Source organism: Schistocerca serialis, chromosome 7 (genome assembly GCF_023864345.2).
Source record: "Schistocerca serialis cubense isolate TAMUIC-IGC-003099 chromosome 7, iqSchSeri2.2, whole genome shotgun sequence".
NCBI classification, from domain to species: domain Eukaryota; kingdom Metazoa; phylum Arthropoda; class Insecta; order Orthoptera; family Acrididae; genus Schistocerca; species Schistocerca serialis.
In genome coordinates this window covers 137,803,895-138,957,327 of record NC_064644.1, presented here as the reverse complement: position 1 = coordinate 138,957,327, position 1,153,433 = coordinate 137,803,895, and the positions used below count along the sequence as shown (strand labels likewise).

The window sequence follows — 1,153,433 nt, the reverse complement described above, 5'->3', positions numbered from 1 at the left end:
CAGCCACACAGCATTCTTTGAAACAAATATCTCTGCGTGAGGCGTGGGCAGTTTCATGCTCGTGCTTCGTCTCAGAACCAGCTGGAGTTCGTGATTTATAAGGAACGTCATTCCAGCCTGGAAGATGTCTTAAACAAGCTGACATCTTTCACTCGCCTCCCCGTGCGAATTTTTCCGACTTTCCTAGTGACTGCTTGATGCTGGAACTGTCGAAACGTTGTTGTTTTCTAAGGGAGGTAAAACAGCTGCTGCCAGTTTTATGTCGTCTCGTTGTCTCCGTAGAGCTGTACCATGGGAATCAAGGAAAATATGTTGTTTGGTGGCCTGTATCCTCTTACTGTACCACAAACTGCACGCATAGATTAACTGTGTTCTTTATTCATAAGAATGGAAAGTTACTCGTTGTGGTACAAGCTCTCTTGTAAAATCCACGTTAGTCTCATTGCTCGTATGGTACAAGGTCTACTATGGTCACTATTAGGGTTGTTACATGCTGCTTGTCTCAGGGTTAGCGGTGGAGCTACACTATGTGATTGAAAGTATCCGGAAACCTGGCTGAAGATAACTTAGAAGTTTGTGGCGCCCTTCATCGGTAATGCTATAATTCAATATGGTGTTGGCCCACACTTAGTCTTGATGACAGCTTCCACTCTCTCAGGCATACGTTCAGCCAGGTACTCGAAGGTTTCTAGGGGAACGGCAGCCCATTCGTCACCGAGTGCTGCACTGTAGAGAGGTATCGATGTCGGTTGGTGAGGTCTGGCAGGGGCTCGGTGTTCCAAAACATCCCGTGAGTGTTCCATAGTATTTAGGTCTGCACTCTGTGCAGGGCAGTCCATTACAGGGATATTATCGTCGTGTAACCTATCCGCCACAGATTGTGGGCTATGAAAAGATGCTTGATCGTGTCGAAAGATGCTATCGCCATCCCCGAACTGGTCTTCATCAGTGCGAAGTAAAAAGGTGCTTACAACATCAATGTAGTCTTGTGCTGCGATAGTGCCATCAAAACAACAACTCGAAGAAAAACACGACCACACCATAACACAAATTCCTCCGAATTTACTGTAGGCACTACACACGCTGGCAGATGACGTTCACCGGGCATTCGCCATGCCCATACCCTGCCATCGGATCACCACATTGTGTACCGTGATTCGTCACTCCTCACAACGTTTTGCCACTGTTTAGTCGTTTAACGTTTACTCTCCTTACACCAAGCGAGGCGTCATTTGGCATTTACAGGCGTGATGTGTGGCTTATGAGCACCCGCTCGACCATGAAATCCAAGTTTTATCACCTCCCGCCATACAGTCATAGCATTTGCAGTGAATCATGTGTGATGATATGGATAGATATGTGCCTATTACATATTACGACCCTCATGAACTGTCCGCATTTTCTGTCAGACAACAGACGAGGTTGGCCTGTACGATTTTGTGCTCTGTGCGTCCCTTCACGTTTCCACTTCACTATCACATCGGAAACAGTGGACCTAGCGATGTTTAGGAGTGTGGAAATGTCGCGTACAGGCGTATGACACAAGTGACACCCAATCACCCGGCCACGTTCAAAGTCCGTGAGTTCCGCAGAGTCACCCATTTTGCTGTCTCACGATGTCCAATGGCTACTGACGTCGCCAATATGAAGTACCTGGTGGTAGGTGGCAGCACAACGCACTTAATATGAAAAACATATGTTTTAGGGGGTGTCCGGATACTTTTGATCACATAGTGTAACTGATACTGCGATTCCCACAGGGCTGCGACTGATGGTACTGGAACTTGCTTGGTGCGACAGACTGCAACAGAATGGGACAGCCTCGCCCTTCGGTCCGCAGCATCGATCCTAAATACTGGCGGCCGAGCAGGCGTTGATGGCCGGTTGCCTGCGAGTCTATCCTTGGCTTCTATCTGTAGAGTCGCAATCTCTTTGCCACATGGTGTGCTGGAGGAAGTTTACACCAGCACAGCCAGGCCATAATAATTCACAACCATTCCTGCGTCTGTCAGTTTTCGGCCCGCTTCTCATTGTCCTCCAGGCTCTTCGTAAGGTGTCCATTTTTAAGAGAGTTGATGGTGCCTGGCCTGCAACCACATGCTTAATGGCTCTGATGTAGGAATCTCAGACGATCGCTGCCTCTCTCCTCGTGCCGGGCCATGGGCATTTTGTGCTGGCGCAAGTGGCCTCCGGGAGAGGTACCACTATGTACAACACAGCAACAAATAGCTGCCTCAGCAGGACACAAAAAGTAATATCGCCGAAGATGTCTAATAAGAAGAAGTGAAACGTCATTGGTATTCAAGAAAAATTTCGGTTGGAACAGACGCTTGTCATCTTAACTTCTTGATAAAACGTAACTAAACACCCAGCGAGTTGACTGAAGAGAAGCTTTTTACACTTGAGCAAATGTTCAATCAGTGTCTTGACTGATTAAGAAATATTACTGTAGCTATGTGTTCTGCTGCTCAGGCTGTTACCTAGGAATCAGTCAGGGCGTGGCATGCTCCTCTGGTTTCACATCATCTAAAGGAAGGAACTAATCGAATTGTAGTGCGGCATACCATTATACAAGTGGCAGTTTTCCTTGATTGCGAACACAGATCAACACATTCGTATGACGTCAGCTGCTTTCTATAACACGTAAGATGCTATGAATCATACAGAAGTAATTATATAGTAATAGGGTACTTTTGCAACACGAGCAACAACACATCGGGCTGTTTTAAAATTCTTCAACTACATCTACCACCATATACTTGGATACTCTGCAAAGCACACTTATGTGCCTGGCAGAGGCTTCATCCAACCACCTTAACAATAATTCTATATTATTCCACTCATATGAGCTCTGACTTCTCTTATTTTATTATGATGATTGTGTCTCCTTATGGAGGTCGGCGTAAACAAAATATTTTCGCATTCAGAGAAGAAAGTTTCTGACTGAAATTTCGTGAAAAGATTTCGCCGCAACGATAAACCCCTTTGTTTTAATGATGTCCATCCTAAATAATGTATCATGCCCGTGACACACTCTCCCCTATTTCGCGATAACAGAAACGTACTGCTCTCCGCTGAACTTTCTCGATGTGCTTTTTATAATCCTTACTGGTAATGATCCCAGATCGCACAGTAGCAGTATTTCAAAAGAAGACGGACAAGCTTATTGTAGGCTGTCTGTAGATCTGTTGCATCTTCTAAATATGTTGCCAATAAAACATAGTCTTTGGTTTGCCTTCCCCAAACCATTTTCTACGTGTTCTTCCCAATTTAAACTGTTCGTAAGTGTAATTCCTAGGTTCTTCATTGAATTTACGGCCTTCAGATTAGACTGATTTATCGTGTAACCGAAGAGTAACGGGTTCCTTTCAGCACTCATATGGATTTACTTATACGTTTTCAGAACACAACATATTAAATATAATTAATCATACATAACATATCATGCATATATATTACAAGTGTTACAGAGAATATGTGCATATTTATATTTCAGGTGATGCCCAGCATTCCGCTGGGCAGACTACTGTATCATTGGCGATAATCAGATTGTCCCTGGACACAGGTTCCAAGAGTTTCCTGCTGTTGTAGGTGCTGATGGTCTTGAGGTTCACCACACTCACATAGTTCGTCCCCTGAGATGTATCGCCATTTCTTCATGTTCACCTTACACCTAGATACTCCAGTTCTCAGTCTATTGAGTACCTTCCCTGTTGTGTATGGGAGATGATGACCTGTAGCAAATTCTTCCTTGTAGATGTCCCAATATTTCTATGATGGTCAGCTATGCCAGAGTTGTATCCTATGGTCTGATGGTGCTGTTTGGATTGGTTGCGTTGTCCGGAGAAAACTTTTTCTCGAGTCTTTGTATTTGATGTTCGTATCCAGACAGGGGTTATCTTTGATCCGTCTCCTGCTTCTTTCATTCCACTTCAGCTGCTGTTCTCCTTCGGATGTCTGGAGGTGCTACGCCAATGAGGTGGTAGATTTTGTCAACAGGGGTTGCCCGCAAGTAGGCCGTTTCAATTCGTCCTGTTTCATTTAGGGCAATATTTACCTGCTAGGCATGGCTGGAGTTCTGCCATACAGGTGCTGCATATTCAGCAACGGAGAAGCACAAAGTGAGGGCAGATTTGCAGAGGACCTGTGGCTGTGCTCCCCAGTTGTTGCCGGTCAGTATCCTAATAATGCTGTTCCTCGCACTGACTTTCATTTTTGTATCTGTAAAGTGGTCCTTGAAGGTGAGAGACCGGATGACCTCACACCTTTCATTATGTAGAGAATTGCCAATTTTCGCACCATTCGGACATTTTTTCTAAATCGTTTTGCAATTTGTTTTGATCGTATGATAAGTTTATTAGACGATAAACGACAGTATCATAGGCTAACAACCAAAAATGGCTGTTCAGATGGTCTCCAAAGTCGTTTATATAGACAAGGAGAAACAGAAGGCCAGTAACACTACCTTGGGAAACGCCAGTAATCGCTTCAGTTTCACTCGATGCTTTTACGTCAGTTAGTACGACCTGTGACCTCTCTAACAGGAAATCACGAATACAGTCACATAACTGAGACGATATTCCATAAGCACTCAATTTCACTACTAGCTGCTTGTGTGATGCAGTGTCAAAAGCGCTTTGGAAATCTAGAAATACGGAATCAATTTGAACTCTCTCGTCAACAGCAACGAGCCGGCTGTGTTTCGTAGGAACGATCATTTCTAAATCCGTGTTGAAAATGTGTCAATAGACCGTTCTCTTCGAGGTAATTCATAATGTTCGAACATAATATGTCTTCCAGAATCCTACTGCATAACGACGTTAATGATGTGGGCCTGTTATTTAGTCGATTACTCTCACCAATGTTCTTCAATATTGGTGTGACTTGTGCAACTTTCCAGTCTTTGAGTATGGATCTTCCGTCAAGCGAACGGTTGTGTATGATTGTTAAGAAATGAGCCATTGCATCAGCATATTCTGAAAGGAGCAACAAACACACCACAGCCAACAGTGTTTTGCCTATCCTTTCGGAACACCATTAGGTTCTTCGCAAAAATTTCGGCTGAATTTATCTCTGGCTTTGGCCAGCTTTCAGTACCTACAGCGATTTCAGAATCAGTGATTTCTATTAGCGCGTGGAGCAGTGGTACTTTCCCCACAGAGCTACGATCATATAGAACTGTAGTTTCAGTATCTACATTCTTCCTTTGTTCGACGTGTACCCTTTGAGACTGAAGCAATTTTTGTAATCCCCAAGACCGACTAACCTAAAAACCCGCCCAGTCCACACCACACAGCCGCTGTGGCCTCTGTAGCCACCTCCTGCGCGTAATGAACTCCTGACCTGTCCAGCGGCACACGAAACCTCACCACCCTACGGCGTAAGTCGAGGAATCTGCAGCCAATATGATCGCAGAACTGTCTGATCGTCTGATTCAGACCCTCGACTCGGATCTTTTCCAAAGTTCCGCAATCAGTCCTGTCGACTATGCTAAAAATGAATGGTTAGCTCTGCTTCCATCTCGCAACCATGACTGGCAGCCTTTACCACTTCTGTTAGCCACTTGAAACCAAAGAAAATCTCTTTCGATCTAATGCGACATGCATCACTCGTACACACACTGGCCAGCACCGGCAGTTGGCTGCTGCCTGTGCTCTACTACCGATATACATCTGTCCAGGCGATAGTAGCGTCAACTGGCGAGGGATGACTAGTCAGACACACGCACGATGCATGTAGTATCGGTGACCGTGCTCTCCGTGTGTAGAATGTGGAGACGCGGCATTTATCTGAGTTTGATCGAAAGCAGATTGTAATGGCCCAGAGGCTCATTACAAACATTTCGGTAAGTCCACAACTTGTGGGGTGTGCGGTAAGTGCTATGGTGAGTGTCTTCAGTACGTGGTGAAACCGAAGTGAAATCACATCCAGACGTTGTGGGGTTATCATTGAACATATCCACATACTCTACACCTCCTGCGGCCTTGATACCCCTCATCCCTTTGTTGCTCCACTTCTCTCCAACCCCGGCCCTCTGCCACGCCTTCACTGTTGAGTCCCCACCTACCCTCCATCTCTTTCCTCTTCATCTTCTTTCCCAAGGTGGCTTCCATCAACACCCCCTCCTGGATGATGCCCTCTCTCCCTCCATTTATCCCTCCTATGAGCTCTGATCCTCATCTCCCCCTCCTTTCCTCTGTCCTTTCCCCAGGCTCACTCTTCCCCCACTTCCATCTTGTTTTTTCCTGACTTACCCTCTCTCTGCTCCCTTCTCCCCCCCCCCCGAGTCCTTTTGCATTACCCTCCTCTGCCTTTCCCCACTCGCTCTCTCGTCAGCCCGGCCTCCCCCCCCCCCTCTCTTCTGAGTCCTCGTCCTCCATCAGCCCCTTCCCCCCTCTCATTTCGTTCTTCTTCTCCTTCCCCCCCTTTTCTTTTCCATCATCTGTCCAGATTCCCTCTGTCTGCCCCCGGCTGTGGTGTATCATATTTGTGCCTACTTTTTAGTGCAGTGTTCAAGTGACTGTTCAGCATTGTGCATCTTTTCAAAGTGTTGCGAATAGAAATCATGCAGTCGCTGGGTGTCATTTTTAATCTCTTGCGAACAGAAACCAAACTATTGCCGTATTTTTTAATTGTCTGTCTATTAATTTACCAGTCTGTTCTTGTGTATTTTATTAGCATCACCAAACATTTGTTTTATGTTTTAAGTTCCACAATTTCCCACCAGTTTACCATTTAAGTCACCGATTTTATCGCCTCCTTTTATTATTTATTATCTTCATTTCTTAAAACAAATTCTGTAGGCTGAAGAGCGGCGTACTAAGCTGCTGCCAGCCCGCCCTTTTCGAGGGGAATCGAAACTCAATAAAGGAAAAAAAATCTTGGGGTTAGGTGGCTGCCCCTCACTACAGATGTTGAACGTCGGAGGTTGAGCAGACTGGTAAAACAGAACTAGTGGCAATCTGTGGAGGTACTAACATCAGACTGAATGCAGGGAAGAGTACAAGTGTGTATGAACACACAGTGCACTGGACACTCCTAACCATGGTCCTCCGCAATCGAGCCCCATGCATGTGCCAGTGTTAACACCGATACATCGGCAACTAAGACAGACATGTGCGTGTGACCGTCTGCGCTGGACGCTGGCGCAGTGGCAGAGCGTTGCATGTTCTGATGAATCTCGATGCCTTCATCATGCCGATGGGACGGTGCGAATGCGTCGTCTTCCAGGGAAAAAGCCCCTTGACATCTTTACTGCAGAGCGGAAACAAGTTGGCAGTGGTTCCATTGTACACTGGTGCACATTCACATGGGCAGCCATGGGTTCAGTGAGGATCGCGCAAGGCACCATGACAGCAAAGGAGTGTCGTACACTGGTTGCAGCCAACTACACTCCATTATGACGATCATGTTTCCTCACGACAGTGATATTTTTCAACAAGACAGTACGCCATTCATAAGACCAGGTGTATGATGAAGTGGTTCTAGGAACACAGTGGAGAGTTCCAAATGATGTGCTAGATCCCTGCTCGCCACGTCTGAATGCAATCACATCTAGGATGTGATTGAACGTGGCGTCAGAGCTCCTCGCCGATATGCCTTGTGATTTATCTTTGGTTTTCCTGGTCGAGGCGTGGAGGCTCGGCGCGGCGGAGTGAGTGGTGAACCGCACGGGACGGAAGAAGGAGGGCTGGAGCTGCAGTGCCTGGCGGCGGGGTTTGGTTGGAAAGAGATGATACTTTCTGCCGGATCAGACCATCATTTAGCAGCACAATGCTGAAGCGAGTACAGTGCAAGCTGTTACTGATTTCTTTGATTGGTGGGGCTGCTATGCGCTATACCACCTACTGCACTCCTCTGACTTAAGTCCTCACAAGTTCAACTCGATTTCTCAACTGGAGGAAACACTTCACGGCATTCGCATCAGAACTGCTACAAATTCGTCGTGCAATAGACCGCGCCGCTCGAACTATCAACACAACTGGCACTGCTGAGAGTATCCTACGACTTTCACATCGCTGGGAACGGGTTATACATAATGCTGGTGACTATTTTGAAGGTCAGTAAAACATTAAAACTCGTATCTATTGTGTACGAGTGGTCTGCCAAGGGGGAGGTTAACATGAGAAAAATATCGAGTAATCAAAGAAAGGATAACGTTCTACGGGTCACGGCGTGGAATGTCTGGAGCTTGAACGTGGTAGGGGAAATAGAAAATCTGAAAAGGGAAACGCAAAGGCTTGAAATGCTCGATCTAGATACAGATGAGTCAGTGAAATGAATTGTAAAGAAAACAAGGATTTCTGGTCAGATGAGCGTAGGGTAATATCAAAAGAAGCAGAAAATGATACAACAGCTGTAGGATTCTTTATGAATAGGAGGGTAGGGCAGAGGGTATGTTACTGTGAACAGTTCATTAACAGGGTTGTTCTTATCAAAATCGACAGCAAACGGACACCGACAACGATAGTTCAGGTATACATGTCGACGTCGCAAGCTGAAGATGAAGAGATAGAGAAAGGGTATGAGGATATTGAAAGGGTAATACAGTATGTAAAGGGGGATGAAAATCTAATAGTCAAGGGCGACTGGACTGGTGTTGTAGGGGAATGAGTAGAAGAAAAGATTACAGGAGAATATGGGCTTGGGAGAAGGAAAGAGAGAGGATAAAGACTAATTGAGTTCTATAACAACTTTCAGCTAATAATAGCGAATACTCTGTTCAAGAATCAAGAGGAGGAGGTATACTTGGAAAAGGCCGGGTGATACGGGAACATTTCCGTTAGATTACATCATGGTCAGACAGAGATTCAGAAATCAGATACTGGGTGTAAGGCGTACCCAGGAGCAGATATAGACTCAGATCACTATATAGCAGTAATGAAGAATAGAGGGAAGTTTAAGACATTAGACAGGAAGGATCAATACGCAAGGAAATGGGATAAAAAAGTATTAAGGAACGACGAGATATGCTTGAAGTAGGCAGTACAGTTGAAGAGGGCCGTCACAGAAGTTGGGAAAGAAGGCATAGGTGCAAAGAGGGTAACTACGAAGAAACCATGGGTAATAGAAGAAATACTTCAATTGGTCGATGAAAGGAGGAAGTACAAATATGTTCTGGGAAATGCAGGAATACAGAAATACAAGTGGCTAAGGAATGAAATAAATAGGAAGTGCAGGGAAGCTAAGACGAAATGCCTGCAGGAAAAATCTGAAGGTATCGTAAAAGAAATCATTGTCGGACGGACAGACTCAGAGTTCAGGAAAGTCAAAACAAGCTTCAGTGACATTAAAAGCAAGGGTGATGACATAAAGAGTTTAACGGGAATTCCACTGTTAAATGGAGAGGACAGAGCGGATAGGTGGAAAGAATGCACTGAAATCCTCTACGAGGGGAAAGATTAGTCTGATGTGATAGAAGAAGAAACAGGAGTAGATTTAGAAGAGATAGGGAGTCCAATATTAGGATCTGAATTTAGAAGAGCTTTGGTGGACTTAAGATCAAATAAGGCAGAATGGATAGATAGCATTCCATCAGAATTTGTAAAATCATTGGGGAAAGTGGCAACAAAACGAGTGTTCACTTTGGTTTGTAGAATGTATGAGTCTGGCGACGTACCATCTGACTTACGGTACAGCGTCATCCACACAATTCCGATGACGGGGAGAACTGACAAGTGCGAGAGCTATTGCACAATTATCTTATCAGCCCATGCATCCAAGTTGCTTACAGGAATAATATACAAAAGAATGGAAAAGAAAATTGAGGATGCGCTAGATGACGATAAGTTTTGCTTTAGGAAAGGTAAAGGTACGAGAGAGGCAATTTTGACATTGCGATTGTTAAAGTAACAAAGACTAAAGAAAAATCGAGACACGTCCATAGGATTTGTCGACCTGGAGAAAGCGTTCCAGAATGTAAAATGCTGCAAGATGTTCGAAATTCTGAAAAAAGTTGCGGTAAGCTATAGGGAGAGACGGATCACATACAATATGTACAACAACCAAGAGGGAATAATAAGAGTGGGCGATCAAGAAAGAAGTGCTCGTATTAAAAAAGGTGTAAGGCAAGTATGCGGCCTTTCGTCACAACTGTTCAATCTGTACATCGAGTAAGGAATGATGGAAAAAAAAAGAAAGATCATGAGTGAAATTAAAATTCAGGGTTAAAGGATATCAATCATAAGATTTGCTGATGACATTTCTATCCTGAGTGAAAGTGAAGAAAAATTACATGACCTGCTGAATGGAATGAACAATCTAAAGAGTACAGAATATGGATTGAGAGTAAATCGAAAAAAGACGAAAGTGATGTGAAGTATAAGAAATGAGAACAGCGAGAAACGTAACATCAGGATTGATGGTCACGAATTGGATGAAGTTAATGAATTCCGCCACCAAAGCAGTAAAATAACAAATGACGCACAGAGCAAGGAGGACATCAAAAGTAGACTAGCACTAGCAAGAAGGGCATTTATAAGCAAAATAAGTCTACTGGTATCAAATATCGGCCTTAATTTGAGGAAGAAATTTCTGAGAATGTACTTCAGGAGTACAGCATTGTATGGAAGTGAAATATGGACCGGACCAGAAGAGAATCGAAGCATTTGAGATATGGTGCTACAGGCTTCTTCTTCTTTCGCTTACGCCATAGTCCGCAGCGATAGCAGGGGTGGCGTGGGTATAACGAATTTGGCAATTTTAGTTTTAGGGATGGCCGGATGCTCTTCCTGCCGCCACCCCTGCACCCCAACTGTCTGCGTCTAGTGTAAATCGTGAAATAGTGCGGACGTCTTGCAAATGTCTGCGACGCGTGTAACTGAGGCGGAAAGTGCGGACCAGCCCGGTATTCACCTAGCGGGACGTGGAAAACCGCCTAAAAACAACATCCGGGCCAGCCGGCAAACCATCCCTCGTCGTTAACCCGCCGGGTGGATTCGATCTGGGGCCGTCACGCCTACCCGAGTCCAGGAAGCAGCGCATCAGCGCGGTTTTTTTTAATTTTTTTTTTCTTATATGATTACATTTAGGGAGCGTGTACAAATGAGAATTCTAGTAACTAAGTGTTACAAGTAAGTGTGACAACAACAAAGGTGGCATAAAAGAGTAATCAAAAAAATAAAAATATAAACCACTGATATAATTCTAACTAAAAGGTTCTTCAATAATGTAACTGGTTCCACTTGGAGACTTGCCATCGTTATCTCAAATCTCCAATAGCGCCTTTGAAGGGCATCTGCAACGGAGGCATTCTGCTTCGCTAGTGCCTCAAGGAAAACAGTAGCCTTGCAGCAGCTAATCTCTTCCTTTGGTCATGGCTGACAAGGCAGAACGTTGAGCCGTTAGTGTGATGCGGCACAGCACATTAACCACAGCCTGGCACTCCCCAGCTGAGTGGGGGGTTAACGAAAACGCTGCGTAAATAATTTGCGAAGAGCGTACGGTATTTCGGTGTGCGTTCGAGGGCATTGTGAGCATTTTGTAGGAACCACCAATAATCAAGCTGCTCTTTCTCTCCGTCGCTAAAGATGTAGGTGACGGTAAGTCCCTTGAACCATGTAAGCGCATGATATTTTGCAGCCGGAAAGTAAGTTTCATCGGGACAGAGTAGGGTCTGCGGGTCAATCATATCAGGTGTGACCCGGAGGTAACAAGCCAGTATCTTCTGTGTTAGTCGCCAAACTCCGGACGATGATGCGCAAGTAAAACGATGTTCATCGGTATCCAAAAGGTGACAATCTGGGCAATAAGGGGAGTCTGCCAGTCCAATAGTGTGAAGTCGCTGGCGTGTGGCATATTTTTTGTTGGCGATCTGATACCACTTCGAACGCACCGTGGATGACAGACAGTGGTGGTGTATCGTTTTCCACACTCTTGGCCAGTGAACCGTAGGGTACTTGTTTTCCACCACGTTATGGTGAACAGCCCGCAGAAGGTTGGTATAAAGATCTTTCGCCTTCGGTGGACGTGTGGCGGAGAGGTTCAAGCTGACATAGCTGTAATCAAGAATGAAGGTCGACACTTGGGAGAGCTGTGGTGCGACGTGCGCAACCGACACCGGCGGGACGTTAGAGGCTGGCATCAGAACCTGTAGTAAACGACCCGTGAGAGAGGTATATTTACTTTTCCATCGTTTCCTCATGTTGCACATGTAAAGGGCAGCTGCTCTCGCCCTGACATTGACCAATCCCAGCCCTCCTTTGTGCACTGGGAGGGTAAGAGTGTCGTATCGTACTTTAAAGATATGACCTGCGGAAACGTAGTAACTGAAGGCCGCCTGAAGCCGGCGACCTATCTGCAGCGGTAGTGAGAGGACCTGTGCCACGTGGTTGAGTTAGGATGGTACGTGGAGGTTCAAGTATTCAACACGTTGTAGCTGATTCAAGTCCCGGAGCAGGTTCTGTCGCACCATTGCGCGTATGATCTGTAATAACCGTCGGTAGTTTGCTGCAGCTGTTTTACGTATATCTTTCTTGAACGTGATGCCCAAATATCGCAGATCAGAAACTGGTGGGAGGGGAGCGAGGGCTTCCGGTCCGAGACCACGCCCAATGTCCAACGCCGCCGACTTGTTGGTGTTCAGAAGACTGCCTGCGGCCTGTCCGTATTGCTCAATCCAGGTTAGTACGCTTTGAACTTCGTCATTGGAACGAACCAGCAGTAGCAGGTCGTCAGCGTATGTCCTGTAGCGAAAGGTGACGTCCCGCAGCGTGATACCAGATAGGCGGTGGTTAAGGCCCCCTAGGAGTGGCTCGAGTGCGATTGCATAAAGGTAGGTAGAAAGGGGACAACCCTGTCGTAGAGACCTCTTAATGGGTACTGGTCCCACCGTCCTTCCATTGACCTGGACGTGGGAGCTGGCTGCGGTCCAGAGACGCCGTAGGGTGTCGATGAGGCCCGGGGGGAATCCCATACAGTCCATCACTCGCAGGAGGAAGTTTTGGTGCACTCTATCAAAGGCGCGGTTGAAATCGACGGAGACGATCGCCGCTCTCAGACGGCACGCAGAAGCGATCGCTATTAAGTCCCTGCAGTCACCGGTGGCCATGTGTATGTTGGCTTCTCCCCCCTGCGACGTCTGTACGGGAGCGAGGATCATCGGCAAAGTCGTCTTAACACGGCTCGCCATAATCCTGGTGAAAATCTTGTAATCGGCGTTCAACATTGTAAGCGGTCGATAGTCGTTAATCGATAGCCCTCCACCTGGCTTGTGTACTGGTATGAGGAGACCTTCTACAAACGCTGGCGGCACAACACAGTCTGGAGACATAAGTTCGCGGAACATTATAACCCAGCGAGGCATCATGATGTCACGGAAAGTCCGGTAGAATTCGATGGGCAATCCATCAGGTCCAGGAGATTTATTGGCCGCACCTTTGTCCACGGCGTCTTCGACTTCTTCGAGTGAGATTTCCTCTGTTAGTGCATTCACGGTAGCCTCGTCGATAGTACGTGTTATCTGCTGTAACACTTCAGCAGTGGCCTCGTCAATGACGGTTCTTTCCTTGTAAAGATGACGAAAATGATCCTCCACCGCCTTTACTATGGTTGCTTGGGTCGTACATAAGCGACCGTCGTGTGTCCTGAGTTGTGTAATTAAAAGTTGACGTTGTCGGCGCTTATCCGCCACAACATGGTGCATAGTGGGTTCCTCTGCAACCGTTCGGTCGTGCCGTCGCGAGTGGACTACTGCACCTTCTAGTCGACGCTTCGTCAATGATAGTATGTGAGCCTTGATTCTGCTTTGGTCATGTAGTCTCTCCGGGGAAGGGGGTAAGGCGTCGAGGTCCCTGAGTGCCGCGTAGTAAAAATCGAGGGTCTGTCGATGCCACGCAGTCACGTCCTTGCCATATCGCATAAGTGTCCTACGGATTGCTGGTTTGGCACAGAGGAGCCACCACTCCAGGGTCGGGGTGTATCGTGGGTGGCGGCGTTCACAGTCAGTCCACGTTGCTGCAACTGGCCGACAGCAATCCAGGTCCTGGAGATGAGTTATGTTGAGCTTCCAAAAGCCATTGCTGCGCCAGACTTGTTGGGGGCGTAGGTGTATAGTGCAGATATAGGCACTGTGATCGGAATAGGCTTAAGGCCATAATTCGGCGTCCACCACACCTTGTGTGAGATCTTGTGACACATATATGCGGTCAAGTCGGCTGGCCGTATGACTGGTAAGATGAGTGTGGCCAGAGCGGTTACCGTGGACTTTTTCCCACGTGTCGCACAAGTGAAGTTCTTGGATCATCGCACCCAGTTCCGGACAAGGCATGTAATGTGGGATTTGGTCCTCGGGGTGAAGTACGCAATTAAAATCGCCGGCGAAGACGCTGTGGTCGTATCGTCCAAGGAAAAGGGGAGCGACATCTGTCGAGTAGAATCTGGCGCGGTCGTGACGTCTTGTGGTACCCGACGGCGCGTAAACATTAATGAATCGGGTGTTGAGTGCCGTAAATGCTATTCCTCGCGCGGAGGGAAGAAACGTGACGTCGGTAACTTCAATACCTTCACGCACTAATATCGCCACTCCGGTGTCTGCAGGGCTACCGGGCGTCACATGTGTGGCGTAACCGTAAAAGTGCGGGAGTGCAGTCGTTTTCACTTCTTGTAGGAAAGCAAAGTCAACTCCCATGGCTCGTATGGTTTCTTTCAAAAGTTGGATCTTGACTGGAGAACTGATCATGTTGATATTCATTGTCGCCAGGCGGTAAGCCTGGCAACGCGTTGTTTGGGCGAGGTTATCCATGTTGAAGTTGGAGAGAAGCGAACATCGGAAGTAATGTCACCCCCCGCCAAACGCGGTCCTCCCTGTGCTGCTTATGCTGCATGATCCGGCGGCGCCTCAGCTGGCCGCGGGTCGGGATCTTGTGTCTCGACGTCCTCGGCCCACGAAGCGGGCGCGGATGTCTGTTCATGTTCCATAGCCTCGGAATGTTTGGTAGTAAGGGACCGGGCGACTTCGCTGCCTGCACTGGTACCTTCCCGCTGCTCACTGTTTCTGTCAATGGGCTGATGTTCGAAAGCTGCATGTTTTTCTGTCTGTTCTGCAAGGTTGAAGTCAGTGGAAACAGCCCCAGCTTCGCGGCTAGCTTCTTGAGGGGTCAGTTGTTCTTCCCCGGCCGAATGCGAACCGCTGTGTTCTGACACGGTCCGACGACGGCGCTTTCGGCGTTTCGGTGATCGCTGTTTCCGTACATGGCCTTCATTGTCAGAAGACGGCACTGACTCACGCTCCGCCGGAACAAACGCTTCGGTCGGTACAATAAGGGAATCAATTGCCATCTTGCCGGCGTCAATGTCTGTCGCGTTCGGTAGCTCCAGAGCCGTAGTACTATTTTCCACCACTGGCCAGGTCGGCGGATCATCCAGGTTTTTGTCCGTGGAAAGTGATTCTTGTACCGCTGAAGCGGTCGGCCGTGTCTGTTGTGTGGAGAACGTCGTGAGCGCCGCCGCGTAAGTCACGGGTAGAACAGTCTTCACCGCTGGTGGTGCAACGTCCTTCGGTGGGAGTTGTGTGATCCGACGCTGGAGGCACTCGGACCGAAGGTGTCCTTCTTTGCCGCATCCGGAACACGTCTTCGGCTGGCCGTCATAAATAACTATGGCCCGACATCCTCCTATCTGTAGATAGGATGGCACGTGTCGTTGGAGATCTATGCGCACTTGGCGTACTCCATTGAGTACGGGATACGTCTTAAACTGGGTCCATTTTTCAGCCACGTGTTCGTGTACCGTGCCGTAGGGGCGGAGCGCCGCTACAACTTCTGCCGCCGGGAGTTCAAATGGAAGTTCGAATATGCGGATTGTCCGCAGTCCCATTGCGGTATGGCCAACCTCGACCTTGCCAACATTGCCATCTGCGTGGCAGAAGCGGAGTTCTTGTTTCATCTCACGAAGCACCTTGTCGCATGTAGTTTCGTTTATGAGCTTTACATAGACCGTGCTACTGACGATCGAAAAGTGAATGCCGACAATTTCGGCAGCCGGGATCTTGGCTTCCTCTTTTAAAAAGCGTTCGACGTCGAGCGCCTTTGGTCGGGTAAAGTCGTTCCGAAATGTGAATTTCAAGGTTGATCTTCTGTATTGGTTTGCCATGGTCTTGTAGCGCTACGGCGTCACGTTAGTGTCGGCCGAAGAAAGTAAACAATGCGCACGGGCTCTCTCTGACAGCGGAGAGCACACACCGCACGTCTGCTTCGCTTGGCTGCGAGAGCCGCACTGGCGCGCTTGGCTACCCTTGCGGGTAGATATGGTGCTACAGGCGAATGTTGGAAATTAGGTGGACTGATGAGGTAAGGGAAGAGGAGGTTCTGCCCAGAATCAGAGACGAGAGGAATATGTGGGACAGGATGACAGCATGTCTGTTAAGACATGAGATAATCACTTCCAGGGTACAACAGGGAGCTATAAAGGGCAAAAACTGTAGAGGATGACAGAGATTGGAATACATCCAGCAAATAATTGAGGACGTAGGTTTCAAGGGTGACTCTGAGATGAAGAGGTTAACACAGGAAAGGAATTCGATGTGGGCAGCATCAAATTAGTCAGAAGACTGATGACCAAAAAAAGTAAAAGTCGTACTACCTCTTAGACCTAAAAAGAAATACACACAGCGTCACCAATGATGTATTTTATTTATCAATGTAAGAAGACATAATTTTGTGTGCTATTTCAGTTGTGACAGTCTCGGTGTGTCTGTCGAGGTCCTCCCACCTGGAATAGCAACACAAACCACGAACTATATTGCTCGAACAGTCCACGGGTATACTGCGGGTTCATAGTGTCCAACGGGCACAATATTTCGGTGACCAGACAAGTCGCCGTCGTCAGGTGCGCTAACGAACTGAGCTCCTGAGGGCGGGCGGCCGATTTAAATCCCCTCCCCCCGTAGGCCGCTCTCTTCGAAGTCGGCGCCAGCGCGCCGGCAGTCGTGAAGACGTGGGCATCGGAATCTGTCGTAGCGTCGAAGTGCTTCATACGTCCGCCGTGGTCGCCAGTTCGTACTTCTTGCTGAGAGTCTTCGTAATTACATTCAATGCCGGGTCACAACCCTTGCTGAAATTGTAGCCACAATCTCAGTTGATAAGATGTTCCCAGGTGCGAATTTCGATAGCCTTCCCTATAAAGCTATCCCAATATTTAGAGGTCTGAGCCAGGATCTTGGTACGTTCATAATCAATCTCGTGTTTCTCTGACAAACAGTGCTCTGCTACCTCCGACTTATTTGAATATTTCAGTCGAGTGTCCCTTTGATGTTTGTAACTGCCCCACAAAAAATAATAAGAAATATAAATATTATTTGGTTAATGATTCTAATTTTAGTGTAACCTCAGAACAAAATTGGTTCCCATTTATAACCTCCCTACAGAAATTCATTCACTTTTAACCTCCACACAAAATTTGTTTCCCTTTTAATGTACGCACAAAATTCCTTTATCATTTAATGTAAGCTCGAAACAGAAAAATTCCTAAACCTCGAAATAAAAAAAAAATTCAGTAACCTGGTAAATTTTGGACGACAGCAGTGCTGCGTCATGGCCCTGTAAGATCATTCTGAATAAAAAAGCAAAAACTCTTACCTCAATAAAAACGGCAACTATCTGCTCTTACAATAGCTTTTTTCCGGCACAGCTCTGTGCAATGCTGGCCTATAGATTTGTCATTTATGAAAGGAAGCAACTGATTTTTCTTTTGCAACAATCGGAATGATCATGGATTGGAGAAATTAGTAAATTCTTTAAATTGAAATGAACGCTTGTTAGAAATTACTTTATCTGACAAAGATTATTATTAGGACATTTTTTAAAAGATTTACATGGGAGTTCACGTAACATTACTAGATATGCGCGAGGCTGGTTTTACCTTATACTATAACGCTCAGGCTCCGCCATCGCTGCACCACGACCGGCCCAGCCAACACGATACACTAGACTGCACGCTAGCAACAACTTACTCCTACTGCTACACAGTTCCTACTGCATACAACACTACTCTCTGGTCTGAGATTCTCTTATACCTTACATATCGCAGCCAGTGCGTGAGCAATCCATCGAAATTACATCAGCTCGAGTGCGCTAGCAACTAGTTCCTTAATCACGGACTTCTTACATAACCCTCCACTGAGGAGGGGGGGGGGGCAAAAATTTGGCAGCGATGGTGAGTCAATTGGACTTGCCATGAGCAACAAATTATTCTATTATCTACTTAATTAACTAATTGACAGTCACAGAGTATATATATATATATATATATATATATATATATATATATAAGTGCAGAACATGATATGAAATAGAGTGCACATGCACTGTAGAAGTCTTTAGCATTTTTACATAACATATCATGGAGTGAAATAAAGTGCACACGCACTGTAAAAGTCTTTAGCATTTTTACAAGAATTTAAACGAACTGTATAAGTCTTTAGCATTTTAGAAGAACTAGGAAAGGAATGGGAAGGATTGCTTCATGGTTGTAGCATAGTAGGTTGCACGTAGCTGCACTGAAAGTTCATATCTTTCTACACAAGCACAACACCAAGTGAGACAATCTGAAGTTCTATTCCTGAAATATTTATCAGTGTAGCCAAGACACTGAAATGTTGTATTAATATTGTATGTTATCATTTTGGTACTACATTAGGTACACCAAATAGTATAACTATAATTACATCTCCATTGTTTAAGGTGGTGGACAGCATGATGTGTCAACACCACACTCTTTCACCAACGTAGAATTAGTGAAAAAACCAAATATGGTGCTCCATGATCATAAGAATGGACAGGACAAACGGATATTGCAGTAATTTCTGGTAATTAGGTCAGAAGGTGAAGGACATTAAGTCTTATGCTAGTCATCATTGAGAATTACACTAGTCTATCAACCGATTTGAGTAATTGGTGGCATTCATCACCTAGTTACTAAACATTTCTGTACTATGTATGAAGTATTACAGAATAATATTCATAAGTCATCTGATTACAGTGAACATTGGCACTCATTGGCCAGTTACAAACCATTTTTATGGATTATTCAAAAGTGATCATTCAAAACAAGAGTTAATTAATGGTATACCATTTACATAATTCATCTAGTTATAGTTATCATTGGCACTCATTGGTCAGTTACAAACCATCAGAAGTCATCATTCAAAACAGGAGCTAATGAGTGTAGCATCAGGCTACTGGTATTCTTATATAATAGCATGTAAGTGACATAATACAAATTTAAAATATAAAAATCAGTGGCATTCATTCGCCAGTTACTAAACATATAGCAAGAACTGAATATTACAAAACATTTTTCATCATTCAAATGACAAACAACATATTTAAAATAATTATTGGCCCTCATTGGCCAATTACAAACCATCAGAAGTCATCATTCAAAATGAGAGTTAATTATTGGCATAGCATTTGTAGAGTATAACAAAAATACTATATACAGAAATTATTGGCATAGTATGTATGCATTATTACAAAACATCATTCAGTGTTACTCAGAACTCATCATTCCAGTGACACAAGACATATTTAACATTAACACACTGTAACTATTACTCAAGGTCTGTAGTTAGAAAACATCATTCAGTATTACTCAGAACTCTCTTAAGTTGGAAGCATTATTTTTGCCTGGTAATACATTTTTTGTGGTAGCAATACATTGCGTTGGGGTCGATAATTAATTGCTGGGGCATGAAAATATTTGATATTGACTTATTGCTGCAAATAACGATTAGTAACGTCACTTGTCATGAGTCAGCTGTGGCAAGGTTATGAAACAAGTAGAGTATAAGTGATCACACTCATGAATGACACACACAAATGGGAAAAAAATGCAAGTACTAGAACAGGTTTAATAATTAAGAGCTTTTAGCACATTAATTAAACTGAAAGAAGCAACGCATATAATGCTGAAAAGTAGTGAACTTCGAATTAACAGGTGATGAAATGTGTATTCAATATGTATGTGCTCTAGCTGTCCTTTCTAAAACATTCAGTCATTATACCATGCGACATAAGACATACTGTCAAAACGAACTGCAACAAATACTTAAATAACTACATAGCATCTCTTAACTAACAGTAAATACATAAACTTCATCATTATTCTCATCTGCAAGGAAAAACTTCATTATTAATATTACCATAACTAAATTACTATCATCACCTGCAAAGAAAAACTTCATTATTCATATTACCATATTCTTCATATAACTATTCATCACCATTCATAATCGTCTGCAAAAGGGCACTTCATTATTCACTATTCATATTACCATTTACTTCATACAACTATTCATAGTATAGAGTTTCTTATTTCTAGCATATTTCATCACTAAAACTAAGATGTGTATTTCTGTCTGACTGCCAGCATCAATCGCCTCGTATTCTGAAAGAAAAATAATTAGTTAAGACTGCTATCATACGATGTGTATAGTATATTCTTATTAGTATTTGTTAATTCTGATCCATTTACTCTTCGTGACGAGGTATTGCATCTTCTTTCGTTCATTCCGAAGGTGAAATTCCCATTTCATAGTAATCCAATCTGTGGTTTGTTTAATTTATTTCTTTTACACGGTATTGCTTTCTGAAAATGTTGAATAAGTATTAAAATCTTACATTTAAATCATATACCCATTAAACAAAAACTGGTTTCTAGTGATATAACTAAGCATACAGCATAGCATGACAGAAAACGTATTATGTCAAAAACATAGACTGTGTTCAGGTGCAAAAATGTACACAGAGTATCATAATGTAGCAGCAAAAAAAAAACGTAAAATAGTGACGATGTTGAGATATCATAAGGCAAAATGTCAAAGTCAACTGGTGTTTGTTACATCTTAAACATTTCATAGTGCATACATAAAAACAGGAAAACAATCATACATATACGAAAAATGGAAAATGTGCACGGTCTGATATATAACGACAAGAAATGACTTTCTTTGTGTTCAGCTTGTATGTTGATAAAGGCGAGAGTTGAAGACTATAATGGAGAAAGAATTTGATAAAATTAATAGGTCACTAGATAGAACTGCATAATTGGTCTTAAAATATGTAAGTTTATCTGGAATAATGTGCACGGTCTGATGTGTAACGACAAGAAAAGCGACCTGCTAACCTTACCTTGCGGGGAACTTGCCAAGAAAAAATATGATAATCATCAGTAAGTAGTCACATAAATATAATTGCGTAAGTGGTCATAAAATGTGTAAGTTTATCTGGAAAAATGTGCATTGTCTGATGTGTAACGACAAGAAACACGACCTGCTAACCTTACCTTGCCGGGCACTTGCCAAGAAAAAATATGATAATCATCAGTAAGTAGTCACATAAATATAATTGCATCATTGGTCATATAAAAATCAGGAAACGGCATTACAGTGTGATAAATCATAAAGTATGTTCATTCAATAAAGGGTTTCATATTGGAGACATGGTGATTGCCTTTACTTTTTCTGGTTCTCAGAGTTTCGACGCGTACTACATTGGGGTGAGGAATGCTGCGAATTCGATATGGACCTGCATATAGAAGCTCAAATTTACTGCATCTATTCTTTCCTCTGTTGGATACATAGTATGTACGTACTAATATCTTCTGCCCAATGTGAAAGTCACAGCGTGTACTAACCTGTTTTTGCTGACTTCTCCGGAGCTCTGCGGCACGTTTGATGTTGTTCAGCGCAATGTCTATTATTTCATGGTGTCGTAGTCGACGAGATGTAGGAAAGGATACTAATTCTTTAATTTTGTTAGGTGGTTCAACATATTTCACTATAACAGTCGGAGATAGCATAGTAGATTCATTTGGTATCGAGTTAATTACATCCTGGAATGACAGTATGTGTGTATCCCAATCAATATGTTTTCATGGCATTATATTCTACATAGTTTACCAATTTCTTTCATTAGACGTTCCCAAGGGTTCGAAGAAGCGTGATTCCTGTATATTTAAATCGGAGAAATGTTTCTTGTTCGTAACATATGTGTCCATATAGCAGATCGTAACTGTGGTCCATTGTCTGAAATTACTTTCAATACATGCCCTACATGAAATATAAAATGTTTTATAAATGCATTCGAAACAGATTTAGCAGTAGCTTTGCGTAACGGAGTGAAGGTAACAAATTTCGAAGTGAGTTGAACAGCGTCAAAGATGAAACAAAAACCTCTATTAGTTCTGGGAATCGGACCAAAAATGTCTACAGCGGCCATGTGTCTCAATGTAACAGGTACAATGGGATGTAATGGAGGAATATGGGAAGTCTTGTCTGACTTAGCTTTCTGGCAGATTTTACATGCCGCTAAAAGTCGTCGAATACAGTTCTCCATATTGGCAAAATAACAGTTCTGTCTCAGTATAAGACAACATTTTCTGGCTCCTTAATGTGCGTAACGTAATTGAGAATACCAAATTAATTTGCTAACAAGCTCGTCAGGAATACATAATAATCAATTGTTGCTGTCAGGGTGAGAGCGGCGAAACAGAATATTATTGCGTACAGTGTAATGGTTTCTAATGGTAACATTATTCCTATCTTGCCAAAGGTGTTTAATTTCTTTCCATACGTTGTCTTTACTCTGCTCTTGTGCTATATCTCGTAATGACGACGAAATTAAATTTTCAAATGCAACTTGTTGAATATACATGACGCTGAAATTTGCTTTGCAGAAGTTGGTTGCAATGTCTTGCTGATTGTTGCTGAGAGAACGGGATAGTGCGTCTGCTACAATATTTTGTGTACCGGGAATGTGAAAAATTGTAAAATAAATTTCTGTAAATAAAGTTTCCATCTGCTTAACCTAACGTGTGTAATTTTTGCTGAAAGTTATAACCGTATACCTCTATGATCTGTGTAAACGGTAGTGTGTCTTGCATAAAGAAAATGCCTAAATCTCGTAAATGTCCATACAACACATAATGTTTCAAGCTCTGTATCAGAATAATTGCGCTCAGCAGGTGACAGAATGCGACTCGCAAAGGCGATGTTTTTAATTATTGTACAACCATCTTCTTCAATATCCTGAAAAATGTGTACGCCTAAAGCGGTGTTAGAACTGTCGGTGGCAACGGAAAAATTTCTAGTAAGACCTGGATGTTATAAAAGTGGTGCATTCAACAAAGCTTGTTTCAGATTGACAAATTCAGAATGTGCTTCGCTATCCCAGGACCAAGTATGTTTTTACCCGTCAATTGACATAATCTAGGGGTGTCTAAAGCAGAGTAATGAATAAATTTACGAAAAAAGTTAATTAAACCCAAAAAGCTGCGTAGTTGTTTCTTCGTCGTAGGTACAGTAAAGTCAGGCAAGGCATGAAGCTTTTCCGGGTTGGGCACAATGCCTTCTGCTGAAATTACATGTTCAAGAAATTTTATGGAAGTTTTGCCAAAGTGTGATTTACTGAGATTTACTGTGAGTCCTTGTGCACGAAAAGTTGGCAACAGTTGTTCAAGAATTAGATTGTGTTCCAACCAGTTAGCTTCTGCAATAACAATGTCGTCTACATACATTGTGATTCTGTCTTTTAATTCTGTCGGAATTATACTATTCAAACCGCGAATAAATGCTGCTGAAGAAATAGTTAAGCCGAACGGTAATTTACAAAATTGATAACAGTCATCAAAACAGAGAAAGGCTGTGTACTTTCTGCAGTCCGGATGGAGCTGAATTTGCCAAAATCCCGATTTCAAATCTAATGTGGAATAAATAGCAGTACCATGAAATTTCTGTAGAAGTTCTTCTAGTGATTGAGGGCGATCTATAACATTAATAATAATGTCATTGATGTGGCGTGAATCAAGTACGAGGTGAAGTGAACCATCCTTTTTCTTAATAATTTTGAGCGGGTTTATGTACGGACTAACTGCCGGTTCAATAATAACTTGGTCAAGCATAGCTTGCAATTCTTTCTTAACTTGTTCTCTGTGAATATACGGAATGGGATAATGTTTGGCTTAAAATGTATCGTGCTGTTTAACTTGAAATTCGTACATAAAACCGGACATAGTACCAGGGAAGTTGTCCAAAACCGGAGCTTGCTGTAAAAGAATTTTGCATAGCCCTGTACGTTCGTCGTCCGTATTTGCACTGCTCTGTTTAACTTTATCAGAAATCATCTGTATAACGTCATAGTCGGCTTCGACTGGAGTATTATAGTTGTGTACGTACTTATCTGTGAACAATGTGGAATGACAGTCTATGTTACGGGATGCAGAAATGTCCTGTGTACGATTAATTGTTTGTTCTTCTGCAGATAATGAGTGCTGAAATTCTAAAGCCAGTTGTACATTTTCATCCTTTAACATTAAATAGGAGTTTTGAATGTCAATAATTTGAGCGATAGTACTAGCGACACTCAGTGTCTAAATGATAATCCTCCATTTGCAGACAATCAGTGTGTACTGACTACTAGTAATGATTTTAATGCTAATGAGGAGCATACAAATTCAATTGTGTCCTCTGTTAATTAAACGTTCCGATATAAAAAACGTTGCCCAGTTTGACACACCCAGTTTGCAAAATTTGAATTGTGAACAGATAAATTTTTCTCACGAAGATGAACAATGTAGTCAAAATACGTCAGGTTTATTTGATTCTGCGGTAGTGACCAACAGCACACATCCAATTGGCGAACCTTTTCAAGAATCAGAAAATGACCAAATGGTTACACAAAACGTGACAATTGCAGGTACGCCATTAAACAGCACAGAGAATAGAGTAGGTAATATTGGCATGGATCAAGTTATGGCATTATTGCTACAACTTCATGAATCAAACAAACAACTTACTAAAAATCTCAAACAACAACTTAATGAAAATAATGAAAATTTCAAACAACAACTTAATGAAAAACTAGACATAAATTCCAACCAGTCGAATGAAAAACAAGACAACAATTACAAACAACTTAATGAAAAACTAGATAACAATTCCAAACAACTTAGTGAACAGATTACAGCCGTTGCCGTGCAATGTCGTGATACTAAGGAACAATTACGTAAGGAATTTAAGGCTTGTGCTAGGAACAGTAGTGAAGAAATTAGATCTGTGGCTCAAGAATTAAGTAATACACATGCAGCCACAACTAAATACTTGGAGATGACATTAGTGCAGTCGCTAAACAGTGCTGTGAAAACGCAACACAGTTACGCGGCGAGTTTAAATTAATGTCAGCAAAGCTTTCACGCACACTGTATGCAAAAGTAGACGCGAAATTTGACCAACGGAACAGCCAAATTGTCGAACGTTTTAATCACCACCTACAAAACAGTGAAACGCGTTACCGTAAATTTATACAGGAACAGAATAAAGTAAAGCGACAAGTCATGGAAACAATTACTGCACAGAGACAGGAAGATAGGCGTAAATTGTTTACGAAAGCAAAAACATACGTAGACAACAATATTGCTAGAGTATCAGACGAAATTAATACTATCAAACAGTTGAACACCGAATTACATGATGAAATCACTGATGTTAAAAGAAAAACAGACACACACACAGTAGACTTTCAGACAGAGACCGACAGACTTAAACAATTAGAACTAATACAGGATCCCGATGCCATCAAAGCAGACGTTAAAAAATTGAACGAAACCACACGTAAAATACAAAAAAAATTAACGCTTGTGATAATAAAAACGATGATCAGGTAAAAGTACCGACTGAAAAATATAATGAATTGACCAGTCGTATTGATGTTATCGAAAGTAATAATGACACCAAATCAGACGATACTTCACCAATTTCGTTTAACCAAAGGCCCAAATTCCAAAATTTACAGCAGACAATCAGTGAGATAGGTTCGTCCAATAATACGTTATGTAGAAAATTGTCAACTTTACAGCAAGAAGTGACGGAGATGAAAAATGTTTCAGCCTCCAACACAGCACAGCATACGCCACATTCCGAACATTTATCACACTCACACAGCATGTATAATTTAGGTAATTTACAGAGAGTACGTGAGTTAGATTCCGAACAGTCACAGACAAACAGACTAGGATAGAATCATGAACCTGTTCAGACATACAGAGATGATAATTTGATTACAAGCACTTTCTATCCGTGAGAAAATTTAAAGTATTTAAAAATGACAGAACACATATTCACCCCTTGGATTGGATACAACAATTTAGCTTTGCTTTTCCACCTACTTGGCCCGTGACACACAAACTTGAATTTATTTGCAGTTTTTTGGAAGGCGAACCGGCAACTCGTATGAGACCGATCACGAGACAATGCTACTCGGTAGAAGAATTTCAGAATGCTTTTCCGTCAGCGTATTGGTCGAAGTCGACACAGCGCTGAATCAAGGATCAACAAATTAGTTTACCGAATTATGAGAACTCAAATTTTTCCACTGTCACACAATTTTTTGAACACATGGTCCAGCAAAACCAGTACTTAAGTGAACCACACAGTGAATCTGCACTTATTCAATTATGTATTTCTAAATTACCACGAGCATTAAGATTATCACGTTTAACAGGTCAGCAGAAAGAAAATATTTCGGCATTCAGAAATCTGTTACAGCTTTTGGAAGTTCAGCAATCAGATTATTCCTTCATAAACAAAAATTTTTCATATAATAACCAAGGTCAACAAGCATACAGTTATTACGATTAGCCACGCTATTTCAATAGCAAAGGTAACAGACGCTTCAGGAACGACAACCACCAGAACTTTAAGAAACAACAGGCAAAATTTTAATTATCAGTATCGTCAAAATTATCAGCAACAGCAAACAAATTTTGGTAACAATAGAGGCTTTTCCCTACAACAGCAACAAAACCAACCGGTTACCATACCTAACCAACAATGTAATGTGCAAGGTCAACCAAGCTTTAATGTTTCGCCGCCTACACGTATAGCGTCGGCTCCACAAATAGTAACGCACCGCAACAAGGAAACCAGTATGTACAGAAAACACATCATTTCAATTCCTATCGCAACGCGCCATATAACAATGACTATCGTAACAGACGTAAAAGTAATGAGCACAATTTTCAGCGTACGTTTAATAACAGTCGGTCTTACCAGCAGCAAAATCATCCGCAACAACAGATCATCATGAATGAACCAGAAAGTAGATATCATCCCGAACGTAATACGTCAGAAAGAAATAACGGAACAGTACAAATAGTTGAAATGCCACAGAATCCTGTCGAAAATAATAGCTCGTCAGATAGAATTTGACTAAATACAGTACAGGTTGCATCTTCCAGCAACGCAAGCAATACCTTTGACACGCAGAATCTTGTTCACGAAAATGTTATTAGTTTTGACGACATCCGAGACAATCTCTTGCAGGAAAGACCAGTTATTCAAAAAACCATTTCACACCCAGTCATTGAGGTAAAGGTCGGAACATCCAAATTTTCAGCAGTAATCGATTCTGGATCAGCTATGTCAGTTATAAATGAGGGAACTTTCAACGAATGTAAAAGAGAATACCTATCCTACGTTACCATTAGGCAAAACTAAAATAAAAGGAGCAGTATCTGGTAAAGGAGTAGATGTAATATTACAGACACATTTATCATATTGTACTGCAGGTCATATGTTCGACTCAAATTTTTGGATTGTTCCCTTATTGACACCAGACGTTATTTTAGGCACGAATTTTCTGGTACAACACGACGCAATTATTGACTTTCAAAATTCCTATTTAATGTTAAAGGATGAAAATGTACAACTGGCATTAGAATTTCAGCACTCTTTATCTGCAGAAGAACAAACAATTAATCGTACAGAGGTCATTTCTATATCTCGTTACATAGACTGTCATTTGACATTGTTCACAGATACGTACGTACGCAACTATAATACTCCAGACGAAGCCGACTATGACGTTATAGAGATGATTTCTGATAAAGTTAAACAGAGCAGTGCAAATACAGACGACGAACGTACAGAGCTAAGCAAAATTCTTTTACAGCAAGCTCCGGTTTTTGACAACGTCCCTGGTACTATGTCCGGTTTTATGTAGGAATTTCAAGTTAAACAGCACGACACATGTTAAGCCAAACATTATCCCATTCCGTATATTCACAGAGAACAAGTTAAGAAAGACTTGCAAGCTATGCTTGACCAAGGTATTATTGAACCGGCAGTTAGTCCGTACATAAACCCGCTCCATAACGTTAAGAAAAAGGATAGTTCACTTCGCCTCGTACTTGATTCGCGCCACATCAATGACATTATTATTAATGAAACAGATCGCCCTCAGACACTAGAAGAACTTCTACAGAAATTTCATGGTACTGCTATTTATTCCACGTTAGATTTGAAATCTGGATTTTGGCAAATTCGGCTCCATCTGAAGTGCAGAAAGTACACACCCTTTCTCTGTTTTGGTGACTGTTACCAGTTTTGCAAATTACCGTTCGGTTTAACTATTTCTTCAACAGCATTTATTCGCGGTTTGAATAGTATAATTCCGACAGAATTTAAAGACAGAATCACAACGTATGTAGACGACATTGTTATTGCACAAGCTAACTGGTCGGAACACAATCTGATTCTTGAACAACTGTTGCAAACTTTTCGTGCACAAGGACTCACAGTTAATCTTAGTAAATCACACTTTGTCAAAACTTCCATAAAATTTCTTGGACATGTAATTTCAGCAGAAGGCATTGCACCCAACCCGGACCAGCTTCAAGCCTTGCGTGACATTACTGTACCTACGACGAAGAAACAACTACGCAGCTTTTTGGGTTTAATTAACTTTTTTCGTAAATTTATTCATTACTCTGCTTTAGACACCCCTAGATTATGTCAATTGACGGGTAAAAACGATACTTGGTCCTGGGATAGCCAAGCACATTCTGAATTTGTCAATCTGAAACAAGCTTTGTTGAATGCACCACTTTTATAACATCCAGATCTTACTAGAAATTTTGCCGTTGCCACCGACAGTTCTAACACCGCTTTAGGCGTACACATTTTTCAGGATATTGAAGAAGATGGTTGTACAATAATTAAAAACATCGCCTTTGCGAGTCGCATTCTGTCACCTGCTGAGCGCAATTATTCTGATACAGAACTTGAAACATTATGTGTTGTATGGGCATTTACAAGAATTAGGCATTTTCTTTATGCAAGACACACTACCGTTTACACAGATCATAGAGCTATACAGTTTTTACTTTCAGCAGAATTTACACACGTCAATTTAAGCAGATGAAAACTTTATTTACAGAAATTTAATTTTACAATTGTTCACATTCCCGGTACACAAAATATTGTAGCAGACGCACTATCCCGTTCTCTCAGCAACAATCAGCAAGATATCGCAACCAACTTCTGCAAAGCAAATTTCAGCGTCATGTATATTCAACAAGTTGCATTTGAAAATTTAATTTCGTCGTTATTACGAGATATAGCACAAGAGCAGAGTAAAGACAACGTATGGAAAGAAATTAAACACCTTTGGCAAGATAGGAATAATGTTACCATTAGAAACCATTACACTGTACGCAATAATATTCTGTTTCGCCGCTCTCACCCTGACAGCAACAATTGATTATTATGTATTCCTGACGACCTTGTTAACAAATTAATTTGGTATACTCATTTAAGTTACGCACATTAAGGAGCCAGAAAATTTTTTCTTATACTGAGACAGAACTGTTATTTTGCCAATATGGAGATCCGTATTCGACGAGTTTTAGCGTCATGTAAAATCTGCCAGAAAGCTAAGTCAGACAAGACTTCCCATATTCCTCCATTACATCCCATTGTACCTGTTAAATTGAGACACATGGCCGCTGTAGACATTTTTGGTCCGATTCCCAGAACTAATAGAGGTTTTTGTTACATCTATGACGATGTGCAACTCACTTCGAAATTTGTTACCTTCACACCGTTACGCAAAGCTACTGCTAAATCTGTTTCGAATGCATTTATAAAACATTTTATATTTCATGTATGGCATGTATTGAAAGTAATTTCAGACAATGGACCACAATTTCGATCTGCTATTTGGACACGTATGTTACGAACAAGAAACATTTCTCCAATCTATATATCCAGCTATCACGCTTCTTCGAACCCTTGTGGACATCTAATGAAAGAAATTGGTAAACTATGTAGAATATACTGCCATAAAAACATATTGATTGGGATACACACATACTGTCATTCCAGGATGTAATTAACTCGATACCAAACGAATCTACTACGCTGTCTCCGACTGTTATAAAGAAAAATGTTGAACTACCTAACAAAATTAAAGAGTTAGTATCCTTTCCTACATCTCGTCGACTACGACACCATGTAATAATTACATTGCGCTGAGCAGCATCAAACGTGCCGCAGAGCTCCGGAGAAGTCAGCAAAAACAGGTTAGTATACGCTGTGACTTTCACATTGGGCAGAGGATATTAGTATGTACACACTATCTATCCAACAGAGGAAAGAATAGATGCAGTAAATTTGAGCTTCTATATGCAGGTCCATGTCGAATTCGCAGCATTCCTCACCCCAATGTAGTACACGTCTAAACTCTGAGAACCAGAATAAGTAAAGGCAATCACCATGTTTCCAATATTAAACCCTTCATTGAATGAACATACTTTATGATTTATCACACTGTAATGCCATTTCCTGATTTTTATATGACCAATGATGCAATTATATTTATGTGACTACTTATTGATGATTATCATATTTTTTCTTGGCAAGTGCCCAGCAAGGCAAGGTTAGCAGTTCGCTTTTCTTGTCGTTACACAACAGACCGTGCACATTTTTCCAGATAAACTTACATATTTTAAGACCAATTATGCAGTTCTATCTAGTGACCTATTAATTTTATCAAATTCTTTCTCCATTATAGTCTTCAACTCTCGCCTCTATCAACTACACAACATACAAGCTGAACACAAAGAAAGTCATTTCTTGTCGTTATATATCAGACCGTGCACATTTTCCATTTTTCGTATATGTATGATTGTTTTCCTGTTTTTATGTATGCACTATGAAATGTTTAAGATGTAACAAACACCAGTTGACATCGACATTTTGCCTTATGATATCTCAACATCGTCACTATTTTACATTTTTTTTGCTACTACATTATGATACTCTGTGTACAATTTTGCACCTGTACACTGTCTATGTTTTTGACATAATACGTATTCTGTCATGCTATGCTGTATGCTTAGTTATATCACTAGAAACCAGTTTTTGTTTAATGGGTATATGATTTAAATGCAAGATTTTAATCCTTATTCAACATTTTCAGAAAGCAATACCGTGTAAAAGAAATAAATTAAACAAACCACAGATTGGATTACTATGAAATGGGAATTTCACCTTCGGAATGAACGAAAGAAGGTGCAATACCTCGTTACGAAGAGTAAATGGATCAGAATTAACAAACACTAATAAGAATATACTATACCCATCGTATGATAGCGGTCTTAACTAATTATTTTTCTTTCAGAATACGAGGCGATTGATGCAGGCAGGCAGACAGAAATACACATCTTAGTTTTAGTGATGACATATGCTAGAAATAAGAATCTCTATACTATGCATAGTTGTAGGAGTAAATGGTAATATGAATAATGAATAATGAAGTGTCCTTTTCCAGACGATAATGAATGGTGATGAATAGTTATATGAAGAATATGGTAATATGAGTAATGAAGTTTTTCTTTGCAGGTGATGATAGGAATTAAGTTATGGTAATATGAATAATGAAGTTTTTCCTTGCAGATGAGAATAATGATGAAGTTTATATATTTACTGTTAGTTAAGAGATGCTATGTAGTTATTTAAGTATTTGTTACAGTTCGTTTTGACAGTATGTCTTATGTCGCATGGTATAATGACTGAATGTTTTGGAAAGGACAGCTAGAGTACATACATGTTGAGTACACATTTCATCACCTGTTAATTCGAAGTTCACTACTTTTCAGCATTATATGCGTACCTTCTTTCAGCTTCATTAATGTGCTATAAGCTGTTAATTATTAAACCTGTTCTCGTACTTGCGTTTTTTTACCCATTTGTGTGTGTCATTCATGAATGTAATGACATATACTCTACTCGTTTCATAACTGTGTTACAGCTGACTCATTACAAATGATGTTACTAATCGTTATTTGCAGCAATAAGTCAAAAGCAAATATTTTCATGCCCCAGCAATTAATTATCGACCCCAACACAATGCATTGCTAGCACAAAAAATGTATTACCAGTCACAAATAATGCTACCAGTTTAAGAGAGTTCTGAGTAATACTGAATGATGTTTTTTAATTACAGACCTTGAGTAATAGTTACAGTGTGTTAAATATTAAATATGTCTTTTGTCACTGGAATGATGAGTTCTGAGTAACACTGAATGATGTTTTGTAACAATGCATAAATACAATGCCAATAATTTCTGTAAATAATATTTTTGTTATACTCTACAAATGCTATGCCAATAATTAACTCTCATTTTGAATGATGACTTCTGATGATTTGTAACTGGCCAATGAGTGCCAATGATAACTATAACTAGGTGAATTATGTAAATGGTATGCCATTAATTAACTCTTGTTTTGAATCATCACTTTTGAATAATCCATAAAAATGGTTTGTAACTGGCCAATGAGTGCCAATGTTCACTGTAATCAGATGACTTATGAATATTATTCTGTAATACTTCATACATAGTACAGAAATGTTTAGTAACTAGGTGACGAATGCCACCAATTACTCAAATCGGTTGATAGACTAGTGTAATTCTCAATGATGACTAGCATAAGACTTAATGTCCTTCACCTTCTGACCTAATTACCAGAAATTACTGCAATATCCGTTTGTCCTGTCCATCCTTATGATCATGGAGCACCATATTTGGTTTTTGCACTAATTCTACGTTGGTGAAGGAGTGTGGAGTTTACACTACATGCTGTCCACCACCTTGAACAATGGAGATGTAATTATGGTTATACTATTTGGTGTACCTAATGTAGTACCAAAATGATAACATACAATATTAATACAACATTTCAGTGTCTTGGCTACACTGATAAATATTTCAGGAATAGAACTTCAGATTGTCTCACTTGGTGTTGTGCTTGTGTAGAAAGATATGGACTTTCAGTGCTGCTATGTGCAACCTACTGTGCTACAACCATGATGCAATCGTTCCCATTCCTTTCCTAGTTCTTGTAAAATGCTAAAGACTTATACATTGCGTTTAAATTCTTGTAAAGATGCTAAAGACCTCTACAGTGCATGTGCACTTTATTTCACTCCATGATATGTTATGTAAAAATGCTAAAGACTTCTACAGTGCGTGTGCACTTTATTTCACTCCATGATATGTTATGTAAAATGCTAAAGACTTCTACAGTGCGTGTGCACTTTATTTCACTCCACGATATGTTATGTAAAAATGCTAAGGACTTCTACAGTGCGTGTGCACTTTATTTCACTCCATGATATGTTATGTAAAAATGCTAAAGTCTTCTACAGTGCGTGTGCACATTATGTCATTTGTTAGTATATTTTGTATTCATTTCACATACATTTTGTCGTTCTTAATATGTTCTACACTTATCAATAGTGTATATATTCTGTGACTGTAGACTTAGTTAATTAAGTAGATTATAGAAATATTTGTTGTTCAAGGCAAGTCCAATTGACTTACCATCGCTGCCAAATTTTTGCCCCCCCAGTGGAGGGTTATGTAAGAGGTCCATGATTAAGGAATTAGTTGCTAGCGCACTCGAGCAGGTGTAATTGCTCACGCGCTGCCTGCGATATGTAAGGTATAAGAGAATCTCAGACCAGAGAGTAGTGTTGTATGCAGTAGGAACCGTTTAGTAGCAGCAGTAAGTTGTTGCTAGCGAGCAGTCTGGTGTATCGTGTTGGCTGGGTCGGTCGTGGTGCAGCGATGGCGGAGCCTGAGCGTTATAGTATAAGGTATAAGCAGTCTCGAGCATATCTAGTAATATTTTGTGAACTCCCATGTAATTTTTTTAAAAAATGTCCTAACAATAATCTTTGTCAGATATAGTAATTTCTAACAAGCGTTCATTTCAATTTAAAGAATTTACTAATTTCTCCAATCCATGATCATTCCGATTGTTACAAAAGAAAAATCAGTTGCTTCCTTTCATAAATGACAAATCTATAGGCCAGCACTGCACAGAGCTGTGCCGGAAAAAAGCTATTGTAAGGGCAGATAGTTGCCGTTTTTATTGGGGTAAGAATTTTTGCTTTTTCATTCAGAATGATCTTACAGGGCCATGACGCAGCACTGCTGTCGTCCAAAATTTACCAGGTTAATGAAGTAATTATTATTTCGAGGTTCAGGAATTTTTCTGTTTCGAGCTTTCATTAAAAGAATTTTGTGGGTACATTAAATGGGAAACAAATTTTGTGTGGAGGTTAAAAGTGAATGAATTTCTGTAGGGAGGTTATAAATGGGAATCAATTTTGTTCTGAGGTTACACTAAAATTAGAATCATTAACCAAATAATATTTATATTTTTTATTATTTTTTGTGGGGAGGTTACAAAATACAATATTCATTTGTGCGGCAGCAGCTGAAAATACAGAAAGACACAGCAGCTTCCTCCATAGCAGTCATTGAGACATCAGGAACACCAAAAAGAGCAACAGCAAATATTCTTCTAATCCAGTAACATCAACAGAGTTTGGGGCCTCAGTTTTCGGATATCAGTACTCTAGATTCTGTGAATGATATTCACAGGGCAGCGAGTCAGAAATATGTAGAACCATAGTTAGTATTAAGCACACCACAAAGTCGGCATCACTCCCATTACGTGCAATCAGTATCCTGTCCTCCTCGTCATCGCCTCGAGACTCATACTATGGTAACCGCACTCAGTAGCAAGGCTTGAGTAATGTCCTGTGAGTTGCAGCAAATATAGACGGTGGAACTGCCTACATCGCTAATCAGTGTCCCTTGCCCTAATAGGACTGAACACCTGGCAGATGTGCCGCCATCGCCAGCGTAACAACACCCTTTACCACTGCACAACATCGCGCTTGGTTCTACAGTGCCTACGGAGGCTCCTTGGAGACCAATGACGAAAGTAAATATCAAACCTAACGATTAAACATTTAGACTGATATTGGCGCAGTAGTGTTACTTATTATCTCAGACACATACTGGTGTGTGGGCTCGCAACCGCTCAAAGACCCGTGGTGGCGAGTGGTCGCCTACAACAACCAGTCCACTAAACGTATGGGCCGAATCTGTGGAACACGTAACTACAAGAAAGTTCATAGAACACTAACGTTATTGATAGCAGCCTCAATATATTTGTGGTATTCAGCAATTGAGTGACAAGCCATTCCAACCAGTGTCCTATTCAGAAATGGGTGGATGCTCAGGACGTCAAAGATGTAGGTTACTAACACAAGCTTGCTCACTACTTACTGGCCCATCCTGGTCAACAGTTGAACGTAGGCGAAGTTGCAATAGTATCGCAGGCGCGACGTTCTGCTTTATCACCTTCTTCCATCCCAGTGAATTCAGATCCCAAACCCAATCCGTATAATCACGTGAGCTCTCACGTATGTTCTCAGACGTCCAGCTGCAGCTCTGCTTTGACCCAAGGACTTATAATCGGAAAGCAAGGGTATTAACTGATAGAGACCGGCCAGTCAAGGCCATCTGATCCGCCACAGGAATGAGATTCGGTCACATCACCACAAGGAGCATACATGACTGACAATGCCAGCCATGCAGCTGCCCAGACATCAGCCACTGCTCTGGCCACGCGTTCCTCGGACAAAGCTGTCTCCACATCCAAACCTCTCTTGCTACGTCTCTATTGGCATTATCATTCTCACAGATGGTGCATTCTTCTGCCCAAGCCCTATGCAGAGGTGTACCAGCAGCCCCAGAAACGTTGTGGAGCATATCGTTACGCTTGGCCGATTCCTCTGTGTGTGTGGGGGGGCATGCTCTGCCACATGCGTTGGAAGTCAGTTCAATATTGGAGGGATGTTGTACTCCCAGTGGACAGCGTTACCGAAATTGCCTCTGTGGTTAGCATGGATACCCTAGATATCAACTCATATGGGTAATAACTGTTCCTTTCTTAATGGCTGCGACATCACAGGAAATAAATGAAGTCAGCCTCTCTAAATACCTATCCAATACACTGATCGGATCAGATCACTGTTGTTTAAGAAGGTCAGTCGTTCACATAATAGCAATCTGCCTATGAGCGTCCTGTTAGTGTACTTGGATTTCGTGTTGGGTATTATTAAACTGAACCTTCCTGTAAATTAAAACTACATGTAGAACCTGGGACGTTTGCCTTTCGCGGCAAGTGGACGACTCACAGTCATAGCTTCACTTCCTCTGCTATCACTCATACTGCCTTCCAAACTTCACAGAAGTTCTCCTGCTTACCTCACGGGACTAGCACTCCTAGAAGACAGGATAATGTGGAAAAATTGCTTATCCACAGTCTAGGAGAGAGTTCACAGGCCGGCCGCGGAGGCCGAGCTGTTCTAGGCGCTTAAGTCCGGAACCGCGCGACTTCTACGGTCGCAGGTTCGAATCCTGCCTCAGACATTGATGTGTGTGATGTCCTTAGTTAGGTTTAAGTAGTTCTAAATTCTAGGGGACTGATGACCTCAGATGTTAAGTCCCATAGTGCTCAGAGCCATTTGATTTCCATTTAAGTGTTCACAAATTGAAATTTCACTCTGCCACGGAGTGTGCGCTGATTAGAAAGTTACTGGAAGATTAATATCGTATACCCGACCGGAACTCGCACTTTCTTCTTTGCCTTTCGCTGGAACGTGCTCTAGAGCAACGCAGAGGTGTCAGGTAGGAATCCTAAGCCGGCGCACATGTTTGATGTTCCAAGGCAGTGCGCACGCCACTCCAGAGTTAAAATTCTTTCTTCTTACTTTTAGACAGCTTAGGCTAACTCATGACGACCTTGCCATCTCTAAAATTTCTCTCAAATTTCTGGAATTAGATTTACTTGTTGTACCACTGTTTTCACGTGTGTCATTCTCTACATACATCACTTCGGTGTTTCTGCAGACATACAAAAATGTTTCACATTGTTTATGCAATATCTGACCACGTTTTACAACTAATGGTAATGAACCGGGTATTATCACAAAGCTCTGAATCATGTTCATACTGAACGATGTAGTTTAATGATTGTGGGAGACCATGTCTGAAGAATGAGATATAGGGGGGAACAAGACGAAGTATTTTTGGGACGTGATGCTGATATGAAATTCTTTGTATTTAATGACAAATTTATGTCAATATTTGGAAGTGTCTTTCGTGAAGTGTTGGCCTCAAAGAAAGTTAAAAAAACAAATATGCAGTAAGTAACGAAATTTTGAAATATCGTGTAAATGGAAGAAAAATCTATTGTTCTATTTGTCTACGCATTTACGTTATCTGGTAAGTTTAGGGCGCTCAGGCTCCATCTTACATCTAACGACACTTCCTTCGCGAATACACTACGCGAAGTCTATGATACACGAGCTAAATATAATTATAAAACTAATATTAATAATTGCAATAGTCTTAAAAGAATGGGGAGCCGATACTAAGACAACTGAAATAATTAAAGCAACTTTGACAAATACAAAATCGAAAGCAAAATTTAGGAGAGAGCTCTCAAAATCGTTTGAAATAAAGTCAGGTGTCCCCCAGGGAGATAGTTTGTCACCTCAGTTTTCAATTGTGTGTTAGAGAAAGTAGTTCGAGAATGGAGGAGGGCCATCAATACTAAAGGGATTCAACTAGGAATAAATCCAAACAAGATCACTGTCGACTGTTTAGCGTCCGCAGATGACATGGCATTGATCACAGATTCGCTAGATAATGCCCATGAACAAATAAGAGAACTGTAAAAACAAGCAGCGAAAATAGGACTACAAATATCCTATGAAAAGAAAAGAAGTTCACGGCAAACACCTGTGATGCACCTCAGAATATTGGAGTTGGGAGCAATATACTACATAAAACAGATTCCTTTATATACCTAGCAGAGTCGATTACATACAATGTAAAAGAAAAGAGAGCTTGTATCGCCGGAAATGCATATCCTCCTATTTCCATCTATTGCACTGCAATTTTTTTTCCTTATTTTGTTACCTGAAGATATGTCATTTCTGTGTCTTTGTATATTGTAATTGTTTTACTATTTGTATATATATATGCATTTATGTCGATGTATAATTGGTTTGTTTCGTGAATATTATTTGTATTTATACGCTGGGTCTGGCCTAGGGAAACTATGCTATCGAACGAATACATCGATAGGTCGTGTGGAGAACCAAAGTGTTTAGGATCTTTGGTAGTGTTAACTCTGTCGCGTGGAGCGCGGGCAGAGAGCGGTCTGGCTGGAGTAGCGAGTGGAGCAGGTGTGTTGTGTGACGCTCCCGCGAGTTGCCGCGCTTTCGGGGTTTGGCAGCATGTAATTGCGCTCGACTTGCTATGATAGTTTCGGACATGGTGTCGCGGACAGGAAGCGTTAGCTGGCACACATCAAGAGCCCGTTTCGCCTGGTGACCGTGTCGAGAAGAAGGCGCGCCAACATCCAGCCGCTGCAACAGCGACAGCCGACAATGAGTGACTGTCGCCACCTCCTCGATCGACGACTTCAAACCTTCAATCAACCAACAAGGAAGACTCGTAGCACGTAAATTTTTTGAACTGTACGGCAGACCTCAGCTTTTCAAACTGTTAAATTTGTCTCATTAGCCCAATTGCATTACCAAGCAGGGTCCCTTCCTTTTCCGGAATGAACCCAAGTGTCGTTGAAATTCAAACGCCAGCATTAAAGTAATATCATTCGATTTCACTGCTTTAATTTCAAAGTTCAGTTAAGGTATTCATAGCTGGCTACAAAATTTAGATTACACAAGCACCAATTAAGAGTGCGAGTTTTGTTACCGTATTTTAGCTTACCTGTGACTGCAGCTCAGCTTGGTACGTACTAAATTTTACTATTGTTAATTGTTCAGAATGATTTAATTCAAGTTCAAAGTTAAATCTCTTATTTCTAAATTGCGTAGATTCAAGTACCTTTTGATATGATTGTTAAGGTAGCCCAAGACTAACCGTATTTTACTGAATTTCGTAGTGCTTCAGAAACAAATCTCACTATTAATTTCAGTAACTAAATTAACTTTCAATTTTCCGGTTTTATTAATTCTTTTGCTAAATTAAGTCAGAGTGTAGCGAAATTTATTACTTCTGACAAACTTTCAGTTTTCACACTACACGTGTCAACCTTCAGTTGCCACGCATCTAGTGCTAATTATATGTGTAATAACCTTTCTTTTTCAGTTACTATAGTAATTGTCCATAGTACTGGCGACCGTAATTTCCCCCAAATCTCAAATATCTAATTACCGCTAGTTAATTGTTAACGTAACAGCCGCACATTTACTTCCTTTATTAATTTTACCCTTTTCTCAAAATTAATTTCCACCAATTTCATTTGCATTTTGCCTTTCATTTAGCTGTAAACCTTTCCTCCCTCTCTACCGACAGATTAACGTCGGTGACGATTGCTTTTCCCAAATTTCCATTAGGTACACCTGGTTTAATTTTCACTGTCATTGAGGTCGATAAGTGAGGGGGAGGTTACACGTGGCGACCTGGTGACAGGACAATCTTCAAATTTGAGGTTGTTCTGGACACGAATTTTGCATTGTGCAAATCTCGTAACAAAGTACTGGTTATGAACAGGCCGTTACGTCAGCGAGAATAAATAGTGGTTGTAATCCTAATGATATTTGACATTTGGCATTTATATTGAAAATTATTAAAATGAGTGAAGGCAACTATTACCAAAATTTGGTAGACTAGGATAGGGAACAATCGGTCGAACAGTGGGAAACACGCACCGCGGAACCCATTGTTCAGGGGCAGGCGGCTAGCATGAAATACGCGACCGCCGAAACGCAACAAAGAGCAGAAATGGAATTCCAAACTTTAGGTAATGTTACGGAATCGGAAGCGAAAATCAAATCTGTACCCCTTGATGACGAATTCGGGGGGACATATATAGAGGAACCAGCTACGCAAGTAAAATCGGTAGTTTCCGGGAATTTAACTGATTTATTGAATGTTTTGATTAATGAAATCAAGAGTCAATCGGCAGAAATTAAAGCTCAGGCTGCCAAGGAAGAAGCTCAGTCTGCCAAGCAAGAAGCTCAGTCTGCCAAGCATGAAGCTCAGTATGAAAAAATTGAACGGAAGTTAGACAATCAGAACAAAGCTATTAATGTTGTTAACAACAATGTTGGAGTTGTTAACACAAAATTTGATAAAATCAAAGAAGATATTGTTATGATTAATACCGATATCGGTAATCTTAAACAGGAAATGATAGGAGTTCAAGCTGAAATTGCGAGCATAAATACTCGTTTTGATTCCGAAATAGCCGAATCGAGAAAAGTGTAGGAGAAGCGGTTGCTACGATCACCGAGAATAAGGTGACGGAACAAATTCAATTATTGAAAGAACAGGATCAGCAGCAGGTGGAAACTTTAAAGGCTTTAGTATCCGTAGTAGATACCAAAGTGAGGAAGCAGGCTAATACCTGCGAAGAGAAAAAGAGGGGAGTGGAAACGCTTGCGACAACCACTTGCCAAGTAATTACGAGAGTGTCGGAATTAGAAAAGAAACTTGACGAAAAACAGAGCTATGTGCCAATATGTGCACATAGTTCGGAATTGTTGACGAAAGAGGAACGGTTCGACCCCTTGAAAAAAGGCGGTATACACGCGACGGATTTCATTAAAAATTGTGAAAGAGTTTTACCCAGATCATGGACTAATGAGAGAAAAATTAATGCGGTTATTGACGTGTTGGCTGGTGATGCCAAGCGTTGGGGCTTAAACCTCAACATTACGAACCTGACTTTTGACGAGTTTAAAAATTTGTTTCTGACTGAATACTGGTCAGAGCAAAAGCAACAAAGTGTCTGGCGCGAATTCGTCATATCGAGGCCTTCCGATGCGAAATCGCGCGGCTCAACGAAGGAGTTTTGTGAGGGCTGGATCCGCAAGTTGGAATATTTGCGTGATCGCCGCACGGAATTCGAAATACTCTGGGAACCAAACAAGAAGCTTCCAGATGGTACAAAACGATACGTAGGAAGCAATTACAAGACAATCAATGATTTCCTGGAAAGAGTTGAGGACGAGGACAATTGGCGCAATTATCGCGACAGTGGTAGAGGCCATAGTAACAACAACGGGTACCACAACAACGATAACCGTGGGAATAATGCATACCGCATCCATGGCAGCAATAACAATAATGGTTCAGACCGTAATAACAATCGGTACAATGCAAATAATAACAGGAATTACGGAAACCAATATCATACTAACGTGATACGGGCTTCACAGAATAGTAATAACGCCAGAGGGTGTGATCAGCCGCCTTAGCAGTATCCGGGGAGCGTATCTGCTGGGACGAGACAGGGAAACCATTAGCCGCGCCGGTGAGGGGCCGACCGGGCGTGGAGAAATTTTGGCGGCCCAATAACAGGAGAAAACCCAGGTGTCGTCGTTATGAAAATTCCGTGTGGAATAATCAACGGCGGGAGAGTGTGCCAGTGTTAGGAGAAAGGAGTGCGATCACGAGTAGTAGACCAGCTGTAGACACGGCAGTAGAAAATACATTCACTGTCAGTGAGAACAATTTAAGTAGTGTTCCGGAAATCGATTATAAAGTGGCAGCTGTAACACCCACAGCGGAACTGGAGATTGAGTTTAAGAATGACTCGCAATTGTTGAGAGAAGATCACATGTCGGATAACACGTCCGTCATCGAGCGAGGGGATGCAGAGAGGGATGAGGTCTGGTTAAGGCAGTTCGGTCGCTTATACGACGAACTAAGAGATTATAGGGGCCTGTACGGGAGAAGTGTTTATGGGGAGCGCGGGCAGGATTTGCCGCGTCTCGTCCCGCAGGAAGATAGTGTTTGTGAAGTGACAGAAAGTTCTGGCCCTAGCCGGCAGACTTTACCGGAAATAGTTGATGTTAATGGGTAGCACGAGCAAGATTCGTAGTGTTTCGTCCCGCTGGAGTTGGATGTTGAAGTAGTAACGGAAAGACTTTACCGAAAGTTATAGTGTTAGAAGTGGCCAACCCATCCGACGCAAAACTCCAGTTTAAACATTGCGAAAGTATTGAGGAGAAAGATTACGACAATTTTAGTGATAGCTGGACACGATTGGTAGAAAAGCACGTAGATTACTGCGTGTATGAGGTTAGAGCTGACGTTATACGGTCAGACGGTAGCAGTGTGGGTTGCGCAGATCCGGAGGAAGTAATTGCAGATACTACTGGGCACATTCCTCCAGGTAGATTGGCCGATGACATCAATCTGACCAAAGAGGAATCAACGAAGGTGACAATTAGTGAATTGATAGCAAAGCAACACTCACTAGGTGACGAGTTACAGGAAAAGGTTTCGGTATTGGAGGCGAAGCTACAGACTAAGCCTCAGGACAAACGTGTTGTAGTTAAAACTGTATGTGAACAGAGGCTGAAAAGACCGCCAGATAAGCCGGATTTAGGATCAAAGTCGGATGTTTTTTTCTGGAATGACCTTGATATAGACGAGGATTTATTGTGGGAAAATAAAGAAACAGTCGAGGACAAGTGTAGACAGATAGTAGTTTCTGTTAATATGCACGACCTACAACTAAACGTGTTGATTGACACCGGTGCAGAATTGAGTGCTGTGTCTGGGAAAATATTTGAGTTACTGAAAGACGGACCTGGCATCGTAGTTATGCCAGTAACAGGAGCGAAAATTATCGGTGCTACTGGGAAGGCCAGTAAACCGGTCACAAAACAGCTTTTTGTCAACTTCGAGATATGTGGGGCACGATTTGAACAAGAATTTGTCGTCGTGCCAGACTTAACTACGGAAGTAATTATCGGGTTAGATTGGCTATTAAAGTACCATGCAGTGATTAATTGCGAAAGCAAAACTTTGACATGTACGTCACAAGATAAAACAATAGTAGTTAGTTTTGACGAGGCAGGAGACGGTGTGCATAGGCAATACCAGCCTATACACATTGTTAACTGGCCGGATGCCATTGACGTAGGTACGAATTTGAACTACTGTAACGTGAGGAATCTCGGCATTGACAATAGTGTTGAAAGTGAACTGGAAAATATTGCAGACGGTGTGTCAAACGTAACACACGAACAAAGACGAGGCCTGTATGAAGTAATAATGAGGAATAAGAGTGTGTTTTCAGACAAACCGGGACTTGTGGAAGAGATAATCAAATTCCTTCCACGGATTGCCATTAGTATTGGTGTGAAAAAAGACCGTTTGCGAGAAATAGTGAAGCTAAAAGCCGATGCTCGCATACGTCGTCATGACGCTAAGGTGCGTTGTGCTAAGTTTGCAATCGGAGACTTAGTACTTGTAAAAGCTCATGAGAAATCGAGCGAGATACACAATGAAATCTCTAAATTTAAGTTTGTTTATAAAGGACCATATGAAGTCATTGGTATACCTCACACAAATGCTTATTGCTTAGATTATACAAGCTCTGGAGAACTATTAGGTATACGGAACATTGTAGACTTGAAATTGTACCAACCTAGGATTGATCAATACCACAGAATAGGTAATTTGTACAGTATGTAAATATAGAGTGTAATATTTAACGAATTGCTAGATTGACATGCCTTTGCCTGACCAAGAGGACATTAAAAAAGTTGTAATTAATAAGTAATTAATTTTTACTAAATGATTTAAGAGAGAGTGATTATTTATCTATTGAAAAATCCAAGCCCCTAGGTTAAGTTTTCATCTGCGTCACAGTAGATTAAGCAATGTAAATATGATTTTGTAACTAGCTGTAAGACTTCATGAATATGTGTTTTACTAGTCATTGCCGATGTACTTAGACGCTGTTTTAAGTTTCAGGCTAGTACATGCGTGTGATGATGGACAGTGTTGAGTTATCCACTGTGATAGTGTTAATGGACTCCTTGAGATTACTCGGGAGTGAGTTTTTCCGAAAGAATTCAGTGAAACGGACGTTCTGGAAATGCCGTTACACAGGCAAGTGAGATCAAGCGTGCCGCACAGGCGGGCGCAACAATACTGGCGAGGCGGAGTCGCTGTAGGCTTTTGTGCCGCTTTCGGCTCTTGTGCCGGTCGGCATTCTTTGTACTTGCGAGTACGGAAGGCGGGGTTGTTTTTCTTCCCGGACAGCTGATGTGAAAGAGTTCTGTTGTCAATATTTATGTTTTTTTCGATCTGCTGAATATTATTTTGTTGTGTAGCGTTAAGTGGACTCTCATGACGAGAATATTAATTATGAAAAGGTTACATAAAAATGTGTATTCTATGTAATTAATTATTAATTTGGGTATTATGATATACCTGTTTTTATGACCATGTACTCTGGTTAATTTTGTAAATAGAATTCCATTTCTTGATACTGTTAGGAATTTAGATTTCTTGAATAGCTAAACCATTTTCTATGTTTCCTATGAATTTTAATATGTTGTTAACCTGTTTTCTTTCGTGTAAGAAGACAGAGTGGAATAAGATTAGGAGTGTCCCACTCAATTATTATGGTCTAAAAATAGGTTTATGGTTAATTAGCCTAATGCTATTTTTTTTATGTTTTGAGCATGTGCATTTCCGCTGTTTTTTTTCCTTTTGGGACATTTTCTGGGTCCGTTTAGGTTACACGAACATCCTCAGAGAATGTGGAGCACGTGTAACGCCGGAAATGCATATCCTCCAATTTCCATCTATTGCACAGCAATTTTTTTTCCTTATTTTGTTACCTGAAGATATAACATTTCTGTGTCTTTGTGTATTGTAATTGTTTTATTATTTATATATATATATATATATATATATATATATATATATATATATATATATGTATGTATATATATATATATGCATTTATGTCGATGTATAATTGGTTTGTTTTGTGAATATTATTTGTATTTATACGGTGGGTCTAGCCTAGGGAAAACTATGCTATCGAACGAATACATCGATAGGTCGTGTGGAGAGCCAAAGTGTTTAGGATCTTTGGTAGTGTTACCTCTGTCGCGTGGAGCGCGGGCAGAGAGGGGTCTGGCTGGAGTAGTGCATTGGAGCAGGTGTGTTATGTGACGCTCCCGTGAGTTGCCGCGCTTTCGGGGTTTGGCAGCGTGTAATTGCGCTCGACTTGCTATGATAGTTTCGTACATGGTGTCGCGGACGGGAAGCGTTAGCTGGCACACATCAAGAGCCCGTTTCGCCTGGTGACCGTGTCGAGAAGAAGGCGCGCCAACATCCAGCTTCTGCAACAGCGACAGCCGACAATGAGTGACTGTCGCCACCTCCTCGATCGACGACTTCAAACCTTCAATCAACCAACAAGGAAGACTCGTAGCACGTAAAGTTTTAGAACTGTACGGCAGACCTCAGCTTTTCAAACTGTTAAATTTGTCTCACTAAATTACAACAACGTAGCATGAACCTTTGTTGCTCATTGTCCCAATTGCATTACCAAGCAGGGTCCCTTCCTTTTCCGGAATGAACCCGAGTGTCGTTGAAATTCAAACGCCAGCATTAAGGTAATATCATTCGATTTCACTGCTTTAATTTCAAAGTTCAGTTAAGGTATTCATAGCTGCCTACAAAATTTAGATTACACAAACACCAATTAAGAGTGCGAGTTTTGTTACCGTATTTTAGCTTACCTGTGACTGCAGCTCCGCTTGGTACGTACTAAATATTACTATTGTTAATTGTTCAGAATCATTTAATTCAAGTTCAATCTCTTATTTCTAAATTGCGTAGATTCAAGTAGCTTTTGAAATGATTGTTGAGGTAGCTCAAGACTAACCGTATTTTACTGAATCTTGTAGTGTTTCAGATACAAATCTCACTATTAATTTCAGTCATTAAATTAACTTTCAATTTTCCGGTTTTATTAATTCTTTTGCTAAATTAAGTCAGAGTGTAGCGAAATTTATTACTTCTGACAGACTTTCAGTTTTCACACTACACGTGTCAACCTTCAGTTGCCATGCTTCTAGTGCTAATTATATGTGTAATAACCTTTCTTTTTCAGTTACTATAGTAATTGTCCATAGGACTGGCGACTGTAACTTTCCCAAAATCTCAAATATCTAATTACCGCTAGTTAATTGTTAACGTAACGGCCGCACATTTACTTTCTTTATTAACTTTAGCCCCTTTCAAAATTAATTTCCACCGATATCATTTGCATTTTTCCTTTCATTTAGATGTAACCCTTTCCTCAGAGTGCACAAAATCGAAAGAGTGTTTCTTATGACTAAATAGGTTTATAAGAAAAAAATCGTTGTGCTGGAACATGAAATTAAGAGACTACCAAACAGTGGCCAGGCAGGAAGCTCTGCACGTGGCAGAAACACTTAAACTAACAAGAAATGTAGATCTAGAAGGCTGAAAGAAGAATTTTAAGGAAAATACTGGGAGCTAAAAGAAATGATAATGTTGAATACAGGTTAAGACCAAACAGAGAGCTAAACCTGAAAACTGAAAAACTAATTGATGTAATGAGAAAGAGAAGACTGCAGTTTTTGGACATATATTCAGAATTGATAACAACAGACTAACCAGACGGATGTTCACATTACTGAGTAGCTACAAATCCTACCCCACACGGTTCACAGAGACTGAAAAGCACATGAAAAACGCTGGAATTACAACAGACACAATAGAAAACAGAACACATTTCAGAAAGGGGGTTTAAAAGGCAGAATTTCAGGAGAGAAAGAAAACAATTAGATGAAAGTGGTTTCAGGAAGAAAGGGAACAACACTCTATAAGGATGAAGAAAATCTGTAAACTAAGGAAATCTATTACAATGAAGAGTAGCCAAAACTGATTCCCCGTACGCTCCAAATGGGTTATTCGAAAGTAGAAGAAGAATCGCAACAATAACAGTATTATTAATAACAAAAATAATAATAACGATAATATGTGTAGTAATGTCTACGTTAAATTTAAGAAATGTCAATCTTATTTACATTAAGCATATTAGACACTACATTCGGATAGAATGTGACTAACCACTTCCAAAAGAAACGTAAGACAACAGAAAAGAGTAAATAAATGAGGAGGGGAAGCTTACTGGTCAGAGGGACAACAAGAACTACACGTGTGAGTGTAGCAGTTGAGATGGAAAGAACAAAACGTAAATAACACCGATACAGAAAGCATAGAGAATGAATCTGTGACGATGACATAAGAAAAACTTTGCCGGCCGGAGTGGCCGAGCGGTTCTAGGCACTACATTCTGGAACCGCGCTACCGCTACTGTCGCAGGTTCGAATCCTGCCTCGGGCATGGGTGTGTGTGATGTCCTTAGGTTAGTTAGGTTTGAGTAGTTCTAAGTTACAGGGGACTGATGACCTCAGAGGTTGAGTCCCATAGTGCTCAGAGCCATTTGAACCATTTGATAAAGCTTTAATTTACTGTTGAATGCAGAGTGGTTTTGGCATTGTGCAAAGGCATAGCCAACATACTGGACGTTTCTGGTCTGGTACTGCTGTTGAGAATGGCGACAAATATCTGATGTGTGAGGAGAGCTTATGGGAACACCAGTCACTAAAAACCGATGAAGTAGACAGAGTAAGTGAAACTGAAGCCGCCTATTGGGCGGACTGATACTGTCAAACAACAAGATGGTGCACATACCTGTTACACTAGCTTTTATCGCTAGCTCGAGACACTCCGTATTTGTGCCGTTTTTAACTGAATTAATTTAGTGCAGGCTAGACACTGCTAGACACTGGATGGCGTTTTGTTTATCTGAGATGGAAATATTTTTCTAAAATTTTTTGTTGGCTGTAGGCAGGAAAGACATTTCCTGAAAGCTACAACAGTTTGTCCCTGCAAATTCAGATGCTCATGCAAGATTTGTCAGAACAACTTAAATGCTAATTCAAGATTATCCAGAACAAATAAAGAACATTTATTAGTTGTATTCCATGAAAAATACTGTGTGCCCTTAACGACAGGACCAGAATTACAGAGATTATGAAAGGAAATAATATTTCCAACAACAGAATTAAGACCATATGAAATATATGTGGAGCGAAATGCCTTGCAACCAGTCGATGCCCAAGATACTATCAATAAGATAAATGGCTATGTATGCGACTGATAATTCACAAGTTCCATTTTTAATAAATACTTTTAGAACGTAGCAGCGAAAGTAGTATAAAATTATTTAGTTGAAGAAGCAAATGAGGATAAAAATACCATCCTACAGAGTTTTAAACAACTAGAAGTAAAAAAAACCACTCCGTCTATAGGCCACAAGTGGCCCATCGGGACCATCCGACCGCCGTGTCATCATCAGAGGAGGATGCGGATAGGTGGGGCGTGTGGTCAGCACACCGCTCTCCCGGTCGTTATGATGGCATTCTTGACCGAAGCCGCTACTATTCGGTCGAGCAGCTCCTCATTTGGCATCACGAGGCTGAGTGCACCCCAGACAACTAGAAGTAGCTCCAACTAAATAAATAGACTAAAAGGTTTTGTAACAGAAGTTCGTATAGTGTTCATTACAATTCTTAAGAGTGGTATTAATAGGTCGCGTCGTTAGAGAAACGTGAAATGCATCACTAAAACGTGGTGTTCTTAAGAAAGATAAAAATACGTATATCTTAAAGGATATTGACAGGAAAGATGGTGGAAATATCGCCAGGAAAGATCGCGCTACAACCTCAGTGATATTTTTATCCAAAGATTTCCAGAAGAAAATTATCCGGGACTGGTGTCTCCCCTAGTTGGCAACGGTTTCCACATCACATTTTGTAATCCCGAATGATTCCCAGCGTAAGAATTTTCGTAAGTTTCTCCCAAGTTAAGGATGTGAAAACGTGTGGTGTGAGTGCTGAAAAATGCTTTGGTGGTAAAGAATGCCTTGTCCAGTCGCTGTTTAAATTCTGAAACATCCACCACATCTAATGCAAGCCGCGGAACCAATGGAAGCTCTACCATTGACGTCTTTATTCGTTAATAAATTAAACGTTTAAAACCTTGCCAAAGCCGGCCGCAAGTAGCTGAGCGGTTCTAGGCTCTTCAGTCCGGAACCGCGCGACCGCTACGGTCGCAGGTTCGAATCCTGCCTCGGTCATGGATGTGTGTAATGTCCTTAAGTTAGTTAGGTTTAAGTAGTTCTAAGTTCTAGGCGACTGATGACCATAGAAGTTAAGTCCCATAGTACTCAGAGCCATTTGAACCATTTTTTAACCTACCCAAAGTGGTAGGTCATGCTCATTTTTCCATTATGAAAGTAATAATTTTCGACCTGTTTATTTGTCATGGCGGGTCCAATTCTAAAACAAGCTAGTACCTTTGAATGACTACAATTCTGTCTTTTCCTTGCATTCTGGACAGAATACATCCTTAGCTGTTATGATATCTAAACGTTCCGAAACTGCACTGGGATTAAAATTCTAAAAGTGTAAGATACCAAAGAGAAAGGGAGGCAACAGAAACGCAGAAAAGGCTGTTAATAGAGCGTAGCCAATGTGAGCGTTTTAGCACGAATAAAGCTGTTGTTGCTGGAAGAAGATATGTATAGTAACAGAAATCGCTATCCCAGCATCAATGTGCTTTATAGCTGTGAGACATTATTCACTGAGTGAATGCTCAACTATTGATACGATAATGCTCCGAGAATGCCCAAAAGCTCCGAGCGAACATCAACAAAATTTGCGCCATTAGGAGGTAATACGATTCCAATGTTTAGGTGACGCAACGAAGACAGCACAGTCCAATTGTGGGTGAAGTGAGGGAGGGAGGGAGGGAATGCTTTCGCGCGTCATCTGCTGTGCGACCTCTCCTTAGGAAGGGAGAGCCGAGGGCTCCGCCCTGAAACAACAGAACAGAGCCACCAGCTAGCTGCCTGCGTCTGTAGAAGTGATTGGATCGCGTAAGTTCTTTCATTAGCGGGCGGCAAGTTTACCAGCTGCTTGCCAGTAAAGTCAACATGGAACTGCTCTCGGCAACACAGTAATTGGACTGTCTATTTACAAAAGACCTTGAGCCTAATTGGAACGGCAGTTTGTTTAGAATTAAGACGGAAGGGTTCCCCTGTACGTAATTTCTCTGTTTCGCAGCTGGTGACCTTACGAAAATGCTGAAAGTCCTCCCAAATTGAGAATAGTAGCAGCTTCGCAGGGATCTACATTCATTTCTTTTAACAATTTATTTTCAATCTTCCTTTGTCTGGATGGGTCTGCGGCTAATTTGATTGGGAATTTGAGTAAATCTTCTTTCGACAACCACAGTAAATGGTAAAAGAGAACAGTGTGTGTGCGTGTGTGTCAGCGCGCGTGAACTGAAAGAAGTAAGGCTCATTATCTCCGTTCTGCTTGGTATCCCATATGTATTTCGACTACATGAGCCTGATAGATGTTTCAACCAACTCATATTAATTTGACTGTATGAATATGCACACGAATATTACCATATTAAATGGATCTGCCCGTATATAGTGTGCATCGGATATGCAGATGTTCAATTGAGAAAATTCTGGCGCTAAACTCTTGCCGGCGGCAGTACAACGTTACACGTACCGTGCATACTGACGATTCGTAATAGTGTCTCGTATCTCATATACTGAAAATTTGCAATCCAAATAATGGTTGTAGATAACACTGTCTGGAAACAGGAGCCATAGGCAACACTTATAATTAGCAGGAGCAACTTATTTATTCACGTATCTCTGAAATCTATGGATTCACGCGGTATAGATAAATGAAAACAAACAATAACTCAGCATGTACTTTCTTGATACACAACTTAACGCTACAATGCGATCAACTACTTTAATACTATTTTACGATAACTGCCATATTTACGCCAATACACAGCTTGAAAGCCACAACCAAGTACGTCTTCTTTACAGTAGTACGCAATACATCTCATGCTGAACCTCGATAACCCATCACTGAGGTCTTAAGGGAGTGCAGAGTTTATGTCAAAGTGATATTGTGCTACCACTACCTATCATCTTTGACTGTAAATCTCTTGTGACGTCGACTTCTGTGACGGCTGCTAAGCTCGTAGTTCATAACCCTCTGGGTGCCAGTAATTGAAGGCTGAGACCACCTTTTTTTATGTATGCATACCAATGCCGTTCGCGTGTGACCACCAATGTTATTGCGAGATAGAGAAATCTCGTTGTACGCTAAGGTGCTTCTACGAATGTAGTGCATTCTAGCAGTTAATTACAGCGTTAAAAGCAACAGTTGTCAGTGAGATCGTACAGGTCACTGTGACATCTAGTTCCTTTTGTTCTGGTCATATTGAGGAAATCATCGACAGTAAAAATAAGTAGCTATACCTGAAATTATTGTAAAGTTAATTTCTGTTATGAGTAGTTACGGAATGAAACCTCTCGAGCGGTATGTGCCTTTGACCTACATTTAAAAAAAATTAGCTCAATGTTTGCATTTTTTACGATTGTAATTTATTTTATACATTATGAGTTTATGAAGTTTAGAGATGTTGGTTTCTGTCTATGAATAATGTGAAATAGCTTTCCAATTTATCTCATTAAATGATAGCTGTTCGAAAATGTGTGTCCCAGTGGCTTCAAAGTGAAACTACATACTTAAAAGAATTGCTTACTCTTTTCCCAAACTTCTTTTTGTAGTCTATGTTTATTATGATAACAAATGTTAATTGAGAGAAAAAATTAAAATTAAATACCAAACTTAAATATCGCCTTAAAATAACTGTAAGTTTACTTTTTGTCAGTTCCTTTTTGTATTCATCGTTTATTACGATGATGTAATGGTCACATTTATGAAAACTTGTATAAGTAAGTTTTTCTTATGATGTTGGGAGTCGTAGTTTTACCTGTGAACTCTGGTGAGTCCCTCAAGTATTAAAATAGTGTCCACATATCAGTTAAAACCGTTCTGCTTCTAGTCATGAATCCTGAATCTTATTCATATTTGATTTCTTAATTAATATGCCGTGGGCATGTGGAAACTACAATGATTGTTATTAACAATAGAGAAAGCCTTATTACATTCCAATTCCACCGTGAGAAATGTCATGTAAAGTCTCTCTTGATGTTTGCTTATTTTTGACCTAATAAATTATTTGGAAAGCTCAATGGAGACCAATACTGAGACTTTTACACGACGATCCAGAGAATAGGTTTTATTGCATTTTGTTATTCATTTCCCAAGCAGGTCTCTAACCATTCGTAATTTCACAGGTGACATAAGGAAAGGGCAGAATGCACAATGTCGAGGGTACGTAGAATGAATTACATTCCATGAAAGATATATTTATCAGCTAGGCAGATATTCGCTCTTGACTGATACATGATCCACCAAAACCGATCTTATTAATATGGTCCCTCAAAACTGGGTTGGAAACCGCTTAAACATTCCATACATTTGATATCAGCAAGGGATTTTGATCCACGATTTCCGAATCAAATTTCGAATTATTCCTCTGTGGCCTGTGAGTCTTCATTCCGATCTGGAAACTGATTAGGATACTGCTTTGACCATCCACTTCATTCATGCCTACTGCCTCGGCATCTCACTTGACGTCTAATCAACACAGGATGCCTGCATCACAGGGCGTATATTCACCAGGAAATCCTATATCGTCTGTCTTGTCAACACAAATATTTTTCGGCGGCAACAACACAACACAGCACAACACCATGGCCGCCAGGGATCGCTACCCATTAGCAGAGCGTGCAGAACAGCTTCACCAGAGCTCGCAGCTAGTCCAGGAACCACTTTGATATGCCATTCACGTGATCGTAAATACTTCCTGCAATTACATTCGCCAAACGGGCTACATAGGGCGGCGCACTGCTGGCAAAGGGCCGCTCGATGCACCATTTGGAGAGCCCGGTGCCCCGCCTGTATTCTTGCATCCCACATGCTCTCCATCTTCACACCCTCCATACCCTTGCCCAAACTGGCTTCCGCCAACTCCCCATCCCTGATGATGTCCGTGTTTCCTCCATCTACCCCTCCTACCAGCTCTGACTCTCCCTTCCCATTCCCCCTTTCCCCCCAGGGCTCCCTCTCTCCCTCCTCACCTTCCTTTCTGCCCCCCTCCTCCCTCCCACGTCTCTAGCTTCCACCCCACCTCTGGGCTTCAAACCCCTCCCCTCTCCCCTCCCCCCACTCTCAATACAGAGATCAGCAGCGGTCCTATCACACTCCCTGGGGCTCTCCTGGCGATACCTTTGTCTCTGATGAACACCAGCTGTCGAGGACAACATACTGTGTTCCACTACTTAAAAAGTCTTAGAGCCACTCATATATCTGTAAATCGTAATCCATATGCTCGTACCCCTATTAAATGTTTTCCGGAAGTCTAGAAATATGGAATCTACCTGTTGCCCTTCATCCATAGTTTGCAGTACACCTTGTAACAAAAGGGCAAGCTGAGTTTCTCAAGAGGGATCCTTTCTAAGACATTGCTGATTCGTGGACAAATGCTTCTCAGTCGGAAGAAAATATTTTACATTTTAACTGAGAGTATGTTAAAAAGGAATTTCGGGTATTGTTCCGTAATTTTGTGGGTCTGTTCTTCTATGCTTTTTATATTCAGTAGTCACCTGCGCTTTTGTCCAGTCACTTGGGAGATACGCGATAAATGCAAGCTAGGAAGGGATCAGTGCCGTAGAGTGCCGTAGGGTACTGTTTCTAAATCGTATTGGGATTCCATCCGGACCTGGTGACTTATTTACTTTCAAATCCTTCTGTTGCTTCTCTATGCCAGCTACCCTTAAGTTTCTAATGGATGTTCGTAGCGAATAGTCATTGCTGCGATCGATCTGTTGTTAGTTTGACTTAATAAGTAAAATAAGTTACTGGGCGTGGGACGCCACTCCATTATGAACTCAATAATTTTATATACTTTACATTTGGCATTTCTTACAGAAATATCATCAGCATGGCTGACAAGGACAAAGTAGGCGTTTCAAATCCAGACTTTGAGACTGTTGTCACTCAGAGGTTACATGAGGTTGAAGATATCGAAGACAGTGATGGTGAAACAGCCAACAACAGTGATCCTGAACATAACAGTGAACAGGATATTGATGTTCAACTGGATACATCAGATAGCGATTGGCACAACACTTTTTATTGACGCAACCGATATTTTTTGTCAGCAGTGGATCCTACGATGAATGTTCTAACACCACTGCGTTGCACAAATCTCAATAAGCCATTGCCTTTCCCAGTGCAGAATGTTGAGCCCGGAAAATGGAATAAGTTATTTCTGAGTCATATTGGAACAAATAAGCCCTCGGTCACAAATATTAAGTCAAAATTGACCTGGTTTCGACGCTACCATGAGCGTCGTCTTCAGAATTAGACTAACAGTTATAAAACATATTACATATATAGTACATTAATAAAATTTAAGTTTGTACTGACTGGAAAAGATGCAGTACTTTCAAGTCACATATTAAAAAAGATCTAAGCCGGAAAGGCGACGTCATGAACAGTTGTGATATGGCGAGCCGCTAAGGTTCAAATGGCTCTGAGCACTATGGGACTCAACTGCTGAGGTCATTAGTCCACTAGAACTTAGAACTAGTTAAACCTAACTAACCTAAGGACATCACAAACATCCATGCCCGAGGCAGGATTCGAACCTGCGATCGTAGCGGTCTCGCGGTTCCAGACTGCAGCGCCTTTAACCGCACGGCCACTTCGGCCGGCGAGCCGCTAAGGGCTGCTCGTACTGTGAACAAGGGTTGCAAAGAGACTGAGGTGCACCTCAATCAATGTATAACAGAGTTTCATCACTAGTCATTGTGCTCTTTGCTGTGTGTCGTGACCCTTGAACCAAACGGTTCCATCCTGGTCGGTTACCAGATTCTCTTTGAACCTGTCTAATAGGTAGACCAGAGATCTTCCTTATTCGATCTTTCCTCCTGCTCGCGGCTCTTCCCCTAGTTCTTTTGCTCTCGATCTTTCTCTCCATGATTCTTTTCTCTAGGTTTTCTCCATCTCTTCTCAAAATACGACAAAAGAACTGGAGACACAAACAGAAAGGCACTTGGGGACACTTAGTTGTTCAATACTGGACAAGTACGTTCTTCTTTCAGTCCATTTTATGCGCAGCATCATGTGTCAGCACCTAAGATCAAATGCATCGTAAATTGCTTTTGAGCTTAGAACTGACTTTGAGAAGTGGTTTATAATTCTATTGTTCATCATATATTTTTTCAGCCATTAAACTTCCTTACATTTGGTATTATTAGTATAACATGAAGTACAGAATATCATGTTCACATATACAGTAAGTGTAGGACGTATGTTTATAAGATGTGTTGCGGGCAACCAGGGTACTGGACTTATTGACATCCTCAATAAATGATTCAGTGAATGAATGTCAGTGCAAACAAAACTGTTGTTTGTACCTTCAAGACAATAGCCACATCATCCGACATTACAGCTTGCTGTCTCCCTTCAACATTTTCTGTTCAGTTGAAATTTGTATTTAATAAGTATAAATTACAGTTGACAAAAATATTGCTTATATTGAGGCCGAAGTTGAGGGTGACAGCGAAGTTACCTGGTCGCATATATCGGTCTAGATGGCACCAAGTTAACTGTTGGACTTTTTTACTGGCCAATCGATGCAAAGAAAGGCTGAATTCAGTGGCGCTTAAAAATCTAGATCTTGCAATACTGGCTGCAGACGACTTTGACCAATCGTTTATTGGTTGGGACAGTTGTGGATTCATTGTGGGGAGTATGGACAGACAATCTTTGCGAAGTACTTTAAACATGATTTCTGAAAACGTTTTTCAGCAGCTAGCTCGGAAGACAACACACACACACACACACACACACACACACACACACACTTACACAACTACCACCATCGTACCTTAGCAAAAGATCTGGGAGAAACTTCTGATCCTGTGTAAATTCGCCAACCGGATCTAAGGCTTCCATCCAGTCACTCATTGATACGTAGTCTGGTATGGCTGTTGAAGATAACAAAACGAAAGCCAAAGTATTAAATTTTGCGTTTAATAAATCGCTCACGTAGGAGAATCGTTCAAACGTTTCGCACAAATATACCGCCGACCACCTCACAGAGTCCCGTACTGGCGACCTAGTAATAAGCAACGCTCGCGTAGAGAAACAACTGGAAGAGTTCAAGACAAACAGGTTGCCAGGTCCCGAAGGAATCGCAGTTCGGTTTTAAAGAGTACTCTACGATAATGGCCCCACACTTCGCTTGAAGTTTTCGCGAAGAGAAAAAGCCCAGGAAACTCCTGCGGGTAAAAGAAAGGACCCACAAAGTTGCGGACCAATATCCCTAATATCTATCTGCTGCTGGATTATTGAACATATTCTCACAATATAATGAATTTTCTTGAGTGCGAAAGGCTTATATCCATGATCTAGGACAGTTTTAGAAAGCATCGCTCGTGGGAAGCTCAGTTTTCCTTTTTCTCACATGATACACTGCGAACTACGGATGAACGGCAACAGGCAGATTCCATATTTCTAGATTTCCAGAAAGCATTTGACACGGTGCCCCACTGCAGACTGTTGACGAAGGGACGAGCATATGGAAAAGGTTCCCCCGGATGTAAGTGGAAGTATCTGCGCTAGCAGAATATAAATATGGAAAAACAAATCCGAAAACAATTTATTGGACTGATCAAAACGAAACAATAATACAATATCCAAAAGAACAACCGACTCGATCCCAAGTGGGGATCGACACAAATACAAAATAACAAATAACAACAATAAAAAAGACCCGACGGGGAGCGAACACACAGTTGTACAACGTCAAGAGTTTCATCGACTATACCACGACATCTGCCAGCTAGGAGAGGCTTCTGGCCGTTGCTGCCAGGGCGGCAGCTCTGAATCCTTCGAAGCGGTGCGTCCGACTGTCTTTCGAAGGCAATGCGCCGCCTTATAAAACCCGTTGGTCGATGTACCTCCGGAACAATTTGCGATCACGTGCCTGGCGTAGCAAAGTAGTTCCTAGGCTAAGTGCTACCTCTGGTGAAGCTGTTCTGCAGGTTCTGCGAACGGGTAGCGGTCCCTGCCGACCGTTGGTGGAGACCTGGCGGTGCGTTGCATTGTAGCCGCCGTTAAGTCTTTGTTTTGACAACACAGATCACATAGGTTTTCCTGTAGAAAATGCACCCTGTGTTGCAGGTATCCCGTGATGGTTCAACGTGAAGTGGGTTGCCGATGCATTAGGCGCTACGACGTCCGAGGTGTGGGACCACAGCATGAGTGGCTCGAAGAATTCCTTCAAGTAATAGAACCCAGTACACTGTCCTCGAAGACGAGTTTTCATCAGAAAGAACGGCGCGTCAGGAGTTCCTCAGGGAAGTGTGATACGACTACTATTATTCTCTGTATATATACATAATCTGGCGAGGAGTGTGGGCAGCAATCTGCAATTGTTTGCTGTTGATGCTACGGGGTACGCTAAGTTGTCGCGGTTGAATGACTTAGAAGAATACAAGATGACTGAAACAAAATTTCTAGTTAGTGTGATGAATGGCAGCTAACTCTAAATATATAACAGATAAAAGTAAGTTAATAGGGACGCGTATCGGAAACTAACCCCTAATATTCGGAAAAACCACTAGTAGTGACCTGCTTGGCTCAGTAACATCAGTTAAATATGTGGACGTAACGTTACAAAGCGATATTAGATACAGCGAGCATGTGAAGATTGTGGTAGGAAAAGCAAATTGTGGACTTCGGTCTCTTGGGAGAATTTTGAGAAAGTGCGGCTCATTCTGAAGAGGGTTCCACATATTCTTGAATACTGCAGCCTCACAATGCTAAAGCGCTAACTTTTACGCGTTACGCAATGAGAAACACTCCAACACAAGAATAAGCATTGCATGGAAAATTATTAACAAAGTTCCTCAATGTAAAATATCCGCAGCAGTGTCATTATTGCACAGAAGTGAGAAAACTGAAACACATCCACATACAAGTCAAAATAAATTTGGAAGTCAGTTTCGTTGCAACCACATTCTCTTCTTATATCGCACCTCATTAGCACTTTTACTTCATGAAAAGTAAATCAGTTTTTGGCGAAAGTGAGCGTGGTAGTGTCACATCGACAAAAATTATTGTGAGGAGTCGATTCTGCTGTAGGAAAAACATTTCTGCCTATGAACTAGGTGTTTATTGAATTTTTGGAATAAATAGTTTAGTGACAGACGGTTACAATAAAAGTGGAGGTATTCACAGAAGTCCAATGTGGGCTGTAATAATAGAATCACTGCGAAACTTAGTACTTACGCTAAGGCGATAATGCGAACCTGATTCACGTTGGGAAAAGGGTAGTTCTACTTTTGGCTACCTAGCTAAAATCCGGCGCAGTGAATGTAAGAAGTATAGAAATCTTGAAATGTTTTCGTATGTAATGGGTTACGAGTGGTACATTGTGAGAAAGGTAAAGTGTTGATTTTATTATTAACCACCGTTACACAGTTTGTTTGGTATGAGCACTAGAGAAGTCGCCCAGATGCTGCATCCTTAAAAAGGCGTGAACAGCAGTTAATCGCAGTAGTTCGGTGGAATCCGAGCAACGTGTCCCTTTTACTGAGCTTCAGTTTCGGTGGAGACTGAATGGGTCACCGTTAAACGACGTGTTCCTTAGATACTCCCAGAGCCAAAATTCACATGGGTTCAGATCAAGACAAAATCTTGCAGGGCATGCATATGGAAAATATTTGAACATGTTCGTGGAAAGTGGCATTTAGTATATCTTTCAGTGGGCGAGCGACTTTAAGTGTTGCCCAATCTTGCAAGAAACAGTGGTTCCAAACTGTAGCGCTCTTTGAATGCAGGAATCACATGCTGTACAAGGTGTCGATAACGTGCAGACTTTACGGTACACCTCAAAACCCATCTGGAAGTATTCTTTTGAAAGGAGCACGGAACGAGAATAAAGGTGCTTATGAATCAAAATCACACATTCATATATGGCGAATGCAGTGGCTCCTTGTGCACATCACGTGGTTCAACAATACCCCAAATTCGAAGTTCTTTGTATTCACTGCACCCTGTAGTAAAAAATGTACCTCGTCACCCCACGGAATATACAAGGCCAATTGTCATTATCTTCCATACGCGCCATAAATCGACGAGCAAATACGCTCCATCACTGCGGACCATGCGGCATCAGGTGCTGTACCGTCTCGGGTGCCAGTGTAATACATATCTGAACACTTTCAGTACTGTTGACCACGGGATGGACCACAATCGTGTCGCTGCACGAACACTAACACTAACCGGGGCACGTGTTGCATTGTCAGTTACAGCAGCAGCAACCTCGTCAATAACTTCCACCTGTATAGGACGCCTTCCCCTTCCACGTGCCACATCAAGCTCACCTTTGTTCTCGACCTCATTGAGTAACTGCACCTTCAATTACCACCCTGTGTAATGATGCAAATGATGTTCGAAAATCGCAAATTTTATCTATGAACAGCACAGCCAAATCCGAAAAATATCTGTAATTTTCTACTCCCTATTAAATACTTCTTCTTCTTTAAACCATTCAATAAATCGGGCCATTCCTCAGTCGGCGATACTCTCACAATACGGAACTGTAATTGCCACCGTTCACATGAAACAGTTTGACTAACGGTGCTCGCGCTCTCTTCTTGATTGGCAAAATGTTCACTCACTTTATGGCTTGTCAAATGACAACGTCTAGGTCATACTGTCGTACAAGCAATGCACAGCGCCAGATTTGCACCTGGTGGCCAGAACTGGAACTAATTATTTTCCAACATACATCGGTTTCACGTTAACACGTAAGCATATCTATCAAGTGTCATTGACATACGATTATTACAGCCCACACTGGACCTCTGTGAGTTTTCATTACCATCACCTGGTATAATATAGCAAATGGTGCTCGAAAATCGTAAATTTCTTCTATAAATTGCACAACCAAAGCCAGAAATATGTCTGTACTTCTCTACTCCTTACTAATTACTAAAAAAAGTTCTATCACTTTTTGTGAAGGAAAAGCAGTCATATGTATTAACTGTAACGATCTACCAGTGAATCAGTATCCTGACGTACGTTGATATTCCTTGCTATCCCACAAAGTACGTCGGTATACGAAAGATCGCAGTTACGATACACAAACTTCTAAAAACGTAAACACACTAGTAAGACGCATACTCAGCAATTGTTAAACTTGAATGTAGCGCCTCCTACTACAGAAATCCCGTAACCACAAGCGAAAATAGATGCCTGAAATAATAGTTATTGCGATATTGTTCATATATGAAGTACTGACGGAACTGTCACAGAACGGTACATATTAGCCGAATGGTTTAGGACCTGCAGTCATGAACTGTGCGGCTGGTCCCGGCGGAGGTTCGAGTCCTCCATCGGGCATGGGTGTGTGTGTTTGTCCTTAGGATAATTTAGGTTAAGTAGTGTGTAAGCTTAGGGACTGATGACCTTAGCAGTTAAGTCCTATAAGATTTCACACACATTTGAACATTTTTGAAGAACGGTACATAGCACTGACAGGAAAAGATATTGTTATGAATAAGGCAAAACATGAGGAAGTACACAAATCCTCTGTTACTTTCGCACTAATACGTCCGCAATTTGAAACGAAATTGTGGCGCCTTGAAATTCTTGCACAAATGTTATCATAGTATATTTGCTAACTGTATTTTAGCTGTGAGCAAAAAGTTACTTGAAATGGATTTAAGGTAACAATTTCCATGACGTAAATTTAGCGAGCAAAACGACTGAATTGAGATATACTAATTAATTAATATTGAATTTCGTGCCAATTTTCAGCATTATAGGATACAATCAAACAAATGAAAAAATATAAAAAGACCGCAAGTATTCTAACTTTAATTTTGTGACAGTGACTGGTTGTTCAGAAGGTCACGCACATACTTTAATCAACATCTGAGGGCAGCTTACTTATTCTGTGTGAGTATGTAGGCCTGAAACTGTCCTAATAGTTCCTCTTACTTCCCGCTGTGTCACTGTATTTCAACATGAGGCTGCACTCCACTATTCATTGTATACTACTAACTCATCGGAGCGGTAGCTGGCTTGTTGTAAAGGTGCTGTTATTTAATCAAGTCCATTCTTCGAATGTACAACAGGAAAATGATCAAATTGTCCCCTTTGTAATTTGGTGTTGGATCGTGTTATCGTGAAGTGGCGAGTTTACAGCGTGCATTAGCAATACGTGACATAGTTGCAGACGAAAGCACGAAAACAACGAAAACCGCTTTGTTCTGCTGTGCAAACAAACAGCCGGCATGTAGCGTGTGCACTTCAGTTACATACATTGTTTCTCATTTACACCGTCGAATGTCCAGTTTCATGTACGATCTCCCAGTAGTGCTCTTCTCACCATCCCACTGTCGCCTACGACGCCGAGCCTCTTACACGCAAGGATTAACACTCCACAAGAAATATCATTCTTCCCACTGTCAAAATAAGACAATGGTACGCTTTAATTTTTAGACTATAAATATTAAATTCCAGATTTGTAATGGAAATAAAAATCACGTAGAACTAAGCTATACCGTTACAATGGGGGGAGCCAACATGAAATATATGGTTCACGATTCGTGAGTAGCATATCATGCTTCTCAGCTACGGGACTGGAAGATGAAAACCACATCAAAGGTATTATTTTTTGTTTCTTGTTTTTCCCTTTTTAAGCCTTTGTTCACCATTGAAACGCCGAGATCGATAATAGAGCTATTTTTTCTCTGAATTCAGTTGAAAATCTTTATTTACCATTTATGCTTAAGTAAATGTTTTCTTTGGAGTCAAATTTAGGTCCTCCCATGCCTTATAGTTCGGCGATGACTATTCTTCTTTACCCACGTCCTCTCGATAATCTTTGACTAATATGAGAATCCTTTGCGTGAGATACGACTGTAGGTAGATCCATGTATGGCGTTTTCAATGATACGTGGAAGAAAATGTCTTTTCTTCATTTCGACCTATCAGAGAAATTCTAGGGTACACTTTGTGTACCATCACAACCTGAAACATGTGTATTTGTGACATTCATCTTTCCTACTAGTTCATGCTATACCATTGGGTGAATTCAGTGACATTCGGTTTCTCTTAGCCTAAGAATATTTAAATTTCATGTATTATACGTGTCACTTTGTAGAGTAATGACAACATGCTGAGATAGGGAAACAGACTTTGCCAGAAACATTCTGGGCTGCAGCATTGGGGCTCCAGTCTCTAATAATGCGTCTACAAATGTTTGATCACTCCCTAACGAATGTAAAAAGGAAAAAAAAGTATTCCATAGGCAACTGCTGTAGGTTGGCAATAGGATGCTCTGCTTTCAAAATTCTCCGGTTTTACTGGTAACATTCAGTCTGAGATTTACCAACAACGACGTCAGGTGCTAGGAAATTACATAAAAATAACGAATTATGCAAACGTAGGATTTGTATTTTCTCACTTCTTGATAATACTCTCACTCCAGATAGTTGATCTAAATAAATTTCAGTTATTTGTCTTCATGGTTAACAATTTACGTAACATATGAACAAAATAGGAAAAGAACGTCATACTATAGTAATTACAAAGTCAACAGTTTAAAACCATCAGATATATTCCGTTAGAAGAGCAAAACCTGTTATCTGTACCAGACAGCTGGTTTGCAATAGTTACCAAAATATACGTTACGCCGACTACAGTCATTTGCTGTTCTTATCCTATTGGTAATAATACGATCTAAAATAAACTTAAATACCCTGCCGACAATGTACAAACGCCTCAAGGTGGCCTGCTTTTGTGCGTTTCACACTGTAGAGCAATCAATGCAAAACGTTTATCTTCTATGTAAACTATTACATTTTAAGATTTCTTGACGAAATCTCTGTTAAAAATACTGTTATTGCGTGATGTTGTCATTAACGAAATATTGATCAACAAGCATCATGTAATCGAATAAAATAATCTTTCTACGTCAGTCAGACGTAAATTTTATTTACTTGTTACTCTGGTAGCTTATTATCTCAGTTCTAAAGGAGTTGGTATTTCAAAACACATTCTTCAACACCCTCTGGATTTACAGCTATGGTTGTGTGATTAGCGCATAAAATATCTGCCTAGAACTGGTACAAAAATGAAATAACTTCATTGCACCTGTTGTAGGCTGATATTTCATGCGTTAGTAACACAAATATCACACGAATATAAGTCCATACCAGACAGAATTTGTCGAGAAATACAAGCTACTAGGGTAATATTTAAATAAAAAAAAACGTCAGGGACTCCCAGAACGCTTATTTAATTCAATTACATGGTGCTTGGTGATTAATATTTGGTTAATGACAAAATTCACACAACACTCCCGAAGGGAAAACACACATTAGAAAAGTGAGGAACAGGCCGAAGAAAAATTAGGAAACGGGCAAATCACTGACTGTAGAAAAGAGAATTGTATCAAAGGCACAGGTTTCATTTACGATGGCGTGCTGAAAAGTAAAGCCTCTAACTATTTTTATTCTGTTCTCAGTATTGGTTGAGGTATTACATATCGTGCATATCACGCATATTACTCGGTCGACTTTTCCCACTTTGTGACGTTACGTTGGAATGCTCTAACACTAGAGATCTGTGAATTGTAGCGTGAAACGTGGCTGTGTATGATGCAACTCTGTCGACACATGAGAACCTGAGAAAACTGAAAGTGCTAATTCTAAGAGTTTTCCCATGTGAGAAAAACCGTTTCCTTCAGCATGAGAATGCCACACTACACAAGAGAGCTGCGATGTCTACAACAATCCGACCCCATGGGTCTGATTTTCATCTGTTTCTAAAACTTGAAGAACACCTTTGAGAACGTCAACTGGATAGTGTTGAAGTGGTGCAAGCAGGGGTGGGGTTGTGGCTCCGTTAACAACTTCAAACATTCTACAGTGACTGTATCAACATACTGGTCTTTTGTTGGGAGGAATGTGTTCGTCGCCACGGTGACTATATTGAGAAATAAAGATGTAGACATAAGGAATAAAAATTTAGAAAGTTTATAAACTTATTTTTATTAAAAACACTTTAAGAATTTCTACATACAAATTCAGAGGAATTACTTTTCAAAATGTCATCGACTTCTGCAACAACTGCGTATTTTGTGGCTCATATTGACACAGCAATTCTTCCAGACTATTCGTTCCCAGATGCTTGTTTTTACTCAGTCAGTAGTGGTTTGCAGGCAATCATGGAGCCAGCCACTGTCTATTCAATTATGTAATTCATCTCGTTACGAACTGATCGTCCAGTGGATTATATTCTTCAACTTTTTTCCCCGTTCACGTTTGGTTCTACATCAGGACAGTCGAACATAAAGCTATTTATATTATATCACTCAATATAACTGCGTGGTACTTAATATTTATTAATATAATTCAGCTCACGACTGATTCACCAATAACATACCGAAAAGTGAGGTAAACGAAATAGATTAGAAACTAAGTGCAAAGGCGGAGAAGGGAAATTAGAATAATTACTCACTGAGAAATAAATATGTCTACCAGCTACGCATAAGTTTACTGTTGAGCAGCTGGACACACAGGCAGAACACAGAGACGAGAAGTATCCTCCTGTATTCTGATCCACAACTGCACTGCATTTAACATCAGTATACTGCACTGTCAAATGTATTTGACGAAATGAAGGTAACCGTAAGTTGTTTCACGTGTTTTGTTTTATGTTCTATATTGTTAGATCTTGGTGTGTTCACACTAAGCTCTAAAATCACTGAATATGTGTCTAGGCCGAAATAGTTTTTCAGTATGCTTTTTGTAAACTTCATTTCGACCTCGCAGTCTATAAATAATTCCGTTACGACTGATTTTGCAACTGTAAGGATATTAGCGTCACATTTGATAAATTTCAACAGGAATCTTGGTATTTCCTTCTCTTTCTGCCGAAGTTACATTCTGTGACCATGAAACGCACCCAATTTGCAATTCGTTTTCATTTCAGACATACTTATTCGTAGTCCTCTAATAAAAAATATCGTTTACTTTCATGTAATAACACCACGCTTCACAAGAATCTAACATTCTAATCCCAATCGGATTTATTCAAGTGATGCTGTCTTACTCCCTCATCCGTAATTTTAACAAAATTGCGTCGATGCTGTAACGTTAATATGTTGCACAAAATGTATCTTTTAAAATCTATGCCTTCTGCAGAACACAGAGTTTTTCTTCCTTTTATTCTTTACCCAAACATGTTTCCACTCCTACGCGTTATCTTCAGCAGATCTCGTTTTATTTCTGAAAGTGCATAAATTTTTAAGGTTGATCTTTTATGCGTTTTGTGGCTTGACTATATGTCAAGTCCTCTACCTAACCGTACATCTTTGCTGCATTTATTTGTGTCTTGTAATTGTATACACAGTTATACATATCTGCCACTTAGCTTTCACTTGGTATAGAAAGATTTTAGACAAACAAATGAGATATAGGGGATTTTCCGTATCTACATAAATCTACATAACAGAGACATCAAGTGTGAAGAACTGTTGCATAACTAGACCCCACAAAGAAACACACTAAGGCTTCACAGTACAGCGCAAAAATGACATACTTTCAGGCCAAAGTCTCATAAAGCAGACCAGTCTGTACACACCCACCTCAAAAGTTATTGCTGTTTGTGAAATAAAACGGAACCCACTTCTCACATTTGGGTCGCAAGATGTTTGCGTAAAGAATAAAATGTAGGAAAATGATTGTGTTTCACAGAAGGTGGAGTTTTAAAAAGCAAATATAATTAAAAAAAAAACAGAAAAGCAGATACAGGAACTTCCAATCCCAAGAAGAATGTTTAGGATACATAGCACGCCTGATTACGGGCAGTAGTTGGACATTCAATTAAATGTTTAGGGACCGCTCTAAATATATCAGTTTCCAGACTAAATGCTCCGATAAGTGAATCAGAATTGTTTAGTTATCTGGATAATATAGTAAACAACGTGCCTCACTCGAGCATGGTCCATTGCGTACATAAGCTTAATTCAGCGTGTGCATAGGCAATTGTTCAAAGTGGAAACGGCTTAAAAGAAATTTTGGTATGATTTGTGCTGACTCGATACCCTGTACTATTAATTTTTTTAAGTTTTTAGAATGAAACTAAGTTTTTACAGAATGAATGACTCATTGTGGAAAAATATACCCTATTACACCTTCATCAAAATGCCAAGCGTGGTACGGAGGATGTGTGAAGATTGCATAGCATGAGAGAAGCATTTAAATACTGGCTGAAACAAAGACGTGAGCGAAGGCTGGATTGCACAGGCGGTAAGAGCGCATCTCGGCAAAGAAAAGGTTCCGCTTTCGGGTCACAAAAGTTCAACAATTCTAATCTGCCAATATGTTCTGAGGGATCTCTTCATCAGAAACCTTTGGTATTACGATACGAGCGAGAATATAAATTACATTAGAAAAAAAACCAAAGTTACAAGATGGAAATACGATAAACATAGAAACAAAAGTGAAAACAACTGCCAAACGTTGAACATACATGTTGCAGTGGTTAAAATTATGTTAAAAATTATAATGGAAACACACTGTTATCTTCAACAATCAAATGAACATCGAAACGAATAGGAATGAAACCAACAAAATGAATCATCTCAGAATAAAACATATTACCAAATCTCTTGTTTGTTTCATTCGGTTTGCAAATAACTACTGATTACTAGTTGTAGCAAATTATATTTAAGTCAGAAAAATTTAGTTGTTTGAAGTTATTTAATGTTAACACACTATTGGGGACGCCTGTATTCATTATACGTCCTTCAGCACCAATTTCAGGGTTCAACACTAACTAAAACACTATAGCGGCATTCAGTATTGGCAGATGGATCAGTGGTCTCTGTTCTTCAACAGCGCTGCCCTATGTTGCCCATATACTGATGGTTACGACAGTAAATTTGTAGCAAAACATCAGCTTACGTGCAATGGGTGGGGAAGTTACCCATTCGAAGAAGTCGCCCCAAAAATGTGTAATACTTCCACTGAAGTTGCGCCGTGTAATCTGTGGCGATTGACGTGGCAACACTGCACTCTGCAACATCGTTTGACACAACAGAACGTTTCCCCGCGTGGCTGTGGCTGGACCTCAGTATTCAGTGTTTACTGACAATGTATCGCTATTCCGTCGAAGAGCGCGTTTCTTGCGAAAAATAGTTAGATTACTGGTTCCACTAAGACGTGATACCAAATGTTTGTTGAACGGTTTGGTGACCAGCGTATACCATCTAAATGCTGCGTACCTAAGTTAGTGAACAAAATGGAGAGCAATGGAATTGTGTTGGATGTTCACAGCAGAGGACGGCCGTCACTATCGGAAGGAAAAGTGACTGACATGAAACAACGATTCTTGGCCTCTCCTGCAAAGTCTCTTCGACGTTTACCTCAGAAATGTGGAATGTCACGGATCACATGTCACAGAGCTGCGAAGAAAGCTGGCATGTATCCACATAAGTTTACAGTTGTTGAGAAACTGAATGTCAGTGACAAAGGCAAACGCAACATTTAGCCCGTGTTTCAAGCAATTACTGATCTGAGGTGAGGAATATTGCAGTGTACATGGTTCAGTGACGAGGTGTACTCCCACTTCTCTGGGTATCAAAACTCTCAGAATACACGTTTGTGGCGTAATGATGATCCACATGCACTGCTCGAGCAACCCCTGCGTTCACAAAAGTTTGGCTTGTTCTGCGCAGTATCAAACGCGTCGTGTCATCGGGACAGTTTTTTTCGAGTTTACTGTGACAAGTGCAGTCATATCGAAATGTTTCGGGAGTTTCTGAACCAGTTGGACGATGAAGAACTTATCGTTGGCTGGTACCAACAGGATGGCGCCACATGCCACACGTCGTGAGTGACCACGGCTGAGATCGAAAAATTCGTTTCTGGCAGAGTTATTTCGAAAGGGCTGTGGCCCCAAGATCACCCAATTAAACACCATCAGACTTTTTCCTTTGGGGTGGCGTCAAACGCAAGGTCCACAGGAACAAACCACACAACTTGGAAGATTTACGAGACAATATCATCCATGAAAACAAGGGAGCGACACCAGAGGTTCAGGCAGCAAAATCCGAGATCCTGGAGCGTCGCATTCCACGGGTTTTACAAGTCGAGGGCAGTCAACTCCGGCACCTCTAGTGATTCACCTTTACTTCCCTGTGACTGAGGTATGACATATTCATTTCATTTGCTGATTTTTATGCAAAGCCTCTAGGTACAATTTTAGAAAATGTTTGTTTTCGGCAATCCTTCCGAGTGGGACACCATGTACTTTCGAAACTTGCCAACCAATCGCTAACACAGGAGACGTCAGATTAAATACACGGACTGTATTAGTCAACAAGAAAATATGTTACGTTGAGACATAAAAAAAGGCAAATTGCGCTCCTGTCACATACTAATTACCTTTTACATTAGCTTAATCGGACGTTAATGGTCAACAGTGAAGCTTAATTACAACTACATTCCTTGTTCTTGCCACGTGTAATGTAGCATCACTGATCACTGTATTTGAAAAGTAATAAATTGAAAGTACTTACCTGTTTCATCAGAGGATCAGGGTATGAGGGCCCTCGGATGGTTGCTGGAGCTATGACGCTTGTGTCCCTGCATAAGCTATACGCTTGTTAGAACCAGAGCAACCGTGTGAGGTGGCGCAGTGGACTCCCATTCAGGAGGATGATGACTCAAACCTGTATCTGGCCACCAAGATTTAGGTTTTCCGTGATATCCCTGAATCGCTCCAGGCAAAGCTGGTATGATCCCTTTGAAAGGGCACGGCCGATTTCCTCCCCCAACTTCGACACAACCTCAGCTTGTGCTCCGTCTCTAATGACCTCGGTGATGACGGGAACCAATCTTCTTTCCTTTCTTACAGCCAGATCATGTCCAGTCAACGGCTGTACCGAGATGGATACACCGGTTCCAGTCAGAACACACAAGTAAAGCATCATCGGGCATGGCCAATACTTCGATGGTTGGCAGCCTTGGCACACCGCATGCTGTTGACAATTTTCCCTTTGAATTTGTAAGAAATGGGTGAGACGTGAAATCCCTGACCGCCCGCCTTTGCCCCTATGTTCTAAGTCACATTCCTAATCTCTCTGCAGTGTCTCATGAAGTGAGGGTATGTGATCCTATTGATAGTGATTTCGTCCTTCGGATGATGACGTTAAGCTCGTCGCCCCATCGGTGCTAACCGAGAGGCGTAGAACTATGTGCCAGCACCGGGTTTCACTCTCTTCCTTTTCTCATTGGCTCCTGTACGAACGCGACACTACACTGCACCTCACACACACACACACACAAACACACACACACACAAACACACACACATACACACACACATACACACACCGTTACAGTTACCTACACCTAACATATACATTCTCAACCAAACTCTCATATTCCCGAAGGAAACGTGCTTGCAGGTGTTGAGGATAGAGAAAATCATTCCACTTAGTCGGCTAAGCCTGCCGAGCCATTCATGCCATACGACCTTACTTCTTGATCAATGCCAGTTACAGGCTGAGGTAACTACACTTGACGATTAGCTCTGACGCTGGCAACTGAAAACATATTGGTGATTACTTATATTATTGTGAAAGGTCGTCTTACTTCAAATGATAAGAAAGATAGAATACGGCTTAGTTAACGGCTGTAATTGTGCATTATCAACTAGGCGAATGACAGTGATGACATTGAGGACGGGTCTTCGATAACGTCTTTATCTAAATTACTAAACTTGATATGGTGGTACCCCTGCCTCAGTCTCCACCTGACATCAGTCAGTTACGTTGACTGTGTCTGTATACCTAGTGTAGCAATGAATGGAAAGGTGTGAAGAAGAGGCGAGTGACAGACAGAAAAGTCGAGGAAGTGTTAACCTTAGACAATCAAATGATTCTAAAATTTATTAATTGCAGTTAGATGAAAATCAGGGGATATTTTTATTAATTTTGGCATGTAACACGCTGTTGGTGATCTAATAATTATAATTAACTAACGCATAACCTATAAGTTACGACTTCATTTGAATAAAATGTGGAGTAGCTATCTTTACGATGGTTTAGTAGCAATGAAAAATTTTCCTCCTTTTGGTGTTCTAGGGTTAACTGAGAGTAGAAGAAGACGATCGGAGAAGCCGGCACGTCTTACGGTCATGTTACTCACAAAAGTAGGCAAGTCGAACGCTGCGCGACATCGACCTCGGCTTCAGAACGATGCTGATTCTTGGCCTCTCCGTTAGTTCTTCAATATTACTAGACAAGATACTTAGAGAAAAAAAACACACATTGACAACAATAGTGATCATGAATCTTACAATGAGGAAGTAAATGCAGGAACATACATTTTACAATATTTAATGAAAATCGATTGCCAGCACGCTGCAAATGATAGTGAGATACAAAGGAACAACGCTCAGGATTATTCAGATTCCGAAGGAAGAGGTAAAAGCGCTAACCTATCTCGTCTCACCAGTACAAGACAGCGAGAGAGAGAGGGAGAAAGAGGCAGCGATCGCAAACATAGCTAAAACATCGAGATTACTACCTACAACAATGACTTCGCTGTTCCAGAATGAAAATGATAGATCGTTACGTGGGGAGTGGATACTATATTAGCTGAAGTAATTGTATGAAATAATATCACCTGATTAATGTTCAAAAAAATGGTCAAATGGCTCTGAGCACTATGGGACTTAACAGCTGTGGTCATCAGTCCCCTAGAACTTAGAACTACTTAAACCTAACTAACCTAAGGACATCACACACATCCATGCCCGAGGCAGGATTCGAACCTGCGACCGTAGCAGTCGCACGGTTCCGGACTGCGCGCCTAGAACCGCGAGACCACAGCGGCCGGCCCTGATTAATGTTACTCAACGATCCTCTGAAAAATTAATTTCTTATTGGTGGAAATAGAATTGGGTTTGATCAAAGAGCATCAGTGCGATTCTACTTGTCACGAATGGACATCAACAATATTGTGATTGTGGATCGAGTCCAGAATTGTAAAACGAATGAGGGGTAGCAAAAAAGAACCTAGTATTTTGACTAGGTAAGCAAAGAGAAACAATTAATATACAAATTTTGGTAAAATGTAACTATATTCTTAATCCATATCGATGTGCAATCAATAACCACAGAAACGCAAGGAAATCCGAAGAGCGTGGTAGAAAACAGAGGAACAATCGCGCCAGAATTTTGCTACACACGGAGAGTATGACTGCATACTTTCAACGTGTTTTGCTGCGGCTACCCTTACGTCAGTGGTGGAAGGACCCGACGTCAGAAGCAGAGGCGCCTGTTTGACGGAGACAGCCGCAAGACACGACTCCTCTGTGACACGGTCTGGCTGTAACGGGGCTCTCCTACCACCCGGAAAATCATTGGACTTTCTTCTGCGATTGGCTGCAGATAGTCAGCTGCTTTGGCTCTTCCCAGGATTCCAACCCAGTTGGTGCCGTAAGTCCGCTTTACCCACAAACGCGATACAAGAGCAGGTCTCTGTTAGGTATCTTGAAAAGATCGATTTTGCACGAGGCTTGAGACTGCCAGTATCTCGTCTTCTTCGACAAGTTTTAACTTAACGGCCTCGCTCTCGTTTAACGCCACAAGAAGCGGCCATTGTAGAATTTTGGGCCCAAAACGTGGCTATTGACTACGAGCCATATGTTGCAAATATAAATCGTGGAGTTATTTTGTCGTCTCTCCCGCTAACATCATTGACAATTTCTAGAAATACGCATATAAACACCGATCAATGCTTCAGTATCACACAACTACCGCACGTCTAATGACGAACCAAAATACTCGAAGCCGGCCGGGGAGGCCGAGCGGTTCTAGGCGCTACAGTATGGAATCGCGCGACAGCTACGGTCGCAGATTCGATTCCTGCCTCGGGCATGGATGTGTGTGATTTCATTAGGTTGGTTAGGTTTAAGTAGTTCTACGTTCTGGGGGAATGATGACCTCAGATGTTAAGTCCCATAGTGCTAAGAGCCATTTGAACCAAAATACTTGTTACACCACATTTTCCTCTGCGTACTGAGATGACAGCCATGGAATTCGGAATTCTACCTCATTTCATACTCCGTCTGTCTGACACTCTCCCTCCTCTCCACTTTCATCTCGCGCGACCTCCATGGAGCATGTATTAGTATCTCGTCATGAAAGCAACAAAACCACTCACAGCCCATCCAAAGCCTGACCAGACCCACATGTCTTGCAGCTATCCTGGTAAATCTGGAATTTTCAATGCGCGGTTCCTTTCAATATTTGTACCGTTTTTCTCTACCTTACATCAAGTTCATCCTAGATTTATCGTCCAGATTTTTTAATTTAAGTACTGAGCCCATATTCTCTTATTGTTTCATTTCGGTATATTAATTGTTGACATTTTCTTTGTAGTAATAAGTAATAATTTCATGAAAAATGAATAAAATGGGGTCTTTGTACAGAAAGTGTTACTCAGGGTTTTTGAAAGACGTAACTATGGATGGTAGATGGCAGGGGATGTTATATATTTCTTTATATCTCTGTTGAGCTCTAATACTACCATAAATCTATTACGATAAATCTATTACGATTTTGGTGATGCCACGGTTTAGTCGCTTTTGTAATCAGTTTTAAATTCTCATGTATCAATAATTACTTAATGAGATGTTTTAGTCCACCTCTTACTACTGCAGATTGCATCTCATACTGACTTTCTCTTTCTGTGTATGATGAATAATAGTAAACCAAATTTGGGGGCTTTGTTCAGTATAGATTCCTGCTTTCAATCCATGATTTAGTTGTTAAGATAATTTGTCAGTTGCTTTCTTCTTACAGTTACACTCTTCAGATGGTTGTAGTTTTAACTTTAATTGTCGTTCTTCATGTATCCAACATTTTTCTGTCCGGGAACTCCTCTGCTGTTCTTACCACACAATCCTTATTCCAATACAATATTCATGCCTTAAGAGTGACCTACCTGTAGTTCTCACACCTTTCGAACTGTATTCCTCAGATCTAGATTCCTTCTCATTTGTCTCAGTACGTCTTCATCGTGCTCTCGACCTAAGATATCACTATCTTTCAATAAATGAGACAAATTCTTTGAGGTCTCTGTCTTGTGACTGATTAGGTACCGAACGCCACGAATTCTCCTCCTGTGCCAACATTTTCTATTCAGAGCAATAATTGCAGCCTAAGTCCAGGATGCATTCCAGTCCCTTCAACTACTGTTTTTACTCTCTACGGCTCCCTCTAGTACCATGTAAGTTGCTCCCTGATGACTTAAGAGGTGTCCTGTTATCCTGTCACATCCTTCTTGTTCTTCTTGTCAGTGTCACCTATATGCTGTTTCCCTCCTCGATTCTGCGGAGACTGTCCTTACTCCTTACCTATTCACTCCACCTAATTTTCAACATTCTTCTGTAGCATCACAGCTGAAATGCATTTAGTTTCTTTTCTTCCAGTTTTCCTGCAGTCCATGTTTCACTGCCATACATTGCTGTAATCCAAACGTATGTTTTCTGAAACTTCTTTCTCAAACTAAGGCTTATGTTTGATGCTTGTAGACTTTTCTTGCCAAAGAATACCCATTCTGCCGGCACTAGTCTGCTTTTTATGCTCTCCTTGCTCCTTCCATGATTCGTTATTTGGCTGACTGAGTAACATAATTCCTTCACATCGTCCAAAGCTGTTTCAAATTTTGATCCTAAAAGTGGAGCCCATACTTCTTGCCTGTCGACTCGTGCTTCTCTTTCTATCATGTCGTCAGACAAGTGCCTCCCCTCAAATGGTTCAAATGGCACTGAGCACTATGGGACTCAAGTGCTGAGGTCATTAGTCCCCTAAAACTTAGAATTAATTGAACCTAACTAACCTAAGGACATCACAAACATCCATGCCCGAGGCAGGATTCGAACCTGCGACCGTAGCGGTCTTGCGGTTCCAGACTGCAGCGCCTTTAACCGCACGGCCACTTCGGCCGGCGTGCCTCCCCTCATAGAAAACAATTTACCCTTTCCACCTATCCACCGGCTTCTCTGCATTTAACAGCGAGATTTCCACTGCATTCCTAATGTTACCGTCCTTGCTTTTGATATCATCGAAGGTTTTTTTGACTTAGTTACACTCTGAGACAGTTCTTCCCACTATCATCTCCTTTTTGATTTCTTCACTTTTTTCGTGCAGCCATTTCACCTTAGCATCCATGAAGTTCGTATTTACGTCGTTCCTAAGTGATTTGTATTTCTGTATTCCTGAATTTCCATGCACATTTTTATACTTCGTTCTTTCGTTGATCACTTGAAGGATTTCTTCTGCTAAAAATGGTTTCCTCGTAGTTACCTCCTTTGTCCTTTGTATTCCTTTAAAATTTATGTGACTGCCGTTTCTAGAGACGTCCGTTAATTTTCATGTAAACATCCTACGTAGCTATTCGTTATTACAATTTCCATAACCTGCGAGAACTTCAAGCTTCTCTCTTCATTCCTTAGTATTCCTGTATCCCCCTTCTTCATGCTTTGATTCTTCCTGACTAGTTTCTTCAGCTGCACCGTACAAGTCATCATCACTAAATTGTGATCTTAGTCTACATCTATTCCTGGGTACACCTCGCAAACTAATATAAGATTTATTAATCTCTATCTGATCTTGATGAAATCTAACTGGAATCATCTCGGCTCTCCCGGCCTTTTCCAATTACACCACTTCCTCTTGTGATGCAGTACTCGCTATAACTAACAATTACTTACCGCAGAAATCGTTTAGCTTTTCTTCTCTATAGTTACTAGTGCCAAGCCGATATTCTCCCGTGATCTTTTATTCTACTCTGCCCCCTGCAGCCGTATACTTATACCCCACTACTATTACATTTTCGTCTCCCTTTACGTACCGAATTACCTTTTCAATATTCCCGTATATTTTCTCTACCTCCTCATGATCTACTTGCGACGTCCCAATGTATACCTGAACTACTGCTGGCGGAGTTGATTCGCTGTCTATTCTGATGAGAATAATTTTATCACTGAACTGTTGGCAGTAACTCATTATCTGCAGTACCTTACTACTCACAACAAATCTTTCTCTAGTTATAGCACATTCCGCAGATCCCTCCAGGAGATCCGAAAGGGGTACTAGTCTGGAATCTTTTGGCAATGGAGAGATCGTGATGACCATTTTTCAATTACAGGCAACATGTCATGTGGACATAAATTATGTTTCTTTAATGCAGCGGTTTCCATTGCCTTCTTTATGCTCGTACCGTTGAGCACAGCTGATTGTTCCGCCTTTTGGTGGCTGTTTCCCACCCCAAGGACAGGTAAGTGCCCTTATTCACTGTCCGCTCCTCCGCCCTCTCTGACAAGCCCGTTGGCGGATCGAGGGTGACTTCTTATGCCGGAAGTCTTAGGCCGTCATTACTGATGATTTTCGTCCAGAATTTAGGCAGTGGCGAGGTTGGTTTCTTACCAGTCAAAGACGCTTCTCTTGGATCACGAACCCATATACTCGTTATGAAGGCTTAAATTCTTATCCCGCCCAATGGCCCTACTGTCATCTACGTACTTCGTTGTAATATTAAAAGATAACCGATCTATACTGGCAACAGACTTTGACTTTTGTTTCCAGATAATGAAGATAGTAGCGTTACCGCTACGACCTACTTTTCTGTTGAAATAAAGCTACAGTTGTAAATTGAGGGTAATTCTTTTCCAAAACTTTTTCATGTCTCCGTCGGTATCCTACCAGTTGAGTTGCATATTACATTGATATCCAAATTGAATCCTGTTAGATGGTAATATGACCTTCCCTGTTGGCGATCAGCATATATCCGTTTGTTGCGCCGTAGGCGTCATCCTCTACATATTGCGTACTTATGCTACAAGCATTACGTCAGGGACAGCATGGGTTATCATACTGCTTGCGCCTGTTGACTTTGTTTCGCGCCATTACGTATATCTCGTGTTCTGTGCGTCGAGGCTCTCTTTACGTCCGTACGCAGCAGCGCGTTTGTTTACAGTGCTGACGGAAGTAAGTGTTTGTCCCCTCCTTGGAAAGTGTCAATCTTATTTCTACGCCAATGGCACCCATAATGATTGTTTACGTATCTCCATGATGCCAAGCGCAGTCGAACGGCAGTGGGACACCCGGTTTGATTATAACTTATGTGTAATACTGTAAGGATTCATAGCTGCAGCATAGGTTAAAACTGATGCCGCACCTAGGCGACTAAACCAAGGAACATTTACAATAAACCCACCTGGATTATTTTTTGGCCAATGCTCGGAAATTGTTGGGAGCGTATCATAGATTTATACCAACTGTGACAGAAAGAACTTCAGTGAACTTATTTATCAAATGAGTGTATAAGAGTTTTATACATTTATTGATAACGGTGTTTGTAATGGAAGTGATAATGTCTAATGTAATGTGTAATACTGTAAGGATTCATAGCTGCAGTATGGGTTAAAACTGATGCCGCACCTAGGCGACTAAACCAAGGAACATTTACAATAAACCTACCTGGTTTATTTTTTGGCCAATGCTCGGAAATTGTTCGGAGCATATCATAGATTTATACCAACTGTGACAGAAAGAACTTCAGTGAACTTATTTATGAAATGAGTGTATAAGAGTTTTATACATTTATTGATAACGGTGTTTGTAATGGAAGTGATAATGTTTCACTGTGTAGTGTTAGCAAATACCCCTTCCTCTTAGACAATATTGACCTCCTGTCTGTGCCTCTCTGTTCTTTGTTAATATTGTATAACTCACGTTACCAAAAATATAACTATGAACAGAGGTTATCAGCGACGGCGGAAGCAGAACGTCAGGCATTAAAAAGTCCCAGATGGTTGTCTCTGCAACAAGTATCGTCATTGCGAAACAAAAATAACAGTAAAAACATATCTTATATAGTAGTGCTGTGTAGTCAGAATTTTCGTCGCTGCTTATGTCCGAGAAATTCTTAAGTCTTCCACTTTTACATAGGAAAATAGTGACTGCATTTTATAAAAGCATTTTTTCGTTTCCACAACATCTGTGAGGGGTCCGTAAATTGCCTTTGGTCAGCTATTACATGTAAGTGTGGTTATGGCTAAACTTTCGCTACAGTGTAGAAGGAATGCGGTACATCGTATGAGTACCCAACATTATAGAAATGATCATCAGATTGCGCCTTAGGTGATTTGCGTTGTTATTAGCGTAGGTGTTATTTCTTGCAGCTGGGTGCCAGTGCTTGTACTGAGGCGTACGGGTTGTTACGACTTCTGCACCGCTTGTTAGCAGCTAACACAGTGGCTGCGCCAAAGACTGAGGCGGTGGATTTTTACAATTATTTATTGAACTTTCTTTACTATTTCTCCCTCGTTGTCACTGCCCAGCCCTGCGGATCCCTCCGCCTGGCTGCTGCTGTGTAGAATCTCCGACAATGCGCCCAACGCGCGCTGCTGATCGCACTCGGGAGCCTCAGGCCACCAGTGCTCCGTTGAAGCCAGGATGCCCTGTGGTTGAGATGAACTCGTTTCCGCTCGTCGCCTCAGTACGGGCACGTCAACGGAGCCGTGTCGCCGTGAGGTCAGCTGCCGATGTCCGCTGCACCGGCGGCTGGGAAGCCGTCAGTCGCGATTTCCGCGAGGTCCCGTCATGGACGGACCACACGCCGTGGGGCCAGGTTGCCGTGAAGTCCGGGCATCAGTCCCTGGCGCCGCCTGTGACCAAGACCGCGGTGCGGCTGGTCCTGCTTGAATTTCTCGCTGTAGTTAGTCAGCCATGGTGCCGACCGAAATCTGGCCAACCTTGAGAGCTGAAGCTGATATATGGTGGCGAACGGATGACTCCTGCGAGCTCGAACAGACTTCCGGCATCGTCACCTACGAAGATTGAACATTCTGACATGGACCATGTCCGTCCTCAGATCCGAACTGCTTCCTAATGTCTTCTGTCCGTTGATGCCTGCGCTCCACTATTTATATCCAGCAGGAGGACGTTTTTTACCCTCGGTGGTAGCTTTTTGTTACTATTCCCACAGTATATTGCAGCGTAACTTAGCGTGCTGGCCTCAACTCCCCATACTCAGCACTCTCCAGGCTTCGCTAGGCACTCGGTCTGTGTGCGTCCTTGCGTCAGCCTGTTGGTGGAATTCTACTGTCAGCAGGGCTATCTGTGCGTGCTTACTTCACAACGCCTCGGTCGGCGGCGTGCCTCTGTTTTGCCATTCTCCACTGCGTGAGGCAACACTTACTACATGTGGCCACAACAGGGTGGAGCACAGGCCCCTTAGTGTGCATTACAGATGCGGGCGGTCAGCATGGGTCTTGGCAAGGTGAACAGGACTTCATTCGTAAAGATGTATTATCAAAATAACAGCAGTCATGTTGCTCCTCGCTAGAATGCGGAACAAGGAGCGTTCCTGTTTCCGCACAGGGGCTGTAGAACATGATTCGGAAGTTAGAAGTAACTGGCGATTTGGGAATTGCTCCTGCTAGAGGCCAAAGGCCAACTGCGCCACACTTTACTGAAGAAACTACTGTTGCCATCTCTGAGAGTGCTGGACGCAATGTGTGATCTTAAAACAGCTGAACAATCCATATTCCACCGTTCGAAAGGTGATTCGAACAATTGTGAAATGGTGTCCATACAAATTTCACGTTGCTCGCCATGTGACGCAGACACTCTAGCAGACTTAGCTCTTATGTTTTTTGGAAGGGTTTAAATGGACAACAGTGACGTTATAACATTTTGTGGAATGATGAAGCACACTTTACGCTCACTGTGGCAATGAACACGTACAATTGTCGCATTTGGCGATTGTCACTGCCGACGGACGTTCATGAAGTTGCCCCGCACAGTGAATGCGCCACTGTACAGTGTTACTCCACGGAATGGTACGTGATTGGTCTTTTTTTCTTTGAAGAACTCGGACCCCAACGACGAAGGTCATGCAAATGAACGCCCCACGTCACAGTGGTCTGCTTCGCCAACAAGCAATCCCTGCTCTACAGGGAAGATATATTTTGGACTGAAGTACTTAAATGCGCGATTGAGTTCCACCTCAAACTGCTCATGAGATCACTCGGTTACTCTGTCACACATTTGGAGAAAACCGAATCATTCACCGATCGTTCCCAGCTACAAGGCCACTAGGATCACCAAATTTGAACGAATGTGATTTCTAGCTGGAGGGTTAACTGAAGGAAAGTGTCAATCAACAAGTCACTAACACACATTGGACGAAGAAGGTGAGCATTGCCACCTGAGATATTTGGGGCATCAGCACGACGATCTCTAGTGCGGTTGCAGGCGGTCGTGGACGCTGATGGTCCTTACAATAAACAACGATTGTAATCTGGAACGTGTACATGGTACGCAACAAAAAATGTTACTCTCTCATATGGAAGTTAAGATGTGTTTCTTTTCAGTAGTTTATTCATTAATTATCTTCCATCCCAAGGAAAGTTTCTAAGAAGTTCTGTTTTCCTCAAGTAGTAAAAGTTTAATTACAACCACCCTCTACATCAAAAGTCGATCAGTGGCTCTGTATATAACCCGGTACCAAATTGGATGTTTGTCTTCTAAAGAAAAAAACATAAAACATTATTAAAGGGACATCAAATGTTATATCAGTGCTGCAGAAGTAATTCTTCGGCCAAATTTAGTTTCTGGAAGTTAGTTCTTGTTCTCAAGGTTAGATTCCAGTTCATGCGTAAAATTTGTACAGGCAGAGCAGACGAAGAATCATCTTGAGCTGAGGTGAAACAGTGATACATGTATAATAAGGAATGTGATACTAAAAGTGGATGTGTGTGCCCCAGGCGTAAAATTTCCTTGCATCGAATCCCAGTGTTAAGTTTCCCCAAGCAATGACTTCTGAATAGACACTACATACGTATGTTCTTCCAAAATGGGGATTTGAGAGCACAAGTAATTAAAGGAGAAACCGTTGTACGAGAAAAATAGTTGCCTGGCTGATGAGCATCTGGAAATTGTCAGTTTTGTGTTACGTTTAGAAACGATGTCTCGTACAAGGTGACTTCTCAAAAGGTACAACGGACACGTAGTTACTGTCATCTGTGCTTCTATGCCTTTTTAATGGAAATAAATTGTCTGCTATGTCCTTTCATGAAAATTTTAAGAAAAAATTGCGTTTTTGATATTACATCGTTTAATGTCAGAACAAAAATTTGTTATAATCCCTTAAATTGTTGTCGTAAGAGCAGTTGACACTACCACATGATGAATTCAGAACCATGCGGTGGTGCATGAAAAGACTGAGTCCTAAACATCGTCGTTTTATTCATCAGTAATAATACATTCTAAAAAACATACTACGATATATCAGTGACATTAAACGTTTTGTCTACGTTGCAATTCGATTTCTACACTATGTTCCATTGAGACTACACCTACCATAACTTCAATGTGTACGTAAAGCGAGAGAAAATACTGACTCTCTAAAGTTTTTCTATCAAGTCAGTAAACAATAATATATTCCTGCACACATGGTGATTAAAATAGGTGTAATAAATACAAAAAAGGGAAGGTTGTTTTGCCTTCATATAGAAATGATCCCGGGATGGAACCTAAAGCATGCAGTGCAGTGCAGTGGTCCTGAAAACATTTTCCGAGAACAGTGTTGAGCAGTTAGTTCGATAACCCACACTCACTAAAAGTATTTTAGATCGTGTAACTATAAAACACATCCGATCTTGTCGACACTGTCAGTAAAGAGACAGGGATTAGAGAGCATGTCATCATATCGACTACGCTTACTGAAGTTGATAAATCCATCAAGATGACTGTGCAATTTTTTATATTGGAAAGAGCAAATAATCATCCGTTAACTCCCATGCTGACAATGAACGGACAGATTTTAGTCCCAATGTGATGGATGTAGAGGAAGTATGTACATAGAGTAAGGCATCCCTGGCGTGGAGTACCAATTGAAAAAGTGGAAAACAATTAAGTTACCAGCTCCTGGAGGAATTGTTTTTCGGTTTTAAATAGAGTACTCTTTAGCATTGGTCCTTACCCAGCTTGCATGTATCGAAAATAATGCGCTCAGAGGAGAGTCCCAGACCATTGGAAAAGTGCAAGAGACTGCTGTATATAAGAGAGATAAAAGAACGGATCCGGAAAATTACAAACTATTCTCCTTAATGCCTATTGGTTTTTAGCAGATTTTATGTTGAAATACAGTTAATTTCTTTGTGACGGAAACGCTTCTGTCCATGAATTAGCACTGATTTAGAAAGCATCTCTCTCACACTACATGCTGCGAACCACGGTTGAATTTCAAAAGGCATATTCCATATTCCTAAAAACGTTTGACATGGTGCCCCACTGCAGACTGCTGTCGAAGATCCGAGCTTACGGAGCAGTTCCCAGATATGTGAATGGCTTGAAGACTGAGTGACCCACTCATTTATATTAAGATATTAAATTCTATGCATAACACTACAAAGCTACATGCAACTGAACGAGCATGTACGGTCGGTAATATGGAAGAAAAATGCTCGATTTACGTTTATTGTGAAAATTCTAGAAAAGTCTAGCTCAACTACAAAGGAGACGTCGTATAGAACACTAGCGCACTCCATTCTTGAATACTGGTTGACTATTTGGGATACACACCACGTCGGCTAAGAGGAAGACATCAAAGCAACTGGTATGTGCGTTGCTAGATTTCGTTTCCGGTAGTTTTTTTGAACGCGACTATTATGGAGATGCTTCGTGGACTGAAAATAGAATCTCTGGATGGAAGAGGATACTCTTTTCGTGAAAGTCAATTCAGAACACTTAGAGCACCAGCATTTACAGTTGACAGCCGAACGTTTCTATCGCCGTCAACGTACATTAGCGTTTAGAGAAATGAGGACTCTGACGGAGGCATTTGAGAGTGGAACAGAAAAGGGAATGACTAGTAGCGGAATGTGATACTTTCTGACATGCACGGAGTATGTATATAGATATACAGGGTGGTCCATTGATCGTGACCGGGCCAAATATCCCACGAAATAAGCGTCAAACGAAAAAACTGCAAATAACCAAACTTGTCTAGCTTGAAGGGGGAAACCAGATGGCGCTGTAGTTGGCCCGCTAGATGGCGCTGCCATAGGTCAAAGGGATATCTAATCCGTTTTTTTTTTTAAATAGGAACCAGCACTATTTATTACATATTCGCGTAGTACGTAAAGAAATATAAATGTTTTAGTTGGACCACTTGCTCGCTTTGTGCTACATGGCGCTGTAATAGTCACTAGCATATGGCTCACAATTTTAGACGAACAGTTGGTAACAGGTAGGCTTTTTAAATTAAACTACAGAACGTAGGTGCGTTTGAACATTTTATTTCGGTTGTTCCAATGTGATACATGTACCTTTGTGAACTTATCAGTTCTGAAAACGCATGATGTTACAGCGTGGTTACCTGTAAATACCACGTTACTGCAATACATGCTCAAAATGATGTCCGTCAACCTTAGTGCATTTGGCAATACGTGTAACGACATTCCTCTCAATAGCGAGTAGTTCGCCTTCTGTAATGTTCGCACATGCATTGAGAATGAGCTGACGCATGTTCTCAGGGGTTGTCGGTGGATCACGATAGCAAATACCCTTCAACTTTCTCCATAGAAAGAAATCCGGGGACGTCAGATCCGGTGAACGTGCTTCGACGACCAAACCTCCTGTCATGAAACATGCTATTCAATACCGCTACAACCGCACTCGAACTATGTGCAGGACATCCATCATGTTGGAAGTACATCACCATTCCGTCATGCAGTGAAACATCTTGTAGTAACATTGGTAGTAAAAATGGTTCAAATGGCTCTGATCACTATGGGACTTAACTTCTGAGGTCATCAGTCCCCTATAACTTAGAACTACTTAAACCTAACTAACCTAAGGACATCACACACATCCATGCCCGATACAGATTTCGATCCTGCGACCGTAGCGGTCGCGCGGTTCCAGACTGTAGCGCCTAGAACCGCTCGGCCACTCCGGCCGGCTAACATCGGTAGAACATTACGTGGGAAATCAGCATACTCTGCACCATTTAGACTGCCATCGATAAAATGGGGGCCAATTATCCTTCCTCCCATAATGCCGCACCATAGATTAAACCGCCAAGGTCGCTGGTGTTCCACTTGTGGCAGCCATCGTGGATTTTCCGTTGACCAGTAGTGCATATTACGCCGGTGTACGTTACGACTGTTGGAGAATGACGTTTCGTCGCTAAATAGAACGCGTGCAAAAAATATGGCATCGTCCCGTAATGTCCCTTGTGCACAGTGGCAGAACGTACACGACGTTCAAAGTCGTCGCCATGCAATTCCTGGTGCATAGAAATATGGTACGGGTGCAATCGATGTTGATGTAGCATTCTCAACGCCGACGTTTTTGAGATTCCCGATTCTCGTGCATTTTGTCTGCTACTGATGTGCGGATTAGCCGCGACAGCAGCTAAACCACCTACTTGGGCATCATCATTTGTTGCAGGACGAGGCTGAGTTTTCACATGTGGCTGAACTCTTCCTGTTTCCTTAAATAACGTAACTATCCGGCAAACGGTCCGAAACCTTGGATGATGTCGTCAGGATACTGAAAAGCATACATAGCACGCACCCGTTAGGCATTTTGATCGCAATAACCATACATCAACACGGTATCGACATTTTCCGCAATTGATAAACGGTCCATTTTAACACACAAGCAAATACCGTCCGCACTGGCGGAATGTTGCGTGATAGCACGTACTTACACGTTTGCGACTAGTACAGCGCCATCTGTCACAAAGCGAAAAAGTGGTCCAACTAAAACATTCATATTTGTTTTCGTACTACACGAATATGTAATAAAAATGGGGGTTGCTATTTAAAAAACGCAGTTGATATCAGTCTGACCTAAGGCAGCGCCATTTAGCGGGCCAACTATAGCGCCATCTGAATTCCCCCTTCAAGCTAGACGAGTTTCGTTCTTCGTTGTTTTTTCGTTTGATGCTTATTTCGTGAGATATTTGGGCCGGTTGCTATCAATGGACCACCCTGTATGTATGTATATAGATGAGATATATTACTGCCATTTATGTTAGTTCTGTAACGTGATTTTTATGAATGGCATCATGTTCCGTAATTTGTCTTCAGAGAACATAAAACAAAGTACTAGAAGCAGACGCTTGGTGTGTAGAAATCCCTGATAGCCAAGATAACGATATCGGTACTGTATGAAAAATTAAGTTACGAGATTCAGTACACAATGGAGAGCCATGAGAAAGAGTAAAAAACGAAACACATATCTGGACTACTTAATGTTCAGTGTACACATGTCTTCTGGTAAACCTTCCGGTCGTGAAAGCCTTCATACAGGGTACACATGGATGAAATATAGGTGAGGGCCATATAAAATGTAGAGCGTATTACATAGTTGGTGTTCGTAGAAAAAGTAGTTTTTTAATTGTTTGAATTCTAGTCAATTTTCGGAGTAATTCCAAAAGACGCCCATTTTCCCTTGTCGTATTGGAAGATACCCATAAATCAGTCATAGAATTTAGGAAAGTATTGTGTAAACATGTGTAGTGTTTTATGATCTTAAACTTTCCTAGCGAATCAACTGCATTACTTTCAGATGTACAGTCGGTGGCATTAGTTTATGAAACACGATATTTCAGCTGTGTACTTTGGCGTAATCTTCAGGTAATATCCGGAAACGGCAAGGAATGCCGTCGAAATATCGTGTTTCCTAAAGGACTGCATCCGGCTGAACTTCTGAGAGCAGCGTAATATCTTTTGTTTCTCCGTATTGTTAGAAATATTTCAAATAAGTATATTTATTAACGTAAATCATTATGTTTAGTTTCCTTCCATGGCTCCTCTGTTTTTGGTTGGTTGGCTGATTTGGGGGAGGGGACCAAACAGCGGGGGCATCGGTCCCATCGGATTAGAGAAGGATGGGGAAGGAAGTCGGCCGTGCCCTTTCAAAGTAACTATTCCGGCATTTGCCTCCTTTCACTTAGGGAAATCACGGAAGGACTAAATGAGGATGGCCGGACGTGGGTTTGAACCGTCGTCCTCCCGAATGCGAGTCCACAGATAACCACTGCACCACCTTGCTCGATGCTTCTCTGTTTGTCTTGCCACATTTGATTACTGTTCATGATGCTCACATCGAAATTTGGAAACTAAATTGGTTCCTTCTTCTGTGATATTAATGTGCAATTTCTTAGACAAACTGATACAAATGAGGGCCGCGCGGGATTAGCCGAGCGGTCTCAGGCGCTGCAGTCATGGAGTGTGCGGCTGTCCCCGGCGGAGGCTCGAGTCCTCCCTCGGGCATGGGTGTGTGTGTTTGTCCTTAGGATAATTTAGGTTAAGTAGTGTGTGAGCTTAGGGACTGATGACCTTAGGAGTTAAGTCCCCTAAGATTTCACATACATTTGAACATACACTCCTGGTAATTGAAATGAGAACACCGTGAATTCATTGTCCCAGGAAGGGGAAACTTTATTGACACATTCCTGGGGTCAGATACATCACATGATCACACTGACAGAACCAAGGGCACATAGACACAGGCAACAGAGCATGCACAATGTCGGCACTAGTACAGTGTATATCCACCTTTCGCAGCAATGCAGGCTGCTATTCTCCCATGGAGACGATCGTAGAGATGCTGGATGTAGTCCTGTGGAACGGCTTGCCATGCCATTTCCACCTGGCGCCTCAGTTGGACCAGCGTTCGTGCTGGACGTGCAGACCGCGTGAGACGACGCTTCATCCAGTCCCAAACATGCTCAATGGGGGACAGATCCGGAGATCTTGCTGGCCAGGGTAGTTGACTTACACCTTCTAGAGCACATTGGGTGGCACGGGATACATGCGGACGTGCATTGTCCTGTTGGAACAGCAAGTTCCCTTGCCGGTCTAGGAATGGTAGAACGATGGGTTCGATGACGGTTTGGATGTACCGTGCACTATTCAGTGTCCCCTCGACGACCACCAGTGGTGTACGGCCAGTGTAGGAGATCGCTCCCCACACCATGATGCCGGGTGTTGGCCCTGTGTGCCTCGGTCGTATGCAGTCCTGATTGTGGCGCTCACCTGCACGGCGCCAAACACGCATACGACCATCATTGGCACCAAGGCAGAAGCGACTCTCATCGCTGAAGACGACACGTCTCCATTCGTCCCTCCATTCACGCCTGTCGCGACACCACTGGAGGCGGGCTCCACGATGTTGGGGCGTGAGCGGAAGACGGCCTAACGGTGTGCGGGACCGTAGCCCAGCTTCATGGAGACGGTTGCGAATGGTCCTCGCCGATACCCCAGGAGCAACAGTGTCCCTAATTTGCTGGGAAGTGGCGGTGCGGTCCCCTACGGCACTGCGTAGGATCCTACGGTCTTGGCGTGCATCCGTGCGTCGCTGCGGTCCGGTCCCAGGTCGACGGGCACGTGCACCTTCCGCCGACCACTGGCGACAACATCGATGTACTGTGGAGACCTCACGCCCCACGTGTTGAGCAATTCGGCGGTACGTCCACCCGGCCTCCCGCATGCCCACTATACGCCCTCGCTCGAAGTCCATCAACTGCACATACGGTTCACGTCCACGCTGTCGCGGCATGCTACCAGTGTTAAAGACTGCGATGGAGCTCCGTATGCCACGGCAAACTGGCTGACACTGACGGCGGCGGTGCACAAATGCTGCGCAGCTAGCGCCATTCGACGGCCAACACCGCGGTTCCTGGTGTGTCCGCTGTGCCGTGCAGCCCTCTCGCAGTGTCCGGAGCAAGTATGGTGGGTCTGACACACCGGTGTCAATGTGTTCTTTTTTCCATTTCCAGGAGTGTATTTACAAATGAGGACGCTAGTAACAGCCTCATAAACTTCAGGAATAAAATTCAGACGCGAGTGACGAATAACTTAAAAAATGAAACCAGACAGCAACTTAGGCTTATTGCATTTAAACTGGGCTTCCTATGATTTCCAAGAATTTAGGCACCGTGCTTACTCTAGGTTCTTTCACATTTACTTCCGACAGCGTCATTTCTAAAAGGATTCAAAGTTCAAAAGGCATGCACAGGAATAGAAAGCGTTACACCCAAATGCACCAGTCTAATTTAAGTCGATCTGTAGGGACACATTCATGACAGAAAGGATATAAAAGAGTATATTTTAATTCTGTCAGGACTTGAGGTCCTTCATCAAAATCAGTAAGAGACATTAGATAACCCGCAGATCCCCCCCCCGCCCCCCCCCCCCCGCCCTGTATACGAATGCACACAATCTTGCATTAGACGTGAGTTGTGACACTGATGCAATCAGCTTCCAAACTTCGTCTTATGTACTTTCCTGGCAAGCCAGAAACACGTCACGTGTCAGTAGGGCATGAAGAGTGCTTATTGAAGGCTGCTAAGAATCTTTCGTAACAAATAATGGGATGAATCAGGCTGGTAAGGAATACTTTCATTCCTCAGGCCTTCTATAGTGTTAACTCCAGTATGGGCTCTTATGTTATCGTGATGGAATGTGTCATTGAGCCCTCTGTTCGTGAAGGATATATAATCAGGCTTAACCATTCCTGTAACTTTCATCCTCATTCCAACAATTGTCCAGTTGTAACATCCGATACTCTTCTACACCATGATTAAAAGAGCCGCGAGAACGTTTGCTTCCCGTGACCTGTCAACATTTCGTTAGTATTCGACAGTAATTCGGATTATCCGCCTATGTCGAGTATGGATAGCGAGACCACATCAGAGATACTCGCGCTCCGGGAGACCGACGCGCCTCGCGACCGCGTCACGCTGGCGCAGCGGCTATCATGCGAAATGGATCCGCCTGATGACGAGTGTTTACCGCTAAATATCGCGGTCCGGCTATTTCTAGCCAGTATCGCTAGTCACCGAAGCCTTTAGTTACGCTCTACTGAATAACAGAATTTTGACATTGCGTGATTTACGTTTGTGGTTTTGATTGCTCTATGGATTGCTGTACTGCCGAGCCACGATATTATTGCACTTTCCTTCCGTGGCCGTTATCGGAAACACGCGGTGACGTTACAGTAAACAAGTACGGTGATGACCCAGGAAAACGCATCGCACTGTCAATGCGCTGAGGTCAACTGTGCACACACTATCAATGGGTTCAGCGTGTCCTCCTGAAATATGGACAGTAGAACAGTGCGGTGTTATCCTGCTAAATAAATATATAAAGTGACAAAACCACAAACTCCAATAAACTAAGATAATAATAGTCATATTCGTGATGCAACAAAATCAAAGAAAATACAACGTACATTGTTAACACTAATTGCGTAAAGACTGTGATAGTATTAAAACATACTTCTGTGGGCGTCCTTAGAAGAGTAAAACGCAAACCTGTACGTTAACATTTTATTACGTTCGTGGAATGGTCTGTGATGTGATAATTTCTGTTTGCTATCGCAAAATATAACTATCCTTCGTTAATATAAAACAGCAGATTTTACTTAATGTTCACGTGTATGATGCAGTTTTCCTCTGAGTTATTGTCATTTTCAGTGTAGCAGATGAACGTTAATTGTTGGCCGCCACTGCTGCAACATTCTCATAATTCACCTAAAGCTGGGCCCATTGCCCACATATTCGCTAAAAACTGGCTTCATTAATCAAGAGAAGTAAAACTTGCAAGCCATATAAACACATATTGTCAGAATTTTAAATTTTTTCACATACAGCAGGACACAGCCAGCCGCGCATGTTTAACAACGATGCGGCTAATTTACCTTCACTGTTTTCAGCAAATTACAAATATTTTCTAGGTCATCAGTAGCCGTAAATGCAGAAACCACATTTACCCTGAAAATAGGATAGCTCACGATCTCCTATTTGATCTTCTGTTTAAGAGAACAGTCGTCGTCACATTCTTATGAAGCTAGCCACATCTTTAAGCAAATAATAAGTATAGTGAGGCATTCGACTTTAGTTGCGTGTACAATTACGAGAAATGGACATCATTCCCTTATGTGTTGTATAATCCAATTTATATAATCCTCACATGAAGCTTAAGAGCTTTAACATTAAAGCTTCAACAAATAACTGTAAGCATTCTCCTTTTTCTTTGCAACAAGTTTAGCGCAATTAATGTGCTACAATTCTTTTTGCTCCTTTATTCATCGCATACATTTTGATGAGTTACGATATACTTCAATATTTATGAACACGTCTGAGCGTAGAAAACAGGGGAAGATGTCGAGAAAGTGGACGTAATTACCTGAACACTTCAAATTCTGCCAGAAAACTGGAAACTATGTTCAGTTAGTAATAGAGAGCAATCTTGCGGGAGACAAAATTGCCGAGAAACTCAGGATGATAAGTAAAATACATTTATAAAGAGACTGCAAAAAGGTGGGAATATAAGGAGATGGGACCTGCATAAACTGACTAAACCAGAGTATGTACTGAGTTTCAGGGAGAGCATAAGGGAACAATTGACAGGAATGGGGGGAAGAAATACAGTAGAAGAAGAATGGGTAGCTCTGAGGGATGAAGTAGTGAAGGCAGCAGAGGATCTAGTAGGTAATAAGACGAAGGCTAGTAGAAATCCTTGGGTAACAGAAAAAATATTGAATTTAATCGATGAAAGAAGGAAATATAAAAATGCAGTAAATGAAGAAGGCAACAAGGAATACAAACGTCTCAAAAATGAGATCGACAGGAAGTGCAAAATGGCTAAGCAGGGATGGCTAGAGGACAAATGTAAGGTTGTAGAGGCTTATCTCACTAGGGGTAAGATAGATACTGCCTACAGGAAAATTAAAGAGACCTTTGGAGAAAAGAGAACCACTCGTATGAATATCAAGAGCTCAGATGGAACCCCAGATCTAAGCAAAGACGGGAAAGCAGAAAGATGGAAGGAGTATATAGAGGGTCTACCAAGGGCGATGTACTTGAAGACAATATTATTGTAATGGAAGAGGAGGTAGATGAAGATGAAATGGGAGATATGATATTGCGTGAAGAGTTTGACAGAGCACTGAAAGACCTGAGTCGAAACAAAGCCCCGGGAGTAGAAAACGTTCCGTTAGAACTACTGACAGCCTTGGGAGAGCCAGTCCTGACAAAACTCTACCATCTGGTGAGCAAGATGTATGAGACAAGCGAAATACCCTCAGACTTCAAGAAGAATATAATAATTCCAATCCCAAAGAAAGCAGGTGCTGACAGATATGAAAATTACCGAAATTTCAGTTTAATAAGTCGCGGATGCAAAATACTAACGCGAATTCCTTACAGGCGAATGGAAAAACTCGTAGAACCCGACCTCGGGGAAGATCAGTTTAGATTCCGTAGAAATATTGGAACACGTGAGGCAATACTGACTCTACGACTTATCTTAGAAGCTGGATTAAGGAAAGGCAAACCTACGTTACTAGCATTTGTAGAATTAGAGAAAGCTTTTGACAATGTTGACTGGAATACTCTCTTTCAAATTCTGAAGGTGGCAGGGGTAAAATACAGGGAGCGAAAGGCTATTTACAATTTCTACAGAAAACAGATGGCAGTTATAAGAGTCGAGGGGCAGGAAAGGGAAGCAGTGGTTGGGAAGGGAGTGAGACAGGGTTGAAGCCTATCCCCGACGTTCAATCTGTATATTGCGCAAGCAGTGAAGGAAACAAAAGAAAAATCTGGAATACGTATTAAAATCCATGGAGAAGAAATTAAAACTTTAAGGTTCGCCGATGACATTGTAATTCTGTCAGAAACAGCAAAGGACTTAGAAGAGCAGTTAAACGGAATGCATAGTATCTTGAGAGGAGGATATAAGATGCACATCAACAAAAGCAAAACGAGGATAACGTCGGGTGACGCTGAGGGAATGAGTTTAGGAAATGAGACACTTAAAGTAGTAAAGGAGTTTTGTTATTTGGGGAGCAAAATAACTGATGATGGTCACAGTAGAGAGAATATAAAATGTAGACTGGCAATGGCAAAGAAAGCGCTTCTGAAGAAGAGAAATTTGTTAACATCGAATACAGATTTAAGTGTCAGGAAGTCGTTTCTGAAAGAATTTGTATGGAGCGTAGCCATGTATGGAAGTGAAACATGGACGATAACTAGTTCGGAAAAGAAGGGAATACAAGCTTTCGAAATGTGGTGCTACAGTAGAATGCTGAAGATTAGATGGGTAGATCATATAGCTAATGAGGAGGTATTGAATAGGATTGGGGAGAAGAGAAGTTTGTGGCACAACTTGACTATAAGAAGGGATCGATTGGTAGGACATGTTCTGATGCATCAAGGGATCACCAATTTAGTATTGGATGGTAGCGTGGAGGTTAAAAATCGTAGAGGGAGACCAAGAGATGAATACAGAAAATAGATTCAGAAGGATGTAGATTGCAGTAGATGAAGAAGCTTGCACAGGATAGAGTAGCATGGAGAGCTGCATCAAACCAGTCTCAGGACTGAAGACCACAACAACAACAACAACTACAAAGACTTTAACAAAGCAGTAGTAGTCGTGTAAAACGTTAAAGTTCCTGGAATATAAAGGTGTTCTAGAAAAGTAGTATCTATACCTGACCTGGATAAAGCACTTGCTACAGTACTATTTTTGCGCTGTTTTGAGCGGAAGAAGGTAATCCCAACATTGTTAAAGCTGCTAATATATTCAGAAACTGAGATACATTTTCAGCTGAAAGGAAAATATTTCGGAAAATTTTGAGCGATATCGGACTTCGTTTCAGAAATGGGTAAAAATGACAACAATATCCTAACAGAACGTTCCGATATTGTTGCAGAATTGTTAGGAGCCGTCACGAATAATGAGAATGGGGGAAGGAAACGAATGGGACACACGGACAAAAAGTGTATGTATACAAGTAAAAAAATGAAAAAGTGTTGCCACCAAGAAGAAGTTGCTTGTGTAATGACTAACTGCAGTACGGGTCGAATAGTTCACGCTGAAGTTTCATAGAAGGAGATAATTTATGTTTCGAAATCTAAATCCCAAAATAATTACAATGATATGAGTGGGGATAATTAGCACAAAATTACTAGAAAAGAGACTGATTCCTAATAACCTAACTGCTAGTACTGTGGTTGTTGCACCGTGTGATACTGTTCAGACAGATAAAGGGCCCACTATTCCTACTGTCACAATACACGTAATCGTAACTGAATGGAGCATTCAGAACAAAATGAGTTTTCAACCGTGCTTAACAAGAAATGAACTATTAATAATTGTGTGTGGTAATAAGCCAAGCCAGAGTTTAAATCAGATGCAGTTTCGAAGCGTAACGTATATTAATACTACTCCGAGGGCCTCACCACACCACTGTGTTTCGAACCACATCCAGCTAATCTGGTATATATTGAACCAGAAAAAAACATTTCTACCATTAATTTAACTACCGTAAAACAAATAGCCAAAATGTATTTTACTAATACTACCCAACACGACTGGTTAAAAGCTTGTGGGCGCGTGAATTGGCGCAAAGGTGGGTTAATTGAATAAGCAATAGAGAATGTAGTAACCAAAGTTGATCTGGAGAGTGAACATGAATATATAGCTCTAGATGACTGCAGTGATACGGAAACTTACATGCCTGTTGAAACTGGAACGGATTACAGAGAAACAGGCACAACAGATGAAGAACTTCGCGTCTATCTCTTATGTGGCACACCGTCCACTTGATGATTCACCAAGGTTAGCGCAGTTTTATTGCATAACTGTAGTTGTGCCGCTCGTCCTTACCTTTGCAACCCCAATTATGTGCTGACTTACAATAAATCGACCTAAGCGCTCTCACTTCGAGTCGTGGTCGACTAATATGCGCTAAAGACAACTGGCTACGCCCTGTTCTTGCTTTGGTTACTCTATTACGTCTTGATCTCCGGTGTCATTCACCTCCGGAACCAATTGCTTCGTTTAGTCGGTCCCTGCGTCACCAGCAGTGGGAGTTATCACAAATCGTGTTCTACCTACGCAGAGTAGCACATAAAATAGAGGACAGGAACTTTCTCACCGTGCAACTATTCCAGTGCCGCATGAGTCCCAAGTTTCCCAAGTTGTGGCAGGAAGAAAACCAGTGGGACTCTATGCAGTCACAGCTATTACAGTTCTGCAACTCGAACAACAGTCGGCGGCTGGGGATTCCCTAGCGGCCTTCTCTGACATTCATTTGTTTCGACGAGGCAACCGAGAGATAGGAGGTCTGTTCATGTCGTTTTGTTCTTCACTGCAAGGCAAGTTAAGTAACTGACACTGATAGTCAGTTTGCGCTCATTAGGCCTTCTAGTAAAAGGATTAATGTTTCATATCTATAGACAACTTAACGATAAATTACACGTTAACTCTAAGTTGCTTGTAAACAATCCTGTGTGAAGTCGCAGATAACATCTTGGGTTGTCAGGTGTTCTACCGGATATCAGCGTCGTAACCTTCATCAGGTGCGACCTGAGACTGCTCCTCGAGTGGACCTGGTCCAGTATTTATGCCTATGGCCTTCCCCCTCCACCAACGGCTGCAGGCGCTTCCTCTGTGGTCCGCGCCCATTACCTGCGACCTGCTGGAGCGTTGCTGCTCCGTTTTCCGTCCTCTGCGGTTCTAGGTGTTCCCTCTGCGGTCCGCGCCCACCAGACCCGCTCCTGGGGGTTTCATCTACGGTCTGGGGTACCAAGCGTTCCCCTGCGGTCCGCGCCAGCTCACCACCACCTGTTGGGTCGTTGCTGCTCCGTTTTTCGTCCGCTGCGGCCCTGGATGTTCCCTCTGCGATCCGCGCCCACCAGTCCCACTTCTGGGTGTTAAATCTTCGGTCTGGTGCGCCTGGCAGTCCGTCAGGGACTCGTTTTCCATCTCCATGTCTCTGGTTCTTCTGTTTGTGTAGTGTTGCAGCTGGCCCGTTGCTCCTGTAACAATTCCAGAGCCGGATTCCAGGCTCTTCTTAGCTGGTACCCTGTGTCACGGTTCATAAGATCGTCAGCCATTTTAATTTCTATCGATTCTCTTATAACACTGTCCCAAAATCTGGGTGTTTGTGCTAGAATCTTGATATCCTCATACATCATGACATGATCTAGTTCTAGACAGTGTTCAGCAATGGCTGACTTAGTCACCTGTCTTAATCTAGTGTGCCTCTGATGTTCTTTGCACCTGATCTCCACGGTTCTTGTCGTCTGGCCAATATAGGACATGCCACATTGACAAGGTATATTGTAAATCCCTGGTTTTCGTAACCCCAGTTCGTCTTTGACACTCCCCAGCAGTACCCCGATCTTGTTGGATAAACAGAAAACACACTTGATATTGTGTTTACGGAGGATCCTACTGATTCTGGCAGAAATAGAGCCGGCATAGGGCAGATATGCCACCTTCTTTGTTACGGCTTGGTCTTTCTCAGGAACCTGTGGTATATTGGCTGGTTGGAGTGCCCTCTCAATTTGTCTGTCCGTGTATCCATTCTTGGAGAAAACTGTTTTCAGACGTTCTATCTCTATAGGCAGCTTCTCTTGGTCTGACAGGGCACGTGCTCTGTGACCAAAGTCTTCAGAACCCCATTCTTCTGTGCAGGGTGGTGACAGCTGCTGGCCTGCAGATATAAATCAGTGTGTGTTGGTTTTCAGTACACACTGTTGCCGATTGCTTTCCTCTAGACTAGTATATCCAGAAATGGCAGCTGGCCATTCTTCTCCAGTTCCATGGTGAACTTTATATTAGGGTGGCAGGAGTTCAGATGTTCAAGAAACTCATTGAGCCTGTCCATCCCACGGGCCAGATCACGAAGTTCTCAGCCACATACCTATAGAAGCATGTGGGTTTAAATGTGGCTGTCTCCTATGCCCTCTCCTCAAAACTCTCCATAAACAAGTTGGCAACCACAGGGGACAGTGGGCTGCCCATAGGTACACCTTCAGTTTGCTCGTAATATTGGTTTCTGTACACGAAATACGTGGATGTCAGTGTATGACTGAACAGGTCCAACAGAGCACTGTCAAATTTCTCTGCAATCAGTTCTAGTCAGTCCTTCAGTGGGACTCTGGTGAACAGCGATACCACATCAAAACTAACAATGATGTCCGAATCTGTGATGTGCTGTTGCTTGAGGCGTTGCAGGAAATCTTCTGAGTTGCGGATTTGGCGAATACATTTGCCCACATATGGAGACAGGAGATCTTTCAAGTACTTGGCTGTTGTGAACGTAGTTGCCCCAATATTACTGACAATTGGACGTAGGGGCACGCCCTCCTTGTGTATTTTAGGCAGACCATACAGTCTAGGTGGCACTGGCGCTTTTTCCCGTAGTTGTCTGATGATCTTATCGGGCATCCCTGTTCCCTTAAAGAGAGCACTAGTCTTCTTGGCCACCTTGTCCGTGGCGTCACACTCCAGAATTCTGTATGCAGGGTCCTCCAGAAGTTGGCGTACTTCATCCACCCGCTACAAGATGACAGTGGAGTTCCCTTTGTCTACTGGCAGTACCACAATGCTGTTGTCTTCCCAGAGTTTCTTGAGTGCAAGCCTCTCCTCGGTTGTGATGTTCGATTTCGGCGGCCTGGCCTTGGTGAGGGCCCTGCAGGTCTCTCGGCGGACTTCCTCTGCCACGTTAGGTGGAAGTGTGGCTGCAACTTGCTCTACTGCACTGACGAAACCTGAAATGGGTACGTTTCTAGGAGTCATAGCTAAGTTGAGACCCTTGCTGAGTACCTTTAAGGTTGTATCATCAAACTGTATTCCACTCAGATTCGTCACAGTGCGTGTCTCCTCCATCTGCTGAGCTTTCTTACTCATGCGGTCAAACTTTGCAGATTGGCAAGATGAGGCATTGCTTCTAGCTAGAAGGGCCCTCACCAAGGCCAGGCCGCCGAAATCGAACATCACAACCGAGGAGAGGCTTGCACTCAAGAAACTCCAGGAAGACAACGGCATTCTGGTACTGCCAGCAGACAAAGGGAACTCCACTGTCATCTTGTAGCGGGTGGATGAAGTACGCCAACTTCTGGAGGACCCTGCATACAGAATTCTGGAGTGTGACGCCACGGACAAGGTGGCCAAGAAGACTAGTGTTCTCTTTAAGGGAACAGGGATGCCCGATAAGATCATCAGACAACTACGGGAAAAAGCGCCAGTGCCACCTAGACTGTATGGTCTGCCTAAAATACACAAGGAGGGCGTGCCCCTACGTCAAATTGTCAGTAATATTGGGGCACCTACGTACACAACAGCCAAGTACTTGAAAGATCTCCTGTCTCCATATGTGGGCAAATGTATTCACCACATCCGCAACTCAGAAGATTTCCTGCAATGCCTCAAGCAACAGCACATCACAGATTCGGACATCATTGTTAGTTTTGATGTGGTATCGCTGTTCACCAGGGTCCCACTAAAAGACTCACTGGAACTGATTGCAGAGAAATTTGACGGTGCTCTGTTGGACCTGTTCAGTCATACACTGATATCCACGTATTTCGTGTACAGAAACCAATATTACGAGCAAACTGAAGGTGTAGCTATGGGCAGCCCACTGTCCCCCGTAGGTGCAAACTTGTTAATGGAGAGTTTTGAGGAGAGGGCATTGGAGACAGCCACATTTAAATCCACATGTTTTTAGGTATGTGGATGACACCTTCGTGATCTGGCCATGTGAGATATACAGGCTCAATGAGTTTCTTGAACATCTGAACTCATGCCACCCTAATATAAAGTTCACCATGGAACTGGAGAAGAATGGCCAGCTGCCATTTCTGGATGTACTAGTCCAGAGGAAAGCAATTGGCCACAGTGTGTACCGAAAACCAACACATACTGATTTATATCTGCAGGCCAGCAGCTGTCACCACCCTGCACAGAAGAATGGGGTTCTGAAGACTTTGGTCCACAGAGCACGTGCCCTGTCAGACCAAGAGAAGCTACCTATAGAGATAAAACGTCTGAAAACAGTTTTCTCCAAGAATGGATACACGGACAGACAAATTGAGAGGGCACTCCAACCAGCCACTATGCCACAGCTTCCTGAAGAAGACCAAGATGAAACAAAGAAGGTGGCATATCTGCCCTATGCTGGCTCTATTTCTACCTGAATCAGTACTATCCTCCGTAAACACAATATCAAGTGTGTTTTTTGTCCATCCAACAAGTTCGGGGGACTGCTGGGGAGTGTCAAAGACGACCTGGAGTTACGAAAACCAGGGATTTACAATATACCTTGTCAACGTGGCATGTCCTACATTGGCCGGACGACAAGAACCGTGGAGATCAGGTGCAAAGAACATCAGAGGCACACTAGATTAAGACAGGTGACTAAGTCAGCCATTGCTGAACACTGTCTAGAACTAGATCATGCCACGAAGTATGAGGATACCAAGATTCTAGCACAAACACCCAGATTTTGGTACAGTGTTATAAGAGAATCGATAGAAATTAAAATGGCTGACGATCTTATGAACCGTGACACAGGGTACCAGCTAAGCAGAGCCTGGAATCCGGCTCTGGAATTGTTACAGGAGCAACGGGGCCAGATGCAACACTACACAAACAGAAGAACCAGAGACATGGAGATGGAAAACGAGCCCCTGACGGACTGCCAGGCGCACCAGACCGCAGATGGAACACCGAGAAGTGGGACTGGTGGGCGCGGACCGCAGAGGGAACATCCAGAGCCGCAGCGGACGTAAAACGGAGCCGCAGCGCTCCAGCATGTCGCAGGGAATGGGCGCACACCACAGAGGAAGCACCTGCAGCCGTTGGTGGAGGGGGAAGGCCATAGTCATAAATACTGGACCAGGTCCACTCGAGGAGCAGTCTCAGGTCGCATCTGATGAAGGTTACGAGCTACGTGACCGAAATATCGTGCAAGTACGACGCTGATATCTGGCAGAACTCCCGACAACCCAAGATGTCATTAGATCGCCGGGAATGCGTGAAGAGTTACAAGTCGCATATATATTACGGCCTCTCCCAGACCCTAGTGGTTTGAATTTTTCAAGTGATGTTACTCGTTGAACTACTATTACTGTCACGATACTCACGTCGTGGCACCTAGGCATAAGTTTAATTGTTGCGTGCAGCAACGTACCCAGTCTTCCGCAGCATGGCGTTTTATTTGTGTCGGCTCGATGGTGATGGTTGTCCCAGTCTGGTTGACATGGAACAAAGTCCGTCGATCGCGACGTCTCCGATGAAGATGTTCAACTGTCTCGTAAAATCGAACTCCTCGCTTGGTTGATTAGTTTCAGATACTATCCCCCTTACACTGATGTCAGCGTATCGATGTAGCAACACGCCAGAAAGTGTAAGCAGCTCTTGTTTAAAACTAAAGCGAATGAGTGTGTAAACGCAGATAACAGGTTGTCTTGAGTTATAATGTCCGTCACTCAGGCCAATGGCACATCATAGTTTTGCGAGGAACTTGATACATTAATTAACATAGCGTCGTCAAGGCGTCGCTACGGTGGTAATTCAACAACTAATACCACGTAATTCCAGAGATATAATACTCTCCGGACAACGTACAGAAAGCGTCGTATTTCGGGGTAAACTTTCTGTTCACTGTTAATACTATCACTAAATCACCTTTAACTTCTGTGTTCTCTCAAGAAATAGTTGATTCCATATTTACACAGTAGATTTTCATTAAATGACGTAGCCGACACGAAACATTAAGGTTATATTGGATTGTATTGAACTTCGTAATTATTTAAACCTGCACTGAAAACACACCGATCTGTCATTCAGGGTTTTGAATCTATTTGCATCAGCGATTCTGACATTGACTGTAGCTTCCGACAACATGGCGTAACTGTTAGGTCTTCGTGATCGCGTGTAGCTGTTTCCTGCTCAAGGCTAATAATAGAGTTTATGTGGCGGTTGGTATATTGCTGTGGCCTTTGATGTTCGTAACAGTCACAGATCACCCAGGCTAGGTCTCAGCGTTAATCACGTATCACACGATTTACTTTCTTTCACATATAATAACTGCTCCTTTGTACGGCTAAACCGAAAATGTTATTATACTTCAGGTCTAAATTCTGACTAGTACGTCAAGTCGACACTGGAAAACTTTTAAAACTTCAAATCGGTTTGAAACAATCTAGTAGCATTCAATAGGCTTACGACTATTGCGACTTCTACAAGAGAGAGACTGAATTAACATCTCCATTGCCGTGTTACATTGTAGTCGCAGCGAACTTACAGCTAGATGTGGCTACAACTATCTTCTTGGATAAATGTTACCTCTGACCTATTTATGGTCTGGACTTTAACCTTCGTAAAATTTTTTTTTGAATTATTTATTTAAAGTTTCAGACTTCGTATCATCTGATAGTCTTTCATTTAGTCCGTTCTTTATAATAAACGTATTACTTACAAAGTATTCCTGTTAGTGAAACTTGCAGTAGTGTTAATTTTGGCCGCGCGGGATTAGCCGAGCGGTCTAGAATTTTATAATTTTATTAATGTCGCGAGCGTCAAGAAATAGCCGAATATCACCGTTCGGTTTAGGTACTGCTAACACTGGACTTGAGTACTCAGAAGATGAAGTTTCAATTATTCCCCAATCTACCATCTTTTTTATTTCTCTGGCCACAGCTCCTCTTTTTGACCAGGGAACCGTTTTACAAAACGTAGAGTGTGGATACGTTTGAATACAATATTCAAAATCCTTAATAACGCCTGGTTTCTTATTTAATACAGGTAGATATTGTTGCAAAAATTTTCCCAAGTCGTCGTCTAGTTCTATAGACAGAAATTCCGATTCACGTACCTTTTCCATGATGCTTGACGCCTTTACCTCAGCAGCGTTTCTTTCCATACAATTAATATTTCCCAAACATACGGCATTTACTGTTAGACAGTCAACGGTTACTTTCAGGCGATATTTTCCCAATATAAGATTCCTCTTGAATAAAGTTACCTTTAATGGTTAGTTTTAACCATGAAAGAACATACACCCTCCTAAAAATTTATCACTGCACCGTAGACACACAAAAAATCCATTCCCCATGTACACAGCATTGACATCCGAGATACTACTAAGAAGGTGAATTCGGTGGCTACCCCTTGTAGTTCTACCGTCACCCGTATGTGTTTAATAATGCGTAGCGCTTTTGCGCTAAACGCTCCTGACACCGTACAGCCCCTTACCTTTCGTTGCTTACTAACCATGTTTAGACAACTCACAGTCATTACGCTACCTGTCACTCCTGTGTCTATGAGCACGTTCATCGGTACGCCATTGATTTTCACATCTACAATTGCTTGTAAAATATATCCACTCTCATTTGTTTCCTGTCTCGGTTCTGACATGAGGTCCTCACGAATATCACGTTCCGTATTGTAGTCCAGTATATTTGTCACCTCACGACGTGTGCCTCCCTCCTCAATACCAGTCACCCGAGGAAGGCCTATAATGACTGGCATTAGTTTGACCGACCATCGTTTAGGTCCCTCGGCTGTTCCTGTACCTCAACTATATGAATTTCGTTGCCATGTTGTGGATACGAATTACCCATAACTGTACCTCTTCCATCTGATGAACGTATAGGTCTACTGGACCCGCAAGATGCACTCGAAAGGTTTGAATTTTACATTGTGCAACAGCGATCATTCGAGAAACCGTCTAGCGACTCGAGTTTCAGTAATTAGTGCAGTACTTAGCGATTCCCCGTCCTCATTGTCGGTAAACTCGCTCAGACTGAAGTGCTTTGTTCGCCGTAGGTGTGACCCAAAGCGAACGGAACTTCATGTAAAGCTCTCCTAAACGTCATTGTGAAAGCAACCCAGAAAAATTCGTGACCTCATATCGTGTCCTGATTGTGGGCTAGAGCATCAAAGGAATCACTGCTGTTTCCATGACGTCATCTGTTTTGCATGTCGAAAACCAGGGCACCTCGCAAGTGTCTGCTTCGGCTGGCGTGCGTCAACAACATGGGCATTCAGCACGCTACATGCTATCTTGCCGTGTCACTAACGGGCTTGCTGCAGCGTCTGTTGTTGCAAGTGGACTTTAATCTGGTGACGGCGAACTCCCAGTTGGACACACGGGCAACCATACCTTTATTTAATAAGGGCACATGTCTCCTTGGCCGGCCGGAGTGGCTGAGCGGTTCTAGGCGCTACAGTTTGAAACCGTGCGACCGCTACGGTCGCAGCTTTGAATCCTGCCTTGGGCATGGATGTTTGTGATGTCCTTAGGTTAGTTAGGTGTAAATACTTTTAAGTTCTAGGGAACTGATGACCTTAGAAGTTAAGTCCCCTAGTGCTCAGTGCCATTTGAACCATCTGTCTCCTTGGCGCGAAGTGGTGATCTACAATGGCCAGTCGATCCCAATGGTGTGTCAGATCGACGTCCAAGCTAAGTATAAAAATGTAGGTCGGCCACTAACACCAGCTAACATGCTTTTGCGCTTTTTGTTTTATAGATCTAGGGCTGGGTTAATCTACTTTAGTCTGCGATCCCATTCACGGTACTTCATTCGATGCATTGGCAATTTCTGCCGCTGTTTTCACCTACATTAGGTTGTGCAACAGTGTGCCACGCCCAGATATCCTTGAAGCATTCGGCTGTGCCCAGCTTTTGTAGAGCTCGTCCAGTGCCTTTCGCCATGAGCGAGTGAGTGAAACCACAACTAGATAAACTATGTAATCGAAGGTATCCTGACACTTGGCTGAAAATTACATGCAAGTTCGTGGCGCCCTCCATCGGTAATGCTGGAATTCAATATCGTGTTGGCCCAACCATAGACTTGTTTACAGCTTCCACTCTCGCAGGCATACGTTCAGTCAGGTGCTGGAAGGTTTCTTGGGGAATGGCAGCCAATTCTTCACGGCATGCTGCACTGAGGAGAGGTATCGGTGTCAGACGGTGAAGCCTGGCCGAAGCCGGCTTTCTAAAACATCCCAAAGGTGTTCTATGTGATTCAGGTCAGGACTCTGTGCAGGCCAGACCATTACAGGGATGTTAATGTCATGTAATCACACCGCCACTGGCCGTGATTTATGAACAGGTGGTCGATCGTATTGAAAAATGTAGTAGCCACCCTCGAATTTCTCTTCAACAGTGGGAAGCAAGTAGTTGCTTAAAACATCAATGTAGGCCAAGAATGTGCTTAAAACATCAATGTATGCCTGTGATGTGATAGTACCACGCAAAACAACTGCGGATGCAAGCCCCCTTCATGATTAACACGACCACACCATAACACCGCCACATCCGAATTTTACTGTTGGCACTACATACGCTAGCAGATGATGTTCACCGGGCTTTCGCCATACCCACACCCTGCCATCGGATCGCCACATTGTGTACCGTGATCCGTCACTCCAAACAACGTTTTTCCACTGTTCAGTAGTCCAGTGTTTACGCTCCTTACACCAAGCGAGGCGTCATTTGGCATTTACCGGCGTGATGTGTGGCTTATGAGTAGCCGATCGACATCCCGCCTAATTGCCATAGTACTTGCAGCGGATCCTGATGCAGTTTGTAAATCTTGTGTGATGGTCTGGATAGATGTCTGGCTATTACACATTACGACCCTCTTCAACTGTCGGCGGTCTTTGCCAGTCGACAGACGAGGTCTGCCTGTACACGTTTGTGCTGTATGTGCCTCTTCATCATCATATCATTACAACAGGATTTCATCTTAGTCGCAAGCGCTCCCACAATATACAAGGTGAGTCAGTAACTACTGCCACCAACAATAACTCCTAAAGTATGAGTGGAGCTGAAACGTTTGTGTGACAAAAGTTGCATGGGACAACGGGGGACAAAAGATGACGTTGGTTTTTTGTTGCTAGGTTGGGTTGGGTCAGTGATATCAAGGTCAACTTTTTTTTTTTGAAATGGGATGCTACAGTTTGGTACTTATTTTCTGATAGCGTCTATCGAGGCGAATCCAATGATGTGTAACAGTAAGGTCTCTGAAGGTCAGCGAGGGTCATTAACTTGTCGTGAACGTTCATTTAGAGAAGGTGTTCGAAGTAACCATTGGCATCAATGCAGTGCTGTAATCTCCTTATCATCGATTGAGTGGTATTCCTTATCACATCGGCACTTATCGAAGCACATGCTCCGACAATTCTCTCTCGCATATCGTACATTGTGTATCGCGTAGCTGGAACGTCTTTATGGACAATGTATTTTACGAATCCCCACAAGAAAAAATCCAGAGGCGTCAAATCTGGCGAAGGAGCCAGACACGGCACATATCCTCCGCTTCCAATCCAACGATTTGGGAATTGTCTCTGCAACTCATATCTAGCCATCAGTGAAAAATGTGCCGGACACACATCATGTTGATACCACATTCTATTCCTCGTTCGTACATGTATTTCTTCCAATAACAGACCTAATGTTCCAGGAGGAATGTGGTGTACTTCCTGGCATTAAGATTTCCTTCGATTAAATAGCGTCCGATAATTCTGTCCTCAAGAATCCCACACCATATATTCACTGACCACAGTTTTTGGTGTGCAACTTGCCGCAGCCTACACGTATTTTCAGTTGCCCAGTAATGCATGTTATGGAAATTAACATTTTCATGTTTCGCGAATGTAGCCTCGTCAATAAATAAAATCAAATTAATAAATGTCTCGCCCTTCTGAATGTGAACTTGAGCCCGTCGGCAGAATTCAATACGACACATACAATCCGTACCAGTTAACTCTTGGTGGGCACTGATAAGTAAGGATGATACTTATGTCGAAGCAGAACACGAACATCACTACTCCGGCTCATACCAGGACTAACACAACGATCACGAACCACAGTGGCAAGAGTACCAATTTGCGTTTCCTCGTTAGTAACTTTCCTTTGCCCGATATGTTTCCGATGCGTTAAAGACCCATTTGTTCTCAATTTATCACACACTTATTAAAACGTAAGACGTGTAGGGTGAGTACGTTGAGGACACGTTTCAGCGTATAAATCTCTAGGTCTCACTGAATTTCGTTGGCATTCTTCTTAAATGAGAAGTATATCAACTTGTTCTTAGAAGGATTACGTCATTCACATTCGCTTGATTCGACGATACTAGTCTTGCCGTTCCTATTAGTGTTGTATTACGAAACCGTTGAATGGTGTTTAAATGTCAATGGCTCGTTAGTTAGATACGCCGTATTAGGCAAATATTTACTATTTGCTCAATATACGAGAGAGAATTGTCAGAGTACGTGCTTCGATAAGTGCCGAAGTGATAAGGAATACCACTCAAATCTAGGTAAGAAGATTGCAGCACTGCATTGATACCAATGCTCATCGCTTCGAACACCTTCGAACACGTTCATCCCACCTTTTTGACCTTCGTTGACTTTCAAAGACTTTACTGTGACACACCAATGAATTCGTCTCGATAGCCGCTATCAGGAAATAAGTACCAAACAATAGCATCCCAATTAAAAAAATAAAGCTAACCTCTATATCTCTGATGCGACCCCACCAACACACATAAAACCAACCTCTTATTGTGGCCCACTTTTTCCCATGCAACCCTTTGTCTCACAAACTTTTCAGCTGCCATCATCTTTTCAGAGTTTTTATAGGTGACAATAGTTAGTGACAAGGAAGAATGTCATCATTAGCGTAGATCTGACCGACACTGAACGCCACAGTATGCCACTTACTACCCAATTTCACTCTGGCTCTACGCCGTATGTGTCTCTGTTATTTGTAGTAAGACGTCAGTGATAAATGAAGATTGGTAACTCGAAATCTCAACCTGGACAGCAGTAATTCTTTTTCTAACCGTAAATGGTAGGATGTTGCATTTACTTCTTCTCGGATCTCAGCTGCTGTGATCCATTTGTTCGTTAGACACAAACGAACAATCCTACGATCTTCTCGTGGTGTAGTCCTTCTCGAAGGACTAGTGCTTACTCTCTTGTCACTTTGTCTTGTATCCACCATGTCACCACTAGCTCTACAGCCAACAATCCTGGTGAACTATTGGTATATTGTTCCCATATATTTCGTGCCAATGATTCAATGTTTCTGAAAATAATAATAATAATAATAATAATAATAATAATAATAATAATAAAACCGTTAAGCTTTTAGTGAGATTTTCTGTGCTCGCTCTTTTGAGATGTCAACTTCAAAAGTTCCAGCAACGTTAAACACAACCTATGCCAGTTGTGAAATCACACCATTCTAAAGCAGTAGAAACGTCTTATGTGCTGGAATTAATGAAGATAAGCTCACATAAGAATGAAATTGTAATCGCAGCATGATTAAGTGTTCCAAGGAATATTGCCTCGTACTTCTTCACAACACAGACACTGCAGTTTCGTATTGATCGGCGATCCCAGGCCTGCAACTTACAAATAAAGTGTCTCCTCTGTACAGGTATAACGTTAGTGAGATGTACGAGTACAAATATGGCAAATGGACGACGACGAATGGATGTCGAGGTCTGGCCATGAGTCTTGCGCGGGTAGCCGAAGCGATTAAGGCGACCGCTCACTCCAAGCGGGAGATCCGGTTTCCAGTACCGTTAGAACAGAAATTTTCGTTGACGTCATTCCACTGGACAGGTGGAAGTGATTCATATTCGCACCTGGGAATATGTTTCATTAGTGTTCATCGGAAGCGAGTTCTATGGTGCAAACTGTACAGAAACCACACACTAGTTAATGAGTCTTGATTGGAAATGCGGATCCATTCCTGAACTGAAATGTTTCTCTAAGTTCGTATTATTGCCGCAGCCTGTAAACTCATTTATGGCTGAGTGATGCGATTACTGTTTGGTGTAGCAATTGGTACACTCTGGTTGCATCGAGTGTTCGATGTGGAAAGTCGTAGAATTATACAATCACTGAGAGACTATTGTAGTGCGTTATCGTTGTAAATGGGGGATTGATCTTCGCTTTGAATAATAGGAAATCAACTAGAGACAATTTGCATTTCGATAGCACTAACGAATTCTGAAACATTATAATTTATTAGTCGTACAGTGTTAATTCCGTCCACTCACTGCCAAGATCTTACCTTAAAATCGATTAATAATTAATTGTAAACATTTACTTATGAATGTCAAAGCTGTACCGTTGGTTACAATTCTTTCTGTGTGACGAGTGCCTTTAAATTAGGAAAAGTTAGTGGGTTACGATCAACCAGCACCTGAGGGGTTTAATTTGGTTCCCATTGTAAAATGTTACGGCGTAAAGTGGTAGTGGCACGTCTGAATATTGCTTGTACGAGGTTTGAATGAAAAGTATTTTCTCCACCTTCGTTAATTGGTTTGGATGGAAATATTTTAATAAACCAAACGCAGAAATAATCCTTAGAGTGTGATCTTTAATTACCAATATTCAGTTTTCCACGTACTCGCCAGCAAGTTGGATACATTTCTGCCAACGATGAACAATTTTTCTGAAGCCGTTTTCTTTTTCCACAACCAGTCTCACAGTTCTCTCAACGTCTTAATCAGAATCATTATCATGTCCCCGCAGATCGTCTTTCACTATCGGGAACAGATGGAATTCCGACGGTGCTAAATCTGGACTGTATGGAGGATGTCGTACGCTGGTGAGATTTAGTCTCAGAAGTTCTGCTGTGGCGGCACGTGAAGTGTGTGGTTTAGCATTGTCATGTTGCAGGAAAACATATTTTTCCCTTTCGGACCCAACGACGCGCAGTACTCACATCAACACAATCACCATAAACTGCTTTCATTTTCTGATGATTCTCCTTTGTGGTTACACCTTCTGCTGTCAAGGATTCGATGACTGCACATGGCTTAAATCGAATACTCCGAGCGTCTGCGCAGGGTTCCATGCTTTACACTGTGACAACTAAAGCTTCCTGCCAAGTGGAGCTGCAGAGAATAGGCTACGGAGCAAGCCAGTACCTGCCGCATACCAAAGCTGCCAACGGTTGAAGATTTACAAAGGTGGAGGCATTACTTTTCAGTCAACCCTCGTAGTTTACAATGTCCTCTCACTTTATTTTGAGTTAAACTTTGCTGTTACTAATTCATTACCATCGACTTCTTTTTTCGTACTGGTATAGAAAATTCAAATAAATCACATGTGTATTAAACTAAAATAAAAACGTTCCAACTCTAGATTTCAGAGAAAACCGAAATTATCCCAAGGAATGAAATTAATTGACTTGAAATAAAAAATATTTGTGTTTGTGAAGTAATTAAAGTTCAAAGACTTACTAGTTTAACATCAAGTATGAGATAATATTATCAGAAATAATTACTAACTTCAGTCGAGAAACTTTCCAAACACTTTGTTAACCTAAAATAGATGTCAAGAACATTCTTTTGATTATGTATTTGAAGTGTAAATAAATGAACATATAGCAAGAACATTAAATTATTACATGAACAAAAGATAGGATCTGCAGTGAGAGAATATTGTTTCGCTGGTGAATAACCAGTTATATCTCTGGATATTAACTCGGCGCAGAATAAAAGTTATGAAAATTAAAGTTGTTTAATAAATCATAACAATAACAAAGCAAGTAACTAGAATGTGATTGCTAGTCTTGTGATCAGTTAAGAGCTTTGTTGAATCTACATCATTTTAATGCAGATAACAATGAATTAAATAGATCAATGGCACACGAAGATGCGTTTTCTGATAGTAATTATTTTAGAATGTTTATTTATTAAAAAGATGTCGTGTCATAAGGAATTTTGTCTAAATTCAAAACGTGTACTACATAATTGCAAATACCTACTGTGGTATTTTCATTGTGCTAATAAAGAGTGTGTAGTGTGAGTAGCCTTGATCATTATCTGCAGAAAATTCGTTTTCATTACTCATTATCAATAAGGGTATGCATAAGATGTGTAAAGTCAAAAAAGTTGCGTGTACACTGATCTGCTGGCTTTAACCTCAAATATCTATGCGTATAAGTAAAGTGTGCAGGAACTGATATCTCTGATCACTGTCGAGTCAGATGCGTGCCAGTAAATTATTTTTTTACGGCTTTACTAACTTAATAAGTGAAATCATCTTGAGCTGTAACGGAGTAACCTTAGATGAGTATTCATGACATTTTTCCGCTCTAACAGTTTCGTCATGTGCAGCAATTATTAGCACACTGGGACACACGGTTAGAGGTGATGTATAATCTGCTACTTAATTTATAAGTGGTATTTGTTGTAAAAAGCTTATACTGGTATCAGGAAAGTATAGTTAACTGCCGTTTAAAGTTAATTGCTGGCGAATTCTATTGTAGATAAATCAATGCAAGATGTGGCCACAGACAAAGATCTTCTTCGTTACTGTAAAGGAGGTGTTGGGCCGCTGGCAGTATATCTATACTTACAGTAGGCCCCAAGAAGTGACGTCTGCCAAAACTGCCACTTGAGCATATTAAACCTTGAAGTAGCGACAGTTTACTACATAAACAGGTAAGTGTTGTTCCATCACAGTGCAGCTTCCTATTTCCGTCAATGTAGGTTCATTCACTCGAATTTCAAAGAGTTGTAACGATACAAATATCGGTAGTTCTCTATATATTTGAAAAGAAATTTCGATTAAACACATAATGTTGTTAGTCTTTACGGTAACCTGAATCCATCCTCCATTTCAGTCTTGCAGGGTACATGGAGTTAAAGCGCCATGTCGAGTAAAAGCAAGCACTGAGTTTTTGAACTGATTGCCATCGGTTCAGAAGTTCATCAATATTTGTCAGGTTTTCTTTTTACCATGAAAGCTCTTCCTGGAAAATCACTCAAGAGATGAGAAAAATAGGTCATTATTTATGCTACCTATTACGTGTACATGACATAAAGTAGGGTTTAAAAAGAAGAACCTACGGATTAGTTATTGATGCTACTGCACTTAAGCATCACTTTTGCACTAAAATAATTGTTGCAGTTGGTTCCCAAAATCAACATTGTCGCAATTGTCAAATAATGGCGAAATTCCCCTCAATTGTGTGGCAAATCCCCGCACCTTCAACAATGTGAAAAAATTCTTCAGCGATGAACCCCGCCAAAGATGACATTCAGTACACACTGCACGAGATTATCTCGCCTGAAGATATAATTGAGCTACTTAAAATATTTAAAAAATACAGAAAGTTTCTGGTGAGGTGTGGAAACCGGTAGTTCCAACATCGACAAGATGTAAAGAATGAGAGGTACAATAATGAGTGGGAAAATAAATGTGGCTACTGAGAAGAAAATTACGTGCTACAGAAATTAAAAAAACGTAAGCTAAATTTCATGACGACAGTGCCAAGAAAAGGAAGAAACCAGATTAGAGAGTCAACTGATTACCCTCAAAATCTGACTTCTTACATAACCACAGTAGCCGAGATATAGATAGAGACCTTGGTGAAGAAATATCAGAAAAAGAACAATAACCTGGAACTTCAAGGGAAAATTAGAGGAGCTAACAAAGGACACTGACTACTAGGTTCCTGCATAGCTTAGCCTCAGAAATTGAACGCCTTTAGGTCTTTCGTGCAGAAGGAAGTATTAGTTTTCTACAAGAGTTTTTAAGCATTTTGTTCACATTTACGAGATATTGCAGTTCGATATTGTGTTGGGTAACGTGGCTACAATTCAAATTCGTTACAAGGGATTATTTCAAGTGTTGTTTTGTTCATTTCTACTTATTTTTTATTATATTTACCTCAAATGGAGCAAAGACCCGCATTGTTGGGGTTCGTCTTACCTTCATTCTATATTTCTATATAATTAATAATGAAACAGTGTTTGAATTTGGGTACGTTGTATGTAACAACCCAACTTAAGACTTAAATTTGAAATCTCCGAAAAATCTGCCCCTCATTGACCAAAATATTAGAAGAATTGGAAAAACTGGAAATTGTGGTGCTTTACTCCAACATACGTTGTTTGTCTACATTTCCGTTTATTCCCCATGCATATAATCTCATTAATTTGTTTTCACTTTTATACGCATTATCTGTTTCTATCTTCACCCCCCTCTCTTCATTTCAGTAAGAAAACAAATAATCTTTCAAGCCAGTCAGATGGCCCTCTAATATGTCACTTCTCAAATTTAGTATGTCCGCTAAGTATCCGACATTCTTTTGTAGAACAGTATTTGAAATGCTACCAGTTTTTTGTTGCCCTTACCTTGTTATTTTTGTGATTGATTTGGATAGAGCGCTCTGCAGTTCCGTAAATGTGTCTCTTAATAGGTAGATAGGAATCGATATCGTTAGAAATTTGTTAACAAAGAAACCATCATTGTCCTTGCATGCACTTGTCTGTTTCTCCTCTTACGTCGTTCGTTGACAGTCCTCCATGCAATGACATGACAGCTTGAATTTTGGCTTTTGTTTCACAGCAAAATTCGAGATCATTCGGCGTTAAAATAAGATGTTGGTGGGTGAATACACAGTATAAAGTGGAAGACCTCAGAGGAATACTCTCGACATGGCCTCGCCTTCAGCCACTGTGAGTTTTGCTCGTCACAGCAGAAAGGCTGCCGCCTGTTAGTTTCTTCGTCGTGCAGACTATCTGGTTTCACCGCGGGGGAGGAGATGCGCCTTTCAGTGGCGGAAACTTTGGCCACGCGTCCTGACGTCAACTGAATACACACCAGCATACCAACTTCCAGAGTAAGGGTCTCAGGAAACCTTTGTTCTCTGCAGTCTTCCTTTGATAATACAGTACTTCCGTTCCTCGGGCTTTCCTGTGTCACATTTATCGTTTAACTTTTTCCACCCGTACGCTTAATATCACTTCTCACTTTTCGTCTTCCACTGATTATTTCAAAATTTCAATGTCTAGTATATATCAGTGTATAATTAATTATGTATCGAATTAAATTTAAAATTAGTTATCAATCGATAAATGTGGATAATCAGATTTTTATCCAGTTGTTGACAAGTTCCGCCTTCCAGTTTTTCGGATATTTTTACGAAACATTTTATATGTTTTAATTTTCATTTCGTTATTCAGTTGAGTCTCATACTGAACATTGCTCTACTGGGTCCATCCGTTGCATATTGTCTTATGGTATTCAGAGCTGAAAAACTTCTTCCTAGATCGTAAGTGAGAGTAACTGTAAAGCGAGTTGAATGTATGAATGTAAGCAAAAGTCAGTGGTACAGTGGTATAGTAATTGGTTTTTTGCTTTTTATTTCGTGTGTGTTAGAACTCACGGGCAATGTAAAAATTTATTATCCCATCTAAGATTGCTTAAGATGCTATGCCCATTTTATCTGCATTTGCAGTATAAGAATATCTATCAACAATATAGCAAACGCGCTTAGTTTCCACTATACATAATCAAGCACGAAAAAGACAAATATTAGCATAATTAACTGAGAGAATCACGCACATTAATGCATGAAGAGAAACAAAATGCGTTCAAGAGGGTATAATACACAATTAGATGGGTAAAACCTATCTTACTTTCAGGATTAGTAACATTAATTCACGCCAATAGTGAATCCATTTCTGGATTTCATGACATACAATGTGACTTGAAAAACAGCATAAGAGGAATATGACGGGAAGGTGTGGCGAGTGGCTTCATGCTGCTTGTGCGCGGAGTTGCATACGATGTTATCAGCCAATATGTAGCCTATAATCTTTATTCACAATGATACACGAACGTAGAAAATGGTATGAGCAACAAGCAAACAACAGGCGGCAGGCGATGTCACTCAGACCCGAGCACGCCGGCAGCATGAGACAGGTTGGTGGGGCAGCGAAGAGTCAGTCTGGAACCAAGTCTAAGCAGGCGAGCTAAGCGGGACTAACCCGGTTAATGGGCACGGAACTGCTGGCTGGAAAGCTACGCCGTTGGCGGCGGCAGTCTCCCTCGGTGCGGGGCTGGCTGGAATTCATTGTTTGGTCCGTACCATAAGGTGGCGGCAGAGTGCTGGCTGCATGAAGTCAGCCGGTCAGACCGTAGTCATTGGTTCAAGGGCTAGAGGCGGCGGTCGTGGATGTATCATAAGTAAGGAGGTCACTGGCACTGCTGTGCACCATATTATAGCCTAGCTGTACCAATGATGACTGCTGGACCTGGACTGGTTAACACCACTGCCCAGGATGACTTTTACTTCCCGCTTGGAACCATGTGGAACAGACTCTGATAACCAGGACCAGTGGTTCTCAGAAGACAGTTGATCACTGTCTCAGACGCGTACGACGGCTCGCAGGAAAGGATTAGATGGAAGCGGCGGCTTCTGCTGAGGCTGCAGTTTTTATGGGTCCTTCTTCCAAAGTGCTCCACAGCTTCAGGAAAAATAATCTATTTAAGGGGAGACGTACCAACCAAAATGACAAAATCTGACATTTTTACTTTTATGCAGATTATAAAAATGTGGATCTTTATGCTTAATTTGTTGTCTGTTATATTTAAATAAAGTATTTCAAAGTAATCATGCACTGACATTTCTGAGAATTTAGTTTTGCATCATTGGTGAAAAGTAAACCCTATGGGTACATGTCCATTACAAAACTTCATGTACAGAAGAGGATGAGCACGAGACTGCGTAGAGTAAAACAGCAACTGGTAAGTACTAAGCTATCAGCTGGTCTAAGTATAAGGCGTCGACTGACGATACACAAATTGATCAGACTATACAGTATTTTGTTATGTCCACAAGAAGTAACCGGAGTAATTGAGATTGTATTAAGAGAGCTATTTGAGCAATTTATTTCCAGTAGCTGTGTACAGATGCTAAACCAATCCACAACCTGTGTCCCATTGAGTGGTGTAATTACCTGAAGGAAAAAAAGGAAGATAGGTAGACATTCTCTTACAAATTTAGTTCCAAATACTGTTATGGTTGCCAAGAAACTGTGTTTCAGCGTCTTGCCGCTCCAGAGCTGTGAAAAAAAGTCTGAAAGGCAATTCACGAAATCCCAACTAAGCTTTTAACAATGTTGCATGGTGAAAAATTGTTTTAGTTGATAGCTCAGCCTTTGTGTGTTTTTGAAGCTGCTCTTACGTAGAATGATGGCTATTCCAAGAGACTACAGGTTCTGGATCAACTTGGAATCCTTCAAGGTTAAAGAACTACTAAAAGTGTGATGGAATTGGACAAACTGCGAGTCGTGACGACAGAGAATGCAGCAAACAGTATGTCAAAAAAAGCCAGATCCAAGCAAAGGAAGGCAGCATTGGGCGAGGAAGATGAAGGAAGAGGTGCGAACTACCAGCCAGGAGGATTCCAACATATTTTTATGTATCAGTTGGCTGTGTATTAATTCTTTTCTTAATACACAGTTCTACCAAAATGATATTTTTTAGTATATATGCCCATTTTTCTCAGAAACTACGTAATCTACAGCTATGAATATATAGTACCACGATTCTGTAGGTCTAATTTAGTGCCATTTACTTTAATAGTCAGACTTCAAGAAATTAAAATTGTGAAGATTTAATTCAAAAAATTATATGTTTAAGACCAAAAACCCTTGACGTGTTTCCTAATCGTCGTTTTAAAGTGATTACATAGCAATACATTCACTAAACATGAGAGAACATGTGGAAAAATCTCATATTTATATACTCGTACGTTACTGAGAAAACGGGGCGTTTATATAGCTAGTTTAACATTGCCAAGAGAGGGTGATACGACTCCCGTTAATTAATTAACGCCGATAAGGTATGACGCCATTAAGGGTAATACTAAAGATCGCAGACGTATGCTTTCAAGTTAACTCTGTACAGTGACTGCTATTTATAGTGACCCTGTACAGTGATTGGTAATTATAGTGTTTTTCTGGAAACTTGGAATGACCAGGTGCATATGGAAGTGTACAAGAGCATAGTGGTCGTGAGGTGGCGGGGGGAAGGGGGAGGGAGGGGAGGGGGTACGGCAGGCAAACCAGAAAAATGTCTCTGCTTTGATGAAATCCAGCAGGTAGATATGAGCCGGGACTGGACAATTGCTGTTTCGACAGATGCGAAAACACCAGACAGCAGCCATGAAAGTTGTAGGCTAAGGCAGAGTGCCCATCACATTGTAAACTATCAGAATGCGAGGAGCGTAAAGAATTCCCTTTAGAGAGGATAAGATGTGCGAAGACAAGAGAAAACACAATACTGTCAGCGTGGAAGACAGCCGTTGTGGTTTGTAGGTGGGCGCAGGCGTGTGTATAAATTTTGCGAGGAAGCCTCCAGTTGGTAACCGACAATTAATTTCATAGAGGTGGTGGAGACTCGCCAGTTCATATGTGCCAAACGCGAAAACACTTGTACGGGGTATTTCAAAACTCGATTCCAAAACTTCAGGAATGGACTCATCATACAACAAATCGAAAAGAGGAGCACATAGGCTGTAAAATACCTTAAGCACTGCTTCATCTCCGCTGTTGTGAAACATATTTCTTCTACTGAACAATTGTCCACATCCCTTAAGCCTTGTACCTTAGAGCCCATGTTTACTGGTCATTTTTTTCCTTGTTTCGGTCCTTAATAGCTCCTCTCAAAATATGAAAAACAAAGATCTTGCTGTAAATGAGATCTATTTCACAGTATCTAAGATGAAGAGGTGCTCATTGTTCTTAAAGTATGCATTTTAGAGCCCACGTGTACTAGACTACTTTTCCTCTATATGAGGAGTCCATTCCTAAACTTTTCCGTCGAATTTTATGACACCCTGTACACAGGCATCGAATTTCTACAATCTGCCCTAGTCTAAGAGAAAACTGAGCAATGTGTTGGTAAACCGTGAATGTTTCTTTCGGAGCAGGGAAAGTCTTGGACCTTTTGTGAACTTTTAATTGGCCAGAACTCGAAATATGTACTGCTATTGTCTATCAAGATTTCGGCGCTGTCACAACCAGGTATATTACGTGGAGTAAAGAGTAAAGACATTTCGTCTTGGGACGCCAGGCACAGAAGACTTCGTCTGATGACATGCTACAGTACACCTCAGTACTGCAGAGGGAGATGTTTTCGCTTTTCACATGATCAGACATACTTGGTTTGTACTTCAAATTCTCAACCACTAATACAGCCATCCTCTGCACAAAGTATCAGCAGAGTGGTAAGCATGACGTGACGAGAAGATCACAAATTTATTTTTGTCAAGCCAGAGTTTCGTTCTTCCAAATTAATTCATCTCCAGCTATCTGCACTCAGTATGCTCTTAGGCAAAGGAACTGGTGCTTTTTCGTACTTTTCTGGGTCCTTTTTTTTCAGACTATCAACTTATTCATCAATCACTGGCGAAATTCGTGAACTCAGTTTTTGTATCGTTCTATCTCAATCCTGCCAACCGATGTCAAGGCCTTTCGTACATGTTTTTCTATCCTCGTGCACCTTTGCACTAGTATACAACGTTTGTTCAATGACTAGAATCACATTAATGCATCTAGTAAGAGATCAGATTGTTATTGTGACTTACAGTTTCATTTAGTATTGTAATGTCCTTTAATAAAATGAAATAATAAACTTTACGACTACGTTCAATGAATTTGTGAACTGAGAAATGGATACAAAACTCGAATTATCGTGTGGCGTGTTGTAACTGCAAGCCGTGTGCTTACTCCTTGTTATTATTAGCAAAACTGTACACTAATTGATTGAGCAATGCACCTCCCAGTACCAATAAAGATATACAGTCACTGCAAAATACATTCACCCGCTTACGCACTAAATCATTTGGCCCTGTACACAACTGATAACTTTGGTCCCTATGCACATAGCGAATAAATTAAATTGTCTTACCTCTAAAGCAGCAATGGTGGAACTTGATACATTCGGCTCTCTCTCAAAAACAAAAATATGCTAGCTACAGCTCAGCAATGTGAAATGCTGGCTGTAATACTTTGAAATGCACATGAAATTGTTTTGGCTGATAAATGAAAACATTCATGAAAACCCTACTTCTTTAAAGAATATGGCCTGGACTGGGAGACGGCACTGATTATGGTGAATTAATAACATTCAGGTTTCTAGAAAAATTATATTGCAAGAAAATTTGCCTTTTCGAAAACATCTGACAATTGAAGTTACATTACTCACAACTGATTCATAAAAATTGAGCTTTAAACAGCAAGTATTATCTAACTTCATTAATCCAGCATAAATGCAGATCATTAAATTACACATAGCTCTGTTAACAAATCTTAGAAACATTACAAAAAGAAATGTCTAAGTAGCTTTTTATCAAAACGGTTTACATAAGTTCTGTGGTTACTTAACAGTTACAAATTACCAGCCAACTCATCGATACTACCGCGCTGGCTAAAAAAAAAAAGGAAATCATAATTATTTAACATCTTTACCTTGGGTGCATCAAGTCTTTTCCTCCCATGTTCAACAATAGTGACATACCTACATTAATGTAATAATTGGCGCCGGCCGTTGGGGCCGAGCGGTTCTAGGCGCTTTAGTCTGGAACCGTGCGACCGCTACGGTCGCAGGTTCGAATCCTGCCTCGGGCATAGATGTGTGTGATGTCCTTAGGTTAGTCAGGTTTAAGTAGTTCTAAGTTCTAGGGGACTGATGACCTCAGATGTTAAGTCCCATAGTTTTCAGAGCCATTTAAACCATATTAACACTTGGTGGCATCACACTGCACACCCAAAAGACTGCCTACTCTATCGTCGTTTCCTCACAGACAGCTACCTACAAATGTGCGCCCAGCGCTCTCTTACTCCAACCCTATAATAATCTCAGACCAGAGATCTTAAGCTCTGCGGTCGCGTTCATTCAGCGATCCGCCTTACCGAGCCTATCAGAGACATTCATCGTTTATAGTATACTAGCTTAATTTTAATTTATTAATATTCTTGTCTTATTCTGGTCCCACATACAAGTGCGCCCCAGTATACTCCTTTCAGTAGCATGATGGAAACCCCCATCGTTATCTCTATGTGTATCATGATGCACGTCTTTCATGTCATCTCATAGAATCGGGTGTACTGCCGTTGGTCCTCGTCTACCCAACACGATATTTCGACGTCGTAACTAGGCGTCTTCATCAGGTGTTCCCTGATGTTCTCTCTTCATCACCTGATGAAGACGCCGAGTTACGACGTCGAAATATCGTGTTGGGAAGACGCGGACCACCGGCAGTACACCCGATTCTGCGAGTTGAGAACATATCGCCGGAAAATCTTAGAAATTATACCACGTCTTTCATGTTCAGTTGTGCCACTCCTGTTTAATTCAGATACACCATTTATCCACTGCACGACTTCACGTTTTTCCATTTGGCATGATCTCGTTGAGAGCGATCGGTGCACTGAATAGGTCACTGGTTTCTTGCCTTTTAGCCTTTAAGGGTATGCTGAATGCTCAACCGACACCTCACTCAGGCGCGTTGACCGGCTGGCAGATTGTGGCCTGTTTATGGTTCTGGACTGCACTCGACGCCACTATAGTTCTACACAATACAACTGCGTCGGAAGCAGATCTCATTTAACATGACTCGTTCACAAAATTGGTTAAAAATTTCTCAACAAACCTGCAGATAGATCGTTTCTTGTAATTCAATTTCATCATTAGAAAGCATTATCTTGCTTGTCAAGTGAATATAACTCTTGTATTACATTGATGAGACAAAATATCACGCCACCATTTGCTTAACAGCGTATTGGTCCACTTTTGGACTGCTATACTCCAGGGATTATATCAAATCATGGGTTCGACAACCCCTTGACGGGTTTTTACAGGTATGTGGCAGATGTCCACCCACAGGTCACGAAATGCCCATAAATTACACACCAGCACTTTTTCGGTGCAGAGCTGCTGCCCAATAATGACGCAGATGCGTTTCATCATGTATGATGAGTATTTATTGGCCAAGACGTCATTGAGAATTCCTCATATCACTGTAACGCGATTCTGAGCTTATTACACGGACAGTTATCCTGCTGGAAGATGCCCTCACCTTCAGAGGAAGACATCATGCATGGAAGCGTGCAGGTAGTCCGCAGTTCACGTTACCCACAGCTGTCATGGTGCCTTAGATTACTATCACAGACCCCATGGAATCCCAGACGAACGTCCACCGTGCCATGCAGGAGCCTCTAGCGAAAGGTCCCAGAAATAGTCTCGCTAGTAAACGGTAACCACGCCCACTTAGTACTAGGAGCAGAAAGCTGGCTGAAACCAGACATCACTAACAATGTCATTCAAAATTGCGTCTGAAATGTATATCGCAAAGATATGTTGAATGCTGTTGATGGAAGCGTATTTGTAGCAGTACAAGATTCGGTAATATCTAGTGAGATTAGTAGAGATACCGAACACGAAATAATATGGGTGGAGACGAGCGTTAAAGGTCGATAAAACGTGAGCATCGTGTGCTTTTATAGACCCCCGGCCTCAGCTGCAGTAGTGGTGGAACAATTGAGGGGTTGTATTAGGGGAAGATTTCAAATTAGCATCTACTGACAGGGGGACTCAAATGACTGTGGCGGACAGTAAGAACAAGGAATTGCTTGCAATAGTTTATATGCCTTATTCGAAAATTACCTTGAGTAGTTAACAGTGGCGGATATAGAAAAACGTCATGAAGGGCGCGCTTAAGATATCTTGAGCTACCTTTACTTTTACCGTAATAAAAAAAAATCAAGTCACATGCAAAGTTTAAGAAAGTTTTATTTAAACTGATTATACATATATACAAGACAATGCCATCTTATGATGTAAATGTGTTACAGTTGTGGTTCTCTTCCATAAGTGATGAAGTCTATGCGCCTATTCTTCCTGGCAAATTGGTTAATTACGTCATCAATAGGATAATTAATGTGAGGGTGAGTGTTCAACAGAGCAAAGCTATTAAGTCGATCCTCCTTCACTGTCGACTTCAGCCATGTCTTTGTACACCGCAATGTTGAGAAACTTCTTTCTGCTGTAGCAATAGATGCAGATAGAGAAACGAATATTTTGTACAGCGTGTGCAAAGTATGATAGTCAGATCTAGGACCAACAGACATCGCTTGCATAACAGAATCACGATCATTAAGGGCGTTTATGCTCGTTAGCTTGTATTCAAGAATATCTCCCACTAGTCTCCCCCCCCCCCCCCCCCCCCCCTGAACCATGGACTTTGCCGTTGGTGGGGAGGCTTGTGTGCCTCAGCGATACAGATAGCCGTACCGTAGGTGCAACCACAGCGGAGGGGTATCTGTTGAGAGGCCAGACAAACGTGTGGTTCCTGAAGAGGGGCTGCAGCCTTTTCAGTAGTTGAAGGGGCAAAAGTCTGGATGATTGACTGATCTGGCCTTGCTGTGCTGGTACTGCGAAATGCTGAAAGCAAGGGGAAACTACGGCCGTCATTTTTCCCGAGGGCATGCAGCTTTACTGTATGGTTAAATGTTGATGGCGTTCTCTTGGGTAAAATATTCCGGATGTAAAATAGTCCCCCATTCGGATCTCCTGGCGGGGACTACTCAAGAGGATGTCGTTATCGGGAGAAAGAAAACTGGCGTTCTAATGATCGGAGCGTGGAATGTCAGATCCCCTAATCGGGCAGGTAAGTTAGAAAATTTAAAAAGGTAAATGGATAGGTTAATGCTAGATATAGTGGGAATTAGTGAAGGTCGGTGGCAGGATGGACAAGTCTTCTGGTCAGGTGACTACAGGGTTATAAACACAAAATCAAATAGGGATAATGCAGGAGTAGGTTTAATAATGAATAGGAAAATAGGAATGCGTGTAAGCTACTACAAACAGCATAGTAAACGCATTATTGTGGCCAAGATAGATGCGAAGCACACGCCTACTACAGTAGTACATGTTTATGTGTCAACTAGCTCTGCAGATGACGAAGAAATGTATGAGGAAATAAAAGAAATTATTCAGGTAGTGAAGGGTGACGAATATTAATAGTCATGGGTGACTGGAATTCGAGAGTAGGAAAAGGGAGAGAAGGAAGCATAGTAGGTGAATATGGATTGGGTGTAAGAAATGAAAGAGGAAGCCGCCTGGTAGAATTTGGCACAGAGCACAACTTAATCATAGCTAACACTTGGTTCTAGAATCATAAAAGAAGGTTGATTACATGGAAGAAGCCTGGAGATACTGACAGGTTTCAGATAGATTATATAATGGTAAGACAGAGATTTAGGAACCAGGTTCTAAATTGTAAGACATTTCCAGGAACAGATGTGGACTCTGACCACAATCTATTGGTTATGACCTGTAGATTAAAACTGAAGAAACTGCAAAATGGTGGGCGTTTAAGGAGATGGGACCTGGATAAATTGACTAAACCGGAGGTTGTACTGAGTTTCAGGGAGAGCATAAGGGAACAATTGACAAGAATGGGGGAAAGAAATACAGTAGAAAGAGAATGGGTAGCTTTGAGGGATGAAGTAGTGAAGGCAGCAGAGGATCATGTAGGTAATAAGACGAGGTCTAATATAAATCCTTGGGTAACAGAAGAGATATTGAATGTAACTGATGAAAGGAGAAAATATAAAAATGCAGTAAATGAAGCAGGCAAAAAGGAATACAAACGTCTCAAAAATGAGATCGATAGAAGGTGCAAAAGGGCTATGCAGGGGTGGCTAGAGAAAAAATGTAAGGATGTAGAGGCTTATCTCACTAGGGGTAAGATAGATACTGCCTACAGGAAAATTAAAGAGACCTTTGGAGATAAGAGAACCATTTACATGAACATCAAGAGCTCAGATGGAAACCCAGTTCTAAGCAAAGAAGGGAAAGCAGAAAGGTGGAAGGAGTATATAGAGCGTCTATACAAGGGCGATATACTTGAGGACAATATTATGGAAATGGAAGAGGATGTGGATGAAGATGAAATGGGAGATACGATACTGCACGAAGAGTTTGACAGAGCACTGGAAGACCTGAGTCGAAACAAGGCCCCCGGAATAGACACCATTCCATTACAACTACTAACGGCCTTAGGAGAGCCAGTCCTGACAAAACTGTACCATCTGGTGAGCAAGATGTATGAGACAGGCGAAATACCCTCAGACATAAAGAAGAATACAATAATTCCAATCCCAAAGAAAGCAGGTGTTGACAGATGTGAAAATTACCGAACTATCAGTTTAATAAGTCACAGCTGCAAAATACTAACGCGAATTCTTTACAGACGAATCGAAAAACTAGTAGAAGCCGACGTCGGGATGGATCAGTTTGAATTCCGTAGAAATGCTGGGCAATACTGACCCTACGACTTATCTTAGAAGCTAGGTTAAGGAAGGGCAAACCTACGTTTCTAGCATTTGTAGACTTAGAGGAAGCTTTTGACAATGTTGATTGGAATACTCTGTTTCAAATTCTGAAGGTGGCATGGGTAAAATTCAGGGAGCGAAAGGCTATATACAATTTGTACAGGAAGCAGATGGCAGTTATAAAAGTCGAGGGACATGAAAGGGAAGCAGTGGTTTGGAAGGGAGTGAGACAGGGTTGTAGTGTCTCCCCGATGCTAATCAATCTGTATATTGAGGAAGGAGTGAGGGAAACAAAAGAAAAATTCGGAGTAGGTATGAAAATCCATGGAGAAGAAATAAAAACTTTGAGGTTCACCGGTGACATTGTAATTCTGTCAGAAACAGCAAAGGACTTGTAAGAGCAGTTGAACGGAATGGACAGCGTCTTGAAAGGAGGATATAAGATGAACATCAACAAAATCAAAACGAGGATAATGGAATGTAGTCTAATTAAGTCGGGTGATGCTGAGGGAATTAGATTAGGAAAATGAGACACTTAAAGTAGTAAAGGAGTTTTGCTATTTGGGGAGCAAATTAACTGATGATGGTCGAAGTAGAGAAGATATAAAATTGAGACTGGCAAAGAAAAAGAAAACGTTTCTGAAGAAGAAAAATTTGTTAACATCGAGTATACATTCAAGTGTCAGGAAGTCATTTCTGAAAGTATTTGTATGGAGTGTATCCATGTATGGAAGTGAAACATGGACGATAACCAGTTTGGACAAGAAGAGACTAGAAGCTTTTGAAATGTGATGCTACAGAAGAATGAGGAAGTATTGAATAGGTTTGGGGGAAGAGAAGTTCGTGGCACAACTTGACTAGAAGAAGGGATCGGTTGGTAGGACATGTTCTGAGGCATCAAGGTATCACCAATTTAGTATTGGAGGGGGCGTGGAGGGTAAAAATCGTAGAGGGAGACCAAGAGATGAATACACTAAGCAGATTCAGAATGATGTAGGTAGCGGTAGTTACTGGGAGATGAAGAAGCTTGCACAGGATAGAGTATCATGCAGAGCTGCATCATACCAGTCTCAGGACTGAAGACCACAACAACAACAGTCTCCTTTTAATCAGAAAACAGTAGAATATTCGCGAAAAGATGGCAGACAGAATAACGTATCGAGATCACAAGAATAGTCCCAACTTTTCTCGTTGGTATGTGTTAGCTCTCCACGTGGAAGACAGAAACGTATAAAATACTTTGACGCGGACGCGCGTGCTACATACGAAACTACAACTATTCGGTAACTCAATTCAGTCGAGTTGACTGACTAAAGAAACGGACGAATAGCGTGCGGGTTAACTGGCGGGGGCGGTGGGGGTGGTCGTGCGGGCGGCACCGCAAGGGGTGGGGGGTGCGCCACGCGCGCCTTTCCCCCCCCCCCCCCCCCCCCCCCCCAATTTGTATCCGCCACTGGTAGTCAAAAAGAGAACCGAATCTAGAAGGAAACAGATCTGCTGGTGAGAAACAGTCCCTACATTTTCGACTTAGTGTATAACAGGGAATTAGTGACTACGATGCCGCTACAGCATCACTGAATACGGTTGTAATTACGAACACAAACATAGTTAAGAAGATCATTATGCTTAGCAAGAGTGATGAGAAACAAATCTAATATTTTGGTCAGTATGAAAATTTTACCTCCATCACTTTCAGCAATGGGCTTGAGACAGATATGTCCCGACAAAAGTTGTGAGGAACGGAACTTAACCGCAGTGTTTCGACGGCCATGTTACAAAGCTGCTACGAAAGCAAAGACAGCTTCACCGTAGATTTAAAAATAGCCAAGTCCCACCGGCAAGCAAAAACTGAACGATGCGAAATTAATGTAGGGAAAAAGCTGTGTGTGAAGCGTTCAACGAAGCTGAATGTGAACTACCGACTCGACAGAAAACCTTAAGAAGATTTTGTTTTATGTTAAATGAGTAAGCGTGTCGAAAGCATCTGTCCACACACTCTGAGACCATAATAGAATTGAAACGGAGGATGATACGGACAAGACAAAATAGTAAATGATTTTTTCCAAAACTCTTCCAAACACAAAGAATGCACTGTAGTGCTTCAATTAAATCGTCGTACGGGACAAATTTTATGCTAGCATACGGTAACACTTAAGTAGACCGAAAATCTCCACTGTGGGAATGAATACGGGTTCCGAAAATGAAGATAGTGTCCAAGCCACCTCACTTCTTCCGTCCACGAGACCCAGAAAGCGTTAGATACCGGCGGCGTGTTCCCTGTCTCCCATGAGGCATTCGATACAGTTCCGCAAAGCTGCCTAATGAACAGAATACGAACATACGGAATATAACTCCAACCGTGTCATTGGTTTGAAGAGTTTCTAGCACACAGAACACAGCACGTCACTCTCAATGGAGAGTTCAGACTTTAAGTGACTTTGGGGGTACGAAAAACGTGTGTTGTATGTCCATTACTTTTCACAGTACATGTAAATGTTATAGTACACAACATCGGAAGTTGCATGACGCTTTTCTCGGAAGATACTGTTGTCTACAGAGAAGTAGCAAGCCTAGGAAATTAAAGCGAAGTGCAGGAAGATCGGCAGAGGATTGATACTAAGTGCTGGTAGTGGCAATTGAACCTCAACGTGAACAGACGTAACATAGTGCTTATACGCGCTGTATGATTACATGATTTCAGAACAAGCACTGCGAGCAGTTAGTTCCTTAAAATATGTAGGAGTAGGCGTATTGGGCGTCTCAAACTGGAACGCTCACATTAAACTAATTGCGGAAAGGTAGATGCCAGACTGAGACTCATTGGAATAATCCTGCGTAAATGTACCCTGTCAACAAAGGAGATAGAGGGCCATCCTCCAACCTATACTTGAATACTGCACGTCAGCATGGGATCAGTAGCAGTAGGATTTCTAGAGGAAATAGAGAAGATCCAACGAAGAGCAGCGTGAATTTTTACACTTTCATTTAGCAAGCACGATAGCTGCATGGAGATAATAAACCAATTCCATTGGCAGGCGCTGCAAGAGAGGCGTTGGTTGACTGTCGAATGCTCCAAGAACGTTCGTCCCTAACATATTCAACGAACCTACGTACGTCTTGCGGAAAGACTATCAGGATAAAATTAGTGATTCGAACCCACACATAGGCTTATCTGCAACTCGTTTTCTCCTTCACCATACCCGACTAGAACAGATAAAGGGCGAAGTGACACTGGTGCAAAAATTACCCTCCGCCATAGACTGTAAGGTAGCTTGCTGAGCTGAGCTGTGCATGTAGACGGATTTGTTTAATGGCGGTTAGCAGCTACATCTATTGATTATTAACTGTTTGGAAAGATATCGAAGACGTGTAGGCAGAAAGACTGAAAGAAAACTATAACGGCGAGAACTATAAACAGTTAGCTTCCATTTCCCTAATTATTTGACATGGTCAAATTTGAAGGAAAGCAATATGTTCAGTTCAAATTGAGGATTCGGAAAAATCATTTATAGTCAAGATCAAAAAAGTAATTTTATTTTTTTAGTAGTTTTGGCTTCTCGACAAGTCATTTTCAGATCATAACTATATACATAGATTTTCTTAGAACTGCCATTTGGAAGCAATCAGTGTATTTTATTACGTTCTGAAAATGGCCTGTTGATAAGCCGAAACTAGTAACCAATGATAATAATAATAGCAATCTTGACTGTTAAGTTCTTATCTGAATCCATAGCTTTAAGCTTTTATTTATTAGGGAAGTATTCAGTGTACGTAGATGGTGTCGTGTGGACGAACTGTGGCATATGAACGAACCATGCTTATAAAGAAATCCATGTTGAGGCGGGGCGGGGTTTGTCGGCCATTGCTGGTACGTACTGTCTCTCTCATTCATTGTCCACCTACCTCAGCACGGGTTCCTTACAACGTCCCTTCACTCTGCAGTAGTAGATACTCACTAGGCCGTGTAAAGCAGCATTAATGAAACCACTACGTAATACCTTGCACACACAGGCCGCGTAACTCAAGTTCCGAATCACTAACTTTAAGTTCATTTTAACAAATTTCGGGTGGTGGGTATATGCAGTTTACCTGCAGTAAGCTTTCGGAAATTTTAGTAAACCGATTTTATTTCTTAAGGAAGGTAAGGAAGGACATACATTTGCTATCATTTCCGAATTTCTAATTTTTAGCTGCTCTACTATTCCCATCTCACAGTCTGTACAAAATGATCTCACACAAAGAAAAACAGCCAGAATATCTACAATTTTGAACTTTCGCATTCTGTGCATTCTGTAGAACATTAGAGCCGGCTTTAGTATTAGTGGCGGCATATTATCCGTTTTGGTTTGCGGAATGTGAAGTTTCAGTAAATGTGCACCCCTCTTGAGCAAGTATAGTAATAGTGCATGTGCATTATGCTAGCGGATGAACACTACGTTTTAACCAAATACCTCACTGGAAACCCGTCCTGAAGCTTTCTCAGAATTATTCAAGATATTTCAAGGCATAGAACTTTTGGCGGGAGCGGAATTATCGCTGCATTTATTTTCTGCTTCATTTTGTTAGTTTAAAGTGGAGACGTCGCCATTTTCGCAGCCTCTCAGCACGGCAGAGTGGTCCAGCGATATACTGCAAAAGCCCAATTCTTCTCAGCAACACATCTCTGACAGCAGTCGGAAAACAGTAACAGAAGCATATTTACTACATCTCCAGTGATCACGATCGTCACTAATTCAATTTGTACAGGTGAATTGATTGCACCTCAAAATATTTGCGCGCGACATGAGATGAGATAATGAAAATAATTTACAGTTACCGTGCAAAACTTTGAGAATAGGCTTCAGTTTACGGTAGCGGTAGCTAGTCTGTCTTTAGTGGTCTACAAAAGCGTATTTACTACAACTCCAAAAATCACAGTAGTCAGTAATTCATGTTGTAAAGGTAATTACTTGAGCCTCAAAATATTCACACGCAATATGAAATGAAACAATGAATTTGCATAACTATGAGAAAAGCCTCCAGATAACGATGGATGGTCTGCCTTTAGTAGTTTATGAACTGTTTTCACTTGTAGTTCATTTTCATGTAGCTTCCCTATATGTATAAAATGTCAAATTCAAATTAATTGTTTCATCAAATTCAGACTGTGATTAGAAAATAATGTAGACTCACATGAACTACCTTAATGATTTGTTGTCTGGCTTGAGTGTATGAGTGTGTGTGCATGCCCTTGTTTCCTGTGTATAAAGTATGAAATAGTGCAGCATCAGAGAAAGTTGGTGATCAGTACATGCTGATGGACTTGAATATCCTGGACTTGAATATCCTGGTAACGATGAATTTCTGGTGATCAAAGAGTTCTAAAGAATGCATTGGAAACAGATTCATTGAGGTAGGCAATGGCTTTGTGCAGGAAAAGTACAGTTCTGTCAGTAAACATAGTATTAAGATAGTACACTGCCTGAAACAAGTGAAGCATCTATAAACCTTGGTAGGTGGACCGTCGTACTCGTGCTCTCCATGGATGGGTATGTAAGTGATGAGATATGCAGTTTTTCTGTGACAGATAGCACTTCCAGAAAAGCGTTATTGTTGTTACCAGACCTTTCAGAGTATACAAGAGGTGTGAACAGCGCGAGATGTTGAGAGTTCACTGTGAAGGACACGGTAATGCCACGTACACGTGTGTGAGACCAATATCAGCAGCTGACAGAGTCGGAAAGGGGCCCCATTTTGGGTCTCCATTTGTCCTGCTGCTCGACTAGTGCAATATCCAAATTTGTGGGTCATTCGGATGTGAAAATGAATGGGTGCTAGACCGCGTGAGATCGTCAGAGCCACCATATTTGATGCCAAGATTCCGGTAGACTTCGACTGACCACCATAAGAGAGGATCGCCGTACAGTACGCCATCTCATTCGAAAGCACCTGCCATCCGACAAGAAGTAAAACAGTTCCTACAACATTCTACTGAATATTACTCCATTGGTCGGAGATCAGCAGCAGTCAGACTAGGAATTAAGACGCCACGCATCGTTGCCTGTTAACACTACAAAACAAACGGCTCCTTTGGGCATGGTGCCGTGACCGGGAATCGTGGATTGCCGACGAAGAGCCTCCAATTGTGTTCAACGAGGTTCCGCGTTATTCCGGGTGACTATTGCAGACGATGATGGAGCGTCTATGGAAAAGACGCCATTCTTACACTGCTTTGGCAAGGCACAGCGGTGTTACTCCTGGCGCCATTGTGTGGGAAGCGATTAGTTATGATTTAAGGCCATGGCTGATGGTGATTGAAGGAACTCTGACGGCACATCAGTACAGGCTGCGTCCTCTCATTGGACTGTGGTGTTGTACCGTTTTCCAAAAGGACAATGCTCGTCCACAGATGACAAGTATCTCTGCAAACAGTCTTCGTGATATTGAGGTACACTCGCAGCCACCTAGATGACCCCCGGTAGAATATGACGTGTACGACGAGCTCGGTTAACACACTGGACTCGTATTCGGGAGGACGACGGTTCAACCCTCGTCCGGCCATCCTGATTGAGGTTTTCTTTGATTTCCCTAAATGACTTCTGGAAAATACCGGGGTGGTTCCTTTTGAAAGGTCACGGCCGATTTCCTTACCCATGGTTCCCTAATCCGATGAGACCGATGACCTCGTTGTTTCGTCCTCTCACCCAACCCAATCAACCAACTCTGTCCCAGTGCCACTACACAAACATTAAGGGCCTGTTACAACAATTCGTTTCAACCTTTCCTCTGGAGTGTATATAGGGTGGGGCAAATAAAAGTGACCCACAGGACAGTGTTTCAGGGTACAAAGAAAGCAAACAGAGGAAAGGAAATACCGCACTGACTGTAGCAGACGTTGCAAGTGACAACCTTTCATCTCTTGGCTCCTATGCGGCCTGATCAGCAAGTTGCTGAAGGCGGATCGAAGCTGGCCTGCTGGAACTGCTGCAGTCTCAACCGAAATATTCTGTTGCTGTTCTTGAAGACTGTGAGGTTTGTTGCGATACACCTCAGTTTTGAGGGTTTCTCGTACAAAGTAATCGCTGACTGACAGATCAGGTAACCCAGGTGGCCAGGTTGTACTGCGACCAGGCGAAATGTCCAGATGGAGTATTCGTCTACATGATAGGTGTGATATGCGGGTTTCTTGCGACGGCCGTCGGGTTGCTTCGGTAGGACACTGATGAATTTTCTGAAGAACTGCAGTCACATTTTCTGGTTTGCGCGCATTGTTTGGAAGGTTTTTTGGCTAACTGTTGCATGGCACTCTTCGCTGGCACTTTCACACCATTATGCTTCTTAGCGTAAAACTGAGTACGATATTGTAATCACGTAACTTTCCACAACAACGCCCACTGTTCCATTGTAACTACCATCGTGTACTTTGCACTGCTCCACTCACACTGACCCAGTCCGTACTATGCCCTAAACTGGTATAGATCACATGACGGACGTATATGTACTGAGCGCGTCACGGGGTGCAGTTATACGCATAGATTCACGTCCAATCCAATCGCTCGCCCGGCCACTTTTATTTTCCCCACCCTGAACATGTTTTACGAGACCCTTCTCAAACGAATCTGTGTGTGCATCGAGGCCAGGAGGGGTGCAGCGTCTTTGACATGAGTGGGCTCATACTGACAAGTGCTTTGTAAATTTGATTCCGTTTAGTAATCATTGAAGTGAAGTTTCATTTCGTTTCGTCCTCCCGTGTTGGGTGGTTTTCTTTTCTTGCAGAGTATTTCACAAAATGGTAGCCGTTGCGTTTGTATTCGTTTTACTGTGTCAGAAATTCTCTACCGATGAATTCTGGCACATTATCTTTACTGCTATCGTTATTTTTCTTCGCACTACTCCCTCTTCTTGTCGTTTCACTTTTACATACATTCAGCAGTTAATTTCTATACCATTACCTGGATGAACGACAGGATATGGCTCTAAGCAATCATTTTGCCGCACCAGGACTGTTTAAAAAGCTGTCACCTAAAGATGCATCACTACTTATGCAAAACCAGTAGTGGCTTATCAATGAATATATTTTAACAGTCAGCACAAAAGATTTTATTCTGATATTTTAGCTACGGTTGTCCGATCTCTAATACTGGGTGATTCAAAAAGAATACCACAACTTTAGGAATTTAAAACTCTGCAACGACAAAAGGCAGAGCTAAGCACTATCTGTCGGCGAATTAATGGAGCTATAAAGTTTCATTTAGTTGTACATTTGTTCACTTGAGGCGCTGTTGACTAGGCGTCAGCGTCAGTTGATGCTAAGATGGCGACCGCTCAACAGAAAGCTTTTTGTGTTATTGAGTACGGCAGAAGTGAATCGACGACAGTTGTTCAGCGTGCATTTCGAACGAAGTATGATGTTAAACCTCCTGATAGGTGGTGTATTAAACGTTGGTATGAACACTTTACAGAGAATGGGTGTTTGTGCAAAGGAAAAAGTTCTGGACGGCCGAGAACGAGTGATGAAAATGTAGCACGCATCCAGCAAGCATTAGTTCGCAGCCCAGGAAAATCGACTCGCAGAGCTAGCAGAGAGCTGCAAATTCCACAATCAACTGTATGGAGAGTCCTACGAAAAAGGTTAGTTATGAAACCTTATCGTCTGAAATTGGTTCAAGCACTGTCTGCAGCTGATAAGATTGAAAGAATCGATTTCTGTGATTTTATCCTTGCTCAAATGGAAGCAGATGAATCTTTCGTTTCAAAGATTGTGTTTAGTGATGAAGCAACTTTCCACACTAACGGGAAAGTCAACCGTCACAATGTCTGTATATGGGGCACTGAGAATCCGCGGGAAACAACTCAGTATGAACGTGACTCGCCTAAGGTGAACGTTTTCTGTGCCATTTCAGCCAATAAAGTTTTTGGTCCCTTTTTCTTCGAAGGTGCTACTGTAACTGGACTACAGTATCCAGAGATGTTAGAGAATTGGCTGTTCCCTCAGCTCGAACAAGAAGCACAACAATTCATATTTCAGCAGGATGGAGCGCCACCACATTGGCACTTATCTGTCCGTAACTACCTGAACGTCAACTACCCGAGGCGATGGATCGGCCGCCAGGCAGCCCGTGACAGAGCACTTCATCACTGGCCTCCAAGAAGCCCTGATCTTACCCCCTGCGATTTTTTCATATGGGGGTATGTTAAGGATATGGTGTTTGGGCCACCTCTTCCAGCCACCATTGATGATTTGAAACGAGAAATAACAGCAGCTATCCAAACTGTTACGCCTGATATGCTACAGAGAGTGTGGAACGAATTGGAGTATCGGGTTGATATTGCTCGTGTGTCTGGAGGGGGCCATATTGAACATCTCTGAACTTGTTTTTGAGTGAAAAAAAACCTTTTTAAATACTCTTTGTAATGATGTATAACAGAAGGTTATATTATGTTTCTTTCATTAAATACACATTTTTAAAGTTGTGGTATTCTTTTTGAATCACCCTGTATAATATCTGGATATTGTTCTACAATATCATTAAGGTATACTGTCTCATCATGTGTCATCATGAACCGTCCCGCATCCTAATGAGTATAAAGGCCTCTTCTTCACGTCTGAATTAATTATGGTCTTCGGCGATACGCGCCCGTCCTGTTACAATTTGTTTTTTACTAACCACCCACAGTTCCGTAAGGTAGTCATCTTGGTTTACCCTTAATTCTCGATATCGACCAGAAAGGTCCTTTGAAGCAGCTGTCGTAAATGTGAATGACTACACTCACAGTTGGCATCCTATATACCACTTCACTTTGTCCGCTAATCGGTTTCTTTGTTTACGTGCGTCGCACAGTAACTGCAAAAATGCATTTCTCCATTATTCCACGAACAACCCTCAGTTTTATCATAGATGTAAGATGAACGGACCATGTAGCATAAACTAACAGAAAAATTACAGAAACCGTTGGTAAGTTTTTGAATCCATGATCAGCAGAGGAAATGCGCGGTAGACGAAAATGGCCGTGATTGCTTACTGTAAAGTAGGAGCTAAAAGTGGGAACGAGGTCTCTCACTACAGCACTGTTGTATAAAACAGTCTTGTACTTCTTCTTGCCTCGTGATTTCAGGGTAAAGTCGCGAGCTTTCGACGATTACCTCCGTCGTCTTCGTCATTAGCAACTGATTAAACTGCTGCTGTGGTGGCCTTTTATAGCCCATAGACGGCTTCTGATTAGTGGCTGAGTATTTAATGCAGTCGCAAACATTGTCAACATTTGTGCAGCTGGAGACACCGCTGCTGTAGCAACGTAAACGTCCCGACAAATATATCTGCATATTCTCTCCATCGAGAGCTATCTCTCAGGAATTTCTACAGCGTCTTTAGCTACCGAAATCCAGCATGCTGAGGACTGGAATTTACGACATCCCTCATAAGTGTAGAAGGAATTACTTCGTCAGTCCATCCGTGCCGCTTCTGGCCGCCGATTAAATATCGAGAACTGCGGAACTCTGCGGTTGCTGATCATAGCCTCACTAACAAACAGAGAACAAAGAGTCGTGAAATAAAACTATTGTCTCAGGCTTCTACATACTGGGACTCACTTATTAAAGACGCTGTGGCGACTAAAACTTCAATCTTGATTGTGGATATAAGCTTAACGTTGCATGGAAGCGAGCACTTGATGCAGAGAATACGCAGAGACATTTGCATTGTTTACGCTACTCCTGGAGAAGTGGCGCCACCAACGCAGGCGTTGACAATATCTACGACAACATTACGTAACTTACGTACAATCAGATGCCGTCTACGGGCTATATAAGGCCGCTACAGCAGCATTTTATAAAATCACTTGGTCATGGCGAAGACGATGGAAGTTAACGCCGAACGCTCGAAGTTTTACCCTTGAAAGGTGTACACATCAGTAGAAATGACAGTTTGTATGAAATGCTTACCACTATTTGCTTTTTTGGATGCCTGAACACATGAGTGATACGTATTCTTTGGTTACCAGAGGTTGTATTATTTTTATTATTATTATTATAGCACGAACAAGTGAGTAAGTCGGCGACCGGGAGTGTGAGTGTTTAGTAGCCCCTGAGTGAGGAGTTTTGATGATGGACGTGCCGCAAGAATATGAATTTTATTTGAGATATTCCTTCATGTGTAATTGAAGGTAGAGGGCTTTTATGAGACGATTTTATAAAGAGGTGACACTTTGGAAAAGAGCAGTATGAGTTCAGCCGTATTTGCTGCAGGCGATAGTGGAGTAATTATTCAAAGTAAAGATTACAATTCCTTTAACAATACAACCTTTTGATAACCAAGATGAATAACGTCATGTGTTAAGAATATTTATCATTCTTCGCCTTCCACCTTCACTTACAAATATTTCATTAGATAAACAAAGAGAAAATTTTACATGATTGAAATATTATGTGTACGGGTTAATTTTTATAATGAATGACAATGCTAGGGAAAAAGGTCGCTGTTCATCTCACTAGGACACAGTTCCTTGCTATTTAAATGACTTTAATATAATTTGAAAATACCCATTTATTCATTTGCAGACATCACTAGAGTTTATTCTCAAAATTTCAGTGTAATCATAACTTTACTGTCACGCCTTGTGCTGTTAGATGGACAGCCAGTTGCATTTTTGGAAAGATAGTAAAATTATCATTTGCAAAAGCAGCCTAACCTAACGTAAGGCAAATGGTTATTTAGTGATTTTCTTCTGGGTCATGCAGTTCAGTACTTCATATTCCTGCAGTATGCGGACAGAGCACAGCTGAGTTATCCGTTGCACGGTAAGCAACAATTGAAGGGCCTAAACGAACTTCCTGAGATGAAATTAGGAGCAGCTTTCATTTGCAAAATTTTCATATAAATTCATCAGAATCTTTGTTTAACAGGTAACAGTTTCAATAATCAACACCCTTAGCCACTGAGAGTGACAGTTCGATGATGAAGCAATTCTGTGCATTATTAATAACTTTTCTTTATATTTAATTTCATTTGTTAATAGTTAGATTCAGTTTAGATTAACTGGAACCGGTATCGCATACATTAAAAGTAATTTACATAGTTAAAGTTCCTGTTCAAAAGCAGGATAGCTGAGGCTACTCAAAATCAGAATACATAGGATACACTGCAACTGGAAAATCACTTGCATTCGCATTGCTAGCGAAAGGTTTTGGCACACACCGTTTCCTATTACCAATTTTAAACTTTAAACTTTCATCGTGAACTGACCTAGCAAGAGATCTGAGAACGTTGTACACATGTTCTAAATGTATTTACTTAAAGCAAGAATTAAGTTGTGGCAGATATGGAGTGCTTTTAACTGTAGTGTACGAATAGCTCTTCCAATCGTTTTTACTATTCTGTGTAATCGCCAAATAGTTGCTTTCAGCCGCACTAAGCACACGAACACAAACACTGATTCAAAGACTGTTCTGTAATTTTGTTTTACTTTTTTCTGGTATGTATATTATGCATTGTTTTAGACTTTTAAATATTTTCACATCTTCTATTGAGTTCTTACACTCGTTATTGTAGCACTAATGGAAAAGTGCACCGATGGAAATGGAAAAAAACAGCATTATCTCCTTGACTGAACGTTATTAAACTGATATTCAGATATTGCCATGACTGTTCGATATGTTGGTTACAGTTTTATCCAGAAGCAAACCAATTTTCAGTGTTTTTAAAATAGAAAACTTATCCATACATAATGTAATTAGTGTGAGTAAATTATGGATATTATGTAGTCTGAGTTCACTAGAAATTTTGGCGTAAACTGTGCAACAAATCATGTCGAGAGGAAGTATACGTGGAGCGTATCTCATGTTTCGGACTTTGAGAATGCTCGACTAATTTGCTAGAAGAATACAACAAGGACAACAACGTGGCAAAAGGCATAAGGTTCTTCTACGCCTAATCGAAGTTACTGTTATGGGTTTGTTATTCGTCGGATTACTCTTATTTCCTTTCTCGGATGTTGGAGTGACTTGTACAACTTTCCACTCTTTATAGTATGACCTTTCGTCGGGAGAGCAGTTGTAAATAACTTGTAATTATAAAGCTATTGCATCAGCGTGCTCTGAAGGAAACCTGACGGGTATGCAGCCTCGACCGGAGATCTTGCGCTCATGTTGCCATCTATGTCTAAATTACTCACGTTGGCAGCTGGTGTTGATTCGATTTCGGAAATATTTACTTCGTCTTTTTTAGTGACAGGATTTTGGAAAACAGCTTTCGTAGCTCTACTTTAGTAGCACTGTCATCAGTAACATTACCATTGCTGTTTCAAATCATGGATTATTTACTCCGTCTTGTTCGGTGGAGGAATTCCGCAAAACTGTGTTTAGTAATTCTGCTTTAGTGGCACTGTCCTCTGTAACATTGCCATTGGTATCACTTAATGTAGGTATTGATCATGTCTTGCCGCTAGTGTACTTTACATACCATCAGATTCTCTAAGGGTTTTCTGCAAGATTTCGAGGTAGAGCTTTGTTGTGGAAACTGTTAAAAGCACCTCTCACTGAAGTTCGTGCTATATTTCGAGCTTCTGTAAAACTTAACCAAACAGAGGGACTTTACTTTCTTTTAAATTTGGCATATTATTCTTTGCTTCTTACTATTTTGCGTACCATAGGGGTTCAGTACCATATTTTATTAATTCATTTGGTCTACACCCCCCAACGGCCGTCTCCACACTAAGAGTAATACCAACCCTCTGTAACTGCCCACATCAGTTACGCCGAGAAGCTTCTCCTCAAATAGGGCAAACGAGTGAATCAGGATGTGCAGGCAGAAACAGTTGGGGCACTAGGTGGCATTCTGTGGCGCTGAAGGACGAATATCGTTTATGTTCGTTGGTGTCAGCCAAACGCCAACGTTTCCACAGATACCCTGGTGAAAAGTCACAGGAATCAGTGGTCCTCGAGACAAAATTTCTCTCCAAATCCTGGAGTCATAGTGCGGGACGCTGTTCGATAAGAGAAGAGGATGATTGGTTTAAGGGTATACTCGCTAATACGTGGCAGAGAATGAGAAAAACTGTACTACCTGCGTTGGCCAGGGCACCTTGTGGCATTTTCCACCAGGATAATGCAAGGTACAACACGCTGTACTTCACATCACAAACACTTTGAGGAATGTATAGACCCTTGAACGGCCTGCCCATTCCCCTGTTCTGTCACCCGCAGATCATACGTGGGAAGAGAAAAGAAGACATTCACTTGGCAAGAAATTATCCCACAAGACAATCTGAGTAGATTTGATAACGTACCACAATCAGTAATTCTTTTATAACCACATATAGTAATGAAGTTCATTATCACTTCATAATTAAATCAGTTTAAACAGCAATATCTTTCATGTGATGAACAGTTCCATAATGTTTGATAAATATTGATTGGTGCTTCCTGGATAACACATTTCAATTCTGACACTGCAGTATAATGACATCAGCAAAATGAGTATGTTGTGGATAGATTTATTAAAATGTATTCCCTCTATTTGCCCTTGTTTCAAAGCATGAACATTTCCTTTGAAGCTATTCGTTAAGGTAGCTTGTCACTTCTCGATTTTTGCCAAGAATATGCTTTCAAACCAGTACAATAATCTTTTTTTCTAGTGTCTCTCAAGAAAAATTTCATTTTCTCGCTTTAAAATAAATATCACTGCTAAAATAATTTAACACACTGAACAGGTGTTTTTAAAGTCAACAATGACTAAGTTATTCCTCAGCTTTAAGACTTGATATTTAAGACTGCCACCTCAACTATACCGTCTTTTTCTAGCGTTCAGTATCTTGCAGTGATACTTGGATCTACGAGTAAGAACGTCGTGTCGCAAGAGTAAGAGAACATTGTTTTTTACGGATTTTGTTTTGTATTCTAAATTCAGCTTACATTGTGTTGACATGTGAACATTTAGTACAACGACAGGGAAGCTTACATATGATGAGAGGTTGCTACGGTTATTTTTCCTGGTCGCAACTCTCCCATCTCTTCCATCTAGCACCCAGGCCTACTAGATATGTGGCCTGTCTAGCGAGTGCTTTGAATACTTGTGCATCGGAAATTTTGATATGACTTATCGTAGCCACTGCTACTGCACTTTGATAGCAGAACCCTATTACACAACTGTTTTGCTTTAATTTTTTCTTTTTAAATATCTCAACGCAACGGAATTAAACGTATGTGACAAATAAATTTTAAATATGGCACTGTCTGTAAAGATTTCCGATGGACTCGCTCCACCTTGGCAATACCAGATTCCCGTTCTATAGCCTTCACTTTAATCAGAGCTTGGCTATTACAGTAATAGGGAGCTTATGGCAAACATGTCCGAACGAAATGGTTACCATCTCCCCATGATCAGAACCATCGTTTTGTTTCATGTCTCCTCTTTTATTTTCTGATATTCTACACCGCAATGATATCAAATTTTCTTACAATACATTTAAACATAAAAGAAAACAAGGAATTCTCTGCCCAGTGGGCATGATATTGCTTACGCATTTCAATATCCTGTGGTCTCTTAATGTGTTTCCTTATTACTATAGTGGACTTTCTGGTTTGGAATGGATATCCACTACCTCTCTCTCTCTCACACACACACACAGACACACTCACTCACTCTCATAATCTCATTCATTAATAACCTAGAGAATTTACTAGCGGTAAAGCTATGTAAAGAAAATTCTTGCTTGTAACTAAGTCGCCACATCCAAATCACACAGATAACACATGTAAAATAAAACATAACAACCGACTTTAGAAAGTACGTATCAAATTTAAACCCAGATTAACAAGTTGCAGACCTTCTGATTAAATGTGACACGTAACTTTTACTACAGACCTACCACATACTCTGGATGACTTATGCTCATCTCCCATTGCAATGCAACCGTCATTGTGTTGCTGATTAGATGGCTAACTGATCTTTTTCTCTCTCAGAGTATAAAAATTTCTAACTGGCTTCACACGATTGTAATTAATAACGGTAATTTTGGCATCATGATTACTTAATCATCTCACACAACCACTTCCGTTTTCCATCGTCTCTTTGTCAGATTGATACAAAGTTAGTACTGACCAAGTGGAAGTGCTTCTTCCTAATTCAAATCCAGCACAAGCAGTTATTAAATATTCTCAGCTTAAATTTACACACCGAAGTATCTCAGCCTTAATTACCACAAGCAAGTATCTCGGCTTAAAATTACCACACGTGGTTTCATTGTGACCGTTGGTCACAGCCAAAAAATATTAAGTTCCCTTTGAGTTTTACCTGCCTATCTTTACATGAATTTGCCACCAAAAAGTTTGGTTCTCATCGATATTTTGAAAAGGGAGATCGTTATTTCTAGCTACTCTTAAATATTCCATATGCATACCATTTCCATATTCTTTAGTTTTACGAAGCACAATGAAAATAGGTGTTTCAACTTCAGGAACCAGCGACAGAGTGTCGGAACATGGCCCTTCACCAGGCCGCCCCACGCTTCCTCAGAAGTGGGGGAGGATCCTGTTACCGTATCGGTCAGCCACACTCCAGGCCCTCTACTGCTCTGGAATACTTCCTTTCATTGGTTCTGCCAAAGGTGACCAGAGGTCTTTCTCAAAGATAATTACGGAGTCTACATCCACTGTTGTCAGCAGACAAGAAACTATTCACTCATTTCTCAAACATCACTAAACTTGATATAGAGATCTATTTTTGAAGGAAGTGCACATATGAATAATTAAATGTACAAATTTTCCTTCTTTTCTACATCAGTATCCGGTTACAGAGTATTGAATATAATTGTGTTATCATAAAACCGATGTTTTGACCAGAACAACGAAGTATATTGTTATACAACTGGCATTACTATACTCAATGAGGCAAATATTGCCTGTGTCGGGTAGTACTGTACTCTTCCAATGAAATCGTTGAAATCTCTGCCTCTGGACACAAGAAACTCGAAATTACCACACAAAATTCTCATGAGGTTCAAACTTAAGATTAAATTAACAAGTGTCAATCGTACCATCAAATGTCACGTCGAACATATCAATTAAATATGAATGTCAACCAAAATTCTGAATAGAAGACAAGACGAGTGCAGCAGTAGAAGAGATCGTAGCCTTTAGCAGACTAGGAAACAAAATGTTCGGTGATGGTCACATAGTTCCAACAAGAGATAAAGACGTCAAAGAGCTTTTATGTAAAATATATATCAGTATCTGTTCAAAAAGTGTCAGGCACAGGCATCACTAACTTGAATCGATTCTGTAAAATTTCAGATTTTTGCCATATCTAATAAAGGTCTCTGGAATAATCAATGCCAATGTCAATGAAGACTCGTGATGTTGGAGATTTCTGCTACAAGTTTTTATACGTCCATCCTTGTAGCTGGAGAACTGGGGGACTAAGGCCGTTCACTATTGTAAGAAAACGAATCAGTAGCAGCCGTCCTTAAGATGTCATCTAGTGTGTAGCTATCAGTTTCGGCGCTTCAGTGCACTTCAGGCCTTAGTTGATGCTGACAGGTTTATCACGATCCATACATAGGATGCCTGAGTGGTCGACATAACCGGTTTACACAGACTGCCTGGTAACAGTGAGGTCGTCTCTCGAACTGGAGTTGACAGTTGATAGTTGGAAAGACGACATCACAGTTATCAGGTAGTCTGCATAGTATACATAACCCCTTCAGCATCAATTAAGGCTTGAAGATGGTGCACTGTGCGCCGAAAGTGGTAGCTACACAGTAAATGACGTCTTAAAGACGGCTGTAGATGTTTTATTTTCTTAAAATTTTTGCTATAAGGGTTGCAACTTGTGGAGAGGAAATTTTCAGTCCACTTGACGCAGGGTAAAATAAGATTTGAAAATGTGGAAGCACATTCATTCTCGGAATGAACCGAGAAGTGTAAGTGTCCCGTCGCCTTGAAGACGGCCGGCTACGGAGTACTGCGACCGCCGACGAGCGTTGCTGTTTGACTTCATGGCTCCTCGGACGACCGTAACAGTCGCACTGTACTCGAAGATACTGCAATGCCTCCATAGGGTGCTACAGAACGAGCGCAGGGGAATGTCGCCACGGAGTACGATCCCTTTGCACGACGGCGAATGGCTGCACGCAGCTGAGCGGCAAATGGCGTAAGCTTACTTGATTTTTACTGCTAACATGCTTCTCTCTATATTTTCTGTTTATAGCAATATCGGCCACTGCTATGTGAGCAGTTCTCTTATACATTTACTTCCTTCAAAGGAATTTAAAAAATGACCGTGTTCATTTGTAAATGTGAAACGTCCCCTTTGGAAAAATTATATATGACTGTGCTTAAACTGACACACAATATTTTTAGCGCAACGCAATCTGACTTTCAAAAATCTCTACAAAAGAATGGCCCTGACTAACATTAACCTATACCTTTCACAAATCACTTACCTCACCAAAAATCTTCGTTACTCGAACTACTGCAATACAGCGAGCGCCACTACTGCCAGCTAAATAAAAGATTCAAACTACTGAAGGCACTAACTACTGATAGGCATAGTTAGCAAATGAAAGATTTTGATAGCGAACAAACAATGTATTTACCTTAATAGTCATAATTGACATCCAGTCTTACAAATTTCAAAACTCCGCCATCTCGCTCCCCACATCCACCACTGCTGGCGGCTCACCTCCAACTGCGCAACGCTACGCGCTGTTGACATCCAGCTGTCGCTGCCCAACACTACAATGGCAGACAACAATGCAAACTAGCCACAGACTGCACACAGCACAGCCAGTGATTTTCATACAGAGCGCAGCGCAACGTTGCCAATAAGAAAACATAAACAGCCTCCTTACATAGCCCCCATGTTCCCCACAAAAAATTTTACAAATTGTTTTGGGCAGTGGCCAATAATGATCTGATAAAATTTTTCATAATTACAATAACAAAGAAATCAAATGAACACATTTATTGATACAATGTTGGTCAAAAGCTAAAATTTTCTCACAGTCCATAAAGACAGTCCTGATCATTCATCAGAGTAAAACTGCCGTTTCTTTCCTCAAAGTCTGAGCAGTAGAAGAAAATGCACACGGAAGTAGTGGATTTCAATGCAGTCTCGAAGAAGTAGTGTTGTCCTTCCAACGAAAAGACAGTGCTGACTCTTGACATGCAGACAGATAATGGGCCACAACAGAGCAAACCCACCGCAGAGTCAGTCGCAGTTTTGAAGAATATTGTTAGGTAGGTCATCACAGAGTAGACCCACTGTAGTCCTGGTAGAGATTACGGTATTGGTGGGCCACCAGAGGTGCAGACCCACTGCAGTCCTTGTAGAGACGGCCAGCAGCCATCTGTTGCAACTGTGCAGGTGCACAATCACCATCGAAGAGTCTTGCGGACAATATAGCAAGTCCATAAACCACCACTTGTACACTTACAAAGTTTTTGAAATTGTCCTTAGAACCAGCAATGCTGTTATCCAGTCCCTTGCTGAATTATTAACACACGTACAAACACAAAAAGTTCCTACTTCTCACATATTGTCCATATACTATGACCAACAGAAACGTGTGCAGTGAAATGTAACTTACAAGTTACTTAATTTGATGAACTGGTGTCAATTACAATTTTATAACATAAGAATACGATAACAAAAGGTACAAAATACATCATTAAAGAACATAACAATACAGATAACATTTGTAGTAAAACAGGCTTTACAAAAGAATAGAAATAGACATATACATCAGTGTTACAGTAATTATGACATAAGTAAATATATAAAAGATCAGAATAATTATTGAAACATCAACTTCACACATGAGCATTAAAACAGAACAAAATAAATAATGTCTAAACATCTTTACAAAGAAAATAACATAGTATTTGAAAAATTCTACAACATAAATCTTATTAGCTAAACACATAAAGACAGGAAGAAGACAAATACACAAGGATACATAAATACATAGCGGAATAATACGAAATGAAAAACAGGGTTCGTTTTCAGGGTAACATTTGGTACTGCAGTCCAACCCAAAACCTCATTCCATAGATCTTTCGTCTTATTTCAACATATGTTTCCACCAAAAAAAAATCCTATCCAAGCATACTTTCTGTATTTATATGTTCACATATTTCTTACCTAATTATTTATTTTCCATTATCTTATCTCATCATTTATTTCCAAGAAAATCCTACCTAAACCTGTTGCCACTAAACCCTATTTTTTTGTTCATATCCTCTTTCAAAAATAGTTTTTCTGCACTGTACACCACTTTTTTTGGCCAAACCAGTTTCTTATAGCTTCTCAATGCATTTCTTCCAATTCGTCATAACTCATTCTCTTATATAGTCTACCCCCTCTTAAGCTAACTTAAATCTACTGAGCTCAGATGCGAAACTAAGGGACGAGGCAATACAGCAGCACAAAACAATTAACACAAACATCAATGACAAAAAATTCAAATTGGCAAAGCAATTGCAATATTACAACTAATATAAGGCTCTGTGCAGCAAACAAGAAAAATAAATCCGTAGTAAAACTGGCTTAGCAGAGTAACACAAAGTCAAATTCAGTAACACTATGCCTGGCAAACAGCAGCAGCAAATGAAATAACTTATATCTAAACATGACATAGCTCAAGCAGAAAAAAATATTACACTAAAGACAACAACGCAGATAAGGGAAATGTATATTCACATCTTAATATCTATGCCATTAAAGTGGTGCACCACAAAAACTAATTCTACAAAAAATTACCAAGTACTCGAAAAGAAAATTATATATGCAGTTACTGTTATTAGTCCCTTCTTATTGTTCTTTCCATTCCAAGAGCTCCTTTTTCGAAGAATGTGGATCATAAAATAATTATTTAATAGATCTGTTGACAGAAAGTGTTCACATTAGCAAATGCATTTAATTTTATTTTATGAAACCAATGCTGCAAGACAGCTGGAAACCAGATATCAAATGAAATAAGCAACTATGTACAAAGTAAAGCATAAGAACATCATTCAGTAGTCATGAGGCATTTCATAAGTTAGTAGAAAAATCTCTCAACTAGAGAGACAGTAGTAATAATCAGGTGTATAGACATAAAAATATTTCTCGTCATTTCATTAGGCATTTCAGTAAATATCATAAATTAAGAGTTCCACAGTGTTATCATATGTTTTCAAGTTAGAGTATGTCGTATTTGCGATGCTTTCTACAAAGAAATGTCAATAGCGAGGATATGGCCTCCCCCCTTTTTTTTTTACCTGTGCCTCTGAAAAGGCACACAGTAATGGCTTTTTCTCCAGGCGTCTGACACAGCTGGCTGCTCAAGACGCATTACGTCAAGGTCACTTGGCTGTCCTACCGAAATATTTACGACACCAGTTTGCACTACAGTGACAGTCTCATATAAAAAATTCACCGGTCGAGAATTTGCGTTGTAAATGTGTAGAAACAAAATCCTATGAATATAACAGTGTTCAAACAGTTTTCGTCGGCATTGTGATACATTCGCGCATTTACACACATTTCATAACTCTTAAAGTACGATTCTTGGTTTCCAACATCCTTTTCCACAAACCAGAGTCCCTAAGCACTACTCATTATTCCTTACCTTATTCGTCGACACTTCTTCAATATTTCATCATAACAGATATGTAGTGTAACCAAATAACTCATACAGCATCGGCTTATTGATCATAAACATACCACAACAGCATAATACACATAGTCATCGTAATAATAACATCATAACACCTCAGTCAACTCTCAAAATCGTCGTAGCTTCCTCCAATAACTTCAAAACCTAAAAAAAATTCTCTGCTCATGTCAAATGTGTCATCTGCCTCAAACATACTTTAAAAATCGTGATCCCATACCAAATATATCATTCAAAGCTCTCATAATATCACAATGGGTCCGAAAAAATATGAACGGTTCACAAAGTACAGACAAAATACAATTTTGTAAGTGTGAAGTTACCCAACTGTGTAATTGCGTAAACATGTGTCACTGATGTAGTAAAAAAATGTTTATCTCTCAGTTAAATGATCAGATAGCTGCATAATTTGTGTGTTAGAGAAATATGGCACCGATGTGTAAAGTTGTATAAGCAAATACCATATTAGCTAGGGCTCCTTGTGCTTGCCAAACACATGGTACACAAAGTAGGCATGTACCCCCTGAGGATTAATGTAATTATACCCTCAGGTGTTACAGATTACAGCAATGGAATGAAATGTATCATGGAAAACTTTCTTTGTAATTCAAAAGTCTTGAAAAATAAATGGCTTAAGTACAAAATTAATCTCTCAAATGCGTGTCCTGTAGCGCTAAATATGCGTCTTGCTGTAAGATAATTCTGTGGAAGTGTCGTAGTTATCGTCCTCTGTAAGCAATGTTCTGCTGAAGTCAATATACTTACCTCATCATAAATCTTTGTTACTCGAACTACTGCAATACAGCGAGCGCCACTACTGCCAGCTAAATAAAAGATTCAAACTACTGAAGGCACTAACTACTGATAGGCATAGTTAGCAAATGAAAGATTTTGATAGAGAACAAACAATGTATTTACCTTAATAGTCATAATTGACATCCGGTCTTACAAATTTCAAAACTCCGCCATCTCTCTCCCCACAGCCACCACTGCTGGCGGCTCACCTCCAACTGTGCAACGCTACGCGCTGTTAACATCCAGCTGCCGCTGCCCAACACTACAATGGCAGACAACAATGCAAACTAGCCACAGACTGCACACAGCACAGCCAGTGATTTTCATACAGAGCGCTACGTAACGTTGCCAATAAGAAAACATAAACAGCCTACTTACAAATGTAGAAAGCGTCGATCATCTTTCGTCAACTGAAAGAAATATGTTTTAATAAGGAGCTGTAGTTGAACTAGTGGGAATCGAACTGAGGTGGTTGTTGTTGTAAAGTGTAATTACGTAAAGGAAAACGGCCGTCACATCAATTGGACAAAGTGGTAACAAGTCATTATATTGTTCATTAAGAAAATTAACTGTTTTACATGACTTTATTCGCTACCAAATTTCGTTTTTACATATAGGACACGGAGCAACAGCACAGTCTAGCTAGTACTGTAACTACAGTTTGTCTTGAACAACTCAGATATTCTCGCAATAAACCGTCTCTCACTAGACATACTTTCTGTATTCAACACAAGAAATTTAGTATGCATTATACATTGTCACTATGTAAGGCAAGTGCACAGCTGTTTTGGACATTAGGAACTTCTACGAATTAAATACTGAAAAATACTGATCTAGTATTGATTCTTAAATGTTTATGTTAACTGATCTGATCGATGTACGTATTGTTCTGCAGCATTTAATTCATTGCATTAAATGGATCACAAATGAAACATGGGGACCCAGAATCTGCTATAACCTAAACAGCTGCCGTCAGTTATTCATTTAAGAATACGAAAGCTATTAAAATGGTTGCTACTCTTCATAAGTACTTTTACTGAAATAATGATTGTAACACCGGCTCACCATTTAATATGGAGACTCAGAAAGTGTTCTGTCCATTGGGTGGGGCGAGGACATATACTTCTGGCAATCCACAGTATACATATACGAACATAAACACTGAAAATGAACACTTTCACACGCTTATGAAGAAGGTATTCATTAAGTGGACCCATAAAATACAACGGCCAATAATCGCTCTGATATTCACTAAGTTACTCGTTTACTTTTAATGATGGATAGAGGCTAACTTTTAAGTGAAAGAATTAGTTGTTTTCTTTGCAACCACACTACTGTATAACATTACGTCTTCACTTATCAATATTTACGTGGAGTATTAAAGAAACAAGATTAACTGAACGCTTACGGAATTTACTACTCCATAAAGGTTAATGAGCACTAATAAAGCAATACATATTCTGTGATTCTTCAGTTACTCCCGGCGTACTTCATGGCGAAAGAGTTCACGGGTGAACAGCCGAGTGTTAGTGTCCAACAGAAATTGAAGAATCACATCACCTACTTTTACGGGGACTAGATGTATCGCAGCATGAAAGGACTTGACCATCTGCGCCACCGGAGACGCCGTTTACGGAGTGCATTAGCATTCCTTTTGAGATGCCGTGAAGAGCGTGTGGTGCGGAACTTCGCCAAGGTGACGCATCACATTGATTCAGCGGCACCCAGAAGAATCAAGAACGTACCAGCCAAGTTATGGTTCGTGAAAGAATAAGTTTTAGGCGCTGGTGCCTGGACTCGACTAACAGAGAACTTCTCAAACTACATCTACAGCTGGCCAACCAGGTGAACTCCTGGAGGTGGGAATGGATTTATGGCGTCACACGGGCCACAGCGGATACGGAATAAAATAAGCCTACTGGACGTCAGACATCAAAATTCGAGCGTTTTTTTAGAACGACAAACTTCTGAGGCTCCCAGCAAGACTACCATCAATCTCATGAGCAGTTAACTGGATGAGGATGCCCTCTCAGTGTTCAAGAGCGGACTCAACTTTGCATCAACTCCTAAATCCGCAACTATCATGGATATCATGAGTGCAGAGCAATAGGCAGCTACACGACTTCCACCTGAAACAGCTAAAGAAGTACGCCGCAGTACCTACCGTGCTCTCACGCAAACTAAACCTGTTAGACCGAACATCTCTAGCAGGGAGAGGGCGGCCATACGGGAGCTACGAGAAGATCCAGATATAGTGATCTTACTAGCCGACAAAGGTAAAGAAACTGTGATCTTATCTCATCAGGATTACTTTGAGAAAATGCGGGGCTTTCTAGAAGACAGTGAATATCAGGAGATGAACACTGATCCTACCATGAGAGTGGAGAGGAAGGCCATGGCTCTTTTCAAAGAAGCCAGCTTGCCAGAGGTATTGTGAAGAGGCTACGACAGACAGCATGTGTTCCACCAAGACTTTACGGACTCCTGAAGGTACACAAAGAGAGAGAGTGTCTTTGCGCCCGATTGTCAGCAACGTTAGTGCTCCGACGTACTCACTCGCAAAATCCCTGACAGATACGCTTAGCCATTTCGTTGGAAAACGTCCACTTCATATTCGCAACGCAGTGTATTTTGTCGGGGGCCTTAAGAACTTCAGACTTCTTGATTCGGACGTACCTGTGAGTTTCGATATTGCCTCTCTCTCCACGAGGATTCCCTTGCAGGAATTCTTGGAACTTATTGGTCAAAAACTTGACACAGAGACGACCAACTTTTTAGGCATGTCCTTACAGCACATACTTTCTCTTCGACGGCGGATACTACGAGCAGACGGAAGGAATTAGCCATGGGGAGTCCACTTTCACCAGTCGTCACCAATTTCATCATGGAACATTTCGAGGAGCAACCCACGGATTCAGCGCAGTGAAAACATACCTGTTGCTTTCTCTATGTTGACGACAACTCTGTCATATGGCCACAAGGCAGAGACCAGATGAATGGTTTCCTCATACGTCTCAATTCCATACACCACAACATCAAGTTTTCCATGGGAATCGATGTGGATGGAGTGCTCCCCATTCAGGATGTCCTGGTAAAATAAGAGCATAGGGCACATTGTCTCACAGCGTGTACTGTACGAAGATGCACACCTACGTTTACTTACATGCAAACAGCTGCCGCCATCCAGTGCACAGGAACGGCGTCCTAAAAACATTGGGTCACAGCGGCGGTACCCTGTCTGACAATGAGAGCCTTAACCAACAACTTGAACATCTGAGGTCGGTTTTCCAGAAAAACGGCTATACAGAGAAGCAAATTCGGAGAACTCTACGTCCCACACCAACTGTACATCCGGAGGAAACAGAAGAGGGACCTCAGCAGGAGGGGACACAACATTTATTCCATTCCGTGGCGCTTTATCGGGAAAGATAGTATTATAACTGTGCAGTTTTAGTCTGTTAGGAAACTTCAGCTATATAATGTGATTTGTGTAACATTTTGTATACTAACGAAATGAACAAAGGTATTACTTATAATCTGAATAGAAATAGAAGCTATAAAAATAAAGCGGTTACAGCCGTCTTAATGAAATCTATAGATATCATCTCAACAGATATTACCCAAGCGTGTGACCTCGAACGCTGAGAACCAACGAAAATATGCTCAGAAAATGAATCGCTCACCCCAAAAACTGTGATGACCCAGTCGTATGTATTACTACGTGGTCTACACGAGAGACTTCTGAATGATTACCTTTTCAAGGTCTAAGACAGGAACGTTTCTAACGACAGGAAACAAGATATCTATATAATAGAACATAAAACACACAAACTTTAACATCGTATTGGTATATTCACCTTCGCAATAACTGCCTTCTCTGAACAACAAACTTTTGCTACAGATCTGACAGGTTCCACAGTTATGCAGTCTTCACAGCGCGGCTTTGGGTCTTCAGTGGTCTGATCAAACCAAAGTGGAACAGAACCATATATAATCGAATTTCTCCAAGGAAGCAAAAGCATGTTACTCTATGCTTGGCGAAAGGCACGTTATGACACTGACACATGGTTATTATGTTTTGAAAATGTAGTCGAAATGTCTTTTGATAATGAACTCTTGAATGATCAAGTGATTCTGAACGGGAAAATGTGGTTTTGGTCCGTTGTGCAGACTAATCTGTTCCACTTTGCTTTTACCACTTCATTCAAATCACACGCTTGCATTTTTAAGATTGAGTAGCCGTGCAGCAATGTAAGGTCGTATAATGTTCAGAGAGCATAGTTATTTTCAGCAGAGGGAAATATACTTGTAAATCACAACACCGAAAAATATGTGCTTTTTGTCATATAAGGATGTTTTGCTTCTTCGCTTTATGAAAGTTCTTGTCTTAGATCTTGAATAAGTGATTATCCAATTGTATTTCGTGCTCAGACGCCCAGTTTTGCATTCATGTGTTTCATAACATTAGTTTTTTGTGCATTCGAAGCACATTCTCGTGTAGTTCTGAGCTCTCGAGATCAAGCACTTCACTTACAACAAAGGATTCGTAACCTGCCCACCGTTTAGTCTCACAAGTAAAACACGAGGAAAGAGGGTCAGTACCGTGTAGCGTCGAAATCTACGTACTAGATCCTACTAACAGGCGTGAATTAAACAGTGAACTGTTGTATTAAAAAATCAGGAATTTAGCTGTGGGTTCCGAAAAACCCGTAATACACAAGAACCTCGTTTATACCGACTAGGTGATCCCGGATGTAATCCGGATTATCGAAAATCCGGATAATCCTGAAATATTCTGCTAGATACAAGAGCACACTCACGTAACTTAAAGTTTTAGAAGTAAGTAGCTTCTTCAAATTCTAACCGAAGTTTTCCCCAGCTACCATATCCTCCGAAAAGCTTCCACTCGTCACTGAAAGCTAGCGAGCTTTGCATTTTTCCAACCGATATTGGCTGGCTGTGAAGTTAGGACTACCATCGGGAAGCTTGATGTGTAAGTTTAGCGCCGTTTCCTGAAGGAATGGACCATATGTCTGAACATTATTCTTTCTATTCTTACCGAACCAAGTGAAAACGTTCATCCACGGTTTTATTTCTTGCTTCCTTATATTGTACGTCTGCTGTGAAAACAGTGTTTAATCATGACATTGAGGCATTCTAAAACCATTCTGTCTGAACATTTTACATCTTTGGTCCTGGGGTGTTTAACAAATAGATCAAAGTGCGTTATATTGGATGATGAATATCAAACATCTTATTAGACATAAAGATTTTAGCACATAGGCTCAATAGCACCAAAAGATTTTTCGTTGACAATACTTCAACGTAGAGTGAAAAATTGTAGGAAGATCGCACGATGTGTATGAAAATAAAGGATAAATCGTACGTTAATGGCTATAGCACTACCCTATCCGACAATGTAGGAGAAACACTCTGGGAGAACGACGGTTTAATCCCGCGTCCGGCCATCCTGATTTAGGTTTTCCGTGATTTCCCTAAACCACTCCAGGCAAATGCCGGGATGGTTCCTGTGAAAGGGCACGGCCGACTTCCTTCCCCGTCTTTCCTTAATCCGACGAGACCGATGACCTCGCTGTCTGGTATCCTTCCCCAAGCCATCAACCAACCAAACACTCTGAGATCTGAAATTGAATTTCATGGAAGAAAGATGATGTATGTAAACGTAGGCTTCCACTGCTGTTCTCACAGTCAATAAAATTCTTCTGCGTATGTGACCGCAACATCATCAAAAAAATGTAGGTGAAACTGGGCGTCCAATAAGCACAAGGTTATCCGAACACGAGAGATACATCCGTCTCAAACAATACAACAAGTCAGTGGTGGCGGGACCCAGGAACAGTGTAAGATGAAGATTGAATTTTGAGAGGCCCTCGTACTGGCGAAACAGGCGTTCACCTTGAGGAGGAAGATTAGAGAGGTTATAGAAATAGCCAAGTGACCCAACAATATGAATAGAGCCGACGGACTGTGCGGCTAGTCCCGGCGCAGGTTCGAGTCATCCCTTGGGCATGGGTGTGTGTGTTTGTCCTTAGGATAATTTAGGTTAAGTAGTGTGTAAGCTTAGGGCTGATGACCTCAGCAGTTAGGTCCCATAATATTTTTCACACATTTGAATTTTTTGAGAGAAGACGGGTACGACTCCCAGCGTCTTGGCTGCCAGCTGTGACAACTTTGCGGAAGGACAGCTCTCGCAAATCAACAGGCGCGCGGTAGGCCACGGCGGCGGAGGGTACACAGAGTGCTGACGCGCCCTAGTCGATATTAGACAGTAAACAGAGCTACGCTGCAGTTGCCGCTCAAATTCTTGTACGCCGATTTCCACCAATGGCAAGCAATAAAGGAAACTCCAGTGGAAAACGCCTCTTTCCACCAATGACAACACGCAATGCAAATACCAATAAAATAATACCTAATATCCTTCCTCCTCACTCTCACATCTAATGGTAACCCTTCTCCACTGCACATAAGAAATCAGACTAGAGCACATTCAGCAGTTAGCAATACACCCTGAGGAAGGAGTCTTGCAATAGTCGCCGATACGTCTGAATTTTATAGTGGACAATGTGGGCACATACCCGGAAGAATGGTTTTGACAAAGACTGTGTAGTTCTGACAAAACTATTTTGATAAAGGGATTTGAGAATCAAGGTGGAACAAAGACACCACCAGTATGAGTGACTTCAACCATTCAGACCTAAATGACCGTACAAAGTAGAGTACATACAGTGAATTTTGCTACTTATTTACGAAACTTTACCGTGTTTCCTTTGTCATTGCAATGTTATAATTGGCAGGAGATGTGATGTGAAACTATCGCATGCCTGGACTTCGAGGAATTCCTCGACTTTGTGTAAGTATACCTGATGTGTTAGAAAAATCGTATAGTTCACATCCCACATTCGTTTCTTTCTTTGACTGAATGTAACTTCAGCAGGGATTGCAATTTGATTATGCAATGCTGTGTTGAAAAGAATATAAAGTTGAAAAAAGGTTTTGTAGATGTTTGTATCCCAAGTAAAGCAATCAGAGTCACAGTTTGTAGCTTAGCAGAAGAAACGTGAAACTCCCATACTTACGTGTTGCAAGTAACTCTAGACGTCTCAATAGAGCCTTTTTTATTGGTGAAATTTCTCCCTTGCTGTTTACTAGATGAAAATACGTAAATGTCAAAGGTTTGCGATCGAAGAAGACATACAGATCGGAAGTACATGTCCATGAAGATACATATGTCTCAAGGCAACACCATATGAGAAGGCGAATTCTTGGTTCAAATGGTTCAAATGTCTCTGAGCACTACGAGACTTAACTTCTGATGTCATCAGTCCCCTAGAACTTAGAACTATTTAAACCTAACTAACCTAAGGACATGACACATATCCATGCCTGCGGCAGGGTTTGAACCTGCGACCGTAGCGGTCGCTCGGTCCCAGACTGTAGCGCCTAGAACCGCTCGAGTTAGTTAAATGGTTTAGTTTTCCTGCATCACAAAACAGCTGGATCGATGTTGGCGACTTCGGCCGGCCGGTGTGGCCGTGCGGTTCTAGGCGCTTCAGTCTGGAACCGTGTGACTGCTACGGTCGCAGGTTCGAATCCTGCCTCGGGCATGGATGTGTGTGATGTACTTAGGTTAGTTAGGTTTAATTAGTTCTAAGTTCTAGGTGACTGATGACCTCAGAAGTTAAGTCGCATAGTGCTCAGAGCCATTTGTTGCCATCAACAGTCCATAATATCAGAACTAACAGACATGAATAACGACCAAATAGGAGCCAAGGTTACAGAACTTCTAAAAATGTTTAGAGGTACCGTTTTTAGTGTTGTGGCGTCGTACATAGTTCCATACTTAGGAAGATTAACTAAAAATCTCAAATCAACACAGCAGATGCAGCGCCTGGTGTGTTGGAGCAGCACACACAACTGGTTGTAAACAACCTCTATGGACCAGGACAAACTGAATTATCTTGAAACACTGCTTCAGTAATGAATTATATTTCTAGTCAGCATTCCCCTATAACTTTACCACACATGAAGTAAATAGCACGAGCATATCTAAATCAGAAGCACATTGCTACAACCACCCCAATACTATTTGAAATCTGTAAACACGTTTTTCACTCACCTAGAATGCGGGAATGTAACACAGTAAATAATGTAGCAGATTGACCTGTGTCATCAAAGTGTCTTGAAGTTAACACTGCACAAGTAAGTCACGCGTAAGTGCTCATTATCTTGTAAGCTAGATCATTAGTACCCCAATTTGTGCTTCAAATGTTACATAACAAATCCTGAAGCACTTTGAATAGTACCCGAAACTCTCACGGTATGTGTATTCTCATGAAACGAGATGTCTAAGAGTCAGACTTTTTGGGATAACTTCTCGAAGTTTCTTCTAACATGTGACCATTACTAGGTACATCCCTATCACGTTCCTGAAGTTGTGGGAAGAGTCTGTGACACATTCGGTTGTTATGAAGGTGAGATCAGTAATGGTGGTAGCAGTAGTGACCATGGCTCGAGAAGCAAACATGTAGAAGAGCGTGTTGCAGTGTACGTTCACCGAGATAGGTGGTTTGATCGATAAGGCTTAAGAGAATATTACAATCCAATTAACCTACAGCTGATCATGTAGGAGAATCGAGAGCCATTTTTTCCAGACGATTGTTACATCAGTGATTTTAACGCCATTAAATTCCAGTGTGTATGGCATGATCGCAGATCTTTTAGATGCTTTCTTGCAGATTTTGTACAGTATTCTCCTTCCTGTCACCCTATCAGCCCCATGCAGAAGAAATGTTTTGCAGCTTTGGCGCAGTCTCTCACAGAGATGAAGTTGAACAATTTGTCACGTTGACAGGCGTTAAATGTACCACACAAATTTCAAAGCATCTGTCAATTGTATTAATAACTTGAATGCGTTAGACACTTAAGAGCAAAACAAACATTAATGGCAAATCATAATATATAACTTCAATTATATGTATTGAATAGACTAGAATTAAAGTATGAACAGCTGATCCGCACACTGAAGTTGTTTGTGGCAGGGAGGGAGACTACTCCTCGTGAGACAGAAATTGCTTACCTCAGGACAGACAGTGTGGAATCCCACACTTAGGACGAGCGACCACACCTTTATAATTACCCACCAGTTTCTCTGCAAGACTGAGCGATTTCTAGCGGGCAAGTTACTTATCAATGTCGTAGTAAATTGAATTCTGACAACAAAGCTGTGCCAGTATGCCGTGGTCTGCCATCTTGGATTCTGTACTTGGCACAAATGTCCTACTTCCACCATCATGACAATGTGTCATCTTCGGTTTTTGAATTTCTCACCAATTTATACTCAGGACAACAGCCATGCCGCATCGGTGATGTCATAGGAGAGGACGGGAAACCACGCCAAATTTTGAATTTTTCGCCATTTTTTAATTCATCCGCATTTTATACATAGGGCGATTGGTCTTTTTCAGAGGGTGGAGGGGGTGATGACTGTGGACATACGATGACCCATAGATTAAGTCTTCAATTATTTCACTAAATACCTACTTTGTTCCAGAACGCCCCTAGCTTACCTACTAAAGAACAGCACAGTATGGCTGGCTTTGGAATGGGTTTGCTGGACCAAGTAGAATTTTCAAGTTCTACCAACGATCCAGCTAGCAAGGAGTTGAAGATATAGGGATCGAACGGTCGAACACCCTATCCTAAGCCACATATATTTCTGATGTCAATACTTCACGACGCATTATGCGTTGCACACTTGATGCTATGCACACAGTATCAGCCAGAAAAAAGTGGAAAAAATAAAAAGGTAAGGAGTTCGTAGTGAAGAAGTTTCGTTTCATCTGTTGCTGGAGATAGTTCAACTAATCATGCCGATGTCACAAGCTGAATCAAGAGATTAAGAAAGTGCTTGAGGATACTGAAAAAGTAATAAAGGACGTAAAGGGAGTTGAAAATCTAGTACCCGTTGGGACATGGAATGCAGTAGCGGGGGGAGAAATAGATGAAACGGTTACAGGTTAATTTGGGCTTGCGAAAAGGAATGAGAGAGAAGGAAGATTAATTGAGTTATGCAATAAGTTTCAGCTGGTAATAGCGGATACTGTGCTCAAGAATCACAAGAGAAGGAGGTATACTTGGAAAAGGACAGGTGATACGGGAAAATTTCAAATAGAGTACATCATGCTCAGAACGAGATTCCGAAGTCACATACAGGATTGTAATACATATCCAGGAGCTGATGTAGACTAAGATCACAATGTAGTAGTGATGAAGAGAAGGCTCAAGTTTAAGAGATTAGTCAGCAAGGATCAATAGCGCAAAGAAGTTGGATACGCAAGTACTAAGCAATGACGAGATAAGCTTCAAGTTCTCTAATGCTATAGGCACGGCATTAAGGAATACCTCAGTAGCCAGTTCAGTTGAAGAGGAATGGATATCTTTAAAATTGGCACTCACAGAAGTTGGAAACAAAAATTTGGGTATAAAGTATGTTGTTGTTGTTGCGGTCTTCAGTCCAGAGACTGGTTTGATGCTACTCTCCATGCTACTCTATCCTGAGCAAGCTTCTTCATCTCCCAGTGCCTACTGCAACCTACATCCTTCTGAATCTGTTTAGTGTACTCATCCCTTGGTCTCCCTCTACGATTTTAACACTCCACGCTGCCCTCCAATACAAATTGGTCATCCCTTGATGCCTCAGAATATGCCCTACCAACCGATCCACTCTTCTAGTCAAGTTGTGCCACAATTTTATCTTCTCTTCAATTCTATTCAATACCTCCTCATTAGCTATGTCATCTACCCATATAATCTTCAGCATTCTTCTGTAGCACCAGATTGCGAAAGGTTCTATTCTCTTCTTGTCCAAACTATTTATTGTCCACGTTTCACTTCCATACATGGCTACACTCCATTCAAATACTTTAAGAAACGACTTCCTGACATTTAAAACTGAACTCGATGTTAACAAATTTCTCTTCTTCAGAAATGCTTTCCTTGCCATTGCCAGTCTACATTTTATATCCTCTCTACTTCGACCATCATCCATTATTTTGCTCCTTAAATAGCAAAACTCCTTCACTACTTTATGTGTCTCATTTACTAATCTAATTCCGGCAGCATCACCCAATATAATTCGAATACATTCCATTATCCTTGTTTTGCTTTTGTTGATGTTCATCTTATTTCCTCCTTCCAAGACATTGTCCGTTCCGTTCAACCACTCTACCAGGTCATTTGCTGTCTCTGACAGAATTACAATGTCATCGGCCAACCTCAAAGTTTTTATTTCTTCTCCATGGATTTTAATACCTACTCCGAACTTTTCTTTTGTTTCCTTTATTGCTTGCTCAATATACAGATTGAATAACATTGGGGAGAGGCTACAACCGTGTCTCACTCTCTTCCCAACCACTGCTTACCTCTCATGCACCTCGACTCTTATAACTGCCACCTGATTTCTGTACAAATTGTAAATAGCCTTTCGCTCCCTGTATTTTACCTCTGCCACATTCTGAATTTGAAAGAGAGTATTCCAGTCAACATTGTCAAAAGCTTTCTCTAAGTCTACAAATGCTAGAAACGTAGGTTTCCCTTTCCTTAATCTATTTTCTACGATAAGTCGTAGGGTCAGTATTGCCTCACGTGTTCCAACATTTCTGCGGAATCCAAACTGATCTTCCCCGAGGTCGGTTCCTACCAGTTTTACAATTCGTCTGTATAGAATTTGTGTTAGTATTTTGCTGCCGTGGCTTATTAAACTGATAGTTCGGTAATTTTTAAATCTGTCAACACCTGCTTTCTTTCGGATTGGAATTATTATATTCTTCTTGAAGTCTGAGGGTATTTCGCCTGTCTCATACATCTTGCTCACCAGATGGTACAGTTTTGTCAGGACTGGCTCTCCCAAGGCCGTCAGTAGTTCCAATGGAATGTTGTCTACTCCCAGGGCCTTGTTTCGACTCAGGTCTTTCAGTGCTCTGTCAAACTCTTCATGCAGTATCATATCTCCCATTTCATCTTCATCTACATCCTCTTCCATTTTCATAATATTGTCCTCAAGTACATCGCCCTTGTATACATTGTCTATATACTCGTTCCAACATTCTGCTTTCCCTTCTTTGCTTAGAACTGGTTTCCATCTGAGCTCTTGAAGTTCATACAAATGGTTCTCTTATCTCCAATGGTCTCTTTAATTTTCTTGTAGGCAGTATCTGTCTTACCCCTAGTGAGATAAGCCTCTACATCCTTACATTTTTTCTCTAGCCACCCGTGCTTAATCCTTTTGCACCTCCTGTCGATCTCATTTTTGAGACGTTTGTATTCCTTTTTGCCTGCTTCATTTACTGCATTTTTATATTTTCTCCTTTCATCAATTATATTCAATATCTCTTCTGTTACCCAAGGATTTATATTAGACCTTGTCGTATTACCTACTAGATCCTCTGCTGCCTTCACCACTTCATCCCTCAAAGCTACCCATTCTTCTTCTACTGTATAACTTTCTCCCATTGATGTCAATTGTTCCCATATGCTCTCCCTGAAACTCAGTACAACCTCTGGTTTAGTCAGTTTATCCAGGTCCCATCTCCTTAAATTCCCACCTTTTGGCAGTTTCTTCAGTTTTAATCTACAGGTAATAACCAATAGATTGTGGTCAGAGTCCACATCTGCCCCTGGAAATGTCTTACAATTTAGAACCTGGTTCCTAAATCCCTGTCTTACCATTATATAATCTATCTGAAACCTGTCAGTATCTCCAGGCTTCTTCCATGTAATCAACCTTCTTTTATGATTCTAGAACCAAGTGTTAGCTATGATTAAGTTGTGCTCTGTGCCAAATTCTACCAGGCGGCTTCCTCTTTCATTTCTTAGACCGAATCCATATCCATATTTACATACTACGTTTCCTTCCCTCCCTTTTCCTACTACCGAATTCCTGTCACCCATGACTATTAAATTTTCGTCTCCCTTCACCATCTGAATAATTTCTTTTATCTCATTATACAATTAAAGTAGGTAACAGCGAAGAAACCATGGGTGGCCTTACATATACATCAGTTGATCGATGAAAGTAGGAAGATCAGAAATGTTCAAGGAAACTCAGGAATACAGAAATACAGATCGCTGGGGTATGAAATAACCAGGAAGTGCAGGGAAGGTAAGACGAAATGGCCGCATGAAAAACGTTAAGAAATCGAAAAAGAGATGATTTTTCAGGAAGGACTGACTCAGCTTATAGTAAAGTCAAAAGAACCTTTGGTCAAATTAAAATCATGGGTGGTGAAATGAAGAGTGCAATCGCAGTTAAATTGTTAATTGCAGAGGAGAGAGCAGATATGTAGAAAGAGTACACTGAAAGCCTCTCTGAGTGGGAAGATTTGTCTGATGTGATACAAGAAGGAACAGAAGTCGATTTAGAAGTTGTAGAGGTGCCAGTATTAGAACCGAAACTTAAGATCATATATCGCAGAAGAGGTAGATAACATTCAATCAGAATTCCTAAAATGATTGCAGCAAATGGCAACGAAACTGTTATTCACATTGGTGAGCATAATATATGAGACTGGGGACATACCGTCTGACTTTCCGAGAAATGTCATCCACACAAAACTGAGGACTGCAAGAGCTGACAAGTGCGAGAATTATGGCACAATCAGCTTAAGTCATGCATCCAAGTTCATAATCAGAATAATTTACAGAAAAATGGAAAAAGAAAGTAAGAGATGTGTTAGATGACGAACAGTTTGGCTTTATGAAAGGTAAATGCACCAAAGGGGCAATTATGACGTTTCAGTTGATAATGGATGCAAGACTAAAGAAAAATCCAGACACGTAAGTAGGATTTGTCTGCTTGGAAAAAGCGTTCGATAATGCAGACTGCTGTAAGATGTTCGAAATTATGAAAAAATAGGGGTAAAGAGTACGTAAGAGAGCCAAGAGGGAATAACAAGAGTGAACGACCAATAACAGACTGCCCGGATTAAAAAGTGTGTAAGACAGGGATGTAGTCTTACGCCCCATCTGTTCAATCTGTACATCGAAGAAGCAGTGGTGGAAATAAAAGAAAGGTTCGGTAGTGGATTTAAATTCAAAATGATAGGATACCAGTGATAGAATGGTCTGATGACATTGTTATCCTTAGTACAAGTGAAGAAGTATACATGATCTGATGAGCGGAAAGAACCACCTAATGAGTACAGAAAATGGATAGAGAGTAAATCTGAGTAAAACGAAAATAGTGAGAAGCAGCAGAAATGAGAACAGCGAGAAAATGAACATCAGGATTGATGGTCACGAGGTAGATGGAGTTGGGAAATCTACTACATAGGCAACAATATGACGGACGAAGCAAAACGGTTCAAATGGCTCTAAGCACTATGGGACTTAACATCTGTGGTCATCAGTCCCCTAGAACTTAGAACTATTAAACCTAACTGACCTAAGGACATCACACACATCCATTTCCGAGGCAGGATTCGAACCTGCGACCGTAGCAGTCGCACGGTTCCGCACTGCGTGCCTAGAACCGCTAGACCACCGCAGCCGGCGGACGAAGCAAGAAGGACATCAAAAGCAGACTAGCAGTGGCAAAAACGCCATTTCTGGCCAAGTAACATACATGGTGGTCCATTGATAGTGACCGGGCCGGCCGCGGTGGTCTAGTGGTTCTAGGCGCGCTGTCCGGAACCGCGGGACTGCTACGGTCGCAGGTTCGAATCCTGCCTCACGCATGGATGTGTGTGATGTCTTTCGGTTAGTTAGGTTTAAGTAGTTCTTAGTTCTAGGGGACTGATGACCACAGAAGTTAAGTCCCATAGTGCTCAGAGCCATTTGAACCATTTTTGATAGTGACTGGGCCAACTATCTCACGAAATAAGCATCAAACGAAAAAACTAGAAAGAACGAAACTCGTCTAGCTTGCAGGGGGAAACCAGATGGCGTTATGGTTGGCCCGCTAGATGGCGCTGCCATAGGTCAAACGGAGATCAACTGCGTTTTTTTTTAAATAGGAACATCCATTTTAATTACATATTCGTGTAGTATGTAGTAAATAAATAGAATGTTTTAGTTGGACCATTTTTTTCGATTTGTGATAGATGACGCTGTTATAGTCACAAACGTATAAGTACGTGATATCACGTAACATTCCGCCAGTGCGGACGGTATTTGCTTCGTGATACATTATCCGTGTTAAAATGAACCGTTTACCAATTGCGGTAAAGGTCGATATCGTGTCATGTATGGCTATTGAGATCGAAATGCCCAACGGGCGTGTGTTATGTATGCTGCTTTCTATACTGGACAACATCATCCAAGTGTACAAACCTTTCGATGGATAGTTACGTTATTTAAGGAAACAGGAGGTGTTCAGCCACATGTGAAACGTCAACCACGACCTGCAACAAATTATGATGCCCAAGTAGGTGTTTTAGCTGCTGTCGCGGCTAATCCGCACATCAGTAGCAGTCAAATTGTGTGAGAATCGGGAATCTCAAAACCGTCGGTGATGAGAATGCTACATCAATATCGATTGCACCCTGTAATATTATTGGTATATCCGTCCTATGAAAACTTTGAGTACCCTAGGAAACATTACTGTAAAGATGCGCATCTAGCGCGGACGCTAATACATCGATTGCGCAGTCAAAGAAACATTTTAACAGAAGCTGAACGACGTTCCGCTTCGATCTAAATAAAAGATGACAGTAAAAAAAACTTTGGTAGATCTTCAGATTTTTTTTAATGTACTTCTGCTTGTGGTGTGAAAGCGTGAAGAAGGTCGACTTTAAGCTAAAAAAGTGAGCGGTCTTGCCAGCGTGCAGACAACATTATTAATTAATAACATTCAAGTAATTTATGTTCGAAACTGTAACTCGGCAAGCTATTGTTATCGGAGGTGTTGAACAGTGCAAGAATTGTCTTTAACGAAGGAGAAAAGTGACTGTAATTTGTGACAAAAACGCGAACATAGAAGCTAGTACAGGACAGGCTGAAATCTGATCGCACCATAGAGTTAGATAATTATTTATGTAAGTTATGCTGTCTATAAAGTAGCTCTAATTGCTTGTGAGAATTATTAGAATATATTTAGTGTTTACCAGATTTCTTATTCTATTCTTTTCCTTTATACTTTTTTTAACCTCCATGCCATATTATTTTTAGAAATGTCAAACAGCCTTTACTACAGCAGAAAATACTGCGGCATCCTGGTCGTAGACAGAAGGCCGCTCCTTGTCTTCTATACAATTCATAGCTGCCCCATTTATGAATGATTTCATTTGCAAATGCATTTTTTTTTACTGTTCATTGTAAAAGGTCCCTTAGGTAATTATAAAATTCATACTGATTACGTAAAGAAATCCGGGTTGTTCTTTTCCAAGTAATAGAAGTCTTTGCGTAATCAAAAACTAGCCTCCTTCTGACAACGATCAGGAGCCGACCAGAAGACGGACATCTTCGACCGCTTTCGTGTCTCCTGTGGCAAAGCTGTGCCAAACTGGGAACACGACATTCTAGCATGAAACACAGATTTAAATTGATAGAATTGAAATATAGTTAACGTAATAATAATAATAATTTTTTTATCATACTAGAACCCGTACCATATTTCTGTGCACCAGGAATTGCGTGGCGACGACTTTGAACTTCGTGTATAGTTCTGCCACTGGGCACAAGAGAAATTACGGGACGATGACAGACTTTTTGCACGCGTTCTATTTAGCGACGAAGCGTAATTCACTAAGAAATGGCTCTGACCACTACGCGACTTAACTTCTGAGGTCATCAGTCGCCTAGAACTTAGAACTGATTAAACGTAACTAACCTAAGAACATCACGCACACCCAAGCCCAAGGCAGGATTCGATCCTGCGACCGTAGCGGCCGCTCGGCTCCAGACTATAGCACCTAAAACCGCACGGCCACTCTGACCGGCCATTCACCAACAGCGGTAACGCAAACCGGCATAATATGCGCTTGCACTATTGCGCAACGGAAAATCCACGATGGCTAGTGGAACATCAGCGAACTTGGTTGGTTAATGTATGGTGCGACATTAAGGGAGGAAGGATAATTGGCCCCCCATTTTATCGATGGCAATCTAAATGGCGCATTGTATGTAGATTTCCTACGTAATGTTCTACCGACGTTACTACAAGATGTTTCACTGCATGACGGAATGGCCATGTACTTCCAACATGATGGATGTCCGGCATGTAGCTCGCGTGCGGTTGAAGCGGTATTGAATAGCATATTTCATGACACCTGGATTGGTCGTCGAAGCACCATATTATGCGCCGCACGTACACCGGATCTGACGTCCCCGGATTTCTTTCTGTGGGGAAAGCTGAAGGATATTTGCTATCGTGATCCATCGACAACGCCTGACAACATGCGTCAGCTCATTGTGAATGCATGTGCGAACATTACGGAAGGTGAACTACTCTCTGTTGAGAGGAATGTCGTTACATGTTTTGCCAAATGCATTGAGGTTGACGGACATCATTTTGAGCATTCATTGCATTAATGTGGTATTTACAGGTAACCATGCTATAACAGCACGAGTTCTGAGAAATGATATGTTCACAAACGTAAATGTATCACATCGGAACAACCGAAATAAAATGTTCAAACGTAGCTACGTTCTGTATTTTAATTTAAAAAACCTACCTTTCACCAACTGTTCGTCTAAAATTGTGAGCCATATGTTTGTGACTATTACAGCGCCATCTATCACAAAGCGAAAAATTTGGTCCAACTAAAACATTAATATTTTTTTACGTACTACACGAATACTTAATAAAAAATGGGGGTTCCTATTTTAAAACGCAGTTGATATCGGTTTGACCTATCGCAGTGCCATCTAGCGGGCGAACCACAGCGCCACCTTGTTTCCCCCTTCAGGCTAGACAAGTTTCGTTCTTTGTAGTTTTTTCGTTGGACGCTTATTTCGTGAGATATTTCGCCCGCTCACGGTTAATGGACCACCCTGTATACAGGGTGTTACAAAAAGGTACGGCCAAACTTTCAGGAAACATTCCTCACACACAAATAAAGAAAAGATGTTAGGTGGACATGTGTCCGGAAACGCTTAATTTCCATGTTGGAGCTCATATTAGTTTCGTCAGTATGTACTGTACTTCCTCGATTCGCCGCCAGTTGGCCCAATTGAAGGAAGGTAATGCTAGAACATGTGCCTTTACAAGTACGACACAACATGTGGTTCATGCACGATGGAGCTCCTGCACATTTCAGTCGAAGTGTTCGTACGCTTCTCAACAACAGATTCGGTGACCGATGGATTGGTAGAGGCTGACCAATTCCATGGCCTCCACACTCTCCTGAGCTCAACCCTCTTGACTTTCATTTACGGGGGTTTTTGAAAGCTCTTTTCTATGCAATCCCAATACCTAATGTAGAGACTCTTCGTGCTCGTATTGTGGACGGCTGTGATACAATACGCCATTCTCCAGCGCTCCATGAGCGCATCAGGGATTACATCAGACGGAGGGTGGATGTATGTATCCTCACTAACGGAGGACATTTTGAACATTTCCTGTAACAAAGTGTTTGAAGTCACGCTGGTACGTTCTGTTGCTGTGTGTTTCCATTCCATGATTAATGTGATTTGGAGAGAAGTAATAAAATGAGCTCTAACATGGAAAGTAAGCGTTTCCGGACCATGTCCACATAACATATTTTCTTTGTTTGTGTGTGAGGAATGTTTCCTGAAAGTTTGGCCGTACCTTTTTGTACCACCCTGTATAGGTCTTCAACTGACCAAGAAATTTCTGAGATTGTACATTTGGAGGGCAGTATTATATGGTACTGAAACGTGGACGATGGGAAAATTCGAAGAGAAGAGAACCGAGGAATATGAGATGTGGTACTACAGGCGAATGTTGAAAATTAGGTGGAATAATAAGGTACGGAATGAGGAGGTTCCTCGCAGAATCTGAGAAGAAATATACACTACGTGCCTGGACACCTGGCTGCAAATGATTTACAAGTTCGTGGCACCCTCCACCGGAAACGCTGGAATTCAATACGGTGTTGGCCCACCCTTAACCTTGATGACAACTTCCACTCTTGCAGGCATACGTTTAATCAGGTGCTAGTAGGTTTCTTGGTTAATGGCAGCCCATAGTTCACGGAGTGCTGCACTGAGGAGAGGTGTCGTTGTCGGCCGGTGAGGCCTGGCACGAAGTAGGTGTTCCAAAACATCCCAAAGGTGTTCTATAGGATTCAGGTGAGGACTCTGAACAGGCCAGTCCATTACAGGGATGTTATTGTTGTGTAACCACCCCGCCACAGGCCGTACGTTATGAACAGGTGCTCGATCGTGGTGAAAGGTGCAATCGCCATCCCCAAATTGCTCTTCGCTAGTGGGAAGCAAGAAGGTGCTTAAATCATAATGTAGACCTCTGCTGTGATAGTGCAACGCCAAAAAACAACGGGTGCAAGCCCCCTCCCTGAAAAACACGACAACAACATCTACGCTTCCGAATTTTACTGTTGGCACTACACACGTTAGCAGAGGAGTTTACCGGACATTCACCATACCGACACCCTGCCATCGGATCGACACTTCGTGTATCGTGATTCGTCACTCCATGCAACGTTTTTCCACTCTTCAATCATCCAATGTTTATGCTCCTTACACCAAGCGAGGCGTCGTGTGGCATTTACGGCGAGATGTGTGGCTTATGAGCAACCGCTCGACCATGAACTCCAAGTTTTCTCTCCTCCCAGCTAACTGTCATAGCACTTGCAGTGGATCCTGAGGCAGTTTGGAATTCCTGTGTGATGGTCTGGGAAGATGTCTGCCTATTACACATTACGACCCTCTTCAACTGTCGTCGATCTCTGTCGGTCAACAGACGAGGTCGGCCTGTACGCTTTTGTGCTGTACGTGCTCATTCACCTTTCCGCTTACTATCACATCGGAAACAGTGGACTTAAGGATGTTAACGAGCGTGGAAATCTCGCGTACAGACGTATGACACAAATGACACCCAATCACAAGACCACGTTCGAAGGCCGTGAGCTCCGCGGAGCACTCCATTCTGGTCTCTCCCGATGATTAATGACTACTGAGATCGCTGATGTGGAGTACTTGGCAGTAGGTGGCAGCACAATGTAGCTAAAATGAAAAACGTATGTTTTTGTGGGTGTCCGGATACTTTTGATCACATAATGTGTATATATGGACAACACTGATAATGAGTAGGAACAGAAGTTTTTAAAAGTCCATCCTTGTGGGTGGAGAACTGGGGACTACGGCCGTTCACTACTGTAAGAAAATGAATCACTTGAAGCCGTTCTTAAGATGTCACCTAGTCTGTAGCTACCAGTCTCGGCGCTTCAGTGCACGTCAGGCCTTAATTGATGCTGAAAGGGTTATCACAATCCATACATACGATCCATCAGTGGCCAACATAACCTATTTACGTTTACCATTAACATTATAAATGTTCACCAAAAACATTTTTTAGCCAAATGGTTAATTTTTTCCGCATCTCTTCGCCATATTAGATCCGCCATTTTGAGTTTCTCAGTTTTGATATAAAAACCGTTATCAGAAGTATCGTTAACCTCATTGTACACATGTGCCCATGTTGGAACAGATTTTAAAATTTTGGCCAGGTTTTCAGTCATCAGGTCCACTCTGCACAGTGAAGAGTGACACCATTGGACAGTGGATGACTGGAGACGAGATGTTCGATGTGATGTATCATGGCTCATCCTGTGGTAATGCTATCTATGGATTTGCCTGCCATCATCTGTAGTGCCAGCAGTGATGTACCATTGAGGTAGTGTTATGGTATTGTGTTTTCTTGAATACGGTATGCTCCCTTTATTACTCTTAACAGAAAGAGGATGTTAATGCAGTAGTAGCGCTGAACAATCACCTACTAGTAGTGTGTCAGAAACTAGAAATATGTTATCAAATATGTCCGTCAGGCGTTAATGTATGTTCACTTTAGACTAAAGCTATTCTGGTTGGGCCAGGCTATGGCTTCTGTTAACTATATAAACATTGTTTTAAAACAGTTAGTGAACTAAAATTTCGAGGCGCTGTCAGTGCATTACCGATGACAAAATTGGAATTCCGACATTAGCTGTAACCGGAATTGAAATAAATTCCATAGCAACAAGTGAAAATTTGTGCCAGATCGGGACTCTAACCTGCATTTACCGCTTTACGTGAGGGATCGCATAGTCACTTCGGAATCCGAGCACGCTTGCCGTCCAACCAAAATTTTCAACTTGTTGCATACTACGTGGGTTGTCCAGAAAGTAATTCTGAACGGTCGCTAAATGGAAACCACAGTGAAAATCAGAAACATTTTATGTGCAAGAGTTGGCTACACTTTCCAGATACATCTCTACGTAGTCGCCGCTCCGGCTTAGACATTTCTCAGAGCGCTATACCAAATTTCCAACACCATGGTCATAGAAGCCTGTGCTTTCCGATAATCCTCTACGCTGGTCTGTAGCGCGTAGCCTGCACCCAAATGTTGTCTCTGTATCCAGCGTTTCATGCGAACAGAGATGATACTCAAGACGAGCCAAATTGGGCTGTGTTGAGAGTACTCGAACACTTCCCATCGAAAAGGCTGCAGGAGCGTCTTCCCTACCCCTGCAGAGTATGGCTGAGAATTGCCATGAAGAAGTCAGTTCGTGGCAGTTGTGTTAGGTGGGCTGCATTCATTAAGGCGAAGCCTCTCAGCACGCCCTCCTACTTGGCAGGAGATATCGTTGTTCTGGGCACCTTTACTAGCTCACAGCGTTCTCATCAGTGAAAAGAGCGTCTTGATTCGATCGTCGGTCATACTAGACACACTACCCAACACATCTGTGCAAAGCTTCATTGGGTTTTCACTGTGGTGTCCATTTCGTGATCGATCGGAACTTACTTTCTGGACAGCGTACTTTGTTGATGATACTCATTGAGCACAACCTCTCGCTAACTCCTGCAATGGTCAAACGAAGGGAGCACCTGCAGATAAAGAACATTAATTGCCCTCAAGGTGCATACACTTATACACATTGTGTGTATTTATGATTATATAAACAACGTATAATTCTTTGAAGAATATTACGATACATGTTCCCAGGAGCTTGTTGTTTTCTTTAGAATCGAGATGAAATGAAAAGAAGGTTACTCTATTAGCAACTGAATGCAGCATGTAAATTTTAGTACTAATTACTATGTGCGATTATCACAGACGGTTATGTTTAGTTTCATCGTGGAACATTCTTGGAAATGTGTATCGCCCAGGACGTCGGAAATATATTCTTGACGCAGACTTATGTTATGGGCCCAGGTCATGGTTATCGTGCTGGAACAATAATATTATCAGAGTTTTTTTATGTTAGGTACTTCGTAATACACGTAAATTTTTAAATGTTTACGATAGATCGGGAATTGAAGGTTGAAGTACGGTGAAGTAAACTCTGTCTTTCAGTGTAGTGCAGTAACCACCACAGTCATTGAACATGCGGTCTGCAGCAGACGATCACCTGTGAGTTCCCATGTTAACACAACGACTTCATATATTATGATTACGGCGCGCACAGGATAATCGAGACTGGGCCTTGGATCAATGGAAACACATCACCTGGTCGGGTGAATCAAGTTTCTCATTGCACCAGGCCGATTGTGTGTTCACGTCGAAAAATACAACCCGCAACGGACGCTGGCCGGTGAGGCAGTATCATTGTAAAGATTAGTTACTCTTTTTTGTCTTGCTTCACAAATTTTATTGTGCTTACTGTACAGCCTAGTTTTTGGATTATAACACCATTTTCAAGTACATTACTGACTCTAGAGATGACAATTCAAAGATAAACATGATGGCAAGGGAAAGATAAACGTTTTAGCTTCTTAATGCATCGATACTTGGCTTCTTGTAAAATTGCTTCAATAACCATTTGTTTTTGACAAATTACATATGGAGCTACAGAATTCAGCAATTACACCAACATGATTAAACATACATATGAACTAATTTACGCATTAGCCTAGAACTTTTATCTACTGATGGACTGAGGCCCAAACTTTTACTTCGATCTAGGAGCCGTGGTAACCTCTTAAAGTGGTGAATAATTGAATTGGGTTTGCTAATTTAAGAATAAGATTGTGGATTTATACATTTGTTTTATAATTTCTAGAATTTCTAACTGGCTGTGGTTGTCCTCTTTTGCTTGATTGGTAAGACTTCTATATCTATTAGGTATTTGATGTTTTTGTTAAGGTAATGTTCCGCAAAGCCTGAATCAGACTTCTTCAATCTCCATCTTATATGAAGTTCATTAAGCCTGGCGCCAACTTACCATTCAGTGTAGCAAGACCGACGCTCCTGGTGTATGATCTTGTAAACTCCATAGCCTTTAGGACACATGCTACTGAGATAGAGAGCTGTGAGTTACAGTTTACCGTAATACAACATTTATTTATTTCCATAAACGACTTAAACTCAAGTTCTCTACCAGGAGGAGTGACCTCAAGATTAACCTTGTGCTTTATTAAAAATCAGGAAACCAACAGGCCACATTCGTTAAAATGGTAACAAACAACCCTTTGAAAAGTCGCCCAACCGTGACGTAGACATTTAAAGAAATTGTTAATAATAAACTAAATAGTTTTACACAAATGAATCTTAGTAAAAATAAACAACTTTTAGTCACGAATGGGTCTAGAGAATAAAAATTGAACACAGCCGAACACGAAATGAGCTCAGGAATAATATGTCGAAGCAAGTCATGATATCGAAAATACCATGAGGTGCTTCAAAGAATAGATTAAACTTTCTTAGACTAAGCACTAAATATTGGCCACTAAGACCATTCTGACCAGTTGCATCACAAAAGGTCCTATCTTCACCTGCTCACAAATCACCAAACATGGGAAGTAATACATTCATCTTCTGATTCTACACAATATCCCTAAGTCAGAGTGTTATGGTGAAACTGCTTATAAGCCTTGGAAGATCAACTTTTTCTCGATTCACGTTATAGGAGCTTCTTAATAACAAATGCCCTGTGAACTCAACACAGGTGCACACTCGCCTGCAGAACCCGACGCATAGCCAGGTGTGGCCTCGCCGTCGTCCTCGTTCGAGCAACGTGGTGAAGGTGGTCGGTCCACAGTAAATTCTTCCAGCAGGAGTATGTAGTATTGTTCATTCAATCCGCGAAGCGCCCTCCCAGCACTTGCGGCCTCAATGCGCATTACTCCGGCGGCTCGCGCGCAACGCGCTGGACTAGCAGAGCGGAAATTCTAATCCGAGGTTACTGGTGATGGAAGTGAACATGATTGTGGACTACCTGTTTCGCTTCATGCCTGATGTCTTTCCCGATAGCGATAGTCATTTCGAACAGGATAAACCTCCCCATCACAATGCCAGTACCGTGCTACAGTTATTTTGGGGAGCATCAAAATGATCTGACGTTGATGTATTAGCAAGTACATACTCCTGATATGAACTCGAAGGAACACATCTCGCACTCACCGAGCATGAGCTCGAAGTCCATACACTTCCAGCCCGTGATTAAAAGAGCTGGGTGACCTGGGCTTATTCTTGATGCCATATACCTCCGAATATCTTACAACGAATTGTCGAATCCATGCAATGCACGAACGCTGCTACACTACGTTTCAAAGGTGGACTAACGCTGTGTTACTCAGGTGGTCGTAATGTTTTGTATTCTAAGAGTATTTTGGTAAAAAAAAAAGCACTCCGTCTTCAGGCCACAAGTGGCCCGTCGGCACCATCCGACCGCCGTGTCATCCTCATTGAAGCTGCGGATAGGAGGGGCGTGTGGTCAGCACACCGCTCTCCCGGTCGTTATGATGGTTTTCTTTGACCGGAGCCGATACTATTCGGTCAAGTAACCTTATAAATCTCCTTAGACAATGTGAATGTAAAACAGACATTACTCTTGAAGAGTTCAAGGAACCATATAGTATGAAATTCATCCTGTTGCCTTTTCCAGTTGATGACCTCCAATGCACCAATTAGGGCTCGTAAGAACCAGAGCAAAGTGTAACTTAAGTGTGTGGTGTCATATTGGAGGCCATTGTGAGGACGCTGTAGGCACAAAACAGGCGCAAACTTCAGCACTTGTTGAAAAGTACGGAATTCCACCGTTAGCAATGCACAATTCACACTTGCCCCCCGAGGCCCGCCAAAAGTGTGGGGCAGTCAAATATTGGGCTGGTATCATATGCGGATATAGCATGCCTCAACCGTATCTCGAGAGATATTTGGATGGCTTTGCAGTGTGGAGATTCGACCTTATAACCTACTGTTCAATACTTCAGTTAACGTTTCTGACAATAATGCATGAGCACACCGTGACAACTCCACAAACTATTTCGTCCAAGAGCCTGGAATGAACCGAATATACCGTCTGATAAAAACCAGAATGAGCGTGCTTCAGAGCGGCTGTAATGTATAATGCGTCATCACAAGACGTTTTTTCAGAAACCAGATGTTTAAAAATCAGAGTCGAAGCATGAAACGAAATTCAGCAGCAACGTTTCGACAACCTTATGGACACCTGCCGAAAGGTGTCACATTGCCACATTGTACAGGGTGGAGCAATATGACATCACATCTTATGTAACGGCTGATGATTTCACAGTCAGCCAACAGGTACGCACTTGTCCAGGAGTTTTGATGAAGGCTAAACCTCTCGTATGTTCCTCCACTCTTTGAGATGATATCAGTTTAATTTTACTTACGAATGTCAACTCGTTTCCCTTTCCTGAACGAGAAAAAACTACTTTTACCCAGCTTATTTTTTGTTTTTTACTAGAGTAAACTTATTGTTTTACTTTGTATAAAGAATTTCCAGTATCCGGTAACAGAGAAATGTGCAGCCTTCCACTCCATGATGCACCTCCTTCTGGCTATACCACAAACCAAACCAGATTTCCGATATCAACCGCAAATAATAAAATGAACTGGATATGGTAATGATTGTACTACTCCCCTGACTGGTAATATGCTTAGTAGAAAGAGGAGACAAAATATTAGCACCTCTGTATTCTCCCCAAAAGGCATTATATGAAGCTAACAACAAAAGGGCCATCATATCTTGTATGTGTAGGAATTCAAAGGCAATTCTCAGCAAACAAAAATTAATAAAAGTAAACTAGTTTTCTACAAAAAAACTTAATGATTATATTTGTTCCACACTGAAACCAAGATTCCATATTTAGAACACAGTAAAATTTATAGTATTTCCTGCCATTTGTCTAGCAAATTATACGTATGCTATCCAGGTAGGACACCAAAAAATTGTCTGTCAGATAAGAAATGTAGTTGCAGACCAAAAAATAACGATTCCATCTTTCTTAGCGATAATATTCTTATGATATTAAACGTGATTTTCTCCAGAAATCAAATAAAGATTAGTATTGACATTATGGGGAAATTGTGCCTATCAGTGAACACGAAACACAGAATCTGGAATTAATTCTTAATGATCAAATACAGCTGCATTATTCGCGATTGCTACAGTACCAGAAGCCAGAAAACACAGTTAAGTGATTTGCATATCGTGAACTGTAATTCCTTCCCACTCCCTTATTTCAATGTCTGTTTCCTCTCTAATATCTTCCTCCACTTACCAATTCAGCAACTTACATTCCGCCCATAAACAGCGGTAATCTGTGCCGGTACCCAATTTCTTAAATTTGCCATTTATATCCTTGCTCTTTTAAACTCTCAGTGGAAACATCATGTAAGGTTTTTGAATACATATTACCTTTGTGTGCATTTCAATTTGTTCATGACTTCTTTTTTTCAGTTTGCCTGTAGTATAGAGACTGAGTAATATCTATGTAGCTCATGTAACAATAATTTTATGTCAATAAAACAATGGGTTTAGTGGCTTATGTCTTTGGAGCAGACAAGATTTACTCCATTTTACATAATATTCGTTGTTTTGTATCCATGTCTAATTGAAGCATACCCATTATTCTGGTTTTCGTATAAGTGCATAATCTTAAAATATTACTTTTCTTTGAAGATAGAAATGTTAGTGGAGCTACAAGCTCTTGCTAATATATGAACCATATTGTTTGATGATGATCAGCAGACGAAAGTCAGTTTTAAAAAAAAATTTAAAATAAAAATTATTGTGAAACACTTAACATATTGTCAATGTTCCTCCAAGTACCAACTTAATATTCCATGGGTGTTCTATCATTCCCTGCTCTCCTCATGTATGTCATGCTCTGTCAGGATTGTCCATACGTAAGGGGTGGAAAATGTTTACTGAGTAGTTTATATCTGTTACCTGTTGCAAATGTGGAGCAGAGTGTACTTATGTGTGTCTACGACCTCCTCCCAAACCCCTGGATCGATTTGAACTAAACTTTGCACGGAAACATAGGCCTCATAAGTATCATAACTTTGGAGTTTATAACATTCTAGCTCCAATAGGAGCGGAGATACTGGTAAAAGCATGTTTTTTTTTTAGTCCCTAACACGTAGGCTCTGTTACATGACAGGCATGCAGTGTGTGAAACTTTCTTTACTGGCAACCTACCTGCCATAAGCAAGTAATAGTTTCTGGGTTGAGACATGTGTACTACCATGCATATTGTGCATGTTATATTGGAGTAGTGTAGAACTGTTTTATAGACCTGCTTTGCATGGTTGGCCGTATATCATCGGAAAATAAATGACTTTCAAGTCCCTGATTTGTACTCCGCCCTCCATGAGAGGCATGTAGTTGGGAGTAGCATTGGCCCACCTTAGGCACTGAATTACACGGCTTCATATGCCGATGAGCATCGCTGGGGACAGGTTGAGACATATGTAGGAGAGGATGAATAGTGAGATGGGGAGGAGGAATAGACAGAGAGAGAGGAGGAGAGGTAGGTGCCTGAGGTTTATGGATGATGTAAAGGGAGTTGGAAGTAGACAGAGGGAATATGGTAAGAGGCACTGTGGAGAAAGGGCAGATGGAGGGGTAAGAAGATAAAGTCAAAAGGACAGTGAAGAAAGGTATGGTCAGAGGGAAGGTGTAGAGGAAATGTGCAAAGAGAAGGGAGGAAGAGATGAAGAGGCAGAGTGAGTGGGGAAGAGGTGGTAGAGTTGGGAGGATATGCAAAGCCGGAGGGAGGCAGAATGGACACAGAGAGGGGGGACAAAGGTGTGTTCAATATACAGGGCGAACATCCATAAAACCGACAAATCTGTTGGGACGGATTCCTCACTGGAACTGGAGGAGCGAGGTTCCTGAGAACCAGACTCCGGAAATGCTTCTTTTCCACAATGGATGGCACGACGGATGACATTCCCTCTGATCCCATGCCTTATGTTCCTTGTGCCTTGCAGGCTCTGTGACTGACGTAGCAGGCTGTAAGCAGCAGAATGATCTGGTATTCATGTTGGGCACAATTCGAGATAGTGTTTGTGAACAGCCAAGGAGATGGAAACGATCGAGAGGCAGCACAGCTGTACCAAACGAAGTACCGTCTCAGACCACCACACTACATTTCAAGCCCTTTTTGGGTTTTTGTGTGATCGTGGGTGCTTTCAGACAATGAATGTGCAGGCAGGTGGCGGACTGTACATGCGCCAGATTTGGAGGACTGGATACTACAGGATATTAAGATGAACTCTAGTAACAAGTCCAGATCTGGTGTATGGATGATCCGCGGGCTCTGTGCACGCTCTGAAAGCACTCACGATTACACCGCCAAAAAAAAGGTTTCAAATATTGTGTATGTGGTTGGTGTTTGTGAAAGTACTTGATTTCATGTAGCCGTGCGGCCTCTCGACCGTTTCCACATCCTTGGCCGTACACAAACAGTATCTCGGCTTCTTCCCATCGTTAATACCAAACCATAATGTTGCTTACACTGATACCAAGAAAAAGGATTCACAGTATTTTAAAGGAAACGTATGGAAGGGTGGCCCAACTTAAAGCAGACAGCAAACAGAACACAGCATGTTGTTATCAATGGAGAGACGTCTACAGACGTTAAAGTAACCTCTGGTGTGCCACAGGGGACCATTGCTTTTCACAATATATATAAATGACCTAGTAGATAGTGTCGGAAGTTCCATGCGGCTTTTCGCGGATGATGCTGTAGTATACAGAGAAGTTGCAGCATTACAAAATTGTAGCGAAATGCAGGAAGATCTGCAGCGGATAGGCACTTGGTGCAGGGAGTGGCAACTGTCCCTTAACATAGACAAATGCAATGTACTGCGAATACATAGAAAGAAGGATCCTTTATTGTATGATCATATGATAGCGGAACAAACACTGGTAGCAGTTACTTCTGTAAAATATCTGTGAGTATGCGTACGGAACGATTTGAAGTGGAATGATCATATAAAATTAATTGCTGGTAAGGCGGGTACCAGGTTGAGATTCATTGGGAGAGTCCTTAGAAAATGTAGTCCATCAACAAAGGAGGTGTCTTACAAAACACTCGTTCGACCTATACTTGAGTATTGCTCATCAGTGTGGGATCCGTACCAGATCAGGTTAACGGAGGAGATAGAGAAGATCCAAAGAAGAGCGGTGCGTTTCGTCACAGGGTTATTTGGTAACCGTGATAGCGTTACGGAGATGTTTAGCAAACTCAAGTGGCAGACTCTGCAAGAGAGGCGCTCTGCATCGCGGTATAGCTTGCTCGCCAGGTTTCGAGAGGGTGCGTTTCTGGATGAGGTATCGAATATATTGCTTCTCCCTACTTACACCTATCGAGGAGATCACGAATGTAAAATTAGAGATATTCCGACAGTCGTTCTTCCCGCGAACCATACGCGACTAGATCAGAAAAGGGAGGTAATGATAGTGGCACGTAAAGTGCCCTCCGCCACACACCGTTGGGTGGCTTGCGGAGTATAAATGTAAATGTAGATGCAGAATGTGGCTTTTATCATCCCCAAACAGATATTATTATTTAATAACAGTCAATCATGAGTCAACTGACAACTACCAATCTTCTTGTGAAATACGTACGAACTGTTAAGATTTTCAAATTAAATTCACAATATATATGCACATTTGCATTATACACAATACTACGAATAGCACTCAAAAATGTCAACTGTGCAACACAATAGTGATTCTATGACAAACATTTAGTTAAATAAACCGGCGGCGGCGCTTTGTCCCCGCAACTAGACCAAATTGAAGGGTTAATCGCACACCAGGACTTTAGTGTAAGTCATAAAACATTAAATAAAAGACTTTAAAATTCATACGTCTCCACTGGTTATTCAGCTCAAATATAGACAAGATACGTCCAAATTGCCTTAAGGCTCCCCACATGTAAGCCGATGCCACAGCAGTACTTTACTGATTGTCACAAGACTGTTTCATGTAATTCATTTTAAGGACTTCAACTAGTGGCCCTGTAAAACACAATTAAAATGATAATGACAGTTAAAGCCACAACATTGTAAAGAAACCAAAAATATCATTGCCCAGTTTGCCCAAATACTTTCATCACACGCCCACAAGGGCCTTAGAATAACAAAAATACTGAGTGAGTTATTTCCCACCCGTAGGCACCCCCGCCATGGCGCGAAACCAGAAGTATAACAACAAACTAAACCTGAGTCTGGAGCGGGAGTTCCGCAGAATCACGTGTCACCTGCGAGCACGTACGCCTCTTCCAATGACGTGAAAGCCGCCGGAGGAGAAAGAAAACGCATCCCTTCCCCGGACCAGCAGAACAGTAACGTGTCAAGCGCTGCCGATAAAAGGCTGCCAACATATACCAAACAACAAACAGCAAATGAGGTTCGATACAAAGACTAACATGCATTGTAATACCTTAACGGGCAATTAAAAATGTAGCTATCAAAACTTCGGTATGGTAGCGGATCGTGCATAAGATTTCAAGTTAATCTTCCTAGCAAATAACAAGAAGAATCGTACAAGGTTGTTTAAAATAACAAGATTTTTAGCACCAAGGTACAGCTTTACAGGGGACTGTTAGGGGTAACAGACGCTGTAACAAGGATGGCCGATTAAACTAAACACATATAACACAAAGGGCTCCTCAACACGGAGTAAGAGACTGCACGAATTCTAGCACGCACGCACACACACACACACACACACACACACACAGGCGTGCTCGCACACACACGTAAACGACCCATATGTGCGTACCTTTATTCTGAGCGCACACACCTTTAATTACAGGCCCAAATCGAATAACATGCCCGAGGAAGAGCAATGAGATCTGCAAGAAACATAAATTACTGTCAAAAGTATTCAAGGGGAATTGACCATGACAAAAACATTGAAAAACCAACGAAAGAGTAAAGTTTTACGAGTCGGGGCATGACACGTCAGTCTAGACATAGTATGGGTCAGTGAAGTGAAATGGAAAGAAGACATGGATTTCTGATGCGATGAGTATGGGGTAATATCAACAGCAGCAGAAAGTGGTATAACGGAAGTAGGATTCGTTATGAATGGCAGGGTAGGTCAGAGAGTGTGTTACTCTAAACAGTTCAGTAATAGGATTGTTATCAACAGAGGCAACGGCAAACAAATACCGACAACGATAGTCAGGTACACATGCTAACATCACAAGCTGAAGATGAAGAGGTAGACAAAGTATATCAGGATGTTGAAAGAGTAATCTAGTACGTGAAAGGAGATGAAAATGTAATAGTCATTGGCGAATATAATGCAGTTGTATGGGAAGGAGTAGATGAAATCGTTACCAGGTAATATTGGCTTGGGACGAGAAATGAGAAAGACTAACTGAATTCTGTAATAAATTTCAGATAGTGATAGCGAATACTCTGCTCAAGAATCATGAGAGGAGAAGATATACTTGGCAAACGGAGAGTGTTATGGGCAGATTTCAGTTAGATCTCGTCATGGTCAGGCAGAGAGTCTGAAATCGGATACTGGATTGTTAGGAGTGTCCAGGAGAAGATATAGACTCACCTCACAAAATAGTTATGTTAGTGAGCAGGCTTAAGTTTAAGAGATTAGTAAGGAAGATCCAATATGCAAAGCAGTTGGCTGTAGAAGTACTAAGGAATGACGACATATGCTTGAAGTTCTCTAAGGCTATTGTTACAGCAATAAGAAATAACTCAGTAGGCAGTACAGTTGAAGAGGAATGGACATCTCTAAAAAGGTCAATCACATTAGCTGGAAAGAAAAACGAAGGTACAAAAGAGGTCACAGAAGAAATACTTCAGTGGATCGATGAGTCACGGAAGTACAAAAATGTTGTGGGAAATCCTGGAATACACGTCTACAAGTCGCTAAGGTACGGAATAAACAGGAACTGCAGGAAAGCTAAGACGAAATGGCTGAATGAAAGATGTGAAGATATCGAAAAAAAAGTGACTGTCGGAATGACAGGCTCAGCATGTAGGTAAGTCAAAACAACCTCTGGCGAAACTAAAAGCAAGGATAGTAACATTAAGAGTGCAACGGCAAGTCCAGTATTAAATGCAGAGGAGAGAGCGGATAGGTGAAGACGGTACATTTGAGGTCATTAAGGAGTTTATCTATGGGATGCTGCTCTCGCTTGGACTGGAGCAACCTCCTGGCGATGTAGTGTTCGACATCCCTCTTACAAGCTTCACACTTATTAACCAAGTGGGGAATATCGCTGTGCATCAGAGGCCACTTGAGGTAAGGACGCACATTCGAGAAGGTTTTGTAAAGGCCTAAGTGACCACCAACCAAGGACTTATGGAAATAATGAAAGATGGAGGGAACTATCTCAACAGGGAGAAAAATCTTTGGCTCAATGACTTCACCTACGTGTTTACACAAAATCCCATCCTTTAACAAATACTTTGGGACACAGCCTCCAGACAACAATTGCCTCCTAATACGTCTCGACAGTGGATCCTGATTTGATTTATGGCTGCCAAATAATTGTGGTACTTTGGTAACACACTGCACGCAGTATCAAGGGGCTCCGCAGCCTCACCTTCAGCTCCCGCAACCACTGCGAGAGGTCGCTTGCTTTAATTACAAATATATGTTCAAGTCATGCTAAATGTTATTAACTTTACATAAAGAAAAGTATTATGTTCTCAGCATTTTTCAAATTGTTAGCTACACCCTTAATTTTCTTTTACGAAATTAGTGGATTTACACGGTAACTTTTGTTCCCTGTGTCTGCGGCCAGTTCCAGAATCCAAACTAATTATGAAATTAACTAATTTAGTGCGATTGCATTTTGAATTGTTGGTGTATCCATGTATTACCACAATAAAATAAAAACAGTGAGTGGTTGAAGGAATGTGAATGAAAACAATGGCGAAGTTTACAAAAGTAATGAGAAGTTTTTATTCATCCTTTTATAACTATAATCGAGCTGATAAATCTTACAAAAAATGACAAACGTAAATCAGATAAGAGATGGTGCTTGATTGCCAAAGAATTCATTGAGGTGGAAACTATACAAATTCTTCCCTGGCTTAATCCCTTTTACAAACAAATCAGACTTGTTTACATGAATCCACCGTGAGGCCTAATTCTGTTCAAATGGAATTGACTATGACCAAGTACACAACAAACTATGGTTGATGGAGAACATTGAGCTGTGAATATCATTTAACAAACTTATGCCAGTTCAGCAATACTTTATTCTTTCACCTTCATTCAGGCGGCAGTAGAAAACGTCATACTGTGGGCGAGGAGCGGAGGACGGCGGCAGCTGTAATGTTCTGACGCATCCATGAAAATATCTAAGCTACATGGACTGGCGCTCTGATTATTAGAAAGCAGGAAACTTCCCCATGAGGGCACTGAAATGTGGACAGATTTCAATGTGAGACGCACCCGTTCGCTGGTCTGACCAACCAAATTCACTCACAAGTACGACAATGTGTCCTGGAATTGTAAAACGACAGACAACCGCCTCATGGTGAATAACATCATCCTCGTGACACACAGTATGTCCAAGATGATATGTAATTCCACTGTCGGTACAGTTAGAAACTGCCAATGGCTCTTAGTCCATCACAAGTCTCATTCACAAGGGAAAGACCTGAACTTCTCCACCAGAGGAGGACCAGAAGACGAAAAAGGCAAATGATCACAGTCACTTTCCTGCTAGCCACGTTACAGGAGCCGAATTAGCAGAGAAAGCCTGCCTCCACGTTGTACAAACGTGTCGAGCTATCCTCCACTAAATGAATATTTATTCTTGACTGTTCTGCTGGCTTCGTAGCCAATCCAGACACAGCACCGGGGTTCTCAAGCTGGAGGAGCAATCATCTGCTTCGCTTATCTTGCGCGGAGCCAATCAGAGACTCAGAATCTCTCTTGCCTGAAAGAAGATTCTTAGACCAATGAGGCGTCGTTCTCATGGTAAGCACGGCCGTCTTTGGCCAAAAAAGTCTCCATGAACGGGGCTACTGTCCTTATTTATGAAGAGATTTAATCTTTTTACAAAGAGATCTAATCTCCCAGGCCGACCATTTCCAGTTTCTGAAAGAAGGCTGTCAATCTTCCTGGAAGTCGCGCCCATGAAATGTTTTTGCCGCTCGCTAAAAGAACCTGGCGACTTCCTGGCCTCAGGGGAGTTACAATCTTGTCTCCAATAAACACATGCACCACCCGCTCTGTTCGTGTTGTCCCAGTTCCTAATATGAGATTCTTTTAGTTTTATGACCGTCCCGCTGTTGCATAAGAGCTCTGATTAAAGCAGTCTCTCTTAAATGGCTCCCTCCATCCATTTACTACCAACTGGTCGCCTTCACAGCGGACTGTCACCTGGTTCAAAAATGGCTCTGAGCACTATGGGACTCAACTGCTGTGGTCATCAGTCCCCTAGAACTTAGAACTACTTAAACCTAACTAACCTAAGGACATCACACACATCCATGCCCGAGGCAGGATTCGAACCTGCGACCGTAGCAGTGGCACGGTTCCGGACTGCGCGCCTAGAACCACGAGACCACCGCGGCCGGCACTGTCACCTGGCTCAGGTAAAAACCTAAGTGGGAAGCATGCAGTGCCATGGCCTGGGGTCTCTCTGCAACTTTGCTTCTCCGAATCCCTCAAACAGCCAGGTCGCTGGACACAACGTTTATGGCCCACAATCCGCCTTTCTCCCTGTTTACCATCGTCTACACTACGGCCCCTCGGGTACAAGTTCTCTGTAGGCTACACGTATATGAACATTTTGCCCTCAAGTAAAGAAGTTATAAGCCACCCATACCAAACATGGTACTGAGGAACAGGGAGTTCATGACCTAAGATATGAATATTAATGTGACCGACGGTGTAGCTAAAGTGACAGAGTGGTGTACCACCTCTCACCATCTATTCAAACATATGATTAAGGGCGTCTACTCCCTGTTTATCGGAGCCTTTAACAAGGTGGAGCTTGAAACAGAAGGCTGATATGCCTACAGCTCTTCTTGCAATCAAAGCAATTTTCCTGGGCCTAGTCAGAACCTAACCAAACGTTGATTGTCAATTACTAAATAAAATTCAGTGCTTTCAAGATAAAGTTTGAACTTTCAGGGGGGAATAGAATGGCTAGAGCCTCACACTCATGCAGTAAATACCTAAGTTCAGGACCAGTCAGTCTCCTCGACACAAAACCTAAAGGCCATCTTCAACTCAGATCCTCCTAGAGAAGAAGCACGGCGACCCCAGCGTTGGAAGTATCAGTCTTGACAATAAATCTTTTGTCAAAATGAGGTGAAGCCAATACTGGAGAATTAGTGTTCTTAATAGCCTCAAAAGCACCCTGCTGATTTTCTACCGACACCAAGTTCTCTCCTTCCCAGTGCAAACTATTAAGGGGAGCAATAAGTTGCACGAAATTCTGAACAAATTTCCAAAAATAATTTGCCATTCTTATAAACGTGGTCACCTCATTTTTACTCCTAGGTGGAGGAAACTTCCTCCGGTCCGTTGTTCATTCCTGGTCGATCCTAATGCCATCACATCAAATGAGGTGACCAAGAAATGAGATTTGGCTCCTTGCGTGGGTAATCTTGGATGGCTTCACTGTTGACCGAGCGGAACGAAGTCTGGACAAAACCTGACCAAGGGGAGATATTTGTTCCTCGAACGAACGGGTATAGATAACGACATAAGGTTGAAAAGGCACACGCTCCAATAAACGACAAAGAACAGCGGCTCCAATTGCCTACCCAAATAACACTTATTAAACACGTTCATATTACAATTCGTGCAGAAGGCTGTGACATGCTTAGGTTAGTCAGCCAAGAGACAACGGTTATCGGTTTGATTCAAGTTGAGCATAGTGAAGCAACTAACCACATAAAAGCACGTAAAACAGTTGTGAAGATCGGGACAGTTTCCAAAAGATCTTTTCGTTGAGGACCCTATAATCAGCTACCGGTCTATGGTCCAGTCCCTGACCTTTACAGACAATGAATATTGGAGGAGTAGATGTTGAAGCAGAAGGCTATTCTCGCAACATAGCAATGGCCTTCTGCGACGAAATTTTCATTTTAAATTGGGGAAGATAAGGGGCCTGTCTAACTGGAACATCATCAACTAAACGAATATTATACTGAATCAAAGTTGTAACACCTAGTTTGTCAGACAAGACATCCAGAAACCATTAAAACAGGTCCAACAACTGTCTCGCATTTTTTGGCTGAAGATGACCAACCACAAACTGCCCAGTTTCGCAACTTGCAGAATTAATGGGGCTCGGACCGCGACAATAGCAGAGGACAAGATTCACCGCTGGGTAGAATTTAAAGGACAAGTTACCACTCGCAAATTCGAGGTCCAGCCTGGTCCGCCGGATAAAGTCGTAGCTGAGCAACAAGCTGACTGCCAAGTTCTGAACTACGAGAAGTCTGACCGGCCACGAGAAGTTACAAAGGGATAAACTACCGCGTGCCTCGCCAACCAGAGGCACGTCTTGCCCATTATCCGCATGACATTTCTGGGAAGACAAGCACATGGGAGACAATTTACACAAGTAGCCAAACTGGAGGCATCATTTGTAATCAAGTAACGGGAGCGAACTACCGGAGTCCAGTAAAGCGCAAACTGGCTCATAGCACGCTTACCACTAAACGATAAACTCCTCTGACATGCTCGACTCCCCCCCCCCCCCCCCCCCCCGTCACCCATGGCATGGGCTGTTAGATCTGGGGCTTCTCACAACAGGGAACACTCGTACACAAAGTGGAAAGTGGTCAATCGCCACGGATTGGAAACAATGCTTGCGACCGGACCAGTCACATTCGGATCGTGGTTTGTTACCCCGCGAAATCAAAGTCGTCAACGGTAGACTCGCATTTGACCCGCTCTGCTCGTCAGTGTAGGTCGGTACAACTGACTCCAGCAGTTCCTGAAATTCATCAAAAGTAGTCGTGCGGCACGCAGACACCAAGAGAGACCTATCTTCTGGGCACATATCTTTTAAAATATAGGAGAAACTGTCAGATTCGGTAACTCCCTTACTGAGTACTGACACAGCCATGCGCACTCGTTCAACATACTGGCTCAGTGGTTCCGAAGCTACCTGCACCCGCCAATAATACCTCCGCTCAAGCTCAATGCGCATGCGCGCCGAAACTTTCTGTCTTTAGTTCTGTTAATGGATAAAGCAAAGTAAGAAGTGGTGTCGTATGCGCAGGGCATCAGCGTGATACTCAAACCGGTCAAGCAGCGCCAAAATCTGCTGCACTTTATGCAAATAATGAATAGAAAACTCAAAAATACCGTTAAGGACGCAAGTAATAGAATTGGGCAATTTGGAGAAGAAATCAGATGCAGACTACCAAGGCCTCGGCCACTGAACCGCTTATCATCAAGCCGCTGATTACGACTTTAAACCTCCTTCTCTGACCCCACACTCTGGCTCTCTAAACTTAGTATAACGTCCTAACAAACAAGTCTCTTATGCGATTAAGTAACTAACACCTTGCTTATAGGAATCCTCAAGTTCAATATGATAGAAATCCATTGAGCGGTTCCCCCAATGTGCTAGGTGCGCGTGGATCCCACAACACTGCTGACAGGTGTGTTGGCTGCACTCTAGGAAAGACGCATTACGTTGGACATCATATAACGCGGCTCAAATAATAGGAAGAGAGGAAACTATCTCCCCAATGGTGTGGTGTCCGAAGAAAGGCAAAGTGGACTCTCCACTGACGTGAGCAACCTAGCTGCCAGTTCTGGGACGCTATCGTCTATGGACAGTCCACGAACCATTATTAATTCATACTGTAGGTGATTCTTACGATGCTAAATACCAGGTCACCCCCTGGTATCCATGATACCTCCTGAAACAACTAACAAAATGGTTCAAATGTCTCTGAGCACAATGGGACTTAACATCTGAGGTCATCAGTCCCCTAGAACGTAGAAGTACTTAAAACTAACTAAACTCAGGACATCACACACATCCATGCCCGAGGCAGGATTCGAACCTGCGACCGTAGCGGTCACGCGGTTCCAGCCTGAAGCGTCTAGAGCCGCTCGGCCGCACCGGCCGGCAAACAAGTAACAGTATTAAAATAATAACTCAAGGAATGACAATATATAAGCACTCTAACTGAAAAGGAACGACAAATGTCGCCAAAAGGAAGACAGCTCTAAAACCCCTGCACAACAATGTAACCATGCTCTGCAGCTACCAACTGATAGCAAGAACAAGTATCTGAATTAATATAAAGGAAACACGTGGAAGTGTGATCCAACTTGCGGTACGTTTTGTCATTCACAAACAAATATGATTATTTAAGAATACTTCAGTCTTGGGTCAACTAACAGTTGCGAAATATGTACGAATACTTAAGATTTTTAAATTAAATTCACAGTATATATGGAAATTTGCTTTATACACAAAATTACGAATAGTTCTCAAAAACGTCAACTATGCAACACATAGTGGTCCAACTGCAAACTGTTCGCTAAATAAACTGGCGGCCGCGCTCTGTCCCCGCAATTAGATCACAACCAAGGGTTAGTCCCAGAATAGGACTTGAATATAAGTTCATTAAACATTAAATAAAAGACATTAAAATGCATACATCTCCACTGGTTATTCTAGTCTCATATAGACAAGATACGACCAAACTGCCCCAATGTGCCCCACATGTAGATCGATGGAAGAGTAGTACTTCACTGATTGATCACATGTATATTCCATATAAATCACTTTAATGACTTAAACTACTGAGCCTGTAAAACAATTAAGTCGATTATGAGAACTGAAGTCTTTTTGAAGAAATCAAGAATCTCAGTGCTCAGTTTGCCCAAATACTTTCATCACACACCCACAAGGGCCTTACAATAATAGAAATACTGAGTCATTTATTTCTCACCTGACGGCACCCCACCATGGCACGAAACTTGCGGCTGGAGCGGGAGTTCTGCAGAATTGCGTGTCACCTGGGAGGACTTAAGCCTCGTGCAATGTCATGAAAGCTGCAGGAGGGGAAGGAAAAACGCATCCCTGCCCCGGACCAGCAGAACAGCAACGCGTCGAGCGCTGCCGATACAAAGATAAAACATATAAAAAGCAACAAACAGTAAAATAAGTTTGATAAAAAATAACATTCGCAGTAATACTTAAATGGGCAATTAAAAATTCTATTATCAAAACTTCAGTACGGGAGCGGACCACTCACAATATTTAAAGTTAATCTTCCCAGCAATAAAAAGAAGGCAATCATTCATTTAAAAAATCAATGTATTGCTGTACTGGGGCATCTTAGGGGCCAATAGAAACCGTAAATTGGATTCGCACCAAATGGCAGAAGGCCGGTTAAACTGCACACCTATAAGGCAAAGGGTTCCTTAGCACGGAGTAAGAGAGTATGCAAATACAAGCACTCAGACACACACACACACACACACACACACACACACACACACACACGACCGACATGTGCGTACCTTTAGGCCGGGCGCGCACAACTTTTACAGGATCAAATCTAGTAACTCACCCCATGAATGGCCATTGGGTCCACAAATAAAAGATATTGCAACCAATGGTGCCAAATAATCAATAATAGCAAACCATAATATCAGGTACAAGATTAACATTACAAAATAGTAGCTTGGCGAGTACTGAAACCTCCAGATTGGGACACACAGCCCCAAACGGTTCAACGAAAGGCGTGAATAAACTGGATTCCTGGCCATCTCTCACCGGCCATAATAAATCTTTAAACACAGTACTAACTAAGCCGCCTTCAAAGATAATTTCAAACAAATTCGAAGGAGGCCGATAGCTTTAGGACTTTATGTAGGCATCGGATAATTCTGCCCTGGTGGTCGTGACTGCTTTGAAGTTGTTCAATACATCCCAGAGCGTTTAGCACACCACGACTGATTGGTGCACGCCGTAACCAGGTCGCAGGCAACGAAAGCCGCTGCTTGCCTACTAAACCTTCCGATATCAACGATCAAAGCTGCAGGAAAACTCCGGCCCCATAGCCCAACGTCCAACGGTGTGAACTCGCTGCAATCGGTAATACCTAAGTACGCCCGTTCAGCTCAGTATCCGACACACCACTCGCCACACACAGCCCCAGAGGGAGCGCATAACTCAGAGAAGGTGCTACGACGATGGCAGAGGCGATGGAACGCGCGCAACTTGGCGTCAGTAGAAGCTCGCTCGCGCCCTCATGGAAGCCGCGACGACTCATACAGTATGCTGCGTCAGTCACACAGCCTGCAATACACGACACATGGTCAAAGGAACTGGCATTAGTCAAGGCCATCTCAGAGGAACTGACATTAGTCAGTGCCATCTACCGTGGCAAAGATGCCCTTCGAGACACGTGTTCGTAAGACCTCTCTTTCTTCCTTTTCCAATCAGTAATCCGTCCTTTTAGTTTCTTAATGTTATTAACGTTCACCCTGTCAAACGCGTACTGTGATGAAGCCGCGGAGAAATGTGTGCTGGTGCAACAAAATGTACCATCTGACATTCGTGAAAAAATTATTCTAAGAATATAAATACAAAAATAGTGCAGCCTCCAGCTCATTCTAAATTAACTCAGTGCCCTTCTAAACTTCAAACTGTATCTATTTATCAAACGTTTTGCAGACTAAAGCAAGTATCTAAAAGTTTTGAAAGTTTTGTGCCAGAAAGTGTATTTATAAATGTTGACCCATTCACACCAAATGAACAATATCGTTAGTAATGTATTAATACGTCACTGGAGTTGTGCTGTCAGGATTTATCGAGCCTTCAGTTCATTCACAGTGAATTATGCACTAGATCTTTAATCTAGTCTTTGTCCGACACAGTGCGACAGTGGGAAGCAGCGGCGGCTGCTTTGGGACGTCAGTATGCAACAGCGCAGCAATAGAACGGACGCCATGCCGCGCTCTGTCTGGGTGACAGAACACCCCCTCCCCTATCCACCCCCGCTTGCCGCCCGCCATAGCTGCCGCCAGCCACAGTGGCACAATGGCGCGTCTGCCATTGTCCCCGCGTGTTTTCTTTCACGGCTAATTAGGCAGCCCGCATGCCAGCGTTATCAGCGGCGCGCGTTCGGCTGCGCCGCTCCCCGCCCCCAGCTGACGTCCGCGGAGTGGAGGCCCTCGGCCCCCGCCAGGCTTATTCCCGTCTCTCCGCACATTAAATTTCTCTGCCGGGCCACGCCGAGGTGAAATTGCTCCATCCAACAACTGTTCTGCCAGTGCAGAGCTACTTCTCAGTTAACGAACACTGACGTCTTATCCGGGTTCGCACAAATATTCTTTGGGTCTGTTCATCCTACACTTTCCATTTCGGTGAGAAATGAAACGTAAATGTTCTCAGGCAGTTAATACTCTCATTCTTCCATTTTACAAACGTTAAAAATTGTGCCGGACGATCAAACCTACTACGTATACAGATTCCACTTTGAGAAACTTGTACGAGGGTGGTTTAATAGGTCTGGTAAATTTCCATGATGTTAGAGGTCTTTCATGTTGCGCCTTCATGGTTCGTAAGCTTGATTATTCGAAGGATCGTGTACAGTACTTCAACAACAGTTTATTGTTGACATCCGTACGAACTGGTCAATGTGTCGACTGCGTCTGAAAGATGGAGAAAATCGTCTTTCATGCTGTTATGAAACTTTCTAATTTGAAGTGTTTTACTGCCTCACAAATCAAAACAGAACTGTATGAAGTACAAGTAGACTCTGCACCGTCACTGAAGATGTCTTAAGCACCAGCTGCACACCGACCAGCAAAGCGGCCCGAAACGGCATCAAGGAGGCACGCCAATGGGAAGAGTGGGCAGCGCGAGCCTGTGGGAAGAAGCGCCCCCTGTCAACGCTCACTTAAACAGTCGCCCATCGCTGGACGGGCCTAGTTCCGTCGCAGACTCCGACAGCATGGGCACTGAGTAATAGAAAGCCGATATTTAACCTTCGTTCGGCGAGTAGTAATAGCGAGTAAAGTAATTGCTTGTAGTAGGCACAGGAAACACAGGAAACCACCTTGTAACGAGAAGATATGTTTATTTCCATTTTAGAAGGAAAGTTTTCTATTAATTTGCAAATGTATGTACAGATCATTTTGGATTCCTTCCACCGACCATCTCAACTTCTTTTCCACCTTGTTTGTGTCAGAGCTGACTCCCACAGTAGCCGACACAACAGAAGACCAGAACGATTTCTTTGAGAAATTCTTGGGCCGGCCGGAGTGGCCGAGCGGCTCTAGGCGCTACAGTCTGGAACTGCGTGACCGCTACGGTCGAAGGTTCGAATCCTGCCTGGGGCATGGATGTGTGTGATGTCCTTAGGTCAGTTAGGTTTAAGTAGTTGTAAGTTCTAGAGGACTGATAACCTCAGAAGTTAAGTCCCATAGTGCTCAGAGCCATTGAGAAATCCTTGAGGAACAGTGTCATTGCTGGAGAAGTGTCTGATGGCACCCTGTTATATACTGATGATGATGAAGTCCCATGCTTCTTGACAGAGCTCGGGGGAAAGACGCGGGAGACCCTCACCGCCATACTTGGCGAGGTCCTAATGGAGGAGGTTTGCCGTTGCCTTCGTCCAACCGTAATGGTGATGAATGATGATGATGAAGACGACTCAACTAGTCATCTCGGGGCAAGCGAAAAGCCCTGACCCCTCCGGGAACCGAACCTGGGGCCCGGGCTCGGGAAGCGAGAACGCTACCGCGATACCACAAGCGGCGGCCTTACATATACTAATCGGTACAAATTGGGACAAAGTGCACCCCGGCCATCCGAATGAGGTCACCGCAAAGGAAACCAATGATTAAATCCGTGATATGGTAATTCAAGATCGCCGAATAATAATTCGTGAGTTTTCTGAAACCACAGCCATCTCTGCTGAACGAGTGCGTAGTATCCTTCACGTTGATTTGGTTATGAAGAAGATGTGTGCCTGGTGGCTGCCCCGATTGCTCAAAGCCAAACAAATGCGAGTCGGCACAACATTTCAGCGTATCTTTGGTTGTGTGTAATTTCAGTCACCAAGAATTTTAGCGTCCATTTGTGACTGTCGATGAAACCTGGATCCATCACTGCTCAGCAGAATCAAAACGGCAGTCAAAACAATAGAGAATGTTGGTGAAAGTGCTCTGAAGAACGTAAAAAGCATTTTGTCAATTGGTACGGTTTTGACCAACGTTATTTGAGATCCCAACCAAAAGCCCAAATAAAATATTTGGAAAAGGGCAGAACCACAACTCGACCCCACCATGCTTCCTTTTTGAGCGTCTGAAACTTGCGTTTCCAGAAGAATGCAGTAAGACCGCCTACAGCTGACATCCGTAGCAGAATGACGGGTATATACAGCATGGGACTCGGCATGAACGACCGCGTACGGCAACCAACGAGTCTGATCGGAATCATCACGCTGAAGAACTCATCAGAGAAAATCGTCAGGGAACATAGACACACCTCCGATTTGTGGCAGATCAGTAGAGCTTGTACGGCGATTATTGCAGATCTGCAATACAGAAAACTGTGTTCACGGCGGGTGCTTAGAATATTCACTCCTGATGTGAAACATAGGAGACAGAACGTCTGTCAACAGTGTGTTTGGTGCTTTGATAATGAGTTCGATCGGTTCCTTAACATCATTACGACAGGTGATAAATCTGGTGGTGGTGGTGGTTAGTGTTTAACGTCCCGTCGACAACGAGGTCATTAGAGACGGAGCGCAAGCTCGGGTTAGGGAAGGATTGGGAAGGAAATCGGCCGTGCCCTTTCAAAGGAACCATCCCGGCATTTGCCTGAAACGATTTAGGGAAATCACGGAAAACCTAAATCAGGATGGCTGGAGACGGGATTGAACCGTCGTCCTCCCGAATGCGAGTCCAGTGTGCTAACCACTGCGCCACCTCGCTCGGTGATAAATCTGGGTTCATCATTTTCACCCTGAAAGCAAGGGAGAGCAAATGGAGCACAAATTGTCTCCGGTGGTACAAATGTTAGAAGCCATGCCATCGGCAGGGAAAGTAACGCTCACTGTGTTCTGGGCTGTTCAAGGTGGCGTGCATTTGGAATTCTTATCTAAAGGCCCCAACATAAGCTCTTCCTTTCACTGTGAGACGCTCAGAAAACTTGAAATATGTACTCGAAGAGTTCGTCTAAACATGGAACAGCCTCCAGAATAACAATGCCAGACCTTACACGACCGCTACAACATATGCAATAAGCCCACGCCCTAGGTCCATCTTTGGCCCATATTCCATTGCTTTTCGGCTTTACATTGATTTATAGAAAGGTTGGATATACTCTTGAGGGATGTCGTGCCGAATTATGTCAAACTGTCGCTTTAGATCATCCAAAACCCGTACTGGTTGTAGGACCCTGTCAATAATGTGGCTAACTTTAACAGTTGGGGAGCTATCTTGTGAGTTTTCCGGCCAAGGCAGTGTTAGACAAACATGAAGACAAGCAGTAGAAACTCTCGCCGCGTTCGGTTGGGCATTAACTTGTTCAAATATAAGCCCAGGATGGTTTGCCACGAAGGGCAACGAAACGGGACATGCAGTATCGTCGTCGTACCTCTGCGCTATGAGGATGTGCGTATGGTGACCAAATTAAATGGAATGGCATACCAGACCATCACCCCCGATTGTCAGGCGGTATGGCGGGTGATATTCAGGTTGGCATCCCACAGCTGTCCCGGGCGTCTCCAGACGCAACTTCGATTTGGATTCTTATTGACTGGAGTCGAATTATCTGTATGATTAATCCCGATTCGAACTGAACGCTGATGATCAGAGACGACATGTGTGGCGACGCCCTGGACGGCGGTGGGATATCAGCCTGACTGTGAAGCGGCATACAGCCAGGAGTGTCGGCTTGGCATGCCATTTCTGTTCATAGTAGAACACCTTTGGCTGTTATCCGCGGCGCCCTTACAACACAGACAAACATCGACGATACTGAATGCTCGTTTTTGATGCCCTTCATAGCAGGCCATCCTTGGCTTGCGTCTCAGCAAGGTAATGCCCAGTCGCTCACGGCTAGAGATTCTGCCGCTTTTCTTCATGCTTGTCAAACACTATTTTGGACAGCAAATCCGTCGGATCTTCCACCAATAGAGAACTTCTGGTGCGTTATAGATATGGCCCTCCGATCCGCTCGCGATTTTGATGAGGATGAGACGAATGAGGAAAAATGCTTGTCAGAATACTGATCGGGTCGACAACGTTAAATCCCTTCAGAGGGTTGTGCCTGATAAGCGGGAGTTTCACAAAAGTGATGTCACTTGCAGTGTGATACGTACTGATGATAAGATGGAGCAGTATGAAAAAATTTAATTTTGGCGATGCATGGTCGGTCTAGACGACTGTAGTTACAGCTAGGGAAATTAACCGCGAGATTCGTCTGTAATGGAGGACAAACCAATGAAACTGTGTACAAAAGCGCTAAGGGCCAATTCTTGTGATGCAGTACCACATAGAGTAAGGAAACATAACAATACAAGAATGATTCAGTGTGTGATAAACAGTGCAGTGAGGAAATACGTGGAACTTCCTCTTAACGTATTTTCTATGGTGGTACCGTGTATCGCTTTTGAGTGAGCGTAGCTTAAATAAGAAATAAATAGTGGAGTAGGCGTAGCGTCTTTGATTAATAATTAAAGGGACATCGGTCCAGGGTTCGAAACACACCACTGCTTAAATCTTGATTAATAATGACCATTGGCGACTGAATGGAAACCACTGCATTAAAAGACACATAACGTGTGTGCACAAGTCGTGTGGCCTGTAACCGAAATCGTGTCGTGATCTCTCCATTGACAAAAAATATCGTAATAGCTCTCCATTCGGTTCTGCGGGATGGGACTGGCAAGGGGGAGGTGACCATCAGAAAGAGATTGAATAACCGCCGAAAGATTAAAGTTCTACGAGACGGAGCGTGGAATGTCAGAAGCTTGAAAGTGGTAGGGAAGCTACAAAATCAGAAAAGAGAAATCCAAAAGCGCAATTAGGTATTGGAAAATTGGGAATTTGTGGTAAGGACTATGAGACAAAACTGATGAAGTCCTCGGTCCCTAGGCTTACACACTACCTAATCCAACTTCAACAAACTTACGCCAAGGACAAGACACACACCATGCCCGAGGGAGGACTCCAACCTCCGACGGGGCGAACCGTGCGAACCATGACAAGACGCTTCCCACCGCCCGGCAATTAGATATTGTAGCGGTCAGTTACAATACCATGAGAAAAAGATTGAATAATCAACGAAAGGATAACGTTCTACGAGTCGGGGCTTGCAATGTCACAAGCTTGAACGTGGTAGGAAAACTAGAAAATCCCAAAAGGGAAATGCAAAGGCTCAATCTAGATATAGTAGAGGTCAGTGAAGTGAAGTGGAAGGAAGACAAGGATTTCTGGTCAGATGAGTATCGGGTAATATCAACAGCAGCAGAAAATGGTATAACAGGTGTAGGATTCGTTATGAATAGGAAGGTAGGGCAGCGGGTGTGTTATTGTTAACAGTTCAGTGACCGGGTTGTTCCAATCAGAATCGACAGCAGACCAACACCGACAACGATAGTTCAGGTATACATGCCGACGTCGCAAGCTGAAGATGAACAGATAGAGATAGTGTATGAGGATATTGAAAGGGTAATGCAGTATGTAAAGGGGGACGAAAATCTAATAGTCATGGGCGACTAGAATGCAGTTGTAGGGGAAGGAGTAGAAGGAAAGGTTACAGGAGAATATGGGCTTGGGACAAGGAATGAAAGAGGAGAAAGACTAATTGAGTTCTGTAACAAGTTTCAGCTAGTAATAGCGAATACCCTGTTCAAGAATCACAAGAGGAGGAGGTATACTTGGGAAAGGCCTGGTGTTATGGAATATTTTAGTTACATTACATCATGGTCTGACAGAGATTTCGAAATCAGATACTGTATTATAAGGCGTACCCTGGATCAGGTATAGACTCAGATCACAATGTAGTAGTGATGAAGAGTGGGGTGAAATTTAAGAGATTACTCAGGAAGAATCAATACGAAAAGAAATGGGATACAGAAGTGCTAAGGAATGACAAGACACATTCGAAGTTCTCTAAGGCTGTAGATACAGCAATAAGCAATACGTCTGTAGGTAGTACAGTTGAAAAGGAATGGTCATCTCTAAAGAGGGCAATCACAGTCGGTGGAAAGAGAAACATCGGTACAAAGAAGGTAACTGCGAAGAAACCAAGGATAATAAAAGAAACAATTCAACTGATCGATGAAAGGAGGAAGGGAAACCCATAAATACAGAAATATAACTCACTGAGGCATGAAATAAATAGGAAGTCCAGATAAGTTAAGAAGAAATGGCTGCCCGAAAAATGTGAAGAAATCTAAAAAGAAATGACTGTTTGAAGGACTTACTCAGCATATAGGAAAGTGAAAACAATCTTCGGGGAAATTAAAAGCAAGAGTGGCAACATTAAGAGTGCAACGCTAATTCCACTGTTAAATGTAGAGGAGTGAGCGGATAGGTGGAACGAGTACATTTACGGCATTTATGAGGGGAATATTTGCGTGATGTGGTAGAAGAAGAAACAGGAATAGATTTAGGAGAGATAGGGGATCAACTATTAGAATGAGAATTGAAGAACGCTTTGGAGGACCTAAGACCAAATAGGGCAGAAGGGACTGATAAAATTACATCAGAATTTCTAAAACATTGGGGAAAGTGACAACAAAACGACCATTCAACCTTGTGTGTAGAATGTATGAGTCTGGCCACATACCATCTGACTTTCAGGAAAAGGTTATCCACACCAAGAAGAAGACTGTAAAAGCTGACACGTGCGAGAATTATCGCACAGTAGCTTAACAGCTCATACATCTAAGTTCCTGACGAGAATAATATACAGGAAGGTCAAGGCACTAGAGAGGCAATTCTGACCATGCGGTTGATAATGGAAGCAAGACTAAAGAAAACTCAAGACACGTTCATAGGATTCGTCGATCTGGAAAAAGCGTTCGACAACATTGGATTGTGAATGGTGTTCGAAATTCTGAGGAAAATAAGGCTAAGCTACAGGGAGAGACGGGTAGTATACAATATGTATAAGAGCCAAGAGGTAATAAGATGGACGACAAAGGACCAGGTGCTCTGATGAAAAAGGGTGTAAGGTAGGGATGTAGTCTTGCCCTCTACTCTTCAATCTGTATATAGAGAAAGTAAAGATGGAAATAAAGGAACGGTTTGGAAATGGAATTAAAATTCAAGGTGAAAGAATATCATTGGTACTACTCGCTGATGAGATTACTATCCTGAGTGAAAGTGAAGAAGAATTACAGGATCTGTTGAATGTAATGAACAGTCTAATGAGTACTGAATATTGGTTGACAGTAAATCGAAGAAAAACGAAAGCAATGAGAAGTAGCGGAAAGGAAACAGTGTTAGTCATAACATCAGGGTTGATGGTCACGATGTAGATGAAGTTAAGGAATTCTACTATCTGGGTAGCAAAATAATGAAAGACAGATGGAGCAAGGTGTACATCAAAAGCAGAGTAGCACTGGCATTAATGACTAAGAGAAGTCTACCAGTGTCAAACATAGGAGTCAATTTGAGGAGGAAATTTCTTACAATGTATATCTGGAGCACAGTACTGTATGGTAGTGGAACATGGACTGCGAGAAAACCAGAACAAAGGAGAAACTAAGCAATTGAGATGTGGTGCTACAGAAGAATGTTGAAAATTAGGTGGACTATCACGTATCGGTTGCGCGTTATCAGAAAGGAAAAGAATATGTGGAATACACTGACAAGGAGAAGGGACAGGATAATAGGACATCTGTTAAGACGTCAGGGAATGAATTTCATGGTACTAGAGGGAGTTGTAGAGGGAAAAACCTGCAGAGGAAGACAGAGATTGGAATGCATCCAGCAAATAATAGCGGATGTGGGCTGCAGGTGCTATTCTGAGATGAAGAGGTTGGAACAGAAGAGGAAATCTTGGTGGGCCACATCAAACCCGTCAGAAGACTGATGACTAAAATAAAACAACTTCAGAGGTGTGTTTTGTGGGAAAACAAGGAAAATTTTGTCTTATATGCTGAGTTTCGAAAGATACGCCAAAGCAGAAAGAAAGAAAGGTGCCAGATAGTCAGGAGCAAATGCAGAACGTACGAGATCACATGAAAAGACGATTTGTTAAGGAAATTATTAAGAGGAAAATTTTTTTTATCTTTTAACGGAGTAATAGGTGAATAATGTCTAAGGGTGAAGAACGAGGGAAGTTCAGAGATGGTATAGCCACACGAGATGGACTGCATTACCCGTAGCCAATAAGGACCAGTCAAGTGGGTGTTTGGTATAGACGATGTTTGATGAGCGCAAATAATCTGTTTATTTTATTTCATTTCATTTATTCATCATACTCCATTACAATACCTGTAATATTACATGTTTAGATACTAAGATACATATAGAGGAGGTATAATTACACCAGGCTGTATATAGAAGAGGTCTAAATATAATGAGTTACAGTAGTATGGATGAAGCGTATCACAATGGAAAACTCCTGTGCAATCAATATAAGGTTTCCAGACAGAACATGATAAAAGTGTACTAACAATTATATTCTCAATTGTAGACTTCTGTATTCTCAAACACGTGATCATTTTCATTTTGATGTTTTAGTAAAATAATTATTCATATGGTGGGAAACGCTATTAAATTGCAAAACTTTTACTAAAACTGATTTATCGACGATCTAGCTGTCTCCAGTTTCCGCAATACTCTTACTCGGGTCGCCTCTCTCTGTATTAAGTTCACGACACACCGATAACAGGTGATCTACTACTAGATCACCCTCTCCGCACCTACAAGCAGTACTTGGGGCTAGCCTAAACAGCAGTGTAAGACATTAATTTTTCATGCTAAGTTGACGTTGTTGTAAGATTAGATGACTACAGTATCTTTATAGAATTAGATTTTGAACATTTGAAAAAAAAATATTTTGTCATCGTCCCTTTAGTAGTCCCAGCCTCATTCAGCCCATTCTCTTTCCCGTTTCGTTTTCCTTTTTTTCCGAAGTGCATCTTAACTTTCTTCTGATTACAGACGAAGGTAATCTGCTGTAGTTTTCTGTTGCGTTTCCTCGAGCTGCTTGTTTGACAAGTTTATGTGCCACTTCTACTCGAAGAGTTCCTACCTGTGCTTTCGTCCATTAGAAGTTAATACGTCATTTCCTCTGACGCAAGTCCCCAATTTTGTTTCTTTTCTATCAAATATATATGATTCCTGGACTTTTATAACGAATCCAGCGTAATTTCTCTCTCGTAAGTTCTCTAGCTTCCCTAAGGCTCACAAGAGCGCTAATTGTTCTGCTTGGTACTCCCCTCCTTCAGTGCGTATTTTGATTGATAGCCAGGTGTGACATTAATTTTTACTACGACTGCTGAACGTCTTGCGTTCTCTGAATAATTCCCTTCGCTATAAAGTCCATAGGATAATCTTTGTGTTTGTAATTTTATTTTGAAGTTACTGTGGTTGCTCGATGCGGTCATTGTCCGTAATTTAAAGGAGGGTCTATAGAATGGACCGTGTGTTCAGTTTTTGTTCTTTGATAATCTTCATCTATTGCCTGTAATTTAATAATCATTGCTGTAACGCCTGTTATAATGCACAACGCTTCAGCAGAATTCGTTCTGTAAGCCTTAACATTCTTTATGTTAATCAAGCGCTGGATTCTTCGAATTTCATGCAGTTATGTTTTCTTCTTAATGCGTGTATCCAAACAGAAGCTTCATATTCCAGTATTGGTAGTATAACGCTTTTGTAATTATTTTCATTGTTCCTCAACCAAGTCCCCATTTGAGCCTTGCTGATTTAGAGAAAGAGTTAACAATTTCTGATTATTTTTCAGTCGTGTACTGTGCATGTTCATTGAACATAGATTTACAATAAATAATTATACCCACGTGTTTTAATATTTCAACTTGTTGCATAACATTATTGTTTAGAACGATGCCTTGTCTCTACGCTTCTCCTTGTTACTAACATCACTCTCCCATATTGCACTTTCAAACCAATTTTGTTGTTTTCGGCCCAAGCTGTCATCTTTTTCTATTTCTCTATTGCAGTGCTCCTCAGCAATCATCAGCTTTGGTCAGTACGATTAAGTCATCTGCAAATGGCACCGTTTTGATGATTGCTGCGTGATCCCAATTTAGCAGAAAAGTTTGCTGTATATTCCAAAAACCTAGGCCACAGCAAGGCCCCAGTGGGCAGCCTTTTGCCACCTTCTTTTCTAGTTTGATGCTGTTAATCGCCAACACTGCTGTCCTGTCACTGAAATGGTTTTTTGCCAGGTTATTAACTTCATAAGACATTCAAATTCTTACAGCGTTTAAGGGATCCTGGCGCAACAAGGTGCGTCAAAAGATCCCTGAAAATGAAGACTGACCATTACTGAATACTGTCCTTGAGACGGCCTTTCCTTAACGAAGTTCTTGACAGCCAACAGTGCATCGACTGTCCTTTCCTGTGTAGTAAATACATACTGACTGTTGCTTGGGAGTTCCTTAGAGAGGACTCGTGCATAATTCTATTCATTGACAGCTTTTCCAATACTTTTCCTTCCGTATACAGAATGCTGATGGGACGAAATTGGACACTTTTTGATAATTTCTTTGCTAGTTTTGACAATAGCTAATATTTTGGCTCTTCCAAAATCTCGGAAAGCGAGTGTCTTTTAGGCAACTGTTACGTAAGACTGCAAGATAGTTGGGGAAAACGCTATATAATCTAGAAAGGATCGCACTAATAAAACCATTTTCACCAGGAGTCTTATATGCAGGCGAGTTCCTTTTATTTCCTCTATTTCTGTCTGTGTAAAAAGCTTCATCATCCACTGTTCCGTCGGGTATTTGCGTTTGAGATCTTATTAGTTTACGGTGTTCCGCATCTTCATTTTGATCGTCCTCGGACACAAAATATTCGAACATATTAGTGGCAGTTTTATTTAAATCCGTTATTTTGGTGTTATCACTTTTCCTTAACGTTGTCACGGGATTGTTATTTCTAATTTTCCCTTATGCGATTCCATAGACTGCGGTCCTTGGGTTATTTGTTGGCGGCACGCTGCACTGTTGCTTAGTGGACAGTGTTTTTGCTTTGTGATTGGCTGCACTGTACTCCTTCTTCTCTTTACTATATTGTTGCCTTCGTAGCTCCCAGAATTGTTCGCTGTTCTTTGTCTTTTAATAAATTCGCCTTAATGTGTTTATTTTTCTCACATACACTCCTGGAAACGGAAAAAAGAACACATTGACACCGGTGTGTCAGACCCACCATACTTGCTCCGGACACTGCGAGAGGGCTGTACAAGCAATGATCACACGCACGGCACAGCGGACACAACAGGAACCGCGGTGTTGGCCGTCGAATGGCGCTAGCTGCGCAGCATTTGTGCACCGCCGCCGTCAGTGTCAGCCAGTTTGCCGTGGCATACGGAGCGCCATCGCAGTCTTTAACACTGGTAGCATGCCGCGACAGCGTGGACGTGAACCGTATGTGCAGTTGACGGACTTTGAGCGAGGGCGTATAGTGGGCACGCGGGAGGCCGGGTGGACGTACCGCCGAATTGCTCAACACGTGGGGCGTGAGGTCTCCACAGTACATCGATGTTGTCGCCAGTGGTCGGCGGAAGGTGCACGTTCCCGTCGACCTGGGACCGGACCGCAGCGACGCACGGATGCACGCCAAGACCGTAGGATCCTACGCAGTGCCGTAGGGGACCGCACCGCCACTTCCCAGCAAATTAGGGACACTGTTGCTCCTGGGGTATCGGCGAGGACCATTCGCAACCGTCTCCATGAAGCTGGGCTACGGTCCCGCACACCGTTAGGCCGTCTTCCGTTCACGCCCCAACATCGTGCAGCCCGCCTCCAGCGGTGTCGCGACAGGCGTGAATGGAGGGACGAATGGAGACGTGTCGTCTTCAGCGATGAGAGTCGCTTCTGCCTTGGTGCCAATGATGGTCGTATGCGTGTTTGGCGCCGTGCAGGTGAGCGCCACAATCAGGACTGCATACGACCGAGGCACACAGGGCCAACACCCAGCATCATGGTGTGGGGAGCGATATCCTACACTGGACGTACACCATTGGTGATCGTCGAGGGGACACTGAATAGTGCACGGTACATCCAAACCGTCATCGAACCCATCGTTCTACCATTCCTAGACCGGCAAGGGAACTTGCTGTTCCAACAGGACAATGCACGTCCGCATGTATCCCGTGCCACCTAACGTGCTCTAGAAGGTGTAAGTCAACTACCCTGGCCAGCAAGATCTCCGGATCTGTCCCCCATTGAGCACGTTTGGGACTGGATGAAGCGTCGTCTCACGCGGTCTGCACGTCCAGCACGAACGCTGGTCCAACTGAGGCCCCAGGTGGAAATGGCATGGCAAGCCGTTCCACAGGACTACATCCAGCATCTCTACGATCGTCTCCATGGGAGAATAGCAGCCTGCATTGCTGCGAAAGGTGGATATACACTGTACTAGTGCCGACATTGTGCATGCTCTGTTGCCTGTGTCTATGTGCCGGTGGTTCTGTCAGTGTGATCATGTGATGTATCTGACCCCAGGAATGTGTCAATAAAGTTTCCCCTTCCTGGGACAATGAATTCACGGTGTTCTTATTTCAATTTCCGGGAGTGTATTTCAGTTAATTCAGGAGTGCACCAGAGGACACATTTTCTGTCAGTTCTGCACTACAGCTGCTTTGCTGTATGTGGTGTTCGAAACTTCTTCAAATTCTGTGATAAGACTTTCAGTATTTGTTTCAACTTAAATTTTTACGGCCAAATTTTGGTCTATTCCTCTGAAGTTATGTAAGTCCGTGTTTGGCAAATATTTGTGCTGAAATGCTTCCAACAAGCACCCGTCAAATTCTCTCAGGTTTTCGTCTGTAAGAACAAATTCTTTGTTTTGTATTATGCTTCCAGCCTATACTGTTGACCACATCCTATGCATAAAATGATAATGTCGTGATCGGAGCAACTGTCCTCTTCACTACATGTCCATTGACGTAGTATCGGCAGGAGATGAGAGGTGGCCTTAGTTAATTCAATATTTCTCTGTCCTACACTATTTTCAATAGTCGGCCCACGATCAGTGGAAGTCAGAAACTCTTCCACCTTCTCTCTTCTATAGTGTGTCACTATATCATGCCACATGCTACATCTTGCAGTGCTGTCCGTAGTAATTACTAAACTAATTCTTTTCTTGGTGCCTAGCACGTCGTCAATTTTCGCAGGTCACCATTGATGGGTTTTGCGATAAATAAGTACACCCTCGAGATCAAACATAGCAAATTTTCTTTTACTGTTTATACAATCACTGCAACTTTGTCGGACAAGTGGCTGATCATTACGGAATCAATATCGTGGTTATCAGTATTGCTGCTCTTTTTCTTGTGTGACCTATGCTAGATATCTTGCAACCTCTTGTTTATAATAATATAGCTGTCGTATGAAAGCAATGATAATCTGATAATGCACGATAAGCTGCATTAAATTAGCTTCAGTTGCTGCGAAGCGCTGTAAATTATTTGTATGCACTTGGTTTGTTTTTGAAGAGGGAACGTTATTTGGCATGTATTTGGTCGTGTCATCAGTGTTCTGCTTTCCTTATGTACTATTTGTTATGATTTTCTTTGTCATGTGACTAGGGCCTCCCGTCGGGTAGACCGTTCGTCGGGGTGCAAGTATTTCGATTCGACGCCACTTCGGCGACTTGCGCGTCGATGGAAATGAAAAAATGGTTCAAATGGTTCTGAGCACCATGGGACTTAACTGCTGTGGTCATCAGTCCCCTAGAACTTAGAACTACTTAAACCTAACTAACCTAAGGACATCACACACATCCATGCCCGAGGCAGGATTCGAACCTGCGACCGTAGCGGTCACGCGGCTCCAGACTGTAGCGCCTAGAACCGCACGGCCACTCCGGCCGGCGATGGAGATGAAATGATGATGATTAGGACACCATGACGCCCAGTCCCCGGGCGGAGAAAATCTCCGACCCAGCCGGGAATCGAACCCGGGCCCTTAGGATTGACATACTGTCGCGCTAACCACTCGGCTACCAGGGGCGAACATTTGTTGTGATGTCGACGAACGAGTTGTCGCCAATGTTGAGTGATGGGCAATGCTAAATAGAAACATATAAATCACAGCAGGTTTGTCAGTAACGTCGATAACGTGCTGGCTGCATGCTCTAGATCTGCAACGACTGAAATAATTGGAAGTCGTTGGTAAAAAATAATATATATATTTCTTGGCTCCATACATATAATTATACACAGATAACTATCGAGGCCTCATGTTACTAAGTGCCTTGTTGGTGCTTGCTTCCTATCAGCTGAAGACTATGTTACTTGACTACTTAACGTCCCCAGTAGGAGTGGACGAGAGCTCGCTAGAAACTTGATATAAGCCGCAGAGCGGTGCTGGTCCCGACTCGCGGGTCCAACGATACCAATACGGTCGATAACTTCAACCTCTAACAAGTGTGGTATCGAACGTTAATATCACACTATTTACATCTGACATATCCACGTTACTGCATTGTTCTTGTTCGAACACAAGGGTGAAGAATACGTGTCTCATTTAGCAGCCGTTTCCTTTTTAAACGCACTTAACGATCACAGTAGGTGGAGATGTTCGTCGATTTCTTTGGTTTTTGTTAGTTGTTCATCAATTAACTGCCGTAATGCTACAAAATCGTTAGTTTACCGTTTTGCAATCGGAAGGATTATTTCCTAATTTCTTGTTGCTTTCAAAACTCTTTGAATTTTTTTTGAAGGTATGAGGTAATCTTTACGGATATCTCCCGCCAAAGGCACACCTCTCATTGAGGAATCTGATACTGACGAGATCAGTAGTGGATACAGAAAAACCTCAAGGAGAGGCCGCTAAAGATATCTTGAGTTAGCTTTCCCTTTACCGTAAAGAAAAATAATCAAGTCACATGCAAAGTTTAAGAAAGTCTTATTTAAACTGTATCTACACATGCACAAGACAAAGTCATCTTACGGTATAAAAAAGTTAGGACTGTGGTTCTCTTGCTTAAACTATGAATTCTATACTCCTATTCTTCCTGGCAAATTGGTTATCTACATCGTCAATGTCAGGGTATAACGAGTTAGGTATGGGAAACTATTGTTACGTTATCAGTAAAAATACTGTTACGAATGTCGTAACAATATTTTTACTGAGAACTTACTATGAATTACAATTATCAACACTTCGGAATCAGCTGATCACTCTCACTCTTGACTACTCTTCACACATGTAGTTGCTACAACTAGGACTTCTTACGTATTCATTCTTCAGTCTTAATATTTATGCCCCTGAATGTAAAGTAGTTTCCTATTCAGCGAACCGTCCTTATTTATAACGCTACGTATCGAAGGTTCTCTGTACAAGAAAACAGTAGATTATTCACGACTTCTCTCGTCAATTGCCAGGCAGAATAATGTATCGAGATCACTAGAATGTCCGCGACTTTTCTCGTAGATATGTATTAGCTATCTATGTGCGAGAAGGAAAGGTATAAAATACGGTGACGCGGACGCGCGTGTTACATAGGAAAGTACAACTACTGGATAACTCGATTCAGTCGAGTCGACTGACGAAAGAAACGAATGAATAGCGTGCGGGCTGACTGGCGGGAGCGGCGAGGGTGGAAATGCGGGTGGCCGTGCAACGAGGCCCATATGTATTCTCCCCCGCACGAGACACATTCGGATCCCGTATCTATCATGTCATCGTTTCGATTTGGAGCACCAGATTCGGTAATGTATCAGTAGTAGCTGCTGCGCCTGATGCTATATTAATTCAGTCTCTCTAAATTCACATAAGTCGTTAGTTTCGAGAGGAACGAGACTGACAATTTCTTTTGACAGACTTTTAATCAAGTGCTCATTGGAAGACATATATTACTGTTATTAGTGACGACTGAACTGTTGACGATATTCTTATTAAAATCGACATAAGATCGACGTCTTTTAGTGTGTTTAGGTGATATTTCTGGAACGGTATCACCAGAGTCAGATGTGTGTTGTTCTTTTCCAAACCATGTGGGAGGAAGAGGAATTTTACGAACTATTTCTTGTACCAATGGTGATATTTCTTGCGCTGTAGTAGGAGATTCTGATGTATGTTTCCCTCTTCCAGACTGTGTGGGTAGCTGAGGAATTATTGCAGCGGCTTCTACTAACAGTGCTACGGACTTTTGTCTGGCAGTATTATTCGCGAGAGTCAGAGATTCGCTTTCACCATCCGAAATAGTAACTGCGAGCAATCTTTCTTGACATGACCAGTATCTTTTCAATGATGACATTCAACGTCATCTACATTAAGATACGCACTGAAATAATTTCTTTCGTAGTGGTTCTGTATCGTTAGTAGTACTTCGTTTAAATCTTCGAAAATGTATTGAGAAGTGAGACGGAATGATTATACACTCCTGGAAATTGAAATAAGAACACCGTGAATTCATTGTTCCAGGAAGGGGAAACTTTATTGACACATTCCTGGGGTCAGATACATCACATGATCACACTGACAGAACCACAGGCACATAGACACAGGCAACAGAGCATGCACAATGTCGGCACTAGTACAGTGTATAACCACCTTTCGCAGCAATGCAGGCTGCTATTCTCCCATGGAGACGATCGTAGAGATGCTGGATGTAGTCCTGTGGAACGGCTTGCCATGCCATTTCCACCTGGCGCCTCAGTTGGACCAGCGTTCGTGCTGGACATGCAGACCGCGTGAGACGACGCTTCATCCAGTCCCAAACATGCTCAATGGGGGACAGATCCGGAGATCTTGCTGGCCAGGGTAGTTGACTTACACCTTCTAGAGCACGTTGGGTGGCACGGGATACATGCGGACGTGCATTGTCCTGTTGGAACAGCATGTTCCCTTGCCGGTCTAGGAATGGTAGAACGATGGGTTCGATGACGGTTTGGATGTACCGTGCACTATTCAGTGTCCCCTCGACGATCACCAGTGGTGTACGGCCAGTGTAGGAGATCGCTCCCCACACCATGATGCCGGGTGTTGGCCCTGTGTGCCTCGGTCGTATGCAGTCCTGATTGTGGCGCTCACCTGCACGGCGCCAAACACGCATACGACCATCATTGGCACCAAGGCAGAAGCGACTCTCATCGCTGAGGACGACACGTCTCCATTCGTCCCTCCATTCACGCCTGTCGCGACACCACTGGAGGCGGGCTGCACGATGTTGGGGCGTGAGCGGAAGACGGCCTAACGGTGTGCGGGACCGTAGCCCAGCTTCATGGAGACGGTTGCGAATGGTCCTCGCCGATACCCCAGGAGCAACAGTGTCCCTAATTTGCTGGGAAGTGGCGGTGCGGTCCCCTACGGCACTGCGTAGGATCCTACGGTCTTGGCGTGCATCCGTGCGTCGCTGCGGTCCGGTCCCAGGTCGACGGGCACGTGCACCTTCCGCCCACCACTGGCGACAACATCGATGTACTGTGGAGACCTCACGCCCCACGTGTTGAGCAATTCGGCGGTACGTCCACCCGGCCTCCCGCATGCCCACTATACGCCCTCGCTCAAAGTCCGTCAACTGCACATACGGTTCACGTCCACGCTGTCGCGGCATGCTACCAGTGTTAAAGACTGCGATGGAGCTCCGTATGCCACGGCAAACTGGCTGACACTGACGGCGGCTTTGCACAAATGCTGCGCAGCTAGCGCCATTCGACGGCCAACACTGCGGTTCCTGGTGTGTCCGCTGTGCCGTGCGTGTGATCATTGCTTGTACAGCCCTCTCGCAGTGTCCGGAGCAAGTATGGTGGGTCTGACACACCAGTGTCAATGTGTTCTTTTTTCCATTTCCAGGAGTGTATATCAGAGCATACCCGTACCCAGGAGCCGGTTGCAATACGTCTGACATTCCCTCGTATACGTAGCGATTGTTTGGTTAACTTTTACAGCATTACTAATAAATGGAAATACATTACAAAAAACAATTCGTTTAAGTCAACTTTTAAATCGCCTTGCTGGCGCCATTACCTCTTTAACACACAAATGACACTCTTACACTAATCGATCTTCATTTTCTACCGTTCTTGCAAAATGACAAACATTGCCTCCAGATAAGTGAGAGCAGTGAGTGATACTGATGCCAGATATTGTTTCGCTTACCAATCGTACATAGTCATCTATTACGGTATTGGGAACGTTGTCGATGACGACAGATTTTTCTGGTGAGCTCATATTTTCCGCAGAAACAGAAGTCTGCTGTTTTGCTGGAGCAGCAGGTGCTTGTCGAGACGATTTAATCTTGGAGGTTTCAATAGCCCGCCCATTTACGCGCACGTTCGTGACTTCAGCGTTGACAGCTGCTTGTAGCGTTGTGATGTAACCGTTTAAGGACCTCGCCATGCCGACTAAGCTGTCCTATTTAACTCGATCAGACAGGAATCGTATCCTCTGTACTAAAACGAATTGGACCACAGTGATTCTTGTGAAATAGGCTATAAATCAAGCAGGTTCACAATCTATAACAGTTGCTTTGAACAACTACTTGAAAGACATTTACAACACCACACAGACACAGGTGTTGACTTTCATTGCTAGCCAAAGCTACATATAGTTCATTAGTTATTGTGGGGTGAGTCGAATCTCTTAAAACTACTTTGCTAGTTTGTAAGGGTTATTTGAAGGTCGTATGTAAAAGGAAGAAGGAAAACCAGTGGGTTAGGCATGACAGCGCCGTTCCGATTAAGTATGCGGCCGATGAACCTTGTCGTTTAAGACGCCTGACGTAAGAGGAAATCTGAATGTACTGCTCATCTTTAACAATTTGGCAGATATACGAGTACGATACTTTACTGAATTATCAGTACCAGAGATCTGGAGGCCGGACCTACCGAAGAGGGGAGTTATGTATCATGGCCAATATTTTTGACATCACTAAGTAAACGCTAAAATTAATGCGAGGGACCCTGTAAGCGGGCCACATCAGAGGGAGCCAGACGCACATACAGCACAGGCTGTTTGCTGATATGGCAAACACTAGCTACTCTAAAGAATGGCTGCCTCTGTAACAGATCTGTTGCAGCAGTAAGGCACATTCACTGATGACTAAGTGGCATAGTTGCTTCATGTCTGAGCCATGTTTAATTTTTGTTTTTTGTTTGTTTTTTTTTCCTCAGCGATCTATCTGGTTTGATACGGCCCGTCATGGATTCCGCTTCTGTACCAACATTTACCAAAGAAGTACTTGCAACCTACTTCTTCTATTATTTGCTCGATGTATACCAATCACAGTCTTCCTCTACAGCTTTTACCCTCAATGGCTGCCTCTAATACCGTGAAAGTTATTCCCCAGAGTCTCACCAGATGTCCTATCATCCTTATGTTTATTTCCACAGTCCCACTAGATACCTTTACGATGCAAAATTATATGATTAGATGTCGAATCAAAGCACGTTCAGTCGTCGAAATTTCCAATTGAACAACCAGTTTCAGCGCTACATTACGCCATCGTCAGACCCCTGACTGACGTATTGGCAGAATCCCACCTCTGGTCCACTAGCAATAGGTGTCAGCTTTCAGTAACTGGTATACGTAGATTTCTTCGTGACACAACAGTGCTTTCCATCATCACTAGCCGAGTCGGTAAGCATCAAGAAGAAATCAACAGATACGAATAACTGAATACTGGCCTTCTTCTTTGTTGGACCAGAGAGAGGATTCTTCCTACACATCGGTCAGGGGCATGAAGATGGCGTAACGTAGCACTGAAACTGGTTGCTAAAATAAAATAGAAACTAGAAATGTAGACTACTGAAGGTGTTTTGATGCGGCATTTTATGTTGAACTGATGAGGCACTGCAGACCATTTGTGTGAAGATTGACTTAGAGAGATTATGTGATTATTTTCGTCCTCTCTAGCTACACTTTGCCAACCAGGAGAATTATTTTCATGAATGGGGCGTAAAATGCAGGGAGCAACAGATGACTGACTATTTTCTATTTGTGATTCCCAAGTTTCATATTTACCTTTGTTATGAAGGATTTAGAGTGACTGATTAAGTCTTTTAATACATCTTACACATCTGCGATAAACATTACGTAGCTTTTCTTACCAATACGAATTACATTTTTTTTATTCTTTTAATTTTTCCACAATCTTTCTGCTATTCCTTTTATTTATTTCTTTAATGCATATTGCAAACATTATTTGCAATTGCAGATTCCCCTTGACGTGCAAAGTCCTAATGGTCCCTTGTCATATACGACAATACAGTTTGACGTCACGGCTCACATGTTAATCACGTGCGTACTGCCTCCGACAGAGCTGGCTATATAAGCCGTCAACCTCGTTTGAGGTTATGATGACCGGATTTGCATACTGCGTAAGGCACGGGCACGACACGCCCGCGCCACGCCACGCCAGCACCGGCGCCTAAATCCGACCGCCGCCACCGCAGCACGAATCCAATTACCGAAACTGCATCGGCGAAACTCGTATTAAGGCCGCACCAATCCGTGCGCACTCGGTCTCTCTGGACGCCGGTTGTGTCTGGTTCACGTGTGTTACACAGGCGCCAGTGCTGCGTCGCTGGTTGCTTTTCGGAAAGCGCAACGGCCGTGAGATCATAACGGACCACTTTACAGACGATTACATAATCGTTGAAACTAGGCATTTTGGCGAAATATGGAAACGGAATTTTGGCGTACGAGTAATTCAGAGTGCGCAGTATCACTAAACCGCCAATGTTATCTTGAATACCATTTATTATGGAACTATGAAAGTACCCTGTACAAATTAAAACTGTGGACCGGATCTGGACTCGAGACCTGTGCCGTTCGTGGGTAAAATGCTCTGCCAGCCGAGCGCGCACTCCGACACAGTGTAAATATTCGTTGTGGGATCATGTACAAGGTAACTACAAATTCACAGATATAGTCATCACAAATTTAATCGAAGTCAAAACCTCACCTGACAAATGTGAACAAAGTTAAAATGAGAGTAAAGAGACCGACGAAAGAAGCGTTCTTAAAATCGTTTATACCACGCATATGACCTTGTTTGCTGCATAGTTTACTCCGCAAAAGCTTTCATCATTTTTCTTTTAATTCTAAAATTTTATTCCAATTTAGACCTTTCTTGAAAAAAAAACCTACTATTACTGATTTTTATGTGAAACCGCCACTACTAACAGAACACATTGTAAAAGTTCAATATGTTTTAAAAGGATGGACTATTCTCAGAGGTTGTCACAAATAAGCATAGACCAAGAAAACAAAGTTAGTGATGCTGTATGACTCGAATATACTTGGGAAACAGCTACACACAGCGTAGTTACATAAATTACCAGCAACGAAACGAAGGGACCTCGGCATCGAAGTTTTCTATGTATTACTGTTTCATACAAGCAACTTATTTCTTGGTGTACGTGGAGCGGCTTTCTGCTTACAGCGTATAGCTGTGTTACGGAGCAGTTTATCCCATGGTGCGCTCGAAAATTCTGAATGGTGTAAGCAGTTAACTACCTGAAAATTCATTTCACCAAAATTTCAGTTGCCATCGACGTCTTATTGTAATACAGTGACGCGTTGCTTCCACGGGTCACATATCAGCCTACAACAGCGCAACATCATACACTGTCCAATCATATTAACGTGGCCACCTATCGAAAGAGTGAATAACCACTTTTATCAGCGCAGACCTATAGCAAGGGCGTTGATAAGGTTCTGGGAAATTCCAACAGTAATGTGGAGCCAGCCAATTCCAGGGCAATGGACAGCTGCCCTAGGTTTGTCGGCGGGGGATCCATGGCGTGAGGAGACCACAGCTTCTCGGCTGAGTTCAAATCCAGGTATATTTGTAGCCAGGAGAGTACGCTAATCTTATCCTGGTGCTTATCGAAGCACCTACATTCACTGCAAGCTGCGTGGTAGGTTGCATTTTGCTGGTGGTAGATGCCATCCTGCAGAGTGAGAAACAAACTGGAAAATTTGGAAATTTGTGGTAAGGCCTTATGGGACCACCGGCCGTTACGACCGAGTGGTTCTAGGCACTTCAGTCCGGAACCATGTGGCTACTGCTGTCGCAGGTTCGAATCCTGTCTCGGGCATGGATGTGTGTGATGTCCTTAGGTTAGTTACGTTTATGTAGTTCTAAGTCTACGGGACTTACGACATCAGATGTCAAATCCCATAGTGCTTAGAGCCATTTGAACCATTTGAACCTCATGGGACCAAACTGGTGAGGTCATCAGTCCCTAAGCTAACACACTATTGAATCTAACTTAAACTAACTTACGCTAAGGACGACACACACACCCATGCCCGAAGGAAGACTCGAACCTCCGACGAGCGGAGCCATGCGGATCGTGATAAGAAGCCCAGACCGCGCGGCTACCCCGCGCGGCGAAAAAACTGGATGTGGGGGTGAATCTTGTCCCCGAGAGGCATACTTGTGTTGATGCAATGTGTCTTCCAGGAAACGAGATACCCCAGGGAATGTCAGCAAAGCATTCCTCAGACCATAACGCTTGCTCTTCCGTCAGGCACACTTCCGATGACTACTGCGGGTCCGCACACGCCGACGGCACTCTGTCTCTGTCCGATAAAGCATTCATTTGAGAAACCCACCTGTCGTCACTCAGTGGCTATCCAGTTGCCGTATGTCGTGCAAACTCCAGCCTTCGTGTCAGGTGAAGATCAGTCGGTTGGGGTGCCTGAACTAGGTGCCAGCATCGGAGGCACATGCGCAACAAGGTTTGCTGAACGGTCGTTGAGGGGACACTGTTGGTAGCCCCTAAATTTACGTGGGCTATCTGTTACTCAGCAACTGCACGGCTATCCGCCTGAACACATTTCTGCCGAGTCTTTCACCCCGATCATCCACAGCCCGTGTCACATCACAGTTGCCTTGGCAACGGATTCGGGTAGCGCCATTTTGCCATGCACAGCGTACTTTAACCACCTCGGGACATGAAAAACTTACGACTTAGCCATTTTTGGAAATACTTCCATCCGTGAACCGGAGACCAATCATCATCCCTTTTTAACGCATTGCTCAACGACTCTTCTGTTTTTCCTCGTACCCATCCCCCTGCCCCCGACATGCTTCATATACCCACCAGTGCTGGTGCTGACACCTGCTGTCTGTGATAGGTTATTGCTGGTTGACATTGAACATTGTCGGTGGTCATATTAACATTCATGGACCGTGTATATATTCTCAACTTGGACAAATGTCTAAAGCTAACTAACATCTATCGAGCTTCCAATTATTATCATAATTCTCAATGAATACTCTGCAGTTGAGTGGCGATTTATTAATGTGACTGAGAATACATATTTCAGCGATGTAGCAAGACAACATAGCGTCTCACTAGCGTGGTACACTTAAGGGGAGCTGGAACAGAAATTTTTTTTTCTCATATACGGGTCTTTATCTTATTTGCAATATATATATATATATATATATATATATATATATATATATAATAATAATACGTCCCACGCGAGTTTCTGAGTGATTATATATATATATATATATATATATATATATATATATATATATATATATATAAATTTTTTCGGAAAATTGCAAATAAGATAAAGACCCGAATATATATATATATATATATATATATATATATATATATATATATATATATATATATATATATATAAAAATCACTCAGAAACTCGCGTGGGACGTATTTTATTTTAGTTTATTAGATATAATCGCCACCGGTAGAAAATGTTAATATTTTTACCAGCAATACTCAACATCTGGTGAAATCGATAACTTTTTATATAGAAGCTGTGTATTGCTGTGTTATAACGGTTAAATTACGTGTTTGTATCGATAGCACTGTCAAAAACAGTATCGTACCGTTTCTTAGTATAAACACGCGTTGTATGTCGAAGTGCTAACGTTTTCCAGAGGAAAAGTGAGGAGTAGATTGGTAATTCTCTTAAAAAGTAAAGTATCACGACAAAACGAAGTGTTTTTTTTTTAAAAAAAAAGACGTGGGTTTCATGGTAATAGGTTTTTGAATAAAGGGTAAAACTGTGTTTAACATGTGGCGTGTGACGTAATAGACCATGAAATACAGGCAAACTCGTCAGTATCTAGAGAAACACCCATTAGTGCTTCGAAGATTAAAATAAAACCTAGTGATACACAGCTTTCTCAAAACGAAGGTGATGAAAATGGTACGTTAGGATATATTCTGATAAATTTACACATCCTGACAAGGGTGTTAGGTGAATGTAGTAAAATATGTGGAGGTTTAGTTTACGTGATGACAGTGAGGTATTAAATGGACTATCCAGGAAACTTATTATCAATACTGCCAGTTGTAAATATACTCATTCATTTTGTAATTGTAATAAGTGTAAAGATAATTATTTAGAAGTAAATGTTAGGTGGTTTTATGGATTGAGAGCTATTGGCAAAGGGCACACTGCAGCAGAAACAAAGTGTGCCGTGATGAATATGCCACGCCCATCTTGTAAAATCGACAAGTATGCAGGATTTACTGGAGCTGCTACGCAATTTGTTGCATGTGAGTCAAGGAATGGAGTTGCAAACGAAGCTATTGAAGTAAATGATGGTATGCTTGACATACCAGTAGCATTTGATGGCACTTGGCAGAAGAGCGGCTATAGTTCTAAGAATTCTATTGCTATAGTGACCAAACATAGTTATAAGTGTAAATCAGGGAATGAAGAAAGACGCATCTGTGACAGAAATTATGAAGGAACAAGTGGGTTATTGACATTTTTAAAATGGTTCAAATGGCTCTGAGCACTATGGGACCTAACATCTGAAGTAATCAGTCCCCTAGAACTAAGAACTTCTTAAACGTAACAACCGTAAGGACATCACACACATCCTTGCCCGAGGCAGGATTCGAACCTGCGACCTTATCAGTCAAGCGGTTTCTGACTGAAGCGCCTAGAACCGCTCGGCCACACCGGCCGGCTGACATTTTTAGTCGATCTGTGAACGAAAGGGGAGTGTGTTACACTAAGTTCTTAGGTGATGGAGACTCAAAAGCATGTAACAGTGTAGTAGGCACTCAGCTTTACGGCGAGAAGATTATCACAAAACTGGAATGTGTTGGTCATATCCAGAAGACGATGGGCCACAGGTTGAGGAAGTTGAATCAAAGTTTGAGACACAAGAAAATCTCTGCTGGTAAAATCATAAGAGGCAGGGTGACAGACAAAATGACTGATGAACTACAACAGTATTATTGGATGGCCATTACAAAAAATACTGAGGATTTGTTGGAAATGAAGGAGCCAGTACGGGCTGCCTTCTTCTACCGGCTGTCAACTGACGAAAAACCAGTATACCACCTTTGCCCTCCTGGACCTGATACATGGTGCAATTACCGCAATGCCCATTACTTAAACAGTACATACAGCCATAAACATTCCATCCCAGCAGCAATAATGGATGTCATAAACCTATTTACAGAGACCTGGCAAATCTGGAATTACTGAAGAAGTGTCTGCATGGTGAGACTTAAAATCCCAATGAGTCGTTCAATAATCTTATATGGACTCGTTTACCAAAAAATGATTTTCTTGGAATGAAGACACTAAAGTAGGGTCAGTGTTGCTGTTATTGTTTTTAATGCTTGCAACATTGGTAGGGTTAAAGTGCTACAGCATATGGGAATTAACACTGGAGCAAATTGCATCAGAGGATTTGAACGGATAGACAAGGTTAGCATTGATAAAGCAGAGTATGCAGCACAGTTGACCATTATGGAGTCCAGAAAGCAGAAAAAGAAAAAACTTGGAAAAAGATCAAGTGGATGATATACAGTATGACGAAGGGAGCTTCTGATCGACTAAACGTAAAGAAATATTAAGCAAATATTAAGTGAGTTACAGTACTTTGAAACCTTAGAAGCTGTACGTAAAATTTTACATTTTCTGTTGCATTTTTCCCTAAATCTCAGAAACCACTTCGAGTTGAGTATTCAGATTTTCAGGGAATAATAACATACATATCCTGAGTCTAGTGAACTAACAGAAGAACATAATGTTAGGTATAATTAAAATTATTTAAGATAACGTATAAAAGGGAACACAAAATTTTATCTGTGTAGTTAAGGAAGTGTATTTCCGAAAGCTGTGGCTGAAATGCAATTATTGTGGTCAAGTAGACTGAAACATACAGTTTAATGTCCTGTAAAAGTTTCATGTCAATGGCGACAGTGGTTCCTGAAATGCAGGGAAGCCAAGTCGCTAAATTTAACATTATCGGTATAGGGCGTTCCAACTTCTCTTCCAAGATGCTATTCCAGGCGGGTGTAAAAATAAATATACGCAACGGAAAATAATAAACGATAAAGTGAAGATTTGGCCTTCTCTGACTACCCCCTGAAACAGACCTTAGGATCTCTTAATGGACTTTAACGTGTAAGTTACAACCTAAATAAAAATGAATGATTAAGGCAACTAATAACACTGAATGATGAACGTTGTTCCTGCTTATATATTTGGTAATGACTGACATCATCTACGTACCAAACACTAGTAGATATTACTTTCAAAGATGATCTACGGTGGTGTGGAACCCCATTATAAATAGACTAACGTATCACTGCTGTTTAGATTTATAGCTCTAATAAGCCGAAGCAATTTGTGCTGCGTCCGGTGCGTCGATGTGATGGTTCTCGTACTCGTCTGCGACTATGGAAGAAATCTAGCCACAAATAAACTCTTTCCAACACCAGAACCGTAGAGGACAGTCCTCCGATATACTCTAATAATGTCTTCTCCTCTCTGTGTTCTACAGATGAGAGACGCGAACTCCCAGCCACAAGGATGGAGTTCAGATAACGTCTCAATGTAAGTACAGGCAGAGGAAGTGCTATCAATTACTGAATGCTGCGTACTCAACGACGACTTCCCACCTGGAGGTGAAGTCCAGAATCGTATAGGTTAGCAACAGTACAGTGCTTAACTGTTTCAACTCTCCTGAGAGTAAAGACAGCAAGTCCGTTGAAGCAACAAAGGTGACATCGAGCGACCGTCACACACGGGCGCTCACAACGGAAGACCTTGTCTCTCCACTGCTGGCTTCCCAGTAAGGCTCAGCTCACCACCATCGTAATTTCAAAAATGAATCATATTCTTAAAATCACGGTATATTCTCCCTCTCTACAGATTCTTCCGAATGCGGACAAACTATATTTTAGTATTTTGTCGCCCAGCGCGGAAAGTTAGGGAGGAAAAACCTATACTCGTACAGTGGTACGCTTCTGAGTAAAGGTCCTTGGAAATAACCCAGCCTGCGTGATTTCCGAAGCGCCGCTTATTCTTTCGTCTCACCTGCGTCCAAGATCTGCAGAGTTCGGAAGTATTATCCGGTTATCCTTCCGGCCCTACTACAATAACGACCGATAGCGGCCGGTCGCCCCTGTATCGTGCCTTCGCCCTCAGGTGTCCAGACTGTCCGCCTTGGAACTTCCTATGTGTAGCTGAACCACCACACCTGTGTGGGCCTTCCAAAAAATGGTTCAAATGGCTCTGAGCACTATGGGACTTAACTTCTGAGGTCATCAGTCCCCTAGAACTAAGAACTACTTAAACCTAACTAACCTAATTACATCACACACATCCATGCCCGACGCAGGAATCGAACCTGCGATCGTAGCGGTCGCGCGGTTCCAGACAGTAGCGCCTAGAACCACTCGGCCACTCTGGCCGGCGTGGGCCTTCCACCTCTACTAGTATAGGCAATCATTCATTACGCCGTTCTGATAATCAAGAACTCTGTCACCTATCATGCAATAAGTGTTAACAATTATTTACAAGGTGTACGTGACAATGTCAGTCTCCTTTACATATTCATATATACGATGTACCACCTATCATATGATACCTGATTGTGTTTGTAGATCACGGCGAAGTATGTGGATGGGTGCTCGTAAGGTGCGAAATTAAGCCACCTTACACCCTAAAATAATGCACATACACCGGGTAATGTTTCTGGCTAATAAGTCCGCAACAGTTCTTTCATTGATTCATGTATATTGACTTACAAACACAATCGACACCGTTTATATCCTCGTTATCATAATCCCACTAACACTTCTCGTTACAAACTTAGGTAGTCTCATCAGAAGCGTAACACAGAGTCATCTGTAGAAAAGTGATATTACACTCCATGAAAGATAAGATCGAAGAATTTAAGACAGTACGAAATGAAATGAAATTGTGCATGATGCAGTAACCAGAAAACTTTTGGAAATTTGTGGTAAGTTCCTATAGGACCAAACTGCTGAGGTCATCGGTCCCTAGGCTGACCCATTACTTAATCTAGCTTAAACTAACTTACGCTAAGGACAACACCCGAGAGAGGACTCAAACTTCCGACGGTGGAAGCCGCACGAAATGTGACAAGGCGCCCTTGACTTCACGGGTAAGAAGCAACCAGCTTCGTAGTAATTACAAATTCGTAACCTCATTGGACATTTGCGCTGCGCGGAAGTACGCGACCGAATAACAGCGGGGAGTACCATACTAGAAAACGAAAGTAGCTAACCTCAGACAATAAACTATATTCCGGCACGGAAAATAAATTCGATTGATTTTATCAGATATCTTGTACGTTGTAAATAATGTAAAATTTACCGCTCTCCTTGAAACAGAGGTGATTTCATGTTTGTTTGGGTGGTAATGAAACGCTGTGAGCAATGAAATATTCGTTTTGGAAATGAAATTCGCCTTTTCTTGCTACACCGTATTTTATTATTTCCAGACGCGTTTCGCCTTTTACTTTAATGCTTCTTCAGGGGGATCTAGAGTGATACATTTTAGCTTTGATATGCGAGATTTATAGATTAAAGAACAGTTCACATCTTGTTTTCTACGTAAAAACCTGATCACTTACGGTTATTCGCGTTTTTGGATGGCATCAGCGTTTTCTCTCATCTGATCACTTGCTGGAGGTCGTTTTATAACGTAACTTACAAAACATAAGCTTGTTTTCACGTTGCGAACTTTTTTCTTAACACTTTTCATATTGTTTTGCGCTAATTGATGTGGAGCAGTATCAGTCTTCTGTCACTAGTTGTAGATATTTCACAGAAAACTGTATTTTAAGTTGTGACTACTGTGTGCTCAAATAATGCGTCTTCCTGTTTGGTTTGTTTATGTTGATGATGTCAACGTAACGAACTGTATGCTGAAAACTAACTTCTGTTCATATCTGTCCCTTTTGTATCTGTGTGTGACTGTATGTATGTGTGTGTGTGTGTGTGTGTGTGTGTGTGTAAGATAGAGACAGTGTATTGTACGGTTTCTCTCATTCTCTCTCTCTCTTCTTTTTTTTGTGGTTTTGTCGGTGCTTGTTCGTAACGAGCTGTAGAAAGGTGAATGTGAATATAATCGCTGTCAGAGATTGGTTGAAAGTTTTTGAATTCAGCTGATTTGAGTTCTGCTTTAAATGTTTTGTGGCGGGGTTCGTGGGTGAGTGACTGGAAAGGGGTTGGATGATATTATTATTATACTACTCTTTTATCTATTAATGAAAACAATGGGTTGTTTGTCATGTGTACCACATACATAAGACCAAAGAAGACAAAATTACCTTGTTGAACGATCACGTGCCGGCCAATGTGCCCAACCGGTTCTAGGCGCTAAAGTCTGAAACCGCGCGACCGCTACGGTCGCAGGTTCGAATCCTGCCTCTGGCATGGATGTGTGGGATGTCCTTAGGTTAGATAGGTTTAGGTAATTCTACGTTCTAGGGAAATGATGACTCAGATGTTAAACCCCATCGTGCTCAGAGCCATTTGAACCATTTTGAACGATCAAGTACTTATGGCAAACAACTCGCTGTTTATATTAATATATAAAATGATAGAATAACATTCCAACACAGGATTATTATCATAATAATAATGCCACTGAACCCTTTCCCACTCAATCGTCCATGAATCCCTTCACCAAACATTTAAAGAAAATTCAAATCAGCTGAACACCAAAACTTACAACCTGTTTCTGATACGTGTTACACTCACATTCAAATTTCTACAGCTCGCTCTGAATAACAACTGACACACCCATACCTGCAAAAAGAAAAAAAAACGAAAAAAATCATACGTATTCATTTTCTCTCTCTCTCTCTCTCTCTCTCTCTCTCTCTCTCTCTCTATATATATATATATATATATATATATATATATATATATATATATATATATATATATATCTCTATCTCTCTCTCTCTCTTACACACACACACACACACACACACACACACACACAAAGCATTATAACCACCACATATACACACTCTTCCTTTCTCTCTTACACACCCAAACATACATAAAGAGAATAGAAATGAACGGATGTTAGTTTTCAGCATTTAGTTCGTTATTTTGGGAACATGTAAGTAAAGAACTGCTTTTAGATTTTCACGGCCGGTATTTGCTTTGATGCTGATTTTTGTTTTATGGTCATTAGGCTGTGGCCCAAGGCACAACTCTCTGCCAAACGTTTCATCTTTCAATACTGGAGACATCGTGAGAGGCTTCAACGAGTGAGAAAGCATTTACAGTTTCGAACAAGTTCAGAAAGCCGAATTGTTGATATGTATCCACGTAACGGTCGGTTCATGACGTCATCAGAACGCTGCATAATTTCGCGTAGTCGCGATGACGTATGTTGTGCTGGAGATCGGCGCCGTTTGTTTTCTTAAGTACTAAGGCCCACTACATATCTAATTTCAATCCTTCTACTTCTTCGTGAATGTTGTTTTTGGGCTCCTGAATACCCATGGCCTTTCTGGACATCCTAGCAATGTAATGAGCAGATCCTGCTAAAAGCACAGTGTATGGAAAACGGAAACGATTTTGGTGGATCGCTAGTCCCATTTTTCGATGTACAGGTACGTAAAAGAACTGACGACACTTTGGAAATGTAGTTTACTCAGTGAAAGACATCTCCACAGTACTTCCAATCACCGTCCCTTGCAGAAAAGAAGAGTTATCCAAACATTGGTGGAACGAGTTAAAAGAATCTGTGAACCACAATATTTGAGATATGAGCTCGGCATTTTCAGAGATGCCTTCACAGGAAACGGCTACTCTGAAAGAGAGATAAATAGGGCTATACACTCTACAGAATCTAGAGCTTCTACTGAAAAAGAACCTACTAAAGGAAAAGTTTTCCTTCCTTTTATAAAAACTGTAACACACTGTATGAGCAGAGTACTCAGGAATCGCTGTATTGATACAATGCTTAAACCAGCTGCAAGTGTGTTTGAAAACGGTGAAAGACCTAGGCCCACCACTTGCCTAAGTAGGAGGACAAGAAATTCCTTTCCCATGTGGCGAAGTGTGCATGGGAATTACAAAAACAAGCATGAGAACCCGCCTTAAGAAAGATAAGAGCAATTATCGCCTGGACAGGACGGGTGGCTAAATGGTTCAAATGGCTCTGAGCACTATGGGACTTAACATCTTTGGTCATCAGTCCCCAAGAACTTAGAACTACTTAAACCTAACTAACCTAAGGACATCACACACATCCATGCCCGAGGCAGGATTCGGTTCCGGACTGAGCGCCTAGAACCGCTGGACCATCGCGTCCGACAGGACGGGTGAATCAGCAGATAGTGCACAAGGGCTAGGAAACCACCAGACTCGTTTCTCTGTCACTGTGATTTCAGCAAGATCTAATAATAATTACTATGTTAGGATGTACCGAGAGGCCAAAGAGATTTCTGACATTGGCGAGCCACAATAACCAATGGCGGCCATTCCAGATTACCTCGCCTCCCTCTAAGAATTCTGCTCTACCATTCTGAGGTGAAAATAGTGTTGAGTGTGCAAACGTTCTGCCCCAGTTCGTGACCTCATGTGAAGAAATCAACGTCATAAGGTAGGACCGACGAGTTCTTAAAATTTTCTGATGAAACGCACTTTCGTAAAGGTTACATTTTGTACGACGAGAGAACAGGGTTTTTAATTACTGCGTCAAGTGATGTTTTCACAGTCAATGGCAGTTGTAAATTATCAAGCTATCCTGGCCTAAATAACTGTGTCAAAGTTAAGTAAATCGTTTATTCATTTATGTAGTGAAGTGAACTAATGCTTCCTGTGTTCTCGCATTAAGAGTCTTCCCCAGATGAATCAAAGAACGCACAGCGGTGGCCGATCGAAACTTAGTGCTAAATGTATCAAACACCTTGTTCTCCCTGATGACCTCAGACATTAAGTGCCATAGTGCTCAGAGCCTTTTGAACCAACCTTGCTCTCCTCACTACAAACTCCATAGCATACCCCAGCGCGACTCCGTTATTTTATGCAGTGGTGTGAGGACGTCACGAACCGACTGGTGCACAATTACATGATTCATAAGCAATTTTATGAACTTGTTTGAGAATGTTACTGTTTTTTAGTCGTTGAAGCCTCTGATGAAGTCTTGAGTGTTAGAAGACGAAAAGTTAGCCTGAGAATTAGGCCTTGGACTACGGCCATAAAATAAATACCAACAACGGAAAAATAGCGCCAATGGAGCTAATATAGGAGTGGAAATAACACAATTCCCATTAGTTTTGAAAACACATTGCGTACAGCCTGTCCCCATCTTACAACTCGTCACGCTGGTACTGTATGTGTGTAAGTCAGACTTTATTACAGCGACATGATTCTCTGGCCAGTCTCTGGCCGGCCTTGCACGCGGAGCCTTGGTAGGGCGGCAGCGGCAGCGGCTGCGGCTGTGGCGAGGCATTTATCAATAAGGACTGCCTGCGGCACCAGCTGGCATTCCGGGCGTCTCATACGCCGCCCGGTCGGTATTCTAATTTCGATCTGGCGCCGTCTGACATGTGGCTCACTCCGCTAGCATGGAAGTTTAAAATACGTACATATACATCTTCGTACAACACTTGTCAGCTACTGTTGAAGGGTAAGGTGAGGTGGAGATATTTTGGTCTCCTCTGGTGCTTAGGTAACGACTGGATCATTAATGTGATATCTTGCAGAAAACTGTATATTTTTTTCTTTGTTTCATTGCTGGTATTTGTTTTATGGGCATAAGGCCTTGGTCCAAGGACATTTTCAGCCTAACGTTTCGTCTTCCAATGCTGATAATTTCAGCAGAGGCTTAAGCGACTCAGAAACAGTGACAGTCTCAAACACATTCACAACGCAGAGCTGTTTATACACTACTGGCCATTCAGATTGCTACACCAAGAAGAAATGCAGATGATAAACAGGTATTCATTGGACAAATATATTATACTAGACCTGATGTGTGATTAAATTTTCACGCAATTTGGGTGTATAGATCCTGATAAATCGGTACCCAGAACAGCCACCCCTGGCCGTAATAACGGCGTTGATACGCCTGGGCATTGAGTCAAACAGAGCTTGGATGGCGTGTACAGGTACAGCTGCCCATGCAGCTTCAACACGATACCACAGTTCACCAAGAATAGTGACCGGCGTATTGTGACGAGCCAGTTGCTCCACCAACATTGACCAGACGATTTCAATTGCTGAGAGATTTGGAGAATGTGCTGGCCAGACCAGCAGTCGAACATTTTCTGTATCCATAAAGGCCCGTACAGGACCTGCAACATGCGGTCGTGCATTATCCCGCTGACATGTAGGGTTTCGCAGGGATCGAAAGAAGGGTAGAGACACGGGTCGTAACACAACTGAAATTTAACGTTCAAAGTGCTGTCAATGCGAACAAGAGGTGACCGAGACCTGTAACCAATGACACCCCATACCATCACGCTGGGTGATACGCCAGTATGTCGATGACGAATACACACTTCGAATGCGCGTTCACCGTGATGTCACCAAACACGGATGCGACCATTATGAAGCTGTAAACAGTACCTGGATTCATCCGTAAAAATGAAATTCGTGCGCCCAGATTCGTCGTTGAGAGCACAATCGCAGGCACTCCCGTCTGTGCTGCAGCATCAAGGGTAACTGCAGCCATGGTCCCCGAGCTAATATTCGATGCTGCTGCAAACGTCGTTGAATTGTTCGTGCAGATGGTTGCTGTCTTGCAAACGTCCCCATCTGTTGACTCAGGGATCGAGACGTGGCTGCACGATCCGTTACAGCCACGCGTATAAGATGCCTGTCATCTCGACTATTAGTGCTACGTGGCCGTTGGGATCCAGCACAGCGTTCCGTATTACACTCCTGAGTCCACCGATTCCATATTCTGCTAACAGTCATTGGATCTCGACCAATGCGAGCAGCAGTGTCGCAATACGTAAACGGCAATCGCGATAGGCTGCAGTCCGACCTTTATCAAAGTCGGAAACGTGATGGTATGCATTTCTCCTCCTTAGACGAGGCATCACAACAACGTTTCATCAGGCAACGCTGGTGAACTGCTGTTTAAGTATGAGAAATCGGTTGGAACTTTCCTCATGTCAGCACGTTGTAGGTGTCGCCACCGGCGCCAACCTTGTGTGAATGCTCTGAAAAGATAATCATTTGCATATCATAACATCTTCTTCTTTCGGTTAAATTTCGTGTCTGTAGCACGTCATCTTCGTGGTGTAGTGATTTTAATGGCCAGTAGTGTAAATTATGAATTCGTGCAGCAATCGGTTAGTGACGTCATCACACCAATGTGGAAGATCACGGAGTCACGTCGGCGTATGTTGTGGGGCTTGTAGTGTGGAGGACTAGACGTCACTCATTTTTGTGAAGAAGTGATGTGAAACTGTTCTGTAAATTAGTACTGTCATTATGAATTGTAGTTTACTCTCAGTGTGCCTGCGCATATTTTCTACTAATTTCTGATAGCTACGGCCCTGTATGGACGCATAATATCTGTTTATAAGTTTTACCAACCTGAGAGAGATAGCTGGGTAGCAGTTAAGCTCAAGGAGGGACACAGCGGTGTTAAGACGAGCAATCGTCAAAAGTCTATTTATTGGTAGAAGAAGCAGTTATACTTTCTAAAGCGAAGTGGTACTGAGTAGCATTTGTCGGAAGGCGAAGTTTGTTAGAACATGCAGACTAAAAGAATAGCAGTTCAGAGTAGGACGGTGGAGTTGTTATATCCATCGTTTGCGATCACTGCGGAAATCGGTGTAGAGTTTCATTTAGTTGTTGAGAAAAGGGTTGTTTTGGAAGTGTTGGAAGAGAAACTCCGATACTAAAATTTTGTGCCAGAGAACGTCTTTGTGAGGAAATGCGTGTCGAATTTGGAACATTCTAAAACACAGCTGTTGGACTATCGTTGCTACAGTTCGTTAAAAACTACAAAGAAGAAAAATTAACATTGGAATCGGCACAGAAGAGCAAACGCAAGATTAGATGTCATTGAAAGAAGAAGAAAATACAAGAAAGAAGACGCTGCAGGATATATGATAGAGCTATAGAACCTCCAGGAATTAGCAGCAGTCAATTTACTAGAGTGTTATTAAATCATGACGCATGCTAAGTAGCGAAGTAAACTAATATACGTGACGTACAAGACACTTAAAGACTATGAACTTTGGTGATTCGTATATTTACAAGTTGAATTTCGCAAGGTATGCTATGTACAACGAACTGTGTTTAGTGTAACGGAAATGATAATTAAATCGAGATTCTAATCTGTCGACAGGAGTTGATATACATCAATGTGGACAGGTGAAAATGTGTACCCCGACCGGGTCTCGAAACCGGTTTCTCCTGCTTGCATGATAGATGCTGTATCCATCTGAATCACTAATGGCACTGAGGACAGTACGACTGCAATGATTTATCCCATGCACGCTCCCTGTGAGCCCGACACTCCTAATTTAAAGTCGACACACTACATGCGTAGTGCCCCTACCCACTAGACTCATTATTCGCGGCAGATAATCTTACCAAGTCCCGTAAGAATTCGGGAAATGCGTCTGCGTCCGCACAGAAGAAGAAGGTCAACTGCCGGACATGTCCGAAAGGACACATACCATCTTCATATGTGATTTGTGTGTTACGAAATGTGTTCTAAAAGTGTGACGGTCAAAGTTCCAATCCCTCATATTGAGTGAAATAATTAACAAACAGCTACACAAATTGAATAAATAATTAAGCTGCGGTTATTGTTAGAAGGAGTGCTAAAATACTACATCTAGGTCCCTACTGCTAACCCGATACAACAAACGCCCACATCCAGTCAAAACCAAAGTTTGGTTCCCTTGCGTCTATTTTCTTCTGAACGATGCGCCAGATCAGCAACAAAGTTTCATTTTAGGATTTTGGGGTTTAACTTTGTTGATTAATGAGACACAAATCGCTAACTTACTCCCGCTCAGCGATATTGAAGGACAGCAGAGCATTGCCGCCAGAAAATCAAACTGCAGCCATCAACGACGTAGGTTGTGTCTGTGATTCAGTGGTCAACCATCAGCCGCGACCTATAATTTTTGTTTTGAGTGTACTGTTTTGTGACAAAAGCGCACACCGTGTATTACATTAAACTGCAACACATTCGAATAAAATAAATAACGATTGCTGTAGATATTAATTCACTTTGCTATCTTCATATTAGAGCAAATAACATACGCCTTTCCCGCAGAGCACTAACTACTATAACTGAAATCAGCATTCCCTCTCACGGTGGTAAATCTACACTGAGGAGACGAAAGTCATCTCCTAATATCATGTCGCACCTCCTTTGCTTGGCGTACTGCATCAACTTGGCGTGGCATCCATTCGACAAGTCGTTGGAAGTTCCCTTCTGAAGTCCTCTATAGCCATCCGTAATTACGGAAGTGTTGGCGGCACAGGGTTTTGTGCACAACGTGATCTCTCGATTACGTCACATAAATGTTCGATGGAATTCATGTCCGGCGTTCTGGGTGGCCGAATCATCCGCTCGTATTTTCCACAACGCTCTTCAAAATAATCTCGAACAATTGTGGCTCGGTGATATGCCGCATGGTCATCCATAAGACTTCCATCGATTAAAATGCATCGTCTGCCGTTCCAGACATGCCAAGAGAACAGGGTTTTGCAGACACGTCCGAAAGAACGGGCGTCATGTGGATAAATACTGTGTAAATTGAAGGGTGAAGGGGGGGGGGGGGGGAATAGGGAAAGAACTGCTGAAGCCAGCTGCGTGTAACGTGCTAGGTGGAAATGTAGGTCGGCTGGAAGGAGTAACGGGATAGTTCTCAGTGTCTGGGTGGTGCAGTGATTAACCCAAAAGCCTAGTACAGCTTAATAATCAGAAGATCCTGGGTTCGAACTCCGGTCCCATATATATTTTTACTCGTTACCGTTGATTCCGCATAATGTCCCTATGCGTCTGACGTCATTAGTTTCTTTCCTTTCTTTACTCTCCACTCCACTTTCACTTTACGTAATGTGTATCACAGCTGCGGATTCCGTGTAGTGTTTGTGAAACCTGGTAAATAAGGAGGGCAGGATTGGATTACGATTGTGGACTGGGCCCGAATCAATTCCTATTGGTTTGCTTTGCAATTTAACTCATTTAGTTTAGTAAATATTTTTTGAAAACATGCCAATGAGATCGCAATCAGACTTTTATGGCACGTAACCACAATCACGGCTGTAGGCCTTTAAAGCCAAAATGGCAAACATAAAATTTTTTGACAAATATACTGTCAAACGGCGAAATGAATAGCAAGAGTTAATTTAAAAACAACAAATAAAAGGTCACCTAACAGGTGAGACAAGTGATGGTAACTTAATAATACAATAATAAAATAATACACTAGGGCCAATGACAGACGGTGCTCCAGGAATCGACCTCTGCGAAGGTCACATCAAAAACACTTTCGAGAGCGAAGAGAAAGGCAGCCAAGAGTTGCATTCAGATCACAAGATGGTAACTCGGACTAGTGACAGTCTAACGAGCGACTAACGATAATATTGGTGAGGCTACCTGACATCCAACAAATCCGCCAGAGCCGGAACCGTGGTCACAGGGCCCGGAACAAGAAGCAATCACCACCACTAAGGTAGAAGAACGGCACCCAACATACAATTAAGAAGCTGTCAATCTTACACGCCTCGTCGGACAGCAGCGGCAAAGCGAGGAAATGCACACTGCCGTTTCATACACTAACCCCAGGGCAGGTAACTGGCGCGATAGGGGCCACAAGACAGAAAAATACCGCTCGTTGAACTTGACAATGTAAGAAGCTGAAAATAGTAAATAGTAATTAGAAGCTCAGGAAGGCTAATCAGATCCGCCTTCCCCAGGTAATCCACTCGCAGCTTTTCGCCTCGGCGACACTTACGAGCATCAACACGAACCCAAGTCACTGGAGAGTCACGAGATTTCACAATGGTGGAGATTTCTGTAAGCGAATTTCAATGCACTCAACTTAAAAATGCAGGATCCGGTTTCGACGAGGTCGTACACCCTCGTAACCACTGCCCTTCAATCCGGCAGTCCTTACATACCCGACGTGTTATCGCTCTGTGCGGACCTCGCTGCTCCTGCGTTCCCAATCGAACTCTCCACTCACACCACACGGAAGAAGCACGAGGTGGCCAGAAAGATAGGACAGCAGAACTGCATATAGATAAACGCCGCTGCTGCCACTAGCGGACAGCAAACGCTTACGAAACTGAGTGGCGCCATGAACACTAGAGGAAGACAAACAACGTAACCGCGCCAACTAAACGGTACGGTCTGGTAGAAACCCACACGGCACCAACGCGAGCCGCAGCACGGCTCAGTTTGTTTCTTCGCACCCCTCCCCCCCTCCCCCCGAAAGAACAGAGATGACGGATTCATGTTATTGGCCACAGACTGCAATGAATCCCCACCTTCAATGCGATTGCACAATTATGTTCGACCTCCTGCGGGAATCGCAACGAGCATAAAGGACGCAATCTATGGGTAGGTGGCGCTAAGTTGGAATGAATGTTGGACGATCGGGAGGCGTAGGCGTACCGAGAACGTCCACGCAGTTGCGCGGAACACTGTGTCCCGATGGTGCAGTGGTTGATGCAACTGCGTAATAAGCAGGAGATCCCGATTTCGAATCCGAGTCTGGCACAGAGTTTCACTCGTCGCAGCTGATTCCGCATAAATTCACGATGCAGATGACATCAATAGTTCATTCCTTTCTTTTCATGTCTCACCCTCCACCTTCAGTTTATATAGTCCTACGTTTGAGAACATGAAGTACATGAGTGGCTGTAGAAGGTGCCCAACCAGTCAAACATAATAATTTCCAATGAATGATCGGTTCATTTGGGCTAGAGGACCCATTCCATTCCATGTAAACACGGCACACACTATCATGATTCCATCACCAGCTTGCATAGTGGCTTGTTGACATCTTGGGTCCATGGATTCGTGGTGTCAGCGCCACACTCGAACGCTATCGTCAGCTCTTACCAACTGAAGTTCAGACTCATCTGACCAGGCCACGATTTTCCATTCGTCTAGGGTCCTACCTATATGATCACGAGCTCAGGAGAAGCGCTGCAGGCGATGTTGTGCTGTTAGGAAAGGTACTCAAGTCGGTAGTCTGCTGCCATAGCAGAAGAACGCTAAATTTCGCCGTACTGTCCTAATCGACACGTTCCTCGTACGTCTCACATTGATTTCTGCTGTTATTTGACTCAGTGCCATTGTACTGTTAGCACTGAAAACCTTGCGGAAACGCTTCTGCTCTCTGTTGTTAAGTGAACGCCGTCGGCCACTGCGTTGTTCGTATTCAGAAGTAATGCCGGAAATTTGGTACTCTTAGCACATGCTTGATACTGTGGATCTCAGAATACTGAATTCCCTAAACATTTCCAAAATGGAATGTCCCATGCACCTATCTCCAAATACCACGCCGCATTCAAAGACTCTTAATTCCCTTCGTATGTACATATTCACTTCGGAAACTTTATCACGTGAATCACCTGAGTACACACAATGCACTCGCCCTATATGTATAAGGCCCATTCAAAAAGAAATGAGCCGGAAGCATACTTACAGAAACCGGTGCCTGTATGTTAGAAGCATTGACCCTGGCAGTTAAGGCACTTTTCCCGTTGTGATACAAGGTCGTGAATGGCTGTCTCATAAAATTCCCAGGACTGCGATGTTAACCAGTTCCGCACTTACAGCTGGACGTCGTCGTCAACACGAGTGCAGGAAAGGTTATGCTGACGTTCTTCCTTGACCAATATGGCCCCCTTCTGACTCACTTCATGCAGCAGGGGACGACAGTGAATGCCCAACGTTACTCGCAAACCTTTACCACCCCTAGCTGAGCGATCAAATCAAAACGACCAGGCAATCTAGCCCGTGGGCTCATTCTGCTCCACGACAATGCAAAGCCTCATACGGCCAACATAGTTGCGGCACTCTTGCAGAAATTCAAATGGGAGGTTCTCTGCCACCCTCCATACAGTCCGGACCTCTCGCCCTGTGATTACGCCATTTTTGGTCCCCTTAAAAAGGATCCGAGTGGCAAACGATTCACTTCGGACGACGACATCCAGCTGTACGTGTGGAACTGGTTAACATCACGGCTCCGAGAATTTTATGAGACAGCCATTCACCGCCTTGTGTCACAGCGGGATAAGTGTCTCAACAGGCAAGGTCGGTACTTCTAACATACTGGTACGGGTTTCTGTAATTATGCCTCCGGTTCATTTCTTTTTGAATGCCCCATGTATATTATATCAGCGATACCTGCGCTATCTGTATATGTGCATATCGCTACCCAATGACTTTTGCCATATCAGTGTACAAACAGAAGACACAACGAAACGTTGCGGTCATTAGGATTTATGCTTTATGAAGCTTCTTATATCATTCTTTTTGAGAATAATATTTACAGGATTACAGTTTTTAGATGTTTTCCTTTTTTGTAATTAATTTTACACAAGGCTATTGACGATATTATTTTACTGGGATTTACGAGTTTAAAACAGAGTCTGTTGTGAATTATTACAATAGATTGCGCCCAGTTTACGAAGTCAACTGAGACTTCGTACAGTAGTGTTATTATTAAGCATGGTATTCAAGTACTAGTCATCGGTAGTGTTACCTTAAAGCACGGTATTCAAGTACTATTCATTTAATTCTAGTTACGGTTTATTTCGTCATATGCTAAGAACCGATAGAGCAATTAACGTTTCGTCATTACGACCAATCACAACTTTTACTAAACTGGTCTGCCGCCTCGCCTAAACAGCAGTTATCACTACAGCAGCAGCTATAATATTTGCATGTACTCATTCGTTTGTTAGTTTGATCTTGGGAGTGCATGTGTGTTGTATATATCATGTCAGGGAGTTGTAAGGAGAGCTGCTAGATATTTTCATAAGTACTTTCAATCGGATTGGAATCACTGAGCTATATTTAGTCAGGAAGGTGTTACTATCGCCACGTTGTACACGGATTTGCGGCAATATAATGTACCCCTGCTATCCGAATTTAAATATACAGCGTGGGGAGAGGAATGATTTTGTTAATACTAGCTGATTACAACTGGGATTATTGCAAAGCACCTTAAATACGTATACGCACATGAAAACTTTCGTTGAACTGTCTTAACCTATATGGAAACAGTTACGGCGATTAATTAGTAAGAAGGCAGAGTAGTTAGGAACGTTTGAAAGGGAAGTCAGCAAGTGAACTTTGTAATAATTGAGCAAAAAGCTTTTTAAATTCCGAATTTTGTGTGGTGAGAAATGTAAAGCCGCAGTGAGACAAAATAAACGATATTTGATTGTTAACGTACAAGGTGAACCCGAAGCCGGCCGCCTGAAATTTGGAGGTAGTTTAAAGTACTCGTATTATCTAACTATTGTGGTACAATTGACCCTTGGTCTCAAGTGACTAGCTTCAGAGTAATTGTGTTTCCCTCGATAACAACGAATTGATTATGACGGTCCTGTTCCATCGCGAGCTAAGTGAGGGGACATGACATAAATTAAATTCTTCTTATCGGGCAGATGGAGAGCCTAGATTACGAGACTCCGGTCGATAATCACATGGTGCTGGTTGCTAGAATTGTCACAGCTGCGGACGTAGTATGCCTGGGATTCTTGAGCGCATAAGACAGCCGACGGTGCATCGTTGAACACTTTAGATTGATCATAGTGTTCGATATTTTGAACAATATCTGTAAGGAAACGGTTCTGTAATACAGTAAAATACAGAGACAACAGGCGCAACCCACGGGGTCCCTGAAATCTTTTATATTACTCTGTTCCGTATGAAATAGAGGAATGGGAATTAAAGGGAAAAAATGGATGGAAAAATAGGCACTTCCGGCCGCACTGGGCATTGTGGAAATGCAAAGTCGAAAATGGAAAGTTCGTGCCGGAATGGAACTCGAACCTCAAATTACCGCTGCTCATGAGCGGTTGTGTTAACTGCTTCGGCCATCTGGACACGGTCCCTAACCGATCCAAATTTGCAACTTATCGCACGCTGCAATGCAGCATCCCCGTCATTGAACACCCTAGTCGCGAAACATTGTTCCCATCCGCAGTGGAGTAAATGTAATGGAGGCGTCACGCTACCACAGAAACGTATGTATACACGAGTCCTGCTTATACAGCCGGATTAGTTTCCCACCCAACCTTTGCTGTCCTTCACATTCCATTGTCATCCAAAAAATTTAATATTTTTTGAGCATACACTACTGGCCATTAAACTTTCTACAGCAAGAAGAAATGCATATGATAAACGGGTATTCATTGGACAAATATATTGTACTACAACTGACATGTTATTACATTTTCACCCAATTTGGGTACATAGATCCTGAGGAATCAGTACCCACAACAACCACCTCTGGCCGTAATAGCTGCCTTGATACGCCTGGACATTGAGTCAAACAGAGCTTGGATGGCGTGAGCAGGTACAGCTACCCATGCAGCTTCAACACGATACCGCAGTTCATCAAGAGTAGTGACTGGCGTATTGTGACGAACCAGCTGCTCGGCCGCCATTGATCAGACGTTTTCAGTTGCTGAGAGATCTGAAGAATGTGCTGGCCCGGGCAGCAGTCGAACATTTTCTGTATCCAGAAATGTCCGTACACAACCTGCAACATGCGGTCGTGCATTGTTGTGTTGAAACGTAGGGTTTCATAGGGATCGAATGAAGGGCAGAGCCACGGGTCGTAACACACCTTAATTGTAACGTCCACTGTTCAAAGTGCGATCAATGCGAACAAGAGGTGACCGAGACGTGTAACCAATGGCATCCCATACCATCACGCCGCGTGATACGCCAGTATGGCGATGACGAATACACGCTTCCAATGTGCGTTCACCGCGATGTCGCCAAACATGGATGCGACCATCATGATCCTGTAAACAGAACCTAAATTCATCCGAAAAAATATCGTTTTGCCATTCGTGAACCCAGGTTCATCGTTGAGTACGCCATTGCAGGCGCTTCTGTCTGTGATGCAGCGTCAAGGGTAAACGCAGCCATGGTCTCCGAGCTGATAGCCCATGCTGCTGCAATCGTCGTCGAACTGTTCGTGCAGATAGTTATTGTCTTGCAAACGTCCCCATCTGTTGACTCAGGGATCGATACGCGGCTGCACGATCCTTTACAGCTATGCGGATAAGATGCCTGTCACCTCGAGTGCTAGTAAGGCCGTTGGGATACAGCACGGCGTTCCGTATTACCCTCCTGAACCCACCGATTCCATATTCTGCTATCAGTCATTGGATCTCGACCAATGCGAGCAGCAATGTCGCGATACGATAAACCGCAACCGCGATAGGCTACAATCCGCCCTTTATCAAAGTGGGTAACATGATGGTACGCATACCTCCTCCTTCCACGAGGCATCACAACAACGTTTCACCAGGCAACGCCAGTCAACTGCTGTTTGTGTATGAGAAATCGGTTGGAACTTTCCTCATGTGAGCAAGTTCTAATTGTCGCCACCGGCGCCAACCTTGTGTGAATGCTCTGTAAAGTTAATCATTTGCATATCACAGCATCTTCTTCCTGTCGGTAAGATTTCGCGTCTGTAGTACGTCATCGTCGTGGTGTAGCAATTTTAATGGCCAGTAGTTTATAATGGATACATCAGCCCCGTCATCACGGGCGATGCCTGTTCGGTCTCATATGCCCGACATAATATACTCTGCTCGTATATGTATGCATTAATCTGTGATTTACTTTAATCTCATTCATGATTGAATCCTACAGGCCTTTTCACTGCTGTAAAGGTACACCCACAGAAAAACAAGTAATACGGACAACAATGTAGTGCTCGGTAAGCAGCCACTCCATGCACAATCTCTCTGAAATTATGTTGCAGAAGTTGGAGTTCGTTTGTTAAAATGAACTGTAATAAAACGCAATTTGAAACCTGGTGGATCCAAATGCTGACAAAACAGAAAAACCTTGTAGACTCCCCGTCTGACAAATCCAGGTAAGTCATCGACAAACAAACAAGAGCACGCTACTTCAATTTGCTTGTACATGAGATTTCATGTGTATTAAGCACAGTAGAGTACATATAATTTTCTGATTTTAGGACGTTTAATGCTTACTCAAATATACAGGGTGGAGAAAAATTGTGTAACGAAATAGTAACCCGGGATAGCTGATACCGATAGGAATAAAAATTACTAATGTTGTGTAGGTCGACAACGCACCATTTTTAAACTACGGGAACTTGGCGTCACGCTCTCCGATTGGCCATGGGATTGCCCTGGTACCGTTCGTCGGTTGACGAGCAGCGCTATGGTTGTCGGTTCACAAATACAAACTTCCATCGCCCCGTCACTGCCCATACGTGATACGCACACGTGTCAAATAGATCTTGTTGTTTGTCTCCACCTCACGTCAGAAGCATTCTCACGTAAGCTGCGCTTCGGAGCACACACGCGTCACGTACGATTTAGTCATACAGTGAGCATGGTGGCACGGTATTCGTTCGAAGAACAATGAGATATGGTTTTTGTTTAAGGACTAGCCCACGGTAATGCACATGAAGTTCGACGGTTGTATGAGTAACGGGTACAGCAAGACTCCACTCACACTTGCAAACGTGTACAGAAATTCACCGGCGACTTGGCGAAACAGGCTCTTTAGCAGGGTATCATGGTGATGCTGGAAGACCTCAAACACGACGGGATGCTGTATTTCAAAAGACTGTTCTCGAGCGCTTCGAGGAAGTACTTACGACCAGGAATCTAGTGGTTGGACACGACGTGGGCGTCACTCATCAGGTAGTCTGGTAGGTTTTGACGGATGACGGCCTTTTAGTTTCCAGCCTGTTCAAGACCTAAATCCCGTGGCTAGGATTTTGCTGGTTGTTTTTGCGACGTGTTGCACGAGATCCCGATTTCCCCGCCATTGTGTTGTTTACCGACGAGTGCGCCTTTCATCGGGGTGCGCCTTACAACACTCTAAATGTTCATTAATGGGCAAGGGGAAATCTCACATCAAGTACGTCCACGGACTCCAGGAACGATTTTCGCTAAAAATTTGGGCATGCATTGTGGGTGACCATCTGATTGCGTCAGTGCGTCTACTTCCATGACTTACCGAGCAAATTACCTTCACTTTTAGCAAGAAACTCTACCCGGCTTACTGGAAGATGTCCCCCGAGACATACGGCTATGCGTGTGGTTGCAACATGATGGGGCGCCCGCATATCACAGCCATGCTGTGCGCGGGTACTTAAATGAACCCTTCGACGGCCGAGTAATGGGTAGAGGTGCTCGTAGGACATGGCCCCCGCGATCACCAGATCTCACGTCACCCGACTTTTTCCTGTGAGGATTTTTCAGTCTTCTAATTCACCCACCCAGACGCGAACCACCTAGAAATGAAGAGGAATAAATGTAGTGCATTCAACATGCCACCAATCACATCAGGGCAATGCCAGGAATATTTCAAAGTTCGGCAAAACACCGTTAGACGTTACCAAGCTTGTGTCGCGTCAGAGGGTCGCCAACTCGAGCACCTGCATTAAGTAAACAATGTCCTAGCTACAAAAAAGGCCCTTTTCAGGGCCGACACAATTTGTAAAAGACTTTCTGTACGCGAACTAACAGCTGTTGAAGGGTTTGTTCCCGATACGTCTCATCGTGAGACTACAATGGATGTGTTGGGAACCTGGCGAATTCGCGCACAGGCCCCCGGAGTGGAAGGCTGGCGCGCTACCACATCGCGACCTCCGACAGGAAAGCATTCGCGATCAAGCGTTGTCCAGAACATCCGGCAACAGGGAAATCCCACGACCAATCGGAGCGCGTGGCGCAAAGTTTCCGTTGTTTAAAAATTGTGCGTTATCGACCTACACAACATTAGTAATTTTGATTCCTACTGGCACCAGCTATCCAGGGTTAATACTTCGTGGCACTTTTTTTTATAATACCAAGTGTGAAGCACAAATATGCATGTGTCTTTTTCTGTCGGCATTTTCCTTCTCAGTACAGCCAAAAGAACACCTGGCATAACTCCTGACCAGTCCCCTTATTTGACCTTTTCGACCTGTCAGTACAAGGTACTCATCAGTAACTGAGGTAGACCATGCCGATAACAATTCCGAGAAAATTACCGTTCAATTAATGTAGACTTATTACTATGTTTGGATTTATATGTGTTTACTGATGTTGCCAACAGAATGGATCAAGGTGTTCCAGTCGACGGCATGTCGGCGTCTTGCGTGTAAAGTATCGCGTGTCAGTAGCCGCTTAAGTGCTTGTGAAGTACCGGTCCTGGGCTACTGATATTAATGTTGATACTGATGAAAGGTGCCCTCCTCTCCTGGAATAGCATGAAGGCGCTGGCAGAGAGTAACGTTACATATCCTGAACCATGAACCGGAATGCACACTGATGATCACAAATTTTAAACCACCATCTCTCCTCCCTATCCTGCAAAGTACTTCAACGGGTTTGAGTTACACTACCAGTATTTTAAACGGTTACCTGGGAGACAAGACCAGGGCAAGTGTCCATGTTGGTTACAACTAGTGAGTTCAGCTGTAAATTCCTATCGACGTACGGTATCATTAAGAAATGTCTAAATTCTTTTCAATATTCTATGCAATAGTTCCATTTGCTGGATGAAAAACGCAGTTTCTTTCCGAGGTTCTTACCTCTCTCCTAACCAGTTGCCGGCTTCCGAGGCCAGGCATTGATCCATAATAGACAGGGTGGGAGAATTCGTAACTCCTCTCCCCCTTAATAAAATACATGGATCGCGTTTGTATTTTTATATTTTTCAATTATAGTGTTTTGTCTAACTTTTCAGGCCTAAGGAGCATAAGAACTGCTAGTTACTGAAATTGCATCGAGTTCTATAAAAATGAAAGCTAGTTTTGATAAGAGATACCGTTTGGTTACTTGCCAGAGGATTTGCTCACTTGGATTGGCTTGCCGCCTGACCGCAACCGTTGCAGCCACGTAGACGGGCTTTTTTAAAGGCTGAACGTTCACAGGTCACGCTAAAAGATGTCCCCGTAAACAAGTTGTACAGTCGGCCGCGCTCAGTCGATCACCAGTGTCTGACATGTTGCCATCGAGATAGGCGGAGTGTTACACTAGTAAATACTCTGGGAGAACACATTTGAAGGTGAAGATGCCAACAGTAAAAAGCAAGGTAAAGGGCAAAAATATTTCTAGTTAAACACACGATGTGGCCGCGAATGTCTACCAGCTTATGAAGAAAGAACCTGTGCTAGGTGCTCCAGTGAAACTTAATTCCACATTGAACTGAGTGGCCGAAACAAATGGTGTATCACTTACTTCCGTCCTCCGAAACGAAAGAGCACTGTAATGAGTCCAGGAAGGTGAATCCCCAACATTTTTAACACCTCATAAGAAAAGCCCCAAAAGATCTTGGAAATCTAGTTTACACAATTTTAATGAATAAGTCGTTTGTTAAGTAGTGAATAAATTTCTATATCAGTTCACCAGTGGGCTAAGATAGCGTCTTCGATTACTAATCAGATAACCTTAGGTCATCGGTTCGAACCCCAACATCTATTAATTTTTGAATAAAAATCATCAGCAATGGCAGATGAAACTTCCGGCATATGAAGTCACTCTCATTCTGCCAATAACCTTGTCAAAGAGGACGGAGGAGCGGAAAGAGTATCATTTGCCATTGGGAACAGAAACTGCCCTTAAAGATGCAAAGGCCAACAAAATGAGTGTTCAGAATGCAATGGAAGCCACGACATTAAAGACAAAGTCGGTGTACCAACAGGGCATATGGCCTGTATTTGAAGCGTGTAATGATGGTATCTGCTTTGAAGAACTATTTAGGACTATTCACCTAATCAGATATCCAGGAGAGACCTGCCAAGGGGGAGGGAAAAACCAATGAAAGGATACGTTCTACGAGTTGAGGATTGGAATGTCAGGTGGAAAGGTAGGAAAGCTAGAAAATCTGAAAAGAGAAATGCTAAAGGTGATTTAGAGTATGATGGAGGTCAGTGAATTGAAGTGGAAGGAAGACAAGGCTTTCTGGTGAGCTGAGTGTAATAATATCAACAACAGCAGAGGCTGGCCGTGGTGGCCGTGCGGTTCGAGGCACTTCAGTCGCAGGTTCGAATACTGCCTCGGGAATGGATGTGTGTGATGTCCTTAGGTTAGTTAGGTTTAAGTAGTTCTAAGTTCTAGGGGACTTATGACCTACGATGTTGAGTCCCATAGTGCTCAGAGCCATTTGAACAACTGCAGAAAACGGTGTAACGAGAAACGATCCGTAATGAATAGAAAGGGAGGGCAGAGAGGGAGTTCCTGTGAAATCTTAAGTATAGGCTTGTTCTCACCAGAATAGAGAGAAAATCAATACTGACAACGACACTTCACGCACACATTCCAACGTCAGATGCTGAAGATGAAGAGATAGAGAAAGCATACGAGGATATTGAACAGGTGATAGAGTACGTAATGGGAGATCAAAACCTAATAGGAATGGGAGATTGAAATGCTATTATAGGGAAAAGAGTAGAATAAAGGTTTACGGGACAAAATGGGCTTCGTTCTACGAATTACAGAGGAGGAAGACTGAGTTCTGCAGTACCTTTCAGTTTGTTTTAGCGAATAGTCTGTTTAAGAATCACAAGAGTAGAAGGTACAATTATAAAAGGTCGGTAGATGTGGAAAGATTTCAGTTGTACTACGCCAAGTCAGGCAGAGATTCTGAAACCAAATATTGAATTGTAAGGCGTACGTAGGAGCGAATATAGACTCAGACAACAATTTAGTAGTGAAAAAAAGGATGCTGAATTTTAAGAGACTAGTCAGGAAAAATCAATCCACAACGAAATGAGATAAGGAAATACAAAGCGATGAGCAGATGCACTTGAACGTCTGTGAGGCTACAGGTACTGCAATAAGGAATAGCTCAATAGGCAATACAGCTGAAGAGGAATGGACGTCTCTGAAACTGGAAATTACAGAGTTAGGAGAGAAAAACGTAGGTACGTAGAGGGTAAGTGCCAAGAAACCAAGCGTAATACAAGAAATACTTCAGTTGACCTGTGAAGGAAGGAAGCACAAAAATGTTGAAAACAAAGTCACTTAGGAGCGATATAAATAGGGAAAACAGGGAAGTTAAAGTGAAATGGCTACAGAAGAAATGTGTAGTAATTGAAAAAAAAATAATTGTTGGCAGGAATGACGCAACATATAGAAAATTCAAAACGACCTTCCGTGGAACTACAAAGAAGAGTGGTAAAATCTATAGCACAGTGGGGAATGCAGAGCAGAGAGCGGATAGGTGGAAAGAGTACGAACCCTCTAAGAGGAGAAGACGTGTCCGATGACGTGACAGAAGAAGTAACAGGTGTCGACATAGAAGACATAGAGTACCTACTACTGAACGATAATTTAAAATAGCTTTGGAAGACGTATAATCGAATGAGGCAGAAGGTATTGATAATATTCCATCAGAATTTCTAACACCATTAGGGGTTTGCAACAAAACGAGTACATACGTTGGTGTGTAGAATGAATGTGATTGGTGAATTCCATATGACTTGAGGAAAAATATCACCCACACAATTCCGGAGACTCCAAATGCCGACAAATGCGAGCACTGTAGCCAATCAGCTTAACAGCTCATGCTTCCAAGTTACTGATAAGAATAATATACAGAGAGTGGAAAAGAAAGGTGAGGTCGTATTAGATGACGATCAGCTTGGTTTTAGAAAAGGTAATGGTGCATGAGAAGCAGTTCTGACGTTATGGTTGATAATGTATACAAGACTGAAGAATAATCGAGTCAAGTTCATATGATTTGTCCACCTGGAAAAAATTTCGACAATGTAAAAGGTTCAAGAAGTTCAAAAAATTCTGATAAAAATAGGGGTAAGGTATAGAGAAAGACAGGTAATACTCACTATGTACAAGAGCTAAGATGGAACAATAAGAGTGGAAGGCCTAGAACAAAGGGCTCACATCAAAAGTCGTTTATGACAGGAATGTACTCTTTCGTCTCTGCTGTTCAGTTTATACGTCGAAGAAGAAATGACAGACATAAAAGGAACGTTCAAGAGTGGAATTAAAATTCAGTGTGGAAGGATGTCAGTGGTAAGATTCGCTGATGACATTTTTATCCGCAGTGAAAGTGAAGAAAAGCTGCGGGTTCTGCTGAACTCAATGAATATTTCAGTGGGTATTGGACATGTACTGAGAATAAATCGAAGAAAGACGAAAGCAATGTACTAGAAATGACAACATTGAGAAATTTAACATCAGGATTGCCGATCACGAAGTAGATGAAATTAATGAGCTCTGTTACCTGAACAGCAAAATAACTCATAACAGTCGGAGCAAGGAGGACATATTTAACGGACCAGCACTGAAAATGGAGCATTCCTGGCCAAGAGAAGTCTGATAGTATTAAACGTAAGCCTTAATCTAATGAAGACAAGTCTGATAATGTGCGTCTAGAGCACAGCATTGTATGGTAGCGAAACATGGACTGTGAGAAAACCGGAAGAGAAGAGAATATAAGTATTTCAGATGTTGCGCTACAGGAGAATGTTGAAAATTAGGTGGGCTCATAAGGTAAGGAATGAAGAGGTTCTCTGCAGAAGGGCGAGAAAAGGAAGATGTCGTAAACAGTGATAAGAAGAAGGAACAGCGTGATAGGACATCTGTTAAGACATCTGAGAATAGCTTCTGTGGTACCAGAGGGAGCATAGAGTGTAAAAGCTGTAGAGGAAAACAGAGACTGGAATGCATCCAGCAAATAAGTGAGGACGTAAGTTGTAAGTGTTACTGTGCGATGAAACGGTTGACTCAGGAGAACGATTGACGACAGGCCGTATAAAACCTGTCGGGAAGCAAAAAAAAAAAAAAAAAAAAAAAAAAAAAAAAAAAAAAAAAAAAATCGATAAACGAAGATGCACTTTGAAGGAACTTCTTAAAATGTTACAGAGTATAATAAATATTGATTGATTTATAAACACACTTCGAAAATCTTTACGCTCTAGGATTTAGATGGATGAAGACGGCGAATAAACTAATTTTTTTTTCAGGAACGGAAATTGTATAACGGCAATATGAATTGCTTACTTAAAAAGTGTCCGAGAGCACTAAGGTGAGTGTCGTCCATTTGCCTACATTCCAATTCACTTATTGCTACTAGGTGGGATGATACGGTGAGAAATAAATACAGTGTGAGTCGTAAATGAAAAAAAATATTTCGTACAAAATGTCACACATTGGGCTAACAACATGAATTCATTTTCTCCATGTTCCTTTGGCACTAAATTGGAATGCTATTGAATGTGACAAGGTTGACAAAAGTGAAGCAGGCTTTTTGGTGTTCCTCTGAGCCAACAAAGGCCAGACGGATGTATAAGGTACATTGCACAATATGCGAGTGTTGTAGTTAGTCGACGCCACCGATTAGCATGGGAGGCATGGTGCATTAAGCGACGGTTTGCATGGGAAAGCGAGCAAAGAGAGCGTGCTTCCCGATCTCGTTCCGTTTTCACCAGGCGGAATTCTGTTCAAAAATGTTCAGATGTGTGTGAAATGTTATGGGACTTACCTGCTAAGGTCATCAGTCCCTAAGCTTACACATTACTTAATCTAAATTATCCTAAGGACAAACACACACACCCATGCCCGAGGGAGGAGTCGAACCTCCGCCGGGATCAGCCACACAGTCCATTACTGCAGTGCCTTAGACCGCTTGGCTAGCCCCGCGCGGTGTGGAATTCTGTGTCAAGTCTAGTTGGCATATATATATAGGAAAATGAGCGGGAACTGTAATACTATGCATGTACGCTTTCTTATTTCTTTTTGCGGCCTAGATTTAATCTTAAGGAAGGAGTACAAAGACTGAGACTGCAAATTGTGACTACTCAGCTATATCTCAGTTAATCCAAACGAATACTACAAATGAGTACTAAGTTACATCTCAGTTAGTCCAATCGAATACACGTCGTGTCTCTGTGTCTGTATCTAATATCACCGGCATCTTGTATTCTGTGTCCAAGGTTGTTGACGTCAACAATCTCTCCCTTACAAATCACAGATTGATGCTGGCCCACAAAAAGTGGATTAAGGTCCATTGATCTAGTTAGCGATGATGTTGGGCCTCCACGACGAATTCATTTGGAAGGGAGGTTCAAAATGGCTCTGAGCACTATGGGACTTAACTTCTGAGGTCATCAGTCCCCTAGAACTTAGAACTACTTAAACCTTACTAACCTAAGGACATCACACAGCCATGCCCGAGGCAGGATTCAAACATGCGACTGTAGCGGTCGCGCGGTTCCAGACTGTAGCGCCTAGAACCGCTCGGCCACCCCGGTCGGCTTGGAAGGGAGGGAGCTGTCCAGATAGTGTAGCACTGTGCTGCTGAAGAGAGCGGGGGCTCCTTCACACATGTACCACAGGCTCATATGAGAGGCCAAACTACCGTCTTCCAACTATTCCGGTAACGTAGACTCCTGGAAACACACAAATCGCTCTCCTGCCAGCCATGGTGGTAACATATGAACTTATGAGATGTTAATCGCCGCTGTCCTGTGGGGTTTTCTTCTGCCCAGTCGTGTCTATTACACCAATTTAATATACCCTTCCCCTCCGTTTCATGAAATGGATTTCGTCGACGAACAGTATTGTTTGTGAAAAATGCTGGTCATGCCTCTGACGCCGTAGGATGAATTTGCAGAAGTCCAGTGTCCTTTGGTAGTCACCTGGCTACAATGCCACGAAAGGGGTGGTAATGGTTTCTGTGCAGTACTCGCATAAGATTTGATTATGAACTCCGACAGCAGTGGAGAGAGACCTGGTGCTTATTCTTCCGTCCTTCTCCACATGTTTTAACAAATTCTCTTCGTCATCCGCATTGCACGTCGACTATCGATCCCGGCGACTAAATCCCGGAGGTGCTACACATGCACGATACTCCCTCAAGTGCCTATCACAGAGAATAATGTTTATGCGGATGGAAGGAGCCGGTGAGAAAACCTCTCGTGACACATTTCTCTTGGAACATCAGCTCTTCCAGACTTCAAAACCCTAAGGTGAATTGAATGTCAGCGTGTTTCTCTTTCGTGAAACTTGCCATGGTAGGAACACTGCAAAGCGTCCGTTAGCGGTTGTCGGCGACGCGAGTATTGGCTAGAGCGAACACCGCAGTGCTTTTGTAGACACGTCATGCACGCCACGGTTTTCCTTCCGCCGATGACCGCTCTTTCCATTTACAGGGCAAACATTCCCTGACATAAGACTGTAAATACTGTCATCATCAGCAGCATGTGGTTCATGAGTTCTGGTACAATTTCACCTACACTACGATGAATTTGTTCTCATTCGTATTTATCAAACACAGGGAGATGCAAGTCAGCTTATTGTAGTCTTATGTGATGAATCTGTGGGTGAATAACATGTCATATTAGTGGGGTTTGTCAGTTTATCGTTAAACGGTTAACGGTTAATTTTATTTTATGTACATAATACATCGATAAGAACAAAGTTATGAATTGTCCGTCAATTGATGTGCATAGCAGTACGCGATCATCGGAATATTTTTCTTCACTTGTGACTCACCCCGTATCATCTGTAATAAATAAACCAAAAGTTATATTTTCATCTCTGATTTATTCCAGAAGCAACCAGTTACAACATTCCAATACACCGTCATCGGGCTAGCTACGGTAACATATTGCCTGACAAATCACACCTCAGAATGTTTAGAAGTGTATAGTCATGTTACATACCCTGCTTCGGTTTCTGGTTAGTTTTTGCATAGTATTTTGTCTGGAAATATCAGGTCAGTCACTATGTTACCGTAGAGGGGCTGATAATGGCAAAATGGAATGCCAAAATTTGTTGCCTCCTGATGGAAATACAATTGTTTTTTTTATTTATTGATGGTTATATAATCTTAATGTTACTTATAATCCGTGTTGATTGCAAAATCTTTTTATTCATATGACCTGTTTCGGTTCATTCAGAACCATCTTCAGATCTGATATTTCAGTTACAGGAATAACGCGTCCAAATCCAGCATCTTTCACATGCTGCGTAACGCAGCATGTGAACCGGTCACATGAATAAAAAAATTTTGCAATCAAGACGGATTATAAGTAAAATTATACAATCACTGATTGCTGCTCTCCCATCAGACATTATGTCTGTTTTTGCAAAGGATGTATAATGGCCTATAGGGAGAAAGTATATGTTCAGACTTGTCACAAAGCGTCGAATGGATTGAATGACAATATACTACAATGCGTGTTGAAACCTGTTGCTAACAGAAGCACAATTATCACCATCTATGGTGACGAGGAGGACTGTCTTGTATTGAGTGTCTACATAAGTTTTTAATCATGAAAAAAAAACAGAAATCATCACAGCTACATGAACTTCTCAAATTATGAAAAGAAGCTCAGGGAAAGATTAATGCGTAATCTACTACCTCATAGTGTTCTCGTTATAGATACTGTTACCGTAATAAGCATCTAACTCTTGTTCCAATATCATACTCCAGGAGGACGGAAACTCTGTCCTGGTTAAAAAGAAATGCAATTCTTCTCACAACGACTTGATGTATCCCAGTTACGTTCGCTGATCAAAATCATCAAACCAGACAAAATCACTTATTTTAACCGAACATTGCCATATTATGTTACAGGTTCCTCCATACCACCCAGAACTGAATCATTTACTGATTTTGGCAAGGTTCGAGAACGATGTAACTTAATGTAGGGTGAAGTTCAAAATGGTCGCGTCATTAACATTACTTGCATAACGAAAGGAAGACTGGAGGAGATGTTGCATATTTCAAGTGAAGGTTTACGGGATGAAGCGCTGGAGATGATCACAAGTGTGGTAAGTGGTCTAGTATCGAATAGTCTTGGTCACAGTGGTGGAAGCAATAGTGATTCCGGAGGAGAAAAAAATGGTTCAAATGGTTCTGAGCAGTATGGGACTTAACTTCTTAGGTCATCAGTCACCTAGAACTTAAAACTACTTAAATCTAACTAACCTAAGGACATCACACACATCCATGCCCGAGGCAGGATTCGAACCTCCGACAGTAGCGATCGCGCGGTTCCAGACTGTAACGCCTAGAACCGCTCGGCCACTCGGGCCGGCCTCCGGAAGAGAGTCAACAAACATTGCCAGTGGAAGCAAAGCAGACGCGGCTACTGAAAATGAGGAAACATAGTTGTGAGACATTATCTAAATGTGCCTTGTGTATGGAAGTAGTGACAGTGAAAGACCTATAGTATTATGCCAAATGAGGAACGGTATTATTTGTTATGTGAAGTTGTGTCTGAATTTACTCTAAAGACCTTTGAATGTGCTCTTAACTGCGAAGCCACTGTTTACGACCAAACTGAACGTTTCACATGGCTTTGCCTGTAAATTAAACCAGCTTAGACTTTGTTAAGAATGCTCATGGCAGTTCTAGCCCCTTTGCTCGTTGCTACACTGCAATAACTCTTACCTCCATTTCATTTCCCCTCCTGTGCCTACGAGTGTTCTTCAAAAAATGGCTCTGAGCACTATGGGACTTAACAGCTGTGGTCATCAGTCCCCTAGAACATAGAACTACTTAAACCTACCTAACCTAAGGACATCACACACATCCACGCCCGAGGCAGGATTCGAACCCGCGAGTGTTCTCCTCTGCATTTATTGTCAGCAACAAACCCAAGCCGGTTCGTGAGACCAGATAGAACTGACAGACAAAGGGAATTTGAGTAAGTCATGATAGAAAGGTAAAGATCCCCCCCCCCCACTAAAACAAAATTTAATAAACGGACTGACATTTCTGAACGAAAGCAGAGCTAACTGAAAGATACTGTATCCCGCTATTAACATGCTGGCGTAGCTATAGTTTTCGTAATGGCAGCAGAACTGGATTACTGAGAGCAGACTTCCATTTCCTACTGTGTAAATTAAGGTGTAGGGAATGTTGCTAGCCGCTTTTAAAAACTTAATCTGAAGCACTGTCTCTCACGTACTTTGCTATTTTCGATTAATACTGGGGCTCGTTAAGTAGCAGGGACGGTGATGATTCTAGCATGGGGGATGTAGTACCATTTCACCCACACCAAGTGTCAGTAGGTTTACTTACATACGGTTTGCACATGTCTTTGTCGCTCATTGGTTACTTGTGAAAGCTAACTCCATACCGGTTCTCTCAACTAGGTGGAGCAAAGTGGAGCAGTCAAGATGCTCTTGCTGAACGCACCTCGAAGAGCTACTACCGAATTGACAGTTGTGGCTTGCGTCAGAGCACAGTCTAGGAATCTGGCTTGTCCTACTGAGACCTGAAGCAGCCTAATTTTTTCACGACGAATGATATCTACGATCTTTGAACGTGTTAGATCTTGCTGTTCCACACACCTAGTATCCACCCTATAGAGGTGGAGGACTTGTGCTCTGTCAGATCCTCAAAAACATGATGCGGGTTCCTCAGGCATGGTAGTAATGAGAGCTGTTTATTGAAAAAGATACCCAGAAACCTTACTGAATTTCGCACTCTCATAATAGTGTCTCATTATCAGTACAGACTGACCAAATGCATACCTTGAACAATGGCTGTTTTTGCCGATTCCTTGAATGGTTTTGTCACGGTAAACTTCACCCCTCTCTGTACGCAAGCTGCATTTTAGGTTTCTCTTTTCTGAAGCTTAGGACGTGAATCATATATTAAAACAGAATACTGCATTGGCTTCTTTATCTCGGACGTTGTGCTGCTACTGGTGACGGAGAAGAGGTGGGGCCATAAGACGTGGATAGTCGTCCCCACTCCCGAAGCATGATTGGTGGAGCTGTCCGACGGCGTCGTGCCTTCAGCTGATATTGTAGATCATCTCAAGATCAAAAAGACTTCTTTAATATCTTTCGTGGGTACAGAAAGCAAGAGTGTAGCTGTTACTATCCGAATTTTTCAAATGTAATGTAGCGGTTAGTGTAGTTATCAGTAATAGTTGTATGTATTCACCAACTTCAGTAGTACATGATACAGTCCCACTTCGTTTTTCGTGAGACGATGGCCTCAACGTCCAGTTGATGACCCTCAGTTGTTCATAAAATAAAGAACACAAAAATGATGTTTGTCCATTGGTCCTCAGTTAGTAAAAAAAAATAGTCCTCTTCACATACCATAGCTAAGCAACAGGCTATGTTCTTCTTCAGTTGTCGGTATCAAGAGTGTGTACAAGACAGTAGTTGTGAGCTGCTATGCAAGAAGTGACACTGGTATGCGCCTCTTATGTTTATGTTTCACAATACGTTATTTGGCGTAACTTGAGCCATTACTTCCATCGTATACCAAATACTTCTTACTATTCATGTGCATCAAAATAAATCAAAATATCTGATAAAAATCTAATTATGTTGTTATTTATTTCTACCTTAAGAGCAGTGGTGAATTTCTTCTCATGCAAGGCTATTTCTAATTCTTCCAGAAAGTACCTTTCTTTTCCTTGTGCAGCCTAGCCAAGTAGTCTTGTATACCGCTTAAGGGGGGTCGTGGGATGCTTGTATAGAGGAAATTTTCATGATGGCTAACCGAGCTAACGTAAACTCAGTAGGTGTGATCCCCACCCGAGGATGGAATGATGACTTTTGAAATCATGTACCAGAGTCTTGTTGGCTGACATGTAATTTCATTCACACATTCCTGTATGCTGTCACGTTCTTCCAACCTCGCCACTTTGGCCCCACAGTGTCATGTTAACCTTGCTGAGCATCGATTTGAGCTGCTTCCTAAGACGGTTATAGCCAGGTTGTACACACGTCTTAGGAACAACTACGTTTCGCACGAAACAGGCCTATTGCCGGTCTATGCCACACTGGCTTCTTATCTCTAATGGACCATTTGCAGGGGTGAACTCGGCCCCATGAAACTGTGTGCCCCAAATTTCTAGTAATAATAGCACTACCCAATTGGTCAGGAGCGTCATTCATTACCTGCACAGATAAGGAGTATTTTATGTCAGTCAAGGAATGTCAGAGGGCTATGAGAATGGTTAACTGTAGGCCAGCCCATCTGGCTAGCCATGCAGTCTAAGGCAGGAAGGATTCCTGGTCCCCAGCACGAATCCGCCCGGTGGTCTACTCCATAAGACGCAGCAGGCGGGAAGGCACACTGGTCCCCGGCACGAATCTGCCCAGTGGTCTACGCGGTCTAAGACGCCGCTTCGTGGGTGGAAGGTGTGCTGTTCCCTGGCACAAATCCGCCCGGCATTCCACGCGGTCTAAGGCGCTCCTTCCTGGATGGGAAGGCGTGCTAGTCCCCAGCACGAATCCGCCCGGCAGTCTACGCGGCCTAAGGCGCTGCTGCCCGGGTGGGAAGGTGTGCTGGTCCCCAGCACGAATCCGCCCGGCAGTCTATGCGGCCTAAGGCGCTGCTTCCCGGGCGGGAAGGTGTGCTGGTCCCCAGGACGAATCCTCCCGGCAGTCTACTTGGTGTAAGGCGCTGCTTCCCGGGTGGGAAGGCGTGCTGGTCCCCAGCACGAATTCACCCAGCGGTCTACGCGATCTAAGGCGCTGCTTCCAGGGTGGGAAGGTGTACTGGTCCCTTGCAGGAATCAGCAAGAATATGGATGGTTTTTAATGTGGTTTTCTGTCTAATCGTAAGTGTGAAATTCAATATGCATCCACAAAAGACTGAAGGGCCATGCAAAATAACTTCGGAGCCTGCTCCATTCTTCGTACTAATAGCAATATTACAATAGTTTTATATTCTGTAAGAAGCAAACGCCTTCCCCTCCTATAATAACGCTGCATTACTAGTCTGTGTCGATGCTGCTGCACGTTTCACTGCTCGATGACTGACACCGCCTTACCAGAAACGTTATTTATATGGGTTTTACATGTCTCTAACTGCCACATCTGGTTGCGCTTTCCTTATCAGCTGCCTTATCAGTGATGCACTAGTTCTACAAGCGTCGCAGAGCCAAAGTTGATTATGGCAGCCCCCATCTCTATATATAGAGAGATGTTCTTCTGTTGCCAGTTAATATCATATATATCTTCGATATGCTAGTGTATTATGCACGTGTTAGACGTCTGAGGCCGGAGACGACGGATATAGGAGCTAGTGAACACAGGTTGGTCGTAGCGAGACTGAATATTGTAACCCCAAAATACTCAAAAATAAATGAAAAATATACCTTTTCAAAAAAATAGATAAAAATTCACTTGACTCCTTCCTAAGAGACAATCTCCACTCATTCCAAATTAACAATGTAAGTGTAGACAAGATGTGGCTTGAATTCACAGAAATAATATAAGCTGCAAGTGAGAGATTTATACCAAATACATTAACAAAAGACGGAGCCGATGCTTCTTGGTACACAAAATGTGACAGAACACTGTTGCAGAAACAAAGAAAGAAGCATGCGAAATTTAAACATACGTAACATCTCCAAGACTGGAGATCTTTCACAGAAGCTCGAAATTTAAAGCGGACATCAATACAAGATGCTTATAACATTTCCCACAACGACACTTTTTCTCGAAACCTGGCAGAATACCAAAGAGATTCTGGTAGCATGTAAACTGTGCCAATTCCTAGACACAGCCTCTCCCAATGATAGCCATGGAGGTACCATCGACGACAGCGCTGCCGAAGCAGAGTTACTAAACACAGCCTTTTGAAATTCCTTTACCAAAGAAGAAGATGAAGTAAATATTCCATAATTCGAATCAATAAGAGCTGCCAATATCAGTAACTTAGAAGTAGATATCCTCCCATTAGTGAAGCAACTTAAATCACGTAATAAAAGCTACCCCTCCGGTACTGACTGTATACCAATTAGGTTTCCTTCAGAGTACTCCAATGCAATAGCGGCATACTTAACTATCATATACTGCCACTACCTCGACGAAAGATCCGTACCCGAAGACCGCAAAGTAGCGTAAGTCACAACATAATTCAAGAAAGATAATAGGTATAACCACTACACTACAGGCCTATATCATTAACGTCGATATGCAGCAGGATTTTGAAATATAGATTGTGTTCGAACATTATGAATTACCTCGATGAGAATGGTCTATTGACACACAGTCAACAAGTATCTAGAAAACATCATTCTTCTGAAACAGACGAAGAGCTGAGTGCTACTGACAAGCGATTTCAAGTTGATTCCCTGTTTTTAAATTTCCAGAAGGCTGTCGACGCTGTACCACACAAGCGGCTTGTAGTGAAATTGCGTCCTTAAGGAATATCGTCTCAGTTGTGGGACTGAATTGGTAATTTCCTGTCGGAGAGGTGATGGAAATTCATTGAGGAAAACAGATGTCTGGCATTCCCCAAGGTAGTGTTACAAGCCCTCTGCTACTCCTTGTACGTATAAACGATTTATGAGCCAATCTGAGCAGCCGTCTTGGGTTGTTTGCAGATGATGCTGTCGGTTATCATCTAGTAAAGTCATAAGAAGATCGAAACAAATTGCAAAACTATTTAGAAAATGTGTGTGTATGGTGCAAAAATTGGCAATTGAGCCTAAATAACGAGAAGTGTGAGATCATTCACATGAGTGTCAAAAGGCATCCTTTAAACTTCGATTACACGATAAATCAGTCAAATCTAAAAGCTATAAATTCAACTAAATACCTAGGAATTACAATTAAGTACACATTGAACTGGAAGGAACATACAGAAAATGTTGTGGGTAAGACAAACCAAAGACAGTGTTTTATTGGGAAAACACTTAGAATATGCATCAGACTACTAAAGAGACTACCTAGATATGCTTGTCCATCCTCTTTTCTAATACTGCTCCGTGGTGTGGGATCCTCACCAGATAGGGTTAACGGAGTACATCGAGAAAGTTCAAAGAAGGGCAGCACCTTTTTGTATTATGGAAAAATAGGGGATAGAATGCCACTGACCAGAAACAGAATTCGGGGTGGACGTAATTAAAACCAAGACTTTCTTGCGTTGGAATCTTCTCACGAAATTTCAATCACAATCTATCCCCTCCGCATGCAAAAATATTTTTTTGACGCCTATCTATTTAGGGAGGAACGCTCATCATAGTAAAAGATGTTGAATCAGAGCTCGCATAGGAAGATATAAGTGTTCGTTTCTTCCACGCGCTGCTCGAGAGTGGAATTATAGAGAATTGTTGTTAATGGGGTTCGATGAACGCTGTGCCAGGCACTTAAGTGTGGTTTGCAGAGTGTCCCTGTAGTTATAGATGTAGATGTATATGAGGTAGCAAGTGGGTCATTTTTGACTCATACGCAGTTTAACATAATTTGATATCAGTAAGACCAGTTTTCAGACTAAATAGACGGACGGTGTGGCCGCGCGGTTCTAGGCGCTTCAGTCTGGAACCGCGTGACCGCTACGGTCGCAGGTTCGAATCCTGCCTCGGGCATGGATGTGTGTGATGTCCTTAGGTTAGTTAGGATTAAGTAGTTCTAAGTTCTAGGGGACTGATGACCATAGATGTTAAGTCCCATAGTGCTCAGAGTCATGTGAACCATTTTTTTGACTAAATATTTTCTAGGCGTGCCTCGGCCTTATTCGCGATATGTTTGAGTATATTACGACATTTTAGGACAAAAATAACCCGAAATATGATGAATTCGGAGGTTGGACGAGACTTTATAACAGCGCAGCCCACAGACTGTTTCGAGTGAGACACCCAGGACAACGCGACGCGCCAAAAGACACATTCTAGATGACTCGTCACTTTCTGCATTGTGGCTATTTGTCAGCGACCCGATTCTGAAACTGATAAAAAGACACACTACAGAGAAGTTTCACAACATACTTGTTAATAAACAGTGAGCCTAAGCCTGAAAGAACTAGATGCTTTCATTCGATTACTCTACACTCATGGACCATACGGCGCTCGGGATATTTAATACAAAGACTTGTGGAGCAATATGTGGGGAACTCCTCCAAAGCATCATTTCCAGGAACATTTTTGCAGAAATACGCAGTCACAGTCATCTTACGTTTGATTTTGTGTCATCATGGAAGTAATCCAAGGAAACTGATAAATCTTGGCTTGCTTCAGATATGGAATCTATTTACTGACAACTGCATTAACTGCTAGAAGCGAGACAAGAAAATAATAGTTGACGAGCATTTGTGTCCTTGAAAATGCTGGTGTCCATTCATACAGCACACGCCGAGTAAACCTCGTAAGTATGGGATAAAATATTGGCTTTTGTGTGGTGGTGATAAACGCTACTTCCTGAACGGATTCCCTTACCGAGGCTAACATGAAAATAGTGATTTGCGGAAGGGTCTAGGCACCATGTCATTGTGATTTTGGCACAACCATCCCCCAATAGGAGTCGCGACTTCACAACTGACACCTTTTTCCCCTCCATGAAACTGGCGGATGGGCTGATACAAAAGGGTACAAGTTTAATTGGCATTCGTCAGAGATCTCTCAAAGAGGTCCTTCTGTGGCGCGAAGTTGAAACGATGCCTTGTATACAACACACTGGTAGAAGTCAGGAGACAATCTTCTCACAGTATAACAAGGGAAAAAGAAAAAAAAAGTCCTTATTCTGATTATTATGGACGCTGGATATCAGGTCAATGAAAACACAAAGAAGAAGCTTCCAGAAATTGTGAAGTTTTATAATGAAACTAAGTGTGGAATGGATATGGTTGACAAGATGCCTACACTCTGCAGTGTCTGAGCTGGCACCAACCGATGGCCTGTAAGGTCTTTTACAGAATTCTTGACCTTGCCATGATCAGTGTTCACGGAATTCTCAAGTTACTTACCGATAAGAAGATTTTACAGCGAGACTTTACCCTCAGAGTAGCCGATGAGCTTCCTGGTTCTTACGGACTGCAGAGAGGAACCAATCTCGCTGTCCACTCACTCGATACCACAAACGGCCAACCTGGAAATAGAAATTTTTGTCCAATTCAGGTTCCCTGTAAAGAACAAAAGTGGCACAAAACATCACATATTGTTTCACGTTGGACAAGTGTGCGTGCGAAAGCTGCCAAGTGAAAACTCTTGTAGAATTTCTGAACTGGGAGTCCATTACAGCTTTGGCGATTCTCTCCACTCCTTTGTTCCTAAATATTTCCAAATCTTTACACTCCTACAGCGAAAGTATTTGTTCCTATATTCTTCTCCCTCGATTGCAACTGGCAACCAACCACGCTGAATACTTTAGTCACAAGCTGCATTTTAGATTCTTTTACAGATACTCAGTACTTACCTTATTTGTCTGTAAAAGTAAAAATACTATTAGTACTCATATAAACTGCATGTTTTGACTGTGTGTCAGTTTTTTTATAAAGGAAAATCGTTTAACATCCATTTACTTACTTGTTTTAATAATGTTTGATGAAATACCAGGCAATTTCTTCTGTTTAAATAAAAGGAGTTTATTTCTGAAAATTTACTTTTGATATTGTGCTATTAATCGAGAGACCACTTTATCCTTTGGTTACACTTTCAGCGCCTGAATGTATTGTTAACATGGCGAACCAAACCACCACTGAAATACCAACAAAACTGGTTTCCTACAGTGTGTCAAAAATTACTCATGTGGTGTTTAAAAGGGTACGTCGAAATCCGAGATTTCTTCTATTAAAGCCCTGCAAATCCTGTCCCCCTGACTTTCGAAGCTTAAGCATCGAATTAGTAAATTGTTGCCTTTTGTAAGTTCATCTGTATGAGTGTCACAGAACGCAGATGGCCATTATCTCACCTCTACAGATACTACGGTTACCACCTGTGTCTCATCTTGATGACAGCTTTTGCTCAAGTATAGTGTTTGGCTAAATTTACATAATTGTGGTCAGTGTTTCTGCAGTGCCTTTATTAGGGCTATAAAAAGTAGAAAAAGCCGCCTTCAGTTACTAATGGGAATTCTTATCGCAGTATATCATCCATTTTGAGCCACAAGATTCATTTAAAGGTCCTTGAACAGTTCACTTTTTTTTCTAAAATCGTGTTAACGTTGGTCCTGTTTAGCATACATTGGTACATTACAAGATGTCCTTTTATTACATGATATGCTACGAACTATGGATAAAGGGGAACAGGCTGATTCCATATTTCCAGATTTCTTGAAAGTATTTGGAACGGTGCCCAAATGCTATTAACGAAGGTACGTGCATATGGTGTAGGTTCACAGATGTGCGAGCAGCTCGAAGTCTTCTTAAGTAATAGAATCCAGTATGTTCATCAGAGACAAGCGTAGCGTCAGGAGTGCCCCAGGGGAGTGTGATAGGACCGCCGTTGTTCTCTATTTACATTAATGATTTGATGGACAGGATTGGCAGCAATTTGCAGTTGTTTGCTGATGTTGCCGTGGTATATGGTAAGGCGTCCAAGTTGATTGACTGTAGGGGGATACAAGACGACTTAGACAAAATTTATAATTGGTGTGATGATTGGCAGCTGGCTCCAAATGTAGATAAATGCAACCCATAGCACTCGGATACAGTATTATTAGTGACCTGTTTGACACAGTCAATTCGTTTAAATATCTGGGCGCAACGTCGAGAAGTCATATGAAATGGAACGAGCATATGAGAACTGTGGTGGGGAAAGCTAATGGTCGAATTCAGTTTATTGGAGGAACCTTTGGAGACTGCATACAGGACGCTGGTGCGACCTATTCTTGAACATTGCTAGAGTTTTTGGGATCCGTGCAAGGTCGGACTGAAGAAACACATCGAAGCAATTCAGGGGCGGGCTGCTAGATTTATTACCGGTACGTTCGAACAACACGCACTGTTACGGAGATGCTTCGAGAGCTCTAAGGGGAATCCATGGAGGAAATGGCGATACTCTTTTCGAGGGACACTACTGAGAAAATTTAGAGAACCGGAATTTGAAGCTGACTCCTGAACGATTCTCCTACCTCCAATATACATTGCGCGTAAGGTACTGAAGGCTATAAGGCACAGATAGTATTGGGAACAGAAAGCTGGTTGAAACCAGTGACAACGAAATCCGAAGTACAGATTCGAATGTTTATTGTAAGGGTAGGTTAGTTGCCAATGGTGGCAGCGTGTTTGTTGCTGTAGACAATTCGATAAAATCTAGCGAGGTTATCACGGATTCCGAATGTCAATTAATCTGGGTTGAACTGAGTATCAAAGAACGGTCAAAAATGGTGATCGAATGCTTTTATAGAGCACGTGGGTAAGGATCTGTAGTTGTAGAGCGCTTCAGACAGAACTTGCATAATGTCATTAGTAATTTTCCTGTTCATGCCGTTGTAATAGGGAGTGACTTCGACTTGCAAGGTATATATTTGGAATGTTATGCCATAAAAACTGGTGACATGGACAAGGAATTGTGTGGCATTGTTCTGGATGTCTTATCCGAAAGTTAACTTGAGCAGATATTTAGAGAACGTGCGGGTAATGTCTAGACCTTCTTGCAACAAACAGACCTGAACTCATCAAATCAGTTAACGTAGATGAAGATATCAGTGCTCATAAGGCTGTAACAGCATTTATGACGACGGGTCCTAAAAGGAATGTTAAGAAAGGTAGGAAGATATATTTGCTCATCAGGGGTGACAGCGTACAAATTTCAGAGTATATCAGCAGTCAGCATCATATATTCGGTGATAAGGACGAAGATGTGGAGAACAAACGAAAAAAATTCAAAGGCATCGTTCTATATGCCCTAGACCAGTATGTTATGGTTAAGGTTTTAAGGGATAAGAAAGACCCACCACGGTTTAATAGCCGTGTCATAAAAGCGCTACGTAAACAAAGGGCACTTCATCTCAGATTCAAGGGAAGTTATATCCTAGCTGACAAATAAATGCTGGATAAAGCGAAAATCAGAGTAAGGAAAGCAATAAGAGAAGCGTTCATTGGTCTTGAAAGTAAGACGTAGTCAACCGACCTGAATAAAAACTCTGAGACATTTTGGTCGCATGTAAGATTATTAAGTGGGTCAAATTAATCTAACTATTCTCTCAGCGACCACACCGGCACCAAAACGGAAGGTAACAGAGAGAAGGCCGAAATACTGAATTCCATCTTCCGAAGTTGTTTCACCACGGAAGATCGTAACACTGTATCTCCTTTCAATCGTCGTACGCACATCGAAATGGCAGATATTGAGATAACCGGTCGCGGAAATGAAAAGCAGCCGCAATCGCTTATTAGCAGAAAGGCTTCAGGATCAGATGAGCTACCTGTAAGATTCTATAAAGATTGTGGGAAATAATTTGCCCCCGTTCTACCCGTAATTTATCGTACGTCGCTTGAGCAACGAAACGTGTCTAAAGACTCGAAAAAAAGCGCAGGTCAATTCTGTTTTTAAGAAAGACCATAAGACGGATCCACACAATGTCGTAGACGTCAACTGGTTGTAGAAATATGGAGAATGTTTTATGCTCAAGAATTATGATGCTTTTGGAAAATGAACATCTGTATAAAAATCAACATTGGTTCCGCAAACATACATCCTGCGAAACTCAGCTCGCTCTGTTGCTCCATGAGAGCCACAGGGCAGTGGAGAACGGTCTTCAGGTTGATGCCGTGTTCCTTGGTTTCAGTAAGGCATTTGACACCGCCCCGCACTGCCGTTTAATCAAAAAAATACGAGCTTACGGAATATCAGAAAAGACCTGCGATTGGGTTCAAGACTTTCTTGCAGATAGAACTCAACAAGTCGCTTTTAACGGAACTAAATCGACAGATGTAGAGGTAAGTGTGATACTACCGTTGCTGTTTCAACACATATAAATGATATAGTAGAAAGCCTCGGGTGCTCGTTAAGACTATTCGCAGATGATGCAGTTGTCCATACCAAAGTAGCAAAGCCAGAAGATAGTAAGAATTTGCAGAACGATCTGCAGAGAATTGATGAATGGAGGAGACTCTGGCAATTGACCCTAAACGTCAATAAATGTAACATATTGCACATACATAGGAAAAGAAATACACTACTGTCAGCTACACTATTGATGACAAACAACTGGAGACAGCGTGTGCCGTAAAATATCCACCCGTATCCAGAAAGACCTTAAATGGAATGACAATATAAAACAGATTGTGGGGAAAGCAGACATCAGACTCAGATTCATCGGAAGAATCATAAGGAAATGTAGCTCATAACGCTAATGTAGCTTATAAGGCGCTTGTTCGTCCGATTCTTGAGTATTGTTCACCTGTCTGGTATCCCTATCAGGTAGGACTGATTTAGGAGATAGAGATCCAACGAAGAGCTGTGAATTTCGTCACAGGATCGTTTAGCTGGCGAGAGAGCGTTACTCAGATGCTGAACAAACTCCACTTTGACGTTACGGGAGAGGTGTTGTGCGTCACGGAGAGGATTACTATTGAAATTTCGGACAGCATTTTTCAGGAGGAGTTGGACAACATATTAATTAGAACGAAATTTGAATTATATTAATATTTTCATTGCTAACAGGCGTTGATGTATATCAACGGGAACAGGTGAAAATGTGTGCCTCGACCGGGACTCGAACCCGGGATCTCCTACTTACATGGTAGACGCTCTATCATCTTAGCCACCGAGGGCGCAGAGGATAGTGCGTCTGCAGGGACTATCTCCCGCACGCCTCCCGCGAGGCCCACACTCTCACCATGTATGTCCACACACTACATTTGTAGTGTCCGACCCCAACAGACTCATTACTCGTGGAAGACCTTCTTACAGAGTCCCCTGAGAGTCCGAAAGAAGTCACCATATCCATGAAAGTGTAATATATTACTTATCCCCACATAGATCTCACGTATTGACCACGAGCAGAAAATTTGAAAAATTCGAGCCAATATAGAGGCTTACCGATAGTCATTCTTCCCACGCACTATTCGCCAATGGAACAGGGTTGGAGGGATCAGATAGTGGTACCGAAAGTACCCTCCACCAACACGGCATTAGGTGCCTTGCGGAGTATGATGTGGATTTAGAGGTAGATGTAAAGACCGATAAGATTACATACGAGAAATTAGGGCTGATAAGGAGGCATACAGACAGTCGTTTTTCCCTCGCTCTATTTGCAAGTGGAACAGGGGCGGGGGGGTCGGCGTCGGCGGGAAATCACTAGTTGTCATACACGGTACGTTCCACCACGCACTGTACGGTGGCTTGCAGAGTATGTATGTTGAACAAGATGTACACGTAGGCAAACTGTGTCTTAAAAACTACAATTTTTACAAATGAAGACAAAAATGAAAATTACCTATTATTACCAACAGTGGTTACATAATTTTTAGGTAAAGAATGGAATATTTGAAAATATTTTCATGTACAAGCTCTCCTAGTTTAACAGCATATTTGCACAAAATGAAGCAAATCAAAGAGTATCTAAGCGTAGTTGTGTATCGGTTTTATATATAACGCATATATTGTGAAACAAAATTTTCTCTAGATATCAGATGTGTTGTAGCTGTTAAACTAAGGATTCTTAACACAGATTAACTTTGGAAATTTTTCCTGTTAGACTCTGTTTTTTCGTTTAATATTTTGGTATCTGCACTGAGCGTGACAATGACGTGAACCACCATTGTCTGCGCAAGTACAACTACAATAGTCGATGGAGGATATTAAGCCCGGAGGAAGGGAAGAACTCGGCATTCTAGTACGTCTACTGGAGCGCAAAATTCCTAGCAGCCCATAGATAAGAACTTGGAGAGAAACACAATTCAAGCAATGCAAACGACTGAAACAATTCAGCATGCGGAACCCAGAACATAGAGCAATGTGAGAGATATGTCCGAGGATTTTGAAATCATTGTAAGAGCTGCCGGATAAGACCTAGTACCACCGACAAGTAAACACCTAGGTCAATAGCTATGCCCTTACGACACTCCCACTCTGTGCTCCCTCCATGACAGGGTTCCGCATTATTGCAATGCGATACCTACATCATCTCGAAAACCACCGGCCCTCATACTAATTCCCTCCAACAGGTAGTCAACATAGGGCTGGATATGACCTGGCTTCTGTCACGCTCTCAATCGCAAGAGATTCTCCGGTGGCAGATCGACCTTTTGATACATGTAGCTCTGCCGTAGGGGCAGGAGAATGCTGAGGCCTGTTTAACGGTTGGCTCGCCGGCAGTGGTGTGATCGAGAGCTCATCCATCCGCTTCGCATCGATAGTCACGGGAGTTCTCACCGGTTCACTTGATCTAGCGTCTGATCATTGTGGATGTGTTTCAGACACACCTTTGAAGATGTCGCATGGTTTGTATGCAAAGCAATGCTTTTTTCTTGATTTACAAGTACCATGTGTTAAGTCCTCCTCCATTTAGCCGTGGATGGTTTGAATACAGAGCAGTTTCTGGTGAGTGGCCGCAGGTTTCTTGAACTGTTGCAGAGATTTTGTAATTACATAGAAGTGTAGGAAAGTAACCATGCCCATTTTCCGCAAGATTTGGACACAACTGCAAACTAAGTTGAGGCTACGAACTCATTTAATGTAACAGCAATTCACACAGCTAAGTTCTAGGCTTTTAAAGATGTTTTCGCAACATTGTCTGTCAATGAGGTAATGTAAAATCAATAAATGCAATATGCTTAAAGATCCTGATACTAACCCATATCAAATAGCCATTAAAAAAGTCTTACTCTGGTTGACAATAACGGGGGCATGTCAGTGTATACGAATGAAGATGTGTGCCATGCTGTACTTCTTCCGAAAGACCCGTCATAATGATTACCTGGAAAGTAGGAAACCTGTTAACGATGATGCTGTTTCTTTGCTGACGGTATATGGAGTTTTACAGTAAATTTTAACACCCTGTCTCAAGAATGGTGTGTACAAACTAGACGTCATTATTGTGAGATTCTGTTCTTGATTTATTTTTGTTATCCTCCTGTAATAAATTTAAAAGATACTTTTCTACTAGTTAAGATATTATCGCTCTCTTACTGTGTGTGTATTACCACAAACAAAACGTAGTGCCTCTGTATTAATGGCAATTGAAACACGAAGTTTCATATTAGCACTTAAAATCAGGCATTTTCCTGGGATGGCACTTATCGTAATAATTTTTCCATTTCGCCTCGTTATTTGTTGTTGTTATGTGGTGTGCATCGTGATTCTATGATACCACAAAATTTCTCGTTTATTCGGGTACTTATAAGTTGCGTACAGAAAGAGATATATTGGTTTCAGGTTCTTCGGACAAACGGTCAAATGGTTCAAATGGCTCTGAGCACTATGGGAGTTAACATCTGAGGTCATCAGTCCCTAGAACTTAGATCCACTTGAACCTAACTAACCTAAGGACATCACACACACCATGCCCGAGGCAGGATTCGAATCTACGACTGCAACGGTCGCGAGGTTCCAGACTGAAGTGCCTAGAGCCGTTCGGCCACAGCGGCTGGCTTTCGGAAAAACTGTGCATTTGGTACGTAGAACCTTTCAATTCCCACTCTTCAGTTGGTTGTTGATGTGGTCTTCAGTCCAGAGATTAGTGTGATGCAGCTTTCCATGCTACTCCATCCTGTGCAATCTTCTTCATCTCCCAGTATCTACTGAAACGTACATCCTTCTGAATCTGTTTAGTGTATTCATCTCTTGGTCCTCCTCTACGATGTTTACCCTCCACGCTGCTCTCCAATAGTAAATTGGTGATCCCATGATGTCTCAGAATACGTCCTACCAAAAGATCCCTTCTTCTAGTCAAGTTGTGCCACAAATTTCTCTTCTCCCCAATTCTATTCAGTACCTCCTCATTAGTTATGTGATCTACCCATCTAATCTTCAGCATTCTTCTGTAGCACCACATTTTGGAAGCTTCTATTCTCTTCTTGTCTGAACTATTTATCGTCCATGTTTCACTTTCATACATGGCTACACTCCATACAAATACTTTCAGAAACGACTTCCTGACACTTAAATTTATACTCGATGTTAACAAATTTCTCCTCTTCAGAAACGATTTCCTCGCCATGGCTAGTCTACATTTTATATCCCCTCTACTTCGGCCATCATCAGTTATTTTGATCCCCAAATATCAAAACTCATTTACTACTTCGAATGTCTGATTTCCTAATCTAATAGTCTCAGCATCACCCCATTTAAGTCGACTACCTCCCATTATCCTCGTTTTGCTTTTGTTGATGTTCATCTTATATCCTCCTTTCAAGACACCGTCCACTCCGTTCAGCTGCTCTTCCAGGTCCTTTGCTGTTTCTGACAAAATTACAATGTCATCGGCGAACCTCAAATGTTTTATTTCTTCTTCATGGGTTTAAATTCCCAATCCGAATTTTTCTTTTGTTTCCAGTTGGTACATCGCGTAATTTTGTTTGATATCGTACAGCTATCTATCCAAAGTAACCCTACATGATTCTCCTGGCTCTCGTGTTCGAGAATGTGGAGAACTTTAACCCCCATATGTAGCGGTTTTTCCTGTTTTTACGTTCTGTTTATTTTACTTCAGTTCTGGAACTGTTGGCAAGAGAATCGCATCGGACTGGTAACAAAAGATCTATAAATGGAATGAAACACATGTAACTCTAAGACAGAAGAAACAAAAATTGCATGGGAACAAATGATGCCTCAAACAGCATGATGTAATGGAAGAATGGTGACATCACCAGACACGCATTCTTCTCACGTGGTACTTCGTTTAGACCGTAACGTTTTTTTCGAGGAGGAATACTGTCGGTGCAAAATAACGCGCAGGAATTTTTATTGGTTCGCGTATTAGGGGTCTTCACGCAGCGAAGTGTCGCAGGTATTGGTAGTTGGGAGGCAGCGTCCGTGTGCCCTCAGGGGTGTCCTTTTTCGAAAGGACGCCGATGGTCGTAAACGCTTGCGCCAAAGCGGGGCGGCGCCATAATAAAAGGTGACGGTTTGGGCGTGTGTGGAGGTGGGTGGCGGCCGCCTTTGACGGTGCGCAGTTCTCGCAGCGCTCGTAAATCTGCGGCACCTGTGGGCGAGCATAGGGGCTGCAGGGCCGCTGCCGCTGCCGCTGCCAGCGTTTCCACCTATCTGCCGGCGAACGGCGCAGCGGCGATAAATCGCCGACACGCCATGTATTACCTTTCGCCGGAAAGTGTTCCCGGTGCACTGTTTCGCCGGGGCGCGTGAAGATAAATCATCATTTAGACGCACTAGCACGCTGCTGATTGAGGCACAAATTCACGTTTTCTGGTGTTACATAACGGTGAATAATGTTTGCTTTATGTGTCTTTTGTGTGACCTATGACTCACCTTTCACTTCATACTCACGCTATCTGAATCTAAAGCAACATATACGTGTCTACTCGGCAATTAATAGTTTAATGCCTGACAGCGTTTTCATTCAACAACTTTCATACTACGTTTCTGCCGTTCAATTCTCAAATACCGCGTGGGAAGAACCAACACTAATATTTTTCCGTGCGAGCTCTAATGTCTTGTTGTAGGTTCGCGTCAACAAAGTATTTTCGTATTAGATGAAAAAGTTGGTCGTTTAAATTCCATGAAAAAACCTCGCTGCAGCGAAGAAAACGTTTATTTTAATGATTGCCACCCTAATCCGGTTATCATATCTGTGACACTCTCTCCCCCATTTCGCGCTAGTAAAGGCGAGCTGCCCTTCTTTGAACTTTTTCGATCTCTACCATTAGTAACATTTGTTACCGATCCCATACAGCACAGCAATATTCAAGAGAGGTCTGACAAGTGTGTAGACGTCTTGCATCTCCCATTGGCATCTGCCACAGTTTTTTATAAATTGGAGACGAAGGCCGAGTATACCTCATGTGGGGTCTTGCCTACTCCTCTCGTGTAGGATGCCTAAAGGAAGTTGCGTTCTCAGATTGCTATACAACAATTCAAGCAAATAACTTTAATAGTTTCATTTCAACAAAGCAGGTCGACAATACTTTACTTGTATGTGCAAAAGTGTCGCAAGCGTCGGGCAACATACAACATAAATCCGAGTTCTCGCTATACACAATGTTCAAACAGACAATGGATATGGATCACTATACACTGATAGCGTAGCGCTCTCTGCCAGGCACTGCTAATACTCTGCGAATTCTGTCCACTAATGTCCGGCCTAGGCTGGCACATGCGGAGCTTATATTCACTTCTGCTAGATGCCGCTCCTATCGTGGTGACGCCCTGGTCAGCTCGTTATTGGCCGACGTCTTTTCATCGCCTTCTCCGGTCTTGCGTTCTACTGCTTCGTTCTGGCGATTGTGGTTACGCCAAAACACGTCTGGCCATAACTTTGTTAAAAAGGGAGCCCGTTAGTGTGGATCATGCCGCGATTTTCTCAAGGCGCGAGCCACCCATCGCTCGAAAACAGGACTGTTTCTTAAGAGAACACCGTACGGACGTCTAGCAAACTGCCTCTTCGCTGGTGCTGCCTTCGGTTGTGAATTTCTAGAATTATTTAGAAAGGAACGTTAGTGAACGTAACAGCTGCTTTCGTGAATGGCTGAGCCAATATTCACAGGGAAGTAATTTTGTGCATGTACTCGTTAGGTTTGGCAGTATACTCTGATTCCGTAACAAATATGTCACGTTTATTGAGTGAGGTAGAAATTTTGGAAGCTCAACAGGAAGAAATTGCTCAAAAGCCGACCTGCACGTTTTTCTTGAGAGGATAGTTATAATTTCTGTCATCATTACTTTAAGATTTGTAACCTGTCAAAGAACTGAAGTAAATATGGAAAATAAATCTTAAAGCTTGACTCTGTTAACAGGTCTTACTCTTGAAGGTACATCAATTACAAATGTGCCAGTAATGCTTCAAAATACAAAATAAGTGGATCAATATTTCCTACGTGACCGGTTTTTGAAGTGTAAAAACTGCAATGTATGGGTGTTACAAAAATCTCGCTGCCGTTGTACTAATCACAAACGCTGTATCTGCTCAGGTTTCAGATATGCTCAACTGAAAAGGAGACGTGCACTGTAGTGGTGTCGTACGTAATCCCATTTTGTGAATGTTCTTACCGAGAGATGGCGCGGTGACATTCCCAGCTGCACAAGTGGAATTAACGGCTTATAGCAATTGCCTCATTTCTGGATACTTGTTTTCGTAGTTCTTTGCATGACAGATTCCTCCCGATCAGCATAAAAAGCAGGTATCTATTTTCTTCGCCCAGAAGGAGAGCAAGTTTCACTGATTTATCACCTGATGAAAGAGGTGTACCGAGAGCAGTGTCTCGTTAGGGCCACAACATTCCGGCGGCGTCGGTGTTATGAGATGGGACTTGTAAACATCAAGGACATGCCACGGCCTGGGTAGGCATAACTTGTTATCACAAGTGCCACGATTTTGGCTGTTGTGTTCTTACGAAAGAATCGTCGGGCCACCACGGTGACTATGCCGCTGACATATAGATAGGTAAAGGAACTCTGTACCGCATTACGCATGAGAAGCTTCGTTATGCCAGTGTTTGTGCACAGTGGTTGCCCAAGCATCTTTCACAGAATCGGAAGACGACGAGAATGGGATGTTTGCCTGACCCATCTATTGAGATACGCAGAGCGAGGAACGGACCTCATTGCTCAGACTGAGGCTTGACGAAACGGGGTGTCATCGCTTCGCCCCTGCCACCAAACGCATGACTATGAAGTGTCGGCCGGTATTGAAACTCACCGTGTAAAAAAATAGAAAAGAATAAAACACTCTGCCCCAAATGCCGGAAAAGTGATGCTCAGTTTCTTATTTGACGAAGAAGAGTCTCTACTACCCCTCCCGCCGGAGGTTCGACTCCTCCCTCAGGTATGGGTGTATGTGTTGTTCCTCACATAAGTTAGTTTAAGTAGTGTGTAAGTCTAGGGACCAATGACCTAAGCAGTTTGGACCCTTAGGGAAAAAAAACGAAAGAAAAAAGGAAATACTCTCTACTAATCGTCTGGCTAAGCCGTATTGCCACATGTTCCTGGGGCTCTAACAGGCAAACAGTAACAAGCACAGGTGCATGTTCTCGAATGGGATAGAAATTCTCCACGTCCACGTGTAGCGAAGAAGATACGAGACTGGAATAGAAGGGAGAACCGATAGAGATACTCAAGGTACCCTCCGCCACACACCGTCAGGTGGCTTGCGGAGTATGGGTGTAGATGTACATGTAGATAACCGAGTGCCTTTAAGTATTTCATTGGGAGGTACTGGCACATCCCCTTTGCACCGCCGATATCTCCGCATGAGGCACGCCTACCTTCGGCTCCGTGAAACAATGCCTCAAAAGTCATAGATTCCCAGTGAAAAGGAACTGTACTTCACCCGGAAAACTGGATCCGTCGTCAACTCCGAGTTTCCACTCTCCAGCAATCTACTGTCTTCCTATGCACTGGAATCGGTGTATCGGTCTCAGTGACAGTTGTGTGTAGTTTAACTGTTCCACATGAAGTGTAATTACAATAGTGATCTTAAAATTTCATGTAACTGTAGTCTCCCTCTCATTTGGGGACTCCTTATATATGATAGTGATACCGAAGACCACTGAATCTTCTAATAACACACCGGCACTGCAGTGCAACATTCCGTAAGCGCGCCGCCTCAGTGATATACGGTGAGCCACATTATAATTTTATTTTAATGTTGGTTAATCAATGAATATTAGATGAATTTAAACTGAAAAAAGAATAGTAAAAACTGTTTATTTATGCTTGTTTGTTTTGTTATGCGAGATACGCAGCAAATAAATGAGAACGAAAAGTAGTTTTCCTTCATTGCAGGAAGAGATTTTCTTGCCAAATGTAATCTTTCCAGAGTCGACTGCCGTGTAGCGGAAGAAAATGTCTGATGTGGCATTTCTTGGTTAATTGTTATAAGAATGTAGCAAAAAATGAAAATAATGTGTGATGAGGTACATGGAATCTGTCTGGCAAGTGTATATTGACATATTGTACACGACGTGGCGGACACTGTAATTTGTGGTTAAAGACGGTTGTGAATTCATTGTAAAGAAAATCATTTATGGTGTCGACATTCTTTGTAAAAGTAGACAGCATACTATGGAATATACTGAAATGTGAGTTAAATAATCTGAAGTGTGAATTGTACATACTACGTGCTAGTGAAAGTGCAAGATCGCTAACATGTTTTGAAATCGGATATCGTTGTATTGAATTTTCACTGATGAATGGTGAAACGCTTTCGGCTTTAACTAGCTTGATGTTCCATTCTTAGTAAGCACGTACCTTAACTCTTTGCGCTATAGACGTGCTCTGTAAGTCCACGGTGACATTCGCTTTGATACCTGTGCTGAGAGACTGCATTCTGGACGCAATGAAATACGTATCTTCTGACTTTAAGAAAACGTCTGGGTGAAAAACACAGATTTTTGTGTAACTTACTGTCTTGTACCTTCGCTCGAAAAAGGTCTAAAATTATTTTCGTTTTTCGTCATAATTATTGTGCTGCATCATATTAAGTAAACCATCGCACTAAATGAAAGGAATTTACAGAGTTAAAACGCACTCCATAAGTTTTTTGTGTATGGTTGATTTCACCTAATACAGTGCTGCATATAAAATGTAGATAAGATATCGAAATGTAATTTGAAATTGAGAGCAGTGTGAAATCTCAATTATTTCTCAGGTTTTTGGTTTTTATATCTGTCAAACGGTGCCCATTTCTCTCCCAGCGCCTCAGGAACCATGTTGCAGCAATCGTCATGTTTCATAAACGATTCAAGATATCAAAACGAGGGTCTTTGCACATGATTGCAAGCAGAGATGTATGTATGCTGTATTACAAGTAATCAAAATCGCTAGGTCACTGATAACTTTGGGAATCAAATATTACAAGACCGAATTTTCCCCAATAAATGGTGATACGCATACGTCTTTAGCCAGATCGGTGTCTCATTCTTACTAAGCGTATATCTGACACTCTCTTATTCCCCGAGATATGGAAGTAACTCGTGTGCATCAGTCATAGGGGCGACAGAACTGGATGCATAAACACGTCGATATCGCTTAAAGGGAACCCAGATCCTTCGTTTAAACACGTCCGCAGCATCTACGGAGCAGCGTAGCATGACGGTTTAACTCACCCCCAGCAGACAAAAGGTTAATTGCAGATTATCTTTTTGATGGTGTAATGTATACGAAATGTGGAGCTGAATTCTTATAGGATAGGAGATATGATCGGGAAGGTTACTCATTCCCATTGTGTAATGTACCTTCTGGCAGCAAATCTGTACGTAGTTGGCGAGCAGAGCAGCCGAGCAATGTTCCGTTATGACGGCTTGAGTGGAAGCCAGGTCGGGATTCCGGAATCGGGATGGGCCCTGGATGTGTCTGTGATCGAGCGCCATTTTGTCCCACTCATTCCAACGGGCAAGCGGCTAGCACTGTTTGAGAGAAATAAAGTTTCGCCGTACAAGGGACTCTTGGTCAGTGTAGCCCCACTTGCAACTTTTAGCACATCCGCGAGACGGTGACAGCTTACTATAGCGTGTCCCCCGAACGCCAGTAACAAAATGCATAGTGGGTGGGTGCGGCAGGATATCGGACAATGAACAACGGGTGACTCGGCTCCATAAGATTGGTTCAAAGGGCCAACTCTGTAATATGCTGACACCTTGCTGGTGCCGCCATTAAAGGACACGTGAAGTTCTAGTGATAAAAACAGGCTGAATTCCGGCTGGTCGGCGTTCGTGAACTGTAGTAACTGTTCCTTACCATTTGTCGCTACTCGCAACTTTCAGAAAGCGATCATGTAATTCTGCGAAATGAGCGCACCACTTTCTCAAACGAGGATTCCCACTGACCGAGGCAGAAAGAATGTCCCACACTGGCTTATGTGTACTTTCGGCAGCAGCGCGAGGGCAGAAAAGTAGATCGTATGTTTTAGATTCGTTCGACTCGGTATTCGCACCCTGTACACTGTTGGATTCATATTCTGTAGTTCGACTCTGATTCTTTTCATATTTGATTCTGTTTGAGGTAAACAGTCGAGGTTCGACTTCGTAATTCATCACATGCTGCAGCGCCAACTCACTATCCAACTCAGATTCTAAAGTGTAAGTTCACACAGCAGTGAGGTATCAGTTGGACTCACGGTGATATAGATGTGTTTTGGTTGCCTCATTTAACGTTGATCGATCACGCTTCGTACAGTGATGTCTTAACCATGACATTGTTGTTGGTTTTTCATGCATACCTTGCGGCCCTTACTTACCATAACGGCACAGCCATCACGACCGATATGATCCCGCATTTCGGTTTAGTTAGACACTTCACGAGCTTATTTACCAATGTAATTTCATCTTCTGCTGGGCTACCCATTGCGATCTAATATCATAGACGTAACTGTTTCTATGGACTCAGCTCCTGTCCAGCACTCATCTCCTACACGAGAAACGTCTTGTGTCGTTTTGTGTTCCGATAATTTTGTCAATAAATTATGAGGATTATGAATTCTTGTTTAATTTCAGTAGACAACAGTCTCCTCTGCTACATTCATGATTATTAATTTTATACAAGACGCACAGCTACGGTTCATTTGTCAGGGCCACCCATCCATTCCATTTCGTTGCGGACACCTCATTTCCATACATCTGAATCGCAGTGGGGCAATCTGCATATCAAAAGGGGATACACGGGGCAGATCGTCGGCTGGTTCCACACAGGTCTAGCCCTAACCTCAGTGACGTATGCAAGGAAGGAAAGAAATATAAGTGCTGGCTTGAGATGCCCAATACATTTTAAATTAACAGTGATCTTCAAATATCAATATAAAACTATCTGAAATCTGCTAGCCTGAATACGGAGAGTAATACTAAAATGCCTGCAATCCGTGAAGTAGAATCTTTGTTTGCTACAGGAGCAATATGAACTGTGCTAGTGATAAACAGCACAGTAACTGACCCTTTTAAAATTAATGAACGTTACAGGATGTAACTTTTTTAACCACAGTTTTATCGTAAGAGGCATTAACAATCTGTTCAAAAAGTATTAAATTTTTTGGATGACACTAAGATACCACCCGAGATAGTAACAATCACGATCGCGATACGGCTGTGGTAGTATTAAGTTCGTAGATAAACAATTATTACGCTACTGTCCCAAGAAAAAAGAGACATAGCACTGGAACCTTTTAGTTTTTATTATTTATAGCTTATTGTATAATCATGTATTCTAACATTGGGAAACTATTCCACTAACAGTGTCATTACACGTGGTTTGCAAAAAACATGTAGGTCGGTAAATACATAGGAAATGTTGGAAGACAGCTAACGTAACTGCTATTATTCACAATTACGAAAATTCGCCATAAGATTCTAGAAAATATTTGGTTTCTGCATACGTTTTTAAACGTGGCAGAAAAATTCCTCTTCAGAAACCAATGAGGGCTGGAGAAAGTGTAAGAGAGGTGACCAGTCTTGTGTTGGACACACGTTGAGATCCACGTCCAGCGATCCAGATTTAGATTTTTGCGACTCAAATAAATCGTTAAAGAAAATCGAATGACAGTTTTCTTCCAGTTCCTTTCTTCTCACTTCCTCAGCCAGAAATACTGCACCCTCCGTAAAAGCCTCATCAAAGACGAAAGGTTGAACCCTTGTATTTCTCTCTTCCTTGTAGAAACCGACACGGCTTCATTCTGCAACCATACTGATGCCATATTTTTTCCATTTCTGAAAGCCTTCGGTTAAGCTACACGCTGTCACCTATAAACAAAAAGCGTGTCTATCATTTATACAAACAATTATGCGACCGGACTGAAGACTTCCTAGCAAAAGTATTTTGCAAGTCACAACTGACATATTTCTGTAAGCACTATCATTATCGATATGAATACCTTGTGATTATGCATTAATAATATAAGCCAAGCAAGTCGTGTGTTTTGGGAGGAACGGAGATGCTTATCAACATGCAACACTGTAAAGGGGAAATCATATGTAAGCACCTGATCAGACAACAAAAAACTGTGAGATATCTCTACATATGTACTCCATGAGCCGCCTTACGATGTGTGTCAGGGGTACGTCTAAAAACACTGTCATTTCCCACCACCTTTATGTTGAAAATGATGCGGGATAATAATTACTGTCGTTAAGACTTACTGTGAATTCCAATTTCTCTGACTTGGTATTCGTTGTCACTTCGAGCACAAATGCGAAGAAGTAGTATCTCACCTGGTTCTCGGCATTTCAGTGTAAATATCTTCGTTATGAACAACACATCTTTTCCAGCATCTGCCATTGGATTTTCTTCAGCATTTCCACAACCCTCTGTGATTTAACTATACTGTGAGGATACTCTCCTGTCTTTGTTTGACTTTCTGTAACTCTTCCATTAAAACAACATGGAAAGAGTCCAAAACAGATGAGCAAACCTCAAAAATTGATAGTACGAGTGTCCTATAAGATAGTTATTTTGTAAATGAATCACGTTCTTCCCCTGAATTTTAGTCTGAGATCTGCGTTTCCTACATTCAGTTTTATATGATAATTCCACTTGAGCAGATGGTTACTCCCAGTCAGTCCTATGTTTTTACTGTTCCAGTAATTTATCGCCAATAACGTTATTGAAAAATAACGGATCTTTCAGCTATCTCTTATACCTTTTTGCTTTTGTCAAGTATTGATTGGCGCTCAATGTTTTCAAAAATAACCAATCTGTCAGAAAGATACGTGCCATTATTTTCTTTAGGTCAGAATGTGTGCTCAATGTTAATCTGGGTCCGCACTCCACCTTACCCACTCCTTCCTTATCCAATGGATATGAAAATCCAGGGAACGACTAATAAAATAACACGGGATGATGCTAGCGTGTGTCACACTACTTGCAGTTTTACAGAGACGTCCGTCTTCCGTGATTAGAAATCGGTTAACATTGGTTTCCATCGGTAATTTCAGTGTGAACAGAGCAGAAAGAAATGCAGCCAAACTCGTTATTAGCTCCTTTTAATACACCGAGGTCACAAAATTTAAGAGCTGTCTCCTAACATCGCGTCGGACCTCCACTTGTCTGGTGTAGATCAGCAGCTCGACGTGGTACGAGCTAAACAAGTCGTTGGAAGACCCTTGGAGAAATATTGAGCCATGCTGCCTCTACAGTCAACCATAACAGCGAAAGTGTTGCCAGAGCAGTATTCTGTATACCAACTCATAAATATTCGTTGAGGTTCATGTCGGACGATCTGGATGGTGAAATAATTCCCTCGAATTGCTTCTGTTCTTCAAACCAATCGTGAACAGTTGTGGCCCTGTGACGGGGAACAATGTCATCCGCAATTTTTGGGAATATGATGTCCACAAACGGCTGAAAAAGGTCTCCAGGAATATAATCATTTCCAGTCAATGATTGGCTCGGTTGGGCCAGAAACAAAGTCCATTGCATGTAAACACAGCCCACACCATTTCAGAGCAACGAACACATTGCAGAGTGCCTTCTAGACAACTTGGGTCCATGCCTTCATCGTGTTTGCGCTACCGTCGAACTATACTATCAGCTCTTGCCAACTGAAATCGAGACTCATCTGACCAGGTCACTGTTTCCCAGTGTCCAACCGATAGGGTCACCGGCCCAGGAGAGGTGCTGCAGGTGATGTCGTGCTGTTAGCAAAGGCACTCGCGTCGGTCGTCTGCAGGCATAACCCATTAACGCCAAATTCCGCCTCGCTGTCATAACGGATACGTTCGTCGTACGTCTCACATTGATTTCTGCGGTTATTTCACGCAGTGTTGCTTGTGTTTTAACTCTGGCTACCTTATGCAAACGCCGCTGCTCTCGGTCATTAAGTGAAGAAAATCCGGTCACTGCGTCGTCCGTGGTGAGAGGTATTGACTGAAATTTGGTACTTTGGCACACTTGCCACTGTGTATCTCGGAATATTGAATTCCCTAACGATTTTTGAAATGGAATGCGCCATGCATCTAGCTCCAACTACCATTCTGCTTTCAAAATCTCTTAATACCCGTCATGCGGCCACGATCACGATGGAAACCCTTTAACGTGAGTGACCTGAGTACAGAAAACTCCATCAGTACACTGCCATTTTATACCTTGTGTACGCGATACAACCCCATCTGCGTATGTGTGTATCGCTATCACACGACTTTAGTTAGCTCCGTGTATTATCTAGGTAGGTTAAGGAACAAGAAACTCCGACTCATTGAAGTAAGAGTTTTCGTACGTGTGAGGCAATTCTGGGATGAAAGGCTTGTACACTTTCCGTCAAGGCGCCCTTCCTCGCGCCCCTCAGACAAAGCTGAACCCTCATGTAACGCAATCAGAGGAGTGGCTGTTCTAGTCGGTGGGTTTATAAGCCCAGCATGGATTTGTCATGGTACGTTCTCGATGGTACGCAAGGAGGAGGACTTTTCTTTGATTAATGATGTAGACACGCCTCTTTCCGCTATGATGGCTCCTGGCCCGAAAAGACAGCGCAAAAACTGGTGACCTCTTATGCCGCCAGGCGGCATACTGGTGCCAATATAAATTTGACAACCAACTGCTTAAGTTGTAAGTTACAACGCTAGTAGGGGTACCGATGTTTATCACAACTGTGGGAAGAGTTAGAACGCTTTAAAAAAATAGTCACGGCGGTAGGGGAGGAAGCAAGCATTTGCTCAAGTCTCATTGGCTAACGCCAAGACAGGAGTTCTTATTGACCACTGTTATGCGGCGTAAATATTTATGAAGTTCATAAAACGAGTGGAGGAGACGAGGGTTCTCTTTGACTACTTTTATGTAGCGTAGATCTTTCTGAAGTGAAGTTCATGACACGAGAGGTGGAGGCTCGCGTGGAAAATTTTCTCTCTTCTGTTTGGTCAATCAAATAACCACGAGCCCTGGTTGACTAATACGAGATTTTGGGGGAATTATTTTTGTTAAGACGTCAGAGTTACAGATATGATCAGTAAAGAGAACATTTGGTGTTGGAGATCGGTGGAGAGTAGTTGATTTCGTTCGAACTGTAAGGCGGCAGCTGTAACAAGGAGTATTCTCACTACAGTGCTGGGATATGACTGAAACTAGTATCTGACGGGATTTACGAGCCTTGCTGTCAATTTACAGTTGTTTCGGGACTATAGCGGTGATTTTGGACTTTCCATATCAATTCTTTCTCGAGCCGGGACTCAGGTTTCGTTACTGTGAACCTCGAGTTACCATTGACTTGCTCGTTAACTTGCCCGTTGCAAGCATAAATTCTGATGAGTGATGAACCTCTGTTTAAAACCACTGATGACGCTATTATCTGTGCCACTTTTACCCTGTGTGTTCCCAGCACTCTGAGGACTCACCATACGTTTACCACTTGTAAGTGAGACTGTTACAACTGAGACTGTTTAATACTTCATATACATCTTGAGATTTTGAACGAAGACGTCTTCCATGTTCAGTTTTCCCCATGTGTGTAGATCTTTGTAAAATAAATGTGTAGTAATCTGATTCTGCTTAATATCGTTTCGAAAGTTAATTCATCGCCATGTCATTTTAAACTTATCGGTGAGGAACATTCTTTATTATGACAACTCTGCGGTAAAAATGTCTGAAATAAAAATTAGCTTCCGATCAGTCTACACGCGATAGGATATAGTTCTTTATTTTGTGATGATTTAGTAGTCGAAACGAAACAGCAACTCACACTTCCTGGATAATAGTAGGCAACTTTCATTTTACTCACCCTGCCAGGATATCCTCACTGACCCCTATAATAGGCATCTTTCGCTCTTAGTCAAATTATGTGCGATTGTTTACATTTGTTCGCTTTGAAACTGTCAGTCCCCATACAAATGTTCGGTCCACTACATGCCTTCCAGCCTTTCGCTATTTCCAATACGACACCTGACGATGGGCTTATATCAGTCTGAAACTGGTCGTGTGAAAATGAAGAAATTTACAACAGACGCGGTATTTTCAACCTCTGCTATAATGCTCAGTTATGGATGTTCTTTTAACAGGACTGTTTGTAGATCTTCTTGGAATGTGCCTGAATACAATGAGGACGTTAATTAGCGCCGATTGCGCCAGCGTCTGTCACATTTTCCTCTTTGTTCTCGACGCTATGTAAGGTCTCTGGATGACGATCTCGTAGATGAGTTCCTATCATCAGTTTGTTTCTCAGGATAACATATACAATTCCTTCGAAGCTCATCTGACTATTGCCAATCGAGTATGTGTAGAATGTAGCTAATAGGCAATTTCTTCGCTTTTGTCTTCCAGTAATTGCGGTTCATCCACAGCAGAGAGATAAATTACAGGTTGGCCATTCCCAGTAATGTATCCAGCTTCTGTCGATTCCATAGTACGGCACTATAGGGTCTCTGACTTAGAAATAAAATCGTCAGTTGAGGGATACACAGCGATACGTGTTATATACTATGACATTCTATGTTCGTGAAAACAATATAACGCAGTTACAGGTAGCTGTCACTTGGTTTGACCATTCTCCGATCTATGGATCCAAACAGAACAGTTAAAAAAAAAAAAACCTTATTAATGGTCGTTAACACGGAATGTGCCCACTTCTCGCCTCTACGCCTCTCAGGCGGCTTGAACTCTGTCACTTTCAGTGAGGTGTCTATATGTCTGTGGACGAGTGGCAACCCATTCTTTCTCAAGAGTCGAAATTTGCGAAATTTGCAGTAGACGGCGTTGTTGGGCGCTAGGGTCTGGAAAGAATTGGGCTTTCTAACTCATCCCAAAGATGTTCCACTGGGTTCAGCTCGGGTCTCAAGGCCTGCCAGTCCCTCCAGTGTCTCAGAGATTCTGCTTACTGACAATGTGTATAGTCATGCTGTTACATTTCATTATATCTGAAATGTGCCTTCCCTGTACGCAGGACAAAATACTGTAAAATGTATTCATATTCTGCCGCACTGAGCCCTTGAGCACGTTCTTTTTTTTTTGTTTTTATTTGTGTGTGTGTGTGTGTGTGTGTGTGTGTGTGTGTGTGTGTGTGTGTGTGTGTGTGTGTGTGTGTGTGTGTTTGTACCGAGGACCACACCGTGGCTGCGACAAACGACACCACACCTTAACACCACCTCCTCCTTACTGCACTGCTGGCTATACGCACGAGGATAGGTAACGTTCTCCATTCTTCACCAAATCCAAACCATTCCATCGGATTGCCGCGGGTTATAGTATGATTGATCACGTCAAATTACTCGTTTCCATTCACCCACAGTCCTGTGATGCTTGCCGGTGTGACCGAGAGGCTCTAGGCGCTTCAGTCTTGAACAGAGTGACCGCTACGGTCGCATTCTGCCTCAGGCATGGATGTGTGTGATGTCCTTAGGTTAGTTAGGAATAAGTAGTTCTAAGTTCTAGGGGACTGATGACCTCAGATCTTAAGTCGCATAGTGCTCAGAGCCATTTGAACCATTAGTCCTGTGACGTTGCTCTTTAACCACCTCAACAGTTGCTTATCAATGACTCCATCTAAGGAGCTTCTCGACCACTGTACAAATTTTTAATTTCCCTACGCACATCATTTATGCTGTCTAGACTGCTGATAGCACTTCGGAACTCGCGAATGACTCTTTGTGCTGATTTCATACCACTTTTTACAACCACCCTGTGCAATGCTCGACGCCCGCATCTCGTGGTCGTGCGGTAGCGTTCTCGCTTCCCACGTCCGGGTTCCCGGGATCGATTCCCGGCGGGGTTTTGGATTTTCTCTGCCTCGTGATGGCTGGGTGTTGTGTGCTGTCCTTAGTTTAGTTAGGTTTAAGTAGTTCTAAGCTCTAGGGGACTGATGACCATAGCTGTTAAGTCCCATAGTGCTCAGAGCCATGTTTTGCAATGCTCGACGATCCTTTCCGTCAGTACGTGAGTTGTCCTTGATCTTGTTTCGGCTTGGTTGTTCATTTGCGTTTCCACTCCACAACCACGCCACCATCAATCGACTTGAATATTTTTAGAATGGTTGCGATATCTTTGATTGATTCGTTACTCCGGTGACATCCAACGATTACTCCAGGTTCGTAATACCTGACTTCTTCTGACCTGCCCACACTGCTGTTGCTGCATCTCTACTGTCGACTCAGTACTCTCCGCCTCCTTCTATACAGCAGGTCCACCTTTCGTGGCATCTAATGGTCCATACCGATTACATGGTGGTGTCTCGGTGCTGTTGATCAGGTAGTGTATATTGTACCTATCTACATCATTAACATCGTTACGGAGTCACGGCAATATGATGTGATGCGCGATATGTTGTGCGATTCGCGATGTGATACGGAAGCAGCCCGCATTGATGGAGCGCATAAAGTGATTTTAATGGCCCACCCTGGGACAACAGGGATAGACTAACGACACATATATATAACGTATCGTTAGGCGCAACTGAACGTACTTTTTACTCCATACAACTATGTAAATGAATCAGAGCTGCATAGCTATATATTTAATTTCGTAGTAAAGCTTTTGCGTAAAAAGTTAGCAACTACAGTTTACAGAGTAACATGTGTTCTCTCTTTCTCTTGCGACTGCAAGGAAACTATGCGGTAAAAAAAAAAAATGAACAAACATTGATTTTCCGATTCTGTGTAGTAGTTCAATATTTTCGATGAATTAGATATGTTGTGCCCGTTTAGTGTTTTGAGTTAGTTAATTAGGCGTTATACCCGAAACTCCAAAGCTTGAAGACTACCAAAACAGACCCGCTGTATTCCCATTAGCTCACTGTAATCGTTATACGCATTGCCTTTGCTACATAAGCCTGCAGGAAGGTAGCACCTCAACCACGGTGGACGACCATTGGCAATTAACAACAACTGAAACATTAAATCGCTTTACTCCTCAGTTTTCATTTATTCAAAGGATAGAAATCAAATTTCTAGGTACGTTCTTTGTTTCACTAGTCAGAGTCTGATAATTTCTGTTCTTATGATATCATGACACAAATTTTGTGATTTTATACTTATCACAAATTTCACGCACTGTTTTGTGCACCAATTGTTAGTTATACCTAACCACGATTGTCGTTGCCAAGCATGGACGCTAATCAGTCTTCTACTACTTTCATACGCTAAAGAGATTCGGTGACCAGTCCTTCAATACTAATTAGCTAATCTTGGGCACGTTATTGACTGAGGCGATAAGACATGAGACACGTCACACCGCAATCAAGTTCGCTCAAATCGACGCTTATCGGTACAGCGACTCGTAATCCTGCTGGGATGGAACCATATGCCATATGGTATGCATACGTCAAGGGAATCACGTTTTTGAATCGTTGTGCGATCGACAGGCCGCGCCACTGTCCCTAGAAGAAAGTTCGGCAGTTAACACTCACAGGCTCTGAGCGTGGCGGCGGTACCAGGAAGAGACACTGAGGCGGGTTCCTGGATTCTGAACAATTATAACCTCGGTTGCTGCCGGCTGCAAATCTTTGGAAGTGTGGGACGCGTACCGACGGAGGAAGCGTGTTGTGTGCTTCAGCGATCGGACAATCCTGGAGATGGATGGCTGACTGCCGCTGTTATCAAGTCGTGTGTCCGCTCCACGCTGGCATTCTTCGATCGTTCAACAGATATGTCTGGTGAGCTTCCGTTTTGGTTTATCGCATGCGAGTCGGCGGTAACCATAGCTATAATTGCCATTTCCTGTACGAGTAGTGTGTCAGTAATGTAAGTGTTTAGTTTGGTAGTTTTCAGGTTGTTTGTTCGAGGTTCATGTCAGGGTCCACATCAGATATTTTATGTCTCTAGACAGGCACTTCGTGTGTACTCTCCTGTAAAACTGCCAAATTTGTCTCTTTATTCAATGCTCCAGTCTGAGTGATATTAGCTGAAAAGCGTCTGATTTTTGGCTGCGCGCATTTCTGTTTTAAGAGGGTATATTTCATGTGTCACGTCCTACATGTGCTATTACTGGAGCCCACAATTTCAACTATTGTCTCTTTGGTGTTTATGATAACAAGTTTGGATGCGTTTTTTTTTTACCGTTTCTGAAGGTAGGACGTATTTATCGTAATTATTCAGGCTCTCTCATTGAGGATTTCATTTTGAATTTGTTACTATAATCTTACAAGTGGCTGTAATGTTATTCAAAAGGTTGTGTTCTATCTGCTATTCGTCAGGGGTGCGTTAGCCAACCGAACTCGTTACCTTATGGTTTAGTGCTCCTCTCCGTTACTTTCTTACCCCCCGCCCACGTGGCGCGAGTTTGGTAAAATTTGTGGTTGGCAGTCGATATTCCTGTTCGGTATCTATATTCAAATTTAGCCACATTACAAATTTCGTTGATTAGACTCTGTTAACTTATTTAAAATTTATATACGTGTTTTTCTTGTTGGTATAATATTGAGTGTCATGCAGCGGCATTCGATCTATACTAGAGGTCTGGCGGAATTCCTGTACAACATTCTGTACATCTCTGTTTATTAGACTAGTGTGTGTGATTCTTCTTTGGGACTTGAGTGAACTCTGCCTTGTTGATATAGCAGGGGTAGCGTCGGAAAACGGAGCCAAGTCAGCGCCCGACCGAGTGGCCAGTCGGATGGAGGTTTATTTCAGTTTTAGTTGCAATCGTCAGGTCCTCTTAAGAGAACGTTATTGTGCCTCATCATTTTAACCCCAAAAAACAGCAAAAGTAAAAGATATTTTGGGAGCACCTGTACAATGCCATAAATATTGCTCAGCTGTGGTTTCTTGTGATAGACCGACACAAATTCCACGAATGCTACAAAATGAGTCCAGACAGTCCCATCTTTCGGAACAACTTGCATCAGCTACATTGACAAAGTAGGACACGAATTTTTGCCCTCCTATTTCTCTTGCTGAAAAGCTAATGATTACAGAAAAGTAATTTGGTGGAAGTGTGTGAATTACGTTAAAAATGCCACTATTATAAGTGTGGTGTCACCGCCAGACACCACACTTGCTAGGTGGTAGCCTTTAAATCGGCCACGGTCCGTTAGTATACGTCGGACCCGCGTGTCGCCACTATCAGTGATTGCAGACCGATCGCCGCCACACGGCAGGTCTAGTCTAGAGAGACGCCCTAGCACTCGCCCCAGTTGTACAGCCGACTTTGCTAGCGATGGTTCACTGACTACATACGCTCTCTTTTGCAGAGACGACAGTTTAGCATAGCCTTCAGCTACATCATTTGCTACGACCTAGCAAGGCGCCATATTCAGTTACTAGAATGTATTCTGAACAGATAATATTGTGAATCATGTACCGTCAAGAGCGACGTTCGTCATTTATGGATTAAAGTTAAGTATCAAACTAATTAAGTCCGCTTTCTGAATTCTAATTCCTTGTCATGTTCCAAACCTCACGTCAGTGTAGTTCTTCCCTCGTCACGCCAGCCTGCGTGAGCTAAAACGTGTGTATTTCGGCCTCCTCTCGTAACACGGTGTTGGCTCTTCTGCCAACACAACAATAACATTATATTATGTCGGACAGCCTAGTATGGTACTTTATACAGTCTAGTACTTCTAAAAACACTGTTTATAAATTAATAGACGTAAGATACTATTTCTTCAAATAGACCGTTTAGCAGAGTAGTGTATGATAGAGTTGTTAATATTGAAAAACTGGTCACCGAATCTCTTTAGCGTATGACACTAGAAGGAGACTGATTAGCGTTCCTGCATGGCAACGAACACCGTTGTTTATTATAACTAACAAGTGGCTCCCAAAAACGTGCGTCAAATTTGTGATCGCAGTATAAAATTACAAAATTTGTGTCATGCAATCATAAGGACAGAAATTAATGATGAAACACTGACTAGTAATACAAAGAACGTACCTAGAAATTTGATTTCTCTCCTTTGAATAAATTAAAACTGACAAGTAAAGCGTTTTAATGTTTCTGTTGTTGTTAACTGCCAATGGTCGTTCACCGTGGTTGAGGCACTACCTTCCTGCATGCTTATGTAGGAACGGAAATGCGTATAACGATTACACTGAGTTAATGGGAAGACGGCGAGTCCGTTTTGGTAGTTTTCAAGCTTTGTGTTTTCGGATATAGCGGCTAATTAACGAACTCAAAACACTAAATATGCACAATTTATCTAATTCATAGAAAATATTAAACTAATGCACAGTCCATTCACTTTGATGTGACTACTACCTGTGTTCTACGTCAAAGCAAATATGTTGTTTATCAGCCGTAGACCGCGTGCTTCTCCTGTCAGTCCGATAACTCCCCCGTGAAGGGTTGCCTAACCGTCGCCCTCGAGTTTGTGTCTTATTGAGACTGTGTATTCATACAAGACGGACTTCACATGTCACGACACAGTCCTGTATGTAAACAATACGTTTGCATGCTGCTTGTTACAGACCCCACTGAAGGAGCACCACCTGCCTTTCCGAGCAGCCATCAGAAAATGGCAAACGTACTTCCACCTGTTCGGTATTTAAGGCTAAGCACAGTCTCCAGCACGTCCTGCTTGCCTCCAACTTGAAGAACGGGCTGCGATGTGAAGGGCAGTCTCAATGCCGCCGAAAGCCGAGGCGTGATCCCGACCAAGAGTCGCCCACCAGCGGCCGCCGATCGTGTTCTCTTTGAACATCTGACTGAATGGACCAAATCCTCGAAATGCTTACGGGTCTTCACAGATCAGAAGTTTATGTGAAAGGAGCACAAGCAAACGATGCAGTATCTTGGCGCGTTATATCTACTGCTCAATGAGAGACCTGTCAGTCAACTGGTCTCTATATCTACAGGTTGAGCATCCAGCCCGTCATGAACTGCACCAATGGGGTAAGGCATTCCAGGACAAAATCCTGCGCCGAGGTGACAGGCGTGCCATACATCCTTGACAAACGCCAGCGCGTGGCGAGAACACTCTAAATCCAGTCCCGAATTTCCAAGAATCCCCTCATCTGCCTACTCGGGAGGAGAAAGACCAGTATGACCGCTGCAAGCGCCCAGTAGCACTACTCCGTCGGTGGGCAGTGCCCTCTGACGGTGTACTAAAAACGCATAAGACATGCGACCAAGCCCAGCCATGTCTCTCACCTCTCGACAGCTATAGGCTAATCCCTCAGGAAAATATTACGATAAACTCGTTGAGGATTTACTGTCACGACCTGACGAAGCGTGACTACCTGTTCCAGCAGGAGAATGCAGTTCAGTTCAGTTGCTCTCGCAGTTCTAAGCCAGAGCCAGGTAAACTCGCATTCATTCTAACGGACCCCTCCTCGACAAGCCAGGACGCTCTGGTCTGCTTCGTATCGTCGTGGTGCCTACGTCGTTCCACGCTGCGCGTTCACTCACTGACGCTGCCCACAGACCTGGCATCACATCAATGAAATTTGAAACTTCTCAAGTGATCACGAACGATCTTTTAGTTCTTGTTTGCGGGACAAGTGTCTTTGTGAACAGGTGCGGTTAATAACGTGTTCTATATTGCAACTTATAACACAGCAAGTAGCCACATATAACGTGTAGGTTCGGAAAAAAACCACTCACAGACGGCACGTGGCAGTACTAACAGTGAAAGGTATACAAAGTGTGTCGAAGGTATGTGGAAATCAGAGCAGATGTTGTCTAAATGCGGAAACACAGCGATTATTTGACGTCCAGACAGGCATGAAAGGCATTTCGGGCCAAGGATGGAAGCACTTCAGAAATGGATAAGTTTGTAACCTGTTCGAGTCCTGCCATGATTAAAGTACACCTTGCATACAAAACGGCTGTATCAGAAACCGATACCCAGGCAACAGTGATATACCGCGGGCCATAGATTACAGACGTGTACGGCGCTGCGGAGATGTATACGGTCGCGTAAAGGTGCAGCTGTTGAGCAACTGTCAGTGAGGATGTACGACGGGGCTACCAAAAATATCTCCTCAACGACAGTTCAGCTAAAGTTTACTGATTTGGGCCTCCGGAGCAAGAACCTGGTTCGTGCACGATGTCATCTACCAACAGGACAATGCAATGTGTCACACAACTAGCACTGTACTTTCATGATTCGAAAAGCACCAGAATGAGTATACCGCACTCCTCTGGCCACCAAACACCCCCGGTTTAAGCACCATCGGGAATCTGTGGGATCATCTCCATCGGGCTGTTCGTGCCATTGATCATCAACCGAGAAATCAAGCGCAGATGGCCATGACATTGGAGCGAGCATGGCTCCACATTTCTGTCGGTACCTTCCAGAACGTCATTTCACGCAGCAGATAGCGCTGCAAAATATTATCATTCAGGATTTTGACAGTTGAGTCACATAATTGTGGCTCGTCTTGATATCGTCTGCTGTAGAGGCAACAGCAAGAAACAGTACATCATGGAGTTAAAAAACGGGTTCTTATAAGGCTGTGGATGATACAAAATAGGAGATCAGCGTATGGCATCGATGGATCGATGGCCGCGAGGTCCCATCCGATGAAGTTTGGCCGCCAAGTTCAAGTCTTATTTCAGTCGATGCCACATTGGGCGAATTGCGCACCGGTGATGAGGAAAAAATGATGATGAGGACAATAGCCAGTCCCCGAGCTGAGAAAATCTGCAACCGGGCAGAGAATCGAACCCGGGCCTGCTGGTATGGGAAGCGAACACGTTACCACCCAGTTAAGGTGGCGGACTGTGAATGATACAAATGCACATTAACTACTGTATAATGTACGTGCATTCTGGTTTCATATATGCTCCAAAGACGTGTTTGTCGTATGTCACAGTGATGACCAGGTCCAGATAATGTACAATTCTGTAAAAATTAAAAAGAAAATTTATGGGGGTCAATATCGCATAAGAAACTTACGTTACGATAGTCACTTTTAAAAAGGACTGAAACGTCATCCACGTACCATTGGTAGTAGAGAGATTATTTCCTGTAGCATACCACGGTTTTGAAAGAACTTTTTTTTGCAGGTGATTGCTGAACATTTCAGCTAAGTTGACAGTTGGAATAGTGTGGCCATAGGATGCCCCTCTTTTACGTTAATACGTCTTTTCTTAAGCGTGAAACAGTTATGGGTTAGTGACAGCACTCCATCAAGTGTACCAGGTTGATGATCTGGCCTCTTCATTATCTTATAGATCAATACATTTACCTTCTTTGATTCGGACATTTGGTTAGAAGTTTGCGATGTTTAACGGTAGTCACTTCGTACCATCTGGGATTTAATTTCTGCTAACCTCTGTGGCAAGATCATTAACGTTCATTACGCTAAATGGCTATAAGCACTGTGCTACTTAACGTTCATTAGGCTAAATGGCTCTAAGCACTATGCTACTTAACATCTGAGGTCATCAGTCCCTTAGACTTAGAACTACTTAAACATAACTAACCTAAGGATATCACACACATCCATGCCAGAGGCAGTACTCGAACCTGCGACCGTAATAGAAGCGCGATTCGGGGCTGAAGCGCCTAGAACCGCTTGGCCACAGCGGCCGGCTTACGCTAAATGACTTCAAAGGATTTGCGCTTCTTTCAATTTAATGTTCAGCACATTGTTCAATTCAGAGGATAGGTATTACTGTTAACAATAACATAGATGGATTTCTCTTCGTTATATATTTTAATTTGAGAGGTTAGTTGTGGAATATTCCGAGACCACCGAGTGTTGAAGATTTATCTGGAGGGTAACCGCGTGGAACACGGCGCACTAAGCGCAGCCGTGCCGCCTCGGGGGTGCTTGCGTCAGCGAACTACGATGTTCAGACACTAGTCACCGAAGCGGCAGGACATCAAAAGGCTCTTACCGCAAAGCGAGCAAATCTATATTAGCACCTCCAGAACTACCTATCACGTAAGAGTTTGTAAAGTTTCGAATACATGAATTACCTCTCTATGACGTCAGGGAGCGCTTGGGGAGGTACCTCGTTCGATAGGATATGAATGAACTGCCACTTGATGTACTTCAATGGAAGTTAATAATTTTAAGAGACATTGACAGTGTTAGAAATCCTGTCATACGGAAGAAAACTAAAAAATTACTGATAGCGGTTTTCAAAGGCTTGTTAACTGTTCCTCTATAAAACGCCATTCCATTATTTAAAAGAAGCTTCACTTTCACTTATTTGGAACAATCACAGAAACATGAAAGATAAATATCTACGACAGGGTGGTGTGTTCCAAATTTTTGTCGTTTAGAAATGAGAAATTTAACCCTATTGTGGCTATTATCTAACTTTTTAGCGACATTTGTTCTCCACATTACTATTAGTTTAGGAAACAAACAGATCACCATTTCAACGTGTGGTGCTTCTATCCGGTCATTTTCTTGTGAAATACTGCTTAGACTAACACGAACAGCGAAAATAATAAGTGGTGCGCACCCACAGTATACTTGTGAACTCGTCGTCAACATGTTAGTCATTCTAACTTCACATTCTCTCCATACAGAGGGTGAAAGCGATCAATGTGTTCAAAGTACCACTGTGGTGTATTGTAAGCAATTTGATACGGGACACTTGTGGCTTATCAAGTCGAAAAACTACCACTTACTGGCCTACAAATACCTATGCTACAATGTACGTGCATCACGCGAGGTTCTCCATATTCTTTGCTCCTTTGACGCCAACTATTAGTCCTAGAAATACATGAATGTGACCTTTTTTTGTGAGAAAGTTAATGTACAATAATTCGGTACCGGGAAACATTTTCACTAGAGGCAGATGGTTTTCGAATTATTCAAAAGAATCGCAGAAAAGTGATCCTCAAACATAGCTTCTACCCCAACGGTCAAGAGTTTTAGTGTGTTGCTCACGGCATTCCCTCCAAACACGGAAGAACGGTTTGGCGGCTACTCGAATGACTTCACTTATTCGACTTTTTACAGGGTGTTTCAAAAATGACCGGTATATTTGAAACGGCAATAAAAACTAAACGAGCAGCGATAGAAATACACCGTTTGTTGCAATATGCTTGGGACAACAGTACATTTTCAGGCAGACAAACTTTCGAAATTACAGTAGTTACAATTTTCAACAACAATTGGCGCTGCGGTCTGGGAAACTCTATAGTACGATATTTTCCACCTATCCACCATGCGTAGCAATAATATGGCGCAGTCTCTGAATGAAATTACCCGAAACCTTTGACAACTTGTCTGGCGGAATGGCTTCACATGCAGATGAGATGTACTGCTTCAGCTGTTCAATTGTTTCTGGATTCTGGCGGTACACCTGGTCATTCAAGTGTCCCCACAGAAAGAAGTCACAGGGGTTCATGTCTGGCGAATAGGGAGGCCAATCCACGCCGCCTCCTGTATGTTTCGGATAGCCCAAAGCAATCACACGATCATCGAAATATTCATTCAGGAAATTAAAGACATCGGCCGTGCGATGTGGCCGGGCACCATCTTGCATAAACCACGAGGTGTTCGCAGTGTCGTCTAAGGCAGTTTGTACCGCCACAAATTCACGAAGAATGTCCAGATAGCGCGATGCAGTAATCGTTTCGGATCTGAAAAATGGGCCAATGATTCCTTTGGAAAAAATGGCGGCCCAGACCAGTACTTTTTGAGGATGCAGGGACGATGGGACTGCAACATGGGGCTTTTCGGTTCCCCATATGCGCCAGTTCTGTTTATTGACGAAGCCGTCCAGGTAAAAATAAGCTTCGTCAGTAAACCAAATGCTGCCCACATGCATATCGCCGTCATCAATCCTGTGCACTATATCGTTAGCGAATGTCTCTCGTGCAGCAATGGTAGCGGCGCTGAGGGGTTGCCGCGTTTGAATTTTGTACGGATAGAGGTGTAAATTCTGACGCGTGAGACGATACATGGACGTTGGCGTCATTTGGACCGCAGCTGCAACACGGCGAACGGAAACCCGAGGCCGCTGTCGGATCACCTGCTGCACTAGCTGCGCGTTGCCCTCTGTGGTTGCCATACGCGGTCGCCCTACCTTTCCAGCACGTTCGTCCGTCACGTTCCCAGTCCGTTGAAATTTTTCAAACAGATCCTTTATTGTATCGCTTTTCGGTCCTTTGGTTACATTAAACCTCCGTTGAAAACTTCGTCTTGTTGCAACAACACTGTGTTCTAGGCGGTGGAATCCCAACACCAGAAAAATCCTCTGTTCTAAGGAATAAACCATGTTGTCTACAGCACACTTGCACGTTGTGAACAGCACACGCTTACAGCAGAAAGACGACGTACAGAATGGCGCACCCACAGACTGCGTTGTCTTCTATATCTTTCACATCACTTGCAGCGCCATCTGTTGTTGAAAATTGTAACTACTGTAATTTCGAAAGTTTGTCCGCCTGAAAATGTACTGTTGTCCCAAGCATATTGCAACAAACGGTGTATTTCTGTCGCTGCTCGTTTAGTTTTTATTGCCGTTTCAAATATACCGGTCATTTTTGAAACACCCTGTATGTTCTTCATTGACTGAGCTGTTAGTAGCCGGTTTAGTCTTGCGCTTCCTAATTGTAAAATTGACGTTTCTTCAAATAATAGCATAAGATTAACAAATCAGTTCTTTTGTTTGTCTGCTTCCTACCAAACAACTTGTGCTTGTAAGGATAAGTTTGGATCGAAAGGTGTATGTAATTAGTTTTTGCATTATGTTTACAAAAGTCTTTTAACTTGCATTACCGTCCAGGGAAAGTTTGCTTTATTGATATTAACGAAATAGGCAGCTAAAAGGATGCCGAAATAGGCCAGTGATGACCAAAAAGGGTCTAATGTGCTAATTAATTCGTGTAGTCGTAAATTATTGTACTGTGGTAGTGTGTAGTGTCAGGAGCAACGTACTAAAAATTTTTACCTATTAGTGGCGTGTTGATATTGAATATTATTTTCGTACGTTTTTCTGGAATAATCTGAAGAACTGCGGAATTTATAGAAAACCTATCCTAGTAAAATATCAAGCTACATTAAATTTCCTACAGAACGTCCTATTGGTTTTTTCTCTTTCGTCAACAGTTTGTGGGAAGAGAGAGAGAGAATATTGAAAACCTTGCGCAACCGCATGCGATGTGGTTTTTGAAGGTCGGTTTCAATAGTTTCCCAGTTTGATAAAAGACAAGTATCCTGTATTACATTGTTCGTCTCGACTCCCTCTACAACAACGTGGTACGTTGATAACAGTTGTGGTTGACACGCTGCATATACAGCGTGATCAGAAATAGTCTGCAACGTTTGTAAGGCCGTAACAGATGTGATATACTGCTGGATATTTTCCGTTAGGCCGGGTGGTAAAGTGAGGTCTGATCGGGAGCCAAAATTTCCTTTAATTTAATATTGCTCATTTTATTACTTCCGCATCCTTACCAACCTCTCTTGATCGAACTTCTTTTCCAGAAATGCTGCAGTTACTGCTGGAAGTTATGAGTACAAATCGAACACCCAACTCTCAATATAATAGAGAGGCTTCTCGTTAACAATGCCTCGTACATTGTTCTCTTGTTTACAATAAGTCTGCGTTACAAATCTGTTACACTATGCGGAACTTAGCAAAAGCATTGATAAGGGCAAAGTCCAAACGCTGCCTGCCCGTGCCTATCGGATAAGTGACACTAAGGACATCATAGACAAACTCAGGGAGCTACACCAAACGTTTTGCGCCAGCGATTATGGCAAGGTCAGCCGAAAGAAAAGTAGAGGAGAGGGCAAGCAAAACAAGCTTCCACTAGTGGACTTCTCATATGTGAAGGGCGTAAGTGAGCGGGTAGGCAACGACCGGCGCCGACAGAGTTTCAAACAGATTTTATGCGGCAGCCACTGGTTTCACAACATAACAAGTCCTACCAAGAATACAGGCAAGAATCTAAATACTGGAGGAATATACGAAATAAGTTGTTAGTGAGGAGCTATCTGGAAAGGAAGACAGGGAGACAAGTTAGCAGACGAGGAGCAGAACGTAAAAGGTAATTGCGATTCGCACAGCACAATAAATAGGCGATAGCGGAACGCCACCCCGACTGTGGACAACCTATTTTGTTCCAGGAAGCTAGTGTCCTTTTGAGTGCGGACACGCCAAAACAAAACTCAAGAGGCGGCTGAAATTATTAAGCAGCCTGACAAAGTCAGTAGAGAGGGCGGCTACAAACTGCCGGCGCCTTGGGTGCCGGCTATCCCAGTCCAACTGCCAGCGAGAGGTCGCGGGGCAGAAACCTCTCCGGGCACAGAGGGGACAGCACTGAACAGACAGCTGTAAGGGAACTGACAGCGCATATCTGCATACACTGGGAAGGAAACGGGCCCACCAGAAACCAAGCGCTGATTTGGAGGCTAGCGCCACTTACTGAGAAGCCGGCTAGCTGACGAATAGCTTCTTTTCTACACTCTACATCTACATCTACATCTACATCCACACTCCGCAAGCCACCTGACGATGTGTGGCGGAGGGTACTTTGAGTACCTCTATCGGTTGTCCCTTCTATTCCAGTGTCGTATTGTTCGTGGAAAGAAAGACTGTCGGTATCCCTCTGTGTGGGCTCTATTCTCTCTGATTTTATCCTCAAGATCTCTTCGCGAGATATACGTAGGAGGGAGCAATATGCTGCTTGACTCCTCGGTGAAGGTATCTTCTCGAAACTTCAACAAAAGCCCGTACCGAGCTACTGAGCGTCTCTCCTGCAGAGTCTTCCGCTGGAATTTATCTATCACCTCCGTAACGCTTTCGCGATTACTAAATGATCCCGTAACGAAGCGCGTTGCTCTCCGTTGGATCTTCTCTATCTCTTCTATCAATCCTATCTGGTACGGATCCCACACTGGTGAGCAATATTCAAGCAGTGGGCGAACGGATTGCATCTCCTTAGGATTCTTCCAATGAATCTCTGTGTAGCATCTGCTTTACCGACGATCAACTTTAAATGATCATTCCATTTTAAATCACTCTTAATGCCTACTCCCAGATAATTTATGGAATTAACTGCTTGCAGTTGCTCCCCTAATATATTGTAGCTAAATGATTAAGGATCTTTCTTTCTATGTATTCGCAACACATTACACTAGTCTACGTTGAGATTCAATTGCCATTCCCTGCCCCATGCGTCAATTCGTTGCAGATCCGCCTGCATTTCTGTACAATTTTCCATTGTTACAATCTCTCGATATACTAGAGCATCATCCTCAAAAAGCCTCAGTGAACTTCCGATGTTATCCATTTATGTACATCGTGAATAGCAACGGTCCTACGACACTCACCTGCCACACATCTGAAATCAGTCTTACTTCGGAAGACTACTCTCCATTCAGAATGACATGCTGCGTTCTGTTATCTAGGATCACTTCAATCCCATCACCCTTCTCCCTTCGTCATGAATAGCCTATTGTGACTAGCTTATTATGTTCTAGGGCCAATATCTTAAAAAAAACATATTGACAAGGATCGTCTCCAAAAAAAGAGCCCCCTTTCTCCATCAAAATCAATCATTCGCTGAGGAAGACCCTTGTAATACGATCGGAACGTTAGTTTAAAATTAAAGTATGTTATACTATGCTGCGATGCACCCACCAGAAAAATTTTAATCATCGTGATATTGGCCGGAACACCGTCTCTGTCGGGCTACTTTAATTTCGAACGCAACGGCCTGATTGGCTAACTTCAATGTTAATTAACTCGGAAACGGCGCATCGTATTAACTGTTTTCCTTAACAATTTTTTCTCGGCACAATATACCCTGCAATGCCCTTAAAAGCTTTACACGGTCTTTCTGACCATCCTATAAATACTGCCAACTAATACCACTGCACCGAAAAGCTAAACGAGACTTCTAGCGTAGTTTAAAAGTATTGTGAACAAACTATGACAGTCATTTCGGTAATACCCCAAAATACACTGCCTACTATTTCAATTGCAACAGTAAGAAGGATAGCAAATATCAAAATTTTACTTACTTTGCTTATCAAGAATTGTAAGAGAAATAAGTGATGAAAATCGTACGTAGGTTACTTGTTAGTATAAATTTAGTTCACAGACGAGCCACCTGTGGTAAAAACAACGACTCCAGCCCGTCTGTGATATAGTTGAGCTCATAAAGGCACAGTACGAAATCTCTTCGGCTCTTTGATTCGTATTGACGGAGTGTGTAGGGCACGACAAAAACTTCAACATGCGTAAGTAGGAAAACACAACATTCAATTGCTTTCGAGAAAATCGAGTTCTAAAATTTTAAGTGTGCTTGTGTGCTTTGTATGTTCGTTAATATGCAACGAGTCCGCAGCCGAGCGAGGAATCGTTTAGTTTCATAAGCGCGATGTGTCTGGAGGAATGTCGCTGCCGGTACCACTTCTTTTTCTGAGTTATCTACACCAATATTCGATGCTATGATTCGATATACGTGGTAAACCGCGAAATTATGTGACGACCGAGAACCGTTTATGAATATAAACCAAGTTTGGTTTGCAATAATGAAGTAAAACGGTGGACACGCAACACTTCGTCGTTCCTTACATCTGCTGTAAGTCGTGATAATTGTTGTTTTCCGTGTTCATACGATCAGTATCATCGAGGTTCGTCCAGTGCTGCATAGGTTACACATTGTATGGAGACAATAATATAAAGAAAGTGAGTACTTGATTTGATTGACAGTCATCGTGTGTCCTTTTCGGTTTCCAGTCTTCTTAAGGAAAAAAAAAACTTTTTTTCCTTTTTTCATGAAATACTGCGAAGAAAGCATATGAATGATTTGCACAATGATAATAACGTGGGACTGATAAATAAACTACGGCAGTGACATTCGAGACCGAGACTTTGCGCATATAAAGCTAAGTTCTTACTCGCTCAGTTGCGGATCCCGCGGACTCCAGTGGCCCCGCAAAGCATACACCATAAGCACGGGTATAATTTTCAAACTCGATTTTCTTGAAAGCGGTTGAAAGTTGCATCTTCTTCTTTACAAATGATAATGTCCTAGCCATACCCTACACACCCTGTGAATATGAATCAAATCGGTGAGGAGAAGTTCGTCCGGTCTCCTTGTGAGCTTGGTTCAGCATTGAGGTAGGTGACGATAGCAAAACTAGCACACGGTCTTTCGTTATACTGGTGAAAATTACCGGCACAGAGACCTCGTAAGATAAAACGCAGTTTGTGAGGAAGGTAACGCTTGTTGACCAAATTGCCGGCTATGCAATTCTGTTGACCAACTAAAGCAACCAACCAACACCATCACACTAGTTTCTGGGTCCACATGACGATGGCAATCGCAGTCTGGCAACGTCCGTTCCACTCGCAACCTCCACACATTGTTACGTTCATCTTAATGTAGATGGCGCCTCTATATACTGCGCAACAAATGTAAAATTTCTAGGAAAGAATACTGATTCTCAGCTGAAGTGGTGTGAACACACAGAGGTACTTGCAAACAGAATGTCATCTGCATGTTATGCCCTTAGATTCCTATCATCAGTGTGTTACATGCAGCGTCTTTTAGTTACATATTATTCATATGTACACTCAATTCTTAGTTATGGCATTCTTTTTGGGGAACAAGCGCACGAAATTTGAACACAGTATTCAAACTCCAGAAAAGAGCCATAAGAATAATGACCATAAATACTAGTCGAGCTCAGTGTAAAGATCTGTTCAAGACACTGAGGATTTTAACTGTTCCATGTGAATACATTTACCAGTCATTTGTACACATAAAAAATAACATTGGTAATTACTGCACAAGTAGCTCTGTCCATGCAGCAAGTCGGCCGCGGTGGTCTAGCGGTTCTAGGCGTGCAGTCCGGAACCGCGCTACTGCTACGGTCGCAGGTTCGAATCCTGCGTCGGGCATGGATGTGTGTGATGTCCTTAGGTTAGTTAGGTTTAAGTAGTTCTAAGTTCTAGGGGACTGATGACCTCAGATCTTAAGTCCCATAGTGCTCAGAGCCATTTGAACCATTTTGAACCATGCAACAAGAGACAGACCCAACTTCCATTTATCAAAAAACAATAAACATAAAACTCAAAACAGCATTTTCATCCCAGGAATAAAACTGTACAGTAAAATACCAAAAGAGATTAAAGAATTTGCAAAAAAAACCACTTATTTAAAAAAGGCAGCTAAAAAGTACCTGTTATGCAGTACATTTTATACATTGAAGGATTACTTAGATAAAACAGAGTAGGGGTTTGATTAAAAGTGTTATACAAATAGATAATAATAATAATGATTGTAAGAAATTCAATATTCCACATAACACCTTCACTTTATGTTTTTCTCCTTCTTTTTTTCCTTTCTAGAAATACTTCCCCCCAAGCTATGCATAGCACAATACTAACAACTCTTCCACTTTCTGAGGTCAACATCTCACTCATTATGGAGGGATGCTGACTCAGTTTCTCAGGATAGCAAATGGGAAGCTGCGGGACAAAAAATGGCCCACATATCATCAGTGTGTGTGTGTGTGTGTGTGTGTGTGTGTGTGTGTGTGTGTGTGTGTGTGTAGTCAGTGAAGTGTTATGAAACAATGGGCGTATAGTGTGTGCAGTGACTGATAATGCTATTGAAAGGATAGAGCGGATTAGCCTATATTTATGGAAACGGGCCAAAATAAGTTACTGTCAGTTGCACTCAACATATAAACTTTATTTGTTAAAACACACAATCACACAAGCAAGAATCAAAAACTATTAATATTTTAACGGAAGACCTCCTTTGATTTAATTTTGATCGCCTTAAGGAAACATCGAAAATCCAATGCACAAGGCCTAAGCAAGGAATTGAGGTACAGGAGGTCTTCTGGAGGTTTCACTTCTTTAGAAAAAAACTTTTTTCTTCAATATAAATAGGCTGAAAGCCTTAGCTTAAATTTTTCCCATGGAACTCAGGTGAAGGTCACACATTAATCAAGAACAATGTTACGGCTTAAGTCCCAGGCAAGGATTTTCAGTGTTTAATTTAAATAGGCTGAGCACTCGGCCTAAGGCCGCATATCATCAAAACAACTTAACCGCTTAAGGCCTGGGAAAAAGAGCTTTCAATTTGAAAAGGCTCAAGGCCTTATCTTAAAATATTTCATGTAAAACTCTGCTGAAGGCCTCATACTAAAGAATAACAATCTTATGACTTAAGGTCAAGACGCGGACTTTGAAACTTTAATTTAAGAGAGATTAAAACTTGGCTGAAGGCCACACACCATGCAGGAAACAATTTTACGGCTTAAGGCCTAAAGGGATGAGCTTCAAAATTTCAACTAAAATAGGCTAAAGGCCTTATCCTAAAATTCTTCACATAAAACTCGGCTTAAAACCCAGACAAAGAAATTTCCAATTTTTAATTTAAGCTGGAAATCTCTGCTGAAGGCTACATAGAAACTAGAAAATATTTCTTAAGGCGTAAGGTCTGGACAAAAATTTTCAACTCTTGATTTGAAAAGGCTGAAAACTCGGCTTAAGGCCTAGGCAAAAGAAATTTTCAGTTTTAATTCTGGAAGGATGAAACTCGGCTGAAGGCCCCAAACCAAAGAAGAAAGAATTTTCTTTTTACGTCTTAAAGCCTAAGAAGGAAAGCCTTGGAATTTTTATAAGCTAAACTCGGCTGAAGGCAACAGAGAGTTCTTAAGACTAAAAAAGAAATTACTGTGTAAAACACAAGGAGCGGCGCTCAGAAGACCCGGGAAGGTATCACTAACACACGTTTAGGTGAGACAGCCAGACCGACAACCTCTTAATCGGAAGGCAACCCAACCAAAGCCAGCCGATGAACCAACCAAGAAGAGCAGTTCTGCTTCAGCCGACCAGCAAAACGACGGAAATATGTCTATAGCACAAAGTTCTGGGTACTGGATCCCAATCCAGCAATGTCAGAATAAATGCCTAAAACTACCAACAACACGCCGTGCTGGACAACATCAACACGACGAGGAAAATACACTGCCGAAAACTACGTCAACGATCAGGGCAGGTAACCGGAACTTCAACGGCCACAGGGCAGAACATACCACTGGTATACTTCATGAATGAAGGAATGAATGAAATGAAGTTAAACCCCACACAGGAAGACGACTGCAATTCTAGCCGACTTGAATGCCCACACGTTGTTGCTCGCGGGAGTCTCCCAGACTACACACAGTACACCCGGAAAATATAACCGCCCCACGAAAGATAGTACATCAGTACTAGTATCGATACACTCTGCTGCTGCCACTCACGGAGAGAAGACAGCAACGTTATGGTGGTAACCGAAGAAGAAATAAGACACCACTGGACCGCAACCAATGATAAAAAAAGAAGGCATGACGCGAGCCAGCCACGGCTTAAGTATTGTATACCAGGAGTAAATCTAATGATTGTTTCCGACTAGAAGTCTATAAATACATGTGTATACGAATTAGCTTATTTGAAATTGGTCTAAACTTCTAAATACTTTGAAATATCCTATATCCTTGTAATAAGAGAATCATGGATGAATAAAGCTACTACTACCACTACTACTACTAATGCTGTACCAAGAACTAGGAGTCATCTAAAAAGAGACGCGCCCCTTCTGTGGCCAGTATTGTCGTTGGACGGGCCACTGTCGGCGGGCCTATCTCTGCTACCATGTTAAAGGAAGCTGCAACAGTGATTTCCGTGCTTGACAGTCCGCGGTGTTCGATACTTCGTTGCACTACGTGGATACTTGTCTTGCAATAGACGAGTCCACTTCGTGACTCACTGTGTGTGACGTGGCTGTACAATACTCCATGTCCTCTGGAGCGCTAGGAGACTAATCCTGCACGGTGTTCAATACGACTATCTTGAACTCATCGATTCCATATTCACGTGACAGTTTTTGGATCCTGACGAACGCGAAAGCTAAATCCCAAAGCGATACGCAGTATGTAGATAACAAAAGGCCCATCCACTGTGTGTTTCTGACACTTGCTTTTAAACTTTCTACTTGTAAGCGACTTAACGCTGATCTCCTTACAAAAAACAAAATTCAGTCATCATTCCTAAACAATTAGCGCACTGAATATTTAATGAGTTACAGAGTGTAGACTGAGTTATTCCGAGGTCGTTTCACAAGTCCTGCACACAGCGCATGCGTGACCGTTACGGTGCCCTGATCAAGTAGAAATTCCTGCCAGCTGTGAGCGAGACTTGATACGTCACTGTCGTGTATGCGTTTGCTGGTTCACGTGGCTGTGTCGTGAGTAATTCAGTTTCGAAATGGAATCTGAAACCGGGCCACGTAGGATTTAGAACAGTGACTAGCGTCCCCTCATTAAAATCCAATCGCTACGTAGAAAGAACCCATTTGAAATTTACGACGCTGCGAGAGATGTGTGTGGGAATAGTGTAATGGATCGCCGCACAGTATCACGACAATCTGATCGTTTCCGTGGAGGTCGGGCAAGCACTGAGGACAGCCCAAGAACTGGAACGCAGCCAGCTGCAACATACTACACCTCTCGGTTATTGTTAATGAGATTTTGAGAGAGGTTCGACAAAAGCATGTAATTTCATATGAGGCCAGAATCTCTATCACTTCAGGTTTCAGAATCATAACTGAAAATTTTAAGACGAGAAAAGTTGCTGTCAGATCGGTTCCTCACGATCTGAGTGAAGAGTAGAAAGCAGGTCGTGAAAGTATCACAGAAGAACAGAAGGACCTTAGCACTTGGTGAAACCTGGATACGAGATTTTGGGAGGGAACTGAAGTGTATGTCGTGACAATGTAAAACTTCCGACTCTCCATGCCCGAAAAAATTCGGCCGCCACCAATAAAAAGTGGAACTGATGATGATCTTTGTGTATGAGAGGGGCGGAGTCATAGTTACAAATAATGTATCCCAGGGGACTTCTGTAAACAGGTGTGTACTACAAGCTATTTTCGCAAAAACGTTTTACACCCGAAAACTCGTTGAAGAAGACCATATCTGCTTGCAGCTGGTGTCATCATTTTGCACAATCATCAAGACCGCATACGTCTTACCAGCGAGAGAAACGCTCGACAAATGTGGATAAGAAATGCCATACATTCCCGATATGAGCCCACCAGATTCTGATTTGTTTCCCAGAAGGAACAACTCCGTGGAAAAATGTTAATACATTTTATGATGCTTCCAGTTAGGCGACACGAATATATAATATATAATATATAATATTCTAATCGGACAGCGCAATAATGATGGTTCCTTATCTGGAATACAGAAGTTCTAAAACTATGTGAAGCTGTCATAAGTAAGAAATTAGATTATTTGAAGGCTTTTAAAGGTATTTTGTACGATAAATTCGTCCCCTCAGTTCGGTCAAGGAGTGTCCAGAACTCTTTACATGATGCTCTTTCGACTTATTCTGCAAAAATTTCTAATCATTAACTTTTTCAGGTATTTACAATTTTAATTAACAGCACTATACAGGGTGGTCCATTGATCGTGACCGGGCCAAATATCTCATTAAATAAGCGTGACTATTATAGCGCCATCTATCACAAAGCGAAAAAAAGTGATCCAACTAAAACATTCATATTTCTTTACGTACTACACGAATATGTAATATCCGTTTGACCTATGGCAGCGCCATCTAGCGGGCCAACCATAGCGCTATCTGGTTTCTCCCTTCAAGCTAGGCGAGATTTGTTCTTTGTAGTTCTTTCGTTTGATGCTTATTTCGTGAGATATTAGGCCTGGTCACTATCAATGGACCACCCTGTGTATTAGAAAGGCCTGTCGTGAATCACAAACTTTTGGGAAACAATTATGTTCAAGTGCGTATAAAATATTTATTCCTCACCTGGTTTTAAGCAACTACTGTTTCATCAGGATGCTAGCGTCGGATAAGATCAACAGTAAAAATCACAGCCTTCACCTAAGACAATTAATTCAATTTGGCACCACGTAACACTGGTTTCAAAATTCCATAATGTCTCTGTTGTCAGCCGACGGTATGGCGAGGCTCATGTCCACAGCTGATCACTGGACCGTGTGTTTCCGTAACACTGGTAGAATGTAACGTTAACAGTTACTAAATATTATAGGTGTTGCTACATGGGTGTGATTACCTTCTTCGTAAGAGGCATTTACTTATGTAATAATGACGTGATTGTTTGATTCTTACATACGTATAATATTGGTGTGTCATATTCTTCGTCATTATCGTGACAGGCTGGTTCCCAAACATTTGTTCAAGAATAAGTATTTTATTGCAAGAAACTGCCATTTATGAAATTCAATGAAAAACGTTAAATATTGAAACACCTACATTGACCTAGGCTTAGTCAACTACTAGAGGTGCCTACATGAGAATGAAATTTCACAAAATCGTCAAAATACATTGCTAAAAAACAAGGAATAACATCAGATTTCACTTTTGACTTGAGTATAACTGCTCTAAATTCTGACCGTTGTTTTTTAGCAGTATAATTCTACGATTTATCCAAAAGTCATTCTGATGATGACACACCTGGTAGGTGTCGAAACCTAGGTTAATGTACCTACCAGTTCTGTGCAATCGGTTGGCTGCATAATCGTATGTTGAAACTAGTATAACTGACTAACTGAGTAACTGCCATGATCAAAACTGTACTGTTTACTGCTGTTGCTCTTTCATCACTGGTCTTTGAGTACTGCCATTGTCAAACATTTGCTCAGTCTTCGAATTCTGTGACGGGTATATCAGTGAATTGCCTTGTGCCGTGCGCCAGCTATATAGACGTGTTTGGACGTTAGTATCGACTTAGCGGCTTGCTGGAATATCTGTGGCGGATGGCCGGCCGTCAGAGGTTAGGAAGGCTGCTGCAAAAGTAGAGATTAAGTTTGGCCTTCGCAGGTCAAGTGAGGGCAGTTGGTGTTCGATTGGAGGTACGCTTTGAATGTAAACAGCTGAGGCGGCGCGTGACCGCGGGTGTAACAGCGTGAATGTGAATGTTTATACGTTCGGCTGAGCGGTGCTGATGACGGCTGCCCAGGGAGGGAACTGTGTGGTCTGCTGTGGCTTTCCAGATCCAATTATGGTCGTCACCGTGGTCCCTTTGACGACTGTTTCTTCTGGTGAATGACAAATCTGTGAATCTAGTCGGCCTCTAACGATTCAGCACTCTGTTCATCAGTTGTCGTTATTGTGTACACGTAGCCCTTAGAGGCATTTCAGGATTTATGTAATTATTCTCTACGTTTACATCATACCCCACACCTAATTTTGTGTGACGGAGGGTACTTTCGGTACCACCATCTGATCCCTCCAAACCTGCCGGCCGGGGTGGTCGATCGGTTCTAGGCGCTACGGTCTGGACCGCTACTGTCGCCTGTTCGAATCCTGCCTTGGACATCGATATGTGTGATGTCCTTAGGTTATTTAGGTTTAAGTAGTTCTAAATTCTAAGGGACTGACGACCTTAGAACTTTCATAGTGTTCAGAGCCATTTGAACGTCCAAACCTGTTCCACTCGCGAATAGTGCGTGGGACGAATTATTGTGGCTAAGCCTGTGTATTGGTTCTAATTTCTCGAATTTTCTCCTCATGATCAATAAGCGAGATGTATGTGGGGGGAACTAATATGTTGTCTGACTCCTCATGAAAAGTGCTGTCTCAAAATGTCAATAGTAAATCTTTCCGTGATACACAACGCCTCTCCTTTAACGTCCGCCAGTTGAGTCTGTTTAGCATCTCCGTAATGCTCTGTCGCCAGCTAAACGATCCCGTGACGAAACGTCCCGCTCTTCGTTAGCTCATCTCTATCTCCTCCATCAGTTCTGCATGATAGGGATCCCCAGGTAGATGAACAGTACTCAAGAACCGGGCGAACAAGCGCCTTTTAAGCCACTTCTTTCGTGAATGAGTTACACTTCCTTAAGGATTCTTCCGATGTTTGCTTTTCACAGTATCTGTTTTATGTGGACATTCCACTGAAGGTCGCTCTGGATATTTACGACCAGCTATTATACGTCAGACGCTGTCTCCAGCTGTTTGTCATCAATAGTGTATCTGTACAGAAGTGAATTTCTTCTCCTAAGTATACGCAGTATGTTACATTTATTTACGTTCAGGGTCAACAGCCAGAGCCTGCATCAATCATCAGTTCTCTGCTGGTCGTTCTGCAAATTTTTGCTATATCTTCTGGAGTTACTACTTCGGTAAAGACAACTGCATCATCTGCAAATTGCCTTAGAGAGCATCCGACGCTTTCTACTATATCATTTATAATCAATTTCCAATAGTTTTGTATTAACCCTGTCGGGTATGTAATTCATGTCATAACTTTCAGGCAATCAGGACATTAAATTTCTGAACCATCAAAGCCTTTCCCAAGGCGTTTGCACCTAAACCACTGACTTGTACGTCAGTTGTGGAGATGTAAAACGATTGGTTGGTTCAAATGGTTCTGATCACTATGGGACTTAACATCAGAGGTCATTAGTCCCCTAGAACTTACAACTACTTAAACCTAACTAACCTATGGACATCATACACATCCATACCCGAGACAGGATTCGAACCTGCGACCGTAGCGGTCGCGCGGTTCCAGGCTGAAGCGCCTAGAACTGCTCTGCCACACTGGCCGGCCAAAAGGATTGGTCTTGCTGCTTGTACATACGCGGCTATTTACCTGTTGCAGCTGCAGTTGTTTGAAAAGATGAATGGTGTGTACCATTTACTATTATTTAAACTGGTATTTTTCGTTTAGCCCCTAGGCAGATTTTAAGATACGTTACTAGGTGATTTACATGAGTGAGCTGTGTGCCCCACAGAGGCTGTGTTTTTGTGTGCAGGCACCCTAACGTTATTATTATTAAATGTGCTTGCTGTCGACGCCGTTATTTACTTGCATTAGAGCCCGTCTTCCTCTACGAGACTTGTTCACGTACTATGGACCCTTTTATTTCAAACGTTGTCGACTGTTAATAACGCTTAAAATTTCTTGATCTCGTGATGTCACCGTTAGGCTGTCTACTAAAATCAAAGTGACCGCGTTATTATCAGTAATCTATTACTCAATGGCTTTAACCTAACCTTTTGTTACTTACGATAGTGCGTCTTTTGCTTTTCTCATATTTACAACTGGCAGTTGGCTGTTACTGTGATTAAGCGATTACGAGCTGAAAATTCCCTCTGATATCTCTCTGATTAAGGTAACAGTGCTATGATCCTCGTTACATAGTGCCTCCCAGAGTTTGAACTCTGTACTGTTTCCCTTAAACAGTGTAAAAGAGCATAGCTTAATGATTTATTGTTTACCTCCTTATATGAAGGACCTTATATGATTTTATTACTGTGATATCAGTTTGCGTGCTGTGGGACCATGGCAGCAGCGGTGCAGCTGCGTTATGCCGAGTCGTTTGTTTTGTGCTAGCTTGTATGTGAATATCATTAATTGTCACGGCATGGTATTTAAAACATGCGAGAGGTCAGTCAAACTGGAGACAGAGTTGTATGGTCGTAACTCTCTCTTTCCAAGCATTTATCTCGACATGTGAGGTCTGCTGGTTAATCAGTGGGGCACGTTAATTTTAAGGTGTGGTCAGATACCCCTCCTCTCCCCACCCCATACTCCCCAGGAAGGAATTAGTGTACCCCAACTGTCTGGGTATAGTGTAATCCATGGAAGAGTGCAAATGTGTTCAGATGTCTGCGAGCCTTGTAACAGAGGCGGAACGTGGGGACCAGCCCAGTATTTATCTAGTGGGATGTGAAGAACCACCTAAAAAGCTCCATCCAGGCTGGCTGGCAAAACGGCCCTCGTCGTTATTTCTCCATGCGGATTCGATCCGGGGCCGGCGTGCCTACCTGACCGACTCCGGGAAGCAGAGCATTAGCGCTCTCGGCTACCCTGGCAGGTCCTGTTGTATGATTGTGACTGTTGGAGAAAAATTGTTTGTTGATTCTGTTTCCTAAAATTATAATTATCCTTCTCCCAAATGAGTTATAAAATAACTGCTTCCAAGATTTCGATGCTGATACAGACGATATAGTAACTGTTTCAAATTTTCAATCTGTATTGTTTTGGGTCATGTGTAGTCTAATTAAAGTTGTAACAGAGGGTGTTGTATTATGTTTTTTTTTAATTTAATTTATTATGCTCAGCATATAACCACTTACGTTTCTCACTCCCTCCCAGATTTTGACTGTCGAAAGAGCGATTATTGTTTCACAATCGTTTAGTGCTTTATGTTTTTAAAATATCAGTTTTTCACACACCGGGGTAAATTAACCAGGATGGAAACAAAAGTCTATAGCCTGTAAGCTATAAATGGAACTGCTTAACACATCTCACGGAAAAGTGAGATAGATATGGAAATTCGTAACGAATTTGCAAAGTCACCCTTAGACAGTCAATGATTTAAAAAAGAGCAAGAAGAGAATAAAGAAAAACGACACAGCTTCAGAGCAGAAAGAAAACGTAAGAGAACGGCAAAGAGACTTGATTGGATAGGTAGTTCAAACTACCTAGGTTTTAGAATCCTCCCAAAAAAGGCCCTTTTGAGCTACAATTAGAAAAATAAATGAGTACATTATTGAACTTAATGGTATCGTAACTGATGGGAACGTTTCAAGAAAACATGGGCATAATGTCAACAAATGTTTGCGGTGAAGCTAAACAGGTTTTACTGAATATTTCTACAGAATGGTTTCAGTAAGCGTGGCCCAGTAATTGGACAATACGATGGGAAAGATGTGTTAGACACTGCTGCCTGACGAATAAAACAAGGTCCTGTAAGGAACAATCGCGTTCAAAGAAAATGGTAGTCATGGGGACAGTAGTGCGTTATTTGTTGGACGTATGTGAAAAGACGTATTTATTTCTCACTGGGAAGAGCTTAAACCAATTTCGTTTTATAAATATAATAATATTAGCACTCGAACATACGATGGAGGAACAATGTGGGAGAAGATCGACATTCTCAACAATTGTATTTTTTCAGTCTGATAGAGATTTTTACTTGAGAAATATGTGAACTTGTAATCACTGATGACAGTTGCTAGACGCAACGATGTCAAAATCTATAGAGCTTCAACTGCTTGCTAAAATAGTGAGGAGAAAGTGAAACAAAACTGGTGGAGAAGGTATATGAAGTTATTTCAGCGATTAAAATTGTCAAATTTCTAGACAACTTCGCAGGATGAGCACAGCTATCGGTGTGATGTTTAACTCGCGATGGCCTAGTAGTATGCACTGATATCAGTTAGGAATATTGTCATAAAGTAGTTGTGTCCTCTCGTGAGGCACGTTGGCACACAACTGTTGTCACTGGTCTTTCATATTTTGTATACTGGTAGTGGGATGGAGTTTGTCCCACAAGTTCTCGATCGAGGAAAGATGTGAGGATTTTGCTACCTAAGAAGTACCTCAAGATGACTCAGACAGTAGAGACGCATGCCAAGTGTGTACGAGCATATGTGTTCGGTTCACTAATGGCACCGTGTCACTGTGGAATGAAGGTAAAACACTGGCCAAATGGAAACCTACAATGAGGCCACTTCCACTCTCTGTCAGGAACTAATGACGCTGTCTCACACCAGTACACGGAATCTCAGTATCCTCCACAGCGATTGTGCATTATCTGGCGCAGTTCACTTCCTACCATATCTGGTGACAACATTAACCACGAAAAACAATAACGCATTGCTGTCACAGCAAATTGCAACATTAAGCATGTACGTACCTGCCCATGGTGTGAAAGTATTCCAAGTTACAGTGATGTCCCACCACGTGTTCTGGATACTCAACTTTTTTGTCAGGAAGCGTACATACTTGTACCACGAGTGTGTTCTCGAATATTTCTTCATTATTGTATTATCCTGCAATCAAATTAGTTGATTGTCTTGGTCGATGATGATATCTGGGTAACAGACGAAGCTATTTCGGAGATCATTCAGAACTCTGAAGATTGTCTCCATGTAAGCAACTGCAGCGAATTTAACAACGGTCAGCACAGCAGTTCCTGTCTCCGCTACCACTGCAATACGGAACCTGAAGAACAGTACGAGTTGATATGCAGATTCCCTTTCGAGCGACGAAATAAATAAAACGATGGATGCTATCGAACAATAAGTCGAAAAGTTGATACTAAAAAATAACTGTAAAATAACATTTTTGCATGTTTCCAAAAAAACAACGTAGTATAAATAGATTTCCAATGTAAACTATATGCTCATCGGAGTAATTTTAACAGAAAATTGAATTGTTCAACTATAATAAAATTAGATGTGGTCCGAAGTAAAACACGTTATTCGCATCTACTGTTTAATACGAAATCCTTTTACCTCTCCTGTAAGGTAGAGCTCCACAGATGTAATACGGTTAATGAAGGATTTGTTTACATAGACTATTATCTGCCGTATAAACTTCTTCTGACACTTGCTACTTATGAACAAACCGATAATGATATCAGTATCAAAGAGGTACAGATGAAGCCAGTTATCAAAAGTGATATGCTATATAAATGCAGGCATTTTCTTAATTAATTAAATTGTAAGGCATATATATTCAGTACGTCAGAACGCCAGATGTTAAAACGAATTTTTGTCCAACAAGGACCTACTGGCGTGTATGCACGTATTATAAGAATATATATCGATCATTACAGTTTGATACTAACAGCATTGTTTGTTTTGTTTCTAATAATCAAGTGCCCGAATATGGTCCAATGAGACTGAAACTACCGGCACAAGTACTTTACAAAATTCCTTTACACGAAAAATATACTGCTTCTCTCAGTTTCGTGTTACATGTTTTTCAAGTAATATGGAAGCTGCAAGTGACAAACATCCGGAATTTTGACCCAATTGTTTTCATGTTTTGGAACGTGTGATATCAACACCTGATGAAAGAAATATGAATAACCCCCTGAATTATAGACGCATATCCCCAACTTCGATATGCAGTAGAATTTTAGAATGTACACTGTGTTGAAACATTATGAGTTATCAAGAAAAAATGTTTAATTGACAAACAGCAAACACAGACAAAAAACCATTTTTGCGAAACACAACCTGTTCTTTATTCTCACGAAATAATGGGTGCTATTGACAGGAGATGTCCAATTGATTGCTTATTTTTATATTTTCAGAAGGCTTTTGAGACCGTACCTCACAAGCAACTTCTAATCGAACTGCGTGCCTATGGACCACCATCTTAGTTGTGCGACTGGACTCGTGTTTTCTTGTCAGAAAGGTCATCGAGTAAAACGAAAGTAATATCAAACGTTCCCCATGGAAGTGTTATAGGCCCCCTGCTGTTCGTGATATACATAATCGATTTAGGAAACAATCAGATTAGTATTATATATTGTTTTCAGATGATACTGTCATTTACCGTCTTATAAAGACATCAGATGATAAATTAAATTGGAAAATCATTTAGACAAGTTACCTGTTTGGTATGAAAAGTGCCAATTGACTCTAAGTAATGAAATGTGTGAAGTCATCTGCTTGAGGACCAAAAGGAATCAGCTAAATTTCAGTTAGACGATAAGTCACTCAAATCTAAAGGCTGCAAATGCAGCTAATTATTTAGGAATTACAGTTTTGAATAACTTAAACTGGAACGGTCACATAGATAATATTGTGGGAGGGAAAGCAAACCAAAGACAAAGATTTATTGGCGAAACACTGAGAAAATGCCACAGGTCTACTAAGAATAATATTTACACTAGTCTGCCCTCTTATGGAGTATTGCTATGCGGTGTGGGATCCGCATCACATAGGATCGGCGGAGGCCATTGAAAAAGTCTTAAAAAGGGCAGCACGTTTTGTGCTGTTGGCAAGTAAGGGTGTCAGTCCATGTAGATGACACGTGAAACGGGTTGCGAATCATGAAAACAAAGCCGTTTTTCGATGCAGCGGGATCTTCTCATGAAATTTCAATCACCAACAATCTCCTCAGAGGGTCAAAATATTTTTCTGACGCCAACATACATAGGAAGGAATGATCATCACAGTAAAATAATAGAAATGAGAGGTAGCACAGAAAGATTTCAATGTTGGTCTATTCTATGCGCTGTTGGAGAATGATACGTTAGAGAAATAGCTTGTTTCGATGAGCCCTCTGGCAGACACTTTGTTGGGAATTGCATAGTAATCATGCAGATGTAGTTGTACATGTAGTGTTCGCATATGCAGAGTCTGTTTCTGTGGCTGGGTGACCACTGACTGCACTGCGAGGGCCGGGGATCGATTTCAGGTGCCAGCGACAATTTTTCATTGGTGGGAGGACTGGAATAAGGTGGCATCAGCCTCGTGATGCCAACTGAGAGGCCAGTTGGCAGAGCTGTAGCGGCTCCAGGTTTAGCTGATGGGTATCACTCCAGTTGATCGGACTCTAGTAGCCAATCTGTGGCCAGAACGGCAGAACTTCTCCTGTTATCATTACGTATACGGTAAAATATGTCGGTAATTTGAGCTTGATTAAACCGCGGACAGCTCTTACGTGACGATTTATTAACGACCGCTGACCCTGCGTTAAAGCAGCATCTTTAGGTTGTTCTACATAAGCATTCTTATAACCTATATATTAAAAACTCATTAGGGACAGCCATTAAAAGTAAACCTAAGTAAAAGCGCTTACAGTAGTGTCACTTAGATAAGGACACGGAGACCCCCAAAACATTCGTTCTCACATAAACCAACCCCACCAAGAGGGAAAGTCGTCAACAAATAATAACCTGAGAGCATTAAGAGGAATGGTGTAGGGGATGAGGCACTATGGCAAAAAGAACTGTAGTCAGGGTAATAAATATGGTTAAAATGCAATACAAGAAGCATAAATAAGGTGCATCAGTGGAGCGTATGTCTGAGAACCGTAACGCATTAACGAGCCCCGTTACTACAATGATAAAAGTGAAACCACCATAAGGGTAAAATTATGTAAGATTAAAAAAGTGGGAAGCAAAACGTCAATTAAGCTGTGCATCCGCTTGTAAATTGAATGTAGATGAAGGACTAACCGTATTAAAACGTTATGAGGTTATAAGCTTTAAGACATTTACCAAAAACTCATAAGAGCCGAGAATATACATTACATAACGTGTGACCCCATTTGTAAAAGTAAACCCAAAAGCCAGAAGAACAGATTAATGAACCGCCTAACATTGCTTGAATGTCTAAATATACCAATACACAAATCTACATAACTTGTAGTTGGTTATCGCATGGGTAAAGCACTGGAAGTGGTCAGGTGTATACTTAGCTAGCTGAGATCGTCATACTACCAGAGGCGCAATTGTCCGATGGTAGACAACACGTGATAGGCTGCGCCGGGATTTTGGACTGCGAAGGCTTACTTGGACCTTAACAGTAGAACATTGTGTCTAGGAACCAAAGAACACTGTAAAAACAAGATGTGATTCTGATCAGGCTAGCACACTGTATAAGTGGTAACGCTAGAAATATACACAGTGAGGGAAAAGTTAGTAAAACTGAATACAAAAGTCGTCGGATCCGAGGAACTATATTCCATTTTTAGACAATTAAAATTACTTAGAATAATGCAGTGTCTTAGCTGCATCTGGTTATCTGAAGCGATAAATGGGAGTGTGTTCTTACTGTGAACTATCTCAACCTCCGCAAGAATGTAGAGAATCAGACCTTTCCCCTGACGTGCATAATAGGTATATTGTCGTCGAAGCTTGATAATGTATGTCCTGTTTCGCGAAGGTTTGTGCTTAACACTGACTTCGAGATGGCCAAATGGAAATGTTCACGGGAACATGTATTAAATAACCCATCAGGCCTGCCGATATGTTTCAGAGGACAGTCACCACATTGGCACAACGGCACTTCAAACTTAGAAGCTGTCAGTGTGAGTCAGCGTTATTTGATGGATTTCGAATTCATTGTATATATAGGGTGAATTTTAAAATGTAAGTAAATCTTTTATTTCAAAAGATACACAAGGGATAACAGTTTACATTTTATACGTTATTTTGACATGAATTAATTATTCCAAATAGATGATTTGCTTTAAGTTCTGGCCATCTATTTTTATACACTCGTCGATTACCACGCGGAGTTTGTCGTCGCTGTCTCCAACACGTGAAGGGGTACGGCGTGAATCTCTCTTTGTCTCAATGGCATCCTTTAATTCTGTAATTGAACCTTAGTACGTGGCTTATTGGTGTACACTTTATTCTTGCGAAATCCACGAACCAAAAAGTCACATAGACTGTGATCTGGAGAGAGGGACATCCAGTCAACACTTCCTCTGTTGAACATTACTTTCGCCAGAAACTACTTCCTTATTTCGGGCAAGTGTGAACACTGCCACTGTCTTGCCGAAGTAAAACATTTCAACGATTTATGCCACCACGGCGAAGTTCCGGGACAAGCAATTCGAGGAGCGTATTCAACTAACGCTCAGAGCTCACGGTGAGGGCTCTCATACATCCTTCTGCGAAGAAATAAAGCCCTGTGACACCAAATTTCTCTGCTCCACCACACGCAGTAACTCCGTCACAATGCAATGGCCGCCGCTGCAGTTGGAGGGGGTGGTTTAGGAACCAGTAACGACAGCTTTGCTTATTGACATTGCTGTTTAGGAATGGTTGAGCAGCATGTAACATTAAAATCACAGTCCCAAGTCCTTCTCCAATCATCTCCCTGATTACTTCAACAAGACGACTCCTTTTCACACAGTCTTCAACTCCTGAACCACTGTAATTTCGTAGGGATCGAAATTAAGACTCGGAAAAATGCGTTAACGGACAAATTTGATAAACCAATAAACCGACGTGTCGTCTTCCACATCAGCTGGTGCACTGTTGAATTGCATAACGAACAACGTCAACGTTTCAGGCTCACTGCCTCCCAGTTTGCTTTTTCCAAAGCACAACCTGTCTTACGAAAGATCTCAGCACGTAGCAGAATGTTTTTGGGGAATGGAATTGCGCCATCAAGTGAAACGTTGTGATCTAGACGGAACTTTCTCTGACAAGTGGACTGTACGGACTTCCCCTCGCTGATTTAATTCATATTGACAGGACGTGTAGGGCACAAGTAAGACTTCAACATATGAGATATAAAGGACGCAGCTCGTAAGTGTTTTCGAGAAAATCGAGTTTGAACATTTTAGTTGTGCTGATATACTTCGTATGGTCATAGGTTTTCCATCAGTCCCCGACCAAACGTTAAGCGCTTAGTTTTATGAGCGCGAGGTTTGAGGATAGAAATTCGCTTCCGGAACTCCTTTTTTTCATTTTATTCCCACGTAATTCTAACAACAGAAAGGCGTGATACGCAGCGAAGTTTCCCGATGACCGAGCACTGCATAAGAATGCAACGCAAGATTGTTTTGCAGTAGACATGTTGAAAAGACCATGGACATTGCAAGGACTTGGCGTTCATTGTAAGTGCTGATGTCGCAGTAATTATTGTTTCCCATGTTTCCATAATCAGTATCATCATGATTCCTACAGGTCTCCGTAGCTTACACATTATACTCTCCTCAAATATACATAAACTAACGTAAATAAAATGGCTATACCGATTTTATTTAAAGTTTTTGTTACCCATTTTTTTAAAATCTTATTTGGAAAATTCTTTTACCCTTTTTTTCGGGATAAAAATAATGAAAATAATAAATGAAGCATTCAATAATGCCGGTCTGCATAGTCATAATAAATAATTAATTGCAAAGGAAAACAAATGTAGGCAGGAATATTCGATCAGTGGACCTCGCGCCCCTGAAACTAACTGCTTAGCATACGTGGCTGCGGCCTTCTTTAATACTAGCGACAACGCAGTATGTGAGCAGACGTAAAGTGTTCAAACCCGATTTTCTCGAAAACGGTTGAGAACCGTTGAGGCCTGTGGAATTCGCGGTCGAGTCCTGCACATCCTGTCAATAACGAATCCGATTTTCTCGAAAACGGTCGAGGACTGTTGAGGCCTGTTGAATTCGCGGTCGTGTCCTGTACATCCTGTCAATAACGTATCACATTTTGAGGGGAAGATCGTACCCTCTCGTTGTGAGGAGTGGTTTCAGATTCTGCATTCACGATGGTCTGTACGTCGAACGCATCGTGTTTTGCGGTCCTAGTCTCTGTTTCAACTAAACTGCTGCTGAGAGTGGAAAACAGTCAGTGCAAACGTGTCCCTCTGCAAGGCTGACTCACCCACTACTATTCGACTCAAAAACGTCAGGTAACGTTGAATTACTCTGATGTTCGCTTTCCCTACATTTAAAAGCATTGCTCTGAGGTATAAAACACACAGACATTCCTTGTCACGAGACTGGCGCCAGTCTTCTCTGAAATCTTACCATAGTACCGAAGCCCATGGTAACCATGGGTCTCGGAGTTGTATTTGTCCAATTGTTGCTTTCGGCGGTACAGTACCGGTGCAGCGATGTAGGACGAACATTACGAGAAGCCAAGCGGCGGTGCCCGCGTCGGTCTAGAGAACGGCGCGGCCGGTGCGCTGCGGCGCCGCTAAACGGACGCCGTGGTCGGTGGTGGGGGAAACCGCGGAATGGTGGGGGGAGGCCGCCGCGCGGTGGTGGGGAGGCGGCGGCGGGGCGGCGGCGGCGGAGGGGCACGGCCCGGCGCCAGCAGTCGTCACCCGCCACCCGTGGTCGCCGCCGGCGAGGACGACGCCTGTCCCTGCCTGCGCCGCTCTGCGTCGCGACGCTCCGCGACGCCACCTCTGCACGTGGCCCTTAACTGCATGCTCGAACACTGTTTCGCTCACTTCGCAGCTCCTCACTGTCCTAGTCGAGACGTCCGACTGTCATTAGTCGACCACTGCGAATTGAGACTTCCACTATGTAGAGACTAGTACGGTACCGAGCAGAAAAACATTTGGTGGGTACCTCTTCACAGGTAGACAGCTACAGCTGTCAACGAAGTATGAGACAGTACGTACTTTGATGGCACATACATAAGAATGTAAACGGTGTAATGTTTTTATTTGGTATGTCTTTGGGATGACAGCAGTAAAATAATGCAGTGGGCAATTTTGGACAGGTGGCCTGAGTAATTACGCTCTCTTTACTCTGTTCGTCCGAAATCAGGGAATGCAGTAATTTGAGGTTGGATAACGTGGTAATAATTGGGAGTAATTAGGTTTGTACATACACGTCAGCTGTCAACACCTCGAGACCGTGGGCTGGCTGGCACACTAGGAAATGCGTGTCGGGGTCACAGGCTGTCCGGCTGGCTATTGTAGCAGGCGTGCTGCCAATGAAAATTGACAACCTCGCCGGCCGGTTGGCGACGGCACTGGTCAGGCTTCCGCGCATCGACCAGCGAGCGGCAAGTCCGGCGCCCCTGTAGCTGCAGCGTAGCGAGATGAGCGCGTGCCCCTTCAGCAGGGCGGCCGCGGCGCGCGCCAGGCCGCGGGCGGCGCCCGGCGCCGGGTCCGCCACCGGCAGCGTCGAGGGCGGCGGCGGCGGCGGGGGCGGCGGCGCCGAGCGGAGGCCCGCTGAGGACGCGCCCGAGGAGGACCAGCAGCACGCGCTCAACCTGCGCCACCTCAGCGAGGCCGTCGCCTACCTCACGCACCCGCCGGTGAGTACCGCCAAATGCTGTACTCCGAAGGCAGAAAATCTGTACTGCTTCTGTTTGCCAATTCAGGGGCTTTTTCGTTAATAAGTAGCGACTCCGGTCACGAAAACTGACCACGGCACTGATGGTTGTGTGCTGACTAGATGCCCCTCCAGACAGTGAAACGTCCCCTTAGAAAAATTATAAATGACTGTGCTGATAAACCTCTAACGATATTTGATTTTCAATCAGCTGAGCAAAACTGAACGTACTCAGACAATTCTCTCTTTAATTATGCTGATCATCACTAAACTGACACACAATATTATATTTAGCGCAAGGCAATCTGACTTTCAATAATCCCTACAAAAGACTGGCCCTGACTAACAATAACCTATACCTTTCATGAATCACGTACCTCACAAAAATCATCGTTACTCGAATTACCGCAATACAGCGAGATCCAATACTGCTAGCTATATAAAAGGTTCTAACTACTGAAGGCACTAACTACTGATAGGCATAGTTAGCAAATGAAAGATTTTGATAGGGAACAGACAAAGTATTTACCTTAATAGTTCAAAATGGCTCTGAGCACTATGGGACTCAATTGCTGTGGTCATAAGTCCCCGAGAACTTAGAACTACTTAAACCTAACTAACCTAAGGACATCACACACATCCATGCCAGAGGCAGGATTCGAACCTGCGACCGTAGCGGTCGTGCGGTTCCAGACTGTAGCGCCTTTAACCGCTCGGCCACTCCGGCCGGCCTTACCTTAATAGTGTTCAATATATCTGACATCCAGTCTTACAAATTTCCTTTTTCTGACGGACACACGTCCAGATCGTCCGCTCTCAAAACTCTGCCATCTCTCTCCCCTCATCCACCACTGCTGGTGGCTCACCTCCAACTGCACAAAGCTACGCGCTGTTCACATCCAACTGCCCAACACTACACAAGCGAATATTCCAACAATGAGTCCAACCAGCCACAGACTGCACACAGCACAGTCAGTGATTTTCATATAGAGCTCTAACTGGCGTTACCAACATAAAAACCTAAACAGCCTAATTACATAGCCCCCATGCTCCCCACAAAAACTTTACAAATTATTTTGGGCAGCGCCCAATACATATTTTTAATTTTTTTTTATTTTAACGCTAACATATATATCAAGTGCACATAACAATTGATACTCTGTTGGTCAACATCAAAAATTGTCCACTGTCCATACGTCATTCATCACAGCAGTAATTACATTGCACAGAGTCTGATCAGTAAAAGAAAATGCACACGGAAGTAGTGGTTTTCCATGCAGTCTTGAAGAACACTATTAAGGTAAATACATTATTTGTTCTCTATCAAAATCTTTCATTTGCTAACCATGCCTATCAGTAGTTAGTGCCTGTAATAGTTAGAATTTTTCATTTAGCTGGCAGTATTGGTGCTCGCTGTATTGCAGTAGTTCGCGTAACGAAGGCTTTTCTGAGGTGATTCATGAAAGGTACAGGTAATTGTTAGTCAGGGTCATTCTTGTATAGGGATTATTGAAAGTCAGATTGCGTTACGCTAAAAAAGAATATTGTGTGTCAGCTTAGTGATGGTTAGAATAAGTAAAGAGAGCAATGTCTGAGTACGTTCAGTTTTGCTCAGCTGTTTGAAAACCTAATAATGCAAGAGATTTATCAGCACAGTCGTTTATAATTTTTCTAAGGAGACGTTATATTAGCACTTGCGGAAAGTCGCACAGCATCGGTTATTTACTGACAAGACCTACAATGGGCTTCGAACACCAGATCATCTGGCACCTTCGAAATCCGACCAAGAGGTATAACTTTCCTTGAAAAAAATACTGCCACCTGCCACTTTTTATTATTCTTGTGTCTTTCATCAAGAAACGTTTCGATCTGTCACCCATACACGACTGCACATAGTACGAGGGCTATTCATTTATTAACGTCCGATCGGTCGCGAAATGGAAACCACAATTAAAATGAGAAATTTAATAGAAAAGCATCCAAAGTTGCAAGGTTCACTTTTAATCACTTGATGACTAGTTTAACGTTTGGATTGATATTCAGATCACCCAGACAGTCAACATATTTCCGAAAATACAGGTATCTGTATCCTCTTTAACTGTTTATTTCCACTTTTTATACGTATAGCTTTGTTTACTCGAAATGTATCTCGACAGATATCTGTATGCTCTGTAACTGTTCGTTTGCAATGTATTATACTTATATGTTCGCCATCTTTACGTGGTTCTTATATTTTCTGAAATACCATATTGAAAGTATGGGTGATATGGAAATGGGTGTCAATCCGAAACTATTCATCAGTAAATAAAAGTGAACTGTTGTAGCTAGGCAGTTTTTCTGTTATATTGATTAACACAAGTTGCTCTCCTGCAATTAATCCAGCATGCTCAAAGTTCGTAAAAGCAAAAATTTTTTATTTACAACAGCGACCGACACCTGCACATACTGGACGCTCCGACTTAGACACTTTATCGTAGCATTTGGCCAACTGTGCAGCACCCTCGTCACAGAAGACAGCCGCCTGTACTCTCCGCCAATTATCTACGCTGATCCGCAGCTCTGTTCTGTGCCAGTATGTTGTCTTCATAACCAGCCGGTCACGAGAGCAAAGATGGACATTGGAGGGAACCAAGCCCGTACTGTGCAGTGGATAATAAACACTTCACGCTGCTGGAACATCTTTACGTGCTCACTGCGCGCTCGGAACTGAGAAATGCGGCGCGACGCGACACTGTTGATCACATCTGTGCGAACCTTCATCAGATTTGCACTGTGATTGCCATGTCAATACGAATCAGGCCTTAATAAACAAACATCCCTCATATTTCCAAAATGAAGTGTCGCCAAGAAACAAATACTTTAAGGTAAAACATTGCCTGTGTAATGTTCGTTCCTGCAGCCAATTTTTTGGTCCATGCAGATACCTTTATGTTCTCATTAGGCACTTTTTAACATGTGGTGGATAATGCCCTTGGAGTTTTGAAGATCTTTTGGACCATTACCATACCACTTACTTCTAAATTCAAGTTAAGTAAATGATTGAATTTACCCATTCAATGTCAGAAAATAAAATACCATTTACATCGTTTCGAGTAATGTTAATTTGGAAGATTTTAAAATATATATGTATAAGCGCCTCAGTCTAAAAGTTCCGACTAAATAAGGTAAACTTCGTACAAAATGTAACCTCGTGTTTATATCCCCAGAATAGCATTCACTACCACTAAAAGGAAACTTCTGTCGGTGAGGTGGTTCAGCATAATGTTCATCTGTAAAACCATAGTTTCCTTATAAGATCATTCACAGCAACTATTCTCCCGAAGCGCCTACGTACACTGCAAAACGTAGCAGAACATACCGTTACGCTGTCACTGCAGTTCACTCAAAGTACACCGACGAACACAGTAGCCGCTGATGTTTGTCTCGTCCATTTGCTGCAGTTTTCTGTGGGAGAACAGCAGTTCTTAATGAAACTGTCCTTTTAAACCTTACGGTCATGGTCGTAAGACAATGCAGGTAAACCTTGGTAGTCGTCCCATGATATAGGCCTACTCGTGTCTTCCTGGATACAACGTTTCTGTCCATTAGATTTTGAACGCTGCTTATGCCCTGTGCAAGACAACAGTTCGGTTGGTTACAACGTGTACCAGAAGGAATACTTCCGTTTAATTTATTTACTGTTAATAAACGTAAATATGCCACCCGGGAAACTTGGTACCTAAAATTATTTCGTATATGGGGAAGCTGCACCGTTATAAATGCAGTCAATAAAGATATTGTACTAACAACAATATGAACATATTGCGCCAACTAAAGGTAGTTGAAAGCCAAAAATACCGATTAACACAAATAAAGCGGTACAAAAAGTGGCTTACTGCTGTATTTGTTTCTATACTTTAATTCATAACTACGTTGCTCAGTCACCATCAACATGGATAAATTAAAATGTATTACGTCTGCAGGATGAAGATGGTCAGTAAGCCTGCTAAGAGGTGACAGTATGGGGCATCCTGAAGGGAAAAATTAGAGATGCGTATCGGTGTCGTATCTGTACCTATTCGAAATTCAAGACACTTCTCTTTTTGATCCTATCATTGTTTACACCAAGCATTCTACTTTGTCAAGTTTAGGAGTGTATATTGCAAGGAGCAATTGAATCACTGAGAGCTCTTAATTTAGAGTCATCTACATCTTCCTCCTCCGTGACAGCTTCAATTACCAGCATCCGTGTAACTTCGGTGAATAGCAAGTTTATATCGCTTTCTCCATTCGTCATTGTACATGTATCCAGCTATCAATGCACATGCGTACTACGGAAAGTCGGTAACTGATTACTGACAAAGTTTTGCACCTGAAACGTGTGCCAAATCTCTTTGTTACTGCCTGAGGGAAATTAAATGTTTAGAAATTTGAGGAAAAAATGGTTGCAACAATAAAATTGTTAAATAAAACAAGTTGTTTATGATGTACTCTTGTCTCCTTTGTATTCTACATATATTTAAAATGACTAACACCTGAGCCTACACTAATGACTACGATGAACTCTGCTGAATACACTTTATATTGTTTACATTCCGAAGTTTAGCGACGTCTTGTTACATTGGGTTGCTTCACTGTTCATCGAAGGCAGAAGTCCGCTGACACTTAATTTATACAACATGTGGAAAAGCTTCACTACCACTCCTCAGTTTAATAAGCAGATTGCAAAGGAATATCTTTGACGTACCCTTTTAAGTATAAGATATAATGAGTTCGCGGCTTTTATTCCTATTGTGACAGAAACTCTTTATTTTCTAAATGTTACAAATGTCAGACAAAATGAACCTGTGTAGCGTACAGTATTCTTTGGAAGATACAATGGTACGGTTACATCTCTGAATGAAAGTCCACTCCACACACAAAAACCTTTTAGGCACAACATCGTTCCAAAGAAGACGTAAGACCATTTTTAACAACACTATACAGAAGACGGTTTCATCATTTTACCGTCCTCTTTGTGCTATACTGTGTATCATCGGATCAAGTGATTTCTCCTAAGATGCTCACATCATTCTTGTATCTTGTTTTGAGGCCACACAAAATGCTACAATTTAGCACGTAGAATGCGGCAAACTCTAGGACTTCTAAGCAACGCTCAATCATTCTTTCTTTGGCAGGTTGCGCGGTATACGTCCAAGTTTCGCCTCTAAATCCAAGATGCTAGAGATTGTTTCCACATGGTGCCTTTCAGATATCTTGTTGTACGGATCACACATTGTGCCTGAGATTTCGAACCTATTGCGAAATCGTGAAACCGCACAGCAAATTGAGTTTCATTGCGTTAAAGTGCACCGTACTCTCATTCCGTTGCAGCTGTGTTTCTGCGATACTGTCAAGGCCACTTTAAATTTGCTGCTGTTAGACCAAAAATTACATCATAATTGACTAATTTAGCAACCGCGATTTTCCGGCATTAAGGTATATATGCATATTTAGACATGATACGTACCTTTAGGTATTACACTCTTTAAAATTTCCTCTCGAATACTACGGATCTCTTCGTCTCATCAGTTATGCTGAACTTTAATCTCTAAAAGACTGATGGCTTCATTATCAGAGATTGCAAAAAAATTATGAGAATCAGTACATAATACAAGGTGGTGCACAGAAACGGATACATTTAAATCTGATATTCGCAGCACTGTAGACGTTCAGAAAACGGGGAGAAGACGCCAAACTGTCAAGTGGCAATTTAGGACAGTTCATCTCAATGGCGCAATGGAACGATGCAGATCTCGCGGTCGCCGTGAGTGCCTATTAGTTACATGATGATAGCGTAACAGCTGCACAGAGTTTAGGCGCTATTAAGAGACCCCTCTGCCTGCAGTCAGTTTCCTTCATCGCTCACGATCAAAACGTGGGGTCGCGATTTCGAGAGAATGGTTCGGCTGTGAAAGGAAGTCTAGACGGCTTGTGTTATACCCAAGAAAAAACAGACGCTGTGCACGCTGCAGCGGCAAGGAATCGTCATAAAAATTACCTTCTTTCGAACAGGCCTGGGAAGGCCAACGGTACCGACCGGCCGTCGGGTCATCGTGAGCCGATAGCGCCCCTAGATGCGGATATGGTGGTGCATGTGGGCAGCATATCGCTCTTCCGGTCGTTGTCAGCTTTCGTGACCGGAAGTCATCATTATACAGTGGGAAAAATTGTTTCTACATTGGGGCTCGGAATTAGTAGCATGGAAGGAAAACTCCATATCCTTCAATTTCATCCAACAGGATTCCGACTGTTCAAGAACTGAAACCTAATGATACTCTTCGTACAAGATTGTGAAAACCTGTTGGCTAAAAGCACTGAGGTAAATAAGTTCAGTGAAAATATTCCTATGTTAGATGGATCCCATTTACTCTTAAGTGGATAAGTAAATAAGCAGAAAATGCGTTACTGGGCACGAGTAAATACTGCTGCGCTTCACCAGTGTCAGAGTTAGTGTATGGCGTGCGGTGTCGTGTAGTGTCGTGGAATCATACGTCCTTACTTGAAGGAAGCTCTGCTGTCAGCGTGATGTCTGAAAGTTGTATCAACAGACAGAGACATATTTGGTTCCAAGGCTTCAGTTCTCTTCCAGATAACGACATTCGGCACACCTCCTTCCAACAGAATGCAGCCACGCCGCAGATTATCCTACTGTCTACGGCTGTTTTGCTACCGCACAAGTTGAGTACTTCTGACACAGGTTCGCCTCCCCTGTCTCCCCTGTTTAAAGTAAAATTTCTCCATTTCTTTAAGCCAAAAATTGGATGGTCAAAGCGGAGAAACAAACACTTTCCCAAGCCTTAAACTTGACTGCCACTTCAGCAACTGCAAACCTGGAGATATTATTGGAACATATGACCTACTTTTCGCCAATTTTAAAATTTTCTACTTCATAAGGCATAGTGAATCTTGTTACATCAGATGTTGATTAAGCACGATGAATAAATCCCAAATGCTCTTGTCATATTCGACATCCATCTTATGAAAACAGATAATCACAAGCCATGTCTTACGATGCACCGGCCTCGGTGGCCGAGCGGTTCTAGGAGCTTTATTCCCGAACAGCGCGACTGCTACGGTCGCAGGTTCGAATTCTACCTCGGGCATGGATGTGTGTGATGTCCTTAGGTTAGTTACGTTTAAGTAGTTCTAAGTTCTAGGGGAGTGATGACCTCATAGTGCTCAGAGCCATTTGAATCATTTGAACTTACGATGCAGTTCCGTAATATTACAGGTGTGCAGATCACGTCGCAAATGTAGCGGCCCATTACCTTAAGGCTCCTGGCGACGTAAACGTTGACTTGTATACAATGAAGCACAGCAATGCCATCTGGTTTGCAGCAGTATACATATGACAAAAAGCACAAGTCAAAGTTGACATTGAACTGTCGAAACCTAGGTCAAGATTTCCAATAAACCTTTATATGCAATTTATTGGCTGAATTTTTTCAACTTCTCCAAGTTCACTTTCCGATCAAGTTGGCGTTCACGTGAAGTAATGGACTTGCATTCGGAAGGACGTCTTTTCAAACACTGTCCGGCCATCCAGATTTAAGTTTACCATGGTTTCAGTACATCGTTCGAGGTAAACACCGGCACGGTTCATTTGCAAAGGACACGGACTTTTTCCTACTCCTTATTGCTGCTATTCAAACTTGTGCTCCGTCTCTAATGATCTTGTCGTAGACTGAACAAAAAATGGTTCAAATGGCTCTGAGCACTATGGGACTCAACTGCTGAGGTCATTAGTCCCCTAGAACTGAGAACTAGTTAAACCTAACTAACCTAAGGACATCACAAACATCCATGCCCGAGGCAGGATTCGAACCTGCGACCGCAGCGGTCTTGCGGTTCCAGACTGCAGCGCCTTTAACCGCACGGCCACTTCGGCCGGCGTAGACTGAACACAAAACACTTGTCAGCCATAAGTTTTTAAAAAAATACTCACCCCGTGTCCTGTAGTCTGCCGCCTGATTGTTCAGTGCTGTTACATTCCCCCATTGTAATGAAGACTCCTGTTCCCAGCTTGCTGCTAGAGCACGGTGACGTGAAAACAACAGCCATGACTTTGCGTTGCCGCTGCGGCACGCTGGTCACGCACAGCTGTCTGCGAAGCCACAAGCTGCAGCGGGCGGGCGCACTGCCCACGCGTCACTCCATGCCACGTCCCCCTTCTGTCAGCCTTGTACGTGCTCCAGCAACGGACGTCTCTGCAACGCTAACTTGTGCCAACACTGTGTGGACAGACACGGCAGCGGACTCCAATGTAGAACAGGACGCAAAGGAGTTTTATACTTGGAGTAGTAGCGCAGTCTTTGAGGGATAAAATTTTATTCGCTGGTAGCTCAGATTCCAGGGCCCCGCTTCGAACCTATCTTCTGCAGTGGGGTCTCCTCCCAGTTGAGGCAGGCGTTCTCTGTAACTACGGAAAAATTCGATTTGCTGGACGCACCTTGCACCCAAAAGACCAGATTTTAAACCGCTCTTTTTTTGTTTGCGTCACCTTACACAAGACATTGTGAACACTTTCTAGTAAAGATCGCCATCAGTCCACAACACCAACCGAAGATCACTATCCACAAAACATTTCTCGTAGGTACAACGAAGAGAATACAATAACAGGGCACACTGCCCGTTTGCACTCAATTAGCATGGTAATATCGACGCAGACAGTATGAAACCGATTCCACATTAGGGGTGGGAAAAACCGACCGGTTAAAACCGTAACTGGTATTTTAGTTCGGAATAAAAAATGGTTCAAATGGCTCTGAGCACTATGAGACTTAACGTCTATGGTCATCAATCCCCTAGAACTTAGAACTACTTAAACCTAACTAACCTAAAGACAACACACAACACCCAGTCATCACGAGGCAGAGAAAATTCCTGACCCCGTCGGGAATCGAACCCGGGCGTGGGAAGCGAGAACGCTACCGCACGACCACGAGCTGCGGACAGTTCGGAATAACCCGTAAGTTTCGGTGTTTGATCTCGGTTGTAATAGGTTTATTTTTTTTTTTACTAATAACCGAGCCTTTATTATTTTTTGCTAACAATCGGGTAAAGACCCGAAATAGGAATTAGCCATAGCAGCAGTGGTAAAAATATTGGTATTACAATAAACCATTTTGTAGAGGAAGTAACTTTAATTCGTGAAATTTCCATTATTTTGAAATATTGCGTTGTTATAAAAATGGGGAAACTGATCAGCGCTATTTTGATAATGCTGATAGAGACGAGCAGTAAATACATGGCGTAAGAGTAGGGGTACAGCACTGCTGAGACAATGCGGAACCTGTTACCACGTGGCGGGACCTATTGGATGGTAGGCCTGTACATGCAGTGTAGGAGATTTGCCCTATTTGGCCTGTATGGAAGTTTCTCGCTGTCGTTGTACTTTGCATTACAGAGCTGCACCACCTCTAGCCTAGAAGTATTTAATATGGAGGTACAAATGAAGTACATTGCTCCTTTTTCTTTAAAGGACTGAGAACAGGAGGAACCTCAACAAACCTGCGACATCATAAGCGGAAATTTAAAACTTAAAAGTTCATTCATAGTTTACAATAGCTGATAGTAGCTTATCTGTTGTCGTGTCTACATAATATGCGTTTAACCGTTTGTAGCACTTGGAAACGGACAGTTTAACGCGAAAAATAGGGTTGCCAATCTCAGTTTCCACCCCTTTACACTCTCTGTTCGTAATCCCCAAACATTGATATGCTTCCTGATTACAAAATGATTTTTGAGTAGGGTTTTAAAAAAAATAGAGTAACTTGGAGAACTCAGCTGTTCTTTTCTTTTTTTTTTTTTTAAGCACTTATAACTTTTCGTGGAAAGCACGAACTGTGGACGGACAAAGGTTTGTTTTATTTGTCTGTTTAATTTAAAATTTTGATCCTACATATGATGTCCGCAGCTCGTGGTCGTGCGGTAGCGTTCTCGCTTCCCGCGCCCGGGTTTCCGGGTTCGATTCCCGTAGGGGTCAGGGATTTTCTCTGCCTCGTGATGACTGGGTGTTATGTGATGTCCTTAGGATAGTTAGGTTTAAGTAGTTCTAAGGGACTGATGACCGTAGATGTTAATTCCCATAGTGCTCAGAGCTATTTTTTTAACCTATGTATCACGAAGCTTCAATCTTTCCTCGAGTTCTGCCTCGGGCAGAGGCAGTTTCAGGTACGTTTTTACAGTTTGACGATAATTTATGCATTTGTAGTTTTAGCTTGACGATGTCCACTATGGAAAAACGGTAGTTGCAGGTATTCTGAAGAATGTTGGGTTATCCCGACTGAAACCTAGGTAAATTCTAGGTAAACGGTGCAACTAAGGCTGTTGATTATTACAATTAAAATTAATTTTTATTTTGAGTGGTTTTAGCATGCAGGTTAACCTGGCGTTGAGAAACATCGACATAACCAAAAACCGGTTGTCTCAACGATAACCACCATCCTTACTCCATGTGATCAATTTGACCTCTAGGAGTACCTCACTAACAGTAATACTCCCCTTGCCTCAGTCCATCGTGATGCGCTGGAACAGTGCGCAAGAGGAAACGTGGAATGGAATCTGGATTTATAGAGTCGGGTTGCCCTCACATACGAATTGCCTGACGCCTGATGATCGCTGCAGGAGTGACAGAGGCGGCCTGGTAGCCACAACATATTTCAGGGATACAGACAAGGGGGTGAGTCAAGTTTCTGGGCCGATATCATGTAAGGATGTCCGAGGCATCTCACTGCGGTCGAGCATAATCTGAGGGCTACGGCCGCGCCGAGTGGTCGCGCGGTTTGTTACGTCATGTCACAGACTGCACTGCCACTCCCGCCGGAGGTTCGAGTCCTCTCCCTGGAATGGCTATGTGTGTTGTTCTTAGCATAAGTTAGTTTAATTAGTGTGTAAGTCTAGGGACCGACGACCTCAGCCGGCTGCTGTGACCGAGCGGTTCTAGGCGCTTCTGCTACCCTCGCACGTTCGAATCCTGCCTCGGGCATGGATGTGTGTGATGTCCTTAGGTTATATAGGTTTAAGTAGTTGTAAGTCTAGGCGACTGATGGCCTCAGATGTTAAGTCCCATTGTGCTTAGAGCCATTTGAACCATTCGACGCCCTCAAGAGGTTGGTCACTTACAAATTCACACACATTTGAGGGTTACGCTTTATCAGGACGTGTTCCCCATTCCCCACTCATTTTTCTAGAGGGCGCAGCACCAACACAATGCGCAGACCTTATAACGACTTCTTCCAGATGACGAAATTCAGCAAAATGGATTGGCACGCAGTGTCTGCAGAATGCGTGACCATGCTTTGGATAAAATGAAGCTTGCATGTATCATCGCAGGACGCTTTCTTTCTCATCGATGCCCTCAGGCTATCCTCCATCGAAGACTTTGGCTAGCTTGAGCAGCAACTTCTAGGCTATCGTTATGACAGCGTACCACTGAGGATTTCTGCACTTCAACGGAATGGATCAATACTCTAGCGATCATAGTATCAGACTTTCAGTTCATAGATGCGATGCGATGTGCACCGTGAAACAAAGCAATCTTGATTTGGTTTATTGTTTTGCTCTTATTTCACACTAAACCTGTTTTCATGATATCAGAATGTTTATACTTTCCTTCCCTGTTCCCCATGAATCTATGCTCATTCACGTTCACCAAAATACAGGTACTTTAAAACTATTTTTGAGCAGTTTGTTAAGAACAAGGCAACAAGCCTTAAACTTTTTGAAAGAACTTGTTTGAGCGAACACGGAAATGAAAGTAAACGAACATCGGTAAATGGAAACGCCGACGTAGAAATGGAACGATTATGTTTCCACCTAAAGTATCACACGGAAACGGCTTGAAACTTTGATATGGTAAGTAGATATAAACGCCTCACCCCAAATAGAGGAGAGAAGGTACTACATTCCGTTGAACCAAAACGGGATGTCCGCAACTGGTGTTCCAGCGGTTAGCGTTACTGCCTAAGGATCACGGGGTCCCGGGTTCGATTCCAGACACCGGCGGGATTTTCTCCACTCCGGAACTGGATGTTGTGTTGTTCTCATTATTTCAACATCGTTCGAAAAAGTGGCAATAGTGACCTGTGAAAAACCAAATCTCATCTTCTTCATCACTCAGTCGGGACAGAGAGGACTGAACTCTCTTTTGTGCACTTATAAACATTTATTTCTCTTAGGATATTTCTTTATGTTACAGATGGCTTGTACTTTAGTATTCATAGTGGTTAGACTGCTGCAAACGTGATTTACCGTCACAAGCGACGCGTGTTAACTGATCCACTATCCAGTGGCATTGCTTGCCATTTGCTACATACACTACTGGCCATTAAAATAGCTACACCATGAAGATGACGTGCTACAGACGCAAAATTTAACCGACAGGAAGAAGATGCTGTGATATGGATATCAGAACATTCACACAAGGTAGGCGCCGGTGGCAACAACTACAAAGTGCTGACATGAGGAAAGTTTCCAACCGATTTCTCATACACAAACAGCAGTTGACCGGCGTTGCCTGGGGAAACGCTGTTGTGATGCCTCCTGTAAGGAGGAGAAATGCGTACCATCACGTTTCCGACTTTGATAAATGTCGGATTGTAGCCTATCGCGACTGCGGTTTATCGTATCGCGACATTGCTGATCGCGTTGGTCGAGATCCAATGATTGTTAGCAAAATATGGAATCGGTGGGTTCAGGAGGGTAATACGGAACGCCGTCCCGGATCCCAACGGCCTCGTATCACTAGAAGTCGAGATGACAGGCATCTTATCCGCATGGCTGTAACGGATCGTACAGCCGCGTCTCGATCCCTGCGTCAACAGATGGGGACGTTTGCAAGACAACAACCACTTGCATGAACAGTTCGACGAAGTTTGTAACAGCATGGACTATCAGCTAGGAGACCATGGCTGCGGTTACCCTTGACGCTGCATCACATACAGGAAGGTGTACAAAACGACGAACCTGGGTGTACGAATGGAAAAACGTCATTGTTTCGGATGAATCCAGGTTCTGTTTACAGCAACATGATGGTCGCATCCGCGTTTGGCGACATCGCGGTGAACGCACATTGGAAGCGTGTATTCGTCATCGCCAAACTGGCGTATCACCCGGCGTGATGGTATGGGGTGCCACTGGTTACACGACTCGGTCACCTCTTGTTCGCATTGACGGCACTTTGAACAGTGGACTATACATTTCAGATGTGTTACGACCCGTGGCTCTACCCATCATTCGATCCCTGCGAAACCCTACATTTCAGGAGGATAACGCACGACCGCATGTTGCAGGTCCTATACGGGCCTTTCTAGATACAGAAAATGTTCGACAGCTGCCCTGGCCAGCACATTCTCCAGACCTCTCAGCAATTGAAAACGTCTGGTCAATGGTGACCGACCAACTGGCTCGCCACAATACGCCAGTCACTACTCTTGATGAAGTGTGGTATCGTGTTGAAGCTGCATGGGCAGCTGTACCTGTACACGTCTTCTAAGCTCTGTTCGACTCAATTCCCAGGTGTATCAAGGCCGTTATTACGGCCAGAGGTGGTTGTTCTGGGTACTGATTTCTCAGGATCTATGCACCCAAATTGCGTGAAAATGTAATCGCATGTCAGATCTAGTATAATATATTTGTCCAGTGAATACCCGTTTGTCATCTGCATTTCTTCTTGGTGTAGCAATTTTAATGGCCAGTAATGTATTTGCGTGTCTTATGAGGAGTTGCGTGGCCTTTGTATCCCATTTTCTGTTATCTCCTTAGACAGACTGCTAGTAGAACTTAGGAACTCACGAGACATTCGTTCATTTGATTTAATGCTATCTTTTTATTACCGTCCTAAGCCCTACTGTCGTTGTCCGGCAGTACATGAGGATTCCTGGTCTTGGCTTACCTGTACGTTTCCCTCTTCATGATCACATTACCAATAGTTGACTTGCACAGCTTTAGATGGGGTGAGATGGCTATGACGGATCTGTTAGTCAAGTGACATCCAATACTTGTCCAAGTCGGAAGTCACTAACAATCCAGACCGATCAACTCAGATATTACTGCTTCTGTACTGGCAACACAACATCCCCCGATTCCTTCTGTATTCGTAAATCCACCTGTGTTGGTACAATGTAGTCGGTTTCGCATAACATAGTGGTATCTAGATGTTTTTGATCAGAAGTGTCCACACGCACCCGGTATAAAAGGGCAAATACGCATCGAAATTGTCGTTACCAAACGCTCACATCCCACAGACTGTCCAAAGAAAGTAACGATCCCTGAGTAAGGTCCTAGTAACTTCAAGAATTTGGGTTTCTGCTGAAGGCTTCATAAACTGGATGAGACTGCTTGTCCATGGCAGCACAACTTCATCTAATGAGCGCCACTGGCCCAGCGGTTAAGCCCAAGACACACGCTTGTGGGGAAGCTGTTACGAGAACCAGGCGAAGAGGCCTTACGTTTCCCAAGTTGGGGTTCATTTTGAAGCAGTGATATGCTGATGAAAAAAGATCTTGTCGGTAACAAACAGGCCGGTGTAAGAATTACACTTAAAGTTTGTGACACCACTTATTCGACGCAAGTTTGTTGGAAAATTGGAAATTTGTCGTAACGTCTTATGGGACGCAACTGCTAAGGTCATCGGTCCCTAAGCTTACGCACTACTTAATCTAACTTAGACTAACTTACGCTAAAGACAACACACACACCCATGCACGAGGGAGGACTCGAACCTCCGACGGTGGGGGGGGGGGGGGGGGGGGAGAGATGGCCAGGCCGTGACAAAACGCCTGACGGCGCGGCTACCCCGCGCGGCACAAGTTTGTTGCCAAATGTCAAAAATGGTGAAAAGTGTGTGAAATCTTATGGGACTTAACTGCTAAGGTCATCAGTCTCTAAGCCTACACACTACTTAACCTAAATTATCCTAAGGACAAACACACACACCCATGCCCGAGGGAGGACTCGAACCTCCGCTGGGACCAACCGAACAGTCCATGACTGCAGCGCCTAGACCGCTCGGAAGTTTGTTGCCCGTCGTAAATGTTACTTCAGTTTCCTGGATTACAGTGCCTCTTGTAATAAAGGAAAAATGTATTTTTTAGCTTCTCCGTATTTACCCGGTAGACAAAGGAAACCTTAACATTTTAGTTGAAATCATATGCAGCTCCCTCCGAATTTCTCTCGTAAATACGTCAAGACATACGTCGAAGGAAAAGTATACTACAAAAAAGTAATAAGTATGCGTGATAATGAAATGAGAACTCATTTCTTCAATAGAATGTCGTGAGCGTCACAAAATAAGGTGAAATTTAATCACAAAGCGTTATACAGACCACCTGGTCCAACCCCCGGAGTTGCAAAAGTACATAAAATAACGATTCACATTTCAAAGTAAAGTAATAAATCTGGAAGCTCTGTTTCGTAAGAAAACTGCTGACAGGGAATATCCTTGCACTTAGCTCACTGTTACAGTATGGAGAAAAACATAACTCGGTCATAGCAGGGCACAGTAAAGCGACCAACACTTCCTAAATCAGAAGCTGCTTCAGGTCAGTGAGCGTCAACTAGGATTGCTGAAAACTGAATAGGAGATTTAATTTTTAAGCGCTCTTATTGCCTCAAATTACATTTTCTGTAATAAATACTACAAATTTCCGCTTGCAGCAAAGATAGAACGTTGACATCGCCAGAGAAGGGATGACGGACGACTCTCGAAAATTCCTGACGAGCTCTGGACGATTATAGCGGATTCTCGCCATCAGGAAGTCGGAGGTGAAAACTTCTGCTGTCTTCATTCGTTGGCTGCTATTTCATGTAAATGCGTATTAGAGTGAACGGGATGCGTTTTAAGATTGATGCTGTTTGAGAATCATAAAAATTGAGTGGGCATGTAAAACACAAAACAAAGCATTATTACAAACAATAGTCGATGAATGGAGTATGCGGAAGATCTCTGAAAAAAGAAGGGACGCCTTAGAAGGACAAAAGGTATTGCATCCTGAAATAGTTAATTTCGCGCTGAAGGAGCAGAACAGTCGTTATACTGTAAGGGCAGCCGAAGAATAGAGTACTGACATTCATTTATACAGAATGTGCGATGAAGTACTTACGTATGGATGAAACGATTAGCGCGAGGTATGGGAAGATGGAGGGCATCGATAAGCCAGTCGAAAAATTGATGATAAAATATAACAAAAAAAAGGTCGGTTCACTACTGAGCATCTCCAAGCTAATGGTATCGGGCGAATTTTGCTTCGCTCAACATTAAATCGATTTTCATTTGTCACTATTATCAGCCCATTTTCTGAACCCACTAAACTGTTTAGCTGGGAGGCATGCCGTTTACGGAAAACTTCCAGATTTGTATTGACAGTCGACCCCATCTTAAGGAAACGGCAGTTCCATTATCTGAATGAGGACTTAGAGGCTTCTGGAAGCTATAATTGGTCTTCCTTCTACAGCACATGATAATTCGACTGGTAGTGAAAACGATGTGATACAAGAGATCTACAAAAATATGGACACACACCCAAAACACATCACCATGCCTAATACTGTGTAGAAAAACCATTGGTTACAAAACAGCACCCAGTCATCAGTAGTATCGGATTGGATAAATTCTGATCCTTTATGATTTTCAAGGGAATCTTACTCCATTTTCTGCAAAATAGTTTTAAGTTCTGATAATGAGGATGGAAGGGATAGCAATCACGCACATTTCTTTCTAAATTAGTACTCATAAGCTCAATAATACTTAATTCTTGTGTCTGTGATGGCCAGTACAGATGCGATATTTCATCCTCGTGCTCAAGAAACAATCTGGACGATGCGAGCAGCATTAACAGCAGCCTTCTCGTCTTGGAACACAGCATCAACACTGAGGAACAAGCTTCGTCTCATAAGGTGAAACAGGTTAACCAAAATGGCCACATAATCCTTGGGCAGTAAAGCGTACTTGAGGTTATCATTGGGGTCACTGGAATATAGGACATGGGCAATTAAGTCATCATCGAACCCCAACATGTATCACTCTTGGGACACAAACTCGACCAGAAGTTGATAACAGCGTGCAACGAAACCCATCCTACCAAGTGAGTTCCTTGCACTGCTCTACAGTCCAAGGATGGTTTTGGAATTGCAATTTCTAGCTTATGGAGTTTTGATTGTGTTATTTTTGTGCTGAGAGGGTTCGCAGGTACGACATTCAGATCTGCAGTGGCTCTTGCAGCAGTCGTCCTCTTATTTTTCGTCAAAATCCTTCTCAATGACCACACTTTCAGCCGCGTTGTGACTCAGCGTATGATGGTTTTTGCTTCTATTGTTCCATTGGTTACAGAAGTACCTACCACGCGAGTACCAACAATTTTTCCAGGTTCGAATTCACTTAGCTTCGACATAATACAATGATTATCACAACTACACACAGCATTGTTCTCACCACGACTGACTCTCCCAACGTGTTGAGGACATTTCATAGGTGCCGATCGTTGTTAATAACAACACTGTAACCCGCAGGCTTGAATAGAATCTGCATTTATGTTCAAATACTTCTTTCATTTCTTTTAATATTGTTAAATTTTACAAACATATTTTTCTACGTAATGTGAAATATGTAGCACGCCTAGTTAGATATATGAAAGGGCTTGACGGATGTCACCAGGTTAAATAAAACGAGAAATAAAAATAAACAAATAAATTTATACTCTACAGGTTCCGTTCTTGGTTAAATACAACAGTGAATATAGCTGGCTTCGCTAGCGTCTGATTTTAAATTCTAGCATTTATGTCTTGCTGTATTTCCATATTTATATACAGCTCCTATAGTTTCACGTAGGAAAATGCCACCCAATGCAGCATTTGGATGTACTTGGGCGTTATCTTCGATGGAAATGGCTTCCGGACGAACACCATCTTATAAAGGGTTAACTATGTGGCTGCATTAAGGCTACTCCGTATTTCTCTGTTCCTGTGACACCAACGAGGATGAAAACATTCGTACACCTTGCATAATACCTCCGAATGCCAGAACGCTAAACAATTACCATCAGTTTTCGAACTGAAACAGGTGTTATTAGGAAGGGAACAGTCTTTCATGCATTAATGGTTCAATTTCGATGTCTGCAGACTTCACAAAAAACGATTCCTGTGCACTTGTCTACTTCGTTTGGTATACAGGGCAACACGTATAATTGCTAAATTTCATTCGTTATTTCAATGGATTTCGTGGCAGAATTAAGGCCAAAATCGATTTGCCCTACGATGGAGTAGGGTAGGGATGCCTAATTCCGTGATATTTTTTAACTAATGTTCTACAATATCCATAAATAAAAAAGCGTCTTTCAAAAAGCACCTGAGGAACACGGACTCAACGTTCTAGAACACTTTTTTTTCATTTTTATAATGTTCTTAAGTTTTAGAAACATAGTGAGAATTCATAAAAATGAATTCTGTGACAGTGGCTCCCAATAGTGAAACACGACCCTTACATTAGCGACAGTTGCATACTAATTCCAGGACATGGGCCAGTGGTTAGAGCTACTAACAGTAGATCGCGGGGTTATGCGTTCGATTCGCGACCAGGTCGTATGTTTTCTAACCTCAAGGGCTAGGTATTTGTGTTGTTCTCACAATATTACCTCACCTTCATCGACGCGCAAGCCGACGAAGTGGCGTCAAACAGAAAGACTTGCACCAGGAGGCCCAAGCAACCCCAAAAACGATCTCCCGGTCAATAATACCTTACGATCGTTTCATATTTCCGTGAGGCCAAGTACATTGAACATAAAATACATAAAATTACCTCTTTCAAACAATAAATTGTGAGCTACTACATGGTGTTAATACTGCTAACACATTAATATGACGAGGAAGGCTTAAATGACAAAATCCACAAAAAATAGAGAAAATGGAAATAGATTTTTTAAAAAATAAGAGAGGAAGTTAAGTGAATCAGCACAAAAGGAGAAACGTGAATCTGCAAATAACGAACAGATATAAAACCTCTTCGTGATAATGGCCCCCTTATTTGTTGTAGCACTGAAGACAGGAACAGCACTTTATACACTTTGCTCCGATGCGATTCTTTGTGTCATATTTATAGTCCAAAGTGCACACAGAACATGTAGTGTTGTAATGAGATTTGGTGTCTCTTCCCCCGAGCCTTCTTCCATTTCTTCTCTATTATTTTTTACAAGATGGAGTAGATTCAGGATTAGCATTGCTTGTAGTTGTGGATAGGGCATGAACTTGTTCAGGCTCTGATTATCTACAAGTGCTCCTCGCTGGAGACGGTTCACGTACAGGAGGTCTGAATAACTTCAGCAATTGACTTATCGGAGACTGGAGGTTGTGGAGGGGCCTTCTTGAACTCGCATTTAACTACTTGACAACAGAATGATTAAAGAGTTCATGAAAATCGTAACTGTTTGGAGCCTTTCCAGGATGCCTCCTCCTATGCGAATCGGGTCCAGTCTCCCAGTAACATTTCAGTGCTATGTAGTTAATGATATCTAGCGTCTGCAGTAGATGCGTCGCATGTGACGGGAACATAATTAAAAGATGTCAGTTTCTTCAGCCTTTTGTAGTGCTTCTAGTGCAAAATGCGAACCATGAGAATCTATCAACAGCTTTGCGGCAGTTGGAAGGTATCTGATGATAATGTTTAGTTTGTGCGGCGCTCAACTGTGCGGTCATCAGCACCCCTACAAAGTTCCAATTGTTTCCACAGCCGATTTCTTACATTGTCCGATCTAGCCACTGTCACGAATGATGATGATTATGATGACTAAATGATGATGACAACGCCAACACCCAGTCACCGGCAGAGAAAATCCCCAACCCAGCCGGGATTCGAACCCGGGACCCCGTGATCCAGAGGCAGCAACACTAACCACTAGACCATGGCTGGCAGCAAGTTATCTGATGAAATGCAGTGCCCATTACACGAAAACGTCACTGGATATCCAAAGTTTTGGAGTAACTCTATGATGGTGTCACGGTGTGCATCAACTTTGAATGCTGTGATATTCTACAAATATTTAAATATTACTGGAGGAGGTCGAGACTTCTTAGGAACGTTGCCACACTCAAGGACTGTTGTTGTTGTTCCTCTTTCGGTGTAAGCTCGTCTGTAGATATGGTGCTTGTCGCAATTTTTGACCCAGCTGTGAAGAACATGATCCCAGTTTCATCAAAATACCGTGTATGATTAGAGGAATACCTCAAATCGTGTCCACCAATGACATTTTTAAGACAGTCCTAACATCCTTGAATTAATACGGAATTTGTAGAAGATGAGCGATACATAGATAAATTTTCAGGTGTTCGCGATGTATGACTCAATCGACTCATAAAACAAGGCCACTACTTTTTTCCACCATGTTACTTTACAGAACTGAACCTTACTGTTGCGCTGCGCTTTTCTCTCAGCTTGTGAGCGGTAGGTGCTTCAGTCCGGAACCGTGCGACTGCTACGGTCGCATGTTCGATTCTTGCCTCGGGCATGGATGTGTGTGATGTCCTTAGGTTGGTTGGGTTTAAGTAGTTCTAAGTTCTAGGGGACTGATGACCGCCGATGTTAAGTTCCACAGTGCTCAGAGCCATTTGAACTATTTCCAGTTTGTGAGCAAGTTTTCTTGTGTGCATAAAAGCGAGTACAAATCCGATTGCCTGTATTTTAGATGTGTATGGTGTGACTTGTTGTTCAACCTCCGAAGATAGAGCAATTGGTTTGTTATGCAGTTGAGGTCCTCAGTAGCTTTTCTCTTTGAGTGGTGCAAGGTATTAAAGAAAACTTCGAAGCTTTGTAAGTGACCCAGTTTTCCTGTAAAATTTTCCGTACTTAGTTCAAGCATGTTTCATCACATGGTTCTACGTACCCTTTTCGAGTTTTATTTTTTTATTTACTTTTCCCATTGATGACAGCAGATCACAATCTACAAGTAACAATACAGAAGTTACTCTGTATTCTATCATACTGGATAGTTCCCTCCGAAAGTAAATACATAAAAGCCTTAAACTCATTGTTGTATACTATCATAGATTTGGCAACGTTTCCCGCCATTTTAGTACCATAAGAATTAATGATAATGGTACAGAGTGTCACAAAATGACCCCAACCAACTTCAAGAGATTATAGAGGGTACCTGAAGGAGCAAATGAAGGCTAGGGAGCCGTGCACGGGAACGTCGTCCAGAGACGCAACAGAGCGGCGAAGTTATAGGCACCAGTGCCTTCGGCTGCAAATGTGTCTTCGTACGCTGACGGCCAGTAGACGGAACGTCTCGCAATGTTGTTCGTAATTCAGTGATCACGACTAAAATCCATACCGCCAGTGGAGAAGATAGAAACAGCAGTCAGCTACAAGCTTTTTTGGCTCCGTGAGTGACGGTTTCGGACATACGTTTCCACCGACAAATCCGTGTCAAAAAGCGTCATCCATCAACGCAACAGACCATAGCTTTCAGAGGAGACTACGTTTGTCGGGGCAGCAGATAGCTCGTTCTTCTGCAATAACGATCGTGCCTATCAGACGCGATCATGAGAAAGTAACAGTACTGCGACACGTTCCGCCTATGGTCGGCCAGGGTACAGAGTCACATTTGCTCCCGAAGGCGTGGTCTAGCAGTTGTCGCCAGCACATATAACTTCGACACTCTGTAGCTTCGTTGGAAGGCGTTTCCGCGCACTGATTCCTATCCCCAGTTTTTTCCCCAAGTGACCCTCTACAATCCTTCGAAGTTGGTTGGTCTCGTTTTGTAACTCCCTGTGCATTTGCTTGTCCACACACTTCACGGAATGTATATTCTCGTGTAGCAGCACTATCACGAACAATTTTATTTAATCACCAGTTTTGTTTATATTTACTATGGAAATGCTGGTTAAGTGAGTGACCATATGCAGTAAATGCGAAAATAAAATGTGGAATGTGAAAGTTGTTCCACCACTGTGTAGGCACGAAATAATTATAATAATGACATGCATTGATTCCGTGTAAGATTGTCTATCAAACATTGTTAAGTTTCTGCATTTATAATTACCTCTCAAATTGTATTTCTTCAGTGTTTTACCAACGTTCACTCCACAACAAGTGTTGTAGTCATACGCTTTGGCACAGGGAGATGGTGTATTGAAAAGCAAGGATCTCACATAGCCTGTTGGATATTCGAGAGTTTAGCAGATGAAAACCGTGGCAGGCTGCAACGCCAAGTATTCCGGTATTACGGGGTATCACGGAATTAGGCGTAAGAGTGCTCGGATTAGAAAGGGTGTAAGGGAGGGATGTAGTTTTCCACCCTTACTGTTCAATCGATACATCGAAGAAGCAATTACGGAAGTAAAAGGAAGATGCAAAAGAAGAATTAGAACTCAAGATAAAACGATATCAATGATAAGATTCGTTGATGGCATTGTTATCCTCAATGGCCGTTAAGAAGAATTACTGGATATCCTGAACTGAATGAACAGTCTAATGAGTACCGAAGATGGACTGAGAGTAAATCGTAGAAAGACGAAATTAATGAAAAGTAACAGTAAAGAGAAGAGCGAGAAACTTCAATCAGGACTTGTGGTCACGAAGTAGATGAAGTTAAGAAATTCTGTTGCCTATGCAGCAAAATAACCCGTAACGGTCGAAGCAAGGAGGACATTGAAAGCAGACTAGTAATGTCAAAAAGAGCGTTCCTAGCGAAATGTACTAGAATAAAATTTTCCGGATGAAATTTCTGCGTATGTAAGTATGGAGCACAGAATTGTACTGTAGTAAAACACGAACTGTGAGAAAACTGGAAAGGAAGAGAGTCGAAAATTGGGTTGACTGATAAGATAAGGAACGAAGATGTTCTCCGGAGAATAAGCGAGGATAGCAGTATAGGAAATACACTGAGAAGAACAAGGGATAGGGTAGTAGGACATGTGTTAAGACATCAGGGAATGTTCCATGGTAATGGAGGCGGCTGTAGAGTATAAAGACTGTAAAGGTAAACAGAGATTGGAATACACCCAGTGAATTATCCAGGACGTACGTTGCAATTGCTACTCTGAGATGATCAAGTTTTCAGAAGAGAGGATTAAAAAAAAAAGGTTAAGTTCTTAATATCGCTTTGCCAACCTCAACAAAATAGCACTCTCCACTCGTTCTAGTTGTGAAACTCCACTACTGGTCTTCGTACGAAATATTCTCAGTATTATAAATAGAAGAAACTCGGTTAACTGTTTTAGACTTTGGATTCAGTACCAAAGTAATGGATTTAAGAGAAAATTCATTTCCTTGGAATATAACACCTGTACCAAACTGTTCCTGAAGATACGGAGGAAGTTATCCTCGTTGGATAAAAGAAACTTCACCCAAACAGGCCACGAAGACCCAACGGTACCGCCCGCCCGCCGTGTCATCCTCAGCTCAGAAACGTCCCTGTATGCGGATATGGAGGGTCATGTGGTCAGCACACCGCTCTCCCCGTTCTATTCCAGTTTAGGAAGCCGCTACTTTTCAGTCAAGTAACTTCTCAGTTTGCATCAAGGGACGAGAGCACCCCATTTGCCAACAGCACTGGGCATACCGGATGGTGACTCATGCAAGTGTTAGCTCAGCCCGACTCCGATTAACTTCTGTGATCTGACAGGAACCGGTGTTATCACTTCGATAAGGCCGTTGGCTCGTTGGAGAGTAATCACACAAGGGGGTATAATAGGATCTTTGATGTTCGTGTCATACATTTATGGTACGAGAAGCAATTTTAAAGGTAATCTCCATATATTTGCGGATTATCTCTTTGTGTGAGAGAAGCTGTCTGATAAAAAGTGTAGTAATATCCAGTTATAAGCTGACAAAATACCAGACTGATGCAAAGTCTTACAATTAGCTCTTTATGTGAATAAATGTCGAGTTGTGCATTTTACGAAATGTGCGAGCGTTTTATCCCTTTATTGCCGTATTGATTACTCACGAGAAAATATTTGGGAATAGTGTTTAGACATTTGATTAGACATATGTATGGTAAATGACATTGCTAGGATACAAGGAACGGCAGTTTCCGTACAAAAGAAGTTGCATACAACACACTTGACTAGCTCAATCATTGCTCAGGTATGTGGGACCCATATCAGGACGGAATAATGCGGGGCTTAGAGGGTATACACTAGGCACGCTCTTGTTTATCTTTGTGATAGTGCCCGTTATGTACAATGACAGCCACGCTGACACCAGTGTTGCAGGATGGCCACTCCAAACACAAAAGTGGCACTTCTGGGGGCAGTGGGATAGGATCTCCAGTATCGCTGCAAACACAGAGTCAAGAACGCCTACTCAAAACATTTATTATTATTCCATGCTTGCATACAGGAGGTTGGCGACTGCGACCCAGGAGTCTGAAATAACTGGTGCACAGCGAGTGAATACCCTGAGGCAGCGGAACTCTACGGTAATTACAATAAATTTAGGTACTCACGGAGGTCCATGCGGCAGAGAAACTTGGTGTTAATACTAATGTGTTAACGGCAAAAAATAAAATTAGTTCCAATTCTGGCCACCAGCTGCAAATATGGTGTTGTACACTGTTTGTATGACGCTATGACATGCACTTTGCCGTTTGACAAGCCACAATGTTAGTGAACAGTGTGGCTATCTAAAAGAGAGACCGTGCGCTGTTAGTGAAACTGCTTTATAAAAGTGGCTGCAATTACAGTGGCCGGCCGCGGTGGTCTTGCGGTTCTAGGCGCTGCAGTGCGGAATCGCGGGACTGCTGCGGTCGCAGGTTCGAATCCTGCCTCGGGCATGGATGTGTGTGATGTCCTTAGGTTAGTTAGGTTTAAGTAGTTCTAAGTTCTAGGGGACTGATGACCTAAGATGTTAAGTTCCATAGTGCCCAGAGCCATTTGAACCAGTCAATTACAGTGTTCCACTGTGAAATTACCACAGACTGAAAGATCTGAGGAGAGACACGATGTCATCAGGTAATTTAAAGAAGATGATGATGCAATTCGAAAGCCACGGGTGAGCTTGGTGTGGCACGTGGAAGAGGAAGGCGTCCTATCCCTGTGGAAGTTATTGACGAGATTGCTGTTGCTGTAACTGACCATGCAGCACATGTCCTGCGTGGACTGAGTGCTCGTGCAGTTTCAGGACAACTTTTCATCCCATGGTCAACAGTACGGAAACATGGCTTTCTGTTTTACACTGGTAACCGTACAAGATCTAGACGTTGCAGCAACTGAAATCTCGTGATCCTCAGCAACTTTTAGAATTGGCTCTTCGGTTACTGGCACAGATTAAAGGTGATGGCATGTGGTCGAGCAGTACTCCATGGTGTGACGAGGCATATTTTACACTGCAGACCGCAGTGAATACACAGAACCGCCGAATTTGAGGCACTGTTAAAGTGCGAGTTGCACATGGAGAGCCATCGCACTATCCGTATGAGACTTAGTGGTGTGGATTCACTTGGATATTCATTCTTGATGTGTTCTTCTTTGAAGAGAACACATCCACAGGACCTGCCAGGTTTATCATGAAGTCCGTACGTTATCGGAAAGTAAATGTATAGCCTGTGCTTCCTGTGTGGGAACCATTTTTATCATGCAGGACAACACCTCCTGCCAGTTAAAGGTTGCGTAAAGCAACCTTCCCCTGACGTACTATTTCCAGAGGTTTTCCAACGGCAGGGCCTGTAGTATCACCAGATTTGAATAGATGTCTCTACTGGGTGTGGTGATATTCAAAACAACGCGTTTACCAGGGACACTTCGGGCTCTACTTAATCTGAAAGCCAGTATATATTAAGCCGTTGCTCAGATTTCACCAGAGCTCTTGCGAGCGACTGTTGATAACCTCGTTTTAAGGGAAGCAATTTTGTGATCGACACCTCTGGTGATCATACTGAACAAATTATGTAGGCGACGGTTAATATTAAAATGATTATTATGCCTTTCTCACTTGTTTGCCCTTCTGTGCCGACGTCCTATTGCTAATGCATTACATGTGGAAATATGTCTATATGTCTTTCTTGCACCCACAACACCGGATTGATACATCGTGGTCAAAATAGGAACAATTTTTTTTCAGCCTAAATTGATTCCACATCAGCGAGTTAGAATATCTACCAAGTTTCGTTGCCATAAGGTAGTTGGAGCCCACACCGGGCCTCTATGGGTAGTTGCACTTCAGTTATTACCCTCTGATATAACAAGGACTGGCAGCAAGGAGCCCTTCCTTACTCAAGCAACCGCGGTTAGACAGTAGGGATGGTATACACTAGCTGAAACTGGCAGACATCCCGACCCAGGACTCAAAGACACTGGCTGAGTGCCGGCCGAAGTGGCCGTGCGGTTGAAGGCGCTGCAGTCTGGAACCGCAAGACCGCTACGGTCGCAGGTTCGAATCCTGCCTCGGGCATGGGTGTTTGTGATGTCCTTAGGTTAGTTAGGTATAACTAGTTCTAAGTTCTAGGGGACTAATGACCTCAGCAGTTGAGTCCCATAGTTCTCAGAGCCATTTGACCCATTTGAACACTGGCTGAGGTGTCAGGCGTTGACACACAATTGGTGGCTCCACCTCAGCAAATCCAGGTAGAAGCCAGGAACCTTCATGGCTAGCTGATAATTCCTAGACTAGTTCTTGAGGCCGCTCGATAACGTTGCACCTGCTACGTCACACATTTTTCCGATGACTGCCGCGGAGACTGTACCGGTCGTATGCACGGCGCCGATGGTCTGCCGCTGCGGCCAGGGTGTTATCACAGCAGCTAGGTTCCCGCCACGCATTCGGATGTGGAAATGCCACTTGCTCCTGCAAGATACAGCAGTCCTCTGCACCACTAACTGCAGATGACTACCGTAGCACTATTGTAGCGCCTAGCTGCTGTAGTATGTCGTTAGCTGGCTCACGGACCACTTGGCTGATTGCATAGGCCTGCCGAGAGCTGATGCGGCAATATAAATGAGTCAAAATATGTGCGACATTACCAGGCATAGAATAATAGAATATCTTTCTTTTCTCTTACTTCCAAATAATTTATGTATGAAATTAATATAATAATCACACAAATACGTATCTTAGTGAAATACTGACATCCAGTGGCGCTTCACTCTCGCCGCGCATAGAAGCTCTCTTAGACAATTATCTGGTGCCAGGTACCAAATACGAAGCTTGCACCTCCTTTCAGTCGTTGATTGATCAAAAATTGGCAGACCTTTTCTGTTATTTACAGCTTCAGAACATATGAATGTATACAACCAATGAAACTTCTACGACTAATCAGCATATTTTTGTAGTTACTTAAATTGTTGACGCAAAGCTCTTAATTTTAGCACCAATGTTTCTGGACTCCTGTGTCGAAATTCACGAGTTTTCCAAATACGTAGTGTGGTTAGAAACACTCTGGAAATCTTGCAGGGGTGTTGCAGAGTAGGTTAAGCTGAGAAATAATTGCTAAAAAATTACGATAAGTTGCACTGTTTCCGAGTTAGTTGGCGTTGGTGTTAGGCAATCAGACAGTTGCCTGCCAGAAACTTTGTCGTCAAACGTGTACTTTGTTTGGTTTCCTAAAGCTGAACAGGAGAACGATATAATAATTAGAGAGGGGACAGTAGTAAAGATCGAACCCGAGTCAAAGGCTGAGCACTCTCGTGTGCATTCATATAGCTACTGCAACAATTGACATTAATTATTACATTGGTAGACCGCTTAAATTTGCGCGAGCAACAGCCTGATTCATTGACTTGAATGGCACGTAAATCAGACACGGAGCAACGTATCGAATTTGGTTTTCTCAAAAATTGTTTCTCAGCACAACCTATTCTCTAACACTCTTGCAAGCGTTTCAGACAGTTCGTGGCCACCTTATATACTCATTTTCTGCACAGCTGGTAGAGCACTTTTGAAGCTATTATTTACTGACATGAAAAAAAAATACAGTTCTTCCGCAAGACAGCTGTTAGCTTCCAGTAGTTTCGTGGAAGTAACAGGCATCTAAAAAAATTATCTCCTTTGAACGAACTAAATATGAAGACTTCGTACTTCCTAGGAGTCGTAAGTCCCCTCAGAAGTGAAAGACGTCACGAAAGGAACAATTGACCCCTGTGTGCCCTCACTCTAACAGGCTTGAATACTCTGCCCTGTCCCGTGACCAAACAAATGAGATATATGAAAGAAAACACATTCAGTTGGGAAATCAAAGTAAACAACATGTCTTCATTAGGTAAATACTGAGTTTATGGTTCAAATGGCTCTGAGCACTATGGGACTTAACTTCTAAGTTCATCAGTCCCCTAGAACTTAGAGCTACTTAAACCTAACCCAAGAACATCACACACATCCATGCCGGAGGCAGGATTCGAACCTGCGATGTAGCCGTCGCATGGTTCCAGACTGTAGCACCTAGAACCGCTCGGCCACCCCGGCCGTCCTGAGTTTATGATGCAGAAGTAATGTTACTGCGAAGTTTGTATTTCTTGTAGCTGGAGTATCCGATTGTGAAGGCACTAACGCCAAATTTCACATAGTTCCTTTCTACAGGATGGGACGGATCCAAACGGATGAAGGGTACTGAAAATTTAACAGTTATTTTATAAAGTGCATATAAGAGCCACTGTGATATACGATGATCAACACTGCGCATTGGTAACACAACGGACTTGTATTCGAGGGGCGGTTCCAATCCCCGTCCGACTACCACATTTTTTTTTGATTCTCATGATTTCTCTAAGTTGCTTAAGCCAAATCGCGGAACGCTCCTTTGAGAGAATATTCCCTATATCCTTCCCCATATTTCCATAATATAAGCTTGAGCCGCAGCTCTAATGATCCCATCGTCAACGAGACGATAAATCTTAATCTTCTTTCCTTCCATTCAGCCAGGGGGTTTAAAGCTTAGGCGGCGCAATCTGTCACTTGGGGCGTCAAGCTGAGAGGAAAGGAGTGCTCAACAGTAAGATTTCTTTACAGCGCATGTCATAATTACCAGCGAAAACCACCTCGCATGGAAGTGTAAAAGGTGAAAGGGCGAGAAAGGGGGATGAGGGGGCGCCAGATGATGGCTGGCTTAAGTGGAAAAATGTTCTCCGACAAGGCTCTCCATTCAAAGTATACAAAGATTGGCTAAGCTAATAGTTGTAGGTTTGTTTGACTGGCGAGAGAAGAAATTTTGAAGTATCTTAAACGGCAGACAGTCAAAGAACAACACGATTAATTTTCCAATCACCCTCTTTAGCAAACTTGGAGAACGGTCCCTCAGCGCAGAAACTACAAATACTTTCAGCCTCCAACATAGATATTAGCAGAAACTGGCTAATAATTAATTGCACAGAGGTGAGGAAACTGCTATTCTTCTCCATGAACGACACGGCAAGGAATTTCAAAATGTGGTAGTATAAGAAATGCTCTTTACCACACAGTTCGCATTGATTCTCTACGCACGAGTATAGCTTTAGATATTGACCTTCCTCTGGATTATAACAGAGACTAACTAACTACGTGACGTTGTCCTGCTACGTACATATTCTCGCCTTATATTATTCCATCTCCTCCATCCCGTCCATCTCCTCCCTCAGCAGCCCTCTGTCCTCATCTCCTCCACCCCACCCCCTCCTCTCTGTCCACAACTGCAACCGCCTCCCACCTCCGTCCTATGCTCTTCCCTCCTCTCTCTGTCCATCTGTAGCTACTGACTCTGTCCATCTCCTGCTACCCCTCTAATTTCACGTTCTCCTACCCATCTCTTTGTCTATCTCAACCTCCCACCATCTCTGTCAATCTCCTCCTTCTCCCTCAAAATGTACGTACATAATTTTTATAAAACGTTAGGTATTCCGACTCAATAGAGCTACCATACATGGAAATAGTCGTTCGGGCATATTCTATTTCTGAGACCACATCAATTACTGAACTCTTGCGAGAAGTCCGAAGGCACTACCCTACAACGGAGGCACGAACATTTTTGTATCATGATCATAAAGTTGGAGCAATATGTTACTGTCCACTCACAATGAAACAGCAAATCCACCAAGTAATCATAGATCTGATGTACAATTTTTTTTTATTTTCTTATTAGTAAGCACGCCATATCCATAACCGATGCAGAATAAATAATTGCATATATTGCAACAGTGTTTCACAGTGCTGCTTGCGGGCTTTCAAATGAAAAATGTGAAGTGGTGTGGTGGCTTTCAGCTACGTACCCTCAGATTCAGAGTTGAAATATTAAACATTTTGGCTGGCTTCGTTCTCAAGGGGCTGGGATACGCAGTTGCCGCATTACATGCCATATACTGCTGAGTCTATAGTACACAATATGAATATACACATGAATCGAATGGTCGAAGGTTCCTATCACTCGGCAATTGCCAATTTTGAACGTAACAGAGACATTTATAAAAGAAAGATTGCAATTAGATAAATTCTGCAGGCACTACTTTGACGACTTCAAATGATGCGTATGATAGTAGAAGTACCCTTAAGAATTCCCTTCATTACTGTAAAACACTTATTGGTGACGATGGTCCAGCAATAAAATAAAATATAAGATGAATAATAGGGAAACAATAGATTCCTATTTCATGTAATTACACTCCTGGAAATGGAAAAAAGAACACATTGACACCGGTGTGTCAGACCCACCATACTTGCTCCGGACACTGCGAGAGGGCTGTACAAGCAATGATCACACGCACGGCACAGCGGACACACCAGGAACCGCGGTGTTGGCCGTCGAATGGCGCTAGCTGCGCAGCATTTGTGCACCGCCGCCGTCAGTGTCAGCCAGTTTGCCGTGGCATACGGAGCTCCATCGCAGTCTTTAACACTGGTAGCATGCCGCGACAGCGTGGACGTGAGCCGTATGTGCAGTTGACGGACTTTGAGAGAGGGCGTATAGTGGGTATGCGGGAGGCCGGGTGGACGTACCGCCGAATTGCTCAACACGTGGGGCGTGAGGTCTCCACAGTACATCGATGTTGTCGCCAGTGGTCGGCGGAAGGTGCACGTGCCCGTCGACCTGAGACCAGACCGCAGCGACGCACGGATGCACGCCAAGACCGTAGGATCCTACGCAGTGCCGTAGGGGACCGCACCGCCACTTCCCAGCAAATTAGGGACACTGTTGCTCCTGGGGTATCGGCGAGGACCATTCGCAACCGTCTCCATGAAGCTGGGCTACGGTCCCGCACACCGTTAGGCCGTCTTCCGCACACGCCCCAACATCGTGCAGCCCGCCTCCAGTGGTGTCGCGACAGGCGTGAATGGAGGGACGAATGGAGACGTGTCGTCTTCAGCGATGAGAGTCGCTTCTGCCTTGGTGCCAATGATGGTCGTATACGTGTTTGGCGCCGTGCAGGTGAGCGCCACAATCAGGACTGCATACGACCGAGGCACACAGGGCCAACACCCGGCATCATGGTGTGGGGAGCGATCTCCTACACTGGCCGTACACCACTGGTGATCGTCGAGGGGACACTGAATAGTGCACGGTACATCCAAACCGTCATCGAACCCATCGTTCTACCATTCCTAGACCGGCAAGGGAACTTGCTGTTCCAACAGGACAATGCACGTCCGCATGTATCCCGTGCCACCCAACGTGCTCTAGAAGGTGTAAGTCAACTACCCTGGCCAGCAAGATCTCCGGATCTGTCCCCCATTGAGCATGTTTGGGACTGTATGAAGCGTCGTCTCACGCGGTCTGCACGTCCAGCACGAACGCTGGTCCAACTGAGGCGCCAGGTGGAAATGGCATGGCAAGCCGTTCCACAGGACAACATCCAGCATCTGTACGATCGTCTCCATGGGAGAATAGCAGCCTGCATTGCTGCGAAAGGTGGATATACACTGTACTAGTGCCGACATTGTGCATGCTCTGTTGCCTGTGTCTATGTGCCTGTGGTTCTGTCAGTGTGATCATGTGATGTATCTGACCCCAGGAATGTGTCAATAAAGTTTCCCCTTCCTGGGACAATGAATTCACGGTGTTCTTATTTCAATATCCAGGAGTGTAGTTATGAACAACAACATAGCTTGCGAGATATTCACTTCTAAACGGGTACTACATCTTCACTGAAGAAACCATGCAAATATCACAAGTGCACTACGAAATATCTCCCACGATCACGCGCAAACTGCTCCACTCTCCAAGACTTTCCCGCGAATGTGCGTACGTCGCGCCGTACTGTTCAGGACTCACCCATGTCCTCTCCCATACTGTCCAGAACTCCGCTGTCCTCTTTCGAAACGATACTCCTCCCCCACTTTCATACAGTGTATCCACGTGTCCTTTTTGGAACGATAGCCTTGATTGGCTAGAGTGCTCCTGCCCTATCTCCAAGCCAACGCACACTCACAAACATAATGAAACACATTCGAAATACTCGATTTACACTTAAATAACTTGAAATTAAATAAATATTCCTACGGCTGGACCATAAACACGCTCTAACACACACTATTAAATACATAAATAAATTAAATAAACATATATCAAAGAAATAGGATATAAGTAACGCAGTAGTCTTATGTCTCTGTGCTTTCTAAAACACTGTAAATAATTGACCAATTTCTTCTTGAATTGTATATATCGGGTGCAAACAAAGACATAGATGAATCAATATATTTATAAGCATGCTGCTACCGTTTTTCTCGTGTAACTGTGGAGTACTTATGGCCTGACGCGATTAATGGTAATCGGCCACTTTGACCTCCAATAACTCATGTACTGTTCGAGTTATTGGCCTGTAATTGATACCAATTTAGGCTTACACTAATAGCTTTTTAAAGAGACGTCGATCGACAAAATCAGATGAACCGTTTAGATTTTGGAAGTAACTTGCTGGGTGTTACTTGTATAATTTACAGTCAGATACTAAACTTGAAACTAATAAAGGTATTGAAAATCTGATTACACCATCGGATTCATCGTGCAAATAATGGTAATGTACATGTTTAATTTTGAAGGTGTCACGATTCCTCTGGCTATTATTAATTTCCACATGAGCTGTGTAATGTCTGCCGCTATGGTTTCACAAAGTCCGCCATCTTTGGCACTCCGCGGCTTACAAATCTCCTTCATCGACACAAAGCCCATTCCGCGACACAGCGTTAACATGGAATTCCCGGCCACGTGGTCGGCCTGGACCACGCACTGGGGCTACCCCTTCAGGGAGCCACAACTCGCCCGTTACCACACATGCTTATCCTCCCACCTCAAATTCACATCTTTGCTCGACTTCGCTTACATTTAATACAATATGAAAATACTTGGTCTGTGTTAGCAAATAGCTGGTTCTCATCGCTTTACTGACTCTCTATAGCTTTCAGATATTTATAAAGGATGTAGTAAGTTGTAGTTATTGATAACTTATGAAATCACCTGTGAAACGGTTTTTGTGTCTGTCTCGTAAGTGTGGCTCTCTTGCCAGGTAAGCCGCGCGGGATTAGCCGAACGGTCTGGGCGCTGCAGTTATGGACTGTGCGGCTGGTCCCGGCAGAGGTTCGAATCCTCCCTCGGGCATGGGTGTGTGTGTTTGTCCTTAGGATAATTTAGGTTAAGTAGTGTGTAAGTTTAGGTACTGATGACCTTAGCAGTTAAGTCCCATAAGATTTCACACACATTTGAATATTTTTGTCAAGTAACATTAAAAGAGAAGATACAAAGCAGGGCAGTGGTTTTTTGTCCCAGATCCGTTTAGACAGCGCGAGAGATTAGCGCAAATGGTCAGCTAGTAACTCTGCAAAAGAGGTCTTATGCAATGCGGTAAGGACTACTGGTAAAATTCCGAAATCGTACTTTGCAGCAAAAGGTAACGGTAGAAGGGTTGTTGAGACCAGCCACAAGCTCATGCCAACTCACTGCTAGCAGGATGCTCTAGGATATCTACCGTACGGTGCCGTCCATAGAGAAGACTATCCTAAAGAAACAACAGAGAAATGGTTTATAAAAAGATGTTTCTTCGTTCAAGGTCTAAATTATTTAAAGATGACAGTAACGAACATCTCTTTATTCAAAATTAATTTAATCCCAAATACCTGGGAATCATATAAATACTTTCAGGATGTGTACTGCTTAAATGATAAAATTGTCAGCAGTTGTAGACGGTGGAGCACGTGGAAAAGAAAAGAAAATAAGAAATACATACAATTTAAATATTTTGTCTACCACAACATGATATATATGGGGAAGCAGGGCCTGCTTTCATGTCACGAAATTTCGTTGAAATAATCACATAGATTTCATACACCACCTTACGAACGGATTAATTTTTCTAGCGACTACTTCTTACCAGAAGTTTCTCACCTACCCAAAAATAAGTAAAGTGGTCTTATAATTACGTGGAGTAGGGAAACGTGCTGGGTACGAATCACTATTTTTCGTAATGTGGGAAGGTGTTTAGGTCTGCCGCCCCACGCAGAAGTGAAAGACTTACAAGTGTGGCTTACTTTGTTGCGCAATGAAGTCCACGTAGGGAACCCGTTAACTCTTCTGCCAATTTAAGCATGGAAAAACAAATACCGTTCCGAAAACTAATTCCTGAGAACGTTGCCACTTCAGTTAGTTTCGTTTTCTCTACGTGTGCATCATTTCTTTATCGTGCTGAAATTGATTAACGATGAACCGCTACACTCCCACTATCATACAAACGGCGAGTTAAGCTTATCTTGAGAGATGATAACCGATAACCGTTTGATAAAATCGATTTTGCTATCAGCCTAATGTTTTCTGTAGATATAAGGTCTTAATTAAATCATAGGTACAGTTGAGATTCTGTCTCCTGCTTTCATATTTCTTACACTACGATAAATTTTGTACTGTGCTAAATCATGCGACGAGCACAGCACCATACAGAGTACTCCAAATGAATCTAAATTTGGAGGGTTCGGAGCAATGTATGTCAGTAGTATGCAAATCAACACAAGCCACGTATTAGGTTTCCTTGCTTCCTGTTCACGTGTGGAGTGTGGAGGTTCATTTGTTTAAAAACCTCTATGAACGCGGTAAAATCTTATTTTCCAACCGCCATGTCAGTGATACGTAGGGGTTCTTTGTACATTCCTCGATTGCACACAAAATACTTGTACTTCAAACTTTGTTAGTGGGATTACTCGAGATAGCTGGCGTTAATTTTCAAGCGTTTGTGGATTCACGTTATTTAGCATATCCGTGAAGTTCACTCAAAGGTCACAAAGGTCAGACAAACCTCAGTCATTAGTGCTGCCTTTATTTGTATACGTTCAGAATACCATGCCTCCACCATTTGAGCAGTCTCCTAGCTTCGATCATAAGGGGTGTTTATGATTAGCCTCCGCTTCAGATTGATTATATATTTGCAATATCCTACCAACGAACGGAAGACTTTTATCGGCTTTGCGTGCGACTGAGTCTATGAGAATATTTCAGTTAGTAACCCTATAAATTCCTACGAGTCGACTCTTTCAAATTTTGATTCGTTGATATTGAAGTCATAGCTTACTACGTTCCTTCCTTTTCTGAAGTGCACGCTATTACATTCCTCTAATATGAAGCAGCGATAAGGATTTCCGAAAAATAAGAGAGGGTACACATGGGCTCCGCAGCAACTAGAGTCAATGGAGATGCGTCGAAGAAAGTGGCCGGCGAGTGACAGTATGGCATGTAGAATTAAAATTTATTTATTTCATCTAGTATGATTAGGGGTATCAGAGCTTTCGTACATTGAACCAAGTGTTTTAGATATTTTACATTACATAAAGGGGGTTGGACAAAACTATGGGCCCGAGCGAGGTGGCGCTGTGGTTAGACACTGGACTCGCATTCGGGAGGACGACGGTTCAATCCCGCGTCCGGCCATCCTGATTTAGGTTTTCCGTGATTTCCCTAAGTCACTCCAGGCAACTGCCGGGATGGTTCCTCTGAAAGGGCACGGCCGAATTCCTTCCCCATCCTTCCCTAATCCGATGAGACCGATGACCTCGCTGTCTGGTCTCCTTCCCCAAACAACCCAACCCCAAAACTATGGAAACACTGTGTGAAATGCAAGCGTGAAAGTAAATGCACATGCTAGCCAACAATGTTCTGTGTTGTTGTGAGTACATTGCGTCGGACCTAAGTGAATACGAACGTGGCAAAATATTGGTCCTCCTATGGTCAGTGCTTCTATAACCAAAGGAGCCGAACACCGCATGAAGGAATAGCAGAAAAACTTCATCCGCTAAAACATAACGCAGACGATCGGGGTAGACGGTCATTTGAGAGGGCTGCGACGAGATTATGACGGGAAACAAGAATGCCGTACTCGCGAACTATGTCAGTAGCAAAAGGACACTATAGTAGCTCGATGAGCAGGAAATTGCAGGGCGAACTGGAATCCAGCAGTGATGCAAATGCCAGTAATAGCGAAACTTGGGTCAGACGGGATGGCCGAGCGGTTCTAGACGCTACAGTCTGTAAACGCGCGATCACTACGGTCGCAGATTTGAATCCTGCCTCGGGCATGGATGTGTGTGATGTCTTTAGGTTAGTTACGTTTAAGTAGTTCTAAGTTCTAGGGAACTGATGACCTCAGCAGTTAAGTCCCATAGTGCTCAGAGCCATGGTTTTTGTAAATTTTTGGGGAACATTATTAGGGTGGCAGAACGAGGTGCTTCAGCTTCTGAAATCTAGAGGGTATCGAATTGTGCGCAGAGTACAGGATAACTTGTTCCAAGTGCGGACACCAGGAACAAAGAAGGGATTTGCGAATGTTTTTCTTTTACAAATAAGCACCGCTATGGTAGCAAATTACTGACACTTGGTTTTTCGGTTGTGATGAGATGACACTCATTTAGTCTCTGATTCGAGGTACTGAAGAGCTCGCCCACTGAGGAGCCGATGAAGCAGACATATCGCAGGGTGGTCACGTAACGTGTATGGCCGCAACCAACGTTAACAGTATGCATGAAGCACTGATGTTGTCATATAGAGAAATGTTTCAGAACTAATACACACAAGCATTCATGGTTAGTTATAAGCGTCTGGTGTTTTCATTACTCGCGCCGTGTTGAACTGCAGTGCTGTAGTGGAGGTTCGTAGAGCGAGTGAGTAGGCAAGTTTACGTTTCACATCCCTTAGAAATATATTCCGAAACATTTTGTGACACAAAGCGGTACTTTCTGGCTAGTTGAAATACTCATCAAAAGTTCAGCGACCTATGTACACTCAATATTATTGGCTAAATGACACTGTGTCGATTGCTCAGAAATCTCATGGCATCAAATAATCAGAAAACCCACAATCGGCGGCAAAATTAATGAACTTGGTGATAAACTCACTGCCCTCTATGACAAACATGCACCTGTGCGCACAATCCGTGTAAGAAAATCTCCTGCTCCATGGCTGACAGCTGAATTATGTCAAATGATGACCAATAGGGATGCTGCCCACAGGCGTTTCAAGGCAGATCCGAAACCCGAGCGTTTAGAAGAATATAGAAAGCTACGGAACAGAGTGAAACAATGCATTCGCAATGCTAAAATCAGGCACGCTCGCTCCCTTGTATGCAGCGATCTGACGACCACGACTCTATGGAAGAATCTCCGTAGCTTGGGGGTCGGAAAGGCAAAATCGGAAACTACTTTTCATGTGTCAGCTAACGAATTAAATGAATTCTTCTCTGCACCTCTTAATACCAGCACAGCTGATAATTACCGTCCACAAGAATCCCCAAACAGGATAACTAACAACGATACCTTCCATCTAAAACATGTAACAACAAATACGGCAAGAAAAGCAATAATGAGAATCTCTTCTGATGTAATAGGCAACGACAGTATCGGTATAACCATGATTAAGAATGTTGCCGATATCTTAGTACCTGTCTTAACTGACATATTTAATTTTTCCCTCGTGAACGGAATATATCCCACTGCATGGAAAAGAAGCCTAGTTCGACCCATCCCTAAGATCGAAAACCCGCAACTTCCTAGTGATTACCGACCAATTAGCAAACTGCCTGCTGTTTCCAAAGCGCTTGAATATATTGTTCATGACCAAATCACTGAACACTTGCATGAATTCAGCCTATATGACAAATTTCAATCCGGTTTCCGTAAACATCACAGCACAAACACTGCTCTAATTAAAGTAACTGATGACCTGAAATATGCCATCGACAATCGAAAGACAACAATATTGACGCTACTGGACTTCAGCAAAGCTTTTGACACTGTTAACTTTGACATATTGCTCAGAAAAATGCAACAGCTTAATTTCTCTGATAGTGCAATGAGATGGTTTGAAAGCTACTTAAAAGACAGACAGCAATGTGTTGTCTGTGTAAATGAAAAATCTTCTTGGAAACATGTTTCCTCGGGAGTGCCACAAGGATCACTCTTAGGACCACTTTTGTTTTCTTTATATGTCAACGATATTTCGTCGGTTCTGTCCTCCTGTAAATATCATTTCTATGCCGACGACCTCCAGCTCTACCTAAGCGTCAGACCTGAAGATGTAAACACTGCAATCGCTCAGATCAATGATGATCTGTCTTCAGTAGTGACATGGGCGAAAAACCTGGGGCTTAAACGAAATGCAAAAAAGACGCAAGTAATCTTAATAGCCCATCAGAAATTAATAAATTCAGATTTCCGCGAACGGCTACCTCCTATTCTGCTCGACGGTACTCCAATACCATATCAGAAAACAGTGAAGAACCTGGGTGTAACTTTGGATGAGCATCTCAACTGGGCGGAGAATACAGTCGCAGTGTGCCGAAAGACGTCTGCTTGTCTCTATGCTCTCAAAAAGTTTCGGAACATATTTCCACAGGACTTGAAACGCCAGCTCGTGCAAGCACTCGTTCTACCGAACCTCCACTATTGTGATGTGATTCAACAAGGCATGAGTAGTGAAAACAAAAGACGGCTAGAGCTAACCATGAATGCCTGTGTGCATTACACCTGCAACATTCGCCGATATGATCATGTTAGTGCTTCATACTCCGAGCTAGGGTGGCTGCGGCCGGACAAATTGCGTGAATACCACACTCTATGTCTACTCCACCGACTCCTCGTCGCGCAAGCACCCCAGTACCTTGCTTCAGAGATTAAAAACCTGTCATGTCATCATAATCGAAACACGATGTCACTCTTATTTGGTATCCTAACGGTGCCCACTCACAAAACAAAAACTTCTGCAAACTCCTTCTCAGTTGCCGCTGTCCGCCTCTGGAACAAACTGCCCCTTACCTTGCGCAAAATTCGATCTCCTGCTGCTTTTAAGAAGAAGTTGAAGCATTTCCTACTATCATCCTCACAAAGTTCTCCACAAAATTAATGTACAAGGACAATCCCCTCATCTGTCAAATAGCAAAGCTAGCGTCTCCTATCTTGCTCCTGAGATGCCTTCCTCTTCATCTATCTCTATTAGCCACGCAATCTTCTTTTCCTTTATATTTCCTTAATTATGTTTCATCATGTCTCTACTCTTCTCCTCCCTTCACCATGAGTCTCCCTCATACTCCCTGCTGCCAGCACTCCTATCTAAAATCTGTCTCTTCAATAATGTCTAATTATAACAGTACTTGTGACCTAAGAATATAAACTCTATATGTATGTATTTTTCCAGGTGTACCTTTCAAATTGTTTATTTCACTTTTTGTACTAGATGTAGTTTAACATGCCTACTAAAACATATGAATGTAAAATAAGTAGAATGCCTGGTTAGATGTAAGAGAGGGCCTGATGGCCCTAATCTTGCCAGGTTAAATAAATCAATAAATAAATAAATAAAATAAATTTTTCGCGAAAATTGCAACGCCAAGGATGAGGGGGGGGGGGGGGGGGGGTTGCGAGCTCTCTTCCACACGAATCAACATCCGCGCCTACTGCTCCTAGAGCTGGAATCGCCTCATGGCAGCGTAGAGTCTCTGGGCTACCTGATGCAGAAGTGCTACGGTTCTCCAGGGAGTCAGCGTGGCTTCGATTCATCCTATTCTTAGCGCCGTATTTAGTTTTCAAAACTTATTTCATCTGCTAATATTTGTAAGCTGTGTCTACAAAATTCTTAGCTTCTGTATGTAGATATTCACTGAGGAACAAACGCTTACTCATGAGCAACACCATAAGACTTTCGTATATGGAACCTGTAAACTGTTCCAGGAATCGGAGGTATGCTTCTTTGTCGTCTGTGGAAGAATTCCGTTTGCTGGTAGGCAACTTGATATATTCGTAGTCGTGTTTGTGAGTTGCTGAGGCTGGCGAAAGCGTATCAGCACTGTTTATGTCCCATGAAGGTGTTCCTCTTAAAAGCCCGTCCACCTTTCGGATAGTGTAGTTTCGTTTGTCGATGTAGTCTTCGCAAGCTTCTATGTCGGCCTCGCTCTCTGTGTCACCTTGCAAATCCAGTACTGAGTCGTTGAGTGTGATCAGCTCTTCAGTTTCGTGCAGGTTGTCCTGACAGGGTCCAATTTCCTCTGCCGGCGTAGAAACACCGAATGTGTTTATCCGGCTCACGATACGCGTTGTGTTGGAGAATACAGCTGTGCACTTACGTCGCAGCTGGGAGGGATTCACAGCTGCGTCCGTCATGAGAGACGGTTTATTCTTAGCGCCGCAGGTGTGCGTGTACACAAGTCACCCTGGTAACGAGTATGTGCTGTCGCTAAGAGACGGCGCTGTAGTCCAGTTTCCCCGTTTGCAGCCCTCAGAAATATTCGCTGTGTGCTAGCAGATTGCGCTGCTCTCTGTTAGTGCAAACAGTCCCCTTTGTAGCATACAGCAATACGCCATCTGCGCAGTATTGTTCTTCCACCACGATGTATGCACCAAGTAATGCCGTAAGCAAAAATAATCAATCCGTAATGTTGATGTGAGTGTAGTACACCAGTGCCGTGGCTTGTCTATGTGAGCCGAGTGTCGTGTGGTTAGATTTATGTCGCTCGAAATCTTCTCCTTCGCCATGGAATCCTCTTGAACTTGTATCCCCACTTCATCTCTTCATATAATCTCTATTTCAAGCGCCAAAATGTTACTACCCACCAGTATATCAAACGAATTCAACACGGCAACATCGGCTCACACATTTATTCACAGCATCCATTACTGTTGCTTTCTACATTTTCGTCACACACGTGTGCTGCAGATTGCACCAAAAATGGTTCAAATGGCTCTGAGCACTATTTGACTTAACATCTGGGGTCATCAGTCCCCTAGAACTTAGAACTACTTAGACCTAACTAACCTAAGGACATCACACACATCCATGCCCGAGGCAGGATTCGAACCTACGACCGTAGCGGTCGCACGGTTCCAGACTAAAGCGCCTAGAACCGCTCGGCCACACCGTCCGGCGCAGATGGGACCGTCAACTGTTTTCTGTAAGACATCAGCAGATGGCGTAACAGTCCCTTATCCCCTAACAAAGAGATGGAAGTCCAAGACATCGTGTTTTGGTCTTTTACTACCATTTTACTTAAAGGTATGAGTGGGAATAGTTCTTCCGAGGTAAAGGTACGAGGAGTTGCATTCATGGCCGACACAGGAGATTTTTACTAGCTGATATAGTTGTGATACCTTGGGGACAGTTGGTACAATGCCCATAATGGAGACAACATTTATATTTTTTCACGAGATCGTTAAATTCTTATATTTATTACATAAGTAACATTCAATGTGATACCTTTATTTTCTAATTCGACATTAAAACTTGACAAAGCACCGTGGAAGTCACAACTTGTGAAAAATATATACATCGACTTCCTCAAACACGTTTTGTGCTTCGAAATACCTTCATTTGCATCAGTAAGGGGTGACATTTAAATAACAAACACTTGGGTATCAGACTAAAATGTCTCCTTCGAAAAGCTGTATGTATTTTCCAGCCGGAAATTCTTCAGTGATGACTTATAAATAAAATATATGAATTCACGGCACGAAACAATGGTAATAGCACAATGCTTACAACACCGTTACACTTTGTGTTATCGTTGTATGATTTCTGTTGTTGAGGGTGTTCGAACACAAACCGCTGGCAGCGTGTAGTCTTCCGACGGCTGCCAGTGTGTACAATAACGAATACTGTGTGCGGAGGACGTCGCGTTGAACAGCATTAGTCATCAGGTTTTGGAATGTGAATGACAGCAGTAGGCAATTGGAGCCAAGCATGTGTGGTTTAAAATATAGTAAAACATTCGGGTTGAAGGTGCATCCGAATATTAGTTGCAAGACATGAGGATGTTCTGACTGGGAGAGGAAAGATTTTAGCATCAAACGCAGATCACGACCTGACGAGATCGGTTGGCCTAGTGTGCTCAGAGATGAAGACCACATCTTACGAATTAAATCATACCATACTGAACGGAGCTTTCATGACGAATACGAAGTGTAAGTAAATTACACATCCTATTCATAAAGCATCCAAGACCATCATACCCAAAAACTGATGCTATGCAACCACATATGTTGGATAAATGTTGAATAGTATGTAGCTGCAGTAAGGGGTACCGCTTTTGGGTGTTTCCTCTTTATTGACATTACATCGGGTCGTTCTTTGCTAGTTATTTTCGTAAACATCAATCGCTTTGAAATTCATGTCATGACACCTTCGACAAAAAGAGACCATAGCTTAAATCCGTCTTCGAAAATATCTGTGTATGGATCATTTGCGGCTAAAGGGAGAGTACCTAATATTTTCACTTCATACTGTAGCTCAGTCAGGCATTATTAATGTCGCATGCTACGTTACTAAAAAGTAATATTGGGCATACCTGATGATATGGCGCAGCCTTTCTGGCGTATCATATGAAGGCAGGATGGAGATTCGGTTCACTGCTCAAGCTATTCTCAGACGACTTCTGGTACTAAAGTGTGAGCACCTGTCGTACGATGTAAATACCATATAATACAATTACTTATAGCTTCATGTTTTGAAGAATCAAACAGATGTTTCTGTCTCACGCAGAATTACTCGTAAAAATTCAAGTATTCTGATAAGGTAATCCATTGTCAACTGTCTAAGTGTTATAAACTGTAAGTGCTATCAAGTTTTCAAAAATTTATTAAGCGGAATCTTTGTCTAAATTACTTTCTTTTAGTAAGTACTTGAAGTGACGCGTAACACCAATGAGGAACGTTTTCGTAGCCCCCATGATTTTCATTCATACAGCAATGGCTGAAATCCAGACTGCCCCAAATGTGATTTAGCATGTAATTATAAAATGTCATTCAGTTTCTTAAAGGATTCAGAGGATTGTTTTAGAACTACACATCATGAATTTAAGATTAATATCCCGCCCCTTAAAGGAAGTTTCAGTATATTGTCTTTAATGGAGTACTGGGACTTTTGCAACTGGTGTACATATTTCAAGATAAGTAAACTAAGTCTGTCACACTTAGTATTCTTCTAGAAAACTATGCCAATTTCACAACAGCAGAGAGTAAATTCAGCTGCAAATGTTAATAGCACTCAAACGATTCTGCTTGGCGGGCAATGTCTGCTGAAGGAGCTGCGGAATTAAAATTAAAGTAATTAATTCGTTTATGCATCTGTTATACAGACCATTAAGAAAATTTAATGAAGCCCATCCTTGGCTAAACGACGTTTCAGCTCCTTTGCCTGCTTCCAAAGTAATATTAACTTTTCCCCAGGTCAGTAGTGAAAAAGAGAGAATTCCTGTAGCTTTTTCTCGCCTCGTAAATTTAGCTGTGGAGCCACTAAAACATTCGTGCGATGTACGGCCGTTACTGCAGAACTTAATGTGTGAGTTTGTGTCATGTATACGATTCAACGTATGTGTAGTACTTGAAACATTCGTAAGAATGTTATTTCATTCATCGGAGTGACTATCTGTGAAGGAGAAGGACTGATCCACCGAAAGTGAGTTCTCCTTTTAGTAGATTCTGTGCAACAGTTGTATCAGACACATAAAACTTACTAATTTATTATAAAATTTATTGAGCAGGATTTTGACTTAGGGAAGGTTGTGGGAATTACACTCAAGTGGGTAATCTCACGCAGGCTGATTTACGCAGTTTGAATGGCGAAAGCTGTTCCCAGTCGGTGCTACACCCTGCCGACAGGAGTAACAACTACTACACAGCTTAAGCCAACCATTTTCCAGTGGCATTGTTGGAGCAATGAAGTATTGTTTATTTTCGTCATGTCTCATATAATGTCGGTCAGCTGTATTTTGCAAGGTAAGTGCTACTATAAGTTGCTTTAATGTAATTCTTGCGTATCTACTACTAACCCTAAATTAAACCTTTAATTTAATTGTAGATTTGTCCCGCTATTTGAATTAGGTGCCGAGTTATGCTTAGGTTAGTCATCGAACTTCCGGTGGGTTAATGCCACGCTGCTTTTGAAGTGCGTTGTATTCCCCCTTGCAGGTTATATTTTCAATACTAACGTGTCTTTTTTTTTTAGTTTCACATGTGTAGATATTACAAAAGAAAAACCCTGAGAGCAAAATGGACGTAAGAGGAACTTTGTAAGGCTCTTGATGCCATCAAATCTGGAAGAAAAGTAATTCATGAAGCAACTCTGCGAACGAGAATTAAGGTTAAAACTTGGAAGAAACCTAACATTTTCGACAGAACAGGTAAATGAGATTAGGGATCATGTTATTACAATGGCCAAGCTGTTCTATGGCATTACATGCATCCAGCTGCGAAAGATTGCATTTGAGTATGCAGAGGCTAACAACATTGCAAACAATTTTGATAAGTCGTCCAGGTCAGCTGTAGAGGATTGGCTAGCTCTATTTTTTAAAAGAAATCCAAGTATTAGCATGAGAAAACTTGAAGCAACTAGCATTAAAAGAATACAGGCATTTAATAAAGAAGAGGTTAATGCATATTTTAAAAATTTAGAACATGTCTTTGAAAAATATAAATTTAAACAGGGGCGAGTGTTCAACATCGATGAAACGGGCATAAATACTGTAAATAATCCGGAGAAAATGTTGGCTTCTAAAGGTGTTAAACAAATAGGTGGGGCCACGTCTTGGGAAAGGGGGAAAAACGTGACTATGATATGTTTTTTCAGTACTGCTGGCACCTACATCCCCCCTATGTTAATCTTCCCCAGGAAGAGGATGTCAAATCTCTTAAGTAAAGATGGACCAGTTTGAGCAATATATTGTTGTTCGTCAATGGCTGGTCCAATGAGTCATTATTTGTCGGAGTGATCCAACATTTTCAGAACAATGTAAAATCAACTATTGATTACACTGTGCTGCTGATTTTAGATAATCACAGCAGCCACGTTTCACTTGATATTTATGAATTTTGTTAAAAACATTCTATTGTCATCGTAACCATACCTCCACACACTTCTCACAAGCTTCAACCACTCGATGTTACATTCTTTTCTTCTTTTTAATCAGCCTTCAATCGTGAATGTGACTTGTATATGAAGTCACAGGTGTATAAAAAAATTACACCATATGAGTTAGCAGAACTTTTTAATAAGGCATATATTAAGGTCGCTACCATGGACAAAGGGCAGTCAGGGTTTAAGGCATGTGGGATTTGCCCTTTCAATCCAAACAAATTTCAGCATGACGACTTCCATCAATGTGAGATCTTCAGAGGTGTTGTCCTTGAAGATGAAGAGGTTCCGAGTGCCACAAATGGAAATGAAGTGGTTGCATCTACAAACGAGCCACATATCCCCTAAAGGAGTCAAGAACAGATTCCTGGATCTTCAGCAGAAGATGTTCCACTTCTGGTAGGCCTAGAAGAGGTCACAACAACATAAACTAAAAGTGCATGTGGCAAGCTCATTAATGTATTTGACATACCTCCTGTTCCAAAACAAAAACAAGTTCTTCCTAAGACGAAACAAGCCAAGGGAAAGCCTAAGGGAAAGTCAGTGATCCTTACAGCAACTCCAGAGAAGAATAAACTGGTAATGGAGTTATCAATAAAGAAACAAAAAGAAGCCATGAAAAAGATAGCTGAAGGAAACAAGAAAAGAAATTTTAAGGATAAAGCAGATTAAGTGCAGAAATCTGCAACTTAAAAAAGCCTTGAAGGAGAAACAGACATTATATAAGAAGTAACACCACGAAGAAAGTGAAAGTAGCTGCAAGGATGACCTAAATCTGGACTTGCAGTACATTTGTGATGACGATGAAGTGGACGATATTGATCTATTGGCGATTTCAGATGACGTCTGTTTAGGTTGTGGAGAGTTTGGGAAAGATGGAGAACTATGGCACCGATGTATTTCTTGTAGCAGATGGAGTCATGAAGAATGTAGTGGCTGGAACATTCCAAAATGCCCAAGAAATTCACAGTGCCGTAGACACTGGCGAGCAGATTGGAAGGCATTTGATACGGTTCCGCACTTACGTTTAATGAAAAAAAATACGAGCTTACGGAATATCGGACCAGGTTTGTGATTGGATTCAGGATTTCCTAGAAGAAAGGATACAACATGTCATTCTTAACGGTTCAAAATCTGCAGATGTAGAGGTAATTTCGGGAGTACCGCAGGGAAGCGTGATAGGACCTTTATTGTTTACAATATACATAAATGACTTAGTTGACAACATCGGTAGCTCCGTGAGGCTATTTGCAGATGACACGGTTGTCTACAAGAAAGTAGCAACATCAGAAGACTCGTACGTACTGCAGGAGGACCTGCAGAGGATTAACGCATGGTGCGACAGCTGGCAGCTTTCCCTAAACGTAGATAAATGTAATATAATGCGCATACATAGGGGCAGAAATCCATTCCAGTACGATTATGCCATAGGTGGTAAATCATTGGAAGCGGTAACGACCGTAAAATACTTAGGAGTTACTATCCGGAGCGATCTGAAGTGGAATGATCACATAAAACAAATAGTGGGAAAAGCAGGCGCCAGGTTGAGATTCATAGGAAGAATTCTAAGAAAATGTGACTCATCGATGAAAGAAGTAGCTTACAAAACGCTTGTTCGTCCGATTCTTGAGTATTGCTCATCAGTATGGGACCCTTACCAGGTTGGATTAATAGAAGAGATAGACATGATCCAGCGAAAAGCAGCGCGATTCGTCATGGGGACATTTAGTCAGCGCGAGAGCGTTACGGAGATGCTGAACAAGCTCCAGTGGCGGACACTTCAAGAAAGGCGTTACGCAATACGGAGAGGTTTATTATCGAAATTACGAGAGAGCACATTCCGGGAAGAGATGGGCAACATATTACTACCACCCACATATATCTCGCGTAATGATCACAACGAAAAGATCCGAGAAATTAGAGCAAATACGGAGACTTACAAGCAGTCGTTCTTCCCACGCACAATTCGTGAATGGAACAGGGAAGGGGGGATCAGATAGTGGTACAATAAGTACCCTCCGCCACACACCGTAAGGTGGCTCGCGGAGTATAGATGTAGATGTAGAAGTGCGATCTCTGCTGTATGAGAAAATGAACTCTTTTCACATCAGTAAAAATGTAAAAAACGAAAATTATAAGAGATGTTTGTAAAATGACAGTATTATGTTCTTAAATATACTGTTTACTATTTGTAGTAACTAATAAGCAAATAAAAATAGCAGGTATTGTAAATTCTTATTGTTTGTTTGTTTTACGTGTTATTACCCAGTACTTCGAGTGTCATTAACCTCAGGGGTGGAGAATACCACTCACTTTCATTTTTCTTATTTTAATGTTCTAAATTAAGGTACTGTTTATAACATTTTACAAACGATTGGAATATGTGGAGAAATGTTCATTGTATGGTATGTACTTATTTTCGTAGGTTTTAATGACGTAACGAATGGTTCACATCGATTTTTCCTTAGGTGCGTGTATTTCGCCCACTCTTCCCCCGCGTTGACTTAGTTTATAGACCTCTGAGCAAATGAGTACCGATTTTTGTCCCTATACAGAGGAATCAGTGCCATTTCTTTCAAAGAATGTGACATTTGTTTACTATTTAAGACTATTTGGCTTCTTCTGGTAGACTGACCATAGTTACGTGAATGATCCTTCCAAAATTCTGAAATCACCAACACCAAACATTGGTTCTTATGCCTGGTGCCCTACACTTGGTTTCCCCGTTGTGCACTATAACACCTGAGCTACGGTAGCTGTTTTGACTGTGAAGATATGAACATTTTGACGCCATCACACAGTAAGATCAGTACTTCTCTCTCTTTCCCCTCAGTGTATTTTTCAAAGGATAATATTTCGACGTCGTCCTACAATGTTCTCGTGCCTTTAGGAATGTTCTCAAACGTCAACAAGTGTTTCCGAATTATCTAAAATACTGTCAAAAGTTGTAGAACGAAACTTGTAAACGACACATATCACTCTGATACGCAGCCGGAAAAATCGTGTTAACCGATGCGTTCCATAACGTAGCAAACACAAAGGTGCAAATCATCGAAAAAACGTATCCACTTACATAGGGAGACTACAAACACAGTGTGTAGTTTGGGAGGTGCCGGAGGTGGAGAAGAGTTTGTACCTCTTTAACTCTGGCGAATTTTTCATGAGAACAAGACATGCACTGGTCCCCCTGCTAACCTGCCACCTAATTGATTATGTGCACAGTGGTAACGAAAGGAATTGATGGTGGACCTTGCTAGTTGGTAAAATACGCAGGGCACACTCATAATAATTTAATAAAAATCATTATCTGCTCAGTAAGGAAAAAGTGAATTTTATGATCATAAATGACAGGAAATGGGATTCTGCATCTCTCTATGAAAATATATGTGGATTAAATATTACAATGTGAATTATTATAAAACTTAACACAAAAGTACTTGATTGTCAATACAAAAGGTAGGCTAAAGGGTAGATCACACTGTACTATTACGAGAATACAGCAGGCTCCTGCTCTCTGTGATGCAATATATCGACGATAATGGCTGGAGGTCCTCTTGAATCAAATATTACTCCCACAACTATAATGCAGTATTGCGATTAGTAGTGAGAACTCGAATGGGATCACATGGTGAAACACGCAAGGTGGACTTGTACCCAAGGGAGCGCGCGTGCTGCTGAGGACTTCAGCATTAAAATGATAGGTCCTACAATGCTGGAGCCGCAAAATACTTTACCAGTCCTGAAACCTGCAGCACGTTGTCGGTAGGCAGCATTCTCATGATGCAGGCGCCGACTTCTGCTGTGCAGCAACTCTGTTTCAACCCCTGGCCTCGAAGGCTGTCCGAGAATTGTAAGTTCTGCCGAAAAAGTGCGACTAAATCGCAAGAACGTCCGACTCCGACGAAGATCAGATCCCAGAAGCCATGCGCCCGCCCAGTGCATGAGCGGAGCCTACGTTACTCAACTCCCCACTATCCTCGAAGAACCGCGAATCAGCATTCAGTTCTGATTCCAAAATTCCCCCACACTATCTCACAATACCATTCGCGCCAACAGCGACTGTTCCCTCCAATTTCAAGGAGGGTCTTATGACGTCAGCTGGCCTCAGTATAACTTGATCAATCGTGCCTCTGCTATCTAGATGGTGGCATTGAACTTGCTGTTTGACCGGCTACGAAAACAACATGCCTAGACCACCAGCCATCTGGCACCAGACAGTCGCGCCCAGCAGCGCACAGTCCGCAAGTATTCTCACAATCATGAAGACAACAAGAGTCAGTCGGCCCCAGCAGTAAACACATAAACTGTGGCTACGATAAGGTGGCTCGCAGCTCGTTTCGCCCTGCGTACATTAGGTGAAACTCGCACGAGGTCAGTCGCGCCGCCAGCCGCTCAAGGCCATTGAAGTAGGACCCTCTCAGCATTCGCAGAAAGTGCTGCCCCCCCCCCCCCCCCTTCGCGGAAACGCATTGTGCCGCATCCTCATGTGCTCACCTCGCAACAGGCCACCCAGGGAAGTAACAGAGGAAGGTAAAAGCAAAACCACATACAGTTCCCAACATGCATAGCAATCAAGTGAAAAGTACTTTGAGCTCTCAGTACAAATATTCTCATTAGAATAACTTATTAATAAAATTAATGAAAATGAGAGGCGACATGCAAAAGAGGGCATGAAATGTCTCATTACCATCCAGTGACTTTAGATTATTTTCGGTAGTGGTTGACTCATTTGACAGAGGAAGCGTGTCAATCCATCAAAAAGAATCTGTCTAAAAAGTTCAAGAATGTCACAATTGTCAGATTAAATTTAAAACTGATGATAAAGTGAAAGGTGGAATTTTTCTTATGAATTTACTAACATCTTACTCACATTGACGAATAAGTCACACCCAACACAGCTTTGCCCTCAGGAGTCACACTGTCGTTCATGGACATACTCGCTGAAGGAAAGGACAGAGGGCCAGGAAGGCAGCATCATCAGCAAATTGCATGAAATGAACAGGCTCAGGAGTTTCGGGCATATCTGCAGTATACCGGAGATAGAGGAGACGGGAAAGGATGGAGTCTTGGGGCACAGTCAAGGGAGTTAGAATGTACAGGTGTTCCTATTGAGGATAGTGACATAGGAGGGGATGTGGGAGAGGAGGGAAGCTACAGGATGGACGAAATTGATGGGAAGTGCATAGTCTGGAGTTTAAAGAAGAGCCTGCGATAACAGACACGGTCGTAGGCATTCTGGGGGTTGAGTGAAACAAAGATGCAGAACAAAGGGAGTTAAGTTGGAGGGAAAGAAGATCCCTCATCACCATAATCACGAACCTTAGCCCCATTGTCACAGAGGTATAATCGTTCACGGAACTGAATGGTCACCCTGCCGTATGTTCAGCCTGCTGCATCTACAGTGACTTCTCATGCGTGTCATTACAGAATCCCTCTCCTCCATCGACTATGTCCTCACTCAGGGAACCCTTACTTGTAACAGCTGCCACCTTGTAATTCCTTTCTGCTCCACTCTCCAGTCCTAACAGTACCAAAAGTGCCTGGTCATCGAAGATCACCTTACCTCCACCTGTAGAAATCCTCCTATTCACCTCAACTGCCAAGTCTGTCATTTCCTCAAACGGTGTCTCAACTTCACCTCTGATCTTTACTGCAAAATATATAATGCAGCCCACCCCACCTATTCCTCTAAATATTATGTGAAAACGTCTCCCAAAAACCAAAGCTCACCATCCCTGTTCATCCCACTGATCAAACACCTCATGTAACCATTCCCTCCACCCACCCACCTACAGTCTGTACCATAGAATCGTCCTTCAATTCATCCACTCAATCCAACGCCCATACAACATCCAATACATCTCCCATACCATCTGTTCCGTTTTACACCTGATCACCTAAGTCACTTACTACCACAATCAAGCCCATTTCGTCCTTACCTGTCTCAAGACACTCGTCAAGCCTCTCTTGCACCCCGCCCCCTCCTTCCTCGTACTCTCTCACCATTCTAAAACAATGGCAGTATCATTTCATTTATCGAAACATCCGCTCCATCCCTACCAACAAGCCTGTCTTCATAAATACGATGTCCTAGCACCAAGTTCACACCCTCATCTTCAATGAAATCTTCCTCCAACTTCATGACACCTGCAGTTCGCCCTATGTCGTTCACCATACATATGATCCCTGGTCCTTAGCGCGAGGTGGGGTCAATATTGGGCACATTAAGCATATCCCCATTTGGCCACAACTTCTGTTCGCTAACACTACCGAACACCTTATCCTTAGCATCTTTTTCCCCACTCTCACCATGACTTTTGCCACTATGTACATCACTCCTGTTGCTCCTACACCTTACAACTTCCTCTTCCGTGGTGACTGCACCTTCTCCACGTACGTGATATCTGCAGACTTTAAAATCCATAGCCATGACCCTGTCACCCCTCTGGCAGGGGCATCAATTCCTTTCACTCCACCTAAGTGACGTTGTCCTCCTCCTTCAGTATGCCTGTCCCTAAAGTAACACCACCCCTGATATCATCCTCACTTCCCACAATCTCCTTAAGTGTATCACTGTGGAAGTCCTAGATGCCACTGACTGTTACTACCTCCCAGTCCTTTGCTCCTCACTCTCCCCAAGCTCCCGAGCCTGTCGATCCTCCCAAGGTTGTATACGACTACCGCCTAGCCTACCAGAATGCCTACTGGGAGTCCTTGACACCCTGGTGGAAGCCAAAGTCCCTCTTTCTACTATCCGGACGACATCGCTCACGCCTCATTCTTCCTCCAGCAAACCATCACTGATGCTATGGTGGCCCACATTCCCACCAAACCTATCCAACCCACCATCCTACACTTTCTCCATGAGCTGTCCTCCTCCTTTGTTAATCCCACCAGCTCTAGTGTTTCTTCCTCTGCACTTGTGACTGGGACACATCCTTCCACCACTGGCAATTACAAAGACACGTTCAAAATCTTCTGACAGCAAAGAAATGCTAGGGTTGGTGCCATACATGCAGAACTCAACGCCATCCTCCCTGTCAACTCCTCCAAGTACTGATCCGCCTTCCACCACCTTCCTGATGGCGGAAGGTAGCGATCCTGCCCTGCATTACCCACTCCTCCATGACAACTGCCCTATCCCTGACAACCTCAGTAAGGCTCACCATGTAGCTTCCCACCTCACTGAAGCCTTCTCCATATCTGATGACCCTCACTTCAGTTACTCATTCTCAACTGATGCCCTTGACTGCACGAATACCACTGTCCCACCACTTGCTCCTAGCTTCTGGCACTTGGACCAGCTACTGCCCTCAGAAATGAACACACCTGTCACAGCACATGACATTAAATTCAACTTCCACTCCAAATGCAACACTACCACTTGACACAACTGCATCACCTATCATGACCTAAAGGAGTGCCCTCTCTCCTTTCTCACAGCCCTTGCCACCGTGTACAACATCACTGGGTTTTACCCTGTCCTGTGGAAGAACTCTCACGTCCTGTTGTTCCTTAAACCCAGCAAACCCACTTCTGACACCTATGAATCACTTGCATGTTCAGTAATGTCCTCAAGTGCATCCTCTCCTACCGTATCCATTACCACCTAACTCAACACCACTTCCTTCCTCTTACCCACTGTGGTTCCCAGCCGCCCTCTGCTGACAACCAGCTCCTTAATCCTGCCTGTCTTCTCTTCCTCCACCTTAATTACCATCACCCTGCTAATTTTGTTTCCTGTGATTTCCAGAACACTGACGACCATGTAGAGCATTGTGGGTCCTTTTCATGCCCTAGGCCTATACTCTTCCTAACAAATTTATCCATCTGATTGCCTCCTAACTTTCCAACATTCCTTCTGATGTCACCATTAAAAATACTAAACCCTATGCCTTTTGCCCCATCGCAGGTGTGTCCCAGAGCTCCATCCTTTCTACTCTTATTAATCTCCTGTACACTACTGATATTCCCAAACCACCCGCAGCTGTCCATCTCCTCCAATATGCTGATTACACTGCCTTCCTTGATATCTATACTACCCTTCAATGGTCCCAATGATCCCTCTAAACTTACGTAGACCAGATAACCACTTTGTGAAACCAGTGACTCCATCGACTTAGTTCTAGAAAAACCAAGGCAATCATTACAGAAGGTTCATCCTCTTCCTTCTGGCTCCACGGTTTCTACCTCACCATCTATGGCCGTCCTATCCAACTTACCCCCACTTTGAAATACCTTGGCCTCATCCTTGACTGTCTCCTCACATGGTCTCCCCATCTCCTTACCATAAATGAAAAGCCCACAATAGACTCTACCTCCAGTATCAGCTGGACAAGGGGATTGCATCCCTCCACCATGATAGATACAAATCCTTGATATGTGCCACCCAGTGTTGCCTGGAGCTCTGGCCCTCCTAAATTCTATAAAGTTCTCCAAATTCTTGAATGCAAAGCACTCTGCCTCATTTTCTGTATCTTCCCTTTCCCACACTCTCCTCCTTTTCTTTGAACACATTCAGTACCCTCTACACCAGCGGCCGAGCGGCAACCTTTATCCCCCCTCCTCCCAATGCCTGTTGTCTGCTTTCCTCTCCAGTCCCAACCAACTGCCGTGCCTCTGCCAGTTTGTCCCAACCTCTCTCCATCTCCACACCTTCCATCTCCCCTCCCAAAGAAACTTCCAGCATCTTTCCATTCCGAATGATGTGCTTCACCCCTTTACACTTTCTTCCAACTCTAACCCTCCTCTTGCTCTTCTCTCCACTCCAATACTCCCTCTCCTTCCCCTCCCCCTCTGCTGCTTCCTCGCTCCTTCCCCCAATTCATCTCACTGCTGCTTTTCCAGTCCTTGGACTCCTTCCTGGTTTGTCACTCCCAACTCTCCCAGTCTACCACCCATTTTTGTGCTACTGGCTACCCTCATTCAGCCCCTTCCTGCCCCCTCCTCCATCGACCCGCTTCTCTCTTTCCTCCTTTCCTCAGACCTCCTCACTGACCACCTCTCCATTGGAAGGTGCTTCCACTTTTAATCCAGTTACTCTCCGTTGCTTTTTGGTGCTCACCGTGTATGTTACATAAGTGGAAAGTGCGTTCAGTGTTACTGTCCCATACTGTGAACGCTATTCGTGCCACCAGTGTTCATGTGCTACGTCTTCGTCGAGTGTCATTTTAATTACATGTGAATTTTACGTAAAAGTGCCTCATCAAAGTAACCCTTTTCTTGTATATTTTAACCCCAGTTGTTTCCCCCTCTCAGGTAAAACTTCATCTTTTATCCCCATATTTCTTGTGTGTACCTTTCTCCCGTAATACTTTATACAATCTCTAGGCCGAAGAGCGGCGAATTGTGCTGCTGGCAGCACACCCCTACCCACAAGGGGTACGGGCGTTAAACAACAATAAAGGAAAGAAAAAACAGCCACGCCAGTCCATAGTTTTATTCCTGACGATGATGGCGGAGATACCCATTGAAAAATCGAGAATTTAATTCGAAGTGAAAAACGTGAACATTTTATTCAAACATGCTGTCGCGAAAGACTTCAAGGAAAGCTGGCCTTCATTTTACGTGGTCGTTCTACGTGAAATCTCTCCGTATGCATAAACCTAGACGTTTTATGGAAGTAACTGCTTCCGGTGAGCGTTCCGAAATTCTGTAATAATACATTAATGGGTCTTTGTGTCTTTGTATTCATAGTGCGTTACATTTGTTTACGTTGGAGGTCAATGGTTACTAATTGCACAAAGCGTCTGCAGATCTATCTACATTTCGCTACAATTTTCTAGCGTCGCGACTTTTTGCATATAATAACATTACCCACGAAAAACCTTACGGAATTTTCAACGCTGTCTACTAGGTAATTTATATACAGCGGTGGAAAGAATGCGCAACAGCAAAAAGAATTAAAGTGGATCAACGAAACTTCGGAAATACGTTCTTCTTGGTACGTTATTTAACCGATTAACATTGCAAGATCACATGTTAAGCCACTTATAATATGAAATGCTTAACCATTAAATAACCGGTGGAGCTACCATAATGTTAGACGCAAGCGTGCATACATTGTGTTGTACAGGTACCGGATATCAGTTTGTGGCGTGTAGTTCTCTGCACTTGGTCGGTCAATACAGGGACTATTAAAGCTGATTGTCGATGCCGCTGGAGCTACCGTCCGATGACGTCCCATATGAACTAGTCTGTAGGCAGATCTTCTGTTCGAGCAGAACAAGGCAACATGTCAACATGTTGCGTTGCAATAGCAGTATGTGGGCGTCCGTTAACGTGTTGGAAACATGCGCTGGAATGCTTCTCATGAATGACAGCACACCAACACCAGTCTGATGCATATTTATGCAGCCAGTGTACGTGGGATATCCACGAGAGCGATCCAGCAGTCACACCAAGTCACACCGCAGCCCATAACTCCAAGTGTAGGTCCAGTGTGTCTAGCGCACAGCCAGGTTGGTTGCAGGTCCTTAACTGGCCTCTTTCTAACCAACACACGACCATCACTTTCATCAGAAAACACAACAGACCTACACGCTGCCATTCGATGAGCTCTCTATTTACCCTGCTGAAGTCGTAGACGGCGTCGTTTTGGCGCCAGTGGAATGCACGCTACAGGGCTTCCTGCTAGAAGCTGACATTGAAGTAATTTTTTTTCTAACAGTTCACTGTGTCACAGTGATGACATCTACTGCTCAAATTGGTGCTGCAGATGCAGTACGAAGTCCCACAGCCATACACCGAAAACGATGGTCTCGTCTCTCGGTAGTGAATTGTGGCCGTTCGGAGCCCGTTCTTCTTGCGACCGTACATTCTCGTGACCACCGCTGCCAAGAGTCATGTAAAGTGGCTACATTCCTGCAAAGTCTCTCTGCAGTATCGCAGAAAGGACATCCAGTTTCTCTTAGCACTACTGCAAGACCTCGTTCGAACTCACTGATCACTGACTAACGTCAGATCACAACGTTCAATCTCAAAGGTAACAAACGATCACGACCGGTATAGCGTCTATGCGGCGTGCACAGCGTAGCAGCGCCAGTCTTACGCGACTGGAACCTAATTGGGATAGACTTCATCTTTCAGATGTAGAAATACGCCTACCAACTATTATTTATGTAGCACAAAACTTCTTGGTGTTGCGATATTTCCTCCGTCAGTGTGTATCGTGAAAGGTAATGTTGCTACAACACTCCCCTGGGGCCCTTTTACATGTTAAGAGTTCTCTCGTTCAGAATGAAATATTCTATTCTATTTGCTACTCTTCAGTCCAATCACACAGCTGGTACGATACTCCATATGCTTTATTCATTAGGTGGCAATGGGGAACGGTATCTACCTGGGCTCCTCTACCTATTTCCTTCTGTTTCTCGTTGACGGAAAGAGCGGGCTGGATTTCATAAGACCTTTGTTTCCGTAATCCGTTTTGGTTACTAAAGAGGAGATTTTCGGTCTACACATCCTTTTGTAACCATAGAACCATCTGAGTAGAGTCGAATCAATTGGGCCAATGTCATTCTTGGTAATTCAAAACTGCACAATTTGAAATATTTTTAGGCTACTGACTATCATGTTCATTCATGTAAGGAACTGTGATGGTTCCAAGATAATCCACGGTTATCAGCAGCATAACGTAAATACAGCAAAGAGAGAAAAAATTCACAAATGGTTAGTTTAATTTATCCTTAGGTAGACGGAAGTGAGGTTGCGCGTTTAATTTAACAATTTAGGCGAATAAACCGTGTCAGCCACGTATAACATTTTAACCAACTTAAAATCTGGTCACATTTATTAGAACACGTCTTTCTGCATTGTGACAATATGTACCGTTGCTGATTTATTAATAGAAGCTTTTATCTTAACGCTGAGGTTAACTTTAGAGTATTTCATTTTTGCTAGTAGGGGTAGTTTTAGGTCGTACGGAACTATATCTTTATCAGTTCCAATGCCCTAATTCACGTCACTCGAACATTTTCAGATAATGTGCATATCACTACTAGAGATGTTTTCCTTATCCAGTTAATGTTTTGTAAGACATTGCTCGACTAGGATTGCAGTTACTTTGCTGCAAATCGAACTGCTCAGTGGCATCAGTTCGTCGGTTCGTTGCTGGTCTGAGCTACCATGATCAGGTGTGGCTGGCGTTGATAAAACCTGGGGGGGGGGGGGGGGGGGGCGGGGTGGTCGTCGGTCGTCGTCTCCCTCCGTTCTGGCCAACGTGTGTCAGCAGCAGCAGCAGCTGTTACTTGGTTCTTCAAAGACGGTGACCTTTGAAGTTCCCTTCACCACTCTTGCTATTTGCATGATGCGTGAAAGATAAATACTCGTATATGTATTGAAAACTGTTTACAGAAGAAGGCTGGTCACGGCAATAAATCGTCGCGCCACGAACGGAACTGAAGCTTATCGAATTAGTAAATTATTTACTATACACACAAAAAAAATCAACTTATTTCTACGAGACCACACACATGATTGCGGAAGGAAAACCATAAAAAAATATTTTAATCAAGTGACAGATCTACGGCGATATTAGCAGGTGTTTGCCAAGAAGACTGTGGTTTGTAGCCAGGCTGCCCACTCAGTGAAATAGGAATTTGGGCCTCTGGATACCAGTTCATATGCCTGGCTCATGACTACGACGCGATCGAGCGACACAACGTTGTGCCTAATGCAACCGGCCTTTGTTCGTGAGAACCGGGCTACCTAGCGACTCTGGTTGTCGAGATTTAGGTTTCCGTGGTTCCCCTATATCCGTTTACGGAACAGCTCCGTTGTTTCCCTGTATCGTTTCAGGGAACCGTTTCCTAGGAAGTACGCGACCGGTTTCCTTGACATTCCGTGTATCTCAAATGGACGTCTATTGAAAGCAATTTTAAAAATTGATCATTTCTTCTCTGTCTTTGAAAATCATATGTAGTTCGGCTTGTTTGATATTTCAACTCATCTGAGGACCAAAACATCAGTAGATTTATTTTAGGATCGAGGAAATCTATGGAGCAGTTCGGGTCTATTGGTATGAACGTCTGAGAGCAATGCGCGGCTATTACAGCACGCTTAGATGATGATGATGATGATGACGATAATATTTAGTTTTTGGGGCACTCAATTGCGTGCTTATCAGTGCCTGTATAATCCCTGACCCAAATGTTGTCATTTTGACACGATAGATTATACAGGAGAAACAGGGCTTAGTCAGCCCTCGATAACAGCACCTTAGTGACAGATGGAGTGAAGACGAACGCCTGCAATATTACGATAAACTTGTTGAGCGAGATATTTTGGTATAAAATTTAGAACAACAAGTTGAAAATGAGCAGTGTGATTACTTGGAGAGGAACCTGGATACCAAATGCTTTGAAGAACATTGAAAAACTTCTTCTCTGAAAAAATGAAAATGTATAACTTAAGCAAAAAATTTAATTTGTTGTATGTATCTTTAAAGGTTATTTTAATGGTATTGCTGAGACATAATTTTAAAAGAGTGCACACAGAGTAAACAAAAAGGTTTCTCATGCAAACAGTATGTTACCATTCAACTAAAATAATTAATTTTTATTGTATTGTTCACAATGCAGCTGTACACATCTCCTTGTTTCTTTGTGTCATTTGTTATCACTCTAAATAAAAGTTAAGGAATAGATACCTGAATATTTATTATGAAAACTTAGTTCAAAATATGAAATACCCCTGTGATTGCAAAATGAAATAAACCAACAGATTCTAAAAATCTGAGAAGCACCTGTGCATTGAAATAAAGTTACATGTGCCCTACGTACCCCGTATTTTACATTTAGGACCATTAAGAACTTCTCATATTCGCTTTGCCAATTGTTTTACAACTTCGCTCGATATTCGTTCAATTTTTGAATTTAGCATGTTTTAGAAAGTTGCTCTTTACTTTGATCCCATGACGATGTTTCACGTTAAGAAATGTATTTTGCGTATATCACTTGATGAGCAGTATTTATTTTCGCGGACTGTATATTTTCGTAATAGAAACGGAACTAAAATTATCTCACGAAATCCTAACAACGTACGAGAGACAACTATTGGAGGATGGAAAAAATGTTTTTTCCACCTTTGATCATATTCAGAGAAATGAATACTTCTTCTTACGCTGGCAATTAATATATTAATGCCTTGTCATGACTGATTAAAGACGTGTACATTACAGTTTGACTAAAGGAGCGACCGACGTAAGGATATACTGACATAAAAATGCTCCAGAGAATGGAAGTCAGTCTGTCAGCTGGAGAAATCAAGGCAACATTTCCCTGAGATACGCGTAGTGTAATAATTGGACACTATTCGAATAAGTGGAAAATGTTACTGAACCGTGTAATTCTTTCTTGTCATATAAAATACTCAAGGAACTGATAGAAAAGTAAGACTGCTGGATGAAGTTCTTCAATAAAGACGGTACATGCAGTATCACATCTGCCACTGCCATGCTCATAATTCTGAGGAGCCTACGAAACTGATAGCACTCGTACAGTGGTGGTAGTAACATACTCTTTTCATTGACGTAGAGAAATAGTTCAGTGCAACAATGAAGAGTTTAGGTGTGAAATATTTTCCATTAAGACTGACAAAGTGTTCCCTTTGGAAGACTTACATTAGCTTTAGATCACTGAAATTAGAGCTCCGTGTACTGATAAAATTAAAATTGTTCATTCTTCATTGAAAACTCACGTCAGTTATCTTTTAATATATACACGACATAGAATACTTTAGTAAATAATCGGTGGAAAACGATTACGTTCATACATGCTGTAGTTTCCACAGTTGGCTGTCAGTCTATGAGTAGCATGTACCTCCTTTTCTAGGATTTACAGTAAATGAAACATGGACGAGATCGAGAAAAACGTAATTGCAGCTATGCCAGCAGCGTTCAGTGAAGTAGAAAACAAGATTTAAGCCTCCAAGTTGAGGGATTCTATAGCAAGTTGCATTAGGATGCAGTCATTTTTCCAGTTGCTTGTAGACTACGCTCACGCCAAACAAAAGCGGACATAATAAAAGCAGAAATACAGATTCCGTCTTCAGAATTCAGACTACACACTTTTGTGCAACTAAAGCTTACTTCAGCAACGAGAGTTATCTAAGGATCTGATGCTACCAGACATTAGTGTGTGAGTGCAGAAAACATAATATATCTTTTTTTTAACGTTTTCGTCTCCAAAGTCTGCTACTATCCGTAATGGCAAAACTACACAGCTTACAGTATTAGAGTCAATAGTTTAGAATAATCTCTTTCAGTCATTGATATTTACATGTACGTTATTTCCAACGGTGTATTCTACTCTTGTGTAGTAAATAATGATATGTAATGTGTTTCACTCTTTTTTTAAAAAAAGTGCAGTGACATTTCTTTGGCCAAAAACCTATTAATCCTTCTCAAAAGACTTTCACTTACGCTTCCTAGTGTTGTAGTCTCCCCGTCAGGTTTGAATTTAATGCCTGCACCATCAGTAATGAGAACTATATCCGAATTTAGGACATAAGATGACATAATTTTGTATAACAAAGAAAGAGCGGCTCCATCATCTGTCCCTGTGGCACACCTGTAGCGATTATTAGACACCTGAAAACACTTTTGGTTCTAAATGTGACACACTCCGTTGCTTTAGTTACGTTGGTTGGTGACCATTCATTTGAAATCATACTTTCTTTAACATCACTAAAACAATAGAGTGTGATTCAGTGGCTCAATGGGTAAGAAAATGGCATTAATTACTTTACACATGGAATTTCAATTCTAAAATCCACTGCTACTACCAGCTTCTCTACTTCAGCTATTGTCGGTTATTTTGCAGCTCAAATAGAAAAACGGACCTATCATTTTCAGTGCCTCGCTTCACATCCATTTCCATCACAAACAGTTTATGTAATTCGACTGCATTCCGTTACCATTGTTTTATGTTTGTCACATAACATCATTTCAAGAAGTAGCTAGTTCTGTTCTTCCAAATCCTTTGGCATTTGAAACTGAATCCCTATGTCATGCGGGACCTCAACGTATTTATTTATTCTTCCAGAACTCTAATTCTCTTTCCATGTATCTGTTTGCTTCATTTTACTGATTACTCACTGTACAACATTGGGGATAGGATACATCCCTTCTCACTCCCTTCCCCACCACTACTTCCCTTTCATGTCCTTAGACGCTTTTAAGGGCAGTATGGTTTTTGTAGAATTTGTAAATAGTTTTGCTCCCTGCATTTCACCGCTACTGCCATCGAATTCCTGAAGAATGTAGTCCTGTCAAAAATGACGCAAGCTTACTCCAAATCTGCAGACGCTCTTAATGTTAGGTTTGGCTTTCTTCAACCTATTTTCTAGGACCGTCGCATCAGCATTGCTAAGACTTTATTTACTCAACCCAAACTGATCTTCCCAGAGGCAGGCCTCTACCAGCCTTTCCATTCTTCTGTAAGTATTCATTGTCAGTATTTTGCAACCATGAATTAATAAATTGATAGCTTCTTAATATTTACACTTGTCAACAGCAACTTTTTATAGATTTTGAATATTTTGAATTATTCCATTCTTTTTGAAAACAGGGAATATTTCGCCAGTGTCAAACATCTTGCACACTCATTGAAACGCTTTTTCCATGAATAATTATTGTCGATGGACTGATAGCTATATATATATTCCTGGGCTCCAGCTCGTCTCAAAGATAAACGATGGAACAGCGGCAGAGGCGCTGAATGCGACAGTAAATCGACGTGTCGTTTATCAAATAATGACGCAATGGTCACCCAGTGAGATCAAGAGCTGTCGAGCCATAAGATTTGTGAAGGTCTCTGTATCCCGTTACCCGGAGAAAAACTGATGTACCTGTTTCTGAACCGCAAGTAATGTGACAGCAAAAAGTTTGTGGCCTAAGACTATCGACACCACGCTTTACTAAATAAGAATTACTCCTTACAACGCTCTCCTTGCCTGATCTGTGACTGTAACAGAAAAACGGTGCACGTGAGTGTTGTTGGAAATGTGCTGATACGTAACATCTAGCTATTGTTTTCTGTAATCCACTAACCATGCTTCATCAGAGATGTCCCTTCGCTGCAGTGGAAGCGCTCGGTCGAGGCCTCGTATAGATGTGGCCGTGGTAATTGTGATAACTGGAAGAAAGGGTAACTATTCTGCAGTGGGTGCCTTTTATTAATTCACTTATAGGCACCATGTTGTCTGATTGTTTATTGATGAAAGAAGCCTTACATGATATTCATTTTTTCTATAAAAGTGTGAGTTTACATGGAATGCATCAATCACTGAACCAGTAGATTTATAACTCTTGACGGTGCAAAAGTGCTCATGGAAGTTTATTTTTAACCATTGTTTGAACAGACATCGTTAGTCTTTTTGTAGATGTTGCTTGTACACAGGAATATTCAGAAACATACAGTCAAATGACAGTGTATTCCTTCAAAAAATACTGTCTGACTGTGGTCGAACCTTTTTTTTTAAATTTTACTATGGTAACAGTTCCACCATGTTCACTTATAGCCACCATGTTGTTTGATTGTTTATTGGCGAAAAAAGCCTTTCATGATATTCATTTTTTCTATAAACGTGTGAGTTTACATGGAACGCATCAATCATTGAACCAGTAGATTTATAACTCTTGACGGTGCAAAAGCGCTCGTGGAAGTTTATTTTTAACCATTGTTTGAACAGACATCGTTAGTCTTTTTGCTTCTACAGACATCATATGACTGAAGCCTAACAGGCATGTGGGAATTGTTCACGAACTTAAAACGCTATGACAGAGTGAGTGTTAAGAATAAATACACATCCACTTTATAGGTGGAATTTGGTATGAAACATTTCCTATAGCCTGTTTTCGTTGTATTTATCTCGTTATTATAAAATTTTTGCAAGACAAAGGCAGCTTTCAATTATTTTTTCTGTGTCTCAGTATATTCTGCTACTTCAATTATTTTTTCTAGTATCACGCTGTCACGCTGGGGCTTTCCTTAAGCAAGCGGCAAAACCAATTAAGTGTGTCATCTGCAGAAATTTAATTACAGTTTTCTCGAGACGGTCAGTATTAAAATATCAGATTACAGACTGGAAGGCGTGCAACTCTAGCCTTAATTCCCACGGACTCTAAAATGAAAGAGTCCCCCTCCTGCGGCTGTTAACAACAAGTACAAATTACGTAACAGGAGAAATTCCCACTCGAGGAAGAATGATAAAAATAAAGGCGACAGGATGCAGTTTCTCCACTTTCGTACTTCAGTTTACCACAAATGAGTTGCAATTAGGGTGACAGAAAGGAAAATTCATAACTTCCTAAGTACCATATACAGTCCCATTACGTCAGTAAATATCACTACAAAAATTTCTACCCCGAAATTTCAGCTTTGTTATGTGAGCAATCGTTGATGTTCCCTTTCCGAGAATCAGGTTAACATATGAATGCAAGGAGACTTCTTAAAATGCTTGTTTCAGTTGAATAACCCCTGAATTGCCATAAAAATTAATATTTACTTTGTATACGACGTCGCAAACTTCTTTTTCACAAATAATTCGTAATTCCAAGCCGTAAACAGCTTAATTTTTAGGGCTCATTCATCTTCACAATATTCGCTACAAAAGAGTTGCATGCTATCAGTTAATGGTTACGTCGGACGGATATGAGTGGTATAATATTTCCCGAGGAACTATGGACACCAGCTACTTTTAATACTTCATTCTTCTGTCTGAATTACGACTGATGACATATTCTGTGTTTCCCATTTATGAAGAACGAGACCCATTATAAATCTCGTAGATACACACAACTGTACTGTTTCGTAATTGTTGGTCAACCGGTTTCAGTCGTTAACAGATCACTTTCTGGTGTCCGCATTCAAAAGAAAATGAGAGCTTCATCAGAAAGGAAATCGTAAATGTAGTAAATAGCTCACACAAATTAGAACTTCGAAATCGTAATCAAATACTCATAATTATAGCCGATCATTATAGCATTAAACTCAAATATAAGAGCAAGTAAAGCGTCTAGTAAACTCAAATACAAGTGCAAGTACAGCGTCTCGTAATTTGTTGACGAAGTGCTCGACAAAACTGAATTAACAAGCGATCAGTAGCACTGAACACCTTGTCAAGGTTGACGAATAGTTAGGAACGTATCCTGTACGGTACCAAAGAACAAATTTATACTTTCAGAGCTCGGGTGACATTCGATATATGGTACCTTATCACTGGTGGCGATAAATAATTTTTTAGGTTGCTTACACCACAGCAGATTACAGCTTGGCATAAATAATGTATAATTTCATTTTAATCGGCACACATAAACAATAAAATACCAAGTTCAAACGCGAGGACATCATTGTTTCAAGGCATCGTTAAAGCAATTGATACAATACTTTTAGCAGCTTGAATTGCAATAATAATAATTATAAAAGGTGGAAATTTTATTTACGCACTGTCTTTTAAATAGATATGATGGTATCTGATACTCAAGTACTAATGCAAAGAAACGTAATGATGTTAAATGCTTTAAATTCTCGATATGATTTAATCTTTAAAACTTAATAATTCTCTTCCTGTTAATATTTAATTAATTAACTTACGTCGTTCAGATTTCGTAACGCTGACAACGCGTTAAAATTTAAAGTTATTCAGTCCCTGTTTTGTTTTCTTTCAATTGTTGCGAGCCAGCGATGGTGCAATGCTGTTCGCTTTCAAGTCTACACATTTTTGAACATCAGGTCGTGCAAACACTTTTGTGATCACGGTTGCGATTCAGACCGTATTCGCCTAATTGTACTGATTAAGACTTATCGTTTCCGAAAGATGGAGGTTCGATTAAAGCTGTGTGCACTTTTGCGCGTATAATGAAAATATTCCTAACACGTCGCGTAACAAAAAGTAACTTGCGAATCACAACCGTGGTCAGACGAAGAAAATATGTGATGACATAAGTGTATTTCGCTGTTATTCGGGACAGGTTTAGATAAAACACCGCAATTTTCAGTCTTTAGAAATCACAAGACGATACACTTTAGAGATATTTGTTTTGAATAACTTGTATTTACCTTTACTTATACAATATGGTGATTGTCCGCAAGGATTATCTCTCCCTCTCCTTTTTACAGCCTTTATACATTCACATTACATACATTGATTAAGAAACTTTTATTCCTCTACCGACCAGTACGAGAACAAAATCCGTCCAGACCAATTGTCTTACATAGAATCAGTTCTCACTTAACAGTCATATATAGTTTCGTAGTACAAACAATTCTAGTTTATTGCGTGCACTAGAAAGTCTTTGATTCACTGAGCTCAAAAATTAAAATAATAAAATTATAATTACATTTTAATATCGTCAGTTCATCTTTATATCATGAAAATAAGGATTGACATCGTCGTAATATTATTTTTGATCGTTGTAGCACTATAAGCTGTTAGGTTGAGTTTCTTTGCGAAATTCTGAAATACTTGAATGTCCAATTTCTGTCATTTGGAGCATTTTCTCGTAAAAATTTCATATTGATTAAACTGTAGAATTACACGAGCATAGAAAAGATGGAAGTAAGTTTTCTGAGAATGAAAACAGTGTCCAAGTAGGCTATATCGTTTTTATCATTTATGCGATTGGCTAATTTGAACGGCTGGCCGAAGTGGCCGTGCGGTTAAAGGCGCTACAGTCTGGAACGACAAGACCGCTACGGTCGCAGGTTCGAATCCTGCCTCGGGCATGGATGTTTGTGATGTCCTTAGGTTAGTTAGGTTTAACTAGTTCTAAGTTCTAGGGGACTAATGACCTCAGCAGTTGAGTCCCATAGTGCTCAGAGCCATTTGAACCATTTTTTGAACTAATTTGAACCTTTGGTCGTTTTACCGCGAGTGTAATACGTTGAAAAACTGTTACATTGGTTTGTACATCAATAGGTAATCTACTGGCACCGTATTCACAGGCACATTGTATTCATTAGCCTCAAATTCGGTTATCTTATAAAAAGTAGTTGATCGAAACTCATGCATCATAGCACATGTAACATTGGAAATTACAGTACACAGTTTAGACTATATAAGATTATGACAGCCCTTTTAATGACATGTGCTCTTCAGCCTATAAAACAAACCAATACTGAAGTAGTAACAAATATACGTCCTATGGTACATGAGACCCAGTAACAGATTATGCATATACTAGGAGACTTTTCTCTCCGCTTTACATTTTGTACGGCGTTGTTGTAAAATTAGAAACGATAGCTTAAACGACGTCAATAGAGATATTCCACAATATATTTTGTTATAACTTTTGTAACCAACAGGTGCTACGTGAAGCTGAAGGAGCCATTTACACAACTTAACATGAAGTGGAAGTGATAGCTACAGTTCTCCAGAAAATATTCTCATTTGGAGGTTACGCTTATTCTTGTAGTACTAACCGATTTCATAGGTGATGTTTCATGGGACATTTTAAAAGTTATGTAAACATCACTAGATAATATGCCAGATATCCTTATGTGGCATGTTAATCACACGAAAACTAAATAATTACTGTAATAAATTATCAATAGACGTAATTGACGTCATACGTATAGGATCCTTGTGCCTCGAGATACACTACTTTCTTATCAGAAATTCCTTCATAATTCACTTTTTCTTACTCTGCTAAAGAATATTTTATCGAAATATTGCCAAAATATGGCAGGAAGAAAGTTGTTTGAATTTGTAGTAAGAACAGAGAAGCATGCGGTGTCATTTCATGAAGCCAGGTAGAAAGCCAAGATATAGTGAGAGTTGATAATTTGATTATTTAGAAGACGAAAGAAATTTGTAATCACCGGTAGAAAAATTCTTTGGCTTTTCGTAAGTCTACTAGGAATGCATATTGTGATGACAGGAAGAGTTGAGAAACTGATCATTCAGATTTCTTACTGTATAATGATGAGTACAGGAATTGGAAATGACAGATTACAGATCTCTCCAAACGTTGAGAGCAGCAGGTCTGCAGTAGTATGCTCCGCACATTACTGCCTCGTTTGATGATAAAAAGGCATCAGAAAATTAATGTACTTTTTATACATCTATTCATTGATGTCAACCTACATATACATCAAACAGCTTCTAATACATTTTCTGAGTTATGGAGTTTGCGGTGAAGAACCAGTCACAATATGAACTTAATTGTCGCATTGGTAAGAATCTGTCTGGAACAAAAACAGGCTCCGCGTCCTACAACTTGCTCTTAACATAACAGACACAAGGAAAATTTGGAGGAACAAAAAATTTGATCTTCTCCCTTGCATCTTAATGCTGTCTGCAAACAAGGGAAATAGTTTTGATCAACTTGAAATCATTCCCAAGTAACAATGCCTCCTGCCCCAGAGAAAAAATTTCTATAAAGATATAATATTTGTGGTTGTCCCATATTTATTAACTACGGATGAAGGTAAAAGTAATGCTCCAACTATGTAAATGTCCACAATGTACATAAATTTCCAATGATAAAACGTATCTTACTAGTAAAAGTAATTAACTGATTAAACGTAGCACATTATGGCATCACGAATTTTCACAAATGTGTTTTATGTAATACAGGAAAATGCGATAAGTTCGTATTCATAGTATTAGACAAATTCGTACATAGCTATACGTCCCCAAAATTGGAACAGAAAACGCCATATTCAAAAGCAACGGGAAGTAGCAAGGGGCGCAACGAGGTTGAATTTAACGATCCTTCGTAAGCTATTTGAGAAAGCTTCATCCCATTTCCGCTGTCACGGAAGGCTCGCAGGCGCCAGGTGGATTTCTCCAGCGGTAGCTCATTATCCCACGCCTCCCGCCAGACGTCCCAAACTGACACACCGGTCTCAGCGACGCAATAGAGCTAATGGCATACAGGGAGGACGGCGCCAGCTGCAGTCTCCTTTGGGTGTCACCCAAACGCCTTCCTTTGTCTGTTTCGTTATGTAGCCAGTGTCTCCAGAGACGTATATATGAATGTATGAACCAAGTATCAGTGTCGTATGCAATGAAGATCTCTCAGACAGTGGAATGTAGACCAAAGAGCAAATCGCATTACGATGCGCTATACTGACCCAGTGATCAGCTGTACCGTATCCTCTTATGTAAACCAGGCATGGGCAACCACAGGTGACCTGTGGGCCATAGTCAACTACTTCCTTAAGCTCGTGAGATGGCCCATCACGACACGCGACAGTAGCGCCCCTAACGTTGAAGTTTATGGAGTAATGCACCAATATGTAAGGCATTCCTTTCGCGAAATGGCACTCCAACAAAGTATGACTTAAAACTCGCGTTTTTGCAGTTATATCCATTTTGGGTTCACTTATTCTTCAGATATTTATGTTTAGTTATGCGTCGTGAACGTTGTTTCAATACTTGCTTATTACAACCACTGCCTTAACCCTAGGATGCTTATACAGGGCATCCAAGTCCCCTGTATGTCTTCAGTTTTCAAAAAAAAATTCTGTAATTTTTTGTTTGATTTCAAACTCCTTTTCAGCACTCTTTCACTAACACTGTGACATTCCTCCTATCAAGTCTGAATTAGATACCTTTTTAAGTATTTTGTATAATTCAATTTGTTTACCCATACACCGTGAATGCATAAGCAGGGCTTCAGAAGCCCTCACACATTTATAAATGTTCTTTAGCCTATATCGTCTTAAACATTTGTTTGGGAGCAGTTATTAATTCAACAAAAACTGTAGTGGTATTTCCAGCAACAGGAGTGCCAACAGCAGTAATAGTATAACTAAATAAATAATACACACTACTTTCACATATTGGCGATGCCGGTGTATTATTGATCTTTTTGAAGTCAAATGTTCTATTCTTGAATAGTACAGTTATCCTGTGCTGCTCTTGTCAGCATTATTGTTACTGTAGTTTGTCTGTTGCTGCAAGGCCCATATTGTTAAGAGTATGACTCATTTAGTGCTGCACAAGCTGCTGTTCGAGAGACACGCCTTTTGCTATGGCTTCGACACGCAAAGCAATGGAGTCAGTACGTGCAAATGCAGCTAATTTTGAAAGTGTTGTGGCTCAGTTGTTTGAAGATGATTCTTGCGAGGAAGGAAATATTTTTGAAGATGCAAGTAATGAAGAATCAGCCAATGAAACTGCAGATGTGAATATTGAGGTAGATGACAGTCCTTCCGATAACATTACTTCATAAGACTCTTAAAATGAAGAACCATCACAAAAAGGTATAGGAGACCACACATACAGTAGTCGGAATGGAACGATTTGGAAATTAGATCCTCCTGCAACTTTTCGTACGCCTGTCCATAATATCCTAAAGAAGGCACCCGGTCCAGCCCGTGGTTTGAAAACCTGTAAACCTAAGGATGCCTGGGACTAATTCATCTCCAAGAAAATACTAGAGGAAATCATAAACTGCACAAATATTGAAGGCAGAAGAGTGGATGCTTTACGTGGCAAAACGTGGAAAATCGTTTCGCTTGCTGAAATGGAGTGTTTTTTGGTCTTTTACTCCTTTCTGGTGTTGATAAGAGTTGGGATGTCCCTGTTAGAGAATTATTCTTGGATGAAGAGGCAAATCCCACATATAAGGCCACCATGTCAGTAAATAGATTCGAGTGTACAAGGAGAATAATTAGATTTGATGACAGACGTACCCAGGAAGCTCGATCTGCAGCTGTTCGCTCTGTATGGGAACTATTTCTTGAAAAGTGTAGAAATGTAATGATTCCCAATGATTCGCTCACAGTTAACGAACTGCTAGTCCCATTCCGTGTAAGATGCAACTTCACCCAATATATGCCCTCTAAACCAGCCAAGTATAGCATAAAAATATTTTCGTTATGTGATGCTACATCTGCCTATGCTTTAGACGGAATTGTTTACACGGGAAGGAAGCCCCATGAACCTATTCAGAAAAATCTTGGATTGAATGTGGTGAAAGATATTGCTAAAAGCGTTGCAGGATCATCAAAGAATATTACTGTTGACAACTTCTATACGAGTGAGCAGCTAGCAAAAGAGTTGCTTCAAAAGCAAATTACAGTGGTGGGAACAACCAACCAAAGTAAACCAGAAATTCCTAATGAAAAGAAACCATCTACCTCAAGAGCGATTCATTCCGCTTTGTTTGCATTTAGAGGTGACGTTACAATGGTGAGTTATGTTTCCAAAAAGAAAAAGTCTGTAGTTCTCATTAGCATAATGCATCATGACAGAAACATTGATGAATGTCATGCAAAAAAGAAACCAGATATAATAAAGTTCTATAACTCTACGAAGGGTGGAGTAGATCAAATGGAGTAGAAAATTCGTTATTACACTTGCAAGAGACAAAAAAGTAGATGGCCATTTGCATTGTGGATGAATATGATGGACGTCGCAGCAATGAACAGTGAAATTTTATTTTCCGCCCAAATCTGACATACCGTAGTGGAAAGAGTGATAAAAGGCGTTTGTTCCTAAGAGATTTAGCAAAGGAAATGGTAAGACCACTAATGGAATTCGTATTCAGATCCCTAATCTTCCAAAGCAAACCATTGATGCCATGCAAAGATGTGGTGTTCGAAAAGATGTCATATTGCCGAACCAACTACCTGTTTCAGGAAAAAGAAGAAGATGCAATTATTGTCCATATCATAAACACAGGAAAAGTGCTATGACATGCATTAAGTGTAAAACCAACGTTTGTAAGGAACATAGTGGCGTTCTTTGTGCTTCTTGTTTGTCACATGTTGAAAACTAAGAAAAATGCAATTTTATGTGAACGATGAATAATAAATTTTAGTCAAAATATTTCCTATATACACAATATTGTGAATAATGAGTACGTTTTAATTGAAGATACTGGCTGTAATAAATCTTATAAAATGTAAACTGCAACTTGTAAGTGAATTAATAAAATTATTTGTACATGTTGTAAGTAAATGGATGTAACTAATAAAAATTCTCTCTTAGGGTTTTTTTAAAAAATTAATAAAATATTAATCAGGCCAACCAGATCCTGTTACTGTATGTTAGGGATCTTCCAATATGACAATAAATTTGACAGAAATAAATTTAACTCCAAAGAATGATTATAAGAAAAGAGGAAAATTTTAAACTAGGGCAGGGCAATGGAGGCCCAGCATATGCATTCATGTGTGTTTTCGGCACCATGCATCCTAGGGTTAAAAGCTTCCTTTGTAAAATTCTGTAACACAGTTAATATTGAAACAATGTACATGACACGTAAATAAATATAAACATCATGAAGTATCACAATGGAAATATAAACACTTGTAATAGCTTCTGGTAAACCTTCCGGGATGTAAGGTCGTGGTCCATGAAACTCTTCAGCTCCTAACGTTTCGTCCAGAGCTGCGCTGGACATCTTCAGAGGGGTGTTTCTCCTCCGGTGAGTCTTGCCGACTGACGGGTCGGACGTCTGAGAGCGACTTATGTATCGTAGAAAGTGGGCGTGACCAGAATTACACGTGACATGCAGAGATAACCTTTGTCAGAGATAAAACTTAAGTATCGAGCGTAATCTCGTCACGGATACAAACAGTCTAGCAATTCTGTAGTGCTACTGTCCAAATATCACTAAGTTTCATGGTCTCTTCTTTCCGATTAAAATTATCCCTATGTTTATATATTTCAATTGCTTCTCTACAAAGCCGTGGGTAATAGTTCGTCGTCGTAGATAAAATTTTTGTTTCGGAAAACTTCACTTGATGATTTCCTGGCTGAAAAGCGTGTTCTGCTACAGCCGATCTATCTGTTTTTCCTAATCGGCAAAGACTTCTGTGTTCTTTAAACCGTGAATTTACGCTTCTTTTTGTTGTTCCAACATAAACTTTACCACATGTACACGGGATTTTATATACGCCACTGGCTGATAGAGGAGCGCGTTTATCTTTTACAGACCGAAGAACATGACAAATTTTCTTCGTTGGTCTAAAAACAGGTCTAATATCATGTTTACGTAAAATCTTTCCAATCTGATCCGTTACTTTCTTTATAAAAGGGAGAGAGACTATATTCTTCCATCGTTTTTCGGACTTGTCCTTAAGCTTTTTGTTGTTTGGGTGCCGCTGTCGGCAAGCATTTAGGAGTAACTTTGTGGTTTTTGGCCACAGATAGGTCATCACAGTGTTTGAGATTAAATGTGTTAATATACAGAATCACTATTAACGACCTATTTTAAAACATTTGTCCAAAAACACTTTTGATAACCGACAGCATAGGCAGCGTTTGTTTCTATAACACTAAATAAATTAAGTCATCTTTACTTTTTGTTCATTTTTAAATCAAAAGCTTAAATCGCTTGAACATAACATATATCGTCTGTATTATATAAAATTTAAGAGTGATAAATTCAAACAGCAGAATGGAGAATAACGGAAAATGCATCACAAGCACAGTGCAATGCGAGCACTTCACTGCCTCTCCAAAGAAGTTCTTCCGTAGCTGTCCGGCCAGCAAGACGCCGGTTGCCCACCTGTGCTGTAAACATTAAATTCATTCATTAATCCGGTGCTGAAGCGTACTAGTGACAGCTACTTTGCAGCGATGGAAAATCCTTCTATTGACCAACTGATCTGAGCAAAAATTTTGAAACACAGCGAAAGTATAACTGAAGGACTATACGATGAGGCTTCTTTTGTTATTCATCACACTGACTTTACATTTGAGAAGCCTCTTAAAATATTACGTTCTCTTCTCACCTAGTAGTTTTTAAATGTATTCAGTCTCATGCAACCTTTCACGGACAATGGAACTTCTGTTATCGATTTCCTACTAACATAATTTGTATTTGTTACTGAAATCTATGACCTGTCAACAATACTGATGCAGCCATCGCTTTCCAAAACTTTATTCTCCTCTCTTTCTTCGTAATCCTAGAAAACGTCTTTTGGATTGTTTCATATATAGTGTCGTAATTATGCAATTAATGATATATATTGTGATCAATGTCATTATTTATTTCACACTCTGTATCTTGGAAATGATCAACTTGATTCAGGGTGTGTTACACATAGTCAGTTTTGTTCACTTGTTGCCTCTGGCAGTAGTGTCTTGATCTCTTATGTGAAGATTTTCACACTGAGCATGGAGCAGTTGTGTTAAGGTTATGAAGATTAACTTCTGTGTAGTGAATAATACAAACAGTGTTCTACGTACTTAACGTTAGTTTACTCATTCCAGCGGTGATATAGATCCGTGACTTTCGATTGAATTACTTGAAGAAACACAGAATTTTTCGAGTCTGTATTTAGGTGCGTTATTTTATTTACATTCATTCCTTTTTTCCCATGCATTTCCATTCTCTAACTAAATTATCGTCATGAATTTTAAATTTAGGATAAACTCAGATGTACCCCCTGGGTACACATTTTATTCACATGAAGCACTGTTTCCTTTCTATATTACTATGCTGTAGTATAAACTTCTGATCACAACCACAAGCTGTAGAGTAATATCCCTGTCATAATAAGACAAACTAGGCATCAACTGACGATACGAAACACCAATTGCTATTACTCAATGCGAAGTTATTGAAAATATTATCTTCTCATTTACATTACAACTTTCAGTGTTCATCATAAGCATCAAATAATAATAATATTTTGCTCAATATAATCTTTATTCTATTGCAACAAATTATGAATATTCTCTATATGATCAATATGTTTAATTTTATAGTGCACTAGATTTGTTATAGAGGCTACTCTGATTCCCCACAAAAAGAATCGTGATTTCCATATTTGTCGATTCCAATGATCCTACAACGTGCACTAATAATCGTTGCACTAGTGAATGGAAATCTATACGGAATCATAAGCATACCCACTGATTCCTCCAAGTAAACAGCAGCCACTACAGAGCCACAAATGATAATCTTCCATGACCTGAGTTATACATAGATATGAATGACATCACTAGTTTGAAGCACAGTGCAGTAATTACAAAGCCATGCTCTCATCTCATGGTTGTGATATTGAGTCCGAACACTGTTTTAATGCAAGTCACCACGCTAGTCTACCCAGAACAGTCATCTCAATCTCTGCATAGATATTGCAACCCACATCCATTTAAAACTGCTTGCTACAATAAAACCATGACATCCCCTACAACGTATAGCGACTATTGTCAAGGTACTATTCTTTGATCCTCTATAATATGTCCCATTAGCTGTTCTATTCTTTTAGTCAAATTATACCATGAATTTCTTTTCTCAACAGTTCGATTCATCATATCTTCATTAGTTATTTGATCTACCTGTATAATCTTCAGTATTGTTTTGTAGCACCACATTTTGAAAGCTTCTATTCTCTTGTTGTCTGAACTGTTTATTGGTTATGTTTCAGTTCCATACCAGGCTACACTATAGATAAATACCTTCAAGAAAGGCTTCCTGACATTTGAATTTATATTAAATGTAAAGAAGTAACTCTTTCCAGAGGTGCATTTCTTGCTATTGCCAGTCTGTATCTTTATGTAGTATACATCCACCGTTTCACATACGACAGCCGCTGCCATATTTTGAGTTCGGCTTTTAGATTATGAATCACTTTTTCATACCAGGACTTACTTTTATTTCTGTTATTAGTTCATGACGCACCTTCTGGAAATCCAGGGTATTCATAAACTGTTGGTTAATCCAGAACATTAGAAAGCTGATTTAAAATAGTGACTGACACCTTCGTAGTATGACAAGATCTATAAGAATTGTCACATAACAACTGAGGTTAGGCTTCACATGTGAATATAAATCCACCACGATGTCCAGCCATCTAGTTTTCAAAGCTGCTTTGCTGTACAAAATTAAATTTTATTTGACCAATTTTAGGTCAAAATGCATTAATGTTGGCATAGCACCAAACACTGTGCTTCCTTTTGTAATTGAGATTGAGATTGGGAACATTTGGTACAATCATATAGAGTGAAGACGCTTGTTTGAAAATCTGTTATACATCGAGAGCCGACTCATCGCTGAATACAACCAACACAAAGCCAGTATCCACGTTTTTTCCACCAGCAGCAGCGGCGGCAACAGCAGAAGCAGTCCGTTATATTATATTCTCAAAATTGCGTGCAACAACATTGTGAAACGTATAAAGTTCATGTGTACGTCACGTTGGACAACTGTATTCCTACACGTGAATAATATCACATACATGCTAAATTTAACATGTACAAAAACAATAATTTTGCAAATATTGTTCTACAGTGAATGATTTTGATGAAGGAGGAATCACGATATGTCAAAATTTTGTATGTGTGAGAAGTATAAAAACTAGCTTAATTGTTAGTAACTCACATCTGTGCGTATTCCAATCATGTATATTACTATACATCCACGATATTCCCCTGTATTTAATTCATACTCCTCAGAAGCATTATGTTTTAAAACGAACAAGGTGTTCTGACTTAAAGAATGTGGGTGCAACGCAAAGTCAACCTTTACAGCTTCATGGGAAAGTGAATACCAGCACAATTCAAATATTTGTAAATATGAGACATGGGCTATTTATTCATAAAATCTGCATGTAGCTAAATATTTATCCCTCAAACGTGGAAGGACCAAGAAAAGCTCTTATCGTCATCATTCTCCAAATGTCCTTCGGATCTTCAGTCTTGGCTAACACTCAGCAGTAGAGCAATGACATTGTTATTTCTTATGTACCGGTATCGACGTTACAAATAGAACGTTGATGAACTGAACTCGCGACTTGCGCGATATATTTACTTCACCAAATGTCGTAAATAAATCATTTGTAATCGATGGTTTATCAGTTGCTATTTAAATATTAATAATAAGTTCATATTAGTTTCAGCGACACTAAATACCCTGTAGACTGGTTTTAATCTCAAATCTATAATCAGTCATAACAGTGTTATTAATTCCTAATGTCAAGGAGTTTCTATACAAGCGCTGAACGCTTCATTCAAACAATATTGCAGCACGTTATCTCTATAAATAATACTGTAAAACTTGAATGATAAATGCGTGAATTGACACGATATGCTGATTTATTACACAATATTAATCACTTCCTAACAGAGCCGTGAGGAAGAAGCTTTCCCAGGTGTTGGGGGAAATTATAAATTATATGCTTCGTACCTGTCCATAGCCCAGTAGTCCATAGTCTACCAGTTATTACGAATGAAATTGTCTGTCTGTGTTCACTTTCTACCTAGTGTTAACTTCAGGTTATCTAATTAAAAGTCACTTCTGTCTAATATATGCAAGTTCTCTATCTGAATTCTAAATAACGTAATATTTGAAGTCAAAGTATCGTTTCACTGCGTCATAGCAGATCGCAATAACCAATTCTGAAAAAACAATCTAATTGCGCCTACGTATACGAGCTTTCAAAAGTATGACCTGCTTCGGCTAACTCTCGTAACATAGTGAAATGGATTGAATTATCCTTAGCCATTACTCACGAATCTCAAAGAGTACTCACATGGAGTATTCTTTGGGAACGTTGGTTCTACTTTGCGAATTTTAAATATAATGATTTTGAATTTTCAGTTTGATTTTACTGGAATCTTATCTTTCTTTCGTATGTTAATAAATTACTAAGTATTAGATTTTTTATTCAATTACTCTTTAATATCCAAATAATAGTGTTAACTGGAAATTTGTTTGCTTGTTCATTTTCATGGAATTTGGAATTTGTTTTGATTTAATCTTTGGCAAATTTGGAGCTAATTTTTGATTATCATTTCTCGTCTGAGGAAGTGTCATTACACAGATCAATAATGGTCCATTTACTACTTATGACACTAGAAAGACATATATGTCAAGAACCTCCACACATTGGATCAAAAACGTGTTAGTGAACATTGACCCATAGGATAGGAAATAAGGCTGTTCTGGGCTGTCTTTCCTGGATCTCAGAAAATCTAATCTCGTTCATATTTAATACCAAAATCTCATACCATTCAGGAAATGGTGTAGCTTGAAATATTACACAACTTAGCCTCCTGCAAATGGATTTTACATTTCTAGATAAGGAAAGTTTGACATTCTATGGCGGGATATTGTAGATAGAAATCTCAGATTCCCAAACACTTTGAAATCCGTTTAAGTACATAATCTGAACTAAATAACCGTTCAATTCTTGATGTTGGCCTCAAAGATCTTATCTCTAAATGCCCCCAGATTACAGAAAATGGTAGTGCTGTCGCATGATGCTGGTGCATCTGATTGTTATCCTTATTTTTAAAATTGTAGACTGTGGAGCTGATGCTGGCCAGCTGACAAGAATTACATGCTAATCCGCCTCTGGAAACACTGGCAGATGGCAGTGATGGCGGTGATGTCAATCATATGATTATTGGTATGAGGCCTTCTACCAGCTGTGGTGTTGTCCAGAATGAGCAGCCTAGTGACACGCTTTCCACCTTTAATGGCTGTTATATCTCTGTAATAATTGGAACGATATAAATGAATTCAACATCAGTCACGGCATATTGGTCCGATCCAAACAACAGCCTAATAAATCACCATCTTCAGAGCAGGCTGTGATGCTCTTATGTGTTGTTCGGTAGTAGCAAATGCATCCCCAGTGACCGCTGGATCTTTGGAATCCACAAAGAAAACAGTTGTAGTGTGATACACATTTTACATAAATGTGTTGAAAACGTTAACTCGGCGCTACAGTAATTATCGCAGGAAAATAGAAAAAAGGTTCTAAAATTCAAATATATATCCCGATAAGAAAACAAGTGATCCCTCTCATATAATGTAGGTTTTTATGGCCTTCGTCTTCCTCAGTTAGAACTTTCGGACTGAGAGGCTGTGGTCAATGTATAAAACTATTTACTGATGTATCCTCACGAACTGCTTGAGATGTCTTCCGAGGTAAAACACAATACGCTGATGAAATTGTAATAGAAATAGCCAGAATGTTACACACAGCGGAGCCATCTAACAGTACTTTGTCTCAAGCGGAAAGAAGGGTCTGAGGCAGATAAATGAAGATAGGAGCATGTTTGTACTTAGGGCTTCCACAGCGTTAATGAAGAGCGGAAGTTACCACAGGAAGATTAGTGACCTTTGGCATCCCACTACTTATAAAAAGCTACGGAAAGACCCTACAACGAAAGTCTTAAGAACCAGCAATGAACTGGTAAAATGGTCTCCCTTCTCTTCGGACAATAAGAAACAACTCTGCCGAACGGAAGCTTATGCACCCTGTGTATAAGGCCTACCAAACGTAGATAAGGCAAGAATTCGTCTGAGACCGATAGTGAGTGCCATGGGCTCTTCAACCCATAAGGTGGCCCGATATCTCGCCTCCTTGTTGCAACCATGTACTGGTGGAACTGGCAGATCCATAAAAATCTCATTACATTTTACTGAAAAATTGAAGAAGATTAACATCAGCTCCAGTGATATTCTTGTCAGTTTTGATGTAGTGTCCCTGTTTACTATGGACCCCGTGATCGAAACTATTTCGTACTTGGTAGCCATGTTTTCGACTTACATACTGTTTTGTTTTAGACACTACCTTACCAAAACTAATTTCCAGTACGACATGGAATTTTACTAAGAAAATGACGGGGTTGCCATGAGCAGCCATCTTAGCCCAGCTGTTGCTAATTTATTTATGGCTCTCTTCGACAGCGGGCGCCGTAGGCGCCCAGTAAAAGACCAGCTAAGAGGAACCGCTATGTGGACGATACCTTTGAACCATAGTCTCACAGTTAAGAGAAGCTGGATGTCTTCTTAGTGCATCTCAGTGGTACTGATCAAATGATACAGTTTACGATGGAGAAAAAGAACAATGTTCGACATAATTTTCTGGATGTATTGGTAATTAAACGGGCGGACGGAGTTCTGGGTTATAAGGTATACATAAAGGGCAATAACCATAGACTTACATAAACTGTAAATGAAAGAACTTCGGTAAGCTTATTTATCGAATGATTATGTAAGATTATCTAAGGAGTTAGTTAAAATATAACATTAGATTCTCAATCTATGGTAACTAAATAACTTGATACATCACACACTGAACGATACTTTCACAAGGTATGGAACCATCGTCCTACACAAAATAAGAGGTGTCATTAGAAAGCTGGTAGTCAAAGCCATCAATATCTTATTTGCTGCATAAATTAAGTCGCTTGCGGTCGATCTTCAAGAAATACTGGATATACTAGTAAGGAAACTGGTGGAGTACACCTTCAAAGCAGAAAGGTAGACGGAAGTACTCAGCAAAAACTGCCACCACGTAGAAAAGTTTCTCTCCTCTTCATCAATAAAATAATGCATCGTATTGGTAATCTTTTGCCCAAGCATGGGAGCAAAAGAACCTTTAGACCCATTAAGAATACTGATGAACATTTAAGAACTGCAAAAGATGCACGGGACCTCCTACTGCACCTGGGATGTGTAAAATTCCTTACGGCTTCGGACATGTGTATACTAGAACCTCGTAAGAAAGGGTGAACATCCCCACAGCTGAACACAAAAAGATCTGCCGTCTAGGACACACCGAAGACTCGGCCGTCAAAGAGTATGTTCTTCGAGATGGGAATCACGAAATAAAATTCGTTGACATGAGCGTTTCAGCAAGTACAATGCATCATCACGTACGCATGTATTGAGAAGTCATCTATATTTATAAACACTTTAACAACTTGAATAGAAAAAAAGAAGGTTCCAAGTTAGATAATGAATGGATGTGAACTTTGCGCCAAATGAATGATAGTCGAGTATTAGTAATCGAGAATGATGACGCCATCCAGAGATAGTCACACAGTCTGCCCACGTGATGTATGGTAGTGCCCTCTAAGCACTCTGTAAATACGACAGCCTCTCTAACTTTAGTGGCAGCAGAAGTTTTACCTCGGAAGTTGCGCCCCCCACCCCTCCCAGTTGGAGATGAAACGTGAGGAAGCAGTTTTATACATCTATCGCAGCCTATCCGCGAGAGAGTTTTAACTGAGGAAGCCTTCTTTCTGTTTTGATTTCTTTGACAGCCCATTTAAATCTAAAGGAACACAAAGAGTATATGAGCAAAACCGAATTTAGCGTTCATAGTGGAGTACAGTGTGATACAAACTGAAACACAGAGAGGTACATAGTCAGACGTTACACTCACTGGAATCGTATATTAAGATTTATTTCCTTATTTATCCATATAAAAATCCTTCACAGAAGCACAATCTGCGAAAATAATACGATAAACGCATAACATCAATCTTCGTCAAAATATCGTTCTCGTCATCTGCAGAATTGTCAGGGGCTTTGTAAATCATTCGCTCCAGACGTTTCACCTCCATGCTGCGCACTTTGAACGCGAAATTAACACAAAAACACGCAATACGCACAAATTAGTGAGACTGGAATGTCACCTAACGCTTACGATACAAGAGAGGATCATAGAGGTTCAAAAACAACGAATTTTTCCAGCGATACCGATATTACAACCTAGCAACAATACGAAGCCTGCAGACATGAAAGACGTTTTGCAGGAGATGTAAATATACGTCTGACACCGCGGGAAATCACTATGACTGACGTGACGCAATATTACGTCCGCCGCACATTTCCATTTCCCGAAAGCTCCGCAATATTACGCAGTCACACGCTAAATCTTAAGAAATTTACAAAATGCATGCACAGCATTTCATATTCATTGACGTTGTTGGGGTTTGGGTCTGCGTGACATGTGTGGTGCTGTTTGAAACTATAATATACGTAGAAAGATCCCTTAGATCGTGAATAAAAATATCAGCTAAGAGAGTATTTTTCACTACTTACGAACTTTCGCCATCCATCGCAGCCGCATTGTCATTAGAATTATTTTAGTCATAACTTTGCTTACTTGTGTTCTTAAAAGTAATAGAGCATCCGCAGCTGCTTCTTCATCTAATATCCCACTCAGGGGCTCCTGATCAAATGCATCATCTCTAACTCTTAAAACATAATGTGCAACACACACAACTGACACTTAAGTAATCTGCAGTGTAAATGAAATGACAGACTTTCAGAGCCCTTGGTCTCATACAAAAAAAGAAAAATGATTTTATGTATATAGACTCGGAGGGCGAGTGCAAATTTGTACCAAGGCGGGCAATCGAACTCAGGTCTGTTGTTTACAGGGAGTTGCGTTAACCACTAAGTCACCTTGGCACAGATTTCACATAACTGCACGAATTGCCCTGGCACCTCTCCCTCCTTGATCAAAACTCCCATCGTCTCAGTTTTCCTTAAATTCCTTCTTAACACGAACTGAATAGTCGAGGATCTCCATGTTCTGGCATTGCACCTCAGCATAGAACGTAAATGTAGGATTCAGCTGAAACCAATTCGGTCTATACACATAAAATCGTATCTGTGTGAGATCAGTAAATCCTCCGAAATTGTGTCATTTCATTTGCATGGGTACTAGCACGTGGGTGTCAAGCTGGATCTTCCTTTTGCGTTCGGCGCAGAGGTGCTATTCCAGAACAAGGAGAGCCTCGGCAATTCTGTTCGTCTCTAAGGGAGAGTTTAAAGTTGACTGCGATCGTATTCGAATTTGGATCTAGGGGGGACACGAGCTAGGGTAATCCGTACAGCTGCGTGAAGAGGTGTCCCAAAGTCGATTAGTCGCTAACGCACCTGCCTAGTATGCAGGACACCCAGTTCTATTCGAGGGATTGATATAAAATTTTCACTCACCCTTTCGGTCTATTTAAATAAAATTTACTCTATATACACTGAAGTGACAAGTCATGGGATACCTCCTAGTATTGTGTCGGACATCCTTTTGCCCAGTATAGTGCAGCAACTCGATCTGGCACAGACTCAACAAGACGTTAGAAGACCGCTGCAGAAATATTGAGCCATGTGGCGTCTGTAGTTGTCCATAATTGCGAAAGTATTGCCGGTGTAGGATTTTGTGCATGAGGTGATCTTCCGATTATGTCCCATAAATGTTGGATGGGGTTCATGTCGCGCGATCGGAGTGACCAGATCATTCACTCGAATTCTCCAGAATTTCTTCAAAAACCAATCACGAACAACTGTGGCTAGGTGACAAAACGCATTGTCATCCATAAAAATTCAATCGTTGTTCGGGATCATGAAGTCGATTAATGGTTGCAAATCGTCTCGGTGTAGCCGAGCAATACCATTTCCAGGCAATGATCGGTTCTCTCCTCATGATCACAGCCCACAAGTTTTTTGACCTCCACCATCTTGCACACTGCCTTGTCGACAACATGCGTCCATGACGTTGTGCAGTCTGTGCCCCACTCGAATCCTATCATCAACTTTTGCCGACCTAACTCAATGTTTTTCAGTCTTAAGTGGTCCAACCTTATGGTCACGAGCCCAGGAGACGCGCTGCAGGCGAAGCTGTGCTCTTAGCAAAGACACACGAATCGGTCGTCTGCTCAGTATGGTTAATGGGCTACATTAACCCCAGATTTCGCCGCATCGTCCGAACGGATACGTACATCGTAGGTCCCACGTTGATTTCTGCGGTTATTTCACGCAGTGGTTGCTTGTCAGCTAGCACTGACAACTATGTAGATGCCGCTGCACTCAGTCGTTAAGTGAAGGCTGTCAGCCACAACGTTGTCCGTGGTAAGAAGTAATGATTGAAAATTGGTGTTCTCAGTACACTGTTTACACTGTGGATCTCGGAATATTGAATTCCCTAACGATTTGCGAAACGGAATGTCCCATTACTCTATATTTTACTATCATCCTGGGTTCAAAGTCTGTTAATTTACGCCGTGCAACCATAATCATGTTGAAAACATCTTCACATGAATCATCCGTGTACAAATGACTGCTCTGCCAATGCACTGTTCCTTTATATATCATATACGCGATACTGCCGCCATCTGGGTACGTGCATGCACCTATCTCATGACCTTCTTCACTTCAGTGTATCATACGCATACGAGACTCACAAAAAAGTATTGGCAGTACTCAAATGCATTGCGCTCCCTGTCCGTCTCATATCGTGCTCCATCATGGCGCCTGCCAGTCTCATTCTCTGCAGCCACATTATGACTTATTTACAAGCTGATGACGCCCTTACATCTCATCTGTTTGCAGCACCACTATGGTTGTACTGCCACTACTCGCCGTTCATCTGCTGATGCAGCCCCTCTAGCATTCCTGAAACATATGAAGGAATACGTAGATGACAGACCCACATGCACATGCATATCAGAAACATGCAGAAAAGCTGATAGGAAAATGTGATTTATATACTTACAAGGTACACCATTCCCTCAACAGCCTGATCATAAGCAGGTGCTTGCAGTGGAGAGGCAGTCTCTAACGTGGGTCTAAAAACACCATCCGGCATTACAACTGCGACATATATGGAACAAATCATTACATAACGATTTAATTGTTAGCGATGTATTATTATAGTCTCTAAAGTGCTCTTACGCGCACCGAAGCCAACCTCGGTTATTTTCTCTTCTAAATTCATTTACGAATTTCGCATTAAGTTAAACAGAAACTTATAATCTTATTCAATTCGTATGTCTATTCAAATTCAAACACTATCACCAACGAATAACAACAGCGTATCAGTTTTAAGCTTGATTTAGATCTCTGGGGAAAACTTCAAACTGTACGTTAAAGTGAAACAGTCAGTGTTTAGTTTGCTAATAACACGATCTAGCACGTCTCAAACTGAAGCTGGGACGAATATTGAAACCTTAATTGCCGAGAGAATGTTGTGTTTATCGCATGAAATTGGGTGGTGATGGTGTGCAACATTTTCATTAAAACTTTAGTAACTCGGTGGATCAGCTAAATGAGCTAGTGCTACTGCGGCTGCGGTTAGCAGGTGAATACTTGGGGCAGACAGTTATTTGTAGTTCCAACACTGCCGGCACAATTCGCAGGAGCACACAGCTATCTACGCACACACACACACAGTCACACTTTGTGTGTGTGTCTGAGAGAGAGAGAAAGAGAGAGAGAGAGAGAGAGAGAGAGAGAGAGAGAGACAGACAGAGAAAGAGACCCCGGAAAACAAAGATAGATAAACCAATATTTTAAGAAAAACAGTAGTGGCAACGCAATGAAGCAGCCCAAATTTCTGATTGCAGCTAACTATGCATTTTTTGGGGCAGTGATCAGATTACATATATCTATAAGTAGGTAAACAACGATTGCTTGATGTGAGTTCAGTTGCGATATGTACTTTCATTCCCCACTCTTAGAATTTTGTCAACTACTACTGCGAGAGAATAATTATTGTGTCGGTAAGGCACAAGAAAACATATAGAATTATGCCCTGTTAGCTGTGAAATAATTTAACTACGTCGAATTCTTCCAGAGGAGTATCATCCACCACTTCTAGTAGAGTATAAGAACAAATAAACTGCGAGAACCAAAGAATAATTAGACTTGCGTTCTCAGGCAAAGAAGTTTCTGGCCAGAATAATATAGAGGAATTAAAATAGCCGGCCGGTGTGACCGAGCGGTTCTAGGCGCTTCAGCCTATAACCGTGCAACCGCTACGATCGCAGGTTCGAATCCTGCCTTGGGCATGGATGTGTGTGATGTCCTTAGGTTAGTTAGGTTTAAGTAGTTCTCAGTTTTAGGGGACTGATGACCTCAGAAGTTAAGTCCCATAGTGCTCAGAGCCATTTGAACCATTTTTGAATTACAATAATATAAAGGAATTACAAAATAAGTATTATAAGGATAGAAGACGAGGACTAAAAAGAGTACTCAAGAGAATGTACGTCTGGAGTACAGCACTTTATGAAAGTGGATCATGAACAGTGGTAAGTCCGGAAAATCAGACAATCGAACGTTCGAAATGTGGTATTACATAACAATGCTGGAATCTAAGTGGACTGACGGCACTGAAAGAGTAGTTTCTCTGTAAATGGGCAGGGAAGGGATACATATCAAAAACAGTAAGAGAAAGTGGAGGTACAATGACAGGACGTTTGTTAAGACATCCGTGAATAACTCTGTGGTACTAATGCAGTGGTTCCACACTTTCTGAGAACATTACATCTTAACGGAATCAGGTGTGATTCAGCTTCCCACACAAAGTTTTGTGCGTAATTCGACAACAGACTGTAAAAAATTAGCATGACTAATTTTAAAATGACTAATTATATATAAAATGTAGTTAATGTACAAACAAATGAAACTAACACGTTTCCTACGTTTTTAAGTACACCAAAATGTGAGTATTAGGGTATTTGGTTCTACTTATTTATAAAGATCTTTTCCTGTGTACTTGGTTTCGTGTCTATCTTTGCACTTGAGACTTCAATTTTCTTTGGTACCGCAGTCGAAAATCTACTTTCACTCTCGTAATTCGGGGTGAATGAAATCGGTATCCTTAAGAGATCTTAAGCAATAATACATCTTCATGACTATTCTGCAAATGACACTCACACTGAAGCGCCAAAGAAACTGGTACAGGCAAGCATATTCGAATACACAGATATGTAAACCGGCAGAATAGAGAGCTGCGGTCGGCAACGCCTAAATGAGTCAACAAGTGTCTGGGGCAGTTGTTTGATCGGTTACTGCCGCTAAAATGGCAGGTTTTCAAGATCTTAGACAGTTTGAACGTGGTGTTATAGCCGGCGCACGAGCCATTGTACACAGCATCTCTGAGTTGCGATGAAGTGGAAATTTTCCCCTCACGACCATTTCACTAGTGTGCCGTGAATATGGGGAATCCGGTAAAACATCGAATCTCCGACATAGCTGAGATCGGAAAATGATCCTGCAAGAACGTGACCAACGACAACTGAAGAAACGGTTAAATTTGACAGAAATGCAACCCTTCGGCAAATTGCGGCACATTTCAATGGTGGAACATGTGTCAGCGTGTGAACCATTCATCCTCGACATGGCCTTCCGGAGCCTACTGCCCACTCGTGTCCCCTTGATGAGTGCACGACACAAAGTCTTACACCTCGTCTGAGCCCGTCAACACCGAAGCTACACTGTTGATGACTGGAAGCATGTTGCCTGGTCGGACGAGTCTCGTTTCAAATTGTATCGAGTGGATAGACCTGTACGGGTATGGAGACAACTTCATGAATCCATGGTCCCTGCTTGTCAGCAGGGGACTGTTCAAGTTGGTGGAGGCTCAGGAGGCTCTGTAATAGTGAGAGGCGTTTGCAGTTGGAGTGATATGGGACTCCCGCTACATCTAGATACGACTCTGATATGTGACACGTAAGTAAGCATCGTGTCTGATAACCTGCATCCATTCATATCCATTGTGCATTCCAACGGACTTGTGCAACTCTAGCAGGAAAATGCGACACCTCTCAAGTCCAGAACTCCTACAGATTGGCTCCAGAAACACTCTCTGAGTTTAAACACCTACGCCGACCACCGAACTCCCCACACGTGAACATTATTAAGCATATCTGGAATGCCATGCAACATACTGTTCAGAATAGGTGTCCACCCCGTCGTAGTCTTACGGATTAACGGACAGCCCTGCAGGATTCGAGGTGTCAATTACCTCCAGCACTACTTAAGACCTTAGTCGAGTTCATGGCACTTCGTGTTACGGCACTTCTGCGTACTCACAGGGATCCTACACGATATTAGCCTGATGTACCAGTTTCTTTGGGTTTTGAATGTAAGTGCATGGTAGAGAGCTACGAGTACTAACGGCAGACTGTTCGCTAGAACCGTTGTGTGAAAACCTGTTTATAGTGTATAGTTTATTGTACTTTGACTGGAATTTCACCACCTAAAAATATTCTTCATCCATTCCAACTTGTCGTAGAAACCGTTATAAAAAATGGCTCTGAGCACTATGGGACTCAACATCTTAGGTCATAAGTCCCCTAGAACTAAGAACTACTTAAACCTAACTAACCTAAGGACATCACACACACCCATGCCCGAGGCAGGATTCGAACCTGCGACCGTAGCAGTCCTGCGGTTCCGGACTGCAGCGCCAGAACCGCTAGACCACCGCGGCCGGCAAACCGTTATAGATGTTTGCTAAGTTGTAGAAAGTATCGAGGAAAGGACTATGTATTATTACATTAGAAGTAAGAGAAAAACTAGATGGCTGTGAATCCAAGGTAATTATAGGTATGGAAACAACGAAAGTAAGGCAAAATAAAAGGGTCAATTTTAAAGGTGACATATTGCTTAAGAAAAGAATCATGTGATCATCTTCTAACGGAAATTTATTACCGTTATTTGTAGCCTAGGTTCACACATTTAGTTTCAATGCCGATTTCGAGTCCCTAGCAAGTCATCATCAGATAATATAGTAAGGTAATCCAACCATCCTATTATTACGGTTTAAGAAGTCGAAATTGGTAATGGAACTGTCTGGGTGACTCATGGCTGAAAAGTATATCAGAAGAAATTCATTTTTAAAAGAAACGGAAACGTAATGATGAACTTGATTTGTATCACAACGACGGTAAAATTTAACGGTAATTAAAGCTGATTACAGAGTTCACGAAAAAAGTATGGTAACATAGTCACTACTAGTAATTATCCCAATATGTTGAGCAGTAATTTCACCAAGCAAAATGACTTGAGATCTATCAACCAGTCACCAGTAATAAGAAAATATTCTCTCCTGGACACATTATTACAGAACTGTTTTCCCCCAAAGACACTCAGAGAAGGGCTAACACGTAAGTTCTATCCTCGGCCTGTTTAGTATTACGCATTGAGATCCTTCAGAGGCGTTTGGACGTGTTATATTTAAACAACTAATCCTTTCACCAGAAGATGGTGTGAGAATCCTTTCGCGTGGTTTACACTCACGATGCTGGAAGCTCTGTGATTCAGACCTCTAATGATTCGAGCAAATAATTTTTCATACTTCATCTTCTTCCATGTTCGGCGTCATTTGTATTATTTTCCATTAATATCACCTAAAAACATATTTTATTTATGTGATAAATCAATTAATGTAAAGGCATTGTCTTATCGAGTTAATGATACATAACAGTAGCAGGACGATAGACAATGTCTGAGTTCTACACCTCGAGTTTAGTTAACTGGAGGAATTAGCAGACAAATGTCGAGCGTAATTAACTGGATCGACGCAAACCAGCTGTAATCAGTAGATAAATTCCGATGACAGAGCTGGCGTGTTTGAGTAGCAGGACAAAACTGTGCAGGTCGCCTGGCGCTAATTCGAAGAATTCGGTTTTCACCGCGACTTAAACCAACTTGTTACGTCAGAGCGGCTTAAGTGGTGGAAGCCCAACGTGGAAGGCCGAGTGTTGTACCGCTAAGCCTCGCAAAGTGACCGAGTCAGCTGGTCTGGCGGCACAAGTGCTGCCTCTGCCCGACGAGCCCCCTCCCCCACCAGCACGTACTCACACCACCCCACTACATCTGCAACACGACACAGCGCAGACAGAGAACGCTGATCAGGTGTAACTCATCACGCTACGTCGCCAAACATCGATGTCTGTACGCATTTTCTAACATAATTAAATCGATACCAGAGGAGAAATTTACGTCTAACTGCTTTCCTACTTTCTTCCGGTCGTTCTACAATTTGCATCCTGACACAATGACGCAACTTATGGTGTAATGTTATGCGTGCGTGATTGTGTTTATGTGTATGTGTGTGTGTGTGTGTGTGTGTGTGAAAGAGAGAGAAATAGACAGAAAGGGAGGGGATTATTTTCTGCGTCCTTGTAACAATAATAGATGAAACAAGTGGTTGAAAACTTACAAGAAAACTTACACGTGCAAAAGGCACTAGGATATAACAAATGTGCAGATAAGTAAATGTTAGAAACCAGATCCCACACATGATCAGTGGACACTTGTTTGCCAAAATAGAAATGTATCTTTGTCCACAACTCCTCTGTCTCTCTCTCTCTCTCTCTCTCTCTCTCTCTCTCTCCCTCTGTCGGCGTCACACACACACACACACACACACACACACACACACACACACACACACACACACACACATATATATATATATATATATATATATATATATATATATATATATATATATACACACACACAGACACACTCTGTTTCATCTCTTCCTTACAGCCCTTTCTCCTTGTCATTATCGAACTACTCGCCTTCCTTACCTTTGTATTCATTGTTCAGTACATATTTAAAGGAAGACATATGAACGTACTAAAGAGACATAGAGCACATACGAAAACTACAGAGCGTGAGAATGTTTTTGAGAAAAAGTGAAAAGTAGAACTAGCAGACTGGTTGGCTACAATACCTAAAGACACTAGAGGCACAGACAAACCTTCAACAAATAAATATTTATGGTGTAATATTTTGGTTTGTTTTATGTCAACAAATATGTTGTGCCTCAGGCCAAAGTGTAATTTTGCCAAAAACATCAGTGCAAATCGCAGAAAGGTTTGGAAATTGTAAAAGCAGATGCACCTATAGGCGTAAGCGGAAATAGAAATTCTGCAAGGTAAAATCACACTTGAATCTCTTTTGTAAATAAGTTTGATTCCAAGCTACTTGCGATATTTTAGATGTACGGATCGAAACGCATATACTAAAATAAATACATATTTTAGTAGCGTCAAAGGATGATCTAAAATACCTTAAATAAGTCAAATTTACACATTGTCATAAATATATAGTCACTTGGTCGCTCAGACTGTAAAATATGTCATTGTACCTCAGCAATCTTAAAACTCGCTTACAAACGAAAATGCTAAAATCAGAAAGCAGGAAATACGACCTCATTTGCTGCTTGCAAAAAATAAATGTTGATAACACATTAAAATCTATTATTTTATTCATGGCTGTAATTTTCAGCAACTATAGTATATATTTTTCAGAAGAAAATTTAGTCGTCAATCACAAATTTACTTTTATCGTGCTTTACCGGTTTCGTCAAACTAATTTGTCATCTTCAGAAGCTTAGTTTTGTTACAGCAGATGCCGCCCCTGTGTTTCCAATCATCACATACAATATGTGCGTTTCTGGACATATCATGGCATTAAACTTCTATGAAGAAGATATGGATGTCTGCTATACCAATACTGCGCTTCTGACAAATTCATTTTTCGCAACCGGTAAAGCATAATAAATATATTTGCAACTGACGACTAAATTTTCTCCCGGAAAACATTAAAAGCTCCTCACTGAAACTCTGCTAACGCTGTCTGACGTTTCATAGACTCTTAATATCTGTACTACATTTGTCTCTTTGCTGAATTAGCGGCTGATTTGCCTCTTGTCCAATTACAAAAGGCTACACTTTAAAATGTGGTGTGCTGAAACTTCTATATCACATTATGCGCACATTGATAGTCTCATCGTCAGCGAAGGAATCATAGTGTATGTTGGGTCATTCCTGTAGGGGTGTTAAAACTTGATTCACCCCAGCGGCCAAGCCCTGTGCGAGGCCCTGCACCGTCTATTTTTGTGGCGTAAAACTAACCGTTAGCGGTTCTAAAATGAAAACAATAATACTGTCTTGGATTAAGTGTACATACTTGTTGGTATTTTTAAATCACTGGCAAAACAGAGCATTCAAACAATATTTCTGTGTATATACGGACGTTTATTGAAAGCATTCGACGTAATTCTGTTTCGTTAAATAACATTTTACGCATTACAAACTAGCGGAAGAGTTTTGTTTATATGTTCTATTCCTCTATGGTCTCCTGTGTAGAATTTCGAACTAGCGCTACAGTATTGATGACAGAGATAATTTGCTTCACATTGTTAGTAAAGGACACATAAAAGTCGTTTATCGACACGCTTACGTGTCAAACGGCGTAGTTTCGTTGGCTGCTACGCAAAATAATCGGAAAATTCAAAGCAGTCCGAAATTCTGTTTCCCTGAACTGACGTAAGTGATAATTACTTTCTCCAAGCGGTTTTTCCGACGCTATTCTACGTTTCTTTACTTACTTTTAGGTCATACATATTGCACTCTACTCTCTTAGTAAGTTTTTATGCCAAGTCATAAAATTTTTTGTAAGGTTTCCCTGCACTGTTTAATAATCAACTCATACGACAGTGTGCTGATTCTTATCTATACAATATCGTAGTATTAGAGTTCCAGATTCCCTACTAAGCACGATGAAGATCAGGACTTCCCATCGGGTGTGTAGCTACTTTTTATTGTGTGACATAGTCCTATGGAATTTCTCGCGAACTTATTTCTGATCCATTTGTCTACACTTCATGAGATATCAGTGTGATGCATTTTACTCTGTAACGTGAAAGCAGTTTATCATCAGTTTTGGGACAATGTATACATGTCGTCACAAGCAAAGGCACGTAGCTAGCCGATAATTCGAGCGGTGGTAAATACCCGGAATAGTGGTGACTTTACTTATCCACATAGTGAAAACGAAGGTACTAGCACCTAGCCTACAGGAAACCTCCATAGTATACACTGCCTAAGTAAGTAGTGTCGCAAAACTTTTACTTCGCTTTCACGATACGGAACTTATTATTCGATTTTGCCTTCACGTATGAATAGCACTAATGAGAGTTAACTATGATGAGTAGACCCACTAATGAAGAAAGTCGTCTATTAGTCTAATATATATATTTGTCTCTCTGAAATGTACAATGCACATCCACATTAGAGCTGAGACCGCTGTTCCCCAAGACATGTGATTGTTGTTCTTCAGAAATCAGAAAGATGTAATCATAACGACGGTTTTCAATCAGACTTTGCCGGACTTTTAAAACAGATAAGGTTGATCTTCATCTGAAAGTTAAAAACATGAAGAGCAAGGATAAAATTCACACACACACACACACACACACACACACACACACACACACACACACACACACACACACACACACAGAGAGAGAGAGAGAGAGAGAGAGAGAGAGAGAGAGCCGGCCGGAGTGGTCGACCGGTTAAAGGCGCTACAGTCTGGAACCGCACTACCGCTACGGTCGCAGGTTGGAATCCTGCCTCGGGCATGGATGTGTGTGATGTTCTTAGGTTAGTTAGGTTTAAGTAGTTCAAAGTTCTAGGGGACTTATGACCACAGCAGTTTGAGTCCCCTAATTTGGCGCAGAGTGTTACACTTTATGTACGTTTTTGAGGGACACTATTCCTCTGATCAGATCTGTCAAGCAAACTTTCAACAACTGACAACCAAAACGACCAGTAGAATCGGAGACATCGTTTGAACATATGCAGTCGCCTGCGGAAACTTCATAGAACGAGTAGATTGAGACCCAACGGAGAAATTCATTCTTTCCTTGTTTAGACGAGGGACCCCAAAATTTTTCGAATTCCTGTCTGCTGCATCTTATACAATATTTCAGAGTAATTTCCTTGAATGTATTTTCCAAATTTCAGTAGGACCTCTACTTGATGCGTTCAAACTGTGTACGCAACAGCTATCATTAGGCAACTACATAATTAATGCTACAATACTCAAGCGCCACAAATTAAATAGCATTATCGAGCTACATTCTTGTTTCTACAAAGACGTAATTCTTACGAGGTAGTATATACATCATTAAATGAAAGAAATAGTTGATTTTGTACTTAAAACGACAATGAACGTGGGTTTGACTGTCAGAGGTTCGAGGTTTTCACAAAGTTCGTTGTTTTGAAGATGAAATATCATTAACGTTGGAGGCAATTCCTACTTCAGTTCCGTTAGACATTGTGTACAATGAACACTTTTTTATGTTGTTGCCACAGAATGTATACTAGAGACCGGAACTTTGGCTCAATGCCTTTTTAAATGTGTTAAATCTATCTTGAATTTGAACATGAATCTGTACGCTACTGTTTTATGTTAAATATAAATGCTCAACCGCCATAATAACTGTGTTTCACTTTATTCCTTTACCATTATAAACATCTGTGAATGTTGCTGTAAAAAAAGATAAACATTACGTAAGATCTTTAACTATCGATTGTGTTTACTTGACTTCCTATCACCTCCTCCATAACGAGCGTTACTGTTCCAAATTGCTTTCTCTTTCAGATTTTACTGTCTCGTTTCTTTGCAAGGTTGCTAGTAACAACCAGAAATTCATTGTTCCTTTACGAAGTCAGTTGCAAAGTTGCATTAAAACTTTCGGATTTGACGTTTTTTCTACTGAGCGTAAAATCCATCTGTGCAAAATATGCGTGCAGTCCGTGAACTAAGAAAAGGAAAATAACATATCGAGGCCTGTCAGTACAACCAAACACATACATACTCTTTCCAAGGATACTGGAGAAGATTTCTTAGCTTCCAATGGTAAATGCAACATCGAATCGAAAAACGTAGTTTTCCTTTCGACTTGTGTAAACCTTTTACTGATTTTGGAGAAGCATGTGTATCCTGTGAGTCAAGTTTGTGGAAATGTTTCTGTAGTTAATACTACGACCAGGTAAAGGAAATTTTAGAGATGAAATTAAAAAAAAAAAAAGAAACATCGAGTGTCAATCGTTGTGTCAGCTGATCCTTTAACTCATTCTGTTGTCAACGTCATTGTTGGACATTTAGTTACTTCGGAAAGTGGATCTATAAAAGCATTCCTGCTACGAACAGAGTGTCTTCAAAAAGTGAACAATTGAAGTAATGTCCAAAAACGTGAATCTTATCGCTGAGAATAGAATTGTGACTCCGAGACGTATTTAATTATACCAAGAAAATACAGTAATGGGACAAAAGACGACGTATTGATAAAGAAACATTCCTAACCAATGAACATGGTTCTTCACGTGTAGATCAAACGCTTGACAGACGTATTTCTTGTGCCGATAACCCGCAGGGTAGGCAGTCCCCACATAACGACCCTGGCCGCTGTCGAAGCACTAATACGAGGCGCATCGAGCCTTATCCCAGAATCGACTACATGAGTTTGCTGCTGCCGTGGAATGAAGTCCGAGAAAATTTTTGCGCCATAAATACAGCACTGAAACTGAATTCCGTCCGAACACGCTATGAAGGCCCAACGGTACCGACCGACCGCCGTGTTACCCTCGACCGATAAACGTCACTGGATGCTGATATGGAGGGTCATGTGTCAGCACTTTGCTCTCCTGGTCGTTGTCAGTTTTCGAGGCCGGAGTCGCTACTCCTCCATCAAGTAGCTCCTCAATTGGCCTCATAAGGGGTGCCAATAGCTCTCAGCAGAGCGGCCGGTCACCCATCAAAGTGATAGCCCAGCCCGAAAGCGCATAACTTCGGTCATCTGACGGGAACCGGTGATACCATTGAGGCAAGGCCCTTGACATTAACAACCACACTGTGGTGTTATAACATCCGCTCACCAAGTGGATCACAAACTCAAAAAGAAACCGTAGAAAGTAAAGGCAGTGCATCGACGGACCTATTCGTACCATGTTGCTGGACGTCAGTGCTGGTGTTGTCAGATGTCCGATTTTCGAGGAATACTTGTTCACTTAAAAAATGATCGATTACATTGTCGTTCCGAAATGAGATTCTAACGGCGGTAACCTGGGTAATAGAATTGATCAACAGCCCATCTTCCGCTACGTACAGTACTTGTCGATACAATAAAAGCAGTGGATATTCGATACACCACATAAACTAATTACATGATACGGAGAAATTCGAAACTGTAATTTCGAATTTCGTATAGTTTTAATAACACCAGTAAAAACATTTGTGCACTTATGCGCAAATTACTTGTTCAAACATGAATTAACATAAATAAAACAAATTTTATTAATTTTCAAAAATGTTAGTTATTTGTTGTATTTATTAGAAATTTACTCTTCCAGTTTTCAAATGTTCCAATGTGTGTGAAATCTTATGGGACTTAACTGCTAAGGTCATCAGTCCCTAAGCTTACTCACTACTTAACCTAAATTATTCTAAGGACAAACACACACACCCATGCCCGAGGGATGACTCGAAACTCCGCCGGTTCAGAAATGGTTCAAATGGTTCTGAGCACTGTGGGACTTAACTTCTGAGGTCATCAGTCCCCTAGAACTTAGAACTACTGAAACCTAACTAATCTAAGGACATCACACACACCCATGCCCGAAGCAGGATTCGAACCTGCGACAGTAGCGGTAGCGCGGTTCCAGACTGTAGCACCTAGATCCGCTCGGCCACCCCGGCCGGTGAACCTCCGCCGGGACCAGCCGCATAGTCCATGACTGCAGCGCCCTTGACTGCTCGGCTAATCCCGCGCGGCTATCCTATTTTAATTCGATCTGAAGAAATAGATATTAATACTGTCAATTATAAATTTAAAAAAAACAAGCTTTAAAGGAAACATTATAGGTAAGAAACTCATCTGTTATGTAAAAGCATTTTTTTATAGAGGTATTATCTTTGTTCTTCTTGGTGAGCTTCTAGCGAGATGATGCTTTTGTATGAAGTTGACAGGAAGTGAAAGGTTTAAGTTTATTTAATAAAATTGCAGCCAAATAGCCATATACAGTTACTCTGCTTAACATTTTACATTTAAATTTTACATTTTTGCACATTCATTTATCGATTTCCCTCTTTTACTGCACATTTCTATGTGATATCGTTCACAGGCTTCGTTACACAGTTCACATACACATGTTGTGGTTGGGTCGTGATAAGTTTTGCTTTTGCAGGCTAGATGATGAAAGCCGTGAACAGAAAGTCTAGTTTCGACATGTCACTGTTCGAAGTTTGGTGCTGCCCATGAGCGGTTCGTCATTGCTTCGGTGCCATAGAACTCCGGCCATATTTTTTCTCGTTTGTCCTCCATGATCTTCAGTTGCTTTCTGGCAGCCCTGGTGTGTGGCGGCATATATCGAAGTCTGATGTCTTCAATTAGGAATGTCTCTCTCGCTAGCAGGTACACTAGTCTAGATCTTGTTGTCTTTGAGAGACCCAGTGCTCTTTTTAGATAGGTCGATTTTACCTTTTCTAGTGTTTCTAGATTATTTTTATGGCAGGTGGTCCCATATAACCTCCATCCCATAGGCCAGGATTGGCAAGATTTTTGTGTTGAATAATTTCATGGCTGTTTCTAGAGGTGTAAGTTGACCTTTGTTTCACGCATTTGTTGTGTTCTGACTGTAGTTGTTTATTTGACGGTAATCATTTGGACCGTATGGAAGGAACATGTCAACAGTGAATACGAACAATGGCGACTTTTTTACCTGTGTTACAACTGAACGAACCCAGTATCCTTCTGCGTTCCATTAGCAATATTTAGTACCTCAAGAGTGCTTTACCGACAATGTGAAGAAAACGTATTCTAAGTCAAAAAACAAGATAACTTAAAATAATTACTTTGAATTTTCCCATAGCATTTGATAAACCTCTGTTGATAAACCTCTGTTCTTCTACTACTTAACAACTTGAAGAAAACCAACCCGAACCATATCATGTTGAAAAACGTGATTAGGAGAGATATTCTGAGTGTTTTATATTTCGTTTATTTTGTGGTGGCTGTCATAAATAAAGAAAGGTAGAAAACGATGAGCTAGGCAGTCACGATAATCCTTTCGAAAACACTTAGGTGCACGGTTTTCATTCTCATGTTATTGCCAATCAGCCGCTTCTGCGTGACCGATGTTTCAGTTTCACTCCAGACCTCTGCCTCCTCTTCTCCACTGACTGACCGCGACTCCTCCTGCCATGCTAATTAATTCGTAGCTGCAGATGTAAAAAGTTGTAACACTTCTGTAGTCGTGTGTCCGCTGTATCCATCTCCTTTGAAATAATTCTAAAAATAACAAGAAGTTGTATTTTAAACTTGTTTCTATTGCACTTTGCACTTATACATAAACAGACGTAATTTTCATTTCTTAGTCTGATTTGCTTTTACGGAAATCTGTGTAATCTAGTAACATACCATCGGAAAGTATTATGGAAAGTACTAAACAAGAATTTAAAAAAAAAACTAACCATCCTTTATTCTCAAATTTGGAAATGTGCTTCTGAATATAATCCAGCCAATAACTTACAGTCTTGTTCTATAAAATATTCAGGAATGGGCAAAGTGAGCCAAGTTACATACATGAAATGCAAAGTGATTTAGAACAAGTCATGCAAATAGACAGCTAGCACTTATTGCACAGGTGTACAATCTTTGATCTTTTATTGGGATGACAAAAATGGTTCAAATGGCTCTAAGCACTATGGGACTCAACTTCGAGCTCATCAGTCCCCTAGAACTTAGAACTGCTTAAACCTAACTAACCTAAGGACATCACACACATCCATGCCCGAGGCAGGATTCGAACCTGCGACCGTAGCAGTCGCACGGTTCCGGACTGAGCGCCTAGAACCGCTAGACCACCGCGGCCGGCTATTAGGATGACAAATTGACTTTTTTTTCTCGTATTTAACTTCAATTTAACCATGCTCTGTTCGTTTTCAGATGCTGCTAGTTGAAGTTTAAGTTCTGTGCCAATCTTTGTCTGGTGCTGTATGGAAGGTCTTCTGTTATAGCATTTCTCATTCACGTACGGTTCACACAAAAGCTTTGCGAGGCCTCTCAAAAACTGAATCTTTTCAACCTCTCTGTCCTTTCATGTCACTGGTGGGTGATATACGCATGTAGTTCACTCATATCCAAGGACCTATATAAAACAGTAAACGGCGAATGGTGAGTTCTGGGACTCTTGAAACTGCAGAACACATTTGGTCGGCAGAATCAACACCGCCTTTCGAGCGGTTATAATTGTAATTAAGTTTATAATTCATCTCATCTACAGCGTTATTGTGATAGGTGGAAGACACGTATCAGGCCTGGTGGTGTGCAAAATCGCTTGACTGGAAAATAAGAGATCGCGGGATAGAATCCCGCACGGGCCTTGGATTTTTCAGTCTGCGTTTTAACGCAGCGTTCACCTCTCAACGATGTGAGGAATTGCCAGAAACGACACGTGGGTTCGGATTCCACGTTCAGCTGTAGGTCCCCCTTCCCCGGTTGACAACTGGGTTAGTTTAGGGAGACGCAAGTCGACGAAGTGGCATACAGTAGAAAGACTTGCGACCGTCCTGTAATACACACAACATTATTATTAATTCATTTAGAATATGTTCACTGTCAGCCAATTAGGAGTTCTAGTCATGATTACTGCTTATCACAAACTCTTCGTCATTGTCTGAAAACACATTTCCTGATTTGTGGTTCGAAGATGATTACGCGCAGGTGTTTGATAGCTGTATAGTTCATCGTTCTGCCGTTGCTCTAATACGCCATACTGATTTCTAGGGATACTATGTAGGTCTGCCATTAAAGGCACTTGAAATAATGTTGTTGTATCGCGCTGACTTTTTTCGACATTGTTTTATTACCATTCTAAATTTGTGATTCTGATGAGTAGAAAACTATGTCTCACAGCATTTGTGCCAGTGTAACAACTACGTTGATAATGTTTTACAAGAAAATACATGAGACTAAAGAATTCTGTCTTCCCCACCCCGCTTGTTTTCAGTACCACCAGCCCATAAGTGTTGATTTCCTTGATATTTTATAAGGTAATACTAGTCAATAACGCAACTCGCGAAAGAAGTCCATCCATGATAAAGAAGCTTATTCTAAGCTCTTACTTTTTGTTTGTTTTATTAAGAACGCTGCAGGGTACAAGAATTTTCCGAAGCATCAACATAGGAGCCCTGAAAATCCTCAGCCGTTACATCAAGAGCCTTTACACGCAGTGGTACGGAATTAGTGCAACATAAATCATTCGACCGATCTGCTTCCACCGAATCGCTGGTTCTCCGGAAAAAACGGAGACGTCGCTTGCATCGTTTGTATTTTTTGTTAGCTAATGTTCATTGAATCATAATATATCTGTGACTGGAATTCGCCGTTTATTCATTATTTCCGCCATTGTTGCATATATTTTTATTATTTTATTATTAATGTTATTTTATTAATAATATTATTTATGCGCATCTGTGTCGGGAAAACTTGATAACTATTAAATAAAGTGAGATGCTAGTCTTTTAAGCCAACACAGTGTCGCAACTGCACAAAGCAAATTCATTTCAAGCAAAATCCTAAACCTGGTAAACGGCAAGCGATTTTCTGAGATGTCAAACGATGCCGCACGAAGTGCTGCACTTACGTATGATTGATTACGTAGAGAGCCTGTAACGGCAAAATTGATTACCCGATCAGTTGGATACGTCTCGTACCCAATCTGGGAACAAAGTGTCCAAGAAGCCTGAAACATGCGACTTTCTTGAGCAGTCCATCAGCGAGCTATAAACTTTCAATGGGAGAATTATGAACGACCGAAAGTAGCTAGCTTTCCATTACCATGTATCCAGAGTTAATACAGAAGGTAGTAGTCCATTCAGAATAGATTGAAATATGTCTCAGTTAAACTCCCCTTTATTAACGCAAGCTGTCTGAACCAACTTAATTGTATAGAACTCGTAATGTTTCCAAACGGTCGATAAAACACAACCTCATATCTCAGTAGAAAAGGAACATTATAAAATGTAGGAAACTACTTAAGGCAGTTTCTATGCGTGTTCCCTCATGTGGTTCTAAAATCAGTCACTAGAAGGAAACACCGACCGTAAAACATCAAGTGTTCTTAAGCACATTATCCTCGATCTGCAACTCTCTCCCATATCATAAAATAAGCCAGTTGTCCCTTTTGACAAACCAGCCGGAGTGGCCGTACGTTTCTAGGCGCTACAGTCTGGAACCGAGCGACCGCTACGGTTGTGTGATGTCCTTTGGTTAGGTAGTTATAAGTAGTTCTAAGTTCTAGGTGACTGATGACCTCAGAAGTTAAGTCGCATAGTGCTCAGAGCCATTTGAACCAGCCTTTTGACAAGATCAGCAAGAACTACTCTTTTGAATAACAGTTTGCTACATTAATTTATGATATCCAGCAATGAGTAGATGCGAGCGAACAGATAAATTGTCCACGTGTTTTACTGCAAAGAGGACGTTCAGCAGAACGGACAATAACGTTGGGATTTGCCTCAAGGAAGCATCACGGGATCTGCAATGCTCTCAACACACGCAAACGACTTATGAGATAACATCAGCAGCAGCATCCTGTTATCCGTTCAAAATTCTATTGTCTATAGAGAAATGTGTCTGGCACGATCGTGAGGAAGTGCAAAAAATCTTGAACTAAATATTACCTTCGTTTAATGAGTGACTGCTCCAGTCAAATGTGGCTACAAGTAAGGTAATGCCAGTAACATAAATAAGTCCATAATATCCAATTGCAAGATTGGTAGGAACATCTCGAGGGCGTTTAAGTATTTAGGGTAACAGTGGGTAGCTGTATGAAATGTGGCAACGTCAAAATAAGGACAGGAGAATGAGAGACGTTAATTTGTTGGAAGGATTGTAGGAATGTGGAGAACATGAATAAAAAATCGACATAGGGAGAGCATGTGGCCAATTTTCCCGGCGTTCGAAGTCCTTATGTAGTCGGCATGACAAGGACGGAACGGGTTCAGAGATGCGATCGGGAATCTTAAACGGGAATATCTGGAGCAAGGTGTTGGAATTGCCACAAAAGTCGGTTAGATACGTTCAGTGAACTTGTATTCCAGGAAACCTTTTCTACCATTTTGCTGCCTACATAGTATATCGCACGTGCGCATCATGAGAATAGGATATAGGAGATTCACAATACGTGACTGGAATAGGACAGAAGTTGACTATCATTAGTGTGAAGTACTCTCTCTCAGGTTCAGTACGGTTGTTTCTGCATTATATATATTGTCCAGTCACTCAAATATAACGACCATATATTTTCAACGCCAACATGCAATAATCACTCACTGAGGGGAGTTATCAGCAGTAGCAGTGGAGGGTATATAAAGCGTGTCGGAGTGGGATGCGGACAACACCGCTGTCGTTGTCGGAATGCGCAACGGAGCCATTTATCCGACATACAAAAGGGCATGATCATTGGTTTTCGGGACAAGGCTGGAAGCATTAGGAAAACGTCTAAGTTTGAAAACTATTCGTGTGTCACTGTATTTAAAATATTCCATGCATGACAAAATGACGCTACCCAAACGCGGCGTCGAGGCAACTGTGATGCACCACGAACCATGGATGATGTGGACTAACGACTGCTGCGGTGATGCGTATGGGCAAATAGACGTGCAACTGTTGACCGACTGACCACCCAGATGAACCAAGGGCCAACAAAGACTGTTTCCTGACGACCGTTCAGCGGATGATGGTACGTACAGACCACCGCAGCAGGCACCTGGGTCATGCGGCCATGCTGACTCATATTTGGCAGCGAGAAAGGCTGGAAATTACACGTAAGTACCGTAATTGGAAATCCACTGAGTGGCGACAGGTCACTTTTCTGTTGAATCACATGTTAAGCTCCATAGGACAAAACGGCCCCGTCGTGTACGCGCACGGCACATCTGCAGACAAACACTCTGTAGTAATCGCCGGATGAGTCCAGCCCGGAGGAGAGGCCGTTATGTTTTTGGTAATGAATTGGCCATTCCGTAAGTCATATCGACATTCTGGAACACACATTATGTCAACGTAAATTGAGGTTCACGACCACCCCTAAATGCAGTTAGTTTCTCCTCAGCACGATGGCATTTACGTACAGGATAATGCAATGTATTCACAGCTCACAGTGAATGTGCACAGTTCTGAGAGCACCAGGATGACTTTACCGTATTACGCTGCCCACCAAACTTCGCAGCACTAAACACCGTCGAGAATTCATGGGATCAACTGCACCGGGCAGTAGGCGACCGAGAAACCTGGCACAGCTTTCTCACATGTCGGAAAAAACCACTCATTTTACGTTTGACTACAACAAGCTATAAATCAAGAGAACCACGGCACTGGAGTCGGCATGTTGGCACGTCCTTGTGGGTACCTTCCGAAACCTCACTGGCTTTCTTCCTGCACGTCTCGCAACGGCCTGCGCTGCAGAAGTTGGTTATTCAGGCTACTGAAAGGTGGCCACATTAATGTGACTTGACAGTGTAAGTACTCTACTGGCCATTAAAATTGCTACACCACGAAAATGACGTGCTACAGACGCAAAATTTTACCGACAGGAAAAAGATGCTGTGATATACAAATGATTAGCTTTCCAGAGCATTCACCCAACGTGCTGACATGACGAAAGTTTCCAACCAATTTCTTGTACACAAACAGCAGTTGACCGCAGTTGCCTGGTGAAACGTTATTGTGATGCCTCGTGTAAGGTGGAGAAATGCGTACCATCACGTTTCCGACTTTGATAAAGGTCGGATTGTTGCCTATCGCGATTGCGGTTTATCGTATCGCAACATTGCTGCTCGCGTTGGTCGAGATCGAATGACTGTTAGCAGAATATGGAATCGGTGGGTTCAGGAGGGTAATACGGAACGCCGTGCTGGATCCCAACGGCATCGTATCAGTAGCAGTCGAGATGACAGGCATCTTACCCGCTTGGCTGTAACGGATCGTGCAGCCACGTCTCGATCCTTGAATCAACAAATGGGGACGTTTGCAAGACAACAACCATCTGCACAAACAGTTCGACGACGTTGGCAGCATAGACTATCAGCTCGGAGACCATGGCTGCGGTTACCCTTGACGCTGCATCATAGACAGAAGCGCCTGCGATGGTGTACTCAACGACAAACCTGGGTGCACGAATGGCAAAATGTCATTTTTTCGGATGAATCCAGGTTCTGTTTACAGAATCATGATGGTCGCATCCGTGTTTGGCGACATCGCGGTGAACGCACATTGGAAGCGTGTATTCGGCATCGCCATACTGACGTATCACATGGCGTGATGGTATGGGGTGCCATTGGTTACACGTCTCGATCACCTCTTGTTCGCATTGACGGCACTTTGAACAGTGGACGTTACATTTCAGATGTGTTACGGTCCCTGGCTCTACTCTTCATTCGATCCATGCGAAATCTTACATATCAGCAATTTAATGCACGACCGCATGTTATATGTTCTGTACGGACCTTTCTGGATACAGAAAATGTTCGACTGCTGCCCTGGCCAGAACATTCTCCAGATGTCTCACCAACTGAAAACGTCTGGTGAATGGTGGCCGAGGAACTGGCTCGTCACAATATGTCAGTCACTACTCTTGATGAACTGTGGTATCCTGTTGAAGCTGCATGGGCAGCTGTACCTGTACACGCCATTCAAGCTCTGTTTGACTCAATGCCGAGGAGTATCAAGGCCGTTATTGCAGACAGAGGTGGTTGTTCTGGGTCCGATTTCTCAGGATCTATGCACCCTAACTGCGTGAAAATGTAATATCTCGGTTCTAGTCTAATATATTTCTCCAATGAATACCCGTTTATCATCTGCATTTCTTCTTGGTGTAGCAATTTTAATGGCCAGTAGTGCAGATGTCCGTGATAACGTCTTTAACATGTATGCCTATGATTATATGGCAGATTGAAGCACGCGACAAAGGTTGCACTTTGCCTCTCAAGACCTTAAGAACCTTATCTACCTGCCGAATGCAGCACGAGATTCTAGTTAGTTATTTACAATATGTAGAAGCCTATCACAGCGTCAACTTTGCAGTAGTCTACATCTAGCGGTTGACGTAGTTCCACTTCCACATGCCATAAATATTAATTAACTTAAAGAATAAAAACGATAATGCAAAATTGAAAAAGGATTTTAATTCCCTGTCGCACTCAGAAAAACGCGTGCACAAATTTCAAGAAACACCAAAGCTACCAATGCCGTCTCCAGAAAGGAACACCAAAATTGCAGGATATGTTGAGTATGTCTGTCTTCCTAAGCATGGTATCATAGCATATTTTCTATTTTTTTTTTTTTTTTGCGATACCATATTCCTAGTTTTGACCGACTGACGTAAATTCAAATCATAATTAGAAATTCAAATTACATTTCCCAATGGACTTTACAGCTTTGATCACAACGTGTATTTCAGAGATGGGGATAAGTGAAAAGGTACGGTTTGCGGAATATTTTTTATAACACACACACACACACACACACACACACACACACACACACACACACACTCACACACCACTTTTCGTTTTACAATCCCACATTTTTTTGTTCGGACTTTGTGGAGGGCACACTGTGAGTTCATATCACAGCAGCAACTCCAGTCGTTAATGAGAACATTCTGGGCCGGACATGGGAGTAACGAGAATATCGGTTATACCTGTGTCCTGCGCGCTGCAGTGGCGCCACAGCTACTGAAACAGTAGAAACCCTACTGCAAACTGCACCTTCCTTTCTATCCCCAATTTCAGAAATATAAGCTCATCATTATTGTTCATATTTTTAAACAAGAAGCTATATTACCATCCATTCGGATACAGAATATCCTCGTGCCTCTACTGGTCTCATCCCGGTACTTCGCTTGTCCATAACGGTCTATGACGTAACTAAAGAGACATGATACTATACAAAGGAAACACCACGAGCAAAATGAGTCAATCTGAGCTATGTTTGGTGAAAGCAAAAGAAACGCCCATGGCACATGATAGTGCTAGCAAAAATTACAAAATAAATTTCAACTGTTAGTGGTTAATTATAGCGAAAAGAAATAATATCTCTAGGTGTACCGCACTGTCACTTTACATACATCGTCTCTCGACTGTTTCACTAGCTTTTACATAAATACTGCAACCTGAAACAGCCAGTAGCGCTACATTTACCAGTAGAAGACAGGCTCTGTAAAATTTAATTTGGGATTTGTGGTTCAAAAAAAATGGTTCAAATGGCTCTGAGCACTATGGGACTTAACATCAATGGTCATCAGTCCCCTAGAACTTAGAACTACTTAAACCTAACTAACCTAAGGACGTCACATAACACCCAGTCACCACGAGGCAGAGAAAATCCCTGACCCCGCCGGGAATCGAACCCGAGAACTCGGGCGCGGGAAGCGAGAACGCTACCTCACGACCACGAGCTGCGGACACAGGATTTGTCTTCGTGTTTCAGTACAATTTTTACTAGACAAAACATTTGAAGAATGGCAAAGATTTCACAGATGGACGAAGTAAAGAAAGTTTAGGTTTTATTTCACGTTCAAAAAGAAAAAAAAAAGTGCTGCTCAGTAGAATGGAAACCGGGGGTAAAATAAACGGTTCAAATATTTATGTGAAATTAAACACGTGATAGTAAAGAAAATTCACGTTTAATTTCAAGTTCAAAAAGAAAAAATTTGTTGCTGAGGACAACAGAAACCCAGGGCAAAATAAACAGTTCACGTACTTACGTCAAATGGAACCGTGAAAGTTCTTTCTGTGCTAATGTGTAACTCAAATGTAGAAAATCACTAACAGATACTTTTTTAAACAGCATCTACTCACATTAAATGAGAAATATTCGTAATTTTATTGTTCCTTTGCGCACAGGTACACACTGCGGAAACTAGAAGCATCATTTCTAAAATAAATTTGCCAATTATTTACAAGTTCGCATACGTAATCTCCCGCTTTCAAAACAGCCGACGAAGGCCTTCACATAACATAGCGGCTAGTGGAACAGCACGGTACCACAGGCAGTGCTAAATAAAGTGCATTTTGTTTTCGAATCAGTCCAACGTTTCATTGTTGTTCCAGTTCTGAGTGACTGTGATTTACAATCAGCTTAGCTGCGAGTGTTGTTTGAAGGTTAGAAAGTCTAGTATTCATATATTCTACGGATTTCGGTTAAAAGTGGTTTCCGTGTCGAATACAAGCGGAGATTCAGAAAGGGAGCGTCGATTAAAAGACAAGCACGTCAATTTATATGCAGATAATCTAATAACGATATACCTTTAACATTTGTCCGTAGTCGACAGAGTGGCAGAAGCGCTGCTAACTCTGGAAAGCTAACAAAGAGATCTGTAGCGTGACGGATATTAGAAATCAGTTACCAAGTAAACAAATGCCATGCGGGAATTTTTCATTGTATTAAGCAGTTTTGTTTACAAGCAGTACAAGCTTTTGTAGTACTGGCTTCGGCTGCATAACTTTCTCGGGGACCAAGGTTTTATTGGAACGAGTGGACAAAATGCTATGTAGGCGTAACTTCACGGGCTGGTAGCAGCGAGTCTGGATAGTGTACTACGTCTTCATGAAAAATTTGTTTAGTATGTGACTAAGATGATCCGTGGTGCATACAAATGACGAGGGACTACAAGATTTATTTTTTTCTTACCAACAAACGTCTTACTTCTCCTCATGCTGGTTCTGTGAAACGTTTTGTGCCGCTAATATATTGATTTTTCAATTTAAAAAAAACCTGTAGATCAACAAAAATAATTGAATGCTTTTACATTTCAAGATGCGGTTGTTATCACTCATCAGTTCGGATAATGTCCTTTGTAAGCAAAGAACAAGGATATATGAAATTGTAGACTGGTTGAAGGCGAATTACATAGGCTTTGTTCAGAATGTGCGTTACGATGAACTTATAGAATATATGAAAATGTAGAAACTATGGATTAGGCAATGTGAAACCGACTTGTCACCACAGAATCACTACTGCGAACTTACAGGACTTTCGTCGTACCATGGCCACCTTACTGACGTTGCAATAGTTACATCCTAGATAAGAGCGGATTTTGTGGGAAATAAAACTTTTGCGTTGCGATACACATTAACTGGTGGAAGATTTCGTCACGAGTATCGGTACGGGTGGGGACGAACATCGTGAATTGTTTACAGAGCGAGATCAATAGGTAGAACAGAGAAGTAGGCTCAAGAAAACATCACCAAATACAGCGGTAGTTTCGAATCAAGAGTGTAGCAGCGGTGAAGCTAGCGATGCCGCTATGGCCGTAGCAGTACAATATCAGTCAAAATTCCATGATTTCTGTATTTCTGTTCTCCAGCAAGATTATTGAAGCTAACGTCTCAACGTCTCACTTGTATTTTACACATGATACTTCATCATTTTCCATTATTCTGTGAATATCGGAAAACCCTCTTCCCACCTTTGTCTCTCCCTGTGTGTGTTTGTGTGTGTGTGTATGTGTGTGTGTGTGTGTGTGTGTGTGTGTAAACGTGGGACCATTTCTGCTATATCTCAGAGTTCTTTCCTCGAAGGACAAAACTCCCTGTATGACATCTCCGGGTCTTCAAAGACCACGCTGTTCTAAAGTCCTGCGACGAAGATAGCGATAAGTGCTAGTCGGAGAAGAGAACGCTTTAAGATTGGTTCAAATTTTTTCCAATGCTGTAACATGGTTACCCTAGCTATCTATAAGTAGACATTTGTTCTCGACTAATTTCTCGCCTCTCCATCTATTAGATCTTACAGTTTTCTGGCTTTATTTTCATACAACCTACAAACGTTGTGTAAACAACGTCGTGCAAAGTTTAACAGTTGATTAAGTTGCCGTCCTTGCCTGTCAAGTTTATCTCCTATCACCACGCTAGCTATTTATAGAGTACAATTTAAGACAGAAGCTACTGAAGGAAATTTTACACTTCAAAAACTATCCTGCTGTCGAAATTGGAATCGTGGTGATAGGAAATTAAACTTACTTGCAGTGGCAAAAATAGTATCCTTCAGAAAGTAACATGTTCAATATTGCAATACACACAATTAATGCACAGCAAGGAATATTTAATAACCAATACGAACTCGATTCGACGATACGTGTTTAAACTTTTACTGACGGAAAATACAATAACAATTACAGTCCAGAAGGCGAGAGGTAACGGAGCTGCAGGCCACGTGCCTCTGATCCAATATCTATCGCTATATTCTGAGAGTCTCCTTTACGTCATGCAGTGAAGGATTAAGGTGATGTTAATGGATTTCCATCCGATGTTTGTAGCGTTAAGCCTAGCGGTTAATCCTCAGGAAAGAGCAGATTACCTGCGCGAATTGGGTTTCAGTCAGGGCCTGTAGCGCCTTCACCGGCAGCAACACGAACCCTGCACTATAAAGGTCCCCACCGTCCGGTCTCAAAAGCTGTACCTGAGACAGCCGAGCTCCAAGTTAACGATGACGTAATACCCAGTATTGTTTTCCCGATGCATCTTTTCTGACTGTGGCTGAAATAGAATTAAAAACTTGCTTTTCACTTAACTAATGCTTACCATCACGGTTTCCTTTTTAGCTATCTCAGTCGGTATAAACGGATATCTGATGCGATCACTTCCTTGTCCGCCTGTCTATCTGTCCGTCTCTTAATATCCTTTTTTCTCACAGACAGGTTTATGTGTGAAGCTCAAATTTACATCACGTACAGAGCTCTATGATCCCTTGGCGTTGTAGCAAATTTAAGCTCCTAAGTTAATGCACTCAAAAGATACAGTCATGATCTCAAATATTTTGATATTCCCAAACTGAATCATCAACACCGATAGGGTACTTCACCTTCACCGAGAATCATGAAATTTGGTACGTAGCAAGGTTTCACAGTATAAGCAGAGCAAAGAATCAGAAAAATGTCAATGTTTAAATATATCACATAATAAAAACTTTTAGTTGTGTGAACTGTTATCCGTCTGTCTGTCAGGTGTTCTGTTAAAACCGTTTTTCTCAGTAATTGCTAATCATGCCTGCATCAATTCAGATAGCAGGTCAGAATCGTCGAGATCCTCGGTTCCTGGGATGGGTAAACTACCACTATAAGAAATTAAGTTTGTCCGGAACCCTACGTGCGCACTTACGCTGATTTTTTTAATCATTACTTGACAAATTTAAAGCTGACTAGGCAACCTCAGTTTCAAGCTTTATTTAAGCACCTAATTCTGATATAACTTCGGAATGACAGTTTCAGTGATCCGTTATCGCCATTGTTTTCTGCCCCTCTGTAATACTAGATCGATTAGCCTGATCCATTTCACCATATGCTGTACCCTTGTATCAGGCCCTTTATAAAACAAACTTGCCTAATAAATTTGGTTCCCCTAAAAAACTTGCGAATTTCACCCACAGAGGAAACTGGCCATTCTTAGTCCTTGCGGACGTCACCTCTTCGGCGTATTACTGGCAGATCCGCAGAGCGGTAGGCTTCTCAGCAGAGGAGGTGGGGAGGAGCGTAGGAGGGAGGTATAATCCTCGGTCCGAGGTCGGATCCAATCCCGTCCCCTCGTCGCATTGTGGCGACGTTCTAAGACTCGCCAGCAACCGCCCTTGCATCCGCTCAAAGGAGCTCATAGCCCGACAGTAACCAGGTTCCAAGGTGCATCGACTTTAGGGTACGCTTAATAGCACTTGCTGATGGTACAGGCGTTCATCAGACTATAATGAATGCTAAGACGCTTTTGTGAAAGTCCTGAAGGAGATAATGAATATCGAATCTAAAGAGCCTTCTGATAATAACAGTGCTGCGTACGACACTGCCATTAATGCTGTTGCAAAGGATATATTGAATTCATGTGCTCTGAACATGTCTCTGCAGTAGTGCCAGACTGTCGTAAGGGAACTCGTCGGCACTATGCAAACTTAGCACTACAAGTGTACAGTCAACTTCTGTCAACGAGAAGTAACTATAAGGATGTACTCAACCAGAAACTTGCTGTGAACAACACATTTTTTACTGGGCATGATCCTAATGTAGCTGCTGTGGGCTTATCGTCCGTTGACGAACCCATTTTGTTACAGGGGGCCTATAGTCTGACGGTCATCACAAAATACGATAAAACTTCTATTTTTTTAAGACAAATTATTTACATGGGTTGAATTAGGCCATGAACCCACCAAACTAAAGAGTAAACCATTGATGTGTGGATTTGAAATAAGAGATTTATCCGTTTTTATAATTTCTTTTGAAATAAAATAAATCACTGACAGTGTAAATTAAATCTTCACAATTTTTGTTTAAAAAATTTTTAAGATTCTTTAATCAGCCATAGTTACGAACTTGAAATACTTCACATGTCTGATAAGACAGATGATGGAATTAAAAAACATGTTACATTATTAGCACTAGTTAGCCTATGTCGCTTAAGTGTTCCATAATGATCGCTCTTTGATATATATCATTTCAATTACAAACGAGTTGAGGACAATGTGGTCTTTTAAATCACCGAGCATCCTTAAACGTTCACGAGTGCTCAATATCAGCTAAGCAGAATCCATCATTTCCTTTTTACATTCGTCTAACATTTACTACAGATGGCCATGCGCTAAATGTATTCTTCATGACATAATTTAAATCCTCATTACGACGGAGCCACTAACATAAAGTAACTGGCATTCTCATCAGAATCATCAAATCGGAATGGAGTGTATGCTAAAATAAATTGAGTAACAACACATACGAGGATGGCAAACGGCTACTGGGACTTATCAGGTCTTATTGGAAATAGAGAAAGACTGAAGGTGAAAACTTGTACAGCTTTGTAAATTGTGTAAATGTGAGAGATTCGTATCACAGTACTTCTGCAAAAATGAGGCATGTTTCTCCTGAAAACCACACACGGTACTTTAACTTTATTTCATATAGCATTTATGCTATAGTGACAGATCTGAAATTCACTGGTACATAAAATACCGAAAATTAACTTACTGTCAGCCTCAGAGCAGTAAAATCGGATTTATGTAAACTTCGCTGCATTCAGCACTGCATCCGAGCCTGCGGATGGTCTTGGTGTACGTCTTGCTGCCTCTGTCGCGCCATTCATCAGTGCGGAGAGCTGAGCACATACCTATGTCGGCTGATGACGGCTTTGCCCATCGCTCCTTGTTAGGCCCTCGACAGCTGGGCGGGTCGTATATACAATGTAGCTGCCTACACATCCTGAATCCTTTCAGTCCCACATGGAAACTCACCAGCGTGTCCTCCAAGACCTAGAATTAAGATTCAGTGAAATATCATGAGAAAACTGGACTGAAGTTTCCTTACGAGAAGACGCAGTATACGGAAGAACACATCGCGTTAAAATTTCCGAGTGAAGAAAAAAATAATAAATTAAGATTAAATAGTGAAAGCGCCAGAACGAAAAAGAGGAAGTAACTAGGAAAGACTTGTGAACATTCAAAGGACGTACACACCACTTAGAACAGTTACAACAACACAAATCTCTATCGTAAAAGACGAAACTACGACATTTTACTCGTAACACATTTGTTACGGACATAAATACTTTTTGTATCTGAAACTTATAAAGAGTGATAGATTTAAAATCAATAACTTCGAAAATAAAACGGAGAGTTCTGAGAAAAATCATTGAGCCAAGATTCTAAAACGGAAATTTTAAAAGGAAAACCAAAGTAAATCTTTTGAGTTACAAAAAAAGTCGTAGCCGTAAGATTATAATTTTGTGGTCACTTAAATGGAAACAATAATGGCCTCACGAATAAAACGTGATCGTAGCTCTATCGATGAAGAGACGGAACAGCCACATAAAAGACACAGTATAAAAACTAAAGGAAATAGGAATACAAAGCGAAATTATACGATGTGGGACATAAATCAGAGTCTAATTCAACAATTTCAAAAGTTATGAGAAGCCACCTCTACGAGATGTAGGATGCGGAAAAATGAGAAACGTAGCAAACAGATAATGGGATTTCTGTCCGTGAAGTAAGCTGGCAGCGAATGTTTTGTCGCTCGACGTTTGATCGTAGGCTCCGTTGTATTCGCTGGCTGTTAAGGAAGTGTAGGCGAAGATTTATTGGTTATAAGATCTTTAAATGCATCCACGTGAATTTGTACAATGGTAAAAGGTAACAAAAGGAATAAAGTGCACACCGTCCTTAAAAAATGAATTTAGAAAATTTGTTTGAATTTTCGGAGTCACATTGTTTATTATATCTAATACTTTCGTCTATTCTTCATTAGCAAACTTCATTGATGTTCTTCGTGTTAAATCTATTGTAACACTTAAAACCTTCGGACACTGGCCTACTCTTAAACGAACTTTCCTACGTGTGGGTAATTATCAAAACCATGATGCAGAGATTAAGTGAATGTAAACGTAATCACGGCTAATGCCGAGCTGACACCATTAAAAAAAGTTGTGGACCATGGGTGTCCGCAAACAGTTTTCTGGATGGAGAGTGGAGGAGGCAGATAGGCCAGACTGAAATAGTTATTTTTTTGTATAAATGAGTATGTCACCTTCGAGTCAGTTTCTAGGGGTGGGCGGGCACTAGCCCCCTGTCGTCCACCTCCCGATCGCCCCCACTTGCAATCATCTATAACATGGACGATGTCTCTTTCTATCTTTGTATCACAAGGACTTTTAAAACGTCTTCGAAAGGACGATTAGCTCGAAATTTTGCTCATTCCTTCCACATACGTTTTATCAATTCCTCATACATTTTTCCTTCAGCGAAATCCTGCATGTGTAAGAAACGTAATGCGTTTTATTTTTTCGGTGTTTAGAAGATTATACAAGTAATAGATTGGGAAACGCGTTTCCCAGAAAATTTGTTTCTGTAATGTGAACACATTAGATACTTCCCTCTTTAAACCCGAAGAATGGGGTTCTGATGAATCAACCTATTTGAATTTCCACACCGCTTTTGTTCTCAATGAAAATATTTGAGGTCCCGCACATAAATTTGTCTCTTGCATATTGTCATACAATGAATTCTCGTAGGAGTGTATTAATCGTGAGCTGTTCGTAAAAACAAATATTGTACAGTTCTACTATAAATGATTCATTCGTTTCCAAAGTCTCATTTTTTTGCAAAATATTACGTATACAACTATAAATGACGCACGAGCGCCTGAACAGAGCCGTAAACTCATGAAGTTTGAATTGGGCACCTTACCTATATTTTGTGAATGTCCCTCTGGTCACACGGCACACGTCCAAGCGTTAGTCAAGGTCGTCCCACACTGCATGCAGCACCATCCTCTCAAAAATTATTACACCATCAGTGGTGCGTTCTCAAAGCTGCTTCAGTGTTCTCGGTAGCGGGGATACATAAATATATACCACGAACTGAAGAAGTCACAAAGTTTTGATTAGGCAACTGGGAGGCCAAGGGAACAGAGCCACATCATGTTAACCACTAATCCCTACACTGAGATGCGGAAGCTCGTCATTTACGTAGCAACTAGCATCGATGTTCCAAAGAGGGGCTTGAATATCAGTTTGGAGGCGAAAGGTTCATCCTGAAGTGCTTCCGGCATTGTGATGCAAAATGGAAGACGCCGACCGTAATCTTCCGTTCTTAACTCATCAGCACATGTGTGGGGTAATAAGTATCCAGCTGTAGCTTTGGTACGTCGGTGGATAAATTTAACAACTATGAAACATCTTTCAACCAACAGTCCTTCCTTGTAACAATCTGAAAGGTCCCCAGTTTCACGCATTGTCTTCTTGAGTGTTTTCTAGTGCCTATATGAAAAATAAAGTATCCACTCTAGACAATGAACTTTATAAACAGATTGCAGGTCTGAACGTGATAATAACATGGAATCCTATGCAGAACATTGAGAAAAGGAATATAAGACAAATAATGAGTCTCAGAGCCAAAAGTGACCACGTTTCAGAGAGAGACCATAGCATAAATACTGTGCAATAGGTAGACAGTGATAATGTAGAGCATGTGGCTGCAATGCGTCATGCAGGCAATAAAGGAAAGAAAAAAATCTGCAGCACCAAGAAAAACTCATTCGCACGTATTAGATCTTCCATGAGGTCCTTCACTAGAATGGAAGAGCCAAGATCGAAGAATCATGATCTTCTGGATGATGTCATACGCGTCCTCGTAAAAAAGGATGAAAAACCAACACCAACTGCTAGACTTGCTGCAGGTTAATGTATACGGAACAGTAATTTTCAGTTTATTGAAAATGTTTTGGATATGATTCTGAGTGGATGTAAAAGACAAACTCTGCAGAATACATAGTCTTCGTGAGACTTCATTATTGTCGTTACGAGAAGTGAGTGTTTACATCTTAAAAATCATTAAATAAGCCTTCAAAATACTCTGATGTAACGTTCTGTATACATTCATTCTAACTTAAAATGTAAACGCCCCGCGCACTTTTTTTTTTTTTTTTTTTAATGCACTGGAAACTTCCCTCACTCTCTGCACCGTTGCATCCGGCAAACTTGGTCGACCGTTAGTTTTCTGTTTACGGTGACCACCTGCGACCCAAAATTGTCGGCTCTAACACACAGTGCACTACTTATATGCGGTTCTATTCCATAATTCTTTCCAAAAATGGTTTCACTCTTGTAACAGATAAGCATCCCACATATTCCAACACTCAAAAACACTTTTCTTGCTTTGTCACCATTTTGTAGAACACGAAGTGGCGCACAAGTTGCAAATTCGGTTGGTTTGTGGTGCTATTCATGCATCAGTCATATTTGTGCAAGTAATACGTTGGAATATGTAGAACTTGGCAAACGAGTGAATCGTTTATATTAGCTCTTAACGTAAGCACACCTCCTCATGCAATGTATTTGCAGAAAATCAGCTAAACTGATCTATCAGCTGCATCTGGCTTTTGAAGTACTTTTAATTTAGGGAGTAACGGCTTGTTTGAAGTAATATAAAATCCTGTCGCGGAGAATGCTGTGTACAAAATAATGAAGGTCTCCTGTGTCATAACACCGCCTCTTCGTGACTTTATTCCAGCATCGAAGCTGTAAATGAACGTTTTCCTTTACGGAACAGTGTAATTCGACATATTTAAACAAGTAATTAAACTTCATCCCATGACGGTGTGACAAATTGATGGTGTGAACTGAAGACACCCTATACTACGTTCATCGTAAGAAGAAAACCGATGTAAACAAACACAAACGGGATGATTGATCAGCAGACGCAGCACGCGTATGTTGGTGTTATTTCAATCTTCCATGAAGGTCCTGCTTATGGATTACGTTTCTTATCACAGTGTTGCAGTAAATGAAACTTCAAGAAATTCTAATAACCGGCATTCACATTTTTCTGAATCATACATTAGCTATGTAGTTTTTATTTCCCAATTCATGTACTGCTGCATTCTCTGTACACTTGTGTCTCTCGCGCTGTTAATACGTAGTGTGAAAATGGCCGACGGACTACCTGCTCCGTATTGACAGCATTGAACACAGTTAAAAATAGGCGAGAAACAGCTTGTTTTCAAAGTTATCCACAAATTTACAGAAAAAAAATTGTCTCTGACGTTTCTCTTACTGAAGCGACCAAGTCTCCCAATGGTCTTCAGTTTCTTCGTTCAATTTGGAACACCCACATGATTTAAATAAAGAAATCATCAGATATGTGCTAAGTAACAAATATAAAATCAATTTTTATGAAAAATACACGCCTTCTTGTTTGTAATTACGTATTGTACGCAAAATTCCAGTTTTTGCTGCAAATATAAATTTTTTACTAGCGATATTTTACAACGGACTGTCTATAAAGCTCGTTTAAATTAAGAAAACATAAAAAATAAAATATTTCGTAGAAAAACGGAAAATCAAATTTATTTACTAGACGCATGTCCATTGTTCTATACCACAGATATAGTATCACATGTAGCAGAGTGATAATCGTAGAATCATGGAAAAAAAATGATTTCCGTGATATTGAGCACACCAGAAAAATGTTGTATTCTTACAGATCCACCGCACCACTGCAATACGAACCCAACAGAGCTGATCTGTATCAATGTTAAGGGCTTTGTCATGAAAAATAACAAGATTTCAGCTGCTAGCTGAACTAAGGTACGTATCTTAGTCACACGTCATTTCCGAACGCTGGCGGGAAACAGAATGGCACGTCATAAGAGGAGGAGAAAATGTGGCACTTGGCTGGCTTCATGGATTATCCTGCTGATCGAATCGATGTTTACGTAGCAGATGACTGTTCCGGTACTGAAATATGTTTATCGGATTTGAATGTCTAGGGAATTCAGAGACTGGCAGATGACTGGCTGTAAGTAATACCTTCAGCGGTTTCACTATTTAACTATATGATGAAATTTTGACAATACGCTTTATAGTCACACAAAGCTCTCGCAGAAAAACTGTGATTAGGGCTGTTAGAAGTTTTTTAAATTATGATATGTTAGCTAAGAACGAGAGGGTGTATTGATTTCCGTCTGTTTCCCTAAGAAACATGTCGTGTTGTTGGAGTTCTGCCGAATTTTATTTCGTTCTCTTTAAAAATTATATAGCATTCGAGACTATGTTGTTTCTGTTCTCATCTCGTTTTACGTCTTAACGGTAACTGCTCACATCCCTGCAGGTTAGTCTGACAAACTGGCTGACCAGTGTTGTCAAGGTTCAATGCGCCGGTAAATCTGGTGTCCCGTATTACTGCACAGTCGATGTGTGCGTAACATACAGGATACAACGTATCCCTGTTATCGTACTTCACTTCCGATCCACGTGAAACGAAATCCAATGAGATTCCAACTAAAGCGGAAAAATACATAGTGTAATGTAGCGTTACATTTATTCTTATTATGAATGCACTATAGACAAGAGGACTAACTTCACAAATAAAGCAACAAGAAGGAAATGAAGAAAAAGCTAAAATACCCCGAATAATAAATCACGTTCAATTTTGCATTAATTTTAAGTTCTGCAATTTTCTCTGAAAAAGGGTACATAAATTCGTATGCATAACATTCTTTGCAACTGTTCCATAGTACCGTTCTCTAAAATACACAAACTACAGCCCATCGCTCTGTTATTGGTTATCTTGCCAAATAGATACGAGCTAGTTATATGTTTTGTATTTAGAGGTTAACTAAATGTACTTCAGAAGCTAAATTCATGTGCATTTTTCTCATGAGTTTCGAAAGAAAGGGATATAAGTCAAATTTCTTTATCTTCAGAAGTAGTAATGAGGAAACAATATCAGTGCTTTTTAACTTGGATTACAGTTGAGCACGCGCTATATTTTTCTGGAGCTCCTTATACGTGCTATTTTATGATCTTGTTAACTTAAAAAATGAGTGCTTGCAGGAACAACAAGTTTGCAAATGTTAAGGAATAAATTTGGAAACCCGGGAGATGTTTGTCTTTGGTCGGGTAGTATGTTTGCTTAAAGTTGGTATGATTTAAGTCTTGCCACCATTAGTCTTGCGTTGACAGCTGTAAGTTGCTGTGACTAGTGTGTAACCAGTTAAGTTCACTGTTATGCCAGTGTCTTACGAAGCTGATCGAAGAATAAGCTTAACTGTTTTTAGTAGCGCACTTACTATACATGCAACAAGGTATACCCCTCTTATTCTGCCTTTATGATTATTTCCCAACCGAGTGGAACCTTTATACCTCATCATCATCAGCATCACATACTACAGGCATCGGCGTTTTGATGGAGCCATCGTTATATGTGCAATTTGGTCGTATTTCCTGCAGTTCATTTCACTCCTACCATTTCGTAGCATGATGTTCTGGACTTTTCTCTTGATTTTTTCTCCAGCATGTTTCCTTCCAAGATGTTTTTTTCGCTTTATAAAGCTGTTATTTCGAATTAATATGTTTAGTTTTTCTTCCCTGCATCACGTTAATCTACGTATTTCCTCTTCAATTTCTGCAATCATCTCGGAAACTTCTTAATTTTAAATCTGTTCTTATTACGCGAAAGTGATATAACAGGTATTATGAGTGTAATATTAAGTGTATAGATTGGAAATAATTTCTAAAACAATGAAGAAATAACAATGTAATAAGCACAAGGATTAGCAACAAAAATACAGTTCGTGAGTTATGTGAAATACCGAGATGTATTCGATAAAAATTAGGACGCTTTAAGAGGTGAGTGTCACTGAACAATCTGAGAGAGAAAGAAATAAAGAAAACAAAAATTGTCCTGTCCGCTATCTATTCTTTTAAATGCACGAGAATGTTGAGCAGAACTCAAACAACCATCGAGGGAGCACGCGCGGAAGAAACGACTCGTGCATCGTTGAAAGACGCATTTTAAGGATCTGTTGTCTGTTTGATACGGGAAGTGAGTCTTACTTTCGCCAGCTAAAGCATAGCGCAAATTAATACTACTATTGATTTGTGCCCATACACGGTCAGTCAGTTTCTGGGAGAGCCATTTTCTCTTAGAATACGAATGCTGTGTGTGATAAGATACCCTACCCCACTCTCTATAGAGCTCTCTATGACCTTTGTGTTCATTGTGTAGTTCTGCAACATTGTAACAAAAAAATAAATGAAATATACACATCTAGATGTCGTACATCTCATTAATTACACGTTATTTATAAGTGTACAGTAAGGAAGTCATTGTTTTATATTCCATTTTTATACAATTCATTTATGTTAAATACTACCCATTCTCTAAACTATAATGAACCTCTAGTGTGTTTACTGTAAGTGTATCGAATTATGTTTTAACTGGTAATGTGAACGCTGGAAAACAGCCTCAAAACTGTAGATACCACTGTGAAATGTATGATGACCCGTAATATACAACTTAACTCTGGATCCAATGATTTCATGGTTAACGATCTTAAGTAACAGAGTGAAGTGATTTTCCATAACGCACTTAATGAATAGATTGTAGTTCGTAAATTCTTTTGCAGCCTTGTATATCTGTCGGGATATTAATGAGTGTGGCACAGATAAAATGTAATTATTTACAAACTTACTGAGTGAAGCTTTGTCAGACATCGTCTAGTAATAAGTCACCATGATATATAAGCTTACAGTTTTATGGAAACAAACACTGTACGTTCTGAGGGATAATGTAAAGCTTTCGATTAAGAAAATCATTACCTGCCAAAGTCAATGTAATACAATTAGAGGTAACCACATTTGTTCTTATTACAAAATTTCCTTGTCAGTCCATTACAGCCGGCCGCTGTGGCTGAGCGGTGGTTCTAGGCGCTTCAGTCCGGAACAGCACGGCTGCTACGGTCGCAGGTTCGAATCCTGCCTCGGGCATGGATGTGTGCGACGTCCTTAGCTTAGTCAGGTTTACGTAGTTCTAAGTTCTAGCGGACTGATGACCTCAGGTGTTACGTCCCATAGTGCCCAGAGCCTTTTGAACCATTTTGTCCAATACAACTGCAATGAAGACAAATTAATTGTGCTTGATTTGTGAAGCTGTTACGATTATAGTGTAAGAATCCAAAGGTATTTGAAATACAACTGTAACTGGTCGTTAACAACTGTAAACGTAAAATAATGGTCCTTATGAACAATAATATTATCATGATAAAAAGTATTACCAATATGAATGGAAATACCAACATAGCGAAGCTACTAGCATGATCAGTAAAGTACACTAAGAAATACCGGGGAGGATTTTAGTATTTACCTTCCTTTCCATCGTTTTATTCGTTCGTTCTTTGTCACTCAGATGCTCGCTGCGCTCTCAGAGCTAAACGTGTACCGTTTATATTTTAAATAGTAACCAAAACTACACACCAATCATCTCTTTGCCGACGGCATAGTAGTACCGATGCTGCAGCATTTCATCCCACAGAGAACTCACTCAAAATTACTAAACAGTTGGAATATCGCAGGCGTGTGTGTTCGGATATGAAAATTTGTACTGCTATTCAAAACACACTTGGGTTTTCCCCGTAACTAAATCTGCTGATTTTGGACGTCCTTACACAGCTAGTGCAGGTAGATCTCTTTCGAAACTACCATGTATTTGACACATCCACTTCCTACCTATCATCGGTTTCATTGGAAATGAATTAGGATTACAGCATTGCAGAGGGCATCGTGAAAGCTTTAAGCCTGTTTGCAACAGGTACCACTGCTTAGATGCTGCCCATTTCTTGTATGAGAAAAGAATGAATAACCCGAGATCTCTTTTTATGTTCTGGGCTGCACAAATCTCTGTATAATAAATTGTGATGCAGCGACATTGGGAAAAGCTTCGTAAACGCCATTGCCATTGGAAGAGTTCGTTAGGAGGTTTATACCACAAGCTGGTGTATTGGTATTTTTGTCAAATATTCTTCACTCATTTTTCTTCATTTATGTAGGCCAGCAGAGAGTAAAATTATACATTTTACGCATTTATTTCCCATATTTTATATGCAAATGTTCACTCATTAAACAATAAATATAACGCGAAAGAAGTTCGGAGATTTGAACACTGTACTACAAGTCCAAATAACCTTACAAATGTGTATTTTACTCTCTTATACTCTCACAGAGTCTGCAAAATCATCTTACATTAAGCCTGCACCTCTTTAGTGTTTGTGGACATTTATTTTGTGAAACTGAACGTTAAAATATTATTGGGCGAGGTGACGCTCAGGGACATTTTACAGTGTGGCTGAAGAGGGAGACGAATATTGACGCAAAGAAACAGACGAAGATAAGTATCGTAATAATGAACATAATACAGAGGATGTGATTGAAAAAGGAACTCTGCTGAAGTTCAGTCATATCATCATATCACCATCTTCTCTCTCTGGAATTAAGATAATTATATATTTCCTTAAAAATAAAAGCTCATATGGATCTGACGGAGTCCAACAGAATACTAAAGACTCGTTACCACGTAATGAGCCTTGTTTTACCTGAAGTATTCCACAGCGGCTATCTCGCGGAAACCCCTCGTCGTTATCTGGTCCACCTGAGATCTCCAAACTTTACTCGCTACGCAAATCGTTCGGTACAACTGTGTTCTATGCTGTTTGATGAGTCTGGATGGTAGGTCCAACAATTAAATAAGTTAAATTTTATTAATGCTAAGATAATCTTTCTACGAATTATGACCGTGCAAAATGCAGGTTCGCACTATCATTCCAAACTCCACCTCCGAGCGATCTACGACTCTTAATATCTGTACCGCGGTAATTGACTAACTTTGGTATGGAGATATACACACGCTGAAAACTTGATGTTAGTTATAGGATTTTACTTTGTGCAAAAAACTATTTTAACATTTACTATGTACTGTAATGACATCCCACAACAATGCAATCTCTCTCCTCTTCTCATATGTCCAATCTCTCTATTTTCTTTACAACGAGTACCTAAAACAGAATCTTTGGTTCGGTAAGACACCGAAATGCGTTCATAGCACGGAAGGACCGATTTTCGCAGTCGATATGGCGTTCACCACAATATCAATTCGTGGCAACACGGACGACACTTCGGTTGTAGTCAATCATGCATACGTACAGCAACAATAAAAAAGGTGTACAGTCCATTTAGCTGTATCACCGACTGATCTTCTGCGAATGTCGTTACCCTCAACGAAACAGCGAAATAATCAATTCTACAAATCTACAGTTGCTACACCAATGATAAGTGCACACGTGGCGACGAAATAATAAGTAGAACGAAACTTCAAATATTTTACGTGTCCAATTTTATGAGAATTTAAACTGGAAAAAGGACATTTTATAACATACAAAACAACTGAGTTATGCCTTATTTGCACTTAACAGCATTATAATCTTGGAGAGAGACCAATCAGTAAGTGGATATATTTAGCATCCTTTATTCAATAAGTCATTTGGAATAATGTTGTGAGGAAACTCATCTTTAACCTTAGCAGTGCTAAAGCATTTTCCATAACGCGTAACCGGGGGAGAGGATCAGGTATTTTGTGCCCACCACCAAAAGAAACGTAAAAAAATAGTTGATTTTTTTCACATTTACTAACACACTCTTTAAATAGGTATTAATTTGTAAGTAGGGTACAGAACCTGAAAATGTCATTAAGCACAATATGAGCAACTCCAATGCATTCTCTGTAATGTTTACACCGAGCGAAAGGGTACTTTATGACCAGCACAAAAAAAAAAAAAAAAAAAAATGTGAACTTCGTTAATTGTCCTCGAATTACATTTACAGTATACTTTTAAAACTACGCTTATGAATATGACATTTCTTGGAAAAGTCACATTTACTGTCTAGACTTGCATTTTTTTGTTCAAGTTTCAATGAAAAATTTAAGTCAGTTACGAAAACAGATATAAGAAATCATTAGAAACAGTAAACATATTCCTCAAAACCTTACCAGACTAGATTATGATATCTTAAAAATGGGAAGGGGGCAAAGAGTCCTCCCCCCCCCCCTGGTATTTCTTGGATTTGTAAGTAGGGTACAGAACCTGAAAATGTCATTAAGCACAATATGAGAAACTCCAATCAATTTCCCGTAAAGTTTACACAGAGTGGAGTGATCCTTTACGACCAGCACAAAAAATTAAAAAAATGTGTGAACTTCGTTAATTGTCCTTGAATTAAGACTACACGTATGTGTAAGAAGGGACCTAAATCTGAAAATATGAATACGATGTTTGTTGCGAAAAGTCAGTTACTATCAAGACTTATATATTTTTTTAAGTTTTACTGGAAAATTGAAGACAGTTACGGAAACAGATGTAAGAAATCGTTGATTACAGTAAAGATATGTTTCAAAACTTTAAAATATAAGATACCACACTAGATTATGATATTTTCAAAAGGGAAAGGTGGCAGAGAGTCCGGCCGGCCGTTGTGGCCGAGCGGTTCTAGGCGCTTCAGTCCGGAACCGCGCTGCTGCTACGGTCGCAGGTTCGAATCCTGCCTCAAGCATGAATGTGTGTGATGTCCTTAGGTTAGTTAGGTTTAAGTAGTTCTAAGTCCAGGGGAATGATGACCTCACATGTTAAGTCCCATTGTGCTCAGCGTCATTTTTGAGCAAATAGTCCCCCTCCCCCCTTGGTATTTCTTGGATTTAAGAATAAACTGAAAGTCTTCATTGCTCAAAAACGTGCAGAAAAAATAATATGTGGCGCTCACCCACGATCATCTTGTAGACGTCTGTTTTCGAAGTTTGCCACACTGACTACTGCTTCACAGGATATTTATTCCCTCACGAAGTTTGCTGTAAATACTCGACTGCATCTTTCCGGAACAATGATGAACATAATTACAATATCAGAAGGAAAAATGATATTCATTATTGCACTTTAAAGTTGTAAATACAAAAAGCGGTGCACAATGATGCAACTAAAATTTTGGAACATTTACCGAGTGGTATAAAAGTAAGTATAATTCGAAAACAAACTGCAAAAAATTTATCTTTGGAAACTCTTACTATTCCGTAGAAGAACTGTGTAGGAATTACTAACTTACATCTGTGCATTTAATAACAGTAAAGAAAAGCAGTTAATTTGCCACGTGAATGTAAATGACTTGTTCCGAATTATTACGATTCATCGTACAAACGATCAACGGAATTAACTAACTCAAGGAGCTAACATTGTGGATTTGCAGTGTAGCTACATGGAAAAACACATATTAGCTGTGATAAATTGTAAGTGAAATCAACGTTTAGTTAACTAATCATTTGAACATGAAGCTACTAGAGCAGTTCGTAATTCTGTGAAGGGACGCACTTCGTCATACTTTAATTTTAAAAAATTAGCCTAAGTAGAAACTAACCGTGTATCCCGATGAGGTCTTGAATCATATTTCATTTACTTCCAGCCTGTATACATTTTACCAGGTTCTCCTAGTAAATTTCAAAGAAATCGAAACACCACACTATTGATACAGATACTTTGTTTACGTCTTCAGCCGAGGAAGGCAAATGGCACAAATTTTTAGTTTTCCAAACAATTCTTTCTGTCTTTAAGGCTCTTCTTGTATGTGTGGTATTCTTCTGATGATGTCACTTATCTCTCCGTGGCAGCCGTCCGACAGAAAGTTTACGTTTCATGAGAGGCTCGACAAGGCCTCTAGAGCAGGGCCGGCCAAACGCTGCACGTGTGCGACAGCGACATCTGTTATTAGACATGTGTCCCAAATGAACGGCGGCGACTCCACTTCCCTGTTTATGCGGTAAAAGCAAGAGCGCAACATACCCAGTCTCGTCTACCCCTGGTAACCGTAACCTTAACAGAGAAGTACTGAGAAATGGCAGGTACGGTGAAAAAGCAAAGGACGGGAGATCTATGTTCTCAGTCGTTTAAAAATGACTGGGAACAGCAGTTCTTTTTTGTAGCCGTTGGTGAAAACTCACAGTGTTTGCTATGCCGCTGAATAATAGGCGGCCAGCGTAAGTTTTAAATTGAAACACACTACAATACGTATCACAAAGACGAGTGTAGTGTACTCAAGAGTGTAGAACGGCAAGCAAAATTAAATGTCCTTAAGAAAATGGATGAGACACATCAACTAGATTATCATTTCTCATGACCAGTGATAAACGTGTTTGGATTTATTCCTTTCATTATTAAAAATTATTGTTTACTAACTGTGCATTAGTACCTCATTCTATCCATGTTACATTATTATAAGGAAAGTTGGTCATTAAACCTATTGTTCCAATGTATACTTACATTTAGGGTTTTTTTAACGTGTGAAGGGCTACGCTGAGCTGAAGTCGATAAAACGTAACTTTCATCTAATTGCCGGTTATTATGCAGATTTCAGACGGAGCTGATGAAAGATGTAGCAATAATGGTATTGAAATAACAGGTGATCTTCGAAAGGTCAGTGAGACAGAAATTATGTGGGTGTAACTGAGGGCACCGAGAATAAGTTATAGGAAACCTTGTCTTAGTTTAATGTTATTTGAAATCGTGAATAAGGTTCGTTGGAAGTCGCCAAGTGCTCTCTTTCTTAAATACTAGATCAAAAACATTACTCGTATTTACGTGCCGTCAGTCAAGCTGCCTTAATAAAAACCCACGGTTGTTATCTGTATTACTTGTCTTACTGGGTTAAACTGTTAAAATAAAAGTAGACGTCTCAATGAGTAGACTGTGACAGTATTTTAAATGTTTAATACGCGAAATACCTTCCCATGGTTGGCTTGCAAGCTGTGGAAAGAGCACTAGAATGCGCTGGTACAGAGTATCCCAGCAAGTGGATAAAGTTACATCTGTGGGTAGAAACATGCGCTACATGAACACTGACGGCTGCGGTGTGCACGCTGTGACCCGGAAGTTGCACTTGTGCAGGAGCACCGCACGCGTGCAGAATTTCTGGCCGGCCCTGCTCTAGAGCCCTCACAAAGGTCAGTCCCGTCATCACTTCTGCGTTAGGATGGGCACCATCTACTAAAGTGAAGAAAACGGGAAGCGAGAATTTTCTTCAGCGAGTTGATGAATAAATTGCGTACCTTTCATCGGGAGGATATTTTGTCGTGTAATAGAACCTGATGATCTCTGATTTTCTTGAGGTAGGATCATTGTTTACTGCGTGGTACATAGAAGACGGTGAGACTGCAGCTTTGTTCTTTTGATCCATGCGGGAAACCAGTGTCATGTCTACAATAAAGCCGCTTACACATGTATTTACACCTCGCTGTTTACTGGCTAAAATTTGTTGTAGGACTTACTTTTCGTTTGTTTTCAGTGTACCGACGTATGTGGGAGCGTTTCTTGAAAGTTCATTGACTAACTTTGCTGATTCATCTCTAACATTTATCCGAGTATTGTCAACAGGTTTGACAAACAGAAGAACAACCTGTGTGAGAATACTGAGACCCTTCACGTTTAACGAAAAAGTGTGACCATCGCTATCGCTACCTTTCTAGATTAAATCCATGCATTATACAAGCGTATTGAGCGTACGTGGATCACTTACTACCGGGAAACTGTATTTCTACATCATACTTGACCAGTTTTTTTGGCATACATTTTACTACATTTTTAATCTACTCCTTTCAGGGAAAGGTGCTGGCATTTCATAAAGACCCACTGTAGTACCTATAGAGGAGCAAAGGTGATTATTTTCAGTTAATCGCACAAAGGTTTGTGGAACTGCTGTTGGCATGTCTACTTTAATTCTTTCCTTCCGACCATATAAGTCGGCAAATCGTAACGCATACAATAAAAACCTTCCTTTACTAACAAGGTATCTGAAAACAGGTCTGCCGTTCCACAGGCTACAGACAACCTATGAAACGAATACTTCCCTCATTAGCTGAATACACTAACAGTTCAATTAGTGCCTTCAGTTCAGTGACATAAACATCTTGTAAATATGGTAAGCGATCATTAACGAACAGACTGTGCACTAAGCTTAGATAGTGCATAGAATAAATTCGTCAAGAATACCCCGGATAAAGAACAGATTTTGTACTCCCATAACAGCAAGGTTTTCTCTGAGACTTACCACGGTCTGTCGCAGTCCAGGCAGCTGCAAGACGATGCTGAGTTGCCTTAGCATTACGTTAGTTGCCGGCTGCTGTTTTTTCCATAGAAAAGAAGTAAGCTTCTGCATAGACATAACCTGTCACAACTTACTCACTATCAGTTTCCTGTAAAATGAATCAATTAAGGTGTCACAACCCGTTCAATTAGAGTTGAAGCTCCATGAAGTCCTTAGAGAGTGGGTTAATCATCTGTGGGTCATCAGTGTCGGACATTGTCACTGCGTTGCTGATACCATTGTAAACTGTCGATTTCAGCCACGAAATACCTGGCGATCAACGCATCAAGGGAAGGGGTAATATCATTGACGCCCTTTATGTCACTCTGGGAGACCTTTTCGCGTCGATTTTGATCAGCAGTGTGTCGAAATGTTTTCCTAGGCCACCGGTAAGAAGATCGCGTTACTTCAACGCTGCGTGTCGTGGTTCTGACCTCAAAAAAATTGGTAGTAAGTGGGTAACACGGTGTATGACCACCTTTCCATAGTATGACACGTCCACTGTGACATTCTGTAGAAATATGGTGAAGTTTGGAACCAATGTGACATCATTAATCCAGCTGACAACCTCTCTTGAACACCCTGGAATCTGAAACATTGCCAAGGCCTAGAAGGACGTCGCAGGGCACCACGCTTTTGCTCCATTACAGAAAAAATCTGTAGACACCTTCGAGATAAGTTTCAAGCTTCTGCATTGCAGTGGGAGACAATTATGGAGTTTCATAAAAGTAACACTCTAATTGTGTTGTGCGGTGTAGTACCGAGTATAAAATATCAGCATCGGTATATTTAAAAGGGTGCTAATTTTCTGTGGACAGGAGAATATTTAGAAGTAACGGATGACCAAACTACTCTGCGATACATGAGCCACTTAACCTGCAACTACGTGTGACACTCGTGGTCTTGTACGTCTGTCGGGTCAAACGCAAATATCGCGGGCCTGGCCCATGGTACGTCGGTTGCGACTTACGATGTGTCCCTACTGTCACAGCACAGGCTAGGCTCGTACTATATTATTATTATCTATTTGTATCACACTCAGTTACATGATATTTCGGCATTCGCTAGTGTGCCACCGAAAGTGACAGTGGTCACTTCATACGTACTGTAAGGCAAAAATGCAGGCGATTAATTACCGAGGATGATACCGCGGGCGAAAATCGGCTACCAGGTCTCTGGATTTGAAAAGAAATACGAAATAGTCCTAAAATCTGGTATTATAGACTCATTGCTAGCTTGAAAATGGCAGCCTTACATGATGTAGGAGTAAACAAAAGAGAAGGAGATATATTTAATGTAATATTTGGTAACGCGTTCTGAGAAAATACTGTATTCTAGACTAACCGCTACACAAAAAAAAAAACCGAGATATAATTACTGTAATATTTGGTAGCATGTTCTAAGAGAATATTGTACCCGAGACTAACTGGTACGCAGAATAAATACGAACCAGTCCTAACAGAATACGAAGAATTGACATTTGATTTCCTGTGGATTGTAATGAAATGAAAAGATATTTTCCCTTGTCCATAATGATGGCGCAGTTAAAAAAAATCCAAATGAACTGGTGAAAGAGGGTTGTTACAGAAGCGCCCATACTTAGACACACAATGCCGTTGAAAAGACACCTGCAAATTGCAAGATGCTTGCGAACATCTAGTTACCAATACAGATAAATTGGGCTAAAATAAGACCTATGACCAAGGATTTGAAACAAATATTTAAATAAAAGTGTACAATGATACAGAATATAACTATCGATGAAATTTAATGGAAGCATATCTTAATACAGTTCAATCCATCAGAAGGGGCACGATACATCATTAAATTTTACGAATTATATGAGTCAGATTCAGTTAATTGCTATGACTTTAAAACATATGCAGGCCATCATAAGGCAAACTGTGATGACAGTTCCTCCGAAAGCGATGTCAACGAGCTATCACAGTCAGTGTTGCACAAAGGACGTACTTGACACTAACATACAATTGTAAAAGGAAAATGTCATTGGCACAGTACGTGCCAAAACATTTATGTAAACTAAAATTAAAGAAGGGCGAATACAGGACGAGTAGCTGCAATCGAACAGTCGCTATAAAACAGAAATTATCACACAAAGATCCAACCATATATCAAAACAAAGTTGTGTGATCGACTACATCATGGGAATGGTTGGAATTGTTTGGCAAGACTAAGTACTAGCATGCGTCTCAATCATAAAAAAATATATGAAAGCACATGGATTTTCTTTTGTCTTTTCAATACTGATCTTTTCAAGTAGTGCATTTTGTGCCAGAAAAAAAAGTAACAGTAAAAAACGCAGTTACGTTGATTACATGATTAAAATAGCTGAATCATCGGTGGAGAATACCAAAACCAGATTATATGGGACGAAAAGGAGTATCGTACGAAAATTTACCAGAGGGACTGCACGTGAAACATTGGGCCCATTTTCCTAAGCTTATGGACCCAAAAGCGTAAAAAACAAGATCATCAAGAATGAAAAATTTCCACGAAAAACGAAAAATAAGAAAAGTAATTAAACAGCTCGGAAGTGCAGGAGATACATAGTTCCATTACAGGTACCCGTACGTTTCTATCGATATAAATTCGTGTGGTTGCTTTTTGTAAAAATGCAACCTTTGTGAATTTTGAATGTATTCATAAATTAAAGGTAAACGATATTGATTTCTATTATATTGTATTGAATGATAAAAAATCTATCATGGTATTTTTAACAGAATTATTACATGAGGTAGTCGCAAAATTAAAGCAGTAGGATCTAACACATTTACTTGTGTACCGTAAGTCATGTGCGATTCTCACACGTCGGACCGGACTGCCGAACCGTGGGATGGCTCGAAGGGCGGGTGATTGTGTTACATTTTTTGCCCAGGCCGTTGGAAGTTAAATAGAAAGTAAAGGGGTTAAAATCGCTCACCTGATACTCGTATTTAGGGAAGGTGTCCTGACAACAGAGAAAACCTTAAAAGTCCATCTCGTTACTAAGTCAGCACTCAGGACGTCATACAAAAAACATTCAATTAAAATATGCCGTACCGACAGTTGTGTTCAGCATGTTCCTTATGACGTAAGAGAAATCCGTGCGTCAATGGACAATGTACCCTCTGAGTCTACTACTTCTTCAGCTCATCAATGTCAGAAGGAGGTAAGCCATAGTCGCACTGAAGGTTTCATTAACCCCAACTATAGCTCCGCACTGCCAGCCTCGGTACCTGACACCAACAAATGGTCTGCCAGGTTACGTAATAATCTGTAGTGGGATTGAACAGCGAGCAGGAGGTGGATGAGTGCAGGTCTCCTTGGCAACTGCATAAGCGCGTTCATTCGTCCGAATCCGTATGTGGTTTAGAACACAGCAAAGTATTTCTTCTTTCTTTCCTTTTCTTTGCGGGATTAGGAGAGCATCTTAAAAATCTTACACCATCGAATCCGATTGGAAGGGCGCTTTGCAAGTCAGAGAAGATGAGAAATTTCTTGTCACGATACCGTCTAAAAAAATGGTTCAAATGGCTCTGAGCACTATGGGACTCAACTACTGAGGTCATTAGTCCCCTAGAATTTAGAACTAGTTAAACCTAACTAACCTAAGGACAACACACACATCCATGCCCGAGGCAGGATTCGAACCGGCGACCGTAGCGGTCCCGCGGTACCAGACTGCAGCGCCTAGAAACGCACGGCCACTTCGGCCGGCCCGATATCGTCTACTCAGGTACATTACCCCCAGGGTAGCAAACAATTAGGCATAAAACTGGTCTGGAAGCCCTATCCTAAGGGCGAAAGCGGGGGAAACACGACAAAGCAGCCGATAATATGCCCCTGCTTATATCGATTCGTGTAAATGCTAATAAAACCACATTGTCGATTTACAATAGCGACTTAGAATAATGTAAAATTCGATTTCGAAAATATATTCTGGGGTACAATGCTTCTTGTAACAATTCAGTTCAAAAAGCAACCTCTACCCCTTTAGAACGCAGTAGAAACCCATGCTCCACCCATTGCGTTGTATCTCAATAGCCTCCATCGGCAATAACTCATATCTCTCCCTCGCACGGATCCCAATGGCCTCGTTGTCTGAAAACGGTCATTGGACAGACGTTCCAATGGTAGACAGTGTGAGGGAAATGTTCTCAGGGATGGACTTCACCAGTTTATAGACTGTATATTTTTACGTCATTTTGTAAGCAACAACCTGAGTTAATGTCTAACAACTCGTTTTCCTTTTGTATTGCGTGGACGTGGAGAATGTAATTCCACCTAGTCAGTAAATTAAGTAAATCACACAGTTTTGTTACTAATCCCGCAAACTTTGTAAGATTAGACTATACATCCGTTCACTTACCCCTGTAATCATCAGCAACCAAGTTATTGCTCATGAAAGTGTGGGAACATGACTGAAAGTAGGATGTAGCCAGCATTGCTTCACTGATGTCACATTCAGTTTAGTTCTCGCATTGAGCGTCAGACCAATAGAGGACAAGCATCTTTAATTCTATTGCACAGTGCCAAGAAATTAATGGCAGACGCCGCGATTTACGCGAGACCTTATCAAGCATTACGGTATGCCAACTCACATTTAAAATCACACTACATACACGTTTGTAACACATACCCTCAAAACGCACACACTCACAAAACAAAACAAAAATATGCAACTTTAGGAGCATTAATTTAAAAGACAGAGGTAGTTTAAATAAGAAAAATGCCCATAACTAATGGAGGGTCAACAAAGCTACACTGAAGGTTAATGACACACTATCAGCAGTTTTATATACGCAGGGGAAACTAAGAAAAGCAAGAGAAAGAATATAGTTTCATAATGAAACAAACTGCTGAATTCCGTTAAATGCGGAGAGCGCACAGCAGTGCAACTTATCTGTTGAAATGGAGGCGGGGGCTTATGATGTTACAGCTAAAGTTATTACAACAGCTCTGTTCGTTCTAGTTCCACGGCGATGTATGCTGGTTATGTGGCAAAGGTATCTGCAGTGAAGTTTAACTGGCCACTGGCTGAAAGGCTAATTGCTGGTGACAATCCACAGGTTAAGTTCTCGTTCCAGTACCAGCTACAGAGTTCGTGACCATTTGAGACCGCGATGTAACTATTCGTCACGTTTGTATATGATTACCACATTATCAAATTCGCAGTTAGTAAAACCGCTCTTGCACCTGATCCTCAATTGTAATTATGTTCACAGCCACAGCTACGGCTTCAAGCACTCGGCTGTTCGTTAAGGAGACAAATATAATACAGTTTTATGAATCGCTGGCTCTCGTGACGCAGTTAAATGAAAAAACAGTTTTATCCACACGGTAACAATAACTATGATGTGTACTCGCGAAAGCTTTGTCAGTACCGGTTGAGGCACAGTCCATTTAGTAATATTCACAAAGTATGATCTCTGTTCATGAGAATCACTTCAATTTTGATTCCACACTGCTATGGAAATCCGAATCTTCAGTCATTAAGTTCACGATTGACTGCCTCGACAAGTTTTTTCGATCTCAAGTCAACAACGCGATTCTCGCCATACTGCCGTACACAAACACTTAGTTATTCTCCCTTACTGCATATCGCTGTTCCACTGTCAATCTCGATATCGCTGTCTGTGCTTCCATGCCTACGATTTGCATAGCAGTTCTTCAAATCACAGTTAATATTTGTAATATTGTAACAAATGCAGAAAAAATAAAGAAAAGAATTTTATAGTTTTTCTACGTTCAAGTAATAAAAAAGGAAACAAAAATAAACTGCAGTTACGTTTGTAACGTTCTTTTAAAGGTTTTGTGTTTTTGTTAGCCAATCAATATGCAATGCGAAATGTTTGTCTTACGCAAATTTTCTGCGTGATTCGTTGTTCAACAGTATGTGTCCTTACTCAATGTCACTGTAATAAAAAAAAAAATTAAACAACTTAATGTGGAAAACCGGTATGCAATACCTAAAATGAAATCAGTCCCTCTGAAATTTACCCAGTCTTGTGAGCACCCAGTTCTATGGCCCAATACAAAAAAACTGACAAAATTCCATGCGAAAATAAACAAGCAAATAAATTTTCCTTAGTTCTAGTGTCGCAACGGATGTAATCTTGGTATTCTGTTCTCTCCACAGTAGGAGGCATAGAAAATATTCAGTCCTGGCAAAGCGAAATGCAAAGCCGGACGCACAACAGCTTCATACAGTTGATATCAGTAGATTAGCTGAAAAATGAACAACCTTGCAAATGTTCAGTGAAAATACTGGATATGGCATCAGCGCTGTGCAACGCTGCCCGCATTGGAACTGTTAAAAACATTAATACTTTTCGAATTCTAGCACACTGATATTTTTCTGATTCTGATTGAAATATCATTTCTTTTAGACACTATTCATGGGATTTAAATAAACACGACATCGGAGAGGTTTAGGCACTGATAAGGGGTATGCTAAGACCAAATGCTTCAGTTCGAAAATTGTATTCAAAATAAAGTTTCTCTTTCACAAAACATGGTATGAAGCATTCTACATTAACTTTAAAATCAGTGAACTTCTCAACTGTTCCACAATTCTCACACACTGTCGTAATTAAAGGCACATGGATCGCTACATGACAAAAAGGCTTACATCGTTTGATAAAATAGATTGCAAAATTTAGTTTCCCTGTATCAGGATTACAAAACACACAAAATATCACAAATCTGGTATACCTAATCAACCTATACATTAAATGTGATGGTTCCTACATTCAAGGGTCAGTACTGTACAAATTAGCGAACCCACATTGCGTTGCTATATACTTAAAAATAAATACAGAAAATTTCATTACCTTACAAATTTGTTCCAGTTGCTTTACCTTTGAGTTACAGTATCATTCATCACTCCATTTTATAAAATTTATATTAAGGGTGTCCATAGACCAGTAACTAAATTCTCACTCATTGCCACTAGCTTTAAGCCTTGCATCCTACCTATAACAGAGTGCAACGAACGGCAACTGCTCCTGTGCTCCTACTTACAATCGATTCTGCCACTTAGGCATCATATTTGGTTCAGTGGTGTCAAAAATACAATCTCTTCTGCATATGGTAACAGTTTTAGATTATTTTTCATGAACTATATTACAAAATCGGGCTCCACGTACAACTGGACCCCTCACACGTTTTAAAATTATTACCAAACACAGCTATGCTTCACCACCAAAGATATGAATACTTAGTTTATCAAAGGAAAAGAAATGACAGAAAAAAATAACCTATCACTCTCGGCAACGGAGATGGATGCTGGTGGTTGTGGGACAGTCCTATTCGCTTGGAGAACCATAAGGAGAATACATGGAATGCACAGTGTAGGCTCACCAGCCTCTGCACACTAGCCAGAAACTGGACTTTTCGATAAGTGCTGTTGGTGTACTATACTAGCATTTTGAGGTATTAAGGCGTCGTTGATCCATAAACCTGGGTATGGTATTCAAGCACGGTCCACAAGAAGGCCTCATAAAACTGGAGACATGCCCTGCCTGTTTCCCAAGACCTATGACTCACGACTGTGGGAATGTTTAAAGTCTTGAGACATTTTAATTTCAATTCCTTAACAGATGGCAGCCTCAGTAGCCTCTTATCAAATATAAGAGATATTTTTCAACATATTGAATGAATACGTTCATATATGGAGAATCCTGCAGAAGCCAAGTCAGAAAGAGATGACAGTGTTCCATCTACGAGTACATAACAAAGAGGCACAAACGAAGTTACAAGTGGTATTTGAGGGGGTCGAAGTTTTTTATAGCTCTCGATCAGATTCTGTCATTTCAAAAGCACTACACGAACGAACCAAAAAAAAGGTTGGTTCGAGTGTAAATTTAGGCCACAAAATAACCGTCAATAACTTGAGAACAAATGAAATATGCTACATCATATTGAAATTTCACTTATCTTTTTAGCTCTTGAATATTGTGCTCCTGCATGGGAAAACAGCGCACGTACAGACGAGAGAGATGTACTTATGAATGAGGCCATGAGGACCGCTACTGGCACTGTCAAGTTAACTTCTGTTCAATGATTACCTCCACTATCCCATATTGTTCCCAAGGTTTCAAAATAAAAGTACCCACTGTGCAAATTCTTAAGAATATGGTCTCACAGGAATCTATTTGTAGGTGGTTCTTTAGAACTGACAAGCCATACACCTAAAGCCCCGTAAACAATTTTCGGTAGATCGTTAGGTCACATACGTTTTTTATTTCACCGAAAAGTAGAAAGAACACTGGAGCGAATATCAATCTCAGATCGCCTACCCATTTCAAAACCCACCGACGAATGAGAGAAACACAACCGCCCCCGAACAGGACGGAGAAAATATGGACACCTTGAAGAAGTGAGGTTACTCTGAAAGTGCTGTGTGCGAGAATGGAATGGAGGAACAGGGAATAGGATGTATTGAGGTGAACTGTCCACTTCATGTTTTCCGAACTGACTGAAAGGGTTGCATCTATTAACAGCGAATGCTGCGATCTAATTTTTCGATTTAAACATAAACCTCAATACTTATTGTATACTTGCTTTTACACTCCAGGAAATTGAAATAAGAACACCGTGAATTCATTGTCCCAGGAAGGGGAAACTTTATTGACACATTCCTGGGGTCAGATACATCACATGATCACACTGACAGAACCACAGGCACATAGACACAGGCAACAGAGCATGCACAATGTCGGCACTAGTACAGTGTATATCCACCTTTCGCAGCAATGCAGGCTGCTATTCTCCCATGGAGACGATCGTAGAGATGCTGGATGTAGTCCTGTTGAACGGCTTGCCATGCCATTTCCACCTGGCGCCTCAGTTGGACCAGCGTTCGTGCTGGACGTGCAGACCGCGTGAGACGACACTTCATCCAGTCCCAAACATGCTCAATGGGGGACAGATCCGGAGATCTTGCTGGCCTGGGTAGTTGACTTACACCTTCTAGAGCACGTTGGGTGGCACGGGATACATGCGGACGTGCATTGTCCTGTTGGAACAGCAAGTTCCCTTGCCGGTCTAGGAATGGTAGAACGATGGGTTCGATGACGGTTTGGATGTACCGTGCACTATTCAGTGTCCCCTCGACGATCACCAGTGGTGTACGGCCAGTGTAGGAGATCGCTCCCCACACCATGATGCCGGGTGTTGGCCCTGTGTGCCTCGGTCGTATGCAGTCCTGATTGTGGCGCTCACCTGCACGGCGCCAAACACGCATACGACTATCATTGGCACCAAGGCAGAAGCGACTCTCATCGCTGAAGACGACACGTCTCCATTGGTCCCTCCATTCACGCCTGTCGCGACACCACTGGAGGCGGGCTGCACGATGTTGGGGCGTGAGCGGAAGACGGCCTAACGGTGTGCGGGACCGTAGCCCAGCTTCATGGAGACGGTTGCGAATGGTCCTCGCCGATACCCCAGGAGCAACAGTGTCCCTAATTTGCTGGGAAGTGGCGGTGCGGTCCCCTACGGCACTGCGTAGGATCCTACGGTCTTGGCGTGCATCCGTGCGTCGCTGCGGTCCGGTCCCAGGTCGACGGGCACGTGCACCTTCCGCCGACCACTGGCGACAACATCGATGTACTGTGGAGACCTCACGCCCCACGTGTTGAGCAATTCGGCGGTACGTCCACCCGGCCTCCCGCACGCCCTCACTCAGAGTCCGTCAACTGCACATACGGTTCACGTCCACGCTGTCGCGGCATGCTACCAGTGTTAAAGACTGCGATGGAGCTCCGTATGCCACGGCAAACTGGCTGACACTGACGGCGGCGGTGCACAAATGCTGCGCAGCTAGCGCCATTCGACGGCCAACACCGCGGTTCCTGGTGTGTCCGCTGTGCCGTGCGTGTGATCATTGCTTGTACAGCCCTCTCGCAGTGTCCGGAGCAAGTATGGTGGGTCTGACACACCGGTGTCAATGTGTTCTTTTTTCCATTTCCAGGAGTGTAGCTCGCGGCTATCCATATGTGACATGTTTTTCACATGGACATATATATGTGTCACATACATAACATATTTCACATATATCTGTACACATAATTCATCCGCATGTCTAGCGAATGTTTCATCTAATTTCAAAGGAAACATGTAATTCTACCAGAAACGATTGTCGTTTCGAGAAAATGGACCGTCGTTGGAAAATGATTTTCCGCTGTTTTACACCATGCAATTCTAGGGACAATGCTAAGTGTGTGCGTTATATTGCGCCGTGTGGCATGAACTTTCGCGCTGAAACACGCAGACAAAATTACTGTAACGCTGCAGTGCTTATTCTCACGAATTGTTTCAAGCACTGAACAACGCAAATGAGACACAGATAGCGGTTCATACTTTTAATGTATACTAAGGCTACTAATTACAACAAGGAAATACCAACGGGTCGTTTCTAAATGTCACCCTTCTCATCTTCAATCCCACCGTTAATGGTAGCAGGGCTACTTTACTCCTACACTTCTTTTTATTCAAATAAACAGTCATAAATGTACCAAATTAGGTTGATTTGTCTCCAGTCGTTCGTGAGCTATTCTTTTATGACACATCTTTTTACTCAAAATCCTCACCCATATGTTCGTTGGCGGCGTGGTACTGTCACAGAAAATTTTTATCCACAGCAAGTGACATGTTCGCCAGCTTTGGTAGAATTTCATTGAGGCATTTCAGAAATATGCTGAAATGTCACTGTCTTAGCACCATTTTCCCCTTCCCCATCCTTACCCCTAAACTACAGGGGTGAAATATCATCATTACGCTCACCAATTAATCTAGCGACCTCGAATGCTATTGCTTTGATACCAATATCAGTCGTATTATATGACAAGTATTATCACCCATTTCCCGACCACTACATGTAGAAATGGTTTGGGAATATTACGACTAAAATATTTTTATACAAATAATTATCCAAATAACGAATCACGTATGCAAAAAATTTGATTGAAGTTTTTTCAGACGTTATTTTCACCTCCACCACTATGCATGATTGTTATCGCCACAGAAACCTTGGCGGGAGGGAGCACAACTCACCAAATATTTCATCGTAATAAGATTAATAATATAAGAACGCATAAACGATGAAAGAAACTACACTATTGGAAATCAAAATTGCTACACCATGAAGATGACGCGAAATTTAACCGACAGGAAGAAGATGCTGTGATATGAAAATGATTAGCTTTTCAGAGCATTCACACAAGGTTGGCACCGGAAGCGACACCTACAACGTGCTGACATGAGGAAAGTTTCCAACCCATTTCTTGTACACAAACAGCAATTGACCGGCGTTGCCCGGTGAAACGTTGTTGTGATGCCTCGTGTAATGAGCAGAAATGCGTACCATCACGTTTCCGACTTTGATAAATGTCGGATTGTAGCTTATCGCGATTGTGGTTTATCGTATCGCGACATTGCTGCTCGCGTTGTTCGAGATCCAATGACTGTTAGCAGAATATGGAATCGGTGGGTTCAGGAGGGTAATACGGAACGCCGTGCTGGATCCCAACGGCCTCGTATCACTAGCAGTCGAGATGACAGGCATCTTATCCGCATAGCTGTAAAGGATCATGCAGACGCGTCTCGATCCCTGAGTCAACAGATGGGGACGTTTGCAAGACAACAACCATCTGCACAAACAGTTCGACGACGTTTGCAGCAGCATGGACTGTCAGCTGGGAGACCATGGCTGCGGTTTCCTTTGACGCTGCATCACAGACAGGAGCGCCTACGATGGAATACTCAACGACGAACCTGGTTGCACGAATGGCAAAACGCCATTTACTCGGATGAATCGAGGTTATGTTTACAGCATCATGATGGTCGCATCCTTGTTTGGCGACATCGGGGTGAACGCACATTGGAAGCGCGTATTCGTCACCGCCGTACTGGCGTATCACCTGGCGTGATGGTATGGGGTCCCATTAGTTACACGTCACGGTCATCTCTTGTTCGCATTGACGCCTCTTTGAACAGTGGACGTTATATTTCAGATGTGTTACGACCCGTGGCTATACCCTTCATTCGATCCCTGCGAAACCCTACATTTCAGCAGGATAATGCACGACCGCATGTAGCAGGTCTTGTACGGGCTTTTCTGGATACAGAAAATGTTCGACTGCTGCCCTGGCCAGCACATTCTCCAGATCTCTCACGAATTGAAAACGTCTCGTCAATGGTGGCCAATCAACTGGCTCGTCACAATACGCCAGTCACTACTCTTGATGAACTACGGTATCGTGTTGAAGCTGCATGGGCAGCTGTACCTGTACACGCCATTGAAACTCTGTTTGCCTGAATGCCCAGGCGTATCAATGCCGTTATTACGGGCAGAGGTTGTTGTTCTGGGTACTGATTTCTTAGGATCTATGCACCCAAACTGCGTGGAAATGTAATCGCATGTCAGTTCTAGTATTATATGTTAGTCCAATGAATACCCGTTTATCACCTGCATTTCTTCTTGGTGTACCAATTTTAATGGCCAGTAGTGTAGTATTAATTTTTATATGTTAGATATATGTGTGTATGGTTTCTAAGCCAATAAGATATGCACTATTAAAACGCTATCCTGAACCCAAAAAGCAGTACCAGTTGAAGGGTGGGGGCAACAGAGACCCTGTTTTTTATATTTGCCGTAGTTATTGACCAGAGTTGAAAATTTAAAATTATGTCATAAACTGCACTTGGGGATTAACCTTATCTCTTTCCAGGCTGATATACGTCAATTCCCATACATTATGATCAGGTCAAAATACAGACAAAATTCTTATGGTGATAGTTTTTTCGAACCCTCACTTGCACGACTGAGCTAGGTAGGTTTAATCACAGGCCATATAATATGTATTGTGCTGTTCAAGAAGTGAGTTTATTTACTATTCTTTCAAGAATTTTGAATAGAACAGTATGACAAATGTGATATAAACATAAATATGTTGCAAAATAACCTACTCTCACACAAACCCAGACACAAGCTGGCCGGGAGGTTCTAGGCGCTACACTCTGGAACCGCGCGACCGCTACGGTCGCAGGTTTGAATCCTGCCTCGGGCATTGATGTGTGTGATGTCTTTAGGTTAGTTAGGTTTAAGTGGTTCTAAGTTATAGATGACTGATGACCTCAGCTGTTAAGTCCGAGCCTGCCGCGGTGGTCTAGCGGTTCAAGCACTCACTCCGGAACCGCGCGACTGCTACGGTCGCAGGTTCGAATCCTGCCTCGGGCATGGATGTGTGTGATGTCCTTAGGTTAGTTAGGTTTAAGTAGTTCTAAGTTCTAGGGGACTGATGACCACAGATGTTAAGTCCCATAGTGCTCAGAGCCATTTGAACCATTTTTGTTGAGTCAGATAGTGAGCAGAGCCATTTGACCCAGTTCAAGAGATATGACGTCATAAAAATTTAGATGCGTGAAAATAGCTTTTGCTTAAAATGGCATGGTATAAAACCTCAGCTGCAGGGATGACGTTTTAGTTTATTACTTTCTTATTGATAACCCTATTTGCATCACGCCCAGCAAACAACATCTACATATATCAGTTAATGTACCCACTAAATTGTAGCAACGTACGGCACATAGTGCAGAATGTATGACGTCATAAACACTGATATGCGAGAAAAACTTTCGCTTAAAATGGAGCGCAAATTACACACATAATATTCAACGAGGGTTTCACGATGAGAACACCTGATGACTTCCAACACTCTTAGTACAGTTTCAAACCTTTCCTAAGGTTTTTTTTTTTTTTTTTTTTTTTCGCTTACATGATTCGAAGCAAATATTTAACACGTGATCGCGTTTATAAAGTGATGATTGAAGCTGTTTTACACATATGAGTTAGATTCTTTAAAGAGTTGGGCGGTGGCGTTGGGTGGGGGGGGGGGGGGGGGGGAGGGACGGAGGGTGTTAGGGAGGGAGTCACAAAGTATAACGGGCAATCGCATAGTTTCCGTTTGAAGACAATACAGTCCAGAATCGGTATGACAGTCTGGTAAATTCACCCCAAGAACTGAGGCAATCATCCCAACGACGCACCAGGTTAAAGATAACTGCGCGGTAAAACTTTGCGTCCGGCTGCGTGAAGAAATACGTAACCGCCCGCTACACAAAGCGTGATAATGGGTAAAGATCAGGAATACAGGACAGTCTTTCGACTTCTACGCTACAGCGTTTGCCAAATTGGCTCACGTTTGGGGTTGAGGTTTTCGACAAACATGAGGCCACACACACATTCATCACTTTCCATCTTCAGCCCAGAAGAAAAAAATAAAAAAAATGGTTGGTGACGTCGCGCCATAGTTCACGTGCCACATTTACCTGAAGCACGTCGGAACTACTCCTCTGCTATATGTCGGTTACTGTACATCAGCATCGGCATCGCACTAGGTTGCATATACGCTGCAGCAACGGCCACAGACGGAAGCTTTTTGATTGCTCCTTATATATTTAGTAATCATAACAGGCTTAACTTGCCGATGCCTGCAGTCACTCATATTTCTAACCCGCTTTAAATTCTAGAGCCCACAAATGCATTCCAGCTCGACTGTAGATGGTGGGGAAATAAATACGCTTATGGCAAAGGGGAAGCTCCGCAGACGCAGGCCTGCGGCGTCGCCGCCCCGATAGCAGCCACATCCGTTATCCAGAGCGTGTGCCCCTCCCACGTCCCACCGTCGCTACATCCGTTACTCTGACTCTCCCCTCCACGCCACATCCGTTACGCTGCTTCTCCTCCCCCTCCATCCCCCCCCCCCCTCCTCATACACCGCCTCGAGCACGAACGCTCGCGATTTCGCTCGCAGACGCCGGGATTTATGCGCAGTATCCGGCGTGCTTATCGCCTCTGTCGTCAGAGTTATTGACGGTCTGCGCCGAAGGCGTCGTTTCCCGGGATCTCTTTCATGAGTGAAAATCTGGCTCATGAGTGAAACTCTCACTGTCGCTGAAGCAGAACATTCAGCAATGTACCCCACCCATCCCCCTCCCACTCCATGCAGCCTAGACTGATGGTCGAGATAGACATTATTCAATTTATTTTTTTAAGATTATCTGTGATACAAGTGTTACACGGAGGGTTACAAAACAAATCTGGATAGCGATTCATTTTCGACAGTGCAGATTTACTATTAAAGTGTAGAATGAATACTGACATAGAAGGGTTTGAAATGATTCAAAAAATAGGCTAACGTAGGTTAAAATATCTAGGACCCGTTACTCACTGTTTCCACTTTGTACTGTAAGCTGCTGAAAATTAAACTGGGAAAGAGTATACAATATTAGGTAATGTTATCCAAATGTAAATCATTTTATGTGTATTTCACACATCGTGAATGCTCCTAATTCTGTTAAGATGATTTCCTGGTGATGCTAAACTGTATAGCAAATGTTATTTGTCTTGTCATTGATGTATTTATTATCTCTATTCGCTGCTAATGCCAACGGCCTTGCCGCAGTGTTAACACCGGTTCCCGTCAGACCACCGAAGTTAAGCGCTGTCGAGCTGGGCTAGTACATGGATAGGTGACCGTCCGGTCTGCCGACTCGGACTCGTAAACCGACATACGGCCGGGAGAGCGGTGTGATGACCACATGCCCCTCCGTATCCGCATCCAGTGACGCCTATGGACTGAGGATGACACGGCGGCCGGTCTGTACTGTTGGGCCTTCCAAGACCTGTTTGGACGGAGTTGGTTAGTTATTCGCTGCTGATATTTTGCAACAATTCTTCACTATAAAATTAATGAAACACTAATAAATCGAGTTTGGATATGGTTATTATTGGGAACCACGGACTTGCAGATGTGTAATGCATGTTCCACAATTACCAGCATACTCACGGATTGTTCTCTCTTACACTAAGCTAGAGTGATTTCTGGAATAGTAGATCGACTCGTTAGTATCAAGTTCCACATTTCTTACTTAAATTCGTGTTAGTTTCATGTATGTGGTAACCCATTTCTTAATTTCGACAGTAGCTGGCCACTCGTTGGCCTTGACGAATTAAACTGTATGCATCGAGGGGCAGGTTTACATTGTTGGTTGTACTGTTACACTCTCTCAGGAAACTGTGGAGACTATTACTTTCCGTGTAATGAAAACGTGAAGTAGAGCCTACCTCAGACGGCACCAACACTACGTAACTCGTAAACTCTGGCTGCACCGCACACAAGCAAGCGCGGCGTGACAAACAGCTATGAGCGCTGAGGCGGAACTTATATGTCTGGAGTTTCCACCTTATAATTGCAATTTGGCTTACACGTGCATTCCACTAGCTTCGTTCGTCTACCTGCGTATAGTTGGAGTAACAGTTTAAGCACTTGTTTCGTTGTTAAAAATTGAATCGTGTTGTGTAGTTACGGGTTTTGAGCCTAGAGAACAAGTTTTCGTAGCAGTATTCACTCGTTACCGGGGTCTGTCAGACTCTAGTTTCAATGCAAATATTTCTAATTTCATTTTCTATCACTGTCGCTAAGTGTCTATGAAATGCCTTAAACGAATCGCATAAGTTACGATTGTTCTCCGTTATAAGATATGAGATGCGTTATCGTTTGCACTCATTACTTGTGAAGCTGATGACTTCTTAATGTAACCTTACAGATATAAGAAAAGAACCACGCTTTAGGAGTGTGAGAGTGAGCTACTCACATGCATGCCACGTTTGCATTAATAACAACTACTTTGCTATTTACTTCATCTTAACATGAATTGGAGTGAAACGAAAACGTTATTTAGTTATCCCAGTTGATAAAATACGATGGCAGCTGAACTTGACCCTAATGAACATCTGGGAAAATTTTGTTTGAAAGTCTGTATGTAAGGAAATGGTAACAGGCTGTAAGACGTGTGAAATAAGCAAGTCAGCATCAGGGGCTCTCCAAACATTATTGTCTCAGAGGAAGTTAGATACCGATGGATTATCTGGCCCGTTTCCAAACTCGCGTGAGGGCTACCAATACACATAACTATGTGCAGACTCATTTACGCGTTAATCAAGGTTTAACCCGATGCATTGTACGGCGTCTCAAATTACAATTAAAGGACTTCCGATGATATTCGGTACTTCCGGGCCTTGCAGAGTGCTGGTCAGAGGCAACGCTGGTGTTTATGATACCACAACGACTCGTTACTATCTAAATTCGTCCTTTACTGAGAGAATAAACTACAATTTCACCCGCACTCTGGTCGCTTAGCATCATGCTGACCATATCCGTAGGGACACTTCTTTTCCTGGTTTAAGTTATGCGTTTAATACAATAGTGCTTGAGGTAAACAAGCGCACTCCCCTTCCTTACTACCTAAATTCGTCCTTTACTGAGAGAGTAAACTACAATTTGCCCCGCGCTCTGGTCGCTTAGCATCATGCTGACCGTATACGTTGGGACACTTCTTTTCCTGATTTAAGTTATGCGTTTAATACAATAGTGCTTGAGGTAAACAAGCACACTCCCCTCCTGCCTCCTTGATGTTCGCCGTTAAGAGAAACAGTGCTCTGTTGAAATCGCAGTCGTTAAACGACCTCCTACCGAAACAGGTGAACGCTGTGCAGATCCGATCCAGCTTGAAGCACTCGCTCGCCCATTAAAAGACGTAACGCAATAAAATCCTGGGAGGCAGCTGACATCACGTACATATGTTAGGATCGTAGGACAGAAAGGCAGAGAGACGAATAAAATCATGGGAAATCTCCATCGCAGATTCGTGGAATCGCTTCAGATTCTCCGGTTCAAGATGCCGGTCAACTTACTAGTCAAGACTCCTCACGTCTGCGTATGTTTAGGGTGCATTTGTATCAAACTAAGCCCTTGCAGAAGGGTGTTGATGGCCGACGAACATTTTGGTTTGCTTCGTGCACCAAACGCGAGGGAATTCTTTCATGTGTGCGTGTTAACTAAGGAAGAGTGCTCTCTATCATTTGTCTCATGGTATTTTATGTTCTCTTGTGATGTGAGCTACGGTGTTACCCGTACCAGCCTACATCGTAATCATGTATGTGTTAACACTACATGTATCAGAGCTACGGTTTGGTAGTTTCAGAACACAACTTAAGTGACGTAGTAAATGGTACCGTTACCACTATTATTGGTGGAAATGGTAGAGAACGGAACAAAAATGAATGTGTAAGATGTAAGGGGTCCGTAGGCCCTTACTATAAGTTTTGCGACAGCACAGGTCGACAGGACAAACAATCGATAGTGTGCGTCGGGTGGCGAGAGCGAGAGCGAGAGCGAGTGTTGAGACAGGAGTGTGGTACGCGCTGTGGGCCGAGCCGGGTGGAGGTCTGTTGCTGGAATGCAAGACCGTACCGACAAAGGGAGTGGCCATCGCCGTGGTTTAACCCCTTTGTGTTAGGAATATTCGGGAAAGTGAAAAGTATAATTAATAGAGTGATTCAGTGATATTTCAGTGCCGATATTTGTATTTTCGCGTCTACCGCGCCGGCATTATTTGGATTGCAGTGTTGGATTGCAGTGTTGGTTTACAGTGATTAAAATTTGCGTGTGACGATAATGAACAACGAAGAGGCCTGTGCTGAGATTAGCCATTATTAATTCTGTACGACGAAGGCAGTGGCTGTCTCCTTCCTTTTGGTGTTTTTGTGATGAATATAGTTCGTTGATTAATGAAGCTGTGTTGTTGTTCTTCTTGGCACCAGACATTCATTATTACAGCATTCGAGAAGGACAAAATGGAATGTAACATCTCCGTAGCAGTCCAATCCGATTGCCAGCCCCATTAGGTACACGGTCATATTAGTTATTATCTATTTGGGCTGCTATCAGATCCCGATCGAGCGGGAGAAGTCAGTAGATTAAACGGGAGTGTTACAAAGAGCAAAAATGGGAGCTCGCGATTTCTTTTTGTTTGATTGTTTGCTCTGCACAGAATTAGAAACACACATTATTCAGTTTTAGTCCATTATGTATTTTACGTGCTCACAGAATATAATTGGCAGTTTATATATAATAACAATTAGTTGATCGTGTAAATTCTGCGATTTTGAGTAAACAAAGCAATTAATTCAATTGATTTTGAAGGAAGTAAAGTTAACAAGCACACACACTCATACACACACACACACACACACACACACACACACAAACACACACAGGGTGTTTCACTGAATGTGTTTGCCTCCGTGGGTTACAAAGTAATAGGCGACGGAAATATTTGTTGCGGTAGGTCACCATAAGAAACGTTACACTACCTGCGGAGCTATGAACATAGTTTATTGTGTTATTATCCAAAGAGTTACTGCAAAAAGGTACAACTTTTTAAAAGGAACAATAGTTGTTTCTATCATGCCCTGGAATCAGTAAGACCAACTGTGTATACATCAATTTAAATTACATTCCTGTCACTTTTAGTTTGGAAGCCACAACTCATCAAAGTTTCAGGGGCAGATACCACACACGCTGTGCATAACGCAATGCACCTTCTAAATGTGGTGCATCCGAGTTGTAACGTTGCCGGTGTCACGGAGCGAGAAGCTTCCTCGATGCGCTGTTAGACTGCCGACTGTCGCCGCACACTGCTGTGTACCGGACAGTTCGAGCCACACAAACAAATGTCGTTCAATATATCACAGTTACTGACATCGGATGAAGATGGCATACACGAACAACGAGTACGTTGACATGTTGCTGATTCTAGGCGAGTGCCGACACGATGCCACTGAAGCAGCCATGGCGTACGCCGTGAGATATCCTAGCCGAAAAGCTCCGGCAGCTATTACGTTCTTACGTGCAGACAACGACTTCGGGGAACATGCAGCTTGGTAACTCCCAGCAGACTGAAAGAAGTGAGGAGGCGGAGGTGTTTGTTTTAGCTACAGTACACCACGATCCTCATGTCAGCTTACGAACCGTTGCTGCGGTCGCTGATTTCAATCTCACATCCATTTGGCGTATAGTACACGGCCACAGGTTTCACCCGTACCGCCTGTCACCGACCCAGGAGCTGCATGGGAACGATTTCTGTGCGAGAGTTACATTCTGTGAATGGACCATGCGTAATTTCACGCTGGAGTCTTAACAAGTTGTTATGTTCTCTGATGAGTCTACGTTCACAAATTATGGTGCAGTGAATCGCCATAACGTGCACTACTGGGCAGCAGACAATCCTCGGTGGGTACGACCTGTCGACGGTCAGCGTAGGTGGTCTGTTAATGTATGATGTGGAATCCTTAGGGATAAAATCATCGGTCCACACTACTTCCAAAGTGCACTGTCTGGTATTTTATATCGCTCGTTCATAGCCGACAGTTTGGGTAGTCTCCTTGTAAATGTGTGTCTACACACGATAGTCCATATGTGAATGCAGCACGATGGTCACACAGCCAATTCTGCACGTGCTGTTGTGGAAGAACTGAACCACAGGTTTGCAGGAAGGTGGTGGTGGTCCCATAGTGCTCATTCATGGCCCTCGAGGTCGCCTGATTTAACACCATTACATTTCTTTTGTGGAGACATCTAACGGATCGTGTTTATGTCACTCAGCCCACATCCTCAGATGATCTAAAACGGCGCATCGAGGACGCATGTTGTTCCGTGACACCGGCGATGTTACATCTCGTCCGCAGTTCCTATAGAAGGTGCATTGCATTGTGCATTCAGGAACATGGACACAAGTTTGAACATCTCGTTTAAATCAACTTCCCACCGCCAGAACATAAATCACCCACCATACAGCCATGTATTATGTACAGCGTCTGGTATCTGCCCCTAAAACTTTTAAGAGTTGTAGCTCCCAGACCTAAAGTGATAGGAATGTAATTTATATTGATGTATACACAATTTATATTGATGTATAGACAGCTGGTGTTACTGATTCCAGTGCATGATAGAAACAACTATTCTTCCATTTAAAAATTGTATATTTTTACTGTAACTCTTTGGATAGTAACACAATAAACTCTGTTCATAGCTCCGCAGGCAGTGTAACGTTTCTGATTTTGACCTATCGCAATAAATATTTCCGTCGCCTATTACTTGGTGACATACAGAGGCAAACACATTTAGTGAAACACCCTATATATATATATATATATATATATATATATATATATATATATATATATATATATATAGTTAGAACGTTTTCATCATGATCAAAGGCAAGAACTTCCTGTAGTATTGAGAAATGCAGAAGTTGTTTATGAATAACAGAAACACGTTACATATAAACTGAATGAAGTATTGAAATGATGTTTCTCGTATTTTTGCTTTGCGTTTCTTACTTTACAAGTTTTTTTTTTTCCTTTTTGCTGAGAAAATGCGTTTTCTAACGCTGTTCATAAATCTGTACTGTTTTCTTTATTTTTACCGGAACATCTCTATGTTTCACATTCCAAAGCAACAATTTTCGAATAAAACCTGAATTAAATATTGACAATTTCAATTTGGCTGTGAAAACTGTTTATTGCTAAGGGACTGATAGGAGGATACCTATGTACAACAAAAATGATACGTAGCTTACCAGGCCGTTTACACATGCTCACTCAGCATCTAGACGGTTCATCGCATCCAGCTATTAGGGGAATCTAGGAAGACAATGATTTCACACGTCGTGAAAACGATCGTTACGAGGTAACGCCCGATAGTATGGAACACACACAACGTACAGCTAACGTAGGCACGACCTCAAATGCCTAAAGCTACTTCTGAACTATCGCAGTTTACGCTTACTTATTGTAGTCTAGAGTAGCCTACGGCAGTCTTACAACTTTAATTACAGTGTTTGAGCGCTATTCTGATTCTAATCTGAGGATTTGGTCCTTGCCTTCCTGTTGGCACTCCACAAAGACCATGGACGCTACGAGGCCGGCAAGCGGTCATCGATGGGATCTCTTCTTGGATCAGCAGGCAACCAGTTCGCATTGTCTGGAGAGACAGCTGTCTCACGCGAAGCTCCGTCATGTGGTATGATGCCGCCGAGCTGGACACTTCAGCTGACCTTGCCATCAACAGACAGTTGTTTTGGATCTGTACCGATCAAAATGGCTCTGAGCACTATGGGACTTAACATCTGTGGTCATCAGTCCCTTAGAACTAGCTAAACCTAACTAACCTAAGGACATCACACACATCCATGCCCAAGGCAGGATTCGAACCTGCGACCGTAGCAGTCGCGAGGTTCCGGACTGCGCGCCTAGAACCGCTAGACCACCCCGGCCGGCTCTGTACCGATCAGCTTTAACTTTTGCGAAGGAATGTGTTAAGAGAGATGTTTGTGTGTCTTATTCGATTGCTGATTCGTTTGTGAAGATCAGTCACTTAGTTCGCCGTGAGATAGCAATTATACGCTTCATGCAATTGTGTTTAATTCGCTGCTTGCCAGTGGGTGAGATTTGTTCAGATTGTTATTCGCCGTTAGTAGCATATAGGAAATATCTGTAAATTGTTTATTTCGTTTTCAATAAAGTTCCGGGATTTCAGCTGGATTACGTCGAATTCTCACCACCATATTTCGGCTGACAACCATTCAGCGATCGTCAAGTGAGTGTTTTGCGTTGGAGACTGCTAGTTAATACCGCTATCCTTACACCACAACTTAGCGTGGAGACTAATGCGTAAAGGCAGGCTCTACGTAAGCAACCACTGTCGAACTCCGCGCCCTCTTTAAATATTTCTCCATCTATGGCGCCCGAGCGCATGCGGAATTGTGCATGAGCTATCTATGTGAGAATGTGCGCTCGTTGAGCTAAGATTCCTCCCACCTGTTGGCAGTATTTCGTCGAAATTACCCAGAGTCTTATGGAACTTTATGTCAAAGTAATCTTCCGCCCATCTAAATAGACCGTGCTCTTCTCTGTTCGGCAAAGGACGATCTGGAATCACGACGAGCTCGAATCTATAGAATAACTTGCCAGTGTTGATAGCCTATATGGTCAGACAAAGCCCACAGTGGGTGAGATATCCGTTGAACATGATCGCCACACTCACATATCGGAACCCAGTAAGTCAGCCATAGCCGAGCATTGCATCTCCTCAAGATATTCCATCGAATATTCTGCCAGAGAAATCTTGACATCGTCGAGGTCCGTCTGAGACTGAAATCACTGGAAATGCGTCTGGTGGAAGGTCTTATGAAGATCGCGAAGGGCAAAACACTCACCTGTAGATGACGGAATGCTTGTCAGCCGAAATATGATGAGAAGAAGTCGACGTAATCCGACTGCAATTCCAAAACTTCATGAAATACGCTTTGCTCTGGGAGAGTTTCAGGAATAACATGTTTATTGCGGCCGGCCGGAGTGGCCGTGCGGTTCTAGGCGCTACAGTCTGGAGCCGAGCGACCGCTACGGTCGCAGGTTCGAATCCTGTCTCGGGCATGGATGTGTGTGATGTCCTTAGGTTAGTTAGGTTTAATTAGTTCTAAGTTCTAGGTGACTGATGAGCTCAGAAGTTAAATCGCATAGTGCTCAGAGCCATTTCAACCATTTGAACCATGTTTATTGCGTTGTTGGACAGCGGGTGTAACGTTAATTTTACTTACTTACACTTCCATATGAAGGTTAATAATTACGAAGGTAATCCCAAAAGTAAGGTTTCCAATTTTTTATAGGTACAGAACTCTGTTTGTGTGGCAGTTCGTCACACTGTTATGAAGAGTGTTTCACGTGCTGTGTGTAAACATGCACACGCCGCGCTGAGGCGCTGAGTCTTGGCTTGGCTGCCATTGACAATGGAGCTCTGTTGGATGTTACCGCCAAGTGCGAATTGCGCGCATTTATTCGGTTTATGAACGCAGAGAGCACTGCGCCGATTGAAATCCGTCGCCAATTGAATGAAGTGTATGGGAGTTGTCCATGGATGTCAAAAATGCATGGATGTCAAAAATCTGTGCAGGAGTTTGGAGCTGGACGGACCGAAATTCCCGACGAACAAAGGAGCGGGAGACCGTCAGTTTCTGAGGAGACAGTGCTGAAGGTTGAGCAAAGCATGCATGAATATCAGCGGAACACCCTGGATGATGTCTGCACGTTGGTTCCTGAGGTTTCCCGAAGCACCGCTCATAGAATTTTAACGGAAACATTGAACTACCGTAAGGTGTGCGCAAGATGGGTGTCACGCACGCTGACTGAGGACCACATGCGGCAACGAGTTGATGCTTTCCGCGCATTTCTTCACCGTTTGCAGCCGAACAGTACTACTTTCTGGACTCAACTGTCACGGGTGACGAAACCTGGGCATACCACTTTACACCTGAGACCAAGCAACAATCACACCAGTGGCGGCATCCTTCTTAGCCAAAGCCACGGAAATTCAAACAAATACAGTCTGCCGGAAAGTCATGACAACCGCCTTTTGGGTTAGGAAAGGGGTATTGTTGGTCGACTTTATGCCCACTGGGACCACAATTAACGCTGACAGGTACTGTAAGACTGAAAAAACTCGAACAGGCAATTCAGAACCAGAGACGAGGAATGTTGAGCAAGGGCGTACACATTCTCCATAACAACGCTCGCCCACACATCGTTCGGCAAACCTTCGCTCTCTTGCAACAGTTTCTGTGGAACACAATCACCCACCCACCGTACAGTACTGAATTGGCGCACAGTGACTATCATCTGTTCATTAGGTTAAAAGAACATTTGGGCGGAAAGCGATTCATCTCCGACGACGAGGTGAAAGAAGAGGTTCATAATTTTCTGAACAGCATGGCGGCGAGCTGGTATGACATGGGCATACAAAAACTGCCACATCGTCTACAAAAATACATCGACAAAAATGATGATTACGTAGAAAAGTAGCTAAATTTTCAAGCTGTAAACTGATGTAAACCATTGTAGAAATAAACAGGTCTATGTGCTTATAAAAAATAGGAGACCTTACATTTGGGATGACCCTCGTATGACAGTACGCAACCGATTTGAGGGTTTTGGGATTTTTGTGCTGGAGATATTAGTGGGCAGGTATGAACGGATGAAACTTGATTGTGTTATAAAATTGTATAAAATCGACCAACTAGGAAAGAAGTTTGTCTTTATTATGTGATGACCAGTTTAGGACCTTCTCAGTCCGTTTTCACATTATTCACAGACGTCACACAACACTGTTTTCTTCATATTGTATAATGGATGAAGTAGGGAATCTTCTCGCAGCGGTGTGGAAACAATGAGAACGTTCTACCGCGGACGCGGCCTAGCTCAGCGCTTGAGAGATGCGTATGGGCGCAGCACACTAGGGCAGGCGGCTGGATCGCCTCCCCGCTTGTCACAGCCACATCCGTCGTCGCGGAACGAATGGGGACTGGCTCGCGCGTCCGCTCGCTTAAGTGGCACCATCGATCACCTCCTCTGGACTGTGGAGGCTGACAAATTACAAAGCTAACAGTTCGCTGCCGATATGGTAAGTGCCCCATAATTCAACACGAGGTCCCACTCTAGTTTCCGGCATTTGCAAGAGTGAACAATAGAGCCTTTACCGAGATGGTCTGAACGCTTTATTAGTTTGAACATAAGTCGAAGGTCCTTCCCAAAATTCGTACAGTGAAAATTAGGGTATGTCTTTTCTGCACGACCTTGGAAATAGAGTTGTACAGGACATATATATAATAAGGCCATCGATCCCAAATTTTCGTGTTTTATTAAGTCATTCGATTCATTTTGGACACAGTGGGCCCATCATTAGAGGCCGAAATGCATTCTGTGCTTTAATAAAAGATGAAGGTTTGTGACTGCGGGCGTTATTTTTCCTACTTCCTATGTATTGAATTCTGTCGCGTCCACGGCTGTAAAATATGGATAAAAATTCCGGTATATTTTCGCACCATAAGAGCTTCAACGGCAGTTTTCTTTCCTTAGTCCAAAACAGAACAGTGATGTTGCTAGTGTCTGGAAGTTAATTGTACGTGGGATATAAATGAAACCGTCTTCGACTGCTGATGTTCCATTTAGGTAGTGTGTATATAATTGAGCTCATGCCTGCGTTATTCAACGACCGGACAGGCTCAGATCTTCTCTAAATAAAGAGTAACTTATATCGTTAAACAGTGAGTGGCGTCGTAGAAAGATGAGCACGAAGACATGCAATTCGACGAGGTCATTATTTAAACTTCAAACCAGCAGTTATTCGTTATCTGAAGACAACATCTAAAAGAGAAGCTGACAATAAGTATGGTTTGGACCACGCATTTGTGTAGCTCTGGGAATGACTGCAAACTGCCGTTTCATCAAAACAGTCCTACAGAGAGCTAAAATCTGGGAAGCATCATTAACTTGAAGCTAACGGTACATGTAAGGGTACTTTGTTCGTAGTCCACAATAATATTGGATTCTGTCATCAAAGGTTACAAAAAGTGAGGTCTGTCTAATGTCATGGATGGTCACGAGCATAATGTACTTTTTTGAAAGAGAGTCGCTGAAAAATGACAGTACAGAATCAAACAGTAGCATCGGTGGTAACTGTGATTACAAGTCTGCTGGTTTTTTTAACTGATGTACATTATAGTAAAATAATTTTATTTAAGACTGACCATATTTTGATCACTTTTTGTGAAAGAATAAAATAATAATCTTTTCTATTTTCCCTCCTTAAAAAAGATCGTGGCTGGTGCGGTTTACATTACAGGGCCAGTACGGTAATACATAATAATGTTTAACATTTCCTTCCACCAATTTCCTGTTTTAATCTTCAGAAATGGAACTGTGGTGTCACCGCAAGACACCACACTTCCTAGGTGGTAGCCTTTAAATTGGCCACGGTCCGTTAGTATTCATCGGACCCGCGTGTCGCCACTATCAGTGATTGCAGACCGAGCGCCGCCACACGGCAGGTCTAGTCTAGAGAGACTCCCTAGCACTCGCCCCAGTTGTACAGCCGACTTTGCTAGCGATGGTTCGCTGTCTACATACGCTCTCATTTGCAGAGACGACAGTAGCCTTCAGCTACGTCATTTGCTACGAGCTAGCAAGGTGCCATATTTAGTTACTAAAATTACTTCAAGAATGTATTCTGAACAGATAATATTGTGAATAATGTACCGTCAAGAGCGACGTTCATCATTAATGGAGTATAGTTAAGTATCAAACTAATTATGTCCGCTTTCTGAATTCTCATTCCTTGTCATGTTCCAGACCTCACGTCAGTATAGTTCTTCCCTCTTCACGCCAGCTAAAACGCGTGCATTTCGGCCTCCACTCGTAACACGGTGTTGGCTCTTCTGCTAACACAAAAGGAACATTTCCGGCATGAAAGGCAAGGGCGTAGTAGCAAGAATTTGGTCAAAGTGAGGCTCCGATTTCTTAAAGAGGAAATGGCTCATGTTTTTATTTATTCTGGATATATATATATATATATATATATATATATATATATATATATATATATATATATATATATATATATAATTTCCTTTCAGAAGGCCTTCATACAAATAGTAGCTGGTCTATAAAATTAAAGAAGAAAATTTTTTCGTAAATAATACTACTTAGATTCTGTAATATATAATTTGCTGTAATGTAAAGTGCTATTGAAGGGCGACTTTCAGAGAATGGAGTGCTAGTCAGGGGCTCACTGTCAGCCAATAAACAGATTGAATAATACTTTGAAATTGTACTTTTTACACAAACATACACTTTTTAAATGGAACAATGGTTATTCACACTCACTAACTAAAAGTAAGGTAAACTAGCAAGTCAGTGGTGTCTGTTGAGGGATTGTAGTGAGAGTATTTTACGATATCTCGTATTCTCAGAAGTTTCCGCACTGACTCTTGTTTATGCCATTCAACCACCTTTGTTGCTAGGTACGATGATGTTATGTTTGGTTAGTGGGATGATGTGCCCCTGGAGTGCATTTCGACTTGCTAGTCAGTTAGTCTGTGACAGCCCAAGCAGCTGGTCCTGAGTGGACGATGGCGTTTACCAATGCAAAAAAGCCGACATATCATGGCGTATGGAGAGTGTAGGAAGAATGTACTTCGTTCAGCAATGGTGTATGTGGCAAGATGTCAGAATAGAGGTCAACCATCCCGGCAGTTATCTATCAACTTCTTCAAATCTGTTAAGTGAAAGTGTTAGTTTTAACACCTAGACAATGAAATAGAAGCATCAAGTGATGACAGAAGAGGGGGAATAAATGTTCCTGCTGCTGTTGCAATTGCTCCTCACGTTAGCTGACGCTCAATCCCATGAGGAAGAGGCAGGAGTCAGGCAAATATACTGCCAATTCTCCATCGACATAGGTTTCATCCCTATCACATGTCTCTCAATCAACAGTTACATGGAAACGATTATTAGAATCGTGTTAACTTCCTTACACGGGAATTAAGACAGAATACTCTATATATATCATGTGTCTTGTTTAGTAACGAAGCAACACTTGCCAGTCATGGGCAGGTAAACCACCGAAACTTGTACTGTTGGTCTGTTGACAATACCCAATGGCTCCATCACAAACATCAGCGTCCAGAGATTGTAAGCGTGTGGTATGGTATGGGGTAGTGAACCATCAGTTCATACACCCGTTTTTCGTTACAGAACACTGAATTCACACAAGCACGCAGACTCCTAACAGAAAATCTTCCGTGTATGCTAGAAGACATTTCTCTGCAGACTAGGGTGAACCTATGGTACCAACACGATTGCTGTTTAGCCCTTAGTACACGAAGTACTACATTATCTGTTCACGAATTGCTTCCAAATCCTTGGATTGGACCCAGAGGACTAGTACCATGACCGGCTCGTATCCAGAACTTGACGCCTGTAGGCCTTTTTTCTGTAGGGTAGCTGAAAGATGCTGTCGTCAAGGATACACCAACTACATCCAATGGTATTCACGACTTATTGTTGCCGTCTGCTCAGAAATCTCCACTGAAGCGCTAAGAGATGTGCAGCTGTTATTTCAACCTAACTGGAAGAGTGGATTGCCGCTGCCGGTGGTCATTTTGAACACAACCTGTGATAGTAAATTATGCCATTACCGGTCAGAATTCATACAACTAGTGTATGCACTTTTGTTGTTCTTCAGTGCGTGGTACCACAGTGATTGTATAAGAATCGGTGTGGAAACTTTTCAGTACACGATATCTCGTAAACGACTTACACTGGAATCTTGCAATAAACACCACTGATATTATAATGTATATTATATTATTATAATGTATAAGTTACCGTAATTTTAGTCTGTTAATGTTAACAGGCCCTGTTCCATTTGAAAAAGTGTATGTTTGCAAAAAATACGCTTCCTATGTATTATTATAAGCTGTTGATTGGCTAACAATAGTAGCCCCTTCCTACCAATCCATTCTGTGAAAGCCACACATCAATAGCACTTTCAATTTCCACAATATTTGCAGTGCAGGGTTTAGATGATCCACCCTATATATATGAGAAATACCCAGATGCAGAGTAAATATTTATTTATTTGGCAATGTAATAACTTCACTGTACTGCTAAACGAATCGGATCGCTTATATAATGTATTGCCTTTTTCATATCAAAACGCAGCTCAGTCTTCCAATGTAAGATTCGCTATCGCAGAGCATAAGAATCTTAAAGATGCGTTAAATAACTTGTAATGTCAAAGGATTCAAACCTCTTTCGCAGTAGGCATCTCTTTCATGGTACAATCTTGTAATTAAATTCCAAACATATCTAAAACCAAATTAGACTCCTTCGACAAATCAGAATATCCCTAGTTCCTCACTTCAGTCTCAAATAAAGTACCTTACATTTTATTAAAATTCTTCAGTTTCATTAAGTGATCAAGAACTTGCTTTTAAATTATTATTGCAACAGTCAGCTTAAACTATAGCAACCAAAGTTATTTATAAAATAAAACGGAATACACAAATACTATCAGCTACATTTCTTGGATCTTAACATTGATTCACGCATTGATTTCAACTAGACTTGTGACGTATGAGTTTGCGTTTTTTTATGCTAATAAACTCCTCTGTAATGTACAATATACAAGTGTAACAGTTATTGAACTATATGAAAAAAACGTAAATTAGTTACAAACTACGGCGTGCACACACTTCATTCAACACGTCAAGGTCTTTGCAGATACTGGGATTAGATTATGACATGCTACATATGGCTGCCATCATTGGTGATGATGCGGTGCAGACAAATAACGAAATTCTTCATGGTCCGCAGAAGTGTCGGAACATCGATGCCGTCGATGACCTCCTGAAAGGCTGTTTTCAGCTCGACAATAGTTTTGGGGTTCTTGTTGTACACCTTGTTTTTAATATAGCCCCACAAAAAGGAGTGGCATTTGTTCAGGTTCAGAGAATATGGTGGCCAACCGAGGCCAGTACCAGTGGCCTTTGGGTACACAGGAGCCGGAATGCGGTCCCTGAAGTGCTCCACCAGGACTTCAGACTGCTTCGAGGAGGTCGAGCTCCGTCTGGCATGAACCACATCTTGTCGAAATCAGGGTCACTCTGAATAATGGGGATATAATCATCTTCCAAACCGTTAACGTTCCGTTTGGTAGTCACCGTGCCATTATTCCGTGACTGGGCTTTGCACACCACGCAGTCACCCGTTCAGGTCGAAGAAACTTCTAGATCCCTAAAGCGGATCTCATCAACGATTATGGTGTAACGTTCCTCGATGCTCTCATTTCTGCTACTTCTCGTTACATTCGTCTTTCTTCGATTTACTCTCAATTCAATTTCTGTATTTATTAGACGTTTCATTCCATTCAACAGATCCTACGAACGGGTCTCAATTTTTCTTCAGTCTTGCTTCAACTACCAACCGCAACGTCAGATATGCCTCTCTGGTGCCTTAACGTTTCATGAAGCAAAACTAATCGTGATCTAACAGAACCTCAATTTTCTTTTCCATTCCTATTTATATTATTCTCCTCAACAATTTAAGTGCATGAGCTGTTAAGCTGACTGTGAGATAATTGTCATACTTGTCGGCTCTTGCCACCTTCGTAAGTGAGTGGATGATGTTTCTCCGAAAGTCTGGTGGTATATCGCCTGTGTCACACATTCTACACACTAACTCGAATAATAATTTTTTTGCAACTTCCCCAAAGATTTACTAATTTCAATGTAAAGTTATCGATTTCTTTCACCTTACTCGATCTTAAACCATCCAAAGCTACCAAAGCTCCTCTGCGTTTTGATTTCAATATTCCTTCTTTTTTTGGAGTGGGGAGGAGTAAGAGTCTTCTGATTGCTTTGATGCGGCCCGCCAAGAAATTCTCTCCCGTGAGAACCTCTTCATCTCGGAGTAGCACTTAAAACGTCCTCAGTTACCTGATGGGAGTATTCCAGTCTCTGTCTTCATCTGTAGTTTTTGCCCTCTATAGCTCCCTGTAGTACCATGGAAGTAATTCCCTGATACCTAAACGTCCCATAATCCTGTCCTTCTGCTTGTCTACGGTCGCAGGTTCGAATTCTGCCTCGGGCATGGATGTGTGTGATGTCCTTAGGTTGGTTAGGTTTAACTAGTTCTAAGTTCTAGGGGGCTGATGACCACAGCAGTTGAGTCCCATAGTGCTCAGAGCCATTTGAACCATTTTTTTCTACTTGTCAGTGTTTTCCACATGTTCCTCTTCTCTCCGATCCTGCATAGAACCTCCACCTTCGTTATCTTACCAGTCCACCTACTTTTCAATATTCGTCTGTAGCATCACCTCTCAGATGCTTCGATTCTCTTCTGTTCCGGTTTTCCCACAGTCCATGTTTCACTACCATACAATGCTATACCCAAGACGTACATACTCAACAATTTCCTCCTCAAATTAAGGCGTATGTTTGATATTAGTAGACTTCTATTGGCCAGGAATGCACATTTTGCCATTGCTAGTCTGCTTTTGATGTCCTACTTGCTCCATCTGTCATTCGTTATTTTACTGCTTAGGTGGCAAAATTCCTTAAGTTCATCTACTTATTGACCGTCAGTCCTGATGTTAATTTTCTCGCAGTTCTTCTTTCTATTACTTCTGAATACTTTCGTCTTTCTTGGATTTACTCTCAATCCATATTCTGTAGTCATTAGATTGGTCATACCATTCAATATATCACGTAATTCTACCTCACTTTAACTCTGGATAGCAATGTGTCATTGATTTCCTTTCACCTTGAATTTTAATTCCACTTCTGAACCTTCCTTTTATTTCCATCATTGCTTCCTCGAAGAACAAATTGAATAGTAGAGATGAAAGACTGCATCCATGCCTTACACTCTTTTTAATCCGAGTACTTCGTTCTTAGTCGTCGACACTTACTATTCCCTCTTGTATGTTACCCATGTCTCCCTATTGCCTACCCCTATTATTTTCAGAATTTCGAATATCTTGCACCATTTCACATTCTCGAACGCTTTTTCCAGGTCAACAGAGCCTATGAACATGTCTTTGTTTTTCTTTAGTCTTGCTTCCCTTATCAACCGCAACGTCAGAATTGCCTCTTTCTGCCTTTACCTTTCTTAAAGCCAAAGTGAACTTCAGCTAGCACAATCTCAATTTTCTTTCCAGTTACTCTGTACATTATTCCAGTCAGCAACTTGGAGGCACCAGCTGTTAAGCTAACACTGCGATAATTCTCGCCGGCCGCGGTGGCCGTGCGGTTCTTTGCGCTCCAGTCCGGAGCCGCGCAGCTGCTACGGTCGCAGGTTCGAATCCTGCCTCGTGCATGGGTGTGTGTGACGTCCTTAGGTTAGTTAGGTTTGAGTAGTTCTAAGTTCTAGGGGACTGATGACCACAGCAGTTGAGTCCCATAGTGCTCAGAGCAATTTTTTTTTATAATTCTCGCACTCGTCAGCTCTCCCACTCTTCGGAACTGTGTGGATGATATTTTCCCCAAAGTCAAATGGTATGTCGCTAGACTCTTACATTCTACATAACCACGTGAATAGTCATGTTGTTGCCACTTCCCCAAATGATTTTAGAAATTCTGATGGAATGTTGTCTGTCCCTTCTGCCTTATTTTATCATAAGTCCTCCAAAGCTATTTTAAATTCAGATTCTAATATTGGAGCCCCTAACTCATCTAAATCGACTGCCGTTTCTTCTTCTATCATATAGGATAAACCTTTCCTCTCATAGAGGCTTTCAATGTATTTTTTTTACCAATCCCCTCTCTCCTCTGCATCTAACAGTGGAATTCCCGTTGCACTCTTTACGCTATCACCCTTGATTTTAATGCCACCGGAACCTGGATTGACTGTCCTGTACGCTAATTATCTCCTTCCGACAATCATTTGTGTTTCGATTTCTTCACATTTTCATGTAGCCATTTCGTTTTAGCTTTTCCGCACTTGCTATTTATTTCGCTCCTCAACGTCTTATATTTCTGTATTACTGAGTTTCCTGGAGCATTTTTGTACGTCCTCCTTTCATCGATCAGCTGAAGTATTTCTTCTGTTACGTATGGTTTGTCTGCAGTTACTTTCTTTGTACCCATGTTTTTCTTTCCAACTTCTGTGATTGGCCTTTTTAGAGATATCCATTCCTCTTCAGTTCTACCGCCTACAGAGCTATTCCTTAATGTTGTATCTATAGCCTTTGAAAATTTCCAGCTTATCTCGTTATTCCTTAGTACTTCTGTAAGCCAGTTCATTGCGTATTGATTCTTCCTGACTAATCTCTTGAACTTCAGCCTACTCTTCATTACTACTATATTTGTGATCTGGGTCTATGTCTGCTGGTGGGTACCCCTTACAATCCAGTATCTGATTTCGGATCTCTGTCTGACCATGATGTAATATAACTAAAATCTTCCCGTATCACCCGGCCTTTTCCAAGTATGCCTCCTCCTCTTGTGATTCATGAACAGAGTATTCGCTATTACTAACCGAAATTTACCACAGCATTTAGTTACTCTTTCTCCTCTCTCGTTTCTTGTCCCAATCCCATATTCTCCTGCAACATTCCTTCTACTCCTTCCCCTACACAGTATTCCATTCCCCGATGACTATTAGATTTTCATCTCCCTTTACGTACTGTACCACGCTTTCAGTACGCTCATATACCTTCTTTATCTCTTCATCTGCTATCTAGGAGGGGGTAAAGTTTTTGATTAGTGATCAAAACCTCTGCGGTTCCGGGTTCGAATCCCGTCACTGCTGTAATTTTGATTAATAGCCAGTACTGGCGGCCGAAGACTTCCAGCATAAGAAGTCACCCTCATTCTGCCAACGGCGGAGGAGTGGTAAAACGTTGAGGGCACTCTCTTGTGCTAGGAGTGGGAAACGGCCCATAAATCGGAATGATCAGCAGTGAGCAATAGCACGAGGATTCATAAGGTAATGGAAACCATTGCATTAAAGACAAGTAACATGTGTGCACAGGACATGTGACCTGAAACGAGAAAAGAGGGTGGAGTAGTGGATATACGTTGAGGGCACTCTCTTGTCCTAGGAGTGGAAAACTGCCCATAAAGCGGAAGAATCAGCAGTGAACAATAGCACGAGGATGCATAAGGTAACGGAAACGATTGCATTAAAGACAAGTAATGTGTGTCCACAGGACATGTGACCTGAAATGAAAAAGTTTCTAGATGCTCTCTCAATTGGCCAAAAGTTCTGCAGTAGTCCTCTATTCGGATCTTCGGGAGGGGGACTGCCAAGGGGGAGGTGACCATGAGGAAAATATTGATTAATCAACGAAATGATAACGTTCTACGAGTTGGAGAGTCGAATGTTAGAAGCTTGAACGTGGCAAGGAGACTAGAAAATCTGAAAAGGGAAATGCAGCGGCTCAATCTAGATATAGTAGGGATCATGAAAATGAAGAAGGCAATGATTTCTGGTGGTGAATATAGGGTAATATCAACAGCAGTAGAAAATTGTATAACTGGAGTAGGATTCCTTCTGAATAGGAGGTTAGGGCGGAGACTGTATTCCTGTGAACACTTCAGTGATAGGGTTGTTCTTCTAAGAACCGACAGCAAACCAACACCGACAACGATAGTTCAGGTATACATGCTGACGTCGGAAGCTGAAGATGAAGAGATTCTAATATAGGATCAAGTATCTCTTCCGGGCCGGCCGGTGTGGCCGAGCGGTTCTAGGCGCTTCACTCTGGAACCCCGCTGCTGCTACGGTCGCAGGTTCGAATTCTGCCTCGGGCATGGATGTGTGTGAAGTCCTTAGGTTGGTTAGGTTTAAGTAGTTCTCAGTTCCAGGGGACTGATGACCTCAAATGTTATGTCCCATAGTGGTCAGAGCCATTTGAACCTTTTTTTTTCTCTCTTCCGTCCTTCTTCTACCATGTCAACAGACAAGTCCTCCCCCTCATTGAGGCCTTCAGAGTACTCTTTCCACCTCTCATATATGATCCCCTATATGCATTTAACTGTGGAATTCCCATTGCATTCTTAATGTTACCGCCCTAGCTTTTACTTTCGTCATATGTTTTGTCTGTTCTGTACCGTTAGTCAGTTTTCCGACATTAATTTTTTTTTATTTCTTCACATTTTTGATACAGCCATTTCAGTTTAGTTTGCCTGCACTTCCTATTTATTTATTTCCTGTGTGCCATATTTCTCTTTCCTGAATTTCCCTAAACGTATCTGTGTTTCCTCCTTTCGTCGAACAACTAAAGTATATCTTTTGTTACCATGGTTTCTTCGCAGTTACCTGGTCTTTCCTTTCCAGCTTCTGTGATCGATCTTCCTAGATATATCTGTTCCTCTTCAGGTGAACTGCATACTGAGCTGTTCATTATCACAGTATCAGTAGCCTCGGAAAACTTCAAGCATACCTCTTCGTTCCTTAGTGTATCTGTATTCGACATATTTCCGCAATGATTCTTCCTGACTTGTTGCTCAAACTTCAATCTACTCTTCACAATTAGTAAATTCTTATTTGAGTCCATATCTGCTCCTGGAGATGTCTTAAAATCCGGTAACTGTTCCCGGATCCTCCGTCTGACCATAGTGTAATCCAATTAATTTTACCATAGCTTCCTGCCTTGTCGAAATATACCTTCTCCTCTTATGATTCTTGAACAGAGTACTCGTATTCACTATTACCAGCAGAAATTTATTGCGGAATTCGATTATTCTTTCTCCTTTCTGATTCCCTCTAACAAGCCCTTATTGTCCCGTAATTCTTTCTTCTACTCCCTCCCCCACAACGGAATTCTAATCCCCCATGACAGTTATAATTACATACCCATTTACATGCTGAAATACCTAGTCAGTATTCTCATATACTTCCTCTACCTCATTATATTCTTCTTGCGTCGTCTATAATGATTTATTGTTGTCGATGTATATTTTCTATACGATTCTAATGAGAGCAATGATATCACTGAACTGTTCACAGTAAAACATTCTCTGGACTACCTTCCTGTTTATAACGAATCTTAAGCTCCCTACACGATTTTCTGTTGTTGTTGATATTCCCTATGGTAATCTGACCAGAAAACCTTGTCTTCTTTCTATTTACTTAACTGACGCCGACTGCATTAGATTGAGCCTTAGCATTTCCCTTTTCAAGTTTTATAACTTCCCTACGACATTCAAACTTCTGACATTCCACACTCCGACTCGTAGAACGTTATCCTTCCGTTGATTATGCTGTCTTCTTCTCATGGTCACCTAGCACTTGGCACTCCCCTCCTGGAAATCTGAAGGGGGCTAGTTCGGAATCTATGACCGATGAATTGAACATGATGAAACTTTTTACAGTTAGTCGTCACATGTCCTGCAGATACACTTTATGTGCCTTTAGCGTGGTTTCCAGTGCCTTCTGCAACATCATGCCGTTGATCATTGCTGATTCGACTGCTTTTAGGGGCAGTTTGTCACACCAAGGCCAGAGAGTGCCCTGAACATATATCCACTCCTCCGTCCTTTTTTATAAGACTGTTTTATACCTGCAAACCAGCGGGGCAGAAATTTCCGCACATTTTAATTTAACAATGTTGCTATGTCATTAACCAGTTGCAAGACGTAAACAGTAAGATCTATTGAAGAGGAGCTTTGATTATTGACTAATAAGTATGCTATTGTTCAAATACTCGTAAAAAGGCAGGGAAGATTGTATGGTCCTTCTGGGGCGTGTGGGCCAATGTTAGGAGTTATGAGTTATACGTTAGCCATTAGGTAAGTGGGGAAAATCTAGGTAAATATGACCACCTGTGGGCAATGGTGAGAACCGTGTAAGGGACTGGTGACTACCAAAAGGTGCATGGTAGCCAGCTTACGAGATTGGTAGCCGCCCAGATGGGGAATAGTAGTCAGATGGTTCAAATGGCTCTGAGCACTATGGGACTTAACTGCTGAGGTCATCAGTGCCCTAGGACGTAGAACTACTGAAACCTAACTAACCTAAGGACATCACACACATCCAAGCCAGAAGCAGAATTCGAACCTGCGACAGTTGCGGTCGCGTATTTCCTGACTGTAGCGCCTAGAACCGCTCGGCCACTCAGGCCGGCCAATGGTAGTCAGCTTTGGAGATTGGTAGCCACCCAAATGGGGAATGGTGAACAGCTAGGAGAATGGTAGCCATCTGGTAGGGGAATGGTAGTCACCTGGAGGGAATAGTGGCCACTATGGGTGATGGTGGCCATCCAAATGGGGAACAGTCGCCACACAATGGGAGAATGGTGTCCATACACCTGTAGGGGAAATGATGGCCAACTGTAGGGGGAATTGCGGCCACCCATGTGGTGGTGGGGGGAGGAGGGGATGGTGGCTGCGCAAAGGGGGAATAGTGGCTAACCGAAAGGTAATAGAGAGAAACGGTAATTCATTGCTTAGCATGAGGGAGATGACAACAGAGTGAAATGATGAGAGTGGTGTTCAAGAAATGTTGGTTTTGACATATGAAGTACAGAGATATACACTCCTGGAAATGGAAAAAAGAACACATTGACACCAGTGTGTCAGACCCACCATACTTGCTCCAGAAACTGCGAGAGGGCTGTACAAGCAATGATCACACTCACGGCACAGCGGACACACCAGGAACCGCGGTGTTGGCCGTCGAATGGCGCTAGCTGCGCAGCATTTGTGCACCGCCGCCGTCAGTGTCAGCCAGTTTGCCGTGGCATACGGAGCTCCATCGCAGTCTTTAACAGTGGTAGCATGCCGCGACAGCGTGGACGTGAACCGTATGTGCAGTTGACGGACTTTGAGCGAGGGCGTATAGTGGGCATGCGGGAGGCCGGGTGGACGTACCGCCGAATTGCTCAACACGTGGGGCGTGAGGTCTCCACAGTACATCGATGTTGTCGCCAGTGGTCGGCGGAAGGTGCACGTGCCCGTCGACCTGGGACCGGACCGCAGCGAAGCACGGATGCACGCCAAGACCGTAGGATCCTACGCCGTGCCGTAGGGGACCGCACCGCCACTTCCCAGCAAATTAGGGACACTGTTGCTCCTGGGGTATCGGCGAGGACCATTCGCAACCGTCTCCATGAAGCTGGGCAACGGTCCCGCACACCGTTACGCCGTCTTCCGCTCACGCCCCAACATCGTGCAGCCCGCCTCCAGTGGTGTCGCGACAGGCGTGAATGGAGGGACGAATGGAGACGTGTCGTCTTCAGCGATGAGAGTCGCTTCTGCCTTGGTGCCAATGATGGTCGTATGCGTGTTTGGCGCCGTGCAGGTGAGCGCCACAATCAGGACTGCATACGACCGAGGCACACAGGGCCAACACCCGGCATCATGGTGTGGGGAGCGATCTCCTACACTGGCCGTACACCACTGGTGATCGTCGAGGGGACACTGAATAGTGCACGGTACATCCAAACCGTCATCGAACGCATCGTTCTACCATTCCTAGACCGGCAAGGGAACTTGCTGTTCCAACAGGACAATGCACGTCCGCATGTATCCCGTGCCACCCAACGTGCTCTAGAAGGTGTAAGTCAACTACCCTGGCCAGCAAGATCTCCGGATCTGTCCCCCATTGAGCATGTTTGGGACTGGATGAAACGTCGTCTCACGCGGTCTGCACGTCCAGCACGAACGCTGGTCCAACTGAGGCGCCAGGTGGAAATGGCATGGCAAGCCGTTCCACAGGACTACATCCAGCATCTCTACGATCGTCTCCATGGGAGAATAGCAGCCTGCATTGCTGCGAAAGGTGGATATACACTGTACTAGTGCCGACATTGTGCATGCTCTGTTGCCTGTGTCTATGTGCCTGTGGTTCTGTCAATGTGATCATGTGATGTATCTGACCCCAGGAATGTGTCAATAAAGTTTCCCCTTCCTGGGACAATGAATTCACGGTGTTCTTATTTCAATTTCCAGGTGTGTATGTGTGTGTTCATGTAATGCATATATTTGACTTTTGCAATTATTTTAACGTTATGATAAAGGTATTTATGTGCAGATAAATAACTGATTACTTTGACTTGGCTTCACTTTAATGTTAAGTCAGAGGGCACAGGGAGAAGTGATTACTTAATCACAGGTGTGTTTAAGGAGTATAACATTTGTAGTTTTGCTTACGAAATAAAGAGAGAACTCAGTAAGCGCATAATTTTCTACATACAGAAACAAGTCATTTTATGTATAAAACACATATCTTTGACTTTAGAATAATTTTAATACTATACTAGAGGGACGAATGTTTAAGGAAATAACACGAAACTTTGAATCTGGCTTCAATTTAATAGTGAGCCAGAGGTATGTCACTATTCCAGAAATAGCGGATATATCTTTGACTTTTTTAAAAAAAATCTACATAATTTACTTTAGTAAATACCTGGTGCATCATTTTAATACCACGCTCTGATAGTTTGGAAATGGTAAAGGAATGAGGGAGCATAAAGTAAACAATGAGTAAGTACATAAGGGATGTAACCTGAGACCAATTTTATGCCACGAATAATTGTTTTTGAATTTCAAGTTTATGTTGCGTAATTTCTTACTGCATATCCGACACACCATATTAATATCACGCGCTGATTGGTTTGGAAGAGGAGGGCATAAAGCACCCAGGTGGTCTATTCCCATCATCTCCAGCTATGATTTGCTAGCATAGTTGGGCTATTTTCTAATACTACATTGTGAAGAAGCTGGGCTGTAAAGCACAGTAATGATATCTTTCCATCATCTTGCAGCTTTAATACTGCGTTGGAGGCAAGGGGTACAGTGCTCTGTGTGATTCGTTTGAGTTTGGGGCAGTTTCTTTCTTAATTTTTTCCAGTAAGGCAGTTGGACTATTTACACCGGATTGGTTTTTGAATGCTGTGCTCTGATTGGCTGGAGGTAGGGCGAGGGGGAAATGGATGGGCAGATAGTGCTTTTCATTTCCAGTTTTTGACTGACTGATTTATGAAGTCATGGGTTTAAGTTCATCGCTGACCTCATCCACATCTTTCACGTTATGACCGTGAAAAGGTCAAAGAGGGGCTTGACAGAGGTCTCCTGAAATTTTTCCCTCGGTCCTTTCTTCCATTCAAGGTTGAACAGTCTTCTTACCAGCTTAGCTTGCAAATCGTGATTGTTGACTCACCGAGGCACATTCCTCTCAGTAAACGTACTGGTGATTGGTCTTTTTTCCTGTGCAAATATGAGTCATAATGGCAGATATCACTGCGTCTTCCATTTTCTAAAAATGTTCTGGGTTACTTATTAAAGTTCTGACTTCAAATATGTGTGCATTTGGACAGAAAAAGCGGTTAAGACGACTGCTCGTGTAAAGCGGGAAATCCAAGTTCGAGTTCCGGTCTGGGACAACGTTTCAGTCGTCATTCCCTTAAACAGCTGATGGTTGTTTATATTAGCAATTTACAATACATTCCTTGTATCTCTTTACGACTGTAGTCACCGCAGTGTCTCTTATGCGTGTGCGTATGAAAACTACGTCGTTTGTCTTAACAACATAGACTCTGCAATATTGTAATCTGCACGTGGTCAGATAAGGATGGCTCCATTGCCACATGCCATTGTCTGCAAAAATCTCCCGGTCAGAGTTGATGCGAAAGTGAGTCAATTAATTTTGTTACAAAAGTTAGGTTCTAACCCCTGTTCAAGATTTCATGTTGTTTTCTAGTAGAAATTCTGCTGTTGAGGTCGCGGCTTCTGCCCATTAAACGTCCACCTCCGGTCTTTCCAGATGACGACTCAGGTAGGCAGCGGCCCCCTTACTGTGTTGGGTTTACCTACAACTTGCAGCCCTCTTACTTAACGCCATGGTCACTTCGGATGCCTTTGATTACTCTGACAGAAACCTGTGAGATCGTAAGTACAATTTCGGAAACAGATTCCACGTGTTCCAACATTAATGCTTGAGTGCCCGAGATCTCATCAAGTGACTCAGTTTTAGTTTTACCATCCGTGTTCTTTATATTGGTCCCATGCAAATTGGGGATCCGTTTAATCGACACCACGAAACCCCACTCGGTTCAACGCTAATTACTTAGAAAGGTCATCCGGTATTCCAAAGTCCCTGAGACTATTAAGGACACATCTTCCCACGTGCCACGTAACCCTCGGCGCGGATGTTATGACACCCTGTGTTGATTGTCTGTGTAACTGGTGAGGATTATGGGAGTGGACAGCGGAGATGAGGGGCGTCGTGGGACGCGCTTAGTCTCGTTTATCAACTGAGGCCTGTTCGGCATGGGGCATTGCTGCCCCAGCGCCGGCATAGTGCTCAGCTTCTTGGAACCACGTAAGCCTCTTCCTCTGCCTGAACATTGCTTCTACAAGGTGGTGTCTTCCGGAAAGGCACGTGCACAAAAATTTCGACCCCTCCAGTTTATATTGGATTAGACTGCTTATACTAGTCCGTCTTGTGCTAGTGTACTGCTGTGTGGTATAGGATCCTTACGGGAAGGTATTGATTGAAGTCATCAAAATTGTTCAAAAATGTACTCTCACGATATAGGGCAGAATGAGAATGCCACAAATATGGTACTCTAGTTGAGGTGGCAGTCATTTAAAAAAGGCGCTCTTCGTTGTGGAGAGATCTTTCCACGACATTTCTATATCCAGCTTTCTCCCTCGAATGTGAAAACATTTTGCTGATTCCATAAACTAAGAGAAGTCAGAGCTCGCACAGAAAGATTAATGCGTTCGTTTTAGTGCGCGTTGTTCGAGAGTGGAACGTTAGAGAAATTGTGTGAAACAGGTCGGAAGAACCCTCTGTCAGGCGTTTTACTGTGAAGTTTGGACTAGGCATGTAGATGTGGATGTAGAGTTAGTTACGACTGAAGTTACGTTGATAAAATCAGTCTCTTCCACTTACAAATGTAATTGTTATTAAATAAATCCTCACCTCTTTTTGTTGGTCACAATTTCTTAAATATAATTATGTTTGTGGATTGGAAAGAAATCATTCTACCACAATACTTTACAAAAAAAATAAAATGGTCGCCCATCACCTATATTGTTACTGCGACATTTCAGTTGTCAGAAGCAATGTGAATTATTTGATAATCACTTCGCAATGTATACAATTCAGCATTCAACATTACTACTGTTCCAATTCGAGTAATAGTATACAGTGTAACTTCCACGCACATGCTGTGCTTTAAACTTTAAGTATTCTTTTGAAATCTAACCAAAATAAGTGGCTATGATGTTCAAGTGGATTGTGGTTGAACCAACTTCAAACCGTGGCTTCTACAACGTGGTTTTTGATTTTCGTGGTTTCCTTAAGTTTCCTACGGCGAATGTACCGATTCCTGTCCCTTATCGAATTTAATTAATACTTTCTCGCTAATGAAATCGATCTCAGTGACGCGTTTCAATTATAATCTCATTATTCTTTATTCAAATTCAGAGATAGTAAGCCTTATTGCACGTAATTGGTCGAAAGTATTCTATTGATTATATAATTGCAACGGCTGTGCCTTCACAGTTTTATATTTTTCCTCTAGCTTGATTTTAGTACTTCCGTGTACACACTTATTTTGCGACCTGGTGATAACTGATACGTTAAGCGAAACAAGAATTGGAGCCAGAGGTGAATTACCTACGAACTCTTTCAACACCAACTTGAGTTTTTTTTACATATTCACAATCGATAATTCCAAATCAGTCTTGTGTAGCAAATGGAACACAGCATAGTAAATGCTAGTAGATGATAATGTTTAAGCGACGACAAGATTCATTGCATGATTTGGATCCTGTACGCTTCAGATTGTTTTTTTTTTTAGGGAGTTGTCGGTTATAGAGCTACGCTTCTGTGTCGGAGTTTTCTGTATGTGATATGAAAGCATACGGCAGAAAAAGCTGCCGCTTAACATATCGATAATGGTCGGCAGGGATGTGGTTCGCAGACAGAATGTTGCGTCTTCTAGTGAATGTATCGCTTTGTGTTATAGCATCTACGTGGGCTCCATCTTTGTCAAATGTTCTCCTAAAGCCGAATGCCTAATTAGCTTAAAAGTAAAATTTAAATGAAGATTAGTATTGCATAGCTTGCAGATTCAACCTACCACTGCAAAAATGACACGGATTCTGGAGGCTCTGGTGCAAATACACATTTAATTAGCTTGTTTCGGTAGTACAGGGAGCTTCAGTTAATCAGACACTGCACGTAATACGATGTATAAAACTGCCGATACGTTCACGGTAGTCTTACCACGCGACATACTAAATTTTATTATACACACTGATTAGCAGTGTCTTATGAAAAAGATCTTATTACTCGTTTTCGTGCAGGAAAATGAAAATATTAAGGGCAATACCGGATAATTACAATTAAATTACAGCTACTCACATAAGTCCAACGTGGGTTATAATTATCATATGGCAGCAAACGTGGTAGATTTTCAAATGCACTAATACGAAACCGATTTACACTGGAAAGCAATTAGTTCCAGTGCAAAACAGGCCCAGTGCAGCATCTCGACTACGTCTCCGGTGCTGATTTGAACAAACAGAGTAGACGTTGGTTGATAATAACATCAACGTCATGTACTCCAATGTAGTCTACAATCATCGTATGGCAGTGAAACATAGTAAATATTCCAATGCGTTAAGGTGAAATCGATTTACGATTGAAGAAAACTAGTTCCAATTTAGGCCACCAGATGGTAATCTGGCGCAGTAAATGCAAGAAAGAGTATTAAAATGTTTCCATCAGTAATGGATTAGGAAAGGGTTATAGGTAGAAAAGATCAAACAAGGGAGAATGACATGACTACATCTATGAGTAGCTGCACTTTAATTATAATCACCTGGTACCAAAAAGTACAGTTCTGAGAAGTACTACCATCACTGACAGTAGAATGTTTGTACGACGCTGGGTTGGTAACAATAAAATCTAGCAGGCAATGCTAGGAAAAGACGAGTAAATAGGTTTCCCTAATCTGAGCAAATCGATGCAGCTGCTAGAAGTTTTAATGCTAGTCCCGAGGATATACAAAAGGACAATGAATCAATGCGAAAAAAATAAAATAGACTCCAAACGTACAGGTAAGCTATGCAGCACAAAACGTATTTATAGAGTGGAAATAAACAAGATTCTGGATCAGCAGGTGGAAAAGAACAAATGGAACGGTAAAGATGCTCGACACCCACGTGATACCGTCTTTAATTACTCTATAATTACTCTGTTACACAAGGAAAGGAGTCAGATAGAACAAAAAACTCTGCAAGCCAGATATCTCATTTCGGTGACGCACAAGAATTTTTACAAAAATAATTAACCATGTTGAGAACACTTTAACCTTTAACCCAGCTGAGGGATAATCTGGTTTGAGAAGCGACGAACTGTAGTCCTTAAACGCAATTATAGAATAGAACAAAGAGGATGAATTAAGAGTTTTCCTGAGATAAATACATTTTTTTTAGAAAGATTTTGAGTTGATTCCAAATATTCGCTGAGAGTTCTCGATTAAAAAATTCGTGGGTTCAACCTATTTCAGTACACTGAAGTTTATATACGACAGTACTGCAGCCTCTGTAAAATGTCATCGGGAGAATGAGAAATTCACGGTAGAAAGACAAGCCAGAGAAAACGGTTCCATATCATCTGACATTTTTTTCATCCAGCTTTAAGGAAGCATTTGTGATGTGATAGCGATTCCCCATTGATCACCGAGTTAGATTTGCCACTGGCTCTGAGACGCTGAATTTTTACCATACTGGGAAGTAGAAACATTGACATACATTCGTTATAACTGAAAATTGGATGCCAGGACATATTTCTAGAATGAGTATTTCATTCTGTAATGGAGTGTTGGATGTTATGAATTTTTCTGGGAAATTAAACCAGGCAGCCTTCCCAAAACTCGGAATTGAAAGACGGCAGGTCCTTTCGACTCCCCCGTCTCCTACCTTATTTAATCAGTGGAACTGATAATCACAGGCTCTATGGTCAGTGAGATTACTAGAGAGGGGTTACAGCGGCTGTATCGCTGAATTGAATCGTATCTAGATGCAAGCAGTTACTTAAGGTGAAGAACACCAAAAGCGAGTCAGCCACAGGGCTGCAGCATGTGAGACTGAATGGTGACAGTTATGGTCAGAATACGACAGGATACAGGTATAGGCAAAGTACAGAATACGCCGCCGCAAAGGACATGGCCGATGTCATAATGAGCCACTGCCCACAGGCAGTGAAGAGCCGTCCGTGCAGCCAGAGGAAAAACAGTGCTCACGACTTGTTTTGTCAAGTTGCGTAGAAATGTGTGATAGGAAAAGACACTCGAGCAGCGAAAAAATCTCTCGGGAACAATGCTGGTGGCTGGACACTAGGTGGCCGAAATGCTGTGACTTTTCTTCTTCTTCTTCTTCTTACTTTTTTTTTTTAAAAAAAAGGTCGTATAGATACACAGGACTGTGTCATTTCTTGTAAAATAACACTGTCTTTATTGAATCACAGTCCGTGACATCATAAATCGTCAAAGCGGACACTTGCCGATGTGGTGACAGGGTAGTAACAGTTTGTCTCCATCTCACGGAGAAAGGGAGTAAGGTATGTGAAGCGATGCGGAATTGGTACAGGAGTGTTTTCCGAGTTTAGATTTCGCGGTTTTAATTTATATGGTGTAGCTTTCCGCGGTCTTGTAGACAGTGTGAGGAACAAGGAATTCAGTGGCGAACCGCTGAGGAGAGCAGACGAGATTCAGTGGCATCCCATGGAGGAAACTAGGTTTCGTACTCGGAGTCTGGGTGCGTAGGTGATGAGCAGGTGAAGATATCCACTGACTGATTCGATGCTGAGGTACCATGGACACAGCAACTTGAGTTTCCTACACGTATATGGTGAGCATTTCGCAACGCTGGCACTAACAATCTATTGAGTGAATTCTCTTACTTCCCGCCGGAGCTGTCGCAGTTGTCCGATCCGAGTGCACTGTAGTATTTTGTTTCCGGGTTTAGTTCGCAATCTCTGTCATTCGTATTAATCAGTCAGATGAAGATGACAATGTCCAGTCATCACTGATGGTCCAACCTCCTCTGCAAATTACGTTATTTTACGAATATGAGATTGAGTATAGCCAATATGTTACGTACTCAATTTAACTCATGCTCTTTTGAATAAATTTGTTGTGATGTTTAATTCCATTTACCATTCAAGTTCAGGAGATTCTGTCATCATCATTAACTAATTTACTTACTTATGTGGGGTATGACCGGATTAATCTTGCAGTAAGAAACACAATTAATAGGATCAATCTCGTAGACAAGATAAATGCAACCAGTCACTTTTTATAATGCTGTTTATTTACATAAATCGCGCTGACACCGGTTTCTAACTGACTGGTTCATCATCAGACGGATTGTTTACACTAAGATATATTTTTGTTGTAGTCTACATGTCAGTTTCCCACAAAACGGTAGAAACAGATTGTGTCGTCTTGAATATCATTATGCAGGTCCTCGTTCTCGCATTCGCAGGAGACCTTCTGTAAAGTTTGGAAGGTAGGAGCCGAGGTACTGACAGAAGTAAAGCTGTGAGTACGGGGCGTCAGTCGTGCTTGGGTAGCCCAAATGGTGGAGCACTTGCCCACGAAAGGCAAAGGTCCCGAGTTCGAGTCTTGCTCCAGCACGCAGCTTTAATCTGCCAGGAAGTTTCATATCAGCGCACACTCCGCTGCAGAGTGAAAATCTCATTCTGGAAGCTCAGCGTGTTCTGCAAGACGTGCAGCAACATCTCTGGCCAGCAAATCTCCGGACGTGTCTCCAGTCGAGCACGTGTGCGATATGATGGGATAAGAAGTGATTGATGCATCCCTTCAACCAACACCTGTTACAGAATTACGTGAACAGGTGGAGTAGGCGATGAGTAAGATATGTCAAGACAGTATTCGCCATCTGTACGATTGACTGGATACCAGAGTCAGTGCCTGCGTTCTCGCCTGAGGACGCTACACCACCTAATAATGTGGGTATATCAGCAGAGGTTGATACCTTGTATCTTAGAAATGCTCGTGCTATTGATCTGTAAATATATTGCAATGATTTAATGTACTACATATGCACTGATGCAACAATGATTCTTGAGTGAACTGGAGAGCTCTGAAAGAGTGTACTAATTTTTTTTCCGTCGCTGCATTTTGATAACTATAGTAGTGGTCCTTTCGCGGTAGTTTGAAATTCTGTTTCCAATTAGCGCACTTATTTTCTTAAAAATAATTATTCGGATAAGAATGGAGTGGGCTGCGAAAGATCTGTGGGCAACAGATTGGTAAATGTAGTCACTGAAACGGTCGGGCTCTGTGGCTAAGTTGGCGGGACGGCAGCTGCAGATTATCTGTCAGCAGACAGGTGAGCACTGAGCATCCCCTCTGGGACTGGCAGTTCCTGTCGGCGCCACACGACATGCACCCAATTAATGGAGGCACCGAGCATGCGCGCGCATCCCGTGGAATGTTCGCCCGCTCCGCTCTGCCTCCCAACCACTCCCTACGCTTTCTTTCGTCGCTCCCATTTATCAACGATGACTCTCTCTATTCTACCTCGCCCTGTCTTTCTCTCTCTCTCTGTCTCCCTCTTTCTATGTGCATCTGGATGGGGAGGAGGGAGAGGACGGGGGTGTGTGTGTGTGTGTAGAAGGTATAAAAGGTGGAAGAAGTAGAGAAAGGGATAGGGGCAGAGGGAGAGAGAGAGATAGAGAGAGAGAGAGAGAGAGAGAGAGAGAGACATGCGTACCTAATTTAAAATTTTATCGAGATGGCCGGAAAAACTTTGTGTCACTGTACAGAGTACACTGTATCACAAGCATGCCTGCAGGCCAGTAAAGGAATCTTTTCTACGCTATACAGGGTGAGTGGGAACTTCACCTACAAAAATTTTGAAATTCAGTGAGAAATATAGCCACTGACCTAGAATGAAGTGCTCGGGTTAAAAAGGTTGTAAGACAGGGATGCAGTATTTCACCACTATTGTTCAATGTCTACCTCGAATGAGCAGTGACGAAATTAAAACCAAGGTTCACTGGTGTGATTAAAATCCAGGGTGAAAATATATCAATGATTTGATTGCCGGCTTTTTTAATGGAATGCTGTGTCTAATCAGTACTGAATATGGATTAAGAGTAAACTGGAAAAACACCAACGTAATAAGAAACAAGAGAAATGAGAATAGCGAAAAAGGTAACATTAAATTCATGATCATGACGTAGAGAAGTCAAAGAATTCTGCTATCCGGGAAGCAAAAGAACGCATGATGGACGATGATGATGATGATTGGATTGTGGGACGCTCAACTGCGTGGTTATTAGCACCTGTACAAATTCTCAACCTTTGCTCAGCCCAAACTCGGCCAATTCATGAATGACGCCGCAGTCGTGTAAATATTGTCATTACTGTATTCAATATTCTGCAAGTTACGTTATCACTCTACTGCGTACCAGCAATCAGTAAATGAAGGGAAATTCATAAGAAGTATTGTTAAGAGCTAGGTATAAGTTAATGACCGATCTAGTTATAAGTTAATGACATTTTTAAACAGAAGCCACTGGAAACTAACTCAAATTTGCATTACGATTACAGGCAAAATTTTTAAGACATTAAAGAATGTCAGATCATTGGTAAATGCCACGTGTTTCATGGTAAGACACCTTCTGTTTCAATGTACAAGATGGTACATGACTGATGAAGAATGTGTCAACTGTTCACAGGCTCCGTAGTTAGTTTTAAAAATGGGTATAATTTCACGTGCCATAAAACTTTGTAACTGAAGAATTAACAAGTCTCTACAAATAGTTTTGATGTATTACACAACACTGAAATATGTAGAACTCGTAATATTTACAAATACTGCACAAAGCATAACCTCATCTCTCACGACAACAATAGTTGAAAATGGCGAAAACTGTTTCTGGTGGCCTCTATTGAACGTCCCTTTAGGTGATTCCAAAATCGGTCACTAGACTAAAACAGCGACCAGGACACATCACGTGTTCCTAGTTAAGGTATCCTGCAGATACAACACTGTGCCCTGTACATAACATGTCGATAGAGTTTATTTTGTCAGTGTTATAGAAAGCATTGCGTATCAGGCACGAGGAACTCATAATTATATACAATCAGACAAGTGTACTGCAAGTTTTTGCTTTGGGTCATTTGTTAATTCTATTCGAAATCAATGATATAACACTTTCATTTTTAGAATATTAAGATTTTATCCCTTTTACAGATGACAACAAGAATAACAATGAAAAGTAACACCAGGCCTCTCACTGCAAAGTCCGGTAGTTAGAAATTTGAAACCATCTAGACGTTATTCAAAGCAATAGAATTACCACACACTTCTGATACAGTTAAGTACTTTACAGCATTCCACAAGCTACAAGCATAAGGTACGCCACCAATGAAATACAACAGATAGGGAGTGTCAAATGTTTGGTATAGGACATACACTACAGCATTACTCGCAAAATTTATAACCCAGAATTAACGAAACTTTTTATTACAACTTCACTTGCATTAAGTATGATTACTACTACAGGTGATTTAAAAATGAGGAACCTATTCTGCATATTCCACTCAAAAATGAGTTATAGACACATTTTTTGTATGGATAAACTTACAGGACTATCGTTTCAAGATTACAGTATTGTGATACAAGAATTATATCTGGTGGTAGTTGTAGAAGATTCTGAGGAGACGTTTTCAAAAACATCAGTTGTTTGTCAACTGCTTCACATTACGTACCATTCTGTTATTACCAATATTCCTCTCTTCTGAAGAAACAGAACAAAGCCCGAATCCCAAGATAGAACTAAACATTATCTACACAAATTAGGAGGGGTTTACATTTGTGTTTAAAGGAGCCAGAAAGATGTGTATACATGTATTCAACAGCCTGTCAGAGGATATTAAATGTCTAATGTGTAATACGATGGAGGTTAATACTGATTTAAAGAGCGGAACGTTTGGGCAAATCCTTCTAGTCCATTGACGAGTTTCTTCATAGAAATACTTCAAATTAGTTATTTTTAGAGTGCACTGGCTATTTTCATTCTAATTACCAAGTTAGCTGTGTTCCGGCCGGGTGGGTAAACCCACCACCCTTTATTTGTGAGAAACGGCAAAGCGGAGCGATTTCGCATTAGTGTTACCACATAGAGCATTCGAAATAAGGAAAATGTCACCTTGACAGCTTTGCCGCATTTGACATTTAGGCACTAGAAAGACAACAAGTGTGTTTTCGATTGTTTCAATTTAATTTTTGTGCAAATTGCATCACCAGATGAAACGATTGCAAAACAAAAGGTAAGTGATTTTGTAGTGCATTTAGTGACCTATTCAGTGTTTGTATCGTGTTTGTCGGAAATTTCGTGTAAATTGTTTCTATGTGTATGAAATGAAAAATGACACCATTTAGCCGACCGCTAAATGGTGGGGTACATCCGACCGCACATTTTTTATCATTTATGTGTATGGAATTATGGAATTATTTATTTATGGAAAAAAGAATTTTTGTTAATTTCTAGGAAAATGGTACGAAATTACAAACGAAAAACGACAAAAAGTAATAAAAACGATATTAGCCGAGCAGTTGCTGCAATGCAAATGGGAATGTCTTTACGACCGCTCGTGACTTTGACATTCCGAGATCGTCATTGCTGTTGCACCGCCATACAGTTAAATCCTCTTTTTACAGTTAAATTTACATTCATTTAACTTTCAGTACATTTAGTACTCTAAACATTGTTATTTTTGGAATACATTTGGTCCATTTATGTAGAAAACATAACTGCTTACAATTATTTCCCAAAAAACCGTTCATGTAGAACTATTTCTGTACAAAATCAGCCAAACAAATAGGGGTCGGATTTACCCCACCATTTCTGAAAATGTCAAAAATGGACGTTTCTTAAAATATGGATATTGCTAAAATTATTGATGGTATAACAAAAGTATTTTTCAGACAGTTGCTCATTTATATTATCTATAATACAGTTAAGATCCACCCTCGGATAAGCGTTTTTAGCCACAAAAAAATACTAGGTCGAGTTTACCCCATTATATATATATATATATATATATATATATATATATATATATATATATATATATTGCACACAAGTTTCTAAACCACTGGACCGATTCCAACCAAAGTTGGTGTACATGTCACTTACTTTCTGTAAATCATCCACCTTCGCCTATCAAAGGGGTGGGCGGATGTGGAAAATCAATATAGTCCAAGACGTGCGAATTCAGATACATTAGTCATCCAGTATTTTAGAATGAGAACACTTAGAATCCTGGAACAAACTTCACTCATTATCTCATTGCTTGCGGAACATTTTCTCGCTGATGACCCCATCAAAATGATGAAAGGAAAAAGATTTATTTATTATAACAGAAAAATTGCGCATCAGGCATGACGTTTCAATTTGTTACTTCTTTGATACTAACAGTATTGACAACACATTTCGCAGACGGTGGTCACATATACCACTGGATATACCTGCAGTTACATCAGTTTATATCAAATACTTTAGGCGACACGGCATTTTAAGTACTAAGTTGCGTAAAATGAAAGAGCAGGCTGAAATTCATAAGCAATGCACATGAAATGTCTTGACAATTATTTGCTCTGACTCCACCGTTCGTTCGTTCCTGAGCATTAAAAGGTCTCAGTGCACACATTTAAATAACTACGAAACTAACTGGCGTTTACTCTGAAAGAAATTAAATCAAAACTGTTACTCAAAAACCACTATCAAAGTCAAACTGTGCGTTGCTGAAAAAAATTGAAACATTGAAATTACTTAGCGACACTATAAAACACACACTGCTCACTGACCCATTAAAAACATCAATTACAGAGAATATGGTTAGAATTAGGGCAATGGAGACGTGAGATGAGAAAAGAAAGAACCAACAAAATATGAAAGGAATCTCATCTGAAAAAAATACAGGATAATCCGCAGCAACAGTACAGCAACATGAAATCGTGCTAGCTAAAATAAGCCAAAGTAAAACTAAAATACTACCTACTTGAAATGAAAATACTAATTCGTTCATTACAGTGACAATGCTGTATTTTATACTCTTATTTCACAAGAACACAAAACTCATAGGAAACCAACTTCACTATCTACACAAAAGTCTTACGAGGTAATGTTTCTACGATTATGCAAATTGAAAAGAAATCAACTAAAATGACCTAAACCGATGTGGAAAGATGGACTGGTCTGTTGCAAGAATCGCTAACTATATCAGTACGCGCCAGCTAAAATTATTTCCTTACGAACATGTCCATAATGTGAATCTATTCTTTCTATTCCATAAATCTTGCGTCTGTATTCTTCCATCAAATTAACAATTCCTAAAAAATTTCTTAAGAAAAATCTTCCACCATTACGCACTACGCTAAATGTTCAGCCAACACTAGACTAATCTTCGCTTTACTACTACGTCAAAAGTACACAAGTTCAGAGACACTATCCCCACTATTCTAATATTGGCACTATTCCACAGATGTCACCCGCGACTACTTCGCTCTCACAAAATGAAATTTCCAGTCGTTCGGAAACTATCCGCAAATAAACGTCCAGTCTACCTACATATGTCCGCCTTTTAGTGTTCAAATACGTGTGAAATACATTCAGTATATGTGAAATCTCCTTGACATGTGCATATGGGGGAAGGGCCATGGGTAAGAAGATCATCCTAAACCTCTGCAAAGATTTCAACGAAATTTGGTTCACATATTAGTTACAATGTGGAAAGAAATACTTTGGGAGTAAGAACCGCCAGCCTCCTATTCGGGTGAGTGTCATAACTTGGAGAGAAAACGGGGAATGAAGAGATGGCCAGACTGCGAAAGGGAAAGAGGTGATGGGCCCAGATAAAGGGAAGGAGGAGATGGACAGAGAGAAGGGGAGGAGGAAACAAACATGGCCAGGAGAAAGGAGGGGATGAACAGAGATAGGACATGGTGAGGAAGGGATAGCCACAGAGAGAGGGATGGAGGAGATGAGCAGAGGGGAGGAGGAAGTGGACAGAAGAGGGGAAGAGGAGGTCAGAAGAAGAGGGAGAAGGATATGGACATACAGAGGAGGAAAAGATGGCCAGAATGGGAAGGAACAGATTGTCAGAAGGAGGAGGTGGAGAGAGAAATGGGTGGGTGGTGATGGACAGAGAAAGGGGAGGGGGGAGGGGGGGAGGTTTACGAGGAGAGAAATGGAGGAGATGTATGGTGAGAGAGTGAAGGAGGTGACGGACAGAGAGAGGGAGAAGGAGGAGAGAGACTAATAGTTAATAGGAATTAATACATACCAGGGCAATACTGAGCACTCAGCTAGTGGCTATATAAAAGAAATCAGCGGTTCTAGACCATAATCTTGTGACACCATCCACTTACTGGTGCTTCATTGGGACTAAATCTATTATGTGGTTTGTAGTATTTGAGAAAAACCGAACATTTACAGCTTGCTGGATAAGAAAGGTTCCATTGCTAGGTTTTTCTCTTGGTTTTGTAATGCAGTGTTTTTCAACCTTTTTAATATGTGACCTCTTTCCAAGTAAAAATATTCTGGTTGCCCCCAGAACCATAACAAAAGTATGTCAGCGATTTCAAAGGCAACGTATTTAATTTTCTTTCTATTCATACTAAACTGATGGAAAAAACGAGTACAATGTGAAAAGAGTTCGCGGTGCTGTGCGGGCTGAGATATAATTATATTCTTTGCCGCGATAGAGGCTTTAGGGTGAGAAAGGGTCAGCGGGGGCATAGTTGCGCGTGTTCGGTCACTACAATCAGATGTTCGAGTACTCCAGCAGGTAGGTATGTGATTGTTGTCTTCACGCAACGCTCTGAGCGAGCACAAAATGGACAAGTATCTTAAAAGATCTCCACGTCTGGTACCTGTGGCAGTGGCGGCACCGAATCAAAATCGAAAAAAATGGACAACACTTATCTGCAGTTTGGTTTTATCATCATTAACGATAGACCTCATTATGTAATTTGCGGCGAGGTATTGTCACGTGACAATATGAAACCATCAAAGCTTCTGCCTCACCTCCCAACTAAACATTCCAAGGAAACTGAGAAACTGCTGGATTTCTTCGAAAGGTAACTGAAAACACTTAACCAGAAAGCTACTATGATTAAGGTAATAAAATAGTAATGTTATTTGTCGATTTAAAATAGCATTAATGTGTCTGACTTTTTATTGGTTTTTCTTATTTAAAAATATTTTCCATCTGGTTTTAGGAATCAAGTGTCAACGATAAAGCGTTACTACACTCATGGTCATAAATTAAGGATAACTGCATAGTGAGGTGCCACACAACGTGGCACTACACAAAACTGGCGCTGATAGCGTAGGCACATAGGTAACACACACGACGTTCATCTGTAAGTCCACGGTATTGGTGATAAGTTGAGAAAACCGTCCCGAAACAAATGTGCTACAAAACGCTACTGTCTCCTGCGCATGTACCCCGACACCAATATAGGATGTGATCACCATGCACACGTACACAGCCCGCACAACTGGTTGGCGTACTGTAAATCAGGTGTTGGAGCAGATGCTAGGATGTAGCCTCCCATTCTTGCACCAGTCGGAGTTCCTGAAGCGTAATGGGGGTTTGAAGACGTGCAGCGATACGTCGACCGAGAGCATCCCTGACGTCCTCGATTGGGTTTAGGTCTGGAGAACCGGCAGGCCACTCCAATCGCCTGATACCTTCTGTTTCAAGGTACTCCTACACGATAGCAGCTCGGTGGGGCAGTGCGTTATCATCCATCAGGATGAAGGTGGGACACACTTCAACCCTGAAAAGGCGGACATACTGCTGCAAAATGACGTCCCGATACACTTGACCTGTGACAGTTCCTCCGTCAAAGACATGCAGGGGTGTACGTGCACCAATCATAATTCCACCCCACACCATCAAACAGTGACCACCATACAGGTCCCTTCCAAGGACATCAAGGTTTGGTATCTGATTCCTGGTTCACGACAGATGAAAACCCGGTGAGAATCACTATTCAGACTATACCTGGACTCGTCCGTGAACATAACCTGGGACCACTGTTCCAATAACCATGTACTGTGTTCTTGACACCAGGCTTTACGGGCTCTCCCGTGACCAGGGATCAGTGGAATGCTCCTTGCAGGTCTCCGAGCGAATAAACCATGTCTTTTCAGTCGTCTGTAGACTGTGAGTCTGGAGACAACTGTTCCAGTGGCTGCGGTAAGGTCCCGAGCAAGGCTACCTGCAGTACTCCGTGGTCGTCTGCGGGCACTGATGGTGAGATATTGCTCTTCTTGTGGTGTTGTACACTGTGGACGTCCCGTACTGTAGCGCCTGCACACATTACCTGTCTGCTGGAATCGTTGCGATAATCTTGAGACAAACTTTGTGGCACACGGAGGGCCCGTGCTACGACCTGTTATGTTTGATCAGACTCCAGTCGCCCTAGTAATCTACCCTTCATAACGTCATCAATACGTGTTCTTTGAGCCGTTTTCAACATACAGTCACCATTAGCACGTCTGAAAACGTCTGCACACTTACTCGCTACACCGTACTCTAACATGCACCAACACACCTCTGCGTATGTGGACTGCTGCCGACGCCACCGTGCGGAGACATCAGGTCGAATGCACTGCATGGTCATACCCGCAGGTGATTTAAATCCACAAACCGCACACCAGAGCGTTGTTTCACCATGTATCAGCATTATCCTTAATTTGTAAGCATGAGTTTAGTTAGCTACCGATTAGCATTCCGAGTCGCTAAGGGAGGGAAGCCGCATATAGATGTACATAATCTTATTTTGCCAGCAACCCTGGACATTGATAAAATCATGTTAGATAAGCAAGAGGCACACAAGCTGAAAAGCATACCACTTTCTGATAATACCACTGAACGTAGAATAAACGATAGCCGGTGACATTCGAGAACAGTCAGTCGAAAAATTAAAGAAGAGCCCATATTTTGTTTCGCAGTTTGATGAATCTACTGATGTTTCAGATCGTGCTCAATTTATAGTATCTGTGCGCTTTGATGCAGATGAAAGTATCACGGAAGACATTTTGTTTCGCAAAGCGCTCCCAGCGAACACTACGGGCCATTGTTTGTATGACATGTTTTTAGAAAGCACTCGTAACTACGAGATTGATTAGACAATCTGAATCGCTGTATGTGGTGATGGTGCTAAAGCCATCACAGGCAGTAAAAGTGGGCTCGTCGCGAAATTAAAATCAATAATGACAAATTTTTCGTGGACTCACTGATTTCTTCATCGACAAGCTCTGGCAGTCATGATTTTAACTTGTGATTTACATAATGTGCTTAAAGAGGTGATCAAAAGTATAAACCCTATTAAAGGTAAAGCGTTGCAAACTCGACTGTTTAGGATGGGTCGCTCCATCAAATTTTCCTTTATCACACAGAGGTCAGATGGCTTTCCTAAGGAAAGGTATTGACGTGAGTTCTGGAACTAAAAGGGGAATTGTTAATGTTCTTACTAGATTCTAAATCTGGATGTGAGAATTATTATTAATATTATTATTATGACGAACAAAGTACATTAGACGCTCCGACAAAGACAACGCCGCCGACAATTCCGCTGTACTGTTAGCGACACTCCTCGCGTTGCAATTGTTGTAACCGATCCCTCGGCTCGGGTCTCCTCGAGGATGCTGCCAAATCCTCTGTGGCGTTGTTGCAAGCAAGACTCATGTTACTCCATAGCCGTGAAATTGCTCTGTATAAATTTCATTTTAAATATGTCATCTTTAACCAAGACGAATTCAATAAAACTGCGCATTAACCAATACGTACGCAGATGTTTCATTAAGCTAGCTGCCTTGTGTGTCTATGACTCATTTTGAAGAGCAGGTAAAAACAAAAGTCTTTAGACGACTTATTATAAAAAAGGGTGTACAGTTTATAAACTTTTTTAGCATTTTTTCTGAATGGAATGTGAAGTACCTGCGCTAGCAGAATAGAAGTGACGAAAACACAACTTCGAAAACAATTTATTGGACTCACCAAAGCGAAACAGTAATACACTCTCCAAAAGAACAACAGATTCTATCCCAACTGCGGACCGTTCCAAATATTAACCAACAAATAACAATAGCAAAGACCCGACTCTTTACGGGATGAGATCACAGTAAAACAATTCTACAAAGTCAACATGTTCGTCGATTATACCAAGTCCGCAAGAGATTGGCCAGCGAGAAGAGGTGTCTGGCCGTGGCTGACAGAGCGGCATCTATGTATACTTCCACGTGGTGCATCGAACAGCCCTTTGCCGGCAGTGTGACGTCATATAAAGCCCGTTTGGCTGATATATCTGCCGGAACTATTTGAAATCAGGTGCCTAGCATATCAAAATACACATATCAAAAAAAAGTAGTGTGTCACCCCAGTTCCCAGAACTCCTGAACGTAGACGTTGACTGTGGATATTGTATCACAGACACAGTCCCTTTGACTGTTCAGAGATGTTACTAAACCCGCCCAAAGATATTAACAATCATTCATGAGCAGCGCCTGTTGGACGGATTAGACGGAGGGGGATGAGGTACACGGCTGGTGTTGTCTGTAGTTCAACAATGACTATACGGTCAATACAGCGGTTCGATCACGTCCGCATTGTTACTTTGTGCCAGGAATGGTTCTCAACAAGAAAAGTGTCTCGGAGTGACTCGAAGCGATGTTGTTCGGGTGCAGAGGAGATACAGAGAGACAGGAACTGTCGATAACATGCCTCACTCATGCTGTCCAAGGACTGCTACTGCAGTGGATGACAGCTACCTACGGATTATGGCTCGTAGAAACCGTGACAGCAACGCCACCATGTTGAATAATGCTTTTCGTGTGCTTTTCGTTCTGCCACAAGACGTCGTGTTACGACTCAAACTGTGCGCATTTGGCTGCATGATGTGCGATTTTACTCCCGTCGTTCATGGCGAGGTCCATCTTTGCAAACACGACACCATGCAGCGCGGTTCACTTGGACCCAACAACATGCCGCATGAAATTCTCAGGATTGGCATCACGTTACCTTCACCAATGAGTGTCGCATATGCCTTTAAGTGAACAATCGTCAGAGATGTCTTTGGTGGCCATCCGGTCAAGCTGAACGCCTTAGACACACGGTCCAGCGAGTGCATCCGCTGTTTTGTGGGGAAGACGTACGCCGCTGGTGGTCGTGGAAGACGCCGTAACGGCTGTACGATACATGAATGCCATCCTCCAACCGATAGTGCAACAATTTCGGCGGTATATTGGCGATGAATTCGTTTTAATGGACGACAATTGGCACCCCTATCATGCACATCTTGTGAATGACTTCCTTCAGGTCAACGACATCCTAGAGTGGCCAACATGTTCTCCAGACATTAACCATATCGAACATTGAAAAGGGCTGTTTATGGACGACGTGGCCCACCAACTACTCTGAGAGAATATGCCTAATAGCCGTTGAGGAGTGAGACAATTTGCACCAACAGAGCCTTGATGAATTTGTGAATTGTATGCGTTGACGAATACAGGCATATATCTAAGAATGAGGACGTGGTACTGGGTATTAGAGGTATCAGTATGTACAGCAATCTGGACCACCAAATCTGAAGGTCTCGCTGTATTGTGGCACTGCATGCTATGTGTGGTTTTCATGAGCAATTAAAAGGGCGGAAATGATGGTTATATTGATATTTATTCCAGTTTTCTGTACAGGTTCCGGAACTCTCGGAACCGAGGTGACGCATAAATTTTTGATGTGTGTAGTTTCTGCACTATCTGCGATCTCTCGTGAAGCTGTTCTGCAGGCTCTGCGAATGGGTAGCGGTCCCTGGCGGCCGTTGGTGGAGACCTGGTGTTGTGGCCGCCGGTAAATATTTGTGTTGACAACACAGACGACGTAAGTTTGCCTGGTGAATATACCCCCTGTGATGCAGGCATCCCGTGATGGTCGAACGTGAACTGGGATGCCGATGCAGTAGGTGCTACTATGTATGAAATAGGCAGCCACAGCAGAATGCATTATCCTTTTTTTACTTGAATTCCCACAAAAAAATATGTTTCACATGACGAGTTTTTTGCAATGCAGGTAAGACTCAGAAGTGAATTATCATCGTTAAATGAAGTCCCACTCTATAATCGAATTGTAAACAAGAAGATGTTTTTTTCCAATTTCTTACTGTAACCTATAGATCTTCTTCATTTAATTATCGACCGTTTCTTGAAAACAGTTTTACAGTTTTGCTTTTATTCATCGTTAACATGGCGTATTTCTTATAAAACAATCTTCATTATGTTCAATTCAGAATTAATGTTAAACAAGGAATTTCGTTATTTCAGTAAAAAATCAATACCATTTTCCATAGGCCCATGTTTTTGTACCAGAGAACCCCTAGTTTTGAGACCTGTAGCAGGATGGTTATTTTAATTACTTTTATTCAGTTTCAAATGAAGACAACAATTCTTTTTAATTAATTGTGAGAATATGTAGTGTATATTTTTACAAATAATCGTACTAGTTTTCTGTAAGATTTTTTCAGCGATTTCATAACACAATATCAGAAAAAGAATGCTTCACTTTAGGGCAATCACCACGATTAACCACACGAAAAAATGAGAAATTAACCAGGTGACCAGCAATGATGATTTTGTGGGAATCCTGATGAAGCCACAGAAGTAGGAAAATAGAAACAACGTCAACATGAAGTGTTTGAATTAAAGTCCAAATTGAGCTCAGGCATCCTAGATCCACTCGGTAGAAAATTCTGTACTTCGTGCCTTGTCTCAATGCTGCCAATCCCAGCGATCAATTGTTTGGTTTGAAGCTTGTTGCTGAAATTTATTCTAGTAACTGTGCTGCCAAATCTTGCACTTGAGCTGTGTGCGTGTTGTTGCAGCCATTTTGTATCACATTTGAACGAGTCCTTCCTTCTCATCCCGTACGGTAAGTCTCCCCTGACCTACGGTTCTGGGTGACTTTACCGAAATCTACCCTTTTCCCTGACCTCTCCAGTCTTTTCCTTCACCCTTCTTCCTTCCCATTCAACCCTTCTGCCTGAAGAAGGAGCCACTGGCTCCGAAAGGTTGCCAATCACAACAGTCTTTTAAGTGACTGTTCAGCCGCCACTTGCTGAGTAGATTTTTTATTAATAAAATCAAAAAATTTCAAGGTGAGCATCTTTAAATGCGCTTTTTTAGATTGTTCTCGTTCCCTGTGATATTTTTTATCACATCAGATGATTGGCACGTAAACTAAGTTGTCATTATTACACAAGACGCTCCCACCGCACCGTCGTTCCAGACTGGAAGTTGATGTGGTCCTTTTCCTCTCCTTGGAAACCTTTCAAAGGTAAATACTATCTGTACTAGACTTGCCACCCTAGTTCCATTCTGCAGAAGTGGGAAGAGACTGATAGATATCGTGTTGCTTCTCACCGCTGCAAGTGTTTGCGTATTTGAAATCTTTAACAGATTTAAATTAAATTCGTATTCATTATTGTTAATAAGGACCAGATTGGAACATGAGTGAATTTGCAAGGTGCTTTCACAAAACCTTGTCACTTACGTGTGACATTTATACCATAGCAGATGACTGTCATGAAACAACTGCTTTCTCCTGCGACCAAGACCCCCTGAGCTCAGAGATTGAAAGACACTGCTGTAAGCATACGTGTAGCTTGGTCAAATAAAACGTGACATCCAGTATAATAAACTTATTATTTAATTCTGATATTGCCTCATTACGATGGAATAAAATGTATTTTCTTGGGATAATCCTTCCACCGGTGAAATACTGTGGGCAAATTAAGTGTGTTGAGATGTGTATAAATGTATTGCATAGAGCTTTCTCAGAAATCTTCGTTGACGCAAACAGGAAACAAATGAGAGTTTCACCTGTTGCGAAACTGACGTCACCTGCACGACCAATTGCACGGTCGGGCCACTACAGTGTAATTTGACGATTGTCCATTGAGTCTGTATATTTCAGTGATATAATAAATGCTTCATTTTCCTCATTACTTATTTTCTTTAGTCACTGATACGTTAATTGGCTTTGAATACCCACTCTTAATCATTTTTCGTATTTGCTTGTACCAGTAACGCTGCTAGCCATTCACATGCAGCTGTAGTATAACAAATGATGTTACTAGTTGGCTTTACTAGTCTGATCCGCTATTCCGATGTTTCTGAAATTTTTAAACGACTATGTAACTTATATTTTATAATGTAAGCTGACGTTTATGCAAAAGTATTTAGCATTTTTGTATTACTAAAGGAAAATGACTGAACCACATCGTCTGTGAGTTAACAACACCGCACGTCTGACTGTGTTGATTTGCCGCACTAATTCAAAAGAGTGTGAAGGCCCAGCCAATTTTTTTATTGCTTGTTGTGTATCTCTTCGTGCTGGAGAGAAAATGCTGAGCAATACTAATGCGCAGAATTAGAAAACTTTTCATGGGGGTTGTTGTAGTAATAGATACAAAGCAAAAATCATCACACACAACATGAAATATCTTTAAACAACGATGTTAATAAGGTATTAGTTGTAGTATCTCTTGTTTTTGAATTCAGAAGTACCGTAAGCTTTATTTAAGTTAATATCATAGGAACTGTTTCCATTTGATTTGTACATTTTCAGAAATAGTAAGAATACTTAGTCAGCTACGTTTCCGTGACGCTGTGACCAAATAGTATTGTAGTTACATAAGGCATAAAATATGTGCTGTGTAACGACAGTATCGATGATCAACCCAGCTTAAGCCTTATGAATGCCATAACAACATCGCATATTGACAGGCAAAATTTGTTTAGTCTTCTGGTTCACGGCCAAGATATATTTTCAATTTTGGTCTGAATTACTTTTATAGTACTTTTCTCGTACAGCATACATCTCAAACGTCTCTCCTAATCTCATTTCTGATTTTATTTACGGTCTCAGATCATTTAGCAGCTCGTATCAAGTTCATTTATGCATATAAATGTGTCTTTCCTGTTTATTAATTAGCTCAGTGACTCATAAGAAACAATAATTTTTCTGTTTTTGAATTTCATTCTGTTTTAATTTATAAATTAATCCTTCAAGTGCAGCGGAGAGTGTGCGCTAGTGAAATTTCCTGAAATTTTAAAACTAGGTGTTGCCGAAATAGAGAGTGTAGAGGCCATACATCAGTCGGTGAACGCCCTGTTCTTGAAAGTCAAGGGCCCTGTTTCGATTTCCGGAGTGCACAGTTTCACATTCGCGGGAAGTTTCCTCACTGGGTTACTTTCATTTGCGCCCTCTGTTTATATTAACCCCCCATTTGTTATGCTTCCCTTCTGACCTTCGGCATTATAGTTTTGCTTTGTTTCTTAATATCATTTTGGCATGAGTGTGATGATAGTTCCCTAGTCGATTAACCTTCATTGTTAAATCCGATCTTGCTCTCTGTCTATGATTTCCTCGGCTTAGGAAAGTTTTTCCTTTTCCTATCAGTGAAACTCTACTTGCAGGGTGTGAACAGGTTACGGAAACGTTGATCGCAATAAAAGTCACACTCTGGCACGCACACGTTTCGGACATCACAGCAGATGTAGTGCGCAGCGAACTTCGTGGACTGCACTGTGCGCAAAGCAACCTGAAATGAAGTTAATTAACCAAAGCACGGACTTGTTAAGTAAACACCTACAGGAGCAGGGAATCAGGGGACACGTGACTTCCACCGTGCACCTTCTCAGAACGAAGCGAACTGTCCTTTAATGCATAGCTACCAGTGCGAGTGCACACCTACCAGTGCTCGTCCCACTTACTCTTACACGTGTTTCCACTCACTCTGTCGTTCCAGCTCCAAGTTGGCGCCCCAGCCCCTCCCTACGAAGCTCACGTGTCGTCCGGCCGGGTGAAATTTCTCAGAGCCCGTTTTTCACGCAGCTCCGAGAATTGCCTCGGGCTGGAATTAGTTAGTAATTTAATTTACGAGGTAAGTAAGATGTTCTGGCTACCACGAACCTCTATTCTCCAGAATGTCCTTACAGAGAAAGGGCATTAAACATTCCTGTAACCAGGTTTCTGGGAAGTGTGAGCAAATTATTCGCACGAAATTTCACGCACTCTTGCCAAGAAAAACGCACTTCTTTCGCCTTCATAGCAATATAACTGAAAAATTTATTTCGAAGGTATTCGTAGGAGGGTATACTCATACGCCGTACTTTTACGAGCTGAAGCGCACGTTAGATCAAAGGAAATTTGCGTGTTACAGAATTCGGGGTCTTTCAGCATATATTACTTTTATCTGATGAATATACAATGTTGTATGCATCTAAGTACCGGAAAAACTACACAATTAAACACGTTCAAAGAAAATACTACACAACTAAGGAGTTTACTTGTTAATTATCTATGTCATCAAGAGAAATTATATACGTTCTTATTGATTTCCGTTTGTTAATATGTCTATTTCGAAGAAATATCTTGTAGTAAATTTATAAATTGGCCTAAGGTTCCTCTTCAAAAATGGTTCAAATGGCTCTGAGCACTATGTGACTTAACTTCTGAGGTCATCAGTCCCCTAGAACTTAGAACTACTTAAACCTAACTAACGTAAGGACATCACACAAAGCCATGCCCGAGGCAGGATTTGAGCCTGCGACCGTAGCGTTCGCGCGGTTCCAGACTGTAGCTCCTAGAACCGCTCGGCCACTCTGGCCGGCGTTCCTCTTCATCTTAGTCCATTGAGTATGCTCGACACAACAGCCTACAAATTTGGAGATTCTTATGGAACTAATGCAATTATAGCCTAGACGAAACGATAAATTGCATTTGTTGGCCCACGATACAGCACACACACGTTTCCAAGCCATTCAGTGCATAAGGATTACAAATACTGGATGAATCGTTGCTGTCCAGACTTGCCTCCAGTCGAGAACGCGTGTGATGTGCTGCGACGAGAAGTGACTAGCGGGATTCGTCTACCCACAGCTCTTACGGAACTACATGAACAGGTCGAGCAGGCCCGGTATAAGGTAACCCGGGACAGTTTTGGCCGGCTGTAAGATCGACTGGTTTCCGAAGTCGGCGCCTGCATTGCCACCCGTGGAGGTTACACCAAGTACTAATATAAGCGTTAGAGCGTGGGTCGATATTTTGAGCCTCAGAACCGTTTGCGCTATCGATCCCTATGTGTATTCAATTCATGTACTGAAGGTGCAATGTTGCAACAATAAATCTTCAGTGAGTTGGAAGCCTCTGAAGTGGTGTACCAGTATTTTTCCTGCAGTGTAGAATGTTTGCCTACTCATTTCTGCTTACTTCCTATATCACCCAACCACAGAGCCACCAGAAATCAGTCAATTGTCAATTCTCCATTGGGGAATGGATCTTGAGAGTTAATTTCATCAAATCCCTTCATGTTTGATAGATTTCGTACCACTGTCCCCAATTTAGCGTTTTGTGACGCTGATAGAGATGCAACACCGAAGTTATGTGAATGCAGTACCTGCTATCGCGATTTCACCAGTTCAGTATGACGTGCTTCGACGAGACCGCAACTGTCCTCAGACAGACCGCTGTTCCTTCGTGTCTGTCACGGAACGTAACCTCAGCCAGCAATCTTTTGGACTGCGATACCTGCCGCCCCAACTTAGACGGCACGCAAGAACACCCGGGGGATCGATGTTGCGTGGCTGCAGCGGCGGAGCTCAGCCAAAGCCAGACACCGCTCGCTGGTCGTTTGTCAGGCTGCGAAACACCCTGTCTTCTCCGCGACTGCTCACACCACGTTGTATCAAGCCCGAAGGATCGTGAGAGGAAACCTGGAAAACATGCACATTCTGTCCTGCGCAGGAAATGAGTAAGTGATTTCTGACATATCACACAGAGCCCAAGGTGCTCCTTAACGCAAATCTGTTTAGTCACGCGTTTTGTGGTAGTATTATTCATTATCTTTTTTATCACTTCATATATTTTGTACTGATTACGAGCTCACATGAGCAAAACATATCTGTGCTGCTCATACATTCTCATTTCTCATTCATGAAGATAAAAATAGAAGGAGGAAAGACCAAAAGGTGAATATTAGAGTCTCTTATTCTATGGGACAGAGATCGAGGACAGGTAAACATAAGTTCGCGTAGTGGACATCACTGGAATCCAAATCCATCAGCAATATATCTGAAGGAAAAGCAACAAAAAAACCTTATCAGCGGAAAGGAAATTCATTGAAGGGAATATAAAAGATTTGATGACTGTGACAGAATAGAATCATGATATCTGTAATTTATTTCTTACCAATACCTGGAAAGAATACGGCTACCTGGTACAGAGGTCTGGAAAGAATACAGCTACCTGGTACAGAGGTTTTTTGAATATCTCTCAATTGAACTGCTCTATACACCGAAAACGTTTTTCTTTGGCTGTATCCGACATTTTTTGTACAAAGATAGGAAAAAACATAACAGATAGTGAAGTTTTCTCTGTGCTTATTGACTCGTAATTCATAGACAGTATACTGCCTACGATCATCTTCAAGGACCATTCCACATCGTCTGAAAGACCACACATCTTAAACACATTACGACATCACATGCGCGCATATATATATATATATATATATATATATATATATATATGTGTGTGTGTGTGTGTGTGTGTGTGTGTGTGTGTGTGTGTGTGTGTGTGTGTGTATGCGATGTTCATGTGCGTGACTGGGAAGGTGGATGGCTGGGAAGGTGGGTGGCTGGGTGGCCGATGTGTGTCCTTCTGTGTGTATGGATGCATGTTTGTATGTAACGGTGATTCCGCGGTTTTCGTATATTAATTTATCGAATAGCTGACTTCTTTCGATTGCATCTGTCGTATTTTTTTCTAATACTTCTACAGGCTTTTGTTAATTCATCTTCTAAAAAAATCTGATATTCTCCAGTTTTTCACTATCCGTGTTTTCACCTTCGTTGGAATTTGTGTCTGACATCCATCTGTAGCTTTATTCGCAAATTTATCTGCAAAGGCTCTTCTGCTCTATTACAGTATCTATTTTGTTTCATTTCAGTTGCTCTGTATCTGATACAGAGTTGTGGAAGTGGGTTGGTCGGGCAGAGGGGTTCACAATGATAATATTCTAAAATATATCATACTCTTCGCCGATATATTCGCGGCAGAATGCTAATAATAGAAACCTTAATAACAGAGACCATGATACAAACTTGATATAATGAAGAAAAATACGGCTGAGTTCTGAAAAATATGAATATTAATATTTTTTATTGAATGTAGCGCACTCACGCGTGTCTGACATTTCACTAAATTAAGGCATTCGCACTACTTCGATCTAAATTCAAGCAATTTGGCCTGTATGCTGCCTTTTTCATTTTGTGCCCGTTACTTGTGCCATCATGAAACCGTAATTTTATGCTGATCTTCCATGTAGTACTCACAGATCCGATCGTAGTAGCTGGTTTCTATCAATCTAACACCTATGGTGAAACCGTTTCATCACATTTTGAACTATTATCGGGTATCTAGCCGACTACGGCTGTTCTAGGCGACGACACAAATACTTACGTACAAAATTACACCACTCAAAATTTTGTAAAACAAAATAGTACGGCACTTAATATACAGGTTTCCTTGTATTCTACGGATACGTCTTCCGTATATGTTTGGAGAATGAAGTGAAATCAGTGCAACTGTTTTTACACACTGATTCTACATTCTATATGTAAGGAGCAGTCAAATGAAAACCAAACAGATGAAGTACAAGTGAGTAAACTGTTTATTATTTCGCAGTTAATTGCCGTAACTGTTAATTCATATTTAGCAGTTGTGACAGAAAACTATCAATGCCTTCATTGCAAAATTTTGCCTGTCGCCTACGGAAGCATAATTGTACCCGGGAGTGCACCTCTTAGTGCGAAGCAAATCAGCGATCACAAATCGAAAATATGGAAGAGATGAGGAGTGTTTGGAGGATGTGTAAGAGCTTTCGAATCAAACTTCTGCAGCGTAAGTTAGTCGAAACAATCTTAAAATATGAATACCCTCTAACATTTTTCAGTGAAAGCATTGACCGTCTTGTCTCACTGTAGGATGAATGTATTAACAGTTGGAGCTGTTACTTCTGAAATAATAAACCGTTTAGTTAATCATTACCATTTGACTCCTTTTCATTGGAATGACCCTTATAAAACTATAAAGGCTATGCACAGAAAAGAGGAACTTTGAGAACGATAATATCCTTGACGAATCTGTAAGGAAAAGTGATTGTAATGAAATACGAGGAATCACATTTTCGAGGGAGAACTTAAAAGAATTGAAATAAAAAGCTGTATTAAATACAGTGTGAAGCACAATAGGGTCCTGTTGTAATAACAGGTTTTACCTAGAGCAGAAGTAAGCAGTGACGAATGACGCAGCAGATGGTGCAAAAATTTTGTAACAGCAAAGACAGAGCTTAAGAGAGCCTTTCCTAGCATCACCTCGTAAAGTAGTGACATGTGTTACTATAGGGATATGAAAACGAACAACGCGAACGGTTCTTCGAGATCTGTAGCTAAATAGAGGAAATAATTAGCGATAACAATATTTTTAGGCAATGTTATGAGCCATTAGACAATGTTACTGATCCAGTAATTATGAAACGTATCATGAAATGGTTCTAATGGAAACGCAGTCAATGAAATTTTCAAGGCTAGCTTAGTAAGCTTCAAAAACTGGAGAGCTCCCTTCATTCCCCAGTGTGGATCGGTGTGAAATTAAGCTGTATATGAAACTCCTATTCTTAAGAAAGGGAGATTTCCTAGACAGTTTCAGTTATTGTACTATTGGTCACGTTCCGTATGGATCATAGGACGAAAATACTAGAAATGAGTGTAGGGACGAAAGAGTATACAGAAGATTGGTGACAAAAGGCTCATTTTTGTACTGACAGATGTTTTAAAAACCACACACAGGAGAAAATAAACAATCGTGGGAAATAATATTAGCACAATGGGCAAAAGCAGCGAGAAACCTTGAAATTCAAATAATTTGCCATTAAGATGATCCGAGTATCTATAATGTGCTTTTTGGATGCATTTCGAAACATAGAAATAGAGATATTAATAAACAAAGATAGAGTTCTTTAACACTGTAAGCTAAACAACAATAATAGTAATAAAGCGAAAGACACAGGTCCTTGTAATATCAAAACTTGTTGTATTACAGTAGTATTCGGCGACTAGGTATACAAGCATCCGGCAAACGGGAACAATCAGAAATAAAGCCACTATGCAACATGAAATTACACCGAAGATGTTTTCAGTCGAACAATCAACCATAGAAAAGGAAAAGAAAAATGTTTAAGTAATCAGTTTAACTTAATTTTGTGGATTCTTAACTTTTCGATGAAAGATAAAGATCTCTGGATCATTATATTTGTTTATGGCAAGATCGAATTCTACATTGAGTGGATTACATTAGGTAAAAGCTGGGAAAGATGCGATAATAAGCTGGAAAAATATCATGGGATGATGCTGTAATACAATATGAAATAAGCGTATTATTAAACGAAAAAGACAGTGGCCATAAGAGAAAAATAAAACATCACAAACTTGGATATAATTCATGCTATAAAACATAGATCTTCCAAAAGCGTGTCAAGGAAGAGGGCGTAAAATTATCTAAATGTCAAAGTTATGCTATGAGGAAAGTGACGCAGTCAGCCAGTGCAGATATCAGCGCCCTCAGTACAGACACGTTCACAAAATACGCAAAAAACTTCAGACACATAAATCACTAAAACTAAAATCAAATGTGGATATAATCAACATACGGCATCAGTACATTTGAAGTATTACGCAACCACATTAGAATTCATGAATATTAACGTCAAGCTTACAAATACTACTGAGCACTTTTTGACCTACGAGCAACAAAAGACCAGTATTGCAGACTATCTGCCTGATTGTTTTAATCAGATAATTTTCATTCTTCTCATGCATCATCTCATAAAGCTAGATTTATAATTGTAAGACTTGATACAGCACGTTACCAACGGAACTGCAAACTATTGATAATATAGTGAAAGGTTAGACGTTGTTACAATAATGTTCCACATTGTATCATAGAAGGCTGTGCTACGAATCTAGCGCTAGTGTGTTTATACGAGTTTCGAAGAGTTCACCCCACAAGCCAACCATTCGCCGAGTGTTAACTGATTTGGTAGATCCTGTCATGGAAGATCGATATACAGACATCATGCGTTTGAAGTAGAAGTTGCGAAACAAGTCATTTTATGCTTTTTGAGTCTTATCCAGAACAACTGTTTCCATCATATGTAAGCATAGTAACGGCCAGCTTGTTTATCAGCTTATTGTGGTGTTACGTGGCGCACTCATGTGGCTGTTACCAGTCACCATCTTAGATAAGATGTCTTTGAAGGCATCTATGCGATGTTGGCACAAACTATTATACATCTATCTCGATTACAAAAGGTATCATTAGTTTTCGATTTCTCTAAATGCATTTCGGGCTACCCCATCATCAAATCTTTAACATAGACATACAGTATCTCGTCACTTGTACACATTCATGTACAACATAAGCTTACGTAAATCGTTTTGCGACGAAGACAAGTGCGTAATTATTAGTACTACTTTCTTTGTTTCCGTAAACTGTTACATTTTTGGGGGCATGAATATTGGATATTACTTGCAGAGGTAGGTAAACAACTAAATTATTTTATGTCCAGTGGGAACATGATTTCGTAAATACAGTGGGAATAGAATGAAGTTTCTTTTAGAGTGGTGTTACAATCTCTTAGCTTCCCGTGAAAAAGTGTCAGTATTTAATGTGTATCGACCGTGTGTAATGGAGTCTCAACTGGTAGCACAGCATTATTGTGATAGGTACCTAGCATGAGGCACACTTGTGCAGACTTGCTTCTGGCTACAGTAAACTATGCAAAACAGACTGGTGATTAATGCTAAATGAAATTGATACATGGGTATCGATTGCAACTGTCAATCGGTGGTGTAGTTGTATCGAAGCGGCTAAAGTCAGAGGTCATACTCGTTTCGAGCATAGGAAAAGCTCTCTGCCCGCGCGTTTGACGATGAAGCTGTGGGCGGGCAACGGAAGAGGATTCCTGTAAGAAGGTTTGACGAATAACCTGTGGTGTACGCGGCCGCGCTTCGGCATTCGGTATTCTGCAGTTGTTTTGATGCATCGAAGAGTAGCGAAAGCGGGCCAGTGAGATGCCTGTGTTTGACTGGCAGTGCACCACAAATGTTTGAATAGTTACTGTGTTCTACTTGACCCATCACGATAACTGCGTTTCGAAAATTTTGTTTGCTCATGCTTTGAGAAGTGTGGCGGATGCTGTCTTTCATGCTTCAGTGAGGATTAAAGTACCTTTCTGTTACCTATCGTGGAAACGGAAAGGTTTGTATGTAAACAAAGAAATGTTCTGAGTGTGATGCTTGCTAAGCGTTATTAGTTGATGGTTTGTGTTTAACGAGGGTAGGTTCCTATGCTGAAAGGAACGGCATAGGTAGTATTATTCTGGTTCCCGAGTACTGGAAAGGTGGCTGTCAGCTCAAGATTCTGTAAGTGTTCACGGATTCTAGTTTCATCATTTCCAAGAGTAAAGTTGTGGGTTATTCTGTTGGATGATAAGTACTTAAGACTCAAAGTGAAGTGGTTAAATATTGAGAGGAACAAACAGTTTAAACTCGTTAATGACAAAAACCCTAAGCTCTAATTTTGGTGTTAAATCTTAAGGGAACTGACAGTGTTGCTCACTGCTGAGATTGTTGATTTCAAATTGAAGTTATCTTCTTGTTACGTACGTAATAGGCTTGAGGAATATTGGCCTGTTGACCTGTAGTAAGTCATTTACAGTCCGTAATTTGCCTTGATTCAGTACTGGTCGTGCGTCTTGTAACTTGAAAAGTGTTAGGTTCCAGGTCATTTTGGAAAAGTTGCTATATTTCAGGTTCAAATTTGAAGTCGTTAATTCCAAATGACTATTTTCCATGTTCATGCAGTTTTGGTGCAAAACTTTTTATCATCTTTATTGTCTTTAAACGTCCTGTGCTCTGCTGTTGGGGCTAAATGTGCTACTGTTCGGCGTTGAGCAAACATTTGTAGTATTTATTTAATCGTATGGCTAGGGCCCCCCTCCCGGCAGACCGTTTGCCGAGTGCCGGTCTTTCAATTTGACGCCACTTCGGCAACAAGCAGTCAATTAGGATGAAAGGATTATGACGAGGACAACACAACACCCAGTGCCTGGACGAGAAAATTCCCCAACCCAGCCGGAAATCTAACCAGGGACCAGAGGATTGATAGTCCGTCACGCTGACCATTCAGATACCGGGGGCGGACATACCATTGTAGTGGTACTTACTGTCTAGTTGCGTGCACTAATGACTGTTTTGTCTTAGGTTGAAGGTAACACAGAGGGTGGCCACTTCGCAGTTATGAAGCTATATGCATTGGCTTAATTTATATATATATATATGTGTAGCAAGTACCTCGAAGTGATTAAAGAAATCTTGCTAGTTTTGGTGAGAACGTATGTGACTTAGTGCCACCAATCAGTAATGTTAATTTTTTTGATTTATTTGATTAAAACGGTCCACGATATGAAATCACGATGTAAATAATCGTGTTGAAATCTCTAAGTACCAAACCATGTTCCTTAAATGACGTTGATAAATGTTTTGTAAGTCTATCGTCTAGTGGCTTTCCACTCAAAGATCACTGCATCCAAGCTACCACGCTCTGAAGATTTTAAAAGGGTCGTTAGCTCCAAAGTAATTCCATCTGCTTCATCAATCCCAACAGAACACCCCCGCCCCCCCCTCCCTCCGGGTTCCTAACAGAAACCAGAATAGAGATATGCAGACAACATCCGCGCTCCACATTCATTACGATCCTTAAATGCAACTATACTAATTGCTTATTCAACAAATACAAGCACCAGGGTGTTGGTATACCATTAGATATCTCTTGTGTTATACCCAATCTCCTTGGACTGAACTACCAACTGTTCTTTTTGCTTTTCAGAATGAAGACCTGCAGGCAGCGCTCAACGCGCTGATAACCAGCTCTGAAGAGGACAGGCTGCGCTTTGCACCTCTGTAAGTACTCACATTCCACGTAATAGGCTTTTCTTGGTGCAGCCTGCAAGATTTTTTTGTGGCAACGTACACCTTTACACTCAATTCAATGACAGGTATCTACTGTAAACTAACAGATGCGTCACCCTTCAATACATAGGGATTAAGTAACAATTCTCCATTAACGAAACACGTTATCACCGAATTCCAGATCTGCGAATTAAAATTTGAAGTACCATAACATTCTCTCTACTTTCCGCTGAATTCGTTGCGACAGACATCTCTACCATACGACGACCTCCTCCTGCATAATCCATAGCGTTTGACAGTCGGAAACGACGATGTGCTATCATTGTAAACGATTTTGTGCGTTTGTAGTACCTGCTAGTAAAATACCAATACAGCGTCAGTCACCATAGTCAGTTGCTACTCGTGGCGACGAAGGGAGTCTTGTTACTACCTCAGGTGGATATCAACTTAATACAGCACGAAAACTTTGCGAACTAACTCCATGAATGTGTTCGCGTTACACTGCGTTCCTAATCCTGCCCAAATATTTCTCTTAAAAGCGGAGTATGAGATGGTTTGATAATCCCTGACAAATTAAAAATCACGCAACCTTGAGTTTCATGGGCAGTGCTCTCGCCAACTGAGCTACTGAAGCACCACCTTCGGTCTGCCCTGCAGCGTCGCTTCATCCGCTACCTCTCTGAAACTTTTCCAACTACACAGAAACTCTGCTGTATATCTTGCATGACATAAGGGAGCTTGAATCAGTTCTCGTTGTTGATGAAGAGAGAGCGGTAGTACCATTAGTGCACTGTAATGGAAGCGACACGAGACCAATTTGAGACTAGAAACTTAAGTTTTTCACTTCTGCGTGTGACTTTCGAGTGAAGTTACAGGAACGTACCTATTTACTGGCCTGAACTTGTCCGGTTTTATGCCTCCAAAACAGTTTTTGAGGGAAGTTTTAATTTTCTGTTTTCATTAACGTCCTGTTTTCATCTCAAGAAATCTATTGCGGAAGGACTCGTTTGCTACTGGAAGCGTACAGACTATATGCTCTGTCTGAAGCAACATGTGGAGACTCGTTTCTGCTATTGAAAGACGATGTGACAAAATATGTCCTGATCGGTGTGATGTGTCATGTGCTGCTACAGCCGAGACTGACAGTGAATGCTGAACGCTACGAAACACAGTTACTCAGTTTGAATTGTGCACTTAAACACAAACGCCCGCAATGTATTCAAAGGATTGTCAAACCATATGATGTAAACGGAGTAAAGGAAACAAAAGGACCATCGATGGGATTTCTTATCCCACCAGCCATGTTCAACGTACATCGCCCCTTCCGAATACTATTTGTTTCACTCATTGCACCATAAACTTTAATACAGTATTTCGTATCTCTCAGCGATCTCGAAAATTATCCCGATGAGTGGATCACCTCAAAAGAGGTTGCATTTTTTATCGAAGGATCCCCTTTTTACGTGAAAACTGGGACAGGATTTACCTGCTGAAGGTCATTACTTTCAGTAAATTATCTGAAACAGTCGTTTTAAGAAATGAAAATTGGTCTTCTGTCCATCAAACAATGCGAATTTATTCAATTACTCAGAATCGTAATAAAAGGGCAATTCTAAATAATGGTTCAGTCTCGGCCTAGGGAATCGTGTCTTGAGTGAATTCCACGCAGTAGAGGACAACATGCCCTTTTAAAATTTCCTGGAATATTTATTCTGGAACAGTCTCAAAACTATGACTAAGTTTTCTCTGCGTAACATCTTTACTTCCAAGACTTCTAATTCAGCAGGGGCTGCATGAGAGTTTCTGTGAAGCTGGTTAGGTTGGAGAAAGTTTGTAGCAGAAGTTGTAACGGAGGGCAGTGTGTCGTACATGAATGACGCATTCAGTACGACCACTGTCCCAGAAAGACAAGTTCTGCGTTCGTGTCCACATCTGGCCCACGGTTTTAATCTAAGACCTGAATGTTTCACATTAATGTAATATAATATCAAGTGAAACATCAAAAACTTACTGTGAAAGTAGAGTGGTAATCCCAGTACGAAGCCTTTATTACTAAAAACAGTATCATAAAAAACTGGCTACTACTCTTCGTCATTCCTGCACTGTGATAACTGTGACAATGTGATGTACTGAGGAGTGGTAGGGAGAGAGTTAAAAGTGGTGGTCTGAAACACTACATTGCAAAGTGCTTTGTAATCTGTTATAAAACTGGAAATGAACGTTAGCGAGAATTTGAGACGTGGTGTTTAGCAGATGATGCGGAGAAACAAATGCTCTGATTAGTTAATAATTGAGTGTCTCTGTAGAAACCACGATGAGAGAAATAAATGGGAGAAGGTTAAAAATAAGAACAAGGACGGGCAAATATTTTCTGAAACGATTTGTTTAAAAGTAAGAAATAAAAGACTAAAGAAAAATTTGACGTACCTTTCCAGGGCGCTCGAAATCAAGTGCTGCAAATGAGGCACATGTTTTATTTCTTACTTCTAGACAAATTATTTTCCAAAACATTTGACCGGTTGTTCAGATTTATGTCGGATAATGAGGTATACGGTTCTTGGCGGTATAAAAAATTGAAGCTTCTAAGTCTACACAATCTAAAGATACGGTCAATTAATTCGCTTATTTAGATACGGGCAAAATTCACTCATTAGAACCCCAGGGTATTTCCCACTGACCTATAACCGTAAAATTTGACGAGCTGCAAGGTTTCACAGTGCACAGAAAATTGTTAATTGTAATTATATGACACCAAAAACTTATTTCCAGGATGGAGTAATGACCGTATTAAGAAAAGAATAGTAGCTGCTCACCACATAGCGGAGATGCCGAGTAGCGCATAGAAGCAACAAAAAGACTGTCAGAAAAGCTTTCGACCAAACAGGCCATCATTAGAATAGGCAAAACACACATACATACACACACACACACACACACACACACACACACACACACACACACACGCACGCACGCACGCACGCACGCACGGACACACACAAAATACTCTCTGGCTGCTAAGGCCCGACTATGAACAACAATGTATATTGGGAGAAGCAAAGTAGGTGTTGGGGTAAGGAAAAGGCAGGGGCGGGGAGGGGGATGGATAGCCGGATGGGAATGCGGGACAGTGTATTGCTGACCTCCATTTGTTCAGATATCGCCAGTCCTTCACCCTCACCAACATAGTCCTGCAAACGCATGCCAATAAGGCCCAAACCTCCACGCAAAACCTCCTCCCCACCTGTAAAATTCTTCTGCCACGCAATCACAAACTACTGGGTCCCATATGAAACACTGAAACAGTTACCTCCCGCGAACTAGATTATTATGCACAACGCCACCTCAAAACACTCTCTGTCCTGTCCACTTCCTTCTTCCACATTGGACTACCGCTATCCACCACCTCTACATCAATCTACAAATCTCTGGCACAGCCACCCATAGCTGAAAAATTCTGCCTTGTAGATCTACTACGTTTACCCCACGAACTCCCTGCCTTCACCATATAGAGTGCAGACCCTAAGCGGATCAGAAAACCTTTAGCCTCACAGAAGTGTCCGTTCTTCCCAGAGCCCTCACTTTTTACCCCACCACCTAATTCAGTCATGCAGGTCTTGTTAAAGACCTTCTTTTCATCTCCAGGTCCCTAAACCGAAAACTTTTCGCCACTAACCTTGCCAATCGCACTCAACCAAAGACCAATGTTGAAACCTGCCTGACACGGTTCACTGTACCATCCAACCATGATCCAATCCCCCCTTCCCCCCCCCTCCCCACCAATGCCTTCAAATCACTCTCTGTTAGTTTTCCAGAATTTCTTAACATCAGGCCTTACCTCACCGTCATTCCCTCATTCCCTAAATCCATCAACATGAAAGCAAACATTAGATCTGTAGGAAGGACAGCAATTAAGCACCTAAAACTGATCCCAATTTTATAAGCCTACCTTCTGCCAAAGGTCCACTACTGTTGTTTCAAACTAATTGCCAATCAGTTGTCAGTTTCATTCAGCCACAAACCCTGTCACAGTGACCCCATTCCGGAAATCCAGCAAGATCTCCAGCCTCTTCTGAAATCTTTAGCCCCATCCCAGAGCCTCTCACTGGAGTCCATTTCTCCCCTCATCCTAACCATTCACGCGATTTCCTCTACATTCTTCATAGTCCATAAACCCAGCCACCCAGGTTGCATCTTTGTGGCTAATTACTGTGCCTCCATTGAGATAATCTCTGGTCTCATAGACCAACACCTTCAGCCTGTTATCTGCAACCTACTTCCCTATACAAAAGATATCAACCATTTCTTCCACCAACTCTATACAGCACCTGTTCTTTTACTTCATAGTGCCCTGCTAATGACTACTTATCCATCCCCCTAACGACAGTAGTCGCCATGACCATCTACATCCTCGTCCTTAATTACTTCTCCTTTTAAAGGGTCATTTACAAATATGTCCAGGATATGGGTATGGACTGTCACATCGCACCATCCTATGTCAACCTCTTCTTGGATCATCTAGAGGAATCGTCTCTTGCTCATAATCCCAAGCCCAAGTCCTGATTCACTGATGACATGTTCATGATCAGGGTCAAGGGCGAGGACCCCTCTCCTCATTCGTCCTGAACCTCAACACCATCTCCTAAACCTGCTACACTTGGTCCTCCCAACAAGCCACATTCCACAGTGTTGACCTCCATCTAAAGATTGTTACATCAGTACATCTCCTGTTGTGGTTGGCAGGAGAGCCAACACTGTGTTACTAGAGGAGGCCGAAATGCATACGTTTTAGCTCATGCAGGTGGCGTGAGGTCTGGAACAGGACAAGGAAATTAGAATTTAGAAAAACGGACGTAGCTGGTGGCATACTTAACTTTAATCCATTAATGATGAACATCACTCTTGACGGTACATGATTCACAATATCAATAGTAACTGAATATGGCGGCTTGCTAGGTCGTAGCAAATGATGTAGCTCAAGGCTATGCTAAACTATCGTCTCGGCAAATGAGAGCGTATTTGGTCAGTGAACATCGCTAGCAAAGTCGGTTGTACAACTGGGGCGAGTGCTAGACCGCCGTGTGGCGGCGCTCGGTCTGCAATCACTGATAGTGGCGACACGCGGGTCCGACGTATACTACCGTACCGCGGCCGATTTAAAGGCTACCACCTAGCAAATGTGGTGTCTGGCAGTGACACCACATTCCTCCCACGCAAATCGGCGTACGGTTGTGTTATAAGGCTTCCGCCCGCCGTGGGGAGGACCCCACGTTGACGTATGCGACGAGGTGGGGAGCCTAACAACAGGTGAGGCTGTGCCTCCCACAACCTGCCATTCGGACCGCGGGGAGCTAGGAAATTCCTGAAAACCTGCTCCAGGGTGCTCGTCAACGTGCGGTGTATGCGCCCGTAGAGAGACAGGAGGGGCCGAAGGGTCGACCTCCATCGGGCCAGGGCACCCGACGGGCGAAGACGACATACGGTCCGGAGCGGGCAAGAGTTCCATGTCGGAGGACAAATGGTCACGGGGAGCGATCGGCGGCGCGTGACCCAGGGAGGCGCCCGGCGGCTGCAGCGAAGCGTCAACTGCGAGCGTCGCCGGCGGGAGAACAGGCGGCGGCGTCGGCGGCGCGTCGCCATGGGGCAAAATGGAAGGCTGCATCGGTAACACCTGCGGCTGAGGCGAGCCAGTAGATGGGTCCCCAGGGCGTTAACCAGACGGCACCGCCGCTGAAAGCAGACGGGGAGCGGCAGATCCCGTGCGACGACAGAGGCCCAGCTGATTGAGATGCCGATGCACCTCACCAGAGGCCCCTAAAACCAGATACATAGAGCGGCCGAGGCAGCGAAGAATGCGCCCTTCGAGCCAACGCCATGAACCTCGATAGTGGCCATAGTAGACAACGTCGCCTGGAGCAAAAGCAGGTGTCTGCCGCTGCACAGGAACCTGATGCGGCGGATGTAGCAAAGACATCAAGGTTCGATGATGACGACCATGGAGCAACTCAGCCGGCGACCGACCATCTCGGGGCTGAGAGCGATACGAGGACAAAAAGAACAATAACGCGTCCTCCCGAGAATGCGACTCTTTCAACTTCAACATCTGTTACTTGAAAATCCCGACCAATCGTTCAGCGGCACCGTTTGACTGTGGCGAAAACGGCGCGAACGTCAGATGTTGAATACCATTGGTCTTGCAGAATGACTGAAATTCTGCGGACATGAATTGTGGGCCATTGTCGGAGACAATAGTCTGTGGAAGACCTTCAATGCAAAAGATAGCAAATAACGCTTGGATAGTGGCAGATGACGTCGTGGAAGACATCCGGACAACAAAAGGAAAATTACTGGATGAATATCCACAACCACCCATCGAGCATTCCAGAATGGACCAGCAAAATCGATGTGTAAGCGTTCCCAAGGGGAAGTGGCTTTCGGCCATGCAAAGAATTTCCGCGGTGGTGCTGATTGTTGTTTGACACACACCATGCAAGAAGAGCACATATCCGTAATCGCGGCATCGATTCCGAACCAAGTACAGTGCTGACGAGCAAGTTGTTTCGGTCTCACTGTACCCCAATGTCCTTGGTGGAGAAGATGTAAGACAGATGACTGTAACGAACGTGGGACCACGACCATGGACTTATCATTATCAGAACGCAACAGCAAAACACCACGTCGAACAAAAAGTCTCTCCTTGTGAGCAAAAAATCGGCGAACCAACGGATCCCCGATCCGTGACTTTCACAAGGGCCATTTCGTAGCAACCAAAAGCAGAATGGTAGCAAGGACAGGGTCGGGAGCTGTGGCTGTAGCTACACGACGAAAATCAATCGGAAACGATTCGACCACGTAATCGGTTTCCGCATCAATGAACATGCAAGCAAGTTCGGAGGAATCGATTGCCCTATCCTCAGCAACAGGCAAGCGGGACAACGCATCGGCGTTTCCGTGCTTAGCAGTAGACCGATACAAGATATCGTAGCGGTACTGCGAGAGGAAAATAGACCAGCGAATGAATTTCTGCTCTGGACGTGGAGGTACAGGCTTGGTCGGATGAAAAAGCGATGTCAAAGGTTTGTGGTCTGTGATTATGGTAAAGTGACGACCATACAAGAAATCATGAAACTTTGTAACACCAAATACGAGAGCCAATGCTTCTTTCTCGATCTGTGAATAATTTCTTTACGCAGACGAGAGCAATTTGGACGCAAAGGCAATAGGGCGATCGTGCGATCCATCTTTGTGCGCAAGCACAGTACCGATCCCGAAATCCGATGCATCCACCATCAACAAATGGGGCTTCTGGGGATCGAATGGCGTAAGGCAAGTAATGGAAAGCAACGCCGATTTCAACTGGCGAAAGGCGCTTTCGCATTCCGTCGTCCAGACGAACGGAACGCCTTTACGGCGTAAGCGATGAAGTGGAGCTGAAATGGAAGAGGCATTTGGCACATATCTGTTATAGTAATTTATTTTTCCCAGCACACTCTGTAGCTGCTTCAAATTCTGCGGCGCCAGCCGAAGTGGCCGTGCGGTTAAAGGCGCTGCAGTCTGGAACCGCAAGACCGCTACGGTCGCAGGTTCGAATCCTGCCTCGGGCATGGATATTTGTGATGTCCTTAGGTTAGTTAGGTTTAACTAGTTCTAAGTTCTAGGGGACTAATGACCTCAGCAGTTGAGTCCCATAGTGCTCAGAGCCAGCCAAATTCTGCGGCGAAGGCAAGTCTTGTATGTCATGAAGGTGCGTGGGACCGGGGTGTATGCCTTGGGCATTGAGGACATGTCCCAGTTACGGCAAATCACAAGCAAAAAACACATATTTGTCCTTCCGCAAGCGAAGACCATTTTGTCGCAAGACCTGAAATAATGTTCTGAGATTGGCCAAATGTTCTTCTTCCGTCTTTCCGGAGATCAGAATATCGTCCAGATAGTTTGCTGCAGTATGGACCGACCCACAAACAGTTTGTAGATATTGCTGAAACAATGCAGGGCGGATGCACACCCGAATGGCAGTCGTTTGAATTGATACAACCCAAGATGCGTGTTAACCACCAAAACGCACTGGGATTCTTCGTCCACCGGTATTTGCAAGTACGCATCTGCTAGGTCGAACTTTAAAAAATATTTACCCAGGCACAGTTTGTCAAAAAGATCTTCTGGGCGGGGTGAAGGAAAAAGTTTCAATCACTAGTTGTGGATTCACTGTTGCCTTGAAGTCCACACAGAGTCTCAATTTTCCGGAAGGTTTTGGCCAAATTACTAAAGGTGATGCTCAGAGAGAAGCCTGCACACGTTCAATTACACCTTATGATTCCAAATCATGTAATGTTTTTGCGACCTCATCACGCAATGCGTGGGGAACATTGCGCGCTCTGAAAAATTTCGGTTGCGCGTTTACTATCAGTTCCAAATGTGCTTTATAGTTCTTAGCGCAACCGAAGCCCGGTGCAAAAATGTCTGCAAATTCTTCACATAGACGAGAAACACTGTCTGAAGGCACATTCTGGTTCACTGAGAGGACCTGATTCACTATAGACAAGTTAAACAACTGAAATAAATCGAAACCAAACAAGTTCACTGCAGAAGAAGAACGAAGGACGTAAAATGACACAAGTTTTGTGTGTCCTTAGTATGTTGCAAGAAGGCTGCACTGTCCTAACACAGGGATATCTTGACCTGCGGCACGCAACGGAGGTGTGCCCAGCTGTTTGTACATGTCTTGATTGATCAGTGAAACTGCAGCTCCGGTATCGAGATGGAATGGTATCACTTTGCCGTTAATGTCCAAGTCTACAAAAAGTTTATTGTCCTGCTGACGACAAGAGCGACTGTCTCGTGCAATGTGAACTGACACTGGTACAAAATCACTTGCGACTTGACGGGATTTCTGGCGATGTCGACGCACACTATTTGTGGGACGAACACAGTCACTGTTAGAGAGAGTGGCACTGGGCAGAGTGGAATGAACTACATGAATTTCAATGGGTGAAGTTTCGCGAGCCTGAGTATCCTTGGTTCGATTCCGATTCCGGCGTGAAGCAAAGGGCCTGGAATGGTTTTGAGCTTCCGATCGAGTTTTTCTGGCAAACACTCTGAACATGTGCTTTTTTATTACAGAAAAAGCAAATAGCTTGGCGTGACGGGCAAGTCTCACGCGAATGTCTAGTAACGCTTCGCAGGCATGATTTGAGCACTGCATTTGCTTGCCGGGGCGGCACATGTGGCTGACAGCCTGGGGGCAGCGGCGCGGCTGGGCGCGAGGACTGTTTACTGTTCCATGCAGCTCGCCCAGCGGGCCGGTTAACCTGACACACTGGTGGCGAAGTTTCAAATGATTGAGCAAAGTCAAGTGTGTCCTGCCGATCCAATATGTCCATCACTTGTTGAAGGGAGGGATTGACTAGTTTCAAAATCTGTTCCCTTATACGAACATCAGAAACGTTCTGTGCAATTGCATTACGTACCATAGTATCTGAATAAGGGAGTCTACATTGATACTCAAAAGCACAATCCCTAGTATGGCCTTGCAAGGTTACAACCCACTCCTGATTAGTCTGACCTACCGTACGTTTTGTACGAAAGAAGGTATACCGTTTCGCAACTACATTGACTGATTCTTTGAAATATGCATCTAATGAAGACAAAATTTCTTCGTAGGACAGAGTTGCTACGTCACGTCAGGGAAATAATTTGACTATCACACAGTACGTGTTCACCCCGACTGATGATAACAAAAAAGGCTGCCGCTCGTTACCTTGAATTCTGTAGGCGACGAGATGGAATCCAAATTGGCGTGACCACTCCATCCATCTTCCCAGTGCAGCATCAAAAGGTCGAAAAGTTGGTGCAACTGCGTGTTGTGGCTGCATTAGCGGTGGAGCTACTGCTGCCACATCGTTTTGCATCATACGTTGACCCTGGACGAGCTGTCCAAGGGCTTCCAGTAAGGCCTGCGTCTGCTGATTCTGTAAGCGATAAAATTCGGACAGTACATTTGGAGATTGTGGCGAAGCCGTTACACAAATAAATCTGGGCAATATCGATAAGAACGCGGTTTTGCCTCGTCGCCATTGTTGTGGTAGGCAGGAGAGCCAACACCGTGTTACTAGAGGAGGCCGAAATGCACGCGTTTTAGCTCACGCAGGCTGGCGTGAGGTCTGGAACAGGACGAGGAAATTAGGATTTAGAAAAACGGATGTAGCTGGTGGCATACGTAACTATCATCCATTAATGATGAACGTCGCTCTTGATGGTACATGATTCACAATATCAATAGTAACTGAATATGGCGCCTTGCTAGGTCGTAGCAAATGACGTAGCTGAAGGCTATGCTAAACTATCGTCTCGGCAAATGAGAGCGTATTTCGTCAGTGAACCATCGCTAGCAAAGTCGGTTATACAACTGGGCCGAGTGCTAGGAAGTCTCTCTAGACCTGCCGTGGGGCGGCGCTCGGTTTGCAATCACTGATAGTGGCGACACGCGGGTCCGACGTATACTACCAAACCACGGCAGATTTAAAGGCTACCACCTAGCAAGTGTCGTCTCTGGCGGTGACACCACATCTCCCATATCAAATCTACGAACCACTATCAATATCTCCACTTTGACAGCTGACACCCATTCCATAGAAAGCTACCTGTCCATACAGCCGAGTGGCCATTGGCTGTCACATCTTTAGTGACCAGTAGTCGCTCTGAAAATATGTCGAGGGTTTCACTGAGGCCTTCAGAGACAGTAATTATCATACAAACCTTGCACAAAAACAGATTTCCCATCCCTTATCTCTTGTCACAGCCAAATATTCCAGCAAGAGCGTAAGCATCTTAAGATGTTCTGGCAGATATGAGGCACTAATTTGGTAGTTTCTCACCTTAAATCTGCGATCGTTCGTACATTTCCGACGATATGTATATGGGTGCTTGCTGGGAGTTCCGTTCAACATTATTTCCACAGAAATTCCCAGCTCTTTACCATTCCATCCACATCTAGACTCATATACGTACTCAATATATCGTTTTGTTTCATTCACACAATGCAGCTGCCAATCTATGTTCAGTGTTGTACACGGGATGCATACTGGGATGGAGCGCCTAAGCATTCCGCAAAATCATGGTGGCAATAATGCACGTTACACAATATAGTAGCATACACGCCTCACATATATCAATTAAATTAAATAATTACTGATAATGTCGATATAGCGCACATTCGTTAATATTAGAACAGTCTACATCTACAGATTATATACTCCGTGAATCACTATCCAGTCCGCGAAAACTGGTTGAGGACCAACCGATGTGATCGTTACCCGAGAGGTTTCTTTTCCTGGAATTCATATATTTAGTACGGGGAAACACGAAGCAACAATCCTGAATGTCTGAAAACACCTCCCCTGATAAGCCCAAACATTATGACACCTGGTGGCTTTGTATGATGAATAGTGGCGTTGAGGGCACGTGACGCGGTAACAAAAGTATGTAATTGGGGCAGACACAGACGGGGGATCACCTAGCGAACATATGAGCTCCGCAGCAGACCACCCATACATGTTCATTTACTGATCCAACAAAATCGTAAGTTACGATTACAGTGGGCGCGGGACCATTGGAATTTGACCGTCGATTAATGGAACGTTTCAGATCTTCGGGTGAATCACTTTTGGTCCAGTAAGTAGATGGTCCTCTCCCCGAACACCGTAAACAGTCTCGAAACGTGCAGCGCGCTATGGACGCAGGCTGGTGTGGACAGTATTATGCGAAGAGAGACATTTCTGGCGCTTGCATGGGACCGGCGTCAGTAATCGAAGACAAGCTGACCGTTAGAACCACCTGCATCCCTTTATGCTGGATGTGTTCCCCGACGGAGGTGTCGTTCGTCAGCAGTATAATTGTCCGTGTATCGGAGCCAGAATCGTGCTACAGTGTTTTGAAGAGCATGGTAGTGAACTCTCGTTGATGTCTCGGCAACGCGTGATGTAAATCCAGTGGAACCCATCTCGGTCGCTATCGGACACCACCACTACGTATGCAAATCAAATACCCATTATTTATGCAAATGGTATGAACTGTTCGTAGACACATAATGCCCCCTCCACAAACCTACCTACAAACTATCGGATCCCTGATATGCATTATATGTGATGTATTTCTTTCCAAAGACAAACAAACAAACTGTTAAGCAGGTGGTCAAAATGTTTTTTTCCTCATAAACGTATTTCTTAACCTTATTCCCCACACCATAATGCCTGATTGAGAGTGGGACCCCATATTTTGACTTAATTTTCGTTTGCGCTAGAAGTAAAATTCAAGCCAGTTTTTTCAAAGTTTTTTTATGGTCACGTAATAAACTGGAAATCCAGCAGAGAAAAGATTTCTCAGAAAATGAAGCTCATCAAAATGGTATCCTTTCGCGATCATTCTCTACACCTGTAGTGGTTGTTTAAAAACGTACTTTAAGGATATGAAAAGGCTAAATGTCCCTGTTCAAGAGGGACCTACATTCGCTGTGGATAGAAAAATTCCATACACTTACATGAATGTGTTTTATGCTGGAGTTCCAAATGCTTTAATTCATGTAAAGTCAGAAGGATCACTTCGATGCTAAATATTCTAGAAATTAATGATAAAACAAATGAACTGTATAATTTGTTGAAGACATATCGTTATTATGAAAACTATTAACACAGCATCACGTAATTTATTATTATTTAACGATAGTTCTGCTGTCGACATTCTACTTCAAGGGATGCAATTTCTGCACTGTAGCCATAATTACGTAGAAATGTTGTATCAAAATAGAATTTCCCCCTGAGATAAATAAAACACATTCTACAGCTTTTTAACTGCCAGCAAAAAATACCCGCAATTTTAATGTACACAGTGGCATTGGTGTTGTGCCAATATATGTAAACTAATGATTATCGAAATGGACAGATGAAAATGATTCTGGATTGTGATACTCGCGACAAAACTCCGTTTCGAGAACTGTCATGTGTGAAAGAGTAGGCACTATACGCTGCTCCATTGTTAATAGTGGTGTTTCCTCACCCGCGAACATATTCGGCGCAACTTGGTACGTTGTTTGGAAAAATTCTTACATCAAAATGCACAATTAAATCTACTTCAGTCAGTCGAATTTGCTACTTTCTTAATTTCATCAAAACTCTCAGTTCTTAACACGTGAGGTAATTCTGTAACTCGCACAGTTCTAGCTGATACTTGTCGCTGAGGCTGATGGGAGCGACAGTAAATGGGAAATTGCTTTACGGTCCTTCTACCAGCCACTGTGCCTAGTGTCAGCTAGGACTGCGCGAATAGCACATATTTGATGTTCTTTCCTGTAGTGCGTCGAAACTGATGTGTGCGTGAATGGAGGGCACATCTGGCAGTATCGGGTCATTACCGGCCTCTCGTCGGCTCACGCCACCTTCAGGGGTGGGGGCAAAGGGTAGTATGGTGCAGTTCTCGTTTCTCCGTCAGGTAGCCGCATCGTAGTTAAGCGATTTGGTATTGTATCGCACGTTCGGGATACGTGTACACTTTACTTCTAACGGGTGATGTAACGCAGCATCACTCGGCGTCATCAATAAATGCAACAAGCTGTAACACATACTCGCTACGGCATCTGTGACTATTACGCTTCGACTCACATAACGCAACCATACACACACTTAAAGTTTATCTTTTATTCTGGGTCAATCATTAGCATTACCCCAGAAATGAATTAAAAGTAACGCTATTTCCCCAGTTCTATACACGGTTTTGGGAGTTAAGGTAAATTTCGATGCTGGTGCCGCGCGGGATTAGCCGAGCGGTCTCAGGCGCTGCAGCCATGGACTGTGCGGCTGGTCCCGGCGGAGGTTCGAGTCCTCCCTCGGGCATGTGTTTGTGTGTGTGTGTGTTTGTCATTAGGATAATTTAGGTTAAGTAGTGTCTAAGCTTAGGGACTGATGGCATTAGCAGTTAAGTCCCATAAGATTTCACACACATTCGAACATTCGAACAGTCGATGCTGGTAAACCGTTATCATTTACTCTCAACTGGGACACCCTCTACCTAACTTGCACATCGCCTAATATGTTGAAAAAAAAACCATTCTACTCCTTAGAGCAAATAACAAAAGATGAACAAAATAGCACGTAATAGAGTAAAATTTAATTATTACTGTATCACAAGGCTATGTAAAGATTTCAAAAAACATTCTGAATCTTCATTTGATAACAGAGTATCAGATCAAGAAATTTCTTATCTCTCAAATGAAGTAAATGTTATGGCCAGCTATTTGTCGTTACGAACTTTAGGTACTTTGTGATACTTGCCACTAAATGTCATTAGCCTACTTCAGCAAGCCTGATGAGGTCTGCTTACTAAATATTATAGTGATAACAAAAATAAAGGATTGCCATTTGAAATGTAGAAACCGAAATCGGTGTTTAATGAATAACTATCAATATTAGTGACATGCATATGAGGAGAACCGTCGTCCTCCAGTTTGTACGCTAGTGTTCAGTACTTACAGGCAAGAAACGAGAGCAATTTTTTGTTAACAGTGTGTCGTAAGTATTACGAACAGAGATAAAGGTCAATCAAAAAAGTCGTTGTATGTAAAACAGTACAAAAACGTAATTAGAAAATATGTGAAAGTGAAAAACCAACTTCAATACCTCTGGATTACTTGTTAACAGCTATACAGATCCCGAAATTCTGATTCATGGGGAAACCTTACCATTATTTACGTTCAGTGCTCAATAAATCGCTTTAATTTTTCTGTATTTCCAATTAGGTTCCCTTTAGGACACTAGCGTCTTTCAACAGTGAATATACTGATCAGCGTGAATAGATTAGTACTTAACAGCAGACACAGTAGACAGGAACATCTCCAGTCTACCTCTAACAGTGACTTCCCTCTAACGTAAATGTCGGACGTAGCGTGCATAACAACGTACCGAGGATACAATACGACAAAACCAATGACAATGCACACTAACAATGGGGAAACCGTTTGAGTCACCGGATACGTCGGTGCACGCCGATGGTGGATATTAATAGAGCGAAAGCTTTAGCAAGTGGCTTGCTTAGGACAGTCGGCAGACTGAGTACAGTGGATTAAATGCTCGTTAGGAAAAGATTTATGTTGAATATACTGGTACACAACAGAGCTGGGCCAAAAATGTAGATGCAACACAAGAAATGCACGGTTGCGCATAAATACAGATGGTGGCCAAGCGCGCATGTTGCGTTCTTGTATTTGGCCACGAACGGCACTTGTGCAGTTTCCTCAATGTGCTGTATGTATCGGTCGTGGTCAGAAAAGTGTTCTGTGTATATATGAATGCATTGTGTAGGACCTAAGTGAATTCGAACGAGGGCTCATTGTTAGTGCCCAGTATCAAAGATTTATACTGCACACAGGGAAAGTGGAAAAAATATCATCCGTTAAATCACAAGACAGACGAATACGTGTGTTGAGTGATTGTGATTAACGGTCGTTGAAGAAAACGGTCGTTACGAAAAATAACAGTACAATAGTTCCAAAAGTCAGTGGAGAACTGAATGCTGACCTCGAGAACCCTGTCAACACCAAAACAACAAGACAGGAGCTCCGTCATTTGGGAATTGCAGAACGACCTGGATTTCCAAAATCACTCTTCAGTGATGCCGTAATAGGAAATCGTCGTGGCGGAGCCATAAAATCTAGACTATGGAGCAGTGGATGAAAGCAGTTTAGTCGGATGGGCCTGTTTCGCACTTTTTATGAGTTCTGCCTGAGTTAATGTCCAAAGAGTCGAACATAGTGGTGGTTAGGTGGTGATTTGGGAAGCCACATCGTGGTATTTCCTGGGCCCCACGGTCACTCTGGAAGGTCGATTATTGCCAGGGACTATGTGACCATTCTACAATCGTGGTAGAATGTTCGTTTCCCAACGGCGATGTTATGCTCCAAGAAGACAGGGAACATGTTCATACAGTTTGCATCGAGCAGGACTAGACCTGAGCTTGCCAATACTCGGCAGGAAAAATTATATAACATTCCATTGAAAACAGTACGCTGGCCGGTGTGGCCATGCGGTTCTAGGCGCTACAGTCTGGAGCCAAACGACCGATACGGTCGCAGGTTCGAATCCTGCCTCGGGATGTGTGTGATGTCCTTAGGTTAGTTAGGTTTAATTAATTCTAAGCTCTAGGCGACTGATGACTTCAGAAGTCGCATAGTGCTCAGACTCATTTTGAAAACACGACGGAACATATATTTATCCATTCCGAGACCACAAGATTGTATTTTGGCTGACAAAGGGTTTCCTACATCGTATTAGGCATGGTAATGTGTTGTACGTTTGGAGTTTTCGTATTTTTTTCCCATCTCCGTATGTTATTGTGCTATCCCAGCTAACCAGATTGGGAATCACCATGGCCTGCTTTTCTTTTAATCAGTTATTCACTGCTGGGAAGAGGACAGGCTGCCGTAGAACTATGTTTTCTTCTGCAGGATACCCTAGTAGGTATGGAGCACGAGCTATTCTCAACTGGGAATAGCAGAAAGGGATACCGAGTTCCAGCATTCACCAAGTAATCTACAACGAACATTTGATAATTATATAATTTAATGATCCGTGTTATCTAACGTTCCATATTTTACAGACAAAGTGTCAATTCAGAAGAATAATTGTGACTGAATGAATGCAAGCAAGGTTCGATACATAGGTCAGGGATATGACGTCATAAATACTAATAAGCATGAAACAATGCCGCATCACGCGTGACCTTTAAATTTAGTAACTAGAGATAGTAATACCATTCGTGATACATATTCGCAGACAGCATCCTCATACATCGCTGAATGTACACACCAAATTAAATCATTGTACAACAAATAGGGCAGAAGAAATGACGTCATAAATATTCAGTTAGGTGAAAATGGAACTGCAGAGTAAAATTTGTTATAGATACTGGTGAATAATGTGTACAAGTAAGTGTGAAATACGTTAAATTAATGTTTAATGTATGTGACAAGTGGCTTCGTGGCGAAAGCCACAGGTAAAAATCTCTTCGTAAACCCCAGTGTCGACTGCAACCAAACTTGGTACACACATTACTTACTACCTGGAAAGAAATTTAGGTAGCTAGATACATGTTTCACAGATCATTTGAAAGTTTCTTTTATAGAAATGATGTGGGACTAGTAGGTTAGCAGGTTACGTATTCATATGTAGTGTTACCACTAACGAACACATTATTACTTCTAGTCCTACTAAGGCAAATGATTTTTTTACGATGTCCACTAGTTTTAAGCAGAAATTCGTCAATAGAATAGTATAAGTTGTACAGGAGAAATGGTTTTATATTATAATTAAAACTTGCTTCACCACCTGTCAGACGTTTAATGTTCTTGGGAAAAGATCAAAAATTGTCGTCGCTACATGTTGGACTCCTTTCTGAGCCACTGACAGGTTTCACAATGAGTAATAAAGGTCATTTATCCCTCTAGTGTTGTAGGTGTGGATGGAATTCATCATCGAATATTTGTGTTACGTCGGCGCAGTTAAAAAGCCTAGCTGCTTGAAGAGGTACATACGTGAGATAAGTCGGTGAACGTCACATATCATTCTTACAACACGTTTTGTGCAATAATTACTTTCTCTGTGAGAAGTTATTCCAGAAACTTATTCAGTGAGACATTATTGAGTATAAATATGAAATACATGTCAGGAGGCCGATAGGTTTGTTTCCAAGATTAGCAGTTATACGAAACCGTAAAACAGAAAAAATAAATTATTTGAGAAGCTTAGTATTCTGTTTCTTCCCGTTCAAGTTTTCCATCAACATGCAAACTAAAAATTTGGAGTGTTCTACCCTATCTATTGAGTTGCTCTTGTGCTACATCAGTTGTTGGCGTGACTGTTTATTGTACAAAACTGGATGTAATGCGGTTTTCAAAATTTAAGGGGCATACATTTTCAAAGGACCACTTAATAATTCCTTGGAAATTATTATTTACCAACTATTCTGTTGCTTTCTCTCAAATGGGATTTATTATAACACTAGCATCGTCTGCTATGTTAGCTATTACGCTTGTTGAATGGTAAGTGAAAGGCCATTAATATAGGTAGGGACTAGGAGGGACTTAGAATAGAACCCCCTGGGACCCCCCCCCCCCCTGTGATTTTTTTCCCAGTCACTAAGATTTTCTACCATTCCGACATTGCCTAAATTATTTAGCACAAGCTTTTGCGCTATGTTTGTTAAGTATGATTTAAACGAGCTGTGAATAAAGCCAGAAATTCTTATAACCGGTGTTTTTAAAAGCGTAACATGATGTACACAATAAATCGCCAAGGTAAGATCACAAAAAGTACAAACTGGCCATGTATTGTTATTTAAGGCGTGTACTGTTTCATGAGTAACTGTATATGATTCTCTGTCAAGTAACCCTTCTGGAATGGAAACTACGATTGTGAAGTAAACTGTTTCCAATTAACTGTGCAGCTACTCTGGGTATATTACTTTTTCAATGTTCTGAAAAATATTACTAAGGACATTGCTTATTAAGTTGGAACAAATTTTTCTGGATTTTGTTTGAAACTCCATCAGTTCTAAAAAGCCTTCGTTGTTCATAATTTTTATAATTGTATTAATTTCAGTGAAGAATGCTAGAGTTACTTGTGGTTGCGTAATGGCTTGTGGAATAATATTTTTAATATATTCTCCTGCTTCTTCAACTGAACCACATAATCCCATATTTGGTGCTACCTTTACAAAGTGATTGTTAAACGTAAATGCCGCTTGTGAATCATCAGTCAGTACATTGTAATTTAGTTTAATTGTTATGGTATGACTGGCTGTCCGGTCTCCTGTTTGACAATGTGCCAAATAATTTCCGTCTTATTACCTGTGTTACTTGTTTCTGTTAGGACACGTACACTTCTGGACACTTTAAAGACTTTCCCTAACACATTACAGTGTTCTTCCGTACTGTTAAGTAATGTCAGATCCTTACTTACTCTGGCTTCACATAAATTTCCCTCTTCCTCTTACTTTAGATTTTAAATCCCTTTACTATCCACAGCTTACTTTTTTTCAATACCACTTTTGAATAATTTATTAGGGAAACAGCTTTAAAAAACTCTCACAACGTATTATCGAATGTATTTAATTTATCATTATCATCTGTTTCCACATACACGTCATCCCACATCACCACTAGAGAGGACTCGAGAGAGAACTCGAGGCGATGGATTTTGAGGGGTGGGGGGGTGGAAGGGGATGTTGGAAATGATCAGAGGGGGAAGAATCACATAAACAGAGGGGTGAGTGACAGTTGTACAGAGACAAGGATAGGAGGAAGTGGATAGAGATAGGAGAGATGGAGGTGGGCGGAAACAGAGGGAAATCGAATCTGGACTGATTGAAAATAGTATTAAATATATACCTGTGCAACACTGGGTGCTGAGCTAGTCACTCCATAAAACCCCATCCTGTTCAAAACTTTATCTGGGTGTTTTTTCTGCCATCTCCTACTCCCTTCCTCTGTTTGGTAACAGACATGTTTTATTTCTGATGTTTTCAGCGCAGCAATAGTTTCTTTATCCCCACCACGCTAATCCAAATATACTGGGTGGTTATGATTAAACTTTCCCTGTTTAACACGTTATAAAATGTAAACTAATAACCGTTTGAGTACCAAACTTGGTAGCGTTAATATCCAGACAACGGCGTGCATGATTTCCACGCGTCACAGTGCCACTGTCCAGCACCAGGTGCCTTGACCAGTCATCATGACATCATGATTCATAGACTCACACACCTGACCAGTCGCAGTTCGCTTGTTGGCGTGTCAACATGAGCTTCGACAAAAGGAGCAGGGCATTCATTATTGGTAAAGCACTGTTATCAAAACAACAACAATGCTGCAGCTGCACTTTGAAATTATCGCCGGCTGAAAAAATTACAGAACTGGATGTCACTCCAGGAAGAGGACGACGACCAGTTGCACCACAAATGGTTGATGAAGTCACTGTTGCTATGGCAGACAACGCATCGCGCAGTCCCTGATCGTCAGGCAGTGTGCGTGCCATCATGACAGTTAAACAGCCCGTGGTCTACTCTATAGAAAATGCTTTGAACCATTCTCATATGGTATCCGTACAAGATCCATATTGTACAGCAGCTTGCGCTACAGGACGCACAACGACGTTTTGACTTCGCTCTCCACTTTCTTTTAAGGATTTAAGTTGACTAGGGCTGGCCCTTGACCGTCCTATAGACAGATGAAGCTAATTTTTTCTGACGGAAGAGGTGAACTCAAGAACTGCCGAGTGTCCCGATCATCACCTCCAGTCACTGTGCATGAAGTTCCTCTGTATGGTGAACGTGTCACCCTATGGTGTGGCTTCACTGCTACGTTCATCATTGGCCCATTATTTTTGGAACAGGTTAGCGCTCAGGAACCAAAGTCATGCTGTGTGACTGGCCAGCGTTACTGCGATATGCTTCGACAGCATGTCATTATAGGAGAGAGCCGCATTGAACTCAATAGTTTTCTTGCAAGATGGACCCTACCGCAAACCGCTCGTGAAGTTTATCTGCTTCCCGAAACACATTTTTAAAACATCGAATTATCCTTCGATCATTTCCAAATGCTTGGCCGGCACTATCACCTGATCATCTTTCCTGAGACACAATTGTGCAGCTGCCTTCAGGTAGAGGAACATTCACACATGTGCCTATATGAAGCGCAGCATGTGAAGAGAGGGAGCCAGCATACCTACGGACATGCTTCATTCTGCTGTGCAGAATGCAATTCTCCGCTTTCAGACTCTCATGGACACTGCTGGGTGCCATATATAAAGCCTTTTGGAGCAGCAATGGTACCGGTATTGTTGCAATCTGTTGTGACCGCGACCGTAACGGAGTGGCTCATGCACGAACAAACAAACGGAAAGGACGGACACGAAACAACGACGGGCTATGGAGAAAGACCTTACGACGGCCACACGCAAGACGCAACGGAGTGACTGAGACAACCAAACGAATCAACGACGTCCACGATTAACGAGATCAAAGTACGATAAACACGCAGTCTCGTCGATACGATGAGTCGAGACTCACGCAACGATTAGACGCGGTGGCAGAGCCATTTGTTTTCCTTTATTGTATTTCAATTCCCCATCGCTGCGGGCTGACAGCAGCATATGCGCTGCTCTTCAGCCGAAAGACATAGAACAAACAATAGAAGACATTAAAAAATAACAAAGGAGAGAATATGGTGAACATAGATATAAAAAAGGGGGAACATCATGGAAGGCATTAGACAAAAAACGGAGTGACTGTAAAATGGAGATATAAAAACTGTTTAAAAGTAGCACACACAAAAAGCCACACACTGCGACAATTAAAAGAACACAAGGCATAGTATGACTGTAGCATAAAAGGTATCGGCGGATGGCGTAGCACATAACAAACACTGACAGCGAACCTCAAGGCAGTGCACAATTAAAATCACACCTCTTGACGCACAGGAGAAACAGCACTAAACACAACACTGATGTGGAACACTGACGGTGATCAAAACGGTGGATCTGCCAGGTGCAAGGAGATGAGGGAGAACGGAAGAAGGGAGGAAGGGAGGAAGTGGAAGAGATGGCGGAGATGAGCGGGGGGCGCGCTGAAGAGGGCCAGGTAGGAAGGGATGTGGGAAGGAAAGAGGCAAGTATGGGGTGTAGGGTCTCAGGGGAGGGGGGCAAAAGGAGGAAAATCCGATCTGGGAGAACGAGGGAAGAGGAAAAAGGGGGCCCCGGGGAGGGGGGGGGGGGACAAGGCCAGGTTATAGTTGGAAGGATGGTTAGATGTCACGGCGAAGTTTGTCAGCCAGGAGGAAGAGGCGTTGGAAATTGCCCTGATGAAGGAGATGGAGGGTGTGGAGGTGGAGAGGGGAGGGATACAGCGATAGAGGGGCGGCAACCGGTGGGGGGTGGAGAGGAAGGAGGAAACCAGAGGGTGGGGGGGGATCAAGCCTGCAGACAATGTAAAGGATGCGGAGATGTTATAGAAACAGGAGGAGGTGGGGGAAGGGCATCAGTTCATACAGGAGCCGTGTGGGGGAAGGATGGCGGATACGGTAGGCAAGGCAGAGCACATGGCGTTCAAGGATTTGGAGGGCCTTGTAAAAGTGGGTGGGGATGGAGATCCAGGCAATGCTGGCATAACAGAGGATGGGACGAATGAGGGATTTGTAGGTATGGAAGATGGTAGAAGGATGCAATTCCCATGTCCGGCCAGACAGGAGTTTCAGATGGCGGTGGCGGGAATGGGCTTTCTGCTGGACGGTATGGAGATGAGGGGTCCAGGTGAGGTGTAGGTAGAGGGTGAGGCCAAGGTAGTTCCAGGTGGGGGTGAGCTGGATGGGACGACCATAGAGGGTGAGGTAGAAATCATGGAGGCGAAAGGAGCGAGTGGTGCGACGTATGATGATTGCCTGGGTTTTGGAGGGGTTGAGATGGAGGAACCACTGGTTACACCAAGTGGTGAACTGGTTAAGGTGGGTTTGGAGGGTACGTTGAGACTGTTGAAGGGTAGGATAGAGACCCAGGAAGGTGGTGTCATCAGCATACTGGAGAAGGTGGACTGGTGGGTGTGGCTTGGGCATATCAGCCGTATACAAGAGATAAAGGAGAGGGGAGAGGACAGAACCCTGGGGGATGCCAGCCATGGGATACAAGATACGGGAGTTGGTGTTGTGGAGGGTGACATAGGAAGGACGGTGCGAGAGGAAGGAAGCGACCAGACGGACAAAATTGATAGGCATGGCGTAGGTTTGGAGTTTAAAGAGGAGACCGGGCTGCCATACATGTTCATAGGCATTTCGGAGGTCAAGGGAGGCAGAGCGAGAGGCCGGCTTTTACATACTCCATCGGGGGGCGCCGCTATTGACTGCTGGAATCGCGTGTTCCACTGTGGCGCCCCCACACTACATGCAGGCCAGTACGCACGAACCGCCACAGCTCACGGCGCGATGATGCAGAGACCTCTAGGGGTCTTGAACGTCCGTGACGTCTGGTTGGGATTCAAATTCCGCGGCGCGCGGTACCAGAGGTACGTAACGGTGTGATGTACCGTAGCAGCATATTATAAATGTTTCAACTGAATTTATTCTGCATTATTTCTCTTCTCCTTGTCCTTGACACTTATGCTAGCAAGTTTGCCACTCGTACAGTAATTAGTTTGCGAGTTATAACGTGTTAAATAGGGAAAGTTTAATTATAACCACCCGGTATTACATCCACTGTGACTTCAAAAGCATTGTGGTCTTTTGGTTCTTTCACTAATTTAATACGATTGTTGAAATGCATAACTTTTACCCCATACCACAGTTTCCGGCTGTCTGTACAGAGCTGTAGACTTCTTTGCATTTAGGTTACGTTCTGATTTATCGGTATCTGACGTGCCTTGTTTGGGACCACGTCCGCCTCTACATCCAATTCGTTTTACCTCTGCTCGATTGCATGTACCAGGAGGAGAATGCAACATATGACACATCTGGCAGTGTATGTGCGTGATTCGAGGAGCTCCAGGTCGTGTGTACTGTTCTGCCGTGGTCGCACACGCAGGAAAAGAAATCCACTACTGTACATTTACCCTACTGATGATAAATAGCTAGAAACATTATGTACTGTAAAATATCTAGGAACGATTATTCGCCGGCCACGGTGGTTTCGTGGTTCTAGGTGCTCAGTCCGGAACCGCGCGACTGCTACGGTCGCAGGTTCGAATCCTGCCTCGGGCATGGATGTGTGTGATGTCCTTAGGTTAGTAGTTCTAAGTTCTGGGGACTGATGACCACAGATGTTAAGTCCCATAGTGCTCAGAGCCATTTGAACCATTTGAACGGTTACCCAGGAAAACCTCAAATTGAATGACTACGTACGAGGGCTGTTCAGAAAATAAGGTCCAATAGCTCGTGAAAAGGAAACACAATGAAACTTCGATGGAATTTTACGTATATGTGTTGGGCTGTGCCTGTAATGTGACTGTCGATATCGTCACGTCGCTCTTTTCATTTTTATGCACACAGTGAGCATGTAAAGACGTCTTTATGCACACAGTGAGTAGGTAAAGACGTCTAGAATAATGACGTCTGCTGCCAAGTATGGGTTCCCACAGCGACGTTTCACCGGATTTCACCCAACCTCAGATAATGTAACCTGTCATGCATTTCCTGTTTCATGACAACACTCGGCAGCACACTACTGGGCCACTGAGGACGCTCTGCAGCGTTCTCGATGGGAACTGTTTGACCACCCACCATACAGCCAAACTTGGCTCACTCATCTCTGCTCACACGAACCGCCGGTTATGAAGACAACATTTTGGGACAGACTACTGACTGCAGGTCAGCGAAGGGAAGTGGTAGAAAGCACAGGTGGATGCGCTCTAGACAAGAGTGTTGGAAAGTTGGTATAACGGTGCGACAAATGACAAAGTCGGAGAGGCGACTACGTAGGGAAGTAGTGGGAATGCGTAGAAAACTGTTACAAACGAGATATTTTTGACTGGCGCTGTTGATTGCCCACTTCGCGACCAGACAGACCTCACTTTCGAAATAGTCTTCGCAAAACAAAAAGTTAGAAAAGCAGATGACAGACTGAGGTTACTAGGAAGAATCTTAAGGAAATTTAACTCATCCGAGAAATATGTGGCTTACACGGAGCTTTTTAGACCGATGGTTTAGTGTTGTTCATTATTGAGGGAGGACAGGAGGAAGAAATAGAGACGATGCAACAAAGAGCGGCGCATTTCATCACGGGATCGTTTCGTCTCCTCGAAACCGTTGAAGCGAAACACAACAAACTTCGGTGGCAGACTCTAGTAGAGAGGTATTGTGCATCACAAAAAGGTTTTACTATTGAAATTTGAAGAGAATTCTTTCCGGGAAGAGTCGCACAAAATGTACCTTCTCCGACATACATTTCGCGGAAGACCACAACGAGCAAATTGGAGCTCACACAGTGGATTACAAACAATCATTCTTGGCACGCACCATTCATGAATGGAACAAAATAATTGGGGATCAGTTATTGATTCCCGAAGAAACCCCCGGCACCCACCGTCAGGTGGCTTTCGGGATACTGATATAGGTTTGGATGACGATTTTAACGTCATTCAACAGGAGTGAAGACTCCGTATATATTGGGGTGGATTTGGTTAATGTAGGCATGTCTTAGTTCTCTGTCTCTACAGTAATGAACTGTAGGGATGCTGATTATATCTGAGCCATATTACCAGCCCTCAGCTTTATGATTTTTGTAGGAGGCTGGTTGCTGTTGGGTGTACTGCTGGCAGCAGTGCTGTAGGCAGGAAGGAGGTAATGCGAGCTACCGCTACCGCTGCTGCTGCTGAGGCTTTTCACTGCCGCTCGTTAGCCCGGGCTCCCCGTGGCTCGGTAAACACCTCGCCCGCTCCTTGCCTGAATGGCCTGATACTTCAGAGGAGCAAGGTGGCGTAATGGCCTACTTCCTGCGAGGCTTCGTCTAAAAGTGAAAGGCATTTCCTTCACTTCCCCTCACACTCGCATCTTATTTCTTTTTATGAACGTTCTTCCCTCGCAGCGTTTGCTCTCAGTATCGACTCCTGAAGCTCATACTTTTCCAACAGTATACGTTCTTCACACATGCGGATGGACATCTGCATGTGGTAAGACGCAGATCCTCGCAAATGCACTGGTCACATTCACATGTGTTGTAGTCTTCAACCAAAAAACTACCTCATGCCGTACTCCATAAATGTGTACCCTGTGCAAGTCACTTCATCTCTGTGTGACTGCTGCAACACACGACCCTTTGAACTTGCTTTCTGTATTTCAGTCTTGGTAACCTTCTATAATTTCCCGCTCACCCCCTCCCACTCCCGTCCTGCCCCTCATAAATCTTGCAGATACCAAACTGAGGCTCTCTTGCTGTTTCAGGTTGTGTCCTATCTACCAATACCTTCTTTTAGTGACGTCGTGCGCGAAAAGCAAGCCGGCCGCCGTGGCCGAGCGATTCTAGGCACTTCAGACTGGAACCGCGTGACCTCTATGGTCGCTGGCTCGATTCCTGTCTCGGGCATGGATGTGTGTGGTGTTCTCAGGTTAGTTAGGTTTAAGTAGTTCTAAGTTGTAGTGGACTGATCAGCTAAGATGTTAGGTCCCTTAGTGCTCAGAGCCATATTTTGCGAAGAATATGTATTTCGCAGTTCAGCTGAGTACCTGCTCATTAATTATTCTAAAAATGGCTCTGAGCGCTATGGGACTTAACATCTGAGGCCATCAGTCCCCTAGAACTAAGAACTACTTAAACCTAACAAACCTAAGGCCATCACACACGTCCATGCTCGAGGCAGGATTCGAACCTGCGACCGTAGCGGTTACGCGACTCCGGACTGAAGCGCCTAGAACCGCTCGGCCACAACGGCCGGCTCATTAATTATTCTGTTTATCCATCTAAGCCTCAGAATCGTTCTACAGCTTTACATACCAAAAGCCGGAATTATTTGTCTGAACAGTTTTTATCGTCAACGTTTCACTTCTACATATAATCGTAAAAATTAAATTGATGTTTGGTGTTAAAAAACTACTCCTTTTCAGACACTTTTTCCTTCCTACAGGCAGTCTGCATTTTATTTCAACTCTATTACAGTCATCAGTTATGTTGCTGCCTTGCTCAAATTACAAATCAAAAAACATCTGGGATAGGCTACAACTATGTCCCACTCTTAACTACTGTCTCTCATCATGTCCCTGACTCTTGTAAATGCAGTCTGGTTTGCGTAAAAGCTGCAGATGTCTTTCCCTCTCAGTATTTTAGAAGCAACATCTACAAAATTTCAAAGGGCGTAGGTAAGTCAACATTGTCGAAAATTTTCCATGGTCTACAAATGCTCAAATGCTTCAAACATAGTTTCCACTTTCTTTAACCTATCTTCAAACATTTGTCACAGTGTCAATACTGCACCGCGTGTTCGTACTGTCCGCCGAGACCACACGTTATCTCCCTCGAATTCGGACTATATCAGTTTTTCCTTTCGTCTGCAAATAAATAATTTCAGTATTTTACAGCACTAACTAAACTATTAGTTAGGTAATATTTATAGTGCAGCACCTTCATTATTTGGAACATATCTTGCACGCTAAATGGAATGGTTTTGTCACAGCTGACACTCCAAAGGATCTCAATAATTCTGTGCAAGTATCATCTACTACAGGCTGAGTAGGAGTGGTTACTGTTCAAGTATGGATGAAGGATATGTATGAGTAATGAGCGTCTCCTGCAGTACACGCACACAAATGTCTATTCTTGAACGTAATGGTCTATAATTATAAAAATTTATTTTATCTGACAAATATTCACAGAACTTATCTAGTGCTGGCCGGTGCTGTGTCCTTTAAAAATGTAGGACACTTTTATTAGACTTCCTGTATACTGTGTATATCCCAATTAATAGAAAAACTGCCGTTGGTGAAATTATACGAGAATACACGCATAAACATTGTAGTAAACATTGGTCAGCCTACTAGCCGCTTGTAAGACAAGTGAGAATGTATGGCTACACACCGCCACAGACTTCAGTACGAAATATGGACTTAGTACACATATATCTGACGCTAAATTATTCGATTATATACACGGTTACCTGGTCTATAATGTCACAAGTGACCAAAGTTTGGTGAAAGGGATAGCTGTGTGATTGTGAACAAGTACATTTTCCTGCTGATATAATATGTCACGTAGGCCAATGCAGTCCATGAACAGCGCCTCTACCTGACTCAACTCTCTGAATGTTTCTTATTGGGTCGTTTGAAGACTGAAATCTACGACAACTTAGTTCATAGGGTTGAACGACTGGAGCAGTGAATTGTACTGGCTATTCAAGATTGACGAGGAGAGTCGGGGGTGTTTTGTTGTTGTTTTGTTAAGGTAATCCAGGGGTAAATTTTGTGTCGAAGTTAATGGAATGTCTGAGGCAGAGAAGATCCACACTATTAAATGGAGTATCTGAACTTACAGATATTCCTGTTCACTGACAACACTAAGATATTGGGATGGGAGATTCATGATATATTGTCGTGGTTCTTAATGCACAGGTCATGTCAAAGTAGTCTCATATTCAAGATATATGTTTTCGGAAGCAGATTCAGAAATCGTGACCCGCAGTTCTAGGCAAGGTCCTAATGGAGGGGGTTTGCCTTTGCTCTTCAAGACTGTTACGGAGTCTCTGTTCGCGATGAGTGAGTGTACCGTGTAGTGTGTTGCTGGATCAAAGCGGCACTGTGACCGACTCAACAACAGGAAATAGACAACGAAGGACTGCATTAGGGATCTGATGTGTGGATTCACGAATAGTTACCACGTAAAACCCTGGAGGTCGCCGACAGCGGCGCACGTCGAAGATAAAGTGTTTATTGATTAAACCACACAAACTTCTTCTTTCCTTTATCTAAGCCTTACAAGGGTAGCAGATGATTACAATCTGTTTGCGCCAATAGCACACACTTCATAGAAGGAGTTTTTATTCTCTCCACAAAATGTTAGTATCTACAGGCTCTGCTTAAATAGGGTGATAAACTCATTATAACTATAATTTACTCCCTTCTTGAATACTTTAGTTGGTTCTTTGATTTTATCCCTGTAAATTTCTAAGTCTTTGAGGAGGATATAAGAAACGTGGGAATATCTGCACATTTTTCCTGAGGGCCTGTAGTTGGAAATTCTTGTTGAATTAATAACTTACAGGAATAAAAACAAGGTACCACATAAACTACTCAACGAGCAAGTACATTTTATTTAAAAGTGAACATGAACAGTCGAAACCGCAATAAACTTCTTCTTTTATATGATGTTACCGGTTTCGGTCTATTTTAGGTCATCTTCAGACATCACAACATTATGGTAAATAGTGGCTGTGAACAGAGCGGGCGCTACGACTCCACGAACGCTAGCTGCTGTATCAGTAGCAGCATTCGTTTAGTCGTAGCGCCTGCTTCATTCACAGCCACAACCTAGGTGTGAGGTCTGAAGATGGTCTAAAACAGACTGAGACGGGTAACCTCATATAAAAAAAAGATTTTTATTGCGAATGTGACTCTTAATATCCATTATTAAGTAACAAAGAAATAGCCCGCTCTACTCCAAGAGAAATGTTCTCATAAAAAAAATACTAAGCACTTTGTAGATAAACGGGTTTTCCACCCTGGTTAAGCAGAAATTGTAGTTACTAACATCTTGGATAGAGAATGAACTCAGGATAGTAATAGTGGTGTCCCAAACAGGTCTGAAGTTGCCTGATATACGTCGTTGCCGGTAAATCTTGCACAGCTAGGGCATACTGCACAGTCGGCCGGACTCCTGAGGCTGAGGGGATGTGTCCCAGATATTCTACTTGAGGAAGAGGAACTGACACTTTTCCAAGTTACAATGAAGATTTTCACTGTGGAGGACGGAGAACATAGCGTCTAGGTTATCAGCCAGCTTGTGTGCGGACCGTCCCACAACGATGATTTCATCTAAGCAGTTGTCTGTGCCCGACACGTCCTACATAAGGTGCTACAAATATCGCTGAAATTTCACTGCGGTACCGGAAATCCCTAAGGTGAGGCATTTGTAGCGGAAGAGACCGGAAGGTATGTTGATTACCAGCAAATCGTGTGACGCCTGATCCAGCACAAGCTGTAGATATGCGTCCTTTAGTTAAATTCTCGCGACGATATTGCTCCCAGTCAGTAGGGTAAGAATCTCGCTCGTATGTTGGATAGGTAAGAATCCACAAAGGATTGTGCGTTAATCATGGCCACCTGTGTCCAAATAAGTTGTCGCCATTGCTGCTCCCCCACGCGGAAATGATTGATAAGAAATAATAAAACACAAGTAAACGAAAACAACGGTTTGCTACAATCACAGTAGAGAGATTTAAAAACAACGGAAACCTCTTCTCAATAAAAAATAGTAGAACTTCTGAGACACTATCAGGCATACGCCTGAAACATGCAGTGAGTAAACGTAGTGGGACCTGAAGACGTTGTCCCTTACAATCCGTAGCATTCGTCATAGTTAACCCACAGGTACTTCTCTGGATATCGCTTGGATCTCGGAAGCCCGCTGTAGTGGCTTCCGACCGGGCTCTGGCTGACGGACACTGCTAAGCGCCGTCGCATGAATTAGCCAGAGTGAACTGCCAACCTGCGGGCTTGCGCCGCCCTATACAGGTGGGACGCGGAGGAATTCGTGCCGACACAATTCTGCACACCTGACATGGTTGGAGGAAATAAGTCCATGTCACGGAGGATCTCTGGTGGCACTTGTCCTACTGTCTGTCGTCCTTGTTGTTATGTATCCCAGTGATTCTCCAGTGCGTTACGGGGTTGCCGATCACGTAAGGCGCACGACGGGTACATGCCGATACCAACAAAGTTTATTTCAATGATCATGTTAGTTTTCTGCTAACTAACAAGGAATTCATCACAGTTTACCATTATGTTTCTTACGTCACATCTGTTGCGATTCTGCACTGGTAAGAAGCTATGATCTGGAAATAGTAAGGTGCTGACAGTAAATAAAATGATTACAAAAATAATTCTTTGTTTACTACGGAGTACAAAAAAAAAATGCTAAAACTGTTACAACACAATGGGTGAACTGACAAACGTACAAAAATGTAACAAATATTTTACCAACGGTTCCTCTAATAAACTGTAGGAAACAGCTGACACATAAGGGGCTATAGACGTATCTGAAGCACATATTGAAATCAAAAATACAGAATTATTTTTAGAGGTAACAGTTGCGCCTGTTAGTGAAGCAGACTCGACATTACAAAACAATTACCAATGCACATGACAGAAAATCTGTAACGCCTAAAATTCAAATATTAAAACAAATTATACATGTCTATGAAACAGATAACTAACAGTTAATCCAGAGTTTTAAAAGAAAAAGTTTGGCTCACGTCTGGGAATTAATCAAAGTAGAATGTGTTACAGTCAGTATTAAAACAAACTGTATAAAACTATGCACATCTCTGAAGCAAATAGAGCAGGATAAGATTTTAAAAAATTGATTACCATTGACCACGAAGTGGACAGAGCAGAAGCTGTAATGGAAACAAGCTTTTTACTTATTAACAAGAGCTTTAATTTTGGGCTCACGGCTGTTATTCGATTGAGAACAGATTCTTCATTGTTAGATTTTCATGGAAAGTGAATGACAGACCATACACAAACCCCTTAAATACTGTAATGACATGTGAACAAGCAGTCGAAAGTCATTCTTTGGACCGCAAATACAAAATTAAAGAAAAAGTTCAGTGACGCTACTTTTTAGGTTAGCAAATATAGATATAAAACAATAGTGCAAATGAAAGCTAAATAAAATATTGACTTACTGTAAATAGCTACAAAAGACTTGCACTAGACTGAAAACTTGGAAATTAAGAAATTGAGTTACTGCGTACTTTCGTAAACACAGTACAGAAGCAGTATGTATTCGAAAACATATACTCAGAACGCAAATCAGATAGCAAGTGAAAGGCCGCGCAGGCGTCCTGCAAAACACCGGGGGAATAGATCACAAGAGTTAAACTCGAGAAGAAGTGTCTATGTTCAGGAAAACTAAATAATTAAATTTAGAAATGCTTGCACCAAATGTGCAAGGCAGGAATTACAGTCAAACGATCGTTAGACTTAATATAATTCAGGATGCTGATCCCTCTTCAATGTCTTGGCCAAAATACTCGCAGTGAAATTACTGGGCAAGAGCAACGAACGATAACGATGACACAGTAGAGGTTTGTCTAATATATCCACAAGTAGGTCCCTGTGACTGTGGCCATAAAGTTGGTTTCTACAGCATAGTTTTTTTACATTATGTTACAGTACGATACTCAGAAATCGTCTGTCAACAGACTCTGGCCTTGAAAGCCTATGAAATTATGTCTGAAGACTGTTTGAATCAATTCCTTTGCGAGAACAATCTGTCTTCACATCATAGTGGTAGCTGTAGCGTAAGAGATCATTATAGATAGATTAATCCATCACCTGGTTACCATCCCTAAGGTGTTGTTCCATGTCGTTTAACCGAACATTCTCGTCTTCTTTTCAACTAAGTTGCCAGCGTGGGACTGTATCCCAGGACGGCAGAAACACACGCTGACTACTGGTGAACATGAGCCATCTCAACTGCTTGGCACCGAAGCATACCCCCGAGAGTGTCAGCCACGTGGTGATTTACATGAAAACGAGAGGCAAAAACTCTACCTAGTGGAAATTCCTACTAAAGGGGCTAACTAACACCAAGGTGAAAGCCGTGTTATCGGTTTCCAGTCTGAATAATTAGTGTTCATGGTAAAATTTAAATTTCTCATACACCAACAGGACAGACAAGGTCTCCACGTCACCTTACAAGTACTTCGGCAGGAGACAGGGTCCTCGAATCGTAAGCGAGAGGCTTACGCTCACTTTCACACTATTAGAATAATACAGTCCCTATCCACGAATTAAAAGCATTGTTTTGCAAATTGTATTCGTGGTCAAAGTCAGGAATGGCTAAAGCAGACGCTGTAGCCAAGGCCACCTTCAAGGCATCGAATGTGGACTTAAAGGTGCCGGCCCACCGAAATTTATCCCCTTCTCGTGCGAAACTTACTAAATGTGGTCGCCAGGTGAGCACAATCAGCGACAAATTTTAGAAAAAATTAACTAACCTCATGAGTCCGGCTACACCCTTCTTGACTTTATGTGGCGGAAACTCTTAGATAGCTGTAGTACGGTCTTGAACGATACTTATTCCATTGTCCGACTTGATATGCCCAAGAATGAAATTTACTTGCGGGCTAAACTTATTGGAGTGTTTGACCGTCAGCCTGACTTCACATAAGCACGACAAAACATGGCATAGATGATCAGTGACACGGTAAGGTTTTCAGTGAAATTCGTACTGTATATTACAACATCATATAAATAGTTGTAAACACAATTGAATTTGATCTCCCCCAGTACTGAATACCATAAATGCAACAATACTTCTGTTTCAGTGACTAACGCAAAAGGAACGTGATTATATTCGAACAAATTCCAGTCAGTGTAAAACTGTCACTAGGGGCTTTGAATCTTTCTGCAGTGGGACGTAATGTTAGGCCTGATTATGATCTAGTACAGTGAAATATTAAGCTTCCAAAAACAATTTACATCATTTATTATAATTTTTATTGTTATTATTTTTATAATTCTGTACTACATTTTGACTGATTAAGGGGCAGTAATAAGGTACTGATTGATAACCCTCACCACTGGCCTTATATTCTAGAAAAAGAGGGAGACGTAGGAGAGACTGATAGCCTAATCACACCATCATCCTACAATTAATTCCAGTAACCAAATCGATATCAGGGTGCGAGCAAAAGTCAGAGTTATTAGCATTCCAGTTGTTTTGAGAAAAATCACGGCACATATTTTTTCGAAAGAGCTGCTTAACATACATTTTACAGGCAGCTGAGCATGCAATAGAAAATATGGGAGAGACAGGAAAAAGTACATGTAGAACACGAATACCACAAGTAATAGAGGAAATACATGACTATCTTAAAAATTAAAAGAGTGAGATGCGTAACTGGGAGAAGGGTGGATGTGCATCTTCATTTGACAGTCACAGTGGAACTTTCGGTGGACTACTGTAGGAGGAGTGGCTGTAATGTAATTAAAACCGTTTCTAATGACAAAAGGTTTCAGTACGTTACTGTTGTGGCCTTCGGTCGGGTTATGTGGATCGCTACTGTTGTTGTATTAGCTACATACTGTGTGCTCACATGGTGTGTAGAACGACCGGTAGATATATATACCCACACGTATTTGCCTTCAGAAAGCTGGGGGCTATGGTCCAGCAAGTCAGAACTTAATACTGTGGATTGGGGTTCAACATCCAAGTGAGATACCATTATGATTTCAGTTTTGAAGGTCTTTACCTCATTTTCAACCCTTGTGTACTTTATTAGGTGAGTTTTTGCTTTCCGAAGGCTAGACAGTGACTTAGTGTCGCATTTGCAATCACAATAAACAGTATTTCTAGCGCCTAAAGGAACGGCTTCATTCAATTTCAACGAATGTTGTTTCAAGTCATCTTTTCACTTCTACCGCTACTGTTCTTCTTAATTTTTATTGCTAAAGGAAACTATGGTGTAAGAAGACATGTATGTGTAATAACCCGTTCTGTTATAAGAAGGGTCCTAATGTCTCTAATCTAATCTGATTAAATACGTAATTTTTACTAGTAGAATGCATCATTCGAGCAGTATCATTCTGATAGTTGGGGAAAAGAGTTAGTCGTCGAGATGTATATTTTACTGCCTGGTAATTAAATAGTGTGTTTGAAATTCTTACCCTGCAACCAAATTTTTGGAAACTGCATTATAATAACATCAATGACGACGACAGAAAATAAAAACTTCCCTGAAATTGATGATATATAAATTTTCCTAGCATATGAACACCGTACCTTTGTCTGTCGTCATGAACATCGAAATGTAACCCATTTGAATCTGAATACTGAGCATTTTGGTTTAATCCTGGAATTTTTATGTGCTTAACATACATAACGAGCAATGGGTGTAGCTACATTCCACCTCACTTTAATTTATGGAACTTCAGTTGTACTCATTTTTCTATGGTGCGAAAACATTCCACATGGAAACTAAATTGCAGTGAAATAGACTGACAGGAGATCTCCTACGAACAGCGAGATTTAGGCCCACGTTATTGCGTACTACTTCCATGATCCAGTACAGTCACAGGCGGCATTAATCGATAGTTCACTGAACAGCGCAATCACATGTCAGTTACCAGGGATAATCGCTTGCAGTCCGTCTGTGGGCTTACGCTGCAGGAGACTGTCAAACGGGAGACAAACAGTTGCCACGTTGTTTCGCTACGCAAAGCAGTAATCCTGTTGTCTAGGTTTCTGTGATCGCTCAACACCAGATAGCTCCGATCAGATATTCGGAGGTACTTGAGCGAGGGATGTGGTGCAGCAAGCAGTGCAATAGACTCGCTTTGAGCGCCGATGGATTCGATTTACTGTCGGGACTAAATTACTTCTGTTTTGCGCTATGCTCCTTCGTGGATTAAGGCAATCCACGAAATGATTCCTTTGGAAAGAAAATGGAGAACTACTTTACCCATCTTTCCCCAATTCAAGCTTGTACTCCGTCTGTAACGGCCTCATCTTCAATAAACTTCGTTCTTTTGTAGTTAATTTACGTCAGGGACTGATTCTAGTAATTTATCGTCAGGAAATCTAATCACGGGGTTTCCTTCTAATTTACATACGTTAACGGGCAGGCTCAAATCCATCCACCAAACCTTCCTCCGTCCAGATAAAATTTCTAGCTGCCCTGTGTACGCACTGCTCTGTAACAGCAGTTGCCACGATTTTCGAAGCAAAATTGTGATTGTCTGCGAAACTGACTCTCCTAAACCGAATAAGGTCGTGATTGTATGCGTAAAACTACCTAGGATTAACACATACAGATACAAAATTGAAATCAGTGTCTTTCAATCTTTGGTGTATACTTGTCAATCCTTAAACAACTTGGATAAACAATGTAAACGAGCTTGAAATGGAGGAAAATGTGCCTTGACAGCAAACAGCTGCTTTTCTCGCCGCGTGACTCGCTACAGAATTCGAGTATGCTCGATCTAATGTGTGTTGATTACATGTTTGTCAACTTACGTTACTCTTTAGACTAAAAGCTGAATTATTAATTTCATTTGCGTTTACAAGTATAGCTGTAAAGTTAAAATACTCGCATACTGAAGAAAGAATATTAGGCGAAATTTTTGTAAGTTTCGTATGATCATGCTTTTCTTAGATGTATCGACAATATTTAGTTGGGGATCTGGATTTTGACAGGAAATCCTCACAATTTCACCTAGATCGTTTAACTACGCAGCCCTACCTATAGCATACTTTTCTACTTGACTAGTAGCTCCCTTCATTTCTAACGATGCTCCGAATTAAGATCGACTTAATGGATTATGTTCGACAAGAAGCCTACATTCCAATCGCATATGTATTCCGGTATTTCGTAACCATGCACTTACTCTCCTAGTTGACGACACGTAAGTGAATCGAAACGTTTCCATAAGCCAAGAAACACCTTATCGTATGCCCCTCTGCCTACAGCCTTCTGGATAAGTGACCGAACGCAGAAAGAAGACTTTCATATGAGCTTGCTATCAGAATACGTGTTGATTCATAGGGAGGAGTTTTCGGTCTAAGAAAATGACTTGATTTTTAAATATATTCCACACATGTACAGTGAGAAAGGTGTGTAGTTTGTCGGATGTTTGTGATGCTCGTCTTGTAGGAAGTTTCCCAGAGGAATGGGAAACTTCCCTACATCAGTGGTCTATGAAAGTTTTTTCCATATATTCGATTACGTTGTAATGGGCAGACCACCATGGATATTTCTCTATCAGTAGCATTCAGTTGTTTTCAATTTTCTATTGATCTATTTCTGTATTTTTGCCAGTCACGCAACTCTGAGATGGTTGCTATTAGAATTAGTTTTTTTTATATTTTGTGGTGAGGCAACTTCGCAAGACAGAATATACTCTTAGTATTCATAATTTTTTTCCATTTCACTGCTCTGATAATCGACGAGCGTCTTGACAGACAACTTTTGATCGTTATCTGACATTATATATCGCTTTGAGCCAACTCAGAAGGGTAGATTTGTTTTCGTACTCACGGAACGCTTCTTTACATTCTATTCGCAGTGATTGCATCTTGTTTCTCAACAAGGACTTTGCACCGGTTGAATCTGTATGTCAGGACGGTGTACGCGAAATTCTATGTGATGTACAATATCATGCTAACCTCAACTTACCGTAAAGCAAGTATCCAGGCAGGTGTGGATCCTAAAGAACTGGAACAACGACTGCTGATCAGAGACATTTCAAATGATTCTATCAACAGTGTAATGAGCTGTTCTGGACATCACGAAAAATTGTGCATGAACTTGGAAAATAGGTTATAATTTTAGTTATGGCTATGAGTGTTTCTCGTTCTATAGAAGAAATTGTCTGCATATGTTTACGACAGTGTCAATCTATGTGGTCCCAACACAGATTGTATAGCATTATTAGTAGGACAGTAACGCCCGACGCATCGTCGATGGCAATACTCACTCGCACTGAGACACTGGGAAGTCAGGAAATGGCTACAATTGAATATGATGAATTATCTGAAAGCAAAAGATATATCACCTTTATGTAATGAACAATCAGCCCAGATCGCAAGTTCTCTTTATTTTTTTATGGTATGAGGTGCCCATCTCAGCCGTATGTAGGCCATCTTCAGACCAGCGAGGTCTCTGAAATAATAAAGTAGGCCGAGACGTCTGGCACACTATTTAAATCTGATGGGAAGTTTCATATCATCGCACACTCATCTGCATTCTGATCTCATCTCAAATAACTTTAAATAAGCAACAAAAAGATAAAAATACGACGTATATGTACCCTTGGTGACGCATGGAGCTGATGCAGAAGCTATTGTAAATTCAAAAAGAACATTTCGTCAACTGATGGCTAGCATATAGTCTTCTGCCTAGTTTGGGACGACCCGCCACGATTTCCTCTTCTGCGTGAACTCTTCATCTCAGAGCAGCACATGCAACCCACTTCCTCAATTATTTGCTCTATACATTCCAACTCTATCTTCCTTTACAGTTCCCTCTTCTAGTACCATGGAAGATATTCCCTGTTAATGTAACATATGTCCTATCAATCAATCCGTTCTTTATGTCAGTGTTTTCCATATATTCCTTTTCTCCTTGACTCTTTGGAGAACTTCTTCATTCCTTACCATACGGGTTCATCTAATTTTCAACATTCTTCTGGAGCACGATATTTCGAATGTGTTCGACACATCCTGTAATTCTTCTTTACTTTCACTGAGGATAGCAATGTCATCAGCGAATCTTATTGTTATCCGGTCACCGTGAATTTTAATATCACTCTTGAATCTTCCATTTTCATCATTGTTTCTTCGATATATACATTGAACAGTAGGAGCGTAATACTACATTCCTGTCTTACACATTTTTCAATTCGAGCACTTCGTTCTTGGTTTTCCAGTCTTTTTGTTGCTCCTTGGCTGTTGTGTATATGGTATACCACCCGTATTTCCCTTTAGCTTACCCCTATTTTCCTCGGAATTTCCAACATCCTGCACAGTTTCTCATTGTCGAAAGCTATTTACATATCAACAAATTCTATAATGTGTCTTGTTTTCGCTTCAGATTTGCTTCCTTTATCAATCGCAGTGACAGAGCTGCGTCACTAGTGATTTTACCTTTCCGAAAGAAAAACTAGTCTTCATCTGACAGATATTAAATTTTGTTTCCCATTAATCTGTAAATTATTCTTGTCGGGGAGATGGATGCATGAACTGTTAAACTGACAGCGCGATTAATCTTGCATTTGTCGTCTCTTGCTATGTTCGAAACTGTGAGTTAATTTTTCTCCGAAAGTCTGATGATATATAGCCAGTCTTATAATTTCTACATACCAACGCCAAGAGTTGCTTTGTTGCCAGTTCTCCAGTGATTTTAGAAATTCCGATACGCTTTCTCCGTTTTCCGTTATTTATCTTAAGATTTCTAAAGTTCTTTTAAATCCATTCCTATGCTGTATCCTCTATCTCTTCCCCATCGACTCCTGTTTCTTCCTCCATCACGTCATTAGACAAGTTCTCCCCTTCGTAGTGGCCTTTAGTGTATCCTTTCCAGCGATCCGCTCTCTTCTCTACAGATATCAGTGTAGCTCTCATAGCGCTCTTAATGTTACACCCCTTGCTTTCAACTTCACCTAAGGTTGTTTCGAATTTTCTGTATCCTGAGTTAGTCTTTCCGACAATCATTTCTTTTTCGATTCGTTCTCATTGGTCATTTAACCACCTTACGTGAGCTTCCCAGTACTTCCTGTTTCTTGGATTCGTAAGTGATTTGTAGTTCCGTATTCCTGAATTTCACTGATCGTCTCTGTGCTTCCTTCTTTCGTCGACCATGTGAAGTACATCTTCTGTTACCTGTGGTTTCCTCACAATTACGTTCGTTGTATGTATATTTTCTTTCCAATATCAGAGATAGATTTTTTAGAGGCGTCGTCTCCTTTTCAACTGATCGGTCGACTGATATATTCACTACCGCCACATCTAAAGCCTAAGAGAACTTCAAGCACATCTCTTCATTCCTTTATATGTCCGTAACCCACTCCTTTGGGCATTGATTCTTCTTTATAATCTCCTATTACAGCCCACTCTTCATATTTACTACATTTTAATCACACTCTATACCTGCTTCTGGGGATTTCTACAATACAATATCTCGTTTCGGAATCTCTGCCTTACCATTATGTAATCTAACTGAATTATCCCCGAAACTCCCAGACTTTTCCAAGTATACCTCCTCCTCTAATGTTCTTGTACACAATATTCGCTATCACTAGCTGAAGTTCATTGCATTACTAAATTAGTTTTTCTCCTCTCGTCTGTACTAACGAGCCCATCTCCCGTAGCCCTTTCCTTCGACTTCTTCCCTTACAACCGTATTACAATCCCCCATGCTATTAGTTTCATGTCCCTTTGCGTACTGAATTACGCGTTCAGAATCCTCATAAACTTTCCCTGTCTCTTTATCTTCTGCTTCAGACCTCAGCATTCATACCAAAATTAACGTTGACGGTGTTGTTTTGCTGTCAATTCAGATGAAAACAACCCTGTCACTGAACTGGTTACAACAACTCACTCTCTGCCCTATTATCCATTTCATAACGAATCCTACCCCCTTTATACCATTTTATGTTGCGTTGCTATTGCCCTATACTCGTCTTATAAGAAATCCTTGCCTTCTTTCCATTTCACTTGACCGACCAGCACTGTATCTACACTGAAGCTTAATACTTCCGGTTCCTGATTTTCTAGCTTTTCACATTTTGTATGCGCATAAGGACAGCGACGTATTTACAATTAAAGTTTATTATCTGAAAACTTTTTGTAAAGTAATAATAACTTTTAAAAACAGTATTTAAAAAAGTTGGAACTGACTTATAACATTAATTTCCTTGAGTTAATAGGTTATTAGTTGTTCATAATAATGGGTTAAAAACAGGCGTTGAGATATGAAGGAGAAAGACATTGCTATTGTTTTAGGCTATGCAGGCGTGTCTTATTTGTAAAACATAAAGAGTGTTTAAGAAGATGTGCATAAAAATAAAACAGTGTGCCAAAAGCATACTCAAAATAGAAGTATGTTTCTAAAAGTCGTAAAAACATAAGGATCAGTAGAAAAATTAAAGGAGAGGAGTCCTAAAAGCATCATAATACATCGTAAAAATGTTTCTTCTTAAAATAGTTTGTTTGCTCAGAACGCTTTGAGGTAGATTTTTATGTCGATGGTAAATCTCTATTTCTTCCAAAGCGCCTAGTAAAATACCTTTACTACTGTGATACGAAAAGCTTACATGGTCCCCAGTGAGTGTTTACTTTGTGACCGTTGTTGTCCAAATAAGGATTTATTGCATGCAGTTCCAGTAATATACTCCTTCAAACTAATATTAAAATTACGGTCAGTTACCCTGTGTGCTGCGTATCACATCCACCACACATAATTTGTAAACATCCGAGCGGTAATATCTGTCGCAATGATTGCGTACAGTATGTTTCCGTTTTCTTTGAAGGGAATGCCTAGTAATGTAAATTATTTGAAGGCTTTCATTATTAAATCACCTACATACTTCATCTAATACGTGACCCGCATTTGTCCTACTGATAAGACTCAGGTTTCTACGGTGAATATAGTGGAAGTTCTTTTTTTCATTCTATTGAAAATCTCGTCAATCTCACGACGTCTGTAATCGTTAGCGCTTGGTATTTGTTTCAAGATGAAAGTTTCCTTTTGTTTCCCATTAGGCCCTAGAGCTACCTTCAACATACTGCGAATCATAGTACTGAAAAATATTTTGTTATAATTGTGTGGGTCGCAAGATCTGGCATTAATTACGGCATCATTTATCTGAAAATACGAAAATAATGCCTTACTTTACACTTAGTTAATTCAAGGAAATTAATTCTCTTATCGTATTCATGTTCGATTGTGAGTTCTCAATAAGTTACTCTCGTGTTACTTAAGGTAATTTCCCAACTATCGATTTCGTCTTTCCAACCTGTGTGCAATATTAAAGTGTCGTCCACTTAACCTTCATCGGGGATACTTTTGTCAACACATTCCAGATTTTCTCCGAAAACTGTAGATTCAGTATGATTCACAAATATAGAGGTAACGTTTCCTCAAGCAATTTTCTGATAGCTAGCCCATCATTTTGGCGACGTATCTTACTGTTGAATGAAAAACAGTTAACTTCCAGCAAAGTTTCAACCATGTCGACGAATTCTACCAGGCTACTCTTTAATAAGATCTTTGGAAGCACAATGTGGTCGAAGTTTACACGTGATCGGCAGATCTAGTCCTTGTCAGAGATTAGACATAACTATCAATTATCTGTCAAAGATAAAACTTATCTACCAATTCTGTAACACAACAGCCCATATACCACTATTTCATGGCTTTTTCTTTTTTGTTGAAATTATCCCCAAACTTATATACGAAGAGTGTTTTTTTCTGAATTCTGGTTGGCTTATTCCCCTTCTTGAGCTACAGAACCCAATAATTCAAGATAATCTCTTTTCAGTGTGACGGCTTTACGCCATCTTAGTAGAAGGGCCTGTATGCCGCCAAATATATGGAGGATTTGTATCAACAACAAGACGACACTAACTCTAAATTCTTCGTACAGAAAAGAATTTAAGGAGTGTGTATAGCATTTCTTTGACTTGGCCCTCTCCGTCTCCACGTTTAAACGTAGACACCAGCTGGTTCGAGCTGGTTCGAGCTGGCGGCTGTCCCAGCAGTGGCAGCGTCTGGGGGTGAAAACTGAAAATGACGCACGTAATATCGGTCCAGTGAGATGACGATATTCTATTGAAAAACCAATTAGACACTTATATGCATAAAATGCAGACAATATCGCTGTAGTTGAGGACAACTTGGCTAAATTTGTAAGGAAATTAAGACAGACGAGGGCATTCACAGCAATCTCAACCAAATCACGAAGTAAAATATGGGCGCTTGTTCTTACGTAATGTAAACTAGAAGGACAAAACGAGGAAGTTCGTAAAGAGAATCACAGACTGCGAAGAGAACTAGCTGTTGCCAACGCCCCAGATGCACAGGACAGAATGTGACACTTGGAGGCATAAGTAACAGACTTTAAAGAACAGAACAACGTACTTTGAACGGAAACCAAGTTCATTCCACTATCTCTTGCAGCCGGGGCAGTATTTAAACCGAGAAGTAAGGTTGAAAAATGCACTCAATAAGCTAAAGCCAAACGAACAAGCATTCTTTGGTTTAGTCAACAAATAATCAACCTGTAAAAGCTGTAACAGAAACCCTAACGAAGACTATCAACTCCATTAAAGGTATGACCAAAATCAAGGCCACCCGGTCGACATAAAACAGTGATTCTGGAAGCGGAGTCACTGGAGGATAAAAGGAAAATCATAGCGAAAACTGCACAGCTAAACAATATCACAAGTGAAAATTCCAGAGAATTTACACCAGTTCTGGACGTCTGTCACGTACCTGCTACACTAACACATAAAGACTTTCTCGAAGAATTTTACAAAATAAACTTGGGTAAACGTATTTCTAAAGAAGAATTCAACGAAGAGGTAGCAAGAACATTCAGAACAGGACCAACGGGGAACTGTAAAGTTAGTAACATCATTGGGGTTTACCCCTGGGTTCACCTACTCTCAATCAAAAATGTTCAAATGTGTGTGAAATCTTAACTGCTAAGGTCATCAGTCCTTAAGCTTACACACTACTTAACCTAAATTAACCTAAGGACAAACACACACATCCATGCCTGAGGGAGGACTCGAACCTCCGACGGGACCAGCCCCCTCTCAATCCAAAGGTATGGGGTCTACATATAGTTTGAAGCACTCACCATTAAAGAATATTATCTGTTCAAAGTTGTCTTAATTGCTGGGGCCTTGGACATTCATCTAACCGTTGTGAAAAGTAGCAGGTGTGTGGTAAACGTGCAAAGCCAGGATTCAGAAAGGCAGACAATCAGGAGGAGGTTACCAGTGGTGCTATCACACGTAAATACCGAAAAAGAGTCTCCGGTAAAGCAGGGGGCCAGGATACTCAGCATATTAGAGGCTATATGAACGGCAGATTCAGCGCATACAATACAATGTCAACAACATTACTGGGACAAGACTACATGGAAGAACGTTACTGACATGGGACAAGACTACATAAAAGACATATCACTCCCCTGTCACAATAGCAGGCGTAAACACAAATAACTATGCACCAGAACAATGGCCTGGCCGCATGTGGTAGCCTGGAGGAAGAAAATGCAGCTGTTGCAAATTATTGACACAGATATCGGGACAATGCCATCAATTTCAGTGTGTGAAATAGTGCAGAACAAATAACTTCATATTACAGACTACACTGATGGCGCATGTGGACAAGGTACCAATGCGTAATATGTAGCAAGGCAGCATACACAAACAGACGTTAGCTACCGAATTTTTCTCCACCAGCAGCTAGGAATAACATCTTTGAATTTACAATGATTTCACAAACAGTTCTGTATCTCACTGGGACACAAAAACGTCAGATACCGTTAGTGTTGACAGCGAATGAAAATACATTAAAAATCAAAATTATTACCCACCAGCAGATAGGTGTTCTCATGCTAGAGCTTCATAATACATAATGAAAGCTTTAGTGCCATGCCAGGATACGAACCCTTTCTCACGCAATATGTGGAGATGTTGTTGAATCTGCAGTTTTGAACAAACAACAAATTGTAGTCGAGCTATATTGTCACGAAGGGATCAAATTCCGTGTTAAGGGCGGTCTGAGTTGCATTCCCAGATCAGAACCAGTTTTATCGACATACAGAGGCTAAAATAAAAGATGGAATAAGTGTCCTGTGACCCTAGATAGCGTTTGTTTCGTCACTAGAAATAAATAACTAGTATAAGAAAGGTTACAGTTGATAGAGTTTCTACGTGTCGCGACTCCTGACTTTATTGTGGTTCAACCTAACGTCTACTTGGTAGAGAAGGAATATCATGTTTAACATGAATGTCAGTACACAATGCCATTATACCTTCTTCACTTGGCGTAGGCAGAAGAGAACAGAATCTGTCTCTCCTTATCAAAAATCATGAAGTTGGAATCGAACCCAGACCATAGCATCAATCCAAGAGACCACCAAATTCTATTCCCTATCACTCATTTTTTTACCATATCAATGTTGCGCCACAGTGGATGAGAATTCTGACACACAGACTCCCTGTAGTGGTTTGTAGCACGTTCAGTACATTCATTTACTTGGTTGACCGAATCGCCATGAACTAGCTGCCTCGGCTACCCAGTGCATACATTCGACCCTGTTTTGTAATCACCGAAATAAAATCACGTAACTGCCACCTACACAGAACTGCCAACAGTGTAGGATGCAGAAATTTAAACAGGAAGTGTTCCTTTCGACTTGTTCTACTCTATTGCGCTATCTGTTTGTTAAAAACGTCGTGCAGTGCAAAAGAAAAGCTGTAACTGTCTGTCTCTCAGATGTCTAGATCCGGCCATCTGCATTATCTCACAGCACTGTGCAATGCGCAAGTTCTGGAGGAATTGTTGTTGAGTTCTGGAGGTGATATAGCTATCTGTCAGCTAGTAGCGTAACGGTAAACGTCTTTCACTGTTGATAAGACGTCGTGAGTTTGGGTACATACACTGCTACATTTTTTAAAACGCCATACTGCTTTCTGCTGAAGTTATCGATGTAATGGAACTTTGAACATAATTCCCTTCACTTCTCAACCCAAAATAGTCGCATGTGGAAAAAGGACTAACTTCTGCGGCATTTTGTTCTTTTCAGGTTTAATTAATGGCCAGGCTGCAGATGCATCTCGAGACGTTTGCACTGTGTATGGGGGGAGCGCATCGTACCAAAATACGTCAGAAAAATATTTTATACATTAGCTGTCGTGTGGTAGTGGCATTTCAATCTTCATAAAACCTTATTTGACAGCTTTAACTCAGAATAAGTTTTCTACATGCATGTAATCAATAAACTGCATGTGCATAGTCAGACTGTTATAGATAATATCAGAGAATTCGCATATATCGTTGATGATTAATTTCTCTCTCATGGTAACTAGTGTTTTAACAAGACTGAAAGAAACCGTACGAAAATTGTGCACTGTGTTATAAGAAATGAAATAAAACTACCCACGATAACCTTACGACGAAAGTCTGTTTCAATAAAACTGAGTATCTGTACACAAGCGTGCCTCTATCGTCACGAATTAGTAACATACTAATCACTTAGATTTCGATTGCGTCTGTGTTTGATTGGTATGCTGCGTCATACTCAAGTGGTATGCAAATGCGGCATTTCATAAATAAAGTTATGTATTCCTAGAAATCCAAAATTTGTTTGTCAGCTCAAGCGTTAATAATAACTCCGATTATTCAATGGAAATGACAGGAAAAATTAAGTGAATTTTGAGGCTTAATTCCGTGCACACCAGGAAGTAACTCGTCGATCACAGAGTTGCCAAATATACCTTGCCTTGTTGGCAAATCTCAGTTACATTACCAGCAGGAAGAAGACGAACCGATGTGATCCTACAGTGGGCTGGCAAGTGACCATAGCTGACGTCTCAAAGACGCAGCTGCTACGGCCTGGAATACGTAATCCGTCCGATTCACATTTCTGTAGCTGGGTTTAGGAACTGCAGCGTAGTTACTAATAATACTCACAACTGACTGCAAACTAAGCTTCATAAATCAGTAACTCTCATAGTTGTTTTTATATATCTTTCGTAAGTGTACTCAAAACTAAGAAAATCATTGACGAAGGTTTTCGTGCCTTGCCGATAGTCGAGCTCAACAAACAAATAAAAGTAAAAAAAAACTGTGTGTGTGTGTGTGTGTGTGTGTGTGTGTGTGTGTGTGTGGTTTGTGTGTGTGTGAGAGAGAGAGAGAGAGAGAGAGAGAAAGAGAGAGAGAGAGAGAGAGAGAGAGAGAGAGAGGGAGAGAGAAAGAAAAGAGAGAGAGAGAGAGTGAGGGAGAGAGATAAAAATAAAAAAGAATGAGAGAGAGAGAGAGTAAAAAAATGTTGCAAAGAAACTGAATCATGGTATGTAAAGAAATCTTTCACTAAAATGACACGTTCTACATCATTAAGAAATGTCGTATTCATGATCTATGGAACAAGTAATAATCTAATCTAATCTAATCATATCATATCATATTGCTGACTAGTCATGAAGAGGCACGAGTTACAGAAATTTTCGCCGATATCAGTAACCAAATCTAAACTTAAAAAAAAGACGACACAGTTTTCTAAGAAACCGGGACTGCTGTAAAGGCCCTCTGGTCCCTGTTAACTAACCACGAAAGATGTGTGATATACCTCCATTCAGAAGGATCAAAGTGTTCATGCATGTAAAGATGAAGTGCATGATGTGAAGTTCTGTGACGGAGATACGAACCCTGCACGCAATCGGATTGTTAACTAAATAAAATCAAATGTTACGTATCGGTTTTTCTTACCAACTGCTAGATGTTTGAATCTAAAATAAGGATTCAAATTTTTGTTCCTGACCGACAAACGAACCGCACACCTACCGTCCTTCTTTATCATTCACGAACATAGCTTACGTAACACTTGCTTACTCATCAATAGTAAGATCTGTGCGTGTTTGACCAGAAATAACGACACCTATTGCGATTGTTGGCAACACATGAACAGACATTAAAAATGCACGTTAATTTTCACTAGCAGACTGGTAAGCACGTGATAGGGCTTGAAATGAAATTATGGATATTTTTGTACTGGATCAGGATTCGGACCCACATACTTACCTTTGGAGGAGACCTAGGGAAGATTGCAGTCTTGGCAAAAGGAACGAAATGATTGAACTATACTGTTACGAGAGATTCAGATCCTCGAAAGATGGGATACGAATTCGAATCACAGTCCAGCACCAAATTTTTCAACGTCTCTAGTTCAATCAAGTACAAGAAAAATAAGAGCCCTGTTCCTTAAATGGCTATAGTTTCAGCAAATAAAATAAACTTTTCTAATGTAAGTAAGTTTACTGGAGACAGTCTTTCGGTTTACCATGACTTCCGCCTATGTCATTTCCCAACGTAAGCCAGCTCTGCCCAATTGGTAATGAAGGAACGTGATGTTTAATGCGGATTCTGTATTATAACGTCTTTGTCTTGGGGTTGCCAGAGGCAAAGTAAATCTGTTTGTGCCTCTTAAAAGTAAATGCCTGAACCCACGCATTGCACCCATGATAGTTCGTTCCAGCAGACCATTGTGGCCACATTTCCAAGGCCCAGGAGTGTGCTGTAATGGATGATGTGCTTAGCTTACAGAATTAGTCACGGTGGAAAAAATTCGAATTTATTAAATGTTAAGTAGAAGCAATCATCTAACGTGGAGATTATGCTATTCTCATGTCAGCAGGATGTAAAGACTCTTGTAGACATCATAGCCTCGATGTAAAGTCATTCTGAAATATTCATTAATTCAGCAAATTTCTTCTCGAGAAAATCCACTGTGAAATTACCGGATAATTCGATTATTACCATCATTGTTACTATCATTTTCTTCATACCCTTGCTGGAACACATGTGCTTGAAGATCATTTAATGCGTTTTGGTCATTACAGAAGTAGTTGCCCAAGAAGAGGTTCTTTCCCTGTCTACGGAGTCATTTTCATGTTAATATCAAACATCAGCAATTCTTTGCAGATTTCATTAAAACTAATGTAATTGATGAAGACGTTTATTTGATAACAAAAACGCACTGCCTTTCTTAATTTACTTGCGCCTTCCGTTATACGTCGCTGCCAGTTCTTTCAGAAGATTTGGTCGGCGTGACCTGTTTCAAGTTGTGTATGGCAGAGAATGTTTTAGAAAATCCATTGTTTCCCTTGCAATAAACAGAAAGATTTTTGTTGTAAGCTATCCAAGATCAACATTTTCGCATTATTAGTTCAGATTTAATTTTCACCTCTATAATGTAGGAAAGTATTACACAGTTGCAAAACCAGCATCCAACTCTTTGACCTTAGTTGCTGACCATAAATTCTAGCTCAGAGTGATACCAGTTTAAATAACCTAATGTAGCGAAGACTGTTTGCCAGTGCTCTTTTTCACCGGAAAATACGCAATTAACTCATTGGTCTCCAATAGTAGCCAGTAACAGTAATTTCTGTGTGTATGCAATGCATGCGGATTGTGGAATTTAATGGTGCTCCCTCTTCCACTTCTGTATACAATAAGCTTGACCTAAACTGGCCCTTTATCATTACAGGCCCTGGGCAGTGCAATATCATTCTGACAACAGTAATGTGCTTATACTGACAGCCTCACTGTTAGTTTTAGCTGATTTTGTAATCATTTAAATAGAACAACATGACCTTCCAGTGGGAGACATTTCGTCCCCCTTTTCCTTGTGTGAAGTGGATCCACATTCATGAGTCTGATTGTTTCTTTGTATCCTTCCATCTACTATCTTTGTGTGTTACTGCTCGGTGTTTCAACATACAAAAAGCAATAAATTATGCCTGCTCCCACGAGGTATTAGAATGAGGTCGCAGGAAGGCTAACGTATTATAATCAAAATACACTGAGACGCCAATTTGGCCGTCGTCATGGTGTTGATTATTACATGGCACAGAATAAATAGTTAACTGTGTTTCTTTCAGCATCCATTCGCACCAACGTTTTTCTACATTCTCGTTTAATTTATGAAATTCTACCTGTATGATCATAAGACTGCACATAGATGCAATCGATTTCGAGGTGCATAGTGTTGGTTATCTTACTTTTTGTGACAGGTGGGCAAAATTTATTTCCAAAAACTTTTCATTGTACTGAAACAATGTTTTGTCACAAAGTAACAAGGTAAGTGTTTTATTTGTATATATTTTGTGGGCAACTGTAATTGTTATGGAAGATTATACACCTGAATGTTTGACACAACTGCTAGGATAAAACGCTGCATATTAACCAAACCACACGCCTCCTCCCCGTATCCTGCTATGACATGACCATGGGATTCTCCTCACATACCGCTACAGAGCTGTTCCTAGCACAGCAGAGAATTGGCAACACCGTCACAAACATTTGGTAACATTGTGACAGTGCAATCACTTCCACGTATGGTACTGAATTGACTCGCTAAATTAGCTTGATATTCCCTTTCCATTTGAATGACTCGTGCTATAAAATCCCCATGTAAACTAAGACACTGAGACTGAAAACATTATTTTTTGGGTAAAGAAATGCTGTTTTTCACATAAGTGACAACTTTTATTATCTTTCACCATGTGTTATGAGGCTGAGCGGCAAATACCGTGATGAGAGTGGAGTGTCTGCAGCGGTGTGTCCGTTGCCCCGTGGTACAGCCCGTGTCACGTGTCGCAATGGCTCAATGAATCGTCGGTTCCAACCGTGGTAGGAGCCAGCGTGTGCGAGCTTTTTTCTGATTTATTTTATGGAGCTACGAATTTCCAGAAAAAATTGTATAACTAAATCGGAAGAAAAACCTTTACACTTCAAGTCCTCTTGGTAACTCGACCCAGTAAGTTGTGTTAATGGTCATAGATCTTGGCTTTCTAACTGTCAAGCTGCTTCACAATACAAGCGTCTCTGAAGAAAATCGAATCGACCGTCAACGATACGAATTTCAATCTTGTTCTTCACATAAGACTCACATGCCAGGGTGATAAGTATGAAGGGAATGAATCTGTTGATTACTGTAGGGCCTCTATGCTAAATTTCCACACTAGTAGTTAGGAACTCTCTCCAGACATTTACTAACAGCGGCTCTAGCGTCTTACTTTTGCACTGGGTAGCTTCAAATATGGCCAATTTCATCGCCTTAAATCCAATTGAATATTTTAAACGTCACTTCTGAACAGCGTTCACTTCTCCACTAATTAATGTATAGACAAGCAATTTGTTTGAGTAGCTATGTAGCATGTTCTGAAAGGTATTGACACTACGATTTGCATCCATTTACCAGAGGGAATCAAAGAAAGGAACCAAACACATTACACTGCATTTTCTCTCTGTGCCTTGACTAACACGTATGAATCCATGAAAAAAATAAATTATTTGAACAATCTCTTGTGAAAGGAAAAAGATCAGGATATGACACTTTAATTATGGCGCACTGGATCACAATGAAATTAATTCTGTGCGACATTGATGTATTGCATACTAGTGTAATAAAATACTCGCCAAATAAAAACGGTTTTGTGCCTCCGTTGCAATAAAGTGTGAAACACAAATCGTAGACAGATTTTATGGGTCACCATTCAAGAACATTAAAGCATTTCACATCGTCGAGAGTGAGGAGTGGAGCAGACGTTGCCGGCAGAAGGCAGCGCAGTGCCTCAGCCCTCGCCGGTAGGCAGCATACGGGTCACACAGAACTCAGACGCAAGCGGTGTTCAGAGGCGGATGGTCGGCCAAGTAATCTCTCTCTAAGATATTGTTGAACTAAACTGTTATTACCAATGTGACAGAAAGCGAAATATTTTGTAGGTTCCCTTGAATTACACTCATAGCTGCAGCACCGAGAGGAAAGGGGCGATAAAAATTATGTCGACGTGTGCTCTCTGATGACAAATGTTGTAGTAGCTAGTCCTGCGTTTTACCTAAAGACTACAGTTGCAGTTGAAAATAATGAACTTAGACTGCACTCAAGACGTCCTCCAGGATGTGACGCAGTCAGATCGAGCATATTGCCGGACATAGAATTCTGATGGCAGCACGATTGTATTGTCCACATTACGGACAACTTTTTAGTTTAAGACTGTATTTACAACACATATTGCACGCTGAACACCCAGAAAATTTAACAAAACAAAATTATTTTATGAGAGCTACGTTAACTACAGCGTTCGAAATATTCATAGTATTGTATACGTGTGTGTAATGCCCACTCAAGGAAGACAAGGATACACAGTCTAGCTACCGTATTATAAATACCCATCAGTTTGTGGATGAACTCAGACAGGTTGATATTCATTTTGAATATTTGGCAGTACTGTACTCATTGGCGTTAAATTCATTGTCAACCAATGATTCCCACAGCTACACGAACACTACTTGTGATACCTCTTAGACAAAATACTTATGCAATGCTGTAAGACGAAAAGATCGACCTGACTCAAATTGTGGGAAGTTTGTTTTACGACGTTCGTACCTGGATAAAGAGCTTTTCCTATTTGAGATATCTGTGAACGTAGCTGCATAAGGCGATTTAAGAAGAACTAAATTCCTTCAGCTACGACAATGTTTAAAGAAATCGTCTTAACGGCACTAATTCGAGGTTTGTGAGTCGTTTACTGGCCGTACCCTGCCGCATTTCGTCGGTTGGAAGGCTAAAAACTTACTGACAAATTTCACACAAGGAAAAGGGGGACGAAATGTCTCCCACTGGAAGGTCATGTTGTTCTATTTAAATGATTACAGAATCAGCTAAAACTAACAGTGAGGCTGTCAGTATAAGCACATTACTGTTGTCAGAATGAAATTTGCAATGCCCGGGGCCTGTAATGATAAATGGCCCGTTTAGGTCAAGCTTATTGTATACAGAAGTGGAAGAGAGAGCACCACTAAATTCCACAATCCGCATGCATTGCATACACACAGAAAATACTGTTACAGTGTACTATTGGAGACCAATGAGTGAATTGCATATTTTCCGGTGAAAAAGAGCACTGGCAAACAGTCTTGTATACATTAGGTTATTTAAACTGATATCACTCTGAGTCAGAATTTATGGTCAGCGACTAAGTATAAGGTCAATGAGTCGGATGCGGGTTTTGCAACTGTGAAATGCTATCCTACACTATAGAAGTGAATATTAAATCTGAACTAATAATACGAAAATGTTGAACTTGGATAGCTTACAATAGAAATCTTTCTGTTTATTGCACAGGAATACAATGGATTTTCTAAAACATTCTCTGCCATACACAACTTGAAACAGGTCACGCCAACCAAATCTTGTGGAAGAACTGACAGCGACGTATAACGGAAGGCGCAAGTTAATTAAGAAAGGCAGCGCGTTATTGTTATCAAGTAGCGTCTTCATCAATTACATTAGTTTTAATGTAATCTGCAAATAATTGCTGATGTTTTATATTAACATGAAAATGACTCCGTAGACAGGGAAAGAACCTCTTCTTGGGCAACTACTTCTATAATGACCAAAACGCATTAAATGATCTTCAAGCACATGTGTTCCAGCAAGGGTATGAAGCAATATTTCAGCATTGACTTTACATCGAGGCTATGATGTCTACAAGAGTCTTTACATCCTGCTGACATGAGAATAGCATAATCTCCACGTCAGAAGATAGCTTCTGCTTAACCATTTAATAGACTCGCATTCTTTTCCACCGTGACTAATTCTGTAAGTTAAGCACATCATCCATTACAGCACACTCTTGGGGCTTAGATATGTGGACACAAAGGTCTGCTGGTACGAACTATCACGGGTGCAATGCGTGGGTTCAGGCATTTACTTTTAAGAGGCACAAACAGATTTACATTGTCTCTGGCAACCTCAAGACAAAGACGTTATAATCCAGAATCCGCATTAAACATCACGTTCCTTCATTACCAATTGGGCAGAGCTGGCTTACGTTGGGAAATGACATAGGCGGAAGTCATGGTAAACCGAAAGACTGTCTCCAGTAAACTTACTTACATTAGAAAAGTTTATTTTATTTGCTGAAACTATAGCCATTTAAGGAACAGGGCCCTTATTCGTATCCCATCTTTCGAGGATCTGAATCTCTCGAAACAGTATAGTTCAATCATTTCGTTCCTTTTGCCAAGACTGCAATCTTCTCTAGGTCTCCTCCAAAGGTAAGTATGTGGGTCCGAATCCTGATCCAGTACAAAAATATCCATAATTTCATTTCAAACCCGGTCACGTGCTTACCAGTCTGCTAGTGAAAATTAACGTGCATTTTTAATGTCTGTTCATGTGTTGCCAACAATCGCAATAGGTTTCGTTATTTCTGGTCAAACACGCACAGATCTTACTGTTGATGAGTAAGCAAGTGTTACGTAAGCTATGTTCGTGGATGATAAAGAAGGACGGTAGGTGTGCGGTTCGATTGCCGCTCAGGCACAAAAATTTTTATCCTTATTTTAGATTCAAACATCTTGCAGTTGGTAAGAAAAACCGATACGTAACATTTGATTTTATTTAGTTAACAATCCGATTGCGTGCTGGGTTCGTATCTCCGTCACAGAACTTCACATCATGCACTTCATCTTTAAATGCATGAACACTTTGATCTTTCGGAATGGAGGTATATCACACATCTTTTGTGATTAGTTAACAGGGACCAGAGGGCCTTTACAGCAGTCCCGGTTTCTTAGAAAACTGTCGTCTCTTTTTTTAAGTTTAGATTTGGTTACTGATATTGGCGAAAATTTCTGTAATTCGTGCCTCTTCATGACTAGTCAGCAATATGATATGATTAGATTAGATTAGATTAATACTTGTTCCATAGATCATGAATACGACATTTCGTAATGATGTAGAACGTGTCATTTTAATGACTCTCTCTCTCTCTCTCTCTCATTCTTTTTTATTTTTATCTCTCTCCCTCACTCTCTTTCTCTCTTTTCTGTCTCTCTCTCTCTCTCTCTCTCTCTCTCTCTCTCTCTCACACACACACACACACACACACACACACACACACACACACACACAGAGTTTGTTTTTACTTTTATTTGTTTGTTGTGCTCGACTATCGGCGACGCACGAAAACCTTCGTCAATGATTTTCTTAGTTTTGAGTACACTTACGAAAGCTATATAAAAACAACTATGAGAGTTACTGATTTATGAAGCTTAGATTGCAGTCAGTTGTGAGTATTATTAGTATAGTAACTATGCTGCAGTTCCTAAACCCAGTGATAGAAATGTGAATCGGACGGATTACGTATTCCAGGCCGTAGCAGCTGCGTCTTTGAGACGTCAGCTATGGTCACTTGCCAGCCCACTGTAGGATCACATCGGTTCGTCTTCTTCCTGCTGGTAATGTAACTGAGATTTGCCAACAACGCACACTTCCTGGTGTGCACGGAATCAAGCCTCAAAATTCACTTGATTTTTCCTGTCATTTCCATTGAACAATCAGAGTTATTATTAACGCTTGAGCTGACAAACAAATTTTGGATTTCTAGGAATACATAACTTTATTTATGAAATGCCGCATTTGCATACAACTTGAGTATGACGCAGCATACCAATCAAACACAGACGCAATTGAAATCTAAGTGATTAGTATGTTACTAATTCGTGACGATAGAGGCACGCTTGTGCACAGATACTCAGTTTTACTGAAACAGACTTTCGTCGTAAGGTTATCGTGGGTAGTTTTATTTCATTTCTTATAACACAGTGCACAATTTTCGTACTGTTTCTTTCAGTGTTGTTAAAACACTAGTTACCATGAGAGAGAAATTAATCATCAACGATATATGGGAATTCTCTGATATTATCTATAACAGTCTGACTATGCACATGCAGTTTATTCATTACATGCATGTAGAAAACTTGTTCTCAGTTAAAGCTGTCAAATAAGGTTTTATGAAGATTAAAATGGCGCTGAGGTGATTGCGTTGGCAACACGGATTACCAAAGAATCAGAAGAAAAGGACTCAACAGACCCCAACTCATACTGACTGATCCGTCTACTGAATTTAGTAGGCAAAGTCCAGGAGACGTTACTGTGTGACAGACTACAGTCAAAAAGATAGCTTCTGAGCCTCAATCCACATCAGTATGGGTTCAGACCGCGTATGTCTATCGACGATGCCGAAATAGATCATTACATATAGCCCGGAGGAAACAAGAGGAATATGTGGTAGCAATATTATTTGATATATATATATAGCGCTTTTTTTAAAAAAAAAACTGGTGGCGTAAGCTATTCACAACGTTGAGACAAATGCAAATCCTAACAGCTTTATATAACAGATTCCTTGAATACTGCAAAGTGAGGGTTGTAGAATGGCGAACGGGCCAGCAAAGAGTTGATAAGAAAATCACCAAAGGGTACAGACAGGAATATTGTGGGACACTGCTACTGAGCCGCTGACGTATGACCCAGGCAGAGATCATAGAGTAAAGCAGACAGTAGAGGACGCTGAATATTTACTCGTAGTGGTATCGGGAAGACACTTACAACAAAAGCCTACGCTGCTCCTCGTAGACATGAATGAATGGTGTAACAACAAATAAATAACAACGGCAGCTAAAAAAAACGGTGTACTTAATATAGAAAGGCGAACTTAAAAGAAACCCCAGCATCAAGCTAAATAATACAACCTGGCAACGCAAAAGAGTGACGAGATATCTAGGTTTACATACTGACGACAAACTGAAGTTAACTGAACTTACAACCGACAAAGCAATTAAAGTTATGCATAAATTAGCAAGACTAAACACAACAAAATACAGACTACCCATAAAGGCAATAGTGACTTATCATATCGCATTATTCGAATCCATAGTATGCTTTACAACGAGCATCTAGGAGTGTCAACTCCGGCTTGCAACATATAAACTCATTGTGAGACGTGGGCAAAGAATTGTTCTGTTTGGATGTCGGAGGCGTTCAGCCCAACTTCGGTGGAGGCGCTATACATGGTGATTGGAGTTTGTCCCATCGACATCACCATCCGTCAAATTGTAGCAGCGTAGTGTTTGAAGATAGTCAGGACATAACAGGAAGGCGCCAACTAAACCACTGGCGAAATAATGTCTAGTAGAGAGAATGGGATTTGACAGAAGAGGGGCGTCGCGTCCGCACCTTTTTCCCAAACACCAAAAAATGAATGACATTAAAAATTATAGATCCCGCAGGTGGAATGGTCCATTTTCTCACTGGTGATGGTTCATCGGGTTGTCTCAGCCTAACACTCACGTACAATTGTGGAGAACTAGGAACCCCTGAACATGTCCCTTTACAGTGTGACAGACTCACAACACGACTCCGAATTATGACAACATAGGGCAAATTCTACGTCAGCTAGACCATTGTAACACAAACGGCTTAATTGATAATGAGTCATGTACGTTACACGAATTACACAAACAAGGACAAACACATACGCAAATAAGAGCAAACACACAAACACGATAACAAGATACTTGTAGGACGTCGTGTTACGACTCGAACTGTCCGCAATAGTTTCATGATGTGCAATTTCACTCCCGACGTCCAGGGCGAGTTCCATCTTTGCTACCACGACAGCATGCAGCGTGGTAGAGATTGGTCCACCAACATGCCGAATAGCTCAGGATTGGCGTCAGGTTCTCTTCACCGAAGAGTGCCACATATGCCTTCAACCAGACAATCGTCGAACACGTGTTTGGAGGCAACCCGGTCGGGCTGAACGCCTTAGACACTGTCCAGCGAGTGCAGCAAGATGGAGGTTCCCTGGCGTTTTGGGATGGCATTATGTAGGGCCGACGTACGCCGCTGGTGGCCATGGAAGGCGCGGTAACGGCTGTACGATACGTCAATGCTATCCTCCGACTGATAGTGGAACCATATCGGAAGCATATTGGCAAGGCCCTCGTCTTCATGGACGACAGTTCGTGCCCCCATCGTGTACATCTTGTGAATAACTTCCTTCAGAATAACGACATCGCTCGACTAGAGTGGCCAGCTTGTCTTCCAGACATGTACCCATCGAACATGCCTGTGATTGGTTGAATAGGGCTGTTTATAGACGACTTGACCCACCAATCACTATGAGGGATCTACGCCGAATCGCGGTTGAGGAGTGCGACAATGTGGACCAACAGTGCCTTGATGAACTTGTGGATAGTATGCCACGACGAATACAGGCATGCGTCATTGCAAGAGGACGTCCTACTGGGTATGAGAGGTACCGGTGTGCACAGCAATCTTGACCACCACCTCAGAAGTTCTCCCAGTATGGCGGTACAGCCTGCAATGTGTGGTTTTCCTGAGCATGATGTTTATGTTGATCTCCATCCCAATTTTCTGTACAGATTTCGGAAGTCTTGGAACCAAGGTGATGCAAAACGTGTTTTGATGTGTGTATAAGAGTTATACAACACACGTCTGTTCACACAAAATTTATCAAATGTGTGTAAAAGGTAATTTGTACGCTATCTCGAATGTGACAGGGTCAGTGATAGGTCGAGCCCTCATACCCGAGATAGCTAGGTGGTGGTACCTCTAATACAAAGTATGTACTTTCCTATTATGCTTTATTTCTCCTTCGTAAATGGAAGATCCGTGTTATCTAAGAAAATTTTTTCCCAATTTATTATATACCATGAAGTAATTATAAGTCACAACATCTTTCTACGTTCCTAAACTCGTATCCCCTGTTCATAAACCCATAATTTTAAGATTTTCATTTCTTAAGTCCATGTCGATGTAAAGCTGTAGTATTATTAATCCTTATTACAAGCAAGAAATACCAAATAAGTTTGAAATTCTCTGCGTGTAAAATCTAATATTGTGAAAATACGACCTTTCTTAGTCAACAAACAAGTTGGTAATTAATAAATAAATAAATATCCGTGCGTTACAACACTGCAGGAGTCACAGCTGTGTGCGGTCGACCGGGACGCAGGAGATCGGACAGGTTTGCGCGACTTCTTTGCGATAATGAAGGACACCTGGCCCAAACACTCACTGTGTTCTTATTATTTTCTTTTCACTTCCTGGTACCCGTAGACATGCTGCTAGCGCCCATAATTATCTGCCAGCTCTGGGTTTCCGCAAAAGAAAAATAATAATAATAATTAAAAAAACCTCAATGACAACTCTCTGCTTGGGACGCACCTCTGTTATAGACGCCTTTTTTAAGGCTGCGTATAGTGCCGGCACCTATCAGGCATTCAAGAGACTACATTGGCTGTAGCAGGAGTACTCCACGATGATCCACAACAAATTCTGCATTATTTAAGCTGAAACTGACCGAGAAAAAATGTGATACATTACTTAGTGAACGCCCCACTTAGTTCGACTGTTTATCTATATGGCCGTGGGCAATAGTTTGTCATTGTAGAGACGACACGTCCTTTTTCCTCTGTAGTTATGACGCTATCCGACGTCCCACATGTCAGTCGGTTAGAGTCAGTGGAACATGGTGCACCTCTGAAGGTGTCCAGCGCAGCTCTGGATGAATTGTTACAAACGCAAAAGTGAGATGGAGGATGGCCATTCTCGTACAAGCCGGAATATTAATCATTTCTGAATGGACAGTTTGACGTCGCTGTGGTACCGATCATCTTAAAGTGGTAAGGTACAAAAATAAGTGGTAATCAGTGCGTGTTAGGCCATCCTCATTAGAGTACAGTGCCAAGAAAGTGAAACCAATGTCTACTCAACACTGTCTACTCAAATGATTTTGCGTAGCTTTTTTAGAATTTTAAGTGCCTAGTGTGGGCACAACTTCCAGCAGTGTAAGCATTCTGTAAGCACTCGAAGAAACTCATTACGTAAAGTTGACGTCGGAGAACACCTGTTTTCTCGAGAATTTGCAGCAGCTGTCTGCAATATGTCTTCAGTAATGAAAGATGACCACCCACTTCGCATTTCATCATGAAAACCAGTACGGGTATCATTAAACGTTCTAGTACACTTTATTTCCATTCCATCACTCATAACGTTTCGTCCACGAACTTTACTAATCTACAGACGGAAGTCGTACTCATTCACGTCGCATGTAAAAAGCAATTCACTGCTCCCAAATAAATGGAAACACGGACTAATGCTTCCGTTATGGCGTGTGTGGGAAGCTTATAGGAGCAGATATACGGCACTCAGGTGGAGATCGCCAACTGAAACACTTCACCGGCCACGACCTTAGACGTAGTAACTTACAAAACGGGTCTCTTACCTACCTGTACATGTTACGGAATAATGTCTCCGTCGGTTTTTTCCTCTCTTTTTGTGAAGGCTGAATTCAGGAACTGCTGTGGTGATTTTATATGGTTTTCATTAATAGAGAGAATCACGAGGGAATTTCCTGTACATAACTTATTACCGCTGTGTCATGAAAGTCATCCGGCCGTAGATATTTAGTGCTACCCGTGCTTTCTTCGGAAACTTGACAACAACCAAGTTGTCAAGTCTTTGAAGGAAGCGCTTGAAATACGATTACACGACGTCCAGATACTGATGGCTCTATACCTCTGAGTGTCTATCCATGAAGTGCACTCGGGTCCTGGAGATAACGTACTGAATGGCCGAAACTGGTTGTGGAAATAAAACAACTTCTCATGCTGTACGAATGTTTGGCGAAGAAATGGACAGAGACATGTGGAGGAAGAGATAGAGGAGGAGGAAATCAACAGACAGAGGAAGAGGAGGGGGAGGAGGAGGAAGTGGACAGAGAGATAGGGAGGAAGAGATGTACAGAGAGGGCGTGAGGGATGAGATGGACAGAGAGAGAAGGAAGAAGGAGATGGACTAATAGAAGACTGGAATAAATACATACCCACTATATATATGCATCAAGTATGACTGCTCATTATCACCTGCGACACGTGTCCTCATCAGGTATGACGCATAGCGTAACGTCATTTAAAGGCTTTGCTTGAAACTAGAACTCTGTCGCTGCCGTCTCTAGTGGCCTAGATTATAAAATTTCGCCTGACTTAGAAGGCGCAGAGCGGAGAGCGTGTGTCACGATGTAGACACGCGACTGCTCATGCTAATTAAGTGCTCCCACAAGCGTGTCAGTGCAAAGGAACTGCTCCGCAGGGACACGGCTACTAGTCTGGGGAGTTTTTTCATAGAGTCCGTAGCTGCATAAGTGTCTAGATAACGTTGTAACGAAACCGATAAGGTTGTCCAGTTATCTCTATCACCAACATGGGGAAAAGGATGGGTTATAAAGGTGGAGAGCAGGTCGGTGGAGAATACGGGCTACGAATCAAAAGCAGTGAAGTGCATTTGATTCTTTTTATTCAAAGCCATCTTAACCTTGTTTATTAATGTCTGTATCATAGACCGGACGTTCCCAACATGATACTTACAGCCGAACGACTGAGTTTACAAACAACACAGTGATGTTCGTCACGACACTCTTTCCTGAATGCGGCTGACGACAATGAAGTGACTGATCTGGCTGAAGAAAGACTGTTCTTCATCCCACATTTTGCGAAGGAAGCTATTATTACACTAACAGCAATCTTTCAGGCGTATGTTCAGAAAACAATTTTCTTTTCTGATCTGAAAATCCTCCAGCCACGTTGCATCTTTCTTCCTCAATGCCTACATGTGTCTGTTCTCCAGTGTAGTGCTGGAATGTAGCTGATGAGGAACAAGACAAGGCATTTGAGACGCGTACATGGCGAGGGACAGAAAGACTAATTGGAATACGGCAACAAGTTACCAGGTGTTGAAAACAATGATGTCACCAAAATACTGCTTGTAAGAATATAAGGAAAAGTAACTGGATAGAACATATCGTTTTGTTGTTGTGGTATTCAGTACGAAGCCTGGTTTCATGCAGATCTCAATGCTGCCATATACTCTGAAAATCCCTTCATCTCAGAATAACTACTTCAGCTTACATCCTCCTGAATCTACTTACTATATTGATCCCTTGGTCTCCCACAACAACTTTTCCCTCTTACGCTTCCCTCCAGTAATAAACTGGTGATCCCTTGATATAATGTGTCCTATCATCCGGTTCTTGCTTCTAGTCAGGTTGTGCCACGAACTTCTTTTCTCCGCAGTTCTCTTCAATACCTCCTCATTAGTTCAGTATTATTCTATAGCACCACATTTCGAAAGCTGCTATTCTCTTCTTGTACAAGATTAGTCTTGAACGAACTGCAAACAGAAACCTGAACAAGGTGGGACTGACGTACTAGGACATGCATTGATACTATGAAATAGTGCATTGGTAATCGATAGACACTAGCCGAAATCTAGATTTGCGTAATGAAACCTGAAACAGAAGGTCGACTGACTGCTGTACCCTACCATTTGAAATTCATATCACAATCGTTGAGTGCACACACATTCCTAATGGAAGGTAGCTTGATGAGGTTACAGGAAATTGTATTAGTCGCCACTATTTGCCCATTTCGTCTACATGATCATGTTAATGACACTTGACAAGACCATGCTTTCCAAATTGTCCACTAGTGGTATATGGTGACAATTATTAAACTGTCTGCCGGCCGATGTGGCCGTGCGGTTAAAGGCGCTTCAGTCTGGAACCGCGTGACCGCTACGGTCGCAGGTTCGAACCCTGCCTCGGGAATGGATGTGTGTGATGTCCTTAGGTTAGTTAGGTTTAAGTAGTTCTAAGTTCTAGGGGACTGATGACCACAGATGTTAAGTCCCATAGTGCTCAGAGCCATTTGAACCATTTTTATTAAACTGTATGAAAATAAACGTAAATTAGTTGAAAAGTACGGCGTGCACACATGTAAACGTCACTGCAGATACTCGTATTTAGGTTATGACATGCTCGATATCCCTGCCATCATGCCATGAGGCGCAGACGAATAGCAAAATTCTGCATAACCTGCTGAAATGTCGGAAAATCGATGCTGTCGATGAACTCCTGAATGGCTGTTTTCAGCTGAGCAATGGGTGTGTGGCTACAGCTGTACACCTATTCTTTAGGTAAAGCCTCACAAAAAGGTGTCTCAAGTATTCATATCCAGAGAATATGGCGGCCAATAGAGGCCCATGCCTGTGGGATCTGGGTACACCAGAGCCAGAATGCGGTCCCCAGTCTGCTCATCCAGGACATCAGACATTCTCCTGCTTCGATGGCGTCGAGTTCCGTCTTGCATGAACCACATATTGTCGAAATCTCGGTAACTTTGGATAATGGGGATGAAATCATTTTCCAAAACGTACCGCTCGGTAGTCACCTTGCTATCAAGGAATATCTCACCGATTATTCCGTGAATGGACATTGCACACCACACAGTCACTCGTTGAGGGTGAAGAGATCTCTCGAACGTGAAATGCGGATTCTCACGCCAGTTTCGGTTATTGACGAACCCATCCAAATTAAAGTGGGCTTCGTCGCTAAATCGAACCATAGTAATTCTCATCATGCCCCACGACCAATTGTGCTGTTTCAACGGCCTAACGCAAATCGTTGAGAAGTTATGACAATTTTATTTCATATAGTTCAATAATCGTCACCCTGTACGTATACGCTGGGCTTCTAAGAGCCGTTATGTCCATTTTCTCTGCTGTTGTAGCAGATATTTGCAGTCTGCATCTGCAGCCAGTCCAAACCAATATTGTTCATGACATCCATCGCATCTATCATGCGAAAACCAATTCCGAGGGAAATCGTCGGTTTGTTTCCCGTTACCGATCAAGTGGTTTTTAAAGTGAATTACACGCGTCCATTCGACAGGAATAGAGAGTCCCAAAGCATACTGTGTTTTATCGATAAAAAGGAAAAGTAAAAAACGAAGAATTACCTACTGCAACAGTGCCGTTCTGGTTCGCGCTGGCTGTTACCAACAATGAGAATTGGTATTTTTTACGACCTGTCTAAGGCAATTGGCTGTGTGAATCTCAATATTGTCCTAGACAAATTGAAAGTTTATTGGACTGATGGTATAACTAACCAGTGGATAATGTCACGTCTAACCAAGAGAATGGAGAATTTTTTACTTAACAATTCAACGGCTGTAGTCTAGGGATGTTATTGTGACTGGGGAGAGGTCACGCATAGATTTCCGCAAGTGTGAAACTTTGATCCGCTTTTATGTCTAATATTTAAACGAACTTCCATGTCATATAAAATATGCAGAATTATTAATTCTTTTTTCAGATGGCATTATCAGTCCAAGCATATAGACAGCAACAGAGGAAATGTAAAGCAATTTTGTTAAAAGTATTATTTACTGGTCTCTTGGTAATGAACTCGTCCTCAATTTGAAAAAGAGACAACATATTCAGTTATGCACATCTATGGGTACTACCGAATTGTGGTAAGTGTAACACATGGTGAAAAAATAATAATTAAGTGGAAACTTCAAAACTGGTACGTGTCCATATTAATGAAGATTTGAAATGGGTAAAGCACATTTTAAAACTCTTAAAACAACTTAGTTCGGTCACATTTACATTATAATCAATGTAAACCTTGGGGAGAGAAATCAGTAAGTAATATTTTCATTCAATAATGTCCTATGGTTGCTCTTTTCGGGACATCCACGACTGTTATACATTGTAACGATAGAATCCGCTATAGCTGCAAAAATTATTTGTATGAAACAGAAATTACTTCCCGGTTTCGGGACGTATGTCCTATCTTCAGGTGCATATTAAAACGTGTTTCCACAAACCATGCCATAAAACCTAGCTGACCTGGAATTGAAGGGGGGACTCTCTTGCATGCCATGTACCAGGAATGAAGAATTTTAACATATTTCAACCTATTTTAAAATTAGTTAGTCATCTTCTGTAGGTAAATACTTTAATATGTTCCTGAAGTTGCGACATATTTCATGAAACGGAGAAGTACTTTCCGTATTAGAAATAAATAGTTTCTTCATCAGGAGAACCTGTGGTTTAGTTGTAGCGTCGTTGATTTGTAATCAAACAGTCCTCGGTCTCTAGTTCGAACCTCACCACCGCTTAAATTCTGAATAGAAAACGTAAACAATGGCGGCTGAAACCTTCAGGCATAGGTAGTCACATTCATTCAGCCTACGGTCTTGTCAAAGGGGATGGAGGAGTGGACAGAGGTTCAGGGAAAAGGGAAATTTTAAGATTCGATCTATTTATAGTGTGGGTCAGTGAAGTAAAATGGAAAGAAGACAAAGATGTCTGTTGGATGAGTATAGAGTAATATCAAAAACAGGAGAAAAAGGTAAAGCGAGAGTTGGATTACTTATAAATAGGGACAGGGTAGAGAGTGAGTTACTGGGAACAGTTCAGTGATAGGAACGTTTTCATCAGAGGAGGCAGAAAACCAACTCCGACGACCGTAGCTCATGTATAGATGTCGACGTCGCAAACTGAAAAGGAAGATGCAGAGAAAGTATGCGAGGGTATTAAATGAGTCAGTAATCCAATACATAAAGGGAAATGAAAATATAATAGTCATTGGGGACTGGAATACGGTTGCAGGAAAAGGAGTAGAAGAAAGGATTACGGGAGAATACTGGTTTGGCACGAGGAATGATAGACAAGAAAGACTGAGTTCAATCTGTGCGTCGAAGAACCAATGATGGAAGTAAATGAAACGTTCAGGTGTGTGGAATTAAAATTCAGGGTGAAAGGATATCAATGATACGATTTATTGATGACGATGCTATTTTGAGGAAAATGAAGAGGAATTGCATGGTATTCTGAACTGAATTAACAATATAATAAATACAGACTATGGATTGAGAGTACATCGAAGAATGTCAAAAGTAATGAGAAGTAACTGAAATGAGAACAGCGAGAAACTTAACATCCAGTCTGATGGTCGCGAAGTAGACGAAGTTTCGGAATTCTGTTATCGAGACATCAAAATAACCAATGACGGACGGAACAAGGAGGACTTAAAAAGTAGACAACCACTGTCAAAAAGAGCATTCATAATCAAGAGAAGTGTACTAGTAAAAAAATGGGTCTTAATTTGAGGAAAAAATTTCTGAGAATGTACATCTCGAGCACAGCATTGTATGGTGAAACATGAACTGTGGAAGAACCGGGGAAGAAGACAATCGCAGCATTTGAGATGTGGTGCTACAGGTGAATGTGGAAAGTTAGGTGGACTGATGATGTAAGGAATGTGGAGGTTCTGCGGAGAATCAGAGTGGAAAGCAATATGAGGAAAACATTGGCAAGGAGAAGGGACAGGATGTTAGGATATCTGTTACGACATCAGGGAATGACTTCCATGGTGCTAGAGGGAGCTGTAGGGAGTAGAAACTGCAGAGGAAGACAGAGATTATAATACATCCAGAAAATAACTGAGAGCGACTGGATAGAACATGAAGCGTTCCGCCGATACTCGTAGTTGCAAGGCTGCAAGGTGACGTTCGTAAGGACTACCCATTGAAATAGCGCAACTCACGAGAGATGCCCCGAATACTACGGTAACTATAGCGACGTACATTCGAGGGAAGGCAAGGCGCTCTATTACTGGGTGGATGCCCTACGCAACGCAGTGTCGGCTTGCACCAGAAATCTCTGGCACCAGCGCTGTCACCCTGGTAATCTTACCATCGTTGAGAATTCAGATTTCGCCTATGACTATCGATAGCCCTTTCACAGCCACCAATAATGTGTGAGTCTTTATTGTTTATTATTTTGAGGTAGGTTGGGATACGGCGTCATCGGTGCATCATGATATAAGAATAAATTTAAAGGAGCAATGACGACTTTTAACAGAGAGAACAATGTCTTGAAGCTGTAAGTTGGCTTCTCTTCCTTAGCACCAAATTATATTCCACGACTATATTTACTAATAATTTACTCTAGAAAGCAAGAAAGTTGTATGATTTCTGAGATAACCGCTGTTTGATTATAAAAGAAATATTGTCAGATGTGCAGCTGTAAGGATCAATTATTCTGCAATGTGAATGACGGTTGCAAGACGAAGACCTCACTACAATTACCTGTCGACATAGATGATAAAATTTAGGAAGCCGTCACGCCACGTAAATACCTAATTAACAGACGGTGGGAACTAAATTTAATGCGTACTGATGATAGGAAAGTGTTGAGCGTCTCTTATTGAAATTGCACGGTGGGTATTAAAATGATCTTCTCTTGAGGGGTGTGACTGTGTTTCAGGTCATAATACAAACGATTTTAACAAGTAATCGTAACCACTCAAACAGTTGACACTTGTAGGCCTGCTGGGGACATACGAGTGGAAATTTTTTCGAAGAAAACATTTTTCTTGATGAGACATTGGTTAAATTTAGAGATTACATATTTGAGGTAGTATGTGCAACAACTGTCCAATAACTTCATCGTATATCTCGTGTTGAAGACGTGAGAAACGACAACGGAGATTATAGTACATAAGGAGATATGCTTAAGTAGCAATTCCAGCAGGATGGTGAAATTCATTTTCTACCACTACACCAACTTAAGATCTTTTTTCGACGAATAAAATGTATATTACTCAAGTTTGCAGAATGTTTGGGCCTGTACATGTTAGGGATCCTACCCTATATCCATCTCACACCCTGTTACTCTAGAAACCCATGTGTCACATATTCAGCCCATCTATCTCCATACGTACACGCAAACGTCGCTTGTTTTAAATTATTCAAGCAATACCTGCAGGATTATTTCACTATCTGTCACACAGTGTGACCGATGAACAAAGCGGAACATTCAGTGGTGCAATTTTTAGGTGCAAGAGAAGAGCCCTAGTTCGAACTATGGTGAAAAATGTACTGGGGCAAGTACGTTGTGGCAATAAGAACCAGGTTAAATTACATACTAACAGAACGATCTCCTCATTCTTAGCCAACCGTTACAATTACGTAAAAAAATTTCTCAATGACCTGAATTCACTACTCGCAAAATTTTGATTCCTTTATTGTTTATTATGTTTTCCTGCCTCTAGATCCGAAACAACTTTTTCTTCAAATCTCATGAAGATAAGTGCTACAGAAGTTTCTTTGATGTAGATTTTCTTAGACTGTGAAGCTGTTTGCTTGTAAATTTTCTACAATATTCTGTCCTTTACGTAATGATTATTCCTTTGAAGTTTGATAGATGGCTCTCAGTTGTTCTTCATTTACTTAACTACTTTGCACTTTAAAAATTCATCCTTTGAATTATTGCATTTTATGGTTAACCGTAGTTTAATTTGATTATTTCTGTTGTAATGTCTCAATTTGGCATATGTCACTCTCTGCCTTCGACAGGTGGCACAACATGTTTCCTTTTTTCGTGGCAGCAATGTAAGCCACTGGGCCGATGAATCAGATGTTGTTCACTGCAAGGTATATGTATCATACGCTGCAAGATTTTAATTTTTGACTTGAGCATATCTGCTCGTATTTTGACTATTGCCTGCTCGCAGTGTAAGTTTAAGCAAGTAACCTTTATTTTAAGGCACTTCATCTTTATTAATGTTTCTTTGTAAACTTATTTTTCTAAGTATTTTACAGGGTTGTTAAAATTTCTTTTTGATGAAGACGTTCTTAGAGGTGTTGAAACCTAGCTCAGTGCATTAAAAAATATTAGGATCCTGGTGGCTGTGGTATTTCTCCGTTGATACTATCACCAGTTACGGAGGGCAGTTTTGTTTCACCTCGAAGTATAAAAGTGATAGCGACGTGGTAAAGTATTAACTAAATTTACGATTGTTGAACGTCTCCATGACTGATTTGTGCCCATCATCCATCAATTGGCGAAGCAGTTTGCCACTGGTGATGCCAACGTCAACAAGACATTAAAATCTATCCCTTCGATGTTTCTTTAGATACGCGAACGGTTAGGTGCTTATAACGTAAATTATGACACAAGCAGTGGTCGCAATTTTGTAAATGTCAAACACAAATACAAATCCTACGATTTGTAATGCACATGTAGTCCTTTAACTCACGCTACGAATAATGTAAGCTGCACAATGTCACAATTAGAAAAGCCAACAGACAATTATTTTCTCTGCAGAAGTAGGTAGGTCAGTAATACTCTGTAATGAAATATTTCCAACTCGCTGTGCAGTTCTCTGTTTATGACAGTAAACAAAATGAAATTAACAGATACCCGCCGTCGCCAATATGTTTCATTTTTTATGGACTAAATGCGTTACTGCAAATATGCTTTCGTTTTTATCATGAGTCAACAGCCAGGGGGCGCAGTACTGGGAAAGTAAACAGACGGCGTCCAGCATTGTCATTTTAAATTTATTAAAAAAATAAGCAATTATGCTCTGGGCAGACTCGTAATCACATTTTGCAAAAAAACACTGTTTTCATTCGTTTTGACGCAGTGACATTACCTGACAGTGGACTGTGATAATTTCTTTCCTGCAGAAGAGCAAAAGAGATTACGACTGTCAACCTACTGCTACGTGAAATGCTCCATTTATAGCTCCTAAAAGGGAACTTTCCTGGAATTACTTTCAATGTTTGTTTCATGATTGGCAGAATTCAGAAGTTTTCATAGACAAAAGTGTGTTGGTATTAATGACATGAAACCCATACATATTCCGGATTAAAAATGTGTTTAAGAACACTGTTATCCAGTAATAGTTTTCCGTACAGAAGGCGGGCACTTTGTGCCACAGTCTTTTGATGACATGTTTTTCAAAGTTGTTACTGTTGTGGTCTTCACTACGAAGACTGGTTTTATGCAGCTTCCCAAGCTTCTTTATCCTGTCCAAGCCTCTTCGCCTCCGAAAAGCTGTTGCAACATACGTCCTTCTAATCTGCTTACTCTGTTCATCCGTTGACCTCCTTCTACGATATTTACCCTCCACATTGTCTTCCTATATTATAATGGTGATCCGCTGGTGTCTCATAAACTGTCCTATGAGCCTATCTCTTCATTTCGTAAAGATGCCCCACTGACTTCTTGTCTCCGCAGTTCTCTTCGGTACCTCGCAATTAGTTTCTCGTTCTGCCTATATAGTCTTCAGCATTCTTCTGTAGCATCAGAGTTTAAAAGATTATAGTCTTGTGTATCGAAATAACCAGCAACCAGTTGCACAAATGGAATTTTATTTCCTTTTCCGGTTTCAGTCACTTAGTACTATTGTTCAGAAGTTTCTGACACCCGTTAAAGAAATAAAATTTCTTTTGTATAACCGGTTGTTGATTGCTTAGATGAGTGCAACTATAGTTGCTAAAAATGGATAAATTGCTAATCTTCTGTTTTCTCCTTGACGATACTATATCGTTCATGTTTCACTTCCATACATGGCTACATTACACAACATACCTTCAGAAACAACTTCCTAACACTTAAATTTCTCTTCTTAAAATATGGTTTTCTTGTCATTACCAGTCGACATTTTATATCCTCTCTACTTCAGTCATCAGCAGTTGCATTTCTTCCCAAACAAAAAAACTCATCTGCTGCTTTAGGTGTCTTGTTTCCTAATAGAAATCCTTCTGCATAACCTGACTTTATTCAACTACGTTCCATTATCCTTTACTTCGGTTTTGTTTATGTTCTTCTTATAACCCCCTTACAAGACACTATCCATTCCGTTCAACTGCTCTTCCACGTCATTTGCCATCTCTGACAGAATTGACATTGGCAAACCTCAAACTTTTTAATTCTTCTCCCTGAACTTTAATTCTTCTCCAAATTTTGCTTTGTCTTTCTTTACTGCTTGCTCATTTTATGGACTGAATAACATCGTGTGTAGGCTACAACCCTGTCACACTCCCTTCTCAACCGGTGTATGGTTCCCTTAACAAAAAGGTTAGATATTACTAACTGCTAGTGATCAGATTATGCAAGCAGCTGTCAGTATGTCCATTTAATCACTGACAGCCTACGTAAAGGAATACTCATAAACGCCATTAAGAGAAGCTCCTTTAATGGCTCATCGATGACAGGGCCATTATAGGCACAGCCGCAACTCGACTGGGAAGTATGATTTGGATGTTTGGATTTGGACATGATTCAGCATTTTACCTGTTAAAAGCTTCATTAAGGCACTTGTACAAAGGTATTTAGAGATACACCACAGAACTTAAATCTAAGTGGATGACCTGTTAGTTTCCTCGTCATCCACATTTATCCAATCCCTCTGTACTAACCAGAGCGTAACTGCGCTACGTGAAGTTAACAGAAATGGAACACGAAGTGTAATGGGTAACGTGGTTGTACAACATTAGCCATATCTTTCTACATCTACATCTACATTTATACTCCGCAAGCCACCCAACGGTGTGTGGCGGAGGGCACTTTACGTGCCACTGTCATTACCTCCCTTTCCTGTTCCAGTCATATATGTTTCGCAGGAAGAATGACAGTTTGAAAGCCTCCGTGCGCGCTCTAATCTCTCTAATTTTACATTCGTGATCTCCTCGGGAGGTATAAGTAGGGGGAAGCAATATATTCGATACCTCATCCAGAAACGCACCCTCTCGAAACCTGGCGAGCAAGCTACACCGCGATGCAGAGCGCCTCTCTTTCAGAGTCTGCCACTTGAGATTGTTAAACATCTCCGTAACGCTATCACGGTTACCAAATAACCCTGTGACGAAACGCGCCGCTCTTCTTTGGATCTTCTCTATCTCCTCCAACAACCCGATCTGGTACGGATCCCACACTGATGAGCAATACTCAAGTATAGGTCGAACGAGTGTTTTGTAAGCCACCTCCTTTGTTGATGGACTACATTTTCTAAGGACTATCCCAATGAATCTCAACCTGGTACCCGCCTTACAAACAATTAATTTTATATGATCATTCCACTTCAAATCGTTCCGCACGCATACTCCCAGATATTTTACAGAAGTAACTGCTACCAGTGTTTGTTCCGCTATCATATAATCATACAATAAAGGGTCCTTCTTTCTATGTATTCGCAATACATTACATTTGTCTATGTTAAGGGTCAGTTGCCACGCCCTGCACCAAGTGCCTATCCGCTGCAGATCTTGCTGCATTTCGCTACAATTTTCTAATGCTGTAACTTCTCTGTATACTACAGCATCATCCGCGAAAAGCCGCATGGGACTTCCGACATTATCTACTAGGTAATTTATATATATATTGTGAAAAGCAATGGTCCCATAACACTCGCCTGTGGCACGCCAGAGGTTACTTTAACGTCTGTAGACGTCTCTCCATTGATAACAACATGCTGTGTTCTGTTTGCTAAAAACTCTTCAATCCAGCCACACAGCTGGTCTGATATTCCGTAGGCTCTTACTTTGTTTATCGGGCGACAGTGCGGAACTGTATCGAACGCCTTCCGGAAGTCAAGAAATATAGCATCTACCTGGGAGCCTGTATCTAATATTTTCTGGGTCTCATGAACAAATAAAGCGAGTTGGGTCTCACACGATCGCTGTTTCCGGAATCCATGTTGATTCCTACATAGTAGATTCTGGGTTTCCAAAAACGACATGATACTCGAGCAAAAAACATGTTCTAAAATTCTACAACAGATCGACGTTAGAGGTATAGGTCTATAGTTTTGCGCATCTGCTCGACGGCCCTTCTTGAAGACTGGGACTACCTGTGCTCTTTTCCAGTCATTTGGAACCTTCCGTTCCTCTAGAGACTTGCGGTACACGGCTGTTAGAAGGGGGCAAGTTCTTTCGCGTACTCCGTGTAGAATCGAATAGGTATCCCGTCAGGTCCAGTGGACTTTCCTCTGTTGAGTGATTCCAGTTGCCTTTCTATTCCTTGGACACTTATTTCGATGTCAGCCATTTTTTCGTTTGTGCGAGGATTTAGAGAAGGAACTGCAGTGCGGTCTTCCACTGTGAAACAGCTTTGGAAAAAGGTGTTTAGTATTTCAGCTTTACGCGTGTCATCCTCTGTTTCAATGCCATCATCATCCCGGAGTGTCTGGATGTGCTGTTTCGTGCCACTTACTGATTTAACGTAAGACCACAACTTCCTAGGATTTTCTGTCAAGTCGGTACATAGAATTTTACTTTCGAATTCACTGAACGCTTCACGCATAGCCCTCCTTACGCTAACTTTGACATCGTTTAGCTTCTGTTTGCCTGAGAAGTTTTGGCTGCATTTAAACTTTTAGTGAAGCTCTCTTTGCTTTCGCAGTAGTTTCCTAACTTTGTTGTTGTACCACGATGGGTTTTTCCCGTCCCTCATAGTTTTACTCGGCACGTACCTGTCTAAAACGCATTTTACGATTGCCTTGAACTTTTTCCATAAACACTCAACATTGTCAGTGTCGGAACAGAAATTTTCGTTTTGATCTGTTAGGTAGTCTGAAATCTGCCTTCTATTACTCTTGCTAAACAGATACACCTTCCTCCCTTTTTTTATATTCCTATTAACTTCCATATTCAGGGATGCTGCAACGGCCTTATGATCACTGATTCCCTGTTCTGTACATACAGAGTCGAAAATTTCGTGTCTGTTTGCTATCAGTAGGTCCAAGATGTTATCTCCACGAGTCGGTTCTCTGTTTAATTGCTCGAGGTAATTTTCGGATAGTGCACTCAGTATAATATCACTCGATGCTCTGTCCATACCACCCGTCCTAAACATCTGAGTGCCCCAGTCTATATCTGGTAAATTGAAATCTCCACCCTAAGACTATAACATGCTGAGAAAATTTATGTGAAATGTATTCCAAATTTTCTCTCAGTTGTTCTGGCACTAATGCTGCTGAGTCGGGAGGTCGGTAAAAGGAGCCAATTATTAACCTACCTCGGTTGTTGAGTGTAACCTCCACCCATAATAATTCACAGGAACTATCCACTTCTATTTCACTACAGGATAAACTACTACTAACAGCGACGAACACTCCTCCATCGGTTGCATGCAATCTATCCTTTCTAAACACCGTCTGTACCTTTGTAAAAATTTCGGCAGAACTTATCTCTGGCTTCACCCAGCTTTCTGTACCTATAACGATTTCGGCTTCGGTGCTTTCTATCAGCGCTTGAAGTTCCGGTACTTTAACAACGCAGCTTCGACAGTTTACAATTACAATACCGATTGCTGCTTGTTCCCCGCATGTCCTGACTTTGCCCTGCACCCGTTGAGGCTGTTGCCCTTTCTGTACTTGCCCAAGGCAATCTAACCTAAAAAACCGCCCAGCCCACGCCACACAACCCCTGATACCCGTGTAGCAACTTGTTGCGTGTAGTGGACTCCTGACCTATCCAGCGGAACCCGAACCCCACCACCCTATGGCGCAAGTCGAGGAATCTGCAGCCCACACGGTCGCAGACCGTCTCAGGCTCTGATTCAGACCCTCCACTCGACTCTGTACCAAAGGTCCGCAGTCAGTCCTGTCGACGATGCTGCAGATGGTGAGCTCTGCTTTCATCCCGCTAGCGAGACTGGCAGTCTTCACCAATTCAGATAGCCGCCGGAAGCCAGAGAGGATTTCCTCGGATCCATAGGGACACACATCATTGGTGCCGACATGAGCGACCACCTGCAGATGGGTGCACCCTGTACCCTTCATTGCATCCGGAAGGACCCTTTCCACATCTGGTGTATGCACACGGAGTGCACAATGGTTTTCTTCCCCTCTCTTGCTGCCATATCCCTAAGGGGCCCCAATACGCGCCTGACGTTGGAGCTCCCAACTATCAGTAAGCCCACCCTCTGCGACCGCCCGGATCTTGGAGACTGAGGGGCAACCTCTGGAACAGGACCAGCAGCCATGTCAGGCCGAAGATCAGTATCAGCCTGAGACAGAGCCTGAAACCGGTTCGTCAGACAAACTGGAGAGGCCTTCCGTTCAGCCCTCCGGAATGTCTTTCGCCCCCTGCCACACCTTGAGACGACTTCCAACTCTACCACAGGTGAGGGATCAGCCTCAATGCGGGCAGTATCCCGGGCAACCACAGTCGTAGTCCGATCGGAGGATGCGTGGGACGAGCTGACCGTCCCCGACAAAACCCCATCCGGAACCCCACAGTGATGCCCATTGGCAACAGCCTCAAGCTGTGTGACCGAAGCCAGCACTGCCTGAAGCTGGGAGCGAAGGGATGCCAACTCAGCCTGCATCCGATCACAGCAGTTGCAGTCCCTATCCATGCTAAAAACTGTTGTGCAAAGAACGTCTGAACTAATCTACAGAGAGCGCAAACAAATCGACACAAAATTTAAACGGTTATTAAAATACAAGATTGCCTAGTAAATGCAGTAATGCCGCTACTTGCGCACTGGTGACACACTGATCGGCGGTGGAAGGATACAACACGATTTTACACTATTCAGGTACTAAAACGCGATGCTACAACTCTCAAATACTATAATACGCCAGAAATTTATGAATTAAACAATGCAAGTACCAAAAACATGCAAAGAAATTAAGAATTAAACTATGTAGCAAATGAGTGAGCTAGGAGTATACGACTTGCTGCTGCAGCTGCTTATCCAACAATGGCAGGGAGCACACTGGATCCATACCGGCATTTGACTTACGATAGCCACTGCACAACAATATGTAGATCGTTGGATAGAGTGTTGCACCCAAAAATTGCTGGCAGAGAGTTACGACTTTCACTAATTACTAAGCTATTTTCACTATTCTCTTAGTTCTCGGAAACGAATAATAAAAACAAATTATTAACAAAATTGGATCAAGAACCTGTATACGCCATCATCATGTCTGTGTGTGTGTGTGTGTGTGTGTGTGTGTGTGTGTGTGTGTGTGCACGCGCACTTTTTATCAGAAGTCACTTTTGATAATCATTTGACCAAAGGAAGTAGTGACATGCAGCCGCTTGTGTAACTGCGGTAAAAGTAAATCTGTTTCATATGTGTAGTGTTGAGGTGAGTACCCTGGTCTTTCCAATCGTGAATGGGGTCATGGACCCTGTGTGCACTGTCCAATCTGTTGACGTATCACGAACGGTCGCTTCTAGCTTAGATCGTGCTCGCAATGACACTTCACGGCAGGAACGGGGTGGCCAACTACTCCAGCGCTGGACCGCTACCTAAAAATCACCGTTAGTATGTAGCCTGGAAAAGTAGAGAATCGAAGCTTTTGAGACGTGGTATGGGTGAAACATGTTGAGAATTAGGTGGTCTCATTAGAAGAGGTCCTCCGGAGAATCGTCGAGGAGAAGACTTTGTGGGAGATATTGTCAAGAAGAAGCGACAGGATGGCAGAACATGCCATGATATGACGAAAATGTTTCTCAGCGATCTACTTTACGTAAGTCTAACTGTGAACTTTGGTTATTTAAAGTCAAAAAACCCGTTCTACTTCTCAATATAACTAAAGTAACCACGTCACAGTTTGGTAACAAACCCAAAAGAATATAAAATACGAAAACAGCAATCCCGTTAATGATTTCACTAACGATATAGAAACAGGGTATACTTTGGCTCAATTACGAATGATAAGCGAAACAAATACGTACTTGATCATAAATATGGCTCAGTATGTCGTCCTACTGAATGTAAACCCAGTTTACGCAGCTGACAGCTGTCGAACTCAAAGTTTCCGCTGACAGCATGCCTTGCCCCAGCAACTTTGCTATGATTGGACGTCGCTCGGAATCTAATAGCAGACGCCACAGCCTACACGGCGTGCCACATACCATAACAACAAAACATTCAATTTTACATTATAACGCACTGCACACATATATTAAAATTATCCCTCCATAAGATACGTGTAACATATGCAGTAACAATTACATTAAAACAAAAGAGAATCATGGAGATAACAGATGGTAATGACTATTGTTACTGATGGAATTCAAAGCCGACGTCTCGTATCGAATACTATTCTTGACCCGAATCAACAATGTCTCCACAGATTCCAAACACACTTCACAGAAATTACATTTATTTTTAAGGGGAGGAATATATTAGCAAAAGTTTATTACAAAAGAGAAAGAAATTCCGACTGAAACTGTTCCAAGTGCTTTCAATCTTCATAAGGGAAGAACGCTACGCGTTGTAGTTAGCTATGCGTGGTCTGTTCGTTGTGATGTAGACGGCATCTGGTTGATGCTCGCGGCGGAATTATTTTATCTCCATCACTTGTAACAGTGCAGTAGCTACAGTATGCTGCTTAAAATCTATTTCTGCTGACAATAATATTACCCTTCGCTGCACTACTCTTATCAAAGTTTGATCGAGCGTGATACTTACTGTGCAGATCCAGATTCGTGTGTGCACGCCAGTAGCGTCTATTACGCACCGAATCTGTTGTCAGTGTCCTGTACGCAGTTTTAAAAAAATGTAAAATTCACTTTGCGTCGCCGGTCGCGAATTTACTGATCTCCCGCTTTTTGCAATCACGATCGTGAATTCACAGTGCTGGCGAAAACAGTACCACACACAGTCAATAGGCTGAAAATCTCCACGTCGGTAGTTAATGTCTCAACGCTCGGGGCACTTCATTAAGTTGCAGACAAATTAAGTATTTTAGAGTTAAATCACTTAGTGCAACTCTGTTGTGTGGAAACAGTTCGTTTCTAACAACAACTGTTGTCCATTGGCTTATGCATTTTAACTGCTGTTTATAGTACTCATCGAAGCGCACAGTTTTCATTTTGTTTAGTACCGTCCAAGTCGAAGTTTAGTTTATACAGTGATCTAAAAATAGGAACATGGCCGTAAATTTTTGTGTGTTTTTGTCAAGCATCATTACACAACACAAACACGAATATCCAACACCAGTGCACACCCTCTCATTATCGATGTTCGACTGCCACTCTCTATGCCACCACCGCAGCACAGCTCATGTAACAGTGCTGCATATTACATGTAGTTTCACGTGATGCATTTCACAATAGCTTTACAGGGAAGATCAAATGTATGACGAAATTTTGCATACTCACTTAACAAGAAATCAGCGTAGCCGTATAAATAAGGAAAACATAGTCATATTTCATACTGTAAAGCAAAACAAAAAAGCATTTTACGCCATTAAGAATATGTGTAGAGAGTAACAGAAGAAAAAATTTATGTATCGTAATCGGCAGTATCTTCGCAATTAACAGTACTCGCGGACTGAGCCTTAAGCCTGTTCCGAATGGCTGCTGCATACAAGTCAGTGTGAAGAGTTATCTACTGTTGTGGGACATGTGGTCTGAATGTTGCTGATCCCTCCAGCCGTTATTTCCATTACATGAATCCTGGTGACAGTCCTGCTTCTATATTCAAGCAGCTCCTTATCTGCCTCACGAGGCTGAGTGGACAGTACTCTTGACATCCCAATCTTAGAAAAAAATTTAAGGAGGTACCATCTGTTTCCTTGCGTGTTGTTTCACTTTTCAGACACTGTACAACCAAGATTCTCTTGGTATGGATTGTACAAATCCTTGATAGGCTTCCAGAAGTATATGGCACAAGATGTCTACGAACAGGTCGAGCAGTTCCCACAGATCACAGGATGGTGGTTTACGTGCACGCAACTGGCGACCGATATCTGTTCCTGTGGATACATATCAGATACATTTGTTGGCCAAGACATAATATTGCCCCTCAAACCACTGTAGCACGACTCTGACCTTGCAGCACGTGCAGCTATCCTGCTGGAATATGTCGTCGCCATAGGTGGAGACTTAAAAGCATGATGCGATGAAGGTGGTCGACAATAATGTTCACGTAGTTCACTGTTGTCATGATGCCTTCCTTTACCACCACGGGTCCAATGGAAGCCTGGTTCCGCGAACACCATAGCATAATTCTGCCCTCACCAGCCTGCATGTCTGGCGCGGTGCATGTTTCGTGCAGCCATACGCCTGGATGACGGTGTGTTAGGACCTAACCATTGACCTGGTGTAACAATAAATGCGATTCATTCGGCAGGCGACACACTGATCCACGGTGAAAACTCAGTGATGCTGCAACCACTGAGGATATCATTGCGTCAACACAGGAACAGGTAGGACTCGTGTGATGTGGAGCTCCATGTTCAAAATGACCTTCGAGCGGTGAGCTCCGGAACACTTGTGCCTGCACCAGCATTGTACTCTGTCGTCTGATCTGCCACAAGTCGCTGCCTATCCTGGATTACACAGTGGGGGAGTCTCCGACTTTTACGTTTTGCAGTGAGACGTGGTTGTCCAATACCATACTGCCTACTCGTCATTTCACCTCTTCCCATAGCTGCTCACGGCAGCAGTATGCCAACAGGCGACCAGCTTCTCCGTTTCAAAGATTCTCTTTTCCAGCCGCAGCGCCACAACGATTTGCTCTGTGTTAAAACAATTTATATAAGGGGATTTCCGCTTTTGCGACCTATACCTTCGCTATAATCGCTGCCCATCCATCTCTCTTATGCTTACAGTTTTTCCTTACTGTGTCACATACCTGCAACACCACAAAGAGGCATCCAACCTCGCGGAGAGCACTGGTTGTAATGTTTCGGCTCATCAGAACATCATCTTGTCTATAACTACTTTACTTCAAGTGTCTGAAATGAATATGGAAACTTAATTCTTGTTATAACTCTACATGTTTCTCTTAATTCTGAAGTGGCGCCTTCCTGAGGAAATACAGCGACAGGAATCCTTCTCGCCATATCTACATATGTTTCTCTTAATGAAATTAGCTTACTCGTGGCAGGCAATCGTAACTCATAACCAAAAGTTTCTCGATGCATTTTCAATATAATCAATGGCAATAATCTGACCCTGTATTTTACTTCTCAATAAACGCTACAAACTTTGCAAAATCAGCATGTTTGTAGGCATCATGGAAAGTCAACTGAATTGCACAGTTCTGTTCCGGATACGGTACTAATCTTTGAGATCTTGTAACAGTTTCGAATTTCGTGGACAGCTAAAAGCTGAACACTACAGACAAAAGTGAACAACTGTAGTTCATAACTGAAAATACTTGACGCGAATGCTTGTGTGATGTCCTAATGTTCATTATTTATTTCTCTCTGTACAGACTAGCATTGGAATTATAAAATCAATCTCTCACAGAGCAGGTGACCAGTGCCCCAGTAATCAGTAACATTTCTCAGTCAATTCGTGTAGTCACCTTCGGTTAGGGAGGCGGCTTAATGGGGGGCGGGGCCGGGCAAATTCACCACTTTGGTTGCAAGCGCTGCCTTGATATCAAGAGGCTGGCAGAGGAGAGAAATACATGACGGACCGCGTCAAAGCAGTAAGCAGACTAATGAAAAACAAATTGAAAAGGGCACGTCATTACAGTGAATCGACCTTTTGGAGACAACTATAGGGAGCATGCTGACCCATGTAGTATACGATGATTATCTACAGACAGTCCGTTTGCTCGTTTGTGGATGGACATTCATTACGAAAACTGTACAAACTACTCACCACCCCGGTAGCCGAAAAAGATGTGCAACCGAATACCAGGAATTTAACCTGGATCAACAGTGCTGAATTCCCTTCACCAGTGACTGGTGGATTTTTATTTGAGAATATGGTTGTAGAAGGATTTGGAAGCACCAAGACGGGTCTTACGTTCGGAATCCTACGGTTTCATTAGGGTGTTGATTCAGTATTTTACTGGTGTGAATCAAATGGTTCAAATGGCTCTGAGCACTATGGGACTTAACATCTGAGGTCATCAGTCCCCTAGAAATTAGAACTAATTAAACCTAACTAACCTAAGGACATCACACACATCCATGCCCGAGGCAGGATTCGAACCTGCGTCCGTAACAGTCCCGCGGTTCCGGACTGAGCTCCTAGTGGTGTGAATCGGACTCTATTCATACCTATCGAAAGCAAATTGAAGGCTGTGTGAGGATTGAATCCCGCGATCTTCTCTCAGCAGCCTCACATCTAATGTTTCGATAAAGAGGTGGTCTACCGAGATAGAGACCAAGCGCACCACACCCAATCATAAACACCAACCTCAAAGATGCCAGAATCAGCCGAATGTAATCACCTGCGTTCCCATTGACAGGAGTCCGATTGACAAGCCTTGGGACCGATTCAGACTTCCAGTGGATGACCTTAGGGTGTTCGCCGTCGAACAAAGTGGTAGGTTTGAGCTACAATGCCTCTGCCACGTTCTGCAAGGCAAGCTAATGAAGGTTCAAACACTTTACAATGCATGGGGCGAACCAACACACTGTTGATATTATCGAGGTGCAGATTTTGATTTCAGAAATGTGCATTTTCCAGTAGATTGCCTTTATTTTGGACACTGTATCGTTTTCTCTCAAAATGAAGTACATTGTTCAATGGAATTAGGTGAACACGTGTATCAGTATCCAGTATGTATAATCTGTTTCGATAGAGGTGGCATCTATGGTCTAATTGCATGGTCTAAGAGCATTCGCCTTCTATGGTCTACGTCAATGTCAGGTGACCCCTCCGAAGGAAGTTAGTACCCCTGTCCCAGTCTTTTGTAAAGAGGTACACAGATGGTAGTTGAACCATGTGGGCGTTTTATTTAACGAAAAAAATGCAATGCCACATCTCAATTTAGTGCAAGTTCCAAGGGCACTCTGTTTGATCGAAAAAAGGTTGGATTTTTGGTCGTGTTGCTGCCAACGCTATCGCCTCTCGATGTGTAATCAATAGGTTGTGGACACGCTGCAGTTAGACAAATCAGTACATAAGGCTAGTTGGACGAGGTCACCGACCCACTATAACCTCGCGCAAAACCCGTTATCTGGCCACCACTGCGGTGCAACGTCGTAGAATACAGACGCGGCACTAAAAGACCATCTCAGAAGGGCCACTGGCGCCTCTGTGTCCAATCAAATTGTAATGAACAGAAAGGACTTTACAATGCAGATGTCATGTTCGAGCACCTCTCTTGAAAGAACAGCATTTTGCTGCTCGCCAACAGTCCTGCCGTTACCATGTCGACTGGCAAATTCATTTCTGGCAAAACGTGCTATTCTCAGACGAGTCCAGTTATCATCTAAAGCAACACCTTGGTGAGCGGCTACCTGCAAAACTTTTTCCAGGAAATGACAGATATCCAAATTTCTGTGATAATGCGGGGCGGCTTCAGTGTTGACAGCCATACGATTCTTGCCGTTCTCCGCCGTTTCCTCACCACCAAGAACTGTGTTGAACAGATTCTGTTGGACCATGTGGTGGCTGCTGCATGCGATGGTGGCCCTCATGTCCTTCTTTTGCCAGGACCTGTGTTGTGGGCGTCAGCAGCGATCTCTTGGAAAGCTAGGACATAGAAGTAATGGGGTGGCTAACCGTGGGTACCGAAATAATCCACATCGTGCGTCTCTGGGACTTGCTTGACAGACCACGGTAGTCCTGTTCCACTACAGACTCTCAAAGAATTCTCAAGGACATGGAGAATGCTAACAGATACGACAGGGTGATTCCGTATACTTATACGGAGCACGCTCGTAAGTATTAGTCAGTGATAAACGCATAAACTTAACGTTATTGAAGCTCTCAAAACCCAACATTAAGCACTTGGGTTTACAGACCACGGTAATCCTGTTCCACCACAGACTCTCAAAGAATTCTCAAGGACATGGAGAATGCTAACAGATACGACAGGGTGATTCCGTATACTTATACGGAGCACGCTCGTAAGTATTAGTCAGTGATAAACGCATAAACGTAACGTTATTGAAGCTCTCAAAACCCAACATTAAGCACTTGGGTTGACGAACAATAATTTTTCCACTTTGTTTTCAACACTTGTCGGACTTACTAATTCTTTTTATGTAAGGAACCTGCATCCATATCTACATCACCAAATAGACCACAGTCAACCACTCGGCTTCTCTACTACAATCCTTGCATGCTCCTTGCATTTCATATCACTTTGCAACATTACACCCGGATATTTAAACGATGTGACTACGTCAAGCAGGACACTTCTAATTCAGTATCCATATGTTATGGGTTTGTTTTTCATATTCATCCGCATTTGAGATCGAGGATATAACGATGGTTTGAGGTGCACGTAATTTGTGAAAGGTAAAGTGATCATTGAATAAAGTATTCACTGTTGCTAGCTGAAATTTATTACGAAACTCAGTTGATCTTACCTATTTCTCACTCTCTGTCCCAAGCCCATATTCTGTAACACTTTCTTCTACTCTTTCCCCTACAACACCAGTCCAGTCCCCCAAGACGATTATATTTTCATCTCCCTTTACGTACTATATTACCCTCTCAGTATCCTCATATACTTCCTCGTATCTCTTCATCTTCAGCTTGCGACTTCGGCACATACACTTTAATTATCGTTGCCGGTTGAGGAGAAGGTATACACGGGAAAGGCCGGGTGATAAAGAAAGATTACATCATCGTCACACAAAGATTCACGGATTAGATACTGGATTGTAAGATAAGCCCAAGAGCAGATATTGACTGAGGTCAAAAGGTAGTAGTGAAAAAGAGTAGGATAAAGTGTAAGAGATTAGCCAGGAAGAATCAATAGTCAGAGAAGTGGGGTACGGAAGTACTGAGGAATATCGAGATACACTTTAAAGTTCTCTAACGCCATAGATAACAGCAGTAAGGAATAACTCAGTAGCCAGTACCATTGAAGAATGCACATCTCTAGAAAGGGCATTCACGCAAGTTGGAAAGAAAAACAAAGATATATCGTAGGTAGCGGCGAAGAAACCATATTTAACAGAAGAAATACTTCAGTTGATTGATGAAAGATGGAAGTAAAAAACAATGTTCAAGGAAATTCAGGAATAGATAAATACAAGTCGCTGAGGAATAAAATTAATAGGAAGTGCGGGGAAACTAAGAAAAAATGTCTGCATGAAAAATGTGAAGAAATTATAAAATAAATGATTGTCAGAAGGACTGACTCAGCTTATGAAAAATTCAGAACTATCTTCGCTGAAATTACAATTCCACTGTTAAATGCAGAGAAGGGAACGAATAGGTGCGGAGAGTACATTGAAGACCTCTATGAGGGGAAAGAAACAGGAGTATATTTAGAAGAGATAAGGGATCCAGTATTCCAATCAGAATTTAAGACAGTTTTGGAGGACTTAAGACCAAATTAGGCGGAAGGGATAGATAACACTCCATCTCAGTTTCTAGAATGGTTGAGGGAGGTGGCAAAAAAATGACTGTTCACACTGGTGTGTCGAATGTATGAGTCTGGCGACATAACATCCGACTTTCGGAAAAAATTCATCCACACAATTCCGAAGACTGCAAGAACTGACAAGTGTGAGAATTATCGTACAGTCAGCTTAACGGCTCATGGAACTAAGTTGCTGACAAGAATAATATAATACGACTCATGATACTCCCACACAGCTGTACTTCCTCCAGACCTAAACTCCTAACTTCTAAATTTGACAGAAGCTCACCGGAAATATACAGCGGTATTAGGAATCCTGGACGAAGGAATACTGCAGAGATATGGCTTAGGGTCAGCCTTCACTGCAGAATTAAAATTCATTCTGGGAACATTCCCCTGACTGTGGCTAAGCCATGTCTCGTCAATCACCTCTCTTCCAGGAGTGTTAGTCCTGCAAGTTTCGTAGGGGAACTTCTGTGAAATCTGGACGGTTGGAGATGAGGTACAGGTGGATATGAAGCGGTGCTAGTCGTGAGTTGAGTTCCGATACGTTATTCGGTAGAGCATTTGTCTGCTGAAGGCAAAGGTGCAACGTCTGAGTACCACTATGGCACACAGACTTAATCTGCCAGGAAGTTCCTAATTTCAGTCATTAGGTTACCTTACATTCACAAAGTTGTTGCACTCAGCGACTGTAATATTGACTAGTAAATTATAGATTGCAGTGATCAGAAAATGGTTCAAATGGCTCTGAGCACTAAGGGACTTAACGTCTGAGGTCATCAGTCCCCTAGAATTTAGAACTACTTAAACCTAACTAACGAAAGGGCAGCACACACATCCATGCCCGAGGCAGGATTCGAACCTGCGACCGTAGTGGTTTCGCGGTTCCAGACTGAAGCTCCTAGAACCGCTCGGCAACAGCGGCTGGCTTGAAACCCCAATTTACCAAGAGTAACATAGGTCATTTCCACTGTTCTATTTCTCCTGTCTCTTATGTTGCCATAATTATAAAGGCAAATCAGCTGTCTTCGTTGTCAAAATGTTTAGTTTTCTTCCCGATCTCTTCATCATCGAAATTATAGTCCAATTTTAACTGTATAAGTTACTCCATTCGTTGGCATTTGCCTGCACTGGAGGCAAACACAACAATGTCAGCAAGAAAAACGTTCAGATATAATCCTGTAACGCTCACCGTTGTCCGTAATTACGCCAAATAAGTGTCCACTCTAGGCACCGTTTGAATTTCTTGGTGCAGAAAAGCGGAAGTGTGGAGCCGGAGATTCCAGACTGGCGATGGAAGTTCACGCCTATCCCTCCGGTATTCGGCGCCCACTGGGCAGTTTGGCGAACTGCCGGAGCTTAATTAGAGTCTCGCGTTGGCGCGCAGCCCGGCGGTAATGAGTCAGATATCGACGTACCCCGAAAACCGAGCGGCAAATGGCAGCCCAATGGGCACCGGCGCACCGCGGTCGATACGCTTCGCTAGAAACAGTCGAGCGTCGCGCGCTGATTGCTGGAGGCGGTAGTTGCACGCCAACAACGCGCTCCCTCGCACGAATCCCGGAATTACTCAGTCTAATGGCAGGAGGGGTATTTCGATGTTCCGCAGACTGCTGAGCTTCCAACATAGAAGCAGGTGTAGGTTCGTGAGAATATCAGATTCGATACCTAATGTATCGATACGGAAAAGTATCGTCGCCCGATGGTATCGTTCTTCCACATGAGGTGCGAGACACTCAGTCGTGCAGATGGAGGCATTCTGACCTGCGACAGCGGTCATTTTGGCTGCAGATCTCGGAGGTATGAAACACATATCATCACGGTGAGCTGGAATCGCAGATACGAGACAGCTGAACGGTTAAAAATCCAACCTGAGACCATCTAATGATAGACATAAAAAAAAAATCATTCGATAACAATGATGATGTACTGGATGAGTAACGTAAGACGTAACACCCCTTTTATTTTGTGAACGATTACACATATCGAAACGAAACTTTCGGCAAATGATAGTATGCTAAGGGGTAGCTATTTAGGTGTGTGATAAAGAGACTTAACTCTTGTAACGATTGAGATACTGAAGTATGATTTTTGTTAACAGAATATTTTTAATCGCAGCCGAAAGCCCTTGAAAAGATGAATACGGAGGTATGATGCTTGTTAACGTTGAGGATAAAATTCTTCTCAACAGAATCCTACAAATAGAGAAGACGGAAGTTATAGGATACCGTTATGCACAACCACAGATGATAGTCGAATCACCAACACAACGTGTAAAATGGCAGTGCATTGGCGGAGCAGTCATTTGTACTCATGTAATTCATGTGAAAAGTTTCCCTAAGTAATTACGGTAATTAACAGGCTAGTTAGACCCACGGGACATCACACTGCGCGAGTCGTTAGGGAATTCAATATTCCGAGGTACACAGTGTCATGAGAGTGCAGAATATACCAAATTTCAGCCATTACCTCTCAGGATGGACAACGCAGCGGCCGACGGCGTTCACTTAATGACCGAGAGCAGCGACGTTTTATAAGAGACAAGCAACACTGGTGAAATAACCGCAGAAATCAATGTGGGGCGTACGACAACGTATCCGTTTGGACAGTGCGACAAAATTTGGCGTTAATGAGCTATGGCAGCAATGGACTAAGGCAGCAGACATCCGACGCGAGTGAGTTCCCTCGTTCATGTCTCGTGACCATATCGACTGGACCCTAGACAATTGCAGACCAGTCACCTGGTCAGATGATTCCTGACTGGGGATTTGAAGATAGGGTTTGCTTACGGCGCGGACCCCATGAAGCCATGGATCCATGTTGTCAACAAGGCGCTGTGAGAGCTAGTAATGGCTCTGTAATGGTGTGGGCTGTGTTTACACTGGATTGACTGAGTCATCTGGTCCAACTGAACCCACCATTAACTGGAAATGGTTAAGTTCGGCTACTTGGAGACCATTTAAAGCCAATCAGCACTTCGTGTTCCCAAATAAGGAATTCGTGTCACTGGTGCACAGATTTTCGCTAGTGGTTTGAGGAACATTCTGAAGAATTTGAGAGAGTGATTTGGCAGCCCACATCGCCCGACGTGAATCTCATCGAGTATTTATGGGACATAAAATTCGAACAAACGATTTGACAGCACACATCGCTCGAAAGAATATCATCGGGTATTTATGGGAGATAATAGAGAGGATAGTTCATGCACAAAATCCTGTACCGGGAACACTCTCGTAATTATGGATGGCTGTTTAGGCAGAATGGCTCAGTATTTCTTCGGGAGACTAACACCGAGTTGTTGAGTCCATGTCACACCAAGTCGCTCCACGACGCCACATAAAAGAAGGTATACAACGACTTTTCTTACCTCGTAGTATTTTAAAATTGAAAGGCAAGTCAGCCGTAACGATATCACATTACGTCGTTCTACCGAGACTTCCGACTGTTTACTCGTAGGCACTGCAGAACTAAAACTGACTGTGTCGACTATCGGCATGACATTCCTGCTTCAACGTTCCTTGAACGCAGACGTGCACACCAATGAGGAGAAGTTAGACATGCGGCGAATGGTGGCCAAGACATGTGCGATCAGCCAGATGGTTGTTAATCCCATCTTGCATCGGCATAAATTCCACACTTCTCATCGGCCATTACATCAAGCACTTGGAGGACGTTACTTCTAAAGTCGTACAGAAATTTGTTGGTTTGCACAGCATCAGTTGAGAGACAACACTACATTTTCCCAACGAGTCTCTTTACCGACAAAGTAACGTTTACGAACCGCAGTAATGTAAGATAACGTAACGTGCTCTACATTAAAGCTGAAAATCCACGCTAGTTTCACTAGATTTAACACAATGACCGTAAAACGTAAACTAATTGTACGGTAGCATAAAAATTATGTTGTGGGACTTTATTTCATGTCAGAGACTTGAAATGGAAATACGTACCCTCATTTTCTTGGGAACATTCTATCTGTTGTTCCGGAAGAGGTGCCACTGGATAAGGGACTGTTCATGTGATTCCAACACGACGGCTGCACGTCTCACTCGTCCCGTATTGCAAGGCAGGTACTAAATGAGGAGTTTCCAGAGCTTTTGATAGGCCAGAATGCTTACGGCAGGAAAAAAGGAATAAAAGTGAGATAGTGTTAATACTTTCATCCTTCTTTACCTCCTCTGCATTACTGCAGATGACGTGTCACTGAGCACATTTGTACTGTGCATGCAGTACACGTGATGTGCCATAATATGATGGCTGAATAAGCCAGAAATATCACATGCTCCAGTACCATGGCCGGCCAGGTCTCTTTATTTGACTCCTCACAATTTCTTTCTGCGATGAAGCCCCAGCTATACCGGACGATATGCACCATCGAATCGACACGGCATGCAACGGAATGTAATTCAATTGACTTTCATTTGTTGAGCTATCGCTGGAACAGCTATTGTAAATATGCCTTGCAGTCGATGAGAACATCCTTAAATGAAGTGTAAAACTGCGTTTCGTTAAACAAAGTATTTATTTTGTGAGTGACGTGTCGTCAATCGCTCTGAATAAACTGTTTGGTTGATTGATTGATTGACTGACTTTAACAGGAGAGCTAAAACAGGTTAGGTCTGACCCGCCACTGCCCGCACCGAAACTAGGTTTATTGTGCCGTGTCGCTCCCTGTATATCTAGTAAAGGCAACCAGTGCCCTTAAACAGTGCAAGGAGTCCCTCTACCAGTTTTTTGTTAGACACAATTTCTTCAGGTCTAATTGTCCCGAAAATTCTGTATCTTAAACTCTCCAGTGCCATGCATTCGAAGATTAGGTGCGAGGCAGTTTCTTCACCCTCATCACGGATCGTACATTTAGGGTTCTCTTCCGTTACACCCACTGTGTATATGTGTTTTTTGAAGTTCCCATGGCCAGTCATCAGTCCAGTAATGAGTTTGATCTCTTTCCTATGCAATCCCAGGATTACAGAGCTTCTTTTAAAACATGGATTGGGCATCATTACGTTACCATGTTTTTGTTTATTGACCTTGGTCCAATATCCTACGTGCTGTTTCCTATGCCAGTTCCTTAGTTCTAATTTGATCATAGCCTTCGTGATTGTCAAGACAGGTTCCGGTCCAATAAATGGAATTTTTGCCCCGATCCTCGCCAGTCCATCGGCTTGCTCATTGCCACAGATCCCTGAGTGGCCAGGTAATCCACACTAGGTTCACCCTATTACTTCTCCCTAGCTCCACCAGAGCCATGTGGCAATCTGCAACAATCTTAGATCTTGTTGCAGGAGCTGCCAATGACTTCAGGGCTGCCTGGCTGTCTGAATAGATGTAGATGCTACGGTCATTGTAGCACCAACGCATATTCTCCTCCACACATGCCATGATTGCAGTAATTTCGGCTTGGAATACAGAGTCCAGTTTCCCTAGAGAGATACTGCTCTCCAGTCTTGGCTGAACCCCGTACAACCCTGCCCCAACTGTAATGTCTCTCGCAGCGGTCTCTCCACGATATTTTCAGAAATTTTATAAATTATATAAATCAGTACATACCCCGAAATATCACTTCTTATCTTACCGATTCCTAAACTTTAATATACGATGATTATCAATGCAAAGTAGTTTCAAGCCCTATTATTCCTTGGAGCGTCCATTTACTCCATGGAATAGTTTCTCTGCTATCTATGTTTTCTCTTATGAAAAAGAATAAAGGATCTTGCCGATTAGCCGTGAAAGAAGGAGGATGTATATGTATGTATTGTTGAGCTAGTCGCCATCTTGATGAGATTCTGTATGAGAAGGTATTTAATACATGAATTAAACTAAAGTAAGTGTGCTCGCGTATTATTTAACTGATTATTATTAACAGTGTCTGCTTACTACGCTGTGTTGCACTGTATCAGTGGGGAACGTCTGATTTACACTGGACGAACCTGCCGTTTTGTATGCTCAAGATATCCAGTTACTTGAAATAAATAGGCTAACCCGGTCTTACCAGCAGATCTCCGGTGTTCCCCATGTGATCACCGAAAGTTAATAATTATTACAACTGTTTTCAGGAGATCGACTTACAATTTTCGTCGCACCGAGACTTCGAAATTGCTTCACTGCCTTGCGGAATTTAAGTTAAGCTCAATTTAATCAGGATAGAACAGTATTGAACTGTGTGAATGTAATAAGCCTGCTGTGTGAATGAAAATTCCCTTAACATACGCATGTTTTTTATCCTGATCAGTGAAGCTCAATCAGGCCGGTGTGAGAGAGGTTTTTTTTTAAATTTTTTGAATACCACAAAAAATATTAAACAACGCCTTGGTCTGTTTTCGACTCATCGGTGAACCCAACCATGTCCCCCGTAAGGTCTCGAACTGTTTTCTCCCACTGCTCCTTACTTCCAATTATGATGTTGTAATGCTTGTTGAAGCAGTTGGGAGTTATTATGTAGTCGGCAGGTATTGCCACAGCCATGAATAAACTGTTTAGTTTATTTAAAGTGTACTACGTCCAACTATACCGAGTACTTTTACACATTTTTTTGTCCCATAGCAGGTGGGCTGTGTTCAGGAACATTCGAGATTCTCCAGGAAAAGACAGATAAGGTTTCATTTTATTTTATTTTTTCAGATCTAAGAACGTTAATACAGTACTTTCGTTTCGTTTTGTCCTTGAACAAGGCTGTTTATTACTGTCACGTATGAATGACCGAAGTTTCTGTTTCGGATTTCATAAAGAAGTAGCCACGGTGAGGGTTCAAACGGAAAACTGCTTGACGGAACTGTAGTTGTTACGACAAAAATCTGGAAATGTACACTCACCTGAAACAGTTTCCCTAAACCCTAACCGACATGTCATCAACTAGCGTAAGCGGCAGTCCCATATACCAAAATCATAACTGGCCTTGTCTATATGTCGTATAGGAAATGTGCTTTTATGTTAGCAGCGTAGCCCTGCCTTTCTGCATTTACAACGGCGGAGCCTCGCATGAGAGGTCTGCTTGGCAGTGTTTACACCGCAATAGCTAACTCTGGTCACATTGTTTTCCAGTGTTAGTACATTTCTTGACTTCTTTTCTGAAGAGTTTCACCCTCAACATTAATAAGAATTATACTATATTCTTTTTCAAGCACTTCTGATTCCATTAAAAAAAGAAAAAGAAAATGACTACTTGCTTCAGTATCTTGAGCTATACGAAAGTTCATGTCCCTTAGCGTACAATTTTTGCGGAATATCTCGTTCCGGTACCTGGAAAGATTCACTATGAAAGGGGCGTTTTCACGTAAATATCTCCCTGTTCCACTCTCATAAGGCCTCGAGGCTATCTAATTGTAGTTCGGTCTTACAGTAACACAGGGAACAACTGGAATGTACTCCAGCGAAGACTACATTGATATCATACTGATCTGTGGGGAGACGCACCGCAGTGTGGCTGAACCCCAGGGTGTTTCCCAACACGATGTCTACCTTCTGCGCATGATTTTTTAGACGTCCAGAGATACGTTTAGGAACCGGGGGAACTTTCCAGGTACAACGTGTCGTGGAAAGGCCAATGCGCGATGCACCAAATGTTGCACGGAACATTATTGAACATTTTGGAGCACATCTCTCCCACGGTAAGGATAGCGTAAATGAAGATAACGCGTACGTAGAATGTAGTATAAACGATAATGTTGTCGTGCTATTGCATTTAGGTTGCAGTATTGTTGGTACCTATAATAATAACAATAATACTGTGATGGTAATTACTATTAAAATATTGAAAGTCATTAACCCGCCCAATAACTCATATTGCTCATTGTAATTAGGACGTAGAAGAGCTGCAGCGGACCTGGGAATGTAAAGGGTCTTCGGTACAAAGGGTTCTGGAGGAACGAAAATGGCATCCGCTTAAGCCACACCTGCACCAGTAGCCATATGGAAACTATTTCCAAAATCGGATATTATTACCCAGATGGCCCAAAAATAAAGTAGCCGCTAATCCGCGTTTCATCAGGCAGATTTTATGGGAGATGAATGCTATTTCGCCAATGACGCCAATTTCAACAGACACAGTCTACATTACTGGGCCCCTGCAAATCCTCACTGGTTATGACTACACCACATGCGACCGTGCTGGGGTGTTAACATATGGTGTGGCATTCTAGAAGACCACATCACTGGAACAGTATATTTGGTTCAAATGGCACTGAGCACTATGGGATTTAACAGCTGAGGTCATCAGTCCCGTAGAACTTAGAACTACTTAAACCTAACCAACCTAAGGACATCACACACGTGCATGCCCGAGGCAGGATTCGAACCTGCGACCGTAGCAGTCGCACGGTTCCGGACTGAAGCGCCTAGAACCGCTCAGCCACCGCGGCCAGCGCCAGTTTATTTGGCTCTCAGACTAACTGGTCGGCTGTGTTTGTAATTCCTCCTGAATGAGCTGAATCTTGGGCATCTCCTAGAAGACTCACTTCAGTTCGTTGTGAGGCACTGTTTCAGAAAGATGGAGCACGTCCCCTTTAATGTAGAGGGATTAGGGAATGTCTCAAAAATGTGTACCCCGAACGGTGGATAGGTCGTTGTGGTTGCATTCTATCGCCGGCAAGATTGCCTGATTAAACACACTTGGATGTCTTCTTATGGGGTTATATTAAAGCCATGGTTTACGAAACTGAACTGGAAAACCCAGATGTATTAAAAGAACGAATACGTAATGCTTGTATTTCAATATTTGCAAAAATCTTAAGCGTTGTTGTCCATGGCAATACCGAGAGGAGCTTACTTAAATGCATCGAACAAGGCGGACATGCATTTGTACATTTGCATTATTAAACATGCAGTTGTAAAGATCTGTCAGCCAATAACACAGTTCTAAAGGAAAACCGTTTATGATATTCATTATATTCATCGTTCCTTATTGGAGTCACAGTTATGGTAGCATTTATGTATTACTGCCAATTGTGAAGACGATTCTGTGCGGTATATGTTGTTAATAAATTAGCTGTCATGTGTTGATATGCCTCGAAACAAATAATTAATATGTTTTGGCCCATGTGCAAATTGTTTTGGTCAGAGTCTATCTTTCTTCTACACTGACACCTTTCCAGAGGGTAGAAATCGAACCCCACATACCTCCAAAAGCAAGCAAGTTTTCAAGTGACGAACCTTAGCTGTAAGGTGATTGTTTTGAATCGCAGGGCTTACTTTTAGCAGGGTCCCCTGTCTGTTGGCATGCAGACCCATTTACTGTTCCGCTGAGGCAAACTTTTTGCCGTGTGTTGTATCAGGGATTAACTAACGTCAATGGAGGAGGGCGTGAGTGGGCCACCTGGTGTATGTAAATGCTGTATATGGTGTTTTTCTCTGTGTGTTCCAAATCCATGGCCGGCCGGAGTGGCCGAGCGGTTGTAGGCGCTACAGTCGGGAACCGCGCGACCGCTACGGTCGCAGGTTCGAATGCTGCCTCGGGCATGGATGTGTGTGATGTCCTTAGGTTAGTTAGCTTTAAGTAGTTCTAAGTTCTAGGGGACTGATGACCTAAGATGTTAAGACCCATAGTGCTCAGAGCCATTTGAACCATTTGACCGAAAACCATGCTATAATATAAATTTATACATAATATAAAGGTAATTTTTCGAAGAATTTAATGTAAATCCAGTTCACTTGCTACACAAAACGATTTAAGAGATATGAGTGGTAAAAGACTGACGACCAGTAAATGGACCACAAACGCATTAAAATACAAACAAAGTGAAAAAGTCTTTACATATCTGCAATAATATGACCAGTTACTGAGATAACTTACAGAATCCGTTGATATATCATCTTGTAGGAAATAACCTCAAGTTTCGTATGAAACTGTCAAGTGTCATTTGGGTTCGATGTGCCTACCATTTGTGATGCGGCAAGCATCCCGTCGATAGTCCATTTCGTCTCACACTCCTTGCTGTAAATCGGCTATAGCTTCAGCAACGGCAGTAAAAACTGGATTTTTCAAGTGGTAGACGAGGAACATACGCACTGTCTTTAATGAAACCGAGAGAAAGAAATAAACTGCTGTGAAGTCTGGGGAGCGAGGTGGCCATGCGGTTGTTTCTTCACGGTCAATCCACCAACCTGGGAAGCGATTATCGAGGAAACCTCGAACTTCCAACAGAAAATGAGGTGGTGCACCGTCTTGTTGGTACTGAACCACACCACCTCGGTCATGTTCATAGATCTGTGGAATTAAAAAGTTTTTAAAGATATCAGTGAGAAGAAAGGGCTACACCCTCAGTTTGCTAACGTCACAAAACACATTAACTGTCACGAACGTGTTCTAATGTGGATTTTCGTTGCCCCGTATTATGCGATTCCGTACCACGGATATTGACTCATCGCTGAAGATTATTGTGTTCAGAATTTCGCGTCGTCCTCTGTCCTCTGTCCGATGCAACAATTCGCACACAGTTCCCCATGAGCCTCCTGATCTGCATCACTAATTTGGTTACCATTGTTGATCTCTATAGTTTCAAGTGTAAACGTCTACCCAGTACTCACCAAACAGTATTCTGTGGAATTCCAGCCTCGCCAGAAGCAGGTCGAGTTGATTTTTGTGGACTGTGAACAAAGCTCTCCCTGATCTATTCGACATAATCATCAACACTAGGGTGACCTGATGATTTCTTGTGTAGCAGTGAACAACCCAGCACAATGAAGTTCTTGTATCAGGAGTAAATTGTCGGCCTGCTTGGAGGTTATTTAACGTACTCGATGCGAAATTTACGCCGAACAGTTGTTGCAGAGCTCGTTTAATGAAAGCAAAACACACAGCGAGCACGTTCTGTACCTGAGAAAGTAGTCATTTTAACAGTGCACTACGCAAGCGCTCCTGGTGGCGGAATGAAGTACTAATGCATTACGTGAATCAAACTAGAGGTTATTTGCTACAAAATGACTCATCTACCAATGTTGTAATTAAATAAATTTCTATACAATCCAAACTTGTAAAGTTCTTTCTGACTTACCCTGTATTTAACACAGTTATTAATTCCAATATTCCAGAACAGAACCACTAATTATCATAAGTTAACTAGTTTCTGTTTAAAAATAACTCAAATACATCATTTGTTTTCAGTACCAGCAGCACTTTTATTCAATAGAGGATGGCTACCTTTGATCTCCCTGTGAAGTTGTGTCGTTTATGTCGGCTATGGTCTAAGTTACAAGTTTCTCAATTTTTCAGTGAGGCTACTGATTCACCAATTCAATTTAGACGCATTGTGCAATGTATCTTCTCCCGATGACTTTAGTAAAGCGAAATAACTTCGTTGGCCAGGGTTTCTCAACCTTTCTGTATTTGCAGGCCAATTTCCATTCGCTACTTCGATAAAACCATGGTCGATGTTCGTCAATTGCTCTCTGTCTTGCAGATAGTGTGCGAAGAAGTTGATGAATTACATCAATCGAAAAATTTTGCTCTGCAACCCAGGAGCAATGTTTCAGTAGTAATTCTTAAACACATTTTTAATGCAGCTATGAAATTTTAATTATTTGCTTTATTTTACAGTAGTGATAGAGTCCTATCTACAACTGCATTATTTCAGTGTAAATGTGAACTTTGATTTTATTTTTTCAATTCAGTGAATTAATAAGTTTCTGAATCTATACTTTATTTTCCATTAAATAAACTGGCGCCTCCATTTAGGGTCATCATGCTCCCATAAAAATGCGCGCCTCATTTGTTGGCAATCGTTATTGCAGGACTTACATTGTCAGTACATGGTCCATTCTACGAATTCAGTAACTTCGTAGACCAGACATTATTTACTTGCTAGAAAAGTATCCTCACAATTTCCGTGTCATATGATTGCGTGAATGGAAACTTGTCACTTATTACACGAATTAGAGAATCGGTTTGGCAATAGAGTTACAAAAGCTTACTATATAGATTCATCAGAAAGTTTCTATACACAACCCAGATTTTTTCGAATTATTGAGACTGTTCTTGACAAGAAGCTAGTAGAAAGTCTCAGCATTAGAAATACAATGTAACAAGCCTATCTATGGGCCAGAGAACGAGAAATGTTCTGAAAGGCATGTCCGCTCGATCGCAAAATGTAAACCACAGTGAAAATAAGAATCTCTTATTTACATCAGCTCCATCTTCCAGCTATTTCTCTACATAGTCGCCACTCCGGTTGAAACATCTGTTGTAGCATTATACTCTCGTTATAAAAGGCTACCGCCTGTGCTTTCTGCCGATTCTCCACGCCAATCTGCAGCGTGTTGTCCGTGCCAGAATGTTGTCTTCACATCCAGCGGTTCATGTGAGCAGAGATGAGAATCAGAGAGAGCCAAATTTGGGCTATATGGTGAGTGACCAAACATTTACCATTAAAACGTTGCAGGAGGGTTCTCATTAACACTGCAGTTTGCGACTGAGAATTGATGTGAAGGAGGAAACGCATAATAGTTACGTTGTGTGGGTTTTGTGAGATAAGGCCAAATCTCTCACAGGCACTCGTACTTGGCGGATGACACCATATTATAGGAATCTTTAAGAACTCACTGTGCGCTCCGAACTGAAAAGAGCGACGTCACGCTATCCACAGGCATACTAAAGACGCTGCCCAACTTATATGTGTGAGGTCTCATCGGATATTAACACAGGGTTCTTTTCGTGACCGATCGGACCTCGAAGAATCTGAGATCTCCGCCCGCAGTCGTTCCTCTTCTCCAGGGCACAGCAGTGACGTCATAAAATGGACACTGGCAACAGAGTTATCAAAAATGGGTAATGATATACATAAAGGCACTCCGCCTGCCTTATCTATCAAACGTCCTTTTAACAACCAGAATCAAGAGATTGAGTATATTTTGTATTCATTTTAATCTAAGTGCATAGCAAAAACATTTTTATCGCTTCGTTTCGTACATTTATTCATAATTTAGATGAAGGTTAGCTATCACACATTTAGCTGTAGTTCTATATACAGGGTGTTACAAAAAGGTACGGCCAAACTTTCAGGAAACATTCCTCACACGCAAATAAAGAAAAGACATTATGTGGACATGTGTACGGAAATGCTTAGTTTCCATGTTAGAGCTTATTTTAGTTTCGTCAGTATGTACTGTACTTCCTCTATTCACCTTCATGATTTCATACGGGATACTCTACCTGTGCAGCTAGAACATGTGCCTTTACAAGTACGACACAGCATGTCGTTCATGCACGATGGAGCTCCTGCACATTTCAGTCGAAGTGTTCGTACGCTTCTCAACAACAGATTCGGTGACCGATGAATTGGTAGAGGCGGACCAATTCCATGGCCTCCACGCCCTCCTGACCTCAACCCTCTTGACTTTCATTTATGGGGGCATTAGAAAGCCCCTGTCTACGCAACCCCGGTACCAAATGTAGAGACTCTTCGTGCTCGTATTGTGGACGGCTGTGATACAATACGCCATTCTCCAGGGCTGCATCAGCGCATCAGGGATTCCATGCGACGGAGGGTGGATGCATGTATCCTCGCTAACGGAGGACATTTTGAACATTTCCTGTAACAAAGTATTTGAAGTCACGCTGGTAGGTTCTGTTGCTGTGTGTTTCCATTCCATGGTTAACGTGACTTGAAGAGAAGTAATAAAATGAGCTCTAACATGGAAAGTAAGCGTTTCGGGACACATGTCCACATAACATATTTTCTTTCTTTGTGTGTGAGGAATGTTTCCTGAAAGTTTGGCCGTACCTTTTTGTAACACCCTGTACATGAATTTTGCGGAAACAAAATAACTTAAAAGGCACTGCTGTTGCATAAGGGGATAGTCTTAAACAGCATATTTCATTGCCTGTAAATGCCGTTTAGTGCTTTGGCGACACTTAAAAATATCTTTAATGTAAAGTAGCTTCTCACACTAGATAATGTAAAAAAAATTTATCACGAGATAAATTAACTTCCCAAAGTCCATATAAGTATAGTAGTACTACACTATCGTTAATAAGGTTATTCGATCGACTACACCGCAAATACACTGACAGGAAAAAAAAATCGCGACACCGACAAGGAGTTGTGCGACATAAACAAAAGTTGGTTGGCGTCGGACTTCGCTCCATTCGCGTAGGAATGGCGCTGGTAGAAGCACTAAGATAATGCAAATCAGGTTTAAATACAAAATGTAACGGTGGTGAGCGTTAGTTATGAGAGTGGACGTAGAGAGCTGATGTTAATTTTGAATGCCTTTATTGCGACGAAGACACCATTACTAACGCCTCAATGAGTTGGAACGAGGTCGTGTAATAAGGCTACGAGAAGCTTAATGTTCCGTCTGCGATACTGAAGAAAGACTTGGCAGGAATGTAGCCACTGTACATGATTTCTGGTAGCAGTGGTAACGAGAATAAACGGTCGCAAGAAGACCGGGCTCCGGACGATCACGTAGAGCTACTGAGAGGGAAGGCCATCGTGTTCGGCGTATGGCTCTGGTGCTTTGTACTGCATCTGCAGTACCAATTTCAGCAGCAGTTGGCACAATAGCGACACAAATAACTGTTACAAATGGGTTACTTCGAAGACAGCTCTAAGCCTGATGCCCTGTAGCCTGCATTCTACTGACCCCAAATCAACTCCATTTGGGACGTTATTGGTGTTGAGCGGGAGATCCTTGGAGGGCTGAATGGAGGTGGGTTGTGTTTTCTGATGAAAGCTGATTCTGCCTCGGAGCCAGTGGTGGCCGTGTGTTGGATAGGAGGAGGTCAGCTGAGGCCCTGAAAACAATCTGGCTGCGAGTTATACACACTGGAACTTCACCTGAAGTTATAATCTGGGGTGTGATTTACAGAAAGAGCATTCTGGTGATTATCCCACGTTCCCTGACTGCGACCTTGTAAGTGACTCTGGTGATTCGATTTGTTGTACTGCCATTCTAGGGGATGTTTTTCAACAGTTCACCCGCATACCGCTGTTGTAACCCAACTCGCTATACAGGGTGTTGGAAGGTAACCTTGGCTTGCTTGATCACCAACTCTTATCCAATCCAGCGCATATGGGGCATCATCGGACGACAATTCCAGCGTCAAAAACGGTATTAATCATCTCTATATTGACCGACCATGTGCACCAAGTTTGGAACTTCATCTCCCTAGCTGAGAACCGGAAACTGTAAAACATAATGCATGCACTTTCACACGCTTTCATTCTACATTCTAACTGCTAATGTACCAGCATTTCACATTTGCAGTGGCATATCTCACCCTTACATTAACCTGTAATCTTGCAACGTCAGTCATTTGTGTATTGTACCTATACAAATGTATTCCGGAAATTTCATTACGCTGCATTCATTACTTTTCAACGTTGCGATTTTTTGTCCGTCAGTGTAGTTCTGCTGCTTACATGAGAGTGCTTCTATGTAGGAATTTGTAAGGCGACACCGACAATCTGGAATACGAATGCTGACCGTTTATCTCTCAAACTAATGGAAGATGTTAAAAATCGTTTTGAATTAATAAACCGACATATTGACTTGCTAGTCACCCAACTTACGTAAACCCCTTGCATTGCAGCGTGGCTCACACGACATGACGAAAGCGAAATGGAAGGTAACATTAGGATATGCATGAAATACTTGAGGAGCTGTAGCTATGAAACTATGGTTTTAATTATTTTTGTCATTTAAACACTGACCTACAGGATTTTCGCTGACAAAGAGAACTCAAACTCAATCTATTCATTTATTACTCACGATATACAAGCCCAACGCAATCTGACTGCTATACAGTTACAACGTGACTTCCAACAATTAACACAAAAGAATGGCACTAACTGAACTAAATGAAACTAAAGAAACGTGAAACTACTTCCTATTCTGTTAATTGCCTAAACTCATTTCAATCACGAACACAATTTTTTTATGAGTCGCTTACCTCACAGAAAATCTTGATAACACGAACTACACCAATTACAGCAAGCGGCAACTGCTGCCAGCGAAATAAAAAGATTCTATCTACTATAGACTAACTACTAGGAGGTATATGGTTAGCAAAAGAAAGATTTCCTTGAAGATCAAACAATGTATTTACAAAACTTTACCCTTTTCTGGTGACATGCAGTTCCAAAAATTAATAGTTGTCTATAATTCCACTGCCTAAACATTACCAACAAAAACCCTCAACACTATGTAATCAAAAGTATCCGGACAACCACAAAAACATACGTTTTTCATATTAGGTACATTGTGCTGCCACCTACTTCCAGGAACTCCATATCAGCGACCTCAGCAGTGAGGGAACAGAATGGGGCGCTCCGCAGAACTCACGGACTTCGAACGTGGTCAAGTGATTGTGTGTCACTTGTGCTATATGTCTGTAAGTGAGATTTCCACTCTTCTAAACAACCTTAGGTCCACTGTTTCCGAAGTGATAGTGAAGTGGGAACGTGAACAGACATGTACAGTATAAAGCATACAGGCCGACCTCGTCTGTTGCCTGACAGAGACCGCCAAGGGTTGAAAAGGCTTCTACTGTGTACTAGGCAGACATCTAAACAGATCATCACAAAAGAATTCCAAACTGTATCAGGATCCACACCAAGTACTATGGCAGTTAGGCGTGAGGTGAGAAGACTTGGATATCATGGTCGAGTGGTTGCTCATAAGCCACACTTTACGCCGGTAAATACGAAACGACGCATTGCTTTATGTACGGACCACAAGCATTGGACGACTGAACAGTGGAAAACATTGTGTGGAGTGACGAATCGCGGTGCACAAATTGGCGATAATATGGCAGGGTATGGGTATGGCGAAGCCCGGTGAACGACCAGCGTGTGTAGTGCGAACAGTAAAATTCGGAGGCGGTGGTGTTACGGTGTGGTCGTGTTTTTCATGGAGGGGTCTTGCACACCTTGTCGGTTTCCGTGACAATATCGTAGCACAGGACTACATTGATATTTTAAGCACCTTCTTGCTTCCCACTTTTGAAGAGGAATTCGGGGATGGCGATAGCATCTTTCAACACGATCGACCACCTGTTCATAATGCACGGCTTGTGGCGCTGTGGTTAAGCTACAATAACATCCCTGTAATGGACTGGCCTGCACATAGTCCTGACTCGAATCCTATAGAACACCTTCGGGATGTTTTGAAATGCCAGGCCTCACTGACTGACATCGATACGTCTCCTCAGTGCAGAACTCCGTGAAGAATGGGTTGCCACTCCCCAAGAAACTTTCCAGCAACTGATTGAACATATGCCTGCGAGGTTGGAAGCTGTCATCAAGGTTAAGGGTGGGCCAACACCATATTGAATTCCAGCATTACCGATGGAGGGCCGGCCGCGGTGGCCGTGCGGTTCTAGGCGCTGCAGTCCTGAACCGTGGGACTGCTACAGTCGCAGGTTCGAATCCTGCCTGGGGCATGGATGTGTGTGATGTCCTTAGGTTAGTTAGGTTTAAGTAGTTCTAAGTTCTAGGGGACTGATGACCTAAAATGTTAAGTCCCATAGTGCTCAGAGTCATTTGAACCATTTGAACCGATGGAGGGTGCCACGAACTTGTAAGTCATTTGTAGCGAGGTGTCCGTATACATTTGATCACATAGTGTACATTTCCTTGAGGTCTCACTTTACAATGCCAGTCCTACCAACACAGAGTCTCAACTAAAAAAAAGAGACATGTCCGTACACTTCTCCACCCACTCGCTAACCGTCACTCCGTCAATATCTTTCCCAAGGCGTAGAGCACTGTCAGCGATTTTAACACAGTCTATACCGCTACCAAAATACAACCAAAACAGGCTGCTTACAACCTTATTAATCCATCTATAATCCGAACTGATCATAGGTACTTTATCCCGTCTTGGGTTGGTCGTTGAAGAGAAGAGAGATGGTAGATAATATTGAAAAGATATAGGATCACTCTAAAAATAAATATTCTAGCGGATAACTACTTTTTGCAAATGAATGTGAGTGACAGATTAGCCAGTAAATTCCTTGAAGTGGGCCGTCGGCGACCAACGTGAGTTTTGCTTTTCACATTATTCAGCAGTCCAGAAAGTTAGACAGTTCTTTACACTGCTCACATGCACAACACTTTCCGAACTGATATTGCTGTTTTTCTTATGTGTCTGAATCAATAACCACCACAACTTTTCATTTTACTTGATTTCATTTTCTCAACAGAAAGTTTATTGTATTACGAATAAATATTTTCTTTTAAATAATGGGTCTACACTACCAGTTCTAATTTATCTATCATTGTGGGAAAATAACGTCGGAATGCCGATAATGAGCATGCTATCAAAGCACCGGCTACAGGTTTACTCCTTCATCCTTAGTGCACATGAAAGTGCCATACGTCAGTTAGTCGATGTAGCCTCATTACCCGCTCCCCACAAAAATCATCTTACTCTTCACTTTACGTAAAGATATACATTTAGCTTCGCAATTACGCCTGTTTAGGATTTGCTAGCATCAAAAAATTTCTCCGTTCCTCTGAAAAGGGACCCCTAGTACATATAAAAACGAAATCCGTCATTACTTTAGCCAATGCGTGCTCGTTAGTCGTCCGGAGTCCCTCCAATTGATAGCACAAAAGCGTCTGTGCTTCGCAGCTTCCACTACTTAGCAGTTACCGACCGGTACGCGAAAATTACACCACTTCACTTAATCGTGGAAGATGAACGAATTCACGTTTCCTACCGTATTGAAACACAGGTAATCTACTTTAGCTTTTAATCTTCGATCATAGTCCTTATCACCTCGGTGTCATCGTCTTCCGAAATCTCTAAAATAAAAGTTATTCTCTCACTTAGACAAGATAAACTCAGCTGAAAATAAAACTGAAGATGATGAAATCCCCATCTAAATCAGTACTCCACAAAGTACTGTGTCACACATGGTAGACAGAACTAACCATTTTATCACGTATTAGGGTATCTTCTTGTATCACTGTCGTATGGAACAAGGGAAGATTCATAGTTTAAATGCTTTTGTGCACATTTCAACTGTTCCAATTTCTCCTCATAATTCCTGCTGCGAAGATACTTAGGGTTCTATAGAATTTTCCTAGATTTCTCACTTATGCCTCAAAACTTTGCATGTATGATTTCGCCGGATTATAGACGTCTGTCTTCAACTCAACTGCCTGCCAGTTTAGGTTCTCCAGGATTTTGTTGTACATGTTCAATATATTCTGTTAGATCTCCTTGGTGTGGGTCCCACACTCTAACGGTATTCGAGGATGGGAAACACTTGTGAATTGAAAAAAAAGTCTCCTTCGTAAAATAATTGCGTTTTCCAGAGGGCCTACCAGTGATACGAATTTTGCCATTTATTTCACTTTTGATTACACCAATATGATACACAAATTATTACATCCAGTTATCCAGATAAGATAAAGGCTTCTTTTTGCGATTCAATAATATTATAAGTTGTTGGGATTCCCAGTTATACATGTGTGATAATTTAAAGCATGCTGGCACCCCTAAAATCACTCAGATATCCCATCAAAATCTGACTGGATAATTCCGAAGCTTTTTGCCAGATAATTCTTCATTACGTAGAACTGTACCATAAACAGAATGTCTGAGGCTGTAATTAATATTGCGTGCCAAATCAGTAATATACAATATCTCAGGAAACTGAATGTTATGTGGTCTTCAGTCCAGAGACTGGTTTGATGCAGCTCTCCATGCTACTCTATCATGTGCAACCTACATCGTTCTGAATCTGCTTCGTGTATTCACCTCTTGGTCTTCCTATACGTATTTTACCCTGCACGCTTCCGTCCAGTACTAAATTGGTGATCACTTGATGCCTCAAAACATGTTCTACCAACCGATCCCTTCATCTAGTCAAGTTGTGCCAGAAATTTCTTTTCTCCCCAATTCTATTCAGTACCTCATCATTAGTTAAGTGATCTACCCATGTAATCTTCAGCAATCTTCTGTAGCCTCACATTTCGAAAGCTTGTAGTCTCTTCTTGTCTGAACTATTTATCGTCCACGATTAACTTCGATTCGTGGATAGACTCAATACAAATACTTTCAGAAAAGACTTCCGAATACGTAAACCGATTCTCGGTGTTAACAAATTTATTTTCATCGGTAACGCTTTCCTCGCCGTAGCCAGTCTACACTTTATATCATCTCTACTTCGACTATCATTAATTTTGCTCCCCAAATTACAAAACAAATTTAGTGCTTCAAGTGCCTCTTTTTCTAATCTGATTCCCTCCGCATCACACGATTTAATCCGAACACATTGGATTATCCTCGTTTTGCTTTTGTTGATGTTCATCTTATATCCTCCTTTCAAGACACTGTCCATTCCGTTCAACTGCTCTTCCAGCTCCTTTGCTCTCTCTAGCAGAATTACAGTCTCGTCGGCAAACCTCAAAGTTTTTATTTCTTTTCCTTGGATTTTAATTCCTGCTCCAAATTTATCTGTTGTTTCCTGTACTGCTTGCTCAATATACAGATTTATTAACATCGTGGATGTCTCACATGCTTCTCAACCACTGCTTCCCTTGCATGCCCTCGACTATTAAATATCCCATCTGATTTCAGTACTAATTGTAAATAGCCTTTCGCTCTCTGTATTTCATCCAAGCCACCTTCAGACTTTGAAAGAGAGTATTCCAGTCAACATTTTCAAAAGCTTTCTCTAAGCCTACAAATGCTATAAACGCAGATTTGGCTTTCCTGAACCTATTTTTTAAGATACGTACGTAGGTCTAAGTCTAGGGGTCTGTTGACCTCAGATGTTAAGTCCCAGGGTGCTTAGAGTCATTTGAACCAATTGAACAATCAAGATTTTCTTTCTTTGTGATTGGAATTATTATATTCTTCTTGATGTCTGAAAATATTTTCTCTGTCTCACACATATTTTTCACCAGCTGGAAGAGTTTTGTCATGGCTGCTCTCCCAAGGCTATTAGTAGTTCTAATGGCTTGTTGTGCACTCCCAAAGCCTTGTTTCGACTTAGGTATATCAGTGCTCTATGAAATTCATATCTCCCATTTCATCGTCATCTACGTCCTCTTCCATTTCCACAATAATGCCCTCAATTGCGTCACTCTTGTATAAACTTTCTGTATATTCCTTCTTCCTTTCTGCTTCCCCTTCTTTGCTTAGGGTTGGTTTTCCATCTGAGTTCTTGCATACAAGTGTTTCTCTTGCCTCCAAAGGTCTCTTTAATTTTCCTGTTGGCAGTATCCATCTTACCCCTGTGATATATGCTTCTACATCCTGTAGTCATCTCTGCTTAGCCATTTTGTACTTCCTGTCGATCACATTTTTGAGACGTTTGTATTCCTTTCCGCCTACTTCATTCCATATCACAGGTACTGCTGTAGTTACAGATATACCTTCGTATAAACGGTAGTTATTCACACAATACCATATGCAAAGGACAAATAGACTAAGACCAATGAGAATACTTGTTAACCACTTAGTACTTTGCTGTACAGAAGCTATTCATGCCTTTTGGCACAATATTGTGTGAATAACTATGGTTTATAGCAATATATGTGTGTAAGTATATGAGTACTGTAGGATGTTTTTACACATTATTGTAAAACATGCATTTTGTAATTTTTAGGTGTGTGGTTTGAGAGTTGGGGTGTCAGCTCGAAACCGGTAACCAAAACAACTGAATTTTGTATCAGTCCAACAGAGACGGACGAAGTAAAGAAATTATCCATTGCGGGCATATCATCCTTGACAGCACCCCTCAAATATACAACATCAACAGCGAGATCCCACATAATTCCTGATGGGGCGCCTGAAACTAGTTCTATGAGTAAATCACCTATTCAATTACATATTTCCTTTCCTACATATAGTCGTACTTCCACTAATAAGCTAAGTGTGAAACTTACTCAATACCAGAAGTCTAGATACAGCGATTCCGTGGGATTTCCTTGGTCAAGAGTGCCTATTTATTGCAAGATGTTGAATCAATCAATGTAATTCGAGAAAGAGATTACATATTAAATATTGCTTTTTTTGCGCAAAGTGCTCTAAATAGATTTCTCAACTCCACTACAAAGTTGATAGTGCTGAATAAATGTGGTGAGCCACCTCTAGAAAATTCATTGTGTTTTGTGAATGAAGCGTTCGTCTTCAAACTTCACAGTTTGCTTGTATTTTAACAGCGCTTGTAAATGCGATCCACTGTTCTAAATTTGAGCCCCACATCTTCTCTGTGCTCCTACCCAGAGGTAAATATTCCAAAGTCCTTGAGGCACAACGTATTTGCCTTTAATCTAGTTTTCAGAACATCAACATCTAAATATCTGATTTTGTTAAATGGTGTACTAAAGTGCTCATAACAATGCGGAAAATGTTTAGAACTTTTTTTAATTTTTCTTGTTTGTTTATTTTTTGACGGTCAATCTGAAATATTAAATAAGTGCACCTCTAATTATATGTAAATTAGATTTTATACCAAATATCTAATTATAACTATTGCATTTTAGTGAAAAACGGAAGAAACAATCCCACTCAATTTATTCCACACCTACAACTTCTTTCGAGCTTCCTCAAAAAGGAAAAGTTTCCAGATTAAGATAATAGTTTTTCGAGTTTCACTCAGTCACAATTTTGGGCATCTTCTCATCTGAACCCCTGAGTTGCCCATCTTTTCCCAACCTTTTGAAGTCAATATCGACATCAAAATTTAATGCACTCGCATAATTTCTACCCCTCCTTTCAATCTCCTTCTTCCGCTCCTTCCCGTACATTGTATTTTTTTACTAAATATAGGAACTCTACTGCCTTAGCTCATGTTGAATCAGAACGTTTCTCTGGTTGTATCTGCGATGCAAAACTTTCACGGTTTTATCACAGGGATCATTTTCAACAATAGTCTCCTCCAGAATATTCTTGACTCATTTCGTAAGTCATTTGCGTCATCTTTGCTGTTGTGCCTACGCTGTATGTTGTAGGATGCCTTGTGATGGAGATTTTTTGTGTGTCCATCATCTAAATCCACTTTTTCACTTATTTTTTAACTAACTGTAATTGGTGAACGTGATATTATATAGGTGCCATAGAAACGAAGGACCTGGTGGGAGTGTAAAGTAACAATATAGGAAAAACAAGCGCGGAAGTTAATTTCACGGATCGCCGCGCTACTGCCTACCGCCTGGAAATCAGCTCCGCTTCTGTATCAGTCGATACAGAAGGTGGCTCTGATCAGAAACCACAGACGCGCTGTCAGCGACGTAAAGTGGAACACTGTTTGCCTTTCGCCATTAAGCGCGTCAGCGTTGTCCCAAAATGAACAGTTATGAAATGCTCTGTGTCGTTATTTGTTCAGTGTTCTGCTACTGGAACTGTAAACGTATCGAAGCCCCGAGCGACTGTCTGTTGGATGTGTGGATGGCGCAATGCCAACAGAAATGAACAGTCCCATGGGAGGAGACTCAGATAAAGAAAAAAGCGCTGTGTTTGGCACCATCTCGCTGCTGAATGTATTCCATTCCTACAGTAAATAAATCCCAGTAAGGATTTAGAAAAACTTGTCGGTAATTTTACAGTTTGCTTTCCAAGAAAATTGCGGAACAACTAATCGATATGTCTCAGGAACATATGTTTTTGCTACAACTGCAGAACTTCTCTAAAGATAAATTTCTATTTCACAGCATTCATCTCGGGCACAAACTGTTTTGGAAACGCACTCATTCAATCCTTGAGATCGTAAATAAAAGGAAATGAAGTTAATGTCAGCTCAACTCAAGAAAGTAGCACAGTGAGGTAAGAAGTAAACAACGTTTCGGATGCAGGGTGCTCTGTAGCAAGCATGAAATTCAGGACAGTATTAGTCGACTGGTGCTCCGTCTTAGCCCATCCTCTAAGGACAGAATAGCAATACAAAGAATCAACATATAGTGTACAGTCTTGGTCTATAAATTTCTTCATTATATACCAAAGCGAAAAGCTCAGTACCATGGCCTCGTAATCTACTTCATACGTATTGTTGATAAATCTAAGATATCTGTTTCGCTATATTAAAGTGTGCTTCTTTTAGCTTAAAGTTAACATGTCGTACAGTAAAAAACTCACTTATCCATTGTACTCTACAGTGTTTTTCATGCAATTTAGTTATATCACCGGACAATGGCAGTGTAATAACGTAATCCATAGCCGATGCAAGTTTTTTTCGTTCTGTTGTATCTCTGAATGGAATGCTAGGTGAGCGTAAGATTGTTAAGGTTTTTCCCCACCAAGCACAGAATTGAGGTAAGAGGCTCGAACACTGTGTCTCAACCTGAATTTAAACCGGATAGGAATGCCGATGGTGCAAATTGCGAGGCACACCACTTGGTCACTGCCACATAGCACTCGAGCAGCTAGCACAGAATGCGACTGCAACAGAATGGCCCCACTACAAAGTCATCCTGACAGCAGCACAAAATGAAGAAAGACAACAAAACACACTGGCAAGAGCTCCTCCACTACATCGATCTTGAAGACATGGAAGCAACAGTAGGGACACCGCAGTATAGTATAGAATGCTGAAAAGTCTAGAAAACAGGGACACATTCACTTATCGCCACAGCTCAATAACGTCGCAGGCACGAGCTAACTACTGGGCTTCTGTAGTATAGGATAAATCGGAATGACGGCCTTGTAAATTACAATGAATCCACGTTGCAGCTGTTCCCTAACGTGCTGCCTACTGTTCATCTGATGACTTCGACTAGAAACCACCAGCCAGTCAGCCTCATGTACTCCACTGCCGTGGGTTGCCTTTGCTGCTTTCCTTGTTGTTCCTGCTGTGAAGACGTGACCAACAACCAACTGGGGGCCAATCCAGGACGACCTGCTAACTCCTAACCTCTCACCTTCTAGGAGAGGTGCGCCTATGCTGCCCCCTGGCTGCACCTGTCAGTAGCTACCAGTGCCTTGGCCTTCTCTTGTTGGGAGACCAGGACATACTTCTGCATGCCTACGATCATCCTGTGTGGCCACTGATGTACGCCGACCAGGGCGCAAACTAGTACGACCATATCCTTAACATCGGTTTGTTGCCGGATTCTCGAACATATTCTCAGTTCGAATATAATGAATTTCTTTGAGACAGAGAAGTTGCTGTCTATCCATTAGCACGGCTTTCGAAAGCATCGCTCCTGCGAAACGCAACTCGCCCTTTTTCACATGATATCTTTCGAACCATGGATGAAGGGTATCAGACGGATGCCATATTCCTTGACTTCCGGAAAGCGTTTGACTCGGTGCCCCACTGCAGACTCCTAACTAAAGTACGAGTATATGGGATTGGTTCCAAAATATGTGAATGGCTCGACGACCTCTTACGTAATAGAACCCAGTACGTTGTCCTCGATGGTGAGTGTTCATCGGAGGTGAGGGTATCATCTGGAGTGCCCCAGGGAAGTGTGTTAGGTCCGCTGTTGTTTTCTATCTACATAAATGATCTTTTGGATAGGGTGGATAGCAATGTGCGGCTGTTTGCTGATGATGCTGTGATGTACGGGAAGGTGTCGTCGTTGAGTGACTGTAGGAGGATACAAGATGACTTGGACAGGATTCGTGATTGGTGTAAAGAATGGCAGCTAACTCTAAATATAGATAAATGTAAATTAATGGAGATGAATAGGAAAAAGAATCCCGTAATGTTTGAATACTCCATTAGTAGAGTAGCGTTTGACTCAGTCACGTCGATTAAATATTTGGGCGTGACATTGCTGAGCGATATGATGTGGGACAAGCATGTAATGGCAGTTGTGGGGAAGGCGGATAGTCGTCTTCGGTTCATTGGTAGAATTTTGGGAAGATGTGGTTCATCTGCAAAGGAGACCGCTTATAAAATACTAATACGATCTATTCTTGAGTACTGATCGAGCGTTTTGGATCCCTATCAGGTCGGATTGAGGGAGGACATAGAAGCAATTCAGAGGTGGGCTGCTAGATTTGTTACTGGTATGTTTGATCATCACGCGAGTGTTACTGAAATGCTTCAGGAACTCGGGTGGGAGTCTAGAGGAAAGGAGGCCTTCTTTTCGTGAATCGCTACTGAGGGAATTTAGAGAACGAGCACTTCAGGCTGACTGCAGTCCAATTTTACTGCCGCCAACTTGTATTTCGCGGAAAGACCACAAAGATAAGGAGATTAGGGCTCGTACAGAGGCATGTAGGCAGTCATTTTTCCCTCGTTCTTTTTGGGAGTTGAACAGGGATAGAAGATGCTACTTGTGGTACGAGGTACCCTCCGCCACGCACTGTATGCTGGATTGCTGAGTGTGTATGTAGATATAGATGTAGATGGAGGTGTAGATGTAGATGAGAGTGCCTAGATGGAAAGGTTAGCTTCCAAGATGGATGGATAACGCCTGCAGGTCTCTGGGTGGAGATTCTGTACATTCCCACCTCCATTGAGAGCGCTGTCCCTGAACACACCAGGCAGCGTCAACGCGTGCCGAGTCGGGCGAATTACGAAGACTCAGCTACGAGCACTGCTATGCCGCCTCCGGCCAGTGGTACGAAGAAGTTTTGCGTTTTATAAATCCTGACAATCAATGAATCCACAGCTAACACTGTATTACTGAGGCACTCGGCGTGCCACCCGACCACACTCCCGCAGTCCGAGCCACGCATCGTGCAAACGTAGAGACCACGTTTCCATCGGTCTCCAGAGTTTGTCTTTATCTTACGGTTGTTTTTGGTGCAACAATGTTATGTGGCACGGCATACTCAGCTGCTGAAGGTCGTGGTGAACGAAAACACCGCTGACAGATGGTAAAATTTTGTTCTCATTGATCACACAACCGATTTCACGGCTTACACCCGCGTCTTCATGTGCAACAAGAATTACTACCTCAATCCATCAGAGGTGAACCCAACGGCAACCCTTTGACTAAGAACGCTGTGTGGACCTGTGATGGACTAATGTAACAATTTTTGTTGCACCTGAAGATGCAGCCGTAAGCCGTGAAACAGGTAGTGTGCTCAGTGAAAACCAAATTCCACCAGTTGCCAGTGGCGTTTTCATTCATAATAGCTCGTTTCTGATAACAACTTACGTTGCTGACAAAGCTACATCTTCTAACGACCATAACACAATGAAGAAGCTTGCAAAGTGGAGGAGATAACTTTTTGTTTGCGACATACGAGGGCTGTCCGGAAAGTAAGTTACGATCGGTCGCGAAATGCAAACGACTATGAAAATCCGATAAAGCTTTGTAAAGATGTGTTGGGCAGTGTCTCTTGTACGACTCTAGGTAAAATTATGTCGCTCTTTTCATTCCTGAGCTCTTAGTGAGCTCGTAAAGGTGTTATAGAAAATAGTGTCTCCCGCCAAGTACGAGGGCCTGGTGAGAATTTTCCCCAGAAGCTATGCAACCAACATTGCATAAGTGTCGTGCGGTTTCTTCTTCAAGACAATTCTCAGCCCCATTCTGCAGGGGCAATGAAGATGTTCCTGCATCGTTTCAATTGGAAATGTTTGGTTACCCACAATACATCCCGTAATTGTCTCCCACTGAGTTTCATCTCTGCTCAAACGAACCGCTGGCTATGAAGACAACATTTTGGCATAGACAACGAGCTTTAGGCCAGCGTAGAGAATTGGCGGAAAGCACTGGCGGCTGCCTTCTGTGATGAGGGTATTGGAAAGTTGGTACAACGCTACGACGAATGTCTGAGTCAGAACGGCGACTACGTAGAGAAGTAACTGAAAGGTGTAGCTAACTGTTACAAATGAAACATTTCTGATTTTCACAGTGATTTTCATTTCGCGATGAGTCGTAACTTACTTTCTGGACAGCCCTCGTATAACTTGAAGAATAATAATGTGACACTCTTGATACAAGGAACACGAGCACAATGTAACTTTAGGTCCACAAAAGTTGTAAGCAGTCAGACGGAATTCTGGATAGTCTCTTTACGTATTCATAATTGTTTAAAGATCTAAAGGTCTCTAAATCACTTCAATGTGATAGACTGAATTTGATTTCAGTCCCATTAGTGAGCAGAAGCTCACTAGTGGATAGATTTTGTCACTATCACCACATCTTACAAACGGAAAGCAATTTATATGTGTTTCTCTTTTTTCTTATAATGTTTCTCTTGCACAGTGCAATACCATGTCTTAAAAGATAAATCTCGGTACAATTTTCCTCTATTTGTTACAGTGAGAAGCTACCGAAGGATGTGAGCCGATGGCAGAACTATTCCTATCTGGAAGACATATACGACACACTTCAAAAAACTAATGGTATGTATATCTAACTCTTCCATTGATAAAATAAATAAGCATCTCTTTACAAGAAGACCATACCGTGCTAAGAATCGACTAAGAGAGTAATTCGTGTTATTTGACAGAAATTCCTTTTCTGTGCCAGACACCTCATAGAGATCTTACGTCAGAAGTCTCTATTAAAGGCCTTAACATTTCGATTTTCCCATCCACGTGTCCTGAGAAAAGAAGAACGCTGGAAGATTCTTTAAAAAATAAAAATATAATAGACTTACCAAATGGAGTCACGGTATGACAGCCAGTCTGGGGAAGGAGGTATGGGAGAATATCAGTGCAGATGTCACACCCTTCTGCTAGTAGCACTCTTTGGAATTGCTTGGTGCCAGGTGTGGAGAAAAGGCAAACTTATTAAGTGTCTACAAAACTAAAATATTTGAAACTGTACGGCCATTTCACTTAATCACAAACGGGGGCGACATAACTTTACTAACGCATTTGCACTTGTAGAATAGTTTCAGGACACGAATTACGAATTTTTGCATTTGAATGACGTCTCTGTGACTCATACCGACGAACAATTTTTATAAAATTTTATTCTAAAATTTTATGAAGAAATAACATTTTATCCCATTTTCTTTCCGATATTTGGTTCATTGCGCTGTATGTCTAATTTATACAAGCTGCAGAGCTTGATACATTTAAAACAATAAACAATGCATACCACAGTCAGAAAATTTTCACGAAATTATTGAAAACGAAAAAGGGCTCTTTACTTGAATCCTGTGTTAATATGGTCTTCATTTTACGATAATATTCATTCTGGAAAACTTCTGTTATCTTATCAGTGAAAAGGGTATCCAGAAATAATATAGACCAAACGAGGAACTTTAATGCTTTAAAATGTAAGCTTATTTCAGATTTTCTCATAAATTTTAAAATGATCTCTCAAAATGAATTGCTACTGAACTTCCAAAAAATACTAAATTTTCAGGTCTGTATTGTACAAGTCCTGATTACACCATCAGAAATTACACACGAGGCAAAATCAATATATGAATCTGAATATTTTAGTCTTCAATTGGAATTCATTCCTGTCTAGGATCTTAAAAGCTCTGCAACAGTTTCCTTAAAGGCAACAGCAGTCTTTGGAGTTGAAAAAGTCAAAGAAATGCCAAATTTTTCTACATTCCCTACCTAATAAGTGATTGTTCCTTACAAATAAGCATACAAAAAGAACATGTGATTGGTTTACAGTACATTTATTCTCTTAAAAACGATAAAGCACTGTTCGAAAACTACAGAAATATTCAGGAAAATACTACTAAAAGGGGAAATGGCTTATACCATCCATCACTCAGCATTTCTGAGGCGCAAGAATCTTTCACCGGTTCTACAGTAATGTGGTCTAATACATAATAAGCATTTGAAGTCTTCTTCCGTTTCAACCACTGAGCTAGACAGCCTCATTCATCTTCAATTTTTCTCTGTGTTTAGTCAGTCTTTTAAATGGTGAGAACTGAACCAAATTTAGACCACTAGTTTTTAAAGCTTTCCTTTTGGACTTCCGCTAATATTGCTTGTCCTCCACTACATTGCGAATGATTCTCATCCTTTCCTTATTGAGTTAATCTGATCTATTTCTAGCTTCCTTCCTATTCGTTTCATCGATTATTGTTTACCGTTTCGACCATAATTTTTTTGTATTCGACGGAAGTTCCACATTTCGAAGGCTGCATTGCGCCTCCTGTTCGAAACTGTCAATGTATTTCCCTCATTCCCAAACTATAGTATATTGCACACGAATATCGTCAGTTGATTCTCCCTTGTTAATGGATTTAGGTTATTTTAAATAAATAGTTTTTGTCTCCTCGTACACTATCTTCGCCTTCTTAGCTTTGATTGCAGTGTTTTGCCAGTTGTGACAGCCTTCAGAGAAACGTCGATTGTGTAGTCAAACGATATAGGGTCTTTAATATTTTTACATGTATTAAATGTAATTTGAACGTGCAGATGGTTAGCAGCCTTTATCTCCATCAAGTTCTAATAACCTTCATATTTCTGCATTGGTAGTAATAATTTCCTATGAACCCTCCTTACGCAGCTGCGTTGTCTGCGGGCAGATTGTTAGAACTGCAGTTTTTATTCGCTAGGTGATTTATATCTTTCGTTAAAAGTTTTAGATATAAATTTGGTGACTCTGTAGCGAAAGTTCTCTCTGTATAGTCATTCGACTTTCTGAGGACTTCAGCTACTACCGTCCGTATAATTATGACTATAAATATCTAAAACACCCTGACTTGGACTTGCTACGTCCGTGCCTTCTTTTAGTGGCTTCGAATGCAAGTTGCGTCTGCTGTGGTAAAAAATATGATAGAAACGTGATGGGCATCCCGTTACTTACGTGTTCCATTTCACTTGCACCACATTTTTGAGGAATTAATGTAGAACGAGTCGACTTGCAAATAGTTTCATTGGGTGGCTACATGCTCTCTTTTTATACGTTCCCGACTGGCCTACATTTAACATTAATCAATATATTTTTCAGTCTTACGCTTGAACCTAAACTTATTACTATTTTTAAACTTTGTAAAGACTGTCAGGTTTTAATTAAAAAGTTGCTTATGGAATAGGAGTTATCCAGATGAAATGATTTTATGACAACTTAAAACTTTGTTCATTGCCTTTCGGATATGTTACGTTACTAGGCAAATAATCAAAATTTTTTGTAGATGGATATTTAACTCTTTCAAACAGGTCTAATAACGAATAGTATAGGTTATTGTCTCTTCCAGAGTTGTAAGTGTGCACCGCTGCTCATCTTCTTATTGTTCTGGTCTTATATTGTTGAAGTGGAACTTATGTTTAGTTACAGTTGTTACTTTTACGTTGTAATGATACAGGTAAAAATTTTACAATTGTGTTTTATGAGCGCAAACGTTCTGTCACCTATTGGTCACGACTTACCTATTTTGAAGTGATTCCTCAAATGACGTTCCTTTAAATCATGTAGTAAACAAGTTTAGTTAAAATTATTGTGCCCTGGTTCGACGAGAGTTAAGCCTTTCAAGGCTAAACGGCAGTTCTTCTGAAGTACCGAACCAATAACTAGAAATTTTTAATTATGTTGACTTACCTTACTGTGTCTTCCAATAGTGCAAGGTCAACCAGGAGGAAATCCAGTAAACATGGGTTCAAAAACTCATACCTTAAGAGGTGTAAGCACTTGTTCATCTTTGCTACTGTGAACCAGTGCTAATAGCTCTAAAGGTATGCAGTTCAGGTCGTATGTTTATTCGACATTTTGTTCTTGCTTTGGTCCTCACTACTGACTCTTTACATATGAAAAGCAAGGTGCGTTTAGTAGAATTTTTTTCCCAGTGTGGAAGATAAAGTGCTTATAGCTCTTAAGATGTGCATTTTAGAGCCCATCTTTTCTTGACAGTTTTGCATCGAATGATCGTTCTTATCATTTCTCTGAATATCGACTATTCCTCTCACAATAAGGTGCTCACAATTATTCCTCTAATTTCACAATACTATATCTTCTACATAAATGAGGACTGAATCTTGGAGTGTATTTCAGCTTACGCATCGTATCGAGAAGTTTACCCTAGCGCTATTCGTATGCTGTCAGTTCTTGTGGTTCCCGATAGGGGCTCCCTGGAGCGGCGTCTCGCTTGCTCTCTCGTTCTTACTAACTTTCAGTTTGGGTCTCGACGGGGCGCCAATAGCACAGCGACAGCGTTCGGGTACAATTGTGCCATGTGATCTTCGTAGAGAATACGACACAACATTTCTTACAACGTAAGGGTGCGCAGGTATGTCGCACTGCACCATTGGCATCGAAGGTCACATCTCATGGTATATGTTTTTCCTGTTTTTTTGGAGGAGGGGGGGGGGGTGTTGCGAAACACTTGGTGTACGTGCCTCCCCTTCCAACAAGTTTGCGTGAACTATGATTACTTATAGCAATAGCAGCGATTGTAATAAGGTCAGACACGCGTGCAAAAAGTACAAAATCAGACTGATTTCGATCTGAAAGTTTGTTGTGTGTCTATTAGAGGACAGGTGGAACATTTGTGAAAGACAAATGAAAATTTTGATCGTAAATGTAAATCTGAAAAGTACCACTAGGTTTAATGTGTAGGCGCGTAAAAAATACAACCTTTCAAAGAAGATACTTCAAGATACTGGATATGTAGTCCTATACGTAAGTTAAGGCGTATATCAAGTTTCTGTCTTCAGTCATGTATGAGATTTAATCTTGTGAAATTGGTTTAATACTTCTGAGACCTCGTGTATTATTTGTTTCCAGTTGAGGGTATAGTTGCTCAGTCGTTTATGTACACAGGGTGTATAAGTAAAACGTTGTTGTAGGTTATATACTTAATACTTATACCCATGTATACATAAAATGGAACAATCACGTAGATAACGTTGTGGTGAAAGCAAATCAAAGACTGCATTTTATAGGCAGAAGCAGCAACAGGGCTACTAAGGAAACTTCTTACACTAGTCTTGACCGTTCTCTGCTGGAGCACGCCAGTGCAGTATGGGATCCTTAGCCTGTAGGATTGTTGGAGGGTATTGAAAAAGTTCAAATAATAGCATGTCGGTTTGTATTAACGAGGAATAGCGAAGACAGTGTCACGGACGTAATACGCGTGTTGGGGTCGCAATGATTAATAGAAAGTTATTTTACGTTGCGGTGAGATCTTTTCGCGCTATTTCAGACTCCAAAGTTCTGCTCCAAATGAGAAAATAGTTCATTGGCACTCATCTACAGAGTGATAAATGATCATTGTAACGGAATGAGAGAAATCAGGGTTTAAGTGTTCGCTTTTCATTTGCGCTGTAAGAGGGTGGAACGGTAGAGAAATGGTATGAAACTGATTCGATGAATCCTCTGCCATGCGCATAACTGAACTGCAGAGTAGTCACGTAGATGTAGATATACTTCATTGCTCGCAAAAATGTTAATACTGCTGAATGTTCATTTCGTACGCATACATAATATAATTCAATTGGCACGAGATACTTACATGTAGTTTCCTTGTTAATTGTGTCCCCACATGCATACTTACGTGTAGAAAACATCACACTCTGATTGACATCCTCTTGAAGACTTGTCGGTAATAACGAAGTTTCGATTACGACAAAAAGTCAGTCGTCAGTTGCCCAAGAGAAGCTTTACTTGCTTCACTTTACAGAGTGATATCCCTAAAAATACTTGATACTTGCGATGAGTGGTAAACAGTTAACTGTCAAGCTTCGTATCGTACATAATAACTATGTGCGACAAATACTAAGTACAGTATGTAGTTAGACAGTTAACTCTTTGCCGCCCATCACTCATAACACGTACTTTTAACGATATTACTATGTTTTGTTGAGTCTGCTGCAAAGGGTGTCACCGTTCGATAATTATTTTGATGTTGACTTACTAATGACATAAGCCTATTTCACTTCTGAAGACAGTTTAAAATCTGAAAACCAGTAAAGTGCACCGAATAAAGCTTTTCTTGTGCTGCTGGTAACTCACTTTTTACCTTTATTCAGCTACCAAACCACAGCCATGAACAAAACCATAATAATGAAGTTCTTTAGATGTATATTTTCCTCGAGACTAATTTCCTTTACGTCAGAAGGAAGGAAGAATCATGGCCTAGATTAACATACCTATTCGTGTGGAGGCAAAAATAAATGTCACCATCCTATGAAAGACTCATCCTTGAGGACACAGCAGTATTGTCACTTTTGAGTTAGTTAATAGGCGCACATTACTCCGCACCCCACCTTTTGTAATGTCTTTCGTTCTTTGTGCTCGACTGTGTGTGTGTGAGAGAGAGAGAGTGTGTGTGTGAGAGAGAGAGGGAGAGAGAGACAGAGAGAGAGAGATAATGCTCTCTTTCCATTGTGCTGAAACAAACACTCGTGTCGGCGGCGCGCTCCCAGATGAGACTGTCACACACATCTAGCGTCAACGGGGCAGTACGGGAAGTGACGTCTCTGATCTCGCTACGGCCTGTTAGGTATTCAGGGCACGCTTGGGTAAGTTTGTAATAATCTGAAATTAAAATGAGCGCTAGTGTTCCCGCGGGGAACATTGGATGGCTGAGCGTTACATTTGGGACTCTGTGTTATTGGTGCGAATGAGTAACTAGCAGCCAGTTGCTACATTTCCAATACAGGACCGCATGCAAAAGCTGTGTCGAACACTGTTCGTTACAGAATAGCGTAAAGTGCAATGCACGCTGTTACGGCGTGCCGGTTCCATGGCAGAACTGGTGCACTGTTAGTATGGCGGCATCTAACGGAGAGCAGCCATCGTAGTGGACAATGTTTATGTTGCAGTCGGAGTAAACAGTCTCCGATATTGGACCACTTTACCTTATGTAAACAAGACCTTGAGTAGCTGCAATTACAATGCAATTATGAATTTGTAATATACACATGCCGTATCAACACAGGTCAATGAGATCCATAATTGAAATATGAATACTCAATATTTATCTTCAGTGTTACAAATCAGCCCGTTATGTGACATAAGTTCGATATACTAATGGAACACAAGAGTTGAGAGTTAAAATTTAACTCATATGGTAACTCAATGAGTACTTCACATGAATTACTTTCTACAATATTTACCGAAAACAAACGGTAGTAGTGGTGATAACATCGGTAATGGATCCTCGACCTTAGACTACAAAAATATAAATTCTAAGACTGCAAACAGCCTGCGAAAACATTTCGAGACATTTGGTAAATTTGCAACAGTAAGCAGCCTCAAAGCATTAATAACAGGTCCGACTGCAACACAGGTGTATTCTGTTGCTATTGCAACGAATCAAATGCTGAAGACTAGAATACATGTGTACGTTTCCTTCCGGCACTGTGTCTACAGACGCAAAAAACAGCTTGATATTTAAGATTCTAAGGTTTCCGGATGTGTGAAACAATGACAGGAACCTGGGAATGATGATGCAGATATCCTGATGAAAACAAAATGTAATAAAACGAATCCTCAGTCATATCGCCGTGTAGCATCAGTCTTAATATTGAAAAGACGGGCAACACTACAAGTAAGGCAACTGGAATTTATCCTCAGTATGTATACAGACTCATGGTACAAACCACTGTAAGAAATGACACAATCTGAAATGAAGTTGACCTTGCAGCAATTGATGGCTGATGTGACAGCTACAGAACATAATCACAGTGTTATTGCTGCTGCTGTTGTTGTTGTTGTAGCTGTTGTTGTTGTCTTCAGTCTGAAGACTGGTCACTTTCAGAGAAGACAAGTTAATTTCTCAGCTATTTTTTGTATACGGAAAATTATTAAAGATTTTCTTACAACCTGACGCAGCTTGAGCAAGACTCTAGAAAGTTAACGGCCTGATGAGACATTGATTTTTATGGTTCTTAGCTTGTAGAAATGTCATGTTGTGAGTTGAAAGCAACTGCCGGCGGGCCCATCCCTCAGTAAATCATGCCAGATAGGCCCACAGTGATACAGGGCAGACGGGGCAGCCCCACACCACGACAGGTCTCCAGTAGAACAATGCTGTGATACCTGCCGTGGCGCCAGCTAAAGCCTGGGCTGAGGTCGATGGTTTGACGAAATGTGTCTACATAGTCGAGTCATAAACCAGGCATGAAAAAACTTCACAAGTTTTGTTCAAATGGTTGAAATGGGTCTGAGCACTATGGGACTTAACATCAGAGGTCATCAGTCCCCTAGAACTTAGAACTACTTAAACCTAACTAACCTAAGGACAGCACACACATCCATGCCCGAGGCAGGATTCTAACCTGCGACCGTAGCAGTCGCGCGGTTCTGGACTGCGCGCCTAGAACCGCTAGACCACCGCGGCCGGCCACAAGTTTTGTGTTCACTGATACTGCAAATAGGCCTGTAAACCACATCCATTGGACGCCACTGTCGTATAAGAAACTCTGGCTCCTGAAAAACGTTTAGAGACATAATCTTTATTACACCTCATAGCTAGGACTAATAAGCTCCAAGCCACAGGCGATTTAGATGAAGATCTTTAAGATTGTATCTGTTTGATTGTTGCTGTGGGAAGCTACACGACTTTGGGGAAAATCACTTTCCCCTCTGTATAAACTTAAAAAATGCAATAATTGGCGGTTTCTTTTTTTTACAGAGATGGAGGTTTCTTAACTCTTACCCTGGTTCGACATGAGTTTGTGTTCTCAAGTGGGAGGGGAGATTTAGCGCCTCTAGAGCCCTGTTATAGTCTTAAGACGGGATTAAGGCGATGTCATTCATGCGCTTTGCAAGGAAACTGAATTTTTTTTCTGGAGAGCTTTTAAGCACTCGGTTGCAGGACTTTGGTCTGGAGGTACTTCTAGTCGAGGCTTTGGCTTGTGTGATTGGCACTTGGGACCTGTCTTGAGAATGACTTCATTTGCTAGTAGTTTAGACTGGGCAGCCTGTGGTGAAGTTCTTACTGTACTGACAGTGTCTCTTCAAATGTCTCCTACTGCTTGTTTGCCAAGGACATACTTATTCGTTTTTGGTTTACCAGTCTTGACGTGTGGCATCCTCGTGCACTCTGTTGTATAAGTGAGCCAAATTGGTCCTTGGTATGACCAGCGAATGGGTATGTCACACACTGAAATCTACCGTGGTTTCAGGGCTCTGGTAGAGAGTAAATTGCGATCCATCTGCCTGAACGATGGAAAATGAGAATTTTGCATTTCTTTCGTGGCTACGATCGATTCACAGGTGCCGCCTCCACGTCTCACCTCCGCCGCACACGTCTCGCCAGCTGCAATTTACATCACCGCACAAAGCAAACAGGGTAACGTACTGCCGCTCCGGCATTGTCAGGGCATACAAATTACAACTTCCACTTGCTCTCAGCTGCTCCTATACAGAGAAACGTCAGGAGATTTGATCAGTCTAACTCTGCTCAGTGTCAGATCAATTCAGATTGCATTATCCACATATGTATAGCCAGAGTCAAACCATGTGCGCCAACTCTGGACCCTTGTCCTGTGTAACGCCGTCACGCGGGGCGGCGAAATACATTAAACTATCGCCAAAGCAAATGCGAGGTGCCCTAAGCCAGTGCCGTTAGTCTCCGGCAGTTAAAGGAAGGGGGATGGAAGACTCTCACATTAAATAAACTACGAAAACAACAACATAAGCATTCTACAACAGGAGTAGCTTCCCATACCAATAAATAAACTAGGACAAGCTTAAAGACGTATTTCACTGTTAAAGAATGGGTCACAAACTGCCATAGAATAACTAGACGCTTAGCGCCTTAGAATCAGAAAACTGTGGTCGTATGAAAGATTTTCTAGATTACAATTATGTAAGTCAGCGAGCAGTTGTCTCCACTGTCCGCTTAGGCCTTAAAAGTGAGAAAAACAGCAGTTACAGTATGTGATCAAAAGTACCCGGACACCCGGCTGAAAATGACTTACAAGTTCGTGGCGCCCTCCATCGGCAATGCTGGAATTCAATATGATGTTGGCCCATCCTTAACCTTCATGACAGCTTCCACTCTCGCAGACATACGTTCAGTAATGTGCTGGAAGGTTTCTTGGGGAATGGCAGCCCATTCTTCATGGAGTGCTGCAGTGAGGAGAGGTATCGATGTCGGTCGGTGAGACCTGTCACGAAGTCGGCGTACCAAAACATCCCAAAGGTGTTCTATATTATAAGGTCTGAATTCTGTGCAGACGAGTCCATTACAGTGATGTTATTGTCGTGTAACCACTCCGCCACAGACCGTGCATTATGAACGGGTGCTCGATTGTGTTGAAAGATGCAATCGCCATCCCCCAATTGCTCTTCAACAATGGGAAGCAAGAAGGTGCTTAGAACATCAATGTAGGTCAATGTAGTGCCACGCAAAACAACAAGGGGAGCAAGACCCCTCCATGAAAAACCCGACCACACCATAACACCACCGCCTGCGAATTTTACTGTTGCCACTACACAACACTCTGGCAGATGACGTTCACCGGGTATTCGGAATACCATTGGATTGCCACATTGTGTACCGTGATTCATCGCTCCACACAACGTTTTCCCACTGTTCAATCGTCCAATAATTACGCTCCTTACACCAAGTGACGCCTCGTTTGGCATTCACAGGCGTGATGTGTGGTTTATGAGCAGCCACTCGACCATGAAATCCAAGTTTTCTCACCTTCCGCCTAACTGTCATAGTACTTGCAGTGGATACTGAAGCAGTTTGGAATTCCTATGTGATGGTGTGGATAGATGTCTGCCTATTCCATATTACGACCCTCTTCAGGTGTCGGTGGTCTTTGTCAGTCAACGAGGTCGGCCTGTACGCTTTTATTCTGTACGTGTCCTTTCAGGTCTCCACTTCACTATCACGTCGGAAACATTGAAGCTAGGCATGTTTAGGAGTGTGAAAATCTAACGTACAGACTTATGACACAAGTGCCACACATTCACCTGACCTCGTTAGAAGTCCGTGAGGTCCGCGGAGCGCCCCATTCTGCTCTCTCACGATGCCTAACGACTACTGAGGTCGCTGATATGCAGTACCTGGCAGTGGCAGCAAAATGCACCTAATATGAAAAATGTATGTTTTTAGCGTGTCCGGATACTTTTGATTACATAGTGTTGAAACAGTAAACAGATTACAATTACACATATTAGCGAGCCACGACTACCTGGAGAAGATGGTGCAGACCAACGTGCCGCTTAGAAGGATAGCTGCAAAGGCACTACCGTGCAAGAGTCCCAAAAGGAGGACTAGCGCATTTGCCGTCATACTGGAAGAGACTACAGGTGCGTACAAGTCCGGGCCATCACCGTAGGCTCAACGTTGTCGCAGTTGCTCAGCGAGATGGCTAAAGCTAAAAGTGTTATAGTACACACATACAGTGGGTATTACAAAAGAAGAGGCTAGAAAAGCATAGCGATTCTAGAAGTACTGCTGGAAGACTAAACAACCAGAAATTTGCAACTTTTCCGCGGTCACGAATCAGCTACCATGCGCTGCCAAGCGCAACTAGATTACCAAACGGCAAATTAATCTATTCAGGAAGACATGTGTGGGCTCTACACTAAGAAAGCGCCTGATCCAGAAAACCCGTCGTACTCGCACAAACTTCCCAGTGCCCAAACTCAGTATGCTCGCCACAAACTGGCTAAGAGGGGAAGACGCCGCCGCCCGAACACCACCGGTGCCATCTCACTACGCCACGTACCAACGCCTCGGTTGCCCGATCGCGACACCGCCACCACGCCCCCTGGATTAACAGCGCACCCTTTACGGCGGACGCGAACTCATGCAGACAAGCGGGCGATTTGTAAAGGGAAAGGGAGCCCACACAGCTCAAGAACTTCTTTGAGAAAAGCAAATTTAAACTCGATTACTATGCGAATCCTCAGCAAAGGAACAAACTTTTAGGACAGTTGGTTGGTTCAAATGGCTCTGAGCACTATGGGACTTAACATCTTAGGACATCAGTCCCCTAGAACTTAGGACTACTTAAACCTAACCAACCTATGGACATCACACACATCCATGCCCGAGGGGGCAGGGTTCGAACCTGCGGTTCGAGAATGAGGCGCCTAGAACCGCACGGCCACACCGGCCGGCTTAGGACAGTTCTCTTACAAATTATAATAATTGTCGTAATGTAAGTTCGTTGCAGCATCATGCTCCAGGGGAGCGTTCCTGAGCAATAATGATGATATCCGTTTCATTACCTTACAACCGTGGCCGAGAATGAGTCATAACCGTTGTCGATTTGTCCATTTTGCATGCTAAGGTCTGAATTATTGTGACGGAATTCGTTCACTTCCATATTACCATTAGGAACTGTGTTGTGTGGTTCTGTGTTTTCTATGTCCCCAGCAGTGTGTGTGTGTGAGTTTGGGGGGATGGGTGAACTATTACTAGTTTGCTGTACGACTAGCTGCTTGCGAACTGTTTGCCTGTGTTTACTTCCTGGAAGCGAGAATTTACAATTTACGTTCTTTTCGTATCATTTTTGTTAGTCTTTAAATTTGGGGTGAGATATCCTTTCTGCTCCATGGCTTCCCAAGTGCTGCTCTCATGCTCTGGCTCTGGTACCGTACGCATTTCTCTCGTTGAGATATGATTTCCATATCCCAAACTTCGAATTTCCCTCGCTACAAAGAAAGGAAGAAAGCAAATCGACATCCATTTGCATCCACTCTGATGTTTGGAGGAGTGCAAATGTTTCCTGTACAGAGGTGCACCGCGAGACTGTAGATTTGAGTAACCGACCACATGTGGGTTTTTGCATTTTCGCTCGTGAATTTCTAATTTGTCTACAACGTTTACTCCCTCGCTATTGGCCGACTCTACATTATCAGCTATAGACGGCTCACTGGTGCTATTGTCCGTTGCTGCGTTAACAACGCGCCTATCGGTATCATCGTATAACGACTTTTCCTCTGCGATCCCCCATGCTTGTGTTGCCTGTAGATCAAAATTCGATATTCACGAATTAATTACAAGTGCACTTTCACATACAATAATTTACTTACGTAGCGGTTTCTGTAGCGGCAGCACCTGCTTAACAGGCAGTATCATCCAGCGGCAATTAAAAGGTCGAAAGACCGCCTACGGGGACAACTCTTCCTCATGTGGTAGCTCACACTGTAAACTGAACGCGTATCGGTCTCAGCGAATATTAAATAGAAGCCATGCGTCCACTTACTATTGTAAAAGACGAGGTATCTTTCTTATGTTCCAAACTTATGGTTCCTATCCCCACTATCGCACTTCGTGTCTGTACGCCGAAAATTTTACGACAAACCAGCACGACAAGGCTGCTTTAATCTAAAGGCATTTCACTTACGAGTTGAACGCCTACGTGTTTCCAGCTCAAGCAACAGAAATTAATGAATATTCCAGTATAAAGCCTCTAAGTCACTTTCCTAAAGTCTTAGAAACACTGAGTTCACAGGAGAATAATTCATTCCGACGAGATTGACGAGCTAGAAACTCTGACTGGTATGGGCAGCTACCGTCGAAACCTCGCTGAACACTGTTAACACGATTGTACATCGACATTTTTCGCTTTAGGCTTTCCTAGTATATCAGGAGTTGAACTAAATGTTGAAACACTGCGAGAAATAGGTGCTTCAACATAAATGTAAATGACAGCCAAGCCTACAAGTTGCGCTGTTGTGTTTGAACACGAACGGGACTTGTGCAATGTCCTCAGTTCGTTGAAAGTGTCGGTCGTCGTCAGTGATCTGCGTCCGCAGCTCGTGGTCTAGTGGCTAACGATGCTGCCTCTGTATGATCGGATCCCGGGTTCGATTCCCGGCCGGGTTGGGGATTTTCTCTGCCCAGGTACTGGGTGTTTGTAATGTTCTCATCATTTCATCCTCATCTGTGGCAGTGGCTAGAGTGGACTGTCACAATCGAGGCTTCGTATTGGCGCTCATGCCTGCGCAGTTCATTGCTCCAGAAACCAGACATAACCATCATGAGTGTTCTGCGTAGTTCTGAATGTGTTATGTCGAGTCTGACGTAATTCGAACATGGACAAATTGTTCGTGAAGTATTGTGAGTGCTTCCTTAGGCAAGATAGCAGAAGTGTTTGGGGTTTCAAGATGCACCATATCGAAGATTTGTACCGCAAACGGGTAAACTTCATCCGCTAAGTCAAAAGGCAGACGAAAGAGTACGTGGAGGAATCGTGATAATTTGTTGTTGAAAAGGACCTTAACGAAAAATATGAGGACGACAGCTGCGCCAAAACAACATGGAGGAGGCTCCATAAGCAGGGAATTGCAGGGCTATCTTGACGTCCAAAACAACTCATCAATGATGCAGATGCCCGTAACAGGATGCGTGCTGCTGAACCGTAAAACCTGGACTACGGTGTCGTGGAAGAAAGTCATTTGGTCGGGAGCGTATAGTTCCAACCTGTTTCCGAATTCTGGCGGATTTTACTTCCCAAACATGAGGCATGGCAGGGCTTCTGTGATGACTGGGAGAAACAGATCGTTGTATTCAACGGGCCTCATGGTTACTCTGCAAGGTAACATGTGTTATTATTCTAATCAGGTCCATTTCCCGGTACAACGTTTGTTCCCCAATGGTGAGTAAGTGACCCAGGACGAAACGTCCCTCTTCACACTATACGCATCGTCCACGAATGGTTTCACGAGCACGACAATAATTACCGCATATCCCATGACCACCACAGCTACGAGATCTCCATATTTTTTTGTCTTTGTCGTCTACTTTGGAAAAAAGGGGGCATGATCATTACCCACGTGCATCATTGAATTACCTCAACTTACCACTATTTTTAAGTTTCCCTCGAAAACCTTACAGGACCGCTATTTATCCATTCTGAGATAACTGGGAGCTGTTTTGAATGTCAACTGATTTTCTATGCGTGGAAATGTCTTGCGTTTTCGATGTTTTCATATTTTTGTGCAGCCCCTGTATATATTAGTCTTAGTGGTGTTGAGGTACTCCTGAAGTCGCTAAAATTGAACAAAGTTCCACTGCCCGAAGGAACGCTATCACTATATATACAGAATATCCAGCTGAGTTACCACTTCTCCTAACTACACACATCAAAAAAAGTTTTTTGTCACCTCGGTTCCGAGAGTTCCGGAATCTGTACAGAAAACTGGAATAGAGATCAACATAAATATGATTTCCGCTCTTTTTATTGCTCATGAAAACCACACGTACATGTTGTATCACCATACAGCGAGACCTTCAGAGGTCGTGGTCCAGGATGCTGTACACACCGGTACCTCTAATACCCAGTAGTACGTCCTCTTTCATTGATGCACGCCTGTATTCGTCGGGCCATACTATCCACAAGTTCATCAGGGCACTATTGGTCCAGATTGTCCCACTCCTCAACGGCGATTCGGCGTAGATCCTTCAGAATGGTTGGTGCGTCACGCCGTCCACAAACAGCCCCGTTCAATATATTGCAGGGATTGGCGATAGGGTTAGTGTCTGGATAACATACTGGCCACTCTAGTCGAGAGATGTCGTTATCCTGAAGGAAGTCATTCACAAGATGTGCATGATGGGGGCGCTAATTGTCGTCCATGAAGACGAATGTCTCGCCAACATGCTGCCGACATGGTTGCTCTATTGGTCAGAGAATGGCATTCACGTACGTACAGCTGTTATGGAGCATTCCTGGAGTTCAGCCTGATCGGGTTGCCTCCGAACACGTCTCCGATGATTGTCTGATTGGAGGTATATGCAACACTCATTGTTGAAGAGAACGTGATTGCAATCCTGAGCTGTCCATTCGGCATGTTATTGGGCTCAACTGTACCGCCTTGTATGGTGTCGTGGTTGCAAAGGTGGGCCTCGCCATGGACGTCGGAAGTGAAGTTGCGCATTATGGAGTCTATTGCGCACAGTTTGAGTCGTAACACGACGTCCTGTGGCTGCACGAAAATTATTATTCAACATGGTGGCGTTGCTGTCAGGGTTCCTCTAAGCCATAATCCGTAGATAGCGATCATCCACTGCAGTAGTAGCCCTTGGGCGGCTTGAGCGAGGCATGTCATCGACATCCTCCATGTCCGAACAACATCGCTTTGGTTCACTCCAAGACGCCTGGACACTTCCCTTGTTGAGAGCCCTTCCTGGCACAAAGTAGCAATGTGGACGCGATCAAATCACGGTACTGACCGTCTGGGCATGGTTGAACAACAGACAACACGAGCCGTGTACCTGCTTCCTGGTGGAATGACTAGAACTGATCGGCTGTCGGGCCTCTTCCGTCTAATAAGCACTGCTCATGCATGGTTGTTTACATCTTTGGGCAGGTTTAGTGACATCTCTGAACAGTGTCTGTGATACAATATCTACAGTCAACGTCTATCTTCAGGAGATCTGGGAACCGGGGGAATACAAAACTTTTTTGATGTGTGTATAATCGACAGCAGATCTCTCAAACACAAAACCTTACCTTGTAATTGGAAGAAAGCCCAGCATCACCTTCCTACAAGAAGAATAGCAGAATTGACCCAGAAAACTGTTGTCCATAAATATTATTGACTTCCTTTTGTTGCAGAAAGTTAGAGCATATTCTGAGCTCAGATGTAATGAGGTGTTTGGAACAGATTTTCCTCCTCCATGCCAACCACAAGACATTCCTAAAACCTCAGTCATGTGACAGCCAACTCACTTTCTTTTTGACATGATTACATGATAGCATAAATCAAGACAGTCGGGTAGATACAGTATTTCCAGAGTTCCGAAAATCATTCGAATCAGTATATCTACGCTTGTTATTATATGATCCATGCACTATGAAGCAAATTTTTTGACTAACTACATTGATAATTTTTTGGAATGGAGGACGTAGCACGTTGTCTTGAATGTGGAATCATCTAAAGATGAGGAAGTACTTCGGGTCTGCTCCTGGGAAACGTGTTGGGACTCTAGCTGTTCATAATGTATCTTAACAGACTTGCAGGTAATAAACCTCAGACTTCTCGCAGGTCCGCAGCTCGTGGTCGTGCGGTAGCGTTCTCGCTTCCCACGCCCGGGTTCCCGGGTTCGATTCCCGGCAGGGTCAGGGATTTTCTCTGCCTCGTGATGACTGGGTGTTGTGTGCTGTCCTTAGGTTAGTTAGGTTTAAGTAGTTCTAAGTTCTATGGGACTGATGACCATAGATGTTAAGTCCCATAGTGCTCAGAACCATTTGAACCATTTTTGAACTTCTCGCAGATGATAAGTTATCGGTTTTTTTTTAGGGTACTAGGAAAATTCAATCAGTCTTCAGTGGAGATTGCTTTCTAATTGCTAAGGCGACACATCCTACAATGTTGGTCAGCTGTGTTGAACCATTACCAGATAACACCAAAAAGGGCAGCACGATTAGTCACAGGTTCGTTTGACCTATGGTAGAGAGTCGCAGATTTGCTGACGATGGTGAACTGGCCTACAATTGATGATAGAAGCAAACTATACAGAGAAGGCCTGGTTACAAAGTTTAAAGTTTCGGATTTAAATGGTGACTCTAAGAACTTACGGCAGCCCCGTTTGTACTGCTCGCGTAGGTCCTTGCGGACAGGATTAAATTACAGCACTCACAGAGGCAATGAAACAGTCTTTCAACCAACTCTCAATATGTAAATGGAACGGGAAGAAGCAGTTATAATTGGTATGATGGAAGTACCCTCTGTCATCCACTTTACAGTGATGTAAGGAATATGGATACAATTGTGGATGTAGAACTCTGGTACGTTCCTCTTGGTAGCCCACACGATACACCCATTCGTAGCAGCTACCAATTGATTGACAGTCGACTTGGAAATTACCAGTTTTTTTCGAACAGCCACTAAATCATACCGTACTTAAAATCTTCTGGGTTATTAGGCCGATTCATATTTCTACTAAAATTATCGACTTTCCGATCCCTCTGCTGGGATCTTCCTCAGGATCTTCTGGTGTCCACTACTGCTGTAGAGGACAGCAAAAGATCCTACTGCAGTAGTGGACACGAGAAGATCCTGAGGAAGATCCCAACAGAGAGGTCGAAATGTCGATCATCTTAGTAACAATATGAAGCGGCCGAATAACGCAGAAGATTTTAACTACAGTAGCAGCAGAATTACGTAAATCATACCGTGCCTGAGAACAGCATTCACAATATGGCTTCTTTGCTTTTCTTGACATTAAACAAGTGACTGAAAACTAAGCTCGCTGATTATCATTCAGTTTCTGAGTCTACAAGAAACAGATTTTCACTTTAATAATCGAGGTAATTAACGCCCTGCAAAGCGCTTTCAGTTCTAACAAGGGAAAATACGTGGTTAAAATTTACTGATACGTAAAGTTGCGAAAAACTTCGATTCTCATTACATGACTCACTCAAGAAATTCGAAAAGAGCGGAAAATTTACGAGTGTAGAGTTGTCGGGTTTCCAGCTGCGTTGAGTGATTTAAATGCTACAAGTTTTTAAACAATTGCTATCAAGTGTAATGACTATTGATGGGCCAATGGTACACCATTATATCCTGTAGCTGCCGGCTGTGACGTCAACTGGTGCTGAGAACATTGCCTTATATGGGTATATGTAGATCTAGCGCCTACCTCGCTATAGCGGGATACCACATCGTGCATGACGGCCCCTCTGTTATTGTCGTCGACTTCTAATTCGATGCCTTCTTCAATTATACTGTCTCAGAAGCCATTAGTGCTATCCACGCCAGTCGTTGAGTCAAATTTGATCCGGTGGTCATTTTCTCTTTTTGGTGTTAGATCTAGCGATCGCGGGGTTGCAGTGGGTGCAGCGAACGTAGAGTCAACGTATGCCCTTATGTGGTGATGCCGTTTGCACCAGTAACTTCACAATTCCCAGCTAGATTACATGTGGGAGTACCAGCAGCCCAATAGCCCAGTAATGACCAGCGAGAGCTTGGTCGAAAGCTCGTGCCATTTGAATCGTTCGACGTGGCTGGAAGTCTGAGAACACTTTATTCAATGTTCTCGCCAAGAGACTGTATTCTTTCCCCTGTCGCAAATATCTGATGCAGCCAATCAATGTGTGAAGCCGTCGATTTCCAGTAGTGGTGTACTGTATGGGGCTAACGTCTTGCAAATTATTCTGATCACACCTGACAGGTGGTATAGTCCGTTCCCAAAATATTAATCATCTAAGTAATTTATCTTTGTATGTGTACCATGTAACTATGTTGATATGTTGTGCCTAGAGACCAGGTGTAACAAGGAACGGAATTAACGTTTAGGGCTGGCTAACAGTGAAGTACATAATGCCTTAAACACCGAACTAATGGAGCACGTACTCTGCAATCTATTCGTAATACCAGAATTTTCCCACCACTGAAGCGTGTCGTATGTGGTTAGGCGTTAGATATGCTACGGTCTTAGTCCTGCAAAGTTCAGTCACCTTTGCATCGGTATCATGCGTCGATACAGGAGCACAGACCAACGTTTTTCACATCAGACAGGAAAACGTCGATGTTACTGATATTGTGCCCCGCACACACTGCCCTGGTATACATCCTCATTGTAGTCCCTTCTGTAAGTTGTCAGGTTTCACACAGATAAATACGTTGATATGCTACTTACTTATTGGCAAGCAAGAACAATGCGTTAGAAGCATTACATCTACATCAGGATCGGTATCCAAACAGCGGCACGTGAGTCCAAAGACATTCCACAACGTTGAAGGACACATAAGCACAACAGGCGTGAATCAAAAAGTACCAGCGGTCCGAGAAAGGGCCGTAACATCTGGTGAAAACGAAAAGGCAGTCATGGGTACAACTTGTACTAATCCACACATGATTACAAAAGCAATTGAGCAACTGTTGATCACGAGCCAGTCGTCCGTATGAGCGAGTACTGAATTCACATAAATACTATCCATACCAAGTGTACAGTGTATCAAGTGTACCAAGTGTACAGAAACCTGATAGCAGTTATAAGAGTTGAGGGGCATGAAAGGGAAGCAGTGGTTAGGAAGGGAGTGAGACAGCGTTGTAGCCTCTCCCCGATGTTATTCAATCTGTATATTGAGCAAGCAGTGAAGGAAACAAAAAAAAAATAGGTATTAAAGTCCTTGGAGAAGAAATAAAAACTTTGAGGTTTGCCAGTGGCATTATAATTCTGTCTGGGACAGCAAAGGACTTGGAAGAGCAGTTAAACGGAATGGACAGTGTCTTGAAAGGCGGATATAAGATGAAAATCAACAAAAGCAAAACGAGGATAATGGAATGTAGTCGAATTGAGTCGGGTGATGCCGAGGGAATTAGATTAGGAAATGAGACACTTAAATTAGTAAAGGAGTTTTGCTATTTGGGGAGCAAAATAACTGATGATGATCGAAGTAGAGAGGATATAAAAAGTAGACTGGCAATGGCAAGGAAAGCGTTTCTGAACAAGAGAAATTTGTTAACATCGAGTATAGATTTAAGTGTCAGAAAGTCGTTTCTGAAAGTATTTGTATGGAGTTTAGCCATGTATTGAAGTGAAACATGGACGATAAATAGTTTGAACAAGAAGAGAATAGAAGCTTTCGAAATGTGGTGCTACAGAAGAATGCTGAAGATTAGATGGGTAGATCACATAACTAATGAGGATGTATTGAATAGAATTGGGGAGAAGAGGAGTTTGTGGCACAACTTGACAAGAAGAAGGGACCGGTTGGTATGACATGTTCTGAGGCATCAAGGGATCATAAATGTAGCGTTGGCGGGCAGCGTGGAGGGTAAAAATCGTAGAGGGAGACCAAGAGATGAATACATTAAGCAGATTCAGAAGGATGTAGGTTGCAGTAAGTACTGAGAGATGAAGAAGCTTGCACAGGATAGAGAAGCATGAAGAGCTGCATCAAACCAGTCTCAGGACTGAAGACAACAACAACAACAACAACCAAATGATAAATGTGCAGGATTTCGAATCTCGAATGAATTTCTGCCAGTGGCTATTCAGAAATCTGAAAAACGATGAATCATTCCTGTCGCACATTTTACCTCGAACGAATCACCATTCCTCAGTAATGGGACGGCCAATCGCCACAACGTACATTATTGGAGCACTGACATTCCTCACTGAGTGCAACAGGTAAGCTATCAAGTATGATGGGAAGTCAATATTTTGTGTGGTAATCGCCTTATTGTACAGTATTTGTTTGAGGGCCATTTGACGGGCAAATGCTACCCGCACTTTCTGTGCCATCAACTACCACTGCTACTGGAGGACGTGCCATTGCAGGATGTGGTGTCAGCAGGATGGACGTCAGTCACATTTGACTTTACCCATTCGTAATGATCTAAAGAAAGATGAAGACACGTTCATAGGATTTGTCGACTTGTAAAGTGATGCAAGATGTTCTAAATTCAGAGAAAAATAGGGATAAGCTGTAGGGAGAGACGGTTAATATGCGATATATACAAGAACCAAGAGGAAATAATACAAGTCAAAGACCAAGAACGAAGTGCCCGGATTAAAAAGGGCGTAAGACAGATATGTAGTCTTTTACCTACTGTTCAATCAGTACATCGAAGAAGGAAAGATGGAAATAAAACAAAGGTTCGGGAATGAGATTAAAATTCAAGATGAAAGGATATCAATGATACGATTTGCGGATGACGTTGCTATCCTGAGTGCAAGTGAAGAAGAATTACATGATCTGCTGAATGGAATGACTGATCTAATGAGTACGGAATAAGGATTCAAAGTAAATCGAAGGAAAACGAAAGTAATGGGGAGTATCAGGAAATGAGAACACCGAGAAACGTCAGGATTCATGGTCACGAAGTAGATGAAGTTAAAGAATTCTGCTACGCAATCAGCAAAATAACCAATGACGGACGGAGCAAGGAAGACAGCAAAATCAGACTGGCACTGGCAAAAAGGGCATTTCTGGCCTAGAGATGTCTACTAGTATCAAACGTAGCCCTTAATTCCAGGAAGAAATTTCTGAGAATATACGTCTGGAGTTCAGTATTGTATCGTAGTGAAACATGGACTTGGGGAAAACCGAAACAGAAGAGAATCGAAGCATTTGAGATGCAGTGCTGCAGACGAATGTTCAAAATTAGGTGGACTGATAAGGTAAGGAATGAGGAAGTTCTGAGCACAATCGGAGAAGAAAGGAATATGTGCAAAACACTGATAAGGAGAAGGTTCAAATGGTTCTGAGCACTATGGGACTTAGCTTCTGAGGTCTTCAGTCCCCTAGAACTTAGAACTAATTAAACCTAACTAACCTACGGACATCACACACATCCATGCTCAAGGCAGGATTCGAACCTGCGACCGTAGCGGTCACGCGGTTCCAGACTGTAGCGCCTAGAACCGCACGGCCACTTCGGCCGGCTAAGGAGAAGGGGCAGGATGATAGGACATAGGTTAAGACATCTGGTATTGGCACTAGAGGGAGCTGTATAGGACAAAAACTGTAGAGGAAGACAGAGATTGTAATATATCCAACAAATAACCGAGGATTTAGGTTATAAGAGCTACTCTTAGAAGAAGAGGCTGGCACAGCAGAGGAATTCGTCGCGTGCCGCACCAAACCAGCCAGAAAAAACGATCTGAACGAAGAACTTCCAGGGAAATGGATAGGAAGAGGAAAACTTGTTTCTTGGCCTTGCACATCACCTGGGGGGGAGGGGGGGGGGGGGATTTGAACAAGTAGTTTACAGTCAGGCGCAGGAATATCCCGATCACCTACGGCAACTCGTCACAGAAACCTATCAATAACACTCGGAATGCTTCGGCATGCAACCAGACTATTCAGTAGGGAGCCCAGACGTGCATAAACCAAAACGGTCATCACAAAGCGCATTTTATGGCATGATAAACATGGTCCGTGCAGCTTTGTTCCGCTTATTTCTGTCCCGTATTTCCCCCGCATACCAACAAATTGGCCCTCCTTAGCGCCAGAAACACCTTATTCATTTGCATACAATTTGCATAAAAAGGCCGACCGCAGAGGCCGAGTGATTCTAGGCGCTTCAATCTGGAACTGCGCGACCGCTACGGTTGCAGGTTCGAGTCCTGCTTCGGGCATGGATGTGTGTGATGTCCTTAGGTTACTTAGGTTTAAGTAGTTCTAAGTTCTAGGGGACTGATGGCCTCAGAAGTTAAGTCCCATAGAGCTCAGAGCCATTTGAACCATTTTTTTTTTTTTTTGCATATTTCACTTAAATTATGTGCGTTAGAGACTAAAAAAAATACATAAAAAAATATAGAATGATCGCCCTATATTTAAAATCGTACCTTACATGTAAGGCCTATTTGCAACGCTCGGTTTACCCTATCAACTATGGTATAGTTCAGTATTTCAAAACTGATTCAGGTTATAGTAATTAGTACATTTAACACGGCCCCATATCAGTGTTTGCCGGCTTTTCAGTGTGATATTCTATATGGAGCAGATTCATGTTCAGAATGTTTAATGAAGCTGTAACATCACGATTTATTTTATGTTCAGGCCGTAAATATGAAGATACCTGTTTGTGTTTGCTGAGCTTACCAGACGGAAAAATATTTTTTGACAGATGCGTAATTGTAAGTCGCATAAAACGACATCGGTAGGACAGCGGAATGACACTGTATGCGAAGATAATGTACAATGCTGCTGAAAGAGGTAACCGTGTTTTGGAATAAAAAAAAAGCATTAGTAGCATAAGCAAAACATTACTGGTTTTTCTCGGGTACAAAAAAGTCACTATCATTCGTTGATATGAAATATGTCGAGCTGTTGCGGATTTCTCATCATTATAAATATATATTGACATGTTGTGCGTTACACAAAGGAAGGAGTCGAGAGACCGTATTTTAGAAACACGTATGGTCAGCTGTACGGGCTGGAGGCGGTAGCGGCGGCGGCGCTCAACAGGGGAAAGCGCACATCAGCACAACTGCAGCGGCGCAGCGTGGCGAGGAGAGGAGAGGCGAGCCGAGGCGCCGCTCGCCGGCCACTATTGTTCCGTGCTGGGCGAGGGCCCTCCAGCCGTCGATGACGTCAGCGCGGCAACCAAGTGGCGCGCGGCGTGGCGTGGAGCGCGTGCGGCTGCTGAGGCAGGAAGGGGCTGCGCGCTGTGGCCGGCCACAGCTGCATTCCCACCCCCACCCCCCCACCCCCCAGTCTACTGTCTGAGCCGTGTGGTCAACGTGGCAAGCCTGGATACACACACAGTGTTGTCCGACTGAAGACACCGTCCTGGAGTCACTTATTTCACCCCCAACTCTGTGCACTGACATGATGTTATCTACAAATTGCTCTCTTGTGACAACCATGTCAAGACATGAGTAGCCTCCTTTTTCTTTTTCTATAAGATAACTACTGTCTCTTGTAGCTTTAGTCACATACTCCATAGAGCATTTAACGACTATTTTATCGAAATAATGTGGAACGGGCCAGTTTACATGGTATGTAACTGTGATTAGTGTTAACATTACTGGAAATAATTAGCTTTTAGTACTACTCATACAACTACATTCGAAAGTTACTCTTTTACAAGTTTCGAGCTTCCAATACAAATACTTCCGTAAAGGAACTGAACGGGAGAAATAATTTTACGTCAGATTTGAAACTTAATTTGCAGTTGTCAAACATACAGGGTGATCCATTGATAGTGACCAGGCCAAATATCTCACGAAATAAGCGTGAAATGAAAAATCTACAAAGAACGAAACGTGTCTAGCTTGAAGGGGGAAACCAGATGGCGCTGTGGTTGGCCCGCTAGATCGCGCTGCCATAGGTCAAACGGATATCAACTGCGTTTTTTGAAATAGGAACTCCCATTTTTTATTACGTATTCGTGTAGTACGTAAAGAAATATGAATGTTTTAGTTGGACCACTTTTTTCGCTTTATGATATATGGCGCTGTAATAGTCACAAACGTGTAAGTACGTGTTTTCACGTAAAAATCCGCCAGTGCTGACGGTATTTGCTTTGTGATACATTACCCGTGTTAAAATGGATGGTTACCAAGTGCGTAAAAGGTCTATATTGTGTTGATGTATGGCTATTGTGATCAAAATGCCCAACGGGCGTGTGCTATGTGTGCTGCTCGGTATCCTGGACATCATCCAAGTGTCCGGACCGTTCGCCGGCTAGTTACGTTATTTAAGGAAACAGGAAGCGCTACGGTCGCAGGTTCGATTCCTACCTCGGGCATGGATGTGTGTGATGTCCTTAGGTTAGTTAGATTTAAGTAGTTCTAAGTTCTAGGGGACTGATGACCATAGATGTTAAGTCCCATGTGCTCAGAGCCATTTGAACCCTTTTTTTTTTTTTTTTTTTTTTTTGAAACAGGAAGTGTTCAGCCACAAGTGAAACGTCAACTAAGACTTGCAACAAATGATGATGCCCAAGTAGGTGTTTTAGCTGCTGTCGCGGATAATCCGCACATCAGTAACAGACAAATTGCGCGAGAATTGGGGATCTCAAAAAAGTCGGTTTTGAGAATGCTACATCAGCATCGATTGCACCTGTACCATATTTCTATGCACCAGGAATAGCATGGCGACGACGTTGAATGTCGTGTACAGTTCTGCCACTGGACACAAGAGAAATTACGGGATGATGATAGATTTTTTAAACGCGTTCTATTTAGCGACGAAGCGTCATTCACAAACAGCGGTAACGTAAACTGGCATAATATGCACTACTGGGCAACGGAAAATCCACGATGGCTGCGACAAGTGGAACACCAGCGTCATTGGCGTGTTAATGTATGATGCGGCATTATGGGAGGAAGGATAATTGGCCCCCATTTTATCGATGGCAATCTAAATGGTCCAATGAATGCTGATTTCCTACGTAATGTTCTATCGATGTTACTACAAGATGTTTCACTGCATGACAGAATGGCGATGTACTTCCAACATGATGGATGTCCGGCACATAGCTCGCTTGCGGTTGTAGCGATATTGAATAGCATATTTCATGACAGATGGATTGGTCGTCGAAGCACCATACCATGGCACGCACGTTCACCGGATCTGACGTCCCCGGATTTCTTTCCGTGGGGAAAGTTAAAGAAATTTGCTATCGTGATCCACCGACGACGCCCGTCGACATCCGTCAGCGCATTGACAATGCATGTGCGAACTGCTGTTGAAAGGAATGTCGAGGCACGTATTGCCAAATGCATTGAGGTTGATGGACATCATTTTGAGCATTTACGCATTAATGTGTTATTTACAGGTAATCACGCTGTAACAGCACGCGTTCTCAGAAATTATAAGTTCACAAAGGTATATGTATCACATTGGAGCAACCGAAATAAAATGTTCAAACGTACCTACATTCTGTGTTTTAATTTAAAAAACCTACCTGTTACCAACTGTTCGTCTAAGATTGTGAGCCATATGTTAGGGTCTATTATAGCGCCATCTGTCCCAAAGCAAAAAAAGCTGTCCAACTAAAACATTCATATTTCTTTACGTACTACACCAATATGTAATAAAAAATGGTGGTTCACATTTAAAAAAACGCAGTTCATATCCGTTTTACCTATAGCAGCGCCATCTAGCGAACGAACCATAGCGCCATCTGGTTTCCCCCTTCAAGCTAGACAAGTTTCGTTCTTTGTAGTTTTTTCGTTTGACGCTTATGTCGTGAGATATTTGGCCCGGTGACGATCAATGGACCACAGTGTACAATGTTATTAGGCAATTTTTTGTTTCAGCACATTGAACTTCTTTATGAGTCACTGGCAGCTTTAATAATGGGTAATAAAGGTCATTTTTTCCTCTATGTTTGTAGTTATGGAAATTAGTATTCGTCTCAGATTATGATGGATTGTTTATGACGTATTTTATTACGGATGTATGTCAGGAGTTACGCAGGTACAGTGCCTAATTCCTCGACGAAGTGCCTCATGGCGACCGAGTGTGTACACCAGTCTAATTTTTATTATTCGCTTTTGTGCCACAAGTACTTTCTTTATAACTGTGATTCACACCAGAAAATTATTCCCTGATGGTTTATATTCAGTGAAAGTATGCCACTTATCTCAGGAGATTGATTAGTTTGTTTGCAAGACTACCGATTTTTTGATAGGCAAAAGAAGCTGAACTTAACTGTTTGAGAAGCTCAGTAATACACTTCTTCGAGTTCAACTTTTCATCAGCGTATACACACCAAACTTTCGAGTAATCTACCTTATATATGGACTCTTCCTCATGTGCTAGACAAGTTATTGGTCTGACTCTGTCTGTTGTAAAGAAATGAATATAGTGCGCTTTCTCGAAATGGAGGGAGAGTCCATTTTCAAAGAACCACACAATAATTCTTTGAAAAACGTATTTATCGATCTCTTCTATCGCTATCCCTCTTATTGAATTTAACATTAGAATCGTTTGCAAAAAGTACAAATTCTGCTTGTTGAATATTAAGTGGAAGTACACTCACATATGTAAGGAATACAGTGGACCAAAAATTGAGCCTTGTGCGACTCCCTTCGTAATTTCTCCCCAGTCTTTAAAATTTTATCTCTACATTCTTTTAATTATTCATCATAACTTCTTAGATTCTGTTTAAATGCGGTTCAAACCAGTTGTGTTTAAAGCTATCAATCCCATTAATAACTTTATAACGTCCATTCAGCAAGCTAGCACCATTATATTTGGGGATAGCAATTGCTTTAGCTGTGTCACGTTAAAATCTTGTTCTGCACTGATTTTATCTAAGGATAACTGACCTTCAAGGAACGTATGCTACAAGTTGAAATAATGTGCATCACTCTGAAGAAAGCGCTGACATGAATGCCGCAGCGAGAAAGATGTGCACTGCCACATGCTCTAGAGCAGAATAGTATGCACATTTCTAAAATCGTTTGCATGAATCTAATTACGATAACATTGGAACGACGACTGATTTGGTGAGGTTCGATCGACGCAACTCCATTAAATGCTCTTACCTGATACTTCTGGAATGTTGCATAAGATTTGGTACGTAGGACATCTGCAATTGAGAGCTGTGAGAAGTTAGAGAAATTCCATTGAGTTGTACTAATGTTTATTCAGGGAACGACCAGTTCTAGGATTTTAAAATCCCATCTTCAGGTGTACGACATTACTGTATTTTGTAATACTGTATGTTATGTGTTACCAATGCAGTAATTCCATAGACGTGGAGATAGAATTCTAAAATCCCGAAACCGATCGTGGTTTGAATAAATATTAGCAAAACTGAAGGGGAATTGGATTGTAATTCTGGAATACTGTTGGTCAAATTCTTCATACGTGTCATTATGGAATCAGAGACTATTGTTCAATGAGATTACCAACTTTATTTTTTTTATAATATGTGCACCTACACATCACCGTATTTTCTACATGACTCAGGCTTCGTTTTATTCTTTTGGAAACACTAACAGTGGTATCTTTACTGGCCATTTCTTGCTTACAGTTTACGTTTATCCTGAATTTTCTCATTTGAAAATTCATAAAAAAGCCTAAAAACGAAACCGGAGATGAGCAACAAAATACAGCAAGGCTGACAATGATTCCTATCTTTTTAACGGTCAGTAATGCAGACATTGGGTAGCCACGACTAGGAGAAACGGAAGGGATGTATTATTTCCTGTATTGTCTCCTTGTTTTCTTCCTCAACCCGTGCAGCCATTCACGGCTTGCTCAAATGTGCTTCCTTCTTGACAGTCTCAAACTTTGAGAGTGTCGAAGCTTTTACTGACTCTTAATAAAAATAGTGCAAAGGATACTAAATGGCTCGAACGATGATGGCAGTAGAGAATGTTCTAGGATCTGCAAAAAAATTTTAAGTCGAGCCACATATGGTTCCGTTTTGGCTCCTTTCTTATTCTTCCTCGGCAGACACTGATCGGAAGCTTTCCTTGGCAGACAAAAAAAAAAAAAAAAAAAAATGGTTCAAATGGCTCTGAGCACTATGGGACTTAACATCTATAGTCATCAGTCCCCTAGAACTTAGAACTACTTAAACCTAACTAACCTAAGGACATCACACGACACCCAGTCATCACGAGGCAGAGAAAATCCCTGACCCCGCCGGGAATCGAACCTGGGAACCTTGGCAGACACATTGAAACTCTATTTCTTTAAGGAAACGCAGTCCAATCAGTTTTACTTTTATGTTTATTTCTTTTCTGTCCATCCATATGTTGTCTCTAACTGCTGCACACATAAAAACCCATCAAATGGTTCTGTAAATTCATTGTTGATTTTTCTTTTTAATGTATTCATTTCAGTTAATTTAGTTGATATTCTGACATTCTATACATGTATATATTATGAACAACAGTGCTCTCCAGAGCGTCATTTTAATGACACTCTCAAGCTGGATTAACAGCTATCTGCCAATTTTTGTTCAAGATGATATTCGTCAATAAATTCGCACTTCAGTTGCCAATTAGCTGAGAGCGTCTGTGTTGAAGTGTTTATTTAACTAGTTGCTTTTCATTACATGAAGTTTTCCTCGAAACAAACAAGCTGAACTATTGACTGTGAGACTGCTATTGCAGTACGTGTCACTTCTATCAAGCACTAACCGACGTGTGCAAGCAAATAACAGAGCAGTATTATCCGACTGACAGTAAATAACACAGCATCTGTAGCAGTGCTACAGCTTCGCACAAACGGTACGGTTTGTGGTTAACAGTCCGCAAATAAATGGCTGTTATCCTGTACTGGAGATACGTTAGCCATGTTTACGACACGTTAGGTTCTATTCGGTTCACCTCTTGCATTTGCGTAATGTAGGGCTTTAACCTCACCTTCTCAAGAGCTACAGTAACAGTATACCACAAAACACATTCGCAGTGTCTATACCGACTCCGTATCTCGATAATGAGACATTCTTAGGCGCCAGGAATTTGGTCGTTCTATACACTGACAGCCGACGGTGAATAAAACATCACTAGCATTTGCCCACAGCACGATAATACGTTGTGAGTAACTATCGAAGAAGGTAATACTGTAGAATGTCGTGTTTGATGGATATACTCGAAATAGCAAAAGAAACTAATACAACTGCTTAATACTGTGTAGGGCCCCCGTGAACAGGCGGTAGTGCCGCAGAACGACGTGGAATCGACTCGACTTCTGTCTGAAGTAGTGCTGGAGGGAATTGACTCTATGGATCCTGCAGGGCTGTCCACAAATTTGTAAGGGTACGAGGGGGCGGAAAACTATTCTCAACAGCACGTTACAAGGCATCACAGATACGCTCAATAATGTTCATATCTGTGGAGTTTGGTGGCCAGCGGAAGTGTGTGTTCCTGGAGACACTCTATAGAACTCTGGACGTGTGGGGGTTACATTGTCCTGCTGGAATTCCAAAAGTTCGTCGGAATGCTCAATGGACATGAATGGATGTAAGTGATCAGGCATAATGCTTACGTGCGGGTCGACTGACAGAGTCGTATCTAGACGTAACAGAGATCCCATATCACTCCAGCTGCACACGTCCCACACCGATGCAGAGTCTACACAGCTTGAACAGTTCCCTGCTGACATGCAGGGTCCATGGGTTCATGAACTTGTCTCCATATCGGTACACGTGCGTCCGCTCGACACAATTTGAAACGAAACTCGACCGACCAGGCAATATAATTCCCGTAATCGACAGCCAAATGTGTGTGTTGGCGGGCCAAGGCGAGGCCCAAAGCTTTCGTGGTGCAGTTATCAAGGGTACATGAGTGGGTCTTCGGCTCCAAAAAACCATATCGATGATTATTTATTGAATGGCTTGCACGGTGACACTTGCTGGCCCAACATTGAAATCTCCCGCAATTTGTGGAATGAAATCCTGAACTCAGATTGGAATGTATACCGCAGAGACAGGCTGGACAATGAAGAGGGAGGTGTGTTTATATCGATAAGAAGTGCAATAGTATCGTAGGAAATTGACGGAGATCCGAAATGTGAAATAATTTCGGCGAAGGCCACGGTTAAAGCAGGCTCAGACATGGTAAGTGGATGTCTCTATAGGCCCCCTGGCTCAGCAGCTGTTGTGGCTAAGCACCTGAAGGAAAATTTGAAAAATATTTCAAGTAGAATTCCCCACCATGTTATAGTTCTGGGTGGAGATTTTAATTTGCCGGATATAGACTGGGAGACTCAAATGTTCATAACGGGTGGCAGGGACAAAGAATCCAGTGAAAATTTTGAAGTGCTTTGTCTGAAAACTACCTTGAGCAGTTAAACAGAGAACCGACTCGTGGCGATAACATATTAGACCTTCTGGTGACAAACAGACCCGAACTATTTGAAACAGTTAGCGCAGAACAGGGACCCGGCGATCATAAAGCGGTTACTGCATCGATGATTTCAGCCGTAAATAGAAATATTAAAAAAAGGTAGGAAGATTTTTATATTTAGCAAAAGTGACAAGAAGCAGATTACAGAGTACCTGACGGCTCAACACAAAAGTTTTGTCTCAAGTACAATAGTGTTGAGGATCAGTGGACAAAGTTCAAAACCATCGTACAACATGCGTTAGATGAGTATGTGCCAAGCAAGATCGTAAGAGATGGAAAAGAGCCACCGTGGTACAACAACCGAATTAGGAAACTGCTGCGGAAGCAAAGGGAACTTCACAGCAAACATAAACATAGCCAAAGCCTTGCAGACAAACAAAAATTACGCGAAGCGAAATGTAGTGTGAGGAGGGCTATGCGAGGGGCGTTCAATGAATTCGAAAGTAAAGTTCTATGTACAGACTTGGCAGAAAATCCTGAGACATTTTGGTCTTATGTCAAAGCGGTAGGTGGATCGAAACAAAATGTCCAGAAACTCTGTGACCAAAATGGTACTGAAACAGAGGATGACAGACTAAAGGCCGAAATACTAAATGTCTTTTTCCAAAGCTGTTTCACAGAGGAAGACTGCACTGTAGTTCCTTCTCTAGATTGTCGCACAGATGACAAAATGGTAGATATCGAAATAGACGACAGATGGATAGAGAAACAATTAAAATGGCTCAAAAGAGGAAAGGCCTGATGGGATACCAGTTCGATTTTACACGGAGTACGCGAAGGAACTTGCCCCCCTTCTTGCAGCGGTGTACCGCAGGTCTCTAGAAGAGCGTAGCGTTCCAAAGGATTGGAAAATGGCACAGGTCATCCCCGTTTTAAAGAAGGGACGTCGAACAGATGTGCAGAACTATAGACCTATATCTCTAACGTCTATCAGTTGTAGAATTTTGGAGCACGTATTATGTTCGAGTATAATGACTTTTCTGGGGACTAGAAATCTACTCTGTAGGAATCAGCATGGGTTTCGAAAAAGACGGTCGTGTGCAACCCAGCTCGCGCTATTCGTCCACGAGACTCAGAGGGCCATAGACACGGGTTCACAGGTAGATGCCGTGTTTCTTGACTTCCGCAAGGCGTTCGATACAGTTCCCCACAGTCGTTTAATGAACAAAGTAACAGCATATGGACGATCAGACCAATTGTGTGATTGGATTGAGGAGTTCCTAGATAACAGGACGCAGCATGTCATTCTCAATGGAGAGAAGTCTTCCGAAGTAAGAGTGATTTCAGATGTGCCGCAGGGGAGTGTCATAGGACCGTTGCTATTCACAATATACATCAATGACCTTGTGGATGACATCGGACGTTCACTGAGGCTTTTTGCAGATGATGCTGTGGTGTATTGATAGGTTGAACAATGGAAAATAGTACTGAAATGCAAGAGGATCTGCAGCGAATTGACGCATGGTGCAGGGAATGGCAATTGAATCTCAATGTAGACACGTGTAATGTGCTGCGAATACATAGAAAGAAAAATCCCTTGTCATTTAGCTACAAAATAGCAGGTCAGCAACTGGAAGCAGTTAATTCCATAAATTATCTGGGAGCACGCACTAGGAGTGATTTAAAATGGAATGATCATATAAAGTTGATCGTCGGTAAAGCAGATGCCAGACTGAGATTCATTGGAAGAATCCTAAGGAAATGCAATCGGAAAACAAAGGAAGTAGGTTACAGTACGCTTGTTCGCCCACTGCTTGAATACTTCTCAGCAGTGTGGTATCCGTACCAGATAGGGTTGATAGAAGAGATAGAGAAGATCCAACTGAGAGCAGCGCGCTTCGTTACAGGATCATTTAGTAATCGCGAAAGCGTTACGGTGATGACAGATAAACTCCAGTGGAAGACTCTGCAGGAGAGACGCTCAGTAGCTCGGTACGGGCTTTGTTAAAGTTTCGAGAACATACCTTCACCGAGGAGTTAAGCAGTATATTGCTCCCTCCTACGTATATCTCGCTAAGAGACCATGAGGATAAAATCAGAGAGATTAGAGCCCACACAGAATCATACCGACAATCCTTCTTTCCACGAACAATACAAGACTGGAATAGAAGGGAGAGCCGATAGAGGTACTCAGGGTACCCTCCGCCACGCACCGTCGGGTGGCTTGCGTAGTATGGATGTAGATGTAGATGTAGATGTAGAAGGTTTGCACTACTGTCGCGTTGACCGATTCTTGTCAGTCGTCGTTGGTCCCGTTCTCACAGGATCTTTTTGCGGCTGCAGGGATGTCGGAGATGTGATGTTTTATCGAATTCCTGATATTGACGGTACACTCGTGGTCTTATCGGAAAAATCCGACGTCATCGCTACCTCTTAGATGCTGTGTCCCGCCGCTCGTGCTCCAACTATAACACGACGTTCAAACTCAGTTAAATCTTGATAACCTACCATTGTAGCAACAGTAACCGATCTAACAACTACGTCAGAACCTTGTTGTTTTATATAGGCGTTGCAAACAGCAGCGCCTTATTCTACCTGTTTCTGTATCTCTGTATTTCAGTACTCATGCCTATACCAGTCTATTTGGCGATTCACTGTCGAAGGTGGTATGTTGTTGATACCTTCCCGTTTCTGCTTAGTACGGTATGTAGAAAACCCTTGGATAATTAATGACTCCGCGGCTCAATAAATGTGAATATGATCGTCTCCTGCTTCCTCCGGGGTTCAGAAATTGCCACATGTAGCAATGAATTAAGTGTAGCTCTCTTTGACACAGCTGGTACCCAACACTTTTCTTTTATTATCGCTTCAGGTGAGAGTCCGGTCGTAGATATTTCGGAAGCCCAGCGTTAATAATGAGTTTGTACTTTCTTTCCTGCGTCCACTGAATCTAGGTAATCCGACCCCATTTCACCCACTGTATGTGCAGCTCATACATAATACGCTTAACATGTCAGAAACTGCCTGAGGCTAAAGTGAAGTGATTAAATTATAAAAATAGGATCATCGTAACCATAGAAATATAATGTAGTATCATTGTCGTGAATACTATAATAATAATAATAATACCAATAATAACAAACGCGGTACCAACAGGTGTTTCAGGTCTAACGGTACCGACCAGTCGGCGTGTCATCCTCTGCCGTAACTCGTCACCGATGCAGATATGGAGAGGCATGTTGTCAGCCTACCGCTCTCCCGGCCGTTGTCAGCTTTCGTGACCGATATCGCTACTTCTCAATCGAGTAACTCATCAATTACCCTCACAAGGGCTGAGTGCACCCCGTTTGCAAACAGCACTCGGCACACACGGACAGTAACCCATCCAGCTGGTAGCCAAATTCGACAGCGTTTAACTTCGGTTATGTGATGGGAACTGGTGTTCCAACAGCGGCAAGTCAGTTGGCTTATAACAATTACAATAGTGGTAATAATAATAATAATAATAATAATAATAATAATTAATCCCGTGAAGGCCCGGGAAAAGAATAGGCGTCCGGTATGTTCTGCCAGTCGTAAAAGGCGACGAAAAGAACAAACCACTAATAGGGCTAACCCCCCTTTTAGTGTGATTACTTGGTTCAGGACAGAACTAAAGAAGCCTCGGACAAGCGCCGTCATGGTCGGGGACGACGCTTGAACCCTATGCCTGCCCACAGTGATAACGACACTGCTAGCCAACTGGAAAATGATTTGAATCCAAATAGAGGTGTTTTGCAGGATATGCTTCCTGCAACCACCCTAGAAGGAAAACAAAGAAAGAGGATGAGATGGTCAGATGAAGTTAATCGACACCTCGTGTTCTGTTATTACCAAGCAACAAACCTAGCAACCAACACAACTGGATACAGATCACAGGTATACACAACATTTAGTACCAGATACCCAGAATTAAAATTTTTAACAGAACAACGACTAGCTGATCAGATCAGTGTAATAATAAAAGATAACAGGATACCCAGTCAGAATTAGAAAACATCAAACAACAGGTACAACAAATACTAGAACAAAATAATGTGCAATCAAAAGAAGAAGAAAATACAGTAATGGACTCAAACATCCCAGAGCAAACAAACGAAGAACAACACACATCAATTAAACAATCAGAGGAAAACGACATCTTAAGACAGCCACCAGAACAAGCACAAATAGAACACGAAGTGACACACATGTTAGATATAGAAGAGAAATTTCAGCTGATATATATAGAATACAAAGACACAAATACAGACGTTAGACCATTCTTGCATAGACCACCAAATAACCCACAAGTCGAAACAACAATAACAACTATCAACACCATCATACACAACAAAATAAATGAAAATACAACCATGGGAGAGTTACAACTACTGGTCTATGTAGGAGCACTCACTACACTAAATATACACACTAGGCAGAGATCAGAACCAACCAACACACAGAAGAAACCCACAAAACCAGCATGGCAACACAGGCTACAGATCAGAATAGAAAAACTGAGAAAAGACCTCGGACAGCTAACACAATTTATAAGAAATGAAATATCAGACAAAAAACGAAAAAGGTTAGGTAAAATCTCACAAGAAGAAGCAATAGAGCAATTAGATGAAAAGAAGCAGAAATTACAAGCATAGGCCAAACGACTTAGAAGATACAAAAAAAGTGAAAATAGAAGGAAACAAAACCAAACATTCAACACAAACCAAAACAAATTTTACCAGACAATAGATAACACACACATTAAAATAGACAATCCACGAAACATAACAGACATGGAACACTTCTGGAGCAACATATGGTCAAACCCGGAACAACATAACAGGCATGCACGGTGGATACAAGCAGAAACAGACTCATACAAGATGATTCCACAAATGCCTGAATTGATAATTTTGCAACACGAAGTCACCCGATCAATTAATTCTACGCACAATTGGAAAGCCCCTGGAAATGATAAAATAGCAAATTTCTGGCTAAAGAAGTTCACCTCAAAACATTCACATCTAACTAAATTATTTAACAGTTACATTGCAGACCCATACACATTCCCTGATACACTTACAAATGGAATAACCTATCTGAAACCTAAAGATCAAGCAGACACAGCAAACCCAGTTAAATATCGCCCCATAACATGCTTACCAACAATCTACAAAATATTAACTTCAGTCATTACACAGAAATGAATGACACATACAACACAGAACAAAATTATAAATGAAGAACAAAAAGGCTGCTGCAAAGGAGCACGAGGATGTAAAGAGCAACTGATAATAGATACAGAGGTGACATATCAAGCTAAAACCAAACAAAGGTCACTGCGCTACGCATACATTGATTACCAAAAAGCTTTTGTTAGTGTACCCCACTCAAGGTTACTACAGGTATTGGAAATATACAAAATAGATCCTAAATTGATACAGTTCCTAAACATAGTTATGAAAAACTGGAAAACCACACTTAATATCCAAACTCTAATAATATCACATCACAGCCAATACAGATTAAGCGTGGAATATACCAAGGAGACTCATTAAGTCCATTCTGGTTCTGTCTTTCTCTGAACCCACTATCCAACATGCTAAATAATACAAATTATGGATATAATATTACTGGAACATACCCACACAAAATCACACATTTGCTATACATGGATGATCTAAAACTACTGGCAGCAACCAATCAATAACACAACCAATTACTAAAGATAACAGAAGTATTCAGCAATGATATAAATATGGCTTTTGGAACAGACAAATGTAAGAAAAATAGCATAGTCAAGGGAAAACACACTAAACAAGAAGATTACATATTGAATAACCACAGTGACTCCATAGAAGCGATGGAAAAAACAGATGCCTATAAATATCTAGGATACAGACAAAAAAAGGAATAGATAATACAAATATTAAAGAAGAACTAAAAGAAAAATATAGACAAAGACTAACAAAAATACTGAAAACAGAATTGACAGCAAGAAACAAGACAAAAGCTATAAATACTTACGCTATACCAATATTGACCTACTCATTTGGAGTAGTGAAATGGAGTAACACAGACCTAGAAGCACTCAATACACTTACACGTTCACAATACCACAAATATAGAATACATCACATACATTCAGCAACAGAAAGCTTCACATTAAGCAGAAAGGAAGGAGGAAGGGGATTCATCGACATAAAAAACCTATATTATGGACAGGTAGACAATTTAAGAAAATTCTTTCTAGAACGAGCAGAAACTAGCAAAATACACAAAGCAATCTCACATATAAATACATCGGCTACACCACTGCAATTTCATAACCACTTCTACAACCCTTTAGATCACATAACATCAACAGATACGAAGAAAGTAAATTAGAAAAAGAAAACACTACATGGCAAGCACCCGTATCATCTAACACAGCCACAGATCGATCAAGACGCATCCAACACATGGCTAAGAAAAGGCAATATATACAGTGAGACGGAAGGATTCATGATTGCAATACAGGATAAAACAATAAACACCAGATATTACAGCAAGCATATTATTAAGGATCCCAATACCACAACAGATAAATGCAGACTTTGCAAACAACAAATAGAAACGGTAGATCACATCACAAGTGGATGTACAATACTAGCAAATACAGAATACCCCAGAAGACATGACAATGTAGCAAAAATAATACATCAACAGCTTGCCTTACAACATAAACTTATAAAACAACATGTTCCCACATACAAGTATGCACCACAAAATGTACTGCAGAATGATGAATACAAATTATACTGGAACAGAACCATTATAACAGATAAAACAACACCACATAACAAGCCTGACATCATACTCACCAATAAAAAGAAGAAATTAACACAACTAATCGAAATATCCATACCCAATACAACAAATATACAAAGGAAAACAGGAGAAAAAATTCAAAAATACATCCAACTGGCTGAGGAAGTCAAGGACATGTGGCATCAGGATAAAGTTGACATTATATCAATTATACTATCAACTACAGGAGTCATACCAAACAATATCCACCAGTACATCAATGCAATACAGCTACATCCAGACTTAAATATACAATTACAGAAATCCATAATTATTGATACATGATCAATTACCCGAAAGTTCCTAAATGCAATATAACATACACCGTACAGTTAAAAGGAAGCGACGCTTGATCAAGGTCCGCGTCACTTTCCATTTTTAACCAGACTTAACGTCTGAGAAAGTAAAGAAATAATAATAATAACAATGATAGTAACTAAATCTCGGCTAATACTGGGGAGGGTGGCACAGACACTGGAATCGATTCTGTGGGGAAAGCAGTTTCAATCCATAGCGGCTAATCGAGTTCAAGATTTCTGTGAGTTCTCTAAATCGCTTAACGCAAACACCTGAACGGTTATTTTGCAAAGGACGCGACCACACCGTCTCCAGTGACCTTGTCGTCGACGGTACGTAAAAACCGAAAAAACTCTTTTCGTTTACGCTCGGCAGTAGTATAAAAATGCAGCGGTCACTTTCACGTCAGTCTTATTTCTTCGCCTTTGTCAATAGTATCTTGGAGACATATCTAAGGGATAAATTCTTCTCGGATAACACTGAAGGTAATCAAAGGTTGCTTTACAGACACTGCCCTCACACAAAAGTCGTTCAAATGGCTCTGAGCACTATGGGACTTAACATCTTAGGTCATCAGTCCCGTAGAACTTAGAACTACATAAACCTAACTAACCTAAGGACATCACATACATCCATGTCCGAGGCAGGATTCGAAACTGCGACCGTAGCAGTCCCGCGGTTCCGGACTGCAGCGCCTAGAACCGCACGGCCACCACGGCCGGCACCCTTAACACTGGTGAGCAAAACTTAAGGAGGAACGTAAATTTCGCATGACGCTAAGTAGCTGAGCACGATGAAACTTCAAACATACATAAGAAGAGCCGCAACAGTATAATACAGAAAGTAACTGAGAGACATACACAATGAGACGAACAGGGATTACAGTTTTATACAAATAAATAATTGGAGTAAACTCACCCCAATTTTTCATGGTACAGTGGACATCACAAAAGGCGGAACGTAGTAGTAATGTGGTGTGTGATCACCGCGGACAACACTGCAAGCTCTGTAACATGCTCCTAGCTTAGCAAAGTTGCTAGGGATGTCTTGTGATAGTGCCTTCCTTTCCTCGGCAGGCTTGCCTGACAACTGCTGGATGATCGCTGGATCGTGTGGACGTGCTGCAGTAAATCTTCCCATCGCACTCCACATGCTCGATGGAATTTAAATCGAGTAAACAGGCAGGCCAGTCCATTTGCCGAATAACCTATCGTTACAACGTCTCGATTTGCGCCGTTCGATATGATCGCGCACTGTCATCCATAAATATGAAGACATAGTCGATTTCTTCCCTGGAAAGACTCTCATGGAAAAGGGGTGTAGTATCACAATAATGTTAACGCTTAGACGTGCAATGCTGAGCAACGGCTGCCACGATGAACAAACAGTGTCTTCTCAACGACTGTTAAGCCTCTGCAGCAGGCACCTGCTTTATACTCCCATGGTGACTGCTGTTCATCGGGGATGAGGGCTGGTCTTTGCACGACAATTCAGCAACTGGATGTCCACTGAGTGGCTGTAGGTGGCATCTTCAGATGAATCACGTTATGGTCCATCGGACAGATGGCCGTTGGCGTGTACGGCTTGAAATGGAGTCTGTAAGAGGCAGCGTTATGGCCTGGGGAAAGTTTTCGTGGCATTCCCTGAGAGATCTTGTCACTCTGAAAGGCACAGTAGCTCAACACAGGTATGCATTTATCCTTGGAGACCACGTCCACCCCTACATGCAGTACGGTTTTGCTCGGCAAAACGGAACCTTCCAGCAGGTCAGTCCAACGTCAAGCACACCTCGAAGTGTACGTCAGTGGTTTGAAAAGCACCAGGATGAGTGTACTGTACTTCCCTGATTACTATATTCCCAGGATTTAAACCATTCCGAAAAAGCTGTGACACCAGTTCAATCGGGCTGTTCAGCCTACCGATCCTCAATTGAAACGCTTACGCTACGGTCGCAGGTTCGAATCCTGACTCGGGCATGGATGTGTGTGATGTCCTTAGGTTAGTTAGGTTTAAGTAGTTCTAAGTTCTAGGGGACTGATGACCTTTGATGTTAAGTCCCATAGTGCTCAGAGCCTTTTTTTGAAACATCTAGCCCAGCTGGCCCCGGCAATGGAGTTGTTACCTCTCGGAACCTTATTGACTTTCTTCCATGTGGCTCTTCAGTCTTTTGACTGGTGCTCAGGTGAGTGTATTCCTCTCGTGTTAACATACCAAACGAATTACAGTGTCAAGTTGTTGAAGCAATTCAATAAAATCTTCCAATTTTGACTCCTAATACTTTATACTTTTCACAGAACTATTGTGAAAAATCATTGTCCCCACATATAACTAGCAAATACGGCCGGATTTCTCGCATATTGGTTGAGTGCCGGTTTGCGTGTGCGTAACTGCTGCCTCGCGGTCCCCGAAGCAATTTGCTTGCATCTGATGACGCTCGTGACTCGGAATATGGGATGCTTTGCAGGTGCAATTAGGTTCACACACGTAGGTAACACTACCAGTTTCAGGCTGCAGACACCAGTGGAAATGCATCAAACCTCCTGAGTGATTCATTAAATTATGTATCGTTGCTCACTGTCCACCATGAGTTACCTGCAACTTACTTCTTGTATCTTGTGAGAAGAATTATGCGGATATTTTATGAAAGGAATTAGTTTTAATACAGGTACACTGATAAGCAGTTCGGAGGCAGAAAGTAGAAATGGTACAATCGCCTACTGAACCAAACAGAGTAAAAAAATGGTTCAAATGGCTCTGAGCACTATGGGACTTAACTTATAAGGTCATCAGTCCCCTAGAACTAAGAATTACTTAAACCTAACTAACCTACGGACATCACACACATCCATGCCCGAGGCAGGATTCGAACCTGTGACCGTAGCGGTCGCGCCGTTCCAGACTGTAGTGCGTATAACCGCTCGGCCACCCCGGCCGGCAAGCAAACTGAGTAAATGACCTCTAAAGTCAAATGGCTATTTCAAAGAAATTGTGTATTTTCGAAACATCAGATATTGGTCTGTGTGTAGTAGCAGGTGCTGTTAGAGATATGGTATTGTGCCACATACAATTTTAGGTGTATTAAAAATACATATAATTATTGAAACTTCCTGGCAGATTAAAACTGTGTGCCCGACCGAGACTCGAACTCGTGACCTTTGCCATTCGCGGGCAAGTGCTCTACCACTGAGCTACCGAAGCACGATGCACGCCCGGTACTCACAGCTTTACTTCTACCAGTACCTCGTCTCCTACCTTCCAAACTTTACAGAAGCTCTCCTGTGAACCTTGCAGAACTAGCACTCCTGAAAGAAAGGATATTGCGGAGACATGGCTTAGCCACAGCCTGGGGGATGTTTCCAGAATGAGATTTTCACTCTGCAGCGGAGTGTGCGCTGATATGAAACTTCATGGCAGATTAAAACTGTGTGCCCGACCGAGACTCGAACTCGTGACCTTTGCCATTCGCGGGCAAGTGCTCTACCACTGAGCTACCGAAGCACGACTCACGCCCGGTACTCACAGCTTTACTTCTGCCAGTACCTCGTCTCCTACCTGTGTGTTGAAACTTTTTAAAGTAAAACAGATACAAGTTCTATATTTTGGATGTTTCATAGTAGAGCATACGATGTACGCAGTGAAATTAATGTTCCTCATAAAGACAATAATATTTGAAAAATAAAAGCAAAATTAATGTAATAAGGTGATAAACAATGGATAGCTTGTAAATAAAATAAAAAAATATACGAAAATGGTTTGGTTCCAACAGAGACGTGAGATTAACGCAGTCACTTTCTTTAATCCCGTCACAGCCAGTGTTTCTAGGATCATAATCACATCGTTGCGTGATAGCTCTTGAAGAATATTCTTCCTGCGGAAACTTTGGTCGAGTTGTGCCATTGTGTTGTGGACTTTTCGGTCTTCGTCGTCCTTTTTCTCGGCAGCTGCCTCTTATTTCTCCATTCCTTTTTTATACACTCGTGCTGCCTGAAGTAAGAGAAGAGGAGATATTGTTTTAGAACTCATGATAAAGTTGACGATGTAGTTATTCTTCTCCTACACATGTTTCCACTACGAAAATTTTACTTCAGACTCATCTTTATGCAAAAGCTGCAGACTAAGTAATGGTGGTGTACTATTGAGCCTCCTAAAACGCGCTTCTTTAAACTCGATATCATGGGTTAGTGGCTACCTGAACTTCATTGTTTGAAAATTTCATTTGCTGATTCAGATCTACCTGCCATTCCTCCATTGTACTTTGTATTTTCCTGTGTCTTTAACACCTTTGTTCTTTGCTAAGGCATCCATAGTTTTAATTGAAAGTATGTTTTCTGTTTTCATTGCTACTAGGGACAATTGTTTGCTGACTTTCTTCAGACTTCCATCCTTTCTTGGGGAAGAAATACGTATTTTAAGCGTATCTTTGTCTTTTCGGAGACACCAAAATCATATTCTACATATGTGTGGGCAGATTAAGGACTTTGAGATCTATTTATTCACTGTTTCAAAATGTGACCTATCTAAGCATGCATTAAAGGCACTGAAGCTCCAAAGAAACTGGTATAGGCATGCGTATTCAAATACCGAGATACGTAAATAGGCAGAATACGGCGCTGCGGTCGGCAACGTCTATGTAAGACAACAATTGTCTTATGCCGTTCTTAGAGCGGTTACTGTTGCTATAATAGCAGGTTATAAATAATTTAAGTGAGGTTGAACGTGATGTCATTGTCGGTGCACGAAGTATGGGACATAGCACGTCCGAGGTTGCGATGAAGTGGGGATTTTTCGATGCAACCATTTCACGAATGTACCTTGAATTTAAGGAACACGGTAAAGCATCAAGTCTCCCGCATCGCTACGGCCGGGAAAAGATCCTGCAAGATGGGGACCAACGACGACTGAAGAGAATCGTTCAACATGACAGAAGTGCTACCCTTCCACAAATTGCGGCAGATTTCAATGTTGGGGCATCAAGTGTCGCCATGCAAACAATTCAGCACTCTTCAGAGTTTAAACATTTCCGCTGGCCTACAAACACCCGTGACATGGACATTATTGGGCATATCTTGGATTCCTTGTAACGTTGTTTTCTCAAGAGATCTCACCCCCTCATACTCTTGCGGATTTATGGACAGCCCTGCAGGATGCATGGTGTCAATTTCCTCCAGCACTGCTTCAGAGTCCATACCACGTCGTGTTGCGGCACTTCTGCGTGCTCGAGGGGATATTACACTACTGCTGCACTTTAAGAAAAGATACATATCTGAAAACTCATGCCATTCGTCCGCCATATTGCTTATACTAGTTGCGTTCTAAATGCCGTTTAGGCATTAGTTTGAAGCTTAATCATCACAGAGTGTAGCAATATGCAGGAAATTGCTTGTACCTCCTTTACTTCAGCTTAACAAATGTACATTTGGATCATTTTCTTGTGAACTGTCACTTGTACCACCTGTTATCCGAGCCCCTCAGTTGAACTAGAGATTCTTTCCTGACGCTCCATTTTGCAATGATGACGACTGAGACGCTTCAAAACATGTTTCGATGAGGAGCGAGCCTAATTTGTGATTCCAAATACCAGCGTCATACAATTCACAATTACGGGTCGGAAACGTGTACATATACACTGAGATGAAAAAGTTATACGACAGAGATATGCACATTTACAGATGGCGGTAGTATCGCGTGCACAAAATATAAAGGACAGTGCATTGATGGAGATGTCATCTCTACGCAGGTGATAAATATGAAAATGTTTCCGACGTGATTATGGCCGCACGTGGGGAATTAAGAGACTTCGAACGTGGAATGGTGGAGCAAGGCGCATGGGATAGTTCATTTCGGAAATATTTAGGGAGTCAATGTTCCAGGATCCACATTGCAAGAATGTGCCGGGAACATCAAATTTCAGGCATTACCTCTGGCCACGGACAATGCAGTGGCCGACGGTTGCTGGTATCTGTCCTCACAATACGGTGCCCTTGGCTTCTTTCTGTCATACGTGACTGTCTAGGTCCTCGTCAGGGGATATGGAGACATTACTTGCAGCATGGCCTTTCGCATCACTTGTGTTAACGTAGATTTATATTTACAGAATGTTTCATTTTCTGTTTCCAAATTTTCAGCGCTATACCTCGTGAGTCCAACAAATTTCGAGAGCGGATTTATAAAATATAGAGAAAAGTTAAGACTGTAGTTTTTACGCTTCAGCTGTTCTACGTAGTCTCCCCCAAATTGAGTACAACGCACTGATCCAAGTCGAACTTTCCTTGGGATGTTGTTCAACTCGCGAATCACATTCTCATCTTCTTCAGTGTTGGGAACCATATTTTCTACTTTTTCGTCTTGTGATAGGTTCGTACTGATGAGATCAAGTCTCTTCACCCGTTATAATTTTTTCCGTAAAATAACCGTCCGCAGTTCACGTTTGAACTAAGTCGCGACAGGCGCTCACTCGCCGCTTTTGTTCGAAAGTCAATCAACGTGGCACAAACTATGCGAACACTTTCTCATTTTCAGGATATTGTGGACAATATCTTAAATACTGATCTAGAAACGTTGCTCGATGTCGATTTGTGACACCAACTAGGGCCGATCGTCTACTACTGAACAGTACCTGCTCACAATTGACTGATATAATGTATATCTGTTGTTTACAGCTGTTAGTTGAAGTTTTCACCATAGTTACTGGACTGACGTTCCGTGCACGACTCGAATAAAACCAGTCTCGGAACTGTTTGAGCGGACCTCTGTCGGCAGCTGTGAACAGCGAAACACGTCTGTTACATTTGACATGAAACTGTAGTAAGCAATTATTCGATAGAATTATATTTGTTTTGATTTGAGTGTCTCTGAATTTTTTAAATGACATCTTTTAATTTCTAAATTGTATGTTTGTTATGGATTCCAGCGTACCATTTTAAAATGACTTAAGAGAGGATACTGAAATTGTGAAAATTAAAATAAATAGTTCAGTCCGTAGCAAACATTAAGTACTCGTTTCAAATTAAATAAAAACGATTTACTGCTTATGGCTGAGAAACCTCAATCATTTGCTACCACTCATGATACACGGTAACACTTTGAAGGGAATGATCCTGTAGACATTGTTAGATGTCATTATAGAACACTTTTAAGATATAACAAGGACAATGAAACGCTGAAGACGAGCGATTATCTGCCAGTATTCGAAGTATATTTAGCACTTCGAATATTAGCAGGTATTAAAGAGAGACGGACGCTAAACTGGGATGTTCTTACCATTTATGCTCATTTGTCTGCTGCGTTATAATTCTCATATAACGACGCCTACTATTACAGATGGACAGTGCGCGTGACCGACTACATGAAGGAGGTATACTCTGATAGCATACATTCACGTCGGTAATACTTCGAAATTGTCGCTGCCTTTACAAGTGTCACATTGGATAAGATCGGCCACGCAGATTATTCAGAGTTAATGAATTTATTTAAAGTTTCTGTTAATGATACTAAATAGAAGCTTTTTGTTTTTCCAGTTTAGTCACTCCATGCTGCTGTAAAACCCATACTTACATAAGTTTTGGCGTCGCTAATAGTAACATCATTATCTGAAGTATTTTTGTAATTAACTCCCTCAAAAGCAACTAACTAGCTTTCTGTTACCTTCATTGAAAAGACTCTCTCATAATCATGAATAGGATTTCTATGTGCATCAGTGTAGGAGCTGAGCGCAGACAGACGAATGTTTTTCCCAGTATTCAAAAGATCGTTCAGCTGCTGTATGAACTATGTTGTTGATTCAAATGTTACACGTTAGATCAAATTTCAATTGCTTTTTAAAAGTCTTCATGATTTGTTCCATGTTGCATTTAATTATCTCTCAGGTATAACTTTTCTTTTATCTTTTTGAAGTGTGTGTTGTGCTCCTTATTAGACATTTCAAACCAGTCAGATTTAGGCACATTGTCAACTATAAATTATGGGTCTACGACAATGAAGAATTAACACAGGGGAGTGTGTCTGTTGTACAGAACTTATCGATGCAGGCATAACACCGGCGGTTCGTGATAGGCCAATATGATTGCAATGGGCGTACAACAAGTAAGATCTTATTTCAGTTACAGGGAGTCAGGAAAATATACATCATTTAACAAACATTATAGAAAGAGAGCCACGATGTTATACAAACATGCACTCGTCTGGAAAAGTCAAAAAGACTCTAGAAGACACACACTCCTACCCCTTTTCTAAAACGTCCATTACGTGGCACGATTCACAAGTACATTTTAGGAATATGACGACTGCTTTGTGTAGGCGCTCTCATCACGGCTCTTTTCGCGGCATACATTCCCTCGAACAGTTTACGACTTTGTTCGTAAAGTAGATAGTTGAAAACGCTTTCTAATGTATGCAAATAAAATCAGTCTCGTTCTTAAGCTTTTACAGTTTTTGGAATCACAAGAATTAAAGTACATTTGGTAACACGATAGCTTTGCTTCAGATTACTAATGGCGAGGAGGCTACCAATCATAAATGAGGGGTACAGAAATTCGCACTAGTTAAGCTATTGTCAGATATGTTTTCTTCTTAATGTCTCATTATTTGCCTGATGTTTGTGACTCACTGATTCCATATTTAGTATTAATAATAACTATGTATTGACACTTCGATAGTATCGGAATAGACCTAAGGACGTCTACATAATCTCCCAGTACTAATTGATTTGTAAGTGTTTTAAGCTTTTCTTTAATACAAAAGTCTTGTTTCGGACAAGTCATAGTACAGAGGTAGTTCTTTGTATTGACGAGCCACACTGTTTATTAAATTATACATAAAGCTAAGAAGTAAACGACATAAATTTCAACTACAGCAAAATAAAGGTTTCAACAAAACTTTAGAGCACAGATATTAGCCATTCTTGCCATTTGTTATTAAAAGTCATTCTCAAGACTAAATCACTCATTTGAATTCAGGTTCTATTAAGGTGAAAACACTAAATTAGAAGATAAAGCAAAATGCAAAAATTATGCTGTGTTTTCAACCAAGCGACTTGAGTGGGGGCAGATTAAAATAATTGAAACAGAGACTTCGAAGTTTTTGTGAAATTGCAGGAATAGACGGTTTGGTCTTTCACCATAGGACTGAGAATTGTAGGTTGAGCCAAATGAGTAAAAGGTGACTTGGACGACAGAGAGTGCTACCCGGGAGGCTTAACGCGATTGGTGGGTACAAAACGTTTTAAACTTTGGCAACATTCCATTCAGTCCTGGTAACGATAGCTGTAGGAGATCACGAAGTGTAAGTCTGAAATCCAAGTAAATGGCTTGGACGGATGAAACGATTAAAATGCTAATCAAAAATTGCCAAATCAATGGCAACAACGTCCCAGGGTTCGAAGCAATCGTAGGAACCTGTGAAGTTCACAAAGTACTAAGTACGGACAGCTTTCTAACAGTCATAAATGAGAACAATGAGATATTTAGAAAAAAATCAAATGTGTACAGAAAGGATAGGCTAATAGAAAATACAGTTGGTGCATTTGCTTCTGGCTCATAACCAGATGGAAGCTCACCCCAGATGTAAGCGAAATCCATAAAGAAAATCTTTATTTGCACGCACGTATGTTCCCCTATCGTACAGCCGTCATTAGGGAAACTATCTACAATTTATTCGCCTGTGTTCCCACGTCGGACTTTCGAGTCCTCCAAAAATGGATCAAATGGCTCTAAGCACTATGGGACTTAACATCTCAGGTCATCAGTCCCCAAGACTTAAACCTAACTAACCTAAAGACATCACACAGATCCATCCCCGTGGCAGGGTTCGAACCTGCGACCGTAACAGCAGCGCGGTTCCGGACTGAAGTGCCTAAAACCTCTCGGCCACAGTGGCTTCGAGTCCTCCCTCGAGCAGGTGTTGTCCTTAGCGTAAGTTAGTTTAAGACAGATTAAGTAGTGTGTAAGCCTAGGGACCCGAGCAGTTCTAGGCACTTCAGTCCGGGAGCGCGAGACTGCTACGGTCGCAGGTTCGAATCCTGCCCCGGCCATGAATGTGTGTGATGTCCTTAGGTTAGTTAGGTTTAAGTAGTTCTAAGTTCTAGGGGACTAATGACCTCAGCTGTTAAGTCCCATAGTGCTCAGGGACAGTATAGGCCTAGGGACCGATGACCTCAGCAGTTTGGTGCCATAGGAACTTGTCACAAATTTCCAAGAATTTAACAATTTACTGATATAATTACTGTTTTCTAAGAGATTGGCGGGACAAGCTTTTGTACGAAACTATACTAAATGCTTTCTTTGAAAGTTCACTCATGATGGAAATATATACGACCTACAACCAACCAATAGATACGAACTATTTGGGATTATCCATCTAGAAACTGATATCAGTGACCATGAGGTATGGTAACAAGAATGATTACAAAACCACGAAGAGCGGCTAATGAACACTGTAAGATTTGAAGTTTCCCGCAATGGGGACGCTCCAACAAGAACACATGAATATACAGCAAAAAACACATTTCACTCAAAAGTTTCTCTTGTGAATGTTTGACGCGCAAATCCGTAACTACAGATTTATCACTGCACCAAAAAGGAGCAAGCTGAAAATGGAGTTGAAAAATATTCCTCTTCTGGAAACTTGTAAAGGGAACAGAATTATCTCTTCGAATTACTGAAATTAATTAATTGTTGAATCACTGCTTTGAATATGAATCACTGCCGGTGGGCAGGCTCTTAATAAACATATCCAATGAAAAACTTAAGTCTGTCAATAGAAATATTGCCTTCCTCGGCGTGTAAGGAGAAATCTGAATTACACTGGCAAAAACGAAGTCCGCAGTTACAGTGCCTTTAGAAACTTAAAATTTGCTACCTCAGCCTGAGGCAAGCCCGCCGATCACTGCGGCCAAAATCAAACACCAGTGAGGTGCCTCACATCGAGCAGAACGGCGCCGTAACAGAGTGGTCTGATGAGCGGGTGGCGCTGCATCTGTCAGTGGTCGGCTGCATGGTCGGCGGCCACCAGGAAGCTGACTGAGACGGATGTGCATGCGGAGCCCAGAGCGCGGCCCTAAACACAGTGTCGGAGGATGCCTGCAGGACTCCTACTGGCGGCGCGATGTATTTGTCGAATAATAATGTAGTACGACATTCTCCGCTAATGAAGCCGGTTGTTCGCGGACGTCTTCGTCGCCGAGTGACCTTCGCGACGAAAGGGCCATCTGGCGCCTACCATTGACCTTTGCTGAACGCTCCCCTGCAGACGCTGGCGATGTGGCGTCGGTACATAGACGCGACACAGCATTTCTGTTGCTCCCTACCGCCCCCATTACACCCTCCTGAAAACGACAGAGGGCCGAAATTGGTGTCCTGGTTAGTAATAAACCGTTTCAGTTGTATTTGTCCTTTATTTTCAGCTCAAAACCAGTAACACGACGCTAAAACCAACATTAGTGCTAAGAAGCTCGAAATTTTGTACCCAACATTTGATCGTCAGAGCTATACACTGCTAAATCTAGCTCAAATGGTTTATTAATACCCCAGAAGGTTACTCATAACTGTGGTCATCCAGCCCACAAGGATGTCCGCACCGCCGTCGGGGTCGGGCGATAGCGGCGTTGTGTACCTCCTCGGCGCTTACGGCTGGGGTGGCTGGGCTGGGGTCCTGTGACATCTGGCGCCACACTGTAGGAGAGGGTTCGTCCATGTCGTGGTTGGTCTCAGGTGCAATCTCGGACGGATATATGGAACAGAGAACAGAGTTAGCCTGCCTGACAGAGGGAGGATGTCTTGACTTGAAGGCACTTGGTTGACATGAATTATGTATCAGGACCAATCCTGTGGCATACCTCTTGCGTAGCACGTCCCAGGATTGCTGTAATAATGGCAGGACGCCAGCGGAGTTGAGTACGTCCAAATGTTGGGGATCACACAACTTCGTGTGAAGAGAAGCAGTGTCTGCCTCAGTGGGTGTTGGCTCTGTTCTTGAGGATAAAGGAAAGATAGAGAAGAATGTTGAGGCCGATTGCCGAGCCGTTAGGCCAGAGAGTAGCCATCTTGTAGCATGGCCCTGTACGTTGCAAGGGAAAGAGTCAGAGTGTCATCAAGTAGGTAGTGACGACAAATTTCGACATTTGTGTCTTAAAAATGGGAAGAAATAGTTCCGATACGCCGTTAGAGGCTGGACGGAAGTGTGAGGCAAAGTGTTGCCGTAAATTCGGAAGAGGTGAATCGAGGACCATTATCAATAACCAGAGTTTCTAGAAGGCCTTCTAGGGAAAAAAAAGCAGGTCAGTACTTTGATGCTGTGTGCGGAAGATGTGGAGGGTATAAGGTAATTAAAGGTAAACCTGTACTCGAAATCGACTGCCACAAGCTATGATTCACTTAGGAAGGGTCCAGAAAAATCGAAATGGACACCGTAAAACGGAGGAGGAGGGCCATGGAAAATAACGATAAGCATGGTGGCTTGTTTGCTTTGGTTTATAGAAAAGGAGGCCAATATGGATTTGACGGCCAAGTCCATGCCCCACAAATATATTGGCGAGCGAGGCATTTGGTGGGCACGATCTCCCAATGCCTCTCATGAAGAAGGACAAGGACCCGATTATAGAGTGTGCTCTTGTCGCTCTTGCATGGTGTTCTTGTCCATTGGCCATGAAGATCTCCTGGCAGTGGATAACCTGGAAAGATCTTCTGTGTTGGCATGGTGAGCCATGGACTACAACAATGTTTCCAAGAAACGAAATTACACAAAATACATAAATATATGTGTCCTCAGAACGTAAAGAAGAAGGATCAGTCACAAAAGAAGAAGGATTAGTCACAACAAAACGTTAATGCTAACAAATATAGCAGCAAAACATTTTTACATGCTAAAATCATGTTTAAAAAAAAAAAAAACAGTGAATGTATTAACTCGCCAATGAAATTCAAAATTACATCGTTTGGTTTGCAGATGACAAGCCATCACTGCAGTACACCATACAGTTGGTCCTGCAAAACTATATAGCCTACTATCACGATAAGAAGCAAAACGTAACAGAAACGTCCTTTATTTCTCACTTCGTTATATCAGTTACAACTAAAGTATGTCCACATTTAAAGTTTTCAACAAACAAAAACCCACTGATGATGGCGCAGAGGTGCTGAAACATGCTTAGGCAAAGAAGAAAAACAGTGTGTTGGCAAAAAGACGGAAACGTATGTATGTAATTTAACGTCAAACACGGAAAGAAAGGCAAGAGCTGCAGATCCAAAAGATGTACATACACTTGATAGACATCTACCTAGTAGAATAACTCGTAATGGGGGGAATCCTGCATAGTGTACAGCTTTGTGAGCTTTGTGAAAAAACAGCGAAAATTCGTAATCGGTCGAAAACAAAGAATATGGCCATATGCAATTTCTAGAGGGTAACGCCTTTAACCTTCAGTGAACAGGGTAGCAGAATCATACAGAAAGATCCCTCACAAAGAGCAGAGAAATTTATATGTAGAGGCCGTAAGTTGCAGCAAAGTCAGCGTCCAGACACTCATGGGTGACACACTAATTGAACTAGAGGGTAACAAAGCTTAAAGAAGAATGATGGACACATTTAAAATTCTCAGAACTATTGCCACAGTTTATGTCGCGTTCCACAGCAAAGATGGGAGTTACAGATACTTGTTCAGGGGTGTTCAGCAATAACTGAAATTGTTAAAACTAATCAAGACAAGTTTCCTATGGAATCCCCGTCAAATACTACACAAATTTAGCGGCTAAATGACCTCCCATTACTACTGTGTACCTCGAAGAGAGGTACAGATTCTAGAAAGACAGATTTTGCGAAACACAGTTCGCCCTTTTCTCTCGTGACATCCTGAAAGCCGTGGAACAAGGCTTTCAGGAGGACGAAATATTTCATGAACTCCGAAAGTATTTGACTCGGCACCATTCCAATGTTTATTAACGAAAATAACATCTTGTGGCAAACAAAACTGGTGGCTGTATTATAGATTTGTTGCATGAGAGGATTCACCTTGCGACCTTACACTGTGAGTCAAATGGTTCAAATGGCTCTGAGCGCTATGGGACTTAACTTCTAAGGTCATCAGTCCCCTCGAACTTAGAACTACTTTAACCTAACTAACCTAAGGACATCACACACATCCATGCCCGAGGCAGGATTCGAACCTGCGACCGCAGCGGTAGCGCGGCTCCACACTGTAGCGCCTAGAAACGCTCGGCCACCCCGGCTGGCCACTGTGAGTGATAGGCAGAAGAAAGTGCAGCTTTAGGGCTGCCTCAGGGCAAGGTGTTGGGACTCATGTAGAATATTAACGGCCTGGCAGATAGTACTAATAGTAACCTCATAGTTTAATGAGGCACGCCAGAAAAAGAGATTTCCAAGCGATAGGAAGTTCGGCAACTTTTGGAGAAACATATCATATTTCTAGGGACTTTCTCGACACCGAAGTTATTGTAGCGTACATGGCGGTAAAGTGTACAATATTTCCGCTAAAATTATAATGACTTATTGTGAGATCCATGGAAATTAACGAAACTGCAAGTCCATTGTTGCGTATCATAATTAAGTTGCAAACTTGTAAAAAAACTGTTGTATTGTTCCTGCCACTTCCCGTCAGGTGATCAACTATGTCATGTACCACTCGTTCCCTTGATTCCTCTCCTTCTTTTAGCATATTTCCCTATATACGGTTGTGCATTTAGGGGCTAAATTGTCTCGCAATCTACAGAAGCCCACAGCTTTATCCCGTTTTTCCAGGATTCTGGACATTAAATCATATGGAAAATAATTGGTTCTTACATTCAGGGGCCAGTACTTTAAAATTCAGTGAAATCCACAAATTTGGTTCCTGCATACTTAAAACTAAATATATATAATTACATTACCTTACAAATTTCTTCCAGTTGCTTTACCTTCTCGCTTCCCGCGCCCGGGTTCCCGGGTTCGATTTCCGGCGGGGTCAGGGATTTTCTCTGCCTCGTGATGACTGGGTGTTGTGTGATGAACTTAGGTTAGTTAGGCTTAAGTAGTTCTAAGTTCTAGGGGACTGATGACCATAGTTGTTAAGTCCCATAGTGCTCAGAGCCTTTTGAACCATTTTTTTGCTTTACCTTTGAGTTATGGTATCATTCATCACTGCATTTCATAAAAACTGTATTATGCTGTGTCGATAGACCGCTAAATAAGTCCTCACAGCTAGCCACTAGCTTTAAGCCTTACACCGTACCAATGACAGAGTGCAACGGCAACTGATATTGCGCTCCGCGCGCCCCTACTTACCGGCGATTCTGCCACTCAGGCAACATCTTTGATTCAGTGGCGTCAAAAATAAGATCCCTTCTACATATGAGGCTCGTTTCATGAATTATATTACAAAATCGGACTCCACGTACAAGTTGACACCTCACAGCTTCTCGGTTCCTCATCCACCTCGTTACCTCCTTGCTACTAAGAAAAGACAAAAGACTTTGCACTGAAATAGTTTCCTCCTGAATGGTCTGTATTACTGACGTCTGTTTGCAGTCAGTATCTACCACAATAACAATCATTCACCTGATTTAGTACCTGATCTAGCAAAGCGTGTAATCACAACATCTGAGCTCGGGAGGGCGTGAGCCCTTCTAACAACTTCACCCGTTCCCGAACAGCCTCCGGCAAAGAAGAACAGACAGCCCCTGGTACACTCAAGTCACCTACGCAGTGTACAGTTGTGTCAACTGGCTTATCTAATGTCCCACGCAGGCGCTGGAACAACTCTGCTACGGAACCATCCTCTGGCTCACCGTGTATGCGCGGTTCGTACTACAATGTTTCCCTTCGCAAATAATTCAGTCCAAGCACACCACGGCCTCCCTCAGCAAATCCTGCTTTTATTTTACCACCAAGTATAAGACTTTGTAGAAAAGAGCCCTATACAACTTACTTACTATTAACCTACTTGATCAGTATCAAAATCTCGTAACCATTTGATACCGTTTTTGCACCGAGAGAGTTGGCGAAGTGGTTAGCGCTTTGGACTCACTTTCGGGAGGACGACGGTTCAAACCAGCATCCCGCTATCCTGATATAGGTTTTCCTTGTTTTCCATTAATGACTTCAGGCAAATGTCAGGATAGTTCCTTTGGAAGGGCACAGCCGACTTCCTTCCCGAATCCGATGGGACCGATGACTTCGCTGTTTGGCCCCCTGCCCCAAATTAACCAACCAGCCAATATCTTTTGCATGCAGGGTGAAAAGGCAGAAGTACCTTAGAGCTGATAGACTGGGACACAAGAGACTGGGGTGAAAGCCACTGGTGTTTTATTAATAAAATATATTACAGATAATTGTGCACTGATCAATAGTTATTTGAAAAACTTTCCGCAAAACGAAATTTACGGTCAATAATTTTTTTTAATATTAACATACACTGAGTAACAAACTTACAGACATTACCCCACAAACTGTTTATCAAAGAAGTGTGTTCTAAACGTAAGTTGTTGTGTAGGGGCAATGTGAAAATTTCTCACTTTCAGTCCAGAAGTAATTCGTTAACTTGTACGTCTACTAGGGATCTTGTACATTTTGCGGAAAAAAGGAACGAAAACTCCCACTTACACAAAAATGTGAAACGGAGAGTAGCGAAAGCTTAAACGTTATTTCGTACTTGCCATAAACTGTACTTAATTATGTGCAAGTTCCACATAACCAATTCTACCTTTTATCACACAAGTTATGTGTCTTGTAGTTAATGTCATTATTATTGTTGACAAAGGCTGCAGTTCAATCGGTTCAAATGGTTCTGAGCACTATGGGACTTAACATCTGAGGTCATCAGTCCCCTAGAACTTAAAACTACTTAAACCTAACTAACCTAAGGGCATCACACACACGGAGCGAAGTGGCGCAGTGGTGCGCACACTGGACTCGCATTCGGGAGGACGACGGTTTAATCCCGCGTCCGGCCATCCTGATTTAGGTTTTCCGTGATTTCCCTAAATCGCTCCAGGCAAATGCCGGAATGGTTCCTTTGAAAGGGCACGGCCGACTTCCTTTTCCAACCTTCCCTAATCCGATGAAACCGATGACCTTGCTGTTTGGTCTCTTCCCCCCAAACAACCAACATCACACAAATCCATGCCCGTGGCCGGATTCGAACCTGCGACCGAAGCGGTCGCCCGGTTCCCGACTGAAGCTCCTAGAACCGCTCGACCACACCGGCCGGCTAAAAGGCTGCAGTTGCACAAATATGTTGATAAGCATAAATGTCATGTAGCAGATGCTATTAATTTCGCAATTTCATATTTGTGTGAATGTAATGAAACCCAGAATGTATACCTAGGAGCCGCCACTGGTAATAACAGTTTTATATAGTTCATACCTAATGCGTTAACCGCTACTAACAGATAGCAGCACATATTCAGAACGAGAGACACACACTCCAAATGCATTCACGGGCGCTGACAACCCGGTGACAACTACTGTCATAAAGAAGCAGTTGTGCTAGCCGTTCCAATGAGCTTTTCCACCGCTAACAAACTGTTACATCTATTCTTCAACCAGCAACAAATATTCAAATCCATTTACTTGCGTTAATACATTGTGGCCGACTCTCAAATCAGATACAGCCCTATTCTGGTTATTCAAATGAAATTTTCAGCCACTGACACGCTGTGATATCTATTATTTTACTTGAAAGACACTCTGTGGCAGTTACAAACCGATACAGTTTTGTACTGGCTGTTCAAATAAAAGTTTTGAACACTAAACATTATGAAAGTTATCAAGGAGACAAACCGGCGAGGAACCACGGCAAGCCTCCGAACCGTGTAATCAGCTTTCAGCTGGATAGTGAAAGAGACATAAGTTACTATTCAAACGCTTTCCTCGTCTCCTAGCTGATAGGGCCAGGGTATTGCCGTATCAACCAATTGCACTTCACGACCGTGACGGCCACCACCGCTTCCTCTCAGTCGTTTCGCACACCAGGCATCAACCGACAGAGTTTTGTACTTCAAGTCGGTGTGTCTTTCCTTCATTGCTCACTCACGCTACTGCTTCCACTGCGCGTCACCAACCAGCTACTGCTCGCGCAACTGACAGTTGTTATCAACACGGCATGTTTCCTGGCCGGCGCGGGCAAATCTCTCTGACGCGCGTCTTGGGATTGTGTCATTCAGGTAACGTCGGACGTGCTTGGACAAGTTCTCTAAGCACGTCAGACGTCGCCTGAATGACACCATTCTGGAACATTGTACTGCAAGAGGAGGAGAAATTCTAGAAACTCGTCCAACATTACCTGAATGACACCAGTCCGGAACGTTGGATTTGAAGAGGAGGAGCAGCAGGTGAACTTCATCGCCTGTGGCTAACAGGTCGCCCGACATCACACCTTGAGACTTTTATCTGCGGGGTTACGTAAAAGATCGCGTTTTTAATCTCCCTTATGGCTGACACACTTTGTAAGTCTGCGGCATCATATTGTTTAAGCTGTGAATACGATAACGAGAGACCAGTTGCTTCGTCTGTGACAGGAAATGAGCCACCGTTTTGATATTTGTCGTTGAACACATGGTGCTCACATGGAACGCATAACAATCTTTTGTAGGTTTTATGCAATAAATGTCAGAAATCTGTTCATTCATTTTGAATATCCCTGCACTTGTCTTTTCTGTATTGTACATTGACATTGCATTAATTTTAATTTTCAGTAAACTAGGAACGAATGGGTTTTCATTTCATAAGAAAATTCAGTAGTTCCGATTCTTATACGTAGTACGGATATTGGTACCAAGCATACCGATACAGAAATATCGCTACTTACATCAGTAATAATGGATCGTCGCTGTCAGTACCTCCACTATTCAGAATCAATCCACGAGACAAATTATTAAACACCCCGTTTGGAGCACTGGAAGTGGTGTAGAATTTGTACCAGTTCAAATGAAGATGATGTTTGGTTTTTTGGGGTGCTGAGTTCGCGGTTATCAGCGCCCGTACAAATTCCCGATCTTTACGGAGTCCAATCACGCCGCTTTCACGAATGATGATGAAATGATGAGGACAACACAAACACCCAGTCCACGCGGGAAGAAAATCCCCAACCCGGCCGGGAATTGACCCCAGAGGGAGCAAAGCTAAACACTAGACCACGAGCTGCGGACCATCAGGTCATATGGCCCTCTATTTCATGACGATGAAAGGTATGGCAGCGAAGTGGAATTAATGTGTCAGTTGGCTGTATGGAATCAATGTAGAACCACGGATTGACATGGAGTAGTGATAGAACGGCAGAAAGAAGCTATCCCGTTTGGAAATGCCTGTAAAGTATTTCTCAATGAAGTTACCCGGTTTGATTGTACACCACTGGGGACAGTCCATTGCATCAACAGGGAATGGTGTACCACTCGCAACCATGTAACTCTTTTCATGAACAATGGTCGTGAAATCATCCTAAAGGACTGGGACTGAAGACAAGTGTCACGCCTTTGCAATGACAATCGCTTGCAAAAACATCGTAAATTGCAGCTATCAATGAATTCAGTGTACCTCAAACAGTATAGGAAGGAAAATTGCAAAGTAAACTACATACAATGGAACATCGGCGTATGATACCTTGTAGAAGGCCATTGCTCACACCAGCACATGAAGCTACAGGTCTTCCATGAGCCAATCAAGATGTAAACTGGGGTGTAGGTAATTGGAGGGGTTCACTGTGCTTCGAAGAGTAGCAATTTTGCCAGTTTTCAAATGATACAAGGTGTTGAGTTACCCCTGGCCAATGTGGAGTGAACACGCAATATGTGGAAGGAGTAGATCAGACAGGAAATGATTATGTGATGTTTTGGCGACGTTTTTTGTGTCATGACTTGGACTCACTATACAACTTACCGCAATCATGGCCACGTATATTTATTTTAACGCTCTCTGTAACTAAGTGCTATAATTTCTTCTACATCTTGGATGTGGGTGTGCTGTGGACACCCCCGTCTTCCTAGATGACATCAGCCAGTTTCACAATGTTGCAGGCATATGTTTCTGGTATGAAGAGCAAGGGTGGAAAGTAGAAACTAACATCCCAACAAACTGAGAGCTCAGCGAGATCAGACGATCAATGAGTGGCTTCATCTGCATACATACTGTTGTGTTCTGCCAAGTCGTGTCTTATAGGGCGCCTAAAGGACGCTGCGTTCTCGGAATGCTGTACAACAGTTCAAGAAAATCACATTAATAGTTTTTATTACAATAAAGAAGATTGACAATATTTAACTTCGTATTTACAAGAGCGTGTCGCAAGCGATGGGCGCCATGCAGACAAGAAATGTTCTTAGCTATAGTCAATGCCCGTACAAGCAATGAATATGGATCACACGTCACTGCTATCGTCATACCGGTCTAGTACTGTGCGGCCGAGGCTGGCAGAAGAGGCGCTTATATTATCTTCATTTAGAGGCTGCTCCTGTAGTGGTGCGGTCCTAGTCAACGGGCTATTGGCTGACGTCGTCTCAAAGTCTTCTCTCATGTTGTGTTCTTCATCTTCGTGCCGATGCTCGTCGATAGGCCGGAACACATACTGTCCCATTAACCTGACCATCCAAATTAGCTATTTGTTCCGAAGCAAAATAAAACGTGTATCAACGAAATATTGTTTACCTACGAGGTGACATTGAAAAGCTTGGATACCTTTCTCGTAACTTTGTTCTTTCCGAAGATACGAAAATCAGTACGTCCTTTCTGGAAAGCCACCTAGATTTTTATTCGAGAATCTCGTCCTCTGCTCAAGACCTACACAAAAACGTATCAGAATATAACATTCACATGAAAAGGTCTGCATATATGGTCCCTGATCCAAATATGGCCACTTATATACACCCTCCAGCAATTGGTGCCATCATGCGGTATTACTGCGACCTTCTTCAGAGGGCGCTAGTGACCTACGAAGAGTGCGTGAAAGAAGAAGCTTTCTCTATGACAGTCCAGGGACGTTTGTACGTGTAAACCGAAAACCATAGCGCTGCCCGTTAACTGACGAACTGCAAGTGGGCAGTCCCACGGCCAATCGGAGGGCGTGGCGTTTTCGTGATTTAAAAATTGTACGTTGTCGGCCTACACTACACTAGTGAGATTGTTTCGTACTGGCATCAGATATCTACTGTTAAAATTTCGTGACACAATTCTTCTCCACCCTGTATAGTAAATATACTTTGGCGTATAATGCCAGATTTACTTATCTTTCTCCTAGCATTTTTGTGGATTTACAAGTGATAGTAAAAATGGGGGCCATATTTGTGGACCTTAACTTATTAAAAACGTTACACAAAACAGACTGTGACTATCCTGTACAAGGACACAGTGATCAGTAACTGAGTCACCTTAACTCGATCTCTTCCTAGACCTGACAGTACGCAAATGGAAACACAGCAAGTCAGGCATTCAGTCAATTGTATTCACTTACGAGTGAGTAGAATTTGTACCTCTTCGTTGGGGTACGTTATACAAAACACAAACCTTCAACTGAATACTGGTGACTGATTCACTAGTCCATATTTTCTTTGTGTTTTCATTTGTTTACTGTTGATCAGAGCAAGTGGACGATTTACGTTGAACCAAGTATCTGTGCTGCGTGCTGGCACAAGAGAGTCAAAGTCTTCTTTAAGTCACGTTTTTTATAAGGTCATCTTTACGTGAATGATAGGGTCTGATGAGTTAATGAACATGTGTTGGGGAGAGGAAGTGCATTACCGAATAAAAACTGTGACATGCTGCTTGACTACTTGAAAAATACGTACAATTCCACGTACCATCATAACTACGAAAAACACGAAACACGGGAACATGCTGGTTAGTGTATCTCTGCTAGCTAAGCTGCATTTGCTCGTTTTTTATTTATTTATTTATTCTTTGTTTCAGGACAAATATATTTGTGGTATTCAAGATAAGTGGAAGACTGTGAAGGACAGCTGAAGAAACTTGTGGACTATCTTCGTCGCCGAATTGAGATGAGATCAGACACAAAACTCTTCAAAAAAATTTAACCGCCCTTAACATACCGGTCCATGTCAGAAACTAAATGACCTAGAAAGCTATGATATTTCTTTGTTCTCTTTGGGTTTGTTTACCAGAAGTTCAAAAATGGTTCAAATGACTCTAAGCATTATGGGTCATATGAGGTCATCAATCACCTAGACTTAGAACTACTTAAACCTAACTAATCTAACACATCCATGCCCAATGCGGGATTCGAACCTGCGCCCGTAACAGCAGCGCGGTTCCGGACTGAAGCGTCTAGAACCGCTCGGCCAAAGCGGCCGTCACCAGAAGTTCCCTACACCCATTATTAGGAAAAATTATGCTCATATGAGTCCATGGGAAGACATAAAATATTAAGATGGCATTTAACATTACTGTTCAGCCTAGGATTCCAAAAAATGTCTTTGTAGGCCCGAGAACATTAAGATTTTGTGTGTGTCTGTGTGTGTGTGTGGGTGGGTGGGTGGGTTGGTGGGTGGGGGGGGGGGAGGGTGGGTTGGTGGATGTATGTCTGTGTGCGTGTTGGGGAGGGGGAGAAGCAGTACTCTCCCTCAATGAATTCTGGAAGAATAAAAGTCCTGGATCAGATGGGAATAGATATAGTACAAAATACAGCAAGAACATTGGAAACCATGGACCATTTAAGAAGTGGAAATTCCTTGTCAGTATATGTCCAAGAGGCAAGAAAGAAGGGAAGAAGGAGGAAGTTAGTTGAAGAGGCAGTATCAGATTAAGGAGCAGGCCGCTTTTAAGCAGTTTATAAGGGAGAAAGATGTGTTTGCGAAAGTTTACTGATTTAAGTTGAATTTTCTCTAAACTGTAACTTACCTGACAAAAGCTCCGGTTTCTTAGGAATGAATAAACATATCAGCATAAGAACTATGGAAATGTTTTATATAATCGAGATAGTTATATGGGTCTCAAATTAGTGTTTGGACAGTGATATAGCTGATGCTGTGTTGTATAAAATGCCAGTCTTCTTTTCATTTTTTTCAAAAAACAAGCAAGTATAGTATCTTAGTTTCCAATATATGTACCTTCTTCATTCAGCAAACTAAATACATCTATATCTTAAATAGATAAAAATTTGGTAGTAATATCTTCACTATTTTCAGAATTAATAAGTTAAATGCATACGGAAACATTTTCGGTATAGATGGTCGGATCCCACCTTGAGGACTTTATCATGGACAAAAGTGGCGTTTTGTGGTATTAGAGTGATATGCCCTAGGGTTCTTTTGTGCAGTGTGCTTGCATGGCTATCAGTGTGTAATCTGAACAGCGCGACTCTCGCGTTAGTTCGGCTAGATTGAAAAGGTATTTCAGAATTACACGGTCGGGCTCGCTTTTATTACGGCAGAACGGCGGCGCCCAGTGCTCGTCCCACGGGCGTCGCGCCAGCAGTGGGTCTGGGTAGGGCGCAGGCGGGTAATTACCGGCCTCAGAGGGCGCCACTTTTCCGCTTTGCCGCGCCTTCCCGTTCTCCTGGCGCGGCGGACCACTGCACGAGCTTCGGCCTCAGCCGATTGTCGCCCCAGAATTGCCCGCTCCTGCCCTGACAAGAGGGCCTCCGTCCCGCAGCACAGCCCGGGCAGATAACGGGACACGGCTGGCTGGCCCCTTATCTGCCGTGGCACCGCAACCCGCTGCGCAGCGCGGCCCATCCCATCCCCCTGTTTGCAAATGCGGCTTCCCGCCAGGGCCGTTTCCGGTCGAGTCACTGCAGTGGTGCTTCATAACACACCCCAGGATCATGGAACGCTATCCCGAACCATTCACATTGCGATGACTGTGGAACTTCGCTGCTGGCCATTGAAATTACAGCACCAACAATGACACAAATAATGAAAATTTACTTTTCTCGTATACAGTATGACAGGAACATTACATGGTAGAATCATAAAAATTTATGTACGAATGTAAATGCTTATTTATGTACGTACGTTTCACATCTCCTCCTATGCCAGTGGACCGATTTCAATCGAACTTGGTATACACAACACTTACTGCCGGAAATCATCGCTGTTGGAGCTAGAATCAGGTACCTGTCGAACGGATGGGAGGCGAAAACGGGATGTAGCCTCAGAAGCGACAATAGCCATCCTTTAGTCATCCACTATTTCAGAATGAAAGCACCTACTGACGTGAATGTATCTTTACATGTAACTTAAAATCAGTGGCCGAGCGTTTCTAGGCGCTACAGTCTGGAACAACGTGACTGCTACGGTCACAGTTTCGAATTCAGCCTCGGGCATGGATGTGTGATATGTTAGCTAGGTTTAATTAGTTCTAATTTCTATGGGACTGATGAACCCAGAAGTTAAGTCCCATAGTGCTCAGAGCCATCTGACCATTTTGAACTAATCTTTTTCTCAAAAAAATGGTTCAAATGGCTCTGAGCACTATGGGACTTAACATCTATGGTCATCAGTCCCCTAGAACTTAGAACTACTTAAACCCAACTAACGTAAAGACATCACATAACACCCAGTCGTCACGAGGCAGAGAAAATCCCTGACCCCGCCGGGAATCGAACCCGGCAACCCGGGAGCGGAAAGCGAGAACGCTACCGCACGACCAATCTTTTTCTCGCAGACAACTCTGCACAATGATAAAACGAGAAAAGTTCATTGCTTGGCAGTTGTGTCGTTGTTCATGCAGAAAAATGATGCTTGAAACATGATATTTTAATTTGTTACTAAATTTACTACGAACTGTATTCACAACACATTCTTCAGACAATATTCTCATACATCTCTGACTGTACCAGGGAAATTACATCATTGGACGACGCGTAGTTCAGGAAATATGACGTCATGAACACTGACATGCGTGTAAGACTGCTGCATCATCCCTGAAGTTTTAGTTTATTATTGCGTTGCTATTAATTCCATTCACAACATATGTCACAGACAGTAGCCATATACACACCTGAAAGCACCTGCAAAATTATATCACTGTACAACCGATAGTTCGCGAAACACATAATAAACATTGATATTCGTGAAAATGAAAGTGGAGAGAGAAATTCGCTAGAGATATAGGTGATGTAGGTGTACAATAAGTGTTAAATATGTGTAAGATATGAGAATTATATTTGATATGTGATTACACAGTTAAAGCCACGGGTAAAAAGCGCATCATGAACATATGGAAAGATTTAAACCAAATTTAGTATACAGATTAGTTACGCTCTGGAAAGAAATACTGTGGGGTCAAGAACCACCAGTATCCTTTTGCGGTGAGCATGATAACATGGGGAACGAATGCTGGGAGAGGGAAAGGGACAGGCAGAGAGGGGGAACGAGGAAATCAGACGGATTTGGGGAGGAGGAGATAGAGAGATAAATACATTGACGGAAAGAGAGATGCGGAAAGGGAAATGGACGGAGATACGGGAGGAGGAAATGGGCAGAGGGGAGGGGGAAATGTACAGGGAAAGAGGATAGAGAAGGAAATGGACAGAGAAAGGTAGGAGGAGGACATTGGCAGAGAGAAACGAGTTGGAGATGGATAGAGATGGATGAACAATAAGATGGCCGCAGAAAGGGCGAAAGAAGGAAAAGGGCTAGTGCATGATACAATTTCAAGGTGATTAAAAAAAGTTGTTCAAATGGTTCCAAGCAGTACGGGAGTTGACATCTGAGGTCATCAGTCCCCTAGACTTAGATCTATGTCAGCCTAACTAACCTAAGGAAATCACACACATGCATGCCCGAGGCAGGATTCGAACCTGTGACCATAGCAGCAGCGCGGTTCCGGACTGAAGCCCCTAGAACCGCTTGGCTACGGTGGCTGTAAAGGTGATTCAGAGAGCGAAATTTAGTACGTTGAGCTGCCATCTCTGGTAACAAAAACTGCTCTAATTCTGCTGAGTTTCGATCTGTATGTCTTTCTATGCTGCTTCAACTCTAGACAGAGATCATCAGTATTATTGACTAGCTGCTGGTGGCCTCCTGTACTCTCGACAAATCCATGACCAGATGTTCTCAGCGGGTGAGAGAACTTGCCGTGCAAGTGGACGACAGTTGAAGACCTCAATATCGGCGCAGGACAGCACCTGAAACGTATGATCGTTCGTTGTATTGTTGAAAAATTGTTGCATTGAGCCTCTATTGCTACTGCTCCTGCTATCGATCCTACGGAGGTCTCGCTGCTAGCGCTACGATGGAAGAAGAGCCTATGTGACCAACGGCTGAAGCCGTCCTCTCACGGGACGTGAAACGCCAGTCGACGTATGATTCGTGAAGTTCTGTTCCATGATGCACTGCAATTAAAGTGCGAATGAAAAATCTTGCATGCCAGGTTTTTCGTCGAAGAAAGGAGCATGGTCAGTGGGATGCGACATCGTCTTTATTTTACAAACAGAACTTAGAAGCCGCCATGTAGTATTCAGTGAAACAAATGAATTCGGTGTGTTTCCTTTCTCATAGAGAACGTGGTATGAAAGTAAGCTGTTTCAAATCATCAGTAAATTCAGGATCTCTCGAAGAAGTGTCATTTTAGCTGCGATACGTTGCAATAAAATGACACAAAACTACATTTGGGTATATAAATGCTTCTTTTATTTGATGCTTTTAGTGTTATAAATTGTGTGCTGCGGAAGTATACCGTTTCAGCGCTGCCGCACAATGATGATCTAACGAAAGCGTGATGTTTGATAAAATTTGTTATAGTTAAATATCAAATAATGGGCATTTATAAATACAGTCTTCCCAGAAGCTATACTACATTTAGAGGCCTAGATGCCACGATGAAGCCAACGTTTAACTGTTAGTGTCCTGACTCCGAAGAGGGAGGTAGCAGGTTCGTACACATCTCCTTCCAGTTATTTTTCAACCTTTGTTTCAAAGAGATTCTGGATGTCGCTTAGTAATTTCATAGAAGTATAACATGCAGTAGCAAACTTGATCTATTGTAAATAACGTATTTGCTCCAATTGCAACACCATGGAGGAGTTCCACGACATAAACAGTGTAGGCGTGTTTCTACATCTGAAAGATGATGACTTATCAAGTTTCGTTCCAATCGCTTAAAAGTTGTGCTAATAGTGCCACTGTGAGGATGCAACTAAGTATTACTTTAAATACACGCAGGAAGTGTTGTGAGCGTTATTTCCCTTTGAGATTAGTCGTGATGAGTTGATGTTAGCCCGGAACTTCTTTAAGGCGACAACAACCCCATTATCAACACCTCACTGAGTTGGAAAGAGGTCGTGCAATAGGGCTACTAGACGGTTGATGTTGCTTTGCAATACCGCAGTCGTACATGCAAGGAACGTAGTAGCTACAGATTATTGCTGTCATCCGTGGTCACCGGTATTTAAGATCGCAAGAAGCCCGGAATCCGGACGCCCAAGTGACACTACAGAGAGGGAAGAACATTGGGCGTGTGGCTCTGGCTCATCTTACATGGTGACAATATTGAGCTATAGGAAAAAACAAAAAATAAAAACGTGAACTAATTACAAACTACGACGCACAGACACTTATTCAGCATGTAAACGTCACTACAGATATTCGCATTTAGGTTATGACATGCTCGATATGCCTGCCATCTTTGGCGATGATGTGGCGTGGAAGAATAGTGAAATTCTACAGGACCGCTGAAGTTTCGGAACATCGATGCTGTCGATGACCTTCTAAATGGCTATTTTCAGCTCAGCAATGGTTTTGGGGTTATTTCTATAAACCTTGTTTTAATAGAGCCCCATGAAAAGGAGTTGCATCTGTTCAGGTCCGGAGAATATGGCGGCCAATCTAAGCCCATGCCGGTGACCTCCAGATACCTCAGAGTCAGAATGCGGTCCCATAAGTGCTCCTCCAGGACATCAAACACTCTCCTGCTTCGATGGGGTCGAGTTCCATCTTGCATGAATCACATCTTGTCGAAATTCGGGGCACTTTGGATAATGGTAATGAAATCATCTTCCAAAACCTTCAAGTACCGTTCGGTAGTCACCGCGTCATCACGGAACATCGCATCGATCATTCCGTGCCCGGACATTGCACACCACACGGTAGGCCATTGAGGGTGAAGAGACTTCTCGCTCGCGAAATGCTGATTCTCAGCCCACCAGATGCGCCAGTTTTCTTTATTGACGAACCCATCCAAATGAAGGTGCGCTTCGTCGTTAAACCAAACCATGTATGAGAATACTGATTCACATCATGCCCTGCGGCCAACCGTGCAGTTTTAACGTCCTAACGCATACCGTTCCGAAGTTATGATAATTTTATTTCATATACACTCCTGGAAATTGAAATAAGAACACCGTGAATTCATTGTCCCAGGAAGGGGAAACTTTATTGACACATTCCTGGGGTCAGATACATCACATGATCACACTGACAGAACCACAGGCACATAGACACAGGCAACAGAGCATGCACAATATCGGCACTAGTACAGTGTATATCCACCTTTCGCAGCAATGCAGGCTGCTATTCTCCCATGGAGACGATCGTAGAGATGCTGGATGTAGTCCTCTGGAACGGCTTGCCATGCCATTTCCACCTGGCGCCTCAGTTGGACCAGCGTTCGTGCTGGACGTGCAGACCGCGTGAGACGACGCTTCATCCAGTCCCAAACAGGCTCAATGGGGGACAGATCCGGAGATCTTGCTGGCCAGGGTAGTTGACTTACACCTTCTAGAGCACGTTGGGTGGCACGGGATACATGCGGACGTGCATTGTCCTGTTGGAACAGCAAGTTCCCTTGCCGGTCTAGGAATGGTAGAACGATGGGTTCGATGACGGTTTGGATGTACCGTGCACTATTCAGTGTCCCCTCGACGATCACCAGTGGTGTACGGCCAGTGTAGGAGATCGCTCCCCACACCATGATGCCGGGTGTTGGCCCTGTGTGCCTTGGTCGTATGCAGTCCTGATTGTGGCGCTCACCTGCACGGCGCCAAACACGCATACGACCATCATTGGCACCAAGGCAGAAGCGACTCTCATCGCTGAAGACGACACGTCTCCATTCGTCCCTCCATTCACGCCTATCGCGACACCACTGGAGGCGGGCTGCACGATGTTGGGGCGTGAGCGGAAGACGGCCTAACGGTGTGCGGGACCGTAGCCCAGCTTCATGGAGACGGTTGCGAATGGTCCTCGCCGATACCCCAGGAGCAACAGTGTCCCTAATTTGCTGGGAAGTGGCGGTGCAGTCCCCTACGGCACTGCGTAGGATCCTACGGTCTTGGCGTGCATCCGTGCGTCGCTGCGGCCCGGTCCCAGGTCGACGGGCACGTGCACCTTCCGCCGACCACTGGCGACAACATCGATGTACTGTGGAGACCTCACGCCCCACGTGTTGAGCAATTCGGCGGTACGTCCACCCGGCCTCCCGCATGCCCACTATACGCCCTCGCTCAAAGTCCGTCAACTGCACATACGGTTCACGTCCACGCTGTCGCGGCATGCTACCAGTGTTAAAGACTGCGATGGAGCTCCGTATGCCACGGCAAACTGGCTGACACTGACGGCGGCGGTGCACAAATGCTGCGCAGCTAGCGCCATTCGACGGCCAACACCGCGGTTCCTGGTGTGTCCGCTGTGCCGTGCGTGTGATCATTGCTTGTACAGCCCTCTCGCAGTGTCCGGAGCAAGTATGGTGGGTCTGACACACCGGTGTCAATGTGTTCTTTTTTCCATTTCCAGGAGTGTATATTTATCTTTTGCATATCCATATTTCGTGCTTTTATGTCATTATGAAGCACAATGCTAAAGTTTGTTAGATAAATAATCCATGCCTTAACAAGTATAACTTCACAGTGGTCTGATAATCTTAACCACTGAACCTGGTAACGGCAGAAGGGCCGAAATCTACATAGTGCAAAAGATAAATATAACGAAACACAGTCAAATGGGAGTTTAATTTTTATAAAAAAATTCATGTGACCTCCATCGAAACTACATGTCACCTTGAGTAATTCATCATTTTATACGTGAAATTTTCCGGTGTTTAAAATCTTCAGTCAAACATTGGTGTAGGTTGCGTTGATTTGGGGGAAGAGACCTAAAAGCGAGGTTAACTGTCTCATCGGTTTAGTGAAGGATGGGGAAGGAAATCGGTCGTGCCCTGTCAAATGAACCATCCCAGCATTTGCGTAAAGCGATTTAGGGAAATCACGGGAAATCTAAATCGGGATGGCCGGACGAGAAAGTGAACCGTAGTCCTCCCGAATGCGAGTCCAGTGTGCTAACAACTGCGCCACCTCACTCGGTTCAAACATAGGGTCTCCCACTTATATATATAAACTCTTCATCTTTCAAATCACCTTGATAATCACTTTCACGATCGTGGCCATTAAGGGGGATAGGACGTCAAACGGGCCGACTTGGAGCAGGAGAAGTACCACAGGACATTTTAATTTCTACTGTCTACACTTGTAGAAATAAATTCATAAAACTTTGTCAGCATGACAGGAAGAATTCAGAATTCACGCTCATAGCAGTGGAAGTTCGAAAACATAACAAAATTATTTTTTTTACATGTGAAATTTCATCATTTTTTTCACTTACTAATGACAGTATTAGTTGCTAAAGGTACACTTTTCTTCATAAGTAAGAGAGACTCTTCGATTAATTTTGCACAGCATACAAACCATACTTAAAGGTGTCTGAAACTCTAGAATTTTCCAAATCTATTAAAAACAATCGTAAAAATTGAGATATTTAGGTATAAATTTGTGTTTTTTTCTAAACATCTTTCTACAGTTTCATACACCTGTGAGTATGGTATGTATGCTGTGCAAAATTCATTGAAGAATCTCTCTAAAGTATGAAGTAAAGTGTACCTATAGCAACAAATGCAGCCATTAGTAAGGGAAACAATGATGAAATTTCGTACTTAAAAAAAAATTATTTTGCTATGTTTTCGAACTCTCAGTGCAATGAGTGTGAATCCTGAATCCTTCCTGGTGATGCTGAGGAAGTTTTATGAATTTATTTGTAAAAGTATAGACACTGGAAATTAAAATGTCCTGTGATGCCTCTCCTGCTCCAAGTCGGCCCGTTTTACGTCCTACCCCCATTAATAACAATACGTAAACCACTTAACCATCTACAACTCATCTCTACCACATATTACTCCCTATCGTGGATTAAAATATCTGCTTTTCGTTTTATGCACTCCTCGTATTCGTGTCTTGTCGGTAAATACCTTTTTCGATTATGGTGAGTAACTTCGAAGAAAATTCCGCCTTCCATTCAAATGAAAATACGAGAGAATTCCCAATCTTGAAATCTACTTGCCGAAGTACGTCTCTTCAGAGTGGTAGCAGTCAATAAAACATCGAGAATTTGGATATTACGCACGCACAGAGTGACGGTAGACGCTATACTTTAACGAAATTCAATTTAGAACCAAAGTTCTTGTGAATATTTAATTGAGATAACGAAAATTTCTACTAGTTTGTATGTCAGACCCTTATACAGCATTAATCACTGTTCAAGCCATCGATGGGTCCGATATGTTCTTTGTGCTTTCCTCCGCTTTTCTTCGAGAGTCGCTAAAAGAGATAACGTCGTTTTTCGCAGGTCACATTTACGCGCCACATGCCGCGAACTGCCGTTGAAGACTGCTGAGGTTGCAAACCACTTTTCGTGAGATGTAGCAGCCCGTTTAAGAGCTTGCAGCAGGCACGATGTACACTATATCTGGTGTGTTTAGCGATATGAAACACGTCCCGTGTGAGGAAGATTTAAGTGAAGGTTGGACCCTTAGAAGTCAGCGGAGCATCAACAAGGCAACAACACTGCAGAGTGAGAAGACAGGCAGTTATCGCGTGACTGCTGGAGCGCTGGCTGAGCTCTCTACCTGAACTGTAATTTACTAATTGACATGCAATTTATGTACCTTATTACTCTGAGTTATTAACTTATGCTATCTTGATTATTGTAAGGAGATGCTTCGAGTGAGAAGTGAACCTCTAGAGCAGGGCCGCACAAGGTGCATGCACCGGTGCATCGCACAGTACAGAGTGCAGAAGACGGCTGCGCTATGTTGACGACGGTGCAGCCCCCCCCACTCCTCGGCTTTGCGCAACAGCGCTGCCTCTCACTTCCTTAGCTTGTGTCGCTCGCGCCGCCTGTCTCGACCTGTTTCAAAGCTTTTACCCTGTTATCTTCGTCGTTGCCAAATACTAATGCACACTAGGTGGAGAGTTTAGTTTGGTGTACCGGTACAAAAGAGATTTATATAATAACTGTAATGGTAACAATTTTAAATTTGGTTTCAACACAAATGTATCTTCCTATGTGCTCTTTATTTTATTTGCAATTATGCTACTAAGATCTGGAACAAGAGATTGGCCGACAACAGTTCTGAGAGAATTTTTTAAATTACAATTAGAAATACTCGTACGCCATCTAGTTTTTGTACAAGACAGAAGAGAAAAAAACCTTTCACATACAGAAGTGGAACCAAACATAGAAATAATCTTCGCTGCTTCTCAGTGTAACTTGGGAAATTCTTCCTTCGGCAAATTCTGGTAGAATTGGAGCAAACCTTTTGTATTGTAAAACACATCCTTTCGGTGAACATCGCTTTGCAAATCAATTAGTTCGAAATGTAAATCTGAAGGCGCACTTTCAACATCGAGAATTGGCTGCAGATAGGTAATTGCCCGAAATAATAACAAAGCCAATGTTAATAAATGAAAGTAATGTAAGCCGTTGTTTCGAAGTAGTAAAATGCGATAGATTTTAATAAACAAGTAATGTGTACTATGGGTTTTAATGTAATGTTACACTTGCATATGTAACGCAATCTCCTTTATTTAGCTGTATGTCATATACCGGCACATTACATGGAATCGGTCGTTAAACGCATTTTCAAGAGATTGTAGCACCTCGATGTATTTTTCAAAGCGCGCTCTTTCCTGCGCAGATGCTGTCAAACAAAAACATAGTACCGTTTTGATTAGAGCGGTTATAAAAATCAGGCTGTTTTAATAAAGGTACAATTTATATCTCGCTTACCAAGTTCAGGAAAGTGTTGCGTATTTTCCTCTGAAAGGTTGTTTTTGAGGAGCTTCAGTTTATACTGGAAAGCGTTTATTTTGCTGATCATATCGTTGATGAGATTGTTTTCCTCTTGGAGTTTCAGACTTAAATCATTTAGGAGAGCCATAATGTCTGCTTAAAATCCTGAATCAGCTACCCATTCAGGGTCATGAAAAAGTGGCTCCGGACGTCCTTTGCTCACCAAAAGCTGAGCCACAGTGTGGCGTAGTGGAAAAATTCGGGAAATCACTTTCCCTTTGCTCAGCCAGCGCACCTCAGCGTGGTAGGGAATATCTGGATACTCCTCTTCAAAGGAAATCTAAAATTATTTGAATTGACGATGAGTGAGTCCATGAGAACGAATGTAGTTCACGATACGCACCACTACCTTCATCACATCTTGAAGACCGATAACTTTCGCACAAAGAGCCTCTTGGTGCGCAAAACAATAAACGGACGGTAAATTCGGCATGTTAAGTTTGTTCCTCAGTAGGCCAATAAATTCTTTTGCTTTACCGCACATTACTGGTGCCCCGTCTGTGGTTACGGAAAACAGCTTTTCCCAAGGGAGTTGTATTCCCTCAGCTGCCATTTCAACATCTGCTAAAATATCCGCCCCTGTAACAGTGTCCTTCAACGAAATCATATCCAGGAGCTCTTCCGTTACATGTAGGTCGTCGTTCACGCCACTCAAAAATATTGCTAAATGAGTCGTGTCGTTAATATCCGTGGACTCATCAAGTGCGATGGAGTACGCTAGGAAGTTTTCAATTTTGGCTGCCAGTTGTTCATGCAAATTCTCAGCAATGTCGTTGATTCTCCGATGTATTGTCAATCTGTAAAGTGGTATTCTGCTGTACGTGGGAGCTAATGTGGGATTCATTGTCTCTACTATGTCCAACATAACCCTTTTTATTAATGGCCCGTCCATAAATGGCCTCCCAGCTCTTGTTGAACGTAGAGAAACTTTGTAACTAGCTCTGAGAGTCCTTCACAACACCCCTCATCTTATTCACCCTAAAGTTGAGAAAAAAAGATATGTTAGAAATAATTTATGCGAAAACGAAAACTAAGGAATCTAAACAAATGTTATTTCGTTTCGCATGACCTTTAACCAAAATATACATGCTGAAGTACTTGCAACAAACCACGTTTGTAGATATAGAATTCTCTTCTGCAAGAGTTTGCAACTTCCGTAATTCTTCCTCTCTGGCATCCCCTATTATATCGCTATACTTTTCTGAATGCAATTTGCTGTAGTGCCTTTAACCGAGCTAGGTTAATAATTGGCTCCTTTTACCGACCTCCCGACTCAGCAGCATTAGTGGCAGAACAACTGAGAGAAAATTTGGAATACATTTCACATGAATTTTCTCAGCATGTTATAGTCTTAGGTGGAGGTTTCAATTTACCAGATATAGACTTGTAATTGTAAACTGTCGAAGCTGCGTTGGTAAAGTACGGGAACTTCAAGCGCTGATAGAAAGCACCGAAGCTGATATCGTTATAGGTACAGAAAGCTGGCTGAAGCCAGAGATAAATTCTGCCGAAATTTTTACAAAGGTACAGACGGTGTTTAGAAAGGATAGAGTGCATGCAACCGGTGGTGGAGTGTTCGTCGCTGTTGGTAGTAGCTTATCCTGTAGTAAAGTAGAAGTGGATAGTTCCTGTGAATTATTATGGGTCGAGGTTACACTCAACAACCGAGCTAGGTTAATAATTGGCTCCTTTTACCGACCTCCCGACTCCGCAGCATTGGAGGCAGAACAACTGAGAGAAAATTTGGAATACATTTCACATAAATTTTCTCAGCATGTTATAGTCTTAGGTGGAGATTTCAATTTACCAGATATAGACTGGGACACTCAGATGTTTAGGACGGGTGGTAGGGACAGAGCATCGAGTGACATTATACTGAGTGCACTATCCGAAAATTACCTCGAGCAATTAAACAGAGAACCGACTCATGGAGATAACATCTTGGACCTACTGATAACAAACAGACCCGAACTTTTCGACTCTGTAAGTGCAGAACAGGGAATCAGTGATCATGAGGCCGTTGCAGCATCGCTGAATATGGAAGTTAATAGGAATATAAAAAAGGGGAGGAAGGTTTGTCTGTTTAGCAAGAGTAATAGAAGGCAGATTTCAGACCACCTAACAGATCAAAACGAAAATTTCTGTTCCGACACTAACAATGTTGAGTGTTTATGGAAAACGTTTAAGGCAATTGTAAAATTCGTTTTAGACAGGTATGTGCCGAGTAAAACTGTGAGGGACGGGAAAAACCCACCGTGGTTCAACAACAAAGTTAGGAAACTACTGCGAAAGCAAATAGAGCTTCATTCCAAGTTTTAACGCAGCCAAAACCTCTCAGACAAACAGAAGCTAAACGAAGTCAAAGTTAGCGTAAGGAGGGCTATGCATGAAGCGGTCAGTGAATTCGAAACTAAAATTCTATATACCGACTTGACAGAAAATCCTAGGAAGTTCTGGTCTTACGTTAAATCAGTAAGTGGCTCGAAACAGCATATCCAGACACTCCGGGATGATGATGGCATTGAAGCAGAGGATGACACGCGTAAAGCTGAAATACTAAACACCTTTTTCCAAAGCTGTTTCACAGAGGAAGACCGCACTGCAGTTCCTTCTCTAAATCCTCCCACAAACGAAAAAATGGCTGACATCGAAATAAGTGTCCAAGGAATAGAAAAGCAACTGGAATCACTCAACAGAGGAAAGTCCACTGGACCTGACGGGATATCAATTCGATTCTACACAGAGTACGGGAGAGAACTTGCCCCCCTTCTAACAGCCGTGTACCGCAAGTCTCTAGAGGAACGGAAGGTTCCAAATGATTGGAAAAGAGCCCAGGTAGTCCCAGTCTTCAAGAAGGGTCGTCGAGCAGATGCGCAAAACTATAGACCTATATCTCTGACGTCGATCTCTTGCAGAGTTTTAGAACATGTTTTTTGCTCGAGTATCATGTCGTTTTTGGAAACCCAGAACCTACTATGTAGGAATCAACATGGATTCCGGAAACAGCGATCGTGTGAGACCCAACTCGCTTTATTTGTTCTTGAGACCCAGAAAATATTAGATACAGGCTCCCAGGTAGATGCTATTTTTCTTGACTTACGGAAGGCGGTCGATACAGTTCCGCACTGTCGCCTGATAAACAAAGTAAGAGCCTACGGAATATCAGACCAGCTGTGTTGCTGGATTGAAGAGTTTTTAGCAAACAGAACACAACATGTTGTTGTCAATGGAGAGACGTCTACAGACGTTAAAGTAACCTCTGGCGTGCCACAGGGGAGTGTTATGTGACCATTGCTTTTCACAATATACACTCCTGGAAATTGAAATAAGAACACCGTGAATTCATTGTCCCAGGAAGGGGAAACTTTATTGACACATTCCTGGGGTCAGATACATCACATGATCACACTGACAGAACCACAGGCACATAGACACAGGCAACAGAGCATGCACAATGTCGGCACTAGTACAGTGTATATCCACCTTTCGCAGCAATGCAGGCTGCTATTCTCCCATGGAGACGATCGTAGAGATGCTGGATGTAGTCCTGTGGAACGGCTTGCCATGCCATTTCCACCTGGCGCCTCAGTTGGACCAGCGTTCGTGCTGGACGTGCAGACCGAGTGAGACGACGTTTCATCCAGTCGCAAACATGCTCAATGGGGGACAGATCCGGAGATCTTGCTGGCCAGGGTAGTTGACTTACACCTTCTAGAGCACGTTGGGTGGCACGGGATACATGCGGACGTGCATTGTCCTGTTGGGACAGCAAGTTCCCTTGCCGGTCTAGGAATGGTAGAACGATGGGTTCGATGACGGTTTGGATGTACCGTGCACTATTCAGTGTCCCCTCGACGATCACCAGTGGTGTACGGCCAGTGTAGGAGATCGCTCCCCACACCATGATGCCGGGTGTTGGCCCTGAGTGCCTCGGTCGTATGCAGTCCTGATTGTGGCGCTCTACTGCACGGCGCCAAACACGCATACGACCATCATTGGCACCAAGGCAGAAGCGACTCTCATCGCTGAAGACGACACGTCTCCATTCGTCCCTCCATTCACGCCTGTCGCGACACCACTGGAGGCGGGCTGCACGATGTTGGGGCGTGAGCGGAAGACGGCCTAACGGTGTGCGGGACCGTAGCCCAGCTTCATGGAGACGGTTGCGAATGGTCCTCGCCGATACCCCAGGAGCAACAGTGTCCCTAATTTGCTGGGAAGTGGCGGTGCGTTCCCCTACGGCACTGCGTAGGATCCTACAGTCTTGGCGTGCATCCGTGCGTCGCTGCGGTCCGGTCCCAGGTCGACGGGCACGTGCACCTTACGCCGACCACTGGCGACAACATCGATGTACTGTGGAGACCTCACGCCCCACGTGTTGAGCAATTCGGCGGTACGTCCACCCGGCCTCCCGCATGCCCACTATACGCCCTCGCTCAAAGTCCGTCAACTGCACATACGGTTCACGTCCACGCTGTCGCGGCATGCTACCAGTATTAAAGACTGCGATGGAGCTCCGTATGCCACGGCAAACTGGCTGACACTGACGGCGGCGGTGCACAAATGCTGCGCAGCTAGCGCCATTCGACGGCCAACACCGCGGTTCCTGGTGTGCCCGCTGTGCCGTGCGTGTGATCATTGCTTGTACAGCCCTCTCGCAGTGTCCGGAGCAAGTATGGTGGGTCTGACACACCGGTGTCAATGTGTTCTTTTTTCCATTTCCAGGAGTGTATATAAATGACATAGTAGATAGTGTCGGAAGTCCCATGCGGCTTTTCGCAGATGATGCTGTAGTATACAGAGAAGTTGCAGCATTAGAAAATTGTAGCGAAATGCAGGAAGATCTGCAGCGGATAGGCACTTGGTGCAAGGAGTGGCAACTGACCCATAACATAAACAAATGTAATGTATTGCGTATACATGGAAAGAAGGATCCTTTATTGTATGATTATATGATAGCGGAACAAACACGTGTAGCAGTAACCTCTGTAAAATATCTGGGAGTGTTCGTGCGGAACGATTTGAAGTGGAATGATCATATAAAATTAATTGTTGGTAAGGCGGGTAACAGGTTGAGATTCATTGGGAGAGTCCTTAGAAAATGTAGTCCATCAACAAAGGAGGTTGCTTACAAAACACTCGTTCGACCTATACTTGAGTATTGCTCATCAGTGTGGGATCCGTACCGGATCGGGTTGACGGAGGAGATAGAGAAGATCCAAAGAAGAGCGGCGCGTTTCGTCACAGGGTTATTTGGTAACCGTGATAGCGTTACGGAGATGTTTAACAAACTGAAGTGGCAGACTCTGCAAGAGAGGCGCTCTGCATTGCGGTGAAGCTTGCTCGCCAGGTTTCGAGAGGGTGCGTTTCTGGATGAGGTATCGAATATATTGCTTCCCCCTACTTATACCTCCCGAGGAGATCACGAATGTAAAATTAGAGATATTAGAGCGCGCACGGAGGCTTTCAGACAGTCGTTCTTCCCGCGAACCATACGCAACTGGAACAGGAAAGGGAGGTAATGACAGTGGCACGTAAAGTGCCCTCCGCCACACACCGTTGGGTGGCTTGCGGAGTATAAATGTAGATGTAGATGTAAATAGATGATTTTATGACACACGTAATTAGTGTACCGCAGAATAGACATTTGACTTTATCGTCACAACGCACAAAAAAGTAGGAGAGTTCCCATTCCGGTTTAAATTGACTTTCGGCAATTTTCCCCTTTTTTGGAGCAGATGGTCCCATTATTCCGGTAATTGTCTTGCGCTTACGTAATCCAATGTTGACTAAGCCGTCTGGCAGCGCATTCGGCAGCGCACAGCCTCGGCCTCACCTAGCAAGCCGAGTTGAGGCGAAGTACGCCGAGTTGAACGGATGCACTGTGCAGGCACTCGCTGGAACTCGCTTTGCACGCTTGCGGTTTTCCGTGTTTGTGCGGCCCTGCTTTAGATTGTCATTAATAAATTTTTTGACTTTGTTATTTGTCCATGCTAACTCTAGCACGTTCCACATCCCACCCCTATGTTCACTTCCGTTTCAGTTTCGTAATGACACCTTAAAGAGTGTGACATATAACTTCTCTCATCGAGATTGGTGGCTATGTATGATGTTATAGTGTTGTGTCCTCTATGGTACACAGTACAGTCACACCACGTGCTAGGTCGTTATGATGATCGCGAATATGATATGGCAGTGCTCGTTCTCGGAGCCTTTATAAACGGATGTGACCTGTTAAGGCTATACGGAAAACAGGCCCTTGTCGGAAAAGACAAGTTCGTGCTACTCGTGTCAGAAAATTTACATGGAGGTATTGGCTTCAACAGTGAAAAGCACATGTCTTGAAGAGTTGGAAACAATCACGTTTAGCATGCTAAAATATTTATAATGAAATTTCTCTGAGAACAAGTACTGACAAGATCCTCAGGAATAAAAATTGTCTCAAAACGTCTCTCCTGGGTATTAGGAGAGAGACAGGTTTAGTAGCGGTACAAGCTGCTTCATGACTATCGAAAGGCAGACGGTTACATACCTCAGCCAGGGGCCATGTTTCTCAGTGAAGATGGGCTACCTTTGATACCATGAGTGCTAGAGTGTCAGAATATGCAGCTGGCAGACACTGGCCACATAAAAATAATATCAAACTAGCAGTGGCTCCTCAAAGAGTTAACTCCTCAGAATCTGCAACAGAACAGCTATTAGTTACAAAATTTCTCTTCCACTTACTCTTCCGTCCGATTGTTAACTCGCACTGGTTATTTGTGATATGTTCACCTTAAAATGGGTTCTGGCGTTACAAACTGGTGCTCTACGGTAGGTCTGGTACCATAATATCGGATTTGATTCTCCCCCAGAAACACGATCCTCTTGGAATTAACACGCTTGGCGTAATGTAACTGTGAGCGTAGAGAAACTCGTACTGACCGCCAGGACCCTTTGCGTCGCTTTTTTTCTTTTAGCGACGTCTTTATTTTTATCTGCCTGCTAACCTCGTCTCCATGGGTGGGTTTGGATATCTGCGTGTAAGTGTTTTAAATATATTGGCTATTAGTGAACTGATATGTTTCTCAGCTCGATCCAAATGAAGCTCCGAAACGAGACAATGATAAAAGGTATCGATATTAGCGGGAATCAAAACTATTTTGTGAACCTGAATGAATGTGTTCCCATTCTTTTTCCGGTGTCTACATCCTGTACAAGCTATTAATGTTACTTGCGGTTGTCTCATTAACACATTTATCAATTTCTCCGTGTTTTGGGAATTATTTATCTTCCTATATACATAGGTATGTGAATATTGGTATTTACATAGGATCTTGGGTGGATGTTATGGAATTAAAATTGTTGTTAAAAATGTTAGTATATATTTCCCAAAGAAGTCACTTTATTTTCAAGCCGAGCATTTAACTTTAAAATCATGTAAATATAGATAGATTACTATTAATCTATAGATTGGCGTCCTTCACTCTGTCTAATACAAAATTAGAATGAATACGAAGGCAAGAAAACCTGCAGCGTTCGGAGAACTGGCATATATATCTGCTTAATAGTTCAGACTTTCGTTTCTACAGAGTGTTAGGGGCAGATAGTTTTGTTTGTATCATGACCTTTGGTTGTAGTTAACGTTTATCGGATCTGTGCTACATACTAAAATTTGCATTTTACAGCACTCTTCACCGTTAAATTCATAATTTAATACTTATTCATGGAAATTTCCAAAACGTTGCGCTAAAACTGTCATTTATAGAAAATGAGTATATAATGGCTCGAAATGTTATGGCTTCAAATGAAGACTTCTTTGAGCCCTCAGTTCTCTGACTGGTTTGATGCTGCCAGCCATGATTTTCATTCTTGTGCCAACCTCTTCATCTCAGAGTAGCAGTAGCATCCTACGGCCTTAACTATTTGGCAGGTGTACTTCAACCGCTATCTTCCCTGCAGCTTTTACGGTCTAGAGCTCTAATACCATACAGACTTTTCTCTGACGTCTTAACACATGTCTTGTCATCCTGTCCTTTACCCTTGTCGGTGTTTTCCATATTTTCCTTCCTTCGCCGATTCTGCGAAGGACCTCCTCATTCCTTACAATTTCAATCTACGAAATTCTCAACATCCTGCTATAGCACCATATCAATAAGCTCTCCGACGCTCTTCCTTTATGGTTTTACCTCAGTCCATGATTGACTACATTACAGTATAGAGTACAGACATACATTCTCAAAAACTTCTTCAGCAGATTAAATATTAAGTCTCATGTTCGACACTAACGGACTTCTTCTGGGCAGGAAAGCCCTCTGTGCCAGTACTAGCCTGCGTTTTATGCTATTGTCAGTTGTGGTACTTCTCATTATTTTCCTCTTTCTTCGATTTACACGTACTGTATATTCTCTCCTAATTAGGCTGATTATTCCATTCAACATGTCCTGTAATTCTTTATATCTTTCACTGAGCATTGCACTATCATAAGCGAAATTTATCACTGATACCCCCTCAGCCCCAAATTTGAATCGCACTATTGAAGCTTATATTTGTTTGAGTCCTATCCTATGTTCAGCACACCATATATCCTGATCTTCTATCCATTTCACTTCACAGGCTCCCACTTTACCTAGACTGAGCCTTGGCATTTCTCTTACCAGATTTTCTAGCTTCCCTACCACATTCAAACCTCCGACATTCAACGTGTGACCTTTAGTGTGTTTTTATTTCGTTGAGTTTTCAATATTTTTCTGACAAATACACTCCCATACCGAAGATTTGAATGGCGGACTAAGCAGAATATTCTGTCAATAGAGAGATCATTATAACACTTTTCTATTACAGGCCACATGTCATATGGACACACAGTGTCTTTAATTCAGTGATTTTCATTTCGTTCTGCATCCATATGCTGTTTGTCAATGCCGTGGGCAAAAACTGCCCTCATACTCTGTCCACTTCCCCGCCCACTTTTACAACGCCGTTGACAGACCAAGGGTTACTTTTTATACCAGTATTATTCAGCCAGTGTAATTTCTAACTTAAGAATTTGCTGTGTTTGAACCCAGGACCGAGAACGTTTTGATGACTAGGCAAATACGATTCCCATAATTTCTGTAAATTATGGATAGTAAGGAACACTGAGCCAACTGTGAAATAAAATAAGGAACTTCAAACATTTAGGATAAATGCTTTTTGAATACAGAGCCACGTCATTTTGTAAAATACTTGTCATGGGTGAATGAACGTAATGCAGGTGATACGGCATGACGAAATATAAATATATCCGCTACAGCAAAGTACAACAATTTACACGGAAGAAGACCACTGTTCCTGTGGCAAAATGTCAGTTTTATTTTTAGATTACAATCACTGTTTTTAAATGATTCAAACTCCCTTGGAGCCTTCTCGAATATTTGGGTTACCTAATGTAATTTTCTACACATGTTTACACATACATTCCTATTATTTTCACAAATGACTTGTTTTCTGTGTTTTACAATACCAACATATTGTAGCAACTTGAGTTCCTTTCTTGTAACAAGTTTTGTGATCATCTCAGCAAATGTCTGCACTTATGTTTGGCAGTAGACAAGAGAAAATAAACTGAGCTTCACAATCAATGTTATAGCTATAATAATATTTCAAAACAATATTATAGCGTCACAGTTTCAGTTGCAGTAGTTATCAAAATCCATAATATAACACAATAATCACATTATGACTATTTCACGACTCTCAGCACCAACGTAGTTATTTCTCTGGCAATTACCTCTCTGTGTTCCTAATAATGTTTTTGTATGCATGTGTTTACGTAACGAAGTTACGTCTTGCGTTTGGTAAATACAGACCTTGAGGACTAGTAGTTCTTTTTAATCGAACAACCGCCCAGACGTGTACTTGTCTCTCAGTAAATAATAATTATGGCCTTGGTGTTTATCATTATTTTGGGCAAGACTGAAACTTCTGAAGAGTGACACGGTTTCAAATGCCTCTGAGCACTATGGGACTCAACTGCTGTGGTCATAAGTCCCCTAGAACTTAGAACTACTTAAACCTAACTAACCTAAGGACAGTACACAACACCCAGCCATCACGAGGCAGAGAAAATCCCTGACCCCGCCGGGAATCGAACCCGGGAACCCGGGCGTGGGAAGCGAGAACGCTACCGCACGACCACGAGAAGCGGGCTGACACGGTTTCAGTAACATGTAACAAAATATAAACAATTGCACTGATTTCACAGATATCTTCCACAATCAAAAATCGACTTATTAAGCTGCAACTGACGAGTATGAGTGGACTACTGCTGCACTAAGTACGAGATGAAATATTCTGATTTTATTTTAATTAATCATTTTTTTTTTGTGAATCTTCAGTCTTATGGCTGGTTCCATATGGACCGCCATGAATTCCGTTCCTGTGCCATCATCTTCATCTCAGAGAACCACTAGCGACATACGACCTCAATTATTTGCTGGATGTGTTCCAATCTCAGTCTTCCTCAACATTTCCTGCCCTCTACAGCTCCCTCTAGTACCATGAAAGACATTGTCTCACTTTTATGGGTCCTATTTAGAGATCAAACACGAAAAAATTCAGCATGTAAGATGACTAGCTGTTAAGAATCTATCCTAATTAATCAACTGTATTGACTTCAAGCTAAAGGAATTGACAGGTAACAACCAAAATATAGTAATACATGGTCTCTGAAAAATATTGTTCGAAACTCACTGGAAAAAATGAGGTGAATGATGTCTACTGGGTGATAACATTTGTTTCGGAGCTCTACCTTTAAAACCAGATGTAAGAACATTGTCATTGGAAGAAAGTGGAACCTGTTTTCTATTTGGTAATCTCACGTTGGCGTCCACTTTAGCTAAATGTCCAACTGTAGCAGAGCATTTCCTAATTTTAAACTCAAGAGAAAAGAATTCAGTTGGAAAATTGAATAACATTTTTTTCTGCTTCTGGACGCCACAGCCAAACATTTCAAAGCGATGAGGGTAAAGAGCAACGATGTATCGTGGTCACTTACCTTGCAACCGCGTATTCTTAAAATGTAGATTCACATTACTGTCAGCTGGAAAAAGGGACAAAAATAAAATGGCATTTGTTATAAGTATTGACATGTCCACTGTAATGGCTACCTGTGTGTATGAAAGCCATACCTGGAAGACAAACACAGAAGTACCAAGATATAGCCCTTCACGATAACAAACATGAAAAGAGATAGCAAAGAAAATAGATGTCATCTAACCTTGCCAGGAAACTCAGAAATTCAAATACTGTCAAGAACAGAACACCAAAAATGTTTCCACTAAGTTATTTGTGTCATATGTCAGTACAAGTATCATACAAAAAAAAAATAACCTTTAGGCGTATAAAATGGAAAACATGATTTTTACTAGAAACAACAATTCTGTTACACAAATGAAGCTTTCTTCCCTACATAAAAACCTTCTACTTTCCAACATTTGCCATGTTTGGATATGAGCTTCAGAATTCCGATGCTATTTTCTTATGCTTCACGTTCATTAAGGAAGGTAAATCAGTGCAAATCTCTATAGTAAGTCTCTATGAAAACTGTGGCCCGACGTCCAAAACAGGGGGTAAAAAATCATTTCTGTTTCCCCACGAAAATGCCCGCCATCACACTGTTGCTGCATCTCAAGAATTGTTGGATCAAACTGTACTGTACTTTCTGACCATCCACTGTTGAGTATGGACCTTGGTCCTAGCGATTGCCACCTTTGTTTATAAACTGAAAGAAATTTTCTAAACGCTTCGGAAATGATGAAGAGTAGGAGATTGCAATGATCACCTGGCTAAATGAACTGGTTGCAGAATAGAATAATGTGGTAAATTTAAGGTCATGTCAGATATGACTAACGTTTGAATTTAGGAAGTGAGTTTTTAGCATGTGAAGGAAAGCTCATGTATGTGACAGCATTGTCTTTTCCAACAAATATTGTGTTCTTTACTTTCTATTACGTTACATAACAGTTTCAACTAGACTGTCGTATGACTCGAGGAAATCCTTTAAGAGATAAACAAATTAAATTGGAACAAAATAATTCCCAATTGATAATGAAATACAAATTATTATTAGTGATTGCTAACACATAGCTACATAGATTTTGATTTCCCATGTTAAAGTGCAGGCATACACAGATGTGAGGAAACTGTGAAAGCATTTTGGACGGTGATGACGCCAAGGGCGCAGTGTAGCCCACAAAATCTCAAGAAGTCCGCGCCCAGTGCTATTCGCAGAATTGACACTCGTCCTCTGTGTGAACGGAAACGCAAGGCAGGCGAAATCAGCCATAGAAATGTTTTGTAAAGTATGAGATAGAAAAAAGCAAAAGCAGCTCTGTCACAATTGACGCCATCTATCAACGGACAGACAATATGTGCAGTACATCAGAGACTGTCGTCTGCAGTACGTGTGCCATCTTGTCGCCAGAGTTTGTAGGAGGAAACAGCGAGAAGTGAAAATTAACCAAGATACACGGGCTGCTAAGGCAAAATCTTAGAGGGTGGAATGGGAACACGTAGGTGGGACTTCGCTGTAGAACGTGAGATGCTGACACCCGATCGGGTGGAGACGACCTTCGACCTACTGTAGCAAGAACGTGATTCACCCGGAAACCCTTCACGTCTCCATTGACCGGCTGTCGAATCCCGATAGTCCTGTGCCCAATGCTATCGTAACTGACGATGTCGTTGGGTCAACATGTAAACAAGTAGGGATGATCTGTTGTGGAGCCCTATGTTCAACAATGTACGGTGTACACTTGAGCTCTGAAACACTTGAGCGTGAACCAACATTGTGCTCTTTCGGCAGAGATGCCACGATCAACATCTATCCTGCTTTACAGAGCAGAGACGCATCCGACCCCGATGTTCTGTGGAGAGTCGTGGACGTCCAGCCATTTAGCTCCCAGTGGCAGTTTCACTGTCCTTCTACCTTTATCCGTAGATGTTCATGACAGTAGCAAGTTAACATTCGAACAGCTTCGCCGTTTTCGAGATACTCTTTCACAGGCTCTGCGTAATATCTTTCTGCACTGCAATGGATTTCTCAATTTGAAGCCTATTCCCAAGGGTGACACCTCATCCGTGTCTGCTCCCGCTCCGCTTACACACTTTCGTTTCGTGCCCACAACACCGCCAGACGGCATCCAATTTCGCGGTGGGCAGTGGTCATAATGTTTTGGCACATCAGTATAAGTTTCGCGTGCGTCTCTGGCGCCTCGTCGGGGCCTCCCACGACGCAGAGTAACGTGATCGCGCGCGTGTTTCCGGCAGGCACGGAGGCGGCGCTGGAGGGCGTGCGCCTGCTGGGCGCGCAGCTGGCGGCGAGCGCGCCGGGCCGCGTGGTGGTGGCGTGGCGCGCGCTGGGCGGCTCGCTGCGCGACTTCCTGGCCCAGCTGGACGGCGTGCACGACGTGCTGCAGGAGAAGGCGCGCGCACGCGCCGGCTTCGTCTTCTCGCAGTCGCAGGACGGCGCGCACACGCTGCTCGTGTCGTGCGAGCGGCCCGCCGCCGCCTTCCTGCTGGCCGGCTGCCTGCGCGCCGTCGCCGACACGCTCTACGGCACGCCGGCCGACGTCGTCGTCACCAGGGACCCGGCGGACTGCCGCCGCTTCAGGTCAGCATCGCACACCACGTCCCCACCGTCCCGTTAACACAATGCCGTCGTAGTCCTACGCACTCTTAAACTTCATGTGCCCTGAATGAGATTTTCTCCCTGCAACATAGTGTGCGCTGATATGAAACTTCCTGGCAGGTAAAACTGAATGCCGGACCGAGACTCGAACTCGAGACCATTGTCTTTCGTGGGCAGGTGATCTACTATCTGAGGTACCCAAGCACGACTCACGCCCCGTCCTCACAGCTTCACTTTTGCCAGTACCTCGTCTCCTACCTTCCAAACTTAACAGAAGCGAAGGGCAAAGGTCCCGAGTTCGAGTCTCGGTCCGGCACACAGTTTTAATCTGCCATGAAGTTTCAGATAATCTTCTTGTTCTTACTGTGGTTTTCTTAAATCCCTTTTTCCTAGGCTAGAAATACATAGGGTAGTAGAATCGCCAGTGCCCGGTTTTGTAGGTCCCAATGTAGGGTGGAAAGGCAGGTGTAAAGTAGTTATCGTGGTCGTGGTAGCCCCTCATCCCAAGCGGGAGGTTTACCGGTGGGTGATGATAATGATGATGATTGTTGTGTTGAGCGGTCAACAACACGGTCATCAGCGCACGTACGAAGTCTCAATTTTTTCCCCAATCCAATCTAGCCACTAATGACGAGGATGATGATGAAATGATGAGGACAACACAAACACCTAGTCCCCAGGCAGATAAAATCCCCAAGCCCGCCGGGAATCGAACATGGGACCCCACGATCCAGAGGCAGCTACGCTAGCTACTAGCCCACGAGCTGCAGACTGCACCAGTGGGGAGCAGGAGGAACTTTATAGTGACGCTCATGTTGCAACCATATACTTTCCCTAGACTTTGTGATCATACAGCGATGCTCCCAGTCCACATCCACTGGGAAGCATGGGCGCTAAGACGACAGTCTTTGGTCTTCATTTTATGGTGGACCTCGCGCCAAGTTGTCATATCAATGAAAAACAGTACGTAGTGAAAGGTTTGTCATAACTAAAATATTTTAAAACATAAAGCACCGTGTGCAACTGGCCATGTTCAAAAATGGTTCAAATGGCTCTGAGCACTATGCGACTTAATTTCTGAGGTCATCAGTCGCCTAGAAGTTAGAACTAATTAAACCTAACTAACCTAAGGACATCACACACATCCATGCCCGAGGCAGGATTCGAACCTGCGACCGTAGCGGTCGCTCGGCTCCAGACTGTAGCGCCTAGAAACGCACGGCCACTCCGGCCGGCCAACTGGCCATGTCCATACATAACTCGCTCACAGGTAATTCTTACGATACAAAAACACAGTACACAGCAGCACAACTGGTTACGTGAGCTGGACGTATTCTAAACATTTAAGATCCACCTGAAACAGCGTATAACATATTTTATACTCCGTTTTAGATGGCCTAATGTCCACTGTGAGTGGTATATAAAGCCAGCTACAAAAGGTATTGTATGTTTTTAAATATTTCATTTGCGAGATACCTTTTACAATGTGCTGTTTTTTATCCACATGATAACTGGGCGTTATTTCCAACTTGAAAAGAACACATTTAATAAAAAATGTTTTTTTAAGACCTGAAGATACAGCAAAGTCTGTCGAAACCGTTTGTTTTAAATAAAGAAACATTTATGCGAGCTTGGTTTCAGAAAGTTTTTAGGCTCAGCAGTGGTTTGCAGTGAAGGTTGTATCGTCCAAGTAATCCACTCTGAAAAGTTAGGCTGGCAGCATCAGGTGATGGCAGTCCCATCAGTGATATATGCTGGATAGTGCAGCAAGCAGTCTTATTGAATGATATCAACTGACGCTCATAACTGCACCAGTGGATGGTCGTTGAACAGTGATGCTTCTCCCAACCCATTACCTTCTACAGTCCCTGAACTTTGTTTGGAACGGTTGTAGTAAGAAAAATAAAGGACGCTGTAAAATTTAGCCTTAGATGAACAGTGACTAGACGGCGAGAATTAAGTACAATCAAGGAAAACAAGTTTCTGATATTTCATTTTTATTATTAGATTAAACTGTAATAACTTCAAAGGAAATCAAAATATAAACTAAATAGGGGAGGGCTGGGTTTTGAATACCTAGTGAGTGTTTTTTTTAATGAGGCAACTGCCCCTCGTTCTACGTCTCTGTCTCTTTTCAAAAGAAGCAGTCATGAATCCGAAGATGATTTTGAGCACCACAGTGCTTTACTAGGCATGGCCCCTTGTCTTTCTCCAATCTTCGAACTGACTAACCCCCCCAGTTGTATAGGAACATAGAGTCTACCATGGAATCCGAACCCTGGTTCAACTCGACATTTTTCGCATCAAAAAATATTGCCAGAGGTGAAAGAAGTGAGAAGTGGCAGTTGAAAATCGTAGAACTGATTGTGGATCGAAAGCAGAACCTCTGTATTTTTAATCTGTCTCTTTACTAGCGAGCCACCAAGACACGTCTATGACCAGAGAGCAGCTAAGTCAGCAAGGTCTCAGGCAAGTGGAGACATGACATGCTGTGTCGGTCTTTTCTACTGATGGTTCAAATGGCTCTGAGCACTATGGGACTTAACATCTATGGTCGTTAGTCCCCTAGAACTTAGAACTACTTAAACGTAACTAACCTAAGGACATCACACAACACCGAGTCATCACTTTCTACTGATGAAGCTGCGTCAGGTTGCTATTAATGCTCTCAACATGGCGTCTCTCTGATACACACAGGATGACTGTGATGCTACCCTTTAAACTTTATAACGGAATTAAAAATTCAGTCTTCAAATAATGTTATTTTGAATGTTACAGCCAACTTCCTAGATGGTTAATGTTGTTTTTTTTTAGAGAGAAACAGCTAAAATTATTAAGATGTGTCGTCCCTTCCTTCTTATTAAAATATCATAAAGAGTACTGCGTAAATGTTTGGTCAAAAACAGCATCTCATTGACGTATCTACAATTCTGTCAAGCTCACCACTGCCAGTGTGTCGTCGGCCGCTGCACCTGACACATGGTAAAGAATGCTGATGAAGGATAACACATATCATTAAAAATTTGATACTGAATACTATGTGCAAAATCACTTTGTTCACTTAACGCTTCTCCCGAGGATTTTACCTGGTGACGCAAATCTTATGGTCTTGCAGCACACTGAAGTAAAAGCACTTTGCAATCTTACCATCTTTTCTAATACTGAACGATGTTCATGTTTACTGCTTCTTACGTGTTCCCCAAACACCGTTCAGGATTAGAAAACCTAAAGCCACCAACGGTAAATTATATGTCTCAGTCGCATCCTCGGCAGCAAGTCTTTAAACTGAAAGCCTTACTTGCTATTTGATGGCGTTTGCTGAAAAAAATGTACCCAAAACCCCAATTTACGTGTGCTCAGTTTTAAACATTCATTCGCCTCAAAGTTGTATCGTTGGGACAGTGACTTGTATTTTGCTGCTTCGAGATGTTACTGGCGCTTATAACCAGGTCGGCACTCGCATATAACCAGAAGCCCAATGGCAGAATTACTGACGTAGTTTGTACACAGTTATTGAAACAAACGTTAATGAAATACTATCAAAAATCAGTGGTAGCATTAAAATTTACTGAAGAAAATAATTGAATGTGGCAGAGAACAGAACTAATTTTTACACTAAACCTCACAGTTCACGTACTGCATTGCCACAGTGCACCAGATAAAAGTACACTCCAGTAGTCCATTTAGTCCAGTCATTAATGAAAATCGCAACCCACAACAACATCTCACTTAAATGATATGACAGGCGAAGCATCCTATAACCACAACACAATGTAGACAATGTATCCATTAATTTGAGTTTAATGAATAATGACAAGGGGACACATCGGCACCTGAATGCTGTCACAACGGCCATAAAGGAAGAAGTGTGATGACTGGACCTCGGAGAAGGGAGAACTTCATTTACCTTTTACTGCACACAAAGTTTTATTCACATAAACAATGAAACGTGTCTCCAGCAAATGACGTAAATACAACGATATCACGTTATTAAGTCAGTTGAATTTGTCCAACAGCATCGGAAAAGTAGTCACAAATCAGGACCTGCAATAACATAATAATCGGCTGACAACCACCAAACTTCTTAGCCACGCAGACCACCCCCAAAACGCGCCTAATACAGCAGTCACCGACCGGAATGGACGTTTTCGTAGTGACAGTCCTCGCCACGAAGGGTGCCTCTCGTGTCCACTACCAGCCTAACTATTTCATACGTTCGCTGGGCCGATCCTACTTCGTGCCCGCCACCTCGCGACCGCATCACGAGCGCCCAAAAGGTACGTTCTCTCGAGGAGAATAGATAGGATGAAAGCCTGGACGGCTCACATAACTCGAAATATTTTAGACTTCGGTATTACTGAGATTTTGCAGATGGTGGTATATTCGAAGGCAACTTATGCATAACTATCCTTTGAGCAAACACCGGGAGAATATAGATCCTTGTTAGTTCCACCACAACTCGGCGCAACTGCTGGTTTTGAGTGACGTCCGAGTGTCTAAGGATTGTTGTATGAAAAAATTAGTATATCAGTTATTGGGAAGCCCCTAGGCTAACTTTTCTACTCGGAATAGAGTGTAAATATTGAGAACTTTTTTTTTACGATGAATGCGGTATCTAATAATTTAGAAAAGTGTATGGAATTACTTTATCCACCTGCATTGGGAATATCATACCTACGAGTGTAAGTGGCATATAGATAATTATTTTACGTAACTGTGCTTTATTCTAAATCTCAATTAGTGGCTTAACACAGAGTTCGTTCTCAAAAAATGTGGAATGACTGGTTTAGAATGAGCGGTAACAATGTTTCAGATTCTGCTGATTAGCTCCAAATGTTTTTGCACTAGGTATCGTCATCGTAAACTTAACTAGCTGTATCTTCTATTTAGTGTAACTTGTAGTAAAACTAATTATAAAAACTAGTGTGTTATCTGAATAATAAATTTAAGTATAAATATTTTATGTAAAATTTCGGCACATGCAGGGCGTCCCACAAAGACACACACTGCGCTTAGTATGTTGTGCGGGATGGCACACTGATCGATTTTCAAGGAGAAACCCATATCCGGTAAACCACGGCTTGGACGCCAGAGAGTTTTGAAATATGAGATGGGTGTGCGTTCCATTATAAGTCAATATACTCAACACGAGTAGCGCATGACGCTGTCTACATTCTAGACGCTTTCGAAAAGCGTACCTCAATGTAGAGCCCGCATCGGTGATACTGCTCCTCACGCATATAAGCCAGTAAGTGCAGCTGTTTTTGAAGTACTACAATCGCTCCCTGGAGCAGAAATTTCGTCCGCTAGCATTACGGACGTGTCATATACCATACTCTTCACGCTGCGCGACGGAAAATAGTCTAGAGGTGACATATCTGGCGACCGTTCCAACCATGGAGATGGTCCAACTTCACCAATCCATCGACTGGGACATGCTACATTGAAATGATTCCGCTCATCGACATCAACGAGTGCTGGAGCTCCGTCGTGTTACAGCCACAAGTCCATTCGAACGTTTAGTGGCGCTACAGCTAGTAGATTAAGCACAACGTCTCTAATAAATATGAATTAGATCGGTCCTGCCGGCTTCCTTGGAAGAACATAATGGGGCAATGATATGGTCACGGATTATCCCAGCCAGATGTTAAAAGCGAACCTGTGTTATTGATTTTGAATGATCTGAGCACGTAGATTTTCGTCCGCTCAAACGTGGGTGCTGTTCAAGTTTAATATGCTATCTCTAGTAAACGAGATATAGCACCAAGCTCAGGAATTGTGAATAGAGTATGCGTTGTTGTAAATACCACTATGCAAACTGTACCTGTCATGGAGAGTCCGCCTCCTGTAATACATGGACTCCATACAGATGGTATGAATAAAGCCAGTTGTCATGGACAACACGCCAAATGGTAATTTTACCCGTATGCAGCACCTGTACCATCTGCTGGGTGCTGGTGGCTGGGTCCTTTCCTAATTTCGTCAGCATATCCTCCTCCAACTTAGTGGTCGAGCAGAGGGTGGACGACCCACATCATGTTTTAGCACCTACCAGAGGACAAACAGGAGACTGGTGATAGTTTTCGCAAGTACCAAGCACCAAGTGCTACCGTATAGCTGCACAATGGACTCACTTCAGGCAGAAAACACTTACGTGCAACTTCCGTTTCTATGTGGCATCTATCGGTGGCCACGAACGTGGAATGTGTGGAGTACTTTTGTTTGGAAAACGTTCCGCCTACAATCTTGCAGCAGCTCTCCCATTGCAATCCTCTTTGCTATACGCAAGTATCATGTCGATAATTTCCGCAGCTGTCTACTGGTGCAGGTAGCACTGCTGTCAACAATATTACTGCATTGGTAGACCACACAAGACGTGGAGTAGGATTCGCACAAGGGCTGTGTGGAAGAATGTGGTACATGTGCAGGAATGTAATCACGTTCAGTTCGTCAGTCGGCAATATACAGTTAGCTAAAGGGTTGCATACCTTACCTATTCAGACAACAAAATGGATCGGAGCAAACCGTCACACCCTTTCACTCTCGGACTTCGCTCTCCAGCACCTACCGAGCGAGGTGGCGCAGTGGTTAGACACTGGACTCGCATTCAGGAGGACGACGGTTCAATCCCGCGTCCGGCCATCCTGATTTAGGTTTTCCGTGATTTCCCTAAATCGCTCCAGGCAAATGCCGGGATGGTTCCTTTCAAAGGTCACGGCCGACTTCCTTCCCCGTCCTTCCCTAATCCTATGAGATCAATGACCTCGCTGTCTGGTCTCCTTCCCCAAAACAACCAACCAACCATCTCCAGCACCCAAGCTATGCGTTTCTCGAATTGTCCCCCTTCTTGAAAGCTGCCTTCCCGAACAACACATTATCCGTCGTCGGAGTTTCCTGGGGCCATCTTGTTTAAGTAACACGTTACGTAGATAGCTTTAGCGAAAATATTAAGGAAATCAGGAAAAAGTTTAGTCATTAAGGGGCGTTGAAGTCATAATAGACGGAGTAATTCGAACTTGCTATATCTTACTGTGTTATAAAACCAAGTATCATTTAATATTATTTCCTTAAACGGATCTGAATACCGGTAACACTGGCCGAAACCGTTCAGTATGAGATAGTAAAATCAAATATCGACAGACAGACAGAAAAATTAAGGTTGGTTGGTTTGTTTGTGGGATTAAAGGGACCAGACTGCTACGGTCATCGGTCCCTAAAATTAAGGATTGCGGATAACTAACCGCAGGCAAGTATTTCCAGTTTTGATAGCGTTTGTGGTCGGTGGTAGATTGTTAAGTTTCGATGGCATTTGACCGCTACTGGTGTGGTTGTAGGCGATGGGGGATGGAGAAGTTACGATGTGACATAAAATAAGGTTCTGGGTGGCACCAGATGGTCTGCTAGAGTGAGAGATTGGACAGTCAGTGAAAGAGAGTCTCCTGCTTCACAGGTACACCATCACTCCGCGGCGAGCGTCTGTGGACCAGTCGGAGGGGCCGGAGGCTGGGGAGCCGCCGCGGCTGTCCGAGTCGGCGTCGGCGCTGCCGCTGGACGTGCGCTCGTTCTGCCGCGCCTTCCCGTGGCACATGGTGCTCGACCGCCAGCTGCAGCTGACGCAGGTGGGCGCCGCCTTCGTGCGGCTGCTGTCTGCGCAGCTGCGGAGCCGCGGGCGCGCGCTGCACCACCACTTCGAGCTGCGGCGGCCGCGCGGCGTGCAGCTGCGCTTCGCCGACCTGGTGGCGCGCGCCAACACGCCCTTCCTGCTCGCCATCAAGACCGAGGGGCCTGCCGAGGTGAGCTGGCGACCACTATCTGTAGGAGGATATTGCAGTGTCCGTTTTGTTCTGATTTACGATGCTAAGTTCCTTTGGAAATGCATGCATGTCCAAAGGATCTTGGCATCGTAATTCAGAATAAAACAGGAAGTGCAATATTGTATTTATTCGCCGACACCAGGCAACCTACATTCAAGTAAAATGTGTCAGCTGTGCGGAAATATACATAACAGGTCTACGAGTCCAGGTTGTAGAAAATGGTTCAAATGGCTCTGAGCACTATGGGACTCAACTGCTGTGGTCATAAGTCCCCTAGAACTTAGAACTACTTAAACCTAACTAACCGAAGGACATCACACACATCCATGCCCGAGGCAGGATTCGAACCTGCGACCGTAGCGGTCGTGCGGTTCCAGACTGTAGTGCCTTTAACCGCTCGGCCACTCCGGCCGGCCAGGTTGTAGAGCCCGCCCGGTTAGCCGTGCGGTGTAACGCACTGTTTTGCGGGCGGGAAGGCGTGCAAGTCCCTGGCACAAATCCTCACGTCGAATTAGTGTCGAGGTTCGATGTACCGGCCAGTCTGTGGATAGTTTTTAGGCGGCTTTACATCTGCCGTTATTCCACCTCAGTTACACTATGTCGGCGATACTTTCTCCATGTACGCTACACCATAATCACTCCACCATGCAAACATTGGGGGTTACACTCGTCTGGTACGAGACGTTCCCGGCGGAGGGGACGGGGGAGGGAAGGGGGGTGGGAGTCCACTGAGGGTCTGGTGTGGTGGCGGTGGGGTGAGTCGAATGCTGTAGTCTGTTGTGGGGTTGTGAACCACTGGGGAGTACGGTGGGCACGAAGCCCCTCCGTCGTTTCTAGGTCCCCAGTTCCATACAGTACAATACTGGTTGTAGACTCACGGTTAACGGCGCATGGAAGTTTTGGTCTGGCAGTGACTTGGCCACGGACAGCCAAATAAGAAGGGGACCGTTCGCGATAAGCTGTAGATCCGGGTTCGAGTACCTGTGAGGCAAAAGTTTTCATTGTCGGCATTCCATTTCACAGCTGATTGTTGTCCATATTCGCTACTGCGAATACATTTAATGACTCTGTGTAGTGGTCTGTTTCCGGTAATTCAGTCGAGATGTTCTTTCCATTTAATGTGCAATATTTCTATGTCCAACCAAGTCGTATTCTTTAGACGTTACGAGTTGTGCTGTTACATGCACTCGCTGCCTTTGCTCCAAACCCACCGCGAACTACTAGTTGTCTGCCACTGCTGAGCTAGACTCCTGACGCCCGCTATGCCTTTTGATAAACTTTTGCTTTTTAGATACCACTCTCATATGCTACACATTCCCTCAGCATTTCCCAAATCTGATGAATGTCATAACTGGTGACATTTCTGTTACAATATGTGTTCATAATGGTGCCGGGATGAGACGTTTTGCGCAACGACATTGAAAAGGTCTTACTGTTTCATTACCACTGTCCATAACAACATCAATAACAACCTTAATGCACAATGATTAGAAAAACGCAAGATACCACCACTTACATGGTTGGGTGAATATTTTAGGAATAGCTTAATGGCCGAGCGGTTCTAGGCGCTACAGTCTGGAACTACGCGACCACTACGGTCGCAGGTTCGAATCCTGCCTCGTGCATGGATGTGTGTGATATCCTTAGGTTAGTTAGGTTTAGGTAGTTCTAAGTTCTATGGGACTGATGACCTCAGATGTTAAGTCCAATAGTGCTCAGAGCCATTTTTGAAAAGCTGAAACACTCACTGCACCTCATCGCATCCTAACGCCACCGACTAGCCAGCCAAGCAAGGAAATTCACATCTCCTCAGCACAAACTATATACAGCTGAACAGCTCACCTAAACACATGTAATATTACACAATTAAAAGAAATTCACGTACAATTTCAAACTGATGATGGTAGTTACACAAGATCAGCTTCGTAACTCAACAACCAAAGGAGTGAAGCAAGACTTTAGTTTGAATGGAGGTGCACAACATGAGCAAGAGTGAAAAAACTAGAAATAGGAAAAGTAACCAATAACGACAATTGTTGAATCAACCCTCAACAATGGCCATTCAGTAGGCTATGCGACATAACGCAGAACATCTCACTATAAATTAGTAATCAATAGGAAGCAGTTGTATCAAACAGAATCACCTTTTAAGCTGAGAGAATCGAAGTTCATCAAACGTACTTAAACCACTGCATCATGACATGCAACAGTTACTAGATAGCCTAACAACAGACGACGCCTCAAAACCATATGCCGACTGGAAAGTCCGATGAAGGGCCTCACATGTCCTCGCGTCGGGGCACGTTGCAAACAGTGTCTGCACGGCGGAGCTTGTTCAGCAGATGTTTTCCTGTTGCCGCTCAACGAAAATTCAGACCTCCCCCGACATCGTCACCGCCGAAGCGGGCCACTGTGCGCCCACTGACCAGTTGCGGTCGACGTAAATACCGCGCGGCGAAGCGCGCAGCTCGCGTCGGACCCAGTGAGCGGGTATTCCAAGCAGCTCGCAAATGTGACGGAACCGATACGTCACAATTTCAATTGTGTAAGTGCCAGAGTCCAAACCATATTTAAAATGAACCATCTGTCCCTGTATATCAGGTTCTCCGATATCTTTATTTCGACAAATGTAAATGTCGTATGACTAGAGCCTCCCGTCGGGTACACAGTTCGCCAGGTGCAAGTCTTTCGATTTTACGCCACTTCGGCGACTTGCGTGTAAAAAAAAAAAAAAAGAAATGGTTCAAATGCCTCTGAGCACTGTGGGACTTAACTGCTGAGGTCATCAGTCCCCTAGAACTCAGAACTACTTAAACCTAACTAACCTAAAAAAGACATCACACTCATCCATGCCCGAGGCAGGATTCGAACCTGCGACCGTAGCGGTCGCGCGGTTCCAGACTGTAGCGCGTAGAACCGCTCGGCCACCCCGGCCCGCCAACTTGCGTGTCCATGGGGATGAAATAATGATGATAAGGACAAGACAACACCCAGTCCCTGAGCGGAGAAAATCTCCGACCCAGCCAGGAATCGAACCCGGGCCGTTAGGCATAACATTCCGACGTGCTGAGCTCTCAGCTACCAAGGGTGAACTTTTATTTCTATACACTGTTTAATTACACCGTCCCTGTAACTTAGTGTTTGTACAATGAAACTAGTCGCCTCGTATTTGATTTCATGATTATACTGAAGGCAGTACTCGGCGAAAGCTGATTTACTTGGCCATTTTACTCGGGTGTGTCGCTGATGTTCCACGCATCTCTCCTCGTATCTTCTAATAGTCTGCACCACGTAAGACGAGTGACATTTGCATAAAATGCTGTACACACCCGACTTTCGGAGAGTTAGACCGGCTTTAACATTGCAAAGACAACGTTTTATTTTTGTTGACGGGAACGAAATAAACTGGATGCCACGTTTCTGTACGAATCCGAATCCACCTATATTTCCGGATGTTGAGCAGCGCAAGGTAGCTTAAGGATCTTAGTTTTTCTTTCCCTGTCTCTAACTCGTCCACAGCTGCTCATAATTATGTTTGCAACGCCTGCTTAGTGTGGCGTCCGATAGCTGAATGGTCAGTGTCATGGACTGCCGCCGTAAGGGGCCAGGGTTCGATTCCCGAGGGGGTAGGGGATTTTCTCCGCTCAACGACTGAGTGTTGTCTTCATCATCATTTCATCCCCATCCCGGGTGCAGGTCGCCCAATGAGGCGTCGAATATAATAAGACCTGCACCAAGGCGGCCGTACATGCCCTGTAAGAGACCTCCTAGCCAATGAGGCAAAACACTCATTTCCATTGTGGCGATTTCAGTATCCAGTCCTACGAAACACTATTTTGGGTGTTGAAATTCTACGGGAAGGGTCTCCATGTCTGAAAGTTTTCAACATCTGTAGAGCCCAGTCCTTAGGAACGAATTTCTTGGTAACAGAATAGGCAAAGAAACGTGCCTGTTGTGACAGTCTGTCTGCCAGAACCAAGAAACTATATGGCGCATTGGAGTAACATTGTAAAGTGTTCTCAGTTTTCAAGACGAATTGGGATAAAATTGTATATCTTTCGACTGCTGCCACAGCTGGAATCAAAACTTCCGACTGCCAGATACTCTAAGTACCTACTTTATATAAGTGAGGCAGTATTGTCAAAACTATCCAGAGGTGGGCCAATATGATACACTGGAAGACGAATTAAGCAGCCAACCACAACGTCGGTTCGTCACGGGTGCGATGACGGTAGCAAAGGAGACTTTCAGCAAAACAATCAAAACTGAGAACGCACTGTGGTCCAGCAAATATCAAAAGCCCCGTGTTATAAAAACTTCACTGAGCGTTACTGATGTCCCCTGTCGTCAGACTATCAGAATTAAACTTGACATGAAGTCTCGTGGAAAGTTGTAACTACAAAGATCAATGGTCAAAATGGTGAACACTTCAGCACCGATATTATTGCCCTTTGGTAGGTTCCCCATACAGCCATCTCAGATGGAGTGAAAATTATGACGATACGAAAGTGAGGACAACGCAACACACAGTTCCCATTCGGAGAATATAATCGACCTGGCCGAGAATTGAATCCGGGCTCCTCCTAACACTTGACATAATAATAAAATAAATAAGGGCAATAAAAGTTTTAATAAAAACTGCATTTTTTGTTGTTTAGTGACGCTAATCAGTGCTACTGGCGCGCTCCGTCAGCCTTGCTCTACCTTGTGTCGAAAGTTTAACTGTCATGTTCGAATCTACCGCCTGCACTGACCAGTAAATGTCAAGCACTTTCCACTTCTTCCGTCCGCTGCACAAAGCCTTAATGGCATTGAATCGGAGGATGACGTAGATAAGGCTTAAGTATTACATGTCTTTTCCAAAACAGTTTCACAGATGAAGCTTGTACTGTAGTTCCTCCTTTAAATCGTCGCACGAAGGACGTAATGATTTACATTTGATTCCGAAGATGAAGGAGCCACTTCGTGGCATTCGCTTCAGAGCTGTTCCAGAGATTCGACAGGCAGTGGACAGCTCCATTCTCACCATTAACAGAACAGGCTCTGATAACGATATACTACGCCTTCCACATCGCTGGCAACGGGTTCTGCACGACGCTGGTAACTACTTTGAAGGGCAGTAACAGGTGCAAAGATGTAACACATTTTTATCGGTTGTGAATAAAAACTTGCCACTATTTATGTTCCAACCCTAGTATAAATGACCTAGCAGGTAATGTCGGAAGTTTCACTAAGATTTTCGTGAATAGGGCTTTAAAGTGCACAGAATCTCAGCGCTATTAAACTGTAGCGAAATGCAGGAAGACCTAGAGAGAATCGAGGGTTGCTGCAGGGAGTGGATAGTGACCCTCAACATTCACAAATTTTAATAGACAGAAAGGCCGTTTATTGCATGATTATAGGACAGCAGGACAGTGCATAGAAGCAGTTACTTCCATCAAATATCTTTGAGTATGTGTACGAAGAGATCTGAAATGGAACGGCCACATAAAATGAATCACAGGTGACGCAGATCACAGCCTGAGACTCATTGGAAGAATCCTCGGGAGATATAGTCCATCAACAAAGGAAGTAGCTTTCAAAATATTCGTTCGGCCAATACTTCATTACTGGTCGTCAGTATGGGAACCACATCAAATAGGATTGATAGAAAAACAGAGAAGATTCATAGAAGAGCAGCATGTTGCGTTAAAGATTACTTTAGTAAGCTCGAAAGAATCACGGAGTTGCTGTCACCTCCAGCGGCAGACGCTGAAAGAGAGGTGTTCTGCATCACGGTATGGTCTACAGCTAAATCTCCGAAGCGCCTAGAAGAGTCAACCAATATACTGCTTCCTCCAACACATATCTCGCGAAGTTATCATGAAGATGGTATTAGAGAGGTTCGAGGCAACACGGAGGCTTAGGAGTAAGCCGTCTTTCCGCGAAACAGTCACGACTGGAAAATGATAAGGGGGAAATGACATTCATACACAATGAATCCTTCGCGATTCACTGTAAGCTGGTTTGCAGAGTATAGATATAGACGTAGAAGCACGCTACCGTGCCCTACTCGGCGTGGGTTCCTGATTTCGAAGTAACTGCGCCGTAGTCGCCTAGGCAAAAATCCCATACTCCAGAAGTAGTGTTCTGTGACCATTCCCTTGGCAGTGTTCTACCACCACACTCTTCTCTAGCTCTCTCTCTTTTTTATCTTACACTTGCGTTAATTGTAGTGATCGGTGTCTGTGCGCATTGTTAACCCTCCAAGAACACATCCGGACACCTGACTCTCTAATTTCAACGTCGTTCTTCATGGGATGTGTGTTTTCTGGAATTTTCGGGATGGACTGGAACACCGGATCTAACATTACTTCCAATCTTGTTAGTCGTTGCGGTAAAGATGAAGTGCTGCCGGCTTGGCCACTTCAGCTGATTGTGATTTACGAGGGTACGAAACACCCTCCTTCGTCTGCACGTGAAAGCGTCTGCTACTTCATTATTCTTGTAATAGGTGTCTTCGAACACCTGTCTTCAGTGATATCGGACTGAACGTGTTCGTGGAAAATCTGTTCAGCTCTGGTACTTTGTAGTGAGACGCTGCTGCCTTGCTTAACGGGCACACCTTGACTATACCGACAGTCAGGTTCTTAACAGTCCAACATCATTTCACCGACTGCACCGCAGCGAAAGAACCTGAGAACTAATAACGTCGTAACTTCGGTCTTAGGAAGGAGTGAAAATTGTCCGCCAATATTGACAAAATGTCTGCAGCTGTGACGTTAATCACAAACAAGAGCAGAATCTTTAACTCGCCCGCTAGTAGATACAATAACCGTGATTTAAGGACCACATATATATTCTCACATTGCACTGATACTGAAAATATCCCACAGAAATTTTATAACAAATGCTTAGGTTTAGTTTAAACAGTTAAGTGATGTATAAGATATCACAAATCAGACAATTATCACCATTCCACGACAATAAATACATCATCTGGCAGTACAAGATAACGCTGGTTAATACGACGCTCGTAAGTACAATACAGTCTGTCTTTCCACGTTAACTGCTCATTGATGAATAAGACACAATAATGACCGCCACATTTACTCTCAATCACGTTTGCTATGACAAAATTTCACTCAGTTCTCGACTTCTCCATAGAATACGCAATACACACTTTTCTTAAACTAAAGTCACCCGTCTGGAAACTATCGTGCATTGCTATTCAGACTCTATCCTCCACCCATAAGGCGCAGGGTGGTGGTACTTCAGTTACCCAACAAAATTATTTATTTATGTCTTCACAAATAAGCCCAGGTAGTGTTTTTATTGTACAAAATGCGTTGGTTGTATAAGGAATCGAGATATTAGTAAGTAACTTTTCTTACTGTCATTGAAAGTATATAACCACCTAGAATCTTATCTTAGGTGGAGCAATGAGATTTAACTCACTGATCATTTCATACGGTCTACGTAAAAATCGCCAGTGAACAAGCCACATGCAATGTAATTCATAAAAGATAGTCAGGCAAGTCCGCTACGCTAGCGCTGCTTCTTCTACTCCTATCATTAATGACTTGTCTCCAAACGTAATCGATAATTCCAAAGCTATGTTGATTTCATATGATACAATCGTTATTTGTACTGAGTCATGTAAGGAATGCATAACACAGCAGCTGAAGCAATATGGAGTAGGTCAATTCTTTTACTGCAAATATACTCAATTTTTACTGAAATTAAAAGCATTGTTTTCAATTTCTACACATAATTCTATTCACAAAAACATTCAGCCCCATCCAGTATTGCCTCCATTACTTCCACAGAAGATCTGAAATTTGTTGCACTTAACGTAAATAGCCACCTTTCGACAAGGGCGTTTCCCCAATCTGAATACACCTGTCTTTGAGAGAACGTTGTCTACAGGCATGAGGGATAAGTGGAGCTGTTTCCACTAGGTGTACTCGTAATTAACTGAAAGCAGTAGAGTAATAAGCAAGAACTCTATATTTTCTGTTTTGTGTTACAAGAATTGTAAGTCGCTAAAATACGTCGGAAAGTATGAAAAAATATTCATGCCAAAATACAAGATTACGAACATACTCAAGGCACCCTAGTTTGAGTTTTCTAGGCAATTACCAGGGTAATTGTTACCAAAATACAACGGTAAAAACCTTCTCTTTCCCTTGTCTTTAGTAAAACTTGTGAAGTGAACTTACTTCGTATACTGTATATATTTTATTAATTTTGTTCAAATTATTGATATAGATATCATCTCCTTCACTATTATCGTTTAAAGTGTTGCTCTCTATCCCGTGGAAATCTCAATATCCATATGAGCCTGACTACTGTCGTCAAACTTTGGTTTCTCTCTAAAAGTTTTTCCCAAAACTCATTCATCAGTTATCAAATTAACTATTTCTTGATGCCCCAGGGGGTGCCTAGTAAACCTATGCCTTCTTCTAGTCAAGTAGTAACCTCTCACATGTTTTAGTCCCATTGTCGCATACTATTTTCTCTCCGATGCGGTTCACTAACATTTCGTTAACTATCAGGTCTATTAATCTAACCTTCAACATTCTTCCGTAACAAAACATTTCAGAAACTTCTTTCCTCTCTCTGTTTGTCCAGTGTACCGCCATGTTTCGTCATTATAAGGGTAAATTCCAGGCAAAACCTTAGGAAAAGAATATTTCAGATTTGAATTTATATTTGACGTTAATATACACCATTCGTCAATCAGTTTACATTTTATTTCCTAATCTAAATTCACGAACATCACTTGACTTATTTTGTCCGCAACCGACTGCCGATTCCTTATTGATGCGCATGTTACAACCTATTCGAACAACACTATACCATCAATTCAGCTAGTCTTTTATGTAGTTAGGCGTCTGTCAAAGAAATATGATAAAATGCAATCACTTGATAGATCTTTTTATTTCGTATAGCTAAATTTTTAATCCTTTTTCTAAGCTGACTTGGTTCCATTACCTCTTGTGATATGCACACAATGAATAAAGTAAGGGAAATGCTACAAACCCGTTTCTCACTCTTCTCGATTGGAACCCCTCATTATTTTAACTAACGCAGTATTTTGCTGCACAAATGGAAGTTGGACCTCAGATTCGTATATTCTATGCCTAACAAGATCAAAATTTCAAAAAGTGTCCTATTATACATTACTAAAAGCCTGTATAGTTCAGCAAATGCTGAAACTGTCATGTCAGATAAAACGTATGGTTGGTATTGTTTCGAGTATTACTACCTTTCTTCAGAGCCTACATTGCTCTCTCTCTAGACTGGCTTCTGCCAATCTTCCCTTCACTATAAATGTAATTCATGTTAGCACATTGCAATTATGACTTATTACAGTGCTTCATCTGCATACTTAGTACATTACTTTTGAAGTCTGAGGAGATTTCGAGTGTCTTGAACAAACTTGATATGGTTAATTTTTAGTGCTTTGTGCATGGGGCCTATGACCTTAATTTGTCAAGATAATTGTGAAATGGAATAAAAATTAAATATTGAAAGAGAATTCATTTATATCTATGTCATGTACATAGTTGTGACAAATGCTGTCTGTTGTCGGTGCTACTTTTACTGATGGCCAAAATATTATTCATAAGATTCGCTTCGGACATCAGAAACTGAGCTACTTGGTAGAATCAGATAATTAACTGCTTCATCGAACTTAACTACTTACAACTGAAGCTGTTAATTATCTGACGCTATAAAATATTATAAATATAACCCACCATGCATATTTTGTAGCTCTCAAGTGTAGGATATCTGAATTCATGAGGCACACTATACAGAGAAGATGTAACGTGAACAAAAGTATTGGTCAACAGCAGGTGATACGAATGGTTTCGGTCATGTACTCATCTTCGGGTGGCTTTCATTCAGGTACAAGTTTCCATGGCTAGTGTTGGAGGTCACTGTTTAAATCGAAAATAAATGACATTATGATGAATAGATAGACATATCAAACATTTCGAAGTTGTTAAGTGTCATATGTTGCAAAATATTATAGTACATACATAAATCTGGTCCATGCATATCATTTTCACAGTAAATTTGTCACATTTTTGTACAAAAATATTTCCTTCCTTAGATATTAACACTGTATTAGTTACCATGCTAATAACTGGTGCTTCCATGTTATGTCTTTGACAAACTAGTGGCACCTAAGATGTTGGTAACTTCAAATAGACATGCACTCACAACACACAACGTGTTTACATATGAAAAACAAACGTTATTTCAAAGAGCTTAAGTCAAAGAAGTACAGAAACGTTACACATACACGTACAAAACAGATACTACTAATGACGAAAATAAAATTGTTACAGAAGTGCATGTTTTGGAAACACACTGTTATTTATATTTTCTAGAATCGTTACTGTTAAATTATGTAAGGTTAACTAGACATGATTTTTTTTCCAGACAGTGCTAAGTGCGAGGGGGACGTGAGATTTATAAATATTTCATTAAAGATGTGTGTGAATCATTTGCTTGCTAGGTCTCGTTGTTCATTGAGAATTAGGGGTGATAATTTGGGCCTATAGATGTACATTTTGAGTTATTCAAGAAGGTTCAGTTTTTCTCCTTTGCTGCCAGGGGATAGCAGTTGTAGGTTGTCTTTAACGGCTGTGGCTATGTGGTCATGCTCCTTCAGTTGCGTTATATTTCCGCCTAAATAATTTGGATAAGTCCATTTTTGCTAGAAATCTGAAAGCACATGGCCACTCAGCCACAGCCATTAAAGACAACCTACAGATACTACGAACTATCAGCAAAGATATGAAAATGAATCTTCTTTAGGAGCTCAAAATCTTGTCCATAGCTCCAAACCCACCACATCTGATTCTCAAACAAGTAGACCTTGAAACAAATCATTTCAACACAACTTTAACGAAATACATTTACTTTTTCTTTAGTCATCAATCTTCTGAATAGTTTGATGTGGCGACACAACGAATTCCTTCCTATGCCTACCTCTTCATCTCAGAGAAGCACTTGCAAAATACGTCCTCCGTTATATGTTGCCTGTATTTCGATATCTTTCTTCCTCTACAGTTTTTATCATCTACATCTGTCTCTAGTACCATTGAAGTTATTCACTGATGTCTTAACAGATATCCTACCATTCCGTCCCTTCTTCTTCTCAGAGTTTTCCATTGTTCCTCTTCCTCTCCGATTCTGTGTGGAACCTCCTGATTCCTTGTTTTATCAGTCCACTTAATTTTCAAATATTGTTTGTAGCACCTCACATTAAATGCTTCGATTCTCTCTTGTTATAGTTTTTCCCACAGTCAGTGTTTCACTATCATAGAACGTTGTGCTTGCAACACTCATTCTCAGAAATATCTTCCTCAGTTTAAGGCCTGTGTTTGATTTTAGTGAAATTTTCTTGGCCAAGAAGGCACTCTTTTAGTGCTAGTCTGGTTTAGATATTGTCCTTGATCCTAAGTCATGGGTTATTTTGTTACCTAAGTAGCAACATTTCTTAACCCACATCGAGACCGAACGTCCAATGTTACCTTTCTCACTGTTCTCATTTCTGTTACTTCTCATGGTTTTCGCCTTTCTTCGATTTACTCTCAATCCATGTTCAGTGCTCTTTAGACGGCTCATTCCATTCAGCAGATACTGTAATTCTTCTTCATATTCACTAAGGATAGAATGTCATCAGCGCACTTTATCACTGAAATCCTTTCACCTTAAATTTTAATTCCACTCTTGAATATTTCATTTATTCCCATCATTGCTTCTTCGATATACAGATTCAACAGTACAGGCGACAGACTACATCTTTGTTTTGCACCCTTTTTAATCCAGCCCTTTGTTCTTCGTCTTCCACTTGGCTCTTGTACATTTCGTGTTTTACTCGTCGTTCCCTATAGCTTACACTTATTTTCTAAGAATTTCGAACATCTAGCACCATTTTACATTGTCGAACGCTTTTCCCATGTCGATAAATCCTACGAATGTGTGAGTTATATTTTTCAGTCTTGCTTCCATCATCAACTGCAACATTATAACTGCCTCTTTGGTGTCTTGCCTTGTTTAGAACTAAACTGATCATCACCTAACACATCCTCACTTTTCTTATACATTCTTCTGTATATTATTCTTGCTAGCAACTTGGATGCATGAACTTTGCGATAAGTCTTGCAATTTTTGGCTCATGCAATCTTAGGAATTTTGTGGATAACTTTTCCCGGAAGTCACATGGCACATTGGTGGCCTGTCAAATTCTACATACAATTGTGAATAGTTGTATTGTTGCCACTGCTTCAAATGATTTTAGAAATTCTGATGGGATGTTTTCTACTCTTTCTGCGTTATTAGACCTTAAGTCTTCCAAAGCTATTTTGAATAATGATTTTAATATTGGATCCCCTAATTGTTCTGTATAGACTCCTGTTTCTTGTAATCACGTTATGCAAGCCCTCTTCCTTAAAGAAACTCATCCACTTTCTCCTCAGGAGTTGACAGAGAAATTCTCATTACACTCTCAATGTTACCAAACTTGCTTTAAATTTCACAGAATATTTAAAAATCAAAGGCTGTAACGTAAGTCCCCCTCACACGTATAAATCTCTGGATAAAACAATTTAACCTTTTATAAGACCAGCAGCCATTCTAGACATTATGAATAACCGATTGGTTTCAGAATAATACAATCACGTAAGTATTTCATTTTCATAATTTGTAATATTAGTTATGCACTTATATGTATAAAATATTCGTACTTCTTTAACTTAAGCTCTTTGACCATAGCCCCTATGTCTCTATTTGAACATGTTGGATGTTGTGAGTGCAAGTGTGTCTGATGTTACCAACATCGAAAGTGCAATAGTGTATCAAAGACGTAATATAGAAACACCATAATAAATGGTGACTAATACACAGTTAACATGTTCAAAAAGAATTTTTTTTTTTTTACGTAAATGTAACAAATGTACTTTCTAAACGATATGGATAGACCGGCTTTATGTAAGCACTATAATATTTTGCAATACATGTTGCTTAGCCACCTCCATGTGTTTCATGTTTGTCATCATATTCATCATCACACCATTGTTTTAGATTTAAACAGTACTCTCCAACACTGAGTGTGGTAACATGCAGCCAGATGCAAACCATCTGAAGATGGGCACAAGCCCGAAACCGTTAGTGTATTAAATACAATCACCTTCTATATTGACTGGCAGCAAGTATTATTATGCACCCTAAAAAAGTAGCAGTCACGGATTACACCTGAGTCCATTATGGATTAGTTGCACGAAATATGAGAGTTAAACAAAACAGCATGCTGTAAATAGTACATTGTACGTAAAAGTATACTATCATTTCCTACGAGATTTACAGAACATGCTGATAACGACCATTACATTATTATGACATTAACATATCCCCTCAATTACGTAATGTAACTACATTGTTGTTGTTGTGGTCTTCAGTCCTGAGACTGGTTTGATGCAGCTCTCCATGCTGTTCTATACTGTGCAAGCTTCTTCATCTCCCAGTAACTACTGCAACCTACATCCTTCTGAATCTGCTTAGTGTATTCATCTCTTGGTCTCCCTCAACGATTTTTACCCTCCACGCTGCCCTCCAATACTAAATTGGCGATCCCTTGATGCCTCAGAACATGTCCCACCAACCGATCCCTTCTTCCAGTAAAGTTGTGCCACAAATATCTCTTCTCCCCAATCCTATTCAACACCTCCTCATTAGTTATGTGATCTACCCACCTAATCTTCAGCATTCTTCTGTAGCACCACATTTCAAAAGCCACTATTCTCTTCTTGTCCAAACTATTTATCGTCCATGTTTCACTTCCATACATGGCTACACTATATACAAATACTTTCAGAAACGACTACATACACTCAAATCTATACTCGATGTTAACAAATTTCTCTTCTTCAGAAACGCTTTCCTTGCCATTGCCAGTCTACATTTTATATCCTCTCTACTTCGACCATCATCAGTTATTTTGCTCCCCAAATACTTTAAGTGTCTCATTTCCTAATCTACTTCCCTCAGCATCATCCGACTTAATTCGACTACATTCCATTATCCTCGTTTTGCTTTTGTTGATGTTCATCTCATATCCTCCTTTCAAGACACTATCCATTCCGTTCAACTGCTCTTCCAAGTCCTTTGGTTGTCTCTGACAGAATTACAATGTTGTTGTTGTTTGTTGTTGTGGTCTTCAGTCCTGAGACTGGTTTGATGCAGCTCTCCATGCTACTCTATCCTGTGCAAGCTTTTTCATCTCCCAGTACCTACTGCAACCTACATCCTTCTGAATCTGCTTAGTGTATTCATCTCTTGGTCTCCCTCTACGATTTTTACCCTCCACGCTGCCCTCCAATACTAAATTGGTGATCCCTTGATGCCTCAGAACATGTCCTACCAACCGATCCCTTCTTCTGGTCAAGTTGTGCCACAAACTTCTCTTCTCCCCAATCCTATTCAATACTTCCTCATTAGTTATGTGATCTACCCATCTAATCTTCAGCATAGAATTACAATGTCATCACCAAACCTCGAAATTTTTATTTCTTCTCCATGGATTTTAATACCTACATCAAATTTTTATTTTGTTTCTTTCACTGCTTGTTCAATATACAGATTGAATAAGATCAGGGAGAGGCTACAATCCTGTGTCACTCCATTCCCAACCACTGCTTCCCTTTCGTATCACTCGACTCTTATAATTGCCATCTGATTTCTGTACAAATTATAAATAGGCATTCGCTCCCTGTATTTTACCCCTGACACCTTCAGAATTTGAAAGAGAGTATTCCAGTCAACATTGTCAAAAGCTTTCTCTTAGTCTACAAATGCTAGAAACGTAGGTTTGCCTTTCCTTAATGTAACTTGTAAGATAAGTCGTAGGGACAGTATTGCCTCACGTGTTCCAGTATTTCTACGGAAACCCAACTAATCTTCCCCGAGGTCGGCTTCTACTGGTTTTTCCATTCGTCTGTAAAGAATTCGCGTTAGTATTTTGCAGCCGTGACTTATTAAACTGATAGTTCGGTAATTTTCACATCTGTCAACACCTGCTTTCTTTGGGATTGGAATTATTATATTCTTCTTGAAGTCTGTGGGTAATTCTCCTGTCTCATATATCTTGCTCACCAGATGGTAGAGTTTTGTCAGGACTGGCTCTCCCAATGCTGTCAGTAGTTCTAATGGAATGTTGTCTACTCCCGGGGCCATGTTTCTACTCAGGTCTTTCAGTGCTCTGTCAAACACATCACGCAGTATATCTCCCATTTCATCTTCGTCTACATCCTCTTCCATTTCCATAATATTGTCCTCAAGTTCATCGCCCTTGTATAGACCCTCTATATACTCCTTCCACCTTTCTGCTTTCCCTTCTTTGCTTAGAACTGGGTTTCCATCTGAGCTCTTGATATTCATACAAGTGCTTCTCTTTTCTCCAAACGTCTCTTTAATTTTCCTGTAGGCAGTATCTATCTTACCCCTGGTGAGACTACGTAACTACATCTCGCTTAAAATGATTTACACCGCTTATAAGTATAACGTACAGATGGCGTTACTCAGTCCTCAGATAGCGTTCATACATGATGTGGTAACGAATGATTAGTTACGGAGATCTACTGAAGAAACAATCCTTCCGGTTGCTGCTTGTTGAAATTTGTTAAAAACCAGCAGTAGTACGATGAAACGATGAGCCATTTGATCTTCTGTTCAGTGACCAAATGGTTGATGTTTGAGGTAACCACAGGTTCGGCACGTTCTGCGTGCCAACAGGCGCATGCCTGCGGCGCGAGCAACCGACCAGTGTTAAGCCAATCAACGTATTACGCCCGATTACCAAGCACAGCACGCTCGCACGTACAGGCTATTGCTGTAGTCAGCCAATGTGGCAACCGGGCGAACACGGGTTTGTAAACGGAAACGATTTACCTGTTAGAACGACTATTCCAATACAAATATTTACAACTGAAAATAGGTAGATTCGCAGATTACGGTCTTTACTTCGTATAGAGCAATGTATGTAATGTGTCTATAGCCTATCATCAGGAGTAATCTTGAACTGGAGAAGATTTATTTACTATGTGTTTTCAAAGAGTAAGGACAATTTTGTAAATTTGAATATTTTATTGCTCCGTTTCGCGACATTTTTTTCGTTGATCCTGTAAAGTATGAGTAGTGTGTTAGCTATATCGGATATTTAGTACGTTGCCAATCGTCAGATAGGTCTCATACGTTTTACTGCTACCGTTGCGATTACTTTTTGCTATAAGAACGGAATGAAATGCACTACAATTTTAGAAATTACTGTTTCGTTTAGTCTACTGTGAGTAAATGAAGGGTTTGCGAGTGGTGAAAGCGTTTAAAAGGAGATCTGCAAGGCGTTAAAAGTAACGAGTGCTGTAGAGGCTCCTACGCATTATCATGAAATCGTGGAAAAAGTGTAAGAAATGATCATGAGCTATCAAAGAATAAGGACCAGAGACTTCGCTGACCACTTTGGTTTGCCAGTTGGCTAATGAATTCGAGTTGCTTCGGTTTGAAACGTGTGACACCACAGTTTGCTCCAAAATAATAGCCATTTCGAACGTAACACAGGTGAAAGGAAGTTACTCAGAAGCCATTACAAGAACTCAACAATTATGAAGAACTGTTGAAACATGTCGTAACAGAATACGTTACGTAGTTTTACGGGTATGACGTCAAAACAAACACTCAGTCGTTTCTGTGGAAGCATTCTGGATCTCCATACCAATGAAGGTCGACGCTAGAGGTTATGGTCACTGTTTCTCCGATTTTAACCGCATAATAAACCATGATTACTTCCCCAAAGTCGAACTATTGGTGAGGGGCTACTTACACAAGTCCAATGCCGTTTGTGTGCAGCAGTTCGAAATACTCCCCGATAGTATTACTAAACATGTTTGGGTTTTTGCACCACAATACTGCAATTATGGTCCAGTTTCCATATTCGCTGGGCATAACCCCATGTAACATTTTATTTTAGCAGTAGTAAAGAAAGCCACAAGGGGCTGTCGTTTTACAAGTATGTTAGAGTTTAAAAATGCTAGACTGCGAGAGCTAAAAATTATCTCGAAGCTCGAGTTCTAGCACTTTTCAGCAATTGGACAAAGCGTTGGGATAAGCGTATAATATATAATGAGGACCAACTTCAAGGAGATAACATTAACGTGGGCGAACAGATAAAATTCTTTAAAACAACAAAATTTATCTATACTTTGTAAGACACATCGTATGTGGTATAAAAGTTACTTCTGATCATCTGGTTCAGTCTGGAATCGCAGGTCCGAATCCTGCCTCGGGCATGGATGTGCGTGATGTCCTTAGGTTGGTTAGCTTTAAGTAGTTCTTAGTTCTAGGGTACTGATGACCTCCGATTTTAAGTCCATAGTGCTCAGAGTCATTTAAACCATTTTGATAATCTGGGGTACTTACTAGCTTCCATTGTTACTGAGGTGAGTTACAAGCAAGAAACAGTGAAATGCAAAACGAAAACTTATCTCATACACAAGTAGAGGTGGACTGGGAGCATGGAAAACGAGTGGAAAGTACGCCAGAATATTCTTAATAAACGTTTATTACACAAAATGCCAATAATGTAGAGTAATGCGTCATGGGGCCGAAAACCACAAATAATTCGTAAAGAAATGGACAGAGAACATTATATGGGAAAATCCATATTGGAGCACTGACAGCAACTTGGCACTATTGATGAAACATTACAAACAAAATTGTGATACTGACGGAACTGTGTCTTACAGACGGTAACTTTAATTGAAACAATGCATACATCTCGGAGATATGAGCAATAGTCTCATGTCCATAGAAAACAGATGGCAACCTGAAATATGCAGGACGTTTATGAATTATTTATACAAAAGTAACCACTAATTATTCATCAATCCAAATCCGCTACTACAGTTTAGAGACAGTTCAGGACTAAGTATCTAAAGGCAACACTCAAAGACAACTGTTAATAATTGGTACAATCGTTTCACCGAATGTGGCAGTCTATCACATAGGACATCGGGAAAGGGTCGACCAGCAGCTTATTATGCACCAATTGAATACATTCGGCAGTCTTACAGTCTTAATCCGGATAAATCAACAGGATGTGCCATCTTAGAATTGAGTATACCTAGTGTTACGGTGTGGAAGGTATTATGGAAACGCCAGTGATTCAAACCACACAAACTGGATCTGTGGTAAGACTTACGAGCTAGTGACAAAGAAAAAAGAGCTGCTTGTTGTGTAGTCATGTTTAACAACACGCAGACCGAAGTTGACTTTCTTCATAGAATAACGTTCAGCGACGAAGGCACCGTCCATACCTGCAGCAGAATGAATCGTCATAATGTTCGGATGTTGGGTAAGCAGATACCGAATCATGCAATCGGACATGTAGGGGACTCGTCTAATGTAAATGTTTCTTCGACTGTAAGCTGTAACAAGATTTCGGTCTTTCCTTTGTTTCAGTGTCAACTATAACTAGCATATCGTACCTCGACATGACTGACCATTATGTAATGCCTCAATTAGAACAGGATATGGACTCTGAATTAATTTTCCAGCAAGTTGGCTCACCACTATATTATAATCGTGAGATTTTCACCATCTCCGTACGAATATGCTGACTTGTACTGGACATTGTGCAAGACATTCCAGGCCACCACACTCCGCGTGATTTAATTCCAATGGACTTCTGTGTATGGAGTTATATTAAAGACAGAGTGTTTGTTTCTCCGCTTCCGGGAAACTTCGACGATCTGCTACAGCTGATTATACAAGCAGATGTACCATGTATTAAGACGTGCTTCATAGGATTTGGTAGGAACTTGATTACTGGTGGGACATGTGTCGTGTTGCTGACGGTAGCCACGTTAACATTTGTATATAAATTTTGAAGGTGTACTATACTCAAGTTGTATCAAAGATTTCTGTGAGGTATTTACCGTTTTCACGATTAAAGTTTATTTCTGAATAACTAATTTGTAAACACTGTGTATAACAGTTGGTTGCTCACCATCGACAAAGGCTTCTCTGACGTCTTTGTAGATGAAAATGCTGCTTCTTCGGACAAAAGCCTTCCAACACCGTACCACATGATGATTTATAAATGTGGTCAGTCAGCCTTGGATCATTAGTTTAGAAACGATAGAAAGAAAGCCACCGCTACGGCGCCTTACAGTGTATTCACGTGAGTGCTCTACCGTTGTATTCCCAGGGCTTGGAGCTGAAGGGCCAGATGGTGCTGTGCCCAGAGTCGGACTCGCTGCTGTTCGTGGGCTCGCCCTACCTGGACGGCCTCGACGGGCTCACCGGCAAGGGCCTCTTCATCTCCGACATCCCCCTGCACGACGCCACCAGGGACGTCATACTGGTCGGGGAGCAGGCCCGCGCACAGGTAAGCCGCCCATTAATTGAGAGCTGTAGAGCCAGAAGCGAGGGAAGGCCCAGGTATCCAAGACACGTGCCACTGAGATCAGTCACGTTTTTCCCCATTCGTCCCTTTGAAACGTCGCTTCTCATATATGTAGCTGCTGCTTGCACAGGAAAGCAGACTCCAACGCAAATCGAAGATTTGTTTCAGTACAGCTTAACTTGCACACGAACAAACTTGCCTCACTGATATCATGAAGGATGTCACACTGGCCACAGTGCCGAACTGATGTCAAAAACAATCTACATCTACATCTACGTCCGTACTCAGCAAGCCACCTGGCGGTGTGTGGCGGAGGGTACTTTGAATACCTCTTTCGGTTCTCCCTTCTATTCCAGTCTCATATTGTACGTGGAAAGAAAGATTGTCGGTATGCCTCTGTGTGGGCTCTAATCTCTCTGATTTTATCCTCAAGGTCTCTTCGCGAGATATACGTATGAGGGAGCAATATACTGCTTGACTCCTCGGTGAAGGTATGTTCTCGAAACTTCAACAAAAGCCCGTACCCAGCTACTGAGCGTCTCTCCTGCAGAGTCTTCCACGGGAGTTTATCTGTCATCTCCGTAACGGTTTCGCGATTACCAGATGATCCTGTAACGAAGCGCGCTACTCTCCGTTGGATTTTCTCTATCTCCTCTATCAACCCTATCTGGTACGGATCCCACACTGGTGAGCAATATTCAAGCAGTGGCCGAACAAGTGTACTGTAACCTACTTCCTTCCATTTGCATTTCCTTAGGACTCTTCCAATGAATCTCAGTCTGGCATCTGCTTTACTGACGATCATCTTTATATGATCATTCAATTTTTAATCACTCCTAATGCCTACTCCCAGATAATTTATGGAATTAACTGCTTCCAGTTGCTGACCTGCTATATTGTAGTTAAAAGCAAGCAGTTGTCAACCACGCTGGTAGAAGACGAACGTCATACCACAGAGCTCCTTATCAACCTTGTTATCAGCATGGGAGCGTGTTGTTAAGCATGCATTGTCGTCCTTGGTGATCACACAACATATTAAAAAGCACTTCCCACTTTTGTAATGTGAATGGGACCGTCCTGAATCACGGTGACTTCAGTGTAATTATTGCCTTTGAATAAAAATGTCATTTCCATTTTTCTAATTGCGTATGTGTTTCAGTTACCTTAACGGACTATACTGCAACTGTTTTTTCTGTGTATGGTTCAAGCTTCATCGAATTATAATCTTGGCAGTCGGTAAATTTTGCAAATCATGCTATATGTTTTCGGTCATGTCTTAAAATTACTTCGCAAAACGAACAGGTAACTATCAAGTCAACCGATATAATATTCGGATAAATGACTCACTAAATTTTGGAAACAACAAGGATAGTTAGAAAAAATATTCGAACAGGATGGACTAATAATTTCCAGGACACATTGCAGATAGGTGGAGCGCTGCGACTCCACTCACTGTACGAAGTAGCCGTCCCCAGAAAACAAAAAACAATGAAATTACCAGCTGAGCGTTCGCTGTGTGCACGGGACACAGCGTAGCATTCCGTCACTTCAAAGACCTTAGCACAAGAATGGTCCATTTGTTGCTGTCAAGTGAATCTGCCGAACTAAAGTATAAAATAAATTGGCCTATCAAGTAGCGTCATTACAAAACATTAAAGCAACTAAGTAGCCGATGTTTCGACCGACTTCGAAGCGGTACTTCTGCTTCAGGGCAATTAACTGTCCTGAAGATCTCAGCACAAAATTGGTTTACATCTTACCGTCTAGAAAGCACACAAGACAAAAGTAAAGTACAAAATAATTTCAGAAATTAAGCCGTGTCATTATATGCCATTAGAGAGACCAAACTGCCGACGTTTCGACCGACTTTGTCCGGCCCATTTCATAAGATTTAAGGGGAAACGGAAGGCAATTTTAATCACTATTCTCTCAATGCTATTTCACCTTTCGAACAGATGCACTTTTCAAAAGAAATATAAATTTTAGAACAGTAACATTTTTACTGAGTGTATATAAAATAAATGCCTGCATTTACAAGTAAAATATAGAAAATACCTCTAATGCATTTCAAGATTTTTTTTTTTTTATATTTCAGTAGTAAAATTTTATCTTTTATACATAAGTAATCATAAACAGGTATATCTTGGGTTCTTAATTTACTTGTAATAACCTATTACCATCCTGAATACAAACTGACCAATGTTTCATCTCTAAACTGTTTGATTCAGTAAGTAATATTTCCTGATAATCCTAAAATGATGTTTTGAGAAAAATCAATATAACGATTAATATTACGGTTTTAGTATAGTTAGTTACAAGAATTACTAAGACTTAATTTATCTGAACCATACTTAGCATCATGTGACCCATACTGATCTTCATTTCTTCTCTTGGCCCTCTCCTTTTCTGTCTTGCTTTTTTGTGCATTTTAAATTACCAATGTCTGCTATTCTGATTCTTTATCCATTTGCACCATGGTTGCTGCAGTATTTTCACTAGATTTAATGTCTAATGCTTCCAAAACAGCCAGTTTCCTTATTGCCCCATCACTGAAGAACACAATTACATCATAAACTCCAAATTTGACGGTTTTAATTTGAACAAATGCCGTTGCTGGTAACCAGATGAAAATGGCACAATTTACGCATTCAGTTATGATTTTCTATGAAGACATCTCTTCAACAAAATATGTTTAGAAGGATGTCTAAGTATAAATTTAATTTCATTCGTTACTGCAGCAAAAAAGAATGTTTGTCATATGCTTCACTTCTTCTGTGCTTGCATCAAGTGTCAGGATCATGCAAGCAAAGGAAATGCTGAGGAGTATCAGCTTCTTTTAGCTTTCACCTTTTTTCATGTTTCCTATATTCCCAGCACTACTTCTGTCAGCCAAGTCATAATAATTCTGTTTATTTACCTATTTCAAAATTTGTCAGGCAACATTCACCATGTATCTTCTTACCATCTCCTAATTTTATTTTTTGACTTTTCTGTTAATAATCTTCCCGACATGGACCCCATTCTCTTCTATACATGGCAAATGCATTATAATCAGGAAATTGTGACACTAGGGCGACAGGGTGCGGCGGGGCGGGTTATTATTGTGGCGTAAATTTGTGTTCACTGACTTTCGTCGTACTGTGCACTATAAAAGTTCCACCTTGCTCAGTACGGAATCTAATCACCAGCCCATTTCTCTTCATACGTAGATATTGTCCAGACGATGTTAAATGCAGCGTTGAAGAAAAACACCGTCAATACAATGTCCGCGTAAACTCTGCTAACAAGCTATCCTGTATTGTAACAAATTTCGGGTGGAGGGCGATTGATTCATCTCTTTAGAAAAATGACAAAATTCTGCAACGAGTTTTTCTTTTTCTTTAGATTCACAAACAAACACTTGCTCTCAGCCCGAATTTTCGTAACTAACAAGATCACTGTTCTCAGTTCACAGTCATTCCATACATTTCACACGTAAAGCAGCCAGAAATGCACTTAAGTTCGACCCGACTGAATACGCGATTTCACAGTCAATACTATGCTACTATATATAAGTTTCACATTCGGTCCTTTTCAGAGGATTTCTTTAACAGAAACTGCTCGCCAAATAATCCATAAACGAATATGAACTACGCAACGCGTAATTTTTACTAATGCCGAAAGATCACACGTGGTTCGCCTTCCAACAAAACAATCCAAAAACTTCCAAACTTCACGAAACTGTCCGTACGTGCAACTGCTATTCTGGCCACACAGTGAGGACGCAAGAAGCCAATTATTTCTTCATTTTACACATAATAAAGGCGGAAACGTTCAACATGGCTTGCACGTCTGATAGCTGACTACCGACTCCCCTCACTGCCGTTCCTACCAGGGCCTATAACTACTTACATTGCACGGGAAATGCTTAACTCTGACTGGTTCTTCAAAATGACCAGCCAATCAAAACAATCCTTCGATTTCTTTTTCGCTCTAAAACCGTCTTACCCCAATCAATATTTACAGATGCATTTACGTCACTTCATCATGCAAATATTAATAAAATGTTTAACGAAACCAAACGAAAAGAAATCTAATCTTGAAATAAATTTAGAAAACTATTACTCTGCAAATGGCTATTCTGGCTGCCTTCTTACGAAATCATGTACTCTTGGACATACATCATCGGCTCGTTGGGGAATTTACATTTTTCATTGCGACTTGCTTGCTTAACACTTTTCTGTGACCTAGTTACGTAATGTTTAACACGAGATAATATTGAATTTTTTTCATATGACCCACATACAAACTCTCACACATTCTCATGTACTGACACAACAACACATTAAATAAATACTGATCTCTTCTGAATTTTATACTACGAAATTGAAAAATAGTTAACGTTTTTAGTTATGAAACTTCAAACAAATTGACCTAACATTTGGTGAACATCGGTAATGATTCCAAATGATACTAAAAGACGAATTGTTATGAATTCTAACTGACTTTAATTTTACTAGTGTCGGTTTGGAGTGTTTTAGGTAATTTTCCCTAAATCTGAAAGTGTGCCAATTAGAATATGAGATTCTTACACAATCTTCTTTTTAATAACAAAGGGCAGTATATGAACTCCTAACTAAATTGAATAGTATTTAATATTGTTTATTTACATTCTTAGGGGCTTGAATATTCTGTCGCTCAAATTGACACAGGTACCGCTTCCCACGGCTAGGCTAGCGACAGGTGCGAATGAGTCTCGGTAAGATATAAGCGGCTGTTTCTATCACAGCCAACGGCTCCAAAGCTACGAGCCATACCACAAAGTAGTGCAATAAATGCTATTGCGTATTGACTTGCGACGTTACAAGGTTTTTTTTGCACATATCGGGCCATAAGGCTTGCTGTCACACCTCCTAAATACTCAGTGGATCTAACACCACTGTTTGCCACTGAACCATTAAAAATCCCGAGCATTCCTGCTACTTCCATCTCACCACTTGGATCGCCATAATTATTTTGACAGCCGTGTTTATACACTGAATTAGTTTCATGGTCCCAGGTTACTCGGTATGTGTCAAGAATCTGTATGTCAGTTACCTTGCCGGTATGTAATGATACCTCCATGACAACACCATTTAGTGAAGTGTGCCCACGTCTCTGTCGGCTGCCATCAAAACATACACAGATAATACTACATTCACCGTAATGACTTTCCTTGAGTGCTTCTTCACCTGATGCCTTCATTGAGAATTTAGACTTCAGCAACAGTACTTCCAATAATTCCATAGGAATTCATAAATTTAGCACGTGGATTTAGAAGTTGAAGCATTGCACAAAAGTTGGCTTTTCTCCATCCATTCACCGACTGATATGAGACCATAAGGTGACCTTGCATTACTCTCATACAGATTGTAATTTGCCATGTGCGATGTTATTACAACAGCAATTGCTTCACATTTTACACTATTCAGTATCAGTTTTGACATAATCCGTTTGCGAAGACACTGATTCTCTCCCAAAGACATATCGTTACTACATATTCTGCATATTCTGCGCCCATTATATTCAGAAACAAAACTACAGAGCGTGCTGAAGTTCACCGCAACATTTCCAAATTGTTGTTCATCTCCAAAAACTGACTGCAAGGAAACGTCTTTAAGATACTGCAGTTTCTTTCTTGAGGTGCTGATTTTCCTTGCATCTGACATTCTTGTTTCCTTTGACCCACTAACCTCATTTCTCTTTATATTGTTATTACCTCTGAATTTTATTTTAGGCGAGAATTCCTTTATTCGTGAAATTTTTTATAAAAAAGTGCGAAACCAGAAAAACATAAATCAGCAGTCACTCAGTTCGCAACAAACTTCATTAAGCACAAACAGCAGCACTCTAAAACAATAACAAAGACGATAGGAACGCAAGGTATCAACGTAACGTACATGATACGAAAGTCAGACACTATAAAACAGTAGATGCAGCAGATGGCGAACAACAAATATCCAAATCAGTGAAATTTTCTGAGCACGGCGAAAAATGGAGGCGTGGCATTGAAATGCTGGCTTGCACAGAGAATTAGGAAAGCAATTATAACTCATCAACAAATTGTCGTCTTTATAAAAAGCAAAGACGGTTTTACACAGGGAACATCGGGCTTCCCAAATACAGAAAAATCAAAACTCCCGGATGTCTCTGTCTCCCTTTAACTGCCAAGGATCGGTACAAAGTGGGGTCGAAACATCGGCACTTTAATTGCTTCATGGCATTGTAATCACGTGGCCTAATATCCATAGTTATTTTATTACTTATAAAGTGCAGAAGATTCCTGTAACCTGTCTGACTAGGAATTCCTCAAGAGGAATGCTCAGAAGCGTGCTTGCAGGGTTTTACAATTGGACGTCACTTCAGCGATTTCCATCGTTTTCTTTAATATTCAGAGTTTCTTGAAAATCTTGATGCTTCAGTATGGTATGTGAATTTGGGGACCAAAAAATTTCTGCTTTATATTTTACTTAACTGGCTAATACCTGGAAACCTCTGATGGTTCTTCAACCTGGGTCCATGTTGTGAAGGAGATCAAAAAACTGCTTCATTAAGCCAGATTTGATATTTAGTGGTAGAAGCACGGTTTTTATGGTCTAGAAATGGTTCATGCAAAGTATTATAGTCAAATTTGGCCAAACATAAACTTATGAAAAAAGCAGTGCATTTTCATGCAAGTCTTTCACTCTCTTATTAAAACTTGAATTACTAAATATAAAATTAAATATTTCCCATTATGAAACATCTATAAGCGATAGAAGAAAACTAAGAACAGTTCTGAAAGCAGCATCAAAAGTAGTTAAGAACGCACACTTGTTTTGATTCATCGAAAGAGGTGTAGACTGGTGTGATGGTAAGTGATAAGAGTCCCAAAGTGAAGAGAAATTTTGCAGGATCGGAGGAATGAGTTTTCGTGAAAGCTGTTTCTTTGGGTACTTCCGCTGCAGCTCGGCAGGGAGCCTCAGCCGCTGCTGCCCCGCGCGGCGGCAGACGAGGTGCAAGGGAGAGGGTGCGCGACGCCCCGTAGCTCCGCCTCGGCGGCCCGCGGGCTGGCGCAGTCCCCTTTAAGTCAGAATTTAATAATGATCGCGCGGCTCGCAGCATCCGGCGCAGGGTTTGCGGGGGCGAAGCGTGGCAGCGCGCTGAGGCGCGGGGGCGTCCTGCTGACACCTCGCCGCCGCCACGCACTGACGCCTGTGCCAGGGGCACGTAGGCGCCTTTCAATTGTTGACACTCACCGTACGAATGTGTTTCTCAATTAGTGGTCAAAGATAGTTCAGAGCATTAAAAGTAGAAAATCAAGAAAGACTACATTGCGAGTTTGGTTTATAGAGTGTCGAAGTAGACATGTTAAGAAGATTGTTCCAATAATTACGTGGAGACCATAGTAGGACTCCATTTAGCAGCTAGTGGGCAGAACGACCCCTGCGAGGAATACTCAAATGCAATAGTTCTAGACCGTTACTCCTGAACAAAATCAGATGTAATCCAATGCCCTAAATAACGTTTGTCATGTAACAAAACATTAGAGTGGAATAATTAATACTCACGTTTTGAAAGTGATAATTAATTTATAAGGCTTGTAACTTTGTAACAACTGAAAATTACACTCTTTGTACGTGTTCCACCTGACAGTGGGGGATTTGGACCTGCTTATTTATAACAAACCTCTTTTATACTTGTTTTGTTGTCCGCCATTGCGCATCGGAAGTCACGTACGATTTGTTTTCATGGCTATCCTAGTCGAAAGTCTACTTACACATCGGTTAGTTGTGGCGAATGGTATCAGTATGCTGAAGAGTTCTCCCACTAATAACAGTTATTAACGATGAATCGTTCACTAAGAATAGGGGCATTCAATAAGCAACAAAACACATTTTTGTCTCTGAAAACGGTTTGACTTTATTCGGGATTACAATTCATCATGTTATTTCCCACTATTTCGGCTACAAAAGCCTATTTTTCACCATAGTCCCCGTTCAGTGGAATGGCCTACACCACCAAGGAGCGAGGTGGCGCAGTGGTTAGCATACTGGATTCGCCTTGGATAGGACGGCGGTTCAGACCCACGTTCCTTTGAAAGGGCACGGCCGGCTTCCTTCCCCATCCTTCCCTCACCCAATGGGACCGGTGACTTCACAGCTTGGTCCCCTCCCCCAAACCAGTTAACTAAACCACTTTACCACACCTTACTAGGAGACCCAGTATGCCCGTATCGTACCACCCTACTCGTCGACGTCGAAGTCAGCGTCTTGCTGCATCAATAACCACCCCATCATACACTTACTGCCTCCCGCGGAGGGAGTGCATCTTTCATTGGCCCAAACAGACGGAAATCGAAAGCCTTGAGAAACCAGCTGTAGACTGAATGAGGACTAACAGTTCAATTAAGTTTTGTCAGCTCCTCTTGGGTGCGCTGACTTATGTGAGGCCTTTTGTTGTCATGGAGGACGAGAAGTTCGTTTGTATTTTTCATTGTGATCCGTCTATCACCTCGAATGGGAGAGTTCGCAGTTTACGATACTGCAGGAGTCATAGCTGTCTGCAGCCGGGCAGAACGTGAAATATCGTACAGGTTTGTGCGAACTTGTTTCGATGATGACAGACGCCTCGCCAAATGACTCACCACACTTTTGTTAACTTACACGTTCCCGTAGACATTCCAAATCCATCTACAAATATCTGCGGCGCTCCGGTTCACCACCAAAAGAATCTCAATGACAGCTGTGTGCTTGGAACGCTCCTCTGTTACAGACGACGTTTTGAAGGCTACGTATAGCACCACAACCTGCCGGAACCTCATGGAACTAAAGGAGCTGAAGCGAGAACATTCCAGGATGTAAAAAATTCCGCATTTTTGCCACCGAAATCGTCAGTGAGAAGCAATGTGTTGCATTACTTACTGAACATTCTTCGTACAATGGCAGTTCTGTCGTATGGCAATCCATTTACTTTGAGTAGCCTTGCAAAGTCCTAGAAAATGTACTATGCCTGGAATTTCACTACCTCAAAATATTGCTTCATCCATTGGAACTAGCCTTACAACCAAGGTCAATTTTCCAAATTTGAAAAAAACTTTTACTACTAATATGTAATAGTGAAAGCAGGTTAATACACCACTAAATGGACAGCAAAAGCAATAATTACAAGAGCAGTGCTCACCGTAAGTGCTCTTGGTTAACAAAAGAAGTTTTCAGAAAAAAAGCTTTCGGTATATAGGAAACTGAACTATGACGCGTAGTTTCTGTTAACAGTTTTGACTCATATTGGTGGGAGGTGATCTTTTAACATGAAGACCATTAGAAATTTGAGTTCGGCTCGTCGACTAATCGAGAGATGCACGTTGCAAATTACTCGGACAAATAGGAAAGCAAATAAACGGATTGAGGAACGATAAGAATTGGAAATGTACCTATGGTAGTGATGAAAACAAAGTAAAGTTGGGCTGGACAGCAACCAGTGTAGCAAACCTACTTTGTTCTGAACTGAATCTACCAATACCTATTTCTGTGGAATTGAATTGTCCGATACCACGTTTGGGTGAATTCTTGCGATTTCTAAATTGTTCATTGTTTTCACCCTGGCTTGTTAATTCGTTACTCGTTTTATAAACCTTAAAACACTTGAATACGATTTTTATAAAAACTGGTTTATATGCCAGAAGGTAATTTAACACCATCAATTTACATAATAATTTTAATGTAACAGTCCAATCACATGAAATCAGAATCTTATCTATGTTGTCAAAAATTCAGAGTATATTTACTTAACTGAAAATACTCAGGCACATATCTTTGATCTGTAAACTGTTTGGAGCTGTTTCCACGATATATTTGTTTTACTGACAATACTTAGGTACCGTACATATCTTTAACATTTAGACACTTTGGAGTCATACCTTGCCAGTGAAGATGTATTCGAGGGTGTATTTGGCAGAGAAAAGGATGTCGGATATATTGTTCAGAATTTGATAATTGATTGCTGTCATGAGGTGAGATCAAGAGCCAGTTTTCCTATGTATTCGAAGATATATTTGGCAGAGAAAAGGATGTCGGATATATTGTTCAGAATTTGATAATTGATTGCTGTCATATGGTGAGATCAAGAGGCAGTTTTCCTATGTATTCGAAGATATATTTGGCAGAGAAAAGGATGTCGGATATATTGTTCAGAATTTGATAAATGATTGCTGTCTTATGGTGAGATCAAGAGGCAGTTTTCTCAAGTCGTGTTTCAAAGCGATGTTAACTATTAGCGGAGATCGTAATAAATCGACGGTCTTAAAAGGCTTTATTGTTCTCAAGTCATTTCGAGACGAAGATCCGTAATCATTAGTTTCATATCTTGAAGAAAATGCTTCTATCCTTGGACGGTTGCAGCCATACGAAAACTTAAGTACTGACTATAATGTGTAATAGCCACACAGTAATATTATTATTCATGTTGCAAGATAGCAATGATTCACTAAAACGCACATAGCGTTTTTGTCCAAGTGTTAGTTGGTCATCTATTGTGTATGCATTTTATACTAGGAAGATATATAGCATAACCAAAAGACGTTTTGTTACCGGTTTTAAGAAATATGAAATGGATGAGAAGAAAAATTTATGGGAGGCAGACAGATGATGTTACAAGACATGCAAGCCAACAGATGTTAGTATACTTGAAGAGATCATAAAATGAAAATATCTAGAGAACGCTTATATCCAACAGTGGATGTCGAATGACTCCTGCTGATGTGTTATTTCAGAGTTTGTGAATATTTTGATAACAGAGAATATATTTAACAAATTACTTGAGAAGGACTCGAAATCTTCTTCAAACCAACCTCGTTTTTAATTCTCAGAAATTGTTATTTTACCTCTCAGGTGGTTCCCATGTGATTAGCAAACAATTCTTATTTTGGTAAAGGTCGAGTTTTCCTGCACGTGTCTAAATGCGAAGCATTTTGTTGACCAAGGTTGGAAATATGTCATGTCGTAGGAAAGATTTTTCCTCATCCTTTCCGCACCACACCATTCGTATACCCATGAAAATAATCTGCGAGAGTAGGAATTTTTTAAACTGGTTTATAAAATTATTGTTGGTCGGAACTCGCAAAGTCTGCTGCAGTTGGCTGGCGAGATTGCTATGCTCGAAGAACCAGATACGTTTCTGGGAGTTAAGTTAGAAAACGCGGTAAATAGGTTAAAAATACCACTTCTTCCAGGTCGTTGCTGATAACTGCTGACCGGGATGCCTCCGACTTACAGCAGAGCACGGAGGTTAAGCTGTTACTGCACCCGTCTTCACACTCACACTGTTTAAGAGTGGTAATCAAGAGCCGGTGATGCTATCACTGAGTTTAAGTGCATGCGCGATAGATAATTTACATTAAGATTTATTGCCTAGTTTGAACCAGAATAAAATAGTAACTGGGTCACTTTAACCGATCTCCCAACTCAGATGATACAATTGCCGAAAGGTTCAAAGAAAATATGAGTTTATTTTCAATCACGTACCCGACTCACACTGTTATAACTGGTGGTGACCTGAATTTTCCCTCGATGTGTAAGCAAAAATACTTGTTTAAATATGGAGGTACGCTTACAGCATCATCCTAAATTGTGCTAAACGCGCACTCTGAAAATTATTTCGAGCAGTTAGTTTATGAGGCCACGCGAATAGCAAACCACTATGAAAAACTAGACCTCTTAGCAATAAATAATCCTGAGCTAACAACACGCCTAAAGACGGATACATGGATTAGGGAACACAGGGTTGTCGTGGTGAGACTGCATATTGTAACCTCCAAATACGCCAAAAAATAAACTAAAAATATACCCATTCAAAAAAACAGACAAAAATTCTTTTGCCGCCTTCCTGAGATACAATCTCCACTCCTTCCAAATTAACACTGTAAGTGTAGACGAGATGTGACATGAACGAAGAAATAGTATATACAGTTATTGAGAGATTTCTGTGAAATGAATTAACAAACGACGGACCTGACACACAAAACGGGTCAGAACTCTGTGACAGAAACAACGAAAAAAGCGTGCCAAATTTAAACGAACGCAATTTTCCAAGGTTGGAAATCCTTTACGGAAGCTCGAAATTTTGTGCGGATATCAATGCAAGATGCTTTTAATAGTTTACACAACGAAATTTTGGCTCGGAGCCTTTCGGAAAATCGAAAGAGATTCTGGTCGTATGTAAAGAATGATAGCGGCTAGACAGTCATTGTCTCCTCGGCGCGTTATCAATAGAAATACTACCTGCAACAGTGCTGCCAAAGCAGAATTACTTAATACAGCCTTCCGATATTCCTTCAGCAAAAAAGACGAAGTAAATATTCCAGATTTTGGATCAAGAACCACTGCCAACACGAGATAGAAGTAGATATTTGCGAAGCAGAGCAGCAACTTGAATCACTTTAAAAAAAACAAGTCTTCCGATCAGAATGTATACCAGAGTATGCTGATGCAATAACTCCATACTTAACAATCATATACAACCGCTTGTTCAACAAAATATCCGTACACACAGACCGGAAATTTGGAAAAGTCACACCAATGGTCAAGAAAGGTAGTAGGATTAATCCACTAAATTACAGTCCGATATCATTTACGCCGATACGCAGCAGGATTTTGGAACATTACGCATTAGTTCGAATGGAACGGTATATCACCACATAGCCAACACGGATTTAGAAAACATCGTCCTTGAGAAACACAGCTAGCTGTTTGCATTCACGAATTTTAATTGCAAGCGACTTGTCGTGGAATTGCTTGTTTATGGAATGTCGTCTCAGTTATGTGATTGGATTTGTGATTTCCTGTCGGAGAGGTCGCAGTTTGTAGTAATTAACGGAAAGTCATCGGTAAAACAAAAGTGATTTCCGGCGTTCTCCATGGTATTGATGTATGAGCTCTGCGTTCCTTATCTGTATAAATAATTTGGTAGATAATCTGAGCAGCCGTCTCAAGTTGTTTGCAGATGATGCTGTCGTTTATCGTCTAGTGAAGCCATCAGAGGATTGAAACAAATTGCAAAGCTGTTTACAAAAGATACCTGTATGGTGCGAAAACATATTAATACATATTCTGCTTCACCAGTTCTCAAAATTTCATTACGAATATTTTCCTTAAAGACCTGTAGACTGCGTATCACAGGCAAAGGTCACAAATTATTAGGTCCGACAAGTGCAGTGGTCTCAATCCTTTACTAATAATCGTTTCTTCTATGTAACTTTTATGAATGAGACTGACACTGGTTATTGTCCATGTTTCACTTCCATACATGGCTACACTCCATACAAATACTTTCAGAAATGACTTCCTGACACTTAAACCTATACTCGATGTTAACAAATTTCTCTTCTTCAGAAACGCCTTCCTTGCCATTCCCAGTCTACATTTTATATCCTTTCTACTTCGACCATCTTCAGTTATTTTGCTCCCTAAATAGCAAAACTCCTTTACTACTTTAAGTGTCTCATTTCCTAATCTAATTCCCTCAGCATCACCCGACTTAATGAGACTACATTCCATTATCCTTGTTTTGCTTTTGTTGATGTTCATCTTATATCCTCCTTTCAAGACACTGTCCATTCCATTCAACTGCTCTTCCAAGTCCTTTGCTGTCGCTGACAGAATTACAATGTCATCGGCGAACCTCAAAGTTTTTAATTCTTCTCCATGAATTTTAATACCTACTCCGAATTTTTCTTTTGTTTCCTTTACTGCTTGCTCAATATACAGATTGAACAACATCGAGGAGAGGCTACAAACCTGTCTTACTCGACTCCGAACCACTGCTTCCCTTTCATGTCCTTCGACTCTTATAACTGCCATCTGGTTTCTGATAAAATTGTAAATAGCCTTTCGCTCCCTGTATTTTACCCCTGCCACCTTTAGAATTTGAGAGAGAGTATTCCAGTCAACATTGTCAAAAGCTTTCTCTAAGTCTACAAGTGCTAGAAACGTAGATTTGCCATTTCTTAATCTTTCTTCAAAGATAAGTCGTAAGGTCAGTATTGCCTCACGTGTTCCAGTGTTTCTACGGAATCCCAACTGATCTTCCCCGAGGTTGGCTTCTACTAGTTTTTCCATTCGTCTGTAAGGAATTCGTGTTAGTATTTTGCAGCTGACTTATTAAACTGATAGTTCGGTAATTTTCACATCTGTCAACACCTGCTTTCTTTCGGATTGGAATTATTATATTCTTCTTGAAGTCTGAGGGTATTTCGCCTGTCTCATACATCTTGCTCACCAGATAGTAGAGTTTTGTCAGGACTGGCTCTCCCAAGGCCGTCAGTAGTTCCAATGGAATTTTGTCTACTCCGGGGGCCTTGTTTCGACTCAGGTCTTTCAGTGCTCTGTCAAACTCTTTACCCAGTATCATATCTCCCATTTCGTCTTCATCTACATCCTCTTCCATTTCCATAATATTCTCCTTAAGTATATCGCCCTTGTATAGACCCTCTATATACTCCTTCCACCTTTCTGCTTTCCCTTCCTTTCTTAGAACTGGGTTTCCATCTGAGCTCTTGATATTCATACAAGTCGTTCTCCTATCTCCAAAGGACCCCTTTAATTTTCCTGTAGGCAGTATCTATCTTACCCCTAGTGAGATAGGCCTCTACATCCTTACATTTGTCCTCTAGCCATCCCTGCTTAGCCATTTTGCACTTCCTGTAGATTTCATTTTTGAGACGTTTGTATTCCTTTTTGCCTGCTTCATTTACTGCATTTTTGTATTTTCTCCTTTCATCAATTAAATTCAATATTTCTTCTGTTACCCAAGGATTTCTACTAGCCCTCGTCTTTTTACCTACTTGATCCTCTGCTGCCTTCGCTACTTCATCCCTCAAAGCTAGCCATTCTTCTTCTACTGTATTTCTTTCTCCCATTCCTGTCAATTGTTCCCTTATGCTCTCCCTGAAACTCTGTACAACCTCTGGTTCTTTTAGTTTATCCAGGTCCCATCTCCTTAAATTCCCACCTTTTTGCTGTTTCTTCAGTTGTAATCTACAGGTCATTACCAATAGATTGTTGTCAGAGTCCACATCTGCCCCTGGAAATGTCTTACAATTTAAAACCTGGTTCCTAAATCTCTGTCTTACCATTATATAATCTTTCTGATACCTTTTAGTGTCTCGAGGGTTCTTCCATGTATACAACCTTATTTCATGATTCTTAAACCAAGTGTTGGCTATGATTATGTTGTGCTCTGTGCAAAATTCTACCAGACGGCTTCCTCTTTCATTTCTTTCCCCCAATCCATATTCACCTACTATGTTTCCTTCTCTCCCTTTTCCTACACTCGAATTCCAGTCACCCATGACTATTAAATTTTCGTCTCCCTTCACAATCTGAATAATTTCTTTTATTTCATCATACATTTCTTCTATTTCTTCGTCATCTGCAGAGATAGTTGGCATATAAACTTGTACTACTGTAGTAGGTGTGGGCTTCGTATCTATCTTGGCAACAATAATGCGTTCACTATGCTGTTTGTAGTAGCTTACCCGCATTCCTATTTTCCTATTCATTATTAAACCTACTCCTGCATTACCCCTATATGACTTTGTGTTTATAACCCTGTAGTCACCTGACCAGAAGTCTTGTACCTCCTGCCACCGAACTTCACTAATTCCCACTATATCTAACTTCAACCTATCCATTTCCCTTTTTAAATTTTCTAACCTACCTACCCGATTAAGGGATCTGACATTCCACGCTCCGATCCGTAGAAAGCCAGTTTTCTTTCTCCTGATAACGACATCCTCTTGAGTAGTCCCCGCCCGGAGATCCGAATGGGGGACTATTTTACCTCCGGAATATTTTACACAAGCATTCGCCAATAAATTCACTTAAATTAACATCTGATAATTATTTACTTGGCAGAACAAAAATCGTGACAAAAAAGCAATTATGTTTCAAAAGAAATTAAAAACATTTGTGAGAATCTATGGGGATAAAGCATTCTGCTGATCGAATTGCTATTCAAATGACGTTCATTCGTATTTTTCAAAACTTTTAAATTAACTCCAAGAGCCACAACAATTGCACCTAAACATTCCACACATATGTGTATTATGAGCTGCCTAAAACTGAACCAGCTCATCAGAAGTACCCATACACTGTTTAATGGATTTACACAGGGTAGCGCACGAAAAACCAGCACGGAGTACTAGACTGCTGATCCACGCCTGCCAACTCTCATCTGTTGTTACGAAGCTGCTTCGACTACGTTTCTTATTGTCAGTGCGAAAACCAATACGACTTGGTTGAGAAGTGTGAAGGAAACTACTGAGCTAGATGTATCCTCTTCTAGAAATAAGAGTAATAGTGGAGGCGTACTTGTATACCGGTTCATTTTTGGAAATACGTCGTTTTCTTTGCAAAGAGCAGTATACGAGATTGGTCACGAAGTGACATGCAACGAAGTCAGTTGTAAGCGCAAAAATGAATCGACACCCATTCTTTCGTACAGCTGCTGCGATCTCGTACCTTAGAGCACGTATGACCCCGAGCCTAAAGAAGTCGACATGTAAATTGTCGCAAGTGAACGTTTCGCATAGGTCTCGTCAATGTAGTTTACAGCATACATTGAAGAAACCATATAAAATAAAATTGGTCCAAGAAGTGATGGAGGTAAATAAGGTAAAACGTGTGAATTACTGCTGTGGCTATGTAAAACAACTGACTACGGTTTGTTAGATGTGTGTTGAAGTCGGGTTCCACGTCAAAGTACATTTAAACTGCCAGAAAAGACACTGGTCAACAAACAATCCCCATGCGATTGATGAGAAACCTCTTCACGGTGGAATAATCTTGGTGTGGTGTACTGTGTCAGCAAATCAGATTGTGGGTCCCATTATATTTGAAGGAACTGGAAACACTGCTGTGTATATGCTAATCATTCCGGAATTATGGAGTTATATGCGCAATTGACTCACGAACGTACATATGCTGTCTTTCAGCAGGATGGGGCGATCTGTCACACTTCAAGCGAGTCAGTCTCATTCATAAAAGTTACATAGAAGAAACGATTATTAGTAAAGGATTGAGACCACTGCACTTGTCGGACCTAATAATTTGTGACCTTTGCCTGTGATACGCAGTCTACAGGTCTTTAAGGAGAATATTCGTAATGAAATTTTGAGAACTGGTGAAGCAGAATATGTATTAATATGTTTTCGCACCATACAGGTATCTGGACAAGAAGAGAATAGAAGCTTTCGAAATGTGGTGCTACAGAAGAATGCTGAAGATTAGATGGGTAGATCACATAACTAATGAGGAAGTATTGAATAGGATTGGGGAGAAGAGAAGTTTGTGGCACAACTTGATCAGAAGACGGGATCGGTTGGTAGGACATGTTCTGAGGCATCAAGGGATCACCAATTTAGTATTGGAGGGCAGCGTGGAGGGTAAAAATCGTAGAGGGAGACCTAGAGATGAATACACTAAGCAGATTCAGAAGGATGTAGGTTGCAGTAGGTACTGGGAGATGAAAAAGCTTGCACAGGATAGAGTAGCATGGAGAGCTGCATCAAACCAGTCTCAGGACTAAAGGCCACAACAACAACAACAACAACAACAATGCTGACTTGTGTTTTGGAATTTGGCTGTACGTCAGAAAGTAACGTTTCAAGCCCCAACATTTTAATTGAATATCTATTCATAGACCAAAAAAGCAAATACTCGTGCCATTTCGATAATTCAGCTAGTTGTCTATAAAATTGGGTTGTATGCTTATATGCTTGATACCTTCGCAAACGCTCTTCAGTCAGCGTAAGTTATTTAAAAAATAATATACACGTAGCGACAAGAACATGAAATTTTGTAAAACAATTGCACTTTTCGGTCATATGTGTGGTATCGAACTTAAAGAGGAAGAGGAACAGACAAGAACGACTTCATGTGGCGAATGTGAATATTTTGGGAGTAAAACTGGTATTGACTGAGCTAGATAGAGAGAGAACCATTCAAATATGAAAAGACGTTAGTGTAGAGCCACATCTGAGGGAAATAAATATAGGACCAGAAGACAATATCAGCATTTTGTAAGGATTCCAGGACAATCATTAGAAGTGGCAGCCATGAACTACGTTCCAAAAGGAACAAGAGTTAATGTAGAAACACACAGGAAGTAATATGCGTCGAAATGGGGGTCAATATTTATGGAGAAGAAAAAGAAAAAAACTGAAGACTGATAACTTCCGGAAGTTATGTGACAGATACAGTAAATTAACGCGTGTATGTCAATAACTTCCTAATTCTTAACGCTTTGAAGTTGCAGCCTTTTGAGAAATTGTACATCATACTCTAGCGCTCATTTCAGATTGTTTTCTTGAAAAGAACTTTTCCAAACTGTGTGGTTTTTCTCATTGATTATATGTCAGACGACGAGAGAAGTTGAATTCAAGTTCAGACTAGGCCAGGAATCTGAAAAGATCGAACAATCTTAGCGGCATGATACACACTTTCATTACAGTTCACTAAATATTTAAAGAGACACAGGCAATAATGAAAAGTAAAGCAGTCCTCCGCACTACACTTCAGTTCCACCTTCCTTTACTGGAAACAGCAAACTGCAACAGGACTTACGTTAGCAAATCTGTGTTTCATCAAAAGGCTCTAAGAACTATGGGACTGAACATCTGAGATCATCAGCCCCCGAGACTTAGAACTACTTAAACCTAACTAACCTAAGGACATCACACACACCAATGTCCGAGGCAGGATGGGAACCTGTGACCGTAGCAGCAGCGAGGTTCCGGAGTGAAGCGCCTAGAACTGCTCGGTCACGGGGCCGGCTGTGTTTCAACATATCATAATTGAGGAACATAAATTAAGTTATATTCCTTAGAAACCACGGCCGATGTATTGCACTTGCAACACACTCAGCAAATATACTCGAACCTCATTATTTGCGAAAACCTTAAATTTATATTACGAAAGACGTATTTATGCGCAAAATAATTGATTCATTGTGGAAAATCTGTTGCAAACAGAGATCTCCACTCACTCTCACATTCATTTTATTAAATTTCCAAAAGTTATTACTTTTAAACGTAAAACGGAAAATTAATTCCTCTAAAATGATCACAATATTGTTTTTAAAACAAATATTTTTTACGTATAACGGTTAGCATCGTCACGTGGTCGATCGTCATTCAAGGAAAATGATGATTCTCTACTAGTAACAAAAATTAGCTGTAAAAACATAGAGGTTACATAACGCAGTTAATGATTGTGTTGAGTAACATTTATGTCGAAAATATGTTTTTGCTATGATTGTTATCTACCTAACGTCCAGCAAGGTTCCTCATATTTAAAGAAAGATACTGCAAACTGCGAACGACTATAATAGAGACGTCAACACTGTGTACGCCGGACTAATTCTCCAGGAAGTAATCAAAGTCAGTAAGACAGATCTCTAAAGATGTCTTGATACCGTCGCCTAACGATTTGCCGTTTTGATACTAATAATTAGGCTATTTAAATAAGTGGATACTACCTTCTTAAGCATAAATAGTTGAATTAGCTGCAAGTGTTACCACATACGTTCAACAAGTAATGCTATCCAATTTATTTTCTTGGGCAATTTTGGTTGAAAAAATTTGGAATTTTTCGTGGAAAATCGCAGAATGTTACCGCTCCAGCCCCTATAGTTTCATGAAAATCCGATAGGTGGCGGCGCCTTCAGAAAGACGTTTGTAACGGAGGTGCGTACCAAGCAGAAGGTTGACATTTTGTTTTGGCAGAAAACGAGAGCATCGCAGACAATCACACACGCTTGTAGTCGTCTACAGAGGCCTGACAGTGAACAAAATCATGGTGAATCGTCGGGTGAGGCGTCTGTCGTCAACGCAACAAGATCGCGCAAACGTGACCGATCTCCTACGTGCGGCCACCCGCAAACAGCTGTGACTCTTGTCGTGTGGAAACGTGCGGACACTCTCATTTCAGGTGGTCAACGGATCACAATGAAGCATCTCGCTGCTCAAGTGGACGTCTCTGTTTGTGGTGCTCACACACACATCCACCAGTTGGGATATTCGAAGGTGTGTACCTATTAGGTTCCAATCCAATTAGCAGAATCACTTCAAACCAGAAACAAAATGGCAATCCATGGAATGGTGCCACACCACCTCTCCTCTGAAAAAAAGCCTCAAACCCGCACCCTCAGCCGTTTGAGTCATATAAAAGGTTTTCTGGGACTCTGAAGACGTCATGCTGTTTGATTCCTCCCTCTTGGTGCAACGTTAAACTCTGAAGCATATTGTGCTACTCTCAAGAAGTTGAAGAAACGACTTCAGCATGTTCGTCGCAACAAAAATGCAAACGAAATTTTCCTTTTCCATGACAATGCAAGGCCTCACAAAAGTCTGCACCTCTGAGAGGATATCACGAAAATTTAATTCGGTTGTTCTTCTTCATTCACTCTACAGCCAGTATTTCGCACCTTCCATCAGTTTACATCAGTGAAAGGTGCACTCCGCAGGAAGCAGTATGTGAATGATGGGGTTACTGAGGCAGCAAGACTTTAGGTTAGTCGTCGACCAGTAAGATAGCGAAAGATCGTTCCAATGAAAGGAGATTATGTTCTAAAATAGATTCTGTCGCCAAAAGAGTGGGTAATAATATGTTGTATTCGAATCCGAGTAAAGCTACCTTAAAAAAAATATGTTGTATTACTTTATTGAACGATCCTCGAACTTAAAAAAATTATCAAAATTTGATGTCTTCATTAAATTCTTTCTTTCCTCCTTCTGGTGAACTGTTCGTCTGTTCAATAAACGCTCTATTGATGGTAAGATAATTAAGTAATTAGAGCCAGTTTTCAAAGCAGTCAGCTGTAAAAAACATAAAAAATCAAATGAGGAGTAATAAGTTACACTCTTTCACGTTTGCAGCTCTGCGCCCAAATAATGAACATTTATGTACGAACTGTAATGTTTTAACATGGAGTGGAGGTTCTAAACTTACCGGATTTTATCGTTAACTGCAATATGAATTTCGGGCCAATGAAATCTGTGGTACAATAAATACATTTGGATTGCAATGTTTATGTTACAAATTCAAATGAGAACGCCCGCGAATAAATATCTCTTAATGATTTTATACCGCTGCTGCAGCGTCCAAAGCGGTTGGTAAGCGTATACATTGTTTTCGATTCATTTGTCGCTGATTTCTCTGCTGCTGGCGTTGGTTTAAATTTTACTGAAACAACAAGGGTTTGTATATAGACAGATATAATCATACACTACAGGTACGCCTTGTTAAAGCAGCAATTCTTCATTTCCTGCCAAATGTATCATGTGGCTGTAGTTTTGGTAGTTCATTACGTTAACTGTATTCTGAATAATTAATGCTCTTTGAAAGTCCCATGATTTTTGCCCAAAAATCTGTTTTTCGGTGAACCTCATTAATAACCCATTGTCTCAAAATGGATACTTAATCAGTGTGGTTTTCATTTTTGTCTGCTGCTAGTGTCTTTTAATTCATCTACTATTATTCCTTCTTTTCTATTTATGTGAGCTCATCTTTTACCTTACCCTTTAACAACATCTCTAACACATGCTAACACATATAACTTAGTGATAACTTTCCGTGGAGTCCAAGATTCAGAGCTTTTGCTAAAATTAAGGAAAATAAATAATCTGACTATTAGTTAACAGATATTTGTTTGAACATCAGTTTGCGTTCGGGAGAAACATATGAAAACGCGAGGCAGTTTAATACTAGGACTTATTTTTCAAGACAGACTGAAGAAGGATAAATATAAAGTTATAGCATTTCTGTAACTGCGAAGCACCATTTTAACAGAAGAAATATTTCACTTGATAGGTGTAAGAAGAAATTACAAAAATTTTCGGGAATAAATAAATACAAGTCACTGGAGTATGATATAAATAAGAATTGCAGGTAAACTAAGACGAAATGGCTGCATGGTGAACGTGAAGAAATCGAAGAAGAAACGATTATCGGAAGGAATTGCTCAGCAGATATATAAGTCAAAACTATCTTCGGTGAAGTCAAAAGCAAGGGTGCTAACATTAACAGCGCAACGGGAATTCCTCTGTGAAATGCACGAAAGAGAGAGAATAGGTGGAAAGAGTAAATTGAAGACATCTATGGATGGAACCAGTTGTTTCAGAAATACTTTGAGTATTTCTGAAACAACTGGTTTTCCAAACAGCAGTTAATCGGCGGCCCGAATGTTTTTCGTGGTTTGCACCTGAACTTTACGTGTGATGTACAGGTTGTGTTTGGTGGTTCGACATGGCTGACCTTGGCTGTTGTTTGGGGCAACCACGCTGATTATGGTGGCCTTGAAGCTCTTCCAGATGCTAATAGTTTGGCATTGAACACTTGGAGTATTTCTGAAACAACTGGTCTTTTGGCTAAAGTTCCTTATGGTACTCTTGTTCCAAGCATGCCATTTGTCTGCTGCTAGTGTCTTTTAATTCATCTACTATTATTTATGTGAGCTCATCTTTTACCTTACCCCTTAACATCTCTAACACATGCTAACACATGGCAGCAAGAGAGGAGAAGAAAACCAATGTGCACTCAGTGTGCATACCGGGGGGAGTCATTCCAGATGTGGAAAGGGTCCTTCCGGATGCCATAAAAGGGTACAGGGTGCACCCATCTGCAGGTGGTCGCTCATGTCGGCACAATGATGTGTGTCGCTATGGATCGGAGGAAATCCTCTCTGGCTTCCGGCGGCTATCTGATTTGGTGAAGACTGCCAGTCTCGCTAGCGGTATGAAAGCAGAGCTCACCATCTGCAGCATCGTCGACAGGACTGACTGCGGACCTTTGGTACAGAGCCGAGTGGAGGGTCTGAATCAGAGGCTGAGACGGTTCTGCGACAGTGTGGGCTGCAGATTCCTCGACTTGCGCCATAGGGTGGTCGGGTTTCAGGTTCCGCTGGATAGGTCAGGAGTCCACTACACGCAGCAAGCCGCTACACGGGTAGCAGGGGTTGTGTGGCGTGGGCTGGGCGGTATTTTGAGTTAGATGGCCTTGGGCAAGTACAGAAAGGGCAACAGCCTCAACGGGTGCGGGGCAAAGTCAGGACATGCGGGGACCAAGCAGCAATCGGTATTGTAATTGTCAACTGTCGAAGCTGCGTTGGTAAAGTACCAGAACTTCAAGCGCTGATAGAAAGCACCGAAGCTGAAATCGTTATAGGTACAGAAAGCTGGCTTAAGCCAGAGATAAATTCTGCCGAAATTTTTACAAAGGCACAGACAGTGTTTAGAAAGGATAGATTGCATGCAACCGGTGGTGGAGTGTTCGTCGCTGTTAGTAGTAGTTTATCCTGTAGTGAAGTAGAAGTGGATAGTTCCTGTGATTTATTATGGGTGGAGGTTACACTCAACAACCGAGCTAGGTTAATAATTGGCTCCTTTTACCGACCTCCCGACTTAGCAGCATTAGTGGCAGAACAACTGAGAGAAAATTTGGAATACATTTCACATAAATTTTCTCAGCATGTTATAGTATTAGGTGGAGATTTCAATTTACCAGATATAGACTGGGACACTCAGATGTTTAGGACGGGTGGTAGGGACAGAGCATCGAGTGACATTATACTGAGTGCACTATCCGAAAATTACCTCGAGCAATTAAACAGAGAACCGACTCGTGGAGATAACATCTTGGACCTACTGATAACAAACAGACCCGAACTTTTCGACTCTTTAAGTGCAGAACAGGGAATCAGTGATCATAAGGCCGTTGCAGCATCCCTGAATATGGAAGTTAATAGGAATATAAAAAAAGGGAGGAAGGTTTATCTGTTTAGCAAGAGTAATAGAAGGCAGATTTCAGACTACCTAACAGATCAAAACGAAAATTTCTGTTCCGACACTGACAATGTTGAGTGTTTATGGAAAAAGTTCAAGGTAATCGTAAAATGCGTTTTAGACAGGTACGTGCCGAGTAAAACTGTGAGGGACGGGAAAAACCCACCGTGGTACAACAACAAAGTTAGGAAGCTACTGCGAAAGCAAAGAGAGCTTCACTCTAAGTTTAAACGCAGCCAAACCCTCTCAGACAAACAGAAGCTAAACGATGTCAAAGTTAGCGTAAGGAGGGCTATGCGTGAAGCGTTCAGTGAATTCGAAAGTAAAATTCTATGAACCGACTTGACAGAAAATCCTAGGAAGTTCTGGTCTTTCGTTAAATCAGTAAGTGGCTCGAAACAGCATATCCAGACACTCCGGGATGATGATGGCATTGAAACAGAGGATGACACACGTAAAGCTGAAATATTAAACACCTTTTTCCAAAGCTGTTTCACAGAGGAAGACCGCACTGCAGTTCCTTCTCTAAATTCTCGCACAAACGAAAGAATGGCTGACATCGAAATAAGTGTCCAAGGAATAGAAAAGCAACTGGAATCACTCAATAGAGGAAAGTCCACTGGACCTGACAAAATACCAATTCGATTGTACACAGAGTACGCGAAAGAACTTGCCCCCCTTCTAACAGCCGTGTACCGCAAGTCTCTAGAGGAACGGAGGGTTCCAAATGATTGGAAAAGAGCACAGGTAGTCCCAGTCTTCAAGAAGGGTCGTCGAGCAGATGCGCAAAACTATAGACCTATATCTCTGACGTCGATCTGTTGTAGAATTATAGAACATGTTTTTTGCTCGAGTATCATGTCGTTTTAGGAAACCCAGAATCTACTATGTAGGAATCAACATGGATTCCGGAAACAGCGATCGTGTGAGACCCAACTCGCTTTATTTGTTCATGAGACCCAGAAAATATTAGATACAGGCTCCCAGGTAGATGCTATTTTTCTTGACTTCCGGAAGGCGTTCGATACAGTTCCGCACTGTCGCCTGATAAACAAAGTAAGAGCATACGGAATATCAGACCAGCTGTGTGGCTGGATTGAAGAGTTTTTAGCAAACAGAACACAGCATGTTGTTATCAATGGAGAGACGTCTACAGACGTTAAAGTAACCTCTGGCGTGCCACAGGGGAGTGTTATGGGACCATTGCTTTTCACAATATATATAAATGACCTAGTAGATAGTGTCGGAATTTCCATGCGGCTTTTCGCGGATGATGCTGTAGTATACAGAGAAGTTGCAGCACTAGAAAATTGTAGCGAAATGCAGGAAGATCTGCACCGGATAGGCACTTGGTGCAAGGAGTGGCAACTGACCCTTTATTGTGTGATTATATGATAGCGGAACAAACATTGGTAGCAGTTACTTCTGAAGTGGACTGACAAGGCAGCCAGTCCACAGTGACGGGTAGCCGAAAGAAAGGCACGCGTACACACACACGCCGACGGGCGTCAAGTACTGGAACAGGCTACGTAATTAATGCTATGAAGAAAAGTACGTAGCTGGATTAATACTTATCCATAATCAATCATTGTGGTACATCACTCTTGACTATACACAGGAGACTTTAATTACAATCACTGTAAGGCTAATGGCGCCTTGCTAGTTCGTAGCCATTAACTTAGCTGAAGGCTATTCTGTCTCTCGGCTAATGAGAGTGAAAGGCTTCGTACATCTAGTCGCTAGCTAGGTCGTCCGTCCAACTGGGGCGAGTGCTTGTTCGTATCACGAGATCTACCTTGTGGTGGCGCTAGGTCTGCTATCACACAGTGGCGACACGCGGGTCCGACATGTACTAAATGGACCGCGGCCAATTTAAGCTACCACCTAGCAAGTGTGGTGACTGGCGGTGACACCACATTCCTCCCCCGCAAATCGGCGAACGGTCGTGTGATAAGGCTTCCGCCTGCCGTGGGGAGGACCCCATGTTGACGTATGCGATGAGGTGGGGAGCCTAACAACAGGCGAGGCTGTGCCACCTGCACCCGGCCATTCGGTCCGAGGGGAGCTAGGAAACGCCTGAAAACCTAGTCCAGGGAGCACGTCAACATGCGGTGTATGCGCCCGTAATGAGACAGGAGGGGCCGAAGGGTCGACCTCCATTGCGTCGGGGTACCCGACGCGCGATGACGTCATGTGGTCCGGAGCGGGCAAGAGTTCCATGGTGGAGGACAGCTGGTCACGGGAAGCGATCGGCGGCGCGTGACCCTGGGAGGCGCTTGGCGGCTGCAGCGAAGCGTCGAATGCGGGCGGCGCCGGCGGGAGAACAGGCGGCGGCGGCGGCGGCGGCTGCTGCGGCGGCGCGTCGCCATGGGGCAAACTGGAAGGCATCGTCGGTAACACCTGGGGATGAGACGAGCCAGTAGATGGGTCCCCAGGGCGCTGACCGTACGGCACCGTCGCTGAAAGCAGACGGGGAGCGGCAGAACCCGTGCGACGACAGAGGCGCAGCTGATTGAGATGCCGACGCACCTCACCAGAGGCCCCCAAAACCAAGTACATCGCGCGGCCGAGGCAGCGAAGAATGCGCCCTGCGAGCCAACACCGTGAACCTCGATAGTTGCGATAAAATACAACGTCGCCTGGAGCAAAAGCAGGAGTCTGCCGCTGCACAGGAACCTGATGCGGTGGATGCAGCAAAGACATCAAGGTGCGATGAGGACGACCGTGGAGCAACTCAGCCGGCGAGCGACCATCTCGGGGCTGAGAGCGATACGAAGACAAAAAGAGCAACAATGCGTCCTCCCGAGAATGCGACTCTTTCAATTTCAACATCTGTGACTTGAAAGTCCGGACCAATCGTTCAGCGGCACCGTTTGACTGAGGCGAAAACGGCGCGGATGTCAGATGTTGAATACCATTGGCCTGGCAGAATGACTGAAATTCTGCGGACATGAATTGTGGGCCATTGTCGGAAACAATAGTCTGCGGAAGACCTTCAATGCAAAAGATAGCAGATAACGCTTGGATGGTGGCGGAGGACGTCGTGGAAGTCATCCGGACAACAAAAGGAAAATTACTGAAGGCATCGACAAGAACCAACCATCGAGCATTCCAGAATGGACCAGCACAATCAATGTGCAAGCGTTGCCAAGGGGAAGTGGCTTTTGGCCATGCAAAGACTTTCCGCGGCGGTGTGGATTGTTGTTCGGCACACGCCATGCAAGAAGAACACATATTCGTAATCGCAGCATCGATTCCGAACCAAGTACAGTGCTGACGAGCAAGTTGTTTCGTTCGCACTATACCCCAATGTCCTTGGTGAAGAAGCCGTAAGACAGAGGACTGTAACGAAAGTGGGACCACGACTCGGGACTGATCATTATCAGAACGCAACAACAAAACACCACGTCGAACAAAAAGTCTCTCCCTGTGAGCAAAAAATCGGCGAACCGACGGATCCTCGATCCGAGACTTTGACAAAGGCCATTGCGTAGCAACAAAACGCAAAACAGTAGCAAGGACAGGGTCAGCAGCGGTGGCTGTAGCTACACGACGAAAATCAATCGGAAACGATTCGACCACTTCATCGGTTTCCGAATCAATGAACAGGCAAGCAAGTTCAGAAGAATCGAATGCTTTATCCTCAGCAACCGGCAAACGGGACAACGCATCGGCGTTTCCGTGCTTAGCAGTGGACCGATAGAAGATATTGTAGCGGTACTGCGAGAGGAAAATAGACCAGCGAATGAATTTCTGCGCTGTACGTGGAGGTACAGGCTTGGTCGGATGAAAAAGCGATGTCAAAGGTTTGTGGTCTGTGATGATGGTAAAGTGACGACCATACAAGAAATCATGGAACTTAGTAACACCAAACACGAGAGCCAAAGCTTCTTTCTCTATCTGTGAATAATTTCTTTGCGCAGACGAGAGCAATTTGGACGCAAAGGCAATAGGGCGATCATGGGAGCCAACTTTGTGCGCAAGCACAGCACCGATCCCGAAATCCGATGCATCTACCATCAACAAAAGGGGTGTCTGGGGATCGAAAGGTTTGAGGCAAGTTTTAGAAAGCAACGCCGATTTCAACTGGCGAAAGGCGCGTTCGCATTCCGTCGTCCAGGGAAACGGAACACCTGCGCGGCGTAAGCGATGAAGCGGAGCTGAAAGAGAATAGGCATTGCGCACATTCACTCACACCTTGTGATTCTAAATCGTGTAATGGTCTGGCGACCTCATCACGCAATGCGTGGGGAACAGTGCGCGCTCTGAAAAATTTCGGTTGCGCGTTTACTTGCAGTTCCAAATGTGCTTCATAGTTTTTAGCGCAACCAAGCCCGGTGCAAAAATGTCTGCAAATTCATCACATAGACGAGAAACACTGTCTGAAGGCACAGTTTGATTCACTGATAGGACCTGATTTACAATAGACATGTTAAACAACTGAAATAAATCTAAACCAAACAAGTTCACTGCCGTAGAAGAACGAAGAACGTGAAATGACACAAGTTTTGTTTTTCCTTTATATGTTGCAAAAAGAGTGCACTGTCCTAACACAGGTATTGTCTGTCCTGAATAACTATGTAACTTAACATTTGCTGCACGTAACGGAGGTGCGCCCAGTTGTTTGTACGTGTCGTGATTGAGCAATGAAACTGCAGCTCCAGTATCGAGCTGGAATGGTATCACTTTGCCTTCAAAGTCTAGGTCCACAAAAAGTTTATTGTTCTGCTGACGACAAGAGCGACTCTTTTGTGCAATTTGAATAGACACTGGTACAGAATCACTTGCTAATGGACGTGATTTTCGGCGACGTCGACGCATAGTTTGTGTGGGACGAGCACAGTCACTGTTAGAGAAAGTGGCACTGGACGAATCGGAATTAACTACATGAATGTCCATGGGCGAAGGTCCACGAGCCTGAGTGTCCTTGGGTCGATTCCGGCGCGAAGAAAAGGGCCTGGAATGATTGTGAGTGCCTGATCGGAGCTTTTTCTGGCAAACACTTTGAACATGTCCTTTTCTATTACAGAAAAAGCAAATAGCTTGGCGTGACGGGCAGTGTTCACGCGAATGCCTAGTAGCACACCGCGGGCATGATTTCACTGCATTTGTGGGCTGGTGCGGCACACGTGACCTAGAGCGCGGCGGCAGCTGCGTTTGTTTGCGCGAGGGCAGTTGACCGGGCCGCGCAGCTCGCCCGGCTGGCCGGTTAATGTTACACACTGCTGGCGAAGTTTCAAAAGATTCCTGAGCACAGTCAAGTGTGTCCTGTCTATCCAATATGTCTATCACTTGTTGAAGGGAGGGATTAACTAGTTTCAAAATTTGCTCCCGTATGCGAACATCAGAAACGTTCTGTGCAATAGCATCACGTACCATTGTATCTGAATAAGAAAGACCACAGTCACAGTCAAAGGCACAGTCCCTAGTAAGTCCTAGCAATGTTGCTACCCACTCCCTATTCGTTTGACTGGCCGTACGTTTTGTACGAAAGAACGTATACCTTTTTGCAACCACATTAACTGTTTCTTTGAAATAGGCATCTAAAGCAGACAAAATTTCCTGGTAGGACAGAGTTGCTACGTCGCGTCGGGGAAACAATTTCACTATCACACGGTATGTGGACACACCGACACAAGAAAGCAAAAACGGCTGCCGCTCATTACCTTGAATTCTGTAGGCGGCGAGGTGGAAGGTAAACTGGCGGGACCATTCCCGCCAAGTCTCGTGGTTCGGGTCGTAGTGCCTAAAAGGCGGTGCAACGGCAGGTTGTGGCTGCGGTACCGGTGAAGCGGCGGCGGCCGCATCGATTTGAATGGCACGTTGACCCTGGACGAGCTGTCCAAGGGCATCCAATAACGCCTGCGTCTGCTGATTCTGCAAGCGATAAAATTCGGACAGTACATCTGGCGAAGCCATGACACAAGTAAATGTAAGCAATCAGAAAGAATACTTTAACTCGTCGCCAATGAAGTGGACTGACAAGGCAGCCAGTCCACAGCGACGGGTAGCCGAAAGAAAGGCACGCGTACACACACACGCCGACGGGCGTCAAGTACTGGAACAGGCTACGTAATTAATGCTATGAAGAAAAGTACGTAGCTGGATTAATACTTATCTTTAATCAATCATTGTGGTACATCGCTCTTGACTATACACAGGAGACTTTAATTACAATCACTGTAAGGCTAATGGCGCCTTGCTAGTTCATAGCCATTAACTTAGCTGAAGGCTATTCTGTCTCTCGGCTAATGAGAGTGAAAGGCTTCGTACATCTAGTCGCTAGCTAGGTCGTCCGTCCAACTGGGGCGAGTGCTTGTTCGTATCACGAGACCTACCTTGTGGTGGCGCTAGGTCTGCTATCACACAGTGGCGACACGCGGGTCCGACATGTACTAAATGGACCGCGGCCAACTTCCGTAAAATATCTGGGAGTATGCGTGCGGAGCGATTTGAAGCAGAATGATCATATAAAATTAATTGTTGGTAAGGCGGGTACCAGGTTAAGATTCATTGGGAGAGTGCTTAGAAAATGTAGTCCATCAACGAAGGAGGTGGCTTACAAAACACTCGTTCGACCTATACTTGAGTATTGCTCGTCAGTGTGGGATCCGTACCAGATCGGTTTGACGGAGGAGATAGAGAAGATCCAAAGAAGAGCGGCGCGTTTCGTCACAGGGTTATTTGGTAACCGTGATAGCGTTACGGAGATGTTTAATAAACTCAAGTGGCAGACTCTGCAAGAGAGGCGCTCTGCATCACGGTGTAGATTGCTCGCCAGGTTTCGAGAGGGTGCGTTTCTGGATGAGGTATCGAATATATTGCTTCCCCCTACTTATACCTCCAGAGGAGATCACGAATGTAAAATTAGAGAGATTAGAGCGCGCACGGAGGCTTTCAGACAGTCGTTCTTCCCGCGAACCATACGCGACTGGAACAGGAAAGGGAGGTAATGACAGTGGCACGTAAAGTGCCCTCCGCCACACACCATTGGGTGGCTTGCGGAGTATAAATGTAGATGTAGATGTAGATGTATTGTCTACTAGAAGAAAGAAGAAGTTAAATGCTGATGAGTACCTGTTTTTGTGGGCGAAAGTTGGCAATGGCAATTGTAAAATCAAGATCAACGATGACTGTATGCCGTATTATAGACAATAAAGTGTGTGCTGTCCTTTCCTTATCTCTGATCCTTATCTCCATCCGTTTTCTTTTCAAAAAATATATTCACTTTTTGTTTTGGTGGCAGTGCCGCTCTTGGTTGCTCGGTAGGCGGGTGACCTTGAACGGGACTTTGCCGCTGAGGAGGCTGCCTGAGCCGCTGGCCCTAGTTTTACTAGGCCCGCGTTGCGTTAAAATTAGCTGATGTAATAGAAGACGAAATAGGAGTCGATTCGGAAGAGATAGGGATCCAATACTAGAATCAGATTTAAAAAGAGTTTCGGAAAAATTATAATCAAATAAGGCAGAAGTTATAGATAATACTCTATCGGAATTACTAAAATCATTTGGGGAAGCGACAACAAAATGACTGTTCACGTTGGTGAGTAGAACGTATGTGTCTGGCGATACTTTCGGAAAACTTCATCCACACAATTCCGAATACTGCAAGAAGTGACAAGTGTGAGAATTATGGATCATGTTAGATGCGATCGGTATAACTTCAGAGAAGGTAAAGTCTCCAGAAAACAATTACGACCATGCGTGCCAGGTTTCAGAGAAGGTAAACGCACAAGAAAAATAATTCTGACGTTCTGGTCCATAAGTGAAGCAAAACAAAAGGAAAATCAGAACACCTTCACAGGATTAGTCGACCTGGAAAAACTGTCGACAGTGTAAAATGGTACAAAATGATCGAAATCCTGAGGCGAATAGGAATACGCAATAGGTATACACTGGTGTACATAACATTTACAAGAGCCAAGAGAGTGGAAGACCAAGGACGGACCGCCCTAATTAAAAAGTTTGTAGAAAGGGACACAGTCTTTAGTCGCTACTGTTCAGCCTTTACGTCGAAGAAACAATGAAGGAAATAAAAAGAAGGTTGAAGAGTGGATTTCAAATTGAAGATGAAATATTTCTATGATAAGATTTGCTGATGAGATTGCTATCCTCATTGAGAGTGAAGAAGAATTACGTGATATGTTGAGTGGAATGAGCAGTCTAACGGCTACAGAAAATGGGTTGAGCAAAACAGAACAACGACGAAAGTAATGACAAGTAGCAGAAATGAGAAAAGCGAGAAAGTTAACATCAGGATTGATGGGCATGAAGTAGATAAAGTTAAGGCATTCTGCTAACTAGGAAGCCAAAAAACCCGTGACAGTCGGTGCAAAGAGGACATCAAAAGCAGAGTAGCACTGGCTAAAAGGGCATTCCTGGCCAAGAGAACACTATTTCTTTTTTTGTTTGAGTCATCAGTGCAGTCTTCTGACTGGTTTAAAGTGACCCGCCAGGAATTCCTCTACCGTGCCAAACTCTTCCTCTCAGAGTAGCACTTGCTGCCTGTGTCCTCAGTTATTTCCTCGATTTATTGCAATCTCTCTTCCTCTACAGTTTTTGCACTCTACAGCTCTCTCTATTATCACAGAAGTCATTCCCTGAAGTCCTAACAGATGAACTGTCGTGTCCGCAGCTCGTGGTCGTGCGGTAGCGTTCTCGCTTCCCACGCCCAGGTTCCCGGGTTCGATTAGTTAGGCTTAAGTAGTTCTTAGTTCTAGGGGACTGATGACCATGGATGTTAAGTCCCATAGTGCTCAGAGCCATTTGAACCATTTTGAACTATCAACCTGTCAGCGTTTTCCATATATTCTTCTCCTCTCCGATTCTGTGGAGAACCTCATCAATCCTTACCTTATCAATCCTCCTAAGTTTCAACATTTACCTACAGCACCATCTCAAATGCTTTGATTCTCATCTGTTCCGGTTTTTCCTCAGTCCATGTTTCACTACCATACAATGCTGCTCTCCAAACCTACATTCTTAGAAATTTCTTCCCCAAATAAAGGCCTGTGTTACATAGTACTAGACTTTTCTTGTCCTGGAATGCACTTTAGCCAGTCATAGTTTGCTTCCAATGTCGTTCTTCTCCGACCGTCATTGGTTATTTTGCTGCCTAGGTAGCAGAATTTTTTAACTTGATCTATTTCGTGACCATCAATCATGATGTTACGTTTCTCGCTTTTCTCGTTTCCGCTACTTCTCATTACATTCGTTTTTCTTCGATTTACTCTCAATCCATATTCAGTACTATCAGACTTTCATTCCGTTCAGCATATCATATAATTCTTCTTCACTTTCACTCAGAATAGCAACTTCACAGTGATTCTCATCATTGATATCCTTTCACCATAAATAGACGAATTTTAATTCCACTCCTGAATCGTTCTCTTATTTCCATCATCGCCTCTTCTATGTACAGACTGAACAGTCGGGGGAAAGATTACATCCCTTTCTTACACCCTTTTTAATCCGAGCCAAACTTATCGTCATTTAATACATCTTCAATTTTCTTTTTCATTTTTCTGTATATTATTCTTGAAAGCAACATGGATGCGTGAGTTGTTAATCTGATTGTACGATGAAATGTCTCCAACTCATACAGTCAACACACCAATGATTTTAGAAAATCTGATGGAATGTTATCTACCCCTTCTCTCTTATTTGATCTGAAGTCCTCCAAAGCTCTCTTAAATTCTGATTCAAATACTAGAGCCTCTATCTCTTCTAAATCGTCTTCTGTTTCTTCTTTTATCACATGAGACAAACCTTTTCCCTGATTGAGGTTTTTAATATACTATTTCCACCTTTCAGCTCTCTCCTCTGCGTTTAACAGTAAATTTACTTTTGTGTCACCACCCTTGCTTTAAATTTCACTGAAGGTCGTTTTGGCTTTCCTATACGACGGGTCAGACCTCCCGACAATAATTTCTTTTTCGACTTCTTCGCGTTTCTCATGCATCCATTTCGTTTTAGCTTCTCTGCACTTCCTATTTATTTCATTCCTCAGCGACTTGTCTTTCTGTCTTCCTGATGTTTCATAAACAATCTTGTATTTCTGTCTTTCAACGATCAACTGAACTATTTCTTCTGCTACCCATGGTTTCTACGCAGTTACCTTCTTTGTACCTGTGTTTCTCTTTCCAGTTTCTGTGATTACCCTTTTTAGACATGTCCATTCCCCTTCAGCTATACTGCCTACTGAGTTATTCCTCATTAGGGTACCTTCAGCCTTTGAGAAGTTTAAGCGTGCTCATCATTACTTAGTACCTATGTATAAAACATCTTTGCATATAGATTCTTCCTGACTAATCTCTTAAACTTCAATCTGCTCTTCATCACTACTATCCTGGATAAACCTCACAATACAGTATCTGATTTCGGAGTCTCTGTCTGTCCTTGATGTAATCTACTGAAGTCTTCCCGTTTCATCCAGCCTTTTCCAAGTATACCTCCTCCTCTTGTTCTTCTTGAACGGAGTATTCGTAATTGCAGAACTCAATTGCTCTTCCTCCTGTCTCACTCCCTGTCCCAAACACATATTCTCCTGTAACTTATTCTTCTACTCCTTCCACTACAACTGTATTACAGTCACCCACGATTATTAAATTTTCATCTCCTTTTACGTACTGCATTACCTTTTCAGTATCCTCATACAGTTTTACTATTTATCTTCAGCCTGTGGCGTCGGAATGTATACCTGTATACCTGTACTATCACTGTCGGTGTTGGTTTGCTGTCCGTTCTGATCAGAGAAATCCCACTCACTCTCTGTTTCACCTGCCTATTCATAACGAATCTTCTTCCCATTATATCACTTTTCTGCTGCTATTGATATTGTCCTATACTCATTCGACCATAAATCCTTGCCATCTTTCCATTTCGCTTCACTGACACCTAGAAAATATAGAGTGAATTTGTGCATTTCCCTTTGCTGATTTTCTATCTTCCCTACCACGTTAGAGCTTCTGAAATACTAGGCCCCGACTGGTAAAACGTTATCTATTGTTGGTTAATGAATCTTTTTGTGATGGTCAGCTACCCCTTGGCAGTAACCGTGTGGAGATCCGAATGGGGGACTATTCCGGAGTCTGCTGCCAATTGAGAGATAATCATGACACTTTTTTCAAATACAGGCCACATAAATGCTTTGACGTAAAGATAAGCAGAAAGAATTTAAAAAAATATTACCATGAGACCAGATCATTGAACCAATAATGGAAAGAACTAAAGCACCCTCACAAACACAGAAAATTAAACAAATAACAAGAAAAAATAATCATAATTAAATTCAATAAGGGCTGTGGGTACACGTTATGTGTCTTTCATGCTGTGGTTTCCTGTGCCTTCCGCATCTTCATGCTGTTGACATAGGGTTCAATTTGAGGATCAAATTTCTGGATATGTAAATTTGGAGCACTGCATTGTATGGTAGGGAAACATGTACAGTGGTGAAACCGGAACACAGACAAGGGAATGGCTGATGGCCTTGGCTTTTGCAATCGAAATCAGCGGCGTTTGCATAGAGAAGCCTGTGCTAACAGAAAAGCAGTGTTGCGTGAAATAACAGGCGTAGTCAATGTCGGACGTACGACGTACATATCTGTTTGGACAGTGCGGCGCCGGCTGCGGTGGCCGAGTGGTTCTAGGCGCTTCAGTGCGGAACCGCGTGACTGCTACGGTCGCAGGTTCCAATCCTGCCTCGGGCATGGATGTGTGTGATGTCCTTAGGTTAGTTAGGTTTATGTAGTTCTAAGTTCTATGGGACTGATGACCTCCGATGTTAAGTCTCGTAGTGCTCAGAGCCATTTCAACCATTTTTGACATTAATAGGCCATGGCAGCAGACGACCGACGCGAGTGCCGTTGCTAACAGCACGACATCGCCTGGAGCACATCTTCTGGGCTGGTGAACATATCGTTGGACCCTATACGACAGTAAAATCGTGGCTTCTGCAAATTAGTACCGATATCAGTTGATAAGAGTTGATGGTGGGGTTCGAGTGGTGAGTAGACCCAACTAAGACATGGATCAAAGCTGTAAACAAGGCACTGTACAAGGTGGTGGTGTCACCACAATGATAGAGGGTGTGTTTACATGGAATAGACTGGGTCCTCTGGTTCTACTAACCATTCATTGACTGGAAATCATTGTGTACTTGGAGACTACTTACAGCCTTTCATTGCCATCATGCTTTCAAGCCACGTTTAAATTTTTATGGATGACAGTAAGCCATATCACTGAGCCATAATCGTTCTTAATTCGTTTGAAGAACTTTCTGGAGAATTTCCGTCAATGATTTGGTCATCCAGTTCATCCGACGTAAATCGGACAGACATTTATGGACATAGTTGAGACGTCAGTTCGTGCACAACATCCTCCACCAGCCACTGTTTGGCTATTATTTACTGCCCAATTTTTCTGCTCTGCTGTTCCAACGACTTGTTGAATCCATTCTGGGCAAAGAATATCCGACACGATATGATGTATCTCACGATTTTTGTCACTTCATTGTATAATAATGCGCATCTTTGCGACAACCGCCTTTTGAACCGACCATAACTTGCCAGTGCGTTCCTGCTGCGTTGTCTGTCTCAACCGCTCGACTGCGGTAGGAAGTACAGTATGCGTTTCCTACCATGTCTATGGCTAGTTTTTGGAATAAACGAACTGTCCGACGGTGTATTAGGATCTACAAGAGAAACATCTTCAAGGTCAGTTTTCAATAAATTATTTATTGTTGCGAAAGATCCAAAACTGGTATAAAGAAATTTTTCCCCATTTTCTGAATCGCTACGTCTCTATAGTGATGCTGCTATACTGAATCGGCGACTTAGGTTTATATATCTCTCCTACCCCATATTATTCCCTCAAAATATCTCATTGATATTCCAGTTCTATGTTTTCCTCGCAGCCACAAGGAATGCATATCCTCTGATAATGAAACTGCTCTTCACATCTGGAGGAAAGATCTGGTTCCGAAATAACCAGACGGTACTTGTAATTTTTTATTGACTTACGTGTAGGAGTATTTTCTTACGACAAGTTAGCGTTCTCTTACCTCTGGACAGTGCGTAACATCAAAAGGATTTTTTACAGTGCTTAGGAATGTGTTAACTTTCACGCTTTTCTCGTTTCTGCTACTTCTAATTATTTTCGTCTTCGTTCTATTTGTGCTCAACCCATTTTCTGTACTTGTCAGACTGTTCTTTACACTCAGCATATCATGTAATTCAGACGAACGAGGCTTCGACAGCACGTCGTACTGTAAGCGAAAGATATGCCGCTTCCACAAGTCACGACCAGATAAGTATTGTAGTTCCTTCACCATCATGGAGGGAAACGGATAAACGTGCGTCGCACATACAGCATCTGTGTCTTCCTTAGTATATTAGCCAAGAACATCCTCTCCGAACTTGGGTTACGTAAAAAGCTCTACGTAAGCCAAATTTTTCCAGTATTCAGACTTTGTAGAGTAAGTGAACGCCTTTCATGTTCTATCGTTGCGTCCCTGAATTTTGTCAGTAACAGACTTCCAATTGGGGACGCCATTTTCAGTGGACAACGATCAATAATGATACCAAGAGACGTATGCCGATCCAGTGCAGTAGCCCGTGGAACAGCAGCGTCATCAAAACGTCGCAAAGTAAGAAGACGGCATTTACCTTCATTAAGTAGTGCACCAGGTCTGCGACAAAGGTCCTTGCGGAGTAGAACCATCACATCAACTACGTGTGCACGAACGGCTATTGCCTCTCCGGAAAGCGTCCAGCCTTTCAGCTGGGATGCCTGAATCCGAAGTAGAGGCCCCAGAGACAACACAAAAAAGTCAATGTCAGCGGGCTTCCTTGAGGCACTTCCCGAAGATTGTTTATTGAGGACTTCAGTTCGCTAATAACAACCACAGAAGCTGAAACACCCAAAGAGTTTAGAGAGCACTCCCGTATGTCAATAGTAAAGCCAAAAGTCTCCATAATCCGAAGCAAAGAGTCGTGAGTATCACGGTCAAATGCTTTACCAAAGTCTTTTTTAAGACTTTGGGCACAACATTTAGACGTTACAGCAGTGACCGAAATTTTGTCACGACACTCGACTATATGCAACCAAGTACACGCAGCTGTGATGTTTTGCAACTATCGTCCCCATCAGAGCCGGCATTCTATTGTTAACTGCCCTTGCCACAGACTTATAATCGAAGCTTGATAAAGTAATTGGGCAAAAAGCTAACAGGGGTAGACATTTCAGGGCATTCCGGATCGTAAACGTAGCACCCAACACAGGCCAAAAATCAAGTAAAATTCGTTGGGAATCCATCCAGACCAGGAGACTTTTGAGGAATATGTCCTTTATAAATTTGTCATCTACGTCCGGCGGGAGGTTGATCACTCGAACAATGGTATTGTCAATTTCAGCATATGCGAGTGAGTACATATTAACGGAATTATCGCGATGCTTTAACAGAACTTGAGAATCATGTCGCGACAGCAATCATTCAACGTGGAAGGGGATCCTTCAATTTCACTTAAGACACGTACTCGTCCGCGGCAAAATAAGCGGAGTAGAACAAATCAGCTTTAAAATGAACTGTATCTCAGGCCACGGTGGATTTCTACAGACCCTGGCAACACGTTTCGAGTTGTTTTATGGAAAGTAAAGCTCACAGCATTTATTAGTGGAGTACGCGCGGAAACTATGGTAGCCATAAGCCATAGCCGGGCGGCCGACTCTGCCGCAAGTAGACGAACTCCAACAAACAATAAGGCGCTGGGGGGGGGGGGGGAGGGGGGGGGGCGCTACAACTCACTCGCCAAACGGAACGGTACTGACGAGGATAGCTCGACACTAGCGACGCTGCGGCAAGTTAGATAAACAGAACCTTCCCGCTCAGCGCTCCAAGCATAACTGAACTCAGCTAAGGAGGTGGACTGAAATTCAGGTGACTGTTATATAAAAAATGAGGTTCTGCACAAAAAAGCAGGAAAGAAATAAGTGGCAAATATTGATAAGAGAAAGGAACAGGATGATAGATGCGTTAAGACATGTTGTTGTGTAAGTTATTAGCGTTACGATTAATTCTATTTCCTCTTCCGTCAGGACGGATAATCGCATGTCCTATGTCGTTAGAGTGTTGTTATTCAATCATTTTCAAATCTTACATTCTTTGTTTTATACAGTTCTCCTACGTCATTATACTATTCGATGATTAAGCATTTATTCTGAAAGTTTCTTTATCTAAAATGAGTATTGAGAATTCCTCTCTGATCATTCCTCGTGTGTACGTACACATGTGTGTAAACCTTAAGAACGAAGGTAGCTTTTGAATTACATGCCACTGCCATGAGACATAGCTCCATGATACTTGAATCGTACACTGAAATAACTGCTACAATGTACTACAGAAGATAACTGAAAAAACATACGCAATGCGTCGAACAGAAATGACACTGCTGTTCAAGTACTATAATTACACCGAAGTCACCGCAATACATGATTGCCGCTGGACATTATAAAAGGTAGGACATCGTTATTAATAGAGTCTACAATAACCATGGACAGCAATGAATGCTGTGCAAAGTGCTCCCACTCTGGCCACGGAGCCGATAGGGAGTTCTACTGATAGGGCGTTTCATACGTCCACCAGTGCATTTGACAACTGGTGGTTAGTCGGTGCTGGTTGTGGACTTGCTGAAGTAAGTCTAACCACCGCATCCAAGACGTGCTCGATCAGATTTAAGTCGAGGGTGTGGACAGGTCAGTCTACTCAGCGAGTATCCTCTCATTCCAAGAGCTTCTCCAAGTACGCTGGTAGATGTGGTCCCGCATAGTAATCCATAAACTGGCATTCAGGGCGGAATGGAATGAGGACAGTGTTGAAATAACGTTGAAGGCTGAATGTATCATGTTCAGAGATTTGGAAGTCAGAACGCCTATGCAACAACATGCCTCCCCGCACCACAACACCTTGATCACTGAAACGATCAATAGGGACATCGTTGAACCGAATGAGAATGACCTTCGGATCTCCTGTGTGCAGAGAAAGGAGTAAAAGCATACTATCAGCTTGGCCCCACCATTCGCTTTCCACTCTCCACTACCCCGTCCAGCCAATCACAAAGTAGTATTAAAATGAGGTACTATTAAAGTGTGGCAGCAAATCACAGCGTAATATTTTAGTGGGTATTGAAGTGAATCTCAGTATATTGATGAAATAACGCAAGTGTACTTGAATTTGTGCCAAATCCAAATATATGGAGTCTTTTGGAGGACATTGCGTAAGTTTCACCAATATTGGCGTCATGTTCAATGATATTTGGGTAAGACAGCGATATGCCTCTCAGTTGTGTACACACACACACACACACACACACACACACACACACACACGCGCGCGCGCGCGCGCGCGCGCATTTTCGTGTTCAAAAAAATATCAATGTGAATTTTTGTGACAAGTTCAAGAAAATGTAATTATTCAAGCTTCGCCGTAACTAAGACACACACACGTAAACGTGCACAGAGAAAACTTTTACTTTTTCAGGTAGATATATTTTTCGAGTATTTATGTCTAAAAGTCGTGTAAACAAAAACTGTTTTCGCATAGTACTTGAAAGTGTAATGTAACTGATATTAGCTTTATGTTTATTTGTAACAAAATCATACCTTATCATCATTCTTCAGGTTGTAGTCACCCAGTACGAGAGTATTCAACAGATCCAGAAGTGAGAAGCACTTATCACTTTTTCCGAAAGTGGTATTTTCCATTTCGTTATTGTCGAAACTCGGTACATCTTACAACAAATTGTATGCTGTACTTTCGGCACAGCATATAGAATCGTCAAAATAGTTTTCGATAAGAAAGAATTACGACAATCAACTTTACAAAAAGATTTGCATTATTAAAAGTAGGGTAGAGAGCAGATAGGCGGAAAGAATTCACTGAAGGTCTCTAAGAGGAGACGACTGTCTGATGGTTTGATAAAAGGTGAAATGGGAGTGCACTTAGAAGACATGGGGCATACAGTATTAGACTACGTGTGTTACAGTCCTAGTAAAAATGTGATCAATGAAGGCTGGAGTGATACATAACATTCTTTCAGAATTTCTAAAATCTAGGATTGAAGTGGTCGATAAATTTCTTCCGACAGGTATGTCCAGGTTTGATATTTAAATGATTGTTCAAGTACGTGTGTGGAATCCATGTGGCTGCAGACAGATGATCGAATTGTAAAACGACGTGATTTAAACGATCCCGAAAACAGTAAAAGCGGAGAGTAATGAGATTTACCTGATCCGAGTTGCTGGCATGGTACGATACAGAAGATTGGAAAATAAAATTGAACAATTGTAAGTGCCGATAAATTTGACCTTGAGAGAATCATGACGCCAGAGACGTCGTTCTGACGTTGCGCTGAACAACGGAAGACGACTAAAGAAAGTAAAACATACTTTCATAGGATTTGTCTACCTAGAAATAGCATTCGGCTGTGTAAAATAGTGTAAGAAGCTCCGAATGCTGAAATAATTAGGAGTAAGTTGTGGGAAAATGTTTGAAAATTTGTGGTAAGATGTTACGGGACGAAACTGCTGAGGTCACCGGTCACTAAGCTTACACACTACTTAATCTAACTAAAACTAACTTACGCTAACAACAACAACAACACACACACACACACGCCCGAGGGAGGACTGTAACCTCAGACGGGGGAAGCCGCGCAAACCGTGACAAGCTGCCACCGACCGCGCTTCTACTGAGCGTGGGCAGCTGTGGGAATAGACGGTAAATTTACAACACGCAGAAGCACCAACAGAGGGGAACAGAATAGAATACTAAGAGAGTGCTCGGATTCAGAAAGGCGTAAGAAATTAATGCAATCTCTCGTCGCTACTGTTCATCTCTTATGTCAAAGTGATGGAAATGAAATAAGGCATCAAGAATTGGAATTACAATGAAATGAAATGAACACCCTTAGCTGCTTACAGGAGTTGACTTACGTCAACGGGGAAAGATGAAAATGTGTGCCCCGACCGGGACTTGAACCCGGGATCTCCTGCTTACATGGCAGACGCTCTATCCATCTGAGCCACCGAGGACACAGAGGATAGCCCGACTGCAGGTATTTATCTCTGGCACGCCTCCCGCGAAACCCACATTCTCAACGTATATATTCTCTTAGTATATATCAAGAATTGGATTAACTCTCAGAAATCGCCTCTAATGAATAAACAGCAACACGAACATGGTGATGTAGATTAAGATTAAAGTAAACGGAGCCCAAAGAAACGAGGAGTAGCAGAAACGAGATTAGTGACAAATTTAAGATCACAATGCCGGCCTGGTAGTACAAAAAATTAAAGAATTCTATTACATCAGAAGCATAACTGAGTTAGATAGAACTAGCAGTGCAGCATAGGTGGATAGGGTTTTCTTACCCAAAAAAATGTTTAGTGATATGAAACATCAGCTTTAATTAGATGGAGGAATTTCTAAGTTAAGGAAGAAGTGAGAATGCTGTATAGTAGCGCTTCTCTGGCACTGGGAGGTGGGTGCACCAACAGGTCAGAAGGATTGATGGTAGGAAAAGAAAATTCCAGGTACCTTGCGAATATACACTTAACGAGGAAGTGGTAATCCCAAGAATTTCACCAGCATAACAATAAAAATAAAAATAGTAGTGTTCCATAAGTTTCGATAACAAAGAATAAAGAAGGTGCAATATTTGGTAGAATATCACTTACTTAACATTCATCGGCGGTGTATAGGATGAACGCAGATGAGCGAGTATCAATAAAAGAATATAAATTTAAACTCTCTCACTAACTCTCGAGTCGATTATCGGAAAGCATATTTGTTCGCCAGAGAAACTGAATAAACGCGAGCTTCGCATTTATTTTCGAAAAGGGAAAGGTGAGGTCTCGCCCTATACCAGACCAGCAGCGTGTGAAGTTCAACACAGTCGCTTTTCCGCTAAATCGGTGTTTGTACCGGCAGCTTTGAAGCAGTGAAACGACGCTCAACATAAAGAAACTGTATGTACTACAAAAAAAGTTAAAAAAAGGTTAAATTGTTTGAAACTCCTCCCATCTTCATCACTTGAAAAAACAGGGGTATCTACTCAAATGGTACAATGGTATTTAAGGGAAAGGTTGTAAACCGATGTAATCTCTGCTGCAGATACATTTTTTCAACAAACAAATGTAACTTTCATGGCACCTGTGACGCGAGAGCTGTTTTCATTTTGCATTAGCCGCTAAGATATACCTTCTAACTTCATCTCTATCTCATGCGACTTAGTTCAAAGACATGATTTTTAAATACTGTTCCCATTCGTACTCCCAAGAATTAGCATGGTTGTGAGTGAGAGTATCGTATACGTTAACTGTATTTTGGGATACATTTTACTGCATCAGTCTTTCGCATTTTGTAATATCTTTTTTGCGTCATTCAAAGCTTACTGAAAACTTTTCTTTACCAACTGAATATGATGTAATTGTAATTGTGGTACTGTTTTGGATTCTTGCTTTAGATATTTCAGGTACTTAAACTAGACTGGTTTCTCTGTATATACTTTGGCAATATATTTACAGTATAGCCTACCTAAGGATTCTTTACAATGAAAGCACGAGATGCTTGACAGCTTACTTATTTTTGAAAACTCTTCCTACTGAATTAGAATGTCAGTTCTTAAGATGTTGGTTTCGATTTCCGGAGGAATGTCTTTCCAGTCTCCGTTCCTAACCAGGTTTACATTACGTGCTCCGGGACATTCCATTAACGGTTCCACTAGGTCATCACCTTGGTGTCTCCTTACTTTATGAATCCTGTAGTCCACTTCTTTTGTTATCTATCCATTCATCTTGCGGGTGCTCCAATCCCGTTTGTAGTTCACCCTGATCGCTTATATGTTTCACAGTCCACCCGTTCGGAATGTCTCCATTGGTGGCAGTAAAAAAACTGTGTTATTAATACCTTACGCGTTACGTCTTAGAATGAAATATTTAGGTCGTAACTTTAATAACTTGCTCACCAGAATCTTGTTATTTCCTACCTCTATAAGTTTCTTATCGAAACTGTTGGGCTGATGCCACCTTCGGACACTCTCTTTTAATCCTTATGGTTCAGATTCTTACCATTCCATTGATTGGATAGCTGCTCGAGCTTAAGACTGTACTTTATATCGCTGTATCAATTCCAATTCCATTCTCACGCCACCCAAAAATTGACCAGGTCCCCGATCAAAGTGTCTTTTGTTAACGATTATTTTTACTCATTCTTAAACAATCACCAACCGCTCAGTTCTTACCATAAAAGTACGAAATTTGCTCTCTTGGTATTGCTAGCGTCAATACTCTAGTGTTTGATTACATGTTGCTCTTTACTGACATGAAGTTCGGCCACACCTTATCAATTACTTCCCCTGATTAACACCTCGCAATAGTGTTTCACCCCCCCCCCCGCCTTGTTACAGCACGTGTGTCATACAGTATACCAGATTGTTAAAACTCTAACGAGGTATTACGTCACTGAGCTTCTAAAGCGTACCGGAACATCGGCAACCCCTGTAGACCTGAAAACATAAGAGATCCTGGGGACATTCAAGATATCGGAGCTACCAGTAGAAAATACTCTGGCAGAGGAACATTAAACACTTTCGCATGTGTTGGAACATTATGGGACCGGAAAAATTTAGCAATGGTTGTCTTGATATCTGGATAGTAGAGAAGCAAAAGGCTGCCCACCAATATCTTCAAACAATGAAGACATTTGAATCAGTCTGGAGCAATGTAAGGCCGGCCCAAGTGGCCGAGCGGTTCTAGGCGCCACAGTCTGGTACCGCGCGACCACTACGGTCGCAGGTTCGAATCCTGCCTCGGGCATGAATGTGTGTGACGTCCTTAGGTTAGTTAGGTTTAAGTAGTTCTAAGTTCTATGGGACTGATGACCTCAGAAGTTAAGTCCTATAGCGTTCAGAGCCATTTGAACCATTTTGCAATGTAATGAGAAGACTCGCGAGGATTAGGTTATGGTTCCGTATCTATTCTTGATATTAATCAGTGATTTGGAACGAAACAGGAGAGATAATACAAGTGCTCTTGTGAAACACGTGGAACGTAATATAAATGGTGTAGCTAATAGGGCAGTGAAGTCGACCACAGTCTCTTGACACTGGAACACGAAGAGTCCTTTACTGCGTCTACTTTTACTGTATCGTTTCGCATGGTGTTATATTTTTGGCGACTACGTACTCATCGAGAATATTCTCGGCTATCAAATTCAAATGCTTCCAATGGCTCTGAGCACTATGCGACTTAACTTCTGAGGTCATCTGTCGCCTAGAACTTAGAACTAATTAAACCTAACTAACCTAAGGACATCACACACATCCATGCCCGAGGCAGGATTCGAACCTGCGACCGTAGCGGTCGCTCGGCTCCAGACTGTAGCGCCTAGAACCGCACGGCCACTACGGCCGGCTCTCGGCTATCAAACGCGAGGTCAGACTGATCAGCAGTATCAGTTCGCAAACTTCATTAGGCTATTCTTTAGATATCTTGCAGTTTGTACTCAACCGTCCCCGTACACATATTCCACTCAGGGGTTTTGTTGCTTTCGATAATGACTCATTGAGAAGTAACTGGAACATTAGTTCAGTGAAACTAGGTGGAAAAGCGAAGACGGAGTGCTTTCCTTAAGTATTAAACAAAACACACGATCTATTTTCAAAAGGCCTCTATCAGTTCTGAAAAAAAAATTAAATGAAAATCAAAAAGCGTTCCAAGGCAAGATCAAAGGTTTCCTTGTGGCTCACTTCTGTTCCGTACAATAATTACTTGCAGCAGCTGATAAGTTTTTTCTGAAATACATTTATTCGAATGCTTTGTTTCGTGTTTCATTTATTGTTATTAGCACAGGGCATTGCCCAGGTGTGTAATTACCTCAGTCTTCTATTACTCCATTTCCTCATTCCAAAATCCTCTGTACATCTTCTCATCTCGACATAAAAATTTTTCTGGGTATGGTACGACGTCATAATGTAAGAAATTACTGCTACTGGAGAAAAACCAACGTTTCGCCCACGGTTGCAGCGGCCTTCTTCTGGGTCGAAAGGTGCGTTCTAGCTATGCAGTGTACTTTATATTTTGTTGTTATTGTTCACTGCGTATGCCATTACGTAATAAATTTAAAAGGGAAGTTAGTTTCATTGGTCACTTAGGGAAGAAGGGGAGGGAACTTTCGTTTAATAGGTTATTGCGGTGGAGGGAGAACGTAAACTCTGTTGTCTATTGGCTCTTGTGTTATGTGCCATGATTGGTGGTCACCGTCAAATGTGAAGTTGGCTGCTACAAGAATGCGGTTTTCACTCTGCAGCGGAGTGTGCGCTGATATGAAACTTCCTAGCAGATTAAAACTGTTCGCCGGGCCGAGACTCGAACTCAGTACCAATGTCTTTCGCGGGCAAGAGTTCGAGTCTGGGACCGGCACACAGTTTTAATCTGCCAGGAAGTTTCAAGTTGGCTGAAGGAGTGTATTCTGCAGGTGAGAAGAGAACTTGACTTGAACAACAAACAGTTGCCGCAAATACATCTACGTTATCGCCTACCGACTGGAATAACGTCGACAGAATCACTCACCTGCAAGCGTATGCAACGAGTGAAACCGCCGCCATTCGACAGAAGAAGAAATTTGAGCTGCTAGCAAAGACGACACGGAACACTAAGCCTCGACTAGATACATCGCGAACAGTAGTGAGTCTTTCATCTCATCCCGTCAGCAACGCAGTCATAGAAGCACTAGCTGAAGTACTTAACTTTGTCGTCACACCTTAGCCGATTCCCATAGAAGAAATTGTAGAATCCGGAGAAACAGCATTCCGGCACACATTGACACATTTGACAGGAAACCGTTCGAGTTGTGTTACGTGTCAAGCCACCGAAACACAACCTTAGCCGAGAGGAAAGGGCAGCTATCAGGGAACTGAAAAGCAGCGACGAAATTGTGATATTAACAGCAGACAAAAGCAATGCTACTGTCATCTTAGACTCCTTGCAGTACGAAGACAGGATGAAAGAATTATTAAACGATCCCATGTACAAAGAACTACGGGCGGACTCTACGGCAAAGATAATTCGAAAGACGCAGGCTGTGATTAAGGACTCGAGAATTGACGCTGACACAACCAAGAGTCTTGTTCCCAGAGGACCAGTATCTCCTAGAATTTATGGTGTTCCAACGATACGTAAGCAGTTGCCCTTTGAGGCCAATAGTGAATGGAATCAATTCGCCTACTTACAATTTGGCGAAGTATCTAGCCAGCAAATTAAAACGTCTACTTGGAAAGACGGACTTTTTAATGTGAAGATCTCGATGCACTTTTGTAGAACGCCTAAAGGGAGAAACAATTTTACCTACGGAAATCATTGTCAGCTTTGTTGTGAAGTCACTATTTACGAACATGCCAGTTGATGAAACTATCCGCATCCTCCAGGAGCATGTCCCTCCAGAGAAATGCCACCTGGTAGGATTCTGCCTGACTTCAACGTACTTCAAATGGCAAGGAAAATACTACGAGCAGAGAGACGGCTTAGCAATTGGGTCTCCACTATGTCCGCTGGCAGCCGACATTGTCATGGAAGCCTTTGAAGCAACGGCCTTTGGTTCAGCTCCTTTACGCCCACGTTGCTGGTTCAGATACGTGGGCGACATGTTCGCTATATGGCCTCATGGTGAAACGGAGCTACACACGTTTCACGAATATTCGAACAATATGCACGGGAAATACAGTTCACGCTCGAAGTAGAAAAGAATGGTGCAATTTCATTTCTAGACGTCGAAGTATACAGGATAACGAAGGGCACACTGGGACACAGAGTATATCGCACGCCTACACATACAGATAAGTATCTGCACGCCCAGTCCTACCACCACCTAGCACAGAAGAACTCTGTCATCCGTTCATTGGCAATCCGTGCGCAGCGCCTAAATAATGCTCAAAACATCACACCTGAGCTTCAAAGGCTACGCACAACGTTTCTAGCCAATGGCTACAGCTATAAGTCGATCCACACAGCCTCGTCGACGAACACAAGTAAGTAAGATAAGCAAGTAATAGACGAACTGAAGCCAACAGCGCGCTGCAGGCGTTTACAAGGTGAAATGTGAATGTGGAGAGGCATACATCGGCGAGACTGGTAGGCCAATAGCAACGCGCATTCTAGAACACGAGCGCTACATATGTCTAGGGCAACACAACAAATCCGCAGTGGCAGAACATCAGCAAGACTGCGGAAAAGACATAAAATTCAGCAAGTCCTGTGAGTTGGCCAAGCAGCCAGTTATGACGAAACGCAAAATCATAGAGGCCATTGAAATACTTAAACACCCTAATAACGTGAACAGGGAGGATGGACTCAAGCTTGCCCCATCTTGGCTGCCAGCAACCAGAGCCTAAAAGACCGCACTGTCAGCACTAAGCACGAGCACTATCGGCGAATAACTGCCGCCGTGCGGCCGACGTCCAGCAATTGGTAAACAGCAACCAACTTCTCATTCGACGGTGACCACCAATCATGGCACATAACACAAGAGCCAATAGACAACAGAGGTTACGTTCTCCCTCCACCGCCATAAACTATGAAAAATAAAGTGCCCTCTCCTTCTTCCTTATGTGACCAATGAAACTAACTACCTTATTAAAATTATGACGTAATGGCATGCGCAGTGAAGAGTAACAACAAAACATAAAGGACACTGCATAGCTAGAACGCACCAATCGACCCAGAAGAAGGCCGCCGGAACCGTGGACGAAACGTTGATTTTTCTTCAGCAGCAGTAGTTTTTTACATTATGACACAGTACCATACCTAGAAAACTTGTATGTCGACTGACTCTGGCCGCGGAAGCCTACGCAATTATCTTCTCGTCTATCTCCCCCGCCCCCCCCCCCCCCCCCCGCCTCATTATGCTTGTCCTCCACCCTCTCTCTGTATTCAACTCCTCCAGCCGCAACTATCTGTCAGTCTTCTCCTTCCCCTGTCTCTGTCCATCTCTCGCTACCCCCTACCCCCTCTCTCTGTCCATCTGCTTGTACCCCTTCTGTCGGTCCATATTCTCGCTCCACCCTTCTGTTTGTTCATCCTTTCTCCTCTGTCCATCTCCTCTCTTCGTCCTATCCTCTTTGCCTCTCTTTTCATACATTCCCTCCACCCCTCTCTCTGCCCAGTCCTTGTTCCCCTCTTCCTATCCATCTCTTTCTCCCCCTCACGTTGTTCAGCTCCACTTCCTTCCTCTCTGTGTCCGTTTCCTACTGTTAACTTTCTCTGACCAACTCCTCCCCCATCTGTCTGGTCATGCCCTCTTCTTCCCTTGATCTCTGGCCCATTTCCTCCTCCCACCCCATCTTTCAATCATCTCCTCAACCTCTCTCTTTCTGTCACCTTCTCCTGCCTCTACCAGCCCATCTCTTCCACCTACCCTATCTGTGTCCATGTTCTCCTGTTTCCTTTCTCTACCATATCCTCCTCTCCTCTCTTTCTGTCCATTTTACCGTCCTCTCTCTCTGTGTAACTCCTTCCCCATATCTTTGTCCATCTCCTCTTTCTCATTCTATGTCTGTCCAACACTTTTCCCCCTCTTATTTCTTCATATTTTCACCCCCCACTCACACACACCTACACACCAATAGGAGGCTGATGGTTTTAACCCCCACAGTATTTTTATTCAGATTGTAACTAACATTTGTACCAAATTTTATTGAAATTGTTCCAGATGTTTAGGATAAGCTTAATACCTGTGGCTTTACACACATACGCAAATCTAAACTACGTTTCACACATATTTAAGATATTTCACACGTATATGTACTCATATTTTTCGCGTATCACAAATGAATTTTTCCCTGCACTTTCATTTTCACACATCTCAATGTTTATGACGTCATATTTCCTGAACTATATGTCCCGCAATGGCAGAAGTTTGCAGTTATTCCCAGTGGTATATGTAGCTACTGTCTGCATAATGTGTTGTGTATAGAGGTCTTTGTAAAGAAGTGATAAATTAACACATCGTCGATAGTGCAGCAGTTTTTCACGCATCTCAGATTTTATGAATTCTTATCTCTTGTGTGTCTTATCTATGTGTCGTACAGTGATTTAACTGTGTAAAATTTAATGGCGTATGTGAATGCCACTTGAGCAATGTGTTGTGAGAAATGTTTGTAGTAAAGAAGCAAAAAATTAAAAGTCACATATGATGCCTTCAGCTTTTCGCGCATCTCAGTAATCGATGTCCAATCTCCTGGATTACGCGTCATAAGATAGGCCCATATTTAAGTAAGCACATTGGGCTATGTGTGTGAATACTTTCTGAGAAATTATTTGCCAATAGAGTTTGTTGTAAAACATCTTGCATGATGTGGAAGTTTTTCGTGCATCTCGATATTTGACATCACATCTCCTGGACTATGTCTCGTACAATGATATATTTTTGGAGATACATTCAGCGTTATATCGATGGTACGCAACGAAAGCCTCGTATCTCCATCTGTCTGCGAATACTTCCTGATTCCAGTAACTAGTAAAATTTTTGAAATATGTGGGAAGATTCCATGGGACCAAACTGCTGAGGTATTCAGTCCCTAGACTTATACACTACTTAATCTAACTTAAAGTAACTTAAGCTAAGGATAACACAAACACCCATGCGCAGGGGAGGACTCGAACATCCGACAGGGGGAGCCGCACCCAGTAACCAGTAAATCCATTGTCAAAGAGAGATTTCAAAGTACAATGATTTCTGTAATCTGTCAATAACTAGACTCCCACTATGTAGCTATACATGCGGCATCATATTCAGCATAATTTTATATATTTTCTAAGAAATCGTTTTTTCTTCATCTGTAAAATTTAACAAAATACAGTTACGAGGCTTTCATTGCCTACCATCGATATGTGGATACAATGTGGGAAATGTGTTGATAACAGAGTTAGTGGCAAGGAAGTAATAGATTTCAAGATCAAGCATGATGTGGCAGGTTTATTGCATAAACAGCAAAGATTTCTAATCGATAAACGATTTTCTTTCAATAATTTTGTGGTGGTTGTCAGTCGGAAAAAGTGTCGTTAAGTTTCGAAATAATGTGTACAGTTTGTTGCAAATCACTAAGTGATCTCAAATGCTGCATCAATAAAGTATGGATGTTCTTACGTTGTACACAGCAAATATTTTTTACCCCCAAACATTTTACACATAATTTCAAATATTTACGATACTTTTTCTCGTTGACGACTCTCACTAAATGATGAAAGTAAAAAGTTTGTCGCTTACTTCATTTTTGCTGCTGAAGCAGTAAAACTGCCAAATGAAGCATGATGTTCTAATTTACTACGTTTTTAGTATCAATTGTACTCATGACACATTTTGGAAGCAGATTTCACTTATACAACTGGGTGTACTTGGGAAATTGTACCATTGTACAGCACACAATCCAAAAGATATGAGGGAACGAGGAGATTGGCAGATTAGGAGGAGGAGGAGATGGACTGGATGAGGGGGAGGCGGAGATAGAGTATGGGAGGTCGAGAAGGAGGACAGACAAAGGGTGTGGTGGAAATGCATAAAGACAGGGGGAAGCAGGATATGAAGACTGGAATAAATACGTACCCGGGGAACGCCGGATACTCAGTAACTAAATAAAATGAGTAAACTACTATTTCACTTATTTCAGATAGCTATCTTCCGAATACTGGAGGGACCAATTACTTCGTGTCCCATACAAGATAATGACATATTGTGAGCACAACATCACTAACTGTTATTTACTGCACTATCGCTCATTGCACGTGACATATAGTTTACTATTTTATTGTTTACTACATGAGAAACGCTTCATGCGAAACGCACCTTATATCTGGCTCTCGGGGATACTGTAGTTCACGCAAAGTTCTATTCGCACCATCTGCGATGTGGGGCGTAAGAGACAATTGTGAAACATATAGCCCTGCAACATTACTCAGAAACGTTTATTGGCGCCCCAAGATTAACCCTCACCACTGTTATGCTATTAAATAAATCTAAATAAAGGTCGACTGCCTCGCTTTGACCAGTACGGCAGGGATAAAAACTGTCACAAATCCTACATGAGTAATTAAAGCACATTATGCAGCAGAAATGGGCCCTCAGAAGTCTAGAAGGTCGAAAACAATGATGCCAGTGTAAATGATAAAGAGAGTAATATGATCTATAGTGCAGGCCGTCTTTCACTGATATAAAAAGTACATATATTACGTAAGTTTTAGTCAATTCGAAAACTGTTTCTGAAAATTTACATTTGGAGTAGTATTATCCCCTAAAGTTCGACAGCCACTTGGAACAGATTATTCAAGTGCTCAGGGAGTCGCAATATAAATATAGTGAGTATATTAACTAAAATAAAAATCATATTGTCAAGTGTAACTAGTATTACTTTGGAAAGATAGAAAAATTTTACAAAATTTTAACCAAATTGTTCATAAATGGTATTTATCAAGCAACATGCTGAAACGATTTTAGTTCAGTCCATTGCTACAATGGTTTCTGAAAGTAGCGAAGCCAAGTAACCAAATTTAAGTACGTCAACAAAGTACATTCGAACTACTCTTCAAAAGGACCGGCGCATTATCTCCTGGATGGACACATCAGAACCTGTTGCCAGATAAACTGGCTCTGTTATTCACAACAGAGAACAAGACGCGGCCAGAAGTGATACTTTACGCATAAAGTGTACTATTTATTATGGCTACGACTGTAATTCTTTTCTCTCCGTAAGCATATGATATTGCTTTGGTCGGTTGTTGGACACGATGCTACAGAGCATAAATGGTTGCGTGTATGTTGCAGGACGGACTGCGCCGGCGCATGGACAAGCTGAAGAGCAGCATCGAGGAGGCGAACCTGGCGGTGGACAAGGAGCGAGAGAAGAACGTCAGCTTGCTGCACCTCATCTTCCCTCCACACATCGCGCGCCGCCTCTGGCTGGGTGAGCGTTCTGCATTAGCTCTCTGTACCAGCTTTGCACACACGTGACCAACAGCGGGGACAACATTCCCTCTGATCTCTTGCGTACAGCGGCCACACGTGGTGTGGAAGTGTGCTGTTGCGTACTCTTGTCTGACTGATAGCAGAAATAACCAAAAAAATATCATGAACTCACATATACCTGACAGTACCAAAGTGCAGTTTGGCAACGTTGTGTGAAGCTATTAGAAAAAATAAAGATATGGTGCATAAAAATTTTTTCGTATAGTCACGTGACTTGAGCGTAACTAATAGGTGAGCACATTGAAAAGAGTGTGATATATATATATATATATATATATATATATATATATATATATATATATATATATATACATACATATATATATATATATATATATGTTGTTGTTGTTGTGGTCTTCAGTCCTGAGACTGGTTTGATGCAGCTCTCCATGCTACTCTATCCTGTGCAAGCTTTTTCATCTCCCAGTACCTACTGCAACCTATATCCTTCTGAATCTGCTTAGTGTATTCATCTCTTGGTCTCCCTCTACGATTTTTACCCTCCACGCTGCCCTCCAATACTAAATTGGTGATCCCTTGATGCCTCAGAACATGTCCTACCAACCGATCCCTTCTTCTGGTCAAGTTGTGCCACAAACTTCTCTTCTCCCCAATCCTATTCAATACTTCCTCATTAGTTATGTGATCTACCCATCTAATCTTCAGCATTCTTCTGTAGCACCACATTTCGAAAGCTTCTATTCTCTTCTTGTCCAAACTATTGATCGTCCATGTTTCACTTCCATACATGGCTACACTCCATATGAATACTTTCAGAAATGACTTCCTGACACTTAAATCTATACTGGATGTTAACAAATTTCTCTTCTTCAGAAACGATTTCCCTGCCATTGCCAGCCTACATTTTATATCCTCTCTACTTCGACCATCATCAGTTATTTTGCTCCCCAAATAGCAAAACTCCTTTACTACTTTAAGTGCCTCATTTCCTAATCTAATTCCCTCAGCATCACCCGACTTAATTAGACTACATTCCATTATCCTTGTTTTGCTTTTGTTGATGTTCATCTTATATCCTCCTTTCAAGACACTGTCCATTCCATTCAACTGCTCTTCCAAGTCCTTTGCTGTCTCCGACAGAATTACAATGTCATCGGCGAACCTCAAAGTTTATATTTCTTCTCCATGAATTTTAATACCTACTCCGAATTTTTCTTTTGTTTCCTTTACTGCTTGCTCAATATACAGATTGAACAACATCGGGGAGAGGCTACAACCCTGTCTCACTCCCTTCCCAACCACTGCTTCCCTTTCATGTCCCTCGACTCTTATAACTGCCATCTGTTTTCTGTACAAATTGTAAATAGCCATTCGCTCCCTGTATTTTAACCCTGCCACCTTTAGAATTTGAAAGAGAGTATTGCAGTCAACATTGTCAAAAGCTTTCTCTAAGTCTACAAATGCTAGAAACGTAGGTTTGCCTTTCCTTAATCTTTCTTCTAAGATAAGTCGTAAGGTCAGTATTGCCTCACGTGTTCCAGTGTTTCTACGGAATCCAAACTGATCTTCCCCGAGGTTGGCTTCTACTAGTTTTTCCATTCGTCTGTAAAGTATTCGTGTTAGTATTTTGCAGCTGTGACTTATTAAGCTGATAGTTCGGTAATTTTCACATCTGTCAACACCTGCTTTCTTTGGGATTGGAATTATTATATTCTTCTTGAAATCTGAGGGTATTTCGCCTGTTTCATACATCTTGCTCACCAGATGATAGAGTTTTGTCAGGACTGGCTCTCCCACGGCCGTCAGTAGTTCCAATGGAATATTGTCTACTCCGGGGGCCTTGTTTCGACTCTGGTCTTTCAGTGCTCTGTCAAACTCTTCACGCAGTATCATATCTCCCATTTCATCTTCATCTACATCCTCTTCCATTTCCATAATATTGTCCTCAAGTACATCGCCCTTGTATAGACCCTCTATATACGCCTTCCACCTTTCTGCTTTCCCTTCTTTGCTTACAACTGGGTTTCCATCTGAGCTCTTGATATTCATACAAGTCGTTCTCTTATCTCCAAAGGTCTCTTTAATTTTCCTGTAGGCGGTATCTATCTTACCCCTAGTGAGATAGGCCTCTACATCCTTACATTTGTCCTCTAGCCATCCCTCCTTAGCCATTTTGCACTTCCTGTCGATCTCATTTTTGAGACGTTTGTATTCCTTTTTGCCTGTTTCACTTACTGCATTTTTATATTTTCTCCTTTCATCAATTAAATTCAATATTTCTTCTGTTACCCAAGGATTTCTACTAGACCTCGTCTTTTTACCTACTTGATCCTCTGCTGCCTTCACTACTTCATCCCTCAAAGCTACCCATTCTTCTTCTACTGTATTTATTTCCCCCATTCCTGTCAATTGCTCCCTTATGCTCTCCCTGAATCTCTGTACAACCTCTGGTTCTTTTAGGTTATCCAGGTCCCATCTCCTTAAATTCCCACCTTTTTGCAGTTTCTTCAGTTTTAATCTACAGGTCATAACCAATAGATTGTGGTCAGAGTCCACATCTGCCCCTGGAAATGTCTTACAATTTGAAACCTGGTTCCTAAATCTCTGTCTTACCATTATATAATCTATCTGATACCTTTTAGTATCTCGAGGGTTCTTCCATGTATACAACCTTCTGTCATGATTCTTAAACCAAGTGTTAGTTATGATTATGTTGTGCTCTGTGCAAAATTCGACCAGGCGGCTTCCTCTTTCATTTCTGTCCCCCAATCCATATTCACCTACTATGTTTCCTTCTCTCCCTTTTCCTACACTCGAATTCCAGTCACCCATGACTATTAAATTTTCGTCTCCCTTCACAATCTGAATAATTTCTTTTATTTCATCATACATTTCTTCAATTTCTTCGTCATCTGCAGAGCTAGTTGGCATATAAACTTGTACTACTGTAGTAGGCGTGGGCTTCGTATCTATCTTGGCCACAATAATGCGTTCACTATGCTGTTTGTAGTAGCTTACCCGCATTCCTATTTTCCTATTCATTATTAAACCTACTCCTGCATTACCCCTATTTGATTTTGTGTTTATAACCCTGTAGTCACCTGACCAGAAGTCTTGTTCCTCCTGCCACCGAACTTCACTAATTCCCACTATATCTAACTTCAACCAATCCATTTCCCTTTTTAAAATTTCTAACCTACCTGCCCGATTAAGGGATCTGACATTCCACGCTCCGATCCGTAGAACGCCAGTTTTCTTTCTCCTGATAACGACATCCTCTTGAGTAGTCCCCGCCCGGAGATCCGAATGGGGGACTATTTTACCTCCGGAATATTTTACCCAAGAGGACGCCATCATCATGTAATCATACAGTAAAGCTGCATGCCCTCGGGAAAAATTACGGCTGTAGTTTCCCCTTGCTTTCAGCCGTTCGCAGTACCAGTACAGCAAGGCCGTTTTGGTTATTGTTACAAGGCCAGATCAGTCAATCATCCAGACTGTTGCCCTTGCAACTACTGAAAAGGCTGCTGCCCCTCTTCAGGAACCACACGTTTGTCTGGCCTCTCAACAGATACCCCTCCGTTGTGGTTGCACCTACGGTACGGCTATCTGTATCGCTGAGGCACGCAAGCCTCCCCACCAACGGCAAGGTCCATGGTTCATGGGGGGGTATATATATATATATATATATATATATATATATATATATATTAAATATAATAAAAATTGATACTTAAAGGACATATTAATCTAGCACATTTCAGCAACAGTGACGCTTCACGCAATTGTATATAAAATATGAATAATATAATGACAATAACTGTGCGTTGTGTATTTTCGTTCTTGCTTACATGTATTAAGAAACTGCGCAAAATTACCGAAAATATCTGAGGTTTAAGTAACTGCCTTAGCTTTAATGAAGAGGAATGGAAATGCATCGAAGACTTACTGTAAGGTAGAAAGGGGGACGGGGAATGCCATGAGTCTACCTACAAAACAAATATTTGTTACTGTAAGGTAAACAGGAAGAGGGAGAAGAAAATGAGCCTACTTACGAAATAACCATACATGCGTTAAATGTAAATGTAATGTGACTACGGCGTCCCGTCGGGTAGACCGTTCGCCGGGGTGCAAGTCTTACGATTTGACGCCACTTCGGCGAATTACGCTCGTTAATTTTGTAAGTTAAGGCATGAATGATCCGTTGATCATTAACATAAAGACTGAAGTAGGACACAGTTTGCCTTCAGTATGTTTGTAACATTTGTTCTTAGCTTATTGTGTAACGTATCTTTCATCCTGAAACATATTACCTCACCACTGTTATCGCTATTTCGGAACAAGAGTCCTTTTCTGCCCTACTCCCCTCCCCCCTCTCCACACACACACACACACACACCCACACACACACCCGCCCACACTCCCACCCGCCCACACACACACACACACACACACACACACACACACACACACACACACACACACAAACACACATTTTACCCACGTATTTCTCTTGTTCATTAAAACGAAGGCAATATCTTAAAGTCTCAGATGTGTTTAGTAATTTTACACTGGCATTTTGTTTCTTTAAGTATGTAAGTAAAAAATGAAATATACTATGCACAGTTGCATTCACTAAGTTAAATAAATGTGTTTTTTTTCTTCTATTGTATAATGCAACATTCATGCAAAAATTTATTTCACTTACGTAGTTATGGTCATTTCTAACTAGCGCCCTTTTTTCCTTTTTTGAACTTGGAATAAGAATCTTCAGTATTGATACATTTATTCATTAAAATGAAAGCAAATTCAATAAAGTTTCACATATGTCCGGTAATTTTGCACTGACTTCTTAATTTAAAAAAATACTATTGTGTAGCGCATCGTTCATGCTCGAAGTCTGAAATATTAATAATTTCCTTTATCGAATTATATACTGAGAGATTGTGTTACACTGTTTTAACATACTCAGCTATGACTTACGCACATGTCACATGACTACACGACAAATTTTTTTCCCACTTCACATCTTTGTTTTTTATGTTAGTTTCAACAACATTGACAAATTGCACTTTGTAAAATCATTGTACTGTTGTTGTCTTTTTGTTCCAACATAGATCTGAAGATTATCTGCACCGCAGATGGAAACCGACTGTCGTTGATAATAAGTTGTGATCCAGACGGCGTTTGTTTATTTATGTCTTCTGCTACTGCCTTCTCCAGGAATATTATCAGTGTGAGCAGCGCATCTCCAATAACTTAACAACACCCTACATTTTAGGCCGGTAATAATAAATATATTCTAGCAATCCAGATAAACAAGAATGATACCATTAATTATAACCTAACGGTCCCTTTCGACCCTCAGCAGAACTACTCTCTTTGCACATGTCTGACCTCTCCAGCCAGGGGCCGAGACACTGTCTTCGATGTATATGCTTCTGCTTGGCTCACAATGTGAATCTGTTACACCAACAATATTCGTTCAAGAATTCCAAGTTCTATATTTCGTGTCAGGCCTCACCGACCGACATTGATACCCCTCCTCAGTACAGCGCTCCGAGAAGAATGGGCTGCCATTCCCCTAGAAACCTTCCAGCAACTGATTGAACGTATTCCTGAGAGAGTGGAAGGTGTCATCAAGGCTAAGTGTGGGACAAAACCACATTGAATTCCAGCATTACCGATGGAGGGCGCCATGAACTTGTAAATCATTTTCAGCCACGAGTCCGATGACTTTTGATCCCATAGTGTATGTTAATTAATATACAGGATGTACAAGGATTTTGTATCAACCGTATAGGGGCGATAAATCACATCATGGGTCACATATTTTGTTGGATAGAAAATATTCACTTTCTCTTCCCAGCAAGGCCTGACTTGTTTTATATCAGTTACACCACTGAGGCGCAGTAGGTATAGCCACTCTGCTTAGTGCATGTGCTATGTCATCTGCTCTGTATGAAGCGGGGTTCAGTTCCGCGTTGTGGCCCTAGTAGGGCCAATCGATCCCGACCCACCCCATTTCACGTTCCGCCAACGGCGTCAATGGACGCGATGTGGACTGCCTTGTGTTCTGTTGAGGAGCAATTAGGGGATGGCGATTCATCTTTCAACACTATCGAGCACCCGTTCATAAAGCACAGCCTGTGGCGGAGTGGTTATACGACAATAACATTCCTGTAACGGACTGGCCTGCACAGAGTTATGACGTGAATCCTGTTAACACCTTTGTGACGTTTCGGAACGCCGACATCTTGCTAGGCCTCACCGACCGACATCGATACATCTCCTCAGTGCAGCGCTCTTTTAAGAATGGGTTGCCAATCCCCAAGGAAACTTCTATCACCTGACTGAACGTATGCCTGCGAGATTGGAAGCTGTCATCAAGGCTAAGGGTGGGACGAAACCACATTGAATTCCAGCATTGTCGATGGAGGATGCCACGAAATTATAAATCATTTTCAGCCAGGTGTCTAGATACTTTTGATCCCATAGTGTATGTTATTTAAATATACAGGATGAGTTAAAGCCTTTGCATCAACCGTGTAGGGGCGATAAATCACATCGTGGGTAACATTTTATTAGTTAGAAAATGTTCACTGTCTCTTCCCAGCTATGCCGGGCTTGTTTTGTATTAGGTACGCCCCTGAGGTGCAATAGGTATAGCCACTTTGCTGGGTGCATAAGCTATGAGTGTAGCCTAAAATCGAATCATCTGCTCTCTATGAAACGGGGTTGAACTCCCCTAAAAGGGCCAATCGATCCCGAACCACCCCATTTCATGTTCCGCCAATGGCGTCAATGGACGCGATGTGGAGAGCCTTGTGTTCACTACATCACTCACTTGATAATGTAAGAATGTAGATCCAGAAAAAATTAAAGTCCCTGATTCGTTCCTAAAATTAGTTTTTCCTGAGGAATACTCATTTTTTTTTAAAAAAAATCTCCCTGTCAGTTTACTTGTGTAGGTAGTATGCAGCACACACTGATAGCTGACCCTGATGGTTCGGTGAAATCTCATCGTCCCGTGCAAGGGAAACACGACTCTCTATATGCATCTACACTCCTGGAAATTGAAATAAGAACACCGTGAATTCATTGTCCCAGGAAGGGGAAACTTTATTGACACATTCCTGGGGTCAGATACATCACATGATCACACTGACAGAACCACAGTCACATAGACACAGGCAACAGAGCATGCACAATGTCGACACTAGTACAGTGTATATCCACCTTTCGCAGCAATGCAGGCTGCTATTCTCCCATGGAGACGATCGTAGAGATGCTGGATGTAGTCCTGTGGAACGGCTTGCCATGCCATTTCCACCTGGCGCCTCAGTTGGACCAGCGTGAGACGACGCTTCATCCAGTCCCAAACATGCTCAATGGGTGACAGATCCGGAGATCTTGCTGGCCAGAGTAGTTGACTTACACCTTCTAGAGCACGTTGGGTGGCACGAGATACATGCGGACGTGCACTGTCCTGTTGGAACAGCAAGTTCCCTTGCCGGTCTGGGAATGGTAGAACGATGGGTTCGATGACGGTTTGGATGTACCGTGCACTATTCAGTGTCCCCTCGACGATCACCAGTGGTGTACGGCCAGTGTAGGAGATCGCTCCCCACACCATGATGCCGGGTGTTGGCCCTGTGTGCCTCGGTCGTATGCAGTCCTGATTGTGGCGCTCACCTGCACGGCGCCAAACACACATACGACCATCATTGGCACCAAGGCAGAAGCGACTCTCATCGCTGAAGACGACACGTCTCCATTCGTCCCTCCATTCACGCCTGTCGCGACACCACTGGAGGCAGGCTGCACGATGTTGGGGCGTGAGCGGAAGACGGCCTAAAGGTTGCGGGACCGTAGCCCAGCTTCATGGAGACGGTTGTGAATGGTCCTCGCCGATACCCCAGGAGCAACAGTGTCCCTAATTTGCTGGGAAGTGGCGGTGCGGTCCCCTACGGCACTGCGTAGGATCCTACGGTCTTGGCGTGCATCCGCGCGTCGCTGCGGTCCGGTCCCAGGTCGACGGGCACGTGCACCTTCCGCCGACCACTGGCGACAACATCGATGTACTGTGGAGACCTCACGCCCCACGTGTTGAGCAATTCGGCGGTACGTCCACCCGGCCTCCCGCATGCCCACTATACACCCTCGCTCAAAGTCCGTCAACTGCACATACGGTTCACGTCCATGCTGTCGCGGCATGCTACCAGTGTTAAAGGCTGCGATGGAGCTCCGTATGCCACGGCAAACTGGCTGACACTGACGGCGGCGGTGCACAAATGCTGCGCAGCTAGCGCCATTCGACGGCCAACACCGCGGTTCCTGGTGTGTCCGCTGTGCCGTGCGTGTGATCATTGCTTGTACAGCCGTCTCGCAGTGTCCGGAGCAAGTATGGTGGGTCTGACACACCGGTGTCAATGTGTTCTTTTTTCCATTTCCAGGAGTGTATATGAGCACTAATTCCTCTTACAGTCATTGTCCTTACCTGATATGTACTTTAGCAGCAGCAGCAGCAGTCACTTCCAAATGGCAGATTTCTAAATATTCTCAATGGGTTCTTCGAAAGAATTGTCACCTCCCATCCATGGATTCCCATCTCCGTAATACTTGTGTGTTTTTGAACCTACAAGTACAAAATCTAGCAGCTCGCCTCAGAATTGCTTTGACGTCTTCCTTTAATCTAATCTGGCGCAGACGCCAAGCAGTACTCAAGTACGGGTCACTCTAGAGCCCCCTATGCGGTCTCCTGTACAGATGAATCACACTTCTCTAAAATTCTCCCAATAAACCGAAGTCCACCATTCGCCTCCCGTACTACAGTCCTTAGACTCTCGTTCCATTGCATATCGCTCTAGGTATTTAATCGGCGTGACTGTGTCAGGTAGCATCCTACTGCCCCTGAATTCGAGCATTTTAGGTTTGTTTTCCTACTTACCTGCGTTAACTTGCGTTTCCTTTTTACATATAGAGCTAGCTGCCATTTATCAAGCCATTTGCAAATATTGTCGGAGTCATCCTGTATGCTGCTAGAGTCACTTAAAGACGACCATTTCCCGTACACCACAGCATCCTCGGCAAAGGGTAGTAGATTGCTGCTCACTCTGTCCGCCAAAACATTTTGGTGTACATATATAGAAAACAACTGCAGTCCCGTCACACTTCCCTGGGGCATTCCTGGCGTTACCTTGTCTCTAATGAACATTTGCCTGTGTCACAACACATTGAGTTATGCTACTTAAGACGTTTCCTGTTTCCGAGTGGAACAGAAAATAAAATGACTAGTTGTGGTGAGAGGCACCCACATGCCTTGCTATACTGTGGCATCAAGCAGTCAGGCCTGCGAGATGAGTGGTCTGCCAAGCGAGTCGACTCATTCTTATTTATCGAGTAACATGAACTCTAGTACTCACAATTCAGTTACAAGTGGTTCTCCTGTTTGAATATTACGCAACGGAAACGGAAACGCACATCTGACTATTAGTAATTTACACAAATCTGACTGTTCACTACGCACTGGCAATACCACATTTTCTTTCTTATTTAACGGCTTTGATCAACAAGTGGCCATCGCATTGAATATGAATGGCGCACACATCATAAATCCTGGGTATCATGACAACAAACTATTCGAAGGAAAAAGCCACCAATCTCTTTCTTTTTACTGTCTTATTTGTTCCGAAAAATTCTATAACCTAAACACACAAATTCTATAACCTACAACAATAACACATGAGAAATTCCGCCCAGTGGGCATGGCTTTACATTGGTGATTCTCTATGTTATGGTCTCGTAATCATTTAACGCTACAGTGCATTTACTGGATAGGATGGTGGATCTTTGGCTATATCTCACACTTCGACTCTCACACCCATCATCACGAAAATTTTCTCCAGACTGAGTGGAACAAAAAGGAAAATGCATAACCCACTGCCTCTGAAACTATCTTGTTACTCTCCCATGCCAACCACACATACTTAAATATCATGAAATACATCACACTGGCAACATACAATACAAAGAATAGTCACAACGTTATAATCACATCACTTTCAGCTTTCCCACTTTCCCAGTTTCACACGACACTGCCCCACTTCGTAACTTTTCTTTCCTACTATGAACTCTGGAGGATATATGCACGTCTTCCTGTGCAGTGCAAGCCAAGTGGCGTTGCTGGATAGACAGCTGACTCACCTTGCTTCTCTCTGAGAGTATTATAGTTTGAATCAAACGTCACACGGAAACATAACACGCAAAGTAATATTAAGAACATATTCATCACACACAGGCGAGTCCTCAACTGATACCATCGACGAGTACTTCACTGTATCCTTTTTTCTCATACACAGATTGAGACTCACACAGTACTCACCACGTGGAAGTAGTCGTCTCTACCTTCAAGTCCTGCACACGCCATTACTTAAATATTTCCAACTTATAGTACACACGCTAGTAATTAAGCTTAACTTAAGCACTTGGAAATATTTCAACTTATTGCTACACGTGGTTTCATTGTGACCGTTGGTCACTTCCGAAGATTGCTACGATCCCCTTAATATTACCTGCCTGACATTTAATTCTCCCCACAAAAGTTCCTGAAATAGAGAAATTATTATTCCAACCTACTCTTAAGTATTTCACATGCATGCCATGTCTCCACCCTTTTGTCTTTACGGAGCACACCTAAGACAGGCCTTACCAACACTAGATCCAGCGGCAGAGTGCTGAAACATGGCCGATCTCGCACCTCCGCCAAGGTGGGGAGCACCATACCACCGTGTTGGCCAGCCACATTTCAGGCGCTCATAGCTCAGGTAAATTTCATCTCTTTGGTTCCACCAAAGGTGACAAAACGACCGTCTCAAAGATGATCATATATTGCACATTCACTATCTGTGGTTAGCAGACGACCATACATTCATTCGTTTCGCAGATCTCACGAAATTGGATGTAGGGATTTATTTTGTGGGAGTGCACATGTGATCAATTAAATAAATAAATTGTCATTCTTTCCTACACTGGTATCCGGCTTCGGTGTATTAAGTGAAATTGAGTTATTATTACAAAAAATATGTTGTTCTGAGAAGAATAACGAAGAATGTTTTACCTATTTTCAATGTCGGGCGGTACTGTACCCTTTCAGTGGTACAGGGTCGCTTCCAGCACCGTACGGTACTTTCGCTTCCTGAGTACATGTATTGGTACTAAAGAAAGTCTAATGTCCCCGGGAAGCGCCAGCGAATATATTGTTCCGAACAAAAGTTGTTCTCAATGTCACGATTTTTATTACAGCTAGATGTTTGCTGCAAAGCTTTGAAACACGCTGTACTACTGCCACAGTTGACTCGAACGAGACTAACGTTCCCTACTCGCCACCGATTAAAAGAACAATGCCGCCTTAGTGGCATATATATGCAAACATGGAAGCTCGCGATATCTGAGACAGACAATGCTCTCAAGAAGTTGATTTGACACTGTCCAGTCCAAAGTAAACAGCAATCCAAATATGTATAGCAAAAATGTCAACACTGCCCGAACATATTGTCACGTGTCAGGAACATAGTGTCTACTTATGTCTTTTGTTGACGAACATGGAATGTTTCTTTATTTCGTGTTTACTACAACATCAGTTATGCACGGTGTGTCAGAAGTTGGTAAGTGTTTAAGGAAATGGCGAGAACGATCATTCGAACACAAGTATACCGAAATGGGCTCCAAAATATATGTCTTTACCCTAGATTACTAAATACCCGAAACATTTACGACAGGAGTATGGTACAAAACAGGAAATTTTGTACTTACTTTGGTACCTAACTTAGCACTGGCGCTCTAATAACTGTTATTACCTAATACATAGCCTATAAATTATGATTTCGTCTAAATGAAATTTCAGTAGTAAAATTTTACGATGGTTTAGTAGCATTGTAACATTTCCCCCCCCCCCCCTTTAGTGTTTTACGGTTTTGAGCCATCAGCATTTCTTCGTCTTTGATATTGTGAAACAGATATCTTCCACCACATGCTCTTTACTTCCATATATTGTGAGCTGGTACTAAGGATCAAGCTAGCAGAAAATATGAAGGAAACATGGGCTCTAATATGCATACCTTAAAAACTTGTTCTTCTTCGCTAATGGGAAACATCTCTTCTACTGAAGAAGTGCTGATAGCTCTTGAAGTATGCATTTCCACTAGAGGAGGCTGTCGAAATTAGACTTAGCGATAATAACTTTAACAGAGACAACGGCTATGCACGTAGCAACACCTGGGAGATTGCACTGGATAAAGAAAAATCGCAGAGGATAACTTCCCCCACTTTACCTCCTGATTCAAGGGATGGCGCTGCAAGCAGCGCTGCATAGAAACTACATCTGTGGAAGTAGAGGGCATCACTTCACTACGCGCCATATCGCCGTTCCTATGACGTACTCCAACCAATCAGAAGCCGTCCTCTGCATATAAAATAGGAGCCTCGCTAGTTTACGACAGTCAGTTTTAACCCTGACGACGACCATGGAGGTAGTGGTCGAAAGCTTGAAGTTTTATCCTGAATTGACGTGGCATGTACACTGAGAGATTTTTATTCAAGAAGTACGTCGCGACAGACTTCATAGCCAATTTTACTAGAGCTGGTTTCCATTTTTCTGGACGGTACTAGACCCAAAATATGGAAAGCAAAGGGCTTGTGGAGAGATTTGTTTCACAGTACTGAAGATGATGAAGTGTTCATAGCTCTTAAGATAATGCATTTTGAGCTCGCGTTTACTACACTTCTATGCTTCGAATCATCGTTTCTGTCATACCTCTGAATACTGACGTTGCACTGCCAAGGTGGAAAATGGATTCATGTTTCAGTAGTGGCAAGCAGTTTATCAGCGATATCTTCAAGTTCAGAATTGGTACCCGTGTTTAAATTTTCATCTTGGTCAAATGTTTATGACATTAGCGCCGGCACCCTGTTGTACATGCGGGGCACCTCTGAGTTAGAAGCAGACCACGCTGCTGCTCACAGCCCCATTTGTCTGCGTTGTGTGGTGCCGGAGGGCATTGAGTTTCATGCTGATGAAGGCGAGCCGAGGCGCTCATTTCTTATGCTGGCCGCCGCCACGAGGGACTTCTTTCTCACCTCGCCCTAGCCCCCCTGTGTGGGCGCGCGGACAGCTCCTCTGTGGGCCGTCACATTAACCAGCTCCGTGGGCCGGAGCCGGCGCCGGCCTGCGCATGAAAATAACGGACGCAAGTTCCTTGTGGAATTTTAAGAGCGTAGTGATTCATATGTGGATCGTAAAAGTCACTGAGGAAGTTACACTCGCACACTGATTGCGTAAGAACGGCTCGTCCGTGTAACTGGAAAAAAATATCGTACATTAACAGTGTAAATCAGCTCGGTCATAAATTTTCATTACAAGCACCAATTCTCATGTCCCGCTTAAGCTTTCGGTAAAGATAATCCATCCCAAATGTATCATGAAATTATTGCCTTATATTTAGGTTCAAATGACTCTGAGCACTATGGGACTCAACTTCTGTGGTCATTAGTCCCCTATAACTTAGAACTAGTTAAACCTAACTAACTTAAGGACATCACACACATCCATGCCCGAGGCAGGATTCGAACCTGCGACCGTAGCGGTCACGCGGTTCCAGACTGCAGCGCCTAGAACCGCACGGCCACTTCGGCCGGCGAATATTTAGGTCTTGGTATGATCATCAACCGTTTTTCCTTTCTCATACGACATTTTCACTACACATCTCACCTTCTCGACTGTATGGGACATCTCTGGAAAGACGATTATTGATAGTATGACGATTACATGTTTCATTTTATGACTGTACTGTCTCTTTTTCGTTGGTTCCCGGCTTCCAATTAACGTTTTATGTCCAAGACATTACCTCCTCAGTTGTGTTATTTATCGCGATATTAAGTAGTACAGTAATCTTCACGCTCCTGCGATGAACACTAAGATTAATCAAGAATCCGTTAGTTCTAACGCTCTCACGAAAGCTGAGTTGATGAGGAAGGCATTATCGTAGCACTACTCACCATTGTTTTTCCTTTTTGTTTTCTTTTTGTACTGGTGGTCGAAATGGGTTCGAGGTACCCACTACTTACGAATAGTAATGTAGATCCTGGAGATCCTGGTACATGTCGAATGCAAGGATGCTATCTTTTGTATTTTATTGAAATAGTTGTTACTTTGACACTCAGAATCACCTTTACAAGTATCTGAAGATGTGATTTTCTGATTCCGATGAAGATAATGCAGTGAATTACACAGCTGGAAAGTGGGACGTAGGTTATTATCTACGCATCGTGTTAGGAGTAATTCACAATATACGCGCTCCAGACACATTATTGTGATCACCTGTCAAATCCTCAGTAACCACCACTTGCAACGGGGACTTGCAGGAAGAAAAGCTGGTGGTTCTGGAACCTACCAATAGGGACGCGGATCCATGGCGACTCCACTGCCACGGCCAGCTAGGATTCGCGGTTGAGGATCCACGCTACAAATACCCCGACCGAGGTAGTCCCACAGATTCTCGATTGGATTTAAATCCAAAGAGTCTGGTGGGCAGGAGGTTACGGTAAACTGACCCGAGCTCTCTTCTGACCAAGGACGTACACTGGGAGCTTGTGACACGTTACGATGTCCTGCTGGTAGATGCTATCGTGCCGGGAAAAAACAGAATGCATGTAGGGGCGGATACAGCCCCAAGGATAGATGAATTTGTGTGTTCATCCACTATGCCTTCCACAATTACGAGATCAACCAGGGAATGCCACTAAAATGTTTCCCAGACGATAACGCTCCCTCCTCAGATCCTTCCGACGATTGTTGCACGGCCGTACATGCCAACGGCCATCAGTCTAATGGAGCATAAACGTGATTCACCGGAAGAGACCACCTGTCGCGTGGACGTTCAGCTGTGGTACTGGGGTGCAAATTACAGCGGTGGTTGCCGATGAACAGCAGTCACCTTGGGTGCACGAACAAGGTTCCTGCTGCAAGAGGTCCATGTGCAGCAGTGTTCGCTGAGCGGTCGTTGAGAAGACATTGTTGTAGCCTCTTGGTTCAGTGGCTCAACAGCTGCATATGCATTTGCCGTTACATACCCCCGCAGCTGTGATTTATCAATGTTGTCTACAGCCCGTGGTGCAGCACAGCTGGCTAGGCGCGTCATATGCATGCACGTCCTATTTTTAACATGGCGGCACCCAAACGCCATCTTGAACATGGCTGCGAAACAGCAGCTGTGTAAATCTGAACAGGGTGAGAAATCAACAAACCACTAGCAAATAAAGATTTGTTAGCCCTTGACCATGGTTTCGACATTTGTAAAAATATCTTCTTCAGGAGTAGTGACCTTAGAAAACATGGTGGCACAGTAGATTAGATGAAGCCGAGTGGCTCTTGTCATAAACAAAATCGATAAAACAAGAATTATTGCAGGTCATGACTTTATATAGCGCCAGATTACATATATCGCTCTTCAGAATGATTACTCATAAGTAAATGCCCACAGGTAAAGTCTCTTGTCATCACAAACTTGTATCCTATGACACCTATTACAAGTCTATGTTGGAAAGAGCCTCTATTGTGGGAACTTACTTATGAGCATTCATTCGAAAGTACGATATATGTGATGTGGTGCTATCTAAAGCCATGGCTTGCAATAAGTCTTGTTTTATCAATTTTGTTTATGACAAGAGACGCTCGGCTTCATCTAATCTGTTGTGCCCCCATGTAATGTAATAAGGCCGCTATTTCTTAAGAAGATATTTTTACTAATATGGAAACCATGGTCAAAGGCTAGTAAATCATTATTGGCTACTAGTTGGTTGATTTTTAAACCTCTTCACTTAAAACTTTGCTATTTCCGAAATGTTTCCACCCTTTCTCGAAAGCCAATAAGCATCCCGTTTTGGTCGACAGATAAACAGCTCCTTTTCCAACTTACGGCAATTATGCACCGCTTTTTCCGTGTCCTCCAGACATGCTTTACATATACTCCACTGCGTATCCACGTCTGTGAGTGGTTGTTGCATATACACGTCGAACATAGACGGTGTTCACAATAATGTGACTGGAACGTATATAATCTTGTTGTAAAACACTAAATTTAATGAATTTTATGAAATAAATGACTTTTAGGCTTCACCTTAGGCACTGTTTCATATTGTAAGAACTTTAGTTGCATCGCACTTTGGTATCAATTGTGTACTGATCATGTGTTAAGACCGCATTTTGGGAAGCCACATAGTGTAAAGGAGAGCTAGAACCCCCTTGAAGTGATGGGATTTGGCATGGTTTTCAGCTAGAGATGCTAATTTATATGACCTATGGAAATAGCTCATGTTCTATAGTGATTAGTCACCGACAGGTGACATACTAATGGACAAATAGGTAAATCAAATATTTTTTAGTAAAAGGTACTACATTTTCAGTTGTATTAACAAATATTAATCTCACTGTAGAAAAGCGATATCATTAAGTACAATTGTAAAACACATAAAAACCAGGTATTGTCTTCGTCAGATGAATTTTATTCTTAAAACCTCTTTATTTTACAAAACATTTTTGGACATGATGTTTGCAGCTATAATTCCATCACCGTTTGGCTCTTGTACAAACACGTCAATGAATATGCGGACTCGTGAGGAAGCCACTATAAATATCCATTTGAAAACAAATAGGTTCTGGAAAGTACAAACTTGTGCTTTGAAGCGTCCGATCATGTGCGTTATTACTGGACATAGCGAACAATATATTGTCGAAATAATTTACCTGAAGCCTAAAATATACTGAAAGCATCTCAAACTGATAAACAATAACATTTGTACTGTACCTGCGTAATAACCGTTCTCAAAGCAATAGCATGAAAGTTGAGCATGCGGCTTACCTACAGTCCATCCAGAATCACCACATGGCGCCTTCTGAACTGTTTACATCAACGTGTATGACCGAAATCGTGCGACACACTACACTTGCATAAGGAATCTAACAACTGCAACAGCTTTCGTGAAGGTTAGTAGAACAGAGTGTCAATAGATGGAGCCCTCTAGATTGTTTTAATAAAAACGTATTTAAATAAAATTTTCTTAACGAAAATTGTAATTTTAAACTATTTACGTATTTTTCATAATTAGTGGTGAACTAAATCTTGAAAATGAGACCCCAATGATTAATTTTGGTTACGTAAAAAGGGAGATACGGCGTACCGAGAGAAAACCACCGTTGACAGATAATATATATGAAAACGTTTATCAACATAGAAAAGCGCGGATTACCGAATTTTCAATAAAGGGCAAAAAAAGTGATTCGGTTCAAAAAATGTTCAAACGTGTGTGAAATCTTACGGGACTTAACTGCTAAGGTCATCAGTCCCTAAGCTTACACACTGTTTAACCTAAATTATCCGAAGGACAAACACACACACCCATGCCCGATGGAGGACTCGAACCTCCGTCGGGACCAGCCGCACAGTAAATGGCTACAGCGCCTTAGACCGCTCGGCTAATCTTGCGCGGCTGTGATTGGGTTCTCCAGGCACATAAAAATAGTACAGATAGCGAAAAATTTGTGTCATTCTGTCTGATAACTAATCTATTGGTACAGGGTGACCATTATTGAACTATAAGAAATAAAATCTTCATAACTTCTGAACGGTTGCGTTAGGACATTCAAATTGCACGGTTGGACGCGAGGCATGATGGGAATTAGTATGTGCATGTGCACTTGCCTTGTTGTTGTATGCCATGGCACAAGAAATTCGCCTGGAATGGTGCATTTGGGGGACTCTTCACCCTCAAGTGGTGACTATGTGGAGTGCAATGTCCAGTTACAATATGATTGGTGCGATATTCCTTGATGGCACGGTGACTACCGAATGGTACGCGAAGGTTTTGGAAGATGATTTCATCCCCATTATGCAAAGTGCCCCTGATTTCCACAAGATGTGGTTAATGTGATGCGCAGCTCGACCCCACCAAACTAGGGGAGTGGTGTCGGTGGAGGAGCACTTTGGGGACCATGTTCTGACTCCCATCGTACCCAGAGTCCACTAGTATGGGCTCGATTGGCTGCCATACTCTCCGGATCTCAACACATGGGACTCCTTTTTGTGGGGCTTTATTAAAGACAAGGTGTACAGCAATAACCCCAAAACCACAGCTGACCTGAAAAAGCCATTCCAGAGGTAATCGACCACATCGATGTTACGACATTTCAGCGGGTCATGCAGAATTTGACTATTCATCTGCACCACATCATCGCCAACGATGGCAGGCATATGAAACATGTCATATCCAAATTCCGAAAATCTGTAGTGACGTTTACATGTTCAATAAAGAGTTTGCTCGCCGTATTTTGTAATTAATTTATGTTGTTTCCATGTAGTTCAATAATCGTCACCCTGCAGTTATTTCTTTCAGAAGTCATTCTGAAAAATTCAATGTTTTTGCATGACACAAGGAATAAAAAGACAATAACATGACCATTGCGTTAATCACAATCTCAAAGTCTTTCTCATGAATGCTGGTTGTTGACTTGAGACAAAATAAACATTGGCGTCTGGCTGCATCCCTTAGTAGTGTAGTACATTTAATTAATATTTAAGAATTGGTCTGTAAGTGGCGTTGGCAATAATGAATTTAGCTGAATTTCACAGCTTCTACCCATGCACAAATTCACAAGGGATCCATCAGCAGTCAACCAAGTGCCTATCATCAAAAATGTCCAACACTGCAAAATTAGATAAGGGGTGGCTTATACCTGACTGGCAGCTTAATTTCTCCATCTTATCACTCGTATTATTTGTTTCTGACTTTCAGTGCTGTTGTACATCATCTTCGTTTTGCAAACTGAAGAAAACACAGGCGTATGAAGAATGCCAGTGCACCGAAAATTACTTTAACACTACCTGCAGAAATCCATGGCTCGTTGAGTAACATATTTTGAGAACAGCCCTCAATTGGCGACTGGTTTGTTCTATTATCACTACTAATAATGTCCCTGCAGGCGACCAGGCGCATGCTGCAGCGCTTCTGGTTGTCTGGAGTGTAGTAGTATGGAGAAACACTTTCGTAGACTGCCTGCAGACAGTTTGAGGATATGACATATGAATATATTTCAGATTGAATGACAGCTTATTAAGTAAACTGGTGACTAACAATACACCGTCATTAAAGAATTCAACAAAAATTGTAGTCATAAAAATCTCTTTATTTAAACATAATGTCATGAAGAAGCCAGTAAAACGGGTTGTATGTTCTTCCGTGTTTCGATTTTATTTCTTTCAGAAATGCCCCTTTGAACTAGAGAAGTTGGCTAACTTGAGGAAAATTCTGTTGACAAATTGTTACATTTTGCGAATTGTCTGGCCGATATGTACTCTAAACTCACGTGTTCTAATGGGTCGCAAGTAAGATAAAATGCTCGCTTGAAAATTTAAATCCCCTAAATACTGTAATTTTCACAGGAAGTTCTTTACCAAGTTATCATTTAAATATGTGTGAAGATTTTGTTTAATGGGAAAATCTCAGTGGCGAACAGCGATCAGGCAGACCATGAATGATCTCAGGAGGCTTGTTAAAAACGTGGACGAAAAGATATGCTACGACGGGTGGTTCACAGTTTCAGCTTTCGCATTGGAATTTCCGAATGTGGGTCGAAGAACTTTGTACAAAGTTGTCTGCAAATCTAGCAATTTAGCAGTTAATCACTCACTGGTGATAAAAACAGGCGGTCGTTGTCTATGACTTAGGAGTACGAAAGCTTCGAGGATTTTATGACGAATTTTTATGGAAGTTTTATAGAAAAATAGTGAAACATGTAACAGATTAAACAATACAGTTTTTAAAATTGTGTGATTTATGTTTTATAACAAATCTTACCTTACTTTCAGAATAATCCTCCTAGTATATATTTTAACTTCACGGTTTATTATTGTTGCACTAATAGATTATACACTGCATAGCGCATGCGAATATGGATATACTCATACATTACTGACGTCTTGAGTCAAGTTAGATAACTAGCAACCTGGTGCGCCTTTCTTCTCCTATTTTAGGAAATTATTTCCGATATGTAACGTAGACCGCTATACATTTTGCGTGAATAAGGAACAGTAGCATTAGATAATCAAGCAGTAATATTATTTTTGGCAAGGTATTTTCCGCTTCACTTTCTTTTTAATCCATTTTAATTTTCCTTGGTGGTTCAGTTGCATAGCGTAGTGATCGATTACTGTCGAGGCGTTTTATTCCCAATACATCCGATTAGGAATATTTAACAGAATACAGACCGCATATAAGGTTATCTTTGCTTTTCTGCAGGTGAGACTATCGAGGCTACATCCCATGACGACGTAACGATGCTGTTCAGCGACATCGTTGGTTTTACCTCCATCTGCTCTGGGGCCACGCCTATCATGGTCATCAACATGCTTCAGAGTCTGTACTCGCAGTTCGACGTGTTCTGCGGACAGCTGGACGTTTACAAGGTATCCACTCAATCAAAATGCCATCTTTGTAGATGCCGTTTCTCTTATTGACATAAAGAGACATTTCGTTGAAGACTGAAATAGGTTGGACAGCATGCATTCTCAGAAAATGAATGAACAAATCGATTCACGTTCTAAAATGTTCTCTGCAGCTTCAGCATCATAAATCCATTTAGTCACCTATGCTTCAATTGCCGTTTCAAATACCCGTCCGTGTGGTCGAGCGCGTTATAGTGCGTTTACACCTGTGCGCTTTGCAGCTAGTCGCCGTGTGGCTATGCTTGTCCCGTATGAAGGGTCTGTTGTGTTGGCAGAAGAGCCAACACCGTGTTACTAGAGGAGGCCGAAAAGGCACACGTTTAGCTCACGCAGGTTGGCGTGAGGAGGGAAGGACTATACTGACGTGAGGTCTGGAACATGACAATAAATTAGAATTCAGAAAGCGGACATAATTAGTTTGATACTTAACTGTAATCCATTAATGATGAACGTCGCTCTTGACGGTACATTATTCACAATATTATCTGTTCAGTATACATTGTAATAGTAACTCAATATGGCGCCTGGCTAGGTCGTAGCAAATGACGTAGCTGAAGGCTAAGTTAAACTGTCGTCTCTGCAATTTAGAGCGTCTGTAGCCAGTGAACCATCGCTATCAAAGTCGGCTGTACAACTGGGGCGAGTGCTAGGAAGTAGGAAGTCTCTCTAGACTAGACCTGCCCGTGTGGCGGCGCTCGGTCTGCAATCACTGACAGTGGCGACACGCGGGTTCGACGTATACTAACGGACCGCGGCTGAATTAAAGGCTACCACCTAGCAAGTGTGGTGTCTGGCGGTGACCACAGGGTCAATGAATGATATACTTAGGTTCGGTCTGTTAGTAATACAGTAATAGTACCTGCTAAAATGGGAATTCAAAGAAGAAGAAGAAGGGCTGTAATAGCAACAGAACAAACAAATAATGGTGTTTGGTCTAGTGTTATACTTTCTGATAGTATATTGATTGCTGTTGTAATAAAGTTTACTGCACCAAGAACAGATGAAACAAAGACGCCCAGTGTGAACACAGGTGTCAATGGAGTCACTCGCACGCTTATGTTGCGGACGAGCCATGCACCTACATACATTTCTCTTCTTGTATGTGGGACAAGCACAGCCAAAAGGTAACTTGCCGCAAGGGGCACAGGTGTAAACGCGCCATAAAATGCGTGCTTACGGGAAGAGGAGATGCGCGGCTCGTTTCGAACCTGCTCGCGGATTAATGACGGGTGTCGGTGTGTCGGATTTGCCGGCGAGCCTGGACGTCATTCTTAGACGGTTTTACAAACTTTACTACAAGGTTGTGATAAATGATTGAAGCGATTTTGCGGATTTGCTGTACCTATAGCACTGACATTCTGTCACAAAACTTTGTATCCACGTGGAGAAATTCAAAAGAGATTTTGTGACGTTTTACCAGTTTTCCACATGTGCAGCCCTACTAATTCAGCAAATATAAAGCCGATAAATAAGTTCTTCCCACTTTCGGCAAAGCATGTCCCTATCAATTTATCAAGTTCTGCTGGCGCGTGTTCGCATTTTTGGTACCGATTGGTTATAATTGGTTATAATTAAATTCATACTACCCACAAAAGTCCAGAGAGGGCTCGAATTATCGTATGGCAGCAAAACTTGGTAGATATGGTTATGTGTTAATGTGGAACATATTTACGCTGGAAGAAAATTAGATGGTTTGCAAGAAACATGTATATATGTTTCCATATGTAATGGATTAGGAATGTGTCCTGGACAGAGACGATGAAACAAATGAGACATGTATAACGCTGATTTTAACTAGCGCTTACATAGTTTTTCGAGTACGAGCACAAGAGGTGTCGATGAGATGTTGCTCCTGTATAACGTAATCACCAACTGCTCGCAGCAGTTTCGGTGGAATGTGAGCAACGTTTTCCTGCATACCGATTTTCAGATCAGGACCTAGAGGCTGAATATGTTCCTGGTGAAAGTGTACCTTAAGACATCTCCAGAGTCGAGAGTCACATGGCTGCAGATCAGATCTTGCAGGCCATGCATCTGGGAAACGGCTGGAGATAACACTTTCGTGGAAGCTTGCATGAAGCAAATCTTACACTAGCCGAGAGACATGACTTGTTGCTGAATCTTGCGTAAAAACTTTTGTTTCCTGCTGTATAAGAGGTCTCGATAACGTACAGACCTCATGGTCCACCTACCTCGCCTTCAAAGAAGAACGGACAGAGAATGCAAGTGTTTGTGAATCCACACCACGCAGTCACTTACGGTAAGTGCAATAGCACATCGTTCAAATACGCCGTTTAACATTACACCAAATTCGGCAGTGTGTCTGTGTGTCCACTGCACCCTGTACTATAAAATGTACCTCATCACGTTCATCAACTTCGATCCGTTCCAGAAACCAACACGCAAATTCAGAACGTTGCTCCAAATCTTCTTTAAACCATTTAATGATATCGGGCCTAGCACTCTAACGGCTGCCGTTCACATGAATAGTTTCGCTAACTGAGCAGTGTCTCTCTTCTGGACAGCCGTACTGTCATGTATCTTTCTCAGATGACAGCGTGGATGTCATACCGTCATATAAACAGTGTACAGAGGCAGATTTGCACGTGGTGGCCAAAATTGGAACTAATTTTTTCCCGCGTATATCGGTTCGGCATTGACGCATTATTGCATATACCAAGTTTCGCTTCCATACGATAATTACAGACCACACTGGACCTACATGAGCAGTTGCACTTTAATTGCAACTATCCGGTGCATGCATTCACAAACTTACAGGTATAGTTACAAGGTTGGTTCAAATGGCTCTGAGCACTATGGGACTCAACTGCTGTGGTCATAAGTCCCCTAGAACTTAGAACTACTTAAACCTAACTAACCTAAGGACATCACACACATCCATGCCCGAGGCAGGAATCGAACCTGCGACCGTAGCGGTCGTGCGGTTCAGACTATATATAGTTACAAGGAATGGGCCACCAATCGGATGTGGCCTTACAGAAGAAACTTCCAGGTACGAGCCTAAAGCAATTTAGGAAAGCAAGGGAAACCGAAATCAGGAAGACTGGATAAGGCTTAGAGGCTCTTTCTATCTGAATAGAAGGGCTGTCACTAAACAGAAGTGCAATCGCAATCGTATCGTCCATAGTGAACAATGCAGTATTCTTAATACTGTTTTGTGATGAAGTTGGTGTGAATATAAAAAATAGCAGTGCTACACTTACTTCCGATTCGAGAACATGTTTCCACAAAGATGATGTATCAGTTGATGCACCCCATCCTCCACAAAGATGATGTATCGTTTGTTGCACCCCATCCTCCCACATCCTTTAACCCCTGTAAGTTTTTGATACTTATTATGATACATCCTGTATAAAAACTTTGTGCTGGAAATATCTGCCTCCAGTGGCTGCTTGGGTCGTTTTGCCCTTAAAGCAGTCCTGGCTTCACTGTTAAATTTTTCCTCAACGCGGCATTAATCACAATGTCAGCTAGCTGACATTATGGCTGTGATGTATGGTTTACGTTTTGAGCATCCCAACTCCCTATTTCCGTCTGTGACCCAGCTTTCGTCCACAATAACCTCAGAAACTCAATAACATACTAATATTATCCGTTGCCGTACTTTGGTGTTAGGCTTTACATTTCTTGCACTGTGTAGTAAGTCTTCGCTTTACAAGTACATTTTAAATGCATTTTTGAAAAATGAGGTTCTTTCATTGAACTTCTTGATGTAAGATAAATTATTGTACGAGTTATGGCTGGTTGGAAGAAGCTATTTATTTTTTCAGCGTAAATGTAACTTCATATTGCGTCATGTTTGTGGTCACTATATTAGTTGTTTGTACAGTGATTACCGAAGTTTTCGGATGTACCTATTTAATAACTGGGAAATGTATATTCATGGCGTGATTAAATCTCCCAGTATCTTTTTGACAGGTCTTTACATCGAGCCAGATTGATACTTTTCTTTATTACTTAAGTCGTCTTCGTTTCTTCAAGTGTAATCGAACGGCTGCAGCAAGTGGCCAGAGTTAAGCACTGCATACGGCAAGCGGCGCACTTTTTGCAGGTGGAGACGATTGGCGACGCCTACTGCGTGGCAGGCGGGCTGCACAAGCAGTCGGACACGCACGCCCAGCAGATCGCGTGGATGGCGCTACGCATGATCGAGACTTGTGCCAACCACGTCACACACGACGGCCGGCCTATCCGGGTGAGTCGCCAGACCCCACAACTCCAGGCCTCACTCTGTTGACCCTCTGAAACGCCTTAAACCGGTGATTCCCAACCTTTCTGAGGACATCACACCTGTGCGCTATGAGATAGTAACCACTACCACTCAAACTACGAAATAATTAGTAAAGGAGACGGCAGTGATTAACAACTTGAATTTATACATTGAGGAGACAAAAATCAAGGGGTAACAATAAGCACATGCACAGGCGGCAGTGCATTACTGATGCTGTCATTTACAGTAAGGTGATTCGTATGGAAAGGTTCCGAAAGTGGGGCCGCACAACGGAAATTAAAAGACTGGACACGGTATGGTACTTGGAGTCAGACGAATGGGGGAAGTTGCAAGGGAATTTAACGTATCGAGATGCACAGTGCCAATACAGAATGCCAAATTTCAGACATTATCTCTCAGCACGCACAACGCAACGGCCAGTGACCTTCAATTAACGGCCTAGATCAGCGCATTTGCCTGCATTTGTCGGTGCTAACAAACAAGCAACACTGCAGAAAATCAATGTGTGACGAACGTAGCACAGTGCGGCGAAATGAGCTATGGCAGCAGACGACCGACTCAAGCGTCTTTACTAACAACATGATATGGGTTACAGAGCCTTTCCGGTGCTCGTGACTGTATTGGTTGGATCAAATGGCTGGTTCAAATGGCTCTGACCACTATGGGTCTTAACATTTGAGGTCATCAGTCCCCTAGAACTTAGAACTACTTAAACCTAACTAACCTAAGGACATCACACACATCTATGCCCGAAGCTGGATTCGAACCTGCGACCGTAGCGGTCACGCGGTCCCAGACTGAAGCGCCTAGATTGGTTGGATCCTAGGCTTCTGGGAGACCTTGGTCTGGTCAGATGAGTCCGGATTTTAGTAAGAGCTGATGCTAGGGTTAAAATGTTGGGCAGACTTCACGAAGCAGTGGACTCAAGATGTCAACAAGGCACTGTGCAATCTGGTGGTGGCTCAATAACTGTGTGAGGTATGTGCACAGGGAATGGATTAGACCTTCTGGTCCAACTGAATGTATCATGTATATAGTTATGTTCGGCTACATGGAGACCATTGTCAGCCATTCATGGACTTCATGTTCCGAAAGAACGATGGAAGTTTTATGGATGATAATGCGCCATGTCACGGGGTCACAACGTTCGCGACTGGTTTGAATAACATTCTGGACAATTCGAGCGAATGATTTGACCATTCCGATTGTCCGACATGAATTCCATCGAACATAATCGAGAGGTCAGTTCGTGCAAAAAATTAGGCACCGCAACACTTTCTCAAACATGGACTGCTATAGAGGCAGCATTACTCTGTATGTCAGCAAGGGACTTCCAACGACTTTCGGAGACCATCCCACGTCGTGTTGTTGCGCTACCACAGGAAAAAAGAGGTCCTACACGATGTTTGGACGTGTCCCATGACTTTTCTCATCTTTGTGTAGAATAAAGAAGCAATTCTCTGTGCATCACAAATGCTACCTTCAGTTTCTTCTCAGAGAAAGATGCTAACTACTTAGATTGAGGGTAGAAACTTGTTGAAAACCGCGCTCCCTCTGAACCGTTTCCCTCCACAGCGACACCTGCTTTGTCTTCACCACGCACTCACATATATAAACTTAATCAAGTCAAAATGTGTGCTCTACACCTTCTTCTGAATTGGCACAGATTACTATATTTTAGGCTGCCAATGTTTTGGCTGACCACGCCACTCATAAAATAAGAATAATAACAGTTGTAGGTTTAGTAATGACACCATATTAATAATAACAGTGTGTAGTAGGCACTCTGTAGTTACTGTTGTGCTGTCAGTTCGTTTATCTGTTGCTAAGAGATTAATAAAGATATTTATGGTCCACAGCATTGCAGTCGATGGAATTTTGTTGAGATATGAAACATATGAGACATGTCTCAGTTTAACCGTCATTGGTTGAGTTAAAAAGCATAAGGTCTCTATGTAGCGGGTGGACTATGTGAGATAGGTTTTGTTTATACATTAGTTTCACTTGCTGAAACCTACAGCATGTTGCATCACGAATTTATGCCAGCATTTTAAAAAACGTAAATATTGACAACTTACACAATCAGAATTATTAACCTAATATAGAGTGATAATAGCTATGATCTTTTAAGAACAATTTAGTTTCGTAAACGAAAGACAATTGGATCCTTTAAATACAGGAAGACCGAAATGATATCTGCCTTTATGTTGGATCCTGTAACTCCAAATCACATATTCTGCAACGATTGTTGAAAGTGCTGAGGTTACTGTACATGTTCTCTGACTTAACGTACGGTCAGGCTGAAGCAGCTCTCGTCTTGGAAAACTAAGGATTGAATTGTTTCTATGAAACTTTATTCAGGTCATAGAGCAAGCTCTACGACTTTACTCATCTACTTTTATTCGTTGTGACAAGATTATGGCAATTTTGCCCTCTTTTATGCCTAACCACGCGGTTTGTATATTTAACGACTTTGTTACACAAAAGGTAACATTCAACATGGGATACAGTAGTCAGAAGAAACTGTACTGTAAATAGAGAAAGCAGTAGTAGCTGTCGTAGAAAAAGCAGAGTTTATATTACACTGCCTGACAATAAATCAGAAGCAGCTCAAATCGTTGGGGAGGGGGGGGGGGGGGCGTCATAAAATGAAATAGAAGTTAATAGGTTCAGAGTGTTTTTGATCTCATTTCAGTGATTACAACATAAAGTCTACGTCACAAACAACTTTACATTGTGAGTTCACTTACCCGCAAGTTGAACGGCTGAGGCCTAAATATATGCACTGTTTCGACTCGGAAGGGTGTCATAATGACATTGTATTCACAATTACACTGTATCCTCAATTGAAGCAAACTGGACCACAACTGTTGCAACTGATGCATGGCATTCTAGTTGCTGACACTGGAACGGAGCTAACGTACGAAATGATCTCACCTACTTCATATCGGGGACAAACCTGTCCATGGGAGCAAGATCACGCAGACACTTCATAGAGAGACGGCCATTTGTCGAAGAGCATTCTCCTGTAGAGAAATAGCGGCAGAACTCTATTGAATGTGCGGTAACACATGAAGACACATGATGTTCGTGACGTACCGCTGTGAAATCAGAATTACCTCAAGGATGACTACAAATGACAGGAATTTATACCCGGTGGTATCACATATGGAGACCCCATTAATCGCACAACTGTGCCTCTACAAAACAGTGGAGGAATGTGGTCTGTTCACACGTCGCAGCCATATCACCCGTCGATGGTCATCCGGGAAATGCAGAACGATTCCTCGCTAAGCACAATAATACGCCATTCGACACCAGTCACCGCAACTCTCCAAACGTAGCCGTTTGTTTTGTGGTGTCAACGGCACGCTTCTTCAGGGACAGTAAAACCCTAATCCGGCTGCTGCTAGTCTGCATCCAATGGTGCGTCGTAGAACAGAATGTTACAGGGAGACCATTACTTGTTTTCGGATGGCAGGCACTGATGTGAAGTGGCTAGGATGAGTTTGGTACACAGGGCAGCGATCCACCCTTGTGGTGGTCAGACGTGGCCGGCTGGATTGTTGTCTGGCAGTACGCAGAAGAGAATAGAAAACATACCATTAAGGATACATAGCGTGTATCCGCAGAACTTGTTGCCTATAACTGAAAAAGTGTCATGAAAATCTCTACATTGGCAAAAGATTCAAGAATAGTCCCCCTTTCGGATCTCGGGGAGGTGACTGCCAATGGGGACTTGATCATGAGGAAAAGACTGAATAACCAGTAAAAGGATAACGTTCTACTAGTCGGTACGTGCAATGGCAGAAGCTTGAACGTGTTAGGGAAGCTAGAAACTCTGAAAAAAAGAAATGCAAAGGTGCAATTTAGATATAGTAGGCGTTAGAGGAGTGAATGGAAAGAAGACAAGGAATTCTGGTCAGATGAGTATAGGGTAATATAAACAGCAGCAGAAAATGTATCACAGGAGTAGTTTCGTTATGAATAGCAAGGTAGGACAGGGAGTGTATTACTGTTAACAGTTCAGTGAAGAGCTGTTCATACCAGAATCTACAGCAAACAACACCAACAGCGATAGTTTAGGTATACATCCCGACGTCGTAAGCTGAAGATGAAGAAATAGAGAAAGTATGTGACGATAATGACAGGGTAATACACTACGTAAATAGAGACGAAACTCTGATAGTAATGGGATACTGGGATGCAGTTGTAGGGGAAGGAGTAGAAAATACATTACAGGACAACATGGGCTTGGAACAAGCAACGAGACAGGAGAAAGACTAATTGAGTTCTGTAATAAATTTCAGCTAGAAATGGCAGTTACATTAGTAATGGTCAGAGAGGGAATCCGAAATCAGATACTGGACTGTAAGGCATACCCAGTAGCAGACACAGACTCAGACATCAATGTAGTAGTGTGAAGAGTAGGCTGAAGTTTAAGAGATTAGTCAGGAAGAATCAATCAGCAAAGAAGTGGGATACGGAGGATGCACTAAGGAATGACGAGATAAGGTTGAAGATCTTAGAGGTTATAGATACAGCAGTGAGGAATAGCTCAGTAGGCAGTACAGTTGAAGAGGAATGAACATCTGCAAAAAGGAGAATCAGAGATGTTGGAAAGAAAAACTTAGGTACAAAGAAGCCAAATGGGAACAAACCATGGGAAACGGAAGAAATACTTCAGTTGGTCGATGAAAGAAGGAAAATTCAGGAATTTTGGGGTACAAGTCGCTGAGGAATGAAATAAACAGGTAGAGCAGGGAACCTAAGGCGAAATGGCTGCACAAATAATGTGAAGAAATGGAAAAGGGAATGACTGTCCGAATGACTGACTCGCCATATAGGAAAGTCAAAACAACCTTTGGTTAAATTAAAATCAAGCGTGTTAACATTAAAAGTGTAATGGAAATTCCACTCTTAAATGCAGAGGAGAGTGCGCATAGATGGAAAGAGTACATTGAAGGCCCCTATGAGGGGGATGATTTGTCTGATGTGATAGAAGAAGAAACAGTGGTCCGATTTAGAACAGATATACACTATTAGAATCGGATTTTAAAAGAATTTAAGAGAATTTTGGAGGACTTAAGGTCAAGTAAGGCAGAAGAGATAGACAACATTCCATCAGAATTTCTAAAATCATTTGGGTAAGTGGCCACAAGACGACTATTCACGTTGATGCATAGAGTGTATGAGTCTGGCAATCTACCATCTGAATTTCGGAAAAATATCAACACACAATTCTGAAGATAGCAAGCGCCGACAAATGGAAGTATTGTCGCATGATTACCTTAACAACTCATTTATCCAACTTGCTGCCAAAAATAATATGCAGAAGAAAGGAAAAGAAAATTGAGAATTCGTTATATGACGTTTAGTATGGCGACTGGAATGTTAAGGATCTAGAGAGGTAATTCTGACATTGTGGTGGATAATGGAAGCAAGACTAAAGAAATATCAAGGGCAGCAAGGTTCCCGGATCTCTACACTTGTAGTATTGTGGGCAGACTCTTCCATCCGGGTCGAGATTTTGCCAAAGTAAAGCGCCAATTGGACAGAATTTTGCACGATATCCCTCAATCCAACTATCTATGCCAAGACGAATAACTGCTTGCGCAGAGGTGGACCAACACGTTATTGATTTGCTCAATTTGTGAAGCTCTTTATCTTTAATAAATTATTCAATTTTTCTCTAATAGCAATAATTTATTTGTCTCTACACGTACATCACACCTAACAATTTCCGCCCCATTCGGATAACTCCTTAGCGGTGGGTCTTCTTTTTCTTGATAACTAAAGCTATTTAAAAAACAAATAGTTCGCACTCGTTAAATAAAATGAAGATGTGAAGAACGAACTACTTTGAAAATTTCTCATATATTTAAAATTGAATGGCAGTTCGGTACTCGTACCAGGAATTCTGTCTTTCGCAAGAAGTGGCGTAAACGACTGGGCTATTCATCCACGACTCACGACAGGGCGTTGAGAAGCTGGAGGAAAGTACCGATCGAGCTGAACATTTTTGAACGAAGCGGATGGAGAAATTCAAACATATCACGGTTCTGAAAAAGTTTTTTGGATGGTGTGTTGTAAAATGTTAAGAACGTAATAAGGAAAGAGGTACTTACGTGTGAAAATGTTAGGAAAAATTTCTTTGTCTGAAGTGAATTTTGGGTGTTATTGTTGCAAACGACATCTGAACAGAGGTACATCCAGTTCACGAAGGGAAACATAACTGTATCCAAATCGTGACAATACTCTGCGCTGCATAAATTGGAGTGCGGACAAAGTTGCCAACATTTTTCTTAGTCCTCATATCTCCCAGGATGCTTTATTTCTCGATTAAATGGCGTTCGCCATTTAAGACCATACTCTCACAATCAGAGAAGCTGTAATGATTTTGAATGAAGTAACAAAGACACAGTCATAACATTCTTTTCTGGCTGCTAAAGTGGTCTACCTGAGATCGCATAAACATGCAAATATATGAACAAACGGTTGCTGTAAGTGATAATAACGCATGTTACTTTGAAACTTGAACTTGGATATGTGTCTAAGACGGGGGAGAGTTACTGCCTTCCCTTGGAAAGCTATACCTATATTTATACCCCACAAGCAGCCTTTCGGTGAGTGGAGGAGGGTACTTCAGGTAATATACCACTTTCGTAGAACACAGCAACAATGCGTGTCAGTTAGGCTCCGCATGAGCCAAAATTCCTCAAAATTTTTAGTCAATGACGTTTCGCTAGACGAATACGTAGCAACGTAACCTGTTATCGGACTTTTATTAGAATACAGGTTCCTGAAATTTTAAATATATATCCAGCTACGCACAGTTTCTCTTTTGTAGCGTCTGCCACTAAAGTTTGCCGAGTGTCTCCGTCGCACCCTCGTGTTTACCAAAAGAAGTGATGAAAAAATTTCTCACTCTTCTGTGGACCTTTTCTGACTACTCCGTTGATTTGACATGGCAAGGATCTCAGAGTGATGAGAAATTCACAATACTCAGCCCAAATATCAAAAACATTGCCCTGCTGTTAAACAAATATAGAATTCTACAATTCTGGTTACACATCCGTTGTTGTTGTTGTTGTTGTTGTCTTCAGTCCTGAGACTGGTTTGATGCAGCTCTCCATGCTAATCTATCCTGTGCAAGCTTCGTCATCTCCCAGTACTTATTGCAACCTACATCCTTCTGAATCGGCTTAGTGTATTCATCTCTTGGCCTCCCTCTACGATTTTTACCCTCCACGCTGCCCTCCAATGCTAAATTTGTGATCCCTTGATGCCTCAGGACATGTCCTACCACCCGTCCCTTCTTCTAGTCAAGTTGTGCCACAAACTTCTCTTCTCCCCAATCCTATTCAATACCTCTTCGTTAGTTATGTGATCTATCCACCTAATCTTCAACATTCTTCTGTAGCACCACATTTCGAAAGCTTCTATTCTCTTCTTGTCTAAACTATTTATTATCCATGTTTCACTTCCATACATTGCTACACTCCACACAAATACTTTCAGAAACGACTTCCTGACACTTAAATCTATACTCGATATTAACAAACTTCTCTTCTTCAGAAACGCTTTCCTTGCCATTGCCAGTCTACATTTTATATCCTCTCTACTTCGACCACCATCAGTTATTTTGCTCCCAAATAGCAAAACTCCTTTACTACTTTAAGTGTCTCATTTCCTAATCTAATTCCCTCAGCATCACCCGTTTTAATTCGACTACATTCCATTATCCTCGTTTTGCTTTTGTTGATGTTCATCTTATATCCTCCTTTCAAGTCACTGTCCATTCCGTTCAACTGCTCTTCCAAGTCCTTTGCTGTCTCTGACTGAATTACAATGTCATCGGCGAACCTCAAAGTTTTTATTTCTTCTCCATGGATTTTAATGCCTACTCCGAACTTTTCTTTTGTTTCCTTTACTGCTTGCTCAATATACAGATCAAATAACATCGGGGAGAGGCTACAACCCTGTCTCACTCCCTTCCCAACCACTGCTTCCCTTTCATGCCCCTCGACTCTTATAACTGCCATCTGGTTTCTGCAAAAATTGTAAATAGCCTTTCGCTCCCTGTATTTTACCCCTGCCCCCTTTAGAATTTGAAAGAGAGTATTCCGGTCAACATTCTCAAAAGCTTTCTCTAAGTCCACAAATGCTAGAAATGTAGGTTTGCCTGTCCTTAATCTTTCTTCTAAGATAAGGTCAGTTTTGCCTCACGTGTTCCAACATCCGTAGCTTGTATAAAAAGTCTTACGAGGCTAAGCAAAATGTCAGTACATTTACCTGCCACGAAATTCGTTTACAGGACGCTTTCGCTACTCACAGCATATCCGGATGTGGCCGCCTGCGTGGATGCTGTTGCAGAGTGTGTGATGTTGCAGATGCGCGTGGGTCTGCACACGGGCACCGTGCTTGCCGGCGTCGTGGGCCGCATGATGCCGCGCTACTGCCTGTTCGGGAACAACGTCACCATCGCCAACAAGTTCGAGTCTGGCTCGGAACCCCTGCGCGTCAACGTCAGTCCCACCACGCACAGGTGAGTAGCCTAAATGTCGCCTTCACCACACAAACATTCTATTTCCCCAAAATGTTAGAAACTATGTTGTGTTGACTTTCCTTGTTATAGATGTAGTAGTAGCAGTAGTAGTAGTAGCAGCAGCAGTAGCAGACTTATTCCTCCGTAGATCTCTTTTTACAAATGTATACGACATGTCAAAGTATTAACAAATTTAGATCAATTTAAAATAAGCTAATTCGTATACACATATATTTAGCGACTTCTAGTTAGAGACACTCATTGGATTTACTCCTGGTATACAATACTTTTCTTACAAATAACTTGTTATCTCATGTCTCACTACCAGTCACTCCACACACTATTCGCACATTGTTTCATAACACTTCACTCACTAAACACACACACACACACACACACACACACACACACACACACACACACTGGTGATCTCTGGGCCAATTTCTGTACCGCAACGTCCCATTTGCTATCCTGAAAAACCAGTCTCCATCCCTCCAAAATGAGTGAGATGTTGAGCTCAGAAAGAGGAAGAGCTGTTAGTATTCTGTCATGCATAGCTTGGGGGGGGGTAAATATTTGTAGAAAGGAAAAAAAGGATCGAAAGATGCGTAAAGTGAAAGTATTATGTCGAATTTTTGATATTTTATAACCATTGTTGTTATTATTTGTTTGTATAACGTTTCTTATCGAACCCCTTCTATGTCTAAGTCCTTCAATGTATAAAATGTATACTTTTGTCTGCCTTTTGAAATAAGTTTATTTTTGCAATTTCTTTAATCTCTTTTGGTAATTTATTGTACAGTTTTATTCGTTGATAGAAAATGCTGTTTTGAGTTTTATGTTTATTTTCTCTTGAAAATGTAAGTTGAGTCTATCTCTTGTTGCTTGGTCACGGACAGAGCTGTTTGTGCCGCAATTACCAAAGTTATTTGTGATGTGTACAACTGACTGGTAAATGTATTTACATGGAGCAGTTAAAATCCCCAGTGTTATGAACAAATCTTTACAATGAGCTCGAATAGTATTTTTGGCTACTATTCTTATGGCTCTTTTCTGGAGTTTGAAAATTGTGTTCATATTTCGTGCATTTGTTCGCCAAAAAAGAATGCCATAGCTACTAACTGAGTGTACATATGAATAACATGTAAGAAAAACACACTGCATTTTACACACTGATGATAGTTGTCTAAGGCCATAATATGCTGATGACATTATGTTTGCAAGTACCTTTGTGTGTTCACACCACTTGCACTGAGAATCAATATTCATTGCTAGAAGTTTTGCATTTGTTACACAGTCTATAAAGATGCCCTCAACATTTAATTTAACATTGTCATTTTTCCTCTTAAAATTCAAATTCATGGCATTAGTTTCCTTTATGTTCAATGTCACTTTATTGCTTATTGACCAATCATAAACTTCCTTGAGAGTTTCATTTGCTTTCTCAGCAAGTTCTCTTGTTTTCTTAGTAACTACAATATTGCTGTCATCAGCGAAGAGGATTTTTTTCACTAATAACCCATTTCTGCCACTGTGATTTAGCGCTAATGTCATTAATAATTCCCGTGAAGATCGCCATCTGCAAGTACTAAGGCCTGACGATGGATAGAAGGCAAGGGGGTGCGGAAGGAAGCGGTACGGATAGTTGCTTATGAACACTCCGAGTTCGTTTTGAATGCCAATCTTCGTTCCTAGGTATTCAAGGAAGATAAAATTTCCGTGTTTCGAATATCCGAAGTCACATTGAGCTACATTTGGAGAACAGATTGGTCCAGGAACGATTTTAGATCCCAATTCAGGCACTCTCGCCAATACGATTGCTCCATTTTGGGATGAGTTCCCCTTTATCAGTCTTGGTCTCTTCGTATTCAATCTCGTATTAAAATTAGCCGACTATTAAGCAAAATAGGTCTGAGTTGTTATTTTTTGGTTTCATACACTGGGAACAAGAAAAATCAGTGGCCGTTATATTTTCAAATCCTAAAATTATATCCTCCTTTTTCGGAAGTTTCGCACTTAACTTTTTCGTCAGTCGTTTTGAATTCTGTTTAAACCTGATGTAGCTTCAGCTTTCAAGAATTACGATTTGGGAAAGTTTCATAGACATCGTGAATAAAAGCAAAGTGCAAAGAGAGTGTTGGAAAATTCTTTCCAATGTGCGTTTGATGAAGCACATTTTCACTTCCAGTTTTTTGTGCAGAATTAAGTGTAATGGTCAATGGTAATCCTGCAGAGTCAGATGTCGAGCAAATTCATTAAAGGATTTTCTATTACGAAATCATAAATTTTCTTACACTAGCTCGACGCCCGCTGCTTCACTCCTGTAGAGTGGCCTGCAGAGATTTTTCTGTTTTCATTTAATCGAATTTTTACGTTGTTCACCAACTGCAACACATTCTAAGCTCTTCACACTAATTAAGGCCGTTTACGCATAGTCTTTTTCTAATGTATTTCTGACCAAAAAGCGATTCTCGTAGCTGGAATTCAAAGTTTTTGTTAATCATTTCATTTGCGTTCTTTTGAGTGAAATTTCCATGTAATTTTTATCCCCTAACATCTACTTTCGTATATCTGACCGAGAAGTAAAATACCAATTCTTATATCTGACCGAGAAGTGAAATGCAAATTATTATAAATTTAGCTTCAAATTTTTTTTAATGTTACCAAATATTTTCTTATTAACTTTCATCCCTATTACACTCCCGTAGGGGTTGAATTTGAGGAATCACTGAAACAGTTATTTTTTATATCTGACCGAAAAGCCAAGTACTAATTGTCACAAATGTAGCCTTAAAATCCTTTGGTAGTTATTTTGTAATTATTTATTTTCAGGAACACTTTACCCCCTCAGTGGCTGAGTTTCCAAAAATGCTCAAACATGTATTTTTTATTTTCTGACTGAGAAAGGAAATACAAATTTTTCCAAGTATAGCTTCAAAATTTCTTTAATTGCAATTTATTTTCAGTCTTTCATTCGCTATTTGATGACGTGACGGGTGGAATTGACAATCCTTTCTTAAACGATGCCTACGTTATGAGATCCACACCCTCTTCAAACTTCAAGTTTCTGTTCTTAGCGATTTAGGCTGGCCAATCAGTGAATCAGTCTGACCATACTTCACCCCATTACGAACAAAATTTCCAAAACAGTGAAACACGTATCTTTTCATCTGTAATCAAGAAGCCAAACACCATTTTTGTCTGTTATCTACACTGTAATGGCAAGACATCAGCCCCTGGAATTCCACGACTTTCGAGAATGCTTTTATTTTAAGTCTGAAGTCGCATATTATATATTTTTGAGTGATATAATTACAGATTAACAATTATGAGATTATCAGATTACACAATAACAATTATGTTTTTTCCCTTTATTTGTACTGTGAAACCTTGCTTCTTGACAAATATCATGATTCTAGGTGAACAGAAAGTACTGTATAGACTTTAATCAGTGAGTTTCTGAGCATTTGAGTATGTGACACACATGGCCGTATCTTCTGATAGCATAAACTCAGAAGCTTAACTGTTTTACAACAGTGTCCGTAGACTGACCGTAGACAGTATATGACATGAATTTCACAGTCCATAGATCCCTTCGTCCCTGAGAAAACGTATCTTAACAGACGGACAAACAGACTGTGGGGTATATTGTGAGAAAATAAATTTCTTTAGAGTGATACAATTACAGATTAATATTTTTCATACTTTTTTATTTTAGTTTTACCTTGAAAGACTGCAGCTTGGCAAGTTACATGATTCTAGGTCAGTGGGGATGTGTGTGTCGGCGAGTGTTGAAATATATGACATAACCGCCCATACCTTACAAGTGTTCGTTTACTAAACCGTGAAAGGACTAAAAGTCTTAGTGTGTATGAGATAATTTTCAACATGATACTTCTACCCGTTCCTGAGAAAAAGGGCTCGTAACAGACGGACGGACAGACAGACAGTCGGAAAACAAATAGCGAAAAACCTTTTTTTCGTCTGATACAGTTACAAATTAGCAATTTTCTGATTTTCTCCTTTAGGTGCACTGTTTAACTTTGCTTCTTGCCAAATTTCATGACACCGGTTCAACGGGCAGTACCCAATAAGTTTTGATAAATAAGTTTGCGAATAACAACATATGAATGGCTTTATTTTTGAATTGTTTTCATCACCAAAGAGACGTAGATCTTAGAATACTGCATAGGTTTCAATTTTTCATGACTGCCCCGTGCCGAAGAAAAGGGATTTTAATAGTCGGGCAGACAGACAGACGGACGTTTTTACTGTGACGCGCACAGAGTCCTGAAAGAGGAGGGATGAGACAGAAATATTATTGCAAGAACGTCTACCTTACTTGGCCGAGAAGGACAATTATTTACAGAAGAGAATGATAGAACACTGTACGCGGCAGAAATGAGATTTTCAAGAGGAACGGAAGATTACATAAAACTCAACATCAAAAGGTACAGAAGTGACGACGGAGCTACAAAGTATGAGCAGCATGAACGAACACATCAGGTATAAACGAGTAAATCGCTTACATACTATGGACTGTACTCGCGTTGAGAATTTGAGACGTATGTACTACATCAACGTATGCCCAGTCGATTCATCTCAATATCTCTTTCAAGTGCAATAGAGTATTTGAAAGTTCTAAATACCTTTCTTTTTCCAAGAGCCCCAGAATTTGTGAAGGAGAGAGTAAAGTGCCCTTTTTAGCTTTGAAATACTGTCTTATTGTTGCAGGTGGCTGGTGCAGACACCAGGTTTCGAGTTTGAGGAACGGCCTCGCGAGTGTCTACCAAAGGGATTCCCCAAGGACATCCCGGGCACGTGCTACTTCGTGCTCGGCTACAAACACCCGTCTCTGCCGGCGGACCGACCTCTCGCAGACCACGTGGAGGCGGCGATTGCCGAGCTCGGTCTGCAGCACCGCTAGGCGGCTCAGCGCCACGTGCGTCTGTGAGCGGACCAGCAGGCGCTACATTCAAGGCGTAAACCACTACGGACCAGGGAGTGAGGTGCTGGAGAAGGAAAATTTACCAGAGAGCAGACAGGGCGTCGAATAGGCATTCGTACATTCGTATATGCTACATGAATTTAAGGCACGATGCAGGAGAACATGGTTGTCTATTGACAAGTTTTCGATAATGTCAGACACTGTGAAATCTCCTCTAATACTTCATGTTACCTTTAGTCCATGCGATCCGCGAAAGGTGTACTTCTTTAGCGTAAATCCCTGCAAACAAGCTTCTACTGCTAAATGAAAGTTCCATGATGTTGCAGATCCCCTAAATACATTAAGAGAGAGTCGTAACCGATCTTGGTGAAGTACTCTCACTACATCAGCGCCCGTGGCTGGTTGAATGACCCGTGATCCCGTGTGGATGAAGTTTAAACGCGAACAGAAACTTCTCAGTTATGACAACAAAAACTGTCGGGAGACCATTAATGTTACCAACAGCGTCCATAAAAATCACTTTTACGGTGACAAATGAAACTTCAGATATCATCTTCTACTACTAATCTTGTGCAATGAATTACACAATTATTAAAACGTCACTCTAAGATTACTGTTCGTTAAGTGCTTCGTAAACCACTTAAGAGGCATATCTCTCTTCCGGTGACTATTTACTCAATGTTTCTCCCACTGTTTGGGAGGGATGTCTTGTGTGCCTTTCCATCTGTTCTTTCATAGTCAAATCGTTGGCAATATTGACTCTAAAATATTCTCTTCGTGTTATGTACCTTGGATGCCCATCAACAGCACAGTTTTTACGATGGTAAAAGTGTTAAACTGCATCTGTTTTCCTTTGTTTCTTGACTCATTCCCTGGCGGGAGACCAATACCTACGTGACTTCGATTAAATGAAGTAGGAACTACCAAACAAACCACTGAACCTGTTTACTCATCCGTTAGTGTTTGTAAATTAACGAGAAGTGTAATTGTCTGCAGCCAAATACATTTCTCAACATATTATCAAGGGAACAAATATTTTGAGGCATGAGAGGAGAATACGCCAAATGTTTTAAATGAAAAATAGATCTGCAAAGTCTCGTTATATATTTTGTGTCTTGTATAAGGAACTTCAGTGCGTACTCACTGATATTCATAACGATAATGCGAACGAAAGGTGTTAGGGCAGACGCTAGGCGTAGCTCTATCCAGTGCATCAAAACATTTATCGATGTTGAATTGTACCTCACCTGGAAAATTAATCAAAGTGCTCTTCACTAAGTTATAAACTGACAAAACAATACTTATTAGGCATTCTCCGTCTGGACCATGTGATATCAGCACCAACGTTGAAAAACAGATAATGCAGTTCATTATCTGCAAACATGACACTACAGCTCATTATGTGTTACGTAAGTAAATCTTTTAAGTAGGTGTGTGACGTGATATCTTGAAAACATATAGCAACAGTGCAAATATTTAACCAAAAAACTTTACTGGTTAATTTAAAACTTCTGAACATTGGTATTAAAGCTTACCATTCATAGAGTGCAAAAATCCATCGACCGAAGACCGCATCAAACAGTAACTTGTGCCGGTCACCAGGCGATAATAGTTGATAACGCATGGTAAGTCATGCTGTAGGGATATAACTGACAGCTGCTTCTGAATCTGCCATTGAGGACTGTGAAAGTAAAACGAAGAAAAATCACTCATGCTTTCCATTCTTTTTGGAAACACTTTTCCCATCTCATTAGTGAAACCTAGAGTTAATGGCGCCCCGTGGAGCACAGTTCTTGATTGAAATGCTTACTATGTGTGAAACAGTAAGGTCAATCTCCAGATGATATAGTCGCAATAAATATACGATCATAACACACGAAAGTTCAAGGGAAGCCATAAACAGCTACATGCTACGCCATTCATACACACATTTAAATGTTTCCAACAGATCGTAGCAATACTTGTTCCTTAGTTACTCAGGAAGTGAATTTATGTTTATATTGCGTTAGAAAGATCTAAACTCCAGTATATCAACAGCTCTCAGCTCATAGCTCCAAGAACCCTGGGTAACAATTCGCGTAGATACTTACTTTCACAACTGTTAGCGTCCAAAGTGAAACCAAAACTTTGGCCCTGTTGCGCTTACAATACGCCCAAAGTAGGTTAACATGAAAGCTACCTTTAGAAAATCATAACAGTTTGCCTATGTAATCATGTCAATGATGCTTTATACTCCAGTGAACAGTTGTTAGTAAGAAACTGTAGTCAATCCGTCTCTCCATTCATGGACAATCACGTCGAATGAATTACGTCACGTCTGTAGTTTCATCAATACATGACACCAAATCACTATGCTTTTGGCATCGTTTTACAGTGCGTGCTTCCGTGGTCATAATTCACTAAAATCGTAGAATGATTACTCCCTGAAAATATCTACAGGGAAGACCTACGAATTAAAATTAGTGTTTTCATTCAACTCCCTACGCAGCAAAATTCCAAGCCGCATTTTCGCGTGACGATATTACATTTGAGGAATTGTCTTATTGTCTTTGTTTTGGAAAGCAGAGATCATTGTAACACTGTTCCCTTAATTTTAAAAGAGGTGGGATTGGTATAATCTGAAGGACATTTCAGGAAAAGTTGAGTACAAAAATTAGTTCTCAAAATGTGGATCTTACATTGACAAAATGCGGATCTTTTGGGAAGGAGATTGTCTGCGAATTTTTCATGTATATGGTACGCTTTTTTAGGATGAAAATGTCAATGTTATTCTTGTCAGACAGTATCTAGCCTGTATCGGTTGGTTCTGAGTGAAATGTTAGAACTTTTTAAGCCTATTGCGTGTTTTTTGAGGACACGAATTCAGAACAGCCAAGAAATGCTTTCAGAGTTCCTAAGAACTATTCAGATTGTCGAATGCGTAACACAGACGCAGAGAACTATCTGTAACAAGATTTGATATATTTGAGTGGAAGAGAAACAAACATTCCGGAAGAAAACGTCTAATTAATGTATAGAAATTCTAAAGGCAGATTAATGGAATGTTTATAACGAAACATTAAACGTAACAGGGCACATCTCTTTTCATTTTTCTCCTTTTTAGGAGCACAGTTTTTTTGTGGCTGAACTCAACTCAGATGGGTAAATATAGCATTAGTTGTCTGCTTAAAATTTCTCGGTAGGAATGCTGAGGAGAACACTGTTACCTTCAGCACGTAAGAGACATGACAGCTGAAGAAAAGCACAAAGTGTTAGAGTTCGAAAAGAAAGGCATAGCTCCAGTAGAGTAAGAGCGTCCGCGCGATTCGCCTATGACACAGCTGCTAGCATTCGCTATGGAAGCACTGCTCTCTCTTATGACATCTCTTTCGCCTGTGCGACATGAAGCTTCACTTAAGATACGTATATCAATTCTTTCTCAATAGAAATTGTTTGCCTGCAGATACAGTACAATGTTACTTGAAAATATATGTAATTATTTAACCGAAACTGATGTAAAAGTGAAATTAATAAAATATTTATTTCTCTCTGTCTTGCAGCAGTTTCACTCAATGACTAACATACATATTAGAAAGTCTTTCGTCGGATAATATCTACGTACAATTCTTCATTTCTCTTTCCGTCATTTCCTCTGTTCTTCCCCTTTCGTCTCTCCCAATCCTAACAATCAGTAGTTTGCTCACCGACTATTTCAGTTTGTTTCAGTAGTATCAAGAGAATTTATATGTTTATTATGCCTTCCAGTTAATTCATTTAGCTGTGTACATCTAGACAAAGACTACATCATTGCTATTCATTAGTACTGCATTGTTATCAACGTGTTGTCTGTAATATACGATGGCTGTTCGGAAAGTAAGGTCCGACCGGTCCCCAAATGAAACCTCTCTGAAAATCAAAAATGTTTTCTTTCCAACAGTGAGCTAAGCCTTCCCGGTACTTCTCTACATACTCGCAGATCCGGTTAAGGCATCTGAATTAGTGATATACCAACTTTACAATGACCTCTTCATAGAAGGCAGCCGCCTCTGCCTCCCGCCAAACATCTACGCTAACCTGCAGCTCGTTGTCTGTGCCAAAATGTTGTCTTCGTAACCAGTGGTTCCTGCGAGCAGAGATGAGGCTCAGGGGGAGCCAATTAAGGGCACTATGGTAAGTAATCAAACGGTTCCCATCGAAACACTGCAGTAGCGTCTTCATTGTCCATGCAGAGTGCGGCCAAGAATCGTGATGCAGAAGGAAACTTACTGCAGCTATATTATGTGGGCTGCAAGACATCAGGCGAAATCTCTCAACAGGTACCTTCATATGCTCACTGTACGTTCAGAACTGAAAAGAGCAACGTGCAACGTGACTGATTTACATTGGCGTTTCCATTTCGCACCCGATCGGATCTTAGTGTCCGCATAGTCTTCGTAAAATATTCATTCCTTGGTACCCATTGCTCCTTACAAAATTCTATCTCTAGACTCTAGACAACCAAGAAATATCTTAGCAGGAGTACTTGCAAGATAACAGGCGTTACGGAAAATTGCAGCACTTATGAGCGTGGTTCAAATGGTTCTAATGGCTCTGAGCACTATGTGACTTAACTTCTGAGGTCATCAGTCGCCTAGAACTTAGAACTAATTAAACCTAACTAACCTAAGGACATCACACACACATCCATGCCCGAGGCAGGATTCGAACCAGCGACCGTAGCGGTCACGAGGTTCCAGACTGAAGCGCCTTTAACCGCACGGCCACACCGGCCGGCCATTTATGAGCGTGATTTTCCGTTATAATTAAACAAATATGAGTATCAAAATTTTTTCTTACTGGACGAGTTTACTGAAATCTTAAGTATCGTTTCAAATTTTGAAGCTCAAATATAACAGAAAAATAATTTTCGTACGAACGATTGTCCCAGAATCTAAGCACATATAAATCGTGGAACGCTCCTCGAAACATCTACCGGACCTGCTTTGACTCTTGCTTTTCCATGAAGCGCATAGGACAGTGTTTAGTTCATATCATCAATGATGTATTTAGTATCATATTTTTAGTACTTTCAAGTCACTGTAAGGATAATCACAACGAGTACGACTCCAAGGCAACAACATGGGTGAAGCTACATAATTTTCTTAAAGCACTTTTACACTGATATATATACTCGACAAACTTGCGGTACAGTGCACACCAAAGGGTACATGGTAACAGTGTTATCGATTTTCTTTCCTATTCCATATGCGAGAAATAAGATGGCATTGCTGGAGAGTTCACGGTGCAGCCAATCACCGCTCAGTATTCAGGACATACGGCGATGGTTGTGGAGCGGAACACGAGCCAAATTCATATTATCACCTGATGAGGATGATAGCGAGTACCGGGGCGAAAAGCGATCGAGGAAGTTAAATTGTCCGGTAAGACACGTTGGGTTTGTTTAATCACCGCCGGACCATACATGCGAGCATAGAGCTGCAAGGTGGCAGCACAAACGCCCTCTAATTGTTACGCAACCTTCTTCAAAACATACACTCTAGATTTATCCAACGGATTTTCGCGAGAACCAATTCGTCCTTGTATTGACGTGCTCCAGATGTTGGCCACCAGTCTCGCCATACGATACTGTTTGACAGATCTATCATGCCAATTCTGTGAGAAAAGCTCCAGGAAGGACATAATCTCTTAGCTTAGAATATACTCTAGAATCCTGCAACAGACACACGGCAGCGATTTTGGCACGTAGTAATGTACATACGAACATTCATACCTTTTGTAAACAGGAGTCACTTGATATCTTCTCCGATTAGACAAAATTATTCGCTGTGCCTAAATTTCTCGGTAAATGTGATCAAGGAATGGGGTTTGTTCAATATATAACCTAATTCCGTCAGGGGCTGGTTCATTTTCTCTTTATGGATCTATTTGCTGAAACCTTAAACAGCGTTTTACATCTTTGCTCTCAAATATAACAGAAAACGCTTATCACAAGTACAGAAATCATAAATTTCGAGAACCAGAATTCGTTGAACACTCCTCAGAAATTGCTTCCAGACTTTTTCGACCTCTAATCTGGCAAAATTGTTATTTCGTTAGATTAGTGCCTGAGAGTCATTTTACACCTAATTACAACGATCGAGCCTCGAATGACGTCCAGCCACAGCAACTGTTGTCGTTACACAGTGCTTTCCCAAATCACACGTACACTTACATGTATTCTTCGCAAACTAAACATTGTATACAGCGCTGTGGAGGTTACATCGATTTTCTTTTCACTTCAATTCACTTACTGGGTGAGGGAAAAACAACTGTCTGAATGTCTTTTTAAGTGTCGCAATCTCTCTTATTATGTACTCAAGTCGTTCTCTACTAATCTTGAAATCAGATATTCCCGAGATTTTCTCTTTATAAAGAGCATTGTTGGAGATTTCTCCACATTAACAGACACATGCCATTCGTATGTCCAACTCTTTCTGCAGTTCCCTACAATCGTCCAAAGGCGATACTTTCCTGCAGTCTACATAATCTTGACCATACAATCCTACAGTTACGCTGACCCTATCTGATAAATCATTGGCTTATTCTGAGGACAACCGCCATCAAATATTATGTTATGTTTGACTTGGGGAAGTTTGTTCATGTAACATGGTTTGCAAAACCCTGAATTCTTAAAAGCGAAATTTAACTGAACCGGTATTAATTATAAATCAGGCGCCCTATGTAGATTCAGTGCTGAATTTAAAGTACGTACACAATGGACTTACTACTAATGCAGTCAAATATTTAGGCCCTAGCTGTACATCTGAAACTGGGGGGAATTGACGTAATATTTTTCATTGAAAGGTACTGACCATGAACATAAATTCAAGACTTAAACGTTCTCTATGGTTCATTACAAAAGAAAACTGGGGTTATAAAGTATCAAAAACAAGTGAATTAGGCATTTACAATGATACACTCTCCGATGAGAATTGCACGCTAAAGATCTAAGTTTGGCCCAGTTACTAAATGAGGTGGAGTTACTAAACAGTCTCGCATCTGATTCTATGAACTGGTTTCCAACCTATGATGGTCACAGTGACTGTCTGCAACAAGAAACTAAGAGTCCGAAGGATTTGAGGTAGCACCAACAAACATGAAACAGTGAAACCTGTTTTAAATTTCAAGTACAAATCCCTCGCTTGTCCTGATATGCCACAGCTGCAGCCTACACTTACCATAATGTTCAATGCAGTGTGAACAGGGTGGAGACACTGTGGCTTCCTTGCTTGAAGTTCAGCACTATGAATGGGCAGCGGAGGACTGCAACATTAAACCCTAGACGACTCATCCACTTGAGAGCATAGCTGTAGTTCTTACTACTGTCCCAGACTAAATCACGTCTGATATTTTCTACGTCTCCATAAATAAATTAGCTCCTTTCTTCCCACTATCAAAAAGTGTCCACCAGTCCTATCAAAATGTACTAAGTCTGCCAGTGGCGCAATTGTTTCTTTGACAAAATATCACGTCGTTAAAACAACAAGCCAATGGACTGAATTTCATCCTGTTTTTTATATAAAACCTCCCGCTACATGTTACGTCCTTCTGACGGCACTTTTAACACACCAGTTGGTCTGTATTCAGTTACCAGTTAGCCCCGCGTTACAGATTATGTTGAAATATTAAACAACTGTCCTCAAGGGTAGTCACAGACTTCGTTAAGTATTTCGTAGCGGTTTTGTCAGGTTTTCCGTAAAACCAGAAGGTATTATCGACTCAAAAACTTCTTCTACAAAGCTTCTATTGCCTACCGCCCATTAACAGAGTTCTGTCTTGTGGAATGAAGGCTTTCTATCTCAGCCATTCCACAGACCATAGGACAACGGTCTCACTATTTGATCATCGTTCGACAAGCACAATATACTGGTATCTCTTCTCCCAGTTTTTCTGTGATAACTGTCATGCCCACGGCTCCCCGTTGCTCGTTTCGATGGGCACTGCTACAACTCGTCTGTCTCGTAGTCAGACCACTCCTCGCTTCCAAAGATCGGCTTTAAATGAAATAGATATACTCAGTACCATTTTAGATTACAGAAGGTTAAGAGAAGGCAGTGAAATCAGCTGTGATATTATAACTTCTATTAATCTGATTCAGCTCCCCTCCAGTTTAAAAATTTAAGGTAAGTAAGAGGCGATCCGAAGGGATTGCTGGTTTTCAGGGTTTACTGTAACCTCAATGTGGCATTGTAACAGATGAAAAATAAGGCCCCTTGCCTGATGAAGAAAAACAAAGGAGGACGAAAAAGAAATATTGGTGGCCGGCCTAGGTGGCCGAGAAGCTCTAGGCGCTACAGGCTGGAACCGCGCGACCACTACGGTCGCAGGTTCGAATCCTGCTTCGGGCATGGATGTGTGTGATGTCCTTAGGTTAGTTACGTTTACGTAGTTCTAGGGGACTGATGACCTTCGAAGTTAAGTCCCATAGTGGTCAGAGCCATCTGAACCGTTTCTGAAATATTGGTGAATATTTTCAAAGATACTCAGTCCCATCGTATTTTTGTCAGAAGTGAAACGCCTTTTTGAAATCTAGGGCGAAGGAATCTTTGCACTGACCCGCTCCTTTTTGTTACAAGCGGTCGTGAACGAATAAAGAAAGTCGTGTTTCAAATAAGGCACTCGGATCAATGTGTGACGCTTCCACAAGAATCGCGTGTAAATCTGTTTGCTGGTTCAGGGTTAGTGAGGTGCAATATCCCTAGACCGAATGCGCCGGTAGATTAACGGCGAAGATTTGGGTGCCAATGATACCGGATGTGGTTTTAAGGCAGTTTCCCACATCCCATTAGGTGAATACCAGTACAGTTCTGCCTCAGTTATAGATTTACAAGCATTTAGAAGACTTTTTCTGTTACGTGAAGAACCCCATAAGGAGGCATTTGGGGAGTATGTATTCCCTCTCATGAGGTGAGGAGTTGGTGACAGGAAGGAAATCTGGCCACCACCTAAATTAACCACGCCATGTAAAATTTGAGATAAAAATGCAGTCTTGACCGAAGATGAAAACCTCACAACCAAGACTCTATTTTTATGTCTTCCACCACAAATCTGTTAATAACAATGCCGACCCTGCACAAATGCGGGACAAAAGCACAAGCATAAGAGGGAGAAGCTGTGTTTCACAAGAGTTGTTGTTTCGGAATCTATGCTGATTGTTTGACAAATGTTTTCAGTTCTACATCTACATCTAGATCCATACAACGCAAGCCACCTGACGGTGTGTGACGGAGGGTACCTTGTGTACCTCTATCGGTTCTCCCTTCTATTCCAGTCTCGTATTGTTCGTGGAAAGAAGGAATGTCGGTATGCCTCTGTGTGGGCTCTAACCTCTCTGATTTTAACCTCATGGTCTCTTCGGGAGATATACGTAGGAGGGAGAAATATACAGATTGACTCCTCGGTGAAGGTATGTTCTCGAAACTTCAACAAAAGCTCGACCCGAGCTACTGAGCGTGTCTCCTGCAGAGACTTCCACTGAAGTTTATCTATCATCTCCGTAACACATTCGCGATTACTAAATGATCCTGTAACGAAGCGCGCTGCTCTCCGTTGGATCTTCTCTATCTCTTCTATCAACCCTACCTAGTACGGATCCCACAGTGCTGAGCAGTATTCAAGCAGTGGGCGAAAAAGCGTACTGTAACGTACTTCCTCTGTTTTCGGTTTGCATTTCCTTAGGTTTCCGCCAATGAATCTCAGTCTGGCATCTGCTTTACCGACGATCAACTTTATATGATAATTCCATTTTAAATCACTCCTAATGCGTACTCCCAGATAATTTATGGAATTAACTGCTTCCAGTTGCTGACCTGCTATATTGTAGCTAAATGATATGGGATCTTTCTTTCTATGTATTCGCAGCACATTACACTTGTCTACATTGAGATTCAATTGCCATTCCCTGCACCATGCGTCAATTCGCTGCAGATCCTCCTGCATTTCGGTACAATTTTCCATTGTTACAACCTCTCGATATACCACAGCATCATCCGCAAAAAGCCTCAGTGAACTTCCGATGTCATCCACAAGGTCATTTATGTTTATTGTGAATAGCAACGGTCCTATGACACTCCCCTGCGTTCTCCAAGAACGTCATAATGTTTAAACAGAGAACGTGGTTTGAGATACTGCAACCGAAGGACGTTATCGGTACTGGTGTGTAATTATGTGATTTGTAAATAGGTTTGACTTCTGAGATCGATGACGGAAAGTTTACACCAACAAGATGACAAACAGCTGCCAGTAGCTCACTGTCCAACTAAGCTCGTGCTCCAATGACTTCTACGTCCGCAACGCAGTAGCGTATGAAGCTGCCTTGTTACTCCTACCACTCAGTGGTCTGGCGAAGACGGAACGCTAGCGGCCGCGGCTGACACGAAGGGTGATGTCAGCGTGGGGACGGCAGCGCGGAGCCTCGCAGAGACAGTAACGAGGCCGTGAGCGGGCAGCGGTCGGCGGGCGGCAAGCAGGTCACGCACGCAGTGTAGCGGCCACCACAGAGGAAGCGCCAATGGCACGACTAAATATAGAGGCGGCGGCCGGCGGTCGGCACCGTGCGACTTAAAGCCGACCTCCCATCTGCTGGCAGGGCCACACGCAGCCGTCACGGCCGCCGCGTTATGCTAACACTTCCGACAGGAAGGCCAGAGCTGGTACTGTGACACTCCATATGGCGACGATCGGTAAGCATGCCATAGCACAAACACGGGATTTTCTGGTGACCGTAACTCGGGTTCTTCTGGTGTAAAAGAAGTAGGGGTAAGTATTTTGGATAGGTCTTGGGCTAGGGATCATTTTATACCCAACAGATACATCGTATTGGCCTTACTATCCTATATTATATGGTCAATTTACGAATATTGATGTGGTCTGCGGTGGGCATCATGAGATTTATGCGAGCACCATTACATCATGGGCTGTTGCTCGGCACACATCACAAAAGGATTGCTGTTTACTCTGTACTCGCAGTGACTAGAGCACAAAAGCCCAGCCCCACGATTCTAGGACGGCTGTGCAAGTGGCCGAAATTCTTACAATAAATTCCTGAGAACCCGATTTCCAAGAATCTTCAAAATTTTCTTGTTATTGTTATCGGTTTTCAGGACACCGAGGTTCAAAATTACTCTACTTCTACATGTAACACCCGGTATGAGGTGATAGCTGAATAATAAGTAGCCGACCGGGGTGGCCGAACGGTTCAAGGCGCTACAGTCTGGAACCGCGCGACCGCTACAACGCAGGTTCGAATCTGGCCTTGGGCATGAATGTGTGTCATGTCCTTAGGTTAGTTAGGTTTAAGTAGTTTTAAGTTCTAGGGGACTGATGACCCCAGAAGTTAAGTCCCATAGTGCTCAGAGCCATTTTTGAATAATAAGTAAACCCAGAAATCTGTTCAAATTCTAACTGTTTGTACTCCATTTATCTAGTAAAACCATCCCCCCGTTTCAAAAACATTTATCTATTTCGATAAGGCACTCAGTTCGGAACCGCGCGACTGCTACGGTCGCAGGTTCGAATCCTGCCTCGGGCATGTATGTGTTATGTCCTTAGGTTAGTTAGGTTTAAGTATTTCTAAGTTCTAGGGGACTGATGACCACAGAAGTTAAGTCCCATAGTGCTCAGAGCCATTTGAGCCATCTATTTCGAAAACACCTTCAAAAGTTATTTTTTTGGATACTGAAACCCAGCCGACGATTTCGAGATAGCTATGCACACAAAATGGCTGTGATTCTTACGATGTATTCCTAAGACCCCAATTTCGGACAACTTTGAAAATTTTCTTTATATCTGTAGCCGTTTCCGATGTAGAGAGGTTCAGATCTACTCTACTTGTACACTTAAAATATGCTGTAAAACATAGTGTGAAACGAAAACGTAATTTAGGAACTGACGTAACATGGAGAAATACGCTGTAATGTGTCTCATTATCATCTAAGGGACCTATGCTGTAATACTGAACCACGTACAAATTTCTTCTTGTACGTAAAATCCACTCAGAAGTATAAAATTAGTTTTGCGTTATTTAAATTTCACTGAAGTAAGCTATCTAAATTTTAAAGACCAATACTTTTTTCATATGTAGTACATACTCTATTGGAGCAAGCAAAAGAAGGGAACCAGCGGAAATATAGTCATATCGGAGCACAAAAAATTGGAATATGTTCCAGTTTATTTAAAAGACTCTGAATGAAAAGTAGGATACCAGAAGTCTTGATCTAACTTCTTCACCAAGTTTCGAAATCTTTTTATGCTGGGGGAGAGGAAGACAGTGGCTGTGGCAATCAGAAGGAAAAGTTAAAAATACAGCGGTTGTGTTAGGAAGAGCGATGGAGAGAAAGGCATTTGGAGAGAAAGAAAGAGACACATTGGATGTGGAACAGTGTTGATAGTGACATGTGGGGGAGCGGGGAGGGTGGGGTCTTGGGGGGAGGGGGGGAAAGAGAAATACAAAGTGCAAGTGTGTGAGAACTAGTGATAATGAGGGTCAGTGCATATGACAATCACAACACGGGAGAGACTGATAGCGACAGTAAGAAGAGATAGCAGCAATAGGAAGGAGCTACAAATTAGCAGTAAGAGAGTGCAACAGAGTGAGACTGTAAGAGTAGGAAAGGAAGTAGGGGACTGTGGTGTGACACAGGACTCAATGACAGAGAGACACAAGGGCATAATCAGTTGGGCTGAATGGATGAGTGAAAAAGAGCTGCTGGGAGTGGATGAATATGGGTGAACTATAGGCTTACAGTGATGGACTAGTGAGTATGAGTAAGTTATAGTTATAGAAGATTGTGGGAATATGAAGTGAATTGCATGTTAAAAAAAGCGCGAATATGTTCGTAAGCCACAAGTAAGGCAGAACGTTTGGGAAAATGTTTAACTGAACTGACAACATTTACACAAAATTCACCCAAGGTCTCATTATTGACAAATTAAGTTTACGTCATAACACAGTTTTTCAGTAAGGAGAAATGTATGTTAAATTTTTTTCGTAATCTGGACTGCGTAAAGTAAAAGAAATAGAATCTACTGACTACCGGCTTTGGATAATTACTATAGAAACAGAATATTAGTACACTGATGACCATAACAGCATTATTACTAAGAGTGGTCGGCCAGAGTGGCCGTGCGGTTCTAGGCGCTACAGTCTGGAGCCGAGCGACCGCTACGGTCGCAGGTTCGAATCCTGCCTCGGGCATGGATGTGTGTGATGTCCTTAGGTTTGTTAGGTTTAATTAGTTCTAAGCTGTAGGCGACTGATGACCTCAGAAGTTAAGTCGCATAGTGCTCAGAGCCATTTGAACCATTTTTACGAAGAGTGACTAAGAGTTATGCTTACAAAAGAATTTCTACCAAGGGACAATGTTGACGGTATCGTAGTAAATCGAACATTTTCATATTAAAGTGTTACACGTAGTAACGAAGGTGTTACAGCGTGCGGTATAATTAGGTACCGTTTCTTCAGTAAATATGACCTGAGTTACTCTTGATGATGATGGTGTTGTGGCCAAGATAGCAAACAGGTTTACTAAATATGATCTGAAGACGGTTGTTAATCAAGCACAACTGCTAACCACAATCACCCGTGGTCTAGCGTAGTCTATCTTTAGACGCCGAGCAGAGCGGACGCGCGCTGTGTGACGCGCACAACCTGTTTAGTTCAGTTTACAGGCTTAAACTCAGATTCCTTGCGAGCAGAAACACGGCCCACTGCTTCAGAAAAGCAACACACACATCTTGGGAATACAACTTTGCATTCTTAGTAGTGCTGTGTATGTCAAAGTCGTTACAATGTGGCGTGTGACAGTATCTCCAAATCTACTTAACACAGTCTACGGTTTTGTCGCGTTGGCAGAAACGTCGACGAGGTCACTTGGCGCCTGCGGACTTGAGCATGCGTACCATACGCATGTCTGAGCTGCCTTCCGAGTTGACTGCCGATGAAGCCATAGCGGCCTTCCGGCCCTACGGAGTGGTTCACGGTCACGCTCAGGATGCAGTTCACTACGTACCCCGTTCCAAGCGAGCTTCTTCAGATTACGATTGATCTGGTTTTATATACGACTGTCAACCCAAACCCTGCTCTGGGCGTGGCCAGGAGGGCTATCTTAGTTCGGAATGCCTGCAACGGCACATTATTCAACTGCCGCCCGTTGAGACCGATATAGACTCCACCAATCTTGTTGTCGGTCACCTACGCTGCCGCCACTTCACCACCCACCGTTCAGCTACCAACAGAGGCACTGTCACAAGTGACATGTCAGTCTGCATTATGCGGCGTCCGACGAAACGGAGGCACCTTCGTCCACCCTCCTCCAGCCATATCGACTCTTGCCAAATCCGTGGCGGACGCTTAGACGGAACTTTCAACACTCATGGTTCCTGCGACTCCATTCCGTCTTCCGATAATGAAGGTCGCATGCCCAAGCATCTGTCACGAAAGAAGCTCAAGCAGCGGCGCCGTACACCTGACCAGGAAGCCTCGCCTCCCATCCGTGATTCAGGCAGCGTTCGACCTGATGACAATTCGGTGGTTTATGAAGACGTAGAGGTCCACGATGTTACATTCGCAGATGGACCAACTAACAACCCTACCACAACAAAGGTAAAAAATTAATTATGACTGTAGTGTGGCTCACGCTGCTAAATATTGCATTTTCGGGCAACAACAAAGCTATATTATGTGGCAGGTGTCATTCGAGCACAGTTAATAAAGTCATTTCTTGAAATAATGGATAAACTAGTCACTCATCTTTTCGTGTTTCCCACGCTGGTCTCGTTGTGAACTCAGGGCTCAATCGTCGAAAACCTAGGTAGTGACGATTCCCAGCTCGGATGCAAAGAGGCCTAGGTGTTATTCTGCGATATTCTAAAGTTGTATAGATGTGTTTCATAAACCATTCTTGAAGTTTAAACTTTTGCAAGTTAGGACAATGGCGATGTAAAAAAGTAATCAGCACTCCGAATTTCAGTTACACTTCTTATTTATTACTTTTGTTGAAATATCACGTAACTCGTTCCAGAACATCACTTCACAATAAAAAACATACTTGAAAATATCTTTCTCACTGTTGAAGTTCACATATCATAAACTGACTACAATTTGCGTCTTTTTAGCATGACGACCAAAGCTTGACTCTGTAAAAACTGCTTACACGCCTAAAAATCAGAGTTACAAGTACGTCAATGATCATAGTGACAAAAGAAAGAATACACATAAGAATAATATCATTGCAATATATACATATCGATGTATCGAAGTACCTGTGATATGAAAATGATTAGCTTTTCAGAGCATTCACACAAGGTTGGCGCCGCTGGCGACACCTACAACGTGCTGACCTGAGGAAAGTTTCCAACCGATTTCTCATACACAAACAGCAGTTGACCGCCGTTGCCTGTGAAATATTGTTGTGATGCCTCGTGTAAGGAGGAGAAATGCGCTAATTGCGGTTTATCGTATCGCGACATTGCTGCTCGCGTTGGTCAAGATCCAATGACTGTTAGCAGAATATGGAATCAGTGGGTTCAGGAGGGTAATACGGAACGCCGTGCTAGATCCCAACGGTCTCGTATCACTATCAGTCGAGATGACAGGCATCTTATCCGCATGGCTGTAACGGACCGTGCAGCCACTTCTCGATCCCTGAGTCAACACATGAGGTCGTTTGCAAGACAACAACCATCTGCACGAGCAGTTCGACGACGTTTGCTGCAGTACGGACTATCAGCTCGGAGACCATAGCTACGATTACCCTTGACGCTGCATCACAGACAGGAGCGCCTGTGACGGTGTACTAAACGACGAACCTGGGTGCACGAATGATTATTTCGGATTAATCCGGGTTCTGTTTACACTATCATGATGGTCGCATCCATGTTTGGCGACATCGCGGTGAACGCACATTGGAAACGTGTATTCGTCATCGCCACACTGTGCTTTGTCCCACATCACTCGATAGCAAAGGGTCCTCCGAATAAGTCGCATGGCTTGGATGTTCCTACCGTGGAATTTAAACTCTTTAAAGAATTTGGTGGTGCTAAGACTGATTGCTATGTTCCACGAACTGTCAGCCGATACTGTTCTGCCATCATTTCTCGAAGGCATTATCACCCCAATTCACAGACCGTAATGGAGGATTACAGTTACCCATTACCGCCCGATAATTTTACTCAATGCCGACTAGAAGATATTTGTACGTATAATGACGACGTGATGCCGCCAGATCTTTCCGAGTGCCGTAGAACAAACGACACCAGGTAGACCCGTCAATGCTGAGACGGCCACCGGTGGATGTCGAGATGCGATTGCTCTAGCAGCAACGTACAATCTCCGTGCAGAATTAGTGGTCGACTATTTTGACAGTGATTTTGATCGGGAGCGACATGGTTTGCTGTCAAGGAGCGGACAGGCTTTCCGGCCACTTTCACTGGTATCTGCAGACCGTTACCGATCTGCCGTTCCTTATCACAGGGATGCCTGCTATCGCTGCTTCTCTATCCTCTCGCCCTGGTGCCACGTATTGGGAGTCTGGTGACGCACTTCTCAGGATTCACCCTGCGGCAATACACGTTCCGCTGTTGTGTCTATGCAGGCGACTTGTTGCTGATGGTACAGCCTTGGGAAGAGACCTCAATCATATTTGACGTCATCTGTGTATACGGCTATCTTACAGCCAGTGCTTTGAGTGCTGCCAAATCTACGGTGATGTTAATTGGCCGCGGACTCACTCGATAAGAATTAGTGCCTCTACCTTGCGTCCAGAGCTTCCGATACCTTAGCATCGCCACTAAGTCCACCATTTCTCGCACCACGGCGGCAACTTCTGAGCGTCCTCCAAGTCACCCATACGTCCGTTTGTTAACGTCACCTCCGTTTTCTTGATCCTTGCAACGAGTGGAATATCTGAATGTGAATGTATTATCCTAGCTGATGCACATACCAGAGGTCGGCTGCCATTGGTCGCCGCCTGCAACCCGCGCTGGGCTACTTCCTGACGGCTGGTAACATTTTCAATTCAAATATCATACAGTCACGATTCGCGGTGTCGTGTGTAGGCCTTTTATATGAATACCGGGAACAAACAGTGGTCGAGCTCAGAGAACTCTTAGACATTTACTCGCTGGCCTCTGTCTTCCCATCGGTATCAGTAGGACATGTTCTGTTTGTGCATCTGTCTACTTTTTTAGTGGACCTTAGCTGCACCTGCACTGATCTCCCATGTACATCCCCCCCCCCCCCCCCATGTCCAAAGGATTACACTTACATTTATAGCATGGCGTTACATGTTGAGATCAAGTATCCACTACAGAGATCTAAACTTCTTCAGACATACCTCCCAACACCAGTTCGAACGACATGGTATCACGTCGTCTGTTAAAAATTCGCCACTAACCAGCGTTTACATGAGACTCGTTTAATGGACAGTCCTTTATTCTCTACCTGTCACTCGGTGGACAATGACGCCCATCGCCTGAACTGAGCCGGTGTTCGTGAAGTATGGACACTGAAACGTCTGTTAGCTCTGTACAACTCCATCAGTGGTCGAAAAGAACGTGTGTTTCCCTGCATCCAAGACTTGTGCGATAAGCTGGGTCAAATAAAGGACAGTCGCCTACCTTCATGGATTCAGGGACAAATCGCGGGTCTGGCTTTGGACCCTCCTACAGAATAGGCTTGTAGTGATTGAACGACCCTGCTACCGAAAATATTTCGCCAGTTACGTCCGTGGGGTTTTGAACAAACCCCTGCTCAGCTGGAATGTGCCTTGCATCGCTGACTCGATTGTTGTCGAGGTCCACTACTAACTCTTCCCTCACTTTATTTCACGTCTACATTCCCATCATCCCTACATAACGCTTGTGTGTCAGATGATGAAACTTCAGGGTTAAAATTATCTGTTTTCCTGACTGCCCCTTCCTGTCATCTTCCAGTTGTTTGGTGGTGATGGAGATTCCGTGGCTAGGTCTCGTGTGGCCGATTCCTGGCCACTCCGCCCCCCGCCTTGCCGTCGAGCAGTGAACGACCTACACACACTCACATCCCATCGTCCCTATCTTCTGTGTGCTTCAAAGGAACCGTAATTTCCCCTACCGTTTTGTCTGACGTTATGATCATTCGGTTTTTTGTTTGTTTATAAACAAAGATTACATTACCTTAAAACAATAAAAAGAAGAAAATAGGGTATTTAAAAAAGTCGGTAACACACTGTAAAGGAAAAACCGAAAAAAAATGAAAAGGAGGCGTGTGTGATCAGAAACGATAAACGTCCTCGGTTGCGGGTTACATCACCACCTATTAAATTTTGAATATAAATAATCAGCAATTACGGCCAGAGACATCTGGCATAAGAAGTTACTCTCACTCTGCCAGCGGACTTGTTAAAAAAGTCGCAGAAGTAGACAGAGTTTCAGGACTTTCAATTACCCTTGGGTTGGGCAACTGCTACTAAAGGCGGAATAACCAACAATGGTAAAAGGCATGAGAATGCAGAAGGCAATGGAAACCACTTCCAAGGATAGGTGACAATTTGAAAAAGATTGAATATCCATGAAAGTATAACGATCTACGAATCTTGGTGTGGAATGTCAGAACCCTGAACGTTTTCGGAAAGCTACAAAATCGGAAAATGGAAATGCTGAGGTTCAATATACACTCCTGGAAATTGAAATAAGAACACCATCAATTCATTGCCCCAGGAAGGGGAAACTTTATTGACACATTCCTGGGGTCAGATACATCACACGATCACACTGACAGACCCACAGGCACATAGACACAGGCAACAGAGCATGCGCAATGTCGGCACTAGTACACCTTTCGCAGCAATGCAGGCTGCTATTCTCCCATGGAGACGATCGTAGAGATGCTGGATGTAATCCTGTGGAACGGCTTGCCATGCCATTTCCACCTGGCGCCTCAGTTGGACCAGCGTTCGTGCTGGACGTGCAGACCGCGTGAGACGACGCTTCATCCAGTCCCAAACATGCTCAATGGGGGACAGATCCGGAGTTCTTGCTGGCCAGGGTAGTTGACTTACACCTTCTAGAGCACGTTGGGTGGCATGCGATACATGCGGACGTGCATTGTCCTGTTGGAACAGCAAGTTCCCTTGCCGGTCTAGGAATGGTAGAACGATGGGTTCGATGACGGTTTGGATGTACCGTGCACTATTCAGTGTCCCCTCGACGATCACCAGTGGTGTACGGCCAGTGTAGGAGATCGCCCCCCACACCATGATGCCGGGTGTTGGCCCTGTGTGCCTCGGTCGTATGCAGTCCTGATTGTGGCGCTCACCTGCACGGCGCCAAACACACATACGACCATCATTGGCACCAAGGCAGAAGCGACTCTCATCGCTGAAGACGACACGTCTCCATTCGTCCCTCCATTCACGCCTGTCGCGACACCACTGGAGGCGGGCTGCACGATGTTTGGGCGTGAGCGGAAGACGGCCTAACGGTGTGCGGGACCGTAGCCCAGCTTCATGGAGACGGTTGCGAATGGTCCTCGCCGATACCCCAGGAGCAACAGTGTCCCTAATTTGCTGGGAAGTGGCGGTGCGGTCCCCTACGGCAATGCGTAGGATCCTACGGTCTTGGCGTGCATCCGTGCGTCGCTGCGGTCCGGTCCCAGGTCGACAGGCACGTGCACCTTCCGCCGACCACTGGCGACAACATCAATGTACTGTGGAGACCTCACGACCCACGTGTTGAGCAATTCGGCGGTACGTCCACCCGACCTTCCGCATGCCCACTACACGCCCTCGCTCAAAGTCCGTCAACTGCACATACGGTTCACGTCCACGCTGTCGCGGCATGCTACCAGTGTTAAAGACTGCGATGGAGCTCCGTATGCCACGGCAAACTGGCTGACACTGACGGCGGCGGTGCACAAATGCTGCGCAGCTAGCGCCATTCGACGGCCAACACCGCGGTTCCTGGTGGGTCCGCTGTGCCGTGCGTGTGATCATTGCTTGTACAGCCCTCTCGCAGTGTCCGGAGCAAGTATGGTGGGTCTGACACACCGGTGTCAATGTGTTCTTTTTTCCATTTCCAGGAGTGTAGATGTAATGGGGCTGAGTGAAGTGTAATAGAAAAAAGCCAAAGACCTCTGTTCGATTGAGTTTAGCGTAGTAGAAACAGCATGAGAAAATGGTGTTACGTGAATAAGGTTCGTTATGAGATGGAAGCTAGGGCAGAGAGTCAGTTACTGCGAACGGTTCAGTGACAAGGTTGATCTCATTAGAATTGACAGCTAGCCAGTATCGACGACGACAGGTCGCAAGTCCAAGGTAAAGAGAAACAGAAAGTATATGACTATATCGAACGTTGATTCGGTACCTAAAGGGAGATGAAAATCTAATATTCATGTAGAATGTGAATGCGGTTTTCGTTAGATTACATCATGGTCAGACAGGATTCCAAAATCAGATACCTAGTTGTAAGGCGGAGCCAGAAACAGAAACAGACTCACATCACTATTTCGTGGGGATGATAAGTAGACTAAAATTGAGGAGACTAGTCAGGAAGAAACAATGAGCAGAGAAGAGGGATATGGAAGTACTAATGAATAAACACTCCTGAAGTTAAAAACCATTCAAAAGCCTTAATCACATATAAAATTTACTTTTTTAAGAAGACCCGTTTGAACAATCATTGCCGTTATCTTGAGATCTTTAAAATCTTTTGTTGTAAAACATATTCATTTTATGCTGAACCTCACGCACATAAGTCATGTTGATAAAACTCAGCACATTATAAATTTTTGTCATCGCTAAAATATTTAAAAACCTACAGCACTTGTTTACACATGCGGACACATACTAACCACTACGAACTCACTTTAAATGATGTGTTTTTTAAAGTGGATTCGTACTGGTGTAGAATTTGAAAGAGATTTACAAGACCTAACATCAAATAACGAAGAAGGAATTGATAAAATTCCATCAGGGTTTCTAATATCTCGGAGGAAAGCGGCAAAAAAAATCGACTGTTCACGTTGTCGTGTGGAATATATAATTCTGGAGATACCCATCTGACTTTCGGAAAAACATGCCGAAGGTTGGAAGAGCCGATAAAGTCGAGACTTGTCCCACAATCAGTTTAACAGCTCATTCATCCGAGATGCTGAGAAGAATAATACACTGAAGAATGGAAAAGACGCAATTGTGACGTTGTGGTCGATAGTGGAGGCAAGACTAAAGCAAAATCAATACACGTTCATGGGATTTTTCGACCTGGATAAAGTATTCGGCAATATACGAGTAAAACAGAACAAGATCGAAATTCTGAAATAAATAAGGATATGCTGTAGGGAAAGACATACAAGAGCCAAGAGGGAACAACAAGAGCGGAAAATCAAGAAAGAAGTTTTAGGAATGATAAGTGTGTAAGACGGATAGATTCTCTCACCCTAGTGTTGAATTTATACATCGAAGAAGTAGGGACGCAAATAAAAGAAAGATTCTAGATTGGAATTAATGTTCTACTCGCAGGTGAAAGGGTATCAATGTTAAGGTTTGCTCATTACTTTCCTAACCCCAGTGAAAGTGGGGAAATATAGCAGGAACTATTGAATGAAATAAACAGTCTAATGAGCACAGAATATCGATTAAGAGCAAATCGAGGAAAGGTGGAAGTAATGAGAAATAACAGAAATGGGAACAGCGAGATACTTAACATCAGGACTGGTGATGACGAAGTACAAGTAGACGAAGTTAAGGAATTATGCTGTCTAGACAGCAAAATAACCAATGACGAACGATGCGAGGAAGACATGAAAAGTAGACTAGCACAGACAAAGAGAGCATTCCTGACCAAAAGAAGTCCGCTAGTATCAACCGTAAGCTTTAAATTGAAAAACAATTTGCTGAGAATGTACGTTTGGAAAAAAAGGTCTGGCAAGCATCAAATTATCTCTTTGTTTTTTATTAGGATCAAGACTATTAATAAGTTTATCACTGACTACATAAACCGGCTACAAGGTTACAAGTAGATTAATAGAAAAGTACTCGTCACTTTTTTTTTTTTTTTTTTTTTTTATCTTTCATTTCCAGCTCGTGAGAGCAGGGCGGACTATTGTAGAATTTCAGTCTTCTCATTCAAATAGCACGTAGCGGCTAGGCGCTAGTGATACAGGGAATCCCAATTCAGAATCTTCTGGGAAAGGATTTACAGTTCTTGCAATCATATTATGACCAAGGTAAGACTCTCTCAAACGTTACTCGCACTTGGGGTTGGAATCATTTTACTTCTGGAACACTACGCCCACGGTCACAGTTAAAAAAAAATATTTTGTGTAAAATGTACGTAATAGAAGGATTAACAAGAGAGTCATGGGCCACTATGTGTCACGCAACGAGGGTTACGTAATAAAGTACGTACGTAGATACGACACTGGAACAGAGATAGTCGACTATTTTGGCCTGTTATCGATAACGATACCGCCACGATATAAAAAAGCAACCATATTCTTTTATTGAATTAACGTAGAAGCTCAAAGTCTTTACACCGCCAAGAGACAGTAGGCTTTAGTATGTGAGATAAATTTGAACTAGGTAAGTCTATAGCTGAAAAAAAAGGGTTAAACATAGGAAAGAAAGACAGTCGAATAACCAACCACAAAAGAAATTTTTTTTTCTTCTGATGTACTTACAAATTAACGGTTTCCGGAATTTTTCTTTACTGGTATTGAAAATCATCCTTTCCTGCCGAATTTAAGTACGCTAGGTTTACGGAAGAACCCTGTAGGTTTTGATGACTGAATCTGTGAGTGTTAAAATATGTAACATAAATGTCCCTGTCTTCTGATTGCTTTGCCTTAGCTTAAATATCTTACATCTTCCATTGGCTATTGGCTTTGGTGTTTGAAATAAGTTTCAACTTGATAGTCCATCCTTTCATGAGAAAAAGAGGCCTTAACAGACGGACTGACAGACAGTTTCAAAAAACTTGATTCTACGTCAATGGGAATAACTCTACAGGTTTTGATGAGTGAGTTTGCGAATATGATAATATGTGACTTGAAAGGCTATATCTTTTCACTGAATTGACATTGCCTTGAAAGCTTAAATGTGTTACAGTGGCACGGTCTTATGACCTTAGTATGTGACACCAGACCAAAGTTGAAAATTTCACTTTTTTTATTGACTCGATGACTAATTTCTGGCCGGGACTCATTTTCAAATTGTCGTGCCACAGTCAAAAAATTGTATTTCCGGAAATTTAAAAACTATGTCAAACATTGTATTTTCGGAAATACCATGTTTGGACTATGTCACAATGATTTGAAAATGGGTCCTGGTTTTTCGTTGTACTGATTAACGGAAGTTGCTTACCCAGAGCTATTACAGCAAGCTGGAAGTTCGCACACAAATTTCTATTACATACATCCACCTGTTCCTACGAAAAAGGGCTCTCGACATACTTTCCATCAAGAACGCTGCAGGAAGGCCTTCATGACTCTTGCAGCGTATGTTCTAGAATATGGTTATGAAGAAGAGATTGCTTGATAGACAAATTACGTAGGGTGGCATGAAATGAGGCGGTACTCTTAGCAAGCACCCATACTTGGGAGCAGACACTATTTTCTAGGCGTCTTTAGGAGATCTCTGTGTGCTCAGAACTGACATGACCCACATGACGCTATCGACGGGCATACTAGGGTCATTGCCCAATACACCTCTGCAAAACTTCATCTGATTTTCACTGCAGTTTCTATTTCGCGACCGATCGGAACTTACTCCAAATAACTCACGTACGCATTAACTCAAGAACAACTAAGTAAATGCAAGAAGTACCCTTGTAATTTCCTCTGTGACAATGTTTCGAAGGAGAAAATATTTAATCAACCAACTGTTTAACAATAGAAATACTTAACACCGCTGCCGGCGCTACCCAGCGCTGTTTAAGAGTGATGTGTTCCAAAAGCGTGAGCTACCATCAGGCGCGTCCGCATCTAGTGTGCCGATACGAAGTCTCTTTAGGTCGACGTCAGTCTACGCCCACCGGACGTGGGTGCGCTCCTGTATTTGCTCTGGCTTCATGACTAATGAAGAGTTCTCTTGAAATCGATCTACTTTGCTGTCCACCCTTACCAACGGCAACGCTAAGGAAACACAGAATAAGCTAAATACGTAATTTGCTGCTATGCAGGAATTTAGCAGGCGACAGTAGGAACCTCAATAACTGAAATGAACGGTTGTTAGCTCTTTTCCTGGTAGTATTTTTCTTACATTCCATGCGTCTTTTTAAGTTTAAGGGTGCTCTGACGCATTTTATAACTTTCAAGTGTAATTCCAGACAGTCTGTAGCGCTGCTGCTATTTATTTGTGTATTTTGAGAGTTAACAACGTTCATGTCAGACCACTACATCAGTCAGATTGCAACGGTCACCTACAACAAATATGCAGAACAGCAACTTAAGTATTTAGCTGTTCCAGAGTTCTCAGGGTAGTGCTGGGTTGGACAGGGTGAGTGCATTCTTTGGTGGATGCAATACGACCCGGCAGCAGTTCACGAACAACTGAAGCAGCCTTCAAGTTGCTGCCTCACTATGAAACGTTGGCATCGCATAGGACACCTCCGGTCGCACTGGTTCCACCCACGAGCTCTGTTGCATCTGCGGCATTGGCACATTCCAGCGACCCGACGTGAGGGGCTGCCCTCACAGCAGGGTGAATGGAGGGTATTAAAGAATTCGCGTCGTTTTGGGCAGAGGTGTGGTATTTTCCCGGTTACCATAGTGAACAAGAATAACAAGGGCGAGTATAGTATTTGTAATTCAGTACCTTGTGCCATACACCAAACGGTGAAGAAGAGATGTACGTAGGGGCTTTTACATGTAAGTCACACACGTCTTTCCACGCTAAGACCACTGCACTAACAGAGTGGTCATTGTCAGAAGAGAGTACATGTTCCTATTCCACAATGACACAGATCTGCTGCATCACAGTACGGGAGGTAAATGGAGTGGAAACAGAAAATGTAGTCGAAAGTCGAAGCGCCCAGTGCAGTGCGGTTAATAGGGAAAAACGTCTTATCCGTAAACAAGTTCTTGGGGAAATTTTGACAATGTATGCACCAAATGCAATGTCGCTACCAGTCGCAGTGAAATTGTGCCAACAATTTGCGCAAGTCCTTACAGGCTTGTGAGACGCTGATCACGAATGGCCGGCCGTTGTGGTCGCGTGGTTCTAAGCCCTTCAGTGGTCAGATTCGAATCCTGCCTCGGGCATGGATGTGTGTAATGTCCTTGGGTTACTTAGGTTTAACTAGTTCTAAGTTCTACGTGACAGATGACCTCAGAAGTTAAGCCCCATAGTGCTCAGTGACATATGAACCATTTCGAGCCACGAATGGAGCAAGATCCTGCACCATGCGATTCCCTTAGTTTTGTCAAGTTGAAACAACATCTAAGGTCTAAGAGATTTTCCAACGATGCGGACGTTCACACGGTGATTCTTGAATGATCTCGTGAATAAGAACTGAATGACCGGTAGAAAGATCCGAGCGTTTTTTCCAGAGACTTGAAACATTTCGACAGGTACATGTCTTACAATTTTGAACATGGCTGTTATGCAACAACCACATACTAGTTTCAGCATAAGATTAAACAGCAAACCGGTTGCACACAAACGGTAGGTACATTGACCTAGGTTTCGACACCTACTAGGGGTGTCTTCATAAGGATAAATGTCGCAAAATCGTAAAATTACATTGCTAATAAGCAAAAGTCAGAATTTGGATCAGCTATGCTTCTGTTTAAAAGGCTAGAACGTCATATCTTACTTTTGACGGGAGCATAGCTGCTCCAAATTCTGACTACTGCTTTTACGATCTAGCAGCATTTATTCTGATGAAGACACCCCTAGTAGGTGTCGAAACCTACGTCAACGTACCTACCATTTATGTGCAATCGGTTGACTGTTTAATCTTGTGATGAATTACATGTCTTACTCTGAAATGTAGTGCAACATTGAATAAAAGTTATTTATGGTGACATAATAATGTGTAAATTAAAATCTGAAGTAGCCTTGTAGATATGAGTGTAAAGATTTGAAATTTTTTTCTAGTTGAAATTCTGTGAATTGGTGCAGCAACGCACGACGTCGAGTATTGAATGCCATCCTAAAACTCTATCAAGATTCATGCATAGATATAGTTAGTACCGCAGGAAGGAAATGAGATGTACAAAATTTGTTTGTCCATTGAAGACTGTAGCAATACTGATACCTATAAAATAGTAAAATGCTGCATATACCTATATACACTTACATGCGTTGTAAGAACAAAAAAAGTGAGTAACATTGTTGAAATCCACAAGAAATACTACGATGTTAACATACCCTCATACTCACAGAAGCCATGCAATATAAATGAAGTACAAAAAACGGAACACACCCTTCTTTCGCCGACGTAGAGGTGAAAAAACGCTAAGTGATATCAGAAGTCGAGAACTGTTAGGCTCTCTATGAACTGTTGGTGATCATGTGTGTAATTCACTGAGTCGTCTTTTGGGAAATTGAGCAAAGGCGATGTCACTCTGAAAGCACTGTGTCTGTTTCAGACAAAGTGTGCACAGGAACGCGGCAGGACATGGGTCCCCTCCAGACAGACACAAGCCTACGCGTGAATGGCAGATTGGTTGCCTATGTTCACGGCAATTCATAGCGGCGCTTGGACTTATTCATCTGCACTGTGCAACTAAATTAAAGGATCACCTTTTCGAAACCCCGTAATTGGCTTCCCTTGTGACGCATAAGTTTGACATTTGCCTCAAAAATTTCTACAACCATCCTCTGTAATGGTGGAAAAGCGTGGCGCCCTGCGGCGTCACCCTCAATCTCGGCGACGCTTCAAACAGGTGCGGAAACAAGGCCACAGCTCAGAATTTCATGTGAGTTGTAAGGAGGGTTAATTATATCTGATTGGCGCCATATTTCACCAAAATGATGCGTAGCGTCACCATGGACGTGTCAAACGACGAGAAAGTCCTCGCTCGTACCCATATTTCATCCCTTCTTTTCAAATCTGTGCGATGGAAATCAGATCCACGATACCCAGCATTGAAATAACGTGGTTTTCGCATGGGTAACCGAGGAAAACACTTCATGAAAACATTTCAGACACACCAACGCCCAGAATCAACTCGAAAAGGGATCACGGTTTGGCATAAAGGATGTGAATGAAACCGCCTCTATCCCTTTGGCGTTGATTTTCACACATTTCACATCGCAGTGTGACGGTCAACAGGAAGATGTTCCTGACAACCTTTGACACTGTTGACACCATTGGAGGTTTCGCCCCTTCTCTAAGGACATTGTGCGACTGCGTATCCATTGCGTAACCATTTGGAGCACAGCACGATCATAGGTTTTGCTCTGGTGTGCAGGTTAGAACCATGAGGGACAGTCCAAACCATTCGACGAAATTTGAACGTGATCCGAAGTAGGAAACGATACGTGCTCTTTTCCCACCCTCCTTTTTGCAGCCCTCCAGTGGCGTTATCACGCGAGATTGAAACATTGACATGTTAGTTAATGAAACGGCAAATGGTCCCGCCAAGATCCTACAGTTCGGCAACACCCGCCATCCCACCAACTCATCGTTGCACAAATATACCTGTCAGATACTTTGACACCAATTCATGGTGGCGGCTGCTCTAGCTCCTAAATGTAAGCACACCGTACTTAAAAGGTGTAGTCTAAACATCAGGCTCTGAAGCACTCTGGATGCCGATTTGCTGTCGAAATTACTGAAGGTTCAATAAGGTTGCGTGGGTGGCATCAACGGAGTTGCCGAACTGTGAGCGGAGGGGGAGGAGTGTGGAGGAGGGTGGGGGACTTGGAGGGACCCATTGGCCGTTTTATTCACGCATGTGTTAATGTTGCATTCCCTCGTGATCACGACACAGGAGGTGGAAAACAGGAGGGTTGAAATAGTGTAAGTACCTTCTCGTTCTTGAGATCACTTTCAAATTTCGTCGACGTTCTGAACGGTTCCTAGTAGTTGCAACCTAGACACTAGAGGAAATTCTGCGGTCGCGCTTCGCTCCAAAACGGGTGCGACTGAGTTCAATGGGGATGCAGCCCCACAATGAACTTAGAGAGGGATGAAAATGGCATAGGGCGTCGGCAGTGTTAAAAGTACTCAAGAACATCTTCCAGTTCCTCATCGCACTGCGAACTGTCGTTTTCGACCGCGAAATGTGTCTAGGAATCAATGCCACAGGTAATGGGTTGGTTCGAGTGAAGCCTTTTATGACCCCCTCCCGCCCCCCCCCCCCCCCCAGCCGCTTCGAGTCCTTAACGCACCGCTTCTGATGGGCGATCTATCTTGAATGGTTTGCTCAGCCATCCAACCACCCACAAGGCAACCGCGTGATTTCGATGCTGGGAGTCATATTTCTGACGTCCATCACAGAGACGTCAAAAGAAGGGCTGAAATGAGATTAATAGGGGCTGTGACTAACTTCTTACCGTGTCACACGTCCGCCGGGATGATTGGCAGAGCTGTGGTGAAATTTTTTGCCACTGTGTCATCATTAACTCAGCTTACAGCTCACATGAACTTCCGAGCTGTGACCTCTTTTTCCTGATGTGTCGACAACTCGCAGAGAGCTGTGCTTTTTCATCATTACAGAGGATGTTTGTAGGCACCTTTGATCCAAATTTCAGATTTACGCGTCGTAATGGACGGCAATTATGATATTTTGAAAAGTGATCCTTAATTCTATCGCGCAGTGTAGTTACCGGCAACGAAGACTCAATTTCTGCCGGAGATCCATTAATATTGAAGACGGGCTAACTCTATATATACTTTCGTCACTAGACACAAGAAGGCCTTATGTAACACAAAGGAGTTGACATAAAGATGCTAATAACCTAGAGACAAGGCGAATGCACCAGTAATTGTTCCTAAATACAAGTACTTCAGACAACTAACGCTTATTTGCGTCTTTGCGTCTACCAACATTCACGGATGTAATATTACATCGAATCAAAAATAGGAGGTATACATGCAGTGGATTAACGCGTATTTTGAAGTTTAGTGAAGAGATATTTGTGTAGGAGTAAGCCTCGACATGTATATGTGCTATTACAAAAGATCTATCGGTTCGTTCACTTCTATTTTTGTAAGCTACTTCTTGTCGACCCCGTATGTTTGCTGTATGCCGACCCTCTCACATGCAACCCTTGCTATTTGTTGCTCATCTAATTTTGGTACAGTTTTCTTTTATTGTTTTCCTACTTAATTATCTATAAGACTATTAAAAAGGGGTTAGTCGCTCCAGTACTTCGTTCCTCGTGTCTCTTAATCGGCGTAGTGTTTAAATATTTGTTATTGCGTAATAAATTATAAATTGTCATCGATTGTTAAAGTATGCACGTATTCGTCATTATCTTTCTTTCTGGAAATGTTTTGTCACTCTTACACTGTTGTATCACTTATTTAATTTTCCTGTTTCCTTTTTTATCATTACTCAATGCTGTACAAGTAAACTGGTTAGATAGACATTTTCTGCCCTAGCAGTTAAATCTCTCGTTACAATAACTTTATGGCCTTTCTTGCAATTGTTGAACCTCGTATGTTGTAGGTTCCTACAGAAAGTTTTGGATGTCTTATTTTTAGACGTTTTCTTGGACTATATTGCTGTGACGGACACGGATCCTATTTTTCAACAGAACTAAGTAATCAGTTGCAAAATAAATTCATCCAGAATAAAAACTATTCCTATCATAGAGCGAAAAAGGCGAATATATCCTGCACAGAACGACGGATGTAAAAGAAGGAAACTAGTTTTTAGATTTACCTGGCAGCTTCGTAGATATTAAAATAAAAAACCGTGTCATATTCGCGCTTTTTTGTTAGTATTACCACCCATATCATGTAATATAATTCAGTAGGTCAAGTAAAGTAACATGATGCATGAAGTCGCACAGCGTGACATGTACCTTTGTGTCATACAATATGGCATTGGTTATGTCGAGCTAAAAGGGCCATGTTAACAGGCTCGGGACTCCACTGCCGTTAGCCTGAGTGAGTTCTCTGTTGGGCGTGAGGAAGAGTACGGTGGCACTGTGTTCAAGGATGGCTCCTGATGACAGAGTAACTACATTTATTGATCAACTGCAGTACACTGGTTATGGGCCCTCTGGAAGAGGTTTGCTTCCACTCGTACATTCTCTATGGCTGACACGCGACCCCACTGCGAAGGCTGCAGTTGTGCTGATGTAACAGGAATCTTCTGTCTCGGCGGCGACGCTACGGGTTTTCTGAGTCGCACTGCGACGGCTGGAACCGCAATCCGCGTGCCTCTGTTGCGGTTGCGGCTGTGGGACGTGGCAGCAGGACAGGTGACTGCTCTGCCTCTGCGACCAACCTCGGCGGCGGCTGTCTGTCATTAGTGGGCCAGAGTACTTTTTCCCATCCTGGTCACGGCATTTGTTCAGGCGTCGTCCAACGACGACGGTGGCGTGAGTTATCACGACGCACCCCAGGCGGTGATTCCTATGACAGGTGTCTGCCTGTTGACCGCTTCCGACGATAGTTACGGCGCTGGAGTCACTCTGGTGCCCAGTAGGCTGCGACGGTGACGGTTAGGATGATTGCTATGGCAGTGACGACTCCGAACTCGTGCCGCCGCTAAGTGGCAAAAGCTCTATGTTACTTCGACGCCTCACGACGGACGATGATGTCGAGCTGCCTGCTGGTCCATCTTGCCACTGATGTCTGCGGTTCTTCTTTCCTCTTTGTTGACACCCTGGTGTGCGCCGACCTGCTTCTTGTCAGGTCCTCCACTGGCCGGTGGCACAGCGTTCTGTTTCGTGTTGCATAACTCGGCGCTCAGCCAACCCACTTACATCGTGGCATCGTACCACTGAACTGCGCAACATAACGTAACGCGTATATGATTTCTGGCTCACAATATTCCTTCACACTTTAACTAAATCTCTCTAATAATTTTACCCTCTACCGTGCAATATCATACACCCACCCGCAAAATATTTTATTCCCTGAAATCTCTTTTAGCTGTCAGTTGTGTGCTCTTCTAACCATATGACATTTATACTCGGTTTACTATGGCTGCTGAATCTTTTGGATTAGGGACAAGTGATCATGGACTTAAGCCTATAAGTTGCAAAATGCAGGTGCGTCAACACCTTGCAGCTAGGAATGCTCATTGCGCTGGGGAAGTAGGTGCAAAAAAAAAGCACCAGTTTACAAAAACATTTTCATTTAAATGTCTTTGAAGCTGCCAGACAACTCGAAAAGGTAGTTAAATTCATTTACGTCCATGACTCTGCCCACGACGTATTCGCCTTTGTTGTCTTAAGATAAGTCAATTTTTCTTTGTAGTTCCCAGTTTTTAGACCGCCATAGCATATCAACTAATAATGATTTTTGTTGACTCGGATGACGTCTAGTACGAAACTGGGTTTTTCGTGGTCTTTCGAACAACGTTGATTATGTAGTAAAAACAGAAAGAGCTCTCACAAAACTAGAGGACACCCATCAGTTACATTTATCTTCTGCGTTATTCAAGATTTGAGCCGATTCACACAAGTCTGAAACACAGAAGTGCCTCGCACAAAAACACAAAATAATGTCATAAAGGACCTGATTTTTGCCCGTTAAAGTCCAATTAAGCTAAACTTTGAAAGCGAGTTTGTAATTTGATCGTAATAACGCATTTTTTATTTATTTGGTTCACTTTAAGCCGTTTCTGCACATTCAATTGGCGTAAGAATGAATTTTTCGTGCTACACTTAGCTCGACATTGAACCATCATATCTCGGCAACGGCTAAAGATTATCGGATTAAACAAATTCGTTTCGATATTATCTATTTATCTACCATCGTCTAAAGATTGAAACGATTCATACAAGTTTAAAGAGATAAGTGGCACGTATCATAAACCTCGCAGGAAAACGTGTTTTTTGGAAGTTAAATACTAACGAAGCAGATTTTTTCAAACGCTGAAAACATATCCTATACGAAGGTCCGACACACCGGCGTACCACATCAGAAACGTCATCCTTACTCCATCCGGAGTTATTTAAGGGTGACCGTTTTTGCACATAAAATCGGAACAAGGATGATTTCTTTTGCACGTAGAAACCGAACGGAGCACATTAAAAATGTGCATTTAGCTGAGCATTAATTTAAGTTCTATCAAAATCTTTCGCAAATGATTTAATCTAATCGCACTGTTTGTCTGGACACCAGTTCCTGTTCGTCTTTTATACATAATTCAATGTATTTTATCAGAGATATTGTAACACATGTATTCGAATGGCTGTACAAATAGCCATTGGTCCGGGTTAAACCAAAAATATTTTACCACATGTTCCTAGCTCGAATACAGGCGGACGTGTCAGACATATTTGTTACAGCGTTTCCGCCCTGTAGACAGGGACGATACTTTTTCTGGACTTCAGTGGGAGGCGTAGCACGGTGCACGAATTATTTTATCAAATCATACAAACTAGCAGTAATGGAAGATAGCCGAAACTGGCTGCATGTCTAATAGGGGCATCAAGGGTAATTACGTCAGAGAGGGGGTTTCAGGACACTTCTCTCTGTCTGTAACACGTCTCCACGTGTTGCTGAAGTTCTGTGATGTTGCATCGGACTGTATCGGAGAAATGTTGCTACATTTCGAGTACTTCTCATCTTTTTCAGGTGACGTTGAGGAAGGTTCTTCTGAGATCCTATGTGTGTCATCAAAATCATCCACATAACATAACTGCGTGACATTTACATTCACTGTCGACTCAGCTTGATCGTACTAATTCGACTTCTGTATCGAAGTGAATAATCAATCATTAGCGGCATACACATTTCGCAGTTGGGTGTTAGAACGAAATGTGTCGAGTATAATCTATACAATTAAGGCAAGAGAGGAAGCGCAAAAGGAAATATTGAAATCTCTGAACACCCAGCGATTCTAATTAACGTAAAAAGAAAGGACAAACAGAAAGGAACACGCCTACAATGCATTGCACACGTATCATCACAGAATATTTCTACTTCACGATGCAGGCACAAATAAGGAAGAACAGCATTCAACTCGAAAGCAACGTCGTTGCTTAACGAATAGTTGGTAGACAGTGATTTCGTTCACCCATGGCACCAGTAATGCAGAAATTCAATGTTTTTGTTTCTATGAATAACAACAGTAACACTACTTCATTTCGTTCCAGTTTATTTTAAAATAACCAGTAAAAACAAAGATGTGACATTGCGTCAATGATAACTAATAGCGTGGCGTTTCACTGATATCCGCATAGCACGCAAGCTAATCATTTAACGCAATGATGTCACTGTTGAAACGCCCGCTAAATCACGCAGGACTAAAAGGTAATTAGTATTGTGGGAAGGGCAAAGGGAGTTCCGGTCGGATTCATTTGACAATTCTAATTTATTATCATTTGGTTCACAAATACACTTTTGAAAGAATTAAATTTGCTTCGCGGCTGAAGGCCTCCAGACAGATTCTTTAGAATAAATTCAACTTGGAAAAGACATGACACACAGTTACATTTACGAATAAGATAAATCGTATACATATATGATATTGCAACAATCGGTAAAACAATACATTAAGTTTAAAAATTTCCTTTTTGCAACACCAAAGGCGGAAGGCGCACAATAACTTGTAAAATCTTTGAGAAGAAATTACAATAACACTTGAAGAGGAGAAGGTGATAATGTATGGACTTGAAGGAAACTATGAGAACATGTTTCCAGGACTGAAGGCCCACAACTAACCTTGCCAAATAAAAAATAAAAAAATACAATTAAATTACAACAACATTAACACTGCCAAAAGGATAATTAAGAGAACGACACTCTGGAATCTCCGGTGGATCGGTGTGCCCTCGTTCACTTACACGAGACAGGTGGTGAGTCCAACTACACTTAATTCGTGCGAATCGAACCAAGGGACAGTCACGGACTGAGCGACAAACCGCTTGCTTTCCACGACGGAGTATACGAGAATTCAAGACCGCCCCGCCCCCCCCCCCCCCCCCCTCCACACACACACAAAAAATACATGTATAACTATCCCCAAACAAACGCCTATGTGAACTGAGCTGCCAAAACTACACACCATGTTGGGCAGCAAAAACCACTGAGGATTACGTTAATGGCCAGGGCAGGTAACCAGAACACCAACAGCAACAAGGTAGAAAATTCCACTAGATCACCTAACTATGGATAAATTAATTCAATCAATTACACTTGACGGCGGCTATCTCGAACACTTCATTCGTTGTTGCTCACAGGAAAACCTCCACAACAGCAACGCCGGAACCAACAACGTAATGCTCAAAACCACTTAACCTTCACGTTCTGCGTCGGCGAGCGACGATGCTCGTACCGATCGGACAGCTCCAGACAGACCTCGACTCTGCGCAGAGACCGTCAGCGGCCCAGTCGACTACGCCGCACGATGTCCTCAGAGCAACCGACCGACCAACAATCCACCAAAGGTCAGGCCCTGCTTAAGTTCAAAAATGGTTCAAATGGCTCTGAGCACTATGGAACTTAACATCTGAGGTCATCAGTTCCCTAGAACTTAGAAGTACTTAAACCTAACTAACCTAAGGACATCACACACATCCATGCCCGAGGAAGGATTCGAACCTGTGACCGTAGCGGTCGCGCGGTTCCAGACCGAAGCGCCTAGAACCACTCGGCCACTCCGGCCGGCCCTTGCTTAAGTGATGCGTGGCGGCAATGGTCGAGTGAGGTTATGTCGACGCAGACGTCACTGCTACAAATAGCCTGCACTAGCGCCGCATTGCAGCTCCCCGACTGGCAGGTGAGGACTGCGCTTCAGACACGTTCCACCTGACTGGCAGATCCGAACTCGCAACCCGAACTGCCCTGCTGGCTCCTTCCAACTGACTGCACGACAGACGACAACTGGGAAGTAATAGCAGTCGAGCAAAGATACTACGAGAGGGGATATATTGATACGCGCGGCTACCGCCGGTCACGGTCAGGCAAAGCAGCAACTCAGTGACAGTAGTAATTTAAATTAACGTAGTGAGGTGGAAATATGTTAGAAACAGGATGTAATATACATAATGGCGGGAACACGAGCTATGCACCGCTCAACCGTTAAAGTAAAATTTTCAGAATAACAATAATAATAGTACGTCACGCTCAACGGGCCGTTGCAAGTGTTTCAACTACTTCCCGTTTTGTCTGCTTGTGTGTCCCTAACCTATCCCAGTACCTCCACCAGGGAAAGGGGACCTACAGCCTACTCGGAATCCGTGCCACGGATCGTTCTTGTCGAATCTTCAAATCCGGAGATGTGAAGTGTAGGGTTAAGGCAGACAGAAATATTTCATAGCCCACTTTCGATTCGATCTCACGACTTCCCGTTTTATCTCTGTAACAGCAAGCTGAATATTTTAACAGTAGTAACACTTTGTGTTAATTTGGGCCTAAGACATTGGCAAGGCCTAAATACACAACCGCGTCTCGCAATCTTAATCGTTGCCTAAACCATCAATTTATTTCCTGCAAGTTTAAGTAACAGACGGGTGTCTGGATTCCTTAAGTAACTGTCGACTACAGACACAAATTAATACACAGTCTCAGAGAGGGTTATCATTATGTTGGCAAGAAGGCTCATACACTTAACATATTTCAAAGCTCTGAAATGAATGGGAAAAGAACTGTTAGCATAGTGAATCAACGTTCAAGAGAATGACAGACAGTACTCGATCATTAAGAAACCCACACACAAGAAATCATGTAACACAAATGAACGTAAAAGACAATCATGGAAATGAGAGTGAGCGAGAGAAATTCTGACTAGTCATGGTACATGATGGTGGATCACTGAAGATCAACTGGATGGCACAAAAAAAAGCGTCTCTGATACAGATAGGGTCGTATCGTAATGCCGACGCTTACTGTTTTCACGACAAGCGAGCAACAAGTTTCTAAGCTGTGATGATCAAAAAATATGGCAGACCTTCTTGAACCTATGAGGCATCAGGCACTCATGTTAACTACTGCGCTCAAGTTTTAAGTCCATGTGATTTGCTGGCTGACTATAGTAACCATAGAAGCCGCCTGTGACCTGTGGAAGATCAAAACAGCAAAAGAAACCGATTGCTAACTTTGAAAACTATTTAAGACCACGGCCCTTAAAGAAAAAAGTTGACAATCAGATGAGGTGCTATTTTTTTTTCAGCCAAACTGTTTGCATTTCTACAGCTTTGGGAAGGTTACTTAGAGCCACTAGATTTCCTGGTACTGACTGACGTCTCGTCACAGCTGAAACGGTCTCTGTGGTGCTTCCATGCGCGAGACACCGTGCAGTTCCCCACAAGAAGATATACTGAGGTGCCAAAGTGGCAGTGCATTGATGAAGCTGTCATTTGTGCCCAGGTAATGCATGTGACAAGGTTTTCCTCGTGATTATGGTCACTCGTCGGAAATTTATACGCAGAATGGCAACTGCACTTAGACGCGTTGAACATTTCATTTCGGAGACCTTCAAGGAATTCAATATCCCGCGATCCGCAGTGTCAAGTGTGCGCCGATAATACGAAATTTCAGTCTTATCTCTACCCACGGAAAATGTATTGGCCGACGGCCGTCAATTAACGAACGAGAGCATCGGCGTATGTGTAGAAATATCAGTGCTAACAGACAAGCAACATTACGAGAAATAACCGCAGAAATCGATGTGGGCCGTAAGAGGACAGTGTGACGAAATTTGGCGTCAACGGGCTATGGCAGCAGATGACCGGTAGCAGTGACTTTGGTGACGTCACGACTTCACCTGCAGCGCCTCTCCATGGCTCGTGACCACGCCGGGAAAACCGTGGCCTAATCACATAAGTCCCGGTTGCAGTTAGTAAGAATTGGTGGTACGGTTCGAGTGTGGCGCAGACCCAACGAAAGTCATGGACCTAAGCTGCCAACAAGGCACTGTGCAAGCTGGTGGTGGTTCCATAATCATGTGTCCTGTGTTTACATGGAATCAATTGGGTCCTATGGTCCAGCTAAACCGATCGTTGACTGTAAATGATTATGATCGGATACTTGGAGTTGTTGGCATTCATGGGTTGTTCCATTATGGATGGCAATTTGTGGTGTCACCGGGGCAGAACTATTCGCTATTGGTTTAAAGAACATTCTGTACATTTCGAGCGAATGAATTCGCCGCCAGATCTCCCAACATGAATCCCATAGAACATTTATGGTACATAACAGAAATGTCAGTTCGTGCACAGAATCAAGGATTGCGAATACCTTCGCAATAATGGAAAGCTGTAGAGGCAGCTTGGCTCAATATCTCTGTGGGGAATTCCAGCTACTTCTTTTGTCCATGTCACGTCGAGCTGCTTCACTACACCGGGCAAAAGGGGGTCCGAAACAAAAATGGAACATGTGCCAAGACTTTTATCAGTTCAGTGTCAACTGCAAACGCAGTCTTGGCGAAAACTACCAAATAAAAAATGAAACACAATAATCGAGCCTTAAAAGTTGTATAAAACTTTGTCTTTACATTGGGTGTTTAGTATATGTCGTCTGAATTTGCATCACACATAAAATTAATTATAAAATTTGAGCCCTTATTAATGTATTCTAGTTTATACATAATATTGATCTTTCTGTGAATAAATTACCATTACCAGTGTTTTATTGATTAAATTCCACCACCACAGGAGAGTGTGACACCACAACTTCAATAACAAAATGAGCCTCAATGTGACTTACAGTACTGCTCCTTTAACGCACTTGAACGTAGATAATTAATTGAATAACTGATCCTTCGGAATTTCTAATGTGCATTTACTTCGCTAATTACGTTGCGCGTCAAAATTGCGCCAATTCTGTCATGAACACCCTCTGCCGAGAACGCCTACTAACGCTCATCAGACACTAGAAGGGTGGTTGCATTCCCGGTGATTAAGGATTTGCTGAGATATCACATTTACATTAGGTTAGCGTGTTGTCCATATTATAATGATTGGCAAGTGGCTCCAAAGACCTATTGTATAACATCGCATAAAAAAATACCAGCGCGATCCACCTCGCTAGAATCCTGAAAGTTCTTGCTTCAGTACATAGGTATATATTATAATTCCATCGAATGTTACAAGAATACATATATTCCGAGAATGCTTCGACGCAAGTCAAATTTGACGAGTGACGAATCTTTGTCCACAATTTTAGATCTAACTCTTATCTGATTACATGTTAATTTTAGTGATTCTCCATTTCATGCTTTTCTTTCAGCAACATAACCGATGTGAAATATTTCCTCTTACTTAAAAAAAAAATGGAAAGAGGAAATCGTAGTGGCACTGCTGCCATGTTATTTTGCACTCTCAGGCCTAAATTCTGGAGCTTAATGTTGCATCCACAACAGCCACTTACAGCGAGGTCACAGCCGCGGTATCGTGTAAGGTGATGCATTAGCCCCAGTGCTTATTATTTATTAATTCTCACACTCACGAAGTGCTATGTAGAGAGATGTTTCCGGTAGCAGGAAAATGGCTGTAATAAATTACACCTTTTTTCTATGGTCCATTCTCCAAGCTGTTCCAGTTCAACGGTAAGAAATTTCACCGGCCAGAGGAGTCCCAAAATCGGAAAAGTTCACTGTGGTATGCTAAGCACTTTCTATAAAACTTGGATATGATAAAATCTTTCCAAAGCGAACACTGTCACAAGGACTTTCATTTCTGCTTGAAAAGATCTAAATTTCATCGATATTGTTCATTGCCCAGTGTTACAGTAAATGCTCATTCGATAATGCATGAGCTAACACGGCAAGTGAAGCCCAAAAAAACAGCTTTAGATTCCATTCATTATGAGAGATTTTATATATATCCCCTACCGAAGGATACCTTTTACTACGTTGGTAATAGAAACCCAGGAAATAAACGCAAGTAATATAGGGAAGAGGTTGTATTTTTCAGGCTTTCACCGCTAGCCATCCTTACAATGCAAATTTAATATAAATACTGATTCCATTTTTAAAGAAAAAATTAAGGTTTTTCAAATGTTAAAACTTGTTCCAAGATATATCATCATGTTGTACCTAGCAAAAAATATTAGACTGACATTAAAAAGCGTTGTAATCGAGAAAATCTGGTCAGGACTGTTTTAGTCGTCTATCTGTTACATTATTACTCTGCTACACATAGTATTCAGTAAGCAGAAATATTACCAAAACCAAGTTGGAAAGATATTGGAAACCAACACAAATTTCCATTTTAGGGGCACTGTTAAGACGTTGTATAAACTCAGTTCTTTTGTACAAATCTCATGTTCCATGGTAAATCCCGTTCTCCTGTGTCTTTGCAAGGAAGTACATGACTGACGAAGTATGGACGGTCCGCGAGCAGTGCTTGGATGGCTCAGTAGGTAAAGCACTTGCCAGCGAAAGGCATAGGTCCAACTGCAGAGTGAATAATTTATTGTGTCCATGTGTTAAGTAAGTAATTCTAATGAACATTTACTTAGCATATTATCTGTACCTGAAGAATTAACAAAATATTCCAAACAGTCTCAATATTTTATACATTTAAATTTGTAGAGCGCAAATATTTACAGATGCCACGTAAGACACAAATTCGTGTCTAACAACAACAAGGAAAAATGCAGAAAATGGCAAAACTTGTTATGATGATCTCTAAACGCACTGCTTCATGTGATGCTAAAATCAGTCACTAGAGTGAAGTACCGACAAAAGAACGTTATGTGGTCTTAGGCACACTATCCTCTGGGTACAATACCTCTCATACATGTGTAGTACAGAAAAACAAAATAAATTTAATTAATATAAACTATCCCCATCATTACAAGGAGTGAAAATCATACACATTTTGTAAAGGAAGTGTAATCAGATCCAGTGTGGAAACTTTACATTTTGAGAAGATTGAGAAATTTATGTTTCGTATTGCAAATACATAACCTATCGCAGGGTACTACTTTGTGGTACTTTATAAGACTTTTTGTCGAATTAAAAATAAGGAAAAAAAATCCGATTGACATAATACTTCAACGTACTAGCTGGTCACAATGATCGCATGAGGTGTTGCTGGTCATTCTTACTGAAACGTTATGGAAGACACTCAAGAGACTCTTCTGAGATTGTTATCACTTAGACCGTTGAGATAAAGGGTTCTTGAAAAGTATTAATCCAGTTTTATACGAATGTATCTGCTACGTTAACGGAGACAAAAAAATTCGGCTTAACTCACAACTACGCATAAAACAAAGATCATTATTTTCAGCTGATCTATCCAATGTTACAAGAGAATATCCTTTGCATGCGTGTATTTGAAACCTTGAGATACTACTACAGTATTTGGAATAAGTATGCCTTTCAGCGGTCTCACAACAGACTTCCAGACGACATTCAAACCAGTCCAATAGGTTTGCAAACATGTCCGGTGATACTGAAATCGCAGCTGTTTGTATGCTGTGCAATATTTCATAGAAGTTCATAATCCTTTCCACCCTGAGAGGAAATCTCTGAAACTTTTATCTGATATGTACCAATTACCATACATTATTACGTGTAGAATCAGGTAAAAATACTGAAAAAATTCGCATAGTGATAGTTTGTTCAAGAAGTCGCCAGCATTATCGAGCTACTCAAAATTCAAACATGTATAAAACGCAAGTAGCATTTAATGGAAGTGTCTAGACACCTTACACACCTTAAGTGAAAGATTCTCAGTCTAAAATGATACAGGAATTTCCTTAAACTAATGAAAAGTAGGAATACAGAACGCATTTGTCTCGGTAACGCATCGCTTTATCTTGTCGTTGAGGTTTTAAATGATCTGTTGTACTCTGGTGGTCACAGCATGAAATAAAACAGCTGCCAAACGGAAGCTGGGAGCTCGCACCATCGCTGCAGTCTTGAGTGACGCAGAAACGTGATGTAGCTGAAACACGAAAAATTTATAATCGAACCCGCACGATTGTGCGAGTCAGAGTGGAAAGGGATAAACAATCGTGTAACGTTAGATCAGATGGCTTCAAAAGTCAATAATGCAACCCGACATCCATACAATCCTTAATGTAAATCGATCGTTGAGGAACATTTCCTTAATCGCACTGATGTTCCTGTTGAATAATGAACTTTTTGGTATGTTATCACAGTTTTGAGAAGAGTCAAACTTCCCACACATCCAGGTAGTGATTTGTATAGTCTTCTTTGTGATAGAATCCTTTCTCACGAAACGGAGAGTCATTGTCATTTTTGACTATGGTACCGAGCGAGTTGGCGCAATGGCTACCGCACGGCATTCGCATGCAGGAGGACGACGTTTAAAAATCTCGGTCCAGGCATCCAGATTAAGGTATCCCGTGTTTACCGTTAATCACTACAGGCCAATGCCTGGATGTTTCCTCTGAAAGTGGCACGGCCGGCTTCATTTGCTAGCCTTGAATAATGTGAACTTGTCATTCATCTCCAATGACCCGGTTGCCAATGTAGGGTCACGCGCTGCAACTCTTCCTTCAATTCTATTTTTGGCCACAGTTCTTGGCTGCTGTGTTCCCTTTCCACTAAAATGAGGCTTAGCCCCATTACTGATCACTAAAATTCGAAAGCGATGGCTATCTTGCATCTCCACAGCCAGAATTGATTCAGTAAACTCTATACGTTGTTGTTAATCACGACATGAAGTGCTTCTCCTTCACATAAACAACAAATATCTTGAAAATTGTGCTGCTGTGGCTCAATACTTTGACCTACAGTTGTCTCTAAGTGTCTCCTGTTGAAATGAGGAAATCAAACCTCCTTTTGTTTATCCGGATTCCACGCACTTGGGCTTATGAACATGTTCTTCGTACATCCATATTTAATTGGATGAAGGTGGGACCTCAGCTGGTATAATTTTTATTAAAAATGTAATTCCTCCAGCTGTACTTAAGATTTCATGTTTATTTGGCTACTAGTTTCGACGTTGTGTCAACGTCATCTTCAGGCACGTACACTTTCATGATATCATTGTGTTTGGCCGAGTACTAGAAGTCCGCGGTGAGACCATTACGTGCTCCACATGGCTGCCGGGCAGTAACTAATAAATATGAAATCTTAAGTACAGCTGGAGGAGTTCAATTTTTAATAAAAATGAACATTTTAGAGTGGGAGGAAGAGACACTCCCAGTGGAAACCACATGTACCGGCAACTTACAGCTGCCGTCGAAGTGAGCCGTATTTTAAATGTGTTAGTTAAAATCCACCATAAGTTTCTATTTTCACGCATGTGAAATAGAACGAACGTTTTCGAAGCCCCCTCTATTACGTTAGTGAAGTTCCTAGATTAGGCTGCAACCTTCACTAAGTAGTCCTAGGGTCATTTAGTAATAGCTGCACAGTGTAACAGAGAATTGAGAAAAGTAATTTTGTTCATTAAATACCTTTACAGGCTACAATATGATCTCCATCATTGTATGTAACAGCTCCCAGGGATTTGGCCACTTCTGTATTCTGTATACAATGATCTGTAGCATTACTCGGCCACCTCACTGGAAGCTTCATCAGTTCCATTTTCCATGATACTATTCCATCAACTTTGGAAATAAATCTAAGTCTGTTAGTCCTCTGTCAGGATAATAGGGTGGCTGGGGACGTATTTAACATTTAAATTTTTCGAACATTCCTGTCAGTAGTAGGGCAATACGCGGTCTTGCAGTATCGTGCAAGAATTCCAGTTGCAGGCATGTCAGGCCTTCTTTGACGAGTTTTCGTGTGCAAAACATTTTACAGAAACAGCCATTAGTATGAGCCTGTTACAGTGTCCCCTGGGGTACTCTATTTGTTGCTGTGACCACGTCCATGTCATACACGAAGATCATGATTAGTATCACCTTTGATTGCAGTCAGTGGGAGTTTTTCGTGCGTGGAGCGTTGAAACTTTCCATTATTAGGTCTGAGACTTCACATCTTGCTCAAAATCTTATGTTTAGGTTTCGTCAAGTGCAAAAATCCATTCTAGAACCTGTTCTCCTTCTGTTCGATAACGTTGAAGCAATTCTACTGCGATTCTTTTGCACCTGCTTTCTGATCGTCACTCAGATCATGCAGAATCCATTTGATAGCTACTTTTCTCATCTTTAACATTCTAGTTATGATTGTGTAAACTGAAGTGACAGACATTCTGAATAAGGTGCAATTTCATCACATGTTTTTCGTCAATCCTCTTTCAAAATGTCATTAACAATACCTGAGATGTGTAGTCTGTTGCAGTTGATGGTCTTTCACTTCCTGGGTTGTCCTCAGTACTTACCCCATCTTCACGAAAACGTTCAGACCACCTTTATACTGTTCTACGAACCACTACACTATTCCCACAAACCTATATGAAAGTGTTGTAAATTTCCGTTTGGTTCCCTCCACGTAGAGATTCGATTTTGATGTGGGGACAAAGGTCACTTCGTGTAATCCGACTAGGTCAGTTTCATCTTCCAGTTCAAAAATGAATTACTCACGACACAGCCACGCGAACCAACAGACACATATATGACGGTTGCGCCTACAGTCTCTCTCATAACTGAGACGAATTTGAACTTGGGTACGCCTCCGTGACGGTCATGCATGCGCAGTGTGCGGTAAACTTTGCAAATATTGCCTTTTCAAATTATATGACACTTTAATCGTCAACATTTCATGAATTTTGTTGAACTACCCTATTCACGTATTATGTTTTGCAAAATTTGAACGTCTCATTCCGAAACGCTGTTACTCACTTTGACGTTGTCGCGCTGTGGCGCTTGTAGCCAAATCCAATAAGTGGCCGTAACGGAGCAGGTGCAGCTACAAAGCCCGCGGCAGTTTCACGGTGGCCGCGTGGCCCGTAATGGGCCCTGATGGGTGGCCCGCTCTATCAGAAGAGCTCTCCACACACGGGCGCTGACAGACACGCTCTATTAATCGATGTGTCCGCCAGGCCTCTGGAGTGAGACGTTAATGTCCTCCAGTGCGGCAGCTCTGTGTCCGGTTGGTATTGGGCGCCCAAATACGGGCATAGGCAATACGGTAGTTGCATTTGTACCACATCATTCCCATTCAAACAGTAACGTTGACAAAGTCAATGAACCTCGCAAAGACACCTGATTGAAATTAAGGCCACTGCCGAATCACTGTTTCGGTAAAATATCTGCACCGCAGTAATGGTGTGCACAAAATTATTGGGATGTTGGGCGCTTCTTGCAGTATCACTGGCATCAAAGATGATTACACAGATGTGAGGAAAAAGACAGTGTGTGTAGCGAGTCATAGAGATAATGCGTGACCATTAACTGGAAAACTTCGACAAAAACGTGTCCAGCCCAGAACTAAACGCGATAACTAAACAGCAGACACTGAAAGAAGTAATAATAGTGACTTATTCAGCTCCTAAGAAAGACATTTCATCCTCCACTTCTCACCGCCGGTTCTAGGCGCTCAGTCCGGAACCGCGCAGCTGCTACGGTCGCAGGTTCGAATCCTGCCTCGGGCATGGATGTGTGTGATGTCCTTAGGTTAGTTAGGTTTAAGTAGTTCTATGTTCTAGGGGACTGATGACCTCAGATGTTAAGTCCCATAGTGCTCAGAGCCATTTGAACCACTTAAGGTTGTGTCTTGACTGTATGTGTTACTTACGAGGGAAGCTCTCCATCGCACCCCCCTCCGATTTAGTTATAAGTTGGCACAGTGAATAGGCCTTGAAAAACTGAACACAGATCAATCGAGAAAACAGGAAGAAGTTGTGTGGAACTATGAAAAAAATAAGCAAAACATACAAGCTGAGTAGTCCATGCGCACGATATGCAACATCATGGAGAGTGTGAGCTCAGGGGCGCCGTCGTCCCGTGGTTTGCGTGAGCAGCTGCGGAACGAGAGGTCCTTGGTTCAAGTCCCCCTCGAGTGAAAATTTTAATGTTTTATTTCCAGATAATTATTATCTGTTCGTCTTTTGGGAGTAATTATCACATCCACAAGAAAACCTAAATCGGGTAAGGTAGAAGAATCTTTTTACCCATTCGCCAAGTGTACAAGTTAGATGGGTCGACAACATATTCCTGTCATGTGACGCACATGCCGTCACCAGTGTCGTATAGAATATATCAGACGTGTTTTCCTGTGGAGGAATCGGTTGACCTATGACCTTGCGATCAAATGTTTTCGGTTCCCATTGGAGAGGCACGTCCTTTCGTCTAATAATCGCAAAGTTTTGCGGTGCGGTCGCAAAACACAGACACTAAACTTATTACAGTGAACAGAGACGTCAATAAACGAACGGACAGATCATAACTTTGCGAAAATAAAAAAAGTAAACTTTTCACTCGAGGGAAGACTTGAACCAAGGACCTCTCGTTCCGCAGCTGCTCACGCTAACCACGGGACCAATGCGCTCCTGAGCTCACACTGTCCTAGATGTTGCCTATCGTGCTCATTGACTACTCAGTTATTTTGCTTATTTTTTTCATAGTTCCATACAACTTCTTCCTGTTTTTTCGATTGATCTGTGTTCAGTTTTTCAAGGCCTATCCACTATGCCAACTTATAACTAAATCTGATGGGGGTGCGATGGGGAGGTTCCCTTGTTAGGAACGAAATAAATGGGAAAGACAGGGATGCTAAGGCGTATTCACTGCTTGAAAAATGTGAAGAAATCGAAAAAGAAATGATCTGGAAGGACTGAATCAGCGTATAGAAGAGTCACAACAACCTTCGCTGAAATTACAGGCAAGGGCGGTAGCAATAAGGGTGCAGTATGAATTTCAATGTTTTAGGCAGAGTAGAGAGTGAATAGGTGGAAGAATACTTTTAAAGTCTCTCTAAATGGGAGGACTTGTCTAAAGATGGCAAAGGAGAAGGAACAAAAGTCATTTCCCTCCATTCCCAAACACTGTGGCACTAGTACAGCAACCGTGGTGATGTTATAGAGAGGATTTATTCATTGTTCATTTCCGACACGTTTCGCCTGAGTTGAAAGGCATCTTCAGACAATCTAGCAAATTTGCAAAATCCAGCACAAATTCTAAAAAAAAGAAAAAAAACATGCAAAAGTTCTTTAACCCTACAAAATAAGATTTACAAGTCCTAAATTGCCAAATTTAACACTTACCGAAATGTGGGTAAATAATCATCTCATGAAATGAGGAGTCAAACGTATAAAGTTACACAAGGGAAAGAATAGGCTATGTCATGTATAATTCTGATATACAGGTCAATGCCGACGATCGCAATTTGTATCGAAACCGAGAACGACATTTGGCTGCATACAAGATTATTAGCAATAGCCATAAAAGGGAAAGACGCAAAAGCCTACCTTGTGAAGATTTACAGAAATGTGGTAACACAGAACAAGTCAGAATTGGTAATAAAAGAGATCCCTCATATGCTAAGATCAAATGTGATTTTTCAACGATACCGGTTCTGCCAACATCATAAAAAATCATCCGGCGATGGAATACGGAATTGTTAAAATGTATAAACCATGACTTTATACAACAGGAGGAAGCAAACAGTCTGCATGTAGAAAGAGCTAAAACACAGACATTATTAGACTTACCATATGAAGCCGGCGCCCCTTATTCACAAATAGGGCCTGTTTATTATATCTGCAACATTCATCCAGCCTTACGTGCTAGCACTGGTCTCAGTAGACAAAAGCTAAGACCTCATACCGGGAAGCTCGCCTCCAAAACTAACTTTCACGCACGAAGTCATGATCTCCGAGGGTGTCTTAAACTATTTAGATCTTTCTTTGCAACTCATGAAGAGATAGGACTTCCTTCGATATCTTTAGGAAACCTTCCACTATTCTGGTAGCTATAGATTCCACTCCAATCATCCCAGGCGCTACAAGCTTAGGTATCTTTGACACGCTGTTATAAGAACTTTACGTTACCGTAGGCCTTTGTTTTCGTCTAGTCAGACCAGTGCTAGCACCTAATGTTATGCATGTATAACAAATGTAAACAAACCCTAATTGGTGTTTAAGGGGCGCCGTCTCCAAATGGTAAGTCAATGTCTGTGTCTTAGCTCCTTCGACATGCAGACAGTTCGCTTTCTCGTGTTATATAAATTCATGCTTCATATAACCTAACAGTGTTGTTTCCTTTCGGTAGATGATTTCTTGGGCGATTGACAGAACCTGTATTTTGAAAACAAGTCACATTACATCTTACTCCATGAGAATCCTCTTTTGTTAGCATTATTGGCTTGTGGTGTGTACCAAATTACTGTGAACTTCACAATTTTGGTTTTTGCCTTTTTCTCTTTTATGACTATTGCTAATAACATTGTATACGACCTAATGTCGTTCTTGTTTTAGGTACAAATTGCGACCATAGCAACTGATCCGTATTTTGGATTATACACCCACTTGAGCCATCCTTTCCTGGGTCTAATTTTGTGCATATGACTCATCATTTCATGAGTTGATCACGCACTCATAGTTTTGTAACTGCCAAATTTTGTATTTCAGACTATGGGAGCTAGTACACCCTTTAGTTACCGTTAGCACCAACTCCCCCCCCCCCCCCCCCGCCTCCCCCCCCCTCCCCGCCCCAAACGCAATTTTGACTTGCAACTTTTATGTTGTACGATTAAAGAATTTTTATGAACTTTTTTTTAGAATTTGTATATATGGCCAAGACATGATTTTGTAATTTTCCTACATTGTCTGGTGATGCCTTTACACACAGGCAAAGCGCTTTGCAAATGAAGAACTAATAAATCCATCGATATAGCAATCACGACTGAATTCTGTGTGGAAGAAGAAACAGGGGGTGAAAGGGAAGGTATGCGGGATCTCTTGTTAGAATCGAATTTGAAGGATGTTTGGATGACTTAAGATGATAAAAAGCACAAGGCTCTGACAAAATCAAATGGGAATTTCTAAAATCATTTGCGGAAGTGGCAAACATACGACTGTTCGTCTTGGTGTGTAGAACGTACGATACTTGCGATATACCACCACACCATTGAAAAAACGTTACACTTGAATTACGAAGATAACTAGAGTCGACAAGCGCGAGAATTATCACAATATCAGTTTAACAGGTCACGCATCAAAGTTCCTGACAAGAATAATATGCAGAAGAATGGGAAAAGGAAAGTGACGATCTGTTAAATTACGATCAGTTTGACCTTACGAAAAAGAGGCAGTTGTGACAACGCGGCCGAATGGAAGCAAGACTGAAAAAAAGTCAATAGGTTTATATTTGTCGACATGGGAAAAGCGTTCGATTACGAAAAACGGTGGAAGATACTCGAAACTCTGAGATAAATACGCAATAAGTGGAACAGCCGAGAGAGAACGATAAGAGTGTGAGACAGGAACAGACGAATCAATGGCGGAAATAATAAAAGGAGGAGTAGGATTAAAATTCAAGGTGAAAGGATATCAATGATAAGATTCGCGGATGACATTGCCATCTTCAGTGTAGAAGTGTAAAAGAACTGTAGGAAGGGTTAAGCTGAATGTTCAGTTTAAAGAGTACACAAAATGGTTAATCTAAGTAATGAAAAGTACCAAAAATGAGAACAGCAAAGAACTTAATTGCAATATTTGCTAAAAGTAGTTAATGGTGTGATTCAGATGTTTACTTATAACTGACGTATGATTCTGGTTCAAAATGGCTCTGAGCACTATGGGACTTAACATCTAAGGTCATCAGTCCCCTAGAACTTAGAACTACTTAAACCTAACTAACCTAAGGACATCACATACATCCATGCCCGAGGCAGGATTCGGTTGCGCGGTTCCAGACTGAATCGCCTAGAACCGCTGGGCCACTCCTGCCGGCTAAGTATGGTTCTAGAATGTATTGAAACATATAATCTTTGACCTTCCCCAGTTTTAAGTCTCTATGTATAGTGCTTGGAATGTATTCTCCTAATTATGCGCTTAATTTTGCCCAATCTTTAACGGCGAGTTACGTACATTCTCATTTGGCCAAATGCATGCAAACACCATACTAAATGTTGTAGCTAATAATGATGGTCGGATCAGTAGCATGATTATTCTTGTTGGAATTAACCTAAACCACAGACTGCAGCTCCATAGCTAATCATGTAGTACAACACAATGGATTTCGCTGCAGACAGTGCAAACAAATTGAACGAAAAGTTGAGACCAGAGTGTGTTCGAGATTCCTGTTTGACGCTACGTCTCCCCAGTGACATCGCAGCGGGCTGCGCGACTGCCGTGTTCATTTCGGCAAGCCCGGAATGCGTCCCGTGGGTACTATCGTAGCGCATCCTCCTCACTGTTTTCAACGAACTGTAGCGGCGTCTCAGAGAAGAAGAGTACTTTGCCCTCCCTGTGGGACAACACAGAGGAGGAAGGAAGGAACCCGCTCTGGTGTTTATTTTCCTGGAACCACTACTACTCTTCTGACCACAGGCAATCGCTACGTAGAACCATCTGCCAAGTAAATGCAAACCTGCGTTCTCAGTGCAGTTCACCAGCGCCCTGTCTGTCCTGTCGTTGTTGGGGCAGTGCGACAGATTGTGCATTAAAAGTATCAGAGAGCCGATTTGCAGTTGTACGCGTCTACTCGTCGACCCCAATTATTCCGGCTAAATTTATGGTATAATAAAGGGCTTGGCCAGAGATTAAAGTGACAGAAGTTCGAGCTTCACATACACAACCGTTTAGAAAAAATAGCATTTTTTGTGCGGGTCACGGACGGCATGAGCCACTTACATAACCTATACTCAGGGAGCGGTTACTGCAACAGAAAAAGTACAAAACGGGTAAATGGAGGGTCATGGGATCGAATCCCTACGCAGCAACTTTTTTTTATTCTCAGTTTTTATGTTACTTGCAACGCAAATAAATCGCTTTTTTTTTTTGGTCATCAGTCTACTGACTGGTTTGATGCGGCCCGCCACGAATTCCTTTCCTGTGCTAACCTCTTCATCTCAGAGTAGCACTTGCAACCTACGTCCTCAATTATTTGCTTGACGTATTCCAATCTCTGTCTTCCTCTACAGTTATTGCCCTCTTCAGCTCCCTCTAGTACCATGGAAGTCATTCCCTCATGTCTTAGCAGATGTCCTATCATCCTGTCCCTTCTCCTTATCAGTGTATTCCACATATTCCTTTCCTCTCCGATCCTGCATAGAACCTCCTCATTCCTTACCTTATCAGTCCACCTAATTTTCAACATTCGGCTATAGCACCACATCTCAAATGCTTCGATTCTCTTCTGTTCCGGTTTTCCCACAGTCCATGTTTCACTACCATACAATGCTGTACTCCAGACGTACATCCTCAGAAATTTCTTCCTCACATTATGGCCGGTATTTGATATTAGTAGACTTCTCTTGGCCAGAAATGCCATTTTTGCCATAGCGAGTCTGCTTTTGATGTCCTCCTTGCTCCGTCCGTCATTGGTTATTTTACTGCCTAGGTAGCAGAATTCCTTAACTTCGTTGACTTCGTGACCATCAATCCTGATGTTAAGTTTCTCGCTGTTCTCATTTCTACGACTTCTCATTACCTTCGTCTTTCTCCGATTAACTCTCAAACCATATTGTGTACTCATTAGACTGTTCATTCCGTTCAGCAGATCATTTAATTCTTCTTCACTTTCACTCAGGATAGCAATGTCATCAGCGAATCGTATCATTGATATCCTTTCACCTTGTATTTTAATTCCACTCCTGAAACTTTCTTTTATTTCCATCATTGCTTCCTCGATGTACCGATTGAAGAGTAGGGGCGAAAGGCTACAGCCTTGTCTTACACCCTTCGTAATACGAGCACTTCGTTCTTGATCGTCCACTCTTATTATTCCCTCTTGGTTGTTGTACATATTGTATATGACCCGTCTCTCCCTATAGCTTACCCCTACTTTTTTCAGAATCTCGAACAGCTTGCACCATTTTATATTGTCGAACGCTTTTTCGAGGTCGACAAATCCTATGAGAGTGTCTTGATTTTTCTTTAGCCTTGCTTCCCTTATTAGCCATAACGTCAGAATTGCCTCTCTCGTCCCTTTACTTTTCCTAAAGCCAAACTGATCGTCAACTAGCGCATTCTCAATTTTCTTTTCCATTCTTCTGTATATTATTCTTGTAAGCTGCTTCGATGCATGAGCTGTTAAGCTGATTGTGCGATAATTCTCGCACTTGTCAGCTCTTGTCGTCTTCGGAATTGTGTGGATGATGCTTTTCCGAAAGTCAGATGGTATGTCGCCAGACTCATATATTCTACACACCAACGTGAATAGTCGTTTTGTTGCCACTTCCCCCAATGATTTTAGAAATTGTGATGGAATGTTATCGATCCCTTCTGCTTTGTTTGACCGTAAGTCCTCCAAAGCTCTTTTACATTCCGATTCTAATACTGGATCCCCTATCTCTTCTAAATCGACTCCTGTTTCTTCTTCTATCACATCAGACAAATCTTCACCCTCATAGAGGCTTTCAATGTATTCTTTCCTTCTACCTGCTCTCTCCTCTGCATTTAACAGTAGAATTCCCGTTGCACTCTTAATGTTACCACCGTTGCTTTTAATGTCACCAAAGGTATTTTGACTTTCCTGTATGCTGAGTCTGTCCTTCCGACAATCATATTTTATTTCGATGTCTTCACATTTTTCCTGCAGCCATTTCGTCTTAGCTTCCCTGCGCTTCCTATTTATTTCATTCCTCAGCGACTTGTATTTCTGTATTCCTGATTTTCCCGGAACATGTTTGTAGTTCTTCCTTTCATCAATCGACTGAAATATTTCTTCTGTTACCCATGGTTCCTTCGCAGCTACCTTCTTCGTACTTATGTTTTCCTTCCCAACTTCTGTGATTGCCCTTTTTAGAGATTTCCATTCCTCTTCAACTGTACTGCCTACTGCGCTATTCCTTATTGCTGTATCTATAGCGTTATAGAACTTCAAACGTATCTCGTCATTCCTTAGTACTTCCGTATCCCACTTCTTTGCGTATTGATTCTTCCTGACTAATGTCTTGAACTTCAGCCCACTCTTCATCACTACTATATTGTGACCTGAGTCTATATCTGCTCCTGGGTACGCCTTACAGTCCAGTATCTTATTTCGGAATCTCTGTCTGACCATGATGTAATCTAATTGATATCTTCCCGTATGTCCAGGCCTTTTCCAAGTATACCTACTCCTCTTGTGATTCTTGAACAGGGTATTCGCTATTACAAGCTGAAGCTTGTTACAGAACTCAATTAGTCATTCTCCTCTTTCATTCCTTGTCCCAAGGCCATATTCTGCTGTAACTTTTTCTACTACTCCTTCCCCTACAACTGCATTCCAGTCTCCCATGACTATTAGATTTTCGTCCCCCATTACATACTGCATTACCCTTTCAATATCCTCATACACTTTCTCTATCAGTTCATCTTCAGCTTGCGACGTCGGCATGTATACCTGCACTATCGTTGTCGGTGTTGGTCTGCTGTCGATTCTGATTAGAACAACTCGATCACTGAACTGTTCACAGTAACACACCCTCTGCCCTACCTTCCTATTCATAACGAATCCTACACCTGTTATACCGTTTTCTGCTGCTGTTGTTATTACCCGATACTCATTTGACCAGAAATCCTTGTCTTCCTTCCACTTCACTTTACTGACCCCTACTATATCTAGATTGAGCCTTTGCATTTCCCTTTTGAGATTTTCTAGTTTCCCTACCACGTTCAAGCTTCTGACATTCCACGCCCCGACTCGTAGAACGTTATCCTTTCGTTGATTATTCAATCTTCTTCTCATGGTAACCTCCCGCTTGGCAGTCCCCTCCCGGAGATCCGAATGGGGGACTATTCCGGAATCTTTTGCCAATGGAGAGATCATCATGACACTTCTTCAATTACGGGTCACATTTACTGTGGATACACGTTACGTGTCTTTAATGCAGTGGTTTCCATTGCCTTCTGCATCCTCATGTCGTTGATCATTGCTGATTCTTCCGCCTTTAGGGGCAATTTCCCACCCCTAGGACAAGAGAGTGCCCTGAACCTCTATCCGCTCCTCCGCCCTCTTTGACAAGGCCGTTGGCAGAATGAGGCTGACTTCTTATGCCGGAAGTCTTCGGCCGCCAATGCTGATAATTTGTCAAAATTTATGCAGTGGCGGGGATCGAACCCGTTATGAATCAAATACGCTACCCCTAGACCACGGGCACTTGCTTTTCCTTTTCGTGTCTTTTATGAAAATATTCGCAAACACAATGTATATAGTTATTTAGTGTTATAGCGATTTATTCGCTATAACACTAAATAACTATATACATTGTGTTTGCGAAGATTTTCATAAAAGACACGAAAAGGAAAGGCAAGGAAAAATCAGGGGTTCTAACTAAAATTCCAGGGACGGATTGTAAGATATGCGCGAGAATTTCTTTTATAAAAATAGTCATTCCCATGACCTTACAGAATTATATTTGGTGGAGTGACATTCACCGTAAAAACAGGGGAAGCAGTAATTTTCTCAGCATCTTGCATACGTTGTAACAGCAACATTTATACAATTACATCATTGTTTTAAAGATGCAATAAAGAAAAAAATTAGTTTACATTAATCAAAGATTCTGTCTTGTCTAACAGCTTGGCAGAAGACTATGTGTAACCCATCACTTCGCAATATATTGGCTTGGGCAGCTGGTGACGTACAGCAGAGAATTTTTGATGAAGTGTTGGATGCGATTCGTTTCTGAGTCTCACTAAGATAAAAACAATTTTCTGACAGTTTCAATAAATACAGTGTATTTGACGTTATTTAGATACAATTTCAGCTGAAGTGAAGTGTAAATAGAAAACGAAAAAAGAAAAAAAATGCTTAGAGACTCGATACCACTACCATCGTATTATCGTTCTGCACTCTTCACGCTGCGCCAAAAGCTGCCCGTCGGTTATGGTGGCGTAAATGGCTCAAGCCTCACATAACCCATTCGAAAAATGCTATTTTTGTAGCGCTTAAGCATCTAGAACTCTAGTCTGCTACTTGCGTCTCCGGTCAAGCCGTGCATGTACCACAAATTTGGACGAAATCGGCGATGACGCGTAGGTGCGGCCCTCTTGTTAGAACGTGCGCTTACCGTCGCTTTACGAGGAGAAGTTTTGCCAGCAAGTGAAGTTGCTTCCTGGATTGGCATATACCTCAGCCACATCTTTCAAACATTTAACCGCAGTCCTGTGGCTCAACACTGAAGATCTGCCTCGCAGCCGTTGCCCGCTATTAACATCCAGGACCTCTGGACTATAATGCAGTTGAGTCAACAATCAGGGGAGGAGCACTGCTCCATGGGGCGGGTCCCCAAACGGGGGTAGAAAATGTCCCCCGTGATACTGGGCTGCAGCTGAACATATTTAATGGGTGACTCTGGACGACAGGGCCATGGTAATCGGCCTGGGCCTTCGTTTCAGGCCTTGGACCACGACCTCCCTGAGGAAATTACTAGTCATCAGACTACCGGGCGTGGCCGAGCGGTTCTAGGCGCTTCAGTTTGGAACCGGGCGACCGCTACGGTCGCAGGTTCGAATCGTGCCTCGGGCATGGATGTGTGTGATGTCCTTAGGTTAGTTAGGTTTAAGTAGTTCTAAGTTCTAGGGGACTGATGACCTCAGATGTTGAGTCCCATAGTGCTCAGAGCCATTTTTAAACTACCGGTGTGAGATAATGATGAAGTCAGTAAACTGCGAGGTGATTACCCTTGGAGCTGTCCTTAATTATTTATTAACAACGAACACATGCCATGCTAAGGATTACACTCACATTACATTACATCCACGTTACTAGTCTCTGCTATAAGCTTGGATGGATTTCTGTCTACTCCTGCATTCTGTAATACACACACTCGTCATTTGGTTCGTGAAATAATTTCTTGCAATACACGTTGTGGTGTAAACCATGGGTTGCCAGTTTCGTCGTCACGTGTCGCATTTCATGTCCAGGTCCTGTCTTACATAGTAAACGTTGCATAAACGTCCTCCAGTATGCTGTCTTTCTTGTTATGTAGATCTTGTAGAAGCTGTTTGAAGTCGACACTAGTTGGGGAATGAGCTCACATCTTAGATTATCAGAAAGGTCTCCCTGGTAAGCTCGTACACTAGCCTCGATCCTGATTCTGAGGGACTCCTCTCTTCGGGACTCTAGGATTTACTCGCTCCAATTCCTCAAGCTGTTTGTAACTTAGATATTCTCCCACTGATTATAGGCAGTGTCTTTAGCCTAAACAGGTCCACAGCTGTGTTGATCGATAGTTGTGTGATGTTTCTGAATTCGTTCATGGCTACAGTGGCCGCCACTGTTGTATATCTTATACACTCATGGAAATTGAAATAAGAACACCGTGAATTCATTGTCCCAGGAAGGGGAAACTTTATTGACACATTCCTGGGGTCAGATACATCACATGATCACACTGACAGAACCACAGGCACATAGACACAGGCAACAGAGCATGCACAATGTCGGCACTAGTACAGTGTATATCCACCTTTCGCAGCAATGCAGGCTGCTATTCTCCCATGGAGACGATCGTAGAGATGCTGGATGTAGTCCTGTGGAACGGCTTGCCATGCCATTTCCACCTGGCGCCTCAGTTGGACCTGCGTTCGTGCTGGACGTGCAGACCGCGTGAGACGACGCTTCATCCAGTCCCAAACATGCTCAATGGGGGACAGATCCGGAGATCTTGCTGGCCAGGGTAGTTGACTTACACCTTCTAGAGCACGTTGGGTGGCACGGGATACATGCGGACGTGCATTGTCCTGTTGGAACAGCAAGTTCCCTTGCCGGTCTAGGAATGGTAGAACGATGGGTTCGATGACGGTTTGGATGTACCGTGCACTATTCAGTGTCCCCTCGACGATCACCAGTGGTGTACGGCCAGTGTAGGAGATCGCTCCCCACACCATGATGCCGGGTGTTGGCCCTGTGTGCCTCGGTCGTATGCAGTCCTGATTGTGGCGCTCATCTGCACGGCGCCAAACACGCATACGACCATCATTGGCACCAAGGCAGAAGCGACTCTCATCGCTGAAGACGACACATCTCCATTCGTCCCTCCATTCACGCCTGTCGCGACACTACTGGAGGCGGGCTGCACGATGTTGGGGCGTGAGCGGAAGACGGCCTAACGGTGTGCGGGACCGTAGCCCAGCTTCATGGAGACGGTTGCGAATGGTCCCCGCCGATACGCCAGGAGCAACAGTGTCCCTAATTTGCTGGGAAGTGGCGGTGCGGTCCCCTACGGCACTGCGTAGGATCCTACGGTCTTGGCGTGCATCCGTGCGTCGCTGCGGTCCGGTCCCAGGTCGACGGGCACGTGCACCTTCCGCCGACCACTGGCGACAACATCGATGTACTGTGGAGACCTCACGCCCCACGTGTTGAGCAATTCGGCGGTACGTCCACCCGGCCTCCCGCATGCCCACTATACGCCCTCGCTCAAAGTCCGTCAACTGCACATACGGTTCACGTCCACGCTGTCGCGGCGTGCTACCAGTGTTAAAGACTGCGATGGAGCTCCGTATGCCACGGCAAACTGGCTGACACTGACGGCAGCGGTGCACAAATGCTGCGCAGCTAGCGCCATTCGACGGCCAACACCGCGGTTCCTGGTGTGTCCGCTGTGCCGTGCGTGTGATCATTGCTTGTACAGCCCTCTCGCAGTGTCCGGAGCAAGTATGGTGGGTCTGACACACCGGTGTCAATGTGTTCTTTTTTCCATTTCCAGGAGTGTATATAGTCTGAAACTTTTTCCATTGTTTGGATTGCGGTGCCTGGATATTTGAAATTATTAACCCTCTTGAGTAATTTTCGATTGAATATGACGTTCTCTGCTTCAGTGAGTCTTCCTCCTTTCCTGAACACTGCCAACTCCGCCTTCTCTTCGTTTATCCTGACATCGTTTCGCTCTGCCCATTCGTTTAGAGTATTTTGCGCTACTTGTAGTTTGTCTATATCTGTCGCTGCGATGGCTCTGTCATCAGCGTATAAATACGTGCTTGTTCCTGCCATTCCGTTCGTGGTATCGTGAGCGAGGACATTAAACAAGATAGGGCTGAGTGGATCCCCTTGGAGGACATTTTGACAGCTGCTTTCATTTCGCATAATTTATGCTTGTCAGCGGGGCACTGACTCCGCTTAAAACGACTGTGCAAAATTCTGTGCTTTCTCAGCAACTTCCTAATACGTTCGTTGTACCAAGGTGGATCCTTTCCGTCCCCTACATTTTGCTAGGCACGTACTTCTCTAGCACGTGGTGAACAATACCTTTAAATTTCTACCAATGATGCTCAATATCTTTGTGTCCCGCGGTGAATGCTTGGAGCCGACTATGAAGATATTCATTAATGACACTTTTATTTGCTTTGCCAAACATGTAATTTTTCCAGTCAATGGATGCCAGATTAAAGTCTCCATCTATAGCTAATGGATAATTAGGATATTTATTTCTTATGTACTCTATACTCTTCCTGAAACGATCTGAGACGTTTGTTGCGGATGCTTGTGGTCTACAAAAGCATCCTAACACAACGGTCAATCATTGTCTGATGGACAGCTTTATCCAGACTATTTCACAGTCTGACGCAATATCGATCTCAACTGCGTTTAAACAGCTTTTTAACTGCAATGAACACACCACCTCCCATAGCATCAGTCATATCCTTCCTAAACGTTGTACAGTCCAAGTTAAAGATTTCACTGCCATTTATGTCTGGTTTTAACTAGCTATTGGCATTGCTACTGTTTATTTCTGAGAGTAACTTGGGGATCTTGCTACAGACACTTGGACAATTTACTAACATGAGATATAGCACACTTAAAACGTCTGGAATGACCTCTTTAGGCAAAATTACAATTTTTACAGTTGGCACACCCACATCAGAGTCATGAAATAGTAATTTTCCAGGCCAACGGTTTGTTTCCCGTGGGGAAGAACCTAACCTAAGAAACCCCCATGTGGACGCCACAAGTACTGGGCTACCCATGTTGCTGCTTCCTGTGTGTACTGCCCCCGTGATCTACCCCATAGCGTAGTTCGAGGAACCTGCAACCATTTTCGTCGCAGTATATTCGATATCAGGGTCGTTTTACTCATTCTTCCTGTTATTTCCTCCAGTTGGTCTATTAAAACCTTTCTGTTGACTCGGTCGAATGCTTTTAGTAGTCGACGAAAATCACATATAGTTTTCTTTTACGTATTCCTTTCGTCTGTTTTATTTGTTCCAGCAGGTTTTCTACCGTCAGCGTCCTGGACCATCCCTCACTGTCCTTAACTGCCCAGTCCATTTGTCACCATTAAGAGTACTACGACTGGAGCAGCGCACCGTTATCAGCGCAGTACAGGCTCGCACAAGTGTCTTCTGCAGTAAATCGTCAAACGTAGTACTAGGAGTAGTAAGAGGCTTTGCCAATATACTTAGGGTAAAAGCTGTCTAGTCGTTTGAGGTATCGAGTTACACAGTGATGTGAGGATTACTAGTACCCGAGACCCGGCGGTGTCACTATAATGTCCCTTTGGGGGGCGTACTGTATCTACATAAAAAATTGCGGGGGTTCGAGTGGAAACTACAAGGAATAAATTTATTTGCCAGGAATACAGCACAATATTTTATTGATAACTGTTTCAACACTCTGAGCCGTGCGTGGCTCGTGTTTGCGCCATCTCTTATTTAACACCCTGTTTTTATCGTACTGCCGCCTCGTTATGTTAATTTTCAATTACAGGTGTCACTGAATTCCGGCCTTGACTGCCCGTGAGCGGTAGCACCAGCACTTATCGATATACACCGTGCCCTATTATCTTTGCTGGACTGCTATTACTTCCTGGTCGTCGTGTGTCGTCCAACGAGTTGGAATGCGCCAGCGGTGGAGTTCGGACGAGACAGTCGGACAGTTGGGACGCGGCAGAAGTTCGGTCGGGTAGGAGTGGCAGTGAGGTTCGAATAGCCATGACTCGCTCTACCGTTACCGGCACGTATTGCTTCAGTGGGGACGGTCTTGGTTGATCGTCGGTTGGTCGGCTTACCGGACGACGTGTATTTGCTCGCCGATCGCTTTTTGATCGGCGGTGTGTGTCTCAACTCGTGGTTCGTCCTTGTGATTGAATAGTCACTGCTTTAGCATTGGTCGCGTTCTTAATTCAAGTGTTTGTGAAATTCTGCGTAGCCTGTGATGTCGACTGCCCAGTTATTTTAGTGCTGTCTCCGTGCTAACCGGTACCAGTTGATCGGTTGGCGCAGTCGCGTCGTAGCACCATTGGGACATGCAGCGGCAGGGAGACGCGGATAGCCATCACTCGCCGATGATTACCGACACTCATGATTTGAGTGGGGGAAGACATTGGTTGATCGTTGGTCGGTCGTCTTGTCGGACGACGTATATTTGGCCGGCGATCGCTTATGGGTTGGCTGTTGTGTGCCAACTCGTGATTCGTCGATGTTTTGCTCAGTGACTACCGTTGGCATTGTCTAGCTCTTCGTGCAAGTGTTCGCACAACTGTGTGTAGATTTGTAGTTTGACTGACACGTTATTTAAAGATTGTCGGCGTACTGGCTTTGAATTGGTCGGTTGGCGTGGAGTAGCGAGGAAGGACAGGATAGCCATCACGCTCCCGACGATTGTCGACACACACGTTTCAGTGGCCTCAACATTGCTTGGTCGTTTGGTCGATTGTCTGATTAGACGACGTGTATTTGGGTTGTCCACAGCTTATGGGTTGTCTGTGATCCGCTGTTAGCATCGTTCGACTTTTGGTGCAGGTGTGGAGCGGAAGTGATCTTGATCATCTGTCCGCTGACTGTCGGGCGGTCGGGTTGTCGTCGGATCGTGAGTGGTTGGTCCGACTCCATGTCTCTCCTAAGCGAGCGCTAGTGTTTCAATTGCAGGCCGAGCCTCGAACATCTGGGCGCCCTTGTGTGTACTGCCTTATTTTGTTTTAATTTGTTCTTGTTGTTGGTATTTGTATGGCTTCTAGCCAGTTTCTTTTAAATTAGAGTTGTTTTTTTTACTCTTGAGGCCTTCAGTCTACTTTAAGGTACTGTTTCACATAAGCCCTTTGCCGTTTTAAAAGATTTTTGAATTTTTAAGTCTCTGGCCTTCAGCTGATTTGAATTTAACTTGTTCACTTTAGCTTAACTAAAGAACTGTTTCAAGATATGGCTTGCATTTTTAATTTCTGATTATGCTCGTGCTTTAAGCTATTGGCCTTCACCCGTTTTTAAATTAAAGTGTCTCTCAGCCGGTGATTAAGTCCCAAACATTAAAGCTGTGTATTAAAAATTTTTTTTGTGCTCTTATAATGTTTGATGAAATAATAAAGTTGTACGTTCTAGTGTAACTGACAGCCGCTTATTTAGGCCTCTTTTCCACATTTATTCTATCTGTCCTGTCCTCCGGGTTAAGCAGGGCATTTCAAACACTTTTAAAATAGTAAACAATAAATAAAACACTTATGAAAATTTAAAAAAAGAACATTAGTAATTACCCTGAAGGCTGTCAAATGATAAGATGATATTACAGTCTCTTAATTACCCTTAAGGCTGTCAAATGATAAGATGACATTACAGTCTCTTTTTTTAAAAAAAGAAAAAAGATAAACGTGCCATTGGCAATGCTTGCACAGAAGGTGACTTTCTGCGTCAAAGAATTATGTTATGTATGTTACAAATAAATACAAATAGTAACGATTTTTAAAAGGAAATGCACCAGAGATACCCAACAGATCGGCGAAATACGAAGATGAAACTACCTGCACGTAAAATTCCTTAACTTAGTAACTACAGATAATAAAAGTATACTTCTTTTTTAAACTCCAAGAACGTTCAGAACCTAGTCACCACAAACTGCTTTTCGCTTGTTATCGATAGTCCAAAAACTTCACTGATATACGTCGATCCGAGACCATTATCGGTCAACCTCGCTAACCACACAGAATGTGTAAAGTTCACAAATTGCTCACCATGTAATGTTTGTTAGCAGTACCCCCTTCAGTTTCGTAACAGATGTAGTCCCACATTAGTAAAGCCACGCTGCCTTCCTTTCAGAGAAACGTTTTCCACATAACCAGCGCGGCTCTAATATCAACACGGAGGTGGATGTAAGTCCTTCACGCGGCCTCACATATATTCACCGTCCGAGCCGGCTTTTGGTGTTGGAACCAGCCAGCAGGCACGAGGAAAACTCGGCATACTCGCTGCAGTAGCAGACTTCCTTTTGCAAACTGGCGGAGCCACTAAAAGCGCTTTCACAGCAAGTGCACCCTCTCGGCATGTCAGAGAAGCAGCACATCTCACACAGCAAAGATAGTGGAGCGTAATGACCGTCGATAGGAGCACTTTCAAGGGGCAGCAACTGTCCAAGAACTGAGATGTGCTCAAGAGACACGCGGAAGCATCGTCAACTTTCACTCGTTTGCTATGGTGAGAAGAATCGTGGAGAGACGAATACCTTTTCTCGTAGAAGGGAAACATTTGATAAGGGCATGGGATACATTCCCGGCAAAGGAATCGCTGGTATCTGAATTTCTCTTCGAACCATTGTTCATTCCCTTGGCGCAACACACGCCCATCATTCATAAGACAACTTGTAGCTAACATATCCATGGTGCTTAGTATTTCTCATGGTATGAAATGTGTTGTAGAGCAACGCGCTAGCACCTTCAATGGTTACTCACGAAGCGTGGAAGAGAAAATATGCCAATGCAATTATTAATATTTTAGTCTCCCGGTTCCGACCACCTATCATTTGGAACGTCGCTGAAAACTCAAGGGGAACCTTATAAGCCTGAGGGCACCTATGAATGACAATGAGCAAGCGTACTACGCTCTGCAGCTTTCTGTAGGCAACGATTCGATGACTTACTCATTCACTGTACGGATAATGACACTGAATAATTCAACAGAAGGGCCAGCCCCGCCCTGGGGGCTCTCGATCACTTGCCTCAGGAATTTTCTTTGGTGGAATGAGAAAGTGTGCTTCTCCCATATAGGGTTAGTGGGGTGGGGGAGTTTTTCTTGCTTTAATATGCAGGTGCTCGTCCACTTTCGTTGTAGGTATGGAGCTTCATCCTGACAGATGTCTGTTGACTCAAAATACGAGGGCGGTTCAGAAAGTAACCTCCGATTGGTCACAGTGCGGGTTGCGGGGGGGGGGGGGGGGGTAGCGACGCCATCTGTGCGTTCACGCACTCAACAGGTCAGTCGGCATCAAGCCGTGGTCGAGTGAACGTCGTACCTGCGCTAGTTTGGTTTTTGTGGCAGTTTCAAATGTGTGCTGCAATAGAAAATCCCGCCAAATGTGAAGTGCGTGCTGTCATAAGGTTTTTTACAGCCAAAGGATATTCTGCAGCAGCTATTCATCGTGAGCTTTGTGCCGTGTACGGACCAAGAGTTATGAGTGAAGGAGTTGTCCGTGAATGGGTACGTTTATTTAAAAGTGGACGAGAAAACGTTCATGATGAAGAGAGGAGTGGTAGACCATCATTGGTGATTGACGAACTCGTTCAGACAGTTGATGCAAAAGTTCGTGAAAATCGACGTTTCTCAATGTCGGAGTTGTCTACTGGTTTTCCACAGATTTCTAAGACTCTCTTGTACGAGATAGTGACAGCAAGATTGGGTTACCGTAAGTTCTGTGCACGATGGGTGCCCAAAATTCTTACCGACCACCACAAAACTCAAAGAATGGCCTCTGCATTAGACTTTCTGTCACGTTATGAGGACGAAGGAGAACCATTGTTAAACAGAATCGTGACCGGTGACGAAACCTGGATTAAGTATGTGAACCCTGAGACAAAAGAACAATCAAAGATGTGGGCACATTCAAATTCGCCTACCAAACCAAGAAAAGCCTCGCAAGATTTTTCTGCCAGAAAACTGATGGCAACGGTGTTTTGGGATGCCAAAGGGGTGTTGTTGGTTGAATTCATGGAACGTGGTACGACCATTAATCAAGACGTGTACTGTGAAACAATAAAAAAGTTACGACGGGCTATACAGAACAAACGCCGTGGTATGCTGACTTCCGGTATCGTTTTTTTGCACGATAACGCCCGTCCTCACTCTGCTCGCAGAACAACGGCCCTTCTTGAGTCCTTCAAGTGGGACGTTATCAACCATCCACCTTACAGCCCAAACCTGGCGCCAAGTGATTATCACCTCTTCATGCATTTGAAGAAATGGCTCGGGTCACAGCGGTCTGATGACGACGAAGACCTCAAAGATGCGGTCACAGGCTGGCTCCAGGCACAAGCGGGTGATTTTTATGCAGAAGGAATTTCAAAGCTTGTGAAGAGATACGATAAGTGCCTCAATCGCTATGGAGACTATGTAGAAAAATAATGCAAAGATGTAGTTGTAAGATGTATATATTAAAATATTTTTATTTAACTTGGTGTATTTTTTTAAATCAACCGGAGGTTACTTTCCGAACGGCCCTCGTATCTATGATAACCGGTTTACTAAGGATTTCTGTATAATAAATATCGGAGATTGCATTGTCAGAAATAACCAGGCCGATGTCTGAATACTAAAAGCATGCCTGCTACGAAGCTATTAGTAAATGGAGAAGCATACAACACCTATCTCAAAATTATGGCTCGTAACTTTTCTGAGCAAAATACAATAGTATCTCCTCCTTTTTTTAACCATCTAGATGTACTCTGTTAACCTAGACATCATATGTCTCAAAGGATCAATTTAGCCTCTATACGCCCATTATGAGCCGAAGTAAGGGGCGGTCAAGAAGTTTCCCGCAGAAGGCGTTGCTGTTGCTTATAAGAAACGTAGCGCGACTCCGACTCGGGTATATGAGCACCGAAATGCAGGCAGGGGATCTGTGTCCTATACATCTCTTTATCTCTTTCCTACGTACGTGCGGAAAATACAGCAGTACGAACTATTGAGGCGTTATTACCAAGAGCGTACTAACAGGACCAACGTGCTGTTATGCTTTTCTTGTCTGCCGAAGGACAAGCAGCGGCAGACATCAGTCGGAAAATGAAGAACGTGTATGGGGCAGCATCTCTGTCGAAAATCACCATCGTGTAACCGTGCGCCAAATTCCGCGCTGGTTGAGATTCGACACAGGTCGCCGTCCGATCTGGGAGGACAGCCTCACTGTTGCTGGCGACTAAATCAGGTGACACCACTGGAAACCGGAGTCTAAAGCGTCGGCGATGGGGTGGTGTCATTTACCGTCGGTGCAGTGATGTCATCTTTCGTCCCCTCGTCAAGCCATCCGCAGGAAACGTAGTGCTCACCGTGTTCTTTGATTACTGATGCCATTTCCTTTGGATTTAAAAGCACCTGAAGCGGTATGTACTGCGAAACGCTAGGTAAATTTTGGCGCGCAATTAAGGCGAAACATCACTTGGGAGACGGGTAGCTGACTTACAGTTCTGAATACGCCCCATGCCATTATGACGACTTCGGCCCCTAAAAAAGGCTTTGAAGGCTCGACGAGTCCTGTTGACAGGGGTTTGCATCAGGCACTTAGGGAGTTCTTCACACTGCAGGACACGGTGTTTTACAAACGCTTTTCTTTAATATAGTGAGGCGAAAGGAGCAGAAACTTCATTGTAACAACAGTATCTGTATCAGCACTGGAGGGAGATCGGTCAGCTGTTATCCGTCGCTGCTTGCATTGTTTGCTATCACCGGTGAATGAGGCGTGGGCCTCTGTTTTCCTCCTGCTGGACGCGCTTGCATCACGTGTAGCTGGTGTGCCATGTTGGACTCTTGAGGGTTGGCAAGCAGGATGAGATAACCCTTTATCTATCCTCTCTGTTCAAACTATTAGGTTTTTTAAATTATTTCTATGTCTTCTCCTTTCTTGCATTCCGTCAAAGCCGGCTGCTTAGGCAGTACGTGGATTTCGTTAAATCTGATTTCCTTGCCGCTGTGTTTCCGGTGTTCTGCCACTGCAGACTTGCTGTGCTGCCACAGACTGATGTTGTGCTCACGTTCTCGTATGAACGTCGCTATTGGCCTGCCAGTCTCAGCGATGTGTACTTCTACACATTGCACACGCCTAGTGTGTAAAGCATCTATCTTGTCCTTTGTGCAGCCTGGCACATTCTGGTTCTTGCGGCTGCTGCTTTTGAACCAACGAACCACCTACATTCTGTTTCACTCTTTCATGCCCACGATGCTGGTTCAAAAAACGTGGTCGACAGGTTCGCTATATGGCCTCATGGTGAAAAGTAGCTACTCAGCTGCCACAATTTCTGGAATAAAATGCACGGGAAGATACAGTTCGCGCTCGAGGTAGAGAAAGATGGTACAATTCCATTCCTGGAGATGGTAGTACACAGTACAATGGACGGCACACTAGGGCGCAGGGTATACCGGTAGCCCACACATACGGACAGATATTTGCACACCCAGCCCAATCATCACCTTGTGCAGAAGAAATAGGTTCTTTGGCCACCGGTGTGTAGTCTCTAAATGATACTGGAAACTTAACAGCCGGCCGCGGTGGTCTCGCGGTTAAGGCGCTCAGTCCGGAACCGCGCGACTGCTACGGTCGCAGGTTCGAATCCTGCCTCGGGCATGGATGTGTGTGATGTCCTTAGGTTAGTTAGGTTTAAGTATTTCTAAGTTCTAGGGGACTGATGACCACAGATGTTAAGTCCCATAGTGCTCAGAGCCATTTGAACCATTTTAGCCAAACTTAACAAATGAGCTCAAAACGCCTCGTACAACGTTCGTGGCAATTGGAAAGACCCTATATTCATCCGAAAAATCAAGGTATTAAACAAAGGAAAGCGAGATAGGCAGCAAATCGATAAACTACAGCCAGCAGAGCGCTTTTATTACGTGAAATATGTCACTGTACCAATTTGTTATCTCCTTCGCCCTGTTGGTGTCCAGCCTGTCTACCACAGCAGTTGCAAGATCCATCATACGCTAGGTCCCACGAAGTGCAAGACAGACGCCTTACACACTGCAGGTGTGTACAGAGTAGAATGTAATGCAGAGAAGTATACAGCGGTGAGCCCGCAGGTCGATAGCAACAGTCATACGAGAATATGAGCGCTACATTCGTCTGTGCGGCACAGCAAGACTCCAGTGGCAGAATACAGCCAAGACAGCGAAAGGAAATCAAATTTAACGAAACCTACGACTGGTTTGACGAAGCGCATGTTCAGAGAAGTCATAGAAATAATTAAAACCCACTAAATGCATGGAGCCTGCCGGTCCTCAGAGTGCAACAGTCCACGCCAACAACACGAGACCCGATCGCTACCGGCGAGTAACTGGCGCCGCGCGGCCTGCGTCCAGCAGTAGGGAAACAGGAGGCCACGCCTCATTCGCCGATGACCACCAGTCATAGCGAACAACGCAAGAAGCGACAGGTAACAGATGATACCCACTCCCTCCACCGTAGCAACCTATTATAATTAAAGTCCCACTCCTTCCGTCTGAGGTCTTGACTAGGGCATCCCGTCGGGTAGAGGAAACATCATGCTGAGTGAGCAGCAACGACGAAATATAAGCGGCTCCACACAGCGACAGCACACCAGTAGACCGAGAAGAAGGCCACTGTGATCATAGCTGAAATTGTGGTACCCGAGCATAGTTATTTAGTGTTACGCGGAACGATTCTCAGAAATTTTTATGTCTCCATCAGGCAATGCTGGATCCAAGCACAGGACAGAGGAACACTACACTGAATGAAACCCACGGGCAGATTTTTATATTACACATGTGAAAAGATGTGCGTTTTCGAAGTAATTACTCTTACTTTGTTCATTGTTTTTCCTCATCCCAATACAATACTTTAGTTTTGTCGTCCCCAGTTTCTTATTCCGGCATCACTTGCATCTAAGATCTGTTTGAGGAGAACAGTTTATGATTTTGAGCAGTTAGAATACAAGCGACAATGAAACTCATTCTCTAAGGTGTGATTGTTGATCACTGGTTTGATGGACCAAGAACAGAATTTCTATTAATTTTTTCGGTCAAACTCCTAAAAACTTAGTACGGCAAAAAAATGATGGCAATTCATTATCGTCTTACGACAGATGCACTAAAGTAATCCTTGCTTTCAGATAATTTACAATCCGACCGTGTCCGCTTTATGGCCTTAAAACGATATAATTAATGAATGTGGTACCAGTTGTATAATCATCCTCATACCAAATACTATTAAATCGAGCAAAATCGGACATACAAACACTTATCAGTTACGGAGGTCCTATTATAAGCACCATTTACAGTTCCTATTAGCGATTTGAGCGAAGTTATGATTTTACGCAGTTACTAAGGCGACGACCGCCGTTATTCGTTCGGTATGAGATGACTGCTGTCCGGCGTCAGTGCCTATAGTAATGATAGCAGCATGAAAAATTCATAGAGACGACTGCCACTGCGCATGGCAGCTGATGAAAAGATCTACGATAGTTTAAACCCTTATGTTAAAGTTGCTACAAATACACGTAGCATCTTACATCGAAGTAGCGATGAGTTCTTTGGAGTAGCACGTACCCTAAGGTTTCAGAGTAATAAAATATCTTTGCAAATTGTGCTTCTTTAAGAAATATATCGTTTTGATGTAAAAGGCAGCGTGTATACTGTTGCGTCACCAAATAATTTCATGAAAGAAATAATCCACTCAATGCATATATGTGAATGGAATATAAAGAGTAATGTAAATTAAGAGTAAACTAAAATTTATAAAATAAAATGCCTTCTTCTTAACAGGAATAAATCTAAACATGTCTGAATAATCGAAACCGATGATCAAACAAAATTAAGTCATAATTTTAAATGTTTGACTGTCAGTCATAGTAATGAGTCGTTTTTGCTTCTTGAACCCTTTGTCTGAGTTTATTTTCCGCTTGCTGCTATTCATAACTAGATATTGCTTCTCTGGGCCAGACGGTACAAGAATCGTGGTTTCAGACTTCCCAAAATCTACCATGTTCGACTTTCAGCGATGCTACAAATTTTCATCCTGAATGTTTTACCAATAAGGACAGAAGGTATGTAAGTATTGAATTCCAGACAACCAGCCTGTAGTAGAAAGGCTCATTCCAAATGTCTCGCCCGCCGGAGTGACCGAGCGGTTCTAGGCGCTACAATCTGGAGCCGCGCGACCGCTACGGTCGCAGGTTCGAATCCTGCCTCGGGAATGGATGTGTGTGATGTTTTTAGGTTAGTTAATTTTAAACAGTTCTAAGTTCTAGAGGACTGATGACCTCAGAATTTAAGTCCCATAGTGCTCAGAGCCGCCGGCCGGAGTGGCCGAGCGGTTAAAGGCGCTACAGTCTGGAACCGCACGACCGCTACGGTCGCAGGTTCGAATCCTGCCTCGGGCATGGATGTGTGTGATGTCCTTAGGTTAGTTAAGTTTAAGTAGTTCTAAGATCTAGGGGACTTATGACCACAGCAGTTGAGTCCCATAGTGCTCAGAGCCATTTTTTTGCTCAGAGCCATTTGAACCAAACGTCTCATGAGGAGAGAACGTGTTAGAGCTAAGTGTGTAACACATCGCTCTTATGCCGACATTGTGTTAAAACTTCTAAACTGATGCTAAAGGTATCTTATAATGAAACTCATTAATACCTTGCTTTCCATAGTCATCATCAAGGACCAGGGGGGGGGGGGCAGGGGGGGCAGAAGGGTTAGTGACAAATAGTGGTAGAGACTACCCTCCGCCAGCACTGAACGGTGGCTTGCGGAGTGTCTAAGTAGATATAGATGTAGATCGTAAGTCGAATAACGAAATGACAAATAAGGCTTTGGACTGCTCTGCTATAGACGATTCTAAGTAAGACGTAGATCGGAGACACATGTTTTTGTGTTAGCGTACTGCGAAGCACGTATTCCGTTTTTTGGATTGATCTACACTGATCAGCCAAAACATTATGACCACCCACCTGATAGTCGGTATGTTCACGTTTGACACGGATAACAGCGGCGACCCGCCGTGGCATGGAAGCAACGAGGCCTTGGTAGGTCAAGGCCTTGTCAGGTCACTGCTGGGGGTTAGCACCACATCTGCATACACAAGTCAGCTAATTTATGTAAATTCCGGGAAGGGGAGCGACGAGCTCTGACGCCAAATTTGGTTACATGCTGAGTGTGTTCCATAGGGTTCAAATCTAGCGATTTGGTGACAGCACATCAATTAGAACTCGTCGCTGTGTTCCTCGAAACACTCCATTACATGCCCGGTCTTATGACACGGTTCATTATCCTGTTGAAAAATATCACTGCTGTCGAGAAACATTATCGTCATGAACGGATTTACATGGTCGGCAACCAGCCGTCATGGTGCCTTGCACGATCTCCACTGGACCGATGGATGCCTACGTGAATATTCGCTATAGAGCCTCTACCAGCTTGTGTAACTCCGCAGTACTGGTGTGAAGTAGCTGTTCCCCTGGAAGACGACGGATTCACGCTCTCCCTTCGTCGTGATGATTCGTCAGACTATGCAACGCTCGGCCGCTGCGCCAACGTCCAGTGCCGGTAGTCACGTGGCAATTTGATTCACAGTTGGCGATGTCGTGGTGTCACGGTTAGCACATAGGTGGGTCAACAGCTGCAGAGGACCTTTCTTAGCACTTCTGTGCGCTGTGTTCAGACACACTTGCACTCTGATCGATGTTATTTCCACAACAGTTCGCTACCTGCCTTGTTTTACCAGTCTTCCCAGCCTACAACGACTGAAATCCGTAATGAGGAATGGTCGCCCAACCCCAAGACGTGTGGACGTGGTTTCATCTTGGTTTCGCCACATGTTGAAGACTCTCACCACAGCACTCCTAGAACACACGAGAAGGCATGCCATTTCCGAAATGCTCGTGCTGAGCGTCCGGGCCACCGGAATCCTCCCTCGGACAAACTCAGACAGGTCGCTCTTCTTCCCCATTCTATACACAGACAGCACACTCACTGATACTACATGCATCCTACTTGTGTCTCACTAGCAGTTATTACTTGCCAGGTAAAGCAGCTATCACCTGTGCGGGTTTATATAGATAGTACGTCGGTGGTCACTGGCTGATATATGGACGAGGTCATGTTTATCAGACAGTTCTCTTGCAATAATCTGATCGTCGTGCGCCAGAATAAGAAACCATAATTACTATCAAGAGGTGCCTCCAAGACAAATCTAATAAATTTTTTAAATACACAAGCAGGTACCTGAGTTATTTCTGTGTACCAACTTTGTGTACTGCTCTGCTAAACTTTAGAACGAAATAGATTAATTAAAATAACATATTAACTAGTCTACGGACACGAATGAAAGGGCGGGAGCGGTCTGCCAGAGGTCTCCCAGTCGTGCACAGTAAACAGGGTGAGACATGGCGTGAGATCAGCGTGACTATGGCGTCAAGTGACGTCGATCCCTCAACACGAGCCAGTTACGGTGTACTGTGACGGTATTGGCCATTATAACATGGCCCGGATATAGCATCTGGGTGACTTCACACGGGGAAGAATCATTCTGAAACGGGACGATGGACGAAGTGTGACAAGTGTAGCCCAGGAGTGTGGTACTGCTCACAACATGGTTTCATCTGCATAGGGAGCTTTACGAACCACCGACACTGTTGTCCAAAGGAGAAGAGGTGGTCGACCACGGTCGGGGTAACCGCTAAATACTGCAGAAAGCAAGGAGCGACATACTTCAAACAACAGGGGCAACTGTAACCACGTTTAACACGACTGCAAGCCTAGCTATCTCACGCATCACAGTGACACGGCAACTGCATGGAGCGGGTCTCTTTGACTCGCCTTTGTTGTCACCAGCTCGTCGGTGACACAGTTTGCGACGGTGTCAACTGGGCTCGATCAACGAGGATTGGTGTCGTGGGCTACTTGGATGCGAGCAGATTCAGTATGAGCAGCGATTTTAGACTTACCCTCATATGGTGAGAGGTGGGAACATATAATACACCAAGGAACGTTGCCGCACATGACCGTTTTTGGGGTCCATGTGCTATGTGTTGGGAGGCATAATGTTATATGGGCGTGCTGACTGCCAAACTTGCCAGTCGGAGTGGCCGAGCGGTTCTAGGCACTACAGTCTGGAACCACGCGACCGCTAGGGTCGCAGGTTCGAATCCTGCCTCAGGCATGGACGTGTGTGGTGTCCTTAGGTTAGTTAGGTTTAAATAGTTCTAAGTTCTAGGCAACGGATGACCTCAGAAGACAAGTCCCATAGTGCTCAGAGCCATTTGAACCATTTGAACCTCCAAACCTTAGTACACTATTTGGTTGACGTTATTGTGACACTGGACTCCTTCCCTGTTTGCGTAACGCAGCACGTCTACATGCATCAAAGACTATCCAGCAGTTCTCAAGCGCTTTAGTGGAGGAATGAAACACCCGACCGCATGAACTCTTACCAGCTTTGTGTCCAGCAAGGAACCACGTTGTAGGGCATGCATTTCTGTCCATGGTGATGACACAGCATTTTATGTACCACGTCCCGCCATTTACTGTCCAATGACCCATAATAATCGTGATGACTTCAAGAAAAGTGTCATTTCTGGTCGCCTGATAGCATATTTCTTCAAGCCGCCTTCTGTGCTACACTGTAGCAATTCTTTTCATGTACGGAACAAGTGTCATCAGGGTAAGTTACTTGGCGTGATGTATCATGGGATAGCTTCTTTCGTCCTTAACCTTAGCACAGCAGTTACTTCCAGAATGTGGCACTGTGTTTAATGATGCAATAGACATCTGACGTGGAGGTTTTGAACGAAAACTATAAGCATTTGCAGGAAAGACACGGTATGTGTAACCAGTTGGGCATTCAAACAACAGCCCATAACGCTAGCATTAATGCTGAAAGTCATTTTGATGGTTTATCGTACGGTATAGAACACCAACTAATGTGGAAAAGTTCGAGGCTCTTGATGAAGAGATTAGTTCAGTTCAGAAATAAGCTGTGTCGTAAATACTACGTGATACAAAATATATGGTTGGAGTATTTTACACAGTAGAATTTGACATCGGAGCTAAACTGTATTAAAGAAATAAGTAAGGAAATGAAGTGGGAAGAACTGCAACTTTCCTTCTATTAATTAGGTAATAAAGGAATCCTGTACTAAAAAATACCTAGATAACTAAATGTAAAGTGTAATAGATTCACAGAATTTCGTGTCATATAATGTTTTACTACCTGTAAAGCAATGTTATCTGTGAAATGTAGATGAATACTTAGCCTCACATGTGAGGCACATCTGGCATGGAAAACATTTATCTTCCTCACTATGACATTACTGTATGTAAGAATAATATTAAAGCAATCATTACATGTGTCAGATAGCAGTAATAATGAATCAAGATCAGCCGGTACCCGAAAGATAGTCGTTGTGAGTAGTGAAAGATTTAAATCAAATACAGTAAAGAAAGCCTTTTAATACTAATATTCATTTCATAGAACAGTTTTCGTGTGTGCGGCCTTTTTTTTACATTCGTTATTGGGTACGAAAACGAATATGAACACGCACATTAATAGCGGCAATAATATGGCAGCACTTTAGTATGGTGAACTATAAGCACAGAAACTTCCAGTGATCAATGGTAACTCCTTAAGAGAAGTTATGAATAGAATTTAAAGCTGGCTCTACTACCAAATTCAAGTGACTTTCATAATTGTGGTATAGTAATAAGCAAAATTTGTTCGTATAAAAATTGGTTTTAACTCGAGCAACCATTGTATGGTAGAAACGACTTTGTAATCCCAACTGATGCTTTGAGTCTCCTCAGACTCACCGCTTACTGCGATTAGAATCTCGTATAACTGAAGGAAGAGTTGCTCTTCTTGTAGTGGCTCTGTTAATTAGTCGCTAAATTCCGTCTATTCAAAGTTAAATTGCTCCTTCCAGACGACCAGCGTTTCTGGAAGTAATTTAGACTTTCTATTAGAACTTCCTCGTTGCGCTGTTGACATTCCGATGTAATGCGTTTACGAAACAATCCGCGTTTCGTCACCTAGTCTGGCTTAATGTTCCAAAATTAATAAATAATTGGCCTTTACAATGTTTTTTTTCTTTATTATAACTGCAGCTCTTTAAGAGAACGGGTAAGTTTTAAAGTGTTAAAATACTAATATCCAAATTATGGGAAAGGACTGTTGTACACTGCAGATGTTAGAAAAGTTTGTGGTGTGTTTGAGACAAGTATTGGTGTCACTGTAATAAGTACAAAGTATCTCCCTGCACTGCAATTTGAGGGGCCTACACTTTTTTCGAAACGATGACTTTTGAAGAACTAGGGCTATGTATTTCTTTGTTCATTAAGGGATTGGGGGAAGGTATAATTTCGTTAGTGTATTAGTATATGCTTTAGAACGCTTGTACCCGATAGATAAAGCAGTCCAGAATATGAATATTGAAAAAAATCTAAACTGTGAAGATCGTTAATTTCATTTACTCATGTTGATGACCGGTTTCAACAATTCTCTGTTGCCATCTTCGAATCTATAATTACTTCTTTACATGATCTCCTCTATCAGTACAGTAAGTGGTGCTGTATATAGTACAGCATAATTACTTTACTGATGGAGGAGATTATGTAATTATGTAAACACAGATCCGAGGATGGCAACAGAGAATTGCCGAAAAGTGGTGCTATACATTGTATAATACCACAGATCGCGCCACACTGACGATGTCAGAAGGGTAAAGTACAGAATATGTGTGTCGCCCTTCTCAACCTGAAAAAGCATGGTGTAGAAGGTGTCTTTCTGCTGGTACCAGGGCACAGGTGAGGAAGTGTGGCTGCGTCTCGTCAAGTCAACAACGTAGCCATGGGGTGCCTCCTTCCAGCCACGCAGGCGGAAGAGGTCCGTCCTCCTTAGACGTCTTCGCTTAGGCCACAGCCTTTGACGCATGACTTCTTGCTCCGGAAAGAGTACTCTCTGATATGTGGTACCTGTGATGTACAGAACACAGTGCGCGACACTTTACTAGACTATACATTATTTTCAGATTAAAGAGCAGCAGCTTGTTTGCCGACAGATTTGCCCTTTATTTTAGCTGGCGATCAACAAATGTGGTCCGACGTCCAGAATTTTGTGAATTGTCCTACTTATACCAGAGATGTTACAACTATATTTTTCGTATGTTGTCAGGTCGGCAGGTTCATCCGTGTCTCTGGTATATAATCGGTCAACCATGTATTCCTGTGCATCTACCTTAGTTTCCTACTTAATTTTACTTAAGTTTGGGAACATTTGAACAGTTCTGACGCTGTCCTCCATGATGTGAGCTAGTGTGATTGCGCAGGTGATCATGGGTAAGATGGGATGAGAGTGCCAGCAGTGTTACCTCAGTTCGATTTTTAACATTTTTCTCGCATCTCCTCGGCTTTAACCACATTCGTTTCTACTAATCTCGTAACGGCACCCGATGCCCACAAACACACAGTATTAGTGTGTCGGCTATGTAGTGTCGAAGACAGTGTGTCAGAAGGCATGAGATTTGAGACAGTCAAATATCGGAGGGGAAGAAGTTTAATTAGTGGTTATGGAAAGGAAATGACAGGCTTAGAAATGAAGATAAAAATATTTGAGGAAGAATTCGTCGCAATAACTGTTTTTTGTCTCGGGATATACATATGTACAAATCAGACCCATTTACGTTAAATTAGAACATTTCTATTCATATCCTTTGGAATAGAAAATATTTTTCGTATCTCCCTCTTCTGCCAAAACAAATAAATATCTGGCAGTCCCACTCGTTAGCTCGCAACATATAACTGACCTCGTGGAAAGCATAGATTTTCTAGATTTCACACAAACATTTCGTTTTTGTCCCTGGCTCCGCCCATGGTGACATATGTCACGTGTAACACTCACACACGCTGACACAGACACACACACACACACACACACACACACACACACACACACACACACACACACACATACGCGCGCGCGTCCTTACTTCCTAGGAATTTTTCACCCAGCAGTTTAATCTGAATTCTGTTCTGAGGATACTTCCGGTTCTGCCAGTAGCTGATTTTCGTTTCCCGTAAGAGAACTTTTGCAGGCAACTGCCTGAGTCTCCTGTTTTTTTTACACCATGTGACGTTAGCTGTATCTGAGGTACTGAACCGTGTGGCATGCTCTTTGACGCTGAAACTAGATGCGGTTGATGCACTGATCAACATACGGGAGAAACACATTGATCTTCATACTTTTAAAGTAATCCATGTCAAGTAACTACAGGAAATAAATATAATAATGCGATTTTCGGACATTTCTATTTGTCGCAATTTTTCATCTTGAGCCCCACGTTTAGCGGTAATTGGGGTATCTTACTGTCAGAATATTTTTCTGCAAATAACGAGTCGCGTATATATCAAGTTTGATTTAAACTGTTTCCGGAGTTATTGAGTTAACTCTTTTACGTCCCATCTTTTACACGAAACCCTCAGGTATTTTTTCATTCACAAAGTCTTAACTGTGGTAATTTTTATCGACATTTCTGTAGGCGTGAATAGAAATGCTGAAACGTCCCTGTGCTCGTACCCCGCTCCCCTACTCCCTACTTTAGGATGGAAATATCGTCGTGACTCTCACCAGTGCGTCTGGTGACCCCGAAAACTAAGAATTCGTTATTAACATTAGTCGTTAACGAATATGTTTACATATCGCATTTTCTTTTCCCCAGCCTCACACCTATGCGTCATTACGCTAATTACTCCCACATTATATTCATGTAAATAATTTTACACTTAAATAGTCATGTATGAAAAGGGCTTAGAGCAGGTGCTTTGGGACGCGGAGGACCAGACCCTCGAACATTATTCACACAAAATAAAAGTTTTCCACCACTGCATAAAAAATTAGTGACAATTAAATGCCAGCAGACGCCCAGTAAATTAACCTTGACAATTGTGCAAATGAAGGCAGGACTCAAACCCTGCCCCATTTCATAATACTGGACGTGCTGCAATGAAGGATCTAGCTAAGTGACACCGTGACTAGTATTTCGAAAGCATAAAGTAGAAATACACTTTAACACACAGTAAACAATTCGAACAGTTGAAGTTCGCCAAAATCACAGTTTACATTGTTTCTAGGCAGATATATTTCAGACTAATCATTGAAGGTAGTAATAAACAATTTAAACGCACGAATAAAAGAAAACGTAAAAACAATAGTTCTTATAAGTCCCGACAGTAGAGCTCTTGAACAGAAAAGCAGCAACAGCAAGTACTTGAATTAGTTAAATCACAAAAATAAAAATCAAATTCCGTTGAAACAGGGATTTTATCCGACGGCAAGTTAAAACATTAAAAGCTATAAATTATGTCAATGGCTGTAAAGTCTTGAACAGTTAATGGGAGTAACGGTAGACCTGATGTAAGGGTACCAGAGCTGGTTTGAAACTTACAAAGACAGTACAAATGAGGCGAGTTTAATCAAATAAAACTAAGCTAAGCAGAGCGTTAACTAATAGAAGTTACCTTAATCACATACCGAAAATTAAGGACAAACGCTCTCGCTAAACAACGTCAAACCAGCTGCATTAAGCTATTCCTTCCATCTACCCTGCGACACAAATTGGTAAATCGCAAATTTAATTCTAAACTGCTTTCACAAAAACAAATAATAGGCAGAAACCACTGAAATGGGAAATAGTCCACTGCTTTCTGGCCTGTCGACAAATACAAACTACCAAGTAAACATAACTGTACTTACGTAAACAACGCATGGCAAACGGGACTGTTACGTATTTTAAAATCTGCTTCGCGGCACAAGCTCATTGCGACCGGCCAATTTCTGTACCGTGCTCACAGAATACAGTTCTTCGGTTTCAGCAGGGGCTGGCCCAAGTGGCCACTGGTACACCAGTCTTCTTCTGGCCGCCACTTGCGATTCGGCCAAGTGTAGGGCTGCCCAGCCCGTCTCCTGCGTGCACGCTCACGCAACTGCCGGTGCTGACCTCGTGGACTCAGTGGGGACCTCCTCTGAAGATCCCCATTCACTAGTCCGCTGGGAATGGAGTGGGCGCTCTAGTTGACAGTCACTATCTTGTCTGCTCACCGCCAGACCATTACACTTCTTTAGCCTGATGCTTCTTAAAACGGCTCGTAACCCGAAGCCACGCCTCAAAGAGCACAAGAGTGCACTTTCCTTTTCGCAAAACGGTGTTTGACCCCATTCTCAAGCTATTTCTTCAAGAACCACCCATTTTTTTTCTTTTTTTGCGTTTTGTCCGTAATTGTTCGTTTTTCGTTGTATTTGGTCGTAGCGGACGTCAGATGACATCTGTTGAAGTTCCGTGCCGGCACCCATTCCTCGTCCTTCCTGTTACTCTTCGCAGTGCTCGGGTCAGCAAAATCCATGGCCTGGCAACAAGGTGTCGAACATCGGCTGTTTACAAATCGCAGCTGACGTAAGTTTTTCACCCTCATAAGCCAAAGAACACCTAATCTCTCTCCCTCCGACTACCCTTACCCCACTGATTTACGACCAGCGTCCGGCCTAACAGGCACCACGTGTTTCCATTTTAGCTGAATAGGTCATCACGTAAAGAAATGCACAGTCCTAGCCTTCTGATTATTGCACATGCCGGATGCTAGTTGAAAAACCTGTCGACCAGCCAACTCTTCAGTTTCTGCGAAAGGCCAGTGCGTTGGGCCACGACGGCGCTGACACACAGTCACAATCGCTTGGCGACCCCCAGTTATCGTGGCCGGCCGCTTCAGAACGTTGTTCTGTGCAGCGGCTAGGGTTTTTAGATCTCAGGTTGGGCTGTCCCCTGGAAGCACCTCCACTGCCAATGGCTAGCAAGAAGCCCCTAGCTAGATGGCTCGCCAAAATTCGGCCAACTTCTCTATCCCCAGTACTGCATTCAAATTACTGCATTCTAAGAGTTTGATTTATTTTATGCGTCATTTGTGTCACCGATTGTGACGCCAAAGCTGCGATGACTCGATAGAAAGGATGAATAATTAGTGAGATTCAACTTAAAACGACAGACACCTACCTGCCATAGAACGACCTAAGACGTAGCAATGGCGTCGTCGGATCAAAGTAGCAAATTTACCAATCTGCTGGAGCTGTCTGCGTCAGCCATCTTATGCAGTCCCATATGCCATGGGTTCAAACGATGTGACCCTATGTGGCGTCGGAGAATAGGGGCGGGGTGTGTCCACTATATAGAGTGCCGCTCCCAGTGCAGGTATGTGGAACGGATCGCCACCGTTGAATGATCTTTCCGACTTCGTCGTTGGAATGGCCGTTAGATAATTTTTTTCATTTATTGATTTTCGACTCCCCCCTCTCCCCAGAGGGAGTGGTTGGGGGGGGGGGGGGGTTCGGGCGGGCTGACAGCAGCTTCATACGCTGCTCTATAACCGAGAGATGCGTTAAATAAACAATGGTAACATAATAAACAATATAAAAAAGGCGATAAAACGGTGACGTTGTTAACAACAGCCGGCCGCTCTGACCGAGCGGTTCTAGGCGCTTCAGTCCGGAACCGCGCTTCTGCTACGGTCGCAAGTTCGAATCGTGCCTCGGGCATGGATGTGTGTGATGTCCTTAGGTTAGTTAGATTTAAGTAGTTCTAAGTGTAGGAGACTGATGACCTCAAATGTTAAGTCCCCTAGTGCTTACGGCCATTTGAACGATTTTTTGTTAATAACACTCAAATGGCAGAAAGTTGCGGAATTTAAAATATAAAAACACAGCAGTGACGGCGGGTGAAGACGCACATTAAGTAGACAGGCACAACTGAAAACACGGCGACAGTCTGGTGCCTGTTTGGACAAGATAAGAAACACAACGAGCGACAGTATGGTGGCTGTTCGAAATACTGACATGGGACGCACAACAGTGAACATTCACAGAAAACAGCACTATAGATGACAGGGCAGCAGATGAGGGCAGGGGGAGGACCCGGATCGATGAGGTGGAAAAAGAGGGAAAGGGGGGAGGGGTAGGAGTGGAAAAGAAAGAAGGGGGGGGGCGATGGAGGAAGAGGACACAGGAAAGGGGGGTGGCATGGCTGGCGCGAGAAGGAGTGGGGAAGGTGGTGAAGGGGAAAGAAAAAGGACTCAAGGGAGAGAAGGGAGTCAAAGAGAGGACAGGAGGGGAAGAACAGGATGGAAGGGGGGGGAGGTAGCCCAGGGAAAGGACAGAGGGAGGGAGCAGGAGGTGAGGATCACAGTTGATAGGAGGGATAAGAGAGAGGTCATCATCTGGGAGTGGGAGTTGTTGGAAGCCGCCTCGGGAAAGGAGGTGAAGGGAGTAAAGGTGGAGGGTAGGGGGGCCACAACGGTGAAGAAGCGCCGTTAAATTCGCAGGAAGATATAGTCATATGAATCTGTCTTCGAGAACTATATCTCATGTCACTGAAACGTACAGTCTTGATGTATGGAATGATCACATCCACTAAACTATTGTACTGGATGGTGAATGTTCCACGGAAATGTAAGTAACATCTACTCTCTCTGAAGGGAAGGTATTAATTTGTAACGGCCGCTAGGTTTGTTGCCTGAACGCAGACGTAGACCCCGCCTGTTCAGGATCGATGGGACTACGGAATGAGCAAGGACGTCCCTCCGGGAATCATCCTTTCATCCTGTCCCTTCTCCTTGTCAGTGTTTTCCACATATGCCTTTCTTCTCCGTTTTTTATCATAACCTTCTCATTCTTTATCTTATCAATCCACCCTCTTTTCAACATTCGACTGTAGTACCACATTTCAAATACTTCGATTCTCTTCTGTTCCAGTTTTCCCACAGTCCATGTTTCATTGCCATACAAAACTGTGCTCCAAAAGCAGATTCCCAGAAATTACTTCCTAAAATTAAGGCCTATGTTTGATAATAGTAATCTTCTATTGGCTACGAATGCACATTGTTCCAGTGCTAGTCTATTAACTCCGTCCGTCATTGGTTACTTTGATTCCGTAACTCCAACTAGTTCGTGACCATCAATTGTGATGTTAAATTCTTCGGTGTTCTCATTTCTCCTACTGTTCATTACATTCGTCTCCTTTCGATTTACTCTCAGTCCAATATCTGTTGTCATCAAACTGTCCATTCCATTAAGCATATCATGTAATTGTTCTTTACTTTGACTAGGGACGGTAACGTCATCAGCGAATCGTATCATTAATATTCTTTCACCTTCAGTTTTAATTCTACTCCGGAAACTTTCTTTTATTTTAATCATTGCTTCTTTGATTTGCAGATTGAAAAGCAAATGCGCAAAACTACATTCCTGCTTTACACCCTTTCTAAACGAGGCACTTACATTTTGAGTCTTTTAGATAGTGTATGTTGCCCATTCCTTCCTATTACTTACCCTTATTTATCTCAGAATTTCCAAAATCTATCACCATTTTACACTGCTGAACGCTTTTTCCAGGTTGACAAATCCGATGAAGGTGTTTTGATTTTTCTTTAGTCTTACTTCCATTATCAACCGTACCGCCAAAACTGCTTCTGTTGGGTCTTTCCTATTCCTAAAGCCAAACTGATCGTCATCTAACACATCCGTAATTTTATTTTCCATTCTTCTGTGTATTAATCTTTTTAGTAACTTGGATGCATGAGCTGTTAAGCTGATGGTGCGATAATTCTCGCATTTGTCAGCTCTTGCAGTCTTCGGAAATGTGTGGATAATATTTTTCCGAAAGTCAGATAGTATATCTCTAGACTCAGAATTCTACACACCAACGTGAATAGTCGTTTTGTTTCCACTTCCCTCAATAATTATAGAAATTCTGATGGAATGTTATATATCTATTCAGCGTCATTTGAGCCTAACTATTCCAAAGCTTTTTTAAATTCTGATTCATAATACTGGCTCTCCTATCCCTTCCACTATCAAATTGGACTAATATTCCCCCTCTCAGAAGTCCCCTCTTTCAACGTACCTGCTCTCTCCTCTGAGTTTAAGAGAGTAATTCTCAGTGAACTCTTATTGTCACCAGACTTGCTTTTAATTTAATCTTAGGTTGTTCTGACTTTTCTATACGCTGTGTCGGTCTTTTCAACAATCATTTCTTCACATTTTTCATGCATCCATTTCCTCTTAGTTTCTCTACATTTCTTCCTTTCGTTCCTCACCGAATTGTAGTTCTGTATTCGTGAGATTCCATGAATATTTTTGTAATTCCTGTTGTCATCGATAAACTGATGTATTTCTTCTGTTACTCATGGTTGCTTCACAGTTACTTTCTTTGTGCCTATGTCTTTCTTTCCTACTTTTGTAATTGTCCTTCTTAAACATGTCCATTCTTCTTCAAAATTACTGCCTACTGTGCTATTCCTAATTGCATTATCTAGAGTCTTAGAGAATGTCAAGCGTAATTAGTCATGGCTTAGTAATTCTGTAGCCCACTTCTTTCCATATTGATTATTCCTGACCAATCTGTTAAATTTCAGCCTGCTCTTCATCGCTATTGCAATGTGTTCGGAGACTACATCTGCCCCTAGGTACACCCTTCAATCCAGAATATGATTCAATTATCTCTGTCTCACCATGACGTTGTTATTGTTGTGGTCCTCAGTCCAGAGACTGGTTTATGCATATCTCCATGCTACTCTATCCTGTGCAAGCTTCTTCATCTCCCCATACATACTGCAACCTACAACTTTCTGAATCTGCTAACTGTATTCATATCTTGGCCCCCCTCTACCATTTTTAACCTCCACGCTTCCCTCCAATATTAATTGGTGATATCTTGATGCCCCAGAATATGTCCTACCAACCAATCCCATCTTCCAGTCAAGTTGTGACCCAAATTTCTCTTCTCCCCAATTCTATTCAATACCTCCTCATTAGTTATATGATCTACCCATCTAATCTTCAGCATTCTTCTGTAGCACCAAATTTCGAAAGCTTATATTCTCTTCTTGTCTAAACTATTTATCGTCCACGTTTCACTTCCATACATGGCTACAATCCATACAAAGACTTTCAGAAACGACTTCCTGACACTTAAATCTATACTCGATGTTAACAAATTTCTCTTCTACAGAAACGCGTTCCCTGCCTTTGCCAGTCTACATTTTATATCCTCCCTACTACAACCTTCACCAGTTATTTTGCTCCCCAAATAGCAAAACTCATCTGCGTGTTCAAGTGTCTGATGTAAAAATCTAGATCCCTGAGCATCACCCGGTTTAATTCGACTACATTCCATTATCCACGTTTTGATTTTGCTGATGTCCATCTTGTATTATCCTCTCAAGACACTATCCATTCTGTTCATCTGCGCTTCCAGGTGCTTTGCTGTCTTTGACAGAATTACAATGTCATCGGCAAACGTCAAAATTTTTATTTCTTCAGTATGGACTTTGATTCCTACTCCAAATTTTTCTTTTGTTTCCTGTACTGCCTGCCCAGTCCACTGCTCCCTTTTATGTCCCTCGACTCCATCTGGTATCTGTACAGATTGATAGCCTTTCGCTAACTGAATTTGACTCCTGCTACCTTCAGAATTTGAAAGAGAGTATTCCAATCAACAATGTCAAATGCTTTCTTTAAGTCTACAAATGGTAGAAACTTAGGTTTACCTTTCTTTAATCTATTTTCTAAGATAAGTCGTAGGGTCAATATTTCCTCACGTGTTCCAACATTTCTACGTAATCCAAACTGATCTTCCCCGAGGTCGGCTTCTATCAGTTTTTCCATTCGTCTGTAAAGAATTCGTGTTAGTATTTTGCAGCCGTGGATTATTAAACCGACAGTTCGGTAACTTTCACATCTGTCAACACCGGTTTTGTTTGGGATTATAATTATTATATTATTCCTGAAGTCTGAGGATACCTCGCCTGTCTCATACATCTTGCTCACCAGATGGTAGAGTTTTGTCAGGGCTGGCTCTCCCAATGCTAATGGAATGTTGTCTACTCCCGGGGGCCTTGTTTCGACTTAGTTCTTTCAGTGCTCTGTCAAACTCTTCCCACAATATCATATCTCCCATTTCATCTACATCTACATCCTCTTCCATTTCCATAAGATTGTCCTCAAGAACATCGCCCTTATATAGACCCTCCATATACTCCTTCCACCTTTCTGTTTTCCCTTCCTTGGTTAGGACTGGGTTTCCATCTGAGCTCTTAATATTCGTGCAAGTGGTTCTCTTTTCTCCAGAGGTCTCTTTAATTTTCCTGTACGCAGTATATATCTTAGCCCTAGTGATATACGTCTCTACATCCTTGCATTTGTGCTCTAGCCCTCGCCGCTTAGACATTTTGCACTTCCTGTCGATCTCATTTTTGAGAGGTTTGTATTCCTTTTGCCTGCTTCAATTCCTGCATTTGTGTATTTTCTGCTGTCATCAGTTAAATTCAACACGTCTTCTGTTACCCAAGGATTTCTATTAGCACTCGTCTTTTTACCTACTTTATCCTCTGCTGCCTTCACTATTTCATCTCTCAAAGCTACCCATCCTTCTTCTACTGTATTTTTTTCCACCATACCATGATATAACCTGTGGTGTCACCGCCAGACACCACACTTGCTAGGTGGTAGTTTTAAATCGGCCGCGGTCCACTAGTACATGTCGGACCCGCGTGTCGCCACTGTGTGATCGCAGACCGAGCGCCACAACAAGGCAGGTCTCGAGATACGGACTAGCACTCGCCCCAGTTGTACGGACGACATTGCTAGCGACTACACTGACGAAGCATCGCTCATTAGCCGAGCAGATAGTTAGAATAGCCTTCAGCTAAGTCCATGGCTACGACCTAGGAAGGCGCCATTAGCCTTACATAGCAATTGATAATTATCGTCTAAAGCATGTCTCAACAAGAACGATGTATACAACAAGGATGGATTAAAGTTAAGTATTCCAAAAGCAACGTACTTTTCTTTATAGCATTCATTGAGCCTCCTGTTTCAGACTTCACGATATTCTGCGTGAGCTTATAGCGTGCATATCGGCCCCCTCAAAATAACACTGTGTCGGCACTTCTGTCGACACATCATAACCTATTCGAAATGTTCCGTTATCTCCCACCCATCTCCAAGTACACCTTTCCCTCTTGTGAGTCTTGAACTTTTCGTTGACAGTAGATGAAATTTATTACAGAACTCAGTTTTCCTCATCTCTCACTCCTAGTATGAAGCCCATATTCTCCCATAACCATTTCTTCTGCTCCTTCCTATACAACTGCATTGAAGCCCCCATTGACTACTAGATATTTATTCTCCTTCATGTACTGGATTACATATTCAATCCTCATATACCTTTTCTTTCTCTTAATCCTCAACGTGCAGCTTTGACATATACACCTGTAACTTCGTATTCGATGCTGGTTTGCTGCCGATTCTGTTGAGAACAACCATATCATTGAACTATTCTCAGTAACACACACTCTACCCTAGGTTCCTATTAGTAACGGTTCCAACTCCCCATTTTGTGTCATCACATTGCCCCTGTAGAGTTGTACCATGGAAAAAAATATAGGATGTTGCTTGGTGGCTAATATCCTCTTCTATAACACACAACTGCATGCATGTATTAACTGGGTTGTTTGTTGATAAGAACAAGAAGTAACGTAATGTAAGACTGTCCAGATGTTGTGGTACAAGCTCTCTGTAAAAGTACACCTTAGTCTCACTGCTGGTGATGTTCAAGTTCCGCTAAATATACTGCTTTGGTCGCTATGAGCTGATTGTGACTAATGCCTCGACTAGGTGATTCATTGGATGACAAACAGGTTGGATGCGACAGACTGGCCCTGCGGCCTGCGGCAGCGATCTAAATACTGGCGGTCGAGAGGCTGTTGGCGGCACGCTTCTTGCGAGTCTGTGTTTGGTCTCTAGCGATCTTCTTGCAACCACCTTGCCATCTGGTGTGCTTGCGACAGCTTATGCCAGCACATTCCTCTCCCACCCCCTCCCATAATGCCACACTTTTGTCATGTAATGAGGCTGTGAATGACAATGGGGAGGGAGGCCGGGCACTGGAGGTAGAGTTGAGCTGGAAGCTGCACCTGTGGACGATGGCGTACTCCTGACAGTACACCGCCTATCTGTCCTTCGAAGCAACAGGAACATCGTCTGGAAAACTGCTGTAGGCACATTTCCAGGCTTGAGGGCGCATTGTGGAGCGATGATGGTGACAGCGATGGAGATGGCAGGTCCAGGGGGTCAGCGAATGGGAACAGTGGGCGCGATGGCGCATCGTCCATCCGCTCCTCCTAGGGTGCCCTGGTGCCATCAACAGGCGCCTGTGAGGGACGCATGGTCCCATGAGGTTGTGAATCTGGGGGGAAGAAAAGCAGCAATCACAGGGCAAATGACATAAGCAAATTTGGTTCTGGTGGCGGCCCTGCTAACCATTGGGACCTGCAATCAAATACGTATAAATGCCAATACGTTCCTGGATAACACTTCTTCCCAGCGCCCATGGCTGCCATAAACCACGAAAAAAACAAGATTACGCCGTACAAGGCGATACTTGTTGAGCATGGCGGTGCCGGATGCTGCGGTAGCTGTAGCAAGTCTAGCAGCGTCCGATGGCGGAGGCCATGCAGAAATTACGTTGGTGATGGTCGGTCTCGTGGTCGGGAGCGATAGGAGGTGAGAAAGACGTGCGATATCTGCTCCAGTGTATGGGTGGTGCAAAGCTTAGCCATCTGTTGTTTAAAAGTGCGTACGAGGCGTTCTCTTCCTCCTCTGGACTGTTGGTGAAATGGAGCACTTGTTATGTGATGGATGCCGTTTCGTTCACAAAACTGTTCAAAGTCATGTGAGGTGAACTGTAATCCGTTGTTCAACACAAGTACTTCTGGCAACGCGTCCGGTCATCCTGATTTAGGTTTTCTGTGATTTCGCTAAATCGCTCTATGCAAATGCCGGGATGGTCCTTTGAAAGGGCCTGGCCGACTTCCTTCCCTCATACGATGAGACCAATGACCTCGCTGTTTGGTCTCTTCCCCCAAACAACCCAACCCAACCCAACTTCTGGCAAACTTTCTGTGCAGAATATGGAGGACAACCCTTGAATGGTGCTACGTGATGTGGTAGAAGCCATAGACACCGCAAATGTCTTCGTCAATGACCCAACGAGTGTTCCAAAATGGTCCTGCGAAGTCTATGCGCACTTGTTGCCATGGTGATTGAGTCTTAGGACTAACTGAGAATGTCTGTGAGGGAACGGCACGGTTTTCCGCGCATGCGCGTCACTGTGCCATCATATGTTCAATATGGGTGATCATGCCCCGCCAAGTACAGTGCGAACGTGCTATCTGCTTAGTGCAAACAATTCCCCAATGTCCTTGGTGGAGCAATCGCAACTGATCCTTTTGCAAATACTTTTGGAATGGGCACACAGGATTGTCTACTGCCATTTTGAACTAGAATCACACTGTGTCGCACTGAAGGGTTATGGTAATGAGCAAAGTATCGGCGCAGAACTGAGTTCTGTATACCCTTCAATGAAGGAGGCAAGACTTGCTAATGTAATGCAACAAAATCTTGAGGTGTGCATCTGCTCCCGTGGCCTGTGCCATTTTTCTGTGGTGTAAGGGAAAGATTTCACCAATTCAGAGCCCTGCGCATCGATTTGGCAACGAGATGCGGCATATGCATCAAAATCATAGTCTGGGCCAATCAGTAGGCGAGATATGGAGCCTGCATTGCCATGCTTTGCCCTACGTCTGTACACAATTTCATACTGATACTGCGAAAGCAACAAACCCCAGCATTGCAAATTTTTGAGCAGTGCATGTAGGAACCGGCTTTGACGGATGAAACAAGGACTGTAAAGGCTTGTGATTTGTCACTGGATAGAACTTGCGACCATACAAGTGGTGGTGGAACTTTGTCCCGCCATATGCAAAAGCGAGAGCCTCTTTTTGAGATAACAACTTGGAGGCAAAAGCAATAGGCCTGTCTTGTACACCAATTCTGTGCGAAAGCACAGCGTCGATACCATAAGAAGAATCGTCGACTTGCAAAAGTACCGTCTTGGCAGGGTCAAAACGCACTCAACATCTGCCACTAACCAAAGCATTTTTGAGTTTCTGAAATGGCTCATGACAATCTTTAGTCCACACGAAAGGTACTTTTAGTGACGGAAGCGTTGTAATGGAGCCGCGATGTGAGCGGCATTCGGTATGAACAGAATGTATTATGCCACCTTGCCTGGCACTGACTGTAGTTTAGACACATTGCAAGGAACATGCAGTTCACGGGTTGTAGCCAAATGAGATCGTAGGGGTGCACACATTGACTTTATCACATGACCTAATACTGTAGTTTAGTTTGAAAAATCACACTTTTCTAAACGACATTTGAATCCTGCTTCTGGCAGCACTCGAGATATAGTAGTCAAACTGGCAAAGTGTTCTTCTGGTGTACGACCTGAGACGACAATACCGTTAAGATAGTTTGAACAAAATGGCACTTTTGCAGTCTGCTGTTCCAAATAATGTGGGAAAATGGCAGGTGCGGAAGCATATCCTTGAACAGTCATAAGTGTTTTACTACAACAGGCAGCTTCTGTGATTCTTCATCCAATGGAATTTGCAAGTAGGCTATCACACAAATCCGTCTTAGAAAAGTAACGTCCTGCACAAAACCTGTCCATGAGTTCCTCAGGGCGAGGTAACGGGTAAGTGTCACGTGAATGTAAACTTGAAGCCTACACAAATGCGAAAGGCCGGCCGCGGTGGCCGTGCTGTTCTAGGCGCTTCAGTCCGGAACCGCGGGACTGCTGCGGTCGCAGGTTCGAATCCAGCCTCGGGCATGGATGTGTGTGATGTATTTAGGTCAGTTACGTTTAAGTAGTTCTAATTTCTAGGGGACTGATGACCTCAGATCTTAAGTCCCATAGTGCTCAGAGCCATTTGAACCATTTTTGAAATGCGAAATCAACCACAAGGCTTAGTCAACAAAACGAGAGCACTTGCCCATTGACTAGCTTGAATGGGAGCAATTACACCATTATCGTGCAATTCTTTCAATTCACTGGCTACTTTGTCTCTTAAAGCAATTGGAACGGGGAGGGCCTCAAAAAACTTACTTTCCAAGTAACATGCGCTACAAAGTTATTAGCTTTTCTCATTCCTACGAAAAATAATGCATGAAACTCCTTAAGCAAAATAAAAGCACTATCTTTTGGTGCAAATGTAGAATCTAACAGTAAATTGTCATAGATGCTAAGGCCAAACTAATCAAACGCATCTAAACCGAAAATGTTGTCAATGGTTCTCAATTTCAACACGGTAAAATTCATTGCCCCAATGCGAGATCTGTAAGTGGCAGGCAAACTACATTGTCCCAGATTTGGAATTTCCTGTCCGTTGTAAGCAGTGAGGTGCTTACTGGATTCAGAAAGTCATGGTGAGCGTAACTGTTTGTATGTGGCACGATTAAGCACCTGCGTCTAAGTGAAAGTCCACACGATGGCCAGCAATGCGCAATGATACAAATAGTTTGTTTGAACATCGTTGCACAGCACTAGGGCGAGAAGAGGGCACAACCTGAATGTTACTTTGGTCAGAACCTCTTGTAGGTTTGGAAAACACAACGTTCACTGCCTGTGCGCGAGCCTGTTCTTTCTGGGAGCGGGCTAAATGTGTGTTTTTGTGCCAATGCAAACAAATTGCTTGGACATGACCTTGTTCTGCACCCTTGCAGCACGTCGAGTTACGTGATGTGTAGTCCTGTCTTTTTTGGCGAGCAAAACATCTAGGGCAAGACTTCACTAAGTTCACAGGTCTATTTATATGTCTTGTGGCTCACCGCGCGGCTGTGTAGGAGCATGTGGTCTGCCTGGGGCGGTCGCGAGGAAGGGGCGACTCGACACGACAAATCAGGGCCTGGTGAAACTTACCTGCCACTGTGGTACCTGAACCATATTGGTCTGAGAGGGCATGTCTGTTCCACTTTTTTCTGCAAGCGAAGAAATGGTTTCTGGCTGCAGCTACTTGAGCTTGCTGGTCATAGTACTTGATTAATGCAGCGATTACCTTGTCATGTTACTTAAAATCTGTCTTGATTGCAAATTTTTTTTATTATTCATATGACCGGTTTCGGTTCATTCAGAACCATCTTCAGATCTGATATTTTAGTTACAGGAGTAACCCGTCCAAATCCAGCAACTTTCACATGTGACGTAGCATGTGAAAGTTGCTGGATTTGGACGGGTTACTCCTGTAACTGAAATATCAGATCTGAAGATGGTTCTGAATGAACCGAAACCGGTCATATGAATAATAAAAAAATTTGCAATCAAGACGGATTTTAAGTAACATTATAAAATCACTGATTGCTGTTATCCCATAAGACATTATGTCGGTTTTTGCAAAGATTACTTTGTCATAACTGAATTCGTCAGGAGACGCAGTTGGCAATAGCTTCGCTACTAACTTGAATGATGGGGACCCCGCAATTGAAAGAAATTATTGTTGTTTCACAATAGCTTGAACTCGATGAGCTTGACAATGTGCTTGGAAATGTGTCAGGTATTCGAACCACTCCTGCTCTGTGTTGTTAAATTGCCGGAACATTGGTATGCTGGTCCGCGGCACTTGTTGGACCAGTCGCTCAGTCAGTGTTGTAGTGCGGCCGACTAGGCTTACGCAGCCAGTAGTCGTTGTACCATCGTCAGCAAGGCAGTAATTTGTCGGTTCTGGAACTGAAACGCTTGTGTTAGATCCGCTGAGGCGCGGGGCAGGGGTAGAGGGCGCGGAGTATCCCTGGTTTGCACAAATACATTATCGCAAGAAAGCAAGCAAAACCTCTGAAAAGAGGATTTTGATTAGTTCTACGGCTCCCCTCCTGGAATACGGGCAAGAACACAACACATCAGCAATGAAAAGTGACCACACCTGAACGCTAAAACACGAGAAAGGAAGCAGAATCTTCACTGAATTACACTTATCGCCAGTTTTTGTGTCGTCTCGTTGTCCATGTAGAGCAGCAGCATGGAAGCGGGGATAGGATGATTGGTGGCCGGTATCCTCTTCAATAACACAGACTGCATGCATGTATTAACAGGGTGCTTTATTCATAAGAGCAAGAAGTTACTTAAGATAGTCCAGGTGTTTTAAAACAAACTCTCTGTAACAGCGCACATTAGCCTCACTGGTTCAAAAATAGTTCAAATGGCTCTGAGCACTACGGGACTTTACTTCTAAGGTCATCAGTCCTCTAGAACTTAGAACTACTTAAACCTAACTAACCTGCGAACATCACACACATCCATGCCCGAGGCAGGGTTCGAACCTGCGACCGTAGCGGTCGCGCTGTTCCAGACTGTAGCGCCTAGAACCGCTCGGCCACTCGGCCGGCAGCCACACTGGTGGCGAAGTACAAGTCCCGCTAAGTATACTGCTCGGGTCGCTACGCACTGACTGATGCCTCAAATCAGTGACTCACTGGATGATTGACTAGGCAGGTGTAGCAGACAGGACTTCTGGTCTGAGGCGGGGATCTAAATATTGGCGGTTGAGTGTGCGTTGGCGACACGATTTTTGCGAGTCTGTGTTTGGCCTTTATCGGCCTTCTTGCAACCACTTTGTCAACTGATGTGCTGATGACAGCTTATGCCAGCATACCCGTTACACCATTTAATGTTATTGTTGATATTACCCTGTACTCGCCTGGTCAGACATTTTTGTAATCTATCCATTTACCTTCACTTGTCCTTCTATATCTAGCTGAGCCATTGTATTTCCCTTTTCTGATTTTCTAGCTTCCCTATAATGTTCAAACTTCTGACATTCCACAACCCGGCTCATAGAGCGTTATGCTTTCGTAGGTTATTCAATGTTTTTCTCATGGACAGCTCCTCCTTGACAGTCTCCTCCCAGAGATTAATCGGTGGACTAGTGTGGATTGTTTTGCCAATGGAGAGATCATCAGGTAGAGGTCAGATGTCCTATGGTTACATATTTTGTATCTTTAATTGAGTGATGTCCATTGTCTTCTGCATCCGCTGGGAGTCGATCATTGCTGATTTATTCGCCTTCGGGTCAGTTTCAAACCCCAAGAGCAAGAGAGTGCCCTGAATTCTGCTCGCTCCCCCTATGTCTTTGACAATGCCGTTGGCAGAATGAGGGTGACTTCTTATGCCGTAAGTCTTCGTGCGTCAATGCTGATTATTATTCAAAATTTAAGTGATGGTGGGGTTCGGACCCAGTTCCGAAGACATTTTGATGACGAATCAAAGCTCTACCCCGCTACCATCCTGGCGCCCAACGGAGGGGTGCAGGCAAATCCCTTCACGCATTAATCAAGAAAAGTGTAGGGAACGTGGAGTAGAGGTACCAGGAGCATCAATAATTTAGTTATTTATTCATTTGCTTTTTATATGTTAATTATTATTAATACCACCGGGAAAACCAGGGAAACAATGTCGCGAGGAAGAGAGAGCGGCAGCTAGCCAGGTATGATGAGTCTGTTGTGCTTAGAAAAGGACATTCCGATGAAAAGAGAATGACCGGTTGTAAGACTGGAAAAGGTGTCAATCAACTTCTTATTGCAGTAACAGTCCACCTCTGGGGTGCGTTAAGAAAGACGCTACAAAGGAACAACAGGGTGTGTGTGTGCACACTGATCTCCAAACGGCACTGCAGTAGACGTTAGAATTCTTTCCCCAACTATATGCAGTGACCTGTGCTGCTGAGGAAAGCCGTGGATCGCCTTCGAGGGTGTCAAGCGCGCTGGCAGTACCACAGTTCACACGTAGCTCAGTTGGAGAAAAGAGTGGAGGAACTGAAATCAGAAAGGCGGGACATACGAAAGCTGGATTGTGTGGTGCAAGGCCCTCCAGCAATAGGCTGGAAAGGCATGTAGGACATTGGTGCCATAACACCATGTGAGAGCTGACTGTCAGGCCCATGATACAGAACTAAAACGCTCCTGCACCGCAGGAGAGTGAATGTCTCGAATCTTAACTTGAATAGCAAGCCATGGCAAATATATGCATCCAAGGCTGCAAGCTTGCGGCGAGCCATGGACAGCGGAATAGGAAGTGTGCGCACCATGTGAAGGATACGTGACGCCTAACATACAATTACGCATTGTGTCCGCTGCAGAAGATCAAGGGCCTGAAACGATTATATAGGAGCCCAGGTCGTAGTTGCGACAATAGTTGTCGGCAGTTGAGGGCATTCGTGAGCCGCATGTCACTTGCGAAGTTAAGTACTAATTGTCGATTACTATCACCTACACGCTGTAGAGTAGCGCTGTCTGCAGGAAGCCCTGCACCTATAACCACCGCTCTCCTGGCTCCCCTTCCTCAGCCAGTACATTGCAGCCCGAAACCGAATGTTTAAGTCGATAGGGAAGGCTGCAGGCACCTCACAGAGTGATTCCACTGACGTGGTGCTGAAAGCTCCCGACAGTCTTACAAGGGCACTTCTGCGACCTCGCCACACGTCACCATACGTACTCGGTTGGGCCAAGAGCTGGCTGTAAAACAGATCACCTACTCAACTAGCACTCAGTGGTAAGTTCTCAGTATGTGTAATGGTACCCTGAAGTTTGTTATGTTGAATCTGACCAACTTGTGCAGGATCTTGGCACCCCTGTCAGTCGTAGTTCTAACATGTTCGTGCAGAGACAGTCGTTCATCGAGTTGCCACCGTTTTCTGCGTATGCTAACATCGTGTAGTTCTATGGTTGGATTACTTTGTAGTGCTCCTTTGAGTAGTATATAAACTGTTGTATGTAGACACTTCTGAAATTTGTTATTTTAGCACCACTGGGTGATGTTTGTGTGTAGCTTTGTTGACCAGCGTTCAAGTTCCGCTCTTGAGTGCATGGTGACCACCACCAGAGGGTCATCTGCGTATGCTATTAGCCCGTTCGCACGGTTATCCCCATCCAGTTGATGTAGGAGGGGCTCAAAGGCGATGTCCCAAAGGACGTGGCCACAGAATGATCCTTGTGGGAAACCTTTGGTGATTCTTTTAATGGCTTTCTGATATCCCACTCGCCATTTCTACTGTAGTCCGAGAGGCTACCGTAGAGAGCCTTAGGTACCTGCATCTTTCTGAGTCTTGCACACATTGCGGGCCACCAGAGATTATCAAAGGCACCCGAAAGGTCTAAAAGAAAAGCGACTGCGTATTTGTTTCCTATGTTAGTGACAGAGCGCCACCTATAGATTTTCTCGTCCTGAAACCGAATTGGTGTGGACTAAGGCTAATGAGCTCCCTGTGCGTTTACAAGCGATCGCACAGAAATCGTTCCTGGAGCTTGGCCAAGGTGTTAATTGAGCACATAGGTCTATACGTTTTTAGATCTTAAGGATCCTTTTCCACTGATTTATAACTTATGACAGCATTTGCTGTTTCCCAGACCGCAGGTGCCCGTCACAGCAATAACGCTTTGTTGAGCAGATCCGTCAGATATGGAACACGCTGTGGAAGACCAATTTTCAGTGTCTCGGAATGGACACCATCTGGTCCAGCGGCTTTTTTGTTCTTTAGTTTGGCAATCGCTAGCACGGCCTCCTCACTTGCAAATCGAATAATAACGGTACCATTTTCATAGCGAGAATTTATTAAGGTTCGTTGTCCAATATGAATCTGTCATCTGACTGTTGCTCGTTATTGGGGAGGAGTTTGTTTAGCAGGAATTCTGCAGAACTTCTCCATCACTCCGTTATGGTGCCGTCATCTATCCGTGTTGCTAAGGCTAGTGGCATCTTGAGAAGCTCCGTTTGTATTTGGAAGGGTAACCGCCAAATATTGATTTCGAGCTGTTTCTGTGCGTATATGTTTCAACCTTCTTCTCGTGTGTGTTTTATTTTTTTTTTTTATTTTTTTTTTTTGTATCTCTTGTTTGTTTCCAGTGTTGTTTTGCTTCCCTGAATTTTATGAGCCTCACATCTCTGTCCCTTGCGGTTGTCACTCTTTGAAACCATTTCCGTTTGTTTCTACTTCTTTGTGCAACCTTTTTAGTCTTCAAATACATGTTTATCTTCCGTCTTGTGTCAGTGGTCGGAATTGCAGCCATTTGTGCTTTTTGTAGTAAGTCAGCCAAAATATGTCCTTTATAATCCGTTGATGCCTCAAGTGCATGTAGGGGGAAGGCCTCAAACATCTGTCTTAGTTTTGCCCAGACTGCCTTATGAAATAACCACGGCTGATGTCTGTCCGGTATATGTGTGTATTTTTATGTGTCTTTGTTCATCATGATAGCGTTGTTGTCGCTGCGAGTAGCGCCATCCATGACGTCCCATCCCGTTATAAGTGGAACTGAGTTTGCATTTGCAATTGTTAGGTTAGTCCTGCTTCTAGCTGCCGATGGCGCTATATAGGTGGGTGGCTGATTCGGACTGTTGACGATGTGTAGGTTGTGTTCAGTTAGCACCTCATGGACTCTGTACCTCCAGTCGTACGTCGTGTGAGAGTGCCATACAATCGACCTAGCATTTATGTCTGCTAGGCTGTTAGTAAGTTTCTGTTATTGGCATATTCGACAAAGTCTCTGGTGTAACTGAGATATAGTTCAATGTCGTGCGAGCACTGCGCGAATAAGGACGCAGTAATCCACTTCTTACCTTGGTGCACTATTTCCGCTGTTGCGGGATGCTCGGTACATTTGTGCAACGATCGCTTCCTTCGCATTGGATGTACCTGTCACGATGATTTGTTTCTGGTCAAAAACCTGCTAGTTTATTGCAGGGTTTCTCCAGTCAGACCACGCCCGCGTGCAATTCATGAACTAGTTTAGATTGCTCCATAATAACTAATGTCTGGTTCTTTGCATTCAGTTGTATGAGTTTCATGAATGTCGGTTATATAGAAAACATTTAGATCCCTCTTCATTGTAATCTAAGTACACTCGTCCGTGGGCCCTCGCATGTCTTCGTATACAATTTTTAGAATGAGCTTTTCGCCTCTTCTTGTGCTGGCTTTGTGTTGCAGTGCAGTCAGTTCTTTAATGTCTGTCGGTGTATTAGCTGATTAAGGCAAAGTTCTGTCTGTCTGCTCGGTCGTCGGATCGGAGATTGTGACACCTTTTGAGTTGCCAATTCTAATCACAAGTCGCAGCTCTGTTTGGAAGGTGTCTCTGTTCTCTAGCGTCGAAAGGCGTACATTTTCTTCCAGCTTTAAAATGTTGTCTATTCCCAAAGCTGTGTGTTCTTTATGTGAGTCTGATTTTTCTCTCGCTGTCTGCTCGGGCTGCGACTGTGTTGTGGGTATTTGTATTTCCTGTTTTGTGTCGTATTCTTGTTTACGTTTGAGCTTACATGGTTGAATCTGTGTTGGGTTGTCTGTTTGTTTGTATTCTTTTGTAATTCTCTGAGTTTTCCTTTTTTTCCTTCTTCCATGCAGTTCATCATCAAGCGTTGCGATATTCTGTGTTGTGTTATTTGTGTTTGTAGACCCCTCTGAGATGAACGTCACTGGTTTGATGTAGGTTTTGCACTTTTCTATGTTGTATATACCCTTGTGTGTCTGTGTGTCATATTTGTGCTTTGTAGTGGTGCTTTTTCCTATGTGTTTCAGGTGTATCCTTTGGCTTCGGTGCAAGTGTCTTGAGCTGCGTAATTGTTGAGGCACATTTCATCATTAGTTTCGTGTTGTTCTTGATTGCGATTTTTACGCTTTCCACAATCACGATTAACTAATTCTGTTCCTAGTCCTTCTATTCTTAACAGTAAGCATGTCTACATAGTAGCCCATTGGTACATTTCACGGTTTAGGTGCCGCCTGGGTACCTCTTAATCGAAGGCATCTTACATGCACAGTAGATGGATATGACGGGGTATCTAGCAGAATACTGAAGTATTGTTCCACGTATGTTAGCTCAGTACTTAGCCATATCTGTAACTTTTCCTTTAGGAGTGGTCGGTTTCCTGACCGATTAAAGTACTCGGTAGTGAAGCCACTTTATAAAAAGGGAGACAGGGATAATGTTGACAATTATAGACCTATTTCTATGCCATCGGTGTTTGCTAAAGTTATTGAGAGGGTTGTATATACAAGGTTACTGCAGCATTTAAATTCACATAATTTGCTGTCAAATGTACAGTTTGGTTTTAGAAACGGTTTAACAACTGAAAATGCTATAGTCTCTTTTCTCTGTGAGGTTTTGGACGGATTAAATAAAAGGTTGCGAACGTTAGGTGTTTTCTTTGATTTAACGAAGGCTTTTGACTGTGTTGACCACAAAATATTACTGCAGAAGTTGGAACATTATGGAGTAAGGGGAGTAGCTTAAAATTGGTTCGCCTCCTACTTTAAGAACAGAAAGCAGAAGGTAATCCTCCGCAATATTGAGAGTGGTAATGATGTTCAGTCCCAATGGGGCACTGTTAAATGGGGCGTTCCCCAAGGGTCGGTGCTGGGGCCACTGCTGTTCCTTATTTATGTAAATGATATGCCTTCTAGTATTACAGGTGATTCAAAAATATTTCTGTTTGCTGATGACACCACCTTGGTAGTGAAGGATCTTGTGTGTAATATTGAAACATTATCAAATAATGTAGTTCATGATATAAGTTCGTGGCTTGTGGAAAATAATTTGATGCTAAATCACAGTAAGACTCAGTTTTTACAGTTTCTAACCCACAATTCAACAAGAACTGACATTTTAATCAGACAGGATGGGCATGTTATAAGCGAGACGGAACAGTTCAAGTTCCTAGGCGTACAGATAGATAGTAAGCTGTTGTGGAAAGCCCATGTTCAGGATCTTGTTCAGAAACTAAATGCCGCTTTATTTACCATTAGAACAGTATCTGAAATAAGTGACATTTCAACACGAAAAGTAGTATACTTCGCATATTTTCATACGCTTATGTCATATGGTATTATTTTTTGGGGTAATTCTTCTGATTCAAAAAGGGTATTTTTGGCTCAAAAACGGGCTGTTCGAGCTATGTATGGTGTAAGTTCGAAAACCTCTTGTCGACCCCTATTCAATAGTCTGGGAATTTTGACATTGCCCTCACAGTATGTATTTTCTTTAATGTCGTTTGTTGTTAGCAATATTAGCTTATTCCCAAGAGTTAGCAGCTTTCACTCAGTTAATACTCGGCAGAAATCAAATCTGCATGTGGAATGCACTTCCTTGACTCTTGTGCAGAAAGGAGTGCAGTATTCTGCTGCATCCATTTTCAATAAGCTACCACAAGAACTCAAAAATCTTAGCAGTAGCCCAAACACTTTTAAGTCTAAACTGAAGAGTTTCCTCATGGTTCACTCCTTCTATTCTGTCGAGGAGCTCCTGGAAGAGATACGAAATTAAGCAAATTCCAGTGTACATTTTTGATTTTCTTTATTTAAAGTAACGACTTGTCGCCTGAATATGTTTCTTATATTTCATCTTATCTGTTTCTACAATCGTGTTATAATTTCATGTATTGACTCGTTCCATGACCATGGAGACTTCTCCTAAATGTGGTCCCACGGAACAATAAATAAATAAATAAATAAATAAATAAATGAGTTCCGTCTGTAAGTAATGACCCTGAACCGAGTCACTGGCAACCGATGACGGGAGCATTTCAGTACCATCGAAAGTCTCCGGAAGGAAGCCTATTTGTTGCAGCCCTGCAACTGCCCGGCGCCATGACCTCGCCCCGGTAGGTGGAGAGTTGTGCTAAGGCCATGAATGTCTCTTTATGCACTGTCGAGATATGGTGAACGAAGGTCCTCTTGACATTCGTGGTCTTAGTAGACATAGCTTTCTTAAATACAGTCTGCGTTAGTGATCTGTTTTTCAAGTTAACTGTTTGCATATGGGGCATTTCGGATAGCCTGCTTTGTTACAAGTATGGTTTCTGTTCATACGTAATATGCGACCAGCCGCCTGTTCAGTGCGATCGACTTGGATCTGTCCCAGTTTGGCATCTATAGGAGACTACTGCGTCCCGCCTACAGCGCTTAGCTGTGTACCCTAAGTCATGGCTAGTGTAGCATTTTTGCGCCATTATGAAGTTTCTGTTCTGCTTGGAAACTGATGTATAGCAGTTCTCTTTGCATAATGAAATACCATATTGGAGCGATAACCTACCTAACGTTGTTAGCCGTATGCTTGTTTTTCGGTCCTGTTTTAAATTTAAGCTTCACTTCTTCGTCAAACATTTCTCTGGTGACGTCCTCACTGAGGTTAATCTCGTACAGTTCCTCCATGAAATCCTCGCCCGAAATGGACGGAGACCGATGTATGTGGTCATCAGTGGTCCGTTTTTTTCGGTCCTCTTCGTGTTTGATGTACTTTATGTGAGATGTTTCCTCTACGTTTCTCGTGGCACCCGTCTTCGTCTCGGTTTCGATCACCACTTTGAGTTTGTTGTTGATCTGATCTCCTTTATTTTGATATTATCCCGACGTGGATTAATCGATTTAGTCAACGTATCTCGTGGTCCCCTTGTGTCCTGAGTGTTTGTTGGCTTAAAAAACACTTGTTCTGTTTGCCGTTCCTTTCTCAATTTTACTAATTTTTTCGGTTTCGTGACAATAGGAGCAGAAACTACAGTAGCATACGTTGAGACGTTTGTCTTTTCCGTTCAGAGTTTGTAATTCTCTTCCTTCAGTGCCTTAATTTCCGCTTCTAGTTCGGCAATTCTGAATGATGCTGCAGGAGCATTGGCAACAGCAAGTTTCTTTCTTAGCCTTTCGTTTTCACTCTTAATTCCTCGTTGTTACCTGCGAGTTTGGCCTGACCAAGAGCAAGTGACCATATTTTTTATTTAACAGTTGCTGTGATTGTTGAGGATTCACTTTTCTGGTTTAACGCAGCTTGGAAGTCTTCGACAATATCGTCAAGTGTTTCTATCAGTTTTCTCTCCATGCTTGCTCTTCTCGGTATAGCCTCACTCCTCCAGCTAGTTGCCCCGGTCGGTGTGTTGCTCCCGCCATTTGACGTGTGTGTTATGTTTATATCCGGGGATCGGATCGCTACCACTATCTGCAGCGGTTACCGCCAGCTTATAGCAGGTTACTTGATCCATTGTATGCGAATTAAAGCGAACGTGAAGCTGAACTTAGTAGTCAGTGTAATGGTTGCGTCCCTAGTGCCTCACTGTGTAACGTAAAGGCAGCTCATACCAGACATAAATCGCTGAGTGATAGCCACGTTATGACACTTGCTGCCGTAGTGCATAAACACGGTCTTTAAACAGTTACTTGCTGGGTGGAAATACCTGCATACAACTTTTCGTAGGCTACGCCTCAACGTAGATTTTTAAACGGCGTCTGCTGAGTCGCCCGCGGCTGTCAGGAACGGTCGGGCAGCCGTCAGCCGTGAACGCCTGACGCAGCGCTGAAGTCGGCGTGCGGTGTTCCTGCCTCAGGTTCGCAGACGATGTGCGACGCGTGACGTATCGCCAGCACCATGGGACGCCGACGATCCCCCACGGTGGCGTTAGCGATCGAAATTCAAAACTTTTATCGCTCTGACTGTCTAACTCGCACCTGATTTCTTTTTCAAATATCGCGCAGCACGACGAATGTTACTTCCAGCACTTGTGAGGACAAACACCTGTTATTGAAATCCACTTCTACCACGTGAAAACTACGTTCCAACACGGCTCGACATCAATCCCAACCGAGCCAGCAGCCGGGTTTGAGATGGCCGTTTTAATCGAGACGTAGCTCCGCGAAGGAGGCTCGTTACTACGTCGACGGTAGTTTCAGGCTATCCCATGCTGCGGAGCACCCCTTCCAGATCATCGTTAACTTTGCGATCGAACGCCTGGCTAAAGTCAAGAGCTGCCAAAATTTGAGGAATACGACGGGCGTGAACAAGAGCGATTATGTCGCTGTAGCGACAGAGCACAGTGCGGATATTTTTGTGGATTTTTTCCCATCTTCCAAGCAACTTAGATCAGAGGAAATGACGTACCCTGCCGTCCGTTTGGGCCGTGCAGCCAACAGAAGGGTAAATATCCCTTGTTGTTCAGCAACGTCCAGGGACAGCTGTCACATGTCCGGGAGGTACCACAAAGCCTGTGGATGGGAATGACGAGAGCGTCGAAGGAACCGTCTGGGATCTGCACGAGAGGTGATACAACTTCCCGACAAATTTCCGTCCAGACATGCACCAACAGGAGACGAAATGACCGACCAAATTCCAATGGAAGGCCGTCAGGGCCATACGACTTCTTCGTAGAACCTGCCTGGATATTATCATGGACTGCATCCTCCATGTCGTCGGCAAGTAGATCCACCGTTCCAAACCAAGCAACATAGCCAAAGGAGAATCTGGAGACCGCCATAATGTTATCACTGTCATGGCGTTGTTCAGACCATAAATATCGCGCCGGCCGTAGTGGCCGTGCGGTTAAAGGCGCTGCAGTCTGGAACCGCAAGACCGCTACGGTCGCAGGTTCGAATCCTGCCTCGGGCATGGATGTTTGTGACGTCCTTAGGTTAGTTAGGTTTAACTAGTTCTAAGTTCTAGGGGACTAATGACCTCAGCAGTTGAGTCCCATAGTGCTCAGAACCATTTGAACCATTTGAACCATAAATATCGCTTTGGGTATCTAACGCTGCCCATTAATAGTCGTAGAACATTAATCAAAGTCGGCCTTTCCGAAATCAAATGATGGACGCTCCTGCACTAATCTGTCTCGTTTCCACGCCTTGATCATAACTCCTCCAAGGTGACAGCGAGAGAGAGATCTGAGCTGTGTAATGGCACTATTCGCCATCGTCTGGCACTCTGATGAACGCGGCGTCGTAGGACATTCCCGGAGAATAGTGAAATAGGAATCCGGCGTTCGTCAGCAGCACGCTGCGACCTCCCTTCCGTAACGAGTCAAGGCCTTGCGGAGGGCAGCCTCGCACAGAGCACACACCATTACTGGGCAGACTGATATACTTTACGGCGTCGACAAAAAGCTGTCCGCCTGCCCTCGATGACCTGCCGGCCGTTCGGTGAAGTAATGTGGATCATGTTTGGTTCCCATGGTTAGGGGCGTGGTATTTTGTCCTTGGGTGCCTGGGTGGAGTTGAAATCGTCTCCAATGACCAATGCGTCCTGCTGGCACAGAAAAAGAGGCGTCACTGTCTCGGAAAAGAAAGTGGAAGTTCGTCGTGACGACGCAAATCAATTCGCCCAAAGGCGTTGATGATCCTGATGCCACTAAACATGAGAACCATTTCTATAGCATCAGAGAAATAGCAATTGTATCGCACGATGATGCCGTCACGTAGGGGGATCGCCACTACCAGGAGCGAAAGCGTGAGAGACATGTGCTGTAAAGCCATATGGATCACTAAATGTTAGGTCCGCCCCTGGTAGCTGAGTGGTGAGCGCGACGGAATGTCATGCCTAACGGCCCAGGTTCGGTTCCCAGCTGCGTCAGAGATTTTCTCCGCTCAGGGAGTGGGTGTTGTGTTGTCCTTATCATCATTATTTCATCCCCATTGACACGCAAGTCGCCGAAGTAGAGTCAACTCGAAAGACCTGCACCAGGCAAACGGTCTACCTGACGGGAGGCCCTAGCAACACAGCATTTCCTTATCAAAGATTGCAATGTGCACCTCTTGAAGGAGGGCAACGTCAACGTCCGCAACATACAGCATGTCATGGAGTAAAGCCATTTTCTAGCGTACACTAATGGTATTGTCATTGAGTGTGGCTATGTGATGAGACTGAAAAGCTACCGTCGCCAGAAGAACTGGTGGGTTGAGGGGGGGAGGTGGGGGGGAGCAAAGGGAGCCCTCTATTAGATCGCAGTGGGAGGGCACGTCACTGAGAAAGGGAGGAACAGACCCCACCAATGGAGATCCATCGCTCTGTACACCTGTAGAACGCCCATCCTCACCATCGGTGTCGTCCGCCCAAGACCCAACTGGGATGGTTCAGTTTAACGCTATCAGAGGTGCACCCACATGTAACGTCAGAAACAGGTAGGAAGGCAACCGCATCAGACACAGACAGGGGAAAGTCGTTGTCCTTGGGTAGACGCTTAGACGGAGGAGGGCAAAGACGTCGAGTTGTCAAGTGCCAGGGCGTGTGAGGACTGGTAATCATCAGTAGGAGGGTCGTTATCCTGTACATATCCGACAGGCATCAGAAGGGGTGCGGCGTTGTCTCTTCATTTTCTTCGGCAACTGTTGCTTCCTAACATGCTGTTCCGCGTCGAATGGGGGCGGCTATCATCCGACGTCAGCAATACTTCAGAAAAGTTGGAGTCTCTGCAGCTCCATGATCAACAACTATTGGTACGGGACGGACGGCTAGCGTCTGCTGGCGGCCATCATTCGGCGGCAGGCTAGAAGAGACAGGCAAAACGTCCAGCGCGTTGTAGACAGTAGTCGACGCCAGTGCCAGCTGATTCAGAGTGGGCGTAGCAGGCATCCCAGCCACAGACTCGTAAGTTAGAGATAATACAGTGACCGCCGCAGGGATAGCAATCTCTAAAATAGGAACCTGAACAAGTCTAAGTAGAGGACATTCGGAATGGATGTGGTCTTCCTGGCCACAACCTGAACAAGTTCGCGGCTGGATATCGTACTTGAAGACAGCTCTGCAGTCGGAAATTACCGAGTTGGAAGTCATTTGCCTCCACAGTTCTAGTTTTGCTTTCCGGCACCATTGAGGGCACGCCATATTTCAGTAGCGTGACTGACGACGTTCCCTTGAGGTTTAAAGGCGGCCACGACAACGTCCGACGGTTCCTCAAGCGGGAGTTCGAAAACATGTAACGTCCAGATGCAAAAATAGCGTTATCAACCACGAAAACTTCTATATGGCCATCAAGGCATCGGAACTTGAATCGTTAGCACGGCGCCGCACAATGTAGGAGCACAGTTCTTCATTCTCCATCCTTACGTACACAGTTGTACTAAGGATCGACAAATGACTTCTGAGGACATACTGCGGCGGTAGGCGCATTTCGTCTCGTATAAAGTGTTCAACTTCGTACGCTTTGGATCGTTCGTGATCCAAAGAATACACTAATTTAATTGTGGCTTGGCGATAGAAAAACTCCATGATGGTTGGTGAATTCGGACACGAAGACAAATCGCTAAGCGGAAGTAAACAAAAGCGTGCTCGCTCAAGAAGTTCATCAGGTGAGACGCAAACAGGGCTTGCTCGCCTCACCATTGTGGAAAGCAATTCACCCCTAGACCACGAGTGCTGTATCTGCCGAATACATTTAGAGAAATGCTTTCAACATACAGAGCGCGTGAAGTCAGTTGTCTGAGACGAGCTTGTTACTCTGTTTAGTCGAGCTATCTGTCGATTCTGATGTTCACTGAAGTGCACCTTTACCGAGGAGTACTTGAGTCGAATTTCTGTTCCTGACAGGTAAGCAATCAAAAATCTTGACTCTTGTTCTGTCTTGTACCGAGGTAATTTCAGTCCTAGCAGTTTAAGGACGGCGTACTGCATTCAATGTGTAGACAGAGAATTGCAGGTGCGCCACGTACGCCATCTTCACGTTGGACAAAGTCCCAGCGAGAAAATCATTCAGTACGGTTAAACTGCTATCCATATTTCCACAGATGGCATGCACACTCCGTTTCGGCCGATAGGGAAATGGTTACAGTAAACGTATTGAGTTCCATTATCTTGTCCACTCAGCGTTTTCTGAAAGTACCAGTCAGGGTGAAAGTCTTCTGTTTCTCACCTGTAAGCACTATCAGACAAAGTCAAGCAGTTTAGGCCAACTTTTTCTAACAACAGGGGATGTCGTCTAAAGAAAGTGAAACATGTGTTCTGCCAATCTCGAAATTACATGTAAAGTAGAATACAATATCCTACACTTCATGTTCATACAATTTCTGGTACTCTTCATGCTTTTTGAGTGTAAATAATTTATGGTATCCAGGTTGTGATTCACTCTAGTGGCAACTGATAGGGATAATTGGTCTGATGTTCTACACTGAAGTGAGGTAGAGCTGTAACACTATGGTTCGTTTTATGGAAATACCTAGGCATAGGTTGTCAGTAGCAGGGTGATGTTAATCATTTGTAGGTGTGAGAATTCCATAGCGGAGACAACATTAAGCAACCACACGTACTCATGCCATATGTTACACACCAAAGGGTTTACAGCCTGTCTGTAATCAGTGAAAGCGACGCTTCATGTGGTGCAAACAGCAATGCCTCTGGGCTGTGGTTATCTAGGAAGGAGTGACTACGAATGATAGACATTGTACTCTGTGGCAATCAGACGGTAATATATGGGTTTGGTTCAAATGGCTCTGAGCACTATGGGACTCAACTGCTGAGGTCATTAGTCCCCTAGAACTTAGAACTAGTTAACCCTAACTAACCTAAGGACATCACAAACATCCATGCCCGAGGCAGGATTCGAACCTGCGACCGTAGTGGTCTTGCGGTTCCAGACTGCAGCGCCTTTAACCGCACAGCCACTTCGGCCGGCTATATGGGTTTGGCAAATGCCTGAAGAAGAAAACGCTAAATCCAGAAAGGTGTCAAACCTTATACAGAACTGTGTACTGTGTACGCTAGAGGAATACTTCGGAGACGATGACTGCATCAACACGTAAATTCTTTCTGTCGTCAACGAGCAACCCATGGGCAACTGTTTGTGGACAATAACATTCCTGAATGGGCTGGCCTACCAAATGTCCCTTCCTGAACCAAACGGAACACCTTTCGGATGAATTAGAACGGCGTATTTCCTCTAGACGACAGGACCATTACACTACATCCTATAACTGGGGAAGAATGGGATATCATTTCTCCAGAGACATTCTGACACTTCACTAAATTGTTCCCATCAGTGTTCAAGCGGTCATAAAGGCGTAGGGTGTAAAGACTCACATTAATGTCGACTAATATATGTCGAGATACTTTTGATGAGAGAGTGCCAGTTAATGAAAGGCCGTCCTAGTTATCGATGCGTACGTTATTTAAGTCTACGACTGATTTCAGCCTTCTTACCCACGCTATTTACAAGCCGATCTGGAATCTGACATTGCTGGTCAACAATTCAGTATTCAGATCCTCTTCAAAATGACCTGGATGTGAAGGTCAAAACCGGTCGTGGACTTAAATAAAGTACGTATCTGCAACTGGAGCGGCCTTTCGTTGGTTAAAGGAAAACTACTACCACGTGTCATACTCACTGCTCGGTCTCTTGAAATATTACCACTCGTAAGCCTCTGTTACTCTTGTTTATGCCAACAGCATTAGCTCCATGATATACTAGTTTATGATGTCCCTTTTTTGCCGATGCCTATAAAGCGAACAATTTCGGAATCACTATGGTGTGACATGTTCGAGATACAAGTCCTTTTTTTCAAATAACAAACAATAATTCTGGTACTTCTCTAAGCGAGACGATCGATAGCGCTCTTCGTGAAAGGGTATAAGTGAAACGCGAATCGTGTTCCGCATCCCGTCCAGTTTTAAACCTGTCAATATTGTGATTGGGCTCTACGAGAATTTAAACGTGCTTACTTTTTCACTTTAAATTTCATGAGCATCAGGAATGAAGTGACAGCTTGAACATTTATTTGTTCCAGCAGCTGGAGCGTAGGATGTAAATCACAAGTGCTGCTACTGTGATGAAAAGCGGAAAAAGCTGCGACCGTCGGCCGGTAATGAAAATGCGTGCGCCAGCCACACTAGAATTTTCCGCTGACACAGCCAGACCGATTTCACGCATCGCGCTTAGGTTCCTCTTCAGCGCCAAGTGAAATTGAATAACTGTTGCCGTCGATATTCACTGTTGCTAGAATTGCACTTTTCCTGCGAATCCTGTTTCTCAAATAAGCTGAGTTCCCTTTTACGTTGGTTAGTGCTTACAGCAGAAAAATTCAGAGATGGTAGAAGGGTGAAAAATGCAGAGGGGCCTAACTGTAAACGAAAAATACTATATGGAGCAGTAATATCTGTTAGTAACTACTGCAGATCAAACTGTAATACGAAATTAACTCAAAAGGTAACTGAAACGGTTGTACCGAGCAGAAGCATTAAAAGTATGTAATGATAAAGCTATAAACTTAAGTACGTTGGTTGTAAGATGAGATACAACCGCAGTTGTTGAATAACTTTGATAAACTAGAATATCGAGCTACCATTAAATTTTGCATATTCTATCGGTTTTGGGATTTGGAAAATGTAGTATAAACTTAGCATTAATGTTCGCACCTCAGTCATGATCCTCATCGACCATCGAGTGAGCTTCATTTTTATGTTCACAGTTCCTTGTGTACAAATTTATATACTAAAAATTAATAAGCATTTGGTTAATTCTAAGTTTTAGGACGTAGGGATCAACACAAAGTCGTCCAGATCCTGTCCAATGACTTCTTGGGGTTTCTCGCGGCGTTTCTCACTGTCTGAATAGTTTGGGCTCTACGTCCAGGCCTGCCTGTTCTAGGAATATGACAGACGCTCTCTGTTTCCTTAAACTTCACATACAACTTCTTGGCGCTTTTAACAACTGCTGGCTGTCTATGGCATGATATCTTGAATTTCCTGTTGACTGATTCTAGTGACTGTGTCTTGCGTCACCAGAGGACACATTGGTCTCTTTCCTGGTTTGCGCGCACTTTGTTTGCAAATGGCTACAGCATCGGTTGTTGTTACGTCACTGAGCCCTGTGACAAACAAAATAATGGTAAGTATCTACGTACACAAAAATCTGAATAAAGCACACTCAATTCAAGATATAAAGTATTTGTCAATGTTTCGAATTTTATGCCTTACTGAATGCTCGTAATCAGGGAAAGACTTCCGGGACATCTGGTATATGCAAAGAACATGGGCATCATGGACATTAAGGATTGTGACATTACTGACATGGTTTTTAAACAACAGAATATGTCTGCTGGAAGAATCCCGTATTTCCTTACTGACATAGCGCTTCACGCATTTTTTTGTCTTAAGAAGAATAAACGGAGAAAAGTATGCGTTTTATCTGACAATTGTAGATACAAAAGGAGCGAACCCACGGTCCCTTCATTCTCTGAAGCCATGAAACCAGCTTGTGGTTAAATAATCTATGCTGACATACAAGTCATGGTACACACCACAGCTGAACCCTGGAAAACGAAAAATACATAGAAAGATCTATTTTCACGTTTAAGACACAATTGGCCGGCCGGCGTGGCCGAGCGGTTAAAGGCGCTACAGTCTGGAACCGCACGACCGCTACGGTCGCAGGTTCGAATCCTGCCTCGGGAATGGATGTGTGTGATGTCCTGAGGTTAGTTAGGTTTAAGTAGTTCTAAGTTCTAGGGGACTTATGACCACAGCAGTTGAGTCCCATAGTGCCCAGAGCCATTTGAACCATTTTAAGACATAATTCTCGGTCTTCAGCGTGTTAGATAACAATATCATTACATACGGCATTTAACTTCACAAACTTGTAATATAGTAAGCCGGAAGATCAGTTGGGTTCACCAGCAACCCCCTACAAATGGTTCAAATCGCTCTGAGCACTATGGGACTTAACTTCTGAGGTCATCAGTCCCTTGACCTGAGAACTACGTAAACCTAACTAACCTAAGGACATCACACACATCCACGCCCGAGGCAGGATTCGAACCTGCGTCCGCAGTGGTCGGGCGGTTCCAGACTGTAGCACTTAGAACCGCTAGGCCACCCCGGCCAGCCAACCCCCTACAAGGCCGAATTTTTAATGAATCGGACTGCCACGTATGAAACAGTTCCGTTATAGGGAAAGCTGGTTTTTCGCTTATTTCAGTGTTTATGACGCCATGTGTCCTGAACTGCGCGTCGTACAGCGATATGATTTTGCAGATACATTCATTGGTATATGTGCATACTGTTTCCACTGTGCGTTGTGAGTGGATATAGTAGTAAAGAAGTAATAAATTGAAACGTTATGCATGCTGCTGAAGTTTTACCAACACGTAATAAGCGATAATCTTTTTCCTGCCGTTACTTTGTGGTGACGTGCCCGAAAGAAATAGCTTTGAACTTACGTGTACAATTTGTTGGAAATCTTTAAGTGCTCTCATTTTCAAGTACTACATGAGTATAGTGTAGATAATTAAGCACTGTGAATTATGCTTCATCAAGACATATATACCGTTTCCAGTTTAAATACTTGTTTTATTGTGTTAAACCGTTAACACAAGTTTATAATTCTTAATGCATGTATTATGACAGCATTTTAAATTCTTAAATTCGGTCTATAAATACAAGAAGAGCTGAAAATCAAACTTTTTGCCACTGCAAAACGTTAGCTAGGCAACCAGCAACTGGTCTTACGTCAACATTGTAACCAGTCAGTAAAGAGAACAGTTAAATACATAGCACTAAGCACTGTGGCACTTAGGTTCTGAGATAATCAGTCCCCTAGACTTAGAAGTACTTAAACCTGACTAACCTAAGGACGCCTCACACGTCCATGCCCGAGGAAGGACTCGAACCTGCGACCGTAGCAGCACCGCGGTTCCGGACTGAAGCGCCTAGAACCGTTCGGTCACAAACGGCTGGCACTTGAATACACTATATTCTATAAGGTACTGCAGAGATTAGGAAATACCACTATGATCCAAGGCTCAACAACAGGAAAGTCCTCATGCTCACCTCCAAGAACTACAGAGGGCAAATGACTGTGACAAACGGCCAACGAACGCAGGGCCCGAATGGTTCCCGGTGTGAGGTTTCCCAGTCTGCCAAATGCGAACAATCAGTTCAGTGGAAAATCAGCTGGTGGAGGTGTAGGCTTCCTCACCTCAAAAGTTGAAAGAACTCTTCACGAGTCGATAGCTCAGGAGGTGGAAGGCAAGGGGAAACCACCATGTTAATGATTCGCAGTTTCGTTTCATTAGAGTAATGATTATGAAGCATAGGGGAGGCTGAGGAAGGTAGACCCATTTTTCTTCTTGATTTCATCCAGCCTGTATTCTGAAATTTTCCACTGTCCTTTTTATGTGGAAACGTTGGTACATTACAAAACGAAATTTTCACTCTGCAGCGGAGTGTGCGCTGATATGAAACTTCCTGGCACATTAAAACTGTGTGCCGGACCGAGACTCGAACACGGGACCTTTGCCTTTCACGGGCAAGTGCTTGCTTTAACTGTCAGAATAAAGCTGTGAGGGCGGGGCGTGAGTTATGCTTGGGTAGCTCACATGGCGCAGCACTTGCTCGCGAAAGGCAAAGGTCAACAGTTCGAGTCTCAATTCGGCCCACAGTTTTAATCTGCCAGGAGGATTCGTTGTTACATTGTTCCAGTACTTCTACACTTAAGTAATTACGCCGTTTCACTGATAGTCCGCTCATAAAAAAAAAACAATGTAGTAATGGTACCTGGGATAACCTATCCAACCCATGGGGTAAGTTGGCCCTACAGATGGGTAAGCTGGCCCATATGATTTTATGATTCAGTTATTTAAGACATTGGTTATTTAATTGAAAATACACTCCTGGAAATGGAAAAAAGAACACATTGACACCGGTGTGTCAGACCCACCATACTTGCTCCGGACACTGCGAGAGGGCTGTACAAGCAATGATCACACGCACGGCACAGCGGACACACCAGGAACCGCGGTGTTGGCCGTCGAATGGCGCTAGCTGCGCAGCATTTGTGCACCGCCGCCGTCAGTGTCAGCCAGTTTGCCGTGGCATACGGAGCTCCATCGCAGTCTTTAACACTGGTAGCATGCCGCGACAGTGTAAACGTGAACCGTATGTGCAGTTGACGGACTTTGAGCGAGGGCGTATAGTGGGCATGCGGGAGGCCGGGTGGACGTACAGCCGAATTGCTCAACACGTGGGGCGTGAGGTCTCCACAGTACATCGATGTTGTCGCCAGTGGTCGGCGGAAGGTGCACGTGCCCGTCGACCTGGGACCAGACCGCAGCGACGCACGGATGCACGCCAAGACCATAGGATCCTACGCAGTGCTGTAGAGGACTGCACCGCCACTTCCCAGCAAATTAGGGACACTGTTGCTCCTGGGGTATCGGCGAGGACCATTCGCAACCGTCTCCATGAAGCTGGGCTACGGTCCCGCACACCGTTAGGCCGTCTTCCGCTCACGCCCCAACATCGTGCAGCCCGCCTCCAGTAGTGTCGCGACAGGCGTGAATGGAGGGACGAATGGAGACGTGTCGTCTTCAGCGATGAGAGTCGCTTCTGCCTTGGTGCCAATGATGGTCGTATGCGTGTTTGGCGCCGTGCAGGTGAGCGCCACAATCAGGACTGCATACGGCCGAGGCACACAGGGCCAACACCCGGCATCATGGTGTGGGGAGCGATCTCCTACACTGGCCGTACACCACTGGTGATCGTCGAGGGGACACTGAATAGTGCACGGTACATCCAAACCGTCATCGAACCCATCGTTCTACCATTTCTAGACCGGCAAGGGAACTTGCTGTTCCAAAAGGACAATGCATGTCCGCATGTATCCCGTTCCACCCAACGTGCTCTAGAAGGTGTAAGTCAACTACCCTGGCCAGCAAGATCTCCGGATCTGTCCCCCATTGAGCATGTTTGGGACTGGATGAAGCGTCGTCTCACGCGGTCTGCACGTCCAGCACGAACGCTGGTCCAACTGAGGCGCCAGGTGGAAATGGCATGGCAAGCCGTTCCACAGGACTACATCCAGCATCTCTACGATCGTCTCCATGGGAGAATAGCAGCCTGCATTGCTGCGAAAGGTGGATATACACTGTACTAGTGCCGACATTGTGCATGCTCTGTTGCCTGTGTCTATGTGCCTGTGGTTCTGTCAGTGTGATCATGTGATGTATCTGACCCCAGGAATGTGTCAATAAAGTTTCCCCTTCCTGGGACAATGAATTCACGGTGTTCTTATTTCAATTTCCAGGAATGTATAAGGACTTGAATACTCACAGTTTATTTAATATAAAGTCTGGTAGCTTTCTGACAAAAACTGTTATTATAAATTGTGTTATAATTGTTACAATAACAGTTTTACAGGAAACCATGGCCGGCCACTGTGGCCGAACGGTTCTAGGCACTTCAGTCTGGAACCGGGCGACCGCTACCTTCGCAGGTTAGAGTCCTGCATGGATCTGTGTGATGTCCTTGGGATAGTTATGTTTAAGTAGTTCTAAGTTCTAGGGGACTGATGACCTCAGAGGTTAAGTCCCATAGTGCTCAGAGCCATTTGAACATTTTTCTTAGGGAACCATTACAAGATCTTTTATCAGTCTGATTGCCTGAAAGGATCTTCACAGTTCAAACATTCATGAAAGAGTCCTTTCACATGACACTTGTACCGCCGCTTACAACTTGTGCATTGAATCCGTTTGTCAGCTGGAATGTTGTGAGGAAGTGGTCTAAGACACCTATGACAGAGCGCACCTAATCCTCACCTCATTCATCTTGAAGAACCTTCTTCCGAATGCTTCTTTCTTTCTACGTTTTGTTTGAGGATCTCTACGACGACTAGAGTCACTTTACGCAGAACATAAGTATTTCTCTTTAAAATGTTCTCTCTTCTGTCTTTGGAGGCTTGTTCGTGGTGTATTGCGTCCTCCAATAGACTGTGGACTGTGTGTCAGCATCGCTTAACTTCGTTGTTTCTTTGCTGTCATTTTTTTTGTCACGATTTATCAAAGGGCCTGGCTTCTTCAGGATTTCGTAAGCGTGGCTATTCACGCGATATGAAGCTTAACTTAATAGTCATTGTTACTGACATAATAGGTCTGTCATTATGTTCTTGAGCAGTAGAACGGCCAGCTTCAGCAATAAAAACGCAACCAGCAGCATTAGGATCAAGTCAATTTGCTATCTACGAAGGCAGGAAAACAATATCTGTGAAAATGTCCTGTTACTTTGAATCAAGCCAGTATGTTTTTGGGCGTTATTGCATTTTGTACTGAAATTGCCACAACGCTTGGTAGGTCGTATAATCTCAGTTGTCGATTGCTTGCTGTCATCCATGCACCGCACCCTGGGTTTACAAACTTCTTAAAGGCCCTTTTAAGCACTCGAATTAAGGGTTGTAGTTTGTGACTTCAATGAAGCGGGAAAGACAGAACTGTGACACCATTTTTCCTGCACAAATCTAGGACTTCTGCTCATAAATGGAAACTGTGGTGGTCAATTAATGCCAAGGAAGGATGGTCTTTCGAACATTGAATATGTCAAAAAAAAATTCTGCATATATTTTAAGAATCTAGTTTCTGCCATCCAGCCCGAGGGATGGGTAATAGCATTGCTCCAAACAGGATCATCTCTGATAAAATGGGACTTGACGTTTACACTATAGTAATTGAAAAATGGCAGCACGGTCTTCCCAGTTGCATAAATGCCTAAATCATAGTGATGAATGATCCTCTTTCAGCAGTTGTCACCCGCACTTTTTTAATTACCCCGTTCGAGCTACTATCCTGTCGGACCATTGGACTGTAGTGATTCCAGTTAAATTACGTTCGAGACTTCACCGGGCATCAGATTTAGTCTTATGAAAACATTGTACATTTTGTGGCGGTGTTCGTAGCGACAAACAATTCGCTGTAGAAACGGCTTACGAAGTCACCGCCACACTTTTAATAGCGGGCCGACCGGTCCGCTGGAACAGTGAACAGAAAGATGAAAACCCAAACACTCTGATTAAATAAAAGTCGGTACTTATCTTTATTAACTAAGATACAGCAACACAATAGTGAACTCCATGTCTACAGAAATCTGTCTAGTTCGAGTCGGAGCGGCTAGGTCAGCGTCGGCTGACGACAAACAACAACTCTGCTGCGATGAACACACGACTGACTAGCAAGTACACAAATCGGTGGCGAGTATACAACTGAGCGGCGAATACAGAACTGTCCTAGCGCTCGCGACTCCAGCGCTTAAGAAGCCAGAAGCCAGCGGTGGCGCGCGCAGACTTGCGGCGATTTCCTGTATCGCTGGCGCTGCTTATGCGGACGGCGTCCGGACTTTGATGCTGCCAACCTTTTGGCAGCGGGCTCGGTTGGCATTACTGGCTAGGATATAACAGTACAGGTCGTCAGAAACAAGAATGTGTTGTGTTCGTTGATGCTGCTACATCGTACCCAACCAGTTGCCTGAGGTGTTCGAATGGAAAATGTTCGATGTCGTTTCAGAAATCCTGAAAACGAATCAGGTACGGCCATTCCAAAGTAAGTCCAAGATCGCAGTATTTTTTGTTGACAAGCTACTGTTATAAATGTAGCCGAATCGTCGAACATATTTTGGTGAAACGACCAAGTATGTCTCACAAGCTTCGGAAAGTTGCTCTTCAAGCAAAGTTTCTTGTTCGTGTTCAAATACCTGGACACGTGGATTTGTCTTAGCTATATAGGTACCATTTCAATAATAACTGAATAAATAGCTTTCAGAAAATTACTAGCGAACCTGGTTTCATACATTCCTTCCGTTAATTTGATGTTATTATTACAGTAGCTAAAATATTATGTACAACACTACAGTACAAAGGAGAATGTTACCTGCAATATTTTTGCGAAGGCAAATCTATCCCAGAATTCTGCTGGCGTTTCAGAAGTTTCGAACTCTTTGAATTTTTTGCAGTAGCTCTCAAATGTTTTTCTAGGTGTGTTAAGTTCTCTGCTCGCTTGCGTAATTGATTTTTCAATCGATTTTACTTCTGTCGCTGTTAAACTCATAGTTGTATCAGAAACATGGCATATTTCAATTTTCTGTTGATAGCTTCGAACCATCCCAAAAACAAAACGGCAGAACGACGATGAGTAAAACTATGACTACATTCTAAGATAAACGTGGATTTGATATTTCAAAATGCACATGTATTTGACACATCAAAATATATGTCAGTAATGTCCCGTAAGTAATAATTTCGAATTTATTTTACTACGGTTTAATTGAGTACATGGCGACAAGTCATTGGCTTTGGAAGCAAAGAAAAAGGAAGAAATAAATAAAATATCGAATATTGTTATCAGTTTAAAAGCAATTCAGGACACAATTTGCTTACATAAAGGTTGCATTGAATATGTTCTAGATTTTGAGTACTTTGTAATTATATTAATTCATTTACGAAGACTTTTAAACATTTTCCACTGTACACAATGTCAGAATAATCCTAAATTTATGGATTTTAATCACTGTACTTAATTGTTTCGTGAGACCGACACTTTCGAACACACAACAAAATATCTTGAGGAAGCAAAATTTACTTTCAGTAACAACACAATATAAAACGCATGCAGCACGTCGGTCGAAATATAACCACGCTAGTGCGTTTGTGGAAAGGCGACGGCATTGTTGCTAAGAACCTCTTTGGTCGGTGGCGCATTCTAACTGCAGTTTAATGAAATAATACTAATTAGCCACCATCGTGCCCCTATGGCCACCCTGCCCGTGTCTCTCTTAGTTTTGTTGCAAGATTGCAGACTAGTTCCCCGTTAGGATTTTCGGAAGCGGACAGAAGAAGTTTCCGCTTCCAATAAAATAAAGGTTATGTATGATAAAAGAATGGCAACAAGGTATGGTCGAACACTTCTGAGATGCGGCAAGCTGGAGAACTTCCAGCTGGAAATGAAAAGGATCAGACCTACTTCGAGCGATAGAGATGAGATTGCCAGATGCCGAAGACCTTTGGAGTGGCCAAAACAGAGTTATACAGATGAAGAGTATAGTGGAGCAACCTGTCAAACGTAGGGTAGGAACGATTGGTCGGTAATAGCTCTGACGCAGAGCAGGTGGGTATCAAGAAGATTAATACTTGCACAACTGGACACAAAAACCGCCCAATGCAGCGATAATTCAGGACCACATGCCGACATCAACCTAAGATGAAGAAGAATAGCAAAGAGTTTACAGTGAGATAAAAATAGCTACAAACTTAATTGAAGGGCAGGACAACATTGTCTTTATGGGAAATTAGAATGCATCGGCGGGAGAAGGAATAGATGGTTACGTAGTGGGACCTTTAGGGCTTGGAGAAAGTAATAAATAGGGACGCAGGGTAGTGGAACATCAACATCTCGTTTCAAGACCATCCACGAAGAATGTACTCACCGGAGGCCCCTGAAGATAGGAAGAGATATCAGACCGACTCCGTTCTAGTTAGACAAAGATTCAAGAATTAAGACGCTACCCAGGCCCAGACATTCATAGTGAACATGACATATATAAATAGGAGAATGTGACAAAAAATTCTAAAACTTAAGAGAACAACCTGAGATAAATTGGATCTGAGTTGACTAAAGAACAACCATACAAGAATCAAATAAACATGGCTACATTTGTGAGGGACAGCAGAAATGTTTAAAATAGATGGAAGTCCTTGAAAAGTAACGGCCTTTGAGAAAAAAATAAAGTTCTTTGGAATAGAAGGCAAAGCATAAAAAAAGTCTACAGATAGCATAATACAAAAAAATGAAGAGTTATGCTGAAACAACACTGAGAAGGAGAAAAGCAATAAAGATCACTGAGTAATGAAATTAACCGATGGTCCAAAAAGGCTAAGCAACACTTCTTGGCCGGCCGAAGTGGCCGAGTGGTTCTAGGCGCTACAGTTTCGAACCGCGTGACCGCTACGGTCGCAGATTCGAATCCTGCCTCGGGCATGGATGTGTGTATGTCCTTAGGTTAGTTAGGTTTAAGTAGTTCTAAGTTCTAGAGGACTGATGACCTCGGAAGTTAAATCCCATAGTGCTCAGAGCCATTTGAACCACAGTTCTTGGTGGACCAATGTGAAGAGGTGAATCATGTGAGGATGGTAGGACCTGCGCTGTGCCTGTAAATCTGATAACACACGAATAAATTGCAGTGGCGCCAAAATGCTTTTGGAATGGTATCATATGGGCAAACAGATAGCAGAAAGATAGAAACAATACGTACAAAGTTTTTTAATACGTACAAAACTATAAACGGGAATTAATGAAGAACGCTGGGAAAGCCGATGTGGAAGGCGAGGGAGTTTCGCGGCGAGTTTGAACTTATGATTAGGCAGCTAAAACCTGGAAAAGCCACTGGTGTTGATGTTCCAACAGAACTCACTTAGGCCGCTGGAGAACACACACGTGGAGAACTGATCCGCCTCATACAAGTTATAAGTGAAACTGGGGAGCTCCCAACAGACTTTAAAAGAGATGCCTCAGTGATAAAACCAAAGAAAGCATCTGCAAGCAGACGTCAACTATATAAGACCTTCAGCCTGGTATCACACAATTCCAAGAGCTTCAGCGCTATAATTCTAAGGCTGATAGAGGGCAGTATAGATGCAGTGATCACTGACGACTACTTTAGCTTTAGAAGAGGTGAAGGCACATGAGAAGCAATTCTCGGCTTGTAATCAGTTCTTGAGAGAGAGACTACAGATTGTTGAAGACACAAACTTTCGTTTTAAGGACTCAGAAAAAACCTTTGACAGGGTAGACTGGCGTTAGTTTTTTAAGATTCTAGTAGAAAGTGCCTCAAAGAATAATGGCAGAAGGGTGATGCAGAGACACTGTGGAGAAGCGGTGGCTGCGATTATGTGTTGAGAACATCAAGAAGTTGCTACTTTATGTTACTTTAAGTGTACTGAAGGGCTGCTTGCTCTCTGCGGCCTTGTTAAATAGTTACATTCAGAGGACAATAAACGAAGTTAGGTAAAAACTAGGAGCTACAGGAGCAGTTAAAATTCGTGGTACCAGAACAGAGATGCTGGAATTTGCTGGTAACATCGCAGAGTTTAGTGAATATGCAGAACCAGTATAAACAATGGTGGTCCACACAGAAACCACACTCAGCTCATCCTGTAGTATGAAAATTAGCAAAGAGTAAACAAAAATATTAGTGGTGAGCAGACAAAACATAGTTGCCAATTCCTCACTTAACAGTGAGTGATTGGAGAACGTCGATTTTTCTACCTACCTAGCGAGTGCATAACGACAGACGGAAGATCAAGGAAGGAGACTTCAATCCGAATCCACCACGTAGAATCTTCTTTTAACAAAATAGCCTTTTACCTCCAGCAGCAAAGACTAACATCTCCGAGAAGACCGCGTACAGACCTTTAGGTGGAGAGTGCTGCTTTACGGAAGTGAAATATAGTCCTTCGAAGTAGCAGAAAATCAGAAAATTACAGCCTTCGAGATATGGTGCTACACCATAACCTCAACATTTTCTGGGTACACGAGATAGCAAACTAGGTGAGTGAAGGGAAGCCTCTTTCTGAAGGTCATCAACAGAGAAGGGACACATGGGTCCGCCAACCGCTGAGACACGACAGTATCATTAAAAGTGTCACTGAAGGGACAACAGAACGGGAGAGTGGAAGAGGCAGGCCGAGACTAGAATACATCAGTCACATAATGGTGGATGCTGAGCTGCACCACCTACACCGTTCTCTGGAGGAAGGCCGAAGGCAGAAATGCATTGCGAGCTGCTGCTAAGCAGCCTCACGGTTGAAGACTTAAGAAAAACAAGCAATGCAGTGTGAACTCCTAACAATTAGTACAAACTGTTTAAACAGGGTCAAGCTTAGTAGCGAGCAGATAAGAAAAGTATACAATCTGAGCACGGACGAAGGTGATATCCTTCTAGCAACGATACCACTGATAAATCCAGTGACACAAGCTGCTTTTACACAGGGCAGATTCATATGGCCCAGCTCCTGAGTGAGAGCATCTGGGAAACGGAGGAGCTGGGCCGCCGCTCGTGTGCTGACGAGCTGCTGGATGTCCACGCCTCGTGACAGAACGAGTATGTGGATGAGTTGCCCGTCCAGGGAAGCAATATAGGAGGCGTTCTGTCACAACTGGCGACGTAGTGCAATGTTGGTGCAGCCAGAAGTGTTTCTGAGCACACCGTTCAGCGAACATTGTTGAACATTGGCCAATAGAAGAGCCAAGTGTTCCCCAGTTGACACAACGACGTCGTCATTTACGACTGCAGTGGTCATAAGACATCAACGTTAGATCATGGATCCTTAGAAATGTGTCGGGTGGCCACATGAATCACGTTGTCATCCAGGCAAAAGACCGCTCGATGCATTCACCAAGCTATGGACGCAGGCCGGTTGGTACAGTCTGGGGGACATTCCCCTTGGGTTACATGGGTCATGTGGTAGCACTCGAAAGCACCATAAAAGCTGTCAATAATGTTCTTCTGGGCTGTTGACTTCATTGTCAATATATAAAATTGTCCGACGTTTCGGCCACTATTGCAAGTGGCCTTCCTCAGGGCTACTGCCGAGCTAGTGCTGATTCAGCTCAGCTCTAGTCCTGAGGAAGGTCACTTGCAGTAGTGGCCGAAACGTTGGACAGTTTTATGTATTGACAATGCGGTCGACAATCCAGAACAATTTTATTAACAGTGACACCGACGGCGGAAGCCTACGCTTACATTCGCCATACGACTGTATACAGCTTCAACGCTATTACGGACCATCTGCATCCATCCAGCTTGATGTCTTCCCCAACGGTGATGGCATCTTCCTGCCGAATTAGCTGTCTGTCTCACAAAGCCACAATATTGTGCTGCAGTGACTTGAGGATAATGAGGGTGAACACACGTTGGTATCTCTGCCATCAAATACGTGTGATCTGAAATCGATGGGACACATCTGGGACGTTATAAGGGACTAGCTCCGGGCTCACTAACCACCGGCCTGTAATTTACGGGAATTGCGTGACTGTTGGTTGACACCTGTTGCCACATACATCAGGATATCTGCAAAGGGGCTGTCGAATCCATGCCACGCCGAATCGCTTGTGTATTGCGTTCCGAAGATGAACCAACACGCTGTGATTATAACATTTTGGTTCATAACTGTGTATTGACTTAAGAAGCATGAAGCAACGTAGGATAAGAGAGCGGTAAAACCATATACTAAGTCTACATCTTCGCTTCCGCCGTTTTCTCTTGATGTTCGAGACTTTTTTGTGAAAACCTTACAAAAAATTTACGATTCCATGTTTCGGTCATCTATCGGGTTGCATACGAATCCCGCGGCGGATGTAATGGTTGTTTTTAAGATCCATGAATGAATTCAGTTTCGCACTTGATCTTATTACCGAATGTGCTGGTCAGCCAGGCCATGAGCCACTGATAAAAAAAAGTAATCAGAGGGAGCCATATCTAGAAAATACGGCAGGACTTCCTCTCTCAACGATTCCTAGTATGTTTTGACGGGTTGTCAGACATGGAGTCGACTACTCTTATGCTGAAAATTCACGTTTTCATGTCTATCGCTGAATTATGGCTATCTGTCTTTCAGTGCTCTTTTCAAACGCATAAATTGCTTTCGATAATAATATCCTGCGATTGGTTCCGCTGGTTTCGATAGCTACTCTTCCAACGCAATGCCTTTATTCGACGTCAAACTCTCCTTTCTTGGAAGGTTAAAGGCATTCTCTGCACTTTTTTTCACTAATACGAGAATCACAGTTGGTTTTGCCTAGCATTTTATGAGCCTCAGCCGAGAGATTTCATCTTGCTTCAGCAGAAATTTGAAGTTACCGCAAATTATGCGAAATGGGTCATCAGTTGACATATTCAACAGAGGAAAACTTTATGATGCTATCACGAGTAAGCTAATGTTTTAATGGCATTAATATGCCTAAGCTTATGGTACTTAGAATCTTCCACGTGCAGAACCACTTGCCGCTACAGCCATCTATTTGCCAAGCAGCGGAATTAAATTTGTAGATGTAATACATCTATGTATCCTGAACTAAGCTATCCGTGTCTGATGATGATGACGTAGAACCAATTTAGACGTCTCGCCCAACATTGGCTGAGATTTTACATTCACTGGCGATATGTAATTTTTCTGACCGGAAACGCCACCCTTTCCTCAAAGAGTTTGTCTTTCTATCTCAGTGGAAATCATTTTGAAAGACTCTGTAGATGTAACAGCATTCGGGCCGTTAGGCCACAATGGCCACATTAACACGTTAGAGACGACAAACCACAGCGGAGGTGAAGATATTACTGTACAAATTGCTTCCAAAGTGGTGACAAAGCGTTGGACATTGACCTCTATAGCGTATTTAGACTGCAGTTCCTGATGGGGTTCCATATCCTCAGTTCATTTCTCAAGACATCCCCCTACAACCCCTCGAAATGTGTCATTATCTTTTCGTTATAATTTAGTATAACCTAAATAAATTTTGAAAGAACTCTTGTCAACATACAAAACACACTCTCTTCTTAAAGTCCTCTACATGTCGATTTATGGGTAAAGAGGACTTGCAATGAACAGCTGAAAAAAATATAACGCTATTGCAGAGGACAAAGGGTTATTTTTAGGAAATGCCGTGCGAAATTGTGATTTCGTGTGTTTAAGTGCTCGATGCGCCAGCCTCACAGCAAACGGCGGAATAAGGGGTGTTTGGTCGGGTTGTTTGGGGAAGCAGGCCAGACAGCGAGGTCTTCGGTCTCATCGGATTAGGGAAGGATGGGGAAGGAAGTCGGCCATGCCCTTTGAAAGGAATCATCCCGGTATTTGCCTGGAGCGATTTAGGGAAATCACGGAAAACTTAAATCAGGATGGCCTGACGCAGGATTGAACCGTTGTCCCCCAAATGCAAGTCCAGTGTCTAACCACTGCACCACCTCGCTCGGAATGGCGGACGAAGGCTAGCCGATGCGTTATGCAGGTGATACAGTTTTGCAACAAGCATCGGTATGCATGTATGTACATGGCTGCGTTAGCCATCTCATCAACAACCTTCTAATAAACACGCCACCCCATAACTGGCAGATTCAGCAGTGGCCTGCACTATTTAAAGGCATCAGAGGTGGGCGTCGGCATTCAGTTTGACCTATTGGGCGTTCGGTCGCTGTCACATCGTCGTCATCAGTGACGCTGTCCCCAAGGATTGGCCGGAGGGAGGCGTTGCCCGCGTCTGCACCGGCGACTCCCGGCGTCGTCACGAGCTGCCACGTCTGCAGGAGTCGAGCGGGCTGGGCCTCATGCCGCTAACCTCCTGCCACCTGCACAGCCGCTGACCAAGTGTGGCCTCGTGTTCCCCAGACTGCGTGCATCAGCTTGTCTCCATCACGACACAAGAGGTGGGGCTGAGCTACCAGAAAACGTATTGGAAGAACTAACAATAAAGAGGAAGATTGCTTAAAACAGCCACATTCTTCTACCCAGCTATGCCCTACAACACCAACCATGTCACCCGCTCCGGTCATCCTTATTACAAGTGGTGTCAGTTGGGAAACCTGCGCATCACACACTCCTGTTACAACTGGTGACAGTAGTGGTGTTCTCCCAGAATTTGGAGGAAATTGTGGCTGATAATCGACGAGGATATGTGGTACCTCAGAAGGGAAACAATGGATCAGTAGCTCCTGCTACATGACAAGTAAGTGCCAATTTTTGGTTTGGTGGTTTGTCTGAACCTGTAGCATAGTCCGTCTTCCTGTTCTTCTTTCTGGGCTTACTGTAGTCTTGATTAGATAGCTGGTAGTGATGGAGCAGTCCGTGTCAGCCGAGGTGGCTACTTGAGTGACTGTCGGAATTAGAGAGAGCGCTTGCTCGGTCTAAAGAAGTGAGCAAGGAACGGTTTCCTGTTAATGCAGTAATTCTTGACACTAACACTGCGTCTTTGGTCACCCTTTTCTCGGGAAAAGCTGGGGAGGATGTTATGATTTTTTTTAGAACCTTACCACCGCTGCTAAATTGGGTAATTGGTGTGCAGAAACACTTTTGCATGTGGCTAAGTTGAAAGTAAGTTGGGAAGCCAAAGCGTACGTTACATTACATGAAGAATTAAGAGATGCTTGGACATTTGAAGTATTCAAAAAAGGGTTGCTGGTAAGGTATCAGAGGAAAAATACGTTTAGATATTATCAGCTACAATTGAATAGAATGTATCAAAGGAATAGGTAATCAATAGAAGCTTTTGTAGATCGAATTCGAGAAATTAATGTTAATACCTATGAGCTAACGGGTTCCGATAGAGTTAATGAAGTCATTCTGCAGGAAGCTGAGCAGAGGGCACTAGACTCATTTTTGCAGGGAATACAACCCAAAACCTCCTGCAAGATTAGGATGGAATTCCCTACGACTCTCCATGAGGCATTTGGAATCGCTGTGGCGTAAAAGTAAGATGAAGCAGTAACAAAGACGCGGGACAGGAAAGCAGTGTTTAATGCAGAAATAAAATGTTTCAGATGTGGTCGTATGTGACACATTAGACGCGATTGCAAGGTAGTGTAGTGCAGGAAATGCAGACGTTGGGGTCATATGGAGCGTAATTGCAATGGTTCCTGGCAGAAACACGATAGGAAACCGCAAGATGGGTCTCACTCCCCTCAGTTAAATGGCGCATGGGGTGGTGTGTCTACTGTGCAACAGCCCTGGTAAGGATTAATACTAGTGCAGAAACAGTGGCAGACTTTTTTATGACCGGCGTGGTGATGGGAGTCCGTGCAAATTACCGGGTCTCAGGTAACCGTGGCGAGTAGAAATGTACTCGGTAAAGTAGAATTAAAACCACCACGCTGGGCGTTAAGTGGCGTGGGTGAGGTACAGGTGAAGTCACTCGGATCAGCGGTGTTAAACTTCCGAGTGGAAATGAGGAACTTCCAGGTGAAGGTAGAAGTTCTTCCAGTTGTTGGCAGCAGCTATGATGTCATACTTGAATTGGATTTCCCGGTTGCGCATCACGCAAAAGTTAACCGGGAATGGCGTACGGTAGAACTGGACGGAATACAATTTCGCCTAGGTTCTGCAGCTGGAATACCATAACTGTCGCAAGGAACCGCCCAGATGTTGGTGGACCACCTAAACTGCGTAGTTTAGGGTTAACTCGCGGGATACTTTACCGATGGGTACAGGGAAAATAAATCTCGGCAGATGTTGGAGATACCGTGCCGGTAAATTCGTTGTGTGTCGTTGAACCTTTGTCTGAGAATGAGCCATTGGATAAAATGAGATGTTTCACGCGCCGTAGCGTGTCCTACATACGGGAGATAGAAGGAAAAAAGGTTGTGCGTGTCAGTATTGATAATTTTGGCCTTGAAGAGGTGCAGGTAGCACAGGGTACCGTAATAGCGAATATGGAGATAATAGGGGAAGATGAACTGGATAAGGATTTCGCAGCAGATTACACAATGCCAGGAGAGTCTGTCAGCTGGTCGGCATTGAGGAGTAAAGTAGCACATTTAGAAGCGCAAGACAGAGAAGTCATGGGCAACCTTTTGACGGAATATAAAGAGTTATTTAATTCTCATGGTTCACTGCCCGCCACACCATTAGTTCAGCATTACATCCCCACTAGGAATGAAGCACTGGTGTACAAACGTCCGTATCGTGTTCCAAAAAGTTTACAGCCTGTCATGGAAGAATTTATTAATCAGCAGCAGCTTAGGGATGGGAAACCAGTAGTAGTCCTGGTACGCTTCTGTCGTAATAGTCGGTAAAAAATCACCTTATGGAGGCAAGGCATATCGTTTTTGTTGTGATTATCGTTTTCTGAATCAAAACACTGTATCAGATGCATACCCAATGCCTAATATCACTGAAACTCTGGATAATTTTGGGTCAGTGTCGGTACTTCACGACCTTGGATCTTCGAAGCGGGTACCGCCAGTTGGAGGTCGCCCCTGAAGACCTGCTGAAGACAGCTTTTTGAAGACCTGCGGGTCATTTTTAGTATCAGCGAATGCCTTTCGAACTCAAAAATGCTCCGGCAACCTTCCAACGGTTACTAGATAGTGTGTTACGAGGGCTGAAACCTAATGAGTGTATGGTATATTTGGACGACATAATTGTTTTCGCAAGAACATGTGCGCCGTTTGCGCGAAGTTTTCGATCATCTGAAAGCAGCGCGGTTAACTCTTCATGTGGAAAAACATCATTTTTTGTTGCAAGAAGTCCGTTATTTAGGTCATATTGTAGAACAGGAGGGTGTCGCACGGATCCAAAACTTGTAGAGGAGGTAATGAATTTTCCGACACCTACAAAAGTAAAAGAGTTGCAGTTTTGTTTAGGTCTCGCCATTTTCACAGTAGATATACTCCAAAAATTGCTGAATTTGCAAGGCCCCTCACGCAGTTGTTGAAGAAGGGAGCAGAATTTCACTGGCCAGCAGAATGCGAAGAGGCTTTTCAAAAGTTAAAAAATTTGTTAATATCTATTCCAGTTATGGATTTTCCAGATTTTAGTAAACAGTTTATATTATCTTGTGACTCTAGCAATTTTGCTTTGGGTATTGTATTATCTCAGCAAATAGATGGCAGGAACACCCAATAGCATATGCTTCCAGACAGCTAAACAATGCAGAAAAAATTACTTAACAATCCAGAAGGAGTTATTGGCATTAATTTTCGGAATAACCTATTTCTGTTGTTATTTGTATGGACGACGTTTCAAGGTGATTGCTGACCATGCAGCACTTACATGGTTGTTAGGGCTTAAGGACCCAACGAGTAGATTTACTAAGTGGGCTTTGCGTCTCAGTGAGTACGATTTTGAAGTGGTTCATCAACCGGGTAAATCGCACAGAAACGCGAGTGGTATGAATCGTAAAGTATGCGCCATGGACTTCACAGGAAGAAATGAGAATGAATGGAAGGAGGCACAAACGGCTGACAGAGATTGTCAACGATTTACCTCGTAGCGACAGTTCGTCGTGGAAGACGGGATATTGTACTGTAAAACTAGGAACGGTCCATTCGTAGTCGTACCAGAAAAATTGCGAAGCGAAATTTTAGGGCAAGCACACGATTCAATGTTTTCTGGTCATTCGGGTCGAAGAGCAACAGAAAGGGGGGTTGCACCGAGTTATTGGTGGTCAACGCGTGGGAAGGATGTCGATCTGTAAGTAAAGAACTGCATTCCGTGTGCTCAACGGCCGGAATTGAGTCATCATAAAATTGTATTGCAACTATTACCGGAAGTGGATAGACCTCTCCAATTACTGGGCATAGACGTCTTGGGACCATTTGTGCAAACACCATCGGGTAATCACTATGTTTTAACAATAATACACTCCTGGAAATGGAAAAAAGAACACATTGACACCGGTGTGTCAGACCCACCATACTTGCTCCGGACACTGTGAGAGGGCAGTACAAGCAATGATCACACGCACGGCACAGCGGACACACCAGGAACCGCGGTGTTGGCCGTCGAATGGCGCTAGCTGCGCAGCATTTGTGCACCGCCGCCGTCAGTGTCAGCCAGTTTGCCGTGGCATACGGAGCTCCATCGCAGTCTTTAACACTGGTACCATGCCGCGACAGCGTGGACGTGAACCGTATGTGCAGTTGACGGACTTTGAGCGAAGGCGTATAGTGGGCATGCGGGAGGCCGGGTGGACGTACCGCCGAATTACTCAACACGTGTGGCGTGAGGTCTCCACAGTACATCGATGTTGTCGCCAGTGGTCGGCGGAAGGTGCACGTGCCCGTCGACCTGGGACCGGACCGCAGCGACGCACGGATGCACGCCAAGACCGTAGGATCCTACGCAGTGCCGTAGGGGACCGCACCGCCACTTCCCAGCACATTAGGGACACTGTTGCTCGTGGGGTATCGGCGAGGACCATTCGCAACCGTCTCCATGAAGCTGGGCTACGGTCCCGCACACCGTTAGGCCGTCTTCCGCTCACGCCCCAACATCGTGCAGCCCGCCTCCAGTGGTGTCGCGACAGGGGTGAATGGAGGGACGAATGGAGACGTGTCGTCTTCAGCGATGAGAGTCGCTTCTGCCTTGGTGCCAATGATGGTCGTATGCGTGTTTGGCGCCGTGCAGGTGAGCGCCACAATCAGGACTGCATACGACCGAGGCACACAGGGCCAACACCCGGCATCATGGTGTGGGGAGCGATCTCCTACACTGGCCGTACACCACTGATGATCGTCGAGGGGACACTGAATAGTGCACGGTACATCCAAACCGTCATCGAACCCATCGTTCTACCATTCCTAGACCGGCAAGGGAACTTGCTGTTCCAACAGGACAATGCACGTCCACATGTATCCCGTGCCACCCAACGTGCTCTAGAAGGTGTAAGTCAACTACCCTGGCCAGCAAGATCTCCGGATCTGTCCCCCATTGAGCATGTTTGGGACTGGATGAAGCGTCGTCTCACGCGGTCTGCACGTCCAGCACGAACGCTGGTCCAACTGAGGCGCCAGGTGGAAATGGCATGGCAAGCCGTTCCACAGGACTACATCCAGCATCTCTACGATCGTCTCCATGGGAGAATAGCAGCCTGCATTGCTGCGAAAGGTGGATATGCACTGTACTAGTGCCGACATTGTGCATGCTCTGTTGCCTGTGTCTATGTGCCTGTGGTTCTGTCAGTGTGATCATGTGATGTATCTGACCCCAGGAATGTGTCAATAAAGTTTCCCCTTCCTGGGACAATGAATTCACGGTGTTCTTATTTCAATTTCCAGGAGTGTAGATCATTTTTCGTGCTATGTGTCTATGACAGATATTCCGGACCAGCGAGCCGAAACAGTGGCGACGCCATGGTACATCAATGGATATTAAAATTCGGAACACCTGACATTATAATTACAAATCAAGGGTCAAACTTTGTGTCCGATTTGATGAAACAGTTATGCAAGTTGTTGCATGTAAAGAAAATGAGAACGAGCACATTACACCTGCAGGCAAATGATCGGACCGAGAGAGTTCATCGTGCAATAGCTAAAATATTAAGTTATTATGTAAACTCGTAACACAACAATTGGGATACCCTATTGGCGTTTGTAACCACAGCGTATAACTCAAAAGTGCATGAAAGTACAGGGTTGTCTCCGTATGAAGTAGTGTTCGGTCAGAAGATGCCATCTCCGTTTGAATTGCTCAAGACCCCACCAGGAACCAATATTTCGGCTGTTAAGGATTTATCCACAAAGTTGAAAACAATCTGGCGGCAGGTGAAAAAATGAACACTAAAGCCTTAGAGAGACAGGAAAAGTTCACAATAGAAAGGCGGATTTACCCAAATATTATATAGGACATGGGTGATGATGACTAATCTGTTTGTGCCAAAAGGTAAAATGAAGAAATTTGTATTCCGTTATCAAGGTCCTTTCCAGATGATCGAAATGAAATCGCCGGTGAATGTCAGATTACAGCTTCCAAATCGCCCTACTTTTGTGCATGTGAGCTGAATTAGGCCTGTCAATGGGAATTTTGAGGAACTTCCTTCATTGTCTGCAGTAACTTCTAGTGGAGAGAATATTGAATCTAAGAAAAAGAATAAGAAAGCAGTAGATCAACAAGAGAACCAAGTGAACTGTCGAAGCGATCAGGCATGCTATTATACTCTTAGGCCACGTGTAAAAAGGACGAGCTAATGTGAGTTGTTTTTCTTTTAAGGCGTGATGTTCTGGTAAGACCAGCAGTTCCAGCATGATGGGTTGCGCTGAAGAGGGAAGAGGGAAACTGTGCACAATCTCTCAGCATAGTTATTCTGTTTCGCTGTTGCAACTTAGCTGAAGCCTTGAATTTACGTCCTATATCAAGTGGTGTTTTGGTCTTGCAACAAGGGGACATAATTATGTCCGGACATAAATGGCCCTTAAGGGTAGACTGTAATAGTTGGGCGGTTGAAGACGAAATCTGTAAATTAAACGTTACATGTAATGAACTTCATTCCATGGTGGCTAATCAGTCAAGGTTTAATGCCACATACGGGGAATATCAGCTACTACGATCAGCTTTTGTATGCTTACAAGCACAGTTGCGGCAAACTGCAGGGTTACTCCCGCAAGTCCATAGGAAAAGAGGATAATTAGACGCAGGTGGCCATATCATAAAAACTGTTTTTGGGACCCCCTGACGCGGAAGATTTAATGAAACGCTACAGCAGTTACAGGATTATGTGAATAGCAGCCAGGGAATGCTAGATCTTCACACAACCTAATTAGAGAGTTTGGAAAAAGATGTAGTTAATAATACGCGCCAATTGCGAGCTTTGCCCGCGCTCTGATGTCCCACATTAAGGCCACAACCGAAACAACCAATCCAGACTTGGGTATAATCAAGTACCGGTTGGATAACATCGGTTCACAGCTGATAATCGCTAAGCTGCTCCGTAGTATTACAGAAGCACGCATAGAAGGCACGGAAGTACAGAAGGCTTTGTTGCATGCAATGCGCAAGCACTTAACCCCGTCACTGTTACCATCGGAACAACTTCGGGAAGGATTACGGAAAGTTCAATCAGAACTGCCCGCATCCCTGGAGCTACTGACGACATTAACAGACGAACACTTTCCTCTGTACTACAAAATGGCCACTGTTACCAGTACGCGGACAGGTACCCCACTGAAAATTCATATCATAATACCATTAACATGTACGGATTGTAAATTTGAATATTAGGCCTTGCATATGTATCCAGTGAAGTGAGAAATTTTGCAGAAATTCGTACAATTAGCCGTATGGGAAATACTGTTAGTGGCACATAACAGACTAGCGCATGCATTCCTCCCTGCACAAGACTTGCTGCGCTGTCGAACAGGTCCAGTTACCATCTGCCCCATGAAATTGTTACACACTGTTCCCAGTGCCGTCAGTGTCAGCCAGTTTGCCGTGGCATGCGGAGCTCCATCGCAGTCTTTAACACTGGTAGCATGCCGCGACAGCGTGGACGTGAACCGTATGTGCAGTTGACGGACTTTGAGCGAGGGCGTATAGCGGGCATGCGGGAGGCCGGGTGGACGTACCGCCGAATTGCTCAACACGTGGGGCGTGAGGTCTCCACAGTACATCGATGTTGTCGCCAGTGGTCGGGGGAAGGTGCACGTGCCCGTGGACCTGGGACCGGACCGCAGCGACGCACGGATGCACGCCAAGACCGTAGGATCCTACGCAGTGCCGTAGGGGACCGCACCGCCACTTCCCAGCAAATTAGGGACACTGTTGCTCCTGGGGTATCGGCAAGGACCATTCGCAACCGTCTCCATGAAGCTGGGCTACGGTCCCGCACACCGTTAGGCCGTCTTCCGCTCACGCCCCAACATCGTGCAGCCCGCCTCCAGTGGTGTCGCGACAGGGGTGAATGGAGGGACGAATGGAGACGGGTCGTCTTCAGCGATGAGAGTCGCTTCTGCCTTGGTGCCAATGATGGTCGTATGCGTGTTTGGCGCCGTGCAGATGAGCGCCACAATCAGGACTGCATACGACCGAGGCACACAGGGCCAACACCTGGCATCATGGTGTTGGGAGCGATCTCCTACACTGGCCGTACACCACTGGTGATCGTCGAGGGGACACTGAATAGTGCACGGTACATCCAAACCGTCATCGAACCCATCGTTCTGCCATTCCTAGACCGGCAAGGGAACTTGCTGTTCCAACAGGACAATGCACGTCCGCATGTATCCCGTGCCACCCAACGTGCTCTAGAAGGTGTAAGTCAACTACCCTGGCCAGCAAGATCTCCGGATCTGTCCCCCATTGAGCATGTTTGGGACTGGATGAAGCGTCGTCTCACGCGGTCTGCACGTCCAGCACGAACGCTGGTCCAACTGAGGCGCCAGGTGGAAATGGCATGGCAAGCCGTTCCACAGGACTACATCCAGCATCTCTACGATCGTCTCCATGGGAGAATAGCAGCCTGCATTGCTGCGAAAGGTGGATATACACTGTACTACTGCCGACATTGTGCATGCTCTGTTGCCTGTGTCTATGTGCCTGTGGTTCTGTCAGTGTGATCATGTGATGTATCTGACCCCAGGAATGTGTCAATAAAGTTTCCCCTTCCTGGGACAATGAATTCACGGTGTTCTTATTTCAATTTCCAGGAGTGTATTTGTAGTCGCCTATTAAATGAAATCTTCAGATAATCTGACACACAAAAAGTTATCTATAAATATTTCAGAAATCATTTCTATTACAAATACACACCTCTTCTCGCTAATTCTATGGCTGACATTAGTGAGTATTAATTTCAGGAATTACTTTAAGTGCTGTCAAAAATGTGTAGCTAATAAAACGAAATTTATTTCGTTACTTAAAGAAAAGGAATACTTATTTAGGTTCATAGAATACAGTTTCTATGGTTATTTTAGTTACATCAGGTAGTGCAGTCCTTGAGGATTGGACTCATATATACCACCATACATTATTCTTCAGGTTTAGTCGAAGATGTCGTAACAAATGACATAGCCTAGCCAATTACGAAAAATGAAGTAGTCGGTAGAAGAAAGTGCTGACCTGCCAGATAGAATTTTAAGTTAGTGATGTTATACGTTTGATTAAACTCAAAGGCAACAGCAGAAATTTATATAATCAATTAAAACATTAAATTATATAGTAGTGCCTTCTACCCATACATATGAAGCTACTTTCCTTACCTACAGAAACTTACCTCGAAAAAAAATAAATAAAATAAAATGGATAGGGAAGTGACACTACGCTGACTGTTAGTTTTCATCTCATATAATCGGGGGAGGCGTCGCTGAGTGAAAACCGCTTACTCCGTTTCCTGGTTATACATTATACCAGTTCTAATTATCTATTTTGCTGTTACCTTAGTAAACCCACATTTTTCCATACGGCATGTACCTTCTCCTTGCCCTGCACCCGAAAGAAAGGAAGATAGTGGTTTACCTATTTCTGAAGTGGCACTCTCATCTACGATGCATACAATTCCGTCTGCTCCGTTCTTTATAAAACCTTAAATTTACATTGCGCAACGGAGGGATACTACAGATGCGGTATACTTACACGAGGCGAAATACACATCAATCAATCTGATATACTCTTTTTGAGTATCTGATACTTTACGTTCTTGTAAAGCTGTTGGTCATTCAGGGCATTTTGTAGAATATGGAAATGTGTGATGTGCTTGAATATTTACAAGTCAGTTACTATCAAAATAGTTTGTTTAGATAATCCCAATATCCACATAAAACATATCAAAACTGAAGGTAAAATGGTCCCTTAACATAAGTAAAAATTACACTCCCCCAAGCCTGAGGGAAAGCGCTGGCTGTGAAGGTGCATATATGAAAACCAGGAAATTAATTCATAGAAAGGGAGATAAATTCAATCTTGCCCACATCAAATCAAGAACAACATACAGGTTCTAGGGACTTTAGAAACTTATTATAATACCATGAAATCATATAAAAGAAAAACGGAGTGAACTATAGATGGGAAGGAATTAGATATCAGAGCTTTCTAACAAAATTTAATTAATTCAAATAACATCATTGAAATTCGTTTGTAGCCACACAAACAGGAAATCGTTTTGCACAGCCCACTTCGGTCCGTTCATTTTTGCTGCCTATTACTACAATCACCACTTTCGAAACCAAGGTTCAAACACAAACACACAGGGAGCAATACAAAATCCACGATGAAATTAATGCAAGCACAAGAAATAGCCATGAGAAGACAGCAGGAAGCCGACCAAACAGTCACAAAATTTACACAATGCGGGTGTGGTGCTGAAATTCGTTACTCAAGATCACTACCTTACCAACATCTCAAAAATTTAATTTAAACTACTTGACCTAAGGAAATAAAATGCTCGCGCCATATTAATTTTTAGATACACACGTACAGATACAAGAAAACAGGCGCAAGTGCCGAAGAGACGTGACAGTGTCCTATCAAAACAACAGACAGTGTTAAGTTTGTTCATTTCCCAGTAAATGCAGAGGAGCAGCACGTCGAATAAAATCAAAAACATGTCTGAAATAGCTGATTGATCCCCTAACAGAAAGTAGCTGCTCAACCAAAATACCCCTAATGAAATCCTACCTAGCCGTTCCAGAAAACAAATTCGTACTCATAAATCGGCGGCGGATCTGAGATAAAGTTAAAAAGGCGGCGACCAACAGCCCTTACCACGAGGACCAGGTTTTAGAGCATAGTGGAGGCGGTCCTCTAGTTAACTATAAGGACGAAAAGAGCGTAAAAGTTCGGAATCGAGTGAAGACTACTTTTCAGAATGAGCTTTTAACTCTGCGTTGGAGTGCGAGCTGATACAAGCGTTTCTGGCTGATTAAGACTGCGTGCCGTCCCAAGTTTCGAACTACTGCTCTGAAGCATTTGCCCGCAAAAGCAAAGGATACGAGTACGATATTCCGTCCGAAACACACTTTTAATCTTCCAGGGCGTTTCGAGTGACTGGTTTGCCGGTTATCACTGAAGGAACTCTTAAATGTTGTCACTACTTTACACGAAAGAGATGAAATACTCTGTCCCACTTTCGGCGTATCTAAAGCTGATTCACTCACTCATTTACGCTTGGAGGTATCATTCAGTAACAAAGTGAGGAAGGAAAAAGCTTATCGGTTACTGAAATGAGTTAAACATACTCATTCCATGCTTATTCTGTTTCCAAGGACTTCATCAAATAGCACAGAAATCACCTCCGTAGCTCACAAATGTAATAAAAGGACGGATAAATAGAGAAACATTATTGTAGTTAATGACAACCTAGAGATCATCTGACCAGATATCCACTTCTTCTGGCCATCACACTTAACTAATTTATAATATATCAAATTTCAACATATTACTTGCTCTATTCAAATTATCTAACCTACTTACCTAATTATGGGGTGTAATAACCCACACATCGACTCGTCATAAGGTGATTACATGATTATAAAAAAAGGAATCGGTCCATCTAATAATGAACGAGAAAATAGGAATGCGGTCTTACAACTAAGAAAAGCCATGGAAACGTATCGTCATAGCTAAGATAAACACAAACTACGGACCACTGCAGTAGTGAAGAAATTGAAACAAATTGCTCAGTACGGTGTGATACGGTATTAGAATTCGAAAGTAAAAAAAGGAATACAAGAAAAAATAGTAAGGAAACATGGACTTGGCGTATAGTAATATAGGGAGCAGAAACGTAGTAGAACTTGGCTCGGAGCACAGCTTAGTTTAATTAACAAACGTCAAAGAAGATTTCGTACTTGGAAGACAGTTGGTCTACCAGAACATCGTAAAGCTAACACAATGGTAAGACAAAGTCTTAGGATTTCAAAACTAAAAACATTTCCAGTGGCATATGTGGACTCTTGCCATATATTGTTGGTTATGGAACGCAGTCTGAAGCTAAAGAATTTGACGAAAGCTAGGGTAGTAAGTTGAGTGAAGCCGGACAAGTTAAAACAACCAGAAGTTGTTCAGAATTTCAAATGAGATTTAGGCAACGACTGACCGAAACAAGCAAAAGATTAGAAACACATAATGAATGGGTAACTTGAGGGGATGATATAGTGAAGATATCAGAGAAACAACTAGGTACTGAGGTAATACCCAATAGGAAGCCGTGGATGATGTAGGAGACAATATATCGTATTGGTGACAGGAGAATATAAAAAATCGCAGCAACTGAAGCAGGCAAATGTGGACGTCGTGATCCTAAAATGGGATTCATGGAAGTAACAAAATAGTGATATGCAAAGTTTTAATGGAATGCATGACTGTGGGGCCACATACACGAAAATTACAGCAATCTTTCAAGAAACGAGAAGCGACTGTAGCAACATTAAGGGCTCGGATGGCAAGTAGTCCTAAGCATGAAAGAATGGCTGTAAAGTAGAAGAAATAATTGAAGCGCTACAGACTGGAAATACAATGTTATGGAAAGACAGTATTATGGAAAGTCAAGTGGAATCAAAGGAATATGACATGGGAGGTGTGAATGGCGAGAAGAATTTGACAGAACATTGAAAGGTGCACATGGAACAAGTAATACACAACATATGAAATTTCTTTAGAATTACTGAGATCCTTGGGACATCAACTGCGACACAACTCTTCCAGGTGGTACATAGGATGTACAACGCAGCAGAGATATCCTTAAAATGTAAGAAAACTATAAGAAACCCAGTACCAAAGAGTGAGGTCTGACACGTCTGGTTAGTCCTGAAACGCCGCTTTAATTAGTCTCATTATCTCCAGCAGGATGGCATGCTTGGTGTGCCTGGGGAATGTTCATCCTGAATTTCAAAGAAATTTAACGAAAGCTATACTTACCAGAAGAATTTTCTTGGAAACTAGCTTAAAGAAAGGCAAACCTACATTTCTATCATTTTCATCAGTAAAAGATTTTGTCAGTGTTAACTGGAGAAAATCTTTTTTTCAAATTCAGAATGTAGCAGAGATACATGCAAGCAACGAAAGCCTCTCTGCACTTGGAAAAGGAATTAAATTGCATTTATAACTGTCGACGGACTTGAAATAGCTGAAGTGACTGAGATGAGAGAAATACAGTGTTCCAGGCTGTCTCCCTTGTCACCAGTATGTACATCGAGCAACCAGTAATGGAAATCCAGCGGGAGTTTTGAGAAGGAACTGAAATTCATGGAGAAAAAATTAAATCTTTCAAGTACGTTGATGGCACTATTACTTTGTGAGAGAGGACTAGGAAGATCACTTGAACGAAATGGATATAGTGCTGAACAAAGGCATAAACAAAAATGAAACTATCGAACCGAATTAAAATAGTCGATGCGGCGATGGTTGGCATAAGAAACGAGTCATCATAAGCTGTAGATGAGTTTTGCTATCTGGACAGGAAATGGGCTAGATACAGTGGATAACAAATCCCGTTGGAGGTAGTGTTTGTGGAAAAGTGTTGTTTCTCTTAACATAACATATTAACTGTTAGAAAGCATTTGCTGATAACGTGGGAAACTGAAGCGTAGATAATAAATGAGGGGTGGCCAGGCATTTAGCTCAAGTGCCATAGCGCTCAGCCTGTCTGGCAGACTTCCCCAATCGCCACGGACGCGATGAGCAAACTGCGACCACGTCACATTTGAATGATGGTTCTGTCGCGTTGCATAGGACTTGATTTTATATCTCACATTTCTCAACGAAACAGATCAAAAATAAATAAATTCAGTATTATTTAATTAGTTTAGCACGCTGAAGACATTAAATTGTTATTCGGTATAGACTACTCGACAAATGCGAAGTATTTCAGAGATTTCCATATTCAGGTTGCCAGTTAATCATGAATTATTTACTTTCATAGCGGAACCCCCCGCCCCCATCATGAACCATGGACTTTGCTGTTGGTGGGGAGGCTTGCGTGCGATACAGATAGCCGTACCCTAGGTGCAACCATAACGGAGGGGTATCTGTTGAGAGGCCAGACAAATGTGTGGTTCCTGAAGATGGGCAGCAGCCATTTCAGTAGTTGCAGGGGCAACGGTCAGGATGATTGACTGCTCTGGCCTTGTAACACTAACCAAAACGGTCTTGCTGTGCTGCTACTGCGAACAGCTGAAAGCAATGGGAAACTACAGCCATAATTTTACCGAGGGCATGCAGCTTTTCTGAATGGTTAAATGGTGATGGCTTCCTCTTGAGTAAAATATTCTGGAGATAATTCCCCATTCGTATCTCCGGGCGGGGACTACTCATGAGGACGTCGTTATCAGGAGAAAGAAAACTGGCGTTCTACGGACCGGAGCGTGGAATGTCAGATCCCTTAATCGGGCACGTCGGTTAGAAAATTTAAAAAGGGAAATGGAACGGTTGAAGTTAGATATAGTGGGAATTGTTGAAGTTCGGTGGCAGGAGGAAATAGACTTCTGGTCAGGTAAATACAGGGTTATAAATACAAAATCAAAATGGGGTAATGCTGAAGTAGGTTTAATAATGAATAAAAAATAGGAGCGAGGGTAAGCTACAACAATCAGCTTAGTTGACGCATCATTTTGGGCGAGATAGACATGAAGCCCACGCCTACTACAGTAGTAAAAGTTTATATGCCAACTAGCTCTGCATACGACGAAAAGATTGATGAAATGTATGATGAGGTGAAAGGAATTAATCAGACAGTGAAGGGAGACGAAAATTTAATTAGTCATGGGTGACTGGAATTTGATAGTAAGAAAACGAAGAGACGTAAACGTTGTAGGTGAAATGGAATGGGGGTAAGGAGTGAAAGAGGAAGCCGACTGGTAGAATTAGATTAAGAAGTGAGACTCTTAAAGTAGTAGATGAATTTTACTATTTGGGGATCAAAGTAAATGATGATGGCCGAAGTAGAGAGGATAAAATGTAGGTTCGCAATGGCAAGAAAAGCGTTTCTGAAGAAAAGATATTTGTTAACATCGAGTATAGATTTAAGAGTCAGGAAAAGTATTTGTATGGAGTGTAGCCATGTATGGAAGTGAATCATGGACGATAAATACTTTGGACAAGAAGAGAAGGGAGAAACTTTCGAAATGTGGTGCTACAGAAGAATGCTGAAGATATAACTAATGTGGAGGTAATGAATAGAATTAAGGAGAAGAGAAATTTGTGGCACAACTTACTAGAAGATGGGAATGGTTGGTTGGACATGTTCTGAGGCATCAAGTTATCACCAATATAGTACTGGTGTGCTGGCGTGGAGGGTAAAATTTCGTAGAGGAAGAACAAGAGATGAATACACTAAGCAGATTCAGAAGGATGTAGGTTGTAGTGCCTACTGAGAGATGAAGAAGCTTCCACAGGATAGAGTAGCATGGAGTGCTGCATCAAACCAGTCTGTGGACTGAAGATCACAAGAACAACATCAACAACGGATAAACCCACCCATGAACCATGGATCTTGCTCTTAGTGGGGAGGCGACACAGATAGTCGTACCGTAGATGCAACCACAACTGAGGGGTATCTGTTGAGAGGCCTGACATACGTGTGGGTCCTGAGGAGTGGCAGCAGCCTTTTCAGTCGTTTCAGTGGCAATATTCTGGATGATTGACTGATCTGGCCTTGTAACACCAACCAAACGGCCTTCTTGTGTTGGTACTGCGAACGGCTGAAAGGAAGGGGAAACTACAGCCGTAATTTTTCCCGAGGGCTTGAAGCTTTAGTATATGGTTAAATGATGATGCCGCCCTCTCGAGTAAAATATTACGGAGGTAAGATAATCCCCCATTCGAATCTGTGGGCGGAGACTACTCAGGAGGACGTCGTTATCAGGTGAAAGAAAACTGTCAGTCTACGTATCGTAGAGTGTAATTTCAGATCCCTTACTCGGGTAGGTGCGTTAGAAAATTTAAAAAGGGAAATGAATAGGTTAAAGTTAGATATAGTGGGAATTAGTGAAGTTCGGTGGCAGGAGGAACAAAACTTCTGGTCAGGTTACTACAGGGTTATAAACACAAAAGCAAATAGGGGTAATGCAGGAGTAGGTTTAATAATGAATAGGAAAATAGGAATGCGGGTAAGCTACTACAAACAGCATAGTGAACGCATTTTTATAGCCAGGAAAGACACGAAGGCTAAGCCTACCACAGTAGTACAAGTTTATATGCCAATAACTCCGCAGATGACGAAGAGGTTGATGAAATGTATGATGAGATAAAAGAAATTATTCAGATAGTTAAGGGAGACAAAAATTTAATACTCATGGATGACTGGAATTCGATAGTAGGAAAGGGAAGAGAACAAAAGAAGTAGGTGAAGATGGAATTAGTGTAAAGAATGGAGGAGGACGCTGCCTGGTAGGATTTTGCACAGAGTATAACTTCATCATAGCTAACACTTGGTTCAAGAATCATGAAAGAAGGTTGTATACATGGATGAGGCCGAGAGACATTGGAAGGTTTCAGATAGATTATATAATAGGAAGACATACATTTAGGAGCCAGGCTTTAAATTGTAAGACATTTCCAGGGGCAGATGTGGACTCTAATCACAATCTGTTGGTTATGAACTGTAGATTAAAACTGAAGAAACAGAAAAAATCTGGAAATTTAAGGAGATGGGACCTGGATAAACTGAAAGAACCAGAGGTCGTAGAGAGTCTCTGGGAGAGTATTAGGGAACGATTGACAAGAATGGAGGATAGAAATACAGTAGAAGGAGAATGGGTAGCTTTGAAAGATGAAAAGGTGAAGGCATCAGATGATCAACTAGGTAAAAAGACGAGGGGTAGTAGAAATCCTTGGGTAACAGAAGAAATATAGTAATAAACTGATGAAAAGAGAAAATACAAAAATGCAGTAAATGAAGCAGGCAAAAAGGAATACTTCAAACCATGATAGCTTAAATACTATTTGCTGGATAACCGATTTCAACACACTGAAAGTGCCATCATCGGATATGAATGTAGCTTAACAGTTATAAACCATTTGGATATAACGGTGCATGAGTCAGACCAGCTGACACAAAAGTACAGGTCTGCCTCATATAACATTATATCCAAATGGTTTGTAAATGTTAAGCTACATTCAGATCCGATGATGGCACCTTTAGTATGTTGAAACCGGTTATCCAGTACAGAGTATTAAAGCCATCAAGGCTTTTGAATTATTTCTACAACAGAGTGATCGCCTCACTACGCACTATCTGTCCACTGCAAAAAGGAATACAAACGTCTCAAAACTGAGATCGACAGGGATGATTAGAGGACAAATGTAAGGATGTAAAGGCATATATAACTAGGGGTAAGATAGATACTGCATGCAGGAAAATGAAGGAGACTTTTGGAGAAAAGAGAACCACTCGTATTTATGCAATGGAAGAGGACGTAGATGAAGATGAAATGGGAGATGTGATACTGCGTGAAGAGTTTGACAGAGCACTGAAACACCTTAGTCGCAACAAGGCCCCAGGCATAGACAACATTCCATTAGAACTACCGATAGCCTTGGAAGAGCCAGTCCATACAAAACTCTACCATCAGCTGAGCAAATTGTATGGGACGGGGGAAACACCCTCAGACTTCAAGAAGAATATAATAATTCCAACCCCAAAGAAAGCAAGTGTTTACAGATGTGAAAATTACCAAACTATAAACTTAAAAGTCACGGCTACAAAATATTAACACTAATTCTTTACAGACGATTGAAAAAAGTAGTACAAGCCGATCTCAGGGAACATCAGTTCGGATTCTGTAGGAATGGTGGAACACGTGAGGAAATAGGGACTCTACGACTTATCTTAGAAGACAGATTAAGGAAAAGCAAACCTAAGTTTCTAGCACTTGTAGACTTAGAGAAAGCTTTTAACAACGTTGCCTGGAATACTTTCTTTCAGATTCTGAAGGTGGCAGGGGTCAAATACAGGGAGCGATACACTATTTACAATTTGTACAAAACCAGACTACAGTTATAAGAGTCGAGGGGCACAAAAAGGAAGCAGTGGTTGGGAAAGGAGTGAGACAGGGCTGTAGCCCATTCCTGATGTTATTAAATCTGTATATTGGGCAAGCAGTAAAGGAAACAATAGAAAAATTTGGAGTAGGAATTAAAATCCATGGAGAAGAAATACGAACTTCCTGGTTTACCGATGACATTGTATTTATGTCAGAGACAGCGAAGGACCTGGAAGAGCAGCTGAACGGAATGGACAGTATCTGGAGAAAGAAGGATAGAAGATGAACATCAACAACAGCAAAACGACGATAATGGAATGTAAACGAATGCTGAGGTAATTAGTTTAGGACAGGAGATACTTCAAGTAGTAGATGAGTTTTGCTATTTGGAGAGCAAAATAACTGATGATGGTCGAAGTAAAGAGGATATGAAATGTAGACTGGCAATGGCAAGGAAAGCGTTTACGAAGAAGAGAAATTTATTAACATCGAGTATAGATTGAAGTGACAGGAAATCATTTCTGAAAGTATTTGTATTGCAGTGTAGCCATGTATGGAAATGAAACATCGACGATAGATAGTTTAGACAAGAAGAGAATAGAAGCTTTCGAAATGTGATGCTACAGAAGAATGCTAGAGATTATATGGGTACATCAAATAACTAATGATTAGGTACTGAATAGAATTCGGGAGAAGAGAAATTTGCAGCACAAGTCGACTAGAAGAAGGGTCGCTTCGTAGGACGTGTTGTGAGGCATCAAGGGATCACCAAATTAGTATTGTAGGGCAGCGTGGAGGGTAAAAATCGTAGAGGGAGACCAAGAGATACACTAAGCAGATTCAGGAGGATGTAGGTAGCAGTATGTACTGGGAGATGAAGCTTACACGGGACTGAATAGCATGGGGAGCTGCAACAAACCAGTCAGTGGACTGAAGACCACAACAACAACGGAAAATACGCAAGTCACACACTTCCTTTATGTTTTATTTTTTTATTTTTATACTTATTTATTTATTTATTTATTTTTGCAAACCTGTCGTCAGTTACATCCTGGAAATATTCCAGTTTGTCTTCCACTATAGTTTTTTCCCTCTACAGCTCCCTCTAATACCATGTCTTAATAGATGTCCTACCATCCTGCCCATTCTCCTTATCAGTGTTTTCCAAGTATTCCTTTCCTCTCTGATTCTCCGCAGAACCACCTTGTCCTTCCCTTCTTAGTCCACCTAATTTTCAACATTCGTCTGTATCACCACATTTCAAATTCTTCGATTCAGTTCCGGTTTTCCCACAGTCCATGTTTCACTCCCTTTACTCAAGACATACATTCTCAGAAATTTCTTCCTCAAATTAAGGCCGATATTTGATACTAGTAGACTTCCCTCGGTCCGGAATACCCATCTCTCCAGTGCTAGTCTGCTTTTGATGACCTCCTTGCTCTTTCCGTCATTGGTTATTTTATTGCTTAGGTAGTAGAATTACTGAAACTCATCTATTTCGTCACCACTAAGCCTGATTTTAAGTTTCTCCCTGTTTCATTTCTACTACTTCTCATTACTTTCGTCTTTCTTAGATTTACTCTCAGTCCGTACTCTGTGCTCATTAGAGTGTTCATTCCGTTCAGCAGTTCATATAATTCTTCTTCACTTTCACTCAGGATAGCAATCTCGAATGCTTTTTCCAGATCGACAAATCCTATGAATGTGTTTTTATTTTTCTTTAGCCTTGCTTGCATTATTAACCGCAACGTCAGAATTCCCTTCTTCGTGCCTTTACCTTCCCTAAAGCCAAGCTGATCTTCATCTAGCGCATCCTCAGTTTTCTTTTCCTTTCTACTGTATATTATTCTTGTAAGCAACTTGGAGGTATGATCTGTTAAGCGGATTGAGCGATAATTCTCGCGCTTGTCAGCTCTTGTCGTCTTCGGAATTGAGTGGATGATGCTTTTCCGAAAGTCAGATGGTGTGTCGTCAGACTGATATATTCTACACACTAAAGTTTTGTTTTGTCACTTCCACCAATGATTTTAGAAATTCTGATGGAATGTTATCTATCTGTTCTGCCTTATTTGATGTTAAATATTCTGAAGCTGTTTTAAATATGGATTATAATACTGGATCCCATATGTATTCTAATTCGACTGCTGTTTCTTCTTCTATCACATCAGATAAATTTTCTCCCCTCATAGAGGCTATCAATATATTCTTTCCACCTATCTGCTCGCTCCTCTCCATGTAACAGAGGAATTCCCGTTGCACTCTTAATGTTATCACCTTCGCTTTTAATGTCACTGAAGGTTGTTTTGACTTTCCCGTATGCTGAGTCTGTCCTTCCGACAATTTACTTTTTTGCTGCAACTATTTCGTCTTAGCTTCCCTGCACTTTATATTTTTTCATTCCTTAGAGACATTTTTTTACTTCCTCCTTTCATCGCTCAACTGAAATATTTCTTCTGTTACTCATGGTTTCTTCACAGTTACCTTATTTGTACCTACGTGTTTCTTCCCAGAATCTGTGATGGCCATTTTTAGAGATGTCCATTCCTCTTTAACTGTACTGCCTACTGAGATTTTCCTTATTGCTATACCTATAGCCTTAGAGAACTTCAAGCGTATCTCGTCATTCCTAGGTACTTCCGTATCCCACTTCCTTGCATATTGATTCTTCCTGACTAATGTCTTCAACTTCAGGCTACTCTTCATCACTACTACATTGTAATCTCAGTCTATATCTGCTCCTGGGTACGCCTTACAATCCAGCATCTGATAACGATATCTGTGTCTGACCATGATGTAATCTAACTGAAATCTTTCCGTATCACCTGGCCTTTTCCAAGTAAACCTCCTCTTGTGATTCTTGAACAGGGTATTCGCTATTACTGGCTGAAACTCAATTAGTCTTTCTCCTCTCTCGCTCCTTGTCCCAAGCCCATATTCTCCTGTAACCTTTTCTTCTACTCCTTCCCCTACAACTGCATTTCTGTCCTCCATTACTATTAGATTTTCATCGCCCTTTACATATTGTATTACTCTTTCAATATCCTCATACAGTTTCTGTATCTCTTCATATTCAGCTTGCGACGACGGCATGATTACCTGAAGCATCGTTGTCGGTGTTGGTTAGCTGTCGATTCTGTTAATAACAACCCTGTCACTGAACAGTTCACAGTAACACGCTCTCTGACCTACCTTCCTATTCATAACGAATCCTACTCCAGTTACACCATTTTCTGCTGCTGTTGATAATACCCTATACTCAACTGACCAGAAATCTTTGCTTCTTCCTACTTCACTACATTGACCCCTACTATATCTAGATTGAGCCATTTCATTTCCCTTTTCATGTTTTCTAGTCTCCCTACCATGTTCAAGCTCCTGATATTCCGCGCCCCGAGTCAGAACATTATCCTTTCGTTGATTATTCGATCTTTCTCTCATGGCAACCTCCCCCTTGGCAGTTCCCTCCCGGATATCCGAATGGCTCAATATTCTAGAATATTTTGCCAATGGAGGGATCATCATGACACTTCTTCAATTACAGGCCACATGTCCTGTGGATACACGTTACTTGTATTTAATGCAGTGGTTTCCCTTGCCTTCTGCATATTTATGTCGTTGATCATTGCTGATTCTTCCGCCTTTAGGAGCAGTTTTCCAACCCTGAACCTTAGTCCGCTAGTCCGCCCTCTTTGACAAGGCCGTTGGCTGAATGAGAGTGACTTCTAATGCCGGAAGTCTTCGGCCGCCAATTGTGATTGTTAATCACACACATACGTTGGACGAAAAATTTTAACATTTTTGCAATACAATTATGTAAACGTGTAAACTATCTGAGGTAAGCAACGTCGATCTCCGGGACAGTTTCAAAGTTAAAACGGGAACTACCCTGCAGATCAGTCAGTTAAATTTGCACATGCGCAGATGCGCTCGCAACTGAAACAGAAAAACGGACTGGAAAACAACTGGAAAGCAGACGCTAAGATGGACAGCGTCCTCAAAACGTATACGAAACTGTCTTAGTAACTCTTCCACTGTCACAACGAATTTTTCAAACCTCGAATTTTCTTAAATTCCACTGATAACTTGTGGCGGCGCGATTTCTTTCTTCCATTACCTGCACCTACATGTGAACTCTTTTCTCGTACACAAAATTACTTAAAAAATTCATGTTTCCTAAAACACACACCGGAATACATATGCATGCACTTTAAAACACTTTTGAAACATATAGCTCAACTAAAACCGGCAAATTATAACTTTCTTCGGAGCGCATACTACACAAAACCGTAGCAATGCAAGGCTGGGCTTCGACTCCTTAGACTGCTGCTAGCACTCTCTGTCTCCAAGAGAAAAGACGCGCGAAGAATACTCCTTTCTCATTGGTCAGTTTTCTTTGAAGCCAATAGAGAAATTCTCACGATTTAGTCAGCGCTTTTCAAGACTAACAAATCAACAAATAACTCACTTTCGATCTCTACTTTTTCCTGTGATAAACATTTAACATTCTGATATTTTGTTTACAGTTTACGTTATTAAGTATTTTCATTTGCATTCGAGTTAGCATTCCTTTTTCCATAAACTTACATGACATATGATACAAAATTCCTCATCGAACAACGATCATCTGTGGAACAAAGATCTACATTTTTAGTTTAGACCACATTCACACATCATCCACACTACTAACAGCATATACAAAACTGTACAAACATAAATAAACAAAAAAGTTTTTAAGAAATACACAAAACAATTCACAAATACATTCTCTTGAACTATTTCCCTGTTCACTACGGGACTCTGGGGTGTGGATATTAGGATTACGTACTCAACTAAATCCGCTTCAGACCGCGTGTCACTCTGCACGCTTAAGTAACTCTCCCAATACACAGGCCTTACACTGGAGCGACATAAGGCGCCACGGCTCACACACCTTATGATTATAAAGATTTCTCCCAAAAATTTTAGAATTATACAAGCTGTCGATCCTGGATTCAAATTTTAACTCTTTCAAAAATTCTCAATCTTATAAACTAAAATTACGAATTTCCTACTCCGGATTCACCAGTTTGCAACTAACCTAGCCCAATCTTTTAATTTTAATATTAAAAATCATTTCGTACTTGACGAAACTGATGCAGATTTTCTAAACAAATTTTCAAAACTTTAATAACTTTTTCAGCGTTTTTAATTCATGTATCATGAAAGTCTTTTTAAGTTAACAACTCGAACACTTTTCTTTTATGTAAAGGCGCTGGAATTTGTGTTCTTCCATTTAACATGGTATTTTATCCTACCTTTGCATCTGCACATCACTATAGTCTTTTTGTCACATATATTTCCCTGTTTTTTGATCGCGGCACCAATTGAATTGTAGTTTCCATAACATTGCTCCATTCTCCACATATCTGTCCTTCCAGGGTTTAATGCAACGTTATCCCTGAAACCATATTTCCGTCTAAGATTACTTTCTTTACATACAACCTAATGCACAATCACTTATTGTTACACGAATTTATTTACAAAATTTATATTTCGTTCAACTTGACTTCAAATGAAAGTAAATTAACAGAGTGTTGCTTCTTTACTTTACTTTAATCAGGAGGACGTAGTAGATAGTGTCGGAAGTTCCATGTGGCTTTTCGCGGATGATGCTGTAGTATACAGAGAAGTTGTAGCATTAGAAAATTGTAGCGAAATGCAGGAAGATCTGCAGCGGATAGGCACTTGGTGCAGGGAGTGGCAACTGACCCTTAATATAGACAAATGTAAAGTATTGCGAATACATAGAAAGAAGGATCCTTTATTGTATGATTATATGATAGCGGAACAAACACTGGTAGCAGTTACTTCTGTAAAATATCTGGGAGTATGCGCTCGGAACGATTTGAAGTGGAATGATCATATAAAATTAATTCTTGGTAAGGCGGGTACCAGGTTGAGATTCATTGGGAGAGTGCTCAGAAAATGTAGTCCATCAACAAAGGAGGCGGCTTACAAAACACTCGTTCGACGTATACTTGAGTATTGCTCATCAGTGTGGGATCCGTACCAGATCGGTTTGACGGAGGAGATAGAGAAGATCCAAAGAAGAGCGGCGCGTTTCGTCACAGGGTTATTTGGTAACCGTGATAGCGTTACGGAGATGTTTAATAAACTCAAGTGGCAGACTCTGCAAGAGAGGCGCTCTGCATCGCGGTGTAGCTTGCTCGCCAGGTTTCGAGGGGGTGCGTTTCTGGATGAGGTATCGAATATATTGCTTCCCCCTACTTATACCTCCCGAGGAGATCACGAATGTAAAATTCGAGAGATTAGAGCGCGCACGGAGGCTTTCCGACAGTCGTTCTTCCCGCGAACCATACGCGACTGGAACAGGAAAGGGAGGTAATGACAGTGGCACGTAAAGTGCCCTCCGCCAGACACCGTTGGGTGGCTTGCGGAGTATAAATGTAGATGTAGATGTAGGATCAAATCTATTACCATCTTTTCCAAGAATTTATTGCCTTTAGAGGACTTAATGAGTTAAAAAAAACTAGTTGCTCTTGAAAGCAAAAGTTAAACTTTTTCTTTACCTTATCTCAACCTGAGAAAATGTAATTGTGAAAAATGCATTTCACACAAAGCAATTATTTACAAACATTTTATAATACACAGTTACCATAATTATGCAGTGTCTCTTTGCATCACTTCTTCATATTATTTAGCACTATTGCACAGATATCAATGATTTATATTTAATTATTAACATAATCTCCATATTAATTCATATTCCTTTCATAATAAATGTTCTTCAGCTTTATCCAGGTATATTTTGCATCATTACAATACGCCTTTTCCTGACCACTGCACTTCAGGGTTCATCATCAAAATCTTCTTTATTAACTGCTCTTGTCACACTCAGTAACTTGTATTTCCCTACATTTCATTCAGCCTCCAATTTATTTTTACTTATTCCAACAGCATACTCCTTCCTATCTGCCATTACTTTAATTGTTATATTAATGCTTCATACACTTCCACATACCATGGAATAACTTCTTGTATTACTAAAATCAGTCCTTGCTGTCAGATTTATGCAGGATGATGCACCCTTTTTCTATTTTCCCATTACGTCATCATCTTTGTACCTTAATAATTTTTCTGCATCAACATACTTATGTCGTCCATTACAATTTGAGCCCCATTTCTCTCACCATTAAACTCATTTTGTTATAAGACACTGTAACGCCCTCTCAGGCTCTCAAACACTTTACCGTCACTGATAGAGAAGAAAATTAAAGATGATCGATTCAGCTTAGAATGACAAAAGAGGAAGATGGGCAATGCGAAGAGAAACTGACATAGCATTGTCAATAACTCAAGCACCTGCTGTTCATCAAATACCTAGCAATGCATAGGTTTTAATGCCTTCTGAGGCCTCCAAGCTTAGCTCTCATTTAACTCTTGCCACCTTCATTTCCTCAGAGTCCACGCCACATTATTTCCATACTCATTGTAGCCCCCCAAATCTTCCATTCTTCTGCAATGCCCAACTGGTACACTGGATTCTTCTTCCTTAGTGAAATTATGTTTTCCAAAAAATGGTAGCACCCCATCTTTCCCCTTTATTTCAAAAATTACTATATTTTATTTAAAATTTTATCTCCCTTTGTACTTGTTAAGGAAATCTACACCAATTAGCATTTTTATGCACAGACCAGGGATTGTAAGGAAGTTATGGAGTACTTGCACACCGTTTATTTTTACTGGCAACAGAACTTTTTGTTAAACAAGGTTTTTCTCTTTTCCTGTGGCTACGATTATCTGCTCCCCACTTTCTGGCATTATTAAAAGTTCATTTCTATTTGGCGACGATTCTAACCAACTTTTGCTCACATCACTTAAATCACTGCTCCTGTCTGCTAAACACTGTACTTCTCCGTTACACACTTGCAGATTAATTACTGGCCTTCCTTTCATGGCTGGTGTCAGACCCGTCCTCCAACAAATCGTTCACAACCTCCCTTATATCGAAACCTTCCATGTTTCCAGAAATTATACAGATTTTTGCAGAATTACCCTCATCACCTTCCTTCCCCATACTAACTATTCGGTCCACTAATTACAGCTCAGAATATTTTTCCGGCGTTTTCTCTCTCTCTTCCTTTTTAGCACAATTAATTGACTAACCACCATTTTGGTCACCATTTTCTTGCCTCTCCCTTATAACCTCACAAATGTCATTTACAGGCGCTAGTATTTCTTCTACACTGGCGTCTCTAATCTCACGTAATTGTAAAGCTTCTGTACTTTCTCCTTCGCCAGAACATGCCTCGCCTTCAACTTGGTTGCTAAAGACTTTCTGACAGTCAGGTTCTGTCACATTTTCCGCTAGTAGGTCACTCATTTCGTCTGCAATACAGTGCTTATTTTGTTTATGTCTGTCCAAAAAATCCCCTAAACCTTCGTTAAATGTACAGATATTTATGTAGCTCGTTTCGTCTGTTGTTACTACCTTTTTATGCTCCCCACTTATAATCCCTATCTGTTAAGCGCTGACATATGGAAAAGGTGTTGCTAGTGGGTTCAAATTACTGCTTCCCGTCTTGTAAATGCTAATCCTTTCACAGATGGCATATAGTTTAACGGATTCAGGGATTCTGTACCATTTCTTACCTATAGCCCCGTTTGTTGTAGCCTTTGCGGAACATCATCGTCTCCCACTGGAGAATACGATCTATAATTGTGCACCTGCTCCCCATTATTTCACCTATTTTGCTGGATAGCGCCACCTCCTGGCACCTCTGCTGTTGCTATTTCCACGGTACACGCGAATTCTGTTAACATGTACATTCTACCGCGGTAGTGCATTATTTGGTGGTCCGACATTACGATTTGCATCCTCCTCCTCATGCAACGAATTTCTTAACTCTCTCCAAATAACTAGTTAATTTATGAACGTCATCCCTCGGACTGCAATAATTTTCTTTCGCCAGTTCATGGGCAGTTTACCTTCCAGGCCCATAACAACTTGTTCTCGCTCGACTTTATTGTTTAAATATGACAACCTTTAACGCGAACTTTCTTACGCTTTGCTTTGTAGGCTTAAACTTTTCCCAGCCCAGAAGCTATGTAGCCACTCCATTTGTTTTTGCTTGCCCCAATATTCTTTAAAAATCTCCTCTTTAAATTCATTTAGAGTATCGTACTGTTCAGTAGCGATAAACCCTCGAGTTCTAGCCTCTCCCAAGAATTCCGACGTAATAAACCCCATTTTTTGTCTGTCTGCCCACAAACTAGGTAGAACACCATCAAATTAATTCCAAAATTCTTTTTGATGTAATTTTCCTGTTGGATAAAAACGTAAAAACTGCCTCTTAGTGACATATGATATTTCAGCTGATTCTACTACAAAACTACACCCACTACTTTTAGTTCCGTGTCTGAGGTTAGTTTCAACTTGGCATAGACTACTGCTATGCTCTTCAAATTTTTTAAAACCTCTTTTATCTGGTTAGTTAGCTGAAGAACATTTTCTTCAGACACTCACTCTCGGTCGGACACACGTTTTACTTCATTCATACATTTAGCATACTCCGAACTGGTTTTACGGTCTAACAATTTGTGATCACTTACACATATAGACCCTACCGCCGCTATTTTGACCTCTATTTTCTGCACACTTTTCTAAACAAATCTACATTTTGTATCCAATAGAAACTTTTTGAAGTCATCTATTAGTTCACTTTTTTCAGTTTTAATGTATGGTTGGCAGTTATTCTCAACTTGATAACGACTTCAAATCAATTTTCCTCCTTTCTATTAGAAGATCAGCCTGCTTTTCAAGTTTTTCATTAAAATCACTTGTTTTCTTTCGAGTTTCTCATCAAGTTTACTTATTCCTGACCAATGTTTTCACGCAAGTTATTATGTCCATCTTTTATAGAACACATTAATGCTGCAAACATTTCTTGGTATCCACATTTGACGTATCTGATTCAGTTAATGCTACCAATAATGTTATCACAAAATTAGTTGTTACCGATTTCATGCTTAGTATCACTTTCAGGATTTACATTACCCCCTCTAGTTACAGTAACTGACACCATTGACGCAGATTCCACTCTATCGTCCGTAAATAATGAAGAAATATTGTCAAACACCTCCTCTTTGACGTCTACCCCATCTTCCTGTTCAGCCGGCCGAAGTGGCCGTGCGGTTAAAGGCGCTGCAGTCTGGAACCGCAAGACCGCTACGGTCGCAGGTTCGAATCCTGCCTCGGGCGTGGATGTTTGTGAAGTCCTTAGGTTAGTTAGGTTTAAGTAGTTCTAAGTTCTAGGGGACTAATGACCTCAGCAGTTGAGTCCCATAGTGCTCAGAGCCATTTGAACCAACCACCATCTTCCTGTTCAGGCGTGCTAGTTTGTGAAGCACTTACACTGAATGAGAGTTCTTCCTCTTTTACCATTTTTACACGCCTCAAACTGGTTTATTTGATCAGAATATTTCCCTTCTACAATGCGATGATTTTTAATATGAAATATGTCCCCATCAAATGAAAATAAAGTTGTTTTCTCTTTGCAGTGCCTTAAAGTGTGCAGTGTGCAGTAACGTCCGCTTAATATGATGGGCCTGTAATCAGTTCCGGATGTTCTAATGTTAGTTTCTGCAGTTGTTTTTCCTTCATAAATTCAACAATAGCGAGACTTAAAGAAAAACGGTTCCAGGCATGCTGCTTGAATTAACCGACAAACTCTGCAGTAATGTATGAAATCTCCATACTCTTCGTTCAGTTTCGTCGAAAACTGTTGCAACAGATAGCGGAATAATGCTTGCGACTACAGAAATTTCGCTATTCGTAACGAAAGTCCCTTCGCGTGCTCCATGAGTACAATTTTAGCACAACGTGCTTTTTTATATATACAACAACGAATTATTTCAGTCGTGTTGTAACTTTTTGCTCTTTCACTGCCAAATAAATGTTTAAAGTCTTTCTGCATCGCACTGTAATGACGTTTTATAGCAAATATTCGTCGCTTATGCTACTGGATAATACGTATTGAAAATTATCATCCGATTCTTCGGTCATTCCCATTCACATTTAAAGGTTTGTGACAATAGGTAACAAAACTGCCTCTCTTTACGCAAACAGCCAGTGGATATGAGAACGTTCTCAATACCACGAACAAACATAGAATGTTAAACAGCGCTGAGCTCTTGTTTCAGATGAACTGAATACAGTTGTGTCGACAGAAAAACGCCGCACCGCAATGCTCAGTGAAATGTCTCGCTGTATCGGGTAATTCCGAGGAGGGCCGAGCAAAACGGAGACAAGTCAGGCCTTTGCCCGCCCGTGGTACACCCATCCTACGACCATTAAATTTAGCAGGTAACGACAATTCCAACTGACATTAAGAAACTAAATGTAGGGTGAATTAAAATGTAAGTGGTGTTTGTTACTGGTGAGAGTTGTTTACGAGAAATCGTATTTTGGTAAGTTTTCACACCGACATCTGCAACTGCCATTGAACCTGCTCAGTTGCTAGATACGATGTTGTTATGTTTAGAGTTACGTTATAGAGTGCTTGCGTGTTCCCTGAGTGCAATGCGACTTCCTAGTCAGTTACTGTGTGACAGTCCAAGCAGTAGGTCGTGAGTGGACGACGGGGATTACCGATGTAGGAAAAGCCAACATGTTCATGGTGTATCAAGAGTGTAGGAAGAACGCAGTTCGTTCTTGTACGGTGTTTGCGCCCAAATATCCCAATAAACGCAAACCATATCTGCAATTAATTTTCAACCGTTTCAACCAGTTACGTGAAGGGGTAGTGTAACACCCACACAACGTAAGAGAAGGAACAAGTGAAGACAGTGTTGTTGCAGTTGATCCCCACGTTAGCTCACGCCCAATCGTTCAAAGGAGCAGTACGAAACAGGCAGGTATCCTATGCATTGCGCATCGACATCTGTTCCCTCCCTATCGTATCATTCCGCATCGAGTGCTGCATGGAAACGATTATGAAAACCGCGTACATGGGCATTAGGAAAGGAGAATCCAGGTGTATCATCTATCTTGTTTAGTGATGAAACCACATTTACCAATCATGGTCAGAGAAATCACCGAGACATGCATTATTGGTCTATTGACAATTCCTGTCGGCATCGTCATGTGGAACGTCAGCATCCACGGAGCGTAAATATGTGGTGTGGGATAGTGGACCGTCTGCTCACAGGCCCGTTTTTCATGGACGGAACACTGAATGCGCAAAAGTATCACAGCATCCTTACAGACCATCTTCCACGAATGCTGGAACATGTCTCTCTGCAGACTATGAGGAACCTGTGGTACCAAAAACATGGCTGTTCAGCCCATAGTGCACAGGGTACTACAGCTTCTCTTCACGAATTGTTTCCAAATCGTTGGATTCGATGCTGGAGACCTGTATCTTGGCCGGCCCATTGCCCTGATTTGACACCTACAAACTTTTCTGTGGGGAAAGCTGGAAGACGCTATCTACGAAGACAAACCAACAACTCCCGATGATACGCAACGACATATTTCTGCGGACTTTTCAGGCGTCACCGTTGAAATTCTAGCACGTGTGCAGCAGAACTTCCGTACCAGATGAGAATCGTGTATTGTCGTTGCCGGTGGTCATTTTGAACACAACTCGATTGTTTCCTTACCGGTCAGAATCCGCATAACTAGTGTATAGTCTATTGTCTTCTTACTAGTCAGCATCCACGTAACTAGAGTATGCTCTTGTCTTATTCTCTAGTGTAAGCAAACACAGGTATTGTACAAGTGTCAGTGTGGGAATATTCCAAAATATGACCTCGTAAACTTCTCGCACTAGAATCCTCCAACGAACACCACTGACATTCTAATTTACTTTTAATTTGATAATGTCAAAAGACATTGTTCCATTTAAAAATTTTCATGTTTACACAAAACACGCACTTTCGCTGTATTATTACGATCCGTTGATTGACTAACAATACAACCCTCTGACTACCAACCCATTGTGTAAAAGCGGCACATCAATAGAACATCCCATTGCCGCCATATTTGCGGTGCACGTTTTACGTGATTCACCCTGTATTTTATACTGAAGCGCGAAAGAAACTATCGTAGGCATGTGTACTCAAATACAGAGATACGTAAACAGTCAGAATACGTCGCTGCGCTTGGCAATACCTATATAAGACAACAAGTGTCTGGCACTGTTGTTAGATTGGACACTACTGCTAAAATGGCAGGTTATCAAGATTTAAGTGATTCTGAATGTGGTGGTATGGACGACGCACGAGCGATGGGACACAGCATCTCCGAGGTAGTGATAATGTGGGGATTTTCCATACTACCATATCACGATATTACCGTGAATATCAGGAATCCGGTAAAACATCAAATCTCCTGCATCACTGCGGCCGGAAAAAGATCCTGCAAGAACGGGACCAACGGCAACTGAAGAGAATCGTTCGACGTGACAGAAGTGCAATTCTTCCTCAAATTGCTGCAGATTTCAATGCTGCGCCATCACCAAGTTTCAGCGTGCGAACGATTCAACGAAAGATCTTCGATATCGGCATTCGAAGTCTAGGGCCAACTCGTGTGCCCTTGATAATTGCACTACACAAAGATTTACTCCTCTCCTGGGTCCGTCAATACCGACATTGGGCTGGTGATGACTGGGAACATGTTGACTGGTCTGATGATTCCCGTTTCAAATTGTCTCGAGATGATGGACGTGTGCGGGTATGGAGACAATCTCACGAATCTATGGAGCCTGTATGTCAGCAGAGGACTGTTTAAGCTGGTTTAGGCTCTGTAATGGTGTGGGGAGTGTGTAGTTGGAGTGATAGGGGATGCCTGATACTTATAGATACATCTCTGACAGCTGACACGTATGTAAGGATCTTGTCTGATCACGTTCATTCCTTCGGTCGTGGGCGATTCCAGCAGGAGAATACGACATCCCACACGCCCAGAATTGCTAAAGAGTGTCTCCAGGAATATTTTGAGTTTAAACAGTTTCGATGTCCACCAAAGCATTGTATTGTATTGTATGGAACTGGGGACCTAGAAACGATGAACAGGCTTCATCCCCGCCATAGCCCTCAGTGGTTCTCAACCCCACAACAGGCTCCAGCAGTCCGCTCACCCCACCGATGCCCCACACAGAACCCAGGGCTATTGTGCAGATCGGCACTCAGTGGATCCCCTGGGAACGTCTCACACCAGACGAGTGTCACCCCAATGTGTGCCTGGTAGAGTAATTATGGTGAACGTGTGCCTGGAGAAAGTGTTTGCGCAGCAATCGTCGACATGGCGTAACTGAGACGGAATAAGTGGTACTAGCCGCATTCGCCGAGGCAGATGGAAAATCGCCTTAAAAACTATTCACAGTCTGGCAGGCTTACCGAATCTCGACACTAATCCGCCGGGCACATTCGTGCGTTATGCCACACGGCTAACCGGCCCTCCAGCACTACTTCAGGCATTGGTCGAGTCCATGTCACGTCGTGTTGCGGCACTTTTGTGTGCTTGCGGGGGCCCTACACGATATTAGGCGGGTGTCGCAGTTTCTTTGGATTTTCATTGTAGATATATTTTCGAGATAAGGAAATAACTAGCTGTTAACCTCAGCTGCGCTTTCATATCAGTTGGTTTGTTAAAGTCCATGGTGGGGAGTGGGTAAGCCGCTGTATGTACAATAAAGTCAGCTGCCATCACGTGTCTGCCTATTTGGATAGGCACAGCTTCTCACTCACCCCGCCGCCCAAACGCACTATTATGCAGCATGCATAGCATCAGTGCTGAGTGGAGCGTGTGAAGGGGAGGGGATATCGACCTATTATACAAAGTATACGTTACGCAATAAACTTATTATTTTTTCACATTTCTCATGTACAATGGTGTAAAAAAAGTTCCATTTCTTACGTCACTTGGCAGATTTGTTTTATTTTTCCTGTCTAATGTAGCACATGTTCACCTTTAGTCTTCAGGCTAACTCCATACCAAATCACATCGAAATTGGTCAAGCGATTCCGTCGTGAAAACGTAAGCGACAGAGTTACCTTTACAATTAATATTATTAGTGAGGATACATGGATTAAACACGTTGAGGAATGTATAAGCATATCATTCTGGGTGTTTCCAAGAGCTGCGCTTGTATATGAATACATTGGGATGAAATTTACGTATGGTTTTATTGGCTATTGGCTGAGAGGACTCCATTCGGGAAATACGGTCACTTGATGAAAGTCTTTTTATTTGACGGTACTTCATCAGTGATGACAAAATGATGACAGGGACAACACACACCACTAGTATTTGGCGGAGAAATGCTGACCCAGTCGGCAATCGAATCCGGGAATCTGTGGTGGAGATCAGCAACGCCAATCACATTCCCACCAGCTGATGATGTGTATCAGTAGTTATTATGTGATAAGTGATGGTACTAAAATAGAGTGAGGACTTTTTAAATGTACTAAATAACGTTAAACTGACGAAGGAAAAATGTATATCATTTGTAGTTTGTACATGTGACAATGTCTGTTGCCTCAACTGTTTGTTACCTGTAGGTACGCCTGCAAATCACAATCAAACGCAGTCTCACTAAAAGCTTCCTATGTTCTACATTTAATAGCGTGATGTTTCTTTGCTTTTGGTTCACAATTCCAATGAAAATATTGTCGTGAGCCTTCAAACATTTCAGAAGCTATAAGGCATTTGTGACGCTCACCAGTCTAATTACGATGGGCTTTTGACTGACATTAGCGCAAAAGTATGAATTGAACAGGCTGGGGACTGTATAAGAATTTTATTAATTACGTTGAATTGCAGAGCACATGAAACAATAAATGAATTTTCACAAACATGATCAAGTTCAAAAGCCAGACGTTTAATAGTTGTGCGTTATATTCTTCAAATCGATAAATATCTTGAACTATGTATTTTATAAAGTAGCCTTTGATCTTCCTCAGCGTTGAAGCTATCACTGTACGAAATCTCATTAAAATCGATTAGCAATTTATTCCTTAATGCCTAACAGACAGCTTTACTTTTGTATTTATAATATTAATACGCTTAATGATAATTTAAATGGAGTTACATTTCATTACTTCTGAAGGTTATGGATTTTGAAACGAGCTTTAGGCGTTACTTAGAACTTAGCGAACGCTAAGGTTGTTCTGATTACTCCAATATTCTCGACTGCCATCACTTGAAATTGCCTTCTGACCGTCGGCTGCCGTCTGAGTGTTCTCCTCCACTTCTGAGGGTAAATGTTTGCTCCAACCCACGCTGCTACGTTCCTCAGTGAAGACAGTTCGGAAACTGGAGTTAGAATTGAGTTACGTGTGTTGCCTTGCGAAATAGTAGACATATTGCATCGTGATCACGCAGTATGCTTGACATTCAGTTTCAAGACAATTGTAACATTTAGTTTGCGAATTGAAGTTAGAAAACCATACTTCAAACTTCTCAGGAAAACGTAATAGTATTGATTCATTCCACACTTTTTCAAACGATGTCAACGCATCGTAAGGTCTTACAACTTTCCTTACTAATAACTGGAACAAAGTACCCATTTCCTCGCAGATTAAGCCGATAACTTTATCAGTAAGGCTGCTAACCAGCAGTATGGCAACGCTCCTGACACTATTACATCACCAAGTCAACGCCAACAATCATATTGATGTGTGCCGATGCCGCATGCCGTAACAAGACATAGTACTGTATATCAGGGGATTAAATTGTTCACTAGGAATATGTTTAAAATAAGATGAAATTTAAATAAATTTGTCACTGTTACTTCGTTCTTCTATTCGGATGAATTTTGGATCGCCAGTAGTAGTAGGACTGGAAGAAGATTCTTTAGAGTTCTGCAAATAATGTTTTACCACTAACAGAAAACACAACAAAGAAAAAGTGGAAAAAGAGGATGTATACATTCAACAGTCCAGGAGATGGAGGAGGATCCAAGGAGGCGTAGCACCGTATAACGATCCTGTCTTGGAGGCGGTTAAGTGGGAGATGTGTCTCAGAGCTGGAGAGTGACGGATGGTGACGCGAGACTGGACGCGCTAGTAGTTTATGTATCACCCGATAGAGGATACTATTGGATAGGGGACTGATTTAGTTTCGATTGTGCCCACTAGAGTGCACTAAAGTAATAGAATGTTTTACATTAACTGTTCTAGTATTTTCATAAAGTGTCATTATTTCTTTTTGTCTATGTAAAATATTACAAATATGTTTTAGCTGTATGAGTGGTGCGTGAATGTAGTTTAAGATTAATATGAAGATAATTTTTTAACGAGTTATGTAATAGGATTTAGTGTGGGAACATTTGGAAGAAGTATGGATATGGACAAAGGGGAATTTTGTAGAATAGATTTGTAAAGTAAGTTTATGGTAAAGAGAAAGTTAATTCGGTTATAAATAACAACAGTAAATAACTTTATGCATAAGGAAAACTTCAGCATATTAGATAATTACGTCGGTAAAAAGTGCAGTCGTTAGGTTTACTATTTTGCCATTGGTTATTGATAAAAAGCGCGGATTAACGCGGGAGAACGTTGTTTTGCTTTTGGCTGTTGAGTAAACTGACCGATGGTAAAGCAATATTTTTCGCGCGCCTCTCTCTGCTGGTAGAGAAGACTTACAGTATTCTAGAGAGGTGTGGAGGCCTAGCCAAGAGATCGGTCGTGTGCGGTAGTAGTTCCGATGGAAATGATAAGTTTCCGGATCTAACAGTGTTTCATACACCAAAAGTGTTGGAAAGCGACGGCATAATTATTCCGATGTGTGTAGAAATTTCGGAATTTTTAAGTGAATTTTGTGACGAGAAAAGACATATTTTCCGCGTGACGTATTGAGCAGGTCGTTGGCTAAAAACTGTGACTGCATTTGCTACCGGCAGACTTAATATTTGGCGAGCATTCTCAACCAAAAACAATCAATTTTTGGGAAATGCAGCAACATAAACTTGCTAACGGGAGTGAAAGGGATTATGAGTGACTGTGTTAAGACTTGCACGGGCTTGGGAGTGATACTTGTTCACCAAAGTTTCAGAATATACACTCCTGGAAATTGAAATAAGAACACCGTGAATTCATTGTCCCAGGAAGAGGAAACTTTATTGACACATTCCTGGGGTCAGATACATCACATGATCAAACTGACAGAACCACAGGCACATAGACACAGGCAACAGAGCATGCACAATGTCGGCACTAGTACAGTGTATATCCACCTTTCGCAGCAATGCAGGCTGCTATTCTCCCATGGAGACGATCGTAGAGATGCTGGATGTAGTCTTGTGGAACGGCTTGCCATGCCATTTCCACCTGGCGCCTCAGTTGGACCTGCGTTCGTGCTGGACGTGCAGACCGCGTGAGACGACGCTTCATCCAGTCCCAAACATGCTCAATGGGGGACAGATCCGGAATCTTGCTGGCCAGGGTAGTTGACTTACACCTTCTAGAGCACGTTGGGTGGCACGGGATACATGCGGACGTGCATTGTCCTGTTGGAACAGCAAGTTCCCTTGCCGGTCTAGGAATGGTAGAACGATGGGTTCGATGACGGTTTGGATGTACCGTGCACTATTCAGTGTCCCCTCGACGATCACCAGTGGTGTACGGCCAGTGTAGGAGATCGCTCCCCACACCATGATGCCGGGTGTTGGCCCTGTGTGCCTCGGTCGTATGCAGTCCTGATTGTGGCGCTCACCTGCACGGCGCCAAACACGCATACGACCATCATTGGCACCAAGGCAGAAGCGACTCTCATCGCTGAAGACGACACGTCTCCATTCGTCCCTCCATTCACGCCTGTCGCGACACCACTGGAGGCGGGCTGCACGATGTTGGGGCGTGAGCGGAAGACGGCCTAATGGTGTGCGGGACCGTAGCCCAGCTTCATGGAGACGTTTGCGAATGGTCCTCGCCGATACCCCAGGAGCAACAGTGTCCCTAATTTGCTGGGAAGTGGCGGTGCGGTCCCCTACGGCACTGCGTACGATCCTACGGTCTTGGCGTGCATCCGTGCGTCGCTGCGGTCCGGTCCCAGGTCGACGGGCACGTGCTCCTTCCGCCGACCACTGGCGACAACATCGATGTACTGTGGAGACCTCACGCCCCACGTGTTGAGCAATTCGGCGGTACGTCCACCCGACCTCCCGCATGCCCACTATACGCCCTCGCTCAAAGTCCGTCAACTGCACATACGGTTCACGTCCACGCTGTCGCGGCATGCTACCAGTGTTAAAGACTGCGATGGAGCTCCGTATGCCACGGCAAACTGGCTGACACTGACGGCGGCGGTGCACAAATGCTGCGCAGCTAGCGCCATTCGACGGCCAACACCGCGGTTCCTGGTGTTTCCGCTATGCCGTGCGTGTGATCATTGCTTGCACAGCCCTCTCGCAGTGTCCGGAGCAAGTATGGTGGGTCTGACACACCGGTGTCAATGTGTTCTTTTTTCCATTTCCAGGAGTGTATTAATTGAGGACAAAATTTCCAACCTTTCATTTTGTGTTTCTCCCGAAACATAGATTAGTGACTTTAATTGCAGCCTGGTTCACGTCGAAGTACAATAGGTTTCAACCGGCTTTCCTACTGATGATCTGCTGAGACAATGTTCACAGTTAGGTGCAGATCCGTCGTAAAGGGACGGAAGGAACCGCGCCGCCGCACCAGCTATAGTACGGAGTGGTGTAACAAATCCTACTAAATGAGATACAGGTTGTAAGGAGGGTCCAGAATCAGATATAGACACTGATCACGGGTTAGTAATGACGAAGAGTAGGATGAAGTTTATGAGAATCGTCGAGGCGAGTGAATGTATCAATACGAGGGATACTGAATTACTGGAGAGTGATGGAAGCTGTTTGAACTTCTCAGAGGCTGAAATACAGCGATAAATGAATTCCAGAGCAGGGCATTAAGTTGAAAATCTATGATCACACCTAACAAGGACAGTCACAGAAGTTTAACATACCAACATAGGTACAACGAAACTAAATATGAAAAGATCTTGCCTAACAGGAGAAATAAATTAGCTGGTCGACGAAAAACGGGAAAAACAAAAGCTGTCAGAGAAAGTCATACAGCATTACATGACACAGAAAATGAAATTAATAGGAAGAGCAAAAATCTAGAACAAAATAGGCCCACGAAATACTGAAAAGTTTGTTTCGCCCGTACTCTGGAGCTTTCGTTCCATCCGCCGAAGGTCCACTGGCTCTACCGCCATAAGTAACGCTCTCTTGCACCTCGTCCTACACGAGCGGTGCGATGCGAATGGTGCGCGGTGAGGGACCGCAAGAGTAGGCGACTTGTCGAAGCAGCGCGATGCGGCTAGGTGGTGCCTTACATCAGCGAAATGTCGCAAACGCGGCGCAGGGCGGCGTCTGCGCGAAAGTATCGAACTGTCGCCAAATGTTAAATTGTCCTACATGACCACACACTCACGGGGCAACAAAGCCCAATATTTGATCTTAAACCCTGTTAGCTTTGCTATGAGCGTTTACCGCGAATGACCAAAGAATTTATCATAACGTTGCCAGGCTATAGCCAGGGCGGTGGAAAATGAACTCATGAAGCGTAAAATAGCGGATACTAACTGACGACTGCCGGTCACGAAATAAGGCCCGCAATGTAATACCAATGTAATGTAACTGAGCCTACCAAACACTGCAATGAAGTGGGCCTATCAAGCACTGCAACAAACTGAGTTCGAGAGGGTGACTCCCACCAACTTTGTAAACTCAGCCCTCCGCGGGAGAAAGATCTCTGGTGACAATGTGAACGCTTACCTACGATCGTTTAGACTTACAGCTGAAGGGTTGTTCGGACCGCATACGCACAAGTTGGCGTCACTGCTTGGCTCCAGTCGTCTGGCCGCTGGAGAGGCCGTGTCTGTCTGCTCCACCATCGCCTGGAATCAGTGACCACTGTATTTCGTGTAGTTATACGCAATTATGATGAATTTTTGAATTTAATAAGTTTCCTTTAATTTACGTCTATGGTCTCAATCTTTTCTGTTTAACAGATTACCGGTTTTGGTCTTTAATGACCATCATCAGATGGTTTTAAAGAGTAGTTTTACTGACAACATGACTCGTGCATGTGATGTGATTTATATGTATTTGACGATGCTGGTGCTGATTCCGCATTTAACATTTGACAATGCCACTATGGGTGTAGTGCATTAGGACTTCGTTTTTATGAGACAGATCTGATGATGGTCATTAAACACCGAAACCGGTAATCTGTTAAACAGAAAAGATTGTGACCATAGTCGTAAATTAAAGGAAACTTATTACATATACGAGTCACTGTGTTTTTTCGCGACGATGTCGCAGCTTGTGAAATTTTTGAATTAATTGAAAGGTGGAACAAAGAATTTCTCCGTCCTCGCCATATGATAGCCCTCTTCTCAGTCTAGCTGTCTGTAGATACACAGATACAAATTCATTGTGCATGGAGACCACGCGCTGCGTCCATAAATTGCTTCCATTCCTTTCTGTTTTGTGCTCGGTTGCTCCAGGCTTCTTCGCCGGGTCGACCATCCTATGGAGCGTCTGAAGTTCCGTTTCCCTTCAAACGCCTTCTTAGTGTTTCTTATGGCATAACGGCTACATGGCCTGCATACTGGATTCCTTTACTCTTCAACTTGTGCAGTAAAGTTGTTTGTAGCAGCAAAAAAATGGCTCTGAGCACTATTGGACTCAACATCTGTGGTCATCAGTCCCCTAGAACTTAGAACTACTTAAACCTAACTAACCTAAGAACATCACACACGTCCATGCCCGAGGCAGGATTCGAACCTGGAACCGCAGCAGCCGCGCGGTTCCGGACTGAGCGCCTCGAACCGTGAGACCACCGCGGCCGGCTGTAGCAGCAAGAGGTAGGTTTCCTGATTTCTACTCCTTCTCCACTTTACTCTACCTAAGATTGATCACCATGTCCTCCTCACCACTCTTATCTCGAATATTAATAGAGTTTAGTTTTCGCATTCTCACATGCTTCAGGTTTCGAAACCATAAATGACTTGTGGGTATATACCTATGTTATAGATTCTCATCTTAGTTTTCGCTTATACTGATTTGGAGCTTATGTTCTCCCTGCTGTTCAAAACTGGTTCAAATGGCTCTGAGCACTATGGGACTTAACTGCTGAGGTCATCAGTCCCCTAGAACTTAGAATTACTTAAACCTAGCTAACCTAAGGACATCACCCACATCCAAGCCCGAGGCAGGATTCGAACCTGCGACCGTAGTGGTCGCGCGGTTCCAGACTGTAGCGCCTAGAACCGCTCGGCCACCCTGGCCGGCTCTCCCTGCTGTAATACATGCGTTTCATTCCAAGTGTTAATTTTCCCTATGCTGTCGCTGCTAGTAAACCAAGATTCCAGGTATTTGAACTGGTGAAATCTGTTCATATTCATGCCATCTATCTCGAGAAATTCCTGCTATCTTCACATCTTCTTGGTCAATTCTCATTCTTCTTCATGTTTCCTTTTCTCCATGGTGCCTGCAGGTGGCATATCATCTGAGTTCTGACATGTATTCTTTCATTATTCCACAATTCTTTCCTTGTCATTTATCAAGTTGCCTTTCTCTAATTAATCGATTTATGATGGGAAAATTGTCTTGGATTCTTGTTGTGGCTCTCTGCCTCAAGTTGTTCCAAAAAACTGGTCACATATAAACTCTCCTATGTTCTCAGGATTCACTTTTTCTCCCTTTCTGATGCTGATAAAATGTTCTCTTTTCCGTTCATTCTGTCAGCCAGCCACTCCTCCCTCATCTTCCTTCTGTTTTTGGTAGCCTTCTGGCATGTGTCCTTGAATCACCCCGTTTTCTTCATTCTCTTCTTTATTCCCAATGTATCCTCCGCTAAACGTAGTACCGTGGCCTTCATTTCCTCACGCTTTTCCTCTATGTTTTCTCTCGCTTCTAGGTTTTCTAGGGCCTCAAAACGGTTTTTGATTTCTATTGAATATCGTTCTTTACTTTCACTTTCTCGCAGTTTTTCCACATTCAAAGCAGGCTCTAGTGTCTCCTTCTTCTTCCCATATACGTTAGTGAACATCAGTTTAACTCTGCACACATCGAGAAAGTGACCTGATGCACATTCTGCTCGTCTATATGCCCTGATGCCCAAGACAACATGGGTATAACGCTGGTCCACCGACGTATGATCTGTTCTTTGTTGTTCTGCAACCCGGTGAGCACCACATACCATTATGTATAATCTTGTGTTCGAGTATGTCGTACTGCCTCTCAAGTGGCTGTCACAGAGCAACTTACCCCAGGCGGTATCAGTGGTTACACATGGCCTTAGAAAATTTTTTAATGCAAAATTAATGCGAACTAAAATCACTGGCTTTTAATAGAAGGTTGAGCAGCCCCTTGCCTACTACCACTGGAAGCGCAATTGCATAAGTAACCCGAATCTGCTGCATGAATAGCTGATTACATTTTATTTTAACAACTCGCTTTGTGTAGGACTGGGCTGGACCGCTATAGAGAGACTCCGGAACGTGTTATAAACGTCTTTTGAAGGTTTCTGTGTTACAACATCCAACAAGCAAGAAATGAAAGGGAAAGCGGAAGTAGATTGCCTGTAGAGGAAACTAAATCCGTAACGCCGGCACAAGACTCATGAACACATGAATTGAGATATCGGCCAAGACACTCGACGCATCTGTCTGCCGATATATTATGACTTGCGGACGGCGCAGAATCGGAATCTATCCCAATGTCAATGCAGTGTGGAAAAAACAAAGACTTGAAAGACATTATTATTGGTTCGCACGGAAAAAAATCGCAATCTCAAACTCATATGAAGTTGAAATCATTACACCATTAAAGCCAATACACTGATGTTGATACTAAGTAAAGTGTAATGAAGTAACGCATTAATGTTGTAATATTTATTGATGTATGTGTATTCTGTATGTATACTGATCAGCTGCAACGTTATCCACACCTACCTAATAACCGGTAGGTCCACCTTTTGCACCTATAACAGCGGTGACGCGTCGTCGCATGGCAGAAATGAGGCCCTGATTAGTCGCTGGAGGGAGTTGGCACCACATCTGCAGGCACATGTCGCCTAATTCCCGTAAATTTCGGGGATAGAGGCAATGAGCTCTGACAGCATGTTCAGTCACATCCCAGATGTATTCGATCGAGTTTAGATCAGGCGAGCTGGAAGGAGGGGGGGGGGGTGGAGCAGGAGGGGCAGCACATCATCAAATGGAGGTCGCCACTGTGTTCCTCGAACCACTTCATGACACTCCTGGCCTTGTGACATGGTGTATTATCTTTCAGAAAAATGAAACTGCTGTCGGGAAACATGATCGTCATGAGTTTTAACGTGTAAGGTACTCCTCGGCCATAACGGTGCCTTGGGTAAGCTCCACTGGCCCCATGGGTACCCAAGTGAGTGCTCCCCAAAGCATAATCGAGCCGCCACCAGCTTGTCTCTGTCACTCAGTAGAGGCGTCAAGGAGCTGTTCCCCTGGAAGACGAAGGATTCACGGCCACCCAGCGGAGCGATGACAAAGGTATCGGCATTCATTAGGCCATACAACCCTCTGCCACAGCTCCAACGTCCACAACCGAAAGTCACTGCAAATTTCACATGCAGTTGCCGATGTCGTGGAGATATCATTGGCACATGCGTTGGTTATCGTCTGCGGAGGCCCATTGTTAGGAGTGTTCGGTGCACTGTGTGTTGAGACTCACATGTGCTCTGCCAAACGTTAAAGTCTGATGTTACTTCCGCAACAGTTCGTCACCTGTTCATTTTTAACAGTCTGTCCAGCCTAAGATGTGAGACATGTGTAGAGATCGGTGGCCTCCCAATCCCATGATATCTGGAAGTGCTTTCACTATGGTCTCGCCACGTACAGAAGACGCAACGCAGCACTTTTCCAAAACCCGACAAGTAGTGCAGTTTCAGAAATGCTCGTGCCAAGCCTCCAGGTCATCACAGTCTCCTCTCAGTTGGACTCAGATAGATCGCACGGCTTCCACATTCTACACATTGACAGCGCGCTCACTAATACCACATTATGTGATAAAAAGTATCCGGACGTCCCCAAAAACATACGTTCTTCGTATTAGATGCATTGCGCTGACACCTACTGCCTGGTACCCGTATTAGTGATCACGGTAGTCATTAGACATCCTGAGAGCAGAATGGGGCGCTCCGCGGAACTCACGGACTTCTAACGTGGTCATGTGATTGGATGTCAATTATGTCATACGTCTGCACGCGAGATTTACAAACTACTACAGCTCTACTGTTTCCGGTGTGACAGTGAAGTGGAAACGTCAAGGGACACGTACACAACAAAAGCGCAAACGCCGACCTTGTCTGTTGATTAACAGAGACCGCCGACAGTTGAAGATGGCTGGCGCTAAGCACTATGGGACTCAACTGCTGAGGTCATTAGTCCCCTAGAACTTAGAACTAGTTAAACCTAACTAACCTAAGGACATCACAAACATCCATGCCCGAGGCAGGATTCGAACCTGCGACCGTAGCGGTCTTGCGGTTCCAGACCTCAGCGCCTTTAACCGCACGGCCACTTCGGCCGGTGACAGTTGAAGAGGGTCGTAATATGTAATAGGTGGACATCTATCCACACCATCACACAGGAATTCCAAACTGTATCAGGATCCAGTGCAAGTACTAAGACAGTTAGGCGGGAGGTGAGAAAACTTGGATTTCATGGTCGAGCGTCTACTCATAAGCCACACATCACGCCGGTAAATGCAAAACGACGCCTCGCTTGATGTAAGGCGTGTAAACATCGGACAACTGAACAACGGAGAGATAGTACGGGATGCATTCAGTCTCGTCAGGCCAACTAAGGAACTACTCGATTGGCCAGTAGCAGTCGCAAGGACCAGACACAAGACAAAGATCGGGAGAGCGGTGTGCTGACCGCATACCCCTCCTTATAGCATCTTGTGACGATTAGCAGAAGATGACGCCGAGTTCTACCAGGCTCGAGTGCCTCGTCTGTGACCAGAACGGTCGTTTTTACTTTACCCCAGAGTTAATAACTGGAAGCCCTGTTCTACCATATGTCGCATCCAACTCACTCCTAAAAATTTCCAGCCCTTATCTCCATGGCAACAGAACTCGAACATTGTTTAAAGTGAATAGGGAAGAAGTCCCAACTAAACATTTATAATAAATGAATATGAAATTTGTTATCAGTCAACTGTAGTACAGTCCGTCGCTGTTAGTCAGCCCATCCTCAATCCTGGCCATCATCCACAGGCTGAAGAAAACTTAATTCCCCCTGATACCGAACCTGGAACAGACGACAGGCACAGGAAGAGCACAGCGACACGACGAGGAAAATTATTACAAAATATAAAGAAGTCTGGTTAAATGGTTGTCCGAGAAACAGATTAAGCATACATAAAATACAAAGAATCCTTAAAAATTTTATAATCAAATACATCAACATGCAGGGTGCAAGAACAGAGGAGAGAATGGTTGGTTCAAATGGCTCTGAGCACTATGGGGCTCAACTGCTGAGGTCATTAGTCCCCTAGAACTTAGAACTAGTTAAACCTAACTAACCTAAGGACATCACTAACATCCATGCCCGAGGCAGGATTCGAACCTGCGACCGTAGCGGTCTTACGGTTCCAGACTGCAGCGCCTTTAACCGCACGGCCAGAGGAGAGCAGGAGAGGTGGAAAGAGTACATTAATGGGTGACCGACGTAATACAAGATGAAATGGGTGTAGATTTGTAAGACATACCACTATATTACCGTATTCAGAACTGCACAGAGCTATGGAGGACTTGGGATTAAACGAGCCACAATCGTTACATAACATTCCTTTCTCATTTCTAAAGTCACTGTTGAAACTGACAAATCAAACAATATTCGTGTTAGTGTGCAGAATCTGTTAAGCTCACACATAAAGGTGCAAAGCAAGAGTAACTGCAAGAACTATCCCATAACAATCTCATAACGACCGGACTAACTTACAGAAACTTGCAAAAGATAACGGAGATCTGTCAACAGATGCAAGCAGGGCTTGATAAAAATAAAGACCGTTCGACAGGAATAGTTTACCTAGGGGAAGAAAGAATCTGAAAGTGCAATGTGTTGTAATATGATTACGAAGTCTTTCGCGACGGAGTCCTTGCATAAAAACTTCTCGGTTTACTTGCCGCGTCAAATTTGAATAACATCCCAAGCTTTCGATGACTACCTCCGTCATCTTCGTCAGGGGTAAAGCTGACTGTCGTGGACCAGTGAGGCTTCCGCTTCTACAAGCAGTGGACGGCTTTTCATTGGCTGGATGACGTCACGGTGAAAACGGCTCCTACCGAGGTGGCGGCCTCTATATGCATAGATTTTGTTTGCGCTCTTTATCCAGCGCTGCTTGCAGCGCCATCCATCGCAACAGGCGGAGAACTGCGAGGAATGTAAGAAGTCTCCCTCTGCGCTCTTTCTTTATCAATTGTGCGCTTCCATGCGTTGCTGAGTGCATAACCGGAGTCTCTGTTGAAGTTATTTTCACATAGTCTAATTTCAACTGCTTCGCTGATGACAGAGTCCCAATAGTTTGAAGCATGAGTCAGTTGTCTTGTTTCATCGAATAAAGTCTTATGTTTATTTAACAAACGGTGCTCAGCCACCGCGGATTTTTCTAGGTATCTGTTTTTCAGGTGACGCTGATGTTCCACACAGCGATCGGCATCAGTTCGTATAGACTGGCCCACATAATTGTTGCCACACTCGCAAGGAATGCTGTAAATTCCTGGCACTCTCAAGCCAAGATTATCTTTCACGGGTCGCAACATCTCCTTAATCTTCCTGGGTGGCCGGAAAACTGGTCTGATTCCCTGACGGCTCAGGACTCTGCCGATCTTGCTGATCGTCGCACCGCAGAATGGTACCCGCGCGATATGCTGGTCCTCTTCATCTGTTCGAACAGCGTCCTTCCTAGATTTCTTAGAAAGAGTAGATCTGATATCACGATCGGAATATCCATTTTTTCTGAATACCGTCATCAGATGGTTAATCTCGGAGCCGAGATGATCCTTGTCCGAAATAGTCCTTGCTGTGTGTACCAAGGTATTCAGCATAGCTCTCTTCTGAGCTGGGTGGTGAAAACTACGCGCGTTTAGATATAAATCTGTATGCGTCGGTTTTCTGTATACAGAATGTCCGAGACGTCCATCTGATTTTCGCTCCACTTGCACATCTAAGAAGGGTAGCTTCCCATTCTTCTCCACCTCCACTGTAAATCGTATGTTCTGATGTATACTATTCAAATGATCAACGAACTGCTGCAGTGCCTCATTGCCATGTGGCCGGAGATGTTTGAAATCCTAGGGAAGGACGTATACGCTATAGGGATATCTGGGTAATGTGCACGATATACAAGAACAAAGATGGAGCAATAATAATGGGAACCGAGAGAAGAGCATCTGTATTGAAAATTTAGTCAAAATATATCGAAGATGTAACGGAGGAAATAAAACGAAGTGTCAGCTGTGAGGTTAAAGTTTTGGGTGAACGGGTGTCATTGATAAAAATATGTTGATGATTTTGTTTGCCTGACAGAAAGGTTCCAGCTGCCGTCTGTGGCTGACATTGTCGCTGAGCCAGATGCTGCCACCTGTCCTATTTCAGAAGAAACCACTCAGCTTGCACGATTCGGGCAATCGCAGAGGGTGGGATTATTGGTAGTTGGGAGCTCCAACGTTAGGAGAGTTATGGGGCCTTTTAGTGACTTGGCCGACAAGGGGGTAAGAAATCCAATGTGCACTCCGTGTGCATACCGGATGGAGTCATTCCAGATGTGAAAAGGGTCTTCCCGGATGCCATGAAAAGCACAGGGTGCAGCCAGCTGCAGGTGGTGGCTCACGTCGATACCAATTATGTGTGTCACTTTGGATCAGAATAGATTCTCTATTGTTTCGAGCGGCTAACAGAAGTGGTAAAGGCTACCAGTCTTGTTTGCCAGATGAAAGCAGAGCTGGCCATTTGCAGCATAGTCGACAGGACCGATTGCCGACCTCTGGTACAGAGCAGAGTACAGGATCTGAATAGAGGCTCAGACGGTTCTGCGACCGTGTAGGCTGCAGATTCCTCGACTTGCACCAAAGGGTGGTTGGGTTTCGGGTTCCACTAAATAGGTCACGTGTCCACTATACGCAGGAGGTGGTTACACGGGTAGCAGGGGATGCGTGGTGTGGACTGGGCGTTTTTTCGGGTTAGAGGGTCTCGGGAAAACACAAGAAGGGCTTCAATCACAAAGGGTGCAGCTGAATGCAGGAAAAACGTAGATAGAGGTACCATTGGTATAACAGTTGTAGCTATGTTAGGAAAGTATCAGAGCTCCAAGCGCTAATAGAAAGTACTGATCCCCAAATCGTTAAAGGCACTGAAACCTGGCTAAAGCCGGATATAATCTCAGCCGAAATTTTTGCGAAAAACCTAACGGTGTTCCGAAAGCAAAGGCTAAACACGGTTGGCGGTGGCTTGTTTATTGCTGTCGCAATATTGAAGCAGATACTTCCTTTGAGTTAGTATGGGCAGAGGTCATTGTTGGCAACCGGAATAAAATAATAATTTGATCCTTTTACCGACCTTCCAATTCAGATGATACATTTGCTGAAAGGTTCTAAGAAGAGCCTGATTTCAAACACGTACCCGACTCATACGATATGTTGGCGAAAATACATGTTTAATTCCGGAGGTACGCATAAAATTTTATCCGAAATTGTGCTAAACGCATTCTCTGAATATTATTTCGAGCAGTTGGTTCATGAGCCATACGAATAGTAAACGGTTGTGAAAACACACTTGACCTCTTAGCAACAAATAATCGTGAGATATTAACGAGCATCAAAACCGATTCAGGGATTAGTGAACACAGGGTTGTCGTAGCGAGAATGAATACTGTAATCCCCAAATCGTCGAAAAATAAGCGAAAAATACACCTATTCAAAAAAGTAGATAAAGATTGACTTGACGCCTTCCTGAGAGACAGTCTCCACTCATTCCAAATTAATAATATAATTGTAGACCAGATGTGGCTTAAATTCAAAGAAATTGTATCGGCAGCAATTGAGAGATTTGTACCAAATAAATTAACAAACGAAGGAGCTAATCCTCCTTGGCACACAAAACGGGTTACAATACTGTTGCAGAAACTACGAAAGGAATATGCCAAATTTAAGCAGACGCAAAATCCCCAAGATGGGTGATCCTTTACAGAAGCTCGAAATTTAGCGTGGAGTTCAATGCGAGACGCCTATAACAGTTTCCACAACGAAACTTTGTCTCGAAACCTGGTAGAAAATTCAAAGATATTCTGGTCGTATGTGAGGTATGGTAGCGGCAAGAAACAATCAATACCTTCTCTGCACGATACCAATGGAGATACTGTCGAAGACAGTGCTTCCAGAGTAGAGTTACTATTCACAGCCTTCCGATATGCCTTCACAAAAGAAGACGAAGTAAATATTCCTGAAATCGAATCGAGAACAGCTGCCAACATGAGTAACGTAGAAGTAAATATCCTCGGAGTAGTGAAGCAACTTAATTCACTTAATAAAAGCAAGTCTTCTGGTCCAGGCTGTATACCAATTAGGTTCCTTTCGGAGTTCGCTGATGCATTAGCTCCGTACTTAACAATCATATACAACCGTTCGCTCGGCGAAAGATCCGTACCCAAAGACTTGAAAGTTGCACAGGTCACACCAATATTCAAGAAAGGTAGTACATCTACATCTACATCTACATCCACACTCCGCAAGCCACCTGACGGTGTGTGGCAGAGGGTACCCTGAGTACCTCTATCGGTTCTCCCTTCTATTCGTCTCGTATTGTTCGTGGAATGAAGGATTGTCGATATGCTTCTGTGTGGGCTCTAATCTCACTGATTTTACCCTCATGGTCTCTTCGCGAGATATACGTAGGAGGGAGCAATATACTGCTTGACTCTTCGGTGAAGATTACTAAATGATCCTGTAAGCGCTGCTCTCCGTTGGATCTTCTCTATCTCTTCTATCAACCCTATCTGGTACGGATCCCACACTTCTGAGCAGTATTCAAAAAGTGGGCGACAAGCGTACTGTAAACTACTTCCTTTGTTTTCGGATTGCATCTCCTTAGTGTTCTTCCAATGAATCTCAGTCTGGCATCTGCTTTATCGACGATCAACTTTATATGATCATTTCATTTTAAATCACTCCTAATGCGTACTCCAGATAATTTACGGAATTAACTGCTTCCAGTTCCTGACCTGCTATTTTGTAGCTAAATGATAAGGGAACTATCTTTCTATGTATTCGCAGCATTACACTTGTCTACATTGAGATTCAATTACCATTCCCTGCACCATGCGTCAATTCGCTGCAGATCCTCCTGCATTTCAGTACAATTTTCCATTGTTACATCCTCTCGATACACCACAGCATCATCTGCAAAAAGCCTCAGTGAACTTCCGATGTCATCCACAAGGTCATTTATGTATATTGTGAATAGCAAAGGTCCTATGACACTCCCCTGCGGCACACCTGAAATCACTCTTACTTCGGAAGACTTCTCTCCATTGAGAATGACATGCTGCGTTCTGTTATCTAGGAACTCTTCAATCCTATCACACAATTGGTCTGATAGTCCAAATGCTCTTACTTTGTTCATTAAACGACTGTGGGGAACTGTATCGAACGCCTTGCGGAAGAAACACGGCATCTACCTGTGAACCCGTGTCTATGGCCCTCTGAGTCTCGTGGACGAATAGCGTGAGCTGGGTTTCACACGACCGTCTTTTTCGAAATCCATGCTGATTCCTACAGAGTAGATTTCTAGTGTCCAGAAAAGTCATTATACTCCAACATAATACGTGTTCCAAAATTCTACAACTGATCGACGTTAGAGATATAGATGTATAGTTCTGCACATCTGTTCGACGTCCCTTCTGGAAAACGGGGATGACCTGTGCCCTTTTCCAATCCTTTGGAACGCTACGCTCTTCTAGAGACCTACGGTACACCGCTGCAAGAAGAGGGGCAAGTTCCTTCGCGTACTCTGTGTAAAATCAAACTGGTATCCCAACAGGTCCAGCGGCCTTTCCTCTTGTGAGCGATTTTGTTTCTCTACCACTCTGTCGTCTATTTCGATATCTACCATTTTGTCATCTGTGCGACTATCTAGAGAAGGAACTACAGTGCAGTCTTCCTCTGTGAAACAGCTTTGGAAAAAGACATTTCGTATTTCGGCCTTTAGTCTGTCATCATTTGTTTCAGTACCATTTCAGTAGGAGTAATTCACTAAATTACAGGCCCATATCGTTAACGTTGATGTGCAGTAGGGCTTTAGAACATATTTTGTGCTCGAATATTGTGAATTACCTCGAAGAAAACTGTCTATTGACACAGTCAATATGGGTTTAGAAAACATTTTTCCTGTGAAACATACCTAGCTCTTTATTCACATGAAGTGGTGAGTGCTATTGACAAGGGATTTCAGATCGATTCCGTATTTCTGGATTTCCTGAAATCTTTTGACACTGTACCACCCAAGCGACTCGTAGTGAAATTGCGTGCCTATGGAATGTCGTCTCAGTTATGTGACTGGACTTGTGATTTCCTTTTAGAGAGGTCACAGTTCATAGTAATTGACGGAAAGTCATCGAGTAAAACAGAAGTGATTTCTGGAGTCCCCCAAGGTAGTGTTATAGGCCCTTTGCTGTTCCTTACCTATACTGACGATTTTGGAGACAATGTGAGTAGCCGCCTTCAGTTGTTTGCTGATGACGCTGTCGTTTATCGACTTATAAAGTCATCAGAAGATGAAAACAAACTGAAAAACGATTTGGAAAAGGTATTTGAATGGTGCAAAAAGTGGCAGTTGACCCTAAATAACGAAAAGTGTGCGGTCATCCACATGAGTGCCAAAAGGAACTCGTTAGACTTTGGTTACACGATAAATCAGTTTAATCTAAAAGCCGTAAATTCAACTAAATACATAGGTAATACAATTACGAACAGCTTAAATTGGAAGTAACACATAGAAAATGTTATGGGGAAGGCTAACCAAAGACTGCGTTTTATTGGCAGAACACCTAGGAAATGTAACAGGTCTACTAAGGAGACTGCCTACACTACGCTTGTCCGTCCTCTTTTAGAATACTGCTTTACGGTGTGGGATCCTTACCAGATAGGACTGACGGAGTACATCGAAAAAGTCCAAAGAAGGGCAGCACGTCTTGTATTACCGTGAAATATGGGAGAGATTGTCACCGAAATGATACAGGAATTGGGCTGGAAATCATTGGAAGAAAGGCGTTTTTCGTTGTTGACATCGACCTACATAGGGGGAACAATCACCTAGATAAAATAAGGGAAATCAGAGCTCATACGGAAAGATATAGGTGTTCATTCTTTCCGCGCGCTATACGAGATTGGAATAATAGATAATTGTGAAGGTGGTTCGATGAACACTGTGCCAGGCAGTTAAATGTGATTTTTGGAGTAACCATGTAGATGTAGATGTAGATCAAAGTGAGGAATAGTTACAACACCCACTGAAATGTTGGGCATTTTACTGAAGACATTACACGGGCCCAGAGTAAACGAAAGGTAGAACTGTAAACGAAATTAGCTGCAACGTTACAACCAAACAGGTACATTGTTGTAAATGAGGAGAAGAAGAAACAAGTGGTATGTAAGAAGCAAACTACACTCCTGGAAATTGAAATAAGAACACCGTGAATTCATTGTCCCAGGAAGGGGAAACTTAATTGACACATTCCTGGGGTCAGATACATCACATGATCACACTGACAGAACCACAGGCACATAGACACAGGCAACAAGCATGCACAATGTCGGCACTAGTACAGTGTATATCCACCTTTCGCAGCAATGCAGGCTGCTATTCTCCCATGGAGACGTTCGTAGAGATGCTGGATGTAGTCCTGTGGAACGGCTTGCCATGCCATTTCCACCTGGCGCCTCAGTTGGACCAGCGTTCGTGCTGAACGTGGAGACCGCGTGAGACGACGCTTCATCCAGTCACAAACATGCTCAATGGGGGACAGATCCGGAGATCTTGCTGGCCAGGGTAGTTGACTTACATCTTCTAGAGCACGTTGGGTGGCACGGGATACATGCGGACGTGCATTGTCCTGTTGGAACAGCAAGTTCCCTTGCCGGTCTAGGAATGGTAGAACGATGGGTTCGATGACGGTTTGGATGTACCGTGCACTATTCAGTGTCCCCTCGACGATCACCAGTGGTGTACGGCCAGTGTAGGAGATCGCTCCCCACACCATGATGCCGGGTGTTGGCCCTGTGTGCCTCGGTCGTATGCAGTCCTGATTGTGGCGCTCACCTGCACGGCGCCAAACACGCATACGACCATCATTGACACCAAGGCAGAAGCGACTCTCATCGCTGAAGACGACACGTCTCCATTCGTCCCTCCATTCACGCCTGTCGCGACACCACTGGAGGCGGGCTGCACGATGTTGGGGCGTGAGCGGAAGACGGCCTAATGGTGTGCGGGACCGTAGCCCAGCTTCATGGAGACGGTTGCGAATGGTCCTCGCCGATACCCCAGGAGCAACAGTGTCCCTAATTTGCTGGGAAGTGACGGTGCGGTCCCCTACGGCACTGCATGGGATCCTATGGTCTTGGCGTGCATCCGAGCGTCGCTGCGGTCCGGTCCCAGGTCGACGGACACGTGCACCTTCCGCCGACCACTGGCGACAACATCGATGTACTGTGGAGACCTCACGCCCCACGTGTTGAGCAATTCGGCGGTACGTCCACCCGGCCTCCCGCATGCCCACTATACGCCCTCGCTCAAAGTCCGTCAACTGCACATACGGTTCACGTCCACGCTGTCGCGGCATGCTACCAGTGTTAAAGATTGCGATGGAGCTCCGTATGCCACGGCAAACTGGCTGACACTGACGGCGGCGGTGCACAAATGCTGCGCAGCTAGCGCCATACGACGGCCAACACCGCGATTCCTGGTGTGTCCGCTGTGCCGTGCGTGTGATCATTGCTTGTACAGCCCTCTCGCAGTGTCCGGAGCAAGTATGGTGGGTCTGACACACCGGTGTCAATGTGTTCTTTTTTCCATTTCCAGGAGTGTAGCACCGTACAAAAATAGTATTTGTTGCCATCAGAAGTGTCGTAGGATCAAACAAAGAACTTAAGTTGAAAATGTCTGAAGCACAATATTGTACGTAAGTGAATAACATATTATGGGAAAATGGAAAAGAGAAATGAAATGATCGAATGGCATTGACAGCCGGGAGGCCACATTCGGTGAAGTTCAGCCACTGAATGCGAGTCTTATTACAGCCAACGCCACACTGGGCTATTCGCGTGCCGGAGATGAAGACGAAATGCTGATGAGGACAACACAACACCCAGTTCACAAGGGCTGGGGAGGGGAGGAGTAAATCTCCAAACTGGCCGGGAATCTATACCGGGCCCCCTGCATGGTAGGCAAATACATAAAAAAATCTAGATGTTTGAGATCTGGTGTTATACATTGTAACTGAAAGGTTGTGGACTGATGAGATATGAAATAAGGAAGTTCTCTGCACAGTAGGTGAGGAAATGAATGTGAGAAGAACACTGATAAGAAGACTGGAAAAGTTGTGAGGACCTGTGTTGGGACGTAAAGAAATAATCACCATAATATAGGATGGAGCCAAAGCAGCCAAAAATTTTCGGGAATGATAGTGATTAGGAAACAGATTTACAAATAATTCCTGATATGGATGTAGTTTGCATGCCCCGTTGTGTCTAAAACCAAGAATTGCTAGATCGCTTGAACAGGCTCTGACTTTCGGAGTGGATATTTACAAGCTACAAGGAATTAAGTAAACTGATATGTTACTCAGTCTCCACTACGAATGGCAATCAACTTCGTTCCTATTTCTAAGGGTTGGGTTGGGTTGTTTGGCGGAGGAGACCAAACAGCGAGGTCATCGGTCTCGTGGGATTAGGAAAGGATGGGGAAGGAAATCGACCGTGCCCTTTCAAAGGAGCCATCCCGAAGCGATTTAGGGAAATCACGGAAAACATAAATCAGGATGGCTGGACGATGGATTCAAACGTTGCCCGGCCGAATGGGAGTCCTGTGTGCTAACCATCCACAGCCTGGCCGGCACTCCGGACCTCGGCATTAATCCGCCGGGCGGATTCGTGCCAGGGACTGGCACGCCTTCCCGCTCGGGAAGCAGCGAGTTGGACCGCGTGGCTATTCAGACGCGCTATTTCTAAGGGGTCCCAATTAATAAGGAAACTGAGTAAGGAGGACCGGGATCCAAAACTAAGAAAATGAATTTTATCAGTTAGAGTTGACAGACATAGACCCGACAGCAGCATGCACTCACGTTTTGGTGCTACTTGTATACTAAGGCGAGATAGACAAAGATATCAGTCAACGAATAAAAAAATCAATACTGGCTTAAACGACACCTGTATGACCAACATGCTGGAGCAAACGGAGTGCATGCTAGAGAATGAGGTGAATCCATGAGATAATAGACCAGAAGACAAAGGGTTGCTGTGAGATCTTACCACGTGGCGGAAGATGATGCCACATGGCAAAACCGCGATGTCTTCAAGCGTGCTGAGAGAAAACTGCGACGCCCATGTCAATGAGACGTTATTGTATTCTGCTCAGTGTAATGAACAGGTAAACTGTAATATGGCTCATGTCAGCAAGTGATAATAGCAAAACTTATTCGGCTGTTTCGACTGGGTATATCTGTTGGTCGGAGGAGAGCCGTGGAAATGGGTCTGCGGTGGCCGTGACCTCGGCGTGTCCAGTAAGCTTTCTACTTGTAAATATAAGCCTAGTACCGACTGCTGCAGCGGGAGTGAGGGGATGGGATCTAGTGGGAATGGTCGGAGGAACAGGGTTACCAGATGAGACTTGGAGAGCAGGCCTATTTCAATTTACAGAAGTTTATTGATCCCAAATGCAATGGTCTTTGTACCACTGTGCCTCCTCTAGGAAGAACAGAGCCGTCTGGATTTTAATCTGGATTTAACGATGGTCACTATCTTGAGCAAATGACTAAATCCTCTCCTAATGACTAGGCCTGCAGTCAGATTGGAGAATACTGTTCCCCATCAGGTCATGAATTCGTCTGTTAGGAACCTTCTCCTCTTGAGTTATTAATTTTACTGCTAGTTTCGGGAACCTTGAAGTAAAATTGATTACGGGATAATAAGTTCACTAGCAAAGTATTTATTTCGATTGGACCTGGATTCTACAATAAGTATATACGGAATGTTAATTATTCAAGCTCCCCATAGTCTCAACTAATACTGATGTCGTCCCTGTTGTTCCTTCTTGCTGAAGGATTTTAAAAAAGCTGTGCCCATGGTACACTCCTTATGATGCGTAACTCAACGATCCTATTTTCTTCCATGCAGTAGCCAGATATTTAATTCTATATGATTTGAACTCACCTCTTGGACACGAATATCTTAAGGATATGGACGATCTAGTGATACGTGGTGAGTAACAGTTACGCAGCACTGTCTTGCAAGTTTAGTAGAAGATCTTCTAGGAAGCATGGAAAGTAGGAGATGAGGTACTTGCGAAAGTGAAGCTACGACGACGAGTCGTGAGTCGTGCTTGGGAAGGTCGGTCGGTAGACTACATCTGTGCGAGAGGAAAGGGTCCCGCGTTCGAGTGGCGGTCCGCCATACAGTTTTAATGTACCAGGAAGCTTCATATCGCCGCAAACTCCGCTGCAAGAGTGAAATGTCAATTTGGATACCTTGGTACAGTGTGTCGAAAACTAATGCCAACTGCTGAAATTCGGCTCCGACCGTTGTCTTTGAAGCTTTTTGGAGCCTTTAGAAAGGTAATAGTCAACATGTACTCGCCAAGTTGCATATCTAACCCTTCTTCAAGTGTGAAGAGTTGTTTGTGAACAAGTATCGTATCTGTATCAGCTGAAGAGAGCCAAAACCGTTTTAGAGGGGAAATTTCCCCTAACGCGTGATGCTTGCTCGATGAAATTTATAGTACTACGGCGATTCATACTAAATGAATGTTTCTTGACTTTGGAGGTATTACGCGCTAAACAGTGATGACGAACGAGCTTGCATAATTTTATTGTTTGGGCAGACGATAAACGGACGGCATTAGTGGTTAGGAGTAAGAAACAATGGTTGGTAGACTCTCATGGGAAATTTTCCCTCCCCTGTCCTTCTAGATGGAATGGAAACGTGTGGTACCACCTGGACGCCACAAATATGAGTAGATGCACTAGTATCCTGTGTCACATCTACTTCTACATCTACATCCATACTCCGCAAGCCACGTGACGGTGTGTGGCGGAGGGTACCTTGAGTACCTCTATCGGTTCTCCCTTCTATTCCAGTCTCGTGTTGTTCGTGGAAAGAATGATTGTCGGTATGCCTCTGTGTGGGCTCTAATCTCTCTCATTTTATCCTCATGGTCTCTTCGCGAGATATACGTAGGAGGGGGCAATATACTGCTGGACTCTTCGGTGAAGATATGTTCTCGAAACTTTGAAAAAAGCCCGTACCGAGCTACTGAGCGTCTCTCCTGCAGAGTCTTCCACTGGAGTTTATCTATCATCTCCGTAACGCTTTCGCGATTACTAAATGATCCTGTAACGAAGCGCGCTGCTCTCCGTTGAATCTTCTCTATATCTTCTATCAACCCTATCTGGTACGGATCCCACACTTCTGAGCAGTATTCAAGCAGTGGGCGAACAAGCGTACTGTAACCTACTTTCTTTGTTTTCGGATTGCATTTCCTAGGATTTTTCCAATGAATCTCAGTCTGGCATCTGCTTTACCGACGATCAACATTATATGATCATTCCATTTTAAATCACTCCTAATTCGTACTCCCAGATAATGTATGGTATTAACTGCTTCCAGTTCCTGACCTGCTATTTTGTAGCTAAATGATAAAGGATCTATCTTTCTGTGTATTCGCAGCACATTACACTTGTCTACATTGAGATTCAGTTGCCATTCCCTGCACCATGCGTCAATTAGCTGCAGATCCTCATGCATTTCAGTACAATTTTCCATTGTTACATCCTCTCGATACACCACAGCATCATCTGCAAAAAGCCTCAGTGAACTTCCGATGTCATCCACAAGGTCATTTATGTATATTGCGAATAGCAACGGTCCTATGACACTCCCCTGCGGCACACCTGAAATCACTCTTACTTCGGAAGACTTCTCTCCATTGAGAATGACATGCTGCGTCCTGTTATCTAGGAACTCCTCAGTCCAATCACACAATTGGTCTGATAGTCCATATGCTCTTACTTTGTTCATTAAACGACTGTGGGGAACTGTATCGAACGCCTTGCGGAAGTCAAGAAACACGGCATCTACCTGTGAACCCGTGTCTATGGCCCTCTGAATCTCGTGGACGAATAGCGCGAGCAGGGTTTCACATGACCGTCTTTTTCGATACCCATGCTGATTGCTACAGAGTAGATTTCTAGTCTCCAGAAAAGTCATTATACTCGAACACAACACGTGTTCCAAAACTCTACAACTGATCAACGTTAGAGATATAGGTGCATAGTTCTGCACATCTGCTCGACGTCCCTTCTTGAAAACGGGGATGACCTGTGCCCTTTTCCAATCCTTTGGAACGCTACGCTCTTCTAGAGACCTACGGTACACCGCTGCAAGAAGGGGGGCAAGTTCCTTCGCGTACTCTGTGTAAAATTGAACTGGTATCCCATCAGGTCCAGAGGCCTTTCCTCTTTTGAGCGATTTTAATTGTTTCTCTATCCCTCTGTCGTCTATTTCGATATCTACCATTTTGTCATCTGTGCGACAATCTGTCACAGCCATGACAGTCTCCATATCTTACACTTCTTGAGACTGTTTTCTATGACGACCACTAACATTACGATGTATGCTACTTCTGTAGCATCAGAGGAGCACCATGTCGCACGAATTAATTCTGTGACTCAAATACTGAAGGCTAAGCCGCATTTATTTAACCAGGTTTGCGGTCGCTGCACCAAAAATGAACACTCTTCAGATAATTTTGGAAGTGAATCCCAATTCTGAACCTCGCTGTAACTTTGCCGCACACGGTGCCGAAATCATGAACTGCTGAATTTTCTGACCACCGTGTTGACAAAATATACCGTTATTCATAAGCATCTGTCGGGCTGCACAAGAAACACGAATGTAGGACGTACAGAATAGTCAACATTTCATCGTACAGACAATCTCTACAACGTACGAATCATAATATTCGTCGTGGCGTTGCTGCAGAACGCATCGCTATGGGGCACACTTGTCACAACATGACATCTGTTGGAGCGACAGTTCTGTTTTGCAACCTTGAAATCACTAAATAAGATTGAATTTTGACGGTTCAACGAATATGTCGTGCCAAATGTCAGGTAAAATCTCCGACAGATAAACACATTCCGTGAGAGGAGATGATTATGTGGTGAGAAGAAAACAGGCTGGTTGCGACAGTCAGTAGAGAAGGTGCGCGAGTGTTTGAATCATTCGTCATGAGCCCGAGGGAATCCGTGATGCGCGTGAGCAAAGATCTGCAGATACGACAGTGAAATGTTCGGCGCATTCTACGCAAAATTTCAAATGTAAAATCATAATATCTTCAGTTGTCCCATGCATTGACCACTGTGGGAAAAGAGTTTCGTTTCGAATTTTGAAATGACTCGCAGCAGTTACTGGAGGAAGATGGCTTTTACAGAAGTTTGCTTCCAGTGAGGGAGTGATAATGTGTGTGTTTGAATACGTCAATCATCGTAACGTTCGTGTTTGGCGCAGACAGCATCTACAAGTGGTTGTGGAACACATTCGCGATTCCTTTAAACTTACTGTATTTTGTGCCATGTTCTCTTCAAAAGTCTACAATCATTTTTCCCAGCTGATGAAGTAGTGACTGAAGTTGTATAGCTGGCAATGCTACGCCAATGGCTTATGCCACAATTCCAACAAGTCAGTGAGACTTCCTTTTATAACAAGACTGTAGTCCAACACACTTTCATTCAGATGTATTGGATTGGGTGCACTTCCCACCATGATTTTCCTCTTCCTCAGTGCCATCCACGGTCACTTCATTTAATTCCATCTGACTTTTTTTCATGGGTTTGTGTCGAAGGTAGTCTGTTCCTGTCTCAATTGCTAATTAATTCGGAAGAATATCCCGGAATGACAATTAATGCTGTTGCTAATGTCGACTATAGCTTGCTGGGATTGGTATGGAAAACTGCCATTGTATTTACGTTTGCCGTCTCACAAATGTTGCCCCTACGGAGAACCTGCCAACTGACTTAAAAATTGGGAGAGATGCTGTATCCTATTTTGTGTTTTGTGCTTTTATTTCAGTCTCTTCTAAAACACGGAGGTACTTATAAATAACGCTTTAATGAGTTTACCAACTATCTTAGTACAATGAACGCTTTGTAGATACAGTCACTGTGTACTTTACCAAGCTGTATGATGTGTTGTTTATCCAACTAGGATAACAAACACAATAGGAAGAATGACTGCAGCCACACTTCTCGAACTTCAACGCGCCAAAAAGCAAAGCTATGATTTTCTGGAAAGTCTTCGCATTCTTAAAAACGGTCATACTCGACAAATTATAAATGGACGTTGTTTTTTGACACACACGTACAAATATGATAATATTATCTACTACTGCCTCTTCTGCTATGTCAGAGGCTCAACTACGCAATGACTCTACCTGGCCAGTAACCCCTTGTGAATTAGCTAAGGATGCTCTCTCCCCATTAGCTTTCTACATAATGCTTTCGCTCCTTTCCACAAGAATTCCACAAAATATCGCAAACCTTCAAACTAATTTTAGACTGTGTGTGTTTTACTTTCATCAGTTTTTAAAGTTAAATTAATAGATACAACAATTTTTGTTTCGTAGTATTGTCCGCTTGCACACTAATAGGCTTCTTAATTTTTTCATTTCCTTACTAAACATTAGAACGGGCTATTTAAGTTTCGACTCGTCACAGAGCTTCAGTACCTTCAAGAAAACCCCCAACTAGATGGAACTGCACCAGAGAGAACATTTGGGTGAGAACTTCTAGTTGACGCAGTTGCCTTAAGAAAAACCTCATGGATGCCTTGATCTCAACTGGAAACTTGACCTATTTTTATTTTATTTCTGGGAACATCCGTCCAGTGTCTGTAAATATGACAAACAGGAAGTGAACCTAGTGTAAGAAAGCCAAATTGATGTTTCGGTCAACTAGTAATGCTGTGAACCTGTGTCATGTACCACCATGTTCCCCACTTTTCGCGTCCCATTTGCAAGGGGCAGAGAAAGCTACTGAATTTCTTCATATTGTACTACACTACTGGCCAATAAAATTGCTACACCACGAAGATGACGTGGTACAGATGCAAAATTTCACAGACAGGAATAAGATGATGCGATATGCAAATGATTAGCTTTTCAGAGCATTCACACAGGGTTGGCGCCGATGGCGACACCTACAACGTGCTGACATGAGGAAAATTTCCAACCAATTTCTCATACGCAAACAGCAGTTGACCGGGGTTGCCTGGTGAAACGTAGTTGTGATGCCTCGTGTAAGGAGCAGAAATGCGTAACATCACTTTTCCGACTTTGATAAAGGTCGGATTGTAGCCTATCGCGATTGCGGTTGTCGTATCGCGACATTGCTGCTCACGTTGGTCGAGATCCAATGACTGTTAGCAGAATATGGAATCAGTGGATTCAGGAGGGTAATACGGAACACCGTGCTGGATACCAACGGCCTCTTATCAATAGCAGTCGAGATGACAGGCATCTTGTCTGCGTAGCTGTAAAGGATCGTGCAGCCACGTCTCGATCCCTGAGTCAACAGATGGAGACGTTTGCAAGACAACATCCATCTGCACCAACAGTTCGACGACGTTTTCAGCAGCATGGACTATCAACTCGGCGACCATGGCTGCGGTTACCCTTGACGCTGCATCACAGACAGGAGTGCCTGTGATGGTATACTCAAAGACGAACCTGGGTGCACAAATGGCAAATCGTCATTTTTCGGATGAATCCGGGTTCTGTTTACAGCATTATGATGGTCGCATCCGTGTCTGGGGACATCACGGTGAACGCACACTGGAAACGTGTATTCGTCATCGCCATACTGGCGTATCACCCGGCGTGATTGAATGGGGTGCCATTGGTTACAAGTCTCGGTCACCTCTTGTTCGCATTGACGGCACTTTGAACAGTGCACGTTTAATTTTAGATGTGTTACGACCCGTGGCCCTACCCTTCATTCGATCCCTGCGAAACCCTACATTTCAGCAGGATAATGCATGACCGTATGTTGCTGATCCGGTACGGGCCTTTCTGGATTCAGAAAATGTTCGACTGCTGCCCTGTCCAGCACATTCTCCAGATCTCTCACGTATTGAAAACATCTGGTCAACGGTGGCCGAGCAACTGACTCGTCACAATGCGCCAGTCACTACTCTTGATGAACTGTGGTATCGTATTGAAGTTGCATCGGCAGCTGTACCTGTACACGCCATCAAAGCTCTGTTTGACTCAGTGCCCAGGCGTATCAAGGCCGTTATTACCGCCAGAGGTGGTTGTTCTGGGTACAGATTTCTCAGGATCTATGCACCCAATTTGCGTGAAAATGTAATCACATGTCAGTTCTAGTATAATATGTTTTTCCAATGAATACCCGTTTTATAATCTGCATTTCTTCTTGGTGTAGCAATTTTAATGGCAAATGACAAATCGAAAGGTAGAGCAAGTTATTCGAGATCAGAATCACTTTAGAGCCTTGGTTCTCTTCAGCCTAACACAACATAAATAGGTAGGATGTCAGGTGGGCTTCTGTAACCCAAACTGGTGGTATTTGAGAGTGGATTTTCTCTTCAAGCGTTTAATTTGCAACCAACGGAAACGTTGGTCGAACCTAAGGATTGTAACTTGTTGACTGTGTTGCCCGTACATTAAGCCATAGACAAGAACACGTACACATTTTTGTGGAATCATAAGTCTTCTGACGGGTTTGTCGTCTCCTATGCCAGTCTCTTCGTCACAGAATAACACTTGTAACTCATACCCTCAATTATTTACTGTATGAATACAAATCTCTATTTCCTCTATACTTTTTACCCTCTAAAGCTCTCGCTAGTATCATGGAAGCTACTCCGTGATGTCTTAACGGATGTCATGCCGTTCTATGCTTTCTTTTTCTCAGTGCTCCGCATATATTTCCTTCTTCACCTATACTACGGAGAACCTTTGTATTCCTTATAATCAGTCCTCTTAAATTGCAGCATTCTTCTGTAGCACCATGTACTGACTGATTCGATTCTTTTCTTTTCCAGTTTCCTCTTAGTCCATGTTTCACTATCATACAATGCTGTTCTCACTTAGGCTACTTCACGTAGCTTTTGTCTTTCTTCGGTATATTCCCAATCCATATTGTTTACTCATTAGACTGCTCATCTCATTTAGCAGATTCTGTAATCCTTCTTCACATTCGATGACGAAGCAATTGTCATAAGCGAACTTATCGTTGATAACCTTTCACCTTGAATTTTTATTACACACATGAACCTATCCTTTATTTCCATCATTTCATCTTCGATGTGTAGATTTAACACTAGGGGCAAAAGATTATGGCCCCCACCTCAACCCCCCCCCCCCTTCCACAAACATTTTAAAACCAAGCACTTCGTTCTTGGTCATCCACTTTTATTGCCCCCTCTTGTACGTTGTACATAATGTATATTGCTCGTTCTTCCCTGTAGCTTACCCCTGTTTCTCTCAGAATTTCGAAAATCTTGCACCATTTGACATTATCAAAAGCTTTTTCCAGTTCGACAAATACTGCAAATATATCGTGATGTTTTTTTAGCCTTGCTTCCATTATCAACCGCAACGTGAAAATTGCCCTCCTGGGGCTTTTACCTTTTCTAAAACGAAGTTGATCGTCATCTAAAATATCGCCAAGTTTTTTTTTTCAATACTTTTGTTTATTATTCATCTCAGCAACTTGAATGCAATTCTCGCACTTGTCTTCTGTTGCATTTTTGGGAATTTTGTGGATGGTGTTTTTCCGAAAGTCAAATGCTTAATCGCCAGTCTCATACATTCTGCACTTCAACGATATATCCGATTTGTCGCAAGTTCCCCACTGATTTTTGAAATTATAAGATAATGTTATCTATCCTTCTGCCTTCTTCATCGTAAGTCCTCCAAAGGTCTTCTAATTCTCATTCTAAGAATGGATCCCCTAGTTGTCTTATAACAAGTCCGGTTTATTTTGTAATACATCATCAGGAAAGTTCTCACCGTCATAGAAGCCTTCAGTGCACTTTTTCCATCCATCCGCTCTCTCTTCTGCATTAGTGAGTCCTTCCGGCAATCATTTCTGTTTAGATTTCTTCGCATTTTTCATGCAGCCATTTCGTCCTCCTACAAATTTCCTTCCTAAGTGACGTGTATTTCTTTACTCGTGAATTTCCTTGAACATATTTGATCTTACTTCTTCCATCGATTAACTGAAGTATTTCTTCTGTTACCCATGATTCCTTCGCAGTTACCTTCTTCGTACTTACGCTTTCCTTTCCAGCTTCTGTGATGGGCCTTGCGTAGCCTCTCCCGCCGGAGGTTGGAGTCCTCTGTCGGGCATGGGTGTGTCTGTGTGTTGCTCTTATAATAAGTTATTTTAAGTAGTGTGTACGTCTAGGGACCGATGACCTCAGCGGTTTGGTCCCTTAGGAATTCACACACATTTGAAAATTTTTGATGACCCTTTTTAAGCTTGTCCATTCCTCTTCAACTGCACAGCCTACTGAGCTATTTTTTATTGCTGTGTCTATAGCCTTAGAGAATTTCAACCGTATGTCGTCATTCCTTATTACTTCCGTATCCCAATTCATTGCCCAATGATTCCTCTTAAACTGTAGCCTACTCTTCATCACTGGTAAATTGGGATCTGAGTCTGTATTTGTTCAGGGGTACGCCTTTCAATCCAGTATCTGATTTCGGAATCTGTGTCTGACCATGATGTAATGTAAATGATATCTTGAATTCTCTCGCGGCCTTTTCCTGGTATATCTCCTCTCCTGTGATTCTCGAACAGAGTATTCACTACTGTTAGCTGAAACTAACGCAGAGTCTTCTTCGTTTCACTTAGCTACTATTCAGCCCATAGTCCCCCGTAACGCTTTCTTCTTTTCCTATGACTGGACTCCAGTCCCTCATGACTATTACACTTTCATCTCCATCTACCTACTGAATTAGCTGTTCAATATTCTCATACGCTTTTTCCATCTCTTCATCTTCAGCTTCCGACGTCGACATGTATAACTGAATTGTCGTTGTCGGCATTGGATATCTGTAGGTTCTGATGAGAATAACACTACCACTGAACTGTTCACTGTAACTCACTCTTTGCCCTGCCTTCCTATTCGTAATGCCTCCTATTCTCTTTATATCATTTTTGTTGCTGTTGATATTACCCGAAACTCGTCTGAATGGAAATGCTTGCCTTCTTTTCATTTCTCTTCCCTTACCTCACTATCTATAGATTGTATTTTCATTTTCAGATTCTCTAGCTTTCCTACGCCGTTCAAACCATGCCCCTTTCGTTATCCATTCATTGGTTATTCAAGATTAGTCTCATGGTCACCATGCCCTTGGCAGTCCTCTCCCGGAGATCCGAATGGAGGGCTAGTCTAGACAAAAACCTGAGAAGTAGGTGTTTTGTGTGTGTGTGTGTGTGTGTGTGTGTGTGTGTGTGTGTGTGTATGTGTGTGTGTCTGCGAGCGCGTGTTAGGTAAGATAAACTTTTCGTTTCATTGCGCCATAGCGGTTATAGCTTCTACAATTGCAGAACACTCATCGGAATAATAAATAATTCATTTAAGGAATAGATATGCTGATGTTCTTAAAAAGCCGTAAGATAAGTCATGTATTAGGTGAGGGAGAGAGGTAAACCGTATTGGCAGTCTGTAGAAAGCTGGATAGGAAGGGGGGACGGTTGATAATTAATTAGCTGAATACGTTACGACTTTCAGTACAACGAAACACCAGTCGAAAGTTGCAAATTTTACTTCATTTTTATTCACTCGACGACTAGTTAATGGCCGAGACCCATTTTCAAATCATCGCAACGGACTGCAGCTCTTTGTATCAAAACACTGTCCTCGTAGTCAGCGATTCTTGTGTAAGCAAAGAGGTGAAAATCTGAGGGAACGAAATCCGGGTCGTATGGTAGGTGATCAAACACTTCCCATCAAACACGCTGCAGGAAAGTCTTCATTGTAGTAGCATTGTGATGCCGACCATTGTCATGAAGGGCAATGCATGACGACATTATTCCCCATCACCTCCTCTGAACCGCCATTCACAGACAGTTTCCGCTAATCCCCTGATCCACTCACAGTACAAGATCACCAGTTGACACTCGCTTCCTTCGCTGACCAACAGTATTATGAACGTCTGTGAACCCTGATTCGAAGTTCCTACACCACATCCGCATCTTACATATGACATTTAATTTATATGTAGGCTGCACAGAAACAGGGAAGCCACTTCATTGTGAAGAAATGGAATGACAGCACACACTTCACACATTGTGGGAGAGACTACTATTCGAGGCATCGTTATGCGGGCACTGTGCGCTCGGTACTTAAAAGAGCGATGTGACGCGACCGACTGGAATACCGGAGACGCTGCGCAGATTTTCATTAGATTTTCACTGCGATTTTAATTTCGTGGAGGATCTAATATTGATAGAAAATATCCCCCCTACACTGAAATACATAAGATGATCCATCGCTCACAGCTCCAGGGTGCGTTGGCTTCCGTCAAACAGTTTGAGGCTACTGCCAAGGGGCGTCACTGTGGGGGATCGAACGTGGGGAATGCGAGGGACGTCGAGGACATCCCACGTGTCTTCCGATAGGTCCACTGCTGTGACCGTCCAGGGTATTGCCTGAACCAAGGTTAACCCCTCACCCGTGATCGAGTGGGAGATCATTCCAAAGTCTGGCAGGCAGCGAAAAACTTTCCGAGGGGCCGATCGTAGGGCCTCCCCAGTTCGTTTGACGAACAGGTTTCGGGCGTTATCTGTGGCTGACGATGTCTCTGAGCTGGATGTATTCGTCCATACTCTTCCAGAAGAAGCTTCTCGGCCCCTTAAGGTCTGGGAATTCACAGAGGGTGGGTTTGCTGGTAGTTGGGAACTCCAACGTTAGGCGTGTAATGGGGCCCCTTAAGAGCTTGGCTGCCAAGGAAGGGAAGGAAGCCAGTGTGCCCTTCGTGTGTATTCCGAGGGAAGTCATCCCGGATGTGGAAAGGGTGCTTCCGGGAGCCATAAAGAGTACAGGGCGCAGCCAACTGCAGGTGGTGGCTCATGTAGGTACCAATGACGTGAGTCGCTTTGGATCGGAGCAGATTCTGTCTGGTTTCGTGTAAATATCGGAAATGGTAAAGATTGCCAGTCTTGCTTCCGAGATGAGGCGGAGCTCACCATCTGCAGCATCGTCGATAGAATCGACTGACGTCCTATGGCGCAGAGCCTATTGGAGGGTCTGAATCAGAGGCTCAGGCGGTTTTGTGACCGTGTAGGCTGCAGATTCCTTGACTTGCGTCATCGGGTGGTGGGTTTCCGGGTTCCGCTTAATACGTCAGGGGTCCACTACACACAGAAGGTGGTTACACGGGTAGCGGGGGCTCTGTGGAAGGGACTGGACGGTTTTTCAGGTTAGGAGGTCTCAGAGATGACATGAGGGGCGTCCGTCTAAAAGTGGGCACGTAAAATACAGTAAGGTGGTTGTAGAAACGATTAGTATTGTAAATCGTCGTAGTTGTGTTGGGAAAGAACCAGAGCTCCAAGCCCTAGTAGAAAGCAATAAAGCTCAAATAGTTGCAGGTACAGAGAGCTGGCTAAAGCCGGAAATAAGTTCAGCCGAAATTTTTTCAAACTATCTAACAGTGTACAGAAAGGATAGATTACATACAGTTGGTAATGGAGTATTTATTGCTGTTAGAAGTAGTTTGACTTGTAGCAGAATTGAAGTAGATATTTCGTGTGAAATGGTATGGGTAGACGTTTTACATGACAATCGGACTAAACTATTAATTGGATTGTTTTACCGACCCCCGACTCAGAAGATATAGCTACTGAACAATATAACGGAAACTCATTTCAAATAAGTACGCAGATCATATAATTATCGGGGTGCACTCAGCCTCGTGATGCCAACTGAGGAGCTACTCGACCAAATAGTAGCGGCTCCGATCACAGAAAACCATCGTAACGACCGGGAGAGCGGTGTGCTGAATACACGTCCCTCCTTTCCGCAACCTCAACTGAGGATGACACGGTGGTCGGATGGTCCCGCTGGGCCACTTCTGGCCTGACGATGAAGTGCTCATATAATTGTAGTTGGTTGTCACTTCAGTCTACCCTCGACATGCTGGAAAAATTAAAGCCGGCGGCAGGCATAAAACGTCATCCGAAATTCTACGGAATGCTTTCTCCGAAAATTATTTTGAACAATTAGTTCATGAGTCCACTCGAAGTGTAAATGGTTGCGAAATCATACTTGACTTTTAAGCAACAAATAATCCTGGATAAATAGTAAGAATTGTGACGAATAGAGGGATTAATGACCAGAAGGCAGTTGCTGCTAGGCAGAATACCGTAACACCTACAACCATCAGAAAGAAACGCAAAGTATATATTTTTAAAAAGCTGATAAAAATGCTTTTATGGCCTATTAAAGAGACTGTCATCACTCCTTCCGATCTGATCATGTAAGTGTAGAAAAGTTGTGGAATGTTTTCGAAGAGATAGTATCAAGAGCAATTGGGAGATATATACCACATAAAGTAATAAGTGGTGGTACTGATCCTCCACGATAAAGAAAACGGGTCAGATCGCTGTTGCAGAAGCATCGAAAAAAGCGTGCCAAATTTAAAAGAACGCAAAATCCCCAAGATTGTCAAAGTTTTAAATAAGTTCGAAATATAGGGCGCACTTCAATGTGAGATGCTTTTTATAATTTCCACATCGAAATTCTCTCTCGAAATCTGGCAGAAAACCCAAAGAGATTCTGGTCATACATAAATTACACCAGTGGCAAGACGCAATCAATACCTTCACTGCGCAATAACAACGGTGAAGTCACTGATGACAGTGCCACTAAAGCAGAGTTATTAAACACGGTTTTCCGAAACTCCTTCACCAAAGAAGACGAAGTCAACATTCCTGAATTCCAATAAGGAACAACTGCCAAATGAGAAACATAGAAGTAGATGTCCTCCTTATAACAATGCAGCTTAAATCCCCTAATAAAGGCAAGGCCTCCGGTCAAGACTGTATACCAGTCAGGTTCCTCACAGAGTATGATGATAGAATAGCTCTATATTTAGCAATTATATACAACCACTCGCTCACATAAAGATCCGTACCTACAGATCCGTACCGTTCCTCACAAGCGTCTTCTAACCAAACTGCGTGCCTACGAAGTATCGCCTCGGTTGTGCGACTGGGTTCTTGATTTCCTGTCAGAAAGGTGACAGTTCGTAGTAATAAACGGAAAGTCATTGAGTAAAACAGAAGTAATATCCGGCGTTCCCCAAGGAAGTGTTGTAGGCCTTCTATTGTTCCTGATCTATATTAACGACATAGGAGACAACCTGAGTTGCCCCCTTAGATTGTTTGCAGATGATGCATGTTGTAAAGTCAGCAGATGATCAAAACGACTTGCAAAATGATTTAGATACGATATCTGTATGGTGCTAAAAGTGGCAAATCACCCAGAATAAATAAAAGTGTGAAGTTATTCGTATGAGTATTAAAAGAAATCAGCTAAATTTCGATTACGCGCTGATGCACACAAATCTGAAGGCTATATATTCCACTAAATACTTAGGGATTACAATTACAAATAACCTAAATTGGAACGATCACATTGTAATATTGTGGCTCGAGCAAACCAAAGACGGCGATTCATTGGCAGAGCACTTAGATGGTGCAACAGGTCTACTAAAGAGATGGCTTACACCACGCTTGTCCGCCCTATTCTGGAGTATTGCTATGCGGTGATGGATCCGCATCAGGTGGGTCTGACGGGTGACATCGAAAAAGTACAAAGAATGCAGCTCGTTTTGTATCATCGTAAAATAGGGGAGATAGTGTCACAGACACGATACGTGAACTGGAGTGGCGATCATTGAAACAAAGGCGTTTTTCGTTGCGACGCGATCTTTACATGAAATTTCAGACCCCAGTTTTCTCCTCCGATTGCGAAAACATTCTGTTGGCATCCACCTACATAGGGAGAAATGATCATCATGATAAAATAAAAGAAATCAGGGCTTGCACAGAAAAATTTAGGTGATCGTTTTCAACGCGTGCCGTTCGAGAGTGGAATGGTAGAGAGCCAGCTTGATGGTGGTTCATTGAACACTCAGCCAGGAAATTAACTGTTAATAGCAAAGTAATCACGTAGATATAGATGTAGATGTAGACTTACAGGCTACTGGTGCTACGTCTCATCGTATTACTGCTCGCACGTTATTTGTTTTGAATAATAATATATGGATCTGTTGGTTCCTCTAAGAAATACGTCAATGGAGTTTATTAGCAACTTTAGAGTAAACGTCTACTTATGATTTACTTCAACGTCCGTTTTAATGTTGATTTCAATATTTCATAAAGTCTTCTGACTCAGTTAGGCAACTAGGATATGACAGTATGCAGTTATTGTCAGTTTTGGTTTAGATCATAAATGGCTCTCTCTCACTATTGCTGCTTCTTTACGAATCTCTCAGTTCACGTATGCGATATCTAAGAGTATATTTCAGCCCTTCAATTTAAATAGAATTGGAGTACTAGTTGTTCATCTAGACTGTAAAACGACAAACCTTCTGAGTATAATAGATTTCACTGCATTGGAAACTGTAAACCATTCTAACAGTATTAAAGTTTTCGGCGTGGACTTCCTTTTATTGAACAGAAGAGCTCAGGTATTAAAGTTTCTGGTAGATATACAAACATTGAAATTTGCTGACTTTCATTTGCGGGTTTATTTCATAAAATCCAATTACTGAACTACATTTCAGGCCCAAGAACTAGATTCACAGTATCTGACGTACCACTCCTTACTCGTAGGCAAATAAGCATGATACGAGTTACAATTGGTAACCATCGTGTTGTGCCAAACACGATACTTGTATACTTATTATTTAGTAAGATGATTCGGGGATGGAAACAAGTCAACCGAAACCCCTAATACACATATCGCATTTATATTTTATTGTGATCAAGACTAGGTAAAGTAGATGGCTTTGTCTGCATCATCCAATGATTGGATAGCGTACGTAACATTTCTCCCTCAATTGCTAACGCGTGAATTATCGTAGGAACATCGTTTCCGAAGGCGAACCAAGGCTGTCAAATGTCCAGTAATGTTTAAGCACGATCAAGAAGAATTGTCACTGCATATCGTTGTACTTGGAACTGCTTAGGTACTGAGACAAGCTTGGGTCAGGCAGAAGCTAGCGCTAGTATCAAAGCAGTTAAATGGAGAAAAGTGAATAATTTCTTTTTTCAAAGGAGTGAAAACGGGTGAATGGAAAATAGTCTCGGAAAATGTGGAGCACCTGATAGCAGTCCGAACAAGTAACAACACTCGGTGAGTGCGTGTTTCTGTGTGTATGTGTTTGTGTATGAGTGTGTGAGTGTGTGTGTGTGTGTGTGTGTGTGTGTGTGTGTGTGTGTCTGTGTGTGTGTTTAATCATTCACACTTTCCAGCATTCCCGGCCAACTGCTCTCACCGGTGTTACAAATGCACTTTGGCATCGGAAACTCTCCCACGCAGATAAATTGTTTGTAGGCGAGTCCTGACACCCAGTGCGTGGGAACGCACTGTTCCTAGAGGTCGTTCGCACATTACTCGATTCCGCCCCATTTATCCAACTTCTCGGGTCGGTAAAATGCTTCTGCTGAGTCCCGTTGAAACCTGAATCCAAGTCTGGAAACTGCCTTCCAATATAGGCCTCCATAACGTAGTCAGCGCATCCATCATAGGCACTGTCCCTATTAATCAGCTTGTGGCATCGTCTGTATAGGACAACAGTTCCAACGATGTATCGCACTCACAACGGAAACTCCCTATCACACCCCACTAAGGTTTAGTAGCAAGATGACCCAGTGGATTGCCCGTCAATAACAATATGCAGATCAAGCATGAAAAAAAGGAAGAAAGTGTACTGAACTGTAAAATAAGAAGCCAAATAGAACACTGAACGGTCCACGCTCTAGATGTGCAACATCGATCGAAATGAAAGAGCCTAGCCTCTTGGTTATATAGTCATGGCGTTTGGACAGGAAAGCGGCGGTTCCGTGTACAGATCTCCCTCCTGCCAATATTTTTTCACAAAATATGAACTTTCTCTTCTCTGTATACACATTTGATTTTGTGCCGTTGAGTAATATGCATTTGCAACAGCGAGGCATAAGGAAGGGAACTGTAATGAAAATTGATTCCGCACAATTACTCTATTAGCAGCCGATATTAAGTGGCTCTTGAATGGAAACGCAAGACTTTTGACCACAAGGGAACAAGACAACGGAGTCCTCCACCGGAAAACACGTATGGTGAGTCATACGACACTGGTGACGGTATGTGTGTCATACGTTTGGAATCTTATAACGATTCATCTAAATTGTACGCATAGTGAGTGACATATGTCTCCTTGCATGATTTAGGTAATCGTATGACTGTGAACACTCCAAAAGAAATGATAGAAACGTGATACTTTGTCACATAAGCTTAAAAAAATGTAAGTAACAGTTTCACACTCATAATCACTCTCACACAGTTTTCCCTGTTCTCTATCAAAACACAATTTTTAACGCTTTTGAATCATTCTACAACTAAACCATCAAATCTTGCAAATGACCAAGCAAATATGAAAATGTCTCGGAATTTTGGAAAGGGAAGTTGCTTATGTTTTAGAGCTTGGGCTTTGATAATAAACACACGATCATGTAAACAATACCGCTTTGTGTCTCTGTGCATTCCTGGCTTGAATAAATTGTTGGTATACTTGGTTTTCTAATTTAATGCATTTCTGTCTTCAGGTTCCACTCATTCCGAAACTCATTTACAGTATTTAACTTCAGGTTTTTCCACCATCCCTTTAAACTTCTGGAATTTAATCCTAACTTTACTCCGTAATCTATGCTTCCGTCTTTTAATTGATCTGGAAAACACTTTATATTGGAGCATTTGCTTCATGTACCGTAAAGAATCGCCATCAAATTGACGTCAGTGTATCTCTTCATCGTGTTCTTCGTACGGAACATCTACATTTCAATCATCCGGTACACACAGCTCCGCAGCAATCGGCAACGTATCTTCATCACCATATTTACTATTTATCACCAAATGTAGGAAATAATGACACAAATAGTGCGTAGTCATACTATGTCTTAAAGAACTTGTAGATTTCGTAAAGTTCGAAAAATGTTCATGGATCTTGTTATGCTAGTCGCGAGACAAATTTGTTTGATTCCTATTGCCGACGGAATCTCAATTGCTTGTTTAAGACGCCAACGTGCAAAGGAACAACAATTCGCTGCCATCCAGGCAACTTCGTCAACAGGAATCCTCTCTCCGCCCTGCACTGTAGTCAGCTGACTTCCATCGTGTGTTGGTTTCGTTTTGGTTCGATTTTTGATGTTTAGTCCTAGCGTCCTCATACCAAAGCGCGGCTACCTCCAATCGGGCCTACTGGTTATAGTGGGGGTCTGAACTATTAGCAGGTTTGCAGCCGAGAGCTTGTATTTTTCCACTGACACTCGACACTGGGATACCGTGATTACAAGGCCATGAGCCACCTGACGTACGTATCTCCTATTTGTCCTACAAAAAACTTCATGTTACGACTCTTGCGTTCCGTTTGGAAGTTCTGACTATTCAGTTTCTTCTTTTATAAGATAGTTCACGTATGTTTATTGGTTATTTCCATTTCTGTGAGAGGTCGATGCGGCATCTCGTCTGCTCTCACTGTTCATCACGTTTACTTCCGACAGCAATATAACCTTACCACATGGCTCATATTTTGTAGCCAATGTATAGTATGACAGCTGCCAAGAATACAGAAAGAGAGGAGACACGTCAATGACTAGACAAAAAATTCTTAATTTTTGAGAAAGAATGGGGTGGGCACGAGGGAGATTTCAACATGGATCTCCAACTTTTCAGTCCCCCACCGTGTCCACAAAATCAAGATACCATAGCTTTTCCGGTTTGCTAGATCTTGCACATCTTCAGCTAGGACTACTTACTGTTTCTAATTTGCTTCATTTTTCACATTTCAATACACCTTCTTCCTGTTTTCATGCTTGATTTGTGTTCAGTTTTTGACGGACTAGCCTGTGGGCCGTCTTCCCACTAAATCTGACGGGGCCAGGGCGACGGGGTGCACAGGGACTTTGGCTTGCCAGAGACTCAAATTCTCGGGTCTCATCCAAAAACGTTGTGCTTTGATGCGGTTTCATATAGGGTTCTACGTCCTGATAAAATGAACCCGTTTTCTCTGTTTAGCAAGATATCGACGTGATGCTTGAGCGATCTCAGAATTACCGCAAATTAGTTGATTAATCTTGGATACTAACATTCAGTTGAGAAGTATTTTGGTCCTTTATAATTGTACCACTATCGGTTTCGTCGCGTTAAAGCTAAATCTTAAGCGGAAAAGCTCGGAATATTTTCTCCCAACATTCGTTGTCTTTCAAATACGAAACACCGCTAAGGGACGGTATGTCATGGATACCCAAGATGAATGGCTGCTGTTGCCCCACCTACAGGGTTGTTAGTAGATTTAGTTCAGTAGTGGGATCTACCGAAAAATGAACACGTATATCTTTATACGTAATTTTGTTTTGTCAAAAACTGTAACAAAAAATGCTAGCTTAAGTAACTGAGAAACAAGGTTATCAACGAAAAGAATTACTATTCCTTAAGAGATGTACAGTTGAATCATTAAGTTAGATACAGTCCGATTGTGCAGTATAGCCTCTCACAACAGCTTCAAAAATTACCGCCGGGTCCGGCCTCCAAAAATTTCAGTGAACTGTTTCAAAAAGATTAATTATGATACAGAAAGGATATAAAATACACACAAGAAACCGTAAAGGATGGAGATCCATCTTGTATAATGCAATCTAAAATCAAGTAACAGAGCTAAAACATATCATGAATCAGGGCTCCAATTGAAAAATAATTACACTAAACTATGAATTAATGTAGAAGGTTTCACCAATAAATGAGCAAAAATCAGACATTAAACGATTGAGACCACTTTCCCAAAATATGATTTCAAAAGCACTTTGCGAGAAACGACTTATAGCTTACAAAAACTCTCTCTATCTCTATGTCTCTCTGTCTCTCCCCCTCTCTCCCCAGCAGATCACGAGTCTTAACAAAGAACAGAATTATAAAAATATATTAGCCTTTAAAAGAAGAAAAATGCACTTAGCAAGGATAAAGGTGCCTGCTGATACATGATTTGTAAAAGCAGTGCACTGATAAGCATAAATACAAGTACACAATGACGCTCAGTCAAAAGAAAATACTGACAGTTCGAGGAAACATCTGCCCACACAGTGCACCACTCACTGTATAGACTTGATCACTATACTGTAAAACTCCTTGAGACTACTAAACAAGATTAATGTGCGGCATAGATTAATAGCAAACCTGAAAAACGTTTACCTATCAAACTCTGAATCTCAGAGTATACTCAGTTGCACTGTCCTTAACGCTAAGATGGAAATCCGCAAACAATACATTGAAATCGAACCAAATCACATGAAACGACCCGTACTTGGCCTTTAGGCAAAACATATAGCACATATAGAGGTGACCATGTGAAAAAGAGTATGTTTTAGGGAAGCTAGAAAATCTGTAAAGTGAAATGATCTAGATATAGTAGGTGTCAATGAAGGGTAATGGAAAAGGATTTCTATTAAGATGAGTATAGACAGAAAATAGTATAACGGGACTGGAATTCGTTATGAATAGGAAGCTAGGGCAGGGAGTGTGTTACTGTGAACAGTTCAGTGATAGGGCTATTCTTATCAGAATCGACAGAAAACCAATACCGACAACGATAGTTCAGGTATACATGCCGACTTCGCAAACTGAAGATGAAGAGAGCATGTATATGAGGATATTGAAAACGTAATAAAATACGCAAAGGGAAATCAAAATCTAATAATCATGGGGGACAGGAACGTAGTTGTAGGGGAAGGATTAGAAGAAAAGGTTATAGGAGAATATGTGCTTGGGACAATGAATGAGGGTGAAAAAAACTAATTCAGTTATGTAATAAATTTCAGCAAGTAATAGCGAAAATTCTGTTAACGACTCACAAGAGGAAGAGGTATACTTCGAAAAGCCCTGGTGATACGGGAAGATTTGAGTTAGATTACATCACGGTCAGACAGAGATTCAGGAATCAGATTCTAGATTGTAAGGCGTACCCAGGAGCAGATATAAACACGATGTAATAGTGATGAAGAGCATGCTGAAGTTAAAGAGATTAGTCAGGAAGAATCAATATCCAAAGAAATGTGACACGGAAGTACTATGGAACGACGAGATACACTTGAAGATGTCTAAGTTTGTACACACAGCAATAAAGAATAGTCCAATAGGCAGTGCATTTGATGAGGAATGACATCTCTGAAAAGGGAGTCATAGAAGCTGGAAGGAAAAATATAGGTACGAAGAAAGTAACTGCAAAGAAACAATGGGTAACAGAAGAAATATTTCAGCCGATCAAAGAAAGAAGGAGCTACAAAAATGTCGAGGGAAATTGCGTAATACAGAAATACAAGTCGCTGAGGAATGAAATAAATAGGAAGTGCAGGGGAGCAAAGACGAAATGGCTGCATGAAGAATGTGGAGAAGCGCGGGATTAGCCGAGCGGTCCAAGGCGCTGCAGTCGTGGACTGTGCGGCTGATCCCGGCCGAGGTTCGAGTCCTCCGTCGGGCATGGGTGTGTGTGTTTGTCCTTAGAATAATTGAGATTAAGTAGTGTGTAAGTTTAGGGACTGATGAACTTAGCAGATAAGTCCCATAAGATTTCACACACATTTGAACAATGTGGAGAAATCGAAAACAAATTGATAGTCTGAAAGACTGACTCAGCATATAGGAAAGTCAAGTTAACCTTCGTTGAAATTAAAAACAAGGCCTGTAACATTAAGAGTGCAACCTTAATTCCATTGTTAAATGCAGAGGAGAGAGCGAATAGGTGGAAAGAGTACACTGAAGGCCTCTATGAAGGGGGCGATTGGTCTGATGTGATAGAAGAAGAAAGAGGTGTCGATTTAGAGGAGATATGAAATCAAGTATTAGAATCAGAATTTAAGACAGGTGTGGAGGACTTACGATAAAACAAGGCAGAAGGGACCGATAACATCCCATAAGAATTTCTAAAATCATTAGGGGAAGTGGCTACAAAACGATTATTAACTATGGTGCGTAGAATGTATGAGTCTCCTAATATACCTTCTGACTTTTGGGAGAATACCATCCACACAATTCCAAAGACTGCAAGAGCTGAAATGTGCGAGAATTATCGCACAATCAGCTTAACACCTCATGCATCCTAATTGCTGACGAGCATAATGTACAGAAGAATGCAAAAAAATCGACGATTTGTTCGATGACGATCAGTTTGGCATTAGGAAAGGTATAGGCACCAGAGAGGCAATTCTGACGTTGACGTTGACAATGGAAACAAGACATATTCATAAGATCTGTTGACCTAGAAGAAGCGTACGACAATGTAAAGTAGTGCAAGATATTCGAAATTCTGAGGAAAATGTACGTTTAGAGCACAGCATTATATGGTAGGGAAACATGGAGTGTGAGAAAACGGGGACACAAGAGACTCGAAGCATTTGAGATGTGATGCAACAGACGAATGCTGAAAATTACATCGACTGATAAGGTAAGGGATGAGGAGGTTCTGCGCAGAATCGGAGAGGAAAGGAATATGTGGGAAACACTGACAAGGAGAAGGGACAGGAAGATAGAACATGGGTTAAGACATCGAGGAATAACTTTCATGGTACTAAATGGAGCTGTGGAGAGCAGTAAATGTGGACGAAGACAGAGATTGGAATATATACAGCAAATGATCGAGAACGTAGTTTGCAAATGTTTCTCTGAGATGAAGAGCTTGGCACACGAGAGCAGTTAGTGATGGGCCGCGTCAAGCCAGTAAGGAAACTGATGACTCAAAAAAAAACGGAGTACAGGTATGAAATTTGACGAGAGCGTGATACTAGTTACCGATACGTCCGGTTTTATGACGGAGAACTTAATTAATAGGAAAAAGGGCTTTCCTCTTAGCAAGATTGGGAGTTCTGTATTATTCCGCACGAAAGCAAAACGTTCTTCGCTGTGGCGGGCCCCAGTGTTTGAGGACACTCTCTGGGTGCAATACATTGTGGTGGCGGTGTTCGACCATGGGCGGCGCTTCAACTCCAGTCGTTAGTGTAGCTTCAATGATGGGCTCTCGGTGACTCATGCGCCGTGTATGGTTTAGTTTCCACCGGGACCCAGCAGCAGCATTGTCTTCTGAAGACATTCGAAAGATGGAATGCTGAAATATACATGTTGATTATACGATCGGACACGAGTCCAGAAGGGGCTACCAAGATTTATTATGCCAGGAAAACCTACGCTATCACAAAAAAAAAAAAAAAATGGTTCAAATGGCTCTGAGGTCATCAGTCCCCTAGAACTTAGAACTTCTTGAACCTAACAACCTAAGGACATCACACACATCCATATCCGAGGCAGGATTCGAACCTGCGACCGTAGCAGTCTCGGTTCCGGACTTAAGCGCCTAGAACCGCACGGACGCTACCACATCATTGGAAGCATTACGCAGCCGAGAGCTGGACACTGAAGCAGGTAATAAGCCCACAAGTATGTTTGACAGAAGTAGTACACATTACGGAGTTATTACATGCTTAAGAACCCGAGGTAAGGTACAATTCCAATGGATCTTGGAATTGACTGGTACATTTAACTATGTTCATCCAAGAAGCACAACCCACTCTCACAGTCTCAATTCCATCAGTAAGCTGGGACGTGGCACATTAGACATTGTAATCCCAATCGGGACCATCGCAGCCAAAATGTCCGCTGCTCCTTCCCATTTTGGTTTTCGTAGCTTCAGTAAACAGGCTATATCGAAATCATTATTGTTCTTTTGAAAATGGACAGTGTCGATTTGCTTGATAATTTGTCCAATCCAACCTTTCGCCACGTCTCTAATGAGATTGTCATGGAAAGGGCATCTAGCTTCCTCTCTTTTTCCTTTATTGTATCAGCACCTATAAAATCACGTTTTGTGGAGGTTGGATCATACATAATACATACGTACAGATTTTTAGCTGTGATAGTAGGTAGTGAGTCTATCTGGATTGTTCAATAGGTTATGGTCCAGGTTAAAGTTTTAAGCTGTCAGAAAGATTCATAACAGTTCACAGTCCTCTGAAGTGCTGTTCATTCTGAAACTTCGTCGGCCGCAGTGTCCGTGCGGTTCTAGGCGCTTCAGTCCGGAACCGCGAGACTGCTACGGTGACAGGTTCGAATCCTGCCTCGGGCATGGATGTGTGTGATGTCCTTAGTTAATTAGGGGACTGATGACCTCAGATGTTAAGTCCCATAGTGCTCAGAGCCATTCTGAAACTTCGAGCTGCATTGACTGCATGCTATTGTTTCTTTAGTGCCATGACACTGGTGTAATGAGGATACTATACTCATGCTGAAGTGACGGAAGGAAACAGACAAAAGGTAGAAATGCTTGACTATCAGGATATGTAACAATGATCATGCGTTCTAGTAGCTATAGTTCCAATCATTGAAAGGTTAAATTGTTTCAATAGTAGGGTGACGAAACTAGAAATTAACATGTGAAATCATAGTTCTTATCTGAACCATGTTAGTAACTTTAAAAGTAACCATAAGTAATAGAACATGTTTGACTATTCAGAGATGATCTGCCACTGTTATCTTGCGCCTCAAATCCGTATTTGTATGGGCAGTGTCATCACAGGAATTTATTTACTGTAAATGAAATCATAACAGACACCCCCAAAAGACATCACGCTCCATAAATTGCGACACCTCCTCTAAGCCTGATAACGGCTTAAATACACTGAGGGAGAGAGTTCACAGGTTTCTGCACGTTTGCTGTATCCACCTACAGCCACTAATCTTCTGTACTAATCAGTAAACTGTAAAACTGTAATGATTGTCTGTTTGCCTCTTTCAAACATGTTTTCCAAAACTACTAGACGATTTTTCTAGGGATCTTCGCAGGTAACTTTGGCATAGGCTGGGGCACCGAATAGCCTTATTTCGTCAAAATCGGAACACGGAGAAAAAGAAATTGTAATTTCAATCTTAATATAAAACCGTTTAATCTGCCTTTTCCTCTGTTTGAAACGCTAATCTCCGAAACAACTAGAGGAGTTTTCATGGGGTGCCCACAGGTAACTTGAGCGTAGCTTGAACCCCTGTATGGATTTTAGTTCATGAAAATCGTATCATGGAAGAAACATATCAAGATTTAAAGCTTTATCTAAAATCGACGAATGACTGTCCGGACAGGGCAAAAAATTTTATTGAACGTGACAATGCAGCCTACGCTTGTACTTAAGAAGTGTACAGAAAACAGATTATAGTTATAAGTCGAAGGGCATGATAAACAAGTATTAGTTGAGAATGGAATGAGACTGGGTTGTGGCCTATTGCTGATGTTATTCAATCTGCACACTGAGCTAGCGGTAACAGTAAATTCGGAGAGGAAATTAAATTTCGTGAAAAAGAAAGAAAAAAGGTTAATAATATGCTGAGGATATTCTAATTCTGTCACATATGGCAAAAGATTAAGAAAAACAAATGAATGGAATACGTAGTGCCTTTAAAAGAGGTTATGAGCCGTGAATAAAATTAAGCCAAGGGTATCGACGGTAATGGACTTAGAGCAGGTGATGCTGAGGGAATTAACTGAAGAAATAAGAAATTATGAGCAAGAGATGAGCTTTACTAATTGACCGATGACGGCCAAAGTAGAGAGGATATAAAAGGCAGACTTGGAGAAAAAAGGAAAACATTTCTGGAAAAGAGGAATTTTTTTAACATCTAACGTCAGTGTATGTGTCAGGGAGTACTGTCTGAAGCTGTTTGTCTAGAGTGAACGATAAGCAGTTCAGTAAAGAAAACAACAAATAGAAGACCGCTGAAGATTAAATGGGTAGCTCGAATAACATATAAGTAGAGACTCGAAGTGTGGAAAAGTGAATGAAAGGGTTCGGAGTAGCTGTAAGAGGTAATTGGGTCATATGATTCTTTCTAACGCATCAGCAACTGCCACGTTGGTAGTGGAAGGAAATATGGGAGTCAAAAACTGTAGGCGGATGTCAAAGCTTGAATACTGTATGTAGGTGTAGCTGGATGTAGATTGCAGCAGTTCTGTAGAGATGAAGAATCTTGCACATCATAGACTAGCATGGAGAACTGCATCAAACCAGTCTTTGGACTGAAGGCTACAACGTCTTGAAAGGTGGAAGTGTTCTCAGTATATTCCTCACGAATATCTAAAAGAAAGAGACCCAGTAAAAGAGAATATTAATGTATGTAATCACTAAGGTCCATGTTCTGGGTCTCCTGAGAAACAGAGCTCAGGTCATGCGAAACAACCTCCGACCTGATATACAACGTCCACGCACTTCCACGTACTCGATGCCTTGCATCATTTGAAAAGAGGCATAACCGCTACTCATAGGATCACACTACACGCCTCCAACCATCAACTGTCGAGCTCCTGTGTTGTTAGGCCCACTGAGGACGTAAAGTTGATGTGCCGCTGTCAGAAATGACCCTTAACTTCGTGATCGGCTCCAAATTATCGTTTTATGCAGTAACCTTCACAATGTTCCCTATGAAACTAGTTGAGATGAACCCACGTTCAATGACACATGTAATTCCTTTCAGGTTTCAATCCTGTTGTGAATGACTGGGCGTGACCCTAGTCTTTGTCCCTGTCGCCTATGTTACTTTTGCGAACACTGTTTACTATTTCTTACAGTGTTTCTAGTGAGACACAGTTCTTCTTCTTTCGTTTCACCCTCTTTGGGGTACGCTGGATCAATCATTTCTTTGTGCGTTGTTCTTTTCTTGGTGCCCAGTGTTTCCTTATTCTTTCTGATCTTCTTTTCCGCTCTTCTTACTGTCTTGTAATGTGTAATTTTGGACCCCCATGAAATGGATTTTTTGTTGTATGTATGTTTTGTTAGTTGGAAGGCCAATTCAAATTTATTTTTTCTGGATTCCACTGCTTTGCTTTCCCAGCGTCCAATTAATCCATTGTCAAAGTTATTTGAATACTTTTACTATTTCAATCTTTTGTTCTTGATCTTTAAGGTATTTACAAGAGTTCTTGATGTTTGTCAATACCTTAGTTTTTCAAAGGAGATTTGAAGACCAATTTTAGCTGATTGTTTCTTTACTTCAAGGATTTGTTCCTGTGCTTCTTCCACTGTTTCAGCCAACAGGGCCATATCATCTGCAAAAGCAATCCAATTCACTTTACGGTTCTTCTTTTTACAATCCAGTCTTATACCACTCTTAATATTTGCGTTCCATTCTCTGACTACTTTCTCAATCGCACAATTGAACAGCAACGGTGAGAGCCCATACCCCTTTGTAAGGGTAGCTTTTACAATATAAGTTCTTTTCTTATCCAGACCAATTTCTTCCACGACTGATAATAGAGATTCTCTACCAATCGAATCATATGCTTTATTGATATCAATGAAGGAGATTACGTATGTCTTTGCCCTTGATTTTTGGTATACCATGATGTTTCTGAGGTTTAGTATTTATTCCGAACATGATCTACCCATTATAAAACCTCCCTTATAATCCCCGACTTTCGGATCCAATTGCGGCTCTGTCCTGTTCAAAAGGACTTCAAAAAGAATTTTGTATGTTATATCCAGCAGTGATGGGGTCTATCTTCTAACCTTTCTTGTGGATAGGGTGGATAAGACCTTTTCTCCATTCTGTGGGGATCTCTTCTTCTTTCCAGATTTTATCGAAAACATACTGAAATGATGTAACTACATTTTTGAGAGCTTTCTTCCATAGTTCGTCCACTATTTGGTGTTCTTTGGACGCTTTGATCATTTTAAGTTCTGAAATTGCCTTCTGTAGTTCATCAGTAGTCGGTGGTTCTGAATCCGGCTTCTCACGGTTATATGGGAAGGATTTAAATTTTTCAAAGATGCGTTCACAATTGAAGACTTTCTCAAAGTAGCCTACTAGTATTTTGCTATTTTCCGCGTTACTGTGAGCGATGGTCCCATTTACATCTCTAAATTGGAGGGTGGGTGCTTTGTATCTTGATAACCTTTGTTTGAAAGTTCTGTAAAAGCTTCTTGTGTTGTTTTTAGTAAATTCTTCATCAATTTCGAGGGAACTTCTGTTTTCATGTGTCTTCATAATCCATATTTATATTTTTATCCACCAGTTTTCTGAATCTAATGGAATTCATTCTGCTTTCTTCTGTTTTCTGTGATTGCCAGTTTTGCCATGCCTTTGTTCTTGTTTCAATGAGGGCATCACATTCCAGCGACCACCAGGCATGTTTTCTGCTTTCTATGTTAGGTGCTATCCATTCGGCTGTAGTAATGAGGCTTTGCCTGATATGCTCCCAGCTTTGCGTCTGAATGGTTTCTGTTGCTTTTGTGAATTCATCTGATTTTAATATCTTTTACATGCTGCACTTCCGCCCCTTAATTTGTTTCATGCTGCGTTTTCTGTTTGAACTTAATTTTAGAAAGGTAGTGGTATGAATCCAAGTTTGCACCCCTGAGTACACTAAATTCATGATTTGTTTGCGAGAAATATTCTTGATTGCCACACGATCAAGTTGAAATTCCTCAAGGCTAGGATTTGGGGATATTCATGTCTTTTTTCTTCGTTGTAGTTTCTTGAAAGCTGTGAATTTCAGAGCTAAATGTGTGCTTGTCAAAGTTCTATTAGACTCACGTCATTTCTGCTTGTTCTCTTCTGTGCAGGATAGTCGCCAACTGTTTTCTTATACCTTTTTCTTTACTAATCTGTGCATGAAAGTCTCCAAGAAGAATGATGATGTTTTTATCTGGAATTTTCTGAATAATATCATCTAGATGATTCCAAACGGTCTCCTCTTTTTCTTGGTTTTCCGTGTTATCCTCATTTATATGGGCATGTACATTGATAATTGTGTAGATTTTGTTTGTGCTTGTGTATGTAAGACTTGAGATTCTTTCTGATTGGGAATCAAAGTCAGCTATTGAGTCCAATATTTGTTTGTTGATTATAAAGGTTGTTCCAAGATGTGGTACATTTTTCATTACTCTCGATCCCACTTTAAATTTGTATATCCGAAAACTTTCCGAATCGAAGGTATCTGTATCCATGTATCGTGTTTCTTGAATGGCTGCTATAAGCATGTAGTCGCTCTTTAGCGTATCTGTTAGATGTCTTAATTTTCTGGTATTTACAAATGAGTTTGCTTTCAAAGTTGCTAGGTACGTTGACTGCCTGTGTTGAAATTTGGATCAGATTCCAAGACACTCCGACTTGTCTTTGTGCAACGTTGCAGACTCCCCAGAAACCGAATGTCTGCTGACGTATTGGCGTAGGGTGGGTTGTCTACATTGTTTACACCACACACTTCCATGGTTGATGAAAGTTATTTTGAGTGTGGCCCAAAGGCCACAAACAATTCTACCGAGGTTGTGAGTCCTGGAGGTAGTTCTTCCGCTCACTCGGCCGTTGGGAATATCAACTTCCTCTACCACCTCTGAGACCGTTGAGCATGTTTCACCTAGTAACCCTAGGAAGGGGCTCTTACAGGGTGCTACCATCCGGAACCATCTTGGCCCATGTTTTTTAACGAGGTGTTACTCCTCCCCCTCCTCCTTCCTATCACTTGCGAAATGAGGCCCTGGACTTGGGACCGGCAATGGTGGAGTTGATACACAGTCCCTTATAGACATCTCTGACAACCCGCACTGATATTCCAGAAAAAGGACAATTTCATTCGTGATGTTGTGATGAGCACATCCAAACGCGATAGTGTCTTACTACCAATCTGTCACCTCTCCACGTCTCACCATCTTACTGTCTGATTCCCAATAGGCACTAACACACAGATTAACTGCGAAGACGTAAGCGGTTGAGGATCAAATGACCAACAGCTAACGGTTCAACACCATATACAGCATTCCAGTACGAGTACATCTCTTATTCCAACGTACTTTGGCATTCACATACGGGAAAGCTGGACAACGATCAGGTAGGCTCGTGTACTGAAAAGAATCTGAAGGAGCAATCAGTACCGATTTATTTACGCAATGTTACTGCTGGCACTGCTCCTAAGTAATTTAGTAGTGAGGAGTGAAGTACCTGTAGTAGTGTATCAGCGAAGGCTCCAGAGATATACAAGGCTGTTAGCAGTAGAATGTGCTTTATCCATACTTCACTTACGCACGCCACCATTTCAAGTTCCGCCATTATTCAATGCCGAGGTAATTCCCGAATCTTGTAATTTTTAAGGCTACTCTAATATTTGTTATTTAAGAAGGGAACGCTTGGTAAAGAAGTGGGATGTTCAGGCGAAACCACTTGATTCTCTCCCGCTGCAATGCACAACTTTGAAATTTGGCTCAAGGGTACCTACTCTCATCTTCCGTAAAGGTGTAAAAGCGTGGCGCACTGTGGTGCACTGCGACGTCGCCCTCAGGCTCGGCGACGATACAAACAGCATGGTGTCGACACAGGCGAAATAAAAATCACAGCTCACAGGCTCGTGTGTGTTAGTGACATCACACTGGCACTTAATTGCACCAAAATCCTCGCTAGTGCCTTTCCCTGACGTGTCAAGGGCTGGGACGGTCGTCAGCCATTTACCAACACATTTGAACTCTTCGTTTGATGCCCCGTGATGATGCCGGAACCGTGACACTCACCGCTGATATCATCCAGTTTCCATCGGAGCACGAAGGGCATCGATGAAAGTAACGCATTCTCTGGGGCGTTGTGTCCCATACACTTTGCGGTCGATAACCCATTCCCAGTGCGTTGAGGAACAGGAAAATGTTCTTGACAATCTTTGGCACTATTGAAACTGTTGTGTACATAGTTCCGCGTAGTCAGCGCGTACACAACTTTCCCAATAGAGCTCGCCCCGCCAAGCACAACAGCGCAGGCGCAGCGCTCGTCCGTCTCCGCACTACGAGATGGCGCTGTCTTAGAGATGGACCAAATTCTGCTTCCGCCGAACCGCATATTAATATGTAACGCAGCCAATGAGATTGCTGCTGACGTAGAACCTTTTCTCCTCGCGGATCACACTCGCGCAGTGACACCTGAATGTGCGAGGTATTATAACGAGTGTACAGACCTCTGATGAGTCAGTCTGCCTTATTCTGTACCAGTCTATAGTCAAGTTTCAGTCTGCGCCTAATAAGATTATCATATTCCTGTACATATCCATGAAGAGAAATGTATAGACATTTTGTCATGTATCAGAGATATGTGAGAATAAGATTAACGTACCAAGACGAAAGGAACTTCAGATTGTTAATTGTAAATAGCACCCAGAACCAAGTTAAGTTATTTTTACGCATGTTATTATTTTAATAAATGTGTGTGAAAATTAATCGAGTTCTGTTTAAAGTTGGTCACCGTCAATCTGCTACTCTTAGCGTGCAAGTGGCATTTCTATCATCTGACCTAACGGCAGAAGATAAACACGCCATGATAAGACTGCGAGACATATTGCTGACACTCGCCTACTTTGTTAGAGCGACAAGTCAAATAATCTGATGTTGTGTGTACCGAAGGTCTTACAGTACGCACACAACAGAAACCTTCGGGCGTTTCCTCCCTTCTCTAAGAACATATTGTAGATGCTTCTCGATTCAACGTGATAGCACCATTTTGGGGGCAGTGCAGCTACAATATTTTACTTTCCTGTACAGATTGGAACAACTAGTTACCGTTCAAAACGTTTCGAAGAAATTTTAACGTGATCCGACGGAGTAGATGTGTTTACTCTTTTACAGCTTCCCTCATTCATGCCCTATTATGGCGTGATTGCGAAGGGTTTGCGACACTAACAAATGTCAACTAAAATACCATAAGGCTCCTCGAAGGCCGTGTCAGTGTCACCAGTTCACCTTTATTGAGAATTTGGGAAATGAATGTGTGAGCGCGCAGAATGGCCACGTGGTTAGAGGCGCCATCACACAGCTTGCGCGGCTCCTCCCAACGGAGGTTTGAGTCCTCTATCGGACATGGGTGTGTGCGATGTTCCTTGTATAAGTTAATTTAAAAAGTGTGTAAGTCTAGTGACAGATGACCTCAGCAGTTTGGTCCCTTGGAAATTCACACACAGTTGAAGATTTGAACATGAACATAAACAACCTGTAAAGCGGTTGGACGCTCCTGTAAGTAGGCATCCTTAGACATCGCTGTGTTTCGGGTTGCCTGCAGATTCCCCTGACCTTACGTACAATGAAAATTTTTCGCATGTGATTGGTCGACAGCTTAAACATGGTCCTTCATCAGTTTCGATGTTGTTCATATGATGTTGGCTTTTAAAATCATAAGAAGATCAAAATGAATTTGAACATGACTTAGAAAATATCTCTGCATTTTGGAAAAAGTAATGTTTTACCCTAAGTAATAAAAGAAATATGATACCACCACACGAATATAAAAATCATTAAAATTTGGTTACATACTATATAAATCACATTTTAATGTTCTATATTCAATTAAATACTTAGAGATTACAGTCAGAAACCACTTGAATTACAACCACCACAAACCGAATGGGGAAGGCAAGGCGAGTCAAAATCTGTGTTTTACTTGCACAACAAATGATGCAACAAGTCTACTAGAGAAACTCCCTACACGACTCGTGTCCACCCTCCTCCATAGTCTTGTTGCGCATTATGGCATCCGTGGCAGATATAAGTGACGCTTGGCCTCGAAAATGTTCGAGGAGGAGCAACTCGATTTCGTGTTTCCGTGACGTAAGAGAGGGAGTTCCACAGATTTTGTAAGCGAGTTGGGGTGACAATCATTAAAACAAAGGCATTTTTCTCTGCCGCGAAACATTTTCACGAAATTTCAATCACAAAATTCCCTAGTGACTGACTCCCACCTACGTGTGGAGGAATGACAAGAAAAAACCAATCTTATACGACGATAAGAGAGACCAGAGGTCGGACCGAAAGAACTCGTTTTCATTTTTCCCGCATGCTATCGGGTGTGGAACGGAGGAGAAGATAAAAGTAATTCTGTGAATCATGTGACAAACACTTTAATGTGAACTGTAAAACAATCATGCATACTTAAATGCATATTCAAATAAAACTGAGTTGAAAAAAATTCCACCGCAACAAGCCGAAAACGTCTTTGATTGCGTGCTACGGTGTTTGGGGGCTGTGGTAGCAAGTCATGACTTTTAGGGTTTTGCTGCATACTCTGAGACGTCACGTACATTAGTATTAAACATTTATTCACTCCAGCACTCAAATCAATAATTGCTAATAATATGAGAAACTTCGATTACACTTTAAATTACTCAATAAAGGCGAGTCATGCGGTAGAGATTGTACAGCATTTAGATTCCTATCATAGTACTCAATCACATACAACCGCTTCCTCCACGAATGATTCGTACCTAAAGAACGGAAAGCTGAACAGGTCACATCAATACTGAGGAAACGACCTTTGAATATTCTGCTGAAATACAAGCCCATAGCACTGACGTCGATTCGCAGTACGATTTCGGGAGATACACTGTGTTTGAACGTTATGAATTGTCTTGAAGCAAATTACCTGTTGGCTGATACTCTGGACACATTCAAAAATGTTGTCCTTGTGAAACCCAACAAGCTCTTTATTCAAATGAAGTAATGAGTTCTACCAACAGGAGATTTCAGATTGTTTCCACATTTGCATATTTCCAGAAGGCTTTTCACACCGTTCCTCACAAGCGACTTCTAATCCAATTGTGTGCCTCTGAATTATTGCATCAGTTATGCATCTGGATTCTTGATTTCCTATTACAAGGGTCACACTTCGCAGTAACTGTGAAATGTATGTGCTAAGGTCTGATCAGGGTAGATCCAGAAAATAAAGTCGATAGCTGCCAATCGCAAAGTGGAATGAGTATAATATCTTTGAGTAAGAAGATCTTTGATGGTTAAGACAGCCGGGTGCGTGCAGTAAAAAACTCGTTGGTCGCAGCTAGGTGTCCAGAGGAAGCAGACGTGTGGTGACAGCTTTAAGGTATGATTCGGGCTACGCATTTTGCAGGTTGTACACTGAGCAAACTTTAGCAGGTTAATGGCAGATGCTATAAAATCATTTCAAAACGATTTTAGTTAGATAATGTTCCGAGTTAGGATTTGTACGTCCAAATTTTGATGCGGTAAGCGTTTTGTAAAATGTTTTGTAAGAGTGGTTCGTGCTAAAAAAAAATGTTGGAAATGGTACTTCTTGTATGTGACTCAAATTTTTAACAACTTATATGGAGATCAACATTGTGTTTAAATCTAGCACCCTGAGTTACAATCCACATCATTGGCTTACGTTGAATATGAAAACGAGTAGTAAAGAAAGTTACCCACCAAATGAAAGAACGTAAGGAAAATATATGTGCAGTTCACGGTTTGAAATCGATTTTGGTATAACTAAAGTTATCAGAGTGGAGTTATTTCAAATAACTAATTTTATGCCATTGCACAACTGACATTATTCAAGTCAAAATATAATTTCATTAAGTTTTTTCAGTACCATCTTAATGCCATTGCACAAACGACATTATTCTCTTAAAGCAGAGTGCTGAGTCAAATACATGTTTCATTACTGGCAAAATGGAGGAGTGCACGAAACTAGTTCGCAGATACAGTCAGATGCAGGTTTGTTGATCAATTGTTGTGGAACAATTTTACCTTTGATACTTTCACTAATTAAAAAGTAAACAATTTTGGTTAGGTACTTTCCCTTTTAAAGTTAATTTTCGACACGATACTTTCAACTGCCTGAATGTCATCGAGGAAAACACAAGTGGTAACTGGTGTTTTACAATGGAGTTTTACATGGCCCATTGTAAAGACGTTTTAAGGAAGATATGTGTACGGTGCGAAAATATAGACAAGATATCTGTATGGTGCGAAAAGTGGCAATTGGCCCTAAACAGGGAAAAGTGTGAGGTCATCGACTTGAGTATTAATATTAATTGGTTATACGATAAATCACACAAATCTTAACGTTGTCATTTGAGCTAAATACCTAGGGGCTATCAACTTAATGTGGAAGTATGACTAAAATATGTTGTGGGAAAGGCGATCCAAAGATGGCGACGCAGCAGTTCTCTCAAAGAGATGGCCTACACTACACTTGTCCACCCTCTTCCGGAGTGCTGTTGTGCGATGTGGGATCCTTAACAGGAAGGACTGATGGAGGACATGGAAAATTTTGAAAAATGTTCGGGCCATTATGTGTTATGATAAAGTAGGGGAGAGAGTGTTACGGATATGATACGTGTGTTTGCGTGTCAATCATTAAGACAAAGGAGAGATTTTTCCACGAAATTTCAATCAGCAACTTTCTCCTCCAAGTGTGGAAGTAATTTGCTGACGCACACATAGGAAGTAGGTAATACGAAAGAGAAATGAGAGCTGCATGTAAAGAATTTTTGTTTTAGTTTTTTCTGTACACTGCTCAAGAGTGAAACGGTAGAGAAATAGTCTGATAGTGATTCGGTCAACCCTCTTACAGGCACTTAAGAGCGAACTTCAGAGTATGCATGTGGCTGTAGATGTATCCCGTTTATAATATAAAATCCATTTCAATCATACGAATAAATCATCGTTTTACAACTTTCATTTATGTTAGCACAGATTAGCCACAGAAACAACTTTGAGGATTCACCAAATTACGTCACGCACATACTGAAATTCGAACTCAACGAAATGGGTTAATAACAACAATCTCGCGTTAACAAGAAACCCACCAGTAATTAACAAATGGTTCAAATGTCTCTGAGCACTATGGGACTTAACTTCTGAGGTCATTAGTCCCCTAGAACTTAGAACTACTTAAACCTAACTAACCTAAGGACATCACACACATCCATGCCCGAGGCAGGATTCGAACCTGCGTCTATAGCAGTCGCGTGGTTCCGGAATGAAGCATCTAGAACCGCTCGAACCCCGCTCCGGCTGATGTTAGTTAATAAGCACTCATTTTAAAAATCTGTTCTAGAAAAGTTACTAGACCGATACTTTGGTTCTAGAATTCTGCAAACCGCTATTGTGAAGCATCAAACAATGGAGCAGGTGCTCAACAATGTAAGACAGTTTATCTGTTTATTTCACATGATCTGACTAGGGCTATCATGCCGTCTCTTATGTCTAACCTGTGTTTCACACATGCAGTACCTTTTTTACTTCCTGGCTACCTACGAAACAACAACTTCAATACGACAAATAGTATTAAAAAGATTTGAGTGTCAATACCGACGATGCGAGAAATTAATACTGACTATGAACTAATAAAGTTAATACCGGCAGTACTTGTATTATTGGTGCTGCTGCAGGGACTAATAGTGATAATAGTAGTAACAGAAATAATTACAATAACAATAACAAAAGTGGCGCCAGATTTAAAAAGATTTTCTACGTGTACAAAATAGATATTTTCTGATGTAGTGGGGTCTGTCCAATGAAAATTGAAGGACACTGCATCAGTGAAGAGAGCTGGGAAACAATGAAGGTCTACTTGGAAAGAAAGATCTTCAAGTGTAACGAGTGCGTGTAACGAGTGCATAGAGGGACACTGGTAATGATTACTGTTGATTTACTAGATATTACGTTAACTTTCTTCTGAAGCTGGAGGTGTTATTCAGTTCTTTAATTAATGCTGGAGTTTGTGCCTGATTTGGATTCCTGCTATTGCAAGGACTTTGGGAGAGTTGATGAACGATTAGGACCTTCAGGCTATGTCCTACCTTTGATCAAAGTTCCTTACTGATTTATCATTACAAATTCTGTAGCACATGAGCTATACACAGTAGTAATTAATATAATAATGACTATATCTATTCTATTGAATATACTGAATTTAAGTAATGTCTGTTTTCTAGTGCCGTCCCAAGTAATTTCTCTACTTTGTTCATTTCCAACGTGATTAATGACATCTGAAAACATGTGTGGTATCAGCAGAGAAGGAATCACTCTGGAGAAGTTAACTGGTCAGAGGACAAGTGAAAAATAATATTGTAAGATTAACAGATGAGAAGGAAGAATGAAACCAGAAAACAAAGAAGGAATCACTCTGGAGAAGTTAACTGGTCAGAGGACAAGCGAAAAATTATAGTGTAACATTAACAGATAAGAAGGAAGAATGAAACCAGAAATAGCAAAACATGAGTATGGCATGGATAGTTTATAACGTGAGAGAGCTACTGGTTCTGTGTTGGACAAAACGAAAGCGTCTGCGATACGCCTGTACGGAAGATGCGGCGATGATAAAACATAAATCTTTAATCTTCTCTCGGATGCAGAGTGGTTTTGGATAAGGTGAAGATTACAGGATGGTTTTTCAAACGAATGGCTAAAATAGAGAAGGAGCTGGATAATCTTGCACATTGGATTTATGCAGTAACGGATCTGATAAGATAGTAGAGTCATTAGGAGCAAGAGTGATTAAGACTCTGATAAAGTAAGAGAGCATGTGAAAGACCGGGTCGTATCCGGGTGGTATCTAGGCTCACGGAGCGCAGTAAGATCTGACGTGGTCAAACAACTGTATGTTATTCATGTATCACGCGCAAACATTTGTAGCTAGTTCAAGCCAACAGGAACTTTCACTGTTTGTACCGTGTTGCACTACATAATAGTAGTGAGGGTTTAGCAGAACTAGATACAGGAGAAATTTTAGATTAATGAGAGGTGGAATTATTTTCTACAATTTTGAATAGTATGAAGGCAGGAGAGTGATATCTCGCACACGCTGAGAAAGCCTTTCATAAACCTTAGGTTTATTGTGAGATTTGAATGGTTGCTAAACTGAATTCCTAACACCTAAACGCATGTAGCACGTTCTCTTACCAAGATGAAGACGGTTTGTTATTGTAGTGTTCAGTTTGAAGACTGGTTTGATGCTACTCTGTCCTGTGCAAGGCTCTTCATCTCCAAAGAAAGCTACAACCTACATCTTTCTAAACCACCTTACTGTATTCATTCCTTGATTTACCCCAACGATTTTAACGCTATCCTTCCCTTCAGTACAAAATTGGTGAGCCGTTTCCTTCTCTTAGTCAAGTTGTGCCGAATATTTCTTTTCTTCCCAGTTACATTCAGTACCATTTGATTAGTTACACGATCTAACAGTGTAATATACAGAGTTCTTCTGTACCATCTCATTTCAAACATTTATATTCCCTTGTTGTCTAAACCGTTTATCGTCCACATTTCACTTCAATTCAGGGCTACACACCATACAAATGCCTCCACGAATGGATTCCTAACTCTTAAATCTATATTCAATGTCAAGAAAGTTTTCCTTTAGAAACGCTTTTCTTAACATTGCCAGTCTACTTTAACTATCCTCTCTACTTCGGCCATCGCCAGTTATTCTGCTGTCCAAACAGAAAAATTCATCTACAGTTTCACTCCAAATGTAATTCTCTCAGCATCACATAATATAATTCGACTGCATTCCATTAACCTTGCGTTGCTTTTGTTGATTTTCATCTGATATCCTCCTTTCAAGACACTGTCTGTTGTCCAGCTGCTCTTCCCATTCCTTTGCTCTGTCTGCCCGTATTACAATGTCATAGGCAAACCTAAAAGTCTTTGTTTCTTCTCGCTAAACTTAATTCATACTCAAAGTTTTTCGTTGGTTTCCTTTACAGCTTGCCCCGTGTATAGATTGAATAACACCGTACATAGGCTAGAAGCCTGTCTCAATTCCTCCTCACCACTGCTTCCCATACATGCAACTCGATTCCTACAACTGCCTTACGGTTTCTATACAAATTGTAAATAGCCTCTCCCTCCTTGTGTTTTCCCCCGCAACCTTCAGAATTTCAAAGAATTTATTCCAGTGGACGTTGCCAAAAGCTTTCTGTAAGTCTTCCACTGCCGTAATGCTTTCCTTAACTTATTTTCTAAGAGTATCCGTAGGGTTATTGTTGCGTGTTCCTACATTTCCCCGCAATCGAAACTGTTCCTCACCGCGATCCACTGCTACCAGTTTTTCCATTCTTCTGTAAAGAATTCGATTTAGTATTTTAACACCATGACTTATTAAACTTGCACCTGGGTAACATTCACACCTGCTGCTACCTGCATTTTTGGAACAGAATTTATTACATCACTCTTGAAGTCTGATGGTATTTCGTCTGTAATTTGCAAGTCCTGTGGAACAGTTTTGTCACGGCTGGCTCTCGGAAGGCTGTCATTAGTTCTGACGGAATATCATTTACTCCAGAGGCCTCCTTCCAATTTACGTTCTGTCAAACACTTCTTACAGTATCATATCCACCACCTCATTGTCCTCTACGTAATCTTCCCTTTCTATAATTTCACCTTCATCTATATTATATAGAGAGGCCCTATATATACTTCTTCCAATTTGGAGCCCTCCATTCTTTGGTTAGTTCTGATTCTAGAACCAAGCTTTTAATAATCTTACAGCTGCTTCTCTATTCTCCAAACGCGTCTTTAATTTGCTTATAGACGGTATGTACCTTTCCTCTAGTGATATATGCTTCAAAATCCTTACACTTCTCCTCTGGTCGTTGCTACTTCGCCGATTTGCCCTTCCTGTCAGTTTCATTTTTTAAACGTTTGTATTGCCTTTTGCCTGCTTAATTTGGTACATTTTTATATTTTCCCCTTTCAGCAATGCAGTTCAATATCTCTTGTGATATCAAAGGACTTTTATTGGGCCTTGTCCTTTTACTTGTTTCATATTCCGATGCCTTCACTGTCTAATCTCTCAAAGCTACCAATTCGTTTCCTCATCTGGTCTTTCACCTTGTTTTAATCAGACTTTGCCTAACAAACACCCTGTAACTCTCAACAACCTCTGGTTCTTTCAACCCATCGAGGTCCTATCTCCACAGTTTCTAATGTGTTCACAATTTCTTTAGTTTCAATTCACATTTCGTGACCAATAAATTGTGGGCAGAGTCCACAACTGCAACTGGAAATGTCTTACAATTTAAAATCTCGTTCCGTATTCTTTGTCTTACAATTTTATGACCAAACCGAAAGTTTCCGGTGTCTTTAAGTCACTTCCATGTGTAGAGCCTTCTTTCCAAATTCTTAAATCAAGTATTAATAATGATTAAATTACGCTCCGTGAAAAATTCTACCAGATTGAGAGGTGTCTAGTTCATTCTATTAATTGACGGAAGGTTTCTGCAGCTATCTTGAAACAATGACGGGAAAATCACAACACCAAAAGGTAGTTAACAAATATTGCAGAGGAGTGTATCTTCGGGAATACGTTTCTCTAAGTAAACTATTTAAGTAAGTAACATTGAAAAATTGCGGATTAATATAAGCGTGAAATAAGCCACTGCAAATGTGAAATTCTGGTAAATTAATAACGTGTGTAGGTGACAGAATGTTGAATGTAAGCATGCAAACGTTCGTTCACTGTGTTGCACATATGCTAGGTAATAGTTTGTGGGATCGAGCTCCATGACTGTGGCACTTCTTGGGTCCATACAGGGACGGTTAACGTTGATTGTGAGTGTGGTTGGAGTTGTCATACGATGGTGTCCCATATGTTCCCGACTAGTAACAGTATGAAGGGGAGCGTTACCTTGTCGGGGAATGCCCTCTCCAGTGCTGTTCATAAATGGCAGCGCAAGGGGTAGAATCACCCGACGTATAATTTTGCAATACGGGTGTGCAGGACGACCAACGAGAGTACTGCTGCTGTCTTACAAAATCGCACTCCAGATTATAACTCCAGCTGCAGGTCCAGTGAGACAGTTTGGTTGCAAGCCCTCAATCGGCTATCTTCTAACGAACACACGGCGATCGCTGGCACTGAGGAGGTCCACCTTTCATCCTCCACCATGTCTTCGAATGATTTCTCGCTAGACACCACTGAAGACGTAAATCGCTGAAGTTTGGGGTTGGCGGAACGCACGCCATAGGGCGACTGGCTCGGAGATGTCCTTGAAGAATCCGATTTGTAAATGCTCTTTGCGTCACTTTGGTGACAACTGCTGCTGCAGGTGCCATGCGCCGAACACGATGGCCTTTCCTCTCGGTAGTGCCACGTTGCTGTCTGTTACCCTGACTACCGCTCGTGAATAGACACCTCGTGACTACCGCTGCTAGCAATCATTTACAGTGGCTACACTCCTACCAAGATTTTCTGCAGTACTACAGAAGAAACTTTCAGCTTCTTGTAGCACCGTTACACGACCTCTCTGAGACTCAGTGAGGTGTTGATATGACGTATTCCTTGCCTTAAAGGCATTCTTGAATAACATCAACTACCCATTTCCAATTTCAAAGGTAGCTAACGCTCAATACCTTTGTGGAGTGTAGTGGTGCTACTAGCAACTCTCTTATGCGCATGGCGCGAAATCTGAACAGACATCATCTTTCAGTTGTGCAAACACCCCTACCAATTGTCGTTTAAGTCGCACACCGCCTTCTTCGTGTTGCAATTTTGTTGTCCATCACCGTACTTCACTGCTCATCCACCACCCTCGATTCAAGGAGATTTTTCGGAGCTGGATTTAGCGTGCACACAACCGCCCGTTGTCGTTAAAGTACTGAAGATGGTTAGGAGCGAATGATCTTGCGGCCACACAGTAACATTTCTTGTAGGGTGTTCGGGTATCATCCGACTGCAATACCGACAGCGACGATGTCGAGATCAATAGCAGTGAGACCGCTTTCTGTCTTAAACAACGTATGGCACCACACACAGGCACACTTTCCACGAGGGTCATCACGTGGGCTCCTCCGATCGTCTCTCGGGTGAGACAACACATGGAGCGACACAGCAATAGAGGTTTTTCCTTCTCTAAGCGTAGAATAGCTACTTTTTTCAGCAGATACTACAACTTGGCTGTGACTTGTTATGTGTTTGGTGTTTTCCGTGGCTGGACTTGCTATTCCGTTGCTGATATCTATATGTGAATAAGAGTAACAGATTCATTGACATTTACCTACACTGAAGAGCCAAAGAAACTGCTACACGTGCATAATATCGTGTAGGGCCCCCACTAACACGCAGAAGTGCCGCAACACGACATGCCAAAGACTCGACTAATATCTGAAGTAGTGCTGGAGGGAACTGACACAGTAAATCCTGCAGGGATGTCCATAATTCCATAAGAGTACGAGGGGTGGATAATTCTTCTGAACAGCACGTTGCAAGGTATTCTAGATATGCTTAATAATGTTCGTGTCTGGGAAGTCTGGTGGTCAGAGAAAGTTTTTAAGCTAAAAAGAGTATTTCTGAAGCCACTCTGTAGCAGTGTGGAGTGTTGCATTGTGCTGCTGGAGTTGCTCAAGTCCGTCGGAATGTACAAGGGAGATGAATGGACGCAGGCAATGGGACAGGATGATTTCGTATGAGTCACCTGTCTCAGTCGTATCTAGACTTACCAGGGGTCTCATACCACACCAACTCCACGTGCCCCACACCTTTACAGAGCCCCAACCAGCTCGAAAAGTCCACTTCTGATTTGCAGGGTCGATGGATTCGGCTCCGAAATCCCATGTCGATGATGTTTCGTTGAATGGTTCGCACGCTGACGTTCGTTGATATCCGTAATCGAAATTTGCAGCAAATTAAGGAAGGGTTGCACTTCTGTCATGTGGAAAAATTCTCTTCAATCATCGTTGGTCCCTGTCTTGCAGGATCTTTCACGGACGCGGCGATGTGGGTGATTTGAAGTTTTACCGGATTCCTGATATTCACGGTACACCCTTGAAATTGTGGTACGGGAAAGACACCACTTCGTTGCTACCTCGGAGATGCTGTGTCCCATCACTCGTGTGCCCACAACACTACCTTCAGAATTACTCAAACCTTGATGACCTGCCATTGTAGCAGCAGTAATATACACTACAGACCATTAAAATTGCTACACCACGAAAATGACGTGCTACAGACTTGAAATTTAACCGACAGGAAGAAGATCCTGTGATATGCAAATGGTTAGCTTTTCAGAGCATTCACACAAGGTTGGCGCCGGTGGCGACACCTACAACGTGCTGACATGAGGAAAGTTTCTAACTGATTTCTCATACACAAACAGCAGTTGACCGGCGTTGTCTGGTGAAAGGTTGTTGTGATGCCTTGTGTAAGGAGGACAAATGCGTACCATCACGTTACCGACTTCGATATAGATCGGATTGTAGGCTATCGCGATTGCGGTTTATCGTATCGCGTCATTTCTGCTCGTGTTGGTCGACATCCAATGACTGTTAACAGAATATGGAATCGGTGGGTTCAGGAGGGTAATACCGAACGCCGTGCTGGATCCCAAGGGCCTCGTATCACAAGCAGTCGAGATGACAGGCATCTTATCCGCATGGATGTAACGGATCGTGCAGCCACGTCTCGATCCCTGAGTCAACAAATGGGGAAGTTCGCAAGACAACAACCATCTGCACGAACGGTTCGACGACGTTTGCAGCAGCATGGACTATCAACTCGGAGACCATGGGTGCGGTTCCCCTTGACGCTACATCACAGACAGGAGCGCCTGCAGTGGTGTACTCAACGACGAACCTGAGTGCACGAATGGCAGAGTGTCTTTTTTTCGGATGAATCCAGGTTTTGTGTACAGTATCATGATGGTTGCATCCGTTTTTGGCGACATCGCAGTATACGCACATTGGAAGCGTGTATTCGTCATCGCCATACTGGCGTATCACCTGGCGTGATGATATGGGGTGCCATTGGTTACGCGACTCGGTCACCTCTTGTTCGCATTAACGGCACTTTGAACATTGAACATTACATTTCAGATGTGTTACGACCCGTGGCTTTACCCTTCATTAGATCCCTGCGAAACCCTACACTTCAGCAGGATAATGCACGACCGCATGTTGCAGGTCCTGTACGGACCTTTCTGGATACAGAAAATATTCCACTGCTGCCCTGGACAGCACATTCTCCAGATCTCTCTTTTTTTTTTTTGTCATCAGTCTACTGATTGGTTTCATGCGGCCCGCCACGAATTCCTTTCCTATGCTAACCTCTTCATCTCAGAGTAGCACTTGCAACATACGTCCTCAATTATTTGCTTGACGTATTCCAATCTCTGTCTTCCTCTACAGTTTTTGCCCTCTACAGCTCCCTCTAGTACCATGGAAGTCATTCCCCCATGTCTTAGCAGGTGTCGTATCATCCTGTCCCTTCTCCTTATCAGTGTTTTCCACATTTTCCTTTCCTCTCCGATTCTGGGTAGAACCTCCCCATTCCTTACCTTATCAGTCCACCTAATATTCAACATTCGTCCATAGCACTACATCTCAAATGCTTCGATTCTCTTCTGTTCCGGTTTTCCCACAGTCCATGTTTCACTACCATACTGTGCTGTTCTCCAGATCTCTCACCAACTGAAATCGTCTGGTCAATAGTGGCCGAGCAACTGGCTCGTCACAATACGCCAGTCAGTACTCTTGATGAACTGTGGTATCGTGTTGAAGCTGCAAGGGCAGCTGTACCTGTACACGCCATCCAAGCTCTGTTTGACATAATGCCCAGGCGTATCTAGGTCGTTATTAGGGCCAGAGGTGGTTGTTCTGGGTACTTATTTCTCAGGATCTATGCACCTAAATTGCGTGAAAATGTAATCACATCTCAGTCCTAGTATAATATATCTGTCCAATGAATACCCTTTTATCATCTGCATTTCATCTTGGTGTAGAAATTTTAGTGGCCAGTTTTGTATCTAAAGACTGCGCCAGACACTTGCTGTCCTACAAAGGCGTTGCCGACCACAGCTCCGTATTCTGCCTTGTTACATATGTCTGTATTTGAATACACGTGCCTGTACCAGTGTCTTTGGCGCTTCAATGTATTTACAAGAAAGCTAACACAGCAACTATACCGCTAGAGGGAGTGGTATGACTGGGTTTAGCTGTGACTGATTCTTGCCACCTCTTAAATTATTTTCATGTTTTTTATAGAAACTCTCAACATTTATGTGCTCATATATACAGTACAATTTTAGACATATTTTAAGACAGTTTGACCTTACGGAAGAAGTACTACAAAACTACACTCCTGGAAATGGGAAAAAGAACACATTGGCACCGGTGTGTCAGACCAACCATACTTGCTCCGGACACTGCGAGAGGGCTGTACAAGCAATGATCACACGCACGGCACAGCGGACACACCAGGAACCGCGGTGTTGCCCGTCGAATGGCGCTAGCTGCGCAGCATTTGTGCACCGCCGCCGTCAGTGTCAGCCAGTTTGCCGTGGCATACGGAGCTCCATCGCAGTCTTTAACACTGGTAGCATGCCGCGACAGCGTGGACGTGATCCGTATGTGCAGTTGACGGACTTTGAGCGAGGGCGTATAGTGGGCATGCGGGAGGCCGGGTGGACGTACCGCCGAATTGCTCAACACGTGGGGCGTGAGGTCTCCACAGTACATCGATGTTGTCGCCAGTGGTCGGCGGAAGGTGCACGTGCCCGTCGACCTGGGACCGGACCGCAGCGACGCACGGATGCACGCCAAGACCGTAGGATCCTACGCAGTGCCGTAGGGGACCGCACCGCCACTTCCCAGCAAATAAGGGACACTGTTGCTCCTGGGGTATCGGCGAGGACCATTCGCAACCGTCTCCATGAAGCTGGACTACGGTCCCGCACACCGTTAGGCCGTCTTCCGCTCACGCCCCAACATCGTGCAGCCCGCCTCCAGTGGTGTCGCGACAGGCGTGAATGGAGGGACGAATGGAGACGTGTCGTCTTCAGCGATGAGAGTCGCTTCTGCCTTGGTGCCAATGATGGTCGTATGCGTGTTTGGCGCCGTGCAGGTGAGCGCCACAATCAGGACTGCATACGACCGAGGCACACAGGGCCAACACCCGGCATCATGGTGTGGGGAGCGATCTCCTACACTGGCCGTACACCACTGGTGATCGTCGAGGGGACACTGAATAGTGCACGGTACATCCAAACCGTCATCGAACCCATCGTTCTACCATTCCTAGACCGGCAAGGGAACTTGCTGTTCCAACAGGACAATGCACGTCCGCATGTATCCCGTGCCACCCAACGTGCTCTAGAAGGTGTACGTCAACTACCCTGGCCAGCAAGATCTCCGGATCTGTCCCCCATTGAGCATGTTTGGGACTGGATGAAGCGTCGTCTCATGCGGTCTGCACGTCCAGCACGAACGCTGGTCCAACTGAGGCGCCAGGTGGAAATGGCATGGCAAGCCGTTCCACAGGACTACATCCAGCATCTCTACGATCGTCTCCATGGGAGAATAGCAGCCTGCATTGCTGCGAAAGGTGGATATACACTGTACAAGTGCCGACATTGTGCATGCTCTGTTGCCCGTGTCTATGTGCCTGTGGTTCTGTCAGTGTGATCATGTGATGTATCTGACCCCAGGAATGTGTCAATAAAGTTTCCCCTTCCTGGGACAATGAATTCACGGTGTTCTTATTTCAATTTCCAGGAGTGTATATAGCGCGTCAGGTGTGTAGCAGGTGAACAGAAAAGCATTACAAAAACAACATAGAGCCGAACAAGTAACATAATAACTCCTACATTCGAGAATAACATACATAAAGCACCTGTACTGCTTCGACATTCAAATCAGTTAAAACTAAGTGCACTGTACAGAATTAATTCATTTCACCCTGTAGCTCATTTACTTGCTCATATATTATCAGAGTTTTTTATCAGACGCAAAAAAAATTACACCAAGGCGCAAATTATACTTCAAATCAATAAAGGAATTACCCACTAAATAAGGAGCAGTTGGTTACCAAAACGTAAATGAAACGCAAACGACGTCGAAGACAAAGTGTCGAAGTAAGCAGGCATCAGCGACATTACACAGCGGATACTGATATTATAATTTGTGACGATCATGCAAAATTACACACAGTACTTACAGCAGCCCTCAGCAACTCATAACATTTGCAGACATGGAACCAGCAGCGAACACGCCATCCTTACAACCACATAAACATGCGACCCTTCCCCCCCCCCCCCCCCAACACACACACACACACACACACACACACACACACACACACACTGTATCGCGAGTTTCCGCCCAGCGCACTCTCCCTTGTTGCCGCTGACACACCGTGGCAGCTACGGCATTCAGTCAACTCCAGCGGCCGTTTCTTCCACTGGTATCTGCCCTCTGCTTGTTGCTCGCTCGCTCTCTAAAACGAGACTCCATTCCCACTTCCTCTTCTCCAGAGGGTCTTCGCGGTGGTGCCTCTATCGCGATGGATGTCTTGTGACGGCACAGCAACAACCAGTTGGTAAGTGACTTTTATTCTGCCGACCTCTGTACATCGGTCTGAGGCTTGAGGTTCCAGTTGCAGTCGTTGCTTGTCGCCTGTATCGTAACAATCGTGATTCGTTTTCGTTGTTTGGATTGTTTCTCTGTGCGATAGTATGCAGTGTGTGAATATACACTGAACGGAAACGCACAGCTGTTGCTGCCGCAAGAGTACTGCGTGCAGAGCAAGCATGAAGGGACAAAATACGTCTCTCCTATCCTTGCCTGTCGATCACTTTATTATTGTGACTTATTGCTGCAGATACAGAATGGGTTTGTGTTGAATTAATGGTAACAGTCCTAAAAGATGTTCAGCGCAGATGATAAGTATTAATATACTGTTGCACAAATCGGAAGGAATTTAACCTTCGTATGGTGTGTGACTGCCAAGAAGCGTAGCTCGATGAAACTTTGACCATAGTTAGAAAGAACTAGTACAGGATATTACAACACGTAACTGAAAGAAATACGCAGTAAGACGAACAAAAGTTGAACTTTTATTCAAAGTCGTTAATAGCACCGAAATCACTGCGATTTATGATGGTCACCTGAACATTACAAAAGGTGGTAGACGGTTCTTAATAGGACATGTGATCACGAGGCAGTGCATACTCCAGAACGTATTTTTAGAAATATAGAAAAGTTGATCAAGGGCTAATAAACCTTTGTTTTGCTACTGGTTGGCTGAGTTTTTCAACCTCTCAAGTCCTGCGAGTAATATCAGACTCCTGTGTTACACTCGTCACACTTCGTCCTTCGCCGGCCGGTGTGGCCGTGCGGTTCTAGGCGCTTCAGTCTGGAACCGCGTGACCGCTAGAGTCGCAGGTTCGAATCCTGCCTCGGGAATGGATGTGTGTGATGTCCTTAGGTTAGTTAGGTTTAAGTAGTTCTAAGTTCTAGGTGACTGATGACCACAGATGTTAAGTCCCATTGTGCTCAGAGCCATTTTTTGTACTTCGTCCTTCCTTTAATTTCTATACGATTCTCCCTCGAGTACCACGAGAAAGACAGGTAGTGGGGCATACGTTACAGCACTTGACACTGCAAGTCATACGAGGGCTATCAGGCAACTCTGGCGGGAAGCAGGTAACTAATTCAGAAGATATTTAATACTCCTTGACTGCACGTTCAAATGCTTGCAGGCTCCCACAACACTCAAGAAAAGTCAAGAGTTTTAGTTGGTACCTTTTCAATTACATATTGATTTCCCGTGGGCCATGCACGGAGCTTTCGTGAATTGTGGCGGACAAGCCGACTGGTGTGATGTCACCAAACCGTTGCGATGCTCGTATTTCTCGTTGGCCCTGATCTTCCCCGTGTGAAATCACCCAAACATTGTCAACGAGCCATGTTGTGTTGATGAACACCACCACAGTGGACCGTTAGTGCTCGCTGATTGACGAACAGTGGGTTTTCCCATTCCTCCAACTGCATCGTGTTGCGAGGCCAGCTGCGTTTGGCGCCATAGTCACGCTGACCTCACGCCATATGACGTCCAACGTCCAGTGCACGACCGGGAGACAAATGGCAACATGCTCTCGCACCTCATTCATGTACACCGAGTACATCTGCATCTACATACACACTACGGAAACTACTGTACGGTGTGTTGCGGAAGTTACCGTGTACCACATCTGGTCTTTTCCTTTTCCTGTTCCATTCGCAGACAGAATGAGAGAACGACTGTCTATATGCCTCCATATGAGCCCTAATTCCTCGTATCTTCGTGGGCCTTACCTGAAATGTATGTTGTGTATTGGCGGCAGTAGGATCATTTGGCAGTCAGCTTGAAAGGCCAGTTCTCTGAACTTTCTCAGCAGCGTTCTTCGAAGTGAATGGTTTCTTCCCTCCAGGCACTCCCACTTGAATTCCCTAAGCATATCCTTAACAACTGCATGCTGATCGATCCTACCGGTAAAAATCTAGCCGCGCCGGATTAGCCGAGCGGTCTGAAGCGCTGCAGTCATGGACTGTGTGGCTGGTCCCGGCGGAGGTTCGAGTCCTCCATCGGGCATGGTTGTGTGTTTGTCCTTAGGATAATTTAGCTTAAGTAGCGTGTAAGCGTATGGACTGACAACCTTACCAGTTAAGTCCCATATGATTTCACACATATTCTAACATGTTTTGAACAAATCTAGCAGCACACCTCTCAATTTCTTCCCGGTCCTTTTTTAGTCCTACCTTTTCGTATCCAAAAAAATCGAACAGTACTTAAGAACAGGTCGAACTAGCGCCCTACATGCGGTCTTTTTTACAGATAAACCATACCTTCCTAGATTTCTGTCAGTAAAGCGAATTCGACCATTTGCCTTCCTTTCTAAAATGCTTACATGCACGTTCCATTTCGTATCGCTTCGCAACGTTATGTCCAGATATTTAATCTACGTGAGTGTGTCAAACACGACACTACTAATCCTGTGTCCGAACCTTACGTGTTTCGGTTTCCTACTTATCCTCTTTGACTTACATTTTTCTACATTTTTCTGTCATTCATCACAACAACTAGAAATTTTGTCTGTTCATGTTGTATCAACCTACAATCCCTTATCGTCGACGCCTTTCTGTACGGCACAGCATTATCAACGAACAACTTCAGATTGCTGCCAACTCTGTCCACCATATCCTTTATGTATACAGAAAATAGCATCGGCTCTAATGGTTCAAATCGCTCTGAGCACTATGGGACTTAACTGCTGAGGTCTTAAGTCCGCTGGAACTCAGAACTACTTAAACCTAACTAACCTAAGGACATCACACACATCCATGCCCGAGGCAGGATTCGAACCTGCGACCGTAGAGAATAGCACCGGTGTAGTCACACTTCACTGGGGCACTCCTGATGTCACACCTGTCTGCGATGAACTTATTAATTCTTCGAGCCAGTCACATATCCGGGAGCCTATTCCGTATGCAAGTATCTTCGTTACCAGTCTGTAGTGGGGTACCGCGTTGAATGCCATTCGGAAATCTAGAAATATAAAATCTGCTTGTTGCCCTTCATCCATAGTTCGCTGTATGTCACGTGAGCGAAAGTAAGCTGGGTTTCGCACAAGCGATACTTTTCTAAAGCCGCGCTGATTCGTGGACATGAACTTTTTGGTCTGTAGGAAATTTATTATACTCTATATCCGAATATGCTCTGGAATTCCGTAGCAAACCGATTTTAAGCATACCGGCCTCTAAATTTGCGGGTCCTTTATTTTTGCAACTGGGCCTTTTTCCAGTCGCTTGCAACTATGCGCTGTTCAAGAAGTTCGCGATAAATGCAAACTAAGTAAGAATACTCTTCATAAAACAGAATTGGGATTCCATCCACCTACAGCGACATTTGCTTTCAACTCTTTCAGTTGTTTCTCTCCACCACGCATGCTTATTACTGTGTCACCCATAGGGAACTCTGTGCCATGGTCGAACTACGGTACGTTTACATGATTCTCCACTGCGAACGAATTCCTAAACGTGGAACTCAAAACTTTGTGCTTCCTTTTGCTATCTTCTTCTGCCAAACTGGGACGGTCAACGAGTGACTGAATGCAAGACTTAAAACCCTTAGCGATTTTAAATGATGTTTTATTTATTTAAGGATTTATTTTTTTACTCACCAGTCTTCAGACTGGATTGATGTGCCCCGCCACGATTTCTTCTCATGCGCCAACCTCTTTATCTCAGAGTAGTACCTGCAACCTACGTCCTCAATTATTTGCTGAATTTACTCCTATCTCTGTCTTCCTCTACAGTTTCTGCCCTCTACAGCTCCCTCTAGTACCATCGAAGTCATTTCCTCATGTCTTAACAGATGTCCTACATCGTGTCCCTTCTCCTTATCAGTGTTTTCCACATACTCCTTTTCTCTCAGATTCTTCGCAGAACCTCCTCATTCCTTACGTTATCAGTGCACCTAATTTTCAACATTCGTGTGTAGCACCATATCTCAAATTCTTCGATTCTCTTCTGTTCCGGTTTTCCCGCAGTTCATGTTTCATTACGATACAATGCTGTTCCCCAAACGTACATTCTCAGACATTTCTTCCTCAAATTAAGGTCAGTGTTTGATACTTGTAGATTTCTCTTAGCCAGGAATGCCCTTTTCGGGAATGCTAGTCTGCTTTTGATGTCCTCTTTTCTTTCCATCCGTCATTGATTACTTTGCTGCCTAGGGAGGAGAATTCGTTAACTTTATCCGCTTCGTGACCATTAATGCTGATGTTAAGTTTCTCGCTGTTGTCATTTTTGCTACTTCTCATTACTTTCCTCTTTCTTCGATTTACTCTCAATCCATATTCTGTACTCATTAGACTGTCCACTCCGTTCAGAAGATCATATTATTATTCTTCACTTTCACAGGATTGCAAAGACATCAGTGAATCGTACCATTGATACCCCTTCACCTTGAATTTTAATTAAACACCTGAACCTTTCTTTTATTTCCATCACTACTTCTTCGATGTACAGACTGAACAGTAGAGGCAAAAGACTACCACCCTACCGTACTCCCTTCTTAATCCGAGCATTTATTTCTTGGTCGTCCACTGTCGTTATTCCCTCTTGGTTCTTGTAGACATTGTATGCGACTCGTGTCTCCCTATAGCTCACCCCTACTTTTATATTCTTAGACGCTTTCCTAGGTAGACAGATCTTATGAGCGTGTCTTGATTTTTTATTAGTCTTGCTTCCATTATCACGCGCAACGTCAGAATTGCCTTCCTAAAGCCAAACTGATCGTCATCTAACAAATTCTCAATTTTCTTTTCCATTTTTGTATATTATTCTCGTCATCAACTTGGATTCATGGGCCGGCCGGAGTGGCCGTGCGGTTCTAGGCGCTACAGTCTGGAACCGAGCGACCACTACGATCGCAGGTTCGAATCCTGCCTCGGGCATGGATGTGTGTGATATCCTTACGTTACTTAGGTTTAATTAGTTACAAGTTCTAGGCGACTGATGATCTCAGAAGTTAAGTCGCATAGTGCTCAGAGCCATTTGAACCATTTGAACCATTTGGATGCATGATCTGTTAAGGTGACTGTGCGATAATTCTCGCATATGTCAGCACTTGCAGTCTTAAGAATTGTGTGGATACTATTTTTCTGAAAGTCAGACGGTATATTGCCAGACACATAAATTTTACACCAACGTTTATAGTAATTTTGTAGACACTTCCCCAAATGATTTTTAGAAATTCTGATCGAATGCTATCGATCTTTTCTGCCTTTCTTGATCTTAAGCCCTCCAAAGCTCTCTGAAATTCTGATTCTAATACTGGATCCCGTATCTCTTCTAAATCGACACCTGTTTCTTCTTTTATCACATCAGACAGGTCTTCCCGTTGGAGTATCTGATTTCGGAATCTCTATTTGACCATGATGTAATCCAACTAAAATATTCCATTATCACCTGGCTTTTCCCAAGTATACATCTTTCTCCTGTGATTCTGGAACATAGTATTTGCTGTTACTAGCTGAAATTGATTACAGAATTAGTCTTTCTCCTCTCTCATTCCTTGTCCCATGCTCATATTCTCCTGTAACTTTTCTTCTCCTCCTTCCCCTACAACCGCATTTCAGTCCGTCATGACTATTAGATTTTCATCTCCCTTTACTTGCTCTATTATCTTTTCAATATCTTAAAATAATTTCTCTGTCTCTACATCTTGTGCTTGCGACAACGGCATGTATACGTGAACTTCGTTGTTGTTGTTGGTTTGCTGTCGATTCTGATAAGAATAGCCCTATCACTGAACTGTTCACAGTAAGACATTCTCTGCCCTATCGTCCTATTCATAGCGAATGCAATTTTCGGCTGCTGTTGATACTATCCTATACTCATCCGACCTGAAATCCTGGTTTTCTTTCCATTTCACTTCACTGACCCCTACTATATTTAGACTGATCTTTTGATGTCTCTTTGTAGAATTTATAGCATTCTTATAACATTCATGCTTCTGGCATTCGACGCCCTGTCTCGTAGAACGTTATCCTTTCATTGGTTATGCAATCTTTTTATTATGGTCACTTCCCCGATGGCAGTCCCGTCCCCGAGGTGCGAACGGAGACTATTTCGAAATCTTTTGCCAAAAGAGACATCATCATGACAATTTTTCAGTTACAGGCTATATGTCTGTGTATACACATTATTAGTCTTTAATGCAGTGGTTTCTATTGCCTACTGAATTTTCTTCGGTCGCCAATACTGATTATTAATCAAAATTTAAGCGGTGTCGGGTTTCGAACCCGGGACCGAGGACGTTTTGGTTACTAATCTTAGATGCTATGCCTTGATCACGGGTGCAACGTCGATTTTTGTATAGGACCAGAATTTTTTAGGTATCCCCCACAGATCTTTTGCGAAGGTATGACGGTGGCAGCTGTTGTATGATTCGCGCATAGATCTTTTCATAATCGCGTGAGTCTGTCGTCATTTGCACGTCACCTTTTGAAACGAAAATGTAACAGTCTTCGCTTCCTCAGCATTATCCGAGTATCATTATTAAACCTTCATGTACTTATTAGGCTCCTATTAGTCCAGAACACAATTTACAATCTGTTTAAATTTTGCCCATATTTCCCCACTAGCAATCATTCTGGAACTAAATGATTGCAGTTCCCTGTCTAAACAAGATTCTAATAACTGCTTATCTTCGCTTTCTAGCAGAAACACTGCCCTAGCCCTCTTGACTTATTTACTATACTACAGTGACGCCGTCGACAAGGCCCCACTGAGCTAGGTGGCGCAGTGGTTAGCACACTGGACTCCCATTCGGGAGGACGACGGTTCAATCCCGTCTCCGGCCATCCTGATTTAGGTTTTCCGCGATTTCCCTAAATCGTTTAAGGCAAATGCCGGGATGGTTCCTTTGAAAGGGCACGGCCGATTTCCTTCCCAATCCTTCCCTAACCCGAGCTTGCGCTCCGTCTCTAATGACCTCGTTGTCGAAGGGACGTTAAACACTAACCACCACCACCACCACCACCACCACAAGGCCCAACCTGTTCGCAGCTACAAGGTCAAAGATACTACCACTTTGTGTGTGCTGCCGAACTAGTTGCTAAACACAATTTTCGGGAAACGTGTTCAAATGTACTTCACAAGACTGTCTGTCGGTACCCTCTGCAATGAAATCATACAAGTCCCAGTCTGTAATCGGTACGTTAATGTCACCACCAACAAGTATTTCATGGTCTGTGTATTTGTGCATAGCTGACCATATAATTTCTTTGAGTGACTTTAGAACTGTCACAACGGAGTCCGGTGGTCGGTAAAAACATCCAACAATTATTATGGTCTCACCTAGACCTGTTATGTGCGACAGATAACTTCACTATCACAATTTCATCCTCATTAGAGACAACAGTTTTGTAGACTGAAATGAATACTCCCTCTCCTACGGCGTCTAATCTGTCCTTTTAGTAAACATTCTAAGACCCGCCAAATGTGTCAAAGCTTTTTACTTCCGGTTTTAGCCAGCTCTGAGTTGGCTGAGAACGTTCCTGGTGTGCTGTAAATTTGGGAATATTGTTACGAATAAATGGCTCTGAGCACTATGGGACTCAACATCTTAGGTCTTAAGTCCCCTAGAACTTAGAACTACTTAAACCTAACTAACCTAAGGACATCACACACACCCATGCCCGAGGCAGGATTCGAACCTGCGACCGTAGCAGTCCCGCGGTTCCGGACTGCAGCGCCAGAACCACACGGCCACCGCGGCCGGCTGTTACGAATACTTCGACAATTACTGATAAAATTATTACTGTCTAAGTGTATTCATTCTGAAAGCCGTTTGACTTCTCCAGTTGCATATTGACTGGCGACTGTTCACCACAGCAATTCAAACTGCCGCCTAGCCTAAAAACTCATATGCGCACTGCACAAACAGCAAACCAAGTAGGTGTTTCCCTCGTGTAGTGCGCCCCTGACCTATGAAGGGGAGTCCTACAAATCCTGAGATATTTTGCTTTGTCCTTTCCTCCTTAAGTCTTGAAGAGCAGTGCACATTATATTTCCCATTAAATAATTAGTAATATACTTTATGCATCACAGACGAAATCTTGGTGGAAACTATGAACCAATCTTAGTCACAGATTAAGACTCTGCAGGAACTATGTCGGCAGCAAACAGCATTTGCTTTACGGTATGATTTGGCAGTCTTTATTCCAGCTTTAGCATCTTTTCCAGCTGTACTGGGATTTGTACACAAAATGACTGCAACAGTTTTATAGAGCCTACCAGGTGAAGGACGTGCATATCCAATGAGCTTATTCCTTTGTCTTTGTCATATCGAGAAGTGATTCAGCTTGATAAAAATTTTTTCAGCTTGATGAATACTCATATTCGAACTTACATAGGCGGCAAACGGCAACTGGTTACGGATCCGGAAATTTCGGCGTTATCTGTGTAGTAACGACCGGCACAAAGAAAGTGTTCAGCTAACTCAGTTTTGTCATGCAGTAAAGCCTCTGTACCATTTAAGAGTAAATTTTTCTCCTTGTATGTTAAACTCCCCCCCTCCATGAAGCACGGACCTTGCCGTTGGTCGGGAGACTTGCGTGCCTCACCGATACAGATAGCCGTACCGTAGGTGCAACCACAACGGAGGGGTATCTGTTGAGAGGTCAGACAAACGTATGGTTCCTGAAGAGGGGCAGCAGCCTTTTCAGTAGTTTCAGGGGCGACAGTCTGGATGATAGACTGATCTGGCCTTGTAACACTAACCAAAATGGCCTTGCTGTTCTGGTACTGCGAACAGCTGAAATCAAGGGGAAACTACAGCCGTAATTTTTACCGAGGGCATGCAGATTTGCTGTATGATTAAATTATGATGGCGTCCTCTTGGGTAAAATATTCAGGAGGTAAAATAGTCCCCCATTCGGATCTCCTGGCGGGGACTACTCAAGAGGACGTCGTTATCAGGGGAAAGAAAACTGGCGTTCTACGGATCGGAGCGTGGAATGTCAGATCCCTTAATCGGGCAGGTAGGTTAGAAAATTTAAAAAGGGAAATGGATAGGTTAAAGTTAGATATAGGGGGAATTAGTGAAGTTCGGTTGCAGGAGGAACAAGACCTTTGGTCAGGTGAATACAGGGTTATGAATACAAAATCAAATGGGGGTAATGTAGGAGTAGGTTTAATAATGAATAAAAAATTGGAGAACTGATAAGCTACTACAAACAGCATAGTGAACGCATTATTGTGGCCAAGATAGACACAAAGCCCACGTCTACTACAGTAGTACAAGTTTATATGCCAGCTACCTCTGCAGATGACGAAGAAATTTATGAAATGTATGAGGAGATAAAAGAAGTTATTCAGGTAGTGAAGGGAGACGAAAATTTAATACTCATGGGTGACTGGAATGCGAGAGTACGAAAAGGGAGAGAAGGAAACATAGTAGGTGAATATGGATTGGGGCTAAGAAATGAAAGAGGAAGCCGCCTGGTAGAATTTTGCGCAGAGCGTAACTTAATCATAGCTAACACTTGCTTCAAGAATCATAAAAGAAGGTTGTATACGTGGAGGAATCCTGGAGACACCAAAAGGTATCAGATAGATTATATAATGGTAAGGCAGAGATTTAGGAACCAGGTTTTAAATTGTAAGACATTTCCAGGGGCAGATGTGTACTCTGACCACAATCAATTGGTTATGAACTGTAGATTAATAGTGAAGAAACTGCAAATAGGTGGTAAATTAAGGAGATGGGACATGGATAAACTGAAAGAACCAGAGGTTGTACTGAGTTTCAGGGAGGGCATAAGGGAACAATTGACAGGAATGGGGGAAAGAAATACAGTAGAAGAAGAATGGGTAGCTTTGAGGGATGAAATAGCGAAGGCAGCAGAGGATCAAATAGGTAAAAATTCGAGGGCTAGTAGAAAGCCTTGGGTAACAAAAGAAATATTGAATTTAATTGATGAAAGGAGAAAATATAAAAATGCAGTACATGAAGCACGCAAAAAGGAATACAAACGTCTCAAAAATGAGATCGACAGGAAGTGCAAAGTGGCTAAACAGGGATGGCTAGAGGACAAATGTAAGGATGTAGAGGCTTATCTCACTAGGAGAAAGATAGATACTGCTTACAGGAAAATTAAAGAGACCTTTGGAGAAAGGAGAACCACTTGCATGAATATCAAGAGCTTTGATGGAAACCCAGTTCTAAGCAAAGAAGGGAAAGCAGAAAGGTGGAAGGAGTGTATAGAGGGTCTATACAAGGGCGATGTACTTGAGGACAATATTATGGAAATGGAAGAGAATGTAGATGAAGATGAAATGGGAGATATGATACTGCGTGAAGAGTTTGATAGAGCACTGAAGGACCGGAGTCGAAACAAGGTCCCCGGAGTAGACAACATTCCATTACAACTTCTGACAGCCTTGGGAGAGCCAGTCCTGACAAAACTCTACCATCTGGTGAGCAAGATTTATGAGCCAGGCGAAATACCCTCAGACTTCAAGAACAATATAATAATTCAAATGCCAAAGAAAGCAGGTGTTGACAAATGTGAAAATTACCGAACTATCAGTTTAATAAGTCACAGCTGCAAAATACTAACGCGAATTCTTTACAGACGAATGGAAAAACTGATAGAAGCCGACCTGGGGGAAGATCAGTTTGGATTCCTTAGATATGTTGGAACACGTGAGGCAATACTGACTCTACGACTTATCTAAGAAGAAAGTTAAGGAAAGGCAAACCTACGTTTCTAGCATTTGTAGACTTAGAGAAAGCTTTTGACAATGTTGATTGGAATACTCTCTTCAAATTCTGAAAGTGGCAGGGGTAAAATACAGGGAGCGAAAGGCTATTTACAATTTGTACAGAAAGCAGATGGCAGTTATTAGAGTCGAGGGGCATGAAAGGGAAGCAGTGGTTGGGAAGGGAGTGAGACAGGGTTGTAGCCTATCCCCGATGTTATTCAATCTGTATATAGAGCAAGCAGTGAAGGAAAGAAAAGAAATGTTCGGAGTAGGTATTAAAATCCATGGAGAAGAAATAAAAACTTTGAGGTTCGCCGATGACATTGTAATTCTGTCAGGGACAGCAAAGGACTTGGAAGAGCAGTTGAACGGAATGGATAGTGTCTTGAAAGGAGGGTATAAAATGAACAACAACAAAAGCAAAACGAGGATAATGGAATGTAGTCGAATTAAGTCGGGTGATGCTGAGGGAATTAGGTTAGGAAATGAGACACTTAAAGTAGTAAAGGAATTTTGCTATTTGGGGAGCAAAATAACTGATGATTGTCGAAGTATAGAGGATATGAAATGTAGACTGGCAATGGCAAGGATAGCGTTTCGGAAGAAGAGAAATTTGTTAACATCTAGTACAGATTTAAATGTCAGGAAGTCGTTTCTGAAAGTATTTGTATGGAGTGTAGTCATGTATGGAAGCGAAACGTGGACGATAAATAGTTTAGACAGAAAGAGAATAGAAGCTTTTGAAATGTGGTGCTACAGAAGAATGCTGAAGATTAGGTGGGTATATCACATAACTAATGAGGAGGGACTGAATAGAATTGTGGAGAAGAGGAGCTTGTGGCACAACTTGACTAGAAGAAGGGATCGGTTGGTAGGACATGTTCTGAGACATCGAGGGATCACCAATTTAGAATTCTAGGGCAGCGTGGAGGGTAAAAATCGTAGAGGGAGACCAAGAGATGAATACACTAAGCAGATTCAGAAGGATGTAGGCTGCAGTAGGTAGTGGGAGATGAAGAAGCTTGCACAGTATAGAGTAGCATGGAGAGCTGCATCAAACCAGTCTCTGGGCTGAAGACCACAACAACAACAACATGTTAAACTCAAGCTCCATTTAATATTTTAGCTTCCGGATGCAAAAAGGCAGCCAGAGTTGCTAATAAAGTAGATGTCTATTCATTAGGTGACGGGTTTCGTATTAATATCCATTATAGAACCAAACTAGGTTTTTAACCTTAAGTAGACATCGAAAATGAGATAAAGTAATGCCGAGCTGTATATGTCCAATAACAAGTGAATTTTACGATGTTCGTTAACGAACACAGGGTGCCTTTTTGCATCAAAATTCAATGCGAATTCCTGTCCCATAACATTGAGCATGCTGGAAGTATGCATATTATATAGCCTTTCACAAAGGTGATGATGCTCAAAATTTATCGTCGTGTACCGTTGTCTCGTGCGGATCAGCTCGATGGCCATCAAGGTCATACCATCCTGTGAAGTGTTCTTCTATCGGTCTTTTAATCTTTGCAGTGCCTTTTCCATATTTGAGTGGTGACCGATTATGCTGTAACTTTTTTTTATTAAATTACGTAATTCCCACGAGTGTTTAAAAATTTATTCAATTTTAATACTTTGCAGTTTGCTAATCACTTGTGCAGTTTAAGAGATGCCAATTATTTCAAAAATCAATGGAAAAATCTAGAATTTAGTACCAGAAATGAATGACATATCACACCTTCGTAACTACAAGTATTCTTAGCCTAAATAAATTGTTGCGGCCCTTGCCTGTTAAATATAGCGCATGTCTGCAAACACCTAATCAGTCTTCGGAAAAATGCTGTGCCTTTTAAACGGACGACCGAACGTGAGACTGTGTTTCAAACAGTAAAACAGAAGTTGTGATCACCCTATGTCCTGCACTACATTCATCCAGCAACTCACAAGTCATTAATACTGACACATGGGAGAACGATACTGATAACATCTTATCGCACTAGGATCAAACTGGATGGAGCTTCTAGTTGCTTACACTTATAAAAACTTTAAATTTCGCATAAATAAATTATGTTTGGTTGGCAATTAACCAGTTCGTGAAAGCCACACTTATACTAAAATAGTGAAGGACCTTTTTAACAACCAACCGCAAACCCCTGTTGGCAATATTCAGTCAGGGATCACCATCAATAGAATTAACTACACGCTGACTGCACACGTGAGTCCATGCTCCTATGGACGGTAAGTCACTATTCAAAGGATAGCATAATAACACAAATCTCAACTCATAATTATAGTCTGATAGTCTATTCACAACTTAAGTAAACTGTTTATCCTGCAACGGAACAGTTACCCATCATAGCGCCAAATAAAGGTCCAAGTTCAGTCTTAAGTCCAGTTTTCAAGACAGACGCTTGGGTAAGGAAAATCTTCAAAACTACTTCCATCCTACGAGGCAACTCTTTAATGGAGGTATTTTTCCGTACCTCATTGGTTGTTAGTAGTCCAGGGAGCTTTACAACTGCGTACGAAAACTGGCTCCAACTAAGTTGTAGTGCTGCGTAGCCCCCTCAACTTCTTTTATTCCTTCGTACTAATCACTAGGGAATTACATGAATGACAGTTTTGACTAATGGCAATATCTGCTCACTGACCATTCCTAAGTGCAGAGAACTCAGTGTAAAATCCTGTCCATAATAGTGTACAATGGTAAACAGTAGGCGCCTCTAGCATCTTGAAGTCTCGAGACGAGATTAGGGTAGGTTACCACAGGTGATAGGCAATTTCCATTACAGTGAAGCCTCAGTGACAAGAAGACCGCTTTCACGCATATGGGTTTTCTTGTAAGGCGAAATTCGGGGTAAAACATCGCCAGAGCCTGGGACCCTACCACCACACAGCAGTTCCTACAGATAAAAAGTGTCAAGCTCAGAGTAAAATGTCGCGGGTGCCTAGCTGCCTAACATCATACAGAAGTTCTTTCAGAATAAGCGTCTAAGATTGGTACTAAAATGACACCAGGCCCTAGTAACCTACCATCAACAGCAATTTTTTTCAGCTCAGGTGTGTGAAATTGATGGCAACATGTCGCCATGGTCTTCCAACCTACTATCATACAGCAGTTCTTTCAAAACAACAGTGTCGAACTGGTGGTAAAATATCGCCAAGGACTAGCAACCCATCATCATACAACAGTTCTTTCAGAACAGTTGTGTCAAATTTATGATAAAATGTCGCCAGAGCCTCCCAACAAAGTAGAATACAGCAGTTCTTTCAGAACTAAGGTGTAAAATTGATGGTAAAATGTTGCTAGGGGCCAAAAACTTACCATCACACTGAAACTTTGTTTATTTGCGGAACTGGGGTATGGAATTCGTCCTAAAATTTCACCAGGGTATAGCAGCCTACCATCACACAGCAATTACTTCAAAACAAAGGCGTTATATCGATGTTAAAATGACACCAGGACCTAGCAACCTAGCATCAGTTGCATTTTTCTCAGAATAAGTCCTCGAAATTGGCGGTAAAATATCACCAGGTCCAAGGAACCTACCATCATACCGCAGTTGCTTGAGAACAAATATGTCAAGTAAGCTACCATCTCTCAGCCTCACAAGAGTGTCAAATCGATAGTAAAATGTTCTCAGGTCCTAGCATCCTACTACCACAGAGCGTTCCTTTCTGATTTAGTGTGTGAAACTCGCGGCCCATTGGTCGAATGCTTCAAAGGGTATTGGTATGGACCCCCCCCCCCCTTCCTCCCCCTCCCCTTACCAGCATACTAGCAATGCTTATTATAGTCGGCGACTACCACATGACAGACCCAAAGAGTATAAAATATGATTCCACTCCAGTGTTTTGAAGACTTCTTCCTTGATAATGCACTACAGTGTGACCTGTGAATCAATTGTGTTTGTTTTGGAAAACAGAAGAGTGCACTGCTGCATATTCAGTCACAAACGGTCTATCCAGACCAATGTACCTGTCAGTTCTTTGACAACAAAGGGGTCAAATAGATGGTAAAATGACGCCAGGAGTACTGCCATCACACAGCAATTCCCAACCAATGTCTTTGTCAGGACAGTCTGTCGTCGCAGATGGGTAGCTTGCTCCCTACGTCTGTTTGCCACTTATGGTAGAAGTCAGTAGCCTTCGTGACTTCGGCGTCATGATGTTTCCCATTAGTATCAACAGCAGCGCTGAAATAGTTATCGCTGCTGGGTGAACGCGTGTCCAGTATTAAATATCGAAGGAACAATGATTAATCTGTTCCTATCTCATTGGGGTCACATTAATTGCTACAAATAAGTAACATATCAGAACATGAACGTACCTATATTCAGCTTTCACGGAACGTTGTTACTTCGGTATGTTATTTCCCTCCCAATCTCTCACCCTCCTACACATGGCAGCAGCCGAAATTTACTTAATCCTCAAATGATCTCACGCGACACAATTCGGTCTGACTTCTTTTGTCGGTGAACAGAGGTTATATTTACTTTGTGAAGTTATTCAATATATGATAAGTTTATATTCAACAAATGTATGAGTTCTTCAAAAGACATTTTAAGGTTTCCTCCTCGGCTACTGTTATCAAGTATTCATTTTATTAAAGCTCGCACGATTGACGAAATTCGGCCTCACAGGTCATTTTCAATGGGCGTAGGTACCAGTATAATGTAATATCATCCGATAATCAAACGGCAAAATCTATTTTACAAAATGGTCGATCGTGAGAGATTTAATAAAGTGGATACTTGCTAACAACATCTGAATTGGAAGCCTTTAAAATTTATTTTAGCAGATATTCGGCTGCGGAACACCAGATGAATGAAATGATATTAATCTTTATTCAGAACAATCTATTGATCCAAGCTGAACTACTCACTCTGCAGTGATGTGTGCGCTGTTGTGTAACGTCCTGGCAGATTAAATCTGCGATCTTGCCTTTCTCGGTCAAATCTGGAATATAGGAGACGAGGCATTGGCGGAAGAAAAGCTGCAAGGACGGATCTTGAATCGTGCTTGTGTAGCTCAGTCAATAAAGAAAGGATCGGCCAAGAGTATTTTCCCGCGACAGCAAAGGTCTCTTATTCGAGTCTTGGTCCGGTACACAGTTTTAATCTGCCAGGAAGTTTCAAAGCCTGTCGTTTTAATAAATTTAACGATTATTCATTTATATCTGCGCATTATATCTAGTATGTCTCCATCGAAAGCAAGTGATGGCAAAAATAAATGAAGAACTGCAGACGATCATTGAAATTTCCAAGAAAACAAAGTGGGAGTTTTTCCGCTGTGAAGTAAAAATAGAAGGTGACTAGTATGCAATCGTGCTTTTAGTGTACCAAAATTATGAAACGTCAGTCTTCATTATGAAGAACATAAGTCAATATATAAAAGTTACGGATAATTGACACAAGAAAAATTGAAATAGTTCTAGCTGCAATTTAAGAAGCATCAGTTAATGTCTAAAGAAGAAATACAAGTTACCTTTTGCAGGAGTTGATAGCTAAAAGTTTTACGTAAGGTGATTACATAAAAGAATGTTTAATAAACAATGCAGACATTGTCTGTCCAGGAAATGTTAAAGCTTTTAAAATGTAGTGGCGGAAACCGGTACAGGCTTGGCCAACAATTTAACCACTCTAATAAAAATAAAATCGTTTTATTACGAAACCTTTTCAGTTCTCTGCGATGAGAGTGCGGGAGTTAAAGGTGTACCTCAGTTAGTAACATGTTTCCGTACCTGTGGCACGGATTTCAATATTTCTGAGGAATGATTACAAACAGTTCCCATTGTAACAGCAGACGCCAAGGTCAGGGCCCAGTGCCTTATCCATGGCGTTTGCTGCGCCTAGCCGAAACAGCATTTGGACGTACCAACCTCGCCCTCGTTTACGACACAGTTCTCCACTCACTCACCGGCTTTCAGAGAATATCAACGTGCATGAGATACGGGCTAGTAGCATCGTCCACAATAGCAATGGAAATGGACGGCGTTGCAAATATGCGATAGTGCTGGTCTTCCGCAATGACAAGCCTAATTTGGTCGTTTATACAGGGAGCCGAGAAAATAAGTATCGATGTTGTAGAAAATAGTGGTGAATGTCTAAGATGTACTCGCACTTGCTAGTGCATTGCAGGCGTATTTCGGATGTCATATTTGCAATTGTTCCCTTACGACACCGTTAAATATATGTTCTGCTGTTAAGGGTACCTGAACAAGCGTTATGTTAACTGTGCAGGAGAGGATAGCCATTGTAACGTGGGAGTTGCAGAAGTTGTGGTATGGTGAAATTCGGACGATATTTGGTCGCCGATTCCATAAACCTAGACCTACTGATAAGATAAGTCAAGAGGTAGTGAAAGAGTTTAAGGGCACCAGTGCCTTTAAGAAAGAGTCGCTCGCCAATCTCTAGTGTCAGAATTGAATGTGTGATGTCACCACCAGACACCACACTTGCTAGGTGGTAGCATTTAAATCGGCCGCGGTCCGTTATTATACGTCGGACCCGCGTGTCGCCACTATCAGTGATTGCAGACCGAGCGCAGCCACACGGCAGGTCTAGTCTAGAGAGACTCCCTAGCAATCGCCCAGTTGTACAGTCGACTTTGCTATGCGATGGTTCACTGTCTACATACGCTCTTTCATTTGCAGAGACGACTGTTAAGCATAGCCTTCAGCTACGTCATTTGCTACGACCTAGCAAAGCGCCATATTCAGTTACTACGAATGTATTCTGAACAGATAATATTGTGAATCATGTACCGTCAAGGGCGACGTTCATCATGAATGGACTAAAGTTAAGTATCAAACTAATTACGTCCGCTTTCTGAATTCTAATTGCTTGTCATGTTCCAGACCTCTCGTCAGTATAGTCTTTCCCTCCTCACGCCAGCCTGCGTGAGCTAAAACGCGTGCATTTCGGCTTCAACTAGTAACACGGTGTTGGCTCTTCTGCCCACACAACAGAAGACATTAGAACATCCGCTGGACATAGTCTAAATGAATTCAATCATCGCCGTGCAGACTGTCTGGTGGCCCCACCGGAGAGCTGTTGTCGTCATCTGTTGGTCTGGCAGCAGAGTTAGGAAATTCCGTTTTTCCACGGCCTCCGTTGTTCCATAGGAGCGAAACTCCCAAGAATCCAAACTGCTATTATATGGTGTGTGTTGCCGTTGTCGCCTGCTGTTTAGGGCGACATTGCATCACCGGCTCGTATTTTACGGGAACTAAATGACTTGAGCGAAACCAACTGGTGCCACTTGCTACGGAAAACTATCAACAACTTTTCGAGACCACCCCGAACTAAAGGGCTGCTGAACTGCATTGCTATGGAGACCTGATATTCTATTAAGCATATGGCTATGATGTTTCGGTTCATCAGTGTATATTGTCTCAAGAAAATGTTTAGGACTCAATCAACTAAAAACTTCTTAATTGGTCTACTGATAGTGGTAATCTGAACCGTTTTTTACTGTGTTTCATGAGTAAGTTGTGCTTACATGCTCCATACATTCAGTAACATTCAAACCTCAATCGTACTACACTAAAAAGATTTTACTGACAAACGGTCTTCATTGGTGGAAGGACACACACATCTCCGCGCTTTCAAATTAATTTTGTACGGTAAATGTCAAGTGACTAGGGCCGTGTGCAAGTCTTTCGATTTGACGCCACTTTGGTGACTAGCGCGTCCATGGGGATGAAATGATGATGATTATGAGAACACAACACCCAGTCCCTGAGCGGAGATAATCTCCGGCACAGCTGGGAATCGAACCCTGCCCTTAGTATTGACATTCTGTCGTGCTGACCACGCAGCTACCGGGGGCGGACATTTTGTTCGGTTCAAGGCGTTCGAATTGTGACTCTTTTCGTGTGACTTACTTGCAACATACGCTGTGCGTAAATTTTCTCTTTACAGCTGAAAAATGAAACACGAAACGAGATACTAGGAGGAGCAGCAGCATTTACATTGGCGACAGAAGTCCTCACTGTGGTATTTACAGTACGTGGACGTGTCAGACAAGGTTGCGGGTCTGTTCTCACTCAGACGTTGGCGGAAATTTCGTTAGCGCCGACAATGGACGGCGAGACGTGCGTGCGCTCAGACAGCAGGTGGCGGCGCTGCCTTCATTTGTCGCTCGCGATAAAAGCCCCGCCACGCCACGCCCTGACTGGAAACCTCTGCAGCTCCGCCACGCTCCACCTGCCACGCCTGCAGGACGCCGAACTACGCAGTCCACAAAGCCCCTTTTGGAGCGGCGCAAATCCCTCCAAATGACGCACGTCTTCCGTCAGGGTGAAACTGTAAAATGGTAATTTTTTTTTTTTCTAAATGACATGCCTCACAGCACCTACGCTCTGTCGCGAAAGATGAACATTTTATGAGAGACATTATTGTGACTGGTGAGATAGGCACTATTATTATTATGATCTTCAGTTCCGGATTATAGTTTGATGTAGCTACAAGCAATATACCTTTTGCAAGCTCCTTCTTCTTCTTCTTCTCCGAATAACTATTTCAACCTATAAGTATTCGAACCTACTTGCTGGATTCCTCCTACAATCTTCGTCTGGAATATTTCCCTCTCCACTCCTTCATTTCGAAATTAACAACTCATTGATACTTCAGGATGGGTAATATCAAAAGATCTCTTCTTCTAGTCAATTTATTCCATAAATTTCGTTTTTCCCAATTCGATTCAGTACCTTCTATTAGTTACTCGATCTTCCCACTCAATTTCCAGCTTTCTTCAGTAGCAGCACAATTCAAAACATTCTATTCTCTTCTATCCGCAAAAGCCTATACCCCAGATAAACGACTTCAGAAAATATTTGTGGTAAGTTTGCAGAAAGAATCAACATGCTTCCTCTCACAACTCTCACTGGCAGACAAGCCATCAAAATTCAAGTACGGTACTGCAGAGAATATGTATCAGTCTGTTTCAGCAACGATAAATGAAGGGGTGTTTGAAGCTCTGGTGGAGAAAACAAAACCGAGAAAAGTAGGTATGGATCCATGTTGGAATGAGGGAGGAGAGTAATGGGTGATTATGAAAATGGCACCCTACATTAAATGAGTGACCACTCGGCTTCTTGAAGAACGTGAAACATATGTAGCTAAACGGATAGAAGCACAAAGGGCTAACACTAAAGCTCTGTGTATCTAACTGGTTCAGATGGCTCTGAGTACAATGGGACTTAACATCTGAGGTCATCAGTCCCTAGAACTAAGAACTACTTAAACCTAACTAACCTATGGACATCACACACATCCACGCCCGACGCAGGATTCTAACTTGCGACCGTAGCGGACCCGCGGGTCCAGACTGTAGTGCCTAGAAGCGCACGGCCACACCGGCCGGCCACAACTGGTGATATAATTAGTAGTCATAGCGTCAAAAGGGCAACTTGACGCAAAACACAACGGCGTACAACATATTAAGAGAAAAACGGACCGCAAAGAGCACTCGAAAAATGCTCAAAAATACCTTTCGAGCACAGATTATATACAAAATCGAAGCAAAAAGATATTACTTGGTGTCCTTTATACTACTTAACAGGTGGGCGTCATCATAGTGAAGGAAACGAGGATCTCAAGTCCGGTTTAACTAAAGCGACTATAGCCCGCCCGGCCAGCCTCGCAGTCTAACGCGCTGCTTCCCGAGCGGAAGGCGTACCGGTCCCCGACACGGATCCGCCAGGCGGATTAGTGCCGAGGTCCGGTGTGCTGGCCAGTCTGTGGATGGTTTTTAGGCAAATTTCCAACTGCCTCGGCGAATGCTGGCTGATTCCCCTTATTCCGCCACAGTTACGTTACATCGGCGATTGCTGCGCAAACAGTGTCCCCACGCTCGCGTAAAAAAAAAGGATCAAATGGCTCTGACCACTATGGAACTTAACATCATCTGAGGTCATCGGTCCCCTAGAACATAGAACTACTTAAACCTAACTCACCTAAAGGCAACACACGCATCCATGACCGAGACAGGTTTAGAACCTGCGACCATAGCGGTCGTGCGGTTAAAGAGTGAAGCACCTAGAACCACTCGGTCACACCGGCCGGCGCACGCATACACGATAATTCCCCTACCACGAAAACATTTGGCAAGAGACGATCCCGGGGGTGAGGTCCACTGGTAGCCGAACGGCACAATAACCCTGGATTCGGTGTGGGCGGCGGTGGTGTCGGTGGACTGCAATGGCCTGTTGTGGGGTTGTGAACCACTGAGGGCTACGGCGGGACGTAGCGTCTCCGTCGTTTCTAGGTCCTCGGTATAAATACATGGTAGTATTCCAAATTCTCAGCCGACAACGTCATACGATTTACCCGGGAGTATAAGACATCACCATAACGACCTATCTATAACATGACGAACCCATCTGAATGACGAACTCATACCAAGTTTTATCACGATAGGTAATGCGGGTATGGATATAGCTAGAAGATAGGCACTAAAGTTCCAGGTCAATAATGAAGCGAAAATTTTGGTAACTCTAGACCAAATAAGGAACGAAAGAGACTGAAGACGATAAGAGATAAAAACAAATGTAGTGCTGGGATTACTCTAATAAGCTTGGAGGACTCAATGAAGTATTACCGAACAATGCTCAAGGATTTTATACGTACGATATTATCTTTGACAGGCAAAGAGAAACATCCATGTATGTAACAGATATCTCAAGAAATATATAATGGTTGTGAAGCATATGAGAGATGTGAAATCATCGTCTCTGCGTGGAATAAATATAGAATTTATAAGGGCCTGTGGTTGTCTATAAATATTTGGAAAGGTACTTGGTAGCTAAGTAATGGAAAAAGTACCTTAGTCAATGAGAAGAAGAAGGCAGGGATATGGAATTTACAGGGGCATAAGCATAATCCTATCACTAGCATGATTATATGGGAAAATCTTAAGAGAAATAATTGAGATGGAAGAAGAGAAGAATTTTATAGCAGGATGCTCATGTATTGATGGAATATTCAAATTACTGTATCTAAGACAGAAGAGAATTGCCAGGAGGGAGAGATCCATTTAGTCTTCTTGGATTTGCAGAAGGCCTATGATGTGCTACCACAAAATAGTCTGTAGAAACGTATGAAGATCAGTGGCGTGTCAACTATTTTACGTAAAAGCAATTGAACCGTTTATACGGACTGTGTGACAAATTCAGTTTCGCTAAAGTTTCTCGTTACAAAAGGCTAAGCCAAGGGAGTGTTACAGTAGCGGCGCGATTTCAAATCTTTGTGGAGCCGGAGGACCAGACATGAAGGCATGGGAGACCCCGTAGGGGATGAAATCTTGTACACGTCCGTCTTCACTGATGGACAGTTCATAGTAGCAGGAGACCAGGATGAAGCTGCCTATATGATCCGGAAGTTAAAGGATGAATAAGAACAATGGGGCTCACAATAAGCATGACAAAAAACGAATATCGGAAGACTGGCTCCGAAACCCTAGAGGATGTGATGGTTGAACACAGTAACATCAGGCAATGTAAGTCTTATAAGTATCTGGGGATTGCGATGTCATCAAACGTAAAAAGTGAAGATGACATAAATAATAATGAAATAATGCAGTACTTTGGAATAGCAAAATAACAAAATGTACCAAGCAAGTAATATATCGTTCAGTTGTTGTAAACGTCGCTTCATGTTGAGCAGAAACGTAGTTAGTAAGAAAGCGTTGGATAAACAAGTTACTTTCACAAGAGATGGAATTCTGGAGACTAAGTTGTGGTAGCTCCAAGCTGAATCGTGTACCGTACCAAATATCAACTTACGGGTGTCGATATATCAATAATAGACACAACAATGATGAATTGTCTAAAATGGTAGGGACGTGTGGAGAGGATGAACAATAGCCGACTGCCAAAGGAAATGTGGCAGTAGACCCTAATGGAAAGCTTGGACGACCTAAGAAGAGCTGGATGCGACTAGGCCAAAGACTAGATGAAAGATACTGGCATGATCGGGGTATGTGGAATACGGGAAGCAGAATGCGGCACAGTCATAGATTTCTCATAGTCATGGTGTGAAGATTTTGATGAAAGGCTTTCTAATACTCAATTTTTTCCGGTGTTAATAAATTACTCTTATATAAAAATGCTTTCCTTGCTGTAGTCCATCAGATTTAGATATCCTCCCTACTTCGGCCGTAACTTTGCTGCCGAAATCCCAAAACTCATGTACTACTTTTAATGTCTCATTTCCTAATCTAATAACTTCAGCCTTATCTGGTCTCATTTAAATATATGCCACTACCGTTGTTACCGTTGTTTTACTTTTGTTGATTTTTATGTAATAACTTCCTATCAAAACACTATCCATTCCGCTCGAGTGTTCGTAAAAGATGTTGGATGCCACTGATTACAGTATCTTCCTACTTCGTCTCAGTGTGCTATAATCCTCTTTCCACGACATTGCTACTTGGTTTGCTTTACTGCCTGCTCAATTTACAGATCAAAATGGGTATAGCCTATAATCCTGTTTCACACCCATCTTAACTACCGCTTCCCTTCCCGTTCTTCGACTCTAATAACTGCAGTCTGATTTCTGTACAAGTAGTAGATAACCTTTAATTCCCTGCATTTGATCCCTGTTACTTCAAAAATTTCCAAAGGCTATTCCAGTCAACACTGCAGAAAATCTCTAAAACCACAAATGCTACAAAAATGTATTTACCTTTCTTTAACGTATCTTCTACAATGTTTCGTAGATTTTATATTGCCTCATGTATTCCTTGATAAACACCACAAGTAAGAACGGGGAAATCCACGGTTACCTGTCAAGAGTTGACATTAGATCTGCCTTAAATATCTCCCAATTGACATCTCAGCGGATTCCCGAGGGTACGACAACAGATTACCGGGGGAGAGGAAGGTGCAAGGCGAGTTTACGGAAAGACATTTGTTGCTTCACAGTAGTTGGTAATCCTTTATTTAACAAGATATACTTAAAACATAAATAACTTGCAATTCAATAGTAGCTGTTTAAGACAGATTTCAGGACAAAAAACCAGGAAAACCAAACTTACAATGAAGCATTCCTGAAAAACAGGAAGTTTAAGGTAAGTCAACGCAAGTTACAGAAGGCGGTTGAAATACCCCTTTAAGGAGCTGCAATATTTTTTCCCAGGACAATTAATGCCTCATGAAAATAAAAAGTTCAACATACGTAAAAACACAACCTGAGAGCCCTTTAGGCACCCGTAAGATTTCAACGAGGAAAATGTGACTTTTCAGCAATTTCAGACACAGCATTATTATAAAAATTTGAGGAGATTAAACTTCAAACAAGGAAGGTGGCCCTTATTTAGAATTATTTTATAAATTCAGGATTATGATTAAAATAACTCGAGGGCTCTTTAAGCGCTAGAAATTTAGAAACCGAAGGATAATCCCTTCTTTTATCAAAATTTAGAGGTCAGCATCTGACAAAATTGGAACAGCTCCCAATTAATACTCTTCAAACAGGAAGGTGACAATATTCAAAATTTTATAAGTTCAACATTTGGCAGTCTGAAGCCCCTTAGGCATTAGCAACTTTTCAAACAGGAACGGTAACATAATTTTTAAGAAGGACGTTTTCAGTATTTCACCAGTCTGGAGTGTCTCATTGCCGCAAGCAGCTTTTAAAACAGGAAACACAACAACATCTTAAAATTTACAGGTGCCGGACTAAGATAAAAGATTTGGTGCGTCCTTGGGGCACTAGCAATTTGAGAACACAAAGGTAACAATGATTTTAAAATTTACAGGTTCACCAAACCATATTTAAAGGATTGAAAGAGCTCAAATCGAAGCAAATTTTATGGCAGAGATAACTAGACAAGGGGGAGGCAACGATTGTCTCGCGTGGCTTAGGGTAGCAGACACTTTGATTTATACTTAAGTCCGAATGCCATAAAGATAAAGAAGTTAACTTATAAAGAGGTGCCACAGCAAGCGAGGAGGTCGTGCCGCCTCAGTGGCCAGACAGGAGGGGCAACACAACACCGCACAAAGGTGCACAGTCAACGTGGACAAGTCACGCCCGATGAATCGGCGGGTAGTGGATAACACGCCGGGACCAGCGGCTCCGACGCTATGAACAACTCGTGAAGCCGAGGGCAAACAAACAGATGCATAATTCATGCAAGACTGAGCGTCAAAACTAAGTAAATTTTCAAGGCCCGACACAAGAAAACAAAATGCAAACCCCGACCCAGACACCGAGCAATATCTGAGTATTACAGTGACTGCATAATTGAAACAAAGGTGATTAACCAGTTAATCGTTTAACAGAAATGACAAAACTTAGCAACTAACTTGAATAAGCAGTCAATTTTTAACAAGCGCCTCCTCTCCAAAAAAAAAAAAAACAAAAGAAATTACTTAAATAAACTCAAGATGTGGCAAGAGATGTTTGAGGGCTAATATCCAAGCACGAGAGCAAAGTAATAATAAAATATACAACACACAGTATTCATCTTAGGTATTCACAACCTCTTCAGCTGTATTTTGGTCCTTCGTTACTGAATCACTTCTGGTTTCGTGGCGTTAAAGCCACTTCATCAGGTGACATATGATTAAAACATTAGAGCGGAGAAAAAGATTCCGAGCTTTCCCGCTCTAATGTTTTCATCTTATGTCACCCGAAGATGTGGCTTTAACGCCACGAAACCGATAGTGATACGGTAATGGAGGAGGAAAATACAGCTGAAGCTGTTATTAACACGCAAGAAAAATATACAAGAGTATGCAATAAATTCCGTCTTTTAAGACAAGTGTTAGATCTTAGCAAGACCTACCAACGTGAGTACAGAAAACAGGCCAACGTTCATCAGACCACGCCTCTGCTTATCACGAACATGCATGATGTTACAATTATGCACCAGTCGGGCAAGCGAAAACTTATAACTTTAAAGGTGACGCTCGGTATCTGACCCCAGTGGTCACTAATGCATGTGATACCCTTGAACATATTACAACTAAATTAAATAAGGTAGAGCGGGCGGTTACCAGTGGAAATCAAAGTGATCAGGACACCAACATGAGTACTGCCAAGTCCAGATAGTCAGTCGGGCGCAACAGCGTAGAACCCAACACTCCTACAACAGCAAGCCCCTGTACAAACTGGCTCTGAGCACTATGCGACTTAACTTCTGTGGTCATCAGTCGCCTAGAACTTAGAACTAATTAAACCTAACTAACCTAAGGACATCACACACATCCATGCCCGAGGCAGGATTCGAACCTGCGACCGTAGCAGTCGCGCGGTTCCGGACTGGCCCTGTACAAGGCTGGAACCGCGCGACCCCTACGGTCGCAGGTTCAAATCCTACCTCCGGCATGGCTGTGTGTGAAGTCCTTAGGTTAGTTAGGTTTAAATAGTTCTAAGTTCTAGGGGACTAATAACATCAGAAGTTGAGTTCCATAGTGCTCAGAGCCCTGTACAAGTAGCCGGCCACTTGGACGAAGCCACCTATCAGGCCCCATAATGGCACGCTCAACGTTCATCTCACGTTTCTCTCTCTTATTACCGCCTGTCAACTAGCTGTCTCCAACTTCCTCCAAGAAGACCGAAACACCAGCTGGTGAGCCGGCCATTGTGGCCGACCGGTTCTAGGCGCTGCAGTCTGGAACCGCGCGACCACTATGTAAGTAGGCCGTTTAGGTTTTTTTATTGGTAACGCCACCTTTGATTAAAAATCACTGGCTGTGCTGTGTGCGGTCTCTGGCTAGTTTGCATTGTTGTCTGCCATTGTAGTGTTGAGCAGCGGCAGCTGGATGTGAACAGCGGGTAGCGTTGCGCAGTTGGAGGTGAGCCGCCAGCAGTGGTGGATGTGGGGAGAGAGATGGCGGAGTTTTGAAATTTGTCATGAACTGCTATATATACACTCCTGGAAATGGAAAAAAGAACACACTGACACCGGTGTGTCAGACCCACCATACTTGCTCCGGACACTGCGAGAGGGCTGTACAAGCAATGATCACACGCACGGCACAGCGGACACACCAGGAACCGCGGTGTTGGCCGTCGAATGGCGCTAGCTGCGCAGCATTTGTGCACCGCCGCCGTCAGTGTCAGCCAGTTTGCCGTGGCATACGGAGCTCCATCGCAGTCTTTAACACTGGTAGCATGCCGCGACAGCGTGGACGTGAACCGGATGTGCAGTTGACGGACTTTGAGCGATGGCGTATAGTGGGCATGTGGGAGGCCGGGTGGACGTACCGCCGAATTGCTCAACACGTGGGGCGTGAGGTCTCCACAGTACATCGATGTTGTCGCCAGTGGTCGGCGGAAGGTGCACGTGCCCGTCGACCTGGGACCGGACCGCAGCGACGCACGGATGCACGCCTAGACCGTAGGATCCTACGCAGTGCCGTAGGGGACCGCACCGCCACTTCCCAGCAAATTAGGGACACTGTTGCTCCTGGGGTATCGGCGAGGACCATTCGCAACCGTCTCCATGAAGCTGGGCTACGGTCCCGCACACCGTTAGGCCGTCTTCCGCTCACGCCCCAACTTCGTGCAGCCCGCCTCCAGCAGTGTCGCGACAGACGTGAATGGAGGGACGAATGGAGACGTGTCGTCTTCAGCGATGAGAGTCGCTTCTGCCTTGGTGCCAATGATGGTCGTATGCGTGTTTGGCGCCGTGCAGGTGAGCGCCACAATCAGGACTGCATACGACCGAGGCACACAGGGCCAACACCCGGCATCATGGTGTGGGGAGCGATCTCCTACACTGGCCGTACACCACTGGTGATCGTCGAGGGGACACTGAATAGTGCACGGTACATCCAAACCGTCATCGAACCCATCGTTCTACCATTCGTAGACCGGCAAGGGAACTTGCTGTTCCAACAGGACAATGCACGTCCGCATGTATCCCGTGCCACCCAACGTGCTCTAGAAGGTGTACGTCAACTACCCTGGCCAGCAAGATCTCCGGATCTGTCCCCCATTGAGCATGTTTGGGACTGGATGAAGCGTCGTATCACGCGGTCTGCACGTCCAGCACGAACGCTGGTTCAACTGAGGCGCCAGGTGGAAATGGCATGGCAAGCCGTTCCACAGAACTACATCCAGCATCTCTACGATCGTTTCCATGGGAGAATAGCAGCCTGCATTGCTGCGGAAGGTGGATATACACTGTACTAGTGCCGACATTGTGCATGCTCTGTTGCCTGTGTCTATGTGCCTGTGGTTCTGTCAATGTGATCATGTGATGTATCTGACCCCAGGAATGTGTCAATAAAGTTTCCCCTTCCTGGGACAATGAATTCACGGTGTTTTTATTTCAATTTCCAGGAGTGTATTATGACTATTGCGGTAAATACATTGGTTGTTCTCTATCAAAATCTTTCATTTGCTAACTATGCCTATCAGTAGTTAGTGCCTTCAGTACTTTGAATCTTTTATTTAGCCGGCAGTAGTGGCGCTCGTTGTATTGCAGTAGCTTGAGTAGCGTAGATTTTTGTGAGGTAAGTGATTTGTGAAAGGTATAGTTTAATGTTAGTCAGGGCCCATTCTTTTGTAGGGATTATTGAAAGTCAGATTGCGTTGCGCTAACAAAATATTGTGTGTCAGGTTAAGCACAGTCCTGTATAATTGTTCGAAGGAGTCGTTACATAAAATGAAAGATTTTGATAGAGAACAACCAATGTATTTACCTCAATAGTCATAATATATATAGCAGTTCATGACAAATTTCAAAACTCCGCCATCTCTCTCCCCACATCCACCACTGCTGGCGGCTCACCTCCAACTGCGCAACGCTACCCGCTGTTCACTTCCAGCTGCCGCTGCCCAACACTACAATGGCAGACAACAATGCAAACTAGCCACAGACTGCACACAGCACAGCCAGTGATTTTTATACAAAGGTGGCGTACCAATAAAAAAACCTAAACAGCCTACTTACAACTACGGTCGCAGGTTAGAATCCTGCCTCGGGCATGGATGTGTGTGATGTCCTTACGTTAGTTATGTTTAAGTAGTTCTAATTTCTACAGGACTGATAACCTCAGAAATTGAGTCCCATAGTGCTCAGAGCCATTTGAACCAGCTGGTGAGGTGAGAGGAAAATGTATTCCGCCAGTAACCCAAGATATAACAGCTCGGATGATGATATTATTCACACCTTACAGCTATAATTGTGTTGAACGAACAATAATTTCCTCTCGCCTAGACATTCTTTATTTACTGTTTGTACATCCTACAATCTCACTAACCATTCTTATCAGCAAAAGTAGTAAAACATTCAGCAAAAGTAATATCAAGTGTTGAGAAACCCGCCATGATATACTGCATTAGCAACTGCAGGCTGGTGACCGCAGTCTAGCGACAAATGGGTAAGAATAACGTATACGTAGGAGGACTGCGAGACTAGGCTACCGCCGGCCGGTGTGGCCGAGCTGTTCTAGGGGCTTCAGTCCGTGCGACCGCTACGGTCACAGGTTCGAATCCTGCCTCGGGCATAGATCTATGTGATGTACTTAGGTTCGTTAGGTTTAAGTAATTCTAAGTTCTAGGGGACCGATGACCTCAGATGTTAAGTTCCATAGTGATCAGAGCCATTTGAACTATTTTTTGAACGAGGCTACCCGCTCTGCACCATGCAGCGGTAATAACCGCAGCACGCTGCTCAAATCTTCACACCTGGGCAATTCTATTCCTATTGGCGACGTGATTAGGATTGTGAGCTATAGAAATCTGAACTTCTAGTCAAGAGGACTTCCTTTCGCCAGCGTCCAGGAGCACCACCACAATGTCAAGGACACGCCAGCCAGCGTGACTACTGGGTATCACCCGCAACAGCCATGCGTTTGAGACCGGGCAGTGCTTGTTGCCACCCACACGAGATTCCTCGTGATAATTAACGCTACAGTACCGCCAACTTGCCGTCTGCACCGCCGCCATCAGCAATGAACTCTACATGGGACATAGGCCTCAGCGCCAGCCACCATCCGACTTTTGCCACAGGGAAGAGTATGGAATCCCACACAGATCGTCACGGTAAATGGATGCAGGGTGGAGAGACCACTCCAGATGTCATTACTACGCCTCAGACTTTTAGGTTCTATAAATCTTAAATTACGTACCTAAAATACGATCTATCTCTTACAAAAATAGGTTATAAAAATCATAGAATAGGTGACCAAAATCTGACACCTTATTGTCTAGAAGGAAAAATAGATTGACAAGTATCCACATTATATTCTCTCCATATCCATAATTACAGTCACAGTAAAAAACTAATGCTTTCTCCAGATTTTCCATTGAGAAACTGCATGTCGTCCGTTAATAGCATGTTATATGCCGAGAATGAGCGTTCCACGACAACAGATGTCACCAGAGCATATTTAAATGACGGTATTAGAAGCAATGGGATAGCACATTGTTTCCTGGTTAGTCTTTTTTAGCTCCTTGCTGAAGATCAGATGAGGTACAGAGCGATTGTTAGGATCTAACTTTCCAACAATCAAATTTTTATTTAAATGGATTTTTAAAATTTAGATACCATGAGGTAATAACCTGAAATTAGGTATTTTTAGGTGCTATAAAATATCATAAAATATCATAAATTGGCGTAATTCGTGAATGTACTCGTATAACTTTTATTGCCTTTATTTGATGAGGAACAAAATAGGTTTTTACCTAAAATCGGAGGTCCAGTCGTCACTGGCGGAGAAGCAGCGCTCGGCTGACGTTACAGCGTACAGAGGCCAGCAGCCATCAAACGGACTGCCTTTCGCTGTGTAGAGCAGCTACGCAGCATACTCTCACCGCAGCGCCTTGCCCTGCAGAGCCACATCAAAGCATGTGCCCAAGTTGAATAAACCGTTCTTTACAATCAGCGGTGCTTCCTCTCAGCCCTCCGGCCAGTCACAATCACCACAAATCCCACCAAGTGCTACTACAGTTATCAGAGTGGTGCCAGGGAAGTCGAAGTCGCTGCACTCAACACCACCACGTCTCAGCTACAGCCTACAGTATCGTCGTTTGGTGTGCACATGCGGTCGAGATAGGGAGGTGACAATGGTAGGGTACTTTTGTAAAACCGGAGGAACCAACTGACTTACCACAAAACAGATGTAATTTTAGAGATGATCGGTTAGAACCGATGCATTCTACATGGTACAATTTGCTTGGGCGTGCTGTCCCTTGTGCCAAGTCTGTAGCAGGTATTTGCTTTACATGTAATCGTTCAGAGCACATCGCTAGACAGTGTAGAGCAGGTGCGGCCAAACATTTGGCTGGCAGTCCATTCCCTGTCACGAGCGCCGTAGCACCACTCAACATCACTGCAAATTTCTCCCGCCAACCACGCCACACTGTAAGAGCGTATGGAGGGGGAAAAGGGGGAACTGCAAATGCAGCACATTCAAGTGGCAGTACCCTTGCACTGCAAATGACCTGGTTAATGTTTCACATTTCTCAACAAAACAGATCACAAATGCAACAAATTTTCAGTAACCTTTAATTATGATATAACGTAATGTAATTTTTATCTGGTGTAACGTTTCTAGACCAAATATACTATGTGTTCTGCATCTACATCCATACTCCGCAAGCCACCTGATGGTGTGTGGCGGAAGGTACTTTGAGTAACTCTATCGGTTCTTCCTTCTATTCCAGTCTCGTATTGTTCGTGGAAAGAAAGATAGTCGGTATGCCTCTATGTGGGCTCTAATCTCTGATTTTATCCTTATGGTCTCTTCATGAGATATACGTAGGATGGAGGAATATACTGCTTGACTCCTCGGTGAATGTATGTTCTCGAAACTTCAACAAAAGCCCGTACCGAGCTACTGAGCGTCACTCCTGCAGAGTCTTCCACGGGAGTTTATCTATTATCTCCGTAACGCTTTCACGATTACTAAATGATCATGTAACGAAGCGCGCTGCTCTCTGTTGGATCTTCTCTCTCTCTTCTATCAATCCTATCTGGTACAGATCCCACACTGGTGAACAATATTCAACCAGTGGGCGACAAGTGTACTGTAACCTACTTCCTTTGTTTTCGGATTGCATTTCCTTAGGATTCTTCCAATGAATCTCACTGTGGAATCTGCTTAACCGACTATCAACTTTATATGATCCTTCCATTTTACATCACTCCTAATGCCTACTCCCAGATAATTTATGGAATTAACTGCTTCCAGTTGCTGACCTGCTATATTGTCGGTAAATCATAACGGATCCTTCTTTCTATGTATTAGCAGCACACTACACTTGTCTACATTGAGATTCAGATGCCATTCCTTGCGCCATGCGTCAATTCGTTGCTGATCCTCCTGAATTCACTACAATGTTCCATTGTTACAACCTCTCGATATAGTACAGCATCATCCGCAAAAAGCCTCAGTGAACTTCTGATGTTATCCACAAGGTCATTTATGTATACTGTGAATAACATTTAAGATATCTGTATAAATAAAGGAGGGCGCGGTCTTCAACTTTTTGGCGTGCTAAGAGATGCTTAGCTGTTTACTTTCATCTTTTGTCATCCAGATGTCGCCATGTAACCTTCGTTCTCTGTATTTCTTAATAATGTCAATATATTGAGCTGATTCTCAATCAAAATGTGTTCAAATACTTCATTGCCACATATATATGTTAACAGTGAAACAGTAATGTCAGTATGCTCCATTTAATTCATTAAGGCAAATACCATAAAGAATACTGATGATGATAATCGCAGATTGAAATGGCACAAGGAGCTGTTATGTACACCGATTATCTATCCACGGCCATCTGGATCAGGAGCTGAAAATTTACTTTGTTATATATTACTAGTCACACTTCCTGTGTCCTGTCTTTATCTTCTCATCCAATAAGTGAATGAAAGTGGGATTGATTTTGGGCAGTTGAAACTGTAGAACTAACCAGAGTAGTTGGTGGTGGTTTTGCAACGAGTAGCTAGTGGATAAGGGTTTGGAAAGAGGATAGAAGAGGTCTGACATTGTGTCGATAGCCTTAGAGCGAGTCCAGGCGCTCAGCCAGAAGTAGGCCTCGCCCTCTCAGTGATTCAAACAGGGATGACGTTCTTCACTGCGGAGGCCATCTTTGGCAGTAGGTAGAAGGAGGCCTCAGAGAGCACAAGTCGCCTCGATGGTGTCGTCAATATAATGAAATAACGTGGTGTTATGCCATTGTAAATCCTTGACGAAATGTAGTTCAAATTTAGTACAGAAAGGGGAACGTTGAGAGACGTGGCAGTTGCAGCAATTTTGTCTCAACAGGTGATGGAATTTGTGATGTTATGACATTAACAGACACCCACTACAACAAGATTTCGACGTATTTGTGCACAAGAATTAATCGCAACAGCGTCCATTTGTGATTTACATAGAGATGAAAGATATTCCGCTTATCATTTTCCTATTTTTTCGAGGTTTTTCTTTGTACTGGTTTGGTGCCCACGAGTATCACGCCGGACAAGGTAGCCATTACTTGGATCCTAGTAATTGTTTGTTTGCTTCCAATCAGAGATTTGACCACTGGTAAGGACGGCTTTTCATTGAGAGTAATTTTGTTCATAAGAAACGATAAACTTCTGTAGTTTCAAAATTTTGAAGAACGCAGCCCTCAGTCGCGAACACAATTAATTTGTAACCTAGGTTTCGGTGTCACAAGGGACACCTTCTTCGGACAAAATTAAATCTAAATGTTACAGCATAACGTACAAAAAATACGAAAGCTGCAGTCATACCTGACAGCGTCAGATAGCCAGGATTAAATTAAATGCAACAGAGGTGCAAGCCACTAAGGGCTGCCATGTGTCTGTCCTCTGATACGGTGAACACAAAACTGAAGCATCATGTTACTTGTGCACCACGGCAACTTCAAGACAATACCGCCATCTGGTGGCTAATTGGTAAAAAAAGCTATTTTGCAAACATCTCTCGTAACTGCAGAGAGGGAAATAAACAAACACCTGAACGGTGTGCATGAAGTAATTACAATAGCGGGATACTGCATGATATAAAATACAACTAAAGAATGACTGGCTGTAGTACAAAAATTCCAGAATGAATGCATAAAGAAGACGTATACGAAATGATCCATTAAATGACATTAATGCTTGTTATAATAGATACGTTAAAAAAAACCAGTAAAATTTATTTTTTTAAATTTATGTATATGAGCCGTAAAAAGTAGAAGGATAGGGTATCTTTGAATCAGCAAGAAGTAGTTGGTACATCTGCTACTTCTCGTCAAGCAGCGGCTATATACCATTGAAATAACTTCTTCCGCGCAACTCCATCTGTTCGTTGAGAAAAAGTCCTTCATTCGAAAGTAAATGCTTGAAAATTTCCAGCTCCTCCAAAATATCAAGTTTACGCCCTTTTTTTCAATATGCAAAATTTCCAACTTCTCAACTGCTTTAGGAGAGTTCCCTGTGATTAACAGGTGATCTGCAAAAGAAGAATTAGGGGCACACGAACCGTTTTTCCTCAGAAAATGTTCTTTTCAGCGAATTGAAAAGGCACGTCGTGTTTGACCAACATAATAGGCACCGCAAGTGTCACATGAAATCTTGCAGACACCAGAATTCCGCAGAGGGCTAGAAGTTGACTTTAAATTATGGATGACATTGTTTCTCAAGTTATTATTTGTAGAAAAGGCAATATTACATTTGTATTTAATTCGAAGCAACCTTTGAATCTGGTATGACACTGGATCTAAAAATGGAATTGAGAATAATTTATTCTCCGATTTATCTGGGATGCTGTTGAAAGAACCAAGTGTAGTACCCTTCTTGCCAATCTTCTTTCTGAGGATATCATCTACCAACCGAGCCTCGTAACGATTATTGACCGCCACAGCGTTAATAAGATTTATCTCATTATTAAAGTTTTATTTCGAGAGAAAAATGTAAGTGCTCTGTGAATAGCCGAGAAAAAGAAAACATTTTTGTAAGAGGCTGAATGCGTAGAAGAAGGTGGAACGATTTGATCAGTTTGATTCTCTTTACGGAAAATGTTGAAGGACATTCTGTTTTCAATTAATGAAAACTTAAGATCGAGGAAATTTAACTGACGATTTTCATTTTCTAGTTCACAAGTGAACTTAATATTATCATGATCTTCATGACTGCAGCTTTCGTATTTTTTGGTACGTTATGCTGTAACATTTAGTTTTAATTTTGTCCGAAGAAGGTGTCCCTTGTGATACCGAAACCTAGGTTACAAATTAATTGTGTTCACGTATGAGGGTTGTGTTTCTCAAAATTTTGTATTACAAAACAGCCGCTGATTGACACCCATGTTAAAAACCTTCTGTAGTTTCATTGTGTTGACACGTGTGGCCACTTAAATGCGTCTGTTGTGCAGAGGAAGATTGTGCAGTTTTAGATAATTGAACGTGTGAATTGAATTATTATGAAGTGACCCTATCTCTTCATTGCAAAAGGAGTTTTGGTAGCATAAGCGTTGTTGATATATGATTAAATTTCATACTTAACTTGGTTTCTATGTGAGTTAGAGTACAGTGTTGCTTGTACCAATTCGCTTAAGTAGCCCCCCATGGCTAAGTCCATAGTACATTCAGTTCGATTAGAATTAACGTAGTGAGAGAGCGCATAGCTAAGTTATAGTCGAATAATGGCCGCTAGTACAAAATTATGGTTAAATATTCGTTGCTTTTTTTCGTGCCTTAGAAGTGTTTGTTTTCCATTTGGGGTAGTTTTCTATGAAACTTGGGTCCATTCTAAATTCAGTTTAACTATAGTTTACGAAATCAAGAGGAAGAAAGCGAATAGCTACGCCAATTTGCATGTTCTAATTAACATGGCCGTTTGAGTAAATATTAACTTATTTGTACTAACAAAAACCAGTTATCTCTTTCTGACTGATTTGAGCTACGTTGTATTTTGATCAGATAATCATTGCTTTGCTGATTTCTTTTGACAAGATTTTGTAGAGGTTTTGATCTGTATTTCATTATAGTTTAATACAGACTGTTCTGCTTGTCATTGAATCGTGTATATTGTGGGTTGAGATTTATTCCGTTGTATACATCCCCTCACTGCTTAATAGTGTGACGTCCTTATTTCAGTTATAGGAGACAAAGTAAATACCGACTGGGAACAATTATGTGCAAGATGTTAAATCTGAAAAGCAACTGGGAATTTTATTTCTTTGATGGACAGTAACAGAAACTGCGAGGTTTTATTAGCGAAAGTAACTGAGATGGACAGTAACAGAAACTGCGAGGTTTTTTTCGAAAGTAACTGAGATCTTAATTTGTGTGTTGAGCGTAAGAGTAACTGATACTGTGAAGCTTGTCTATGGGAAATAAATATGATCTAAAGTACAACGAATTACCTAAGAACTGATCTTGTTAGGAATTAAATCCTCATATTCCTTATTACGCTAAATTCCTTGCAAGTGATACTACTTCATTCAAATAATTTAACTGAAAAGTAAATAGGATCAAATTAGAATACGATATAAACCTATGAACAAACACAGCGGATAAAATGCAAATCTTTAGCCTCCCTCTACGCTGATTAGCCTGGTTGTTGACACGATCAGGGCGAGTTATTCGTTGTACAATAATTCACTTCATTGGAATAATAAAAACTGAATCATTTGTATTCCTTCATTTGTTGGGCCGTAAATAATGAGGAGTACTGTTGTCACTAACCATAGCAATCAACAGCTAATGATCAATGAAGAAAGGACCAAAAGAGTACTATGCAGAAAACAGACATTTGTCCAAGGTATGTAATTAAATAATAGGTATTGTTATTCAACAACAGAAACTTCAGCGGCAACATATAAGAGGACAAGTTTACAACAGTTTCATTTTTCAGCGCTTTGTGGGAGGGACGCAGCATTTTGGCATGGCAGCGATCAGCCATTGGTGTGATTTGCTCGGAAATTTTTAGGTTCTCTTTTTCGCATATTGTAATATCGGAACGTGTAGTCATTCGAAGAAGATATCTTAATATTATAAGTAATTACAGAGCACAGACAAAATACCAAATCGAGAAATGCAATTTACAATTCAAAAATTTCGTCAGTCCACATCTTTAGTTGTACTGACCCCAATACCAATCTAGATTAATCGTTCATTACTAAACAGTTTCAGAACATATTCAGTGAGTAGAAATTGAAGCCATCTCACACTGGCCACGACGCCTGTACAATTTTTAAATAACATCTGTTGTATAAAATTGTGATTATTTTCATTAAAATAACGGTTTATCTTTCTTTCATGGTCGAGTGATTATTCAGGACATTATCGTATCAACACATAAATCGACTGGAAACGAAAGCTGAGTTGAGTGAACTTCGGAAAGATAATGAGTAGAAACATGTAATTTAAGAATTATGACACCGAAGTTAATTTAAATATTTAAGTTTCAAGATAATTCACTATTGCACTTAACTCCAAGTAGTGAATGCTTGGCTGCATACCATTCTTTTCTTTTGAGTCATCAGTTTTTAGACTTGTTTGATGCGGAGATTAACGAATTTCTTTCCTGTGCCAACCTCTTCATCTTAGGGTGGCACTTGCAACCTACGTCGCCAATTATCTGCTGGAAGTATTCCAATTTCTGTCTTCCTCTACAGTTTTTGCCCTCTACAGCTCCCTGTAGTACCATGCAAGTCGGTCCCTGATGTCTTAACAGATATACTATCATACTTGCACTTCTCCTTGTCAATTTTTTCCCCGTATTCCTTTCCTTTCCGATTCTGCCCGGAACCTCCTCAATCCTTACCTTATCAATCCACATAATTTTCAACATTCGTCTGTAGCACAACATTTCAAATGCTTCGATTCTCTTCTGTTCCGAATTTCCCACAGTCTATGTTTCACTACCACACAATGCTGTGCAACAAACATATATTCTCAAAATTTTCTCCTTCAAATTAAGGCCTATGTTAGATTCTTGTAGACTTCTCTTGGCTGTGAAAGCCCTATTTTCCAGTGTTAGTCAGCTTTTGATGTCCTCCTTACTTCGTCCGTCATTATTTACTTTGCCGCCTAGACAGCTGATTACCTCAATTTCATATACTTCGTGACCATCAATCCTGATGTTAAGTTTCTAGCAGTTCTCATTTCTGCTACTTCTTATTACTTTCGTCTCTATCCGATTTATTCTCAATCCGTATTCTGCACTCATTAGACTGTCCATTCCATTTAGCAGACCCTGTGAATCTTCTTCACTCAGGAGAGCAATGTAATCTGCTAAATGTGTCATTTATACTATTTCAACTTCAATTGTATTTCCACTCCTGTAACTTCCTTTTATTTCCATCATTACTTCTTCGATGTACAGAATGAACGCTAGGGGCGAAAGAGTACTTCCCTGTCTTACACTCTTTTTAATCCGAGCATTTCGTTCTTATTCGTTCACTCTTATTATTCCCTCTTGAATCTTGTACATATTGAATATTACCGTCTTTTACCATAGCTTAGCCCTGTTTGTCTCAGAAATACGAAGATCTTGCGCCATTTTGCATTGTATAACGTTTCTTTAAGTCGACAAACCCTATAAACCTGACTTGACTTTTCGTTAGTCTTGATTCCATTATCAACGGCAACGTCAGCGTTGCCTCTCTGGTGCCTTTACCTTTCCTAAACCCAAACTGATATACATCTAACACATCCTCAGTTTCCTTTTCCATTCTTCTGTATATTATCCCTGTCAGCAACTTGGATGCATGAGCTGCTAAGCTGTTTGTGAGATAATTCTCGCACTCTTTCATCCTTTATTTCATTCTTGTCAGATACTTGGATGGATGGAATGTTAAGCTGATTTATCAGCTGATTTATCAGCCCTCACAGTCTTCGGAAATGTGTGGATGATTACCCAAAGTTAGACGTTGTATTGCCAGACTCATACATTCTACATACCAAGGTGAGTAGTCGTTTTGTTGCCACTTTCCCAAATGAATTTAGAAACTCTGATAGTATGTTATCGATCCCTTCTGTCTTATTTGATCGTAAGTACTCCGACTTTCAAATTCTGATTCTAATACTGGATCTCCTATCCCTTCTAAATCGACTCCTTCTTTTTCTTCTATCACATCAGACATGTCTTCCTCTCCACAGAGGCGTTCAATGTACTGTCTCCACCTATCAGCTCTCTCCTCTGCATTTAACCCTCTGATTCCGGTTGCACTCGTAATGTTACCATCCTTGCTTGTAATTTCACTGATGGTTAATTTCACTTTCCTATATGCTGAGTGAGAACTTCAGACAGTCATTTCTTTTTCGATTTCTTCACATTTTTCATGCAGACTTTTAGTATTTGCTTCCCAGCACTTCCTGTTTGTTTCATTCCCCAGCGACTTACATGTCTGTAATCCTAAATTTCCCAGAACATTTTTTTTACTTTCTTCTTTCATCGGTCGGCTGAAGTATTTCTTTTGTTACCCGTGCTTTCTTTACAGTTACCCTCATTGTCCCTATGTTTTTACTTCCAACTTCTGTAACTGTCCTTTCTAGAAGTGTCCATTCCTCGTAAACTGTACTGCCTACTGGACTATTCGTTATTGCTGTATCCACAGAAATAGAAAACTTCAAGCGTATGTCATCATGCCTTAGTAGTTCCCTATCCTACTTGTTTACGTAATGATGTTTCGTATCTAATCTCTTGAGCTTCAGACTATTCTTCATCACTACTGCATTCTGATCTCAGTCTACATCTGCTCCTGGGTACGCCTTACAATTCAGCATCTGATTTTGGAGTCTCTGTCTGACCACGATGTAATCTAGCTGAGATCTTCCCGTATCATCCGGTCTTACCCAAGTATTCCTCCTTCTCTTGTGAGTTTTGAACAGAGTATTCGCTATTACAAGCTGAAATTTATTACGGAACTCAATTAGTCTCTCTGCCCTCTGATTCCTTGTCACAAGCCCATATTCCACTGTAACACTTTCTTCTACTCCTTCCTCTACAAATGCATCGCAGTGCCCCACGGCTATTAGATTTTCATCTCCCTTTGCGTATTATATTACTCTATCAGTATCCTCACATCCTTTATCTCTTCATCTTCATTCTAATGTCGTCATGTATACCAGAGCTATCGTTGTCGGTGTTGGTTTGCTGTCGATTCTGATAAGAATAGCTCTGTCACTGAATTGTTCACAGTAACACACTCTCTGCCCTATATTCCTATTTATAACGATTCCTACTCTCGTCATGCCATTTTCCTCTGCTGTTGATATTACCCTATACTCATATGACCACGTCACTGACCCCTACTTTATCTAGATTGAGCCTTTGTATTTCCCTTTTCACGTTTTATAGCTTTCCTGAATGGTTCAAATGGCTCTAAGCACTATGGAACTAAACATCTGAGGTCATACGTCCCCTAGACGTAGAACTACTTAAACCTAACTAACCTAAGGTTATCACACACATCCATACCCGAGGCAGGATTTGAACCTGCGACCATAGCAGTAGCGCAGTTCCGGACTAATGCGCCTAGCACCGCTCGGACGCAATAGTCGACTAAACTTTCCTAGATCATTCACGTTTCTGACTTTCTACGCCCCGACTCGCAGAACGCTATCCTCTCGTTGATTACTGAATTCAGTCCCCTTGCCGGCCGGAGTGGCCGTGCGGTTCTAGGCGCTGCAGTCTGGAACCGAGCGATCGCTACGTTCGCAGTTTCGAATCCTGCCTCGAACATGGATGTGTGTGCAAGTCCTTAGATTAGTTAGGTTTAGTTAGTTCTAAGTTCTGGGCGACTGATGACCTCAAAAGTTAAGGCGCATAGTGCTCAGAGCCATTTGAACCAAGCAGTCCCCTTCCAGAGGTCCCAATGGGGGGCTGTTCCGGAATCTTTTACCAATGGAGAGATTATCATGATACTTTTTAAATTACTACCCACATGTTCTGTGAATGCACATTATGTGTCTTTGATATAGTGAATTTCATTGTCTTCTGCATGTCGTTGATCATTGCTGATTCTTCCGCCTCTAGGGGCAGTTTCCCAGCCCAAGGGCAAGAAAGTGCCCTGAATCTCTGTCCGCTCCTCCGCTTTCTCTGAGAAAGCCGTTGGCAGAATGAGTGTGACCTTTTATGCCGGAAGTCTTCAGCCCGCCAATGCTGATTATTAATCAAAATGTAACAGTGGCGGATTTCTAACTCAGGTCCGAGAACGTTTCGATTATGCAGGAAGGACGGTAACCCACGGGTACTGCGGACTTATGCTCCTTTATTTAAATATCAGAGCAGTACATTCGCAGCTGTACATTACTTTTCTGCCTTAATCACTTACCTTCATAACAACAAACAACGTAACCGTACGCAGTTTGCTGATCAGTATTGATGACCTTGTTACGTCTTGCGCGTAATGGCGTGTTCCATTGACGAAGTAAATGCAGTCAGCATTATGGTCATTCAGCAGGAGTGTGAATATTTTCTATCATCAAGTAACATTATTTACTGCAAAGCTTCTCTATTTCCATTTATCAATATTATGATCAAAATTTGTTAACTCAGTTACTTCTGCCGAAGAAAGTAACCAAGTACAAATAAAGTGGGACATGGAGAATATTAATGTTACTGGGTGTGAATCCAATACGCAGTTTCAATCAATTATGCAAACAGCTGCCAGTAATGAGCCAATCACGAACGCAATGGTTCGACCATCAGACAATGTTGCATCCCCGGCCGTACAAGCTTCTACTGAACTCGATATTCGACAACTGGTTGAAATGGCTCTGAGCACTATCGGTATTAACATCTGTGGTCATCAGTCCCCTAGAACTTAGAACTACTTAAACCTAACTAACCTAAGGACATCACACACATCCATGCCCGAGGCAGGATTCGAACCTGCGACTGTAGCAGTCCCGCGGTTCCGGACTGAGCGCCTAGAACCGCTAGACCACCGCGGCCGGCATCTAATTGGCAGTATACTTTAGTAATATGCCCTAGAGGTAGAGCAAGTATCCTAAGAGGATAAAAATTTGAAGCTACAACGCCACCAAATGAGAATCTTGCTCCTGAGAACTATGGACCGAATTCACCCAAAAAAAAAGAAAGAACGGAAACTACTTCCATCCAGAATACAGTGGTAATCGGAAGAGACGAGGTAACTGGTACAGGAAAGGCCAATGGCAGTAGTCTCCCACCAAACAATAATAGCGTTCCTGGGAACCCGACTTCCTATTATAACAACAGTAACTACCACACTAGAGCTTGTGAAAAAGCCTCAGTCATCAAATGACTGCCGTAAAATTAGATTCGGTTTCGTCTTGCACCCCGGCGATGACAACGAATCATGAAGGTATTGTATTCTCATTAAGATACAACGAAAACGTGGATCTTTGTGACGAGTTAACTAAAGAAGACACGAAATACCATGACCACCAGAATAAAGAAATTGATATAGGTCACAGCAGAAGCTGTCATGGGTGGTGCACCAACCACATTTCTTACAGATATGGGGGCAGGAATATGTGCTGTATCATACGAGTTATATAAGAGGATGAGAGGTTTAAGCCTCATTCCATATTTCCTTACCCATAAATGCCGAAACGTGAGTGCAGTTAGCGTTGAGTCACGTGGAGTTAGGATGCAAGTTTTATCGCAATGAAGCTGAGAAATTGAGTGACAGAGTTCTCATTAATGACTGCCTGATAGGCATAGATTTTATGAGAGAAACGATAATCGATTTCTCCTTAGGTAAATGTTTCTTGACGCACAATGGCGAAATGATTGTAGTAATTCTGGACAGGGAACCATAAATGACGGCAAATACTTCCTGGGCTATCATATACATTTCTTCAGCAGTAGTTTCGCCTACACAGTTAACCACCCCATAGCAAAAGATATCAGACTCACAGGAATTGATAGGTGATAAAGCAGGTGCTCTATTGCAATTACAAAGGAACGATCAAAGTTACAAGTAAAACGACTCTATCCTGATAATATTAGTGGAATCAAGAATTTTCCATATACGTACACCAAGAAGGAGCAAAAGAATTTTTCCATCTCTTTTCTTTCTTTCGGCGATTCGTACCTGAAGAATTACAGTACTAAACAGCTCAGAATTACTATGTTTACTTAAGAAGAACTGTTTATCGTTTTGGACACAGGAAGAAACGAATTAGTTCAACACCGTCAAAGAAGCACAAGTTAGTTCAATTTATCTTGATATGAACAAAGATATTTGTGTAGCTACAAATGCCTCATACAGGCGTTTGGGCTCGTGTGTGTTACAAACTGGTAAAGAACATGGTAAATATAAAGCAAAAAATGATGAGTTTTGCGAGTAGAAAACCCACTGTATGAGAACTTTCTGATTTAGCGACGGCATTGGAGACATTAGCAATCGTGTGGGCATCCACAGAAATCACTTATCACATTTACGGTAAAAAAATTGGTTCATACCAGTTACCAAGACCTGAGTTTCTTTATGTCGGGCAGATTATTACACCCATGTCTAGCGTATGAGGCATTGTTCTTACAAGAATAGTCATTTGGCATATTGCGTGTAGTAGGAAAACAAAATAGTGCAGATGATGCATTGTGTATACTGCCACAAGCTCTAACCGGAAATGCAGAAACACTGAATAAGTAAAAGACTGTCGCATCTCATTAATGAAAGGCAAGGCTATACCTACATGTGCAGCAAAATGGAAGAACTACAAGAAACAGATTAACATTGGCACACAGTAGGAATAAGCTAAGACAGGATAACGGAAGAGTTTCGGAACGATGTTACACCCTACACATTAACGTAATGTTCTATAGAAAGCACCTAAACACAAACTCTTCGTGTGTACGCAAATCATCTGAAAGCGTCGACAAACGAATTTGGTATACACAGCACACCTGAGAAGGCAATGGTACCACAAAATGAATGAGGAAACGTAACCTCTTTTTCTACTTTCCCAATATGCGACGAAAAGTATATCAATCACTAAGCACTTGTGTCATATGTCAGTGAACGAAATTCATCAACAACCCTCTAAGACTGAACTCCGCTCTATTTAGCCTAGTAAACCACTTGGAATCGTAGCTGTTGATACTGCTGACTCATACCCTACCGCCCCTGGAGGTATCAGATTTGTGACTGCTTGTATGACATTTTTTTCCAAAGTGTAATGTTTTATGCTGCTAAGGCAGCTACTATAGAAATGATTGTCAAAAGAATTTCAGATGATTATAATTCCACAGTGGAAAAACCCAAAACGTTGCTAATGGACAATGTACCTTATTCACTGGCTAAAACGGAGAAAGTTTCTGCAAGAAAATGGCATACAAATAATTTTAATACAATTCTTTAACCCTGAAGAAAATCCTTATCTCTGAAATAAAGGGGACCAAACGCGCATATACACACAACTAGCACAATAGGTGCAGTGTCTTGATTTGTTATGAGCAGATAGTGAGCCATCTTGCTATTTATGAGGCACAATACACTACAGCCGTCTTGATGTCGAATGTCAAAGAAAGCAATGAATTGGTAGATATTCCTCCAAAATTTCCGAGACAAGCAGGAATCCTATGAGGGAAAGGTAAGATACGTGTTAGTTACACTCAATCGTCAAGAGAAAGTTAGAAAACGGCAGTATGACAAGAATCTCAGAAGCACGCAAAATCATAAAGAAGGAAATTGTGTTTTACTCGCAATTCAGCTAAAATCTTCACAGCTCAAACGAAGAACAGCAAGTGGGCACTGCAATAAGAAGGAGCATAAATCAACACACGCATTATACACCCAGACTGTAATTTGCTCATAAATCCTAGAGCCAAAAAGATTCGAGATCAGAATACACACAAAGATTCGAAGAAGATTCGATGTAAGCAAAACCAGTAAATGAAAGTTATGAAAAGGAACTACCAATTACGACAATATTCATAATAATCGTGAAATCGTAACAATCGCCGAATGAACTAAAACACATGAAACATCACGTATCCGGTCTGTGTTCGGGATGAACATTATATTTGCAGCAGATGTACGTAACAGAAACAGAGGTTTCACCAGCGGCAACTGTACTTCTCGACTCGTATAAGTACAAGGAAGGAAGTACAAAAATGTTCATTGAAATTCAGGAACGCGAAAGTACAAAACACTTTTAAATGAAAGAAATAGGAAATTCAGGGCAGCTAAGGTGAAATAGCTGCCTGAAAAATGTGAAGAAACCGAAAAAGAAATGTTTATCGGAAGAACTGACTCAGCATAAAAGAAAGTCGAAACAGCCGTCGGTGAAATTAAAAGATATGGCGTTAACAAGAGTGCAATGGGAGTCTCTCTGTAAAATGCAGAGAAGAGAGCGGACAGGAAGAGCACATTGAAGACCTCTATGAAGGGAAAGACCTGTCTGATGTTATATAAGAAGAAACAGGAGTCAGTAGAGAAGAGACGGAGGATTCAGTATTAGAAGCAGAATTCAAAAGAGCTTTCGAAGACTTAAGATCAAATAAGGCAGAAGGGATGGATAACATGCCATCAGAATTTCTAAAATCAGCGGGGGAATTGGCAACAAAACGTCTGTACACCTTGTTTTGTAGAATGCAAGAGTCTGGTGATGTACCATCTAACTTTCGATCAATATCGTCTACACTATTCCGTAGACCCAATAGTTGACAAGTGGGAGAATTATAGCTCAATCAGCTTAACAGCTTATTTGTCCTAGTTCTGACGAGAATAATATATAGGAGAATGGGAAAAATGAAGGATGTGATAGATGACCATCAGTTTGGCTTTAGGAACTCTGACATTGCAGTTGGTAATGGAGGCAAGGCTATTGAAAAATCATTCGTAGGATTTCTCGATCAGAGAAAAGCGTTCGACGATGTCGGATGGTGCTATATATTCCAAATTCTCAGAAAAATTGGGGTAAGACACTGGGAAAGACACTGATATAGAATATGTGCAAGAGCCAAGAGGGAACAATTGGCGTAGTGAATCAGGAATGCAGTACTCGGATTAAAAGGATTATATGACACGGATATAGTCTTTCGCCACTTCTGATCAATCTATATATATCGGAGAAGCAATGATGGACATAAAGGAAAAGTTCAAGAGTGGAATTAAAATTCAAGATGAAAAGATATCACCAATGGTAAGATTCGCTGATGACATTGCTGTCCTCAGTGACAGTGGAGAAGTATTATAGGATCTGCTAAATGGAGTGGACAGTCTAATGAGAACAGGATATGGATTGAAAGTAAATCAAGGAAAGACAAAAGTAATGAGAAGTAGCAGAAATGAGAACAGCGAGACATTTAACATCACCATTGACGGTCGCGAAGTAGATGAAGCTAAAAAATTCTGCTACCTTGGCACCAAAATAACCCATTACGGACGGAGCAAGGTCGGCGTCAAAAGCAGACCAGCACTGGCAAAAATGGCTTTCACGGCCAGGAGGAATGTACCAGTATATGGGGAAGAAATTTATGAATATGAATGGTAGTGCAACATGGACTGTGGGAAACCATAACAGAAGAGTATCGAAGTATTTGAGATGTTGTGCAATAGAAAAATGTTGGTAATTGGGTAGACTGATGAGGTAAGACTTGATTAAGTTCTACGGCGAATTTAAGAGGAAAGGGATGTACGGGAAACACTAACAGGAAGAAGGGACGGGATGCTAGAATGTAACTTCTCTAGTGGTGGAGGGAGCTATAGAGTGTAAGAAATGCTGAGGAAGACAGAGATTGGAATACATACAATAAATAATTGAGGACGTAGTTTGCAAATGCTACTCTGAGATGAAGAAGTTGGAACAGGATAGGGATTCGTGACCGGACACATGAAACAAGTCAGAAGGCTGACAAACCAAAAAATTAAAAAGTACACATGTATTAATTTGAAGAAGAACCAACTCATTTTGTCCTATTGTTTTTCCATGTTTATTACGTTGCTAAAAATTTCCACTCGTATTTGTATAGAAGTGTATAACAAACTTTCAAATTGCTGAAGATCCAGTACACTCGATATATTTTGATACTATGAAATTTTAATTGTGGCGAGAGTAAAAGATGACCATAAACCTATAAATCTGAGTGTTTAGTAAAATGCCAGAAATGATCTCCTGTCAAAGAATGAAAACATTTGTACAGATACACTGCACTGTGTACTACGTGTCATGTGAACATAATGTGATCACGTGTAAACATGTAATGTACAAACCAGATGAAAAAGTGAAAATGAGTAGTACACTCAGACAAAATAAAACTAAGCTACATGAATGGTAGTATACTGCTTATTCGAATCTTGAGGCTAGAGATCTTCGCCTGTTCTCCTTTTTGCGTGAGCGTAGCTTGCTTGGTATGCAATTGAATCATCTCTAATATTTTGTACTTAGCTATTTTGAATCTATGTACCTTAAGTGTAGATGTATTGTAGTGATTTTCTCTGACCTCACTTTATGTGTATATCAGTAAATCCTACAATGAATACCAAAATAAACTGGTACTCCATCTTAATATCGTGTAGGGCCCCTGCGAGGATGCAGAAGTTCTTCAACAAACGTGGCATGAACTCTTTAATGTCTGAAGCAGTTCTGTAGGGAACTGTCCCTGGGAATCTTGCACGGCTGTCCAGAAACCCGTAGGATTACGAGGAGTTGGAGATCTCTTTAGAACAGCACGTTACAAGGCATCCCAGACATGCTCAATAATGTTCATGCCTGGGGAGTTTTGTGGCCAGCAGAAGTGTTTAAACTCAGAAAAAAGTGTTGCTGAGGACACTCTGGAGCAATTCTGTACGTGTGGTGTGTCACATTTTCCTGCTGGAATTTCTCTAGTCGGTCGAATTACTCAATGGACATGAATGGACGCAGGATAAGACAGGATGCTTACGTAAGTGTCATCTGTCAGAGTCGTATCTAGACGTAACACTGGTCCCACTTCACTCTAACTGCACACGCCCCACATCATTATAGAGCCTCCACCAGCTTGAATAGTCAGCAGCTGACTTGCAGCATCCATGGATTCATGAGGTTGTCTTCACATCCGTACACGCCCATCCCCTCGATACAAGTCGAAACGAGACTCGTCCGACCTCGCAACGTGTTTCCAGTTATCAACAGTTCTATGTTGGTGTTGACGGGCCCAGGCGACGCGTAAAGTTTTGTGATATGCAATTATCAAGGGTACACGAGTGAGTATTCGGCTCCGAAGGCCCATATCGATAATGTTTCGTAGAATGGTTCGCTCGCTGCCATTTGTTGATGGCCCAGCAGTGAAATCGGCAGCAGTTTGCGGAAGGCTTGCACTTCTGTCACGTTGAACGATTCGCTTCAATCGTCGTTGGTAACGCTCTTGCAGGATCTTTTTCCGGCTGTAGCGACGTCAAGGATTTGATGTATTTCCGGATTTCTGATATTCACGGTACACTCCTGTAATGGTCATACCGGAAAATCCACACTTCGTCGCTACCTCAGAGATGCTGTGCCTCATCGCTCGAGCGCCGATCATAACAGCACGTCCAAACGCACTTAAAGCTTGATAACGTTCCATTGTAGCAGCAGTAACCAACCTAACAACTGCGCCAGACACTTTATGCCTTATATAGGCTTTGCCGACTGCAGCACCGTATCCTGCAGGTTTACATAACTCTGTATTTGAATAAGTGTGTCTACACCAATTTCTTTGGCACTTCGGTTCAAAAAATGGCTCTGAGCACAATGGGACTCAACTGCTGTGGTCATCAGGTCCCTAGAACTTAGAACTACTTAAACCTAACTAACCTATGGACATCACACAGACCCACGCCCGAGGCAGGATTCGAACCTGCGACCCTAGCAGCAGCGCGGCTCCGGACTGGAGCGCCTAGAACCGCACGGCCACCGAGGCCGGCAGGCACTTCGGTGAATGAAGAGATTCTAAAAGTGTATTTTAAAATGCTGCTAAAGCGTTTAGTAAAATTTGTAAAAATATTTGACTGGTTCACGAAATTTTAGTAGCTAAAAAATGACACGAAACGACCGTTTGGCACCGTTGACCGTAAGGCACTGAACAGGGACGTTCGGCAGCCGGGTGCAAGTCTTATTTTCAGTGACTCCACCCTAGGCGACTTGCGCGTCGATGATGATAAGATGATGACAAGGACAACACTACACTCAGTCCACTGGCAGAGAAAGTCTCCAACCTGTCCAGGAATCGAATCCGGTAGCGCTGCATGGGAGACAAGCACGTTACCACTCAGCTACGCCACTGAATATTTAGTACGTAAGAGGACTTGGACAAAGAATCCGTGAATATCAAAGCCCGTAGTAAATAAGAAACCTCTTACGGAAGGACGTGGCCGTAGCAAATGTATGAACTTACCTCGCGGCAAACCTGAACATGTTTCCTCCAAGAAGGCGTGTTTCCGAAGTAGTGCTGGTGGGTTCCTCTGCACAGGAACCCAAAACGCATCTCCAACACCAAAATTTGTTAAGAAAACTTCGCACCACGTAAGCATGGTTGCCGCATCCAACGGTCATGTGTGAACTAAGCCGCAGGCGCACCTGCAGTAAAACGTGATTGTAGCTGAATGGTCTCGCGGTGCACGTTATTGAACATTCAAATGTACACGTTGACACTCATATATATTCGTGTGAACTTATAAACTTTTCCGTAGATAAGCAGCGAACTATAACGGTAAAGAAAAAGAAAAACGAACGTTCAACTTCGTCTGAATTGGGCGAAGTCAAAGATTCTCCATCTCAGTAAAATCAGATGAAAGGCATAATTTCTAGTGTACATAGTATGAATATTCTGAACTTGTGTTACTATTAGTCATTACAAAAGAAAACCCAATTTTATGTATTGTGTATGTATTTATCTACGTATTTTAAGTCCATATACACCGTAGTAGTTTATCTTATTCACGAGACCGATGGCACAGTATAGAGGTTTCATTAATGCAGAAGCTTCGGCATTGCTACATTGCGTTGACATTGGGGTTAGGAGCAATAGGACAGCGCTGTGCACATAGGCAGTGGGGTGTCCTTAGGAAGACAGTACCGGCCAGCCTGTCGCCGCCTGTGACGTTATGCAACCCGCACGTATCATAAACTCTCCACTGGACCTGAGACAACATTGCGTCTACGCAGGGCGAAAAGTGTATGAAATCTACTATCACCCCCAGAACAATAGTGTTGCTCATACGTCATACTGACCTGTACATATTAAGAAGCCAGTGCCAGGAACTTGTCCTCTAATAGTCATTCATTTATTGGTCTGTTTTTGTCGAACATGTACAAAAGTATACATCAATGTTTTACTTTTCTATGGTTTGAACAGCTACTCACAATAAAGCAAGAAACTGCTTCCTAATTATTCAGAGGGCTTTGTGATAAAAGTTTCTAAAAACGATTTTTGTGTGCAATTTTTTGTGTAACTATTCTGGACCAAAGAGTTGATGTGCTAACATTTACATTATCTGTAAAAACAAACGACGGCACGTCATTTAGTTTTTCCGAGCGCAGCTAGGAGATTCCCGGCTTTTCACTTTTGTATTTTGCCATCCTGATCTCCCCATGTGAGCATCGTCCCTCTGCAGCTCTGGATAATGCCAAATATATTCAGCTAATCCTCAATGAAAATGTGTTCTAATACATTGTTGCCAAACCAGCCCTAATATTCATGGTAACTACCATATTACTAATAGTTTCATTTTTCGGCCTTTGGTGGCTGAGACGCAAAATTTCGACGTGGGCGTGAATTTATTACAAATTTTCAACATCTCTTTTTCGCTTATTGTACAAGCAGCACCTGCAGTCATTCGAAGAAGAAGTCCTAGAATTTTAGCTAATTCAAAGCGCCAAGTTATTACCAAATCGTGATACCCAATTTACATTTCAGACATTTCATCGGTCCACATATTCAGTTGCGTTGCTCGCAACACCAGTTTTGAGCAATTACGTCGTGCATTATTAAACAGTTTCGGAAGATATTCTGTATAGACAGATCTTTGTCAACTTCCGTGAACCATTTCACGAATTCCGACACTATGGGTATTGCCAATTGTAACTTACTTAGTTTCATACTCGAAGAAAGACCGTTCACGGACGTATATTGATCGTAATATTCTAGCACTTTGCAACCACACTAGGACGACGTGGAATATCTATCTGAAGAAAGAAATGTAGTAGTCCTAGACTGTTTTAGCGTAAAAGAATTTGTCTTTAAAGTGGGAATTACCTTGCAGATCTGTCTGTTACATCTGCTCATGCACAGTGCCGCTTTTAAACCGAAATGGCAAACGGTCCCGGAAACAGCTCACAAAATAGATGCAAGTTTGGTAGGGTCCCCAAAACGCTTAGGAAACTATACTTTCAATTCTTTCAAGATCACAATGAACATTTGAAACCTCGCATTTTGTTTAACGCCAATGTGCTTAGAGAACTGGACTCTGTTTGTCCTACTGTGTACATTATACAAAGGCACTGTCTTTTTAAATACATCCCCATCAGTTCAGAAAGGAGTTGTTGCTCACCTTCCAATGTCTGAAAGTGCTACTGTGAGTAGTGTCCAGTCAAGTCCAACGAAACTGCGAGGTGGCTTGTCTATTCAGGGTGTTCCGATTTCATTCATGTATATCTTTCCATTATAAGCTGAACAACGACGAGTTTGAAATCGAAAAATCGTTCCAGTGTTGGCCCTTAACTTAACCAACGTACTTTTCAATAATGTATGAAGTATTCATACTCTTAGTTCAGTTCCATCTAAAATTGTTGCTAGTGACAGTGAAATAATGCGTGTGAGTACAGAAATTCTACTATTCGTCTCACCAATTTCTTCACGTGCTGTATGCTTGTAAATTTAGCCCACAAAGAAATGCTTCTCGATGTGCAGAAGAAGGGAACCCATTTGTCGATCTTTGTAACTTTTTTGCTCTATGGCCGTCAACTAAATCCTTAAATCTTTCCTGCATAGTTTACATAACAAATTTGTAATAACTGTTCTTATTTTGAGAATTCTCATCCCTCTCTTCTTCGATTCCCTTTCATTTTCAAAGACTTGTGATGATGGATTGCTAGACTTCATCTTTTTTGCGCAAACAGCCGCGGGACCCATGTACTTTACGTCCTTCTTACCATGGAAAAACAGTGAATGATAAACAACTCTGACAACACGAGGCGTGCCGACCGAAAACTGCCGCACCGCAACGCTAAATAAAATATCACGCTGTACGGAGTACTTCATGGAAGGATCGAACGAAGCCAAGGCAGTGCGACCTTGACCCACACAGACTCAAAGGAAGGCCTCAGCGCTTGTTCGTGACGTCACGTCAGCTAGGCATGGCGAACGCCAGGAGTGTTGCAGGCAGAAACGCCTGGGCGTGCTTATCACTATAAATCTCTTATTTTTGGGCAAAATGTTTGGTATTGTTTTGGATTCTCCACTTTTATTGAGATGAAAGATTTTCTTACTATCGTAAAGCTACAAATGAAGATCATAGTTCTGTGTTACTGAATCCTGTCGAAACAAATGAGAAGATGCTTTGCCCCATCGCAAGCTTCGGAAATTTTACTTGATCCATTTTGCTATCGAAACTTACCCCAACCCCCTCACAATGAACTCGTTTCATTTATTTATTTATTTATTTTCGTTCGACATCGTCACTGGAAATGTGAACTAATTTACATGTGTAAATGTACAACTTTTGCCAGACATTACATTACAGTCGTTTTTAACTAAAGGAATTCTAAACAGGAAACAAAATAGCTTCATACATCGAAAATACTGCAGAGCTTAAACTTTTTTAAACATGCACATTAGAAAAGATAAATATTCCCCTCTTGCAACTGAAAGGAGAAACTTTATAAGATAAAAAAATTTTATTTCATAAAACAAGTATCTCCCTTTTGCCTCTTCTTTTGTCCCCCACCCCCTCCCCCAACGTTTACAATCGCAAGATATTTCATTAACATTCAGTGCTCCTCACACCATAGTCAACCAAGATACCTAAAGAAGAGCACAAATATGTTCACAGTTTCTTGTAAAAGCAACCCAGTACAAACGTAACTTCCTCAGATTTAGAAATAAGGTAAAGAGGCACGAATTCTGTTGCTACTGGACCATGAGGTTATTTTGGTATGTCAATCCTTAAAACAGGGGGAAATTTAAGTTCAGGACTACGCTATTTGTTAAGTAGTGTAATGAATTGCACAATTAATTGATTGCAGAAATCGCTGAGAACAATACGTGTTGCTCAACTACCGCCAGTAGTTTCACATTTTCGTGTGTGAGAGAGGAAGAGAACACCATTATGAGTATGCCTGCAACAGATCTGGTGTTCGCCGTGCCTAGCTGACGTGATGTGACGAACAAGCGCCGAGGCCTTCCTTTAAGTCGGTGTTGCCTTGACCCGCACATCAGCACTTGTAAAGTGTGTCACGCCGTGACCGGTCCTGGTGTAGAGAGCCCATGTAGCTCATGTAAGGTAAAGCAAGTACAGGTGCCCGTGGAGTGTTGTATATGTTACTGTTGCATTACTGTTTTTGTGTTGGTTTTGAATCATTAAGTATCAGTTGCGAGAATGAGTAACTGTGAGGCAATGTCGAAATCAAATCCACAAAATGTCACCAGAGAAAAGGCTATAGAATCATTGGTGACTCAGGTAGTTCAGTTAAGGGCGTTTTCAGTTTTCGTATAATAAACTAGAGGAGAAAAATTAGGAGATGTTAAAGTAAAATGTTCTATTAAAATCTAATGTTGGGTCCCTGTTTGCATTTATTCAGTATTTCGGGTCATCAGCTGACATGGGAGCTTATTACAGAGTTTATTACACCTGACATAGGAGGTTATTACATGGGAGGTTATTAAAGACAGCGAGATTGTGTTTAACAGGAGCAGCGAAGTCGCCTTTGTGGTGCACAGAGGCGCAGCACACTTCAGAAACTTCTGATCAGCACAGATGAGGATTAAGACAAAGATATAGGAGATAGCACGGTTTTTCTGTGATTAGTTGAGTATAGTTTCCAAAAGACGTGATGAAGCCGTAGAAGACATTGCAGATCGACTTAGGGAACTTAATGTACATAATTATGAGTTATTAGAGACTTGGGAGTTATACGAAGTGTTGCTGCAGGAAGCTGCGCAACGTATGGTTGATGAACTCCTAAATGGTTTAGCACCAGAGACGACTAGACGGGGTGCACTGTGGTGCCTAAATATCTTCCTGCTGAGGTTGGGTTAACACTGGAGTAAGAGGACACTGATGTATCACAACTTGAGAGGGATTAGAGATATGTGCGCATGTTGAATGTAAAATAAGTTAATGGTGGTGTAAAGGGTATGTGCAGACACAGTACTACCAACAGTTGAGGGGTACTAAGGATGGTGTGGACTCCCAGTAATTTGATAGGGTTAGTATTAATGGTAGTCCAGAGTAAGAGGTACCTGTCAAACTTAAGTGCGAACCCCAGAGCCAGTGGATGGAGTTCACAATTAAGATAAATGCAACAAAGACGAGTGCAGAGGCTCAGTGTGCCATAGTGAAAGTGATAGCTGTTGTACTGGACAAAGGGGCAACATCTTGCCGCAACTGATTTTCGATCATGTATTGTGGAGCTTAAGGGAAGTCATTCCAGCTAGAGGAAGCTGTTGTCAAAGTTGATCTGTTTCGAGGAGCATCTAGTGCACACGACAATCCCGTTAAACGAGGGACAGTGCCATGAACGCTTAATTCACAAACCTGTGTCTTGAGTGGGAGCCGAAACTCGCTTTCGGTGAATGTGGAACCTGACTTACCAAGAGATACGTGGCGTTTAGTTGAATCACTGGAGGCTAGTAAGGTAAGGGCTGCAGATGTTGTTTGGTGAGACGTGTTGTACGTAAACAAGAGAGGGATGGAGGAAAGGTAATAACCATTAACGTGGTTAATCTGGCGAAGTTGTTAAAGGAGACATTATTAGCACAATGCAGTTTCTGGAAGTAGAAGGTTTCCATACTGGAAGTGTAGGGTCTAAGAGGGTTAGAATGCGGATAGGACGGAATTTCTAGATATGATTTTCCGCAATGGCTCTTGCCTGTTACACGACTAACACAACACGGGATTCTGACAGTAAATGAAATACTGGTGTACTGAAGACCAAACAGAATGTCACAATTCCCACGAACAAATTTGGAGGAATCTATTAATCAACAAATCAATAATTGGCTGACGATATAACGGAACAAAATAACAATCTCGGCGGAATGGGGCGGTGGACCTGGGAAGGGGGGGGGGGGGGGGCAGGGAATTGTAATTATAAAAAAGAAGTCTGTCGACGATTCGATGATATATCTATTGCGACTACAGCAATTTAAATAGTAAAAGTATGCCAGATGCCTACCCAATTTCTAACTTCATAGAAACGACTGATAATCTTGGAGAATTCTGGTACTTCTCGATGATGGACTTGAAAAGTGGACACTATCTGTTAGAAGTAGTCTACAGGATAGAGTGAGAACTACATTTCCATCACCTTGGTGACAATGACAGTGTAGAAGGATGCAATTTGGGTTAATAAAAGGAACCCGCAACGTTCTGACGTTTTTTTGATCGGGTGCTAAAAGGATAAAAACCGCATCAGTGCCTAGTGTATCTCAATGACCTAATCGTCTTTTTGAGAGAAATACAGGAGCATAAGCAATGACTAATGGAACTATTCAAGCAATTATGGGCAGCTCATTTGACACTAAGTACTGAGAAGTGTCACTTTGACTAGAACAAATCCTCTATTTAGACCAAACTATTAATAACGATGCTATAATGACTGATCGGAGATTAGTGCAAGCAGTGTAAGATTTTCCAGCACTGGGAACAAACAAGGAGTTGCATTCTTATGTCAATCGCAAATTTTTATCGAAAGTTTGTGAATCGGTTTGCAGATATTGCAAGATCAGAACGCTTATGAAGTTTTTAGAGAAGGGTGTTAAGTTGGCCCGAGCGTATTTTAGGAAGTGTTTGTCGAATTAAAACGTATGTTAACGTTGAGTCCAGTGTCTTTCCTTTCTCTGGAATCTCCGAAAGAATTTATATCGTCTTGTCATGAGTTTAACAAAGGTCTTGGGTGCGCTCTGATGCAAAAGGTCCATGAGGAAGAATATTATATTGCTTGTCATCAAGACAGCTGAATGCGGCAAAGAAGAATTATTCTACAATGGAGAAAGAGATGTTTCTCTTGCTGTACAGAGTAACACACTACCAGTCTGTATAAAAGAAAGTTTAAGGTAGATATGGCCCACGCTGCTTTGAAGTTTTTACGAGGTTTGTAGGCCATGTAGACTGACGAGATGGGCATTAAAAATCATTGAATCTGAGTACGAAGTAGTCTATAAACCAACGAAAAAGCACATCGATCTGCATGGGTTAAGCAGGAAAGAAGCAACATTTCAAGCACATGGTATGGACGTAATTGAATAACAAACAGCACGGAGCACTGATGGGGAATGTAAACAGTACATCTAGCAACAGAAGTTTAGCATACATGATGGATTGTTGTGTAAAGAAACAAAATCAATACCATAGGTGATTGAGCCACCAGAGCTGAAGCTTCGTCTTATCAGGCCATGAGGAATGCAGGATGACGAATCAGAAAAAAGTACTGGTGGCAAGGAAGGAAGAATAAAGAGGATTAGTACGTTAGAATTTCTGTAGAATGTGAGTAGCACGCAGATTTTAATCAGAGACAGGTAGTAGTTCAGAGGTTGCCAGAAGCAACAGAATCTTTTAGTATTATTGTCGTGTAATGGGTTAGGACCATTTAACCAAAAACAGGAGGTAATTGTTCTGTGTTGGACCACTTTTCTCTGCCGATGCCGGACCAACAGGAATTCACAGTAGTTAACAGGTGGATATTGAAGTTTGGAGTACCGGAGAAAATAGGTACAGTCCAAGGGACGATTTTCTTGTCAGATCTGATGAAAGCGGTGCATCGTTTATTGAAAGTAAAAAAAGTTAAGAATTAGTTAACTCCATCCTCAGTAAAACGGAAGGATGGAATGCGTTCATCTGACAGATGCATTGTTATTATGTGAACACACAAAATTCGATTTGGAAAACGAAATTATCCTTCATAGTGAGTGTGTGTAACTCCAAAGTGAAAACTAGCAAAGGGGTGTCACCACTCTAGTTGATGCCGTCGCCATTCGACATGATTGGAAAGGGGGCGCGAATTAAATACAAAAGAATGGAAGAAGGTCCAGCAGGCAAAAAGTAAGGCATGAAAGAGGAAGAACAGGCAGTAAAGCGAGTGGGAACTTTTCTCACTGTAAAGCAGGCCAATGAACGATGTTTTTGTGTCCATATACTCCGAAGGGAGAAACGAAACGTTTTTCTGCACCGACGATAGTATAAAGTAATCGAAACCACATCTACGAAGCATTTGACATCGTCCGGCATTGCCGTTTAATAAAAAAATCGAGCTTACGGAGTATCGGAGCAGACCTGCGATTAGATTCAAGACATTCTTGCACATAGAACTCCATACTTCCCTCTTAACGGAATAAAATCGACAGATACAAGGGTAATATACGGAGTACCACAGGGAAGTGTGAGAGGGTCATTGCTGTTTACAATATATATAAATGATCTAGTAGAAAGCGTCGGTTGCTCTTTAAGGCTATTCGCAGATGATATAGTTGTCTATACCAAAGTCGCAACGTTAGAAGATAGTAAGCATTGTCAGAACGACCAGCAGAGAACTGATGACAGGTGCAGGCTCTGGCAGTCGACCCTGAAGATAAAAAATGTAACATATTGTGCATCCTTAGGAAAAACATCTACTACTGTACAGCTACACTGTTGGTGACAGTGGAGACAGTGTCTGAGGTAAAATATCTAGGCGTAACTATCAGAGCAACCTTAAGTGGAATGACGATATGAAGCAGATAGTGGGAAAAGCAGACACCAGACTCAGATTCATCGGAAGAATCTTAAGGAAATGTAACTCATCATCCACGAAAGATGTGGCTTACAAGGCACTAGTTCGCCCGAATCTTCAGTATTGTTCATCTATCAAAGATCCCTTTCAAATAGGACTAATAGAGGAGATAGAGAAGATCCTACGAAGATGAGGCTCGTTTCGTCACGGTATCGTTTAGCTGGCGAGAGAGCGTTACAAGAGAGTCAATGTGCATAACGGAGGGATTCAGTACTGAAACTTTGGCACAGCACTTTTCAGAAGCCGGCCGGGGTGGCGAGTGGTTCTAGGTGCTGTGTCTGGAACTACTAGACCGCTCCGATCGCAAGTTCGAATCCTGCCTTTGGCATGGATGTGTGTGGTGACCTTAGGTTAGTCAGGTTTAAGTAGTTCTAAGTTGTAGGGGACTGATGACCTCAGAAGTTATGTCCCATAGTGCTCTGAGCCATTTTTGAACTTTTCAGGGAGAGTCGGACAACATATTACTTCCCCCACATACATGTCACGTATTGACTACGAGGAGAAAATTCGAGAAATTAGAGCCAATACAGAGGCTTACCGACAATCATTCTTCCTACGCATATTCGTGTGCGCACACGGTGGGAGGGATCATATACACTACTGGCCATTAAAATTGCTACACCACGAACATGACGTGGTACAGACGCGAAATGTAACCGACAGGAAGAAGAAGCTGTGTTATGCAAATGATTATCCTTTCAGAGCATTCACACAAGGTGGGCGCCGGTGGTGACACCTACAACGTGCTGACATGAGAAAAGTTTCCAACCGATGATCATACACAAACAGCAGTTGACGGCGTTGCCTGGTGAAACGTTGTTGTGATGCCTCGCGTGAGGAGAAATGCGTACCATCACGTTTCCGACTTTGATAAAGGTCGGATTGTAGCCTATCGCGATTGCGGTTTATCGTATCGCGACATTGCTGCTCGCGTTGTTCGAGATCCAATGACTGTTAGCAGAATATGGAATCCGTGGGTTCAGGAGGGTAATACGGAACGCCATGGTGTATCCCAACGGCCTCGTGTCACTAGCAGTCGAAATGACAGACATCTTATCCGCATGGCTGTAACGGATCGTGTAGCCACGTCTCGATCCCTGAGTCAACAGATGGAGACGTTTGCAAGCCAACAACCATCTGCACGAACAGTTCGACGACGTTTGCAGCAGCATGGACTATCAGCTCGGAGACCACGGCTACGGTTACCCTTGACGCTGCATCACAGACAGGAGGGCCAGCGATGGTGTACTCAACGACGAACCTGGGTGCACGAATGGCGAAATGTAATTTTTTCGGATGAATCTAGGTTCTGATTACAGCATCATGATGGTCGCATCCGTGTTTGGCGACATCGTGGTGAGCGCACATTGGAAACGTGTATTCGTCATCACCATTCTGGCGTATCACACGGCGTGATGGTATGGCGTGCCATTGGTTACACGTCTCGGTCACCTCTTGTTCGCATTGATGGGAATTTGTACATTGGACGTTACATTTCAGATGTGTTACGACCCGTGGCTCTACCCTCCATTCGATCCATGTGAAACTTTACATTTCAGTAGGATAATGCACGGCCGCATGTTGCAGGTCCTGTACGGGCCTTTCTGGATACAGAAAATGTTTTACTGTTTTCCTGGCCAGCATATTCTCCAGATATCTCACCAAATGAAACCGTCTGGTCAATAGTGGCCGGGCAACACCAGTCACCAATCTTGATGAACGGTGGTATCGTGTTGAAGCTGCATTGGCAGCTGTACCTGTACACGCCATCCAAGCTCTGTTTGACTCAATGCCCACGCTTATCAAGGCCGTTATTACGGCCAGAGGTGGTTGTTCTGGGTACTGATTCCTCAGGAACTATGCACCCAAATTGCGTGAAAATGTAGTCACATGTCAGTTCTAGTATACTACATTTGTCCAATGAATACTCGTTTATCATCTGCATTTCTTCTTGGTGTAGCAATTTTGATGCCCAGTAGTGTAGTAGTACCGAAAGTACCCTCCGCCACACACCATTAGGTGGTTTGCGGTGTATAATGTAGATGCAGATGTAAATGTATAGCTTAGTTGCCAAAGAGGTCGGGCATCTACGACAGTTAAAGTTTGTTCCACAAGCAATTCCACGATGAGAAATGAGTGATGAGATCCGTATACCTCAGGCTCGGTGTACGTTGAGACTGAGGCAGTGTTTGATATGAATTGTGCTCTTATGATTCTGGATATTTTTGTGTTGGTGTACTGTATCGGTTATTGTAGTTACTCGGTCTAGTTTCATTAATGTTCAATATCAACCTGCAGTACTCACCGACGGAAAACAATGCAGCCGTTGTCGAAATGCGAAATCAGAGAGATTTATCTGACGTCCTACAGGGCATAATCGTTTGCTTTCATGTAGAGGGTGGAAGCATTTCCTAAACGGCTAAGTTTGTAACCTCTTCATGTGCCGCCGTAGTCACAGTATACCATGCGTGGGGAAAACGGCGCCCTCCTAAACACTCTAATAGTTGTGCACCACGAGATAGACAGGATTAATGACAACTGCAGAGGTGTGTAATAGCGAACAGACGTGCAAATTTTGAGTGACTGACCGCCGAAATGAACGAAGGTGCTACCAACAGTGTCTCTTCAACGAACGTTCAGCGAAAGTTGCTGCAAAAGGGCGTCTGCAGCAGGTGCCTGGTTAATGCACTCATATTGACTGCTGTTCATTGGTGACGAAAGCTGGAGTTTGGACGCCGGTACCGCCACTGCACGTCCACGGAAAGCGGCATGTGGCCTTTTCTAAACAACAACGTTTTATGCTCTGTTAGGAGATGGCTGTTAGCTTGAACAACGTGACACGTGTCAAAACAAACACCCTGCAAAAATCGTCAGAAGGGTCTAGGCCGCAGGAGGGAACATAATGGTCTAGGGAACGTTTTCGCGGCATTCGATGGGTTATCTCGCCATTCCCGAACGTAAAGTGGAATAACACAAGTGTGGATCTATCCCTGGGGACCATGTCCACCACCCCTACACGGTTTGTTCTTCCCCGTTCGATGACATTACCAGAAAGACAATGCAACGCGTCCTTGCAGTGTAAGTACATGGTTCAAATATGTCCGCTGGCGACCAAATTCAATAGGTTTGAACGAAATCAGGAAGCTGTGGGGCCACCTCGATCGGGCAGTGCGCACCATTGATCCTCAACCGAGGAACCTAGCATAACTGGCCACGGCCTCGCCTCGACGTGGCTCCACATCTACGTCGGTACCTTTCAGAGCCACGCCGACTCTTTTACTGCTCGTCTCGCACAGTCCGTGCTGCAGAAGGGATGCTTTTGAGTGGGGTCACATTAATGCAACTAGACAGTGTATTTAGGATAAGGTTGATAGCTATGTTAAGTTGAAAATTGTCTTTAGTGCGATAGGGCGTGCTGTTCGAAGACATCCTGGTTGAGAGCGATGGGAGGTAGCAATGGTCGCTGTCCTTAGAGTGCTTTACGGAGAAAGGTGAGAGAAGAGTAATGCTGCTTTTGAGAGTGCTCTTCTTCCTCACCGGGAGCAGGAAGGAAGAGCTCCAAGAACATTATGCGTGAGTGTAGTAGTTCTATTTTCCAGACCGCGAAACGTAGTGCTATTCAGGCACAAATGGACATTAGGTTCAGTATTTAATGTACAGGAATACCGAAACTAGATAAGGAAGCTTTAAGAGGTCTTTTCAGGGGTGTAACCATTAGAAAATATTGGTGGTAAGGTACTTTGGGATCAGATTATCAAATAGTAACAGACTGCTTAGGGAGGGGTCGAAGGGGCACAGTAAGTTGTTGGGGGCATATGCACTACTATGGGATTAGATACAGGTAGTGCATCATGAGTCAAGAAGAGTAAAAACTGGGTGAATAGATGCTAAAGACCATATTCCGTACAGCAGATGCAAACGACATTAGCAAATTGAGTGAAACAGTGGAAACCAGAAGGTGGTTAGAGGAGGCGAATCAAGCGAATGGAGTGGGAATCCACGCAGATTGCGAACTTGGAGAGTGACGTATTGAACAACACTCACTAGCTTCAACACCTGTAAGTAGGCTATTTAGGTTTTTATGTTGATAACGCCACGTAGCGTTCTGTATGAAAATCACTGGCTGTACTGTGTGCAGTCTGTGGCTGGTTAGCATTGTTGGAATATTCACTATTGTAGTGTTGGGCAGTTGGATGCGAGCAGCGCGTAGCGTTGCGCAGTTGGAGGTGAGCCGCCAGCGGTGGTGGATGTGGGGAGAGAGATGGCGGAGTTTTGAGAGCGGATGATCTGAACGTGTGTCCATCAGACAGAGTAAATTTGTAAGACTGGATGTCATGAACTTTGAACACTATTAAGGTAAATACATTGTTTGTTCTCTATCGAAATCTTTCTATGCCTAGCAGTAGTTCGTGCCTTCAGTAGTTAGAAACTTTTATTTAGCTGGCAGTATTGGCGCTCGCTGTATTACAGTAGTTCGAGTCACGAATATTTTTGTAAGTAATTCATGAAAGGTATACGTTATTGTTAGTCAGGGCCATTCTTTTGTAGGAATTATTGATAGTCAGATTACGTTGCGCAAAAAATATTGTGTGTCAGTTAAGTGATGATCAGAATAAGTAAAGAGAGAAGTGTCTGAGTACGTTGAGTTTTGCTCAGCTGTTTGAAAATCAAATAACGTAAGAGGTTTATCAGAACAAAATTTTTCTAAGGGGAGGTTTCACGGCCTACGTAGAATAATATATATTTTGCCAGAACTACGGCTAGTACTCGTGTTTGAAGATAGTTCAAGCAAAGATGCAGGACTTAGATGTAAGAATACAGCTGACAAGATCATTTCAGGCACTATGGTATAGTATCTGGGACTCAAAAAAGAAGCTCATGAATATGTAGCAATCCGTTCCTCAGGAACTACACTGAAGCGCCAAAGAAAGTGGTATAGGCATGCTTATTCAACTGCAGAGAAATGTAAACTGGCAAACTACGGGGCAGTTGTTAGATCGGCTCCTGCTACTACAATGGCAGGTTATCAAGATTTAAGTGAATGTGGACGTGGTATTAACGTGGCGCACGAGCGGTGGGCCACAGCATCGCCGAGGTAGCGATGAACTGGGGACTTTCCGGTACGACCATTTCAAGAGAGTACCGTCAATATCGAGGATCCCGTAAAACATCAAATCTCTGGTATCACTGTGGCAGGGAAAGGATTCTCCAAGACGGGATTGTCAACGACTAAAGAGAATCGTTCAACGTGAAGAAGTGAAACCCGTCTGCAAACTGCTGCAAATTTCAATGGCGCCGCGAGAAGTAGCCGCATGGTTTGAGGCGCCATGGCAGGACTGCGCGGCCCCTCCTGCCGGAGATTCGTCTTCCCTCGGTCATGGGTGTGTGTATTGATCTTAGCATAATTTAGTTTAAGTAGTGTGTAAGTTTCGGGACCGATGGCCTCAGCTGTTCGGTCCCTTGAGAATTTACACACATTTGAACATTTTGAACATTTCAATGCTGGTCCAGCAGGGGCTTTCGGGGCCGAAGCCGCACTCGTATACCCTTGATGACTGCACGACACAAGGAAGAGGAAGAGAGCCAAGGATGATGAGTACTGAATATATTAGATGGAAACGAAGGAAAAGGAAACTGGAGTCTGTTGCTTCAAGAAAATAGTAAGGAATCATAAAATAAGGAAGCAGAAAGTGATGTGGAGAGAAAGTAGGTGGTGTTCAATTGCAAAGTTAAAGGTTTTGACTTTTGTTTAATTATATGGATTTAATGGCACTCGCAATGTCGGCGTAAGTAAAGGTTAAAATTATAGAATAGTCTCTGAGGTAAATGAAACAGTTCCACCATAGTGTCCAATTCAAATGCGTTTCCGCTTTGAAAGTCGACGGCTTCAATAAGTTGCCACGAAAGCCTCAACTATAATGTAATCTGATGTTAGTCTGACCTCTTCAAACAAATCTTTCCGACTTGTTTTCAACCTGCTGTTGAGATACGCAAGCCACTCTACCTCGGGAAGGTTCATGGTTTGTGGTGGTGAAGAATCATGTCGGTATATTCTGCAAATGTGTACTCAACCATGCTACTCTAACACTCATAGCCACGTGACTGAATCTCGAAGCAGGTCTGAGAGGTCAAATGATATCAGCTGATTCGATGTAAGCATTATTGTATACCTACCAAACAAACATGTTTGAAAACGGCCGTGGCATGCAAATGGTGCGTTCACAGACATGTGTCCCTATTCAGAATGTTACGTACTCACTTCCATCTGCATCTACTTCTACACAGATACTCTGCAATCAAATGGTTTAAATGGCTCTGAGCACTATGGGACTTAACTGCTGAGGTCATCAGTCCCCTAGAACTTAGAACTACCTAAATCTAAGTAACTTACGGACATCACACACACCCATGCCCGAGGCAGGATTCGAACCTGTGACCGTAGTGGTCGCGCGGTTCCAGACTGTATCGCCTACAACCGCTCAGCCACTCCGGCAGGCTGATACTCCGCAATCCAAGGTAAGGCGTGTGTCGGAGGGTACCCCATACCACTACTAAGACTTTCCTTTCCTGTTACACTCACAGATAGAGTGATGAAAAAACGACTGTCTATATGCCTCAGTACGGGCTTTAATTTCTCGTATGTTCTCTTCGAGTTCCTCACGCTATGTGTATGTTGGAGATAGTAGAATCGTTCTGCAGTCAACACCAAGTGCCAATTCTATGCCGCGCGGGATTAGCCGAGCGGTCTCAGGCACTGCAGTCGTGGACTGTGCGGCTGGTGCCGGTAGAGGTTCGAGTCCTCCCTCGGGAATGGCTGTGTGTGTTGGTCCTTAGGATAATTTAGGTTAAGTAGTGTGTAAGCTTAGGGACTGATGACCCTAGCAGTTAAGTCACATAAGATTTCACACACATTTGAACCTTTTTTTGTCAATCCTATAGGTTTTCTCAATAGTTTTTCTCTAGAAGAATGTCGCCTTCATCCAAGAAGTACCCATTAGGCTCCTAGAAATTTATACCGAGAATTTCCGAACACCATGTATAAATGTTAGCCGTCGATAGAGATAGGTGCTAACTTACTATAGCTTTTAGTGCACACAAGTAGCGTGCGTAGAGTTTTAATTTAACGTTGGTATTCTTGTAAAAACTTCCGAGTTGTTACACTGCTATGAAGAGTATCTCTGCCTTATTGTGCACCATAATGTCCACATTTATCCGTAGAAATGACTTGACTGAGAAGTTACAGTCGGTACTAGCCTCTAGGTTAATATACGACTTCTTACTAAAGTAAGATGCCTCTCATAATAATCATGTTTAAAGTTTGAACTACCTGCAATCTACGCCACGGCATAGATTTTTGTAAATAGTGCCGCACTCATTTGACCACTCCATTGCCTTGCAGTCTTGCAAACAGCACAACGGCTATCAGAGTATCGTCGATGATGATTAGATAAGAGAGCAGTTTCGTTATGACATAGAACGCCTCATTTTCAGTACCACATGTATGGTTTCCCAGCTGTAGCAGATCACGAGGTGTCTGAAAGTACATTCACATTTTTTACACATCTAAGAAGCACTCTTGAATGTATTACTCCTTACAGCGTATGCTAAGTGGCAGTGTTAATTGCGAAGATAAGTATTACCGGTTAACACGACAACAATAACTCCTCGTTAATATCTCTACCATACGTGAACAGTAATACACGGTTTGACATCATAGGGAATAGTAAAATTACTCACCGAGTGTGCTATGCTCTGACAGCTACTATTGTTCTCAGATCTGTGCTGGATTACAGCTCTTGTCACACACTGATTCCGAGGAAATACGTAGCTCAAACATAATGGCGCAGCCCATTAATAAAGTGGAGATGTGTGCGCCATTTTGTTTCTGATACTCTAGCGAAGTGCTACGTTACTATGGGGTAGGGATGTCAGGGTCTACCAAGCCTTCAGATGTGTTCCTGAAAAATACGGGAAAATGCGGTCCTTCCTGTTTCCGAGGTGATAGTTAAAATTACACGGTTAATGCTGGTATATTTGCTAGTCATTCTGTGTTAAATGCCCCAATAATACTCACCTGAAGTTCTCCAAGGTGAATGAACCTTTTCCAGCTGTGCTAAATCTGAGCTCAAGATACAAAAGAAATTGCATATTTTTCAGGTGTTGGAAAGCGAGCTGCAAAATGTCATGTGAGCACTGATAGGGAACTTAAACTGGAATTAGCATTAATCGGGAAGCTTTGATGTGGATTTGCTAAATATAATTCCCTACAATTTTGTTTATTTCCTTTTCAAAGAGCAGGGTTTCATGATACAAAAATATTTTCTTTTGTTTCAAAATGGAAACGATTCATTCTGTAGGAAAACGTATGAAATATTTCGCTCACAACAGATTATGAACAGTGGCTGATTCCTTAAATTAGTCTATTTAAAATCGAGTGATCCATATGACTAACTGTGAAGCAAACGAAGGTTTGCTAATATACTCAAAGATGTAAGATATATAAAATAAACTCTCATGGTAGATTAAAATTGTGTGTCGGGCCGAAACTCGAACCCGTGACCTTTGCCTTTCTGGGAGTGCATTACCGTTTCACTACTTCATTTTCATCAGTCTCCTGCCTTCCAAGCCTCACATCGTATCAGCGCACACTTCCCTGCAAAGTGAAGATTTCATTGCGGAAACATCCCTCAGTCTGTGCTTAAGCCATGTTCCACAATATCCTTTCTTCCAGGGATGCTCGTCTTGCGAGAGCTTCGGTGAAGTTAGGGCGGCAGGAGACGAGGTACTGGCATAGTCCGTCGCACTTGGATAGCTAAGTCAATATCGCGCGTGTCCTCGAGAAACTAAGGTCGACAGTTCGTGGCTCGGTCCGACATACAGTTTTAATATGCCATCGTACATTCCGCCGCACGGCGAAAATTTAATTACTTTCGAAGCTGTTCCTAAACATAAATTGGACCTATCCTTATTAAAGATCTCTCAAGAGGACTACTTCTAAACACCAGCTGCAGAAGGTTACGAAGGGTGTGTTTCAGGAAACGACAGACTCTACGCTTTTATCAACACGATAACAGGACACGTGGTCGCCGCCCGCGGCAGGTAACGAACCCTAGCGGTAAGGTGAGGCAAACGACGGATAACGACGCCTGCGAAGCACTGACAGTGGAGAACTCGAGAGGGACGTCACGTCCCCTATTTCGTAAGCTTTCAGAACTGAGAAGAAGCAAGCCTTGTGTAACGGTACAAGACATCACATCATGCACAGTGAAATTTGTTTCTACTCGTTAAGATAGCCAAAAATTTCGCTCGAAAAGTAACAGCAGAAATAACCTCAATATCAAAGCGACCTTTCAATCAGTTCTGAACAAGTTCTGCCTAAACAATGACAGAAAATTTAGTCAGTGTGCTTAAAAATTATATCAAACCACTGTAAGATTTTAATAGACTCTACTTTGAAGTCGTTTGACCGGCGCTGGACTTTAAAAATGGAGGTGACGTTACATATTTTCTTCGCAAGAATTGTTACAAAGAGAAGTGCAGACGCGGCAAGCGGTCTGTGAGCTGGTGCTAAAGGTTCAGTTTCACATCTCTGCGTCGAGTCAGAATCGTGACATTTGATACTGCTGCGCGCTTGGAGGCGCTAAACTCAACGATTCTTCTAGTGTTATTCGAGAATCACAGGCCACTGACTGGATCCGAGGTTTAACCCCTCCATTCTTCTGTTACTGTTTCTTTTTTTATTTATTTATCGGTCTCCTGCCTGGTTTGATGCGACCTAACACGAATTCCTCTCCTGTACCACTCTTTTCCTCTAAGAATAGCAATTGCTCACAACGTGCTGATTTATTAATTGGATACCTTCCCTCTTCTGCCTTGCCTCATAGTTTTTATCCTCTACAGCTACTTCAGATGTCAGGGAATTTATTTCTTCATATCTCAACATATGGAGTACAATACTGTCCCTTCTTCATGCTAGTGTTTTCCATACGTTCCTCCCCTCGCTAATTCTGCTGAGAAATTCCTAATTCCTAATAAGTCAACCTAATTTTCAGCTCCTTTCTACAGCACCACGTCCAGAGATCTTCAGTCTTCTTCTTTTGATTCAGTTTCATAAATTTTTGTGCTCCAAATGTACATTCGCAGAAATTTTACCGATGTTTTATACTACAGGAATGCCCTCTTTACCTGCGCTATACTGATTTTTACGTCCTTGACTCGTCCGTCATGAGTTACTTCGCTTACAAGGTTGTAGATATCTTTCAACTGGTCTACTTCGTAATCAACTGCTTTTATTTTACATTTACTGATAATATCACTTTTGCTTCCCCGCGTTATTTTCACCTTTCTTCGGTCTGTTCCAATTCATAGTGTGTGCTCACTACACTGTTCCGTTTAACAGGTTCTGCAGTTCTTTCTCCCTTTCACTGATGATAGCAATGTCATCAGCGAATCGTATCACTCAGATCCTTTGAGTGAATTCTAATTTCACCTCTGACCCCTCCTTTTATTTCCGTCATTGCTTCTTCGATATGAAAATTTTGGGGCAACTTTTTTTCTAATCCCAGAACTTTGTTCTTCATCCTCCTTTCTATTTTCTCTCTCTTGGTTCTTTTAACGTCGTATATCACCCATCACCTATGAAGTATATCTTTCATCATGACAATTTCGAACTTATTGCTGAATCATATATTATTAATGCTTTTTCTGTATCGATAAATTCTATTAGCTTCTCTTGACACCCTATTCATCATAAAAAGACAGCTGTGAATCGAAAAAAGCATTCATTGCATTCATCCAGATGGCAGGCAACCATAAATGGCAAAATCATTCATTACATTAATCCAGTAGATACAGATAGACTTCATTTCTTATACCAGTGGGAAGAAGACTATTTTCGATAAAGCGCCTTAAAACACCAGTACCCCTTAGTACCAAACCTATTTCTGTAATATGTGCTATGATCATGTACGCTCTACAAAGAAACATTTTACCAGTTTTCTGACATAGAGGCATGCAAACACACACATAATCATTTTCCCACAACCTAATATTCAAGATACACAGCGCTTGAAATTAATAATTTTTTCTTTGATAAAGTGATATGTTGTAAGTTACGTTCACTCTTGGAAGCTTACTTATTTTGTAACATTTAATCAATCTTCATTTGGTTTAACTGCAGTTACGCGAATAAAGAGATTCACTAATTGAACCTATTCAAATTAAAATTACTTTTGACAGAACATGCTAACATTTTTAGTTACAAGTTTACAATAAATTATATTTTGTAGAAAGAATTTGTATTGTGGCAACTATATTATGAGAATGATGCGAGTACAAAAAACAGACATACCGATAACTGAGTACCATAAGGTAAACAACTGCATACAGACTTGTCGTGTGATACTGGAAATTCGTGTCCGAAGGAACTCGTGAAAAACACCCAAAAGGACGAACTGGACCCCAGGGGTTTTCTTTTTAACAACATCCCCGTTTTATCAAAAATAAAAATACAACGTTATTGCAACAACAAACAAACTGCATAAATAATTATGTCTGATTAAATAATAGACTTAATTTCCAAGGGTCCTATTATATATTGCAGCCAAAGTTGCTAATAAGGACCATTTTAAAATCTTCTAAACATGCTGAGCAAAACACGCGCTCTCCTTCAAGCTAAAGACGAAAACATTAATTTGTTAAGCTAGTAATTAGAATTTTTTTCTTCTCTTGACGACAGAAAATCACAGCTCAGAAATCGAGAGTGAGGCTCACTTACGCTTACTTTTTCTGTAAGATACAACGGAATGTAGCCTTTGGTACATATGATTACACAGATTTACGGAGTAAAGAGACACATCAAAACTGTTTTTCCACTATTGGCAGCCTCCCAAGGCTTTCAGAGGCCAAGGTTCATTTAAAGAGGAAAATTAATACAATCACCATGAAAACAGAGATCAGACAGTTAGCCAAGATCCCAAAGTTATTGAAACTTAAATTCTCGGCAAGGTCCCCAACACACAAGCATTAAGCTTTAGTTGCAGCATGAGAATCCATTACCACCGTTACACACATCGGCTGATACTTTCAGTGTGTTGGTTGTTTGCCCTGAAATCAAGGCACCCGTGATACCGACCGATCATTCTGGATGGCAGTCGTGCTTGGTTAGATAGCTACAAAAACCGGCCAGGCCAAACAAGCGTCCCATCAAGCTTTATTGAGTCCTTTGAATACAAGTATGGCAGTTGCACCTGAAGTGCTGGCCGGATTATTAGTTTAAGTACAAATATTACGTGTCAGCCTCAAGCACTCAGTAACCAAAGTGCAAATTTTGATTGCGAACAATTTCCTAAATAATTCTTAAGGAGCGAAAATACAGATTTTGCAGCTACTGTCTACCTACAGTGACGCTGAAACAACATTTCGGTCATAAAGCTTACGTCAGAGCTATCAAGAATGCCAAACAATTCTGCCCAAGTACCTCTTCCAACTAGGGACGTAAGTGGTAGATATTAACTATCAAGACAAAACAAGAATACCTGATAATCATTTATCGGCGGAATGACATAACACAGCAAAACGAAAGCAAGTGCCTCTCTCAGTAATTACAAATTAAAAGCAACTTTAAAGAACTTTAAAACTATAAACAGCTCAGAGCCCTGGCAGGCGTATACCACTAACTGAAATTAATGAAGTTTTAAATATTCTGAGGAGTAGCGAATGTGTCTCTGGCTCACAGTGTACAGTTCGTAACACAGAATGACAAATTCACACCATAAAATTTGTGCTACAGAAGTTAGTTCTAACCTGAAAACCAAGAGAAAAACATCACAAAATGTAACATAGTAACATATTGTAACCCTCAAATAATATATTACATTCATTATATGTATAAAAACAAACATGAATTACAGGCCACTGAAAATGCTTCACAAATAAAAGAAGCGAAATGCATATGGTAATAAACAAACTGCTTTCAGTTAGTTGCTTGGACGGAACATACCTCCTTGAATTCTATTAATGTGTTACGCGGTACGTCCTAATGCTTCAGCGATGCATACAGTGTTTAAACCAGATCATATATGTATTAGCCACCTTAAATTGGATTATTTGCTCATTAAACTTTGAGATACGATGACGACATTATGGATCTATCAAAAATGTTAATTGTTAAAAAGATTACACGCCATCTTGGCGTACCTGATATTTCAGAATAATGTAATAGTTCAGATCGCTCTCAGCAGTTGACACAATGCCACACGTTTGTAACAATGTCCTGTATACGCGCTTCTAATATCCTTTGTAAAAGTACAAAATACGACAAATACTTACAGTACAGAAAATGATGCAACAATTAATTTAAATTACACATATAATACGTTAACTTACACTTTTTCTGCCTCTTGATTGCATTGGATCACATAGTTTTTTATATACTGTACGTGAACTGGTATGGAGCCAGGATCTGGAAATGGTTAGTGGCTAAAAGAATATACATAATATCATAAGTAAAATTATTTATTGCATTATCTCAGAGGTCAATCCTTTAATTATTACAGAAAGTGACACCTAAGGCATAAGGAAGACACAGTAGTCGGTAGGGGCCGTTGGGTCTTCAAGACCTGTTCGGACGGGGTTTGTTTTCTATTTTATTTTTTGTTTCTTTGATATTTGTGCGCCATAGAGACTATTCTTAAAACAAATCGTTAGGTACTGAGAAATACATGTATATGTCGGTGAAGCCCACAAGATGTACAGCAGACATTAACAATAGAAAATACCAAACATGTGAAGTAAAAAAGATCACACAACTGTAAAGGCAAGCAGAAAAATATTGTCGTTTTACTAAATTGGATAAAGAGGAAAAAGATAAATTTGTTTTTATATATACATCTGTGAAGCAGAATCTTGCGATAAACAAAATGTATTGCCAGATGAGAAAATCAGTGTCAAAATTTTAACAATTTACACACATGAATGACGAGTATGAAGCAGCCAAAAGAAATAACTACTTCTGGGAAAATCACCCAAAAAAAGAAAGTAAATAACAAATAAATGAAAGAATAAATAACAAGTTTACATACCTGTGAAGCAGACATTAGGACCTATCATTATCACTCACTTGATTATACGGTATATTTAAAAGATTCATACAGACAAAAACATAATTATAACTACTGTACGCACACGGCTGTGTGCCAACCAAAAACAAACGTCAACTGATATGTGTAATCATAGTAGACAGTGAACTCAAAATGTGTACATCTGTGAAGGATTCTTTTGTTACTTAACTCGCGCACGGGGGAGGAGCTGCCTGTTTCGCTAACATGCGTAGCCAAAGGAAACTGAAAATTTAAAATACAAGTTAGGCAAATATAGTACGGCTGGCTTTCGGGCGACCTCCCAGATAGCTGCTCGACAAATTCTACAACATACAAATAGAGTGGAAATTGAATTTACACACCAGTCAAATACGATAGAAACTTGAGGTCATATACCTGAATCCCTATGGGCCGCTAGCATCAAAAGAAGACAAATACAGGACATAAGATACAGAAAAACATTAGTTAAAAAAACATAAATTCGCTTCGTGAAAGTGATACCTTCTTCTGAAAACGAATATTTGTCTTTGAAAGGTTCTTATTGCCAGGATGCTGATTCACAGAAAGGAATAGGAAGAAAAGGGCCAGTGGAACGATCTGAATCAGTTTAATGTCGAAATAAGAAAGGACGCTCGGAAGTTACTGTAGACAGAGGTGTTGTTTTGCGAAATCCAATCAACACTCCAATGTTGCTCACTGTACTTCCTATATAAGGCCGAAATAAATCTAGGACAGTGTAGTGGCCACGTCCTCCAGCTAAGGCAGCAGGAGGCCCCCCTCCCCCCAACTCCACAACATAGCCCGTCACCACAGACAAAGGGAAGTTGCAACTCCTCATTATGCGATGGCTCGGCTTGCTAAGTAACCATGTACCGTGCAGACCACCACAGCCCCGAGGTACCAATACTGTAAGCTAGAGGCACTCGGTCTTGTGTGAGCTGTGTTCCTACTTAAACCCCTTGCACAGCCGCCCATGAGCCACCAGTCGGGAAGCCCAGAAAGCGGTCACTGAGCTACGCTTGACAAAGAGTGTCATCAAGCAGGTATCCATATCACCATGCACACAGATAAGTACCCTGTTTTGGAATTAAGGTAATTATATACAGAATAAATTTTGCAATGCGCAAAATGCATTGAACCCACTGAAAAACCGAAATATATCAATTATTTATTCTAAAACTTTCCTGTGCATACTAAATTCATTTGTTTCTTTGTGCGGTTCTGATTAAACTTAGTTTCTGATTGTTTACAACTAATAAGTGTACTTTTCAGCAGTTATTAATGTACAAAAATTTCCATATTCAGCGTATTTTGCTTTAAACTACGTTTGACATGGACATAGTACTTATATCATTAGAATCGTCCCTAAATAAACAACAGAATGGTTTGTTTGCTTTCTAAATGCAACTATTTCCCTTTTGTATGTGCATGGTATAATGGGCACAGCTCCTGATATTCTCATATGTGGTACCTCAATACGTCAGGCATCAGTTTCTTGCTTGCTTTTCTCCGCACCGAAACGTTTTCACACACGCATGTCACGTACTTTAAGACCTGATGTTATCTGCAGAGTCATAGCTGCACCATTAAGAGGACTATTCCTTTCAGTATAGACTGACAGTTTTGTGTCCACGTTCCTGCACGTCAACATCTGCCCTGCTGCCAAGGCGAAATCAAAAACTAACTTGCAGCTTGTATTGGAGGTAGTAACCAACCGAAAAACACACCACTTGAAATAGCTACAATTATTAGCCTGAATATGACGTAAATACACAAGACATGCTTCTCAGTACACCGTATTTAGTGAACAACAGTATTTCGCAATAAATAGCATTCCTGAAAATTATTTTTTTGAGTGCATCCCGAATAAATAGTGTTGTAGACATCAATACGGAGACTGAAGCGACGAATGAAAATTTATACCAAGGCAAGGATTTGAATCTGGGTCTCTTGCTAACTAGGCAGATGAGATACGCACCGCACCACCAGACACAGTAACTTTGCACACCTGCACGGGCTACCCTAGTTCGCCTCCTAATGCAAATCCTCATTCACACCTCAGCCCATTTAGCATTGCCCCCAAAAAAATTTTCATCCGTCGCTTCAGTCTACATATATACATGTGTGAGGCTTGAAAATGTCTCTGGAATCATACAGTCTCATGTAACAGATATAAGTATTCACAGAAATACAGCTGTATATCTGCCCTAAGTGCACACTATCTTCTTTTCATAAAACTGTGATGTTAATTGCGTCCCGAAAATTTTCACAAATATTATTTATGCTGGAAAGCATGGATAAAGTACAGTGTATATAGATCCAATAACTCGCAGAATATACACAAGATTGTACATACAGCTAAGACTTACACATTAACTTTGTTTCTACCTTTCTCCTTTACTTTCCTTGCTATTTGTGCTATAATATTTTTCTTTGACGACTCTCATTTAAACCTTGTACACTTTTTTGATCATATACCCTACATTATTAATACTCCATCATTAACATTAGTATTAACTGAATATTTATGGATATTTGTCTGTTTTAAACTCCAACATCGGTTACTTTCTCTGTGGACTGATGGTGTTACAGTATGCACCTTTTCTTTTGCGCGACTCGCAGCTGCCTATACTAAATCTCTGAATCTGACCCTTTACAAGAATGATTCCAATATATAACATCATGAGGAGCAAAATTATTCGTAAGACGCATAGAAAAATTGCGAAATGCAGAAGCTTTTGATCAGTTGAGACAGACGTTCGAACAACGATGATTTCGTCAACATTTATAACGGTATTCAGGACACATAATAGGCAATACAAGAGCTTGGGAATAGAATTAGGAAAATTGACGTTAAATCTCACTAAACGGTCTCAATAAGGTGGTGCTGCAAGCGGCTGAGCAACGGGCGCTCGATGCCTTTTAAAGGGCTTTGACACTGGAAACGTGTAGGAGAGTGCACTTGGAAGAGCCTAAGGATCTTCATGAAGGGATAAGGTTATCTTTGGAATACGAAGAAATCGATGAGTGGACAGGGCAAGAGAGCAGAAACAAGTATTTACATTTGGTCGAACGTTACATTTACAAAGCGACGTTACCAAATACGGAACCTACAGCACAAGTGGATTAACAGGGGTCGCCAAGAGTTTGGGGCATATAGTAGTAGAGGACGTTACGGTCAACGGCAAGGTTTTAGGGACAACGGTAGAGGTAGCCCAGGAAATAAACAGGGTCATTTAAACTTAGATGTGTGGCGTAGGGCCACAGACAGTAGTCAGCATAAGCGGAATGTGCCACAATGGATGCTGTGCGTGGAAAAGACTGTAAAGTATAGTTGGACACAGGAGCACATGTGTCAGTATCCTCGGGAGAATTAATGGGTAGGAGGCAGTGGAAACCACTGCAGTATGATTTACCTGGAGCGGGGGATAATGTTATACGACTGTTGGTGTCAGTAACCGTGAATTATTCGATTGGGAGAACCAGGTTTAAGTAGTGTTAGGTAGTGGTGTCTCATGCAAGTGAATGGTATAGTATGACCCTAGGGTTTGATTTTCTCCATCAACATCATGCTATAAATGACCTTCGAGGATGGATAGTGGAACCGAGTTGGAAGAAATTCCTGCTAGGTGAAACGTCAATATTAATCTGCCAAAAGAAGAGTCTAGTATACAAGACGTTCACTTAAATCTGGAGCAATAGAATTAAGACTTGGTTCGCATGACTATGTGTCGAAAGGCACCGGAAATCACTATGGGACAGTGTTGAACTGAAGCTAAAAGTAGGTGTGACATGTGAACAGTGCTATTGGAGGGTAGTGAAGTACTAGACACAACTTGTTGTTTGGTGAATCCTAGTATTGAGCGTGAACAGGCAGGTAACGGTCGGAGTAAAAGTGGTACCCATCAATTTGGTAAATTTTTTCACCGAAGATTTAAAGTTATTGAAGTGAACGTTATTAGCTACACTAGAGGTTCCTGGTGAGGAAGACTGCCGCACACTATGCTTGGACTGCATTTCATGAGATGTGGAAGCACTGAAAAGGAGCAGAAGGAGCACAGATGGAGGAACTGTTGCTAGAATTCCAGAATTTTTTTTCGGGAGAGCCGTTGCCAGCCACGCCAGTAATATAACACAGCATTCCAACACGAAATGAAGCACCGGTATATCGAAGACCATATAGAATACAACGGTCGTTGCAGCAAGTCTCAGAAACGTTTACAGGGGTCCGCAGCTCGTGGTCGTGCGGTAGCGTTCTCGCTTCCTGCGCCCGGATTTCCGGGTTCGATTCCCGGAGGGGTCAGGGATTTTCTCTGCCTCGTGATGACTGGGTGTTGTGTTATGTCCCTAGGTTAGTTAGGTTTAAGTAGTTCTAAGTTCTAGGGAACTGATGACCGTAAATATTAAGTCCCATAATGCACAGAGCCATTTGAACCATTTGAACTTTTACAGGTAGACAATAATCTTACGGAATAAAAGCACAAAGTAACAGTGCGTGAGGGGACAGGAATTGTAATCATACCTAAGAATTCTATGGATACTTCGGAAAATTATTGTTTTTTTTTTCCTATTACAGCTATTTCAATAGCAAGCCAATATGCAGATAGATACCGTGTTCCGAATATCATGGAGACCACAAATAACCTAGACAAAAGCAAGTATTCCTGGACGGTGAACTTAAAGAGCAGATACCATCTGTTAGAAGCGGCTCCTTAAGACCAACACCAGCTTTTTTAGCAAATTTGGGATGCTGACAACATAGGAGGTTAGGGTTGCAAATTGCAGCGACGACTTTGAAACGGTTGCTGGCAGAAGTACTGAGAGGATTGAAACAATGTCCGTGCTTAGTATATTTTGATGACATAATCGTCCATTGAAGGTATATGCAGGAACATTGTCCAAGTCTAAAAAGTATGTTAAACACAGTATTGGCAGCACGTCTCGCACTCAACACTCAGGAAGGTCACTGCGCTGGAAGAAGGTAACTATTAGGGCCATGTCATAAGTAAGGATGGTGTAATGACAGGCCTGAAGTTAGTACAAGCAGTGCAGTATTTTCCAGTACCACAAACTACTAGGGAGTTAAAATCTTTCCTCGGTATTGTGAATTATTATAGGAGCTTCATGAAAGGATTTGTGAGTACTAAAAGAATACTTACGCAGTTGTTGAAGAAAGGGGTTGAGTTTGTGTGGTCGGAGAAATGTCAGGGAGCATTTGACGAGTTAAAGACGTTGTTAACATCAAATCCAGTTTTGTCGTTTTCAGACTTTCAGACAGAAGTTTTACTGTTGTGATGTGTCAGATTATGTCCTTGGCTGCCTTTTGAGCCAAATGTTCGATGCTTTTGAATCAAGAAAATTGATCGTCATATTAAGAAATTACTCAGCACGGTGGTAACTAGTCTTAGAAGATATATCTAGTAGATTAACGAGATGGTCATTGAAACTCAGTGAATTTGAGTACGAAGTAATCCAGAAGCCGGAAAGGAAACTTGGAAACGTATATGGACTCAGGAGAAAGATAACTGTAATACAAGCATTGAGTCACACTCTTGCTGAACGGCAAGCGGCACAGGACACGGAACAGGAATGTGGGCTGTATAACCCTTTAGTGGCCACTGGGAACTATAGTTCCCACTTATTTGTGGTTCCCACTTATTTGCTTTCGCTTAAGTTCAGTGATAATCCGTGTTCCCACTTCTAACTTGTGCTACCGTCTCTGTTAGAGTGGGCTAACTACGTGTAGATTGTCAACGGGTAGGCGGAAGCAGTTGTATTTCTACCGTGTTAGTAAATCAATGCAGAAGCGCAGTTCCCGCGTGAAAACGAGCCACTGTTTCTACCGCTGCAGCGTTTTTTGTATAGTGTGCTTTCCTTTTGTGTGTGAAGTGACTTGTGTTGTATTTATCCACTTTCATGTTTATGAGGGACATAGTGTTAGTGTATATTTGATGAATTGGACAGAGAATTACATAAATATCACAAGGTAGGTTAGTGGGAACTATTTTTCCCACTGAACTTGTGTGAAGTGCAATGCATATGACTGCGCAATCGGCATCGTAGTTATTGTTTGGTTCTTATTGTTTAGAATGCCTGCACTGACGCCAGAAGAGGTTTCCAGAGTTTTGTATGCTTTACCAGAAGATGAAGAAGATTCAGATAACGATGCTGACTCTGATGATGATTCTGAATCACCAAATACTTCACAGTTTTTGAACGAAAATAGTGACAAAGTTATTGTTTCAAATGAAGACAACTGTTTCAATTTGACAATAGACACTAGTGAAATTGGGAACATGTCTCCTTGTCAGGCAAGTGTATCCGATTCAACCCCAGAAACAGCAGCTGCAACATTTGCTTCTAGTGAAAAAATGTGGAATGAGAATATTTTCAATTTTTAAAATCGTCCACTGAAATTAGAAGAAAGCGCAGAAAATATTGCAAATTTCTCTAATTCTGATAAAGAAATAAAATATTTCGAGTCCATATTTACGGAAGAGATGTTGCTTCATACTTGATATCAGACAAACTTATATGCAACTCACGAAATGTGTGTTGTGAAGGTCCCAGCGGAGGTTCGAGTCCTCCCTCAGGCATGGGTGTGTGTGGTTGTCCTTAGCATAATTTAGGTTAAGTAGTGTGTAAGCTTAGGGACTGATGTACTTAGCAGTTAAGTCCCTTAAGATTTCACACACATTTGAACATATTTTTGTGTTGTGAAGTCAGGGAAGAAAACAACTAAATTATCTTCCAACTGGAAGGACATTACTCTTCCTGAGCAAAAAGCTTTTTTGGAAATGCTTATTTTGATGGGTGTTCATCAGCTTCCACAACTCGGAAATTAGTGGAGCAGTGATCCTATTCTTAGAGAAACTGCTATCTCATCAGTCATGACAAAGGTTCGATACAAAAAAAATTGTTGAGAACCTGCATTGCAATGGCAACAGCACATGTGTCAAAAAAAGAAAACCAGGTTATGACAAGTTACATAAAATTCGACCTGTCATCAGTGCAATGTCGCATAAGCTTTGTAAAATCTACAAACCATCTTCTGTTTTAGCAGTTGACGAATGTATGGTGGCCTTTGAAGGATGGTCAACACTCAAACAATATATGCCAATGATACCAGTGAAGCGTGGATATAAAGTGTGGTGCTTAGCTGATGCTAGTAATGGGTTCATAATAAATTTCGACATCTACACTGGAAAAAGAGATACAAATGATACGTCCGAATTTATTTTGGGTGAAAAAGTTGTGCTTACTTTAACAAAGGCAATGGCTGGCAGCAAAAGGCTGGTAGCTTTTGACAATTATTTTACAACAGTACGAATAATGGAAGAGTTACAGTCTCGTGGACTTTATGGCATCGGAATTGTTCGTTCAAACAGAAAGGATTTGCCTGATATGCTGAAAAAAAAATTCTAAGCTTAGCAGGGGAGAATTCGAATTTGCTATCAGGTCATGTGTTGCAGCAGTGAGGTGGCAGGATAGTAAATCTGTTTTTATATTATCAAATTACCACAATCCCAAACACATTACAACTGTTTTGAGAAGAAACCAAGATAGAAGCAGAAGTGAAGTATGCGGCCCATTGGCTGTGGCAGAGTATAATAAATTATTGGGAGGAGTGGATATATTTGATCAGCTGGGTGAATGAAATGCTGTAGGCCATCGTTCACGGAAGTGGTGTCACAGACTGATTTTCTTCCTTGTAGATTTGGTAGTTGTCAATTCCTACGTTATGTGGAAGCTACAGAAGACAGAAGCAGACCAGCTAACATTTAGATTGCACTTGGCATGCCAGTTTATCTCTGGCTTCTCAAATCGTAAGAGAAGAGGAAGGCCATTCATTTTCAAACACCAAAAAGAGGTGTGTCTGGAGTACCAGATGACGTTCATCTGGAGAAAGTTGGAACTCATTTCCCTACAAAAGGTACAACAAACAGAAGATGCTGCCAATGTAGCAGCACCAAGAACAAAGGAAAGAGAACAAAAGTAATATGTGGCAACTATCGTGTACCTTTGTGTGTAGCACCATGATCCTCTAAGTTCCATATTACATCACCTTAGTGAACTCAAAGGATAATACGAACTAATAAAAATATAAATGTAATGTTTAACATATTTTTGTACTAAAAATAAAGGAAATATATTTTTTTTAGAGATTAGGAAGTGAAGTTACTCCAGAGTTTGGTGGGAACAATAATTCCCGCTAATTTTTTTATACTCGTAGGCTAAACTCTCACTTTCAAGATTTAAACTACGATTTTATGAACGGTTTCTTAGCCCAATAAAGTGTTCATAAAAAATCTACAACTTCCGGAAATAATTTGGTAACTAAAGGGAAAAGAAACAGCAGCAATTTGGTATGGATGATAGATTACTATGCAGAGAAGCAAAATTAGGAACACGAGTGGTGGTGTCGGCTAAGTTAAAATTGAAAGTGTTACTTGAGATGCTCGATCACATTTTATCAGGGCATAGTGCATGCAGCGCGCGAATGGAAGGGAGGCAAGAAGAAATTAGTGAAGAGAATGGAAGGATGATGTGGATCGATATGTCAAGATTTCTGTGGATTGCTCGCAGAGTGGCGGAAAGGGAGAAGCAGTCAACTGTTGTGCAATAAAAGTAAAGAAGGTGTGGAACAAGGAACAAAGAGCAAATACAAAGGCTTCGTAGAAACAGAGAGATGCAGTGGGGCGTGTGGGGACGTATTCGCCAATAGGTGATGTTGTCGAGTCCATTTATACCAAAGAGCAAGACAAAGAAGTTTTCAACACGGCAGTACGGCTTATACCAAGCAGTCGAAACTATGTCACTGGTGAATGACAAGCTGCAGTTGCCAACAAGGACGACGGCTGTGTGTGTGAGACGTCCGCGACCATTCAAGGGTACGCCAGAGATGATTACACGAAAAGTGCTAGTAAAGGCAAGGAAGGATATTAAGATAAAAAAGCGAAACGATGGGCAGAGGGAGAAGGGATGTCTGCATACCTCAGACTCGTTACACGTTATTAAGATCAAGAGAGTAGTTTTGTGTATCGATTTTGTGCAGTTTATTTTTATATATAGTGTAGGACGTAATGTTTATAGTAGTAGGGTATACATATGACCGCTGTTCAGAGACAGCTTGCTTTTTGAGGAAGGGGAAGTGATGTGGATCCCCTCCTCAGTTTTCCAGGTGAAGGGGAAGAAAAATGCTGGCTCTGGAAGTGCTGTACCACTTCGTTGGAGCTGGAGTAAAGGAACTGCAAGTGCACCACCTGGACGGTGGAGTGTTGTTTTCCAGATAGCCGAATGTGTTATTTTCTAGTCAAAAATAGTGCTTAAGTTTACAATTTAATGTGTGATAGTTGCGTAATGAAATCAGGAGGCTGGAAGAAGTATTTTCAGGTGTGCAAAGATTAGCGATTACTGGTGGAAAGCACAGAGAAGTCTAAAACTTACACACAAACTTGCTCGGGTCTCACGCTCGATTAAAGGATTAGATGCAAGAGATGATTGAATCAAAACCCTATTTTCGTAGAGCAAGGCCGCTCTGGGTCTATTCAGTTTACAATCACATTGCGGTGGTCGCTGGATCTTATGAGCAAGGGAAACGCTGTAAGTACGCTGTTTAGGTTTTTATATTGGTAACGCCAGGTAGCGCTCTGTATGAAAATCACTGGCTGTGTTGTGTGCAGTCTGTGGCTGTGTGGCTTTGTTGTAATATTCGCTATTGTAGTGTTGGGCTGTCGGCTGTTAACAGCGCGTAGCGTTGCGCACTTGGAGGTGAGCTGCCAGCAGTTGTGGATGTGGGGAGAGGGATGGCGGAGTTTTGAAATTTGTAAGACTGGATGTCATGAACTGCTATATATATTATGACTATTAAGGTAAATACATTGTTTGTTCTCTATCAAAATCTTTCATTTGCTTACTATGCCTATCAGTAGTTAGTGCCTTCAGTAGTTTGAATCTTTTATTTAGCTGGCAGTAGTGGCGCTCGCTGTATTGCAGTAGTTCGAGTAACGAAGATTTTTGGTGAGGTAAGTGATTTGTGAAAGGTATAGGTTAATGTTAGTCAGGGCCATTCTTTGGTAGAGATTTTTGAAAGTCAGATGGCGTTGCGCTAAAAAATATTGTGTGTCAGTTTAAGCACAGTCATGTGTATAATTATTCAAAGGGGACGTTTCATATGTCGACCCTTAGCCAAGGATACCTCACTGGAATCTTCTGATTTTTTCTTGTAGTTTGTGTAATTAGTGTAGCTATTGTTCAGTGCTAGCGCGTAATTGTAGAGAGAATCTCCTTTGTAGTTGCAGTCTTTCATTGTTGTTGTGGCATGCATGTAGATTTGCACAAAGTATTTCGCATCTGCGCTTGCAATTAACTAGATATTATTTTCAGTGCTATGTTAATGTGTTCTTCTATTTTTGCTCTTCTAATTGTGCTTTTCTGTGTTATCGTGTGAAATATTGTGACAATAATGGCGTGTGAAAAACGTAACACTAGGCTCCAAAGTAAACTGAGAAATAATAGTGACGACGAGCGTAGCTTATCAGCACCACTGTGTAATGAATTAACAGACATTCAAAGTAGTAATTTGGTAATTCTGCGTAGGGAAATGGAGCAGGCGGCAAATAATGGTGTAGTCAGTGAAATAATTAGTGAACAGGGAAGCATTATCGATCGATCGGTCGGCAACAGCTCGCCTCAGGATTCCGAAATGACAGGACAAAATCTTGCAAATACTGTAGATTCTGGTCTTGCGTCCTCACCGTTTTCTCAATAAATCAAGACACATTTTCTGCTTTTCTAAATGCAAATATTGCCGGTTCAAATGCACTGCCGAATAGCACTGAGGAACATGTTTCAGACACCAGTGCATTGTTATTACAGTTAATGCAACAAGTGGGACAAAGGCTACAAAAGTTAGACACAATGGAACAAAATCTTCAAAAGTTAGACACAACGCTTGAACAAAATCAGAAACAAATGGGACAAAATCTTCGAAAGTTAGACACAATGGAACAAAATCTTCAAAAGTTAGACACAATGGAACAACACCAGAGACAAACACAGCAACAGTTAGACGAAATGGAACAAAATCTTCACACCACGCTTGAACAAAGACGTGAAGATTTAACTACTGAGTTACATAAAATCGAATCGAAATGTCAAAAAGTCTGTAACGACGTAAAAACACAAATTTGTGAGCATTTCCAACCTATTTTTTCGCGTCATGGAAATGCATTACAGAATCACGAAGCAGCCATAAAAGAATTGCAAACTATTCTTCATGAAAATCACGGTACCTTGCAAGCTAATATTGACTCAGTTGCATCTACCGATTCGGTTACGCAACTTCCAAAACTCAGGAAAACTTAAAAGACACAGTAGATACAATTTCAACACAAATGGACACTCTGAAACTTGGTTCAGAAAAACACATAGAGGAAATACACTCCTGGAAATTGAAATAAGAACACCGTGAATTCATTGTCCCAGGAAGGGGAAACTTTATTGACACATTCCTGAGGTCAGATACATCACATGATCACACTGACAGAACCACAGGCACATAGACACAGGCAACAGAGCATGCACAATTTCGGCACTAGTACAGTGTATATCCACCTTTCGCAGCAATGCAGGCTGCTATTCTCCCATGGAGACGATCGTAGAGATGCTGGATGTAGTCCTGTGGAACGGCTTGCCATGCCATTTCCACCTGGCGCCTCAGTTGGACCAGCGTTCGTGCTGGACGTGCAGACCGCGTGAGACGACGCTTCATCCAGTCCCAAACATGCTCAATGGGGGACAGATCCGGAGATCTTGCTGGCCAGGGTAGTTGACTTACACCTTCTAGAGCACGTTGGGTGGCACGGGATACATGCGGACGTGCATTGTCCTGTTGGAACAGCAAGTTCCCTTGCCGGTCTAGGAATGTTAGAACGATGGGTTCGATGACGGTTTGGATGTACCGTGCACTATTCAGTGTCCCCTCGACGATCACCAGTGGTGTACGGCCAGTGTAGGAGATCGCTCCCCACACCATGATGCCGGGTGTTGGCCCTGTGTGCCTCGGTCGTATGCAGTCCTGATTGTGGCGCTCACCTGCACGGCGCCAAACACGCATACGACCATCATTGGCACCAAAGCAGAAGCGACTTTCATCGATGAAGACGTCACGTCTCCATTCGTCCCTCCATTCACGCCTGTCCTGGAGGTGGGCTGCACGATGTTGGGGCGTGAGCGGAAGACGTCCTAAAGGTGTGCGGGACCGTAGCCCAGCTTCATGGAGACGGTTGCGAATGGTCCTCGCCGATACCCCAGGAGCAACAGTGTCCCTAATCTGCTGGGAAGTGGCGGTGCGGTCCCCTACGGCACTGCGTAGGTCTTGGCGTGCATCCGTGCGTCGCTGCGGTCCAGTCCCAGGTCGACGGGCACGTGCACCTTCCGCCGACCACTGGCGACAACATCGATGTACTGTGGAGACCTCAAGCCCCACGTGTTGAGCAATTCGGCGGTACGTCCACCCGGCCTCCCGCATGCCCACTATACGCCCTCGCTCAAAGTCCGTCAACTGCACATACGGTTCACGTCCACGCTGGCCCGGCATGCTACCAGTGTTAAAGACTGCGATGGAGCTCCGAATGCCACGGAAAACTGGTTGACACTGACGGCGGCGGTGCACAAATGCTGCGCAGCTAGCGCCATTCGACGGCCAACACCGTGGTTCCTGGTGTGTCCGCTGTGCCGTGCGTGTGATCATTGCTTGTACAGCCCTCTCCCAGTGTCCGGAGCAAGTATGGTGGGTCTGACACAGCGGTGTCAATGTGTTCTTTTTTCCATTTCCAGGAGTGTAATTTCACTAACGGATAGAGTAGCCGAACTTTCAGATCAGTTCACTAACTTATCTACAAAGGTTGATGATGATCTGAATGACACAGACACTGAAGAGTATGAACAAATTAGAAAATTCAAACAAAATCAAAATCAAATCAACACACAGTACAAAAGAGAAATGCGGGAAGTACAAGACCAGTTGGCACAAGTAATACAAGAATTACATATTTCTGAGGACACTCGCGCTCCAGTACAGGAAGAGGGACATAGAAATACGGAACAACCACAAAATAATAACACAGGACACTTCGGAAATTATGAAAGAAATTGGCAAGGCGAATTGGATTTTGAGATGGAACCGCCGAAACGACGTAACAATGACCGACATGCGACTCGCCGACATGATGATTTTGACTATAAGCTGTTCATTACTACACGTAAATTCAAAACATTTAAGAATTCTGGCAACGACATTCATCCACAAGCGTGGCTTCATCAATTCTCTCATTGTTTTCCTCCAAACTGGTCATCAGAACACAGATTAGAATTTATGAGTGCCTACTTAGGAAATGAGCCAGCTGTAAGAATGCAATCAGTCATTCACGATTGCCACAGTGAAGGAGAATTTTACCATGCCTTCCTCTCAGCATATTGGTCTCAAGCCACACAAGACCGAGTAAAACATGGCTCATAATGATGAAACATTTCGAACAATATAAATTTTCCAATCTTGTGAAATATTTTGAAGACATGTTGCACAAGAATCAGTACCTGTCAAACCCATACAGCCCCTCAGAACTCATCCGTATTTGCTTCATCAAATTACCTGAACATTTACGGCGTATTATTTTGGCAGGACGTTGCAAAGACGACATTGAAGCTTTTCAGGGACTGTTACAAGAACTGAACTTTGACACTGACAATTGTGGAACGCGAAAACAGGAGCACCACAATTACAGGTCACATCTGTCACAATTCCGCGATGACAGAAATAATACACGACAAGGCTATTCTTACAACGTAAATCATGACCAAAACAGACACCACCCATATGACAACCGTTGGCAGAGTAGTAATAATTACAGGAAAAAATCACCTCTCTGCAGTAATGACTATCAAAGAGACAATCAGAGGAACAGACAATATGGGAACCAAAATACGAGGGGCGTTCAGAAAGGAAGCTCCGATCGGTCGTGAAATGGAAACGACTATGAAAATCCGATAAAGCTTTGCACAGATGTGTTGGGTAGTGTCTCTAGTATAACCCCAGTTAGCATCACGTCGCTCTTCTCATTTCTGAGCTCGCAGTGAGTGCGTAAAGATGTCTAGAAAATAGTGTCTGCCGCCAAGTACGAGGGCCTGGTGAGAAATTTCGCCTGAAGCTATGCAGCTAACATTACATAACTGTCGTGCTGTTTCGTCTTCAAGACAATTCTCAGCCGCATACTGCAGGGGCAATGAAGATGCTCCTGCATCGTTTTCAAATGGAAATGTGAGATTACCCACAATACAGTCCGCAATTGTCTCCCCCTGAGTTTCATCTCTGGTCACATGAACCGCTGTCTTTAAAGACAACATTTTGACACAGACAACGAGGTGTAGGCCAGCGTGGAGAATTGGCGGAATGCACTGGCGGCTGCCTTCTATGATGAGGCTATTGAAAAGTTGGTACAACGCTATGACAAAAGTCTAAGTCAGAACGGCGACTACGTAGAGAAGTAGCTGAAAGGTGTAGCTAATTGTTACAAGTAAAACATTTCTGATGTTCACTGTGGTTTCAATTTGGCAATCAATCGGAGCTTACTTACTGAACAGGCCTCGTAATTATTATCAAGGGAGACAGAAAAACTTTAGATGCAACGGTCCAACGCGCAGTTACGATTCAGGGAGAAATTCTCCACCACGTGACCGACAAGAAAGAAACTATGGAATCTACCGACATGACGACAGACGATATGATCGTAACGACAGACCTGAATTGCCTCAGAACTCGCGGGATTCAAACAGAGCAGGGCCCTCTCGACAAGGTGAATTTGTAGAAGTTAGGTCTCCAAATCCCAATAACGACGCGCGCCAACAAAGACACAATAGGCAATGACTCATACCGCTGGCAGCCACAAACGTACGTATGAAACTGACGACGCAGCTGCCGTAGCTAGTAATTACGTAAAAATGGAAGACATTAGGGACATCTTACTCCAGGAACACGACGTAAAACATGACAACATTGCTTATCCTGTGATTCACATTACAGTAAATGACGTAAAATTTACGGCAGTATTTGACTGTGGCAGTCCCATTTCGGTAATTAGGAAACAGCCTTTAGCAAATGCAACAAATCGAACGATTGCCCCACACTTCCGTTACGCAAGATCAAATTACAAGGTGCAATCTTTGGAAAAGGTGTAGATGTACGCCAACAAACCAACTTAGAATTCCGTTGTCAAAGCCACAGCTTCTCTATGAACTTTCTTATTGTCCCATTATTGTCGACGGAAATTATATTAGGATTAGACTTTTTTAATGAATACAAAGCAATCTTAAACTTTCACGATGCTGAAATAAGTATAGAGAAAGAAGGTAAGTCAATAGATTGGAAATTTGAAGATTGGCTCTCAAACCATGACGAGGAAATTAATCGGCATTACCTTCTATTAGACAACAGTTCGGAATTTTCTACGGAACTAGACACTAACAATCACTGTGCAAGTACTGACAGGGATGATATCGACGGCATATTTGAAACTAATGAGTTAATTCAGAATAAAATTCAAACAATTGACAATTGTAGTGACAGTGATAGGCAGGACCTTTTTGAGATTTTACAAGCACATCCCACAGTTTTTACTCACAAAACAGGAAAAATCAAGGGATTTCTGTTGTGGACTGGCAAGACAGCCAATCCACAGTGACGGGTAGCCGAAAGGCACGCGTTTAAGCTCACGCAGGCTGGCGTGAGGTCTGGAAGAGGTAAGGGAATTTATAGTAGCAAAGAACGTAAGTAACTACTGGAATACTTAACTTTAATTCATAATTGGTGAACATTGGTCTGACGGTACATGTATCACAAGATAAATAGCAAATAATAATGGCGCCTTGCTAGGTCGTAGCAAATGACATAGCTGAAGGCTATGATAACTATCGTCTCGGCAAATGAGAGCGTAATTTGTCAGTGAACCATCCCTAGTAAAGTCGGCTGTACAACTGGGGTGAGTGCTAGGAAGTCTCTCTAGACCTGCCGTGTGGCGGCGCTCGGTCTGCAATCACTGACAGTGGCGACACGCGGGTCCGACGTATACTACCGGACCGCGGCCGATTTAAAGGCTCCCACCTAGCAAGTGTGGTGTCAGGCGGTGACACCACAATTTCAATAACAATTTCGTGTTCGTGAGCATACTAAATTTTGTGTTAGACCATTCGTAATTCCGGCGCATTATAGGGACCGTGTTAGAACAGAAATACGATCTATGCTTGACGAGGGCATTATTGAACCTGCAGTAAGCTCATACAACAATCCATTACATGTTGTTGATAAGAAAAATGAATCGATCAGGCTTGTCTTAGATTCGAGACAAATCAATACTATCATCATTCCTGAAACAGACAGGCCGCAAACGTTGGAAGAACTTCTTCAAAATTTTAATGGTGTAAAAGTGTTGTCTTCTATTGATCTCAGATCCAGCTTTTATCAGATCTAACTTCATCCAGAATGTAGAAAATACACAGCTTTCCTTTGTTTCGGCGTTTGTTATCAGTTTCGGAAACTTCCTTTTGGTTTGAACATTTCTTCGGCAGCATTCATTCGCGGGCTAAATTCCATATTACCTGAGCTCTTAAAACGTCACATCACCTTATATGTGGACGATATTCTGATAGCAGAAGCCTCATGGGAACAACACAATCGCATCCTCAACAGCGTGTTACATGTTTTTGCAGAATCTGGAAGTACAGTTAACTTGGAAAAGTCTGAATTTGGTAGGACAAAGGTGAAGTTTTTGGGACATATTATTTCTTCTGAAGGCATTCAGCCGGATCCTGAAAAGTTACAAGCAATCAGAGGCATTCCAGTTCCATCCACAAAAAAACAAGTCCGCAGTTTTCTAGGTCTCGTAAATTTTTACCGTCGTTTTCTGAATATGCAAATTCTTGTTACACCAAAACTTTGTTCTCTCACTGGAAAAAATACTATTTGGAACTGGGACGAACAAGCACCGTTGGAATTCAGTTCTTTGAAAGAAGCGTTACTTAACGCGCCAATACTAGCTCATCCAGATCTGTCACAAGATTTCTGCCTTAGCACAGATTCTTCTAAAGTCGGTCTTAGAGCCCATTTATTTCAAGAAGCCATAGAAAATGACACTACTGTTAAGAAAACCATTGCTTTTGCTAGCCGAGTGCTAACAAAATCTGAAAAAAATAATTCCGTCACTGAATTAGAAGCTTTAGCTATCGTTTGGGCATTTAACAAATTCCGTTTCTTTCTTTCTGGTAAGCACGTAAAAGTATACAGTCATCACGTGCATTACAATTTCTTATGTCTTCAAAATTAAATCATGACAGGTTAAAACGTTGGGCATTGTTTCTGCAAGAATTCCACTTCACAATAGTCTACATTCCCGGCAAGGAGAACATTGTTGCGGACGCACTGTCACGCGCACCGGCTGGTCATGAGAAAAGTAACACAGAAGGCAATCTCGAGAAAAATTTCAGTATTCTTTACATTCAGAAAGTCGCCTTTGAAAACTTCATCACCACATCTTTAAAGGACATTGCTCATGAACAAGATAAAGATCCGATTTGGAAAGACATCAAAAGTAAATGACATGAGAAGACACACACACAGATTTGGCATTATCTGGCTAGAAACAACATACTGTTCAAACGCTGCACTGTTGATGACTAGTTATGGGTACTTTGTATTCCAGATGATTTTGTTATTAAGCTCATTTGGTACATTCATTTCAGCTACGCACATTTTGCTCCACGAAAATGTTGTCATATCCTTCGGACGACTTGTTATTTTAACAATATAGAAAAGAGAATTCGAAGAGTCATGTCTATTTGTATACTTTTTCAAAAGGCGAATTGGTCTACTATCTCCCATCGTGCTCCGCTGTTTCCTGTCATTCCTTCTAAATTAAAAGAATTTGCTGCTGTTGATCTCTTGGGGTCGCTTGTCAGAACATCTAATGGATTTTCGTACGTTCTAGTCGCTGCTGAACTTACTTCAAAATTTGTTTCTTTCACTCCGTTATGTAAAGCCACTGGACGGTCTGTATCCAACACCTTTGTTAAAAATTTCTTACGTGAAGTTGGACACGTTAGTAAAGTCATTTCAGATAACGGACCGCAATTCAGATCTGCTGTTTGGTCACGCATGCTTCGGAATCGTAAAATCAAACCTGTTTTCATTTCATTGTACTCACCACATTGTAACCCCTCCGAACGGATTTTGAAAAAAATCAATAAGCTTTGCAGACTTCATTGTCACAGAAAGCATCGGCATTGGGACAAATATTTACACTTATTTAAAAACGTGCCGAATGAAATGCCTCATGACTCCACTGCTTTACCACCTACTCTTGTACTGAAGAATTAAGAACCACCGAACAGAATCAGAGAGCTTGTACCTTTCCCGAATACACGTAAACTTCGGCACAAAGACATAATTGATTTGGCTATTATAAATATAAAATCTGCAGCAGACAAAAGTAGAAACTTACACAGTAAAGCAAATGCAAAGAAATTATATATTGGTAAGAAAGTTCTCATTAAAGCTCATTCATTGTCACATAAGAAGAAACACTTGAGTCACAAATTCTTTCTAGTTTCCAACGGATCTTACAGAATCCAACGTATACCACATGATAATTGCGTTGAAGTTGAAACTCTGCGTACTAGGAAGAGTAAAGGTTTACACCACATTTCACATGTAAAACCGTTTATTGAAAGATAATCTGCTTTTTAACTTTGTCTTTGCCATATAGCTTTTCACTTTACATTACTAGTATGCTTTGTCAGACTTAGAATCTGTTAATATGCAACAATGTTTGAATTTTTTTATCCAGTCAAGAACCAAGAGAGCTTATTTAAACAGAGATTACGAATGCATTGTTATTGTGGACAGACGACACAGTGTTATTGTGTGAGTACATTCTTGCTTGTTAGTTGCACGATTACGTAACAACTATAAGGCTCACATACTTACAACATTTACCAGTACTGCTAATGAGATTTTAATGTAATATTTTGGTTTACTTGAAAATGCGATCTGGATTTAAAGTACTTTCTGTGAGATACCAGATGACACAGTGGCTAGTTTATGTGACAGCTATACGATTTTATCACGATGCTACTAATGAGTGACAATTTACAATGTTGTTTTTGCGGTGTATCTGTTTTATATCTGCACAGGTTTTCTGAATTCTTCTGGAAAGTAAAACATGTTTTAGTAGTAACTTTTGTGGTATAGCTACAATGAGACAGCCTCTTTCGTAGCACAACGATACGTTACATTATAGTACTTACTTCATCACGGCAATAAGCATAATAACTACTATATCTATATGCAAAGCATCTCACTTTTGTTTATGATGAGGTGAGTACATTGACTTGGGCAGATCTTTGTTTACAGGGGATGACAACTACGACACTTCAACAGAATTATCTTACAGCAAGACGCACATTTAGCGCTACAGGTCACGCATTTCAGTGATTAATTTTGTACTTAAAACATTTATTTTTAAATATTTTTGAATGACAAAGAAAGTTTTCTGTGATACATATTATTCCATTGCTGTAATCTGTAAGGGTATAATTACATTAATCCTCAGGGGGATATACACTTACTTTGTGTACCACGTGTTTGGCAAGCACATGGTGCCCTAGCTAATATGGTATTTGCTTATACAACTTTACATATCGGTACCATATTTCTCAAACACACAAATTACACAGCTATCTGATCATTTCACTGAGAGATAAACATCTTTTTTACTACATCAGTGACACATGTTTACGCAATTACACAGTTGGATAATTTCATACTTATGAAATTGTATTTTGTCTGTACTGTGAACTGTTCATATTTTTTCGGAACCATTGTGATACTATGAGAGATTTGTTGATATATTTGATATGGGATCATGATTTTTATAGTACATTTGAGGTAGATGACACTATTTAAATGAGCAGAGAATTGTCTTTAGGTTTTGAAATTATTGCAGAAAGCTACGACTTTTTCAAGATTTGACTGAGGTGTTATGATGTTATTATTACGACGACGATGCGTATTATGCTGCTGATGTATGTTTATGATCAATAAGATGATGCTACCGTACATGAGGAATTTGATTATGTCCCGTATTTCTTATGATGAAATATTGAAGAAGTGTCGACGAATATGTATATGTGTAATAAAGTAAGGAGTAATGAACAGTGGTTAGGGTCTCTGATATGTGAAAAAGGATGTTGGAAACCAAGAATCGTACTTTAAGAATTATGAAATGTTTGTACATGCATGAATGTATTACAATGCTGTCGAAAAGTTTTTGGACACTGTTATATTTATAGGATTTTGTTTCTACACTTTTCTACTGAAATTTCTCGACTTGTGAAATTTTATTTGTATATGAGACTGTCACTGTAGTGCAAACTGGTGTCGTAAATATTTCGGTAAGAAAGTTAAGTGACCACTTGCACATAGTGCGTCGTGGGCACCAAGCTGCGCGACAATCGCCTGGATAAAAGCCATTTGTGTGTGCCTTTCAGAGGCGCAGGAAAAAAAAGGGGGGCCATTATCATCGCTATTTACATTCCTTTGTAGAAAGCATCGCAAATACGACACGCTCAAACTTGAAAATATATGATTACACTGTGGAGCTCTTAATTTATGATATTTACTAAAATGCCTAATGAAACGATGAGAAACATTTCACAGCTATTGTCTTGCTAGTTGAAAGAAATGCCATATGGCTTGCTTTATGTATTTATTTACTCATTTTGTTTAATATCTAGTTTCTAGCTGCACTGCAGCATTGGTTAAAATAAAATTTAATAGATGTACTAATATAGTTATTTTATGCCTACAGACCCAGTCAATTATAAATTTATGATCTACTTCCAAGAAAACGAGGGCACATAAATAGGCATTTTCCTTCACAGGAATTGCATAATTAATTTTTTTTTACAATTTGGTAACTTAACTGCTAGCGTAAGTTCTCGTGATGCATCGCCCTAGTGTTAAGATGTGACATAGGTATTAAACATGTCCATTTTTACTGTAATATTTTTTCTGCTTGAGCTATGTCATGTTTAGATATAATTTATTGCATTTGCTGCTGCTGTTTGCCAGGCATAGTGCTACTAAATTTCACTTTGCATTACTCTGTTAGGCCAGTTTTACTACTGATTTATTTTTCTTGTTTGCTGCTCATTGCCTTATATTAGTTGTTATATTGCTGCTTGCTTTGCCAATTTGCATTTTCTTATCATTGCTGTTTGTGTTAATTGTTTTGTGCTGCTGCATTGCCTCGTTCCTTAGTTTAGCATCTGAGCTCAGTAGATTTAAGTTAGCTTAAGATGGGGTCGGCCATATGAGAGAAATACATTGAGAAGCTATAAGAAAATGTTTTGTCCAAAAAAAGTATTTTGAAAAAGGATATGAGCAAAAAAGTAGGGTTCAGGGAACCCAGGTTTAAGTAGGATTTTCTTGGAAATAAATAATAGGTAAGATAATGGAAAATAAATAATGAGGTAAGAAATATGTGAACATATGAATACAGAAAGCATGCTTGGATAGGATTTTTTTGGTGGAAACAAATGTTGAAATAAGACGAAAGATCTATGGAATGAGGTTTTAGGTTTGACTGCAGTACCAAATGTTGCACTGAAAACAAACCCTGCCCTTTCCTCTTGTGTTATTCTGCTATGTGTTTGTGTACTCTTGTATATTTGTGTTTTTCCTGTCTTTATGTGTTTAGCTGATATGAGATATGTTGTGGAATTTTTCTAATAATATGTTATTTACTTTGTAAAGATGTTTAGACATTATTTATACTGTTTTGTTTTAATGCTCATGTGTGAAGTTGACGTTTCAAAAGCTATGCTGATCTTTTATGTATGAACTTATGTCATAACTCCTGTAACACTGATGTACATGTTATTTCGATTCTTTTGTAAAGCCTGTACTACAAATGTTATTTGTATTGTTATGTTCTTTAATGATGTATTTTCTACCTTTGTAATTGTATTCTTATGTTATAAAATTGTAATTGACACCAGTTCATCAAATTAAGTAACTTGTAAGTTCCATTTCACTGCACACGTTTCTGTTTATCATAGTATATGGACAAATATGTGAGATGTAGGGACTGTTAATGTTTGCACGTGTGTTAATAATTTGGCAAGGGACTGGATAACAGCATTGCTGGTTCTAACGACAATTCCTAAAATTTTGTGCGTGCACAAGTGGTGGTTATGGACTTGCTATATTATCCACAAGACTCTTCAACGGTGATTGTGCATCTGCACAGTCACAACAGATGGCTGCTGGCCATCTCTACAAGGACTACAGTGGGTCTGCATCTTTGATGACCCACCAATAACATTATTTCCACAAGGACTGCAGTGGGTCTGCACCTCTGGTGGCCCACCAATACCGTAATCTCTACCAGGACTACAGTGGGTCTGCTCTGTGATGACCTATCTACCAATATTCTTCGAAACGTCGAATGACTCTGCTATGGGTTTGCTCTGTTGGGGCTCATTACCTGTCAGCATGTCAAGAGTCAGCACTGTCTTTCCGCTGGAAGGACAACACTACTTCTTCAAGACTGCATGGAAATCCACTACTTCCGTGTGCATTGTCTTTTACTGCTCAGACTTTGAGAAAAGAAACGGCAGGTTTACTGTGATGAATGATCAGGACTGTCTTTATGGACTGTGAGAAAATTTTAGCTTTTGACCAACATTATATTAATAAGTGTGTGCATTTGATATCTTTCTTACTGTAATTATGAAAAATTTTTTCAAATCTGTATTTGCCAGTGCCCAAAACAACTTGTAAATTTTTTTGTGGGGAGCATGGGCGCTATGTAAGTACGCTGTTTAGGTTTTTATATTGGTAACGCCACGTAGCGCTCTGTATGAAAATCACTGGCTGTGCTGTGTGCAGACTGTGACTGGGTGGCATTGTTGTAATATTCGCTATTGTAGTGTTGGGCTGTCAGCTGTTAACAGCGCGTAGCGTTGCGCAGTTGGAGGTGAGCCGCCAGCAGTGGTGGATGTGGGGAGAGAGATGGCGGAGTTTTGAAATTTGTAAGACTGGATGTCATGAACTGCTATATATATTATGACTATTAAGGTAAATACATTGTTTGTTCTCTATCAAAATCTTTCATTTGCTAACTATGCCTATCAGTAGTTAGTGCCTTCAGTAGTTTGAATCTTTTATTTAGCTGGCAGTAGTGGCGCTAGCTGTATTGCAGTAGTTCCAGTAACGAAGATTTTTGATGAGGTAAGAGATTTGTGAAAGGTATAGGTTGATGTTAGTCAGGGCCATTCTTTTGTAGAGATTTTTGAAAGTCAGATTGCGTCGCGCTAAAAAATATTGTGTGTCAGTTTAAGCACAGTCATGTGTATAATTATTCAAAGGGGACGTTTCAACGCAAGGGGCAAAATGTTTGGAGTCGTAAGGCAGTGGACTACTAATTAATGGGGCTAGGTGTAATATAATAGGATCTACATTTCGTTTACCAGCAACTGTGACGGAAGTTACCCTGTTTGGTGAGATACGGCCACACCTTTGCTAGCAAGACGAAGAACTAGAGTTCTCAGCCAAACAAAATCTAACCTTTCGGAACCATGCTTGAGAGCCACGTCTGGACCACCCCTTAACCCAAATTATAGAAGCATAAGAAGAGCGAATATCGACGAAACAAATTCTACAAGAAATAGAACAGTATCGGAATAGGAGACGTCAACTAATTATGAGTTCAAGTGTCGCAGTTCCTATCACCGTTGTGATTCTGCACAGATGAGTACAATTGTAAACAAAGTGGTGTAATGGGTTGGAGTAAGACTCTTCTCCATGGAGGGAAGCAGTGTAGTGACACTACAAAGTACTGTAGGTAAAAGTATTACATCTTTATTGAACGCGCCTGACGCAAGCATGGAGGCTCCCACGGAGTACTGTGATAACAACACTGGTCTTCAGCAACGCTATATCGACATGTAGGGCTCAATAACAGATGAGCAAAAGAGTAGCGAAGCGAGGATAGCTGAGCGCAGCGCTAAACTGCCCCGTGCAACAAACAACGATGTAGTAAGCAGGTCGTTACAATCACACTCGAGAGAATCTCTTTGTTATTGGCGACATGGCTGGACACCAGGTTTTAGAGAAAAATCTGCAGTAACGGAGTATAAATGAGGCTGAGTTTGCGGACAGGACGTCATTTGATTCGGAGACTTGGTCATCGCCGGAGAACCTCCGGACCGCGAGACTACTGGGCAGAGCCAGCTGCAACCTCCAGTTCGAGACCGAACTGGGTCTGCCACCGCACTGGCTCCTTCACGGGATTTGGTTCTTCAGCTCCACTGGCCTGCTGTGCATGCCTGCTGCCTAGGGAGGCCTAGGGAGGAATTCGACGTCACAGTGCCAGCCGAGCGTCCGCCATCTGTCCAAGGGACACGGGTCGAGACCAGCCGCCTCCACCGCCAAGTAGAGAAGGGTAGATGGGCTGCCGCGTGGCTGTAGCTCCGCCTAGTGGCGTTGCTGTCGCAGCTGGCCGTGGCCTTCCCTTCACCGCCGGGCTGTAGTGCTAACGCAGCGTCGCCAGGTGCCGTCCTGGCAGCCGACGCCAGATGTACCGTACAGAGCTCATAGGGAGAGGCGTGACTGCCTCATGTAGAAGATACGATAACACTACATTGTTATATTGCCCACAGAGTTCTCACTAGTTCCCTAACATAAATGGTGTCACCATACAGACACCACTCCATACATATTGGTCCATAAAATATTTCTCATACTTCAAGCCTTATGCCTCAGTTCATCCCGAAAGAACACTTTCAGTAACACCAACATTCCTTGTCAGTTCGCTTTCCTTCTCATTTACCGTATCATTAAAACTCGGCAATCCTGGTGTTATCACCAAGTTTTGCTTAAGTTCCGTTAAATCGGTATTACAACTAACTGATGTTACCATTGATTTGCATAATTTCTTTTGTTAAAGTCGAATATCATATTTCCAGTTTTATTGCCGGCTATCTTCTCAAGATCTTACTTCATCTTGACGCGACCACCTGTACGTGGAGCCCGATTTTGTACTACAATTCCTTAAAAACTGACCTGAAACGATTGTTATATGTAGAAGAGATTGTATTTTTGACACCACTGAACCAAAGTCTTTGCCTGACTGGCAGAACAGATTGCAAGAAGGGGACGCACGGAGCACAGTAGTAGTTGTCGTTGCACTCTGTCATATGTAGAATGTAAGACTTGAAGCTAGTTTCTAGCTAGGATAATTTAGTTGTTGGTCGATACCCTTATCAGTACCTCATCCTCTTCCATGTCATGTTCATTTGAACCGAATTATTATTCTTCTAAAGAAATCGTTTTTCAATTACAGTAAGGAAAATATTAATGTGCTAGAATCAGAAAAGTAATTATGTTTGTAACAACTTCTATGTGGGCAGTACTGCATAGCGCTGATCCCATATAAAGTATTTTCACTGAACATTTATCAACAAATCTACTGATATTATTTGTGTGAAGCTATTTTACCGCTGTCATTGCACTTTGCTGGGCCTATACTGAATATTTTCTATGCCTACTACTGAGAGAACTGAATATCAAGATTACATGTTTGCGACTCTAGAGCTAAGGAAAATTTATTTAGTTTTTTATTTGCATAGGGAATTTTCGTCAGTTTATTATAGAGGGCTGTAGAACTCGGATGAGTTCCAGAGGGCTTGGTTTCAATATTAAAATTGTGTATTGGTTTTGCAGATTAAGTCATTTGCTCAACAACACATGACACATTAAATTTGTATGATACATACATTACGCAATTTATATTCATTGGCAAACAAAAACACAAAACCCTTTTAAAGAACGTTACACTTGGTGACCCTGCAAGGATTATACAAATTCTATTTTTACCTTATTTTCACGGTTCCTTGATTCTTCAGCATTTTAGGAGGTGGCACGTGCCTGGTTGGGAGAATCTTGCAGGTCGGTTCTCTTACTGTAAGTTTAGGCCTTGCACATTTTTCTGTCCTCATACACATGTACATGAAAACAAGAACTGAAAGTGAGAAGATATATTTTGACATGTGTCCAGCGGATCACATCCTTTTGGTGGTCTGACCACTGCAAATGGGAACTCAAACACTTTTCTTAGTCATACTTTGTCCATCTGTATATAGCCTCGATATATCTTACGTCCATTTATTTCTGATGCTACAATGTCTATACTGTTCTCATGTAATGTGATATTTTTATGATGCTACTCTACTCCACTTTTATGTTATAGCACACACTATTGAGATACTGTTACGATATTGGCTTATGAATTGTGATTTAAGACTGTCACTCTTTCTGTTTGATAATGTTGCCATTTATGCTCTGTTTTACTAAATATCTCTTGTACTTCATGACGTCTAGTTTACTTGGTTTCACCTGTGTAGATTTACGAAATCAATGTACTCTGACACTCATGTCCATTGCATATACTCGTACACTTTTCATATTTTACAGGAACATTGTATCCAAGTGAGCCATTATGCTCATAAGTAGACGCACATGAATGTGTGAAATGTGCCACCCATAAAAGTGTGCAGGATATGTGTTACATAGAAAGCATGGCACAAGATACTTGTATGGAATACTAAACAACATTGATACTTCTCACACTGTTTCCTTTCAGCCTTTTATAAATATTTTCCTATTAATGTACTGGGTAAATTAGGCACATTGCCTAGAAAGGTTAAAGATTAAGGGTTTTTTTCTCTGCATTTTGTGTTAGATATAAGAGTATTGTTAGAAAATTTAATGAGTGTTCATGCCAAGTGCTGCACCAAAGTTTTGGAATGATGATGAATTGTTGATGTCTAATGAGTATTCATGTCTTGAACTGCAATACTGTAATGAGGATTATACCGACATATTGATGATTTTTGTATAATGATATTGTCTGATGCTAATATGAATTTTGTTTAAGTTGTGTCCTTTCTAGGAACATCTGTCTTACTTCATGCCACATGATTGGAGGTGTTTGTGAGAGACTGTCACAAAAGCTTTGCACACAAAACATTTTTTTCACAATTTCTTATGAGATTATATATGACACTCACTTCTTATATTAGCATGCATGACTGTTTTTTACCTTAATAATCACATTTCCAGGTTACACTATTTTTGCAATTCACCCTATTCTTAGGATATTTTTCTTATGATTTACTGTGATATGTTAAATTTACCTAGTCAGTCAGCTATATTGCACTTAGTTCTCTGATCTTTATGCTTGAATACACTATAATAACATTTTTCTTTGCTTTTGTCATAGCAGTACTTGACTCAAAATGGATGACGATTGACTGTTAATCATTTTCTTTACAGATAAAGTGCACTGCCCTTATCAATCCTTCCCATATTCATCCCTGTAGAAATGCGTATCATTAGAAATATAGATCATTCATTACACTGAAATTTATGAAGCTACAAACGTGCTACAATACCTATAAATATTGTGTGTTTACTCACATGATACTATACTTTGATTCTATGATTCTATTTATCTAATATGTACTCATACAGGTGGTACAAGGCCATACTTCAAATTAATACTCCACATTTTTCTTGTAAAAGCCATATCGAGTTATGTACTTTCATTATGAATAATGTGTTGGCCTCTGAATGACATATAAAGTTATAGTTAATTATATTTTCTGATACTTTCTCTACTTTGATGTTTATGCTATATATAATCAGGCCCCTGTGAGCCTCAAAGAAGATTTTGGTCACTTTGTAGTTATTAAGGCCAGCAATTACTACATTTAATACTGGGCCACTTGCATCGCCAATCATTTTATAGCTACTGAGTTCAGCATTTAGGTATGTAGAAAAGCTACTTGGAGCCTCTACCTCGTACATTCTATGTGATTGTTTTAAATATTTAAGATTCACATGTATTCCAAATAGAAGGCCACCTAGAGCTATACATTTGTCGATTTTACTGTCAGGTTTTCTTAATTAAATGTGTCTCTTAAGTAATTATGTCACAGTGTTGCATAAACTAGGTCACTGAGAACCAGTATTCTAATTTTTATGACAATTTATAATAAATTTTCTAAGCATTTGTGTCAAATGGCGTTTGAGAGCTAGGAAATTTTAATTTATACTTCAGTTTTAGGTATTAAAATGCATACTCTATAGCGACCACCTGTAGCCAATCTATGACCTTCAAATAATATGTATACTTTATATAATGACCACATACAGCCATCCCATGAAAATTTCTTACTACTTCTTAAATGTTTTGTCACGATGCCTATAATGCAAAATGAACTTGTAGTCAACTCAGTATTTTTATAATATGTCTAACTACTGCTATATCCATTATGATATGTATATAGGCCATTGTAGATCGCTATGTAGGAGTATGCATTGCCAATAAATTTGTCTTTCCTTGTTTGCTTAAATCTTTATGTCCTATTTATCTAGCATGTATGCTAGTATTGATATACTCATAGACAGCAAATGCCACATTTCTTGAGAATTATTATACTTACAGGCAGACTGTGGCTACACCTATCATTATAGTGTATATAATGGACATGTTGTAATGTACAGGACTATGGGTTAATGCAATTTATGATTTTATTAGGACATTGTTTGTACTGTTCCCTGTTCCCACATTTACAAGAAGTTGTCATGTTACAACACTCAGTACAGGCTGATTTGGAACATACATAGACATTTTGCTACATTTATTATTCCATGTTGCACTACCTTACCTGTCTTAGTGCTTCCCACCTTCCATCACACAATTTCCTCCCTCTGCTCATGGCACTGGAGCTATTGGATATCAGCATTCGTTCTTCAATGTGGCTATGCACAATATGGATCGATGAAGAATCTTCAGATTCAAATGTAGTGATGATGATTAGCATCACAATACTGATGTACGGAGTTTAAACAACTTTGGGTGTCGGTAAATATGGTGCCAGATACCAATTGTACCATGTCTAGAATGAGACGACTTGTTTAGCTGTTCTGGGACGCTGGACCAACCTACTACAGCTAATGCTCAGATTTAATACTGCTGAGAATTGGGCTTTGTAATGCAGCTACGTCTACGTGGTAATAAGCTTCAGGAATGCACCAACCGTTCCTTAACCATTTTCCCATAATTTTCTTGACACCTACGGGTACAGTTTCCTCTTACTTTCACTAATGTTATGCATCTTCTAGCAATATGAATGTGGGACATTTTCTATATGACATGACCAGACTTTAAATTTACTACTAATGCACCAGATCACCAGTTTGTTCCAGAGCTCCATGATTCGTACTGTCTTTAGCATTATATTGTAATGATTATGTAATAAAAATTATTCACATTGTAAAGACTGATTAAAAAATTTGCCCTACGTTTGTCCAGTGCACATCCAAACGCTATGGCAAATTTAACAAAACCCATTGGAGGGTTATGTCAAGGTCCACTTGTATGTGGTGCCCCATTTTGCAATATAATTATGTAAAATGATCCAAAACGATTGTCATATCTGGAAGAGATTTTATTTTTGACACCACTGAACCAATGGGTTTGCCTGATTGGCAGAATCGACTGTAAGTACCAGCGCGCGGAGTGCTGAAGCAGTTGCCGTTGAACTCTGTTGTAGGTAGGATGTATGACTTAAATGTAGTGGCAAGATGTGAGGATTTAGTTGGTCTATGGACGCATCATAATACTGTTTTTATCTAATAACGTAATAAATCATAAAATATTGCGCTCACACAGAACCAGTAAATGTTAGGTCGTACCTATATCTATAAAAGTGTAAAATGTGAGGCTCTAAGATTACCAAGAATTCAATTGATACTGTTCGTTAACAAATAGTGACGATTGTCCATGGAAATTATAGAAGAGTAATGAATTTATCATGTATCTCAAAGGGAAATCAACTGGAACAAATTAGTAAGGTAATGATATTCTGTACAGTTAATTTTAGGTATGCAGCAAAGCATTGTGGATTTCACTAATTTTTACAGTGTTGACCCTTGAATGTAGGAACCAAGTACTTTCCATCATATTTAATGTGTAGGTTGATTAGGTACACTCGATTTGTAATATTTGGTGTGTATTGTAATCTAGATACAGAAGATGTCCGACTTTTTGTCATGTCACAGTTCATGTGTTTTTAATTACGACAGTAAGTGAGAATTGTAGACCAGTTGAGAAGTCCACAAATTTTGTAGTTAATGTAACACGTTTCATATTAGATTTTGTGAAGGAGAAAGTTTATTTTGAATACAATTTTCACACTGAAGCATTTGGAACTTACGATGTGCCCTTATCAGTACCTCATCCTGCTGTATGTCGTATTTATTTGAACCCAATTAATATTGTTCTAAGGAAATCATTTGTCAATCAGTCAGAAAAATATTAATGTGTTAGAATCAGAAAAGTATTAATATTTGTAACAGCTTAAATGTGGGCAGTATTGCACAGCACTGAGCAAACATGCAGTATTTTCACTGGACATTCGCATGGTTCATTGATCAACCACTCTACTGTTATTATTTGTATGAAGCTTTTTATGGCCGGCATTGCACTTCGCTGTACCAGATTGAATATTTTCTATGCCTACTATGGAGAGAACTGAATATCAAGATTACATCCGTTCCGACTATGGAGCTAAGATAAATTTATTTCATTGTTTATTTCCACAGCGAATTTTCGTCAGTTTATTATACAGGGCCATAGAACTCGGTCCACGAGACTGGGTAAATTTCAGAGGGCTCGATTTCACTATGAAAATTGTGTATTTCTTTTGAAGATTAAGTCATTTGCTCAACAATGCATTACACAGTAAATTTGTATGACACAAACATTACGCATTTTATATTCATCGGCAAACAAAAACACAAAAGTTTTATAAAGAACGTTAAAATCTCATGCAAGATTGACAACTTATTCCTTATCATACGTTGATTACGGTATAGCCATACTCTCTCAATAGATTGAAGGCTGCTTGTATAGTCCCACAATCAGTCATTGGCTTCTTAATACCATCGGCCATGGCTGACGACCAGAAATCACATAAATATGACAGAAGCTGCTGCCTGCACTTTCCTTATTAAGCAACGTCCGCCGCAACCCGTCTGTCTGTAGCCGATGCGAAGCGCCGCAACGTCGTCTGCTCCCAAATTGCTCTCTTTCTACACTCCACTGTTCGCCTCTCCTACCTCTGCATGTCCTGCCGCCATACCATCCGCTCACTGAGCAGTGTTCGTGCCCATCTCCCGACACATAATACTGTTCTTATAGTCTATTAACGTTCACAGTTGCTGTGTAGACCCATTCAAAGTACTTCCTGCTTCTGTCCCGTGTACACTGTTTCACTTAAGTCAACCAACAACTATGAGTAGAGTCCCGACTGTCACCAAATATACTTTACAACGAGCATGCACATTGCACTTCCCAGTGTACATTCCGAATCGGAGATCCAGTGTTACGCTATTACCACTACTAATTAATTCAAGTTTGTGTAATAGGCGTGAGCACAGCTTATGCACTACCATCAGAAACTTCGGACCATTCTCACTTAGGGCCCACCACTAACTAAAATGTCAGCATCGAGTGCCAATATTTTTATTTCATACTATATATTTTTCAGGATTTTCGATACAAATTTGTAGTTGTTCTTTTCACATTGTAGGAGCAGATTTTTTTTTTTCCACTGTGTGAAGGAGTCTCACCACATTCTGAGTTTCATCACATCCAATCTTTCACTTTGACTGTATGAAGCAGGTATATGGGCACAAAACAAGAAGTCTGATGGCACTGGAGTGTGGAGGTGTCAATGGAGTATCAATATTTCCGATGCGAAGAAAAGCGCACCATCGGCGTAAAAAAAAAAAAAAACGTTTTTAACGCGACTAGTGTGATACTTGTTCACATCGGCATTCTTCAGAAACAGTTGCTGAAAATCATGAACGAAAATCTAAATGAAAAGTTTGGCCTTTGCGGTGGGAAATTCTCACGTAGTCGGCGCACGAAGCTACCAACAGAAACAGATATGTTTAGCTTCACCGTGCGATTTTGACACAACAGTTGCTAGGTCACTGCCGTTGGCATAAATGAAGGAAATAAGGATGTCGACATGAAGTGTTCCGGACAAATCCGATAGGTGACGTAGCCGAACGACGGACCAATCGGACACCTTTTATTGTGCCGCTTACATACAGTTACCACTGTTAGCGAAGTGGTTATCACCAAGCATGAACGTGCATCGTTTCTTTTCAGTTATTGACCTAAGCGGGAGACGCAGGCTGCTAGCTTGGTGACGTACAGAACATCTAACAATAAATAAATACTTACACACACAGCTCTAAAACCGGCAGTATATTTACTATGAGCAACCGATATATCTTAGGCAGGTGCACCGATATTTCTTCCATTGATACATCAATACCTTTCTCAATACATGGAGAGCGGATAATTGTTTCTTAAATATCCATCTACCGGTTTCTCAGTATTTTTAAATTTGTCAGCAGCCCTCCTGTAATGGCAGCATGGCTCAGTATTCCTGCAAGTGACTTCTAACGACTTGTTGAGCCCATGCTACGTTTGGTTGTGGCATTACGGTGGGAAAAAGGATGTCCCTCAAGATATTAGGAGATATCCCATGACTGATGTCATCTCACTGCTGGTTCTGTCTGAATAAATCAGTGCAGGCGGATGTTCAGTTAAAGCATGCGGAAGTTCCTTCCATACGCTTAGTAGAACTAGATTTCTGTTTCACATTATCTCCACACTGAAGTTTAATTGAGTTGTAAACTTAACTGAGCTTACATTCATGTCGTCGTAGTGTATTTGCAGCAAATTAACAGACATAATTTTGATCCGAACTAATGTCGCTAATAAAGGCGAACACAAACTCGTGGTCTTAATAGGAATTACTCAGCGGGGCACGCAACAGAAATATCAACCACCGTCAAAACTATCCACAAAATGGTATCGAAATTTACTCCATTCCATGAGAATAACTTTATATGGAGATGAGTTACGTTGAGCACAATAGTTCTGGCAAACTAAATGAGTCAACATTTTTCACGACAGTCATGTGCGTGGATGTACTGATAACAGATACTTGTTGAACCCCTGACTCGTAAATGAGGGTATCGCGTCTTTTATCACTATTTCACGTTATCTGTCACAAGATTCTTATTTTCCCCTGGTATCTTTCCAAACAGAGACACATTCTCATCTTAAAGACTGGAGTCCCCTACTTTATTAGATCGGCTGTTAGGCCTACGAGCTTCTCAAAACACACTTACTTCTCCTCTTACTTATTAGGATCATTACCTGACTGTCTACGGAGAAAATACGAAGCAATGATCCACTGAACATAAATTTCATGCAAAAGATGGCAAAAATGAGTCATACGTCCTAAAATATCAACAACAAATGATTCAGGTATTGCTCCTGTGGAATATTTCTGCTTTTCATGTAATTTGGTTGTCAACAGACCTTGTAAAGGCTGTCCGCGTGGTGATCGATCACAAAATTTGTCAGACGTGTATATGAAAGTGCTTTTCCTGTTTAAGGTTCAAATGGTTCAAATGGCTCAGAGCACTATGGGACTTAACTTCTAGGATCATCAGTCCCCTAGAACTTAGAACTACTTAAACCTAACTAACCTAAGGACATCACACACATACATGCCCGAGGCAGGATTCGAACCTGCCTGCGACCGTAGCGGTCGTGCGGTTCCAGACTGTAGCGCCTTTAACCGCTTGGCCACCCCGGCCGGCCTATTTAAGGCATGGCGAAGTCGTACAGGCACTCGATGTTTTATGTGTGACCACTTCAAGGGCAAACTGTGAGTACATCGACTCTCGGAAACCTTCACAACCAGGGAAAACTGCAATAGGTAGCAATGAGCGAAAAAAAAACAGTATTAATAAAAAGCTCTTTGTAGGCTTTTTTGATTCAGAAAACGCACATGAAGTTGAAGGAAAATAATCCTGCTAGTTTTAGAAGCGTCAGGCAACAGTCTTCGAAATAAATGACAGAGAAATTTAGCGTACGATGTAGCTGGAGTATGTGCAGACAAGGGGCTCAGTTAAACAGGTGCTTTTTTTAAGATCAACGGAATAGAAACACATTTTCAACTAAATAAAACATTTCAATTGCTCGTAAAGACCTTAAATAGGGCTCCACACTATCAATACAACAAAATGATTTCCATCAAATAACTGAATCCATACTTCATCTTCATATACATAACCCGTCAACAACATTAACAATGAACAATGCTTGGCTCTCAGCCACAACCAGTTCTCGTACCTCAGACAACGGCACCAGTGGAAGGAAAGTAAGATTGCATAACAACCATTAAACATCAATAGAACGATAACAAGCAACGATACATACATCCACTATTATTATCGTCACCGGATAGATACCACGAGGTACATCCAAGACTCCACGGAACTAGCCATGAATATAAATTAATAAATTCGTAAACAAGAAAAACTGATTAGTCACATGCAGCAGGTAACAAGATGAATTTTCGGCTGAATTTTATCAATAACTTTGCCACCTTTACGGAGTATTTTAAACAAACATTTTGCGATTTAACTCGTAATGCCCTCTCATAGTGTGTAATTAACAAACTGAACTGCTCTTGCATACTATGCACACACCTGCACTCCTGTGAACAAAAACGACAGCAACTTGTCGCACAAGAACGGTGGCCTTCCGTGCAGAATGTTGTTGCTAACAAATACGCCCAATGCACTCACAAGACATTGTATCATAGAACCACCAATGTTTAACAGTAAGCTGCATACCCACTCAGGTAGGCCTGCTCACGATATGTAGCAGCCCCTTCCCTCTGCCTCGACTGAAGTTACTGTCCATTTTTCCAGGAAAGAGACCAACCACAGCACCAGGCTGTTGTGTCCACACTACTGCTAACCCACGTGCAGACTGTAGTGAACTGTGGCTGCTAGAACTGCAGCACACCAATTTCTGGGAGCAATCGCCCACCGTTCTGTCCAGAATTTGCTAGTTGATCTCTATGTAGCGACTGAACAGTCCGCCAACTGTCGTTGGCCCAGCTCGGCCACGCCGGCGCCCACCGTAGACAAGCCTCCGCGCCATGTTCCCTTTCACAGCCACATCACAACGCTCCACACAAAATGACTCTCTCGAGGTAGGGACACCAACCGCGCCGCTCGACACAACACTATCTCCACCCCTCAACCCTCCCCTCCCCCCATTTCCTCCGCAACTCCAGCAGTAGGAAAGAAGAGTCACCACTGCGATGCAGCAAGGAACTAACGAGCAGTAACAATGAAAGCCATACGTCCATACGTATACAATAACAAATAATTGCTTGTAAACTGATTTAACAAGAGGTATGAGTGCCATAGGTTCCTTAGCTGTCCTACGCATCCTTAATAACAATGACGACAGACGTCACAAACCTAACAACCTCTAAAGGTACTAAAGCGTGGAAGGAGTTTGCCACTCAACCTAACTTCCTTTGCTAAGCTTACAAAAATTTGCAATGAGTACTCGATCTCCTACCCTGAGCAGATTTGGACGTCTGCCCTGTTGTAAGCCTGAGCTCCTTGCTCATTGGCTGCCGAAATATCGCCTTAGGCTTTAAGCCACATCTGATGTCCTTGGCGCTATGTTGCTTATTAACAGATGTTCCAATGATCACAAGTTATGAACACAAATATCAATGCCGCCAGAGTTTTATTATGTGTCTCACACCTAACCTCATCAAGGGCATACATTAGCCACTCCAGCGTTCCTGTATTTTACTCCAATGAGTGTGGTTGGTGTGATTATAAGCGTTCATGGCATCCTGTTGTTTGCATTTTACACTCTCCGTAAATGATGGGTTTGGGTAACAGGGTGTAGTAGTAGAATGCCTGATTGCTACTGTAAGTAAGTACTATCAGCAGATTCTGGACATGAACGCCGTGTCATTGTCAATGAGCCGGGCAGCTTTAATTTTGGCAGCTTCGCACTCTGCTGACGCCACTAACAACTTGGATTTCCTATAAAATTTAAAGAAATAGTGGAAGAGTGCTGGGCCCATAACCCAGAGATCTGTAGATAGAAAACACGCTGTGCTACCGATCGAATCCTCACAAGAGTGGTTGAGAAAATTTTAAGGAAAAACGCTTGGAAGGTAGACCTACATATTTCGTCATTTGTTGTCTAATGAAATACACTTTATTGCTTAACAACAGTAATGTAATTACAATTTAAAAAAGCCTTGATAAAAGAATAATAACGCTCACAATAATTTACAGAACTTGAACAGGCTTAATTCTTTAATAACAAACTTTAACAATTTATAATTTTAAGAATAGGGCTTTAAATCTGGAGTATACAGACTCCAAATACAATTAAGAAATCACACCAATTAGGCGTGGCTGCAAACGGGTTCAACAGACCGAGTTTTGTCTATAAAATGGAGTACAAATGACTGCCACAAAATTTACTAACAGTTCCCAAGCGAGGTTAAAATGTTAAACAAGTGGATAACGCCCATCCAAAATACATAAAGGATAAAAAGTCACGCCACTTACTGTGGATGTTTGAAAGCCCTTAACAACGAGTAAGCCTTAATAAAATCCCTTACTCAATGAAATACACAGTCCTCGAAAATACAGGAATTACTGGGAAGGCATACAATTTAAATGTGACCACGAGCTGTCACACATCAGAAATAACCCTGATAATGATGCTAAAAACACATATTTGCCCAAAATACAAGATAATCTTGGAGGACATACAATATAAATGTGACAGCCAACTGGTACACACCAGCAGAAACGTTGACAACGGCCCTTAAATACACACTTCAAAGAAAAGTCTTGGATCACCGCGGTTACGATAGTTCCACAACCCGTACAGACAATTGGAATAGAGAACAACATAAACATCATTTCCGCCCATTTCATTGCTCATGAAAACCACTAATTGCGTGTTGTACCATCATGCAGCGGGACCTTCAGAGGTGGTGGTCCAGATTGCCGCACACACCGCTACCTCTAACGCCCAGTAGCACGTCCACTTGCGTTGGTGCATGCCTGTATTCCTCCTCATCAAGGCACTGTTGGTCCAGATTGTCCCACTCCTCAACGGCTATTCGGCGTAGACACCTGAGTGTGGCTGGTTGGTCACGTCGTCCATAAACAGCTGTCCAGGCATGTTGGTCAGGGTTCTTGTCTGGAGAACTTGCTGGCCACTATAGTCGAGCAGTTGAGAGATGTCGTTACCCTGAAGTAAGTCATTCACAAAATGTTCACGAAGGGGGCTGCGAATAGTCCACGAAGACGAATGTCCCGCCAATATGATGCCGATATCGTTGCACTATCGGTCGGAGGTGGCATTCACCTGTCATACAGCCGATACGCGGCTTTCCTTGAGCACCAGCGACGTATGTCGTGAAACCTCCCCTTAGAAAAATTTTTGAATGATTGTACTGGCCAACCCCTTACGTTATCTGATTTTCAAACAGCTGAGCACAACTGAACGTACTCAGACATTTCTGTCTTTACTTATTCTCATCATCACTAAACTGACACACAATATTTTTAGCGCAACGCAATCTGACTTTCAAAAATCCCTATAAAACAATGGCCCTGAATAACAATAACCTATACCTTTCGTGAATCACTTACCTCACAAGAATCATCGTTACTCGAACTACTGCAAAACAGCGAGCGCCAATACTGCCAGCTAAATAAAAGATTCCAACTACTGAAGGCACTAACTACTGATAGGCATAGTTAGTAAATGAAATATTTTGATAGAGAACAAACAATGTATTTACCTTAACAGTGTTCAAACGTCATTATATATATATATATATATATATATATATATATATATATATATATATATATATATATATATATATATATATATATATATGGTGGCCCAGATATCTTGTCCACCCAAAATATCTCTGGAACAATAACAGCTATTGGAAAACGACTTTCACCAGTGTTAATGTAGGGCTGGGGCCCATGAATGTACATATTTGGAAACATTCTAAAACGAAAGAATATGTGTTTTTTAACACAAACTTACGTTTTTTTAAATGGACCTCCTATATTTTTTCTTCAACAATCCATAGCATGACAAAGAACATACACAATGGCGTTGATTACATCGCAATATTCCCATTACATCCCGAGATATTAAGACGCGAAGTTGACGCTTAAAACATCCGACATGCGCTGCTAGCGCACGTCCTGAGGCTCAGGCGTGAACCCCATGCTGCCCGTAATCGCGATGTGATTGACATGCGTAATCACACTTCCATACTTATCAAGAGGTCCGAAACGAATAATACGGTCATCTGCCATCCTGCATTAACGTCGTACATTCCAGCAGGTATTTATCCCATAGGCTAGGGGTGATGCGGTTCTGTAACATATCTGTATACCGCAACATTAGTCACAAAGTTAACTTCGCTTATCGTTAATCCGTTACTAAAAAGGTGATGCCGTTCAACGTTAAAACTTTAATTTACTGTAGATCTAGCGCAAGTGACAGTTAATCATTCACTCGTAATAGTAAAATTCATGTTGATGGTTTTAGTGAAACGAGCAAGTGGACTAAAAGTTTTACCGTTGTTTAGGTAAAAGTGTTTTGATTTGGGAAGTTCAGGTAGGACATAGAAGATGAATGTAAACATGTTTAACCAATTAGTTTTATTATCACGTAATTATTAATGTTATGTTTATCAAATCGTTAAATGACAAATTGTTGCAAACAAATGTTTCTTAACATCACTGGGTAAAATGGCCCTTTGTAGAAACTTCCACTGTGATACCAGCACTACATACTAAACATAGCGTTCACATCTCATGCTCAAAGTAATGCCCATTGGCTTGCATACATAGGGTCACTCTGTGGATGAAGGATGCCCTACTTCGTGGTACTGTTTCCTCTTTGATGGCTGTACAAGCATCAATAATGCGTTGCTCCATGTCCTCTGGTGTTGTTGGTTCATGTTGGTAAACAGCATCCTTCACTGCTCCCCAAAGAAAATAATGCAGCGGTGTAAGGTCCGGAGATCGGACAGGCCACCTAACTGGGCCACCTCGTCCAATCCACCTACCATGGAACTTACGGTTCAGAAGTCGTCGTGCTGGTAAGGCGTTATGTGCTGGGCATCCGTCATGCTGATACCACATGACCGTTCTCCGATTCAGAGGTACGGTGTCCAAGAGAACAGGAAGATTGTGTCGTATAAATCTGGAGTATTGTCTGCCATTTTGGATGCCATTTATAAAGAAAGGTCCGATAATGGTATCTCCAATAATCCCACACCAAACATTAACTTTCCACGGACGTTGATGCTCTACCTGACGGAGCTATTTAGGATTGTCTGCGGACCAATAATGTATATTCCTCATATTGACAATTCCTTTGTTGGAGAATGATGCCACGTCGGTAAAGAGAACATCTGCAAAAAAAATTGGATTAGTCAGAAGTTTTTGCTGAGCCCACCGACACAATGTTACCCTATTGCGGAAGTCATTTCCATGAAGATCCTGGTGTAAATGAACATGGTAAGGATGAAATTTATGAAGTTTAAGAATACACTGTGCACTTGATTTCGACACACCAACTTCACGTTAAATTTGACGTGTGCTGATTTGAGGATTCACAGCTATGGTAGCGAGCACAGCAACTTCAGCACGTTCATCTGTGCGTGTTCTAGGACGATGTCGAGGTCTTTCATTTAAGTCTCCCGTTTCACGTAGACGAGATGTGAGACGACAAAACATCCGGCGTGAAGGCGATGGCTTGTCAGGGAATCGTCTTCTGTACATTCGTTCTGCCTGAACAGCATTTCGTCCACCTACAACAGGGTACAGTACAGGTATGTAGAGTAGGGTAGAAAACAGACATATTAATAATCATAATGTTCGCTAACAGTGCTATCAACAAACAAGCAATCTCAGAACGTATTTCCCGTCAACGTACATTCTCCACAGATCAGCAGCGTTTCTACCATATCTTCATGTGTGTACATTATACTGTACAGTATAAGTTCAACAACACAACGTTTATTCACAATGTGCACTACCTCGGTGCCGTCACTAGATTACTCTGATGCACGAATTGTCCTTAGAACCAGCAATTCTGTTAACCAGTCCCTTGCTGAATTATTAACACAAGTGCAAGCACTAACAGTCCCTTTTTCACATATTGTGCATATACTGTGACCAACAGAAACGTGTGCACTGAAATGAAACTTAATTTGAAGAACTGGTGTCTATACCATTATAAATTTACAACATAAGAATACAATTACGTAGGTACAGAAAACATCTTTAAAAAACATAACACTACAGATAACATTTGTAGTAAGACAGGCTTTACAAAGGAATAGAAATAAACATATACACCAGTATTACAGGAATTATGATATAAGTAAACACATAAAAGATCAGAATACCTTCCGAAAATAATGTCTAAATATCTTTACAAAGTAAATAACATATTATTAATGCAATTTATATTTGAGGATAACAGTATTCCCCATCATAGTGAATGTAGCTTAGTATTCGAAAAATTCTATAACATAAATCTTATTAGCTAAACACATAAAGACAGGGAAAACACAAATACACAAGGCCACACAAACACATAGCGGAATAACACAAAAGGAAAGGACAGGGTTCGTTTTCAGTGTAGCATTTGGTACTGCAGTCCAACCCAAAACTTCATTCCATAGATCTTTCCTCTTATTTCAACATTTGCTTCTGCAAAAGAAAAAGAAAAAAAAAATTCGTATCAAACCCTGTTGTCCATAAACCTTGCTGTTTTGTTCGTGTCCTGTTTCAAATAAATATTCTCATTGTACAATACTCATTTTTGCCCAAATCTTTTTCTTATAACTTGTCAATGCATTCTTTCCCTATTTTTCATAGTTATTTTCTTATATAGGATACCCCATCTTAAGCTAACTTAAATTTACTGAGCTCAGATATATATACTAAGGGACGAGGTAATGCAGCAACACACAACAAATTAACACAAACAGCAATGACAAA

At 42.2% G+C, this 1,153,433-nt stretch overlaps 1 protein-coding gene and 2 non-coding genes across 3 annotated transcripts; 2 read left to right on the top strand and 1 right to left on the bottom strand.

Annotated features, from left to right (window-relative positions):
• Positions 1–305,510: 305,510 nt before the first annotated feature.
• On the top strand, positions 305,511–821,593 carry LOC126412934 (head-specific guanylate cyclase-like; the record flags this gene model as incomplete). The annotated part of the gene is made up of 11 exons (XM_050082825.1): positions 305,511–305,624; positions 504,037–504,110; positions 615,030–615,112; positions 699,270–699,612; positions 707,081–707,423; positions 726,703–726,882; positions 779,598–779,736; positions 800,109–800,275; positions 804,387–804,530; positions 812,960–813,114; positions 817,849–821,593. Coding segments are annotated over 11 exons (1,935 nt in total), but the record flags the coding sequence as incomplete, so codon positions are not given.
• Positions 768,744–768,817, bottom strand: Trnat-ugu (transfer RNA threonine (anticodon UGU)). The gene has a single exon. It is a non-coding gene; the product is annotated as a tRNA-Thr (tRNA).
• A 225,750-nt stretch (positions 821,594–1,047,343) lies between the features above and the next one.
• Trnag-ccc (transfer RNA glycine (anticodon CCC)) lies at positions 1,047,344–1,047,416 on the top strand. The gene has a single exon. It is a non-coding gene; the product is annotated as a tRNA-Gly (tRNA).
• Positions 1,047,417–1,153,433: the final 106,017 nt, after the last annotated feature.